This window comes from Equus caballus, chromosome 2, assembly GCF_041296265.1.
Source record: "Equus caballus isolate H_3958 breed thoroughbred chromosome 2, TB-T2T, whole genome shotgun sequence".
NCBI lineage: Eukaryota > Metazoa > Chordata > Mammalia > Perissodactyla > Equidae > Equus > Equus caballus.
In genome coordinates, this window is record NC_091685.1 from 7,944,972 (window position 1) to 9,007,286 (window position 1,062,315).

The 1,062,315-nt window shown below is 39.5% G+C and overlaps 5 protein-coding genes and 6 long non-coding RNA genes across 38 annotated transcripts; 4 read left to right on the forward strand and 7 right to left on the reverse strand.

Moving 5' to 3' along the window:
• Nucleotides 1–43,749: 43,749 nt before the first annotated feature.
• Nucleotides 43,750–74,756, reverse strand: C2H1orf185 (chromosome 2 C1orf185 homolog). Of its 4 annotated transcripts, none has more exons than XM_023630153.2 (5): nucleotides 74,427–74,581; nucleotides 66,501–66,606; nucleotides 61,898–62,033; nucleotides 47,123–47,159; nucleotides 43,750–45,933 (listed from the first exon to the last, which is right to left on the reverse strand). In XM_023630153.2, the coding sequence occupies exons 1-5, from the start codon at nucleotides 74,482–74,484 to the stop codon at nucleotides 45,539–45,541; spliced, it is 732 nt and encodes a 243-aa protein (XP_023485921.1). In that variant the 5' UTR covers nucleotides 74,485–74,581; the 3' UTR covers nucleotides 43,750–45,538. The 4 variants fall into 4 exon arrangements, with proteins under 4 accessions (XP_023485921.1, XP_023485918.1, XP_023485927.1 ...); XM_023630150.2 differs by having other exon boundaries at nucleotides 74,482–74,531; XM_023630159.2 differs by having other exon boundaries at nucleotides 74,350–74,485.
• A 25,954-nt stretch (nucleotides 74,757–100,710) lies between these two features.
• Nucleotides 100,711–209,955, reverse strand: LOC138923146 (uncharacterized). Its single transcript, XR_011436358.1, has 4 exons — nucleotides 209,528–209,955; nucleotides 103,428–103,917; nucleotides 102,138–102,246; nucleotides 100,711–101,498 (listed from the first exon to the last, which is right to left on the reverse strand). It is a non-coding gene; the product is annotated as an uncharacterized lncRNA (long non-coding RNA).
• A 2,964-nt stretch (nucleotides 209,956–212,919) lies between these two features.
• CDKN2C (cyclin dependent kinase inhibitor 2C) lies at nucleotides 212,920–217,932 on the reverse strand. The gene is made up of 3 exons (XM_001492327.5): nucleotides 217,733–217,932; nucleotides 217,138–217,277; nucleotides 212,920–213,671 (listed from the first exon to the last, which is right to left on the reverse strand). The coding sequence occupies exons 2-3, from the start codon at nucleotides 217,264–217,266 to the stop codon at nucleotides 213,294–213,296; spliced, it is 507 nt and encodes a 168-aa protein (XP_001492377.1). The 5' UTR covers nucleotides 217,267–217,277; nucleotides 217,733–217,932; the 3' UTR covers nucleotides 212,920–213,293.
• Nucleotides 217,933–219,008: 1,076 nt separating this feature from the next.
• On the forward strand, nucleotides 219,009–691,909 carry FAF1 (Fas associated factor 1). 7 transcript variants are annotated; one of them, XM_005607066.4, is made up of 21 exons: nucleotides 219,009–219,645; nucleotides 219,987–220,199; nucleotides 222,830–222,950; nucleotides 299,565–299,633; nucleotides 367,626–367,672; nucleotides 379,403–379,608; nucleotides 412,628–412,719; nucleotides 419,441–419,532; nucleotides 450,818–450,923; nucleotides 492,566–492,652; nucleotides 531,663–531,758; nucleotides 546,334–546,460; nucleotides 547,427–547,490; nucleotides 549,272–549,353; nucleotides 566,270–566,424; nucleotides 588,455–588,591; nucleotides 592,786–592,874; nucleotides 642,475–642,555; nucleotides 643,817–643,894; nucleotides 653,519–653,734; nucleotides 691,659–691,909. In XM_005607066.4, exons 3-21 carry the CDS (start codon nucleotides 222,921–222,923, stop codon nucleotides 691,740–691,742), a joined length of 1,938 nt encoding a protein of 645 aa, XP_005607123.1. In that variant the 5' UTR covers nucleotides 219,009–219,645; nucleotides 219,987–220,199; nucleotides 222,830–222,920; the 3' UTR covers nucleotides 691,743–691,909. The 7 variants fall into 7 exon arrangements, with proteins under 7 accessions (XP_005607123.1, XP_070116109.1, XP_070116111.1 ...); XM_023630167.2 differs by lacking the exons at nucleotides 219,009–219,645; nucleotides 219,987–220,199; nucleotides 222,830–222,950 and adding exons at nucleotides 225,365–225,829; nucleotides 234,460–234,561; XM_070260010.1 differs by lacking the exons at nucleotides 219,987–220,199; nucleotides 222,830–222,950 and having other exon boundaries at nucleotides 219,038–219,645.
• Nucleotides 638,698–667,774, reverse strand: LOC138923147 (uncharacterized). The gene is made up of 3 exons (XR_011436359.1): nucleotides 667,661–667,774; nucleotides 658,858–658,930; nucleotides 638,698–638,803 (listed from the first exon to the last, which is right to left on the reverse strand). It is a non-coding gene; the product is annotated as an uncharacterized lncRNA (long non-coding RNA).
• Nucleotides 691,910–702,754: 10,845 nt separating the features above from the next.
• Nucleotides 702,755–708,229, reverse strand: LOC111770826 (uncharacterized). Its single transcript, XR_011436357.1, has 3 exons — nucleotides 707,885–708,229; nucleotides 707,446–707,594; nucleotides 702,755–706,254 (listed from the first exon to the last, which is right to left on the reverse strand). It is a non-coding gene; the product is annotated as an uncharacterized lncRNA (long non-coding RNA).
• Nucleotides 708,230–708,555: 326 nt separating this feature from the next.
• DMRTA2 (DMRT like family A2) lies at nucleotides 708,556–714,153 on the forward strand. 2 transcript variants are annotated; one of them, XM_070260012.1, is made up of 3 exons: nucleotides 708,556–708,885; nucleotides 710,380–710,943; nucleotides 712,245–714,153. In XM_070260012.1, the coding sequence occupies exons 2-3, from the start codon at nucleotides 710,388–710,390 to the stop codon at nucleotides 713,297–713,299; spliced, it is 1,611 nt and encodes a 536-aa protein (XP_070116113.1). In that variant the 5' UTR covers nucleotides 708,556–708,885; nucleotides 710,380–710,387; the 3' UTR covers nucleotides 713,300–714,153. The 2 variants fall into 2 exon arrangements, with proteins under 2 accessions (XP_070116113.1, XP_023485979.2); XM_023630211.2 differs by lacking the exon at nucleotides 708,556–708,885 and having other exon boundaries at nucleotides 709,882–710,943.
• A 61,986-nt stretch (nucleotides 714,154–776,139) lies between these two features.
• LOC106782780 (uncharacterized) lies at nucleotides 776,140–792,361 on the forward strand. 2 transcript variants are annotated; one of them, XR_011431108.1, is made up of 5 exons: nucleotides 776,140–776,217; nucleotides 777,613–777,665; nucleotides 787,950–788,360; nucleotides 789,452–789,668; nucleotides 792,131–792,361. It is a non-coding gene; the product is annotated as an uncharacterized lncRNA (long non-coding RNA). The 2 variants fall into 2 exon arrangements; XR_001380082.3 differs by lacking the exon at nucleotides 789,452–789,668 and having other exon boundaries at nucleotides 787,950–788,224.
• Nucleotides 792,362–842,049: 49,688 nt separating this feature from the next.
• Nucleotides 842,050–850,031, reverse strand: LOC138920262 (uncharacterized). The gene is made up of 3 exons (XR_011431131.1): nucleotides 849,623–850,031; nucleotides 844,173–844,312; nucleotides 842,050–842,338 (listed from the first exon to the last, which is right to left on the reverse strand). It is a non-coding gene; the product is annotated as an uncharacterized lncRNA (long non-coding RNA).
• On the forward strand, nucleotides 845,324–897,373 carry LOC106782806 (uncharacterized). Of its 2 annotated transcripts, XR_011431128.1 has the most exons (9): nucleotides 845,324–845,671; nucleotides 852,437–852,699; nucleotides 871,740–871,810; nucleotides 875,188–875,297; nucleotides 879,510–879,610; nucleotides 882,387–883,048; nucleotides 887,800–887,870; nucleotides 893,919–894,080; nucleotides 896,684–897,373. It is a non-coding gene; the product is annotated as an uncharacterized lncRNA (long non-coding RNA). The 2 variants fall into 2 exon arrangements; XR_002804268.2 differs by lacking the exons at nucleotides 845,324–845,671; nucleotides 852,437–852,699; nucleotides 871,740–871,810; nucleotides 875,188–875,297; nucleotides 879,510–879,610 and adding an exon at nucleotides 884,371–884,485 and having other exon boundaries at nucleotides 881,420–883,048.
• ELAVL4 (ELAV like RNA binding protein 4) lies at nucleotides 897,211–1,037,178 on the reverse strand. 16 transcript variants are annotated; one of them, XM_070248050.1, is made up of 8 exons: nucleotides 1,036,986–1,037,178; nucleotides 950,393–950,479; nucleotides 947,355–947,595; nucleotides 922,012–922,115; nucleotides 905,985–906,138; nucleotides 904,108–904,333; nucleotides 902,462–902,500; nucleotides 897,211–899,423 (listed from the first exon to the last, which is right to left on the reverse strand). In XM_070248050.1, exons 2-8 carry the CDS (start codon nucleotides 950,396–950,398, stop codon nucleotides 899,096–899,098), a joined length of 1,098 nt encoding a protein of 365 aa, XP_070104151.1. In that variant the 5' UTR covers nucleotides 950,399–950,479; nucleotides 1,036,986–1,037,178; the 3' UTR covers nucleotides 897,211–899,095. The 16 variants fall into 16 exon arrangements, with proteins under 16 accessions (XP_070104151.1, XP_070104121.1, XP_070104142.1 ...); XM_070248020.1 differs by having other exon boundaries at nucleotides 897,211–899,465; nucleotides 1,036,986–1,037,084; XM_070248041.1 differs by lacking the exon at nucleotides 1,036,986–1,037,178 and adding an exon at nucleotides 981,789–982,075.
• Between the last annotated feature and the right edge of the window lie 25,137 nt (nucleotides 1,037,179–1,062,315).

Genomic DNA, 1,062,315 nt, shown 5'->3' on the forward strand with positions numbered 1-1,062,315 from the left:
ACCCAACTACCAGCTGAGTACCATCCACTGACCCTATTTCACTCTTCATGTGGAGTCGAAGAATCAATCATCCATTCTTTACCCCAAATATTGACCCACAAAATCAAGAGATATGATAATTTTCTTTAAGTTACTAGGTTTGGGGATAATTTGTTAGGCAACAACTGGTAACCACAATAGAAGTTGATACCTGGAAATGGTGCACTTCTATTAACACAAAACCCAAGACATGTGACATTGGCTTTGAGACTGCACGATGGATGGAGACTTGAAGGGCATTAAGACATGGAGAAGACTGTTGGTGAGGACTTGCAGAACAGTCAAGGAATTGTTATTGGAAACTGGAGGAAGGTTTGGCAACACGGTCACTTGTGGTAACATGGAAAATTGAAAAGTACCTAACGAACTTGAGCATCTGGCTGGGGAGTTTCTAGGCAGAAAGTACAAAGTGTCAACTGGCTTTTTCTAGCTGTCTATGAGAAGAGAGAGATAAACTAAAGAAGGGCCCAGGATAGCACTTCCAGCCAGCACAAGGATCTCAAAGGAACAGCTGGCCTCATAGTAAAGATCAAATCCAAGGTGTTACCAGAAAAATGAGATCACAGGGTAAAGAGAAGTCAAGGGTGCACTATAAAATCTTTTGTTAAGACCTCAGAAAGATTTAGGGCAGTGTCTCATAGATCCTTTCAAAATTATTCCTAGGAGGGGGAAAATTCTTTTTGAGGATCTTAATGCTGTGCCTCACAGACCCTCTGTGTTAAACAATAGGGTTTTCAAGAGTCTTAAGGGTATCATTCCACAGCAGCTTCACAGGGGGCCCAAGGTTGAGAAAGGCTATCTGAAAGAGATTTGTGGGTGTGTTTTTTGGATAATGGAATAAAGTATAACTTGATACACAGGAAACTCCTCAAATTTTAAAAGGATTACATTAGCTTGGCTGAAACTGACAGAGACAGTACAAAATGAAAAGAGGTCTTTGGATTCCCAATCTACTGTAGGCAGAGAGCAGGCTGAGAAAACTACTCAACTACAAAAATGGACTGTTTCTTATGGAAAAAGAAGGATGACTCAGAGGGCAGAACCAAAAGTCACAGAGACTCATTCCCAGGGAACAGAACTAGGCCTTAATTAAGGAACTGGCAAAAACATGTGCCTGGCTAGATTTCAGAATTTCTATGTACCAATGACTGCTATGTGTTTGCATTCTCCCTACCCACCACTACCACCATCCTCTTTTAAACAGCAGTGTCTATTGCAGTTATCTTATGCCTGTCTCACCATTGTAGTTGGATGTGTAAGGGAAAGATAACTTATTTCTTTAGTTCAGATATGGTCAGGTTGAAAGAAACAATGTTTAAGGAACTACATCTGAGGAGCCTCATCAAGCCCTGGAACTTATTCAGATGATAAGATCATAGACCTTGATCCTGAGTCTGATGCTGTAATGTGCTGAGTTTTGGGGGATAGGTCCTTTGAGGAGGCAAATGTATTTTGCGTGTGGGAAGAATGTAAATAATTTGTGGCCAGTGGGTAAACAGTGACAGATTAACAATGGCTGTAATTTCTTTGATCCTCCTATCATGGATAGATGGGGTCTATGTCTCCTCCTCTGGAGTCTGGGTGGGCTCTACAATTGTTTTGACCAGTAGAATACTTCAGAAAAGACACTGCGTTAGTTTCCAAGCCTAAGTCTTAAGAGACTTGTAACATCCACTTCCTGTCTCCAGGGAACATTGTCTCTTTGAGCCCTGAGCCACCAGGTGCCCTGCTGGAGAGATCACAATGAGACTATCTAGAGGGGGAGAGGGACCCAGATGAAGCCAGCTTTCCAGCCATTTCTGTCAAGGCTCAAGGCATGTGCGTGAAGCCATGTGAATACCACTGAGTGACCTCAGTTGACTCCCTGTGGAGCAGAAGGACTGCCTAGCCTAGCCCTGACTGGATTCTGGACTCATAAAATTGTGAGAAATAATAAAATGGTTGTTGATCTGAGCCATTAAACTTTGGGATAGTTGGTTACACAACAGTAGATAACTAAGATCTCCATGACCTTAGGTCAGCCTCTTCACTCTAGAACTATTTCTTCAGTATGGACACTCTTGGGCTACGTTAGGTGAACTCCAAGGGCTTTAATAGCTCTGATTTTCAGTTCCGATCCAGTTGAAGGCAAGTGAACTACTCTAGATGGCATTTAGACATTTGTTGGGCGACCAGAGGAACATAGAAAATATATAAGTAGGTACTCTATAAATATTTTAATGAGTTTTGAAGGATAAAGATGAACCGAGTAAGTAGAAGTGAAGGGAAGGACACTTTTGTTAGAATGAACAGCATGTGCAAAGACTCAAAAACCAGACAGCCTAGGAAATTGCAAGCATTTCAGAATTGTTGAAGTAGCAAGTACCAAGGGTAGTGTGGGAGATGAAGCTGGAAAGGTAGACAAGGGCCAGATGGTAGTGAGACTTGTGTGTCTGGCCGTGTTTTAGGCTTTGTCTGTAGACTCTGGGAAACTTCGAACGGAAAATTATCACTGAATCCTCAGTCAGATAAATGATATTATCCTTCTTTTTATAGACGTAGAAACTGAAGTTTTGTTGCTTGTCCAAGATCACATAATTAGTAGGTATCTGATCCAGGATTTGAACCCGTGTTTAACAGCTTTGAAACTATATTTTAAAAGACTTCAGAAGTGATTATGACTTTATTTTTGAAAAATCATTTTGAAGACATTCTATGTGCCTGAAATTGTATAAAGTAGAAGAGATGTGAAAGTAAACGTCATAAGCAATTTGCTTATGATTAATTTTCCTTGGAGAAATGAGTAAAGCTTCTCAGAAAAGAGAATTTAAAAAAATTTGTTTGTTCACTATCCATTTATTATTATTTTAAGCCAGAGCTAACATTCATTGAGCTCTAAATATATTCTCGGCATTGTTCTCCGTGTTTGACATCTATCCTCTTGTTTATGTCTCACAACAGCCCTGTGAAGTGGGTCCCATAATTTTCTACTGTTATTTCCAAAGCAAAGAGAGCTTAGGTAACTTGCTCAAGCCATACATTTAGTAAGCCTGCCTTGGATCCTAGTGGACCAGACATCATGCTTTTGATCGTTAGCAGGGACGTTTAAATTGGGTCTTAAGATAGGGAGGAGATTTGTGGGCCAAAGGGCATTTTAGAGAGAAAAACACATTCGAACGTTTGATGGCATGAAAGTTCGCTGTGTTCTAAAAATAACATTTCAGGGAAGATGAAATTTAGAGAACGAACACTGTGTGTGTGTGGCTGCAGGGGGGTAGAAAGTGGAGAGAGAGGATGAAAAGAAGAATAATAGGAGAGGGTGCTAGAAATGTAGTTTGGGGCCAGGTAATGGAAGGCGTGGAATGAGAGACAAAGGAGATTGGACTTGATCCTGCAGGCTGTGGAGAGGCAGTGAAGTTGTTTTTCTTCTTTTTGTTTTTTTAATCAAAGGACTGCCAATTAGGTCTCTGCTGGCAAGGAGAAATAGATTGAATGGAAGAGTCTGGAAGCATAGAGAAGGTAGTCAGAACTCAGTTGCAATGTCTGATATCGAGGCCTGAACGAGGAGGTGGTGGAGGGGATGGAGGAGAGGGAACTGAAGGATATGTAGACTAGTGTTTATTTTCATAGCTAATATCAATTTTCTATTGGACATAATATTTTGAAAGATAACTGAATGCTGCCTGTTTTTTGCTTGGAGAGGCTTGGATAAAAAGCTTATTTTCATAATTTGGAAAGTCAGGAACTCTGCCTACAACTCTGTGGTCCTCCGTACAGGGCAAATCAGACATACTGAGGCCATTAGAGGACACACAGATCAAAAGAATTCAAATACTTAGTTTTCCCGGCCTTCCCATTTGTGACACTGTGCCATCTAAAGCTGTTTGCATTATTTCTACCTCAAAGACAGGACCCCAGCTACATTTTAAGAATGCAGGTGATTAAGAACATTTCTGAGATTTTAAAATGTCCACAGAAGGCCACAAAACTTGACCTGACCCAAATAAAACTGAACAAAGGCTGAGGTAAATCCCATGTTCTGCGCATCCTGCCTTCTAGCCTTAACAAACATGACAAAGGGAACTTGCTGACACCTCCAACCCTTTTCACATCAATTCCATTTGCCTGGAAAGCTCTCCTTTCCATTATCCTCCTCTATGATGCAGCTCAGTTCCCCACTCCCAAGGCAAGCCAGATATGCACTCCTTTCTGCTCCCATAGCATTGTCCATATTTCTCTATTATAGCACTTGTCATCTGTTTAATGACCACTTGATTACTTATCTTTCTCTCCCACTTGCACCATGAGCTATTTAAGAGTAAATGTTTAATTTTGCACATTTATTCGTCTCTGGTGCCAGGCAAGACCTAATACATACAAAATGTTTGTTAAGTAACTTGCAGTCACCACATAAACACATGATAAAAATCTTCAGTTAAGAAACTTTGAATGAAAATGATATAATGTTAAAAAATTATTTTAAGGTTAAGAAAGTAATCAAAATAATATGTTCTCATTGTTTATAAAGTCAAATTATGCTATAAGGCTTAAGATGAAAAACTGTGATCTCTAGCCACACCCATCCTTAACCTCAAAACTTGTCCTTAAACTAGTTATTTCTTCTGGTATTTACTGCCATTAAAATATAATATGCGTGGGGCTGGCCCCGTGGCTGAGCGGTTAAGTTCAACATGCTCCACTTCCACGGCTCAGGGTTTTGCCGGTTTGAATCCTGGGCACCGACATAGCACTGCTCATCAGGCTATGCTAAGGCTGTGTCCCACATGCCACAACCGGAAGGACCCACAACTAAACATACACAACTATGCACCTGGGGGGCTTTGGGGAGAAAAAGGAAAAATAAAATCTTTAAAATATAATATGCTTATACTGATTCTTTTTGATTTACCAATTTTAGACATTATTTTTTGAATTCCTGTTATAAAAGATGAGGATTCAGCCCCTCTTCCATCACTCTAGGTTTCTATTTCCTCTCCTTAATGTAGTTAAAATATAATTTTTGATGAAACCAAAATTCACTCTTTGAATTATTGTAAATATTGTTTACTGCTAAGCTAAGTACTGTACTATAGATTTCCTTTCTTGTATATGCTTTTCCTACAGGAAATATTAATAATTTTATTTTTTCACTTGCTTAGTTCTCTATATCACTATTTTCTACATTATCAACTTTACCAGGTAATTCATCTGTTCCGTTTATTTTCCTGAAGGGATAGGTCCTAGAGCCCTCCATTCTCCTGTTCCAACCTTTATCCATGCTCAGCAGTTTTCATCCTAGGATTCTCCTTTATAATCACCATGAGGAGTCTCTTTGCCTCTCTCCTGTGTTATATCTCCTGTTCTATGAATCCCGTGTTTCTCTCTCTCTCTCTTTTTTTAATCCCTCATTTTGGTGGCACATGCCTTGTAGTAGCTTCCTCGAAATGGGGTAGGAGAAGTAATTTTTGGGGGGAGATTTTGCAAGTCTCAATGTGTCTTTAATTTTATCTTCACACTTGATAGATGGTTCTCTGGATACAGAATTCTAGGTTGAAAATAATTTTTACAAGGAACTTTTAAAGCATTGCTACTTTGTATTCTAGTTTCCAGTGTTTGTTGTGGAGACATTTAATATCATTTTATTTTTTTTATTGTTATTGTTTTATTGTTTTATTGTGGTAGCATTGGTTTATAATGTTATATAAATTTCAAGTGTACATTATTATATTTTGATTTCTGTGTAGATTGCATCATGTTCACCACTCAAAGACTAATTACAACCATCACCATACACGCATGCCTAATCACCCCTTTTGCCCTCCTTCCGCCTCCTTCCCCTCTGCTAACCACCAGTTCAATCTCTGTTTCTATGTGTTTGTTTGTTGTTATTTTTATCTTCTATTTATGAATGAGATCATACAGGATTTGTTAATGTCATTCAAATTCTCTCTATCCTTGTATGACACCGTTATTTTCTCCTGGAACCTTGAGTATACTTTATCTCCCGGTGTTCTGAAATTTCTTAGCGATGTGCTTTGATGTAGTTTTTAAAATTCATTGTGCTCAGCCCTTGAAAAGCCTGTACAAACTGGAAACATGTGTTCTTTAATTCTGGATATTTTTTTCTTGTATCCTTTCTTCAATAGTTTCTTTTTCTTTGTCTCTTTGCTTTCTCTTTTTGAAACTCATATTTGGATGTTGAATCTCCTGAGCTGAGCTTCCAGCTTTGGCATCTCTTCTAACGTTGAACTCTTTGTCTTTTCGTTCTGTTTTGGAGGGAGGTTTCTTCAATTTTAATTTCCAACCCTTCTGTTGATTTTTTAAAAAACTTTCTGCTGCCATGTTTTCAATTTTCGTGAGTTTTATTCTCTTATTATTCCTTTCTTTTAAAGTAAGCATCCTAATCTTGTTCTCAAATACACTATCTATATTTATCTGTCTAATCTTATCTCTTATCTCTTATCTACATTGATGATCATTTAAAATTTTTCTTCTGTTCCCTAATTTGTCCTTTTCCTTCGAGTTCCATTTTTCTGTTTGTTTCTTTTGGCTTCTTTCATTTTGGAATCTTTTTTCAAATATTTGGTGAATTTTTGCAGCCCTTCATATTTAATAGGTCAATTGGAAGCTCTGTGTGAATAGATGGGACTTGTTGACTGCCGGCTTCCCCACAGGGTAATAGGGAGGTTACCTGACCATTTTGCTGGGGACTCCAAAATATCAGCATTTGCAGTTTTTAAAAAATATTGTTATTAACTAAAGTCCATACTTTATTCAGATTTCCTTAGGTTTTTTGGGGGGTTTTTTTGGCGGGGGGGGGGGGGGGTGGAGGAAGATTGGTCCTGAGCTAACATTTATTGTTGTCAATCTTCCTCTTTTTGCTTGAGGAAGATTCACCCTGAGCTAACACCTGTGCCAATCTTCCCCTATTTTGTATGTGGGATGCTGCCACAGCATGGCTTGATCAGTGGTGTGCAGGTCAGCACCTGGGATCTGAACCCATGAGCCCCAGGCTGCTGAAGCAGAGTGCACAAACTTAACCACTACACCACTGGGCCAGCTCCTGTAGTTATTTTTTCTGAAGCTAGTCAATTTCTCCAGTCTCTTCCCTTGGGTGGCAGAGGCAGGTATGGCTGCCTGGCTACCCAAGTACTCTAAGCTGAGCAGGGCATGGGAGCTGGAGGCCTCACCATTCAGTAAGTAGACATTCACTTAATTCCCAAGTTTTCAGTTGACTCTTCTCCCCCCCCTACCACAGTGCCTCATTTCTCTGGGCTTCGGCCTCTCAGGTGCACTTTTTCCATAGATAAATCTCTGGTCTCCTGCCAGGGTAGAGGACATAGCAGCCTGGTTGGATGACTTAGGGGAAGAGACCTGCAAGTCTAACATGTCTCTACACAGACTTTCAACCAATCTCCATGCCATCCTGCCTTCCCGAATACTCTGTGCCTCAAATTACCGAGCCTTTCTCAAAAGCAGTACCATGTTGTGGTTAAGAGAATGGACTTTGAACCCAGGTAGCCTGGGCTTGAAAGCTGGCTATGTGACCTTGGACAAGTTATTTGACCTCATGCTTCACTTTCCTCGTTTGTAAAATGGTGAAAATAATAGTGGCTACTTCAAAGGAAGTTGTGAGGATTAAATGTGTTTATATATGTAAAATGCTTAGAACAATGCCGGACATCTACTAAGATCTATAATAGTATAATATGATTCTTATTCTTCTTAGTTTCTATAGCTTCCCACTGAAATCTCCCCTCAGCATACAGTTTAGCTTTCTCTCCTCTGCTAACTTTTCCCTCTTCTAAAAGTGTGTCCACTGACAACTTCTCTTGCAATGTCTTCATCGTCAGTTGATACCTTTAAAACAATCATTTGTTCTTATTTTATTGATACTTGGGGAGAGGAAGAGAGATAAGCACATATATAGATTATAATATATACATATATATATATAACATATATGTTACACAATATATAATCCATATTATATATAATACACTATAACATATTATATATATGATATTATGTGAGAAATGGTTCAATTGGCCAAAATTTAAAGCATTGAAATTATAACATCAATGTTAAGATTGTGGTGAAATAGGGAATTCATTCATTGTTTTTGTCAATATAAGTTAATAATCCTCTTGAATATAGAAATCTATATTGACTCATAAAAATACTTTGGCCTTTAAATGGTTATCCTATGGAATTATTTAGAGGAAAAAATCAATAAACAAAACAGTTATTTATTTTAAAATTAGAGGCAACAAAAATTTCCAACTCTCTCAGGATGTTAAAGTTCAGTAGATGTCTAGAGCATCCAGTTGATAATGTTACATAGTAATTATTTTCAAGTATGAATCATGTAAAAATTTAAACCTTGTGATATTACACTAAACGCAAAGAAAAGGACACAAGCGTGTGTTCACTGTGGGTAAGCAATGTAAACTTTATATGCTATAAAGGGAATATGCAAAAATAAAACCAGTTGTCTTAGAGAGGTAGAATTAAGGAGATTTTGTTTTTCTTTTTAAAAAATCTCTTTTATGTTGTCATAAAAATGTTTTTATAATTAAAAAAAAGAAAACCTCAAGCCTAAAGCTGACAAAAATCATAGTGATTGTGTCTACCAGGCCCCTTAGATGAAGATGAAAACTAAACCGGTCAGCCAAACATCTGAAAGTTCCAGAACAGCCAGGTCTTTGATGTTGGGTAGACTAAACAACCAGACGTTTGACTGAAGTTTTCTGTTTTCATCTGAAAGGCTGACATCATGTAACTATAGCCTGAACGCATTACTGATGTCAGTCACCATCAAGTTCAATGAGTTGTTAACATGGCCCCACGCAGCTCTCCTGGCCTTCCTCATTTGGTACTCACACATTTCATCTTGAGCTTGCTCTTTGCTTTAGGTGTTACATAACTCTTTGATTATTCTTCATTATGTAAAGAATAAAGACTAAACTCCTTAACCCTTCATAATGTGGCTCCAATTGGCATCTCTAGCCCTCATCTCTCATCATTTCCCTCCCTCAAAAGGTCCCTACTCTCTAGATGCTAGAAATACAGTCCCTGACCTTCAAGATACTCATAGTTATATTATTATTATTATTGTTGGCTAGAGAATATTAGCGTTATCATTCATTGAGCTATTACATGACAGAGTGCTCAGGCTTAGTACACACTATTGAATTTAATCTTCACCATAACTTTCTACAGCATTTTGCCAGTAGAGAAAGAGAAGCTAGAAAGGTTAAGTAGCTTGCCCAAAGTTATATAACCAGTAAGTTACAGAGCCCAGGCTCAGTTTGCTGGATTCCAAAGCCTATGCTCTTAATCACAATACCACAGAGACATGTCTACTAATAAATTTACTAAGGTATTATGGTGGCTATGGAAGTATGGAGAGAATGAGGACTATAAAATGACAGAAAATAAAGTAGAAATAGGCAAAAGTTTATTCCAAGTACCATTTATAGAGCACCTCGTATGTTCTGGGCACTATCCCAAGTACTAGGGACTCAGAAAAGGCAAATATCATCTTTGCCCTGAAGGAGAAATCAGTCTGATAACGGTGTCAAGCACCTAAAATTAGGGGAAAAGCATAGGTGTTCCAGAAATGGAGTCCACAGGAGTGGTGGTGTCATATATGCCCAGGGCTTGGCAGGGGTACAGGATGTCAGGGTAAAAGTTCCAGGAAAAGCAGAAAGGGAATAGACAGAGCCCAGCTACCAAGCGACTTAGGAAGAGTGCCCAGGGAGATTTCTGTCTCCCCATAGGAATATCTGAAGGATGGAGAAAGAGAAGAAACTGTTACCCATCAGAATCAAGAAAGCACTGAAACACACGACAGGCACAACTATTCAAAACAAGGAAGATTCATTTGTTTTACTAGTTCTTATTCTGTGCCTCTGTTGGGCACCCAGGATTCAGATCAGAGTCAGACACAGTCCCTCCCTGTAGTGGTCATTGTGGTTGACTTATTCTTTCCAAAAATCAGTATGGAGAACCTACTATGTGTGAGGCATTGTTTTAGGTATTGGGCTACAACAATAAACAAAACAGATATGCCTTCAAGGAGCTTACATTCCATTAGAAGGAGATAGACAAATAAATATGTAAAATATATAGTATTTTAGATGGTGATAAGAGCTAAGAAGAAAAATAAAGCAGGGAAGGGGGATAGGAGGTCTCAATGAGATAGAGAGGGGAGGAAAGGCCCCTCTAGGAAGGTGATACTTGAGCAAACACCTTGCATTTTCACAAAAAAGAGAGCATTCCACGTAGAGGGAAGAGCAAGTACAAAGACCCTGAGACTAGAGTGTGCAGATGTGATCCAGGAACAGCAAAGAGGCCAGGGTAACTGGGGCAAAGGAAGCATTATAAGAATTATAAATGTTTGACTTTTATTCTGAGAGAGATGGGTAGCCATTGGAGGATTTTGAACCAAGAAGTGATATGACTTACTTTATGATGTCACATTTTCATTGTGGTTGCTGTGTTGATAATAGACTGATGGAGGATAAGGACGGAAGTAGGGAGACCTGTTGGGAGCTATTGCAATAATCCAGGGGAGAGATGACGGTGGCTAGGGTCAGGATGATAGCAGTAGAGGTAGTAAGCAGTCTGATTCTGGAAATACTGTATTTTAAAGGGAGAGCTTGGTAAGTTTGCTGATGGACCAAATTGGGGTGTGAAAGGGTGGAGCCAAGGACTCACCCTAAGGAAATAGAAGAATAGGATTGTAATTTACTTTGATGAATAAGACTGAAGGAGAAGCAGGTTTTAAGGAAGAGGTCTGGAACTCAGTTTGGACATGCCAAGCTTTATATGCATATTAAATATTCCGGGGGGGATGATGAGTAGGCAACTGGATATATGGGCCTGGAGTTCAAGGGGAGGTCCAGGCTAGAGATAAAACTTTGGGATTCATCAGCATATAGATGATATTTGAAGCCGTGTGAGGCCCCCAAAGAAGTGAGTATATCACTTCTTTGTGAGTGCAGTGGGCACTCCAACATTTAGGTTGAGACATGAGAAACCAGAAAAGGAGACTGATAGGAATTTTTAAAATTAGAAAGAAAACCAGAAGAGGGTGGATTTTAGGAATCAAATGAAGGAAATGCTTCTAAGAAAAGGAATGATCAACTCGATCACGCACAGCTGAGAATTCGATGTTGGACGTAACAATATAGAAGTCATTGGTGACCTTGACAAGAGAAATTCTGTTGGAATGTTGGGGGCATAGCCAGACTGGGAATGTTTAAGTGAGATTTAGAGGAAAAGAAGTGGACACAGTGAGATTAGGTAAGACTTCTGAGGACTTGTGCAGCAAAGAGGAGCAGGAAATAGGTTTGAAGTGGAAGTGGATGTGGAGGCAGGGGAGGGTGATTTTTAAGATGGGAGAAATTTCAGCATTTGTGTGTGCGTGCTTACAGAAATGATCTAGTTCAGGGGTTCTCAACTTTGGCACTATTGACATTCTGAGCAGAATAATGTTTTTGCTGTGGAGTGCCATCCTTTGCATTCTAAGATGTTTAGAAACGTCCCTGGCATTCTATCCACTAGATGCCAGTTATTATCCCCCCACCTCCCCAGTTGTGATAACCATGAAGGTCTCTAGACATTGCCAAGTGTTTCCTGGGAGGTAGAGGGGAGGCGGGCAAAATCATCCCTAGTTGAGAACTGCTGATTTAGTAGGGAAGAAAAGTATTGGTGATGCAAGATAGAGAACAGGAGAATTGCTGGGGCAATATCCTTGACTTGATGAGAAGAGACGAGATCTACTGCACAAGAAGAGGGATGGTTCTGCTAGTTTCATAGGCTGTGAATCCACATTCACAGAGAAAGCAGAGGGGATGGGCACAGACACAGCTACATGGCTAGGTGTGGTGGTAGGAACCTATAGATTCTCTTCTAGTTGCCTTTGTTTTCCCAGGAGAATAAGGAGCTGAGTTAAGCAGCTGAAAGCAAGTATGTGAAAGGAGATGTTGAGGTTTTAGGAGACAGACATTTGGGGCGAGATCTTCTAAGAGAATGAAAGACAAAATGGACAAGTGAAATGTATCGAGATCACTGAGCAGTCCCATAGGGATTATGTGATGCCTGAAACTTTTGTAGCCATCTTGTTAGTAGCCTGAGGATGCAGTTGACACTGAAGATGGCAGAGAGAGGGAAAGAACGTGGGTTCTTGATGACACTGTTGAACCACTGTATCACCAATCCTGGAGCCTACCTTACCCATACACTTCCTATTTTGAGAAATAATAAATTCTCTCATTGTTGAAGTCAGTTTGCATTAGGTTTCTGTTATGCACAACCAAAAGCATCTGATATCGCTATTCTTGAAGAGTCCCTTGCTTGTGGGAGAGCCAGACAGGGAAACAGACAATCACATTTCAGTATGTCAAGTGCTACCCTGGAGGAAAACCAGGGGGCCACGAGAGCCTTGTGTAGGTGTCTAGACTGAGAGTCAGGGAAACGTTGCCCGGGAAGAGTAGTCCTTAAACATCAGTCAAAGTTTGCTAGGCAAAGGCGGGTTTCCGGGGAGAGAGACCTGAGTATGTGATGTGGCAATGGTAAAAGAAATCTCAGAAGTGTTAGTAGTTTTACAGCCAGCAGGAATTCTAGATGACCTCTGCAAAAATACTAGTAACATTTGCTGATCAAAAAAGTTATATATGTTAGAGTTTCATTAGTTTTGAGAAACAATGCTTTCTCTTCCTGCATGTAAACAAGAAAGCATATAATATCCTTTCTGCTAGCTGCTAATTTGTGTCCATGGGGGAAGCCAGTCCCAGGATACAGGATACATACTTAGAAGGTCAGAGATGAGACAACTGAAGAGCAGTTGGGGAGAAGCCCTGATAGAATTGCCCTGAAGTTTGCCCTATTGCCTGACTTTCAGTTACATTTGCCAGTAAATCCTTTCATTAGTGAAGCTAATTTGGAATTGGATTTTCTATTACTTGAAACTGAATGGATCTCAATTTGAAACACACATACACAGGATCAGAATGTTCATTGATAACCTACATTATATTTTATATTAGCTGGTACATGAGCAATTCATAGCATAACAGCGTATTTCGTGTTTTTTATTTCTTGGACAGATAGATGAAATACAGAATGTCCAGTTCCCCAGCAGACAGCTGTCAACCCTGATGGCTTGGAATGGGATCCATGGATATAACTCTGGAGAAGTGGACATGGCACAGTATTTTATTCCAAAGATAGCGGAGAGCCAAGGGAAGGGTTTAAGCGGGTTAAACAAACAAAAGGTCCATGGTTTTGAGGATAAGCCTTTTAAAAAGGGAAATTCTTTTTCCCTGCCTTTTTCTGTCAGTAAAATTGTTGTTGATTTTAAAATCTACTTCTTAATTTAATGGCTATTTATTAAGCATTTACTATGTGCCAGTCACAGTTGTAGGAACTTAGGATGTAGCAGAGAACAAGACAGACAAAACTTCCTGCCATCAGGGAGCTTATGTCCAAAACGGCCAAATGGTATCTTCTCCAAGATGGCAGCCTAAATTCTCTCAATCATATTTAATATTTCCTTCTGCTTTTACGGCATGTTGTACCACTGTAATTACACTTATGGTCTGCTTCAAGTTAGAGGCATTGCTCAGATGTCAAATATCTCCCTCACTAGACCAGGGGTTCTTGGGATCAGAGTCTACGTTATTAATCTGTCTCCCAAGCACATGGCTGGTTTGGAGCAAGTGCCACTGGGTATTTGTTGAATGAGCAAATGACTCTGTCTACAGTCCTGAGGGGGCGGGCCCGCACGGTTCAGCTCTCCCTGCAGCCTCCGCCAGGCATTCATTCGGAGCAGTTGGGAGCTGACCTGTCATGGATTTAGGCGATCTGAGAGTTGCATAGAAATGACATTCCTAATGAGTGATTATTTCTGATAAGTGATAATGATAAAGTTCATTTCTATGGCTATGGGCATAATAGGAAATGAAAGTCTGGATAATTCTATTATGAAATTCAAATAGCTGTCCTGTTGAATGAATGTAAATGGCTCTTTGATGAAGAAATGGAACAATGCCAATGAAAATGGTGACTGCAAGTATGTAAATATTTCTTTGGTTAAAAATGAACCAATAACTGTGTCATTTATGCATTTGAATACTTTACAAATTATTGTAATTTAGGGGCAAAGACCTCTGATTTTCCTAAAAGCAAAAGAGAATTGCTGTAAAGATCCAAAGCAGTTTTTCCTGCGGGATGTCAAGTGGTTGCTGTTATATTGCTACACGGTCAACAGAGGGAGCCCATGCTACAAAACCTAACAACAATTTCTTTACAGAATTTTGTACATTGGTACAAAATCAGGAAAGAAATAGAAAGAAATAGAAGAAACAGAAGAGAAGAGTTAAAGTATTAGACAAATTTGGTTTTAAATTGTATTGGGAATCTGGAGTCCCTTTTATGAAACTAGTTTGGGGGATGATGTTACATTAAAGGTATTTCAAAATAGCATATATGTAATAGACTTTTTTAAAAAGCACCTTACATACTGCCAGAGTGATCCTTTACCTGTTTTTTTTTTTTTTTTTAAAGATTGTCACCTGAGCTAACAACTGTTGCCAACCTTTTTTTTTTTTTCTGCTTTTTCTGCCCAAATCCCCCCAGTACATAGTTGTGTATTTTAGTTGTGGGTCCTTTCTAGTTGTGGCATGTAGGACGCCGCCTCAACATGGCCTGATAAGTGATGCCATGTCCACGCCCAGGATCCGAACCTGTGAAACCCTGGGCCGCCAAAGCGGAGTGCGTGAACTTAACCACTCAGCCATAGGGCCGGCCCTTGATCCTTTATCTTTAACGTACACAATTGTACTACTCTTCTGCTTAAAACCCTCCAATGGCATCTTCATCACTCATATGACAAATTCAACTTTGTGAAGATTAAAGGAGATAATAAATAGCATAGTGCCTGGCACTGTAAATTCTTAGTATTATTTTTCAGTACTGCGTCTTTTATTGTAGTGATCTTTCAGACTAGAATCCCTTCTAAACTGCCCCGTTGGTACTCTGGATTTCATCTGGTTAACTCCCTTCTCGTCCTGTAGGTTTCAGGATGCCAGAAGTCTTGCCTCATTCGCAGTCCCGGCGCTCTCCTGGTACTTATCACACCATATTGTAATGATCTGTTCACAGAGGTGTCTCTTCCGCTTGAGAGCAGAGACCAGATCTCTTAATTTTCTCTGTCCCTAATGCTTAGCATCAGGGTGACCACCTGTCCAGGTTTGCCTGGGACTGGTCCAGTTTTAGCACTGAAAGTCCCATGTCTCTGGAAGCCCACAGTTCCAGGCAAACTGCACAGTTGTTCACTCTGCCATAGGTCTTCATACATAAGAACAGTTCAATCAATGAATTTGTTTACCTAAGCAAATTGTCTTTGGTGAGTCATTTTGCTTTCTGGGCTTAAATTTCTCCAACTATAACTAAAATGTTTAAGCAAAATAATATCTATGGCCCCTGAAATTTTAGAATTGGATGTCATATTTATGGCCTGCCTACATTCATCATTTTACCTTATCTATATTAAGGAAATCTTAACTAGGTACCACTCTATCTAATTTTTTTAAAATGCGCTGCTGAAAATACTCATGATAAATTAAATGAAAAGAGTAAGATATAAATCTTGTGTATATGGCACGATTCCAATTTTGTAAAATACGTATATTTTTATGTTATATAGAAGAAAAGGGAATGGAATTATGAATACATTTTTTATTATGGCTAAATTTTCCCACTTTTCAAGTTTTCAGAAATCTCTACAGTGACCATATTATTTCATAGTCAGAAAACAATACCCACGAAACACCAATGTTTGTGCTGATGTGGCACAAAGTAGGTGTACTTTAAATAATTATTTTTCGGAAAATTGTTACCTTTGCATGAAGTTGTTAACAAAAGTTAAGTAACTGATTATATACACTTCCTTTGGTACAGCGCTTCTCAAACATTAACGTAGGTCTGGGATAAGTCTGTGATTCTGCATTTCTGACAAACTTCCACGTGATGCCAGTGCTTCTGGTCTGTAAATCACATTTTGAGTAGCAGGCTTTAGCGTATGTGAATCCTAATCCACATTCGACTATTAATCACAAAATCTTTAATCATCCCATCCTGTGGTAGTGCTTCCCCGAATGACACACTGGGGTAAGTGTAGGAGGCTTCTCGATTCAACTTTCTGAGAGCCAAGGGGATCAGTACCTCGGGAAGTTGTGTAAGCTCTTTGAGGCATAGCGGTTGGGGATTCCCGCCTTAGAGTTAGTTGTCTTTTGTAAACAAGAAGTCAGATGCAACAAAACATCTCAGACCAACCAAAATTCCAGAACACTATGTTGATAGATGCTCCGCTGCTCAAAATAGATTAACTGCCCCCTCCTCCGTGCCCCTCACAGAGCTCCTAGTACAGTTGTGTTCCATAAATAGTGTCTGAATGAAGGAATGAGTTTAATTATATAATAGCTAACATTTGAAAGCACTGGTTCTCAAGTTTCACTGTGTGTGAGACTCATCTGGGGAAGTAGCTGAAATGTAGATTCCTGGACTCTACCATCAGAAATTCTGATTCTGGGCAGCGGAGTTCAAGAATCTATGTTTTTAATAGGCATCCAGATGATTCTAATGTAGGTGTCTGGTCCATATGTTGAGCAACACTGGTTTTAAATGTAAGGGAGAAAATTACCACAGCCTATAGTAAGAAATACATTTTACAGCATGCTCTAGTTCACACACACATTTATATATACATATATCTGAAACAAAACTTTCACAAAATACTAACCCTTACTATGTGTCATACAGTCTATTTTCCATTTTATTCAATTTCATCACAAAAACATTGCCCATGATCAACTACATTGATTTCACGTCATCTATCTCACTTAAGCCTCGCATGAGTGCTACAAGGCCACCACACTTAGTAGTATCTTTCCTATTTGGAAACTTAACCTTGGGAAGCTTAATGTGCCCAATGTTACACATCCAGTAAGTGGCAGAGGTGGAATCAAACTCAGAATGCCTGGGGGCTGGCCCCGTGGCCGAGTGGTTAAGTTCGCGCGCTCCGCTGCAGGCGGCCCAGTGTTTCGTTAGTTCGAATCCTGGGCGCGGACATGGCACTGCTCATCAGACCACGCTGAGGCAGCGTCCCACATGCCACAACTAGAAGAACCCACAACGAAGAATACACAACTATGTACCGGGGGCCTTTGGGGAGAAAAAGGAAAAAATAAAATCTTTAAAAAAAAAAAAAAAAAACCTCAGAATGCCTGGCCTTAAATGGCCCTGACATGCCCTTACCCTCGTGCAGACATGTTGAAAAAGCCCAGCAACGCTCCAGTTCTGGAGGACATCCTGACAACCTCTGGTTTCCCCTGTTGAATCCTATCACTCTTGAATACTAGTCTGAAATTTCTAAGAGGAAAAGAATTCAACTCAACCTGGACCAGGTGTGAACTCTGATCCATTCTGTTGTAGTCAAAAGGATGCTGAGGAGGGGTCACCTGGTACAGTCATGGCCACCTAACCCCTACAGCAGAAGCTGAAGCTGGGGGTTGATTTCAAAGAAAAGGCAAAGGGCTTGGAAGTCACGTAGAAACACATTTACTATACTCGCATTTCTTCTCATCGGAGAAGGGGAATTTTCTGTCTTCCCTTCTGGGTAAATACTCACTGTAGCATCATACAAGGAGAAACTAGAACAGTAGAATCCAAGTCTCTTTCATCTCCCAACTCTGCACCAAACTTCTGCCCTCTTCACCTCCCCAAATACACAGCAGGGGTAGTCCTGGAAATTCTCACCTGAGGCAAAGGAGAACGCCCAAAGGAAAGGGGCATCTCTGTCAGTCTTTATGACTGAGGACAGTGACTGACTTTCTGGGTCAATAAAGATCATATGAGATTCAACAGTAGCTGATTCCTCCCTGTGTTTGAGGTCATCACTGTTGTCCCCTTCTTCCTGGGTCCCAGCAGTAGGTTTGGCAGCAGTCAAGTTCTGAAAACTTGACACGGCTTATTACATTATTCAAACTTTTCATCTGAGACACTATCTTAACTTTATGAAAAATGAAAAATTGCAAAATTTCTCTCAAAAGTTGTTGAATAAAGAAAAAAACATTCATAGCTTTCTTAAAAAATATTCAAAATAGAAAATTAATGAAGTAATTCTTTAACACGTTCCCTTCTTCTATGACTGTAGGCACACACCTCTTATGAAGACCCATGATAGAAGTTTCAACTATGCCAGGAAACGTAAGACTAAATAAATTAGAAAGTTATAAAAGCATATGGCATTTTTAAATGCCTAAATCCTTTTTGGACAAATCAAAGAGTGCTTTCATCTAAATCCTTTGTTTTCCTCCCACCTCTGAGGAAGATTGACAATTTTTTTGATTAAAGGAACAGTTTGATTGAAGCGGTTTTTTTTAAAGAATATTTTTAAGATTTTGCTTTCTGTTATTTTCAATATTCTTAAATGTTTAAAAGTATCTTCTTTGTTTAACATGGCAAAACAAAGATGGATTTTTAACTTGCTTCATAAATATAATTTTAATAATGTTTATTTCTAATCAAACTGTAAATTTAAAAAAAAATAAAAACAATCTCTGAACCCTAACTCAGCAAATATTTTCCTTTTCTTCCCATTCCCTTCAAGTCTTTATACGCTATGGGCCCCCCCGCCCCCACCTCTTTTTCTTTATTGAGGTTGTGATAGTTTACGACATTGTGAATAAGTTGTACCTTATTATTTGTCAGTCAACTTATAGGTGTGCCCCTTCACCCTTTGTGCCCTCCCCTCCCCTCACTCTCCCTGGTAACCACTAAATAGTTCTCTTTGCCCATCTTCCACATATGAGTAAAATCACAGTGTTTATCTTTCCCTATCTGACTTATTTCACTTAACATAATACCCTCAAGTCCATCCATGTTGTTGTGAATGGGACAATTTTGTCATTTTTTATGGCTGAGAAGTATTCCATTGTGTTTGTGTGTGTGTGTGTATATATATATATGCACACATTGTATATATATATATATGTATACACACACATCATATCTTCCTTATCCAATCATCAGTTGATGGACACTTAGGTTGCTTCCACATCTTGGCTATTGTGAATAATGCTCAATGAACATAGGGGTGCATAAGTCTCTTTGAATTGCTGACTTCAAGTTCTTTGGATAGATACCCAGTAGTGGGATGGCTGGGTCATATGGTATTTCTATTTTTAGTTTTTTGAGAAGTCTCCATACTGTTTTCCATAGTGGCTGAACCAGTTTGCATTTCCACCAGCAGTGTATGAGGGTACCTTTTTCTCCACAACTTCTCTAACATTTGTTATTTTTTGTCTTGGTCATTATAGCCATGTTAATGAGTGTAAGGCAATACCTTAGTGTAGTTTTGATTTGCATTTCCCTGATGATCAGTGACGTTGAGCATCTTTTCGTATGCCTATTGGCCATCTGTATATCTTCTTTGGAGAAATGTCTGTTCGTATTTTCTTCCCACTTTTTGATTGGGTTGTTTGATTTTTTGTTGTTGACTTGTGTGAGTTCTTTATATATTATGGAGATTAACCTTTTGTCAGATATATGATTTGCAAATATTTTTTCCCAGTTGATGGGTTGTCTTTTTGTTTCAACCCTTGCTTCCCTTGCCTTGTAGAAGCTCTTTAGTCTGGTGAAATGCCACTTGTTTATTTTTGTTTTTGTTTCCCTTGTCCAAGAAGACATGATGTCCAAAAAGATCTTTTTAAGACCAATGTCAAAGAGTGTACTGCCTGTATTTTCTTCTAGAAGTTTTATGGTTTCAGGTCCTACCTTTAAGTCTTTGATACATTTTGAGTTTATTTTTGTGAATGGCATAAGAAAGTGGTCTACTTTCATTCTTTTACATGTGGCTGTCCAGTGGTTTCCCAGCACCATTTATTGAAGGGACTTTCCTTTCTCCATTGTATGTTCTTGGCACCTTTGTTGAAGATTAGCTGTCCATAGATGTGTGATTTTATTTCTGGGCTTTCAATTCTGTTCTATTGATCTGTGTGCCTGTTTTTGTACGAGTACCATGCTGTTTTGATTACTATGGCTTGGTAGCATATTTTGAAGTCAGGGATTGTGATGCCTCCAGCTTTGTTCTCTTTTCTCAGGAATATATGCTATGTTTTTGTATAATGATAATCCTGGGGAGTACAAAATGTTGTGTTCTCTTTTTTTCCACTTGATGATGACAACAAAAAAACATAGTGCTTTCTTTTGCAGAAGTTTATTTGCTTGTACATAATCATTATAAACATTACTTCTAAGTTCCTTAGGTATTGTTACTATGTCTCATACTCTGTCATCTGGAAGCATTGTGATGTGTATTATTTAAAATGAGTATTATTTAACAAACATTCATTTGTCCATTATTATTCATATTTACCTGAGTGAATATATCATCTAGTCCCCCCAAAGTCATGCCAAAAGTCAACCCAATAAGCATATGAAATGTAACATACATTTCCAGTTCCAATTAGTAAGCACTTAAACTGTATTGTTATTACTTTAATAAATAAACACTGGCATTTCTCTTTATAAAATAAATGCCTCAGGAAACAAATCTTTCACAAAAAATTTAACAAATTAAATGAAAACTCTTTTAGGAAAGAAAGAGGTAAAGATACAATTGAATCCTCTTAGTGGTGAACGAGGAGAGGGAATAATTGTATTAAAGACAGGCCTAAGCCAGAAATTGAATGTGCTCAGAGTTACTCTTTAAAATACTAAATCAAGTACTATACACATGGCTTTTTTTGGGAGCATGCAACTCTGAGGGTATCAATGTAGAAGATATTCATCAAATATGAAGAATATAATTCCAAAAGTACTCAAAAATGAAATCATTTGAGTACTTCACTGCTTGGAACACTGAAAATTAGTGAAGATTCCAACTTGTTTTTCCTATAACTGATTTTATCAATTCCTCCAATTTCTTTTTATGCCTGTCATCATCACCCATGTGCCTGACCAACTAAAGCATCCTTTTAATTTCTCTGTCAATAATTTGAAAAGTCTTAAAACCATTCCTTCACTCTTCGGGCAAGGTATTTAAGGTGTCTGTGCCCCAGTTTCCTCACTAGTAAAATGAGATCATAATAGAGTCCACATCATGGGGTTTTTAGAAAGATTAAATGAGTTAATATATACATATGGTGCTTAAAACAGTGCCTTGTGCATAATAAACACTAAGTTAGTGTTTGTCGATATTGTTATAATTTTCATAGGTTAAGTGCACCAATATTGTTTGCATTGTGTTCATTCCCACTGCTTAAAGTACTTTTCTCTCTCTGTCTCTTTTATTTTTATTTTTAATTGTGGTAAAAAACACATAACATAAAATTTACTATCCTAACCATTTTTTAAGTGTATAGTTCAGTAGCATTGAGTATATTCACGTTGTTGTGTAACAGACCTCCAGGACGTTTTCATCTTGCAAAATTGAAACTCTACCCCCATCAAACAACTCCCATCTCCCCCCAGCCCCTGGCAACCACCATTCTACTTTCTGTCTCTGTGACTCTGACCACTTTAAATACTTCATCTAAGTGGAGTCATGGAGTATTTGTCTTTTTGTGGCTGACTTATTTCACTCAGCATAATGTCCCTAAGGTCCATCCATGTTGTAGGCTGTGACAGGATTTCCTTCCTTTTTAAGACTGAATAACATTCCATTGTACGTATATGCCATATTTTGTTTTCCCATTCGTTCCTTGATAGGCATTTGGGTTGCTTCCACCTTTTGGCTATTGTAAATAATGCTTCTATGAACATGGGAGTGCAAATAGGGCAGGAACACTACATAGGAGTTGCTATGTCCTTCTCAGTGCATCATATCAAGAGGTAAATAATGTCAATTGGTCCCATTGTGGGTGATATAAATTTTATCACTTTTAGATTTTTTCATTGTAAAAGTACTTTCTTCTCCCCCCCCCCCGCCTTTTTTTTTTTTGAGGAAGATTAGCCCTGAGCTAACATCTGCTGCCAATCCTCCTCTTTTTGCTGAGGAAGACTGGCCCTGAGCTAACCTCTGTGCCCATCTTCCTCTACTTTGTATGTGGGACGCCTACCACAGCTTGGCTTGACAAGCGGTGCCATGTCCGCACCCAGGATCCGAACTGGCGAACCCTGGGCCACTGAAGCAGAATGTGCAAACTTAACCGCTGCACCACCGGGCCGGTCCCATTTTCTTCCCTTTTATACATAATAAGAGTGATTCTTTGAGATTGTGAATACCATGTTCTCAACAATCTTAAACCTAATCTTAAACCTTAAACTGACTTCTTGCATAAATCAATTATTACCAAGGAGGTTGCAAAATGGTGGTTTCCTAATTTTATCATTCTTTCTATATTTATTAGTTAGCTTTCTATTCTCATCTCCTTTAATTTTTAAAAAAATTATCAGTATGGACTCATGGATTCCTTTTTTTTTTATTGAGTTCATAATAGTTTACATCAATGTGAGATTTCAGTTGTACATTATTTCTTGACTGTCACCACATAAGTGCTCCCCTTCACCCCCTGTGCCCACCTCCCACCCCCCCTTCCCCTGGTAACCACTGAACTGTTTTCTTTGTCCAAGTATTTGTTTATATTTCATGTATGAGGGAAATCATCTGGTGTTTGTCTGTCTCAGACTGGCTTATTTCACTTAGCATAATTCCTTCTAGGTCCTTCCATGTTATTGAAAATGGGATGAATTTGTCTTTTTTTCTGGCTGAGTAGTATTCCATTGTATATATGTATATATCACATCTTCTTTATCCAATCATCGGTTGATGGGCACTCGGGTTGCTTCCACGTCTTGGCTATTGCGAATAATGCTGCAACGAACATAGGTGTGCCTATGTTACTGTGGATTGTTGATTTCACATTGTTTGGGTAGATACCCAATAGTGGGATAGCTGGGTCATATGGTAGTTCTATTTTTAGTTTTTTGAGAAATCTCCATACTGTTTTCCATAGTGGCTGTACCAGTTTGCATTCCCACCAGCAGTGTATGAGGGTTCCCTTTTCTCCACATCCTCTCCAGCATTTGTTATTTTTAGTCTTTGTGATTATAGCCATTTTAACAGGTGTAAAGTGATATCTTAGCGTAGTTTTGATTTGCATTTCCCTGATGATTAGTGATGTTGAACATCTTTTCATGTGTTTATTGACCATCTGTATATCTTCTTTGGAAAAATGTCTGTTCATCTCCTCTGCCCACTTTTTGATTGGGTTGTTTGCTTTCTTATTGTTCGGTTGTGTGAGTTCCTTCTATATTATGGAGATTAACCCCTTGTCAGATATATGATTTGCAAATATTTTCTCCCAATTGGTGGGTCCTCTTTGTTTTGATCCTAGTTTCTTTTGCCTTGCAGAAGCTCTTCAGTCTGATGAATTCTCACTTGTTTACTTTTTCTTTTGTTTTCCTTGTCTGAGAGGACATAGTATTTGAAAAGATCCTTTTTAGTTTGATGTCAAAGAGTGTAGTGCCAATACTATCTTCTAGGAGTTTTATAGTTTCAGGATGTGTTTTCAAGTCTTTGATCCATTTTGAGTTTATTTTTGTGTATGACGTGAGATAGTGGTCTACCTTCATTTGGGTTCCTTTTTAATCCATATTTTATAATCTATTATCATTCATTTTGATTTCAAATTTTCCCTAATTTGAACAGTGGGAGCCCCTTCAACCTAGCCCAGGTGCCCTTTTTGTGTGGTCCCTTCAACTTATGAGCACTTCCTTACTTTAGACACAGAAAATGTTCCAGATTCACTTCCTACTCTCCTTGCCCCAGCCCTGAATTGACCATTCCTTCAAGGAATGTTATTTCCTTTGAGTGGGGAATAGTTTTTAGAAACCAAGATCTAGGCATTAACTGTACTCATTGCTCCTGGGATGAGTTATCAATATTAACATATATAGTATGAATATATAGTATTACATATTATATATATATATATTATAGGTATTAGTGTAAGGAAATAAATGCACACACGCATACAATACATATACATACATACTGATACCTCTAATTTCAACCCAACACCATATCACAGCATTTTTCTTTTCTTCTGGTTTCCTACTCTGCACGAAGCTCAGATATTTGAGATGAAATCAGAACAATATTTAGCAGCTGGCCATGCAAAACTCTAGCAGGAGATCATTACAAGCAGAGGGCACAACAGGTACAAAGGCCTAAAGCAGAAATAAGTGTGGTACGTTTGAGAGAGAGAATGGCCAGGGTGGCTGGAATGTACTGGGCTACGGGGAGGTGGTTTGACATGAAGTCAATGAGGCAGGAAGGAGTTGCCTCATCTGAAGCTGCACGGAATATGGAAAGGAGTTATGAATTTATTTTAGTACCATAAAAAGACACTGGAAGTTTTTGGGAAGGGGACTGAAGTAATCTGATTTATGTGTCAAAATATTGCTGTGGATGTTGTATACAGAATGAATTGTTCAAGGGCAAGGGAAAAACCAGGAAAATAGTTATAAGATTTGCAGCAATGTAGGCAAGATAAAATGATGACAGATTAGAGTAACAACAGATGAGATGGAAGAGAATAAGTTTGAGATATATTTTGGAGGTAGAACTAAGTGGACTAATTCTGAATTCTTAATGGTTATTATACATTTACTATGTGCTATGCATTGCGCTGTCCTGGGGATGGAAACATTAAAAAGAGACCAGACCTACTTCTAAGGAGCTCATAACCTAGCAGGGGGGATAGATGTACAAATAATTTTCACACATGGTGATGAATACATAATAATAGAGTTAACAGTAACAACAATTGAATTCAATGCTAGATAAAACGTAGGTACAAAGGAAGAGGGAACTGACTGTGCCTGAATGCAGGGAGTGGTTATAGAATTCTCCATAAAGGATACAGAGAGCTGTCCTTTTTATTTCCAGTTTATTGACATACAATTGACATGTCACATTTTGCAAGTTTAAGGTGTACAACGTGATTTGATGTGCTTACATATTGCCTTACCACCACGGCATTAGCTAATATCTCTGTCACCTCACATATTACCATTTCTTTTTTGTGACGAGACTGTTTAAGATGTACTCTCAGCCACTTTCCAGTGTGTAACACAGTCTTATTGACTGTAATCACCCTGCCCTACTTTAAGTCTTCTTATTTCTTCTCCTTACAACTGCAAGTTTGTACTCTTTGACCGCAGACAGCTGTCCTTTAAAGGATAAAGGAGTGGGGAGTAGAAGAGGCCCAGGTGCACGAGGCCGCCCGCTGAATTTCTGGAACGCTTAGGATGACTGGAACCTAGAGTTCAAGATAGGGATTAGCGTCAGGAGAGGTTTTAAGTGAGAAGAGATAATATTATATTTGCATTCATAAAATATCACTCTGGCTTTATAAGGAAGAAGACAGATTTGTGGAACATAAAACCAGAGGTAGGACGGACTTGCACTTCTGGCCGTGAGGTACTAACAGTGACTAGATTACTTTTCCACTTAACTAGAAAACCAGATAAAATAGATGGAACAACGTTTTCAAATGTTGGGTAACTGGCAGTGCAGGACTAGACCCTGAGAAATGGGAAATAAATTATTTGATTTCTCCAGCTTACACCCTGGAGGAATTTTCCACGCTGCAGAGGAGGAAAGGGAACTTCAGCGTCTGGTGGTCTTGTTGAGTTGAGGAGACAGATGTTGGAGTTTCGGGAGGTGAAGGCAGCTACAGGTGGTGAGGCAGAGTGCCAGAGAGGGGAGGGCACAAAGAGATAGCTTGGAGATCTGCAGGGGGTCCCTGAGTCTTTGGCTGAGTATTGATCTCTGCATGCTTATGAGGAAACTGCCTGTGGCTGGGGAAAGAATGTTAGAAAGCAGTGGGCCAAACAATTCCCATGGCTCACCCAGGGCTGGGAGCATTGTGTGTGCAAAGCCAGAGTGGGACATGGTATATGCAGGCCTTGGATGGAGTTCTCAGAAGAGGGATGCCTTAGGAGTGGAGCTAAAGCAGGCCTAGACTAAGGCTGATCTGGATGCAACCTAACAAATCTTTTTTTCTTTGAGAAAATATCAATGTTTGTTTATTCTAGGAGTTCACATATGACTTTTTACTGTATTTTTCATGGTACTGTTCTGTATTTTAAAATACCAAAACAGGGGCTGGCCTAGTGGCACAGTGGTTAAGTTCGCATGCTCCACTTCGGCAGCCTGGAGATTGTGGGTTTGGATCCCGGGCCCAGACATACACACCGCTCATCAAGCCATGCTGTGGTAGCGTCCCACATACAGAGTAGAGGAAGATGGGCACGGATGTTAGCTCAGGGCCAATATTCCTCAGGAAAAATAAATAAATAAAATAAAATACAAAACCCAGCAAACCAGATAAGATATTTTCCCCAAAGAACACAAGTCTTATCGCTTTCCAGTTTTTGTTGTTGTTGTCTTTTTAACCTCTGGGCTGCTGATGAAGATATTGTCATGGTCCTCAAGAGCATTTGGCAGTTTTCTAAAGCCATAGGATTTAATGCAACATTTTGGGGAGAATTGATTGTTGTTGCTGTTTTACAGCTTTATTGAAGTATAACTGAAAAATAAAGTTGTATGTATTTAAAGTACAAAACATGATAATTTGATATACATGTACGTTGTGAAACATTTACCACAATCAAGTTAATTAACACATCCATCACCTTCCATAGTTACCCTTTTTTTGAGTGTGTTTGGTGAGAACACTTAAGATCTACTCTCTCAGCAAATTTCAAGTATATAATACAGCATTACTAACTATAGTCACCCAGCTGTATGTTAGATCCTTAGAGCTTATTCATCTTATAACTGAAAGTTTGTACCCTTTCACCAACATCTCCCCATTTCCTCCACCCCCTAGCCCCTGGCAACTGCCATTCTACTTTCTGTTTCTATAAATGTGACGTTTTTTAAGATTCCAAATATAAGTGATACCACATAGTATTTATCTTTCTCTGTTTGGCTTATTTCACTTAGCATAGCACCCTCCACTTTCATTCATGTCGCACATGGCAGGATATCCTTCCTTTTTGTGGTTTCTTTTTTTATTCTATTTTGTATACACACACCCACACATCCCATATTTTCTTTATCCATTCATCCATCAATGGGCACTTAGGTTGTTTCCATAACTCGACTACTGTAAATAATGCTGCGGTGAACACGGGGTGCAGATATCTCTTCAAGATACTGGTTTCATTTCCTTTGGATGCATATCCAGAAGTGAGATTGCTGGATCATATGGTAGTTCTATTTTCAGTTTTGTGAGGAACCCTCCAAGTTTTACATAATGGCTATAATAATTTACATTCCCACCAAAAGAAAAGAAAAGTTCTCTTTTCTCCATATCCTTGCCAATATTTATGTGTTGTCTTTTTGATAATAGCTACTCTGACAGGTGTGAGGTGACATCTCATTGTGGTTTTGATTTGGCATTTCCCTGATGATTAGTGATGTTGAGCATCTTTTCATGTACCTGTTGGCCATTTGTATGTCTCCTTTGGGAAAGTCCCTATTCAGGTCCTTTGCTCATATTTTAATATGATTATTATTTTTTGCTATTGAGTTATACGAACTCCTTGTATATTTTAGATATTAATCTCTTCTCAGATATATGGTTTGCAAATATTTTCTCCCATTCCATAGGTTACTTTTTCATTTTGTTGATGGTTTTCTTTGATGTGTAAAAGCTTTTTAGTTGATGTAGTCCCACTTGTTTGTTTTTGCTTTTGTTGCTTGTGCTTTTAGTGTCAAATACAAAAACTCATTGCCAAGACCAATATTAAGGAGTTTTCCCCTAGAAATTTTACAGTTTCAGGTCTTATATTTAAGTCTTTAACCCATTTTGAGTTAATTTTTGTGGATGGTGTAAGATCGGGGTCCAGTTTTGTTTTTTGCGTGTGAATATGCAGTTTTCCCAACACTATTTATTGAAGAGACTATCCTTTCCCCATTGTGTGTCCTTTGTGCCCTTGTCAAAGATCAGCTGTATATGCATGGATTTATTTATGGGATCCCTATTTCATTCCATTGGTCTAAGTGTCTCTTGTTTTTTCGTTTGTTTGTTTGTTTTGAGGAAGATTAGCCCTGAGCTAACTACTGCCAGTCCTCCTCTTTTTGCTGTTCCTGAGCTAACATCCATGCCCATCTTCCTCTACTTTATATGTGGGATGCCTACCATAGCATGCTGTGCCAAGCGGTGCCATGTCCGCACCTGGGATTCGAACCGGAGAACCCCTGGCCGCCAAGAAGCGGAATGTGAAACTTAACTGCTGCGCCACCGGGCTGGCCCGGGTCTAAGTGTCTGTTTTTAATGCCAGTATCGTGGTGTTTTGATTGCTATGGCTTTGTAGTATAGTTTGACATCAGGAATTGTGATGCCTCCAGCTTTGTTCTTCTTTCTCAAGATTGCTTTGGCTATTCAGGGTCTTTTGTAGTTCCATAAAAATTTTAGGATGGCTTTTCCTGTGCTTACGAAAAATGCCATTAGAATTTTAATAGAGATTGCGTTGAATGTGTAGATCACTCTGGGGAGCATGGACATTTTAACAATATTAATTCTTCCAATCCATTTGTGTCTTGTTCAATTTTTTTCACCAATGGCTTATAATTTTCTGTGTACAGGCCTTTCATCTCCTTGATTACATTTATTCCTAAGTCTCTGATTTTTTTAATGGTTCTGTAAATGGGACTGCTTTCTTAATATCTCTTTCAGATTGTTCATTGTTGGTGTATCGAAATGCAACTGATTTTTTTTATGTTGATTTTGTATCCTGCAACTTTACTGAATCTGTTTATTAGTTCTAACAGTTTTCTGATAGAGTCTTAGGGTTTTCTGTACAGGCGTACCTCAGAGATATTTTGGGTTCAGTTTCAGACTGCCAAAATAAAGTTAATACCACAATAAAGCAAGTCGCACAAATTTTTTGGTTTCCTGGTGTGTGTATAAAAGTTATGTTTACACTATACTGTAATCTACTAAGTGTGCAAGAGCACTATGTCTAAAATAACAATGTACATACCATAATTGAAAAATACTTTATTGCTAAAAATGCTAACCATCATCTGAGCCTTCATCACTGACAGACTTACTTGATGCAGGGTTGCCACAGAGCTTCAATTTGTAAAAAATGCAATATTTGCAAAGTGCAATAAGGTGAAGTACAATAAAATGAGGTATGCCTGTATACAATATCATGTCATCTACAAATAGAGACAGTTTCACGTCTTCCTTTCTGATTTGGATGCCTTTTATTTCTTTTTCTTGCCTAATTGTTCTTGCTAATTGCTCTGTACTGTGGTGAATAAAAGTGATAAGAGTGGGAATCCTTGTCTTGTTATACAAGGAGAAGCTCTCAGCTTTTCACCATTGAGTATAATGTTAGCGGTGGGCTTGTTGTATATGGCCTTTATTATGTTGAGGTACACTCCCTCTACACCTACTTTGTTGACAGTTTTTATCATGAATGGATGTTGAATTTTGTTAAATGCTTTTTCTGCATCTATTGAGATGATCATATGATTTTTATCCTTCATTTTATTAATTGGTGTATCACGTTGACTGATTTGTGGATATTGAACCATCCTTGCATCCCTGGAATAAATCCCACTTGATTATGGTGTATGATCTTTTTAACTTATTGTTGAATTTGATTGGTTAATATTTTGCTGAGGATTTTGAATCTGTGTTCATTGGGGTTATTGGTCTGCAATTTTCTTTTCTTATAGTGTTGTTGTCTAGCTTTGGTATCAGAGTAATGCTGGCCTTGTAAATTGAGTTTGGAAGTGTTCCCTCTACTTCAGATTTTTTGAAAGAGTTTGAGAAAGATTGGCATTAATTTTTCTGTAAATGTTTGGTAGAATTCACCAGTGAAGCCATCTAATTCTGGGCTTTTCTTTGTTGGGAGATTTTTGATTACTGATTCAATCTTCTTGCTAGTTATAGATCTATTTGTATTTTCTATTTCTTCATGATTCAGTCTTGGTAGGTTATGTTTCTGGGGATTTCTGTTTCTGCTAGGTTGTCCAATTTGTTGGCATATAATTGTTCATAATGATCTCTTATGATCCTTCGTATTTCTGCAGTATCAGTTGTAATGTCTCCTCCTTCATTTCTGATTTTATTTATTTGAATCTTCTCTCTTTTTTTCTTAGTCAATCTAAAAGCTTGTCAATTTTGTTTATCTTTTTTAAAAAACTCAGCATTTAGTTTCATTGATCTTTTCTATTGTTTTCCCAGTCTATATTCATTTCTACTCTGATCTTTGTTATTTCCTTCCTTCTGCTAATTTTGCTCTTAATTATTTCTTCTTTTTCTAACTCCTAGAGGTGTATACTTAGGTTGTTTATTTAAGATCTTTTTTTTTCTAGGAAAGATTTGTCCTGAGCTAACATCTGTTGCCAATCTTCCTCTCCCTCTAAGCCCCAGTACACTGTTGTATGTTCTAGTTGTAGGTCCTTCTGGTTCTTCTATGTGAGCCACCACCACAGCATGGCTACTGACAGACAAGTGGTGTGGTGCCGTGCCTGGGAACCAAACCCAGGCTGCTGAAGCAGAGCTCACCAAACTTTAATCACTAGGCCATCAGTGCTGGCTCTCTCTCTTTTTTTAAGTGTAGGCATTTATCACTATAAACTTCCCTCTTGGAACTGCTTTTGCTGCATCTCATTAAGTTTTGCTATGTTGTATTTCCATTTTCATTTTTTTCCAAAAATTTTAAATTTCCCTTTTGATTTCTTCTTTGACCTATTGGTTGTTCAGGAGTGTGTTGTTTAATATCTACATATTTGTGAATATTTCAGCTTTCTTTCTGTTATTGATTTCTAGTTTCATACTATTGTAGTTGGAAAAGAAACTTGGTATGATTTCAATCTTTTAAAATTTATTAAGACTTGTTTGTCTCCCAGTCATAAAATAAATAAGTCATGGGGATGTGATGTACAGCATGGTGACTATAGTTAATACTGTATTGCTTATTTGAAAGTTGCTAAGAGAGAAGATCTTAAAAGTCCTCATCACAGGGAAGAAAATTCTGTAATTATGTATGGTGACAGATATTAACTAGACTTATTGTGATGATCATTTTGCATGTATACAAATATTGAATCATTATGATATACAGCTGAAACAAATATAATGTTACATGCCAATTATAGCTTAATGGAAAAAAAAAGACTTGCTAATGTATGATCTATCCTGGAGAATGTTTCATGTATGCTTGGGAAGAATATGTATTCTGCTGCTGTTGGATGGATAATTTCAAATGACTTGTCTTTGAGTTCACATATTCTGTCTTCTACTTGATCAAATCTGTTGTTGATGCTCTGTATTGCATTTTTTTTTCCATTTCATTCACTGCATTCTTTAGCTGAAGAATTTCTATTTTTTTTTTTTTAAAGATTTTATTTTTCCTTTTTCTCTCCAAAGCCCACTGGTACACAGTCATCTGTTTTTAGTTGTGGGTCCTTCCAGTTGCAGCATGTGGGATGCTGCCTCAGCATGCCTTGATGAGTGGTGCCATGTCCACGTCCAGGATCTGAACCGATGAAACCCTGGGCAGCCTCAGCAGAGCACAGGAACTTAACCACTTGGCCACGGGGCGAGCCACCTCTATGTTTTTTTTAAAAAATAATTTCTCTCTGTTGATCCTCTTGTATTGTTCATGTATTGTTATCCCAATTTCATTGAGTTGTGTATCTTTGTTCTCTTGTAGCTCACTGAGTTTCCTTAAAACAATTATTTTGAATTCTTTGGGAGGCAATTTGTTGATCTCTGTCTCTTTGGAGTTGGTTACTGGAAAATTATTGTGTCCCTTTGGTGGTGTCGTGTTTCTTTGATTTTTCATATTCCTTGAAGTCTTGCATTGCTGTCTTCACACTTGAAGAAATCATTACCTCCAATATTTACTAACTGGATTCAGGAGAGAGATATCTTTATCTAGGAAGTCAGTTCAGCTAGGAATTCTGAGTGTTTTAAAGATGCCTTATCTGGATGTATCTTGCTCCCTCTTAAGATGGAATTCTTAAGATTGTATGCCTTCTCTCAATCCTGGAAAGACAGACTGGGTGCTAAGAGCCTCCCTTTTTTTCCCCTGGGGCAATATCCTGAAATGCTCAAGCTTATGAGCTTTCTCCCAATCCCACAGAGTTGGGCTGACTTTCTACGCTTGCTCACTAGCTGTCTGCAAAGGCTAGCTCTCACTGATCATGGGAGCTCATGCTGGGAGCCAGCCACAGTGAGATTGGCAGTATGGGTGAGATGCACAGAGAGCAGAGGGTTCCCATGGGCCAGTTAAGCTAAGCCATCCCCAGTGCCTTGTGGATGGGCTTCCTGATGGAATCCACAGATCGGTTGGTAGGAAGAACCATGAAGTGGTTAGTAGTATCCCTTTGATGTATTCCAAACCCTGGCTGCTGTGCTCCCAGCCTCTCTCAACTGCTCAGCCTTGCAGATCACCTCAGTAATCTGGGTGAGGCAAGAAAGAAGTGGACATTTTTGGCAGCATCTCACACAGTTGGAGGAGGTGGGTGCTCACTCATATACTCTCATTTTCCCTGTGGTCAAAATCACGGACTATGGGGGTCTTCCTGGCACCAAGCCCTGATGCCTTGAGAAAGCAGTGACATGTGCAAAGTGAAACTATTCCTCTTACTCTCTTCAATGTATCCATTCTTGGATTTTGTTCTTGTTTCACTGGTGTGCTAGAACTTCCATGCTGGACTCTGGGACTCCCACAAAGGTACCATGGGTAACTGCCAAAATTGATGTAAAGCCCCAAATCTGCGTATAAATGCCCCACCAATCCAGGGCTCAATATCTTTTTAATTTATGTTTTTATTTTAAAAATTTTCCAGGTTTATCAAGATATAATTGACATATAATGTTGTATTAGTTTAAGGTATACAGCAAAATAAATTGATATATGTATATATTACAAAATGATTGCCACAATAAATTTAGTTAATATTCATCACCACACATAGTTACAATCTTTTTTTTGGTGAAGAGAACTTTAAACATTTATTCTCTTAGCAACATTCAAATATACAGTACAGTATTGTTCACTATAGTCACCATGATGTACATTACATCCAGGAACTTATTTCTCTTTTAACCAGAAGTTTCTACCTTTTGACCACCTTCATGTGTTTCCTCTACCCCTCACTTCTCACCTCTGGCAACCACCAATCTGTTCTCTGTTTCTATGAGTTTGATTTTCTTAGATTCCCCATATAAGTGAGACCATATAGTGTTTGTTTTTCTCTGTCTGACTTATCTCATATAGCATAATGTCCTCAAGCTCCATCCTTGTTGCCACAAATGTCAAAATATCCTTCTTTTTATGACCAAATAATATTCTATTGTACATATATATACAATATATACATATATATATATAATATAGTTACACACACACCATATTTTCCTCATCCATTCATCTGTCAATGGACACTTCGGTTGTTTCCATGTCTTGGCTATTGTAAATAATGCTGCAATAAACATGGGGGTTCAGATATCTCTTTGAGATGGTGATTTAGTTTCCTTCAGATATATGTTCAGAAGTAGAATTTCTGGATCAATGGTAGTTCTATTTTTAATTTTTTGAGGAATCTCCATATTGTTTTCTATAGTAACTGCACCAATTTACATTTCCACCAACAGTGCACAAAAGTTCCCTTTTCTCCACATCCTTGCCAAAGCTTTGTCATGTCTTGTATTTTTGATGACAACCATTCTAACAGGTGTGAGGTCACATCTCATTGTGGTTTTGATTTGTATTTCTCTGATGATTAGTGATGTTGAGGACCTTTTCATGTGCCATTGGCCATTTGTATGCCTTCTTTGGAAAAATGTCTATTCAGTTCCTCTGCCATGGTTCACTCTTGAACTCTTACATGCACAGGTGAAAATCTAAGGTATCCAGGGGCAAAACAACAGCTGGACACCTGAAAGAGCCAAGCAGACACCTCAGGTGTTGTTTATCACAGTGGAAACAGATTTAATATACAAAGACCAGCTTGATTTGAATAAGAGGAAAAGTTCTAGGTCTGATAAATAGGTCTAACTTGAATCAACACTGTATAGTGTTATGACTCCTCAACCACTGTGCAGATTTGAGCTAGTTCTCAGACCCAGAGCACTTGGGATAAAAGATGGCCTTCAAAGAAGGACTCCGCTGCTCTGCTAAAAATTTACACTGTAAATCTTCCCCCTGAAATATTTGCAGCCATTTGCCAGTGTGACAGTGCAATTAGGCTAAGGGAAATAATCAGATTTTAAAAACAAATTGCTAGATACTGGCTGTGAACTAACACTAATTCCTGAAGGCCTAAAATGTCACAGTGGTCCATTAGTCAAAATGGGGGCTTACAGAGGTCAGGTCATTAATGCAGTTTTGGTTTGGGTCCATCTCAGAGGGCCCAGTGGGATCCAAACCCAACCTACAGTTGTTCCTCCAGTTCCAGAAAGCATAATTGGAATAGATACACCTAGCAAATGGCAAACTCTCCACATTGGTTACCTAATCCATGGAATGAGGGCTATTACGCTAGCAAAAATCAAGTGGAAGATACTAGAACTGCTTCTCCCTACCAAAATAGTAAACCAAAAGCAATACCATATAGAGAGACTGGAGAGATTAATGCCACTTGAAGGATACAGAGGTGGTGATTCTTGCCACATCTCCTTTCAACTTGCCTATTTGGCCTGTGCAGAAGGCAGATAGAGCTTAGAAAATGAAAGTGGATTGTTCCAAACCTACTTAATCAGGTAGTCCCACTAATTACAGCTACTGTTCCAGGTGTTGTTTCATTCCTGGAACCAATCAACACTTTACCTTGTATCTGCTATCCAGCTATTCATCTAGCAAATGCTTTTTAAATTTATTCCTATTAATATGGACCACAGATTCAGTTTTATTTCATCTGGAAAGGTTAGCACTACGTCTTCCCTGTTCTACCCCAGATGTATATTATCTTTCTAACCTTCTGTCATAATCTAGTCCAAATGGGCCTTGATCTTCTTCATTCCACACTAAAAGACACCACGGGATATTTGTGATATCATGCTAGCTGGACCTGCTGAGCAAGAATCAGTAACTACCCTAGATAATTTGGTAAGATATATGCATGCCAGAAGGTGGAAATAAACTCCACAAAAGTCAAGGACCTGTTGCCTCTGTAAAATTACTAGGTTTCTAGCAATCTACAGATTCAATGTAATCCCTATCAAAGTTTCAATAACATTTTTCACAGAAATAGGACAAAGAATCCTAAAATTTGTATGAAACAACAAAAGACCCCAAATAGCCAAAGGATTCCTGAGAAAAAACAACAATGCTGGAGGTATCACACTCCCTGATTTCAAAATATACTACAAAGCCATAGTAACCAAAACAGCATGGTACTGGCACAAAAACAGACACACAGATCAATGGAACGGAATCGAGAGCCCAGAAATAAACCCACACATTTATGGACAACTAACATTCGACAAGGGAACAAGAGCATACCATGGAGAAAGGAGAGTCTCTTCAATAAATGGTGTTGGGAAAACTGGACAGCCACATGCAAAAGAATGAAAGTAGACCATTCCCTTACACCATGCACAAAAATCAACTCAAAATGGATTAAAGACTTCATGTAAGACCCCAAACCATGAAACTTCTGGAAGAAAACATAGGCAGTACGCTCTTTGACATCGGTCTTAGCAGCATATTTTCAAGTACCATGTCTGACCGGGCAAGGGAAACAAAAGAAAAAATGAACAAATGGGACTACATCAAACTCAAAAGCTTCTGCACAGCAAAGGAAACCATCAACAAAACGAAAAGACAACATAACAATTGGGAGAAGATATTTGCAAACCATATATCGGACAAGGGGTTAATATCCAAAATATACAAAGGACTCATACAGCTCAACAACAAAAAAACTAACAACTCAATTAAAAAGTGGGCAAAAGATCTGAACAGAGATTTCTTCAAAGAAGATACACGGATGGCCAACAGGCATATGAAAAGATGCTCAACATCATTAGCTATCAGGGAAATGCAAATGAAAACTACAATGAGGTATCACCTCACTCCTATCAGAATGGCTACAATTAACAAGACAGGAAACAACAAATGTTGGAGAGGATGTGGAGGGACGGGAACCCTTGTTCACTGCTGGTGGGAGTGCAAACTGGTGCAGCCACTATGGAAAGCAGTATGCAGTTTCCTCAGAAAATTAAGAATAGATCTACCATATGATCCAGCTATTCCACTGCTGCATATTTATCCAAAGAACTTGATAACGCAAAGGCATAAAGATACCTGCACCCCTATGTTCATTGCAGCATTATTCACAATAGCCAAGATTTGGAAGCAACCTAGGTACCCATCAAGGGACGAATGGATAAAGAAGATGTGGTATTTATACACAATGGAATACTACTCAGCCATAAGAAATGATGAAATCCGGCCTTTTGTGACAAAATGAATGGACCTTGAGGGTATTATACTGAGTGAAATAAGTCAGAGGGAGAAAGTCAAATACCATATGATCTCACTCATAAGTAGAAGATAAAAACAACGACAATCAAACACATAGCAAGAGAGAATGGATTGGTGGTTACCATGGGGGGTGGAGAGCAAAAGGGGTGATTAGGCTCACATGTGAGGGGATGGACTATAATTTGTTTTTGCCTGGTGAACATGATGTAATCTACACAGAATTTGGAATATATTATGATGTACATCTGAAAGCTATACGATGTTATAATCCAATGTTACTGCAATTAAAAAATTAATTAATTAATTTTAAAAAATTACTAGGTTTCTATTGGTCTGGAGCATGTCTGGATATTTTTTCCAAGGTGAAAGACTAATTGCTGCAACTGACTTCTCCAGCCTCTAAGAAAGAGACACAATGCCTAGTGAGCTCCTTTGGATATTGGAGGCAACATATACCTCATTTGGCTGAGCTGCTCTGACCCATTTGCTGAGTAGCCTGAAAGAGTTCCAGTTCTGAATGTGGCCCAGAAGAACAGAAGACTCTGCAACAGGTCCAGGCTGCCAAATTAGTTGTTCTGCCACTTGTGCCATGTGGCCCAGCAGACCCATCCTATCTGAAGTGTCTGTAGCAGATAGGGATTCAGTATGGAGACGTTAGTAGGCAACTATAGGTTAGTGAAAGACCTTAGGATTCCAAACAAAGCTATGTTATCACCTGCCAATACTTATTATTCTTTTGAAAACACTTTCTGGCTTGCTGTTAGAGTAGTAGAGACTTAACATGTGATCATGGCCACCAAGTTACCTTTGAGTTGAGCTCCTCACCATGAACTGGGTGCTGATTCACTGAGACATAAAGTTAGGCATGTAGATCTGCACTTGATCGCAAATGGCATTAGGACATATACAATTGGATTTGAGCAGATTTTGAAGGCACAAAGAAATTGCATGAGGAAATGGTTAATACAACAGTGGCTCTTATTCCTGCTAGATGGTCTTCTCTCTCTCAACACATATCTATGGCGTCAAGTGGAGTTACCTGTCACCAGTTGACTAAGGAAGAAAATATGTGAGCCCAGTTTAAAGATAGTTCTGCATGATATGCCAGCATCATCTTAAAATTCATAGCTAGAATGCCATGGCCCTGCTCATATATGGCCCTAATGGGGAGTGGTGAAAGTAAGTCTCAGTAGGCATAACTTTGAGCAAGGACCCAGTTGTATAGCCTGGAAGGATAAATGTTCAGAGATATAGGTTTTCACTGATTCATTGGTAGTGGCTAATGGTTTGGCTGGGTGGTTGGGAACTGTAAGGAGTACGATTGGAAAATTAGTGACAAGAGTCTAGGAAAGATATATGTAGGTAAATTTCTCTGAATGGCCACAGAATTTGAAGATAAATTTGAGACCCATGTAAATGCTCCCCAAAGAGCAATATAAGAAGAAGATGTTAATGATCAAGTGGACAAGATGATTTGTTCCATGGATGTCAGTCAGCCTCTTTCGACAGCCGCCTTTCTCCTTGCCCAGTGGACTCATAAACAAAGTGGTCTTGGTGGAAGGGATGAAGGTTACTCATGGGCTGAGCAACATGGATTGCCACTCACTAAGGCTGTTATGCCTACAGCCACTTCTGAAAGTCCAACTTGCCAATAGCAGAGACCAACACTGGCTCTCCATTCCCTGGGGAGAATGAGTCAGCCATCTGGTGACAGGTTGATTATATTGGACCACTTCTACCTTGAGAAAAACATCACCTTTATTCTCACTGGAATATACACTTACTTTGGGTATGGATTTTCTTTTCCAGACCGCAAATGCTTCTCCCATTACTGCTGTCCAAAGGCTTTGGTGTACCTTATTCATCATCATGGTATTCTGAAAGGATTCCTTCTGACCGGGAAATAATTGTACTTCACATCAAATGAGGTGTGTCGGTGGGTTCATTCTCATGGAATTCACTTTTCTTACCATTTTTTCCCATTACTTGAAGCGAGAGCCTGATGCAATGGTGGGAGGCCTTTTTTTTTTTTTGAGATAGTCTAAATTATTTTTGTTTATTTATACTTTTTTATTGAGGCTATGATAGTTTATAACATTGCGAAATTTCAGTTGTACATTATTATTTGTCAGTCATCTTATAGGTGTGCCACTTCACCCTTTGTGCCTAACCCCCACCCCTCTTCCCCCAGTAACCACTAATCTGTTCTCTTTGTCCATGTGTTTGTTTATCGTCCACATATGATTGGAATCATACAGTGTTTATCTTTCTCTATCTGGCTTATTTCCCTTGACATAATACCCTCAAGTTCCATCCATGTTGTTGTGAATGGGACGATTTTGTCACTTTATGGCTGAGTAGTATTCTATTGTATATACATACCATATCTTCTTTATCCAGTCATCATTTGATGGGCACTTAGGTTCCTTCCATGTCTTGGCTATTGTGAATAATGCTCAATGAACATAGGGCTGCGTAAGTCTCATTGAGTTGCTGATTTCAAGTTCTTTGGATAGGTGCCCAGTAGTGGGATAGCTGGGTCATATGGTATTTCTATTTTTGTTTTTTGGAGAAATCTCCATACTGTTTTCCATAGTGGCTGAACCAGTTTGCGTGCCCACCAGCACTGTATAAGGATTCCTTTTTCTCCACAACCACCCCAACATTTGTTACTTTTTGTCTTGGTTATTATAGCCATTCTAATGGGTGTAAGATGATATCTCATTGTACTTTTGATTTGCATTTCCCTGATGATCAGCGATGATGAGCATCTTTTCATGTGCCTATTGGCCATTTGTATTATCTTCTCTGGAGAAATGTCTGTTCATATTCTCTGGCCATTTTTGGATCAGGTTGTTTGGTTTTTTGTTGTTGACTTGTGTGAGTTCTTTATGTATTATGAAGATTAACTCTTTGTTGGATATATGATTTGCAAATATTTTTTCCCACTTGGTGGGTTGTCTTTTCATTTCAATCCTGGTTTCCCTTCCCTTATAGAAGCTTTTTAGTCTGATGAAGCCTCATTTGTTTATTTTTTCTTTTGTTTCCCTTGTCCTAGAAGACATGGTGTCCAAAAAGATCCTTTTGAGACCAGTGCCAAAGAGTGTACTTCCTATATTTTCTTCTAGAAGTTTTATGGTTTCAGGTCTTATCTTCAAGTCTTTGATGCATTTTGAGTTGATTTTTGTGAATGATGTAAGAGAATGGCCTACTTTCATTCTTTCACATGTGGCTGTCCAGTTTTCCTAACACTGTTTGTTGAAGAGACTTTCCTTTCTTCACCGTATGTTCTCAGCTCCTTTGCTGAAGATTAGCTGTAGATGTGTGGTTTTTATTTCTGGGCTTTCAATTCTGTTCCATTGATCTGTGTGCCTGTTTTTGTACCAGTACCATGCTGTTTTGATTATGATGGCTTTGTAGTATATTTTGAAGTCATGGATTGTGATGCCTCCAGCTTTGTTGTTTTTTTCTCAGGATTACTTTAGCAATTTGGGGTCTTTTGTTGCCCCATATGAATTTTAGGATTCTTTGTTCTGTTTCTGTGAAGAGTGTCATTGGGATTGCACTGAATTTCTAGATTGCTTTAGATAATATGGACCATTTAACTACATTTATTCTTCCAATTCATGTGCATGGAATGTCTTTCTATCTATGTCATCATCAGTTTCTTTCAGGGAAGTCTTGTAGTTTTAATTGTATACATCCTTCACTTCCTTAATTAAATTTATTCCAAGATATTTTATTCTTTTTGTTGTGATTGTAAATGAGATTGTCTTCTTGAGTTCTCTTTCTGTTAGTCTGTTATTAGAATATAGAAATTCAACTGATTTATGTAAGTTGATTTTGTACCCTACAACTTTGTTCTAATTGTTGATTATTTCTAGTAGCTTTCTGATGGATTTTTTTAGGGTTTTCTATGTATAAAATCATGTTGTCTGCAAACAGCAGGAGTTTCACTTCATTTCCTATTTGGATTCCTTTTATTTCTTTTTCTTGCCTAATTGCTCCAGTCAAAACCTCTAGTACTGTGTTTAATAAGAGTGGTGAGAGTGGGCACCCTTGTTTTGTTCCTGTTCTCAGAGAGATGGCTGTCTGTTTTTCCCCACTGTGTGTGATGTTGGCTGTGGATTTCTCATAAATGGCCTTTATTATGTTGAGGTACTTTCCTTCTATACCCATTTTATTGATTGTTTTTATCATAAATGGATGTTGGATCTTGTCAAATGCTTTCTCTGTGTCTATTGAGACGATCATGTGGGTTTTGTTCCTCATTTTGTTACCGTGGTGTATCACATTGATTGACTTGTGGATGTTGAACCATCCCTGTGTCCCTGGTATAAATCCCACTTCATCATGGTGTATGATCTTTTTAATGTGTTGCTATATTCAATTTGCCATTATTTTGTTGAGGATTTTTGCATCTATGTTCATCAGTGATATTGGCCTCTAACTTTCCTTCTTTGTGTTTTCCTTGTCTGGCTTTGGGATCAGGGTCATGTTGGCCTTGTAGAACGTGTTAGAAAGCATTCCATCTTCCTCAATTTTCTGGAATAGTTTGAGAAGCATAGGTATTAACTTTTTCTTTGCAAGTTTGGTAGAATTCTCCCGAGAAGCTGTCTGGTCCTGGACTTTTATTTTTGGGAGGTTTTTGACTGCTGTTTTAATCTCTTTACTTGTGATTGGTCTATTCAGATTCTCTATTCCTTCTTCAGTTTTGGGAGTTTGTAAGAGTCTAGGAATTTATCTCTTTCTTCTAGGTTGTCCAATTTGTTGGCATATCATATAGTTTTCATAGTATTCTCTTATCACCTTTTGTATTTCTGTGGTATCCATTGTAATTTCTGCTTTTTCACTTCTAAATTTTATTTATTTGAGTCTTCTCTCTTTTTTTCTTAGTGAACCTGGCTAAGGGTTTGTCAATTTTGTTTATTTTCTTGAAGAACCAGTTCTGTTTCATTGATCCTTTCTACTGTCTTTTTTGTTTTGATTTATTTCTGCTCTAATTTTTATTATTTCCCTCCTTCTACTGACTTTGGGCTTTGTTTGTCCTTCTTTTTCTAATTCTTTTAGGTGTAGTTTGAGGTTGCTTATTTGAGGTTTTTGTTGTTTGTTGAGGTGAGCCTGTATTGCAATGAATTTCCCTCTCAGAACCGCTTTTGCTGCATCCCAAATGAGTTGGTATGGTGTGTTTTCATTTTCACTTGTCTCCAGATAATAATTGATTTCTCCAATGATCCATTTTTTCTTCAGTAGCATGTTGTTTAATCTCCACATCTTTGCCCCTTTCAGTGGGAGACCTTTTGAAGACCCAGTTTTAGTGCTCCCTGGCTAGCAATACTTTGCATGGCCCAGGTAATGTCCTCCAGGGTGAGGTATACACTCAACAACAAAGATATGGTGCTGGTTGTTTCACAGTAAGGATTTTCAAGTCTGAGAAAGAATTGGTAAAAATGTTAGTGACTCTTGTATTACTCCCAGTAATCCAGTAGTGAATTTTCTTTCTTTCTATCTCAGTTGTGACCATGTTACAAGTTATAGAAATGATGGTAGTAGTTATGGGCATTTCACTCTTACTTTGAAATGAGTATATATATCAAGTCTTTTTCTTTTCTTTCCCTATTTCATTCCACTACTATCTAGCATATGTTAACAGTGGCTAACCTTATATTTCATTATTCGGGTTACAGAATAGTCAATAGAAGGCTGTGAATCATAGAAGAGAAACGAACATCACTCAAAGATGGATAAAGTGACATGTGGGACTTTGTATCCTCCTTTGGAGAAAGAGTTGGTGCATTTTTTATTATGGGAGGGATAATGTATCATGTAAGATGGGAACATGATTGCTATCATTTTTATTTGGAAGTTTTAAATATAGTTAAATTGTAAATGAAAGCCAAATTGATGATGAATGATGGTTTGTACTTTGACTCATTAAGCTAGAACTGTTTCCCAGTATCCATTTTCCTGTACAATTCCATATTAAAGTTGACCTAAAGAGGAATTTGTGCAATATTTGGAAGGCATAATTTAAGCAGAAACCATTACTGTGTGAAGGTCATCACGCTTAGATGTGGTAACAGACTGCAGAGAGAACAGTAGGTTCCAAATTGTCCTCACTCTCCTCTGCCATGTGTCCAGCTCTTCTTCCCAATGTCCAGCTCTTCCTCCTAATTGCTGACCCTGTTGACAAACAATGGCCCCAGGGCCACACCAGATGCTTGGCAGCACACTGTCAAGGCAGTTGCTGTCCAGAGGCACAGCTTCCTGTAGACAGTCCCACAAGCCTTTCCACCCCAGTCTTATTGTGGCAGTTGGACAAGGCGGCTTCTTGGATTAACTGGCAACTTCTTCTCTGACTCTCCAACTTCTCTCCTGAACCTTCACTTCCCTACAATTGTGTAAGGTATTCCTATAATAAATCCTTTATCATTTTCCCTCATTGAAGCCTGACTGGTACAAATAGAGAAATCTTGATAGAATTTGAGGCTATTCCTTCTGCTCCTGAGGTCCAGTTATAACCTTGTGCTTCCTGCCTTTAGTTGTTCAACCATTATTTGGATTCTATTTACAAAATAAATTATTTTCTTCCTAAGCTAATTTGAGTTGGTTTTCAGGTATTTGTGATCAAAAGAACTGTAACTAATACCCTATGGCAATGCTAATTATGGATTTTTTTTTTTTTGTATTTCTGCATGCTTGTGAGCAGAGACACAGACTCCCAAACTATCTTTTCAAGGATGTTTATATAGAAAACAGCCTTGAGAGATACAGTGCACCTTCTTATGGTGCAAAGAGTGTGCTTACTGCCCATTATAAAAAACTTGGTTCCCTAAAATCAAGTTCCTTTCCTTTCCTGCTATGAAATCCACTGTGCAGGCATTATTTGGGCCTCTTTGCACTGCCCTGTGGGAACTGGGGCTCATGAAATGATGCAAAAATCATGATATTTTGGGTACTGCTAATGCTATGAATACTAAACTGTTCTTTGTCACTGACCCAAGAGACATGAAATTGTTGCAGGCTAACTTGTCAGCTGGCATGGATGGTGAGATCCTTCGTAGTTCTTAAAAGTAAGGTTATTTTACACTAGTGTAATTTCATATGTACTGCTCATTAGGCTTTTCAAAGAGAACAATGTATACACCAATGATATAGAGTAACATATTAATGAACAAGTAAATGTGTTAGGTTTTGAAGAAATAAATTCAATTTATTATATCATTATATTATAACAATTTCCTTGTAAGCACAGATCTCTTTTATTTCTCATTCATAACAAGAATTTGGTCAGGATGCTTTGGTTGTAGTAACTGAAACGAAACTCTTTCTAATTTATACAAAAAGGATAATTCATTATAAAATTACAAAGGTACCTTACTAAAGCCAACAACAGTTACAAACAGGCCTCAGGGATGGTGGCCAGTAATAGAAATCAAACCTTGCTAACTTAAGCATAAAGGGGAATTTACAACGAGGATACAAAGGTGCCTTACCAAGCCAGGGGTGGCCTTCATGCAGGGCTGGAGCAAGGGAATGGAGCACTGTTAGAAAGTCAGGAATGACATTTTTCCGATCTCTCATCTCTACTTTTCAGTTTGCAAATGCTCCACTGCTCTCTCATTGCAGATTTACTGTTTTTTCTTTCCAAACCACAAGGTGGGACATGGCATCCCACAGCCCCACAGCTCCCCAATTTATGTTTCCTCTTTTCCAGAGACTAGTAAGACCAAAGCTAGACTCTCCATCTCCAACCCCAAATTCCTAGGGAAGTTTTAGGATCTGAACAAAATTAGAGACAACTTTCTTCTCTGGGATAGGCAGTAAGACAGAAGTTGGTAAACAGCAAGAGACAGAGACCAATTAAAATTTTTTTTACTGCTCCTTACAGACCTTGAGCTGAAGTAGCTTATTTAGATTTAGGAGTGGATACAGAGAGATGTTCTCACAACCCATAAGATGTTCTCACAGGCCAACCGGTAGAAATGACCAGGTGCTTGAAAAGAGAGAGGTGTTCTAATCCTTTTTAATATTTCCTCTGGGACAGAAATGATAGGCCTGGGTAATGCTACTATCTCATTTGAGACAAGTTTCTTTCCATTTATTGTAATAGACATGATTTACTTCTTGGGAAGATAAGTACAGGTCGTGGTATGAGTAATTTAAGCACAAAAGGTAATATTATACTTTGTTAATTAATTGTTTTTCCCAAGAGAAAGAAAAAAGGGACTAATTACATGGAGAGTGTTTAGGAGAAAGGGAAAAAAAGGATTAATTATATGGTGAATGTCAAAAATCCCTCAGAACCATGAATAGAAATTTGATCAAGGGTCTCTCAGATTAGAGAGGAGCTCTGATTCACCTAGCTTGAGTCAGGTACCTATGAACACAGCTGCTCACATTTTTATCACAGAGGGCTAAGAGTTGGGGGGCCATTCTGCAAAACAGACATAGAAGAGGGCAAAGAAAAATTCTTTTCTGGGTTCATCACAGTGTTCCAGTTTCTCCTGGAGGAGCAAAATTATATTGCTTACCCAAATCATGACATAACAAGATTTGAATGGTAGGTGATTTATGTATTTAAAACCCAGAAAAGCTGATGGAAGTATTCTGTCCAGCCTGACTCACATTGAAATAAAATTGAAAATGTCAAAAGCATAAGGAAATGCTGTGAATATTTTATTCAAAAATGTGCTGAAGATTTCTTAAAGTATTTCTCCTGTATGTTGAAATCACTTGTATTATATATTATGTCCTTTGATGAGATACAAGGAGTTAAGCTTAATGTTCATATCACTCTAGTTCTTCCTGTAATTTTCTTTCTAGAAATAAGAACAGGCAAGGCAAGTAGGACCACTCCACGGTAAAGAACAGGAAAAGGAATATTAGCATGGACATGTTAAGAGACTCGGAAGCTGGTAATTCAGTTTTAACTTTACATGATTTTAGTGTATACAAAGTTTCAAAAGAAAAGTCATTCAATATTATGCTGAAGGTTTTGTATTTCAACCTCTGCATTTCCTTGTGAAAATACTTCCTTAATGCTGTCATCTTTTTGATTATCATAAAGCGCCATATTCAGTACATTTTCAGGACAGTCTTCTAATGAAATGGTTGACAGGTATGAAAATACTTTTTCCATTAGAGGTTCCCTGAGAAGAGGCATTGGCGAGCTCTTTCTTGCTAGAGAATCATCAGAAAACCAGTCATCAGCTGCTTCTATGCTTTGGCTGTAGTGAGAATCAGATGGTAATGCTGATAAGCCTAAGGTAACACTGCTGCGATTTGTTGCCAAGCTGGACTCTGAGGGGTCACGAGTGACCTTTTTGGTTGTAAGGCAGAATCCATCTTTAGAGTGACCTTTAATTGCTGTAAAAGAAAACCAGATTTACTATGAATATTACATATTCATGAGACAAATCTTAATTATAAGGACAATGTTTCTTTTTAAAATTCAGACTCTTTTTAGGGCTTTGATGGACAGGATGATGCTGTAGTGAAAATTCTGAGTTGCTATCATCATCTGTACAATGCTAAATATGTAACTGGGAATTAGAAATATTTTCATGATAATCAAGAGCAGAAAAGCCTATTCTAAATAAAATCAAACTATATTAACAGGAGAAGATTCTAAACAGGCTAGAAATCTCAGTTCTGGAATGTCTCTTAAAATCAGAAAAGGCGGATAGTTTCTTAACCATTTATAGCTACATAGTGCCTCATTTAAAAAACAAATTTAAAAAATACCTGCCTCCTTAAGTAGGCAGATTACAAAATGTTTGGTTCACAGTGGGAAGGGCCTATGGGTTGGCTTTACACCAATAAAAGTAACAACTAACATTCCTATAGTGCCCTACAATTTACAAAGCAGTTTGGTATACTTCCATATCTCATTCATCCTCTCAATAATTCTTCAAGGTAGTTATTAACACCATTTCACAAAAGAGAAAACTGAGACTTGAGGAAATGACTCATTGCAAATCAGATGCAAAATAGACTTCAGTCTAGATTTTTGTTACTCTAAGTTTCATACTTTTTCCCTTATTTATGCTGCACAGTTAGTACTAGAAAATATCACCTTTATACAATGCCCTAAAATATCTTTTATAATATTTTACATATTAACTTTTGATATTAATGTATAACACTAATTTTTAAAGCTGTTTTAAATATCTTATTACATTTTATATTCAGCATTTCTAAAATTATGTAGGAGGGTAAAGTTTCAAGATATAAGACATAATACGCAGTATCTAAAGGCTTACAAAACACTTATGTCTTTTGACCCTCCGGCATTACTATATGGCAGGGACTGTGACACCTTTGGGTATAAATAAGGGACAAGAATTAAAATTTCACAATTTAAGATATGACATTGCAAGTTTTGTTTTCTAAAGAATATATGCCCATTCATACACTAATAAATTAATATTTTCCTTGAATTTTCATGGTTTTAAAAAAATTTAGATAACATTTAGGATAGCCTCTTGATTCTTTAAGATGTGAATTGCTATAAGTTAATGACAATTTCTTCTAATAAATTGTTGAGAAAAAGTACCTTTTATGGGTGCTGTTTCTTTTCTTCTTTGCTCCTCCTACATAAAAAAATGTTATTTGTATTTTAAAAACTGAATAGTTTTTATATAATTTTAAGAATATTTTTGACATATAGTAATATTTTAACATCATAATAACATTTTGATGGAATCATGGTTTTTTCTATGATATGAATCTATTTCACCAAACAATATTGACAGAAAATTGTTGAGGTATCATCTGAAAAGAATGTGAACTAATTCAAGAAGGTAGTCTCCAGGATAGGGAATGAAAGTGTGAAATAGAGTTCAACAGGATTGTTTCTCTCCATCCTCACTAACTTAGAGGCACTTGGTTAGAACTAGAAAGGGCTAAAAAAGCGATCAGAATTCCTAGACTTATTTATTTCATTAACCAACAACAATAAAAAGTGAATTCTGGCTGAAGGCTTTTATAAAAATGCAACTATTCTTTTGAAGCAAATAAAACATTTGTTTAAACAATACATTCCAGATGCGTTCTAGGAAGTGGGTGGTGTAGTAGTTCTCAAACTTCAGAGCATCAGAATCACCTGGTGTGCTGGATAAAATGCTGATTCTTGGACATAATATCAGACCCAACCAAAACAGAGTCTCTGAGAGTGGGGGTTGGGAGTATGCATTGTAACACACTCTGCAAGTGATTCTGATTCAGGTTTCCCTTAGATCACTAGACAAACAATGGGCTAGTACATAGGGTGTTGGGATGGAGTAGATGAAGATGAGGCTGGAGAGATAATAACATTGTCTCGTGTTGTGTTCTGGGGGAACAATGTTAGTATTCTGTGCTGATCTGCATTGCCCTGTCCCCCAAAAGGCTAACTTAGGATATACATATATATAGGGTATATATACATATATGATATATTCATATACATCGGGTAACACATAGGCACTTTTTTTATAACCAACTTTATTTCTTTGTCACTTTCACCTTTTAATAATATAAATGCAAGTATAAGCTCCTGACTGAATTGCCTGGATTTAGAACCAATTCAATTTGTGACTCCCATATAAATTATATTAGAACACTGCCTCTCAGAATTTAATGTGCCTACGTATTACCTGTGGAGCTTGTTAAAATGCAGATTGTGACTTAGTAGTTTGGGGTGGGGTCTAAGATTCTGCATTTCTAACAGGCTCCCAAGTAATGCTGATATTACTGGTCTGGGAATGACAGAGTAAGGCCCTAGATTGATTAAAATTCTACCCCAAATAAGAGAATGACAAAATAGGTATTCTTATGTATTGCTACATATAAATAGGTAGAATTTTTCTGGAGGGCAATTTGACAAATCACTTCTAGAAATTTATTATCAAGTACATAATTTTGAGTTTACCAGAATGTTCATCACACATTGTTTAGCATTTTTAAAACCTGCAATTTAAAATTCTAAGAGTAAAGAAATAGTTAAATGTATGATGCTATATAGATATTAATACAACGAATATTCTTTCAACCATTAAAAATGATGTTATAGTATCAGAAGTAAGTAATGACTCAAAAATTGATGGGGACATATCAAAAAGACAGAGAAATAATCTTGAAGGGGTGCCCACTGGTAAAATTTGGGAAACTTTGAGCATCAAAGTAATGAGAGTAATGGGTTATAATCTGCTGAATAAAATAGAAATCCGTGAGTTTATACTGATAAAAAAATAAATAAAATAAGGAAGAAGGGAGCTCCTTCCTTACAGCAGAAAGCCAAATGACTAATATGGATAGGAGTGGCGGAATTGAAAAATCATCATTTTGCTACGGTTTTGTAAAGATTGGCTCATGCAAGAAAAATTTATATAGCTGGTAAGTAGAGTTTGATGAAGAGAAGGATATTTACATTGTTTCAAAGTGTCACCACACAAATTGTTTATTAATTGCCAGGGTAAAAATAGGAATAATACAGTGAGGAAAAATAGACATCATCTTGATCAGTGATCAACTAAAATCACTAATGAAGAGCAGATGAACACTGTGTGCCTTCAGATGTGATAAGGTGAATCTGATCACAAGAAAAGCCAAAACCAGGAACAGTCTATGATCTATAACATAACTGGTGTGTATTCTTCAAAAATGTCAATTCATGAAAGACGAAGAAAGGAAATTTTAAAATATTTTGAATGGAATAATGATAAAAACAAAACAAAAATTTGAAGGATGAGGCAAAAGCAGTGCTTAGAAGGAAATTTGAATATTAAATGTTTATATTGTACAAGAAGAAAGGTCTAAGAATAATAAAATTGAAAACTCCTAGGAAGACTGATTTAGGAAAAGAGAAATATAATCAGGAATAAAAAGAGTGACATCTCTAGGGGCTGGCCTGGTGGCACAGCAGTTAAGTTAGCATGTTCTGCTTTGGCAGCCTGGGGTTCACCAGTTCAGATCCCAGGCATGGACCTATGCACTCCTGTTAAACCATGCTGTGGCAGGCATCCCACATATAAAGTAGAGGAAGATGGGCTTGGATGTTAGCTCAGGGTCAGTCTTCCTCAGCAAAAAGAGGAGGATTGGCAGCAGATGTTAGCTCAGGGCTAATCTTCCTCAAAGAAAAAAAAAGAGTGCCATCTGTAAAGATTCTATAGATATTAGAAGGATAATAAGAGGATATTATAAAAACCTTATGCCAATAAATTCAACAACTTAGATAAAAAAGACAAATTCATTGAAAAACACAAATTTCTAAAACATATAAAATGAATGAGATAAAGGAAAATCTAGAATCCTTAAATTATACAGCTGATATTATGGTAGACAAATCATTAATTTAGAGGACAGAAATATAGAAATATTTCAGATGGAGGAGAGAGAACTAAGACTAAAAAGAAATGAAGAAATTCTCTGAGAAATATCCTACTCAGTTAGGAAATGCGACATAAGGATTACAGGGATTCTAGAGGGAGAAGGGAGGGAGAAGGAGCAGAGAGCTTGTTCAAAGAAATAATAACTTAGAACTTCCCAAACCTGGGGAAAGAGCTGGAATTACATGTAAAGTTAATAGAACTCCTAATTACATCAATGTAAAAATACCTTCTCCAAGGCATATAGTAGTAAAACTGGCAAAAAACAATGAGAAGGAAAAAATAAGGGCAGCAAGGCAGAAGGAAATAAGCTACAAAGGAACTCCTACCAGGTTTCCAGTGAATTTCTTGGCAGAAAACTTACAGGCTAGGAGAGAGTGGAATGATATATTCAAATTTCTTAAAGACAAAAATTATCAGCAAAGAATACTCTATCCAGTGGAACTATACTTCAGAAATGATGGAGAAATAAAACTTTCCCAGATAAACAAAAGTTGAGGGAGTTCATCACCACAAGACCACCCCCCCCAACCAAAGAAATGATCAAGAAGACCCTCACACCTGAAAAAAAGAAAGGATTTACAAAGCCTTGAGCAAGGAGATAAATAGATAGACAAAAATCAGAAAATTGCAGCTCTCTATCAGAACAGGTTAGCAAATACTTAGTTATAACATTAAAGGTAAAGGGAAAGAAAGCATGAAAAATAACTATAATCACTATTTTAATCACAAACTCACAACACAAAATGGAATAAGTTGTGACAACAATAACTTAGATGGGGAAGAGGAAAGGGATGGAACCTGCTTAGACTAAGATAAGAGGCTATCAGAAAATGGACTATCTCATCTACAAGATCTTTTATACAAACTTCACGGTAACCACTAAACAAAAAATCAGAACAAACAGACAAATGATAAACAAAGAGAAAACTGAGAAAACCATCATAGAGAAACATCAAACTGAACTGGCAGTTGGAAATACACATGATGAGAAACAAGGGAAATACAGAATAACCAGAAAACTAGTGATACAATAGCAGTCTTAAGCCCTCATATATCAATAATCACTCTAAATGTAAATGGATTGAATTCTCCAATCAAAAGACATGAAGTGGCTGGATAGATTAAAAAACAAGACCCCACAATGTGCTGCCTCCAGGAAACACATCTCAGCTCTAAATACAAACACGGACTCAGAGTGAAGGGATGGAAGATGATACTCCAGCTAATGGCAAACAAAAGAAAGCAGATGTTGCCATACTTATATCAGACAAAGCATACTTCAAGATAAAAAAGGCAATGAGAGACAAAGAGGGCAGTATATAATGATCAAAGAGACGCTCCACCAGGAGGACATAACAATTATAAATATATATGCACCTAACACAGGAGCCCCAAAGTACATAAAGCATCTATTAACAGACCTAAAAGGAGAAATTAACAGCAACTCAATAATAGTAGGGGACCTCAATACCCCACTTAAGTCAAGGGATAGATCATCTATACAGGAAGTCAACAAGGAAATAGTGGACCTAATTGAAAAACTAGACCAGATGGAGTTAATGGATATATCTAGAACACTCCATCCCAAATCAGCAGAATACACATTCTCCTCAAGTGCACATAGAATATTCTCAAAGATAGACCATATGTTGGGAAACAAGGCCTCAACATATTTAAGACGATTGAAATCATATCAAGCACCTTTTCTGACCATAATGCTTTTACAATCATAATTAAACTACAAGAAAAAAGCTGGGAAAGTGAGAAAGATGTGGAGACTAAACAACATGCTACTGAACAACCAATGGATCAATGTAGAAATTAAAGAAGAAATCAAAAACTATTTGGAGACAAATGAAAATGAAAATACACCATACCAACTCACACGGGATGCAGCAAAAGTGGTCCTAAGAGGGAAATTCATAGCAATACAGGCCCACTTGAATAAACAAGAAAAATCTAAATAAGTAATCTTAAGCAACACCTAACAAAACTAGAAAAAGAAGAACAAACAAAGCCCAAAGTCAGTAGAAGGAGGGAAATAATAAAAATTAGAGCAGAAATAAATGAAATAGAAACCAAAGAGCAGTAGAAAGGATCAATGAAACTAAGAGCTGGTGCTTCGAGAAGATAAACAAAATTGACAAACCCTTAGCCAGATTCACTAAGAAAAAAAGAAAATAAACTCAAATAGATAAAATTAGAAATGAAAGAGGAGAAATTACAACAGATACCACAGAAATACAAAGGATTATAAGAGAATACTATGAAAAACTATATGCCAACAAATTGGACAATCTAGAAGAAATAGATAAATTCTTAGACTCTTACAAACTCCCAAAACTGAATGAAGAAGAAATAGATAATCTGAATAGACCAATCACAAGTAAAGAGATTGGAACCATAATCAAAAACCTTCCCAAAAATAAAAGTCCACAACAAGAAAAATTCTACCAAACATTCAAAGAGGATTTAATACCTATCCCTCTCAAACTACTCTAAAAATTTGCAGAAGACTTCCTAACACATTTCACGAGAGCAACATCACCATGATCCTAAAGCTAGACAGGGAAAACACAAAGAAGGAAAGTTACAGGCCAATATCACTGATGAACAAAACGCAAAACCCTCAACAAAATATTGGCAAACTGAATACAGCAATACATTAAAAGGGTAATACACCATGATCAAGTGGGACTTATACCAGGGATGCAGGGATGATAAAACATCTGCAAATCAATCACTGTGGTACACCACATTAACACAATGAGGAATAAAAACCATATGATCATCTCAATAGATGCAGAGAAAGCATTTGACAAGATCCAACCTCCATTTATGATAAAAACTCTCAGTAAAATGGGTACAGAAAGAAAGTATCTCAACGTAATAAGGCCATACATGACAAACCCACAGCCAACATCATACTCAATGGGCAAAAACTGAAAGTCATCCCTCTGAGAACAGGAACAAGACAAGGGTGCCCACTCTCCCCATTCTTATTCAACAAAGTACTGGAGGTTTTGGTCAGAGCAATTAGGCAAGAAAAAGAAATAAAAGGAATCCAAATAGGTAGTGAAGAACTGAAACACTCGCTGTTTGCAGATGACATATTCTTATATATAGAAAACCCTAAAGAATTCATTGGAAAACTATTAGAAATAATCAACAGCTATAGCAAAGATGCAGGGTACAAAATCAACTTACAAAAATCAGTTGCATTTCTTACACTAATAATGAACTAACAGAAAGAGAACTCAAGAATACAATCCCATTTACAACTGCAACAAAAAGAATAAAATATCTTGGAATAAATTTAACCAAAGAGGTGAAAGACCTATACAATGAAAACTATAAAACGTTATTGAAAGAAATCGATGATTACACAAAGAAATGGAATGATATTCTATGCACATGGATTAGAAGAATAAACATAGGTAAAATGTTCATACTACCTAAAGAAATCTACAGATTAAATGCAATCCCAATCAGAATCCCAATGATATTCTTCACGGAAATAGAATAAAGAATGCTAAAATTCATATGGGGCAACAAAAGACCCCAAATAGCTAAAGCAATATTGAGAAAAAAGAACAAAGCTGAAGGCATCAGAATCCCGCACTTCAAAATATACTACAAAGCTATGGTAATCAAAACAGCATGGTACTGGTACAAAAACAGGTGCACAGATCAATGAAACAGAAGTGAAAGCCCAGAAATAAAACCACACATCTACGGACGGCTAATCTTCCACAAAGGAGCCAACAACATACCATGGCAAAAGGAAAGTCTCTTCAATAAATGGTGCTGTGTCTCTTCAAAAAATTACTAAATATGATTTCAGTCATCTTAAATATGTTGAGGCTTGCCTTGTTCCCCAACATATGGTCTATCTTTGAGAATATTCTATGTGCACTTGAGGAGAATGTGTATTCTGCTGATTTGGGATGGAGTGTTCTAGATATATCTATTAACTCCATCTGGTCTAGTTTTTCAATTAGTTCCACTATTTCCTTGTTGACTTCCTGTATAGAAAAAGAATGAAAGTAGACAATTATATTTTTCCATACACAAAAATTAACTCAAAATGGATCAAAGACTTGAGGGTAAGAGATGAAACTGTAAAGCTCCTAGAAGAACATATAGACGGTATGCTCTTTGACGTCAGCCTTAGAAACATCTATTCGAATACCATCTCTACTTGGGCAAGGGAAACAAAAGAAAAAAATTAACAAATATGACTTCATCAGACTAAAGAGCTCTGCAAGGCAAAGGAAACCAGGAACAAAACAAAAGGACAACACACCAACTGGGAGAAAATATTTGCAAATCATATATCTGACAATGGGTTAATCTCCATAATATATAAAGACCTCACACAACTCACCAAAAAAAAATCCAAACAACTTAATCAAAAAATGAGCAGAGGATGGGGCTGGCCCCCTGGCCGAGCTGTTAAGTTCACGCGCTCTGCTGCATGCGGCCCAGTGTTTCGTTGGTTCGAATCCTGGGCACGGACATGACACTGCTCATCAGACCACGCTGAGGCAGTGTCCCACATGCCACAACTAGAAGGACCCACAACAAAGAATATACAACTATGTACCGGGGGGCTTTGGGGAGAAAAAGGAAAAAATAAAATAAAATAAAATCTTTAAAAAAAAAAAAATGAGCAGAGGATACGAACAGACATTTTTCCAAAGAAGATGTACAGATGGCCAACAGGTACATGAAAAGATGTTCAACGTCACTAATCATTAGGGAAATGCAAATCAAAACTACAATGAGATATCATCTTACACCCATTAGAATGGTTATAATGACCAAGACAAAAAATAACAAATGTTGTAGAAGTTGTTGAGAAAAGGGAACCCTCATCCACTGCTGGTGGGAATGCAAACTGGTGCAGCCACTATGGAAAACAGTGTGGAGATTTCTCAAAAAATTCAAAATAGAAATACCATATGACCCAGCTATCCCACTACTGGGTACTTACCCAAAGAACTTGAAATCAACAATTCAAAGAGACTTATGCACCCCTATGTCCACTGCAGCATTATTCACAATAGCCAAGACTTGGAAGCAACCCAAGTGCCCATTGACTGATGAATGGGTAAAGAAGATGTGGTATATATATATATACAATGGAATACTGCTCAGCCATAAAAAAAGACAAAATCATCCCATTTGCAACAACATGGATGGACCTTGAGGGTATTATGTTAAGCAAAATAAGCCAGAAAGAGAAAGACAAACACCGCATGATTATACTCATATGTGGAAGATGAACTAACACGTGGACAAAGAGAACAGATTAGTATTTACCAGAGGGTGGGTGGGGGGCCATAGGAGGTAATGGGCACACATATGTGTTGACTGACTAATGATAAAGTACAACTGAAATTTTACAATGTTATAAACTATTATGATCTCAATAAAAGAATAATTTTTAAAAATTGCAAAAGTAATCCAATGGAAGAAGGATTGCCTTTTCAGTCAATAGTGCTGGAACAATTAGACATTAGCAGCCCAAAAAATCAACTGGGATCTAAACTTCACACCCTACACAAAAATTAACTAAAAATAGATGAAAGATAGAAATATAAAATGTAAAACTATAATAGGCAAAACAATCTTGAAAAAGAAGAACAAAGTTGGAACACTTTCTGATAAAATTTACTACAAAGCCACAGTAATTAAGACAGAGTGGTACTGGTATAAGGGTAGATATACAGATCAATGGAATCGAACTGAGATTCCAGAAATAAATACTCACATTTACAGTCAATTGATTTTCGACAAGAGTGCCAAGACAATTCAACGAGAAAAGAATAATCTTTTCAACAAATGGTATTGGGACAACTAGATATCTACACGCAAATGAATGAAGTTGGACCAATACCTCACACGGTGTACAAAAACTAACTCAAAATGGATCAAACACTTAAATACAAGAGCTAAAACTCTTAGAAGAAAACATAGGCATAAATCTTTACAATCTTAGATTAGGGAATGGTTTTAGATATGACACCAAAAGCGCAAGCAACAAAAGAAAAAAATGGATAAATGAACTCATGAAAATTAAAAACTTTGGTTCTTCAGACACCACTGTAAGAAAGTGAGAAGACAACCTATGAGAGGGGAGAAAATTTTTACACATCATATGTGTGATATGGGACTTGTGTCTGGAATATATAAAGAAGTCTTAAAACCAAATGGACAAAGGCTCTGTATAGACCTTTCTCCAAAGAAGATATATAAATATCCAATAAGCACATGAAATGATTCTCAACATCATTAGTCTTTGAAATGCCAATCAAAATCACAATGAGATACCACTTGATGTCCACTAGGGTAAATACAAGAAAAAAGAAAGATAACAAGTGTTAACAAAAGTGTGAAAAATTGGAACCTTCATACACTGCCTGTAGGGATATAAGATGGTGCAGGCACTTTGGAAAATAGTCTGGCAGTTCTTCAAAAGTCAAACATAGAGTTACCATATGACCCAGCATTTCCATTCCTAGGTATATACCCAAGAGAAATGAAAACATATGTCCACACAAAAACTTGTACACAAATGTTCATAGCAGCATTATTCATAAAAATCAAAATGTGGAAACAACCCAAATATCCTCCAATAGATAAATGGATACACAAAATGTGATCAATCCATTCAATGGAATATTATTCAGCCATGAAAAAGAACGAATACTGATATATGCAAAAACATGGGTGAACCTTGAAAACATTAGGCTAAATGAAACAAGCCAGATACAAAAGACCATATATTGTATGCTTCTATTTATAAGAAATTTCCGGAATAGGCAAATCTATAGATCAGTGGTTGTCTAGGCCTAGGAGGGTTGGGGGAATATGGAGGGGTGGTGATTGCTAAGGATATGGTATTTCTTTTTGAGGTGATAAAAATGTTCTAAATTGATTGTGAAGATGGTTATACAATTCTGTGAACATCTAAAAACCACTGAATTATACACTTCAAATAGACAAATTGTATGCTGTGTGAACTAACTCCCAATAAAGCTGTTATATATAAAACAAAACAATCCTAAAACTGTAAAACTTTTAGAAGAGGACATAGAAGTGAATCCTTATGACCTAGATTTATGCTAAGAGTTCTTGGACAAGATGCTAAAAGCACAATCCAAAATGAAAAAATAGATAAATTGGAATTTATTGAAATTAAAAACTTATGCTTTGCAAAATTCTCGGTTAAGAGAATGAAAATACGTCACCAAATGAGAGAAAATACTTGTAAATGATATATCTGACAAAAAAAGACTCATATCCAGAATATACAAAGAACTCTCTAAATTCAACAGTAAGAAAATAATCCAAGTAGAAAATGCACAAAATACTTGGACACTTCACCAAAGAAGATATATGGATGGCAAATAAAAATATAAAAAGCTATTCAACATCACTATCCATTAAAGAAATGCAAATTAAAATCACTACACATATTTTAGAATGGATAAAATAAAAAATGCTGATCACACCAAATGATGGTGAGGAGATGGAAAACGTGGTCCTCTTACACATTACTGGTGGGTCATGAAAAATTAAAGAATTTTTTGTTCATCAGAACACATCATAGAAATAGTGAAAAGAAATTCCACAAAATGGATGAAGATATTAAAATTAACATAACTGACAAAGAATTAGGTATTCGGAACAAACAACTCTTTTAAAGTTTTATAATAAAAAGATACACTAATAGAAAAAGAGGTAAAAGCTTTGAACAAATATTTTACATAAGAGAAAACCATAATGGCTGATGAACTTTAGAAAAGACAATGATCTCATTTTTTAGCAGGAAAATACAAATTAAAACTGTAGTGAGATATCAAGAGAATGAGAAGACAAGCTGAGTGAAAATGTTTGCAAAAGACATACGTGATAAAAGACTGTTATTAAATATATACAAAGAACTCTTAAAACTCAACAATAAGAAAACAAACAACCCAAATTAAAAAATGCACACAAGATACAGACAGACACCTCACCAAAGAAGATAATACAGATGGCAAGTAAACACATGAAAAGATGTTCAACATCGTATGTCATTAGGGAAATGTAAATTAAAACAACATAATACCACTACACACCTAACATATTGATGAAAACCAAAACACTGACAACACCAAATGCTGGTGAGGATGTGGAGCAACAGGAGCTCTCACTCACGGCTGGTGGGAACGCAAAATGGTACAGGCACCTGGGCGAACAGTTTGGCAGTTTCTTACAAAACCAAACACCTCTCACTATTTGATCCAGTGATCATGCTGTTAGGTATTTACCCAAATGAACTGAAAACATACGTCCACACAAACACCTGCATGTGGATGTTTGTAGCACCTTTCTTCATAAATGCCCAAACTTGGAAGCAACCAAGATGTCCTTCAGTAAGTGAATGGATAAATACATTGAGATATACAATGAAACAGTATTCAGTGCTAAAAAGAAGAGCGCAGTCAAGCCTTGAAAATATAGGGAGAATTTAAAATGCATATTACTAGGTGAAAGAAGCCAATTGTGAAAAAGCTACATACTGCATGATTCCAAATATATGACATTCTAGAAAACGCAGAACTACGGAAACAATAAAACAATCATTAGCTGCCAGAGGTTGGGGGTGGGGGAGAGAGGGATGAACAGGCAGAGAACAAGATTTTTAGGGTAGTGAAACTATTCTGTATGATACTAAAATGGTAGATACATCTCTCTCTCTTTCTCTCTCTCTCTTTCTATCTCTCTCTCTATTTCACCCTCCCCTCTCTCTGTTCTCTTTCTTTCTCTCTATTTGCCAAACCAGTAGACTGTATGACACCAAGAGTGAATCCCAATGTAAACTATGGACTTTGGGTGATGGTGTGTCAATGTAGGTTCATCAATGGTAACAAATGTACCACTCTGGTGCAGGATGTTGATAGTGGGAGAGGCTGCACACATGTGGGGGTAAGAGGTATATGAGAACTCTGTATTTTCAACTCAGTTTTGCTGTGAACCTAAAACTGCTTGAATAAATAGTCTATTAAGAAAAATCTACCATGAGATACCACTACTGCATCCTTCGAATTGTCAAAAATTTAGGAGCCTAAAAATATCAATATTTGTTGAAGGTATTGAGGAATTCTAGCACTTAATGCATGCCTTGGGGGAATGTATATTGATACAGCCTCTTTGGGAAACAATTTGAAATTATCTAATAATATTAAATGCACACACTCCATGAATCAGCAATTCCACTGTTAGGTATATTCCGAATAGAAATTTCCTTAAATAAAAACAACTGAAAACAACCCAAATGTCCATAACATAAAATGTAATATATTCATACAGTGGAATCCCATATAACAATAAAAATAATGGACTATGGGTACATGCACCAACCTGGATGAAACTCAGAAATGTAAAATTGTACGAAAAGGGAAGAAGATATTAGACATGAAGTTCAAAAACATATAAATTTAATAATACATTGTTTAAGGATCTATGTCATTTGTGGTAAAACCATAAAGAAAAGCAAGGAAATGTGCAATTACAGGATAGTTTGGGTCCTTCAGTGAAGGATCGGGGTGCAGAGTGTAAGAGACAGATGAAGACTCAGGACACCTCAAAGGTACTGGTAATATTCTATTTCTTATTCTGGGTGGTAGGTATAAAAAATTCAATTTATTATTCCTTAAACTATACGTGTGTATTATTTTGTATATACGGTGTATTTCACAATAACAGCTTTTATAGAAACCAAGCTCTAGTTCCATATTATATTAAACCATAAAATTGTTATAATTTTCATCCTCTTGCCTGCCTGTCTGTAGTAGGAGAGGAAGAGGCAGAAATTGAGATGAGAAAAAGAGGGATAATATGAAAAAGAATTCTTTTGTACTGAAATTGATTGTGGCTGAGGTCAGCACTACCTTATTCTTTTTATACTATGGTTTCATACTATGTTTTATGCTATCTTTTCTTCTGAATTAGGTTCCTATCACTGACTATCAAGAGTCCTGAGTAATATTTTGTGTTTACTTATAAATTATTTCTCTCTCCCACTAGACTATAAATCTCATGAGAGCAGGGGACTCTTGATTCACTTGTTCATTACCAAATTTCCACTTGCTTAGAACAGGGCCTGGCACGTAAGCACTTGCTACATATTTGTTGAGTGAATAATAAACAACTTAACTAAAATTTAGTACTTCTATATATGTACTTCTTGCACCACAGCACTCATGACATTTTTGTAATTGTCTATTTGTGTGTATCTGCCATAAGATATGAAGACATCGTTATATCAATAGTACCCAACAAAATGCCTAGCATAGTGAAGGGTACTCAGTAAATTCGGTTAATATTAAATGCATACATAGAAACCATTTTTTTCTCTGCAATGCAATCTCTATTTCAAATTATCCTTCATTTGAAAGTTGGAGCTAATAATCTTTAGAACTAATTTGATCATTAAACCTGACTGCCTAAAACCCTCCAGTAATCATAGAAGCATACTTGTATGGTGCTCACTATGTGGCCAGGCACTATTCTGAGTGCTTTTTACGCACTAATTCATTTACTCTGGGTAACAATTCAATGGTGATGAAATCATCCTCATTTTGCAGTTGAGCAAACAGACACAGAGAAGCTATGGAACTTGCCCGAGATTACACAGCTAGTAAGGGTAGAGCCAGGACTCTAACCTGTGTGATCTGGCTCTGCCGTCCACGCTCTTGACCATAATCCCTGAATGCCTCCCGTGCACATGTAAAGCCTGTGGGGTAAAATCCACAATCCTCAGGCTGCAAAGGAGGCCCCTCATGATCTCATCACCAGGATCTTTGTCCACCACTCCTTCTATGAACCCTAAGTGCCAAACATTATAACACTCCTACTGAACATATTAGTTCCTTTTACAGCTGCAAGCCTTTGAACATAGAACGTCCTTTGTCCTCCATCCTCCTGGCAAACTTCTATTCATTTCTCAAAACACAGCTAAAAATGTCTTCTCTGTGAAGCTTTCCTCAATTTATGCTCACTTGTCTGCATTTCTTCACTTTTGTGGCTCCTATCACATTATGTTGTAATTTTTCATTTATAGGTTTTTCTTCACTAGTAACTTTGGGCTCATCTAGGTCTGGACTCATAACTTATTTGTGTAGCCTCAGTGCCAAGCTAGTGTTGCCATAGTTAAGGCACTCAAAAAATGTTTGTTAAACAAGTGAACACTGGATTCAACTTGAGTTCAATGTTCAAGATGTATAAATGAAACTTTGACATCCCATCTATTTATCTGTTAATGCTGTAGGACCACTGAAGTATTTGTTTAGCTATATCATAGTTTTAAATTTCCACTGGTCCCTCCTTTGTTTTACTTTTTCCATATAACCCTGTTTTGACATCATGCAATTGAAGTTGACTATGTGTCTACCTTTCCCACTTGTACTATTCTGGTACCGCGAGTTTAGGGTTCGTATCTTACTATCCTCAATAGCGGGTGCCCCAAGCTTGGAATATAATGAAGCCTTACTAAATCCTTGTTAAATTGTATTTAATTTTAATTAGTTGGTTTGGATAGGTTATTTGATTATCTGAGTATCTTCTTATCTCCAAATCTCTTTCCTCTGATAGGCCTGGCAATTTGGCTTTGTTTTTCTTGTGACGTTTATTTTAATCCCTATAACAATTCCAATATGGGGAATGCAGCTTCTCAGGCTAGAGATATAGAGAAGCAACTGTAGAAAGAAGGAGATATTTTCATTTAGTTTTTCAGTTTTCTATAATATAAGCTCTTTGGGTAGTTTAAATTTAGCTCCATGTTATTATCCCTCAAATTGATAAATAACAGTGGATACCTTGTCTTTCAAATTTAAAGATAACAATCCTAAGGACATGGTGTCAGAAGAAATTACTTGAAAATATTGCTATAAATTATTACACTCTACCTGGGATTGGAATCTTCCAGTATGAAAATTTCGAGAAATGAAAACACACTGAGACTGACATTTACTCTTCGCCTTTGACGGTCGTTGCCTGCATCTCTCATCAGTTGCTTTAAATTGGGAATTTTGAAATATTTCTCTGAAACATATTTTACAGACAATATTATTAAACAGGAATTATATTATAAACCAATGAAAATTATTCTGTTCCCAATAGTTATAAAAGTTTAAAAATAAGCATAAATATACTACTACATATTTATTTTTAAAAGCACAAGTCAATTCATATATTCCCTTCTCGTATGTTATTGATTTCATTACACCTATTTTATTTATAGAATGTAAATTAAGCTACTTTCATGCAGGGTTAGTATTTCCAGTTTGAAGACTGACCACACGTTTTTGATATCCTTTTTTCTGGTTGTGAGATAATCAATCAACTTTTAATATAAATCAGTCTTTTCATAAATTTGGCTTTAATAGCAAAGGAAATTAAATGAAATGAAACTCATTGGTCAATTTTACATTTAATAATATCTCTGGCAAAAGTAAATGGAGGGAAACTGAATTGAACTAACGAGTTACAAGGGAAGAGAACCTGTGATCTTCATCCATGTGACCACAAACAATTTTGAAAGAGGGTTAAAAATAACGAAGCAGCAAGTAAAACCCCAGCTGACCAAAGATAGATAGTTAAATAAAAGGGAAGGTAGCTTCTAACAGTCATTCTAAACTTAACGATTTAAAAAATAATGCTGATTGCCATTTCTTCTTTCAAAGGTACTATAAAATTTCCAAATTTATTCAAGAGATCATGTTATGTTACTTAATGAGGTATTAACAGTTAGGACTCATTCATTCAGTGAATTCAATTTGCTTAACAAATATTTATTGAGTATTTACTATGTGCCAGGCATTATGCTGGGAGTTGTATATAGTTGCAGGGGAGAAAAAGCACAGTCACTATCCTTATGGAACTATCATTGCTCTCATGGAGTGCAAATACTAGTAAAGAAGACAGACATTAATAAAATAATCACAAGAAAATGAAAAATTACAACCATGGAAAGTGTTATCAAGGAAAGCTGCCTGGTACTGTGTGAGTATAAAACAAATGTATATATATTAACCTAGTTAAGAGGTCAGGGAATGCTATTCTGAGGAAGAATGATTGAATTGGACATCTGAAGAAATAGTAGTAGCTATTAGGTAGAGTGTGGTGGAGGAGGGAGATGAAGGAGTAAGAATATTCTAGTCAGATAGAATATCAAGAACAAAGACCTAGTGGCCAGGTTAGGACAGTGTAGCAGAAGCAAGGGGGAAAGTGGGAGAGGAAATTGGAGAGTACACATAGGCAGACAACATAGGGCCTTAAAAGTCATGTTGTTTTGCCTTTTTCCTAAAAGCAATGGAAAGTCCTTTATAATATAGTCGGGATGGTGGATGGGTGGAGTGACTTGATCGGATTTGCATTTGGAAAACGTGTGGGAGGTGTGGAGAGGAGATTAAATGAGGACCATAGTGAAGGTAGAGGGTCAGTTATAAGTTCTACTGCAGTGGTCTGTGTGGAGGGTAATGATAACTTGGATAAGGTGATGGCAGTGGTAATGGAGAGAAATGGATGATTCGAGTGATTTATAAGGTAAAATAAATAGAACTTGGTGATGGTTCAAATTCAGTGGGGGTGGGAAAGAGAAAGGGAGATATCAAGCATGTCTTCTATCTTTAGAAAGAAAGAGAGGAAAAAAGAAACCCTTCCTTGACCTGACATTCTTCCCCGGCTGCTGCCCCATTTCTCAACTCTGCTTCACAAAAACAGACTTCTTGAAAGAGATGTCTATACTTGTCTCAATTTTCTCACCTCTTGTGTTTTACTCAAAGGTAAGCTTCTGAACCTTTCATTCTCCCAAAAGGTTTCAAGGTCACCAGTAACTTCTATGTTCCCAAATCTAAAAATTATTTCTTTATCCTTATCTTTCTCAACTTCTTAAGCACCTTCAACATAACTGATCTTGAAACATTTTCTAATTTTGACTTCCTTGATGCTACACCTTTATACTTTTCCTTCTCAGATGTTGTTGATTCTTCCTACTCTTTTGCTAGACTTCTGAGCTGAAGGGCACAGACCTGGGCTCTTCCCTTCTCTTTCAACAATCGTTCCCTGGTTAATGTCATCCAGTTCTATGACTTTAGATACCCTCTATACATTGATAACCTAAACCTTCAGCCCTGACTTCTCTCCTGAAGTTCATACATGCATATCCAAGTGTCTATTCGACATTTCCACTTGGATATCTAACAGGCTTTCAAACTTACAACCAAAATACAACTCCTAGTTTATCACCACTCTGTCAACTTGCTCCCCTCTTTAATTATCTCCCCATCAGTAAATGGCATGATCAACTACTCAGTTGCTCATGTTTTAACAAAAGGCGTTAGCATTAACATAGGTGTTAACATTAATTCTGCCATCTCACTTATCTTTCCTTTCCTCATCCAAGCCAACAACTAGCCCTGCTAACTTTACCTGCAAAACATATCTCAAATCCAAGCCCTTCTTTTCATCTCCTCTACTTCCATATTAGTCCAAGACACTGTCCTCTCTGACCTGGACTATGCAATAGTCTCCTAAATTGTCTCTCTGCTTTCACTCTTGCTCCATTAACATTCAGACTTCACAGAGAAGCAAAAAATTCTTTTAAAAACACGAATCATGACTCTCATACACTGCTGGTGGGAGTGTACACTCACTTTGGAAACTGTTCAGCAGTTTCTTATAAAGTTAATGATATAATCCAGCAATTCCACTCCTAGGTGTTTACCCAAGAGAAGTGAAAGCACATGTACAAAAAGATTTATACAAGAATGTTCACAGCAGACTTATTCCTAGGAGCTAAAAACTGGAAATGACCCAAATGTCCATTAATAGAAGAATGGATAAACAAACTGAGATATAATCATACAATAGAATACTACTCATCAATAACAACAATGAACTACAGATAAATGGAACAGCATAAATGAATCTCAAAAATATTATAAGTGAAAAAAGCATACATAAAAAGTCCATATAATTCCATTTATATGAAGCTCAAGAATAGGCAAAATTAATCTGTGGTGATAAAAATCGGAATAATAATTGCCTCTGGGTGGGAGGTGGGGAGCGATGCCTGGACAGGAGCATGAGGGAACTTTACAGGGTGATGGAAAAGTTCTGTATCTTGACTGGGGTTATGGCTACATGGGAATATATTTGTTGAAATTCATCATCATACATTTAAAATCGACATACTTTATTATATGTAAATTATGTCTCAAATTTTAAAAAGTGTTGTAAAAATGTAAATCATCTAAAGGTGACATTATAGAATCTTTAAAATGGGGATAATATTACTGCTACCCATGCGGCTGTTCCAAAGTCCAAATGGGATAACACATAAAGCACTTAGAACAGTGCCTAGTATGCAGTAAGCCCTCCGTATTAGCTATGATGATGACGATGATGATAATGTCATTCCCCTGCTTAAAACCTTCTAATGGCACAAATAACAAAATCCAAACTCCATATTCTAGCCTATAAATTCCTATGTGCTCTGGCCCCTATCTCCCTCTTCAATCTCATCACTATTTCCCTCTTTCACTACAGTCTATTCACACTGACCTTCTTTCTGTTTACTGAACAATACCAAGATCATTCCCATTTGGGGTTTCTGTACTTGCTATCCCTTCAGCTTAGAAAGCTCTTCCGTAAGCTTTTCACTCATCTGGTTCCTTCTTTTAACTCAGATCTCAGATTAAATACTGCCTCCTTGAAGAGACACCCCCTGACCACTTTATTTGTTCATTGTCTGTCTCCTCCCAGTGGCACTGAAAGTGTACAAAACAGGAAACTTGTCTGACTTGTTCACAGTTTCCTGTTATCCTTAGTACCTAGAACAATGGCAGGTACTCAATAAATATTTGTTGAAAGAATGAATAAGTGAGTAATTTCTAGTTTCTGATTTGCACAAGCAGATAGGTAGTATGTACTCATGTCCCAGATAGGGAACACTGGAAGAGTGTATGGGAAGATCCTGTTACAATTTACACTTTTTTTAAACATCAGACAAAGCAAATACTGAACTTATTAAATAATTAAAAACACCAAATTTTAGGGTTGAAAGAAACCGAGGTGGCAAGGATATTTTTTTTCTGTCTCTGGCAAAAGACCACATTTACACCATACCAGAGTATTCTGTCAGCAATTAAATATCTCCTAATGGAGTCTTTCCTTCTCAGCAATGTTTTTAACCTCTAAATTAGTAGTAAAAAATTTCTAGCTTTGTAATTCAAACCCATGTCTTCTAGACAATAAAATAGATCTCATTATTCCTTAAAATTTTCATGCAAGAAAATTGCTCTTATATTAGTTGAACTATTATACTTCTAGGACTTCTCTTTTTAGGCTATTTTAAACTTGTCAAGCTTTCCCTCCCCAGTCAAAGGGTCTGCAACCATACTCCAACTTACAGAATCAACACGATTATAGTTATTTAAGTTTAATATCACTTGAAGAAAACCTTTGAATTTTTAAAATAAAAAAAGTTAAAATTCTAATAAACCTTACCTTCGTTTGCAAATCAGGAACCACAAAGCTGATGCCAAAGCAAAGAAACCAATTCCCAAAGTAACAGCACCAGCAGCCAGAAAATAGGTTAAGTGGTTAAAAACACCTATACAAATAAATTATAAAAGATTATTTCATGCATGTTTCTTCATTCTCTAGGTAAAATTAAATGACATAGTATTTCAAATGATATTACATAGTATAGTGTTAAGACATTAACTAGGAGGTTGGGAGGCCTGAATTCTGGTCCTGTGCAATTCTAATAAATTTCAAGACCCTGAGTTTGAGAATTACACAGGGCCTCATGCTGATTAGGGCCTGGGGTGCATTTCTCTGACCCTGCCAGGATTTGAGACCTAGGTTTTGTTTTACACAGCTGTCACCTCTTTTTTTCTTATCTAGTTTTCTCCCTTCCCAATCTAGCTGTGAACTTTTATGTTATTTTTACAGTACTGGTCTTTGCAGTCCTCCAACATAAAACACTTCTCATTTTAAGGTTTCTATTATCAATCACTACAAGGAGGTAGATGAGGGTAATAAAGAACAAAAATGGGAAGTTTTTTTAAGATCTTGGAAACGTTTAAACATTTTATCTCTACTTTATCACAGGAACAGTAAAAGATCATAGCCAAACGCTAAATAAAAGCAATATAAAATAGTAGCATATCATACATTTATAATTGGAAAATATTATAGGAATTATATGGTATAACTCCTCCTTTTTACAGATAATAAACTTAAGGCCCAGATAAGAGAAGTAACTGAATTAAGGTTAGGCAGCAAATTGAAGCTAGTCCTCTGTTTTTTCCTATTATCTTATCCCTGCTACCAATCATCTTAATATTTGTATGTATTAAAGAAAATTAGAATAAAGAAAGCATGAGGTAATTAGAGTCAGGTAGATTCTGAAATCTGCTCCCTAAGCACCAGGCAAACTGTGGAAAGCTTTCACAGAAAGCTGTAAAGAACTCGAAGGGCCTTAACACAACTTAGGAGTATATAATTTGGAAAAAATCAGTTTAAAAGGATAAAACTAATAGAAGATCTAAATGTGTGAACATAAAAGTTCTGCTGAGGATATGACATGATAAAGTTGTTTCCATACTTGTGCTGTTCCCTAAGTAATTTGCAGCTTCCAAGATGGTGCCTCTCAAAACTTAGTTTTCTTTGGGTTCAGAAATGCCTACATTTGGGATTAATTAATAGTACCAAAAAAATTATACAAGGCTATTTATCAAAGCGATACCTATAATGCAAAAAAAAAAAAAAAATACACCTCTAAATGCCCCACATTAGGAAGTCAATTAAATAAGTTGTGATGATATATAAAAAAAATGCAGTATTCTTTAATTACTTAGTGCAGGGTTTCTCAATCTCAATACTATTGATCTTTTGCACCAGATAATTTGTTGAGGGGGACTGTCCTGTGTATTGTACCAAAGATGCCTCCAGGCATTACCAAATGTATTCTGGGGGGCAAAATTGCCCCAGTTGAGAATCACTGGGATGGTGGCATAAGGAAATATCAGATAGTGATAAATAATAAAAGCAAAGTAGATAAAACCCAAGTTTTAAAAAAAGTTAAAAAGACATAGGTATACTCAAATATAAAATAAAGATCTCTATGGACAAAAGGAGAAAAGCAACACAGAGAAATAAGTCAGGGCTAAAACCACAGGCATGCTAAACACTGAGACCTAGAGGCAGGAAGAATTAATGAAATGAAAGATAATACTGAGAAATTCACTCAATTACATAAAGAAATAAAAACATATGATAATGAAATGATGAGATGGGAAAAATTGAGAACATATAATATAAAACTAATAGGGGTTCCAAAAGCGAGAATAGAGAAGTAGCAGAGAAACAATATTCAGAGATACAAACTAAGGAGGTTTTACTTTAAAGAAATTTAAATTCACATACAGTAAAATTCACTTTTGTATGTGTGTATGTGTGCAGTTCTATAAGATTTGACAAATACAAAGAGTGTTTAATCACCATCACAATCAAGTTACAGAACACTTCCATCACCCCCCAAAATTTTCTCATACTCCCTCTTGGCAGTCAAACAGTAACTGCCGGCAACCACTGATTATTTTCCATCCCTATTCTCCATCCTTATACTTTTGCCTTTCCCAGAATTTCATATAAGTGGAACCATACAGTATATGGCCTTTTGAGTTTGGCTTTTTTCACTTAGCTTAATGCATTCGAGATTCATCCATGTTGTTGCATGTACCAATAGTTTGTTTCTTTTTATTGCTGAGCAACATTCCATTTTATAGATGTACCACAATTTGTTTATTCCCCAGCTTCTAAGAGACCTTTGGTTGTTTCCAATTTGGGGTTGTTAGAAATAAGGCTACTATATACTTGAATACAGGTGTTTGTTTGAACATAAGTTTTTATTTCAGTAAGGTCATGTAGCAAGCCTATGTTTTAATTTACAAGAAACTGCCAAACTGCTTTCCAAAGTGGCTGTACTGTCTTGCTTTCCCACCAGCAATACACAAGAGCTCCAGGTGCTCTGTATCATCACCACCACTTGGTATGTCAGGTTTATTTCAGCCATCTTAATAGATGTGCAGTGGTATCTCATTGTGGTTTTATTTTGCATTTCCTTAGTGAATAATGATGTTGAACATCTTTCCATGTGCTTATTTGCCATCCATATATCTTCTTCAGTGGAGTATTTGCTCAAATCTTTGCTGATTTTTCAGAATTCTTTATACATTCTAGATGTAAGTCCTTGGTCAGATATGTGATTTGGAAATATTTTCTCCCAGTCTATGGCTTGTCTTTTCATTCTCTTAACAGTGTCTTTCACAGAACAAAACTTTTTAATTTTGGTAATGTCCAATTTATCAACTTTTTTCTTTTGTGGATTGTGCTATGGGTCTTATCCCAGAACTCTTTACCTAATGCGGGTCACAAAGACTTTCTCCTATGTTTTCCTATGAAGATTTATAGTTTTAGGTTTCAATTTATGATTCATTTTGAATTGATTTTTGCATAAAGTGTGAGGTATGGGTCAAGTTCTTTTTTTTTTTTTGCATATATGTATATCCAGTGGTTCCAACACAACTTGTTGAAAAGACTATCCTTTGAGTTGCCTTTGCACCCTTGTGAAAAATCAATGAGCTATTTTTATGTCAATCTATTTCTGGGCTCTCTAATCTGTCCCCTTGTTATTTGTTGTCTATTCTTTCACCAATAACAACAATAATAATAATATCTAACATTTATATAGCAAGTACTATATGCCAGGCACTGTTCAAAGTGCTTTATGTATATTAACTCGTTTAATTCTCACAACAACTCTATTAGTTAAGTACTGTTATTTCCCCACTTTACAGATGAGGCAAAATGAGGTTAAATAACTTGCTTAAAGGCATACAACTGGTAAGTGAGGGAGCAGTGGTAAATTAAAAACTGCTAAAGTACTTCCTTACCTAGATTGGGTGAAGAATAGAGACACTGCATATCTTTAGATTTTGTTAGAAAAAATATTTAAGTATGAATGCTAAATATTTATCATAAAAGAGAATATCCAAATGGCTGATAAACATATGAAAACTTCTTTAATTATCAGGGAAATGCAAATTAAACCACAATGAGAAAATACAACAACTCTATATGATGCCTAAAATAAAAAAGACAGAAAACATCAAGTGTTGCCAAGAAGGCAGAGTAAACTGAATTCTCATTCACTGCTGGTGGGAATATAATTTTGTACAATACTTTGGAAAACTGGCACTATTAAACCTGAAAATATGCATACCCTATGACCTAGTAATTCTTAGACATATACTAAACTGAAGTGCATACATATGTTCACACAAATATGTCCTAGAATGTTACAGCATCGCTATTTGAGAGAGCCACAAATTGGAACCTGCTCAAATGTCCATGAACAGTTTAATGAATTAAAAAGTTTGAATTGATTTAAGAAGACGAAATATTCTATAACAATGGGAAAGAATAGACTACAACTATGCACAACAAAATAAGTAAGTTTCATAAATAATGTTGGGCAAAAGAAGGCAGACAAAGTTCAAACACAGACATGAGGGGGAGTTCAGGGATGGCTGGTAATGTTCTGTTTCTTGAACTGGGTGCTGGTTACACAGGTGTGTTCAGTGAAAATTCATCAAGCCTGACACTTACGACTTTTTAATAAACTAGACCTATATGTATCAGCATAAATAGAACCGAACAATATAATGTTCAGTGAAAAAAGCAATTTCCATACATTTATATTCAATTATTCCAATTATGTATTGATTCCATTTGTGCACATTAAAATAAAACACAAAATAATACTATTTTTAAAAATGTTAATGTAATAGTAAAATACACCAAATTCATTATATTAGTTGTGTCTGGGGAGAAAACAAAGAGAATGGGACTATGAATGGAAAATAAACTTAGACTTTATTATAATGCTTTATTTCTTTAAAAAGTTAAGGATCTGAGGCTTATATGACTAAAAAATATTTACTTAGTGAGAGATTCCATGAGTGTTTGTTATTCTTTGCTTTTCTGTTTTCACTTTTCTGGTTTTCTCTTAAATATTTAAAAAAATATTTTAAAAATATAAAAACAACATGACCTCAACTTTGTAAAAAGAAGAGAAAAGGAGAGAAATATATTTGTATAAGGAAAATAATAAACATTAGCTATTCCTGGGGTAAAGGCTTATATTTATAATTTCCACTCCAGACCTTTCTATATATTCAAATTTTCTACCATAGCATCTTAGAAAAATCAGGAAAAAACATTTTGAAGCTTCATATATAATTCCTGACTCCTTTGCTTGGATGCTGTAAGTCTCTAGTAGCACCTTCCCTGTTGTTATCACAAATTATAACCCAGTTAGCTTTCTCCTCCTTAAGATTCTGCCCTCCTCTCTATACTTTTTTTAAATTCTCTGTTAGGGGAAGAAAATAAGTGTGGTTAGTACACCATTTCAGTCCCTGATTTAAATGGGTCATTTACATCTCAGGGGAATTCCAATGAGGTATAAAGAATCTGAAAGTTTCCAAACCACTTTACCAAGATAAAGACAAATTACAGTTTTGCTAATACCTTCAACAAGTCACACTTTCTCTCTGAATCAGTCTGTGAAATGAAAAGGCTTGACTCTGTGATCACTGAGATCCCCTCTCACTTTGAAGGTTTAGTCAATATATATTATAAAGAAATATTATATACAAAGGTAGTATTTTTACTTTCTTAACTCTGCCCTTAAGTATCATATCTTAAGTAACAAATCCTCACTTTCAACAGTTACTCTATCATTTCACCCTGTTTCTTTGTCTTTAATAATTACTATCATAAATAATCTTCTTTACTTATTAGTTTACTGTCTATTATCTGTCTTCCTCTACTAGATGTCTTTTTCACTGTGGTATTTTCAGAGTTTAGAATAATGATTGGTTACTCAAGAAATGATTGATTATTCAATGAATGAATGATAGGCACTGTGCTAGACACTAGTATTACAAAAACGAATAAGTATGTTGGTTAGTAGGTAGGTCATGTGTAAAAAAGAATAAATGCAATAAAAATTATTATAGGTGTTATAATGAAAGAAATAAATACAAAATACAGATATAGGAAGATCTATAGAAAGGTAGAGGGAAGTTAAAAAAAAAGGCTCCATAGTTTATTTAAACATTGTCTGAGACTTTTTATTGCCAAACGCTTGCCAAGAATTAATGATTCAAAGATAGGTAACACATGATCATTGAGTTCACAATCTGGAGGGGACAAGACATTTAAACAGATATGTTCATCAAAATATTCTAAGTGTTATGATAATGACCTGTTGACAACGATAAGACAACAGAGGCAGTTTGAGCAACTGCAGGAACAGCTTCCTAGAGAGAACACCTGAGTTGAATCTTACAGAATGACTGAGAGATAGCCAGCCAGAGATTAAGTCTTAAACCAGGTAATGACTCTTCCATTTTAAAACAAACAAAAGTCTTTCTCTACCCATAGCACTGTCTAGCTTACAATTGATCCTTTTCTTACCATTTGCAGCCAAAACTCTTAAAATGAGAATGTCTACTTCTTCACAACTTTTATTTCCAAGGTCATTAATAACATCATTAACACTAAATTGAAAGATCACTATTGACCGTTCTCTCTATCTTGCCATGGCATCTATAACCTAAATTCACTTGGTTTTCCTCCCATTTCTCTGTTTATACCCTTATTGCCTTTGTAGGTCCCTCTTCCTCAGTCCACCTATCCTTCAACATATCTATATATTTATATATAGATATAGATATATCCTTTATATGTATATATCTATATAGATATAGCTATAGATATATATCTATACATGTCTATATATTATATAGAGAGGTATGCTATATATCTATACAAAGGATATATCTTTATATATATATCCTTTAACATATCTAGCTAGATCTATATATATAGATCTATATATACGGTAGATATATAGGTATAGATACGGATAGATAAAATATATAGGTAACATATATATCTGTATCTTTAACCAGAATTACTAGGTATTTCTACCAGGAGTGTTTCAGATTATTTTTTGCAGTGCTTCCAGAACTACAAGTCCTATTTTATTTTTTGAACATTCATTCACAAATTACCTGTTTATTATACTCTTTTAGGATTATGCTAGATTTCAGTCTCAGGTTTACTCCAATTCAACAAATATCTATTGAACACCAAATACGTGTGAGATATTGTTGGAAGTACCAAGTGAGAGATAAAAAGCCATTTAAACAAGAAAAAATCCTTGCTCTGAAGGTTTAAAACTCTGTAATGAAATATAAGGAGGGCTCATATGCAACCAATATAAAAAGTTGACCATACTGATTTTTTATACTTGGTACCTGCTCTGCTTGGATAAGACTAACTAGATCTGTGAAATTGGGAAAGTTGCTTATTATGTTGGTTGAATTGCAATGTTCTTAGTTGAGAAATGGGAGTCATACTATCTATCTAACAGAATGAGAGTAAGGAATAAATAATGTTGCAAGGAATCCATGACATAATAAATGAGAAGACATCTCAAATTTAACATGCATATATCAGGCCATAAAGCAAGACTCAACAAGTTTTATAGAATCCTCATTATACATCCCACATTCTCTGATAATTATGCAATTAATTTTGAAATTAATAACCTAACATATACGCTGGGAAAACCTTATATACTTGGGGAAATTTAAAATCACACTGTAAATAAGTCTTGCCTTAAAGAAGAAATCAGTGGAAATCTGCAGATACATACAACTAACCAGTAATGAATGCACTATGTATAAATACTTGCAGCAACAAAGCTGGAGCCAAACTCAAGGGAAATGTATGGCCCGAAATGCATATATTAGAAAAGAAAGCTGAAAAATAATGAGCTTAGCATCCAAATTACTAGTTGAAAAATGATCAGCAAAATAAACCCAAATAATGTGGAGGAAGGAGGTAAATAAAGAACAGAAATTAATGAAAATAAAAATTAAGATTTTTTGACAAATACTAGTAAGACTGATAAATCTCTAGTAAGATTAACCAAGTGAAAAAAAATCAAAGGCATTAAGTAAACAATATTAAAAATGAAGAAAAACATAATTGTAGTTACAGCAGAAATTAAAGTAAGAAAATACTTTCAACAAATTTATGCTAATATATTTTAAAACTTAAATTATATATACCTAAAAAGTGACTTACAAAACGTGACTCAAGAAGTAATAGAAAATCTAAATGAACGAGTATCCATTAAAGTGAATCAGCAGTTACAACATTTCCCCCAAAGAAAATAGCAGTCCCCAATAGCTTTACAATTTCTTCTGTATACCCATGATTCAAGTATTTCTTATCTTATACACGCTCTTCCAAGAATAGAAAGAGATTTCTGGCTGTTTGTCCAATTACTTTTTCCTCTTCTTCCCAGGCAAAAAGCTAGACTACATGTCCCAGTTTCCCATACCATTAGGTGAAGCCATATGACTGAGTTCTAACCAATGGAATTTGAGTAGAAGTGATGTCACAAAAAAAAACCTCCCAAGCACCTTTCTCCATGTTCTTTCTCCCTTTAGGCTGACTGGGATGGAGATGATCCCTAGGGAACTTTGGAAGCCATGTGTCATCATGGATCTAATTGACATTCATAAAACATTCAACCCAAATAAGGTGAAAACACAACCTATCAGGATTTGTGGGATGCCACTAAAGCAGTACTTAGGGGAAAATCTATACCAAACGACTGCAATATTAGAAAAAAATGAGTGAATAACCTCAAAAACAAGAATAAGTAGAGAAAAATAAGCCCAAAGTAAACCGATGAAAAAAAATGTTAAAAACCAGTGAAACAGAAAAACTAGAGAAAATCAATGAAACCAAAAGCTGGCTCTTTGAGATCTATCAGATTGATAAACTTCTAGCTAGACTGATCAATAAAAAGAAAAGAAGCACAAATTACCAATATCAGAAATGAGAGAGGTGATATTATTACAGATTCTACAGATATTAAAAGAATAATAAGGAAATATTATGAAACAACTTTATGCTAATAAATTTAACAACTTAGACGAAATGGAAAAATTCCTTAAAAGACATATATTTCCAAAGCACACTAGAGAAGAAAGAGGTAACATAAAGAGACCCATATCTATTTTAAAAATTGATATTGCAGTTAAAATTCTTCCTACAAAGAAAATTCCATGTTCAATTGGCTTCACTGGTAAATTCTACCAAACATTTAAGGAAAAAATACCATTTCCACACAATGCTTCCAAAAGTTTGAAGACAAGAGAATACTTTTCAATTCATCCTATGAGGCTGATACCAAAACCAGATCAAAAAAGAGAGACAGAGAGAAGAAATTACAGATTGAACACAGATGCAAAATGCATCTATGTTATCAACCATCAACATAGATGCAAAAATTCCAAACAATATTTTAGCAAATTAAATCCAACATTATATTGAAAGGATAATACATCACGACCAAATAGGGTTTATCCCCAGAATACAAGGTTGGTTTAGCATTAAAAAACCAATCAATGCAATTCACCATATTAACAAGTTAGAAAAGAAAATCCATATGATCAATATGGATCTATGTCAATAAACTTGAAAAAATTTGACAAGATCCAATATCCATTCCTGATTTTAAAAAAACTCTAAGCAAACTAGGATAGAAGGGAAGCTGTATCCTGGTTATCAGCTTCCTCAACCTTACGAAGGTCATTTACAAAAAAAAAAAAAAAAAGTCAGACTTAATGGTGAAAAACTGAATGCTTTCCTCCTAAAATCGGGAACAATACAGGAATGCCCACTCTCACAACTTCTATTCAATGCTGCACTGAAAGTTCTAGCCAGTGTGACCAGGCATAAAAAAGAAATAAAAGGCATATAGACTAAAAATAAGCGTTTGTATTCTCCTGTTATGATCTGAACAGTTTTGTGCCCCCCAAATTCATATGTTGAAATCCTAGTGCCCAGTGTGATGGTGTTAGGAGGTGGGGCCTTCGGGAGGTGCTTAAGTCACGAGAGTGGAGCTCTCATGAACGGGATTAGTGCTCTTATGAAAAAGATCCTCAGAGCTCCCTAGCCCCTTCCACCATGTGAGGACACAGCAAGAAGCAAAAGAGGTCCCTCACCAGCCACAAAACTTGACCACGCAGGCACCCTGATCTCAGACTTCCAGCCTCCAGAACTGTGAGAAACAAATTTCTGTTGTTTATCAGCCCCTCAGTTTGTGATATTTTGTTATAGCAGCTCGAATAGACTAAGACACATACAGAACATGATCATCCATGTAGAAAATCCCATGGAATTTTATAAACTGGTAGAACAATTAAGCGAGTTTAACAAGATCAGTGTGCAAAGATCAGTTGTCTTCTGAAACTGTAAAACTCCTAGAAGAAAACAAGAAAAAAGTTACATGACATTAGTCTTGGCAATTATTTCATGAATTTGACACCAAAAGCACAGGCAACACAAGCAAAAATAGACAAGTGAGATTATATCAAACTAAAACTTTCCGCACAGCAAAGGAAACAGTCAACAGAGTGAAAAGACAACAGACAGAATGGGAAAAAATATCTGCAAAACCATAGGAGTTAACTTCCAAAATATAAAAGGTACAACCCAATAGCAATAAAACTTAATAACCCAATTGAAAAATGCACTAAAGACTTGAATAGACCTTTCTCCAAAGAAGACATACAAATGGCAAAGAGGCATATGAAACGATGTTCAACATCACTAACCATTAGGGAAATGCAAATCAAAACCACAATGAGATATCCCCTTATACCTGTTAGGATGGCTATTTTCCAAAAACAAAAGACAATTAAGAGTTGGCGAGGATATGGAGAAATTGAAACTCTTGCACGCTGTTGCTGGGAATGCAAAAAGGTGTATCTGCTATGAAAAACACTATGATGATTCCTCAAAAAATTAAAATTAGAACTACCATATAATCCAGCAATTCCATGTATGAATATTTGTTCAGAAGAATTGAAAACAAGATCTAGAAGAGATATTAGCACTCCAATGTTCATTACAGCACTATTCACAATAACTAAGAGGTGGAAAAAACCTAAATGTCCACCAATGGATGAATGGATAAAGAAAATGTGGTATGTATACACAATGGAATATTATTCAGCTTAAAAAAATAAGGAAATCCTGCAATATATGACAACATGGATGAACCTGGAGGACATCATGCTAGGTGAAATAAGCTAGTCACATTAGGACAAACACTGAGTGATTCCACTTACATGAGGTATCTAAAATAGTCAAACTCATAGAGGCAAAGAGTAGAATGGTGGTTGCCAGGGGTTGGGAGAAGGAGGAAAATGGGGAGCAGCTAATCAATGGGCATAAAATTTTAATTATGCAAGACGAATAAGTTCTAGAGATCTTTACAACATTGTGTCTATAGTTAACAGTGCTATATTACACACTTAAAAATTTGTTAAGAGGGTAGGTCTCATGTTAAGTGTTCTTATCACAATAAAATACAAATTTTAAAAACCAAACAAAAGAAAAAAATCATTTTTCTATATACTATCAAAACAATTGGAAATTGAAATGTTCAAATATTACCATTTGCAACAGCATAAAAATATTAAATACTGAGAATTAAGCCTAATAAAAGATCTGAAAGTCCTGTACACTGGCAAATACAAAATAATGCTGAGAGAAATTAAGGAAGACCTAAATAAATAGAGGTATATCTTGCTCATGGATTGAAAGACATACGGCTGTTTTGATGTCTGTTCTCCCTAACTTGGTCTATAGTTTCAATGCAACCCCAATCAAAATCCCAGCAAGCTTTCTTGTGGAAATTGATAAGCTGATTCTAAAATTCATACGGAAATGCAAAGGACCAAGAATAGCCAAAACAATTCTGAAAAAAAAGAAAAAGTTGGAGGGATAACTACTTGATTTCAATAATTGTTATAAGGTTACAGTAATCAAAACAGCATGGTATTGGTTAAAGACAGGCAAATAGATAAACGGAACAGAAATAAACCCAGACATAAGAGGACAACTGAGTTTTGACAAAGTATCAAAGGGAATGCATAGTGATGGACAACTGGATAACCATATGCATAAAATGAACTTAGCTCTCTATACCTCACAAAATATCTCATACAAATTTTAACTCAAAATTGATCCAAAAACTAAATGTACCTAGAACAATAAAACTTCTGGAAGAAAACAGGAGAAAAAAATCTCTGTGACATTGGGGTAGGCAAAGATTTCTTAGATATGACATCAAAAGCACAATCCATAAAAGAATAGATGGGCAAATGAAATTTTAAAACTTCTGTTCTTCAAAAGACACTACTAAGAGAATGAAAAGACAAGCCACAGACTGGGAGAAAATCTTAGAAAGCATATATCTGATTAAGCACTTGTGTCCAGAACATATAAAAAACTCTCAAAACTCAACAGTAAGAAAACAAACGACCCAATTAAAAACGTGCAAATGATATGTACAGACCCTTCAACAAGCAAGATATGTGTATGACAAATAAACATATGAAAAGATTCTCCGCATCATCAGGCATTAGAGAAAGACCATAAAAATCACAATGAGGTACCACTACATACCCATTAGGATGGCTAAAATTCAAAAGACTGACCATACCAAAGTTTGTCAAGGATGGGGAGGAATTGGAACCCTTATACTTTGCTGGTGAGAATGTACAATGATACAATCACTTTGGAAAATAGTTTGAGTTTCATGAAAAGTTAAACATATCTGCCACATGATCCAGCCATTCCATTTTTACATATTAATCCAAGAGAAAAGAAAATATATATCCATACAATTTTTATAGCTTTATTTGTAATAGCCAAAACTGTCAGGTCGGCAGAATTCTAAGATGGCCCCTGGTATACATGACCCTTCTCCCAGTTATTCAAGAAGCGCTAATCTAGGTACTGCTATGAAGGGATTTTGCAGATGTGGTTAAGGTTCCAAATCACTTGAGTTTTAGACAGGGAGATGATCTGAGTGGGCCTGACCTAATCACATGAGCCCTTTAAGTCTGGGTCTAGAGGTCAGAGACTGGGAAAGTCAGAGATTTGAAGCTTGAGGGGGATGTGTATATGAGAAGTTCTCTGTTATTGGCTTGAAGATGGAAGGAGCCATGTGGCAAGCAATGAGAGCAGCTCTTAACTGACAGCCAGCAAGAAAATGGGCACCTTAGTCCTACAACTAGAAGGAACTAAATTCAGTCAACAACCTGAATGATCTTGGAAGTGGATTTTTCCCTAAAGCCACCAAAAAGGAATGCAGCGTGCCTCACACCTTGATTTCAGCCTTATAATACCGTAAGGAGAGAAATCTGGCCGTGCTGTGCCTGGACTTCTGCCCTACATAACTAAAAACTAAGAAATGGTTGTTGTTTTAAGCAGTTAATGTTGTAGTAATTTGTTATGCAGCAATAGAAAACGACTTGAAACTGGAAACAACTCAAGTGTCCACTGAAGACAAATGAGTAACTAAATTGCAGTATATTCATACAATAGAATACTCCCAGCAAAAAGAGAAATAAACTGCTGATACATGCAACAACAGGCATAAATTTAAAAATAATTCTGCTGAGTGAAAGAAGCCCAAAAAAAGGCTACATACTACATGATCCAATTTATGTTAAACTCTAGAAAACGCAAACATGCAAACTAATTGATAGTGACAGAAAGCAGATGAGTGCTGGCTTGAGATGGGTGACAGGGAAGGGTTGGAAGGATGGACTACAAAGGACACACAAAAACTTCTGGGGGTGATGAATATGTTCATTATCTTGATTGTGGTGATGTATGTGTATATGTATGTCAAAACTTTGTCAAAAGTGTCAAAAAATATGTATTTCAATTCTTTCCCAATAAATCAGTTCTAAAAAGTAAAAAATTAAATTATAATATTTTTAAAAAAGAGATGGAAAAGAGAAAAATTTGAACACAATGGAAATGAAATTAAACACTACATAGTAAAAAATTAAAAAGAACAGTCTTTGGGATCTTTTTTGTTTTTGGAACCATTTAAATTCTGCAGTGAGAGAGGCATCTGAAACCTTGCAAAAGTAATTACAGTCAGTCTTCATTATTTGCAGATTCTGTATTTGTGAATTCACCTAATCATTAAAATTTATTTGTAACTCCAAAATCAATACTCCCAGTACTTTTGTAGTCATTTACAGACATGTGTACGGGCAGAGCGGTAAAAAATTTGAATCAAGTGCGTGTTTTCAGCTGAGGTCAAATAAGGCGACGTTCTGCCTTCTTGACATAGCTCTCATACTGTAAACAATTGCCCTTTTTATGATCTATTTAGTGCTGTGGTTTTTTAATGCTGTACTTTTTCTTGAAGATTTCACTGTTTAAAATGGCCCCCAAGATGCCAATCAGGATCTCTGAATTGCCAAGAAAAGAAATTTTCCCGCCCACATGTAGGCCACGGGCAGGGAATTTCTTTTTCCCTCTCACATCGCTTCCATCTCTCTTCCTAAGAAGTGATGGTCCCTCACTCAGGAGGAAGGGGACCAGGCCAGCCTCTCCAAAGAAGGAAATTTCCTGAAAAGATTAAAGAGATTGTATGACATAGTGAAAGAATACCTGGATTTGAATAGAGGCATCTTTATCATCTGTGCGACTTTAGATGTTCCATATGAACTTTCTAAGTCTTCTAGACATTGCAGGTACCTAAGGGGTCAATGCACTTCGAAGTCCTTGACACACACCATTTTAGCTTTGGAAGAAGCCTGAGAGATCGTCTAATTTAATCCTCCACTTGTATAGAAGATGAGTTGGATCATGCTGGTTATAGGATGATTACTCCTTAAGTGTCCATCAGTGGTTCATTCTAGCACCGCTCACCACATGGCAGAGATCTTCCTCCTGTTCTCCCCTCACAGGGCAAAAAATTAGAGTGGATGAGATTCCTTTCCTCTGTTCTTTCAAAGCACACAGTGTAACTCTCTACCATTTCAGCATGCCCTTACCTATTTTTTCCATCCAAGGCCTATCTCATAGTTCTTGGAATATAGTTCTTGTTCAAAAGGGTATTTAAAGCACTGCTTAGTTTAGAAATGGTGGCTCAGTAGGCTGATGGTGGGCTCTGGCCAAATTCTGAAGCACTGAACATTCTTACAAGACACCAACTTGCTGATACACAGCAGAAAATATTGAATTGAAACATGAAGCATGAAGCTCATGACATCAAGTTCTTGATGTGATCAGGAAAAAATTGTTTACCATAGTTCTAGATTTTCTTTATTCTTGAAACTTTCATGGCATATTTAGTATTTATAGTATTGCACAAAGTGTTTTTCAAATGTGTGACACACAGAGACATTAGACATTTGCAATTTCAAATGCCTGGGATAAGATATCCACCCGCCCTATGAACTGAGGAGTTGGCCTTTGTGAGCAGCTGTGGTAGATCGTTTAATGGCCACAAATTCCTCCAGTCTCTGTTCCAGGCCCCTTTGCAATATGACTTTGTTGTTCTTTTCATTCAGAATCGGAGTCTTTTTTCTTTACACCTTGACTCTGGGATGACTTTTTATTTGTTTGACCAATAAAATGTGCCAGAAGTGACATTCTGTGAATTCTAGGGGCTAGGACTTAAGAGGTTTTGCAGTTTCTGCCTTTGCATTCCTGGAATACTACCCCGAGACCTCCACATGAAGAAACTTTTGCTTACTGGAGGATGAGAAGCTGTTTGGTGACCTGAGGCTTCCCAGGTGACAGCCAGAACCAAGTATCATACATGTGAGTAAGGTTACCTTGGACCTTCAATCCCCTTGGCTCGTCCAGCTGATGCAGCCCCATGAGCGAGCCCAGGCAAAACCAGCTCAGGAATTGTTGTTTTAATCCACAAAGTTTTGCAGTAATTGGTGTGCAGCAAAAAGTAACTGAGACACTGAAGACACAGCTTCTCAAGTGAGATTGTTGAGATAGCATATAGAAAGATAGAGAACAGAGATGCATTATTAATTTCCAGATCCTTTTGGGTTTGGGAAGGGTCGCATTCCCTGATATAGAGAGTGACATGAGTAGCTTAGTAGCGAATGACAGATATTTTAATTAGTACAGTGTTTAAATGTGAAAAGCAAATCGCAAGATTAACGTCTATACATTATCACTAACTTGTCTATTTTGTTCATGCAAATGTATTTTGTACAACATACTTTTTAAGGGTAGAAATTAAAATAGTTATCTTTGGGAGTTATGAGAATTAAATCGCTCGATGAATGACAATAATAGTGATTGGGATTTCCAGAGGTTCTATAACAGGAATGACCCATCTCAATTTCCCGACTTATACATGTGCTCTTTACTGTGTGTATTTGTTAACCACGGGAGGGTAACGTGCTTGAAATACATTCCTACCTACCCGCACACACACACACACAAATGGCCTCCAGGCATAATGCAGAACACCCATATAGTGTTCCTAAGTGCAAGAAGGTTGTGATGTGCCTTACAGAGAAACTATGTGAGCTAGATGAGCTTTGTTCAGCTATGAGCTATAGAGCTGCTGTTAGCTGTGAGTTCAATGTTAATGAATCAACGCTGTACCCTATAAAGTGTCTTGAGACAAAAATACACATAAAACAAGATTACGTATTGAGTGGTTGATGAAAATGTTATAATCACAGGCTTGCAGGAACCTAACCCTATATTTTCCCCCAGGAACAATGGTTCAGCATTTGTTAATTCAGTGTTCACAGCAACTTTATAGAACATAACTACTATGAATAATGAGAATTTTTATTCTCAATGAACTATGGATCTAGGTCCTATAATCTAATAGCTTGTATGGGTAGTCAGAGGCTTTACAACTGATTCTTTCTCTCATGACTTCTGCTCTGCCTATATTTATTTAAGTAAATTAAATCCAATGAATTATATAGATTTTTAGTCACTTATTCTCCATTGCAGATATTCTAATATTTCTCCTTTTTTGCTCAAGTTTTCAACCCCATCTCCCACAATCCTTAATTTGAGATGACCTCTGTCCACTTCATGCCTTACAGTACAAATTTCCTCTCACTTATAAACATTTTTAAATGTTATAAACCTTACAGTTACAGAAATTGCATAAAATTCCAACCATATGTAAAATAAGGTGATATTCCAACTGTTCTTCTTAAATTTATTTTTAAATAACTTAGATCAGCTTTCGAATGAACTGACAAGAAACATTACTGTATTTGCTATAAGATTTTTTATTGGGGATGCATTTCGCCATAGCACTAAATAGTCTCTAAATGAACTTCTAAATGAGAAATTAAATTTTTTTCAAAGGCAACAAAAGCAAAAATAAATCAGTGGGACTACATCAAATGAAAATCTTCTGCACAGCAAAGGAAATCATCAACAAAATGAAAAGGCAACCTAACGAATGGGAGAAAATATTTGCAAATCATATATCTGATAAGGGGTTAACATGCAAAATATATAAAGAACTTGTACAACTCAACAAGGAAAAAATAAACAATCCAATTAAAAAATGAGCAGCGGATCTAAATAGACATTTTTCCAAAGAAGACATACAGATGGCCAACAAGTATACAAAAAAGTGGACAAAGTCACTCATCATCAAGGCAATGCAAATCAAAACCACAATGAGATATAACCTCACACCTGTTAGAATGCTTTTGATCAAAAAGACAAAAAATAACACGTTGGTGAGGATGTGGAGAAAAAATCGGTAGAGCCACTGTGGGAAACAGTATGGAGATTCCTCAAAAAATTAAAAATAGACCTACCATATTACCCCACAATTCTACTTCTGGGTATTTATCCAAAGGAAATGAAAACACTAACTTAAAAAGATATCTGAACTGCAGTGTTGTTTACAATAGTGAAGACGCGGAAGCAACCTAAGTGTCCATTGATGAATGAGTGGACAAAGAAAATGTGGTGTATATATATATATATATATATATATATATATATATATATATATACAATGTGATATTATTCAGCCATAAAAAGAAGGAAATCTTGCCATTTGTAACAACATGTGTGGACCTTTAGGGCATTATGCTATGTGAGTTAAGCTAGACAGAGAAAGACAAATACCATATAACCTCACTTATATGTGGAACCTTAAAAAAAAAAAAAAAGAACTCATAGACACAGAGAACAGACTGGTGGCTGCCAGAGGCGAGGGGTGGGTGAAATGGGTGAAGGTGGTCCAAAGCTACAAACTTCCAGTTTTAAAATACATAAGTCCTGGGGATGTAACGTATAGCATACTGACTACAGTTAATAATACTATATTGTATATTTGAAAGTTGCTAGGAGAATAAATCTTAAAAGTTCTCATCACTAAATATTCTTTTTCTTTTAGTCAAGGAGAACAACATAGTTGACCATATTTCCTTTTACATTTTTGGCTTCTAGGAAGCTCAGAGGTAAATTTTAGGTTAGATATAATTAATGTGTAGATTTTCTATTTAAAAAAATATTTTGCCAATCCTGAATCTTTACCCCTTATTTCCATTATTTTATTGAAGGTGTTCTGCCTATAAGACCTTGTTGTAAGTTGTGTCGAATTCTTGACATGAAGATTAGAACATGCCTTACAGCTGACGTTCTAGCCTTACCATCACAAACCAGAAAGAAAAGGTTTTTTAAAATCAGTTTATTTATTTATTTAAAAATTTTTTTAAATTTAAATTTTTGTTTTTATGGCAGTAACATTGGATTATAACATTATATAACTTTCAGATGTACATCATAATATATTTTGAATTCTGTGTAGATTACATCATGTTCACCACCCAAAGACTAATTATAATCCATCACCGCACACGTGTGTCTAATCACCCCTTTTGCTCTCCTCCCTTCTCCCTTCCTCTCTGGTAATCACCAATCCAATCTCTGTTGCTATGTGTTTGTTTGTCATTGTTTTTATCTAGAAAGAAAGTTTAATATCAAATATGCCAAAATCAATATTTCTACTTATGGAAAATACTTTTCATTTTCAAATGAATAATACTAACTAATTTCATTCATTAGATCTGTGTTTTCAATTATCGTGGGTAACTTTCACAGGTAACTCATCCCGAAGCGTTTCTCTGGACGTGATATTAAAAATCAGATGGGTACAAATTATCAGCAAGTCTTTAATGATCGATGCCAAATTGCAACAAGGATTCTCTAAAAGAAAATTTCAGGCCAAAGTAATCTACACCACTTTCAATAACAAAAAAAATAGTAATAAACAAACAAAAGTACAAATAGAAACCCTTTGATATTTAAATATGGAAGAAAAGGCAGTTATCACTGCAGATACTTTTGGGACTCATCTATTTCTGAGGACGGGCTAGCCCTAGTGGAGAGGGTACTAGACTTCAAAGCAGAAGATCTGAGCTGAATTCTGATTCTGCCTCTTGACACCGAGCTCAGGGAGTTTTGGAATGGTTAAATTAGTTAATAAATTAAAATATATTAAGAGCTGGAAAAAGTTATCAAATATGTTATTAATCTGATGGGAGTAAAAGCTAACCTCCTTCATTTTCAGAACAGATCATCTACTTTATTATTCGTATACCTACCACATAACATTGATTTTCCTTCAATAAACAATAAATTACTTTGTATCTTTGCCAGATAGTTATCTTGACCTGATTGCTATCTGGCTTCTCACAAAGTCAGCGCAGACAAATGAAATTTCCAATAGTAAGGATACAATAACCAAATATTACTTGTATTAAGTGACACTACTAGAAAATATACCTAAGCCACTATATATTAGTATGTATACAGAAATGCCTTTAATATAATGTTATATTTTAATATTACGTCTTTATATTTTAGCAAGGATATAATAAAGAAAAGATTACATAGGGAATAATTATCTAAACATTAACTATATTATCCATCACGTAATTCTAAGAGTCCCTTTATGTAAGAATTCTGTGACAAACCCCTTTTAGAATTCAATATCAAGAAACATTCTTTTGGGGCTGGCCCACTGGCACAGCAGTTGAGTTCTCACGTTCCACCTCAACAGCCCGGGGTTTGCTGGTTCAGATCCCGGGTGTGGATCTACATACTGCTTGGCAAGCCATGCTGTGGCAGGCTTCCCACATATAAAATAGAGGAAGATGGGCACAGATTTAGCTCAGGGCCAACCTTCCTCAGCAAAGAGAGGAGGATTGGTGGCGGATGTTAGTTCAGGGCTAATCTTCCCCCACCCCTCAAAAAAGAAAAAGAGACATTCTTTTTAGACCAACTGACAATGTGTTCCTTTATCAGATAGTAATTATATACCCAGTGTTTCTTTGCCTTGTATACCAGAAAGTTCAAACTAAAATTCATGCTCAATTATGGGAATTATGTTAACTCAAATTTTAAAAGTATGAGTTTTCCATTTATCCTTCCTAGTGTTCATCTTTTATATTTTTATCAGTTCTATTACATGTGGCTCACTGAAAGCTACTTTAAATCCTTTCTTAAAGTAAGAAAGGTACACATTGTAAAACTTTGCTGGAACTTTGTTAGTAGTTCAAAGAAAAGGGCTACATATAATTCACTTGTGTGCTCCTTGACACTTTTAAATTTATCCTTAAATTTTACTTGCAGCATAGCACACAGTAGGGATTTAACTATGAATGGTTCATACTGCCATTTGAAGAATTGCTGCATGATGGGAGTAGAATTCATTAATTCCACAATTATTTACTGAGCCCCTGACAAGATGTGCCAGACCCTGTTCTGAAGCCAGCGACACTGTGATCCTGAGGCCCATATTTCAGCAGGAGGGTACAAATAATAAAAACAGGAGCAGGGCCAGCTCCGTGGCTGAGCAGTTAAGTTCGTGCACTCCGCTGCGGCGGCCCAGGGTTCGGATCCTGGGCGAGGACATGGCACCGCTCGTCAGGCCACGTTGAGGCAGCATCCCACATCCCACAACTAGAAGGACGTGCAACTAAGATATACAACTGTGTACGGGGGGGGCGGGGGGGAGGAGGGTTGGGGAGATAAAGCAGAAAAAAAAAATTGGCAACAGTTGTTAGCCCAGGTGCCAATCTTTAAAAAAAAAAAAACAGGAGCAAACAAGATACTTTCAGAGAGTGATAAAAGTCTTCAAGAAATCACGTATGAACCAGGTGGAAGTTGGAAAGGATACCTCAAGAAAATGTGTGTTTTCATACTATCATCCATAAAAAGATCTGAATTGTCAATTTGAAAGGGATACTGCCTACATTTGTCACCAATTCAATCATTGGGGGCACTTTTTTTTTTTTTGACAGTGCTAGGGACTCTTGATTAAGGATGTAGAAATAGAGGTGTTAAACATTATACTACTGGAGCATCAAATTATCAAAAGCAATTACATTATTTAAGCTCATTATACGAACAACAGAACAGTCTGTTGACTTGCACTAAGGGAGTTCTCTAGTTTTATCCCTTAAGCTTCCTCTGCGTTTTCCTAGATTCTCTTCACTATACCCTTCCTTCCAAAAGGTGAGTGGGTCATAGGCCATAAGATAAACACGCATGATCAGCTAGGATAAGTACTTAAGTATTAGTTTCCCTCACTTGAATCAGACAGACGTGATATCATTGAGGCCATTGTTTGCTTTTCTTCATGCAGCTGCAGCATCCTCTGGTGGGCATTAATTTATTTAATAGCTTTTGAGAAAAGCTTTTATAGTTTTTGAGAAATAGCTTTTATAGCATTTAACATAGGAATAAAAGATATAGTATTTCATTAAGTTAGCAGCTTCACAAAGCATTATGTTAGTGCTTATCACTAGATTTAAACAAACATCTGAGAGATACGCAATTACTCAAGTACAAAGATACTGACACTACTACTAATAAATGGCAATATGTTATTCTGGAAAGTCTTCAATTTGAATTTTAATAGGAAAACAAATTTCTCATGCGATTTAAATTCTCTAATTGTGCTTATCCTTCTGTATAATTTGACTTCTATCCCATGTACATTTACTATCCATTCAAAAAAATTAAAAAGCACAACTGGAAAAGGTAAAATGAGATATTTAAATACAATTTTTTGTCCAAGGATCTATAAATTAATTTAACCTCCTCAAAACTGGCAAAAGAACAAAAGGGAAAAAAATGGACTAATCTGTTCCACAACAATCTGAAACTTCAATGCCTTAGAGAATCAGATCAATACAATTAGCAAAACTTTTTGCAAGCAATCTTATAGATGTATCTGCATACATTAAATATGTTTTATATACTTCCTTTCATGAAACTACCCACGTGAAAATTTTCCTTACGTTCAGTGTTGTAATACAGTTTTCATAAATGCTATCTTGACCCAGTTTTGAGGTCCTGGCTAGAGAGCTGTCAGTTTCCCTTTTTGAGCAGCCAATTAAGTTTATACCCCCAACCACTACCCTTATAGAGTTCTCACATTCCAGGTCACTGGACATGCACCTTAATTGCCCCAGTGTATGAGACACACAAGAACAGCCCCTATGTTCCAAAGCCTGCTGAAATTATTCAAACTAGCCGACCTTAAGCCTGCTTTCCCTGTCCCACCCCATTCCTTCCCACAGAAACCAAAGTAGAGGCAGTTACCCACTGTTCCCCTCACTCGCTCTGCTTTATGACTGACTCTCTTGCTTCCCCTGAGGGGGTCTGTGTGGCATGCTGTTTGTCTGCTGGGGGCTGTGAGTAAAACAAACTGTAAAACAGTTTCTGATTTCTCTCTTTTGATCTGCATCTGGTCTCACCACACCTCACTCAAGGTACTATGGTTAAAACGAGCGTCAATAATAGTTGTCAATAAAGTCTATAGTTGCATCTTAGACAACTATTTTCTGTTACTTTGGAGCTGCCACAAATCAGCAAAAGTGACTGGTATGTTACCCAGCAACTTCACTTTTATTACAGCAAAGTTCCAATGAGGCATTCAACTGATATGCTAGAACCGAAACGTTATCATTTGATCTTCTTCTTCTTCTTTTGCTGAGGAAGATTGCCCTGAGCGAACATCCATTGCCAATCCTCGTTTTATTTTTGCTTGAGGAAGATTAGTCATGAGCTAACATCTATGCGAATCTTCCTCTATTTTTTTGTATGTGGGACATCTCCACAGCATGGCTTGTGAGTGGAGTAGGTCTGCACCCAGGATCTGAACTTGCGAACCTGGGCCACTGAAGCAGAGCACATGGAACTTTAACTACTTGTCCACCAGGCCAAGCCTTCATTTGATCTTTTATTATCAACAAAGTTCTATATCTTAAGATTGATTTCTTTTTTTTTTTTTTTTTTTGCTGAGGAAGATTAACCCTGAGCTAACATTCATTGCCATTCTTCTTATTTTTTCTTTTTTCGTGAGGAAGATTAGCCCTCAGCTAACATCTGTGCCAATCTTCTTCCAATTTATACATAGGATGCCACCCAGCATGGCTGACACATAGTGTAGGTCCACATCCAGGATCCAAACTCATGAACCCCAGGCCACCAAAGCAGAGAATGCTGAACTTAACCACTACACCACAGGGCCCACCTCTTAAGGTTGATTTTTTAAATGACAGCATTAATAAACAAGGAAAAACCTTTCAAAGAATTTAAACTATCCTTTGAAGAGATTATTACAAAGGAGTAACCACTTTGGATAAGCAAGACAACAAGTTAGAAGGACCAACTGCAATCTAACATAAAAGTAAGCACAAATGAAGAAAAACACTTTTCTCACTTGCTACCATCCCTTGTACTGCAGCAAAAACATTTGGCATTGAGAGATAACCATATGGAGATTATGCAAAAGTTGACCTATATGCAAGAAAACTTAAAATATTGCATATGTCAAGTCAGGAAATGTTAAATTTAACCATTTAATAGAAGGAACCAAGAGTGATGTCAGGACCATGGCAGAATCAGTTGTTCTCTTTGTCTATCCCCCTAAGTTACAACCAATGAGACATCTATTGACCAACAAAGGACTCCCTGCACAGCACACCAGAATACCTGAGAGATCCATACATCCATCCATCTGAAGGTGGGTAGACTGGACCTCTGGGAGGCAGTGGAACTAGGTGAGCAGCCCCCTCTCCTAACTCCTCTGAGGGTAGTGGTCCAAACTATGGATGCTCACAGCGGTGCGCATGCTGGTGACCAGAAGCTGCAGGAGTAGATGTTGGACTCTAGGCTTAGCCCCTGCCCTCTCCAGTGGTAGTGGGTGGTGCATACATCCTGAGGCTTCAAGACACAGAGTGGTGACCCAGCCTCATCTCTCTCCCTCAGAAGTGGCACTGCCAGTCTTTTTAGCAGTGGAGACAGCATCCAAAACAAGGATTTCCCTGGTAGGGGCAGGGTGTCCTGACCTGAGGTTTCAAAAAGTACACTGGCATGTGCCAGTGACCAGAGGCTGCAGGAGCAGCAACAACACTCGTGGCTTAGCCCTGCCACTTCCCTAGCAGTGACACCTGTGACCTAAGGCTTCAGGAACCACAGAAGAACCTGTGACCAAGCCCCCAGTGGCAGCACCCCCAACACCAGCTCTATCAGCAGCAGGGGCTACATACAAGACCTCCAGCAGCAAGAGAGACACTTATGAACCCACTGCCCCTGGTAGCAGTGCTGCCAGCATCCCCAAATAACCTGAACCCATGGAGAGCCTGCAGAGAGCCAGTGGGGAAACAGAAGACCTAGGTGGGGAAACAGCAGAAGTGCTTGCTGCCTGGTGATTCTGGTGGCAACATGTAAGGCTTCAGTGGCATCATAAGCAGCAAGGCACCAGCAACTTAGGAAGCCCAAGCAGCACAAGGAGGGCTCTGACAATGCCTTTGGCACAGGGAGTGGAGGATGAAAAACCCAGTCTCTAAAATAGAACCAGAAGCAGCTCAGAATCAAAGTAAACAAAGCCTTACCCAAATAAGAAAAGTGCTCACTACCACAAATGTGCCAGGAGAGGATCAACTCATCAAGCACCATGAAGAATTACAGCAACACAGCAGAACAGAAAGAAAATGACAACTCTCCAGAAACCAAACTTGAAGTCACAGAAGATTACAAACTAACTAAAAAAGAGAATTCAAATAACCATGATGAAGAAACTCAATGAATTAAAGAAAACTCAGAAAGACAGTTCAATGAGCTCAGAAATAAAATTAATGAACAGAAGAGTACTTCACAAAAGAGATTGAAATTCTAAGAAAAGAAACCAAGCAGAAATTTTAGAGATGAAGGGCACAATTAATGAGATGAAAAAGAAAGTAGAAAGCATTTGGAATAGAGCACACCATATGGAAGAGAGAATTAGCAAGCTCAAAGATAGAAATCTAGAAATGATTCAGATGGAAGAGGAGAGAGAACTAAGATTAAAAAATAATTACAGAAATCCTACGAGAAATATCCAACTCAATTAGGAAAAGCAACATAAGGATAATAGATATCTCAGAAAGAGAAGAGAGATATAAAAGAGCAGAGACCTTACTCAAAGAAGTAACAGCTGAGAACTTCCCAAGCCTTGGGAAAGAACTAAAAATACAAGTATATAAAGCTAGCAGAACTCTTAATTATCTCAACGCAAACAGACCTTCTCCAAGGCATATTACATTAAAATTGTCAAAAGTCAATGACAAAGAAAGAATATTAAGGGTGGCTAGAGAGAAGAAAGTAACTTACAAAGGAACCCCCTCAGGTTATTAGCAGATTTCTTAGCAGAAACTCTACAGGCTAGGAGACAGTGTAATGATATATTCAAAATACTGAAAGATAAAAACTATTAGCCAAGAATACTCTATACAACAAAGTTATCCTTCAGATATGAAGGAGAAATAAAGGCTTTCCCAGACAAACAAAAGCTGAGAGAGTTCATCACCACTACCTACTTTACAAGAAATGGTGAAAGGTGCCCTTCTACCTGAATCAAAGGTTTACAAAGCTTTGAGCAAAGTGATAAATAGAAGCAGAATCAGAAAATTTCAACTCTATATCAGAATAGGTTAGTAAACACTTAATTATAACATAAAGGCTAAAGGGAAACAAAGCATCAAAAATAGCTATAACTATTTCAATTTGATAACAAACTCACAAAACAAAAAGGGATAATTTCTGATAATAAAAACATGGAAGGGGAAGCAGAGAAAGATGGAATCCACATAGGCTAATGGAGATAAAATGCTATCAGCAGAAAAAGGACAATCTCTTCTATGAGATCTTTTAAACAAACCTCATGGAAACCACAAAACAAAAATTCAAAGCAGAGTCACAAATCATAAATAAAGAGTAAACTGAGAAACACATCACAGAAAACCATGAAATTGAAATGGCAGACGGAAATACAAGGAAAAAGAAACAATGGAAATGTAGAACACACAGAAAACAAAAGATAAAATGGCAACATTAAGTCTTCAAATATCAACAATCACTTTAAATGTAAATGGACTGAATTCACCAATCAAAAGACAGAGTGGCTGAATGGGTTGAAAAACAATATCCAACAATATGGTACCTCCAGGAGACTAATCTTAGCTCTAAAGACAAAGATAGGCTCAGAGTGAAGGGATGGAAGATGATTCTCCAAAAAAATGGCAAACAAAACAAAATGAGTGTAGTCATACTTACGTCAGACAAAATAGACTTCAAGCAAAAAAAAAAAAAGAGAGAGAGAGAGACAAAGATGTATACTATATAATGATAAAAGGGACAGTCCACCAAGAAGACATAACACTTCTTAATATATATGCACACAACATAGGAGCACCAAAGTATATAAGGCAACTACTGACAGACTTAAAGGGAGAAATTGACAGCAACACAATTATAGTAGGGGGCTTTAACACCTCATTTACACCAACAGATATATCATCCAGACAGAAAGCCAACAAGGAAACAGTGGCCTTAAATGAAACACTAGACCAGACAGAATTAATAGAGAGATACAGAGAATATTCCATCCCATAGCAGCAGAATACACATTCTTCTCAAGTGCACATGGGATATTCTCAAAGATAGAGCATATGTTGGGAAGCAACAAGCCGTAATAAATTTAAGAAGACTGAAATAATATCAAGCATCTTGTTGAACCACAATGGTATAAAACTAGAAGTGAACTACAGGAAGAAAGCTGGAAAAGTCACAAATATGTGGAGACCAAACAACAGGCTACCATACAATTATTGGATCAAGGAAGAAATCAAAGGAGAAATTAAAAAATACTTGGAGATAAATGAAAATTAAAACACAACATACCAAAACTTATAGGATGCAGCAAAAGCTGTACTAAGAGGCAAGTTTATAGCAGTTCAGGCCTACCTCAAGAAATAAGAAAAATTTCAAATAAACAATCTAATGCTATACCTAAAAGAGTTAGAATAAGAACAAACAAAGCTAAAACTCAGTAGAAGGAAAGAAATAACAAATATCAGAGCAGAAATAAATGAAATAAAGACATAAAAAACAACAGAAAGGATAAAAGAAACTAAAAGCTGGTTCTCTGACAAGATAAACAAAATTGACAAACCTTTAGCTAGACTCACTAAGAAAAAGAGAAAGAAGGCTCAAATAAATAAAATCAGGATTGAAAGAAGAGAATTCACAATCAATATCACAGAAATACAAAGGATTATAAGAGAATACTATGAAAAGTGATATACCAACAAATTGGATAACCAAAAGGAAATGGATAAATTCTTAGAATCATACAACCTCCCAAAACTGAATCAAGAAGAAATAGAAAATCTGAATAGACAAATCACAAGTAAAGAGATTGAAAGAGTAATCAAAAACATCCCAAAAAACAAAAGCCCAGGACTGGATGGATTTCCTGGTGAATTCTACAAAAACATTCAAAGATTTTATACCTATCACTCTCAAACTCTTCTGAAAAAATTGAAGAGGATGGAATGCTTCCTAGCTTGTTCTGTGAGGCCAATATTACCCTGATATCAAAACCAGACAAGGACAATAAAAAAAAGAAAATTACAGGCCAATGTCACTGATGAACATAGATGAAAAATACTCAACAGAACATTAGTAAACTGAACACAACAATACATTAAAAGAATTATACACCACGATCAAGTGGTATTTATTCCAGGGACACAGGGATGGTAAAAAATCCACAAATCAATCAATATGATACACCGCATTAACAAAATGAAGAATAAAGATCACATGACCATCTCAATAGACACAGAGAAAGCATCTGACAAGAGTCAACATCCATTTACGATAAAGACCTTCAATAAAATAAAGACTTTCCTATAGAAGGAAAGTACCTCAACATAATAAAGGACATATAGGAGAAACCCACAGCCAACATCATACTCAACAGTGAAAAACTGAAAGCTATTCCTCTAAGAGTAGGAAAAAGACAAGGATGCCCACTCTCCTTAGTCTTATTCAACATAGTACTGGAAATAGTACTCAGAGCAATTAGGCAAGAAAAAGAAATAAAAGGGATCCAAATAGGAGAGGAAGAAGTAAAACTATCACTCTTTGCAGATGACATGATTCTATATATAAAAAACCCTAAAGAATCCATCAAAAAACTATTAGAAATAATGAATACAGTAAAGTTGCAGGGTACAAAGTCAACACACATAAATCACTGCATTTCTATACACTAATAACAAACTTGCAGAAAGAGAAATGAAGAATACAGTCCCATTTATAATTGCAACAAGAAATAAAATACCTAGGAATAAATTTAACCACTGAAAACTATAAGACATTATTGAAAGAAATTGAAGAAGACATAAGATATTCCATGCTCATGGATTGGAAGAATAAACATGGCTAAAATGTCCATATTACCTAAAGCAATATACAGATTCAATACAATCACAATCAGAATCCCAACAACACTTTTCACAGAAATACAATAAAGAGTCCTAAAATGTATACGGAACAACAAAAGACCCTGAATAGCCAAAGCAAGTTTGAGAAAAAAGAACAAAGCAGTAGGTATCACTCTCCCTGAATTCAAAATATACTACAAAGCTATAGTAATCAAAGCAGCATGGTACTGGTGGGAAAGGAATCACACTGATCAATGGAACAGAATTGAGAGCCCAGAAATAAGCCTACATATCTATGGACAGCTAGTTTTTGACAAAAGAGCCAAGAACATACAATGGAGAAAGGAGAGTCTCTTCAATAAATGGTATTGGGAAAACTGGACAGCCAACATGCAAAAGAAAGAAAGTAGACCGTTATCTTACACCACGCACAAAAATTAACTCAAAATAGATTAAACACTTGAATGTAATACCTGAAACCATAAAACTCCTAGAAGAATACATAAGCAATATGCTCTCTGACATTGGTCTTAGCAGTAACTTTTTGAATACTATGTCTCCTCAAACAAAGGTAAACAAAAGGAAAAATAAACAAATGGGACTACATCAAACTAAAAAGCTTCTGTACTGCAAAGGAAACCATCAACAAAATGAAAAGACAATCAACCAACTGGGAGAAAACATTTTCAAATCATGTATCTGATAAGGGGTTGATTTCCAAAATATATAAAGAATTCATAGAACTCAACAACAAAGAAATGAACAACCTGATTAAAAACTGGGCAGAGGATATGAAGAGACATTTTTACAAAGAAGATATACAGATGGCCAACAGGCACATGAAAAGATGTTTGACATTGCTAATTATTAGGGAAATGCAAATCAAAACTACAATGAGATATTGCCTCACAGCCATCAGAATGGCTATAATTAACAGGACGAGGAATAACAAGTGTTGGAGAGGATGTGGAGAAATAGGAACCCTCATGCACTGCTGGTGGGAATGCAAATTAGTGCAGTCACTATGGAAAAAAGTATTGAGATTTCTCAAAAAATTAAAAAATAGAAATACCATATGATCCCGCTATTCCATTTCTGGGTATTTATCCAAAGAGCATGAAAACACCAATTCTAAAAGATATATGCACCCTGTGTTCATTGCAGCATTATTCACAATAGCCAAGACTTGGAAACAACCTAAGTTCCCATCAATGGATGAATGGATAAAGAAGATGTGATACATACACACAGTGGAACACTACTCAGCCATAAAAAGGGTGAAATGTTGCCACTTGTGACAACATAGATGGTATTATGCTAAGTGAAATAAGTCACACAGAGAAAGACAAATACCATATGATTTCACTCATATGTGGAAGACAAACAAACACATAGGTAAGGAGAATAGATTGGTGGTTACCAGAGGGGAAGGGGTTGAGGGGAGAGTAAAAGGGGTAAAGGGGCACAGAGGTATGATGACAGATGGAAAATAGGCTTTTGGTGGTGAATATGATGCAATCTACACAGAAGCTGAAATATAATGATGTACACCTGAAATTTACACAGTGTTATAAACCAACGAGACCTCAATAAAATAATTAATAAATAAATAAGTGGAACTGCCAGCATAGTTATAATACCTAATTTTATTTTTCTGGTTATCCTGTGATCTCCATCAGGAAGTGTAATAGTTAATTAGCTGGGCTAGAGCTAGCGTTACTTTTTAAATATTTTTACAAGTATCCTGTTATTTGTCCTGGAAGTAAAGCTAAGGGTAGCGTAAGAAAAATAGTTTGAGAAACACTAAGTAGTGTTGGTGACATACTCACCTAATGGATTCCGCCTGCCGTTGTTGATGTCCTCCATCTTATCCCTAAAGAAGAACTTTAAAATTATTGCAACTTGAAAGGAAAGAGGTTTAAGCCATTATCTTTTCAATGTTTCTGTTAATAATATTCTGCTACCATTCTACTTTATCTTAAAGGTAAAATAAATCCAAGATTGACAGTAAATTGGTGTTTACTTCTTACTCAGAGTCGTAAACGTCTACAACTAGACTATGTTTTATCGTAAAATAGCTTTAGGCAAACTAAGGAAAAGCTTCTATTTGCTGCACATCTTTCTTTTTCCCTCTCTTCATTGTTCTTTTACTCAAAGTTTTTCATCTACTTTGAGCTACCCTTCAAAGCCCCCAGCCTAGTCGCTACAATCTGAGTGCTAGTTTTGTTATCTTATTAATCTCTTTTATTCGTGAAGTTATCCACATGTAAAAATTAAATGTTGTTTCTTGAATGCAATGAGCTGAAGCCAATATTTTTAAAAATAGATGTCTACTTTGAGAAAGATAGAAATTATGGATGGCAAAACTTCTCAAATAATACTAAATTTTTAAAAATTGTGTTAATTTGGATGGTTTAAAATTCAGTCAAAATGTTAAATTTACCAGTTTTCTGGGTTTTATATTTTCATCATAAATTCCACTACAGTTCTTACTGTCTCACCCAGATCTAGGTGGGTTAAGAATAAAGAATGGCCAAAAATGTCCATAGATCACTAACCAAAAACTCTTAAAGATAATTAAATGTTGTAGGAAGTTTCCCCTTTCTTGTACCCCATCACAAAATTGCTGTTGCATAAATCTAATCATGACTCTCACAGCTTACATTACATATAATTGCGAATGATTTTCATCTTATTAAATATATCTACTTATCTGCTTCTAATCAGATGTATTCCTACCTTGAAGTTAAAATAGACTTTATTCACTGGGGGAGTGACATCACCAAAATGGTGAAATAGGGGTTTTCTATCATCTTCCCTTCAAAGAACACCAATTTTGACAATCATCCATAGGTGAGAATGCCTTTGTGGAAGTCTAGAAATCTAGTGGTGAAGTTCCAGTACACCGTTGGTACAGAAAAAAAAAATCTGAGATTGGCTGCATTGAAGAGTGTGTATGAGGAACAGTTTCACTTTATGCATGTCACCCCTCCCCCAAGGTAGCACAGCCCAGTGCCAAGAGAGATCTTCTCAGCAAGTGATTTTTCCCATGGGGGAAGTGAGAGCATGTGAGTGAGCGCCCAGTTTCCCCAGTTGTGCAGGACACTGCCAAAGAGGCCCATTTCTTTCTTGTCCCATCCAAAATACTGAGTTGTGAATTGTACAACTGAGGGGCAGGGAGGGGCTGTAAGAATGGCAGCCAGGGCTCAGAATGGAACATAACAAAGGGACACAGATCCTACTAACTACTCTGGACTCCAACAGAAAGTCCATGCACAAGCCACCGGGGACACCTTGCCTGTGGATACCACAGATAGCCCATGGGCAGCCCAAATGCTCTGCATGCCTCACCCACACCCCTACACCCCATAGCTGACTCCCTGTGCATACCTCAGCCATGAGAGCAAGTCTTTGCAGATGGCTAGTGAGCACATGCAGAAAGCTGGCCCGATTCTGTAGGACTGGGAGAAAGCACAGAAACTTGAGCATTTAGCACTGCCCTAGGGAAAGCAAATGGGAGACTGTCAGCACTGGGCCTGGCTTTGCAGGATTGAGAAAAGGCACACAATCTTACGAACTCCCCCCAAAAGGGAACAAGAAGTGTGGAAAAGCTGTATCCATAGAAAAGGTCTGAGAAAGGCTCAGAATCCCTAATAGAGTTGACAGAAGCCAGTCAGTAAAGACTAGCAGAAGTGACTGCTTCTTCTAATCTGAAGACAGCAAGAAAAACTTCAAGGAACATGAAAAATAAAGGAAATATGACACCAACAGAGGAACACAATAATTTTCCAGTAACCACCTCAAAGAAATGGATATTTGTGATTTACCTGATGAATTCACAATAGCTGTTTTAAGGAAACTCAGTGATCTATAAGAAAATACAGTAAGACAATTCAATGTAATCAGGAAAACAGTACATGAACAAAATGAGATATTTAATGGAGAGATAAAAGTCATAAAAAAAGAACTATTGAGTTGAAAAATACAATGAATGAAATGAAAAATGCAATAGAGAGCACCTGTGTCAGGCTCTATCAAGCAGAAGAAAGAATTTGTTTAGTAGGGGGCCAGCCTCCTGGCCGAGTGACTAAGTTCACACACTCTGCTTCAGCAGCCCAAGGTTTAGCCAGTTCGGATCCTGGTCATGGACGTAGCACCACTCCTCAAGCCATGCTGAGAAGGCATCCCACATGCCACAACTAGCAGGACACACAAGTAAAACATGCAACTATGTACTGGGGTGCTTTGGAGGGAAGAAGGAAAAATTTAAAAATAAATAAATAAATAAATAAAATCTTTCAAAACAAAAAAGAATCTGTGAAGCAGAACACAGATCAGTTGAAATTATCCAGTCAGAGAAGATCAAAGAAAACAAATTAAAAAGAGTGAAGAACACCCACATGAACTATGAGATACTATTAAGAAAGACAATCTACATATTATTGGAGTCACTGAAGAAAAAGAGAGGGAGAAAGGGGCAGAAAATTTATTTAAATAAGTAACAGCTGAGAATTTCCCAAATCTGGAGAAAAATTTGGACATCCTAGTTCATGAAGCTCATAGGTCCCCAATTCAACTCAACTCAAAAAAATCTCCAAGACACATCATAATAAAACTGTCTAAAATCAAAGATAAAGAGAGAATTTTAAAAACAGGAAGAGAAAATTTCATCACATACAAGGGAACCCCCAGAAGGCTTCAGTGAATTTCTCAGAAGAAATCTTGCAGGCCAGGAGAGAGTGAGATGATATATTCAAAGTACTGAGAGAAAAAAACTACGAACCAAGAAAAATTGATTTGGAAAAGTTGTCTTTCAGAAATGAAGGGGAGAAAAAATCTTTTTCAGACAAACAAAACCTGAGGGAATTAATCACCACCAGACTTGCCTTACAAGAAGTGCTGAAAGGAGTTCTTCAAGCTGAAACGAAAAGACACTAATGAATAACTTGAAACATATGAAAATATAAGAGACACTGGTAAAGGTAAGTATATAGTCAAATTCAGAATACTCCAATGCTGTAATTTAGTGGGGTGTTAATCGCTTACCTCTAGTATAAAGGTTAAAAGAAAAGTACTAAAACTAATTAATAATAATAATTAATGGATACATAATATAAAAAGATGTAAATTGTGACAACAAAAAAATAAAACGTGGGAAGGGGAGTAAAAGAGTAAAAAGTTTTTGTATGCAATTGAAGTTAAGTTGTTATCAAATTAAAATAAATTGGTATATCTATATTTTTTTAATTGAGATTCATAATAGTTTACATCATTGTGAAATTTCAGTTGTACGTTATTTCTTGTCTGTCACCACACAAGTGCTCCCCTTCACCCCCTGTGCCCACCACCCCCTTCCCCTGGTAACCACTGAACTGTTTTCTTTTCCATGCATTTGTTTATATTCCACATATGAGTGAAATGATATGGTGTTTGTCTTTCTCAGTCTGGCTTATTTTGCTTAGCATAATACCTTCCAGGTCCATCCATGTTGTTGCAAGTGCGATGATTTTGGGTTTTTTTTTTTATGGCTGAGTAGTATTCCATTGTATATATATACCACATCTTCTTTATCCAATCATCAGTCAGTGGGCACTTGGATTGTTTCCCTGTCTTGGCTATTGTGAATAGTGTTGCAATGACCATAGGGGTACATATATTACTTTGGATTGTTGATTTCAAGTTGTTTGGGCAGATACCCAGTAGTGGGATAGCTGGGTTATATGGTATTTCTATTTTTAGTCTTTTGAGGAATCTATATACTGTTTTCCATAGTGGCTGCACAGTTTGCATTCCCACCAGCAGTGCATGAGTGTTCCCTTTTCTCCACAACCTCTCCAACAGTTGTTGTTTTTTGTCTTGGTAATTATACCCATTGTGACTGGTGTAAGGTGATATCTCATTGTAGTTTTGATTTGCATTTCCCTAATGATTAGTGATGTTGAGCATCTTTTCATGTGTCTGTTGGCCATCTGTATATTTTCCTTTGAAAAATGTCTGTTGATATCCTGTGTCCATTTTTTGATCTGGTTGTTTGTTTGTTTGTTTGTTGAGTTGTGTGAGTTCTTTATATACTTTTGATATCAACCCCTTGTCTGATAAATGATTTGCAAATATTTTCTCCCAGTTGGTGGGTTGTCTTCCATTTTGTTGATGGTTTCCTTTGCTTTGCAGAAGATTTTCAGTCTGATGCAGTCCCATTTGTTAACTTTTTATTTTATTTCCCTTACCTAAGTAGACATGGTATTCAAAACGATGTGGCTAAAACCAATGTCAAAGAGTATACTGCTTATATTTTCTCCTAGGATTTTTATGGTTTATGGTTTCAGTTCTTACATTCAAATCTTTAATCCATTTGGAGTTAACTTTTGTGTATGGTGCAACATAATGGTCTGCTTTCATTCTTTTGCATGTAGCTGTCCAGTTTTCCCAAGACCATTCATTGAAGAGATTTTCCTTTCTCCAGTGTGTGTTCTTGGCTCCTTTGTCAAAGATTAACTGTTCATAGATGTGTGGTTTTATTTTTGGGCTTTCAATTCTGATCCATTGATCTGTTTGTCTGTTTTTGTCCCAGTACCATGCTGTTTTGATTACTATAGCTTTACAGTATGTTTTGAAGTCAGAGATTGTGATGCCTCCAGCTTTGTTCTTTTTTCTCAGGATTGATTTGGCTATTCAGGGTCTTTTGTTGTTCTATATAAGATGTTTTACGTAAGTCTCATGGCAACTACAAAGAAAAAATCAACAGTAAATATGCAGAAGAGAGAGAGAAGGGAATCAAAGCATATCACCATGCAAAATCATCAACTCAAAAAGGAAGATAGCAAGAGAGGAAGAAAGAAAAAAGGAAACTAAAACACAACCAGAAAACAATTAATAAGACGGCATTTCTAAGTCCTTACCTATCAATAATTACTTTAAAGTAAATAGATTAACTTCTCCAATCAAAAGGCATGGAGTGGCTCAATGGATTAAAAAAAAAAAAACAAAACAAAACACAAGACCCAACTATATGCTACCTATAGGAGACTCACTTCAGCTTTAAGGATACACATAGGTTCAAAGTGAAGGGATGGAAAAATATGTTCCATGAAAATGCAAACCAAAAGAGATAACTCTTGTTCTCTTTGGTAAGCTATACCTTACATTAGACAAAATAGACTTTATGTAAAAAACTGTAACAAGAGACAAGAAACGTCATTATAAAATGATAAAAAGGTCAATTTGTCAAGAGGATATAACAATTGTATACACATACGCATCCAACACAGCAGCACCTAAATATATTAAGCAAATACTAACTGATCTGAAGGGAGAAATAGACCACACTCATAGAGAGAAAAAAACATTGTGATCTAAAGCTTACCAACAGTTATTGTGACAGTATCATCATCTATGGAGCATTTCTTTCTTTTACTTCAGGTACTTGAAGGAGCAGGCTTATGAAAGTTCAATTTTGATGACGAGTATTCCATCTAATTAAGGAGTGTGTAAAATTAACTATTGGTTTTATCATCTCGTTTACCTGGCATAAGACTTCTCAGCCTTCGAGTTTTAAATCCTTCAGAAGAAAATTATACTTTACATTTGTAAAAAACTTTCCTGTGTTTACCCCTGATGCTGCAATTCTGTAGTTAAAAAAAGAGTGTATCTATGAGAAGACTACAGTTTTTATAGCTTTAAGCAATACATTCAACTTGTTAGGAGATTGTCATGAATTTTTCAATAAATGGAGTGATTCCTCTCTTTGATATATTTGCATTATTTGAATGTGATTTAATAACTTAACTGTGATGTTAACTATGGATCACATTCCTAGATTTACATTTTGCTTTTTTTTTCCAGAATGTTTTATTTTAGATACCCATCTATTTTGTGATTCATTCCTGCCACTTATCAATTTAAATATATCACATACAAGTTTTGGTTCTTTTGTGACATCTTCCATTTTGCCTTGGCAACTTATCATTTTACAGTTCTGGGTGAAATTCTTTCAAAATGTTCTGAAGATTCCATGTCATGACCATATTTAAATCTCATATTCTTTGACAATTTAAATGAACATAGGAATCTTAGCTTTTCTTGAATAAATTCTGACGCTGCTGCTCTGCTTTTGCTTTTGGAATAAGTGTTCCAAAATCTGTTATTCACTTTATTCCAACGTTTCCTTGAGTTATCTTGTGTATGCTTTTTCTATCACAATCAAACCTACATTTTCTGTAATTTGGTGACTCTTGAACTTTGGTTGGTTTTGTTTCACAGAAGTTAGGAAGGCTGAAGGACTTTTACTTTCCCTTTTTGGGTAAATCTTGGTAAATGATTTTTCTGAGAATACTTGTTAAATGTTTCTACCATTTATTAAACAACTTAAAAACACTTTAAATAAAACACTCTGGGTTTTCTTTCTTTTATTTCCCTGTTTCACGCATAAAACATTTTTTAAATGCAGTAATTTAAACATAGCATATGGTTTCTGTGTTCTGAAACTGATGAATTATCTTTGAGTTAAGAAATGTTAGCAATGTACTCAAAAAAATTATTTTATTTTTAGTTTCAAATGGTTGTTTTCATCATCCCGAAGAGAGTTGATTAAATTTAATACTGAGATGCTTATTACGTTTTTTTCATTCCCATGAGGTTTTCTCAATGCACTTACCAACCACGTGTCAGATCACATTGTTAATATTTATTAAACTATGTTGGACTGGTATTCTTTCAACTGCCTTCCTTCTTAAAGTAATTTAAAATTCCTTTATAATATGTCATCTGATATCTCTGTGTTTCTTCAGACTTCTTATAATTCCAAAGAATATCGTTATTGCTTTTAAAGTAGAACTGCGTTTCTTTTTCCTTGTTTATCTTTCTTAAATAGATATTTTTATGATTTCACTGATATTCCTGTTGTTTATCTTATACAATGATTCTTAAAATATTTTCAAATAAAAGCTTTTATTGCTAATTCTCGCCTTTGTGTCATATTTTCTGTTGAAACTCTCTGCTTTTCTGACATCTATAAAATCATTTTTCTTCCCAACACTTTAACAAATTAAATTCTTTGAAGGGCGGCCTGCTCTGAGTCTGAAGATGGCAGCTGCCCAATATAAGTAGTTAAGATCAGCAGTGATCTTCATTCCCTTTTATTTGACCTGAAAAACATAATAAAATACAACCATAATTTAATAAATTAGATATTTTAAATCACTTTGTTATTCAATATTAAATCATTATTATGATTACAGTTATTTTGTAATATGCTAAGAACTAGTCAAAAATACCATTGGAAAAAAATCTGCTAAAGAATATAGTAAGAAAATTAACCATAAAATGATGTTGTCTTATGAAGATCTGATTCAATTAGCCTAATTTAAGAAAGTAACTGTCAAAATAACCTCATCTATCAAATGGAAATAATGAGAATATCTACCTTATTAAGGATTGTGAGGATTAGATGAGATAATGCATATAAAGTGTGTAGTATAGAATCCAGCACTCTAAAAGCTTAATAAATGCCTGCTATAATCACTCTCCCCTACTCGCCATGCCCTCCCCAACCTGGGCCCCAAGCTGCTTTACCTCTGAATTTTTAACTCCTATATTCTGCTTTTTGACTATAATATGCTATAATATGCTTTTCTATGGTCATTATTTCAGCTTTTACTACCTTAATCCCTCTATAATTTAATTTTACATCATTGATATTTCCAAACCCTTTATTTTCCATTTCCCTCCAATTCATTACCACTCTCCGGCTTTACTTTCAACCCTACTTCTCTCTGTACCAGCATAAAACCCCATAGTCCACAAGTTTAATTGCCCTCCCTTAGGTTTTTTTAAACCCTAGAGGTGCATAAGTCATAGGATTTGAAGACAGAAAAACTCTGTGTTCAAATTCTGGCTCTGTCATTTCCTAGCTGTGAGAAACGAGCAAGATGTTTAGCCTTTCTCAATATATGTATATCGACGATTGTCAGAAGTAAATGCAATAATGTATATAAAGCATTTACCATAGAGGCTGGTATATAGTAGACGCTCAATAAATCTTAGTTCTTTTCTCTCATTCCCTTCAGTAAGTACTCCAAAATTTCATCTCTTTCTGCAAACTTTCATTTAGTTGCTTATTCCCGCTAGCTCAGCAAAAGACCTAATTTCCTATTTCACAGAGAAAATCGGAGCCATTCGGTCAAAATTCCTCTAATTTCTTCCATGCCACTTGTAAATTAATCTGCGTCAGTACTCATCTTTATCTCATTCTTTCCAGTTTCATGGAGGAATCTCCCTTCTATGGCTTAATGTTCCACCTGAGCTCAGAAACCATTAATCATCACTTCTTTCTTCTGTACTATTCTTTCCCCCTCTCTATTGATCTTTTCCCTTAAGATATAAGCATACTATTCAAAAGCCTCTTCCATCTTAAGAAGGACAAATAAACCCTTTATTATTCTTCATGGCCATGCATCTTGGAAGAGTTATTTACTCTCAATATCTCTGCTTTCTCACCTCCCATTTACTTCCTAACTTACTCTATAACTTCTGCCTATACCATTCTTCCAAAGCTGCTCTCACTAAGCTCAACATTGATCTCCATATTACCATGGCCAGTGGACATTTTTCTGAAGTAACCACACATTTGACCCCTCCATCATTCTTGTAATTCTTCTTTCTCTCCTTTGGCCTCTATGCCATAGTGTTCTCCAGTTTTCCAGTTCTAGTCTTCTTATAAGGCTCATCTTCCAATGCCCATCTCCCAAATGTCATAGTTCCCTAAGACTCTATCTTGAATCTTTGTGTTTTTTTCACATTAGCTGGGTGATCCATATGAATCTATGGCTTTAACTACAACATCTATATGCTAATGAGTCATTAAACTTTATTTTCAGTCTAGATCTCCAGTCCAAGCTCCAGAATCTTTTACTCAACTAGCTATCACTTCTGTCCTCCTAAATGTGCCATAAATACCTCGAATTCAATATACTTAAAACTAAACTCAAATTTGCTTCTACACATACAGGACTCATTTTAGCCAATAATAAGCAAGACTTTCCACAAAATTACCAAAGTCTTTCTCAATCCAGCTTCTTTATTTGAACACAGAAAATTATTTAAGTGACTATTTTATCAAATTCTCCAAGGATTAGTACTATTCCAGATGCACAGGAAATTAATTCATTGCATATAATAGATGCCTTAGGTCACTAGGGCTTAATTCTTTCACAGAACTCAGCTGAGATAGGTGCTCATTTACCTTCTATATCTATGCACCAAGTTATGTAGCTTTTACCTCTTATCTCGGGTATCTTCTACTCCTCGCCCCCTTATCTGTGTTAGTTTATGCTCCCGTGTTTTTCTGTTTGACTACTACAATAGCCTACAAATCTGAGTTGGCCCAAATCTGACTGTCTAATTTGATTTCCTGACACTTCCCTTTAGGCTCATTTTGTGACAGCTATGCTATGCTACATATACCTCCCTGACTATGACGTATTCTCCTGAGTTGAAGTCTCTGTGTCTTTCCCATTTCCTCTCTCTGGTATCCCTGCAACCTCTTTCATCAAGCTAATATTTTTTTCTTTAACTACACAAGCAGGTTTAGAGTACACATTCTTTACAAAGGGTTCACACAACACAAAAGTACACAGAGTAAAAAGTTAAGTATTCCTTTATCTTGACCTTTCTCCTCCAAATTCCACACATACATACACACATACACTTCCCTCTCCACAAATAACTATTATTAACAGTCTGGTTTGTATCATTCCAGACTAAATTCTGCTTATTCATCAACTGCAAGCTTAGGTACATCTCCTCCTAAGCTTTCTCTGACTCTCATAGACAGGATGAGTTAACTCCTCCTATTTGCTTCTATAAAACCTTGCGTTTACCTTTATCAGAGTATCACAATATATTTTAGTTGTTTAACTTTTGGTTTATACCCAGCCTGAATTGTAAAATCCTGAGAGTGGGGCTTTGTTTTTAATCTTTATGTTCCCCAGTTTTTCACAGTGCTTCACGTATTTTTATTGAAGGATAAATTACACTGTATTCTCATTAGGGTCTAGTGGGGAGACATAAATAATCTTAAAAGGAGCAGAGTGTTAAGAAATCAGGCTAGGAACATCTTCCAGGTAACATGATAACCAAATATCCTAAGTGTGAATAGAAGTAGACTAGAGGAAATAGGAATGTGCTCCACGAATAGAGTGGCACCACAATCAAATAGTAATGTATGCTAAAGAAATTACAAAGAGGTTCCTAATTAGTATTATACAATATTATTACATTGACCTATTCAAATAATATCTTTAGTATTTTTTTAAGGGCTAGGGACTTCACATCACTCTACCTATAATCTGTATTATCTCTAGTTTACAGAGAAAGACACTAAGGCTTAATTAACGTATCAGAAATTATCAGTGCCCTGTCCATATCCCCCTGGCCTACCATGGAGGCTATCTGCAGCTTCAGTGGCGATTTCCATTAACGCCATGCCACTGGCTTCCTATGTCAACCATCTCTCTTTCTGTCTGATGGTTTTGTCCAGCAGCAGGAGCATGCTACTCAAGGGAAGTACCAGAGAGTTAACAGTCCCAAGAGTAATCCTCAAGTACTGAGGGAAGGGAACCGATAGATAAATATCCCAGTTCTCCTTGCCTCAGTGGGACAATTCTGAGCTCTGTTCTACATGTCTCTCAGAAGATCTCCAATAGAATGGAGTTCCACTTGCCCTCAGTAGTAACCTGCTCATTAACAAACTTTTTATTGACTTTCCTCCCTTCCTTGTCTCACTTCCTCACCATGCTTCCCAAATAAAGTTCTTTGTACTCCAATCCTTGTCTCCGAGTCTCAGTTGTGGGGGAACCCAATTTAAGATAAAGAAGTTGCTTAAAGTCACATATAGCTAATAAATAGTGAGCTTAGGTCCATCTGACTCCACACAATCCACACTCTATTATATTTATACCACCTCCTAACTTGCTTTCAACTTTCTTTTTCCAATTCAATAGGCACATTAGATAGGCTCACAATTAAATTTATATGCGGCATAAACTCAGAGAAGAGTGGGGATGCAGAGATTCAAGAGTAGAATATTAACTTTGAATACACATTCTTGACAGTGAATAAAAGGAACTGCCTTTTGAAAAATGTATTTGATAGATTAAAATAGAAAATATATTCAAGTCGAATTGGTTGCTTTTCTTATGTTCTATGCTTTATTCTTTTGTAAGGTTAAACAAATTTAATTTTGGAATAAGTTAGTCACAGATATTACTTTGTACCTTGAAAATGTTTATACTTCATTATCGTTACAGCTCCTGCAAAAGTAAGGTCATATATGAAGGAGAGGCTCTCAACCTTTACCTTAATTAGCATGTGATAGGAAATTAGTTTCTTTCCAGAAAGTGTTCAGATGTAAGGAAGGGGAAAAGAGGGTTATGTCATCATTCCAAATGTTATTCTGGAAGGGCCAGAATGGGGCAAGGTTTTTAGTTTAGAGTTAGCACTTTCTTCATCCTTTTAAGATGCAGGCCTTTCCCTTAGAAACAGGGCAGGAGGCTCCTCAATGAAAGCCAGAGAGTCAACTAAAGCACAGGCTCTTCCACGGACTCTAGGTCAGAGGGGGGAGGTCACAGACTGCAAAACTCCAAAGCCCAAGGGATGCCAAAGAAAGAAAGTGCGAGAAAATTAGGGTGAAAATGTGTGGCATGTCTGCAATTCAGACTTGCAGTTGGAGACTCCGCTGAAGTCGCCAATCTCCATAGGAGTGAGAGGAGCGCGGGGCATCTTTTTCCAGAGGGTTCGAAGCTTGCTAGGGCGGCAGTAAGGCAGAAAGAGAGAAGTTCCAGCTAGGCAAGCGAGCAGCAGGAAGACCAACAAAGCCAACTGCCCCTGTGGCAGCCACTATCCCCAAAGCCTGGAGGTAAGATGCGGGATCAACGCTCTTGCGACTGACTGGAAGGTGCCTCTGCAGCTGGCGGGAAGCTGGAGCCTCTCAGGTGGAAAGCCTGGGCCCGGAAGGCAGCGCAAAGCCCAGTGGGGAGGACCGGAAACCTGAGGTTCGGGGGTCGGAAGCTGGGGCCTCAGTCGGAATGGTTGGCTCAATTTGGCACCAGCCCCTGGGCTGATGTATCTAAGGGAAGAGGACTAAGCCTTCTACTGTGCTCCCTGCGGGCTCCTTGGAGTCAATTTCCACGGTCTCCATTCTCGCCTCTGGTTCTTTTGAGATGACCCGCGTCCTCAGCCCACAAACCCTTCTGAGGCCGTGTCCCGGGGAGCTTCGCCTTTGTCCCCCACCCTACACCCCACCACCCTTGTCCCCCGCCGGTGGCGAGAATGAAGATCCTTAATTTAAGCTGGGTCTCCCCAGGGCATGCAGTATGTTTTAGTGACTATGAGTTTTAATTCAGCAGCATGTAGTAGATTTATTTGTGCATCCAAGTCCTGAAAGAAAGTAAAGGTCAAAAGTTTGATTTTTGGTTTTTACCAACTTTCGCATATCAGTTTCAGTAATTTTTTCAACCAACACGTGGCACCGAGCCTCTGTGTCAAATCCTGTGGAAATGAAACACATTTTTTCCTCTCAAGGAGCTTCCAAGATAGGTAAAAATATTCAATTCAAGCATATCAATACTTCTTCATATATATTAAATTCAATGAGAATTTATTAAACATTTATTATGTATTAAGCTCTGCGTTAGGTATTGGTCATAGGAAGTTGAGTCATCTTCATCCTAGTGATCTGAGCTTATAGTTTTGTTGGATAAGATGGAGAGAGCACAAAACAATTATCTTTAAAGATATAAAATGAACATGCGTAAATGATACTGTTCAGATTCAGAACAAGTCGGAGTATAGGAGACAGAGAGCTGGGCTCTATGTCTTGAGGGAATTGGAAAGGCTTTGTGGAGGAGGTAACATGTGAAGAATGCCCCGGAAGAGGAGGGGTTATGTTTACAAGTGGAGTTCTGGCTTAAGGTTTGTACTTTCTAAGAGATCTCACTTCAGGGCTTTGCTCTATTTTTCTCTTGCTTTCTCTGGCTTTCCAGTCCACTTTGCCTTCCACGACACCCACCCAGCCCTTGTTCTGTTTTCTCCCAAGTAGCCTAGGCCGGGTTTATAACTTACGAATGATAATTACCTCTTATTAAGGTACTTATTTCTGCATAGACAGTACTTGTAAAGAAAGAATTTTCATTTTTTTAGAATTTGTTTTAGCCAGCTCAACAAAGCACAGTTCCTGTGGCCCATCTGCTTGAACACGAAAATAGCCTCACTATGTAGAAACAGATGTTTAAAATGGTATTCATTAAAATGAGATTCCACCTGTAATAGAAAACAGAAAGTGGATGCAAAAGGAATGTTGTAAGCTGGCAGTGCTTGCTATTGCTTTCCATTCCCTGAGGAATGTATATTTGTGGGTAAAATCTTGCTAATAGTAATATGCTTCTGGTTTTAGCCTTTAGTGATATGGGTTATTAGTAATACTGAAACATATCACCCTAGACTCATTAGGAGGGTTGCAGTCGTGAAGAAAAATACCTCTAGGGTGAGTGCCTTCTTACCAATGAACAAGGTTATCTCTGGCAAAAAATTAATGGCTATCCTAGTAGTACAGAAATGAACATTTACTGGTTACCTTCATGTCAAGTGCCTTACTGTACGTTTTTACAAGAACACTATGAAGGAGATATCCTCACTTTACAGATGAGGAAATTGAGACAGCAATATATTAAATAACTCGCCCAAAGTCACAACTACATTGGAATCCAAGTTTCTCAGATTCCTAAGCCAATGTACTTTTATAATGTTGTTATACGGCATGTGACTGTACCGTATTTTTTTTTATCCATTCATCTATTGATAGACATTTAGGTTGATTCTTTATCTTGACTATTGTGAATAAGGGTGCCATGAACATGGGTGTACAAATATCTCTTTGAGATCCTGCATTAAATTCTTTGGGGTGTATACCCAGAAGTGGAATTGCTGAGTTATATAGTAACTCTATCTTTAATTTTTTGAGGAAACTTCATACTGTTTTCCACAGCAGCGCTGCCATTTTACATTCCCACTAACAGTGCACAAGAGTTCCAATTTCTCAACATCCTTGTCAACACTTGTTGTTTTCTATTTTTTTGATATTAGCCATCTTATGAATGTGAGGTAATATTTCATTGCGGTTTTGATTTGCATTTCCCTGTCAGTGATGTTGAGATCTTTTCATGTGCTTATTGGTCATTCATATATCTTCTTTGGAGAAGTCCTTTGCCCATTTGTGAGTTGGGTTGTTTGTTTTTTTGTTGTTGAGTTTTAGGAGTTCTTTATATATTCTCAATATTAATCCCCTATCAGATAGATGATTTGCAAATATTTTCGTTCAGTGTGTGAGTTGTCTCTTTACTCTGTGGATAGAGTCTTTTGATGTACCAGAAGGATTTGATGTACAAAAGGATTGGTATTAGTTTTTCTTTAAGTGTTTGGTAGGTTTCACCAATAAAGCCAATAGATCCAGGGTTTTTCTTTGTTGCAAGATTTTTGATAATGGATTCAATCTCCTTACTAGTTATAGGTCTATTCAGATTTTCCGTTTCTTCGTGATTTAGTCCTGGTAGGTTTTATGTTTCTAGGAATTTGTTCATTTCATCTAGTTTATCCAAATTTTTGGTGTATAATTGTTCATAGTACTCTCTTTTTATTTCTGTAGAATCAGTAACAATGTCCCCACTATCATTTCTGATTTTAGTAATTCGAGTGTTCTCTCTTTTTTTCTTAGTATATTTTCCTAAAGGTTTGTGAATTTTGTTGATCTTTTTGAAGGACAAACTTTTGGTTTCATTGATTTCTCTATTGTTTTTCTTTCCCTATTTCATTTATCTCCACTCTCATCTTCATTACTTTCTTCCTTCTGCTGGCTTTGAGTTTACTTTGTTCTACTCCTAGTTCCTTAAGTTGTTTTTTTATCTGCTGAGGAAGATTTGACCTAGGCTAACATCTGTTGCCAATCTTTCTCTCTTTTTTTTTCTTGAGGAAGATTCACCCTGAGCTAACATCCATGCCAATCTTCCTCTATTTTGTATGTAGGTCACTGCCACAGCATGGCCACTGAGTGGTGTGGGTCTGCACCCAGGAACCGAACCCGGGCCACCAAAGTGGAGTGTGCTAAACTTAACACTAGGCCACAGGGCCAGCCCCTCTAGTTCCTTAAGTTTTAAAGTTAGGTTGTTGATTTCAGATCTTTCTTGCTTTTTAATGTAAGCATTTATCACTATAAATTTCCTGCTTAGCACTGCTTTTTCTGTGTCCCCTAAGTTTTGGTATGTTGTGTTCTTGTTTTCATTCATCCTCTAAATATTTGCTTACTTCCCTGGTGATTTCTTCTTTGGTTGTTTAAAAGCTTGTTGTTGGAGAGTGATGTCAGCATTATGGCAGAATGAGTTGTTGTCTTTATCTCTCCCTCTAAGTTACAACCAGTAGGACATCCATAGACCAACAAAGGATTCTCTGCAGAGCACATCAGAATGCTTGAGAGATCTATACATCTATACATCTGAAGATGGGTGGACTGGAGGTCTTGGAGGCAATGGAACCAGGGGAGCAGCAGCAGAAGCTCCTGAGTTGCAGCTCCAGGATCGGTGGTAATGCCCATGAACAGAGGCCCTAGGAACACAGGCAACCCATACTCCCAGAGGCACCAGGAAATGCTGCGGGGCCCATGATTGGAAGCTCTGGGAACTGCAACAATATCTGTGACTCAGCTCCTGGTGGCAGTGCCTTCAATCTTGGCCCTCCCAGCAGTGGGGGCTGCATCCAACACCCTAATATCCCCAGCAGCAGTGCAGTGCCCATGACCTGAGGTTCCAGGAATCACACCAGTGACCAGGATCTAAGACTTCAGGAACAGCAGCGATTCCTGCAATCCAACCTTCTCCTCCTCCCCTGGTGGTGATGCCTCAGACACTGGCCCTTCCAGAAGAGGGGGCTTTATACAAGCAGCAGTAGCTGTGAATATGACCTGAGGAACTACACTGGTGCTCAGCAGCAGTGGCTGTGAATGTAACCTGAGGACCTGCACTCGTGCCCCAAACCAGACGTTTCAGGAACCCTGGTGGCACTGGTAACCCGGGTACCCCTCGCCCTATGGCAGTGGCAGTGCCGACCATGACCCTGGCATACGTACAGCAGTGGTGACACCCACAAACCCAGTGTCCCTGGCAGTACTGGTCTCAGAACCCAAGAAAATGCAGGAGCATCGGCACAGGTGGCACACATAGCAGCAGCACCTGAGCCTATGGAGAGCCCACAGAGAGCCAGGTAGTATGACAGCAGAGTCCATGACCCCAGTCCTTCCCAGCTGCAGTGGCACCCACAACTTTGGCTCTCCCACCTGTAGCAGCAGTGCCTGAAAACCCAACAAACTGACATGGTGGAGGCTCCTGTGAACATGGCTCCCACACCATTCTACCTCTCCCCCTGCTGGAGAAGGGGAACCTGTGACAGAGGCAGCCCCAGAGGTAGCAGACATGCTTACCAGCCTGGTGACCCCAGTGGCAACACCCATGACTTTGGAGACATCCGAAGGAGCAAGGTACAGGCAACCTTGGAAGCACAAGCAGCACAATGAGGGCACTGATGACATCTCTGGCAGAGGCAGTAGAGGGTGAAAAGTCTAGGCTCTCAAATGCAACCAAAAGCAGCTCAGAATTAAAGTAAACAAAGCCTTACCCAAATAAGAAAGGTGTTTGCTACCACAAATGCACCAGCAGAGCATCAAGCACCATGAAAAACTACATTAACTGGTATCACAAAAAGAAAATGGCAATTATCCAGAAACTAAACTTGGAGTCACAGAGAATTGCTATCTCACTGACAGAGAATTTAAAACAGCTGTCATGAAGAAACTCAACAAGTTACAAGAAAACTCAAAAAGACAGTTCAGTGAGCTCAGGAATAACATTAATGAACAAGAGTACTTCACCAGAGAGATTGAAACTCTGAAAAAGAAACCAAACAGAAATTTTGGAAATGAAGAACACAAGGAGATGAATAAAGTAGAAGGCATTATAAATAGAAAAGGTGATATAGAAGAGAGCATTAGTGAGCTCAAAGATGGAAATTTAGAAATGATTCAGGTAGAAGAGGAGAGAGAACTAAGATTTTTAAAATGCAGAAATTCTATGAGAAATATCCAACTCATTAAGATAAAGCAACGTAAGGATAATGAGTATCCCAGAAGGAGAGGAGAGGGAGAAGGGAGCAGAGAGCTTTTTCAAAGAAGCGATAGCTGAGAACTTCCCAAACCTGGGGAAGGAAGTGGATATACAAGTACATAAAGCTAGTAGAACTCAACACAAAAGACCTTCCCCAAGGCATATTACATTAAAACTGTCAAAAGTCAATGACAAAGAATACTTGCAACTCTACATCAGAAACTTGCAACTCTATATCAGAAACTTGCAACTCTATATCAGAATAGGTTAGTAGATACTTAATTATAAATTGACGCTCATTGAATTTTCTTTTTTCAAGTGTGCCATATATTTCCTGTTGAGACCCTAATGATACATGAATTTTTCAGTTGGACAGCCAATGTCTTAAGTATTAGCATTAAATCAAGCTTGTTAATTATGTTCAAATATCCTATATTACTGCATTAAAAAAAATGTGTGACCTATCAATTACTGACAGAAGTATGTTAAAATCTCCCAGTATTACTATCATACCTTGTGTCTTTAAGAATCAGGATTCTCAGTATGGAAGAAAGGAAATAGAGAAGTAATATAGAAGATAGAAGAGTCATATAGAAACTCTGTAGTATTAAATTTGAATTGGAAGTATTATTATGAACTTGTGAGATCATATTGGTGTGCGTGTGTATATATACATATGTGTGTATTAGCTCTGTCCCCTAAAAAGGAGTAAAAAAAATGACCAACCCAGTGATAATGAGCAACCCTAACACCCACATTCCCAGATTGTAGTCTAGAATTAACATTTGCCACTCAAAGAAATGAGGGCTTCTTAGAAAAATGGTTCATTCCAGGAAACGTGCAAGATGAGCCTGTAACATCTTGTCATACTAGAAATTAAGGAAGCTGTCAAAGGCTACTAGTATTAAATCAAAAGAATACAGGCCTAAAGTTGAAGAGGTTCCCAATGGCTAGATATGGGACAAATTGAGTTTTAATAAGGATCATAATCACAGTATGTTGAAACCCATAGAATGCATGAGTTCATAATGATTAAAAAAAATTGGTCACATTCAGAAAATGATAGGGAACAAATCTGTTGCTTGAAAACTGACAAAGGGAAAGATCAAGAATTTATCCTGTATTTCCTACATGAACTATATCATTTGCTAACTAAATAATAGACAAGGAGAAGCATAACTTTAATGAAGTATTTCAACTAATAAAAAATATTAGAATTAGAATATCAGCATTTTGGAAGTCTCAGTGAATTAATGGCGATAAGCATTCAGCAGCCATAGTTGTTAAATCACTACCAGACATGAGGTGCCTCTTAATGAAAGACCACAACACTATCTAAGGTCTTGTCAACGCGAATGAACCTGAGTCTGTTCAAGCCTCTGGATCTAGCTGCTACCTTGCAAGAAATACAGGAGTCAGAGGAACACACTGAACTGCATGTTTCTCTGACCTAGTTTCAAATATGTTTGCCTTATAATAGTTCAATAAGCTATATATTCACATATTTCTTTTTATCTGTGTTTTATTTTACAATAAAAAAGAATGAACAAAATCTCCCACTATCCTTGGTAGAATTGCTTATTTTTCCCTGTATTTTTCTCAACTTTTGTCATATATATGTCATATACAGTCATGTGCTGCCTAGCGATGTTTTGGTCAACAATGGACCATGTATACAATGTTGGTCCTATGAGATTAGTATCATATAGCTTAGGTGTGTAGTAGGCTATAGCATCTAGGTTTATGTAAGTACACTCTATGATGTTTGCACAATGGCAAAATTGCCTAAGGATGCATTTCTCAGAACTTATCCCCATCATTAAGCAACATATAACTGTATATGAGAGAGAGAGGCAATTTATTAGGTACATACAAGTTTAGAATTTAAATCTTCTGGTAAATTGTCTTGTGATTCTCTATTTTGTTAATATTTTTTCCCTTAAAGCCTATTTTTATATTAATATAATGATACCAACTTTCTTGTGGTTAATATTTTCCTGGTATATTTTTGTCCACCCATTTAATTTTTAACCTTACTATATACTTTGGTATTAGATGTGTCCCTAGTAAACCAGATATTGCTAGATTTTGTTTTTTTCATCCAGTCCGTCAATATTTGTCTTTTAACTGGAGATTTTATACACCTCTATGTATTGCAATTATTGATAGACTTGGATTTGTTTTATCATCTTATTTTCTGTTATCAATTATTTTATTTTTTATTGTTTCTTTTTTCTGCTTTTTTTGCAACTTTTGAATTTTTTTCATTTTACTTTTCCACCTACCATTATTTTGGAAAGTATATACTCTATTTCCTAATATTTCAGTGGTTACTTTTTATATTTTAATATTACACTTAATATACCAAAGATTAAAATTATTTAATATGTTTATCCTTTTCCCAAACAACATAGGGATGCTAGAATACTTTAATTCAGATTAAAACCTCCTGACTTCTAAACTATTTTTTTCATGTTCTTTTGATCTGCTTTTTTAACCCTTCATGATGTTGTTACTATTTTACAAAATCAATGTTTGTTTAGAATTACCTTTTTAAGTAAGAATTATTTATTATTCTTGTTAAATTTAGAATTATTTATCCCTTCTTGTTTATGATTCATCTCACATCTCACGGGTCTTCCATCTGTGATTACTTTCTTTCTACTTGAAGTTTCTCCTTTAGAATTTCTTTTACTGAGAATCTGTTGATGACAAATTCTCTCAATTCTTGTATGTTTGAAATTACCTTTAGTTTGAATTTGTTCTTAAATGATATTTTCACCAAAATGGCAATTTTAGGTTAAAACTTACTTTCGCTATTCTCATTCAGCTTTTATTGTTATTATTAAGAAGTCATCTGTCAGTTTAATAGCAGGTTTTTTTGTAGGCAGTGTGTTTCATCTCTCTGGCTACTTTGGGGATTTTCTTGGCATTATATTCTACAGTTTCACCATCAGGTATCTAAGTAAAGATTTTCTATTTATCATGCTTGGTATTTGTTGGGATCAGTGTCTTTTATAAGTTATGGAAAATTCTAAGGCATTGTCTTTTAAAATATTGCTGCTTCTGCATTCCCTCTATCATCTCCTTCTGAAACTGATTGGATGTACATTAGACCTTTTCAATCTATCCTCCCTGTGTATTAGTTTCTTTAATTTCTTCCTGTGGCTGGTTTAAATAATTCTTTCAAGTTTATCTTCCTAGTCTTCATTTTGAGTATAACATTTTCCATTTCTAGAAATTCAGTTGTTTTCCATATTGTGTTTGTTATTTAAACAATAATCTCTTGCTCTTTATTACTATTCTCAATCCCTTCTTTTAAAAAAATATACTAAACATGGACATTTTATGATATGTTTGTAATGATTCTGAAGTCTGTGGATCTATTCTGCTAACTGTTTTTACTGTTGGCTCTCATCTATGATATTTTGTTTCCTTGGGTGATTTGTGACTTTTGTTTTTACTGTGAGCTTGTTTTTTTGAACTTTGTGGGAATTCTTTGAAGGCATTCTAAGGAATTAGCATTTGTTCTGGTGAGACATGCAACAGAATTACCAAATGGGACTGTCTTATTTATTTTATTTATTCATTTTGCTTTGCTCTGGAATAAGATTAACTTACAGAAAGACTGCAAGAACAGTAAAAAGAATTCCTGGAAATCCCACTCAAGCTTCACGAACTGTCCCAATAATGCCTTTTATATCAAAAGGATCCTGGTGGTCAGAAATCTTTTCCTCTCCTTCAATCTAGAAGAGTTCCTTGGTTTTCTTTGACTTTCAGGCCTCAACAGTTTCGAATGTTGCAGGAGAATTATCTCATAGATGTTCATCTATTTGGGTTTTTCTGATGTTTCATCACGATTAGATTCAGGTTATGCATCTTTGACAGGAATATAAAAAAAATGGATTTTTAAATTCATCCCACTGGGTGGCATGCAATGGTAACTTGTTACATCATTGATGATATTAACCTTGGTCATTTGATTGGGTTTCTTACCATTATGATTAATAAATAATTTGTTGAGAGATATTTTGAGTACCTCTCAGCCCCAGGTCCACACTTCTTTACCTGCTCTGAAAAATGCAATTGGAGCCTGTGAACATTTATCTTTTGCTGATGATACAATGCTAATCTTTGTCAGGACAGGGTGCTAGAAGGACACTAATGAAAGAACTGGTTTTTCTTCCTGGTTTTAGTATGCTTTTCTTGGTAGGGTTCTGTAGTAAATAGCTTCTGAAGTGTGTGGTGGTCAACAGCATACAGTGATCATCAGCATGTGTCACCTCCCCATGGACATTTTCCCTTGGCCCGCTGGAAGACAGCTTCCTGCACAGTGTGCAGCAACCCCAGTGAGTTCTACTGTTAGGGAACCTTCCTAGATGACTTCATCTGGTACCCCAGGGGGCCACAGCTGCACCATTTCCAATGAGGGCTAGATCACAACCTGAGTGGGGACCTCCTTCAAATTTGTTCTTTCTTTCAATGCTGTGCTCAGCCCTAGAGATAAGTGATGATCCCTGTGTCTACTATTCCTGTATTCTATAGAATTCTCTTTTCTTCTTCTTAAGTAGTCTCTGTTGTAACTCATAATCCTTTATATTAAACTTTCCCTTTTCAAATTACTGTATGGTTTCTTTCTACTGAATAGACCCTAACTAATCCAGATTTGGAACTTGGACTGTTCCCAAGAGATAGACCAGAAAAAATGGAATTTGGGATTTATTTAGTCATATCTTTGGGCTTGAATGCAGTGCTGAGATCCTTGTCACTGGGAAGTGGAGTGCTAGTAGTCCCTGCCATGCAAAATTATCACAAATAATCAGGCTATCATCTGTAGTTGATTGTCAAGAAATAACAACTGAAACAACTCACCTGTAAGCCCAAGTGGCTGCTGCACTTGAACATTACAGTAATGATGACCAAAAGAACTTGTGTAGGATATATTCTACTGAGTGCATTGGAGTGTTTACAGAGTGAAAATGACAAGTTCAAATCATTTATCTCTCAGCTGAAGTCGTAGTCTAAGAACCAGAGAGCTGCCTTGATGATCATAAAATAATCTTTTATTTCTTATGGCCAAAGAGCTAATAGTGCTAGAAATAAAATGTAAAATTTAATTATGCATGTTGCTGAATTATAGTGTCAGTTGAATTCATAGTTCCACCAAGTTTCTGAGAAAAAACTTAGAAAATTGATTGGTGCCTTAGTCTGTTCAGGCTGCTATGACAAAATGCCACAGACTAGGTAGCTTGTAAACAGCATAAATTTACTCCTCACAGTTCTGGAGGCTGGAGGTCTGAGATAAGGGTGCCAACATGGTTGGGTGAGGGCCTTCTTCCAGGTTGCAGACTTCTCATTGTTTCTTCACACAGTGGAAGGGGTTAGGAACTCTGTAAGATTTCTTTCATGAGAGGATAACCCCTTTCATGAGGGCTCCACCTTCAGGACCTAATCACTTCTAAACACCTCGCCTCCTAACACCATCATATTAAGCATTAGGATTCCAATATGTGAATTTTGTGGGGACACAAACCTTCAGACCATATCAATTGGGAAAGACTAGGATCTTGAAACATGGAATGAGGACATTTGGTTGAACCCAAATGAAACAGTCTTGAGCCCTCAACTCACTTTGGGCCTCGTTAGACATGAAAATAATTGCCCTTCTGTTTCTAAGGAGACTAGCCTTCCTTTGCTTGAAAACCTTGCAATAAGCTTATATGGCACAGATGCCTTAAAAGGGGATACTCATTTTTTTGAAGACCCACCACAGCCATTACTTTTTGCCATTAGACTCTTAATTAAGGGTCAATTATCAGCATGCTCCATAGGGTCAAGCACACACTATGACCCAGGAAGAAAAAGCTTATACACCGCAAAAAAGAGTGAAAGACTTTGCTAAAATATATCAGCAGAAAGCTGGGAAAGGTGAGAGTAATTCTAAGGGAATTGGACCAAGGAAAGTGGACTATAACACTGGATTTAATGCGTTAGCTAGTGGCAGCTTAACAGCTTACTTAATTTGTTGACTGAACTTGGACTCAACAGTGGCTGACATTTAATGAGATTGAGATACCAGAACTTCTTTGGCACGATGTGGAAGAGTGTCACCATCAAAGACTTAAAAGAACTTAAACATGGAACATTCACCAAGATAGACCACATTCTGGGTCACAGGACAAACCTCAGGAGAATTAAAATAACACAAAGTATATTTCTGAACACAGTGGAGTTAAACTAGACATAAACAACATAAAGATATCTGGAGAACACTACTAAATAACCCATAGGTCAAACAGAATATCTCAAGGGAAATTAGAAACTTTCTAAATTGACTAAAAATGAAAACATAGGGCCTGCAGTGGGAATGATGAAATAAGAATGCCAAAAATCCTCCCCTCTTTAAAAGCAAAGAGAACAATGGCAAAAATTGTCAAAATCAACTTTTTCAGAACTCTGGACATTAACCAAATGTTTGCAGCAATCCAGGGAGAAAATTTGTTCGAGAAAAATGGCTGACCCTCATAAGCACAGTGAGCTTTGTGGCATTTTAAGTTGTCCTATTTCCATTTCCCTCTCTGTAGCTCCATCGTAGCCTTGAAAACCAACAGTCTGACAATCATGGTGAAAATCAGAAACCTAGCAATCACTAAAGGGCAGACCAAGTTTGGAGCTCCCCAAATCCCCATTATCAAAGAACTGTCATTATTTGAGCTATCTGACCATTCTCTGGGAAATTCTACTTGGGGGCTTGTCTTTATTTCCCCTTTTTCAGAGCTCACCAAGTTGGAACAGACGTTTCCTTGGGAGCATTTGTCGTAAACAGTCACAGGCAATTATCAAACATCGCAGCTGCCTAGGGTAGCAGTAACATCTGGGACAAACAAGAAGTTGAACAAAAAACTTAAAAGGAAAATCTGGGGAATGAGATGTCCACATGGGGCTTTGAAAGGCTCTGACATATTCCTGGAAATTTAGAAGGCCACACACATGCATAAGGATGTGAACATGACAGAGCTGTGCATGTGCTCAGAAAAGATGTGATAAAGCCCTAAGCTCTCACCTCTGACTGACCTTGAGTCTGCACAAGTAGGAAGTGACAGCTAAAGCAGAGTTGTAAACTGCCTGCCCAATGTGCACAGAGGCCCCCTTGGCAAACACTGAGAGACTTATTGATTCTAAGCATTTAAGAAAATCTCTGCAATCATTAGCTGACCACTAAGGTAACTGAGCAGAACTTTCAGTGACCACACGTGAAAAAGTTTACAGACTTTTGGAATTAGTTAAGGAAAGTAACTGAGCAAATAAAGAGCAACAGTAACAATAAATAAACAACCAGCAATAACAAACCCTGGGGAAGAGTGATCTCAGCATCATGGTGGAGTGAGTTGTTCCCTTTGTCTCTCCCCTCTATGTTACAACCAAATGGACATCCATTCACAAATGGAGGATTCCCTAAATAGCACACAGGATGCCTGAGAGATCCATGCAGCTACACATCTGAATTTGGGTGGACTGGACCTCCAGGAAGCAGTGGAACTAGGGGAGTGTCTCCTCCCCCTTGTGGAAGCTATCCAGGATGCAGATTCTCACACAGTGGCCAGCACAATGGTGAGTGGGGGTGGGGGCATCCTGGCCTGTGTGTGAATGCCCACAGAGCAGTGTGGCCTGGCCCATGAAAGCACCCAATGTGGGGCAGTGGCCCCACCCACACAAACATGGAACAGCCTGACCAGCACAACTATGAGCAGACAGGGCAGGAGCAGAAAGAACAGCCCCTGGCCCCCAAGCAGTGGCAGGTGGAATCTGCTACCAGAAGCATCAGGAACCACAGCAGAACCAGTGACCCAGCCCCAAGTGGCAGCAACCCCAACACCAGCTCCACCAGCAGCAGGGGCGGTTCCCAAGTCCCTGGGCCCCTGCCAGTGACAGTGACACTTCTGAACCCACCACCCTTGACAGCAGTGCAACCAGAACCCCAAGACAACCTGGGAACAGCATTATAGGTAGTGCTTGGGACAGTGGCATCCAAGGCCATGGAGAGCCAGTGGAGGAACATGAGTCCCAGGTAACTAGAACCAAAGCAATATCCAAATAAGAAAAGGTGGTTACTACTACAAATGCACCAGCCAAGGATCAATTCATTAAACACCATGAAGACCATGGTTACACAGCAGAACAGAAGGAAAATGACAACTCTCCAGAAACCAAACTTGAAGTCATAGAAGATTACAATCTGACTGACAGAGAATTTAAAATAACTGTCATAAAGAAACTCAATGAGTTACAAGAAAACTCAGAAAGACAGTTCAATGAGCTCAGGAATAAAATTAATGAACAGAAGGAATATTTCATCAAAGAGATTGAAGCTCCAAAAAACAGAAATTCTGGATATGAAGAACACAATTAATGAGATCAAAAATAATGTAGAAAGCATAAAAAATAGAGCAGACCTTATGGGAGAGAATTAGTGAGCTCAAAGATAGAAACCTAGAAGTGCTTCACTTGGAGGAGAGAGAACTAAGATTTTTTTTTAAAATGAAGAAATTCTTAAGAAATATCCAACTCAATCAGGAAGAGTAACATAAGGATTATAGGTATCCCAGAGAGAAAAAAGGGGGAGAAAGGAGCAGAAAGCTTATTCAAAGAAATAATAGCTGAGAACTTCCCAAACCTGGGGAAAGAACTGGACATGCAAGAACATGAAGCCAATAGGACTCCTAATTACATCAGTGCAAAAAGCCCTTCCCCAAGGCATAAAATATTAAAACTGCCAAAAGTCAATGACAAAAAATATATATTAAAGGCAGCAAAAGAGAAGAAGGTAACCTACAAAGGAACCTCCATCTGACTTTCAGTGGATTTCTCAGCAGAAACGTTACAGAGTAGGAGAGAGTGGAATGATATTTTCAAAATACTGAAAGACAGAAACTAGCAGCCAAGAATACTCTATCCAGTGAAATTATCCTTTAGATAAGATGGAGAAATAAAAGCTTTCAAAGACAAACAAAAGCTGAGGGAGTTCATTGCCACTAGAGCTGCCTTCCAAGAAATGATGAAGGGAGCCCTCCCACCTGAAACAAAGGTTTACAAAGCTTTGAGCAAGGTGACAAATAGAATCAGAAAATTGCAGCTCTACATCAGAATAGGTTAGCAAACACTTAATTATAACATAAAAGATAAAGGGAAAGAAAGCAAGAACACAACTTTAAAAACTTCAATTTGGTCACAAACTCACAACACAAAAAAGAATAATTTGTGACAACAAAGACAGAAAGGCAAGAGGATGGGGATGGAACCTGCTTAGGCTAATGGAGGTAGGAGGCTATTAGAAAATGGACTATCTTTGGGCCAGCCCTGTGGCTGAGTGGTTACATTTGCATGCTCCTCTTCAGTAGCCCAGGGTTTTGCTGGCTCAGATCCTGGGTGTGGTCATGGCACCACTCATTGGGCTATGCTGAGGTGACATCCCACATGACACAACTAAAAGGACCTACAACTGAAAATATACAACTATGTACCAGGGGACTTCAGGGAGAAAAAGGAAAAATAAAATCTTTTTTTTTTTAAAAATGGACTACCTCATCTATGAAATCTTTTATATAAACCTCATGGTATCCAAAAAACAAAAAAAATCAGAGCAGGGTCACAAATCATAAATAAAGAGAAAACTGAGAAAACCATCACAGAAAACCACAAAACTGACATGGCAGACTGAAGTACAAGTCAAAAGAAACAATGGAAATAGAACAACCAGAAAACAAAAGATAAAATGGCAATAATAAGCCCCTACATATCAATAATCACTCTAAATATAAATGTATTAAATTCACCAATCCAAAGACACAGAGTGGCTGGGTAGGTTAAAAAACAAGACCTGGGGCTGGTCCCATGGTGTAGTGATTAATTTTAGCATGCTCTGCTTCAGTGGCCCAGGTTCATGGGTTTGGATCCTGGGTGCAGACCTACACCACTCGTTAGCCATGCTGTGGTGGTGAGTGAGTACAAAAGAGAGGAAGATTGGCACAGATGTTAGCTCAGGGTGAATCTTCCTTGGCAAAAAGCCCCCTAGAAACAAAAAACAAGACCCAGAAATACGCTGCCTCCAGGAAACACATCTCAGGTCTAAAAACAAACATAGGCTCAGAGTGAAGGGATGGAAGGTGATACTCCAAGCAAATGGCAAGTGAAAGAAAATGAGTGTAGCCATACTTATATCAGACAAAGCAGACTTCAAGATTAAAAAGATAATAAGAGACAAAGATGGGCATTATATAAGGATAAAAGGGACATTCCACCAAGAAGATAAAACACTTATTGATATATATACACCTAAAACAGGAGCAACAAAGTATATAAAGTAAGTATTAACAGACCTAAAGGGAGAAATTGATGGCAATAATAGTGGGGGACTTTAACACCCCACTTACGTCATGGACAGATCATCCAGACAGAAAGTCAACAAGGAAACAGGGGCCTTTAATGAAACACTAGATCAGATGGACTTAATAGATATATTGAGAATATTCCATCCAAAAAGAGCAGAATATACATTCTTCTCAAGTGCACATGGAACATTCTCAAAGATAGACCATATGTTGGGAAACAAGGTGAGACTCAATAAATTTAAGAAGATTGAAGTCACATCAAGTATCTTTTCCAATCACGATGCTACGAAACTAGAAACTGACTACAGGAAAAAAAGAAGTCACAAATACGTGCAGACTAAACAACAGACTACTGTACAATTATTGGATGAATGAATAAAGCAAAGGAGAAATTAAAAAAATACCTGGAGACAAATTAAAATTTAAACACAACATACCAAACCTTATGAGACGAAGCAAAAGTAGTACTAAGATGGAAATTTTTAGCAATACAGACCTACCTCAACAAACAAGAAAAATCTCAAACAAACAAGTTTACCCTATGCCTAAAAGAACTAGAAAAAGAAGAACAAAGCCCAAAGTCAGTAGCAGGAAGGAAATAATAAAAATCAGAACAGAAATAAACAAAATAGAGAATTAAAAGAAACAATAGAAAGGATCAGTGAGACTCAGAGCTAGTTCTTTGAGAAGATAAACAAAATTGACAAATCCTTAAGAAAAAAAGACTCACTAAGAAAAAAGAGAAGACTAAAATAAATAAAATCAGAAATGAAACAGGAGAAATTAAAACAGATACCAAAGAAATAAAAAAGGATGAAAAGCTATATGCCAACAAATTGGATAACTTAGAAGAAATGGATAAATTCTTAGAATCATACAACCTCCCAAATCAAGAAGAAATAGAGAACTTGAATAGACCAATCACAAGTAAAGAGATTGAAACAGTATTCAAAAACCTCCCCTCACTCCCTCAAAAAAAGTCCAGGATCAGACAGCTTCCCCAGTGAATTCTACCAAAAATTCAAAGAAGACTTAATACACCTCCTACTGAAACTCTTCCAAAAGAATCTGAAGAATAGGGGAATCTTCCTAACTCATACTACAGGCCAACAGTACCCTGATACCAAAACCAGACAGCAACAATATAAAAAAAGAAAATTACAGGCCAATATCACTGATGAACATAGGTGCAAAAATCCTCAACAAAATATTAGAAAATAGAATACAACCAGACATTAAAAAGATCATACACCATGATCAAGTGGGATTTATTCTAGGGGTGCAGGGATGGTTCAACATCCACAAATCAATCAATGTGATACATCACATTAACAAAATGAAGAATAAAAATCACATGATCATCTCAATAGGTGCAGAGAAAACATTTGACAAATCCAACATCCATTTATGATAAAAAAAAAACTCTGTATAAAATGGGTATAGAAGGAAAGTACCTCAACATAATAAAGGCCATATATGAAAAAACCCACAGCTAACATCACACTCAACAGAGAAAAACTGAAAGCCGTTCCTCTGAGAACAGGAAAAAGACAAGTACACCCACTCTCACCACTCTTATTCAACATAGTGTGGAAGTATTAGACAGGTCAATTAGGCAAGAAAAAGAAATAGAAGGAATCCAAATTGGAAACAAAGGAGTGAAACTCCCACTACTTGTGGATGACATGATTCTATATACAGAAAACCCTAAAAAATCTACCAAAAAACTACTAGAAATAATCAACAAATACACTAAAGTTTCAGGATACAAAATCAACATACAAAAATCCATTGCATTTCTATTCACTAATAATGAACTAGCAGAAAGTGAGGTCAAGAATAGGCCAAGTCCTATTTCCAATTGCAACAAAAAGAATAAAATACCTAGGAATAAATTTAACTGAGGAGGTGAAAGACCTATACAAGGAAAACTATAAGACATTATTGAAAGAAATTGATGAAGACATAATGAAATGGAAAAATATGCCATGTTTATGGAATGGAAGAATAAACATAGTTAAAATGTCCATATTACCTAAAGCAATCTTACAGATTCAATGCAATTCCAATCAGAATCCCAATGACAATCTTCATGGAAGTGGAACAGAGTCCTAAAATTTATATGGAACAAGAAATAGCCAAAACAATCCTGAGAAAATAGAACAAAGCTGGAGACATCACAATCCCTGACATCAAAATATACTACAAATCTATAGTAATCATAACAGCTTGCTACTGGCAGAAAAACAGACACAGATCAATGGAACAGAATTGAGAGCCCAGAAATAAAACCACACATCTATGGACAGCTAATTTGACAAAGGAGCCAAGAACATACAATGGAAAAAGGAAGTCTTTCCAGTAAGTGGTCCTGGGAAAACTTGACAGGCACATGTAAAAGAATGAAAGTAGACCATTATCTTACACCATATATGAACATTAACTCAAAATGGATTAAATACTTTAAGGTAAGACTTGAAACCATAAAACTCTTAGAAGAAAATATAGGCAGTACACTCTTTGACTTCAGTCTTAGTAGTATCTTTTTTAATATGTCTCCACAGGCAAGGGAAACAAAAGTAAAAAATAGGATTACATCAGATTAAAAAGCTTCTGCATAGCAAAGGAAACTAGCAACAAAATGAAAAGACAACCTATCAACTGGGAGAAAATGTTTGCAAATCAAGTATCTGACAAAGGGTTAATTTCCAAAATATGTAAAGAACTCATACAATTCAACAACAAAAAATGAACAATCTGATGAAAAAGTGGGCAGAGGATATGAACAGACATTTTTCCAGAGAAGATATACAGATGGCTAACAGGCACATGAAAAGATGTTCAACATCACTAATTATTAGGGAAATGCAAATCAAAACTACAATGAGACACCACCTCACAGCTGTCACAATGACTATAATTAACAAGACAAGAAATAACAAGTGTTGGAGAGGATGTGGCAAAAAGAGAACACTTATACACTGCTGGTGGGAATGCAAACTGGTGCAGCCACTATGGAAAACAGAATTGAGATTTCTCAAAAACTTAAAAATAGAAATACTATATGATCCAGCTATCCCACTTGAGTATTTATTCAAAGAACATGAAATCAACAATTCAAAGAGATTTATGCATCCCTCTGTTCATCACAGCATTATTCACAATAGCTAAGACATGGAAGAAACCCAAGTGTCCATCAACAGATGAATGGATAAAGAAGATGTGCTGTATAAACACACACACACACACACACACACACACACACACAATGGAATGCTTCTCAGCCATAAAAAAAGACAAAATCATGCCATTTTCAACAACATGGATGGACCTTGAGGGTATCAGACTAAGCGAAATAAGTTGAGCAGAGAAAGACAAATACCATATGATTTCACTGGTATAGGAAAGTAAACAAACACATAGATAAGAAGAACAGATTCATGGCTACCAGAGGAGGAAGAAGTGCAGGGAGGGTGAAAGGGATAAAGGGGCACATATGTGCGGTGACAGATAAAAAGCAGAGTATTGGTGGTGAACACGATGCATTCTATACAGAAACTGAAATATAATAATGTATACCTGAAATTTACACAGTGTTATAAGACAATATGACCTCAACTAAAAAAATTAAAAAGCCCTGGGGAGGGGAAGAATCTGATTTCCATAGTTGTCACATTATATTTTTTTAAATGTCTATTTTCAACATAAAATTATGAGATTCAAAGGAACAAAGTATGGCTCATATACTGGAAAAAAGGTAGTCAATAAAAACTGCCCCTGAGAAAGACCAGACACTAGACTTATTAGACAAATACTTTAAATCAGCTGTATTAAATATGTTTCAAGAACTAAAGGAAACCATGTCTAAAGACCTAAAGGAAGATATGTGAATGATGCCTCACCAAATAGAGAATACCAATAAAGAGATCAAAAATTAGTTAAAAGAGCCAAATACAAATTCTCGAGTTGAAGAGTACTGAAATGAAAAATTCACTGGAGGGGCTCAACAGCAGCTTTGAGCTGGTAAAAAGAAAGAATTAGTGAACTTTAAGATCAATTGAACATGTGTAGTCTGAGGAACAGAAAGAAAAGAAGTATGAACAAAAATAAATAGAATTTCAGAGACTTGTAGGACAAGATCAAGTGTACCAGCACATGTGTAGTGATATTGCAGAAGGAGAGGAGAGAGGAGCAGAAAATATTCTTGAAGAAATAATGGCCAAAAACTTCCCAAATTTAATGAAAAACATTAATCTACACATCAAAGAAGCTCAACAAAATCCAAGTAGGATAAACTCAAAAAGATCCACACCTAGACACAGCATAACCAAACATAGAAAGCCAAAGGCACAGAGAGAATCTTGAAAGCAGCCAGAGAGGAGCAACTCATGATGTAGGAGATATCCTTATAAGATTAACAGCCTATTTATTTCCAGTAACCTTAGGAATATATCCTATCATTATGAATTTCAACTATGAGACTGAATCCACTCACATATAAAAAGGCCTATGCACCATGACTAAGTGAAATTTATCCCAGGAATGCAAGCTCAGTTCAACATACGTTTTACTATACTACATTAATAGAATAATGGACCAAAACCAAAAAATCACTTCATGGATGCAGAAAAAGCATTTCAAAAATCTAATATCCTTTCTTGATAAAACACTTGTTAAACAAGGAATAAAAGGGAACTTCTTCAACCTGATAAAGGGTATCTATGAAAAATCCACAGCTAGCATCATACTTTATGGTGAAAGACTTGAAAGATCTTCCCCTAAGATCAAGAATAAGACAAGAATGTCCACTCTTGCCATTTCTATACAGCATTGTACTGGAGAGCCTAGTCAGTGCAATTAGGCAGGAAAACAAAATAAAAGGTATCCAGATTGGAAAGGAAGAAGTAAAACCATCTCTATTTGAATATGACATGATTTCATATATAGAAAATCCTATAAAATTCATACACACATGAAAAGACTATTAGAGCTAATAAAAAGGTTTAGCAAGTTTGCAGACACAAGATCAATATACAAAAATCAATTGTATTTCAGGGCTGGCCCAGAGGCGTAGAGGTTAAGCGTGCACGCTCTGCTTCGGCAGCCTGGGGTTTGCTGGTTCGGATCCCAGGCACAGACCTAGCACCGCTTATCAAGCCATGCTGTGGAAGCCTTCCAACATGTAAAGTGGAGGAAGATGAGCACAGATGTTAGCTCAGAGCCAATCTTTCTCAAAATCAATTGTATTTCTACACACTAGCAATAAACAATCTGAAATTGAATTAAGAAAACAATTTCATTTACAATAACATCAAACAGAATACAATACTTAGAAATAAATTTAACAAGGAAAGTGCAAGACTTGTATGCTGAAAACTACAAATCATCATTGAAAAAAAATTTAAAGACCTAAATAAAAGGAAAGACATCCTATATATTTGGATTGGAAGGTTTAATATTGTTAGATGTCTGTACTCTCCAAATTGATCTACAGAATCAAAGCAATCCTTATCAAAACCCAACCTGTCTTTTTTGTAGAAATTGACAAGTTCATACTGAATTTCATATACAAATGCAGGAATCCCAGAATAGTCAAGACAGTCTTGAAAAAGAAGAACAAATTTCAAGTACTCACACTTCCCAATTTAAAAACTTACTGCCCATCCATAGGGAGCTGATTGGAATAAACTATGGTACATATATATGATGGAGTACTATGCAGCCATTAAAAAGTTAAGAAGAGCTGTATGAACTAATGTGCAGCGATGCATGAATAAACAAAATGTAGCATATCCAAACAAGGGAATATTATTCAGCCATAAAAAGGAATGAAGTAGTGATGCATACTACAACATGGAGGAACCTTGAAAACATTACGTAAAAGAAGCCAGACATGAGAAGCCACATATTCTATGATTAAATTTATGTGACATATCCAGAACAGTCAATCCATAGTGACAGACGGTAGATTAGTGGTTGCCTAGGGTGATGTGGGGAGATGAGGAGTGACTGCTCATGAGTACAGGTTTATTCTGAGGGTGATGAAATATCCTAAACTGATGAAATATCCTAAACTTAGATTGTTGTGATGAATACCTGCTCTATGAATACACTAAAAACTATTGAATTCAGCACTTTAAATAAGTGAATTGTATCACTTATGAATTATATTTCAACAAAAAGTTTTTAAAAGCAACCTGAGGAGAAAAAGAAAAGAAAGAAAACACACATACTAGAATTCGTGGGATGCAGATAGAGCGTGGTTAGAGGGAAATTTGTAGGACTAAAGGCCTCTATCAGAAAATAAGAAATGTCACTAGTACATAATATTTGATTCCAACTTAAGAAAAAGCAAATTAAACCCAAAGCATGCAGAAAGAGGAAATAAAGAGAAGAATCAATGAAACTGAAACGAGAAAAATAAGGAAAAGTCAATGAAAACAAAAGCAGATACTTCAAAAGAATCAACAAAATATATAAACTTCTAGCAAGATTGATTAAGAACAATTTATGTAATTTACCGATATTAGGAATGAAGACAAAACATTACCAAAATAGTACAGATGTTAAAGGAGAATATAATGAACGGCTTTATGACAATAAATTTGATCAAATCGACAAATTCCTTGAAAGAACTGACAAAGCTCACTCAGGAAGAAATATGTAATGTGAATGGCTATATATATATTTATAAAAGAAATTATATTTTTAATTTAAAACATTTCCACAAAGAAATCTGTAGGCTTGGATGACTCCACTGGTGAATTCCATCAATTGTTTAAAGAAGAAATAATGCCAATTCTTCACAAATTCTCTCAGAAAGCAGAAGATGAGGAGACACTTCCCAACTCAGTTTATGAGACCAGCATACCCTGACACTAAAACCAGAAAAACATGTTGAAGAAAAGAAAACTACAGACAAATATTTCTTATGAACACCCTTGCAAAAATCCTTAAGATGTTAATAGTAAATCTAATCCAGTGTTATAGAGAAAGGATAGTGCATCACGACCAAGGAAGGCTTATCTCAGAATGCAAGATTGGTTAAACATTTGAAAGTAAATCAGAGTTATTCAGGATATTATGAGAGAAAAATTAAAAACTAATCATCTCAACAGAGGTAATTAAAGCCTCTGCTAAAATTTCCTACCTATAAGAGACATTCTGATAAATATATTTATGAAAAACCTACAACTAACATACCGGATGCTTTTACCCTAAGATTAGGAACAAGGCAAGGATACCCATTCTCATTACTTCTGTCCAACATTGCACTGAAAGACCCATTCACTTCAATAAGATAATAAAAAGAAATAAAAGGCATACAGATTAGAAAGGAAGAAATTAAACTACCCTTATTTAAACACAAAGGCATTGTCTGTGTAGAAAACCCAAAGAATCTATAAAAGGCTATTAAAACTAATAAATGCGTCTAAAAAGGTCACAGGATACAAGATCAATATACAAAACTAAATTGTATTTCTATATATTACCAAAGAAAAATTGGAAATTGAAACTTTAAAAACACCATTTATAATACTATAAAAATAAATACTTAGGGATAAATATAACAAAATATGTATAAGATTTGTAAGCTAAAAAGTATAAAATATTGATGATAGAAAATTTAAAAGACCTAAATAAATGGAGAGAGATACCATTTTCATCAATCATAAGACTCAGTATAGTTAAAATGCCAGTTTTCCTCAAATTGATGTATAGATTCAAAGTAATCTCAGCAAAAATCTCAGTAGGCTTTTTTAAAAAAGATATTGACAAGCTGATTCTAAAATTTATAAGGAAGAGAAATGTAAACATTGATTTAAACAAAGATCTATATGTGGGTATATATAGCAGCTTCATTCATTATAGTATAAAAGTTGGAAACAACCAAATGTCTGTCTACTGATGAATAAACAAATCATACTACATCCGTATCATGGAATACTACCCAGATATAAAAGGAACAAACCACTAATTTTTGTAACAATATGGATGAATCTCTAAAGCATTATGCTAAGAGAAAGGATCCATGTACAAAAGTTTATATACCATATGATTTTTGAAAAAGAATAACAAAGTGGAGGACCCACAGTCTCTGATTTCATGACTTGCTATAAAGCTGTAGCAATTGACAGAGTGGTATTGACCTAAGAATAGACATATAGATCAATGGAACAGAATGGATATTCCAGAAATAGACTCACATGTATGGTTAATTATCAACAAAAGTGCCAAGGTAATTCAATGCGGGAAAAGACAATCTTTTCAGTAAATTTTGGTGCAATTAAACAACTGTGTGAAAAAGAATTAATTTCAACATTTAACTCACGTTGAATACAAAAGTTTACTTGAAGTGAATCATAGACTGAAATGTAAGAGCTAAAACTATTAAAAATTCTAGAAGGAAACTTTTGTGAATTTAAATTAGTCAAGTATTTCTTAGGAAACAAAAAGTATAAACCATAAAAGAAAACTAACGACTTTTTCAAAATTAAAAACTTTTGCTCATTGAAAGATTACGTTAACAAAATTGAAAGATAAGCCACAGATGGTGAGAAAATATTTGCAAAACACATATGTGATAAAGGACTTGTGTCCAAAATATTAATAACTCTTTCAACTCAATAATAAGAAGATGCAAAATCCAATTTTTAAATGTGGGCAAAAGTTTTACACATATATTACAGAGGATATGTGGATGGCAAATGAGCACATACAAATTTGTCTGAAATCCATAGTCACTATGGAAATGCATACTAAAGCCTCAATGACCTACCACTACCCACCTGTATTAAAACGGCTAAAAGTTTTTTTAAAAACGACTAAAAATACCAAATAATGGCAAGGACGGGGGGCCGGCTCCGTGGCTGAGTGGTTAAGTTCGCGGGCTCCGCTGCAGCGGCCCAGGGTTCGCATCCTGGGAGCGGACATGGCACCAATCATCGGACCACGTCGAGGCGGCGTCCCACATCCCACAACTATGAGGGTCTGCAACTAAGATATACAGCTATGTTCCGGGGGCGGGGGGGAATAAAGCTGAGAAAAAAAAACATTGGCAACAGTTGTTAGCCCAGGTGCCAATCTTTAAAAAAACAAAAAAATGGCAAGGGCACAGAATTCTCCTACTTGCCAATGACAATAGAGAATAGTATATCCACTTTGGAGAATAGTTTTTTTTTTTTTTTTAAGATTTAAAAAATTTTTCCTTTTTCTCCCCAAAGCCCCCCGGTACATAGTTGTATATTTTTAGTTGTGGATCCTTCTAGCTGTGGCATGTTTGATGCCACCTCAGCATGGCTTGATGAGTGGTGCCATGTCTGCATCCAGGATCCAAACCGGTGAAACCTTGGGCTGCTGCCTCGGAGCGCGCGAACTTAACCACTGGACCACGGGGCCAGCTCCCGGAGAATAGTTTTGCATTTTCTTGTGGAGTTAGACATATGCTTGCTAGCAACCCTACTCATGGGTATTTGTTTAAGAGAAACACAAATATAGTTCTGCCCAAAAGCCTGTACATGCAGCAGTTTTACTCATTATAGTCAAAACTAGAAGTAACCCCATGTCCATCAGTGATGAATCAAATTGTGCTGCATTTATATCATGGCATACTACCCTGCAATAAAAAGGGATGAACTACTAACTTATGCAACAATGTGGATTAATCTCTAAGGCATTATGTTTGGGGAAAGAATCCAGATGCAAAGGCTACATGCTATATGGTTTTATTATATGACATTCTGGAAAAGGCTTGTAACCAGACTCCCATTCTTGCTGCTGTCCCTTGTGATGATTCTTCCCTATTCCACTCAGGTTCCAACATCCTAAGCCACGTCACCCTTCCATGCAAATGCCTTTCTCATCCCAATCAGGATCTTACTTCCTTCATACATCTGTCCTTCCACAGTAACACCCTTCCCACTCCATTCAGGATCTTACTTCCTTCATAGGTCTGTCCTTCCGCAGGGATGCCCTTCTCACACTGCTTGGGCTCTAACACCCTGTGTTGAGGTTGCCTCTCTGCAGGGATTCCTTTCTCACTATGCTCAGACTCTGATACCTCATGCTGGGCGCCTCTCCCACATGGAAGTCCTCACCCTGCTTGGGGCCTGATATCCCTTGCCTGGCTGTCCTTCTATATTCCTTGTCATCCTGCTCAAGCTCTGACACTCTACACCTAACAGACCTCCTACAATGATACCCTCTTCACCTCCCATGGGCTTCATCACCTCACTTAGGGATCCTCTCCCCACATGTTCACCAACAGAATTTTCTTCTCTTTGGAACACGGAAAACGAATATCATTATAGAACTACAGCCATCAGGTAATTTATTCAAGATATTACAAATCAAAATCAATTATACTGATTTTTTGACTCTGACTACCTTTCTGAAAGTTAAGTTGTTTCAAGTGTCCAGTATGGTGGGAGTTTATACCAAGGATACACAGGGAAATAAGGAAACATTCCAGCAGTCATAGAGAAAGGCCTTGTGAGAGCTGAAAAAATGCTCAGGATATAACAGCAATTGTGGTGTCTCAGTTGGCAGGTGTTTGTGGAACATGTACGGTACTGTGACAGAGATGAGACTAGAGAAGTATCCTGCACCTTTAAACCCCTATAAGCAGGTGGGGCCATTGAAGGTTTTTGAACAGAGAATAACGTAATTTCACTTTTTAAAGAATGAAACTGATGTTAGGATGGAAGATAAATTGAATTAGAGAGAGTAATGGCAGAAAAATCAGTTAAGAGCCTGTTGTAATTGGTAAAACTAGAATAAAAAAGCACCCAAACTAAGACAGTGGCAGCAGAGCACAGAACAGCGGGATTTGAGAGAAATTTTTGAGTTAGGACTTAAGATAAATCGAGTTGAATAGTTTTGAGGTATCTGCCGGATTTTCAGGCTACGCTGTCCATGAATTGGAAATATGAGTCTGGAACTTTATTTTGGGCAGCAATCAGTGCATAGGCCATAGATGAAGCCTCTGGTATGGATGATATTACTTAGGGAGAGCAAGAAGACTGAGAATGGAACTGTATTAGTTTCTTATTGCTACTTAGCAAATTATCACAAAACTTAGTGGCTTATGGCGTCATAAATTTATGATCTTACAATTCTAGAGGTCAGAAGTCCTAATGGATACCAACAAGGCTGTGTTACTTCTGAGGCTCTAGAAGAGAATTTGTTTCCTTGCTTCTAGAAGCTTTTAGTTACCATCATTCTTTGGCTTCTGGCCCCATATTACATAGCCTTGTGTCCCTCTGTTTTTATAATTACATCGTGATTTCTCTCGCCTGTATCCACACTATTTGGCATGCCAAGGAAATGCAGTTTTCGTGTATGTTGAATGATCAGCTCTGTAGATAGCTGGGGCTTCAGCCACCCTGCTGGAACCTCCTTCCTAAAGGACTGCCTATTGAATAGGAGTACTCCAGCCTCAAGAGGCTTCAGGGTGGACTGCTGGTAAAGAGCCCATGGGTATAAAAAGAAGTGAATAATATATAAGTTAACTGAGGACACTATGCTACTTCTGAGGAAAATCCTAAGGGATGAAATTGTGGTCACAGCTACTACTCAGAGGAGAAGAAAGTTGTGCAACTCAGGGCCTATGACACCAAAAAGAGGGAGTACCTAGGGTGTTAATTTGGTTCTAACAAGGAGACTTTGAACTAAAAGGTCTGTACAAGTGTAATCACTTTTTGACTATTCTTTTTCTTTTTCATACGTTGTTTTTCTGTTGTTAGAGGTGTTGGTAATTAAACTAAACCAATGATTGTCAATAGAGTCTTAGGATTTGTCACTCATATAGAAATGAGGTTATCATATTTGCCACATGATACATCATGGGAAGAATCTGACAAGGTGAGGAACCTATAAAGTTAGTCTTTATTTACCTTGTGATTTAAAATCAGGAGACAATAGTGCCACCTGTCAATGGAGCTCTTTCTGGTTTTCTCCTACCAGCTCATTATCAGTGGATTTTACTGTATTTGTGACTAGGTTTCTAAGAAAACAACTGAAATTACATAAAAACTAATCATTGTTGAATTACTAGTTCTAAAATGTTTTTTCTGAGGAATCTAACACTTCCTTTGCAAACTTTGGAATTATAGAGGGTGGTGTGACATAACGGAAAGAGTGCCAAACTAAAAATCAGATCTGTTGCTGTTCCCAGTTCAACAAGTGTAACTTGTTACACACAGTACTAAATGTTGTCCTGCTACTAGCAACCAAGATAGTATCTGACTTTTCATATGAAACTTCATCTCATTTGGTCTCATTTTACTCATTGGCAGAATGAGAGTCTCTCTCTCTCTCTCAAATATCAAAATAAAATTCTTTAAATGATTTCTAATAGGAAAAAAATGAACATAATAGAATTCTTTATTTTTGTTTGAGTCTACACTTTTAGTGTTAGTTACTTGTGATTCCAATTAATATTCTGAAATAGTCCCAACTCTGAATATTAATTATCCAGAGTTATTAGTTTCAATAATTGAAAGGAAAAAAATTAACAATTCACTTTTCTTTTGACTTACTAGAAAATAAATGATCTCTTAGAAGTAGCCCTCTGTGCTCTCTAAATTCTCTGGGTAACAGCCAGTCTTACACATCAGTTTATGAAGCATAAATTTGAACTCAAGTAGAATAATTTTTTATTTATTCATTCAATACCTTTATTGAAGAACTTCTATCACCAGGAGCATTTCTAGAAATTTTATGTACTAATTCTAATCTTCATAAAATAGGTAGATATTTTACATAGGAGGAAACTCCATCTAAAGTCTATCCTAGGTGCTGAGGCTTCCTATATATACATATATATGTATATATATATGTGTAATATATAAGTTCATATATATAAACTTTATGCATATATCTATATTCTCTCTATATAAATATATGTATATTATATTAATTACAATATAATATCATATAGTATATTAATATATAATAATATGTGTTATATATTATATTATATATTAAATATAATGTCTATTATATCAGTTATAATATAATTAATTATATGTAATATAATTTACATAGGATATAGTGTTATAAAATAAATATAAAAACATATTTTATAGTACATAATACAGAAATCATAAATAGACAATATATTATATAATAATTATAAATTATATATATAATATAACTCCCCCCACAATTTAGATCCTGATTCTCAGACAGACAGGAAGACTGCTTTAATATTTAAAAAATTTTCCAACCTTATACTAATTCCAGAGTCCTCATGCTTCCTCCTTGCCCCATTGCTTCTTAGTAAGAACATTTTAAAACTGTTAAAACAAAACAAAACAGACTTAACTGGTAAGTTTCATGCATTGCTGGTTGACTTCTAAAATGGTAAACCACTTTGAAAATCTGTGTGTCACCTTCTTAAATAATTAATGCATTACCTGATGACCCAGAAATTCCACTCCTAAGGATTTATTCAAGAGAAATGAAAATTTTCGTAAAATGAAATGTCCAAAAAAAGACTTGTACAAGAATATTTATATCAGCTTTAATACTTATAGCCAAAAAGTAGCCAACAATACAAACATGTATCAACAAATGAATAGGTAAATTAATTATGGTATATTCGTACCATGGAATGCTACTTGATAGTAAAAAGCAATGAACTACTGATACATGCATCAACACGGATAAATCTCTAAACATTATATTGAGTGCAAGTTGGAAACACAAAAGATTGTGTATATACCGTATGATATGATGTTAAAAACTAATCTATGGTGGTAGAAATGAGAACAGTAGTTGCTTTTGGAGGAGGGAGAACTGACAGGAAAATGACGTGAAGGAACTTTTTAGAGTGTTAGGAGTGTTCTCTATCTTGATTAGAGTTATGGTTTCATGCGTATATGTTTGTTAACTTACTACACTATCCTCTTAAGATCTGTACATTTTACTTCATAAAAGTATACCTCAATAAGAAAAGCATATTGGGGGAACAAACTAATAAGTGGTAGTTCTCCCCAACCTATTTCACTTCATGCCTTTATTTATTCATTCAATAAATATTTATTGAGCACCAAAACTGTTCTAGGTGCTAGGGATACAGTGAATAAAATATAGAAAACCCTGCTCTCATTATATACGCATTGTAATGGGGGGAACAGACAATAACAAGATAATTGCATATATTTAGCATTACATACACACATATATTTAGGATAGTGATAAGTTAAGAATTAAAGCAGGGAAGGAGGATATGAAACATTGGAAAAGAGTTGAAATTGTTGATAACTTGGCCAGGAAAGACCACACCAAGAAGGTAGCTTTCAAGTCAAGACCTAAAGAAAGTGAGGGAGGTAATTATATAAACTTCTTGGGGAAATGTGTTTCAGGAAGAAGGAAAAGCAGATGCAAATGTTGAATACAAGGTCAGAGGATTAAACAGGGGAGGTCCAGATCCTGAAGGCCATCTAGGTCATGGTAGGGACTTAAATTCTACTCTGAGTGAGATGAGAATCCAATGGAGTGTTTTGAAAAAAGAAGTGATTAGCAGATTAACAGGATTACTCTGGCTGGTGTATTAAGAATAGATTCTGGGAGGTGGGAAGATTCTGGGAGGGGGTATAAGAGCAGAAGCAAAGAGATCACTTAAGAGAGGATATTAAAATAGTTTAGATAGAGGCCTGGCCCCATGGCCTAGTGGTTGAGTTTGGTGCACTCCACTTTGGTGGCCTGCATTTGGTACCCAGGTGTGGACCCACACCACTGATCATCAGCCATGCGGTGGCAGCAACTCACATCGAAGACCAAGAAAGATTGGTGCAGATGTTAGCTCAGGGTGAATCTTCTTCAAGCAAAAAGAGGAAGATTGGCAACAGATGTTAGCTCAGGGCAAATCTTCCTCAGGAACAAAAAGTTAGTTGAGATAAGAGATGATGGCAGTTTGGACCAGGGTGGTAACAGCGGGGATTGTAAGAATGATAAAAGGCTGGATGTATTTTAAAGATGGAGTCAATAGTATTTGCTGTATAATTGAATATGAGATATGAGAGAAAGGAATCAGAAGATGAGAGCAAGTTTTTTGTCTGTATAAATGAAAGTATGGAGTTGCCAGGAGGAGTTGGTTTGAGGGTGAATATCACACCAAGTTTTTAACACGTTAATTTTGAGATACTATTAAATATCTAAGTGAAGATGCCAAGGAAGCAATCAATCAGGTCTGGAGTTTAAGGGAGCAGTCCAAGCTGGAGTGATTAAAAAAAAAAGTGGTCTGAGAACTGAGTGTTGAAGTACTCCAACATTTAGAGATTTTTAAACATTCATTCATTCATTCCCAAAAGGTAAAAATGGTCAAATGGGGGCCAGAGGAAAGGACCACAGTCTTGGAGGCGGTCGACATAGCTTTTGGACTGTATTGGTTGTGAGACCTTGGGCACACACTTGGGCAAGTCACTGCTCTACTCTGGGTTCATATTAGACTTGAACCAGCATTTTCAATTTGCAGGCTGCAAGTGTGACCCAACCTAGTATACCAGAGCACCCAGAGCTTGGAGAGGCTGATCTTACAAAGAGCTGGGGCAGAGGCATACCAGGGACCAGGGTGCCACTGTGTGGCAGAGATTGTCCACACCATGTAGTTGGATCTCCAGGGTGAGTATATATCGCCCATTTATGGTTTAAGGTCCTTGGGGAACCAGAACAGGTAAGTGCAGAGAACTTGAGGATCAGGGGGTTAACTCTATTATTTATGTATTTATTTATTAAAGATTGGCACCTGAGCTAACAACTGTCACCAATCTTCTTTTTTTGTTCTTCTGCTTTTTCTCCCCAAGTCCCCCCAGTACATAGTTGTATATTTAGCTGTGGGTCTTTCTAGTTGTGATATGTGGGGCACCGCCTCAGTGTGGACTGATGAGTGGTGCCATGTCCACGCCCAGGATCTGAAACAAGGAAAACACAACATATCAAAACTTATGGAATGCAGCAAAAGCAGTACTATGAGGGAAAGTTATAATGATAAATGTTTACATTAAAAAAGAAGAAAAATCTCCAAATGAACAACCTAATTTTACACCTCAAGGAACTAGAAAAAGAACAAACTAAGTCCAAATTTACAGCATAAAGGAAATAAAGATTAGAGTTGAAATAAATGAGGTAAAGAATAGAAAAACAATAGAAAAAATCAACAAAAGTGAGTTGGTTTTTTTGAAAAGATAAACAAAATTGACAAACCCTTGGCTGGACTAAAAAACAGAAAGAAGAATCAAATAAATAAAATCAGAAATGAAAGAGGAAATATTACAACTGATGCCACAGAAGTAAAAAGAATCATAAGAAACTATTATGAACAATCATAAGCCATCAAATTGGATCACCTGGAAGAAATGGATAAATTACTAGAAACATACAACCTACCAAGGTAGAATAGTGAAGAATTGGAACACTTAAACAAACCAATAACAAATAAGGAGATTTTTATCAGCAATAAAAAAACTCCCAACAAAGAAAAGCCTGGACCAGATGGCTTCACTGGTGAATTCTACCAAACATTTAATAATTAACACCAACCCTTTTTACACTTTTCCAAAAAATTGAAGAAGAGGGAACGTTTCCAATCTCATTTTCTAAAGCCAGCATTACTCTAATACCAAAGCCAGAAAAAGACACTACAAGAAATTAAAACTACAGACCAATATCCCTAATGAACATAGATGCAAAAATTCTCAAGAAAATACTAGCAAACTGAGTGCAACAGCACATTAAAAGGATCATACACCATGACCAAGTGGGATTTATCCTTAGGATGTAAGGATAATTCACCATGTGTGAATCAATTAATGTGATACACCATGTTAACAGATTAAAGGATAAAAATCACATGATAATCTCAATAGATGCAGAAAAAAAGCATTTGACAAAATTCAACACCGTTTCATGACAAAAACTCTCAACAAACTAGGTATACAAGGAATTTATCTCAACACAATAAAGGCTAAATATGAGAAGCCCACAGCTAACATCATACTCAACAGTGGAAAACTAAGAGCTTTTCTTCTAAGATCAAGAACAATGCAAGGATGTTTACTCTCTCCACGTCTATTCAACATAGTACTGTAAGTCCTAGCCAGAGTAATTAGGCAAGAAAAAGAAATAAAAGGAATCTAAATCAGAAAGGAAAAAGTAAAATTATCTCTATTCACAAATGACATGATTTTATATACAGAAAACCCTAGACTCCAGAAAACAAAAACTGTTAAAACTTATAAATGAATATAATAAAGTTACAGGATACAAAATCAATATACAAAAGTCAGTTGTGTTTCTATACACCAACAATGAATTATCAGAAAAGGAAATTAAGAGAACAATCCCTTTTAGTTCCAAAAAGAATAAAAGACCTTAAATAAACTTAACCAAGGAGGTGAAAGATTTATACACTGGGAACTATAAGTCATTGATGAAAGAAATTAAAGAACGCACAAATAGGGGCCGGCCCAGTGGTGCAGCAGTTAAGTTCGCATGTTCTGCTTCTTGGTGGCCCGGGGTTTGTCGGTTTGGATCCCGGGTGCGGACATGGCACCGCTTGGCAAAAGCCATGCTGTGGTAGGCATCCCACGTATAAAGTACAGGAAGATGGGCACAGATGTTAGCTCAGGGCCAGGCTTCCTCAGCAAAAAGAGGAGGACTGGCTGTAGTTAGCTCAGGGCTAATCTTCCTCAAAAAAAAAAAAAAAAAAAGAACACATAAATAAATGGAAACACATCCTGTATTCATGGATTGGAAGACTTGATATTGTTAAAATGTCTGTACTACCCAAAGCAATCTACAGATTCAGTGTAATCCCTATCAAAATCCCAATGACATTTTTTACAGAAATAGAAAAAAAAGTCCTGGAAATTCACATCACCACAAAAGACCCAAATAGCCAAAGGACTCTTGAGAAAGAAGAACAAAACTGGAGTGTCACACTTCCTGATGTTAAAATATACTACAAAGCTATAGTAATTAAAATAGTATGACTGGCATAAAAACAGACTTATAGACCAATGGAATAGAATAGAGAGTCTAGAAATAAACCCACAGATGTATGATCAACTGATGTTCTACATGGGTGCCAAGAATATACAATGGGGAAAGGACAGTCTCCTCAACAAATAATGTTGGGAAAACTGGATATCCCCATGCAAAAGAATGAAATTGAACCATTATCTTAAACCATACTCAAAAATCAACTCAAAATGAGGGCCGGCCCTGTGGTGTAGTGGTTAAGTTTGCATGCTCCACTTTGGCAGCCTGGGGCTCGCAGGTTCAGATTCCAGGTGCTCACCTATACACTGCTCATCAAGCCATGCTGTGGAAGCATCCCACATACAAAATAGAGGAAGATTGGCACAGATGTTAGCTCAGGTACAGACTTCCTCAGCAAAAAGAGGAAGATTGGCAACAGATGTTAGCTCACGGCCAATCTACCTCACCAAAAAAAATCAACTCAAAATGAGTTAAGATCCAGAACTGTAAAACTCTTAGAAGAAAACATAGAGGAAAAGCTTCATAACATTGGGCTTGGCAATAAATGATATGATATGATACTGATATGGGTGTGACACCAAAAGCACAAGCAACAAAAGCAAAATTAGACAAGTGAGACAACATAAAACTAAAAGGTTTCTACACAGCAAGGAAAGAAAACAATCAACAGAGTGAAAAGGCAACCTACAAAATGAGAGAAAATATTTGCAAGCCATTTATTTGATATGAGATTGATATCTAAAATATACAAATAACTTTTACAACTCAACAGAAAAAAAACAAATAACCTATTTTTAGAATGGGCAAAGCACTTGAATAGACATTTCTCCAAAGAAGGCATACAAATGACCAATAGGTGTATGTAGAGATCCTCAATATAACTAATTATCAGGGAAATGCAAATCAAAACCACAATGAGATATCACCTCACACTTGTTGGGATGGCTATTATCAAAAAAAGAAAAGGTAACAAGTGTTGGTGATATCAAAAAAGAAAAGGTAACAAGTGTTGGTGAGGATGTAGACAAATTGGAACCCTTATACACTGTTGGTGGTAACGTAAAATGGTGAAGCCACTATGGAAAACAGTATGCAGATTACTCAAAAAATAAAAATAGAATTACTATATGATCCAGAAATCCTATTTCTAGGCATATATCCAAAAGAATTGAAATCGGGATCTAGAAGGGATATTAGCACTCCAGTGTTCATTACAACACTATTCACAATAACCAATATGTGGAAAAACCCTAAATGTCCATGAACAGATGAATGAATAAAGAGAATGTGGTATGTACATATGATGGAATATTATTCAGCCTTAAAAAAAGAAGAGAATCCTGCCATAGGTGCACAGCATGGATGAACCTAGAGGACATTATGCTAAGTGAAATAAGCCAGTCATGGGACAAATACTGCATGATTCCACTTATACGAGGTCTCTAAAATAGTCAAATCCATAGAAATAGAGAGTACGATGGTGGTAGCCAGGGGATGGAGGGGAGGGGGAAATAGGGAGTTGCTGTTTAATGGGTATCAAGTTTCGGTTACACAAGATGAATGAATTCTAGAGATCTATTGTACAACATTGTGCCTATAGTTAACAATACTGTATTATACACTTCAAAATTTGTTAAGAGGATAGATCTCATGTTAAGTGTTCTTGCCATAATAAATGTTTTTTAATTTTTCAAAGACTTATAAAGGATTTTAAGCTACAGTACTTAAAAAAGAAAATAATGATTAAAAGGATATTAATGCTTAAGAGAGTTACCATAAAGGAAATTTTCTAATTATGTTCTCCTCTTGCTTACAGCTATCTAAAGTGTTATAATATACCTAGAATTCCTGTACTTTCATAGTATTGTATTCTGGAAGAATTTTGTCTCAAAATGCAATACTATTAATTTTAGTACACTTAAAGTTTTCGTATGAAAAATTAAACAATTTTAATTTGGCATACCTGTAGGACTTTGAGTAAACAGATCTTTAAATTCTATTTTAATCTCTGGATTAAAATCTCTGAAATTTGTCTGAATTCCTAAGAAGCAGGATTATGTTGTGACAAGAATTTGGACCTTGAAGACCCGAGTTAAAATTACGAGTTCTTACTAGCTGTGTGGCCTTGGTGACTTGTATAACTACTCAGTCTCCATTTTCCTCATCTGCAAAGTAGAAACAATAGTACCAACTCAGAAGATTGTTGGAAGGATTGTATTAGAGAATGTATCTAAATACCTAGCTTAAGTAGGGTCTACAATAAGTACTATTCCCCCTTCCTTTCTCCTTTGTGTAAATATGATAATGAAAAGTTTTAAATGTAATTGTAAACTCTAAATTCTGAATCTTTACAATGAAAGCGTTACAGAAAAAAACACTTTCAGTAATCTTTTTGAAAAATCACATTAATTCACCAATGGTTTTTCTGTATACTCTCTGAAGTCATTAAAACGTTGTATGATTAATACTTTTCTAATTAAAATATCATAATATTTAGTATAATTTCCTATCATAGTCAAGAAATATGTAAATCCTTCATATTAAAATAATATGTACTTTTTTATTTGATGTTGTTAGAGCTTGGCGTATTTTGGCGTATCTCCTCTAATATTTAACGATTACCAGTGACGTTTCATTCTACCTCAGAAAAATTAGATTCAAAGTACGTGGCTCATAGCCAGTGAGTAATTAAACTTACATTTCTTAAACATTTCTTTCCTTTTTTTAAAACCTGCTCTATATCAATTTCCCTCTTTTAAAAGATACTGAAGTTAAGTCAATAGACAATTACAGTAGCATACGCACATTTATATTTATATGTGTAAACAAACATACACAAACACTGTACACACTAAAATATATCAGACTAAAATACAATCTATTTGGTGTATTCAGAACCAACTGGCCAGTTTGAAGCTTTATATAAGCAGTTAATGCAGAAAATGCTTTAAAAAGAAAAAGTAACCGTGCTAGAATTTGTTTGAGTTTATTTATATAAAGTTCTTTGAAAGAGATTGAGAAAGATTACTTGCCAACGTTTTACTTTATCAACTTAAACTTAATTTTGAAACTTTCATTTTTTTCATAAATACCTTCATTTTCAGTGCTTCCATTTAAATATTTGCACAGTCCAGCTGTTTGATAAAATATCCACAAGATGGTGCCATGGTTAACATGTTAACACGGGAATTTGAGAGCTAGAAGGGAGAAAAGTGTTTGACACACCACTGTATGTCACAAAATTACCACCAAATTTTCTTTAATTTGCTATAATAATACTCACTTATGCATTTCAAATGTTCAAGGTATTACCCTTTAGTATTAAAATTTTTTATTCTTTGTAAACATGTTTCTTCAAAAGGAATATTAAACTATGAAATGATATTCAAATTTGCTAACAGAGCCATAAATTGGATCTTTTATGCTTTATGAATTAATGGATATATATTTTTAAGATTTTGTTTTTCCTTTTTCTCCCCAAATCCCCCCGGTACATAGTTGTATATTTTTAGTTGTGGGTCCTTCTAGTTGTGGGATGCCACCTCAGCATGGTTTGATGAGCAGTGCCATGTCCGTGCCCAGGATCCAAACCCGCAAAAGCCTGGGCCACTGAACGAGAGCTTGCAAACTTAACCTCTTGCCCACGGGGCCAGCCCCCGAATATATTTTTAATGGTCTCTTGCTCTATCTTTACTGTCAAGATTAAGAAGAATATCCAAGCGGCATCCCATTAACTAGTGTAAGTTAAATTTATACATAGGATAGGTCTTTGCTATGGATTGAATTGTGTCCCCACAAAATTAATACGTTGAAGGCTTAACCCCACATGTAGTAGTATTTGGAGGTGGGACCTTTGGAAGGTAATTAGGTTTCGATGAGGTCATGAGGGTGGGCTCTTATGATGGGATTAGTGCCTTTATTAGAAGAGACACCAGAGAGCTCCCTCTCTCCCTACCATGTGAGGACACAGCCAGAAGGTGGCCACCTGCAAGCCAGGAAGTGTTCTCACCAGAAACTTTATACTAACATCCTGATTTTGGACTTTCAGCCTCTACAACTGAGAGAAAATAAATGTCTGTTGTTTACGCCACCCCATCTATGGTGCTTCGTTATGGCAGCCTGAACAAACTAAGACAGTCTTTAACCAAGAAAATTACCAAAATTGCAGAAAACAATTATTAAAAATAAGCTCTGTTTGCATAGTTGATGGAAATTGGTATAGTTAATAATAATTAAGTATTATTTATAGTTAACCATATACAATTGTTAATAATACTTAAAACTGTTGCAATTTGAGTTCACCATAGTTGTGGTAGTAATGGTTATGTTGATGAAATATCTAATACAATCATTTTAAGAGAGTGTTCTGAAGGAAAAATTCAGAGGAGAATTTGATGAGTAGGTGGAGAGAATTTCCAAAATTAGCCAAAGGTGTGTAGCAGGAATGCATTGAAATTTAAGAAAGCACTTAAGAGGGAAGCTAGGAAATGGGTAAAAGCGAAGTGAAAAACTTGGCTGTGGAATAGAGGAAGTGTGACAATGTCTCTGATTGAATTTCCTACAAACACCTAAAGTCATTATTTTTAAAATTTATCACTAAACTATTATCCCTTTGCATTTTGCTATTACAATGTGCAATTATTATTAGTTAGCTCTGCTTGAAACCTTAAAGACTTCTGTGTTCCCAGTTCTTTATTTGACATGACTTATCCATCACAAGATTTTGCCAATTCTTCCTCTGTATAATAGATCTAATATGCTTTCTACATCATTTCTGAATTAGTTATTAAAAACTTATTAGAAACCTGAATTACTTATAAAAAAAACCTTATATACTCTCCCAAGTTTTAATTCAGTAGCTTATTTCCAACATAATCTATTGCTTAAGAATTCAGAAACCTTGCTTCCTATTGGACTCATTCTGAACTTTGCAACCTTTCAATTATTGCCTCTTTTCTCCTATCTTTCAATAGCCATTTCTCATTATTCATCATTAAATCATATGTTCATTTAATGCAGAAACACAAGTAAAAAAACATTTGATGACTATGGGTAATTGATATCTTTTTTAAAAACTTATTTTGAAGTAGTTTCAAACTAAAAAAGAGTAGCAAGAATAGTGCAAAGGGGGCTAGCCCCATGGCCTAGTGGTTAGTTTGGTGTGCTCCACTACAGCGGCCCACGTTCATGGGTTCAGATCCCCAGCATGGACCTACACCTCTCATCAGCCATGCTGTGGCAGCAACTCACATATAAGTGGAGGAAGATTGGCACAGATGTTAGCTCAGGGCCAATCTTCCTCAAGCAAAAAAAAAAAAAAAGAAGAAGAAGAAGAAAAGAATAGAAAAGAGGAGGATTGGCAACAGATGTTAGCTCAGGGCTAATCTTCCTTAGCAAACAAAACCAAAAAAAGAATAGTACAAAGTTTTGTATAACTTTCACTCAAATTCACTAATTTTTAATGTTTTACTGCTCTATTGTTATCACTCTTTTCTTTCACTCTCTCTACACACACATATATATATATACGTATACACATTTTTTTTCAATTTTTTATTGTGGTAAAATACACTTGACATAAAATTTACCTATCTTAACCATTTTTGAGTGTACAGTTAAGTGGAATTAAATACATTTATAATGTTGTACAACAATCCTATGCTATGGAGATGGAGCTATGAATATGGAGAGCTATCCATCTCCATAGCTCTTTTCATCTTGTAAGACTGAAACTCTATACCCATTAAACAATAACCCCACATTCTCCCCTCCTCCCAGCACCTGGAAACCACCACTTGACTTTCTAGGTCTATAATTTTGAGTACTCTAAGTATTTCATATAAGTATAATCATACAGTATTTGTCTTTTTGTGACTCATTTCAATTAGCATGATGTCATCAAGGTTCATCCATGTTGTAGCATATTGCAGAATTTTTTTCTTTTTAAGGCTGAATAATATTCCATTGTATGTATGTACCATATTTTACTTATTTATCTGTCCATGGACACTTGGATTGCTTCTACATTTTACCTATTGTGAACAATGCTGCTACGAACATGGGTGTACAAATACCTCTTCGAGACCCTGCTCTCAGTTTTTTTGGTTATATACCCAAAGTGGAATTGCTAGATCATATATACATATATATTTAAGATATGTATTTTATATATATATATATATATATATATATATATATATATATATATATAGTTTTCTGAGTCATTTGAGAGTGAAAGTTGTAGACATAATGCCCTTAAATATATCTGTGTGTATTTCCTAAGAACAAGAAAATATCTGCTTGTATACCCAGAGTACAATTACCAAATTTAGGAAACTTTACATTGATAAATTAGTATTATCTAATATACAATCTATATTCAGTTTTTGGCAGTTGTCTCAGTGATGTCCTTATGACATTTTCCCCTTGATCCAGGATCCAATCCAGGGTTACACACTGCATTTTGTTGCCGTGTCTCTTTAGTCTCCTTTAATCTGGAATGGTTTTTCAAATTTCCTTTGTCTTTCATGATATTGGTATTTTTGAAGCATTTAGGTCAGTATATCCTCCTCTTTGTGTTTGTCTGATGTTTCCCCATGATTAAATTCAGGTTTTGCGTTTTTGCCAAATACTACATAATGATGATGTCAGTTTGTCCTATTACATTTGTTACATTATCAGTTACATTAGTTTTTGCTTTGTTTTTCCTATGCTACTTTTTGTAAAAATCAACAGATATATGTATATTCTATTTCTCCTTATTTCTTGCATAAAATCATATTATATTTACTCTTCTTACAGTTTGCTTTTTTTCACTTTACAGTATATCCTGGAGATTCTTCTATTTCAGTTTATACAGATCTTCCTCGTTCTCTTTTATAGCTGCACACTGTATTGTGTGGATATACCATAATTTATTCAACCAATCTCTTATGTGGAAGCATTTAAGTTGTTTTCAGTATTCTGTAATTACAAATAATGGAGCAATAAATAACCTTGTGCTTGTGTACTTTCATATTATTGGAGATGTATTTTGATGGTGAATTCTCATACATGGGATTGCTGGTCAAAAGATAAATATATGTGTAACTTGTTAGATAATGCCATATTCACCTCTATAAGAAATGTCCTATTTTTCGTTCTCATCAGCAATGTATGAGAGTGCTTGTTTCCTAAAAGCCTCACCAATACAGTGTGTTGAAAAGCTTGTGAAGTTTGGCCAATCTGACAGGTAAGAAATGGTATCAGAGTGTATTTTTGAGCCCAAAGTACTCCCTTTAGTATTTCTTCTAGTACAAGTCTGCTGTGCTGGTGATGAATTCTCCCAGTTTTTGTTTATCTGGGAATGTCTTAAATTCTCCTTTAATTTTGAAGGATAGTTTTCCTGGATATAGAATTCTTGTCTGACAGTCTTGTTTATTGAGGTTTTTCTTTTTAGCACTCTGAATATGTTACCCCACAACTTCTGGCGTAGAAATCAGTTGTTAATCTTATTTAGGATGTCTTTTACCTGATGAGTTATATCTCCCTTGCTGCTTTCAAGATTTTCTCTTTTTCTTTCAACAGTATGATTGTGAAGTGTCTAGGTGTGAATCTCTCTGAGTTTTTTCTACTTTGATTCTATTCTGCTACTTGGATGTATAGATTAATGTTTTTCATCAAATTTGGGGAGATTTTGATCATTGTTTCTTCCAATATTCTCTCTACCTTTTCTATCTCTCCTTTTCTTCTTAGACTCCCATTATGCATATGTTGATATGCTTGATGGTGTCCCACAGGTCTCTGAGACTGTTTGTTTTTGTCAGTTCTTTTGTCTTCCTGTTCCTCAGACTGGATAATCTCAATTATGCATTCTCATATACATAATGGTATGTATGTATAATGCATAATGGTAGTCCCAGAGGGAGAGGAGAGAGAGAAAGGAGCAGAAAAAAATACTTGAAGAAATTATTGCCACAGGCTTCCTAAATTTCATGAAAAACATTAATCTACACATCAGAAAAGCTCAAAAGACTCCACGTAGGATAAACTCAAAGATATCCACACCTAGACACAATCACAGGTGTCTACAAGCCAGGTTTAAAGTTTCTTTGGCAACACAATTTCCTAAAATATTTAGTAGGTTTCCGCTTTACTTCCAGACAGTTCTATGTGCTAATAATCACAGTCCAAGTTATTTTCTTGAGATTAACTTATTTACATTTTTTGTCTGTACAAGACCTATCCTTTTTTCATTTAATAGCACCTATATTGAGTCCATTTAGATTAATAACAGGCTTGGGTGGGAATGCATCACTCTTAATCTAATCTTTGCAGCTGAATTGGCTGCCACTTTCTGGAAGAGAAGTCTTAATTGAAGAAGCTTGAGAAAAATCTGGAGCAATATACTCTCTTATTTGGAGAAATATAGGCAGTTGGGTTTTTCCAACCCTGCTGGGTACGAGTCAACTCTTAACAGAAATGAATTCTCTTTCATCTCTGCTTGAAAATTGGCCAGTTCTTGTCTGAACAGATTTCTTTCTTGTAATATTTTGCTACAAGCAACAAGGAATATCCAGTACACACTACGTGCTGTTATTTGCTAATCCCTTCTTCTAGAGCACCAGGTTCTGTCAGTACATATTTTTACTTCCAAAATATCAAAGATAACAATTTTACCAAATTTTTTTTGCCACAGCATATGAAGATAATTAACTTTTCAGCATGCAATTATTTCCTTTCCATCTATGGCCAGACTACTAAGCAAATGCTGCGTATTTGAGTAATTTTGTTATAGTGTCACCCACTTCTGATACTAAATACTATATTAATGAGAGTTTGGTTCAGATAAAAGAAACAACACTAGATATTTTGAGCAGGAAGAAATTTAATGCAGGGAATTAGGTGCTTATAAAATCTTTGGGGAATTGAAGGAGTATCTTCTTGAATAAACACCCTGGAATTACTACCAGAATAAGTCTGAAGTGATACACTAGGGGACAACTACCACTGAGGCCACTGGACCCATGCTTTAAGAGGCTGCTGCTGCAATGGCCTCTTACACTCAAGAAAGCAAAGAATGAGTATCTAACACAGCAAACTAGAGATTACACAGTATGAATTCAGATGGAGAAGCATTGCTACGACCATTGCTTCTTTACTCACAGGGTGATGGACACTGGGATGTTTTTGTAGAGAGCTGTACATTTACAAAACTTGCTTTCTAGCAGCAACAGACCTGAGCTACACCTAAATAGCATCTGTCTCAATTGCACCTTCCAAATCTCACTTGGGTGTTTTCTACTGGTATAAACTGATTCATATCTAGAACTCTAGCTGCAAAGGAGTCTGGGAGATGTGTTTTCTTAAACTTAACAACCTCTCCAAATATATGAAAAGAGAAATGGAGATTGAGAGAACTATCCAAAATATCTACCATAGTCTATTAATGTGACTAATTTCAATTATGTTTTTTTACATTGCTAAGCTAAGCTTCATTTGACCATGTTGCATTTTCTAAATATACTGTTGGATTCAGTTAGCTAATATTTAGGATTTTTACATGTAATTTTGTAAGTGAAATTGGTTTGAAAGTTTCTTGTACTATCCTTATTTGGATGCCCTGTCAAGGTTATTCTTGCCTCATAAAAAGTACTCCTTCTTTTTCTTGGCTCTGTTCTCTGAAAATTTTGTAGAACTCTACTCTCTGACAGAAGCATTTGGAAAGGGGAATTAGGGAAGGAAAGAGTGAATTTACTCCCATTTTGTCTTCTTTATATGTTATTTGTTTCTGAAAGTTTCCTACCTCCTGTTGTGCTATTTTTTTCCATTTAGAAAATCTTTTCAGGAATTTTTCTTCTCATCTGTGTTTTCAAATATTTTGGCATATAATTTTTCATCATTTCTTACATGAGTTTTAAATATCTGTGATTTTTTTCTGGTTTTAATTCTATATTTTCTTTCTTCCTTTCTTTCTCTCTCTCTTTCTCATTTTATTGATCTCTCTCTTTCCTCTTGATCAGTTCTGCCTGAGTGTACCATTTTATTTATCTCAATGTACTAAAGCAATAGTCAACAGCCAGTAAAAACCCAGTTTCCCAAACTTAGATCACACCTTTGTTGCTGCTATTGTTGGGCTTGTATAAAGCAACACAATATAAAAAAAAATAGTAAAGAGAAAAGAGTGCAATTAGAAATCTCTGTCCATCTGTGGTCTCTAGGCCTCTCTGACTCCAGAACACTTTCTCCTACACTTTGTCCCCAAAACCTTCAATCTCCCTAAAGTTTTCTCACAGTTCTTGAATTAGTTGATGAGAAAGTACCTGAGATCTATCAATCCCCTTTTCCTGTGACCTCTCTCCTAAAGCGTTCAGTGGAGGGAACCAATGGGTCAACCAGAGTCTGTCAACAGGCAGCAACCATACTAGTTATTTGTAAATAAAGAATTTGATATAAATATTTTTAACAGGGCAACTGAAACAGTAAATGGAGAACTGTAAGGTATCCCAGAAGTAGTAACTGCAGAAAGCAGCTATCATCCCTAGGGCTGGGAGAACACAGGGGAGAGACTGCAGTTACTGAAATTTGTGAACTTAAAAAAGTGGTGCCAGAGATGAAACTCAGGCATCTCAGGAGGCAGTGCTTCTTGACCGCTACAGATGGCACTAAGTTTGAATGGGAGCCTTGTGGGCCTGGGACCAACACTTCTTAGGAGGGGACACCACAGGCTGACACTAGTGCTTTTGAAGGGGACTAGGGAACAATGAAGCTGGTTCTACAAGTGTTGGAATAATTGAATCCTGGATTTAGTTGATGTGATAGGAAGGGGGTCTTGCTCTGGGTGAAGAATTGCTGGGATGTCACTTATAGGAACTGTAAGTAGACAGGAAGCCCACAGAAGCCCAACTGGAGCAAGTATAAAAGAGCAAGTTTCTTCTTTCTCCTCAAGCCTTGCAGTCTCTCTCAATTGTCACCGATTGGCAGAGCCACTTTCAGTCTCCTGGAAATTTTCTGACAGTTTCTGTGTTAGTTGCTGTGAATTGTCCCGAAATCTATCAGCTATCCACCCAGGGTTTGCAAAGTCCCAGCAATAGCCTCACAAAGCAGAGTATAGAAGGATGGGTTTAGAGCTCAGGGACAGTAGCACAATAACTGAGATAGCCAGCAACTACTGCTAGTTCACCATTCTGTATGAAATCACAAATCCATAGTCTAAATGTAATGATTAATGCCACCATTAAGATTCTATAGAAAGAAGGATATTACTAAAAGAATAAGAATATTTCAGTTCCTTTGGCTATGTGGCCAGCTTCTTGTATCAATTCATCTTGTAGGCATGGCTTTGCAAATATGATTGGAATAAACAAAGAATGTGGCCACCTAACTTTACCCTTGGACATTGTTTAAATGGGCATTGCTAATATTTATGGTTTTATTCCTCCTTCTCTATGTTCTTGGATTAACATCTCCCTTGTCTAGCTTCCGTCTTCTAAATTCATTAATAAAGTTAATAAGTAATGTCTAACTGATTAACAGCCTTTGTTTTATACCACTGGCTCTACCTGCTGAACAGAAACTTTAAAATCTGCAGAAGTGGTTGCAGAATCTCTATATAGGTAGGAATCAGGGACAGCAACTAGCCTAGAGCAGTACCTCTCAAATTCCCTATGGTGCAAGTTTTTTTAAAAAAATTTCCCTATCTATTACATACCAATACTTTTGAAAAATAAAATAAAAATGTATTACTGTAAAAAAATGAAATAGTTAAAAACAAAGATGTACAAAAAGGAAGCCAAATTTCTTATTATGGGATTCAAAGACATAAAATTACATTTCAATAAAATAATTGGTACAAACATTAAATAGGAATAATGAAAATAATTTTAACTCCGTACACCTTTAATTTCTTTTTCTTGCCATATTATGCTGGCTGGAATTTCAAGGAAAATGTTAAATAGAAGGTGGTGAGAGACAACTTTGACTTGACTCTGATTTTAGGAGGAAGTATTTAGTGTTGCATCATTAAAATATGATGTTAGATGTATAAGGTTTTGTTAGCTGCTCTTTGTCAAGTTGAGGAAGTTCTCTTTCATTCTTAGTCCCTTAAAAGATTTTATCATGAATAAATGTTGAATTTCATCATTATTTTCTGTATCAACTGAAATTATCATGTTTTCATCCTTTATTCTATTAATATGGTATATTACCTTAGTGTTAAACCAATTCCTGGGATAAGTCTCACTTGGTCATGGTGTATAATCCTTTCTATATGTTGCTGGATTCTGTTTGCTAGTATTTAAGATTTTCTCTCTGTCTTCATGAGGGATATTGGTCTGTAGTTTTATAATCTTGTGATGTGTTTATCTGACTTTGGTATTAGGGTAATACTGCCTCATAAGTTGAGTTGGGGAGTGTTCCTCCTGTTTTCTGAAATGGTTTATACAGAATTGGCATTATTTCTTCTTTAAATATTTGATAGAATTTATCTGTGAAGATATCTGAGACTGGGAACACATGTGCTCATGCATGTGTGTGTGTCTGTGTGTGCAAATGTTTCTTATTACTAATTCAGTTTATTTCCATGTTATATGTATATTCACATTTTCTATTACTTTGAGTAAATTTTGGTAATTTTTGTTTTTCTAGGAATTTGCGCATGTCATTTGAAGTGTCTCATTTGGCATAAGCTTGTTCAAAATAATCCCTGTAATCTTTGTTTTTTCTGTAGGATTGGCAGTGGTAATCATATATCTTGCTTCATTCCTGTTTTTGGTAATTTCTGTCTTCAGTTTTTTCTTTGTCAATCTAGGTAAAGATTTAGCCATTTTATTGATGTTCTTAAAGAATCAGCTTTTAGTTTCATTAATTTTCAAAATGTTCTTCTATTTTCTATTTCATTGATTTCTTCTGTGATCTTTATTACTTCCTTCCTTTTGCTTGCTTTGGGTTTAATTTGCTTTTTTCTTTGTTAGTTAAGGTTACAGCTTATATACACACTAGAAATCTGTATTCTTTTCTAACATATGCATTTAAAGCTACATTTTTTCACTTTGGCCCTGATTTTTTCTCACAAATTTTGGTATGTTGCGTTTTTATTTTCATTCCTTGCAAGATGTTTTCTAATTTCTCTTATGAGTTGTTAATGAAGAAACTCACAGGTTTAATAGCCCATGGGTTATTTAAATTATGTTGTTTAACTTATAAATAGTTGAGGATTTCCCAAATTTCCTTCTGTTTATTTCTAATTTAAATCCACAGATTGGCAAACGTTTTTAATGATGTCAGTCCTTTTGAATTTACTGAGATTTGTTTCATATGACTATATGAATTGGTATATGGTCAGTTCAGGGAAATAGTCTATATATTCCTGCAAAGAACATATATTCTGCTGTTGTTTGGTGGACTGTTCTAAAAATGCCTTAGGACAAGTTGGTTGATGGTGTTGTTCAAGTTTTCTCTTTCCTTGTTGATTTTCTGCCTGGCTGTTCTATAAGTCATTGAGAATGATGTATTGAAGTCTCCACCCCAAACTGTTGAATTGTCAGTTTCTCTTTTTAATTCTGTCAAGTTTTGCTTCATGTATTTTGTGCCTCTGTTTTTAGACATCTGTACATCTTTAATTGCTATATCTGCCTAATGTATTGAGCTTTTTAACATTATGAAATGTGCCTCCTTGTCTTAAAACACATTTTATCTGATATTAACACAGTTGCTCTAAATCTCTTATACTCTTTCAATAATACATCTTTTCCCATTTTACTTTAAATTTATGTGTGTCTTTAAATATAAAGTGAATCCTTTATATATGGCATATAGTTTAATCTTGCCATTTATACAGCCTTAAATTCTTTGCCTTTTAATTGAGGTGTTTAGTCCATTCACATTTAATTATGACATGGTTAGATTTACCTCTGCTATTTTACTATGTATTTTCCAAATGTTTAATGTCTGTTTTCATTCTTCTATTCTTTCTTTACTGCATTCTTGTTTTAAATAAATATATTTTAGTGTACGATTTCAATTCTTCTGTTGATCTTTTTAAGAGGATATTTTGTAATTATTTTCATGATATTTGTTCTATGGATTACAATATGCATCTTAATTTATGACCATCTCACTTAAGGTTAATACTGATTCAATTCCAGTAAAACATACCAATTTCCTTGGTACTACTATTGAGATATATATGAATATATATATGTTATAAATTCAACAAGGTAATGTTATGATTTTTGCTTCATACATTCTTGTCTTTTAAAGAAATTAAAAGAAGAGAAATATAGATATTTACACAGATTTTTATATTTACCCATGTATTTACCATGTCTAGTGCTCTTCATTTCTTCTTATGGATTCAAATTAATGTCTAATATTACTTCATTTCAGCCTGAAGGACTTTTTACTATTTGTTATAAGGTATGTCCACTAGCAGAGAATTCTCTCAATCTTATCTAATATGGGAAAACCTTTATTTTTCCTGAATTTTTATTATAGATTTCTTTGGTGACAGTTTTCCCCCCAGCACTTTGAATATGTTATTCCACTGCCTATTGTCCCCCATCATTGCAGATGAGAAGTCAGCTGTTAATCATATTATTGTTTCCCTATACTTGATGAATCTTTTTTTCTCTTGCAACTTTCAAGATTTTCTCATAGTACCTCTGGTTTTTTTTGAGCTTCCTGAATATCTAAGGTAATGGTTTGTTTTCTTCTAATCAAATTTGGGGAGGATTCAGCAATTATTCTTCAAATAATTTTTCTGCCCCTTTTTCCCTCTCCTCTCCTTCTGAGAGTTCCACTACATGTATGTTGGTATACTTGATGTTGTTCCATAGATCTCCAAGGCACTGTTAATCTTTATTCAATAATTTTACTCTGTGTTCTTAAGTTTGGAGTATTTGTATTGATCTATCTTCAAGTTCACTGATTCCTTTGGGGGAGACACTTAAATATGCAGTTGAGACTACCTAGTGAATTTTTCATTTTATTTACCTTACTTTCCAACTCTAAAATGACCATTTGCTTCCTTTTGATAATTTCTGCTTGTATTCATATTCCTAGTTTGTTTACTCCTTGTCATCATATTTTCCTTTAATCTTTAAACATGGCTGTCTTTAATTTTTTTTTGAGGGAGATTAGCCTTGAGCTAACATCTTCTGCCAATCCTCCTCTTTTTGCTGAGGAAGACTGGCCCTGAGCTAACATCCATGCCCATCTTCCTCTACTTTTTTATACGTGGGACGCCAACCACAGCATAGCTTGTCAAGTGGTGCCATGTCAGCACCCGGGATCCGAACTGGTGAACCCTGGGCTGCTGAAGCGGAATCTGCGCACTTAACCGCTGCACCACCAGGCTGGTCCCTAATTTTTTTAACTTATTTATAATACCTGCTTTGAAGTCATTTTATGCTAAATCTGACATCTTGACCCACCTAGATTCACTTTCTCTTACCTGCATTTTTCCTGAGTATGGGTCATACTTTCCTGTTTATGTGTGGATGCAAGCAGCCCCAGGCAAGAACTCCACATACTCCTACTTTTCAGTGGTTTTCACAAAAACTTCTCAATTTGTTGTTTCAATTTCGTCTATTTCCAGAGCTGCGAAAGTTGTTTTTAACAATTTTGTCCAGTTTTATAGTTGTTTTGAGGTAAAGGAATTTGTCAAAATTTTCATTCTGCCATAGCTGGAAGTCCTTTCCCCTTAATTCCATGTTTTTAACACCACAAAGTAAATATTATTGTTGTTGCTATTGTTGCTAACAGGCAATTTTTATTTAGATTTCTCTACGTGTTTATATATACTCATTATTTCTTTATGTATTTTAGACTACCCCATTGGGATCATTTTTTCTATTCCTAAAATTAATCATTTTAGAAGATTTTTAGTTTAGGTTTCTTAGTAGTAAACTCTCATAAATTTTATTAACCTAAAAGCATGGTTTTTAAAAAAAATCATCATTCTTAAAATACGATTTTATAGTTGTTACATTGTATGGTGGTTATTTTTTCTAAGCACTTTGAAGATATTCCATTTCTTCTGCTTCTGTGATTGACTTGGAGAGATCTTCTCTCTGGCCCTACATATTATTCCTTTATAACCAACTTATTGTGTTTTGAGTTTCTCAGCAATATATGTAGGAGTGGATTTTTTGGTTTTGTTTTTGCTTATCTTGCATGGTATGTGTTATGGTTCTGATCTCTGTATATTCATGTCTTTCATCAATTCCAGAAAATTCCAAGCTATAATCTCTTCTTTGAATATTACGTCTCCTCCATTCTTTCTTGGAATCTTCTTAGACATATGTTAACTGTTAAATTCTTTCTCCTGTTTTCTTTCTTACTCTTTTTGTACCTCATTCTTTGAAATGGCCTTATATCCATCTTCCTTTCTATTTCAGGTCTATTGCCCACATTTTTCTTTAGCTAATCTATTGTTTAACTCATCAACTAACTTTTTAAAAATTTCTTTTATTTAATTTTTCATTTCTAGAAGTTTTATTTACTTTCAAATTTGTCTAATCATTTTGATTGTCTCTTGTTTATTGATAATTTAAAAATATTATATCAATAATTTACTTATTTTGTTTTCTTATCTGATCTTCTAATATATGGAATTCCTGGAGGCCTAAATTTGATGTCGTTTTGCTGACTTTTACTCATGGTGACCTGTTTCCTTGTGTGTTTGGTATTATGAGTTCATATAACTTATTGAATTCAATATATAGAATCATGATGGTCTAAATTGGGATTGTTTTCCACCAGAGGTGATTTATGCTTCCTTCTAAAAAAACAAGGGGTTCTATAAATATGAGACTACTTTAGCCCCATTCATGGACTCTAGTTAATTATTGGAGTCTCAAATTCAACTCTTTCACTTTGGGGAGGATCCACATTCTGCCTCCCAATATCAGTGTTGGTATTGGCCCTTAACTCCCATGGAATCTCCACTTTAGAATTTACTAACCCTTCACAATTCAGGTTTTATATCACTGTCTTCATCTTGGCTCTTGGAAATTTCTTTCACTTTATTGAATGCTGACCAAAACTTTAAAAAATATGCTTGTTGTATTTCATCCAGGATGTCATAATAATGTAGTAGGAAAGTCCCTTAGAGTTTGTAGTCCAAAATTTTGCTGGAAGTAGATCTTTCATGTATTATTTTTTTAAGATTTTTGAGTGATGTGTTTTGTTCCAAAAAATAAATTTATTTTGATTGTGAATTTATTAAATGTACAAATTAATGAAGGGAGAAATAGCAGTTTTCTATGCTTATATAAGATAGTTTTTCTGTTTAATCAGTTTCCTTTATGCGCATCAGGTTTGTGCTTTTCAATATAAGTTTTGCGTGTTTCTTATCAAGTTCATGACCAGACATTCTTTGGATGGGTTTTTTTGGTGGTAGTTGTCGTCATAATGGTTTTATTTTCGTATATAGTAAAACATTTTGTTTTGCATATTTATTTTATAACCAACTACCTTAGTAAAGTTTCTCATGTTTCCAAAAATCTTCAGTTGATTCTCTTAGATTCTCTAGATATTCAATCATATTACCTACAAATAATAATACTTTTGCCTCTTCCTTTCAAATAAACCTCTTCTTTTCTTTGGAAGATGTCATTAGAAAGTGTTAACAGACCTTTATTAGAAGAAGGAAACCATTATACCTTATGTCTGGATTTCAGCATTCTCTGGATCTGATCTCTTTTGACAGCATATAGTGGATAGCATAGGCATGTTGACTTGATAATGAAGCAACAAGATGAATATTTAACTATGTTAAAAACAATACTCATTGGTGATGAACACAATGTAGACTATACAGAAGTCAAAATATAATGATATTCACACACACAAATGCAATATTCAATAAGTAAGAATCATAGGTATGTTTTAAGCTGGAGGCAGTCTTTGGTCATTAAAAGCTAGTGGTAGGCCTTAGAGAAATGGGTAATTCTATAACTGGGACAAGAAATATGCAATATTATCCAGAAAGTAAGAAGTAGTGACAGAAAGTAAGAGAGTGCTCAAACTAACACCCAAAATGATGGGATATGTCAAAGGGATACAGTAGTCAACTGAAAGAGATCCAAATGGCCAAAGATGGAAAAATTTGAACAACAAAATAAATGAAGTAGCAGTGGATTATAACCCAAAGTCTAAGATAAATATCAACAAGTCCACACTGATAAATAATGATTGAATACATGAATACATGGGGGAGAATAGACAAGTATCTCATGCAGAACAATTCTAAATAATTTGTGTAGATTATTCACCTTAAAGAGATGAATCATAAATCTCCACTTCATAAGAGTGAGCTGCACATACTGACTTTCTTCCAAAGAGTAAATTATGGAAAAAAAATTTTGTGAAAAAGAGAGAGAGAAATGTGATTTCACAGTAGAGAATCCTGACAAACACTATCTCAAGCCAGGTGACGAAGGCTAGCATAAACAGTGATAAGTCATATTGATAGTATGAATAGTAGTCATATTGATATGACTTGATGACAATGGCATTTTACCACTGTGGTCTGCCTCCTAAAAACCCATAACCTCAATCTATTCATAACAAAAACATCAGGCAAATTCCACAAAATACTTGGCCAGTACTCTTCAAAACTGTTAAGGTCATAAAAAACAATCAAAGTCTGAGAAACTGTCACAACCAAGAGGAGCCTAAGGAGACGTGACTACTAAACATAATATAGTATCCTAGATGAGATCCTGGAACAGAAAAAAGACAATAGGGGAAAATGGAGGAAATCTGAGTAAACTGTGGACTTTACTTAATAATAACGTATCGATCTTATCTCATTAATTTTGACAAATATACATACTAACAATGTAAGATGTTAAGAATAAGGGAAACCGGATGTGGGATAGATCTCTCTGTACTATCTTTGTAATAATTCTGTGTGTCTTAAACTGCTGTAAAATAAACAGTTCATTTAATAAATAAATTTTTTAAAAGCTAGTAGTAGGGCTTTGTTTCTTTCATGTTTGATATTTAAATGACTATCTTTGATAAACATTGATAGTGTCCCAATCAAGTTTGGTTGAGAAAAAATGATGAGATAGGTAATTTGTTAAATAAGATAATCAGGATTTAAAAGATCTCAACAGACTGGAATGATATACAGATTTCCAATGAGATGCAATTCCATAAGGTTAAATTATTTTGAATTTATGTCCAAAAATAGATTGCACAGTAAATTATGTTTGTTAGCTACAGCATATGTGAAAAAAACCTGAGAGGCTTTATTTTATGATAAACTTGATGTGAGTCTGCAAGTTTTTGCTGTCTAAAAAGTCAATATTCACCTACATTAGTGGTGTTTAGAATGAGAGATGATGTTGCTACCCTATGTGGTTAAAATATTCCTTGAATATGGAATTTGGTTTGGGAATGGTGCACTTTAAAAGACACAAGATAGGGGGCCGGCCCAGTGGCACAGCGGTTAATTGTGCATGTTCTGCTTCAGCGGCCCAGGGTTTGCCAGTTCAGATCCCAGGTGCAGACATGGCACCGCTTGGCACACCATGCTGTGATCGGCGTCCCACATATAAAGTAGAGGAAGATGGGCACGGATGTTAGCTCAGGGCCAGTCTTCCTCAGAAAAAAAGAGGAGGATTGGAGGCAGATGTTAGCTCAGGGCTAATCTTCCTCCAAAAAAAAAAACAAAAAGCCACAAGATAGATTGGAGCATGTTCAGAGGAGAAAAAGTAGAAATGTGAGGAAATTCCACTGTGTACATGAAGAAATTTTGAAGGAAATGAAATGTTTAGCCTGGGTGAGAAGAAATTAGAACATAATTGGCTTCTTCACATATTTGAGGAGCAGCAGTGTAAAAGAAAAATGTGGTTAATTTTGTGTGACTTTAGAAGATATGATAGGAATAGGATGAAACCTTGAAGGAGCCCATTTCAGAAAAAAAATTTAATTTCTGAAAATGATATTTCCTACCTCAATATGAGTTCCCCGTCACTGGAGATGTTCAAGTAAAATCTCTATGATCATTTGTTGAAGATCTTCATGAGGAATTCTAGTATTTATGGGGAGTTTTAGCAGCAAGTAGTTAATGCCCTTAACTTTTATATTTTTTGACATTTCATTCAATTAAAAAATTTCAATATACATTATTATTTCCTGTGACAAAAACCAAACTCTGCATACTAAACAAAGCAGAAAGATGAATTTATTGCAAGGCTTTCAACCTGCAAGCCGGGAAACTCAAGGCTACGGGAGCAATGAGTTCCAAGGTGATCACAGATTAAGGGATTTTCATGGGATAAATACAGATTTTATTTGGCTTTTTTGGCTGATTGGTTGCCTAGTGGTCTTCTTTCTTATTTGGTTCAGGGTAGCTGAGTCGGGGGAACAAGGAAGTCCAGAGATGGAATGAACAGACTTGGCATTTGGGGATTGGCTAGTGTCCTCTGCTGACTTCTGAGAAGATCTGTAAATTCCTGTAAGGCTAGGTTGTTTCCTTTATGCACCTGCATTGACCATCTCCATTTTGTCCTTGACATAAGTGACTTCATTTTAGTTTGGTTCTACATTCTCTCCTTTTGATCAAGTCTCTGTGAGGAGGAGATGATCACCCAATATATTGCTAGGTATTTCTTCTGCTTTTATTTTTTTTTAAGTATATGAGAGTGGGGTTGTTTTAATTGAGATAGCAGCAACAAAGACACCAAATAATCTTATCCTTTCTTGAAAGTCACTGAGAAATCAGTCTATTTTCAATTTATAGTTCTGTCTTTTTTTTTGGCCCTGAGCTAACATCTGTTGCCAATCTTCCTCTTTTTTTTTTTTCCTCCCTAAATCCCCAGTACATAGTTGGATAGCCTAGTTGTAGGTCATTCTAGTTCTTCTATGGGGATGCCACCACAGCACATCTTGATAAGTAGCGCATAGGTCTGTGCCCTGGATCCAAACTGGTGAACCCTGGGCCGCCAAAGCTGAGCACGCAAACTTAACTACTCAGCCATGGGGCTGGCCCCAAGGACTTTGCTGTTTCACTGATCATCTATTTTGTTTATTTCCCTTTGCCACACCATGATTGAACACCTTTCCTCAGGGTGAGAGAAGCTTTGGGGGTTAGTAGCAGCCAAAGGCCACATTTGAGTAACTCCTTATACTGGGTCAAAGTGGAAGGTCAAGGCAGGGAGACTTTGTCAGGGATATAGGTGTTAGATAGCATTTTGAAGCATTTGGCAAGCACTAGTCTATCAGGTTTGTTATTTTTTACAAAAGCTGAATAGAAAACAACTGAGTACTTTAAAAATCACAATACAAAATACAAGGACAAATAGAATAGAAAGACCAAATTGTGGTATAAATCTAACCCGTGAGTCCAATCCTGTTGGTAACCAGCTGAATAATTAAAAGTTCCAAGATGAGTCAGATGGGACTTGTTATAACCAATGGGCTTGTTCTTGGATTCTGTGTAACTGAGTTTCAACTTCCCCAAAAGTGTTTCTCTAAATGCAGAAAGTGGTGTTGGCTATAGCACAGGTACCTCCTTGCTCAGGTAAAAGATAGCTCAGGGCTGTTCAATTATCAAGAACTACTTTGGCCAGAGGATTTATGGATTTTTGTTGGACAGTTGTTGCTTTAGCAGCAGATTCTGCAATTTCTCCAAGGCTTAAGGAGAGGTTCCTCATCATAGCGTTATTTGCATTTACTCTTATCCAGAGGAGCAGTGACCTACCAAAGGAAGCAAATTTTGAATCACGAGTGCCTTCTAATTCCTGTTTGAGTCTGTGGCTCAGGTAACAGCCATGGAGGCCAATAAAATTTAAAGATCTGTAGACCACACAGATGGTTTTATTCTAGTTACCATTGCCTTGTGTCCCTTTGTTTGTACAGAGCCTGGACATAAGGTTCCCAGGTTTGGGATTATGAACCAGAGACAGGAAAATGGAACCCAAAGGTTAGGCAGTCTGACACAATAGAGAGGGAGCTGAGTTTGTCCCAGAGAAACTGAGGCATTGGAAATTGGGGAGAAGTTTGTGACAGGAAGAACCATGGGATCACCAGCATCATGGCAAATCCAACAGTATTTTGGAGTTTGGATTACCCCCTCTTTGCAACAGCCTGAGATATGTGAACAATAGCATTATCTTTCCAGGCCAAATAAGGCAAAATGTGGACAAGGGAATCACAAAGACCTTCCTGGTGTAAGAATTAGGAAAAGGATGGTCAGAGAGGAAAGGAAGAATGGAAAGAAGCATTCATGATCCAAGGTCTTGGGAGGAAGCAGTCTACCTCAATGTCGGCTACTTCTCTTCCTAACCAATTTGATTTTGAGGTCTCCAGCATTTGCACGGGACCAGATGTCAAGTGGAGCTTTCTTCAGTTGTGAAATATGCACCCAAGTTTCGACACCTTGTAATTTGTAATCTGTCTGAGGTAAAGAGTACTTGATAGTGTCATTTCTATGAATCTCACTTTTGCAAAAGCATCAGAGAAAAACAATAACTGTCTGTAAAATGACAAAAAAATTTTTTTAAAGATTTTATTTTTCCCTCTTCTCTCCAAAGCCCCTCGGTACATAGTTGTATATATTTTTAGTTGTGGGTCCTTCTGGTTGTGGCATGTGGGATGCCACCTCAGCATGGCCTGACGAGTGGTGCCATGTCTGTGCCCAGGATCTGAACCTGCGAAACCCTGGGCTGCCGAGGAAGAGCATGCAAACTTAACCACTCGGCCACCATGCCGGCCCCACGAAAGTTGTTAAAATGTCTATGGTTAGGCATCTGTTGAGAGTTCATTATGATGGAATTGACAAGGAAATTTGGTTATTGCTGTGACACAAATTTTAAGACAACTGGAAATACAACTGAAAGAATTATACCAGGCCATATCAGATTTTTAAGAATTTCATAAAATTTTTAGCAGACTTGTATTAATAACATTCATGCATACATATATAAGCTAGGAAGGTTTAGCATCACTTCTTAATTAATAATGGTTCCCATGTGATTTAACATATCAAGTAAACATAATTAGTTTGATATCTCTCTTTTTATAAGGAGAGGGAACAAATCTTTGAGATGTTCCAGGGTTACTCTGGAAAATCCCAAAGTTAGTTAAAGGCCAAAAAAGAGTACATTCAGAATTTTATTCTGGGAAGTTTGTCAAAAATGTCAAAAGGTGGAGTGATATCAGCAACAGGGTGGAGTGAGCTGTTCCTTTTGTCTCTCTTCCTTCAAATTACAACTAAATGGATATTCATTGATCAGCGGAGGATACTCACACAACACAAGAGGACACCAGAGAGACCCGTGCAACTATACATCTGAAGGTGCTTGGAGTACCCTGGAGCACTGTGATAAACCACATTAACAAAATGAAGAATAAAAAAGCACATGATCATCTCAATAGATACAGAGAAGGCATTTGACAAGATCCAACATCTATTTATGATAAAAATTCTCAATAAAATGATTATTGAAGGAAAGTACTTCAATATAATAAAGGCCATATATGACAAATCTACAGCCAACATCATACTCAATGGGGAAAAAATGAAAGCCATCCCTCCGAGAACAGGAACAAAACAAGGATTCCCACTCTCAGCACTCTTATTCAACATAGTACTGGAGGTATTGGCTAGAGCAATCAGGCAAGGAAAAGAAATAAAAGGTATCCAAAACTGGCAATGAAGAAGTGAAACTCTCACTGTTTGCAGGTGACATGATTTTATATATAGAAAACCCTAAAGAATCCATCGGAAAACTATTAGAAATAATCAACAATCACAGTAAAGTTTCGGGGTATAAAATCAACTTACAAAAATCAGTTGCATTTCTGTACTCTAATAATGAACTAACAGAAAGAGAACTCAAGAATACAATCTCATTTACAACTGCAACAAAAAGAATAAAATTCTTTTTTATTTAACCAAGGAGATGAAAAACCTATACAATGAAAACTGTAAGACATCCTTGAAAGAAATCAGTGATTACATAAAGAAATGGAATGATACTGCATGCGCATGGATTGCAAGAATAAACATAGTTAAAATGTCCAAATAGCTAAAGCAATCCTGAGGAAAATAAACAAAGCTGGAGGCATCACAATCCCTGACTTCAAAATATACCGCAAAGCTATAGTAATCAAAACAGCATGATACTGGTACAAAAACAGGCACACAGATCAATGGAACAGAATTGAAAGCCCAGCAATAAACCACACATCTATGGACAGCTAATCTTTGACAAAGGAGCTGAGAACATACATTGGAGAAGGAAAGTCTCTTCAATAAATGGTGTTGGGCAAACTGGACAGCCACATGCAAAAGAGTGAAAGTAGACCATTATCTTTCACCATACACAAAAACTAACTCAAAGTGGATTAAAGACTTGAAGGTAAGACCTGAAACCATAAAACTCCTACAAGAAAATATAGGCAGTACACTCTTTGACATCAGTCTTAGAAGGATTTTTTCGAATACAGTGTCTACTCAGGAAAGGAAAACAAAATTAAAAATAAACATATGGAGCTTCTGAAAGGCAATGGAAATCATGAACAAAATGAAAAGACAACACACCAACTGGGAGAAAATATTTTCAAATCGTATATCTGACAAGGGGTTAATCTCCATAATACATAAAGAACTCACACAACTTAACAACAACAAAACAAACAACCTGTTCAATAAATGGGCAGAGGACATGAATGGACATTTTTCCAAAGATGATGTACAGATGGCCAACAGGCACATGAAAAGATGTTCAACATCACTGATCATCAGGGAAATGCAAATGAAAACTACAATCAGATATTACATTACACCTGTTAGAAAAGTTACAATTACCAAAACAAAAAACTGCAAATGTTGGAGAGGATGTGGAGAAAAGGGAACCCTGATACACTGCTGCTGGGAATGCAAACTGGTGCAGCCACTGTGGAAAACAGTATGGAGATTTCTCAAAAAATTAAAAATAGAAATAACGTATGGCCCAGCTATCCTACTACTGGGTATTTATCCAAAGAACTTGAAATCAGCAATTTAAAAAGCCTTATGCACCCCTATGTTCATTGAAGCATAATTCACAATAGCCAAGATGTGGAAGCAACCCAAGTGCCCATCAACCGATGACTGGATGAAGAAGATGTGGTATATATATACAATGGAATACTAGTCAGTCATAAAAAAGACAAAATCACCCCATTTGCAACAACATGGGTGGAATGTGACAGTATTATGTTAAGTGAAATAAGCCAGATAGAGAAGGACAAATACCATATGATTTTGTTCATTTGTGGAAGGTAAACAAATACATGGACAGAGATAACAGATTAGTGGTTACCAGAGGGGAAGGGAGCTGTGGGATGGGCATAACAGGTAAAGGAGCACATATATATGGTGATTGATAAATAATCATGTACATCTAAAATTACATAATGTTGTAAACTATTATGACCTCAAGTAAAAAAATATATCAAAAGGTTTGGACATTTGACTAAATAAGATCACAGAGCATTATGACACAATACTTAATTATCTATTTGACCAAAGTTACAACAGGAGATTATGGGCAAATACAGAAGCTTACATTGTTTGTGAACAAAACTTATCTCTTTTGATATTGAGAAGACTGAGGTTTCTTAAGTAATCAAAGACCTGGATAGAGACAACATAAGTACAGTAAATTATTTTGGGGAGTCACAAAAATCTTTGCTATCTGGGAAGATCACTTAAAAGATAGAGAAAATCTTTCACAATCTGTCATCAAGAGCAAACCAATAGTCCAAGAAAACTTTGTCCTTTTAACAGAGAGAATCAAATTCTAATTTTGCACCAGTGTACATTTGATTTTACAACTCAATTTTTAAAAAACTTAAATAAATCCATTCCAATCTTAACCAGCTTGACCACACACAAAATTTCCTTCCCAAGATTCCTTTTCCACAAACCTTCTCTAACTTTTTTTAACCATTTAGATTTTGTTCTGTATATATCTATTTTTCTTATTCTCAAAAAACCAATCATTTTGCTTTCCTTGTCTACTTTTCATACACAGTTTTTTTCTTTCACCCTTATTATTTCTTAGTAGTTTTAATTCCATATATTGATTAGAATTCTTAACTCTTAGAGTACTTCATTCCTAGTGAAAACTAAGAAGTAAGCAAGTGTGGACTGGCAAATTTATAAACACGTTTCATAATTTCTAGAAGTATATTCTTCCTCATAGTAAATTTTTCAATGTGACACAAAACGTTTATCAATAGACCCAAATATCTTTAGTTCCTCTGTAAAGAAAGCCAAAGTTGGATAAACCTATATTCAGTAACTAATGTTCCAGTATTTTATCTTATTTGGAAATGGCCTAGATATTCCATAATGAATGTCCTTCATTTAACTTATCTCAGTATAACTTTTAGGTTTCAAGTTACCAAAAAAGACTTTTGGAAACTATTTTTAGGTAGATATACCGTTAAGCATAATTACTGTCGAGAATTTCATTTATAAACTTTTTTCTTACATCTATTTAATTTTTCTTAACGATTATGTTTAGATTACTCATGAAAATTTCATGAGACGTTAAACAGCTATCCATCATCTTAAGTTGTCTTTCTTGCTTTCATATTCTGTAACAGAGATAACACGAGCTTATTTGAGTTTTAGTAAACCTAGGGAAGAATAAAATAATTATATTTAATGCTGATAACTCTAAAGATAGGCCTGTTTTAATTAAACCAACTTAAACTAGCTTTTACTTACCAAAGATTATCCTGGATCACATAACCTTGAAAAACATTTGAGTTAGTTTTTGTATTTCCAAGAGTACACTTAATTTACATAGTGCTTGTTTGTCTTTAAGCCAATTAAGTAGAGCTCTTTACAAATTAATTTTGGCAATATCATCCAAAGGTAGAAAAGTATCATACATTTATAACATACATACATAGACATACATACACATACAGAAAGAGATCAAGGCTTTAATTTTAAAACTTTAGACCCACAAGTGCAGCCATGACAAAACAATGCATCTCCACAACATGCAGAGGGAATTGCTACCAAGAGACTGAGAGGAATAAACTTCAGTGTTCCTCTTGTTAGTCTTTCTCTCCTGGACATCAGCCCTGAAAGTTCAGCAAAGGAAAATCTCCATCTAAATTAAGAATCTATCAAAGTTTTGGCTATCATGGGTTTTAATTAGTCTAATTTGCTTCTATATATTTTTCAATACAGAGCAAACCTAAAGGGCTGTGAAGATTATATAAGTCAAACATAGCAAATATGGAGAAGATAAAAAATTTCACCTCAAAGTGTTTACACCTCATTCATCAACACAACAACAGAATAATACTAAACTATGGCTCTGCTGAAACATAGGAACTACGTGCTTATAATAAAATTTCTTAATAGTAATTTATAAATTTCTGTTTTATAGAGAATATGGCTGTATGTATCCATTTCAACAATATCTATCCTACTGTGTCCCTCACCACCAAGTAATAGACAGGATTAATCAGACTTAAATTCACTCTGCCCTAGTACAACAAAATTTGACAGCATATTCTAAGTTAATATCAACACATCTCTGCCTTCTCTGACAAATGAAAAAGATGAAAAATGCCTATCATGTATTTACCTATTCTCTGCATTGGGATAATATTATGTTAGAATTATGGTCAATTTTTTCTACTCTAAACACAAAGAGAAGCTGAATAATATATTACCAAATATACTAGTAGAATAGATAATTAAAATGTGGCATGTTTGTAAAATGGAAAACCAGAGAGCAATGAAAATAAATGAATGACTGTTAACATACAGCAATGTGAATGAATCTCATGAATATATGTGGAGAGAAAGAGGCCAGACATAAAAGAAAAAAATAACCCTTAAATTTATATGTTTCTCTTCATGGTAAGGTGACAAATAGGGACAATTAATCTATACTTTTAGAAGTCAGGACAGTGAGCTCACTTGCAAGGAATGACCTGAAGACTGATGAAAGGAGATTTAGTGACCTGATAATTTTTGGTGTCTTCATCTGGAAGACGAATACATATGTGTACGTCATGGGAAGATCCTTGAGCTCTAAGCTTGTGTGTCATATTCCAACTAAATAATTCATTTAAAAAATGTTACCAAAAAAAATTTTAGCCATGAGATAGGTACAATAATGCAAAACTCACTAGTTTATAAGACAATAGTTGGATCCAAATCATGTTTCTGGCAGATGGGATAAGTTAGGGTTACCTGCTCAGATGGCCTAAACTTTTAGTAATATTTGTCGAGAAAACCTTTAAGATTTTTCATTTGCCTAGTTTACAAATAACCTGTCCCCCCCCTTTTTTATCTTCTGATAAGAATTACCTTCCTGAAGTTTTCGTTTCAAAGAGATGGCCTAGATAAGAGTTTCTAGAGAAGACAATTTACATCTCAAAGGCACAGGAAAACAATGTAAGTTCCTCCAAGAAGGATTTTTGTTTCTTAAATCCAGAACTTTACAACACTTACAAGCCTTTTGAGCTGAGTAGGGGAGGTTTGGGGATTGGCAAAAAGGATAGGTGGGCTTTTTACCTATCCTTAGAGCCGCATTTTCTGTTTTTGTAAAGACCCAATTTATAAGACAAGGACAATTATTTATTTATTTATTTTCAAGATTGGCACCTGAGCTAACATCTGTTGCCAGTCTTCTTTTTCTTCTCCTTCTCCTCCTCCTTCTCCTCCTCCTTCTCCTCCTCCTTCTCCTCCTCCTTCTCCTCCTCCTCCTCCTCCTCCTCCTCCTCCTTCTCCTTCTCCTTCTTCTTCTTCTTCTTCCCAAAGCCCCCCAGTACATATTTGTATATTCTAGTTGTGAGTGCCTCTGGTTGTGCTATGTGGGATGCTGCCTCAGCATGACCTGATGAGTGGTGCCATGTCTGTGCCCAGGATCCAAACCAGTAAAACCCTGGGCCACTGAAGCGGAGTGTGCAAACCTAACCACTCGGCCACTGGGCTGGCCCCAAGAACAATTATTTTTGATTCCTCAAAGAATTCTGTTGCAACCTGAACGACATCATAGGCTGACACACCCATCCAACTACATTATCCTCAATTTGCTTCTTTATATAAAGGAGAAAATCTTCAACTAAGATGGAACTCAAAAGATTTCTATGTTCTAGATTTAGAGCTGTGTGTCATTGGAATATTTTAGTAAATCCTTCCACAAAGCCTTCAGAAGGTTTTTCTTTCGCTCTGGGTATATAGTTTCATTTAAGTTTAGGAGAGAAGGTGTAAACAAGAAAGTACTTATCAGGCTCTGAATATCAGCTTTGAATTTGGCCAGCTTCTAACCATAGAGCTACTTAAAAAACTCCTTTTAAATACCTTGTCAGGTTTCAGTTGGAAGAAACAGTAAATATTCCTGGCAGTATCAAAAACCTTGGAACCTAAGAGGCATCCCAAAAGAGAGTGAAAAAGATACTACCCTTCCAAGATTTAGAGCCACTCTCAAAGATTGACTGGGCACTACAGACAAAGATCTGGGAGAGCTGACTCTCATAAGAATTCTCAGCCTTTGCCAGCTTCTGCCAGTTTTCCCAGGATCCCATCTACAGACTCCTGAGCAAGTGGGCTCTAAAGTAGAGAGTAACTCCAGTATCTACCAGAATCTGGCAAGGTTTTCCATTAATTTTAACTTTAGTTTCCCCTTGGCTTTTGAAGGGAATAACTGGTAGCAGTTTACCAGAAAATCCTTCAGAGTCCCATCAACCTTGGAAGGGGCCCGTATGGGGCCCTCCTTTGAGGGTGGATATGGGGGTGTCTATAAGGTCACTAACTTGGCAGACTTTTGTTTATGGTCTTGTAGTCTCTTTAGAGTGGAAAGACAATTCAGACAGAGGATTATTAGACTGTGAGTACTCGGGTAAAGGAGGTGTAGGGGAGGAAGACATTTCCTCTACCCGCTGTGGGTTCTTCTGACCAGAGAACAAATTAAATTCACATGAGACAGAATAGCAGGAGAAAATTAAACAAAGCTTTATAACATGTATACATGGGAGAGGCTCAGGCAAGCTGAGCAACTCACCAAAATGGCTGAAGCCCCCATCTTAAATGTCATCTTCAGCTAATGACAAAGGAGGATGTTGCGGGTGGAGGGGGAGTCGATCATGGGAGATTAACACAAGTACAGTAAACAAATGCAGATTTAAGTCCTTGCCTTTGGCATTGATTAAGAGTTTCTAGACATAAAGTCATCCCTCCTTCTTTCTGGTTCAGAGAGGGAGACACCTTTACAGATAGAGATTTCCTTTACAATGTAAATGTCTCCTAACAAAGGGCAAGCAAGTTCCACTCCTCAGAGCTTCCTTCCCGTCTGCAGTTTATTAAAGTAACCAGCCCCAAATAATACTCATGCCAAAGACATATTTTGGGGTGGCCAATTCTGGGCCCCTACAGAGGATACAGGGGAGAAGTAGGAGTCATCTCAGTCTTAGCCTTTTTGTTTAGGTACTTCTTGTCTCTTTAATTTTTCATCAACTTTCTTCAACGAATCTTTCAATGAAGCTATTTGGGAATTTTGAATCATTTTGGAGGCTTCTATATGCCAATTAAAATAGATATCCCATTCTGTTTGTTTGATTTGGGAGCCCTTGTTTTCAAGTGTACTTCTTAAATGAATAATCTTGTCTATTTGGAACTTTCCTCATAATGGCCATTGTAAAGTCACACGTCCCATAATGATGTTTTGGTCAATGACAAACCATGTATACAATGATAGTCCCATGAGAATAGTACCATATAGCCTCCATGTGTGGTAGGCTATACCATCTAGGTTTCTGTAAGTACTGCAGGGGAGGAAGAAATTTTCCTCTACTCTTCTAGGTTCTTCTGGCTGGTCTAAGAATTAAGTTGACATGAGACAGATTAACAGGAGAAAAACAAAAGATTAATAATGTGATACATGGGAGAAATCCAGGAAAACTGAGTAACTTGCCAGGATGGCCAAAGCCCTCATCTTAAATACCAACCTCAGCTAAAGACAAAAGAGGATGTTGGGGATGGAAAGAGTCAGGGATCTCAAAGGGAGGGAAGGCAATGCACGGGTAGGTGAAAAGGAGAAAATGTTTGGAAAACAAGTATTTGGCCACACAGAAAGAGAAGAACACAGAGGGGAGCCCAAGAAACAGGCTTTTCTATGTTCCTCTGTGTGTATCACCTAGTTCATGTTATGCTATTGTGACAGCTTGCTTCCTGAGACAGGGTTTTTATCTGACTTCTTTCGGGCAGTTAAGGGGCAAGTAACAAGAAAAACTTTCTGAGTCTTTTGTTTCTTAAAAATAGCCTAAAATAATCCCCATGTTAAAGAGACACATTTTGGAGTGGCAAATTTTGTTCCCTTTCATCACTCTCTATGATGTTCACATGATGACGAAATCACCTAATGACATGTTTCTCAGAAGGTATCCCTGTCGTTAAGCAACACGTGACTGTAATTCTAGGTTGTGTTTGTAAAATTTTGCCTTTTTTTGGGTAGATATTTACAGCTTCTTGGACCACAGTTCTTAGGTATAAAATAAGCAGTTTTGCTGGAAGGGGGCATGCTCAATTCTTTGAATCTTAAGGATTCCGTTTCTTTAGCTAGGCCATAGGTCTCTCGGAACCAAGTTAATACCTAGGAGGGATGTGCTGCTAGGTTGGGGATTGTGTGGTGTTTTACAGTGTACTTCATTGCATGGAAATTTTCTCGAGGTTGACAGATGCCCTAGTGTCAACCTAACCCATTATATGACCAACTTATCCTAGCATGGGAGACTTACAGTGAGATGGTGAGTGCTCTAATAGCTTTTAAGTATTCAACCTGTGCTCACCAATTTTGTGGCTTTGGCTTCTGAGATTCCCATTAACAACAGATCTATTATTCCTTTATCTCATGTGCACATTAACAGGAACCAACAGTAACCACGGAAACAGAACTGTGGATACCAGCAGTAACCAAAGAGATGGTACTACAGACTGGCCAAAAGAAGGGCTTAGGCGCACACTACCAGAAGTCCCAAAGTGGTTTTTAAATTTTGGATCCTTCTGATTCTAATTTATTTGCACAAAGAAACTAATTTAATAAGATCAAAAGATCTCCCAAATGGCCATTGTTTTCCAAACTGTCTTTTGTTAGATCATGCCATCTAGAAAAAAAGAAACATGAACAAGACTTGCAGAGGGAATTGCAGCCTCTTTAGATTGGTCAGACCTCATGACATAGAATGTACCAGGCACAAACTTGCAATAAACCTCGGAGGGCTATCAACCCAAGAAAGTGGAGCCTGTAATCTAAGAGAGCTCACCTCCAGCAATTCTGGGTCCCCCAAGGAGACAGAAAGCTTTTAAGGGCTTGACAGGTACCAGTGCCCATGTCCAATATCCAGAGGGATGTCACTGTGGATGCTGCTTCAGACTCTACTTCTGATGCCAAGAAATGTCAAAAACCAAACTGTATACTGAATAAAACAAAGCAGAAAGATGAGTTTATTGCAAGGCTTTCAACCTGCGAGCCAGGAAACTCAAGGCTATGGGAGCAATAAGTTCTGAGTTGCTCACAGACTAAGGAATTTTTATGGGATAAATACAGAAGTTACTTGGCTTTTTCAAATGATTAGTTGCCTAGTGGTCTTCTTTCTTATTTGGTTCAGGGTAGCTGAGTCAGGGGAACAAGGAAGTCCAGAGATGGCATGAACAGAGTTGTCAGCCCGGGGATGGCTTGTGTCCTCTGCTGGTTTCTGAGAAGAGCTGTAAATTCCTGTAAGGTTAGGTTAAGTTTCCTTTATGCACCTGCACTGAGCATCTGCATTTTGTCCTTGACATTAGTGACTCCATTTTAGTTTGGTTCTACACCTGTTATCAGCTAATCTTCCGAAGATTTAATATTAAGCATTGGAGAAGCAGCATGGCATATAGCGGATAAGATCATAGTCTTTGGAGCAATTGTCTGGGTTCAGATCTGGTTCTGCCATTTACCAGTTTTGTGACCTTGGGCAAGTTGCCAAACTTCAGTGTGTTGGAGATTTAACTCAGCCAAAAGCAATGTACTTCCTCATTTGTGAATTGAGAATAATAGTACCTACCCCATGAGCTTAGTATAAGGGTTTAATGACTTCAAATTTATAAAATGCTTAGAACAGCAAATGGTACTTTGTAAGCATTATAAAAGTGTTTAAAAATAATGAGGATTTTTAGTATAAGTTTTAAGAGGCTCTATCGTGAAGACTGAACTCTATATTTTATACGGTGTATTTAAATATTAAAATACATAGTTTTTCTTCTAGTATAGACCTTTTGGTGCTGTTTTGTTATATTTTTAAATAAGAGGGAAACTTTTCATGCCACAATTTTAAATAATAAATCTAATAAGATCTGTAAATTAATAATCCTTTGCTACGTAGTAGTTTGTACATTAAAATCTTAACTATTTTATATTAGATTATTTCCCCCACATTTACTCTACATCAAGTTTAAATTCCAAAGTGTTTCTCCTCTAACTTATTTTAAGGCCTGTCTTTCATCACTTTCTTTTTGCTCACCCCAAATGCAACAATATCCTTGCTTAATCAACTTAACTTATGCATCTGGAATTGCAACATAAAGGTCCCAAAACAGCACTTGAGAAACTGTGATTTATACTTAATGTGTTACAGGTGGCTTTTTAGGAGAAATGCTTATTTCTTGTGTCATTAAAATGATAAATTTCTAAATCCTCAAATTGCATTTCTGTTACAAGTTTACTGTAGTTCATTTTCTTCCAAATTTGGTTTTGCATTCACATTCCCAAATAATACTTTTGACCTTATGTTTACAAGAACAAAATTACCATTAAAAATCCTGGTAGAAATAGATGAATATTAACAAATTCAGCAACAGGATTTCCTGCCATTAAAACATCATAAGTTATTTAGACTAAACTGTACCAGATTTTATAATATCTTGTAGAGATTGGTAAAGAAATTGCGTCAGATCACTATTAAAACCAACAGGAATCTAATGGGTGAGGCAATCTCAAATATAAATTACACCAAAATAAGGAACTACTATAGATTTTAATATGTGATCTCTTACACTGATTTTTGAGAGATTGACTAGCAGACAATTTGAATCTTTCGATAATTTTCACTTCAATTCTAAATAAAAAATAGTTTACAATAAAATAAATGCAATAATCAGGCCTTGAAAACACATTTGACTATATCTTTGCTAAGTTAATGTTTTATAATTTAAAAGTTACTTTAAAAATGAATATAGGAACTAAACACATGGTTTCCAGTAAGCTTTGCTGTGATACTGAAAACATCTTTTGTTGATTTAAAGATAAAGATTATATTGTGCTGCAATAATACAGCTAGCTTGAATTTTAGGTACACCTGCACAGATTGTCAATCAGACACCCAACATTTCGGTACAAGATAATTAATCTTGTATAACTCTGTATGTTGTATTTTAGGAAAATACTGTTTTGCTAATGATTAAATGAAGACGGTTGTTTTCAAAATTTTAAATACGATAAATGAATTTTAAAAGTCCTATGAAGATAGACGTTTCTATACTTTCTAATGTTAATGCCATTGTATTCCTGATGAATGACTGTATGAACAAACTATGGTAGCCTGATTTTCCCGCTTTTATTTCTCTCATGGTAACTCTTAAGGAAAGATTGTAGATTTACTGATTGTTGGGCCCACCTTGGGCAAAAACATCTACTCCCTATTTAAATTAATTGGTTGCTAAAATTATTTCTAGGAGTATGAACAACTTTCTATATTTGAATGTCTCCCTGAAGGAAGTAAACTTGGTGCCATCAAGTCAGAAATAAGGGAGTTGTGTCTTTTGATTCTGTGGATCATAAAAAAGCCCCAGACTCTGCTGCTAAACATGGAGAAGAAACTCCGTGCAGTAGCTTACCAATGTTTCCCCTACTCTTGTTCAGTCACTTACAAAAACTTTTATTGTGCCTAATTTATGTCAGACTCTATGCTACGTATTAATAATATTTTTTAAAAAAACAAACAATAATGGTTGTTCTCAGGGATTTACAATTTAACAAGAGAGTTAGACAAGTAATAAAAATTTACAATATAATTTGAAAATGCTATGATAGGGTGCTAAAAGAACATAGCAAAGAGGTACCAAATTGTGCCTGAGATGGCTTGGGAAGGTTTTTTGGATGAGACACTGATTGAATTAAGACTTAAAATTTTGTGTAAATTACTAGGGAAAATTCGGGATAAGATAAAAGGATGAAAAGGGAGTTTCAGGCAGAGAACAGCATTTGCGAAGGCAAAGAATTTCAAGAATATGCAGTATATTATTAAAAAGACTAAATATTTAGGCACAGCAAGTGAACAGGAGCCTGTAGGTAGAATGAAGGAATATTTCTGGAAGGCAAGGTCCAGGTCAAGAAGTATCTTCAATGAAATCCTACAACTTAAAATTTGATCCTGAATACGACACATTATCAGACTGTTTAATGGTAACCATACTACCCTTTTTTCATTGAGCTATGATCCATTGTGTACAACTGTATGAATTTTTAATATATAAACATTTTTTTAAACTATCACCCAGATTAAGATCTAGAAGATTTCCAGCCCTCCAGGTTCTCTTTCACCCCTTCCCTGTCTATGGCCACCTCTCACCCAGGTAATTGTTATTCTAACTTATATTACCATGAATTAGTTTTGCCTGTTCTTGTACTCTTTTTAAACCCTCTTCTTTCACTCAACATAATATTCATGAGATTCACCAGTGTTTATACATGTAGTACCACTTTTTCTTCTTACTGCTGTGTAATCTCTGGTATGATTTTATCACAGTTGTTTATCCATTCTACTGTTCACTAACATTTGCATTGTTCCCACTTTTTTGCCACAATAAAAGTACTATAAACATACTTTGCATTTTTTAATATGTTGTTTGCATTCTTTGATAGATACATGCATTCAATTCTGTTGGGTAGATTCTCTTGGAGTGAAATTGGATATTTAGGTTTAGTAGATGCTGCCAAAAGGCTTTCTAAAGTGATAGTACCAATTTACACACTCACCAGAAATGTATAAGAGTTCTGGTTGACCCACATCTTCATCAGCACCTGACATTCTTAGTCTTTTTCATTACTAGCTATTCTGGCGGATGCAAAGGGATATTTTATTGTAGTTTTAAATTGCTTTTCCCTGACGATAATGATGTTGATTCTTCTTGGCCATTTGGAGATCTTCTTTTAGAAGTAGTTGTTCACTTCTTTCATCAGTTTTTAAAGTTATTTTTTCTTTTTATCGTATTTGTAGGAGTTCTTTGTAAACTCAGCATACAAGTCCTTTGCTAGATGTATGTATTGTGAGTCTCTTCTCTGGACTGTAGCCTTCCTTTTCACTCTCTTACTAGTGTTTTTGTTGAACTTAAATTCTTAATGAAGTTCAATTTATTAACTTTTATTTTAGAGTTAGTCTTTCTTTGTGTCCTGTTTAAGTCTTTGCCTATTGTAAGGTCATAAAAATATTCTCTTATATTCCTCTATAAACTTAATTGTTTCAGCCTTCACATTTAGAATCATGATTACCTCAACTAATTCTTATGGATGGTATGAGTTAGGGGTTAAGTTTCATTGTTTCTCAAACAGATATCCACTTTATCTAGCACTATTGTTTAAAAGAATTCTTCCTTTACTTCATTGCAGTTACAACTTTATTGTAAATCAGGTGACTGTATGTATGTGAATCTATTTCTGAACCCTCTTTTCTGCAGCAGTGTTGATCTCTATGTCTATGGTCTTAGTCAGCTCAGACTGTTCTAACAAATTACCATAGACTGCGTGACTTCAACAACAAACATTTTTTCTCACAGTTCTGGAGTCTGCGAATCCGAAAGCGAGATGCCTGCAGATCCAGTGTCTGGTGAGTGCCTGTTTCCTGGTTTGCAGAAGGCTGTCGTTTTATGTCCTCACATAGTGGAGAGCAGAGAGGAAGCAAGCTTCCCTGTCTCTTTTCTTTTTTTGGTGACTTTCTCTCTCTTTTTTTTTTTTTTTTTTTTTGCTGAGGGAGAGTAGCCCTGAGCTAACATCTGTTGCCAGTCTTCCTCTATTTTGTATGTGGGTTGCCACCACAGCGTGCCTCATGAGTGGTGTAAGTCCACGTCCAGGATCCAAACCTGCGAACCCAGAACCCCCCAAAGCCGAGCACACTGAACTGAACCATTAGGCCACGGGGCTGGCTCCTCCTGTCTCTTTTTATAAGGACACTAATCCCATTTTCATGAGGTCTCCATCCTCAAGATCCAAGTACCTCCCACTAGGCCCCACCTCCTAATACTATCACACTGGGGGTTAGGATTTCAATGTATGTATTTCAATATATGTGTACGTTCAACACAAACATCTATTCTTTTGCCAACACTACAATGTACTAATTACTGTACATTTGTAGTGAGTCTTCAAATTTTGTTGTTCTTATTCAGGATTATTGTGGCTATCCTAAGTCCTTCACATTTTTATATAAACTTTAGAATTAGCTTGTCAAAACTCACAAAACTGAAACCTTCTGGGATTTTGATTGGGATTGCATTTAATATATAGATCAAATTGTGGGGATTTGACATCTTAATATTGAGGTGTTTTTCTCCATCAACATGGATTATCTCTCGTCTCATGAAGATCTTTAATTTCTCTAAGCAAGATTTTGTAGTTTTCAGTATAGAGATCTTTCACATCTTTTGTTAGATTTATTCCTAGGTATTGACTTTTTTCATGTTATTGCCCATGGTATAGCTTTATAAATTTCGCTTTCCATTATTTGTAGCTAGCATATAGAAATACAATTAATTTTTATATATTAACCTTGTATCTGGCTACTGCTAAATTCAGCTATTTTTTGTATATTTTTCTTCGGTTTTCTATATACATGATCACATTATCTGCAAATAATGCAACTTTTACAACCTTTCCAATCTTGATACGTTAAAAAATTTTTTTTGTTATTGCACTAGCTAAGACCTCTGGTATAATACTGAAAAGATAGTAGTGAACATTGATGTTATCTTCCCAAATTCAGAGGACATTTAACCCAGGTGTGGGGTTTTTTTTGTTTTTTTGAGGAAGATTACCCCTGAGCTAACATCTACTGCCAATCTTCCTCGTTTTGCTGAGGAAGACTGGCCCTGAGCTAACATCCATGCCCATCTTCCTCTACTTTATATGTGGGATGCCTACCACAGCATGGCTTGCCAAGCTGTGCCACGTCCACACCTGGGATCTGAACCGGCAAACTCTGGGCCACCAAAGCGGAACATGTGAACTTAACCACTGTGCCACCAGGCCGGCCCCCAGGTGTAGGTTTTATGTAGACAACTTTTATCCCAGTTTTAAAGTTCCCTTTTTTTCTTAGTGCGCCAAAAGTTTTTATCATGAATACATGTTGAACTTTATCAGATGCTTTTGCTGCAGCTATTGAGAGAATCATTGTTTTCCTTCTTATTCTGTTAATGTGACAAATTAAATTAATTGATTTTTCAGATGTTAAACCATGCTTGCTTCCCAGAATACATCTTACTTGGTCATGATGCATTTTCCTTTTTACATATCACAAGGTTTGATTTGTTAATACTTGGTTTAGGATTTTGGCATCTAGGTTCATGGGAGCTATTGGTTTATAATTTTCTTTTCTTATAATGTCTTTGTCAGGTTTTGTAATAAGGGTTATGCTGGCTACATAAAACAAGTCATGAAGTGTTCACTCTTTCACTATAGTCTGAAAGAGGTTGTTAATATAGGTATTATTTCTTTCCTTAAATGTTAGGAATAATTTACCAGTGAAGCCATGTATGCCTGGAGTTTTCTTTGTGGAAAGGGTTTTAATTTTGACCGCACTTTCTTTAACAGATATGAGATCATTCTGATCTTTCTTTGTTCCTTTCTTCCTTTTGTTTATATATTTTGAACTATGTTATTAGATGTGTACAAATATAGGATTGTTGTGTGTTCCTTTGGAATCAATACTTTAATCATTATCAAATGTCTCCCTTTATATCTAACAATACTTCTTGCCTTTACTTTTTCCTACACTAACATAGCCATAATAGTTTTCTTTTGGTTAGGGTTTATTTTCAAGCTTTATCTGTTCTTATCTTTACAGCATGTCTCCTGTAAACAGTATATAATTGGTTCTTGCTTTTTAGTCATCCTGACAATATTTATCTTTTAATCAGAATATCAATACACATTTAAGTACTGATATATTTAGATTTAAATCTATCATCTTGCTATTTGTTTCCTATTTGTCCTATCTAATTTTTGTTTTTTTATTTCTCTTTTCCTATGCTCATCATCATCTTCTTCTTTTGGACTCGTGAATTTTTAGTTACACATTTTTGGGTATTATTATATTAAGGATCACTTTAGAGCAGGGTTTCCTCCACTTCAGCACTATTGACATTTTGGAGCAGATAATTCTTTGTTGTGGAGCTGTCCTGTGTATTATAGGATATTTACCAGCATCTCTGACCTGTACCCTGTAGCAGCATCTTCCCCTCAAGGTCGTGACATCCAAAAATTTTCAAGACATTGTCAAATCTTCCCTAGGGTGGCCAAGTCAACCCTAGTTGAAAACCACTGCTCTAGATTAGTGCTGTCCAATAGAAATATAATACAAGTCATAAATGTAATTTTAAATTTTCTAGTAGCCACATTAACAAAGTAAAAAGAGAGAGGTAAAATTACTTTAAATAATTTATGTGTGTGTGTGAGGAAGATAAGCCATGAGCTAACATCTGTGCCAGTCTTCCTCTATTTTATGTGGGATGCACCACAGTGTGGCTTGACAAGTGGTGCTAGGTCTGCACCTGGGATCCGAACCCATGAACCCCGGGCTGCTGAAGTGGAGTGCATGAACTTAACCACTATGCCACAGCACTGGCCCCCAATAATGTTTTTATTTAACCAAATATACCTAAGATATTAGCATTTCAACATGTAATAAACATAAAAAATTGTTAATGAAATATTTTATATTCTTTTTTCATACTATGTCTTCCAAATCTGGTGTGTTTTACTCTTATAGTGCATCTCAATTTGAATTGGCCACATCAAGTACTTAATAGCCACATGTAGCTAGTAGCTATCAAATTGGACAATACTCTAGAGATTTCAGTATTTATCCTTGGTTTATTATAATTATTAGTAATTAAGTGATAAAACATAAAGTAAATCAGTACTTCCACTACAATAGAAGAATCTTACCATAGTTTAACTCCATTTATGCCCCATCCTCCCTAAATGGCATTGTTGTCATATATTTTATTTCTACCTATGTAATAAACCCCACAAGACTGTATTATTGTTGCTTTTTAAAAAAATCTGTATTCTTTTTGTACCAACTCACATATTTACTCGTCTGGTATTCTTCATTCCTTTCTACAGCTCTGTACTTCTGGGATCATTTTCCTTTAGCCTGAAGATCTTTTAGAATTTATTGTTGTGTGGGTCTACTGGCAACAAATTCATTTAGTTTGTTTTCTGTCTTTATTTCACCTCATTTTGAAGAACATTTTTGCTAGGTACAGAATTCTAAGTTGAGTTATTTATTAGCAATATAAGGATGTCATTTCATGATCTTTTCGGCTTCTGCTGAAAGTCAGTTGGAAATCTTACTGTTGCTCTTTTAAAGAGAAGGTTTCCTTTCTCCTTGGATGCTTTTAGGATTTTAGGTTTTTTCTTTGATTGTCAGTAATTTTACTAAATTGTTATCTGAGCAGAGTTATCTTTGCATTTATCCTGAACCTCTAGAATCTGTGTATTACTATCTTTTTTTAAAAATATTTTATTTTTTCCTTTTTCTCCCCAAAGCCCCCTGGTACATAGTTGTATATTCTTCTTTGTGGGTCCTTCTAGTTGTGGCATGTGGGATGCTGCTTCAGCCTGGTTTGATGAGCAGTGCCATGTCCGTGCCCAGGATTGGAACCAACGAAACACTGGGCCGCCTGCAGCAGAGTGTGTGAACTTAACCACTCGGCCACGGGGCCAGCCCCATGTGTATTACTATCTTTTTATTAATTTTTGGAAGTCCTTGGTCATTGTCTCTTCAAATATCATTTCGGTTCCATTCTCTTTCTCTTCTCTATTCAAGACTCCAATCATATGCATGTTAGACTACTTAACTGGGAACACATGTCTTTTTTTACTGTTCTGTTTTTCTCACTCTTGTATCTTTCTGTGCTTCAGTTTGGATATTTTCATTGGACCTGTCTTGAGCTCAATAGTCTTTCTAGTCTACTTTAAACCCATTTAATGAGTTCATTATTACAGTTATTGTATTTTTCATTTCTAGATTGTCCATTTGATTACTTTTTATAAATTTTAACTCACACTTGAAGTTCTCCACCTTTTCACCCACTTTTTTAAATCTCTTCTTTGAGTGTTGAAAACATATTTGTAATAGTAACTTTAAAGTCCTTGTCTGCTAATTTCAATGTATAGATCATCTGTGGTTCTGGCTCCAGTTTTGTTTCTTTTTGTATCCTGATTATTGGTGTCATTTTTTTCTCTTTATATGTATTGTAATTTTTAACTATATGTAGACATTGTGTGTCACAGGACCATAGAGAGTACTGGTGATGTTCTTTTCCCCCAGAGATAGATCATTCTTTTCTCTTTTAAGTAAATGGGGTAAGGTGAAGATCACCTGAGTACAATCTGGAATTGAGCTAGGTTGGAGCTGAGTTGGGGGGGGGGGGGGGGTTGAGGAAGATCAGCCCTGAGCTAACTGCTGCCAGTCCTCTTTTTTCTGAGGAAGACTGGCCCTGAGCTAACATCCATGCCCATCTTCCTCTACTTTATATGTGGGACGCCTGCCACAGCATGGCTTGCCAAGCAGTGCCACGTCCACACCTGGGATCCGAACCAGTGAACCCTGGGCCGCCAAAGCAGAACGTGCGCACTTAATCACTGCGCCACTGGGATGGCCCATGAGTTGTAGTTTTAGTGAAACTCAGTCCAGCTCTGACTTGTCCTGTTCCTTAGAATTGGCCCTTCTGAGCTTTTAAGTGAAAGCTTGGTAGGTCTGCAGTACTGACCTACTGTGAGAAGACTGAAACACCATTGGAGAATCATTCAGAGGTTTGAATACCATGAAACCATAAGAGATTTCACTCTACCTTTCCCACACTAGCCTCAAGTATGACCATCCCAGGCTTTTGATTGAAAGCCTGGTGAGTCTCTGTCTCCTCAGCTCTGAAATATCTTTCGAAACTTTGAAGTTTTGAATTTAATTCTTTTGCTTCTCTCCTTATGCAAGCTTAAAATCTGGCAAATTTCTTGAGAGGGAGATGTGTTGTGTTTTTGTTGCAGGCCCATTCATTGTAGCAAGACCTTTGTCTCCTAAGCACCATGAAATGTCACTCTGACTTCCTGGCCTAGGCACACGTCCACCAACTTCCTGCTCCAGTCCGTCAGAAAATGTCCCATATGATAAACTGGCTGTACATTTGGGGTGCCTCTAAATTCCAATCCCTTATGCCAGCCAACATGGCTGTCAAATGGTTTTCTGTTCCTCTTTATCCCAAGGGAGTCCCTCTGACTAGGCCAAGCCCAATTCCTCAGTCTGTGCCTAGAATCAGCAAGAGTAATGAGGAAAGAAAACAGTTGGCTATTGTCAGCTTACCTGGAAAATGCTCTTCCCTCTGAATTTTAATTCATCTAAATGAACACTGATGTATTTAAAAATAAGATTTTTGTAATTTATCCATTTTTTCTAGTTGTTGCAGCTGAACATTGATCTGTCTTTCTCACTATATCCTATCCACAAGTGGAATTGTCATTATGATTTAAAGTGAATTTTCCTGATTACTAATTAAGTCGAGCTGTTTTCATGTATTTATGGGCATTGGATTTTCCTTTTTGTGAAATATGTTAAGCCTTTTGCCTCTTTTTTCTCCTAGGTTGTCTACATTTTAATGATTTGAAGGAGCTTTTTATATATTCTATTAGAATTGATCCTTTGTAAGTTTTATGTGTTGCAAATATATTCTCTCCCTCTGTGGCTTTTTTTCTTTGACTTTTCTGTGGCTATGTAATGTATCATAATAAAAAAGGTTTGAAAATATTTCAGACATGTTGAGATTGAGATGCCTGTAAGCCATCCAAGTGGGACTGTCTAGGCCACAGTTATAGATTTGGAAGTATATTTGACATTTTTTATTCATCACCTCAGATTTTCCACTAGTATTCCTGGCCCTCGGCTGCTTGCCCAGCCCCAGCTACTGCCTCCATGACCAATTCTACAGACTCCAGTGGATCCAAGTGGTTTCACAACTGAATCTTGAAGTCTCTGACACCTCCCATAAATTCCACGCTAAGATGAAGGATCATGCCACAGAGATCTTGCTCATCCAGAAAGTACAGGAGAGGCCAAGTGACTAGAAAGTATAGGGTAATTAACTCTGTAAGGGGCAAACTTTGACAATGGGGGACAGGCCACAGGAATGGCCAGCCAGTAAATTCCCTGTTCATTCTTCTCCAATAGACTTTTCTGAGGCATGCTCTTTCTGTATAACCTGTCTGGAGATGTCCTGTTCTGGTAAGTTTCTGGATGTGTAACTTTGAGAAGTAATGGCCAGTTTAGTAACGTACCACATTGTATTTGCCACTAACTCTTCCCTACTTCACTGCCCTTTTTCCTCACTCTTACATTAGCACTTCAGCTTTGCCTCAGGATTTGTTTTCTAGGGAACCCAGGCTAATACAGCCTGTTAGTTAGTAGTCTTTCCTTCTCACCTTTAAATTCTGTCTACTCTGAAGTAGCCAATGTTATTTTCGGGTCCTGCTCAAATGCTGCCTCTTCCATTTTACTTCCTGGATTCTTTTTTTCACTCAACTCTCAAAGAACCTCTCCTCTTCCTTTCCTATTATATTTACCATTCTACCTTATAATATAATTGTAGCCTTTTGACTAAACAAGCTGGATCTGGTACTGTGCTAGAAGAAAGTAGCTTTATCCTTTCCCACTGAGTCCTTCAAGATTGCTCTCTCAACTTTTTCTTCCCCATCCCTGGATGATATCTCAGGACGTTCCATAGCTTAAGGAAGTCTCTTTTTTGAAACTAAAAAATGTCCAGTCCAAACTCTCCTGCTTCAAACTCTCATACAACGTAAACTTCTCCTTTACCCAGCTTGACCTGTGTCAGATGTAAAACCCTGTGTTGGGAAGAGTAACATAATTGACTTCTGTTCTACTTTACCGCTTTGCATTCTCACTCCTCCTACCCCATTCACTAAGCTACATTTGGAGAAGGAGGAGAGGTAAGAGGCAGAAAAATCTCACTTAACTGATGTAGTTACAACCTGCCTTCAGGATCTTCTCTATGGTAGTTGCACAATCAGGGCTCTATCTTTCATAGCATTTTTGTGGGCTTTTTCATAGACCCCTCTTTCCAAGTTCTGGGGAATCTCTCTATAATACTCAATGTCTCTTCCAGCTTATTTTTTACAACTCTCCTCAACCTTAGTTTCTGGCAGTCTACCCATCTGTTGAGATCACTTCACCCTCCAAGCAGTCCTTTTATATGAAGTCCCTTTCAAGAAGACCCAATCAGGCTCAATGGCACCCTTTAGAACAGTGGTAGAGATTGAAGCAAGACTTTAGTAAGTTGACCACAACATGTTCGTACATTTATTCTGAGTTCAGTGACATGACATTCAATAAGTGTTAAACTTTTGTTATTCAAGGACCCTTTGAATACCTCAATGCCTTCACCAGAATTCAAGGTGTGGCACAGAACTCTCAGTTTTGGGCAAGATTTCCTCTCTCGTAATACTTACTACTTTACCACATCCTCCTTGGGACCATCAGAATTAATCTCATGATGCCATTTGTCTCTGTTTATATCAATCACTACAAAAGCCCAGATATCATAGGTCATCCCTCTTATGCAAGATGATAATCTCCCTTAGATTATGTACATTTCATTACCTGACTCCTTTTCCAACCTACCTCTGCCACTCACTACCATAATAACACCCTTGACTCTGTCTTACCTATAAGTAAAATCTTATAATCTCATTTTCAGGCATCCTACTCTCCAACCATCATCTGTCTTTCCACTCACTCTCTCTAAGATCCTAACTTCAATAATTCTCAAAGCTCCCTGAGACTTATAATCTATTGCTCCTGTGACCTTTTTTTTGTCCTTCATCTCACATGACCTCACACTATTCTTGTCTAATTTAAACTCCATGGCCAATGATTATAATTTTTCCCTTCCACGCATCTTCAATCCACTTGCTTCTCTTTCACTTTTTCATATTCCTGTGGCAAAACTGCTTAAATTCAACTCTCTTTCTACCCTTTGATTACATTCACACGGCTAAATGCGACTGGAGAAAAACACGCAATTATACAGACTACTCTCACTTTAAATTCAGTCACTAATCTTAAGTGGGCCCTTACTGCTATTCAGAACTCATACTATATTACCCTAGTGTTTTTACTCTTCCACTCTCCTAGAAAACTATTCATAACTTGTTTCCTCAGATGTCCAACTTCTCCTCCCGCTTTCGCATTTTCAGCTAATAACTTTACTTCCTATTTTACTGTAAAAGTTGAAGCAATCAGAAAAGAACTTCCACAACTCCCACCACACTCTCCTGGTTTCTCTCTGACTACTTCTACTCAGTGTCCTTTGCTGGTTCCTCTTCATTTCCCTGACCTCTAAATATTGGAAGGTCCCAGAACTCAACCTTTTACTTACTCTTTTTTCTATCCAACCTTATACTCTCTGGCATCTCATCCAATGTAATGGCTTTAACTATGTGCTGACAACCTCCAAATTTATATCTCCAGCTAAGTCTTCTCCCCTGAACTGCAGATTTATGTATATCCATCTGCCTACTCATCTTCTCCATTTGGATATATAACAGACATCTCATATTTTACATCTTACCCCCAAACCTGCTTCTCCTATAGTCTTTCCAATCTCAGTTCTATTTGTTCAAACCTAAAATCTTGTAGGCAAATCCTATTGGTTCTTTCTTTAAAACATATCTAGAATCTGATTATTTATCACTACCTCCACAGGTACCTTCCTTGTCCGAGTTCTCTTAATCTCCTGACCAGATTACTGCAATGGCATCCTAACTGGTCTCTCTGTTTCTGTCCTTGTCTTTGTCCTCTTCCTCAAAGTAGCAACCACAGTCATAGTGTTAAAATAGAAGTCAGATCACATTACTTTCCTGCTCAGAACTTCAATGGCTTCTTCTCATCTCACTCAGGATAAAAGTAAAAGTCCTGAAAATACTCTCCAAGGTCATACATTATCCACCTCACTATCCCCTAGTACCTCTGATGTCATCTCTTCCTATTTTCCCCTCACTCACTTTACTAATCCTACCATACTAGGTTTATTGCTGTTCTTTGAATATGTCCGTGACAAGCATTCTCTTGCCTGAGGGCCTTTGCACCTATTTTTCCCTCTGCCTGAGCACTCTTAACCCAGATATCTATATGGCTCATATCTTTTAGATGTTTTCTCAAATTTCACCTCATTGAGGCCTTCCGTGATCACCCTATTTAAAACTGCAACTCCCTCAACATTCTCTTTTTCCCTTTGCTATTTTATTTTCTTCATAGCACTTACTATCTTTCAGCATACCCCATATTTTATTTGTATATTTTGGGTTTTGTCTTGGTTCTCTCTTCTATAACGTAAGATCCATGAGGGTAGAACTTTTGACTGATTTGTTCTTAACTCTATCCTTAGAGTCTAGAAAACTGCTGGACAAATGATAGGCACTAAGTACATATTTGTTGACTATCCATAGGATGCCAGACATTTTACTAGATGCTGAGCATATTGCCGCGAACAAACATCATATCTGCTCTTGTGAAGCTTACAACCTAATTCAGGAAACCAACTTTAAACACAAAATTATCCAAATAAATATTCAACTGCAGTTATAATAAGTACCACCAAACTAAAAGTACTGGTTGATATAAGGGCATTAAACAAGGGGCCATCTAACTTGCTCTAAGGAGTCAAGAAAAGTTTCCTGAAGAAGTGGTATTTAAGTTGATACCTGACTGATGAGATGGGAAAAAGCATAACAAGTAGAAGGAATAGCATATACAAAAGCCCTGAGGCAAGAAAGAGCTTGCCCTTTCCACAGAACTACAAAATCTCTAATGTTACTGGAATATAGTGTTTGAGAGTACTTTCAATTTGTGTTTCTCTGAAAGCAGAGTCATAGACATGGCCTTGGATGCAGGTAGTTTATTTAGGAGGCAGGTAGTTTATTTAGGAAGTAATCCCAGGAATCAGGAGGGAGGGAGTGAGTAGAGTGAAATAGGGAAAGAGGAAATCAAATAGAAGGATGTGTTACTGAGGTTTCTGTAATCTGCTTTAAAGAGGCTGGAGCATTTATCCACAAACTCTACATCCTATTATTTGAGAGTTGCCCCAGATAGGGGTCAAATCTTCCACTTGTCTGAGCTGTGCTTGCCAAATGGGCTGAGCAAGCTCCCATGATGTATGGAGAAGGCTCCAGGACAGAATGCAGACTTATTTGAGTAGGACACTGGCAACGTGAAGTATATTGGAATGACGTAACATAGATATGGCTGAAATCAGAGATGGGCTGTGAATACATGATATGGGTGGTACCAGAGACATCTGCTACAGAGGGGGAGAGTGCCATTTTTATAATAATGATTATTTTTAATTAAGAATGAAGTTGCCTCAGAACATGAACAACTAAATTTGGAATCATTACATTTCAGGGTTTAATCTTCTTCCTTCTCAAAATCAAATTCAGTTTTTGTTCTAGTTAGGATGCAGTGAGAATATTTATTACATTTTTATTTATTGATTTCCTATTACTTGAACTGTCCTCATGGGATTTACAGTCTCTTTGGGGAGATAAGACAATTTGTGATTTTGTAAGATGTACAAATTGGTGAATGATTCAGAATAAAATATAAAAAATTAAGTGCCATAAATTTGGAGACACGGAGTGTTCAAGAAAGGAGAACATTCTTAACCTCATTCTTAAAATAGCAAATTGTTATTACTATAGGAAGTGGTATATTTAGTGTATTTGACATGAGAATTGGGTCATTTTGTTAACACTTTGCGCCTCTAGATGACAAAATTATTTTTAGTAAAAATCAGAAAATGAAATGAATAATCATAATGGCCAGAAAATAACTGCAGACAGTGAAAATATTTTTTTAAATTAAGATATAATTGACATATAACATTATATTAGTTTCAGGTGTATACCATAATGATTTGATGTCTGTATATAGTGTGAAATGATCACCACAATAAGTCTTTTTTTTTTTTTATTTTTTTTTTTAAAGATTTTATTTTTTCCTTTTTCTCCTCAAAGCCCCCCGGTACATAGTTGTGTATTCTTCGTTGTGGGTCCTTCTAGTTGTGGCATGTGGGACGCTGCCTCAGCGTGGTCTGATGAGCAGTGCCATGTCCGCGCCCAGGATTCGAACCAACGAAACACTGGGCCGCCTGCAGCGGAGCGCGCGAACTTAACCACTCGGCCACGGGGCCAGCCCCTCACCACAATAAGTCTTAACATCCATCACCACACATAGTTACAAAATTCTTTTTCTTGTGATAAGAAATTTTAAGATCTATTCTCTTAGCAACTTTCAAATATACTGTACAGTATTATTAACTACAGTCAAAATGCTGTATATTACATCCCCAGGACTTATTTTATAAATGGAAGTTTGTACTTTTTGAACAATTTCACCCATTTCACCCACTCCCTAGTCCCCCACCTCTGGCAACCACCAATCTGTTCTGTGCATCTATGGGTGTGGGGGCTTTTGTTGTTGTTGTTGTTTTAGATTCCACATATAAGTGAAATCATCTAGTATTTGTCTTCCTCTTTCTGTCTGACCTATTTCAGTTAGCATAATGCCCTCAAGTTCCATCCACGGTGTTGCAAATGGCAAGATTTCCCTCTTTTTTATGGCTGAATAATATTCTGGTGTATATTCTTTATCCTTTCATCCATTACTGGACACTAGGGTTGTTTCCATATTGTGGCTATTGTAAATTATGCTGCAGTGAACATAGGAGTACATATATCTTTTCAAGTTAGTGTTTTCATTTCCTTCAGATAAATATCTAGAAGTGAAATGGCTGGATCATATGGTATTTCTATTTTTAATTTTTTGAGGAACCTCCATACTGTTTTCCATAGTGGCTGCACCAATTTACAACCCCACCAACAGTGTGTGAGGGTTCCCTTTTCTCTCCATCCTCAACACCTCTTGTCTTTTTGATAATAGCCATTCTAACAGGTGTGAGGTGATATCTCATTGTGGTTTTGATTTACATTCCCCTGATGATTAGTGATGTTGAACACCTTCTCAGATACCACCTGGCCATCTGTATGTCTTCTTTGGAAAAATGTCTGTACAGATTCTTTGGCCATTTTTAAATCAGATTGGTTTTTTGCTATTGATTTGTTTGAGTTCTTTATATATTTTGGAGATTAACCCCTTATTAGATATATGATTTGCAAATATTTTTTCCCATTTAGTAAGCTGTCTTTTCATTTTCTTGATGGTTTCCTTTGCTGTGCAGAAGCTTTTTAGTTTAATGTAGTCCCAATTACTTATTTTTGTTTTGTTGCTTTGCTTTTGGTGTCAGATCCAAAAAATCATCACCAAGACCAGCGTCAAGGAGCTTACAGCCTATGTTCTCTTCCAGGAGTTTTATGGCTTCAGGTCTTACATTCAAGTCTATAATCCATTTTGAGTTGATATTTGTGTATGGTGTAAGATAAGGGTCAAGTTCTATTCTTTTGCATGTGGCTGTCTAGTTTTCCCAACATTATTTATTGAAGAGACTGCCCTCTCTTCATTGTATATTCTTGGCTCCTTTGTCCTAAATTAATTGACTATATATACACGGGTTGAAAATCTTCTTTTGTTGGAAACAAACAAAAAATTAATAAATATTACAGTACAGAAGAAGAAAAATAAAGAGTTAATACTTTTTAAGTAATTTATTTTTTAAAGGAGAAAGAAACACACTTACATATTAGTCTGTTGCAATAATGAATAACATTTTGTTTTTGAGCCTTAACTTCTGCATGTTTGTCAATGACTTCATAAAAATTCTTCTTCACCACATACTCTTATTCAACAGAGAATATAGCCAGATTTGTCAATCTATCTTTACTCACTGTTTGAAGAATTCTTTTTATTGACTTTAATTTTGAAATTTCTTTCAAATGAAGTAAAATATCTACAAATAGTTAGGAAGGTCTTAAACAAAAACGATAAGTTTGGAGCCAGCCCCGATGGCCTAGTGGTTATAGTTCTGCGCTCTCATTGCTTCAGTGGCCCAGGTTCGTTTCCCAGTCATGGAACCACACCACCTGTCTGTCAGTTGCCATGCTGTAGCAGCAGCTCATATAGAAGAATTAGAAGGACTTACAACTAGGATATACAACCACGCACTGGGGCTTGAGGGAGGGGGAAAAAAAAGAGGAAGATTGACAACAGATGTTAGCTCAGGGTGAATCTTTCCCTGCAAAAAAAAAAAGGACAAGCTTGGCAGAAATTCACAAAAATCCCATTTCACTAGAAATTACACACCTCTGTTTCTTTAGGATTGATGTTAGCAGCTTTCAATCGTCTTTGCATTTTAAACTTGAAATTTTAAACATAAATATCTCCATGTAGTCATGTAAACTGACAGAATTGAAGACACTCAAGTTTGTTTCTTCATCTTTACAATCTCTGTTGTCATTATTTATACTAAATGTACTGTTTGAATGCAGAAATATGTAGTAGCACAGAAGCTGGAAACAAGAACAGCGTCTGTAGTGAACTGGAGCAATTCTGAATCGTTAGGAACTTACTCTAAAAACAAATGTGTAGCCGAGTCTGAGTGTGTTGGAGGCTGAGTCCAAATTAACTTCCACATAGAATACAATGTTTAAATGATAAAAATGTACTAATTGGAAACTTGTGTGTATATCATGAAAACTCACAGTGTAACTGCACAATTGTTTTGAACTTAGCTAACAAAAGATTTTGGAGAGGGGGGTATTTTATCACTGACATGGTTTAGAGGTCCTGGTGCTTTGTGATAGTAAAAAGCAGATCTACTTTTAGTCAGTTTTATTACTGTTTTTAATTCTCTACACTTAGTTTACCCCCTTATTGCCTTCATTCAGAGGAGACCAATCCCACTGCCCCATCCCTGGTACACCACTAACTCTAGATAGGTTTCAAGCTTTAGCCTAAATTATATCCCTATTTCTGGGATTTAGACTTAAAAGATCAATGTGATAAGCCAACTAGGAACTTGCATGAACTGATTTGCATGAAGTTTGGGAAGCAGAAAGAAGTCATAAAAGCAATAGGGTGAAAAGAAAAATTGGGATTACAACATGAGGTCTGTCTTAGAAAATGGCTCCAGCTAATGGACTTAAGTTTGAGGCCCTTAGGTACTCTAACCAGAAACAGACCAGGCTATTTTTAGAAATTACTCTGGGGAGACCTTGAGTCACAATCAGCATTGCTTGGTTCCCAGGTATATAAAGTGAGGGAAGAGGGGCATTCTCTCCTCTTCTTCTCTGAATATTGCTCATTGAAGACTCCGAGAAATCCACCACTTACTTCAGCACCTAAAGGATTTTAGCATTATTGGCACTAGCAGCTTTGGGGCATCAGGAAACACTGCCTTTGGAATGGACATCAGAATATGCAAGATGAGCCTCAGGACTAGTGGCAGTACAGAAATATTATTAAATAATTTCATGGGCAGTTGGAAGTCTGGAGATTTCACTGAAGGGAGTCTGGCAGGAGAGTATGACATGACAGACGGTAGCAGGACTTTTCATGATCTCACATGAGATATTCTCAGACTTCCAGGCATAACTGGGTGAGATTTGGGAGGTGGGAGATTGGAGATCGTATAATAATAACAACACAAATAAAACAACAACAGATAATATTTTGGGTACCTAGGTATATGCAAGATTTCTTTCTTTCCATAGGATCATTCCAATCCTACAAACATGCTCTAGTATTCCATCTTTAAAAACCCTCCCTTGACTCTAAACTCATCTTCAGTCACCACCTCATTTCTTTGCTCCTTTTCACAGCAAAATTCTCAAACTTATCACACCTACTGTCCATTCTTTCTCATCTCCCATTTACTCTGCATCCCACTTCATTCTGGCTTCTGCCTTTATCATTTCACTGAAACTACTCTGTCAATGGCATTATCAACCTTACTATTACCAAACACAATGAATAGTTCTCTTTCCTCATTTCACTTGACCTTTCTGCAGCATTCAACACTTTTCTGCTTGAACTTTTCTTGTATCTGTGACATCATTGTCTCCTGCTTTTTTTCCTACCTCTCTGGTTCCTCCTGCTAAGGCTTTTTTTGTTGGTTCTTCTTGTACTTGAGCACTAAGTGTTGGAGTGTCCCTCAGGTCAATTTAGTCAGTCATGAAACTGTGAGGCTAAATTTCATCTCCAGCCTTGAACTCTTCCCTGTGTTCGAGACACCAGTATGTAGTCATTTATTTGAATTTTCCACTTGGATATCTAATTAGCATCTCAAATTTAACAGGTCCAAAACAATTTCTACTATTCCCTAAACTTCCTCCCAGAAAAACCTGCCTTTTCTTGGTTTTCCTCATAGTAGGCACTCCATAAAAATTAGTAGAATGAATGAATGAATGAATTGTCTAATTTTATTCTGACAATTGTTGTAGGTGCTATTGTTAGTCTCATCTTAAAAATGAGGACATTAGGGAGGTAAAGTAAATAATTTGCCAAAGTTCATAAAGCATGTAAAGTTTCAGAGCCAGGCTCTTAATCTCAGTCTGCTTCTCTCTAAAGCTCAAATGCTATAGGTGGCTTCTATTGAAACAAGGAAGATAATTATAAATAGGATTATATTTGTGACCATAAACTGGTGCAAACTGGAAAAAAATCAGTTATATTATTATTAATTGTAATGGTCATAACAATGATTATACAGACCATTTATTGAACACCTTTCACATACCAGGCATCATGAGAAGCATTTTTTTTATTAATAGACTTCATAATTTAGAACAGTTTTAGCTTTACAGAAAAATTGAACCGATAGTAGACAGTCCCCATATACCCTCTCATCCACACAGTTTCCCCTATTATTAACATTTGATGTTAATAATATGGTACATTGTTATAAGTAATGAACCAATGTGTACATTATTATTAACTAAAGTCTGCAGTTTATTCATATGTCCTTAGTTTTTACCTAGTGTTCCTATTATATTCCAGGATCCCATCCAGGAACCCACGTTACTTGCCTCCTTAGGCTCCTCTTGCCTGTGACATTTTCTCAGGCTTTCTTTGTGTTTGAAAGTCTTGACAGTTGGGGAGTACTGGTCAGGTGTATTGTAGGATGCCCCTTAATTGGAATTTGTCTAATGTTTTCCTCATGATTAGACTGGAGTTATGGTTTATTTTGTTAATTTTTTAAAGACTTTGTTTCTTTAGAGAAGTTTTAGGTTCACAGCAAATTGAGAGAAAAGTACAGAGATTTCTCATATATCCCCTGTCCCCACACATGTAGTTTCAACATCCCTCACAGAGTGGTACTTTTGTTACACTTGATGAACCTACATTGACACATTGTAATCACCCCAAATCCATAGTTTACCATAGGGTTAACTCTTGGTGTTGTACATTCTCTGGGTTTGGACAAACGTATACTGTAATGACATGTATCCATCATCACAGTGTCATACAGAGTATTTCCACTACCCTAAAAGTCCTCAGTGCTCTGCCTGTTCATCCTTCCAAACACCCATCGCCTGGCAACCACTGATGATTTTACTGTTGTCATAGTTTTGCCTTTTCCAGAATGTCATACGGTTGAAATCATACAATATGCAGCCTTTTCAGATCGGCTTCTTTCACTTAGTCCCATACATTTAAGATTCTTCTATGTCTTTTCATGGCTTGATAGCTCACTTCTTTTTAGTGATGAATAATATTCCCTTGTTTGGACATACCACAGTTTATTTATCTATTCATCTCTTGAGGATATCTTGGTTGCTTCCAAGTTTTGGCAATTATGAATAAAGGTGCTATAAAGATCTGTGCGCAGGTTTTTGAGCGAACACAAGTTTTCAGCGCCTTTGGATAAATATCAAGGAATGCAACTGCTGGATCAAATGCTAAGAGTATGTTGAGTTTTATAAGAAACTGCCGAGGTGGCTGTATGGTTTTGCATTCACACCAGCAGTGAAGAGAGTCCCTGTTGATGCACCTCCTTGCCCAGATTTGGTGGTGCCAGTGTTCTGGATTTTGGCCTTTCTAAAACGTGTGTAATGATATGAATTATGGGTTTTTTGGAGGAAGATTACAAATGTAGTTTGCCATTTTCATGATATCACATCAAGGTTACATACCACCAATATGACTTATGATTATTGGTGTTGACCTTGATCACCTGACTGAAACAGTGTTTGTCAGGCTTCTCCACTGGAAAGCTATTCTTTTTCTCCCCCTTTCCATATGATACTCTTTGGAAGAAAGTCACTATGTGCAGCCCACACTTAAGGAGTGGATACTTATGCTCTCCTTCCTTTAGGTTAGAGTATCTACATAATTTATTTGGAATTCTCCATGGGACTATTCTTCCATTTATTAATTTATTCAATCAATCATTTATTTATAGTAGTATGGATTTATGGATGTTTATTTTATACTTTGGGTTATAATCCAATAAACTTTTATTTTCTTGCTCAAATTGTTCCACCTTTGGCCATTAGAAGTTCTTTCAGTTGGCTTCTGTGCCCCTTTGACGTAGCCCACCAATGTGTATGTGTGTGTGTGTTTTGAACAATTCTTTACTCACACCACAAGATGATCCAGGCTCATCTTGTATAGTGCCTACTCCAGTCATAGAATCAGCCATTTCTCCAAGGAGCCCTGATTCCTTTTCATGGAGAGTGGTATTAGAAGCCAAGATCTAGGGGCCAGCCCGGTGGCACAGTGATTGGGTTCACACGTTCTGCTTTAGGGGCCGGGGCTCGCTGGTTTGGATCCCAGGTGCGGACATGGCACCACTTGGCAAGCCATGCTGTGGTAGGCAGAGAAAGATGGGCATGGATGTTAGCTCAGGGCCAGTCTTCCTCAGAAAAAAGAGGAGGATTGGCAACAGATGTTAGCTCAGAGCTAATCTTCCTAAAAAAAAAAAAAAAAAGAAGCCAAGATCTAGGTGCTAAGTGTGCTCACTGTATTTGGGGTGTTGTTTCTTCTAACCCTCTCAGCTGATGGAACAAAGAAGTATGTGTGCATATACTAACCCATGTACATACACATATCTATAAATATTTCTAAATTTAACCATATGTATCTATATTAATTAAACATGCATTCTTACTGATGTCTCCATCTCTAGTCCACTACCACATCCATCATTCTAGCCTATTCCTCTAGCTTGTCTGTAATTTCCCACTCATGAGAGGCATTTTATATACATATTATATATTATATTATATACTACACATATTATATATTGTAGTATATAATATAATAATAATAATATCTATTATCTTACTTAATCCTGTGAGTAGCTCTTATTATCTCATTTTATTTTATTTTAAGATTTTATTTTTCCTTTTTCTCGCAAAGCCCCCCGGTACATAGTTGTGTATTTTCAGTTGTGGGTCCTTCTAGTTGTGGCATGTAGGATGCCGCCTCAGCACAGCCTGATGAGCGGTGCCATGTTCGCAGCCAGGATTCGAACCGGTGAAACCCTGGGTCGCCGAAGCAGAGCACACGAACTCAACCACTCGGGCATGGTGCCGGCCCCTATTACCTCATTTTATAGTCAAAGAAACTGAGGTTCAGAGATGATACATTTTTTTTCAAAGACACAGCAATTAAGAGGTGAAACTAGGAGACAGAGAACATTTAAAGCATAGAAATAAGGTGTACAGTTTGGGCAGTAAGCCCCCCTAGTGAATTGGTAAAATGGATTAAGGCTATGTGGGCATGGCCCTGAATTAAACATGGATGAATTTGAAATTATGCCAATTGTTTCAATGTTGTGTGTGCCTCTTTAAGGAGTAAACTATTCTACTGAAGATCTGTTATTAATTATACATCACCCCATTAGTCAACTGCAAAAGTATTTAAATTTATTTTATACCTTCTAAAAGAGGCATGACTTGCTCTTAAATCATAACAATTATTTTGTGTTGCACATTTTAAATTGATTAAAGGGCGATAAATACGAGTGGATTAGATAGGGAAATTGAACCTCTAGTCAAAACTTCCCTGACCTACTTAAATCCAAAGCAACAATCATGCTCCTGCCCCAAATTGTGGCCTACTTTGAAACCTTTATCGTTGACTTTATCATTGGAAAGGGGGCTCTGTGATAAAAGAGCTTGGGGAACACTGCAGATATTTAATCCCCTCTTGCAAATTCATATTTGCTTATTAAAGTAACTGAGAAAACCTGCAAAAAAAAAAAAAATCAAAGTTTTGGGGAATTGTTTCCCAAATTTATTTGTCCATGGAATGCTTTTTTCATGTAAGGGCTATTAATATCCCATGGATCTAGATTTGGAACACATTCATTCATTTCATAAGAGAAGGGACTTGGTTTATTTTTTCTGTTTTCAGAATCTGAAACAGGGCTTGGTGCATAGTAAGTACTCAATATTGCTTAAATAAATGGATGAGCAAATCTTTATTAAACATCTACTATATGCCAGTCACAAGGAATACAATGGTGAAAAAATAAACATGGTCCCTGCCCTAGGTAACTTTCAGTCTTCTGAAGAAGACTATAAATAAGTAAAAAAAAAATTAGATGAAAGTGATTATGGAAACAAACACAATGTTGAGATGGAAAATAAAGGAGGTGACAGGAAGTGTATTTTAGAAGATAAGCAGTTAGCCCTTTAAAGAATTTACCCAAACAAGTCAATGGTTAACCAGAATCTGAATATTTGTAACTTCAACCTTCATTCAGAATGCATGTTGAAATAGGTATATTAATCAAAGTCCTTGCATTAAATGAATGGCATGTTCAAAAGGACTTAAAAGAGTTTTATAAAGGGATTATTTACAGACATGTGGATAAGGTTAAGAGCAGAAATAAGGGAAGAAGAGGATCTCAAGAATTAAAGACAGCCAGAAGTCATGAGCACCCTTATGCCTGAAGGACAAAGGAGTCAGTGGGAACAGAGCATTGAGGGTTGGCTGAAAAAAGTTATATTTAAGCATCTAGACCATATGCAAGCAGTGCAAACAATATCTATGTAAATAGGCCAAAACTGTGACTCCTTGTAGGCAAAAACCAAGTTCACCTTCTTGACTGTCTCAGCACATAACAAAGTCCTCACATGCAGTGCACTCAAATGCGTATTGAATATGTAAATTGCATCCAACAGACATAACTTTCTTGAACAGCAATAATCATATGTGTTTAAATGGAGAGAACTTATCTCCTTTAAAGAGTTATAATTCTTCTGAAATTTTGCATAGAAAGTAGTTACTGCAGTTAAAAAGTCAGGGTAACTTTTATAAGACTTTGAATGCTTCAAGTTTAGAACTATGTCCTATTTGGCAATTATATGTTTCAAATGAAGAAAACTATTCTCTTGTGGGTCTAATGAAGAAACCAGAGAAATCAGCAATAAACTGGACAGAGGTTTAAAAGGATACTGGCACAAAGGTGTAAAATAGGTCTTCTTCTATGCTTACTTTTAATTGTGTGAACAGTGAATTAAAGAGCACCTTAGAAAAAAATACTTTTGCCATATAGAATTTGCCATGAATTTGCATATGTATCATCACATTTTTGCATTCTATGTGGAAAAAGATAGATTAAGCATTAATAGCCTTCTAAAAAGAACACACTGGCTCTAGATAATTAAAAATATCTCTTAAAAAAGGATTTGTTTAGGTCACATAAATTAATTCACATTTGAGAACATGCTACACATGAAAATATTTTATAAAGCATGATAAGCACTAAATGCTTATTTTTCTTCCCTTTTTTCTTACTTAGTGTACTATATATGTATAGAATTATTTAATGTTTAAAATAGAGAACATAAACAATTAAATGATCATGCTGCAACATTATAGCCAAAATTGTCTTTTTGCCAGAATCCATTCATCCAGGTGCTTTGGGTGGAATTCACTCAATGACCCCAGAGATGAGCGTAACTCAGGCTTGGCCAGACAAAGCCACAGTGATTACTTCAGAGATTAGTATACTAGCTGATTAGAACCAATGAGGCTTGATGATGAAGAAAGTAAGAAGTCATCAGATTCATAATATATTTTGGTGATGCAGACAACAGGATTTGCTAATAGTTTGGATGGCGTAAGAGGAAAAGAAGTGTCAAGACTCATTAACCTGAGCATTTGGGTGATGGTGGGCCATGTACTGAGACAGGAAACACAAAAGAAGAAACAGGTTTTATGGTATAAAAGTTAAGGTTTTAGTTTTGGACATAATAAATTTGAGATGCCTATTAGACACACAATAAAAGATGTCAAGTAAACAGTTGTACAGATGGATTTGAGAGAAATTTAGAAGTCCTTAGGGTAGATTCCTAGTAGTACAGTTGCTGGATCAAAGGTTATGTGCATTTTTACAGAGTTGTGCTGGAGCCAGCTCCTGCTGGCTCATGAAAGCTGATTGTTAAATTTTCAAGAATTTTGTGAGCCAGTTGTTAGAAATAGCCATTTAAGAATTTAAATTATATAAGCTTACAATTAAATACATTACATTTTAAAAAGTGATAATGGGGGCAGTGTCAGAGGAGGCTTAGTAGAGAGTCAGCGCTTTCACCACTGCCCAGCAGTAATGAGTCCACTTCCCTGCTCCTCCATAGTGTCAGAAGAGATCACATGGGGAGCAGTAACGAAGCACTCCTATCTTTTCCAGGCAGGGATGTATCAGTTGGAGTGCTAGCGAGGAGCCAGAACTCCCATCCCTGCCCAGCAACAATGAATAGCACCCACCCTGCACGTTAGCAGAGTCAAATTAGAAACCTGGACTTCTGCTCCAACCTGGCAGTAATGAGGTGGTGTGCCCCTCTCCTCCCCTGCCATTACAGTGTCAGAGAAAGCTGGCTAAAATAGAAGATTTAAACAAGACCCAGAGTCTCATAAGACAAAATCCAAAATGTCCAAGTTTCAACAGAAAATCAGGCATCTTACCCAGAACCAGGAAAATTTCAAACTAAATTACCCTTCCCCCCAAAAGACAATCCATAGTTGTCAACCTGAGATGACAGAGATGTTAGACCTATCTGACAAAGATTTAAGGCATCATAAAAATACTTCAATGAGCAATTATAAACATGCTTGAAACAAATGAAAAAAATAGAAAGTCTTGGCAGAGAAATAGAAAATGTAAACATGAAACAAATGAAAATTTTAGAATTGAAAAATATAATTACTAAAATAAAAACTCAATGGTTGGGCTCAACAGCAGAATAGAGGGACCAGAGGAAGGAATCAGTGAACTGCAAGATAAAACAAGAGGAATTAATCTGAACAACAAAGAGAAACTAGACTAAGAAAAAAAAATGAACAGAGCCTCAGGAACCTGTGGGACTACAACAGAAAATCTAATATTTGTATCATCAGAGTCCCAGAAAGAGAAGAAAAAGAGGGTATGGCTAAAAAAGTACTTGAAGAAATAATGGCTGAAAACTTCCCAAATATGGCAAAAGATATAAACCTACATATTCAAGAATGTGAGCAACCCCAGAAAGGATAAACCCAAAGAAATCCAAACCAAAACACATCATAGTCAAACTTTTGAAAATGAAAGACAAATTTAAAATCCTGAAAGCAGGTAGAGAGAGAAACAACACTTTACTTATCAGAGAAAAACAATTCAAATGACAAGGAATTTTCATCAAAAGCCATGGAGACCAGAAAGAAGTGGCATAACACTTTTCAAATGCTGAAAGAAAAGAACTCTGAACCCAGAATCTGATATCTAGCAAAAATATCCTTCAGGAATGAAGGGAAAATCAGATGAAGGAAAACTAAGGATTTCTCACCAGCAGACCTACACTACAAGAATAAAGGGAGTTCTCTAAACAGAAAGGAAGGAACTAATAGAAGCCAACTTGGAGCATCAAAAAGGATGAAACAATATCGTAAGGAAAATAGGATTAAATGTAATAGATTTTCCTTCTTTTTTTGAGGTTTCTAAAATATATTTGATAGCTGAAGCAAAAAATGTAACTGATGTGGTTTTAAATGTATGTAGAGGACATATGGAAGACAGTTATTTTATAAGGGGGGAGGGTAAAGGAACACAAAGGTAAGGTTTCTACTCTCCCCTCAAACTGAGAAGATGCCAACATCAGTAGACTGTGATAAGTTACCTATGTATGATGTAATACCTAGAGCAATCCCTAAAAATCTATACAAAGAGATGCACTCAAAACCCCTATAGATAAATCAAAATAGAATTCTAAAAAGATTCAAGTAACCCACAGGAAGGCAGGCAAGGAAAACAAAAAAATGAAAATCAGAATAGAAAATTTAAAAAAAAAATGGCAACTCGAGCTGTAACACATCAATAATTACCTTAAACATAAATTTGTCTCAGCAAACTTGTTGGTTTATGGCCTTCCAAGTTTGCTATATTAGAGTATGAAATGACTTATTAATAAATATTATTCCTAATTACTACAACTCTGTAAATATTATTATACCCATTTTACAAATGAGAAAATGAGGATCAGAAAGGTTAAGTACCTGTTCCACTATTTCCTCTACATACATAGTAAGTACCAGAGTTAGAAATAAGGTTTATTTGCCTCTAAGGCCATTCATTTACCATCCTACACTGACTACTTGTTATAGGTCCCATTATGTAATGATTGTGAGACTCACAGGTATTTTTCCATTCCCATTTGAATCACAGTATCATTGTCATTTATTCCAAGATAAGGAAAGACACCTTTCAAAACATCTGCTTATATATGCTTTCTGTAATATATTTTATGTCCATGCAGTCACTTTCCATTGTTCACCTGATATACTTGTTGGATAGAGACACCCTCAGAGAGTACATGCTGGAAAAACAGTTAATTATTTAAGGGTGGTTTTTCCTTTTTCTTCTCAGTAAGGGAAGTTTTCCACTGTAGGATATTTAAATCCATATCATAAGCCCTCTAATAAGATTTTCCCTAAAAAGCTGCTTTTTTGGTGCAATCTACACCACATACTACCACACATTTACTCACACCTTGCTTGCTGTCCAGTTGTTATATGCACACCATATGTAAACTTTATTTACCCAAATAGTTTTTAAGTTCCTTGAGGTCAAGAATGGATTTTATGTTACTTTGTACTTCCCATAATAATAGTTGCCATTTATTAAAGGCTTACTGAGTACCAGGAAATTTACACACATTTCATTTGTTATTTACAAACGTGGCAAATTAGGTATTATTACTCCCATTTTACAGATGTGGAAAGCCTCGGATATAATTAGTCCCAAGGTTATAAACCTATTAAGTGACTACAATGATGAGCCCTTAAAACGTGATTGTTGAATTGACTGATTTACGGTAATTTCCCTGCAACATCTTTCCGTCGGCCATAATGAAGTAAAAAAAAGACTGGTTTGTATTCTTACGCTATAAATTACCAGTCTGTGACCATGGGCAAGTTATTCAGCATCATTAAATCTGAGTTTCCTGATTTGCAAAATGGGAGAATAAAGCCCAGTCCATGAGGGGGTTATGAATATTAAATTAGGTAATACAAATACAAAATAATAAGTATTGACTTATTGACTTGCTTGATTTTCTTTTCTCTCTCCTTTTACTGAAATGTAAGCTGAATTAATATATGCATAAATTAAGAAGTACCAAAAAGAAAAGACATCTGTTAAAGTATCTCCTATTTTCCTTGTATACATATAATTTAATAGCCTACTATATGATGACAAAATTCAATGTAATTCAGCACTTTTTATGTGCTAACATATCCATAACTACATTAAAATATCTTCAGGGGATCCTCTCAGATCAATTACTATCACAGTTCCTAAACAGAGACTCATTTGTTTTTTAGGATGTTCATATCCCTTTCCTAAATATTTAGGATTTTATTTCCTACAATATTAGATAAGAAACCAGTAATATTTTAATCTAATGGTAAGAGATTTAAATATTTTTTTCTTACCACTCTTTTTCCCTAAATTAATGGAAGATTTTTGTACAAGACAATTTTTCTGCTGGTTGATTTAATAACATTGCTGTTCTGTAACTTGAATTTTATGTCTGAATTTTATGTTTTGATCTGATTTCTCTTCAGTCTGTTCTGTTGCTGAATATAGAGAAACCTCATAATGGCCACATAGAGTTCTATTGTCTAAATTCTATATATTTAAACTCAAAACAATGATAGAAAATATTACTTTACTATAGAAATTTAAATTAATCTTATGTTGATCCTAAATATAATCTATTTGTTCATAGAAGAAAAAATTTGCTACTAAAAATTCCAAGATCTTCATCCTGGTAATTCAAGACAGAACATTTTCCTTAGAAAGCACTGATCTTTAAAATTCTCTTATGTTAGTAAGCAACAAACCTTTTTTGGGCATCTTAGGGTATGGTGCATGATCTTTTAATAAGACCTGATGAACTAAAAGGTACTCTGAGGTAATTTTGTGGAAATTTAAAAAATTAGAATATTAAGTTAGTATGTGTTGTGTATTTTATAGATATTAGTCATATGTTTGAAGAACTGTGCATTTTAAATCTTTAAAACATGATAAATAGGCTTTTTTTTAAAAGAAATTGAAAGCAATCATTGATCTTCAGCTGATGTTACAATGTACAGTTCTCTTTTATATTGCTAGATTAATATTTTCCCCATGACATCTGTGATATCCCTCTGGACGCAAAAAATATATGTTCCTTCCTTTAACTGTCTTTGTATAAAGTTATTTGCTTTTCCAGTAAGTACATGGTGTATTTAAACAACTGTAGGCAATTTATACTAGCTCAGAGCCATTTTGATTACTCTTAAGCAAATTAGCCAGCATTCAGTCAGTTCAGTGCTCTCTCCCATGTGGCCCTACTCCGGCTTCACATTAAACAGCCCCTCAGTCTAGTCCAGATGTCCAACTGTGTCCACGCACCCTTTCAGAATGCTGCTGAACTTGTTATTTTTGGATGGAATATGTGTCTGTTGTATTTAAGTAAAACATATTATAGATGTAATTTTAAAATATAACCATAAATAGTAAGTGGTTATTAAGTGTTTTAAAAGCATTATCCAAGTGAAATGGTAGAAAACTTCACTGGAAACTATAAAATTATCCATATCAAGAAAATTAATTTGTTTATATTTCCCATGGTGGTGTAATGAAAAAATTCTTTCTATTCCTGTTTGCCCTGCTTTTGAATTCTTGTGCAAGTATCTTTTACTGGTCTTGTTTTGTCCTTGCTTTTGGATTATTTAGCAAATTGTCCATTATGTAACTGATATTAAATTAACCTACAAGCATGGCTATCTAAAACATTTAAAATATCCATTCTTCCTCTTGTCACTATCACAATTCTATTCCTAATATTTCAAATTTGATTACATTAATTGTAGATGTTAAGTGGCTTTCATATATATTTGCCTCATGACAAGAATTTGAAACAATAACCTAGGTAGAACTAGGACCTGCATCAGTGTTCTCACTTCTAAGATTTTAATTTAAATCTTTCCCTAGCTCATTAATGAAAGTGATCTCACCTATATCTAAAAAATTAACAGTTTATATTTCTGTAGCAGATCATAATTTAACATCTTAAAAATAGTAATGTGAAGTAAATTGGTAGTATTTGTTCAAAATATCTGTTTGCTCAGTATTGAACTTTAGTAAGAACTATCTAAACATACACATATATACATAAAAATACTCATATAGGACAGGACCACAAAGTATTATTTTGATTACCTGCATAATACCAACTACATGCCTATAGATAAACAAAGATAATTTTGGTCCATATGCCAAGTGCAAAATTTGACTATAAAATAATAAACACTACAATTAAAATATACGATTTACCAGTAGGAGTAATTTATTTTTAAAAAACATTGCTTTGGATCTGATATCATAGTTCTCTCTTCATATTTTTCTATTAAGTATCAACATTTTAACTTTTTATTAGTTAAAACAATTAGCCATATCCTAATATAGGAAATTAAAATACATTGCTATTTTCTGAAGACCAGAAATTAACTGTAACATTTTCTAGATCTTGGTTCCACACTGAAAATCTTAGCATATAGTAGCAATAGTTATAAGATTCCAACTAATTTATATTCAATATATAAATACACACTTGCTAAACCTAATGTTCACACTTTTTTCACTTAACTTTATTTTAAATAAAACACAGATTGAATGCTTTTTCACTGAAAGAGCTGTGATAAATTTAAATTAATGGGAATAATAATTTTTAGCATCACAAAACTTGATTTTTAAAGTTGAAGTAATGTTTGTGAATTGAGAAATCTAGATGGCTGAGGAAGCAGGAATAAAGGAGAATTGGAAAGCTCTTTCTACATGCTAGTTTTGCTCACTACCTAAAATGTCGAGGCAAAAAAACAGAACAAGTAAAAAAAGAAAAAGATGAGGACAGCCAAAAATATAGGTGATAGTATAGTGAAGTACTTTTTAAAAAAACATTCTGTATTTTCATTATATTTTACTTAACATTGAAAAAGAGACTCTGGAACAATCAATTACTTTTATATCTTGTGATTATTATATAATATTATCTTTCACAGTTAAAAATAATAACACAATACACACTATCACTTATTTTAATACAGAGATAGGAAATATTGTACTATTAATCATCACCAAATGCTGTTTAATTTAATAATTTGATCCCATTTATTCTTCTAATATATGTAATTTTAAAAATTTCATCTGGAATCATCACCACACTATAATAACTGATTTACAAATTAATTATTCTAGGCCTTTCAAATGCTAACGTTCATTCAGATCTGTTCTAAACTTTCACAAAAGAAGAAAAGCATGTTCCTTTTCAAATGGCCTGTGTAAGTTTGGTCTGAATTAGCAGAATGGGCATCAGAATGCTACTGCATCATTGAGGACAGTCACTTCTTAGTAAAAATGTCTGAGAGAGAAAACTATGGAACAAGAACTATTTGGGCCCAAATGGCTTTTACAATAGTTCCAAAACGTAAAAGAAAGAGATGCTGTTACATTAGCTGTACACAGAATAGCCAAATTATAGAATAATTATTCCTAAAGAGCAGTGAGTTATTTTTTACTTTAGGAAATCATGTTTCCAAGGCATACATTTTAAACTCAGGGCAGATTTCTTTATCAGCAAGTTGTGCAAACTGTACACTTAGAAGAAACAGGGGAGTGGACTGTATTTTAATATGGTTATGACAATTTGGTTGCATGTCTAAATTAAAAATTTAACATTAAAAAATGTCAGTTTTGCTTTATATGTGAACTTTCACTATGTATATAACTAATCTGAAAAACCAAGGCATATAACTAAAATAAAATTCGTCAGCATGACACTGTTTTATATGGTCAAGATAAAGTATCACTTTTTTCCTACATAACTGCTATATTGACAAAATATAAAGAAGAGCAGAAGCTTCCATCTCCAAACATTTCAATGGAGATTTTTGAGCTTTTCACCTATCAGTTCCAGAAAGTGTCCCATTATCTAAATGTTAAAAGATAATTAATATCACTTTAATTATACTAATTGAATGCGTTTGAGGTTGTGAAAAATTATTTTTTCTTTCGTAGTATTAGTTGTATGTAGAATTTCTTTTTAGTGCTCAAAAGAAATGACGGGTAGTTTGGATAAGGATTGGTGGTTTTTTTACTTCCTCCCCAAAAGAGCTGATGCTTTTGGCTGACTGTTTTTCTTTTTTTTTTTTTGGTGGGGGGGGTAAGGGAAGAGAAGAAGGCTGTATATAGAATTATTGAATAGGCCTACACTAAAATTCTTCCTTGACCAATGAGGATGGGGGCTGGGACAGAGAGGTGAGGTGGAACAACTGAAGTGTAATAATATCTGTGTAGTTTTCAGAAACGTACAAATTCTCCCGTCCCCCGTCCCCCGTCCCCCTCCTCGTATGTGCTGGTACCTCTGGAAGGTTCAGAAGCCATTTTAGAATTCAGAAAGCAAAATATGTGAGTTCCACTTGTGCTTTTGCAGGTGCTGTGGTGGTAAGGATAACCTTTGCTCGCTTGCCGGGTGTGTTACCATGCTGTTATTTAATGTCTTTGAGGATTAAAGACAGCACAGAAAATTCCAAACCCACATCCTAACACCTGAAGTTCGCACAATGTTTCTATGGCAGATGGCAAAACACTGCACTGGAACCTTAATTTGCCAAGCCAATATCTAGATCTGGGGAGGTTTTATTCTTTTGAAGCATCGCTGAAGATCAAAACTCGATTTTCGGATCTATTCCGGGTTGAAAAACCAAGACCCTTTCTAGGCGATTTGCGCACCCCAGCCCCACCCAAAGTCCCGGCGGGCCTGCACTTCTCGGTGTTTCACGCTGAGGGTCTTTCCGAATGAACATCCATTTTCACTCCTGGACGTCTAGTAATTTATGGGGGGAAAGGCAACACCCTAGGGCAACTTCTGGAACAGTCTAAGGGGCTGAGAAGCCCGAGAGGCGTTTGCCTCCTCGCAGTTGGACGCGAGGCTCGGAGCCCGGCTGTCCTCAGCTGTCATGGGGGGAGGAGGAGGGAGTGCTGGCATTGGCATTGGGCATGGAGTTGCTCCAGCCACCGCGCCGCGTCCCGCCGCCAGCTCACCTCTGCAGAGAGCTAGGCACTCACCGGCCCACTTGCCCTGCTCCCACGGCGCCCTCCGGCCCTAGTCCTCAGGCACAGGTCGCCGGAACCATCCAGTGGGATGGCCGCCGCCTCTTCGGGGACCGCTGCCTGAGGGCCAGGGCCGGGGGACCCTGGCCGCCCCGGTAGCCTGCAGCTCCCGCGGCGCTGCGGCGGCGGCCGGGAGGCGCCGGGGCCCGCTCCCCCTCCCCGCCCCCAGCTCCCGCCTCCTGCCCGCTGCGCCGTGCGCCCGCTCGCCCCAGCCGGCTGGCGCAGCAGCGCACACACTCACTCCGAGGGCGCCTCCAAGGTTACCCGCGGGGTGGGGGCTGGGGCAGGCTCCGGCCACTGGCCTCCTCCGCTGCTTTCCTATCGCCGCGGCCCTTCTGCCGCTCCAGGGCGCCCGGGATCCAAACCCCAAAGTAGAAGACGCTCCAAAGTCCGGGGAGGGAAGTCGAGCTGGGAGGCAGACAGGCGTCCGGGCGGGGGGCGGCCTGAGTTGGCTCTGGGTGCCCGGGGAGCCAGGTCAGGCGAGGTCGCGGCAAGAGGGGGCTGTGGCTCCGGCGGGCGCGCTCCGGGCGGCGCAGGCTGGGCCGGGGGCAGCGCGCAGGGGCTGCAGGCTGCACCGAGGCGCCCGAGGCGCCCCGGGCCCGCTGGGGGGCAGAGACAAGCGGGCGGCCAAACCTGCCGAGGAAACTAACTAAATAAAAGGAGACTGTTATTTAAGGCGCGGAAATTTGAAATATTTGGACAGGAAGAGAAAAGAAAAGAAACCTTAGCGAGGGAGGGAAAAAAAAAAAAAAAAAACAACGCGAGCTAACGGTTTTGAAACTCCCCCACCCCCACCCCGGGCTTTTCTGCGCGCCCTGAGGGAGCTCTGGGCTCCAGCTTCCTCACTAGGGAGCCGGGAGCTGCGATTGAAGTCTGGAGAGTTTTCGAAGGGACAGAAAGGATGTCTTCGCAGCCCCTCCATAGAGGGATTGGGTTGGCTATGGACAGAGCTCTACCGCAGGTCTCAGGCTGAAAGATGGTCTTCTGCCTCTCACTAGGTCCCTGCGTGGATCTGTTATTTTGGAACTGTCGTGTAAAATCAAAACATTCTCGAGAGACCAAGACAGGGACTCTCCCCATCCGTAGACTTTGATGAAGGTCACTTAGGGCAGTCAGGAAGGCTGCGAGTACGACCCTTTCTCGCTCCAGCACCGTGATCTTCCAGCGCTTCTGGACTATTACTTCTAACCCCGGCAAAAGCCGAAAACACCTTTTTGGGAACTGAGATTTCGAAACCAGTCCCGGGCCACGGATTCCACAACGTTCGTTTGATCAACATGATAAGGGGAATTTATAATATTACCAATTGAATTGCTTTCCCGGGACAGAATTCTTTTATCTATTTATTAATCCCAGCGTTGTGTGTGTGTACGAGCTCATCACACCCTTGCGAGATCCGCAGTGTTTATCAGAAAATTATTGATTCACTATTGAAATGTGGTAAAATGCAGTTTGCTTAGTGGCTTGGGGACCAGAACGTGGACTGAGGTCCTGTGAGTGCCTTCCGCCCACCCCCCAGATGTCAGCCCGGATTCAGTTTACTGGGCAAAGGCCGAGCCTGTGTCCCCGACGTGGAAGCGGATGCAGTGAAGAACTGAATTTGAGAGCGCATCCTTCTTAGTATCCTCCATCCTTTCTATAGCGTCCTCCCCTGGGGCTCTGATCACTGTATTAATTAGCACTTGCCTCCCCAGTCTGCATCTGAAAAGTTCAGACCCTTCCCCACCTCAGCTCGCTGCAAACTAGACCCCATCAAACTCAGCAGCTCCGTTTCTTCCATCCTATACATTTCGGCATATTCAAGAGTCTTACTGAATATTGTCGAGGTTTTTGAGAGATTGAATAATGACTTTTCATATTTCCTAGAGGGGACCACATAACTCATTTCTAAAATACTTAGATTAGTAAAGCTATTTCCTGCGAAGAGCGAGAGAAGTGTGGTGATGTTTTAATGCCTAGCAAATTTTAGGCTGATGAGGAGAGAGATAGAGCACCCTCTCCCCTTATTGTGCTCCGACCACTTGAGAACAAAGCAATTGCAGAAATACTTCTCTTTAGCTTTGTGAACGTCCTACGTCTTTATATTTGAAATCTCTAAAGAGAAATTGTAATGCTGAGACTGGGTGGATACTGAAAAGTCCCTTAAACTCGGCTTTAAATTCAGAAACGTCCATTTTTACGGTTGCGATTTGTAAGAAGGATTGTATTTATTTTTTAATAAATCTTGTGTTTAGAAAATATTCACGTTACTCAACCAGTGTATTTTGTATATTGATTGTAGTCTTTAAATCTAAAATGCAGCACTTTTTCCTTCAAATCATCTCAATTTTTACTATTTTCTAAAGTTTAAAATAAATGTTTCAAAGTTAACTTCATGTTGCGGTCAAAAATAAATTTGTTCAGTAACTTGCGGTTAGAGGTGGCAGAAGTGGAAGTTTTGTTGCACTTACGGAAGGTGAACTTTAGTGCCAAATGAAAAGGAATAACCTTTTTCTCCTATATTCTTTTATACTATCATGGAAATTAAATTATTGGAAACCGCTTGCCTGCAACCACTCCAATCCTTGTTAAGGCGGGCATCAGAACCATGTCCTTCAATAAACCTTGAAGTATTTTGTTCTTTTTAGAACAAGGGCAAGGGAGCTTAGGAAGTAGAAGGAGAGAACTTTCACATAAAACACCTTTGTTCATGTGAGAGATGATGAATTAAGTATTTATAAATTTATAAATGGTAACTGCATTGAAATCCCTTGGTGAAAATCTTTAATTAAAATGACAGAGTAAGTAGTACATGCTGGAAAACTCTCTTGGAAGTTTGATGTTTCTATTCCATTCAAAAATTTTTTTCATTTTGACTAAATATATTCTTAAAAAGATTTTATATGCCTTTCCCAAAAAGTTTTGTGGGAATCAGGTACTATATCTAGGAGTGGCCTATGTATTTCTTGTAGAAGTTTCTATTTATTATACTGAAGCCACTAAATTAGTTGTGACCCTTGTTTGTAATTTACATATTTTTTCTTGCTGAGCTTTTTATCCCCTAAACATCGGTATTTACATTATATTTTAATACATAAACAATTTGTAATTTTACATTTCTGACATTCAGAGAGAAAAAGCCAGTGTTACACTTAGTACACTTATGGTATAATTTTAGGAAACATGTTATTTAACCAATTGTCTCATTTTGTGATTTTTTAAAAAACTCAACTAATGAGAAGCACTTTTAAGGTGGCATTTTCTTTTAAAAGTGGCTTTTAGAGCTAACATATATTTCTTTTCAGATCGCTACTTCTGAACCCTGTTTTCCACTATTGAACTTAACTTTGAGAAAAAGGGAAAATTGAACATTAGGATAAATTCACACTGAAATAATTTCAGGTTTGATCTTCAAAAAATGTTCTTATTCTGTTTTAAAGCAGAAATATTAGCCACCAATTAAAATCTTTGGGGGGAGGCATGAGGAGAGGAAGAAAAGAATAACTGAGTCATCAATAGGATATGTCCAGTTTTGCAATTGGTCTACTTTTTCTAATGTCAAGACTTAAAACATCAGGATCTTTTAGTACAGTTCTCCTTAGCCAGTGGCAAATTATGTGGGGGTTATAGATGAGTGGAAATCACAGAAAAACATTGTCCTGTTTTCAAAAAGAGTTTTAATTAGGCAAAAGAAGCATCAGGACAAACCATTTTTAAAACAAAATCTCCAAGTTGGGTATTGAGACGGGCAAAGGGAGAAGCAAGGAAATAGTCAAGGAAAGATAAAATATTCAGAAGAAAGGCAAAGCTATTTGCAATTACATGTTAGAACTCAGAATTTTGCAGGTGAAAAAGATGTTGCTTAAATATATTCGTAATCCTGTAGTAAGATTTCTGCTTAGTAATATCAGAAGCTTTAACTAGGCTTAAAATATGACAAAATTGAATTTTAACAAATGATAATAAAACAGGACAGCAACCAATTAACTGGCAAAATGGAACGTAGTGTGGGAGAGCCCTCCCCACACTCATTGCAGATTCGCAGCTCCCTCCGCCCGGTTTCCCTCCATCAGGCTAACGATCTCGTTCCTCCGGTAGAGCCTGGCCAGGTCGCAAGCGGTGTCCCCCTTATGGTTCCGATGCCCCACTTTGCTGGCCGTGTGCTTCACAAGGAACTCCACCACTGGGAGGTGGCCTTCTTTGGCAGCCAAGTGCAAGGGCAGGTTCCCTTCGTTATCCTCGATGTTAACATCAGCTTGAAACTCCAGCAAAGTCTGTAAAGTGTCCAGGAAACCTGCTCTGGCTGCATCGTGAATGACAGCGAAACCAGTTCGGTCTTTCAAATCGGGATTAGCACCTCTGAGTAGTAGTCTCCTGGCAATCTCGGGATTTCCAAGTTTCATAACCTAGAAAAGAAGAAAAAACGGTAGAATCCTTCAAGTGCTCCTACCACAAGAATATTTTAAAATACCCATTTCTCCTTCTATTTATGTAACTATTTATTTTTGGTGAAGGAGTGCTTGGGGAGGACCCATATGATGAGGTTTGAAGGGCTCATTTGCAGGAAAGAAATTACTAGTAGGTAAAGGTAGGAGAAAGCTTCTAAAAATTGAGCTTCTATGATAGAATATCTTAAACGGGCCCAAAAGTAGGATAAACTATCAATAAAATAGAACTAATCCAACTTGTATAAAATTCACTGACAACTCAGTTCTGTATATCCCATGGAGAGTTGTGTAATTTCATGAATTTATTAAATAAAAGAAACGGAATTTGAGATTTAAGTAAGAGTCTCCTTTTGTTGCTTGTTCATGCTCATAAAATGTGCCTGGGGTATTAATTCTGGAAAATCAAATGTGGGGAAAATTTGTTTTCTAAATAGCTACTGAAAAGAAATAGGAAGAGTGGGTTTCTTTAAATGCCCAAAGAAGTGTTTCCACACATCAGACTACACCTAGTGTAAAAATGATCTATTAAAAATCCAAACCTGATATTTTCTTAAATGATTAATTTTTACAAGTTCTCTCCAAATAGATATAGCCTTAAATTTCTAAATTAAAAAAAATATATATATTTTTTGCAAGTTATTTCATATTGACTACTAGGTGTACTCAGTGCTTAGAATCCTTCACTTGGTATTTTAAAATGTTACTGATTATTAAGGTGTGTAATGAGCCACTGTGTTCTCCATTGCTTATGATATTGATTTATCTAGAACTAAGTTCATGATATGCTGTGTATTAGATAAGAGATGACTGTATGGCAACTGTTCTTGAAAAGAATGAAACAGCCATCACACTATATTACTTATTGTTTCTTAAAGTTCTGACTAGCCTCCTGATTTTCGAGTGAGCAAAAGAAGAGAAAATAAGATATTAAATGTGTATTTTAGGACACAGGCAGCTTTTTCTTGTGGTTTGAGCCCATTTAACAATCAACTGGTGAGCCCATCTTATTTTCTTTTGCAGTTATTAATCAGGCATTTAGGAATAGCTATTTGTAAACTGCCAACATCTTTTAAGCTAGAGTGTGATATTAAAATTTGCTATCAACATACAAATAACTCACATGACAAAGACTTATTTACTATTGTTTAAACATATTTCACTCTAATAAGAGGTCTCTATTAAGCTCTCATAATTAGAAAATATCTTGTTGAGCAGCATACAATTATACAATACATATAATTTAGTTGTGAAAAAATATAGTCTCATTAACATGCCAGAAAATTTCAGCGTTTTAACTGGCTTCATTTATATTTAGGTATACTCATAATAATCTAAATTTATAATAAATAGATTGCAGAGTAGGCACTCAAACGTTTGTGAAATGAAGTATAATCCATTGGAAAATACATACGAAGTTGATCTATCTCTTTAAAATGTTTGTTTAAAAATAATCACAAATTAAGTAATATAATAAAATACATTTAGAATGGATAATATTTTATAAATGCAAACTACATAGATGGCCAAGATATTAAGCTTCCCTGTTGATAAAACCCTGCTGACTTTTAGCCCTTCCTTTGGGGCAGTGGTAAAAATGATACATAATTTATTTTTCAAGAACTTCAGTGAAATATATTCTTTGGTTATTAAAAATTAACACAATCTAATTTTTGCCACAAGCGCCTCTAAAGATTTAGTCACATTTATGGACCTGGACTAGGAAAAATAAGAGACAGACACACCTTGGGTCTTTGTGAAGCAAATGTACGATTAAGGCCTTTGATATTATCCTAATTGAAAAGCTTACACTAGGAAGGGGGGGAAAGCCTTTGCAGTTGAGTTAAATAAACATAATTGTAGAAGAAAATTTGCCATCTTTCACAGAAAATAATAGTAATATTAGCAATTGTTTTGAAAGAAAGTTCTTTCTTGAGTTATGACACAACTTCAGACTCAGGATTATACATACTGAAAATAAGCCTTGAGACTCCTGTGTGTGTGTGTTTCATTATATGTACTAGGACTAAGCCACAATAAGTGGGTGTTAGTATCTTGATAAGTATGTTTAATATAAACAAGATTGCAGAGTTGTGTTAAAAATTTGTCAAAACTTTTTTTTTGCAGTATTAATCTCCCAGTCTTCCTGTTCGTCAAAAGTCCTGTAAGATCTTATTCTGAACATGGGTTAAGTGGCTCCTTCTTTGTGAGATTTGTATAATCTTTTGAGTTTTCAATAGGAAACTTTTCAATATATTTAACTGAATGTGTATTGTGGCATTGCTATCATCACCGAACCTGTTAAAAAGTACTAGGTCGAAAAAGAAAAAAATTCCTTTCCCCACTTAATCTACCTGAAATAACAAGATAAATAACTTAGTATCTATGCATAAACTCCCTTAATACTGAAATTTTTGCAAGGTTGGTGTAATCTGATTTAAAATGTACAGACTGTCCGGACTTCATCTCTTAATAGCATATCTTCTGACACTTAAATTTCTAATTCTTATAACTAAAACAAAGCACTCTAAAAACCCTCTCCCCAATGGATTTTCAAAAACAGCTTCAAGTGTTGCATTTCCGAATAAGAATAGCTCATAAGAATATCATCAGAACTCTGATAAAGCAACTATTCGAGACTACTTTGCCATTTTTCTGTTTCGATGCCTTTCAATTAACTTACATGATAGCATTCAGAGGAGGAAAAAATATTATCAGGTACAATACTTGGCAGCTAGACATGTTTCATTTGTTTCTTGTAAATCTAATTACTGAAAATTAGAACATACCACGGCATGACCGCAGAGACAAAAACACTACAAGCTGAGCTCTGATTAGAAAATTCAACTTTTTATTCCTCCTCAATCCTGAATGGGTGGATGGTATTACATTAACTGTGAAATGTACATCCTGTCCCCGTGCCCAGGCCACCCATTCCAAACGAGGAAAGGTCGTTTGTCAAAACTTGAATCATTTGAAGGAAAAACACCCTCGCCAGTAGTCAAGAAAATTAACGTTAAAGTCAATTATTGGAGCAAAGTACGGAAACCACTAATAGCAGTGTATTTACTTCAAATAATAATCATAATAATGTGTTTACAGAGCTGTCTAAAAAAAAAAAAAACACCAAAAAACTTGGCTCTGCTACGACTACTTTAAAATCCCCACCGTCACAAAAACATTCCAAAAATTAAGACCAAACCTGGAACCCACTTGATATCGAGGATGTTACTGGATTTGACGAGTTTGTTCAAAGTACGTCATTTTAGGGAGTTGGACCCACTTAAAGATATAAAATATGGCAACCAACTAGGTTTAAAAACAGTGAAATTTTGTACCCCTGAAAGCTTAAAAGCTGATATTCTAGAAACCCGGGTCACGTAGGCAACATTGTTGACCTGTTTTCCCCACCTCGCTGGATACCAACCTGCAGCGCAGTCCTTCCAAATCCATTTTGTGCATTGACGTTTACATTATTTTGCAACAAACTAGTAAGTTGCTCTAGGTCCCCCCTGGCAGCTGCGGACGCCAACTCGTTCCCCCAAGGCTCGGCCATTCTTTAGGGTCCTGACGATCGGGAAAAGATGAATTAGTTGTTTTTCTTTTTCCCCTTTCCTTTGCTCCTAACCAGGCTGCATGATGGCATCGGAGACTGACAGAAGGACTGGGATGGTTAATCTGGAGTAGAGCTTGGTAGTAAATACTAGTAAGATCTGCCTGCCAAAAGCCCGCCCCTCGATTCACACGTGATTATTCAGCAAAACTGAGCCATTGGAGAGGGGCTCCGCTCCTCGCTTTTTAGCTTAACCCCTATGAAGAATTCTGGTGATTCAACAGAGAGACACACAGACACACATATATTCCTGGTAAATTACTGTGGACGTAAAATGTAGGCAGAGCTGTCACGTACCTACACTACAGATCTCTGTGAGGAATGTGTGCGGAGACTTAAGGGACTACATCACGGCAGAAAATACCGCGGAAGAAAAGACATTTGGGGGGAGGAAAAGGTATTAACCCACCCTTGTTCACGGTGGTGACTTGAGCCGCGAGAGCCAGAAGTGCAGGGGCAGGTCCTCGGAGGGGCTCGGTGTCCATCCGTCTCGCCCAAGGGGTAGTCCTGAGCCCGCCGCTGCAGGGAGAGCGCCGCAGTGGCTGGATGCTGACGTGCTCCGGGGGTTAAAGACGATCGCCAAAGGCAAACAGGAGTAGCAGTTCCGTGGCCCTCGAGTTACAGGTTGTAACGACTCCTCAGCGGCCTCGGCTTCTCCGGAGGAGCCTGTATTCGCGTCGGGGCCGAGCCGAGGGCTAACGCCGCGCGGGAAGGCTCCGGAGCCCGCCCGCCGGGCTGCCGCAGCCCCGCCGAGCCGCAGAGGCCGTGGGAGCCAGGCTCGGCGCGCGTCTCCGGAGACGGCCGGGCGCGCGGCGGGCCCCCGGCAAGCGGGTCATGCCGGCCCCGCCGGGTCCCGGGACTCCCAGCAGCGTGAGGACGGGGAAGAGCGATGCGGGAAGCGTCTACGGGGCCCGGGCTGCTGCGGCAGCGCGCGGCAGCATCGCGGCTGCACAGGGCAGCCCACCGGTGACTTCCCGCCTACGACCAAGCCGGTTCAGACTTCCTACTGTAGACGCTCATTGAGCTGCCGCCGCCGTCTTTTCCTTCCTCTCCCGGTTTTCTGAGGGCCTCTGGAGATCGGGAGGGTCCTGGGAAGCGCAGGCCAGGCTCTCAGAATGGGGAGTCGCCACAGTCCCAGGGCGCAGCCAGTCGCGCTGCCCTCTCGCAGAGAGCCTAGCGGCTTCGGCGCCCGGTGCCACTTCGCCAACCTCTCGCCGTGCCCCAGCCTGCGCCCCCAGCCTATGCCGCCCGCAGGGTAGCTGCCGCCAGCCAGCTGCGCCCTGGAGCCGAGCGGGGCAGCGCTGCTTCCTCCCGAGCCGCAGCGCTCCCGGTGACAGTTTCTTTTGTAGCTGGTCCCCCCAAATCGCCGGTCCCTGTTCCCTTCAACCCTGCAGGCACTTGCGCGTCGTCCCCCTCTCTGCTCTTTTCCTTTCCTCCCTCCCTTGTTTCTTTTTTCCCTCAAACAATTGCTGCTTCTGTTGTCGCTGCAGAGACGGTGCCGGTTTCTTCTCCCTTTTTTCCGACCTCATCAGCTTTTTTTGAAAAGAAAAAAATTGAGCGCTTTTTGAGTTGAAAAACCCGCCCCCATTTTAACGGCAGAGTTTTAAGGAGGCTCGGCCGAGTTGCAGCGCCGCGGGAGCGGGAAGGCCGGGCACCGCCCACCGCCCGCCCTCCGCCCTGGTGGCGCTCGCGCTCGCCCCGCCCCCGGCCCCGCACCCTCTCTCCCGCCTGCCTGCTCCCGGCCTCGCTCCCTGCGTCTCTTGCGCTGCCTCCCGCCCGCCAACCCCGCGGCCAGGCCCTGGCTGGAGCGGCGTTCGGCCCCGCAGAGCCGGGTTTGGCGTCCTCCGGCTGGCGGGCGGGATGGAATCTGCGAGGCGAAACCCCGGGCTGCCCCGAGCCCGGCGGGGCGGGGGTGAGGGGAAGAGCCTTGCTCATTAAGACGGCTGCGGAGAACCGCAGGGCCTTAGAGGCTCGGCGGCGCTGGCTGCTTGAAGGCGGAGAGCGAGCTGGCGCGGAGCGAGCCTTCCCCCGGGCCTGGCGGGGCAGGCCGGCCCGCCTCCGCGCTCCCCCGCTCGGCTCTCCGAGTTCGGGCGGCCAGGCCTACGCTGCCGCCGCCTCCTCTGGGGCGCGCGCTGTGTACGCTCGGCCTCCTCTCAGCCCCGGGCCTCGGCCTCGCACCTGCCAGACCCACGCCCAGCACCGCAGTGGGCAGAGGTGGCCGTGGGGCTGGAGGGAGAGACCCGGACTGAGCAAGAACAGTGCTCAGAAAAAGCACAGGTCTTTTATAGACTGACTTTTGCGAAAACTAGAGACATGGTTTAGGTAAGAAATCATGACGAACTCTGAAACCTTAATGTTCCATGGACTCGAAACTGTGAAATATTCCATTTCTTTGGGGAAAGGGAGAAAAGCGATTAATTTTAAAGCAAAATTTAAAGTAAGTCTTGGGAAGGGTTTTGCAACAAGGCCATTTCTTTATTGCCAAAGTACTCTCTTTGACTACTTAGATGGGGGCTTTTTTGGTGGGGGAGGAGGGTGTCTAAATGTAAAGGAATAGTCTCTTCCCTAATGGTTTATTTCAATCATCCGAGACACCAGTTCTCTCTGTACTTTTAACTTCCTCTTTTAGCTATGTAAGATTAATTAACTACTGCTTTCTATAGTTTTTGCTCCTAAAAATATCCAGCACGGTTGCATGATGCACCCAGCGGTCAAAATGAAACCAAGCAAAAAAATGACAAAGTCTAATTAGTACCGGCCTCTAGCAAGCACGTTCTCAAACAACATCTGTACCCAGCTCCTTGAAGCATAATGGGAGTACCAGCAACAATACACACCAGAAATATCTGGATAATCATCTAGCAACAGACCTGCTGGTAGGTAAAGGGAGAGTTGAAACTGGGAAGAATCTGGCAGTGTTTTCTTTAACTGAACTGTTGAGGAAAAAAATAACCAGAGCTCTTTTCTTAGGTAACTAAACTTGAATTGTGAATCAAGCGTGAACTGCAACACAAGAAATTAACTCCTCCCTTTTCTTGCATATATTTAGACATTTCAGATAGAACATTTAGGATCCACTTATACCAGTAAATACCACAAATAATACAATTAGACTATTCTTGCAACTTACTCTGTAATTTTTTAGCACAGCTAGAGGGTGTGATGACATAGTAGCACTGTTGGCTGATAAGAGATAACTGGTATTAATCCAATTTATGAGAGTTGTCTTCTAGCATTTATTATGGTTTCTTGGTAAGAGAAGATACTGTAGTGAGGAAGAATCTTGAACTGTACTCATTATGTAAAGTATAGGTATACATGTGTTATAATTTTCATGAAATAAAATACTTTTGCTGGATATTTGAGTAAATAAAACTTATGGTAATTTAAGATGCATGGAGAGCTGGATTAAGATTTTTAGAGGTCCTAAACACTGAAAAGATTTTAATGTCCCACCACCCCACGTCATATGTAAATAAAAATAAAACAAACTAAAAAAATAAGTGTAAAGAAGCCCAACAAAGTTCTGATTTTTCCCATAATGACTACTTCAATGCTTTGGCTGAAATATTAAATTCTTTAAAGAAGTTTTTGTTTTGTTTACTCTGACATTACTGGTGCTCTAAAGAAGATGCTTAATCTGCTTATTTTGTAAACCAGAGCCAGCAGCACGTTAAGTTACTGTCTTAGTTCAGAGATCATAAGTAAGCCCTACAAAGTACCTCCAGTGAAAAGTTAATATTTACTGAGTGCTAGTTCACTGAAGTAGATTCAAAAGTAGCTCTGCCCTCAATGAGCTTACATTCTAACATGGTGTACAAGAAAGATTCACAGTTAGGCATCTATTGTACTGAAAGTAGTGGTTTCTCTTTTAACATAGCAATGACATGTTTCTCAAACATTGAAATAGAGGCTTTCTAGTTGGATATTAAATACTAGCAGTCATGGAAATTTTTTTTTCAGCAGTTCATACTCATTTTGAAGGGTATAGAAATATAATCAAATTATTTTGTGCTTTTCCCTCATTGACTCAAGTATGCATAGTTTCTGAATGATTAACTTGTGGAAACGTGTATGTAGTATTTACAGTTTCTTTACCTAGTCTCATTGCTGTGTTTACAGATCCAACAGAGGTGGAAAACAGATTGGTACTCTCAGGGGACCTTTTTATCATTTCATACTCGTGGCTTTTGCATTTTATTTCCGAGATTCAGCAGGCTTTTTCATATAGGTACTCACACCACTTATGAAAGGCTTTTTGTGAAGTAAGAAAAAAAAAATGCCCAGTAAGCAACTGAAAAGCTTAAACATAATAGCAACAATATTTGTATGGTGTTTCATGGTTATAATATGTGATGCACACATCATTTAACAACTCTCTGAGGTAAATATAATTATCCCCATTTTTCAGGTAAAGGAATTGAAACATAGAAATTGTGAATTAAAGCCAGGAAGTAGTGGATATAGGATTTGAACTCAGATATTGAGGCCCCAAATCTTATGCCTTTCCATTATTTAAGAGTCCAGGATTAGGCACCAGATTCCTAAAGAACATTAAATCATTAGATGAAATATATTTTTGGTTACTTAAGGGTGGGTCTAACTCTGTAGCAACATTAATCTTTTTATGAATTACTAAAAAGCTTGGTTAACTTAATCAAAGGATCAAGTTAATACCACCAGTAAGAAGTCATGTTGATATCATGTGTCCCTGATATGACATGATGTGGACACATCACTTCTGTGGTGTCCTTACCCCGAATCCATAAACTCAGTATAATTTTGAGAAAACATTAGACAAACCCAAATTGACGGACATTCTGTAAAGTTCCTAACCACTACCCTTCACGTGTCAAGACCAAGAAACTGTCACAGATTGGAAGAGGCTAGGGAAACATAAGGACTAAATGTGATATGGTATTCTGGATTGGCCCTTGAAACAGAAAAAGGACATTAATGTAAAAGCCTAAATAGCGTCTCTAGAATATAGTTAATAGTATTGTACCAATATTAATTTCTTAGTTTTGATAGCTGTACGATGGTTATGTAAGATGGTAGTATTAGAAGAAGCTGGATAAAAGGTAAACTATTTTTTTGCAACTATATAACCTTGCAACTATTCCAAAAATCTAAAGTTACTGCAAATAAAAATTTAGCAAAATACAAATAAGCTTTGGTACATACATTTGAAAGAAAGATGAAATAAAAGTTCCTTTTAAAATAGTAATGGTAAGGTAAATGAACATGAAATTCTAGAAAAAGATCTATATTTGAATTAGGCAGAGCTCCATAAATTAATGCAGTGGACCAACTATGAGAATGGATAGATTACAATTATTTTTATTTGCTCATGCTTATGTACAGAGAATCTCTGTACATTTTTATTCTCTCAATTTGTGACACAGAAATGAAATTGTTTTTCTCAAGGAAGCAATTCTGGGGAAATGAAAAATGAATTATTTTTTTCTCTTAATTATTTATTTTTCTTTTATTCCTTTCTCTGTAGTGGACAATTCCTCTGTATGCTGGGTATCCAACCATGAATAGTTAGGTCTAGAGAAGAACCAGCCTCTTCAGGAACTATATAAGCTTGCAGCATGGAGGGTGAATTGCAGGGAGGCAATAGGGTAAGTGGAAAGAGCACTAATTTTGACCTAGCCTTGAATCCTACTAGGCTGTCACTTTGTAGCATGACTTTGGGCAAATTCTTAGCTTCTCAGAGCATTTTTTTTATTCTGTAAAATGGTTGTTATAAGAATTAAATGAAATAAGGTATGTAAAGTACCTGTGTAGATGAGACACCCAATAAAAATTAATAAATTCAAAAGTATTGATTATTATTATGTACCTAAGACTTTGCTGTGTATGAACTATGGTGAATATAAAAATACCTGGATGAAATGGCTTATTATCTCAAGGAACTTTCAACATTTGGGGAGAAATTAAAACATGCTTAGATGAAACAATTAGAGAAAAAAATTACAGAATTTACCAGCGAACTAAATTGTGTTGTAAAGATAGTCAAAGCAATGATTAGAAGGGAGACAAATCCTTGTTCGCTTAAGTTTTATGAAAAAGGTGGCCCTGAGAAAAGCATTTAGGAATTAGTATAGAGAGTAATAGCAACTAATATGTTTGGAGAGCTTTAAGGTTTCTCAAGAGTTTTCACGAGCATATATCACTCAATATTCACAATCACTATGAGGTAAGTTTTATAAGCTCATTTTAGAAATAAACAAATTGAGACTCCAAGAGGTTTTGTCAAGGGGCAGAGTTAGAACTCAAGCCTAGAAATGCTGACTATGAAATCTATGCTCATTTTGTAAAAATATTTTATATTTTCCATGCATTTTCGTAATTGTTTTCTCATCACCTGAAATAGTCATGTCAGAAGCTAAAGTCAGAGAGACTAAGTGACCCATCCAAGTTCCGCCAGCTAATTAGATGGGAAAGTGGTTCTAGAACCCATATGCCTGAATGTCTAGGGTATTCTTCCCATCTGTCTACATTACCACATTGTTTTAATTTCCAGGTGGAGAGAAGGGAGGGAGAAGGGCAGCAGTAGTGAATTTGAACGGGCTTTGAAGTATATACATGTCATCACAGAGAAAAACCTCAACTTTTCAGGGCTGCGTTAATTCTGGTGACTTAATTATGGACAATAATTTGCCTGCCCTTTGCTGAGAATGACATATATGAATGGAGCAACTGAATTGTCACACTTAAATTGTTGGTACTTTTTCACCTCATGATTCACCTTTGTGCTTTATTTTGGAATTACTTCCTGAGGGATGGCAATTAAATAAGACACTTTAATTAATGTGACTATGGAGGGTTCTATCCCTTATCTAGCTAATTCTGGTCTTAATACAGATTATCACATGAGAGTTGTAGGTCAGACTATTTTAATTTAAAGAAAACACACAGAATAAATCTAGATCTTTAGAACACCATAGTGCTCTTCTTTGTGTGCAGGGAACAAAAAGACCTAGGCCTTGATTCTATATGGTGACTTCACTAGTATTTCTTTTAACTCTGCAGCACAAAAATCAACAATCTTATTTCACACTTTCAGGATTTTGTATACTTTCCAAGGCGAGTAAGTGCTCTATTACAGTCCCGAAGATAGTATTTTCCCAGGTCAAAGTTAAACATATTCCACCGTCACTCTTCTTCCAGCTGGGATGACAAACTGTCACACTTCGTTGTACATAGTCTTTGGCTATTCTTGGCTCAGAGCCTGCCAATTTATGACCATAAGTTGAAACTTTTAGTAATTGGTATTTCAGTATAATTTCTTCACTTACGAAAGTACTTTAAATAGACTGACCATATTCAAAGCTGGACTCAAGTTTTCCCCATTTGTAAGATGTCTCAGGTCTAAAAAGTAAGTGTGCTGCAGGAATAGAAACGTTTTTATTTCTCATAACTAACAAAAAATGCGCATCTTTTTCTTGGGGGTTGAAATTCTCACCTTTTTTAGCTTCCATGTCTCTCCCAAGTGGGAGTCTGGTTACTTCTGTGTTACTGAGAGTCCGAGGCTGCAGGCGTCAGGGGTCTGGGGATCGAGTGTGGCAGCGTGTAAGCGGGTTTTGACAGTGAGGTTGAGCATAGAGACAGTATATGAAGTTGTATTTTGGTGAAATTTTGTTAGAGAAAATGGATATTTATGAAATGCTGTTAGACGGGTTGTGAGAGTGTGTTGAGATCGTTTGTGAGGCTTGATGCGTACGTGTATGACTATGTAACCACGTAAGGCGCAGAACCCGATCCCCGCCCCAGCCTGCGGGCGGCGGTACCCCGAGGCCTTTGCTTAATTCCAAACCGGAATAACCTGTTGCGGGACTTCAAGCTCCCGCAGTTGCAGGTTGGCGTTCCGGCCGGCGGCGCGCGGATCTCCGCCCGGTAGTCGCGCGCCCAGAGCTTGACAGGAGGGCAGTCACGTGGCAGCCGCAAAGCGGCGCTTTGCGACCTCGATGACAGGCAAAATGTGCGACAGCCGTGGCGCTGGCCAACCAGGGGCGGAGGCGGCGGCTAGGGAGGAAGCGGAGGAGGCGGAGGCGGCCGTGGCGTTCGCCCGCCTGCTCGTTCGCTCGGTTTCCCCGCCCCCCGGCTCGCAGCCGCTGAAGGGAGCCGGGTCCGCGTTGTCGCAGCCTGCCCTCATCCTGGCCGGCGACAGTAAGATCAGACCCGCATCCCGACCAACATCCCTGTCGTGGCGGCTGCGTCGTGGGCTCCGTGAGGCGCAGGCGGGAGGCCCGGGCGCCTGAAGGTTACCAAGTGCATGAGCGCCTAGCCTCCCGCGCTGCCCCGCCCGCCGGCCCGCCGGCCCGCCCGCCGGCTAGCCCGCCAGCCCCTCGGCGCCCGGCGGCGGCGGCGGCGGCGGCGACGGCCGCAGGAGGCGCCGTCTCCCTCCCAGGTGCGCGCTTCGCTCCCGGAGCCGCGGAACTCGGCGGCCGCCATGGCGTCCAACATGGACCGGGAGATGATCCTGGCGGATTTTCAGGTGAAGTATCTGGCCCTCTTCCCCTCCCACCTCCGACCTCGTGGGTTCCCGGTGCCAGAAGGGTGGTCTCTCCCCAGCGTTTGTTTGAGCACTGCCGTGGTGTGTGGTTTGGGCTTTTATACGGTACGTGGCTTGGGGTGTGTGCGCGTGGGCGCGCGCGCGGGCGCGCGTGTGGTGTGTGTGTGTATGTGTGTGTGTATGTATGTGCGCGCACGCGCGCGTTGTGAGCCATGGGGGAACGTGTAATTCATATGCTATGTTGAGTGTGTGTAGTCTGTGTTAGGCACGGCTTGAATGGGATTTTTAGGGTGAAGGGTGTTTTGCTATTGGGGTTATTATGTGTGTGGACTGTGTAGTGTTTCTTGTATTATATGGGGAATGTGTAGAATTTGGGAGTATTACGTGTGGGGCTATTAAGTATGGGTGTTTTGGGTCAGGAGTTTTGGGTCGTTCCATGAGGAGAGCGTGTGCTCTATGCAGTGTGGGTATCGAGCGTGTAGTGGTGTGGGTGTGGTGTATTGTGTTAAGGGGAGAGTAAAACAGGATGATGAGGTGGTGAGGGTAGCGGGGCATTGTGGTCGTTTTCAAGAAGAAGTAAACGTTTGAGAGTTTCATGCTTTATTGGAATCTTTGGAGGGTAGGAAGATGAGGAGGAGGTAAATAGATTGTGTATATATATATACCAAAGTATCTTTGCAGAGAATTGACAAATTGCAGCTTGACAAATTACCAATTCAAATTTGCGGATTCCCCTCCCCTACAGATTTGAATTGTGTGGTTGATGTCCTTCTCCAGGAATAATTTAAAGGATAAGCAAAGGTTATTCCCTTACTGAACCCAACTGTAGTGAGACTAGCATACAAGTGTCTTGAAAGTGGAGCTGTATGAATCATGAAGACTTGAAGTTAGAACTAATTCCTTGTGAACACCGCTTTTGCCTTTTGATGTTTGGGGACGAAGATATTGTAGTGATATATTTTTAACCATTCATTTTGGCATTAACTTAGAAGCTATGTTACGTATAGGCAGACTTTTCCCTCTTTTTTAACAGTCACCGTTGCACTAGATCTAGCATAGTAGGCAGTATTTTTCCTTACTGTGTAGTGTTTCTTGTATTACATGGGGAATGTGTAGTATTTGGGGGTATTAAGTGTGGGGCTATTAAGTATGGGTGTTTTGGGTCAGGAGTTTTGGGTCGTTCCATGAGGGTCTCTCCTTACTGAGACTTTGTTGGGCTTTTCTTCTCTCTCTGATTTTTTAAGTTCCTTATTTTTACAACTTAATATTCTGCTGGCCATTTCCAGAGTTTGATCTTCTGGTTACCCAGTGGTATCTGATATATTACAAATATGCATATATCTGAATTTGATTATACTGTAATTCCCAACTCAGACAAGAAGAAGGGTTATGAAAATAAAAGTTGACCACAAGATTTTGGTGTTTTGTAGGATTAAGATTGGCATGAGATTTTTTTGTCTGTCTTAAATCGTTCTTCTTTTTCATTCTCCACTTCAATCTTTTATCTAATGTGAAATTCAGTTGTGTGAAAAAGAGCTCTATATTTCTAGGAATAGTTTTATCCTGTTATAAAATTGTTATGTTCTGGTAGGAATGGCTTTAGACAATAACAAAAGGTGTAGTTTAGTTCATTAAAAGCTTTAAGGTAATTATAACTTTGTTTTGATTTCACTAAACTTTTTACTTCCTCTAATAACTTGTAGCTGCTTGCTGTCTTATTTTTTGTGACATTATGCTTACTGTGAACCTTATACTGGCCAAGGACAGGAAATTTAGGATTCTTGTACTCGGAGGCAAAGTAAGATTTTTTGACAAGCATTTGGGCTTTTATTTTGATCATATTAGTACATTCTAATAAGTTTTTCTCTTCAAACCAATAGCAATGCAATGAACAGTTGTTTGCCAAATGGTGAGAGTTAATTTCATGTTGTCACATAGGTAAGAGGACAGTATTGGTAGAATAAAATTATTTAAAAAACTATGCACATGTTAAGCGCATTAGCCTTTTGTGTGTTTAGAAACCTTGTATTCCTCTTACAAATGATGATTCCAGATCCGTTTGCTTTTGTGGACTTAATTTTAAAATTGATTATTCTTCCTATTTTTTAATATTATGCAAAATTTTTATACGATTAAAAATAAGCATTTATCTAGTTATCAGAAACCAGGTAATGTATGTTAAAGATTGCAGCTCAAGACTTGGAATGTAAATACTTGGATGATACTGGTTTCGTCTATAACTGGGCAAATCAGCTTCCCCACCCAAAAATGAATATAGTGACACTGTAGTCTATTTACTTCATATGATTGTGAAAATTAAAAATATTTTTGAGAGCTCAGTGCTGCCTTTGTAGAAAGGGACGTGATTTTTAAATGTGATTAGATTTTAAAAATAAATAAGTTTCAGATTTTGATAATTGCTAGATAGTAGTTTCTTATAAATACAATGTCTAAGCATGGAAAAGGTTTTGGGAAGGATTTTTGTGTTCTCTTTAACTATTTCAACTCAATATATTGAGAAAAGACTTCTGTTGAAATCAGTGGAGGAGTGGATAACTATCATATGAGGTAAATAGAATATTATTTTGCTATGTTCACTTTTGGGTCGGGAAAGTGACTTACACAGTTGTAAAAAAAACCAGTATCGTCCAAGTATTCACATACCAAGTCTTGAAGTATAATTTTAAAAATAAATTACCTGGTTTCTTATAACTGGATAAGTAGTGGATGGAAGATTACAGCTCAGACTTAATTGGATGGGTTGGGGACTTTGTAGGTGAGTGAGCTCATTACAAGCAAATATATTCCAAAGGGTCTTCTAAAAGATTTTTCCCTCAAATAAAAGCAGCTCTCAATTAAAAAAATTTTTAAATTGTGGTGAAATACACACAACGTAAAGTTTGCTGTCTTAACTGTTTTTAAGTGTCCAGTTCAGTGGCATTAAGTACCTTCACATTGTTCTTTAGCTATCACCACCATCCATCTCCAGAATTCTTTATCTTGCGAAACTTTAACTTTCTGCCCAGTAAACAATAACTTCCCATTCTTCCCTCTCCATAGTCCCTGGCAACCACCATTCTACTTTCCGTCTATGAAGATGAATATTCTAGGTGCCTCATATGAGTGGAATCATATGGTATTTATCTGTTTGTGATGGGCTGATTTCACTTAGCATAATGTCCCCAATATTCATCCATGTTATAGCATGTGTCAGATTTTCCTTCATTTTTAAGGCTGAATAATATTCCATTTTACTATGTATATAACACGTTTTGTTTATCCATTCCTCTGTTGATGGACACTTTTTTCCCTGTTTTGGCTATTGTGAATCCTTAATGCTGCTATGAACGTGAGTGTACAAATACCTGTTAAGAGTCCCTGCTTTCAATTCTTTTGGGTATATACCCAGAAGTGGGATTACTGGATCATATGAAATTTTTATTTTTCATTTTTTGAGGACTGCCGTACTGTTTTCCGTAGTTGCTGCACTACCAAAATTTTGAAGGGAGAGAATGACAGCATCCTGTTTAATAAACTATTTGCAAATTCAGCTCTGAGCAAATGAGTGTAGAATTTGGAATAGTCCAACAAAAATCAGCTTTAAATGTACATAGTGTTAGCATAGCATGTTACTGGTAGAGGAATGAGTGAATGAGTAGAGTAGTACACCTACAGTTCTGGCTGGCCCGAGCCAGGAGGGGGTGTAAAGGAATTTCCTGGGTATGAAAAACAGGCAGGCATTGATGAATCATGAGAATTCTTTTTCTTTCTTAATGCCTTTTTATAACAAAGAGATGCATTCAGGTGAAAGTTCCAAATCTTGTTCTTTTTATAATTGTAGAATTCTTTAACTCTTTTTTTTTCAGGTTGAGGTGAAGAGCAAAAATCATTTGATCAAAGACACTTTTGAGATCATATTTGGTTTGCTTACAAATGTAAAAATAGTTATCCAAACAGAATTGCAGTTGCTATCAAATAATTTCAGTAATATTAGCTGTCTTTTACTTTGGGTCTAGATGAACGAAAATTGAGTCTTCTCTCTCCCTTAACCTTTCAATTATTGTCGTACCAAAGTCTTTTTCCTCTAAGATACATTTTTATAACATAATCTTTCTTTGGGAACAAAAAAGGTGGTGTAACCATTTTAGATTAGTCTCACTTGTTGGTCTCATATTTTTCTATTTTTATCTCTCTGTTACTGATAATATAGAGACATAGATCATAGTTCTATTCAGGTGAAGAAAAAAAAGGAACAGCCCTCACTAGTAGTAATATTTTCCTTCAGACTTTTTCAGAAACAAAACCTTATCTACCTTGCTAAAAAAGTATTCTTTCTGAACCTAGTTCCAGTGGCCACAGATTGAGTCCTTTTATTTCTTCTCTAATTTGGCATTGATTTTGAGGTTACTTCCAGTTATGTTTCCCAGACAACACAATTGTGCTTTTGTTTTTTACTCCTGGTCTTTCCAGCTAGGAATACCTTTGCTGCCTAAACTGCTTTATACAATTTCATATATATTGAATTATCGCTATGGGACTTTTAAGTTTCCATTTGCCTATCAACTCCTCTGTGAAGCAGGGACTCTTCCATACACTACTGGTAAGTTACTTGTAAGTAGTTTCCGCCCCTTCATAACACTTTTTCCTTCTAAATGAGGCTGTGAATCCCTCCTCCTCCTCTTCTTTTTTTCTTCCTGATTTGACACGAAGAGAGATCTTCTACAAGAGAAGATGCCAGACCCCGGGGGTAGAAATGGTATAGATCCAAATGGATATCCTTTGTGGTATCCTTTGTGATGTTGTGAGGGACCAAACTAAATACCCATGAAATATCGTGTTTGTTTCTTGGGTGGGAGATTGAATACTGTGGCTGAAAGTAATTTTGTTAACACCCTTTCTTTCCTTTTTCCACTATCCTCTTTATTCATTAGAGGGACAGATCAGGTTGTTTTAGTGTTTGGATTGTTGGTCATTGGGAAAATAAAGTTTTGGCACGTGGAATAAACTTTAGTAGTGAGTGGTTAAGTGCGTGGACTTTGAGCTCAGATCACTTGGATTTAAATTACAGTTCTGCCATTCACTCATCTTGTGATCTTTGGCCATTCACTTCACAGCTCTTTGCCTCAGTTTCCCCATATGAAAAATGAGTTAATGCATGTAAAGTGATTAGAAGAGGTTTCTAACATAGAAAGTGTTCAATAAATTTTAGCTGTTATTTTCATTTTTGACAATTTTAAGGTACATACTTGTTCTCTGCAGGGGACTTCAGAGGTCATCTATTTCCAGCTTCTCATTTTTCCTTTTATGGAAATTGAGACCCAGAAAAAGGAAGTGACTTGTCTAAGGTCGTGAGTTGGTTTGAAACAAAGATTTTGTCCAGGTACACGTAAGAATGTTCATTTTTTAGCTTGTTTTGTCAGATAGCTGGAATTCTAGAGGAAAACAAGACCCATCATTCAGAAATATCTCCAAATGATAAAACTTACACATAAAATAAATGAACAGTGCCTGGTGTATAGCAGACATGCTAGAAAGAAGGAAGTTGGGGGGTGGGTAGTGGTGGTGATGGCTGGCACTTTGTCTGGTCATTCCTAGTCTACCATTCACCCTAGTCTAGTGCCATGCTTCTAAGCTCATGAAAAGTGTTTAGCTTCGTTGAGTGTGGCGGGGTTGATGCCTGATTCCCAGACGTTTTATGGATTCTGTAGGTCAAGGGTCAGGAAACTATAGCCTGGAAGCTGGCTGCCTGTTTAGCACATAAAGATTTGTTGGAACGCAGCCACACCCATTCATTTACCTGTTGTCTGTGATTGCTTTCTTGCTGCAGTGACAGAGGTGAGTAGTTGAGACAGAGACTTTATGGACCACAGGCCTAAAATATCTACTATCTGGGCCTTTAAGATATAGTTATTCCTCCCTGCCCCCCAGTGAATCCAGTACTTTTCTTTCTAGATTTTAGTAACTGCAAAGTGCTAAAACATTTGGATGCCTCACAGGTAGCATTATATGATTACACCTCCATAGGAGGCAGTTGTTAGAGCATTGCGCTTAGGCAGACTAGAGCTCTGTTTTTTTTTGTTTTCCCTGTGGTTCTCAGAGCAAGTCATTTTATCCTTTCTGGGTTTCAGTTTTTCAGTCTATAAAATGCAGATCTGCCTAGAGCCATATCTTCTGAAAACAGAAGACTGGGCTAGATAAGGTATTCAGAGTCTGGATAATCACTTGGCAGCAATGGGGTTGAGTACATTCAGTTATAATTTAGGTAATTGATCTAGACTAGGGTTCTGCAAACTACATCCTGAGAGCCAAACTACTGTCTGTTTTTGTCAATAAAGGCTTATTGGAAGACAGTCATGCATATTTATTTACATATTGTCTCTGGCCATTTTTGCCCTCAATAGCAGAATTGAGTAGTTGATTGCATGGCCTGCAAAGCCTAAAGTGTTTACTCTGCCCCTTATAGGGAGGTTTGCTGGTCCCTGATCTAGATCAGTGGTTTTCACTTGTGGGTGATTTCTGTTCTCCGGGGGACATTAGGCAATGTCTAGAGACATTTTTGGCTCACACAACAGGGGGGTGCTACTGGCATTTAGTTGGTTCAGGCCAGGGATGCTGCTAACCATTCTATAATGCCCAAGATATCCCCCTATAATGAAGAATTATCCACCCCAAAATGTCAAGAGTGCTGAAAAACCCTGATCTAAATCAATGGATCTCAGGGGCTGGCCCCGTGGCCAAGTGGTTAAGTTTGTGTGCTCCGCTTTGGCTGCCTGGGTTTTACTGATTTCGGATCCTGGGTGCAGACATGGCACCGCTCGTCAGGCCATGTTGAGGCGGCGTCCCGCATGCCACAACTAGGATGACCCACAACTAGAATATACAACTACCTACTGAGGGGATTTGGGGAGAAGAAGCAGAAAAAAAAAAAAGATTGGCAAAGTTTTAGCTCAGGTGTTAATCTTTAAAAAAAAAAATCAATCAATCAATGGATCTCAGACTTTAGCTTACATAAGAATAATCTGGAGGGTTGCCTAGTGGTTAAGTTCAGAGTGCTCTGCTTCACTGGCCCGGGTTTGGTTCTCAGGTGCACACCTAACTGCTCTGTTAGTGGCCATGCTGTGCTGGTGGCCCACATACTAAAAAATAGAAGAAGGTTGGCATGGATGTTAGCTCAAGGCACATCTTCTTCAGCCAAAAAGAAAAAAAAAAACAACAAAAAAACCTGGAGGGCTTGTTGAACCACAGGTTGCTGGATCCCACCCCAGAGTTTCCGATTCAGTGGATCTTGTGTGGGGTCTGCAAGTTTGCCTTTCTACTAGGTTCCCAGGTTATGCTAATGATGCTGATCCAAGGACTGCACTGGAGAACAGTTGATCTAGATGACTTTTGAAGTTACATCCATTCCAGTGGTTCTTTGATTTTGTGATCTTAAGTACTGTTAACATTTGTATGACTTAGGAAGATTAGTATATGAGTATAGACATGATGTTCAGTAGAATGTGCTGTTTCATGACTCTGTGCCTTTGAACTCTTATTTTTCGTGTCCCTTTGGAAAACTTCATTTATCTTCCAAAACCTGAAGCCCACCTTTTGCTTATAATTGCAGTACTCTGTGCCCAGTTAGAGTTAATCATTTCTTCTTATATATCTTTTACATGTTTCTCTTCAAGTCTTATGTCAGATTGTCAATAATCACTTTACATGTTTCTTTCACCTACTATCAGCAATTTGAGTGAACAACTGCCTGTGTCTTAACCATCTGTTCCTACAGTATCTAGTAAGAGGTGCTCAGTGAATATTTTTTGAAGGAATATTATGAGTATTGGCTGTTATGGTACAAATAAATAGAATAAAATTGTAAATTTTAATGTATTTTTCAAGCATCTACCATTTGCTGACATAGGATTTTGAATATTAAAATCTATTATTGAGAGAATAAAAATTGGAGTATTTTATTGAAATGAGGGTTATAACCTCAAAGTGACCCATCTGTAGAGAAGTGCACAACACTTCCCCTCTGGTTTAGCTTTTATGGAGCACTCAGTAAGGTAATGTGGCAAAATATAGGACTTGAGCCTCTGGGGGATCAGAATTTGCCACCCCAAAATATGTCTCTTTGGCTTGATTATTTTTAAGGGCAAAGACTCTGAAAGAAACTTTGACCTTTCCTCTAACTGCCTGAAAGAATTTAAGATAAAAGGCCTGTCTCCCAGGACAGGCCATGACCATAGATAACTATGGTAGACTGGGAGGATCCTTGCTAAGCCTGTTTTTATCAAAGTTCTCTCTCTGGTCACAACGTCTGTGGATGGCCCAGCAAACATTTGTTTATCAGACGTTTGCTTTTCCATCTCCATGTGAATTGCCTTCCTCCCCTTTGAAGTCCCAAACCATTACCCCCAAACTCCTCCTTTGTCTTTAGCTGAAGATGATATTTAAGGTGTTGGCTTTGGCCGTTTTGTCGAGTTACTCAGTTTTCCTGGGTTTCTCCCATGTATACATGTTATTAAACTTTGTTTGATTTTCTTCTGTTATTCTGTCTCATGTCAATTTAATTCTTAGACCGGCCAGAAGGACTTGGAGGGTAGAGAATAGTTTTTCTTTCCCTACAGTCTGGCGATGAGGATGGGATAAAACTTTACTGGCTGGACCCTGCTCACTCCTGGACTACTGCAGCTAAGAGATCCTGGATCCCTGACAAGAGCCGGCAAGAGGTAAGAGTTCTTACCACGTCAGTCTCCTGGATCTCTGTGTGCAGGGTCCAATGGAGGTGAGTGGTGAGTTTTTTTCCTTTTCTAAATTTAGATTAGCAGGAGAAAATATTGGTGAAGCTAGCTTCTTGGAAACATTGTTTTATTTTTTTCCTGTTAGTCTGTCTCATGTCAGTTTAATTCTTAGACCAGTCAGAAGGACCTAGAGGGTAGAGGAATAATTCTTTCTCCCCTCCAAGGCCCAGAACTTCGTAAAATTTGAATGCTATTACTGAATTGCTATGCGTCAATCACTCTTCCTTTTATAGTTTCACTCTCACTTTTTTAAGGCAGAAGTTTTAATTTCAAATCAAAATTGTTTGCCATGTTAAATCATTAGTCATAGATTTTTTTTTTAAAAGATTTTATTTTTCCTTTTTCTCCCCAAAGTCCCCTGGTACATAGTTGTATATTTTTAGTTGTGGGTCCTTCTAGTTTTGGCATGTGGGATGCCGCCTCAGCATGGCTTGATGAGCGGTGCCATGTCTGTGCCCAGGATCCAAACCAGCAAAACCCTGGGCTGCTGAAGTGGAGCGCATGAACCCAACCACTTGGGTATGGGGCCGAGTCATTGATTTTAGGGTGAGTTTGAGATAACTTCCAGAAGCAGTCTGGCAAAAATAATAGGGTAATTGCACCTACCTTTATACTTATTTGTGGTTATAGAGGAATAATTGAGATAGAAAGAATGAGATGTCAAGTTGTGGTAAAGAAAAGCACAAAGATTTGCAGGCTATGTGCACCTTAATGGCTTTAAAATTAGGTTCCAGTCACCTGGTTTTTTTTTGCCTCTGCAGTTCACCCTGGTTCCTGGGATTCTTTAATGATCGAGCTGTAATAGAAGAGTGTTAGTGAGAGGAAAGCTTTGTCTCTTGTGCCCTCCTGGCTCCCCCCCCCCCCCCGCCCTCTTTCTCCCAAGGGAAAAGTAGTGGTTGGACTTGTTTCTTTTAAAGTCAGTTTTAGTTGTATTCTTTGGCATCTAGTTAAAGTGAGGTGGAGACACAATTGAGCATTCTTATTTTAGGTTTAATGGTGGGGAATAATAACATTAGCATCTGTCCTTTGATTGCTTTGTATGTGCCAGGTACTGTGCTAGGCTCTTAACATCTAAGTTTTACAGTGACCTGTATATCCAGTGATAGAATTCTCCATGGTTTCTGTGTGTCTTGTGAGCAGAGGCACTGACTGCTTTGGTTTTTGACTATCTTTTCAAGGATGCTTTTATAGTGAGCAGCCTTGGAAGACAGAGATAGTGTCTCTATCCCGAGCAAAGGGCAGGCATGCATAGTATCCATTTGAATAGATTTAGGTTCTCTAGGCTCCTTCCTCTTCTGGAACACAATCCACTGCCTGCGCAGGTGTCACTTGGCCTACTTTGCATCACCCTGTGGAAAATGGGACTGGGGAACTGCATAAGGAAATGCTAATATTCTGACTACTGATATTACTATGAGTCATAATGTTCATTGTCTCCAACCCAGGAGTCTCGGTTTTCTGCCAGCACGCATGAAACTGGCAGGCTAACTTGTCAGCTTGCAAGTAGGATAAAATCTCAGATCCTTCACTGCTCTTAACAGTTTTGGCAACAAGGATGGGATGTTGACAGACACATGGCTTGCTGGAAGAGGAAGGGTGAGGGCCTCATGGGCTGGGTAACAGAATTTGAGGGAAGTTCATGGAAATTGGTAGCAACTGGAACATGTTTACCAAATTGTTAAGTGATTCTCTACTTTATTGCCTGTTAATAAGGAGGAATTAGGGAGGTGGTTGTAGACTGAATACGAGGAAGTAGGTTCAAAGACAGCTGCCTGAACATTCCTCTGGGTGTTGCTAAGTCTCAACAACCCTCAAATTTCCTTTCTGGTAGAGGGAATTTTTTTTTACCAGTTTGCCAGTCAGACTCAGGTTCAGACTCCCCAATGAACGACAAGTGCTAAGATTTGTCCTGGCTGGACAGAAGGTTCTGCCTCCTTTGAGACAACATTTACACGTGTGTGCACCTGCACTTGAGTGTGAGAGGAGACAAATTTGCAAAGCTGTTAGAACTTTCACTGGTTTGTCTGGGAGATAAGATCATGGGAGTACATAACGTCTTAGGGCTCAGCCCCTCCTTTGGAGGAAGCGTTATTCCCCACTTCAGTGTCTGAAGCAAAACTACTGACTCACTGAGGTCCTCAATTCGTAGAGGTTTTCCTAACTTGGGCTTGGTTCACCAGTGGTTCAGCTAAGCTGAAACTGATTGTTTCCACTCTTCTTCTGGGGCTGTTCAGCCTTGCACCAGCTATGCAGACTGATAATGGATGTGATTGCTCTGTTCAGTGGACAGAACTCAAGACTCTTCTTATAGCTCTTGCCAGAATTCTTTTTCATGAAACTTGTATTTCTACTGACCCTTGGCCTGTTGCCAATGGCCTAGCTATTTGGTCTGCCACTTGGAAACTATAGACTGGCAGATTAAAGAGCACTTCTCTTTGAAGCTGTGAACTATGGAAACAAATTATAGCTGCTGATCAAACTGTCTGGATCACTCATGTAGATGCTCACAATAAGGGCCTGTTCTCTCATGAAACCCACTGGAATCAAGCTTCTGATTGAGCCTGCACTGCCTAGCGCCAGCATTGTTGCCTGGATCCATCATCATATAAGATGTGACAGCGCATCAGCTATCATAAACTGAATGCAAAGTAAAGGACTCTATGATGTGGAAGGTACCACTGCATGCAGACTTGTGACTCCTGCCAAAAGTTGACCTGTTTGTCACACAGTGAGAGAAGCCACGTTGCATGGGATGCAGCTCCTGCCTGGTTGGCAGATTGAATACATTAGACCTTTGACCTCTCTCTCTGAGGTATCAGTGGTGCCTTATTGCTGTTGACATGTTTTCTGGTTATGGTGTTACTGTTTCAGTCCAGTTAGCTGACTGGCCACACCACTGTAGCCCTTGAAACTAATCTGTATTATGCTTTTGGGCTCTCTGGAGCATTTGCAGTCTGATGGTGGTACACTTTTTATCACAGAGGCCACTCAACAGTAAGCTGATAGTCAGGATATCTGAGGGACCTTCCATGCTTTCTACCGTCCACAGGCATCTGGTATATGGATGAATGTTGAATGTTGGAACAGCTTCCTCCTTAGTAAGTTTGGTCACTGAATGTGGCTATCCCCAGAAAGGGATCATCTCATCTAGGTCGTTTCCTGGGTAATGATCAGGATGGAAGGGGTGGGATATAGCCCTTATACAGCCCTGTTTTGAAAATTCAGGTTTCTACCATGACCATTTCTAGGCATGATGTATCTTTTTTTCTCCTAGCAGCAACCCAGGCCTGTTGGTGTACCTTCTATGTGGTGACTTGCCGAAAGGTGGCCTAAGGGATTCGAACTTAATTCTGGTTCAGCCACCTGGATTCTCTTGTTGGGTTGAAATGGTCCTAGATCAGAAGGATAATGACCACTTAATTGAGTATGCTGCTTACTGAGTCCCCCTGCAGTGGCCCATGTGGGTCAGTGGGGACCATAAATGGGTTTCTGTAGGTTTTATAAAAATTCTCCTGGGGTGAATGCCCCCATGGCCGAGTGGTTAAGTCCATATGCTCCACTTTGGTGGTCCAGGGTTTCACTGGTTTGGACCCTGGGCGTGGACATGGCACCACTCATCAAGCCATGCTGAGGCGGCATCCCACATAGCACAACCAGAGGCGCTCACAACTAGAGTATACAACTATGTGCTGGGAGTATTTGGGGAGAAGGAAAAAAAAAAAAAAGAAGATTCCAACCGTTGTTAGCTCAGGTGCCAATCTTTAAAAAATGAAAAAAATTCCCTTGACCCTATTGCACCTGACATTTCCAGATGAAAGGCCTGATTGTGAGTAGGAGATGATTGGAAACAAGATGAAGTCATAGCTGCTGGAATGGGACATATTGATGTCATGGCAGTGCACGGAAAACAACAATCTCGACACCTGAGGAGGGAACACCTTAAACCCCAGAAGTTTTGGGGAAGGGAAAGACATTAATGTTCTTTGTCTTTCGGAACCACACTTGAAGCGTTCCTCATGGAGGAAAACACCCTGCTGTAGCTCTTCTAAACTGTTGCAGTCACATTAAATTTAATTGACTGCTGGGTCTGCCATCCTCCATTAGATAGCTATGATTGCCATTTGATTCTCATTCCCCTTAACCTTACTCAGAAGTCTATTGGAAACAGCAGGGGTTGGCCTCAGCTCCTGTACCTTCCTTGCAAAACACCAGTCAATGCCTCCTGATGCCTACTCCACCCCCATCCCATACCCTTCATGCAGAGATTCTGTGGGGAAGATTACTGGTGGCCTGGACACATGGAACAGTTTGGACTGACAGTCCTCTTCAGTCCTTTCAAAAACAAGGACTAGACTCAATTATTTGAAATGGACTGAAAACCCTAAGGCCTACCACTTGGCTGGGAGGCCATGTTGGGACACAGGTTGACAGTGTCTTCTAGACTGCTGTTGGTCCCACTTGGAAGGACCCAACAATTGTAAACAATCCTCTCTTTCTAGGTGCACTATCTCTGCCCTTAGGATTGTTTTTCTTATGTGGAAGCCAGTCATTACCTTGCCTACCTCTTGCACCTTTCAGTGTTTAAGGAAACACCACCAGTAGATCTTGTAGCCCTCAGATGACTGTCAAGATGTCTCCAAAATGAGGCTATCCTTGGTTTCTTAGGGAAGCTTCCCAGACTGATGACTGATTTGTTATTTATGTGCACCCTGTGGACCGTTATCTCCATGAGGGAAGTCATTCAGTTAGAATAGGTGGTTCGAAATTTATTCCTGACATTTTAGCTTAAGTGATCAATGATACACCTTGGCCCTGGAAAGCATTCAGGTCAACCTCAACTCATTGACCAGAGTTGTTAGGGATGATAAATTGCTTTGGACTTTTTCCTTGTGGGCCAAGGCAGAGTCTGTTTAAGTGTTAATACATCCTGTTGTTCTTGGATTATTGCCTTGGGCCAAGTAGAAAGGTTAATACAGAAATTTAGGGAGAAAGCCACCAGACTTTCTGAAGTAGACCTCGATGACTGGTGGAATTTCTTTATCTTATTTGGGTGTTGAACCCTGAGAAATATGGTTGAAATCAATGCTGAAGGTTAGCCTCATCCTGCTGCCTGTTGATAGCTGCCTTAATTAAATGCTGTTTGAGACAAATTGAATGGATTTAGTCCCAGCGTCTGTTAGATTAATCAGAGTGGCCTTTGGAGTGACATACTCCTGAGAAACTGTCAACAGCTGGGATAGTTAGAAGTGAGGGGTGGATATGTTGGGAGATAATTCTCTTTGTGTCTTATATTTCTGCACATCTTATGAATAGAGGCATTGATTGTTCCAGACTGTCTTTTCAAAGGCCTTGTATTGTGACCAGCCTAGATAATGTCTCCTTCCAGACCAGAGGGCGAGTTTGCTTACAGCCTGAAAGATAAGATAAAGATTCTTTCTCCCTCCAAAGCAAAGGGTAGGCATGCTTACTGTCCATTATAAAAGATTCAAGTTCCCTAAGCTCAGGGTTCCTCTCAATGTAATGTAATCCACTGTGTGTGTAGATGTCATCTGGCCCACTCTGTATTACCCTGTGGCAAATGCGACTTGGGAACTGGTGCAAAAAAAAAATGCTATACTCTGGTTACTGCTATTGCTGTGAATAATAAAGTACTTTCTCCTTGACCTGGGAGTCGTGTGTCTTCGTCCAGCGTCCATGAAATTGTAACAAGTTAAATTATTAGCTTGCAAGTAAATAGAGTGAAATATTAGATCCTTCATAGTTCCTACCCCCCTGTAAGGTGAGTAATCCTTCATTTTACAGATTGATTTTGGAGATGGTAATTATAACTAGTACTACTAATGTTTACTGAGCATTACTTTCTGCTGGCTTCTGTGATAAGTGTTTTATTTGCATTATCTAACCTAATGGATATATACCATCTAATCTGATAGCCATTCTTCTTATTTGCATTTTAAAGATGAAAATTGGAGGTGTAAAGAGGTTAAGTAATTATCTAATGACAGGTAGTCGTAGCAGGGCTGGGTTTGCAACTCATGTGTGCTCTACCCCAAAGTCAAGTCTCTGATCTTATGTATCCACACTTCTCAAATGGGTGTGCTAGGGAGTACTGAAAGCTAGAGAAGAAATATGCATGTCTTCTTGTAGCACCATTTACTGGAGTAACTTAAAAAGAAATATGTGGTTTTTTAAAGTTAAAAACAATTATGAAGTATATAAAATTTGCATGAATGTTAAATAGAAAATTCAATTTCAAAGAAATTGTAAGGATGTGGCTTGCTTTTCTTTGGATCATCTCCTCCCCTCCTCCAATGGCGGAACGTGTTTCCTTTCCTCTATCATTATGACTGCAGTAGTGGAAAAAATTAGTAAGTATTGCACTTTACAAGGTTGCCTTTTAAAATGCTGTTAGGTATTTTTTGATTCCTTCATCCTATTGTAGCTTTGTGGAAAACAAAAAGAAAGAACGAAGTTTTTCTGGTGTCCCTAGATTTTTCCTAAGGTCCTAGTTGTGGGACTTGAAACAAAAGGAATGATATTCTGGCAGAAGTAATAGAATTGATTCCAGCTAAGGCAAGCTCACCCCAAGTTGATACACATGAACTTTGTTTTAAACTATGTTGTATTTTAGAACAGGAAAACATTACTTAGTGATTAATTTGGAATAAGGTAGTAAAGTATTTTGTGAATACTTTAAATAATGTAAAAAAGTATTTTGCCAAAGCTGACTGGATATTTGATATAATTAAATAGTTATGTTTTTAACTGTGATAATGTATTGGGTTATATTGAAAAAAGAATTCTTATCCTTTAGAGATATATACTGAAATATTTATGATGTCCGGAATTTACTTCAGAACAGTCTGAGAGGGGTTTAGGGGTGAGGTTGATGGGGAGTGAAATAAGATTGGCTTTGACTTGGTAATTGTTGAGGATGCTATGTTCATTTTTCTATTGTCTCTACTCTTGTATATGCTTGAAATTTTCTGTAATAAGTAGTAAAAAAGATGTTCTGCCAAAATAAAAATGACTTCGGGGTGATTGTAAGCTTTCATGTAGTATCTTCATGTTCTAATGGACTATAGGATTAGAGAGGTGGTGATGAGACTATTACAGGAAAGTAATAACACAGCAATCATAGTAATGCTATGTAATCATAGCATTTTACCAAAATAGTTGGTAAATTTTTGCCTATATTTATTGTCCCTTCAAAATTTAAAGTAGTTTACTAGTTAAATTTTATTTGTAAAAACCTTAGCCGTACTCTTGGAATAAAGGTTTCCTAAAACTAGTCAATTGTCTAACCAAGATAACAGGTAGAAGCTTCTAAGGAATTAACTTAATGTGTTAAATTTGAATAAGTGAAGACAGGTGTTATTTTGTCAAAGGGGTACTAACAGCTTTTTCCTTCTTTTAACCAATATTTAAGCAAAATCAGAAACCTAAAAGGATGCAAAAGACCTGTTAAGCAAAAAGAAAAGGCCAGTGAGATGATGTCATTTTCTGTGTGTATTCGTAAAGTCTGTTTTTGCAATGGTTTTTTTTACTTTTTATTCTGCCTTTATTGTCCCCATAGAACAGCATGTGATGATAATGTTTAATATGGCTTTAAGAACTGAGAAATACTGCATAAGTTATTACTCTTCCCACTTATATATGCATGGAGAGTATGTAAAGTTAAAGTGTGGATTATGCCAAAATGAAGTATATTTTTATTGTTAAGATTAAAGATTTTGTTAGATCATAAATCCTACCTATAGTTCAGGAGTAATTTATCAAGATAAAAATATTAATATGCTAAGAAACAACCACATCCTTTCCTGGCATGTCTACTAAATGATTTTTCTTTTCTTTCTTTCTTTTTTAAATCAGTGCATATTTTGTGTGTGTGTGTGTGTGTGTGAGATTATAGCAGAACCTTGGCATTTCCAGGGGATGGATCCTGAAGGTACACTGACTTAGCATGGATATAGAGTCATCCTTTGATGAAAGGGCAGTGGTGACATACATAGCTGGCCCTAGGATTTGGTTCCCTATGCAGTCCTTCCGAGTTTTTAAGGAGAGCTTCACGAAGATACCTGCAAGGAACTCCCTGCTTGCCAGGGCACATCTTATAGTTGCAGCTGCTGTTTGTTACCCATGGGGAAAGTATGAAACTGTAAAGTTATGGATCTAGGTTGGTTTTCCGCCATTGCTTTAGCAATCCCAGATAGGATGCTCTGAGCTTGCCCAACAAAACATTTACTCAGCAATACCTCTCTTCTCATTGGTATTGTGGTCAGATAAGTGAGATAAAAGAGATGGGAATATCATGGGGTTTTGGTGATATTGGTGATAGTGCTTGATAAATGAACAGCATCCTTAATTCTTATTGCTTTAAATCTGTAAATATGTACCGAGAGTGTACCAGACATTCATTTGTTCAACAGATAATTGAATGACCTGACATGTATTATGATGTGAGGATGTGAGGAATACAGAGAAATATATATTACCTGACAATGTTTTCATTCATATTTTCACAGACCTGACAAAAATTTATTGAATAACTGCTCTGTGTGAGGCATTGTACTATGTAATTGGGAGATCACTACTTTATAAGGCAGCTAATATAGCTAATAAAAGTTTACCTCCTTGTAACTTATTGATTATCTTTAGACATACAGTTTTTCTTCCCCCATCCTCCACTATGTGAAGGCAACTATGTTACCATTAACTTTTATTATCTGAGCCCTAATTTTCCAGTTTTTTCCACCATTGTTATCACTTGGTTGCTTTCCTCTAGATGTGTTTACTTATTAATGGCGCACTTCAAAGGAGGAGCTTGGGAGTGAACACAGTTTTCCAAAAGAGGTTTAAAGTAGAGTAAAACAGCCTCCCCCTCTAGTTTTGCACATTGTATTACTATTAATGCAGTCACCTTACAATTTTGAGACCTATTTAATAGTTACTTAAAATACTGCACAAGCAGGGAAGGCATATCTCCCTCATCCTAAATTTAATTATTTGAATTTCTCAAGCTGAGTGGAGAACTTTATATTTCTCTTCATTAACTTCTGTCCCCTCTACTTGCTGTTAATCATTTACCTGGGAATTTGTCCCTCATCAGTTTTTCCTCATATTTCCTTTGGCTTCTGCGTCTCCCTTTCTTCTGGCTCCCTCTTCTCAACCTATTTCCAGTTTAAGAACTTTCCAGTCTTCCCTCAGTTTAAAAATGCCTTTCACTGATCTAGTGTCTTATTCTGAATGCTTCCAGATTTTTCTTAAGGGTCTGTCCTTGTTCCCTTCTCCTTTCCATTCTACCCCATCACATATTGTGTTTCTTTGGATAATCATCTTTTCTTTGGTTTTAAGTATGCGTTATATATGTGCTATTGACTCCCAAAGCAGCAGCCTCATTCCTGTCTTCTCTTGAACTCCATATTCAATTGCTTATGTAGGATGAAAGTCAAGTTCATTGGCATGGCTAACAAAGCTCTTTGTGATTTGATCTTGTGTAGCCTATACTTTTCCTGCAACCTTGTTCTATAATGATACTTTGATGCTTGTAATTTTCTTGAACTTATATCGTTTCATGTCTCTCTGCCTTTGTGAGTTCTCCCATTGCCTTTACCCCTTAGACTTTTGCATAGGCATTGTCTCTATAAAGGCTTCCCTAACAGTTCCTTACTCCCTCCTCTGTATTTCTCATTCTTATGTGTACGTCTGTCATTGCAGCTATCACATTACTTTGTAAATATTTGTTTACTTGTCTTTCTTACTAATTTGTGAGTTCCTTACAGCCAGGAACTGGAACTTATTCATTTTAGTATTCCTAATGCCTAGCACACTTTCTAGCACATAGTGTTTTCTCACTGAGTATTAATTGAACCGAATTAATTAGTTTTGAGCTTGTTAAAATAAGATGAAGTAAGATAAGAAGGATATGATTGAGTTTTGGGATCCTGATTTTGTCATCAGAATATTAGCTATTTTAGCTTTGTGTTGTTTGCATATGTAATGAACATCAGTCTGTTAATGCTCTCTGAGTGTGCTGAGATTTGAAATTGTGTCATATTGATCTCTCTGTTGCTAGTATCTAACGGTGCCTGCCAAATGTCAGGCTACCAATGTTTATTGAAATGACATAAATTAGATTGAAATTAGATGAAGACATTCATACTGCAAAGATATTATATGACTGGTAGCATTTTATCTTTATTTCTGTATTATATCTTTAAGAATAAATAAGAGAAATTTTGTCAGTTGCTTTATTGAAATCCAGATTTAGGAAGTATATGTTATATTCTGGACATGCAAGTCGAGTTATATATCAAAAAATGTTTTGGCATTGTTTATTCATAATGATCACACTCTTCTCCTTCAAAGGATTTATAGGCCAACATCTCTTTAAGAAATTGTTCTAAAATTTGGCATGAATTGATGGCAAAGTAATAGGTTTGTAATTCTCTTAATTTTTCTGTTTTCTCTCATCTTTTGAAGTGCTCCTAACATTCTTCCTATTAAAAAAGAATCCCCAAATATGTCTTATGGTTGTGTGGATCTTATTTGGCAAGATTTTTCAGTATCTTTGCACGTACTTGGTGCAAGACATAAATTTACAGATTCAAGAAGCTCCATGAACACCACGTAGGGTTAATACAAAGAAAGTCACACATAGGCACTTCATAGCCAAACTGCTGAAAACCAGAGATAAAGAGAAAAGTCTTAAAAACATCCAGAGGCAGGGGCTGGCCCCGTGGCCGAGTGGTTAAGTTCGCGCGCTCCGCTGCAGGCGGCCCAGTGTTTCGTTGGTTCGAATCCTGGGCGCGGACATGGCACTGCTCATCGGACCACGCTGAGGCAGCGTCCCACATGCCACAACTAGAAGGACCCACAACGAAGAATATACAACTATGTACGGGGGGCTTTGGGGAGAAAAAGGAAAAAATAAAATCTTTAAAAAAAAAAAACAAAAAAAAAAACAAAAAAAAATCCAGAGGCAAAAAAAGACATTCCATGAAGAGAACAATGACAAGAATGGTAGTTAACTTCTCATCAGAAACAATGGAATATAGGGGTCAATGGAATGATGACTTTAAGTGCTGGAAGAAAAAAATTATCAAACTAGAATTTTATATCTAGCAAAATTATCCTTCAAAAGTGAAAGTGAAGACGTTTTTAGAACATAAAACCTGAGAGAATTTGTTGCCAACACTCCTGCACATTATAAGAAATGCTAATGGAAGTTCTTTAGGCTGAAGAGAAATGATACCAGATGGAAATGTGGATCTATGGAAGAAGTGAAGAGCACTGAAAATGGCATATTACGTGGGTAAATATAAAAAATTATATTTCTGTTTTCATAATTTCTTTAAAAAGCAATTGACTAACAAAAAATATATATGACAACAGCTGAAAGAAAACAGTAAATGGACTCTCTTACATTATATGGGATGTGGTAATAATGTTAACGCAAGGTAAACTAAGTTATGAATGCATACCATAATTCCTGAACAACCGCTAATAAATGGAAGAATGATAGTTAAAAAGTCAATAGAGGAGATAAAATGGAATACTACAAATAGGCTCAACCTTAAATAATTCAGATAAGGAAGAGTGACTGAAGAGAAACAATTGAGACAGATTACAAACAAAAAAAAGATGGCAGACTTAAACTCAGGCATATCAGTAATTACATTAAATGTAAATAGACTAAAAGAATAATCAAAAGTAGGGAGTGTCACGTTGGATAAAAAAGAAAAACTGAACTATGTTGCTTACAAAAGGGATGTTTGACATATAAATATACTGCTTGATTGGAAATAAAAGGAAGAAAAAAGTTATACCATGTAGATACTAATCATAACAAAGCTGGTGTGATTAATTAATATTAAATTAAATAGACTTTAAGATAAAGAGCATACTAGAAATAAAGAAGTTCTGGCCCACTATTTTTCTATTTTCTGATCCTGGGTAAAGCATGTGGCTTTCTTTTGTTTTCTCATCTATAAATTTCAGTTAATATTTGAGCTCTTATCTTAGGCACTCTATCATCAATCCTTGTACTAGCCTTGAAAGATTATTATTATTCCCATTGTATGAGTGAGAATACTTAGGCTCAGAGAGGTTAATAACTTTCCTAGCATCACAGGGCTAGTAAATGGCAAAGCTTGGATTTGAAGCCAGTTCTGCTTTGATTCAGACTTGCATTTTTTCACTACACATTGTTTCCTGCACAGTCTACCTTCTTGAAAAGGACCATACCCTTTGCTTTGCTTCTGTGTAGATACAACTAATTGAAAGAGCTCTCCTGAAGTCACCTGCCTGGTTCATCATGCCCTTTTGAAATCCATTCTTTAAGTCATATAAAATTAGCTGTATTCAAATGTTATTAATAGGCTGTGATTGAGATTTTTCCAATGTTTGGCATTGTGATTTTACTATTCATCAGTATGTTTCAAAGATGTTCCTGTCCTGAAATATTTTGTTGTCTACACATCCAAATTCCCCTAAGTCAATGTTAATTTGCTTACATTTTGATTAAGGTAAATGAAAAAGATGAAGTGGCTTAGATCATTTGAGTCCACTTGGGAAAAAAGTTACATCTTAGGGCCTACTGTGAATTCTTTATATAATAAATTACATAATCCATGTTATTTGCCTCTTAGAGTTGTAGACTATAAATTACTGATATTTGTTTAGTCTTTTTCATCACATTTGTAGTGTCTGGTCAGACTGAATACTTATAAATTATAGTTTTCAGTCTATTAAAAAGCTAAGTTTGATTTGTTTGTGTTTGTTAAAGAATCTTACAAATCTCTAGATATACTTTGTTGCCTGAAATACTGTGAAGCCTGAGAGTAGGAGCTATATCTTTTACCCACTGTATTTCCAGACATTGCCGGGCACATGGTAGACACTCAATTAATTACTTTTTGGTAGTTGCTTTCTTATTATTTTTCCAATTATTGTCCCCTAAAAGTCTTGTGTAAAAATTAGTATGTAACGACATTCCTATAAAGGTGTGTTAAGTGTTTGCTCCCTCTTGTGGGTATAAAGGAGAATGTAAGCTCTTATAATGAATCTGTTCTCTAGTTACTCTTCTTAAAAGATGTCCTGTAAGTACTCTGTAAAATTTACCAAAACTTTTCTCTTTTTGGAGGGCTGTTAGTCTGTGCAACTTTATTAACTCAGTACATTTTTTAGTTCACATACACTCATAAAACATACAGAATTCATACTCAAGTATCATTTTTTAATGTCCAGGATAAAATTTGTGTACTGTTATTCAAGTCAGAACTTAACAGCACTTTTTGAGCACCGTCTTTCTGCTTTCTTGCATATAAATTAACTGAATCATGAAATAATTTTTTTGTTTTAATTCTAAAACTATATTAGATATTTCAGGATGTATGTGAGAGTATTATTGAGATTATTATTTCCTAATGGTGTTAAGCATTTCTTATTTTGATCAAAGTAAAAATAAAAATGTAATCATTTTGTTTGCCTTCACAGCTTTTAAAGTTAGAACACCTGACCAGTTTTTTTTAATGTATAATATTTTTATTCTAAAAAATTAATGCAGCTGAGACTATAAGCAGCTAGGCCTTGGGAATGTTTTAACGTATAGAAAAATCTTTTTAACACACGTATATATCCTTGATATTCTTTGCTCTATATACTTAGAGACTTTCGTATTACTTTCTTAGACCTCTTCATTTTATATTTACTTCTGTCATTAATAGTAGAAGTTGACTTTCATTTTGAGACTATTTTTGGGATAGAAACAGTGTTTTCACCATTTCGGAAGAATTGTACTCTATGTGCCAAAGACAAATAGCATGCAGTAAATGTGCACCGTAGTGTGGATGTTGGACTCTCAATAGGGCTCATTTACTAGACAGGTGACTTGCACCTGAAACCAGTCTCTAGCTGTGAGCATGATCGAAATCCTCACTTCAGCAAAATCTGAGTTTATCTGTCACTAAAGCAAACAAAAAAAAGAACAAAACTTTGTGGTGGTATAGTAGTCATATATAGCAAATATATAGTGAAGAGAGTCTAGTTTCATGAACTTGCACAAAATGAACACTCCGTGAAAGCAACACTCAGGTTAAGAAAACAGAATGTAAGTAGAACTCCAAAAGCCGCCTTCTAAAGTCAGTCTCCCTCCATGCTCTAGGATAACCCAGTACTTTGAATCTAACATTGTATATATTAGTTTTGCCTGTTTTTAAACTTTGTATGCATGAAACCATACAGTAGGCTTTTTTAAAAATTGTGGTAAAATATACATAATGTAAGATTTACCATTTTAACTATTTTTTTTTGGTGAGGAAGATTGTCCCTGAGGTAACATCTGTACCAGTCTTCCTCTATTTTTTGTGTGGGATGCCATCATAGCATGGCTTGATGTGTGTTGTGTAGGTCTGCACCTGGGATCCAAACCTGCGAACCTGGGCTGCTGAAGTGGAGCACGTGAACGTAACAACTACGCCACGAGGCTGGCCCTTTTTAAACTATTTTTAAGTGTACAATTCAGTGGCATTAAGTACGCTCACGTTGTTGTGCTCTATCACCGTCTATCTCCAGAATTTTTTTATTCCCCAAACTGAAACTCTATACTGATTAAACATGAACTCTTCATTCCCCTCTCCCTCCAGCCTCTGGCAACCCCCATTATACTTTCGGTTTCTATGGATTTGGCTATTCTAGGTACCTCGTGTAAGTGGAATTATACAGTATTTGTCCTTTTGTGTCTGGCCTATTTCACTTAGCATAATGACTTCAAAGTTCTTCTGTGTTATAGCATGTGTCAGAATTTTCTTCCTTTTCAAGACTGAATAATACTCTGTTGTATGTATATACCCCATTTTGTTTATCCATTCATCCATCAATGGACATTGGGTTGTTTCTACCTTTTAGCTATTGTGAACAGTGCTGCTGTGAACATGAGTGTACAAATAGCTGTTGAAGCTCCTGCTTTCAATTCTTTTGGTTGTATACCCAGAAGTGGAATTGCTGGATCAAATGCTAATCCTATGTTTAATTTCCTGAAGATATACTAGGCTTTGGTCATATATTTATTTTGTATCCTGTAACCTTATTAGTTTCCTTATCACTCTAGAAGATTTTTCTTTTTAAAGAATGCAGAGGATTTTCTATATATAGTCATTTGTCGGTAATAAAAGATATTTTTACTTCTTTCCAGTCCTTTTGACTTTTTTCTTTCTTCATCTTGCTTCATTGCATTGGCTGGGATCTCCCATACAATGTTGAATAGAAGTAGTGACAACAAACATCCTTGCCTTATTCCCAATCTTAGGGAGAAATTCTTCAGTCTTTCACTATTAAGTATGGTGTTAGTGTAGATTTTTCATAGATTTCTTCCATCAAGTTGAAAAAATTTCATCAAGTTGCTAAAAATTTTTATCATGAATGAGTGTTAAATTTTGTCAGACACATTTTTTCTTCTAGTGAGATGATCATATAGATTCTCTCCATTGGTCTGTTAATATGGTTAATTTCACTGATTTCTTAACGTTAAATCGCCTTTGCATTGCTAGAAGAAACCCCACTTGGTCATGACGTGTTGTCCTTTTTATGTATTCCTGGATTTGATTTTGTTAAGGATTTTTGCATCTAAGTTCGTGAGGAAAATTAGTCTGATCTGGAGAAACTGTGCTCTTCTGCTCCATGTTAGTGAGGCCAGCAGATCAGTGACAATGTGTATGAGCTACCTTAGCACCTTGAGCCATATCATAGCTAGACTTTTTGAGGGCAGTAATACCGGCTGCTTCTCTTCTGCCTTCTGAATTGTGCACACATTTTTCTTAGGGCTATTCCTGACTCTACTCAGGAAACCAATTTTCAGAAATTAATTTCAGCTTAGCTAAGTCTGAGACCAACAGATATCATCTTGGCCATCCCTCCTATGCCTCTTTGTTTTTCCCCTTGTTGTTCTAGGGATTACAATATATGTAACTTACTTAGCATAGTCTATGTTGAATTATATTATACCACTTCATGTATTGTGTGAGAATTTTATGAGTATACTTCCATTTACCCCCTTCCAGCCTTTGTTTTATTCTTGTCATGTATTTTACTTCTATACATGTTATAAACTTCAGAATTCTTTGCTATTATTTTTGCTTTAAAGAGTTGTCTTATAAAGAATATAAGAAACAAGAAAAAAATGTCTTATATTTACCCACATATTTGCCATTTTTGGCACTCTTTGTAGATTAGAGGTCCCACCTGGTATCATTTCCCCTCTGCGTGAAAAACTTTTTACTATTTTTGTATGCAAGAAAGATCTGTTGATGAGACATTCTCTCAGCTCTTGTTTATCTGAAAATTTCTTTATTTTGCTTCTCATTATATATTATTTTTTTTTATTCAGGATTTAGATGCAGTGGTAAACTTAACTGTGTTGGATATGTAAAACATTTTGTCAAAGAATCTTAAAGAAAATTATTTGGAAGATCAAGTCTCTGCCACTTCATAATTTTCTTACTTTTTTTTTTTTTTTTTTGATAGTAAAAGTCCATTTATTTTGCTTTTTATAACTAAAAATATTTAATTTATATGAAATTGACAATGAAATGCACTTACCTTAGGCAGACAATTTGATGAGTTTTAATAACTGCGTATACCCCTCTGTCACCCTAATAAAGATATAGAATATTCCCATTGTTTCAGAATGATTCCCTCATTGTTTTATTCTAGTCAATCCCCACATCTCATAGGAAAGCACTGTTCTGATTTCTATCATGGTAATTTTGCCTCTTACTGGACTTCATATAAATGAAGTCATACAGCATTCAGTCTTTTGTATCTTCTTTCCCTCAATATAATGCTTTTGTGTTTCATCCAAATATGAGTGTATATGTAGTTTTTCATTGCTGAGTAGTAGTTCTTTATCCAGATAAAGATGTAGAGCATTTTCATTGCTCCAGAAAGTTGCTCTCAAGACCTCTTCCAGTCAGTCTCCATGCCTTATAGGAAACCACAGCTCTGATTTCTATCACCGTGTATTAGTTTTTTCTGTGTTGGGCTTCATTTAAATGAAATCATGTAGCATGAAGACCTGTGCTCTCTGTGATAGTGACTTGTCTTGTTGCTGCTCAAACCCTTCTGTCTCTATCTTCCTGAAGTCGGTGGCCTTCTTGAAATCATATTGTCCTTAGCACTGCAACAGTGACGATGATGGTCTGCTTTGTGTTCTGCTCAGCTCTTCTAAGTGTTCTGTTTTTGAATATCCCTTGGATATATCTGAATTTTCTCATAATGTAGGGATGGCTCCTCTATCACTCTTTTCTTTCATTTTCCCCAACAATTCTTAAATTAAAAATTTTTCTCTGACATAAACTTGTTTTAATAAAAGTTAATTATTTTTAGTTTCCTAACTGAATGCTCTTTCCCTGTCTTTGTCTCCTCTTTCCACTTCGTATCTTCCTCTCTACCCCTTCCTTCCTCCCACCATTCCTGTTTATGTTTCTCTTACCAAACTATGAGCTTCTTAAGCCTGGAATAGAATAGGCGCTTAATAAATATAATGAATAAGTGAATAATAAGTCTTGAATTTTCTAAATAATATTAGTCAAGTTTAAGATTCATGGCTGTTTTACCCATTCATGGAGAGAGATTTTTCTTAAGAAAAACAAGATAATAATAAAGGCAAAATTCTGAAGAGTAGTTAACTTAGTGGGAAAAGGACGGTGATTAGGAAGTAGCACTTGGAAGGCTTCAAAGATACTGATAATGATATACTCTTATAGTCAGGTGGTAAGTGTAGTAGTATCAGTATTCATTTGGAAACTGGCTGTTCATCTTTATTCAAAATAGGGAGAAGTGAAATATAACTGACTATTATTAGGACCACCTGTAATTTAAGTAGGAAGATCTCTGAACTTGGGGTAAATCCCAAAATGAAATTCACTCGTGGCCGAGTGGTTAAGTTCGCGCGCTCCGCTTCGGCAGCCCAGGGTTTCTCCTGTTTGGATCCTAGGCGCGGACATGACACTGCTCATCAAGCCTTGCTGAGGCAGCATCCCACATGGCACAAGTAGAAGGACCCACAACTAAAAATATACAACTATGTACCAGGGGGCTTTGGGGAGAAAAAGGAAAAATAAAATCTTAAAAAAAAATGCAGTAGGAGATATTTCAAAACTTGGCTTCGATGACATTGGTAGGAAGCTCTCAGCATAACTAAGCATTACTAAGGGCTTATAAGGTCTATAAAGAATGGCGTAGAGGCTATTCCTTAGTTCTTGTTCTAGGAAACCAGGGAGAATTAAACTCTGTGGTAGTTAGTATCTGTTGCTGCTTCTGGGTTTGTTTCCAGGGGTATATTACCATATAACAAACATGGTTGGTTAGTAAATGGAGTCCTTTCAAATATTCTATTCTCCTCCTTCCTTTAAATCCTCTGTTAGACCTAGAGTCCTGTATTTATTGCAATTTCTATTAAATGTCTAAATGTTCCAACATATTTTTTGTTATAAAACCAGAATTTTTGCTAGTGTATGCACAGTGATTTAATTCATGCATATACTAAAGATGCACTGTTTAATTCCTTTGTAAGGCATTTGTTACCCCCAGTTATACTAGACATAGTTATAGGTGATGGAGCTACAAAAATAAACAAGACGCTGTTTATATCTTTGAGGAGGAAATATACACTTGTCCCTCGGTATCCACAGGGATTGGTTCCAGGACTCCCCTCAGATAGCAAAATCTTTGGATGCCCAAGTCCTTTAGTTGGCCATCCGTATCTGAGGGTTCCTGCATGTAAACATTGTACACGATCAGCAGTTGGTTGAATCTGCGGATGCAGAATCTGAGGGTATGGAGGGCTGACTGTATAAGCAAATGATTAGGGTATACAGTCACATGATGCATAAGGATGTTTCAGTCAATGATGGACTACATATACCACAGTGGTCCCATAAGATTAGTACTGTATAGCCTAGATGTGTAGTAGACTCTACCATCTAGGTTTGTGTAAGTACACTCTGGTGTTCGCACAAAGCGAAATTGCCTTATGACGCATTTCTTAGAACATATTCCTGTCCTTAAGCAATACATGACTGTAGTGTGCTAATGGGTATATATATTGCAGGAACTTTGAGATATACACACACACACACACACACAAGTCTAAGAAAATACAAGTAAGTAATTCTTTCATGGGTTAGAGGCTAGGGGTGGTTAGAGAAGGGAAGGCTTTACAAAATAAGCTGTCTTGAGTAGTAGAAAAGACGTCAAGGAGCTTTAAAGAGGAAATAACTTGAGCAAAAGGTGGGGGTAATTTGAAAATGCGTTAGATATGAGCCAATATTATTTGGCCATGCACTTGGGATAAAAAGATGACTAAGACATAGTTCCCACATTTCAGGATGTTGGCCTCTAGTAAGGGAGGCAGAAGAGAGATTTGTAAAGAAATAATTATAATATAGTCTGATAAATGCCCAGGTTTCTTTGGAGAGTAGTAGGGAGAAAGACCTAGATTACTAGAAGTAACCACTAGAGTTTAGTTTAGTTGGATAACTGAGGTGGCTGGAACTCTCTTGTCACATATTTTGTCTGATTTTTAAATTTGCTTCAGACAGGAGAGTAAATCCATTCACTGTTACTCTATCTTTGAGATTCCTTAAAAATTTTTTTTTGTTGAATAATAATATAAAATATTTACATGGTTACAAAGTGAAATCTATAAATCAAAGTATATTCAAAGCAGCCTAGCTCCTTTTCTTTTCCCTTCTGCCCATTCTCTCCCTTTTTTTAACATTTAAAAAATTATTCTTTATTTTGTCATTGTAAAAAAAAATAGAGGTGAATATGTTTATATTTTCATATTATAAATCTTAAATGATAGCATAGTATATAAACTTTCCTACAACTTTTTTTTCCACTCAAGGATGTATTCTGGAGGTCTCTTCACTGTAATATATAGAACAATTACTCATTCCTGTTTATAATTATGTAGTACTGATAGAGTATTTTTTAAAATGTAAATCTCAGATGTAGTATTTCACTCCAAACTACTGCTGTTGCTGAGCAGCAAACTACCCTATAACTCAGTGGCTTAAAAACAACAATTATTTACTCTCATTCAGGCATTTGCTTTGAGTTGACTGATGTAGGCTCTTTGTCTGGGTGGCCCTTCTTCAAGTTATAGGTCTAGTTGGACTTGGCTCCTGAGCAGGTTGGGCTCAGATACGTTCCATGCATATTCATGCTAAGATCCTCTTAAGGGACTGCAGATAACCCAATGATTATCTGGGTTCACATCTGTGATGATGACACAGATGTAAGAGAGCAAGCTGAGACTCATGATAGCTCTAAAGTCCTAGGCTCAAAATTTTCATAATGCTACATCCAAGCATATTCCATTTACAGAATCAAGTCATAGATACAAGCCTCTTAGTGTAGTTAGCTTCTTGGTGTAGTCTTTCCTGGCCAACCTATCAAAAATTTCAGTCCCTTCCCAATGTTTCATATCCCCCTTACCTGCTTTAATTCTCCGTATATCACTATCTTAAATATATGTGTGTATTTAAACTATTTATCTTGTTTATTGTCTGTATCCGCCTTTATAATGCATGTGTAATGAGAGCAAGGTTTTCTATATTTTCATTCACTGTATCCCCAGCACCTAGAAAAGTGCCTAGAACATAGTCAATGCTCAGTAAGTATTTGTTGAATGAATAAATGAAGGCATGAAGTGAAATAGGATTCGAGAGACTTATTGCTCATTAGTTTTTTCCCCCAATACCCTTTTTTTGTTGTTGTTGAGGTATACTTTTATAAAATAAAATGCACATATCTTAAGAATACAGATTGATAAATTTCAACATAAGAATACTCTTGAGACCATACCTCCAATTAAGATAGAGAAAACTCCTATCACCCTAAAAAGTTCCCTCATGTCCCTTTCCTGTCAGTTCTACCACCTCCACAAGCAATTGCTGTTCTCATTTCTGTTGCCACAGATTAGTTTTTCCTATTTTTGAATGTCATGTATATGAATCATATAGCATATACTCTTTTGTATTTCCTGTTTGCACTCAACATGTTTTTAGGTTTATCCATGTTGATGCATGAATCAGAAATTCACTTCTTTTTACTACTGAGTAGTATTCTCTTGTACAGATATATCACAGTTCATTTATCTATTCATTTTTTGATGGATATTTGGGTTGTTGGTTGCTTTTTGCTATTATGGATAAAGGTGATAGTAACATTTTTGTACAAATTTTTTTGTGGACATTTCATTTTATGAGAATTTTTATTTCTCTTGTATAAATACTTAAGAGTGGAATTGCTGGATCGTAAGGTAATGTTTTAACTATTTAAGAAAGTGCCCAACAGTTATTCAAAGAGTTTATCATTTTAGAATTCCTCAAACAATATATAAAACTTACCAGTTGAGTTTTTTTAATTTAATTTTTTTGAAAGTTAGTTTATGTGTTTTTACTAAGAGGCATTATGATAGGGAGAAAGAGTGAGGATGCTGGAATTAGTCCAAGGTTGGAAAAATGTTTTAAATATTAAAGCAGTCTTGTTCTTTGAGAAACAGGCTCCAAACTAGGGGGAATATACATGCATACGTATGTGTATATGTGTATGCATATGTTATATGTGTATGTGTGTATACACATGCATATATATATGTATATGCTTCAATATCTAAGGACAGAACTGTAGAATTTCTTCCTCTATGCAATATTTAACTATTTTATGAAGATTAGAATTGGTATTTAGACTGCTTGTTCAATATGGTGATGTAGGAGGCTCCTGAATCACCTCCTCCCATGGATACATCCAGTCTACAGCTACGTACAGTACACTTCCCTCTGAAAGAAATCCAGAAACTAACTGAGCAACTCCTACACATTGGATGAACAAGATAATATCCACTTTGAAAGGGTTAGGAAAGGCTGAGACACAATATTGCCATAAAACCCACCCCAGAAACACACAACTGGGAGGGAACCAACAGCTCCCAGCTTCTCCCTGACATGTGAAGGGTTTGGATCCCACATCTGATGCCCCAACTTTTAAGACTTCCACCTAAGAGTTGGGCCCCCAAATCATCTAGCTTTTGAAAGGCAATGGGACTTATGTCCATAGACCCACAAGGCTATAGTGAACTCAGAAACAGTTCTTAAAGGGCTCAGGTGGACTCACTGTGGCTCAGCCCCCAGGGCCCAGCACGTAGGCAGCAGACTGAAATGCTGCCAGCCTCTCTGTGAAACAGGCCTGTTTGCTTATCTTAAAAACTTTGGTCTGAGGGCAGGCTTCTAATTTGAAACCCATCTAGGGGCTGACTGGAATAGTCTCCAGAGACCATTGAGGCCAGCAGGCACCATCTTCCCACTCTCTGCCTTGCTTCAGGTCACCAGTCTTGCAGAAAGTAACTCATGCATACATCTGGCACTCTGATTGTTGTGGCTGCTGACAAGGGGATACCTCTTGATTGCCTGGCTCTGGTGACCAGCATGGCTTACATTCGTGAGTCCCACAGGACTGTAACAAACAGAAACAATTCTTAACCAGCTATCTTCCAGGGCACTGTGCAGAGGCAGCAGACAGAAACGCCTAGACTTTCTGTCAGAGAGGCCTATTTGCTTATCTCAATGCCTGTGGCCTGAGGGGGAGGCTTTTGTTTTAACATACATCAAGGGGCTGACTGCAATACTTCCCAGAGAATGGGGAGGCCAGCAGTTGCCATCTTGATGCTCACCCTCTGCCCTGCTTAAGATCACTGGTGGCTCATGTCTTGTGAGCTTTTGTATATATCTGGCACCTTGGCTTTTGTGGTTGCTACCCAGAGGACACATATACTGATAGCCTGGCTCTGGTAGTCAGCAGGGCTTACTTAATGTTCATGGGTTCAACCGGATGGTAGCAAACAAAGAAACAGTTGTTAACTTGCTGTGACCCCCAGAGCTCAGCGCAGCAGGAGCAGACAGATGAACCCATCTCCCAGTCTTCCCTTGAAAGAAGTATATTTGCATACTTTAATACCTGCTGCCCCAGGATCCAGTTTCCAGTGAGCCTGCATGTAAGTCTGACTGAGATCCTCCTCTTTTGGACACTCGCAGGTCTTGGCACACCCTTAACTACTGGGAGCCTCAACTACTACTAAACAAAGAAGGCTTCTTTGATAATTACAAAGGTTTGGGAGACAACCAAGAGCTGGGGCAGGGTTAAATGATGAGGTTCATCTCATTTGCAAGACTACTACTGCAAGACTGAGAGGAGTGGCTGCTTTATCTAATGCACAGAAACCAAAACAGAGGGTCAAGGAAACTGAAGAAACCGGAGTATATTTCAAATGAAAGAACGTGATAAAACCTCAGGAAAAGATCTTAAAAAAATAGAGACAAGTGATTTACCTGAAAAAGAGTTCAAAATAATGGTCGTAAAGATGCTCGCTGAAGTCAGAAGAATGCATGAACAAAGTGAGGATTTCAACAAAGAGTCAGAAAATAGAGGAAAGTACCAAAGAGAAATCAAAGAGCTGACGAATACAATAACTGAAATGATAAATTCAATAGAGGGGTTCAGAAGCGGACCAGGTGAAGTAGAAGAAAGGAGCAGTGGACTTGAAGACAGAGCAGTGGATTCATTCAGTCAGAGAGCAAAAAGAACAAAGAATGAAAAAGAGTGAAGATACCTTAAGGAACTTATGGGACAATATCACATGGACCAATATTCACATTATAGGGGTCCCAGAAGGAGAAGAGAGAAAGGGGCAGACATCTTATTTGAAGAAATAATGCCTGAAAACTTCCTTAACCTGGGGAACGAAACAGACATTCAGATCTGGGAATCCCAGAGAGTTCCAGATAAGATAATCTAAAGACATCTAATCTAATTACATTGTCAGAGTTAAAGACAAGGAGAGAATCTGAAAAGCAGCAAAACAACTTCTTGCGTACAAGAGAGTCCCCATAGGACTGTAAGCAGATTTTTCAGCAGACACTGCAGGCCAGAAGGGAGTGGCTAAATATATTCATAGTACTGAAAGAAAACAAATTGCCAACCAGGAATACTCTACCTGACACAGTTGTCTTTCAGAATTGAAGGAAAGATAAAGAGTTTTCCAGACAACAAAAGCTGAAGGAGTTCATCACTGATAGATAGGCTCTAAAAAATGTGGAAAGAACTTCTTTAAGCTGAAACAATAGAGTGCTAGTTAGTAATAGGAAAACATATGAATGTATAAATCTCACTGGTAAAGGTAAGTATATAGTTAAATTCAGGATGATCTGATGTTGTAATGGTGGTGGGTTGGTCAGTTATAAATTTAGTATGAAGATTAAAAGACAAAAATAGTAAAAATAACTATAACTACAGTAGTTTGTTAATGCATACACATGATAAAAAGATGTAAATTGTGACATCAGAAACATAAAATGTGTGTATGTGGGGAAGAGTGAAAATATAGAGCTTTAGAATACATTCAAACTTAAGTCGTTAGCAACTTAAAATAGACTGTTACAAATATGAGACGTTTTATGTACGCCTGATGGTAACCAGAAAACAAAAACCTATGGTGGATACACAAAAGATAAAGAGAAAGGAATGTAAGGATACCACTACAGAAAATCATCAAATCACAAAGGAAGAGAACAAGAGAAGAAGAAAGGAACAAAGGAACTACAAAACAGCCAGAAGACACTTAACAAATTGGCAGTAAGTCCATACCTATGAATAATTATTTTAAATGCAAGTGGACCAAATTCTCCAATCAAAAGATGTAGAGTGGCTGGATGAATACGAAAACAAGACCCAACTATATACTGCCTATAAGAGACTCACTTAAGCTTTAAGGAAGACACACAGACTGAAAGTGAAGGGATGGAAAAAGATATTCCATGCAAATGGAAACCAGAAGAAAGCTAGATTAGCTATACACAAAGTCATTATATAATGATAAAGGTGTCAATCCAGCAATAGGATGTAACATTTGTAAATATTTCTGTGCCCAACATAGGAACACCTAAATATATAAAGCAAATATTAACATAGCTAAAGGGAGAAATAAATAGCAATACAATAATGGTAGGAGACGTTAATACCCCACTTTATCATTGGACAGATTATTCAGACGGTAAACCAATTAGGAAATATTGGCCTTAAACAACATGTTAGACTAGATGGACTTAACAGACATATACAGAATATTCCATCTGAAAGCAACAGAGTATACATCTTTCTCAAGTAGACATGGAATATTCTTCAGGATAGATCACTTGGTTACAAATGTGTAGTAATTTTTTTCCTTCTGACACATTCATCAGAGTAGTAGGAAAAACCAAAAAGAGCTCCATTGAAAAGTGGCACTTTTATCTCCTAATTCTAAATCGGTAGGTAAAGACTAACTTTGTAAGTTCCTCACCTTGTCAGATTCTTCCCACAACACGTGGCAAATATGATAGCTTCATTGCTCTGTGACTGACAAATAATAAGATTCTTTTGATTATTGTTTTAATATAATTACAAACTCATCCAACAAAAACAACAGAGAAACAATATGTGAAAAAGACAAAGAATAGCCAAAGTATGATTACACTTGTATAGCCTTTTAGTTCAGTCTTTGTGGCAAAACCAAAGTAACAGGGGCAGCCTCGTGGCTGAGTGGTTAAGTTTGCATGCTCTGCTTCACTAGCCCAGGGTTTCGCCACGTTGGATCCTGGGCATGGACATGGCACTGCTCATCAAACCATGCTGAGGTGGCATCTCACGTAGCACAGCCAGAAGAACCTACAACTAGGATATATAACTATGTTTTGGAGGGGCTTTGGGGAGAAGAAAAAGGAAAAACAAAAATTATTGGCAACGGGGTCAGCGCCATGGCCAAGAGGTTAAGTTTGTGTGTTCTGCTTTGGCGGCCTGGGATTTCGCTGTTTTGGATCCTGGCCACAGACATGGCACCGCTCATCAGGCCGCCTTGAGCTGTGGTGTCCCATACGCCACAACTAGAAGGACCCACAACTAAAATACACAACCGTGTACTGGGGAGATTTGGGGAGAAAAAGCAGGAAAAAAAACCCCAAGAAGATGGGCAACAGTTGTTAGCTCAGGTGCCAATCTTTAAAAAAAATTAAACATATTGGCAACAGATGTTAGCTCAGGTGCCAATCTTTAAAAAAAGAACCCAAACACCAAACTAACTCTCTAGATGCTCCCTCTCTTTGGTTTCATAGGCCTTAAGATGTGGCCAACTTTCTTCTCTGAGTAGTTGCTATAAGTATAATCTCATCTCGTAAGATTTTCCTCAGAAGTAGGACAGTGTCCTCAGTTACCTTATATATTATCCATGTCTTTTTATAGCCCAGGGGCTGTTACCAGCAGTCCAGTCTGAAGCCTCTTTAGGCTAGAGTACTCATGTTCATTGGGTAGACTTTAGGAGGGGGATTCCAGTATGGTGGCAGAAGACATAACTATCTACAGAGATGGTCATTCAATATACATGAAAATTGCGTTTCCTTGCCATGCCAAAGAGTGAATTCAGACTATCCCCATGCTTTTTTTCAGGTCCACCATCTTTTTCCTCCTTTCTTTTTCATTCTTTAGCTGTACCACACCTGCAGATTAATGAAGATCTCTATCTCTTGAGTAGCTTAATAATACTCAAACAAGATAATCTCAGTTGACAATTTAAAGGAGAAAGACAACTGGTTGGGAAAACTTAATTCAGGAAAATAGCATCTGAAACCACCATTATATACATAGAAGCAAATTTATAATGTCGTATATACTGTCAAGTAGTGACATGTATATTCTAAATGCTATAGAAGCTAAGAAGAGAGTTACATAATGATGGAATGATAACCTTGGAAGATTTTTAAATAGAAGAGATGAAGTGGCCAAAGCAGAACGTACAAAGATGAGTCTGACATCGGTAGGTGGAGTGGACCCAAAGAGGAAAAATACGAAACACACAGAGAGCAATGACACTATCATAATAATTCAGGGGTTCTAAACAAGTGTAGTGACATGTGGAGTGGAAAGGAGTGACTTAAATACAACACTAGGAAAGAGTGAACAAAATTAGGTGACTGAATGGGAATGGGAGTAGAAGTTACTTAAGAAGTCATTCAAAGATGATTAAAGTTTATATCTGAATGATTGGGAGAATATTTCCATTACTGTAAACAAAAAAGCCTTTGAAGGGTCTTTCTCCTTACAATATTCCTCAGGGTTCTGGCAATAGGAAGATTAATGGCTCCCTAAAGGTGTTCACATCCTAATCTCAAGAACTTTTGAATATGTTTCCTTATATGACAAAAATTACTTTGAAGATGATTAAGTTAAGGATAGTTAGATGGAGAGATTATGCTGTGTTATCAGGATGGGCCCAATGTAATCACAAGGGTCCTAATAAGAGTTTGGCAAGAGGGTCAAATTTAGAGAGAAGGTGATTTGACAATAAAAGCAGAGAGAGAAAAAGGGTATGCAATGCAAGGCTGGGAGCCAAAGATTGAGGATAGCCTCCAGAAGCTGGAAGCTTCTAGAAGCAAGTAAACATTTTCTTCAAGAGTCTCCATAGGTAAAACATCACCATTGACACCCATTTTAAGACATCTGGCCTCCTTTATGTTGCTGTAAACTGGTCAGTTTTGTGGTAATTTGTTACGGTAGCAGTAGGAAACTAATACAGTACTATTCTCAGTCTTTTACTTGCTCTCCCTGGGTAATAAATATCATCCATACCAGTGGCTTCAGTCAGACCAATACACTAATGACTACCAGAAATATAGTTCCAGACCCACATTTCTAACTCATGGACAGCACATTCTGAAAATCCTACAGATGCCTCAAAAGTATTGGATTCAATTTGTATAAAGTTTAGCTAAAATTTTTCTCTCAAATCTGACCTGTGCACCATTGCCATGATCCTTGTTTTTTTCCCTAATATTTTTTTTATTATGATAAAGAACACATAATGTAAAATTAACTATCTTAACCATTTTAAAATGTACAGTTCAGTGGTGTCTCAAGTACATTCATATTGCTGTGCAAACATCACCACCATTTGCATAACTTTTTGTCATGTACAAGTGAAACTCTGTCCATTAAACAATAACTCCCCCATTACCTTAGTGCCTGGTAACCACCATTTTACTTTGTCTCTTTGATTTTGGCTACTCAAATGACATCATGTAAGTGGAATTTTTGTGTCTTTTTTCACTTAGCATAATGTTCTCAGTATTCATTCATATTATCTTTTCTGTGTTTAGATGATTTTTGTATTGAAACATTTAAATTCCTCTGTCATTTCCTTTATGTATATTCTTTAGATATTTTCTTTGTGGTTATCAAAGGGATTATATTTAACATCCTAAAGTTATAACACACTAATTTGAATTTATGTCAGGTTAACTTCAACACCATTCAAAATTTTGCTCCTTTAACAGCTCTAACCTGCTTGTTTCAGGTGTTGATATCCTAAAATTAATCTTTATGTATTGTCCCAAAACCTAAACTAATAATGTTTTTAATTGTTAATCTCTTAAATTATGTAGAAAACTAAGTAATGTAAGAGCTGCAAACCAAAGTTACAGTAGTTCTAGGTTTTGCACAAATATAGTCATGTGCTGCATAATGGTTTGGTCAGTGACAGACTGCATATGTGATTGTGCTCCCATAACATGAGCACCATATAGCCTAGGTGTATAGTATTCTATACCATCTAGGTTTTTATGAGTATGCCCTATGATGTTTGTACAGTGACAAAATTGCCTAACAATGCATTTCTCAGAATATATCCCCATCGTTAAGTGACACATGACTCTAATGATTTTTTAAAAAATATATTAGTTTTTGAAATCATGTAGAAAACAAAAAGTGGAGTTACACACCATTGTTACAATAATAGTAGCCTTTATAATTGCCAACATCTTTGTTTCATCATATATTTTTGAGTTACTGTCTGGTGTTCTTTCATTTCAATCTGCAGGACATCTTAGCACTTCTTAAAAGGGCAAGTCTAATGGAAAACTCTTAGTAATGTCTTAATTTCTTCTTTAAGTTTTGAAGGACGTTTTGGTACATAAAGGATTCTTTGTTGGCTGTTTTGTTCTTTCAGAACTTTGACTATACCGGCCCACTGCCTCTGCCCTCCAAAGGTTCTGATAAAAAATCTGCTGATAATCTTGTTGAGGAATGTATGTGACAAGTTGCTTCTCTCTTCATGCTTTCAAGATTCTATCTTTGTCTTTAGACAGTTTGGCTATGTGTCTCTGTGTAAATCTCTTTGAGTTCATCCTATGTGGAGTTCATTGAGCTTTCTGGATGTTTATATACATGTGTTTCATCAAATTTGGGAACTTTTTGGCCATTATTTCTTCAAATAATTTTTCTCCTCCCCCCTCTCTTTCTCTTGTCCTTCTGGGATTTTCACAATGCTTATATTAGTCTTCTTCTGGTGTCCCACAGGTCGTTTAGGCTCTATTCACTTTTCTTCCATCTGTTTTCTTCCTGTTCCTCATACTTGATAATTTCCATTGTTCTATCTTCAAGTTTTCTGATTCTTTCTTTTGCTTACTCAAATATGCCTTTGAATTCATCTAGTAAATTTTTTAGTTATTATACTTTTTTGTCTAGATTTTTTTGTGCTTTATTTTTAGCTTTATTCTCTTTATTGATATTTCTACTTTGTTCTTATGTTATCTTTTTGACTTTTTCCGTATTTTCTTTTAGTTCTTTGAGCATCTTTAAGATAGTTGTTTTAAAGTCTTTGTCTAGTAGATTTAACATCTTGTCTTTCTCAGGTGTGGTTTCTGTTGGTTCATTTTTTTCCTTTTGAATGGACCCTACTTTCTTGTTTCTTTCTATGCCCTGTGACTTTTTGTTGAAAATTGGGTGTTTGAATCTAATAATGTGGTAACTCTTGAAATGATTCCCTTCCCTTCCCTAGGGTTTGCTGTTTTGTTTGTTCATTGTTTTTGTTTCTTTGATTTTTAAATTGTTGTAGGCTGTCTCTGTTCCAGAGATTGGGCTAAGGTTTATACTTAAGATCTTCTCTGGGGCCTGCCCGGTGGTGCAGCAGTTAAGTGCGCATGTTCTGCCTTGGCGGCCCAGGCTTTGCCGGTTTGGATCCTGGGTGTGTACATGGCACTGCTTGGCACGCCATGCTGTGGTAGGTGTCCCATGTATAAAGTAGAGGAAGATGGGCACAGATGTTAGCTCAGGGCCAGGCTTCCTCAGCAAAATGAGGAGGATTAGCAGTAGTTAGCTCAGGGCTAATCTTCCTCAAAAAAAAAAAAAAAGAGAAAAAGAAAAAAGATCTTCTTGGGTCTCTTCTGAACCTTCACTTTTCCTTGGTTAAGCCCAGTGACATCCTTAATTCTGTATTTGTGTTTGCTTTTGAATTTCCTTGTTCTTAAATATCTGGTTCCCAAAAGAGGAAAGAGAGAAAAATGAAGAGGAGCAAGGAAAAAGGCGATGAGCCCTTTAAATATCCTGGAAGTCACTTTAGCTGGAGGGCTAAATGCAGAAATGGCTGCTCACCTCTGTGCCTCTGTGGTCAAAAGTGATAATCAGTGATTACTGTAGCACAGATTCCCTGATATTTGGAGGAGAGCATCCTTACTGCCCACCATGGCTCCCACAAGCTATGTCAACATGCTCCTTGAACACTTGCCTGGCTGCTTGCATTGGAGTGTGGGGGTAGGGCACAGGTAGCTGCTACTGCGCTAAGAACTGAAATTAATGGAAATTAAATGCAATTTACAGGCCACTACTTGCCCTGGATGTTGCAAGCCTTTGAATAGACTCCAGAGCTCCAAGATAATTACAGACAGATTCTGCCAGTACACCTGTGGTCTAGGTATGGAGACCAGGTCTGGGTGCTTCATTTTCTGCTGTCTTCCCAGAATCCTTTTTTCGAAAGCAATTTACTTTTGAATATTAACCTTGTATTCTGTAATCTAAATCTCTAATCACTTAGTAGTTCCAGAAGTTTTCTGTTATTGTTGTTGATTCTTTGTGATTTTTTAATATAAATAATCTTGACATCTGTTAACAATGACAGTTTTATTTTTTCCTTTCCAGTTTGTCTATCTTTTATTTCCTTTTCTTGTCTGATTACATTAGCTACAACTTCCAGTGTCATGTTGAATAGGTGTGGTGAGAAGGAACATTCTTGTCTAATTCTTGATATTAGAGGAAAAGCATCTAGTTTTTCACTCTTAAGTGTTAGGCTAGTTGTGGTTTTTTTTTGTATAGCTGTTGTTTATCAAGTTGTAGAAGTTTTTCTCTATTCCTAGTTTCCTGTGAGTTTTTATCATGAGTAGATGTTGGATGTTATTAAATCTAGTGTTTTTTCTTATTTTTTTGGTGAGAATTCATGGACATTTAGTTTGAAATCTGACAGACTTCATTGTTTTGCTTTTTAGTTTATTTACTGAAAGTCTTTTTCAAGTGAAATTTTTCAAGATTTTAAGATGAGAAGAAATTTTCTCCTCAGCTTTTCGTTATGAAAATTGTCAAACATACAGAAAAGTTGAAATAGCACAGTGAATACTTGTATACCTTCTACCTAAAGATTCAATAATTAATGTCTTAGTGTATTTGCTTTGTTTCTCTCTCTAAACAGTCATGGGTTGCTTAACAATGGGGATATGGTCCGAGAAATGCATCGTTAGGCAATTCCATCATTGTGTGAATGTCATAGGGTGTACTTACATAAACTTAGATGTCATAGCCTACTACACACCTAGGCTATCTGATAGTAAACTTATGGGACCACTGTCATATATACAGTCCATCGTTGACTGAAACATTGTTATGCAGTGCATGACTGTATACATATGTTGCTTTAACTTGTAGACATCATTATACTTCATTGTTAAATACTTCTGCCTGCAACTCCTAAGAATGGGGATAATTTTCTGTAAACACAATACCATACTTACATATAAGAAAATTAATAATTCTGTAATTTTGTCCAAAATCCTGTCAACACTGAAATTTTCCCAATTATGCCAAGAATTTTTAAAATCATGGTCCAATTGCAGTTCATATATTGCATGTGATAGTTGTGTCTCTAGTATCTTAGTTTGGAAGAGTTCCCTTAACTCTTTTCTTGGGGTATTGGGTGGGAGTGACATTGACTTGTTGAAAAGTCAAGATAGTCTTGTAGAATGTTGCACATTCTGGATTTATACATTTGTTGCTTCATGATGTCATTTGACTTGTTCCTCTATCTCCTGTAGGTCTAGAGGCTTAATTAGACTTAAATGGAACATTCTGGCAGAAGTATTTGATGGGTGATGTGATATTGTAAACTGCATATTTTATCACATCAGAAAGCTTATAGCAATATGTTGTCTCACTGTTTGTGATGTTTAGGTCGATCATTTGGTTCGGGTGATGCGTGTTTGGCAAATTAGCAAGTAATCTGGGGGTGATACTTTTGTTGTTGTTAATTGCCATCAAGTCCTCTCTGCCTTCTGGTGACACTATGAATGAGTGATGTCCACAATACCCTGTCCTCAACAGCCCTACTCAGCTTCTGTCGACTCATGCTTGTGGTTTCCTTTATGGAGTCAGTCCATCTCATACTTGGTTTTCCTCTTTTCCTGCTGCCTTCTACTTTTCCCAGCATTATCTTTTCCAAAGAATCCTGCCTTCTCATGATGTGCCCAAAGAAGGACAGCCTCTGTTTTATGATTTTTGCCTCCAGCCATAGTTCAGGTTTAATTTTGTCTAGGACCCACTTGTTTGTCTTTCTGGCAGTCCAGTGTATCTGTAGAGCTCTCCTCCAACACCATATTTCAAATAAATCAGTTTTTTTCCTGTCAACCTTCTTCACTCTCCAGCTTTCTCACCCATATGTAGTAATTGGGAATACAAGGGTGTGGATCATCTTAGCATTTTAGAAACATTCTGATCCCCAGCAACCTTTTGCATAATGGTTTTAGCCTCCATTCATGATCTTTCCCTGAATTAGGTATTACATTGGGAATGGCAAAATAGTAGTTTCCTCATTCAGGTATTTCTTCTATTCAATATGTTACAATCAAGTATAGCCATTTTTATTTTTGATATTCAAATTGCCCTATGCAGTGATTAGTTGGCCCAATATTTTATACACTATGAAGGTATTTGAATTGCCTTAACAAGGTAAATAAGGTTTTCCAGGGGTAGCTAACGATGCTCTTCTAATTGTCAAATCTAGTGGGCATTTGTGAGTCCTGATGATAAATCTCTTAATTGCATTTCAAAGTCGATGCATTAATCTAGTATTTTAGTACTTTTTTTAATGCAAGAATCCAATCTTCCATTTTAGACCTTTTTTTACATTATAAATTTGCCATTCTTGTTTTGTTGGCCAAATATTGTTTTCCAGTATATTCTTTCTGGGATTAATTTAGGACTTAGGCTTAATTAATATAGGACATGATTTCTTTTAAAAATATATGGGTTAATATGCATATATTTATTTATTTTTGTCCATTAATCATTGCTCAATATAATGACTTGCACATTTTAGATACTTACTGTTTCTTACCCATTATTACCTTTAATGGCTCTGGGAACTATGCCTTTTGTGGGAAGTCATCATTTAAATACACTTAAAATCATAGATGGTCTCCAAATACATCAACTGAATATCAAAAACCTTACCAATTTCAGTGTTTATAGCTTAAAAAGTTATGCTTTGTTTGTATATGTTTTCGATGTATATCTTCTCATAAATGTTCTTTTTCTGTAGCCATGAAAGAGTTGCTCAGTTCAGAAATGAAATTCCTTACAGGTATTGAATATGTTCCTCTGTGGTAGATGAAATTATTTAGATATTCTAGAAACTACTCATATAAGTGGGAAAGATGATAACAGTGATGAGCTTGTTTCTTATCTTGTGGAGAGCAACCCCAGCTCTGGAAAAGTACAGTAGGTGTGGCCAAGAATTTTTTGGAGTGTTGCTTTCAATTTATTGATATGTTTTAGTAAATATTTACTCAAAACTTGTGTTCTGTTTGGCATTGTGTGGGAATGGAAGGAAGAGAAGATAGGCAGATTTTTGGAATAATTAACTCAGGCATTACCATTAAAACTTAAGTTGGGACGGTATTTAAGCTCTCAGGCTTCCAAGATGATTTTACCAGCTGGAGAAGTTTGGAAGCAGTCTTCCAAATAGAGTAAACAGCATGTGCACAAGAACAAAACTGTTCTTGTAGTTGGTTGTATGACAGGATCACCTTTGGAACTTTTTAACATGCAGATTCTTGGGTCCTCCATAAATTATCTGAAAATGCATCTCTGGGAATGGGGCCTAGGAATTTTCATTTTTCTCTCATTTTTAAGTTTTACCAAATGAAGCTTGTAGGTTCTCCAGAGCAGTGGTTCTCACGCTGGTTTCACATTAGGATCACCTGGGGACCTTTTTAAACAATATGAATGCTTGAATCCCACTTGGATTAATTGTGTCAGAATCTCTGAGTGTGTGGGCTAGTGGCAATGATATTTTAAAAAAGATATCCAGATAATTCTCTTAGGTAGCCAGGATTGAGAATCTCTGGTCCAGAAGGTGATTCCAAAGCTGAAAAAGCAATAAATGTAATTTCCCTTATTGAGATTGCAGAGCCAAGTAGTGTGCTAGAATTTCATTTATTCCCCATCTAAGATGGTAATTCCATAACTGGATGGTTCATTTGAGATTTATCACAGTTTACAAGTCAAATTTATCCTTTTTCTTCCTTGCCACATTGGTTGCTCTTAAATTATGCCACATTTTAGCTTGCCTCACATATTAATCAGTTTGCACTGCCATAACAAAATACCACAGACTAGGTGTCTTAAACACAGAAATTTATTTTCTCACAGTTCTGGAGGCTGCACGTCCAAGATAAAGGTTTGGCTAGTTTGGTCTGGTGAGAGCTCTCTTCTTGGCTTGTAGATGAAAGTGGAGGCAGCCTTGCTTCCTGGACCCGTGGCATCCCTGAAGATGTCTAAATCACCTTTGGGGTCATTCTTCCCTTTTGTTGAAGGATATTGAATTTTCGTAGCAGAATAGCTCTATGGTTAGTCCTGTAAATTCCCAGCAATCTGATAACCTTCTTTCTTTCTGTCCTGTTTTTTTTTTCTGTCCTCTTTAGTCTCAGCTGGCAATGTTTCTGCTAGTATAATCACATTCCTTTTCAGGCTTCTGCTGAGGTGGCTGATTAAATTTGTGGTTCACACCCATACTAATCTCTTTATCAAATGCTTGTTCAGCCACACCTTCAGTGTTCTTTTAGAGCAAGCTTTCTCATTTTTTGCAATATGGATAGGCTGAGAATATTCCAAATCTTCAAGTTCTGGTTCCTTTTTGTTTAACAATTTCTTCTTCAATTCATCTCTCTCATCTCACATTTTATTGTAAGCATTAAGGAGGACCCAACCTGTGCACCCTCAGTACTCTCCTTAGAAATCTCCTCTGCTGAATATCGTTTCATTGTTCATAAGTTCTATCTTCCACAAAATACTAGAACACAATTCAGCCAAGTTCTTTGCTACTTTATAATAAGGATCACCTTTCCTTTAGTTTCTAATAACCTATTCCTAAGTTCTGAGACTTCACCAGAATGGCCTTCAATATCCATATTTCTACCAACACACTGTTCATAATTATTTATGTATTCTCAGATAAGGTGGAGGCTTTCTTCCCATCTCTTGTTTTTCCTTTCTGAGCTCTCACCAGAATCATCTTTAACAGCCATATTTCTACCAACAGCCCCTTCATAGCAATCTAGTTTTCTCATAGCACACACCTCAAAACTCTTCAGCATCCATCCATCACCCAGTTCCAAAGCCGCTTCCACATTTTTAGGTATTTATTAGAGCAGAACCCCACTTCTTGTTAGCAAATATATAGTAGTTAGCTAGGGCTGCCATAACAAATACCAGGGACTGGGGGGCTTAAACAGCAGAAATGTGTTTTCTCGCAGTTATGGAGACTGGAAGTCTAAGGTTAATGTTCCTCTGGTTTGGTTTCTCCTGAGGATGCTCTTCCTGGCTTGCAGATAGCTGCTATCTTGCTATTTGCTCTCATGGCTTTTCCTTGGCGTGTGTTTGGAGATAGAGCCAGTGAACTCTCTAGTGTCCCCTCTTATAAGGACACTAATCCTATGGTATCAGGGCCTCCTCCCTTATGACCTCATTTAATCTTAATTACTTCCTTACTTCAAATATAGCCATAATAGGGGTTAGGGCTTTAACATACAGATTTTGGGGAGTATATAAACATTCAGCCTAAATCTCATATTTTGGGACATGGCATTCTTACACAATCCTTTCCTGTTTTTTTTTTTTTTTTCTGACAGAAAAGCAATCTGCTTTATTATCCATGACTTGACTATCAGCCAGCTCCTTGGTTGATCTCTTCCTTGCTAGACATCCATTTCTTTCTTCTTCATGAAAGCATTCTTCTAAGAGGCCACTGGATGGAAATCAGTAGCATCCTTTGTTGTTAGCATGCTAGAAAGGAGTGTGTTTATCAGAAGTTATCTCTTGGCCAAAATTGAAGTTTTAACCCAGACTGTCTTGTGTTTACTTTTATATGAATAATAGAGAAGATAAAGTGGTGTGTTCTTCTCTCTTGTGTCAGGGCCCATGTTCTTTTTGTTGTTGGCATAGTGTTTTTAGAAATTTGAATTTCTTAGGCAGATTCCTCCATAGTCCATTTCACATCTTATCAAGTTACGAAACCTGTCTACCTCAGGCATTTAAGGAAGTGGTTCTCAAACTTTAGCATGAATCAGAATCATCTGTCGTCTTGTTAAAACACAGGTTGCTGGGCCCTAGCCCCAGAGTTTGTTATTCAGGGGTTTGGAGTCAGGCCTGAGAAATTAGATTTTAAACAAGTTCTCAGGTGATGTCTTCTTAGGCTCCTCTTGATGTGATAGTTTCTCAGACATTCCTTGTGTTTGATGACTTTCAGCAATTTTCAAGAGAATTGTCAGGTATTTTGTAGGATGTCCTTCAGCTGGGATTTGTCTGATGTTTTTGTCATCATTAGACTTGGGTTATGTTTTTTGGGGAGGAAGACCACAGAGGTAAATTACCGTTTTTGTTATAACGTATCATAACATGACTTAGCATTGCTGATACTGACCTTGATCACCTGGCTGAGATAGTGTTTATTAATTTTCTTCACTGTAAAGTTACTGTTTCCCCTGCATATTCTTTGGAAGGAAGTCACTGTGCATTCCACACTGAGGGAGTGAGGAGTTATACTCCACCTTAATGAAGACTGAGTACATAAATTATTTGGAATTCTCCTGGGAGATTTGTCTCTTCTTATTTACTTATTTGTGTGTGTGTGTGTATGTATATGTGTGTGTGTATATATATATGTCAGTCTGGACTCATGGATAGTTCTTTTATACTTTGGATTATAATTCAGTACTACTTTATTTATTTTGTTGCTCAAATTTTACAGCTTTGACTATGGGGAGCTGTGTCAGTTAGCTATTGAATCCCTTTGACATATTCCTACCATTGTGTGTTTGTGTGTTTTGTATTTGAGCACTTACTTACTTTCTGGCATTGCAAGTTGTTGCAGGCTCATGTTGTATATTGCCTGGCCCAATCTTAGAATTAGCCGTTTCTCCAAGGAATTCTGGTTCCTTTTATTGGAGAATGGTATTAGAAACCAAGATCTGGGTGCTAGGTGTTCTTGATTTTGACCTGCTTTTACTTCCCCAAACATACCATGATTTCATGCATTACATCTTTGGCCATGATATTTTCTCTGTACAGAATGGTCTCCACCTTTTTTATCTGCCTGGTAAACTCCATTTTATTTTTCAGTAGTCTGCTCAAGTACTACTTTTGCTGGAATGCATTCCTTAATTCTCTCTAAGTCATTTACTCTCTCTCTTTAATCTTTTTGTACATTTTGCATAGTGTTATAGCACATACCCTGCAGTAGTACTGTTTTTTACATATTTGCCCTCCTAGGCATTGAGCTTCTTCAGGGCAGTGTTTGGGGCATTCTTATTTGTTTAAAAAAATGCACAAAACAAAACAAAAACACTTGTCTTTCAGAGGAAAAGAGATGGTGGTGGTAGTAATTAAAGGGGAATTTGGATGAATGGTTTTATCAAAACTAGAGTCTGAAAGATTGCATACTACTACTGTGCTTAACTTGTTTTACTTTTAATGTAATTATTACTCAATGGAGGGCATTTGAAAAGGAAGATCATTTTGTATCAGAGTTTGGTACAAAACAAAAATAATAAATAGACCTGTAGGCACTTTAAGCAAGAAGGTATTTAATACAGGGAAACCTTTGGCTTGGTAAGAGAAGAAAGGTTTTTGCTCTCAGGAAATAAGTGATTATAGGAATAGCTTGAAACTACTGCCTATGTTCTCAGCTATTTGCAGTTCTGAAGTCAGTGATTTGTAAGAGCTCACTTGGAGGGCATGGCAAACTTCATGTCTTCAGTCTGATCAAGGTTTTCTTTTGCTGTAAGGCAGGATTATTTTATTTTGTTTCTTTGGTCCTTATCTGGGATTAACTGAATCTGCTGGATTTTTCAAATACATGACAACTCATGTGACTGTCTTTCTCTCATGTCCTATTTTTATCATTTTCTTTTAAAGCTATGTTTAATGCTGAGGATGGGTGCCGTTGCTAAAGATGTTGGATGAGTGGGAGATGTGTACTAAATATATAGAAATATATGTATGTGTCAGTGTGTATTTATGAGTTTGAAGGAAATTCTGTTTATTTTCAGGGAAAATCGTATTTAGTGTTCACTTTGACATCTTGTTAAACTTTTGCTTTTTAATCACTTCTAACAGATGTAAAAAGTTGTTTATATTCCTAGTACTTGCGTTCTTGGCAAATAGTGCTTATTAAATATTGGTTTGATTTTTTTTTTTTACCTCCTAGTTGTATTTGCAACACTGATGGAAAATCAGGGAGTTGAGGGTCTAGTTTCACATTTTGAATTTCTTTAAAGAATCTCGACCACATTTTAATGGCATTTCCTTGTAAACTAAAATTTTGAGTCTGGAATTTTAATTTTGTGTGGTCTCATTGATAGCTCAGTCTTGTTCAATATTTGTTTAACTACGTGACTACTGTATTAGTTTCCTATTGCTGCTGTAAAAAATTATCACAAATTTAGTGGCTTGAAACAACAGAAATGTTTTCTCTCACAGTTCCAGATACTGCAAGTCCAAAATTATGATGTCAGCAGGGCCCACTTGCTATGGAGGCATTAAGGGACAATCCCTACCTTGCCTCTTCCAACTTCTGGTAGCTGTCAGCATTTCTTGGGTTGTGGACACATAGCTCTAATCTCTGCCTTGGTATTCATATCATCTTTTCCTCTCTCTGTGTGTTTATCTCAAAACTCCCTCTGCCTCTTATAAGAATCACATTTAGGTCCACCCTCCTCCCCCGATGATTCAAGATAAGCCTCTCCTGTCAACACCCTTAATTTAATCACATATTTTGCCTTATAAGGTAATATTCATAGATACTAGGCCATTTTTTTCAGTTCACCATACCTACAGTTAAGTCAGCATTCTTTAGCACAGTGCTACAGTGTGCATCCGAAAGCTTGCATGTGGTGATGGTGCTTGTGCTTGAGAGTTGGGCCCTCACTGCTTTGTAAATAGTACCTGTGGTACTTGCAGGCTGCTCCAGGTCTGGAAGGGCTTGAAATAGCTGTCACCACTTACTTTTTGTCTGCTTTCAAGGCTGAGTTGGTGACTTTGTTACCCTGGCCTTGATGACCCCAGTAGCCACTGTTTGCCTGTGTCATGCATAGCAAAGTGACTAAGGGGCAGATATTCTGAGAATTTTCCAACCACATGGGCTTGCCTGAGATCATCTGGGTGATGGCCAAGTCCCTGGACTTCAGGGCATTGGGTTGTCGTCAAGCTTCTTGCCTGAACTGCAGTTATTCTTCTCCTACAACTCAACAAACTTGCAGGTGATATGGGTGTGGAATTCTGGTACTAGTGAGTAGCAGTTTGTGATGTGACTGGAGTGGTTGAGAAGGATTACCTGAGAGACAAAGCTACCCATTTCTGAGGGCAGGTCGTTTTTGCTGCATATTGTCCTGCCTGATGTCCTTCATGTTGATGCCCATACTCTAGTTGGGCAGGGGCTTGTGGTACATCTCTACAAACTTGACCTCCATAGTGATATTGCAGGGGGCAAAGGTCACCACCATGCTGGGCTTGAGGAAGCCTGATTCCACCCAGCCCACAGGCATGGTGCTGATGTTCCCGATCTTGTAGACAATATACAAGGGTTTGTTGGTAGGGCAGACAGCAGGAATGATGGAGTCCAGCACAGCTAGAAGTATCATGCCTGCCAAATTCTCTTCCTTTCTTAGTAATCTTCCAGTCTTTGAACCAGTGCATCTTGCTGCTAGTAGCCAGCATGTTGTCCCTATGTCAGCCTGAGGTGGTCATGAAGGGCACAGCCTCAGAGTTGTAGTCAATCTTCTTGATAATAGGCTTTCACCTCCTTGATGATCTCCTCAAAGCAATCTTTTGAAGAAGATAATTAAAACCATAATTTAAAAATACATAATTTAAAAATACATAATTTAAAATACATTAAGATGAGAGAAAAATAATATAGGGAGAGAGCCTGTTTCAATATCTTAAACAGAGTAGGCTATTTCAATGTATGTGTTGTGTTAGGAATCTGTCTATAGCCGGTTGCTAAGGAAACTTTTGACCTCTGTTTGACATTCTTTCTTTAAAAGAAAAATGAACCCCTGAGATTAAGTAGAATACACCTTAGTAATGTTTAAAATCTCTCCTTACCACTTGCCTTTTTTCTTTTTTAAAAAATTGACTTTGATTTTTCAAAATCTTAGTGCTGTATAAAATTTGAAGTTTTTCCTCATTTTATTTCTGGTGTTCCTGAGCTTATGGCTTTGGATGCACTACTGTAGTTCTTCTTGGTCACTTAGGCATCAACCCTAGTTTTTGCCTCTTAACAATGTTTTTGGTTTAATCTCAGTTTTGTCCTAAGGAGACTGTGAGTGAAATGGGGAATGGTTCTGTCCATCTTTAAAATTCTCAAGGGATTATCTCATGTAATAACATGTGGCCACACAGTTGAATTTACACAAAATTATAAAACTGTTTATCCTTGTCTTTGTATGCTTTAACTTTCCCTTTGTGCCTCTTCTCCCAATCCTTCTCCTTTTTTTCCTTTTTGCTCCTTTTTTCTGTTCCCTCTCCAAGCCATTATGTTTATAGGTTACATTTATGGTGCTTTCTGGCTTGCATTTCTTACTCACCACATCTCACTGCCATCTCTTTCTCCCATCCACTGATTCTGAGATGTTTGGTACTGTTTTCCAGGGTTTCCCTGTCGGATTAAACTCTAGTTGTTCACTGTAGTAGCTGGTTTAATAGCACCCATTTATAGGCTGCCTTCCTTTCCCTCTATAATAAGTCTTCATTTCTCTACCAGAGATTCCTGTACCTCTGAAGTAAACTACTTGCATTGAAATCTTGTTTCAGAGTCTGTTTCTGGAGGAACTCTAACTGACGCTTACATAAATAGACATATAATTACTCATCACAGTTGAGGAGAAATACTTAACCTTACTAATAGGAAATGAAATGCAAATTAAAACAATTACACACCACTTTTTACCTTTTAAATTAAGAAAATAATTTTATTTTACAATGAAAATATTCAATCCTATGAGACTATACTAAATTAAACATTCCAGCATTTTCCTCGAAGGAATGTAAATCTACACTGTACTTTTGGAAAACGTTTTATCAGCATGAATGTGAACACCAGTTAAAATATCCATAATTTGTAATCTACCAATTCCAATTCTAAAACTATATCATAGTGAAAACTTCTTAAATACAGAGAAATATTATGCAGAGATATTCCTCACATTATTTATAGTAGCTAACACATAGGAACAACTAAAAAGAATTATAAAAATAAACTCTCACACAGTCACATAATGGAGAGAAAGGAAAGCAATTAAAAAGCAATAAAGCAAGTCCATTTTTAAATTAGAATTTAAAAATTTAAAAATGAAAAACGGAGAATTTATAATAAAAGTATATACATTTGATACATATATCTTCTAAAATAGACCCCATTGTGTCGAATCAAACCTGATGTGATGGTATAGATATAATGACAGTGTAATAGATGAAATGAAAAGATATGTGGAAGCAAAAGCCAAAATTTTTTTTTCTCTTCATTAATTTCTTCTTTTATTTAAAGTAAACATCTATGAGCTAGGCACCCTACTGAGCAGATAGGGGCACATTCTCAGTGATATCTGGTGGACATATAAATTAATGTGAGGATTTGGAAAAAAAATCTGGTAAACCAGGAAAAATTAGAGGTGTTTGTATCCTACACCCCATTAAGTTCACTTTTAGATGTCTACTCAAGAAAAACTCTTGAACATGTGCACAAGAGGACATACAAGGATGTTTACTGCAGCATTGTTCTCTGCTTTTGCTATTGCAAACATTCTTTCTCATGAAAGCCAAAATAAACAAACTGTGTGATAGTCATACAATGTAATATTCTACCACAGTTTAAATGAACTAGATCTACATGTGCAAAATGTGTCCATATTCAAAATTTGTCCATATTTGAAAACATACCATTGTTTTTTAAAAATGTAATGAAAGAATAGATTCAGCTTGGTAAGATTTATATAAGACTTAAAAAATGCAATGTTCTTTATTATATCTGAATTCATATATATAATGTAAAAATGTAAAAACGTATTTGTGTAACTCTCAAACTTCTGGGGAGGAAAGAAGGAAAGGATATGGAATGAAGAACGATTGGGGACTTAAACCATCTGTAAACTTTTCTCACTTAAAAAATGGATTTGAAATATATGTGGCAAATAATAAAATTGTTAAATGTAGGTGAAGGAGTACACCAGGGCATGGGATGTTTTTCTTTTAATGTTTAAGAAATTGCTTTTATCATAAAACGAAAAGTAAAAGAGTGAATGATAGACTTTCTAATAGTACGGCAGGTTGAGCTGAAGACCCTCTCTTACACTAAATAAAATCAACCAACAAAATAAAATAAAACAGCAGCAATGACAAAAAATTAAATTTGGCAAGCAAGAAAGAACAGTTCTCAGATCCTAGAACCTGAAAGGGAAATCAATGCCAGTGCAATGACCGGTTGCTGAAGGCAAATGGCCTTTTAAACTGGATATAGATATTAGGGGCTAGAGACTGGTCTCATGCCTGGAGATGAAGCCTACGACCTTAGGCCTTTATGAGCAAGGAACTATAAAAGCCTGGTGTCTACCTCTGAAATAATGTCTAGTAAAATTCTACCCGTAGGTTCAGGGAAGCAGTAAAGAAAGTGAGCATTCACGTAGGAACATAAGGGAAAAGGCATCATCCTGAAAAAACTGGACCTATACGAGTATATCAAAAGGTTAAGATTCTGAATTCATACAAATAAGAAGATAGATGAGAAAGGAACATGTCCATATTCCTTATACATTCTTTAAGGCCAGCGTTACTCTGGTACTCAAATGAGATAAAGACATTTCAAGAAAAGAAGACTGTAGACCAAAATCCTCATAAATGAAGATGTGAAAGTCCTTAAAATATTAGCAAATTAAATCCAGGAATATAGAAAGAAGATAATACAGCATGACCAAATGGAGTTTATCTGAGAAATGTAAGGTTGACTTATCATTTTAAAGTAATCAATGAAATTTACCATGTTAATAGATTAAAAGAGGAAATTCATATCACCTCAATAAATACAGAAAGATTTTTGGCAAAATACAATGCCAAGTCATGGTAAAAACTCTTGGGAAACTATGAAGAGAGGGGAACCATAACCTGATAAAGATTATCTATGCAAAACCAACAGCTAATATGTAGTTAGATTGAATGCTTTCCCCTTAAGATAGGGATAAAGGCAAGAATGTCTGCTCTTATCACTTTTATTGAACATTTTACTGGAACTTCTGTCCAGTACAATAAGACAAACAAAAGAAATGAGGACTTCAATTTGTAAATTTGAAAAGGAAGAAGGAAAAAAGTACCTTTATCCATATATGACATGGTTATGTGCAGTTAAAATCATAAGGTATCTACAGAAAAGCTACTTAAAGTAACAAATTGATATACAAAGTCACTATACAAAAACGAGTTGTATTTTTATGTACCAGCCATTTAAAAAAAATTTAAAAATACCATTTACAGTAGCATTAAAAAAAACCACTTGGGTAAATTAATAAAGCATGTGCAAGGTGAATAGTTCTAAGGAAACTAAAACCTAAGTTAAGTGGACAGATTTTTATGCATCAGAAGTCTTAATATTGTTATCAGTTCTCCCCAAGTTGATTCTAGAGTCACTGCAATCCCAACCAAAATCCTAGCTGACTTTTTTGGTAGAAATTGACAAACTGACCCTAAATTTATATGGACAAGAAAAGACCTAAAATAAAATAGCCAAAATAATTTTGAAAAACAAAGTTGGAGTACTTACACTATCTCTTTTAAAGATTTGGTGTAAAGCTATAGTATCCTTATTGGCAGAAGATGAGACATATAGATTAATGGAACAGAATAGAGTCCATAAATGGATTCACACATATGTTAAATTAATGACTTGCGACAAAAGTGCCAAGATAATTCAGTGGGGAAAGGACTTGTTAAAAATTTGTGGTAAAATATGCATAACATAAAATTTGCCATTTTAACCAATCTTGAGTGTACGGGGCATTTGGTACATTCACAGTGTCAACCATCACCACTATTTAATTCCTAAACTTTTTCATCATCCCAAACAGAATGCTGTACTCATTAAACAATAATTCCTCATTTTCCTCTCCCACTAGCTTCTGGTAACCTCTATTCTATTTTCTGGCTCTGTGAATTTGCCTATTCTGGGTACCTCATGTAAGTGGAATCATACAATATTTGTCCTTTTGTGTCTGGCTTATTTCATTTTGTATGATGTTTTCCGAGTTAATCTATGTTGTAGCATGTATTAGAATTTCATTCCTTTTTAAGGCTGAGTAATATTTCATTGTATATATATATATATATACACCACATTTTGGGATATTTCACTGGGAGTGAATGTTTCTACTGTGAAATAATAATCAGTAGGAATTCTGATACTTGGTTAAATTTGCTAGTTAAAACAATTTTAAAGTATTAGAAAGCACCAATGAAACAAACAAAAATTTGTAAATGTAATAAAAGCCCAATATTGTCAAAGCTTTGGGAAATAGGTATACTCACAGATGGTTGATGGCATTCACTGTGAATTGGTTCAGTTTTTCTTATATGTTCAAGAACTGTGTTAGGTTGGATTTCTTAGATGCAAAGTCTCAGACAGGGATTTTTGTACAAGTAATTTACTGAGAAAGTGACTTCGGAAAAACCTGTAAGGGAGTGGGGTCAGAGGAAGAAACTAGGTAGAGATACGGTTTCAGAAGTCTATCTCAGTTTGTTCACATGGGGAGCTCTGGAACCTAGAATTGCACTACAGAATTATAACCACCCAGGGTTAAGGAGGCGGCACTGGTATACCTCTGCATAGGTATAACAGTTATACCCACTCTTGGGGAAGGGCATGTAACCTCTCGGGCATCTCTGGTTCCGTGGCTCCTGTAAGCCAAGGGCAATCCTCCCGAGAAGAGCACAGGTGTTTTGTTTTTTTTTTAAATTGTGGTTGTAATAGCTTATAACATAGTGAGATTTCAGTTGTACATTATTATTTGTACAGTTGTACATATAATTATCCCCCTTGACCCCTTGTGCCCACCCTCCACCCCCTTTCTCCCAGTAACCACTAATTTGTTCTCTTTGTAAGTACGTTTATATTCCACATATGAGTGAAATCATATGGTGTTTGTCTTTCTCTGTCTGGCTTATTTTGCTTAACATGATGCCGTCAAGGTCCATCCATGTGGTTGCAACTGGGATGATTTTGTCATTTTTTTATGGCTGAGTAGTATTCCATCATATATATATATATACCACATCATCTTTATCCAATCATCAGTCAGTGGGTACTTGGGTTGCTTCCACGTCTTGGCTATTGTGAATAATGCTGCAATGAACATAGGGGTGCGTATGTTTCTTTCAATTGTTGATTTCAAGTTCTTTGGGTAAATACCCAGTAGTGAAATAGCTAGGTTATATGGTATTTCTATTTTTAATTTTTTGAGAAATCTCCATACTGTTTTCCACAGTGGCTACGCCAGTTTGCATTCCCACCAGCAGTGGATGAGAGTTCCCTTTTCTCCACAACTTCTCCAACATTTGTTGTTTTTTGTCTTGGTGATTATAGCCATTCTAATGGGCATAAGATGATATCTAAGTGTAGTTTTGATTTGCATTTCTGTGATGGTTAGTGATGTTGAGCATCTTTTCATGTGCCTATTGGCCATCTGTATATCTTCTTTGGAAAAATGTTCGTTATCTTCTGCCCACTTTTTGATTGGGTTGTTTGTTTTTCTGTGCTTCATTTCTGTGAGTTCTTAGTATATTATGGAGATTAACTGCTTATCAGGTATATGATTTGCAAATATTTTCTCCCAGTTGGTGGGTTGTTTTTTCATTTTGATCTTAGTTTCCTTTGCCTTCCAGAAGCTCTTCAGTCTGATGAAGTCCACTTGTTTATTTTTTTCTTTTGTTTTCCTTGTCTGAGTAGACATGGTGTTTGAAAAGATCCTTTTAAGTCTGATGTCAAAGAGTGTATGGCCTATATTCCCTTCCAGAAGTTTTATGGTTTCAGGTCTTATTTTCAAGTCTTTGGTCCATTTTGAGTCTACTTTTGTGCATGGGGAAAGATAATGGTCTACCTTCATTCTTTTGCATGTGGCTGTCCAGTTTTCCCAGCACTATTTATTGAAGAGGCTTTCCTTTCTCCATTGTATGTTCTTGGCTCCTTTGTCGAAGATTAGCTGTGCATAGATGTGTAGTTTTATTTCTGGGCTTTTAGTTCTGTTCCATTGATCTGTGTGTCTGTTCTTGTACCAGTATCATGCTGTTTTGATTACTATAGTTTCGTAATATATTTTGAAGTCAGGCATTGTGATACCACCAGCTTTGTTCTTGTTTCTCAGGATTGCTTTGGCAATTCTGGGTCTTTTGTTGCTGCATATGAATTTTAAGATTCTTTGTTCTATTTCGAGCACAGATTTTTTGAGCCTTTGGCAGCTGATACCTGTAGCAAGTGGGAAATGGGTTCGAAGGGTTCCACGGCCAAGGAAAGAAACTTCGGGTGGGGCAGTTTATGCATCTGCAACTGGACCTATAAAACTCTTGTCATTTGTTTTCACTTTTGGTTCATTGTATCGTTAGGGTTAGATTGGGGAAGGTGGACCACTATGAGTATGGAAAAAAGGGTTTATTATGGGGATTATTCTTTACTCAATTGTGGAAAAAGCTGAGAGGAAGTAAAGATCCAGACAAACAGTCCGAAGATGAGAGAAAAGTCACTAACTAGAAGTCACAAAGGGAAGCTGGTGAAGAAGTTTATGAAAGGCTGCTGCCCCAGTGTATGGTATTGGGCCTGAAGTCATTGTAGGTTGTTAGGGCAGGCAGCTGGGAAGAAAAACTGAAATTCAGAAGGACAAGCTGAAACCATGTTTATATCTGATGCCACATCTAACCCTGATGATGTAGGTGGTGTATAGAAGAAGCTGGTACCTTTTGCTTTGTCCATGGCTGGAGCTTCAGAGAAGCTAAAGGATGAGAGCTGGTGAGAACTGAAGGAGCTTACAGGCCTCACTGTTAGTTAGATCATTTCCAGTTTTTCCTATTATAAATAATGCTGTAATGAATAACTCTGTACATTTATCGTTCTGCAAGTGTACAAATGAACAAGTTCCCAGAAGTGGGACTGCTGGGTCAAAGGATGTTTGCATTTGTAATTTTGATAGCTAATTTCCAATAATTGTCCTTCAGGGCTGTATCAACTTACAGTTCCCTTAGGAACGTAGAACACTGTCTGTTGGTACAAATCCTCACCAATAGAATGTCTGTGAAACCTGCAGAATTTTGCAAACTTACCATTTTCTTTCAAGTGTTTTTACTTTATCTTTTTTTTTTTTTTTTTTTTTTAAAGATTTTATTTTTTCCTTTTTTTCCCCAAAGCCCCCCGGTACATAGTTGTGTATTCTTCGTTGTGGGTTCTTCTAGTTGTGGTATGTGGGACGCCGCCTCAGCGTGGTCCGACGAGCAGTGCCATGTCCGCACCCAGGATTCGAACCAACGAAACACTGGGCCGCCTGCAGCGGAGCGCGCGAACTTAACCACTCAGCCACGGGGCCAGCCCCTTTACTTTATCTTTTAATGTAAAGTTCATTTTGTTCTCTCTTCCAGATCTCCTACAGAATGTTTTGCGTGGTTTATTCTCCTCTTTGTTTTTGCCATTTAGTCTTCTTTTTTGTTTGTTTTGTTTTTTCCCCCTCAAATTCTTTTCTGAATTTTGCTACCTTGTGCTTTCTTTCTTTCTGTTTTTAAATCGTCTCATCCTTGAGTTTTGATGTCTATCCTTACGGTCTTTATTCATAGAGTTCATCGCTTTGTTAAATATGCCACATTTATGGCAGAATGTTTGGTTACAAATCTGCTCCTTAATGTCATTTTTGTTGCTGTATTTTGGTGCCCTTTTCTGCCCTCATTATCGTGTTTGGTCTATTGGTATCTTTGTATTGATGCAGTGCCCCTTCCTTTTTCATTTCTTATCATTGCACATGTTGGATTTTTCTGGATCAGTTCCCCCATCCCCCCTACCCCCAGGAGATTCCTGTGGTGAGAAGGACCCAGAATATCTCTAGGTTCTGCAAACTAAAGTTTCTTTCTTTCTCTGCTACAAAGACAGATCAGTTCCTTCAATATGTTTCCTTTGTATGGTTCTTTTTGTAGTTCTAAGCTGCTACAAATGAGTGCATCGCTCTCTTGCTCAAAATCGACCGTTAGTCATTAGGAAGTATGTTTATTTTTTTGGCTGGTATTTTCCGACATCTGCCTGTACTGGGATCCTCATTTTCCAAGTGTGTTGTCTACACCTCTTCTTGCACACCTTCTGTCTGATCCTACCCTTGCTTTCCCAGATTGATTACTGATTTTTGAAAACAAGGAATATTATTTTGCGTCTTAGGTGAACTCCTTACCTTGAGGAAATATATTTTTTTCAAATTGAGGTGAAATTCACGTAACATAAAATTAACCATTTTAAAGTATACAATTCAGTAGTATTTAGTACATTTATAGTGTTGTACAACCAGCACCTTTATCCAATTCCAAAGCATTTTTATCATCCTGAAAAGAAAACCTTGTGCCTGTTACACAGTTGCTTCCCAATTCTTTCCTCCCTCCCAGCCTTTGGCAACTACCAGTCTGCTTTCTGTTTCTATGGATTTACTCCTTAGTTTTATATATGTTTTATATACATGGAATATACATTTTATATACATGGAATCATACAATATGTCATGTTTTGTATATGTGGAATCACACAATATGTGACCTTTTGTGTCTTTTTTCACTTAGAATGTTTTTGAGGTCATTCATGTTGTAGCGTGTATCAGTTCTTAATTGCTTTTATGTATGTATATAGCACATTGTTTGGACATCCATTGATGGACAGTTGGGCTGTCTCTGTATTTTGACTGTTATGAATAATACTGCTATGAACATTCGTGTACATATTTTTGTTTGGATAGATGTTTTCAGTTCTCTTAGGTAATATATATCTAGGAGTAGAATTGCTGGGTCATATGGTAACTACATTTACCTTTTACATTTTACAGTTTTAGCCATCAAAGTGTTTTCCACAGCAGCTGAACCATTTTACCTTCCCATCAGCACTGTCCGAGGGTTCCAGTTTCTCCATATCCTTGCCAATGTTTGTTATTTTCTGGTTTTTTTTTTGTTTTTTTTTAAAATTATAACCATCCTGGTAAGTGTGAGGTGTAATCTCATGTGATTTTGATTTGCATTTCCCTGACGATTAGTGATATTGAGTATCTTTTCATGTGCTTGTCAGCCATTTGTATATCTTTGGAGAAATATCTATTCAAGTCTTTTCTCCATTTTTAATTTGAGTTGTTTGTTTTGTGTTGTTGAATTGTAAGAGTTCCTTATCTAATCTTGATACCAGACCTTTATCAGACACATGATTTGCAAATATTTTCTCCTATTATATAGGTTGCCTTTTCATTTTCTTGATAGGGTTGTTTGGTGCACAAATATTTTTAATTTTGATGAAATCCAGTGTATGTATTTTTTCTTTTGTTGCTCATACTTTTGATGTCATATCTAAGAATCTGTTACCAAATTCAAGGTCATAAAGATTTACCCTTTTTTTCCTAAGAGTTTTATGACTTTAGCTCTTACATTTAGGTTGTTAATCTGTTTTGAGCTAATAGTTATATATGGTGTAAGATAGGGGTCCAGCTTTGTTATATTGCATGTGGATATCCAGTTGTCTCAGCACCATTTGTTGAATGGACTGTTCTTTCCCCATTGAATTGTTTGGGCACTCTTCAGAAATCAATTGGCCATAGATGTACGGCCTTATTTCTGGACTCTCAATCTTATTATGTTGGTCTCTATGTCTGTCCTACATCACTAGCACACTGTTTGGATTACTGTAGCTTTGCAGTAAGTTTCGAAATAGGGAAGTGTGAGTCTTCCAACTTTGATCCCTGCCCCAAGATTATTTTCACTATTCTGGGCCTCTTGCAATTCTGTGTGAATTTGATGATCAGCTTTTCCATTTCTACAAAAAAGGCTATTGGATTTTTGATAGGAGTTTCATTGAATCTATAGATTACTTTGGATAGTATTGTCCTCTTAGTGATGTTAAGTCCTCCAATCCGTGAACATTGGACGTCTTTTCACTTATTTGGATCTTTTAAAATTTCTTCTAGCAGTGTCTTATAGATTTCAGTTTACAAGTCTTCTGCTTTCTTGCTTAAATTTATCCCTAAATATTTTATTCTTTTAGACTATATCACAGAGGGAATTATTTTCTTAATTTCCTTTTCATATTCTTCATTGCTAGTGTATAGAAATACAACTGAGTTTTGTGTGTTGATCTTTTATCCTGAAACTTTGCTGAATTTATTAGCTCTAATAGTTTTTTAATGCATGAATTCATTAGGATTTTCTATATATAACATGTCATCTGGGAATAGGGATAGTTTTACCTCTTCTATTCTAATTTTTTTTTTTTTTAAGATTGGCACCTGAGCTAACAACTGTTGCCAATCTTCCCCCCCCCCCCCCCCGCCTTATCTCCCCAAATCCCCCTGGTACATAGTTGTATGTCTTAGTTGCACATCCTTCTAGTTGTGTCATGTGGGATGCTGCCTCAGTGTGGCCTGATGAGCAGTGCCATGTCCGCACCCAGGATCCAAACCGGCGAAGCTCTGGGCTACCACAGCGGAGTGCACCGACTTAACCACTCGGCCACGGGGCCACCCCCTCTATTCCAATTTTTATCGTATTTTATTTCTTTTTCTTGCCTAATTGATCTGGCTAGAATTTCCAATATAATGTTTCATAGAAGTGGCAAAAATGGGCATTCTTATCTTGTTCCTGATCTTAGGGTAAAGGCTTTTAGTCTTTCATCATTGATAATGATGTTAGTTCTGGGTTTTTCATGAATGTCTTTTATCATGTTAAAGAATTTCTCTTTTATTCATAGTTTAAGTGTAGTTATCATGAAAAGTTGTCGGATTTTATTTCTTCTACATCATTTGAACTGATTGTGGTTTTTTTGTTTTGTTTTTCCTTCAGCCTATGAATGTGGGCTAATTATTTCTCTGTATTTAACCACCGTTGCGATCCTGGAATAAATCCCACTTCATCATGGTGTATACCCTTTTAATATGCAGCTGGTTCCAGTTTGCTAGTGTTTTGTTGAGGATTTTTGCATCTATATCCGTAGTGGATATTGGTCTGTAGTTTTTTTCTTCTTGTGCCCTCTTTTTCTGACTTTGTTATTATGGTGATGCTGGCCTCATAGAATGACTTAGGAAGTGTTCCCTCTTCAGGTTTTTGGAAGAGTTATAGAAGGATTGATGTTAATTTTTCTTTAAATGATTGATATAATTCAACAGTGAAGCGATCTGGTCCGTGGCTTTGCTTTGATGCAAGGCTTTTGATGCAGTCTCTTTACATGTTATAAGTCAATTTGGACTTTTTGTTTCTTCTTGAGTCATTTTTGGTAGTTTGTGTGTTTTTAGGAATTTTTCCATTTCATCTGGGTTATCTAATTTGTTGTCATATAATTGTTTATAGTATTATTTTTATATTTTTATTTCTATAAGGTCAGTAGTAACATCTCCACTTTCACTTCTGATTTTAGTAATTTGAGTCTTCTCTCTTTTTTTTCTTAGTCTAGCTAAAGTTTGTCAATTTTGTTAATATTTTCAAAGAACCAACTTTTGGTCTTGTTGATTTTCTCTACTGTTTTTCTGTCTCAATTTCATTAATTTGTATTCTAATCTTTATTATTTCCTCCCTTTTGCTGGCTTTGGATTTAGTTCTTTTTCTATTCCTTAAGGTGTATTGTTAGATTATTGATTTTAGATTTTTCTTATTTTTTTTCACTTTTTTTTAAAAAACATTTTTTTTATTAAGATTATGATAGATTACAACCTTGTGAGATTTCAGTTGTACATTATTGTTAGTGATGTTGTGGGTACACCACTTCCCCCTTTGTGCCCTCCTCCCACCCCCCCTTTTCCCTGGTAACCACCGATCAGTTCTCCTTGTCTATATGTTAACTTCCACCTATGAGTGGAGTCATATAGAGTTCGTCTTTCTCTGTCTGGCTTATTTCGCTTAACATAATACCCTCAAGGTCCATCCATGTTGATGCGAATGGAGAAATTTGGTCCTTTCTTATGCCTGAGTAGTATTCCATTGTGTATATATACCATATCTTCTTTATCCAGTCATCAGTTTCTGGGCATTTAGATTGCTTCCACGTCTTGGCTATTGTAAATAATGCTGCGATGAACGTAGGGGTGCATGGGACTCTTGGGATTGCTGATTTCAGGTTCTTAGGATAGATACCCAGTAGTGGGATGGCTGGGTCATAGGGTATTTCTATTTTTAACTTTTTGAGAAATCTCCATACTGTTTTCCATAGTGGCTGCACTTTCTCACCAGCAGTCTATGAGGGTTCCTTTTTCTCCACAACCTCTCCAACGTTTGTCACTCTTGGTTTTGGATATTTTTGCCAATCTAACGGGTGTAAGGTGATATCTTAGTGTAGTTTTGATTTGCATTTCCCTGATGATTAGTGATGATGAACATCTTTTCATGTGTCTGTTGGCCATACTTATATCTGCTTTGGAGAAATGTCTGTTCATGTCCTCTGCCCATTTTTTCATTGGGTTGGTTTTTTGGTGTTAAGCTGTGTGAGTTCTTTGTATATTATGGAGATTAATCCTTTGTCGGATAATAGCTTGTAAATATTTTTTCCCAGTTAGTGGGCTGTTTTTTTGTTTCACTCCTGTTTTCCCTTGCCTTGAAGAAACTCTTTAGTCTGATGAAGTCCCGTTTGTTTATTCTTTCTATTGTTTCCCTCATCTGAGGAGTTATAGTGTCCGAAAAGATTCTTTTGAAACTGATGTCAAAGAGTGTACTGCCTATATTCTCTTCTAGAAGACTTATTGTTTCAGGCCTAATCTTTAGGTCTTTGATCCATTTTGAGTTTATTTTTGTGAATGGTGAAAAAGAGTGGTCAATTTTCATTCTTTTACATGTGGGTGTCCAGTTTTCCCAGCACCATTTGTTGAAGAGACTTTCTTTTCTCCATTGTAGGCCCTCAGCTCCTTTGTCAAAGATTAGCTGTCCATAGATGTGTGGTTTTTTCTCTGGGCTTTCAATTCTGTTCCATTGATCTGTGCACCTGTTTTTGTACCAGTACCGTGCTGTTTTGATCACTGTAGCTTTGTAGTATGTTTTGAAATCGGGGATTGTGATTCCTCCGGCTTTGTTTTTCTTACTCAGGATTGCTTTAGCAATTCGCGGTCTTTTGCTGCCCCATATGAATTTTAGGATTCTTTGTTCAATTTCTGTAAAGAATGTCCTTGGGATTCTGATTGGGATAGCTTTGAATCTGTAGATTGATTTAGGTAGTATGGACATTTTAACTATGTTTATTCTTCCAATCCATGTGCATGGAATGTCTTTCCATCTCTTTATGTCATCAGTTTCTTTCAAGAAAGTCTTGTAGTTTTCATTGTATAAATCTTTCACTTCCTTGGTTAAATTTATCCCAAGGTATTTTATTCTTTTCATTGGGATTGTGAAAGGGATTGAGTTCTTGAGTTCTTTTTCTGTTGGTTCATTGTTAGTGTATAGAAATGCTACTGATTTGTGTATGTTGATTTTATACCCTGCAACTTTGCTGTAGCTGTTGATTGTTTCTAATAGTTTTCCTGTGGATTCTTTGGGGTTTTCTATATATAAGATCATGTTGTCTGCAAACAGCGAGAGTTTCGCTTCTTCATTGCCTATATGGATTCCTTTTATTTCTTTTTCTTGCCGAATTGCTCTGGCCAACACCTCCAGTACTGTGTTGAATAGGAGTGGTGAAAGTGGGCACCCTTGTCTTGTTCCTGTCCTCAGAGGGATGGCTTTCAGTTTTTGTCTGTTGAGTATGATGTTGGCTGCGGGTTTGTCATATACGGCCTTTATTATGTTGAGGTACTTTCCTTCTGTACCCATTTTATTGAGGGTTTTTATCATAAATGGGTGTTGGATCTTGTCGAACGCTTTCTCTGCATCTGTTGAGATGATCATGTGGTTTTTGTTTCTCATTTTGTTAATGTAGTGTATCACGTTGGTTGACTTGCGGATGTTGAACCATCCCTGTGTCCCTGGTATAAATCCCACTTGATCATGGTGTATAATCTTTTTGATGTATTGCTGTATTCTGTTTGCCAGAATTTTGTTGAGGATTTTTGCATCTATGATCATCAGTGATATCGGCCTGTAGTTCTCCTTCTTTGTGTTGTCCTTGTCAGGTTTGGGGATCAGAGTGATGTTGGCTTCATAGAATGTGTTAGGGAGTACTCCATCTTCGTCAATTTTCTGGAATAGTTTGAGAAGGATAGGTATTAAATCTTCTTTAAATGTTTGGTAGAATTCTCCAGAGAAGCCGTCTGGTCCTGGACTCTTATTTTTGGGGAGGTTTTTGATTACTGTTTCTATTTCTTTACTTGTGATTGGCCTATTCAGATTCTCCATTTCTTCCTGGTTCAGTTTGGGGAGATTGTAAGAGTCCAGGAATTTGTCCATTTCTTCTAGGTTGTTCAATTTGTTGGCATATAGTTTTCCATAGTATTCTCTTATGATCCCTTGTATTTCTTTGGTATCTGTTGTGATTTCTCCTCTCTCGTTCCTAATTTTATTTATTTGAGATTTCTCTCTTCTTTTCTTGGTGAGTCTGGCTAAGGGTTTGTCAATTTTGTCAATTTTTTCGAAGAACCAACTCTTTGTTTCATTGATCCTTTCTACTGTCTTTTTTGTTTCAATATCATTTACTTCTGCTCTTATTTTTATTATTTCCCTCCTTCTACTGACTCTGGGCTTTGTTTGTTCTTCTTTTTCTAATTCTCTTAGGTGTCGTTTGAGGTTGCTTATGTGAGCTTTTTCTTGTTTAGTGAGGTGAGCCTGTATTGCAATGAATTTCCCTCTTAGGACTGCTTTTGCTGCATCCCAAATGATTTGGTATGACGTGTTCTCATTTTCATTTGTCTCCAGATAATATTTGATTTCTTCTTTAATTTCTTCAATAATCCATTGTTTGTTCAGTAGCGTGTTGTTTAGTCTTCACATTTTTGCACCTTTCTCTGCTTTATTCTTGTAGTTGATTTCTAGTTTCATAGCATTGTGATCAGAAAAGATGCTTGATATTATTTCAACTGTCTTGTACTTATTGATGCTTGCTTTGTTTCCCAAAATATGGTCTATTCTTGAGAATGTTCCATGCGCACTGGAGAAGAATGTGTAGCCTGCTGTTTTTGGATGAAGTGTTCTATATATATCTATTAAGTCCATCTGGTCTAATTTTTCATTTAATTCTATAATTTCCTTGTTGATTTTCTGTCTGGATGTTCTATCCACTGGTGGTAATGGGGTGTTGAGGTCCCCTACTATTATTGTATTGTTGTTGATGTCTTCTTTTAGTTCTGTTAAGAGTTGCTTTACAAATTTTGGTGCTCCTGTGTTGGGTGTGTATATATTTATAAGTGTTATGTCTTCTTGGTGGAGAGGCCCTTTTACCATTATATACTGTCCCTCTTTGTCTTTCTTTATCTGTTTTGCTTTGAAGTCAACTTTGTCTGATATTAGTATAGCGACACCTGCTTTCTTTTGTTCATTATTAGCTTGGAGTATTGTCTTCCATCCCTTCACTCTGAGTCTGTGTTTGTCTTTGGGGCTGAGGTGTGTTTCCTGGAGGCAGCATATTGTTAGGTCTTGTTCTTTGATCCATCCTGCCACTCTGTGTCTTTTGATTGGAGAGTTCAATTTATTTACATTTAGAGTGAGTATTGAAATGTGGGGGCCTACCACTGCCATTTTATGTCTTGTTTTCCGGTTCTCTTCAATTTCCTTTGTTTCCTGTCCCATGGTTTAGTCTGTTCTGATGGAGAGCTGCTACTCTCTGTTGTTGTCCTTCTACTTATCTCCTTTGCTGTTGGTTTTGTAGCCCCTTTCCTTTTTTGTTTTCAGGAATGAGGGTTTTCCTGAGCATTTCTTGAAGAGGAGGTTTTGTGGCAATGAACTCCCTTAATTTTTGTTTATCTGGGAAAGTTTTTATTTCTCCATCGTATTTGAAGGATATTTTCGCTGGGTAGAGAGTTCTCGGCTGCAGGTTTTTGTCCTTCAGATTTTTGAGTATATCATTCCACTCTATTCCAGCCTGTAAAGTTTCTGCTGAGAAATCTGCGGATAGTCTGATGGAGGTTCCTTTGTAGGTTAATTTCTTCTGCCTGGCTGCCCTTAGTATTCTCTCCTTGTCATTGACTTTTTCTAGCTTCACTACTATATGCTTTGGGGTCAGTCTACTTGCATTGATAAAGTTTGGAGATCTATTGGCTTCTGTCACATGAAGTTCCATCTCTCTCCCCAGGTTTGGGAAGTTCTCAGCCATTATTTCTTTGAATAGGCTTTCTGCCCCCTTCTCCCTCTCTTCTCCTTCTGGTATACCTATAATCCTTAGGTTGCATCTCCTAATTGTGTCGGATAATTCTCGGAGAGTTTCTTCATTTCTTTTTAGTCTTAGTTCTCTCTCCTCTGCCTGCAGCATTTCTATATTCCTATCTTCCAAATTTCTGATTCTTTCCTCCATATTATCGGCCCTACTGTTCAGTGTGTCTAGATTTTTCTTAATCTCCTCTATTGTGTTCTTCATTTCCAGTATTTCTGTTTGGTTCTTCTTTATAGTATCGAACTCTTTTGTGACATAGCTCCTAAACTCGTTGAGTTGTCTATCTGAATTCTCTCAACTCACTGAGTTTTTTAATGATGGCTGTTTTGAAGGCATCATCATTTAGGTTATATATTTCATTGTCTTTGGGATTGTTTTCCGTGTGTTTGTCATTTTCCTTCTGTTCTGGAGATTTAATATATTTTTTCATATTGCTTGATGGTGTAGATTTGTGCCTCCGTATAGAGACAGAGTTTAGTTACTGCTTCCACTTGTTTCTGTTGGTGTGGTGGGGGGACAGCTGTTTATACTGCACCAACCAGGAACCCTATCAGCTGTTGCTAACTGGGCCTGGGCCCATCCTCGCAGTCACAGTGATCCTGTGGGTTCCCTCTTCCGCTGTGGGGGCCGTCACAAGGGGGCTTCAGGCTGCTGGTGCCTACTGTTGCAGACCACCTAGACGTGCTCCCTCCTTAGGGTCTGCAGCCGTGCTTTGGGCTTTCCCAGCGGCCAGGGGCAGGATCACTTATATTTGCAGTGCTGTCACTGTCGGTGCCCACAAAATCTCACTTGTCCACTATAGGTCACAGCAGAGCTACGGACATCTTCTGCAGTCTGTGGTTAGCTCACCTAGCTATGCTACTTTTGTCCCAGGGTCTTCCAGCCTTATGGTTGCCGGGTGGGTGCTCTCTACTAGTGCTGTGCATAGGCTATTGCTGAGGCTGCTGTGAGACTGTAGAGTTTTCCCCTGGGCCACGGAGCCGGGTCGCTGGAACTCCACCCAGCCCCAGTCCTCTTGCCTAGGATCTCGGGGAGCCCCCTGCCCTGTCTGGGGGATAGCCGGAGACCTTGAGTTCAGTGGCAGCTGGCCGGCTGCTGCCTTGCCTGGGATTCTCCTCTTCGGGACCCTCACGGCGTTTTGGATGCTGGGAGAGACCTCTCTGCTAATGGCAGGTAGAGACTTTGCCTGCTGCCTGGATGGAACTCTGGAGTTTCCCCCCCAGGCCGCGAAGCCGGCCGCTGGAGCTCCACCCAGCCCCAGTCCTCTCCCAGGAGATCTCCGGTAGTCCCGAGCCCCTCCCGGGTGAAAGCCTGGTCAGTGGAGTCGGTGGCGGCAGCTGGCTGGCCACCGCGCCATTTGGGATTCTCTCTGGGAGCCTCCTGGCATTGTGGATGCTAGGCCGGGCCTCTCCGCTAATGGCGGGTAGGGGTTTTCCCCGCCGCCTCAGGTGTGTAACTCTGGAGCTTCCCTCTGGGCTTAGGTGTAATTGCGGGGGGCTTAGGTAGGGCTCTGGTCAACTGTTTCCACCGTTGCTCCTCTGGTGTGTGCTCCCTCCTGCCCTTGGTGTGTGGCGATGTTCTGGGGGCGTCCGCTGGAAGAAAGCCGCTTGCAGGTACTAGGCTGTTCGGGGGTCGGGGTAGGATAGTTTTTACCTATCTCCACCTCCTCCCGGAGGGAAGTCCATCCGCCTTCCGATGTATAGCAGCGTGGGTCTCTCAGGCATCCTGAGATGCTATATGGATATCCTTTGTTAAGCGATGAATGTCCAATTAGTTGTAGATTCGAAGCGGGAGAGACAAAGAAGACTACTCACGCCACCATCTTGGATCTTCCCTGATTTTTCTTATTTTTGAATCAAGATGTTTACAGCTATAAATTCCTTTTTGGTCTTAAAGGTATTTTGTATGATTTCACTCTTTTAAAATTCATTGAAACTTGTTTTATCACCTAACATATGTTCTGTCCTAGAGAATGTTCCGTGTTTGCTTGAGAAAAATATGTATTTCTGTTGTTTTGGGATGGAGTGTTCTGTCCTCTATTTCCTTCTCTCTAATTGTTCTGTCCTGTATTGAAAGTAGGGTTTTGACATCTCCAACTATTATTGTAGAACTCTCTAATTCTCCCTTCAATTCTGTCAGTATTTTCTTCATATATTTTGGAGGCTCTCTTATTAGGTGTGTATGTGTTTATTATTTTTTATATCTTCTTGATGGATTGTCCCTTTTATCAATATATAATGCCCTTTTTATTCTCATAAAAATTTTTGACTTAAAGTTTCTTTTATCTGATATTAGATAGCCACTGAAACCTCTCTTTTGTTTATGAATTGCATGCATATTTTTCCATCCTTTCACTTTTCACCTTTTTGTGTCTTTGGATCTGAATTGAGTCTCTTGTAGACAGCATATAGTTGGATCATGTCTTTTTATCCATCCAGCTAATCTCTGCCTTTTAATTGAAGAATTTGATCCATTTACACTTAAAGTAATTACTGATAAGAAAGTATTTAGTTCTGCCATTTTGCTATCTGTTTTCTATGTCATCTCTTTTTCCCCTCAAATTTTTCATTACTGCCTTCTTTTGTGTTTAACTGACTTTTTTTTATTGTACTGTTTTGATTACTTTCTCATTTCTTTTTCTGTATATTTTTAGTTATTTTGTGTGTATTATTTAGTTATTTTAGTTATTTTCTGTGTATATTTTAGTTATTTCTAAGAACCTATTCAATTTATAAAAATTTATTTTGAATTAATACCAGCTTAGCTTCAGTAGTGTACAAAAACTCTGCTCCTATACAGCTCTCTCTCTCCAACTTTATGTTGTTGTTATCATGACTTACATCTTTATACATTATGTGCCCATCAACATCAATTTATAGTTATTGTTTTATGCATTTGTCTGTTAAATCATATAGAAAAGAAAGAGGAGTTACAAACTAAAAGTGCAATACTGGCTTTTGTATTTACCTATGTAGTTACTTTTACCAGTGTTCTCTATTTCTTCATGTGGCTTCCAGTTACTGTCTCATGTCCTTTAATTTCCCTTGGTGAACTCCCTTTAACATTTCTTGTAGCATAGGTCTAATAGTGATGACCTGCTTCTGTTTTTGTTTATCTAGGTATGTCTTAATTTCTCCTTTAGTTTTGAAGGACAGCTTTTTTGGCTCACTGTTTTTTTCTTTTAGCGCTTCAAATATATCATCCCACTGACTTCTGGCCTTTGTGGTTTCTGATGAGAAATTAGCTGTTAATCTTATTGAAGATCCCTTGTACGTGAACTACTTTTCTCTTGCTACTTTCATGGTTCCTTTTGGCTTTTGATAGCTTGATTATAATGTGTTTTGGTATGGATGTCTTTGCATTTATCCTTCTTGGAACTTGTTGAACTTCTTGAATGTGTAGTTTCTTGTCTTTTTTCAAATTTGAGAAATTTTAGCCATTATTTCTTCAAATTTCTTCTTTCTGCTCCTTTCTTTGCCTTCTGGGACTCCCTGTTATGTGTATGTTGGTACACTTGGTGGGCTCCCACATATCCCTTAGGCTCTATTCGTTTTTCTTCATTTTTCTTTGTGTTTTTCAGACTGGATAATTTCAAGTGACCTCTCCTCAAGTTCTCTGATCTTTCTTCTGCCTGCCCAAAGTTGCTATTGAAACTCTATAGATAATTTTTATTTCAGTTATTGTAGTTTTCAGTTCCATAATTTCTTTTTGGTTCTTTTTAAAATAATTATCTCTTTATTGATATTCTATTTATTGACACATTGTCCTGGTTTCCATTAGCTCTTTGTCCATGGTTTCTTTGAGCTTTTTGAGCATATTTAAGATAGTGATTGACAGTCTTTGTCTAGTAAATCTAATGTGTGTTCTTCCTCATGGACATCATTTTTCCTTTGAATGGGACATCCTTTCTTTTTGTTTCTGCATGCTTCACAATTTTTTTGAAAAGTGGACATTTTAAACATTAAAATGTGATAACTCTGGAAATTAGATCCTTCCCCTTCCTCACGTTGCCCTCTCCCCACAAGGAAGATTAGCCCTGAGCTAACATCTGTTGCCAATATTCTTCTTTTGTTTTGCTTGAGAAAGATTAGCCCTGAGCTAACATTTGTGCCAGTCTTCCTCCACTTTATATGTGGGTCGCCTCCTCAGCATGGCTAATGAGTGGTGTAGGTCTGTGATGGGGATGTGAGCCATGAACCCAGGCCACCAAAGTGGAGCACGTTGAACTTAACCACTACACCACGAGGCTGGTCCCCTCAGTGGTTTGTTTTTGTTGCTTCTGTGGGTTATAGATTTTTGTTTGTTTAGTGACTTTTCTAAACTATTTTTGTAATTTTTTTTTTTGGTCTTAAGTGGTCTCTGTCTCAGTCTGCTCGGGCTACCATAACAAAATATCATGGAACAGAAATTTATTTTCTCACAGTTCCTGAAGGCTGGAAGTCTGAGATCAGGGTCCCAGCATGGTTTGCTTCTGTTCAGAACTCTCTTCCTGACTTGCAGATGGCCACCTTCTCACTTTGTTCTCACATGGCAGACAGAGAGAGAGATCAAGCTCTCTGATATCTCTTCCTTTATAAGGGGCACTAATACCATCATGAGAGCCCCACCTTGATGACCTCATCCAAACCTAATTACCTCCTAAAGGCCACATCTCCAAGTACCATCACACTGGTGCTTAGGGCTTCAACATATGAATTCTGCAGAGAGGGGCGACACAACATTCAGTACATAACAGTCTCTGAAATCTCTTTTTTTCTTTTATCTGTGGTCTACTGGTGTTATCAGAGAGATTTCCTTGAACATCTGGAGTGAAAAAGAAAATACAAAGAAAGAAGAGGAAAAAAGAAGAGTAGAAAGAAAATTGTTTCCCAATCTTTGCAGCCTGGCTCTGTGTTGGGCGCTCTAACCCTTAGCAGGCTCTTTACAACTCTGTCTTAGCCTTCACTTCCTGCTTGTGCTGAGTCTAGAGATGAGCCAGTAGTTTTCTGAGATCTTCTCTAAGTAGGTGTCCTGCCTTGGACATGTGCGTGGCTTTCTAAATTCTCAAATTGTTTTTCAGTGCCCTAATTTCCCAAAGAAACTCTCTTTCCAGCTTTTCCTCCAGGTTTTTGACATGTCTATTGTTTGCCTCAACTGTAATATTTTGTCCCACGTGACAGTGGGTTTTTCTTTCACCTTAAAATGTTTTAGAAGAATGTCCTCTATATAGCTGCTTTTTTGCCCTAAGAGAGTTCCAAGTTGATGAAACAAAGGAGAATGTCTTGAGTCAGTCCTTCAGGTATTCTCACACAGGTCACAACAAACGCAAATTCTTTGAGAACAAAGTCTACTCTGTTCCCTGTAGAACCAGGGACCAGGGTCCAACTGTTGGAATGTGGGCTAGTGTATTCAAGACTGCCACTGAGCCAAGAGTGGGGAAAGGGAAATAAAAATGCCACAAATCTTTCATACTGTTTTTATGTCACCTTGTTTCAACATTTGCTTGATTGTTGTAAGCCATTGACTATTTTCCAGAGTTCTGACAAATTTGATTCTGATAGTTTTTGCTCACTTTTTTGGTGTTTCTGTAGAGGAATGCATTCTTGGAACTAGCTTCTACAGCTGTCATTGAGGAAGTGTGTTTTTGCTTGCACTTTTTGATATTTGCTGCTGTGGGTCCACTCTGCGCTCCCTGTAGTTTTTCTCTCTAGTTCCTCCTGTGCAACTTCTGCCCTATCTTAACTGTTCAAAGCAACTTTTTTTTTTTTTTTAAAGATTTTATTTTTTCCTTTTTCCCCCCAAAGACCCCCGGTACGTAGTTGTATATTCTTCGTTGTGGGTCCTTCTAGTTGTGGCACGTGGGACGCTGCCTCATCGTGGTTTTGTGAGCAGTGCCATGTCCGTGCCCAGGATTTGAACCAATGAAACACTGGGCCGCCTGCAGCGGAGCACACGGACTTAACCACTCGGCCACGGGGCCAGCCCCTGTTCTAAGCAACTTTTATTAGTGTTTTTGAGTTTTTGGATTATCCCTGTCTTTTCATTTAGCTTAAAATGAAGATTGCATTTTTTAATGTTCTCTCATTTGTTTGCCTTTGTTGCTTTTTCTGGTATCCAGGATTCAAACTGTTCTCTTACCCCCTAAAATTCCTGCTTGATGTTTGTAGTCAAGCCTAATTTCACCCCAAATCCCTGGTAATCATTTATATGTTTTCTATTCTTATAGCTTTGCCTTTTCTAGAGTGTCATATAAATAGTATAGTATATAGTATGTAGCCTTTTGAGTCTGGCTTTCACGTAGCATAATGCGTTTGAGATTTATCTACATTGTTTTGTGTTATCAATAATTGGTTGATTTTTGTTGCTGAGTAGTTTTATCTTGTGTGAATGTACAGTTGAAGGACATTTGGGGTGTCTTCTGTTTTCAGTGCTTGTGTATAAAGCTGTTATATACATTCACGTATAATTTTCATGTGAACATGTTTTCATTTCTTTTGGGTAAGTCCTAGGAGTAGGATTACTATGTCCTAACTTTCTAAGAAACTGCTAACCTGTTTTCCAAAGTGGCTATATCCTTTTGCATCCTCACTAGTCATGTCTTAGGGTTCCAGTTCTTCTATATCCTTACCATCTCTTGATATTGTCAATATTTGTCTCTCTCTCTTTGTTGCATTTCCCTAATGACTGATGATGTTGAAGATTTTTTCATGTGCTTATTCTCATCTGTATATCTTCTTTGATGAAATTTCTTTTAAAATCTTTTGCTGTTTATAATTTATTTGAATTGAGTTTTGAGAATTCTTCTTATGTTTTGGTTATTAGTCCTCTGTTAGACCTATTTGGCAGATATTTTCTCCCAGTCTGTGGCTTGCCTTTTCATTCTATTGACAGTGTCATTCAAAGAACAGTAGTTCTTCATTTTAATGAAAGCCATTTTACCAATTTTTTTGGGTTGTGCTTTTGCTGTTGTATCTAAAGGTCACAAAAATTTCTTTCTATGTTTTCTCCTAGAACAGCACTAAAAATAGACTGAAAGTAATATATATAATTAAAAATTTTTTAGTATCCATATTAAAAAATTAAAAAGAAACTGGTGAAATTAATGTAAATGTCATGTTTTCTTTAAGCCAGTATATTCAAAATGATCATTTCAACGTGTATTCAACAGAAAGATTATTAATGAGATACTTTATGTTTTAATTTTTGCACTAAGCCCTACCCTGGTGTGTATTTAGCACAGCACATCTTAGTTGAGCCACATTTCAAGGGCTCACTAGTGATGTGTGTCTAGTGGCTACCATATCAGATGGCACAGATCTAGAAGTTCTATAGTTTTAGGTTTTATTTTAGATCTGTTATTTATTTTGAGTTAATTTTTGTATAAGGTGCAAGGTATGGATTGAAGTTCATTTTTTTAAATATGGTTGTTCATCAGAACTTTTTAATAGAAGTTTGTTCTGGGAAGTTAGAGGTTTAAAGATCATTCTGGGCTCTAAAGCTCAATGTTTAAACATGCTTTCTTTTGCTGCCTTATTTTATTGTTTTATATTTGAGTGAAATGTATATTATTTTGTAATTAACAGTTTTCAAGCTATTTTTGTAAAATGCTCAGAAATATTAGGCATTTAGTGTCTTGGCTTTATTTATTCAAGCTTCAATTACACATTATGCTATTTACCTCTTTAAGACTAATTAACCTCTGCATTCCCAAAGTTATATCTAAAGTTCTTATTTACTTTGTTTCCAGGCATGTACTGGCATTGAAAACATTGATGAAGCTATTACATTGCTTGAACAAAATAATTGGGACTTAGTGGTAAGTGTTTGTTTCTTTTTTCAGCTTTATTAAGATATCATTGACATATAACCTTGTGTAAGTTTAAGGTGTTCAGTGTGATGATTTGATATATGTATATACTGTGAAATGATTGCTACAATGTTAGTTAACACATCCATCACCTCACATAGTTACTTTCTTTTGTGGTGAGAGCTTTTAAGATTTACTCTCTTAGCAACTTTCCAGGATATGGTACAGTATTGTTAACTGTAGTTACCATGCTGTACATTATATTCCCCAGAACGTATTCATCTTATAACTGGAAGTTTGCAGCCTTTGACCACCTTTGCTCATTCTCCCCCCGGCCCCTGGCAACCACTAATCTAAACTACTCTGTTTCTGAGTTTGGTTTTCTTTCTAGATTTCACATATAAGTGAGGTCATACAATAGTTATCTTTCTCTGTCTGACTTACTTCAAGTACTTTTTTCTTTATTTGACCAGTAATCAAATTTTACAAATTCTTGAATGTCTTTAGCATTCCTTATAGACGGTTCAGCATACCATTGTGCATCTATAACTCTAATCTGAATGAATAAAATCTAAATGTTATGTCTTTAATGTGAAGTTCATATTTAGTTCAGTGTTAAATTGCTAAATTATTATGAATTCTTAGATAATTTAAATAATTTTAAAAGTTATTCTCTTATCTTATTGTGTATTATGGTTCGTCTTCCCCTGTAGTATTGAGATGGAGATGCTTGGAAGGAGAGAAAAGTCAGGCTTGTTTGAATGTCTAAACAACTCTGTTTGATGTTTTCCCCTCATTTCTTGGGGCCATCACTGATGATTACTCCTTTTTAAAACTGTTGAAGAAGTGGCATTCTGCTGTGGTTTTCCTTATGAGCTTTAGACATTTTAATGTAGAAGTGGTTTAGTTATTTTTGTAGGGGGCAGGGGGGAGTAACTCAAAAGGCAAGGCCCAGCACAGACTACACATTTACAAGATTGTAATTTATTTACAGTTGCAAAGCAGGCTAAAAAGGAATTGTACAGCAGTATAGGAGCAATATTGGTTGTATTGGGATGACACAGATGTCCCTTAATGCATTTGAAATCCTTAAAAAGCCTAAATTACAATTTTGAAGAAGTGCTGATTTTCAAAAGTCAAAACTAGAGATGTGTATTTCTAGAGCTGAGATTAGATATGTAGGTATATTCAGGTTCATACGTGGACTTACATAATCAACTATCAATTATCTATATGCTTTGTGTAGATTTACTACTATTAAATTTTTCTTTTCTTGTGAGGAAGATTTGCCCTGAACTGACATCTTTGCTGGTATTCCTCTATTTTGTATGTGGAATACCTCCGCTGCATGGCTGTTGAGTGGAGGAGGTCTGTGCCTGGGACATGAACCCATGAACCTAGGCCGCTGAAGCGGAGTACGTGGAACTTTAATCACTCAGCCACAGAGGCAGCACCTACTACTATTAATTTTTTTACTCAAACTATAAAAAGTCTTTATTTTCAATTTGTAAAAGTAATAATGCTCATTGTAATGAAATGAGAAGCTATAGAAATTTACAAAGAAGAAATTAATAACAACCTTTAATCTCATCACTTAGAGATAGTAATTGTTTAACTTTTTTTTTTTTTTCCTGAAGAATGTTCACCCTGAGCTAACATCTATGGCCATGGCCAATCTTCTTCTTTTTGCTTGAGGAAGATTTGCCCTGAGCTAACATTTGTGCCATTCCTCCTCTATTTTATATGTGGGTTGCTGCCACAACATGGCTCCTGATGAGCGGTGTGGGTCTGTGCCTGGGAACCACACCGGGGCCTCCAAAGTGGAGCATGCCGAACTTAACCACTAGGCTATGGGGCCAGCCCCTGTTTAACATTTTTGAGTATGTTTTTCCAGGGTGTTTTCTCTTCATTATGTGATTAATTTCTTTTTATACAAATAAGATCATTCTATTTCTACCATTTTGTAATCTGCATTTTTCACTTAACCTATCATGAATGTCTTTCTAGCCATGTAAATGTGACTGTTCATCATTCTTTTTAATGTGTTTTAATGTTTACATGCTATTTCATGGTGTGGTTGTAGCCTAATAATTTTACCAGTCAGTCCTAGACTTTTAGACATTTAGGATTTTTGCAATATTTCCTATTATGCACATTACTGTAGAGAACATTCTTGTACGTGCATCCTTGCATACTTAACCTATTATTTTCCTAGATGATATTGAATAAATTCAATTCATAATTGAATTTCTGGGTCAAATTGTATACATATTTTTAGGTTTTTGGATACTTATGGTTAAATTGCCTTCCGGGAAGGTTATACTAAATTTAATTTCTACCAACTGTATACACTTTGAGATTGCCTATTTCATTAAGCCAGTGCTTCGTTATTTTTTTAATATTCTGGCACTTGTCAAAATTTACAGATAGGTTCATATGGCCTGACTCCAAATCCAGATTTTTATCGCTGTGCTATACTCTTAAGAAAGCATGGTGTAGATGACATGTCCATGATTTCTATGTGTGTGTGGGTGGGGGAAGGGGCAGCAACTTATTTGAAATGATGTCCCCAGATTTCTAGACTGGCAGCTTCTTTTGCAATAGCAAGTGCATTGCTTTATTTAGTTTGTGTATGTTTAGGGTATCTTTTGGAGAGGCTGATGTAAATTATTGGTTGAGGTTAAAAAATCCCACCAAGCCACTCTTGCGCAGTACTGACGAGAGGGATATGAGGTGGAGTAAAGGGAGATTGTGGGCTGAAAGTAACTGACTCTAAGTCTCTGGTGTGAGAATTACCATTTGAGGGGGATGGATATAAGTTCTTTCCTTATCTGCTTCCTATTGGTCCATGTTCATTAGTTTTGAAGGTTAAAACCTTTGTTGGTTCTGGGTGTTTTTTCAATCCAATCCATGTAGAGTATTGCAAAAGGAAAATTTTCCCAGATAGTGTTAAATAATTGAATGGTACAGGTGTTCTCTAAGTATTTCTGTTATTTGATTTTGGAAAATATTATAATGGCAGTTGGGTTAGAAACACTGATGTTATGTTTCTGCAGAAATGCAATCTCACGCTGTACTGGACCCAAGCAAAAGCATCAGGCTATCTTTTGCAAGCTTAAACTTTGGCTTTCTTTTGATATATATGTCCTAGTTGGCTTTCCTTTGCAATTAATCCACTTTTGTCAAGTGAAGATTTTCTGTGTTTTGTAGCTATCTTGCTCTATAAATTTTCTCAGTTCTCCTATTTTTATATATCAGTCACTTGTCATTTTTTTCTTTCTCTCTCTCTCTCTTTATTTTTTTTGGTGAGTAAGATTGGCCCTGAGCTAACATCTGTTGCCAATCTTCCTCTTTCTGCTTGAGGAAGATGGTCACTGAGCTAACATCTTTGCCAGTCTTCCTCTTCTTTGTGTATAGGATGCCGCCACAGCATGGCTTCATGAGCAGTGTGTAGATCCACGCCTGGGATCTGAACCTGTGAACCCCAGGCCACCAAAGTGGAGCGTGTAAACTTAACCACTATGCCACTGGGTTGACCCCTACGTTGTGTTTTTTTAAAAATGAAACTTAAGTATTTTGAACAACCCAAACTTCTCATTAGGATCATGGAACTTTTTATATGTTGTTTTCTGTATTTTGCTTGTGTGTTATATTTTGTGTTTCTAAATTATGCTTATCCCTGCTCTGTGTTTTATGGGCCTTGTGGAACAGTTTGCATAATTTGAATCTTTAACCTAGGACATGTCTGTATTTTAACTTTCCTGTATATAGCAGTTAGACCTCTCCTTCAGGGTTTTTGTGCGCATTTTGCTAGAGAAGAGTAGAGGAATGTGAGTTAGGCATCACAATCTGGAATTGTGATGAATTTAAGAAAATCCAATAACAAGAAAACTCATTCTGTCAGTACTGAGTGCTTACAGTATATCCAAATTTATGCTAGATGCAGTGGGAGCTTAAAAAACACGTAACAATATGTGGTGTATGACTTTGAGAAGTGTACTGAAAAATTGATAAGACCTGGTCTTTTATACATGTATGTTATACTCAGAAATGGGAATAGTGTTGTGAAAAAATGGTTGCAAATAGACTATCTACTTTATAGATTTAGACACACAAAAACTATTCTATATGGAAATATAGCCCAGTCCCAGGAATTTTACTCATTAGCCACTTTCCTTGATCTGCACACTATTTTCATTATATAGCTATCCACAAAACAGTGCTTCCAAACCCTATGTTTTAAGTACCCCACAGTTGACTCTTCTTATTTTGGGACAACTACAGGTTGGGTTATATACTCTAAAATTCTGAAAACAAAATAACATGAACTTTAAGACTATTGGGAAGCATCTTGGGCTACTGTTTTACTTAACATGAAGCGTATTGTACTCTCCCTACCTCCATCTACCTCAGACTTTCATTTTTCACATTGTCTTGCACTTACAGTTAAGAGAAGATTAATGTCATTACAGTTGATTGCTTCCACACAGATGAATATTTTCTGTCTATGTCTGGAAAGGTGAATACGTAAGGAAGAATTATTGGCAATGAATAAAAATCTTTTACCAAAGGATTACCTTCTTACATGGAAGTGTACTGCATGATCACTATAAATTGTGATCTGGGCTCCAGAATTGACCCACTGCTCATTTTCTGTTTTCAGTATAGAAGAATATGGGCCAGTGGAGAATAGAAATCTGTATTGTTTGTTTTAATTTTGAGTAATCAAAATGTGAGACAGCTAACTATAGTGGTAAACCCATTGCATTAGTCTTGAATCAGGAGCCGTGGCTTGTCAAACCGCTTGTTGTTATTTTATTGAGTATGGCCTAGGCCAAGTTATTTCTCTGAACTTCTGAACATCTGCATATAAAATAAGGGATTTGGACTAGATCATGCTCAAGATCCTTTGATACATGAGATATTTGTGAAGAATCTGTGTCCTAATTTCTGTCAAGATTCCACAAGAAGCAGTCAATTATTAAGAGTAGTATAAGCAAGCATTTTAATAGAACTTTATAAGTTTGAAACACTTGTACACATACCATTTGTTTAATCCTTTTAACAGCTTTATCATGTAGGTAATGACAGGACAAGATGCTATGCCAGTTGTTTCACAGAAGGTCTGTATTTATGAAACTCCTTCAATAAATTAAAATTTCTAGTGAGCTCTTGGTGATCCAGGGAAGATATTTGGCATATACTTGATAACCCAATGCTAAGTGAAATAAAGTAAAAGTAAACATTAACCTAGCCATACTACATTTTAAGTACTCTATGCTCTTAGGAAATGACTTTTGAACTTTGCACTCAATTTCTGCTCTAGTGTGCTGCCTGTGCTGACATAGCTGTTTTGTTGAAGAAAGACTCTATTCAGAGTACTTGTATTTATCTTTAACTATGTGTTTCAACTTAAGGCAAAAATCAAATGAATCAGCCTATCTATTTTTGGATCGTCACTGAGTTTCTGGTCTTCAAAGATAATTTTGTATTAATAGAAGCTTATAATAAAGTCATAAACACTGAAGAGTCAAACCCAAGGAAAATTATCATGCACATAACCTGTCTCATTTTAAGATTCATTGAGGTGTTTTGAGACAATTCCATTCCACCAATTTTCACTTTTGAAGAAATGTGCCTTGATGATTATCCTAAAATTCCTTAGAATAATATTTCCTACTACCCTACTCAGGATGTGACTATAGAGTTCCTCGAATGTGCGCTGCTTTTCTACTTTATGCAGTGTTATGAACACCTGCAGTTCTATGAATGAACTAGTCTAACTAGTGACATAATGAGTCTCTGTCGTTGTCAGAAAGCAGCCAAGCATTGAGCTTGGCTTCATCAATGGCCATTAGACACTGTCTTATATTTGCACAGATCTTTGCTATGAGAGAAGAGAAGTTGCTACGAAGGAATATCTCATCATGTCAATTTCTCCTTTGCTATGGCCTTCTTTGTTTCCCTTGTTTTTAAGGGACTGTAAGTCCATTATTTACAGAATTTTTCAATTTCTCAGTTTGTAATTTGACTACCATTCTACTCCTATTGTCTCTTCTTTTATTGAGGGTCTACTTTGTGCTAGGTATCGTGTCAAGTGATTTACCCTGGATTGTTTCATTTACTCTTCACGGCAGTCTCAAAAGGTGGATAGATAGGTATTATCTGTATTTTATAGATGGGAAACTGAGGCCCAGTGAAGTTAAGTAAACTGTCCATGCTCACACGTCTGATAGAGGGTAAAATTGTGATTTTGAACCCAGATCTGTCAGCCCATAAAAATTTTCATAGCTTTAAAGTCATGGTTTAAGGTTATTAGATTTTCTGTACCCAGTGTTATTCTTTTCTGAACTCCTGTAGTCTTCTACCACTCACAACTAATTTCACATTGTCAAGTAAAAGACTTTTTGCTATACTTACTTAGTGGTATTTTTTTTTTTTTATTAAGATTTTATTTTTTTCCTTTTTCTCCCCAAAGCCCCCTGGTACATAGTTGTATATTCTTCGTTGTGGGTCCTTCTAGTTGTGGCAGGTGAGATGCTGCCTCCGCGTGGTCTGATGAGCAGTGCCATGTCCGCGCCCAGGATTCGAACCAACAAAACACTGGGCCGCCTGCAGCGGAGCGCGCGAACTTAACCACTCGGCCACGGGGCCAGCCCCCTTACTTAGTGGTATTTTACTCCAAATATGTTTATGCTTTGTTTTCAAATAGATTCTAGAGGGAAAGAATTGTGTTTCTTATTAATTTTGTCTTGGCACATGGTAGTTGCTTAATAAATGCTTATTTGACTGATTTTTGTCTCTAGCACACATTTTTAAGTCTATTTTCCATCTCTCATTTGGATATTTGAAAAGTCTTTGCTGTTAAGACTTCTGACTCTTACTGCTATTACTCTTCCTTACCTGGCAAACATAGGATTGGAGGAGAGAGGGAGGATAACTCAGATACCCAAGGAGTAGGATTGGGCCGATTTCATTTTCTCACTAGTAAAATTTAGATGGTCTCTACCTGTTGTAGCTTTTTGAGAAATATTTTTCACAAATAAATTCTTTCCTTTCCAGTTTTTTCCTAAGCATCTCATAAAAATCTTTTCCCCCCCTTCTGTTTATTTCTGGTTGTGCCGTTCTAACATAATGAAAGCGCATCATATAACCCAGTTTATTTGAAACTTTTTGTCATTCTGCTTCAGGAGAAAACTTAGTGTGATAAAAAACTTCTGCTTCTTAAAGTGTAACTAAGTGGATATGAAAGAATTGTTTTTTACCTTTCAAAGGAAAAGTTAAGTTTTTATAAACATGAAATTCCAGTTTACTAAACTCGTGGTGGTTCACATTATCAAATCAAAGCTGTCTGAGGTCCACATTTTTTTCCCCTGACTGCAACTTGACTTTCTGCTTATTTTTTTACTGGATTTTGCTCATGTTTTATTACTTTTCCTTTAAATGTAATCTAGTTCTAGAATTACTTTATTGCATGAACCAAACATCTTCTCTTTTATCAAACCTATGGTAGATAAAAGTTGAGAGGCTTTAGGACCTAGTAAAAATGTGGTGTGTTCATCACGTAGCAGGAAGGGATGTGCCCACTGTTAAAGGAAGTTGGAAATGTGGCTAATATTTATTGCTTTCTGATTTCTAGTACAACTTATCTAACCTATGTTTCAGAGCACAAACCATTTAAATGAAATAGTAAGGCGTCATCTCACTGCTGTGAAACTAAACTAAAGGCTTTATGCTAATTCTGAAAGAAGTAGTATATGCTACCTATGATTTGAACATTTAAAAGAAAATAAAAATTTAAATGGTTTTTGTTTTTAAATTTGTTCAGTTCAATCAGATGCACTTTGATCTTGATATTTTATAAAGCTTGCTAACCTACAAGTTAGCTTGAGTTTAAAAATGAGGTTATTTTCAACAAGCTGCCTTGCTGTGATATTTAACTAATTTATTTCTATTTCTGGAAGTGGTTGTAGCGAAGTCGGTGGTTTAGCGCACCTGTAATGTGAGGACTCGCAGTTCCTCCTGCTGGTTTCAAGGACCAGCCGACGTAAAGCAGAGTGTGCTTAGAAAAGAGAAAATAACACGGCAGTTAAGATATCTGTTTTTATAATTCTTTATATTTATAATGACAGTTTTTTAAAAGTTTGCTATTTACTGGTAATACAATTTGTTAAAAATTTTAGTTATACTTCTGTCTTTAAGTAAAATGGTAATTAAACTGTTCACATACAAAAATTTATACTTCCTACTTATATCTCCCTAGGTTCTCATTTTCTTTTATTTATTTTCTATTAAAATTTTTTTTTTTGAGGTAATGCTTAAGATCTACTCTACAGTTCAGTGGTATTCAGTGTATTCAGTGTTGTGCAACCACCAGCTCTCTTTAGTTGGTTTTGAAAATTCTTGGTATTTTTTTTCTGCTCTTTTCTTGCTCTTTTGTCCTTCTTTGTTTCTGGCTATGCATATATTAGTTTGATTTTGTCATTTAGCTTTTGGATGCTCTCTGTTCTGCTTTTTCCCCATCTTTTTTTTTTTGTATGTGTTTTCAGTTTGAGTAATTTCTATATTCCTATCTTCAAGTTCACTGATTCTTTCCTTGACTATGCCAATTCTGTTAATAAGTGTGTTGAAGAAATTCTTCATCTCTGTTACTATGTTTTTTTATTTCTAGCATAGTTTCTCCCTCTGCTGAAATTACCCATCTGGTCTTCTGTGTTGTCCATTTTTTTCAATAAGGCCTTTAACATATTAATCACAGTCATTTAAAATTCCCTGTCAGTTTTAACATCTGTATCCTACCTGAATCTGTTTCTGATGATTGCTTGTCACTTGCAAATGTACCTTTTCTGGACTTTTGGTATGCTTTGCAATTTTTGTTGAAAACTGGATATTTTATGTAGGATAGTAGAGACTAAGATAAATGACTTTTATCTCTGGAAATAGCAATGGCTTGCTTTATGCTAAGACTTTAGTCTAGGTGTTTGAATTGATCTAATTTTTTGAGTTGGGTTGTGTTTGAGATTTATTTTTCCTATGGCTTTGCTCAATACACCAAAGCCTTCAAATTCCTCTTTGATACTTTGTGTTTAGGATGTTGACTGGTTTGCTAGAGATTCTTTTTCCCCTCCCCAAATACCCCCAGTACATAGTTGTACATCTTTTTAGTTGTGGGTCCTTCTAGTTGTAGCATGTGGGATGCCGCCTCAACATGGCCTAACGAGCAGTGCCATATCCGTGCCCAGGATCTGAACCCTGGGCTGCTGAAGCAGAGCGCACGAACTGAACCACTCGGCCATGGGGCCGGCCCCCAGAGATTTTTTTTTTAATGCTCACTTCACCTTCAACTTTTGATTTTCTCTTTGTGATTCAGAGACGATGTGTCTCCTGCAAGTTACTGTTACTCTGCTAACTAGCCTGGCCATGGGGACTCGAGGGCATTCTGTTTTTCTGATAATACTTCAGCCTTCTGCCATCATTGAGTCCCTGGGTCTTGGGTTTGTGGCCTTCTCAAAGCTCCTGTCTCCCTCCAGTTATAAATCTGAGACCAGTATGTTTTCCTTCCCTTCTTCCTGGGGTAGAGGGTTTTTTCCGCTCTTTTCTCTCCTTCTGGTTGCTGTGGATATCACCAGTGCCCTCAGGTGACAATGTTTGTTCTTCTCCCCTCAGATTAAAGCTTTTGTTTTGTGAGGGAGATGGAAGGGTCCTGGCAGAGTTTTGTGCTGCTCTCACAGTGTCTGCTGCTCTTCTCCCTTTGTTCTGCACCTTGGTAGAGACTCTCAGGATTCTGCCAATTTTTTTTCTCTGAGCACTTGGTGGTGTTCGTGGAGAAAAAGCCTGTAAGAATTGCAGACCCCCTATATTTGGGACTCTTTCTCACCAGTGCACTGTTAGACTCCACCAATTTGTCAGTCATCCTAGTGTAGCTCTTAGCCTAGTAAAAGTGCTCACATCTTGTCTCTCTCTTCTTGCACCTGTCTTAGGTTTTGGGCCAGTTATTTGCCCTATGACCTTATCATTCCAGTGGGTTCCAGAGACGTCATGAACTCAGGCTTTCTCTCTCTCTCCATTATAAGGTTGGAAGCAATACTCTTTCCAATTCTCTAATGATCCATTGTCATTATTTTGAAAAACCACTGTAGGTTCAGATTGTATTTCTTCTTTCCCCAATAAGTGTTTTGTAGATGGTTTTAAAATTTCCAGAACCCGGGTGCTTTCTATTTTCTTGTTTTTGTTGTAACTTCTAGTTCCGTTGTATTGCATTTAGAGAGTATTGTTTACAACATTTCTGCTTTGTGGAAATTATGTTTCTTTGTGACCTAACATATGATTCATTTTTGTGCATATGTCATGGGCTTTTGAAAGGTGTGTTCTCTATTATCAAAATGCTAGAGTTTAGTGTATATACATAAGATCTTCTACCTCCTGTCTTATTTTCGTTTGATCAAGTTTTGTCCACTTGGTCTGTCTTGTATTGAGAGTTGTGTATGTAGTCTCCTACTATTAGTGTATTTCTGTGTCTTTAAATCTCCTGTAGGTTGTCCTTCATGAAGTGGTTGCTGTATTATTTCATGCATACATATTCCTAAGTGTAATATCTTCATTGTGAATTGTGGCTTTTATCATTAAAAAGTAGCCTTTGTCACATTTAATGCTTTAGTCTTGAATTCTACTTTGTCTAATATCAGATGGCTACCCCTACTCTTTTTTTTGTTTTTATTATCCTGATATTTTTTTTTTATTTTTAGTCATTTTGAATTACTCTGTCGTAGGTGTATCTCTTGTGTATATATATAGCATGTAGTTGAGTCTTGTTTCATGAGCTCCTGAGCTGAATTGAAAATGTTTTTCTTTTAGTAGTTGAGTCCATTCATTCTCTAATATGATTGATGTGTTTGGTCTCAATGCTGTCATATTTTTTAATTATGCGTGTTTTGCTGTATTTACTATACTTTCTATGAGATGTATTTTCTTTGCTTTTTTATAGTTTTATTTCATTTATAAAATAAATAGTATTGTTTAATTTATAAAATAAATAGCATTTTATTTACTATTTTACTTATAGTTCTTATTTGTAGTTATTGCTTTTATTTATAACTTATATTTTTGTTCTTGTGGTTACTTTTATACTTAAACATTTTTTAATGTTCTTAGTCTCATGTTTTCTTTTTAGTCTTTTATTGTGTGATTTATGAATTTTTAAGTATTCTTTAACCCTACTTTTGCCTATATAGCAACCAGTGTGCTTATTCTGTTTTCCTTTTTCCTCTTCTTTCTTGCATAAAATACTCATCATATCTTCTTTCACTAAAGTTTTCTTAGTTATCAGTGTTGGATGAAGCTCTTTCACTAGTAGATTTCTCAAAAAGGGCTAATACGTGCAAAATTTCACAAGTTCTTATATGTTGAAAACTATTTTTCTGTCACCCTGATATTTTAAGGACAACTTGGCTGCATATAAAATCTTTGGTTCATACTTTCTTTAACTGCGTTTTAAAAAACGACTGCTTCATTGTTGCCTTTACAGATTGGTTTGGAAATGCTGATGCCAGTCTCATTCTTTTGCTTTTGTAAGTTATTGATCTTTGCCTGGAGGCCTTGAGGATTTTATCTTTATATTTCAAATTTAGTAGTTTTAGTAGAATATGTATCAGAGTTGCTCATTCTAGATTAATTTTCCTCAGGCATTCAGTGAGCTATTCAATGTATATAGATTCTTGTCTTTTTGTATTTCTGGAAAGCCTTCTTAGGTTATTGTTTTAAATTTTAGTTCTGTTCCATTGCTTTTTTTTTCCCCAGGGACTTGACAATATAAATATAATTAATTAGTCTCTTTTCTGACCCTTTTAGTTTTTTCATTATGTTATTTTCATTCTCTTGGTTGTTTTTCTGCCTTTCCTCAATGCCCTTCATTAAATTTTGTTGCCATCCATTTTCCTTTGGACACCTTGTGATTTATTCTTCATTTCTGAGAGAATTTTGTCTTTTTCTTTGTTTTCCTGAGTACCATCAACTTTCTTTCATTTCTCCCTGCCTTTTTTTATTGTTCTTCTTCATAAATTTTGAATTTTCTGATTCAAGGTGGTTTTTCATATCCTCAGATGCTTATTTAAGTATATTTAAGTATACTCTTTGGAATATTGATTTACAGTTTTTTCCTGCTTCATGATTGTTTTTTGGGAGGGAGTTTTCCTTGTAAGTATTTATAAAATTTCATTTCCTCATTTTTGTACTAGCTCTCTACAAATTTGTTGAATGTGTGCCTATATTATTCATTTTTATGAAAATAGTGTGATTTACAAGATTTTTATTTAATGGCGCCCTCTTCTGTCAGTCTAGCAAAAAAGTTCAGGTATATTAGCCAGTTTTTTGGTTGTTTTGTTTTGGTGCCTGTGGTGGGGATAGAGGAGTGTTGAGGAGTAATGAGTGCTTTGACTTTATGGTTTTCTTTTGTCTTATAAGATCATAAATTTTCCTATTTTGCCTCTTTTCCCCTTTACCATTTGATTGCCAAAGGGAGCTTCTCACTTTTGTTTTGCTTTTTTGCTCTTTGTAGAAGCTATGTTTCTTAGACTGCCCCTTTCAGTCATCCCTGCCCCTTTCAATTGTACTTTTTTTGAAGTCCCTTTCCTGTAATCTTTGCTCTGATCTGTTTATACACTTTTTAGTGTTCTCAGACATATAGGGCTTAGGCTTTGAGGCGGTAGTTTTAGAGCAGTTTTAATCTTCTCTAGCTTCCCTCTTCTGTCTTCCCCTCAGTTTTTCTGGGTCTGTCTTTGTCGGGTAGCAGTGGGACTAGGAACATGAGAGATCATGTGCTGGGATTTGGTAATTTTTCTCTTTTTATTCACCGTTATTTTGAAGTTTCAATATTCTCTTTCTGCAACTCATGATGAGGGCATGGTTTTCATTTAGCATTATTTTCCCCTTGTTGTTAAGTATTGTTTTGGATGGTGTAACAGTCTGGATTCAATCAGGACATAGATAAACACACAGTAGGTTAAACAGGTAAAGTGTAATATAATGAATTATTAACTATGATAAACAAGTAAGTATAAAATATGAGGAAACTGTATTATACCCTAGGGCTGAGGGAGGGTAGGCCAGGAAGGACAAACTTAGAAGGGATTCAGACCTTGTTGGAGAAGTCATTCAGCCCACTGAATAGAAGAGAAGTTCACTGTTTGGCCAGGCCAGAACTGGTTTGAAGTCATTGGCAAATAATTGGCACCCTCTGGTGTGCAGATGGGGGAGCAAATCAGCAATCAGTAGTGTGGCTGTGTGGTGGGCTTGCATGGAGTTGGAGATCGTCTGGGCACAGGCTGCATGTGGAGGGTGAGGGACTTGCAGAAGGTGCAGCAGTGTGGTGTGAGCCCTCTGGCCACAGGCAGGCTGTGCAGAGGGGTTTGCAGAGGGAGTCAGGGTACAGGTATGTGGGCAGGAAACCTTTGGACACTGGTTTTCATGTTGAGAAGCCCGTGGAAAGATTTATCACTAGGCCAAGACTGCAAGGTTGCAGAGGGACCATGTTCTGGCCCATGGCTGGGGCAGAACTCCGTTGGGTGTCCTCACTCCCACGCTGCCGGCTCCCGTGCTGCAGCCAGAATTTGCAGGAGAGCCTTTTCCCTCTGCAGTGTCCTTCCACTGCCCTCTACTGAGAAAACTTAACATTGTGTTCACTTTCAGAGAGTGAAGTTTAAGGAATTCCTTTTTTTTGTTTTTAAATCACAGAACATAATTGAAGTGTGTCTTCAGACCTGAGAGTCAACAAATTGACAAATGACATAGATGGAAATATTGGATGACAGATAGTTAGGCAGCCTCTGTTGACTTCAGTTACCTGGAAGCCCCATCAAATTTTATATATCTGTACCTTTTTTCTTATTAAACCTTTCGTTTGGAATGCCACCCCTTGGCACTTCAAACCTTTCCTTCCTCCCAGCCTGTCACACATTTATCGTGCCTCAGGTACTGTACTTCTGTTATAATCTTGACCTTAAACTTTTCATTAGCAATCACAGCCACCTCTTTCATAATCTTAATTTCAAGCATCCCTCTTTTCCACCCCCATCTCATATCCTTTAATAACCTGAGTTGGAAAATCCTTCAAGCATACGAAGATTCGTAATTCATTGATCCTGCCACCACTACACTGTCTTTCCATGTAAAGACTAGATTTTTTGGTTCCATCATGTTAACACTGCTGTAGGGCCAAAACTTGAAGCCTGGGTCTTCTGACTCTAGATTCTGTTCAAGAAATAGCAAACAGTTTTAACGTGGAAGCCAACTCTGTTCAATGTTTTTGTTTCACTGTGTGTGAAGGCAGTTGATAGTGTCTGCCTCAAGAAGTGTATTAAGGTTTATGGGATCATGTCTAGAAGCAGGAAAAAGCAACATAATTGCTTCCACCATGGATGTATATTTCTTTTTGTAAACAGCTCTTTTTTGAATTGTCTTAAAAGTCAGTTGTTATCACTAGTATGTTCAAGTAGCAAATTTAGGTTTTGGTTTTAGACAAGCATAAATGGCGTTGGTAACATCTCTACTCTTACCACCTGCCATGATGTTCTGTAAAGCTAATATCATGAGTTTATCTCCTTCACTTATTAATTAATTAATTAATTCAGATATTATGTTGAGTCAGTACTATGTGCCAGCACTTTTCTAGGCACTGGGAAATATAGCAGTGAACAAGACAAACAAGGTCTGTGTTCTTATTGGAACTTAGAGTCTTGGGTGGGTGGGAGCCAGCTTATCTGCAAGTAGATTTATAAATATACAATATAATTTTAGAAAAATATAAATACCATGAAGAAAACCAAACGGGACTTAAGATATAGAGAGATGGTTATTTTGTGTTGTGGATTCAGGTAAGGTTATTTTATGGGTTAGAATTTTAGCTGACACCTGGGAGTGAGGAGACAGCCATGAAGAGTTATGAGGAAAAAGCATTGTCGAGATAGAGGGACGAGGAAATGCAAAAGCCCTGAAGTGAGAGCCAGTGTGTGTTTGAGGAAGAGATAGAAGTCTGATGTGGCTACAGTATAGTGAGCAAAGGAGACAGAACGGTAACAGTAGTAAGAACAAGAGATAGGGGCTGATTTTATAGGACTCTGTAGATGAGAATTTTGTGTGTATAAAGAACATTTCAATTTGATAACTCATAATCCAAAAACAATTTTTCTCATTAATGCATGGAACATTAAATACATGCTTAAGAATGATATAAAATTGTATTGGTTTGGAATACAAAGAAGTATTCTTTTAAAAGACCTCGAATGGCAAGCTATATAATAGCTATCAATGAAGAAACCATGGAAGAGCTCTTTATTGTTCTGAAGAAGTCATTTCGCAGACCTTCAGTTCTTTTTGTATCTACCTGTCTTTCACCATTTGGATTGCATTGATCTAGGAGCTCAAAATCTAGAATTTTACATCAGAATGAGAGTATTGGTTCTGATCACTCAGTGTGAATGGGTTAAGTACGCTTATTGAGTGTAATAAGTAATAAGGGTCAGTGCAATTAGTCAGTGTATCTGGACCCAGCACTCCTATTTAGGGTGACAAGACTCAATATACTTAGACAAAGTATAACAGGATCTTACATTTTTGGTCAGTAAGTGAAATGAAGTTCAGAATTCCAAGTAAGTTAGAAAGTATAATGAGGCCCTTGCATTCCTAGTCAGTCAGGAAATGTAACAGAGTCCAAATCTCTTACTTAGTCTGGAAATGTAATGCTCCAGCATTCCTAGTTAGTCAGGAAGTATAATAGTCCACTGCTTAGCCAGATATTGCTTAGCAACTGGTATGAAAGTTTGATGGAAAGGAAACAGAAACTATTGGTCAAAGTGAAGTTTTTGGAATTATGAATTTATTCAGGCCATGCTTTTGATTGATCTCCTTAAATTTATGTCTCATATTTGGCTTTTTCTTTTTACCTTAATAACTTCCTCAAAAAAATCCTTTACTGTCTGGCTTTTCATTGTCTCCAGGTATTTCTCTCTCTTATCATATTAATTGATTGGCTAATTCAAAATGTTGCTTTTCAAATAGCTTTGTTTCTTTTTTGTCTGCTAGTCAAAGGCCTAAAGTTCCTACCCATATCTTTCTAAAACCTTCAAGGCAAAGAAACAAATGAAAAACATAGTTAGGTTTAACCTATTTCTTCTGAATTTACTGCTATTAATTATATATTTAAAATATAATTATTTGTGTTTTAATACATGAACAATACATAGATAAAGTAAAAACTACATAAAAGTAACAAAGGAGAAAGTCACTTGTAATTATACAACTTTTGTTTGACATTTTGGTGTATTTCCTTCTGGTCTTTTTTTTTTTTTCCTGCTATGCTTGTATATAAGCATGCATACATATATATCACTTTTTCTTAAACTATATCTTAAAAATTTTTGAAATCTATGGATGAGAGAAAAATACATAAAAATTAAAGACAGAATTTTGTATGTATTTTCAGGAGGACTCAGGATTCAGTGTATCAACACGAGTCTTTTTCATTCACTGTCATATGTGGTTGCTGAAACTTGTTCTTTTAGATCTTGTTCTTACTGCTGCAGTAGAGCCATTGCTGCCCCAGATCTTTGCGCCCTGGTAATGCTATAGTTGGAATAAAAGTTTACAGTGACCAATGTGATAGTTCCTGTTCACTGTTAGTTATTTTTGTCAAAGTATACCACCCCTGTACCAAGGGGCTGTCCTGAGGGACTTCCAGTTTCAGCAATCTCTAGTGTCAGTACCAGTCTGTAAAACCATCCTGTTGTAATACAGCAAAGAATGTTTAGAAGTTGAGCATGACTTCATGATTTGATCTTTTTTGAGGGGTATTGGGAGGCACTTGATAGGATTTTGTTTTTTTAAAGTTGGCACCTGTGCTAACGTCTGTTGCCAATCCTTTTTTAATTTTTTTATTCTCCTCAAAGTTGCCCAGTACATTGTTGTGTATTCTAGTTGTGAGTGCCTCTGGTTGTGCTGTATGGGATGCTGCCTCAGCATGACCTGATGAGCAGTGCCATGTCCACGCCCAGGATCCGAACTGGCAAAACCCTGGGCCACCGAAGTAGAGTGTGCAAATTTAACCACTTGGCCTTGGGGCCAGCCCTGATTTTTTTATTTTTGCTTTTTAAAAATTTTGTTGAGGTCATAAAATAGTTTATAACATTGTGAAATTTCAGTTGTATATTATTATTTGTCAGTCACCCTATAAATGTTCCCTTTTACCCCTTGTGTCCATCTCCCAACCCCCTTCCCCTCTGATAATGACTAATCACTAATCTATTCTCTTTGTCTGTGTGTTAGTTTATCTTCCACATATGAGTCAAATCATGGGGTGTTAGTCTTTGTCTGATTTACTTCGCTTAACATAATACCCTTAAAGTCCATCCATATTGTTCTGATTGGGACGATTTTGTCTTTTTATATGGCTGAGTGGTATTCCATTGTATATATATATATATATATACACACTGCATCTTTGTCCAATCATCAGTCGATGGGCACTTGGTCACTTCCATCTCTTGGCTATTGTGAATAATGCTGCAATGAATATAGGGGTGTGTAAGTCTCTTTGAATTGTTGATTTCAGGTTCTTTGGATAAATACCCAGTAGTGGGAAAGCTGAATCGTATGGTATTTCTATGTGTAATTTTGAGAAATCTCCATACTGTTTTCCATAGTGGCTGCACCAGTTTGCATTCCCACCAGCAGTGTATGAAGTTTCCCTTTTCTCCGCATCCTATCCAACATTTCTTATTTTTTGTCTTGTTGATTATAGCCATTCTAATGGGTATAAGGTGATATCTTAGTGTAGTTTTGGTTTGCATTTCCCTGATGATTAGTGATGTTGAACGTCTTTTCATATGCCTCTTGGCCATCTGTATATCTTATTTGGAAAAATGTCTGTTCATATCCTGTGCCCAATTTCTTTTGTGTGTGTGTGTGTGTGTGTGTGTGTGAGGAAGATTGGCCCTGAGCTAACATCCATTGCCAATGCTCCTCGTTTTTTGTTTTTCACTTGAGGAAGATTAGCTCTGAGCTAACATCTGTGCCAGTCTTCCTCTATTTTGTATGTAGGATACCTTAACAGTTTGGCTAATGAGTGGAGCTGCTGTGTGCCAGGATCTGAACCCATGAACCTGGGTTGCTAAAGCTGAGCGTGTGGAACTTTAACCACTTGGCCACAGGGCCAGCACCCACCCCCATCCATCTTTTGATCGGGTTGTTTGTTTATTTGTTGTTGAATTGTGTGAGTTCTTTAGATATTTTGTAGATTAACCCCTTGTTGGATATCCGATTTGCAAATATTTTCTCCCAGTGGGTAGGTTTTCTTTTTGTTTTGTTCCTGGATTCCTTTACCTTGCAGAAGCTCATTAGTCTGATGAAGTCCCACATCTTTTTTCTTTTGTTCCCTTGTCAAAGTAGACATTGTATTTGAAAAGATGCTTCTAAGCCCAATGTCAAAGAATGTTCTGCTTCTCTTTTCTTCTAGGAGTTTTATGGTTTCACGTCTTACCTTCAAGTCTTTGATCCATTTTGAGTTAATTTTTATGTATGGCAAAAAGATAATGGTCTACTTTCATTCTTTTGCATGTCGCTGTCCCGTTTTCCCAACACCATTTATTGAAAAGACTTTCCTTTCACCATTGTATGTTCTTAGCCCTTTGTTAAAGATTAGCTGTCCATAGATGTGTGGTTTTATTTCTGGGCTCTCAATTCTGTTCCATTGATCTGTGTGTCGGTTTTTGTACCACTACCGTGCTGTTTTGATTACTATGGCTTTGTAGTATGTTTTGAAGTCAAGGATTATGATGCCTCCAGCTTTGTTCTTTTTTCTCAGGATTGTTTTAGCAATTGGGGGTCTTTTGTTGCCCCATACGAATTTTAGGATTCTTTGTTCTGTTTCCATGAGGAACATCATGAGGACTCTGATTGGGATTGGATTGAATCTGTAGATTGCTTTAGGTAGTATGGACATTTAACTATGTTTATTTTTCCAATCCATGTACATGCAATACCTTTCCATTTCCTAATGTAATCATCGATTTCTTTCAGTAATGTCTTATGGTTTTCATTGTACAGGTCTTTCACCTCCTTGGTTAAATTTATTCCTAGATATTTTATTCTTTTGCGATTGTAATTTGGATTGTATTCTTGAGTTCTCTTTCTGTTAGTTTGTTATTAGAGTATAGAAATGCAACTGATTTTTGTAAGTTGATTTTGCAGCCTGCAACTTTGCTGTAGTTGTTGATTATTTCTAATAGTTTTGTGATGGATTCTTTAGGATTTTCTCTATATGAAATCATGTCATCTGCAAACAATGAGAGTTTCATTTCTTCATTGCCAATTTGGATACCTTTTACTTCTTTTTCTTGCCAGAATTGCTCTAGCCAAAACCTCCAGTACTATGTTGAATAAGAGTGGCAAGAGCGGGCACCCTTCTCTCATTCCTGTTCTCGGAGGGATGGCTTTCGATTTTCTCCATTGAGTATGTTGTTGGCTGTGGGTTTGTCATATGTGACCTTTATTGTGTTGAGGTACTTTCCTTTTCTACCCATTTTATTGAGAGTTTTTATCTTAAGTGGATGTTGGATCTTGTTAAATGCTTTCTCTGCATCTATTGAGATGATCATGTGGTTTTTATTCCTCATTTTGTTAATGTGGTGTATCATATTGATTGATTTGTGGATGTTGAACCATCCCTGTGTCCCTGGTAAAAGTTCCACTTGATCATGGTGTGTGATCTTTTTAATGTATTTCTGTATTCGGTTTGCCAATATTTTGTTGATGATTTTTGCATCTGTGTTCATCAGCAATATTGGCCTGTAATTTTTCTTTTTTGTGTGTGTCCTTGACTGGCTTTGGGATCAGGATGATGTTGGCATCACAGAATGTATTAGGAAGTGTTCCATCTTCTTCAGTCTTTTGAAATAGTTTGAGAAGGATAGGTATTAAATCTTCTTTGAATGTTTGGTAGAATTCTCCTGGGAAGCTATCTGGTCCTGGGCTTTTATTTTTTGGGAGTTTTTCTTCTCTTTTTTAGGAAGATTAGCCCTGAGCTAACATCTGCTGCCAATCCTCCTCTTTTTGCTGAGGAAGACTGGCTCTGAGCTAACATGCATGCCCATCTTCCTCTACTTTATATGTGGGATGCCTGCCACTCCATGGCTTGCCAAGCAGTGCCATATCCGCGCCCAGCATCCGCACCAGCGAACCCCGGGCCACTGAAGTGGAGTGTGTGAACTTAACCACTGCGCCAGAGGGCTGGCCCTAATTTTTTGGGAGTTTTTGATTACTGTTTCAATCTCTTTACTTGTGATTGGTCTATTCAATTTGTCTATTTCTTCTTGATTCAGTTTTGGGAGATTGTATGAGTCTAAGAATTTTTCCATTTTTTCTAGATTGTCCAATTTGTTGGCATAAAGTTTTTCATACTATTCTCTTATAATCCTTTGTATTTCTGTGGTGTCTGTTGTAATTTCTCCTTTTTCCTTTCTAATTTTATTTATTTGAGGCTTCTCTCTTTTTCTTAATGAATCTGGCTAAGGGTTTGTCAATTTTGTTTATCTTCTCAAAGAAGCAGCTCTTTGTTTCATTGATCCCTTCTGCTGTTTCTTTTTTTTTGGTTTCTATTTCATTTATTTCTGCTCTAATTTTTATTATTTTCCTCCTCCTGCTGACTTTCATCTTTGTTTGTACTTCTTTTTCTAATTCTGTTTGGTGTCAGCTAAGATTGCTTATTTGAGATTTTTCTTGTTCGTGCAGACGGGTCTATATTGCTATTAATTTCCCTCTTATGACCATTTTTGCTGCATCCCATGTGAGTTGGTATGGTGTATTTTCATTTTCATTTTTCTCTGGATATTTTTTGATTTCTCCTTTATTTTACTCCGTGATCCATTGGTTGTTCAGTACTGTGTTCTTCAGTCTCCATACATGTGTCACTTTCCTAGCTTTTTTCTTGTAGTTGATTTCTAGTTTCATAGCATTATGGTCAGAAAAGATATTGATATGGTTTCAATCTTCTTAAATTTACTGAGGCTTGCCTTGTTTCCCAACATATGATCTCTACTTGAGAATGTTCCTGGTGCGCTTGAGAAGAATGTGTATTCTGCTCTTTTGGGATGGTGTGTCCTATGTATATATCTTTTAAGTCCATCTGGTCTAGTTTTTTCTTTAAATCTGCTATTTCTTGTTGACTTTCTGTCTGGATGATCTATTGATTGATGTGACTGGGGTGTTGAGGTCCCCTACTATTATTGTGTTCTTGTTAATGTCTCCTTTTAGGTCTGTTTATAGTTGCTTTATGTACTTTGGTGCTCCTATGTTGGGTACATATGTGTTTATAAATGTTATGTTCTCTTGGTAGAGTGTCCCTTTGATCATTATATATTGCCCCTCTTTGTCTCTCATTGCTTGTTTTATCTTGAAGTCTACTTTGTCTAATATAAGTATTGCTACACCTGCTTTCTTTTGTTTCCCATTAGTTTGGAGTATTGTCTTCCATCCCTTCACTCTGAGCCTGTGTTTGTACAGCTAAGATATGTTTCCTGGAGGCAGCATATTGTTGGGTCTTGTTTTTTAATCCATCCAGTCAGTCTGCTTCTTTGATTGGAGAATTCAATCTATTTGCATTTAGAGTGATTATTGATATAGGAGGCCTTAATGCTGCTATTTTATTACTCATTTTCCAGTTGTTCTGTATTTCCTTTATTTCTTGTCCCATATATTTTGGACTACCAATTCAGTTTGGTAGTTCTCTATGATGATTTTTTCTTTATTTATCATTTGTGTCTCTGCTCTGATTTTTTGTTTGGTGTATACCATGTGATTTGTATAAAATATCTTGTAGATATTCCATTTCATCGTCACTCTTGAGGTAGTCCATTTTCTGATAGTCTCTTATTTCCTTAGTCTAAGCTGATTCCATCCCTCTTCTCTTCCCCTTCTAAGTTGTTGTCACAACTTATTCCATCTTGTGTTGTGTTTGTGATTAAAATGATGAGATTATATTTATTTTCGATGTTTTTCTTCTCTTTATTTTTAATGTTATAATTAAGTGTTTACTATCCTGTTGTGATAGACAGCTGCAGTTTTCTGATTTTGTCTGTCTATTTATCTCCTTACTCAAGGCTTTGTAAACCCTTTCTTTTTTTTCAAGTATGGGAGCCTTCTTCATGAATTCTTGTAGGGGGAGTCTTGTGGCAATGAACTCCCTCAGCTTTTGTCTATCTGGGAAAGTTTATATTTCTCATAAAAACTATTTTTTATCATATCTGATGGATATTTTCACTAGATGAAGGATTCTTGGCTGAAATTTTTTGTCTTTCAGAATTTTGAATGTATCATTCCACTCTCTCCTTGCCTGTAAGATTTTTGCTGAGAAGTTCACTGAAAGCCTGATGGGGTTCCTTTGTAAGTTGTATCTGCCTAGCTGCCCTTGATATTTTTTCTTTGTCATTGACTTTTGCCAATTTTACTACTATATGCCTTGGAGAGGTCTTTTCACATTGATATAATTAGGAGTTCTACTAGCTTCTTTTGCTTATAATTCCAGCTCCTTCACCAGGTTTGGGAAGTTCCCAGCTATCATTTCTGTGAACAAACTTTCTGCTCCATTCTCACTCCCTTCTCCCTCCGGAATACCTATAATCCTTATGATGCATTTCCTAATTGAGTCAGATATTTCTCGGAAATTTTCTTCATTTCTTTTTAGTCTTAGTTCTCTCTCCTCCATCTGAAGTATTTGTGTATTTCTGTCCTCCTGACTGTCAGTTCTCTCCTCTATAATATCAGCTCTGTTATTGACGGAGTCCAGATTTTTCTTTACGTCATCCATTGTGTTTTTCATCTCCAACATTTCTGATTGGTTTTTCTTTATAGTTTCAGTCTGTTTGTGATGAATTTCCTCTATTCATTAATTTTGTTCCTGATTTCATTGAACTTTATTTTCTTGTAACTCGTTGTGTGTTTTTATGATAGCTATTGTGAATTCTGTGTCATTGAGATTGTAAACTGCTGTCCCTTCAGGGTTTATTTCTGGGTTCTTGTCATTTTCCTTCTGTTCTGGAGTATTAATATATTTCTTCATACTGTTGGATGGGGTGGATTTGTACCTTTGCATAGTAATAGTATCTTATCACAGCTTCCACCTGTCACCACTGGGTGGGAGGGGTCAGGAGCTGTGTATTCTAAGCCTGCCACAATCCCTGGCATCTATGCCTGTCCGTATAATCTATGGTGATAGGGAATATGCTGTGGTTGCCCGCTAGCTCTCTCACAACTGCTGCTGTTCTAACATATGCATGGAAGTTCTAGCCAACTGGCTGAGCTGGAGTGCCGGGTGGGCAGAAGGGCACTTTCTTTCTGTGAGCGATCCTGGGGGCATTCTTGCTCTGCCCTTGCTGTCTGCTCTCCTGTTTTGCTGGCTTGATGAAGGCTCCACCCTGCAATAGCTTAGCTACCTCTGTGTGGGGCTTTCCCACAGCATATGAGCAAATTTGGAGAGTGAAGGTGTTCCTGTGGAGAGCTGCCCCTCCTCCCTCTTTTCTCAGAGCTGCATGTGGTCCTGTGCTGTGGGTTGCTGACATTTGAGGAAGGAGAGGAGATCCCCTTACCTCCTTCCACTCCTTCCAAGGGTATCCAGCACCTCTACCTTCTGACATATGGCTGTGGGTCTCTCAGATGTCTTGTATTGTGTGAATGTCCTCTGTTCGTTTATGAATGTCTTTTTCGTTCTATCGTAGGGGTGAACATTTAAGGGAAGAGCTCACTCTGCCATGATGCTCCACTTTATGGTTTTTGGTTTTCGGTTTTTTTTTTTGTACTTTTTATTAAGATTATGATAGTTTACAATCTTGTGGAATTTCAGTTGTACATTATTGTCAGTCATGTTGTAGGTGCACCACTTCACCCTTTGTGCCCGCCCCCCCACCCGCCTTTTCCCCTGGTAACCACCAGTCAGTTCTCTTTGTCTACATGTTTAACTTCCACCTATGAGTGGAGTCATACAGAGTTCATCTTTCACCATCTGGCTTATTTCACTTAACATAATACCCTCAAGGTCTATCCATGTTGTTGTGAATGGGACTGTTTTATTCTTTTTGTTATGGCTGAGTGGTATTCCATTGTATATATATACCATATCTTCTTTATCCAGTCATTAGTTGATGGGCACTTAGGTTACTTCCATGTCTTGGCTATTGTAAATAATGCTGCAATGAACATAGGGGTGCATGGGACTTTTGGAATTGCTGATTTCAAGTTCTTTGGATAGATACCCAGTAGTGGCGTGGCTGGGTCATATGGTATTTCTATTTTTAATTTTTTGAGAAATCTCCATACTGTTTTTTGTAGTGACTGCGCCAGTTTGCATTCCCACCAACAACATATGAGGGTTCCTTTTTTTCAAGAACCTCTCCAACATTTGTCACTTTTTGTCTTGTTTATTTTTGCCATTCTAACAGGTGTAATGTGATATCTTAGTGTAGTTTTGATTTGAATTTCCCTGATGATTAGTGATAATGAGCATCTTTTCATGTGTCTATTGGCCTCCGTATATCTTCGTTGGAGAAACGTCTAGTCATGTCCCCTGCCCATTTTTTGATTGGGTTGTTTGATTTTTTTGTTGTTCAGTTGTGTGAGTTCTTTATATATTATGGAGATTAAACTTTTGTTGGATATATAACTTGTGAATATTTTTTCCCAATTAGTGGGTGGTTTTCTTGTTTCAATCCTGTTTTCCCTTGCCTTGAAGAAGGTCTTTAGTCTGATGAAGTCCCATTTGTTTATTCTTTCTCTTATGTCCCGTGTCTAAGAAGACATGGTGTCCAAAAGGATCTTTTTGATACTGATGTCAAAGAATGTACTGCCTATATTTTCTTCGAGAAGCCTTTTGGTTTCAGGTCTAATCTTTAGGTCTGTGATCCATTTTGAGTTTATTTTTGTGAATGGTGAAAAAGAATGGTCAATTTTCATTCTTTTACGTGTGGCTGTCCAGTTTTCCCAGCACCATTTGTTGAAGAGACTTCCTGTTCTCCATTGTAGGCCCTCAGCTCCTTTGTCGAAGATTAGCTATCCATAGATGTGTGGTTTTATCTCTGGGCTTTCAATTCTGTTCCATTGATCTGTGCACCTGTTTTTGTACCAGTACCATGCTGTTTTGATTACTGTCGCTTTGTAATATGTTTTGAAGTGGGGATTGTGATGCCTCCAGCTGTGTTCTTTTTTCTCAGGATTGCTGTAGCAATTGGGGGTCTCTTTTTTCCCCATATGAATTTTAGGATTCTTTGTTCTATTTCTGTAAAGAATGTCCTTGGGATTCTGATTGGGATAGCGTTGAATCTGTAGATTGCTTTAGGTAGTATGGACATTTTAACTACATTTATTCTTCCAATCCATGTGGATGGAATGTCTTTCCATCTCTTTATGTTGTCATCCATTTCTTTGAGGAAAGTCCTGTAGTCTTGTGCTATAGGTCTTTCACTTCCTTGGTTAAATTTACCTCAAGGTATTTTATTCTTTTTGTTGCAATTGTGAATGGGATGTTGTTCTTCAGATCTTTTTCTGTTAGTTCCTTGTTAGAGTATACAATTGCTACTGATTTATGTATGTTGATTTTATACCCTGCAACTTTACTGTAGTTGTTGATTATTTACAATAGTTTTCCAATGGATTCTTTGGGGTTTTCTATATATAAGACCATGTTGTCTGCAAACAGCGAGAGTTTCACTTCTTCATTGCCTATTTGGATTCCTTTTATTTCTTTTTCTTGCCGAATTGCTCTGGCCAAAACCTCCAGTACCATGTCGAATAAGAGTGTTGAGAGTGGACACCCTTGTCTTGTTCCTGTTCTCAGAGGAATGGCTTTCAGTTTTTGCCCATTGAGTATGATGTTGGCTGTGGGTTTGTCATATAGGGCCTTTATTATGTTGAGATACTTTCTTTCTCTACCCATTTTATTGAGAGTTTTTATCACAAATGGATGTTGGATCTTGTGAAATGCTTTCTCTGCATCTATTGAGATGGTCATATGGTTTTGTTTCCCATTTTGTTAATGTAGTGTATCACATTGATTGACTTGCGGATGTTGAACTGTCCCTGTGTCCCTGGTATAAATTCCACTTGATCATGGCGTATAATCTTTTTAATGTATTGCTGTATTCAGTTTGCCAAAATCTTTTTGAGGATTTTTGCATCTATGTTCATTAGTGTTATTGACCTGTAGTTTTCCTTCTTTGTGTTGTCCTTGTCTGGTTCTGGGATCAGGGTGATTTTGGCTTCATAGAATGCGTTAGGGAGTGCTCCATCTGCCTCAATTTTCTGCAATAGTTTGAGAAGGATAGATATTAAATCTTCTTTAAATGTTTGGTAGAATTCTCCAGAGAAACTGTCTGGTCCTGCACTTTTATCTTTGGGGAGGTTTTTGATTACTGTTTCTGTTTCTTTACTTGTGATTGGGCTCTTCAGAATCTCTATTTTTTTCTGCTTCAGTTTTTGGAGGTTGTAAGAGTCTAAGAATTTATCCATTTCTTCTAGGTTGTCCAATTTGTTGGCATATAGTTTTCATCGTATTCTCTTATGATCTTTTCTATTTCTGTGGTATCCGTTGTGATTTCTCCTCTCTCATTTCTAATTTTATTTATTTGAGTCATCTCTCTTTTTTTCTTAGTGAGGGTTGGTCTTTTTATTTTTTCAAAGAACCAACTCTTTGTTTCATTGATCCTTTCTCCTGTCTTTTTTGTTTCAATTTCATTTCTTTCTGCCCTAATTTTCATTATTTCCCTCCTTCTCTTGACTTTGGGCTTTGTTTGTTCTTCTTTTTCTAATTCTGTTAGGTGTCGTTTGAGATTGCTATCTGAGATTTTTCTTGTTTATTGAGGGGAGCCTATATTGCAATGAATTTCCCTCTTAGGACTGCTTTTGCTGCGTCCCAAGTGAGTTGGTATGGCGTGTTTTCATTTTCATTTGTCTCCAGATAATATTTGATTTCTTCTTTAATTTCTTCAATGATCCCTTGTTTGTTCAGTAGCATGTTGTTTAGTCTCCACATTTTTTCCCCCTTCCCAGCTTTATTTTTGTAGTTGATTTATAGTTTCATAGCATTATGGTCAGGAAAGATGCTTGATATTATTTCAACCCTCTTGAATTTGTTGAGGCTTGCTTTGTTTCCCAAGATATGGTCTATCCTTGAGAATGTTCCACGTGCACTGCAGAAGAATGTGTAACCTTCCTTTCTTGGATGGAGTGTTCTATATATATTTATTAAGTCCATCTTATTTAGTTTTTATTTAATTCTATAATTCCCTTGTTGCCTTTCTGTCTGGACGATCTGTCCATTGGTGTTAGTGGGGTGTTGAGGTCCCCTACTATTATTGTGTTATTGTTGATCTCTCCTTTTAGTTTTGGTACTAGTTGCTTTACATACTCTGGTGCTCCTGTGTTGGGTGCATATACATTTATAAATGTTATATCCTCTTGGTGGAGTGTCCCTTTTATCGTTATAAACTGCCCTTTTTTGTCTCCCTTTGTCTGTTTTGCTTTCAAGTCTACCTTGTCTGATACAAGAATGGTGACACCTGCTTTCTTACGTTCATTATTAGCTTGGAATATTGTCTTCCGTCGTTTCACCCTGAGTTTGTGTCTGTCTTTGGGGCTGAGGTGTGCTTCCTGGACGCAGCATATTGTTGGGTCTTGTTCTTTAATCCATCCTGCTACTCTGTGTCTTTTGATTGGAGAGTTCAATCCAGTTACATTTAGAGTGATTATTGAAATGTGGGGGCCTAATCCTGCCATTCTATTGCTTGTTTTCTGGTTCTCTTGCATTTCCTTTGTTTTTCACCACATAATTTTTTGACTACCAATTCAGGTAGGTAGTTTTCTTTATTGGCTTTCTTCTTATTTGTAATTTGTGTCTTTATTCTTGATATTTGTTTAGTGGTTGCCATGTGGTTTGTATAAAACATGTCATAGATGAGATAGTCCATTTTCTGATAGCCTCTTATTTCCTTAGATTAAGCCATTCCATCCCTTTCCTCCTCCCCTTCTAGGTTGTTATTGTCAGATTTTTTTTTCCTTCTTGTGTTGTGAGTTTGTGGTTAAAATGACAAGATTATATTTATTCTTGGTGTTTCCCTTCCTTTTATCTTTAATGTTATAGTTAACCTTTGCTAACTTGTTCTGATGGAAAGTTGCAACTTTCTGATTTTTTCTTTCTACTTTTGTCGTTTGCTCGGTTTTGTAACTCCTTTTCTTTTTTTGTTTTTTTCAGGTATGAGGGTTTTCCTGAGCATTTCTTGTAGGGTAGATCTTGTGGCGATGAACTCCCTTAACGTTTGTTTATCTGGGAAAGTTTTTATTTCTCCATCATAGTTGAAGGATATTTTTGCTGGATAGAGTGTTCTTGGCTGCAAGTTTTTGTCCTTCCTAGTTTTGAATATATCATTTCACTCTCTTCTAGCCTGTAGGGTGTCTGCTGAGAAATCTGCCAATGGCCTTATGCAGGTTCCTTTGTGGGTTATTTTCTTCTGCCTTGCTGCCCTTAGTATTTTCTCTTTGTCATTGACTTTTGCAAGCTTCACTACTATCTGCCTTGGGGTTGGTCTTCTTACATTGATAAAGTTTGGAGATCTATTTGCTCCTGTCACCTGGAGTTCCATCTCTCTCCCCAGGTTTGGGAAGTTGTCAGACATTATTTCTTTGAACAGGCTTTCTGCTCCCTTCTCCTTCTCTTCCGCCTCTGGGATACCTATAATCCTTATCTTGCATTTCCTAATTGAGTTGGATATTTCTCGGAGAGTTTCTTCATTTCTTTATAGTCTTTGTTCTCTTTCCTCCTCTATCTGCAGCGTTTCTATATTCCTGTCTTCCAAATTGCTAATTCCATCTTCCATATTATCGACCCCATTGTTCAGAGAGTCCAGATTTTTCTTAATCTCCTCCATTGTGTTCTTCATCTCCAACATTTCTCATTGGTTCTTCCTTATAGTATCAAGCTCTTTTGTGACATAGTTCCTGAACTCGTTGAATTGTGTATCTGTATTCTCTTTTATCTCATTGTTTTTTAATGATGGCTATTTTGAATTCATTGTCATTTAGGTTATAGATTTCAGTGTCTTTGGGGTTTTTTTCTCTGTACTTGTCATTTTCCTTCTGTTCTTGAGATTTAATATATGTTTTTCATACTGCTCAAGGCGTAGATTTGTGCCTCTGCGCATAGATAGAGTTTTGTTACTGCTTCCAGTTGCTTCTACTCGGGAGGTGGGGTGCAGCAGCTGTGTAATCTGCACTGACCAGGATCCCTGTCAGCTGTTGCTGACCAGACCTGGGCCCCTCCTCATGATCACAGTGGCCCTGTGGGGTCTCTCATTAGCTGTGAGTACACTTGCAAGGGAGCCTTGGGTTGCTGGTGCCTACTGTCACAGACCACCTAGACATGCTCCCTCCTTAGAGTCTGCAGTGGTGTTGTGGGCTTTCACAGTGTCTGGGAGCAGGTTGACCTAGACTCGCAGCTCTGCTACCATCAGGGCCTGCAAGACCTCACTTGTTCATATGGGCCACAGCAGGGCTATGGCTATCTACTGCAGTCTGTGGTTAGCTCACCCAGCTGTGCTACTTCTGCCCCAGTGCCTTCCAGCCTTGTGATTGCTGCATGTGGCCTCTCCACTAACGCTGTGCAGAGGCTTTTCCTGCAGTTGCAGTGGGATTGTGATTTTCTCCCCTGGACTGTGGTGAAGACTCAGTGGGACTCCAACCTGCCACCACCCATTCACATGGTCTCTCTGGGTCTCCCTTGCCCCCTTGGGGCCACAGCAGGACTTTGAGTGTTAGAGGCCACCAGCTGGTGGGTTGCTGCTCGGGCTGGGCTCCTTTTGTTCCCGGGGCCTCCTAGCATTCTGAATGCTGGGTGGAGCCTCTCTGCTAATGCTGAGTAGAGGCTTTCCATGCAGCTGCTGTGGGACCGTGGATTTTCCCACTGGGGTATGGAGCAATTGCAGGGGGCTTAGGTAGGGCTGTAGTCACCTGTTTCCACTGTCGCACCGCTGATGAGCACAGACGCCCACCCTTGGTGCCATGGCAATGCTATGAGTGTGTCAGCTGGTAGAAAGTTGCTTGCAGGTACTGGGCTGTCCAGGGGTCGGAGAGTTTTCACCTATCTCCACTTCCTCCTGGGGGGAAGTCCTCCCACCTTCCGATGTATAGCAGCATGGGTCTCTCAGGTGTCCTGAGATGCTGTGTGGATATCCTTAGTTGACTGATGAGTGTCCAATTAGTTGTAGTTTGAAGGGGGAGAGACGAAGAAAACTGCTCACTCCACCATGTTGCTGACGTCCTTCACTTTATAGTTTTAGAGGACACATAGTACAAAGGAGTTTTCCCTTTCCCAGCCCTGTTTTCTACTATTTTCATAAAGCTGATGACTTAATTGAGTCTCTGGATTGGGTATATGTTTGACACAAATTGTTATGGGTAAGTGTTAAAGCATAGAATTATGATTTATTTGTTGTCTTTGAACTTACATAATGGAAATTATGTGACTAGCTTTTTACCTCTTTTGTAGGAAACAGATTCTACATTAAAATCAATGCATGTAATATGTTATGAATTTCATTAACAACATCACCTATATAGTATTCTTACTAAAAATGTTTAAATAAATCTAATCATGAGAAAACAATCACACAAATCCAAACTGTGGATCTTTGTATGAAATATCTGGTTAAAATTGTTAATGACATGTAAAGCCAAAAAAAGGGAAAAAATGTGGGAAAACTCTTTTAGATTAAAGGAGAATACAGCTAACTGCAATGCATGACTTAACTGGATCCAGATCCAAAACAGTAACAACTGGAACTACCGAAACAACATATACTTATAAAGGGACAACTGGAGAAACTTTATGCATCTTAGATGCAATATAGTGTCAATATTCAACTTTTTGAATGTCCTTATGCTATTGTGGTTATGTAGGAGAATGTCCTTGTTCTTAAGGGTAAATGTTGGGATAGAGTTTCATAATGTTTGTAGTTTACTTTCAGATGTTTCAAAAAGAAAAGATATTTGCATATGGTCAGACAGAATGAAAGTAAAGTTGACAGTGTTAACAATTATTGAATCAATGTGAAAGGTATGTTGGTTTTCATTGTACTATTCTTTCAGCTTTTCTCTAGGTTGGAATTTTTCAAAACAAAAATGCTGGGGACAAAATCTCCACAAGGAGTAAACTCTGGCATTAGGATCTTGCAACTTTATTTTGGTTTGATTCTTATCTCTAATCATATCTTTTGCAAGAGCTTATTGAATACATTATATGGATATGCTCAGTAATTATTAATTGATTTCCTGCATTTTAATAATGGTGCTCCATGATTTTAGAATGTTTTACAGTTTAAAGAACGTATATACAGTATCATATACACTCTGTTCCCATTTTTTGAAATAGATAAGATAGGTGGTGTTTCTTTATCTTAGAAATGATCAATATGAGGTTTAGGAGAATGTGCCCAAGGTCATAGCAAGCTACCTTCATGCCCAGCTTTCTCTCCGTAGCCTTTGAGTCTTCTATCTAATCACTCATTAGACATTTCCACCTGGATATTCCACAGGTATCTTAAACAGAATGTGCCACAAGCTTCTTCCCTGTCTATATTCTGTGGTGTCTTGATCTACTTACACGGACCAGTCAGGCACCTGGGTATCATCCTACAATTCCTATCGTCTTATCTAATTGGCTACAAGGGGAGAAAAAATATGGAAAGAGAACTAATGTTTTTCATGTACCCATTCAATAACATTTTTGCTGGTTTCCATAAATCTTCTTAGATCCTCTCAGCCACCATTGTGTTTAGATGATGTCTCCATTTTTACAGTTCCATAGTAGAGATTAGGAAATAGACTCAAAGAAGTTAAGTGTTTGTCCTAAGTTATAGAGCTTGTAGGGAGCGACTCTGAGATTTGAACTTAGGTCTTCTAGTTTCTAAAGTCTGCATTCCCTCCAATGTTCCTAGCAAACTTCTCTGAAATCTTTCTCTTACTCTTTAGGATACTGCCATTGCTTAAGTCTCAGTTTGCATTACTGAATGATTCTACTTCGTCAGTCTTTCTGCTGTCAACCTTGTTTACTTTAGTTAGGCCTCCATACTGTTGACAGAGGAATCTTTCTGAAAAGCAAATCTGATTATATTGGTCTTCTCATTGCTGGGATGAAAACAGCAAACAAAGCACTTCATCTGATCTAGTCTTTACGTACTTCTCTTTCCTCTTCTTTACATGCCTCCTCACGTCTCCCCTACTCTTCACCCACACTGAAAAACTGAATCACAGCTGCTGTAGTTTGTCAAGACTGCATGACCTCATATTTGTTATTACCCTAGGTCTTTCACTCTGCCACATTATCTGTTATACTTCTTAAGATTCTAAAGTATAAGTTCCTACTGGAACTTCATAACACCTTAACTAGTTGAATTACGTGCTTTTTCTTTGCCCTTTGTGTATTCCTTTTTACAGATCTACATTTTAACTATAAAATTGTGAACTCCTTGAGGGTCATAGCTCACACATATTAGGTGTTCGGTAAAGGTTAATGGACCTCCATCTAATTGTAACACTATGAAAATACTTTTCCTTAGGGAAGGTGGTATGTATCACTTTTTCATAGAGTTGTTGTAACTTTTATATTTATTTGTTTTATTCATCCCCAGTATTGGAATGGTGATTGGGGAACTCGATTTCTACTTTTGGCTCTGCCCTTAATTTGGTATACTCCCTTAGGCAAGTCACTGTAACTTTCTAGGCCTCAGTTACCTTATCCAGTTAATGACAGGTTGAATTGAAGTAAATGTTTTATGACCCCCCCCCCACCCCCATCTCTCCCAGTGACTCTTATTTTATGATTGCATTTGGGAGGTTTTTGAGCAGAGATGTGACACATTGACAGTGGTGTTATAAGAGTTTTACTTTGATAGAATGTGTGGGGTGGACTGGAAGGGGGATAGACTGGATAGATGCAGAGAGACCAGTTAAGAGAATAATGTGGTATGATGAGCATCTGGGATAGGATCAGTATTTGGGAAAGGAGAAATAATTATGAGAGAAGCTTTACAGTTTAAAATGGTCAAGGTAGAGTAGAGGATGTTGTCTTCTACCCTCCCTCCTCCCCCCCAAATGGATTCCAACTTTCAAAGCCTATGTTGACTTCTGTAAGGAGCTAGATTTTCTATTTTGAGAGAAATGAAACTAGATAAGTAAATAGCTTGAATTTCTTTCTAATTTCTGCCTTAGCTTCAAAAGAGAATAAGAAATGGAACTTCATAACCAGAGACATAGTCATTTCCAAATATACACAGAAAATGTTATTTTCCAACTTGAGGAAACAGCTCCCTAAAAGCATAGAGAGAGGGTTATCAGTCAAAAGCAGCAGAAAGACAGGAAAAAGAGGCTTAAAAAAAAAGAAACTCAACTATCTGAACATGCTCATTGAGTTCACAGGCTTGTGAAGTTTGGGTTTTGGGATTTTCCTCACTGGGACATGCACTGTGGAGAAGGTCTCCTTGTTAGTATTATGGCAGTTGAACACTTAAATTTAGTATTTGTTGAGCTTTCATACTTGTTCTGCAGGGAGCTTTAGAAAACACCTTTACTGTACTGTGAGGATGCTACTGGTGCTTATTACCCCAGACAGTCAAGAAATCCAGAAAACTCTCTGGTATCAAAATTGAGAAGTCTGAGAAGTGCCGTGAGTGATCATTTTGTTCCTGTTGCTGCTGCTGGATTCTGTGCCAGTATAGGACAATGGTAGCAACTGTTGAGGCAGCTGTTGCTAATGTCTCTACCACTCTAAAAGCTCTAAATAATTGTTCTACTGGATTTGCAGGTATGTTGAGAGGATATGTGTTGGTTTCTCCCATTTGACTCTTCATATTTTCCCTGCCATACTGCACATTCATGTTTCTGATAGCAAGTGTATTAGTTTCGTAGGGCTGCTGTAACAAATTACTTCTACAAGCTTGGTGTCTTAAAACAAGAGAAATTTACTTAAACAATTTACAGCACTTGCTTAAAACAAGAGAAATTACTCTCTCAGAGTTCTGGAGGCCAGAAATCTAAAATCAAGGTGTTGCCAGGGCCACTCTCCTGACGGATCTAGGGGAGAATCCTTTCTTGCCTCTTCCAGCTTCTTGTGGCTCCTCATGTTCTTTGGCTTGTGGCAGCATAACTCCAATCTCTGTCTCCATCTTCACATGGCCTTCTTCCCTGTATGTCCTCTTTTTGTTTCTGATAAGGATACTCTCATTGAATTTAGGACTTACCCTAGTCCAGTATTATCTCATCTCAATCCTTACCTTAATCCCATCTGCAAAGACCCTGTTTCCAAATAAGGTCACGTTTTTAGGTTACACGTAGACATGAATTTTTTTGGCATGCTGTTCAACCCACTACAGGAAAGTGCTGGCAATTTGAGATAACTCTTATCAGTGGAAGCCTTGTTTCCTTTTGATCGTATTCATTCATTTGCTCAACAAACATTCAGTGAACCCCAACACTGTACCAGGGGCAGGTTTAGAGAAAGATGGACCAATAGATTCTTTGCTTTTAGGGAGCTCCCAATGTAGTTGGAAGACAGATACAGGCCTCAGTATCTGCAATACAATATGACAAGCTCGTTAATAGGGGCTTATACCAGGTGCTGAATACACTTATGTATTCTTCCTGTATTTGTTGTGGAGGGACCCAGGGAGGAGGAGGTAAGAGGAAAGTCAGGAAAGACTTAACAAAAGAAGTGGCATTTGAATCTTCAAGGAAGACAAGGAAGATGCTGAGACAAAAGTAATATCAGGTGTAAAGACACTGTGAATTGAAAGAGAGCGGCTTAGGAAATTGCAAGTTCTAAAGTGCCACTGGATCGTAGAATGTATCTGCAGGAATGAGAATAAATAATAAGTTTCTGTTTTCTTACAACATTGACTCCTTGATACTGAGTTGCAATAATTCTGTGAACACTGGCAAAGACAATATTATAAAAACTTCTCCAAATCTCTTTTCGTGTTACTCCTTCCTGGGCAAACAGAAAAGTTGGTATTTCTAACCCTTTTGAAGTTAGGTGGGGCATCCCTCCCTCCTTCCTTCCCTTCTTCTCTCCTTCCCTCCCTTTTTCCTCCTAAGCTATGGCCAATGATGGAAGCTGTGTTCATGTGGTGGAGCTGTATGATACTGGAGCAGCCTGAGTCACTGAGTTACCACCTGGAGGACAGTTATCCAGGAGAGTTGCCCCTACTTTCAGCAGGTTCTGCATGAGTGAGAAACTTTTTGATTTGCTAAACCACTAAAACTATTATTGGTTACTGCAACTTCTATTATTTCTTAAAACTTCCTGTAAGCAAGCTCCCAAATTAAGAGTAAAAATGGCAGAGGAGGCTAGTTGCTAGTTTTACACTGAAAATATATTTCAAATATAATTATATATTTCAAACTCACTCCATTTTTGTAATTATAAAAGTCATATGGGTTCATTTTTATAAAATTTAGAAAAATAAATAGAGTAGCTATTTTACCACTCAGTTACAAATAAATGTTATTGGTAATTTGGCTTAAATAAGTCTCTCTTCCAAATGATTCTTTTATAAATTATTTTAAGATTTTTAAATGTCATAAAATATTTTTATAAAGCATAGTTTTTATTGGCCCCACCATATCCTATCATGGAATGTAGTATTTAACCAGTCTCCAATTATTATTCGTTTGGTTTGTTCTAGTTTTTTTTACAATATAAATACCACAGAGAATATCCTGTAGAAAAATCATGTGAAAAACCCCTAATTGTTTCCTTAAACCAAATACCTAAGGATAGAGTTGCTGGTTTAAAGGGATCCCCCTCCTTGACCCTTTTTAATGCTTTTGATACTATACCAAATTAACCTCCAGAAAGGTTGCATCTATTTGCAATGCCACCAAAGGTCTACATAAAAGAAAACCTTTTCATTGTATCCTTAGCCACACTAGATATTTTCATGTGTATATATGTATACATACGTACATATATATACACACATATATATATTTGCCAGTCTGATAAGTAAGCATGTTCTCTTGTTTTAATTTTTATTTCTTTGGATGAGATTTTGTCCTTCCCAGATGTTGTGTTGGTCATTTATATTTATTCCCTGTGAGGTTTGCATCCTTTGTCCATTTTTTCATTTATTTAAAAAATGTTTTTAGTGAATTTCTACAACTCTATTAAAGACGTGGACTTTTTTTTTTTTAATGATCACGTATGTGCACCTGTTTTTTTCCTATTTTTGTCATTTGTTTAAATTTATGCTGTTCTGAGATGTCACATTTTTATTTTTGTGGGTCAAGTCTGTCAACTTCTTTTTGATTTTTTCCTTCGTTAGTATGCTTAGATAGGGCTTCTTTACTACCGGATCAGATGAAACATGCACATATATTTCTCCTAGCACGGCTGTGTTTTCACAGTTTTTCACATTTACTCTTTAATCCACATAGGTTCTGTTATTGTGTAAATGGTAATTTAACTTACTTTTTTCTCAATCAGTTGTTAATTTCAATTAACTAGGAACATTTTTTTACAGCCCCTGTTTTCTCCATGACTTGAAATGTCACCTTTTGCATATGTCGAATTTTTCTATATACTAGGGTTTCTTTTGGTCCCTTTGATTTTTAAAATCTGCTCTTGAACTAGCTTCAAGTGATTTTCCTTAAGGTGACTTTAGAAGATACGCTTACATAAGATGCAAAAATGTGTTTTCGTTACACTTCTTTTATGAAAATATGTTGCCTGTTTTCAACTGTTTTTTTCCTGCCAGATAGGCTTTAGAATTATTTTGTTTAAGTTACAAAAACAAAATACTGGTATTACTATTGGAACTTCTTTATTCTTATAAAGTAACTTGGGAGGAATTGGCAACATTCCTGTAGTCTTTTCTGTTCAGCGATAGCTTCCCATTTCTTCAAATGTTCTTCAGTAAAGTTTTAGATGTGTTTATTTTTTATTGTAAAGTGAGATGGGAAGCTATTGGAGTTAATAAATAAGACTTTGAGCTCTGGAGGAAGCCACAATATAGAATAGCTTATCTTTGTGATAAACTAGTAAGAAATTCTATTCAGATTATGAAATGTAGGTTGGCAAAACTTGGAAACGTTTTATGAAAGATGTACTGCTTGCCAAAGTGGTCACTCTGAATTAATCCTAGTGGTCAATCTGAGTGGATGTAATGATTGTCACAGAAAATTTATAAGGACAACCTTTTTTTCAATGTCTGTGTGTCTTACATGACAACCCCCAGACATCACGAGGAGAGGGTTAAGCAGACTGTGTTTACTCTAGATCTCTGTGATGTGGGTGCAGATATCTTCCATCAGCCTACCTGACCCGAAGAGACGTAGGAAGGCACCAAGGTTTGGGTGGTGTGTGCATGCCAGATTCTAATGACCAAACTATTATTTTTTTTGTAAGCTCACAATTCCTTCCAAGCTGCTAATAATGCTTTTTTATTTAGAATGATATTTTTCTTATTTTACTCACTTGCAAAAGCATTTTGGCCCATGCGGTTTAAACAACTGAAATGCTGGCCCTTGGTGTGTCAATAATTGGCAGCTCAGTTACAGGCAGTTACAGTTACAGTTACAGCTGCCCAGATGTAGGAGAGACAAGTGGAATTGGAAAAAAGAAAAGGGTGTGTGGGTAGTTTCTTGGTTTCCTGATACTTCCACTCAGTAGTACAAAATGCTCTGAAAGAGGAATGGACTTTTGGGAATGGGTGTTGTCTTTGACTGCCTTTAATCCTGAGCAGCAGTTGCAGTTTCCTACTTAGCCTGGCACTCATGCCTGTTTTCTGGTGGAATGTGTTGAGGAAGGCAGCAGATGGGTGTCAGCAGTGTTGAGGTTAGGCTCAAATGAGAGGCTGCTTAGTTGAGGGTGAGTCAATTTGTGGTTTCCAGTACATATGTTAGTATTTCATAGTAGGTAACACTGTGAAAGCCAAATTGTGAGACTTTATTGAACAAGTAATTAAAGGATAGTGCCTTTTTTGTGTATTCTGCCCCACCAAACAACAGATCCTTCAGACTGACCTGGTTCCATTTTTCACCTTTATGCTAGAGTATAGCTCCTTGCAGTAATGTACCTTTCCACCTCACTGCCCTCCACATAATGATTGTATCACACTACCTCTTTCACAGAAGTGGTTGTATGTTGCTGATGTTTTATTTTGGAATTTTATGTCTGAGCTCATAAGAGAAACTGGTATATGATTTTCTTTTCTTGTAATGTTGTTAACATATTTTGGTTTCAAGGTTATCTGGCTTCATAAAAGGGTTGCCAGATTTAGCCAATAAAAATCCCATGCATACTTAATACTAAAAAATATTTATCATTTGTCTGAAATTCAGATTTAATTTCTTGTCCTGTATTTTATCTAGTAACACTGCTCATAAGTAAAGTTCAGAAATGTGCCTCTCTCTTTTTTTTTGGAAGAGTTTGTGTTAGGTTGGTATTTTCTTCCTTAAGTGTTTGGTACCATTTATCAGTGAAGCTATCTCTGCCTGAATTTTGTTAGATTTAGGCCTAAATCTTTCATTTTTGGGGTGCTAATGTAACTGCTATTGTGTTTTTAATTTCAAATTCTAATTGTTCATTGTTGGTATATAGGAAAATAATTAACTTTTATATATTAACCTTGTATCCTCTAAGGATATACAATTCTTATTATATTTTCTATTATTATTATTATTTTCTTTTGAGGAAGATTGGCCCTGAGCCAACATCCGTTGCCAATCTTCCTCTTTTTGCTTGAGGAAGATGGTCCCTGAGCTAACATCTATACCAGTCTTCCTCTATTTTTTGTTCATGGGATGCTGCCCACAGTGCGGCTTGATGAGTGGTGTGGAGGTCTGAGCCTGGGATCCGAACCTGAGAATCCTGGGCTGCTGAAGCAGAGCACACAAACTTAACCACTACACCACTGGGCCGGCCCATATTCTATTGTTATTTTTAGTGTGATTATGATAGAAGTTAAACATGTACCCCTGGTCTTTTAAAACCCAATATAAATGAAGAGTTTTATCACTTTCCAGACAAAGCAAGGACGTTGGAACAACACTTTGTATCCAGTTAATTGCTTCTTATGTTTTATATATTTTGTTATATATTCTAATTCTACATACATTTTAAGTCTTAAAAGACATCGTTTTGTACTATCAATATACATTTAGATTACCTTCTGTTTACTCTTTCTGTTGCTTTTTATTCCTTTTGTATTTCCTTCCATCTAGTACCATTTTCCTTTGGCTTGAAGAATGTGTTTTAAATTTTGCTTTATTTTGGGTCTATTAACAATTCTTTCTTTTGTATTTTTATGTTACTGAGGTCGTAATAGTTTATGACATTGTGAAATTTCAGTTGTACGTTATTATTTTTCAGTCACCATATAAATGTTCCTCTTTACTCCTTATGCCCTTCCCTCTGGTAACCATTAATCTGTTCTCTTTATTTGTGTGTTAGTTTATCTTCCACACATGAGTGAAATCATACAGTGTTTGTCTTTCTCTGTCTGGCTTATTTCGCTTAAGATAATACCTTCAAGGTCCATCCATGTGGTTGCGAGTGGGACAATTTTGTCTTTTTTTATGCCTGAGTAGTAGTCCGTTTATATATATACCACATCTTTATCCATTCATCAGTTTAGGGGCACTTGGATTGCTTCCACGTCTTGGCTGTTGTGAATAATGCTGCAGTGTGTGTGTCTGTTTTTGTACCAGTACCATGCCCTTTTGATTACTATAGCTTTGTAGTATATTTTGAAGTCAGGGATTGCAGTGCCTCCGGCTTTGTTCTTTTTTCTCAGGATTGCTTTAGCTATTCAGGGTCTTTCATTGCCTGCTATGAATTTTAGGATGCTTTGTTCTGTTTCCATGAAGAATGTCATTAGTATTCTGATTGGGATTGTGTTGAATCTGTAGATTGCTTTAGGTAGTATGGACATTTTAACTATGTTTATTTTTCCAATCCCTGTGCATGGAATATCTTTCCATTTCTTTAAGTCATCATGAATTTGTTTCAATAATGTCATATGGTTTTCATTGTATAGGTCTTTCACCTCCTTGGTTAAATTTATTCCTAGATATTTTATTCTTTTGCGATTGTATTCTTGAGTTCTCTTTGTGTTAGCTCGTTATTACAGTATTGTATAGAAATGCAACTGATTTTTGTAAGTTGATTTCGTACACTGCAACTTTTCTGTAGTTGTTGATTATTTCTAATAGTTTTGTGATGGATTCTTTAGGGTTTTCTCTATATAAAATTATGTCATCTGTAAACAGTGAGAGTTTCATTTCTTCATTGCCAATTTGGATACCTTTTACTACTTTTTTCCTTGCCAGAATTGCTCTGGCCAAAACCTCCAGTACTATGTGAATAAGAGTGGTGAGAGTGGGCACCCTTCTCTCATTCCTGTTCTTGGAGGGATGGCTCTCATTTTTTTCCCCATTGAGTGTGATGTTGGCTGTGGGTTTGTTATACATGGCCTTTATTATGTTCAGGTACTTTCCTTCTCTACCTATTTTATTGAGCGTTTTTATCATAAATGGATGTTGGATCTTGTTAAATGCTTTCTCTGCATCTATTGAGATGATCACGTGGTTTTTATTTCTCATTTTGTTAATGTGGTGTATCACCTTGATTGATTTGCTGATGTTGAACCATCCCTGTGTCCCTGGTAAAAGTTCCACTTGATCATGGTGTGTGATCTTTTTAATGTATTTCTGTATTTGGTTTGCCAATATTTTGTTGATGATTTTTGCATCTGTGTTCATCAGCAATATTGGCCTGTAATTTTCCTTCCTTGTGTTATCTTTGTCTGGCTTTGGGATCAGGGCCTCAGAGAATGTGTTCTGTTCCATCTTCGTCAATCTTTTGAATTAGTTTGAGAAGGATAGGTATTAAATCTTCTTTGACTGTTTGGTAGAATTCTCCTGAGAAGCCATCTGGTTGAATTAGTTTGAGAAGGATAGGTATTAAATCTTCTTTGACTGTTTGGTAGAATTCTCCTGAGAAGCCATCTGGTCCTGGGCTTTTATTTTTTGGGAGTTTTTGATTACTGTTTCAATCTCTGTACTTGTGATGGGTCTATTCAATTTCTCTGGGAGATTGTGTGAGTCTAAGAATTTATCCATTTCTCCTAGATTGTCTAATTTGTTGGCATATAGTTTTTCATAGTATTCTCTTATAATCCTTTATTTCTGTGGTATCTGTTGTAGTTTCCCCTCTTTCCTTTCTAATTTTATTTTTGGGCCTTTTCACTTTCTTTTCTTAGTGAGTATGGCTAAGGATTTGTTGATTTTGTTTAGCTTCTCAAAGAAGCAGCTCTTTGTTTCATTGATCCTTTCTACTGTTTTTTTGGTTTCTATTTCATTTATTTCTGCTCTAATTTTTATTACTTCCCTCCTTCTTCTGACTTTGGACTTTGTTTGTTTGTCTTTTTCTAGTTCTGTTAGGTGTAGTTAAGATTGCATATTTGAGATTTTGCTTATTTGTCCAGGTAGGCCCGTATTGCTATGAGTTTCCCTCTGCGGACTGCTTTTGGTGCATCCTATATTAATTGGTATGGTGTATTTTCAGTTTCATTTGTCTGCTGATATATTTTCTTTTAAAGATTGCCACCTGAGCTAACATCTGTTGTCAGTCTTCTTTTTTTTCTTGTTCTTCTTCTCCTCCCCAAAGCCCCCCAGTACATAGTTGTATATTACAGCTGCAGATCCTTCTGATTGTGCTGTGTGGGATGCCGCATGAGCAGTGCCATGTCTGTGCCCAGGATCTGAACTGGTGAAACCCTGGGCTGCTGAAGTGGAGCATGTGAACTTAACAACTCGGCTACAGGGCTGGCCCCCATCTCCAGATATTTTTTGATTTCTCCTTTAAATTCTTCTGTGATCCATTGGTTGTTTAGTAGCATGTTGTTTAGTCTCCACCTGTTTGTCTCTTTCCTAACATTTTTCTTGTAGTTGATTTCTAGTTTCTTAGCATTATGGTCCAAAAAGATGTTTGATATGATTTTAATCTTCTTAAATTTATTGAGGCTTGCTTTGTTTCCCAACATGTAGTCTGTCTTTGAGAATGTTCCTTGTGCACTGGAGAAGAATGTGTATTCTGCTGTGTTTGGATGGAGAGTTCTATATTTATCTCTCAAGTCTTTCTGGTCTCATTTTTCATTTAATTCCACCATTTTCTTGTTGACTTTCTGTCTGAATGATCTATCCATTGATGTGAGTGGGGTGTTAAAGTACCCTACTATTGTCTTATTTTAAATATCTCCTTTTAGGTCTGTCAATAATTGCTTTATGTATTTTGCTGCTCCTGTATTGGGTGTATGTATAAGTGTTATGTCCTCTTGGGTAGAGTGTCCTTTTGATCATTATATACTACCCCTTTTTGTCTCTCATTGCCTGTTTTATCTTGAAGTCTGCTTCCTCTGATACAAGTATGGCAACATCTGCTTACTTTCGTTTGCCTTTAGCTTTGAGTATCATCTTCCATGCCTTCACTGTGAGCCTATATTTGTCTTTAGAGCTGAGATGTGATTCCTGGAGACAGCATATTGTTTGGTCTTGTTTTTAATCCATCCTACCAGTCTGCTTCTTTGATTGGAGAATTCAGACCATTTGCATTTAGAGTGATTATTGATATATGAGGACTTAATGCGACCATTTTATCACTTGTTTCCCAGTTGTTCTGTATTTCCCTTGTTTCTCATCCCATGTATTTCAGACTGCCAATTCAGTTTGGTGGTTCTTCATGATAGTTTTCTCAATTTTCTCTTTATTTATTGTTTATGTGTCTGTTCTGATTTCTTGTTTAGTGGTTACCATGAGGTTTGTATAAAAGATCTTGTAGAGGAGATAGTCCATTTTCTGATAACTCTTATTTCCTTAGTCTAAGCAGGTTCCATCCCTATCCTCCTCCCTGTCTAAGTTATTGTTGTCACAACTTTTTCTTGTTTTGGTTATGAGTTTGTGGTTAAAATGAACTGATTCTGGTTATTTTTGATGTTTTCCTCCTCTTTAAGTTTAATGTTATAATTAAGCTTTAGCTAACCTGTTCTGAAAGAGAGCTGCAGTTTTCTGATTTTGTCTATTTATCTCATTGCTCAAGCCTTCATAAACCTTTTTTTTTTCTTTTTTCAGGTATGAGGGCCTTTTTGATCATTTCTTGGGGGGGCAGGTCTTATGATGATGAACTCCCTCAGCTTTTGTTTATCTGAGAAAGTTTTTATTTCTCCATTGTATCTGAAGGATTGTTTTGCTAGATAGAGTATTCTTGGCTAACAGTTTTTGTCTTTCAGAATTTTGAATATATCATTTCACTCTCTCCTAGCCTGTAAGGTTTCTGCTGAGAAATTTGCTGAAAGTCTGAGAGGGGTTCCTTTTAGGTTATTTTCTTCTGCCTAGCTACCCTTGGTATTTTCTCTTTGTCATTGACTTTTACCAATTTTACTAGTATATGCCTTGGAGAAGATCTTTTTACAATGATATAATTAGGAGTTCTATTAGCTTCTTTTACTTAAAATTCCAGCACCTTCACCAGGTTTGGGAACTTCTTAGCTATTATTTTTTTGAACCACCTTTCTTCTTCTTTCTCTCTCCTTCTCCCTCTTGAATGCCTGTAATTCTTTTCTTGCATTTCCTAAATGACTTGGATGTTTCTCAGAGAATTTCTCCATTTCTTTTTAGTTCTTTCTCTTTTTCCATCTGAAGCATTTGTATGTTTCTGTTCTCCAGACTGCTAATTCTCTCCTCCATGATATCCCCTCTTATTCAAGGACACCAGATTTTTCTTTCTCTCTTCATAATGTTTTTCATCTCCAACATTTCTGATTGGTTTTTCTTTATAGTTTCAATCTCTTTTGTGAAGAATTCCTCTGTTCATTAATTTTATTCCTGATTTCCTTGAACTGTCTATCTGAATTTTCTTGTAACCTGTTGAGTTTTTTATGATAGATATTTTGAATTCTCTCTCATTTAGATTGTAAATTTCCTTGCCTTCAGGATTGATTTCTAGGTGCTTGTTATTTTCCTTCTGGAGTATTAATATATTTCTTCACAATATTTGATTGGGTGGATTTGTACCTTTGTGATAGTATCTGGTAACAGATTTTCATGGCTAATTTTGTGTGTCAACTTGGCTGGGGCCATAGTGTACAGATATTTGGTCAAACATTATTCTAGGTATATCTGTGAGGGTGTTTTTGGATGAGATTTATATTTAAATTGTTGAACTTTGGGTAAAGCAGATTGCCCTCCATAATGTGGGTGGGCCTAATCTAGACTGTTGAAGGCCTGAATAGAACAAAAGATGGATCCCTCCTCAACATGGGGGAATTTTGTAGTAGATGGCCTTCATAGTTGAAGTGTGACATTGGCTCTTCCCTAGGTTTCCAGCCTGCTGTCCCACCCTGCAGATTTTAGACTTTCCAGCCTCCTTAATTTCATGAGCCAATTCCTTAAAATAAATCTCTCTCTCTCTCTCTCTTCACATCCTATTAGTTCTGTTTCTCTGGAGAACCCTTACTAGTACAAGATCATTTAGCCTAGCCCCCTGATTTTTTCAGATTTGATAGCATAAAGGTTCCAAGAGAGAAAGCAGTTGGTCAAGGTCAAAGAACAAGTTATTGAGAAAGCCAGGGCATGAACCCAAGGCTCCTGATTTCCAATTCAGCACACTTATTACTTGAAATTGCCTTGCCCAGAGCAACAAAACCAAATGCATAAGCTCACCGTCTCCAACTTCAAATGAAAAATAAGCTTACTAATTGCTTTCTGTACATCAGGTCTTGTCCTAAGTAGTAGTCTCCATTTTTTCTCGTTAATTTTCACAACAGCCCTAGGAAGTAACTAGTATTATTGCCTTCTGTTTTGCGTATTGGGAGGTCAAATGATTTACTTAAGATGACACATTCAGTCAGTGATAGACCTGTTATCTGCACTAGATTTCTAACTCTGGTACTGGAATTATTAATTACTATTCTGCATTCTTTATATCTATTTCTTTTATTCCTGTCCCCTGATAATATTAAGTAGTGACAAAGAGATTTGGGTTTACTGAACGTATGAACTCACTTGCTATTTATGAGTTTTACAGTGAAACGCTTTTAAGTGATGTTTAACAGGCTTAGATATAACAGCAGCTAAAATTTTTAATTGTGAGCTTATATAAGCCCCCTCCCCACACCAAATAATTATGAATCATGAAATCTTTGTTAAATTTCTTTGCCATCCTTTTGAACCGATTCCTTCAGGTAACTTGTTTTCAGTGTCTGGTATTGCCTGAAGCTGTATAGGCTCTTTGTCTTTCCTAACCAGTTTTTTCTTCTTCAAAAATAAACTAATTGTAACAACTCAAGTATAGTGTAATTTTTTCTTTTCTTTGGGACAGTTTTAGGAAAATAACTTTGCCCTGCATTCAGTGTTATCTAAAATAGACCAAAGTATTGCAAGTGAGCTAGTGAATGAGGTGAAGGAGATGGCTCGAGTGGAATAATGAAGAATCTAGAACAGTGCTATCCAATACAGAAGCTACTAACCCAGTGTAGACATCTGAATTTAAATTAAATGATTAATAGTTATGTTACTCATTAAATTAAAATTCAGTTCCTCAGTTACACTGGCCATACTTCAAGTGATCAATAGCCACATGGGGCTAGTGGCTACAATATTATACAGTGTAGATATAGAATATTTTCAACATTGCAGAAAGTTCTGTTGGATAGTGCTAGTCTGGAAGGTGTTCTGTAGTCTCACGAATTCATTGCAGTTCAGAGATTTCTAGAAATGATCATATTGATGGTAGTAGTCAGCCCCCCTCATTGCCCCCCAAACTCCCACACCAGCCAGCACCTTCCCTTCTTCCACAGAGGCACAGATCAAAAATGGGTTGATTTGTCAGTTTCTGAGATAGATTTAGTGACCCAAGGAACTACAGTAAATATTAGTATTGCCTAGTATATTCCAGAGATTCATACTATGTTGATCTGAAACTCAATGTGCAGCCTCTTCTCTATGTCATTGTCAAGAAATAAACCCCCTAAATTGCTTTATGATGAAAAGAGCAAGACTTTTTGGAGTCAGAGAAGCCCGAGTTTGAATGCTACTGTGTGTGATCTTGGATGAATCACTTAATCTCTCAGAATGTCATTTTTCTCCTCTGCAACATGCTTGCTTTATAGAGTGAGGATTAAATGAGACAGGTAAAGATGTATAATTATTTTATATAGTGCCTTGCACATGACAGATGCTTCCTTTCCTCTTCATTCCTCTTAAAGTCCAAAAAGATATCTAATAATGAAGATTAATTCACTTAACACTTTCAGAAGTTCACTAGAAAATATTTATTGAGCATTTACCATATGCAAGCTCTCTTCTCTGTGTTGGGAATATAGCAGTGAACCAAAAGAAATAATCCCTTCCCTGATGGAGCTTACATTTTCAAAGGAGGAGATAGATGATAAATGATATAAATAATTAACGTTATTATATAGTGGGTCACAGAATGCTGATTCCTAAGGGAAAAAATAAAACAAGGAAGAAGGTTATAAAGTATTTTGGGTGGAGATCTGCAGTTTTTTGGAAAAAGTCCACAGGTGATAATTGAATAAAGACCTGGAGGAAGGGAATTAGCAAGTGAGCCATATATCTGGGAGCAAGAACATTTCAGGCAGGGGGTATAGTAACCACAAAGACCCTTAAGTGGGAAATCAGGTCTGGTGTTTTACAGGAACATCAAGGAGATATAAGTATGGCTTAGGAAAGGAGGAGGAGGTGAAATTAAAGAGATTACAGGAGTGAGGGAGAGTAAGGCATCTTAAAGGTGTTGTCTTTTTATCTCAGAATAAGTCAGTGGAAGATTTTGAGTAGAGGACTAACACGAGCTGACATATATTTTGATAGCTTTACTCTGGCCACTGTGATGAGAAAACACTGAAGGTGAGCAAGGAAATCTGTTAGGAAGCTATTACAATAATGGAGGAGAGAGAAGATAGAGGCTTGGACCAGAGTGGTAGCAGTGAAATGTGTTCAGATTCTGGATGTGTTTAAACATTTCAGTAATCAGTATTTGCTAATGAATGGGGAAGGAGGGAGTAGTGAGAGAAAGAGGGAATCAAGGATAACTCCAAACTGTTTTGGCCGGGCCTGCTTGGAAGAATGGAATTGCCATTTATTGAGATAAAGACACTTTCTATATTCTGCTTAATGTTGTATTATCTTATTTTTCCTCCTGATTTTCGAAGGTTTGGGGCTGTCTTGTCCATGTGTTATCTACAAAACCTGGCACAATTTTTTGCACAGAGTAATTGCAACCTACCCTCCTGAATTAAATTGATTTTAGGTGTTCATCAACCTCAAAATGGAGACAGTTATATTCAGGACTGCTAGTAACAAGGAGGAGTGTTTTCCTTAATGTTCCTGCTTATAATATAAAGCAGATCTGGCTTTTTGGCTTTGCCTAACCATCCAAAAGTCTTCCTTTGAATGTTGCAGGATGTCTACCTCCCTAGATCCCTAAAACTGTTAACCTTCAGCCATTTCTGTCTCTTTCAGGTTTTAGCTAACAAATTGAATCTAGAAAAGGCAAATTAGTTGACATTCTCCCTTGCCTCTTCCCACATTCATTGAACAGAGCAGAAGGCAATTATTTTATACTAGGTGGAAGAGAGAGAAAATGGTAGGCCTTTATGTGATTCTGACCGACATCTAAGTACCATCATGTTGCCTGAGGAGGGGCAAAAACCAAGGGAAGAGAAGTAAGTGATTGTCACAGAAACCTCATTTCTTGCATTTTGGTTTTAGTAAATGGGATCTCGGTTGTCAATTCCTTTTGATCCCAAGTATGGGGTTCTCCCAGTTTGCTATTTGGTTTTTTATTCACAGATGTTTATTTGACAAGAGTAAGTCTCCCAGGTACCATTATTAGTCTTAGGATCTGCCTTGTATTCCTTTGTGTTTGATTTGGTTTGCACCAGTCTTGAATCAGCATGTTGGGCTATTTTGATAGTGATATCTACTTGGAAGGATTCAGAGAACATTTTTTGCATTTGACTAAAAACAGATTGTGGAATGGTTGCATTTCTTAAATTGTTCTGCTTTCTGTTTTCTTTCTCTGAAAAAAAATCAAATTAGAAATTATTAAAACCAAATATTTGGCTGTTAGGAGCTGTTTTAGGATCGCCAATTGAAATTATTTTCTATTGCAGAAATAAACAGCAGGGTTAATGAAAAGAAACTTAAATTTAGAGTTAGTTGTAGGACTGTTAAAGTACTCACTTGTCTTCTCCTTTGGCCTCATCATCTAATCTGTAACTGATAGAGTATTTTGATGATGATATACCATTATTTAAACAGTGAAGAGAGGAAACATCTTCAGAAATAAGTTGTTTGCCATAGGGAAGTATTATGTGTGGAAAAATTTCTTTTTTTAGTGTCTATTCCTTGCCTTCAAATTTTGTGATTAAGAACTATTTGTAATTTTCAAACAAGGGTAAGTCTTAGTATGACAGTAGTTACAATAAAAGCAGCTCACCTTTAATTTAGTATTTTACTATGTATCAAACACCATTTAAACACTTTATGTGTTAAGTTTCATAAAAACCCAATGAACAAGTACTCTTATCACCCTCATTCTCCTGATGAGAGAACTGAGGCAGAGAGAAATTAAGTAACTTTCTCAAGATTACACAACTAGTAAATGATGGAGCTGGGATACAGCGGCTTTCTTGTTTGAGAGCCCTCGCTTTGAGCATATTTAATAACTTGTCAGTTTATGAAGGATCTATGCCTTTTGACATTAAGTAACTTCTGAAATAGTGAAAGGTTTAGGGGCAAATAATAGCTTCTGTATGTAATGGCAGAGTAGAAGATATGGGTCTTTAAAATATATACTATAAACTATTTATAGTTGCTCCCGAATATGGTTGTGCATCAGGATCACTTGAAGAGTTTGTTGGGGTGGGGGTGAGTGGCGGGGGGAAGATTTCTAGGCCTCATTCCAGACTACCTGAATTTGAATCATTGGGAACAGGACTTCAATATATCTGGATTTCTAGCCCAGCATGAGGCAGACGTTTATGCACCACTGGTGTATAACACATAGCAAAATAGATTAAAACAAAAACACTAGGTAATGGGATGGATAATTATGGTAACATTTTCAGAGCACTTTATGTCATTTAATCCTTATAACAACCTTGTAAAATAAGTTGGTATTATTACCTCCATTTTATAGGTGAGGAAACTAAATCTCAGAGTAGTCAAGGTAATATGACCAAAGTCACACAGGTAATACATACATGATAGAACTAAGATTTGAAAACAGATCTGTCAGACTACAGGATATAGAACATCCCATAATTGACCTGGTTAAATTATAATAGATCACAGGTCATAGAAAACTAAATACTGAATATGAATTGTTACTGTAGTTTTTTTCTTTGCCTAAAAAATGAAGATATAGGGGGCCGGCCTGCTGGCACAGCGGTTAAGTTCGCACGTTCCGCTTCTTGGCGGCCCGGGTTTCGCTGGTTCAGATCCCGGGTGCAGACATGGCACTGCTTGGCATGCCATGCTGTGGTAGGCATCCCATATATAAAGTAAAGGAAGATGGGCATGGATGTTAGTTCAGGGCCAGTCTTCCTCAGCAAAAAGAGGAAGATTGGCAGTAGTTAGCTCAGGGCTAATCTTCCTCAAAAAAAAAAAAAAAAATGAACATATAAAAAGAATATATAATAAGAACATATAATAAGAATTAGTGTTTGTGTGCCATCTTTTCTTTTTATCCATTTTCTATTAATCAGTAGATTATCATACGTGGTGAATTCTCCAGGGCCAACATTTCATTATTAATAATTGGGTTAATATATATATGTAACTGTAACTGAGGTTTGTATTGAAACTCAAATATCTGTATATATCTCCTCCTAGTTCTATGAGTACTTCTGCTTAATATTTTCCCTGATTTTATTTTTCCTACATACTCCTTAAATGTTGGCATTCCAAAGGTTCCATCACAAGGCACTTTGTTTTTCTTCTTTCATTGTGGGGAAGATTAGCCCTGAGCTAACATCTGTGCCAATCTTCCCCTACTTTCTGTGTAGGATGCCTCCACAGCATGGCTGATGAGTGGAGTAGATCTACGCCCAGGATCCAAACCTGAGAACATGGGCTGCTGAAGCGGAGTACGCAGAACTTTAATAACCACTTGGCTACGGGGCCTGCTCCTATGAGGCCTTTTTTTGGTTCACACTACCCCTCATTTCGGGTAAAACTTAATCCACTCCTAAGATTTTTGCAAATACTTAAAAAAAAATTGTGTTGGAAAACACATAAAATATAGACCATCTTAACCATTTTTAGGTATACAGTTCAATAGTCTTAAATATATTCTCATTGTTGTGAAACAGAGCTCCAGAACTTTTTCATCCTGCAAAACCAAAATTCTATACCCTTTGAACTACAACTCCCCTTTTTTTCTCCTTCCCCTAGCTCCTGGTAACCACCATTCTACTTTCTGTTTCCATGAATTTGACTACTCTAGGTACCTCATATAAGTGGAATCATATAGTATTTGTCATTTTTTGACTGACTTGTTTCACTTAGCATAATGTCATTGAGATTTATCCATGTTGTAACCTGTGAAAGTATTTCCTTCCTTTTTAAGGCTAAATAATATTCCATTGTGTATTCCATTGTGTATGTATACACCACATTTTCTTTATCCATTACCATGGATGGGCATTTCGGTTGTTTCTACCTCTTGGTTGTTGTGAATGGTGCTGTTAGGAACATGGATGTACATGTATCTTTTTGAGACCTTGCTTTCAATTATTTTGGCTATATATCCAGAACTGAGATTGCTAGATCATTTGGTAGTTCTGTTTTTTTCCAGATGCTTTTAAAGTGGATGACTCATGACTCCAAAATGAGTTTCTCCAACTCATACACCTTAGACTCTTAACAATCTGGTGGACATCTCTATGTGACTGTCTCATGTGTACTGTAAAATCAACACGCCTAAAATTGAAAGCCTCGAATCTCCCTATCCTCAACAGCTTGTTCCTTTGCTCATTTCTTGGGTTTATAGCATTCATTCATTTATTCATTCATGTATTCAATGTATGTTAACTCACCACCTACTTACCAGGTGCTGTTGTTGGTGTTGAGGACACGTAAGTGAACAAAATAAAGTCATTTGGAGCTTTCACTCTAGTGAGGGAAGACAGATAAACAAGGAGACAAATAAATACATAATTTGTTAGGTAGAGTGTCTTGGCTAGAAGGATTTCTTTTTTAGATGAGATGGTTAAGGGCGGCCTCTCTGACATGACCTTTGAGTAGAAACCTGACTGAAGTAAGTGAGGTATGTGGATATCTAAAGGAAGAGCTTCTAGGCAGAGGGAAGAATAAGTATAAGGGATTTATTGTGGGAGCGTGCTTGGCTTATTCAAGAAATGGTGAGGAAACCAGAGCAACTGGAGTAAGTGAACTCGGGGTTAGTGAAAGAAGATGATGTCAGAGAGACAGCCAGAGCCAGAATATGTAGATTACTATTATTTTTTTTTATTGAGTTCATCATAGTTTATGTCAATGTGAGATTTCAGTTGTACATTATTTCTTGACTGTCACCACGTAAGTGCTCCCTTTCACCCCCTATGCCCATCCCACAATCCCCTTCCCCTGGTAACCAGTGAACTGTTTTCTTTGTTCATGTATTTGTTCATATTCCACATATGAGTGAAATCATCTGATGTTTGTCTTTCTCAGTCTGGCTTATTTCTCTTAGCGTAATTCCCTCCAGGTCCTTCTATGTTGTTGGAAATGGGATGAATTTGGTTTTTTTTTATGGCTGAGTAGTACTCCATTGTGTATATATGTATACCACATCTTTATCCAATCATCAGTTGATGGGCACTTGGATTGTTTCCATGTCTTGGCTATTGTGAATAGTGCTGCAAGGAACATAGGGGTGCATATGTTACTTTGGATTGTTGATTTCAAGTTGTTGGGGTAGATACCTGGTGGTGGGATAGCTGGGTCATATGGTAGTTCTATTTTTAGTTTTTTGAGGAATCTCTGTACTGTTTTCCATAGTGGCTGTACCAGTTTGCATTCCTACCAGCAGTGTATGAGGGTTCCCATCTCTCCACACCCTCTCCAACATTTGTTATTTTTAGTCTTAGTGATTATAGCCATTTTAACCAGCATAAGGTGGTATCTTAGTGTGGTTTTGATTTGCATTTCCCTGATGATTAGTGATGTTGAACATCTTTTCATGTTTATTGGGCATCTGTATATCTTCTTTGGAAAAATGTGTGTTCATCTCCTCTGCCCCTTTTTTGATTGGGCTGTTTGTTTTTATTTATTGTTCAGTTGTGTGAGTTCCTTATATATTATGGAGGTAAAACTCCTTGTCAGATATATGATCTGCAAATATTTTCTCCCAATTGGTGGGTTGTCTTTTTGTTTTGATCCTAGTTTCTTTTGCCTTGCAGAAACTCTTTAGTCTGATGAATTCCCACTTGTTTATTTTTTCTTTTGTTTCCCTTGTCTGAGAAGACATGGTATTCGAAAAGATCCTTTTAAGTTCTGTGTCAAAGAGTGTACTACCTATATTATCTTCCAGGAGTTTTATGGTTTCAGTACTTATCTTCAAGCCTTTGATTTATTTTGAGTTTATTTTTTTGTATGGCGTGAGATAATGGTCCACTTTCATTCTTTTGCACATGGCTGTCCAGTTTTCCCAACAGCATTTATTGAAGAGCCTATCTTTTCTCCACTGTATGTTCTTGGCACCTTTGTCAAAGATTAGCTATCTGTAATGGGCACTTTTATTTCTGGGCTTTCAGTTCTGTTCCATTGATCTGTGTGCCTGGTTTTGTACCAGTATCATGCTGTTTTGATCACTGTGGCTTTGTAGTACATTTTGAAGTCAGGGATTGTGAGGCCTCCAGCTTTGTTCTTTTTTCTCAGGATTGCCTTAGCAATTGGGGGTCTTTGATTGCCCCATATGAAATTTTAGGATTCTTTGTTCTACTTCCATGAAGAATGTCATTGGGATTCTAACTGAGATTGTGTTGAACCTGTAGATTGCTTTGGGTAGTATGGAGATTTTAACTATGTTTATTCTTCTAATCCATGTGCATGGAATCTATTTCCATCTCTTTATGTCATTATCAATTTGTTTCAGTAATGTCTCATAATTTTCATTGTATAAGTCCTTCACCTCCTTGGTTAAATTTATTCCTAGGTACTATATTCTTTTAGTTGTGATTGTAAATGGAATTATATTCTTGAGTTCCCTTTCTGTGAGTTTGTTATTAGAGTATAGAAAAGCAACTGATTTTTGTAAGTTGATTTTCTACCCTTCAACTTTACCATAGTTGTTAATTATTTCTATTAGTTTTCCGATGGATTCTTTGGGATTTTCTATATATAAGATCATGTCATCTGCAAACAGTGAGAGTTTCACTTTTTCACTCCCTATTTGGATTCCTTTTATTTCTTTCTCTTGCCTAATTGCTCTGGCCAAAACCTCCACTACTCTGTTGGATAAGAGTGGTGATAGTGGGCATCCTTGTCTTGTTCCTGTTCTCAGAGGGATGGTGTTCAGTTTTTGCCCATTGAGTATGATGTTGGCTGTGGGTTTGTCATATATGGCCTTTATTATGTTGAGGTAATTTCCTTCTATCCCCATTTTGTTAAGAGTTTTTATCATAAATGGCTGTTGGATCTTGTTCAATGCTTTCTCTGCATCTATTGAGATGATCATGTGGTTTTTATTCCTCAATTTGTTGATGTAGTGTATCATGTTGATTAATTTGCAGATGTTGAACCATCCCTGTGTCCCTGGTATAAATCCCACTTGATCATGATGTATGATCCTTTTGGTGTATTGCTGAATTTGGGTTGCCAAAATTTTGTTGAGGCTTTTTGCATCTGTGTTCATCAGTGATATTGGTCTGTAGTTTTCCTTTTTTGTGTTTTGCTTGTCAGTCTTTGGTATGAATGTGTTAGGAAGTTTTCCATCTTCTCTAATTTTTTGGAATAGCTTGAGAAGGATAAGTATTAAATCCTTTCTGAAAGTTTGGTAGAATTCCCCAGGGAAGCCATTTGGTCCTGGGGTTTTATTCTTGGGGATGCTTTTGATTACTCTTTCAATCTCTTTCCTTGTGATTGGTCTATTCACATTGTCTGTTTCTTCTTGTTTCAGCTTAGGGAGGTTGTAAAAGTCTAAGAATTTATCCATTTTGTTGGCATATAATGTTTCATAGTATTCTCTTTTAATCCGTTCTATTTCTGTGGTGTCCGTTGTTATTTCTCTTCTTTCATTTCTAATTTTGTTTATCTGAGCTGTCTCTCTTTTTGTCTTTGTAAGTCTGGCCAGGGGTTTGTCAATTTTATTTATCTTCTCAAAGAACAAGCTCTTTGTTTCATTGATACTTTTTAGTGCCTTTTTTTGTTTCAGTAGCATTTATTTCTGTTCTGATTTTTATTATTTCTCTCCTTCTGCTGACTTTGGGCTTTGTTTGTTTTCTTTTTCTAATTCAGTTAGTTGTAATTTGAGATTGCTTATTTGGGATTTTTCTTGTTTGTTAAGGTGTGCCTGTATTGCAATGAATTTCCCTCTTAATACAGCTTTTGCTGCATCCCATGTGAGTTGGTATGGTATGTTTTCAGTTCATTTTTCTCCAGATATTTTTTGATTTCTCCTTTAATTTCTTCAATGATCCATTGGTTGTTCAATAGCATGTTGTTGAGTCTCCACATCTTTGTCCCTTTCTCAGCTTTTTTCTTGTAATTAATTTCTAGCTTTATAGCATTGTGATCAGAAAAGATGCTTGTTATTATTTTAGTCTTCTTAAATTTATTGAGGCTTCCCTTCTTTCACAGCATATCGCTATCCTTGAGAATGTGCTGTGTGCACTTGAGAATAATGTATATTCTGTTGTTTTTGGATTGAGTGTTCTGTGTATGTCTAAGTCCATTTGGTTTAGCTTTTCATTTAATTCCACTGCTTCCTTATTGATTTTGTGTCTGGATGATATATCCATTGATGTGAGTGGAGTGTTGAGATCCCCTACTATTATTGCGTTATTATTAATGTCTTCTTTTAGTTTGTTAATAGTTGCTTTATGAACTTTGGTGCTCCTGTGTTGGGTGCATAGATATTTATAAGCGTTATTTCTTCTTGATGGAGTGTCCCTTTGATCATTATATACTGCCCCTCTTTGACTCTCTTTACCTGCCTTATCTTCAAGTCTACTTTGTCTGATGTAAGTATTGCAACACCTGTTTTCTTTTGTTTGCCATTAGCTTGGAGTATCGTCTTCCATCCCTTTGGTCTGAGCCTGTGTTTGTCATTGGAGCTGAGCTGTGTTTCCTGGAGGCAGCATATTCTTGGGTCTTATTCTTTAATCCCTCTTGCCACTCTGTGTCTTTTTATTGGAGAATTCAATCTATTTAAGTTTAGGGTGATTATTGGTATATGAGGGCTTAATGCTGTCATTTTATCACTCGTTTTCTGGTTTCCCTGCATTTCCTTTGTTTCTTGTCCTGTGTGTTTTGGTCTACCCATATAATTATGTTGTTTTTTATGATGTGTTTCTTTGTTTTCTTCTTATTTATTATTTGTGTCTCTGTTCTGCTTTTTCGTTTAGTGGTTACCATGAGGTTAGTATTCAGAATCTCGTGTATAAGATAGTCCTGTTTCTGATGGCCTCTTATGTCCTTAGTCTAAGCCGATTCAGTCCTTTTCCTCCTCCCCTCCAAAGTTGTTTTTCTCACATCTTATTCCATCTTGTGTTATGAGTTTGAGTTTAAACTGACAAGATTATCTTTGTTTTTGGTGTTTTCCTTCCCTGTTATCTTTAATGCTATACTTGAGTATTTGCTCTTCTATTCTAACTCTGTCTACCTGTTTATCTCCTTACTCCATGCTTTATAACCCCTTTCTCCCCCCGCCCCCTTTTTCTTTCAGGTATGAAGGCCTTCTTGAGGATTCCTTGTGGAGGGGGGGTGTCTTGTGGCTACAAACTCCCTTAGCTTTTGTTTGTCTGGGAAAGTTTTTATTTGTCCATCATATCTGAAGGATATTTTTGCTGCATAAGAGTGTTCTTGGCTGTAAATTTTTGTCCTTTAAAGATTTGAATATGTCATTCCATTCTCTCCTACCCTGTATGGTTTCTACAGAGAAATCCACTGAAAGCCTGATAGGAGTTCCTTTGAGGGTTATTTTCTTCTCCCTTGCTGCCCTTAATATTCTTTCTTTGTCATTCATTTTTTTGTCAGTTTTACCACTGTATACCTTGCAGTAGGTCTTTTTACATTGACATATCTAGGAGATGTAGAAGGCTCTTCCACATGGATTTCCCTCTCTTTCCCTTGCTTTGGGAAGTTCTCTGCTATTATTTATTTGAACACGCTTTCTGCTTCATTCTCCTCCTCTTTCCTTCTGGAATACCTATAATTCTTATGTTGCATTTCCTAGTTGAGTTGGATATTTCTCGGAGACTTTCTTCATTTCTTTTTAGTCTTAGTTCTCCCTCCTCCTCTGTCTGGAGCCTTTCAAAATGTCTATCTTCAGTTATGCTGATATGCTCCTCTATGATGTCCACTCGAGCATTCAGGGAATCCATATTTTGTTTTATCTCTTCCATTATGTCTTTTATTTCTAATATTTCAGAGTGATTCTTCTTTATAGTTGCAATCTCTTTTGTGAAGTAGCTCCTGAACTCGTTGAATTGTTTCTCTACATTCTGTTCTATCTTGTTGAGTTTTTTGATGATAGCTGTTTTGAATTCATTTTCATTTAGATTACATATTTCTGTGTCCTCAGGGCTGAATTCTGGGTACTTGTTGCTGTCTCTCTGGCCTGGAGATTTGATATTGCTAGAGGGGGTGGTTCAGTTCCTACGCGTCCTGATATTATTTAGTTGCAGTTACTGCCTATTGCCACTTGGTGGGGGGTCAAGACCAGCATCTTCTAAGCCCTCTGCCTTCAGCCGAGATCCCAGGCAGTGGGAGTGGGGGGCCAGGTCAGGGATGGGGTGCTTTCTCCTGCGTGCACTCTAGTCTTTCTCACTCTGCTCTCACTACCTGCTTTCCTGGGGTGTTGGCTTGATGAGGTCACCCCCCACGAAAGCTCTCGCCCAGGTAGAGGTCTTCCCTCTAGGCCGTACGGGCCCTTGGGGGTCCTTGGTGTTCCTGCGAATGAACATCTGCTCCCCCCTTCCTTCCCTCTTCGAGCCTCCTGTAGTTGTGGTTTGCAGTTTTTAGGGGAGGGAGTGAAGTTCTCTCTTACCATGTTCTAGCTCCTCTGAGTGGTGCTACAAACTCTCCACCCTCCATCCTATGGCTGTGTGTGTCTCTGACATTTTTTGTGTTGTGTTAGGATGTCCTCTGTTGGAGTATGTATTTCCCTTTTCATTGTATGTTGGAGGGGAGAGAGTCCTGCGAAAGTTTACTCTGCCATGATGTTGACATCACTTGATTATTTAAGGTCAGAATAAGGACTTTAATGCCTTTCTATATCATCAGAGTATTTTGAGTGGGAAAAGGGTTTTATTTGACTTACTGACATACTGGCTGCTGTGTGAATAGGCAGTAAGTGTGGTGGGGCAATGATGCAAGCAGGGGGACTGGGGATCAGTTTGGAGGTTGTTGAAATACTAATCCAGAGGAAAGATGGTGCTTTAGATCAGGGTGGTAGCAGAGAACGTCGGTCAGATTCTACATTTTGGAGATAGAATAAAGGTGTGAGAAAGAAAAGAATTGAGGATGACTACACAGTTTTTGACTTGAACAACAGAATCATAAGAATTGCTTGCATTTTTGGTGATTGGGAGGACTGGAGCAGGAGCAGTCTACTCCGTCACTCAAGCCAGAAGCCTGGGCATCATTCTCAGCAATTTCCTCTTTTTCAATTCTTAACTAGCAACCCTGCCCAAATGATCTTCCTAAAGGGCAACTTTGAGGTGCAGTAGTTGCTTCTCCATTATCTTCAGGTTAAGTAAAACTTTTAATGCCTTTATACTGGCTCTCATAATCTAACTCTTGCTTACCTTTCCAACTAGCCTCTCACTGCTTCCTGACTCAAACCTTTGCTGAAGCCACACAGAACTACTTTCAGTTTCCTGGATAGATTAAGTAGATTCATACTTTTGCACTTAAAAAAAAAAAATCTCTCCCTGAATTCTCTCACTCAAGTCTCTTTTACCTAGAAGAGCCCTGCTTTAGCACTTGGTTTAGATACCATCCCTTCTTCCCAGCTGTTCTCCTGACTTTCAAATTACTTGCACTGGTTTGCCTTCATAGTATCTTAAATATATTCCTCTATTGAATTCCACAAGAATGGAGGAAAGACTCATCAGCTTCGGAGTCATACAGTAGAGTACTTGATGAAAGTTTAGAGGCTGGTATCATAGTGATTAAAATATTTGAAAAGTAGGAATTTGAAGGAAAATTTAGGAGAATTTAAATATAGTAGATGTTGGAAATAATCTGTTACAGATACTTAATGGAAAACTAAATAATTATTTATGAAAGATGATTTTCCTTTCTGCCCAGAAGGAAAGAGGAGAAAATGGTGTTAAGCATCTTTTTGAGGCCTCATTGACTTCCAACCATAATCTCATAGTCTTTCTTTAGAACTCTCCAATTTAGTGTGGACACTTAAATCTACTACTCTTGTTTCGTTGGCCTCTCACATCCATAGCTAGGAAAATTTTCAACCCCAAATAGACCCTTTTCTCATAGCTCACTTGATTAGCATAATACTAATGAGGTCTGTGAAATAATAGAAAATATATATATTGGTCTCTGCCCCCAATTCCTGGCACAGAGCTTCTAAAACCCTTGTAATTTCCTAAGTGATAAGAGCACTAGTAGTGTCATTTGTTCTAATATTTGGTCTTTGACCCTGGTTCCTGACACAGCTCTCCTAAATTCCCTGGAATTCCCCAGGTGATAGGAGTGTCTTTTGTTCTAATGAGGAGACTCTTGGGTTCCTGGCTAGCTTCATGATGGGGGCTGGTCACCAGAAAGACAGAGCCTTGATTAGAAGTCTGGAACTTTCAGTCCCATCCCCTTCCTCTGGGAAGGGGAGAGGGACTGGAGATTGAGTTAATGATTGATCATGCTTATGTAATGAAGCTTCCATAAAAATCCTAATGGTAGGATTTGGGGAGCTTCTGGGTTGGTGAACACCTGGAGATATGGGGAGGCTGGTATGCCTGGAGAGAGCATGGAAGCTCTGTGTCCCTTCCCACATACCTCACCCTATGCATCTCTTCCATCTGGCTGTTCCTGAGTTATATCCTTTTATAAGAAGCTGGTAATCTAGTAAGTAAAATGTTTTCCTGAGTTCTGTGAGCAGCTCTACCAAATTAGTGGAATTGAGGAGAGGGTCGTGAGAACCTCCAACTTAAAGCTGGTTGGTCACAAGCACAGATAACAACCTGGACTTGTTGTTAGTATCTGCAGTAGGAGTAGTCTTGTGGGATTGAGCCCTTAACTTGTTGGATCTGATGCTATCTCCAGGTAGATAGTGTCAGAATTGAGTTAAATTGTAGGGCACCTAGTTGGTGTCATAGAATTGATTGATGTGTGGAAAACCCTCAGATCTGGTGTCAGAAATGAAGTAGTGTTGTAGTAGAGTATTGAGAGTAGAGCAGACACAGAAATGAAGTAGTGTTGTAGTAGAGTATTGAGAGTAGAGCAGACACACAGGAGAAAGTGATTTTTTTTCCTCATACAAGGTCAAAGGGGAAAATCCCGCAACTCATAGCTGTACAATGATGGACTCTGTCAGAACTTCTCAGTGATCCTACTCAAGGCAAAAACATGAGAGAATGATTCTGTTTTGTTCACAGCCGTTGTTTCCTCAGTACTCAGAATAGTTCCAGGTTAGTAATTGTCAGATGGGTTAATGGTGGAATGAATTAATGAAATATTCAAATGAACGAATAAAATGAATGAGTGCTATGTACGTAAAACACAATGGAAAAATCATTAAGTAATAGGTGGTATGAGTCAGTTAAATTTTCTTGAAGAAAATGATTCAAATCTGGGTCTTGAGTTCCGTTAAGCAACAATAGGCATGCCTTCCTTTGTGATGGCATATTGTTTCTCACATTACATTGCAATTATTTCTGTAACCGCTTGTTCTGGGAGGAACATGTCCTGTCATCTTGTATTCCTTCCAGTGCCTAAAACGCTGCCTTGATCATATGAGGTGCTCATTGAATAAAAGAGTGAATGAATTTGGGTTGGTGGAAAGGAGAAAGGTTATTCTGTATAAAGCATCAGTATGAACGGAGGAGAGAAAGTCTGGGTTTGTTGGAAGAATTTGCTTGATAGCAAGATCAGAATTGTGAATGCTAAAATACCAAAACTTTGTGGGTCCAATACTTATTTAGGCATTTTGAAAATATTTGAAATCTGACAAACCATAGAGTCATAACTTCAAGTTGAACAAAAGTACACTAATTTAGAAAGTAATTTTTTATACTTTAAATATTTTCAAGAGATAGAAAAAAATGGATAATGGACAAAACCAAGCTCATATTGCAATAGTAATTATTATCCTAGTTCACAGTCTTTCCAAACATGTGGAATATGCAGAGTTGCCTAAATTGGTAATTCTGATTGTCTGCTAATAATATATGTGTGATTGTATATATAATGAAAATGTATTTATCACTTTTATTTTCATAAATTTTAAAATTTGATAGGTTTTCTTTTTCTGCTTGTTCATAAGTTCTTATATTTGAAATATACTTAGTATGTAGTTTCATTAATTACTGCAATCAGTAATTTGGAGATCAGCTAAGAAGGCTGCTAATAAGAATAAAGCTAATGATAATGGTATGATGTAATTGTTGAAGCCTGGAAAAATAGTGGTCTGTTAGTAACTTAATGTGTATTATATTGTTTATCATGTAACCTCATCTAATCTCTCTTTATTATTCTTTGAATACAAAGTGGAATTTTGGAGTGGATGGGAAGCAGGATTTATTGAAAGGATGCTGAGAAGCTCACACAGTTGAAGGAAAACTTGACCAACCAAGTCTTAGGAAGATCAGTAAACAGTGTTGCTCCATCAGAAACTCATCATGAGCCTGCCTCTTGAGCGCTGTTGTCAGAAGCACACAGCTTCAATCAGTCACTCATTCAAGATCGATATTCCAAGTAGAATCTGATTGGCCTAAGTTGGGTCATCATGATTAACACATTTCCACCACCACATGGGATGAGGCAAGAGTAATTCTCCAAAGGAAACACAGGATCTGTATCAAAAGAAAAGAGGGAAGGGATGATAGGCAGGTACACACCACAGATGGGTCATAATAATAGCTAATTGGGCAATGTGTACATCTGAGATTGCATTTTTCTAGCATTCTATGAAACTGAATTAAAGTAAAGTTTTAATATTCTTTTGTTAAATCAACTTTGTCAATGACTAATTTGCATACTTATACTGATTTTAAGTATATACAGCTCTATGAGTTTTCATGAATGTATACATTTTGTATCCACCTCCCTCCCATCAAGATTTCCATCATGTTAGGAAATTTGTTCTCTTTTCCAGTCAGTAACCCCCAATCCTGCTCCAGGCAACTACTAATCTGGTTTTTATTACCACACTTTAGTAGTTTTGTCTGTTCTATAACTTCGTATAAAGGGAGTCATACAGTATGCACTCTTTTGTGTTTGCCTTTGTTCACTCAACGTAATGTATATGAGATTTATCCATATTGTTGCATGTATCAGAAGTTCATTTTTATTATTGAATAACGTTTGTTTATGTGAATATGCCACAATCTGTATGTCTGTTCATTGACTGATGGACACTTTGGTTAGATTATTGTTTTGGTATTATGAATAAAGCTGCTATGAATAGTTGTGTACTCGTCTCTGGTGAACGTATGTTTTTATTTCTCTTGGTTAGATTCCTAAGAGTGGAATTGTGGGATTGTATGGTAAACGTTTAACTGTATATATAACTCTCAAACTGTTTCTAAAGTAGTTGTACCATTTTACATTCCTATGAGCAATGTATGAGAGTCCCAGTCCTCCAAATCCTCACCATCAGTTGGTGGTGTTAGTCTTTTTAATTTCAGCCATTTTACTGTTTTTGAAGTAGATTTCTTTGTGGTCCTCTTTTTAAAAATTAACTTTATTGGGAGCCAGCCCAGTGGTGTAGCAGTTAAGTTCACGTGCTTTGCTTCGGCAGCCCGGGGTTCGCCCGTTTGGATTCCAGGTGCGGACCTGTGCCCCGCTTATCAAACCATGCTGTGCCAGGTGTCCCATGTATAAAATAGAGGAGGGTGGGCACAGGCATTAGCTCAGGGCCACTCTTCCTCAGCAAAATGAGGAGGATTGGTGGCGGATGTTAGCTCAGGGCTAATCTTTCTAAAAAAAAGAAAGTAACTATTGAAGGTTAAATGAACCCATTTTAAGTGTACGCTTTGATGAGTTTTGACAGATGTATGCACTCTGTAACGTCCACCAGCACAGTCATCATCCCTAAATTTCCCTGTTGTCCCTTCGCTATCATTCCCCGCTCACTCCAAGCAACCCTTGATCTGCCTTGTTTGGAGATTAAATTAGTCTTTTCTAGAGTTTCATATACATGAAATCATATACTATTTTCTCCTATGTGTCTGACTTCATTCCTCTATTGTAATATTTTCGAGATGCACTTATGTAGTTGAATGTATCTGTAGTCTGTTCCTTTTTATTGCTAAGAAGTATTCTGTTGTACCCAGACAGTGTGGTATACCCCAAGAAACATTTGCCTCTTGGGCATTTGAGTTGCTTCTGGTTATTGGGTATTATGAATAAAGCTGCTGTGAGAATTAGTATACAATTCTTTGTTTTGGGCATATGTTTTCATTTCTTTTAGATAAATACTTAAGAATAGCATTGCTAGGTTATATGTTCACTTTTATACAAAACTAACCAAACAATTTTGAAAATGATTGTGTAGTGTATGAGACTTCCTATTACTCGACATTATTGCCAAAACTTGTATCATCTGAATTGATTTTAGCCATTTTAATAGGTATGTATCTTATCATGGTTTTAATTTGCATTTCTCTGGTGGCTGCTTAATTTGAACATCTTTTTATATGCTTATTGGCCATTCATACATTTTCTTTTCAGAAGTGTCTCTTCAAATCTTTTGCTGTTTTCTTATTGACTTGTCTTATTATTAAGTTAGAAGAATTCTTTATGTATTCTGAATACAAGTCGTTTCTCAGATATATGTGTTGCTAGTGCTTTTCCCAGTTCGTGACTTACCTTTTCATTTTCTTAATGGTGTCTTTTAAAGAGCAGACATTTAAAATTTTGAAATCCAATTTATCAGTCTTTTTCTTTCATCTTTTGCCTCCCCAATGTTGTTACAGTTTTCTATTATGTTTTCTTATTATCCTCATCTGTAAAATGGGTGCAGTCTGAGAATTAAATGAATTAATATACATAATCACTTAGAGAATGTGTGGCACCTGGTAAGAACTATATACTGTTAGCTTCCCTTTTTGTTACTACAACTCCTTCACTCAGAAGTTATCATTAAGGCTTTTGGATGCTGTCTGTACATCCCTGTCTCATCTCCTGCCTTCTCAAGAAATCTCTTTGGCATTTTCTTTAGGGGTCATTCATTAAAAAAAAATTAAAAGACCAAAGCCAAGATTTGCTATATGTGTAGGAGATGATTTGTATAAGCTACTGCAGTTTTATAATGCACCAATTTACCAGTGGCTTGGTTTCCATTCATATCTGATGTTTTAAGGAGATCTACAGGAATTTTTTCCATTTCCCTTTACCAAAAGGTCTAAAGCCCACCATGAGTCTGGTCATTTTCGTCTTCTGTTAAGGCTGAAGATAAGAATATTCTTACTCTCCTATGGCCACCTCTGACCTTGGCTTTCACTATGCTTTAAACATACCTCACGTGTCTTCAAGTGGATTCTGGGAAATGACATTCCAGAGTATTGTTCATATCAAATTTTGCTAAAGAGAACTTAGAAGGTAGATTCTCATTGTAGTATATTAACTGCAGACACGTGCCACATAACGACCTTTCAGTCAATGATGGACTGTATATACGATGGTGGTCCCATAAGATTAGTACCATATAGCCTAGGTGTGTAGTAGGCTATACCATCTAGGTTTGTGCAAGTGCATTGTATGATGTTCGCACAATGATGACATCACCTAATGATGCATTTCTCAGAACGTATCCTCACTGTTAAGTGACGAATGACTGTCCATTAAAAATGTCATGGACATAATTAGCATGAAAGCAATAATAATTATGCCAGAGTGGATTTTCAAACTTCTGTAAACTTGGTCAAGGCAAGATACTTTTCTTAAAATACACTGCAGTCTGATTAATATCCACTGTAGTGGTTTGAGTCGGTCACAGAAATAGAAATGTTGTCTTTGTTCTCTGTTACTTTGGCCAAATATTCAATCAGTCCCTATCATCATTTTCCTCTTTATAGAATGAGAGATATAATATCTTCCTAGCAAAAAAACATTAGCAATGGGATAATTAGCATTTAGCAAATGATATGTGGTTCCTCTAAGTATTTAGTATCATTTCTACTGTATAATCCAGGTTTTTATCCATCTTTTTTCTAGAGGTATCCCCTCTGTCTGTGCTCTCCTGAGTCCTAGATCAGGTACCAGGCATCCTCAAAGTCTAGCTTAGTACCTGGCAATGAATAGGCATTTGGTAAGTTTGTTGAACCAAACTTTTAGTTTTACCCTTTGTGTCTTGAGTCTTTATTGTTTCCCTTTCCAATGAATTCTGTTTAAGCTCAAGAAATCACTATTCTTAAAAAAAGAAAAAGCAAACAAAAACTTACTCCAGCTGTTCTTCTCCTTGTAGTTCCTATCTTTATACTTTTCACACTGTTTCAAGAGTCAATTATACTTACCTTCTTATTTCACATGTATTTCTGAGCTTTTTAAAATCTAGCTCTTACTAAAATTGTTTTCACATATTTTTAATAATCTCTTCTCAGGCCTCATATATTAGACTATTTTCATTTTTCCATTTTATCTAATCCCTCCTTGTAGTCCCTTCTTTGCTCCCTCTATGACACATTCCTGACCTTTTGCCTCCTAGCACGTCCATTTTTGTTGTTTTGTTTTTGTTTCTCTTCTCTTTTTCTTATACATGTGAATTCCCCAAGATTCTATTTTTGTCCCACTTCTCTTTGTCAAAGAAGAAAACTTAGGGAGAGAATGAAAATATTTTGGGGCTTCATTTATTTGCCTTTAAACAGATGTTGTTTCACTTAACGTAGCGTTGACTTTTTAAATTACATTTTTTCTCCATTTGGATATTACCTGAACTTCTCATAGTAAAATTAATTGTTGAATATATTTTTGTCCCTGCAAGAAGGCAAGCTGTGTTATGTCCATCAGTATATCTCCGTTGCCTAGCACAGAGCTTGGTACATAGTTGGCAAGTAATACATATTTGTTAAGTGAACAAGTAATATCCTACTATCACCTCAAAGTTAACATGTTCAAAATTGAACTCATCTGAGATTTTCTTTTGCTTCTATATCTACCGATTGTTTGGTGTCCAGATTAAATGCTATCTCTTTTCTGAAACTTTCCTTAATCCTCACAGACAAAAATTCTCTCCCTGTTCTATATTCCTTTAGCAAATTATACTTTTACTGTACCTTCATTCTGGATTACATTTTACTTATTTATGTGCAAAGTTTATGTATATAACGTTGAGGTCAGGGATTATCTTCCTACCCCAAAACAAATATATTGTTTAAAATGATCTGAGATCTTGGAAGAGGAAAAGGATTGAAGGTAGAGATGTGTGACTGTTCCTTCTGCATAGTATTGTCCCCTCTCCCATCTTGCTACTTTTCACTTATCCTTCAGTCATAGTTGGGACGTTATTTCATCCAGGAAGCTTTCTCTGAACCTTAATGAAGTCTTGAATATGTGGCTTTTCTTTGTACTCCTCTAGCATCATTCACTTAACAAATAATTATTGAGTGCCTTTTATGTACTGGCACTGCGCTTGGCAACGGGGATAAAGTGGTGAACAAAATTGATATTGTCTTTTCCATGATGGAGCCTACAGTCTAGTGAGCAAGGCAGACATAAACCAAGTAATCACCCAATAAGTAATTATCAGATGCTTTGAAGGAAAAGTATAGGATTCTTTGTGAGAGCAAACCTACTTAGATGGGGGATTGATCAGAGAAGAGTTTTTTGAAAAAGTGTATCTCACAGAAACCTCAATTATGATGATTAAGATTTGGCCATACAAAGAATGGGGAAAGGGCATTCCAAACAGATAGAGTATCTCCAAAGGCCCTAGGAAATAGAAGAACTTGATGCCTTTGAGGAACAAAAAGGCAGGCCCATTTTGGCTGAAATATAGTACTAGGTCATTATACAGATGAGGAAACTGAGGCTCGAGGAGGTTGAATGAATACAGAATATATTAAGGATCAGATTAGTAAATGGGAGAGTCTAGATTCAAACTTGGGACTTTATAAATCTTTAGTGTTCTTTCCGTTATACCTTGGCATTCCCTAGTGAAAATTTGAACAAAATCTTTCCAAACTCTGGTATTTTGTTTCTTTTCCAACATCACAGAACATTCTCATACCATTTTCTATTTTTTAGCAAAGGAGATATTTGTATGTGGAACCATTCCTGTCAACACAAAAGGGGTAGTTGACCTGGCGCACTAGGCAGAGATGCTTCCATTGAATTTGTGGCTTTGAAAACTGATGTTAGCATTTCCTTGACTCAAAGGATTTATGAGCCTCCAGAGTTGTCAGGGTTCTATGGTATCCACTGTCTATATTAATCTGTGTATTTCTTTGTTTTTTTGTTTTGCCAGTGGAACATTACAACTCTCAAAATTCATAGCAAGCATCTTACATTCTACTTTATTTCTGTTCAACAGTCTAACATTGTAAACTTGACCCACCTCTGGCAAATATTCAAGTTAATGTTTCACAAAATACACAAACTCCTTTTGGCAATTGATTTGCAGGCAACTGATAAAACATGGAAGTGTTAGCTTTTTTTTTCCTTTTTCATTTTGTTGTGGACGTTGATGGGGAAGGGGAGGTAAGAAGTTGTTGTGGTGCAGGGGCAAAGTTGAAAAGGTCGTTTTTTTCCTCTAGAGAATCTTCATTATTACTCTGCAGTGAACTGCTCACAATCCAGGATGTAATAGCCTGCTTGCTTAGTAGTCTTCAAAAATGTGCATATGATGTCACACGTTGCTATGTTCTGAGTAAATGGTGACTTGTTAACGTAAAGTTCAATTTCAGGAATGTTTTGTATCAGGAAACTTCCCCTGTGATGCTCCTGCCTCCTTTTGTAACCTGATATAATCATGGTGCTGTGTTTATCAAAGAACTTTTGCCCCTACATTTTTTCCTTCTGAATGTTCTTTTCATTAAGAATAATGATTATAACATGAAAGAAGGAATTTAATTCCTGAACTAGTTTTTAATTCTTATTGGAGTTTTTCATTTGTGATTTTCTATCTTACTCCTCTCAATGTGAGGAAGGAAATAATGTTAAAAAGTTTGCTTTAAGGTACTGATTTTACTTATTCTGACATCCTTAAGCATTGGTTTTGTGGGTGTTTTGCTTGAATGAAGACTGCGGAATTAAATTACTTTTTATGACTCAAGATTTGGGAAATATTATATGCCAAATGCATGTTTTTAAAATTTTCTAAAATACAGTTTTATTATAGGTAGTAGAGAAACGTTTAATAGAAAATATTTTGTATCATTAAGAAAACAATTAGTATTATGTTTAAATTTTCAAAGTATACTTATTACCCTTTACGGTGTCCCCGCCCCTGCCTCCCCCCAGCAGTTTTCTGTTACTTTAAATGATCATCTGTTTTTTTGTTTGCAGGCAGCTATCAATGGTGTAATACCCCAGGAAAATGGCATTCTACAAAGGTATGTTATAAAGTGCTTAATGGTAAGATGGGGATTTAGCAAAGCAAAAAAAGACAATTATTAATTTTTTCTTTTAATTTTTGATAGAGCATTTGATCTTTGGTCTATAAGTTCATTAATATAGTTACTGTTCTTTCAGACATGTTAATTATATTAATGTCTTAAAGTCTCCATCCAACTTTTAACTGTATAGTGTTATTTCAGATTGGGTGCTACCATTTTTAAAGGTGGTTTTATTTTAAGAAAGCTTTTTACGGTCGTCTTTTAATTCATAAGACAGAAGGAACCGAATCTTTAAACTGTTAGTAGTGAGAAAATGAGATGTGGCTCAGTAGCCCGAGAGCTAATCTAACTATCCAGACTTTATCTCCAACCTGACTACATTCTTTTTTTCCCTCCCTTTTGTTTTTTAAATTAAGTATATGATAACTTGGCAAATTTGAGTAAGTCCTTAATATTGAAACTTCCCAGAGCACGGAACTATTTTACCTGAAGAATCCAATGTTAACATGTGGAATGGTCTGTGTGGTTTTGTGTCATTGCCAGAAGGTAAAATTGGAAGATGGTGCCAAGAGAGCTACGATAGTTACAAAATAATTCCTTAAATTAAAAATAAATTTATAACTTTTCTGTCCTTAAAATTGGACACTGGTTCTGGATTAAAAGAGCACACTATAAAGTCATAGGAGGTAAAACTATTTGTCCTTCCAACTGTAGTTTAGTTACTTGACTTTTTCCCCCCTCCCCTCTCAATTCAAATTTTGGCTTGAATTTTGGTGGCTGAGATTTCTAAGTCACTGAAGCATGATCTGCTAAGTGCGGATGAAACAAACAGAAACAGCAGAGTAAGAATGAGGTTGTTTTGGAGAGGAAGAAAAATTACTGTTGCAAAAACATAAAAAATTGCAAAATGTGCTGTACTTTATAGGAAACTGTGTATATTTAGAAAGGAAGCAGAATTTTATTTGGTACCTGTACCATCCTTAATGATTAACAGTTTTTAGGTGAAAGCAATGATAAACAGACCTATTCTCCACCCTTTTTTCTAAACTGTCAGCAAGAGTTTCATTCAGAGTAAGTGTGGCTGATTTCCAGAGTCTGTACCAAATTTTTGTGGTGGTGTTTGTTTTTTTCATTCAAAAGCGTTCAATTCTATTGCAACCCTTGTCTAGAAAGCAAACCAGATGATTACAGGAGCTTCCTTCATGATCATTTTTTTCTTGGTTTAAAAAGTTTTAGACTGCTAAATATGGCTCCAGTTTTATTCTTGAGTAAATGTTATTCCACTTTTTGTGCCAAAATTTTTGCTCGCTAAACCCTTGTGGATTCAGCTGCTAGGTTCTGAGTACATATTGGATATATCTTACAATTAATAGTATTTGCTCTGAGTGAATTCTAGAAATTCTCTCATCCTTGGAAACATCCCATCTCTCCTGTCACAGATGATACTTTTTGCTTAATACATTTTATAACTAGAAATTCAGCACTGAATTGATTTCTCATAAGGTTACTTTAGTATTTTGGGTTTATCCTTCATCAGAATGGGTTTTGGTTTATTTTATTTGCTTAAGTTAAAGAAATGAATAATATATCTACAGAAGAAAGTCAGTTGTATCTAGTAATAGTCTTCAATCGTTTTCCTTCCTCACTTTGGTGTTTAGCTTTGAAATCGCTGTGGATTTGACATAACTGAAAACTCCTCTTTTATGTCTGCTGACCAGAGGAAAATGAAAGAGGGCTTTTTGTACTTTGTTGTAGGCTTAACACTGAAAGTGGAAGACAATAGTAGGAATTGTGTATGTAGGCAGTTAAAAGGATGTTCGTTTTGTGTTTGGTTTCTGTAGTAAAGTTGAATACAGTCTGTGAATTCAACTGACTCTCAATTTGTCAGTTTATACCTTAACAGAGAAAAGAGTTGCCAAAAAGAATCTTTTAAAAATATGAATCATTTTTGGAATGAGAAGAGCCCAATCCCTTTGCGTTTTAGCTTTTCTTGAAATCAGATTTTAGCATGACTTCAAAAGTAAGAATATAGTTTTAAATACACCCACTAAGTTCAAGGCAAAGAAACTAACATTTTTTTAATGTGTAAGGCACTGTGCTGGGTAGTTGACATAGTTTTCCTTACTCAATACTCGTTACAACCCTTAAGAGATAAATGTTCATATTTCATAGATGAGGAAACTCCACATTAGAGAGTTTACATAGACTCGCCCAAGGTCACAAGTGTAGTAGGTGGTGGAGTCTGGTTTGTCTCGTTTTGAAAGTCATGCTCTTTCTTTTATACCACTCTGTTCTCTTCAAGGTCAGTAAGCCAGGCATGTCACAACTTTTGTTTTAATACTTTTTTCTTTAGATAAAGGAGGTGAAATTTAATATGTGTATATAACCTCCTTCTCCCACAGTTTTGTTTTTACACTTATTATTTTAGTTGTAAGTGAGTAAAGGCAGATATTATTATCCCTCATTTTACAGGTAGAAAGAATAAGGCCTGAAGTCACTTGGCTCGGATTATACAGCATGATGTTGATGGAGTCAGGCGTATAAGCAAGTCCTCTGCCTCATCCTCCAAACCTTATTTCACTAGACAATATATTGCTAATACAACATATTTATAAAGTGTGTAACTTATGCAGTCATAAACGTAAACCATTCATTCAGTCATAAACATCTAGTGTGTGCATGTATTTTTACTATATCTTAGTATAATATTTTATTTATTCAGCATATTGTCCAGAGCCTTTTTAAAAATTATTTTTGGAGATAGTTATTGTTAGAAAGAAGTGTTAATGAATTGCTTGTATCAGTAGAGAGCAGATTCTATGTTTTCTAAAAATTTTATGAATTAATAGTATAATTTTAGTCATTGACTAAGGGGTGGTATTTATCAGACATTTATTTTATGACCCAGACAGATGTACTATATGTTTCTTTGTCCATTGTTTAATTCATTGAGGAAACCTAGAGAAGACAAAGCTTGTTTTCAAACCTTGACCATTATGCTTTCAATATGTATAAATGCTGGTTTTCTGATTTAGAAGATAGCCGTTTTGGCTGATTAGTTTTTATTTATTGTCTTCTGTGATGCCCATATTAAAAATCTGCTTTTTTCTAAAGATAAATTTATCTTTAAAACACGTGTTGTTTTTTTAACCTAAAGATTTTACCATGGGATGGACGTTTAAAAATTGAAATAAACAAGTGCAGAGTTTGTTTACTTTGCTTTGTTCACTGCCTTCCAAGGACCTGTGTGGTTTGTAAAGGAAAGTTGAGTAAGGATAAAAACACTCCTGTATAGAACTAAAGTAGATTTCTCCATAGAGTTTCCCTTCCCAATCAGTGTCTTTTTCTGTTGTTGAATTATTGATTAACTAGAAAAAAATAGTGATAAGGTCATATTATATGATGGCAGTCTTCATAGATGAAAAATCTTAAAAATAGTTTTTTTGGTTAACAATACTGGATGCCTTTGCAGTCTTTGGATGTCATTGAACGTTAGTCAGAACTGATAGGACCATTCATCAACTGGTAGTCTCTCTTTGTCTAATTTTTTTGGGATGCTTGTGAAAAACTATAATGTAATTTCGTTGTTTTTTATTGATCCTGAAATAGAGTAATTATAGCCAATAAGAAAATTTTCAAGTGATAACTTGAAAAAAAATTTTCTTTGTGGCTGACAGACATACCAAAAAGCTTGCTCTGATTAGAAGTGTTAAACTGTCTCCTAGTGTTAGAGTTAAGAAAAGAAAAAAAAAAGCACGCTAAGAATTTTGAAGACAGGGAATTTCATATAGGCAATCAGAGACACAGATGTGGAGCATGTTGAGAGTAAAATCCAGATATAATGACTGCAGGAAACATCTGGACCACCAGTCTCAGGTGGAAGGGCACGAGGGAGCCTAGGGGGTGAGCAGACTTATAGCAGCAGCATCCTCTGAGAAGATGGGCAGAGCCTGGACTGTGTGGACCAGGTCCAACGCACGCCATTTCAGGAGGCCTGCTTCAGGACCAGCCTGCCCAGGAGAACCCCCTGCTGACCACCGAAAAGCACAGTGACTGCTAATACTAGAAGAAAAAAGGGAGAGGTTGGGAGAGGTTTAGGTTAATACAAGTTTGATTCTCAGAGGAAAACCCTAGGAACATGGCCCCAGACATATGAGAAAGAAGTCCTCTCAGCTGATACTGGTACCTCTGACAGAAGGCAGAGACTTGTTTTGAAGTATCAAAAGAAGCTAGAAGCTTGCACTAAAGGGTGGTGCTGAAACAAAGTGGGTGCCATTGTTACAGTGTTGTCATTGCTAGGGTAATGTTGATAGGATCAGTGTGCAAATTGAAAAAGAAAATTTTTTGTCTGTGCATGCACATGTGTACTGCTGCAGTGCTTGTTTCTGTTACTGGTCATAAGGCCATGGTTGATATTTACCTGTTTATTCCACTATTTATTCTATATTCCCTCTGCCAGTGCTTCAGATAGTCAAGGTTCTTTACCTCTTGGGATATCTCAAATGTTCATTCTGTAAGAGTTGGAATCCTCAGTGGACCTGCCCTTTTTTTTTTATTGGTTGTAGTTTTCCATTAACCTTATTATTGGACATGCCCCAGAAAATAATCCATTGTGTAGCAGAAACCCAATTTTTTCCTTGGTAATCAGGACCAGTCACTTCAGTTAGTACCTCCACCTTTGCTAGTTGATTCAGTAGCATGAGGAATACAAAATGACTGAGTGGCATTCTCAAGTTCTAATTCAGTGGACAGATTGTGGAAACATTACATCTCTGGGACCTATGATCTCTGAACCACCAGATCCAAAAATTGCAGGAAGCAAAAATTCAATAAGTTATTAGGCGTAATAAGAGGAACCACTACCACCACTTATTCCCATACCTGTGTTTTCTTGCAATATATGAAGTGTCACTGTGTTTTGGCCGCTGATATAAAGCATATACCACATCCTTTAAGGTGGATCTCCAAGCTTTGAGGGTGTTGTCTTCCAACCTGTGCCTAACTGTCTTCAGCAGGCCATTCCACTGTTCTGTCATGCTAACTGTTTCTGGGTAGTAGTATACACAAATGATGCCAGTGCTGTACTTCTTTTGCTGTGAAATGAGTTTCTTGGTTAGAACCAGTGTTGTGTGGGAAGCCATAGATCAATAAGGCATTCCCTAAATCCATCAATGATGGTGCTGGAGGAAGTCAATATCGTATCCAAAAAAGTGTCTTTTTAAGTGAGAACAGATCGTTGCCCTCTTCATAATAGAAGCTGTCCCTTACCAGATTCCGGAGGAATGGTGCCATATTGGAGGCTCAGTAGTAGACTCTGTTGTTTTCAGTTTAGGCACTCAGTAGTTTCCCTAGCCAGATTCAGACTTGATGAGGGGAAATTGATGTTGTTGTGCCTATGCCTAACCCCCTTCCCTATTGGTGTGGACACATTGTCCCTTACTGCACTGAGTAGCTCTGGAGTAGCAAGGGAAGAAAGCTGACTGACATCAACAGAACAATGTCATCTTATCCACGTTGAGAGCCTTTTTGTTCAGTGGATAGCCTATAGGCAGCATTCACCTTGGAAACACATATGTCCATTCAGAAAGATCCATTTCCATATCTCTTCCCTAGACTTCTCTGTCACCCAGTTTTCCTTTTATTCTTTCCAAGTCCTGATCAGCTGGCCAACCCATTAACTATTGCCCATGCTTCAATGTAGATTTGTACCTCAGGCTCTCCTTCTAAATGAAGTAGTCAACCTGTGGTACAACCTTAAGTTCTCCCCACTGAGAGGCTTTTCTTTCACTACTGTCTTTCAGGTATGTCTTTGATTAGGGCTGTAATGTTTCAGCAGTCTATTTTTGGTTGGTGCCAGCATGTTATACATAATCATTTTTTACTTTCCCAGTCTGACTTTTTCTTCCTCACTTAGCTTGGTTATCTCTTATGTATTGATGGGAAGTGCAAGATAACAGCAACTGACCTTTTGCTGTGACATGCTTCTGACTACTGGACCCCAGAAAATTTGCCGAAGTGACAGGTGCCTGCATTTTTGTGGTGCATATCGTCTAATCTCTAGCGTGCATGTGTCTTACCAAAGTATCCAAGTACTTAAGACTTTTGCTCTTAAGGACTAGTGTACCTTGTCATCAGTAATGTTGTTTTGTGAAATGTTTAGGTGATCAAGATTTCTCCAGACTAGATTATTATGACAGAGAGCAGAAGAGTTGACATAATCCTCAGGAAAAGACATTGAAGGTATATTGTTGACCCTACTGTGTGAAAGCAAAATCCTTGTTGTGGTGCTTACAAATTAAAGAAAAAAATCTATGTGCAAGATCAATTGCTTTTTCTATTGTCCCTTTCTATGTAATAACCCTAACTCCATGGATCAGGAAGCCAATATGGAATGTATACCTGTTACTGAGTGTGTTTCTCCCAATTATATATTCAGGATCTGGGGGAAAAACTGCAGCGTAGGTTGACAGATTCTTTGAACCTAGTGTGAGTGGATTTGGGCGAAAACTTCATCTACCACTGTAGTCTTCCACTTTTATATCCCCAGGAATTAGTATAACTTTAGAGTTAGCATCTAGTAATCCCCTAAAGATCCAAATATTTTCCTTTTATCAATACAAAAATGCTCTAGTAAGTGGCTACAGGTCTCTTAGGGGAAGTCTTAGAGGAGAATTTACAATATATACATGTGGCTCTGTTGCATTGTCTTTGAGGGGACTAGGGACTTTATGTCTGTGAATCAACTTGTGTTTGGAAACTTGGTGTGGCTGTGACTCTGCATTGTGGTTATGGAAGTCAGGATTTAGGCTGCCAGGTCTAGGATTTCTACTGTTTATAGATCAAGTAGTATTTTAGTCAACTGACTTTTAATTTTTTTCCTTAGAAATACCATGTTCAATTAAGCACTATTAAAGATCTCTGCAGATCGAAATCTTCTGATTGCCACTTTTTGTCCAGGCTGTTCATTAACATAATTGCTCCCATTTTTTTCTTGTTAAATTCTGCCTTTTGACCTCTGTACTCTGGGATCTCATCATGTCCATTAGGGAGTCTTTTTCAGTGGTGACATCTCCCCATGTCATTCCTAACTCATGGAAGATAGCCACTGCAGAGTTTTTCAAGAATGCAGATTCTTTTACTACTATATTTCTCAGTGCTTTAGTGCAGTGTCCCCTGGGGCCTCATGGATGCTGTAGTAGGAGGAGGTGTGTATACTCAGGTTGTATGTGGTAAATCCACTCGAGCATACCTGTTTTTCTCAGCACATGGATTTCTTCTATGTTTTGCCAGGAAAGTTCAGGGATTTCATCCTTGTTAAATGTAGACTCCTTTGGGACTTAAGTTTCATTCAGTCAACAAGCAAATGATTAGAGGTACTTATAGCTGCTTAAGCAAACATGTTATATTTGGCTCTATCCAACCTCTTTAGGTTAAACTCACTTCAAGTTTATTTCCATACCTATTCCCTAGGTTTTTGCTGATATAATTTATCAAAATCTTATAATTAGTTTTGTATATAAACTGTCTTCTCTCAGTTAAGACATTGTACGTGTCTTCTTGGAGCATACCTAGATCTGATTTTGGAGACAATAAGGAGTGTTGGGGACAGGTTTTGAGAATAAGCATTCCCTTTCAAGGTAATTGTCTCAGGTGAGAGTATTAAGTCTTCGAGCAAGAGGAGGCTGACCTTCTCAGTCCGGGGGGAGGAGCTATTTCTGCTTACGAAAAAGGCTCAGAGAGAGACTCCAGGTGTTCAAGATTTTAATCTTCATTTGAGTCCACTTAGGTATCCTTCTTCTGCACATTAGGTCCCACCCTCAGCAAGACAGTGTCTTAACTTTCACAAAAGAGACTTCAAAAGTATATATATTCAACTTTCATTGTAATTCTGCAAGCTGCAAAGTTAAATTTTGGGTCTAATTCTTAGCAGGATAATACCTGTGGTTACAAAAATAAGAAACTCTTTTTAAAGGGCCACTTCAAAAGCTCTGTAGCTTTCTTTCTCTTCCTCTCTCCCTCCCTCCCTCCCTCTATTTGAGAAGAATTAGCCCTGAGCTAACATCTGTTGCTAGTCCTCCTCCTTTTGCTGAGGAGGATTGGCCCTCAGCTAACATCTGTGCCCATCTTCCTCTATTTTATATGTGGGACGCCTGCCACAGAATGGCTTGATAAGCTGTGCGTGGGTCCGTGCCCAGGATCCAAACTGGTGAACCCCAGGCCACTGAAGTGGAGCACGCTAACTTAACTGCTATGTCACCAGGCTGGCCCCAAAAGCTCTGTAGCTTTCTTATCCTGGATTGAACTGAAAGTTAAAAACCCTCAGTGTGTCATTTTCTTTTGTAAGTTCTCCATTAGAATCGGAAGCAGCTAGCCCATAGTCCTTGTTGTCATCATTATCACCATAATGGTCAAGTCAAACAGCTGTTTGGTCCCTTTAGGCACTTGTTTCAATAGGCATGTGATCATAATTGACTACAAGTGATAATTTAATTAATCATTATGCTAATACATGGCTTAGATCAGTAGTATCCCATTTTCCATTGGCAAGGAGCTCAGCAGTGCATTGAAGGTCAAGGACATAATCGAGCTAATTCCTTAATCCTGTTTCCTGGGACGTCCATTATCAAGAAAATGAAACCACACAAGGGTATTTCATCAGAGGGAATTTAATGTAGGATTGGTTACACAAGTATGGAAGACTGAAAGAGCAAAAAGGTAAAACTGAAGTAACCTTGATATAATAACTTCTTCAGGAAGTTACCACTCTTAGGTCTAGGGAACAAAGGGATTAACAGAACTTTGAAGCTCAGAGAGGCCACTTGGAGCTGAGGATCAGACTTCTGTGGAATGCATACTGTCCAGCTGCTACTGGTATCTCTGGGTATGTCAAGAAACTGGTTTAATAATGAAGCTGGTTATAGGCTGAAAAAAGCAGAAACTGAAAGCTAGAGGGTGATGCTGATGGAAATTCATGCAAGCAGAAGGAAGTCTTTACTCCTGTCCTCCTAACTACTAATCTCTTTCTGGGATCCCCTAATGGCAACATCTATCAGGAAACCATATGCCAAAGGAAAAACATAATTTTGCAGAATCCTAGCCCCAGCATCACAGAATAGACTATAGAAGGGTGTATTTGGAGTTAAGAAAACAGTAAGTCAGTGACCAGCCTCCTAACTTTAGCTATTTTTTTAAGTATGGAGAAGTTGTGACAAAATTTAGAGATGTGAAGTATCATTGCCCAGATTCTGTTCATAGCTACTTAGGAGCTCACTCTGAATTCCAATAGTGATGTTCTTTCCTGCTTTGGACATTTTCTCTGTTCCCATGTCTTCCTTCCGAGATTACTTTTCTTGAATCTAACAACTGCGAGAAAGGGTAGGTTTTTGTCTTTGGATCAGTGATTGCTAGAGTATCTGAACTCTGGTGAGATCTAAGCTAGTCACTTTCAGACTTTTTTGACTATGACCTATAATGAGAAATCCTTGGAATCCGAAACACACGTATACAAATATGTACTAGAATCAAAAGTTTTGTGAAACAATATGTGGTCCTAACTATTAAGTGACATACACTGATAATTTGAATTCTATTCTATTCTTTAAAAGACTGATCACAACTCGTTAAATCAATTATGTAATTTATGATTTGATAAACACTGATCAAAGCAATAGTGTGAAGTAAATATAAATACTTTCTCCTGCTCAATTGTATGAACAGTGCTTAATTTGCCATGTCTTTTCAATCTTGTTGTTTCTGTTCAGGTTCCCAGTCCATTGTTTATCCTTAAATTCAGGAAGAAAAGATGTTTTTGAACTGAGCTTGTAGTTCTCGTGGGTGGAAGATATACACAAAAATGATGTTTCAGTGGAAGCATTCCTCATGTTCCCTCCCTCTCTACTTCTCCCAGTGAAGGAAAAAAGTGACTATCTGTATGGTATATTAAGTCAGAGAAAAACCAAATTATTTAATAATTATTCCTTTATCCATTAGTTTGTCAAATATTTGAGTACCTTCTATGGATAAAATCTTGAGCTCAGTGCAGAGGATATAGCTGTTAAAAACACAAATATGAGCTTTGTCCTTGTGGAACTTATATGCTAGTGGGGAACTTAAGTGTCAAATGATTAATTATACCACTAAATAAATAATTATTGATAGTGGCAAGGAATTAGAACTAGTCTGAGGTAGTAAAACATGCTCTGAGTTGAAAAACATCCAATCTGAGATATAAAGGATAAATATAGTTAGCTAGAGCAAAGACGGACTTTTCGGATGGGATGGGAAGGAAAGAATATTCTTAGAAGTAGTTTATGTTCCCCCATGAAATGAGAAGGATCAAGGTGAGACAGAAGAAATGAAAGGCTGTTGTGGCTATTAGCATAGAGAGATGGAGATAGCATAGCACAAGGTAAGGATGGGAAGACAGGATTAAGATCATACAGGGCCTAGTATGCCACTTTATTTATACGAAGAGCAGAGTATTGAAGTATTGGATCAATTGGAGTATTGAAGAAAATGATATGAAGATATTTCTGTCTTTAATTTCACTCTAGTGGTGGAATGGAATGAAATGCAGGAAAGCAACGGCACGCATGGCAAGATTAGTTAGGAGGCTGTTGCATTAGTCCATACAAGAGGTGATTGTGGCTTGGACTAGAATGGCAGCTTCAGAGGAGAAAGATGGATGACTTATCTAAAAGATATTTAGGAGGTAGAATTGAAAGGACTAATTAGATGTGGGAGTTGAGAAAGAAGAAGGAGTCACAGATAATGCCAGAGGTTTCTAGCTTTAGTAGCTGATATGAGGAATAATGGAGGAGAATCAGGCTTGGGAAAACATTAGTAAGTTAAACTTTGGGTGTTCTGAGTTTGAGGTTTGAGATCTTACTAGGAACCAGGCACTGTGCTAGCTTTTCATACACAGTTTCTGATTTAATCCTCACACGTATTTTCCATTTTACAACTGAGATAGCTATTAAGTGGACTGAGCCAGGGTTTCATTTTTATTTTTTAAGAAGGGAGAAATTTGAACATGTCTAAATGTTATTGAGAAAAATCCAGAAGCAAAGGCCGTGTTGAAGATACTGGAAAGAAAAGGGACAATCCATAATGTAGAGCTAATGAGAAGATGATTTTAGATTTTGCATAGATAGAATGATGTCATCTCTATTTTATGGGAAGAGAGAAAAAGAGTACATTTGCAAGTTAATTTGTGGATTTGATGTCAGAGAGGTAAGGGAATTTCCTCTTGATGGCGTCTATTTTCTCTGCAAAGTAGAAAAAAAGATATCTTTTAAGACTGAAAAGTGAGATAGGGAGAAGGGAGGTTTAAGAATGGTAAAGTTTTGAAATAGTTTTTACGGAAAGTAGAAATAATAATAATTCAGTGAGTAAATGAGAGTGAATGTAGATGCTGTTCTTAATTCAGAGTTTAAAATGTTATTTTAGCAACATCGTAACAACATAAGGCAAAAATCTAATTAAATGCTAAATGATGTACATGGTACTGATAATAAACATAGAAAGGCAAGGATAGGAGGGAGAGTAATGTGGCCTTTAGTCACTCGGAAAGATTTCATGGAGCAGGTAGAACTTAAGTTAGGCCTTGATGCACAGGTTGGTAAATTTGATAGGAAGAAAAATACAAGCCAAGTATGGAGTGGGTCCTTAATGGTCATCTGTAATGATTTGGTTGATAATAATCCTTCTTTTGTGTCAATATTTCAGTGACTATGGAGGCGAGACTATTCCAGGACCTGCATTTGATCCAGCAAATCGCCCAGCTCCAGCTCCTCCTTCCTCTTCCTCTTCCGCGTTTCGACCTGTAATGCCATCTAGGCAAATTGTTGAAAGGCAACCTCGGATGCTGGACTTCAGGGTTGAGTACAGAGACAGAAATGTTGATGTGGTACTTGAAGACAGCTGTACCGTTGGTAAGGTTTTTCCTATCATAAAGCCTTCACCAATAAACAATTCATTAGGTATACGTTCAGTTCATATTCTTTTCTTTTGAGTTGACTGCCAACAAGAAGGGGAAAAGGAAAATTGAAACTGATATTTTTTTTGTACAGATTATTGTGCTCTATTTTGTGTTGAGATTTGTGTTGAGATTGACGTAAGTTTGAGAGTACGTTTTTTTTTTCCACATAAATGGAATGGTATATGATACTGTTTTAGGGCAGATGCACATCAAACATCTAAGAGCTTAAAAAATACCATATTTTTAAGTACATTGCTTATCGGATTTTATAGTTGAAGCTCACTGATTTTTCATTCTATGGTTAATGAAAGATCAGAAATAAGACACATTCCCATCATTCCTTCTCCCTGCCAACTGAATAAATGCTTCAGTACTATCCTGTCAAAGGAAAATCCAAGTGTTGTATGCCTGCCATTTTTGGACAGACTTTACCAAATTTCTATAGAGAAACTATGTTGAACTCATATGTGATTCAGATTATTTGATTCATGTTTGTTGTAGAACCAGAAGTTATATTAATTTCTGTTTTAATGTAGTTTTTCCTTAAATCTAAATTCCAGATATTTCAAAAATTTTGTCTTTGTTCCTTTAGGGTAGATTCTTTCTTAATTTTATTAATTGAGGTACATTGCAGAGAAAAGCAAGGCTGTTAAAAGTGATCATTCCCAAACGCTAATCAGATTGTTATTCCGTTATTTAAAGCCATTTAGAAACTTTCTATTGTTTTCAGGATAAAATTCAAATATTTTAACATGGCCTGTAAGTCCCTGCTTGTTCAGGCCTCTACTGTATTTCTGGTTTTCATCTATTACCACTCTCCTCCTTGCTCACCATGCCTAAGTTGTAATGGACTTCTTTCAGTTCCTTGAATAGGTTATTAGCCCACTCAGGGCCTTTGTACCTGTGGCTCCTTCCACCTGGATTCCTCTTCTAGTCCAGCCATGACTCCCTGTGCCCATCCTCATGCCACAAAATAGTCTCCTGTACATTCCTTTTTTCTTTTTGTTAAAAAAAAAAAACACATGATATGAGATCTACCCTCTTAACAACTTTTTCAGGGTACAGTATAGTTTTATTAACTATATGCACATTGTTATACAGCAGATCTCTAGAACGTTTTCATCTTTTTCTTTTTTTTTTTAAGATTTATTTTTCCTTTTTCTCCCAAAGCCCCCCGGTACATAGTTGTGTATTTTTAGTTGTTGGTCCTTCTAGTTGTGGCATGTGGGATGCTGCCTCAGCATGGCCTGATGAGCGGTGCCATGTCCGCACCCAAGATTCGAACTAGCGAAACCCTGGGCCGCCGAAGTGGAGCGCGTGAACTTAACCACTTGGCCACGGGGCCGGCTCCCAAACTTTTTCATCACAGAACCTTTTTAATGTAGTCCCACTTGTGTATTTGTACGTTTGTTTTCTGTGCTTCTGATGTCATATCCAAGAAATCACTGGGAATGTTACGGAGCTTTTTCTTTGTGTTTTCTTTTAGGAGTTTTATAGTTTCAGATCTTATGTTTAAGTCTTTAGTCCATTTTGAGTTAATTTTTGTGAGTGGTGTAAGATAAAGGTCCAGTCTCATTCTTTTGCTTGTGGATATCCAGTTTTTCCTGCACCAGTTGTTGAAGAGACCATCTTTCCCCATGGTATAGACTTGGCACCTTGTCAAAGATCGTTTGACCTATATGTGTGGGTTATTTCTGGGCTCTGTTCTGTTCCATTGGTCTATATGCCTTTATACCAGTACCATACTGTTTTATTTTGTAAAATGTTTTGAAGTCAGGAAGTACAAGGCCTCCAGCTTTATTCTTCTTTCTCAAGATTGTTTTGGCTAATCAAGGTCCTTTGTGGTTCCATATGAATTTTAGCATCATTTTTTCTATTTCTGCAAAAAATGCCATTGGGATTTTGCTAGGGATCATATTCAATCTCTAGGTTGCTTTGGGTAGTATGGACATTTTAGCAACATTAAGTCTTTAATCCATGAATGCATAATGTCTTTCCACTTATTTATTCTTTAATTTTTTAATCAATATTTTATAGTTTTCGTTGTACAAGTGTTTCGCCTCCTTGGTTAAATTTATTCTTATGTATTTTAGTCTTTTTGTTCTGTTGTAAATGGGATTATTTTCTTAGTTTCCCTTTTGGATTATTTGTTGTTAGTGTATAGAAACATAACTAATTTTTCTGTGTTGATTTTGTATCCTGCAACTTTGCTGAATTCCCTTATTAGTTCTAGTAGAGGGTGTGTGTGTATAATCTTTAGGATTTTGTACATATAAGATTATATCATCTGCGAACAGAGAGAATTTTATTTCTTCCTTTCTGATTTGGGCACCTTTTATTTCTTTCTGTTGCCTAATTGCTCTGGCTAGGACTTTGAATACTGTGTTGAATAGAAGTGGCAAGAATGGGCATCCTTGCATTGTTTATGATCTTTAGAGGAATAGTTTTTAGTTTTCACCATTGAGTGTGATATTAGCTGTGGGCTTTTCATATATGGCCTTTATTATGTTGAGGTAATTTCCTTCCATTCCTAGTTTGTTGAGTGTTTTTATGATGAAATGGTGTTGAATTTTGTCAAATGCTTTTTCTCCATCTGTTGAGATGATCATGTGATGTTTTTCCCATTATTCTGTTAATATGGTGTATCACATTGATTGATTTTCACATGTTGAACCATCCTTACATTCCATGGATAAATTCCACTTAGTCTTGATGTATGATTCTTTTAATGTGCAGTTGAATTTGGTTTAGTGTTTTGTTGAGGATTTTGCATCCATATTCATCAGGGATATTGGCCTGTAGGGTTTTTTGTTACTGTTGTTCTTGTAGTGTCTTTTTCTGGCTTTGGCATCAAGGTAATGTTGGCCTCATAAAATGAGTTTGGAAGTGTTTCCTCCTCTTCAATTTTTGGAGAAAGTTTGAGAAAGATTGATGTTAATTTTTGTTTACAATCCTTGATAGAATTCTCCAATGAAGCCACTTTGTGCTGAACTTTTTTTTGTTGGGAGATTTTTGATTACCGATTCAATCTCTTTCTAGTTATAGGTCTGTTCAGATTTTCTATTTCTTCATGATTCAGTCTGGGTAGGTTATATGTTTCTAGGAATTTACTTATTTCTTCTAGCTTATACCATTTGTTAGCATATAATAGTTCATAATGGTTTCTATGATCCTTTTTATTTTTGTGGCATCAGTTGTAATGTCTCCTCTTTCATTTCTGGTTTCTTTTTTCTTAGTTTAAGCTAAAAGTTGTCGATTTTGTTGATCTTTTCAAATATCAACTCTTTTGTTGATTTTTTCCTATTGTTTTTTCTATTCTCTTTTTATTTCTTTTTGCTCTAATCTTTATTTTCTCCCTTCTGCTAACTTTGGGCTTAGTTTGTTTCTCTTTTTCTGGTTACTTAAGGTGTAAATTTAAGTAGTTTATTGGAGATCTTTCTTCTCTTTTAATGTAGGTGTTTACTGCTATAAACTTTCCTCTTAGTACTGCTTTTCCTGCATCCCATAAGTTTTGATATAAGTTGTGTTTTTGTTTTTGTTTATCTCAAGATATTTTCCAACTTCTCATTAGATTTCTACTTTGCCCCATTGGTTGTTCAAGTGTAAGTTGTTTAATTTTCACATATTTATGAATTTTCCAGCATAAATGACATGTTAGGTTACAGACAAGTCTTAACAAATTTAAGAAGATTGAAATCATACCAAGTATGTTTTCCAACCACAATATAATAAAACAAAATATCAATAGCAGTTTTCCTTCTACCCCTTTCTTCTTAAATTTATCAAAACTTGTTTGTGACTTAAATGTCATCTGCCCTGGAGAATGTGTGCTTGAGAAGAATCTGTATTCTGCTGCTGTTGGGTGTAATGTTTTGTATATGTCTCTTAGGTCCATTTTGTCTACAGTGGTGTTCAAGTCCTCTTTTTCTTACTGACCTTCTGTCTGAAAGTTTGTGTTGTTGTGTATTTCTCCCCTCAGTTCTGTCATTGTTTGTTTCATGTTTTGGGTGCTTTGATGTTGATGTATATATGTTTATAATTGTTACATCTTCCTGGTGAATTGACTCTTTTATCATTAAATAATATCCTTCTTTCTCTCTTGAGACAGTTTTTGACTTACAAACTATTTAGTCTGATGTAAATATGGCCACCCTACTCGCTTTTGGTTACCAATTGCATACAATATCTTTTTCCATCCTTTAACTTTCAGCCTGTATGTGTCCATGAATCTAAAATGAGTCTCTTGTAGTTAGCATATGTTTGGATTTTGTTTCTTTAATCCATTTACTCATTCTGTCTTTTGACTGGGGAATTTTAGCCATTTACATTTAAAGTAATTACTGAAAGGGGAGGACTTACTATTGTCATCTTGTTAATTATTTTCTTTCTGTCTTGTAGCTTTTTTGTGCCTCTTTCTCTCTTGCTGTCTTCCTTTGTGTTGGTTTCTTTTGTAGTCTCATGCTTTGATTCTTTTCTCATTTTCTTTTGAGTATCTTCTAAAGGTATTTTCTTTTTAGTTACCATGAGGCCTACATAAGACATCTTATAGTTATAACAATCTATTTTAACCTGATCACTTCAATCATATACAAAAACTCTACTCTTTTACTCTCCCTCCCTTTTTATTATTGATGTCACAAATTACATCTTTTCATATTATGCATCCATTAACATATTTTATAGTTATAATTATTTTTTATACTTTTGCTTTTTGACTTCTCTACCAGCACCACTCTTACAGTAATTTGTATTTGCATACAGTATTCTGTAGTTGTCTATTTACCTCTACTAGCAAGCTTTATAGACTTATGTTGCTGTCTAGTGTCCTTTTGTTGCAATTTGAGTACTCTATTTAGCATTCTGCCTTCCTTTCTTTCTTTGGTGAGGAAGATTGGCCCTGAGCTGACATCTGTGCCAGTCTTCCTCTATTTTGTATGTGGGTCACCGCCACAGCATGGTTGATGAATGATGTGTACGTCTGGGCCAGGATCCAAACCAGCAAACACTAGGCTGCTGAAGTGGAGTGCACATGAACTTAACCACTACACTACAGGTCAGCCCCTATTTAGCATTTCTTATAAGGCAGGTCTAGCATTGATGAAGTCTGTTGGCTTTTGTTTGTCTGGGAAGATCTTTATTTCTCCTTAATATTTGAAGGGCAGGTTTGTTGGACATAGCATTCTTGTTTGGCAGGTCCCCGCCCCCCCCCCAGCACTTGGAATATATTATTTTACTCCCATCTGGCCTGCAAGATTTCTGCTGAGAAATCTGCTGATAATCTGATGATTGTTCCCTGTGTATGACAAGCTTTTCTCCTGCTGCTTTCAGATTTGACAATTTGATTTTAACATGGTTTGGTGTGGGCTCGGGATTCATTTTTGGGAGGATCCTTTGTACTTCATGAATTTGCATGTCTGTTTCCTTCCACAGATTTGGAAAGTGTTTGGCCATTATTTCTTCAAATAAGCTATCTTCCTCTATTTTTCTCTTCTCTGTAACCTCTGTAATGCATGTATTGGTCCTTGAATGGTGTCCCATAAGTCTTTTCAGCTTTCTTCACTCTTTTTCATGCTTTTTTCCTCCTCTGATGGGGGTAATTTCAAATGACATGTCTTCAGGTTCAAGATTCTTTCTTCTGGTTTATTAAGTCTGTTGTTGAGCCTCTTTAGTGAGTTTTTCAATTCAATTATTATATTCTTTAGCTCCAAAATTTCTGTTTGGTTCTGTTCTATCTCTTTGTTGATATTTAGAGTGAATTTGTGTTTTTAAGGTCACCAAAACCCATCTACTGATATTTGAAAAATAGATTTATTTATGTTTACAATAGAAATTAGTCAGAATTGACTGTGCTTATTACTCCTGTGGATTTTCAGTAATATTCCTAAGGCATTCTTGGTGTATTAGTAGGGAATACTTAAGTAGGGTGGTATCAGTTCTTTGCTTTCTTAGTTGTTAGTTTAGAGTATTTTTATTATCATAGGGGAAGGAATGCAGTGCCATATCACAGTTTTTCTTTTAAATCTTAAAATTATCCAAGATTTTTATCTGTTTTAAGAAAACTGGAATGCAGTCTAGTTAAAGTTAAATAAATTTTAACTGATATTTATGTAGCATGTGACTGAGTAGTTAACAGTGTCTTATTTCAAAGTGGCCTGGTTCTTATTGTTGATGGAATATTTGATGTATGGTGGAAGTTCATGGATATTTTGATCACTCTGAGTCACTTTTTCATTGGTTCACTCAGTTGGAGTGAAATCCCCTGCTCGTTTCAAGGATAGTGATCACAAATGCTGGCTTCTCTGGATTATGTATATTAATGTTACACTTTATTCTATCTTAATTTGGAGAAAATGACTGTGGAACTACTTTAAAGCTTTGTTATAGAAATTTGTGATAGAATTTCCAGGGATCACATCTTGTAAACTGTTGGGTTTATAATTCACTGTAAAAGCAGTGAATTTGGTTCATTGTGTCCAAGTATGGTAGAATAGAAGCAAACAAGTCATCATTCTGTTTGAAAACGAATACAGTTACAGATAGGGCCTGGCCCCATGGTCGAGTGCTTAGGTTTGTGTGCTCCGCTTCAGCCACTCAGGGTTTTGCTGGTTTGGATCCTGGGTGCGGACATGGCACCACTCATCAGGCCACGCTGATGTAGCATCCCACATGGCACAACCAGAGGCATCCACAACTAGAACCTACAACTATGTACTGGGGGACTTTGAGGCAGAAGAATAAAAACAGAAAAAAAAGAAATAAAAAGAAGATTGGCAACAGTTGTTAGCTTAGGTGCCAATCTTTAAAAAAGTTACAAACATGTTGTAAGTAAGATTTGATTCAAAGTGAATTGTAAACCAGATGTTGTTAGTGTATGATATGCACTTTCTCCTGCTTCTCCTACCTGTTCCAACTTTTTATTTGTTCTAGATTATAGTTATTCTCTTATTATGAATTACATGCCAGTCAGAGAATCATGTCATGCACCTTCTTTGTGTTCACTGTTGATTTGTTGATGTGCATCACTATGGAAGGCATACTCAGGATATTTGGGACTTGATAGAGGTGTTTTTCCTCTTTCACTTCTTCCCTTGTATTTGATTAATGAAGTTCTGTTAGTTTTATCACAGTTATCACTTGAATCCCTCTTTTATTTTGATCCCCTCTGTTACAGTTCAGGAATTAATTTCTTTCATGAGTTATTCAAATCATTTCTCTAATTTCCATTCTTTCAGTTCCTTTCTAACCATAGTATTTTATATAGTTGCCCTATAGTGATCTTTCTAGAATATAGATTTCCTCATGTGTCTTTCAGTAGTTCCCTATTTCCTACATTCTGTTTGATTTGCCTGTTCGTGTTTTAGTTTTCTGGAAAACTCATACTCATCTTTCAATACCCCACATAAATATTTCCCCTTTATGAAGCCTTTCCTAACCTCCATGGACATAGTTAAGTTGATTCATCTCCTGTGATCCCATAAAATGTTGTGTATACTTTTAAAATGGGTTTGAAAACATTTTAGTCCTTCTTTGTGTTTCCTATTGCCCTTCTGAATGTTAACTTCTCACACTCAGAGACCAGGTCTTATTCTTCTCTAAATTCTTTCTTCAAGCCAATGTTTAGCACAGAGTAGTATCTGTTGAGAAAATAAATGGCTCAATAAATGAGCATATGTATATTAATTCATCTACTATAGGAAATTTAAATAATATACTCATTAAAGTTTATATGATCTGCAATGTAATTGTTAGCTTATAGACCATCTTATTGTTATTAAGGAATTGGATAAATACTAACTTTTATGTATACGTATACATATTAAAATGCAAAGGGATGCTAAATAAGATAGTGTGGCTTTTTATATTACTACCAGGAATACAAACAAAGTATAGAAAAGCAAGCCTAAAGGCAGCCAAGAACTTTATATCACAGTGACACCTAGTGGTAATTACATTTATCTGTTAATGTTTTTAGTGTTCTATTTATTACTGCAGTTTCATTTTAGTACAAAATCCTTCTGGATTTTCTCATCTTGAATAAATTTAAAGAATTATTTTAAAGTCTTAGTTATTCTATAAAATACTATCTAGTCTGAAGTAGTGGGATCCTGAGGGTAGGAGTTACTGTGTATTATTATGTCTGTAATATCTAACAGTGGATTTAACATAACATACAGGCATTTGTTCAATAAAGTTTGTTGAACCAGTGCTGTCAGCAAACCTTGCTTGGCCTATTCAGTGTAGCCTTAGTTCCATTTCTGGAATGTATCAGAAAAATAGGTATGTTATTTGAACCATTTGCCTTATTTTCTTCTCTGTTTTTAATCTACTTTCTTAAAACTACTTTTATTATATTGGATACCATTTTAGTTTTAAAAAATTAGATGAGTATGGAAAGAGTTAAAACATTCAGCGAGTGCATTTTGAGCCTGAAAAAGTAGTTCAGGATATTTCAAACCAGTTTTTGTCTTGAATCTATAAACTTAGTGTTTGGTGTTAACTCCGCAACTCAGATTAACTATGTAATTTTTGGCACATACCTTAACCCCTCTGTGTCTCAGCCACTCTTTATGAATAGTAAACACTATATAAGTAGGGGTTTTTTGGTTATTAGTACATGCGAAAAGAAGGAAAGAGTAGCAATCTTATGTTCTTTGCGCAGATGTTGTGAGCATGAAATGACAAGAGAACTGATCATAGCTTGTACTTTTGGGGGAGAAAAACAGCAAATGTTGTGTATTAATAGCATTATTCTTTAGTTCTTCTGCAAACTGGTGTCTGTTGCCTGCATGCCAACAATTGTGCACTCCCCAAATTATTTATAAAATCATTTTAAAATCTAAATAAGCAGCATCTCAAATTGTGGTCTTAATGTGCATAGTTTATTTTAATTTATGCATTAGAAATGGTTCTTTAGTGTAGATTCACATTTTTAAATACTGTACTTTCCGTAAAAATTTTTTGAAATAGAGAACTATATGAAGAATGAAATGAATATCTTCCCTTTCTTTCATCCTTACTCCTTGCTGTTATCAGTTTGGTATATAGGTTAAGGTTGCCATTTTATAAAAGCCTTTAAACTTTACTTTATTTAAAATGATTGTTTCCCCAACTTCTTTCATCCGTCACATCACTTTTGTTGTCTTATCTTCAAAGCAGCGCAATAAAGATCATAAGCATAGACTTATGTTTCCTAACATCTCTATTTTCTGCCATCCGTCTTTCAGTGTCCTCTTCTCTGATACTTCCTTATCATCTTACTTTGAAAGATTCTAAGATAAGCTCTTTCTTTTTAAAGGAATAAACATACATAATGTAATGGCTATAATAGTAAATAACACTTTACTTTCCCAAGGTCATATTTAGCAATTACTCCTGCAAATTAGGAAGTAAATTCCAAAAGACTTTTGTGTGATCAGAATAATTCATTTTATTATAGATGTTTGTTGATTACTTGGGGCTTAATATGCTAAATTCTTGGGCTATGCTTAAATAAGGCAGTCTTTATCCTAGAGGACTCCACAGTCTATGTTTGGATAGGAGGAGGGAAGAAGACATGGAAATAAGGGGCATTTATCCATTCATTCACTTATTCATTCATTCATTTATTCACACATACACATACACACATTACGTACTGTACACCAGCCACTATGTTCACTGTGCTTACTTCCTATAATACAACCCTTACAACAACACTGTGAGGCAGATATTACTTCCCTTGTTTCAAAGATGAATAAACTGAGGCTCGGAGAATTCTTGAACCACGAATTCAGTCTTAAACTGAATCTAGAACTCATGATCTTTCCAATGAAATAATTTCTATTATGAAAGTATATACAGAGTGCTATGAAGATATTGAAAAGGAAGTAGTTAATTCAATTTTAGCTAGTGTCTTGAGAGTACGAGAAGGGAATATACAGGGTTGTGGGGGTGGTCAGGGAAGATTTCAGAGAGGGACCAGGCTATGAATATGAGTCAAAATATGACATGTGGAAAAAGTAGGGGGAAAGTTTATTCTAGGCTAGGACAAGCACAGAGGCAGGAATGATAATGGTGTGTCTGGAGAAATAATGAGGAATATGCACTCCTGAGCATAAAGTTAGTGTTGTGGTCTTCAGTTAGCTAAAAAGTACGCTTAAACAGAACCTCTCCTTTTCCACCGGTAACAGATTCATGCTACCCTTCTTTTGATCCTCAGTCCCTGCCTCTGCCCTTTTATACTCATTGACTTACTTATTTTCACATTACCTTGAGATAGCCAGAACCAGTATCCCCATTTTTTAGATGTGAGAACTGACAAAAGAGAGTAAGTGACTTGTTTCATGGAGATTAATGGGTTTGGAGGGATCTGTAAAAACTATTTGGTCTAACTGGCCATGAACTAAGCAGTCTTTTCCACATTTTTGTCTTAGGGCCATCTGGTATGTGTTTAAATACTTTTAGCAATGGGATGCTCATTCATTTTAAGGCAGTAATACCATTGTTCAGCAAGTCTTGACTAAAATTTTATAAATAAAAACACTTTTTACACCAATCACATGCAAAAAAAGAGGTGCCAGTTGTTTGTGTTCGTTTTTCCTTATGGTGAGCTGCCACCTGTAAGCTCCATTCCTTTGACCTCACTTTGCTTTCAGAGACAGATTATACAAGGTAAATACATTTTCTGTCTTGACAGTGCTTTAGATATTAAAAGATGGTACTATTTCTCCTCATTTCTTTAGGATAAACATCTTCAATTCATTCAACCGTTGCACAGAGTTGTGTTGAAATTAAAATGCATACTATATGGGGATATAATGTACAGCATGGTGATTATAGTTAATAAAGTCATGCATTGCTTAACAACGGGGATGTGTTCTGAGAAATGCATCATTAGGTGATTTTGTCATTGTGCAAACATCATAGAGTGTACTCACACAAACCTGAATGGTGTAGCCTACTGTACACTAGGCTATATGGTACTAATCTTATGGGACCACTGTCATAAATGCACTCGGTCGTTGACCAAAATGTTTTTATACAGCACGTGACTCTACTGTATTGTGTATTTGAAATTTGCTGAGAGTAGATCTTTTTTTTTTTTAAAGATTTTATTTTTTCCCTTTTCTCCCCAAAGCTCCCCGGTACATAGTTGTATATTCTTCGTTGTGGGTCCTTCATAGTTGTGGCATGTGGGACGCCGCCTCAGCGTGGTTTGATGAGCAGTGCCATGTCCACGCCCAGGATTTGAACCAACGAAACACTGGGCTTCCTGCAGCAGAGCCTGCAAACTTAACCACTCGGCCACGGGGCCAGCCCCTGAGAGTAGATCTTAAAAGTTCTCATCACAAGAAGAAAATTGTAACTATGTGAGGTGATTGATGTTAACTAAACTTATTGTGGTAATCATTTCACAATATATACATATATCAAATCATTATACTGTAACCTTGGACTAATGCAATGTTATATATCAATTATATCTCAATAAAATGGGAATAAATGCGTACTCTAGGTGCTAGTTGTTGTTACAGTCATTTTTTTCTGAGGCATCACTTTCAGGTACTTTTTTTTTTAAAGATTGGCACCTGAGCTAACAAATGTTGCCAATCTTCTTTGTTTTTTTTCTTCTTCTCCCAAAGCGCCCCAGTACATAGTTATATATTCTAGTTGTGAGTTCCTGTGCTTGTGCTATGTGGGACACCACCTCAACATGGCCTGATGAGCGATGTCATGTCCACGCCCAGGATCTGAACTGGTGAAACCCTGGGCCGCCGAAGCAGAGCGCACGCACTTAACCACTTGGCCACGGGGCTGGTCCCCAGATAGTTTTTCTCTTTAGAACCATGATTCATTTTAGGATGCCAGTGCTGCATGTACGATGTGACACTTACATTAGTGTCCAACTTGGGTTGAGAGAGTACAGTTGATCTATTCTCTTCCTTGATTGAGACATGTCATTTCTATTAATTTAACCTAAATTAACTTTTGGAACCACGTTTTCATGATGTTTCAGAGTCTCACAATGAAATGGTGATTGATGTTACTTCTCGCCCTGTGTGCTTTCTCTATACTTTATATATCTTTGTATGACAATTGTTCCATAGTTTCTTAACAAGTCTGTCTTTCTGTTAGACTGCGAGTTCTTTAAAAATGGACATAATTTCTTCTTATCTTTATATCATGCTTGGAATTTGGCAGTAGTAGGTGTTAATGAAATATTTGTCGAATGCATTTATTGAATAATGGGATGGAAACTTTTAGAGTTAAAAAGTATCTTCTCCTTTGCTTTTTCCTTTCTTATAGTTTGCAATATTTTCTTGCTGAGGACTTCCTTTCCTACAGTCCCAATTCCTGTACAGCGTGAATTTATGATTAATTCAGAGCATTTTACTTGCCTTTCTAAGGCCAGCTTGTTTGCCATCATAGTGAGCTGAAGTCTGGAGAAGAGAAAGCAATAGGAAGATGCACTTAATGTACGGCATGGCTAGTTATTACCTCTTCTGTCAGCTCAGCAATCTCTTGTAAAAACTTAGTGCATCTTGGTATTTTAGGATTGCTGTACTTTTGAGCTGATCCTCCTTCCTCCTTTTCTCACCCAACCCTCTCCCCTTTTAGTCATTTGTGCCATTATAGGATATTAGACTGTTCCACAAACAGATTTGGTTTGGGAACTCCTTTATAAGCTTGGAAAATAGATTTTAGTTTGGATAAGACCAAGGAGACCTACCCATACATTATTTAATTCTTAGTCTAAAGATATAAAGATTTACATTAATTCAAGGGTATGTGATAACCCAGGAAAAATAGAACAAATTGCCTGGCCCTTATTTCCTGGCTTGGTCATAACAATAACTCAAACACTGATATAGACTTATATCAGCCTGCGTTTCTCCAGGATTCTTAGGCATGTAGAAACCTTGAAATTTTTGTCTGTTTTTTTTTGTTTTCTCTACTCAGATTAGATCCTTTGCCCCTTAACTGTTCTGTCTCAGAAATACCAACTCTCAATCAGATAGCCTCCTAATTATTTTCTCTACCTGTAGTCTTTCTCCATTCTAGTTTTTCATAGTGCTTCCTGCTCTCCTTGTATTTGTTTACACACATTTATTTATTCAATAAGTATTTTCTACTCTGATCCAGGTACATTATTTGGTCCGAGTTATAGCATGGAGAAGAAAACAGGCATGGTATTTGTCGTCATAGAACTTACAGTCTAGTAATGGATATAGGCATAACCAATTTATAAAGAATAAATTGAAACTTATGATAAGTGATCTCTCAAGAATACAAATATAATCATGTCACTCCTGTGATTGAAAAAAATTTCATGTACCCTATTAACAGGCTAAAAAAGAAAAACCATACAATCATCTCAGCAGATATAGAAAAAGCATTTAACAAATTCAATATCCATTTGAAAAAAAACTCTCTAAAATTAGGAATAGAAGATAGACTCCTCAACCTGATAAAGGACATTTGAAAAAATCTAACACCTAGCGTACTTAATGGTGAAAGATTGAATGCTTTCACCCTAAGATTGAGAACATGGCAAGGATGTTCACTCCTGCTGCTTCTGTTCAGCATTCTTCTGGAGATCCTAGACAATGCAATAAGGCAAGTAAAAGAAAGAAAATACAGATTTAAAAGGAAGATTTAAAACAAGTTTTTTCAAAGTGATATAATAATCTATCTATAAAACCCCCAAAGAATCTACAATAAAGCTGTTAGAACTAATAATTGAGTTTAGCGTGGTCTCAAGATACAAAGTCAATACGAAAATCAATTGTATTTCTTTATATTAGTGACAAACAATTGGAAAATAAAACTTAAAAATAATACCTTTTTATAGTATTATTTAAAAAAGGACTTAGGGATAAATTTAGCAAAAAGTATGCAGGGCATTATACTGGAAAGTACACAACATTGCTGAGAAATGTTAAAGACCTAAATAAATGGAGAGATATATCTCCATCTCCATTTATGTTTATGAATTAGAAGACTCAATACTGTTAACATGTCATTTTTACTCATGTTGATCCATAGAATGAGTGCAATTTCAATAAAAATTCCAGCTTTTTTTAAAAAAAAAAATAGATGTTGATGAATTGATTCTAGTATATATTTATTTATTTATTTATTTTTTGAGGAAGATTAGCTCTGATCTAACATCTGCTGCCAATCCTCCTCTTTTTGCTGAGGAAGATTGGCCCTGAACTAACATCTCTGACCGTTTTCCTCTACTTTATATGTGGGATGCTGCCACAGTGAGGCTTGATGAGCAGTGCTAGGTCTGCTCTGAGGTCTGAACCTCTGGACCCGGCCACTGAAGCAGAGCGCACAAACTTAACCACTATGCCACCTGGCAGCCCCTGGTACTGACACTTTTGAAGACAGTTTGCTGTAGGATCTGTTAAATTAAAACATGTATTTACCATATGACCCAGCAATTCTCTTTCTAAGTATTTACTCAAGAGAAATGAAAATATGTCCCCTCAAAGACTTGTACATGATCTTCATTGCAGCTTTATTCATAGTGACCCCAAACTGGAAACATTTCAGTGTCTATCAACTGGTGAGTGGATAAACAACTTCTGGGACAGTCGTGCAATGGAATACTACTTATCAATAAGAAGGAACAAAACTGCTGTTTTAATACCCTCTGCTAATAGGTTTCATCTTTTCTGTTCCCCATTCAATTCTTTGCTCTACTGCTAGATTTTGTTAGTTAAAATCTGTAATGAATTCCCCATTTACTCAGTATACATGGTTAAAATCTGTCACTTGGAAGAACGTCTTGCAATAGTTATTAGTTGCTTTGTTCACCCTTTCTTTCTTGACTTCTGGGATGGAAATTGCCTCCCTTTGTTTTTAAATACTTCATTTCCACCCACATTCCTGCTCCAGTGTTCACTGTAGAAAATTAATGCAAAGTATGAAAAAAAGTAAAAATTGCCAGTAATTCTGCTTCTAACTACGGTTAAACATTTTGCTGCATTTATTTCCAGTTTCATTCTATTGTATTAAATCTATATTTTACAAAATTGAGATAGACTATATTCGATGTTTTATCATCTGCTTTTTTCACTTGTACTGTTACATCATGATCATTTTCCATATTTTAAAATACGCTTGAAGTTTTTAAAGCCTGTACCATGATTTATTGAACCATTCTCTTTTTGCTGGTTATTTTAAGTTCCTCTCCCTTCCTGATCTTTCACTAGAATATACAGCAGTGAACTTTGTTGAACCTCAGTGATTATTTTTCTTTTTCCTTCTTTTTTTTTTTGGAAGATTAGCCCTGAGCTAACTACTGCCAGTCCTCCTCTTTTTTGCTGAGGAAGCCTGGCCCTGAGCTAACATCTGTGCCCATCTTCCTCCACTTTATATGTGGGACGCCTACCACAGCATGGGGTGCCAAGTGGTGCCATGTCCGCACCCAGGATCCGAACCTGCGAACCCTGGGCCGCTGAGAGGCGGAACGTGCGACTTTAACCACTGTGCCACCGGCCAGCCCCTATTTTTCTTAATACAAATGCATAGATGTGCAATTCCACTTGAGAGGACATGTGCAGTTTTGAAGTTTAGGTGTATTCTACCAAATTATTCTTCAGAGGAGCCTTATTAGTTTAAGTTGCTGTCAAGAGTATGCTAATTTATACTCTTGCCAACAGTTTGTGATATTTAAAAAACAAACCTCAAAGACCTAAACATAAGGGACAAAATGATAAAAAAATTTAGAAGACAATATTAGGGAAAATCTTAATAACATTAGTTTTGGCAATGATTTCTTGTATATGACATCAGAAACACAGGGACAAGAGAAAAAGTAAGTGAATTGGACTTCATCAAAATTAGACTTTCGTACATCAAAGGACAGTATCTACAGAGTGAAAAGCAACCTATGGAGTGGTAGAAAATATTTGCAAATCATATGTCTGATAAGGGAGTAATATCCAGACTATCTGAAGAACTATAACTCAACAACAAAAAAAACCCCAATTAAAATCATTCCCATCACAAAAAAGAAATGATAATTATGTGACATGATAGAGGTGTTAGCTAATGGTACAGTGGTACACCTTAAACTTACATAATGTTATATGTCTATAAAAAATAATTTTTTTAGAAAAATGGGCAAAGGACTTGAATAGATATTTCTTCAAAAAAGATATACAAATGGCCAATATAGCACATGAAAAGATGCTGAACATCATGGATCATTAGAGAAATGCAAATCAAAACCGGAATGAGATATCACTTCAGACGCATTAGGATGACCATTATCAAAAAACCAAAAAGTAGCAAATATTGGTGAGGATATGGAGAAATTGAAATCCTTGTGCATTGCTAGTGGGAATATAATATGGTGCAGCTGCTGGGAAAACAGTATGGTGGTTCCTTAAAAGATTAAACATAGAATTACCATATAATCCATCAATTCCACTTTTGAGTAGATACCCAAAAGAATGAAAAACAGGACTTTTACAGAAAAACAAAACAAAAAGTGGAAGCAACCCAAGTGGCCATTGACTGATTAATGGATAAGCCAAAGTGTTATAAATGCATACTGTACAATATTATTCAGCCTTAAAAAGGAATGAAATTCTGCAATATGCTATAATATGAATGAACCTTGAAGACATTATGCTAAAAGAAGTAAGCCAGACAGAAAAGGACAATGTGTGTTATTCTACTTATAAGAGGTACCTAAAATAGTCATATTCCAGCAAGTATAATACTGATTCCCAGGGACTTGGGGAGATGGGAATGAGGAGTTATTGTTCAGTGGGTACAGAGTGCAGTGTGGGGTGATAAAAAGTTCTGGTCATGGTTATTGGTGCTGGTTACACAGTGTGAACGTACATTATGCCACTGAACTGTACACTTAAAAATGGTTAAAAGGGTGCATTTTATAGTATGTGTATTTTGCCACAACAAAAAAGGGAAAAAAGCTTTGCCAGTTTGGAAATAAATTTTATCCTATGTTTTCAATTTACTTTTCTTTTACTACTAATAAGTTAATACTCTGCTATGTTTAGTGACTGTTTTGTATGCAAGTTTATTTTTTCTATTGTGGCTTTCTTTTTTTAATTTATAAGAACTTTTCATATATTAATGAGATTATCCTTTCATCTGTCACTTGTTTTGCAAGTATTTTCCCCATTTACATTTTCGTTTGCTTTTCATTCATTGTGCTTTTGGAGATAAGGAAGTTTTAAAATTTTTTCACTGCTCGACTTTTCCTTCACAGTTTTCCCCTTTATGTTTGTGATTAGGAAGTCCTTCCCATCCTGACATATGACTCCAGTTTTGTATTCTACAAAGTACTTAAACTTAGTACCCTCCACATAGTGGATATAACATGGACAGGAGGATTTAGGACTGGAAGAGCCCTTAGAGGCTATTTAGTCTAGCTGCTTTATTTTACAGATGTGAAAACTTAAAACTCAGGAAGGTTGCCCTGCCATGGCCCCACAAATAGTTAGTAGCACACCCCAGAACAGCCAGTGACTGTCTTTTAACTTTCAGCCCAATATGCTTTTCATTAACCTTAAAATAATCTTGTTGTATGAATGGTGAGCACAAGAGTGTCTTTATTTGGGCAAAGGCTCTGCAGTACAAGAAGCAAAGAGGTAAATAAAAAACACAGTTGCTAATGAAAATTATTTGATAATCTTTATTGATCATTATGGTTCATAAATGACAGGAACTTTTGCTCCCTGTAGAGTTATTTTAAATACTTCCCTTATCTATTAATTGTAATCTTTAGGTTTCTTTCAATATAAAGAGAACATTAATGTTTGGGAAAAAGACTTCTGTCTTTTAATCTCACAGACACAGTGAAACATCAACCTTTAGAGCAATCTGATAGAGTGTATGCATTGTTGGGTATAATCTCAAGTCCTGTAAGACCCAGTGACACACTGTAAAGAACCTTGTAAAAATGAGCAGTATTTTCTGGAATCCTTTTGTTTCAGATCCCCCAAATATTTACATGTTTATGACTCTTTGATAATTATAGGTATTATGATCTTTTTGTTTAAATTTACATGCAGCAAGATATGCAGGGGCTGCTCTTTGAATCTGTGAGGTCAGAATGGTATACAGGGAAAAGCAATGGAGCATTGCCTTGTTGTCTTTGCCGTTAAATCACTACCTGTTCTTGGGTAAGTCAGATCCCAGAGCAGTTTTAAAGAGCCTCTGAGATTAGTCCTTTATAGCCCTGAAGGTCTAATATGCCTTTTCTGATACAGAACTTTAATCTGATTTTTCTCAAAAGAATAGCTTTCGTAGTTGAAAGAAGTATCTGTAGGGGCTGGTGGTTTATAATGTTTAAAATAAGGAAATGAACGGAGGCAGTAAAAGATTCTGATACTACAAAAAATGTTAATGGAAAAGGGGGAAGAAATTCACTGTTGAGAATTGTGCTTTGGAAGAATCCACATGAGATATTATTGCACATTTTGTTTCTTTTAGGTGACAGGTTTGATTTCTTTATTGTGTCTGCTGAGACGGGCTATCTCTTTTGGTGACAGTTTTGACATTTTGGCACCACCTCGTGTTGACATTTTTTAATTTTAAAAAATGGTTAACTGATGACATTCATGTGAAATGTATTCATAGCTTTTTTTTAAAAAATTAATGTGGAATTTGAGGCCCAGCGAGGGCCTCTAATTTGGCTAAGTCATTTAGTGATAAAACTAGGATAATGCTTTTCATCCTAGTGATTATAACATTGCAACAATGTGCTGTATTCTGCTTGGAAATTATTAGTACAGCCCCACTATCCAATTTTCACTACACATTTTCCTCTCTAAAAGGAAATAATTGGAATGTATTAATTTTGTTTTTTTAATTTAATTTAAATCGCAGATTCCTTCCAAATGACCTTGAAAGAAAGTAGTAAATTATATAGACAGTGTGTTTGTTAAAATTTGGGAATCTGAAGGAAAATAAAAACAACTATATAAAATTATTTGTTTCTCAGGCATTTAAATGGCAGATAAAGTGCTTGTAAATCTGTTTTCACTTTATTGGAGTGTAGCAGACTAAACAGAATGACCTTTTGCCAATTATTTCTTTGTTGGGCGGGCCAAAATCCCTTTAGAGTAACTGCTGACTAAGATTTGAGGCAGGCTTTTTCCTTTGTTTTTTTTTAGCTTTCTTGTCACTAAAAACTGGAAAGTTCAAGATAAAAGTTGCTGTTAAAAACAAAAAAGCAAAGACAATTATTATGCTCAGTAACATTTAAAATATCCATATTAATCTATAAAATAAATTGTTAAATGAAATAATTTATGATTCATGTTAACATAAAACCACGTGAATGTAAAACACCATAATTTCCAATGTAAGGGTAGGCATTATCATGTAAAATAGACTTAATATGCCTAATAATGGCCAAATATGCTTTCATGAGCTACATCTCTAACTGGTTAGTTTTTTTGAAACTGTTCAAACCTGGGAAAACATTGGCATTTTTGTTGGCAAAAACTTTGTATGAGAAAGAAGAAATTATAAGAATTTCTGTTTCTGCCCTCAGATGAGTAACTGGTATGGTACCTGCTGTAAGCACCTAGAAGACTCGACAAAATGTATAAAACAGCTGTTTTTAGGTATTAGACAACAGGCAGCATAATAGGCCTGTGAGCTCTGAGAAAAGGGAAACAAAAAGGTGAACTTTGTAGTTGCCTCTGATTTCTGCCTGGAGGACATTTCTAGACCACCGTTCAGGGAAGGGGAACCCAAACAAGGCCTAATAGTCTTGCCAAAGTTGAGAAAAAGAGCTAGGAGATCCACGAGGCTGAGATGATTGGAATCTATAGGGCAGAGTATTAGAGAAAAGAGAGCTACAGAGAGAAAAACTACAGAAATCTGGATTATGCTCCCCTCAAATCTTCGGCTCAGTAGTGATCTGTGTAGCGTAGGGTAAGTCAAACAATTCCTTCAGCTCACAGGTAGGGTTAGGAAATTGTTAAATTCCTTCCAGCCAAAGGAAAGAGACTGTTGAACATGTGGGACAATTAGTATAGACTCCAGTGGAATATTTTCCATATTAGCAATTAAAACTGAGAAATTTTAAAAAATTATTAATTAATAACATAAGTGAACCCTTATTACATATTAACATAAATAGGATTCTTAATGAGAAATAACTAATTTATAGTCTTATTTGATATTCTAATTTGATACTGTACCAAAACTTGGCAAGTAAGTTTCTTAAAGATTAGTTGCATTGTAAAATCTGAAACCACATCAATGAAAGTTTAGTATTCTGTTATATTAAAATTCACTGAAATATCTTTACTTTCAATGCATGATTTTGTAATACGAAATCGTCATTTGGAAAATATTGGTTCATTAGTTCGCAGCTCAACCAAATGTTGAGACATTACATTATATGATGTCAATGAATCATATTTGTTAATATCACCACTCATCTCACAGGAAAATATTTTAAGTATTGAGAAGCTATCAGGCTTATAGTGGCATATACAAAATTTTCAAAATTAAATTTTAGTTTGAAGGCTCAAATTTCATCATTGACAAAAAATTTTGTCAGTTGTTTTCCCTAAATTGAGAGGTTTATTTTGTTCATTTTTGAGAAAATAGCAAATCTGAAGAACATAGTGTGCAGTTGTTTGTTCAAGTAAAAATGGTGTTCTGTGGAAAAAAAATCAGTTCATCTCACAACCCTAGCAAGTGCTTTTCTTCAAGACAACCATTGTTCTTTAGTATGTAGCAGAAATGCTGTAATGGGTACTTCCTGTTTCATCACACACAGTATTAAAAGCATCAAGATTTAATAAGTAATAATTTTTGTACTTCATGGCTTTTTTTTTTTTTAATGCAAGTATTTGGTGATGAAGAATAAATGACTACTAGATCAGTTTAGTACCACTACTTTGATTTGTGGTAATGCACCAGCAGTTTCTTAGCATTACTTTTGTAAAGTCAGTCTCAAGGAATCCCATGCATTGGTGAAGCATGCTTTTGAGAATTACTGCTCTAGATCCAGCCAAAAAAAAGGTTGTAAAGAAATCTTAAAAGGATCAATTTGATGTGCATGAGATTTAAGGGCCTGTCAATATAAACCTTTACACTTTTTAAAGGCAAACCACTAAATGCAGGCACTCATTAGTGTAATTTTCATAATGTCTGGCAATAAGTAAAAAACTACTAGATATAAGAAGTAGCAAAATGTGACTCACAACCTGAAGAAAAATTAGAAAATAAAAGTACATTTATAAGTGGGAAAAATAATGGAATTAGCAGGTGAGGACTTAAAAACAGCTATTATAAACATTCTTAAGGATTTAAAGGAAATCAGGAACTTAATGAGAAAAGAAATGAAAAGTATTGAAAAATAACCAAATGAAGATTCTAGAACTAAAATATAAGATCTGCAATAAAAAATTTACCCAAAATCATTTAACAGACTAGATACTGTTGAAGAAAAGATCAATGAATTTGAAGATTCAGCAATAAAAACAGTGCAAAGTGATGTACACACAGCAGAAATACAGGTTGAGGGGAGTGGAGAATGGAGCCTGAGTGACCTGTGAGGAAATATAAAGTGGTCTAATGTATCTGTGATTAGAATCTCTGAAATAGAAGGGCTAGTATAAAAGGGGAAATTTTAAAGAAATAATAGTGCAAAACTGCCCTAATGTGATGAAAACTATAAATTCATAGATCTAAGAAACTTAGTAACTCCAAGCAGGAGTAATTCAAAATTGCTGAAAATCAGTAGAAGAAAAAATTTCAAAGTAGCCAGACTTGAGGAAACAAAGACTCATTCCATGTAGGGAAAGAGAGATTTGAAAATAATGACCACAGACTTCTTATCAGAAGCAATACCAGCCAGGAGACAATTTGGGGATATTTTTAGGTGCTGAAGGAGTAAAATGTCAACCTGGAATGCTTTATTCAACAAAGATATCTTTCAGAAATGAAGGCTAAATAAAGATAATTTTTCACACAAACAAAAGCTCAAGAAAGGTTAAAAGATGTTCCTCAGGCTGAAAGAAAATGATAGTTGGATGGAAAATTAGAGTAACACAAATAAATGAAGAGCACCAGAAATGATAAATATTTGGATAAACTTGAAAATTTTTCTTATTTTTTAATTTCCTTAAGATAATTGACATTTTAAAGTAAAAGTAATAGCAATAGATTGTGGGGTTTATCAGTTATGTAGAAGTAAAGGTATGAAAATAATAACAGGAAAGGGGAATGTTGTAAGACAAGTCCTATATTATTTGAAGGTGGACTATGTTAAGTTAAAAATGCATACTGTAAATCCTAGAGCAATCACTAAAACAATGGAACACAGATAGTTGTTATTAAATCAAGGGTTGAAATGGGAAGGAGTACCTAAAAATGCTCAATAAATTCAAATGAAGGTGCAAAAAGATGATAAAAGAAATAAAAAATCAGGACAAATATAAAACCAAGAGTAAGACTTTATAGGTAATTACAATACATATAAATGACCTCAAATTCTTGTTAGAAAGTAGAGATTGTGAGACTGGATAAAAAAGGAAAACCGTTTGTATATGTACAAGAAACTCACTTTAAACATAAAGCATAAGATTGAAATATGTATATATAAGAAAATAATCAATATATAAATGTTATGTTAACATGATATTATATTGTGTTATTTGATGAAATAGACTTCTGGACAAGGAATATTATGAGGGCTAAATGGGGACATACCATGATGATGAAAATGTCAGATCATCATGAAGATGTTGTATTGTAAATGTGTACATATCTAATAACAGACTTTGAAGGTATGTGAAGCAAAAACTGATAGAACTGAAATGAGAAGTGGACAAATCTGCAATTATAATTAAAGAAGACAACATTCTTTTCTCATAGTAATGTTTAGAACAATAGACAGAAAATGTTAACACCATATCAACCAGTTTGATCTACTTGAAATGTATAAAATGCTTCTTTTAACCATAGGAAAATAAATGTTCTTTTCATATACAGTTGCTGCATTCATTAAGGTAGGAAATATGCTTGGTGATAAAGGTCACAAGCAGTTTAAAAATATGAGGTGTGATTTATGGCATTGGAATTAAAATAGAAATCAGAAGAAGCTGGAAAACCCTGATATATTTGGAAATTAAACAGCATATTTCTAAATAAACCATAGGTCAAAGAAGAAATCACAAACGAAACTAGAAAATATTTTAAACTGAATTATGATGGAAACAGTGCATATCAACATTTGTATGATGCTGACAAAGTGGTATTGAGAGGGAAATTTATGGTTCAAATGCTTAATTACAAAAGAAGAAAGTTCTAAAAGTAATGATCAAGGCTTCCATCTAAGAAATAGGAAAAATGTCCCCCACTCCCACCCCCCATTTTTACTTACGGGAACAGGCTTTACCTTTACTCCTAAAACAACTAAAAATAAAATACCCCAAAACTTAGAGGGAACAAGGTCAGGAATAGTGTCTGTGCCCTCCTGCTAGATTGGAAAACCTCATAATTCATGAGGCACTGGAAAGAGTACTCAGAAGGCTCTTGTCTCAGTAGTGGGGAATAATTAGCCCTAGATTGAATACTGCTCAGGTGGTACCAACTAACGTCTTAAAAATAAGACTTGAAAGCATTGAATTGTTTACAAGTGACTTAACTGTATTCCAGAACACAGCTCAAGAATAATGATAGGAATAAAAAATATTCAGCACCCATCAAGGTAAAATTCACAATGTCTGGCATCCAAATAAAAATTCCCAGGCGTATAAACATGCATAAAAACCTGGCCTGGGTGGCGCAGTGGTTAAATTCGCACATTCAACTTCGGTGGCCTGGGGTTCGTGGGTTCAGATCCTGGGTGTGGACATGGCACTGCTTGTCAAGCCATGCTGTGGTAGGCGCCCCACATATAAAGTAGAGGAAGATGGGCATGAAAGTTAGCTCAGGGCCAGTCTTCCTCAGCAAAAAGAGGAGGATTGGCAGCAGATGTTAGCTCAGAGCTAATCTTCCTCAAAAAAAAGGGGAGAAAGATTTAAAATCTTAAATCATTAAAAATGTAAAAGTGACCCAAATACCATCTCAGACCCCTCTGGTATGTCAGAGATGAAAGAAATACCAGATGAGATTAACAGAAGATTAGACATTAAAGAAGAAAAGATTAGTGAACTTGAAGACATCACAATAGAAAATACTTTGGAAAAGAGTTTTTCAGTTTCCTACAAAGATAAAAAAACACTGGCCATTCCTCTCCTAGGTATTTACCCAAGAGCAATGAAAGCATATGTCCATTAAAGACATGTACATTATTGTTCATAGAAATTTATTTATAATAGCCTCAAACTGTAGAAAACCCCAATGTTGATAAACCAGTGGATAGATGGATAAATTGTTGTATGTCCATACAATGGAATACTACTTAGTAATAAAAGAAATGGATTTTTGATCCATGCAAAATGTGGAAGAATCTCAGACAATTTATTTTGAACTGGATTTTAAAAGTGTGTTCTGCATTTCCATATTTGTAAAATTTTAGAAAATTCAAGCGAATCTATAGTCACAGAAATCAAATCAGTGATTCCCTGGGGATGAAGTGGGGGTAATGAGCAGGAAATACCCATGGGCATAAGAAAAATTTTCAGGGTGATTGTGATGATGTATTCACTGTTTGGATATATTGTCAATACTTATCAAATGGTAGATTTTAAATATGGGCAGTTATTTTATGTCATACTCAATAAAGCTATTAAGAAAACTTTTTAAAATTTATTTTATTGAGGTCCTAGTAGTTTATAACTGTGCAGTTTCAGTTGTACATTATTATTTGCAGTCACCATATATATGTTCCCCTTTACCCTTTATGCCCGCTCCCCAACTCCCTTCCCCTCTGGTAACCACTCATCTGTTCTCTTGTCCATATGTTTGTTTATTTTCCACATATGAGTGAAATCATGCAGTGTTTGTCTTTCTCTGTACCAAAGGCCCATCCAGGTTGTGGCAATTAGGATGATTTTGTCCTTTTTTATGGCTTAGTAGTATTCCATTGTATATGTATACCAAATCTTCTTTATCCATTCATGAGTTGATGGGCACTTAGGTTGCTTCTACTTCTTGGCTTTTGTGAATAATGCTGCAATGATCATAGGGGTGCATAAGTCTCTTTGAATTGTTGATTTTAAGTTCTTTGGATAAATACTGAGTGGTGGGATAGCTGGATTGTATGGTATTTCTATTTTGATTTTTTGAGAAATCTCTATACTGTTTTCAATAGTGGCTGCAGCTGTTTGCTCATTAGCAGTGTAGGAGGGTTGCCTTTTCTCCACATCCTCTTCAGCATTTCTTGGTTTTTTGTCTTGGTAAGTATAGCCATTCTAACAGGTGTAAGGTCATGTCTCGTAGTTTTGATTTGCATTTTCCTAATAATTAGTGATGATGAACATCTTTTCATGTGCCTATTGGCCATCTGTATATCTTTGGAAAATGTCCATTTCTATATTTGGAAAAATGTCTGTTCATATCCTCTGCCCATTTTTTGATTGGGTTGTTTGTATTTTGTTGTTGAGTTGTATGAGTTCTTTATATATTTTGGATGTACGATTTGCAAATATTTTCTCCCATTGAGTGAGTTGTCTTTTCATTTTGTTCCTAGTTTCCTTTCCCTTGCAGAAGCTCTTTAGTCTGATGAAGTCCCATTAGTTTATTTTTTCTTTTGTTTTCCTTGCCTGAGTAGACGTGGTATTCGAAAAGATCCTTCTAAGACCAATGTCAAAGAGTGTACTGCCTCTATTTTCTTCTAGGAGTTTTATGGTTTCATGTCTTACCTTCAAGTCTGTGATCCATTTTGAGTTAATTTTTGTGTGTGGCAAAAGATAATGGTTTACTTCCATTTTTTGCATGTGACTCTTTAGTTTTCTCAACACCATTTATTGAAGAGACTTTCCTTTCTCCATTGTATATTCTTGGCTCCTGTGTCGAAGATTAACTGTCCATAGATGTGTGATTTTATTTAAAGGCTTTCAATTCTCTTCCATTGATCTGGTTTTGTACCAATACCATGCTGTTTTGATTACCGTAGCTTTGTAATATATTTTGAAGTCAGGGATTGTGATGCCTCCAGCTTTGTTCTTTTTCCTCAGGATTACTTTAGCTATTTGGTATCTTTTGTTGCCCCATATGAATTTTTAGGATTGTTTCTTCTATAACAATGAAGGGTGTCATTGGGATTCCTATTGAGGTTGCTTTGAATCTGTAGATTGCTTTAGGTAGTATGGATATTTTAACTATGTATATTCTTCCAATCCATATGCATGGAATCTCTTTCCATCTCTTTGTCTTCTGTGATTTCTTCCAGTAATGTCTTAAGTTTTCATTGTATAGGTCCTTTACCTCCTTTGTTAAATTTGTTCCTAGATAGTTTATTCTTTTTGTTGCAATTGTAATTGGGATTGTATTCTTGAGTTCTCTTTGTGTTACTTCATTATTAGTGTATAGAAATGCACTGATTTTTTTAAGTTCATTTTGTACCCTGCAACTTTGCTGTGGTTGTTGATTATTTCTAATATTTTTCTGGTGTATTCTTTAGGGTTTTCTATATATAGAACCATGTCATCTGTAAACAGTGAGAGTTTCACTTCTTCCTTTCCAGTTTGCTTTTATTTTTTTTTTCTTGCCTAATTGCCCTCGCCAAAACTTTCAATACTATGTTGAATAAGAGTGGTGAGAATGGGCACCCTTGTCTTGTTCCTGTTCCCAGAGGGATAGCTTTCGGGTTTTCACCATTGAGTACGATGTTGGCTGTGGGTTTGTCATGTATAGCTGTTATTATGTGGAGGTACTTTCCTTCTCTACCCATTTTTTTGAGTGTTTTTAACATAAATGGATGTTGGATCTTGTCAGATGCTTTCTTTGCATCTATTGACATGATCATATGGTTTTTATTCCACAGTTTGTTAATGTGTTATATCACAGTGAATCATTTGCAGATATTTAACCATCTCTACATCCCTGGTATAAGTCCCACTTGATCATGGTGTATGATCCTCTTAATGCATTTCTGTATTCAATTTGCCAGCATTTTGTAGAGGATTTTTGCACCTATGTTCATCAGCAATACTGGCCTGTAAGTCTCCTTTTTTGTGTTGTCCTTCTCTGGGTTTTGGGTCAGGGTAATGTTGGCTTCATAGAATGAATTAGGAAATGTTCCATCTTCTTCAATATTTTGCAATAGTTTGAGAAGGGTAGGTGTTAAATCTTCTTTGAATGTTTGGTAGAATTCTCCAGAGAAGCCCTCTGGTCCTGGAATTTTATTTTTTGGGAGGTTTTTGATTACTGTTTCAATCTCTTTACGTGTGATTGGTCTATTTAGATGCTCTATATCATCTTGATTCAGTTTGGGAGGTTGTACGAGTCTAAGAATTTATCCTTTTCTTCTTGATTGTCCAATTTGTTGGCATAAAGTTCTTCATAGTACTCATAATCCTTTGTGTTTCTGCAGTATGTGTTGTAATTTCTCTTCTTTCAGTTGTAATTTTATTTATTTGAACCTTCTCTTTTTTTTTTTAATTAGTGAGGCTGATTAAAAGAATTTTTTAAAAACCCTGGGTGAAGGTTTATTGATTTTGTCTTCTCATAGAAGCAGCTATTAGTTTCATTGACCCTTTCTGTTGTTTTTTACTCTCTATTTCATTTATTTCTGCTCTAACTTTTGTTATTTCCCTCCTTCTGCTGACTTTCGGCTTAGTTGTTCTTTTTCTGGGTCTGTTAGGTGCAAATTAAGATTAAGTATTTGATATTTTTCATGTTTGTTATGGTCGGCCAGTATAGCTATGAATTCCCATCTTAGGACTTTAAAGCATCCCATATGAGTTGGTGTGATGTATTTTCATTTTCACTTGTCTCTGTATTTTTTTATTTCTCCCTTAATTTCCTCATTGATCCATTGATTGTTCAATAGCATGTTGTTTAGTCTCCACCTTTTTGTCACTTTTCTAGCTTTTTTCTTGTAGTTGGTTTCTAGTTTCCTAGCATTATGGTCAGAAAAGTTGCTTGATATGATTTCTATATCCTGAAATTTATTGAGGCTTGCCTTACTTCCCAACTTGTGTATATTTGAGAATGTTCCATGTACACTTGAGAAGAATGTATATTCTGCTGTTTTTGGATGGAGGAAATAGTAAATAATAATAAATGGAGGAAAAAATATTTGACAATATTTAATATCCATTTCATGTTTTTTTAAAAAATTAAGGTTGCAGCAAAGTAAGAATAGACAGAAACTTTGTCAACTTGATAAAGGACATTGCTGAAGAACATACCACTAATAGAATGTTTTATTATTAAAGATTAAATACTTCCCTCCTAAGATCAGAGCAATGCAAGGTCCACTTATAGCACGTCTGTTTGGCTCTTTATAGATGACACACAAATGGCCACTAAGGACTGGAAAAGATTCTCAGTGTCATTAATTATTATTAATAATCAGGGAATACAAATAGAGACCACAGTGAGACACCACTTCACACCCACTGGAATGATTAAAATTAAGAAGACAGAAAATTCTTATTGTTGGTAGTGATATGGAACAACTAGAACTTTGGTGGATTGCAAAATGGTACAATTGTTTTGGAAAACAGTTTTGCAGTTTTTTATAAAATTAATCATATATTTATAATCTAGCAATTCCATATTTAGGTATTTACTCAGGTGAAATCAACACATACGTTTACAAAAGTGTTTACACAGTAATGTTCATAACAGCTTTATTTGCAGTAGGGAAAACTAGAAACAACCCAAATGTTCATCAACTAGTGAATGGATAAACAAATTGTGCTATATCCATATGTATTTGTTATTTGTTGCTGTGTAACAAATTTCTAAAAATACAGTGGTTCAAAAAAGCAACATTTGTTCTCTCACTGTTTATGTGGGTCAAGCATCTTAGCTGCTCTCTTATGGACTTCAATCAATATGTCATCTCAAGGCTCAACTAAGGAAGGGCCCACTTCCTTGGATCACTGATAGGGTTGCTGGCAGGATTTGTTTCCATGTGGGCCATTGAAGTGGAGCCTCAGTTCCTACTTACTCTTGGTGGGAGGCTGCCCTCAGTTCCTTGCTGTGTCTGCCTCTACGTAGAACAGTTCGCAACAAGGCAGCTGGTTTCCTCAGACTGAGCGAGTAAGAGGGCAAGAGAGGGTGTGCTAGCAAGATGGAAGTCAGTCTTTTGTAACCTAACTCAGAAGTGACGTCCCATCACCATTATTGTATTCTCTTCTTCAGAAGTAACTTGGTACAGCCCACACCCAAGGTGGAGGGGATTACGAAGGGCATGAATACCACGAGCTAGGGAGCTTTGCAAGTCATTTCAGAAGCTGCCTGCTGCACCATATAATAGAATACTACTAAGCAATGAAAAGGAACTATTTATTGGTACACACAACAATATGGATGAATCTCAAAAACATTATGCAGAGCAAAAGAATCCAGACATAAAAGAGAACAGACAAAACTAATCTTTAGAGTGAGAAGGAGGATCAGTGGTTGGGGTGGGTGCAGGCTTTTGTTTCAAAGGGCTATCAGCAAACTTTTTGTGATATAGGAAGTGTTCTTTATCTTGAGTGTGCTCATGGTTATAATGGGGTATATATTTGTCAAAACTCATGAATGAATTTTATTATAGGTAAATCATAATCCAATTAAGTTTTTTTAAAGTATGCTGTTGGATTCAATGGACTATTCTTTATTTCTTTTTTTTAATCTTTTTTCCTAGTTTTATTGAGATGTAATTGATATAAAATAGTGTGTAAGATTAAGGTTATAGTGTAATGACTTACATATATTGTGAAATGATTACCACAATAAGTTTAGTTAACATTCATCATCTCATATAGATTAAAAAAAAGGAAAAAAAAAATGTCTTTTTCCCTGTGATGAGAACTCTTAGGATTTACTCTATTAACAGCTTCCAAATATACCATACAGCAGTGTTAACTATAGTCATCATGTTATACGTTATATCCCCAGTACGTATTTACCACTTTCATCCAATTTCCCTACCCCCGACTCCCTTCCTCTGATTACCACAAATCTGATCCCTTTTTCAATGAGCTTGCTTTTGCTTTTTAAGATTACACATGTAGATGAGATACACAGTATTTGATTTTCTGTCTGACTTCTTTCTCTTAGCATGATGCCCTTAGGGTCCATCCATGTTGTTGCACATAGCAAGATTTCCTTCTTTTTTATAGCTGAATAATATTCCGTTGTGTGTGTGTATATATATACTGCATTTTCTTTATCCGTTTACTTATCAATTTGGTTGATAGATGTTGTTTTGGCTATTGTAGATAATGCTGCTATGAATTTGGCAGTGCATTCTCTCTGCGACATAGTATTTCTATTTCCTTCACATATATTCTCAGAAGTGGAATTGCTGGATCTTTTGGTAGTTCTGTTGTCGTTTTGGGGAGGACCCTCCGTACTGTTTTCTGTAGTGGCTATACCAATTTACAATCACACCAGCAGTGCACAAGGATTCCCTTTTCTCTACATACTCTCCAGCATTTGTTGTCTCTTGTCTTTTTGATGATAATCATTCTGTAAGGTGATTCTCATTGTGGTTTTGATTTGAATTTTCCTAATGATTAGTGATGTTGAGCACGTTTTCATGTACCTGTTGGCCATTTGTATATCTTCTTTGGAAAAATGTCTATTCGAGTCCTTTGCCCATTTTTAAGTTGGAGTATTTGTTTTTTTACTATTGAATTGTATAAGTTCTTTTTATATTTTGGATATTAACCCCTTATCAGATGCATGGTTTGCAAATTCAATCAGCTGTTCTTGATGACAGCTGCATGTCTTCACAATTTACGAGGTAGCATTTGGGGTTACTATAGTGTCAGTGCCATCTTGTGTTAAGATCTTTGGAGTTAGGCAGACCCAGATATGAATACTGGTTCTGAAACTTGCTGCATTCTAGCACTTCACTGCCATAAATTATTTTGGATATCATTGAAACAATAACTCCTGTTTATTGAGAAGCCCTACTGACCAGGTACTACACTAGACACTTATGTGTATATTACCTTAATGTAACTCAAAATAATCAACATTTTTTGAGTCCCTTGTGTGTATTGGACACATACTAATACAAAATATTTTTCCATGCCCTATGTCATTTATTACAGCAACTCAGTGATGTTTTGGGTTATCATCCACATTTTACAAAAGGAGAAACTGAGACGAACAGAGAATAATTTTTAAAATATGAAGAACTCAAGTTGCTGTCATGGTTCTGGTTTCGTTTTCTGTTCTTCTCTACCTGTGGAATAAAAGACTGATTGTTTTATGTGTTACCCAAGCTTGCTGCAAAGAGTAACTGGGACTTTAACTTAAAATCTCTTTTTGTTTTTCTTTTAAGAAACTTCTTTTAGCTTATGAATACTGAGTGCCTCCAACAGACTAAGTAGGAGGTGTCAGGTGAAGATAAGTTTCTAAGAGGAAGCACTGGGCAGACTTGCAAGAGCATAAGTCCAGTTCCCGTCAAGTACAGCCCTAGAAATAGGAACCTTAGTCACAAACGAAAAGGCATCGTTTAGATGTATTTGTTATAAAAAGTATGGCTCATCTTTCTACCATTTCCGTAAACAGAACAACTTTTTGTCTATAGTGACATTTTTTAAGGTCAAAGTTGATAAAAGTTTGTGCTTCTAAAATATAATGTTGAACCAGAATTCTTTTTATGATGTTTAATCACTATCCAAAGCACCCAGCTAGGAATTTTCTTTAGGAAAGTAAAAAAAATATCACTAAGGCCATGAGGGGTTTGATTGTAGCATTGCTTACTTAGGCAGCTGTGTTTCCCTGGAACTTGTGTGGCATTATCTTTTTTTCCCCCTTCTTTTCCTTTATCAGCACAGAATTATTTTTCCTCTTTTAATATGGAACATAATTACTTTCTTCAGTATTCAGTTACTTATAAATGGACTTGAATTGTGCTAATCTAAAATTATAGACTAGCACCAACCTAATAAAAGCAAATATATGAAATTTTCATACATGCTGATTCAGCAATCAGTGTAATATACTGTAGTAACAGAAATTAGCTGAATGATTTATAAGTAGACTTGATTCCTAAAAAATAATTTGTGGATCACTGGGAAAATTGTGATTCCTCACTGTTTCTCATTAGCATCATGTTCATTTTTACCTTTTTACCCTTTAGTCTTTTATCTTCACTGAGTAGAATGTTCTTACCTTTGGTTTGGCTCTCCTTCACAACCAACTGTACTTCAAGCTGGGTTTAAGTCTCATCTCTTTCACAAAGCCTTCTCTGACTCTTTGATCCAACACAATGTTTTTCTTTTCTGATATTCTGTTGCTTTTCTCTTTAGCGCAATTTAAATCGTCTTCTAGGTTATATATGTTGGCTTTATTTTTCAACTACTTTCATGGATGTTATCTCCTTTTATGCTTGGACCCTAGAGGTAGATAAGATAAGCAATCTTACTTCCCATTTTATGGATGCAAAAACTAAGAATAGATGAATTATTTCCTTTCTTCTGGATAAGGCTTAAACCCAAATTTTCATTCTAAAATCTGCTTTCTCTATACTATAATGCCTCTGGTTTTGTACTTTACTGCTCCTACGATATACTGAGCACATATAGATATTGTCAGTTGATTGGTTTAAAATAGATTATTTCTGTTCAGATCCCCAATCACTGATACCTATTTCTTTTGAAAAGCTGTGCAATTAATTAACTAATTGTGGAGTTTCCATCATAGTTAATGTTGAAGCCTGAGTTCTTCAAAGGGGCAACATGTTGTTTGATCAAGATTTGAATTTTAGACTACTGAAATTTTTCTTGTTCATTCCTTAGACAAATGTCATTGACTGTGCACCATGTGCCTAATAGTAATGCTAGCTCTGGATATGGCCAAATGTTGTTTGCATTATTTTGTTAGTAATATTCGGTCTCTTCTTATTTATACAGGAGAGATTAAACAGATTCTAGAAAATGAACTTCAAATACCTGTGTCTAAAATGCTGTTAAAAGGCTGGAAGACTGGAGATGTGGAAGACAGTGTGAGTTTCTTAATTGCCTAGAAATAAAAGAAAATTACATTATGTAATTGACTAAATGATATATAAAAACTGGTTTTTATTAATGTTGTTACATATGACAGAAGTAGATTTGGTAATACTAACTTAGTTTAAGGAATCAGCAAACAATGTTTTTCAAGCTAAAGCATTTTCATGGAAAACCAACAACAATTTTAAATGAGTTAGGTATGTAAGTGAAAACACTATATGGCATATTTTTTCTCTTTCTAACTATTTTATAGGAGTTAGTTTGGCACTCTTTTTGAGAGATTTTACCTTTTCCTCAAACCTCATAGGGTGTTGATAAGTGCTCTGGAATAATAGTTTACTGAACGATTACTTATTGGCCTAAAAAAGTCGTATACAGTGTATACATTTATACCAAGTATTGTTTATGGGACAAAGATAATAGGAAATTTTTTAAACTTGGAAAATTTAATTGATAAGAATATTTATTTCTTTGTTCACTTAGATAGTGGCAGGTACATGGAATGAATTTTATTTTAAGAATTTGCACAAAGTTTTGCAACTTTAAGGGTAGTCGTTGCCATTCCAAGGACCCAGTAGCGGCTTCTGGTATAAACTATTTCACACCCCTTTTCTTTTCATGGCAGAGGGAGTGGGGAAGGAGGGAAAGAAATGAGTTAACTCTAAAATTTTAAGTGTTTGAGGTGGAAACAATTATCATATCTTTTCCCACCAGTTACTGAGTCAGTATTTCAATATCCAGGAGTAAACTTAGAATCTTCCACTTTCGCTTTAGTTCTTCTTTGTCAACGGCTTCTGGTAGACATTGTGCTTATAAACATCTATGTGTGGGTTCATTTGATAAATGGAAATGTTCCGGTTATGTCAATAAGATATTTACAGGAATTTTAGGTTGGCAAGATATTTGCAGATTTAGCTGCCAGTTAGTGATGTGCTATATTAGGTATCAGCAAACTTTTTCTGTATAGAACCAGGTAGTAACATTTTAGGCTTTATGGGCCATACAGTCTCTGTTGTAGCTACTCAATTCTGCTGTCATAGCATGAAAGCAGCAATAGACAATATGTGAAAGAGTGAGCATGACTATGTTCCAGTAAATCTTCACTTATGGACACAAATTTTAATTTTATATAATTTTACATATCATGAAATACTCTTCTTTTGACTTTTTTCCATGGTTCAATGCTAAAAATGTAAAACCGTTCTTAACTCATAGGGCATACAAAAATAAGCAGTAGGCTGGATTTGTCCCATGGGCCATAGTTTGCTGACCCCTCGTGCTGTATGGCTGTTCTAATAGAAACATGGATTGAAAAATAAAAAGAAGTGCTAAATGAGTGAATCAACAACCTTGGCAGAAGTGAAACATCAAAATGCGTTAGTTTACATAGCTATGTCATTTATTCATTCATTTATTGAAAAACCTGTGGATATGAATCAGTCTTGCATGGTGTTTTCAGTAGTTTGTTAAGAGAAAGGCGATCATTTTTTTAAATATTCTTAAAGCTATGTGTTCTAATATTTGAACATAGTCTTTGTTACCAGTAATATTTCAGTTACTTATTTCTATGTACTCTTCCCTAGGTGATTCTGCTATTCCTATGCCATTAATTTTCTGATTGTTACCAAATTTATGTTTCCAGGTTATACTTCTGTGAATTCACATATCCAAATTGGTAGTTCACTTTTGTACTTGCATACCTTATTGGCATTTTTAACTTAAATGTTAACTTAAATGTTTAAAATAGAACTCTTGATTTTTCTTCCCCTGCCATTTCTCCACCAGTCTTTCCTAATAAATGTAAACACTATATAGCCACTGATAAATCCAAAAATATGGGCATCAATCTTTTCCCATTTCAAACATCACCTAATCCTTTGGTAAATCCTACGGATTCTATCTTCAAAATCTATCTCAACCATGGCCACTTTTTAGTATTTTTGTTGTACTACCTACTCCAGGCCATTGACATCTCGTGCCTGGATCAGTGTGATAGCTTCATCTTTGTTTTCCCCAATTCCTTTCTTGGGTTCTTCCAATGCATTCTCCACACAGCAGCCAGAGTGATCTTTAAAAGACATAAATCGAATTATGTCACTCTCCTGTTAAAACATAGCTTTTTATTGCACTTTGAATAAAATTCAAGCTATTCACCATGGTTTAAAGGGCATTGTATTATTTACCCTCTATTTACTTCTGCAACCACATCTTCAGCCTTTCTTACCTCACTCTCCATGCTGCAGCCATAGAAACCTCCTTTTAATTTTTCTAATGGGTTCAAGCTCCTTACATCTTTACCTGACAGATGCTATGTAACTGCCTGGAATGCTTTCCCCCAGTTTTTCACACGGGTGGCTTTTTTTCATCCTTCAAGTCTCAGCTTAAATGTTACTTTCTGTAATAGGCCTCTGTATAAAAGTTGGCTCATCCCAGCATTCTCCATCACAGTGCTGTGGATAGAGGGGCCTTATCTGTTTCTTTCACCATTGTATATCAAATGCCTAGTATAAGAGGCATCAAATAAGGGTTTGAGAAATGAATAAATGAATTAAAGAAAGTATTCATTTATTTAATCATGCCATATGTGATTTGAGAGGGAAAATTTATTGGAAAATCTTTGGATGATGGCATGGCAAAAGGACAGTAATGATTTGACCAAGTGGTAAGACTAAGCATTTATCAGTAATCCACAAAGTAAAATAATGAAAGATTAAAAGGTAAAAATAACTTACCTATGTGTATGTGCATGTGTTTTGTTTATTTGCATGTTAACTCTATAGAAGTAACACAAATCAGTTTCAAAAGGACTTACACATATTTGACAAAGATTCAGAACTTCAAGGTCTCCTGGTAGATTGTGAAGTTACAAGTAATTGCCTACTACAGTGTTTTTTTCAAATCGTGAGTCACAAACCATTTGAAGGCTGTGAAGTTACTTGAGTGGGTTATAGCCAACATTTTTTTAAAAAGGAAAGAAATAGAATAGAAGATATCAGAATGCATTGAAAATAATAAGGGTGAGTATTTTTTTTTTTATTTAACACATAACTAATGCAAGTCAAGAGTTAAGTCCCAGTGCCCTTGGAGTAAGAATAGGACCTCTCATGGAGGGGTCAAGAATGAGTTCCTCATGTTCTGTGCCTGGCTAAGGTCAGCCCTCCCCAGGTGTCCCTACTTCCATCTGCAGGGTTAAGAGGGATTCCTAGACATTCACTCACCTTACTTTCCAACACTTTCTGCCTTGACATTGTTGTTTGCTTTGATTCAGCCAGGACTAATTTTATTATACCTTTTCCTACTGTTTATGTCAGTCACTGCAAGCAGTCTAAGATTCCCACATCACCCCTTGTTCAAATGTCCGTAGTCCCCGCACAGCTCATTTCTGTCTCTATCCTTTTTCCCCTTCAGTGTCTGAAACCTTTTTGCTATGCCCTGTGGAACTAATTCATCACTAGCAAAATTCCTTCTTTCGTCAGCCTCTTCCCTGCACATTCCCTTTACCATCTTCCTGTGCTACAATCTGTCTTCCTGAGGACATTGTTTCTGTGTACCTTCTCAATGTTCATTGCTTTTCTCTAGCAGCCATCATTACCATTGGACTAACTGGTAAAAATGTGTGTCCTCATTGTTCCTCATTCCCACTTGCAGACCTTTTTCAGTCCTTTCTCTCTAAAAATCTTGAGCTTTGACTTTCATGTCAAAAGATATCACCTGCTCGTCGAAGTCATCTCCCCTCGGTTCGTGATGATTTTTAGTTCCTAGTTTATAATTGCTCTCTATCGTAATTCTTAGTAATTTAAATATCTTTGTGAATGATTCTTCTAATTCCTTGGCTTCTTAGTTCCTTGAACTTCTTTCCTACAAAGATCTTTATTTTCACCCTATGTCAGCCATGTCTTCCCAGGGTCTTATCATTGTAATTATGACAGTTGTCAAATCTTAATTTCAGGCTTTCATTTTCTGCTCACCATCTCTCAGCTTTCTACCTCACTTCCTTTAGTGTCCTAACAACAAGAATCCCTCAGCCCTATTCACACCTCCAATCCATTGTCTCTACCATCTTTTCATGATCATTACCTCTTTCATATCCTCTCTTCCTTCCTTAGAGTGGGTTAAATCCCATGGTCAGTCATTATGATCACTTTCTTGCATTGCTTCATGGATCTTGCTAGACAAAAATCCTTCCCTTGAGTAAATTCAGCTCTGTCTATTCTGTACCTCACAACTAAATGTGGCTGGAGACAAACAAAATCATGCTGACTGGTCTATCTTTAAATTCATGACCATAATGTTGTTAGAAAATCAAAGTATGTTTACCTGGTTTATCCATACTCTCCTGCATGGTTATTTTCTACTTAACCTCCTCAGACCTTTAAAGTACCTCTCCTCCATTCTCCCTCTCAGCTGGTGACTTTGCTTCCTATTTTGTTTCACTGATGAAATAAAGGCAATCACAAGAGAATTTCCACAAGCTCCCAGCTTGTTCTCTGTTTACTTACCTGCATCTTACACACATACTCTCCTTTTTCTCCCATTACTCTAGATGGCCTGTCCAATCTCCTGTCTAAAACCAAACCTCTGTGTTTGCTTTGGATTACATTCTCTATCCCCTCTGGCCTATTCAAGGACTTCTCTCTAATTCTTCCCTGTCTTTCCTACATCATCAGTATTTTGCTCTGGTAGAGCATTACCATTAACATTCAAACATGATGTTATTTCTTCTTTCTCTTGATCCCACCTCCCCTTCCAGAAATTGCTCCTTTTCTCTAGTCCCCTTGATAACAAAACTTCCCCCAAAGAGTTGTCTATATTTGTTGTCTCTAATTCCTTTCCTACCATTTCTCTTGAGCTCAATCTAAGCAGGGAACTGCTAATACTCTTGTCAAAGTCATCAATGACCACATTACTAAATTCACTGGTGATCTTACCAGTGTCATGGCTTTTAAGTGTCATCTGTATGCACTGTCAATTTTATATCTCTAATTTATTTCTATACCTCAGACCTGTTCCCTCAATTCCAGATTGATGTATCCAGCTGCTTTTACTTGTCTCCTGCACTTGAATGTCTAATACACATTTCATACTTAATGTGTCCAAAATGGAAGTCCTCATCTGTAGTCTTCCCCATTTCAGTTGATGGCAACTTCATTCTTCTAATTCTTGAGTCTAAAGTCTTTAGGGTCATCATTGACTCCTTTCTGTTGTAACACATAGCAGTTTGTCAGGAAGTCTTTCTGGTGCTGTCTTCAAAATGTATTCAAAATTCAGCTATTTCGCACTACTTCTGCTACCATCACACGGGTATAATCCATCATCAGCTTTAGATTAGTATATTTTATTAGCCTCCTGTATGCTTCTGCCCTCCTCTGTCAGCCCCTTTCCCATCCATTTTCAACACAGCTGACAAAGTGATCTTTTAAAAGCGTGAATCTAATCATGTCACCCCAATAGCTTCCCCTCTCATTCAGAGTAAAAGTCAAAGCCCTTACGTTAGCCTAAAGGGCTGAACCACATATCCTGCCCCTCCCATCACTATTACTTCTCTGACCTATGTCCTACCAGTGGTCATTTGGCTTCAGTTATGTTGGACTTCTTGTTGTTCATTAAGCATTTTGCACTGGCTGTTCCATTTGCCTGAAATACTCTTTTTCTGTATATTCTCATGATTTGTGTCCTCACTACTTTTAAGTCTTTGCTCAAATGTCACATTCTCCAAGTGAGAACCATCCTGATCACTCAGTTTAAAATTACATGACTCTCCAACCCTAATTTTTTCACCACCCCACCTGCTTTATGTTTAGTCAAAAAAATTATTGCTTTCTAATATTCAACTAAAAGGTTACTTATTTTATTTATTCCTACTAAAATGTAAGCTCCATAAAATCAGGGCTTTTAGACCATTCTGTTCACTGCTGTACCCTGAGTATTTAGAATAGTCTTGGCAGAGAGTTGGTGCCTCAGTAAATATCTGTTGAATAAATATGTATGTCCTGGGTTATGATGTAAAGATGTAAAAATGTGTTTCTTAGTGTGTATTGCTGTCAAAAAAAAAAGGTTTGAAATGTGTTAGCAAGTAGTTGCCATCAAGTTGGGAGTTTGAAAGCTACGTAGGAGTTTTATGGCAAGGAAATTTAGTGAAATTTGTATGGTTATCAAGATAGTAGGTCAGATATCGCCCAAGAGTAGTTTATTCACCCCAGACAGAATGCTTACCCCAAAAATTCTCTGGAGTAAGAGTTAAGTGACCTAAGTAGCACTTAACTAGAGGCCTCATTCAAGTCATTTCACCTCTCAGGCTGCAGCGTCTCATGTGTAAAGTCATTGGATTGAGGTGCTCTCTATGATCTTTTCCAGGTCTGATGATCTCTGAAAAGCTACATTGCTAATTTTTTGCTATAATGATCCTGAAATGAAGTGCATATTAGTTGCACGAATATATTTCTTCAATGAAGAAATTAATGAATCTCAACTGTGTTCTTATGTTTTTATGTCTCTTCATGAGGCAAAGAATTTGCATTTTAATATGCATATTTATGCTAATTTATGATATATATGGGAGAAACAAGGTTATTTGAATTTAATAGTTCTTCTGCATTACCCTGTTTACGAAATTGTCAAAAGATAAAAAGTCAAACTACAATATTGATAATCTTTCAAGAACCATAGGAAAAAAATCAACAGTCGATTTTTTTGTTTTTATGTCTTCTTTTTCAGACGGTCTTAAAATCGCTACACTTGCCAAAAAACAACAGTCTTTATGTCCTTACACCAGACTTGCCACCACCATCATCATCTAGTCATGCTGGGTAAGCTGTTTACTTTTCCTGGGAATCTGAAATGAAAAGTTTAAGTTGTTTTAAGCTGTTGTATAAACATCAAAATCAAATCAAATCAAAATCTTGTTGAGACTTTAGCTTACTAACAACTATTAACTATATAAAATTTCAAATTATTTGGTTTGGATAGTTTATTTGTTTGATTTTAGTGGTGTAATTTTTTTCCAAAGGTAATCTTTATCAAAACTTCATTTTGTAAAAAAGTAGTCAAAATGGGCACTTTTTTGTTTGAAGGGGAAGGACTAGAGTTGGAGGAAAGAGAATGAATGGCTGGAACTCCAGCCTCTGCCATGGCTAAAGAAGACTAATTTCCTTTGAGGAAAATTCACTGGGCTCTGGAGAATACAGCTTGAAAAACACTGATATAAAATTTTTATTAAGATATTCTCTCTATTTGGGGGCCGGCCCCGTAGCCGAGTGGTTAAGTTCACACGCTCTGCTGCAGGCGGCCCAGTGTTTCGTTGGTTCGAATCCTGGGCACGGACATGGCACTGCTCATCAAACCACGCTGAGGCAGTGTCCCACATACCACAACTAGAAGGACCCACAACGAAGAATATACAACTATGTACCGGGGGGCTTTGGGGAGAAAAAGGAAAAAAATAAAATCATCTTTAAACAAACAAAAGATAGTCCCTCTATTTGGAATAGAGGATCTCATTCTTTTTGTAGTTTTCACAGTAAAACTCAGTACATTTATAGAATGATCAAATGATTTTAATATTATATATTGTTATTGCTAGGTGAAGCAAACTGATATAAAGTAATTATGCTAGTAATAGAGTAATAATTTTTTTGAATATAGTGTCATTCCAGAACTATGTTAAAGTTATTTTCAGATTTTCACAATTTTTGTGCAAGTTTTCTTCGTTTTTAATACAGCTCTTTGATTTTGTGTGGTAGAGACCTGTGTCCCTAAACTTTGAATATTGTTAAACTTCTCCCCAGCCCCCCCCCCACCACCTACCAGATTTTTAAAAATTATGTAATGAAAGGAAAAAAATTCCTGTTTTTCTCTACCACACTGCTCATAGAACACTTCTGGCCATCAAATGTGTGGATATTTTTTCCCACACCGGGCAATTCTTCAACAGCTGGATGTTCTACAATTTAAATTCTGATACCATCTACCTGGAAATAGCATTAGATCCCATAGGTTCAGGATCAGTCTCACAAGACTGCCCCCACATCAGACACCAATTTCAAGTTCAGGTTGTTACTTGTGCTTCTGACCAACTGGTGCTAAATTGGACATTCCCACAACCTCCTTCTTGGATTCGATAATTTGTTAGAGTGGCTCACAGAACTCAGAAAAGTGCTCTACTTACTATCGTCAATTTATTACTAAGCATATTTTAAAGGATATAAATGAAGAGCCAGATGAAGAGATCCATAGGGCGAGATCCAGAAGGGTCTTGAGCACAGGAACTTCTGTGCCTGTAAAGTTTGGGGTGTGCCGTGCTCCTAGTACATGGATTCTTTCTTGTTCTCCTACAGAAGCTCTCCAAAACCCTCCAGCCAGGACTTTTTTATGGAGGCTTCATTACAAACATGATTGATTAAATCATTGTCTATTAGTGATTAACTCAATCTCCAACCCTTCTGTCTTGCCAAGAGGTTGGGGGGGGAATGGGATGCAGGTATCTGGAAGTTCCAACCCTCTAATCGCGTGGTTGTTTCCCCTGGTAACTAGCCCCCATCCTGAGGGGTTTTCCAAAAGTCACCTCATTAGCAAACTCAGATGTACTTGAATGGGACTTGTTATGAATAACAAAAGATTCCTTCCCCCTTTCATCTTTATCACTTAGAAAATTTCAGGGGTTTTAGGAGCTCTCTGGGGAAGAAAACCAAATATATATATCTTTTATTGTTGTTGTTGTTGAAGAAGATTCACCCTGAAATAACATGTGTTGCCAATCTTCCTCTTTTTGCTTGAGGAAGATTCACCCTGACCTAACATCTGGGCCAATCTTCCTCTATTTTGTATGTGGGTCCCTGCCACATCATGGCCGCCAATGAGGGGTATAGGTCCAAGCCAGGGAACTGAATCCCAGGCTGCCGAAGCAAAGCACGCTGAACTTAACCATTAGGCCATGGAGCCAGCTCTCTCTCTCTACTTTTTTGGTTAATGTTCTTGAAAACCTTTTGTTTTGTTTTATTTTACTTGTTAATTTTATTGAGGTGATACTGGCTTTTAACTGTGCAAATATCAGGTGTACGTTATTATATGTCAGTTTCTCTGTAGACTGCATTGGGTTCGCCACCAATAGTCTAGTCTTTATCCATCACCATACGTATGTGCCCCTTTACCCCTTTTGTCCTCCGCCCACCCCATTTTCCTCTGATAATCACTAATCTCTTTTCCTTATCTATGTGTTTGTTTATCTTTCACATGAGTGAAATCATACTGTATTTGTTTTTCTCTATCTGACTTACTTCACATAGCATAATACCCTCAAGGTACATCCATTTTGTCGCAAATGGGACGATTTTGTCTTTTTTTTTATGGCTGGGTAGTATTCCATCATATATATATACCACATCTTCTTAATCCATTCATCCATTCATGGGCACTTGAGTTGCTTCCACGTCTTGGCTATTGTGAATAATGCTGTGGTGAACATAGGGGTGCATAAATCTCTTTGAATTGTTGATTTCATGTTCTTTGGATAAATACCCAGTAGAGGGATAGCTGGGTCATATGTTATTTCTATTTTTAACTTTTTTGGGAAATCTCTGTACTGTTCTCCATAGTGGCTGCACCAGTTTGCATTCCCACCAGCAGTGTATAAGGGTTCCCTTTTCTCCACATCCTCTCCAACACTTATTTCTTGTCTTGTTAATTATAGGCATTCTGATGAGTGTGAGGTGATATCTCATTATAGTTTTGATTTTCATTTTCCTAATAATTAGTGAGGTTGAACATCTTTGTGTTTGCCTCTTGGCCATCTGTATATCTTCCTTTGAAAAATGTCTCTTCATATCCTCTGCCCATTTTTTTGATCAGGTTGTTCATTTTTTTGTTCTTGAGCTGTAGGAGTTCTTTATATGTTTCGGAAATTAACCCCTTGTCAGACATGTGATTTGCAAATATTTTCTCACAGTTGGTGGATTGTCTTTGTGTTTTGTTGATGGTTTCCTTTGCTGTGCAGAAGCTTTCAAATCTGATGTAGTCCCATTTATTTATTTTTTCTTTTGTTTCCCTTGCCTGAGTAGACATGGTATTCGAAAAGATGCTGCTAAGACCCATGTCAAAGAGCGTACTGCCTGTATTTTCTTTTAAGAGTTTGATGGTTTCAGGTCTCACATTCAAGTCTTTAGTCCAGTTGGAGTTAATTTTTGTGTATGATGTAAGATAATAGTCTACTTTCATTCTTTTGCATGTGGCTGTCCAGTTTTCCCAACACCATTTATTGAAGAGACTTTCCTTTCTTCATTGTATATTCTTGGTCTTGAGTCAAAGATTAGCTGTCAGTGGATGTGTGGTTTTATTTCTGGGCTCTCAATTCTGTTCCATTGATCTCTGTGTCTGTTTTTTCTGCCAGTATGATGCTGTTTTGATTACCATAGCTTTGTGTAATATATTCTGACGTCAGGGATTGTGATGCCTCCAGCTTTGTTTTTTTTCCTCAGGATTGCTTTAGCTATTTGGGGTCTTTTGTTGCCCCATATGAATTTTAGGATTCTTTGTTCTATTTCCATGAAGAATGTCATTGGGATTCTGATTGGGATTGCATTGAATTTGTAGATTGCTTTAGGTAGTATGGATATATTAACTGTGTTTATTCTTCCAATCCATATGCACGGAATCTCTTTCCATCTCTTTATGTCTTCTGTGATTTCTTTCAATAACGTCTTATAGTTTTCATTGTATAGGTCTTTCACCTCCTTGGTTAAATTTATTCCTAGACGTTTTGTTCTTTTTGTTGTGATTGTAATTAGGATTGAGTTCTTGAGTTCTCTTTGTGTTACTTCATTATTAGTGTATAGAAATGCAACTGATTTTTGAAAGTTCATTTTGTACGTTGCAACTTTGCTGTGGTTGTTGATTATTTTTAATAGCTTTCTTGTGTATTCTTTAGGGTTTTCTATGTATAGAATCATGTCATCTGCAAACAGTGAGAATTTCACTTCTTCCTTTTCTTTTTCTTGTCTAATTGCTCTGGCCAAAACCTCCAGTACTGTATTGAATAATAGTGGCAAGACTGGGCACCCTTGTCTTGTTCCATTCTCAGAGCATGGCTTCTAGTTTTTCACATTGAGTATGATGTTGGCTGTGGGTTTGACATGTATGTCCTTTATTGTGTGGAGGTACTTTCCTTCTATACCCTTTTTTTTGAGAGTTTTTATTGTAAATGAATATTGGATCTTGTCAGATACTTTCTTTGTATCTATTGAGATGGTCCTGTAGTTTTTATTTCTAATATTGTTAATGTGCTGTATCACATTGATTGATTTGTGGATGTTGAAATTTCTCTGTGTCAGTGACATAATTCCCACTTGATCATGGTATGTGATCCTCTTAATGTATTTCTTTATTTGATTTGACAATATTTTGTTGAGGATTTTTGTGTATGTGTTCATCAGTGATATTGGCCTGTAATTTTTCTTCTTTGTATTGTCTGTCTGGTTTTGGTATCACGGTAATGTTGACCACATAGAATGAGTTTGGAAGCATTCCATCTTCTTCAATTTTTTGGAATAGTTTGGGAAGGATAGGCATTAAATCTTTGAATCTTTGATAGAATTCTCCTGAGGAGCCATCTGTCCTGGACTTTTGTTTTTTGGGAGGGTTTTTCTTTTCTTTTCTTGTTTTTTGGGGTTTTTTGTGTGTGTGAGGAAGATTGGCCCCAGGGTAACGTTTGTTGCCAACTGTCCTCATTTTGCTTGAGGAAGGTTGTCCCTGAGCTAACATCTCTACCAATCTTCCTCCATTTTATATGTGGGATGCCACCACAGGATATCTTGATGAACCCTATGTAGGTTCCAAACCTGCAAACCCCAGGCTGCTGATCCAGAGTGTGCAAACTTAACCACTAACCACCAGGCCAGCCCCTGGGAGATTTTTGATTACTATTTCAATCTCGTTACTTGTGATTGGTCTATTCTGATTCTCTGTATCTTCTTGCTTCAGTTTTGGGAGGTTGTGTGAGTCTTAGAATTTATCCATTTCTCCTAGGTTTTCCAGTTTGTTGACATATAGTTTTTCATAGTATTCTCTTATAATCCTTTGTATTTCTGTGGTATCTATTGTAATTTCTCCTCTTTCATTTCTAATTTTATTTATTTGAGGCTTCTTTCTTTTTTTCTTAGTGAGTATGGCTAAGGGTTTGTTAATTTTGTTATCTTCTCAAAGAACCAGCTCTTAGTTTCATTGAGCCTTTCTGTTGTTTTTTAGTCTTTATTTCATTTACTTCTGCTCTAATTTTTATTATTTCCTTCCTTCTGCTGATTTTGGGCTTTGTTCTTCTTTTTCTAGTTCTGTTAGGGGTAGTTTAAGATTATTTATTTGAGATTTTTCTTGTTTGTTGAGGTCGGCCTTTATTGCTGTAAATTTCCTTCTTAAGACTGTTTTTGCTGCATCCCATAAAAGTTGGTACATTGTGTTTTTATTTTCATTTGTCTCCAGGTACTTTTTATTTCTCCTTTGATTTCTTCATTGGCCCACTGTTGGTTCAGTAGCATGTTGTTCAGTCTCCACATATTTGTGACTTTTCCAGCTTTGTTCTTGTGGTTGATTTCTAGTTTCATAGCATTATGGTCAGAAAAGATCCTGATATGATTTCAATCTTCTTAAATTTATTGAGGCTTGCCTTGTTTCCCAACATATGATCTATCTTTGAGAATGTCCCATGTGCACTTGAGAAGCATGTGTATTCCGTTTTTGGATGGAATGTATTATATATATCTATTAAGTCTATCTGGTCTAGTTTTTGGTTTAAGACCATTGTGTCCTTGTTGACTTTCTGTCTGGATGATCTATCCACTGATGTAAGTGGGGTGTTGAGGTCCCCTACTATTACTGTATTGCTGTCAATTTCTCCCTTCAGTTCTGTTAATAGTTATTTTATCCACTTTAGTGCTCCTGTGTTAGGTGCATATATATTCATAAGTGTTATATCTTCTTGGTGGAATGTCCCTTTTATCATTATATACTGCCCTTCTTTGTCTCTAATGTCTTTTTTTATCTTGAAGTCTGCTTTGTCTGATGTAAGTGTGGCAATACCTGCTTTCTTTTACTTTCCATTTGCTTGGAGTACTGTCTTCCATCCCTTCACTCTGAGACTGTGTTTGTCTTTAGAGCTGAGATGTGTTTCCTGGAGGCAGCATATTGTTGGGTCTTGTTTTTTAATCCATCCTGCCACTATGTGTCTTTTGTTTGAGAATTCAGTCCATTACATTTAGTGTGATTATTGATATAGGATGGCTTAATATTGCCATTTTATCTCTTGCTTTCCAGTTGTTATATATTTCCATTGTTTCTTTTCGCTTGTATTTCTGACTGCCATTTCAGTTTGATGGTTTTCTGTGATGATTTTTTCAGTTTTCTCTTTATTTGTGAATTGTGGCTCTGCTATGATTTTTTTGTATAGTGGTTACCATGAGGTTTGAATAAAAGATCTCTTATATGAGATATTCCATTTTCTGATAGCCTTTTATATCCGTTAGCCTATGTAGGTTCTGTCCTTTTTCCCTTCGCTAAGTTATTTTTGTCACCAATTATTCATTTTTGTGTTGTGAGTTTGTGACCAAATTGAAGTGGTTATAGTTATTTTTGATACTTTCTTTCCCTTCATCCTTTATTTAATGATTGTTTCCTAACCTATTGTGATAGAAAGCTGAAATTTTCTGATTTTGTCTATCTGCTTGTTCAAAGCTTTGTAAATCTTTGCCTTTTTTTTCCAGGTAGGAGAGCTCCCTTCATCTTTTCTTGTTAAGGCAGGTCTAATGGCAATGAACTCCCTCAGCTTTTCTTTGGAAAAGGTTTTATTTCTCCATTGTATTATTTTGCTGGATAATTTCCCTGGATAGAATATTCTTGGCTGCATAATTTTTCTGGATAGAGTGTTCTTGACTGATAGTTTTTGTCTCTCAGCATTTTGAATATATCATTCCACTCTCTCCTAGCCTGTGAGGTTTCTGCTGAGAAATCTGCTGAAGCGTGATGGCGATTCCTCTGTTGGTTATTTTCTTCTCTCTTGCTGCCCTTAATATTTTTCTTTGTCATTAACTTTTGACAGTTTTAATATTGTATGCCTTGAAGAGGGTCTTTTTGCATTGATGTAAATAGGAGTTCTGTTTTCTTCATGTAGTTGCTTGTCCAGTGTCTTCCCCAGATTTGGGAAGTTCTCAGCTATTATTTCTTTGAATAAGCTCTCTGCTCCTTTCTCCCGCCCTTCTCCCTCTGGGATACCTGTAATCCTTATGTTACTTTTCCTAATTCAGTTGAATATTTCTCAAAGAATTTCTTCATTTTTTAAAAATCTTAATTCTCTCTGCTCCTCCATGTGATATATTGTTTTTTATCTCATTAATTGTGTTCTTCATATGCAGAATTTCTGTTTGGTTCTTTTTTTAGAGCTTCAGTCTATTTGATGAAGTATTCCTTCTGTACATTAATTTTGTTCTTGACCTTGTTGAAGTGTCTTTCTGAGTTTTCTTGTAGCTCACTGAGTTTCTTTATGATGGCTATTTAGAGTTTTCTGTCAGTCAGATTATAATCTTCTATGACTTCAAGTTTGGAGAGTTTGGTTTCTGGAGAGCTGTCATTCTCCTTCTCTTCTACCGTGTTACTGTAGTTCTTAATGGAGTTTGATGAGTTGATCCTCTGCCGGTTCATTTGTGGTAGTAATCACCTTTCCACAGCTTTGGTTACTTTGGTTCTGAGCTGCTTCTGGTTATATTTGAGAGCCTGCGTTTTCCACCCTCCACTGCCTCTGCTAGAAGTGTCATCAGTGTCCTCCTTGTGCTGCTTATGCCTCTGAGATTGCTGATGCCTTGCTACTTTTGATATCGCTGCAGTCTTAGGTGTTGCCACTGGGGTCACCACGCTGTGAGCACTTCTACTGCTTCCAGGGTTCCTGTGTCTCGTGTTCTCCCACTTCCTCTCTGTGGGCTCTCCACGGGCTCGGGTGCTTCTGCCCCATGTACCACTTGCGCTGCTGCTCCTGGGTTATCTGGAAGTGCTGGCAGCATTGTTGCCAGGGACGCTGGGTTCTCAGATGTTACTCTTGATGTCGGGGGCCCAGGTTCTTGTATGCAGCCCCTGCTGCTGGTAGAGCTGGTGTCAGGGCTGCTGTTACTAGAGGCTTGGTCTCAGGTTCTGCTGTGGTTCCTGAAGCCTCAGGTTGCAGGTGTCATCTGCCAGTGCTGGAGGAAGAGTAGGGCTTGAGCTGCAAGTGCTGTTGCTGGCCCTGCAGTCTCTGGTCACTGGCGCCTGCCAGTATTCTTTTTGAGACCTCCTGTCAGGGCATCCTGTTCCTGCCAGTGAAATCCACATTTTGGTTGTTGTCGCCACTGCTGGAGCAACTGTACCACTGCCAGGGGTGGATGAGGGGCCTGGGTTGCCGGCACCGCTCTGTGTCCTGAAGCCTCAAGATGTGTGTGCCATCTGCCTCTGCTGAGGGAGGCAGGGGCTGCAGCCTCTGGTTTCCTGTGTTGGCACGCACTGGTGATCTGCTCTGAAACTTCGTTTCAGGACACCCTGCCCCTGCTGGGAAAATTTATGCCTTGTGGTCCCCGCTGCCCCGGGAGGGAATGGGAGCCAGGTCACTGTCTCTGATCTGTGTCCTGAAGCCTTAGGATGTGCACACCTCCCTCTGCCACTGCTAGGGACAGGAGCTGCAGCCTCTGATAGTTGGTGCTATGCGTGCACTAGTAACCTGCTTTGAGACCTTGCATCAGGGCACTGCACCCCTGCCAGGGAAATTTACGCCTCGGATGTAGTCCCCACTGCTGGAAAGAGCAGCGCCACTCCCAGTGGAGGGGGGAGGGTGGTCCTGACTCTGCTGTGTCTGGAGCCTCAGGACATGTGCACCACCCACTACCCCTGGTGGTGGGCAGGGACCAAGCCATGAGTGCTGTGTTTGCCTTTGTAGCCTGTGGTTGTTGGTGTGTGTGCTGGTGTGATGATCCGCGTTTTGGATGCCCGCTGCGGGGGAGGGGGGAGGGTTTCTCCCCTGTTCTGCTGCCGCCCTGACATCCACTCCACCCACTTCAGATGTGTAGGTGCTTGGATCACTCAGGCCTTCTGGTGTGCTGTGCAGGGAGTGCCTTTTTGGTCATTGGATGTAGACTGGTTGTAACTTAGAGGGGAGAGAGAAAGGGAGTGACTCACTCCACCATGATTCTGGCATCACTCCTTATGTATTTCTTATTGTGGATCATCTTGTCATAGGTAGACTGTAGCAAAAAGAATATTAAATTTGGCTCTACCAAAGTAGAAATCACTGAATTGAAAAAAGTTAAATCTAATGTATTTGTATTTGATAGTCTGTTAGTAATTTGTTTTAGTTTAAGCATTTAAAAATTTCTTGGGTTTCTCTCTATCCTCTATGTTCAGATCGCTTATTAATGGAAGTTGAATTTACACACAATTGTAAACAGCCAAACAGTACATGTAGTCCTCATGTTTATAGTAATGTTGATATAAACACTACATGAGATTAAGTTAAACAAAGAGTTATAGGTACGGTTCTGTATCTAGTCAGAACATTATTTTGTAGGTTACTTAACAGAGTGTAACCACTGTCATCCAACATGTGATCAATATAACTACAAGCAGATAGGAGACATCATTGGTTATAATCTGTTGCTTTCTAGTAGCATGATTAAATAGATTTATTAAAACATCTTCCTGGGCTAATGGAAATGTCCTTCATTGCCGTGTGGCTGACCTTAATTGATTGCCAGTTGCTCAGTCTCTAGGTGAGCAGGGACCTACAGAGCTTCTGAAATGCAATGTTTGTTGGAGAATGAGTACTTCATATAGCACTAAAGTAGTCTTCCCTATTTGGCTTTATGGATTTTTCCTAAGTTATAATGATACTATTGTTACCACACAAAATTGGGGTTCTCTGCCTGATGCACATAAAAAGCCAATTATTACAGCTTCAGCTTTTGAGAAAAGAAAACACTTTATTGCAGGGTCAACAAGCAAGGAGACAAGAGGGAAAAGCTCTTAAGTCTGTCTCCCCTATCCAGGGCTTAGGGCAAAATTTGTGGGATAAGTGGGCAGGGTGGTCTGAAATTTGGAGATACCTGATTGGAGGTAAGGAGAAGTGAGGTAAATGATGACCTGCGCAAGTGTAGTGAAGTTTCATGGCTTTTCAGGGGACATATGTTCACAAAGTGGTGGCATTAGCATATCTGAGGGTTAGATTTTCGGCCCCCTGACATCAAAAGGGTCACCTATCAAGCATTCGTGGAAGCCCAGTTGATGGGTTGGTGGTCCCAACTGGCCTGAACTGGACAAGGGGTCAACATTCAATTTCTGAGAAACAGCTCTTAATTACTCTGTTGATAAGATGGGGTCAGTTCAGATTGGTTCTAGTGGGCCCATGGTTAGACTATTTCCTGTGTTGGAACAATAAGAAAGACAGAAAAATTCAAAGTCAAACAAAAGACATAAAGCATAGAGTATCTAGGTGGTGGGAGAAGAGGCATGTGGAGGCTCCTGCTAGTGAAAAAGTCATATTAAAGCACTTTTTATTAGAATCTAACTAAAAAGCCAAGGTGTATTTCTTTTAGTGTGTTAATCTTTCTATAAAAATAGAGATTATTTTTCTTTTTGCTGTGATTTCATGGGATGCAAACAAAACAAAAACAAAATTCATGTAGAACCTTAAAAGCTAGTGGTAATAATTATTTTTAACTTGTGATTTTCATTTTGTGTTTCATGAAATAAAAATAATTTTTCTACTTCTTAACTATATGGTGGAGTCCACAAAACAATTTCCTGTTGTGTTATATAGCACATCATATTATCAAATGTGGTAGACAGATAAAATTTCTCTGTACGAAATTCCGTGAGTCAAATTGATTTTTTTTAATTTTTATTTTTTTTTTAAAGATTGACACCTGAGCTAACTTGTGTTGCCAATCTTCTTTTCTTTTCTGCTTTCTCCCCTAAAGTCTCCCAGTACATAGTTGTATATTCTGGTTGTAGATCCTTCTGGTTATGCTGTGTGGGGTGCGGCCTCAACATGGCTTGATAAGCAGTGCTATGTCCGCACCCAGGATCTGAACCAGCGAAACCCTAGGTCACCAAAGTGGAGCGCATGAACTTATCCTCTTGGCCATGGGGCTGGCCCACCAAATTGGTCTGTTTTTGCAGAATTTTGTTATAGTTGGTGTATTCATAGACATCTTATTTGTAATTTGTAACCTAATTTATAATCTAAAATGGAGAAAATAAAAGATAATTCTGATTTTTAGTGTTATATTTGAGAATTGGCAAATAAATAGCTCTGAAACTGGTAGAGGAAAATAGGAAGTTTATGAGCCAGCCCTGATGGCCTAGTGGTTAAGGTTTGGCACTCTCACCACTTTGATGACCTGAGTTTGGTTCCTGGTCGTAGAATCACACCACTCATTTATCAGTAGCCATGCTGTGGTGGCGGCTCACATAGAAGAACTAGAAGGACTTTCAGTTAGAATATACAACTATGCACTGGAACTTTAGGGAGGGAAAAAAAAAAAGGAAAGTTTATGTACATCTTATCCCCTTCCCTTGCTTCATCTCAGATTTGGGATCTTTTTAAATGGCATATTTTATTTAGGTGGTTGGTTTGATGTTTAACTAATTTTACGTTTTATTTCTCTGAGGTGAGTGAGTGGATGTTGGAAGATGGAGGGGAGTTGGATAATAAGCTGCCTATTAATTGCAGTGCTGAACTATGACAAGGTCCTGCTGCTGGCTTCCACTGTTTCAATTCCAGGTCAATGCCCAATGTTAGGTTCTTTCTTTATAAAGTATCCATTTTCTCTAACCAGACTAGAGAACATTGGTATTATAGTGTCACTCTTAAACAAAATTTATTATAACCAAATCAGGAAAGTAAGATGATTATAATCTATCTCTCCAGAGCAAAGACATCAAGGTATAATGAGGAAAATCCTGGATTTCAGTCCCAAATTGGCTGGGGCCCTAGATTTTTCATTTATAAAATGAGAAGCATTGTTTTAGTTGCCAGGGTAGTTGTAAAATTTCAGTAAGCAGGAGTAGTACATTATATGCAAGAGCACTAATTACAAAGCACAATAATCAAAATGATTTACTTATGCTAATAAATACCAATAATAATCTTTTTCATTCAACTCTTACTTGATTCTTACAACAATCCTTCAAGGACACAGGCCAATTTTGATACCTCTGTTTTATGGGTGAGGAAATTGAGGTGTTTAAAAGAGTTTTGTGGATTGTTTAAAGTTAACAGTAAATACTTCTGAATCTGAAGTCTCCATATCACTCTGCATTACTATAGGTTTTAGATTGTTGACGGAAATATACAAAGCTTTATCTTACCATCTTCTTTGGAGGCTGTTCTCTAGAATGAGATTTTTTTCTTCAATCTTGTGTAGGGGCAGAAAATTTTCCCTTCTTCCCTTCTAGGGTCTTTGGCTGGTCTAATAATTAAATTAACATAAGATAGATTACAAAAGAAAAACAAATTTAATTTCATATGTATGGGAATGCTGTATGGTATAGGGGCCTGGGGCTTCAAAGGGGAGGAGGGTAATTCCTAGGACAACAAGAAGAGCAGATGTTTGGTAATTAGATGTTTGCCCGGCCATACAGATAGGTCATTCAGATAACAAGTTATCTCTGGTAGTAGCTCTTTTTCTGGGCCAGCCCCTCCCTGTATCTGAATTATTTTAGGTAGTTAAATGAGAGGTAAAACTTTTTTTTTAATCTGCTGGGTCTGGATTGCTTTCAGCTCAAAATAGTCCACGTGCCAAAGTGGCACATTTTGGGGCAGCCTATTCTGCTCCCCTTCATTTGTAATTTGTCATTATATAGTCTTTGAAGGGCGTTTATATACCTTATTTCACTTATTGTAATTCTTCTCAAGAATATTTATGAAATTGCAGTGTGTGAATTCACTTTTAGTTATAGTACATTATAATATATAATCATTTAATAAAATGTAGATATAAAATAACATGCTGTTAAATTCTTTACTGACAAACCATTTTATTCTCAAGGTTTGGTGAGAACTATAGGTAGAGAGAACTATATCTTAAACCATGTGCTATAAAAATTTTTTTCTTAACTTGATTTTACTGCCACTAGGGGGTGCCTGGTAATTGAGTCTTATTTTGTACTTACAACTTCTTTCTAAAAAAAATAAAAAAAAAAAGCTAAGCACCTGTGATTATGATATGAGCACCTATGATTGAATTCTGTTTAGAATTATTTTAAAGTAAATTATGTTCTTCAGCAAACAGAATTTCAAGCCTTCTGAGAATTTGAGTGAACTCTTTAATCATAATCTCCATAATAGTTGAAAAGCATTTTAAAACCTTTTTTAATAAATCAGATTTAATAAATCACTAATTAATTGAAAGGTGAAGCAGTGCCCCTATGGCACAACTTCAAATTATACTGTAAATCATAGTAAAGTTAAAAGGGAAAAAAACCTGTTAATTATACATGTTTTATATTATTATAGGAAAGATTCAGTCCATCAAAGATTTATTGATTTCCTACTAGATAAAAACAAGCTCTATCTTCAAGGAGCTTATAACCTATTCATTAAAGGTATTAGGTTTTTTCTTAATTCATCTCTTTACAGAAATTTTCCTTCATTCTTGGTGTTCTTCTGCCACTCAGGTTGATTCACCCAATAAGCTCCTCTTTTCTTCATCTACTCTAAAGGTTGGTGTCCTGAGAGTTCTATTCTCAGCATTCCCTTTTACTGTATCTTCTCCCTGACATCTACTCTCAACCCTTCAATTTCCAAATATGTATAGATGACTCACAAATCTCTGTTTATAAACCCATATGTCCAAGTGCCAGTGGAGCTTTTCACTGGTCTGTGTCCCACATGTAATTCAAAATCATATGTCTAGATCTGAGACAAGCCTGAGAAATCTGTACTACTGCCTATATTTTTTGTCTCAAATGTACAGTGCTGCAAAATACTGCAGTGTATTCCAGGTAGGATGATAATTATTTAAAAGTCCATTGAGTTTGGCATATAAGTAACTGATGACTTTATTAAGATCATTTTTGGTAGAAAGATGAGAATGAGAATCAGATTCTAATAGATTTTAAGGGATAAGTGAGAAATGAGGAATCAGTTATTGTTACTTTCAGAAAACTCAGCTGTGAAGGGAAGAAGAAGTTGAGCAAGGAGTAGTGTCAAGAAACTGGAGAATTATCAGAAGTATGAGGAAAAAGAGACAGCAAATAGGAAAAATTTGAAAAAGTGAAACCAGAAAAGGGCTAGTGGCCAAAAAGGGTATGGGAGTGTCTTAGCTCGAGTTGCTATAACATAATACCAAAGATTGGGTAGCTTAAATAGCAGACATGTATTTCTCGCAGTTCTAGAGTCTGGAAAGTGCAAGATCAGGGTTCTGGCAAGATTTGGTTTCTGGCGAGAGCTCTTTTCCTCACTTGCAGACAGCCGCCTTCTTGCAGTGCCCTCACACGGCAGAGAAAAACAGAGCTGTGGTTTCTCTTCCTCTTCTTATAAAGACACCAATCCTATCAGATTAGGACCCCAACTGTATCACCTCATTTATCCTTAACACCTCCTAAAGATTGTCTCCAAATACAGTCATATTGGGGGTTAGGGCTTCAACATAAGAATTCTAGGAGGGATGCAGTTGAGTCCAAAGCAGGGATGCAGGGTGAAGTCCAGGTGTTACGTGTTGAAATGAAATTAGCTAGCAGGTTAGAGACTGTAGGAACTGTAGAAGAATAGAAAGTTGGAGCAAATGGAGAACATTTCTGGGTTTAGGATTTCAGAGCTGTTGTAGTAATAGTTGATGACAAAGTGCAAATTATAGATAATACTGAAATAGAAGATAGGTAATAGTTACAAGGATTTAAGGAAGTATGAATTGAAAGTATCTGGTACAGATAGTGACACGACAGTTATCATTTATGAAGACAGGCTTTTTGCTAAGCTCTTTATGTATGTTATTAAATCTTCACAGTAAATCATAAATAGGTATTATTGCCCACAGTTTGCAGATGGGGAAACTGAGTTAGTGATAGTGGTGAGGTGATGACAGAGAGTAGTTATTGGGAGTTTGTTTAGGTTCTTGTTTGAAGAAGGCTAGAGATACTGATTAACTTTAATCTGTGATAGAAAACATAAACCTAGGTACAAATGCTATAGCTAAAAGGGATAAACACTAAAGAAAAATAACCTGCATACTACTAGAAGAAAAAAGAATGAGAAAGCGTAGTCAGTACATCAGCAAACAGTGATATGAAAAAGAAGCACAAGAAAACAAGGAGAGTAGAAAACAGAAAAAAAAATCAATCTCACTATAGAATTAAATTCTCCTATTAAAGACAGAAGCTCCCTGATAGGATTTTGAAAATAGTCAGCTCTATGTTGTTTACCAGAGAAACATCTTTTAAAGAAATGACATAGAAAAAATAAAGGGACAGAAAATTATATTCTAGATGCTCCAGCTAAATATTAATTAAAAGAATGTAGTATAGCAATAATCACATAAAATTGAATTTAAGGCAAATATAGCATTGAGGGACAGTTTACCAAAAGGATATGCCAATTGTGAACTTGTGTATACAAATCAACAAAAATTGACAGAACTACAAGGAGAAATAGATCAGCCACAATCATACACAAACATTTTTCACAAACTAATGAATTAAGCAATAAATCTTTGTAGGCTATAGAAGATTTGAATAACTGAATTGAGCACATGTGGAATACTTATGAAAATTTACCATGTTCTAGAACACAAAGTCAGTATCAAAGAATCTCTGTCATACTGACCCCATTCTCTGACCATTATGCCATAAAATTAGACGTGAAGTAATAATAAAAGATACCTCTGAGATCCTCCATACATTTGGATACTACAAATAATTTACATGAAAACAATTTGGCATGGGGAAAAATGAAGTCATAATAGCAACCACTAGATACTTAGATAACATAAATGGGAGTGCTAGATAAGAAAACTGAATACAGCAAAACTGGTCCTTATAGGGAAATTTTAAGGTGGTTAATTAGAAGACAAGAAAGAAAATTGAATTATGTGTTTAACATAAGGAAAATAGAGAAATAACAATGGAGTAAGTCTGAAGAAAAGAGAAAGATTAAAAAGCAGAAATTAATGGTAGAGGTAATCAATAAGAGTAATAACTGTTTGCTTGAAAAGTCAAGCCAAGAAAAAATGAGAGTAAGCACAAATAAAAATATTAGGTATGAAAAAGGGGACTTAACTATAGATTCAGAAGAGATTTTTTTAATTAATAAAATAATTATCAAATTAATACTAAATTTATCAATTGTTTTAAAACAAATATACATAAATAATAATAAAATATGCATATCTTTATGCCAGTAAAATCTGAAATTTAGATGAAATGGAGATTTCTTTTTTTAATGAAGATTAGCCCTGAGCTAACATCTGCTCCCAATCCTCCTCTTTTTGCTGAGGAAGGCTGGCCCTGAGCTAACATCCGTGCCCATCTTCGTCCTCTTTATATGTGGGACGCCTGCCACAGCATGGCTTGCCAAGCAGTGCCATGTCCACACCCGGGATCTCAACCAGCGAACCATGGGCTGCCAAAGCAGAACGTGCGCACTTAACCGCTGCGTCACTGGGCTGGCCCTGAAATGGAGTATTTTATATAAAATATAGAATATTAAAATAAGTACAAGAGGAAATAGATAACCTAAAAGAAATAATAACCATTAAAGAAACTGAATTAATAATCAAAAATTTTGCATGCCGCTCCTTCCCCCTCCTCCACCCCGGAGGATTTCCGTAAAGAAATCTTACCAAATTCTGATGGAACAGATTGTCCTAGTTTTATACAAATTCTTCTCAGAGGGATTGCTACGTATCTTATTTTATAATACTCATATAATCTTGATACCAAAACCAGAAAAAGATAATACAAGAAAAAGTTATGGCTAAATCTCATTTATAATCACAGATAATAAAAATTAGTGGGTAAACTTTTTTTGTCCTCTCTAAGCCTCACCATTTAATGACCTCTTCTTTTTCCCTGTTCCTTTTCCACTGCATTCAAACTGCACCTCACCCCATGTTCAAATAGTCTCATTAAGATGAAAATGAACCAATAGCTCTCTTTTAAAAAACATAACTTGATTATGTCTCTCCCCTGCTCAGACGCCTCCACTATCTTTCCATCACACTTAGAATAAAACGCAAGTTCCTTACTATGGCCTGTAGAGAACTACCATAATCTTGTCCCTGATTCTCTCCATCTTTTATTACTCTCCCTCCGGCTCATAGCTTGCCAGCCACACGGGGCTTCTTAGACTTCTTTAAACATTCTAAGTGTGCTTCCACTTCCGGGCATTTGCACTTTGCTGTTCCTCTGCCAGGAATGATCTTCCACCAGTTAGCAACCTGGCTCATTCCTTCACTTTCTTCAGCCTCTACTCAAATGTAGAGTTTCTTGATTCCCCAATCTAAAACAGGCCCTCTGTTGTTCTCTCTTACTTTGTCTTGGTTTATCACGACAATGCAGTATATTAGTAACATTAGTAATATATTCATTTTCATATTTGTTGTCCATCTCCCTCGTCACAACATAAAGCTACAAGAAATCAGGGACTTTTTTTTGTTCACTGTAATATCTTCAGCAGCTAGAAGAGTGCCTGAACCATAGTAGGTAATTAGAAGTATTTGTGGAATAAATATTGTAAGGTGACACTTTCCTAAGGATATTTGCTCTTAAGAGAGACTAAAGCTTAAGAGTAAAGTTCTTATGGTGGAATACTAAACATCATGCAGAACAGAGATTAGATATTATATAGAAGATCTTACAGATGTCCCATAAATGTAAAGAGCTAGACAATCTCCACTCCTTGGCATGAGCTTAGCCTTTATTTTTGTCCAGTGTTCCTTATGGCCTTTCCCATCATACTGTGGAGTAATGGAAGAAGCTCTGGCTTTATACTCAGACTCTTCAGTCCTCTATCTGTCCTATACAGGTTTTGTGGTCTCGGGCAACATCTTTCCTCTATGAGTCTTAGTTTTCCTAGTATTATTTCATGTATGGCTGTCCTCTCTCCAACCAGATCCTGAGCTTTTGAAGAGCAAGAGCATTCTTACTCAGCATCTCCCTCAGCTCATGAAAGTGTCATCTACATAAGAGGGCCTTTAATGAACAAACATTTGTTGTAATGAATGTGAAAAGTTTTATTACCAATTGAGGAACGTGATTTTTGGTCCATGCATCTGTAGTCTGTCCATTGGCTGTTTTTCTGTCAAACTTATCATAAAATGTTTTTCAGATAAATGGAGAGTTCATCTATCATATTATTCGTGCAGGATATCAATTATTTACTCATTTACCAGGTATAGATTGAGTATTATCTTACCCAATACGTTCAGTCCTTGTTCTAGGTGCTAGGGATACAGTGAGGAATAAGACAACAAGGTGCCTGCTTGCATGGAGTTTACAATGTAATATGTATAGAGGTAAGGGTAGGGTGGGGGACCAGGCAACAAACTATAAACAAGATAAACAAGAAAAAATATCAGATGATAATAAGCGCTTTGCAGAAAACTAAAATTAAGTGACATGATAAGCAGTATTTGGGTGACTGCTATAGGTTGTAAGGTCAGGAAAAGGTCTTTCTGAAGATGTACCATTTAAGGTGAGACCTGAATGATGGAGGAGCCATTCAAGTGAAGGGCAGATTGAAGAGTATTCTAGGCAAGGGAAAGAGCTAGTGCTAAAGCACTCAGACCACGTATAAATACAGTTGGAGAAGGTGTAATATTTCTGGATTTGGACTTACTAATGATCATCTTGCTAGAAAAGGTAATAAAAAACAGTCTTTTCAACTTGCTTTGGTTTCCTTTTAATTAGTGATTAAAATGTCAAGCTCCATTTTAATTATATAGATTTTCTTCCTTTTTATAGCAAGGTGACAGAAAATAAGGTATCTGTTGTGTGTAGTTGTCCCTTTTACAAGTAGTAACTGAGTCTTGCTGCTGAATTTTGACCTTTTTATACTGGGAGGATGATTCCAGTTAATATTTCAGTAACTTCTATGAGGGTATGGTTGAGCTCTGGTCATGTAGTCAAGCATGTGGTCTTCTTGTGTGGCCTCTGAGTTGTCAAGTTCCTTTTAACTATGGCTTTGAATTAGTTGCTATTTGTGCAAGCATGACTAAATTCAGGGTGCTAATTGAGACTCCTGTGATAGTTGAGTAAACCACTAAAGTTAAAATGTATGGCATTTTTTTGTCCTTTGAAAACCATTGGTGTGAAAGTAGGTGACAATAGCCTTGAATTAAGTGAGAGTAAGGTGTTGTATTTTCCAGTGGGTGCTATGGAAGGAATCAAGGAATATTGAGTCAAGATATCTGAGTCTTAGCCTCTGCTCTGCCACAGAATCACTGTATGACATTGGGCAGGTCATTCCTCTGTTCTGGGCCTCAGCTGCTACCAGAAAATAATGAGGCTTTTCTAGATTCTTGGGGATCCATGATGCGACTCATTCTTCCTTTCTTCTAAGGTTCTTATCAGTGGATTATACACATAAAAATCGTTATCCATATTAGGAAACAAGCTGCTTTAATAGCCAGACAGGACCCAATGGGAGCATGTGGCTTAGACTTGAGTCCTAAGTGGGGTCTTTTACCTCTCACTTCAGATCTAAATCTTAGGATCCACATGCTTAGGTGGCTTATCGAAAGTTATGACTGGGTCTTCAGAGCCTGATGGACTGATGCAGTAGGCCTGCCTCATCAACCTGTTCACAGTAGGAAAGAGAGCTTAGAGAGCTCATGGCAAGCCTTGTCTAGGGTGTATCTACCACAGAGGGTAAGAAGTGGAAGAGAATTTAGTGCACTAGGGCATAGGAAGTGAAAGAGGAAGCTGCTGGTCTCATCCCTGCCTTCTCTGAAATTTAATTTAGTACAATGTGACCTTGTGAATAATTGCAATAGTCTCTTACTCTGAGAGAAGCAACTCTAGAATGGGGAAAAATTGCTGCAAGTGTTCTCACTAAAACTCTTCCTTTGTGGGGAGAAGTAGCCTGGGCAGAATTCTCCCTATAGATATCTGCAGAAGCTTGAAGAAAAGCAAATGAAACATTCTCATGATCTTTGAAGTCTCTTCTAATTCTGTGTTTGATATGTACTTCACTAGATCCATTAAGCGTGGTATAATAAGAGGAAAGACTAAAGTATTCCTACTCTCTCTCTGCTTCTTGTAATCATCCAGCAGCTGTGGTAATAGGTTCGCCTGTGCTTCTAGCCTTGGTCCTACCTAAGAGGTGCCACCCTCTGGGTGGTATGTATCTTGATACTCACACAAATCCAGTATACCTTTTGCCTCTCTTTTTCTCATTCGTATTGCTTTCATCCTGTACAGAGGCCATTCTAGACGCTCGTCTGCCCCCATTATCCCAACTAAGAAGGATAAGAGAGAAGTATCATGGAACTGTTGTGGGATTCAGTTACTAGAAGGGCATTCTGTGGATGCTTTCAAATAGTTGTTATCCTACTTCTGTTTTCCCAGCACCTCACAATCTCTGCACAAATGTTAATACTTGTAATATTTTTCACTCTTTTGTCTGTATCCTGCTGTTTCAGTTCTTGATGGACTCCCTTAACCTAAGAAGAGTCACATCCACAAGAGCTCTGACTTAGACTTAAGAGGAAAGCTCTAGGATATCGTCTGTAAAGGAGTTAAAGCAGTCATCTAATCCACTCCCATTTTATGAGTGGAGGAACTGAGGTCCTGAAGGGGGAAGTTAAATAGTCTATTAGGACTTAGCTTCTTCACCCAGAATTATCAGGATGATAATTTCTGCCTCCCAGGGCTTTGGAGAGGGGCACTGTGATTAAATAAGATGGCATATGGGAACATCAGACCTGGCACAGTGCAGGTGCTCAGTAGTTTCTCTTTCCCAGGTTACAGAGCCAGTTAACAGATGAGCTTGGACTTGTCTCTCATAGTACTCTTAACTTCAAACCACTCATCATAGTGCCTTTGAGCATTTCTCGAAAGGTCAGAGTCAGTAAGGTCCTCAACATAAAGTCTCATTTCAACCTAGTTCGTTTGTAAAGTAAACCAGGAGCAGTGCCTGTTGGCCCATAGTAAATACTCAGTAAATCCTTTAAGTGGATGAACGATGTGATGCAGCTCCTTCAGGAAGAGGTGAACAACTTCCAATGGGGGACTCCTTTGGCTTATATTTTTATTTTCAAACTGGGAAAAAAACCAGTAGGTTTTAACCTCTGAATAATTTGCTGAAATGTCATTTGAAATGGTTTTTCTATGAGTGTGTCTTCGTCATGGTGGCTTTTTAATTAATTAATATTTATGAGGTTTTAGCAGTGTGGCAGAGACCTTAAATGGCCTACAAATGACAGTTTTCTGAAAACTTTATATACAATTAAGTGTTCTGATTGGATCAAATTTTTCTTCCAAAATCCTTTCAAAACAACTTTTTTTTTGTTTTCACAAAGGATATTCATCTGTGAAAATGCTTTACCAGAGTTGTAATCAGTACAATATTTGATAATTTGATATATCATTCTTAAAGTAACTCATCATTTCTCAAGAATAAATTGATATAATGTTTCAAGTACATTATTGTGATTACTGTTCAACTTTAATTTTAGTGAGCATTAATATTAGATTTTGCAAAAGTGAAATTAGGAAGTATTTGGTTGGTAAATGTTTCTTAATATGGGGCTACTGAAAAGTGGCTCATTTTAAGAAGAAAACATTTCCCTAAAGTTATGCATTCTGAATGAAAGAAGAAACTTGTCCCCAATTAAAGCATTGTGGAGATCACAACACATCTAATTGGATTGATGTACCAAACCCATTTGTACAGTTTATTGCCTATTGATAGGTCGGTGACTGCTGAGATTAGCTTGTTAACGTCACTCTTTGAAAAAGAGCCGCAGGTATTTTCTATGGTTGATTTAATGGACAGTCAGAAACTTGGTCACTAATTCGTGAAACAAAAATCAATTTGTCTATAAATGTAATTTTTTTTGTTTTCTTCATATTTTGTCTAGATGGATAGAATTATGTTTTGACAGTTTTGTTATGAACTACTTGATGGATCACAATATATCACTATCACCATTAATTACCACATTTTGATTAATCTTACATACTTTGGTTAATACTGTTTGCTGCATCCAATATATCACTATATTGATAAACAGTAATTATAGACATAAGGACACCTGAACTTTGAAATCATCATGAAAAATGTTAAGAATTATGTGAAACCAAATGTTTGTTTATTTAGACATATTTAATTGCCAGCAAAGAAAGCAATTAAAAGTAGCTGCAGAGTAAGAGGCCAACCTTCGTTAAACGTGGTTTTAAGATTGTTACAGAACTTGTGGTGATGATAACATGGTGTCTTGGAGGATGTTAACAACTGTAGCAGAGTGTTAATTAAGAATGATGTAATCTGCAGCTCTGAATTATTAGCATCATATGTTAGTTTAGCTGGACAGGAGCAAAATCTAGTTTCAGTTATGTTCAGGGTTCAGGTTGTATTTATAGTGGAAAGATTAACATTTTATTTTTATGCTGTTCCTGAGACAATTTAAAAATCCTGAATGAAATACAGTCAAATGTAAACATCAAGTCCCTAGCTCATTTACATATGTGCCAGATTTTCAAACTGATTGCTATTTGAACCTAATCTGTCATTGCTGGCTGCATTAGCTACAACAAACATTACATTTACATATTGATTTCTTATTTTGTTTTAGTGTAAATAATCCATAATTATAGTAAATTTGATCTTTTGTTGACAAGAGCTCATATGACTCTGCAAGTTTAGAATGGAAATTTAAATTGCCATGTGTCATGCTTTTTAATTCAAAATCTTGATGTATCTGAAAAGATGATAAGATCATTGTAGATCATAAAGTATTCCCAAAGAGAGAAACTTTTGTAGTGCCTTTTGGAGAGATATAAATTGTAAAGTATTAATAAAAAATTCAATAACACATTCCAAGATTATTTACATTTTTATAATAAAAAGTCACAGTAATTTGAAAGAAACTGCTGTTTTTGCTTTAAGATCAGGTCATCTTTACAAAATAAAACCTATTGTAAATGAACCTTCTAAGCCTATTATTTTACATTGATATTTTTGTTTAAAATATCTAGTGCAAGAAAAGAAATAGCGTACGCACACAGCAGGAATGAAACAGGAGATTTCAATCCCTGTATTGGTGTTAATACTTTCCCTGTCTTAACTACATATACAGCATTGATTTGAGAAGTATAATTTCGCTGACAACAGCCCATATGTGTCAGTGGATATGTATTATTATTATTATTAAGTAACAATGGCAGCAAATTCATGGTTCCCATTTACATTGCTTAAAAGTGTGTTGTATTTTTGAAGTTAAAAATATGGGGCCCATTTCATTGCAAAAAAATGGTAGCTATCAGATTCTTCAAGTATTTTTTTATAGTTTACAATTTTTTTTTTCTGCTTTATCCCCCCAACCCCCCCGTACACAGTTGTATATCTTAGTTGCAGGTCCTTCTAGTTGTGGGATATGGGACACCGCCTCAACGTGGCCTGACGAGTGGTGCCATGTTCACGCCCAGGATCTGAACCCTGGGCCGCCGCAGTGGAGCACACTAACTTAATCACTCGGCCATGGAGCTGGCCCCCTATAGTTTACAATTTTTTATGGAGATAAAATTTACATACAATAAATGCACAATTCTTAACCATCCCCTAGTTACATGACTTTTGACAAAAGCATATTGTTTTCTGCTATGGATTTTAATGAGTGAGATTTTAATTTGGATGTGTATATACAGGTGTTTAAAAGAGAGCCGTTTAGAAGCCTGTGCTGAACTGGTGGCAGCTGTTTACCTGAGTGCTAGGAATACGGTACACCTAAAAGCCCTTATATTAGTCAACTCAGGCTGCTAAAACAAAATACCGTAGACTATGTGGCTTAAACAAAAGCTATTTCTCACAGTTCTGGAGGCTGAGAAGTCCATGAACAAGGGGCTGGAAGATTTGGTTCCTGGTGAGAACCCTCTTCCTGGCTGGCAGATGGCTGCCTTCTCTCTGTGCCCTCACTTGGCAGAGAGAGAGAAGAGAAAAAGCTCTGGTCTCTCTTCCTCTTCTTATAAGGACACTAATCCCATTATAGGGGCCCCAACCTCCTGGCTTCGTCTAAACTTAATCACTTTCCTAAGGCCCTACCTCCAGATGCCATCACATTGGGAGTTAGGCTGTCAGCATGTGAATTCGTGGGGAGACAGAAACCTTCAGTCCCTAACAACCCTGAAGCCCACGTCCGAATTTGCTGTTTTTCCTAGTCTGGTTGTTTAATGTCGATGGATTTATACTTTCTAACAATGAGTGCTTCCTCTAGAAGTGTTGCTGTTTTGATAGGAAGGCTATGGTTTAGTCTGGCCAAATCTTTTGCCCCCTGAAGACTTTAAGAGGACTTCTTGATTCAAGAATTGCTGGGAAGGAAATCCTTAAATTGCTGTTATTATTCTTTATGCAAGACACCCTGCCTGCTACTGTGCTACCCTATGAAATAGGGTGCTGCTGTTTGGCAGGAGTGAAGCCATTCCTCTTCTTAATCAGGAATTAGTGACAGGTGTATAGCTACATGATGATCAAATGATTGTTCCACTACCGTAATGCAGCCTTAAGTTAACCTTGAAAGATCGCCACATCATACGTATTAAAATAGCTATGTGCTTTCTGCATTAAGTGGATCACTAAAGTGCTCTCTCAAAGTGAAATAGACTCAGTCAAGATAGTAAATAAAGACTGTTACATTCATTTTCTTAATGTTGTTGCTTTTATCAGTACTTGACCCATGGAGGCTAATAATTTATGACTTTTGGTGTTCACATGTATAAAAGTGTCTATAGCTTCAGATTGATTTATTGGGGCCTGTGTGTTAAAATATGCTGTGCATTGTTTTTCTTTTATTAAAAAAACTGGAGGGGAGTATAAAATGTATTAAACTAAGCCAATGAATTAAAATGAAATTGATACTCATTAGAAGGCAGATATTTTACAGATGTTTCTGATAAATGTTCATAGTTAAATTGGAATGGGATCTCCCCAGGCAGAGGTGGACATTTTGCTAATCAAGAACACTGGGAACCCAAGACTTGTGGACAAAAAAGAAAGCAGAAAGAGGATGTCATACTAAAACTGTTTCTAGAATTGTGTTGCTGGCTTAGATATTAACGCTTAGTTTTAAAACTGAAAATCTTAGAGGAGTGGATATCTATCATCTAATCTGTTGTTTTATAGTTACCTTATATCTTTACTCCCTGCCCCCCAATTTTAAAATTAAGAAATTGGCTAGGAGAATTATGAGATATTACTTGTGAAAATGTCTAGCACTTTGCTTACTCATTGCTTAAAAATTTTAACATTCATTGTATTCTATTATACTTTTTGCCAATAGCCAATAGCTCAAAGCTTGGGGACAAATGTATATGATTCTCATTACATTTTGAACATTAATTTCAGTCTGTATTTGAGGGTAGAGCAGAAGTAGGTTTTAATGGCCCTTGTATGTTTGTAGAAACAAAACTATCCCCTTGGTGGTAAATGCAAATATTCGAACTGAAAGGAAAATCATAATGGAGAATAAAAAATTAAAAAACAGTGAGGGGAGAATAGATATTCTATGAAAACCATTTCTTGCATTGAGTTAAAATTCAAACTGCTTTTAAAAATTTTCTACGTTTGCTTACACCTTTACTTCTTCCTTTAATTGAAGCAAAAACATACCATTAAAAACAAAACAAAACAAAACTGGGGCCAGCCCAGTGACGTAGTGGTTACATTCGCGGGCTCCACTTTGGTGTACCAAGGTTCACAGGTTTGGGTTCCGGGCGCAGACCTAGTGCTGCTCGTCAAGCCATGCTGTGGCAGCATCCCACATAAGATGGAGGAAGATTAGCACAGATGTTAGCTCAGCAACAATTTTCACCAAGCAAAAAGAAGTAGATGGGCAACAGGTGTTAGCTCAGGGCCAATTTGCCTCACACACAAAAAAACTGTTTCATATTATTTCTCAACTACTGCTTTGGTTGGCAGTCATCCTCAGAGTACTCTAAAGGTCAAAAGTTGAAGTAGCATGAATTACTTTGCATTTTGAAAGTAAAAGACCGACAGCTTGAAGGTGGATTAACCATGGCTAACTATCCTCACCAACCGTTAGAAGACACTTGGAGAAAATTGCTCCTAGATGCCGCAACTTGAAGACTCAACTCATTCTGCTAAGCAGCAGCTGGAATCAGTTTGCCTAGATAATATTTTAGCAATAAAGTCTTTGCAAATTATGCAAATCACCACAATAAATTCTTTACAGCCTTGGGTCCCCCTGCTCCCCCCCCCCCCAAAAAGCATCTCACAAAACAAAGAAAACTCACTTAGTTCACATGTCAGATTCTGTGAAAAGCCTCTTTGGTTTAATTTAGGTATTCTTCCTCTGTATTTCCATAGCACCTTAGGAAAACTGGTATTAGAGTTCTTAGCAAATGGTACCATATGTGAATTGTAAGTTTGCTTGTCTGCCCATCCCACAATAAACTCCAAACAGAAATATGATCTTACTGGGTTCCCTTCTTGAGTACGTGAAGGGCGAATCATAAGAGTTAGACCTGGTCACTGCTCCTTATTTTGTGTGTGACGTTAAGCAAGTAAGTAACCTAACATCAGTTTCCTCATCTGTAAAATGAAAATGATAATAACTTCATAAAGTTGACAGGAAGCTCTTAATGCCTGATACATAGTAGCACTCATATAACGTTAGCCATTATTATTAATGGCTAAGTGAATGAATCAGGCCGGAGTCTAAGGTCATATATAATACCCTCAGCTTACTCCTCCAAACACATCATTCTCACAAGGAACAGGAATGTGGTATATCAACCCCCAAAAAGACCTGTGTGAAAAAGAACACCCTGAGTCTGGATAATATTAGGCTTAATATACAATTATGTTCAATGCATCAAAAAAGATTTTACTCTCTGAACTCTCGCAGAGGAATGGCACTAAAACATGAAAAGTAACTGTCGCAAAATCACCACAAATCCTTTTGTTAATGTTTCACTGTAACCTTGTAAGGTTTTAAAGTATGGGTACCCCTCGAAAGTGTTCTGTTTTCAATAAGTTATAACAGATCACCTTAAAACTTATATGTAATAAAAATTCCCACTTGGCTTTCTAAAATTTAATATTCATAGTTTTATGAAGTAAGGATTATTATCCTTTTCCTGAAGAGGAAACTGAGAATTTACAGAGTAATTAAGTGCTTAAAGTAGCACCTTATGTATGGTAGACACTCCATAAATACTCTTGAACGAATGAATCATTGACTTTTCAAGGTCAAATAACTAGCAAGTGATGGAACAGGGATTCAAATCTGGTGGCTGTGTGACTCCCAAGCAGTTTAAAGCCATAGGCATTTTTCTTGCCCTCTTACCCTATGCTAGGACCATTGAGGAATTGTAGAACGAGACTAAATTGATCTTCTAAAGTAGTTTGGCAGTCAGTGCTGGTCCTGGCAAACCTTTCTGCAAAGTTAGTGCACAAGTCTGCGAGTCAAGATCAAGAAACACATTTAAGGAATTGCATAAAGGCAAGCACTAAAAGTATTAAAAGTGTGTAGATTCGTATGTAAAGATAAAGGAGGATCTATGTAATAATCCAGACTTCCAGAATTCTGAGCTCCTTAGCCTAGCATTTGAAGCCCCCATAATGTATGTCCTTAAGGTTCAAGTTTTCTCTTTCACAAATTCTTCTTCACCTCCCCATAACACTTTTTCCTCCTTGCTTTCTGCACCTTTCCCTATGTTCTCCCATTTCCATCTCTGCTCAAATTAGTCTCTGTCTAAAATCATCCTACATATCTCCTGGTCAAATTATTGTCCATTCTTCTTCATAGTACTTCATAGTACTCTTTTCTTTCTCTACAATCCTCACATCTGTTTTAACCTCTCTGAATAGTCTGTCTTGAGGTCAGTGATTGTCTTTTAGTCCTATATTATTGCAAATATTAGGAATTGAATAATTATAGAAAGAACAAATGGTGAACTGCTAACAAGCAGGAGTCTTATTCATCTCTATATCTCCAAAGCAGCCCAGCCATTTCGGAGGTAGGATGCCGACATGTAAAGAATATAGAATCAAAGACAGTTTAGAAACTGGGTTCCATCTTTTTATAGCTGCATAACCTTGGGCAATTACTTAACTTTTCTAAACCACAATTTTTTGAATAAAATGGCATTTCATAGGTAGGCTCAAAAATTGAGAATTAGTAGTTCTTTATATGCAGTTCAGAATATGCAGAACTATTTCTTAAATATTTATAGGATTGAGTTGAATCACCTTTTAGTATGCTAGTTGCCAAGGGAAATATGGATGAATACTAAGATATTTGCCCTGAAAATGCTTATCATCTTGAATTCAGGACTTCTACACATGAAACAAAGCAAACTGTACAAAACATGCTATAATTAAGTATTTAATGAAGTGTATGATATAGAAATTCAGAGAAGAGGAGATCTTTAATAAATACAAATGGTAGACCATGAGGTATTCTGAAAGGTCTGCAGTATTTTGGAGTGGAGAGATAGGAAGGAGAATGAGAACAACGTGAACAGAGATTGAAGTGAGTATGGAGTGATGTTTTTGACATGAGGGGAAGTCAGCCAAGCTCTAGAGCAAAAGTAAAATTTTGGAAAATGGTTGTGAAATAGGTCTACCTATGAAAGCCTTTGAACTCCAAGTAGACTTTCCATTACTTGCATCTTCTGACCCCAAATTCTTTTAACATAGGTATGTTGAACATTGACCCAGCCTACTGTTTGAGCCTCACCGCGCTCCTTGCACGCACCCTTCGTTGTGATCACACTGAGCTTTTCACAATTGCCTGAACATGGTCATTTTTCTGCCCTTACTGCACTTAATGTCTTGCCATCATTTGGCATAATTGCTCATGTCCTCCTAATTCAAACAGTTACTTCTTGGCTCCTGTATAATAGACTTTCTTGGTTTTCTTCTTTTCTTACTGACCATTTATCAGTCTTCTTTACACTGACTTCTCTTCCTCTGCTTGATTTTCAGTTATTGGAATGCTCCAGGGCTCCATCTTGGCCTCTCTCATTTTCTTTAAGTGACCTGTTTCCCTAGGTGATTTCTTTTGGCCACAGAATTTAAATACTATGTATATGCTGTCAACTCTCCTGCTCTGAACTCTCTTTCTTGACCTTTAACTCTTGTATACAACTGTACGTGGATGTCTAATAGGCATCTTAAACTTAATATATCCAAAACTTTACTCTCAACTTCCCCACCCAACCTGGCCCAGTTTTCTCTTGTTAAATACAATTCCATCCTTCCATTTGCTCAGGCCAGAAACCTTGGGGGTTACATTTTTTCTCACACACCATCAGTAAATTGTCTGGCATCTACCTCTAAAATACATCTGAACCTGACAGCTCTTTACTGTCTCCACCTCTACCACCCTAGTTCAAGCCACCATCACTTTTTGCCTGGAGTAGCCTCCTATCTGCTCTCCCTGCCTCCACTCTTTCCTCACTGTAGCCAGAGCAGCTAGAATAATATTGTATAAATGTAAGTCAGATCTTAAGCATTTTCCTGTGTAAAACCCTCCAATGACTTTCCTTTGTAATTACTATAAATACCAAGTTCTTTACTAAGGTCTGCAAGGACCTACATGATCAGACTCCTACTATCTCTTTCTTATCATACCAGCCTCAACTTAAATGTCACTTCCTCAGAGATGGCTTCCTCAACTATTCTGTTGAAAATAATTCCATTCACCTCCCCCCATTACCTTTTATATTATAATCCTGTTTTATTTTCTTCACAGCACTTAGCATTCTCTAAAATTATTTATTTACTTGATTATCGTTTGTCTCCTTTACTAGAATGTAAGTTTCATGAAAGCAGGAATCTTTTTTTTCTTGTTCACCACTGTATCCTTAGCAACTAGAACGGTGTCATAAACATAGGTAGGTGTTCAATAAACTCTAAGGTCCTGCTTATCCTTCATATTTCAAGTTATATTTTTCTTCTCTTCTGTGCTTTCCCCCAATCCTTTTCCCCTCTCACTGAGGCAGAGTTAAGCACTTCCCTCTCAGTTTTCATTGTACTTTTTTTTTTCAATTTCTCAATTGTACCTATTGCGTTATACTGTGGCTGTTTCTATGTCTGTTTATTAGATTATGAAGCTTTTCATGGACAGGAACTATATATCATTTGCGCTGGTTTCCTTAGCGCCTGGAATAATGTGAGATTTTTGTTTTCAGTGCTAATAGTGCTTCTTGATATTGTTAAAAATGAATAAAACCGTGATTTATGTTTCTTAATTTACGTGGCTCATTTCATTTACTCTTCATGGTTCTGACACATTTCTAACATTTTGAAACTTTGGTGTAGAGTTTAATGTTCCTCTAAATTATCCAATTTCTGGTTTCTATGTATTACTGAGTCCTAAGTGAAAGCACACTTATTTTGAAGGAATTTTGGTATAGCAATTAAAGGTTTGTAGACGTCAATATCCTCTGAATTTTGGCTGAAATAATATTTTTATTCTTATACAGCATGCATGAACATAAACAATAGTTTCATATTTCTGTTTTTCTAGAACAGCTATTTCACTTGGAATTGAACCAGAGCCTTTGAGTATACATTTTAGTAGCGTATTTGGAATTTGATATAATTGACAAATTTGGTTCTCTTGGAAGAAATACGTATGCGGGCAATAGCATATGACTTGTAGAAAATTCTTATACGTGCAAAGTATGTAGAATTGAAGTTTAAAAACACCTTGGTAGAGAAGGAGTTAACAGGTTAGCTCCCCTTGGTTGTTCTCAGCATGCTCTCTTGCCTTTAGGAGCTGAAAAGATGCTAACATTGGGCCCAGACATGCCTGTGTGGAGGTTATGGTACTCCTGGGGTTTTTGCAGCTAGCTGTAAAGCAAGTTAGAACTTGTTCATCTCAGAGTTCCTTGTTTTTCTTTCAACCCTTTCAGTGCCCTGCAGGAGTCATTAAATCAAAACTTCATGCTGATCATCACCCACCGAGAAGTCCAGCGGGAGTACAACCTGAACTTCTCAGGAAGCAGTACCATTCAAGAGGTGAGTTATGTCTCACAGCTAGGGAATAAAGATAGCTCATTATAGCTAATGTTGACCCTGTTATAGAGGGCTTATCTGGTCTGGTTGGAATTTCTCTTTATGTTTCATTATTGGGTTCCTAATTTTAATTAACTAGAGCATCAATGATTACTGTAGATATATTAAATGACTTGACCTAGCAAGATAGATGTGGTAAATGAGAGCTCTTGATAATTCTTAAAATAGTCAACTTAAAACCTGCTTAAAAATAACTCATTATTATGTGATGTATTTCATTGTTGTATAGTAATTATTTAAAATATTAATTCGGAAATTGTTGACAGCATGCATTTTCGAACATGCTTATATTTTATTTGAAAGGATGTTCTCAAATATATTATTTATAATGTGTACCCTGCCTATTTCCAAAAGGAGTTTGAGGAGGCTTTTCTTAAACAGCTCCATCCCAGCCTTGGGGAGCATCCGTGAGATGCTGTTGGAGATCGTCAGTCATTTAGCTCAGAATATCTGAGAAGAGTCTATTTATAGTGTCAATATTTTCTTCAGCCTGGCCAACCAGGGCCACTGTTTCAAAAAAGAACCTCCCCCAAGAGAGAAGAGGTACCTTCTTGCCTGTGGCCCTACCCACCTAAAAGCCAGTAATTTATTTCCGTAAGGGGGAAAAATGTGTAGGGCTATGACAAGACTTATGTTTTGAATCATTGAAATGACAACTGTGTCACATTGTCTCTTGTAAGTTGTGAATACAGCAGTCATTTATCTACTAATGTTTTTATAAAGAATTAATCATGCTTAATCTTGGATTATTTCATAAATGTTTTCTTGGACTACATTGCTTAAAATAATTACTAATGTCATATTGAAAAACAAGCTGTTTTCACCTTAATCAGTTTTCAGAAGTGTATGAATTGTTTCAGTAATGGCTAGACTCTTCATGGTTTCCTTTCTTTTTGTTTTGTCAGTGAATTTCAACTTCTGAATTTGGCATAAATAACTCATTGCTTGAAGTTTATTTTTTCTGTTTATCACTTGAATAGTTTGTTGACTAGAAACTAAAATCTTAAAAATTATTCTTGGCCCCTAATTTGAATCATAGATTTGAGTTATTTGATATTTTTCCAGGTTTTAAATATATAAATTGACATTTCATTTTTAACCTATATAATATGTGTTCTATTCTGTAAATTAAAATTTTTAATTCCTTGAAGAATCGTTGTTTTTACATTAGAAATAATGTTTAACTATGGTTCTATCACAGAGTTATTCTGGGAACTTCATGGTAGTAAAACTTAAACTGTATATTAAAATATATAAATTTAGTTTCAAATAAATAACTCCAATTTAATCAAGAAAAGCAAAGATAATGAGTTAAATTTCATTCTGTTGATTTACTTTTTGTAATTGAAGATGAGTATAATGCAGGATGGATAAACATAGACAGCTTTATTTTTCTTTCTGAATGAAATTTTTATAGCTAAAATTTTACCTTTTTTTTCTTTTACAATTCCAGTTTCTATAGTTTGAGTGTGTTTCAACTTTCTCCCACAAGAGGGCAGAAAGGACTATTAAACTGATAGTCTAAAAATGCCATTCAATGTTTTCAAATTAGCTTCTCTTATATTAACAAAAAGGAGCATAATGGCCAAGTTATTGTTTGATTTACAGATAATTGGCATATTGCAGGGAGGAGACTTAATTTCACCCTTTTAAATTAAACAGGGAGATTTAAAAAGACATAAAATATTCATTAATGTTCGGTGATTATAAAGTAGTGGCATATATTTATTTTGCCTTTATTACTGTTTCGATGGGAAAATACTGCAAATATTTCCGAAATCGAGTTGGCCATACTGACAAGTTGAAATGTTTAAGCAGCGTTAATGCAATCTGCTCACACCTGATATCCTATGCAGAATGATTCAAAACGACTACATCAATTATTAAAAGAAATATTTAAAATTCTGCAAATGTGCCATTGTGTGCCACAGTTGGCTGAAACTGTTCTCCATGGCCTGCTATTTAGATTATCAAATTTATTTTAAGCTTCAAGGACTTGAAAACAGTAAATCTTTTTCATACCATTTTCTAAATCAAAAATATCCGAGAAATATTTTTGCAAAAACAGATGTTCTTATGTATTTCTTGGCAACAGTTTGATTTCTTCTTTTTCTTTTTTTCCTTTTTATAGTTGATTTAAAATAATGTTTTGAAATGCTAGTTACCAGGAAAAAATAAATGCAGTTGTTTCTAGTATCAGTTGCTTTTCCGTGAGTAGACGGGTACACATAGGCTCTTTTATTCTGTACAACTTAGAAAAAAATGTGGATTATACTGTCTACGCCTAGGATCGCACTCTAGGTCTAGTTCTAAGACTTTTCTCCTTCACCTTGTGGAATACCTGGGGGGTGGGGTGGGGGGGATTCAGGGGAACAAGAAGCTCTTATGCTGTAGTCATGCAACCCACAGTGACACTTAAGTATGTGCATTAATTTTTGTTGCATGATTGAAAATCAGCTTGGAACACAACAAAAATGTAATCTTGAAATGATTTTGCAGTATTACTTTATAAATGCCAGAATTTTTGCTGTTAATGTGGAAGCTTAATGATGCTGTATATCCTAAATTGTAAATTATTTTCTGTCACCAGTTTCAGAAATTTCTTTTCGATGTTGTTTAATAGGTCCAGGAATGAATTTTGACCAGTAGATAAAGGAAAGGAAGAAATGTAAAAAAACCAAAAACCTGATTTTTTCCCCAGTATAGTAATGTATTATTTTTGTTGTAGGTGGAAAAAATTACCAGTTATTGGTATTTTTAATTTTTGAAAGCCTTGTATTTTTAAAAGAAAGCTTTTGTAATATTTTCCCCCCGAGGGAAATTTCTATTAAATGAAATAGGATTGAAAAAGGCACTATGATTTCAACTTTTAATTAGACAAAATGTATTTTTAAAAATAGTGAATTAGAAAACAAAACTTAGAAGCAGTTTGTGTTTCAGATGAACTCTTCTGTGACCATATGTTCACGCAAGCTAGTGGTGATGAACCCACAGTTGTACAAATGTTTGTTCACTCTGGCTCTGTGGTGTTTTGCCTCACAATGCGTGACTTATGTCCTTTGGGTGCTCTAGATTTTAATTTAAGATAGTTAGATATTGAGGTTATTTTTTTTTAAGCTCTTTACAAATCCTTCCACTTACGTTATCCTCCTACTTGAGGAAAAGGCAATGATAGTATAAAAAGGTCAGAATGAAGAGTTGCAAGTTGTCATAAGAATAAAAATCTTTTCTCTTTTTCCATTATGACAAAATAGTTTATGAAAATTATCAAATAATAATTATAATAACTTTGTGACAATCTGTCCACCTTTTTGGGTCCTAAATTAGCTACCTGCCACACTTGAAACGAGTGAATTTTGTTGAAAATTTGAATACGCTTACCTTATTTTAATGAATTTTCTACACTGAGAATTCAGATTTTTAAACAGTTAATTTTACATACTTTAGTAATTCTGTCTAATACTATTAAAGATCTGTGGTTACAAATGTACTTGGGAACGGTTAAATTAAAGGAAAGAAAAGATTGATTTGCCTACTGCAAATCCTAAACCCAGGTGTGGAAAAGGATATAAAGTCCCTGAAATGAAGCCAACTTTTCTTGGAAACTAATTCTTTGTTGTCCATCTTTCTATTGCAAAACCTTCTATTAGGCAAAATATCCACTTTTCTTTATAGGTGTCATACAAACTTAAGGAATACACACATGATCCAGAATAACAATGATAAGAAACCTAAGTATTTTTGGTGTGGAATCATGGAGTATTACTTATCTATTATAGTGAGAAGCACGATGAATAGCTATTGGAATTATTTAAATCCTCTTCCAAGTTTCACTTTACCCTAGAATTCTCACTGTTCTTATTAATGTTGATTTAGTTCTTAATGGGAATGAAAGGGAAAAATCAACAACCGGTAAAGATGTAGCTTACATGGGATGGTAAAGCATTTCAATACTAATACAAGTGGTTGTCAAGTGGGAAGCCAATAGTTTAAATTAGCAACAAGAAATGAATTGTATACATAAATCATACCAGTCCTCAAAAGTAATCTTGCCTAAATAATTGTGAAATCGTGAGGCTGATTCTGATTCTGCAAATTTGAAACTTGTGTCGAGTTTTGTGTCTATTTTTCTGCTTGATGTTTTCTCAACTTGCTTGACTAACATGTATTTCGAATTATTCTCCTTTAATTCTCGAGATCATTAACAGTAATTAAATATGTAGTCGTTTACAGATTGTACTAATGAGCAATTTTTTAGTAGTGGGTTGACTATAACTTCTTAACTAAGATGCTTATTCTGTAAATGTTTTAAGTATAGTTGCTTTTGTTTGTTTGTTTGTTTTCCAGTATGGAGAGGGTAGGGGATGATGGCACAGAACTGAAGAGTAGGGTAGGAGAGAATGTGCGTATACAAGAGGGTAAAATAAATTGTGCTTATTTAATTAAAAGTTTAGGTGGTTTATTTTTACTGCAAGATAAACAGCATCTGTAAGCTCAGTTTGAATGAACCCATTTTAATTAGTGTATATCATAATTTGATTTTTAAAATTTGAAACCACAAATGACATCTTAGCAAGAATGAAAGAGATATAATTTCTTAAGCAACTGGGCAATGAATTCAAGCCTTTATTCAGCTTTCAGAAAGGGAGATCATGAGTTTCTTTTAAATATGCATATATATTATTAGTTTCAAGTTGGATTTTATAACCGAGATCTGTTGAAGTCATACCACTTCAAATGAACAAAGTAATGATCATTTTATAAATATTGAGAATTTCTATGTTTCTTGATAAATTAACCCCTTAGGAAATAAATTTAAGTAATATTTACAATGCAGCTATTTAAATCTGACTAGTCTTTTTCTCCCTCTGAAAGTGTTTTGAAATAATCTCTATTGGAAATTTTTTTTTAGCCCATGTAAGTATTTCTTAACCTACATTTTAAGAAGATAAAAACAATGAAATTGTGTTAATAAATAAGGACAATGCTTTGTCCTTTGTTACTTAAGATATGTGTATCCTAACATCTTGGCCAACCACATTTCATAATCTGTAATTTGTATGTTGGTAGTTTTGAAATGCTTGGGTTAAGAGAAATTATGTTCAGTTATCAGAAACTAATAAACATAAGACATTTTTATATGCAAGAAAAGGCAGAGAGTAAATAATTGCACTGGTGACCAATACTGTAATAATCCTGTTTTACAATATGCACTTGACAGGTTGTAATAGTGCTAATTGAAGAGACTAATTCACACTTGCTTCATTCTATTCAAAGGCAAAATCAGCAGCTTGTTTTGCTTTTGACCAGATGGTCCTCATGAACACCTACTGTGCACTTTAAGTGCTTTACTAGAATTACAAAGGCTGGGGGCTGCGTTCAACTCCAAATGATTTGAGGAGAGAGAGAGAGAGAGAGAGAGAGGGAGAGAGGGGAAAAAAAACCCCTCTGTGCTCAATGGATTTGGTGCAAGTAAATTAATTCTAGTGGACCCATTACACACTGAGCCCCCTTTTCAAAGCTCTGAGCCTCCTCGCTTGCTCTGTAGCAATGAGAAAGAGAAAGAGAAAGGCAGATTACTGCAAACAGAAATAAAAAAAAGCGGTATGAAAGGGAGAAAAGAGGCCTTGAAGCCTTTCATATCATTTGAGTTTTTCAAGTGCGTTATTTTTGGGGAGGGTGGATATATGAAAAGCCAATTGGAGTTTTTTTTGTTTTAAAGTGCGCTATTTAAGCACCATGAATATAGGCGTAAGAGCAACAGTTGACTGAGTTTACTGTGGTGATGCTTTGTGTCCGAGGATGAATCAAATTCATTATATTCAACTCTTTGTGTTTTAACATGAATGTAGGGTTAGTTTCACAAGACTGTGTCTGTTTAGGATAATTATAATTTAATATTTTCCTTTCATAAAGTTATCACTGTAGATGTCTAAAATTTTAATCAAAGCAGATTTTGTACATTGACTTTGAAGCACCCTGACAGTTTAAAATTCAAAGGAAAGCTTTTTTAGTTTTCAAAGGAAAAGAAAGGCTCATTCTAATAGCATTGAAGCAGAGATTATTATAACTAATTAGAAGTCACACATCTGTTAGCTTTTGGTTTGTGACTTACATATGTATTTTGTGAGTAAAATATATACTTTAAAAATATATTGCAGTTGTTGAATGAACTTAAAGGGATAAAATTCACTTAAAAGAGAACCATTTATTTGAGCCAACCATTTTTGCAAATCTCTACATGGTCCCATAAAAATATGTAATGTATTAAAGTACATTAAATGTGAATTGGAATTGTATAATTAATAATCCTAAATTGGAATATACTTCTAAACAAAATATTTTCACATAGTTCTTGTTAGCGTAATTCTGATTATTAACCAAAGGTATTATGAAACAAAAATATAAGCAAACCCAGTCTGTACAAATTTATACTTATTCCTTATCCTTAAAGCTGTTAGTGTACAATATTTTAATTTGGAATATTGACACTATAAAATAATTAATTCTTATTCTGAGCTACATAGATTAAGATACAAGGGATAGCATCTTAGAATACATGTCAGTTATTTTGTGTGTTTTTATATTTTGAAGTTTAATTCTCTTCTGATATATTTTTGTTGCATGGTTTAGTTTTGTTTGATAGCACATATTACTGACACCATATTTCAAGTTTATTTTAATTATAGCTATTAGCAAAGAATGCAACAAAATCATACCTATAATATATAACTTAATAATTGTAAATATTTCATAGAAAAGCTCATTTCTAAGTTTGGCCTGTATCTTTAAATAAATGTCTAGAGTTTATATTTAAAAAGGCATAACTAACCAATATGCTTTTTGTCAATACATTTTAATTACATTCTTAGAAAATAAAATATAGAAATGCAGAAACAACTGGAAAAATATTTTAGGTTTTATTTCTCAAAGACTTAATGAAGAAGTTAGCATGCCTTCTTTGATATTTAAAATAAAATTGGATTAATTTCCTGTTAATGTGGTATTGCTTTGAGACTTGCTCATTGAAATATAAGTTGTGGGTTGGGGAGGAATGTAAGGGGAATCCCCAAACCTTCAACCAACAAACCAGCCAATGAAATTTATAAGCAATGAGCTGTTAATTAATTGATATCCATAGGGAAAAAAGAATTTCAAGAAAAAATTTGAATGATTAGGAAAAACTTGCTGAAAAAAATTTTTTGCTATAGACTATTTAAAATAAAAGTAAGACTACAAGATTCTTTCTAGTTAGGTACCATAAAAAGTTATCTTTAAAGCCAGAACATCAGTTAGCGGAAGTGGATTGATCATGACCATGCAATCGCTTACTTCTATGGGGCTGGTTCTTTGGTTTCACAGACACAGTAGTTGGAATCTTTCTCCTCTTGCAGAAGAGTTTGTTTCAGTATTAAAATATTAACCCCTAGATTTCTGAATGTCAGAGATGAGGTTCTCTCCTGTAGGGTAAGGATTGCAAAAGACTACAGTTTCTTTATAGACCTCGGTAAGTACCACGTTCCTTAAGCTGAGACATAATTTAACATTTATGTATCCTTCAGCCATAAAATAAGAATAATAAGCTCCTCATTATTCTCCCCACTCCACCCCAGCAAAAAACAAAAAACAAGGAAGTAAATCAAAGGATGGATAAGTGAATATAAAGTGCGCATAAACATAAGATAGACCAAGATAAAGCCTGCATGTAGAAAATTATTTACATGTTTATCCCTATATACCAAAGGTTATTTGGCCAAAACATCTTAAAACATCTGTTTGTGGTCATTTTTTTCTTGTCTAATGTATTTTGTGTATGACTTAGATTATCTAATCAAGGCATTATTCTTTTTCAAACATAGTGTGGCAAATATACTTTAAAAATCCTGTTGCTTAATTTAGGGCTAAATTACTTGTTATCCTAAATATATTCTTCTTATTAATTTTTAAAACATTTTCTTAAAGAAAAAAAAGACTTTAAAAGCTCGTAGCAAACATTTTCTATAAATGACAAAATGTATTCCTTGCTTTGCGGTCATTGCGTGACCAGACGCTGGAGTACTGGATTGTTTTAAGGTTTTTACAGCTGCAAGGCAAAAGCATCTGCTCATTGCAAAGCCGGCATTGTTTAATTTTGACACTGACTTTTCCATGCGTCTTGTACCAAGCACTGGATTAGATGCCACTAAGATGAAATTTGTTTTAAGTTGCTCCCAAAGTGCAGCTGTCCTCATATACGGCCTTGTAGCTTAACCAAAACAGACAGATAGATCAATCAGAATCTTTGTACAGGGTCACCTCACTGGGCTAGGGAGGCTCAGAGGAAGAATGTTAATGATATTATTTATCGTGAATAAGTGCAAAGTTAGTTTCCAGGCTGATTTAGTCTATGTAGAAGGACACCCCCTCCTCCCTTTTTTAGGGCAGTAGGACCGTTATTAAATATTTAGCTTTTAAACTGGAGTCTAACGGTCAAACCTTAAGGTGCCTCTGTGTGCATTAGGCACTATTCTTCCATAGTCAGTTGCAAGAAAAACGATCAGTTAATTGGTCACTAAAGTAGTAATTGACTGAAAATAAAATTCAATCTGAAATGGCTCTGCTGAATTCTTGAAAAGTGGACATTTTTATAGAATGATAATTTTTCTTTAATGTTTCAAGTGAATGAAAAATGAAAGAGCACCTCACTTCCCGGGTTTCCTGGGATTGTGTGAATTTCTACCCAGCTGGTCCAAATTGATTGATACAGGGCCAAATATTTGTCTGCCTACATTTCAAAGTCTATAATTTGCTAATGAATTGTGGTAATAATCTTTCATCATACATGAAAGATTTAGCCAAACAATTTGCTAAGTATGTATTTTGATCATAAAATTTTTGGACTTACACCAAGCTTTACATCTATTTTACAGCTAATGCATGAGGGTGGAGGGAGAGCAAGGGGAGAAATAATACTGAACATGGACACTTGATGGAAGGGGATGAAGGAAACAAGAGGGAAGAAGGTACTTTGGAAATGAGTAATGCTGGGAAAGTCCTATGAGTGACAGTGGAAAACAAATTAGATTTGCACTTCGAGTGCAAAATAGAATTTTTTAAATGCCAGCAGAGTTTTAGCCTGTCGTGTTCAGAAGTATGGTATCCATGTAGATGAAGGCATGGAAGGAATCTTTTCCCTTTTTGACTATAGCTATTCCACACATTGATTATGGGATAATTTCCTAGGAACTCTATGCTAGAAAAGTCAAATGCTCACAAATTGGAAGTAATTGAAAGCATAAGAATAAAAGCCAGATGTTTGTCAGGGTTGATTTAGAGACTTAAAAAAAAAAAGAACAATGAAGAAACAATTGTGATTTGACTAGTTCTAGAAGAAGATGAGAGGAACCTTTTAGATAAGCTTTTGAAATTACTATGGGCATCCAGAGAATATTTTCTCCTGATCCAAAACAAAGACTGTACCAAAAAGAAATGAGGCTTATATTTGTGTGGGGATATTTAGGATTAAATAACCTCCATCTGGGAAACTGCAAACCTTATTTATTTATTTTGGGAGAGCAGCATAAGATACACTCCAGAGGAAGTCCAGGATTAGCCTATGGAGTGAGAGGACAAGAAAATGTTCTAAATAAGACTCTATCTTGTACATTGTAATTTCTCTTTCATTGTTGGAGATCAAGGTGCCATGACTTCCTAATTGACTGGTATAATCTGAGTTGTTTTCAAGTTGATCATGAGAATATTTAATATTGATACATTTTTTCTTTGCCTTGCAAGCAGATAGTTAAAAAAAAAAAAGCACGTAGCTAAAATGAGAGAGAAACCGTCTTATAAAACAGACTGAACCTTTCATTTTATAGATTTTAAAGATAAGCAGCTCTAGAATTTTTACACATCTGCTGGACCTCGTGAATATGTCCCATTTCCAGAGCATTAATTTGTGTCCATTTATGTAATTCTCTCGTTGTTCTCTCATAGAGCTAAGCTTATTCTAAATGTTAGTATAGTGAATATCTATCCAAGATGGTACCATTGGAAACTCTTAAAGTATTTAGGAAAGTTAGAGATCTATATGGCAAAATACAGCTTTATTTCAGATGAACTGGAATCTTGTTTTACACGTTGACTTTCTCAGCCTCTTTCCTTGTATTTTGCTGGCTTTTTTTTTTTCTATTTTATTGATTTCATACTTGTCATAATTTTTTTGTAGGTGTATTGTTATCACATTATGATAGTTACTGCAGTAAATATAGAAGAGATTCCATAATCGTTGTGAAGGAAAACATCACCAAAATCACATTTAAATAAAATCAATTATATGTGAGATTAGTGAGATTCCTGATTCTGTGGTTAACAGTTTTATTAAAAAACCATTTCAAAAAGAAATGCTAGAGTTATAGATTATGTATGTTAAATTCAAAATATGCTGTTGTCATTTGTTTCTAGTCCTTTTAGTATTCTGTTATCAAAAGTGCTTTACATTTACATACCTGCCTTTGCTGGCTGAAAATGTGCGATATTTCCTCCTAAGAGATATATTGATAATGTCTAATAATAATACTAATAGAATATTAGTTAAACATCAGTTCATTTCTGTTGAATTGGGAGATGTTTTCCTTATTCCTCACATTGTAAAAAAGGGAATTTTAAGATGTTTTTAAAGGCTGCTGTTTTCTTGCAGGTGAAAATTTTTGTTCATGAGAACAGATATGCGCATAGATCACTTGGAATTTGAAATTTGAGAAATAACAAAATGTCTTAAGAGTCTTGGTTTCTATTGGTAATTGTAATTTCAAATATTGTAACCAATTTTTGTGTGTAATGCATGGAGCAATGTGTAAAGCATGACTCTGAAGTAAATGTGATTGATATATTAACATGTATACATCATAAATTTAAAGGAATGCTGACTCCTTAAATTAGTCATCTTTGTTGTTGATATACATATCCTTTATTGCTCAAAAGTTATTCTAGATTTCCAGGAAATGGTTTTAGAGACTATGATGCCATCTTTTTCTTTTTTCTTTTTCTTTTTCTTTTTCTGTGTTTTTGAATGACCTCACTTATAGCCAGGCTTTGTCATCTGAAGGGAGGAAATTGATTTGTTGAAATTGTCAAAGTAATCTGAAGCCAAATGCTGTGAGCTAGGTGGTTATTCAATCTGGGTAATCAAATTTGTGGTTATTCAGGTTAGGTGTCTCTTTCCTGAGCTCCTCTTCTCCCCGTGAACATGTATCTCTCATAGCATTTACCACACTCATTTGTAATTGCTTGTTTACTTATTTATTTCCCCTCTTAGACTACGAGCCCCTTACGAACAGGAAAAGTGTCAAATTCACCTCTTTATTTCTGGGCCTACCACTGAATTTGTCACAGAGTAGGTGTACTTAATGAATGACTGAATTAAAAAAGAAGATTCTATAAATTGCTGAGATTATTTATAACTGAAGGCATTTGCAAAAGTGAAGTTATCCAACTATTTCTGTTTCAAGTATTAATGTTGACATGAATATGTACTTTCTCAAGGGGATTATTAGGAGAGGATCTCTCTGATTTGGCTATGAATTCTCACTTATTTGTTAAAAACGAGACTCAGAATAGATAGTTTGCACTAAAAGTATAAAATAGAACTCCTGCTTTAAAACAGATTTATGTCATCCTTAATTTGTAGTATCTGCCACGTATTTTCTTGGTGTTTTCTTTCTAAATGAAGTTAAAGCTCATTTTTAAAAAATGTTTTCTGAATCTAGCGATATAGTGTTACAGATTCTAATGACTCTAAGAGTTATTTCTCAGTTGGCAGTTAGTTAGCTGTGAGAGTGGAAAGATCACTGCACTATGATGTAGGGAATCTGAGTTCTAATCCTCTTGCCACTAATAAACTGCATGCTCAACTAGCCCTGAGTGGCCTGATATTTCTTTTTCATTTGTTTGGCTTTTTCATAATATAGAACTGTAGAAACTCAAAAGTTTTTGCTAGTGCAAATAGAAATGTCTTGGAACCTTAAAATATGCATAAAATCCCTGTGTCCTGTTGAACCTAGTATACGCTTCTGTTGCAGTGCTGCTGTCCTGTTATTTGTTTTGTGTTTGTTTTTCTTCTCGTGGTAGGCTCCTTGAGGGCAGGATCTCTGTCATTTAATCTTCACATTTGTAGCACCAAGTATAGTGCCTAGTGCCTTTTAAATGATTGTTGAATGAGCTAATATTTGCTTAGGTCGGCATCCAGTGATTGAAAAGAAATTTGGAAACTTGGATTCTAATAGCTGATATTTTGCTTTCTAGCTATATGAGTTTGGGCAGTTCATTTAACTATGCTGAGTCTGGGGCTTATATGAAAAATAGGAAATGCTTTCAAAGGATTTTTCTGGTTCTAAAATTTGGTGATAAAATGTGAATTTAGAAATTTCATATGTGCTTCAAGTTAGCATGGGGAGTGGGGCGAGAAAACTGGTCAGTAGGCAGTCACGGTGTGTGTAAATATGTGTATGTTTTACTATGGAATGTAAATATCCCTTTAATCCCTAAGGTGTTATTTAAGAGGTTACAGGTTGAAATAGAGGCCTCTGTTGCCATGATGTTTGAATTTCTGTAATTGGAGATTTTTTTTCCTGAATAATAAAGAATTTTTTGTCTTAAAGTAGACTTTTACCTCAAATACGTATTATGCAGTAAGACTTTAAAAGTGAATTGCGTAAACATAAGACTTCCTAATACATAAGATTTTTTAATACTGAGATGCAATGAAAATAAATGGTATTAATTTGATGTTATTAGCTTCACTTGTGGTAAGTGAATTAAAATTCTATGTGAATATCAAGGCTATGATACTGCCATAAGGGTAGACATACAGATCAGTTAAATAGAATTGGAAGTTCAGAAATAAACCCCTTACGCTTGAGGTCAATTAATTTTCAGCAAGTTTGCCAAGACAATTCCACATGGAAAGAATAGTCTTTTCAAGAAATGATGCTAGGACAACTAGATAGCTACATGCAAAAGAATGAAGTCAGACTACTCGGCATCATATATAAAAATTAACTCAATTGGATTAAAGACCTGAATGTAAAAGCTGAAGCTATAAAACTCTTAGAATAAAACATAGGAATGGGCTAGGCAATGGTTTCTTAGATATGACACCAAAAACACAAGCAACAAAAGGAAAAATAGGTAAAGTGGACTTCATCAAAATTAACATTTGTGCCTCAAAGGGCACCTTCATTAAAGTGAAAAGACAGCTTACAGAATGGGAGAAAATATTTCCAAATCATATATGGATAAGAGACTGGTATCTGGAATCTGTAAAGAACTCTTACACCTCAATAAGAAGAAGACAAATAACGTAATTTAAAAATGGGCAAAGGATTTGAATAGATATTTCTCAAGAAAAGGTAGACAGTAAGCACGTGAAAAGTTACTCAACATCTTTAGTCATTAGGGAATTGCAAAATAAAATCAGAACAAGATACCACTTCACACCAGTAGGATGGCTAGAATAAAAAAGATGACAATAACAAGTGTTGAGAAATTAGAACCCTCAGACATGCTGGTGGGACTGTGACATGATACAGTAGTTTGGAATAAAATTTGGCAGTTTCTCAAAAACTTAAACATAGAGTTACCGTATGACCCAGCAATTTCACTCCTAGATGTATACCCAGAGAAGTGAAAACATATGTCCACAGAAAAATCTGTCCATGAATATTCATAGCAGCATTATTCTCAATAGCCAAAACATAGAAACAATCCAAATGTCCATCAACTGATGAATGGATAAATAAAATATGGTATATCCATAAGTGGAATATTATCATAAAAAGGAATAAAGTACTGATACATCTATCACATAGATGAATCTTCAAAAAATTATGCTAAGTGAAAGAAGCCAGACACAAAAGACCACATATTTGTATGATTCCATTTTATGAAATACCCAGGATAGACAGATGTATAGAGACAAAAAGTAGATTACTTTTCAAAAAGTAGATTACTTTTTGTCTCTACTTTTGTCACTACTCAGGGCAGTGAAACTACTCTGTGTGATAGTGTAATGGTGGATACATGTCTTTATAGATTTGTCTAAACCCATAGAATGTACAACACCAAGAGTGAACCCTAATGTAAGTTACAGACTTTGGATGATAATGATGTGTCAGTGTAGATTAATCAATTGTCATAAATATACCACTCTGGTGGGGGATGTTGATAATGGGGACGCCTGTGCATATTTGGGGACATGGGATATAGGAGAAATCTCTATACCTTCTCAGTTTTGCTGTGAACCTAAAACTGCTCTAAAAAAATAAAGTCTAGGGGCCAGCCCCCTGGCAAAGTGGTTAAATTCGCGCCCTCTCCTTCAGGGGCTCAGGGTTTCGCTGCTTTGGATCCTGGGCATGGACACGGCACTGCTTGTCAGGCCGTGCTGAGGCAGTGTCCCATGTGCCACAACTCGAAGGACCTACAACTAGAATATACAACTATATAGTGGGGGGCTTTGGGAGAAGAAGAAAAAGAAGAGGAAGAAGAAGAAGAAGAAGAAGAAGAAAAAGATTGGCAACAGGTGTTAACTCAGGTGCCAATCTTTAAAAAGATAAATAAACAAACTCTATTAAAAAAAAATTAAAAAGTAGATTAGTGGTTGCCTGGGGCACCTGGCTGAGGGGGAAGGGCAGTAGGTCATGGCTGCTAACGAGTGCAGGTTTTTTGTTGTTATTTTGCTTTTGTTTTGTCATTTGTTTCTGTTTTTTACATTTCATTAGTAATAAACCACCAGTTATACAACACAATGCATTCAAAATATTAAATATATTTAAATAATTGTTTATTTATATGCAACAATTTTACATAATGAGAAATATAATGTAATTTACACACAGCACAGTGGTCTTCATGTGTACTCGTAGAATGTTTAATAAATTTAAAAAGTCAATTTAAATCTTCATATTTATGTGTGTACAAATTTGTTTTTGTGCACCTCTCTCCCTACTTAAGCTAATTTTCAGAGTTCTAAAATAATATAACAAAATAAATAGCATACTTGGCTTTCCAAAAAATATCTACATTTGCCATATATATGATTTTTCCTTTTTTTAAGATTGGCTTTGAGCTAACATCTGTTGCCAATCTTTTTTTTTTTCCTTCTTCTCTCCAAAGCCCCCCAGTATGTAGTTGTATATTCTAGTTGTAGGTCCTTCTTCTGCCATGTGGGACGCCGCCTCAGCATGGCCTGATGAGCGGGCCTAGGTCCACGCCCAGGATCCAAACTGGCCAACCCCGAGCAGCTGAAGCGAAGCGCGCAAACTTAACCACTCAGCCATGGGGCCAGCCTTCCGTGGTTTTTATCATAGTAAAATTTACAGAACATAAAGTTTACCATTTTAACCATTTTTTAATGTAAATTCAGTGGAATCAAGTACATTGACATTGTTGTGCAAGCCATCACCACTACCCATCTCCAGAAATCTCTTCTTCTCAAATTGAAACTCCATACCCATTAAACAATAACTCCCCATTTCTCTCTTCCTCCCAGCCACTGCAGCCGTCATTTTACTTTGTATCTCTGCATTTGACTGCTCTGGGAACCTCATAAATGGATTAGTATTTGTCCTTTTGTGACTGACTCATTTCACTTAGTATAATGTCTTCAAGGTTCATTCATATTACATCATGTCTTCCTTTTAAGACTGAATAATATCCATTGTATGTATATACCGTGTTTTGTTTTGTTTATTAACCCATTGAGGGGATATTTGGGTTACTTCCACCTTTTGGCTATTGTGAATAATGCTGCTGTGAACCTGGGTATACAAATATCTATTTAAGCCTCTGCTTTCAGTTCTTTTGGATATATACCCACAAGTTAAATGCTAGATCATATGATAATTCTATGTAAAAGTTTTTGAGGAACCGTCATACTGTTTTTCACAGTGGATGCACCGTTTTACATTTCCACAGCAATGCAAAAGAGTTCAATTTCTCCATATCCTCAACAACACTTGTTATTTTCAGTCTTTTTGATATAGCCATCCTAGTGGATGTGAAATGGTATTTCATTTTGGTTTTGGTTTGTGTTTTCCTAAAGGCTAATGATGTTGAGCAAGCATCATTTCATGTGCTTATTGGACATTGTATATCTTCTTTGGAAAAACGTCCAAGTCTTTTGCCCATTTGGGGCAGAGGGGTGGTGTTTCTTTAGGGAGTGCTGGAAATATTCTGGAATTTATTACTGATGATGGTTGCACAAGTTTGTGAATATACTAAAAACCACTGAATTGTACACTTAATAAAGAAACAAACGAAAACAAAAAATGGATATGGAGACCTGAGAGGTACACCTACACATTGAATAATTGTATCAAAAAGGAAGATTAAAGAACTAGGGATAATGCCACCAGGATAAAGTATATAAGAACACCACGTTTCAATTACCAATGTTTGCCAAGAATTTAAAGATCTCTTTTTGAGATAGTAACTAGATATCTTCCCTTTCTGTTAAGTTAAAGCAAGAGAAAATGGACCTTGTAATGTTAGAGGGAATTTCTCTTGAGTGTGATATTATTAAACATTGGAATTTTTATGGAATCATGCTCTGTAAGCATTTCTGTTAACTGTTTAGAAGGGGACAGATTCTTACTTTGTTTTTGACTATTTGATAGCAAGTCTGTTATACAACTAGAATAACATCCCAAACATTTTAATACCAACTTTTCTACATGGTGGTAACATGGACAGAGGTACTACTAAAGGGTGCTGATTACATCATCATACAGAGCTTCAGTAGCTAATTTTCATAGTGCTTCCATCAGTATTGTTCTGTTACTGTGAATTTAGTAGAATTGTATTTGAGTGTAGAATGAATACTTTGTATGGAGAAAAAAGATATTAATTATTCTGCTAGAAAAATGTGTTATCTGTGGGGAAATTACATCTATCACCTATAGTCCATTAGAAATCCATTAAAAAGAGGAATGGTTTTTATTTCACAATAATTTGTATGAACTTTTATGGAGATTCTTCTAGTTGGTGATATTCTGGTTGTTGACCTTAAAGTTGTTGATAACTTCATTGAGGGGAAGGAGGAGGAATCGTCACATCGGGTTAGTGTTTTATACTTTTCAACTCCCTTCCGCTGCCTTAGTTCATCTACTAGTGTCAGGCCTGCTTGATATATGGCAATGCAGGTTGAAAATGCCACGTCCTGAAGCTGTACAACACAATGGTCTTGATGAGGATGTAAATGGAGGACTTGATGGTCACTCTCCCTGCTATATAAATAGAGACTGGTGCAGATTATACGTATGTGATATCTAAGAGTCCCCAATAAAGTCATTGCTTTTTCTCTTTGTATGATTTGTAGTGGCTTCAGTGATTACATTTCCTAAATCTTTAATCCATTAACATGGTCTATACTGAACAGTAACCTACCTCACCCTCCTTCCGTCTGACTATATAGACTCTTTCCTCATGTGTAAAATTAGTATAGTGGTATTCTACTTCCCTGGCAGGTATAATTTAATTGTGAGGATGAAAGTGAGACCATATAGGTGAATGTAACTTCATTAACTCTAAAATACATTTTTTAATGAAGTATAATTGACATATAATATCCTGTTAGTTTGAGGTGTATATCATAGTGATTCGATATTTGTATACATTACAAGTCTAGTTACCATCTCCTGCCATACAAAATTATTACAATATTATTGACTGTATTCCTTATGCTGTACATTACATCCCTGTGATTTATTAATTTTGTCGTTTGAAGTTTGTACCTCTTAATTCCCTTCACCTATTTTGCCTGCCCCCGCAACTCCTCCTTGCTCTGGTAACTGCCAGTTTGTTCCCTGTATCTGAGTCTGTTTCTGGTTTGTTTGTTTTGTTTTTAGATTTCACATGTAAGTGAAATCATACGGCATTTGTCTTTCTCTGTCTGACATTTCAGATAGCATAATACTGTCTAGGCAATCCATGAGTCATTCTTACTTCTTTCCATGTACCTCAGGATTTACTATATGGTGTTACTTACTTGTCTCTGAACATGCCTCACTATTTCTTAAAAGGTTCATTTAACTCTTTGCCTTCTCTTTGACCACTTCTCTTCACACTGCTCAAAGACCCCTCTATATTTCAGGAAGACCATACTCAGCTGATATATCTTTTGGGATATCCTCTATATTCCTCTGTCCTGTTATAAATATAACCTCTCCTTACCTCTTGATTTTGCCCTCACATGCCTCAAAGTAGCATTGTGCCTCATACTCTCGTACACTCATTTGTGTAATTGTCTTAGCCCTTCATTCAGCCTATGTGCTCTTTCAGGACAGAGGGACTATGTCTTACTGATCTTTATATTCTCTACAGAACCCAACAGAATGCTTTAAGAATAGTAGAAGAAGAAAAAAGTATTTGCTGGGGGCCGGCCCAGTGGTGCAGCAGTTAAGTTTGCACGTTCCACTTCTCGGTGGCCTGGGGTTCACTGGTTCGGATCCTGGGTGCAGACATGGCACCACTTGGCAAAAGCCATGCTGTGGTAGGCGTCCCACATATAAAGTAGAGGAAGGTGGGCAAGGATGTTAGCTCAGGGCCAGTTTTCCTCAGCAAAAAGAGGAGGATTGGCAGTAGTTAGCTCAGGGCTAATCTTCCTCGGGGAAAAAAAAAAGTATTTGTTGAAATTGAGTTCCATTAAACCATTCTGACTTCAGCGCTTACGTGTACATCTATTATAGTGCTTATTGGTGTTAACTTGCAAAGATTTGATTGAAGTTGTTAGTTGTATAGTGCTGGAGCTAACTCCTGTCAGTACAAGAAAGGTGATTGTTAGATATTCAGAAATTTTGTGAACCTGATAAACTGTTGGTAACTTCAAAGCAGCCACAGTGAGGGTATTTACACCTTGGAAATCGGCAGACTCTTCAAATCATGCTTTTTGTTTTGGGAGAGCCAATTTACCAGCACACCACTGGTTGTGTGTCTCTAACCCCCAGAAGACTCTGAACTCCTTCTCATTGATTTCTGCCTCAGTGCCTGGCCTGTGATAGGAACAGTCTTTGCTGAATTAATGAATAAATAAGTGATTGAATATATCAGCTGTCTTATTCCTCTTCTCTCTGACTCCTGCTGGCAGAGACTAAATTTCAGAATCTAGTGTATTTTTTGAAACCAAGTTCTGAAATGGCCCATTGTTATGGGCTGCAGTTTTCTTTCTGCTTCAGAGTTTGAACCAAAAAAAGTGGCTATTGGATATTAAAGCTTTTAAACGTACATGTTTCAATAGCACAGTACGGATGGCATTTCTGTCCATTATCACCTTGTTAAGCTACTCCTGCTATGACTTTGCTGCCTACTAAGTTTTTGGCATCTATTGCTTAACTGACTGACTCACCTTTCAGTTTCCACGTTGGAAGCCAATAGTGTGAACCATCTCAAATTAGCTGAAAGATTTCCTTTCACATTCTAAGAGGTAACTAACTGATTACTTCTCTCTAGTCATAGATGATATAAATACTGACAAATGAAAATATAATGTCTTGGGACCTTAAAATATTGCTTTAAAAATTACTGAATTGAAACAACTTGTATTGTTCTTTCTCTTAATGTTCCTGTCAGTTTTATCAAAAGTAATGTTTATATAAAATTAAAGATAATGTTGAGTTGTTTGGATTTTTTAGTTTTTCTAAAATGTCCTCCATAGTCATGATGCATATGTTTAAAAAAAATAATTCTGTGTTTTCTAAACATTCTATGTGCCATCTATTGCCATCTAAACTTGAAACCATTTTTAATTTCTTTTAAATTTTGAAGAAGGTAAACACTATGTTCAGATCTCACCACTATTAAAAGAATAGGAATAGCAACTCTACAGTCTGAAGCTCTCAGTTTTATATTCTATACAGCATATTTATGTAACTTTTAGTACTTTAAATTCCTTTCAAAATGACTGAGATGTACAAGTATTTATTAAAAAGACTGAGATGTACCAGTGTGTATTAAATATGTATCAGATTCACTCTTGTAACCAAGGAGGTAAGTAGGCTAATTACTTACCAACATAATTTTTTATGTCTGAAGTTCTGCTCTCACTTTATACAACAGGTTAAATATTTTGTTGGTAAAATTGAGACAGACAGAAAGCGACATTAGACAACATGCATATTTGTTGGTTTTTTGAAAGTGCGAAAAATTTCAAACAGTTCTAATTAGGTGCAAGTGCACTCTGTCTCTAGAGGTACATCTTTCAGCATCAGCCACTCAGTTGCACATTGAAATTCTGTGCTGTGTGGATAATGTACCACAGATACTGAAGATGTTTGATTCAACAATAATAATAATGGAGTGATGACATTTTAATAAAACCTTGCCTCTTCTCTGGAAAAGTTAACAGAGAGAAGCTATTCAGAAAAATGGAAGATTCCTGTTGAGGTTAAAAATTTATAATGTGCTAGTATTTGTTTTCAAGTGTGTGTATACAAGAATACTATTGAATCATTTCGAGAGACTAATAAGCATTTAAAATTTACAATAAAACAGAAAAAATTAACTACACTTTGTTTTTCTGACAAAATCAAAATCATCACAGATTTTGGTAGAAAAGAAACATGCAACCAAGAAAGAATTTTCTTATGTCAGGCATTTTATAAAAATAATTAGAGTTCTGAATGTAATATCTGTAATCTATAGTGTATGGTCAGTTTGTATTTGTAGAAGCAGCTGTTTAGGTTACCATACAAAGTGACTTTCTGTAGACTCTGTATATAATTGATTTGCTTAAATTCTGTGCTTAAGAGTTCTAACTATAAGAATGGGAGACTCAGGACTACTTTAAGCTGATCTGAGCATCTTGGAGAGGGTTAGAAATTCTCTCAAAATTCTGACCCCTTCTGAGAGATTTTTGTTAGAGACTACTGCAGTGAGTAGTTGTTGTGACCAGATGATCCCATAGATAACTTTTGGCTCTAAAGTTCCTAGAATCTGTTTTGGATTTTCAAAGTATTTCCTTAATGAGATAAAGCATTTTAACTTCTGTTTGAAGGTATCCTTTCTATAAAATGCCTCTTACCTAAGTAGCAGAAAGAAGAAAACAAAGCAAAAATATTATCATTAATATTTAGTGACGAAGCTAATTGTCAACAACACTTGAACTCTAGTTTTACAGAACATTAATTAGATATTCCTGTTATCAGCATGTTACAGACTATCAGAGCTTAACATTTCTTGAACTTGGAAAACATTATTTTAGTCTTTTAAGATCCCCTAATTCTGTGTCATAATTAATTCAATGCGAAACAAAAGTGATTTCTTGAATACCTATTGTGTGTACTAGATAAATCACAGTGAAAGTGATTTTCCTTTTTTAGCCAGATTTTATCTCAAGGCAAAATATTACTTATTTTAAAGCAAAAGTGTAAGTTCCAGGCTCTAGAACTTATTCCTATTTAGGTCATTTATCAGAAATCGAATATATTGTCAGTCTGTGTGGTGGTGTTATTAGATGTTATTAACTGCCAAGATGTGTGGTTCGGACTCTACTTAAATGCATGTACAGAAACTATTTAGTTTTTAGTACCTACATTTAGAATATCTGTGACATACAAATTCATGTGGAAGTACATGCAATTACCAATATTTTTATATTTACTATATCTTTACATTTTAACTGCATAGTTATGATTTTATTAATCAGTAAAAATGTGTTTTCAGCAATACTAAGTAGTATTGGTAGAAATAAAATAGAATTTACTGAGAAATTATTTGCTAAGAATTATCACATTGGTTCCTTTATTTAAATGCAGAAGGCTCTTGCCTGCCTCTTATCCCTCTATCTGGAACATCCTTTGCATGATTGGCTCATTATTTAGGTCTCAGCTGAAATGTCATCTTAGAAAGACCTTCTCTGCCACCATCCCCCAAGTGTAATTAGGTGTCCACTCCCTTGTTAGTTTCCATCATTAAACACAGTTTATTTCTTTCTTAGGACTGATGACCAGTTGTAATTATGTTTTTGCTTACTTGTCTTTTCTATTAGACTATAGACTTCATGGAAGCAAAACTATGTCTCATTCCCTGGCATAACCTAAGCACCTAGTTCAACAGCTATAATAAAATTTTACTGCCTCTAAGAAACTTTTCCAGTCAAACTCACTGTATTCCTCTCCTGTACTGACACAGCACTGATACAGCACTGATCTACCACTTACTAACTCTGACCTTGGGAAGTTATTTAGCCTCTTCATGTTTCAGTTTCCCCATCTCTGAGAAGATGACATATCTCAGCGGTTTGTTTTGAAGATTAACTTTATTAGTGCATTTAAAGCTCATAACCACAATGCCTAAAATATAATAAGCACTTAAGTACATGTTTTAAATATTATTTTAAGGTGTATTATTGCCTGGATTGTGTCACAATCGTTTATCATTGTGTGCAGTGCTCCCTTTTTGTTGAAGGCATCAGGAGGAGAGTGGGTGGGTCTTACCTATTTTTCTATACTTCTGTATCTAGTACAATGTTCTGTAGCAAGTTAAGATCTAATTCAACACCCATTTGATGCTTGATTCTATTCCCTAGATATCTACAGAGTAATAATAATTCCTTTTTTTTTTATGTCTGAGTATTATTATGAGCTGGAAACAAACAACCTCATCTTTAGTCTTCCTTGTTCAGCAGAAGCTCCAGCCACTCAGGGCTGCTCTGCATTCTTCAGACACACACCCCTGCAACTTCTGCCTTTACTTGTTCATGCTGTTCTGCTCTGACTGCTTTTGCATTCCGTGACCATATCTAGAAAGTTTTTAAGGTCCATACTCAAAGATGCCACCTCCATAAAGCTTTCTCTAATCTTGCATAGAAGTAGAATCACCTTTTTCCTCTTGCTTCTTTGTTTATGACTTTCTTTTGATGCCTAATATAATGTAATATCTTAAATTTGGGACGTTTGTATGAAGATCTGCCTTTGTAAAAGAAATATAGACTTCTGCATTCAATAGGTATTCATGGTACTCCTGCCATGTGCTAAGCACCATGCTGGCAGCTTACAGCACAAGGATAATTTGCATTTGGACTTTCTGTCTAAGGAAATAAACCCATACGTATTAAGATATTTTGTAAGTGCTGTAATAGAAGTCCGTTGGAAGGTTGTAGGGCCTGGAATTAGCATTACCTACAGGGTTGAAGAAGGCCCTCTCAGGAGGCAACATTTGAAGTGGACATTTAAAAATGAGGAAGAGCCACAACTAGAAGGACCTACAACTAAAAATACACAACTATGTACCGGGGGTCTTTGGGGAGAAAAAGGAAAAATAAAGTCTTAAAAAAAAAAAAAAAGAAAAATGACTAAGAATTTTCCAAGTGGACAAGAGGAAAAAGCACGGAGTCATGAAAATAACACATTTTAAGAAAACATCATTTTTCTGATATAACTAGAAAAAAGATTTCTTTCATCTTCAAGTCCGGTCAGGGTCTTCCTAGCATAGTGCTTGACATATAGTAAATTTTTAGTGTTTGAATGATAAATGCAAGTGATATATGTCTAGCACAAACTAGCAAAATCTACTGTGTCCATCTCATGCTTCTGCTGTCTTCTAAAGTATCTTTCATCTCAGTCAATGTCTTCCCAAGTGGGAATATATTGGTGATATATTCACAATATCTTCCCCATGGCTACTACATAAAGCACTGAGTTTCTTCTGCCAGTTTAGTAACTTTAGTAAAATTTGTCTCTCTCGTAGTTACAGCAGAGTTCTTGCTGCTGATTTAACTGGCTCAGCTTGGGTCACATGTTCATCTTTAAATAACTTGGTGGGTGAGAGGATAATAATAATAAGTTATTAATTTGGAGAATTGGTGGGGGCCAAATCATCCTAAGTCCAATGGGATGCTTTTAGATTCTTTAAATTGAGAAATGAAATGTTTTTTATGATCCTATTTTTGCTGCTGTGTCTAAAATGGACTGCAGAAGGCAAAAGTGAAAACACCTACACCGGTGAGGTAATTCCTGTAAATAGTCCAGCTGAGGGATGATGGTGGTCCTGTTTTGGTTATGAATTAAAAGGAATGGATGGTGAGATTCAGGGGAAAATGAAAGATGATTCCTATATTGTGACTTGAGTAACTGAGAGACTTGGTGGTACCATTTATTGAAATTGGGAGGACCAGGTGTGAGGATAGTTTTGTTTTGTCCAGGTTACGTTTTCATTGTCTGTTAAATGTCTGTGTGGAGAAGTAGGTATCATTTTCTCATCTGTAAAGTGGAAATAATGCCATCTATTTAATAGGGATACTGAGAAGTGTGTTAATGTATAAAGCACATAGCATTTAATAGTTAGTTGAATGAGTGAAGTTGATATTCAAAGCCTAATAACTATACCCTTTAAAAATTGGAACTGGCTTCCTTTCCCTTGGTAATTTTGTTGCCATATTTAGCCATTACAAAACAATGTACTGTCTGTTGATTATCATATTTGGTGGATAAAGAATGTACTGTGTGTTGTTGATTATCATATTTGATAGATAAAGAATCTGGCATAGGAAAATTTATTTTTAAAAATCAATTAGTTGTACTTTATTAGATTATCCAGTTCTTGCCTTCTTCCTTATGTTTTACTCATAAAAACGGTGAGTTTTATGAAATGTGTAGTCTAGAGGAAAAAAGAATTCCCTATAGTACCCTGGTCAAACACTAATGAACTTACCCTTAGATATATGCTTGACATTGCCTGACCCGTGAGTTAAATAAAAATGACGTTGTAGTTTCAATAGCGTACACTTGCCTGGTTACTCAATCGCTATACTTGCCTAGGAGGCTAATGCTATTTGCACTTATGAGAGATTGGGGAAATTTCTGATGCAGTTTTTAGATTTTGCATTTTGGGATATCTTAAAGGCGGGGTTGGTGGGGAGGGAGTTGGTTAAAGCTGCATGGAGCAGGGGAAGAGCCTGATGTCAATTGTTAATTTTGAATGGGTGATGGCTATATCAAATAGTCTTTAATTATCCAAAAAATACAAAATAATTATTTTCCTTTTGTAGTCTACATATGTGGCCTAGATTTGCTTCACAATTCATACTTTTCTAAACTTAGTAATGTGAAATAAAATGAAGAAATTATCCTATACATTCAAGTTGACATTGAAAATTCTAACAATTTTTCCATCATGGTGCTATTTTTTTTAATTAGTCAGAAAGTACATGAATAATACTTTCATTGTAAATGACTCAGTAACTCAGAAGTCTAAAAAATAAAAACATGACAGTCTGTCTTTGTGAGTTGTGTGGTTTCTCTAAAAGAGCCACTTAGAAATGGAATGGCTGAGTTGAAGGTTACATTCATTATATTTTGGTACACATGGCCAAATTTCCCCCCTCAAAAGAACTTTACCTGCTTCTTCACCAGCATGCATGCATGTTACATTGTATTCTTACCTACAATGGATTATGTCAGTACTTTTGTTTCCCAATTGAAAGATGTGAATGGCATTTTGTTTTAATTTGCATTTCCATAATTAGTAGTGAACTTAAACAGTTTTCTTTGTGTATTGGTTTATCTTAATTATATTATGATTTCCCAAACCAAGTTACTTTACTTATTTATTTTTATTTATTGATTGATTTTGGGGAAGAAGATTGGCCCTGAGCTAACATCTGTAACCAATTTTCCTCTATTTTGTATGTGGGACGCTACCACAGCATGGCTTAATGAGCAGTGTGTAGGTCTTGCCCAAGATCCAAACCCACTGAAGCGGAGCATGCGAACTTAACCACTACACCACAGGGCCAGCCCCCCAAGTACTTTTTTATTCATTCAGTTAGAAAGTGATTAGTTAATTGCAGATAGTAATGGTTGAACTATAACAAGACTGAAACACTTAATTCACAGTGTTAATTGTAGTATAGACCAAGTATATGTTGTAGTGTGTAATTTATTGCACTTTTTTATGTATATCACAATTGGAATAAAATGTAGAGAGGCTGAATAGCATAGTGGTCAAAAGTATGGACTCTTGAGCCAAACCGCCTGGATCAGAATGCTGCTTCCATCCCTTATTATTATGTGACCTTGGTTACGTTATATATCCTCTCTGTGCCTCAGATGCTTCATCTACGGAGGAATGGATAAAGAAAATATGATTTATACATACAATGGAACATTATTCAGCCTTAAAAAAGAAGGGAATCCTGCCATTTGTAAGAACACGATGGACCTGGAAGACATTATGCTAGGAGAAATAGACACAGAAGAACAAATACTACATGATACCACTTATATGAGGAATGTAAAATAGTCAAATTCCTAGAAGCAGAAAGTAGAATGGTGGTTGCCAGATGTTTGGGAAGGAGGAAATGAGAAGGTATTAGTGAAAGGGTACAGAGTTTCACTAACACAAGATGAATAAGTCCTAGAGATCTACTATGAAGCATAATGTCTACAGTTAACGACAATGTGTATGTAAAAATTTGTTAAGAGGGTAGACCTTGTATTAAGTATTCTTATCACAAAATAATAGTAATGATAATAAATAAAGAGGGCAGGAGGAAACTTGGAGGTAATGGATAGATTTATGGCATAGATTATGGTGATGGTTTCACAGCTGTATACTTGTCCACAACTCATCAATTAAATATGTACAGCTTTTTGTATTTTAATCATACCTCAATAAAATACTTTAAAAAAAGAAAAGTTTTGAAAATAGTTAAGACGTGTAAAGTGCTTAGAATAGTGCCTGGTCATAGTAAGTGCTATTTGAATGTATGCTAAAGAAATTAAAGTAACAAATTTTATTGCAAATTGAGTACATGTAATTCTTTAACCCATGAAGATCTCAGCTTTGTGTGTGTGTGTGAAGAAATTGGCCCTGAGGTAACATCTCTTGCCAATCTTCTTCTTTTTGCTTGAGGAAGATTGTTGCTGTGCTGACCTCTGTGCCATCTTCCTCTACTTTATGTGGGATGCCACCACAGCATGGCTTGATGAGTGGTGCTAGGTCTGCACCCAAGATTGGAACCTGTGAACCCCGGCCCACAGAAGCCTGGCATGTGAACTTAACCACCACGCCACGGGGCCGGCCCCCCTCAGCATTTTTAATAAAACTTCATGAGGCAAAGATAGTTTTAATGATAAGACAACTATTCATGGTACATGTGATAATCATTATGATAAAGATATCAATAAAACATTAGGAGGGCACAGAGAAGAGACCATTATAACAGCTGCAACTACCTTTTATTGAGGGCCAGAGCACTTGATCTACACACTCTGCATATGTACTACATTTTATGCTCATGTCAATCCTGTGGGTACAGAAATGGCCTTATTCTGTGGTAGAGCTAGACTTGAACACTATTCTTTCTAACTTCAAATATCTGTGGGTTTTTCCTGCCGTATCACACTACTACCCACTGGGAGGCTTTGCATTTAAAAAAGCAAAACAAAAGAGGATTCCTTGCTTCTGGCTTCTCTAGAAAAATCAGAAAATTCTGGCAACACCAAACCACAGATTTTCCATAGCAGCAACCAGCTGTTCTGGAGTAGAAGCTGCCTCCTTGGCTGGAGCATGCTCTCCGATTTGCCCTAGTCCCCAACACCCCAATATTGATTCCTCAAAACTAAAGCTGAATGCCATTTGCCCACCCCATTTGACTCATTTATGTTACCTATCTGGCTGCTCTAGACACCTGCCTTTGAGAAAGCTGCTGTAGTGGCTATCAGAGAGTCTGCAACTTAGGAAGTGCTCAACAAATGTTTGTTGAATGGATGAATGAAAGAACCATAAACATGTACAAATACAGAAGAAGGTTTATCAGACTTACTTTAAAATGTACACGGTGATAGGAGTCTAGCTGTGCGTTAGCAACAGCTATTCCCGTCATCTCTTTCAATATACAGCATGAAGGAGGAGTGGTAATGTTGGGGTGTCAAAGAATGATGCTCTCAAATACCTGGCTTTCGTTGGATGATCGCCAGGCTGCTGCCACAATTTTCAAGAAAAGACACCCTCAAATTTGTTTAACTGGCACAATGCAGTGAAACATGACAAAAAATAAAATATGATCAAATGCACTTGCCATTTATTTTGGAATGCATGACAATATCTGTTCACTTGAGTGAAAACATAACAACACTCAACTGCATTTGAAGACAGGGTATCTTTGATCAAAATCTCTGAAATATCCCTTTGAGTTAGCTATTAGTATAATAAACTCTATTAATTTGTACCTGACAGTAATTTGGGGTTTATGATTATTTTGTCTAGTTGAACTAATGCATGTCCCAAGACTGTGAAGGAAGAGTTAGTCAAGTAAGTGAACAGTGTGGGTAACATTTCTTTGGCAAGGAATGTAAGGGGGAGGGATAGTGATCTACTGAAAAAGAAGAAACTTTTCTAGTTTTAGTTTTTAAGGAAGTATCGTGATACAGTAAAAAAGAGAAAGTGCCTCAAAGTCCCATAGATTTCCTTTTGAATTGTGCTTTTGCTGCTTGCTTGGAGAGTTTGGACCCCCAGTTGCTTTTTCTATAAAGAAAGAGTAAAAGCTGCATTGAACTTGATAGTAAGAATTAGAGAATATATACATGTATGTAAATCACCTGACAGAACCCTCGCATTTCATGTTTTCTCTGCCTGGAACACTCTGGGATTTGTACCTTCTCATTCAGGATTCAACCCGTCTAAAGTAGAGAATGACTGGTAGGAGTCTAATGTCGCCTTTCATAGAACTTACCTCATTCTGAAATTCTCTTGTTTCTATATTCACTTCTTTCTTTTCTGTCCCTATCCCCCCAGCCCTGCGCCATGCACATGCTATAGAGTGAATATGAGCTTTGTGAAGGCAGAGACTGTCTCTTAGTGACGACTACAGTATAGTACCGTCCTCATAGTAGGCACTCCATAGTTATTTGTTGACTGACTGACAACTGAATGAATGCTCATGAATTATTAGCACTCAGTGAATGTGCTTGTTAAACTTAGAACAAGTTTGTCTGTTGCTTTTAAGTCCAGTGAGAAATTCTCCTAGCACTTTGTTAGCAGTACATTATGTATTTTCTTTAAAAGTTTTTTTTTTTGGTGAGAAAGATTAGCTCTGAGCTAACATCTGCCTCCAGTCTTCCTCTTTTTGCTGAGGAAGATTGGCCCTGAGCTAACATCCATGCCCATCTTCCTCTATTTTATATGTGGGATGCCTGCCACAGCATGGTTTGACAAGCCGTGCATCGGTCTGCACCCGGGATCCCAACTGGTGAACCCCAGGCTGCCAAAGTGGAATGTGCGAACTTAACTGCTGTGCCACCAGGCTGGCCCCCAAAAACATTTTTTAATGTCACCCTAATTTTTAACAGTAATAAAAAGATGATCTGTTATTTGTAAGGAGACAGAAGTGTTTTATATTTAATTCTTAACTCTTCTCTGGTCCCATCTGCATTTTTTTTCATTCATTTATTCAGTCGTTTTACCTCCCTTTAAAAAAGGAATCCTATAACAAGTGTATTTGTATTGTAGATAACTAGTCACATATTTTCTTACCAACAAAATTTAGTTCCTTAAGAGAATATAGAGGTCTGCATCTTGTCTACCCATCACTTTCTTTGCTGTATTGTAATGAGCAAAGATTACAAGTGATAGATAATTATAGATGCTCAATAAGAACTTACTGAATCAATAAGGGACTGAGTTTTAAACTGATAGTGGTTATTATAGCTCCATTATACCCATCTCTCTCCAGCTCTGCTCATATGAATGCTTTAGGGATCTTGACCCAAAAAGAATGAATTAATTTTAAATCATCACTCTCTTAAATAGAAAACAGCTAGGTATACAGTTATTATAGTTATTATAGTAACACCTAAATCATTGTAATTGTTCCCAGGTAACCATTTTGTGAATGAATGAATGAATTGACAAATAATTAGACCCACATAATGTGGCAGCTCTGTAAGTCAAATTTACATTTTTAACTGAAGAATGTTTGAGTATCATGGATATTTAATGATCATAAAGTAGCCCATTATTGCTCTGTTTCCTTTCAAGTAATGTACCATGTACATGTATTCTATCACTATTCCTTCAATTTCGGCGTGCTAAAGCATATAGTTCCTATTGCTACTAACCAGGCTGCCTTAAAATAACCATTACAAACAATAAAAGTATAAGTGAAAAATTAATTTAGCACAATATTTCTGTGTCTATGTCCCAAGGACTATAAAGAAATAAGAAAGAGATGAAGCACGTAAGTAGATAGTTTTATTATCAATGGTATGATTACATGTTGCACTGTGTTCTCTACTTTCTTAAGTAATCTTACCACACTGTCCAGTAGGGTAGCTGCTAACCACCTGTGGCAATTTAAATTTAATTAAGATTAAGTAAAGTTTAAACTTATGTTCCTTAGTCACACTAGCTACGTTTTAAGTGCTCGGTAGCCACGTGGGGCTAGTGGCCACCCTTTTGGACAGTGCAGATATAGAACATTTCTGTCATTACAAGAAGTTCTCTTAGCAGCGATGGACCGTCATATACACAATTCCTTACCCTTTATTTTGCCACATTGTACATTAGATTTTTTATTTATAATTTGAAAATGAAGTTTAATATGTCCTAGAAATACTACCTTGCTAACCTCTTGAAATCTCTTTTCCCCAAAATGGTTGTTTTATCAACTGCATATTTAAATCAACATGTTCTCTTTTTCATTTGCTTTTCCATTTATTAAGATAGTCGATACCTGACATTTTCACCATTATTTAAAACTCTAAATTCTGTGATGAATACAGTTGAAGTAACGCTTCTAGGTATTATTCACTTTTAAGACAACACAGCATATGACAGTGTCTCCATGTGCCTCTTTTACCATATACAATGAAAAAATACTTATTAAATGGTGATTTTTCCCCCTTTATCTTATTAAGTAAATTATATGGTCCTTTTTTATGGAAGCCTCCGTGGTTAGAGATGTAAAACAGCAATTTCTTGGTTCTATAGCATGACATAGTTCAGAGCTGAGATTAGAGAAACCCCGTAGAGTTGTTAATACTTGAGGGCATCCCCAACTAGAAAAGTATGTGAATTTAGGCATGGGAGGAAGGAAGGATCTGCTTTAAATTTAGTGTAGGGTCACTGAATCTTAATGATAGATTAAACAAGGGAGGTGGAATAATGAATAGGGGTATGCAGTGTGTAGCACTAATACCAGAAGTCCATGGTTTGTGGCGGTTTTTTAATGTCCTTTCCCATATGGTTTTGAATAGAGTAGGTTATGGCAGGGATGAGCTAAGGAATAGCTTTGTTAATGAATAAATAGGAGTAATTTTTTTAACAGGAGACTTCAGGCAGTTTATTTAGAATGCCTGCTTATTTGATGAATCATGTGATTAAAAAATTTTTTTCTGATCTTAGTAATACACTAAGTGGGGATGCTAAGGTATTCCTGTTATTTTCTTTATAAAATAGCTATATTTACATTTCAGAGCCAGCCCTAACAGTGAAATCCGTGGGGTGGGATTTTAAATGCCTTAATTAAAAGCCAGTTGTAAGGTACTTCTGAGCGCTGGCAGCATCAGTCCTTTGGTTAGGGTTGGGTGTGCAGTATTAGACTTTCGTTCATAGTGTCAGTTCAGTTTGATAACCTTTAATTAAATTGTCATTTGGAACCGGTTTCCAACTCTACCTCATTCACCTAAAATTAAGTAGGTATGTAATTTTGGTGCCTGTCCTCTTATTGTAAGAGCTGCTCTTGGCCAAGGCAGCTACTTTCCTTAAGATATCCTTCCTGCCCTCCCACCCACATATCTCTCAGAGAGAGTTATGCTGAAAGCTGATCTTGGAAAGTAGCAAGTTAGAATCAGAAAACCTGATCAACACACTTTTAAATATCTCTCAGGGCTGTTCTTTGGAAGAGATTACTTAATATTTCCAAAGGAGAGGTTAAATAGGTTGTCTCTGGTGCCTGGGTTAAGCAGAGTAAAGGGAAATGTAACTCTCCTGACTCCAGGGCCCCAAATGCAAACACTAGCCTAGTTGTTCCCAAACTTTCTCCTTGATGTGGGTGACTTGAATGGTTTATTTTCACTTGATGAGCCACACCCCCAGGCCACTTTAGTATTCATGGCAGACTCCAACACTAAGTCCTTTTGTTGTCTTTGTTTTTTGCATTTTTTTTGTTAACAAGAAAAGATAAAATTATAAGAGTCCTGATTATATACTGAGGTTCCATTGCTGATGGTTCCCACCACTTTTTTTCAGCATCTCAGAGAAAGGCAAAGGCTTGGATGAGCAACAGAAAGCCGCAAAGCAAATGTAAACATCATGTCTGAGCATCAGTGTGGTGCTATCAGAGTGGGAAAGGATACACAGTCTTTATCAAAAGATAAAGATGGATCTTTGCCCAAAACAAGATTGTTAGCATTTAAAAAGCATTTGAAGCTTGCTGTAGAAGCGATGGTCTTTCCTTTAAGAAAAACATTTTTAAAGAAGAAATGGATTAAGAATTTTTAAAATCTGCATTATCATCCTGACGTAGACATTAACTAACTGAATGACATTGGGGCAAGCAGTTTAATTTGTCTGTGTGTGCCTGTGTGTATGAAATTTTAAAGAAAATGCTATTCTATAAAAAACAAATTAGCAGAGTAGATTAATGGCATTGCCCCACATCTTCTTCCTTATAGATGCAATTTTATTTTAGAACATACAGAGGTTGCAAATAAAACAAATATCCTATCAGAGTTTCACTTGTCCTAATCAAAAGCATAGAAGAGGGGTTGGCAGGAGTACCCAACTGTTGAGAGAGAAAAAACTGGAATAACAAGACAGGGCATAATTGATTTACTGTATATTTACAAAGTGGAAGAAACAGACCCATAGTGTGAATGTCTTCATATTCTTTTATTCCAGACAAAACTCTCACGTTAGTATGGGATGGAGACTCAGAAGGCATTGAGCAAAAGTTTATAAGAGAAGAGCCCTTGCTAACTGTTACATGATAAAGTTTATTTACTGTTTTAATTGTCTTCTTTTGCCTTGATCTGTTTTCCTTGAAAATTTTTCATCTTGCTGTTTCTTTCCCAGCTGTGTGCCATCAGGAACTGCCCTCTTACTGTGAAGGCAGCATTCAGTTGTTGAAACAGTAAGTGGCTATTTGATCTGGCAGTTGTCCTTCCTCTGCAGCACTTAGAAGTACAAACTTGACAGCCTGTAACTGCTCTGCATTGCCTCTTGCAGCACAACCGGTGTGAAAAGGCTCTCCTGACAGAGGTTTCACCCATAATTGGTCACTCTTACTTGTTACCACTTAATGCCCACCATTCAGAGTAAGTGTAAATAATCTCAGAGAATTCTTACACATTACAATTATAAAAGTGTCAGGTGGAAAAGAATTTTAAAGATAATTTATTGTAACCTTTTGTTTTACAAAAGAGGAAATTCAGGCTAAGAGAAGATATGTCATAGTCATGAAAGAATCTAGACTTTAGAGTCTCATAGAACCAAATTAAATACTAATCTCAGCATTTACTGACTGGAGTAAAATAGGCAAATTATTTATTGTCTTTGAGCCTCAGTTTCCTCATTTGTAAAATGAAGATAATAATATATGTAAAAGGTTGTTGTGAAGATGATATATAAACATAAAACCTTTTTATGGTTTATGGAAGATACTTAAATATTCAGTTGCTTTTGTCTTTTCTTCCGCTTTCCTTTTCTCAGGTCACTCAGATAATTAGTGGCACAGCTGAAGTGAAAACCAGGTTGTTCTGACTCCAAGTGCATGTCTTTACTTTGAATAAAAACAAAAATTAAAAAAAAAATTCTTATTACAGAAGTAATAGAAATTTAGAAAAGATAGATATACAGAAAATAAGAGTCATAATCCTATGATACAGAGGCAACAAGTTTTAACCTTTCTTGTATATCTCTTTTATGTGCATACATATAGTATACATACATATGTACATATACATGTGTGTATATATATATAACAATAACAAGCGTAAGTGTATATAATTTTGTAACCTAGTTTTTCTTTAATGCACAACTTTTAATCTTATTTAATATTCTTCTACACTGGGGTCAGCAAACTTTTTCTGTAAAGAGGTAGACTATAAATATTTTAGGCTTTGCAGGCCATACAGTCTCCGGGTTGCATCAACTCTGCCATCATGGTAATGCAAAAGCAGCCACAGACAGTATATAAACATATGGAAGTAGTGGTGTTCCAATACAGCTTTATTTGCCAAAACAGACAGGAGACTGGATTTGGCCTCTGGGCTGTACTTTGCTAACCCTGGTTATACATCCTCATTATAATGGCTGCATGATATTTCGTTTATTTATTTAACCTATTACTGGATATTAAGACTGTGTGAATTTTGTGTGTGTGTGATGATAAACAAGGGTGTAATGAATATCCTTGTAGCTAAATATATAGTGCACATGTATGATAATGTCCTTAAGATTAACTTATACACTGTTTCTTGCATTATATCAAATTGTCTACTAAAATTCAGACTTAAAAATCAAAACATTTCTGGTATACATGTATTTCTTGGTTTATGTGACCAATCTTTGAAGTAGTACACAAAGTTGAACTTTATAAAATGGTTTTAGGTTAAAGTAAAACTCGTTAAAATATTCTTATAATTGTTCCAATTATTTCTATTTAACTTAATTGGTGTTTACCTTTGTAGCAGGAATTATAAATTGGTTTATTTACTTGATTTTAAAAGGGGAAATTTGAAGGGCATTTATTGTGTGACTGATGTTTTATTCATTGCAGGCAGTAAAACATTTGCTTCTATGGTATCTGTAAGGCCATTAAATAGCTGGAAAAACTTTGCTCTCTCACTGTTTCCATAAAGTATTAAGAGGAAATATTGCCCTCCAGGACAAGGTCTTGACTGACTGATATGAGATTAACCTCTCACTGTTTTTCCTTTGGATCTTGTTTTAGCTAGCGTATGAGAGAGGAAAAAAACAAACAAAAACACTGTTTAGTCTTTCATTTGCTTCAAACATAGGTCTCTGGTGTTGAGGGATGTTTCTTCAATTCTGCTGATGTGTACAAGTGTTTCCAAGTTTATTTAGTGTGACCAATAGATCATTTGTTATAGATTTGCAGTTTTATTGCAATGTCCAAATATACATTATAGACAGAAAGCAATCACACTCAAGCTTAAGGCAGAAATACTGAAGATTAACACAGATTTTCAATGATAAAGATTATTACTTATCAATTATTAATTTCAATGCTATGAAATCTGTAGTAAAGAAAAGAGATAATGTCATCTCTCATTGATTTCTTGGATTAAAAATGATCACTTTATCATCCAAACAAAATTGTAGCATTTCTAGAATTTCCTTCCTTAACAAATTATTATCAATCATGTTGATTCTCAAAAGGAGTAGCCATCTTACAGAAGAGTTCGAAGAACTTCAGAATCAATAACCTAGAGAGGCATGGCTACAGAGGAGAGCCTATAATTCACACATCTTATAACAGTGCTTCGGAAACTTTGGCTTAGTAAGAATTACCTAGAGGGCTTGTGAAAACACAGATTGCTGGGCCCCAGAGGTTCCAATACACTAAGTCTGGGTGGGTGCCCGAATTTTCATTTCGAACAGTTTCCAGGTGATAGCTAATACTGCTTGTCCAGGCACCACACTTAGAGAACCACTATTATTGAAAAATAGCTGTTCCATTTTTTGTTGTTGTTTGTGATTCTGACTTCTACAACTTCACAATTTCTCTAAACCTTTTTTTTCCCAGAAAGCTCTTAAAATTGAGCATCTTTTCTTTTTGTGAAATATACTCAGCCTTGCTCATCTGTAAACATTTTCTTAGCACTTTAGGAATTCTCTTTCGAAGTCCAGGCTTAACCTTTAACTAAAAATATGAATTCATTTTAATAAATTTATGATCATTAGTTCAGTCACTTTAAATGTGATCTAACTTTGCAATTTTTATGTCATTTTCACTGACACCAGAGTTTTAGGATACGAGATTATGAATATAACCGTGTTTCTAGTAAAAGTGTTACGTCTTATCCTTGGTATTTTTTCAGGATGGCTAAAATCCATTTCCAACTATATGCATTCAAACTTGTTTCCATATCTGATTAGCTTTACTGTCATTCCCAGTATTCTCTTAAGATGCCGATTGCCAAATTTCTTTAAAGACAAGTAAGAGTTATAAAAGTTTTTAAAGTATGGTATACAAAGCAAAATTTAGTTACAGTAGTTGGAATGAAGAACTCAGAGGCTAAAGATGTTTTAAAAGAGCAGAATACAGTCAGTTCAAAGCCTGATTGAAAGCAACTTCAGTTTTATAGTTTTCTTCAAACAACATCTTCATTGTTTTCTGGAAAGATGGTATTTCAGAAAAAGAAGTGTCTTGAGTTACTGTTTTTATGAGGAGAGAATTGCTGAGTCTTTTAAATGGTTAATGAGAAGAAGTAATAGTTAAACACTTGGAGCATTGATTTCTGATTTGAATTCTCCAACACAGGCCAGCCCTGAGGGAAAGGGGAAAAAGAAAGCTTGCTAATTAACATTTGATTACTGATGCCACCTTCTCATTCCCCTTGCACCATCCGGTTTCAAGTGTTTTTGTTCAGGAAGGAGTTTTCGAAGAGTTTTAACTTGCATCTTAGTAAAACAAATCCATGTGCAATTGCCGCAAGTGTACAATGTTAAAAAAGGAGAAGAAGAAGAAAAATCCTTAGATAGGAAGTGTGTGTTCCAACCCAGTCTGGATCAGAAGTGATTGGTTTCTTAACTATAAGCCTTTCAGAGCACCAATGATTGCTAGGAAACTGGAGCTAAGCCTAGTCTCTCTGCCTTATTTTGATTTAAACACACACACACAAATACTTACTTGTTCAGTGCAGTTACTGTTGAGCAAACTCTTAACCAGAGCGTCATTTGATAATGTGAAATACTTGGAGGTCAAAATTTGATATATTTAAAATTTGGATACACTCAGGCTATAACATGACCAAAGGCCTTTTTCTTCTAAGATTGATAAGAGAATGAGACAAATGCCTGTAGTTTCAGGGTGCTTTTTTGTAAGGGCTGTAATTTGCCATAGTAGTCTTAATTCAGAAAATCTAGAAATGAGAGTGCTAACAAATAGATAGCTGTTGTAAACCCGTGGCAGTTAAATATTTTGTTTCTATTTTTTGCTATATTAAAATGTTTGATATGTGAAGAATCATGGGCCAGATTTCAAAATTTTAAAGATGTTCAAATAAATTAATAGAACTTTACAACTGTATCACTTAGCTAGACATATTCTGTCAAAACCATAGCCTCACTGATTAACATGTGGTTGATGGAATAGTTATTTCGGAAACCAGTGTGACAAGCTTTATTTTTAAACGAGGTCTTATGAGGGGAAAATATTATATAGCTCTTTTTTTTTAAATCTAGACTTTTTAGTGTAATAAAAGCAAAAGCTAAGATTTTTCTTCATCCAAGAAAAAGAACCACCTAAAATGCTTATTGTATCTTGATTTTTTACCTGAACTTCCTAGCACTTTTCCTTTTTGATGTGTTGTATTTATTAACTCTTTGCTATTTTTCTGCCATTTTCTAGCCTTAATGGTTTTAAACTTTCCCTCATTACTTGCTTACAGCATTAACTCCAATATTTTCATAAAATCATAGGATTTTAGAGCTTTGAAAATCAGAAGTGAGCTTGTATTCTCTTCTAACCTTGAGTAAACTCTCAGAGAGGTTCGGCCAACTTGCCCACAGTAACAGCTGGGCAGAATTAAGACTGGAAATCTAGTTCTCTGCCTCTCATTATGCCACAGTACCTCAGACTTTGTGACTTTCCTTTCTATTTTCAGAATCTACCTTCACTTAGGATATCCCTGAATGATATTTAAAATTCTCTGAAATGTTTTTCAATAGTTTGACCAACACTTAGCTCACAAGGAATGACTTTATTATAGCTGACAAAGTTATCCAAGTTTTATAGTTTTCTACTTGAATAGCTACAAACAACTTATTTGAAGCTAATTCTGAGCCTCAAAATTTAGCCTTTAGCAGAATAACTTTCTAAGAATTTTTTCCTGAGAAATTCTGATAAAATTTAACTAAAAAATAAAACCGTTTGAAAATTTATGGAACTCAAAAGAAAACTTTGTGGGAGATGAATATCTTACATAATTTTATATTGAGCAGGTCATAATAAAATGATCTTTTCCCTAATGCTGTGTTTGTTGTTGAAATTTCCACCATGAGGAAATACGAAGTTTCATGTGGAGATCACTGCTTGCTTTTTACATTAATTGTGGTTTATAAATAGATGTTTATTAAAAACGAAAAGCAGAATAGTAAGAAACAAACTAGTGGCATATTCTGTACCATTTCAAGTTAATCTGACTTATATTTTGTTTCTTAGTCACAGATTGTCTTATCTGAAGCAATGGGGAAGAAATGAAATTGTCCTTTGAGAATATCTAGAAAACAAACTGGAAAATCTATTGTCAATCTAGAACACTTGATCCAAATACAGTACAGTTTGTAACAATTTTAATGTTCAGCTAGTAATCAAAGCATTTATTAAATTTCTTCAGGACTAACTGAAACATTTGCATAGTTTAGCAGCCTGAAATCTCATAGATTTAGAGCTTAATCCATAACAAGAATTGAAAAGATTATAAAGGTTCAACATGATCTTGAGCCAATGCTCATCAAAGAAAATGTGTAAGACAAAAAGGCCCTTAGGAAGTGTTACCCTGTGAAGTGCCACTTGTCCTTAACCGAAATTTAAGACAAATCTCTAAAGATAAAACTCCATCAGAGGTAGCCCAATAATGGCAGCTGGGCGTGCCAGCTACAGCAACCCAGCCTTGTGTATGTGCTTTCTGCCTCTCTCAAGTGCTCTCAGGTCTTTGGGAGCAATCTCTTTCTTCTCCCCGCCACCACCCCCGCCCTTCCACCCCGTGCTCTCTCCTTCTCCCTTTCCCTTTAGTCCTTCCTCCCTCTCCCTCCTCTTTTCTTCCATCTTTCTTCCCTCTCTGAGAGAACTCTGTGTTCTTCATCTGTTTCATGATAACCTGAAATTTATCTGCATCATTTTATACATAGCTGTGTTTTGTCATTCAGGTTTCCCAGAATACTAATTTTTTAAAAGAATCATTTTTATTTTTGCTTTGTGTACATGTCAGATTTTTTCCTTCCCTGCTGAATTGTGACTTAAAATTTTAATTGAAGAAAACCATCAATAAAGGTAATGGAATTTTTATAACTCCATTAGTAATAAAACCATCGCTTATTTTGTACTTTTGCTATTTTATCACTTGTGTTTCTTCCACATGATGGTGAAACTTGCCTATGGTTACAGCGTTGATAAACATGGAATTACTTTTTAAAAACTAACTTGTTTTCACTTAAATTCTTGCTTAGTGATTGTGGTCTAACATCAGATTCTTTTGGCTTAATCTCAGAAACTCTGTGAATTTAGCTTTTTCATTGGAACAATCAAACATTAACCTAATATGCTTTACGTTGTACCCTCTCAGCCAAGTTCTGTCTGTATTAACCAGTTTATTCTATGACAAGTTGCTTAACAGATGTCATTCTAGGGAGAACAATGAAGCCAAATACTTGTGCAATGGCTAACATTACTCTAACTTTGATCACTTTTGTTCAGCACATCAGTCTGGCGTTGTGCTTTATACCAACATAACACTATAGCCAGAACATGCTTTTCAGGCTTAGAATAGCAAAGGAATGTTATTCAATTCAGTGCCGTTACAGATGAGTTAATGAAAGAAGAAAAATACTGTTTATTTCATAATACCATATTGTTGTGTTTTGGAATTAAGGTGGAATTTAAGGAATCCCAGTCCAAAGTTATTTGTTTATATAATCAACTCATAGTATTTGTGTATATTCTCCAGTGCTGGGGTGCTTGCCACCTTTCCAACAGAAGTAAATATTTGTCCTGATTTTTTTGCCAAAATAGCTGATAAAGCTTGGTGTATCTCGATGATATAATCGAAAAATTACTTTAAGAAACGAATCTTTTTGGCCTTGCGGCCTAAAATCTCCTCATACTCCCCTCTTCTGTCCTTTCCCTTTCTTTTATTAACAACGCTTTGGGTTCATGGAACACCTTTCTCCTTAAAAGCACTAATGTTTAAGCATGGCAAAATAGTCTTAGCTAGTGGAAGTGGTCAGAAATTAGTCCAGTTGCATTTGGTTAAATTGCTGGGTTGGTTGACTAATGAAAATTTCCAAACTTGATGTCATTGACCATAAACAAAATGCTGCATGGTAGACTGGCCATTGCTAAGAACCTCTGAAGAAAAGCTGTTTGTTTGAATTGAGTGGGGATCAAGCCATGCCCCCAAGCTCCTCAGTTCTCATTTACTAAGTCTTTTTTCACAGGTGTACATGAGAGATAAAAATAGATTGAGTTCCATGTTTTGTGTTTCTTTCTCTTTCCCCAGCGAATGTATATCTCTATTTCACTGGAAGGGTAACTTAGATGTGTTTATGTATAATAAACAGTAATATGATACAAAATGCTGTAATTGGACAACACGATACTTTAGGCTTCTGCATTTTTAAAACATGAATGAATCCTGCTTGTTTTCCACGTTGAAGTCACGTTATAGAACATATTATGTACAACATTTCAATACTAGCTTCATTTGTTACAGTAGGGTAATCCCATAATTAACTGAAGAGTTAATTAAGATGAATGATCTCTCCATTCTTACAATTTGATAATTTATTTTATTTATAAATACAGAATGAAATAGAATTTTTTAACCTATTTAGAAAAAAGCTGAAGAAAGATATGATACTTCTTAATTACTGGATAACATAGCATTTAACTTTCCAACATTTATTCTGATAAATTACTTACCTTCTCTCCTTTTAAAGTGAAAGGTATAATTTCGTATTGAGAAAAACAGTTTTTCATCTTTAACAATATTTAAAATGAAAAGTATCTTTACTGTATTTTCTTTGCAGGAGGGGCCTAAATAGTGTATTGATAGGTGGCTCTCAGTTAATAAATATTCTATTGAAATAGTTTTTAATTTGGGGCGACTTCAAAGAAATAACCTGTGCTGCTTGATTAGTAAGTTTTCATATCTTTGAAACTTACTTTGAACAATAATGAAAACTTCAGGTATTTCCCCCTGCCCCCTCCAAAAGAAGACTACCATCCTTCTCTCTCCCACATAGAAACTTGAAATATATCTTTTGTTTAAATCGTTGCACATCTTGAGTCATTTTAAAAATTAAATAGATTATAGAAATTTATAATTATAGTGTGTCCTAGGTGAGTGGTGTCCCTGAAGTTTCTTGACTGATAAGAAACTTAAAGCTGTCAAAGAATATAACAACGATTGGCAGAGGGGGAATGTTTCTTGAATTATTGTTTCATCTAGGCTTCATTGAGAATGTGCATTTAAATTTGAGATTTTTTTACAAAATTTTTCTGACTTGTGTTTTCCTGGTTTTAAATTCTTGTTTTGAATCCAGAAGACAACAGAGGGAATATAGTGTATATGACATAAATTGACTGGCAACTATGGTAAGTCATATGGGAACTCTATTTTAACTGTACTGTCCATTTCTTTTTGTAGGTAAAGAGAAATGTGTATGACCTTACAAGCATCCCTGTTCGCCATCAGTTATGGGAGGGCTGGCCAACTACTGCCACAGATGACTCAGTAAGTGACAGTTAAGTTATCAGTTTTATTTCCTCTTCTCTCTTTTGCCACTTTCAGTCTAATTGGCTATTGATAATAAGCAGAATCAAATGCTTTGAATGTTCTATTGAAAGAATTTTATAAATCATATAGTGTGAAAATAAAAAGAATTATAATAATTTTAATTCACTTGCAAAAGAGACATCATAAGCCAAGTGTGTGAGCATTCAGTTGGTAATGTTACAATATCTCTATCTGGAACTTGATTTTTTTTTTTTTAAGATAAAGATTTGACTCTAAAATTTATTTCCTCACCTGTAATATGGAATAATAATGGCTCTATAATGGGTTAAAAGGAAAAAAAATGCTGAAAAGTAAATTGAATGTAAAAATCAGATCCCTAGTCACACCAGCCACATTTCAAGTGCTCGATGGCATCATGTGGCCAATGGCTGCCGTATTGGATGCTGCTTGATTTGATTTAAACTTTTCCTTGATGAATAGAATATATTCAGACATTACTTATGAAATATCCTAAGCACAAAAAAATTTTTGCCTAAATTACAGATGTCTCAAAATCAACTTAATCATTATATTTAATTCTGAAACTTTGTTTCCTGTAGTAGACTGGTACTTTAAAAAATAGTTAATTTTTACAGTTAATATTAATAGCACTCTATTCTTAAATAGACCCATAATTTTCATTACAATAAAAAACTGGAAGAAATGCCTTTGGAAAACACTTTGTGGATTACGGAACTTTAAAAAGAATTGGAAAATAGCAAAACTTTTTTTAAGTGAAGCCATCCAGAAAAACAATTGTTTATGTTTAGCCACTTACATGTATTTCTAAACAACTGATTTTAACATTGATATTATAGTATATCATTATATACTATATATGTATAGTATATCATTAGAATTATTGACTGATTGTCCATGGCTAAAGAGTAGGGTTGTGGTGGTTGATTTTAGTTTGGTTTTTTTCCCCTGTTGGAGTGAGAAATTTGACAGAAAATGTGCTACATTTATCTTTACAAAAATAGAGTAATATTCATAAATGATAGCCTTCTGTTTACTTGAGGAGACATGAAGAAACTAGAAATGTTCTTAACATTGTCTAATAGCCTGCTACAAGAAATAATAACATTAATCGAAGAAAATAAGATCTAAGCATATCACTTAAATTCTCTGAGCTTCAGTTACCTCACTAATTTGCAGCACTGTTGTGAAAATTAGCAATTTTATGTATATAGATATACACACACAGAGTACTTGGCTCATAATAGACACTCAATAAATGAGTCAGTATTGTGATTAATATTAATATAACTCAGAAAATGATCACAGGCAAAGACTGGCTGGTTTAAGTAAATGAAATGGTATCTGAGATTTGCTTCAGAATAATCTGTGGGGTTGGGGGAGTTAGTGGGAGGGAGAGTTAGAATCCAAATTAGCCATCTGTTGATAATTGTTGAAGCTGGGCGATGCATATATTGTGTTTATTATACTATTGTCTCAACTTTTGTATATATTTGAAATTTTCTATAATAAAAAGTTTAAAGTAAAAATAATTGTCTAGGTTAAGAGCATGAGCATAAGGTAATAAAGTCTAGAAATGTGGGACTTCATAGGTTGGAAAAGCCAATTGCTCTTGGACCCCACCCTCGTAGAAACCAGATTGAAGTAGGCTTATCAGATACAAGTTTCAAGAGTGATAGGCAAATTCATTGAAATGTGGTAAATTCCTCTGTAGCATAATACTTTATACATTTTAGGTGTTAAATCATCAAACTGAGTTGACACAGTCTTTAATGAAGCCCATGTTTTAATGATTGTTGTAACATTCAATTTTTTAGCAAAGAGTTCTAATGCAGTGTCATCATTATAGGAAAATAGAGAAAGCAGCTAAAACTTACCATATCTGAGACTGAACTGCTACTTGGTGCTCTAAGTCACAGCAAATAGAAGAGGGAATCTCTATCAAGAGGCTTGATTCTTTTTGCCTCATTATTCACATTTGCACCTTGTCCCAGAACCTATGAAGTGATGCCTGCCCACACCTCCCCAGAGCAAATGTTGCCACATTGGCAGGACGTTGCCTTGAGCTGAATGATTTGATACAACAAAGATGTTTAGGGCCAGGCTGCTTTTAACTGGTGCCATAACAGATCCACTAGCTCCAGTGCTTGAGTTTTGGCAAAAATGGCTTATAACTGTAGTCTTCTAAGGAGATCCTAGCCAAAGAAATGTCATGAAACCTTTCTTTCATTAGGACTGTAAAAACTCATAACGCTGTGCTTGTAATCTATATTGTTGCAGGCAGTGGTGTTTTTATACTTATTTAAATCACTCAAGTGGAGGCATCTGCTACAAAACAAGGTTGTCTTCGCAGCTTAGGGCATGAATTGGGTACAGCTGAGAAATGTCAGCTGTGTAAACAGCCTGAAATGTGTTACCAACAAAAATATAATTAATTTCTTTCCAAGACAGTGTGCCATAACTTAATACTTAGAATGGTTTAACTTTCAGAGAAAGCACCTGAACATTTTCTTTCCAGTCCCAGGGCAGGATTGGTTATAAAGGCCATTAAAAGTGAGGTTAGTTTGCACTTTTCCTGCTCAGTTGCAGAAATTTGTTCAGCTTTGAATATATAGTAGCTTTAGATACCAGTGGCTGCCATGAATTTATGGAAATATCTTAGATCAAGAATTTAATGGATTTGGGATGATGGAAATGTTCTAAGATTAAATAGTGGCGATGGTTGCACAACTCTGTAAATTTGCTAAAAATCATTGAATTGAACACTTAAAAAATGAGTAAATTTTATGGCATATAAATTATACCTCAAGAAAGCTATTTTTTTTAAAAGAAGTTAATGAAGAACTAGATTAAAATACTTTTTCATTTACATTTTTATGTTGCATGAGAAATACTTTGCAATAATAACAGGAGATGTTGTCTTAAGTGTACTTCTCATTAACCTTCGACTTAGCAAACAGGACAAAGAAACAGACTTCTTATAATTAGAGTCTTGTATAATCTTGAGTCTCTTACAAACCTGATAGACTATAGTCTTCTGACGTTTTCAACACTACTCAGTGAAGTGAACAATCATTTAAAACTTTGTTGCCCCATCTCCCTTCAGAGTTAAAATATTTTCTTTGCTTGTAGTTGTACTCTAGTCGGGTATGGGATACTGTATGAATTGTCAATAACTCTTTCAGTTCCTTTGCACTCCTTCACCAGGGAAATAGGTATCTAAAGCTTCACCAGTAGGGGAATGTTTTCATGCTGTGACAGTTCAGCTGTGAGAACAAGGAGTTGCAAGAAGGCAAAAATCTCATTTTACAGTTTAACAAGGACACTCTTGGTTTCTGGAGAAATAATTTTAACACTGTGAACTATGTCTAGACCCCTTATTATAATGCCGACAATTTGAATATATGTAGTTTTAAAAATTCCTGGTTTTAATAATGCTTATACAAAGGAGGAAAAAACCTTCATATTTTCATACATTTTTGTTGTGCACCATTTTTTCTTTAGAGATTACTAATGGCCCTCTTCTTTCCATCATTGGCTAAGAAATGTCAACTCACAATTTGAGAAATTAAGAATTTTAGAATCAGAGGTCTTTAGACATGTGTTAGGAGTCAGAAATGTACTTATTAAATATTTTCACGTTGAAAATGAGATCGTTTATAAGCAGAACCATTACACAATGGCTTTATAGAAAAAACCACACAGTCCTCCTTTTTATTTTTTTAAATAAAAAAGAATTTCTGATTGAGAGTGTGTCATCTACTTTGATCTTTCTGATGGTGACCATTTTCTTCTCCCTGATGCATTGTGTTTGGCAGGTGTCAAATTAAAGACATTCCCCTGACACTGGATCCCCCACCCTTCACTTAATAGGAGCTGCTGTCTGAATACAGACTCTCACAATTACCACATACTTACCACATGGTGTTACCTACCAAGTAAACTCATAAGCCTCCGCTATAGTCATTCCATCCATTGCTGCAAGGTTAATATTTTTAAAGTGCAGAATGAATCACATTCAGCCTTGCTTACTTATCTTCAATGGCAACCCAATACTTGCTGATTTATGTACAGATTTTTATGCTGGCATTCACACGCCTTCATTCTGTGTGTAACACTTCCCTTCCAGGTTTATTTTCCCATACAGGCCCAGAGTAAATGCTCAATAAATATTCCTTGAATAAATTATTGAATTTGATACCATATATCTCTCAGCTTTAGCTAAATGCTCATTTTGCTGTTCCTCAAATATACTTGGTACTCTCTCCCACTTTATCATTTAATCATACTATTTCTTCCACCTAGAATACCTACAGCAATTATCACCTTCCTTCAAGACCTTTCTTTAAGAAACTTTGCCTATATCCCTCTTCCTGTGCCACCTTCTCCCACCCTCATAAAAATTAGTTCATATTTCTATTCTTCTATTCAAATTCTTTTCATTTTTCCTTTTTTCTTCTTTCTTTCCTTTGTTCCTCCCACGTGGCTCTATCACTCACCATCTGAGTAACCACAGACAACTTAATTAACCTCTTTGCATCTTAGTCTCTACAACTGTAGAACACAGATAATTACTCCTAGAGTTATTGTGAAGACTAAAAGAGTTAGTGGTTACAAAAATAATTACTCCTAGGTTTATTTTGAAGATTGAAGTAGTCATAGTACTAGATAATGTCTAGCATATGGTTAACCTTTGGCTAATACTACTTTTTTAATCAATCTATCTATTCATTCACTTGACATTTGTCAAACAACACTTACAGGCCTGTAACTATGCTGGCCCTTAAAGTTGCAAGGATAACGTCCTGTTCCTTGGGGATTGCAAAGTATAGTGTAAGACAGATATGTAAACAATGACAATTGAAGTTTATGTAAATACAATGGAGTCACAGACGAGGGAGAAACCAATTTTGCTAACAAATGGGGGTAGTGAAAAAATGGCTTCCCAGAGGCAGGGACATTTGGTTACACTTTAATTTGTATGCTTGTGTTCCTCCCTTTTGTAAATTCTAAGAATTGGGAGTAAGAACTGTCTTCCTCATCTTTGTATGCTCTGCAGGAGCAAACATAGTGTTTTATACATTCACTCATTTGAACTGTTCAGAGCTCCACTAAGTTGACACCTATGACAATAAGCAACTAAATGGTGAAGTTTTATGATTATGGTAACTTGATAAACTGAGAAGCAGATTTCTTTTCTTTCTAATAAAAATTAAATTATCAAAACTCAGTATTTCTTTAGTGGCAAATGGAATAACAGATTTAAGAGGGGAGGCTACACTGAGCTGATTTGTACCAGTGTGTGTTGGTGTGTGTATGTGTGTCAGAGAGAGAGAGAGAAATAAGTGAGCAGACCAATCCAAGTTCATTGAATCCCAATAATTGCTATTATTTGATAAGTTACTTAATTAATGAATTTCAGTTTCTTCATCTGCAAAATGAGGGCAGTGTTAACACTCTTGAAAGTCTGTTGTGAAGATTAAGTGGATTAACATAATAGGTAGAACCATATGAAAAGTGCCATTTTTTAAGGGGCAAAATGGTTGACTGTTATCAGTTTTATATGGTTTTACCTAATATGTAAAGCACATAATATAATACAGAGTTTGGCGATTGTGATTGTCATCCCAAATCCCACTCACCATCTGTTTTTGTAAATAACATTTTATTGGAACACAGTCACACCCATTTATTTATGCATTCTATACAGGTGCTTTTACACTATAACTAACGGCATGGATATATAACTGACAAAACCACATGGCCCACAGCCTACTGTTTGGCCCTTTACAGAAAAAGTTTGCCAACCCCTGGTGTAATGTCTGGCATTTAGTAGGCATTCAACAAACGTTAGCTCCTTTTCCCTTGGGTAAGCACCTTCTTTATATTGCATACACATACAGAATCAGAAGCATTCTTTGAGTAGCTTCAGGGTCATCTTATGCTATTTAAATTACTTTGTTAGCCTGTGCTAGGTCAGGCAGATTGAGGCAGTCTTTGGACATTTTCACTGGCTTTTTCTTTATTTGGCAAGGTCACGGATAATGTTGCTTCTGATGGTGGTGAGACTCAGTTGCTTCAGAGGGTTTATTGCCCTTGTCAACATATAGAGCCTTTTACAAATAACACAGGCAAAAACTAAACAGACGGAAAGAGCATCTTTGAAAGCAATAGAAGAAAGTTTAAGTTTAAAAAAAATGAAAAGTTGTGAAATGGACTATACCCTGAACAGAGAGAGTGAGAAGTTCGGGAGGGTGGATGAAGCACTCAAGGGACATATTTTCTCAGTAAATATGAGGGAGAACGCATGGAAGTGAGACAGTCCCCAAAAAGACATTTATAAGCACTAAGATCTGCTGCTGTGAATCTTAGTTTCAGTTTATTAAAATCCTAAACCTCTAGACTACTGCTTCTGCCTGTGAAGGGGTAACTGCTACAGGAATTGTTTTTCCTCTATAAACAACTAGAAGACTGGGTAAAATATGTGAAAAAACTGTTTTCAGATACCAGACAACAAGTAGTGCAGGACTCTGAAGAAGGAAACAAATGAGTCCTATAGTAGTCTTAGATTCAGCCTGGAAGCAATTTCTGGATCGCAGAGCAGAGCAAAGAAACCAAAACAAAACCTCGTGATTTTATTGAGTTTGAAGAGACAGAGAGTGATGTTTAGGGAGGTCAGGGCAGCTAGACTTTGCAAGGCAGAGTACTAGCAGAGAACAAGCTCCAGAAATCTGCGTAGGGGTCCCCTGGTCTTTAACTGAATGCTAATCTGTGCATGCATAGGGTGAAATTCCAGGAGACTGGGCAAAGAACAACTGCCAGGTAAAAGAACAATTCACTGGGAGCTTAAGGCAAACAATTCCCAGAGCTCACACAGAACTGGAAGTAGTTTGTTCCCACTAGCTATAGAAGAGACACTTCAGTGAATACGTGAGGCATTCAGGAAACACCCCCACAATACTCATACCTTAGTGGAGTAGATAAACTAGCCCTAGAGTGAAGGCTGCTCTTGGACTGCCCTTTTACATGCCTGAAAACAACCTTCAAAAGGAATAAGCTGGTTGACAGATAACTGCCTCTAAGAACAGAGTCCAGCATCCAATCAAAAGTTACTGTATATACAAACAAGCAAGAAAAGCTAACCCATAACCAGGAGCAAAATCAGTCAAAAGAAATAAACATAGAAGTGACTTAGGTAATGAAATTAGCAGATAAGGACTTTAGCTATTATGATGTGAAGGAAAACATGAATTTAATGAGGAGAGAATAGAATATATAAAATAGAATAATGTCACCTTCTGGAGATAAACAATATAATATCTGAAATGAAAATTTCACTGGATGAGCTTTGACAGCAGCTTAGAAACTGCCAAAGAAATAACAATGAACTTGAAACTATTATAATAGAAAATATATAAACTGAAGCACGTAGAGAAAAAAAGACAAGAATAAATGAACAAAGTATCAGTGACCTCTGGGACAAAATCAAGCAATCTACATACATGCAATTAGAGTCTATAAGGAGAGAAAAGATGGGGGAAGGAGGTCAAAGATAAAAAACATTTTGAAGAAATAATTGCTGAAATTTTTCCGTATTTGATGAAAACTATTAAACTTACAGATCCAAGAAGCTCAATGAATCCCATGAAGGATGAACACAAAGAATTATACATTAAGGAGTATCATAATCAAATTGCTGAAAACAAGTGATAAAGAGAAAAATTTGAAAGCAGAAGGAATAAAAAAATACATATTACACAGAGGAACAAACGTAGATTTTTAAAAGTACTGAAAAGTTAAAAAAAGTGACAACTTATAATTCCATATCAGGTGAAAATAATCTTTCAAAACCAAAGGCAAAATAAAGACTTTCTTTCAGACGAACAGAAACTAAGAGAATTTGGTGCCAGCAAACCTGCACTACAGGAAATGTTAAAGGAAGTTCTTTAGGCAAAAGGAAAATTATACCAGAATAAACTGGGATCTATACAGAAGTATGAAGAGTGCTAGTAATGGTAAAAATGTGGTTTAAATATAAAAGGCATTTTTCTTTATGTTTTTAATTTCTTTAAAAGATAACTATTGAAAGAAAAAATAACAAGCAATGTGGAGTTTTGAACATATTTACAAGTAAAATGTATGATAATAATAGCATAAAAGAATGGAATTGTACTATTGTAGGGTTCCTACATTATACACGAAGTGGTATAATATTAATTGAAGATAGTCTGTTATATTAAAGATGCATATTGTAAACCTTAGAGAAACCACCAAAGAAATAACAAAAAAGAATAGCTAATAAGCCATTAAAAGAGATAAAATAGAATACTAAAAAAACAGTAGAAAATAAAGCAGGAATAAAGAAAAAAGGAACAAAGAAAAGATGGAATACGTACAAAACAAATAGCAAGATGGTAGGTTTAAATTCAACCATATTGATAATTACAGTAAATATAAATGGTGCACAAAAGACAGAGATTGTCAAAATGAATTTTCAAAAGCAAGATTCAACTATGTGCTACCTTCAAGAAACATACTTTAAATATAATGACAATGATAAGTTAAACATAAATGAGTGGAAAAATATTTACTAGGCAAAAACTAAACATAGGAAACCTGTAATGGCTATATTAACATGAGACAAGATACAGAACAAAGACTATTACCAGGACTAAAGAAAGACATTTCATGATTAAAAGGATAATTTGTCAAAAAGACATAGTAATCTTAAATGTGTGTGTACCTAATAACAGTTTCAAAATATGTGAAGTAAAACTTGACAAGACTGAAAGAATAGGCAGGTCCACAATTATATGAGATTTTATATTCTTGTCTTAGCAATTTACAGGAAAATGACAGATAAAGATACAGAAGATTTGAGCCACACTCTTAACCAACTTGACCTAATTGAAATTTATAGACACTTCGCTGAATGATAGCAGAATGCATGTTCTTTTCAAATGTACATGGTACATTCATCAAGATAAACCGTAGCCTGGACCATAAATGAAATCTCAGTAAATTTTAGAGGATTGAAATGAAGAGTATTATCTCTGACCAAAACAAAATTAAATTACATAATTTATAATTTATGTAAATAGTCTTTATTCTTTTTTTCTTTTTAAGATTTTCTTTTTCCTTTTTCTCCCCAAAGTCCCCCGGTACATAGTTGTATATTTTTAGTTGTGAGTCCTTCTAGTTGTGGCATGTGGGACACCGCCTCAGTATGGCCTGACGAGCGGTGCCATGTCCGTGCCCAGGATCTGAACTGGTGAAACCCTGGGCTGCCAAAGTGGAGTGTGCGAACTTAACCACTCAGCCACAGGGCCAGCCCCATAATGGTCTGTATTGTTATACAAAATGTTTAGTAGTTTGTTTTCTTGTATATCTACATAATCAACAAAAAAGCTACTAAAAGTGACAAGTGAAATTAACAAGGTCATCACAGGCTACAAGATTAATATATAAAGAAAAAAATGTGTTCCTCTATAACACCAAATAACATTTTGAAAACGGAATTTTAAAAATGTTGTACCATTCATAATTCCATCCAAATCCATGAAAATACTTAGGGATATATAACAAAATATGTGTAAGATCTTTACATTGAAAACTACAAATTATCACTGAAAGAAATAAAGTCCTTAAAAATGGAGAGCTCTATCATGGTCATGGAACACTCACTATTTTTAAGGTGGTGGTTCTCCTCACACTAATCTGTAGATTCACTGCAATCCCAGTCAACGTATCAATAGCCTTTCTATGTAGAAATTGTTGAGTTAATTCTAAAATTTATATGGAATTGTGAAGGAACTAGAATTCCCAAAATAATTTTGAAAAAGAACAAAGTTGAAAGACTTACATTGCCTAATTTAAAAAAATGATACAGTGACCCAGCAATCCCACTACTGGGTATCTATCCTAAGAACCTGAAAGCAGCAATTCCAAAAGTCCCATGCACCCCTATGTTCATCACAGCATTATTCACAATAGGCAAGTCATGGAACCAACCTAAGTGCCCAGCAACTGATGATTGGATAAAGAAGATATGGTATACACACACACACACACACACACACACACAAAATGGAATACTACTCAGCCATAAAAAGGACAAAGTCGTCCCATTCACAACAACATGGATAGACCTTGAGGGTATTATGTTGAGTGAAATAAGCCAGACAGAGAAAGACAAACTCTGTATGACTCCACTCATAGGTAGTAGTTAACATATAGACAAAGAGAACTGATCAGTGGTTACCAGGGGAAAGGGGGGGTGGGGGGAGGGCACTAAGGGTGAAGTGGTGTACCTACAACATGACTAATAATAATGTACAACTGTAACTTCACAAGGTTGTTAACTATCATAATCTTAATTAAAAAAATGATACAGTATTCAAGGCAATGTGGTATTTGTGTAAAGGTAGACGTATAGATCAATGGATAAAATAGAGCATTCAGAAATAGATCTAGATATATGTTGTCTATTGATTTAGTTCAAAGATACTAAAGTAATACAATGGAGAAAGGAAGGTCTTTTTTTTAACAAGTGATGATGGAACAACTGGATATTAATAAGGACAACTTCAACCTTTGCCTTGTGCTATACACAAAAATTATCTTGAAATGGATCATAGACCTAAATGCAAAAGCTACAACTGTAAAACTGGTAGAAGAAAATACAGGACAAAGTCTAAGATCTTAGGGTAGGAAAAAATAGAGGGGAGGCTAAAAGCCCTTACCATAAAAGGAAAAAAAAGCTGATAATTGGACTTCATCACAATTTGCAACTTTTGCTCTTCAAAAGACACCATTTAGAAAAAAAAGGGAGGAGGCAAGCCACAGACTAAGAAAAAATACTTGTAAAACATATTTGGCAAAGGGTCTGTATCCAGATTATATAAAGAAGACTTAAAACTAAATAACATAACACAAGGGAATTTTGGAAGGTAATAGAAATTTTTGATATTTTGATTGTGGTGATGGTGGTTGCAGGAGTATATATATATATGTCAAAACTCCTTGAACTGTACACTTAAAATGCACCCATTTTGTATAGGTAACTGGACCTCAGTAAATTTTATTTTTAACTTGTGGGATAGGGTGAATATGTTGATCTGAGCTTATAACTGGTAAATGAGAAGGTGAAATGCAGAACAAGCTTTCAACTCCAAGTCTGCCCCCTCCCTGATGCCAGGGTTCTTTTTCTTGTACCATGGTATTTCCTGTGTGTTCCATGTTTCTCAAAATAGTCCGACTTGTAAAATATTCAGTCTAGATTTTTCCAGAATTGCACTCATACCAGTTTGAAGCTTTACAATTATTTAATAAAAGGCAGAAACAGAGAAACAAAATTTGCCTTTATTTTCCTTTCTTAGGTTAACACTTATCTTTGAATATAAGTGAATTTTAAATTTTCACTATAGCACTTTGGGGTGTGTGTGTTTGTTCTTCTAGCCATATTATTAATGTGGCAGAGAATGAGCAGCAATACTCTCTTTTGATACCCACAGTTACTGAACATAGTGATAGGTGAGTATATTAAGAGAGATTTATATGTGATTTTTTTATTACAAAGCATATTTGGTGTACATGATCTCATTTGAGCCAAGTAGTAGATTATAAGTAAATTAGTCATGATAGAAACAGTATACTGTGGAATACAGTTAATATCTATTATTGCAAATTTTCCTCAGGGTTACTTCAAACCACCTTTTCCTTCTAGCTAGTTCTTAGGAGAGTACTTGTAGTAACTTGCTTGTTTCCATACACTTCCCTCTATGAGACTGTGAACTCCTTGAGGGCAGGAAGCAGATCGTGTTTATCTTTGTGTCTCAAGTGCCTAGCATAGCCCCTGGTTCAAAAGAAACAATCGTTTATGTTAAATGTAACACTGAAAAGTCAAGTGATTGGCTCTAAATTGCAATAAATAACTGCTAGCCCAGTACTCCAAAACATATTACTGCTTTATCCTGAGGCACCCCTGTGCTTTTTCAAGAAACCAGGGTTTTTTCTTTTGTTACTGAGAAAGGTCTTACTGGAACCCTTGTACCTGGCCCTATTCTGTAAGGGAGAAATGGAAAGTTGTTTATAATACTTATGTGCACTGCTTAATCTCTGGCATTTGTGTTTGCAAGTTAACATGCTGTCTATTGCATTTGAACAGCTGTAACATATGTGATAAGATTTCTTAATAAGTCATTTTCTTGAGCAATGGAAATATGAATCTGAAGAGTAGTGTTCCCAGCTTGTTAAGTTGTGTTTTTAGACCCTTGGGTTTTAGATATAATCAATTGCTTATAATTCTCTATTTGAGAAAGATAGTTAAGATACCTTATAGCTTGATTTGGAGAGAACAGAGATTCCATGACATTTTTTAATGTGCAAAAAAAAGGGATGTTTGCAACTGTGTCTAATTTGCTAAATTCTTATAAATTTTCTAACCCAAAGAGAAGGCTTAAAATGGAAATTTATGCATGATATGTAGCCTTTTGAGCTGAAAGTGACTTAATCAATAGTGAAAGCAATTGCTACCCCACATCGTGACGTTGTTTAATATTCTACATGTAGAATATATAAGGGTTTTTTTTTGATGAACATGCACAAGAGATTGTTGGTACTGATCGTTCCCACAGCCAATGAAAGTCTTTTTGTTCTTTTATTGTATGTTTGTTGACAATTGTGATCAACATGGAATGAACTGCTTTACAGTTTATTACTTTCAAACTACAAATTTGAATGCTGTGGATTCAGATGTATAAAAGAGATAAAATTACAGACAGCTTTGAGTGGCAGTTACATATCAAACCTCACGGGGGTTTGACAGGCAACGAATATCGTTATTAGACGCTTTTTCCATAATTGCTGACATTTATCCAGTGTTTCACAGTATTTGCTAATGTATTAATGCAGTCAATCTCTGAGAGGCTGCACATGCCTTTTTAGCCCTGGCTTTTATGGGATTCTGAAATTCATAGACCCACAGATACTTATTCCCTGCTGGTTGCCGTAGTGACAGAGCTCAGAGATAAGCCAAGACAGAGCCCTTTTGTGATTGCTTTTCAGGTGACATTCAGCGGCAGCTTGAGTAGAGTGTCCTTTTATAGTTCCTGTAATTCAGAAAATGATAACAGCTTTTTGCTGCTTAGAAGAGAAGTCTGTGGGCTGCTCCCGGTGGGATTTCAGTTTGCTGTGCCACTTCATACCAACACCAGCCTGATAAAGTTCTTATTATTGTGGAGATTTCAAAGTGCAAGGGGACTGAATTAATTATGACGGGTTAGAAAATACAGGACTGGTAGTACAAATAAAACTTTAAAGAACCAATACGTGTTCCCCAACTATATGTAACAAATTAATTTGAACATTTTAAGCTATTAGTGATGATACAGTTAGGTGATGATAAGTAAATGCACCTGACTTCTAAACTGCTGGTGAGCCGTGCTAGCTGTTCCATCTCAAAAGTTAGAAGTTATCTTTCATTTCTATGTATCAGTTTTCCATTTTGAACTATCGATTCAACATTTTGTTGTTTAGAGACAGATAGCTGTATTTGGACACTTTCTTAGTCGTGGTTATTATGATTTCAGTACGCTCAGCAGTGGAATAATTAAAAATGAATATTTTATAAATAGCAGCTTATATAAAGTGCCTCAGATTCGGAACAAAACGCTGTTGATAGAACATGGTGACTGGCGGCAGGGGAGAGGACAGTTCATGAAATAACAGGAGAAAATAGAATCTTACCTGGAAAGAACATAGACATCCTAAGAAGCCATGTTTTGCCCTAGATTCTTGAAGCAAGGAGAGTTAATAGTCTTAATTCTGGAAGAAGAACTCCAGTAACAATGGATAAGTATGGGAAACCTTGAGAGCTGGAAACCAATGTCTGTGTAGTTGATGTTATTAAAGAGAGGCACAAAAAAGAACACCAAGAAGAAGCAGGAACACTAACCCAAATCAAACCATGCAAATCTGAAGGGAAGTATGAAGCGCCTAAATATCTTACCCCTGAAATTTAAATGTAATTCACAGTTAAACAGGAAGCAAGTAGAATGAGCTCAATAGAGAAGTAACTTGAGAATCTGAAGAAATCAAAAAGAATAGATGTGTTCGCTGACTTCTAAATTTCTGGTGAACCATGCTAAATGAACAGTATATGGATAGCACATGAATGAGGGCTCAGAAGAGAAATTTGGCCTAAAAAATCGAATTGGTTATCTTGGATTAGGTGTGCAGTTAAAAAGCTGGAGATCTGATTGGTTTTACTTGTTTCTAACCTTTCAGTCTCATTTAGAGCAGATGTAAACTCAACTCTCATAAAATTCAAATATTTGTAAATCAGATAAAAAAGGGTAACCTTCAGACTAGTGACAAACAAATATGACATTTTCAAATGATACTTAGTAGACCTTATTAACACTGTGTTACCCCGCGGGCTTTGTTGCACTCCTTACTTCTTATGGTTAACTTAATCATCATTTAACTACTTTGATATACTAAATAAGAGAGAGACAAAGAAGAGAAATTTGTAGTTGTATTATTCTATGGTGTGCTTTTCTGTGCTGTGGTTATCCACTTAGGATTCTCTCTCAAAATATAGTCATCCACTGAGATAGTCTTTAAGACCATATTCCACAATGTTTTAGAGGTGATAAATATCAGTTTATAATAGTTACTAAAACAAAACACAAAACAAGCAAGCAAACAAATCAAAAAAATGAAACCTATAGGATAGGGGAAAAGGGCATATTGTCTCAAAAAATGTAGACACTCCGTGTTAAGAAATGGTTATTATATTCAGAGAATTGGTTCTTTTTACTAATGTGACAACTTGTCCCCTGAATTTAGAAACTCAAAAACTTCATCATAGTTCTTGCCTATGTATAATGTTTATCTATTTTCAGATGATTATAAAGTCAAAATTAGTTTAATGAAAATTAACCTTTTGCAGTGTGACATCAGAGTTTTTGCAGAGAACATTAAAATAATTTTCAAAAACTGAAGTTTAGTTAATTTAATACAAAGTATGTTACAATTAAATATGGAATACTTTTGTCACTTGACCCTAAGAAGTAAAAAAAAGAAGTCTAGATGAAATGTAACCATTTCTCTTGACCTCAATAATTACTGTTTTTGTTGTTAATAGTAATAACAGGAACAATATCCATTTATCCTACTTTCTGCTAGGCATTTTCTGAGCCTTTGTATGTTTTATCCCTAATCTTCCCGTTAGTCGGTCCTGAAGGGTAGATGTTGCGATCTCCACATTTCTACACGAAGGCACTGCAGCTTGGAGTGGTTTGGTAACTTGTCCTACAATGCACTGATAAGCAGTGGTGTAAAAGGGGATCCTGGCCCCGGTTTGATTCTAGGGCCACCTCTTTCCACTCTCCCATAGAGATCTCCTTATGAACCTTAAATCCCAAGTTCTTATTTTTCCTTCCCGAGCATAGTTCCCCAACTTTACTTACTGTGAACATTCAGATATTTTCCTTAAAGAATCTGTCTTGTCCCCATAAGATTGCTCCCTTTGCCTTCAGCTCATCTTAGACTTGTCTGTCTGGGAATAATGATAACATTAGATAACACTTAAAAAATACTTAGTATATACAAGGTACTAATCTTAGCAATATACATATGATGGTATAACTCAGTTAATCTTCCTGACAACTCTATGAGGTAAAGGTTATTGCCCCATTTTACACATGAGCAAACTGAGGCATATTCATATGACCTCATAATTAATTAGTGGCAGTGGTCTTTGAACCCAAGTAGAATACAGTTCATGATCTTACCACACCATTTGCCTCTCATAGCAGATGACAGGACATCTGTGAAAGCCTATCCATCATCTGTGTTCTTCATCATGCTCTAATGTTCACTGTGGAACAACTCAAGGATGAGCATGCCACATTCATTGTGGCCATAATTCCACTTTCACGGAATGTGAGATGAAAGTGGAAACTAGGTTTTTCTATAATTTACTGTGAAGTGTGACCACTGTGTGCACCACATCTGCCAATTTTCTTTTCCTTTCTTTTAGTTTCCTTGGTCTAGAGACAGTTGGCAAGTTTGATTATTCATAATCTTTTAACATCCAAGAAGGAGAAGGTATTGTCATTCTAGCCTTTTTCATCTCTAAAGCTGTTAGCTGAGGGTCTACGGATTGATCCATAAAACTCCAGAAATGGTATTAAATGTTATCATCATTTTAAACATGCAAGATACTATGGCTAGTTATATAAAAACTTGTCCAAAGCCACAGAGATAGGATTAAAACTGGGAAGCTCCTTTATACTGAACATTAGAATATTGCTACCAGCCCAGTCTCACACTTTCAAATCAGATAATTGTGTGTAGAAAAAGAGCACTGGATTTAGGGGTCAGAAAACCTTGTTTCTAGTCCAAGCTGAGTAAGATCATCCCTTTACCTGTGCTCTGTACCCCATCCCCTTTTGTATTTTCAGAACTATACGTTATCGGTGATCTCTTCTTTGGTATTTTTACTAAAATGTCTTTGTATTAAATATTCTATCCACATTTAAACATGAAAAGCCTTTTTTCTTAAAAGAAACACCCATAAACATACCATAAAAATAAAGACAAAAAATCCTCTGATTCTAGCTACTACTTTCTGTCCTCTTTGCAGCCAAAATTCAGAACAAGCTATCCTGTAGTTACCATCTCCATTTTTTCTCTTCCACTAATTCTTCAACTTAGGCCACTCTGGCCTTCAACCCATTTCTCCAGAATAGCTTTTCTTCAGGTGCCAATGACTGCCATGTTGCTAAACTACGTAGGCCTTTCAGTCCTCATTGTACTTGACTTCTTAGCAGCATTTTTAAAAACTTTTTATTGAAATACATTCATTCAGAAAAGAGTACAAATCATAGGTGTACTTAACAAATTCTCATATATACCCTCATGTAACCAGTATCCAGATTAAGAGAGAACATTCCCCGCATCCCAAAAGCCCCTTTCCTGCCCCTTTCATCCAAGACATAAGACCGTAGATTAATTTTGCCTGAATTTAAATACATAATGGAATCATATAGTTGTCCTATTTGTCTAGCTCCTTCCTCCCTTGCTCTCTTTCTCCCATCCTGTTTTTTCAACCTTAGTTTATGAGATTGACCCATATTCTTATATCTATTCATTCTCACTGCTTTATAATATTCCATTATGTGGATATTCCACATTATTCGCCTATTCCACTGTTGATGGGGCAGGCATTTGGGTAGTTTCCACTGGTGGGCTATACTTCTCAGCAGCTTTTGACCCTGTTGAAAACTTGTCCTTCCTGAAATGCTCTTCCCTTGGCTCCCAGGATACCACACTTTCCTGGTTTTTTCCCTTCCTTCATGGTGCTCCTTTCTTTTCTGTCTCTTTTGGAAGCTCATCCTTCTCTACCCAGTCATTAAATATTGGAGTTCCTTAGGGCTTGGTTCCATGTACTCATTTTGTTTCTTTGTATCTTCTCCCTAGGCATTCTCATCACACCTGTAACTTAAATGATCACCCAAGTTATGGTAATTAACAAATTTATATTTCTAGCCCAGTCCTGCCATGTCAGCTCCAGATTCTTATCATCTCCACTTAGAAGTCCCAAAGTACCTTAAATTCAGCATATTCAAATTGAATTCATGTTCTTCCCTGGCCATACTTGGTCCCCTTCTAAAGTTACCTAATTCTGTGAATGGCATCACCATCCATCCAGATCCACAAGCCAGAAAGGAGCCACTCTTGATACTTCTCTCCCTTGCTGACCTTATCCAAATCATCAATTCCTGTCAATTTTAGCTCCTGTATATATCTCATTCATTCAATTCTTTCCATTTCCACTGCCAGTTCCCTAATAGAAGCTACCAACTTCTTGAATCTGGAGTATTACAAAAGCCTCCAAACTGGGCTCCCATATCCACCCTCACTTTCCTTCAATTCATTCTCCATGTTACATCAGGATAATCCTTTTCTAAAAAAAGACAATCTGCTCAAGTAATCTGTCTGTTTAAATCTTCCCAAATAAATACCAAAATCCTTAACATAACCCACCAGGCCATGCATAGTCTGATTCCTGCTTGCTTCTTTACCATTGTCTTATGTTATAGTGCCTCCTGTTCTCTAGCTACACTGGTCTTCTTTCAGTTCTTCTAACGTAGCATCACTAGGCCTTTGCAGAGGCTGTTCACTCTACGTGGAACAGCCATCCTACCCCCAGTCTCTCCTGTATAATTCTTACTCATTCTTCCAACTCAGCCATTTCTTCATGGGAGCTGTTCTTTCATTGCATTTACTACGGTTGTGATTTTATATTTTATTTAAGTGATTATTTCCCACTTTAAGCTGTAAGTTCCACAAGGGCAGATGTCTATTTTTGTTCACTATTGCATATCTAATCCCTTCTGATAGTAGGTGCTCAATAAATATTGATTGAATGAGTAGACCTTTCTGAGCCTCAGTTTCCAATTCTTACTACTATCCAACATTGTTGTAAGGTTCAAATAAGACAGTATATGTGGAAATGCACCTTAAAATATAACACACTAAGGAAATGTAAGAAATTAATATCATCATACCCAAGCAGATAGATTCTTGCTACTGAAGATTATAATTATTAAATTTTGTTGTGTATTGGAGTTATGCAAACAAACGGCAAAGTTACTGTGGTTTCAGTTCTCCTTTTGGTCTATTGATCTGTCTCTCCTGTCGTTCTGCCATTGCTGCCATGCTGCAAGCTCTAATCATTTTCTCCTGGTTTCCCTGTTTTAGGTCTCCCTCTCTCGCTTCCCCCAGTCTATCCTCCCTTCTGCAGTATAGTTACCTTTGTTAAATACATTCGCATCGTTTTACTCCCTTGCTTTAAATCTCTCCGTGGTGTCTCATTGTCTTCAGGATAATGTTTAAGCTCCTTAATGGGAAATAAATTGACCCTTCATGATCTGATCTATGCCTCTCCTTCTACCTGTGTCTCTCACCTGTTTGCACCTTACCTGCCCTCCAACAACACTAAACTACTTGTTTCTTAGATGTATTACCTTTTTTCTTGCCATTTTGCCGTTGCTTATGTCATTTCCTTCTCTTCTAAGATGTTTGCACTCCTCCTGGCCTATTCTTTAATCATATCATGATTTTAAGATTCAGCTGGTAGTCTTTTATGACATTTTTCCCTTGAAGTCTTCAGGCAAAGTTAAACATTTCCTCTTCTTGTGTTCTCAGAGCATCTATTAGGGGACTTACCACTTTAGTACTATTAGTTGCTTACACTTCTTATATATACATACACTTCACTGTTTTTTTTGTGAACCCCTCAAAGGCAGAGATACTGTTCTATTTATCTTTTTATCCATAGACACATAGTAGGTACTTGATATTTATTGACAGGGTGATTAAAGAAGGGTGACCAGGAGAAATGAGGAATGGTCAGACCTTAAAAGTGTGAAAAGATATGTGTGGTCAAATTCATGTTGTATATTGGATTCCTTCTATTATTGTTGTGACTGAGGTCAGCTGCAGAATCTTGATGCTGTATCGAGGGAGGAGTTACAGTGCGTTTGACTTTGGCTATAATAATAAGGCTGCTTATTGTGTCCTCAAGATCAGCTTAGCAGTCAGATGTTTTTATTGCACATCTTCTTACTATATGACACTTGAGTTGTACTTTGAGGTCTTATAAGGCAAGCAAGGTAAATACATATGAAAAGTTAAAGATATGATAATACTGATGTTATATAGTACGTAGGGTGAGCCTAGTAAATGTTCACAGAATAAGACCATTCATCTGTTTTTCAGTTGTAAACTCATTTTGTGTGGACTAACTCATTTTTCTTTCATAATCTTTTTAATCAGGCAGAAGAGTTACTGTTTTTCTCTCACAAATAATGAAACTGAGGTTCAGAGAGGTAAATGACTTTGGCAAGAACACCAGAAAGTTAGAAAGTTGTAGAATCTGGACTAGAACCCCGTTCTTCTGACTTGTCTACCAGAATGCCTCCCATGTAACCATGTGGCCTTTCTGGTTGGCTACACCAGCACAATGCCATTAGTGCATTGATCTGTGAGAAATTTTTTAACCTGGGCGAAAATTTCCACACTACAGTCAAAGCAGAACATTGTCCCTCAAATGCCACTGTTAAAATGAATGACTATAATCTAGCAGAGTCTTCAAGTGCTCTTTACTTGTTTGGGGTGGTTCAAGCTTGGTACTTGAGCTAGTTGATACTTGAGGCTCTGAGGAGATGAAACTCAATACAGATAAGGTCCACTATAGTTGGGAGATGGTGAGAACAGTAGGATTGTGGTGTAGGAGATCATGTTAATGAGCCTAGGGTGTGGAGACAAGGGTACAGTATGGAGTTACCAAATCTAGGATGATGAAGGAGAGAACCAGGTCCTAGAAGAGGATTTGGGAACAAGGATAGTCTAAAAAAAACTCCAGGCTGCCTCCCAGTTGTGCCCAATATTGACTCCACTGCTCCCAGATATACACAGCTATACCATCAAAGGTTCCCCAGGAGAGCCAGATTCCCTTCTCATACTTTCCCCAAGGACATCCCACTCTAGTAGAGGGTCAATTCTAGAGTCAGTTATTGCTGCTTGCCCCTTAGTTGCCTGTATGTGTCCAAAATGGACGCATACTGGTTCTTAAGCCTCAAGGAACCAACCTTGGTGAATACCTCCTGAGTTGGCAAAGCAAGAGGATGCTTTCGTTATCCTCCTTCCCTAGCAGAGTTCACACAGCACTGGCCATAGTAAGGTATTTTTTTTCTCCCAGGTCATAACGGAGTAAAGGTTTTAGTGTTGGGAGATTGGAGAAGGTCAAGTTTGGGTAATATTATTTTGGCTCTGTCAAATAGATTCGAATGTCATTTTAGCTAGGGATGAGTTCATATGATATCATTTAGGAGGCCCTTGAATTAAGTGGTGGTGAAATTTGTGAGTATGTTGAATGACAGAGTGTAGAAAAAGTGTGTGATGCATTGAAGCCTACAGGCCCAGCTCATATCTCCCCTCTGTAACTTGCCACCTGTTTGACCTCGGGCAAGTCATATAAGTCCTTTGGACTTTGGTATCCTTACCAGACAAATGAGTTATATTAGAAAATATGCATGTGACCATGTAATAGAAGATCTTATAGTTTTAGACAGATTTACTAATTTTGCTAAGCCTGTGTTTCCTCACCTGTCACATGGGAATATTAGCAGCTTTAGGATTAAATTAGTTAATTAGTGTGGATTGCCTGGCTAAACAAAAGTTAGTTTCTTTCATATGGGTGAACAGATGTAAATCTGGAATCAGAACAACTTGAATTAGAATTAAATTTCAACCCACCAGCAGCAAATAGTCTCTTAGGACTTCTGTTTCCTGAAACAAGAGTAATGATACCTACCTCATAAAGCCTTTGTATTAATGAGGAGTCAGGGGATGAATTTAAAGTGTTTGGCATGAATAGGTGCTCAATAAATACTGGGATCCTCTCCCTTTCTCTCTACCATCTTTCCTACCCCTGACTCCAAAGTTTTCCCCTAACTCTAAAATTCTCTGATTCTACACAATTCTAATACATGAGTCGGATGAAATGAAACGGATCAACTAAAACTTGGTAAATTTCAAATAAAATATGAGTCCTGAATGGCAGCCTTACTAGTGTCCTTTAAAAAAATAAAGCATTCCTTAAGTCTCAAATCATTTCTTGCTCTCATTTTGCTGTGAGATCTCCAGAGATTTTGTTTTGTTGTGTTTTTGAAGGAATATTTCCAACATTATTACTGTATGTCGATCAAAATAATGTTGTATAAATGACTTATTCCTAGCCTCTGGAAAAAATTTTTCACTTTTTAAAAAAGTTTTGTTACACTCACATTAAAGTTTTCTCTCTCTCTTTTTTTTTAAACTGTAGTACTTTTCAGTAAATTTATTCAGCTCAGAGTTACAGGTTGATTAGTTTTTTGAAAAATAGAACTTATAATTAGCACACAAAAGTGATTACTGCCTGTTTTGGAGAGTTAACACTGTAGCACAGCTTTTATTTTACAATAATTTTTTTTGCATTGCCCTAAATAAGTGCTGCAAGTATGAATCTGCCCACAAGACATGCTTGGCCCGGCATTATTTTATCGTGTCACAATATTTTGCAAAGGATTATTGAATTTGAAGATTTTCCTCGTTATTTTAAATACAAAAGATTGTTCCTGGGGGTGGGGCTGTGTATATACATGCAAGAACCAGTGAACCAGTAAGTAAACATATACACGTGCGTATAGAGGGATTACTTACTGGTTGTTGTATTTACCTGAGTGTGAGTCGTAAAAACTACAATAGTAAAATAATACTGGTGTATTATTATTATTCTTATGTGAGACATTATTTAAAATGTGTTAGGATCTTTTTATGTATACTGTATATTACTTGATAGTTTCTATACCAATTTGAAAATGTTTTCATTAGACACATTAAGCATCCTCATGAGTTTGAGAGCTGTCATATAAGTAGAGTTGAAATGACATTTGAATTACTCTAATTTTTGTGAAGTCCACAGAGGTGAAACATATTGGAATGCAAAAATAATTATACATAAACGTTAAATATGAAATGAAACTAGTGTGCCTTTATCAAAAAATGAAAATCTATAAGTTCAAATTATGTTGATGTTGAATTTGAGTATTCTATATTTTGCTTGTTTTGACTGGTGGTTTCAAGTCATCAGTGACTACTGAATTAAATTTATCCTGCTATCTTAGGTGAGAATCCTTTTAAGCCTTATACTTTTCATTCAGACCCAGAGGTCAATCAGACAGTACTCTGATGAAAGCTTTTAGTATTTCTTATCTCACTTTGGAGTGGTTTCCAGGGTTTTTTTTTTTTCTTCCGTAGGTAGATTATGTTTTTCTCTAAAACATTACAGGTATCTTTCATATTTTATCTTGGCAAGGAAAATGCCCATTTAAATTAAAGCAATAGACATTTATTATGTGCCTGCCTTAACAAAGCAACCTACCAAGACCTGTGGGGGCTAAAAATGAGAATATGAAACCCAGGCTGTGTCCTCAAGGACTTGAGGGTTCAATACCTAAACACAGAGAGGCAGGTTAAAAGAACCACAAACCAAGAATTCTGGAGATTCACAATAAGGGTACGGGACTTGAGCAGAAGGAGAAAAATCACTTGGCTGGAATAGGCCTGGCATGAATTAACCAGAAAGGTGAAATTCTTTGTTCTAGTTTCTAGATAGCACCCATTTATGCCGCTGTGCCTAACTTGGTAGAGTTAATTCAGATTCTATTTTTTCCAAGAGAAAAAGCCACAACAAGATACCCAGCAGCACTATGTTCATGTGCCGAGACCAAAACTGTTAGCATATCTGCCTGAGTTTTGACAAGGAATTAGTTGCTGCTGGAAAAATATCCAGAGCTCCTATGTTTGCTATCCAAAGAGTTCCACAGTGTTGTGGGGTAAATGGCATTCCGCTATTGACTAGACATGTGCCAAATGACTGGTGGGTACTCTCTATGCATACAAAGCAGGCTTGAGATGTATCCTTGCATATTTGAAGATTCTCTGGTCGTGATGAGCTGAAGTCACCACTGATTAATAGCTCTCTAAAATAATGAGGTTTTTCCACTAACAGAACCTCCTTATCAGACTTAAAATGAGGAGCCAGCTTGAGGTAAAAGCACCTTTCTAACCAAAGTTTTTGTCTTGATTTTCTGTGAATATGTTGTGATTATAGAATAAGGCAAAGGGCTTGTTTTGATAAGATCCTGGATTCTTATAATCAGTATTTCCTGTGTTGACTTTATATGCTTTTGTTAATAAATGACTTTCTAAATGTTGGAAAAAATAAGAAAAATAGCTTGAGATTTTTTTTTCCATAAGACACCCCTTCTGTATTTTGGCTTGAGAAAAATTCTGCATTTCTAATCCTCCATTTGTGTATATGATGATTTTAAAATTTGTGGAACTGTTAAGATACTGAAATTATGTTGTTATACCAAAATTACCATGGATTTACCACCAATGGATGTGATTTCCTGTGAACAAGCAATTAATTTCTTCTTTTGAATTCCTGCTCATTGTCATTATCTTGTCCTTTGCTTTTCATGAGTGTTTACTACTTCTAGATTTTGTTTCAGAGCTATTCTCCAGAAGCCCTACATTGCATCCTTCAGCCAGTTTGCTGATATGTGTGTGTGTGTGTGTTTTTGAGAGAGAGAGAAACAACATTGAACTCCTTTTAACTCTGACCAGGTAATGGACACTGAGTATTTGTGAATCAAATCATGCACGTTGTGGCAAATACAGATAACATTCACTGTTGTTTTGTTAGTGCACATTAGCATTGATTATCATGTGGACGTATTTATTTCCCAGACTTTGCAGATCTTTGTCTAAATAACAGCAGCAAATAGTGAAGTGTCCAGAGTTTAGCAATCATCATTTGGTGTTTCCTTGAGTTCAAATTGAAGTAAAAGTGGAATAAAAGATCATTTTATTTATTTTTTAAATTCCCTATCAGGAGAGAGTAATTAACTCAAGATCCACAATTAGCCTCACAGCAGTCCATATTAACTACCTCCAACCATCCCAGGTCTTTCAGAGGTGGCATAATTCTGAAATTATTTTGTACTTGAAACAGAGAGGCTTATAATAACTAGCTTAAAATACATGTGAGAGTGTGAGGTTTTTCCTTTTTCTTTTTGTGTTAATGTGTGTCCTTTATAATGATAATTTTCTTGTTTGCAAATGGAAAAAAGAATAAATATTAGGAGAGAATGCTTCCTTTCTGCCTAGCTATAAATCTATGCCTTTCCTTTAATAAATCTAGAAATAGCTGCTTTAGCTGGAAATTTCATTATTGATTTAGTTATATGACACAAAAGAATTAACAAAATGAATCAAATATTCAAGCTTGGGAGAGAAGCATGACGAAAACTTAGTGAGGCCCGCTCATCACCATTGCCTGCTGGTAAAGTATAATTGTCGGCTCTTTCTCGTTTGCCTTTTTGGTTTTGTTTGGATTTGAAGGAAAATGTTCAGTTGCAGACTATTCCTGCATAATTTAGATGTGGCACAAAGCTCGACCCTGAAAACCTTTTCTGTGGTTCTCTGAATGTTTTTTATGCAACCTGCTTTTACAGGTTTAAATTACATTCTGTGACACAGTTTTTGTGGTTGAATTAGAAACTTTTTTTTTTTTAGTTAAACCTGTGATAAGTAATTGTCACAGTTAGCGCCCTGGTACAATGCTAATTTGAAGTGACATGTCCATACTGGCCCTCCGTAACATGAAGAAGCCTAACAGGTGTGAGGGGTGTGGCTTCCCATGGGCTCTGTTGAACTTCTAACCAGAGAAAAATAGCAGAAAAAGTGAAATGAACCTTGAATAAAGCTGTCAGCAGTAATTATCTCAGCAACACTTTGTGGGGAGAAAAAATAATCACTGGTGCTTTTATAACCTGAACACACTGCACCCAAGATAGATTTTTCACCCATTTAACATAAACCGCTGAATACCTTTCAAGAGGTGTTTTCATAGAGCCTAATTAAACAATAACAGCAATAACAATTATCATCAAATAGAAATTGTTGGAAGGCATGCATTTGTTTTTATTTTAACATAGCTTCTCTTTGGTATTTGTTTAAGTAGTTTTGGTAACAGAAAATTTTTTTCCATGCTTCTTGTTTTGGTAAGCCATTATGGTGTGAGATCTCAAGTAGTAAATGGAAAATTTTATCATTTTCTGGGAAAGGACATGTTCACAATTAGAAAAATGCTTGGAAGTTTGGTTTTCGCTGACTTTGGGAGGTGTTCAGTGTATTGGACTGGCCCATATGAAATAGGATACTATATGTGAATGCGCTGAATGAACTGCAAGTCTTCATATCAGCACTGCTGCATACTCTTTTTGGAGAGGGAGAAAAAAACACTATACTTCTTGAGTGGAGTAGGATCCGATCTGTTCTCCTAGCACCATCCATTGTCATTCTCCTTGACAGCAGTATACTGTCTGTATATACTGTATAAAGTATACTTTAATTTGCTTACAAAATAATTCAAATGACATAATGACTATGTTTGCCTTACCTGAGAAGTATAGAAAAGTTAAAGTCTAATTTTTCTTTACAAATTTCCAGGCTATAGAAGCTTACTGTGCTAAAAAACAGATGAGATTTTGCAACATAAATTTCTCCCTCTCTTTCTTTTGTTGCCTTTCTATGTCTGAAAATAGAGTTATGGTTCAGGCACTCTAATGACATTTAGAGACATAAAATTTTTTCATAATTCAACTTTTCCATGTTCCTGTACCCAATAAATCAGAGGCTTAGCAAGCTAGCCAGGTTGGCTTACATTTAAAGTGGAAAGGATGTCATTAAAAAAACAAAACAAACTAAGAATCAATATATGTTAATCCTGACTCTGTTCTATTTATTAGCTCTGCGATCTTGGGTGAAAATGTGACCCTTCTATTTTGTGGAATGGGACTGTGGCCAACTATGCCAGGTGCATTCTCACTAAGGGGGTAACAAGGTTTAGGTGTAGCACAGTAAAATAGAACTAACATCGTCTACACTTCATTCACAAGCCTATATCTTAGAAAACTGCTAACTTCATCAAATCTGAAACTGTTCACCATTGGCTATATCCCTAGCATTCAGCTGAGTTCTCAGCGCAAAGTAGATGCTCAGTAAAGGTTAGTTAAGTGAACGAATAAAACTATTTTGCACTCTACTTAAAACAAGTTTAGTACTATTTATTTGTCTGTTCCCCAGAGTTACGTAGCAAAATCCCTACAACCACACACACACACACGCACATATATATAAACTCTGAAACCCTCACAACAATCTTTTGACTTAGAAACTTTACAGAGGAGGGAATTGAGGTACTGAGAAGATAAGAGAGTAGTCCGAAGTCATACTGCTATTAGCTGGCAGTGCTGGGATTTCAAACACTGGCAGTATGTCTTTGAAGTCTGAGTTGATAATCACTCTGCTTATTTAGCTCTCCAAGGAAGTATAGTTACCCCTGATTACCAAAGAAATTGCCTTACTGTGACACATGTTTTTCCAGAGACTTCCCTGTCACAGGTGCAAATGATCCAGGAGACATCGGGGTGAGATTCCTTCTTTATTCGATGGGACACTCCCTCTCCCCTTCGCCTTCTACAACAGCAGGTCTGCTGATCCATTGTACCTGTTGAAGCAGTGTCACTGCCTTTCTTGGGACTATCTCTTCCCCAGTGACAGAAATGTCATACAGGGTTGTGGCTTGGGCAGACTTCCACAAATGTAGGATGACAGAGTTTTGATCCCTAGGTATTTGGCTTTCCCCTCAATTGGGTCCAGTTCCTGGGCCAGGCTTTAGTCACTTAACCCCGACCCTGACTCACCCATGAAAGTCCTCTGTCTCTAAAATCCCCACTACCTCTTTCTTCCCAGCTCCTACCTGGGATTCTGGTCCTCCCCTCAGGAACTAGTTTACTAAAAGATGTTTATTTCTAGGAGACTTTTCCAAGTGTTACTAGGTATGATAGACTACAAAAAGATACCAGATGTTTTAGAAAACAGAAAATTTTGAGGTTAGGGAGTTTGTAGAAGGCTTTCAGGGGGAGATCAAGCTGAGTTTTGAAGAAATGCTTTCACTTACTTTTCTCTTATGATCCTAACATACCTATGAAGTGGGCAGATGGGAAAGAATGGGGAGGGAAACCAAGGCAAGAGTAACAGCAGGAGGAAGAGCCTAGGAGTAGGCAAGTGCGAGGCATATTTTTGGATCAATGAGCAAAGAAGCCTGTATACAGTATACACAAGTAGTTGGGAATAATAGCGAGAAATGTGAGCCAGGTGTGGCCTTGAAAAATTTGTTCAGAGTGAAAGAGAAGAGCTTGGAAATCACCTAGCCCAGTTTTTTTTTTCGTTTTACAAGTGATAAAACCGAGAGACGAGAGTTGATCAGGGTCACACAATGAATAAGAGGCAGATTTCGGATTTTAATCCAGGTCCTTTTCTCTATGTACAGTGTTCTTTCCATGTATTAGCCTATCAATATTTTTATACACATGGAATCATATCACAAGCAGTGTTGATGGGAGAAAGTCATAAAAGAGCACCATGCAGCCTAAGACATAAAAGAACAGTACCTGCTTTGCTTTAATGGTGGTGACAAAAGAAAAGTAGTTTATAGTCTGGTTAAATGTATTTAAGCTGAAAATTCTCAGTAGACTTAACTGGTCCCCCACAGTCACTGCAGCAGGTAGGAATACCCCTTTCTTGTGCCCCCAATAACCTATTTTCCTCTCTCTCAATCTTGGTTAAGTTCATCTCATAGGAATTAAATGGGAAACCTGTAGCAAGTTCCACTTTTGGATATCACTTGTAATATACCCTTTTAAAAATCTCAGTCATAAGCAGATAGTGAATGTCAAAGTTGGGCTCTTAGATGCACTCAGAGCCAAAATATATCTAAACTCTTCACTGGGTGGCACTTAGAAGAATGTCATACAAACTCTTGAGAAGAGATAAGAAACCTGCTAAATAAACTTACTTTGTTCACCTAGGAAGAAAATATTTTACTAAACATTGGTCAACATTTTCTGGATATCTTTGGTGTGGAAAAGATTAAGTAATGTATTTGGTTGTTCTATGTATGTTTCAGAACACATACTAATTAAGTTAAATGTAGTTGACATAAGGTGTTATAAAACACCTAACTTATACCAATAAACACTTAACCGATACCAATACCGTCATCTAGGCTTAAATTCTTAAAGACAGTAATTTAGGCATTGCATCTGAAAACACATATGTGATAATCCTTCCTTCTGATAAAGAGCCAAAGATATGAAGTGTTGTGTGGCTTTTGCTTTTTTTCAAAGTTGCAAAATTAATTAAGTCCACTATACTAGGCACTTTTTCACTTATCTTTTTAATGCTGTCAACAAAGATATTATTCCAGTTTCTCAGATGAGGCAACTGAGGTCTTTATGAGGTCAAGCAATTTCCTTGAGAAATGACATTAAATATCAAAACCAAGATCCAAGGCCAGGTTATCTCCCTCTAAGTGCCTGACATACAATAGAAACTTAAATGTTTATTGAATGATTAAGTTTTAGACTCTCGGTAACTATATGGTTAATATAACTTACTAAGCAACTATCTCTAAATTATGAAGTAATTATGGAGAAGAAGGGCAAGGTCAAGAAAAATCTGCGCATATTTAAGATTACTTTTTCCTCCTCACCAGTCAGTGGATTAGAAGCAATATACTTAATATATTCATTCCCTCTTCTGCCCTCCGCCAGAGGGTGCTCATAAGCAATTAAATGACAAAGCAGTAGAGACAGAAACTGAGAAACAAGTGCCATTTTAATTCACAGCATGGATTATTGGCCTCTGTGCAAAAGATTTGACTTTAAAACAGAATTCTTGATTCGATTGAAATAGCTTCTTTGGTTGAAAGTTGCCTTGCAAATAACAACTTGTTTGCCTTCCTGAGCTAGTATCTTTACACAGGTTAAACCTAACCATTCTCACTAAATAGATGTTAGAGACTGCCACTGGGCAGCGTTAGACTGCTGTAATAGGGCTATATTTCTTATATAACTTATGCTCTAAAAAAAGTACTCTAGTATTCTGAAGTACTTCAGAAGCTTTTCTAGTGCACTCACTAGAATCAATAAATAATAAAATCCAAGAATGTTATTATCGTCTATATATTTAGTTTATAAAAGTACATCTGTTTAGAAATTTTGCCAATTTTGTTGCAGTGGGCAACTCTTTATCTCCTTATGGTATAATCTGGTTTTAGGAGCTGGGCTGCAATGGAAGGTTAAAAAACAAAAAATTCTGCATGAGCAACCTTTTTTTGATAGAAAGAACTTAAGATAATGTTGGACCAGTGCAGGGAAGCATGAAGGTGGGTAATTATAATACGGAAAAGTAGCATCAGGTGATTCTCTTTGTTTTCAAGAATTCCAGCAGGTTAAAAGAAACAAAACAAACAGAAAAAACAGGTCAAGAGCATTTTAAATTATTTTGATATTTATTTCCCCAAATTTTCTTTTTAGAAATTTGAGATAATTAAACCAAGATAGTTACTAGTATTTTGCAGCTATCACATAGCTGCAAGAACATAGATAAGGTTATTTAGTATAAGAAGAACATAGATAAGGTTATTTAGTATAAAGACCTAGCTTAAGAGTTAAGGGAACATGCTTGTGTTATCATTAAGCAGATGTGTGACCTGGGACAAGCAACTTTACCTCTCTACATCTCAGTTTCTCCCCCTGTTAAATGGGAGGATTAAACTAGGTCTTCTTGTGAGGAGAAACTGTCTTTCATGTGAAATCTGTTGGGAATGATGGGGCTACCGATAGAAGTTTAAGACTAGGCTGCTGACAAGCTTCTCTCTGGAGATTCTCATTACTAGCTTGGAATGGAGCAGGTGGTGCTTGAGGGGGAGGGTATGGCAGCAGCACTTAAACCCAGCTAAGGCTTCAAGATCTGTGGTCTCCTGGCTTAAAATTTGTACCAGCAGATACCAGCAACTAATGAATTCTAAAGACTCTTCCAACTGTAATATCTTATGAGTCTAAAATGAAGCCATGTATAGCAGGCATCCTTGTTTCTTCCAGCTCTGCTTGCTTGCGTGATAACATTCTTGTTTATGTACATAGCAAAAAGCCTAAGAATTTGTTACTGTTGATGTTTATTTCACTAAACCATACCAACTTGCCAAATCAATTGAGGACTGTAACACAGCAAGGCCAGGTGGAGAAGACAGTTTTTGAACTGTTAACACAGGAGTTTTGTAGATAATTGATGTTGACCTGCACATCTCTTATAATATTCCATTGGTTCCAGATTATTGTTAGTCACTTCCCTTTTAACAGTGTGCTTTTTTATGAGGTGACTAAACTGCTGTTTAACCCTGTTACAAGAATGTGGCAGTGGGCTAGTCCAGACAAGTGAATGTGCACTTGGTAACTAACATTCTTAATAAGCTTGCTTCAACCTGCCACAAATTAAAGCTCTGTGCCTTTTCTACCACATAAGTGATTTAAAAAAAAAAAATTTGCATTGTGAATAAATAAGCTTTTTTGATTTGCACTGCAGTTGGCAGTAAATTAAACTTCAGCCTCATGATTTGGTTTGACTTAAAACTACCTTAATAATCGGTCTAGCTGAACAGTGAGCATTGAAAATTTTAAAGGGGTGATCCAGCAGTCATCTTCAGGGCTCCTTACTCATAAAAAGCTTTTTATCAGTCAGAAATGTGATCTAGTTGAAAACTCCGTGTCTTTTGGAGTCAAATCTGGTTTGCCACTTAGTAGTTGATTGATCTTAGACAAGTTGTTCTACCTCTCTAAGGTTGTTTAGTGATCTGTGCAATCATGATTATCTTTAGTTTGCAGGATTGTCATGTATAGACATATATTATGTTAAACACTTAATATGTAGTGCCTGACAAATTGATGGTATGCAGGAGTAGCTGTTTTAATTAAGCCAAAGAAAGTAATTATTTATCACACCTTAAGACAACATATAGTAGGGCCTTAATAGTTGTTTGAATTATTTTTAAATGGCTCTGAGATAAAACTGCTGGAGTTGGAATTTTAGCTCACTACTTGGTACGTGTGTGACCTTGGGTAATCTTCTTAATCTATTTAAGCCTTAGTATCCTCCTCTTTAAAAAATGGGGATTATAGTAATACCTATCTGTCAGGGTTATTTGTGAGATAAGTGGGGTAATGTATATAAAGCACTTTGTATGATGCCAATACGTATTAAACTCTCAGTAATAGCAGTTATTTTTAAAATATTTTAAAAACTACTGAGTGGTTTCATGGGGATTTGTATACATATTTCAAAACTTATCAAATTGTACACTTAAAAATGTGTATAGCTTGTTGAAGGTCATTTATACCTCAATTAAGCAATAATCAATGATGTGTGTGTGTATACCTTCTTTATATTGTGATGATTATATTCAATGTTGGTGCCCAGTACCATTCCCAAACCTGGCTGAAATTAATTATGCTGGTACCTTGTCATGATGATGACAAGCTTGAAATGTGGTTTTAAAAAACTCTTTCTTATATTAATATTCTTTTTAAAACACCAAGAAATTGTATTTTACCAACTGAATTTTAAAAGATACAAATAGTAAAGCTATAGTTTCAGAAATGTTAGGTTGTGTTCCTGAGTATATCACATACAGAACAAGGATCCTGCAGGTGACAGAACTGAATCTTCTTAGTGATGTATTAAGATCACAGTCCGTTAGAGCTGGAAGGGATCTGAGAGGTCATTAATGTGGGTTGCTCCCACATCTTACAAAACAGATTAAGGCTCCTGATGACTAACTCAAAGTCTCATAACTCATTCTCCTAAATTCCAGTCCACTACTCTTAAAATGTCTCAGTCTCTGTCATTAACAGTGAGGAGGTATGCAGGCTGCAAGTGTGTGTTTGGGAGAGCACTAAAATTTGGCTACAAAATAAAAAATAGTTTCAAGAACTAATTCATATTTTTTTTTTAAAAGATTTTATTTCTTTTCCTTTTTCTCCCCAAAGCTCCCCAGTACATAGTTGTATATTCTTCGTTGTGGGTCCTTCTAGTTGTGGCATGTGGGACGCTGCCTTAGCATGGCTTGATGAGTGGTGCCATGTCCGCGCCCAGGATTCGAACCACGAAACACTGGGCCGCCTGCAGTGGAGTGCGCAAACTTAACCACTCGGCCATGGGGCCAGCCCCTAATTCATATTTTTAAAGAAAGCGTTATTAAGAAGGGCCATATAAACACCCTGAGAGCCAAGCCTAAAATAATAATTCTCTGTTAATGACTTGTCAGAGATTGCCAGTCATCACTTATGATGATTTACAGGAATTATCTTTTGTACATTGTCTTAATATTTCATTTTAATTTGTTTATAAGGAAAACATTGTATACTTTCTTAATTACATAAAGGGAAACATTGAGAAGATTCTAAACCTTCACCAAAGAGTGTGCTTTTTAGTCTTGCCATTATTATTTATGAAAATTAATTTCACCTGTACACATTGCATAGTTCAGTGTTTCACAACTTTTTGGCCTCAGGATCCTTTTGTGCTCTTTAAAAAAATCATCAGAGACCCCAAAGAGCTTTTGATTGTATGGATTATATCTATTGATATTTGTTGTACTCAAATTAATATTGAGAAAAAATTGTGTTTTTTAAGATAATAATAAATTCATTACGTTTATATAAATAGCATTTATTATGAAGATTAATTGTATTTTCCAAAAAATAAAATTACTGAGTAGAGTGATGTTTTACACTTTTGCAAATCTACTGAATGTCTGGCTTAATAGAAGACAACTGGATTCTCATATCTTCTGCATTCAGCCCGTTGTTATATATTGTTTTGATTGAAGTATATGAAGAAAATCTGACCTCACGCAGATCTGTTGCTGGAAAAGGGAGGACTATTTTGGTCTTTTCAGATAATTGTGGATATTCTTCTTTGATACTAAACCAGAACTCGATAAGTGATAGTTTTCTAATGGTTAGTTTCAATGTGGAATCTGGAGCCATGTCAATGTACTTTTTGTACTTTGTTACAGCAAAATCCATTGCTGATTCTCATACTTTGATTAGATCCTTTACCCATGCACAATTTTATAACATCCTTCATTCATTGTTCATTTGGAGAGTATTGGTTCTCTGAGTTATGGAGATTTTCTAATGATGGCAGATTTTATTATATGATATCAAAAAATCACATCTGTTAATATCACCACTGATCTCGTTAGAAAAGTTTTTAAGCATTGGGAAGCTGTTGAGTTCATGATGACTGGTAGATTTCCAAAATTTTAACTTTTACTTGAAAATTCAAATTTTGTCATTGGCACTTAATACTGTCAGACTTATTCCTTGAAGTAACAGTCTTGCTTCATTCATTTTGGAGGAAAATCCTGATATATACCTAAATCCGAATAACCATAGTTTCTCTGCCAGCTGTTTAAGTAATAATAGTGTTCCATGAAAAAAGTACCTGGTTCAGCACACAACTCAGACAATTAACCAAGTGCTTTCTTCTCAACACAACCATCATACTCTGCTGTGCAGCAGGAGTGTTTAATGCATACTTCCCATTTGTCACATAGAATATTAAAAGACAGGTACTCAAGAGTCAAATTTAATTAAAAGTAGTAATTTTTACTGACTCAGTAGGGGCATTCTGAAGTGAAACTGGCATTTTTATCGTGAGAACATGACTGGAGACTTTAGCACAGTTAGGTACCACTACCTTAATTTGTGATAAGGTACCACAGTTTCACCCACCATTGCTTTGTTGGGTCTGCCCTCCTAGGCAGGAGGATTATGTACTTGGCGCATTCCACTTATTTCGCACCTCAAATTTTCCAACATAGAAGGAGAGCCTACTACTTGTACCTAATGAAGTCAATGGTGCCTTTCTGTACTTATTCCAAAAAGGGTACCTTGATCTCCACATTGTTAAAATATCATATAAGAAGTAGTTTCCATTTTTAAAAAGCTAGATGATTGCAAAATTTATCATCAGGGTAAAAACAAAATGAAAAGGTCAAATACCATCTAAGTATTATTATGAAAATTATATTGGCCTTGTGGAACCCCTAAAAGGATCTCAAGAACCCTATGTCTATAGACCACACTTTGGGAATCCCATGGCTTACGAAAAATACTAAGAAATTACTAAAGAAAAGTACTAAATACCTTTTATAAGAAGAAAATACTTCAGTTAGACTTTGAGTATTCACTAACTGATAGAATATCTACTGTTTGGCAAATGTATTCACCTTTAGGCCATCCTCATGGAAAGCCTGTTAGGAAAGGTAATATTATCCAATTTTGTGGAAGAAACTGAAGTCTGAGATAAAAAGTATTGATTTGAGTAAATAATAGAACAGTGACTAGCAGAAGTGAGCTTGAACTCAGAACACTCTGACTTTAGAAGTCCTTGCTTTCAAGAGAATCAGGAGACAAGCCAAGAAGATAAAGATGTGGAGCAACAGGAACTCTCACTCGCTGCTGGTGGGAATGCAAAATGCTACAGCCACTTTGGAAGACAGTTTGGCAGTTTCTTAAAAAGCTAAACATACTCTTACCATATGGTCTAGCAGTTGCATTCCTTGGTATTTACCCAAAGGAGTTGAAAACTTATGTCCACACAAAAACCTATACCCAAATGTTTATAGCACCTTTATTCATAATTGCCAAAACTTGGAAGCAACCGAGATGTCCTTCAGTAGGTGAATGGGTAAATAAACTGTGTACATCCGGACAATGGAATATCATTGAGCACTGAAAGGAAATGAGCTTTCAAGCCATGAAAAGACATAGATGAACTTCAAATACATGTTACTGATTGAAAGAAGTCAATTTGGAAAGGCTATATATTGTGTGATTACAACTAGATGACGTTCTGGAAAAGTCAAAACTATGGAGACAATAAAAAGATCAGTGGTTGCCAGAGGGGTGGGGGGATAGGGGGTGTGAGATGAATAAGCAGAGCACAGAGGATGTTCAGGGCAGTGAAAATACTCTGTATTATATTATAATGATGAATAAATGTCATTATACCTTTTACCAAACACATAAAAGGTACAACACCAAGAATGAACCCTAATGTAAACCGTGGACTTTGGGTAATGACAATGTGTCAGTGTAAGCTCATCCTTGGTAAAAAATGCACCATTCTGGTGAGTGATGTTGATAATGGGAGAAATTATGCATATGGGGGCGCAGGGAGTATAGGAGAAATCTCTGTGCTTTCCTCTCAATTTTGTTGTAAACCTAAAATTACTCATAAAAATAAAGTCTTAATGTATACAACAAAATCCTGTGCCATTCAACAGCATTACCCATTATGTATATATTATATATAATTATATATATATAAAATATGATCAATTGTAGGATCAATTAGCCAGTGAAATTTTAGACGTGAAAATTCCATTTTTTCCACAAACCTCTCCTCATTCCTAAGCATCCAGAAGATTATACCCTGAGATATGTGGCGTTTGTTTAAGTGTATAGAATTAAATACTAAAAGAAATCTTGACTTAACTTTATTTTGAATTTGTGAACCTGTTTTGAAGCTCTGCATCTGTGATGTAAGTCAGAGAATTACAGTCTAACATGGCCAGAAGAAAAAAACGAATAAAGCCTTGAAAGATATTTTGAAAATGAGTCACAGTTCTTCACTATATTGGGCTAAAACAATCTTGTGATTGAAAGATTACCATTACGTATAGGTTAATTAATTAATGTAATGTACGTAAATCTAAATTTTTAAAAGTAACCCTCTTCAGCTATAAAGTCAAACAAAACTGCAGTCCTAACCTTTTTCTATTTCCAATTTCTTGCAAAATAAATACCCCAATGATAATAGCATCAATCCTTTACAATTACATAGCAATTTGGTTTGACATACATTATCTCATTGAATCTTCATAACGACTCTGTAAGGGAGATAGAACAGATTGTATTACCCTATTTTGTAAATTAAGGACAGATTGTATTACACCATTTTGTAAGTCAGAAAACTGAAGTAGAGAAGTTCTAAGTGATTTTGCCCATAGTCATTGGGCAATTGAGTGATTTAGCTAGCCTGGAACCTCAGCCTTTTGACTTCACATCTTTTATGTAAATTTAGGTTACGAGCCCCAGCAAACATTTACTTTAGCCCTAACTTCTTGAAATCACTGTCTGAGTAATTTTTGTCCCTTCCAAGAGGTCCCCAGCCCTACAGAGACTACCCGGTGGAGAAGTAACCCCATCTTTACTCACTCGTATTCTTTTTTCTCTACGTGTTCTTACATGCATCTCTGCCAGTTGGTATATATGTTCCCTGAGGACAGACACTATGCTTTATATTTAATCAGTGCTGGGCACATAGTAACTCAGAAATTCCTGACCTTTTAATTTCCTCAGTGCGTTGTGACCAATAGGATCTGAAATAGGGTGATGCAGACGCCCACTTGGTCAGAAAGTGCTAGCCACTCTCTTCTTATCTTCAGGAATTTTTAGGAGCTATGGGGAAGGTTAATGTTGATAACTGTGGAGACAAGCCCGTGGAGGAGCTAGCCCATTTGTATTATCAGGTACTTTTAGTGAGTACTTTCCTTCAGCTTCTCCTAAAATATGCCCTCCTTTAACATACACATGACTGGGCTGTATGCAAATGTACTCACAGTGGAAGTTAATCATAACATTTCTCTTCTCTCAGTCCTAAAGATAATAATCATTGGAATGATAAGAGCTCTTATGCCTGTTTCAGTATCGTTTCAAAGCCAGATTTTACTTACCTTATCACATTTAAACCCTTTCAGAAGTCCATTGAGGTAGTTAGAGCAGAGTTTACTCACTTCAGTTATTCAATGAGGAAACTCTGGCTTAGAATAGATAATGACTTTTCTAAGATCAGGAGGCTAGACAGTACTTGAATCAAGATTGTTCTGGCTCTTGGTTCAGGTCTCTTTTTATTACACTACATTGCTTCTGATTGTCAGTGACATTTACCATCATTACTATTTCATTACCAGAGGGTTTCAGGGTGGGGGAGGAGGACTTTTTTCAAATGAAAAATATTGTGGAGGTAACATGGCTTGAAATTTAGCCTATACTTCTTATCCAGCTTAGCTTTGCTTTTGTTTGTACTAAAATGAAATAAATTGAGCTAGTTGTGACAATTATGTTGATGAATATTATTGAATAGAAATGACAAAATCGATGCAATTTTGCTTTTATTTATTTTTTTATTAATCAAGTCTTCTAGCATTTGTAAAGTACAATACAAAAACAAACAAAAAGCTTTAAACAGACTAAAGGAAAAATAATAATCAAACATGAGGTTTTTATCAGTATAATCTATATGACAGCACACACCTCACATGATTAGAAATACCTGGATATTGTGTCACAGTTTGAAATTCCATTCCAAAATTTGTCTTCAGATAATTAGTTTGATTATAACCCATGTTTGAGTTGTAGTAATGTCCAAACTATTGTGTATTTGGTTGGTCCCAATGAAATTAGAGATATTTGTCAGTTTAATTCACACCTCTCCAAAAGTCACTAGTGGATGTTTTCATTGTGCTAGTGGATACCCTATTTTATTTCTAATAATAAAGGAAACTTCACTTTATATCATTACGTTACATACACGTATGTGTCATTTCATGAACACCAAAAAACCCTCTTTTGACTGTTTAATATTGTTTTTAATTCTTTTATCTAGACAAAAGTGACATGCACTCATATTTGCTCATATTTGCCCAAATTTAATTTCAACCTCAAAATAGTTATTTAATATCTGACCCACTATGAACTTCAGTAAAAGCAAATGTATGTTGCTCTCATTATTTTGGTAAAACTAGACAGATTTTGGGGTAGTGTTTTAGATCATAACGGTAATAAAAGCAGTAAACTGAATGTGTACCAGGCACTGTGCTAGGTGCTTTGCATCCACTACAGATTCATAAGCTGCAGTAATCATCTGAAGCTGTGGATTAATTTTCATTAAAGCATAAATGACGTTGTTACCATGTGTGGAAACTTTATTTTTAAATGCATCCAGCAAACACTCTTCCAAGTACCCTCCAATAAAGATTTATAGAGACTGCCCTGGGAATTAGGAAACAGAAGTATTATTATACTAATCAGAAAAGTAACAGACACGCTGGGGACGGGGTGAATGTATATGATTAGCTTTATTTTAGGCTTGCTACAGTTTCCTGGAGCCCCAGTCTATTGTCTAATGAAAAATGGCCTTGGCTATTGTAATATCCCATATATGGAAAAATTTCAAATTCTCAAAGCCTTCCTGGTAATTTAATGCCTAGGCTACTGGAGTGAGCTTTCTAATTTAGCTTCAAAAATAATAGAAAATATCCAAAAAGTAGAATCCTTTTGTGAAATGTGGCCTCATTTTGTTTACACGTGATGGATTCATCTTTTTGCAGATGTGTCTAGCTGAATCAGGGCTCTCTTATCCCTGCCATCGACTTACAGTGGGAAGAAGATCTTCACCTGCACAGACCCGGGAGCAGTCCGAAGAGGTAAGCCTGTTTGCCAGCTTTTCACTGAACAGAAGGCCTGTCCTCCACCCACCTGCCCACTTCCTGTCCCTTTTTTATCTGCCACAGCAATGAATAGATAAAGTTAATGTAGCGTGAATAAAGTCTCAGTAAATTCTTGAAGACAGAAACTTTGCATGCAAGGTTATTGCTAATGTGCTCCTTCTTGTTCTATAAGTTTCATGTTTCAGCAGACAGAATTTGGGTGGATTGGTTGAAATCATTTTTAGTTAGAACTGTCAGGTTAACAAAGGGATTTTCTTTGCTGCTAACTGTATAGTTGAGTATATTTATTAGGATTGATCGTGAAGTTCCTTTAACTCATTGAGTTGGAGCACCTTGCGTGAGCCAGGCATTGTGCTTGATACTAGGTACCTATACCAAGGTACTCAAAGTCAAAGGTAATAGATTAGGAAACTAACAATAATGGCATAATGTAATAAATGCAGTGATCACTGCACACAGGGTGCTATAGAAACAAAGAAGGGGGCAGATAAGATTGAACATGTTTGTATATGTGATGTGCCTCTGTGTGTCTTTGTGGGTCTGAAGGATGTTAAAAGGCAATTATCTTTTCCCTGGCTACAAATAGCACTCTGTATAACTATGACTTTGGTTATAAGGGAATGGGAAAGAGAGCCTGGATGTTACAATTTATCTACTTAAAAAGTATTTATCAAGTTCCTACTGTGTGCTAGGAAGAGTCATCACCATGACTTAAAAGGTATATGCAACAGAGGTCATAACTAAATAGCACAGAGAATATTTACAACAGCATTTTCAGGCTAGAGCATGATCCAAGTGATTGAAAGCTTGGGCTGGTCCAGTAAAACCTTTTCCACTTACATTCTATTCAAAATATGATTGCAAATTTTTATCTAAATTGACTCTATGTTTTGGACACTCATTCTGGAAGTTGCTGCAGGATGTCTCCAGCCATCCTGAGTATGTATTTATATCAAATATGTGAAAGGGACATGGGACTGCATAAGTGAAGTTCTAGTCTGTGATCATCCTCGGAAAATGATAATTTCCTACTTTGATTTTTAACATTTTTAAGAAATCCACAAAGAAGGAAGGTTTTTCCACTGCTACAAATAATACTGTACTGTTTTCTTGGGCCTCTAAAAATATTAATTTCCTTTAAAGAGCCCACACCATTTTTTCTAGCACTTTATCTCACTAATCCTCATGAAAGAAAAGAAGATATTGAGTTTCACTGCTTGGCAGAAATTACCAGAAATAACTTATTGAAATAATTTCTTTCTAGTGCTTGAGTATATTTTTAATGGCTAAAAGTAGATTATGCTTCAACTCTTTAATGGATAAATCCAGTAATACTAAAAGGTGGCCAACTAACTCCACTCAAAATTATTAATTATTCTATGCTCTGAGAGGTGACAGATGCCTGTTTCACTTTCCTTCTTTCTCTCACCCTCACCATTATATGTGTTATTTGGGCGGTCCCTTCAGCAGAAAGAAGTTAGTGTCATACAGCGAGGAGTAGTGTTTGTGGGGCTGGTACACTCTTTAGGTTAATTAGAGAAGAAGGTAGAGTGGGGTCAGGAGGCTTTGCCAAACTAAAACAGCCACAGCCTTGGGAATATCTTAAAATCTGATTACCTGGCCTCAGTCCATTATTTTTCCTTTCCTGGCAAACTGTAAATACCTCCTCCAGGGGGCTGGTAAGAAATGGGAAAGAAGCTCTCTTGGTTTTTATCTTGTCATAGAATTATAAAACTGGAAGAGATTTTTTATTTGGTTTCCGCTCTTCCGTCCATTCATTCCTTATTCATTTACAGATTTATGTCATGTCTTCTAGATTCCAAACGTTAGGACCACAGTCTGTATGCTGAACGAGCTCACTCCAAATCTCCCCTCAGAATATACCTGTATTTTATATCCAATGACAGGGTTCTGTCCTCATGAGGCAACCAGTTTCATTGTTAAGCAGCTCTGTCTGTTGATATCTTCCTTGTATTAAACTGGAACCTGTGTCCTTTAGCTTCTACCCAGTGGTTCTGCTTCTTTCTTCTGGTTTTAACCCTTCTCCTATGTGACTTCATGCATGTCAAGACAGTTACCATTTTGCAGTTGACTGTCTTAAGCCTGAGGTTAGGAAAACAATATTGAAACCAGTAGTTAAATTCAAGTTTTGAATTTTATGGATTATAGTTATGTGTTCTCTAGCTAGGGGAATTTTATTTTTTACGTCCTCCTTCTGGCTCTACAAATAGATTTTCTTTATGATAATTCAACATTTTCTCTTTCCTTCCCATCCTCCTCTTGTTCCTGAGCCTCCTTTTAGTGATCTTCCCATTATCTCTGGGTACCTAGCTAGGTACTTATCTATCCTCTTCCCAGCTGGTGGGTGGGACAGTGTAGGGACCTCCTGGACGCAGGCTTCTTGGGAATTATCCAGTCCTCAGTTGACAGTGAAGAAGGAGGAGGGGTACCCCAAGAATAACAAAAAACAAATTTCAAATGTAGTTAATGTTAAAATTATTAGGTTATAAGTTCAGTTAAGGAAACATCTATTGAATGCTCACTATGTGCTAGTCAGATAAATATAAATTGACAATTTCATATTGTATAATTAAGGAGAAAATTGAGGCAAGTACAAGATACTAGGGGAACACAAATAAGGCAGGGAGTGTAACCTTCAAGAGTGTTTGTGAGCCAGCCCTGATAACCTAGCAGTTAAAGTTCAGTATGCTCAGCTTTGGCAGCCTGGGTTTGGTTCCCAGGCACAGAACCACACCACTCTTCCGTCAGTAGCCATGCTGTGGCAGCGGCTCACATAGAAGAACCAGAAGAATTTACAACTATACACAACTATGTACTGGGGCTTTTGGGGGAAAAAAGGAGGAAGAATGGCAGCAGATGTTAGCTTAGGGCAAACCTTCCCCTGCAAAAAAAAAAAAAAACACAAGAAACTGTGTTCCTATAAATCTCAGGGTTCCTGAGATGAAATAGGGTCCCTTGAAAGAAAGTTAAGGCCACAATGCATTCATTTAAAAAAATTTTTAAAAGGATATTTGCAGACAAAAAGCATTGTCCACCTCTGTAGCCCTAACAACTAGTGTAGTGCCTGGCACATACCAACCAGAGAATAAATATTTGTGAATGAATATTCTTTTAAAAAGCAGAAGAAAGACTAGAGGAGTTGACATCCAAGTTGAATTACAAAGAATGAGTCACAGTCAGCTAAATGAAGAAATGTGGAAATAATATTCCATTCAGAGGAACAGCATGATCTGATACAGTATATAGGGAGAGATGAGTGCAGTTTGGTGTTCATGCACAAGAAAGTGGGAAACAAAGAAAGAAAAGAGATGAGGCGAAGGTGAGTAGGTCTTACATGTTAAATTGGGAAGTTGAACTCTGGGGAGTTATAGAAGGCTTCTAAGGAGGGAATGATTTTTTTTACCCCCAAATAGAGTTTTTAGAGAAGAGTACTTTGGCTGCTGTGAAGAGGCTAGCTAAAGGGAAGTAAGACTGGAGACAGGGAAATCAGATATATATGCTAGTACAGGAAAAGATAATGAGATCCTGAACTAGAACATCATTAGTAAAAAGAGAGAAGGACATGAATTCAGGAAATATTTTGGAAGGAAAATCTGTAGGACTGGTGACTGATATGATATGTGGGAGAAAAGAGAGAGGGAAGAGATAAGAGTGATACCTAGGTTTTGGCTTCAATGACAGAAAAGATTCATTCAGTATTACATACCTTCTATATGCCTGGTCTGGTCCAGTTGCTTGAGATATAGCCATGAACAAAGCAAAGTTTTTCTGTAAGAGAGCTTGTACCTAACAAAACGAAATTGAACTCAGATAATTGCCCAAAATCTGTATTTCAATTTGTTTTTATTGAGTTCATAATAGTTTACATCAATGTGAGATTTCAGTTGTACATTGTTTCTTGACTGCCATCACATAAGTGCTCCCCTTCACCTGCTGTGCTCCCCCCACCCCCCTTCCCCTGGTAACCACTGAACTGTTTTCATTGTCCCAGTACTTGTTTATATTCCACATATGGGTGAAATCATCTGGTGTTTGTCTTTCTCAGACTGGCGTATTTCGCTTAGCATAATTCTCTCTAGGTCCTTCCATGTCATTGCAAATGAGATGAATTTGTCTTTTTTTCTGGCTGAGTAGTATTCCATTGTACCTATAGCCCACATCTTCTTTATCCACTCATCCGTTGTTGGGCACTTAGGTTGCTTCCATGTCTTGGCTATCGTGAATAGCGCTGCAATGAACATAGGGGTGCATATGTTACTTTGGATTGTTGATTTCAAATTGTTTGGGTAAATACCCAGTAGTGGGATAGCTGGGTCATATGGTAGTTCAGTTTTTAGTTTTTTGAGGAATCTCCATACTGTTTCCCATAGTGGTTGTACCAGTTTGCATTCCCACCAGCAGTGTGTGAGGAGGGTTCCCTTCTCTCCACACCCTCTCCAACATTTGTTATTTTTAGTCTTAGTGATTATAGCCATTTTCAGAGGTGTAAAGTGATTTGCATTGCCTGCTGATTAGTGGTGTTGAACATCTTTTCATGTGTTTATTGGCCATCTGTATATCTTCTTTGGAAAAATGTCTGTTCATCTCCTCTGCCCACTTTTTGATCGGGTTGTTTGCTTTCTTATTGTTCATTTGTGTGAGTTCCTTATATATTATGGAGATTAACCCCCTGTCAGATATATGATTTGCAAATATTTTTTCCCAGTTGGTGGGTTGTCTCTGTTTTGATCCTAGTTTCTTTACGTTGTAGAAGCTCTTTAGTCTGATGAATTCCCACTTGTTTATTTTTTCTTTTGTTTCCCTTGTCTGAGAGGACATAGTATTTGAAAAGATCCTTTTTAGTTCGATGTCAAAGAGTGTACTGCCAATATTATCTTCCAGGAGTTTTATAGTTTCAGGACGTATCTTCAAGTCTTTGATCCATTTTGAGTTTATTTTTGTGTATGGTGTGAGATAGTGGTTTACCTTCATTCTTTTACATGTGGCTGTCCAGTTTTCCCAACACCATTTATTGAAGAGAGTGTCTTTTCTCCATTGTATGTTCTTGGCACCTTTGTCGAAGATTAGCTGACTGTAGATGTGTGGTTTTATTTCTGGGCTCTCAGTTCTGTTCCATTGATCTGTGTGCCTGTTTTTGTACGAGTACCATTGCCATTTTGGTCACTATGGCTTTGTAGTACATTTTGAAGTCAAGGATTGTGATACCTCCAGCTTTGTTCTTTTTTCTCAGGATTGCCTTAGTAATTCAGGGTCTTTGATTGCCCCATATGAATTTTAGTATTCTTTGCTCTGTTTCCATGAAGAATATCATTGGAATTCTGAGAGGGATTGCATTGAATCTGTAGATTGCTTTGGGTAGTATGGACATTTTAGCTATGTTTATTCTTCCAGTCCATGAGCAAGGAATCTCTTTCCATCTCTTTAAGTCGTTATCAGTTTCTCTCAGTAATGTCTTAGAGTTTTCATCGTATAAGTCCTTCACCTCCTTGGTTAAATTTATTCCTAGGTACTTTACTTTTTTAGTTGCGATTGCAATTGGAATTATATTCTTGAGTTCTCTTTCTGTAAGTTCGTTATTGGAGTATAGGAAAGCAACTGATTTTTGTAAATTGAGTCTGTACCCTGCAACTTTACTGTAGATGTTAATTATTTCTATTAGTTGTCTAATGGATTTTTTTGGGTTTTCTATATACAAGATCATGTCATCTGCAAATAGCGAGAGTTTCACTTCTTCACTCCCTATTTGGATTCCTTTTGTTCCTTTCTCTTGCCTAATTGCCCTAATTGCTCTGGCCAAAACCTCCAGTACTGTGTTGAATAAGAGTGGTGATAGAGGGCATCCTTCTCTCGTTCCTGTTCTCATGGGGATGGCACTCAGTTTTTGGCCACTGAGTGTATTGTTGGCTGTGGGTTTGTCATATATGGCCTTTATTATTTGAGGTAATTTCCTTCTATCCCCATTTTGTTAAGAATTTTTATCATAAATGGCTCTTGGATCTTGTCAGATGCTTTCTCTGCATCTATTGAGATGATCATGTGGTTTTTATTCCTCAATTTGTTGATGTGGTGTATCACATTGATTGATTTGCGGATGTTGAACCATCCCTGTGTCCCTGGTATGAATCCCAGTTGATCGTGATGTGTGATCCTTTTGATGTGTAGCTGAATTCGTATTACCAAAATTTTGTTGAGAATTTTTACATCTCTGTTCATCAGCGATATTGGCCTGTAGTTCTCCCTTTTTGTGCTGTCCTTGTCATGCTTTGGTATCAGAGTGATGTTGGCCTCGTAGAATGTGTTAGGCAGTGTTCCATCCTCCCTAATTTTCTGGAATAGCTTGAAAAGGATAGGTATTAAATCCTCTCTGAAAGTTTGGTAGAATTCCCCAGGAAAGCCGTCTGGTCCTGGGGTTTTATTGTTTGGATGCTTATAATTGCTGTTTCAATCTCTTTCCTTGTTATTGGTCTATTCAGATTGTCTGTTTCTTCTTGACTCAGCTTTGGGAGGTTGTAAGAGTCTAAGAATTTATCCATTTCCTCTAGGGTATCCATTTTGTTGGCATAGTTTTTCATAGTATTCTCTTATTATCTGTTGTGTTTCTGTGGAGTCTGTTGTTATTTCTCCTCTTTCACTTCTGGTTTTGTTTATTTGAGCTTTTTCTCTTGTTTCTTTGTCAGTCTGGCTAGGGGTTGTCAATTTTATTTATCTTCTCAACGAACCAGCTCTTTGTTTTGTTGATCCTTTCTACTGCCTTTTTTGTTTCAATAGCATTTGTTTCTGCTCTGATTTTTATTATTTCTCTCCTTCTGCTGACTTTGGGCTTTGTTTGTTCTTTTTCTAATTCAGTTAGTTGTAATTTGAGATTGCTTATTTGGGATTTTTCTTGTTTATTAAGGTGAGTCTGTATTGTGATGAATTTCCCTCTTAATACACCTTTTGCTGCATCCTGTATGTGTTGGTATGGCATGTTATCATTTTCATTTGTCTCCAGATATTTTTTGATTTCTCCTTTAATTTCTTCAATGATCCATTGCTTGTTCAATAGCATATTGTTTAGTTTCCACATCTTTGTCCCTTTCTCAGCTTTTTTCTTAGAATTAATTTCTAGCTTTATAGCATTATGACCAGAGAAGACGCTTGTCATTATTTCAATGTTTTGAAATTTATAGAGGCTTGCCTTGTTTCCCAACATATGGTCTATCCTTGAGAATGTTCCGTGCACACTTGAGACAAATGTGTATTCTGCTGTTTTTGGATGGAGTGTTCTATATATGTCTGTTAAGTCCAACTGTTTTAGCTTTTCATTTAATTCCACTGTTTCCTTGTAGATTTTCTGTCTGGATGATCTGTCCAATGATGTGAGTGGGGTGTTGAGGTCCCCTACCATTATTGTCTTATTTTTAATATCTTCTTTTAGATTTGTTAATAGTTGCTTTATGTAGTTTGGTGCTCCTGTGTTGGGTGCATAGATATTTATAAGGGTTATTTCTTCTTGATGGGATGTCCCTTTGATCATTGTATACTGCCCCTCTTTGTCTCTCTTTACCTGCCTTATCTTGAAGTCTACTTTGTCTGATATAAGTATTGTGACACCTGCTTTCTTTTATTTGCCATTAACTTGTAGTATCATCTTCCACCTCTTCACTCAGAGCCTGTATTTGTCATTGGAGCTGAGATCTGTTTCCTGGAGGCAACAAACTGTTGGATCTTGTTCTTTAATCCATCTTGCCACTCTGTGTCTTTTTATTGGAGAATTCAATCCGTTTACATTGAGGGTGATTATTGATGTATGAGGGCTTAATGCTGTCATTCTGTCACTTGTTTTCCAGTTTCCTGCATTTCCTTTGTTTCTCATCCTGTGTGTTTTGGTCTACCCATTGAATTATGCGGTTTTTTTATGATCTGTTTCTTTGTTTTTTCCTTATTTATTTTTTATGTCCCTGTTCTGTTTTTTAGTTTAGTGGCTACCCTGAAGTTTGTATTCAGAATCTCGTGTGTAACATAGTCCATTTTCTGATGGCCTCTTATTTCTTTAGTCTAAACTGATTCAGTCCCTTTCCTCCTCTCCTTCTAAGTTATTATTCTCATATCTTATTCCAACTTGTGTTGTGAGTTTGTGCTTAAAGTGACAAGATTGTTTTTGTTCTTGGTGTTTTCCTTTCCTTTAGCCTAATGCTATACTTGAATATCTGCTATCTTATTCTGATTCTGTCTATTTGTCTCCTTACTCTGTGTTTTGTAACCACTTTCTCCCTTTTTTCTTTTTTCAGATATGAGGGCCTTCTTGAGATTTCTTTTAGGAGGGGTCTTGTGGCTACGAAGTCCTTCAGCGTTTGTTTGTCTGGGAAAAGATTTAATTTCTACCTCATATCTGAAGGATATTTTTGCTGGATAGAGTATTCTGGGCTGATGATTTTTATCTTTTAAACTTTTGAATATTTCATTCCATTCTCTCTTAGCTTGTAAGGTTTCTGCAGAGAAATCTGCTGAAAGTCTGATAGAGGTTCCTTTGTAGGTTATTTTCTTCTGCCTTGCTGCTCTGAGTATTCTTTCTTTGTCATTCATTTTTGCCAGTTTTACTACTAGATGCCTTGCAGTAGGTCTTTTTACATTGACAAATCTAGGAGATCTGGAAGCTTCCTCCACACATATTTCCCTCTCATTCCATAGATTTGGGATGTTCTCTGCTATTATTTCTTGGAACACACTTTCTCCTCCATTCTCCTTCTCTTCACCTTCGTGAATACCTATAATTCTTATGTTTCCTCATTGAGTCGGATATTTCTTGGAGACTTTATTCATTTGTTTTTAGTCTTAGTTCTCTCTCCTCCTCTATCTGGAGCACTTCGACATGTCTGTCTTCGCTTATGCTGATTTGCTCCTCTATGGTGTCCACACAAGCAATCACGGAATCCATATTTTGTTGTATCTCTTCCATTGTGTCTTTCATCTGTAATATTTCTGATTGATTCTTCTTTATAGTTTCAATCTCTTTTGTGAAGTAGCTCCTGAACTCATTGAATTGTTTGTCTATATTCTCTTTTACCTCATTGAGTTTTTTGACGGTAGCTATTTTGACTTCATTGTCATTATTTTGCTTATTTCTCTGTCCTCAGGACTGAATTCTGGGTGCTTGTTGTTTTCTTTCTGGTCTGGAGATTTGATGAAGTGCCTGATGCTGGAAGGATGGGTCTTCCCCATTGTGATATTATTTGATTCCAGTTACAGCCTATCGCCACTGGGTGGGGGTCAAGAGACGCATATTCTGAGCCTTCTGCCTTCAGCCAAGATGGTGCGGTGTGGGTTGGGGGAGGGGCACTGTCTCCTGCGTGCAGTCCTGGTTTCCCTGTGCTATCTGATCTCCTGGCCTCTTGGTTTGATGAGGTCACCCTGCCCAAAAGCTTTCACCCCATTAGAGGGCCTCCCTCTAGGCTGCAGGGGCCCTAGGGAGTCCTGGGTGATCCTGCGGATGCAGGACCCCTCCCCCACTTCTTCCATCTCAGAGCCTCCCGCAGCAGCAACCACAGTCTTTAGAAAGGGAGGGAGTGAAGAGTTCTCTTACCCTGTTCCAGCTCCTCCAAGTGGGGCTCCAGCCTTTCTGCCCTCCATCCTGTGGCTGCTGTGACTCTCCGAGGATTTTTGTGCTTTTAGGGTATTTTCTGTTGGAATATGCTTGCTCCTTTTTGATGTATGTTGGAGGGGAGAGATTCCCAGGCAAATTCACTCCTCCATGACACTCACATCACCTGTATTTCAATTTTTAAAACTTGATGAGACAAGTATTTAACTTGTCTGCCTGTGGTGCAATGCTGCATACTGTTTTCTTCTTCCACCATACTGTGGCATTGCACCACAGGCAGACAAGCCTAAATAGTAATCCTGTTCCTCCTGAACATCTCCATCTGAATGCCCACTGCAGATTCACTCTGTTTAAAACTGAACTTAGCGTGTCTTCCAAAAACCCATGTCCTTGCCCATGCTAATGGTCATCATCAACACAAGCCTAAAACTGTTCATTCCAGTCACTGAACGACTTGTTGTTCTTTGAAACTGTCGATTCAATTGATCTGATACGTGGAGATTTTTACAACTCTTTCCTTTTTGACTATTCAAATGAGGGTATTTTTGTATCAGCATCAAATTGTTATCCTAATTTGTTAGTTGAGAAGTTTCTTCCTGTTGGAGTTTATGTTCTGCCCATTTTCTTGATTCTACCCATGCTAACCTCTCCCACAGGATGGGAAGGATAAGAGATGTCTCTTGCATTTTTATCCTCTTCCTCACTGTTGGTTCCTTCTCTTCATCTTAAAAACAAGTTCAAATCTCATCCTAAAGAAGAAATATTCATTCAAGCCTGGCTCCCACCTGATTGGCTCCATCTATCCTTTCCTTCACAGCCAGGCTTCTTAGAGTAATGTATAAAGGATGACTCTATTCTTTATCTTCTATTCACTTAACTCACTATAACTTGGCTTCTTTCTCCCATGTAACTAAATTCATTTTAACTATTAGAGTCAGACAATAGTCTTTGTAAGATATCATGCTTTGCCATCTGTTTTCATTTCCACAGCCACCTTCGTAGGTCATTATTAGTCACATTCTGCAGTGGAGATGCAAAGACACATGGTCAGAGTCATACAGAAAATGGTAGAGCATTCAACACTGGGTCTTTTGATTATAAACTCAGGTTTCTTTGTCATTTTTTTTTTTGTCCTAATACTATAGCTGTCTCTTCCTTAATTCTCATCCTACTGAACCTGTTTACAGTTCTTGTCTCCATTGAAATTTTCTCAGACCTTGCTTCTAAGATTCTTTCTCTCAGTTGACTTTCTAATCTTTGACAGCTGTGTTTTTGTCTCTTTTACTGTTTCTCTTCCTTTACCAATTGAAATATTTATTTATATATTTACATATATATGATATATATTATATGTATATATATATATTCTATAAACTCTTATTCTTATCACTCTTCCTTTATTTTTTAACTGAGTGATCTTATTCATTCCTATAACCTCAACTATTATCTATATACTAATTACTTCCAAATCTAAATCTTTTCTGGGCCTCTTTCGTGGGCTCCTAAGAAGATTTTTTTCCAACTGCCTATTACATGTTTTAACCTGTTTGTCCTACAGCTTCCTCAAATTTATTCTGTGTGAGAACTGACCTCAATATCCTCCCTCACCAGACCTACCTTCTCTTCCCACTCAGTTACCCAAACTAGAAAACTTGGTGTCATATTTGCCTCTTCCATTTTTTCATCCTCAAATCAAATTGGTCACCAATTCCTATCATTTCTGCTCAAGTGTATTTTAAGTCTGTCTCCTTCATTCAGTTCCCACTGCTATGCTCAAGAATAGGCCCTCCAGGTCTCTCATTTGGAACTTTGAAATAAGTCTCCCTTGTCATATCTTCCAGTCCAGTCTGCCATATGCTACCACACTACCCAAACATACACACACACAGCCATCAGAGTTGTTCCCTTGAACAGTCCTCTGCCTAGAAACATTCGCTGATTTCCCTGTTGCCATCAGTAAAGTCCAAATACCTTAGCATGCCAATTTAAGGACTGACACAATCTAGTTCCATCAGACCTTTTGCCCTTAGTCCACATTCCTCTCCCAAACATAAAGCAGATGATTCGGTTTGCTTTTCTGAATTCTTCATTGATTTTTTAAGTATCCAGTTCTTTGCTTGAGTCTTTTCTCTGTCTAGAGTACAGTTCCCTCCCCACCAGCCTCCCATTGCACACACTCCATAACGTTGATATCTTTTTTAAAGGTATGGGTTAAATATTCATACTTGTGTGAAGCCTTGCGCGGTCGTCTTCACTGGTCCTAGAGTAACTTATCATTCTCTCCTTTATTCTCCAACAGCCTTTGCTTATACTTTTGTTGTATCTCTTATCACACTGAAAAAGACATATTTGCAACTAAATATATCTTCTTTTAGAATGGAAATTTCTTGAAGGCCAGAACCCATGTTTTATCTCTGTATACCTAGTTTTTAACCTGGTGCTTCATCATAAGTACTAGTTGGTGAAAGGAGCATCTGCTTCAATTATAGGCTTGCCTTGGTGCCAAATATGTATGATTTCTAAATTTTCAGGTAATTTTATTGAGATCATTATGGTTTATATCATTGTAGAGTTTCAAGTGTACATTATTATTTATCAACTTCTGAATACACTTCATTGTGCTCACCCCCAGTAGGCTAATTTTTATCCATCACCATAGATATGTGCCCCTTTATCCCTTTTGCTTACCCCGCAATCCACTTCCCCTATGGTAACCACTAATCTGTTCTCTTTATCTATGTATTTGTTATTTTCCACATGAGTGAAAGTATTTGTATTTCTCTGTCTGGCTTATTTCACTTAACATCATATCCTCAAGGTCCATCCATGTTCTTGAAAATGGGATGATTTTGTCCTTTTTTATGCCTGAGTGGTATTCCATTGTATATATATACCATATCTTCTTTATCCATTCATCCGTAGATGGGCACTTGGGTTGCTTCCACATCTTGGCTATTGTGAATAATGCTACAATGAACATAGGGGTGCATAATAAATCTCTTGAGATCATTCTAAATTTCTGTCTCAAAGAGTTTGGTTAACATGTCCTTTAGGAAGTTTGCCCCGATCCCTCCCACTTCCAGTGTCTTTAGTGCTCTCCTCTGAACATATCTGTCCTAATACTTATCACTAGGTATTATAATTATCTGTATATATTATATGATGTTGCTCGAGAGAGCATAGACTACGTCTTTCACACAGGTCCAGGCAGTGTGGCACTTAGTAGGGGTTCATGAAAGTTTGGTAAATGATAAAGGGAATAAATGAATGCAATAAACAGCCAAAATAGAATCACAGATTTTTTTAGCTGTTTTTAAAATCTGAATAAGTAGCTTCTCTGGATTCAAAGAATTTTAGGGCAGCAATGACTGAAGCAAGAGATTATCTGCTCTCATCAGCAAACATTAATGAAAAAAAGATTATTTATCTCATTTTTTGGGAAAAGCTTTTCCTAACCTGTTAGATGGCTGATAAGAAAAGGTGAAAGGATTGGGAGTTCTTTATACATAATTAAGTAGTTCATTCTTGCAGATACTTCAATAATTCATGTTTGAAATATACTTTTTTCAACAAAATCTGCTTTTTGGATACCTCCCTTTGAAGATGTTGTTGTGGTAGGATTTCACTTTTCAGGATCTTAAGAGATTTGGGAATTCTATACTTTGTGAAGACACAGTGAATAATGGGTTACACAGGTACAAAATTAAAATCCCTATCCTAGTATGAGGTAAACTCCTATGGCTAAACCTACTGAGTCAAACGGAGTAAATATCTTGGCTTCTTCATTTGGAGCTGTTAGACGTACTAGATCAGTAGTTTTAAAAGTTGTTCCATAACGTCCTGAGATCCTTCAGAGGTACCTGAGCTGTCAAAGGGTGATGAGGAAGAAAAGGCCAAGCCCAGGGCATTAGGCTCCTCATGCTCTCTCCTTGCATCACCACAAGTGGCCTTACTTTTATCTATTGTATGCGCTTGTTATTTTACATAATATTTTGCCTGGGGCCAGAGGAACAATGTAACCTTGTGAAAAGAAGTTTGAGAACCATTGATGAGAGATCTTTAAAATCCCTACCAGCTTTAAAATCTATGATTCTATGACTAGCTGAACTCTTAACATTCCCTCTAGTCAAGTTTTAGGAGTCTTTGATTGTAAGTTTCTCTCGGTGCTCTCTGAAACATTGTTATCTCTAAGTTAGGTCCTTCTGCATAGACTAAAGGATCAAATAGTTTCTCCACTTTCCTAACTTAAGTACGTAGCGACATATTTTAAAAGGTAGGAATTTCATTTGTTAAATAGTCTTTATAGACTGTATTTATTAAACATAGTACAGACAGGCATTTAGCCAGATACCTTGCTGGGATCCCCCTTCACAGTACCACAACTCAGTTCGAATGTTTTAAATCTCAGAATATTTTAGATCCCATTTTAACCTGGAGACCAGCAGCCTGGTTTATATTTTGAAGCTGATGTTTTTAATTGTAATACCTTAAGCCTCAACTGATGTTGCTGAAAACGAAATAAACAGAGCATGTTTATCAGTGCCCAGCATGTGGTAAATTCTCAATAAATATTTATTAAGTTGAAGCATCATATTACATATCATATTCAATAGCCTTTGGTTTACAAAGAGCTGTCATATGTAGTGTATTTCACGTTATCTTCCAATAACACTGTGAGGATAATATACCATATTGCACTAAGAAATTTGAGAAGTGCAGTAAGGAAGTGGCAAGTCTGAGATTGTTACCATTGCTTCTGCCTAGCAAATATAGATTAGTGTGAGCTTTTTGAAAGACTCATATACTAGCTTACTTCATCTCTGACCTCTCCAATTGTACCCATCTCCTCTTTTATTGAGCAAATATTTATTGAGTGCTTAATTGTGTACTATAGGGTAGAGATAAAACACACAAAAATCCCTGAAACTAATCAGGACTTTCCTTCAATAGCAAAGCACCGATGTTCATATGGTTAGTGATAGTGATGGAGATGACTTTGAAGATGCTTCTGAATTTGGGGTGGATGATGGAGAAGTATTCGGCATGGCATCATCTGCTCTGAGAAAATCTCCAATGAGTGAGTATTAATAGCTCTTTGGGTCCAGCTTTATAATTCTCCCTGCTAGTACAGAAACTTATGAAGAACAGTAAACTTAAAAATCTCATACTGACTTCCAGGTTTGGAAAGATAAAATATAGCAATTAGGCATTATTTATTAGAACCAGAACCTCTTAAGTTCGATTTTATTAAGGCAAGCAATTCCGAGTGCTTTAGTAAAATTCATTAAAAATACATGGAAATGTGACTTTTGCTTCATGTGTATAATTAATTATGTCTGTCTCTTTACTTTAAACCTAGAGGTTGGTAAACAAATAGCTTTACTTTCTGTGAATGTACTTGTTTCCCCAGATCTTATTGGAGATATCAGTTTTAAGAGCAGTAATATTACTTTTCTATTTACTGGCACCCATCTTTGGAAGGAAAAAAGTAAACTAAATGTGCCATATCTCTCACTTCCACTTTACAAGATGATATTGTAGAATCTCAAGCAGTGCTACATGCAAAATGGCTGTTAAGTCCTTAAATGGCTCAATTACTGTGTGAAATTAGGGAATTCCTGTGGGCAGAAACAGATGTGATATTTACGTAAAATTGACCATTTTCTTGATTAGTAGGTCTTTAAAATAATTCCAGATCCTTTTATATAATTTAATCACAAAAGTGTCATTTTAAGAAAACATTGAAATCCTAATTGATGACTGACATATCTAAAATGCTTAGCAGATTGTGTCAGTTGCTTTTCCAAAATTTATGAGCTTGGAATTTTTTTAAGGTTCTTACTTAAGGTCTGATGAAATCTTCTGATGTGTGTGAAGTTAAAACGTCTCCTCAGATATATCACAGAAGCTAAAATTTAATTTTATTTCCTCTTTATTGATTGAATATATTTCTTATATGTGAAATTAGATGTTATGTGGTTTGTTTTTTGTGTCTATTTGTTTTGGGTTTTTGTTTTTGTTTTTTCTTTTGTTTATTTTTTAGTGCCAGAAAATGCAGAAAATGAAGAAGAAGCCTTATTACAATTTGCAGCAGAATTTTCTTCAAGGTAGGATTAGTACATTAATATATAAAATTGATGTTCTTATAATGCTACTGTGATCTTTCTGGAACAATTTTAATCATAGATTGATTGGTTGTTTTCTTTTTTTTTTTGAGGAAGATTAGCCCTGAGCTAACATCTGCTGCCAATCTCCTCTATTTTCTGAGGAAGACTGGCCCTGAGCTAACATCCGTGCCCACCTTCCTCTACTTTATATGTGGGATGCCTACCACAGCATGACTTGCCAAGTGGTGCCATGTCCGCACCCGGGATCCAAACTGGCGAACCCTGGGCCACCGAAGCAGAACGTGCGAACTTAACCACTGCGCCACTGGGCCGGCCCCTGTTTTGTTTTTAAAGATTGGCACCTGAGCTAACATCTCTTGCCAATCTGCTTTTTCCTTCTTCTTCTTTTTCTGCTCCCCAAAACCACCCAGTGCATAGTTGTATATTCTAGTTGTAGGTCCTTCTGGCTCTGCTATGTGGGACGCTGCCTCAGCATGGCTTCATGAGCAGTGCTAGGTCCGCGACCAGGATCTGAACTGGTGAAACCCTGGGCCACCGAAGTGGAGTATGTGAACTTAACCACTCAGCCACAGGGCTGGCCCCAGATTGATTGTTTTTAATTTTTCCTTAAAGTATTCAAACTATTCATTTAACAATTTATATACTCTTGGTAGTGAAACACATAGTATTTAATGTCAGATAACTAGTAGACCATTTAATGCCACTTTAGAGATGTATTTATCTTATCTCCATATCTTTATAGAAATACAATAAATGAATCACTAATTTCTTGACTATGTTCTTGAAATATCTTGAAGATATTTCTTGACTATATTCCCCAAAGGATTGGGTTATACATTTCTAATTTTTAGTATATCCTAGGACAAAATATCCTTTAAAATAATATTAAATTGAAAGATAATTAAAAAATTTTAAATATAAGTTAATTAGTTAATTTTTTTCTTTTAATTTTTGTTTTGGAATCATGTAACATTTCTTCTCTTAAGAGTCTAATATAGGCCCAGCTTGGTGGCATAGTGGTTAAGTTTGCATGCTTTGTGTCAGCAGCCCGGGGTCACAGATTTGGATCCCAGGTGCAGACCTACACACCACTTGTCAACCCACACTGTGGTGACGTCCCCATACCAAATAGAGGAAGATTGGCTGATGTTAGCTCTGTGACAATCTTCCTCAAGCAAAAAGAGGAAGATTGGCAACAGATGTTACCTCAGGGCCAGTCTTCCTCACCCAAAAAAAGAGCCTAATATAAAATGTTTTATATGCATTTGAGATTCCCCTAAGGTGTCTAAGCAAAGAGGATTTAAATATTTAACCCTAAATTTTCATGTAAATAATATTTCTGTTTTCCAATGTAATATCATTTGGAAACTTTGCAAGATACCATTTTTTCCCTCTCTGTTGGACTTTTGGAATAAATGAACTAAAATGGAAAGTTAAGGCTACTGAAATTAGGAAAATCTTGTGAAAGTGGGTAGCAAGGAATTGCTACTTGTAAATGGCATAAGGTTTCATAGCACTTATTAAATCCATTCACTAGATGTACTTAAAATTACAACGTTCTAATATATCAGTATAAGCCAAGAAGAATTCTAAAAACCAGTGAAGCTCATTCTCAAGCCTTTAAAGAAATGTTTTAATGTTTGGTCTGTGCTTAAGAGACATTAGCCTCAACATTTGCTTAAAAGTTATTGGTTAGACTTGTGAAACTTTGAAGTGAATTTGAAGTGTATTTGAATTAATAGATGCAATTTTTCCTATAGATATGGTGACTGCCATCCTGTATTTTTCATTGGCTCATTAGAAGCTGCTTTCCAAGAGGCCTTCTATGTGAAAGCCCGAGATGTAAGTGCAGTCTTACCTTTTCTGATTACAAAGTGCGTCCCATAGGTTTACCACCAGGCCTGAGTCAGTGCTTAATGTTTTCTGTTTTTTTCAGATTGAAGACTTGATTTTGTTTCTGGTTCATCTACCAACCTAATCATCACCAAGATGCCCATTTCAGAGGGGCAGTAGTATAAATAGGATACTGCTGGCCTTGCAGAAGGCCTTTTTAAGCTCTGAAACAGGATATTTTTGTAGGGAAAAAAAAAGATGGGTATTCTTAGAAGAGACCCAGCTACATTTTTGTATTCTGTTCAGTTACATGATTGACAGGTTCTTGCTAAAGGATTTGTCCTTCAGTCTTTTCCCAAAATGATTATTCTATCTAATAGCATATATCTAATAACTGTAATATTTTTCCCAAAAGTCACTTTAGACAACAAAAAAGATTCTTCCTTAAATATAGAAATGGGCTTTGTGATCTTGAAATCAGGTAGATTAAAGTTTATAACAAGGATTCAGAAGGCACATTTTGAGCAAGAAGATTCTATGCAGTCGCTCTATTTCTATGTTAACACAGCAGTCAAGACTTCAGTAATCTGGCTCCTGCTTATCTATCCAGCTTCAGCTCTTCCCATTCCCTGCCTTACACTTAATACATCTAGCCGTAGTGTACTATTTATGTTTCCCCATAATCTTGCTCTTTTTTCATGTTTCCCCACTATCTATAATGCCTTTCATTCTGCTCTTTACCATGTTGAGTCCTACTCTTCCTCTGAGACTTAACCTTTCCTGACTCTTCCAGTACTCTCACATTGACCACACTCACCCCTTTAGTGCTTTACAATGATACCCTCTGTTCATCTTATTGTTACACTTACATTGCATATAATTATCCATTCTCTCTTTATATATATATGTGTGTGTGTGTGTGTGTATGTCTTCTCAAGAGATTTAATTTTTCTCTTTGGCAGTGACTGTGTACCTTACATCCCTATGCATAGTAAATATTTTGTATATTTAATGAATGAAGGAAAAAGAGAGGAAGGAAAGAATAGTGTGTAGAGTAGAAGGAAAGTTATTTGAATTAAAGAGGGCAAGGAATTTTGAGAATGGAGTTCAGGGATGCCTCTGAAATTTCTATTTTCTAGTTTATGTTAAACTCTGACCTAAAGAAAATTTCATTTGAAACAAATTTAAAAAATTGAATTCCAAGACAATAATTAGTGATCAAACTTAGAGCTATCGCTGATGGTTTAATGAAGTAGATTAAGAAATATAAACATGAACTGTTCTTTATCCTCAGAATAGTAGAACAGCCCATTGTAGAGGCTGTTTTAAGCATCTGTTTTTTAACTATTAAATCTATATAAAATGGACATTATTTTTGAGGAAATACATATTTATGGTAATACACCTTGTAATTTCCATAAATATAAGTTTATGGAAAATACTGAAAAACAAAAAGAAAATATTCTAACACAGGTTAATGGTTAATTTTATGATATATGCTTTTCCATATTTTTTATTATATGTTTCAATAATACATTTATGCTTATTTAATATGAAATTGAGTCATGTTATAATCCTGTTAAAACAGCTTATTTTTACCTTTTAATAGTATCTGGTAATTTCCTTAATTATATTTTATAATATTTTATCTTTTTATTACAACAACTTTTAATACAGAAAAAGTAAAAAGAATAAGAAAGAATAAACACCCAAATCCCTTATACCCATATTTAATAATTACTAAAATTTTGCCATATTTCCTTCTTCTATATACAGAGCATCCCAAAGTTTTAATGGAATTTTAGGGCTTAAAAAGTTTAACTGCTACACATTTATAAAAGAGCAGCATTTGAAATTTAATTATTTACATTTCTGTACTTACTTGGATTTGTGATTTTGATGAGTAAAGTTTTTATGACAAATTTTTCTTTCAGTTCCTCTCTGGTTGGAAATGGCAAACATTGACTGAAACCAAAAATATATTTCAAATTTATTTTTCAGAATTCACAAAAACAAACAAATGTAAAAGAAATATAAATAAGGTTTCTGATGATTTTTTGAAGTTTGTAGCAGTTAAACTTTTGAAATTATTAAAGCTTGAACTGCACAAAACCATTTGGGATACCCTTGTACATTCATTATTTTTTGCTGAACCATTTCAAAGGAAATTACAGATATCATATTATAGCCCTAAAAACATCTGCATGCGTTTTCCAAAAATAATGCTATTCTCCAACATGATCACAATACCATTATCACATGTAACAAAATTAACAGTAATTCCCTAATATCATCTAATATCCAGTACATATTCAAACTTCACCAGTTGTCCCCAAAATGTCTTTTTAACTACTTTTCTGGAACCACGATCCACTCAAGGATCACGAATTATATTTGGTTGTTAGATTTCTTAAATCTCTTTTAAGCAAGCACCCACCCCCTCTCTTTTTTTTCCATGATGTTTACTTTGTGAAGAGATCATGCATAGATGATTTATAGATTGATTAGATGACTTAGAGATTGTTCCAAATTCTGGATTTGTGTGATTGCCTTCTTGTGATGTTATTTGACTTTTTCCTCTATCTGTATTTCCTGAGAAATGGATATTAGGTCTAAAAGCTTTGTTAGATTCAGGTCAAACTGTTTTTGCAAGAATGTTCTGGAAGTAATGCTGAATACTTTATTATAATGGGATTTTTATTGGTTATAGAGTCTCTCATTGTATGGCCATGTTATTATATTGAAACAGTCACTTATTGTTGGATATAAATATGTTTGAGAGATTATCTAATTATAGCTGTAAAATAATCTGTTTTTCAATTCATTCCTTGATAAGAATGTATTTGGGATCTCTCTGTCTCTGCTTTCCAGCAAGATCGCTAAGCAGTTGAAGTCACCAGAAAATGTCAGGGCCTTTTGTAATGTAAACTTTAGTTCCCCAAATAGGCATAGACATCTTTTAAATCCATGTAAAAGCTACTGAGAGAAATACTGTGTATACTTTAAGCATTATAACTTTAGACGAAGATACTTATTTAAATATACAGTATACAATAGACAAAAGAACTTTTACTAAGTGTCTAACAATAAATTGGCATTTGGATTTATTCAGACTGTTGATCCCCAGCGAAGCATAAACTCTTGCTTATTGATTTCTGGATATTTCTAATGAAACAATTGATTGTTTGCTTTTGATTAGTATTTTGATGTTTTAACACATGAAAAATCATTGGTTCATGTAATTCAGTGTTTTGCTTCATATTAGATTTATACCAAAATCCACTGACCTTTTTGGACTCCTAAACTGTCTTTATCTTTCTCCCCTTGTCCAGGGCTTTTTTCTTTCCTCATTTCTCTTTTCAAGTTAAAGATCAACAGTTTATGCATCATTTATTACTTACTCTAAATTTAAGTAAAATTTATCCACATAATGGATAAGTTACTCAAAATTAAATCTAAGCAGGTACATTTATTATGGTCATCAACCAAATGATATACATCTCCTTTTAATTAAAGAGGATCATGTAAGTATAGAAATAGTACTGCTCCTTCGGATTTTTATGGTGCTCTGTGGTTTATAAAACATTTTCCTATACATATCTCATTTGAATCCCACAACAAACCAGTGAGATAGGGACATAATATCAATATTCCCATTGTACAGATGAGGAAGCTCAGAAAAGCAATATGACTTGCCCAAAGACACATCCATAGTAAGTAGTAGAAGCCAAATAAGAACTCAGGTGTTCCGACACAGGTAAGTGTGATTTACCCTGTACTTCACTTTTCAGTGCTAACTTCTGTACTGCAGGATTCAGTTATCAAACTTCATCTCTCCTTTTCAGATTTCATATTTGAGAGTTAAAACAAATCTTTTTCAATATTATTTTTTAAGACTTCTGAATGAATCATTTTTAAGAAAATTTGCTCATGTTGAGATATTTTAAGGCGAGTGTGACCGATACTGTGGCATTCTTACTAAATTTCTTCCATCTTAAATATCACATGTTTAATTTAAACTGTGGGAGGCACATTAATTTTACCAGGGCAACAGATGAGCCTCAAGCACCAGGATTCTTCACTTGAAGTGAGAAATTGAGTTCCAAGAGTAAATAAAAACAAGATTGAAGGTTTAAATCCTCTGCCAGGCTTTTTGAACTTATATACTCATTAAATGTTTATTGGAGTGGTGGGATTACAAAGGATTTGGGGAGCTTCATCAACTGGTATATAGTTAATCGCTAAGTAAAACACTACATTTGATAAAGTGTTTCTCACGATGCCACATTCAATCCATCTTAATGAAAATTGCTTCAAACTGATTTCATTTGAGAACATTTGGTGGTGAGAGTGTTCAAAGTTCTTTCTGCCTTTTTCATGAGGAATTTATAATACTGTCCAAAGCAGAGCTCCAACTTCAGTAAAACAGGTATTCTAAGTTCTTCTGTTTATGTTATGACAAAGTTTTGACTTCTGATAATGGATTGATCTGTTTTGTGACCTCTTTCTTTTCCCTTAACTATTAAGGTTGTTCATTCAGTTGAAGGCCATAAATATTTATCACGTGCCTACTAAGGACCTGGAATATAGAGGTTTCCTGCCCTTGAGATGCTCACAGTCTATGGAGAAGATAAAACAATATAAACAGATCCACATAATATAATATGTTATAGAAGCAAAGAGGAGAGGTACTTCGTCCACCTTAGAAGTTCAGGGAGATTTCTTGAGGGGGTACCTCTGACCTGAATCTTATACAATGAGTAATACTTAGGCAAATAACAGAATTCTAAACAGAAGAAAAGTCAAAAGCAAAGACAAAAAGATCAAAATGAGGGGATTACAACCAAAAATTTAAGACAGAAAGCAAAAAATGCAAGACAGAGAGTTGGATTGCAAGGCATGTGGCTGGGAAGATCAGCAGGGGCCAAGGCATAGAGGGGGCTATGATTCCTTGACATTTAAAAGATAGTTGTTGAATGAAGTTTATATTTTATCTTTATCTAAATGAGAGCCAATGGTTAGCCTCCTTAATTAAGGTTGCTGAAGAGTTGCCACTGGCCGCACCCTGATTCCCTGGGAGTTTCTTTCTTTCTTTTTTTTTTTTTTTTTGAGGAGATTGGCCCTGAACTAACATTTGTTGGCAATGTTCCTCTTTTTTTGGTCTCCCCAAAGCCCCGGTACGTAGTTGTATATCCTAGTTGTAGGTCATTCTAGTTCCTCTACATGGGAATCCACCACATCATGGCTTGATGAGCTGTGCGTAGGTCTGCACCTAGGATCTGAACCGGCAAACCCCTGGCTGCCAAAGCTGAGCACGCGAACTTAACCACTAGGCCATGGGGCCAGTCCCCGCTGGGAGTTTCTTAAAGGTTTTTCTCCTTATAGCCTCTTCACCTCTCATTCCTGCTACCCCTGAATTTTCCTCACAACAAAAAGTACCCTAGAGAATGATTAGACATTTGTAGTAACTAAAAGTCAACAGCCTTAAAGATCCCAGTGCCAGGGTTTATCTCCCAAGTGAAGGATTGTTTCTTTCCCAGCATTCCTTTGGAGACTGGGCTTTGATACCAGTAATCCTTTTCCACCTCCTTAGATCTTGACTTCAGACCCATGCTGTTTCCAAATATCGCACACAAATAAGTTAAGGAAATCAGTGCTCAGTTCTTGATTTCCCACTTAGTAACTCTGTGGCCCCAAACAAGTAATGAGCCTGTTTCCAAACTGGGAAAAAAAGGGAAATGATGATGATATCTACTTTATATGGTTGTTTTGAGGATTAAATGGGATGCTATCCATAAATGCACCCAACCCCGTGGCCCAAGTGCTGTTAAGCAGTTTTGGACAAATTTGACAAATGTTTGTAAAGTAGCAAAACTGATTTTCACGTGCAGTTCATGAACTAGCTCTAAGAACGATTCTAGAAAGGAATGTTGAGACTGCCTCTTAGCATTTACAGCAATTAATGAGTGCTTTGCTATAACAGTGCTTGTTAGTTATCAAATTTTATTACATTTATTTTTAAAAGTCAGCCCATTTTAAAGTAGTGCTGTTTCTACATGCTCATGTTAAAAGAAATGTAAGTACCATGACTGATGAATTTTTTTAAGAAAAATAAGTTCTACACAAATCTGAAACCATAGCTGTAGTTAATGAGTTTCTAGCACTCCATCATCCAGAAAAACCAGGCAAACAAACTTATTTGTGCTTTGGAAAATATGCCCAGTCTGTTCATCTTGCCTTTGTTTTCTTTTCAATTTAAATTCCTTAAATGCAGATGATGTCTTTAGAGTAATTTTATATGACAGCTAGAACAGCATCCTGCACATGTGTGAGATAAGAACTATGATGATAATATAGTTTTTTAAGTATGTTTTCGTTATACAAATAAAATGTTTGCTGTAAAAAAAAAAATACATATGCCTTTAAAGTAGAAAATGAGTTACCACATAATCCCAAATCTAAAAATAACCACCATTAAATGTTTTTACTTTTAAATGCAATTTTTAAAAAATCTCCAAACATGTATGTCAGTAAAAAGTTGATAGATTTTTCATAAATGCAACCATACCAAATACACTATTCTGCAATTAGATGTTTCCACTAAACGGTATATTGTTAGTATGATATTTAGAATTTGCCTCCAATTCTCTGAGTTATGAGATCTAAATAAAATTGTAAAAATCTTTAGTGTGCATATTAAAGTTATTTTTTAAGTTAGTTAAAAATTTATTAAATTAGTTTTAAGATATGCTGCTATGGGGGCCAGCCCCGTCGTGCAGCGGTTACGTTTCCTCATTCCGCTTCAGCAGCCCGGGGTTCGGCAGTTTGGATCCCAGGTGCAGACCTATGCACCACTTGTCAAGCCATGCTGTGGCAAGCCCACATACAAAGTAGAGGAAGATGGGCACAGATGTTAGCCCAGGGCCAGTCTTCCTCAGCAAAAAAGAGGAGGATTGGCGGCAGATGTTAGCTCAGGGCTGATCTTCCTCAAAAAGAAAAAGGATATGCTGCTGTGTAAAATGTTCTCGGTCTACTTCTGTTCACCATCTTTTTGAGAACTTTTTAACTATATTTGAAAAGCAATACAGGTAAAATTTATTAAAATATCAAAAGCAAGGCTGATTTCCGTTAATAGACTTTATCCATATTTTTATCATTTGTCCCAAAGGGCCCTCCCTGGCCCTAGAAGGTATTTCTTATTCATATTACCTATTTTAAAAGGGTAAAAAGTTAAATTTGTTTTCTAAGTATTTCACTTATAAATTCAAGAAATCCGTTTCATGTCTAATCTTAAACATTTTCAGTTAAAAATAAGAGATATAGGAGAGCTGGCCCTGTGGCCGAGTGGTTAAGTTCAGGTGCTCTGCTTCGGCGGCGCAGGGTTTCACTGGTTCAGACCCTGGGTGCAGACCTTGCACTGCTCATCAAGCCATGCTGAGGTGGCATCCCACGTAGCAGAGCCAGAAGGACCCACATCTAGAATATACAACTATGTACTGGGGGGCTTTGGGGGAGAAGAAAGGATAAAAAAGATTGGCAAGAGATGTGAGCTCAGGTACCAACCTTTAAAAAATAAATAAATAGGAGGGTGGCAGAAAGAGTACTAATCAGAATTCTGGTTCCCTGAGCATCAGTTTCTACATTTAAAAATTTGCATTGTAATACATACCTCTCAAAGTTGATTAACAAAAAGTTAATATACATAAAACATCTTTGAAATGTATGTGAAACATCTTTAAGATTATGTGCTTGTAGTAGGTGGACATTGAATAAATCAGGCAGATTTGGATTTGAAACTAAGCCCTGATACTGGCTAGCTATATATGCCTGCACTTTATTTTCTCTGAAATGGGGATAAAATTATCTTGGCAATGAACCCACCTTGGAATAATGCATCTCACCTTAACAGTAACCAAGTTGTTCAGATGCATATGTTAGAGAAGATGAATAGGCCTGTTGAACTGCTATGTATGGTACGTGTCAGGGAGCAGGATGAGATAGGGCTAAAGTAGAGAAGTAGACTGGGGTTTCACCTTTGGAAACCCCTGAATGCCAGCTAAAGACTTGTTGTTCGGCATTGGTCTTTTTTGAAAGTTTTGAAGAGGGTGACACTGTCAGAGCTGTACCATAGGAATAAGTAATATGGTAGCAGTTTGTAGGATGGATTGGAGGGGAGAAATTGGTGGCAGTGAGACTGCGCAACTGTGTACATTTGTGTATGTGTAGTTGTGGAGTGTCAGGCAATGATTAGAAAATCATAGTATAGTAATAACACAATGTAGTTTACAAACTTTTTGGCTTCTAAATTTCACAACCTGTTAGCTTTTGTGTACCTTTTTATATATAAGGGTGTTCTAGTATCCTGTTTCTCCCACACCATCCTTCAAGTGCCTAACAAAACAGGAGAGAATAATACTGCTTTCACTAATGTGTTCTGGCCTTTCTTTCTTCTGTGGAGCATTTCAATAGAATCTGTTGGTTCTGTATTTGCCTTGTCATTTGCTGTCTTTTATAAATAACTATATTAAGAAAATCAAAGTATTTTTGATACTAAGTAGTGTATAATATCTTTATTAAAGATATTTGAAACTTAACTTCTCTAGTATATATATTTATGAAGAACTCCAAAAATCACTAAGACAACAACCCAGAATGGGCAAGCAATATAAGCAGGTATTTCACAGAAAGAGAAATAAAAATGACTCATGAAATATGAAAAGATGCTTCATATTTTCCCTAATATAAGAAATACAGATGAAAACTACACTAATATATCATTTTCACCTATTATAATAGCAAAGTTTTTTCCACATATATTCTTAAGCATATGAGAAATAAGATAAATATATAGATATTTATTATAGCATTGTTTATAATAGCAAAAAATTGGAAACATCTTATATGTCATTCATACAGTGGAGTACTATGTAACCATTAAAAAGAATGAAGCCACTTCATATATATTGATATGGAATGATGTTCAAGATATATTTTTAAGTGAAAAAAGTAAGATGCATAATAGTGTGTACAATATGCCTCCTTTTGTGTTGTAAACATTATGTATGTGCATGGATAGGTAGATAAATAAGCAAAAAATAAAAAATACCTGGACCAAACGTTTGCTTTGACTTCAGCCATCCTATTGGGTCTCAAATATGTATAATATGGCACACATGGAATTTCAAGTAGATGTACACTTCACTATTACACTATTGTAAATCCTAGTAGGCTATCCTGTCTGAGTCAAATGGACTGGACTGCATGTTATCGGAAGGCTCTCCCTTATCTCTGCATGAAGACTAGACTAGGTGGCCACCAAGCAGCAACCTCCATGTCTTCTTTTGCCTTCGTTCAACCATGGTTCCTACTTGGCCTTCTGAGAATAGGGTCCCTCCTTTCTTATTAACCAGATGTACAAGATGGAGCTTTCTAAATGACAGTCATGTCATTTGCCTTGGGCCAGTGGTAGTTGTAATCCCTTAAAGTATAATTCAGGGCCCATTAGAGGCTGTGAGTCTTTCTGATGGGCCGAGAATTAATCCATAAATGTATATCTTTTCTTCAGATCTTATGGGTTGATGATACAGTTCAATAGGCTTGTCATTTTTAGGTACGACTAAGGCTTTCTTATAGTTAGCCTATTGTAGGAGTTAGGATTGGGTTTGGTTGCTTATAACATAAAAATTAAGATTAATAATGACTTAAACAAAAGAGAAGTTAATTTCTCTCTTCTTTTCAAAAAGTCCAGAGGTAGTCTGTCCAGCCCTTGTATGGCACATCATAGAGTCAGAAACTCAGCTTCCTTCTATCATGTTGCTCCACAGTATGGTACAGTTCAGGTTATGTCATGATTCAGGATGACTGTTGGAACTCGAACTAGCTCTTCTGCTTACATTGGCCAGAACTTAGTTACATAGCTACACTTGTGTAAAAGGGAGGATGAGAAATTATTCTTTATTTCAGTCAGCCATTAATCCAACTTAAAAAAATAAATAAGAGATTTCCTCACTAAAGTAGAAATGGAAAATATTTAGGGACTACTAACAGTCTCTGCCACTCCTATTAAGTGGATGGTTAGGAGTTACTACAGGTCTATATGCTTAAACTCCACTTAGCTTGTTCATGTAATTTACAGTATTCTACTTTGAAATCTACCAGACAGTACTAGACAGTAAAAGGTTACTGAACATGTGCACCGACAAATCAGTGAAATTCTGTGATTTTCAGCAAGAATGCATTATTATCAATACACTTTTATTGAAAAATTACTGTTAATTTATCTTCAATTCTTTGTTACTGTGGTTTCTCAACCTCCTGGAATGTGGAAACAGATGAGATAGGTAGGCTGTGGGTTCTTTTTCTCTTGCTCAGTGGACTAAAAGTGGGAGAGGGGAGTATTTGTTTACCAGTGCCTTTCAAAATGTGTACTTCACATTTCACACTCATACTGTTCTGCCTGTTTAACAGGCCTCTGGTTAACTAGGGGTAGTGTTATCCCTCTCAGAAGAGAAGAATGGAAGATCTGAAAAATGCTGCCTTCACTTTTATGAGGCCAGTTTTCCAGTCCTTAGTACTGCTCCTAAGTGTTCGCCTGGAAAACCAATGAGATGAGATCCTTGGTCTGGCCTGAAACTGTCTACTTTCTTGCCTCTGCACTCTCTCTCCTAGCCTCCCCAAAGAGCCTGCCTGACTCTCTACAGTTTGTTATAATGGCCAGTCACTTGAGCTTCTTATTCCTTATTCGTGAAAACTTCAGTCACATGTTGGTCTTCCTCAAATATATTTCATTACCTGAGTATTATAGACCGAACAATGAAAACTGCTAAAGCTCTGTACCCAATGGACATTTTTGAGCTTATTTTATGAAGACAGTTTGCTTTTACTTTAGGCTTGCTTTGTTTGTTTGTTTAACCTGTGACTCCCATATGAGAGTTCTCCCTACGTGAGACTCAAATACATCCGTGTCTTCAAAACTTCAGAGTGCTATCCCAGCATCTGCTTCAGGAAGTGAGAGGAAAAAGACACCATCCTGGCATCTCCTCAATTTCAGGAGCTGGCTCTTTCCTTTTGGAACCTCTCCAGTAGGTTGCTGCCTCTTGGTCCCAGAACTCAGCTTCGGGAGCCAAAAAAGGCAAAGTGTCATGATTCGTTCCATAGATCAATCTGCACTCTGTTTCTTTAAAAAGTACTAGCTTCAAGTTCTTTGAGCACAGTAGGACATTGACATCTCTGGACCTTTTCCAAACTTTTCTCTTTGCTTTTTTTTTGTTTTCACTCTTCTTTTCCTCACTATCACCTAAATTTAAAATTTAGCTCAAGTCACAGAGAAGTCAGTTACTATATCCTGCTTTTAAAATTCAGCTCAAGGATTACTTTCATAAAGAAGCAGCCAATCTGATGTTCATGCCTAGACCCCAGGACCAACTCTATTATAGCACTCAATCACCACTCCTATCTAGACAGAGTGTTGGACTTATGACCTCCAGAGCCATTATATGGTACTCAAGGCACAGAAAAGTGAAGTAGCTTTCCCAAGGTCACACAGCTGGAATTTGAACCCAGGTAGTGTGGCTTCATGCTGCCCTGCCTCTATTCTCACCGTATACTTTTCCTGAGGCACAGTTGGATGCTGGGCTGGACCTGTGAACATCCATATACAGGAACAGGGTTGTGGAAGTGATCAGTGTATTGGAATGATCCCAGTTAGAGACTAGATTTAAAACAATAAATAACACAGCTACAAAGGATATTTTGAGGTACTTGGGGAAATTTGAATATGGACCCTATATTAGATGATATTATTGTAACAATATTATCATCTGGGGTGTGCTAAAGATACTATGGTTTTGTAAGGGAATGTCCTTGTTTCTTAGGAGACAAACACTAAACTATGTAGAGTGGAGGAGTCATGATGTGTGCAAATTTAAATGTTCCAGGGAAGGAAGCATAAAAAGAATGATAGAGCAAATATGGCAAAATGTTAATAATTGATACATCTAGGTAAAGGATGAATGATTGTTTATTGTTATAGCAGTGTATCAGTTGTTTGTATCAATAAACCTTCCCAAACTTAAAACAAAAACAAAAAAATAATAATAGTGATAATGATGCTGATTATTATGGTGATAATAATGGTGATAGAAAAGAGGAAGAGGAGAAATAAAGTCAGGTCCCAGTTTACACAAAGGAAATTATTTTATTTTAAATTTATTTTTAATTCTTATACTGAAAAACTGAGCTACCATTTCTAGAAATAATTTGTCATATCAACTTTAAAATCATTGAACACACAGATTATGGATATTCTAGTACTCAAAAAGAAACTGGACAACTTTCTTTTCAGTCCCTCAGCAGATGTTTTCTGAGTGTCTGCTCTGTGCCTGGCTTATTTTGAGACACAGCCAACTCATTTCTTCCAGCTTTAATGTTCTATAGTTCTGTGATGCTAAATGTCTAAATACAACAGCTACTGTAGCTCAAGGCCAAGTCACATTGGTTGCTGTCAGCTTGGCATTTCGTTAGCATCAACTTAGTACCTTAGCTCCTGGATTTGAAAGTGAAGATTAGTGAAGCCTTGAAGGCAAGGACACAGTTACACATCCCAAACCCTGCTGCCAGTAGGAGAAATGAAGGAGCTGCATAATCTTTAATACATTTTCATGGCTATCATTTCTCTTGAAATTGTTTTCAAATCCTTTATTTTGCATGAATAGTTCCGGAATTTTCATCCTAATAGCTACATTTCATTCAGCACATACTACGGGCCAGACATTGTAAATAGGTACTTTACCTACTTCATCCACAATCCTTACAACACTCATCTTGCCCCATGGTCACACAGCTGGTAAGTGGCAAAACTGAGTTCAGCACAGAGCTTTCTGTTACTTTAAAGCTTGGAGACTTTCCTTTACACTGTGTAACCAAAACCTAAAGCACAAAGAGGGAGTCTTGAGGAGAGTGTAGCTAGGCTGCTTGCCTTTGTCATCTGCCGGACTTACCTCTAACAAATTAAAAAAAACAAATAAAAGATAGGGTTTTTTAAAATTCTCCAATCTTATCACTTATCATATGGTACTGCAATTAAATCTTTGCCTACCCATAGGCCAGTCCACCCTTCCACCTCTTTGAGGGCAAGGGGACTTTGTTTGATTCACCTTTATATTCTCAATGTCTAACGCATAGGCACTCCGTAAATGTTACTGAACTAAATTATTAATAGGCCAAAGGGAAAAATGGTTATAGTAATGGAAAACAAAACATTTTCTTATGCTTTTTCTATGTACTAGACACCCTTTCTTCACAAAAGCGATTTTCTGATGTGCTCAACCAAGTTCTCACTGATTCTGCTTGTGTTTAATTGAGCTCAATAAAATAATCAGAAATCTGAGTCGGGGGCTCATTTAGCTGTGCCTATAATTGAATCAGAGATTTATGTAGCCCAAATTTAATAGCATTGGCATATTAATAGGAGTCTATATTTTGCTTATTATGGTTGTCATAATAGAAGAAGAAAATTTTTGTTGAAAGCTTGTTATGTTAGAGAAAAAGATTATTTCAAGATTATTCAGTTTTCCTTTTGAAAGCGACTGTGGGAGTACCCCTAGCCTGAAGATCTTCTTCTGATACTCTTTTTATCATCTCCTTTCTCACAGTTTAGAGCTTAAAGTGAGAATTTTTTTTTTAAGTGTGTTTTCCTGGCATCTCATGTTTAACAGTGTCAGGGGTTTGTGTCCCTGGAACGAAAACTGTTTCTCCAGAGCCTTTTTTCTCCCAGCTTCCAGTGAAAAGAGGGGCGAGGCGAGCCAGTCGCTTACCACAAAGCAATGCCACCACAAAGGAAAGATTAAGGGTTTAGAGAGAGGTCAATGTGGGTTTTTCTCTAACTAAACACTTTCCTAAAGTTTCCTTGTGGAAAAATAATGAAGTCATCTCAGAGTTTTTAAAGAATTTTTATTTCTTTTTCACCGTCTGCATTCGCTTGTCTTCTCAGCATGGATGTTTAATCTTCCTAGGCTTTGTGAATTGGCCCAAATGAATAAGTGGTGAGCTGTCTCTCTAGGAGCTAGAGGCTTATTCTAAGGGCCTAATCACTGAGTAAACACATCTTTGCCCTCCCTCTCACAACTGCGATATAATAGTCGAGATTCTAGCACAGTAACCTGGATATTGCAGGGACCAATGCTTTGAAATGCAGAATGGTTGATCCTCCAAAACAGACAGTGCCTGATCTTCGCCTGCCTCTTTCTTCTTTTTTAAATTAAATATTGCCAAAGAGATGCTGTTTTATTGCTTGATATTGTGCATTAGTGCCCTGGATTTCCAAGTTTAGTTTCAGTCAACACTGTCGGCTGCACTTATAGAGAACTCTGCATGTCGGGTTTCTTAGTAGCCTCTTCGGCACATGTGTGTTTGGTTTGGAAGAGCATTTAAATTAAATCAGTGAGATAGCAATGTAAATCACTAATCTCTTTCCCAAAGTCTAAATGTTCCATTGCAGTGTTCTTGAGAGAAAAAGGCATTTTAAAGATTTAGCCATTGCCATTGTTTGGTTAGAAATATGCTGATTTAAAAGTGGACAGCTCTCTTGTTCCCAGTGTCTCATTAAATGTAGTTGCTGAGATACGATCAAGCAGAATTAGAGGTTGACATCCCTCTGTCTATTCAGCTGGAGAGCTCTTAAGAGGAGCTCTGAATTTGTTAGTGCCAGGTTCACGTTCCTTTGCCTAAAGCAGCAGATTTCTAGATTTGTTTACTGAGAGTGATTGGTCGTCACTGCTGCATTTGGTGTCCTTTTTTGCCAGAGGGCTGTGGTTGATATCAGCATTCAGGTTTCTTTCATCAAACATGCTGAGACCTCTTCTAGTTTAGGGATGCAAAGAAGGATGAAAGAGACCCACTCCTTACCCTAGAGAGATTTTGTCTAGAGGGGAAACTGGTAAACAGTTATAATACTAGTGGAGAAAGATAGGGGCCCAGAAAAGGAAGCTCTTACTGCCTGAGGGAATCAGGGGAGGTTTCATAGAGGCATTTGCTTTGAGCCTTAAAGGATGAGTAGGAATTTACCAGGTAAGTATTTCTCCAACAACGTATCTGATTACAAACATCCTAGAAGCCATCTACTGGTATCTGCAGACCACAACATAGATGAAGAAACCCTGTGTCTTCTTCTCCATTTTATCACCATTGCTTCCTGCTGGGCCCAACACAAAGAGTATTTCAACAGGTGCTTGCTGAAGGAATGAATAAATAAATTGACACATGGAAGCAGCTACTGTTGGAGTAGCTGAGCTACTTATACTCAGGAATCTTGTCCTTACTCCCATTACATGCTGTCTCTGAGGCCCCAGAAGCACTGATGTATGAGTGGCCAGTCTGGCATCTTCATATTCTCTGAGCATTCCAAGCCTTGACTACACTGTGGTTGATTTCCTGCTGCTGCTGTGTTATCAAAGAAACAACTAGGCTGGAGTCAGTCAATCTGAGTTCCAATCCCAGTTGTGGAATTTAGGGCAAGTCAGCTTTCTAAATCTCCCTTTCCCCTTATGCTAATAAAGTTAAGAATACTGTTTTACAGGTTTATTTTGGGGATTCAAGTAAATAATGGGTATGTAACTAACAGTGCCTCCTGTTCATAGTAGATGTTTTTGGAGTCTTAATCTACGTATGTTCTTCTGGCTAGCCTCATCTAGTATAAAATTTACCTTTGAAGAAAATATTTTAATGAGTACTTTTTTATTGTTATTATAATTTGGATTATTTATCAAGACGATTCCAAGCATCAGACTTCATTAACCCTTCATCAACATGAGCCTTATATTTTTCTTTAAATATCCTTCTTTTGTTTAGAATCCCATACAGCAAGTCTTTCTTTATTATCATCACATCCTTATTTAATGTGAAGGGAAAGACCCTAAGCTTCCTTGAAATTTTCTTTTGCCAGAATTTCACAGATTGGTTTGTGTATTGTCTTTACCGTAAAATTTTATCTTTCCATTTCCTGGTAACTGACTATTCTTAAACTCAGTTATTCTACAAGGCAGCACCAAGAGGTTAGTCAGCTGCAGTTTAGGCTCTTTAGTTGTCATTATTATTGTTGTTAAAGCTGACATGTTGCAAATTATGTTGCTCAATTTCAGTTTTTAGTTTAAATTATTTTATTGAATATCCAACTATGACAGAATTTTTAAGAGAGCAAATGTCATTTCTTGAAAACAAGTTTTATCTGGCAAAAGAGGAAGAATAATTTTCCCTATTGGAAACTACATTGGACATTTTCTGAAATATAAACGAGAAAGAATTCATGTGAAGTGAGCATTTTCCTATCCTCATTTCAAATAGCAATTAGATGTTACATGCTCTTAAATAAGGACTTTAATATGGGAACACATTAAGAGCTTTGATGTTACCTGTGGAACGAAAGCAAAACTTCATTTTAGACCTTTTCCTTTCAAGTAGAAGAGACTATTCACTGTTCAGATTAAAAACATAAAAAATATGTAAGAGAGATTTTGGCATTCAGTCTTAATCAGTATTTTTTCTCTGTATAGTTGAATAGTTTGAAGTTAATTTTCCCTTTACATATGAAGTATGTATTAAATATGAAGAATGGTAAATCCATTTTATATAAAGAAAACGCAATTCTACTGCGATTTCTGCTTGAGATAGGCTTGCACATGTTAACAGGAATCTGTGACAGCAGTCTGGAAAACGGAATGTAATCATCCTAGCCTCTTTAGAGGGTAAGGAAGCAAAATTTATTCCTATTAATAAATGCTTTAGGAACTCCAAGTGTCAGATACTCTTTTAGGGAATAGCATTTAATTTTTGTCTTTGCTGTTTGTATTGACTGATTATGCCTTTCCAAAATTCAGGAAATCTTACATTAATGGATATTTTAATTCATCAGTCTTTTCTCCTCTTTTCAGAGAAAGCTTCTTGCTATCTACCTCCATCATGATGAAAGTGTATTAACCAACGTGTTCTGCTCACAAATGCTTTGTGCTGAATCTATTGTCTCTTATCTGAGTCAAAATTTTATAACCTGGGCTTGGGATCTGACAAAGGACGCCAACAGAGCAAGGTAATACTCTTGTTCACAGGTTATAAGTTGGGCTTCTGTTTTTTAAAAAAAAAAGTTGTCATTGTGTTTGGTTTCTTATCTTAAACATTTTCAGCCTCAGCATGAAATTCTATACCATTACATTTAATTAGATAAAAGTTATTTCTTGTAGTAAACATGCAGTCATTTACAATTGTGAAAATATACCTTAACTTAGAAAAGATTTCTTCAAGAATAACCTGAAAGCCAAAACCAAAATCCATTGTTCTTGTCTTTTTGTAGTAAGACATGGTACATTTCTGTGTACTGTGTGTTCTAATGTTCTAATATGTTGTTGAATATTTAGAGAAAATCTGTGTTTTTAATGATGTTTAGAAAAGGCAAAGCAAGTCTAACATATAATCCTAGTAGTAAGTTTATTTTTTAATACTTCCAGTGAAGAAAGCAGGACATTCTGGACCAGTCCAGTGGAGTTGGTAATAGCTTAACTCTAGCATATGCTAATTGATGTAATCGCTTTATTGCACACATTCTTTTGCACACATCTGTATTCTCAATAGGAAAAAAAAAAATCTCTTTCCTAGCTGTCAGGATAAATTTACTTAGTTTGTTAATCGTAATATCTGTAAGTGATGACTAAGTCTTCATATTTTGCCTGAGTTTCCCATCTGAAATATATTTCATCATGTTTTTACACATGTAGCCATAACATCCTGTGATGCTACTTTGGGTGTGTTAACACAATCATAATCACAGGCTGCTGGTTTATGAACAGGGAGATTAAATTAATTCATTTCAAGGCAAGCCTATTGTGTTACCTAATTTAAACAATTATAGAACAATTAGAAATCATCTGATTTGTCTTTTTATTATTTTATGGCTCACTGATTTTTGCTCATCATTCAGACTTTGTTTTATGTAATCTGAGTCTGAAAAGAAAGATGATTCTTCCCTTAAATGTGAAGCAAAAGAATGTTGAAGCAATTTCTCCATCTAATACTTCATTTCTTTAAGCAAATGGTTAGGAAATTTCATAGGATGACTTCGTTCTGCCTTGGAAATGTTCCCTGTTATACATAAATAAAGAACCTTTAGCACCTGTATTTGTTTAAATTAAATCAGGTTATTATTCACACTCAGTTAAAGGTGATGAAAAGCAGTGCCAAAAACAGATAAAAATGCAGCATCGAAGGTCTTTCATGAGGCAAAATACATAGACTGGAGACTTGGCTAAATCTTTTGCCATTCACTGGCAGTAAGGAATCTCCTCCTTTCCTTTTATCCACAACTTGATGGAGAAGGAAACACTATTTCTAAACCATCTGTAGTGGCTAAGTTCAGTGGACTACCTGCTGTTATTTTGTTCTATCCTCCATTTAATTCCTTAGTTCCTTTTATTTTACAATGACAAAAAATTGCGGTGTAGTTTCTTTTGAAAAACAGTGTTTGAGGGGTTTTTTTTATGACTGGCAATCAACAGCCATGTAATTGCTTTGTTATGTTTTACTAAAGAAGTCTGTTAAGTAGCACAACTTTGATACACTAGTAATAAGAGTTTGCAGGTTACAGAGACACCTGTGGTGACCAAAGCGACAGAAGCTGCTTATTAGAAAGAGCCAGTACAGCTGTGTCCTATTAACTCCTTATGACACTTTTTTAAAACACAAAATAAAGGCCTTGTTTAAGGCTTTAGAGCTATTTCTCAGTGAATTACAGGGCTATGAAGTATGATAGGATATTTCAATCTACATTTTTTAAAATGTGGCATCCTATTATTAAGTTACTGTCATGAAAATAAAAAGAAGTGATATTAAAGACTGAAAATAGAAACATCCAGGAATTCAATTTAATAATCATTTATAGGAGCAAGAAACAGGGCAATGGGGAGAGAGAGAATGTAGCGATTTCTAGAATTTAAGATACTTGGCATCCTTATTCAAAATCAAATTCTATCCATATTACAAATTAAAAACTAAAGTATTACATTTCTCTCTATAAAGCAAAAAATAAAATTATGTAGCTACCTTTCTTATACACCTCCTTATTAGTACTGTTAAGGCAAATGGGAAAATACATTCATGCATCGTTAGGTGATTTCATCATTGTGCAAACATCACAGAGTGTACTTAACACAAACCTAGATGGTACAACCTACTACACCCTAGGCTATATGGTACTAATATGGTACTAGGCTTATGGGACCACTATTATATATATGGTCCTTTCTTGACTGCAGTGTTATTATGTAGCGACTGTACACAGTTTACAAATACAAGATGAAAACTCATTGTAATGCTATATTCCTAAAAGAGAGTAAAGGTAGATTTCCTTTTGATATATGAAATTGTGAGATAATTAATTAATTAGGCTGATTTATTGCCCCCAAAAGGGCTTAGCTTAGCCACAATTTCCTTACCACCTATCATAGATTCATCTAAATAAAATTGTCTAATTGAGTTTCCATTTCTATAATCTTTCTTGGATTTTTATCACCACATTTATTGTTTGTCATGAAAATTGGTGGCATCATCCATTTGATGCTATTAACACCAGGTAACAAAACGTCCAACTTACTCAATTTGATAGAAGACTGCTACACTAATATTTATTCATCAGTGGGCAATATATCAAAAGTTGTGCCACCGTTTGCCTATTACCAGACAGTTAAAATGAGACAGATTAATATGTGGAAATACAGAAGAGATTTCTAGGCATCACAAATAAGGTTGTTGCTGTGGGTTTCCTTTTAACTGTGATTTCTTTATTTCAAATGTAAAAATTTGGAAATAAATTTCTGATGGATGGCTTGTCTGGTCCTATATCTGGCTATCCTAGTTCAGGCTAATCATATAAATTTTGAGCCTGTAAGCCGTTATAGTCTGGATGCTTTCTTAGTGGTTTTCTGGGACTATTCCCTGATATGATAGCTGGGGACATTGATGCCCAAGATCTGAAGGGACTCGCTAAGTAAATTTACTTTTGCTCGAGAAATACTCTGATTAAGCCTACAGAAACATTAGTCCTCCACAATTTATTGTGAATCTCTCATGTGTGTAGAAGATAAGTGAAGGATATTGAACTAAGTGAATGCTTTGGTAAAGTTAACAGAATATGAATGTCAATTGTTATTTTAAGTTAAATTTTCTGATTTCTCTAACAAACCAAAATAAAAAAAGACAGATTTCTATAGAATGTTGCTGTTATACACCCCTGTGATGATGATGATGACTTGGATTTCCCACCTCCAAAATGATTCTCATAACTTTGTTTCTGAGTCGAATACTTAAGGTAACCAACCTATATCTGGATAAAACGGATTAGAATAATTTCTAGATTGATCTTGGAATATTCCAAATATGAACTGAGACAGGACACTTTAGCAACAATGATTATGTGCTTGGCTTCTCTCTCACTAAATTGTCATCTTCTGGAAAGGCTTATTCATTTTATTTGTCTCATTTAGCAGGGCACTTTACAAAATTTTAGGACAAAGAAACTCAAGCCTTTGGCAAATGAATTCCACCTAAGAATGTTGCTTATGATTTTGTTACTGTATATCTAAATAGAGGTTTCTTTCTTGGAAAACTCTGTACAGTCTTGTTGGCTGCCATGTCTAGTCAGATTTCAGGGCCATTCTTTCTTAAAGGAGTAGGCAGAAAGCCCTTGTTAGTTTTGAGAGGTGCTAGAATGTATAATTTCTTAAATATCCATCTGAAAATTGATCCTGATAGCAACTGGAGGATTTACCTGTAAATGAAAGAGCTAAAAACAGATAGATAATAGTAAACAAGGAGATCCTGCAAATCACTTCTGGAATTGGCTAAAAAGTATCTTAGGAAAGGTAAATTTCCTTCATGTTTATTCTTTGAGTAAACATTTACAGAATTTTTAATATGAACCAGGAAAGATGCTATGCACTGAGGATAAAAAGTTGGAAAAGATACAGTGCAAATGCTCAAAACACTCATAGTCTAGTGAACAAGACAGACATAAGAGCTAATATGTGATGTGAAGCACGTGCCAGGTTCTTTGGGAGGGAGTGTGGATGGACTTCTTACTGAGTTACTCTACCTGAGGGGCCAGGGAAGGACTTGAAAGAGGGAGCACATGGAAAGATGGAATTAGAACTTTACTCTTTCTATTAGGGATTTTTGTATTAGCAGCATCCTTAGTTTATTGGGTTGCAAATACTTGCTATTTTTACAAAAGAATATTGATATTTTTAAACCTCATAATTAGGTATCTGAAATGAAATGTCAGTGATTTACATAATTGTGGAAGAGAGAACAAATAGAAGCTGGCCAGCTGATGTAATGCTATGGTGGTCTGAACTGGATTGAGGATTGAAGTCAACCAGTCAGGATAGACAGATCCCAAGAAGTTATTTTGTTAATGATTCTTCCCAGTGTTGGCGTACACTTACAGATAGACAATGGAGCAGAGATCAGATAGTCTTTTGGATGTGTAACACAGAGAACACCATCATGGATTTAACTGATACAATAAAAATATTTTTAGTACAATATAGTCTTAGTGAATGAATGCTTGGGCTGTGAAAGAATAATTTCTTAAAATTCAGGGCAGATATCACCTCTGGGAAGTCTTGCCTCTCTCCATCCTTCTCTTGCCTCAGTCTAGGTTAAAATGCACATTCTGTATGCTCCCATAATATCCCTATACTGACTTGTGTGATGGCACTCATTACATTGTATGATTATTGTCTGTCTCCCTGCTAGGTTGTCAGCTCCCCAAGGGAGCTATCTGTAATCTCAATGAGTTACACAGTGCCTTTAAAAAGTAAGTGTTATATTGGTAAATAAACAAATAATCTCTAGTAGGCTTATTGAAAAATAAAAGAGAACAGCTTGGGTAATGGAAAGAGCCTTGGAAATGCTGCTATCTCCCTCCAATTGTGTGCTCTTCCCCCACAGCCATTAATAGGACTACTAAAGCAAAAGCCTTCCTTCTCCTTACAGAATGAACTAAAAATGGCTAGACTGGGTACCTTGTGTTTTGCTGGCTTTGTAGTACCCCAGAATGTTTTGGTCTATGCTCATGTGCCCCAGGCACCCACAGGCCGTCTGGCAAGAGGCTTGAATTCAAACCTAGATGAGTTCATTCAGTCGTTCCAGACTTTCTTTCCCAGACTCACCAAGTCTCTATGATATCTCTGAAGCAGTTGACCTCTCAAACTGGGCCATTGTGGATGATACTCTGAGACTTCTGCAATGGTGGTGGCATTGATTAAAGTAAACATGTCCATGGGACCATAGTGAGATATGCCCAGCAGCCGGGAAAGTTCCATTTGGGCACCAGCGGAACTAAATATAGATAGCACTGTATAAAGCGCTTGCACAATAAGCGTTAGTTTTCTTCCCTCTATCAGAGCTATTTGGACACCTACTACATGCATGGGAACATTGGCACATAAGTCCCCTCAATGCTAAGCTGTTATCTCTTGGCTGAAGTTGCTTCATCAAGGAAAGCCACATAACATAAGTGGCACAGTAAACCACCAACATTAACGAGTAATACGTGGGTTAATGGGTATCTCTTGTTCTGACCAGGAGGGCCCACAAAGCAAATGTCTCACTTAGTCCATCCAGTATAGGTACTGATTTTGATTATCTAATTCTAGAAAACTTAAACATTGAATTTGATTATGATAGTGCCAACCGGGTTATCAGCCAGCTATGAGTGCTGAAGAATGAGTTGCTTGCATGGAAGTTCCTGAGGTGAAAATGTTTCACATATCAGTGTACATGCTACAAAGTGTTAAATTAGGCATTGCACACTATTTCTTAGCAGTATTCAGAGTAACTGCAAACAGTTCCCTAGGAATTACTGACAGTGCCTGAGTTACACAGGTTGCATGTAACATATACATAGCATTGTATTAAGTTTTGCATACACAGTACCAGTGTTCACAGACAGAATTCTATTTTCTGTCAATATTAGCTTTTGAACTTAATGCCCTTGCATGCAGTATTGCAGGTCACTGTAAACTGCTGCTGCTGTGCTGACAGGTACTTGTTAACCTTAATATTCAAGTGATAGTTTTCCACATTACTTAATCTTTGGCAAGAGTTAATTGACTTAAAGCTCTTATTATCTGTGCAGGCTGTCTTCACCTGCACTTTCCATCTCAGTAATTAGCCATATTCACAGTGGCTTACTCTTAATTCTAAACTACTTGGTGGTTCATGCCTGGCTGAAGCCTAGCTGACCATGTTACTCTAACCCTACACTTCCATTTGATCCAGTAAGTACAGCCCAGGTGTGGGGTCTGCATCGGAGACACAAGCAGTGTTAATTTCCAGCTGCTCCCCTAGGAGCAGATATGGATTCTGCAGAAGTACCTGCTAAAACAGATGGACATGTAGTGGTCAGGGTACTAAGACTTCCAGAGGGCCTTCATGCCAGATTTCTGTATAATTTTCCCCAAACTTCTTTATGCCCTTAGTGCTACATTTTCCTTCCAGTATTTTTAAAGGAAATGTATTGCCATCCTAAACATCCCAGGTCAAGGGCTTAATTAAGGCTTTAAAATAAAGGTTCCAAAACACCAGGAGAGTTTGTCATTTTCTCCCTGGTTTGTTTTGTGAAGAGGGAGGAGAGAAGGTGAGGAGGAACCCCTCCTGTTCCATGATTACATCCTACCCACTCATTTTCTCCTTTTCTCCTCTGCTTTTGATTTTTAGTGGCGGTCTTAACAGAATGTCAAGATCAATTTGCAGCATGGTTTAACTCAAGGTTTGCGTTCTGCCAGCAGCAATTGTCCCTGCAAACAATGCCGTGTGTTCTTGTAACTTCAGAAGCTTTTAGAAGGATCATGGCAAGGGCAGCATCTAATGACTTTATTAGTGTAGGATTTCAAAATGGGCTCAGTAATTGTTCATATCTCTTTGTCAGCAAGTCATAATTACTGCTCAGCATTGTCCAAGGGTTCACTTGTGAATAGTTTCCTAATAGCACTGAAAGGAAGGGAAAGAGGGGAAGGATAAAAGGTGATGGCCTCTTAGGATTGAGAACAAGGCAGTCTGTATATAGAGGATGGCTAAACTGTTTATAATGTAATACGTATTTTACTCTTTTTAAAAAATATATTATCTTTGTAAAAATGTTCTTTGAGGTACTTTTAAATTACCAGTTTACAAGCCTTTTTTACTTTGATTTGGGTACTCGCCACACTGCTGCCTAGTACTACAATCATAGCTGCTTGGTGGTGCATGCATTGTGTCTGAATCAAGCATTTGCGTAAAAACTACAAATACTTTTCCTGGATGTTAATCTAATTAATGCTATTCAGGAAATAATACATTTAACTCAGATACAGTTATCTATGTGTTTTCACAGTCTCTGTGAAAACTATTGTTAGAAAAGAGTAATACAAAGGGGATACTGTTGACAAGACAATCCAAAAGAACAACATTGCAAGTTTGTATCAGATATCATTTTTCTCATGGCTAGACCTTTCTTGTTACTCTACTAGTGTTCTCCTTGGTCTTTCTTGTAAACACTCTCTGTTTCAAGTATTCCAGGAATCTTGATTGTGAGAGCCGCAGAATTAAAAGAATCATTGCCTTCTCAATATATATGAGTTTGAGCCTAACGCCAAGCCTTTGCTGCTTCATTTGTTCTGTTGCCAAGTGTTTTCCTGTCCTGTGACTCCTTGTACTCATGTATAGTTATGGGCAAATATTCACTCTCAATGGCTAGTTATCCTAGTACTTTAGAATATACAGATTCAAATAAATATGACTGTCAGAGGTACTTGATCCAGTGTTTATATAGATGACAAAACATGAGTTATCTAGGGAAACAAATTCTAAAAATAAGACATTTCCAAAATGAAATATCTTTTTTCTAAAAAAGTAATATACCCCATTGTGTGTTTTGCTTTTCTTTTTGCCTGAAATTGAAAATATCTCAAGAGATTTATTTATTTTCTTAACTGCCTTGTCAGTGTTAATAATTTTTATATTCATGGCTGTTTCTAAAGAATTTTCACTATCATATCACCTATGCCATTTAAATTGGTAGCACATTGCTCCTCTTTCATAAATACTGGCGGTAAATCACTCAGACAAATTATAAAAGTAACATTAGTTCAGTTGTATAAAACTGCCTATGGAAACTGGTTCCTCTGACATTTGTCCAGTATTTGTCTGTCAGCCTACATAAATACTCATAGAGGATTTAGTGCCCAATAATGATCTAATCTGCTAAATATACCACCAAAAATTGAAAGAGGAAATAACTGTTAGTCTGGAATTGGAGAGTAAGGCAGACTCCTGTTTCTTACATGTTTAGGTAATTGATTAGGGAATAGATTTGGTGTCTTCTCCTCAAGCATATGTTTGTATCTTTGAACTTGACTCCGTTATAGTAATAGAGAAAAATGACAGTTTTATGTTATTCACAAGTAAAGGGTTAACTATAGGAATTTTTAAAAAGCCATCTGTTAATTTATCTACTGTTGGCTGACTCAGTCCATAGCCACAGCAACAATTTAAAGAATCCTCCTCAATGGTCTCCTTCCGTGATCTTTCCTTTCTTCCATACATGATCAGCACCAAGAAAGTCCTCTTTAATGTACTTTTCTACGCCTCGACTAAGGAAAGAGTGAGGCAGGTTTACATGAACAGTAAAGTAGCTCAATCTGAGGAATTATCTTGCCCAGTCCCGGTATCGAATAAGGTTTTGGAGGCTCTGAGTAGCTCCCACATAAGTTACTCAACAACCACAGCAGCAAAAATTTATTATTTGGCTATTATGAAAGCTATGTAAGTATTAACTTATTATTCTTAAAGCAAAATCTACACTCATTTAAATATGTCAGTTGCTGTTGTTAAAAGACTGTGCCTTTCTATACAACTATTTCCTGTGTGTGCAGTTAGATGTCAGTCATAAAATTTAGAGCACTTAAGAAATGAGACTCAGTCAGTCCCGGAGTATGAAGAACAGACGTTATTAGGCGAGTGTTATAACATTTCTAGATCTTTTTCTCCTCTATAAAACTGGAGGGGGGTGGCTGACCTATTTGACCTTAGACTTTTGATCTTTTATCTCTAAAATTCTGTGGCTTTCTGATAACTTGGACACAACTGTTTTCAATAGAAAAACGAGAGGTAAGCAAGAATAGTTTTAAAAATAAATGTTAGTAAAGTTTGTAAGTAGATTATAGCATACTGCCCTTACCAGCTTATGATGATCTAGTCGGAGTGACCTTTGAGTGTAGCAAGGAGGCTACAATCATTTTCTGCCTCTTACACCAATAAAGGCAGTTTCCTTACCCTTAGAACTGTCCTCCAGGCTCATGCCGTTTGTGACAGGAGCTTCTCCTGAGAAAGTATCAATAGCTAAGAGCAAGACAATCACTATTGCTGTAAAAAAAAACTAAACATGTAATAACAACTGCAGCCATTAATTAGACACCTACTATGTGCCAGGCACTATATGTATAAGCTTATTTAATCCTCACTCTATGTACGTTATGCATTTAACCACACTTCTGCAAAGTAAATAGCAAAGGTCCAATTTCACATATGAGGAAACTATTTTTGGCTCAGAGAGGTTGTGTAACTTACCCAAGATCATGCAAATGGTTGTATGAGATATAAATCCCAAATCTACCTATGCTTTTCTGCTACATAATGCTTCTTGTCCCATGACCTTGTCAAGCTGGATTATTCAACAACAAAAATGTACTGAATAACTGTGTGCAAAGCCCTGTGGGGGATATAAGAGAAGTATAAGGCATGGACCTTTTGCTCAGGAAACAAACGTAAGAATCACCAAATCTTAGAGTCAGGGGTTAGAAGCGTTCTTAGTCAGCATCCAATTTGCAGCCATGCAGGCATTTTCCCTTAAAATGCTTAACAAATATTACTACAGTCTGTACCTGAATACTGCTAGGGAGAGAGTAATGGAAGATTCAAAAGACAGTATGTTTTTGAGGTGCTCTAAAAGCTGGAAAAGGTTGTTACTACAATGTTTCTTCCTATAGAGTACTGCTGCAACTTTCTCTCTTTTGGTTCTGGTTTTGCCCTTGGAATTCCCTGAAATAAGCCTAACTTCTCTTCTGCATTACAGTCCCTTTGTCAATTTAACCACAGCTATCTTGTTGCCCTAATTTTCTTGCCTTTTCTTACCAGACAAATTTATTTCTTTCCGTTGTTCCTCATATGATAGGGTGTCTAGAGCCAGCCCATTCTAAAGGTGCCAGGAATCAAGCATAGTACTCCGGAGGCTTGTCTGGTGCTATGCTATGCTCAATTCTGTTCTGTAATTTTCTTATTGACTCCTGTTGAACTGAGGGTGTCAACTACACCCTCTACCAGTTTTTCAGGTATGAGGCTGCTCAGAATGTGCTGGGTCTGAGTTGTTATTAAACCAGATCTCTGCTATTCTCTACTAACGCAATTGATTGACAAGATCTTTTTAAGTTTGGATTCTATTGAGTCTCCCAGGTTTTATCCCTCATAAATGATACCTTAACTCCTTATCATCTCTACTCCTGTTATCATTCTTGATAATCCTCTCAGTTCTTATACATGTCTAACTCCAGAAAAATTTTCTTCTTCTCCTTATTTACCACATTTAGATGTGGTCATCGATAGAAACTATATCACCTCATGTATTTTGATTTCAAACATCTGGCTCTGACCAGCACTTCCTATCCTACTTACTTGCTCAAGTATCATCATTGCTAAAGTTTTTTGATCTCATCATGCCCTCCAGTCTATTGACCCCACCACTTCACTCCATCCATCCTTTTCTGTCTCCAATATTCACTTCCCTCCTTGTCCTGTTTAGATGTCAAGGTCCATCATTATCACTTCCTTGTAATTTCTTAAACTCCCTCCCCTCTGTCTCCTCACATTGTAATCACTTTGTTGAACCCATGTATCCACCTTCTCTATGCCTGTGCCGTTAAGGTTGAACACTGCTAAAGACGGTCACACTGACTGATTCTTTTTTCTTTTTTTTTAAAGATTTTATTTTTTTCCTTTTTCTCCTCAAAGCCCCCAGTACATAGTTGTATATTCTTCGTTGTGGGTCCTTCTAGTTGTGGCATGTGGGATGCTGCCTCAGCGTGGTTTGATGAGCAGTGCCATGTCCGTGCCCAGGATTCGAACCAACAAAACACTGGGCCGCCTGCAGCAGAGCACGCGAACTTAACCACTCGGCCACGGGTCCAGCCCCCTGATTCTTTTTCTAAATAAACACAAACTTCAAATGAGTACACAGTAATGTTGAGCAAGCCTACTGTGATTCTCTAGTTAGTTCTCTTTCTCAGGTGAGATGTTTATTTCATACTGCTCCTTGTGCACTAAACATCTCATGTCCCTCTCTACTCCCATTCCCAGCTGCCCTCACTAGTTAATTGAGAAAACAGAAATCATCAGATAGAAATGATCCTAAGTTTTTGTTCTTCAGGTCTCAGTTTAAATGTCTCCTCTTCAAAAAGTCCTGATGAACCTTTCTAGAGAAGGTTTCTCTACCATCATTCTCTTTCACAGTATTCTCCTAGAACTCTTTATAATAAGCCGTTACTTTTCCTTATTTTTAAATTTTTTTCTAATTCTTCCACTAGAATATAAGCTTCGTAAGGGCAAGAATTGCATTGTTCTTTTTCACTTTTGTTTCTGACCATGATACTCAATAATTATTTGTTAGATGTTATAAGAATGCAGGCTCTCATAGTTAGTTGGCCTTGTTGTATTTTTAATAACCCATGCTGCCTCCCAGTCATCACTACTATATTCTTTCTTTTTTTAAAATTTAATTAATTTTTATTGAGGTAACATTGGTTTATATAACATTATATAGATTTCAGGTGTAGGTCATTATATTTCCATTTCTATGTAGACTACATCATATTCACCACCCAAAGACCTTTTGTCATCTGTCACTGTACACATGTGCCCTTTTACCCCATTTTATATTCTTTTTAAGTGTTCATAAACCATTTGTCTGAGTGACTTTTCTAGATTTTTGTAGGGGACTGAGGTTGAGTTTATTGCTCTGTGCTTTTTGAAAATCAAGGTACTTACTTGTCTTTAGGGACGCAGATTGCTCAGGTGATAGTCATTTCTATCATCATTTATTCTAACCTTTACTGTCCCGTTTATTCTTCCTATCCATTTCTTATCCGGTAAAGTATATATTAAGCATTTATTGTACCATATATTGGCTTGAATTGGGAAAACATTCTTACTCCCCTTATTTTCTCTCCTATATATATGTCTAAGTTTTTCCATTTAGCATTTATAATTTGCCTACTTAAAAATGGATATACTAGTTATATAAGAATAAATACAATATAAAACAGGAAAATAAAAAATAAAATCAGATGAAAATCAATTAAAAGTGGCAAATAATAAGTGTTTATAAACACCTGGGTTGACTTACATTTTGTACATAAACACTGAATTCAGCTCTGTAATTCTAGCAGCTGAAAGAGAAAAAGGAAATGTGATAAGCATATCCTCATTTATTCATCTACCCGTACAATATGTATTTGTTGAGTTTCTATTATGTACCAGGTACTGTGCCCTAAAGTTTACAGTTTACTATTTCCAGTTCTCATCATCTGATTAAAGGAAGCCTAATAGTTCATCTCAAGATTTCCTGGCACTGAATTTTGTTGCGTCATTTTCTATTTGAGAGCCATTAGAAAACATAGTAGACAATAACTTTTACTGTTGTTTTGCATAAGACAGATTATTTTAAATAGTTGTTTCTTAAATCAATCCCCTGTAAAAGCAGAGGGCTTTGTATTAAATCTCTTTTCAGTATTGGTGATTCTGTAGGGAGCTTAGGTGATGTGGTCCTTAAATATTCATTTTTGATGACCTAACTCATAAGAGGTATAGAGCTTAGAAGAAAAGCCTGCATAGTCAACCTGTCCATTCAACTCTCTGTCAAACATCAGCCGTCTCAGGTGAGCCTTTGTCAAGTGCTGGGTTGTAATTGATTCTTGCTTGAAAGCTTTGATGAGTGACTGAAGTGCTAATATTCCATGCTGTTGGTCATTTATCTTTTAAACACTTTCCTCCTGTGTGTGAGATTTTTTACTAACGCTCTCCCACATTTTTTTATCCAGTAGAATGATAGTTCTGTTCAAATACATAAGGAAATTATGTATAAATATCAAGGTTCAAGAGAAACTAACTCTGAAATCATGCTGGAAAGTATTTGTATAATAATAAAATCTCCAAATTTTGCAGTGGAAAAAATTGGAGAACATGACAACATGAAAAAATATATACCTTTACTTCAAATCTCTACCCTAGAATAGGGCATGATCTTATCTTATGGTGATGCTAATGGATACTATAGAAGTTCCATAGCAATATAATACAGTGCCAAGCATGCTGCTAAGCATAATTCCTTGTTTAGTAATATGAGTCTGAGATTGCTGTTATAACTTATTTTAGAAAACATTTTGCCATATCCTTAATTTGGGGCGGAGGGGAGAAAGGAAAAACCAATTTTGACCCTGAAGCACATAAGAGGGAGTAAAAAAAAATTTATTAATCCACAGACCAATTCTAAAAGCAAGTATCATTATCTTAATTTTATATATGAGAAAGCTAAGGCTTCGAAAGATTTGGTTATCCAGAGAAACAACTAGTAAGTGACAAAATCAGGTTTGTTTGACTCCAGAGTCTTTGTTCTTCCCACAGTGTTGTGCTGCTTGCAATAATTCCTACTTCGTACTTTCAGTCAGTGGGTGGTGACAGGATGAAATTATGTAAAAACTGCAGTATGCTCAAAATCAGGAGGGAAGCTTAGAGTCATGGACTTGTGGACCAATACCTGCTTATTTTGAGGGCCCAAATGACCTGTGGATGTGGAAGCACAGTGAAAGAGGTCTTGGAGACCATGATAATTCATGCCAACTGTCTTAATTAAACTGATTTCAGAAGTAGTTGGAAGAGGAAAAGGAAGGTTTTATGGTCAACATTGTCATCGTGAAGATAAAGGTTACTGAAGCATGAATTGGCCCAGTCATGCAACAAATACACATTAGTCACTAGGTGCTAGGAATGAGGAGGTGAGTAAGAGATGACTCCTGTTCTCCTAATAGCTGTCTAGGAGCACCATCTTGAAACACACAGTTCTTCCTGACTTCTAAGTACCCATTCCCTTCTCTGATTCTCTACAGCAGTTAGTCTGAACCACTAATCCTAGGCCCTGGTTGTATACCAGATTATGTTTCCTGTTTGGGGGCCTTGATTTATCAAACCCAAAATATCCTTAGTATCTTAAGGACAGAAACTATGTCTTATCTTGTCATATATTTAGTAGGCCCTCATAAATATTGATTGGTAAAAGGCAAAATGCAGAAGAAATATTGTCTGGCATTTAACATAAACTTGCTCTCTTACACAGCTCCTGGAAAATGCATCTACCCTTTACATTGCTAGAGAAGGAATTTCTGCATTTGATAAGAGATTGGATTAGGTGTTCTCTATTATCCCTATACAGGGTACTTAAAATAAATGTTTATGTTCTTACCAGTGGTAAGAAAAAAGATAGCCAATTATCTATTTATGATTATTGTCCCTCCAAAAACTTACTATAAATTAGTCCATGTAGATTAGCTACAGCCCTGCCATTAAACAGGCCTGTCAGTGCCTCAAAGCCTTTTCACTTGAGTGATTTATAAATGACAACAAGGAGCTAGATTAAGAAGTTATTTCGTTCTTTCAAACTCTGGCTCCTAATCTATTGAGACAATTTAACAGTTTACTGTTACTGGGAAGTCTAAGCCTCAGACAGGTGAGAGAGAGATGCTTTTTATATTAAATCTTCCCAAAAATCTCATCGTGTGTTTTCTTAAATTTGCCTTTAGTTTGACTGTGTTCTCTAACATGCCTATGATATTTGCATTTGTGTGGAGAGGCATATATCATCCTTTTAGAAAACAATTTGATAATATGTATCAATAGTCATTAAGTGATTCTGCCCTTTTACCCTGAAATTTCATTTCACACTTTTTTTCTTGAGGAAGTACTTCAGAATATTTATCACAATATTATTTATAATGATTAAAAAAAGAAAGAAAAATCTAATTTTAGGTGAATAGTTATGAATATGGCAATGCATACATCTACTCAGTGGAATATTATTCAGCCATTTAGAATGCTGGTTCATTGCTATTGTGTAGAAGGCTAAAAAACTGTATCCGCCCAGACAATGATTACCACACAAAGGAAAAGATATATTTGAACATAAGACTGATAAGAAATAGGCAAATGTGATTAACATTGTGTTAAAAGTTTATGGAATTGATATTACATGTAATTTTTCTTTATTTTTGTAAGGGAGTTACTGTCTTTCAAACCTGATATTTATTTCATGATTGGCTGTTACATTCACGTTAATGAAAACTCAAAAGGCATAAAACAATATGTAATAAAAAGTCTCCTACTTCGTCCTGTCTCTAAGTTATGCTCCCCAGAGGCAGTGTTATAAGTTTCTTATTTATCTATCCATAAATTATTCTAATATTTAAAAACCTGATATATGGGCTGGCCCAGTGGCACAGTGGTTAAGTTTGCATGCTCTGCTTCAGTGGCCCGGGGTTCATGGATTCAGATCCCAGGTGTGAACCTATGCACTGCTTGTCAAGCCATGCTGTGGCAGGTGTCCCACGTATAAAGTAGAGGAAGATGGGCACAGATGTTAGCTCAGGGCTAATCTTCCTCAAAAAGATAAAATAAATTTGAAAAGAAACTAGTGTATTTTTATTTTCCCAAATTTTACACAAGTGGTAAACACTATTTAACACCTTGCTTTTTCCATAACATTATACACTCCTGTGTCACTTAATGACAGGGACACGTTCTGAGAAATGTGTCATTAAGCAATTTGGTCATTGTTTGAACATCATAGAGTGTACTTACACAGATATAGATGGTATAGCCTACTACACACCTAGGCTATATGGTACTAATCTGGGAGCCCCGTCGTGTATGCGGTCCCTCATTGACCGAAATGTCATTATGTGGAGCATGACTGTATCTTAAAGATATTCTGTGTCAGTTCATAAAGAACTCTTTCTGTTTTATGGCTGCATAGTATTCCTTTAAATTCTATAAAATGATGTAATTTACTTAACAAGATTCTATTGGTGAACGTTTGAGTTATGCCCAATATTCTATTACAAACCTACAGTAATTACCTGTGCATAGAAGAGATTTCCACATGAAAATATATCTCTAGAATAAATTCCCAGTTGTAGGAGTGCTAGGTTAAGAGTATGTGTGCGTTTTTAATTTTAATAAATATTGGAAAATTGCCCACAAGGGAGTTGGTACCAATTTCACTCCTACTAACTGTACAATAGTGCCTGTTTTCCTGTAACCTGTATTACCAAGTTTTTTTCTCTCTCCTAATCTGACAGATGAAAAATCGTTTCTTAGTGTAGCTTTAATAGGAGTTAACTCACTCTGAGTTATTTTGACTATCTTTTCACATGTTTATGAGCCATTACGGTTTCCATTTCTGGGAGCTTTTATATATTGTTGGTTGATCTTTTTCTTATTGTTTTGTAAGAGTTCTTTATATATTAGGGAAGTTAGTCCTTTTTCTGTGGTTTGAAATTCAGATTTTTTTCCCCTGTTCATCATTTATCTTTTGGTCTTGTTGTGGTGTTTTTTGCCATGTAAAAATAGTCAAAATTATCAATTTTGTCTTCTATGCTTCATTCTGCCCCAGGTATACTAACCCGTATTTGCTGTTCTCTCTGCCTGGAATTCTCTTCCCAGAGATGTGTGTTTCACTTCCTCCTTCACCTTTTGAGTCTTTGATCAAATATCAACTTCTCAGTGAGACTTTTCGTGACTATTTCATACTGTAACCTCCCCTTCCCTGCATCATTTTTCCTCCATCACCTGGAGTTCACAGCCTTTAGAGGTATTTGTTGGTCTCACATCAGATTGCAGCTCACCTATACAAATGAAGTAAGTGAGAATTAACATCTTCAACATGGTCATCACATCAGGAGACTAGACACTGGATCCAGTGAAGCCACCATTGCCCCAAACATTTTGGGGACGACTTCTTTAAGAATTGCCTTCAGAGACAGTTTAAAGCCCTACAAGGAAAGCAGTCTTGTGTCCTCAAAGCAGTGTTTCTCAAAGTGTTGTTTATTAACCACTTGCATCAGAATCACATTGGCAGCTTATTAAAAAGGCAGTTTCTTGGGCCTTACCCCAGATGAGAATCAGAATCTCCAGGGGATAGAGCTGGGAACTTGCCTTTTAAATAAACTCCCTAGGTGATTTCTAGGCCATTAAAACTTGAAGGTCACTGCCTGTATAGTCAGTGTCCCCCAGCTTAGTCATATCTCTTGTTTACCTCAGTTTGAACCAAAGTCTTTGAACTCTTTCCAAAATTCAAAGCCACCCTCAAAGGACAAAGGGGCATGTGCCAGGGGTACTGAAGATCATTCCCAATGGGAACTCCAGAAATGAGCCGAACAATAGGATGGGCATGCAGACTTGTGGAAATGATGTTGTGGTAGGAGAGAAAACTCTTTGGCTGGCCTGGTTGTGGTATGCTTAACAGTGCTAGTCTCACTTCACACATTAAAAAACCTCTGCTTAAATTTCCCTATTAAAGGAAAAAGGAGAAGAAAGGAGCATTGTGTGCTGGTTAGATAGGTAGATGATCTGTAAGGTCCTTTCTCTATCTTATATTCTGGTTTTTCTACCAATTTACATAAATGTGATTGAACAAACTCTAGACACATGAATGAATGTGTGTAAGTAATGAGGCTTTTTGCTATAGCAAAAACTGCTAGTTTGGTCTGTTTTAAAGGGAAGAGCCTCCTTAGACCAAAATGGCTTTAAAAGTAGTAGCATAAGGTTAACAGCTGTAGTGTGTACAAACAACTTGCCCCAAACTCTTGAGTAATACTGGACAAGTCCTGTAGCTCAGTAACCTGAAGTTCTTTTGCTCAGTAACCTCCCATTTTGGAGAAATGTTTTACACATTCTCAGAATGACATTTAATGTGTTCAATGGCTCAAGGGTAAGCAGCCAGAAGTTTTGATATCGATTCTTGGTTTTAAATTAATTAACATTACTAAACATAAATATATTAAAAAGAAAATAGTTATTTTAGTTTCATATCCACTTTTAAATGTTTTTTAGAATTGCACAGCTGCAGCATCTATAATTGTGTTTTCTTATTTTCCAAAGATTAATATCTGCACCTTCATTCTCTGAATGAAAATAAAACCAGTGACTGTTTCTGTGTAATTAACAATTCTTTGATGCTATATCTTGCTATGCAAAAAATCTTCATTTTAATCCTGAAAGTAATTATGATAAAATGTTAAATATCATTATATAATTAATAAAATAGCTACCACTTTTAAGGGCCTACCATATTCTCGGCGCAATTCTGAGCGCCTTTTGTATCTTCTAGGAATATAAGTGTTTTAACGATAAGTGTTAGTCCCACTTTACGTCTGAGGCTCCTTTAAACTCATGGAAGTCACGTTGAAATGTAATAATCAGGAAGCCTCGGCAAAGCAGTTGGCAGCCTTGTGCCCTCCATTTTTTATAAAATGTGCCTCCTTTTACGTTACCTGGTATATAGTATGTAGACTGTAAATGTTTGTGGAATTTCATTGCCCTCCTCCTAAATTGCTGTGTTTCTTTTAGTATGTATTTTATTTTGGAGTACAACTTAGTAAAAGTCAGTGGCATGCAGTTATGACTTTAATAGAAAGAAACTAAACTATGTCCTGATTTGAATTAGAATGAGATTATTTTTTCCCATATCTGATTTATTAGTAATCCTGCTTTCTATTAGCAAGATAGAAAAGATGTATGCTTCAGAGACTGGAAATTTTACTAATGATTAATATATGCTAGCCATTAGATGTTCTGTTATTTTTATCCCCAAACTTTAGATTAAAAGATAAGATTTTGTCTTACCTTTCAATTTTGGATTCTAATAGCAAGAACTGGTGAATATGAACTACTAATTATATTTTGTTTCTTCACCAAGGCCAAAGTTTGAGACTTCCCCCTCCCTAACCACCCCTCCCCAACCCACCTCCCTCCACCCCCAGGGACCAATGAGTTGTTTTGTCCTACCTGATTTGTGAATAACCATCTTCTTTCATTCACTTTCTTTTCCCTTCCTCCCTCCCTCATTTTACCCCCTTAGTGAGGGCATTTATTCCTGGTCTTTTCAAATCTGTCACTTTAGCTTTTGGCTTTGGGAGTTGGTCTGGCAGCTTGTTATTTCCCCTCCTCAAATAGGTCTATGATGAGTAGGTTATTTGATTTATTAAAATCTTTTGTAATTAAAAAACAAAGCCATTTCTCCTTGCCACAGAACACTTGTCATTGCTTCTCCCATTGGGTTTGAAACTGCAGGAATCCAATTGCTGTGGAAACCATTTATCCCTTCATGACGCCTGGCTGTGATGAACACCATATGTAGTTAGGTTGGCAACTTTGGTGCTGCCACTAGATGCAATGGCACATTTTTATCTCTTCAGAAGGAAAAAAATACCACACTTAGGAGAATCACATTTTTCTCTTAAAATAACTTGTTTTTCCTGTGTCTGTTTTGATTCTAATGTTTTGAACTGGATTTTTGCTGCAAATAGTGTGCTGCGAGTGATCTGGAGAGGAAGAAGTAGAGCCTCCCAGCCATGAGACAGATTGATATCTGTGAAGTTCTTGTAAATGTAATGGAAGGTACTGACAAATAGGAATTTTGTAATTTGGGGCTGTCTGTTGGCTCTATAGGCTTGTGATGATTGCAATTTGAAAGTCTCAAAGTAAACATGATTCAGATCTTAAGAAGATTAATCAGATTAATTAAAATTTTAACAAAGTCTCTCTTTGATTAGAACAAATTGTTAGTTAAGGCCACTAGAAAACATCAAGTGACTGCGTGGTCCCTGTATTATATCTTAACTGCTTCCAAAATATTAGAATGATTTGCCAATACCTGGTAGAAAATTGACCACTTTGTTGTTTTTCGTAGTTAATTGAATGGCTAATGTGCCTTTGAAGCCTGTACCTCTCTTGAATATGTTTTGTTTAGTTTTGAAATTTGTGTTATATATTAATGTAAACCAAATAAGATTCCTACATTTTCATAATTATTTTCCTTTCTAACTCATTTTCACAAAAAGAAAATTTGGGAATACACAATTTACAGGCAAAATTGTCTTGAAATTGAATTCTTCAAACCACTAAGCCAGCCAGCCTGCTTGTCTGCCTGCCTGTCTGCCTGCCTGCCTTTCTTTCCTTCCTTCCTTTTTTGGGGGTGCCCTGTTTAGTTAGTACTTAATATCTCTTGTGAGGCTAGTGCTGTGATGGCATCTACTGTGTGATATCCACTTAATCCATTGGTGTGAAAGCAACAAGGACTTATTTTCTCCCTTTTGTAGGAAATGGCATTCCAACTGTTTTTTGACATCTTTAATTTCAGAGGTTGCCAGTGATCAGATCAGGGTCAAGATTGACTTCAAATATTTTAGTGAGAAGCGGAAAGAAAAATGAGATCCTGACTTTCTAGTCTCCTGATCTACACATCTCCATTGATGAATTAAAGCTATATGGGTGTGAAATTTGGTAGGGAGGCTTAGGCTGCTTGAGCACCTTTTATCCCATAATAGTTGTGGAATGTGAAGATCTGAATTTTCATGGGGGCACTGATATTTCATGGCCAACAATGGGTTTCTTAAGGACTTGTCATTTCAAATTGCCGTGAGGTCTGGTTATTGCTGCTCTAAATGTGTGTATGAACCTGCCTCCCGATGAACTTACTGTAGTGGTGCTAACTTGTCTTGACACTCTTGCCCACAGTTCTAGTGGCCCTTAACACGGTCTATTTCTGTAGTGACAGCACAAGTTTTGTGGAGAATTCAACCTAAATTTCTGGGATGAATTTCTATAGACAAGAAATATATTGGCTTTAAAAATTAAGAGGTTTGATTCTGTTTTGAATTTGGATATCCAATGAATCTGAGCACATGACATTTTAATGCCGTTTGTCTTTTCAAATAGATTTACCTTCTAATGCACGTGACGACAGGACTTTGCTCATCGGCTAGAACATACATTTCAGAGGAGTTGTTACCTAAAATATTATCATAAGGCATAAGAAAACACGCGATTTAAGTTGCCTTTCATGAACATAATTAAGAATTAATAAGCCAGTACCAGTGGCTAGTCCCCAGAATTTCCACTGTTTTGCCTTTGTGACCTATGTTATTAAAAGTCCATTATTTTTACAGACTTTATTAAATTGGATCTTATTAAAGCATTCTATATTTGCATTTGGTCTTTCATAATTCATTATTATTATGACATTTACTTTTTACCATCAGATCTGAAAACATATCATAAGCTACCCTTTTCTCTTGAAAGAAATGCTAATTTCAAACAGTCCTCTAATAGAAGAGAAAAGCTTTATCAGTTTTTTCATTTATTCCAGATCGTGTTAAGAATACTAATGCTAGACTTCGGTATGCTAATATCTCTGAGCTTTTTTTGGTCAAAAGCTTAGAATTATATTTATCCCATACTAAGTATGAAACTAAAAGACCTGCTACTACTGAAGAAAACGCAATCTAAAGTACAGTACTTGATTCTAAAAACTTATCAAAATGTTGCCAAATTCTGTTTAGACTAGGATGATACTAGTCAATTTAACTTTGTACCATGCAATATTTGTCCTATTTAAGAAATTCTTTCCTCTTAAAATTCATTTTGTTTGTTTTTCATATAGTTTAGGGTAGTACAGCTTGCAGTGTTTAAGACTAAAAATCCTATGCTGTCGGCCCCAACATTTAGGGTGTGCTTTTCTATATGATAATCATTTCTGTATCATTTATGATGTAATTGAAATCTCAATCTAGCAAGATTTTACATACTGAGATCAGGAGGCATCTAATTTTAGCATAACTAATAAAACATTTAATGGGTTTTTTGTTAGAGTACTGGTAAATTTATTAATCTCTGAAATGAAACTTACTTTGGATTTTGTCTCATTTTAGATTTCTGACAATGTGCAATAGACACTTTGGCAGTGTGGTTGCACAAACCATTCGGACTCAAAAAACAGATCAGTTTCCACTTTTTCTGATTATTATGGGAAAGCGATCTTCTAATGAAGTATTAAATGTGATACAAGGTAAAGTACATGTCACAAGGGGAGTAGAGTGTCTTCTTGTGTATTTAATAACTTATAATAGTTACCATCAAAGCTGACAGTGACTCTTTGTATTGCTGAATATCTTTGCATTTTAAAATATAGAACATCCTGCAAAAGAGCATTTTCAGAAAGTATAGGGGCTATGAAAAATGAAATATGCTACGTGAAAATCCCAACAGAAATATCTTAATAAAATTGCACAGCCCTTGGGACTTAGGATAATCATGTTAAATGTTTAGAATTGCTAAATTCTCTAAACTAGCAATTAAGTCATAATCAGTTGTCAAATATGACATTTCTTATATATTCATTGTTTTCCTGCTGTAATGTTGATTAGTTGAAATAATTGCTTATTTTTAGTTATCTAGAAAAACCAGTGACTAGATATTGTGAGTTGAATTGTTCACAGTGGCGCTTGTTTCCCCTTATTTGTATGAATTCATGTTTAAGATGCAACCCTGAGGCGTGAGGCTAGGATGCCTGTGAATTTAATCACAGTGCACATTCTTTACCAAAAAAATAAGTGATTTTTTTTTTTTACTGTTACTAATGTATCCCAGGGATTAGTATATAAAGTATTACCTTATTTGTGGCCAAACCTAAGATGAAAGCAGCACATCTTCTCTGTGCCATAGGGGAAAAGATGTTTCAAGTGCCCCAAGCTAAAGCTTGTGTGTGAATTACTTAACTTTTGTCCCTATTTAAATCAAAAGTTCGATAGCAGATAGTGTGATGGAAGTGGAGTGTAAATTCTAGTGCCTTTAAAACTCAAGTAAAACAAAACCTCTAGTATATTGTGTTTTCTCTATAACTAGAACACTCAGTTTCGTAAACAACGTTAAAGAAGACCTGCTGGGGGAACACATTGCACGGGGTAAATGGATAATGAAGACAATATTTCATGCCTGTTTTCCCTGTCAGAGGCAATATTACAATAGCTGGTGGTTCTCAAAGTGTGGTCCCTGGATCCTAGAGGTCCCCTAGACCCTTTCATGGGCTCCACAAGGTCAAATTTTTCAAGGTATTATTTTCATCATAGTAGTAAGACTTTTTATTTGCCTTTTTTACTGATTTGACATTTGCACTGGTGGCACAAAATCAATGTTGTGTAAAACTGCTGGCACCTTAGCACGAATCAAGGCCATGACACAAAACTGTACTAGTAGTCATTTTTCTTCACCTCCATGTATGTGCAGTTAAAAAAAGTATTACTTTTATTAAATTTTAACCCTTTTTATAGTTTGTGTGACACAAGGGGAGGTATGAAGAAAGCACTTCTGCTGCATTTTAAAGTACACTTTGGAGTCTCAAAGAAAAGCACTTGTGTGGTTGCCTGAGCAGTTGAACTCATCATTTTTTTTTAACAGAACATCATTTTTACTTGAAAATGACTGACAAACTATACTTATATAGCCTGAGTATTTGGCATACATTTTCTCTAGAATGAACAAGATGAGTTTGTCACTTCAAGTAAAAGAACTGATAATATTTGTCGCCAATGCTAAAATTTGAGCCTTTAAACAAGAAGTTACATCCTCCACCATAAGATTGACAGCTTAAATACCTTTCGATGACATCAGTGTTGATGTTAACAGATGTGATTTTTTGATATCATATAATTAGGTGTGTCAACATTCAGAAGAAATGCATAACTCAGTGAATCAGTATTTTCCAAGTGACCAATGCATGATGTTGCAAAATCAGGCATGGGTAAAAGATCCATTCAAAGGGCAAGATAGACCAAGTGGATTTTAATGTAACAAAGTACAAAAACTTCATGGATATGGTTTCAAATTCCTCCTGAACCCAACCTTGAAGGGACTGCCACTTGTCAGTTTGGGTGTATTAAAGAAGGAGTCCTCCCTTTTCCAACTACATATCTGTGGGAGGCCAGATTTGCATCATAAATTTCAACCAAGACAACACTGTAACTGGTTTACTGTAGAAGTAGATGTGAGAAACCAGTTGTGTTCTGTTAAGCCAGACATTAAAGAGATTTGCAAAAGTGTTAAAACAATGCCATTCTACTTACCAAATTTTTTCTTTTGGAACATAGAGTCATTTCTCATAAAAATGTGATATTTATATTAACATGTAATGGGTTTATTATTGTTACTTTTAAGTGAATTGATAAATATGTTTTAAATATTTGTTTTAATTTCTAACACAGTCAATGTTTGTAACTATAACCCACATAAATAAAAATTCTTTGGGGATCTCAGTAGTTTTTAAGAGTGTAGAGAGGTTTTGAAACCAAAAAGTTTGAAAACCCTTGCAATTGGCTCTAAAGGATAAATTTACCCTGAACTGCATTAATTGGTACGTTTTCTCTGTCTTGGATCATTTAGGGCTTAAGTATAAAGTATCTACAAGTCCACTTTGGCAGTGAGTCCTTACAGTTGGGGCTGAAGCATAGTTGATAAGCAGTTGCTTAAACCTGAAAATTAGTGGCCAGTAGGTAGTCAAGTATACAACTATAGTATTTTCCCGTTGATGATTCCAGTACCCTCCATAAAGTATTCATGCCCCACACCCTGAGTTTTAGTCACTACAGTTTGCAAATAAGAAATGGAAACCCAAAGATTTGCCCAGTAACAAAATCTACTTTGAAGGTGCTCCTAAACTTTTTTTTGCCATTTGTCATATCTATTAATAATAACTACCAGTGATTGTGTGTGTACTATGTACCAGGCACTTTGCATTATCTCTAAGCTTTCTAAGAATCCTACAGAGGTAGTGTTATCTTCATTTTGCAGATAAGGAAATTGATCTTTAGAAAGCTACAATCATTCGCTCATTCACTCATTCATTCATTTCCTGAGTGAATCTTTATTAAGCCCTTGTCATGTGCTAGGCACTTTTTGGCACTAGGTCATATAGTTTGTAAGTAGTGGAACTAGGGTTAAAACTATGACTACAAAATCAGTTCTGCTTTCTCAATACCGTGGTACCACACCAAGGTAGTATTTGTTCTCTAGCTCATTTATTGAGAGAATAGTGCTGATGTGACCAAATTAGATCATTTCTTTTGCTGAGGACCACAGATACTGGCTAACCCCATGCTGCCAGTGGTCATAAGGAAAAGTGGGAAAAGGACCATTGAAAGATCATATTAGTCAAGCCCTCCTCTGGAAGAACACCAGCAAGGATGCTTACTATTTGTTGTCCTGTTGGTGTCCATTTCATTAATGAGACAACAAGACCCCTTCTCGGGCCCTGGAGAAGGACAGACTTTTTTGCCTCTAGGGTTGAAAGAAGGAAAGAATTGCTATATTTTTGTATATCCTTATGAATTTCTCTCTTGTAGATGCATCCAAAGCAAATAACAGAACTTAATGCATTGAGGAAATGGCATATATGTGCTGTATGTTTGTTATGGACTTGGACAGGGAATAAAATAGCATTAGGTAAAATCAAACATTTTAAAGACTTTCTTCATAAAGATTATAGCATTGTTATTTGAAAGCAGATGACAGGGGAAAATACCAATTGGGCAAAAAAAGAAATTAATTTTTTTCAGAAATTGAATTACTGTTTGTTTCACCAAAGAATTTTTAGTAATAGAAGATAATTCTAAGTAAACGGTGTATTAAGGTGGCAAAGAGGGATAGCCTTTTGAGTCAGACTCATTTGGTTTCAAATCCTCGCCCCACCGGCTTGACCAGCTTGACCTTGGTTGACAGATTACTTGAGCTCTCTAAGCCTCATTTTCCTTCCCTTTAAAATCAAAATCATATCGACACCTTTACAACACTGTTGTACAGGTTAAATGAGGTAACATATATAAAGTGCTTAGCCTAATCACTGGCATATGAACGAATGGTAGTTGTTGCTAGTGTGATTAAATAGATAAGTTTTCATAACTTGAAAGAACTTTTTATCCTCATAACTTGAACATTCTTCTTTATAGTGTTAAAAATTCTTCTTATTAAGAAACTGCTCCCTCAAATCTGAATATTCTGAAATTTCAACTGCTAGTGTATTGCTTTACTCTTTCTTATTGAACATATGAAACTTTTCAATTAAAACATGAAAGTATTTTAACTAGATATTAGCATACTAGTCTGTAACTTTTTTAGACTGTAATTATTCCTTACTGATTAATTGTAGAATGACTTTCGTTTTATAATAGCTTTAATAATGTGAAGTTTGACCATCTCCGTGTGTTGCTAGGTAACACAACAGTGGATGAGTTAATGATGAGACTCATGGCGGCAATGGAGATCTTCACAGCTCAACAACAGGAAGATATAAAGGATGAGGTAAGGTGAAAGGTTAAGTAGACCTTTAATAGGATTTTGATGAGATAATTTGTCAAATGGTGATCTTGCCTATGTCATGATTGGTAAGTAAGGATGATGAAGATGCATTTCCAGATTAACCAAGGAATTTTATGCCATTGAGTTTACCTTTCACTCCATTCTTTTTATGACCCCAAGACCCAACAATTTGTTTGACTTTATGGACATTTATACTTTGCCAGATTTGGAGTGGTGGCAGGAGGTCAACTTGCAGGAAATGATTTCCGAAGCATGTTTACAGAAGAAAATACAGCCCAGGAAATCCTGTCTACTATATGGAGTTTTCACTCACTTTTAAGGTCTTCATACTCTTTTTAAATATTGAGGTTGGTTAGCAATAAACACATTTTACATTTGAACATATTTTTGAAGCACTGTAAGAATTAGTAAAAGATCTCCAGAATTCTGGATTTTTCAGTCTCCCAAACATACTTAGATGGTATAGGTGACCTGAGCATGGACTCTCAAATAAAATAATAGAAACAGCAATATTGATAATGACAATAGTAGTCAATACTTACAGAATATTTGTAATGTGCTAGGCACTATGCTAAGCACTTTACATTTATCATCTCACGTGATCCTCGAAACAACCCCGTGAGGTTGTATATGAGTCAGACAGAGTTCTGGCAGGAAACAGAAGGCACTTTCAAACTGGGTTATTTGAGAAGAGTTTAATAAGGGAACTGTTTGTAAAGATATGGGCAGGGTTTGTGGAAGTCAACAATGGCTAGTACCAACTCTAAGGCTCAAGGGACCATTTCCACCCCTAGACATAAAGGCCTAGGAGAGAGTGGTATGTGGAGAGAACTGCCTCTGATAGAGGAATATGGCCAGCCCTTAGTGACCTGGTTGGGAGCAAACCAGAGAATAGCTTCACTTTCCTTCCACACTCTCATCTCCTGCCAGTACCTCCTATTGACCTCACCTAACTAGAAGCTGAAAGGCAAGAGAACCTTGCTGTTCCTAGGTGGAGCATGGATACTCAGGGGCAAATGGAAGACAATCTAACACAGATTGGTATTACAATCTCCACTTTTCAGATGAGAAAACTGAAGATAAAAAAGGGTAAGTTAATTTACCCAAGGTCACACAGCTGGTAGGACCTATAATAATCTCAAGCAATCATTACTGCTTTATTAGTCAAGAAATTTCTGGCTTTGGAAAATAGCCTTAAGATAAAATATGAAACAAATACTAGCATTTCTTAATTTGAGGTACTAAATTCACAGATATTTATAAAATTATCCTTTTTAATTTTGTTTGATTGTAATTAAAAAAAAAAAAGATTTCCATAGAACAGTTAAGGGAGAGTTTGATTTCTGAGCAATGATGAAAAGTTTCCAGGTATAGTGAGTGTTTTCAATAGAATACCCTTGAGCTATTGCAAATGGGAAACATGCACAATTTTATTATAACCTTGTACTATTCTATTTCACTTTATTTACTTATCTCTGTCATCCATTAGACTGTGAGTTTGTTAATATCTTTGTGAGCAAAGGTCATATTGTATTCATGTTTGTAACTCTATCCCCTAACAGTGTACCTAGGACAAAGTAGGCACTCAATAAATGTTTGTTAAATGATTGAATAAATGAAAACTTGGAAGAATTTATATGAAATAATGTGACTTGAAAAAATGATACTTGATTACAAGGATATAAAACCTGGTGTATCCACATTAACAAATAGGAAAATTTGGAGTGCTGTAACTAGTTTAGAGTTTTAATGCTCATTAGGTTTCCTTTATTGCTGTAAAAATGTTAAGTTTGTAATTTTTCTTAATAGTCAGTGTTTCATTTACTCTGAAGGAAAGGTAGTCAGGTATATGGTAGAAAGGTGTTTATCTGTTACTCTATAAATTGACAGTGACATTTTGAAATAATGAAGTACTGTACTTAGGAATTTGTAATAATAGATGTGTTGCCACTCAAGATTACATTTATCCTGAAACAGGCATTGATTGACAATAATTCACTAAACACATTCTTCACCCATTTAAATCTTGAGTCTCATTAGTACTAGATCTACAGATTATGCTGTATAATAATATGAATGCACAATATTTGCATGCATATTCCCAGTTCATTCTTTCATCTTAATTTGTGTTCCTCATAATTCATTGGTAAAGAAATTGACTTTAATTCCTTTAATACTGAGCACAAAATTTAATATGAGGGTTACAGGAAAAAATCCAAGGCTCCATTAATTGAAATTTTTATTGAAATTTAACTACAAGAGGTAAGGCTTTCTCTTTGTTTTTAGAGTGTCTGCATGAAAGTTATCATTCAGGTCAAAAGTAGAGTTCCTAAGAAAAGCTTTTCTAAGTTTAAAGACTTCTTTTGGACTATGCAGAGATCATAATGATTTGGTATCTGCTCAGTATATGACGAGAAACACTGTCCCTTGTAATTGAGAATTTGCCTTTACTTTTTAAAAAATTTCAAATAAGACTTTATCTTAAGCTTGCAATTCAAATCATATTCTTGAACAGATTTGAAGGATGGCTTCCTAGGCCTGAGTTTATTTAAACTTAACTTTGGTTTACTTATACCCATCACTTCGATGATTCTATCATATTAAGGCAACCAAAGATGTCTATACTATACAAAGCTTTTATTAAAAGCTTTAATGAAACCAAGCCCAAACCATGTTCATACCCTGAATCATTCTTCAGTGGCCCAGAATGGACTAACCTTTATATCACTAATTATTCTATCTCTAACCAAGAAGTATACATTATATGAATCTCTGCTTTGACAAGACTGCCTATAGCTTTATTCGTAGACATTTTCATCAGTGGTATTAGTTTGGTTTTGTGTTTACTGAGCATCTATCAAGTATGTTAGCTCTGGACTAGGTCCTGAGAACAAAGAGGTGCCTTCCTCCAATGAAGGGCTGTTGGCAAAGAAGGGATGAGGAGAAAAGCAAATATTACTACATGGCTGTAGCCACATTTTAGAAGCTGTTTTTGCTTACAGCTTGGTTCCAAACAATAGATGCTTTCTAACATGTAAATAGATTCCATTTTTTTCATATGCACTAATTTTTTAGCCATGAGTAACCTAGAAACCTCTGATTATCCAGAGTTTATGGTACTTGGTTCCTGATCTATTTATTGTTTCATTCATTTGTTTGTTCATCCATTCAACACTAATTTATTTAGGATCCTCTATCAGAGGTGCAAGGATTACTCCTTTCCAGCCTAACCTCTCTAGTTAACTTGTATCTGAGCAGTAAGTAGCTCAGTAACTGTCATAATACGGATGGTAGAGATCAGGGCAGACTTCAAGGGCAGTTACATCATTTTCGTTTCTTTGGTAATTCTACGAATACACTAGGAGAACATGGGCAAAATATGCCAGAGGGGCACTGTGGGCTTATCTTAAAGGGTTCTGATTTGGACTCAAAAATAGTACTGCCACAGCACAGGGAAGCTATGCTTGTTGGCTCATGGCAGCTTTTTGAGTTGCCAAAGGAAGTTGCTGGCTCTGTGGTTTGCTCCATGGAATGTGTAGCTTTTTTGTCCTAACCTTTGTCTTCTATCTTAGTGTTTTAAGCACTCCACTCCTTTTCCTTTCTGCTGTCTAAAATCTCACCTTTGTCATACCTATTCTCTGTCTAGAGCTAACAATGGTAAACAAGATACAGATTCTGGCTTCTCTTGATGTTTTCTTTAAAATAGGAATAAGTCATCACAAGACAGAGAATAAAAACAATATATTTGTGCAAAAACTAAAGTGAAACTTATAAGACAGACCAACTTGTAAAAGGATCTTTTGCTATTAGTCTATTAAAAAATATATCTGGACTACTTCCTGAAGCTACCAAGAATACTCATTGGTCAATAGTTCTGTTAGGAGAGTTTTCCCTGATAGAGCTGTATATAAACTTTTATGTGAGATACAAAAAAAAAAAAAAAAGCAGTATTTTTAAACATCAGAATTCCACTGAAAATGCAAAAGTCATAGAAGACCTAATACCCGACAGTGACTGAGGAGGAACGGCTGAGTTAACTGTTAATGATTAGGGCACTAAATGGATATCTGAGTATACCATAGATGCCCTTCTTTAGGTCATTGCTTTTTTATTTTTATTTTTGAGATATAATTTACATATAATATTAGTTTCAAGTGGACAACATAGTGATTCAGTTTTTGTATATATTGCCAAACAATCCACCATAAGTCTAGTTAACATCCATCACTACACATAGTTACAGTTTTTTTTCTTGTGATGAGAACTTTTACGATCTACTCTCTTAGCAGCTTTCAAATATATAATATAGCATTGTTAACTATAGTCACCATGTTATACATTATATCTCCATGACTTATTTATTTGATAACTGAAAGTTTATACCTTTTGACCACCTTCACTTATTTTACTCACCCTCTACCCACTCCACCCCGCAACCCGCATCTCTCACAACCATTGATTGTTCTCTGCATCTACGAGCTCAATATCTTTTTCTAGGTGCCACATATAAGTGAGATCATATAGTATTTGTCTTTCTCTGTCTGACTGGTTTCACTTAGCATAATGCCATCAAAGTCCATCCATGTTCTTGGAGATGGCAAGATTTTCTGCTTTTTTATAGCCGAATAATATTCCAGTGTGTGTGTGTGTGTGTATACACACCACATTTTCTTTACCCATTCATCCATTGATGGACAGGTTGCTTCCATATCTGGGCTATTGTAAATAACGCTGCAATGAATACGGGAATGCAAATGTCTTTTCGAGTTAGTGTTTTCATTTCCTTCAGTTAAACACCCGGGAGTGGAATTACTGCATCAAATGGTAGTTCTATTTTTAATCTTTTAAGGAACCTCCATATTGTTTTTCATAGTGGCTGCACCAATTTCATCCCCACTAACAGCGCACAAGGCTTCCCTTTTCTCCACATCCTTGCCAACACTTGTTGTTTTTTGTCTTTAGCCATTCTAACAGGTGTGAGGTGGTATCTCATTGTGGCTTTGATGCATTTCCATGATAATTAGTGGTGTTGAGCACCTTTTCATATACCAGTTGGCCATCTATATGTCATCTTTGGAAAAATGTCTCTTCAGATCCTCTGCCCTTCTTTTTTTTGAGTTCATAATAGTTTACATCATTATGAAATTTCAGTGGTATATTATTTCTTGTCTGGCACCACGTAGGTGCTCCCCTTTGCCCCCTGTGCCCACTCCCCACCCCCCTTCTCCTGGTAACCACTGAACTGTTTTCTTTATCCATGTGCTTGTTTATATTCCACATATGAGTGAAATCATCTGATGCTTGTCTTTCTCAGTCTGGCTTATTTCACTAAGCATAATTCCCTCCAGGTCTTTCCATGTTGTTGCAAATGGGATGAATTTGTCTTTTTTTCTGGCTGAGTAGTATTCTGTGTGTGTGTGTGTGTGTGTGTATATACACACTCCACATCTTGTTTATCCGATTGTCAGTCCATGGGCACTCAGATAGTTTCCATGCCTTGGCTATTGTGAATAATGCTGCGATGAACATAGGGGTACATATGCTACTTTGGATTGTTGATTTCAAGTTGTTTGGGTAGCTACCCATTAGTGGGATAGCTGGGTCATAGGGTAGTTCTATTTTTAGTTTTTCAAGGACTCTCCATACTGTTTTCCATAGTGGCTGCACCAGTTTGCAACCAGCAGTGTATGAGGGTTCCCTTCTCTCCACAACCTCTCCAACATTTGTTGTTTTTAGTCTTAGTGATTATAGCCATTTTAACTGGCACAAGTTGGTATCTTAGTGTAGCTTTGATTTGCATTTCCCTGATGATTAGTGATGTTGAACATCTTTTCATGTGTTTATTGGCCATCCGTATATCTTCTTTGGAAAAATTTCTGTTCATATCCTCTGCCCATTTTTTGATCAGGCTGTTTGTTTTTTTGTTGTTCAGTTGTGTGAGTTCCTTGTATATTATGGAGATTAACCCCTTATCAGATATATGATTTGCAAAAATTTTCTCCCGATTGGTGGGTTGTCTTTTGGTTTTGATCCTAGTTTCTTTTGCCTTGCAGAAGCTCTTAAGTCTAATGAATTCCCATTTGTTTATTTTTTCTTTTGTTTCCCTTGTCTGAGAAGACATGGTATTCGAAAAGATCCTTTTAAGTTCCGTGTCAAAGAGTGTACTACCTATATTATCTTCCAGGAGTATTATGGTTTCAGGACTTATCGTCAAGTCTTTGATTCATTTTGAGTTTATTTTTGTGTATGGCATGAAATAATGGTCTACCTTCATTCTTTTGCATGTGGCTGTCCAGTTTTCCCAACACTATTTATTGAAGAGAGTATCTTTTCTCCATTTTATGTTCTTGGCACCTTTGTTGAAGATTAGCTGTCCATATATGTGCGATTTTATTTCTGGACTTTCAGGTCTGTTGCACTGATCTATGTGCCTGTTTTTGTACCAGTACTGTGCTGTTTTGATCACTATGGCTTTGTAGTACATTTTGAAGTCAGGGATTTGTGATACCTCCAGCTTTGTTCTTTTTTCTCAGGATTGCTTTAGCAATTCAGGGTCTTTGGTTGACCCATATGAATTTTAGGATTCTTTGCTCTATTTCCGTGAAGAATGTCATTGGGATTCTGATTGGGATTGCATTGAATCTGTAGATTGGTTTGAGTAGTATGGACGTTTTAACTATGTTTATTCTTCCAATCCATGTGCGTGGAATCTCTTTCTATCTCTTTATGTCATTATCAACTTCTTTCAATAATGTCTTATAGTTTTCATTGTGTAAGTCCTTCACCTCCTTAGTTAAATTTATTCCTAGATACTTTATTCTTTTCTTTGTGATTGTAAATGGAATTGTATTCTTGAGTTCTCTTTCTGTAAGTTCATTATTAGAGTACAGAAATGCAACTGATTTTTGCAAGTTGATTTTGTACCCCGCAAATTTACTGTAGTTGTTCATTATTTCTAATAGTTTTCCAATGGATTCTTTAGGGTTTTCTATATATAAGATCATGTCGTCTGCAAACAGCGAGAGTTTCACTTCTTCACTCCCTATTTGGATTCCTTTTATTCCTTTCTCTTGCCTAACTGCTCTGGCTAAAACTTCCAGTACTGTATTGAATAAAAGTGGTGATAGTGGGCATCCTTGTCTTGTGCCTGTTTTCAGAGGGATAGCGTTCAGTTTTTGTCCATTGAGTATGATGTTGGCTGTGGGTTTGTCATATATGGCCTTTATTATGTTGAGGTGATTTCCTTCTATCCCCATTTTGTTAAGAGTTTTTATCATAAATGGCTGTTGGATCTTGTCAGATGCTTTCCCTGCATCTATTGAGATGATCATGTGGTTTTCATTCCTCATTTTGTTAATGCGGAGTATCACATTGATTGATTTGCAGATGTTGAACCGTCCCTGTGTCCCTGGAATAAATCCCACTTGGTCATGATGTATGATCTTTTTGATGTATTGCTGTATTTGGGTTGCCAAAATTTTGTTGAGGATTTTTGCATCTGTGTTCATCAGCAATACTGGCCTGTGGTTTTCCTTTTTTGTGCTGTCCTTGTCAGGCTTTGGTATCAGAGTGATTTTGGCCTCATACAATGTGTTAGGAAGCATTCCATCTTCCCTAATTTTTTGGAGTAGCTTGAGAAGGATAGGTATTAAATCCTCTCCGAAAGTTTCGTAGAATTCCTCGGGGAAGCCGTCTGGTCCTGAGGTTTTATTCTTTGGGATGCTTTTGATTACTGTTTCAATCTCTTTCCTTGTTATTGGTCTATTCAGATCTCTACTTCTTGATTCAGCTTTAGGAGGTTGTAAGAGTCTAAAAATTTATCCGTTTCCTCTAGATTGTCCAATTTTTAGCATATAGTTTTTCATAGTATTCTCTTATATCCTGTTGCTATTTCTGTGGTGTCCCTTGTTATTTCTCCTATTTCATTTCTAACTTTATTTATGTGAGCTTTCTCTCTTTTTTTCTTTGTAAGTGTGGCTAGGGGTTTGTCAATTTTATTTATCTTCTCAAAGAACCAGCTCTTTGTTTTGTTGATCCTTTCTACTACCTTTTTTGTTTCAATAGCATTTATTTCTCCTCTGATTTTTATTATTTCTCTCTGCTGACTTTGGGCTTTGTTCTTCTTTTTCTAATTCAGTTAGGTGTAGTTTGAGATCGCTTATTTGGGCTTTTCTTGTTTGTTAAGGTGAGTCTGTATTGTGATGAACTTCCCTCTTAATACAGCTTTGCTGTATCCCACGTGAGTTGGTATGGTATGTTATCATTTTCATTTGTCTCCAGATATTTTTTGATTTCTCCTTTAATTTCTTCAGTGATCCACTGGTTGTTCAATAGCATGTTGTGTAGTTTCCACCTCTTTGTCCTTTTCTCAGCTTTTTTCTTGTAATTAATTTCTAGCTTTATAGCATTGTGATCAGAAAAGAATCTTGTTATTATTTCAATCTTCTTAAATTTATAGAGACTTGCCTTTTGTCCCAATTTATGGTCTGTTCTTGAGAATGTTCTGTGCGCACTTGAGAAGAATGTGTATTCTGCTGTTTTTGGATGGAGTGTTCTATATATGTCTATTAAGTCCATCTGGGCTAGCTTTTCATTTAATTCCACTGTTTCCTTGTTGATTTTCTCTCTGGATGATCTGTCCATTGATGTGAATGGAATGTTGAGGTCCCCTACTATTATTGTGTTATTGTTAATGTCTTCTTTTAGGTTTGTTAATAGTTGCTTTATGTACTTTGGTGCTCCTGTGTTGGGTGCATAGATATTTATAAGTGTTATTTCTTCTTGATGGGACGTCCCTTTGATTATTATATACTGCCCCTCCTTGTTTCTCTTTACCTGTCTTATCTTGACGTCTGCTTTGTCTAATATAAGCATTGCAACACCTGCTTTCTTTTCTTTGCCGTTAGCTTGTAGTATTGTCTTCCATCCCTTCGCTCTGAGCCTGTGTTTGTCATTGGAGCTGAGATGTGTTTCCTGAAGGGTGCATGTTTTTGGGTCTTGTTCTTTAATCCATCTCACCATTCTGTGTCTTTTTATTGGAGAATTCAATTCATTTAGGTTTAAGGTGATTATTGATATATGAGGGCTTAGTGCTGCCATTTTCTCACTCGTTTTCCAGTTTCCCTGCATTTCCTTTGTTTCTCATCCTGTGTATTTTGGTCTACCAATTGAGTTCTGTAGTTTTTTATGCTGTGTTTCTTTATTTTCTCATTTATTCTTTGTGTTTCTATTCTGCTTTTTTGTTTAGCGGTTACCCTGAGGTTTATATTCAAGATCTCATGGATAAGATCGTCCCTTTTCTGATGGCCTCTAATTTCCTTAGATTAAACTGGTTCAGTCCCTTTCTAAGCTGTTTTTCTCACATCTTATTCCATCTTGTGTTATGAGTTTGTGGTTAAAATGACAAGATTATCTTTGTTTTTGGTGCTTTCTTTCCCTTTGTCTTTAATGCTATACTTGAGTATTTGCTATCCTGCTCTGATTCTATCTGCCTATTTAACTCCTTGCTCCATGCTTTGTAACCCCTTTCTCCCTTTTTTTTCTTTTTGTTTCAGGTATGAACACCTTCTTGAGGATTTCTTATGGGGGGGAGTCTCCTGGCAACATACTCCCTTAGCTTGTGTTTGTCTGGGAAAGTTTTTATTTCTCTGTCATATCTGAAGGATATTTTCACTGGATAGAGTATTCTTGGCTGAAAGTTTTTGTCCTTCAATGATTTGACTATGTCATGCCAGTCTCTCCTAGCCTGTAAGGTTTCTGTAGAGAAATCTGCTGAAAGCCTGATGGGAGTTCCTTTGTAGGTTATTTTCCTCTACCTTCCTGCCCTTAGTATTCTTTCTCTGGCATTCATTTTTGCCAGTTTCACTGCTATATGCCTTGCAGTGGGTCTTTTTATATTGACATGTTTAAGAGAGCTGGCAGCCTCTTCCACATGGATTTTCTTCCCTGGGTTTGGAAAGTTCTCTGCTATTATTTCTTTAAACAAACTTTCTCCTCCATTCTCCTTCTGTTCTCCTTCTTCAATACCTATAATTCTTAGGTTGCATTTCCTCATTGAGTTGGATATTTCTCGGAGACTTTCTTAATTTCCTTTTAGTCTTAGTTCTCTCTCCTCCTCTATCTGGAACATTTCAACATGTCTGTCTTCAGTTATGCTGATACGTTCCTCTGTGGTGTCCAACGCTCAAGCGTTCAGGGAATCCATATTTTGCTTTATTTCTTCCATTGTGTCTTTCATCTCTAATATTTCTTTTTTTTCTTTTCTTTTCTTTTTTTTTTTTTTTTTTAGGAAGATTAGCCCTGAGCTAACTACTGCCAATCCTCCTCTTTTTTCTGAGAAAGGCTGGCCCTGAGCTAACATCTGTGCCCATCTTCCTCTACTTTATATGTGGGACGCCTACCACAGCATGGCTTTTCCCAAGCGGTGCCATGTCTGCACCTGGGATCCAAACTGGCAAACCGCGGGCCGCCGAGAAGCGGAACGTGGGAACTTAACCACTGCGCCACCAGGCCGGCCCCTCTAATATTTCTGATTGATTCTTTATAGTTTAAATCTATTTTGTGAAGTAGCTCCTGAACTCATTGAATTGTTTCTCTACATTCTCTTTTACCTCGTTGAGTTTTTGATGATAGCTGTTTTGAATTCTTTGTCATTTAGATTACATATTTCTGTGTCCTCAGGACTCATTTCTGGGTACTTGTCGTTTTCTCTCTGGTCTGGAGATCTAATATAGTGTTTGATATTGCTAGAGGGAGTTCTATTCTTTCTCATCCTGTCGTTATTTGGTCACAGTTACCGCCTATCGCCACTGAGGAGGGGTCAAGAGCCACATATTCTGAGCCCTCTGCTTTCAGCTGAAATCTCAGGGGCTGGAGCTGCACTGAGCAGGTGGAGGGAGGGGTACTTTCTCCTGCATGCTGTCGGGGTTTTCTCCCTCTGCTCTCCTGGTGTGTTGGCTTGATAAGGTCACCCCCTGCAAAAGCTTTCACCCCGGTAGACGGCTTCCCTCTAGGCTGCAAGGGCCCTTGGGGAGTCCTTGATGTTCCCACGAATGAACATCCCCTCCCCTGTTCCTTCCCTCTCGGAGGCCTCCCACTATCCTGGATCACAGTCTTTAAGGGAGGGAGCAAAAATTTCCTTACCATGTTCCACCTTCTCCGAGGGGGGGCTTCAGTCTCTCCACCCTCCGTCATATGGCTGCGTGAGTCTCTCTGACATTTTTTGTGTTGTGTTTGGATGTCCTCTGTTGGAAGATGGATTTTTTTGTTGTTGTATATTGGAATGGAAAGATTTCTGAGAGACCTCACTCTGCCATGATGCTGACGTCACTCCTCTGTCCATTTTTTAATCAGTTTTTTTTTGCTGGTTAGTTGTATGAGCTCTTTAAACATTTTGGATATTAATCCCTTATCAGATGTATGATTTGCAAATATTTTCTCCCATTCAGTAGGTTGCCTTTTCATTTTGTTGATGATTTCCTTTGCCGTGCAGAAGCTTTTTAGTTTCATGTAGTCCCACTTGTTTATTTTTGCTTTTGTTATATTTACTTTTGGTGTCAGATCCAAAAAATTATCACTAAGCCTGATGTTAAGGGGCATACCGCCTATGTTTTCTTCTCAGAGTTTTATGGTTTCAGGTTTTACATTCAAGTCTTTAATCCATTGTGAACTGATTTTTGTGTATGGTGCAAGATAATGGTTCAGTTTCATCCTTTTGCATGTGGCTGTCCAATTTTCCCAGCACCGTTTATTGAAGAGACTGTCCTTTCCCCGTTGTATATTCTTAGCTTCTTTGTCGTAAATTAGTTGACCATATAAATGTGAGTTTATTTCTGGGTTCTCTATTCTATTTCATTGATCTATGTCTCCCTTTTTATGCTAATCATACAGTTTTGATTACTATAGTTTTGTAATGTAGTTTGAAATCAGGAAAAGTGATGCCTCTAGCTTTATTCTTCTTTCTGTATGATTGCTTTGGCTATTCACGATCTTTTGTTGTTTCATACAAATTTTACAGTTGTTCTATTTCAGTGAAAAATGGCGTTGGAATTTTGATAGGGATTGCATTGAATCTGTAGATTGCTTTGTGTAGTACAGATATTTTAACAATACTAATTCTTCCAATCTGTGAGCACAGAATATCTTTCCATTTGTTTATGTCTTCTTCAGTTTTTTTCATCAGTGTCTTACAGTTTTCAGTATACAGATGTTTCACTTTTGTGATTAAATTTATTCCTAGGTATTTTATTCATTTGATGAAATCGTAAGTGGGACTGGTTTACTAATTTCTCTTTCTGATAGTTTCTTATTAGTGTATAGAAATGTAACTGATTTTTGTATATTGATTTTATATCCTACAATTTTTCTGAATTCGTTGATTAGTTCTAACAGTTTTTTGGTGGAGTTTTTAGGGTTTTCTATATATAATATCATGTCACCTGCAAATAGTGACAGTTTTACTTCTTCTTTTCTAATTTGGATGCCTTTTATTTCTTTTTCTTGCCTAACTGCTCTGGCTTAGGGCTTCCAATACTATGTTGAATAAAAGTGGCATGAGTAGGCATCATTGTCTTATTCTTGATCTTAGAGGAAAAGCTTTCAGCTTTTCACCATTGAGTATGATGCCAGCTGTGGGCTTGTCATATATGGTCTTTATTATGTTCAGGTACATTCCTCTACACCCAGTTTGCTGAGAGTTTTTATCTTAAATAGATGTTGAATTTTGTCAAATGCTTTTTCTGCATCTATTTAGATGATTATATGATTTTTATCCTTCATTTTGTTAATGTGGTGTACACTGGTGTACAAATCGCATTGATTTGAAAATATTGAACCATCTTTGCATCCCTGGAATAAATCCCTCATGATCATGGTGTATGTTCCTTTTAAAGTATTTTTGAATTTGAATTGCTGATACTATGTTGAGGATTTCTCCATTTATGTTCATCAGGGATATTGGCCTGTACTTTACTTTTCTGGTAGCATCCTTGTCTAGTTTTGCTATCAAGATAGTGCTAGCCTTATAAAAAGAGTTTGAAAGTGTTCCCTCTTCTGTTTTTTGGAAGAGTCTGAGAAGGATTGGTGTTAATTCTTCTTTAAATGTTGGTAGACTTCTCCAGTAAGGCCATCTGGTCTTGGACTTTTGTGTTTTTTTTTTGTTTGTTCTTAACTTTTGGTTATTGATTCAGTCTTCTTACTAGTAATTGGTTTGTTCAGATTTTCTCTTTCTTCATGATTCAGTCTTGATAGATTGTATGTTTCTGGAATTTATCCATTTCTTCTAGGTGATCTCATTTGTTGGTTATAATTGTTCATAGTGGTCTCTTATGATCCTTTGTATTTCTGTGGTATCAGTTGTAATGTCTCCTCTTTCATTTCTGATTTCGAGTCCTTTCTTTTTGCTTGGCGAGTCTAACTAACAGTTTGTCAAATTTTATCTTTTCAAAAGAACAGCTCTTACGGCTAGCCCTGTGGCTGAGTGGTTAAGTTCACATGCTCTGCTTCAGTGGCCCAGGGTTTCACCAGTGCAGATCCGGGGCGCAGACCTAGCACTGCTCATCAGGCCATGCTGAGGCAGCGTCCCACATGCCACAACTAGAATGACCCATACTAAAATATACAACTATGAACTGGGGTGCTTTGGGGAGAAGAAGGAAAACAAACCAGCTCTTAGCTTCATTGATCTTTTCTGTTGTCCTTTTAGTCTGTGTTTCATTTATTTCTGCTCTGATCTTTGTTATTTCCTTCCTTCTGCTAACTTTGGGCTTTGTTCTGTCTTCTTTTTCTAGATCCTTAAAATGTAAAGTTAGGTTGTTTATTTGAGGTCTTTCTTGCTATGAACTTCCCTCTTAGAACTGCTTTTGCTGCATCCCATAAGTTTTGGTATATTGTATTTCCATTTTTATTTGTCTCAAGGTATTTTGTGATTTCTCTTTTGATTTCTTCTTTGACCCATTGATTGTTTATTAACATATTGTTTAATCTCCACATATTTGTGAATTTTTCAGTTTTGTTCTTGTGATTGATTTCTAGTTTCCTACCATTTTGGTTGAAAAAGATGCTTCATATTATTTCATTCTTCTTAAATTTATTAAGATTTCTTTTGTGGCCTAACGTAATGTATCCTGGAGAATGTTCTAGGTGCACTTAAGAAGAATATGTATTCTGTTGCTTTTAGATGGAATATTCTGTATATGTCAGTTAAGTCAAATGTTTCCTTATTGATTTTATATCTGGATGATCTATCCATTAATGAAAGTGTGGTATTAAAGTTCCCTACTATTATTGTATTGCTGTCCCTTTCTCCCTTTAGGTCCCTTAATATTTGCTTTATATATTTAGGTTCTCCTATATTGGGCGCATAAATATTTAAAAAGGACTTTTTTTATCCAGTGATTTTCTCCATAGTTAGACCTAGATCACAGAATATAATAATGTCTCTCATCTGGATTTCTATATTCATTTCAGAAATAGTTACTGACCTTTTCCTATGTACCAGATACTATGTAGGGCACCAATAACACACCTGTGAGCAAGATAGACAGGGTCCTTACACTTACAACCCAGCAGTTCCAATAAAGTCTATGAAGTGATTAGGTAACTGGATGAAGCCTTGGGAATACCTAGCCAAGGTGAGCTAGACATAATGTTTAGGCAGCCTGACATGGAGTACACAGAAGGGCTTTTGCATACGCCCAATGAAAGCTATAAGGCAGGTAGAACAAGTGAGAATGAAGATAATAAGTCACTCTTCAGGTTCCTGCTATATGCAAGACTTAGGTCTGGTCTCTAGGGCAGTGTTTGTCAGTGCGATTCCTAATCTAAAAGAGTACTCAGTTGTCTACCAAGGATTCCAGGCAGTTAGGTGTGAATAAGCAATGTAATCAGTTTTGTTCACATTTATTTCACATTTTGAATTGTAAAATAAATTATGATATCTTTCCAAATCCCATTTCATTATCACATCTGTTACAATTTATTAGACTCCGCTTGTATGACAAGGATTGCATTGGTTGTTTTGTGTTGACAAACATTCATTTAACTGGGGAAGTTGACTTTGGCTTCTGAACTCTCATATCCTTCACATGTTATTGTTAGTTTTACGTTCATTTTTCCTTCCTTACTTTAGTCATATTATATTCTTAGTTTCCCAAAATTGATCATGGCTCAAATGTAGTTCATTGAAGCATAAAAGTAATGATGAAAATAGTCTAATACATGCTGTAAATCAGTATAATATAGTTCAAACTAGTTCAGCATGAGTGTAAACATAATTCAGAGAACTCTAGTGCTAGGATAGAGGATACCAAGGCATCTGACTCTGATTGTGATGCTGTAGCTGCCATGAAAGAAAATTTTGATTCTGAAGTGAATATATGAAAACTGATTGTGTAGGAGAAGCAATCTATTTACCCCTACTGCCAGTGTTTCTCTGTTATTAAGTTTTTCATAAAAGAATGAAGCCTTCAAAGTTTTCATTTCCTTATTAAGTAAAGCCCAATGACATACCTCTCTATTAAACCAATAGATTTTATTCATAACAATAGAAAAATAATGCTTACCACTAAAAATAAAAATAAAACTCTTATTGTTTAAGGCAGAGCAGTGACCAAATCACAGAGGAGAAATTGTTTACAAATTTCACTCCTTGAGGTAGAAAGGATGCAAATCCTACTACTGCCAACAAACTTTTAAATACAGCTACAACGTTAACAATTAAAAAATGTTCAAATGAGACAGCAGAGTGAGTTCCCTAGAAAGTACTTGATCAAATGGCACTGTTGGATGGCATGCAGTGGCAATAGCATGGTCTGTGGAAGAGCAATGGCAACATTGTACGCAGTATACTGCTTTACATTTAGATAAAACTACTAATGTGTGCAAGGTAAGAATTAGTTCTTGGCATATTGCTATATGTATGTATATGAGGTAGAAGTAGTCATGGCTCTTCATTCCCTTTATTAATGAGAACTGTATATTACAAGAGAGGTTTTAAGGTGAGGTAGAATAAGTACTGATGACAAATTAACTATACTTCAAAGGACACCATCCGGAAAGTGAAAAGACAACCCAGAGACTGGGAGAAAATCTTTGCAAATCCTGTCTCTGATAAGGAACTTGTATCTAGAATATATAAAGAACTCTTACAACGTAATAATAACAAGACAGCTTACCCCCATTAAAAAATGGGCAAAGGATACGAATAGACATTTTTCCAAGGAAGATATACAAATGGCCATAAGCAGGTACAAAGATGTTCCACATCATTAGTCACCAGGCAAATGCAAATCAAAACCACAGTGAGATACAATTTCAGTCCAACTACAATGGCCAGAATCGAAAAGTCAGATAACAAGTGTTGGTGAGGATGTGGAGCAATCTGAATCCTCATACACTGCTGGTGGGAATATAAGTTGGTACAGCTGCTTTAGAAAATAGTCTGGCAGTTCCTTGAGTGATTAAACATGATTACCGTATGATCCAGCAATTTCACTCTTAGTTGTATATCTAAAAGAAGTGAAAAGATATGTCCATACAAAAATTTGTACATGAATGTTTATAGCAACATTATTCAATAATAGCCAAAAGGTAGAAACAACCCAAATGTCCATCAAGGGATGAATGGGACAAGCAAAATGTGGTGTATACATACAAGAGCATATTATTCAGCCATAAAAGGAATGAAGTTCTGTTACATGCTACAATACTAGATAAATCTCAAAAACATGCTAGGTGAAATAAGGTAGTCACAAACCCCACATATTATATGATTCCACTCATGTGAAAGTTCAGAATAGAGAAATTAATAGAGACAGAAAGAATAGTGGTAGCTTAGGGTTGGGTGGGGGGAGTTAGTGGGTTTGTAGGATAGAAGAGTGATGGCTAAAGGGTATGTGGGGGATTTGTGAGGTGATGAAAATGTTCTAAAATTGACTGTGGTGATGGTTGCACATGTCTATAAGTATATCAAAAACCATTGAATTATATACTTTAAAAGTGTAAATTCTATATGTGAATTGCACTTTAATAAACCTGTTTAAGAAAAAAAACCTAACTGTAAGTTTAGCAAGGAAGATCATGGCTATTCAAATGACAAGCATTGCAGCTGAATGTCAATGCACACACACTAATTTACTAAAATGAATTTGTTGTTAGTGCCATCAAGTTGATTCCAACTCCTAGCGCCCCTGTGGACAGCAGAGTGGAACCCTGCCTAGTCTTTTTGCTCCGTCCTCTCACCTTCTAGCCCTTTATCAGACAGTGCTCTGCTGCTCTTCATAGGGTTTTCGCGGCCAGTTTTTTCAGAAGTGGGTGGCCAGGTTCTTCTTCCTAGTCTGTCTTAGCCTGGAACCTCTACTGAAGCATGTCCACCACGGGTGACTCTACTGGTATTTGAAATACTGGTGGCATAGCTTTTATCATCACAGCGACATGCGGCCGCCACAGTATGGAAACCAACAGACAGGTGATGTGGTTCCCTGAGGGAAACAAACCCAGGCTGCAGCGGTGAGGGCACCAATCTTAACCACAAGACCAACACTAAAATGAATGGCTGGTAATTAATAATATGTCCCACAAATATTGATATAGTATTGAGTAAAACAGTGAAAATTGCTAATATCTTACGCAGCTTCAAGTGGACATCTTTCTAATAGACTGTTTAAAATAGTGAAAAGGGATATAAGATAGTCCTCAGATAAATATACTGGTTATCTAAGTCAGTGGTCTCAGAGTAAATGTCACCTGAGAACTTGTTAGAAATACAGTTTCTCAGGCCCCACCCAAGACCTGCTGAATCAGAATGATGAGGATGGGACCCAGCACTCTGTCTTTTAACAAGCCCTCCAGTTGGCTCTGCTGCACACTAAAGTTTGAGATCATCTGATCTATAAGAAAGGTGTGAGCATAAGTTTTTGTAATGAGACATGAGATAAAAACTTATGACACATAATAAAGGTAAAAGTGCAAGGGCTTTTTGTTCAAATTTTCTATCTCATCAATCTACTCTTGTGGTATCCTAAAAATATTTTTTAGGGCTAAAAATATTGTAGTTTTAAATTTTGACAACAAAATATCAAGTTATCTTAAGAAAAAATGAACTGTGCTACACATGGCTTTAATCATCAAGAGTTTGATTCTTTCCATAAACTTGATAATTTTCTTCATTCTTCAGTGAAAGAAATTGATTATACATAATAGAGGATATTTCAAATCCCCAAACAAAAGCTTCAACAGAACATAAAGACATACTTTTTAGAGCAAATGCAACCAAGGAACGAATTAGGAATCTACTTACCACTGTCTGCCAGGGTTAGAGAGTCAACTTTTCATCTTTTGAGTGTGATAAACTCATTGACTTAAGACTGACAGAGCTTAAAGTAGCCCTGTCTGAGAAATCTCTCCATAATTTGAGTCTTTGTTTGATCAAAATATTTAGACGTAACTAAAAGAGCCAACAAGCATTTGCTTCTATTCTTAATAATCTCTAATTGGAATTTCTAAGTTATTGGAAATAAAGAAAAGAAATGCGATATAAAAGCTGTCCTATAGCTGAAATTAGGAGTCATCAAACTGGATATAAATAGCCTTGGTGAAATATTGCAAACAAAATCAATTACCTTCTAAATGATTAAAATAACTTTTATTAGTATTAATTAAATATTATGGCTTATTTTTCTTATCTAAAAATTATGATCTTAGATATCTTCCTAAAATTGGTGGTTTGCACATAGGCCAATATCATGTGCTCAGTATTAAGGTCCATTTTTTTACCAGTGAATTATGGGGAACACAAAATAAGATGAAAGAATGAACTGGGACTATGCATTCAAATATCGTGCATTCATATTATTAGACAACATAATCTGTAAATGTGATATTAATGAGACTCGATGAAGAAAAAATATTTTGACAAAATCCAACACACTTTCATGAAAAACACACAATAAACTAGGAATAGAAGGAAACTTCCTCAACATAATAAAGACCATATATGAGAAACTCACAACTAACATTTATACTCAATGGTAAAACACTGGAAAGCTTTTCTCCTAAATCAAGAACAAGACAAGATACCTGCTTTCACCACTGCTGTTCAGCATAGTAGTGGAAGTTCTATACAGAGCAATTAGGCAAGAAAAATAAATAAGCATCCAAATTAGAAAGGAAGAAGTGAAATTATCTTTATTTACAGATGACATGATCGTATATGTAGAAAACTCTAAAGATTCCACACAAAGAAAGTGTTAGAGCTGATAAATTTGGCAGTTGCAGGATATAAAATAAAAATCAGTTATATTTCTATACACTAGCAATGAAGAATTTGAAAAGGAAATTTAGAAGACAATTCCATTTACAGTAGCATCAAGAATAATAAAATTAACCAAGGATACCCAAGCCTTGTATACTGAAAACCACAAAATATTGCTGAAAGAAATTAAGACGACCTAAATAAATGAAAGTACCTCCCTGTTCATGGGATTGGAAGACTTCATCATGTTTAGATGACAACATTATCCAAAGCGTTCTACAGATGCAATGCAGTCCTTATCAAAATCCTAAGGGTGTTTCAGAAATAGAAAAACTCTTTCTAAAATTCATATGAAATTTCAAGGAACACCAAATAGCCAAAACAATCTTGAAAAAGAAAAACAAAGTTGGAGGATTCACCCTTCTCAATTTCAAAACTTACTACAAACATACAGTATCAAAACAGCGTTGGTACAAGCACAGGGACAGAAATATAGACCGGGGGCTGGCCTGGTGGTACAGCGATTGAGTTTGCACGTTCTGCTTAGGTGGCGTGGGGTTCGCTGGTTTGGATCCCAGGTACGAACCTACGCACTGCTTGTCAAACCATGCTGTGGTAGGCATCCCACATGTAGGGTGGAGGAAGATGGGCACGGATGTTGCCTCAGGACCAGTCTTCCTCAGCCAAAAGGAGGATGGTGGCAGATGTTAGCTCAGGGCTAATCTTCCTCAAAAAAAAGAGAAAGAAATATAGACCAAAAGAATAGAAAAGAGAACCCAGAAATATACCTTCATATGTATGGTCAGTTGGTTTTCAACAAGGATGCCAAGACTATTCAATAGGGAAGGAAGAGTCTCTTCAACAAATGGTGCTGGGAAAACTGGATACCCAGATGCAAAAGAGTGAAATGGAACTCTTAGCTAACACCATATATAAAAACTCAAAATGGATCAAAGACCTAAGTTTAAGAGCTAAAACTGTAAAACTCTTGGAATAAAATTTAGGGGAAAATCTTCATGACCTTGGATTTGGCAGTGGTTTCTTAGATATGACACGAAAAGCACAGACAATGAAAGAAAAAGTAGATAAATTGGATTTCATAAAAATTAAAAACTTTTATGCATCAAAGGACACTACTAAGAGAGTGAAAAGGCAACCCACAGAATGGAAGAAAATATTTGCAAAGCATATATGATAAGGGTTTAATGTCCAGAATATATGAAGAACTCCCACAACTCAATAATAAAAAGCCAAACAACACAATTCAAAAATGAACAAAAAACTTGAGTAGACATTTCTCCAAAGAAGACATACAAATGGCCAACAGGCATGTGAAAAGATGCTCAACATCATTAGTCATTAGGGAAATGCAAATCAAAACCACAATGAGATACCACTTCACACCTGCTAGAATGACTATTATTGAAAAGACAAAGAATAACAGGTATTGGCAAGGATGTGGAGAAATTAGAACCCTTGTACCTTGCTGGTTAGAATGTAAAATGGTACAGATGCTGTGGAAAACAGTTTGGCAGTTCCTCAAAAAATTTAATATAGAATTACCACCTAACCCAGCAATCTCTTAGGTATATACCCAAAAAGAGTTGAAAACAGGGACTCGGATACTTGTACACTAATGTTCATCTCAGCGTTATTCACAATAGCCAAAAGGAGGAAATAATTGAAATGTCCATCAACAGGTGAATGGGTAAACAAAATGTGGTATCTCAATGCAAGGAATTTTATTCAGTAATAATAAAGATTGAAGTACTTATACATGCTGCAACGTGGATAAGCCTTGAAGACCTTTAAATGAAAGATGCCAGACACAAGGGCAAATATTCTTTGATTCCACCTATATGACATATCTTGAATAGGCAAATTCATAAGAAGAGAAAGTAGATTAGAGCTTATCAAGGACTGGAAGTATAGGGTGGGTTGGGGTATTGTTGTTTAATGGGTATAGAGTTTCTGTTTGGGGTGATGAAAAAGTTAAGGAAGTAGATAGCAGTGATGGTTTGCACAACATTGTGAATGTACTTAATGCCACTAAATTGTATACTTCAAATAGTAAATTGTATATTATGTATATTTTTCCATAGTGAAAAAAAGAAAACACATACAATACGCATGGATGTTTATTACTTTTGAGTGCAGAGAAGTGAGAGTTTGCTGTGGGCTGGCAATATGTATTGTTGATTCTTGGGCTCAGTGGTTGCTGGATACTACTGGGAACTGACATAAAGTGGGAAAGATTCAAGCACTGCCATCATGAGCTTTAATCCTGAGCAGTTTATTACTCTGTATTAAATTCCCAACTTTTACCTCTTAGGGAAGCAAGGATGTCAATTGAAGTATCTTAAAGAAGGGAACAAGCATATGTTGAGTTTCTGCTGATGTCAAGCACTATGTTAGATACTTTCTGTGAATAATCTCTTTTAGTTTTTATGATAGTCTTAGGAGATAGTTATTATCCCCATTTTGAGGAGGAAACTGAGGCTTATGGAAATTAAATAATTTGCCCAAAGTCACACAACTGTGTCAAAACCAGAATACACACTTATGTGCTTTTCATACATCATGATCCCTTGTAAAGCTGAGTTATATTTACATTAAAGATTCGTGGGATAAACGAAGCAGCGCTCTTACCCAGATTAGGTAGACTCTGAAGTGGGCTGACCTGAAGGGTAGGGCAGACATTCCCAGATCCCAAATATCATATTCGCTTGAGTAGAATAAGAAGGTTTGTCATAACTGTCTACTCATGTGCATGGAATAATGCTCACTGTTAAAAACTTATATCCACACCCTGTTTCTTTACATTTGTTGCTCTTAAAGTGTCTGCTGATAGATCTGTTCATCCATGCTTGACACCTCAGAGTAGAAGTTAATAATTTGTCATATATGAAACTAATATAAAGAGATTTATGACAACATTGGCATTACAGTTCAACACACCTGTTCAGAGCCAGCTCTCCACATTTTTCCTTTCTTTGCCTGAGGTGGAGACTTCTTCATGGATTACAGTAACACTTTTTGACAAGCTTAGACTGGGTTGAGCTGCCTTGTAAAGACAGAACACCATTGATGATATCTCAGTAATGCATTCTTTTTTGATTTGGGCTGTCAACATTTATTACTGTAAAGGCACTCATTGTTAAATATCTGGCCCAACCTGTCCGCTTTTTGTTTTTAGTGACAGTAGAGTCTAACAAAGTATGTTATTTTTGTAGTTATGCAATATTAGCTAGTTCTGGGGTAAATATATCTAGTTATTCTATTTTCTTTTGTGTACCATTATTTTAAAAGTAGCTGTCTTAGTGTTCTCCAAATAAAAGTTAAAAGCTTCTTCTTCTTCTAAAGTCTTTTCAAGTGGCTATTGAGACCTTCCCAATGTCATAAACCTGACAGATACCACCTAAAGAAGTTGTTAACTGAAGCTCTCTTAAGGCAAATCCTTTAAAAAGATTCAGAAGAAACTTTTTGTGTCTTAAATGTTACACTACCTAAATCCCTATCTTTGGAGACAGTCATAAGTGTGATGAATTTTTCTTTCCCGCTAGGCAATATATGGCTATGTTTGTGAGGAGGAATTTGGGAGCTGAAAGTACATGTGCATTCTACCTTGACTTTTCATTTGTTTGCTACCAGAGGGCCTACCACTGGTTGTTTCTGGGGAGGGTTTTGTTTTGTTTCGTTTTGTTTTGTTTTGAAGATTTTCTTTTTCCTTTTTCTCCCCAAAGCCCCCCGGTACATAGTTGTATATTTTTAATTGTGAGTCCTTCTAGTTATGGTGTGTAGGATACTGCCTCAGCATGGCTTGATGAGCAGGACCATGTCCGCGCCCAGGATCCGAACCTGTGAAACCCTGGACCCCCGAAGCAGAGTGCATGAACTTAACCACTTGGCCACGGGGCCAGCCCCTCTGAGGAGGTTTTTAAAAGAAAAGTGTGAGGGGCAGTACTTTTCTTTAAGGAACTTACTATTTACAGTTGGAAAGCTAAAGCATATCCTTACGAAAATAGTTATATAACCTAGAACAATTCAGAAGGAGCAATCCTTATAGTCAAGAGAGACCTCTGAAGAGGTACGATTTGATCTGATGATGCTGGAAAGGACAAAATAATTTGCATGTGCCGAGGTAAGAGAAGAGAGCATTACAATGTGGAGAAAGTATGACCAAAATAATAGTGTAAGGAAGTTGGTCATGTTGGTCCAGTTTATATAAAGCAGAGAATTTGTATGGAAAAATAACAGAGAAGAAATTCAATTGCTTATCATTAGTATATTTTTGACTTTCCAAATCACTTTTCTCTGATTTTTATGCCTCTCATAGGGGATCCTGAGAATTCTTTGGCACTTTTCTTCTAGTTACAAATTTGCCTTAACTCCAGTTACCCTATCCAACTATCTATCATGCCAGCAAACAGGTAATTGCAGTATAGTATGAAAACACAGCAATGGCAATAAGTACAAAGTACAGAGGTGACACAAAAAAGATACCTTAGAGGAGTAAACATTTGAGTCTTAAAAGATGATACGTAGACATTCACCAGGTAAACCACCATTAATTCATTTCTTTGGCCCCTAAACCAACACATTTTTATTAAGGACCGTCTATATGCCCGCATTGTGCTAAGCACTAGTAGATATAAGGATGACACAGTCCTTTAGCTGTTCAGTGACATGCAAACAAAGGATTCCAGTATAATGATATAATTTCCATGATGGAGATATATGTAGGATGTTAAATCTGCCTATCAGAGTTAGAAATAAAGGCCTCATCAGGGGAAATGCTTTTAATCTGAAACCAAAAAATTAGCAACATTGTAGTAGGTAGACTTGTGGAGAAGAGTCTCCTGCAAGAAAGAAGGGTAATTTTCCAGTAGATGGTTGGATTGGAAAACCACATCATCAGGCAAAGGAGACACATATAATTAAATGGGGTCTACTTGGTTAATTAGGAGGAAAGATTTAATTTCAGATTAGATATTTCATATCAACAATAGCCATATATACCTCCCATTTCCTATTATAATCATCTTGTCTTTGCAGACCATTTTTACCGTAAAGCACACCAAAGTTAGTCACGGCAAAGAAGAAATGTTTCTCCACACTCCACACTTCTGAATTTTTGTTGTTGTTAGAGGTGTGTGTGTGTGTTTTACTCTCTGAACATATATAGGAAAACATCCTAGAGAAAATTTTAGCAGGGAGAACTATTTTAGCAGGAGAACTGTTCTTACTATTTAAAATAAGAATACTTTTGGAATTCTTAGCTGTGCACTATCATTTTATTGAAGTAATTCACTGCTTATGTGCTAAAATGCTCATCACAGCTTTGCACAGCTTTGGCGACTGGAACAAAGGATGCTTATGTACCCTTAAGTTAGAAGAGAGAACACTAAGGTGCTTGATGGAGAACAGCTGGAACTCTCATTCACTGCTGATGGGAATAAAAAATGGTTCAGGCACTCTGAAAACTGTGTGACAGTTTCTCAGAAAATTAAGTGTATACCAAACACACAACTCAGCAGTCTCATTCCTAGGTATTTATTAGCCCTAGAAAAATGAAAACTTATATTCACACAAAAACCTCTACATGTATGTTCATAAAAGCTCTAGTCATAATTACCAAAGCTGGAAACAACTCTAATGTCTTTCATTGCCCTTCAGTGGGTGAATGGATAAATATACTGTGTTACATCCATGCAATGGAATACTACTCAGCAATAAAAAAGAGCAAACTATTGATACGTACAACAACTTGGATGTAACAAAAGGCATTATGCTTAGTAAAACCAGTCAGTCTCTAAGCTTACATACCATGTGTAGTTCCATTGTATGATATTTTTGAAAAGACAAAATTGTAGGGATGGAGAACCAGTCAGTGTGTGCTAGGAGTTAGGACTCAGGAGAGCATATCACTACAAAGGGATAGCACCAGAGATTTTTTTGGAATAATGGGATTGTTCTGTATCCTATTTTGGTGGTGGTTACATGAATCTATACATGTGTTAAAATTCATAGAACTATACACTCAAAAAATCCCTTTTACTGTATGTTACTTAAAAAATAAGATTAAAAGCAAGGAAAATAAACATTCTTGGAACTGACTTTAAAATGGGCTTTAGCAAAATTTTATTGTGCTTTTATTTGTATTACTAGCTTTATTTGGATGCCTCTGATAATAGCTAACATTTATGTAATCCCTACTCTTGGGCGTAGGACTGGGCCATTTGCATCCTATAGTAAATTCTTCAATACAGGTGTTATTATATTTATTTTATGAAAGAGGAAACTGTGGCACAGAGCATTAAATGACTTTCCCAAGTCAGATACTAACTGGAAAAAAAATTTTATTTTATGCACAGCAGTTGGGAATGCACTAACTTCACCAGTATAGACTGCAGCCATTGGAGTAGTGGTTCTCGAAAGTGTGGTGCAGTGGTTACAAGCATCACAATCACCTGCAGACCTTGTTTAAAATGCCTGTTCCTGGGCCCCTGACCAAGTGAGTCAGTTTCTAGTTTGCTCTTGTATAAAATGGGGGTAGTAATAGTACCTACCTGATACGCATGTTCTGAAGGTTAAAGAAGATAATACATGTAAAGTATGCACTAGTGCCTAGTATTTAGTAAGCAGTATATAGATAAATATTATCTTTTGTTGTTATTTACTCTAGGCTGAGCTGAAAGGAAATTTAGAAATCATTTAAACTTAACTTCCTTCTACAGTTGAGGGAACTGAGTGTTGTATAAGTTATTTGCCCAAGGTAACTTACAGACTCAGCCCTTTTTGTTGATTGTTATTTTCTCTCCTTTTAGTGTTATATTTTCTTAATTGAAATTAAACATTTCTCTTGTCATGGGATATACAGTAGGTGTGTGGGAGTTGGGGAGTATTTTCAAGTGATTTTGAATTCTAGCTTTTTGTTTTTAAATAACAGTTTCTTTTTTTAATTGAGGGATAATTGACATATTATATTAGTTTCAGGTGTACAACTTAATTATTCATATTTTTATCTATTATGAAATGATCACTACAATAAATCCAGTTAACATCTATCACCATAGATAGTTACGGATTTTCTTTCTTGTGATGAGAACTTTTAAGATCTACTTTCTTGGCAACTTTCAAGTATGCAATACAGTATTATTAACTATAGTTTCCATGCTATACATTCCATCCCCACGACTTATTTATTTTATAAGTGGAAGTTTGTACCTTTTGATTCCCTTCACCCATTTAACCAACCCCCACCTTCTGCCTCTGGCAGCCACCTGTCTGTTCTCTGTATCTATGAGCTTGCTTTTTTTTCTTTGGGATTCCACATATAAGTGAGATCATATGGTATTTGTCTTTCTCTATCTGACTTATTTCACTTAGCATGATGCCTTCAGGGTCCATCCATGTTGTTGCAAATGGCAAGATTTCATTCTTTGTTATGGCTGAATGCTATTCCATTTATATATATACACCACATTTTCTTTATCCACTCATCCATCGATGGACACTTAGATTGTTTCCATATCTTGCCTATTATAAAAAATGCTGCAATGAACATGAAGGTGCATATATCTTTTCGAGTTAGTGTTTTCATTTTCTTCAGATAAATACCCAGAAGTGGAATTGCTTGATCATATGGTAGTTCTATTTTTAATTATTTGAGGAAACTCCATACTGTTTTCCATAGTGGCTACACCAATTTACACATTTTCCTTTTAAAAATAAATTATCCTATATGCTTTTGCTAGAAAAATGCTTCCTTAAACTCTTTTTCATAAAGCTCTTAAATGCATATGTATATATTTGATTATACTAATTTAGCAGTTGTAAAGGGTTGACCATGAGGAAAAGATGAACTAGAATAACTATGTAAAGTGCAAAGAATACAACCTATGGGATCTATTCACTGCATATATTCCAGGTGTAATTGAGACAAAGAATATACACGTTGTAGTCTTGAACTAGTTTATTCATGCAAAGCAATAGAAAGATTCACCTTTGCAACCAACCCAGAGTGTTTGTGAACATCTCTTATTTGGGAAGGAGGTGAAACCTTCTATCCAGCTTTTAAATCCAAATACCAATTTAAGTGTATAGCTGTAGCTATCTAATTACTGTTTACTTGGAGGCTGAACTAGAGAATTTCACTTTGAAAGTCTAGACCAGCCAACTATGGAGAACAATCCTTCATATGCTTAAGAGCCCTTTCATATTTGCTTCTCAAAATGACAGCCTTCTGTCAAGAAAGGAACTGTCTAACAAATAGCTGCCCACTCACTCCCCCCACCCTATTCCACTTTGGAAGAACCACCCATTCCCCATTATGATCTTTCTTTTTAACCACTGAAACAGTTTAGCTGGTAAAATGCTTGCTCTGCATTTCAGTGCAACAAAAATTCTTTCAATGCCTGCCATGTGCCAAGCTGTACTGGGTGATGTGGTTTCTGGCCTAAGAGAGCTTGCCGCTTATCTCTAAAAACAAAACCTCAGTACATGAAGCAATTAAAGAACAGTAAGTTTCAAAACAACGAGACATAGTCCACATACGAGTGGAATGGAAAGAAGTTAGTTCAGAAGGTTGAGAGATGAGAGTAGGCTAGAGGAGTCTGAAGAGAGATGTGGTTTGAATTAGGTCCTGGGTAACTGGAAGTCCTTGCCTGAGAGTACCTCATGCTCATGAATTTGAATCCTAGCTCTGCCACTTAACAGCTGTATAACCTTGAGAAAAATCTCTTAATCTCTTTGTGCCTCAGTTTCCTCAATTAGTAGTTACTTGATAGGATTAAATCCGTTGATACATGTAAAGTGCCTAAATTGGTAGCTGGCATCTAGTAAGTACTTAGGAAATATTTTCTGTATTATTATATAAACTGAGTTTGGAAGAATAAATAGGAAGTAATCATTTGGATTAAAGAGGAAATATATTGAAAAAATGTGGAAATATACCAGCTTGGATATGTGAAATGGCTTGGGACATGTGGGAAATGAGAAGCATTTCAGTAAGGCAAGAAGGAGGTGTTGGTACAGGGAAGGGAGGAGAGAGGAGGTTGAGAATGTGCATTAGGGCCACTTCTTGAAAGCACTTCACTGCTCTGCTATAGAGTTTGAACTGTAAAGTGTGGACAGTGAGTATTCAACACTTCTTTTAAGTAGGAAATTGACATGGTTAGATTGTAATTTAGGAAACCAGTGTGGATAGCTAGGCTATTTGCTTATCACTTTGTTCATATCTTTATGATGGTACTTACGTTGTTGTATTATTATGTTTTGTTTTCTTTTTAAGGTACAGTGCTTTTCAAAGTGTGGTCCACTGAGCACACATTTGTTACAAACACAGATTTTTGAGCTTCCATGCTAGACCTACTCAATCAGAATCTCTGCTCATGGGCCAGAGAATCTGTATTTTCACAAGTTTCCTATCTTAAAACTTGAGAACCTGTGGTTTAGCAAAAAGAGCATAGGCTTCAGAAGCAGATAGACCTAAGAATAAAACTTGGTTCAGTCCCTTACGAGCTACACGCCACGGGCAAATTATGTAGCTAACTCAAGTCTCAGTTCCCCCGTATGTCAAGTGAAATAATAATACTTGCCCCACTGCAGTATTTTAGGGATGAAGAGAAACAGCATATGTAAAATAACTAACCAATAATAGACCCTCATCTATATTGCCTTCCTTTCCAAGCTTATACATCTATCTCCCACAACTGGTGAGAGAAGGAAACTATGTCTTACTCATCTTATTGTTTCTAGTTCCTAATACAAAGCCTAACACATAGTAGATGTGCATAAATGTTTTATAAATGTGTAAATGAATGAGTGAGTCTTATGGGTGGGGACTAGAAGTTGGAAGACCTATTAAGAGACTAATGCCATAGTTTAAGCAAGAGCCAACAGGGGTCTGAACTGAGGCATCATGCTTGAAAAATGTGCAAGTTTCATCCTAGGTTACCAGGCAGATATGTAGCTTCCCTCTGGACTGGTTTAGCCTTAACATAAACTCTCACAAGTTAGCCCACTTCCTCTAAAGCAGACACTGAGACGGCAGTCCATCGTTTGAAATCCTGCCACTAAAGAAATTAGTAAACCAGTCTTAAATCCAGCTTTTCAGCTCACTCCCACATACCACTTCTATCCAGATGAAAAAGAATCTTTTCTAAACATCTCCACCGGAAATTCCAGAGACTTACATTCTAGCAAAGCAAGACAGTCTCAGTTAGGACTTGGAATTACTTGCTACTTGTGAATTCATCTCTCTGTTTTCATAGTCCTACAAAGGACTATCTTGAAATTTCTCTGTTTAAAACTTTTGATAACTGGAGTTTAAAAAACAGTCAGTCTAATATTTAGGCTCAGTCTTTCAGGTATGTTACCTGAAAGAATGTTGAGTGTCAGGTTTGCCATAATCCTTATTTCACTATTTTTGAGCACTAGCAGCTCATTAATGATTTTACAGCAAATCCGTTTAACAAATATAAAGTTATAATTCAGACGTCTGTGGAGCCAAATGCTCCTTCTTTGTTCAATTCTTAAGGATCTACAAAGTACCAGGCACTGTTGGGACTAGGAATATAGAGATAAACAAGAAAAAGTCTCTTCAATTTATTTAGGGCCTGAAGAGAGAAAGAGGCATGTAAATAGATGATGACAACTCTACAGGACAATACAAGGCTGGCTGTACATATCCATTCCTTACCATCTTGCTCTTCTCTATGGAGAGTCCATTGGTAATGAAATAAAGTAAACGTGTTAGTTTTTCCTATTCAGTTATTCAGCAAGTGGAAACAGTTTATTCCTGGGAAAATCATTCCATGACTATCCCCTACATTGATTCAAGGATTATATTTGCAATGTTTGAAAGAAAGAAAATTTAGAGGAGGAGAAACACAATAAGCATGTAGTTGAAGAGGAGTGAAATGGCAGAAAGAGCTCTAGATGAGGTCCCATGTGGCCTGCGTTCTAACAAGCTGTGTGACCCTGGGAAAATCACTTAAACTTTCTGAGTCTCAGTTTCCTCATCTCTAAATGGGGATAAAAGTCACTTCCTAGCCAACCTAATTATTGTGAGTATCACATGTGAAAGTGCTTTGTAAACTTTGAAATATAAAACTTTAAAGGATTAAAAGTCTTAGACAAAAATATAGATGGAGGATATTCATTAATACTTCCTCCATTTTCCTTTGCAAATACTTAGTTAATGATAGCTTTCATTAACAAGGAAATGAGAGCTTTTTGCAGAATGGAAACCACAGTGATAAATTAGGCCTTGGGCCAAGGAATTCATTTTTATCACAGAATGGATGTGGCCTTCTAAGTCATTCCTGATTCCATTAACAAAATGATAATTCCTTTCAGTCTGGAACCATAGTACATTTCAGAGCACTGTCCCACCATGTGTTCCTCTGTTTAATCCTCACAGCCTGGGTCACCCAAAAGTAGAGCAAACTTAGGGGCTTTTCCTGGGCCTTCATACTAAAGAGCCCCCCTCCTCTGTCAGCCCCTACAACCTGCAATTTAGAATGTGGTTACCTAAAGACAAACTAAGCTCTTATGGAATAAGCAGAGTAGGTTCACCAAGTAAAAAGACAGACAGGAAAAATAGAGAGAGATACCTTTTTAAAATTTAATATTGCAGAAGAATCAAAATAGTCATGAGAAAAATCAGAATTTTGTTAGACTTCTGAAACTTATTTTATAGTTTAGTATTGCTTGTCTTCTAAATTACATATGGTGCATAATCTGTGCGTAGGAGCTCTGATGTTCTTGTTTTTGGCCCTGGGACACCTATTAGAGCCCTGGTACATAGAGAGTGACTTGGATGGGGTATAGCAGTCAGCCAGGGAACAGTGGGAAGATGCTTCAGAGACCTGAGGCTCATGATCATACCATTTACCTATAGTAAAATGATGCTATCAATGAACAGTAATTTGCTCCAGGTCCTCTCCCGGGCAGTCCCTAGAAGAAATTCAGAGAAATTAACTGTTTGGCCTGAAGTTACACATCTAGTTATTAGAAGGAAGAGGATTAGTATTATTAGAATGATGATGATGATGATGATGATAATTATTAGGTATAGTAATTTATCAAATTTATCATTTATCAAATGCCCACTTCAGTCCCAGATACTGCGCTAGGTGATATGTATTTATCATTTCATTTCATCTTTCCAATAATCTAGCAAGGAGGTATTTTTCAAAATTGATCAGTGTTGAAAGAGGTCAAGGAGCTTGCTCAAGGACACAGAAATTAAATAGCAGACCTAGAATTCAAGTCTGTCTGTGTTGAAAGCCCATGACCTTTTCCCTGTACTGTTCTGCCATCAGGATGGAACGAGGACTAGAGTTCAAGTTGTTTGGCTGGAAGATGAATGTCCTGACTGCAGTATACCATGGAGCACTTCACTACGAGGCAGCACTTCATTTGAAGGCCAATTTAACACATCTTTTCAAGCAGTGCCCTCATCATTTATACTTCAAGTGCAGAAAAATAAAAATATTCCTCTCTCTTTTTCCACTTTAGAGAGCTTTGCTGTTGCTTAGTTCTTGGCTATGTAGCTATCAAGACAGCAGCTCATGTGACTCCTCTCTGTAATTTTGACATTTGGCATTTTGGGGGGAAAAATTCACATAACATAAAATTAACCTTTTTAAGATGTACAATGCAGTGGCATTTTGTAAATTTACATAACATAAAGTTAACCTTTTTAAGGTGTACAATGCAGTGGCATTTTATACATTCACAATGTTATGCAACCATTACCTCTACCTAGTTCCTAAACATTTTCATCACCCCCATACCCATTAAACAGTCACTTCCCCAACCCCTTCTGACCCCTACCAGCCCCTGGCAACCACTGTTCCACTTTCCGTCCCTATGGATTTGCCTCTTCTAGATATTTCATACGAATGGAATCATACAATATATGACTTTTGTATCTGGCTTCTTTCATTTAGGTCCCTTCACATTGTAGCATATATCAGTACTTCATTCATTTTTATGGCTGAATAATATTCCATTGTGTGGATATACCATTTTATTTATCCATTCATCTGTTGATGGACATTTGGATTGTTTCTACCTTTTGGCTATTGTGAATAATGATGCAATGAACATTTGTATCCAAATATCTGTTTGAGTCCCTGTTTTCAATTCTTTTGGGTATATACCTAGAAGTAGATTGCTGAGTCATGTGGTAATTCTGTTTAATTTTTTCAGGAACCACCAAACTGTTTTCACAGTGTCTGGACTATTTACATTCCTACCAGCAATGTACAAGGGTTCTAATATCTTCATATCTTTGCCAATACTTGTTATTCTCTCTCTCTACTCTTTTTTTTAAATTAAATAATAGCCATCCTAGTGGATGTGTTTTGATTTGCATTTCCCTGATGACTGATGACATCGAACATATTTTTATGTGCTTGCTGGCCATTTTTATATCTTCTTTGGAGAAATGTCTAATTCTGATACTTTAAAAATATGACATACTGTTTAAATATGTTGTTCTGTAAACAAGATTATCAAAATATCCCATGGCCTGAGAAATTTTCAAAAATAAGGTCTTAGGGGGCCAGCCCTGTGGCCAAGTGGTTAAAGTTCCTCATGCTCTGCTTCGGCAGCCTGTTCGGATCCTGGGCGCAGACCTACTCCACTCATCAGCCATGCTGTGGGGGCCTCCCACATGCAAAATAGAGGAAGAATGGCACAGATGTTAGCTCAGGGCTAATCTTCCTCAAGCAAAAAAAGAGGAAGACTGCCAACGGATGTTAGCTCAGTGCAAATCTTCCTCACCAAAAAAATAAATAAGATCTTAAATATGTGAACTCCAGTTCTATCCCAATTACACCATAAGGTGAGATTCAAAAAAAAAAAAAGGCTTCACCTCCTAAACACTAAAGAAGAAGTGGAGGCAGATTCTTACATCTTTCTGGTGCCTAATGAATTAGTCTGCTTACAAATAATTTAATCACTAAAATCTCTGCAACCACTGATCTTTCTGTCTATATAGATTTGTTTGCGTTTTCTCAAATTTTATGAAAAATTGAATCAGACAGTTTATACTCTTTAGTCTGGCTTCTTTCACTCAGCATAATTATTTTGAGATTCATCCATGTTGTTGCATGTATCAATAATTCATTCCTTTTAATTACTGAGTAGTATTCCACTATATGGATATACAGCAATTTTACAATTTGTTTTTGGTTTTAGTAATATTTTTTAATAGAAGTGGAATTTGCATAACACACCGTTAATTATTATAATGTCTATCATTCAGTGGCATTTGGTGTCTTCACAATGTTGTGCAGCCACCATCTAGCAATATTGACAATGCTACCTTTAAGAATAATTTAATTTATATTTAAAAATTTTGCATAAATGCCTTTTTTAAAACAACTTTAAAAAGGCACAGCAAAACAGGTCAAAATATGCTATATTTTTCTTTCTGATTAGCTCACTCACACACACAAGAATGCTTGAACATTCAGCTATACTAAAATGCAATATTCAAACAGATCCAGTGCTTCATTCATTGTTAGCCTCCTGGAACCTAAAACCGGCTGCCAACATACAGGACAAACATACAAATGTAGTCTCCAGTAGCCACTGAGCAATATCACAGCTATAACATTTCCACATGCAAGGTAATTGCCTGAGCTTAGTACCTGTCAGTCACTGAAATAAACACTGCAAATTTTACTTGTCTCACTCTAAATACTAATGTGCCTTTTAAGTCTCCAGTGGAAAGACTGTCAATCTGCACTTTGATTCAACCCTGTATGTGACCACTGTCGTCATCATAATCACTTTCATTTAGTAAAATCAAGTGGTCAAAGCTAAGAATGAGTAGTCTCATTTCTCACTAAATTGTTTCTTCTGTTTCTTGTTTTCACTGTTTTGAAAATGAAGCTGGGCAGTCTCATTTAATCTTACATTCCGGTGCTGTCTTCTTGGGTCTTGAGAGGAACCCACTTTGTGTTGGTTGCCTTCAGTAACTGACCCTAAGCCACTCAGTTCTGAGCACACCTCTTCTTTTGAGTCTCTGACTGAGATTTAGTCTCCATCAGAGATCGCAGTTCTCCAGACCTAGTCGTGATTGCTTTAAAATTGATGTAAAAACCACCGACAAATAGCTTACCATTCTCATCCTCCGAAATCCTATGAAGGAGAAATGTCACATTATGACAGAGGTTCCAGTAGCTGTCTGCTCTGAACAAGGAATGGTTTGACGAAAGCCCCTACTCCTGCTTTCAATAGTGTTGGGTTTTGGGGGTTTTTAATCTATTCAGCTGTTGACAGACATTTGGATTGTTTTTTTCTAGTTTGGGGCTATTACAAATAAACCTGCTATGAACATTTGTATACAAGTTTTTCTATGGGCAGATGCTCTCATTTGTCTTAGGTAACTACCTAGGACTAGAATGACTAAATCATATGGTAGGTATATGTTTCATTTAAGAAACCGCCAAAGTGTTTTCCAGAGCGGTTGTACCATTTTCCATTCCTACCGGCAGTGTATGAGAGATGTGGAGCTAGTGGCTCCACATCTTTGTCAGTGCTTGGTATGGTTAGTCTTTTTTAATTTTAGACATTCTAATTGGTATATAATGGCGCCTCATTGTGGTTTTAATTTGTGTTTTCCTAATGACTAATGAGATTAAGCATCTTTTTATGTGCTTGCTATCCAATATGTCTTTTTTGGTGAAGTATCTACAAATCTTTTGCCCATTTTTTAAATTGGCTTCTTTGTTATTTTTGCATTTTAAGAGTTCTTTATATATTCTAGACACAAGTCCTTTATTTTATAAGTAATTTGCAAAGATTTTTCTCCCAGTTTGTGGCTTAGTTTTCATTAGCATTTTCAATTGTCTTTAGGAGAGCAGATGGTGTTAATTTTGATGAAGTCCAATTTAGATATTTTTTTATCTGTCATGCTTTTGGGTCATATCTCAGAAGTATTGGCTATTGGCTAACCCAAGATCACTGTTTTCTCTTATGTTTCTTCCAAAAGTATTACACTTTTAGATTATGTACTTAGGTCTATGATCCGTTTGAGTTAAATTTTATGTAAATATGAACTATGGATTGAAGTTCTTTTCCTTGGGGAGTAGAGGGAGATATGGATATCAAGTAGTTCTGGCACTATTTGTTGAAAAGACTATCCCTTTTCCACTGAATTGCCTTTGCATCTTTGTCAGAAGTCAGTTGATCATATGTGCATAGGTCTATCTCTGGACTCCATTCTGTTCCGTTGTTCTTTTGTCTATCTTTACACCAATACCACACACAATTACTTTGGCTTCATAATAGATCTTGAGATCAAGTAGTGTAAGTCCTCTAATGTTCTTCTTTTCATAGCTGTTTTGGCTATTTTATAATTGATTGATTTCTACAAAAAATACTACTGGTATTTTTATTAGAATTGCATTGAATCTGTACATCATTTGGAGTGAACTGACATATAAAATACTGACTTTTCTAATCCATGAAAATAATATGTATCTTCATTTAGTTAGGTCTTCTTTAATTTCTCTCAGCAATGTTTTATAATTTTCAGTGTACCATTTTTTTGTCAAATTTATTCCTAAGTATTTCATATATTTTATGCTGTTATAAGTAGTATTTTAAAAATTATAAGTTCTGATAATTTGTTGCTAGTTTTTAGAATTACAGTTGCTTGTTGTATATCAATTTTAGATCCTGCAACCTTATCAAAATCACTTATTAGTTCTAATAGCTTTTTGGTTGAATCTGTAGAATTTTCCACATCTCTAATCATTTTATCTGTGAGTAAAGAGAGTTTTTCTTCTTCCTTTTCATTCTGGATACCTTTTATGTATTTTTCTTGCCTTATATTTGATGTGACTCATCATACAGTCATCTCAATGGATGCCAAAAAAGCATTAGACAAAAGCTAAGCCATTCCTGATAGAAACTTTCAGTAAAATAGGAATAGAGTAGAACATGAAAAAGGACATCTATAAAAAACCTACAAGCTAATATTTTATTTACTGGTGAAAGACTGAATGTTTTCCTGCTAAGATGAGGAAAAAGGCAGGAATGTCTGTTCACATCGCTTCTCTTCACCATTGAAGTGGAGATTCCAGCCAGTCTGTTAAGCAGTAACTCTCCATTCCCCCTCCCTTCAGCCTCTGTAATCTCTAATCCACTTTCCATCTCTATGAATCTGCCTATTCTAGGTACCTCATATAAGTGGAAACATACAGTATTTGTCCTTTTGTGTCTTACTTCTTTTACTTAGCAGAATGTCTTTAAGGTTTATCCATGTTATAGTATGTATCAGAACTTCGTTCCTTTTTATGGCGGAATAATATTCCATTGTATGTATATACCACATTTTGTGTATTCATTCATCTGTTGATGGAGACTTGGGTAGTTTCCACCTTGTAGCTATTGTGAATAATGCTACTATGAACATGTACTTATTGGCCATTTATATATCTTCTTTAGAGAAATGTCTGTTGAAATCCTTTGCCCATTTTTTAATTAGATTGCTTGTTTTGTTGTTGTTGAGTTTGAGTTGTTGAGTAGGAATTCTAGATATTAAACTCTTAACAGATACATGATTTGCAAATATTGTCTTCCATTCTGTGGGTTGTCTTCACTCTGTTGATCGTGTCCTTTGATGTGCAAAAGTTTTTAATTTTGATGAAGCCTCACTTATCTGTTTTTTCTTTTTTAATGCCTGTGCTTTCAGTGTCATACTGAAGAAATCATTGCCTAATCTAGAGTTATGAAGATTTTTGCCTATATTTCCTTCTAAGAGTTTTATATTTTAACTCTTAATTTTAGGGTTTTGATCCATTTTGAGTTGATTTTTTTATGTATATGGTATAGAGTGAGGGTCCACCTTCATTATTTTGCATCTGGGTATCCAGCTTTCCCAGCACTATTTGTTGAAAAAACTGTTCTTTCTCCATTGAATGGTCTTGACACCTTTATTGAAAATCAATTACCATATTTGTGAGAGTTTATTTCTGGACTCTATTCTGTTGCGTCAGTCATGATGTCTGTCCTTGTGCCAGTACCACAATATTTTGATTACTCTAACTTTGTAGTAAGTTTTGGAATCAGGAAATGTGAATCCTCCAACTTTGTTCTCCTTTTTCAAGATTGTTCTGGCTATTTGGGATCCCTTGAGTTTCCATATGAATTTTAGAATGGGTTTTTCTATTTCTGCAAAACTTCCACTGGGATACACTCAACTGTTTCTTAAAGAGATTTAAATAGTAAGAAAAAAGATTTATTAATTTACCCACAAAGCTCCCGTCTCCAGTTCTCTTCGGTTCTTTGTGTAAACCCAGGTTTCTATCTGGTATTATTTTCCTTCCACCTGAAGGACTTCCTTTAAGTTTTACTGTAGTACACATGCTGGTAATTAATTCTTTCAGCTTTTGTATATCTGAAAAAGTCTTTATTTCACCTTGAAAGATACTTTTACTGGGTATAGAATTCTAGGTTGACAAGTATTTTTTTCTGTCAGTGCTTTAAATATGTTGTTCCACTGTCTTCTCACTTATACTGTTTCTGATGAGAAGTCTGCTGTCATTCTTACTTTGTGCCCTTGTACATATTTTGTCTTTTCTTCTCTCTGACTGCTTTTGAGATTTTTCTTTTTATTATTAATATACAATTTGGCTATGATGTGCCTTGGTGTAGCTTTCTTCATGTTTCTTTCACTGGTGTTCATTTAGATTCTTGGATCTGTGGCTTTATAGTTTTCATCAAATTCTAAAAGATTTTGGCCATTACTTCTTTGATTTTTTAGTTTTTTTATTGTGGTCTAAATAGTTTATAACACTGTGAAATTTCAGTTGTACATTAATATTTTGTCAAACACCATATAAATGTGCCCCTGCACCCCTTGTGCCCACCCTCCCCCCTCCTTCCCCCTGGTAACCACTAATCTGTTCTCTTTGTCCATAAATTTGTTCATATTCCACATATGAGTGAAATCATATGTTGTTTGTCTTTCTCTCTCTCTGGCTTATTTCACTTAACATGATGCCCTCAAGGTCCATCCATGTGGTTGCAAATGGGACAATTATGTCTTTTTTTATGGCTGAGTAGTATTCCATTATACACACACACACACACACACACACACACACACACACATACCACATCTTCTTTATCCACTCATCAGTCATTGGGCACTTGGGTTGCTTCCACATCTTAGCTATTGTGAATAATGCTGCAGTGAGCATAGGGGTGCATAAGTCTCTTTGGATCATTGATTTCAAGTTCTTTGGATAAATACCCAGTAGTGGCATAGCTGGGTCATATGGTAATTCTATTTTTAATTTTTGGGGAAGTCTCCATACTGTTTTCCAAAGTGGCTGCACCAGTTTGCATTCCCACCAGCAATGGATGAGGGTTCCCTTTTCTTCACAACCTCTCCAACGTTTATTATTCTTTGTCTTGGTGATTATAGCCATTCTACTGGGCATAAGATGATATCTAAATGTAGTTTTGATTTGCATCTCCCTGATGATTAGTGATGTTGAGCATCTTTTCATGTACCTATTGGCCAACTATATATCTTCTTTGGAAAAATGTTCATATCCTCTGCCCACTTTTTGATTGGGTTATTTTTTTGTAGTTTAGTTATGTGAGCTCTTTATATATTATGGAGCTTAACCGCTTATCAGATATATGATTTGCAGATATTTTCTCCCAGTTGGTGGGTTGTTTTTTCGTTTTGATCTTGGTTTCCTTTGCATTCCAGAAGCTCTTTAGTCTGATGAAGTCTCAGTTGTTTACTTTTTCTTTTGTTTCCCTTGTCTTAGTGGACATCCTATTTGTAAAGATCCTTTCAAGGCTGATGTCAAAGAGTATACTGCCTATATTTTCTTCCAGAAGTTTTATGGTTTCAGGTCTTGTCATCAAGTCTTAGATCCATTTTGAGTCTATTTTTGTGTATGGAGAAAGATAATGATCTACTTTCATTCTTTCGCATGTGGCTGTCCAGTTTTCCCAACACCATTTATTGAAGAAGCTTTCCTTTCTCCATTGTATGTTCTTGGCTCCTTTGTCAAAGATTAGCTGTCCATTGATGTGTGGTTTTATTTCAATTCTGTTCCATTGATTTGTGTGACTGTTTTTGTATGCTGTTTTGATTACCATAGCTTTGTCATATGTTTTGAAGTCAGGGATTGCGATGCTACCAGCTTTGTTCTTGTTTCTCAGGACTGCTTTGGCAATTCAGGGTCTTTTTTTTGCCCCAAATAATTTTAAGATTCTTTGTTCTAAATTTTCTGTGAAGAATGTCATTGGGATTCTGATTGGGAGTGCATTGAATCTGTAGATTGCTTTGGTAGTATGGCCATTTTAACTATGTTTATTTTTCCAGTACATGTACATGGAATATCTTTCCATTTCTTTATGTCATTATTGATTTCTTTTAGTAGTGTCTTACAGTTTTCCTTGTATAGCTCTTTTACCTCCTTGATTAAATTTATTCCTAGATATTTTATTCTTTTTGTTGTGATTGTAAATGGGGTTTTATTCTTGAGTTCTTGTTCTGTTAGTTCAGTATTAGAGTATAGAAATGCCACTTATTTTTGTACATTGACTTTGTGTCCTGCAACTTTGCTGTAGTTGTTGATTATTTCTAATAGTTTTCCAATGGACTCTTTAGGGTTTTCTATATATAAAATCATGTCATCTGCAAAGAGCAAGAGTTTCATTTCTTCCATGCCTGTCTGGATTCCTTTTATTTCTTTTTCCTGCCTAATTGCTCTGGTCAAAACCTCTAGTACTACATTGAATAAGAGTGGTGAGAGTGGGCACCCTTGTCTTGTTCCTATTCTCAGCAGAATGGCTTTCAGTTTTTCCCCATTGGGTATGATGTTGGCTGTGGGTTTGTCATATATGTCCTTTATATGTTGAGGTATTTTCCTCCTATACCCATTTTATTGAGTGTTTTTATCATGAACAGATATTGGATCTTGTCAAATGCTTTCTCTGCATCTATGAAGATTATCATGTGGTTTTTCTTCCGCTTTTTCTTAATATGGTGTATCACATTGACTGATTTGTGGATGTTGAGCCATCCCTGTGTCCCTGATATAAATCCCACTTGATCATGGTGTATGATCTTTTCAATGTATTGTTGTATTTGGTTTGCCAATATTTTGTTGAGGATTTTTGCGTTTTGTTCATCAGCAATATTGGCCTGTAACTTTCCTTCTTTGTGTTGTCCTTGTCTGGTTTTGAGATAAGGGTGATGTTGGCCTTGTAGAATGTATTAGGAATATTTCTGTCTTCATCAATTTTTTGGAATAGTTTGAGAAGAATAGGTAATGAATTGTCTGTGAATGTTTGGTAGAATTCTCCCAAGAAGCTGTCTGGTCCTGGACTTTTATTTTGGGGGAGGTTTTTTTATTACTGTTTCAATCTGTTTACTTGTGATTGGTCTATTCTGATTCTCTGTTTCTTCTTGATTCAGTTTTGGAAGGTTGTAAGAGGCTAAGAATTTATCCATTTCTTCTAGCTTGTCCAGTTTGTTGGCATATAGTTTTTCATAATATTCTCTTATAGCCTTTTGTATTTCTGTGGTATCCATTGTAATTTCTCCTCTTTCATTTCTAATTTTCTTTATTTGACCCTTCTCTCTTTTTTTTTTTTTTTGTGAGTCTGGCTAAGAGTTTGTCGATTTTCTTTATTCTCTCAAAGAACCAGCTCCTTGTTTCATTAATCCTCTTTACAGTCTTTTTTGTTTCATTTATTTTTGCTCTAATTTTTATTATTTCCCTCCTGTTGAGTTTGGACTTTGTCTTCTTTTTCTAATTCTGTTAGGCGTAGTTTAAGATTGTTTATTTGAGCTTTTTCTTGTTGTTAATGTGGGCCTGTATTGCTATAAATTTCCTCTTAGGAGCACTTTTGCTGCATCCTATAAGAGTTGCTAGGCTGTGTTTTCATTCTCATTTGTCTCCAAAATTTTCTGATTTTTCCCTTTATTTCTTCAACAACCTGTTGCTTGTTCTGTAGCATGTTGTTTAGTCTCCACATTTTTGTTCCTTTTCCAGTTTTTTTCTTGTAATTGATTTCTAGTTTCATGGCTTTATGGTTGGAAAAGATAGTGGATATGATTTCAATCTTCTTAAATTTGTTGAGGTTTGCCTTGTTTCCCAATATGTGGTCTATCCTCGAGAATGTTCCATGTGTGCTTGAGAAGAATGTATATTCTGCTGTTTTGGGGTGGAATGCTCCATGTATATATCTTTTAAGTTCATCTGGTCTAGTGTTTCGTTTAAGTCCACTATCTCCTTGTTGACTTTTTGTCTGGATGATCTATCCATTGATGTAAGTGGGGTGTTGAGGTCCCCTACTATTACTGTGTTGTTCTTGTTGATATCTCCTTTTAGGTGTGTGAATAGTTGCTTTATGTACTTTGGTGCTCCTGTGTTGGGTACATACATGTTTATAAGTGTTATATCTTCTTGGTGGAGAGTCCCTTTTATCATTACATACTGCCCCTCTATATCTCTCTTTACCAGTTTTATCTTGAAGTCAACTTTGTCTGATATAAGTATGGCAACACCTTCTTTCTTTTGTTTGCCCTTAGCTTGGAGTATTGTATTCCATCTTTTCATTCTGAGCCCATGTTGTCTCTAGAGTTGAGATGTGTTTCCTGGAGGCAGCATATTGTTGGGCCTTGTTCTTTAATCCATCCTGCCACTCTGTGTCTTTTAATTGGAGAATTCAGTCCATTTACATTTAGAGTGATTATTGATATATGAGGGTTTAATACTGCCGTCTTATTGCACGTTTCCCAGTTCTTCTGCATTTCCTTTGTTTCTCATCCCATGTATTTCGGACTAGCAATTTGATTAGGTAATTTTCTCTGTTGGTTTTCTTCGTTTTCTCCTTGTTTATCATAAATGTCTCTGTTCTAATTATTTGTTTAGTGGTTACCCTTAGGTTCATGTAAAAAATCTCATAGTTGAATAAGTCCATTTTCTGATAGCCTCTTATTTCCTTAGACTATACTGATTCCATCCCTATCCTCTTCCCCTTCTAAGTTATTTGTGTCAAAGCGTTTTACATCTTGTGGTGTGAGTTTGTGGTTAAAATGATGACATCTTTTTTTTTTTTTTTTTTTGGTGTTTTCCTTTTCTTTATCCTTGATGTTAAAGGTAAGTGTTTACCCACCTGATCTGATAGAGAGCTGCCGTTTTCTGATTATTGCCTGCCTGTTCATCTCCTTGCTCAGGGCTTTGTAGCCTTTTTCCTTTTTTTTTTTTTTTATTTTCAGGTATGAGGGCCTTCTTGAGGATTTCTTGTAGCTGTGGTCGTGTGGCAACAAACTCCCTTAGCTTTTGCTTACCTGGGAAAGTTTTTATTTCTCTGTCATATCTGAAGGAGATTTTCACTGGATGGAGTATTCTTGGCTGAAAGTTTTTTGTCTTTCAGGATTTTGAATATATCGTTCCACTCTCTCCTAGCCTGTAAGATTTCTGCTGAGAAATCCACTGAAAGCCTGACAGGAGTTCCTTTGTAAGTTATTTTCTTCTGCCTTACTGCCCTTAGTATATTTTCTTTGTCCTTGACTTTTGCCAGCTTCACTGCTATATACCTTGCAGTGGGTCTTTTCACATTGACAAAGTTAGGAGATCTGGAGGCTTCTTTCACATGGGTTTCCAGCTCCCTCCCCAGGTTTTGGAAGTTCTCATCTATTATTTCTTTGAACAAGCTTTCTGCTCCATTCTCCTTCTCTTCCCCCTATAGAATACCTATAATCCTTATGTTGCATTTCCTGATTGAGTCAGATATTTCTCTGAGAGCTTCTTTTCTTTTTAGTCTTAGTTCTCTCCTCTCCTCCCTCTGAAACATTTCTCTAGTACTGTCCTATAATTGGCTGATTCTCCCCTCCATATTGTCAGCTTTGTTGTTTAGGGAATCCAGATTTTTCTTTATTTCATCCATGTGGGTTTTCATCTCCAACAATTCTGATTGGTTCTTTACGGTTTCAGTCTTCTTTGTGAAGAAGCTCCTTAATTCATTAATTTGTCTTTCTGTGTTTTCTTGTAACTCGTTGAATTCTTGTTTTTTTTTATTTTGAGGAAGATTAGCCCTGAGCTAACCTCTACCACCAATCTTCCTCTTTTTGCCAAGGAAGACTGGCCCTGAGCTAACATCCTCTTCTTTATATGTGGGAGGCCTGCCACAGCATTTCTTCAGCTTGGTTTCTGGGTACTTGTCACTTTCCTTCTGGTCTTGAGCTTTACTATACCTACTCATACTGCTTCATGGAGTAGATTTTTGCTTCCTCATGGTGCTCGTATCTGCTCACAGCTGTCAAATACTGCCACAGGATGGGGATCAGGTGCTGTGTATTCTGGGTCCAGCATAAGCATGGGCTCCCAAGCTCCAGCCACTGACTGATTTTCTCTCTGAGCGACTGATCGATGGCCAATCTAGAGCACTAGGCATGGGGGGTGGGGCGGGACTACTATCCTTCCCCAGCACTTCTCCCAGCTCCTGCTTGTCTCTCTGTACCGAGCTCTGGGTGATTTCAGGACTGTGTGCTTTCCCTTTCCCCACCACCGCTGCCAAGCTCTCTGCACCATGCTCTGGACAGTTCTGGGGCTGGAATACTGGGCGGAGGCACGGCACCTCTCTCACCTGCACACTTCCCCTCCACGGCTGCCACACTCTTTGTGCCAGGCTCCAGACGATTCTCGGGCTGAAATACTGTGCACTTTCCCCTCCACGGCTGCTACACTCTCCATGCCATGCTCTGGACAACTCTGGGGCTGTGCGCTTTCTCCACCACCACCAAGCTCTCTGCACCTTGCTCCAGACAATCCTGGGGCTGCACACTTCCTGTCACCGCAGCCCATCTCTCTCCACAGAGCTCCTGCAGATCAGCTTCTACTTCCTCCTGAGGATCCAACCCTTCCACTGCCTTCAGGCATATGACTGCTTGGGTCTCCCAGATGTCTTTTGTGATGTGTATGTGTCCTCTGTTGTTGTATGAATGTTCTTTTGGTTGTATCTTAGAGGGGAGAGTCCAAGAGAAGAGTTCCCTCCACCATGATGCTGACATCATCTCTTGGCCATTACTTCTTAAAATAAGTTTTCTCCCCCTCTTCCCCTACACCCTATTTTCAGGCTCCAAATACCCTTATATTAGACTGCCAAAAGTTATCTCATAGATAACTTTTCCAACTTCCTACCTTGCTGGGGTCCAAAATAAAATCTTCTGGTTCCAATTGGGCCTCTAGCTTACCAAGATGGGTAATCTACCTTGTCAGCTCTGATTTTCACTTTCCCTTTTATTTCTGGGACCTAGGAATTTCTCTTTCTTTCTTTTCTTCCTTTCTTTCTTTCTTCCTCACATGCTGAATAATACTTTTTAACATTTTTTCTATGTTTTATCTACTGTTTATATTGAAAGAATTTCAAATTATCTTGGTCCATACCTCTTTAGGGATAGATACCAGGGCTATTTCCCTGTTTACAAGGTCCTGCTTATTAGACCAAAGAGCAGGGTGTACATTCAAACCTGAGCATTCAGAACAAATAAATACCATTTGTATGTATGTATGTTTATATTTGTGTATGCATTTGGTTAGGTACTTGAAACAAGCCTAACTGCTATAGCCTGCTTCAACTTGACATTCAGAATTTTGCATTAGTCTTTTGGGAATTAACTGATAATTACTAATTTTAAACACCACTGAGATGTAACAAGCTACACTTAAATTCCATTTCAGGTTAACTTTCTCATTTAGGAACCATTTGACAGCTCATAAAATGTTTTCATTATTTTTAATGGACATTATTTTTAAGGAGTGGTGGTAAAATCTGACTCAGTGGCTACTGTCTCAAAGATAGAGAACTATACTGAGTCACTTAGTGTGCCACAGTGGGTTCCTAGGTTTGAATTTTAAGTCATTGTAATACTCAGAATAGGAAATATACATAAATAAAAATTACTAGTCTGAGGAATACTTAGAGGCTCCAGAATTTCAGGTATATAACTGTTGGGCAGTGACCATTCCAAACAGTCATCTAACAAATATGTATCGAATGCTTGCCATATGGAAGATAGTACCCTAGATGCTATAGGACATACAGAGTCCTTTCCTTCTGGGAGCTTACAGCTCAGGTAGGGAGCAGTGAGACAAATACACAAATGAGTGTAGCACAAAGCATTATGAGAGCAATGACAAGTTTGCTACAGATGAAAGGTTCCAGTAGAGGCTATCACTTAGTTCTGAGCAATCCAGCTTCTCACTGTGGGGTAAGAAGGAGTTTTTTCATACCAAGTAGCCCAAGCCGGAGGCCTGGCAGCATCTGAGACCTATTCCTGAACCTGATCACCCAGCTGTTCCACGTCCACACAGTAAACACTTATTTCTAGTCACTTTATTTTATGTGTCCTCTCAGATTTAGCAAAGGGAACCTCCACAAGGACAGCGTTTGTAGGACACAGGAGAAGTTCAAGAGGCACATCTGTAGGTTATGAGAGCAAATTTATGCATGATATATTAATCACACCATCTAAAATATCCTTAAAAATATAATCATATAGAATAATATGGGAAAAAGGCCTAAGCAGTGTTCTCTAAAATCCGAAAATTGGAGATGACTGTGAACAGGACAGTTGGAGAGGCCAGTATAAAATCTACAAGACAAAAAAGAAGAAATGATAGTCATTCTCAAGCAACTGCCAGACACACAGAAAGCTATGAGCATGGTGAAGTTTAGGAAAATTCATCGTGAGTGACATGCCTAAGCCAGCCCTTCTACTTGTGACGGTCAGGGAGAGCTGCAGGCAAGGGAAAGAACGTTGGACTGTGGTGGAGAAGAGAGAGGAAGCTTTCAAGACACCTGGATTCAAGTCTAAACTTTGCCACTGACTTAATGGGTAGTCTTGTGTCAGTCATTTACCCCCATAGGATTTCAGTTTCTTCACCTGTATAATGGCTTTTTTGGACATGTTGGTCTCTTATATTTCTAAAAGTATTTGAAAAGCTGGTAGGATTTTGAGTGAGAGAGCTGATGGAGCAGAAAGTCTTCAGGTGGAAAGAGTGACGTTATTTAAAGAACAAAAGGAAAATCTTGTAGAACTTCAACACTGAACTCTTGACAGTAAATCAGTAGACTCCATAAAATAATGATGAAGGGGATCCAAGCATGATTGTGTATGTCTTCCCCTTTTAAACTGCGGCCTGCCTCTGGACCCCCAGTGCTAGCATGATGCCTACTATAAAATGGGTGCTTCATGAATATTTGTGAGAGGAAAGGGAGGGAGGAGAAATGGAAAGGAGAGAATAGGGGAGGGAAGAAAGCAAGTTAGCTGGTTCAGGAAGTCCTCTCACAACAGGTGCCACATCTTGTGGCAGGGATCCCTGTATTTAATGGCCTTTCATATCTGCCACAGTCTGTTTTAAAACAGGGCTGTTTATTTAGAATGCTTTTATTATAAACTATGTTTGTGCTCAAAGGGCTTCCAGCTGTGATAGCTTTTAGAAGGTCCCTTTGTTGTGTGTACATAGTGTCATAAAAGGTCATTTCTGCCCAGCCAGTCAATTTCACTGACTCAGATGGGGCTGCTTTGTGGATGAGCTATATCTTTTTCTTCCTTAATTTTTACTGCAAATAATAAACATTTTATGCCTGGAAAGACAGTTCATTTATTCAACAGATGATTATTCAAGACCTCCCAAAAGCTAGGCATTGTGTGAAACACTTGGAATACAGAGGTGTATAATATAAACAAGGTCCGGGTGCAGGCCCAGTGGCACAGTGGTTGGGTTCATGCACTCTGCTTCGGCGGCCTGGGGTTTGCTGGTTCAGATCCTGGGCATGGACCTACACACCACTCATCAAGCCATGCTGAGGCAGCATCCCATTTAGAAGAACTGGAAAGACATACAACTAGGATATACAACTATGTACCGGGGCTTCAGGCAGGAAAAAAAATGAGAGAGGAAGATTGGCAACAGATGTTAGCTCAGGGCCAATCTTCCTCACCAAAAAGAGTGCTGCAAATTAAAGAGAGAGAGAGAGAGAGAGAGACAAGGTCCCTGCCTTTACAGTGCTTATAGTGTCATGGGGAAATCTCAGTTCAATAAGTAATTGTATGATAATTAATTAATGCAATTGTGATAAATGTTTTAAAAGGAAAGTCCAGAATGTTACGAGAAAAACCTAAACTAATTAGGAGGAATTGGCCCAAGAAAGTAAGATAAAAATTAAAATTTTAAACATCTTAAATATTTCCCCATTTGAAATATAAAAAGATAAAATTACTCCTATAGGTTGTTGATTACATTAGGCATATCTAAATTTGGCAAAAGAGACTTGTCCACAGAGGCATAGAATCCTTAGAAATTCAATCTTTTAATTTAATAAATGACTGAAAAGGGAGAGATTATTTACCCAAGAACACACAGCTTGCTCGTGGCAGGCTAGGACTTGAACACAGGTCTGCTAATCCTCCCATTACCTCTCCTCAGTGAATTAAAAATCAAAGACATTATATATCAAATATAGAGCAGTCATGACCAAATGAACTATTAAGTTATTCTGTATAAACTTGTATATTGAGTGGGAGAAGGAGTTTACAGAGTAATGAATTAGGCAAATACAAATATAAACAGAAATACACAAACTATGTCTTATCAAGCTGATTGTATCTGGTCATAGAAAAACTGTAATTTATAGACCAAAGTGGGAAATACGCAGTCAGAATTAGTGAAAATAAATTTAAAGGAATATGCTTGTATTTCTTTAAGATACAAATACTAATGGTTAAGTACAAGTCTCCAAGTAGAAGTTTATAAAACCCATTTTTATTCATGTGTAATATTATATGACATGTAAGTTATTATGACTGCTTTGCAGCTTGAGCGGTTTATAGGTTAGGTTAAACATTGTTCCTGGTATTTTGTTCTAACATATAATTTCCCTAGCGTACCCTTTCATCATAGATAGTATAGCAGTTAGCTTCAGGCCAGGAACATCTGATTCTTCCTAATTTTTTATTTGAAAGATTGGGAATCAGTGAAATGTTACTGTTCATATAAGAGATTATGGAATTAGTTGAATCACTGAAACTAAAAAGAGTGTGAGGCTTCAGGGAGAAGGCCAGTCTTCAATAGGTATCAGAGAGAGCACCCACGACTGTGCCTCAGCCTCGAGTGAACATAGGTTGAATTGGGAAGACAAAAAGTTAGAAAGTATTAAGTTAAACCATATGAAATTTCCATTTTTATATGTCCAAACAGTGCAATATTGGTGACTTTATATGATTCAGCCTGTTACACAAAATGACCAGAAAGGGAACCTGTACTCTAATGTCAACAAGTCTGGGTATTTATTAAATATAAGTACATGTGTATTGGCCATCATCCAGAATTTAACAAATGAGAAATTGTAGTCGTTGAATTAACTTTTAATCTCATATGAAATCACAATTTAAATGTAGGCAGATGGCATAATCATTTCAGAGGCTAAAAATATTCTAAAAGATCTTTCAATTGCTAAGTTAGCCACACTTCTTGAGTATGAATGTTATTTGATAACCAAGCTTTAGTGGTGTGGTGGGGACTGAAGTTAACCAGGGTATTTTGCTGTCACCCTCTTTCTGCGCTGACCAGGGGATTACTTCCTGGTCCTTTACTCTCTCAGTTCTTAGTCCCAGTGCTGAATCTCCAAGTTTACCTTTAAAAAAATCAGGAGAAAAGGGCAAGGGAACTAATCATTGTGAAAATGCACTAAGTATCAGGTGCTTTGCTAGACAGTTTATATATTATTGTGTTTAATTCTCACAACAACATAATGAGACAAATATTTCTTTTTTACACTTGGAGAAACCGAGACCTAGAGAGGTTAAATAACTTGCCCAAGGTCACACAGTTTGTAAGTGGTAAAGCTAGGCTTCAAACATCCTTATTTTCACTATATACCATGCTACTCATCTTATTGTTTATTTGTATTCTTATACACTTTAAAAGTGCTTTGTTTATTTTTTTTTATTTATTGTTTGCTGAGTAAGATTCACCCTGAGTTAACATCTGTGCCAATCTTCCTCTATTTTGTATGTGGGTCACCACCTCAACATGGCCGCCAACAAGTGGTGTAGGTCCATGCCCAGGAATCAAACCCGGGCCACCAAAGCAGAGCGTGCCGAACTTGACCACTAGGCTATGGGGCCAGGCCCAAAGAAGTACCTTGTTTAATTACAATAAATTCACACAGGAGTAAGACAAGGGGATTATCACTGTTTTTTTTCTCTTTAAAAAAAACTAATACAGAAAAATGCATTTGAATCTTTTCCTTTCTTTTAAGGACGAACGTGAAGCCAGAGAAAATGTAAAGAGAGAGCAAGATGAGGCCTATCGCCTTTCACTTGAGGCTGACAGAGCAAAGGTAGGTTTGGTCGAGGGACTTCTGAGATAAATAACTCAATCTTAAATAGTCTTTCATTATTTAAGTGCCAGCCCTTTTATCACTGTGATCCCCAAGAATATTGGGTTTGCAATGGAGAAAGCTAGATTCACTTAACAGAAAGAATATAATTCTACCCCGGTTCTTAAAGCATGGTTCATTTTGACAAGATAAAGTTTTTCAAGAATAATGAAAACTGAAAACAAAAATGGGCCACTAGTATCTATTTTATGTTTTTTAGTCAGTCTATGATAAAACCGAGCAATTTTTAAAAACCTCTTCAGGTGATGCTAATGTGCAGTCAGGGTTGAGAACCACTGGTTTATATAATGTTTCTTGAACACCTGCTTCTGTACTGGGCATTGAAGGAGGGGAAAATGAATAAGCCACAGTTTCTGCCCTGAAAAGAAGGCTCACAGGGGCTGACCCCGTGGCAGAGTGGTTAAGTTCACGCACTCTGCTTTGGCGGCCCAGGGTTCTGCCGGTTTGGATCCTGGATGTGGACGTAGCACCGCTCATCAAGGCATGCTGAGGCGGCGTCCCACATGCCACAACCAGAGGCATTTGCAACTAAAATATACAACTATCTACAGGGTAGGGGGTGCTCTGGGGAGAAGAAGAAGGGGAAATAAAGGAAGATTGGCAACAGATGTTAGCTCAGGTGCCTATCTTTAGGGGAAAAAAAGAAAGCTCACAATGTGGTGTAGAGTAGATTAAGTTAAGAACAGACAGCTGTAAGTAACACTTAGGCAAGGATCCTAAATGTCTAAGGAAAGCACTGAGTTCTATGAAGAGAGTGAACAGGAGTTTCATTGGGAAGTTTTCTAGCTTTTTGGAGAGCCAAGAAGTAGGAATGTGAACTGGCTAGAGAATAAGTGGTAGGGGAGAAGAAATAAAATATATTAGCAGCAACGGGCCAGAAAGCATGAGCGCATGACAGAGGTGATATGAATACAGCTGAATATTTAAGTAAAGGGGAGGTAGCAGAAAAGACCAGAAAGGAAGACCAGAGAAAGATTCTGAAGGATATTGAATGCCACACTACCCAGAGCTACCCAGGTGTTTGAATAGGAACCCAACATGATTAGGAGCTATGCTTTGTCGTTCCTTTTGTTTTCATTCTTGTTCCAGAGAGGGACTTCCATTACCAGCGTGTATCTCTGCGCCATGCTAGGAATGAGGTCTTTTTTTTAAGTAAACCAGTGTTTATTGAGTGCTGGCTCTCTTTCTCTTTTATTGACAGAGAGAAGCTCATGAGAGAGAGATGGCAGAACAGTTTCGTTTGGAGCAGATTCGCAAAGAACAAGAAGAGGAACGTGAGGTAGAGTATACCTTTTAGAAAAGTTATTCGAAAGCTAGGTTTATCTCCACTGCATTTGATACTGAGGCTGTTACTATTTCTTACAACTTACTTCTTTCCACTTTTCCCAGACTCATTTTAGTACAGAAGACCTAAGCTTCCTTAAAAGAATCATTCCTGATATGTTGTACGGGACTCTTAGAAAACTTGACCTTGTACTGTATTCATGGCTTTCCATTCCTTTTGGTTCCTTTCCCCTTTTCTTGCCTGACACATACTTCCATCCTTCCTGGATAGTGTCTCAACCCAAGGAAGCATACACTGTATTTTCTGCCCTTGTCCCAGGCTTCACTTTACCCACCAAAAGACCCTGTGAGTTACTTCTGCAACATCTTGCACTAGGCCTCTAAACATGAGAAATCCATTATAGAGATTTACCTAAAGTACAATGAGAACAAAGAGAAGGGGTGTCAAATGACTTCCTAGGATGGGTTTGCAAAATAGGACTTTTAGAATTTTTTTCTAGGCATGGGATTTATAGCAAGATTCACTTATAAAAAGAGGAGGCCATCTAACAAGGCATGAAGAGGCCTGGAGGGCCCTAAGTTGAGCTGAGGAAAACTCCGTTAGTCATCGTTCTTGGTCAGAGGATGCCACCTCATACTTATTCAACAGATGTTTTTTGAACAAGAATGGCGCTGAGCACTGAAACAAAGGATAATAAAACATTTTCTGCCTACAAGAAGAGATTACATCCTGTAGGGAAGATACAACATGTCTACCAGTAACAGCAAATCAAGGAAAAACACGCTAAATGACATAGGAGAAGTCAAAGCAAAATACTTAGGGAGTTCGGGAGCAAAGTACAAATCTTTTACAGCTTTGAGAATCAGATGACACTGTAGAAGTGATATTTGAACCAGGTCTTGAAAGATGTGTAATATTTCACTGTTTGCAAATCAAAGTTTATTCATGTTCAGACACTTATTGAGTGCCTGTCACACATGTACAAGATACTATGCCTGACAAATCGTAGTCTCTGTATGCTGAGGACTCTCAATAATGGAATGTAGAAAATATTTTGTTGCCCATCTTCTGTGTCTCAGGTACTCTGCTCGCTGCTTTATATATGCTTCCTCACTGACCACTGAAACAAGCTACAGGGTTAGAGATTTCTCTTTACAGGTGAGGAAAAACTCATTGAGAAGTCACACATAGAAATGGGAACAGGCGCCAGCCCCATGGTTGAGTGGTTAAGTTCGCGTGCTCCGCTGTGGCGGCCCAGGGTTTCGCCAGTTCAAATCCTGGGTGCGGACTTGGCACCACTCATCAGGCCATGCTGAGGCGGCGTTCCACATGCCACAACTAGAAGGACCCACAACTAAGAATATATAACTATGTACCGGGGACTTTGGGGAGAAAAAGTAAAACATTTAAAAATCTCAAAAAAAGAAATGGGAACAGCTGAGATTCTCACCTAGGTCTTTATGACAATAAAGCTCATGCTCTTTCACTTCATTCCAGTACAAGGCCATATATTATTGTATGTGTCTATAGAATTCATGTATGCAGAGTTTCACAAAAGTTTAGATAAGAAAGAGATTTGTCACTATGCTTTTAGGCTATTTCAAGAAATATAGTGTAAAAATTTAGGACTCTCACTCTTTCATGCTCTCTCTCACACAAGCTCGCTCTCTCTGTTAATAGTCTATCTTCAGCCGTATACCTGCTAAATGTCAAGTGTAGACAATGAACTGCATGTTCTGGAACTAGAACTTGGTAGCATATGTACTTTCTTCTGATGATTTACCTTATTTGCCCTGAGCTAAAATTTTCTCTCTTTCCAAATGTAGAAAAAGCCTATCCTCTCATATAAGACCCCATCAACGTCCTTTAGCGTAGCTCCATATATATATTCCAGCTTTACACATGGGAGAGAATGGGGCACAAGGGGAGGGAGGACAACTCGTATTTTGCAGCTAGTCATTGCTTGCACTTGCATTGATGTGCTCTCAAAAACGAAGTTCAGGTGATGTTGTGAATGCTACCTGCCCTCCCCCAGAGAATCACAATTAAAGGCTCTTATAAATACCACCGTTAAGAAACTGTTTAGAGGCTGTCCCTGTGGCCAAGTGGTTAAGTTCGTGCGCTCCCCTTCAGTGGCCCAGGGTTTTGCTGATTCGGATCCTGGGCGTGGACATGGCACCACTCATCAAGCCATTGAGGCAGCGCCCCATGTGACACAACCAGAGTGACCTGCAACTAGAATATACAACTATGTACTGGGGGGCGCTCTGGGGAGAAGAAGAAGGAAAAAAATAAGAAAACTGGCAACAGATTTTAGCTCAGGTGCCAATCTTAAAAAAAAAAAATTATCTTCTGTTTATCTTAATTTAATTCAGTCTTATCCAAACTTACTTGACTCTTTTTTTCATGGAGCACTGATTAACATATTTCAGCTCATTAGCGTACAACAAACGACTCTGGGAAAAGCTGGTATTGTGCAACCTCTGAAGAAACTGAGACCCGGAGAGACTATGCAGTTTGCCTATGGTCACCAAACTGGTTGGACACATAATTTAGACTAGAAGCCAGGTCACCTGACTTTTCACAGTAACACTGCCTCCCCTTCTAACCAGAAATCCTAATCCATGTAATTGCACTGAGAAACAAGAGTGGTTTTATTATTTTGATTATCTCTAGTATTTCAAAATCCTTTAGAAAAATGAAGTATTGAATAGGCAAATCACCTTGGTTACAGGGAAATTCCTTAGTGGTTGGCCTCATTTTGCTGTGTGGTAACTGTTGGAGTGCAGTCAGTAAAATCTCGGAGGCATTTTGATCTAGTCCTTGGCTGTGATAAGGAGAAGGGCTTTAAGACTATTCCGAAGGACAGAGAAAGAAATGACAGCAAAAATCTCTCCTGTTTTACTAATTCATCTATTATTCTTTCCAAAATGAGTTTCAAGTAGCTTACATAAATACATGTGATTCAAATGGATTTAAAAAGAAAGAAAAGATAGAGTAATCAGAAACTAAGTGCAAATAAAGGAAGATAAAACCAAAGGTAAGATTAACATGTTGACAACAAATAATCCAGCAGAAGCACTCAATGCATGTGATAGGGTTCTGAACATTTGCGCAAGATGAGCCACAAATTTTGTTCTATACTTTTCTTGGGCTAAAATAAAGGAAAATATGATTTTTTTACAAGTTTCAGTCTGTCTATAACATCAGATAAAGGCCAGTCTCTCAAAAGCTGTCCAGATTTTTCAAGCGCTAAGACCTTAGAGCACTGTTTCCTGTGGTTCCCCTTCAAGAGGAATCTGTGCAGTACGGTGAAGACTACCCCAACCATATCCAGTAGCTATAATGGCAATAGCAAGTCATGTATAACAGCTTCTTATCACTTTATGTAATTCAAAGTCATAAGGCCAAAGTACAATTTAGTAAAAGGATTTCTGCAAAGGTCCAGATAATGTATTTATCTGGTAGTCCAGTTTAAAGGATGGATTTTATAGTAACTAGAAAAATGTATGAATTACATGTCCTTTAAGAAATCCTTCCTCAATATTGTTTTTTGCCACTGAACTTTTGATAAGTAGAGAAAGCTTCAACTAAGACTTTTTACTCCCAGGTCTTTTTAATCAATCAATATTCAGCAAATATTTGTTAATCTCTTTCTGTGTGCAAATCACTAAATCAGGTGCTGTGGATACTATATTGTTTGTGTGAGATACTGCCCCTGGCCTGAGGGAGCTCACTGTCTAATACAGGAGGATGGGTGAAGATAAAATAACTATAGGAAAAGATACTATACGTTATAAAAACCATTAAAATAACACAGAGTGCTGAAGATATTTGGAGAAAGATGACTTATAGGACTAGGAAGGCAACAAGCAGGACTTCACGGAGGGAGCAGGCTTTGGAGAACTGGTAAGACTTTGATGGTTAAACGTGAAGTTAGAAGAGCATTTTGGATGGAGTAATGAGTAAATGGATGGTTGGGTGGCTGGAGAAGGGTAGGACTGGGTAATAATAAACAAAGGGAAAAAGGAACGGGGCTTCCTCAAAGAACAATAAATGGACAAATTTAGAACACAGTCTAATAATTAGAGAGAAGACTAAAAGGGCCAAGTTTTGGAGAATCATGGGTGGGAGAGAATGGGCACAAACCTATTCCCTTCTGCTGGTTCCCTCAAACAGAAAAGAAAAAGTTGCATTTTTCCCCGTCTACCCAGAGTTGTTTCCTTTTACATCTTGGTGCCTTCTCAAGTAGAAAATATTAAGTAATAGTAAAGGCCATGAAATGAGAGAACAGAAGAGCATGGAATTAGAAGGCTTGGTCCTTCTCTTCCGTTTTCTAATTTGATCTTCACAACCTTCCTACAAAATGGGTAAAGGAGATAGTATTATTACCATCTTACAGATGAAGAAAGTAAGATCATAACAGGATTAAAAAGCCTGTTTTAAAGTTTTTACCTAATATTTGCCTGGTAAAAGCAGAACCAGAGCTCCTATCCAGTATTCTTTCTACCTGTTACCTCACAATGGATGAGTGAAGGTGGGACCATGAATAGGTTATTAAAGTAAAACTACTCTTTATATTTTATGTTTTTATCTTATGTAAATTGCTTCTTGTCACTCATGATCTTGAGTTAAGCAAAGATTTCTTAGATCTGACACCAAAAGCACAATCCATAAAATAACGAATATCTAAATTAGACTTCTTCTAAATTAAGAACTAATACTGTTCAAAAGACACTGTTAAGAAATTGAAAAGACAAGCCACAGACTGAGAGAAAATCATATATGTAATGTCCAGAATACAGAATGAACTTTCAAAATTCAATAATAAAACAAATAACCCAAGTTTAAAAATGGGCAAAATATTTGAACAAACACTTATCAAGGGGAAATAAGCATGTGAAAAGATGCTCAACATTATTAGTTATTAGGGGAATGCAAATTAAAACCCACAATATATATGCACCAATTAGAATGGCTTCTTAGAAGAAAAAGAGATAGTAACAGGCAAAGATGAAGAGCAACTAGAACTCTTAAACGTTAATGATGGGAATCATTGATGATAGCTCGTCCACTTTGGAAAATAATTTGGCACTTTCTTATATAGTTAATATACACATACCATATGGCCCAGCAGTCACACTCCTAGGTTTTTACACAAGTGAAATGAAAGTAAAAGTAAAATTTATGTTCATGCAAAACTGTACACAAATGTTTATAGTGGCTTCATTTGTAGTCACCAAAAACTAGAAACAAGTGTCCATCAACTAGAGGAGTACTCAGCAATAAAATAGGAACAAACTACTAATATATTCAACAACATGGGTGAATCTCAAATGCATTACATTAAAGGAAGGAAGCCATTTACATGATATTTATAATTACATTTATGTAACATTCTATAAAAGGCAAAACTAGGGACAGAAAACAGATTTGAGGTTGCCAGGGCCTAGGGCTAGGGGAATTTAGGGGCAGCGGGTGATAGAACTGTTCCTTTCTTCATTAGCGACGATGGTTATACAAATGTGTGCATTTGTCAAAACACTCAGGTGTATACATTTAAAAGGATGCATTTTTACTGTATATAAATTATACCTTAATTTACTGTATATAAATTATACCTTAATTTAAAAATGGGGGAAAAATCATTGAGTGGGCTACTCAAGGCCATCTGTAAGTTAATCTTCAACTCCTACCCCTTTCCCCCTGATCATTCTGCTCCAGCCACATAGGCCGCCTTGCTATTCCTCAGTCAAGCCAGGCACCAGTTGCTATGACTTCTGCCTGTAACACTTCTCTCAGATCTAAGTGTCCATGTGACTCCCTCTCTGCTTTCGGCCTTTGCTCATGGAGGCCTACACTATTTGGTTATTGAGGCTTACAGTATTTAAAGTTGTACCCCTCCCTCCCTTTACCAGCACTCCCTGCACTCTCTCCAGAGTGCTCATCACTATGTGACAAACTGTATGTTCTTCCTATGTGTGTATTTGCTACCTTTCTCCCACCTTACTAGGCTCCATGTGAGCAGAATTTTTTCATCTATTTTGTTCAGTGCTGTTTTCCCATCATCTAAAACAGGAGGTGCTCAGTAAGAGTTCATGGAATTAATGAATGTTAGCTTTAGCCTATTTCACACTCTGCTTCAACTGGCTATAAACAGTTATTTGGTAGGTACTCATAGAAGCCTAGAAGATAATGTGTATACACATGTATTTATGTATGCATGTATGGGTGTAAATCAAGCCAGTCTTTAATTCTTACTGTAGGAGATTGGTATAAGTGTATATTATCCTTCCTCTTTAAAAATGTAATTGTGTAGAAACAGTCTTTTCTGGCTAGCTATCTTCACTGCCTAATTTCTCTTTGAAAAATCCCCGTTTCTCATCCCTCAGATGTGAATGCTTTGAATATTCATATATTTTTAGTAAAACAAAAAGTCCAAGATCAGTTAATATTTCCAACTTATATTAGGTTTCCTTGTTTTATTACAAACCTAAAATAATGCAAATAAAAACTCTATTTGTTGAGCAAGCCAAATTGAATTTTAACAATGGTGTTTACTATGACTGCTGTTCGACTGTAGGTGTCCTTTATATCATCGTTTTACAACAATGCTTACTTATACAAGCCCTTTGTTTCCAGCCAGTATGTTTGAAACTGAGCTACTGATGTATTTTTGTGCTTTTTCGCCAGTAGAACTTGGGTTTTCAGATCCCAAGGTTGCCGACTTACCTAATATTTCCTCATTGTTTTCCACATTGGACCACGGATGTGGGCTCTCTGAGGTCGGTTTTCATTCTAGGGAAAAGCCCTAGAGACTGGGGGCGTTGAGGAGCAGACAATGTCTGCACAATGAATGGAGTAACGAGCTACTGTTGTTTATTCTTCTGTAGTATAATTGGTTGAGTTCAGACAATAATGTAGCATCTGTTATTATACTGTGCAGGGAAACGTCAAAATAGAACGCAAGCAGATCGCTGGATTAAAGGGAGAACAGGAGGAGAAACCAGGAAATATCACAATAGGTTCTGATTTAAAGTAGGTGCAAGGGGAATAATGATAATAATAACACACCAACACAGGCTGTCATCTGTGGAGCACAGTGTTACAGTGTGAAGGTCGATGCTGGGCACTTATCATTTGAGCGCTGGCCATGTGTCAGCACTCGCTAAGTGTTTCATAAACATTACTGCATTTTATACAAGAACCTTTGTGAGGAAGATGTGGTCAGTCCTACTTCTTATATGAGGTAACTGAAGTTCTTAGACAGTCATGCCTAATGGCCAGGATTTGAACCTCTTGTCTGTCGTACCCAAAGCCTATTTCCGAACCACACATTACATTTAAAGATTACAGTTTTTCAAACCACAGTGTTAGAAGTCAGGATAGCGATTTAACTTTGAGGAAGGAAGTTCTCAGGAAGGGGCAAAAGGACTTCTGCGATGCTTGATCAGGGTGCTAGTTATATAGATGTTTGCTTTCTGAAAATTTAGCAAGTTGTACACTTAAGATTTGTGTACTTTTTAAACTATGTTATATGTCAATAAAATCTTTAAAACAATGACAAAATACATGACTTTGAACAAAAGATAAAGCTTTGTACGATATAACACTGATTCAAATTTTGTAATCCCCCTTAGGGTAAGTGGTATTATCTAACGCCTCCAGAAGGAAAATGACCTCAGAGTCATCGGAAAGACTAGCTCTCTCTATACACTGTAGAAATTTTTAATGCTTTTTTGGGTAATACTTCAGTATTAGAACCAACCAAATTCTCCTGAATGACATAGAAATTAATTTCTTATCCCTACGGGTGTCTGAGCAAACCTTGTTTTCCTGTTAGTTATTTTAAACACATTTTTTAACAGATAATACATTTAAACAACTCAGAAGTCAAAAATATAAAAAGCATATTCAGAAAATACTCACTGTGACTTCTTCCACCCTGTTTCCCCCACCCTCTTTAGATTACCATTCTTATGTTTCTTTCTATTTGTATAAGTTTACTGATTTTCTCCAAAGAACTAGCTTATTTATTAGTTAACTAGTTATGTTTTTCTTTTCTTTTTTTTGTAATAGGTACCTTTATACTTTTAGCTTTAGTAATTATTTTCTTCTCAGCTTTCTTTCCATTTGTTTTATTGGGGTTTTTCCCTAGCTTTTTAAGTCTAAGTCTTAATTAACTTATTTTTATTCTTTCTTTTTGAATGATATAAGACTTTTAAGGCTATGAATTTCCTCTAAGCACTGCTTTAGGTGAATCCCATAGATTCCAATATAAAGCGTTTTAACAATCCTTGTTGTCTACATATTTTATAGTTTTGATTTATATTTCCCCTTTAACTCAAGAGTTAATAGAGTCTTTTATGTTTTTCCTTCAGTTGGAAGAGTGACACCAACTTTGAAAATTGCTGTTGAGGATTTAGAAAACATAAATCCCAATTTCTCTCCCTCACATTACTTGATTATAATAGTTATAGATTAATTGGGGGAAAAAGTTTGTTTTTCTGTTGATGACAAATTGGGAACATGGAAATGTCAAAGTAACTAGGAAAAGAATATAACTGTGAAGCTGAACATGCTAATACCAGGTTTACTTAGCACTCGGAGTGCTAGAGATAAAAGGTTTTAGTGAATGTCTGCCATAGATTCTCACATCAGAGACCTTCTAACCTCTTCCAATGGAGTATCATGAATGTGAAACAACAAAATAATGTAGGTGGAGAACTAGGAAACCTGGATTTGAGCCCAGCTCTAGCCATGAGCTCTCCCCACAGTTTCCCTATTTGAGTCTGTGTTCTTACCTGTAAAATGAAGGGTTTGAGTCATCTCTAGGTCCAGAAATCTAGACTTGGTCAAGTCCCACAGCAAGTTAGTAGCAAGGCTAGAACTAGGACTGTGGTCTCCTGCTTCCAATAAACCTGGTATTTTAATTTCATTCCATTCTATTTTATATATTGTAGCAAAATATGTGTAACAGAAATTTGCCTTTTTCACCATTTTTAAGTGTACAATTCAGTGGCACTAATTACATTCGCAATGTTATACAACCATCACCACTATCTATTTCCAAAATTTTTTATCACCCCAAACAGAATCTTTCCATTCCATTTTAATGCCAATATATTATCCACTGTTCTACAAACTCTTCAGTCATTTCTGCTTGGGAAATGTGTGTTTTTCAAATATAATATATGTATATTTATGTGTGCATATATATATGTGTGTGTCTTTTGTCAATGCTATTAATAGCCTTAATTCATACCCTAGAAAGGAAACAATTGGGTATTTGATATCTATTTCCTCAATCACAAATACTTGAGCCCTTCAGTAAAAAAAAAAATTAAATTTACCCTTTTTTTCTATGTAGTTACCTATCGATTTAATAATGTGTGTCATCAAGGTAGGATTTATTTTAATTCATTGCCTATTGAGCTAATATTAAGAAAATGAAAAACACATGCTTCTATTGTTCAGGCATTAGTCTTGGTTAATAAATGGGCAATAACTTTTTGATGAGTTTCTAGAAAGCAACAGCTTTTTTCTCATCCCTCCCTCCCCTGTTTGCCACAGCCCCATCCATCACACGGTTTAACACCTGGTTTTTGCCCTCCTTAGGCCATCCGGCTCTCCTTAGAGCAGGCCCTGCCTCCAGAGCCAAAGGAAGAAAATGCTGAGCCCGTGAGCAAACTGCGGATCCGGACCCCCAGTGGCGAGTTCCTCGAGCGGCGTTTCCTGGCCAGCAATAAGCTCCAGATTGTCTTTGATTTTGTAGCTTCCAAAGGATTTCCATGGGATGAGTTCAAGTTACTGAGTACCTTTCCTAGGAGAGACGTAAGTTCCCATGCCTATCTTGGGAAGTGTGTCCAAATGGGAGATATCCCATCATTAGGGCTGGACAAAGTAGTCCAAAAAATGTCCCATGTTGTAGCCTACCGCAAGACCACACACCCAGGAGGCCTTTTTTGTTCTGCACACCATTCTCTCCTCAGCCTTTAGAGAAAGTATGACTTCTCAGTCCAGCAGATGTGTACCCAGTAGCCTATGTAAGAAATTAAGTACTAGGTCTTTCTCCCTTCCTAGCTATTTCCCCTATTCCAGCATTCATACAGGGTTTCCCAAGATATCATCTCTGTATACTTCAGAGTAGATCTGAGAAGTGTGTGCTTAACAGCTTAACAGTTAGATCAGGGCCAAAGATTATAGGTTCACTAAGTCATGCTAAACCAAGAGTATTTTGTGATTTGATAGTTCTTATTAGCCTGGACAGTCAGGGAGTGTGACGTGTATTTACTGTGTATCTATATTCCAGCAAGGTATTTGATAGTCTCTCGTAGTATTTTGGGCCAAAGTAGAAAAATATAAATCTACAGTTAGGTAGATTCATTGCTGATTAAATGGTAATGTCCAGAAAGTGTTGACTAAGAGACTGCTCTCTTCCTAGAGGGAACCAAGGGGTTCTGTATTTAATCCTTTATTACTCACCATGCTTCTTGGCAACTTAAATGAAGACTTTATCAGATTTATGGATTATGAAAAATAAGATTCAAGAAAACCTTAAAATAAACAATCAACAAAAACAAACCCAGAAAAACCTTATAGAAATTATATATAAAGACAGAAAGAGGAGGTATAGGTTTAGGTTTAGACCTAACCTGCGCTTAGGTTTAGAAAATCAGTTGTTCAAGTTTGGAATGGAAAGACCATGCTTTAGCAGAGGTTATGGTTGAATTAAGCTGAATATACATTCATAATGTGTTGTGGCTACCAAGAAAAAGCCTGCTGCATTTTTAGAGATATAATCCCAACAAGAGGATAACTTGATGGTCCTATTCAACTCTGTACTAGGATAAACTACTCCTGAAAGAGTCCTCTGACTCCATGCTGGAACTCCATGCTGAAGCCTAAAGAAACAGGAGCATGTCTAGAGCAGGACTGGTAGGAAGGTGAGGGAACTGGAAAGCATGTCATTGGAGGAACGTTTCCTCTAGAGAAGGAAAGGCCGTGAGAGACATGATTGTTGTCTTCAGCTACTTGAAAGCCTACCGTGAGAAAGGGGGATCTGACATTGCAAGGCTCCAAGGACAGAACTGGAACCAATGAGTTGAAAGTTACAGGAGGCAAATTTGGCCCAATGTAAGGAAGAATTTTCTAAGAAATGGATATCGTGTGTTGTGAAATAGTGATTTTCTAGTCATTGGAGACAGACAAGCACTACTGAATGATCCATTTTCAGCAATAATGGGTATGTACGGAATAGGATTCATTCCTGATGTTCCTACTTTATATTGGATGGGGCTCGAACTAACTTACCTCTGAGATACATAGGAAATCTTAATATTCTGTGATTCCATTATGATCTAGTAATATGAGGTCTGGTAACCTAGACCTCATCTAATACACCAAAACCCAAGAATTTGGATAAGGTTCACCTTAGTTCCTCACATTGGCTATCAGGTTTGCAGGACAGAGACAGAAACTTGTGGTATATGTTTAGCTTTACCACTCAGCCCCAAATCCTCAAGGTGGGATAAGGACCCCACCACTATGTCTAAGCCAAGGAGACTCAAGTGGACCCCAGGTGCTGGCCATTGGTCCCTCTCTCACTAGCCCTGTCTCCTGCTCTGAGCTCTTCTCTTTTTTCATATATAAGACATACAAACATGCAAAAGGGAACACATGGATGCACATGCTCTGTGGACACAGCACATGGCCAGGTAAGAAACTACCTTAAATTCTGACACTGAAGTTGAACTCTAAATGTGTGAGCACTTAGAAAAGAGCCACTATCAAGGGGTTCAAGAACAGCCTGGTTCTCATACTTATGTTCTGTGTTGAACATCTCACCTTGGAGAACTTGTAAAACTTAGGAGCTAAATTAGTCCCTCCCAACCCTTGGGTTTTGGGTTTTTTTTTAATTGAGGTATAATTGACACATAACTTTATATTAGTTTCAGGTATACCACCTAATGATTTGATATTTGTGTACATTGTGAAATGATCACAACAGTAAGTCTGGTTAACGTTTATCACCACATCACCACACATGATTATAAATTGTTTTTTTCTTGTGATAAGAACTTTTAAGACCCCAACCTTTGGTTTTAAGTCCCCTCCTGGGCCTCATCTGTAAAATAAAAGTACTAGAAGAGATGGAGACTAAGGACCTTCTTGGCTTTTAAAATTGAACATTATTTTCCTTCAAATTAATTTTTAAACCTCATTACTGGAGAGTAAGGTGGAGAGAACAGTCTGTTAAAAGGAGCTGGGTGACCTCTTCCCACAGAGTGACAATGTGGGCCATGGAAAGTTGCTGTTGTAAATACGCAGGGGAACTGAGAAGTGAAATGTAGAGGGTTCTTGGGGCTGCTACCTGACTGCCTTGAGCCCTACTGACTAAGCAGCCTTTTTAGTGCAGACTATGTTACGTGTCAGTATGGATGAGCCCTAAATGGAGGGGCAGTCACTTAGTCTTAGAAAAAGTTTCCTCTTGATTTAGAGCCCAATTAGTCACCCTTTGTTTTATACTGCTGAAGAACTCTATTAAATCTGGTTAACCATCTCTTCTGTCGGTGTTCCTTCCACACCTGACCCCATTTCGACCTCCCAAGGCCAATTTAGACAAAGTTTGGCCCAGTTCCCCAGAGAAGAAGTCCAACCAGAGGTTTGCTCCTATAGGAGAAATCAAGAGCTTCCCAATATCCATCACAGACCCATTTTATGGTCCTTGGTCAACCTGAAATTATCTGCCACAAAGTGACTTTTCTAAAACCCCACTCTGATCATTCCCTTTCTTGTAAAAACTCTTTAATAGCTCCCTACTGCCCTAGGATAAGTACAGACACCTAGAATGTTTTCAAAAACTTCACAATCTGTTCCATACCCACCTTTCTGCCTTAAATCCTGCCACTCATTACTTATTTCCATCACCAAGAGATATGAAATTGCTCACTATTCACTAAAGACACAAGACACTCTCATGCCTCTTGTGCTCTGTTCTCTCTTCCTTTAATATCTGCCCTCCCCACTTTTCCTGGCCTGTTTGAACTCATCTTTTAATGCCCAGTTCAAATGTCATCCCCTGTGGGAAGCCCTCCCTTCTCCCAAGCTCCTCACCCATGTTGTCATTGCACTTTGTACATGCCTCTCTCATAGCACTTGTCCCATTGTTCTATAATTATTTACAGAGACTGTCCATGTCGTGTTCATGTCTGTCTCCCCTCAAGTTCCCAGCGTGGTGCCTCACCCATACGCATTCACCTATTGTTGTTGAATGTTAATGACCTTAGGTTTGATCCTAAATCTCTGATTCCAGAGTGAACTAGAGAGGCTTTTCCAAATGAGAACAGATGCCCTAGGCCCACCCAGATTCCGGACCCAGACCTAAACCCAGAAAGCCCACCCAAGATTCGCTAGACCTCCTAGAGCCCGGGGTAGGGTGAGAGTTAATGGCCCTTCATCCTTCTCTGAATGCTCTTTCAAGTCAAATGACTAGTGTTTTTGCAAGGCTATTCTGTAACAGCCATCTGTGTCTGCAAGGATTAGGATCTAATTTGTAAAAGTCATATTAAATTACAGCCGAACTAAAGACTGTTAAAAAGCACATCTTAAGACCTTGCCCCTTTAATAACAAATAACATAAGACTTAATTCTAGGAGTCTTATTGTGTCTTCAGCCTTTTTTCCACAAAGCAAAGACTGGTTAAATGATCTTCTGTGCCCCCGCATCCCAACCAAAACAATACTTCATGTTAAGATTTCCCAGCTGTCCAACTATTTACTAAATGTCTGTGGGTGTACCACTGGACTGAGCACTGTGCGACCACCAAACTAGTGGCACTCACAGGCCTTCCCCAGGAAAGCTGACTGTCAACATGCTGAGAACGTTAAGTTGTTTGTTTTTGTTATTTTGTTCTCCATTTTGCTAATAACAGTTACCAAGAGAAGTTGTCTTCACTTCCATAGCTTTGGCCATTAAGCTCTACCTCTTGGCTATGTTAGAGCCATGAGAACATCAGTGGCCCATTTGCCTTACTTGGGCATTGCGAGGTAGTTGATATTGAGATGGTTGAGTCCTGAAAGCTGAGGAATGACACTGATCCCCACTGCTACTCACCCTGCCTGGGAGTCAGAGGGAGGGCCCTGCCAGTCCCCTAGTTCCCCTCTGGACCTACAGTGGCCCCACGCCACTCAGTGTGAGGTTGTCAATATCCCCCAACCTTCCTCTTCCCTTTTTCTCTCCTTCTTTTCCCACTCCTCCCCTCTTCTTTCTAATCCTGTTTTACCCTTTTATCCTCTCCCCCTTCTTTCCACTCTTGCCTCCTCCTTATTTGTTTATCCCAAATTCTTCCCCTTCCTGCTGCCTATTTTCCTTCTTTTGCCTACTCATCTCTGCATCACTCAAAGAAGCTCCACGTGCAGCTGGAAGTTGAGGTCTTTCTATTTATAAAATGACTGGAGTGTGCTAGGAAAGGAGGATGGGAGTGCAGGTTAGCTTCAGGACTAGTGGCTTGTGTGCCTTGTCACTTAGGTAAGCACATGGCCCCCATTCTTGCCCCAAGAACTTTTTATAGATGTGAACCCCTAAAACAGACAAACATGCATTCAAAAATATGGCATCAGACATTTTATATTCTAAAACAAAGGAATGAATGTATTTGTATTTTCCACCAGCTTTCTAGTGTTTTTTTTCAGTAACTATAACTCATAATTTTTTTCTTTCTCCCTCTAATGTTTAAAGGAACAGGAGAGTAAGTATAAACAAGCTTCTACCAGGGTTTTTTGACAGAGCAGGCCCTAAGTAAAAGTTTGTTTAAATGAACTGTGGGTAAAACCTTACAAATTTAGTAATACAAATTCCTTCCTCTGTCACCCATCCACCTTTATTACTAAGCACTAAGCTCAGCACTGAGAACACAGTGCTGAAAATGACATAGTTCCTACTGTTGTAGAACTTACAGTCTGTATCCAGAAGCTCCTGCTGGATGACGTTTGACTTCATCAATAACACAAGGATATCCTATTTGCCACCCTAAGGAAATATAAGTAGTTTAATTTGCATTTCATTTATGTATTTGTTCTTTCATATAACAAAACATTTGCTGAGCAAACTCTCTGCCAGCCTACATACCAGATGCTAATGATACGAAATAAAAGAAATTGTTACTGACCTTGAAGAGTTCACATTCTAGTGAAAACACACATAAAGCAAATTGCGCTATGAGTTCTACTCACAGCTGGAAAGATAGGTAATTTCAGCCTGCGGTGGTAAGGGAAGGCATTAGAAAGGAATTGAATTTGAGCCTTGCACAGGGAGAATGGAAACAGAATAGCATGGTTAAAAGTAAAAGTCTTGGTCATAATTAGACCTATATCTGAATCCTACTCCATCACATACCTGCTGTATGACATTGGACAACATACTTGCTCCTGCCGAGCTGTTATTTCTTCGCCTTTGAAAGATATGATAATATATAGCTCAGAGAGTTGTAAGAGTTAAATAGTGAATGTAAACTACTGTGTCCCTACCACATAATAATAATATTATTATTATCATATAGATAACCAATAGTATCTGCTGTAACTATCCTAACTGAAGAAAAGCAGAAATGGTGGGGAAGGCTTAAAGCTAGACAGCAGAGTACCTAGGAACTCTCTAGAACAACGGTGGATATTTGTGTTCAAGAGCTAACACGAAAACCCAAGTTTTCTAATGGCCATTGCTTTTTAAGATCATTGGGTAGTTTTCAAAATCTGTTAATAGATTTTAGAGTCTACTTTAAAATTAGAGTCATAGAACAGTAGCTCTAGAAAATCAGCATTAGAGACCACCTAGTAAATGCAACAAATTACAGCTCCAAGCACCAATATTTAGAAATATTCTGTACTTAGTGAATTTCATATGTTAATACCTCTAATACTGCAGTGGGATTGACTTTCAATTTATATTAGACTGAGTTTGACTAAAAAAAAAAAAGAAGAAGAACCAGAAAGAAAAACACTAATGCCATCAAACTACTGATATCTTAATAGCTTTGTTTTCAAGCTAAAGCAAGATGAAGCATCTAATCAGTAAACACATGTTAGAGTTACTCCTGCTGAGCGTGCTCCATGCCCCTCAGGTGTTTTATAGCACCATGTGTAATTATTTGAGATTTTCAATATCCCGAAATGATCAAGATTTAGAGAATAAGAACTATGACTGTGGAATGGAATGCAATTAATATCTAGCTGGTCACAAAATAAATCCTGCCTCTCCCCTTCCCTAAGTCTGTTCTTTTGCTCTGCTTCCCTCCATACCACTGCCTAAGTCTTCATAGCCCAGCTGAAACCTGTAGTTTCCTGTTCATCTCCCTGACTCCAGTCTTGCCTACCCCACCTGCCATCTGTCGATCCTCCCCGCTGACTCTAGGTATTTTTCATAGATTTGATGATATATCATCTCTCTCCTGCATAAAAGCCTCCAGTGCTTTAATGGCCTACAGGAAAAAGTCTGAACTCCTTACCAAAGCTTTTAGTGCCATTCAGCAGATGGGGATCGTGAGGGCCTGAGGTGAAGTGACTTGCTTGAGAACATTCATTCGGTTAATGACTACTCAGGACTGCAGCCCAGGCCTCTCAATTGCTTTATTTTCAAAAGTGATGTTGTGAGGACAAATGCTCCTGGAGTGTTTTGGCCACAGGACATTTGAGTTTATAGGTTGAAACCAATTGGTAAACTGTTTACATAATATTTATAACAAAAGAAACTAAATAGCAAAAGGTTTAAAAGAATAATATAGCTGCTTCTTTTTTTCTAAAGATTGGCACCTGAGCTAACATCTCTCGCCTATCTTCTTTTTTTTCCCTTCTTCTTCTTCTTCTCCCGAAATTCCCCCAGTACATAGTTGTGTATTCTAGTTGGAGGACCTTCTGGTTGTGCCATGTGGGATGCCACCTCAGCGTGGCCTGATGAGCGGTGCCATGTCTGCGCCCAGGATCTGAACCCGTGAAACCCTGGGCTGCCGAAGCAGAGTGTGTGAACTTAACCACTCTGCCGTGGGGCTGGCCCCCAGCTGCTTCTTAAAGAGGTCTATATATGAAACTCTGATCTGGCATAACAGCAGTCTAATTAAAGGGAAAAATACTCTTTCTAGCAAGGGTGGTTTATATTTCTTCAGGTTATTCATTTTGTTTAAGAAATGACAACAATGCCTTACACATTGAATCAATCTGAAAATTCCTAGATTTTAGGGGTCCCTAGTTCATCGTTGGAATGATTAAAGAGATGGAATAGAGGGAAAGCAATGGTATAGAGAAAGGAGCATTGGACTGGGAATCAGAAGATCTTTTATTAGCTCTGCAACCCTGAACAAGGCACAAGCCCTCTCTAAATCTCAGTTTTCTTCTCTATAAAATAGAAGCAATAAATTCTGCTTCTCCCATGGCTCAAATAAGGCAGTGTATATAAAAGTGCTTTTGTAAACTGACAGATACTGTCCAAACACAAAAAGTGATCGTGATTACCCAATAGCCAAATGTTCAGGGTAAAATTTTTTTCCTTTTTTTTTCTTTTTGTGAGGAAGATTGGCCCTGAGCTAACATCTGTTGCCAATCTTCCTCTTTTTGCTTGAGGAAGATTGTCACTGAGCTAACATCTGTGCCAATCCTCCTCTATTGTAAGTGGGATGCCACCACAGCAGGGCTTGACAAGGGGTGATAGGTCCACACCTGGTATCTGAACCTGTGAACCCCAGGCCACCAAAGCAGAGCACGTGAACTTAACCACTATGCCACCGGGCCAGCCCCTAAAAATTTTTTTAAATAATAGTATTTATCAAGGGCCTACTATACTAGGCAGTATTCTAAGTGCCCTGCATGCATTATCTCATTTAATGCTAAAAAGTACTCAAAAGGTAAAAATTCATACTGTCCTCACTGAGTTGGGGAAACTCAGGCACAAAAGAAGTAACTTGCCAGTGTCATAGTAAATATCAGATCAGAATCAGATACAAGCCTAAGTGTGTGACTCTAGAGTCTGCTCTTAATTCCTCTGCCATATGCCTCCTGAGCCAAGTAAGGAATAAATTAGTGAGGTAGTTTGTCATCTAGGAAAATACTTTCCATGTGAAAATGAAGTTCAGTTTTATACATTTGGAAAGATTTCATTATCTTTAATTTATTCATATTGTCTTTGTAATTCCTATTCCTAAGTCTGTTTCCACACTGTTTATCCAACAAACTTTTATTTTGCCAGGTACTGTGTGCTAAGTGCTAAGGAATAAAGCATATGGTCCTCGCCTTCAAGAATACCCTGGCCTCTCATACAAATAATCCTCAGTGTCTACGTCCTAAGTGTAGTCAGACAAAAAGGGCAATAGAAGTCAGAGTTGGCTAAGATCTCTGCTTGCCTGGGTAACCAGGAAAGGCTTTGTACAGGAGGTAGCAGGTGAACAAAACTTTGAAATGGATAGGATTTTGGTGGGCTGAAAAAGGGAGAACATTCTCCGGCAGCCAGGAGAGCTTGAGGAAAGAAGCTAATGGCAAGTGCAAGGTATGGCTAGACGGTGGAGTGTAGACCAGATTGATTGAAATATGGAGTTTGTATAGTAAAGTTCTGAGAAAAGGCTGAAGGAAGAGTGTATAAAACCTAGGATACCTGGCAAGGGAGCTTGGCTTTATTCCATGTAAAGTTTGTTGAGCAAGGGAATGGCATGGTCATCATGGTTATCACCAAAGTAAGAATAATTACCCATACGTTGCTCCATAATTTACACATTCACATTGCCTGGCACACAGTAGGTGTTCAATAGATGTCAGTCCTCTGATTTCTTCTCTTTCTACCCTTATTATCTAAAGGATCTTATTCAGTCTTGTGGCTTTAAATGTCACACATATAGTTAAAACTCCAAAGTGCGTATCTCCAGCGCAAGCTCTCTCCTGGACTCCAGATGCTTATACATACGACTGCCTACTCAACGTCTTCACTTGATGTCTAATTGGCACCTCATAGTCAAAACTGAACTCCTGATTCCTGCCCTCCCTGAAACCTGCTCCTCCCATAGTCTTCCTCATCTCATTAAATGGTAACTTGACTCTTTTTGTTCAAGCCAGAAAGCTTGTAGTCATCCTTGATTCCTCTTTCTCTTATTTCTTCATCCAACTTATAAGCAAATTCTGTTGGTTTTACCTTCAAAATATATCCAGAATCTACCTCTCACTGCCTCCACAGCTAAACTCTAGTCCAAGCCACTGTAATCTCTTGTCCAGATTATTGTAATGGCATCCTGACTGGCTTCCCTGCCTCCACCCGTGCCCTCCCCTTTCAGTCTATTTTCTAAAAAACAGCTATTTTTATTTTTTTGGTGAGGAAGATTCACCCTGAGCTAACATCTGTTGCCAGTCTTCCACGTTTTTTTTTTCTGCTTGAGAAAGATTAACCCTGATCTAACATCTGTGCCAGTCTTCCTCCACTTTGTATGTGGGATGCCTCCACAGCACGGCTGATCTGTGGAGTAGGTCCATGCCTGGGATCCAGACCCACGAACCTGGGCTGCTAAAGCAGAGTGCTTGGAACTTTAACCACTTGACCATGAGGCTGGCCCCCAAAATGATGGTTTTTTGGGGGTTTTCTTGTTTTAATATAAGGCAGATCATTTCACTTTTCCTCTCAAAACCCTATAATGGCTGCACATCTAGTTTAGAGTTTTTGAAAGGCTGTCCCTGATGTGACTCCCTAGCATTTCTCTGACCCCACTCCATCTTTTCCAGTCACCCTGGCATCCTTGCTATTTGTGAAACACCATGAAACATTTCCCTACTTCAGGGCCTTTCACTTGCACTTCCTTCCTCTGCTACACATACTGCTCAGGCCCTTACTTCCTTCAGGTCTCTGCTCATTTCATTGAGGCCTTTTCTGAACAACCCATATAAAATAACCATCTTCCTTCCCTCCTCTCCACTCCCTCCTTCCCTACCCTGCCAGACTGGCAACCCCTCTGCCTCTTCCCCTGCTTTCTCTTTCTCCACTGAACTGATCACCATCTGACATAATAGATATTTAGTTGTTTATTGTCTCCTCCCTCCTAGAATGAAAGCTTTTTGAAGGCAGAAACTTTACTTTTTCACTGCTGTATACCTGGCACCTAGAACAGTACCTGGAACCTATTTGATGCTCAGTACATATCTGCTGAATGAAGCAAGCAAATAAACAAACAACCTGTGAAGTAATAATAATGCTTTATACCATTTCTTGAGTTCCCCACTGTGTGTCAGGCAACAGTGTTCCACTCTTTACAGGTATCGTCTAATTGAATCCTTGCAACAACCCTTTGAGATTGGTATTATCCTACTTTATAGTTGAAAAAATCAAAAGCACAAAGAAACAGATTTCAAACCCATGTCCAAAATCTATTATACAGGGCAAATATTATTTCCATTTTACAGATACTGAAACTGTAAGTTAAGTATTTTGATCACATAGCCAAGAAGTGGAAATTAAATATGAAGATGCTGATTCTTTCTGTTATATCTCACTGGCAGCCTGGAAAGATGAATTGACATGGAGGAAAGACTGAAGGCAGAAGAATAGTCAAGAATGTTGCAGTACTTAAAATGAGATTGATAAGAATGCAGCCAAGCAGGGGAGGATTAGAGAGATGTTTGTATATAGTCTACTAAGGCCTGGACTAAGTATTTTGATAAATGGTCTATATAGTCTACTAAGGCCTGGACTAAGTATTTTGATAAATGGTCCATAGCTTCTCCGGTCCTCTCTATACTCAGAGTTGGACAGATCTTTGTTCTAACACTGGCACTTCCATCTATTGGCTAAGTTACACTGAGTACATTATTTCTCTTTTCTATATTTCAGTTACTTCATCTTTCCAATGAGGATACTGTCCTGTGTCCTCACAGATGTATTGTGATGATAAGACCAAAAGTGATAATGAAAACACTTGGTAAACGGCAGACAGCCATACCATTTGATTTGGTAAGGCTGAGTTTCTTTCATCCGTCTCCAGCAAGTCACTGCTTTTGACCTGTCTCTAGCCTTTAAAAAATAAGTTTTTAGACACATTCCTCATTCTTAATATGAAGGTGACCTGTACTTTGTCACTTGTGTTATAACAGCCTCTTCCCTGGAAGAAAGTCCACTATTTATTCCAGTCCCCCTAGTGCAGGAAAAATGTGTTCTGAGTATTGGCAGTCATGACAGGGAGACAGCGTGATGATATAAAGAACCAGTTGGCAGGTGGACCTTGGAGAGTCACGTAACCTCTTAAACTGGTTCCTTCACCTGTAAAAGCAGATGATAATAGCCGCGTATGAGGTGGTTGTAAGAATTAAGTGAGGTGATTTGAGGCCATGACAGGTACTCAGGACATGTAGAACTTGTGCCGGGAAGGAATAACACAGCTCAGCAACTGGACTTGCCCCTGGGCAGGGCACTGTGTATAGGATGAAACCGTACCATCTCACTTTCAAGTCAGACTTTCCTTTAAGGAAGTGTGTTCTCTCCTCCTCCCTCCACATCGCTGTTTCCACAGAGCTGAACCCTCTAAGTTGGGATTGCATGGAAATGTGACCAAACACCAGAGAGGTTTTCAGTGAAGTGTGTTAGTACAATTTTCTGCTTAGTTTCAAAATGAGTTGGGTCTGAGCCTTCCAAAAGTGGGTGAATCTCTGAGGTGAAAGTTTTCTGTGAAATTTTTGTGGCTGATTTGGTGACCTCTTTGGTTCTTACCGCCTTTTCCAGCTCTCAGTCAGACAGGGGAATCAACTATTATTCATGTCTTACTCTGTGCCAGGGCCTGGGCCAGGCACTTCAGAAAGTAATCTCTCGTTTACTCTTTATACCAACCTTAAGGCATAGATACTAGCCCTGTTTTACAAATAAGACAGTTGGGTCTAAAAGACATTAAGTAATGTTTCCAAGATCACATACATAGTAACTGACATAATTGTGATTGAACCTCCAATGCCTATGCTTTTATCCTAAACAGAAAACTTTTCCATGTAATGTGTTGGGGGGTCGCCATACCTCCAGGTTCGATGATTTCCTAGGAGGACTCACAGGACTGAGCATGTAGTCACTCTCATGGCTATGATTTACTGCAGCAAAAGGATACGAAGCAAAATCGGCAAAGAGAAAAGGCAGATGGAGTGAAGCCCAGGGGAAACCAGGCAAAGTTTCCAAGGGTCCTCTCCCAGTAGAGTTACACAGGATGAGCTGAATGCCCCCAGCAATGATTTGAGACAACACATGTGAAATGTCACCAAGCAAGGAAGCTTATTAGGGACTCAGTACCCAGGGTTTTTACTGCGGGCTGATCGCACCTCTACCTGGGTACCAAAGTCCAAAATCCCAGAAGGAAAGCAGGGGTTCAGCATAAATGTTGTCATTTGTACGAACAGTTTAGGCACAGTGAGCCACTCTTACCAGTTCGGGAATGGTGGGAACCCTCCCAAAAACCAAGTTCGCAGATGCCAGCCAAAGGCCAAACTTGTAAGCAAGCCTTTCCAAGAATAGTAGTCAGGCCTGCTATGTTAACTCTTGTCTGCACAGATCACCCCTCTTTGCTCTTGACCAAGGCATCTTTACAGAAAAATTATGATCAGTAGGACTCTACACACAGATGAGAACAAACTGCAGTATTGATCTCAGTTATGCTTTTTAGGGGTCCTGGACTTAGCCAGTTAAAACAAAGCCCATTAACTGTAAAGGTCTATCTTAGAAAGCCAGTGGCTTCCTCTTTAAGTTTCTGTATTAACAATTTTTTTTACGTGGCCCAAGGTATCAATTCAGGTACAGCACAATTCTGGCTAAGTTGAAGGTGACCTGAATTCCTTCTAGAGCTCAGGCAGTGTCATGATGTCAGGGTACACACAAGAAGTACAACCCCAGAGGGCACACGTGATACCCCTGGAAACAAAGTTTACAATTAGCACTTCAAGCTGGACATACATTAGTCAGGTCCACTGCGGTACCTCCCACCCTTGGGTTCTCAGTCAGTCCAAATAATTTAGTTCAGCCATTGGTTTCAGAGAGACTATCCACAGCGGTCAGTCTCAAACACTTTCCCTTATCCATGACACCAGTTCATCCGCCTCAGGAGTGCAGGCGACATCTGGAAGTGTTCTCTGTGGAAGTATATGAGCTGGGGCCACCCCTGCTGTCTCATAGTCACCACTGTCATGTGTGATGGTAGACAGCACTCGCAGCAGCTTGGAAAGGTGACATGGGAATTTTCCTTCAGGAAGGGGGAAAGTTTCCAGGAAGTTTTGAAGAGCAGAGATTTTTAATGCCTTCCTCCTTCCCCCCCAGGTATCAGGGTTTTATTTTGTTTGTTTGTTTTTGTTTTTTCTCCTTTGTTACAAATTCAGTGCATTCCATTTAGCAATCATAATTTTACCTTTTTTTTTTTTAATCATCCCCTGTTCTCATCCAAACCTTTCCTCTGAAAGGATTGTGGTATGCAAGAGGGACAAAAGAGTTTTATAGAAAAGTATTTTTATACAACTTAACCAGAAAAACACATCATGTTTAGGAATTGGTCAGGACAAAATCCTGAATTATAAAAAATTTTCAAAATGAGTTTGCATAGCCTCCTACCCCTTTCATCCTGTTCATTTATCCAGTGAACAGCTAGAAAAGATGAATCCCTTTTGGAGAACAGCAGTATTTAATCAAACTGTCTTTCTAAGGTGTGTGTACCAGGAAAAAGATGAGAGAAGTCGAGTCAAGTTATGTATTAGTTCATTGTTGCAAACTACAACTTACCTGGGAAGTCAGACGCAAGTCAACAGCAGCGAGCATCTCCCAAAGGAAGTCAGGAGTCTGACCTGTCAGGAGTGGGCACAGGCGTCATGCTCCTTGTGATGTGCCCTCCCCTGACTTGCAGCTTTTGGCAGGAGTAACAATTTAGGAATGCAATCAGTCTCTGTATCAAAATATGAGCCAATTAGCAGCTTGATTTTAGACGGTCTCATCAAAAAACAAACCTTTTCCTGTGGGCATTTGTATGTGACCCAGACCATGCAGACAACATCCATGATGTTTTCAGTTTCAGGCTCCACAGAGAGATGTCCTGTATCCACAGTGGTCCCCGAGTCAAAGTCCTGTTCATCGAGCCTCTGCCTGCTTTCAGTTCAGCATAGCACATTGTGATGCTGAAACAGCTCACAGCAGACGATATCAGGTTTTTGTTTAGAGTCAGGTCCAGATAACTAGGATCTGTGGATTCAGGATTCCAAAAGAAGAAGCCAGCAACTTCTCTTCAGCAGCAGCAAAGCCAAGATGCTGCAGGGCCAGACAACTGTGTTCCAAGTTCAGGTGACAAGCAAGGCTTTCCTAAGCCCTTTTGGTCTTGTCCAAATTTTACCTACTCAAAAATACGCACATCACACTGGAGAATCATCAGCCTCTAAACATCAGGCATCTGATTTTATAAGAACTCCTTAGCAAACTAAAAACTGCTTTTTAAGACTCCCAAGATGTATCTCCATCTGGAGATTGCCTCTCTTTTCCATGTTGTTTCCCTTTTTCCAGAGGCTCCAATGAGCAAAAGTCATTAATTCTGGAGACTTGTTTCCAATCCACAAAGAGTTTAAATTCTAACCCACTCACCAGTGGCAAAAAGCAGGGAAATTATGTTCTACTAACACTTTTTCTTTGCAGATTTCCCTGGTTGGGATGATTCCTCTGCGTTTATGAAATTAGAAGAATATAATGCTTTATATCAGTTTTTACCGTATATCCAGATGCAATAGCCACAAAATAGAAGCCAATTATTTTTTTTTAATTCCCTCCTGTTTTTCTCATTGCCAATTTTCTCAAACACCTAGTAGTAAATTTAGTGTTTAAAGGGTTAATATTAAAGTTTCTGGGGGAAGATCCCTGCTGGCATGCATGGGAAGTGGGGAAGGGAGCAGTACTTGGCAGTTGCAGGAGAGGTGACAACAGCTAAGCTGAAGAAATGGCTAAAATGTTTTTCTCCCTTTTTTCCCTCTGGTTTATCTGAAATTGTGCTCCAGCCCTGGATCTAGTTTAATTTTTTTTCCTCCGACTTCAAGGAGAGAACAATACAACCTTTAAACATTTTTTAGCCCATCCAAAGCTCACCTTGGGGAATTTTGTGCCCCTTTCTCTTGCCACCTGAAAGAGAGAATAGAAACCACAGGTGTTACAAACCTGCATCTTTTTCCCCTCACAGAACAGTCAGAAGCAGTCAGGGGAGCCAGCAAGTCAACTCTCCTGGAATTGGATCTTTCATTTTTAAATTCCGTAGGTAACTTCTACCTCTCACAACAGACAGCAGCTCAGCTGCTGTTTCATACCATGGATGAATGATTGCATGTCCTCCCAGGCACCAAAGGTTCATCATTCCCTGCCCCTTCATCTTTTCTTTTCCCAAACAGTGCTTTCCCCATATTTTGATGAGCTGAGTCAGTCTTTTGAATCCCACTTCTGACACCAGCTGTGAGGGGGGTAAGGGAGTGTCCAAGATCACTCCAAGATTTGATGATTCCCTAGCAGATCTCATAGAACTCAGCCTATAGTCATACTCATGGCTATGATTTATAACAATAAAAGGATACAAAGCAAAATCAGCAAAGAGAAATAGCACATGGGGCTAAGTCCAGGGGAAAGCAGGCAAAGTTTGCAAGGGTCCTTTCCCAGTGGAGTCACACATGACGCACTTAATTTCCCCAGCAATGATTTGAGACAACACGTGAAATGTTGTCAAGCAAGGAATCTTATTAGGCACTCAGTACTGAGGATTTTTATTGGAGGCTGGTCACATAGGTGTCCTCTGCCTGGCATGTACCAAAATTCCAGAATCCCAGAAGGAAAGCAGATGTTCAGCATAAACTGTGTTGTTTGTACAAACAGTTTAGGCACAGTGACCTACTCCTACCAGTTCTAGGAATGGTGGGAACCCTCCCAAAACCCAAGTTCCCAAATGCCAGCGAAGAGCCAACTTTATAAGCTACACTTTTAAAAGAAAAGCCATCAGACCTGTTAGGTTAACTCTTCTCTGCACATGTAATTTCATTTTTTAAGATATTCACATTTCAAATTCACTCCTGGGGTTTACTACTGGATACGTAGTAGAATTCTGTAAACTGGGAAACTCCTAACCATTTGACTTTGCCTCTCACCTTCACTTGTAACAGAATTTAGTCCTGTAGCGAAGGATAAAAGTAGTCTGAGAAGAATACCAATAAGCACCAGTTAACTCCCTGTATTTTCTGCTGAAAATCTTGAGGAGAACCTGAGGGAAGCACAATCCCTGGAGATGGCCATCTCCTTGTTTCTAAGATGCCAACAAATTCGATGTAAACTTGCCCAGAAATCTTAATGGTCTGCTCAGAGCCGCTACGGTTGTCCTTGAGGCTGCAGCCACTTTCCCTCACTGCAGAGGGACAACACTTTTTTCAAACTGACTACTTAAAATAAAGGGGGAGTTGTTGGTATTTATTTTTCCTTGCTTGTTTTACAAGCAAATACAAATCAACACTGTAAGGATGATTTATTTAACACTGCCTCTTCTTTTCAATCACCTTTTAGAGGCATTGTAGCCTGAAACAAGAGCATATACAGGCTGTGGAGTCAAATGAACCTGGCCTTGAATTCTGGATCAACTCTTCATTGCGTGATCTTAAAGAGGTTATTTAATCTCTTGGTAAAATGGGAGTAACAGTACCTACTTCAAAGGGTTGTTGTGAACACTAAATGAAAGAATGAATGGCGCCAGCCCAGTGGCATAGCGGTTAAGTTTGCATGCTCCACTTCAGCAGCCCGGGGTTCACAGGTTCAGATCCTGGTGCTCATCACACCATGCTGTGGTGGCATCGCACGTAAAAAAATAGACGAAGATTGCCACAGATGTTAGCTCAGGGCCAATCTCCCTCACCAAAAAGAAAAGAAATGTAAAATGTTTGATACGTATAGTATTTAACAGAGTAAGAATCTAGTAATAGTAACTGGTATGTTGGTAATGGTGATTATTTCTCTCGCCAACCCCATTCCCTCCTACCTATCCTTATTTTTTTCTTTTATGTTTTGGTTTCAAGAGGATAAAGAATCTTTGTCCAATATTAACTGTTTGGAAACTACCAGCTTTCAAGTAAGGATATCAAACAGTCTGCCTTACATGTGTAATAACAAAAGGTTGAGAGTGGTGTTCAACTACAAGTAGCTAGGGTTTAATATCTGCCTTCTGTTTTACCAAACTAGCAGATTTCTCTCATAGTTGGAAACGTTCCTGAGTTAGTTTACAGTCTTTTTCCTAAGGTGAGAGACAAGCTTATTTCCTCATGGAGATTTTTACCTCATTTATGTCAGGGTCCTCCAGGCCTGCTCTCTGTATGCTCATTTAGGGCAGTAGCTATACTGTGTCTTATTTGCCTTTGCACCCGCAGTCTCCAGCACAGGGCCTGCACAGGCCTACCACAGAGTAGGTGCTCACTGAACTGTGGGTGGATGGAGGAGGGATGGAAGGATGGATGGATGGCGCACACTGTGGAAGGTGTGATGATGATTATGACACAGTCTTGGTCTACAAGGCCAAGTCTGATACGGGCAGGAGATCACTCTAGCAGGGACAAGGCACATACTGCCAAGCTAGCAACATGAAGAATACACAGATTTGGGTGAACAAAAAGATCTGTGTCAGTGGAGCAAATTGTGATGAGCAAAGTACGTACCTGAGGTTAAGAAATGACTGTATTCTTATTCTCTTCTGTAGGCTGTGGGAAACTGTTGGGTTTAGAACTGAGAAGTATAGTCAGTTCTCATTTTTGCAGTAGTTATGTTGTATAAAGTTGCTGCAAACACTGAATTAGCAAATACTCAACCATTGCTCCTAGGGGAAATATAAGGTTAAGTTCCTAAGAGTCTCTAATCACAAATTTTCATCAACCAATCAATACATAACCTTGTTTTATGTGTGTTTCTGTTTAAAGACACCTTATTTAATATATAATGTTGATTCATTAACAATGAACTCATGGCCAACAACACTATAACTCGTGCCCAAATGAAGCTTATCTAACACACAGTTTTCTCCATAAGGCACATCACAGCCTTCTTGCACTTAGGGAAAGCACTTCAGCATTTTGTTTGGAGGCCATTTTAAACAGCAAAATCACCAACAGAAAGCAGAAGCATGCAAAAATCGTGACACTAAATATCCCATGAGAAGAAGATTTGTTAACACTATGAAAGCTAAAACAATAAGGCAGAATATTGCCTTGTTTGACCTCAACTGGGAACATGTGCATCAGGCAACTCAAATTTTTCACCACTCTGCACACGTTCTCAAATGGCCTTGAAAGTGCTGCAAGTATTGACTTAGGGGTTACAGATAAATTTTAACAAGTAGGCAAATTCACAAATATGAAATCTGGAATAATGAGGATTGATGATAATATGTGAGCTATGCAGCCTTTTAGGAACATTTGCATAGCATTTTGCCATTTTCAAGACACTTTTACATGTAATTTGTAAGTTAGCTATATTCATTAATTTGATAAACATTTAATACATAGTTAGTTTTACCAGGTACTTGCTAGGCACTAAAGATACAAAGATATGACCAAAGGCCTTATAAATGAGCAAACCAATCAAGATATTCAAAGGTCAAAAGTGCTGTGACAGTCTCTGCCAGCTATAGTGGGAACCCAAGGATAGCAGAGGGTTTAGTTCTACTTGGAGGTCTGTAAAACTTCACAGAAGAAACAGGGTTTGAGCCAGTATTTTTAAAAAAGGAGTAGTGGAGTACTTCTCAGCAATAAAAAGGAATGAACTCTTTCTGGGTTTTTTTTAAGGTTTTGGGGTTTTTTTTGCTTTTTCTCCCCAAATCCCCCCAGTACGTGGTTGTATATTTTTTTAGTTGTGGGTCCTTCTAGTTGTGGCATGTGGGATGCCGCCTCACCGTGGCCTGATGAGCGGTGCCACATCCACGCCCAGGCTCCAAACTGGTGAAACCCTGGGCCACCGGAGTGGAGCACGTGAACCCAACCACTCGGCCACGGGGCCGGCCCCAGGAATGAACTCTTGATACGTGCAACAACTTGGATGGATCTCTAAGGGCATTATGCTGAGCGAAAAAAGTTAATCTCAAAAGGTTATATACTGTATGATTCCATTTATATGACATTCTTGAAGTGTCAAAATTATAAAGAGGGAAAACAAATTAGTGGTTGCCAGGGAATAAGGAGAAAGAGGGTATAGTTATAGGGGGTGGGTATGACTAAATTTTGTGGTCTCATTCTGCATCTTGATTGTGGGGGTGGTTACGCAAATCTGCACATGAGATAAAATTGCATGTAACTATTCACATGCACACACTCAAATGAATACGCATAAAAACTGATGAAATGTGAATAAGGCCTATAGCCTAGTTAATAGTATCATACCAATGTCAATTTCCTGGTTTTGATGTTATACTATAGTTATATAAGATGGTACCATTGGGGGAAGCTAGGTGAAAAATACAAGGGACTTTACTATTTTTGCAACATCCTGTGAGTTTATAATTTTTTCAAAGCAAAAAGCTTTAAAAAAATAGGAATGACCATTTGCTGAGCAGACGTATGAACAAAACCCTAGGAATATAAACCAGCATGATGTTTGGGGAATTGCACACAGTTTGCTCTGTTGGAATTTAGGATATGAAGTTGGGCATGGAGGGAAATGAGATAGGAAATGAAAAAATACTGAAGAATCTTCTATGCATTAATCCAACAAATATTATTTGAGCATTTCTTATGCACAAGACATTGGGGATATGGTAGTGAATAGGCTAGACAAAATTTTTGCCCTCACAAAATCAATTCCAGTGGAAATTCACACTAGTTAAAGTAGATGTTAACCCTGTATTAAAGATAAGAAATTTAGGCTTAGAGCTGCCAAATGGCTAACACAAATTGACAAAGCTAATAAGTTGCAGAGCAATGGCTCCACCTAGGTCTTTTGATTCCACATTTCTGCCTTTTCCCTACTGTCTCAAACTTGTTGACTATCTTTATCTGGAAGGATTAGAGTAGGGAGAGCCTGGGAAAGGGAGACCAGATAGAATTATTGCAATAGACAAGACAACAAGCTGTGGGAGTCTGAACTAAGATGGCAGCAGTGGGGATGAAGAAAAGGTGGTGGAACCAGGATGAAGGAAGAATCTATGGGATTTGGTGATTGTGTAGCTATGTCAGGGTGGGGAGGGTAGGAAGAAGAAGTTGTCAGAGATGACTTAAAGGTTCCCAGCCTGAATGACTAGAAAGATGGTAGTTACCAAGTGCAGACACCAAGAAAGGCAGAGGAGGCAGATTCACTGGGATTTGTTGAGTCTGAGGTACCAGGAGAAAGTCTAGGTGTTTTCTAACAGAGAGTAAAGAGATTTAAACTGTGAGACTGGCTCAACACCAGAAAATGCCCCTGGCAGTGACTGGAGCGGATTTGAACGAGATGAGTGTTAGAGAGACAGTATAGGGTAGTGGTTAAAAGATTGGTTTCTGGAATCCCAGGCTGAATTCAACTCTGCCGTTTCCTAGCTGTTTGATCTTGAGCAAATTACTTAACCTCTGTGTAGCTCAGTTTCCTCATCTATAAGATTAGGATAATAGTGATATTATCTACTTCACGGGGCTGTTGTAAAAATGAAATGAAGTGATATTTCTAAAGCACTAGCACATAGTAATGCTCAGTAGTCTAAGCTGTTATGATGCAGTTGATGGGAAAGAGAGGAGAGGATCTTGCTAACCCACCGAGGTACTGAGAGAACCAGTGGTATTATAGAAGAACACCCACCATTGCATGCCCCTGACCCGATCAAGGAATACACAGGAGTTTTTAAAATATGTTTGAGGCAATTACAGCCATTTCAAGGGAGCTGAGTGAAATTCAGAGCCTTAATGAAATCTGCTTTTGCCCCTTTCTGAAGGACTTGGAGTAGTAGGGAGTGATGACAATGAATAAAGCCTTTTTGTGTGTGCCTTTTATATGCACAATCAACTGTATTCGTTCTCTGAAAGATAGATATTCTCCCCATTTTACAGATGAAGACATAGAAGCTTAGAGAGCGTATATTTCTCAAGGTTGCACTAAATGTCATTACCAGTATTTGATTCCCAAAACCCAGGTCCTTTCCCCATGCCATGCTGAATGTAATATGGAGTTACTGTTACTGATTATGTATAGGTATGTTGATGTATTTAAACCTTTACAAAATTATTTACTTTGCCCTAGAACTTAATTTTCTAAGGTGTTTATAAAGCACTGTCCCATTCAAAATTGCTATATCAGAAATCAAATAAACTTTTGAAGGCCTACATACAATCCAATCTAACTCCATCCAGCCATAAATAAAAAATCATTAGTTCTGTGCTCAGTATTCCAGGTGCTTCTGCAGACACGCTTTGCTCGCTTAACGTCTGTATAATAACCCATTGTAAATACAAACAACTGCCAACGTGTATATGCGCAGATTAACCTTTTCTAGACACTCCTTGTAATTTTCAAAGCCAGTACTAGAGTTGGAGAAAGCGTTAGCACATGCATCGACAGGTCATATCCCCCGGGCCTCGCTGCAGTGCCAGCTCCACTCCAGCTCCAGCCCCAGTTTACCCAGACCACACCCTGCTCTTCACCCAGAAGCAGGACCTCAAGGCTTCAGGTTTAATGTCCATAACTGATCCCAAACCTGAAGATTTTTTTGACATTTCCCAGTTTATTTCACTTTCCTTCTTCTGATTGACTTTATGTAAGAGCCTTGTGTGAACAGGCCTTCCTCATGCCTGCACTTTAGATTATGATGACTAAAAAAGACGATGTCGTATAGGTGAAAAAACCAAGAGGCAAAGAAGTGAGTAACTTGACCAAGGCCTAGGGAAAGCAAAAGACACCAAAGGCAGAAATGGTTGACCCAGGTTTACATAGCCACAAAGTGAGTTAGATAGACATTTTTTAAACAAAAGAAGACCTGTACACATCACGTCTGAATTATTTGGGATTATGTGTAACTCATCTCAGTGTGCCCTAGTACAGTGCCTGGCACGTATAAGCAACTAATGCTGGTTTATTGTATATGAAAGTGTAAGTCAGTAAAGTGGGTAATTATACTGTAGGAAACAGTTGTGCATATTAGAATGAGACAAGAAAGAAAGATAAATATGAAGCTAATTGACCCCCGGGACTGAGTTAGTTGTTTACCTTCCTCGTGCTCCCTTGCTGCCCTCTCCCCTTTTGTAGCCTTTACTGTTCTGAATTGCAATGGGCTGATTTCTTGTCTGCATCCTGCCCTAAACTCTCCACTCCTTGAGAGCAGAGATAGTGCCTTGTTCAGTGTTATATCCTGTGCCAGCATGGTTTCTGACACTGTAGTAAACACTCAGGAAATATTTGTTTAGTAAATAAATAAGAAGAAATAAAATATCCCTACCCACTCATGTAGCCACTGTTTTCATTTAGTTTTGGGTTTTGTATTTTCCATCTCACCAAGCGGAAACTCATGTTACCCTAGTGGCTTGAGGATAGGCAAGAGAGGGGCTATCACATTGTAGTGACATTCACCCTCACTTATTCTGGGTTTCACCCTCCCTCCCCCCAACCCTGGCACATGGTCGTGGCAGGGAATTCCAGAGTCTGGAGAACAAACCGTGGAGTCCCTGGAATTTAAGCTCCAGAAGTCACCCATGTAGTTAAAATTTTCAGGTGTTTTTTAACAGCCAATTGTCAGCCTCTCATTTTGACATCTCTAACGGGACATTCTCAGAAGAATATGATGTAGTAGGAAGGGGACTAAGCTAGGAGCCGTGCATCCTGGGGCAGAATTTTGATTCTTCCAGCCATTTGTTGTGTGATCTCAAGCAAGATACATCCTCCTCTGGGTCTTATTTTCCTCATCTGAAATATGAAGAGATTAAAATAAGTGCTTTCTTAATCTTCTTTCAGCCCTTATACTGTGTGATTCTATGATTAAATGACCTGGATACAGATAACACCTGCCCCTTTGACAACTGTCTTCTGAAAACTAGAGCAAAACCACGACTTCCTGGTCCTACTGGCTTTATTTAAGATCATCTTCTCTCGCTCTTTTTCTATGAGAATGTCTCTGTCCCTGGCAGTTTATGGGGACTTAAGCTTTTATCTACTGTAGCTGGAGGCTCCTATAAGCTGGAGCTTTGACAATATTTCACATTTATTTATCTGAGCCAGAGCTTAGGATCAGGTGGCAGCTAAGTCACTTAAGGTTATTCAAATGCATTGAAAATGTCGCTTAATAATTCAGAACCAGTTTTCTCTGTTTAGAGTATTAAGATTTTTTAAATCCTTCTAATTAGCTAATTCCAACAGCAGTTTAAATAGGGAAAAATCTGTCCCTTCTGAAAGGGCAACTGATGCAAACTTATTGTCAGTCCCTATGTCTTTGCAGCAGGACTGACTGAGGCAAGGACCAGAGAGAGCAGAGCCCGGGGAACCTGCTGGCGCGAGCTGCTAATGGTGTCACTGACAGGCTCTGCCTGCTGTGGGAGTGAGGCTAGGGGAGGAGGTCTGGGGGAAGCAGCTCCTCTTGACTCCTTTCCTGGGATTGGTGGATGCTCTAGGGAGGAGTGGGGAGCCTCCATTCAGCCATTCAGTAGGTCAGTCTTTCAGCAAACATTTATTGAATCCACACTGTTTCCTGCCGTGGACTAGGCCCTGGGGATAGATAGCCAGTGAGACCTCATTATATGCCCTCAGAATTCAACCTAACTGAAGAGACAACTCACAGACATCTGCAGAATTACCTGAGAGGCACAATACATAGATAACCCAGTGTGAGACTGCAGCTGCTCCTCTGAGCTAGATCCTCAGAAATGGGTTGCTTTTCCTGGTCAAAGTATAGGAGTGCTGTTTTAGCAAAGGACAAGGTTGGCATTGCCAATGTCTACATTTCACTTTAAACACTGACCTTGAGTCTGCCAGCAGACCTTGGCAGCACTTTGTCTGGGGAGCCCAAGGTGAAACAAAGGTATCAGCACAACAGACGTTGATTGACCACATGCGGGGCAGTGGCATAGGCACATGAGGGTGAGACCACAATGAGCATGTATGGCCCAGGGAATGGAAGAAGATGCCACCTATGATTAACTCTGTTACAAGGAACAGGAGAAAGATTAATTTAGGTTCTGTCACTTAAGCCTAGTTTTGTGGATGAAGTAACATTTGAGCTGATCCTTGAAGGATATGTAAGTTTTCACCAGGTGAAATTGGGGAAGAAGGACAGTCCAATAGAGGAAACAACATAAACAAAGGTTCAGGGAGGAAAAGACATATTTGGGGAATAGCAAACTGCTGTAATTGGCTGGAGCATAGGGTCTGAGGGGATAGTATTTAGAGAAAGAATGTAGGTACCAAGTCACCACTACCCTTTCAAAAAGTTTAGGCCCAGATATCACTATTTGATGTATTTTTTCACAATAAAATAGAATAAACATCTATTTTGCTACTTAACTCTTAAAATGTTGTTAATAAAGGCTTGCTCTGTGTTTTTCTGTGTTCCATGATGTGCATTCTCTGATTTGATCGTTTATTCAACAAGCATTTATTGAGAGCATGTAATACACCAGGTTTTTTGCTGGAAGCTGGAAACACAGAAACAGGAAACATACAGTTTCTGTCTCTAAGTGGCTCAGTCTTATCCAGGAGACATTCGCATTAAGTACAGTGGAAGACAAGCTGTCTTGATGCTCATAGCAGGCGTATGAGGTGGTGCATCAGATGCAATGTCCTTATTTAACAGACAAGGAAACTCAGGAGGAAAAGTGACTTGTCCAAGGTCATACAGGGAGTCAGAAGCAGTATGGTAGGGTTAGTGGCCAGGTTCGCAGTCTCCCAGAGGGTGTTGTTCGCCTTCTTTCCTCTTCTACTCTGAGCCCTGAATATATCCAGCCACCTTCAAGTACTACTTCCTCAGCATCTTCTCTCCTAAATACTTTTGCTTCTCCTGGTGGTACTTTTCCTTAACTCCAGGAGAGAGTTTGGGAGTTTCTGGTAAGTTTGGTATTATACAGGTGCCTGCTGGACCAATCTTCAAAGAAAACACCTGCTCTGTTCATGGTTCTTGCCTTCCAGTTTCATAAGCTTTTGGGCAGATGAAATGTAATATCAAAATAGCTCAGAGAGCGCCTTGGTAACATTTAAGATATTGAACGTGCTGCATCTGGTAACTAGAAAATTTAATGATCTCCTGCTGTTTTGGTAATTGGATAAGTAAATACATCAGAATAAATCACACCGGCAAGTCTTTTGTATGTCGTTAGGGACTCAACTCTTTTAACTCCTGTTCAAAGCGCCAACTCTTGAGCGGTGTTCGCATGCAGAGTTACGCACGCACGCACGCACCAGCTCGCATGGTCCTGCTTGAGTATTAAAATGCATTCAAAATGCTCACTTTCTCCCTAGCCGCTCTACCTAAAGAACACATCGAGCATGCCACTCTAGATCTCTCCAAAGCCAGGGAGAAAAGGTTTTTTTTTCAGAAGTTTAAACTAAACCTAAGAAGACATTCAAGCCTTTCACGATCTATCTCCAAACTATCTTTCCAGCCATGTGGTCCATTAGACATGTGCTATGAGCCTTGCCGGAATACCACCCATTTACAAATTGGGAAAATGGGGCCAAAGCAAGAGGGGACCATCCTGTCGCAGTTAGAAATCCTGTAAGAATTTTAAGTAGGAGAGAGACAGGATCAGATATTTTTTTCAACTCTCTCTCTCTCTCTCTCTCTGTCTCTGTCTCTCTTGGCAGTGCGAAGGAGAGACCCAGAGGGAAAGGGTCTTTTGGAGTCTATTAGGTGTTAGGTGATGTTCTCACCAGCTTACAGATGAGAAATTTGAGTCTTCTAGAGGTTAAACGACTTGCTCAAGAGCATACATGCAGAACTAGGATTCAAAACCCAGCAGTGCTTTGTCTTCCTGCCTCCTAATTATCACTTAATCCACAGCTAGGGGTGAAACTCTGGGGCAAACAATGATCAGGGTTTCTCAAAAGGTTTTTAAGCTGAGGTAACCGTTCTGAACCTAAGGGGTTAACAAGTTTTTCTCCAAACACGTGGTTAACGTGGTTAACGTTGTGGACCAATCTTTTCTCAGAGGCATCTTAGGAACCTCTTAGTCAAGGACCTGGCTGCCCTCCATGCTATCAGCCTCCAAAAGTGAGGCATGTCCCCTAGATCGGTGCTTCCAGGCTTTTTCAAATCAATGGCTATGTTGAAAATGTTTGTGTGCCTCATTGGGGGAACCATACTAGGATGCTGCGGGTCAGAAGCAATCCAGCCTTGAGGATTGTGGCTGCCTTGGGGGGTGAGGAGGCCAGCATCTTGGCTCACCTGTGCCCTGGCACACTGCTGGGGCTAAGGTGCACTAGATTTCTCTTGCCGCACACCAGACTCCTCATTCGTGAATTGGCCTCTGCCCCGTGTATTAAGCTTTCAGGCTCAGCAAGCCTGCAAACTGCTCGGTAAAGCAGGACTTTTATTTACTTGAAATCGTTTTTCCAGAACCCGAGAGGGAATAGTCTTGGGAACTGGCTCCCCAGGATGAGGAGACGTGCCTATTCTTACTCTCTTTGTGCTCTTTATTCTTTTATTCTTTTTATGTTCACTCTTCTGTTTCTAGACTAAAGAAGCTTTCTCCTCCCCACCCCACCCCACCCCTCTTGATAGAAGCCCCTCTATTCCCTCTGGGCCTCCCCCACTGCTGTTGTTTAGTAGTATAGTGACCAAAGCCACCATAGGGATACCAATGCAAAGAGAGGGTCACATCTTTTGTTTGGTGTTCAGGGTCTCCCTGACAGTGTGCCAAGTTTGAGGCCATTTTGACATTAGTAACACTTTAGAGTTGGTGTCCTCATTAAACAGCCTGTCTAAAAGCACAGGCTGGGAATGAAGAATCCAGATTTGGTCCCAGATCTGCCATGAATGCTGAGTAGCCTAGGGTAAGTTCTTTCCTCTCACTGGGGGTTTTCTGTCCCCATCTGTTACAGAGATGACCTCTAAAGACCCCTCCAGCTCTAATAGTCACTAGGTCTGTGATAATTGAGGAGCGAGATGAGTGAAATTTGCCCAAATGCCTGAGGTAGTAATATACTCTGTTATGAAGAGACATGTGCTTCAGTTACACGAAGGGAACAGTCCTTCCAAGCAAGAGACTTAGAATAGTCTAATATGTGACTATAGTACTAAAATTATCTAATGTAGTGGGTAAGAACAGACTTTGGAGCCAGACCTAGTTTTAAATCCTTGCTACACCACTTCCTGCCTGTGCAATCTTAGACAGGTTATATAATCTCTCTGAGCTGCTATTCCTCATTTTTAAAGTGGAGGTAATAGTACCTCCCTCTTGGGGTTGTGTAGTGCTTATAAAGCACTTAGAACATTAGCACCTAGCAAGCTCCCAATAAATGTTAACTGTTGTTATTATTATCATGTGATAAAACAAAGAACAGATAGGGCAGCCCACAAGATACAATTTCCATCCCTTTGTCACGTTAGTCTTCTCTCCCTTTGTTCTTCCGTTAACTTTTCTTTCATTCTCCCTTCTCACCTAAAAAAAAAGTCAAGGAAAGAAAATGTCCTGTAGGCACCCTATGGTCTACAGCTACAGAAACCCACCCAACCTTACTCTCTAGCACCCTAGTTGTTCTACTACAGTTTAGTAATGGAAAGAGGAGCATCCGTCACTGTTTCCTGGAAACCCTCCACCCAGTGCCACTTCTTTCATGTGATCCAATGAGACATATTGGTCCAGAAACTACACAGGAATCCAGGATGGAAATAAGCCATAAGGTAGTCCCACAGTGGGACCCTTCCAGGTTAGAAGTTCCTTTGGGGGTTGCATTACCACCTGCAGCAAATGTAGAGAAGTTGCTAGAAGCCACAACTGGCATTGTTGTGGTTGATGATGATGATTATGGAGATGATGATGATAATGATTGGCAATCCCTTAATGTTTGCAAAAGACTTTACAGTTACCACAGACTTTTCACACCCTCATCAGATCAAGATTAAGTTCTCCCTCTGATACTTTGTGGGTGTAACGGCCCTCTTCAGGGATTCCCAGCTCATCAAAAGGTGTTTAAAGAAAGTGGACAATTAGCTGTTAGGACCAAATTAGTAACAAAAGATAGCCTGTGTGCCTGTGGGAAACGACAAAGCCCGTACCACAACAGGGACCTGAGCCATGACACAGCTGCAGAGTGCTCGCTTTCATTATGCCCAAGGGAAAGTCAGTCAGTCACATTAACTGTCCCCTGTTTAGAAGTCAGATGAGGGGTCGGCCTGTTCCACTTTGGCGGCTTGGGGTTCATCAGTTCGGATCCCAGGTGTGGACATGGCACTGCTTGGCACGCCATGCTGTGGTAGGCATCCTACATATAAAGTAGAGGAAGATGGGCATGGATGTTAGCTCAGGGCCAGTCTTCCTCAAAAAAAAAAAAAAGTTGGATCAGAGGTTAAGAGGCAACGAAGATACAGTCTGGAAGCTCACAAACCTGAGTGCAAATTCTTGCCTTCTCTTTCCTAGCTATGTAATCTTAGGCAAGTCCTTTAACCATTTTTGACCTCAGAGAATCCATTTATAAAATAGGAATAATAGGAACACTTAGCTCATAGGATCGTTGTGACCATTTAATTAGATACTATATAGAACAACTAGTATAGGGCCCAACACTTCTAAATGCCAAATAAATGGTAACTTTTTTGGTGGTGGTGACATTTATAATTATTTTTTAAACTTTTGATATTTAATATGCATGTTTTTTCTCATAGAGTAGCTAACAGAATAGGTTTCTCATAGCATATCAAATTGATCAGTTGTTCTCCCAAGTTCAAAGTAAACGCTAATTTTGAACAAAACCAAAAGCAGATATATTCAGCTTCACTATAATCTGGGAACGTACATTTGCAGCCTTGTGCTGCCTCAGAGTAGAAGGAACTCGGGATTTGAAGTGAGAAGACCTGGGTTCAAATGTGAGCTCCACCAATTTCTAGTTGTGTGGTTGTGTATAAGTAATGTCCCTATTTGAGTTTTGGTGTCCTCATCTGTAAAAATGAGGATAAATTAGTCCAGTCTCTTAGGATGACTCTGAGGTTTAGCTAATGTATGTGAAAGTGCTTTGAGAGCTGTAAAATAGTAGTCATTACTATTATTTATGCATTCTTCAGAAGGAAGCACATTCATTTGGTGTTCAAATAACTTCGTTTTAAAGAAGCATCTCTTTAAGAATAAGCTTTGTTGTAGCTTTATGTTACAGGTGGGAAATGCATTTTAGAATTGATTTATGCCCTGACTCGGCGACTCTGTCATCTTCTAATGAAGGCTGAACAGACTTTGGGAAAAAGGAGCTGTGACCCTTGCATCAAGTTACATCAAATCATAATTGTTAAGCACTTGCTTAGTGCTGTGGGGATATTTGGGGTTTAAGGGCCCTTAGATAATACCCTCCCACTTAACTAGTTCGAGACTAATTGAAAGACATAAGACCAATTGAAAAATAGACATAGGACTCAAGGGGGGATAAAAATATCACCTTTGATACTGAAAAAGTTGATTATAGATTGTAATTTGGGATCTGCAGCCAAGGGGTTGATATGTTCTTTGTCCCTAAGTTAGAGACTTGCCTTCTCTTGTACCCAAGAGTCCTTGGCACAGCTGGACACTGCAGGCCCTTGTACCTTGTAGCTGGAGAGCAGGTTGGCTCTGGAAAAGGAAGAAGAAGGGGCTGAGCTCAGATTCTTCTCTCATACTCACCAAGCAGATAGCTCTCTTCTCACCTGTGTGAGAGAGAGGGAGAGCATCCAAGAGTCCCTTCTTGGGGAAGCATGAATGTGAAATAATTCCTTCATGGGTTATGTCAAAAAAAGGTCTCAGTTTTATAAATAAAGAAAACAGTGAACCAGAAAGTTAAGTAACTTACCCAAGATCATCAGATAGTTAGGAGGTTATAGCATTGGGGATCCAACCCAGGTCTCTGTCCCTAGACCACACTTCAACCACTCCAGCCATTAGGGAGCTCACACCATACAGGTGGCATCTACTAAGACATGAAGAAGGCATTGAATCGTAATAGTTTCCGTGTCTCAGGTTCTGTGATGGCTGTTTTAATCCCTACAACCCTTTCACCCAGTGGAGAAGGAAGCTGGAGCTCTAAGCATCTTCCTGACATGGCTAAGAGATGAAATTTGAACCCAAGTGTTTCTATTTCCAAAGCCCAACTGCAGCCCAGTTTACTCCATTGAATCACTAATGCCCACATTTTTTTAAATGCAAAAATTAAAGTTAGAGAAGACATGTGGCTTATCCAAACTTGTACCACTAGAGCCAGAACTGGAACCTGTACATTCTGGCCCTTTACATCCAGACAACATTAGACAGTGCACAGCCTTGGCAGTCGGTATAGAGGACTATGAAGGAGGGAGAGCTTGCTGACGGCTGCGAGGGGAGGGAGGACTTTCAGGAGGTGATCCATAACTAAGGGGAGGATTTCCTTATACTTGGGGAAGTTTTTTTGTGGTGTGTCTGTGTGGCTGTCTGTGTGGTCTGTCTGTCTGTATCTGATGTAGAGGATGGAACCTAGCTGTCCTTCACATCACTCAGGGGAGAGGAAGGAGAAGGGACATGGGTGAAATTCCAGTGTTTGCTCTCTGTGTGAGCTACAAAAGGCTTGTAAATTTTCTGCTGGTGTGGCACGTTGCTCCTAGGGGTCAGGCTGCACAGGGCTCCCCCTGCTCACACTACTGCTAGCACACAGTCCCAAAAATGGTTGGTGGTTGTTCGTCATCAGAGGGGAGCAGGCAAATACTAGAGAAAATCTGAGAACAGAGCTTTTCTCCCCTTGAAGATGCTAGAACTTTCTGAAATGCAAATTCTACTCTAAAAGCAAGAATACATTTTGAGAAACTGTTGGTGGTTTATTGCTTCCCAATTTCACACACTGAACCTGAGGGCTGTAACTCATGGAGTGAGAGGGAACTCTGATAGGCCACTTGTGGGAGGTGGGAGAGGCAAGGAAACAAGACAGAAGGCTTGGGTTCTGGTTCCGCCTCAACCACTTATGATGTGTGATCATAGGCAAACCCTATCTCTGGGTCTAGTTTCTGAATCCACAGAGTGGGGCTTATTCCCAAGGCATGATTTCCAAGTCCTACTGCAGTGCGTTTCCCCATAAGCTGTTAAAATACTTTGGGAACCTTAAAAAGTTCAACCTAGTGGTTCTTTTTAAAGACTAATTTTTTAGAGCAGTTTTAGGTTCATAGCAAAATCGAGCAGAAAGTACAGAGATTTCCCATATACTCCCTGCACCGACACATGCATAACCTCCCCCATTATCAGCATGCCCCACCAGAGTGGCACACTTGTTAAGATCTATGAACCTACATTGATATCATAATCACCCAAAGTCCATACTTTACATCAGGGTTCACTCTTGGTGTTGTACATTCTATTGGTTTGGACAAATGAATGACGTATGTCTCTCATTACAGTATCATACAGAGTATTTCCACTGCCCTAAGAATCCCCTGTGCTCTGCCTATCCATCCCTCTCCCCCCAACCCCTGGCAACTAGTGGTCTTTTTACTGTCTCCATGGTTTTGCCTTTTCCAAAATGTCACGTAGTTGGAATCATACAGTATGTAGCCTTTTCAAATTGGCTTTTTTCACTTAGTAATATGCATTTAAGAGTCCTCCATGTCTTTTCATGGCTTGACAGCTCATTTCTTTTTAGCAGTGAATAATATTCCATTGTCTGGATGTACATAGTTTGTTTATCCATTCATCTAAGGAAGGACATCGTGGTGGCTTTCAAGTTTTGGCAATTATGAATAAAGGTGCTATAAACATCTGTATGCAGGTTTTTGTGTGGACATAGGTTTTGAGCTGTTTAAGGTAAATACCAAGGAGTGCAATTACTGGATTGTGTAGTAAGAGTGTGTTTAGTTCTATAAGAAACCACCAAACTGTCTTCCACAGTGGCTGGGGCCATTTTTCGTTCCCACCAGCAGTGAGTGAGCATTCCTGTTGCTCCACATCCTCACCAGCATTTGGTGGTGTCCATGTTCTGGATTTTGGCCGTTGTAATAGGTGTATAATAATATCTCATTGATGTTTTAATTTGCGTCTTCCTGATGACATATGGTAGAGCGTCTTTTCACATGCTTATTTGCCATCTGTATATCTTCTTTGGTGAGGTATCTTTAAGATCTTTGGCCCATTTTTTAATTGGGTTGTTCATTTTCTTATTGTTGAGTTTTAAGAGTTCTTTGTATATTTTGGATAATAGTTCTTTATCAGATGTGCCTTTTGCAAATATTTTCCCCCAGTCTCTAGCTTGTTTTCTCATTCTCTTGACAGTGTCTTTTGCAGAGCAGAAGTTTTTAATTTTAATGAAGTCCAGCTTATCAATTATTTCTTTCATGGATTGTGCCTTCAGTGTTGTATCTAAAAGTCATTGCCATACCCAAGGTCATCTAGATTTTCTCCTATGTTGTCTCCTAACAATTTTATAGTTCTGTGGTTTACATTTAAGTCTGTGATCCATTTTGAGTTAATTTTTGTGAAGGGTGTAAGGTCTGCATCTAGATTCACTTTTTTGCATGTGAATGTTCAATTGTTCCAGCACCATTTGCTGAACCTAGCATTTTTTCTAAATGTGAAAATATTAGATCCAGACTTTCCTTTATTCAATTTTAAAATAAAATTAATTAGCAAGATTAAATTAAAAGGCTTGATAATAATACCTGCCCTACATGATTGTGAATTAATGTTTATGTAAATACCTTGCAAACTATAAGTTTCTATGCATAATTACTGATACTATTATTTTTAGTATTATTCAGCTCCTGCCCTCGAGTAACTCCCAGCCTAGTAATAGTATTATATTTATGGTTAAGTGTTAAAAAAAAAAAAGTAAGAAGCAGAATGGTGTGGCTAGAAAGTGCCCCAAAAGAGAAGTCAGAAACTCTGGGGTACAGTACTGCATCTGCACCTTATGAACTGTGTGACCAGGGCCAAGTCACTTGACTTCTCTGAGCCTCAGGTTGCCCACCTGTGAGATGAAGGAGTTGGACTGTTTGGCATTTAAAGAGCTTTCCCACCTCAGCATTCTGGGGCTCACTCAGTGGGGCCAAGACGGAAATCTGTCACGTTGGTTCACATCTTTCTCAGCAGCAATGTTATACTTTTTCAGAAAAGTAATAAAAATAAGATGTATATGAAAGTTCAAACTGCTGAGAAAATTAACCTAGAAAAGAATGGCTCTGTTTGGTGGAAAACATGTCCCATTTTTGCTACCATAAACATGTTTCACAAAGCCAATTTGCTAAAACATTAAATTAGTTAGAAAATATATCCATTCAAGTTTCCTAAGTATAATGAATAAAATGTCAAGATGGTTGACTTTCCTTTTCTAACATACACAGGCCATACTTATCTGAGAATACTCCCCCTCCCCCAAGGAGTCCCAAAGGATGGGTTTCTCTGTTGATTTAGAGAGTCAATAATTCAGTAAAGTCCCAAGTAAATGGCAGAACACAAGCTCAGATTGGGTTTTTGTATTCGTATTTTATAAACATTTCAGGATTTTTTTACTGACCCTTGACCTTTTGCCATTCTTAAAGTGAAGATCTTATATCCTGGAAGCTTGGTTAGAAACAACCTCAGGGTCATCTCATCCCACTTCTTTTTCTGTGTGGATCCTAGTACTCTTAGCAACACCTCTGGCGGAATAGTCTAGAGTTAAACATATGTATTCCAAAGCTAGATTGCCTTGATTTATATACTGGCTCTGCCCTTAATAACTTTGAGACCTTGGGCAAGTTACTTAATCTGCACCATGACTCAGTTTCGTCATCTGTAAAATGGGAATAATAGTTGTACCTACCTCAGATAACCTACCTCAGAGGGTTATTATAAAAATTAAATTATTTTATAAATATGAAGTGAGTGGAATATGCCTGGTACAAAATAAATCATCATCTCCAAGTAAGCCATTATTTGAATGCTTCTAGGGACAATAGAGCGTGCACTCACCTCTCCCCGCCCTACCCCTCCATTTGTCCAAGGCAACCCATTGACTTCTTGGCCAGAAGCTTTCTGGTTATCCTGAGCTTTGGAGTCAGACAGACTTGACTTTCAAATCTTATTCCACCTGCAACCTTGGGCAAGATAACCCATGGTGTCTTCAACTGTAAAATGGCAGCAATCATACCTACTTCACTTGGCTGTTTTGAGGACTAGTTAAGGTATTATATATGAAGTACTTAGCATGGTTCCGGCTACATGGTAGGCATTCAATAAATGATAATTGCTGCTATGATGATGATGATGATGATGAGCAAAAAGAAAATAAAGAACAGAAGGAGGAGAAAGAAACAGTAGTAGCCATACCAGCAGTTGCTGCTCTGATAAAACAGTTCTTTCCACCAGCTGAGTTCTGCTTCCCTGGGATTTTACCTCACCAGTCCCAGCTCCACCCACTGGAGCTGCACTGGACACACCTACTCTGTCTACTTGTCAGCCCTTCAGATATTGACAGAGGGCTGACACAGCCCATCCCTGGGCCTGTAGCAGCACCACACCACCACTGCTCCGTGCTCTCTCTCCGGGAGACATCTCCCCTTCTTCAGCTCTTTTTCAGAGAACGTGGTTTTTAGGCTCCTGCTTACCAGCAGTTCCCTCCTGGCATGCTCCACATCCTTCTTGAATGAGGCCCAGAGCACTGCAGGATGGTTTCACAATATGGCCCCTCTCTTGCTGGGGAGAAGCATGGTGTCGGGTATACCCCTAGGTTCCCCACAGTCTCTTTGTCCACACCAGGCAAATCAGAATGGAAACAGATTGTCCTTGTTCACTTTGAAATTTCTGTCTGCAGTGACCTTCAGAGCAAAAAATTTCTTGTTATCTGGGGCACCAGAGGGAGTAGCCCCAACACAGCCATATTTGCTGTGAAGCAGTCCATTGGTGGCAAAGCCCCTCTAAACTATAAAAGGGGGTCTCCAGATCTTGAGGCATTACCCTATCAGGGAAAAGGGGGCACTTCTACTGGCAGCAGGTTAGAAATAAGAAGGGCAACGTGGTGCAGACCTGGGTTTCAGGAGGCTTCAAGGAAGAGCTCCAGCTTTGAGGCTAGACAGACTGGGGCCCTTACCCTAGGCAGCACTCCAGCCAGTAATGGCTCCCACCCATTGAGCCCTTACTGGCTCAGGCACTGTACCAGAGGCTTCACCAACATTATTCCATTTAACCATCACAACAACCCATAAAGGAGAAACGGTGATTATTGCCATCTTACAGCTGTGGGAAAACTGAGGCTCTCTGGTTGTGTAACTTCTTTAAGGTCGTATAGGCAGTAAGCAAGACAGCTGGGATTTGAATCTAAGTTCGCTTCACTTTTTTAACCATTATTCTGAGTAGTCATACCCTTACTTTCCACGTAGCCTTAAACAAATGGCAACCACTTTGAGCCTCAATTTTGTCATCTCCCCCTACCTTGCGTGGTTGTTATAGGGATTAAATAAAATAACATATGTAAAGGGCCTGGCATGTAATAGGCGTTCAAGAAATTTTAGTTTCCTCCTTCTCAAGTCCTAGCTCTCCCACTTAAAGTGACTGAAAAAAGCACTTAACTTTTCTTGAACACAGTTTTCTCGTGTGAAAACTGGGTGTGGTTTCTGAACCTCTAACCTTGCAAGTTGACAACTCAGGCAGGGTATGCACAGCTCTGACACTGTTAAGATTATGGCTTCTCCCACAAACATCAAATTTCCAGTTATAAAATTAATAAGTCATGGATATGTAATGTACAGCACAGGGAATATAGTCAATAATATAATAACTTTGTATGGTCAGAAACGGTAACTAGACTTATTGTGATGATCATTTTGTAATGTATATAAATATCGAATCACTATGATGTAAACTTGAAACTAATAGGATATTATATGTCAATTACACTTCAATACAAAAAAAATCATATTTACAAACCACAAATAACACAGTAGAAGATGCCGGAAGAGCTCTGGCATGTTAATTAAGAACAATAGCGGAAGCAGCTGGGCAGAAAATGCCAACGAGTCAGAAGCAGAGGCAGCCTAGCTCTGTTTGTTGACAGAAGCCAGCGCAGTATTGTACGTTAATTGGGGAAGTGGGTAAACATTTGCCAGCAGCTTGCCCCCCAGTGCATTGGAAGACAGACAGCAGGCTGGGCCCTCCCCACCGCCTTGCCTGCCCATCTGCCCACAGCCCGAGAGATACCAGTAGAGCTGCTGTGCTCTGGGTTCCTTATAAGCAGAGAGGATTCTGGAGGCGGATGTGTCTCCTTAATGACCCTCCTGGGCATATCAGGTTTCCATCTGGATACAGTCGAAGAAAGTGTTCCTCCTTCAGCTCGCCAGCCTGCCTATGACACTCAGCCCCCCAGGGCCTCCACTCCCCCTCGGCTAGGAGAAGACAGTGGAGCCATCTCATTAGGTGTGGCTTCAGTTGAGCAGAGGACAAGATTGCCTGCCTCAGATGCTGTAGTCTCTGCGCATGGGCCCAGAGCTTCTGTATCAAACAGAGCAGACTGCTTGGCCTCCCATCACACACACTCGGAGCTGCCCAGTCATCTGTGTGTCTGTCCATCCCTACAGTTACTCACAGGTACAGCAGCCGTCATTGAACACCTGTTCAGTGCCAAACACGGTGCTAATTACATATTTTTTCTCATTCAATCCTCACATCAGTCCTACAAGATTGAGACTAACTCCAAAACCATAAAGCTAATAATAGCCAACACAGCTGTGATTGAAATCAGACTCTTTCTGTTTCCAAAGCCCATTGTCCTTTCCACTAAACCAGTCAGTATTTGTCAATTTTTTTAAATTCATGTTCCCTTTCGATAAACAGGAAAGTTTTGTTTCTCTCTCACTCTCAGATTCAGAAGTCCTCCACATCCCATCTCTGCCCCTGGCCTAGGAGGTTATAAAAGTTAAATAAATTAGGTAATTTGGGATCCCTGTATGATTAGCATATCCCAACTGAGCCAAGATTTTGTCTAGCTTCCCTTTCTATAGTTTATATTATGAAATGATGCTTTTTTACTTCTAAAATAGAAAGTTATATTATGACATTGACTCATTTTTTCAAACTAAATATCCCCACCACCAACAACAACAAGGAGATTGGGCTATGCCTCCCTGGGGAGCCTCTCCGCAGCACAGGAGACAGCACCTTTGGGCATGGTGGCGTGGGCATTCTACAGTGTATACAGGTAGGGTTAGTAGAAACATCAGCACCAAAGGCTTCTCTCTTTTCTCACTGAGCAGAAAAGGCCCTCCCTGCGGTCAAGAGTTAAGCAAGCAGAAGTCCCTGGGAATACCAGTCATTGTTTAACCCGAACCATTTCCTGAGGGGCCTCCTCTTCTGCTGGCCAAGCTGAGCTGTGCGGGTGGCAAGGGACCTCCACCTGCCCAAGAAGAGGTCCAGTCTCCTGAAGCTATGCCCTGAGATCAAATGCCAGTTCTTCCACTAAACTCTGAGACTTGACCTCTCTGAGCCCTGGTTTCCTCAGTTATAAAATGAGAATGACAACATCTGCATTACAGGGTTATTTAGAGCATCAAATAAGATGATAGATGTGAAAATGCCCATGCCAGTGCATAGTAGGCTCAAAATCAATGTGCATGGGTAGGATCTGAATGCCATGTGGAAAAAATAGTGCTTGTTCCAGTCTTTTGAATATGTGTTTTCTTTCTTTTTAGGTAACCCAGCTGGACCCAAATAAGTCATTATTGGAGGTAAAGTTGTTCCCTCAAGAAACCCTTTTCCTTGAAGCAAAAGAGTAAACATGGCCCAGCAGTGGAACCAGCCCTTCCTGGACAAGCCGGAGGCTGCGTCAAGAGAAGGCTCCTCACCAACCCACCTACGCTCTCGTCTCACTCAATTCAGTGTCACACTTCTGCCTCTTGCAAGATTGCTGGAAAAAAGTAATAATAAACATAGCTACTTAAAATTGCCCATCCACGAGTATATGTTCCCAACCTCGTTATAGAGAATTACAACTCTGCCACCCTCCCCTACCCCCTTCACCTCACCCTCATTCACTGACTTATGCACCGTTCAAGTGTGAGTGATCACAGAGTAGAATTGTTACCTCTCCAATGCCCTTCTTCTCTCCACAGTGTCTAGGACAGTTCTGTGACAGCAGGATGTTCTGTGACACCAGGATGCTGTGTATTTGCTATGTCTCATTGAGCCAGGGCTTATATGCCTCTGCCTTTTTATTTTCATGACTGGATTTCTACTTTGTCACCTAATTTTAAAAGGCAGGGGTAAAAAGTCTAATGGGATTTCTTGGTATGGAGATTAAACATTGTTGTAGGAAAAAAAGCATATCATTTTTGTTGGTACTTTCTGACTTCTTTACTAAGATATAAGGTTGAGTTTGAGGACTGCATTTGACATATATGCAAGATATTTACTACTGCTGCCTTGAGTCTCCAGGTTCCATCTAGGAGGTATCTGCTGTTCTTTACAGCGTGAGAAACTGTTGAAGTGCACGATATTAGTGATGAGATAATGTGAAGAGGACCAGTACCAGGACTTCGGTATCTGGCCCGGCTGCAGGAAGCTGCTGATAGGTTTGCATTCGGGCAGTTAGAACCTCACGGACACCAGCTCCCAGGTTGCTGGTCCATCAGTGTGTACGCTGAACACAATTTTCCCGTGTTTCTCTCCCTCTTCATCACGCGTTTGGACCTTCTCACTTGGTGTCTTAAGCACCTTGTCTATCGCCAAAATCTGATCAGCTGCCTCATGGACTCTGAGCCCAACTGTAATAAGGAACTTGATCCACTATTTCATTCTTTTAATGTTTTAATATTAAATATTGAACTCCTATCTCAAATGAAGGGGTGTCATTCTATGGCTAAGCATTCTGACTTCATATATTTGAGAGAGCAAACAGGGGCTCAGCTCAGAAGACATGTGTTGCATGAACCTACATATAATAATTTTGGGGTGATTTAGTAAATGTGGATTTTTGTTCATCTCTGGATTTGGGGTTTAGAGTTTAGTTCATGGAAGCGCTGTTTATGTCTTCACGGCCAATGATTTCTTTTCAGTCTTGGAATGTTTCTCCATATCTATTTTGTGTCACCTGTGGTCTCTATCCTGGGGTTGGGATCCTGATTTGACATTTTGTACTTGTCCAAAAGAGAGTATGAGTGCTGGATTTTTTCCCCCAGCCCAAGCCAAGGGGTTCTCATAAGACTCTAACTGAAGCCCGAGATATGCCTGGTCACTTTTCCCTCTGCCCAGAAGTGGGCACTGGCCGGGAAAATTCCTCCTTGTGTCTTTTCTCTGATACTCCAGCCAGGGACCTCCCCTGAACACTCTCTTAAAAGAAATGTGTTCCTAACAGACTAGTGCTGTGTGTGTGTAGGTGCAGGCTTTCTCTGGCCCCAGTGGTCTCTCCGGGGAGGCTGAAAGGAAGAGACCCACTGTGGCCAAGTTCAACCTGAGCACTTCCTCTCCAGCTCCACTCCTACCTTCCTAACCTAATGGCCCACAAGACAGTCATGTCCAATGCTAAGATAGACTAGAGCATGGGGTCTTCTTTTTCCAGGTAGACCCTGTTCTGGAGCTGCCCTGGAGAAGCTTCTGCCCTGAACTCAGGCCACAGTCAGGAACAGCAGCAAGGGTGGGGGCAGAGATTGGAGAAATGAGACTCTGAATTCACTTTCACGTTTAACCTATTCCATCTGATTTGGGTTTGACTTTATCATACTATTCCCCCCATCACCTTCACTTCTGTATTCCAATAACATACATTTTACTCTGAAACCAATTTCATCAAAGTTATTAAATGCTACTTGAATGTGTATGAAGTTTACCCTCCCTTTTTCAGCCTTGTCTTGGAAGGTTCTTCTTGCTCAGTACCATGAAAGGCTATCCTATAGGCCCCATTGCTGGGAAAGGCCTCAGCTAATTATCACTGTTCCCTCATGTCATTCTGCTCTACGAAGCTCTAGAACAGGAGGCCAAACAATTTTGTGTCTTTTCTTACAACATTAAAATGACTTGCATAAAGTTAGATTCCAAGAAAAACAGTAAGGACTTGTTATCACCACAGAAATAGCAATGTCCTTTGCAATTCTTCCTCCTACCCTTAATCTTCCTTGGGCTTTACATTCCAGCCATCAGACACAGTCAGTGACTCAGTCCAAATATTTGCTTGGTCTTCTTATGCCCAGCTGTTTATAGTGAAGTTCCAGGGCTCCTTATCATTCCCACCCCCGTTCCAGTTCACTCCTTTGTGTTTCTTGGATTAGCGGTTGTACGTTTGAAGCATTCGTTTGAAGGTTTAAGGAAGCATTGCCAGTTTCCCACTGCTCTCAGAAGGTGCAGGTGGGGGCAGTGTCTGGTTGGCCGTGTTGCCATGCTCTGGCACCACTGGTTCTATGGGACACACAGGTGATCATCTCTGAATTGTAAGCCTGAGTTGGATGAGAGCATCTTTTATGGAATCTTTCTTTTTTAATGTAGAAGAATAGGTTTAGGCTTTCATAAATTTTCCTTGGTGACATTAGAGACATAAAATAAGTTTGCAGTTTCATTAAAATTGCTACTACCAAAGACATCCTGACCTGGATGTGCTGGTCAATGGGGTAAGTTTTAAAGAGATTGCAGAGCTCTGCAGATTTCCCCAAAGCTCGGAACTTATTCATTTGGATGTGGGAGAGGGTGTTGATTGTCTCCATGAGCAGCATCACTGATTGATACACTTCCACCGTCCCTCTCAGTCCCTCATCCACCCAGTCTTGGATCCCACAGGTAGATGGGATGTGGAATCCTAAACTCAATCCAGGAGTAACTCACATAGGCATTGCACTTAACAATCTATGTGACCCTTTCACATGCATTATCTCATTTAATCTTTTATAAAATTCTTGGAGGGTGATCTCACATATATCACACATTCCAGAGACTTCAGGGTCTTCAGTTTGAACGTTGGTTCTCCCACTTAATAGCTGCATGACTTTAAATGAGTAACCTCCCTGAACTTCAGTGTCCTGATAACATTCAGATAGCACTCTGAAGCTTACCACACCTTCCACACACATCCTCACAGTCCACTGCAGTGAGGGAAGCAGGGCAGAGGTGATCAGTCCGTTTTTGCACATGAGGCTCAGAGGGCAGTGGCTTGCCTAAAGTCACACAGAATGTTGGTAGACATGTTAGGGCTCAAGCCCTGGGCTCTGATTTTCTGGTCCACAGCTCTTTTATAAAGAATCTCTAAATTTCATGCCCAAGAATGAATCTTGGAATCCCCTACAATTGTGTCCAAAAAGTTAAATGTGTACCTTTCTGTATTCTTCAGATTCTCAGTGGGCTCTATTGACCCCAAAAAAGTAAGAACCACCATTTACATCATGCAAACATCATCAGACTATTTGCTTATTTTCTTCAAGCCATATTTTTATTTAAAATCCCCAAAGAGGCTGGGATGCAACAGGTAGGCTTTCTTGCCTTGAACCTCCCTCTGCATTTAGTGCTTCTTCCTCATCTCAAATAATTTACTTTGGAAGATGGCCCTTAACAACCCCAACTGGCCATACAGCTCCTCTCTGCTGCATTTTGAAAGTTTGGTCTGAAAGGAAACACCAATAAAAGACACTGCTCTCCAGTCTTCAGTATGGTAACTCTTAATGTGTACACTATGAGTTGTGGTTCTCGGTTTCAAGAGGTGATATAATATGTGGTTAAGAGAAGAGCCTCTGGAGCCAAATTGCCTGGGTCCAAGCCGCTCCTGCACTTACTAGTAGTGTGCCCTTGGGTAGTCACTTCACCTTCCTGTGCCTCAGCTTGTTAGCTATAACATGGAGATAATCACAGTACCTGGTTGACAAGGTTGTGAAGATTAAAGGAATTAACACAAAAGTTAGTTAACATGTAAAGCAGTTAGAACAGCTATTATCTGGTCTACAAACTCATATGGGATCATAAAAAGGAGAGTGGGTGATGACAACAGTGAGAAGTGTCAGATTATGGGGGAGGACACACAAAACGTGAAAAGCAGACATCAGAAGTCCAGGAGCACTGCTCCAGGGCCCTTCAGGGAAGGTCACTGTGTTACTAGTATCCTTAAGGATGAGCCTGGGGCATGGTGGGGAGCAGGGGAGAGGACTAACTTGCTGAGTGCTTAGAATGTGCCGGGTACTGGGCTTGGAGCATGACATACATGAGCTCATGTAACCCCACAACAACCCTGCTGGTGGGTGGTCTTGACCCCCTTCAGAAGAAGCAACAGGCTTGAAGAAGTGAAATGACTTGGGCCCGAGCTCCACAGCTAATAAAGAGGAGAGCAGAGCTTATGACCCAGCCCTGTGACTCCAAAGTCCCTGCTCTGTTTATCACAATGTGGTACCTTCAAGGAAAGTATGACATAATACCAAGGCACTTCAAATCGTAATATTTTTTAAATGTTGGTTGATGCAAAAAGGGGTAAAGGAACATTTTTATAGAAAACTCAGCTTTTCAGAGTGACTCATTCCCCAGTGTGTCAGGAGCCAGAATGTAAGCAATGCCTTTTATTTTTAAGCACATGCAGTGATTTGAAAAGGATCCTGTAAGTTTCTGCCTCTTTGATGTCTCCAGAATCCATTCCCTGCTCCTTCCTCCGTTATCCCACTGACATCTCTTCCCTTTGGACCTTTATCATCTCTCACCTGGGTTACAAAAGCTCATCCTAATTGATCTCCCTTTCTCCTGTCCCTTCTCTTCTAGAGCAGTCTCCACACAGCTGCCAGAAAGAGCTTTCTAAATACCTGCCTCCCTGTGCCACACCCCTGCTTTGATCCCCTCAAAGGCTTCCCACTGCCCTCTGAATAAAACCCAAACTCTTGGCTTGGATTTACAACTCCTGTCATCTGGCCCCTGTCTCCCTCCCCATCTCTATCTCCAGCCATGCCCTTAACACACATCCTGAGCTACTTGCACTCTCCTGAAAGCAGCAGCTTTCTACCACCCCTGCCCTTGCACACTATTCCCTCTGCTCTGCATGCCCTTCCATCACCACTAGACTCCTACCACCATCCATCCTTCACTTTCAGTTTAGCCTTCACTTCCTCCAAGATGGTTTCCCTAGCCATTGCCTCACCCTCAGGTTAGGCGCCTGTGCTGTGACTCTTCAGCCCTGTGCCACCCTTTTCCTAGCACTGGGTCACTCTGAACTGTAACTCTTAGCTCACATGTCCTTCCTCCCCCTACCCCCAGACCGTGAGCCCCTAGAAGGGTCTGAGTCACTTCATATCTTCAAGGCCTAGTGAAATAACTAGTACATAGTAAGCACACAGTAAATTTGGACTTATTGACTGAATTTAAACAAATAATGATGTCCTTGTATTAATAAGGTGGTCACTTCATCTCTAACATCCAACTCATCTGGGAACATTGTAAGGGCAGAGACCAGGTCACAATCGTCTGTTATTTCCAGAGCCAGACTGGGGTCTGGCATGAAGCAGTCGTGCACCCAGTGGTTACTAAAACACTTAATTAATTGGAACTGGAGCAAAATCAACTGGAGCTGCTGAGAAGAGATGAAGAGTGAAGGAATTGGTGTTGAGTGAAGGCCTCGGTAAGGCCTGCACAATGCCAGGGGCTTTATACACTCTGTCCTCCCACACCATCCTCAGAATCACTCTGAGGTCACCGCTATTAGTGTCTTTATTTTACAATTACGAAAACTGAAGCTGAGAGAAATTATGTCCCTGTCCCAGAGACACACAGCTAGTAGGGAGGGGAGCTGAGCTTTCCCTCTGAGTCTCAGCCCAAAGCTCATGCCTACAGTGTTTTCTCTCCGCGATGAGGCCCCCCTCTCTGAGCTGCTTCAGTAGCTGTACCCTCTAACCCGCAGATGACAGAGTATAATAAAAATCCTCAAATGCTTCTCCGCTTGCCTTCTAGGATGCTGCACTTCGCTAGTATCCTCCAACCTCTCTGAAAGGTCCTGCTCTGTCTCCTCTGCAGACTTTCCCTGCTCTGCTTGCCTGCAAAATGTCAGCAGCCCCTGACTTTGCCATCTGCTCTTCTCAAACTCTTCTTAAAGAAGAGGCAGTTTTTACTTCAAGACTCAGCTCAGATTTTGCCTAAGGTGTAAACTCCACGAAGGTGGAGTCCATGTCAGTCTGATGTGTTGTTTTATCCCTTGCCATTGGCCTGGCACCGTGTAGGTGCTTGGTAGATAGCTGTTGATAATAGTGAACATTGACGACATGTTTATTGCATGCCAGGCACTAAGTGCTTTACTTGTATTAACTTATTTACTCCTCATAACAACCCTATGAAGTAGGAGCTATCAGTAGCCCCACTTTATTGGTGAGCAAACTGAGGCACAAGTGATTAAGTAATTTGCACAAAGTCACACAGCTAGTAAACCGAGGAACCAGGAGTCAAATGCAGGCACGTTGGCTCCAGAGTTCAGGCTATTACCGCTCCACTCTACTCCTCCTCCTCCAGGAAGCCGCCTGGAGTCCCCAAGACAAGTTAGGGGCCTCTTCTAATCCCCAGGTTTGACCCTAGCAGAGCACTTATCACATGATTGTGATTATTTGCACAGAAGTCTCCCCGTGTGGCCTGTGACATATCTTTCCCCCTCCTGGCACAGGGCACAGACAGTAAATGTTATACGAATGAATGAACTACAAAACCATGCTGTGAGGGGGAACACACTGTCCATTTCATATGTTGATAAACAGACTTACAGAGGTTAAATCATTTGCCCAAAGTCTCATAGCTGCTATATAACACATTGTCTATCTCCAAAGCAAATATTTTGTCCACCATGCATTTTCATCAAACGAGCATTCAACTTAAGTACTGTTAAAGGCCCTTTGCCTTATGGAGACCAAGTCAGTTTTGACTCTTTCGTTCATCATGTAGGCTTTTCGTTAAATACTGGGTTCTCAGCCTCTACCCTTGGCCCAGAACTCCTAGGCTGGGGTGGGGCCACCAGTTTCAGAGCAGTGTGGTCAATGCTAGAGGAGTTGCAGAAGCTGTGGGGACCCAGAGGAGGCTCCCGGTGCAGGCGGTCAGATAGGCTTCTGGGGAGAAGTGAACCCCACCTAGGAGCTCTGGCCAGAGTCCACTCTGTGCTAAATGGCCTGCCCAAGTCTGACAGTCTGAGATCCCAGAGTTAGAAAATAGGAGCCTCCTACAGGATCAGAATGGAGGCTGCCCCTCTGGGATCAGGGCTCTAGGCCCCTGGAAATGTTATCTGCCTTACTTGCACACACACTGGTAACATTTGCATAGGATTCTTCTGAGGAGTTGGCAACAAGAAGAGTCTTACTGAATCTTTTCTCTGTGTTTTTGGGGGTTGGGTGGAAGCCCATGTAAGAGGAACCAGGTGTAGAGGCCAGGAACTTTGCTGTATTTCCAGAGGTGGGTGCCAAGGCCTAAGCTGGATGGAGCATGCCACGTGGGAATCATCTAGCTGGGTCTGCATAGTCCCTTTCTCATTTCAGAACATTTCCAGACACAGCAGGTCTACCTTTCCTCTTGCTACAGATGGAGAAACTGAGGCACAGAGCAGTGAAGTGACTTGGCCAAGGCCTCCATTCTGGCATACTTTCAACTACACCAAGCATTAGGGAGGAACTGGCTTGTGCAGCTGATGCCTACATTCTTCCGTTTCCTCTTATAAAAAATGGGGTGCATTTTATGAGGTTTTTACATGCTATGGGAGGTCATGGACACACAAGAACGTGTTCTCTGGAATAAAGGTGGTACTGTGCCACGGTGGCGCAGAGCCCAGCTCCTGCCTTTGGGGAGCCCTACCAGGAACAAGTAGTGCCAGGGTGTGCCCCAAATAATGGAGGCTCTGAGAGGAGACAGGTAGGGGGTGCTTCCAGAGGCAGGGGAGGCCTGGGCTGCGCTGCTCCATCCTTACTGGGCAGTACCACTTTGTGCTTCACGGCAAACACGCTCTGGTTAGTGGAGCCCCCAGAGAGGGTGGCGAGTGGAGTGGGTGAGGTGACCCAGGGAGGGCGATGGCCCAGAGTCCTCTGCGACCTTGAGCAACCCAGGCCTGCCAGAAGGTCTCTGAGCCTTGCAAATCCATCGGAATTCTGATTCTGGAGAGAGTTTTCAGATTATGGTTCAAGAGCAGAGGCAGCTCCTGTCACCAGCTCCCAGCTCCCCAGTCTTCCTGCTAATGGAGGCAACAAAGGTACTGAAAGGGAACAATTTCCCTCTCTGGAGTGAAAGCAAAGAGAGGAAATCATTCATTCAGGAACTGTCTAACAAATAATAATACCCAATATACCTTGAGTGTTTACCTTGAGTGTCAGACACTGAGAAGGACTTTACATGACTTGTGTTACTGAATCCTCACAATGACCCCATGAAAGCATTATTTTTACTCCCATCTTACCTAGAAGGAAAGGTGACAAATGCAGGACTCCAGCCCACGTCAGGCTCTACACTGGCAGCTCTGCTCAGCCAGGTCCTGTGACCAAAGGTGCTGAGGATACGTGAAGGGTGGGGCCAGCCTCTTGACCAGCAGTGACAGCATATGGGTTGGTCCTTGGGGGCAAAGGGTGCACAGAAAGGAGTCAAGAAGCCCCCAAGGGAAGAGGTTCCAAACACTAAAGGAAGTGATTCCTTCCTCCACCCCTCCTACACCCATCCCCACGGGGTCAGTTCTAGGGGTGGAGAAAGTGGTCTCCACTCAGCCTCCTATCTCCAGCCAGTCTCCTCTGTAGATGCAAAGAGCAGCTTTCATTCCCTCCCCCACCCAGCTGTGTGACCCTGGGAGAGTCACCTACTCTCTGTGCCTCGGCTTCCTCTGAGATGAACTGGAGATAAAGATGGGTGGCTGTGTGGTCTCAGAGAGGGCACATGCACAGGAATTGGAGAGCTTGCAGGATCAGGATGTGCCTATTGTGCCCCCGACAAGAGACAGTGGGGGCATCCTGGGGGCTGGGTCCTAAAGGGTGAGTAGTTTCCAGGGGGGACTCAGAACCTGCAGGAGGTATCTGTGCTTCTGTGCCACCTCAAGCCTGGAGTCTGAACCACCCATTAGGGCCAAAAAACATACTTGTGAGCCAGCTTTCCGACCTCAACACAGACCCTGCCAGGAAAGAGAGTTAACATATTGGGCTCCAAGCCAACCAGTATCAGCGCTGAGCCAGTCATGCAGCTTGGAACTCGCCCACCATACACAGCCTGGAGGGAGACTGCGCTGTCCCCTGTCCCAGTGGGAAATGCGAAGTGGAGGGAGTAGGAGGTGGGGTGGTGGTGTTGGTGGTGGAGGAACCCAGAGCAGAATTCTTTGAGGGAAAGATGCCAAGGGTGAGGAGGTAGGGGCTGGGGGATAGATTAGGTCTCTGCCTCCTAGCCCTTCCCTCTCTCATAGCTTCATTTTCATCAGTGACCTGGGGGTTACAGGCTGGGAGTATGCAGTCTGTCGAGGCACTTCCCAGGAATGGTCGGGACTCAACCCCAGGCTGACCCGGCCCAGGAGCCTAGCCGTAGTGCCCTTCCTCTTCACAATCTCCTCCCCCAACATGTGGTGGCCCGGCTGCTGCTGTTCTCCAAGCAATCCGATTCTGGAGTGGCCAGCAGACAAGCCCAGAGAGGGCTGGCGACTCACCCGTGGTCACACAGCACAGCAAAGCTCCCAGTCTGGGTGGCATGGGGCCCCCAGGGCTGATTCTCGGAATCGCTGTTTCCAGAGGCCCTCTTGGGAGATGGGGACCAGGAGGAGGAAGGTCGGAAGAAGGCCGCTCTGTGGGTGCACACTGTCCCCAAAGCCCCGGGAGGACCTGCAGCTCACTTGGGCCTTTGCACAGTATCGTCTGTGCAGAATCACTCTCTCTCCCTCCCTTGCTGGGCTTGGTCAATGCAGGGTCCTTCCAAACTCAGCTTCCGGGAAACTGTGAGAACTAAGGTAAAATGGGGGAGGGGTCAGGAAGGAGGCCAGTCTCCTGAGCAATATACTATAATCAGTGACTTTCTTATGCTCCTGCCATAACCAGTTAGACGCTGTGAGGGGTGAAAAGATTCCATTCACAAGAGCCGTATAAAACACCAAGGAACATGCTTAAGAAACAGAACCATAGGAACAAAACAACAAAATTTACAAAAGGACATAAAAGTCATGAATAAATGAAAGTCCTACGGTGTCCTAGATGGAAGGAAATATTGCAAATTGGGAAGATGCACGATCTCCCTCAAATTAATTTCTAAAGGCAGTTAAATCAAATTTCCAAAGAGTTTTTTAAATTTTACTTTCTTTTGGGACCTAGCTTTAAAAATTCTAAAATACTCATTCAGAAGACTGTCTTTCCACAATAGCCATGAGAAGTTTGAAAAAGAAGATCAGGAATCAGAAAGATGACTTGCCCACCCAAGTATTACAGAACTACAGTAATTAAAAGAGTGAGGCTGGTGCAAAAGGGAACAGCGCCCTAGAGGGGAAAGTGCTGAACCGCCTAGAGCCATCTGGGAACTTAGGACGTGGTCTACGGTGGGGGGAAGTGTGGCTCATTGGGTAGTGCTGTGCTAACTGGCTAATCCCTTGGGGAAAAATTAAGTTACAGCCTTACTTCACATCTTCCGCCAAATTTAATTTCAAATGAACTAAAGATATAAATCCTGACTATCATGAAGAGGTGTTACTATAAAATAGAGGTGAACGCTCTTAGAAAGTTAGATTTGAAAAACCCTTGTTAAGTATGATACTGTAAGCAGAATCTATAAAGAAAAGATGACAGACGGCTACATTAAAAAAAATTTAACTTCATTATAGCAATAACAAAACAGGATAAAAACAAAAATGGAGAAATGCAGCAGATGTTACAGATAGGAGGGCACTACCCTCTTTAATATATAAACAGCTATCATAAATTAAGGAAAGGAGAAGCTCTATGATAGAAAAATAAGCAAAGGATACACACAGTTTTTTTTAAGGCATGAGTGACTAACACACAGGAAAAACTAACGCATAACTAAGGAAATGCAAATTACGATGGCAAAAAAATCTTTTTTCCTGCTTGAATTGGCAAAGATTTACAAAATCAGCAAGATGCACTACTGTTGTGTTCGTCAAGACAGCCTTTCCTGAGGACTGACAGGTAGCTATCAAAATCCTTAAAAAACAAAACTAAACAAAACAAGCCTCTGACCCATCAATCTTATTTCCAGGAATTTATCCTAGGGAAATAATTAAGCAAATTCACAAAGAATATTCATTGTAGCAATGTGTATGATAGCAAAAATTGGAAGTAAACTAAATACCTATTGATAGGGAATTCGCTAAATAAATTAAGGTATATCCATACAATAAAATATTAAACAATTCTTTACAAAGATTATGTAGATATGAATATGAAATATGAAAAATCTTCATTTGTAAATTAGAAAGCAGGTAGCAAAAAGTGTATTTTTGTAAATGTAGGTACACAGGAAAAATATTCCAAATATGCTTTGCTAAATTGTCTAAAATGTTTTATAATGTTTTACTTTCTCAGAACAAGCGTAATAATGTTTCCATTCGGGAAACCTAACGTCGTCAGGAAGTCTCCTTTGACCCTCTTTTCCACACTTCCATCTCTGCCTGTTCTCAACCGTGAGGTCATGATAGGTGACTGTGTTCCCAGTTGGCCAAGAGCTCTTTAAGGGCCCATCATGGTTGATTAGTCTCTGATCCTCAGGGCCTGGCACTTACTAGGTGCTCAACAGGATGAAATGAATGACTCGTTTTCTCCTGTTGCCGTGAAAGATCGGTGAACCGAATGGAATCCAACCGATTAAAGCCGCTAGCTCTGACCCTACTATCTCGGAACCGAAGGTGAGAAGAAAAAAGCCTGAGAGTGAAAGTCGGATCTGGGTTCCTATCTTCCCGGAGGCTCAGCAGCAGCGGGGCAAGTTACGTCGTGTAGCTGAATCTTGGCGGACTTGAGTCTGAAACCTGGAACGTCACAACCACCCCCACCAGCAGGATTGCGTACCAAGCAAGACAGCACACATCAAGCGTTTAGCAGAGTGGTAGTACACAGTAGGCACTCAAAAATAGAAGCGAATCATTGAGCGATGAACAAGTTTGTCTCGGGCTCAGAGGCGCCCAACCAGAAGGTTGTGGAGATAGGAAGCCCGGCAACGCCGCGTGGCCTCCTCTCCTGCACGCGCCCTGCAGACGCCCGGGCTTGCTGCAAAGGGCGGCTGCAGCCGCTGGGGCTCTGCGCGGGGGTTTCCGCCGCGCTGTCAGCACCGCTGCCCTCGCTCCGCGCCTGCAGCCCGTTGGGGGTCGAGGACCAGGGAAGAGGCTGATCACCGGCGGGGCCCGCAGCCCCGAGGGCGAGGGTGCAGAGAGGGCCAGGCCAGACATCCTTCCACCGCGCCCAGCCCGAGCCCGCGCCTGGAACCGTGCAGAATTTGGGCCTTGGATCAGGCTCTCCCCTGGTACTCCTGAGTTCGAATTCTGCTCTGTCCCATACTAGTTGTGAGATGTGGGACAAGTCACCTCACCTCTCTTGAGTCTGTTTTCTCACCCAAGTGGGATAATAGGACTTACCTCGCAGAGGGTGGTGAGACTTAAGTAAGACCCTGTAGGGGAAGCGCGAGGCGCAGGGCCCCTCGCAGAAGAGCGCCCGAGAAATCAAGCGCCACGGTGGGAGAGGTTCTTTCTGGCCGCAAAATTGTGCCCTGCTCCCTGGCCCTGGCCTAGGCCGTGTTCGTGGCTTTGACCACGTAAATGGGCCATTTTAGCGGGGTCGAGAGCGAGGACAGCAAACGAGGCTGCGCTTCTCCCTGTCCACCAGGAGCACACGCAGCTGAGAGTCTTAATTCACGTGGCTCGACAGTTGATCCGGAGGAATATGTCGTGCTGTGTCTGTGTGTATACAGGTGTGTGTGTATCCCCGCGCGTGTTCGTGCGTACGAGAGTGCCTGTGGTTGTGCGGGAAACAGCGTGTACCGGGCGGCCCGCGAAGATTCTTCTCCCAAAGGCACCTTCCGGCTTTTCTCCGCGCCCCCTTCGCGGTAAAGAGTTTCAGCCAAACTAAGGGAATCTGGCGTGGCCAGGGGAGGGGTGGGTACGGGAGGGGCCACTCCATCCCGGAGCCACTGGTTTGGGGATAATTACTTTTAATGTCAGAAAGATTTAGTTTAATATCATCTCTATTAGGCTGCCGGGAGGGTAATTAAACGGGACGCGCCGCAGCCGGCGAACAGATGGCGTCTGCTTGCTCCGAGGCCGCCGGCAAACAGCGCAAAAGTCAATGCCTCCCGGGTCCCCCGTCAGCGCCCCTGGCCCGGCTCCTACTCAGCGCCACCAAGCCATGCCTCCAGCCCCCTGTGCACCCTCAGCCTCTGACTCCAGCCTCACTCCGGGTCTCCACCACGGCCATCCCTTTGGACCCCACCTTCGCCTGGGCGAAAGCATCGGGGATGGGGCCAGCCGCGAACACTGGTGGGTGGACTTCCGTGCGTGGCTGGGAGCGCTCACCCGGGGCTCCCAGCCCCTTGCACAGCAGAGGCATCAGCAAATGATTCTGAGCTAAGAGGACCTGCGTGAGTGAGTGTGTCCGTGTGTGATTGTGAAGACGGGCTTTCTGTCCTCCGCTGCCTCATTTGTACGGGAGGTCTGGCTTTCTCTGCCCAGAGTCCAGCCGCCTGCAGGGGCCAGACCTGGAGCAGGGTTAGGTCCGTGCAGGAGCGAAGGCACATGTGCGTGAGCATATGCTATTGGTGTTCCGTCTGTCACCCAGGTAGGAGTCTGGGTGTCTGGGTGAAAGGTCACACACCAACTGCATGTTCCAGGATGAGGATATGCTTATGAGAGCGCTGTGAAGTTAATCGAACTTTCTGAAGGGATCCTCTTGGGTGGGAGGGTGGCCGGGTCAGAGGTGAGTGCACCCTGTGCGTGGTCACTGCATGCAGGTGTGAGGATGTGTCCAAGACTTTTGCAGAATGAGGTCACACATACCAGTTGTGTGTCCAGGTATGATGCCACACTCTGGTGTATGGGCAGCCCCTGCTGCCTCAGTCTGGGCATGCTCCCTCACTCCTGGCCGCTCAGCCAGGCCACCCCCTTCCGGGCTGCTCCCCTCTGTGAGCTCAATTCAAAGCAGGACTAGCCCGGGAGTGGCCTGTGGAGGTGTGAGTGCACGCCTCCCTCCATGACACATTCACTCACATGAGCACCTGGGGCATCAGAAGAAAGGGTGTGGGTCTCGAACCTGTTGGGCTGTGAACAGGAGGGAGAAGGATCCACCGAAGAGAGAGGCACCTGTCCTAAGGGTGGGCAGATTCCCTCTGATTGGGCTGGGTTCCAGGATGTGCCGTCTTCCTCTCCTAAGAAAATGAGGTCCCTTACATACTAGCAAGAGAGCTCGGGGTTCCCAAGTCCTGGTGGCTGGACCCTTGGCTCCCACAGGTTTACTGGACCGAAGTGAGGGACTCTCACAGTGGCCTGGCACGAAGAGGGGTCTCTGGCCCACCGCCCTCCCGAAAGCTAGGCAAACTTTTGTAGTTCATTTCGTTTGGCCTTAAAAATAACTTCTCGAAAACTTTGTCCGAGGTAGCTCCGGAAGGAGGCGCCCGGCCTGGCGACCCTGCGCAGAATCCGGCCGCGGTCCTCTCTCCCCCACTCACCCCGTGCCAGGGGGGCAGTCAACGCACAGATTTCCTTGACCTCATAACCTCAAGGTGTTGGAAGGTGGGGTCCGGGTCCTACGCTCCTGCAGGACATACTATCCCAGACTCACTTTCTTACCATCACTGCACAGCGGGAGACCCTACAGGGGCGGACCCCTTTCTCTCCCCCAAACACCTTCGCAGGCCCCAGCGAGTGGAATTTGCTAGGGGCGAATGACCTGGTTTCTAACACTGCCACAATCTCTGTCCTGGTCGAAGAGCGCTCGCGCACGGGCCGGGTCAACTTTCTGGAAGCTCTCCGCCGAGCTCTTCCGCATACCACTCTCCCCACTCTCCCTCCTCCCCCCTAGCCTGGCCCTCCAGGTCGGCTTCCAGGAGGAAGCCGCGCGAAGTTCCGCGGTCTGCGGTGGGGCTCCGCTCCCTGTGCCTTCCTTCCCCAGCCCCAGCCCCCGGCGTCAGAGGCGGCTGGGCTGGCAGGGCGCGGCCAGCACTCGTGCCAGGCGGAAGGGCTTGCGTCCGGAGACCCCAGGGCCGAGTCTGCACGCCCAGTACGCCCGCGCCCCAGACCGCGCAGGCCAGAACCCCGCGGCCCTGGAAGTTTGAAAGAGCAACGTGGAAACGCATGGTCGGGAGTGGAGGGAAAACTCATTTTTCTCATTAAACGAATTTTCTTTACTCTGAAGGAGATAAAGAAAAGTAGAGAATAAAAATGTGAAAGAACATTAGAAGGACATTAGAATGAGGAAAAGACCTGGGGTGGGGGGGGGGGGGGGGGGAGAGGCACAGAGAATCACAGCCAGAGAAACCCAAGGCGATCCCGTCCGAGGACCGCGGCATTAATTCCAGATGTTGCCATTCAAAAGGGAAAGAAAATCCGAAACCTGTTACCTCCTCTGCAGACCGAGCTGTACCTCAGGCCGTGACGTCAGGACGGGCGAGTAAGGCGAAAGTTAAAAGTACTCCTGGGGGCCCGCGGCGACCTTGTCTGCAGCCCGGAAGGACCGACAGATGGATGCGCACCCTGCGTCCAAAAGGATCTGGGGAGACAGAGAGGCCACTTTTAACTTTCGTTTAAAAAAGAAAATTAAACTGTTCGTTAATTTAAAACAATAACGATGAAAAGAATCCCACCACCACGAAAAGGAAATCGAGATGCTGCAGAAGTGAGGAAAGGAAAGAGCAAGAGGGGGCAGAGGGATGGGGCTGGGGGGAGGGGAGAAGAAAGGCGCAGAGCGCAGGGGACGCGGCGGGCGTGGACGGGAAGCGCGACCTCATTCCTTCTCTCCCGACTTCCTTAAGAACGAAAATCCTCGTAAACCACACTTACCCTCCGTGCTGCCTATCGTATCAGGACTTGAAAATAAAGGACCTGCGTTTTAAGGGCAGTAGGGGAAAAAACAAAATAGCCTCCAACTACTCCAAACGCGTCGGACTTGGGAGCGCGCCGAAACGGAGCCGGAAGGAGGCAGGAAAAATCGTCTTGGCATTTATGCCATATGCACCCTCCTCTCTCCACCCCCACCCCGACCACAGTAATTGAATTGACACCTGCCCCCATCCCGCCCCCGGGCCGCCAGGGCCACTTGGGAAGGTCGGCCTTGCCAAGCGCCCCGGGCCAGTGAGAGCGGCCCAGCCGAGCCCGCGCCCCAGAAGCCGAGGGGTTACACACGTCTACGTAGAGGCACCGGACACGGTAATTAGGCGCAATTCACACGCTCTTGGGCGCACGGAAACTACTTGTCACGATATTTTCAACGCTCCTCCTTGCCCACTTTTTTCCACTCCTTCCCTGGCGCGCCCCCTCCCCTCCCGGAGGCACTCGGTGGAGCTTTTGGAGTTTCGAATCTTTCGGACACTGTAGAATGCGGGGCTCCCCGGGCGCGGGCCCCGCCAATCAGAGCGCCGTCTGCCTCCCCTGGCCAATGGCAGGCGCCACATTGTTGTCCAATTCTGTCTAATGGAGCCCTAAGGAGCAACAATAGAGCGGGCGAGCGGCTCATTGAGAGTCTGGCAGCGCCGGGCAGCTGGGGCCCGGCTGGACGCAGCGTGCGGCGCGCTCGGCGAGGGGACCCTGCGCGGCGAGGGCCAGGTCGCGGGTTCCAGCCAGCCGGTCCCTAAACGGTCCCCCGGCTCCGATTTCCGACGGAAGGGCTGGACTGCGCAGCGTTCTGAGGGGGTCCGGAAGTTCGGACATGGTGACTGGAGGAGGGTGACGTGGTCACATAAGGGGCCGGGGGGCAAGGGGAAGAGGCCGAGAGCGCCAGCGTCGCGAGCGGAGCTGGGAGGCGCGTGCAGCGCCAGCGGAGGAGGAGGACCCCCGAGCCCAAGGCAGGTAGTTGAGGGCCACAGGGAGGGCGGGGGAGGCGGCCCGGCCAGGCCGGCCGTAGGGAGTGCGCGGCCTCAGGGAAGAGGCAGCGCGCATAGGGAGGGGGCTAGGATCCCCGGGCGGAGACACCAGGGTTGGGGCCCGGGCTCCGGCGGGGACCGGCGGACCCAGAGGAGGCCGCGGCGGAAGCGCTGAGCTGGGCCTGCTTGGGCCTTCAGGGGCCTCGGCGCAGGTGGGACTCCGGTGTTCGCTCAGGGCCGGTTCCAGAGGCGACTCCCTTGCCTCGGTACTGCCTGCTGGGCCATCTGAGTCCCAGGAACCCAACTCCGAGACCAGAACGCGGGAATGTGCGCCCGAGCGGGGTCCCGCGGGGCCCCAGGATGGGGAGGGCGTGTCTGACGACTTGGTCCCTAAACCGGGAGGGGAGGGGAAGGCCCCAAGAGACGAGCAGCAAAAAGGATCTCCTTCCTGCAGCGCCTAACTTTTGCAAGATACTTTTTCCTCCTCGACTCCTCCTCCAGACTCCAAGGCTAAAAACCGTGCCGCAGGTTTCACCCCATCCCCACCCCCAGCCTGCAGGCCTGCGGGGCTTTCCCTCACGCACACTTCTTGGCCCCGCGTGGGCCCTGCGACCCAGACAGCCTATCAGCTGTTCTCGCTGTTTTCCTCGTCCCTCAAGCTTATCTTTGGGCAGGCTTTGCCTATCTAAAGAAAGTTTCTCTGACTGAATTTTCACTTTTCTCCTCCCCAGGCCTCCTAAACTCAGCTCCACTCGCGTTTTCTCTCCCACTTTCTGGAGGCCGCCCCGTGGAACTTGTAGCCCCCACCTCTCCCCGGGTCCCCGGCCTCGGCCTAACTTTGCTCCCGAGTCGTTTGTTTCCCTGCTCTCACGCCACTTGCTAGAGCTCTTCCTTCTGTTCCTGATTTTTCTCTCGAAATCTCCTGCTCCCACCAGCCAAAAAACCCCCTCCGCCCACCCAGCAGAACTCCATGCCTCGCTCGCTCTCTCCTCTTCCACAAAACTGAACATTTCGCCTCAGGTTTTCCTGTTTTGCTCTCGGCATCGGTCTAACTGTTGGGTCAAAATTTTCTCTCTAATCCGAGTCCCATGAAACAAACCTTTCTACCTGTCTCACCCCAGTTAAGCTACACTTTGGGGGATTATATTTTCTCTTCCGAACCCTCGTTCCATCCATCTGAACCAGTGACTTTCAGTCTTTTTTTATTTTTTCCAGAGGAACCACTGATTCAAACGAAATCTTACACCCTGAGCATAAATCAGATAGAAGAAGAGCTCTGGTGGGGGTGGGGGTGGAGGAGCTCGGCCTTGCAGGGGGCTCCGAGGGCACCTGCTGCCAGCAATCCGACAGTCGCTAGCCACACTCCCGGGGCCGCGATTTCCCCGTCTAAGCCTGGGCTCCAGGAGAGCGCGCTTGAGCTTAGCGCCCCAAGACGCCTCACCGCACGTCTCCCCCTCCCGCCGTCTTCCACGCCAGGTCCTGCCATGGAGCTGCGCTCGGAGCTGCCCAGCGTGCCAGGCGCGGCGACGGCGGCGGCGACAGGGACGGGGCCGCCCGTGGCGTCGGTGGCATCGGTGGCAGCGGCGGCGGCGGCCGCCGCTTCGCTGCCGGTGAGCGTGGCGGGCGGCTTGCTACGGGCGCCGCCGCTGTTGTTGCGGGCGGCGGAGAAGTACCCGCGGACCCCCAAGTGCGCGCGCTGTCGCAACCACGGCGTGGTGTCGGCGCTCAAGGGCCACAAGCGCTACTGCCGCTGGAAGGACTGCCTGTGCGCCAAGTGCACGCTCATCGCCGAGCGCCAGCGCGTCATGGCGGCGCAGGTGGCGCTGCGCAGGCAGCAGGCGCAGGAGGAGAACGAGGCGCGCGAGCTGCAGCTGCTCTACGGCACGGCCGAGGGCCTGGCGCTGGCCGCCGCCAACGGCATCATCCCGCCGCGACCCGCCTACGAGGTCTTCGGCTCTGTGTGCGCCGCCGACGGCGGGGGGCCGGCAGCCGGAGCGCCCGCGGGGACCGGAGGCGGCGCAGCGGGCGCCGGGAGCTCAGGTGAGGACGCGGCCCGGCGGGGAGGAGATGGGGGCAGGGACGCGGCCCGGGGACTTGTCTCGGGACTTCTCCAAACGCCCCGACTTTGAGACGCCCCGCACCTCGCACCCAGCCCCAGAGTTTGGGCATAAACACAGAAACTCTTCTTTCATCCCCTTCTCAAGCATTTGCACTTTACTCCTTCTTTCACTGCGGGCCCAAATGTAAACGCTTTGATCTTATCTCCTCTCGGCAAACGCAGGCAGGTCCCAGCTCCCCGGCCCGCTTGGCTCGGTCTTCTCCCCAGAGCGGAAACCCGCGCGTCTTCTCTTTTCCTTGGGTCTGTGCTTCTCCAGGCGCCGTGGTTCCCTCCGCTCTGTCCCAGTTTTCTCCAGAAATCAGACCCTCTCCGCGCCCCCGCCCCCGCCCCGCATCGCTTTCTTTAGGCGTTGAAGACACCGCATTCCTTTACCCGGGTGTGACTCCTTCTCCGTTGTTCCTAATGCTCCCTGACAACCGCAAGCTGCGCCCTGCTCCTCCTTTCTAGCTTCTTCCCCACTCGTCCCCGTTTGCTCGGAGTACGCGCTGTCTCACTTCCCTCAATCCCCTTTCCTCTTCTCCGTCTGCTCCCTTGCCTGGCCCCACCCTCTTCTTCAAGACTCCTTGGCTTTTTCCAGGGAGGGAGAAAATTAGGCAGGGCACATTCTGGGGCCCTCTCAGCTTGGGAGGAAGGAATTCCTTAGGTCTTAATTTTGGAAAGGGTGCATTAGAAACAGAGGCTCTACTTTTGCCTGTAGAGAGGCTTGGGATCTCATGGATGCCCAAGGCGCCGTCCTTTACAGGCTGTGCTGCCCAGGGCCAGAGGGGCACCCAGGCCTGGGCTTGCTCTCGGAATCACGGAGGTGGAGTGGGGTCTTCTATACAGTGTGTGGTGTAGGTGGAAGATACTTTGGCTCCTGCTTGAACCCTGGGCCAGACCACTTCTCCAGGGCAGGGCAGGACTAGAAGAGGGATAAGGGTGGAGGCGTTGGGGCGCAGATGTAGGAAGAGGGGCACTGGACCTTGTGTTTACAGGGCACAGGTGATTGAGGTGCTGGGAACAGAAAGGGAGCGCGCCCTGAGGGCAGGGGGAGAGACTGGGCTGTAGGGGCTCCGAGAGGAAGTAATGCCATGCCGGAGCAAAAGGAAAGAGGGCACTGGAGCCCAGTGAATGAGGGTCGTGGGGCTCAGAGGGAAACTGGGATCCAAAGAGCTGGGTTGCTGTGGTGCGGTCGGCTGCCCACTCCTAACCTCTCCTAACATGCCCTTTTCTCCCCTCCCAGAAGCCAAGTTACAGAAGTTTGACCTGTTCCCCAAGACGCTGCTTCAGTCAGGCCGCCCGGGCAGTCCGCAGCCGCCGCCAGGCAAGCCCTTATCACCCGACGGCGCGGACTCGGGTCCGGGGGCATCGTCCCCGGAGGTGCGGCCGGGCTCGGGTTCGGAGAACGGCGACGGCGAGTCCTTTTCAGGGTCGCCCCTGGCCCGGGCCTCCAAGGAGGCAGGTGGGAGCTGCCCGGGCAGCGCTGGCCCCGGAGGCGGCGGCGAGGAGGACAGCCCGGGCTCCGCCAGCCCTCTGGGCTCGGAATCCGGTTCCGAGGCCGACAAAGAAGAAGCAGAGGCCGCGCCCGCGCCGGGGCTGGGCGGGGGCCCGGGTTCACGGCAGCGGACGCCGCTGGACATCTTGACGCGCGTCTTCCCGGGCCACCGGCGAGGCGTCCTGGAGCTGGTGTTGCAGGGCTGCGGCGGCGACGTGGTGCAGGCCATCGAGCAGGTGCTGAACCACCACCGCGGGGGCCTGGCGGCCGGCCTTGGCCCCGCCGTGCCTCCCGAGAAGGCCGCGGTGGGTGCCGTCGCAGCAGCGGACGACGCGTGGCCGGGCCGCGTGGACGCCGCCGCCGCGGCCGGGGGTCCCGGGCTGCCCGCGCCCCTGCAGGCCGGCCCCGCCGTCCCGCCGCACCACAGACCTTTGCTGGCCGGCGCCATGGCGCCCGGGGCGCTGGGCTCGCTGAGCAGCCGCTCGGCCTTCTCGCCGCTGCAGCCCAACGCCAGCCACTTCGGCGCCGACGCGGGCGCCTACCCGCTGGGCGCGCCGCTCGGCCTCAGCCCCCTGCGCCTGGCCTACTCGGCGGCGGCGGCGCACAGCCGCGGCCTGGCCTTCATGGCTCCCTACTCCACCGCCGGCCTCGTGCCCACCCTCGGCTTCCGCCCGCCCATGGACTACGCCTTCAGCGACCTCATGCGCGACCGCTCGGCCGCCGCCGCGGCTGTGCACAAGGAGCCGACCTACGGCGGCGGCCTCTACGGGCCGATGGTCAACGGCGCCCCGGAGAAGCAGTAGGGCGAGGGGCCCGGCAGCCGGGCTGCCGCCGGACAGGCGCCCCAGCCTGGTCCCCGCGGGCGCCGGCCCCCCGTCGTCGGCGCGCTCTCTGCGCCCCAGCTGGGGTCCTTTCGCTCCAAGGTGGCTTTCGGTTTTGGGGGGGGGGGTGGGGAGAGCCGAGCAAGGAGAGCAGCTACAGATACAGATGTTCTCGGAGGTGTGCGGGGCCCGGACCCTCACCCCCGTCCCCCTCCTCAAGGCCCGCCGCCCTTCAGAAGGCCGGGAATTCTGGAGAATTCAGAGGCTGTGGCCGCCTCGCGCGCCCCTGCCTCCGCTTTTGCTCTGCTCCTCCCGCCCGCCGCGCCCTCAGACGGATGGCAGGATAGTCCCGGAGTCTGTCTTCTGTGTCTCCTCCCCCCTTTAAAAAAATTTTTAAATATCCTCTCTAACAAATATAAATTTAGGATGTATAAATCTCTTGGCACTGAGTCGAGTCTTTGGGACACACATATATATCGATATCAATTGTAAAAAAAAAAAAAGGAAACAAGTTCTAAGGTGCACTTTTCTCGTTGCGGTATTTGTCGCTCTCTTTGTTGCTTATGCCGATAAGCATGGGTTTCCTTGGTGCAGTGTGAGTTTTTATATATGTATAAATCTATATATAATCTATACATATATATACAAGCCAGTGTATAATGTTATAAAATGGAATTCTAAGTTATTAATTGTAACTTGTAGGTGACCTCGGTATTAACGTGAAAAACATTCAAAAACGAGCAAAAAAAAATGGACATAATGGAAAAAAATTAGACTATGCGCGCATTGTACTTATCAGGTTTTATAGATTAAATATATTGTAAACTCGGGACGAATCCCGCCCCCCACCCCCACCCCTCGCCTGCGGCCGGTCTCTCCCTAAGGAGCGGTCAAGGTGCGCGCTGAAGCAGGAGCAGAGCAACGCGTGACTGAGCCAGAGCCGCCGCGCGAGGGCCCATCCCGCCGCCCGGGACCCGCCAAGCGCCCGGGCCGATGGGCCGGCAGCCGGAAACGCTGCTGCAGAGAATGGCTCACTTTGTGCTTTCCTTTGCATAGACATGAGCTAGAAATAAATGTTATTTTCTAAGAAAACGCCGATCCCGTCCGGCTCCTCGGGCGGCCGGATTCAAAAGGTCTTAATTTCCCGTCGGGCCGCGGGGCCAGGGAGAAGCCTGACCGAGGTCCAGCTGGCGCTCTGACCCTCGGGGATGCGGGGCTCGGAAACTTCCCGGGGCGCCTGGGAGGGCCGGCCGACGCGAGCGGCGCGCGGCTCAGACCTCCGGGAGCACGGCGCCCGCGGCGCGGCTGGGACCCCGGGTCTCTCCCGCTCCCGGCTCGGGCGCGCGGGCGGCGGCGGGGTCGCCTTGCTAGTGCTCTCGGCCCCGGAACCTGAGGGGCTGGCTGCCGGGTTCCCCTTCTCCCCGGGGCGCAGATTTGGGCGCAGCCGGGTCGCACACCGCGCGCCTCCCTTCTCAGAGAGGTTTGGAACCAACGGCTGCGGCGGCGGCGCCCGGGGAGGGAAGGCTGGGACCGTTCTCCCACCCGGGCTCGCGGCCCGGGAGTTATTTTGGGGTGGGGGGATGGGGTGCTGCCCTCGCCCGAGGCAGCGTAACCCAGAGTGGCGGTGAGGACGCACCTTCCAGCCGGATCTTACCCCGAACCCCTTTCCTTTCCCTCCTCACGAGGAACAGAGGAAATTCGCCGCTCGGTCCGACCCCTCCCGCGCCCTCCCGCTGTCCGTCCCGCTCCCGGCAGGGAGACGCCCCCTCACAGGCCGCCCCCTCCCCTCGGCTGGGCCCGGCGACATCCCAAGGTAAACTTCTGGGGCCGGCTCGAGTTCCGCCGGGCGGTGAAACTTAATAGCAGGACAAGAAAACGGTTTAATAAAGAAGGGCTTTAATAGGGAACTAATTTGATTGAGTTGCCTAATTCCACTTTAATTGGAAAGGGGTTTGGCTGTTTGGTTATAAAGTGCGAGGGTGACGATGAGATGGAAGTGGGGGGAGAAGGAGCGAGAGAAAAAAGATGGGGGCAAGAGAGAGATGGGGCGAGAAAGGGGATGAGGTAGGAAGGAAAGCAGAAGGAGAGGGGAGAGAAAATAGGGAAGAATTACTTAGAAGGAGAGGAAGGCGGGAGAAAGCGCGCGGGAGCTTCTAGAAGTGTGAACTTCCTGGCCCTTCGCCGCCGCTCCCTCTCCAGCGCCCCGCGCCCTCCTCCCACTCCAGGTTTTCCGGGGCCTCGGGGCCTCTCCCGGCCCGGTTCCAGCCGCCCCCTTCCCGGTCTGTGCCCTCATCCCCACCCAGGGTGAACCTAAGATGGGTCTGGGTCTCCTGGTTTCAGGAGGGACCTACACGGGGTCTCCCGGAGCTCCTTGGTTCCCGCTTGTGCTCAAGCCAGACCCGAGGGGGCGGCCTGTGGGCCCGCGTTACCCACTCTCAACACCAGGAGCTTCGTAGATTTCAACATTATTATTTTAGTTCGTCCTCGCAGCAAACCCGGAAGAATCCAGTGAGTTGTTTATTATCGGCTCTGTTTTACAGAGAAGGAAACTGAGGTCCAGAGTGATTTAGGGACGTGTCCAACCGTCTGGGGACCCTGGATCGCTTCTCGTCTCCACTGTCCCCCTGGGCCGCCTCCTCCTCCTCTCGTGAAGCCATCGCTGCTGGCCAATGGTAGGGGCTCTGCGGAAACCCCCCTCCCATGGACGCAGGCGGCCCAGAGAGGGGAAGCAGCTTGTCTTTAGCGCCCAGGAAGGCTGCGGCCTCAGCGGGGCCGGGAGCATCTTCAGTAGAGCTCATAACGGGAGTGGCGGAAGTTGCAGCGTGCGGAGTAGTGGGGCTCCCGGGTTCCTTGCTTCCGCCGGGCGCACAGCCGCGGCCCAGGCCCCGCGACGGAAACCCAGGGCGTTCAGTCACAGCCTTGACGCCCGGCAAAGTCCTGCGCCCACGCGCGCCCCTGACCCCACTGCCCACTGCGCAGTCAGGAAGACTGAGGCTCAGAGACCGACAGTGACTGGCCCAGGGTCGCACATCCAGGCTCTGAGGAGCCGGAATCAGAACCCGGGACGCTCAAGCCGGGTTGCTAGCTGACAGTGGTGGGAGTGGGAGTGGGAGTGGGGGTGGGGCGGGGGAGTAGGCGCCTAGGGTTCAAAGCATCCGCAGCGGTGGGAGGGATCCCGGCTGGGAGGAGCAAGGGGTTCCCCGGGGGGTCGCGGTCGCGGGCAGCGCTCACACGCACCCCTGACAGAGGACAGAGGCGGCAGCTTCGCCTCTTTTCTGCGGGGAGGTGCAGGTGGGGTGGGAGTTCTCTTCCTGACCTCTACTGTCCACGTTTATTCCCAAACTCTCCCCTAAGTCTGCTGGAGGCGACCCCGGCCTGGGCACTGGAAGGACCTGGGCGTGGACATCCGTGCGCAAGCTCCGACTCACCGAAGTACTAGTCGTTTTAAAATTATTTTTGTCCTCTTCCTCCTCCCCGCTTCCCTTTCTTCATAATAGCAGCAGCTACACACTATTGAGTGCCTACTGTGTGCCAGGCTCTGTTCTAAGCACGTACGCCTCAGGATCCTGCTCAGTGGGTGAGAAAAAGCCAAGAGCTGGGATCCAGGCTCTGTCGCGGGCTGGGTTTTTTCATCCACGGATTACTTCAGTCAGCAAATATTTACTAAGTACTTACTGTGTGCCAAACCCCGTTCCAGGAGCTTGGGACACAGGTGTGCAAGACAGGCATCATTCCTTCCCTCTAAAAACTCACAGCGTGTTGGGGGTAGGGGGAGGCAACTGAACAGGGAAGGATGGTTGATCCCGTGCGCCAGGGGTCAGGGAGGTCTGCCCGGGACAGGCGAGTCAGAGTACTTCACCTCATTTCCCTTAATTAAATGGAGCTAATAGTTGTGTCTGCCTTGCTGAGTACTGTGAGGATTAAATGAGATAAGGTGTAAAAAGCTCTTAGCCCAGTGCCTACTCACTAGGCCTTCATAATTGTAATTCTCAGATCAGTTGGTGTGCATTGTCCCATTTCTCAGAGGAGTAAACAGCTCAGAGGAACCAATGACTAGAGCAAGTTCCACATATAAATGTTCCCAAGTGTCACAGAGACGGGTCATCTGATGGGAGAGTGTGGGTTCCAGAGGTGGGAGCTTCTGAGAGATGAGGCTGCAGCTGAGTCCCGAGGGCATTGGTGAGGGGCAGCGTTGTGACCCATGGCAGGAAGTTGGTGAGGGAGTGAAGGGTCCCTCTGGAGGAGCAGGTGGAGAGGGAGGAGGTGGGGACAGGTTGTGATGTTGGACAGAAGTCAGAGATCAGATCATGGAGAACCTTGAGTGCCAGGGTAAGGAGCTTGGGTTTCAGAGTAAGGGTCCTGGGAGCCACCGACAGCACTGTCTGGTGAGGTTTGCATTTGGATTGAATAGATTGTTAGAAGAAGCCCTCTGAGGAGGAGCCGTAAGAGAAGGTGGCACTAAAAAATGACCAGTGGGAGCAGGGACAGGGAGAGAAGAGGCCTCAAGAACTGCTGGGAGCCGGACTCTCCACTGTTGGTCCAATGTAGGGGTAAACCAGGAGGAGGGCTCTTGGCTGATTCCCAGGTGTCCGTGCTGGGTGACTCATTGTGGGTGACACTCAGAGTTCTGGGCACCTGGAACAGAGACAAGATCGGAGGGTGAGGAAAAAAGTTCAGTATTTAACCTACAGAGTTTGAGGGGCTTATGGGGCCTCTAGAGGTGGACACCAAGTGGTAGAAAGAGCCAGCATGTGCGTGGCAGCAGGGCCTCGGGAGAGATAAAGCAGCCCAGCACCACCCCTTCCCCCCACAGGACACAGGACTCCCTTCGCAGAGGCCTGGGGAGGGCAGTGTTGAGAATGCAGACACTGCGCTTCTTTCAACCTTTCTGTTCATGCCAAGAAGGCTGGCCTCTTACAATCATTCTCTTAAAATTTTGCACCCTGTTAAAAGTCATTCTTCTGGGGCAGGACCCTGGGCAGCCTGTGCCTGGATTTATTGTGACACCAATGAAGCTTGAACTTTAGGGCTCCCCACCTGTACAGGTCCCTTTCAACCTGTCCCCGCCCGCTCCTCCCTGAAGCTGTAGCTTCAGCGGCTTTTCTGCCCTCTCCCCGCTTGTCCACCCCACCTCCCGTGCCCCTGCACTCTAGCCACACGGAGCTCCTCAGAGGCACCTAGCAGACCATGAACTTTCCTGCTTCTTTGCCTGGAAAGCCCCTCCCTTTTTCCTCTCCTTTGGGGACCGTCCTTACCTTCCCCAAGGCCCAGTGACACCCATGGAGCTTAAAGTTCAGGACTCCTCACCTGTACAGGTTCCTTTCAAGGTCTCGCACTTTGTGCATATAGTCAAGTGACTTCTTTTCCTTCAAGTTTCAGGCCCCATTAAAAACTGCATCTGCCACTGCCCAGCCTAGGTTGCACCTTCTGGCTTCTTATTGCTGTTAACTATTGATGCATAACAGGTGGCCCCAAAATTTAGTGACTTAAAACAGTAACCGTTTTATTATCTCATGATTTTGTGGCAGGGAGTGGCTGGGTCATTCTTCTCTGTCCATGTGATGTTGATGGAGATCTCGTGGTGGTATTCAGCTGGTGGATGTGTTGGTCTGGAGGGTGACAGCTTCAGTCACATGTCTGACACCTTTGCACAGATAGCTGGAAGGCTGGGCTCAGCTGGACCATTGATCCGAGCGCCTACACGTAGTTCTTCTGTCACGGTGGCCTCAGGTATCAGACCGCTTACGTGTCAACTCAAGGTTCCAAGAGCAGATGTTCCAGTGAACAAAGTGAAAGCTACGTGGCCTTTTATGACCCAGCCTTAGAGGTCAAGGAATGTGACAAAACTCTACTATTTGCACGTGACTGACACCCAAGTCATACTGACTTAAAAAGGGAGTTGATGTGCTCCCTGCAGCCAGTCCTCAGGCTTCGGCAGGGAAGAGGTCAGCCTGCTGGAAAACCAAGCTTTTTGGAAAACCAGGAAAACCAGGATAGCTGAATGTTTGCCCATTTTAGCCCTATAGTGGCTTTGTTTTAGCATTTTAAGGAAGAAGACTTTATAAGGCATGCTACTTGCTTTTCTGTGCTCTTTTCTAAGGAACTCTGAGATGCCCCACGCTTCCTTCGATTCCAGTTCATCTCGGACGTACCGTGATAGGGCTGTGGGATATTCTCAGAGTGAGGGTTCATTGGCCTTGCCACAAAAAGACTCAATATTTCTGGGATTTTCTGATGCATTTTTTTTTATTTTGGAAAACTTTCAGCATATAAGGAGAGAGTATAATAAATCCTAGTATATTCATCACAAAACTTTAATTATTAACATTTAGCCATATTTGTTTTGCCTAATTTTTTTCTTTGGAGAATTAAAAGTAAATTACAGACATTGTGAAATTCCACTGTGAAATGCCTCACTATGCATCTCTAAAACATGAGACATTTTCTTAGAAAACCACAATATCATTAATACACTATCAATATTAAAACTAATCTTTATATTGCCTAGTACCCAATATATATTAAGATTTACCCAGTTACCTCCACTGGGGACATCAATACATACATAGATACATATAATTGATTTCTTCAAACCAGGATTTGGTTGTCTCTCACAGACACTCTCAGAGCCCCACTCAGATCTCTTGCACCTTTAGGTCCACTGATTTTCAGCTTCCAGGACCAGTTTCTTCATGTCTAAGGGCTTTTGTTCCAGAACCACAGTCTTCTGGAATACTGGCATAGCAGAGTTGGGGTGGTGCTAGAGAATTTAAAACAATAATAATACTGACTACAAGTCAGTCTGCTTTTTAAATTATCACCGCAGCCCAGCAGTTCTAAACAATCTCAGAGATAAAATATTACTCACCTCAAAAAACTTTTGCTAATGGTCAAAGTTCTAAACAATCCTTGAAGTGAAGAGCGTAAATGAGGTGCGGGCACGTGTATGTGTGCGCCTGCATGCGGATACACACACACACACACATAAAGTATGTCTATATATTTCTTTATATGTATCTCAAAGTTACTTTATTGTTTTTTGTGTTTACATGCAGTAAAATTGACCTTTTCATAGTATCTTCCTAAAAGTATGATGACGTATAGATTTGTGAAAGCACCATCACAATCAAGATTCAGAACTTTTCCATTACCCCAGAAACTTCCCTGTGCTGGTGCTTTATAATCAAGCCTTCTCTCCAACCCCTTACCTTGGCAATCACTGTCCTGTTCTCTGTCTTTACACTTTCTTCTTTTCCAGAATGTTCTATAAAGGGAAGCAAACAGTATGCAGCCTTCTGAATCTGGCTTCTGTTGCTCAGGGTAATGCCTTTGAAGTTCATCCAAGGTGTTGCCTGTGTCAATAGTTGATTCCTATTTATTGCTGTTTAGTGTTCGATTGTATAGCTGTAGCACAGTTTGTTAATCCATTTACCGTTGAAAGACCTTTGTGTTGTCTCCATTTTTGGTTACTATGAATGGAGCTGCTGTAAACATTCACAAGCAGGCTTTTGTGTTATCCTAAGTTTTCATTTGTCCAGGGTAAATACTTAGGAGTATGATGGCCAGGTCATATGGTAAGTGCGTGTTTAACTTTATAAAATAATGCCAAATTGTTTTCCAGAGGAGCTGTACCATTTTGCATTCTCACCAGCAATGTATGAGAGTTGCTGCATCAGTGCACTTGGTTTGTCTTGCTCTTTTTTTAAGCCATTCTAATAGTAGTGTGGTGGCATCTGATTGTGGTGTGTTTTTTATTTTAAAGATTGGCACCTGAGCTAACATCTGTTGCCAATCTTTTTTTCTTCTTCTTCTTCTTCTCCCCAAAGTGGCCCCCCGCCCCGGTACATAGTTGTATATTCTAGTTGTTGGTCCTTCTGGTTGTGCTATGTGGGACGCCACCTCAGCATGGCTTGATGAGCGGTGCTAGGTCTGTGCCCAGGATCCAAACCAGTGACACCCTGGGCTGCTGAAGTGGAGCATGCGAACTTAACCACTGGGCCACGGGGCCGGCCCCTGATTGTGGTTTTGATTTGCATTTCTCTAATGGCTAATAATCTTAAGCACCTTTTCATGTATTTATTTTCCATCTGTATATCTTCTTTGTTGAATTGTCTGTTCAAATATTTTGCCCATTTTTTAAAAATTTAGTTGTTTGTTTTCTTACAGTTGAGTATTTTTAAATAACAGCTTTATTGACATATAATTCACATACCATACAATTTACCTATTATTAAAATGTACAATTCAGTGATTTCTAGTATATTTCCACATCTGTGAAACCATCACCATAATCAATTTTAAAACATTTTCATCACCCCCCAAAAAATTCTGTGCCCGTTAGCAGTCACTACTCATTTGTCCCAAATTCTCCAACCCTACACAGCCACTCATTTACTTTCTGTCTATAAATTTGTCTATTTTGGAAAATTCATATAAATGGAAACACACAACATGTAGTCTTTTGTGTCTGGCTTTTTTCACTTAGTGTAATGTTTACAGGGTTCATCCATGTTGTGGCATGGATCAGTACTTATTTCTTTTTATTGCTGAATAATATTCCATTGAATGGATATACCACATTTTATTTATCCATTCATCTGTAGATGAATATTTGAGTTATTTCCACTTTGTGGCTAATATGCATAATGCTGCTGTGAACATTTATGTACAAGTTTTTGTGTGAACATATATTTTCATTTCTCTTGGGTATATACCTAGGAGTAGGCTTTGCTAGATGATATTATAACTCTATGTTTAACCTTTTGAGGAACTGCCAATCTGTTTTCCATAGCAGCTTCACCATTTTACAATCCCACCAGCAGTGTAACAATAGGGTTACAATTTCTCCACGTCCTTGTCAATACTTGTTATTATCAAGTAATTGATTGTTGTCTTTTCACTTTCTTGATAGTGTCTTTTGCAGCACAAGTTTTTAAATTTTGATGAAGTACAATTTATCTATTTTTTCCTTTGTTGTTTGTATTTTTGGTGTTATATCTAAGAAACCACCACCTAAACTAAGGTCATGAAGATTTACACCTATATTTTCTTCAAAGAATTTTATAGTTTTAGCTCTTATACTAAGCCTTTGATCCATTTTGAGTTATTTTTTGTATATGGGAGAAGTAATGGTCCTAGTTCATTCTTTTGCATGTGGATATCCAGTTGTCCAGGCACCATTTGTTGAAAAGGCTATTCTTTCCCCCATTGAATTGTCTTGGCACCCTTGTCAAAACTCAATTAACCATAAATGTGAGGGCTTGTTTCTGGACTCTCAGTTCTACTCTATTCATCTTTGTCCATCTTTATGCCAGTACCATGCTGTCTTGATTACCATAGCTTTGTAGTAAGTTTTGAAATAGCAAAGCGTGAGTCCTTTAACTTTGTTCATCTTTCTCAAGATTGTTTTTGCTATTTTGTGTCCCTTGAATTTCCATATGAATTTTGTGATTAGCTTGTCAATTTCTACAAGGAAGTCAATTAGAAAATTCACGTGGATTGTGTTGAATCTGTAGATTAATTTGAGAAGTATTCTCATCATAACAATATTAAGTCTTCTGATCCATGAACTTGGGATGTCTTTCTATTTATTTGGGTCTTCTTTAATTTCTTTCAACAATGTTTTGTAGTTTTCAGAGTATAAGTTTTGTACTTATTTTGCCAAATTTATTCATAAGTATTTTATTCTTTTTGATGTTATTGTAAATGGGATTGCTTTCTCAATTTCATTTTCTGATTGTTCATTGTAAGTATATAGAAATACAGTTGATTTTTGTATATTGATCTTGCATCCGGCACCTTTGCTGAACTCATTTATTAGTTTTAACGGATTTTTTTGTGGGTTTCTTAGGGTATTCTATACAAGATTATGTCATCCGTAAGCAGAAATAGTTTTACTTCTTCATTTCTAATCTAAATGCCTTTTATTTCACTTTGTTACTTAATTTTCCTGGCTAGAATCTCCAGTAAAATGTTGAATAGAACAGTAGGACTGGACATCCTTGTTTTGTTCTTGATCTTAGAGTGAAAACATTCAGTCTTTCACCATAAAATATGATGTTAGCTGTCATTTTTTGTAGATGCCCTTTATTAGGTTGAGGAAGTTCCCTTCCATTCCTAGTTTGTTGAGTGTTTCTATCATGAAAGGGTGTTGAATTTTGTCAAAAGCTTTTTCTGCAACAATTGAGATAATCACATGGCTTTATCCTTTATTCTACTGATATGGTGTATTATATTAATTGATTTTTGGATTTTAAACCAACCTTATATTCCATGACCACTTGGTCATGGTGTGTAATCCTTTTTGTATGTTAATACTGCTAGTATTTTGTTGAGAATTTTTGCTTGTATCTTCATAAAGGATATTGGTCTGTAGTTTTCTTGTGATGTCTTTATCTGGTTTTGGTATCAAGGTAATACTAGTTTCATAGAATGAATTGGGAAATACTGTTCCCCCTTCTATTTTTTTGGAAGGGTGTGAAGAATTAGTATTGATTCTTCTTTAAATGTTTGGTAAAATTCACCACTGAAACCGTTTGGGCCTCAATTTTTCTTGTGGGTATTTTTTTGATTACTACTTTGATCTCTTAACTTGTAATAGATCTATTCAGATTTTCTATTACTTCTTGAGTCAGTTTCAGCAGTCTGCATCTGTCTAGGAATTTGTGCATTTCATCTAAGTTATCTAATTTGTTGGCATATAGTTGTTCACAATGTTCCCTTACAATCCTTTTATAAATTTCTGTAAGTCCATTAGTAATGGCCCCTCTTTCATTTCTGATTTTAGTAATTTGAGCCTTCAGTCTTTTTTCTTGGTCAATCTAGCTAAAGGTTTGACAATTTTGTTAATCTTTTAAAAAACCCAAGTTCTTTTTTAACTTTCTCTATTGTTTTTCTATGCTCTATTTCAGTAATTTCCACCCTAATCTTTGTTATTTCCTTCCTTCTATTTGCCTTGGATTTAGTTTGTTCTTCTTTTTATTGAGTGTTGAGCATTCTTTCTATATTTTGGATACAAGTTCTTTGTTAGATATGCGATTTGCAAACATTTTCTCCCAATCTGTAGCTTGTTTTTTCATTCTCTTAGCAGTATCCTTCACAGAGAAAAAGTTTTAAATTTATTTTAAGTCAAATTTATCAGTTTTTAAAGGATTGTGCTTTTGATATCATATCTACATACTCTTTGCCTATGTCAGAGTTACAAAGATTTTCTCCAATCTTTTCATGTAAAATTTTAATAGATTTACATTTACCTTTAGATCTATGATCCATTTTGGATTAGTTTTTGTATAAAGCATGAAGTTTAGGTTGAAGGTCATTCTTTGTCATATGGATGACCAAATGTTCCAACACTATTTGTTGAAAAGACTATCCTTTCTTTATTAAATTGTCTTTGCACCATTGTCAAAAGATCTATTGGCCACGTTTGTGTGTGTCTATTTCTGGACTCTATTTTGTCCATTGATTTATGTATCTAGCCCTTTGCTAATACCACACTGTTTTCATTACAGTAGCTTCATAGCAAATATTGAAATTGAGTGCCACAAATCTTGCAAATTTATTCTTTTTTTCAAAATTGTTTTGACTATTCTAATTCCCTTGGCTCTCCGTATAAATTTTAGAATATGTTTGTCTATATCTACAAAAGCTCCTTCTGGAATTTTGATTGGAATTGTGTTGAATCTATAGATCAATTTCAATTTCAAGGGAGAATTGAAATTTTAGCTATATCGAGTATTCCAACCCATGAACATGATATGTCTCTCCCTCAGTTTAGATCTTCTGTTATTTCTGTCATCAGCACTTCATGGTTTTCAGCATACGGATTCTGAACATATTGTGTTAGATGTATACCTAACTATTTCATTCTTCGGGAGGAGCCATTGTAAGTGGTATTTAAAAAATTTTATTTCCAATTGTTCATTGCTATTTTACGGATATATATTGATATCTGAATGCAGACATTTTATCTTGTAACTTTGCTAAACTCACATATTAGTTATAGGAATTTTTTGTATACTCCTTGGGGTTTTTTACATAGGTAATCATGTCATTGTAAATTGGGATAGTTTTACTTCCGTACAATGTTGAATGGGAGTGATGAGAGTAGAGATCCTTGCCTTGTCCCAGTCTTAAGGGGAAAGATTCAGTCTTTCACCATTAAATATAATATCAGTTCTGAGTGTTCTGTTCTGGGTTCCAGATGGCCTTTATGTCCAGGCTGGGAGATATGGGAGGAGTAAAAAACAAGGAAACTCTCCACTGGGCTAGGGGTTCTTCACATTCTGGTTTTCTTCCCCAACTCTCCTGCTATTATTTACTTTTCAGAGTTCTCAGATGGCTGGTCCCTGTGTTCTTTCTGGGGTTTGGTTGCATACAGTGGGAGAGACAGGGTGAAAAGTGCTTATTCCATCTTAACTGGAATCAGAACCGAATGATCACTTTTTAATTACTTATCCTTTGACAAGCTCTGTATTCTACATGGAAGTTAATTTAGAGGAATCCAAGCTATACAGTCAACCCCTAACATGTGCAGATTCAGCTACATGCATTTGTTCCAAGAGTAAGTCTGTAAACGTTTGGAATTGCTGGAGCTTGCTTAGGACCCAGTTCATTTCTCCAACCTCTGTAGAACTACTTATTCTTGTGTTTTAATAGCAGATTTGAAACAAATGATAATAGCATAGTCTGTATAAAAATGAGGAATCAGAACTTGAGTTACTTAATTCTGTTACTGTATGTGACCTCTTGGAGATTTTATTTGTGTTTCAGTTTTAAAACTGTGAAATTTGAGGTGCAACATTTTTGTTTGGTAAGCATGGTGTAGTTCAGGTAAAAATCAAAAAATATTAATCCCAAATCCTTGTTTGTGCCTTGTACAATCTTTCTCTGAAACTTTATGGAGTTCAAACTTTTGGAAGTTGTTTTTTGTTTTATTTTATTTCTTTATTTATCTTTTTGCTGAGGAAAATGAGCCCTGAGCTAACTTCCGTGCCAATCTTCCTCCACTTTATATGTGAGTTGCTGCCTCAGCATGGCTGATGAGTGGTGTAGGTCCGCACCTGGGATCTGAACCCACAAACACAGGCCATCCAAGCAGAGTGTGCAGAACTCAACCACTACACCCCAGGCCATCCCCAGAAGTGCTTTTTAATGTGTGACTTTTAACTTTGGGAAAAAATTATACATTCTTTTTAGTATCACCTCATCTTTAAAAATGCTGCTGGATGTAAGTATGTCAGTGAAACAGGTTATCACAGGCAAATGAAGCTGTGTGCACAATAAGGACAACATTTTAGAGTTAATGTTAACTTTTGAAATACTGTGCAATCTAAAAGAAAGCATGGACATAAGAGGATCAACTCATAATCTGTTCTTTGCTCCACACGATTTGTTTTCTGAATTGTATTTTATTAATTGGTGTGAAATTTTAGATGAGGTTAAGTCACAAAAATATTTGCAAAGAGCCAGAATCAGTGTTGAACAATGTGTGGTAAAACTTGCGCTTGAAGAACAGCACATAAAAATTGTGGAGAAGGCCACTGACTATGCAATACAAAAGGCAGGGAACAGATATTTATAAGGGAAAAAAAGAGTCAAATTTTGAAGAAGAATGCCAGGATAAATGACAAAGGATGCCAGAAGAAATGCAAAGACAATGTTTGAATGCTTTGATCATTTCTACCAAGAACCAGACACTCATTCTAAGGCAATGACTCAAATAATGTCAATATTTGCTATCATTCAGCCATTTTATCTCATTTAGCAGGATAAAAAAAGAGGTGTTTACCAGCATAGTGGAATGGTGAAGATACTCTAGTGGAAGTTTTTGACTTTGGAGACAGTTGAAATCCACTAGAATTCACCCCTCAATACAAAGTACAGTCGGCCCTCAGTATCCCCAGGTTTGGCATCCTCAGAGTCAACCCAGCCCACGTGGAAAGGCCTATGATGGTTGTGTGTGCACTGAACATGTACAGACTTTTTTCCCTTGTCATTATTCCCTAAACAATACAGTATAACAAATACTTACCTACTATTTACATTGTATTAGGTATTATAAGTAATCTAGAGATGATTTAAAGCATACAGGAGGATATGCATCGGTTATACGCAAATACTACATTTTCTATAAGGGACTTGAGCATCCAAGGATCTTGGTATCCACATTCTGGGGAAGGGGATCCTGGAACCAATCCCTCAAGGATACCAAGGGACAACTGTAATATACAATATTATAATTTCTGGAATTTGCTGTGAAATGAGTTTTAAAGAATCTCTGCCAAACTATTTATAGGTTGCTTCATGTAAAAGAAACTTTTCAAAATTAGAACTAACAGAAAGAAATAAAGATAAGTTGATAGGTTATACTGTCTATTTAATATGAATTTGTGAAGAAGATAATTTTGATGATGTCACTGGCAAATTTGCGAAAGGTAAGGCTTGAAAACAAATTATATTGTTATTATTCCTTATTGCAATAGATCAACAGGGGGTATGTTTCCCCCTTTTTTCAAAAACTATGCTGATGTATTTAGAAAGCATTTGTCTTCTTTTTTCTTTTTTGATATTGTAATACTTATTTTATTTATTATTATTATTTTTTATTTTAATGGCATGATTATACATTCAAAGTTCAACAGAAGAAACTTTTCACTGTCTGTATTTCTTTTCTATCCATGATTATTTTTTCATTTTATATCATACTAATTATTGAAAATAATTTTTTCATGTAGAGAAAGGGGCTGTTAAAATGTGACCCATCGCAGGTGTCAAATACGTTAGGTATACCACTGGTAGAAGGTTGCTTTACCTGCTTGCCACATGCCAAAAGTGCCAAGGAATTAACACTCCCAGGGACTGGTCCTCTACAAATGACTTTTAGGAGTTGGTATGTAACTATTTCAGCTCCCTTGCCCTCTGGGTGGGATAATTCTGAGTCTTGGGTTTTGTGCTATTTCCCCGAGTTTCCTTGTGAGATTGAAGTCCAGTTGCCCACTGTAGTGGCTGGCTTAACAGTAAACCCTGATTAGCTCCTTTCCTTCCCTGGATCACTTTCTCACTTCCTTTTTGGTTCTCCAGTGCCCCCAGTAACACGTGACAAATTCACGCGTGAGAGTCTGCTTCTGGGGGACCTATTATCACTTAATCTAAAACAGCCCTTCAGCTTTTTTTTTTTTTTTAATGCCAGTGATTTACTGAAGAAACCGAGGCAATTGCCCTCTTCAATGACCCATCTTCAGGATTTGTCTGATTGCTTCTTCATGGTGTCATTTAACTTCTTCCCTTATCCCCTGTATTTATGGTAAACTGGAAGTTAGACCCAAAAGCTTGTTTAAAGTTATGTAAAATGTTTTTGGAAAAAAATATTTCGTAGATGATGCTGTTTATTTCATACTACATAGCATCAGAATGCATACCATGTCTCATTGTCCCACCAATAGTGATATTACAATTGATTAGTGAGTTCAGGTGGTAACAATCTGACTCCTTCATTATTAAGGTGCCCCTCTTATGACCTCTAAGTAATCTGTGAGTTGATAATTTGACACTTTGCAAATATCTAGTTCCCCATTGTGGTAGGCAGAATAATGCTCCTCCCCCAAAGATGTCCATGTCCTATTATCTAGAACTTGTGAATATATTGTTATGTAACAAGAGGGAAGAAAGCTTGAAGATGGCTATAACTAAGGGTGGTGACCAGCTGACCTTAAAATAAGGAGATTATTTTGTATTATCCAGTTGGGTCCATTGTAATCACAAGGAGCCTTTAAAGTGAAAGATGGAGGCATAGAAGGGGTCAGAATCAGAAGGAGATCTAAAGATGCTACATTGCTGGCTTTGAAGAAGGAGAAGAAGGCAACTAGCCAGAAAATGCAGGCAACCTCTAGAACCTAGAATAGGCTAGGAATTGGATTCGCCCCTAGGGCCTCCATCAAGAACACAGCCCTTGTGACACCCTGATTTTAGCCCATTGAGACCCATTTCAGACTCTTGTCATCTAGAACTGTAAGATAAGTTTATATTGTTTTAAGGCACTGAGTTTGTAGTACTTTGTTACAGTAACAATAGAAAACTCATACACATTTCATCAAATGTGTTTTGCATCCATTGCTCATCATTACCTAGAACATTATTCCATGAGGGGTTGCAAAGAAGTGTTTTTCTAATTCCATCATCATTTTCTAGTTGAAATTCTTTTGTGAGGAAAAATCTTTCCTTATCAAACAAGGCTATTTGGTTACAAGAAATTTGACATGCAGTTTGAATAGGAAAGGTAAGCTAGATGCTTCACAATTTTCCAATAATTGCCAATATTCAGAGTTAGGAGTGGGTATAGGACCTACGCCCAATGGTGATAAATGCGTTTTCTAATAGTATCGTTATGATATGTGTTGACCTTGGTCAAGACACTTAGTTTCTCTAAGCCTTATTTTCCTCATCTGCAAAAGGAAGATAATAACAGTCTTGCCTCATAGTGTACTGTGAGGATTAAATAACAATAACAATAACAACAATAATAATAATAATTTATGCACCTAATAACAGATCCTCAAAATACATGAAGCAAAAATTGACAGAGTCGAAGAGAGAAACAGACACTTCTACAATAATGGAGACTACAACACCCTGACTTTCAATAATGGATAGAACAACCAGACAGAATATAAGTAAGGCAGCCTTAAAAAGGAATGAAATTTTTTTTTAAATTTTTTTATTGAGTTAATGATAGGTAACAATCTTGTGAAATTTTAGTTATATATTATTGTCTGTCAGTCGTGTTGTATGTGCAACCCTTCACCCTTTGTGCCCACCCCCACCCTTTCCGCTGGTAGCCACTAATCTGTTCTCTTTGTCCACAGGTTTAAAGTCGTCATATGAGTGGAGTCATACAGAGATTGTCCTTTTCTATCTGGCTTATTTCACTTAACATAATTCCCTCAAGGTCCATCCATGTGGTTGCAAATGGGACGATTTTGTTCTTTTTTATGGCTGAGTAGTATTCCATTGTATATATATACCACATCTTCTTTATCCAATCATCTGTTGATGGGCACTTAGGTTGCTTCCACATCTTGGTGATTGTAAATAATGCTGCAATAAACATTGGGGTGCATAGGACTTTTGGAATTGCTGACTTCAAGCTCTCTGGATAGATACCCAGTAGTGGAATAGCTGGATCATATGGTAGTTCTATTTTTAATTTTTTGAGGAATCTCCATACTGTTTTCCATAGTGGCTGCACCAGTTTGCATTCCCACCAGCAGTGTATGAGGGTTCCTTTTTCTCCACAACCTCTCCAACATTTGTTACTATTTGTTTTAGTTATTTTTGTCGTTCTAATGGGTGTAGGGTGATATCTTAGTGTAGTTTTGATTTGCATTTCCAAAAAGGAATGAAATTTTGATACATGCTACAACATGGATGAACCCTGAGGATATTATACTAAGTGAAGTAAGCCAGACACAAAGGGACAAATACTGTATGATTCCACTTATATGAGGTATCTGGAATAGACAAATTTATAGGGACAGAAAGAAGAACAGCAGTTGTCAGGGGCTGAGGGGAGGGGAGAATGAGGAATTGGTGTTTAATGGGTACTGGGTTTCAGTATGGGGTGATGAAAACATTCTGGAGATGGATAGTGGTGATGTTTGTACAACAACGTGAATATTCTTAATGCTGCTGAACTGTACACTTGAAAATGGTTAAAATGGTAAAATTTATGTATATTTTACTGCAATAAAATACATTAAAAAATATAATACTAATACTTATATAGAGCTTGCTATGTTCTAGGCACTGTTCTAAGCATTTTACATAATATAAACACATTTACTTAGCATGTAAGTAATGCATTTAGCATAAAGCCTGGCACATAGGAGCTGCTTGATAAATGGGAGCTAATAATAATAATTACTGTTTGTTGATGATGACAATCCCCATTTGGAAAATAAGAGACTGAGGCTTGGGGAGTTTAATGGACTTGCCCAAGATCACTCAGCCTGAAAGCGATGGTTCAGGGTCTCCCTTTGACTTCCAGACTTGAAAACCCTCACTCTCTCACTTTTCTGCTTCCCATGAATTACTGAGTTTTATAGCCAGCAACTGACAGCAAAGGTAGAGAGGAAAAAATTCATCAGTGCAAACAAATAGTTGTTAGCAACCAAGATTTTTAATGCAAGAGAAAATTATAAAATCAGAAGATTTGTACATGAAAAGATGCTCAGTATTACTGTCATCAGGGAAATACAAATGAAAGCTAAAATGAGATGCCAGTACCCAACCATTAAAGTGACTAAAGTGAAAAAGAGTGATAACATCAATTGTTGGCAAGTTTGTGGAGCAATTAGAACTTTCATACATTGTTGGTGGAATGCAAAATAGTTCAGCGACTTTGGAAAACAGTTTGGCAGTATCTAATAAAGTTAAAAACACAAGTATCATGTTTCCCCCAAATCCTACTTTTAGGTATTTATTCAGGAGAAATAAAAACATATGTCCACATAAAGACTTGTACAGGAATGTTTATAGCAGCTTTATTCATAATAGCCAAAAGCTGGAAATAACCCAACTGTCCATCAACTGGTGAATGGATAAACAGATGGTGGTATATCCATATGCTGGAATACTAATTCAGCAACAAAAATAAATGCAATATTAATATATGCAAAAATATGGATGAATCTCAAAAACATTATGCTAAGAGGTCAAACGCAAAAGACTATATCATATGATACTACTTATATGACATTTTAGAAAAGGCAAAACTAAAGTGACAGAGAGCAGATTGGTAGTTACCAGGGACTGAGGGTCAGGAGAGGGGATCAACTGCAAAGGGGCATGAGGGAATATTTTAGGGCATTGGATGTTAGACAATTGTATCCAAAATGAGTGAATTTTATTGTATGTAAATTATGCATCCATAAAGTTCTTAAGAAATCAAATGAGTTAATTAAAACTCTGATAATGTTAATTTTTTTCCTTGTGTTTTATGATTTTTTAAATTTTTTTATTAAGGTTATGAAAGTTAACATCCTTGTGAAATTACAGTTGTACATCATTATTAGTCATGTTGTAGGTACACCACTTCAACCCTAGTTCCCTCCCCCCACCCCCCTTTCCCCTGGCAACCACCGATCAGTTCTCTTTGTCCATATGTTAACTACCACCTATGAGTGGAGTCATACAGAGTTCGTCTTTCTCTGTCTGGCTTATTTCACTCAACATAATACCCTCAAGGTCTATCCATGTTGTTGTGAATGGGATGACTTTGTCCTTTTTTATGGCTGAGTAGTATTCCATTGTATATATATATATACCACATCTTCTTTATCCAATCATCAGTTGCTGGGCACTTAGGTTGGTTCCATGAGTTGGCTATTGTGAATAATGCTGCGATGAACATAGGGGTGCATGGAACTTTTGGAATTGCTGATTTCAGGTTCTTAGGATAGATACCCAGTAGTGGGATGGCTGGGTCATAACGTATTTCTATTCTTAACTTTTTGAGGAATCTCCATACTGTTTTCCATAGTGGCTGCACCAGTTTGCATTCCCACCAACAGTGTATGAAGATTCCCTTTTCTCCACAGCCTCTCCAACATTTGTTACTCTTGGTTTTGGATATTTTTGCCATTCTAACAGGTGTAAGGTGATATCTTAGTGTAGTTTTGATTTGCATTTCCCTGATGATTAGTGATGATGAGCATCTTTTCATGTGTCCATTGGCCATCCGCATATCTTCTTTGGAGAAATGTCTGTTCATGTCCCCTGCCTATTTTGTAATTGGGTTGTTTGATTTTTTATTGTTGAGTTGTGTGAGTTCTTTGTATATTATGGAGATTAACCCTTTGTCGGATAAATAACTTGTGAATATTTTTTCCCAATTAGTGGGCTGTTTTTTTGTTTCAATCCTGTTTTCCCTTGCCTTGAAGAAGCTCTTTAGTCTGATGAAGCCCCATTTGTTTATTCTTTCTATTGTTTCCCTCATGTGAGGGGTTATGGTGTCCGAAAAGATTCTTTTGAAGCTGATGTCAAAGAGCGTACTGCCAATATTCTCTTCTAGAAGACTTATTGTTTCAGGCCTAATCTTTAGGTCTTTGATCCATTTTGAGTTTATTTTAGTAAATGGTGAAAAAGAATGGTTGATTTTCATTCTTTTACATGTGGCTGTTCAGTTTTACCAGCACCATTTGTTGAAGAGACTTTCTTTCCTCCATTGTAGGCCCTCAGCTCCTTTGTCAAAGATTAGCTGTCCATAGATGTGTGGTTTTATTTCTGGGCTTTCAATTCTGTTCCATTGATCTGTGCATCTGTTTTTGTGCCAGTACCATCCTGTTTTGATTACTGTAGCTTTGTAGTATGTTTTGAAGTCAGGGATCGTGATGCCTCCAGCTTTGCTCTTCTTTCTCAGGATTGCTTTAGCAATTCGGGGTCTTTTGTTGCCCCATATGAATTTTAGGATTCTTTGTTCAATTTCTGTAAAGAATGACCTTGGAATTCTGATTGGGATAGCGCTGAATCTGTAGATTGCTTTAGGTAGTCTGGACATTTTAACTATGTTTATTCTTCCAATCCATGTGCATGGAATGTCTTTCCATCTCTTTATGTCATCGTCAATTTCTTTCAAGAAGGTCTTGTAGTTTTCGTTGTATAGATCTTTCACTTCCTTGGTTAAATTTATCCCAAGGTATTTTATTCTTTTTGTTGCGATCGTGAATGGGATTCAGTTCTTGAGATCTTTTTCTGTTAGTTCATTGTTAGCATATAGAAATGCTACTGATTTATGTATGTTGATTTTATACCCTGCAACTTTGCTGTAGTTGTTGATTGTTTCTAATAGTTTTTCTATGGATTCTTTGTGGTTTTCTATATATAAGATCATGTCGTCTGCAAACAGCGAGAGTTTTACTTCTTTGTTGCCCATTTGGATTCCTTTTATTTCTTTTTCCTGCTGAATTGCTCTGGCCAAAACCTCCAGTACTATGTTGAATAAGAGTGGTGAAAGTGGGCACCCTTGTCTTGTTCCTGTTCTGAGAGGGATGGGTTTCAGTTTTTGTCCGTTGAGTATGATGTTGGCTGTGGGTCTGTCATATATGGGCTTTATTATGTTGAGGTACTTTCCTTCTATACGTATTTTATTGAGGGTTTTTATCATAAATGGATGTTGGATCTTGTCGAATGCTTTCTCTGCATCTATTGAGATGATCATGTGGTTTTTGTTTCTCATTTTGTTAATGTAGTGAATCATGTTGATTGACTTGTGGATGTTGAACCATCCCTGTGTCCCTGGTATAAATCCCACTTGATCATGGTGTATAATCTTTTTGATATATTGCTGTATTCAGTTTGCCAAAATTTTGTTGAGGATTTTTGCATCTATGTTCATCAGTGATACTGGCCTGTAGTTTTCCTTCTTTGTGTTGTCCTTGTCAGGTTTGGGGATCAGGGTGATGTTAGCTTCATAGAATGTATTAGGGAGTGCTCCATCTTCCTCTATTTTCTGGAATAGTTTGAGAAGGATAGGTATTAAATCTTCCTTGAATGTTTGGTAGAATTCTCCAGAGAATCCGTCTGGTCCTGGACTCTTATTTTTGGGGAGGTTTTTGATTACTGTTTTTATTTCTTTACTTGTGATTGGTCTATTCAGATTCTCTATTTCTTCCTGATTCAGTTTGGGTAGGTTGTATGATTCTAGGAATTTATCCATTTCTTCTAGGTTGTTCAATTTGTTGGCATATAGTTTTTCATAGTATTCTCTTATGACCCTTTGTATTTCTTTGGTATCTGTTGTGATTTCTCCTCTCTCGTTTCTAATTTTATTTATTTGAGACTTCTCTCTTTTTTTGTTAGTGAGTCTGGCTAAGGGTTTGTCGATTTTGTTAATTTTTTCAAAGAACCAACTCTTTGTTTCATCGATCCTTTCTACTGTCTTTTTTGTTTCAATATCATTTATTTCTGCTCTAATTTTTATTATTTCCCTCCTTCTACTGTCTTTGGGCTTTGTTTGTTCTTCTTTTTCTAATTCCTTTAGGTGTCGTTTGAGGTTATTTATGTAAGGTTTTTCTTGCTTATTGAGGTGAGCCTGTATTGCAATGAATTTCCCTCTTAGGACTGCCTTTGCTGCGTCCCAAATCATTTGGTACAGTGTGTTTTCATTTTCATTTGTCTCCAAATAATATTTGATTTCTTCTTTAATTTCTTCAATAATCCATTGTTTGTTCAGTAGCATGTTGTTCAGTCTCCACATTTTTGGCCCTTTCCAAGCTTTATTCTTGTAGTTGATTTCTAGTTTCATAGCATTATGATCAGAAAAGATGCTTGATATTATTTCAACTCTCTTGTATTTATTAATGTTTGCTTTGTTTCCCAAAATATGGTCAATCCTTGAGAATGTTCCATGTGCACTTGAGAAGAATGTGTAACATACTGTTTTTGGATGAAGTGTTCTATATATATCTATTAAGTCCATCTGGTCTAATTTTTCATTTAATTCTATTATTTCCTTGTTGATTTTCTGTCTGGATGTTCTGTCCATTGGTGTTAATGGTGTGTTGAGGTCCCCTACTATTATTGTATTGTTGTTGATGTCTTCTTTTAGTTCTGTTAAGAGTTGCTTTACAAATTTTGGTGCTCCTGTGTTGGGTGCATATATATTTATAAGTGTTATGTCATCTTGGTGGAGCGTCCCTTTTATCATTATATACTGCCCCTCTTTGTCTTTCTTTATCTGTTTTGCTTTGAAGTCTACTTTGTCTGATATAAGTATGGCAACACCTGCTTTCTTTTGTTCATTATTAGCTTGGAGTATTGTCTTCCATCCCTTCACTTTGAGTCTGTGTTTGTCTTTGGGGCTGAGGTGTGTTTCCTGGAGGCAGCATATTGTTGGATCTTGTTCTTTGATCCATCCTGCCACTCTGTGCCTTTTGATTGGAGAGTTCGATCCATTCATGTTTAGAGTGATTATTGAAACATGGGGGCCTACTGTTGCCATTTTATCACTTGTTTTCTGGTTCTTTTGCATTTTGTCCTGATGGAGAGCTATTACTTTGTGTTATTGTCCTTCTGCTTATCTCCTTTGTTCTGGATTTTGTAACCCCCTTTCCTTTTTTTGATTTTTCAGGAATGAGGTTCTTCCTGAGCATTTCTTGAAGAGGAGGTTTTGTGGCGATTAACTCCCTTAACTTTTGTTTATCTGGGAAAGTTTTTATTTCTCCATCGTATTTGAAGGATATTTTTGCTGGGTAGAGTATTCTTGGCTGCAGGTTTTTGTCCTTCAGAGTTTTGAATATTTCATTCCAATCTCTTCTAGCCTGTAAGGTCTCTCCTGAGAAATCTGCTGATAGCCTTATGGGGTTTCCTTTGTAAGTTATTTTCTTCTGCCTGGCTGCCCTTAGTATTTTCTCTTTGTCATTGAGTTTTGCTAGTTTCACTACTATATGCCTTGGGGTTGGTCTTCTTGAGTTAATAAAGTTTGGAGATCTGTTGGCTTCTGTCACATGAAGTTCCATCTCTCTTCCCAAGTTTGGAAAGTTCTCAGCTATTATTTCTTTGAACAGGCCTTCTGCCCCCTTCTTCTCTTCTCCTTCTGGTATACCTATAATCCTTATGTTGCATCTCCTAATTGAGTCGGATAATTCTCGGAGAGTTTCTTCATTTCTTTTTAGTCTTAGTTCTCTCTCCACCTCTGTCTGCAGCATTTCTATATTCTTATCCTCCAAATTGCTAATTCTGTCCTCCATATTATCGACCCTACTGTTCAGAGAGTCCAGATTTTTCTTAATCTCCATTATGTTCTTCATCTCCAGTATTTCTAATTGGTTTTTCTTTATAGTGTCAAGCTCTTTTGTGACATAGCTCCTGAACTCATTGAGTTGTCTAACTGAATTCTCTTTTAACTCGTTGAGTTTTTTAATAATGGCAGTTTTGAAATCATCGTCATTTAGGTTATAGATTTCATTGTCTTTGGGATTGTTTTCTGGGTGCTTATCATTTTCCTTCTGTTCTGGAGATTTAATATATTTTTTCATACTGCTTGATGGCGTGGATTTGTGCCTCCGCATAGAGATAGCGTTTAGTCGCTGCTTCCACTTGTTGCGACTGGTGTAGGGGGGGCAGCTGTTTAGACTGCACCAACCAGGAACCCTGTCAGCTGTTACTGATGGACCTGGACCCCTCCTCGTAGTCACAGTCGTCCTGTGGGGTCCCTTGTCAGTTGTGGGGGCAATCGCAAGGGGGCCTCAGGCTGCTGATGCCTACTGTTGCAGCCCACTTAGACACGCTCCCTCCTTGTGGTCTGCAGCGGTGTTGTGGGCTTTCCCAGCAGCCAGGAGCAGGATCACCTATAATCGCCACTTTGTCCCTAACGGAGTCCACAAGATCACACTTGTTCACTATAGGTCCAAGCAGAGCTATGGGTATCTTATGCAGTCTGTTGTTAGCTCACCTAGCTGTGGTACTTTTGCCCCAGGGCCTTCCCGCCTTGTGATTGCCAGTCGGGACCTCTCCACTAGTGCTGTGCAGAGGCTTTCACTGAGGCTGCTGTAAGAACCTGGAGATCCCCCCTGGGCTACATAGCCGTTTCACCAGAGCTCCACTCTCACGGGATCTCTGGGAGCCCCTTGCCTCGTCTGGGACATGCCAGAGTCTGTGGGCCTGGCGGTGGATTGTAAGCTGCTGCCTTGTGGGGAATTGTGCCCTAGGGAGCTTCCTGGTGTTCTGAATGCTGGGCGGAGCCTCCCTGCAAATGGCGAGGAGAGGCCCTCCCTGCTGGGGGGGTGCGGGAGCCTGGAGCATCTCCCCTGCTGCAGAGCTGGGTGTTGGAGCTCCACCCAGTCCCCAAGCACGTCCATGGGAAGTCTGGGCACCCCCTGCACCGACCCGTGCACCGGAGACTGTGGGCCCAGCAGCAGCTGGCAGTCTGGTGCTGTGCCAGGGAATCCACCAGCTGGGAGCTTCCCTTTGTTCTGGATTCTGGGCGGTGCCTCCCTGCTAATGGCGAGCAGAGGCTTTCCCTGCCGGGGAGGTGCGAGACCCCGGAGCCTCCCCCTGGGCCACAGAGCCAGGTGCTGGACCTAGAACCGTGTCCCCAAGCACGTCCACAGGAAGTCTGGACGCCCCCTGCACTGACCTGTGCGCCAGAGACCGTGGGCCCAGCAGCAGCTTGTGGTCTGGTGCTGTGCCGGGGAATCCACCCACCAGGAGCTTCCCTTTGTTCTGGATTCTGGGAAGGGCCTCCCTGCTAATGGCGAGCAGAGGCTTTCCCTGCCCGTGGGTGCGGGACCCTGGGGATTCCCCCTGGGCTTAGGTGTAATCGCGGGGGGCTTGAGTAGGGCTGTTGTCATCTGTTTCCACCATTGCTCCACTAGTGAGTGCACACTCCTGCCCTTGGTGTGTGGCGATGCTATGGGGGAGTCCGCTGGAAGAGAGCCTCCTGCAGGAACTAGGCTGTCTGGGGGTTGGGGGTCGGGGGTCGGAGAGTTTTCACCTATTTCCACCTCCTCCCAGGGGGGAAGTCTGTCTGCCTTCCGACGTATAGTAGTACGAGACTCTTAGGCATCTTGAGATGCTATCTGGATATCCTTTGTTAATCAGTGAATGTCCAATTAGTTGTAGATTTGACGGGGGAGAGGCAAAGAAGACCACTCATTCCGCCATGTTGGTCCCGCCTATTAGCGCACTCTTATTGCAATTGTCCTCTTAATTGGGTTGGTACCCAGTGTAGCTGGTTGCTAGGCTCAGGGGCGTACAGTTGTGATAGGCCTGAGGCCAACAAGGCTGATGTCAGTTCTCTTAGGAGTGCAGCTGAGTAGGGCTAGCCCTTGGCATGGAGGCACTCAGTTGTTTCAGGCTTTGGAAGGTGGGGCTGATCCTTTTTATGGCCATTTGTGAAACACAAGTCTTCTGCTGCTGATAAGCCTCACCCCCTCTGGACCACATACACTGTCAGCACAGTCCTGGTCCGTGCACACTTCTCAACCCCCTGGAGTGTACCCCACCGCCACACTGTAGAGGCCCCCACCTCTGCCCCATTGCCCCCCACAGTTCACCAGGTCCTCACACAAGCCCTGCCCCACAGAGGCAGACACGTTTGCCTGCCTGTAGAGGATCAAGGCATTCAGTCAATGCAGGCTGAAAAGTAGCCTGAGGGCTTGCTGTTAGGTGGGGCCAGTCCCTAGGGCGGGTTGCCTGCCCTGGCTGAACTGGATTAAATCTGTGCTCTAGTGGGTGTGGCAGACCCCTGGGCTAACAGCCTCACGCACCTCAATGGCCCCCACCAGTGTCCGTAGCAGCACGCCTGGACCAGCTCAGAACAACGGCCCCCACCAATGTCTCAGTCTCCGGAGAGGATCCTCCTCTCACTAAGATGCCCCCAGAGCCCACAAGGTGAGTCTCATTTCACTAAAGGACAGTTAGCCTTCTCTCTGGTGATTTTAGGTTGCTGCAATGAGTGAGTTTGTGCGTGGGCCCTTTAAGACCCGGATCTTTTCAGCTTTCGGCCGATAGCTTTTCTGGGGTGTCCTTGCTGCAGTTAATAGCCAGCAAAGCCAGACAGTAAGGCCCCCCCCTCAGTTGGGCTGAGTACAAAGGATGGTTATAGCAGTATTGCCCCCGCTCTGGACCTCACTCCTCCAGGGAGGGCTGCGTACCTTAGGTTGGCTCCCGCCTGGCCAGCTGAGAAGCTCTGCTGCTCCCAAAGGTGGCTTTTTTCCTCTCTGGCCGGAGTTGCTGCCTCTTCTGCTTTCGTCAGGACTGTCCCTTGTTGTGGGGGTTCTTTTTATCCAGTTTTCAGTTTTCAATCCAGGGAGATTCTTCCTAAAATTGTTGTAACCTGGTTGTGTTTGTGGGAGGAGGTGAGTTCAACCTGATAATGTTAATTTTAATTAGAAATATTAGTATAAACTCATGATTTAAAAGAATATTCAACTTTCTTCATTCTGTCCAATGAGAAGGCCTAGAACCAATGACAACCTAGAGCAAAGAACACTCCTATCACCCAGAATTTGGTCTCTAATATTATTCCCTCACCATAGCACCATGGGGAACCAGGGCTTTTTGGAAAAATGGCTGATTCCAAGTCACAGGCTGGGAATGTACAAGATAAACCTGGGACACTCTCTTTTACTAGAAAGTAATGACATTATCAAAAAAAAAGTAAGTGGGGCCGTGTCAAAAGCACACAGAAGCCAGCAGGGGCTTCTCTTGGCCAAAGATGAGATAATGAGCGTCAGAATTAATGTTGACTGCAATTGATTGAAGCACAGATATGGCTCTGCCCTCATGAAACACACAATTTAGTAGGGAGACATACAGTAATCATGCAAATAGGCATGTTGAATTAGGCAGGCTAGGCTAGGCTATGCCTTGGTAACACCCCCAAATCTGCTTAACATAATAAAGAAAAGAATAAGACACTATGAAATAGAAAAAAACAGTCTTGAAAAAGAACCAGATAGAATTTATAGAAATGAAGAATATAATCATTGAAATTAAAAACTCAGTGACCAGACTACACATCAGATTAGACACAGCCAAAGAGAAAATTAGTGAACTGGTAGATAGATCTGAAAAAATTACCCAGAATGTATACATAGATATAGAAATGGAAAATATAAAAGACAGGTTAAGAAAAATGGAGGATAAAAGAGAGAGTTCAACATTCAGCTAAGAAAAGCTCCAGAAGATTAGAAGAGAGAGAATGGACAGACAATATCTAAAGCAATTTTGAATAAGAATTATCCAGAATTCATGAAAGACATAAAATCTTCAGGTTTGGGAAGCCTAAATATCTTAAGCAGGATAAATAAAACAATCTATACATACACACTTTGAAGTGAAACTGAAGAACCCTAAAATCAAAGACAGCATCTTAAAACAATAGAGAGAATAAAGAGATTAACCACAGAGAATGACAATTAGACTAACTTTAGACTTATCAAGAACAACAATAGAAATGGTGGACAATAGAACAACAATACAAGACGGATGGTATTACATCGTGAAAGTGCCTACAGAAAATAAGTATCTACCTAGAATTTTATTCCCAGGTAAGCTAGCATTCAAGAGAAAGGGCAAAATAAAGATATTTTCAGAAAAATACTGAAATATTTATTAGTAACTAAACTGTGTTGAAAAAATAACTAAAGGGTATATTTCTAGAAGAAGGAAATCTAACTCAGGAGTAAATGTACAATACAATAATAAAAAATATATAAATACATGGGTTTACTAGAAAAGAACTTATATACAGTGATAATAAAAATTAATTTTTAGTGGAATGGTCTAAATAGAAGTTGGAACACAACAGTATAAAATGATAACATGTATATTGGAGTTAAAGATTTAAGTCATTTTATTGTATAAAGGATGGTAGAGATATTATTTAACTTTAGACCTTGTTAAGTCAAATATCTGTATTAAAATTAAGGGTAGCTTTAAGAATAGAAATAGAGTGTATAATTTTAAAACAATTAGAGAAAAAGGAATAAAAAAACAGTCAACCTATTAGAAGGCAACAGAGGAGAAAACAGAAGCATTAACAAAGCAGGAAATATAGGAAGCCCCAAGTTAGACGGTAGAAATAAATTCAAGCATATCAGAAATCACAAAAATGTGATGGACTAAACACATTCAGTTACAGACGGAAATTACCAGATTGGATTGAAAAAATACAGTCATATGCTTTTTAGAAGAGAGGTTTTTAAAACATAAGGACATAGGTGAGGCATGTCCAGAATTTGCTGCACTCTCCCCTTGCACTGCTCAGATCCACTCTGTCCCCACGTTAAGTCACTCTTATGACTGCCCCCATAGGTTGATCTAAATGCCTCTTCCAGACCTCTTTGTCGCTGATCTTCCACTGTTCCTTCCTGACGATACATCCAAGCCTTTCATCACTTCCCAGGAGTCTCTCTCTCTCTATGTATATATTTACATATATATATCTCCTTACCTCTGACCCTGCCACACAAAATTGTGCTGTGTACTGCTTGAAGCTCTCCCCAGTAGGATGCTTTCTCCTCACTCCTGTCTCTTGGAGCCACCCCTGAACGGGCTGTAGTGTAGAAGTCTATTTTCAATTTGCACAAACATGTTAAGTCTACCCATTTATGAACCAGGACCAGGTTTTTTCCTTCACATCAGCTGCTTGTTGCAAATCTCCTAAGAAGCCATAGGTGAAACTGATGGAGAGGCTGTAATGCAATAAAGGTGGGAGACATGGGATTTGGGTCATGTATTTGTACCTTCTGGAACTTCTTAAGCCCAATACCAAATGTATCATTTCTGTTGTATGATAGAATTGTTGGTGGATCTGATGATGCCTAGCTCTTTTTTTGTGTGTGAGGAAGATTGTCGCTGGGCTAACATCTGTGCCAATCTTCCTCTATTCCATGTGGGATGTGACAGAGTGTGGCTTGATGAATGGTGCTAGGTCTGCGCCCAGGATACGAACCTGTGAACCCTGGGCTGCCAAAGCAGAGTGTGCGAACTTAACCAATCCACCACCGGGCCAGCCCTGATGATGCCTAGCTCTTGATAAGCATCTCTGGTTTCATAGTCATCTGATGTTCTAGGTCAGGTGCTCAGTTTCCCCTAAGGCCCAGTAGCACGTCAGGAGCTTGTCTTTGAATAATGAATACTTCTCTGCTGCAGAAATATGAACATCATTCCTCCAGAGTCCTAGAAGTCTACATTTTAACCTTTATTTTGGGCTTGTCAGAGATTCCACGTGGTCTTCTATCTACTGTGGACACTTCTAATACCTACGGGTCTATTGGGTCATATGGCCCATGTGTCAGGGCAGCTTTTACATCAGCCTGAACCAGCTGTAAAGCTCTCTCAAAATAGGTAAACTTCTAAGTCACCCAATAAATAGATTAGAACATATACCTAAATGTGGGCTGTCTCCAGAATCCACAGGGTCTACCAAGGGCTGAGCCTTTTTCTTAGTTGTAGGAGATAAAAGGTGTGATAACGTATCCTTTACTTTGGGGTGGTGGGATGTCCGAGAGTGCCCTATGCCATCGGCCTACTAAAACTGTTATTGATGTGGCAAGCCCCTTAATCTTTGTGGGGTTAATCTACTCTCTGGCACACGTGTTTCTTTGCAAGGCATCCAGAGTACTTCTGCTCATGAGAATCTGATTACGATGATGTCATCAGTATAGTGGACCAGTATGATGATGTTCTCCGGAAACGTCAAAATGATCAACGTTCCTTTGACTTATATTGAGACAGAAAGAAGAAGAATTATAGCCCAGGGGCTAGAAGGTTGATGTGTATTGCTGTTCATTCTAGGTGAATATGGAATGAGAACTGCAAACTGCTTTTGATCTTACTTTCTGATGGGAATTGAAAAGAATACATTTGCCCCATCACTAGCTCCATACCAGGTGTTGGTTGATTCTGGTAGAGATATCATATCTGGCATAATGGCTGTGGTTGGATCTACCAGTTGGTTAAGTTTCTGGTAGTCCACTATTGTCCACCATGATCTATTTTTTTGCAGGGGATACAATGGTAAATTAAAGAGGAATGTGGTAAAAAATCACCACCCCGGCATCCTTTAAATCATTGAGGGTGGCACTGATTTCTGCCATTCCACCCATGATGCAGCTCTGCTTCTGATTCCTTCTCTTGGCCAGGGCAGGGGACAGTTTCAGGTGCTCTCACCTGATCTTTTCTCACACGAAGAATTCCACTGTAGGTTGGACTTGGGCCAAGACTTCATGTATCATCTGGCCTTCGTGTAACCCCAATCCAGCAAGGGAGCCATGATGGCATGTTGGGTTTCCTGGTAAGAGTGCTGGTTCAGGCGCTTCATTCAATGGCTCCCAAGAGACTTGGATGTTTCCCTTTCTCCAGTATGTAATTAGTCTGGTAATTGGTGATAGGGCTTTTGCTGAAAGGGGATAATATGTATTGTAATACTTTCTATGGCATTGCTGGACCCTTCCTCAAGGGGACCTGGCCTCTCCTTCAATTAACAGACACTGGATCTGAGAACTGGCTCAAGTCTGGAAACTGAGCAAGGGATCATTATTTTCCATTGTGGCAACTGATTAATAGTCTTCTGATTCCATACTCCTAATATCTTTTGGTTTGTAGGTCAACACTCTAAATGGCTGCCAATCTATCTCCTCTTTGGAAAGACTATGGTCTATTAGCCACCACATATCCCTGTGGGTTGATGTCTCTGGTTACCATTCCAGTTTTGTTGCCCATAACACCCACCTTGCCACTAATGTTTAAGTGCCATTACCTGGCCTCTGATAGTTCAGAATTCTATCTTCTCATTGACATTAGGTAGCCCAGTTCCATAGCTGCATCTTTACCATCAACTTGGCTCACAGAGGAAAGCTACCACCGAGTTTCTTTTTTCCTAAAGATTGGCACCTGAGCTAACATCTGTTGCCAATCTTCTCTTTTTTCTTCTTCTTCTTCCCAAAGCCCCCCAGTACATAGTTGCATACTCTAGTTGTAGGTCCTTCTGGCTGTGCTATGTGGGACAACACCTCATCATGGCTTGATGAGCAGTGCTAGGTCCATGCCCAGGATCCGAACCAGTGAAATCCTGGGCCGCCAAAGCAGAGTGTGCAGACTTAACCACTTGGCTGCGGGGCTGGCCCCCTTCCACTGAGTTTCTCATAGTGCGTTCCTTATTATTCCATGGTGCATGTCCACTTAGTATGGTGAGTGTCCTTTTTGCCCTCTTAGAGAACTTAGTCAGTTGTCTTACTGCCTAAGAACTTAGCTGTCTGGTCTTACATCATAAATCCATTCTAGCATGCCCACTACGAGGAGCCTTCTGACCTCTTCCATAATACTCTGTCAAGGCAGTTATGGTATTTCTACCTCATTTACTATAGGCCATTGTCATCTCCAAGTCTCAAGGAACCATCCCAGCAACGTGTTAAGACTGGCTTTGAACATCCTTGTCGGGATGTGTAGTCTTGAGTGATAGGAGCACCCACTTCAGTAAACTCTCTCCTATCCAGCCTTATATTCTCCCTCCACCATGGCCCAATGCCCTCAAGACACACTCTCACATGTAATCTTCCAGTTCCTTCCGGTATATATTAGTTAGTTCCTGCAGTTTTGATGGTGAATAATGTCTTACCTCCCATACAAGGAGCAGTACTTCCCCATCAAACCGTGCTGAGATCAGACCATAGTTTTTGGCCTACATGTCATGGGCATTGGGGTAGGATAAGGGGAGGCAGGAGGACAACCATTGTCTTCGAAGGCATTTGCCTTAGGGGAGGACTTTGCATGGTCTCTTGGCTACTCAGCCACGGGGCCAGCCCCTCCAGCGTCAATTCTGTTACCAACTGCTTAGTTTGGGTTTCCCTAAAAGTAGATCCTGAGACAAGAATTTGGGTGTAAGTAGTTTATTTGGGAGGTGGTCCTAGGAAGCATCGAGAGGGTGTGGGAAGTGAGACAGGAAATGGAGAAAAGCCAATGAAAGGTATGCTAATGAGTGGGTTACCTCTGGTGTCACTTGGAGCTCAGTCCAATTGGGGACCCTCTGAGAGGCTATGTGGAGCACTCCTTGCAACTCTCCCGCTGAGGGGTGGGAAGCAGGAGGTTTTATCCAGCCACTTGCAAACCTTCTTGGCTGAGGGTTGCTCCTGGGGCATTAACTCCTCAGCATTTCTGGCCTGCCCCGCATGTGGCTGAGAAGACTCCAATACTAGAGGAAGTGCTCAGGCAGAGAGACGCAAGAAGCTGCTGCCATCCTTGGAAACCATGCAGGTGACCTCTAGGGTGGGCCAAGGGGATGTGGGCTCCAGACAGCCAACATCTGCCTTCTGATCACAGCCACCTCCTCACTGGCATCTCCCAAGGCTCCAAGCTGACCGTGCCATTGTGCTGTTTCATATCCTGTAGTGACTTCCTGTAGTTCCCAGAATAAAGTAGCTACTGTTTCCTGAGGGCAGTGACATGCCAGATGTTGGATGAAGATCTTCTCTGGCATTAGTACGTTTTACTTTACAAGAGCCTCATTACGTTCATTCCACTGAGGAGAAAACTGAGTCCAAGGAGGTGTGATGCCTCAGACTGGCACAGCAGCTCCTTCATAATGCTGCCCCTGCCTGCTCCTCCTCCCCTCCGAGCCCTCTCCTTTGTCCCAGCCACACCAGCCACTTGCAGTTCCCCAAACTACCCCATCTTCACACCTCCCTCCCTTTCTATGTGCAGTTTCCTTGGTCTAGAACGCTTTTCCTTTTCTAAGTCTTGCAAAGACTTTCCTGTAATGCAAGACTCAGCTCAGATGCACCTCCTCCAGGGAGTCCTCTTGGCCCTGCCAGGCTGGGTTAGCCCCTCCTTGGTGCTGCCACAGTGTCTGTGCTCTCCATCGGAAGACTGACCTCTTGACCTTCTGTTTGCCTGTTGACATGTTCCTGGCCCTGCCAGGAGAGCCTGAAGAAATACTTGGTGGATATCTGACAGGTAAATGATCAGCCCACGCATTTTAGTTCTCACTCTTTGCTAGCTCGTGCCGTTTCCCCACTTTTTTACATTCCTAAGTTTTCCCAAGGCCAAGCTGTGGGCTTCTAGGGGGGCAGAAATCTCTGTTTTTTTGAGAGTCAGTCTTCCCCGGAGTGGAAGCTTCAGGAGGGCAGGAAACAGTGGCTCTGCTGGATGAAGTGCACCCCAGCACCTCGCCCAGGCCTGGCCTGAAGCGGAGCTGAATGAAGGAAGGACGGGATCATGAGTACTCTCTATGGCGAGCTCACTCACTGTGCTGTGTGCTGAGGAGGGGAGATGAATAAAGCAAACCACATCTCTGTCCTCGAGTCTGGGTTCCTCCAGAGGCCGACCCTGAGATAAGGGCTCTTGTGCAAATAGCTTACCTGAAAGGTGGTCCCACAGAGCACTTCCTCAGGAGAGAGGGAGGTGAGACAGGCAGGCAGTGAGCCACCGGAAGTCCTGTCATGGAAGCAGTTACCACAGCGAGCAGCTGGAGCTTCATCCCACCAGGACACTCTGGGAACCCCAGGGGGGAGAACAATGCCTTAGATTTATCCCACCGAGGGTGAGGGAGCTGGGGTGTTTATACACCAACTCCTGTCGGTCAGTGGTTGAGGGCTGGCACGTGGGTGGGAAAAACCGGCTGTGGTAGCCAGAGCAGGCCATTAGGTAAAGCAGTGCAGATGCTGGCAGCTGGAAGGTGGGAAGGAACAGGAAGGACAAGGCTGTGGGTGGGGCATGGAGAGTGACTGCTCCATCTAGTGAGTGACAGTCACCTAAATATGTCGCTACTGTACAGCTAGGCTCCAGATCAAAACTCAGACAGGGACCAGGGAGGTAACATAAATGAGAGAAATGCCTGGTTGAGGGCTGTTGCCTCTCTGAAAGTTGCGTACATGCTCCACTTTGTCACTCCCTCTTACTCCAACAGAAAGTCACTAGGAGTTTGGAGGAGGATAAGCGTGGGAGCCATCTTTAATCCTAGCCTGCCACTGCGGCTGTCACCCACCTTGAGGAAGGGGCTGTGGTGAGTGGAGAGCGTGTGTCTTCTGGAAGTGGGAATGAGGGGCTTCTCAGCTCCAGCCGCTCGGCACCAGGTGGAAATCTGGGCTGCCGGGTGATGTGGGGTCAGATCTGGTTTTTTAAAAGAGAAGTGGTAACCCAGATATTTATGTGAAATTTCCTGGTTTCAAATGTGCTGGGTTGAATAGCGTCCCCTCAAAATCCATGTTCATCTGGAACCTCAGAATGTGCCCTTATTTGGAAATAGGGTCTCGGCAGATGGAAGATGGGGTCTTACGGTTTAGGGTGGACCCTAATCCAATGATTGGTGTCCTTATAAGAAGAGAAAACAGGGACTTAGACACACAGAGGAAAGATGCCCATGAGAAGACAGAGGCAGAGATTGGACTTATTGGGTCACAAGCCAAGGAAGGCCGAGGACTGCCAGCATCCACCGGAGGCTAGGAGGAGTAAGCAAGGATTCTTCCCTAGAGGCTTTGCAGGGAGAATGACCCTTGAGTTTGGACTTCTAGCCTCCAGAACTGCGAGAGAATAAATTCCTGTTGTTTTAAGCCAACCAGTTTGTGGTACTCTTACAGCAGCCCTGGGGAACTAATATAGTTGGCAGTGTTTATTTTTAACAGCTTAGTGCTGGCCCCACGGTGAGGGGAAAACACCGCATAGGTGGAGGCCGAGCCTGGTCCCTGAGTGGTCAGTTTACGCCCTTGGCATCGGGACCTGCTGTGGACAGAGGGCAGGGGAGCTCCAAGGAGGGAGCCTGTAATGGTGCCTGGGGAAGGCAGGGAAGGCTTCCCAGAGGAGGTGGGTTGGAGGAATGTAGCCTGAAGTGTCCCTAGGCTGACGGGGGGAGGTGGACCTGAGGGAGTTTGGAAGAGCAGGGTTCACAGGATATGGAGGTGGCTCAAGTGTGGCGTGAGAGAGAAAAGCACTGGGTCATGCTAAGGTTTCAGGCTTGGTGGGCTGAGGGCATGGAGACAGCAATGTCCAATGTGGGGAGGGGGAGCACTTTGAGGGGAAGTCAGCTCAGTTTTTGACGTTGTGAGCTAGAGGTTTCTACACACAAGTGGAGATGGGGAGGAGGCAGTCAGGCATGTGGGTCCGTGCTTAGGAGACGTCTCTAGGCTGGAGACAGAGATTTCAGGAATTGCCAGCAGGGAAGGAGAGGAGGCTGCCAAGTGGAGATGTGCTCAGAGAGGTAGGAGGGAAACCTGGAGCAACTGGCATTGAAGGAGCATGGGAGGTTCTCGAATGCTGGAAGGTCAACATCGCCCCAGGCTGCTGAGGGGTTGCTTTGGCAAATAGAGAGAAGGTTTTCTTTTATTTGCCTCTTTGAGAAACTCACAAGGCTTCTTTGGAGAAGGTCAGAAACAGGGGGGACAGGGGTCCCCTTTTTTTAAGAGGAGTGGGGTAGGGATAGGAGCCAGGGGACAGAGGAAAGGAGTGTATGGGCTGGAGGGGAGGAAGCAAAGATTGTGGGAGGGCGACCCTCTGGTGTGGGGGGCAAGCTCAAATGCTGGTGGGCACGTGCCATGAGAGGGAGGAGGTGATGGGTGAAGAGGTGCATGGGGTGGGAGGTGCTTTGGGCTGGAGGAAGGATCCCGCTTTCCAGAGGGACAGAAGGTAGGGGCAAGGATGGCGGAGGATGCTGGCAACTGGTGAAGGGGAAAAACTGGTGAAGGGGAAAGCTGGGGGGTCATTTGCTTTGGGGCCACAGCTGACTATGAGGCAGGGCCTGGGCTCACCTGCTGAGGGTGAGGGCTGGAGGTGAGGGCGATGCACGAGGAGAGAGGACCATTCAGCTCCCAGTGGGCACAGCAGGGGCTGCCCAGGGGCTCCTTGAAGGAGGCCCCACAACTCACCGTCCCAGGAAGGCCTCATGGCCTCATGCATACTTTCTTCTTGAGGTGCACGGTTGGGGAGTTCTAGGGGCTTCATTCTCAAGTTGTTGGATGAAAAGACCAACCTGTATCTGGGTGCGTCCTCATGGGAGACTCCAAGGCTACAAAGCACAGTGGCAGATCCCATTTTAGGCTCGATTATTGAGTATCTGCTGTGTCTGAGGTATTGGAACACCCATTATTTCTTTTGCTCTTTGAAATAACCCTGTGAGAGTATTATTATTCCTCTTTTAGAAATAATATTAGAACTCCTTGCTTGGAGCACCCTGTGCACCAGGCTGACCGTTTGCAATGGTCACTTCATTCCATCCTCCTGCCCCACCCGGCTCAGGAAGAAAGGATGGTTGTTATCCCCATTTTGCAGATGAAGAGGGTGTGGCACACACACACAAAAAGATTGTCAGGGGCTGGCCCCCTGGCCGAGTGGTTAAGTTCTCGCACTCCGCTGGGGCGGTCCAGGGTTTCGCGGGTTGGGATCCTGGGCGCGGACATGGCGCCGCTCATTGGGCCATGTTGAGGCGGCGTCCCATATACCACAACTAGAAGGACCCACAACTAAAAGTATACAACTCTCTACTTGGGGGATTTGGGGAGAAAAAGCAAAAAAAACCCCCAAAATTGGCAAGTTGTTAGCTCAGGTGCCTATCTAAAAAAAAAGAAAAAAAAAGAGGGTGGGGCGGAGGAGAGAGTTAAGGTCCTGACCCAGGGGCGCACCAGGCAGCTGGGGCCAGGCTTTTGGAGACTAGGTGAGCCCTCCTCCTGTGCCACCGAGTGCCTCAACTGTGCCATCTGTTTTGTGTGCTCACTGTCCAGATGTTTGTCCCTACCAGGCTGGAAGATGTGGGCGTGGGGCATGAGCAGGACCAGGATCTCCTCCTTTTGTCCCCAAGAGGGACAGTGAGCACGTCCAGCAGACCTCCCACCACCGTCTAGCTCTGTCCTTTCATTCCTGTCAGTAAGCTCCTTGAGAGCAAAACATGGTGTTGACCCACCGCCGAGCCCCCAGCCCAGGGCCTGGCATCAGGCTGTGCTCAGCAGGAAAGTGTGGAACCAAGTTTTAGTAAATTAGGCTGAGCAGGCCCTTCTGTCTGCTGCTAAGGCAGTGGGCTTGGTGGAAGAAAGAGTCAAACGACCTGGTTTTGAATCCTGGCCCTGGTATTAGCTGGCTTTAGATCCACGTGCTAAGTCATGCAATCTTCCTGAGCCTCAGTTTCCCCATCTGTAACAAGCGGGGAATATTTTTCAGTAGCACTCCACAATCCTGGAAACCGAGGGCCCCTCTCCATGTTATGAGGATTTCACAACAAAAGATAATAATAGTTGGCGTTCCTTGAGTATTTACTATGTGTTGAGTGCTATTACAGCGGCTTATGCGTGTTACCTCATTTAATCCTCACAACAACCCGGGGAGGCAGGTAAGGAAAGAGAGGCACAGAGAAGTTAACCCAGCCAGTAAACCAGCTAGTGCCAATTCTGGGACTTCACAGTTGCCCACGTCATCTCTCATCCTCAGTGTCCTCGTCTCTGTGACGGGCTCAGGATACTCTCTCACACATGAGCCAGCAGCACTTTGCACGTGGGAGGACTCACTGTGAGTCGTGCTTCCTCCCTTTATCGCTCTGCGGCTTCCAGGCTTGCCCTTCCCGAGTGTCTGTCTGTCTCCTCTCCCTTGATTTTTCTCTGTCGCTTTTTTGTGTATTTTCTATCCCTCTCTAGGTCTTTCTAGCAGTCTCCTACCCTCTCCCGCCCCCATCCCCAAGACCCTCTTGGTTTTCTCCGCCTGTCCTCTGCTGCCCCCGTGTGGCTCAAGGTGGAGAGGCCGCTCCCGGCGGAGCCCACCCCTCCCAGGGCCGCCGCGCGCCGCAGCACGCAGCTGGAGGTGAGAGCTGGTGCGTCCAGATGTGGTGCCACCGCTGCAGGCTCCTCCTCTGCATCCATCCGCCCAAGGGTGTGGGTTTGGCGCCGAGCTTCGACTTGCCTCACTCCTGGATCTATTCTGACCTCGTCTGGTGTAGGGGACAGAGTTCTGCGTGAACCTCCTGCCCCCGCCCAAGTAGCCTTGATACCGACCCTGGTATCAGTTTCCCCACATTAAACCCAGCATATATGGGGTTAAAACCAAAACACTCATTCCCTGCTTACTCTCTGGCTTCCTGCCTCCAGAATCCGCTATCCTCCATGGAGACAGACACCATCAAGGACAAGCACCTGGACTATCTCCTCCCCACAAAGAGATACAGACTGGTGGGAAAGCTGCTGACCAGCAAGGTCACAGGCTTCCTCCTCTCTGCAAGTGTCTCAAGGCCGAAGACAGGCTGGTGGGAAAGCTCCGACCAGCAAGGCCATATGCTCCCCCTCCCCTACCTAAAACCCCAAATAAAAACCCTTCCTTTTAGCTTTTTCGGAGAGTTTGGGATTTCAGCGTTAGCTGCCCTCTCTCCTTGCTCAGCGCTGTGCAAAAATAAAGTTCCTACTTTCTTCCACCACCCCCGGTGTCAGAGATTGGCTTGCTGCGCAACGGGTAAGCGAACTCACTTCAGGTTCGGTAACAGCCATGGGAGCTGCCCAGCTCCCTCCTGAGACTCAACCGCTTTGGCCTGGGTGCACGAGTGTCCCTGCCACCTCTAGAATTCGGTGAGATTTGAACTCAAGAGTTATGATGGTCTTTCGCTAACCTCGTTCACCCTACGGACACTGCCCCCCCCCCCCCCCCCCGCCCCCTGCCCAACACCCAGGGCTTTCCCTTTTAGTAGTTGCTGTTGTTGTAACCGAAAGTTGAAATGCATTCCCAGAGGAATTTATTCGCCTCATGGCACATTGCCAGTGAGCGACAGCATACGGATTAGAACTCACGGCATCTCCAAATACTTTTCTTACACTACCCAGCCCCTTCTCAGAGCTTAGTTATTCCTCCCGTCAGAAACCTGACCGACAGCCTATCCTTAAATTGCTTTATACGGTTTCACAATATCTAACTCTTTCATGTGCTTAAATATATTTTAAAATTGCACAAGAAATGTGTGGTAGTTGTAGAAAGATCAGGAAACATAGCAAAGGACTTCCACTTGACAGGTTGACAACAGGTTGGACACATCCGGTCTTTCCTGAAACGCCACTAAAATGACAGCAAAGAGATGTTATTAAAATATTTAAAGCCACAAGGACAAAGAGAACAGGAGAGGACGTGACAGCAGCAGCATTTTGGAAGCTGGGAGCAGACAGCAGACCTTTGACTCAACCGGCCTCGGAAAGCTGCATCTTACGGCCCCATGGGTCTATGCAAGCAACTGGTTTACACTGGGAGCCCTGAAAGGGCTCAGGTACTTCTAGAAGTAGGTGGGGCTGAAAACAGAGAGCAGTTGGAATCCTCGAATCCTTCCCCCTGGGGCCAGATGACCCCCTCCCCCAACTTGGGCAGAAGACTAGAGGTTTACTCTTTGGAGCGGGTAAAACAGGGTCTCTGGCTTGGGGAGGGGAGAGGTGAGGGTGGGAAAATGGCGGATTAAATGAATGTTTGTATCCTGAATATTGATTCCCCAGCACAAAACTCCTTTGCCTGCCCCTCAACTCTTGGCACCTGGCAACCAGGCAGATGCCTTCATCAAGGCAGGAGACTGCAAGATGGCACAGGGCAGGTGGGGCGGGGTGGAGCGTGCTTAATGAACTGGCCCAGACTCTCCTGCAAGATCCACTGTCAACGAGCCCGACCCATGTGCACACGGCTCCAATCGGCCTTTAAAAATTTTTTCTTTTAACTATTTTTTGGCCTAATTTCAGACTTAAAGAAAAATCACAAGAATTCCTGTCTACTCGTCACCAAATTCCTCTAATATGTACATATTATTTTTGACTGAACATGATGACCCTTTACCCCTGAATAATTCAGTACCGGTTTCTCAAAACCAAGGACGGTCCTTTTAACATGGAAATTAACGTAGATTCAGGGCTGTTATAGATTGTATCAACAGACCTTATTCAGATTTCACCAATTGTGCCAATAATGTCCCTTAGAGCAGAAAATCCCAGCTCATGTGCCGCATTTAGTTGTCATGTCTCTTTAGTCTCTTTTAATCTGAAGCGGTTTCTCAGTCTTTCTTTGCCTTCATGATGCTGACATTTTTTCCAGAGTACGGGACAGGTATTTTGCAGACTGTCCCTCAGTTTGGGTTTCTCTGATGCTTCCTCCTGGTTTATGTGCTCCTGGCAGGAACATCACAGAAATGAGGCATGTTCTTCTCCGTGCATCATATCAGGAGGCACTTGGTGTCTATTTATCCCACTGCTGGTGAAATTAACTTTAATCACCTGTTTAAGGAGATGTCGGCTGGATTTCACCAGTGTAAAGTTATTGTTTTTCCCTTTATAGTTAATAAGTATCTATCACTCACTAGTTTTCGCGTCACTGATGATTCTTGCCTGAATCAAGTGTTATCAGGTAGTAATTTTCTAATTTCACCATTCCTTTTATATTTGTCAGTTTTCTGGTATAAGGAAGAGTTTCTCTTCTTCCTATATATTTTTTATAAAGTTATATTAATATGGACTCAAGGGTTTTATTCCAATCAGTGAGTTATAGTCTGTTACTATGGAGATATCTATCTTTATGTCTACCCAATTTGTTCTGGATTTTTACAGTGAGAGCTCCTCCAGGCTGGTTCTCGTGTCCATCATTATGTCATTCTTTGAGCACTTTCTGTCACAAAGAGGTCTTCTGGACTCATCTACCACTTTCTCTGCCCTAGCTCAGGAATCAGCCATTTCTTCAAGGAGCCTTGGTTCTTTGGTAAGGCCTCACATAAAGACCACAACGGAGCACTGAAGAGTCAAGGAAAGCGCCTAGTAGAAAACATGGAGACAAAACAAAATAAAACCAGTGAATAAGCAAACAAACAGATAAAATCTCCCTGGCAGAAACAGAGACCATGTAGGGAGATAAAAACTTAAGAAAAATCCAATACTATCATAAATATTTTCAGCTTCAAGAGAAGCTATTGCATCCATTAAAGAAGGACAGGATGCCATAAAAAGAATGATCAGGGAGGAAAAAACTCTTGGATGTTAAATATTTGGGAGCATAAATGAAAAACTCAATTGAGGGGTTCTGGGATAAAGCTGAGGAGATATCATGAAAGGTGAAGCAAAAAGACAGAGACGGGAAATGTAAGCGCAAAAATAAAACAGAGGTCCAAATTCTGAAAGGTAGGGGTTCCAGAAATAGAGGAGAGAGAAAATGGAGGCAAGGTCTGTGTTAAGAGGGGCCTGGGTGTTGGTGGACATGGGCAAACTCAGCCTTTTAACAAAACAAGGGAGACGGCCACTGTTTCGAGGGATGTGAAGGCTGGTGGGCAGTGATGTGCTGGCAAATTTTTAGCAACCAGCTCTCCAAAAATGTGCGCATATATATGCATCCGTGAGTCTATTAGAAATTTTACTGATATGAGTAATGCAAAATTTACAGTAATAAAATATACAATATTCTTTACTGTAAATTCTGTATAGCAAATTGATTCTCACAGAATACTTTCACTAATTTTTGCCAAACTCTTATATCTGGAGCTAACTGGTGGTCGTGATGCAACCAGAATTTGACAAACAGATTTGCATTTCAACCTGCTCTTTTTCCATGTAAATTTATTGTCATTAAACGTGATATATGTTCTTCAGTAAAACTGTTTTCCAAATCTCATACAAATTGTGGTCATTAAATTTAAACCTCTTTCAGCTTCAGCACCACATATTTTGCAATTTCACCTGTTTGTTAATGATGTGAATAACTTCTTTGCTGCATTAGGTAATAGTTTTCAAATGCTGGAAAAATATTTCCTCACTACTTTGTGTGATTTATAGTGTAACAGCTACAGACCTGACGTGTTAATAATCTGCATTATTAACATTTCCCCCATCACTTTCGGATGTCTGGACAAGAGGCCAGCGAACTCTTTCTGTAAAGGGACAGAGTAAATATTTTAGGCTTTGTGAGCCTCATACGGTCCCTGTTGCGTATTCTCCTTTGTTATGTTTTTTCAGCATTTAAAAAATGTAAAAATCATTCTCAGATCACCAAACCAAAATAGCGTGTTGGCTGTGATTTGCTGATTCTTGGTGTAGACAATTAACAAAACAACTCGAGCCTGACTTTGTGGTGTTTGCCAATTTCTGTTGCGTAAATACTCTCACCAGAGCTGATTTCGGGTTACCCATGTGACGTCCCTGAGAACAGAGTTGGGGAGAGATGTGCACACCATTATATGGTACTTGTGCCACACGGGTACAGTAGATTTAAATACCTCAAGAGCATAGACAGTAGTAAAATGTAATAAAATAATTAAGAAGTAATACCTTTTGAATATCACCTCTGTTTTTCCATACAGCTTATTTAATTGTAAATGTATACAATTTACTTTTTAATAATAACAGTATTTAACAACTGGGGAGCAGGCGAGGAGCATGGCAGATGTCTGGTGGGGTCTGAAGATGGGTTTAGTCTCTAATCAAGGTCAGAACTCAGTCTATAGATAAGGCCAGGCTCAGGGTGTGACCTTCATCACAGCTCAGTCTTTGCGGGGCTCCGTCTGGGGTTAATTTTGGGGCTTAAATATGGCCTGGGAAAAGTTGAGTGTCTCTCTGGTGAAGCAGACTGACCCCTCCTCAAACCCAGGCATCTTCATTTACAAGCCGGGGAACCAGCTCACAGATCCCAGGCTAAGCAGAGGCGCAGCTAAGGAGGATTTTCCCAGTCTTCCGGGTGAAGCCTCCCCTCCTGTCATCTCTGTACTTCCCACTAGAGGGCAGCAGAGACTTGACTAAAAAGGAAAATGTTAGCAGACCCTTTACCCAGGAACAGGGATGAAATCTGTACCAGGCTTCACCCCAAGACCTGAGGGCTGGGAGAAGGGTTCCCCCTCTACTCACATGACCGTGATGGTTCCAGGCACAGCCTTCTTGCCGAGGCTCAGCTTCCAGGGTCAGGGAGCCAGATTCTGGAAACCTGACTAACCCTGATCCCAACCTCTTCCCCAGCCTCAGCCCTTGGCATTGTCTCTTTGGCCAAATCATACACTCCTGGAGGTTGGGGGTGGGGTGACTGCATTTGCACTCCCAGTGCCTGGCATAGCCCAGCACCGAGTGCTGCTTAGGAAGTGTTCATTGAATCAGTACTTGGATGGTGGGGCAGTGCCATATGTGGGAAAGACCCTGGCTTTGAAATCAGGTAGATGTGATTTAAAGTCTAGCTCTAGCTGTGTGACCTTAAGCAAGTCACTTAGCTTCTCTGAGCCTTTAATTTGCCATTTGTAAGAGGAAATAGTCTTACCTAACTTGAAAGGCTATTGGAAGGATTAAAGGAAATGACATGGGGATGGACTCAATACATACTAGTTGCTTAATAAAGGGAACAATTATTATGGTGCAGTTTTGAGGAATAGTGAGTAATCATGTGGGGATAGAGGAATAGGTGGGAGATGGAAGATGTGGGAGTCAGAGAAGGAGCCTGAATGCCACGTTGAGGACACAGGGTTTTCTTCTGTCTACCATGGGGGGCCCCTGTGGAGCTCTCCATCTACTTGGTGAGATGGAACCAAGACACAGGAAACCTCTTAGCTCAGCTCTTCCACAATCTCACTTACTGAGAATCCAGCATGCACTCGCGAGCACGCACGCGCGCGCACACACACGCTTTTAATTTGGAAATTATTTCAAATATACGGAAGAGTTGCAAGTATACTAGAAAAAACATCATATCCTTTTAATCCGGAATCACTATGTAAACTATCGCATTTGCTTTATCATTTCCAGCCTCGCTCTTCCTCTCTATTATTCATTGTTCCCGAAGCACCTGAGAGTGAGGTGCACACGTGTGATCCTTGGCCTCTCAGCACTTCAGTGTGCGCTTTCAAAGGACAAGGATATTTTCTTATATGGGCACAGGACAGTTATCAATTTCAGCACATTTTTCATTGATTCAATACTTTGATCAGTTATTGACTGTGTAGGCAGAATAATGGCCCCACAAAGAGGTTCACGTCCTAAATAAATTTGTGTTGTTTTAAGCCACGAAATTTATGATAATTTGTTACAGCAGCAACAGAAAACTAATCCTAATACTTCCATCAACTCCGCCTGTCTTGCAGTTTTGTCAGTTGACCTACTAACGTCCTTTCTGGCATTTTCTCCCTCGAGCACACGATCGCACGTTGTATATTTAGTTGCCCTAGTGCTTTAGTCTTCTATGACTTGGGACAGGTCCTCAGTGTTTCTTTGTCTTTTATGACAGTGACGTCTTTGAGATCCAGTCTGCCCCTGCTCCTTCAGTGGAATGTTTCTCATGTGGGCTTTGTCTGATGTTTCCTTGTGATTAGATCCAGGGGCCACAGCAGCGGCTGCAACACTGCAAAAGTGATGCTGTGTCCTCAGGGTCACCTCAGGAGGCACTCGATGCCCATCTACCTCTCCTTTGCGATGTTAATTCTGATCCCCTGGTTGAGGTGTTTTTGATACAGGGCGCCACTGAGAAGCATCCCCTGTGGTGGGAACCGGGGCACTTTGCATCGGGTTTGTCATCGCTCTGCTGGGAACTGGGCAAGAGGAGATAAGTGATACCTAATGCTTGCCCTGGAGGACTCCACAGCCTCCCAAGGAGCTCCCAGACTAGCGGGAGCCAAACAAGTAGGCTCATTGATTCATGCATTCATTCCGCACGTATTTCCCGAGCACCTGTGTGGGCCAGGGCCGGGATACAAAGGGGAGCAAGAGCGAGCTGGCACCTGCCTTCGTGATGCTTATCCTCTAGCAGAGAGGATGACTGGTGAACAGACTGCTGTGTCCCCGGCGTCTAGGCCTGTGTCTGTCCCATAATAGCCGCTCAGGAAATAGGGGTTGACTGACTGAATGAATTGCTGGGCGTCAGAGCAGCATCGGCCCTTCCTAGAGGCAAGGTTTTGCCCCTGCTCCCTTAGGTGAAGAAGCTCAGGCTCTGAGAGGGGAAACGGCCCTCCAGGGCCAAACCAGGTGGCTTTGGGGGTTGTAAGCCCCGACCCTCCCGAGCAGAGTGGGCCGGCAAGTTGGCGTTTCCTCTCCAAGGGCAGCTGGGGGTTGGTTCATCTCGGAAGGAGCTTTCTCCCCCGCCTTCCTGGCGCGCTGCCTCCTCTCCCCATCCTGCTCTGGGGCCTGGGGCCCCTGATTGGGCCTGTGGTTATTTAGTCAGCGATAATATTGGATTTACTTTCATCTCTGAATTGCATCAAATGTCGCCAGTGACATTTAGCTGACACACAAGGAGGAGGCTGGCATTTTTAGATTGTCAGCGTGTTACAGACGTGGAAGCGGAGTGTGTCGGGGCGTCTGCTTTATTGTTAATTAGACGGAGCCGCGAGGCCTCCTCAGTGAGCTGGTGGAGAAGCGCTCTCACGTCCCACGCCTCAACCCGATTTCAACGCCCTCCCAGAAATCAACGAGGCCCTGCCAGTTTTCCCATCGCAAAGGGGAATTCTTTCAGAAGTTTGGGAAGCAAATGACAGAGTGAGTTGTTCTCCATCGGTGGGTGTCTTTTATATTTCAATTATGCCCTGACAACTTACTCTCTGTCTACTTTGCAACTGAGAGAGAAATTGAAAGGAAACAGTCAGGATTGGATAGCAATTTATATTAGTTCAACACTACACGTCAACAAACATTCACTGAATGCTTCCTAGCTGTCTGACCCCAGGTTAATTCCTTGGCCTCTTTGCCTCGGTTTTCTCATCTGTTAATTGGGGGTAATAATAGCTTACCTCATAGGGCTGTTGTGAGATGTAAATGGACTGAAATATTCAAAGTGCTTAGAATAGTGCCTGGCATGTAGCTGGAACTGTGTCCCTTTCTGCAACCAGTACTAGCAGTACTATTACCATGGCTAGTGTGGGGGGTGCTGAGGAGATTCAGAGCCGTGGAAGATTTGCCCCGCCCCTCAAGAAACATACTCTGATGGAGGAGATGGACATACCAACTCCTCAGAGTCTAGGATTGTGTTATTTCAAGATTCTAGGATTATGGGACTTAAAAGTTCTATGATTGCATATTTTTAAGATTCTTTGAATTCATGGTTCTAACATTCTATGGGTCTGTGATTCTAAGGTTCTGTGATTCTATGTGTCAAGAGGTGATCTGAAGTGACAAGCACCAGCTTGTTGTTTACCAAACCCATTTCCATCTCCTCCTGGGCACACAGGCTGTTTTTCCAGCCTCCCTTGTAGTTAGGTGTGGCTGAGGGGCTGAGTTCTGGCCAAGGAAGGTGGGTGGAAGTGATGGAGGCCAGCGCTGCCAGGCTCGGCCTCTGAAACCTCCTATGGAATCCTCAACACGCTTTCTTTCTCCACCTCCTGACTGAGCGGAAAACATACCAAGGACCTATCAGTGGGCAGAGCCACAATGTGGAAGGAGCCTGGGTCCCTGAATTAGCATGTGGAAGGTTATCCAACCAGGAATGGGAACAGGAACTAAACTTCTGTTGTGTTAAGTCACTGAGATTTCAGGACTTATCTAATTTGGCAGCTGATAAAACTTGAATACATTCAGGCATTCTTTAGGGGTTATGAGAAGTCAGCGGTCATAGAAGTTTGGGCAGATGAGAAGGCAGGTGGGAACATTTCCTGACAGAACTTCCTTCCCATCCTTTCCCCATTGTTTCCCATCTGCACCAGTTCTCTCTCACGCCTTCTCCACCCCTGCAGCTGGGTTGAGACATCCCCAATATGCAGGTCCAGGCCCAACCCGTCTTGAGCCAAGCTCGGCTTTTAGCAGGAGGGGCGTATGTCCGTCTGCCATGGTCATACCCTGTGGCCAAGGTCCCTGCCTCTTCTCACCTTGCAACAAGCATGGAAACCCAGCTGGAGCTGATGTTGTCATTGCTCTGACTGTGGGGCCAAGGACTCCATCCTGCAGGCAGCCTGGGTCTCTCCTGCTGGCCCTCCTTCCATTTCTTTGTTGGAAGGAGCCGGGCACAGCACTTTCCCTGGGGGGGGGGGAGCAGGAAGTGGGGCCTCTGCCTGTGCTCTCACCTCCCTCCTCTGTTGCTCGTACCTGTGCGACTCTCCCCCCATCCCCAGCTCCTCTCCTCTGACAGTGCCTGCCAGGCCGGGCGGGCTGCTTCTCCCTCTGCAGTAAAGCAGCCTCCGGCTCAGCCGGAACTGTGGTCTGAGGACACGCAGCACCCCCAGGAGAGGACAGAAGTTGCTTCAACAGAACTAGGAACATAGTCTGTTCCTTGTAGGAGGAAACCTTCTATAATTTATGTGTAAACTGCCCCGGGAGAGACTGTGTTTTCAGCTTGTACTAACTCAGTAAGGAAGTGGGCACACAGATAAGAACCTTAGCTTCTGCCAGGGCCTGGCTTACAACCTGGCATCTGAACTTTAAAAACAGCCTTATGAACTTCAGCCACTCAACTACAAAGGCCGTGGAGGTCCGGGGAGAGGGACACGTGGAACCCTGTCCTCTCTGCCTGGAAGACCCCCCCCCCTTCTTCTCTGTCTGGTGAGCTGGAGCTCCCAAGCCACCTCCTCCAGGATGTCTTCCTTCATTCCCTCAGACAGAGTTAGCCACTCCTTCCTCTATGCCTCGGTTTCCTCATCTGTTAAAGGCAGCTGCCTCTTCTCAGGGGCACACTAAGGATTAAATGAGATATTACATGTCACAGGGCCAGTCCAGGGCCAGGCCCTAGTGAACACCCAGTTCTATTAGCTGTGGCTCTTGGGGTGGGAGTTGGGGTGGGTGTTAGGATGGCTCACTAGGATTCCAGTTTTCATGGAGATGCACTGGGGTTTTTCCCAATAAAGAAAACTTTGACTTCAGGACACTAATATTAAGGACTTGAATTGAGGAAAAGGGGACCAAGGCTGTCCTTGAAGTCTGGGAAGGGTATCCAGGAGAGGCAGGAGCTGGGCTCAGTCATCTATCTTCACTGGAGGAAAGCATTTCTGAGTAGGGACCCTGAAATGTCTCCCAACCCAGCCCTCCAGCAAACACCTGTCCCAGGCTCCTAAAGAGAATGGCACCTGTGCTCAGTGGAAACCCATTAATGAGAACTGGAGCAATCTGGAAACCCACCAGTTTACATGTAATGAAGCTGAAGTTTGGAAAGGGTAAGTCAGCTCCCCAAGGTCACACAGCCATTAACTAGCAGAGCTGGGGCTGGAACTTCAGACCCTAGGTCTTTCCTTTGGTCTGGTCCAGGGTCCACATGGGTGAGGGCAGCAGCTGTAGGGCAGAGAACTCAAGAGTGGCCTCCTAGCTGGCAGTACTCACAGGCGCAGCCAGAAAACTCTGAGTGCCACCAAACAGAAACCATGAGCCTCCCCGGGGGCCAAGAGAAGGAGGCTAGGGTCTTCTGGACTCATCATTCCTCATCCCCAGGATGGCCTTCTCCTCCAGTTGGCGTGGCAGGGAAGCCAGCAACATCGCATGTGATGCCTGCTCCCTGCAGATTAGCGCTGTTTGCAAGGGCCACGTACACTGTGCATTTGCTCTCTGTAAATAACAAAATAAAAAGGCAAGGTCTGTCACTGTGCAATTCCACAGTCCCCATACAATTCTGCTGCCCCATGCAATTCTGCTGTCCCCGTGCAATTCCGCAGTCCCTTGGAGCAGGAGGCTTCCAACTGAAAGATGTTTAGATACTAACGGATTCTACCCGAGTTGCCATCTAAACAGCAAACACCTTTGCAGCTCCATAAAATCTTTGCCATTTCAGGTGGGTGTGGGGAGAGACGGCGAGCTGGGCGGAGGTGGGCTTTCTGTGCTGTAATTTTTAGAGCTGGGAGGGAGGCCTTAGAGATCTGGGAGAGGTTTTTCAGGTTGGATATCATCTCAAAAAATGGAAAGAGGTGATGATTCTTTAATGGCAGAGCAGAGATAAAAGGCTAAAATATTGACGTCCCCTTTTTAACCTGAGTTTTACAGGGACGAAATTTAGCGTCCATCTTCCGTTCCATGCTGTCAACCTTATGGCGGCACCCGGTTACAGACGGAGCTGCTGTAATGTGCAGCAGACATTTTATTTCTCTTGTTCACATGAGTCCTCTCTCGAGTGTCACTGAATCCCTGACCAGTAACTGGCTCCATCGCCCGTGTAGCAGAGGTGGCCTAAGTGACGTAGAGCTTTGAATATGTGGAAGGCCTTTTTTTTCCCCCTTCTTTGTGGCTGCTGCAAAGTCATAAGATACGTGGACTGATAAACTGATCTCTGATTAATGTGAGCTCATAAATAACCTCGGGATGTGAATGTGTCCTGAGAATAGGGAAAGAAAGTCGGGAAGAGGCCAACTCAACGCAAGGGAGGGGAGATTATGGGATGGCCCCCAGTCACGTGATTGGAGGCAGCCGCAGAAAGAAAGGCACAGGTCTTCCCTGAGACACCACTGGGCTGTGGTCTCAGATCTGCCGCTTTTGACTGTGGGGCTGGGACGGTCACCTCACCCCTCTGAGCTTCAGTTTTCTTATTGGGGAGCAGGTAACAGTGCCTGCCTGCTAGGGATGACATGAAATAAGGAATGCAAAGTTCCAGCAACCAATGGATGCTCAGTAAATGCTGGTTTTTATCCCCTCTGGTGGCAGGTGGGTTTCGTCCAGCTTGGGTTTGCTGTGTTTCTGTATTTTCTTTCTCTGTGTGTGTCTCCTGACTTAGAAGCTGGGCAGAGCAGAATAAAGACACTCCAGGGGTAAGGACATTGTGTGTCCTGTTTTCTATCAAACATCCAACATTTTTGAGGTTTGGAATGTTGTGGTACAGACTATTTCTTAATATAAGTAATTCATCAGCTGGAGATTAAAACTTAAAGGACTCAGCCCTTGGTTCCTGGCTTGACGACTGTTGGTCATCGGTAACTACCTGTGGTGGAATGTTGGCTCAGTCGACACTCAATGCCCACCCTCTAGCGGCCTCAGGTCTGAGTTCCTCACAGGAAACACGTATTGGCCACCTGCCTTGGAAGTGGCTGAGCAGTTACTAAAATACCTTGGACTCGGAGAGCCCTTCAATTTCCTCAAGTAAAGGATCTGCACAACACGCGAGGGGTACACCGAACAGAGAGGAGGTAATGGTCTGGGGAGTCAGGAAGTCTTCACAGAGGAGGTGACATTTGCACTGGGTCTTGGAGATGCACGGGAGTTCTCCAAAAGGAGAAAGAGGAGGAAAAGAGTGCTCTGGGCAAACAGGACGTATAAAACCCAGAGGCAGGAAAAGTGAGCTGCAATTGTGACCCAAGGGAACCTCAGAATGACAGCAGCTCTGCAAACCCCAGGGGACAGGGCTCTGGTGGAGCTGCAGCTGGGGCTGCTGCTCATCACGATAACATCAGTTAGCGTTTCTGGTGCACGTAGGCTGTGCCTGGCACTGGAGGTGCTTTACACACATGAACTCCTTTCATCTCCATCAGGGGTATGAGGTAGCTACTGTCTATCCCCACTTTAGAGATGAGGAAACTGATGCCCACAGAGGCTAAATAACTTACCGAAGATCACGAAGCTAAGGTGACACACACCCCTCACCTCCCTTTCCTTCATTTCAGTGCTCTGCCTTATTTGCTGTCTCTCATCAGAGAAGTGTGCTGCCCACAGATTTATTATATGATAAGGCCAGAGTGAGCCACTAATTTGGACGTCATTATTCAGCTGGGAATGGGGAGGGGAGGGAAGAAGAAATTACATGTGATGACAAGATGGAAAATTAGAGGTGGCTAAAATTAAGTGATATTACTCACATCCCTCAGACCTACTCCCACAGCTGTGTTTCCTTCTGCTTTCTTCCTTTTTCTCTCTTCTGGTTTTCAGTAGGGCTGGTCACAAGTCGCTGGTGATAAGAAACAGAGATTTACAGCGTCCAGAGTGGCCTTCCTGCAGGCGCTGATCTGGGGGCAGCACAAACACCCTGGTGCAGGAGCCACGTTAATTTCTGCCTGCCTTCTTTGTCTTTGTCTTCTGAGGCTTGATTTTAAATTAATTTTTTTTCCCCTCACTCGTTGGAGACACCGGGGATCCGGATGGGGAAGTTTGTCAATAGGGATGGTGGGTGGGGGCGGCTGTGGGATGGAGGGGGAGGAAAGGAGGAGAGAGGGGAAGAAGGAGGAAGGGGAAAGAAATAGGAGAGGGAGAGAGAAGGTGGGGACTGAAGGGGAAGAGAGGGGGAGAGAGGAGGGGATGGTGCGGAGGGGAAAAGGAGGAGGAGGAACTGGGAGGGGAAGGAAGGCGACGTGGAGGAGGAAGGGAGGTGTCGGATAGATGGTGCTCTGGGGACCCTCTTCTTCCTGCCTCTCTGCCTGCCTCTGGGGTTCAATACACTAACAATGAACCTTTGGAAAGAGCAATTAAGAAACAATCCCATTTACAATAGCATCAAAAAGAATAAGATAATTAGGAATAAATTTAACCAAGGAGGCGAAAGATCTGTAAACTGAAAACTATAAAACATTGGTGAGAGAAACTAAAGAAGACACAATAAACAGAAAGATATTCTGTGTTCATGGATTGGAAGAATTAATATTGCTAAAATGTCCATACTACTCAAAGTGATAGACAAATTCAATGCAATCCCTATAAAATTCCAATGGTATTTCTCACAGAAAAAGAAAAGAAAATCCTAAAATTCATATGGTACCACACACACACAAAAAAAACCCAAATAGCCAAAGGAATCTTGAGAAAGAAGAACAAAGCTGAAGGCATCACACTTCCTGATTTCAAACTATATTACAAAGCCATAGTCATCAAAACAATATGGTATTGGTATAAAAACAGACACATAGATCGATGGGACAGAATAGACTCCAGAAATAAACCCACACGTACAGTCAAATTAATTTTCAACAAAGGAGCCAAGAATATACAATGGGGAAAGGACAGTGTCTTCAATAAATGGTGATGGGGAAACTGGACAGCCACATGCAAAAAAAAAAAAAGGAACTGGACCACCATCTTACACCATACACAAAACTCAAGTCAAATGGATCAGAGACTTGAACATAAGACCCGAAACCATAAAACTCCTAGAAGGAAACAGGGGGTAAGCTTTTTGGCATTGTCTTGGCGATGATATTTTGGATTTGAAACCAAAAGCAGAGGCAACAAAAGCAAAAATAAACAAGTGGCTCTATTTCAAAGTAAAAAGCTTCTGCACAGCAAAGGAAACCATCAATAAAATGAATAGGCAACCAATAGAATGGGAGAAAATATTTGCAAATCACATATCTGATAAGGGGTTAATGCCCAAAATATACAAGGAACTCGTAGAACTCAACAGCAAAAAACCCCAAATAACCCAATTAAAAAATGGGCAAAGGATCTGAAGAGAGAACTTTCCAAAGAACACATACAGATGCCAACAGGTACAAGAACAGGTGCTCAACATCACCAATCATCAGGGAAATGCAAACCAAAACCACAACGAGATATCACCTCACACCTGTTAGGCTGGCTGTTATCAAAGAGACAAGAGGTAAGTGGCAGCCGTGATGTGGAGAAAAGGGAACCCTTTCACATTTGGCGGGAACATAAACTGGTACAGCCACCATGGAAAACAGTATGGAGGCTCCTCGAGAAATTAATACTAGAACTACAATATGATCAAGCAATTCTGCTTCTGGGTATATATCCAAAGGAAATGAAATCAGGATCTCAAAGAGCTATCAGCACTTCCGTGTTCACCGCAGCATTTTTTGCAATAGCCAAGGTATGGAAACCACCTAGGTGTCCATCAGTGGATGAATGTGTGAAGAAAATGTGGTATAAACATACAATGGAATACTCAGCCTTAAAAAGGGAATCCTGCCATTTGTGACAACATTGGCAGGGCATTACGCTAAGTGAAACAAGCCAGACAGAGAAAGACAAATACTACACGGCATCACTTCTATGTGGAATCTAAAAAAAAGAGTCAAACTCAAAGAGACAGAGAGTATGGCGGTGCTTGTCAGGGGCTGGGGCGGGAAACAGGGAGAGGCTGGTGAACTTTCAGTCATCAGATGAATAAGGCCTGAGGATCTAACGTAGAACGTGGTGACTATAGTTGATACTACTGTATTGCGCAACTGAAATTTGCCAACAGAAGCAGCTAAGTGTTCTTACCAAAAAAAAAAAAAAAGGTAAACGTGAGGTGATGAATATGTCAACTAACTTGACGGAGTGACTCCTTTCACAAGGTGAACACATGTCAGATCACCATGTTGGACACTTTACATATATTCCACTTTGTCAATTCTACCTCCATAAAGCTGAAAAAATTAATCTTAAAAAATTTAAGAAAAAAAAAAAGACAGTATATGTGATGTACCCAGAACTGCTCTGGGCTCAAAAACATTAGTTAGAAGAGACGATGGTGAAGTGGTTGAAGGCTTAAGCTCTGTAGCCAGACTTCCTGGGGTCAGTTCTGGCTTTGTCACTTGTAACCTATGTAAGCTTGGGCAAGATCCTGACCCTCTCTGGATGCCTCGCTGGTTTAACCCAACGGTGCAGACTGGGGATATCAAGCCTCAGGACCTGCGAGCCAGCCCGCTCGCCTGGACTGCTCTGCAGGGGGGCAGGGGCCCTACCCCATTCCTCATGAGAGAGTAAGGAGGCAAGAGAAGCAGGTGAGGAGGGGAGGGAGAAAGCTAGCATTTCTCGAGACTCACTGTGTTTCACACTCAGTCACTTATTCAACAAGAATTTCGTTGAGCACCTATCCTACGCTGGGGGGCACTCTAGCTGCAAACAAGACGGAGGAGGGCCCTCATGAGCTTACATGCTCACAGGGAAGACAGAAAGGAGGCGAGTGAACAGACAGACGGGGTGACCTCAGACTGCGGTTTCACCCTGGATATGAGCCAGATGGTGAGATGGAAGAGACCGGAACACCTCCTCTGGGCTGGGTGGTCGGGGAAGGCCTCTGAGAAGGTCACATCTGAGATCTGAAGGGTGACAAGCAGAAGTGGCCATGTGAAGTTCTGGGGAATGTCATTCCAGGCCCCGGGCTAGGATTCGGTTATGAGATCTCACGTACTCCTCACGATAGCCTCAGATGTAATTACCCCCTTGGACAGATGAGGAAACTGAGGCTGAGAGCTTACTCGCCTGGGGAAGTGGGAGAGACAAGTTGAGCCCAGGTCGTGAGACACAAAGTGCCCTCTGGGGAGTGTTTTTGTGAAGAAAATAAAGGTAAAAGCCCAGCATTTTATCTTGTAGAAATAAAGGATTAAATGGGGAATGCTCATGAATGATGCATTCTTAAACACAATTCTCTCCTTAAGAGGGTCCTCAGGGCAGGTTTCCCCCTTCCACATCTTTGCCAGGCCAGCTTCTCAGGCTGGAACGTCTTCCTGCTCCTCTGTGCCCATCCACATCCTCCCATCTCTCAGGGCCCAGCTCCAGCTCCACTCCTCAGGAAACCCTGCGGGAGGACCCCAGGCCCTGGCATATCCATAAAATGCCTTCCAAAGGGGGAGTTTCATCCAGGATCAGCCAGCTGCATAGGGGAGCCAGAGGCAGGAGTCTGGACTCAAATCCAGTCCCCCGGGTGACCCCCTCCTCTCTCCCTCATGGGCACCATCCGGAGCCGCCTGGCCTCGTTCACCCGTGCCCAGGGGCAGCTGTGCACTGCCTGCTGCTGGCTGTGGTTCCTGCCCCCTCCCTCTCCCCACCGCCCCGATTGCCTTCTGGAAGGAAAGAGTTTTTTTTTTTTTTTGCAGAGATGACTCTATTCTTGTGGCCATAGATTACTCCTGACACCTAATTACTGTATATTATCGTGCCATAAAATGATGATTGGAGGTGTCACTGTCCCAAATTTGTGCTCATAAAATACGTGTTCTTTTTGTTTTCCTCCTCTGCATTTGTCTGGGAGAAAAGACAGGCAAATTTATTCCAACTTTTCAGAGGAACTTTAAAGCGCAGGAACAGAGGCGTTTTAGAGGTGGGTGGTTTTAAAAATACCCTGCAGAGGCAGGAGGCCCCAGCTCTGCTGATTCTGGGTGGCCCAGAGGGAAAATGAAGACCTTGGTGAAGACGTTGACTCCTTCCAACCTGCATTTCTCTGCCTTTGCTGGTCTGGCAAAAACCCTTCCTCCATCCTTTCTTCCCTCCCTGTCCCCCACCCCTGCCTCACCCCCACACCTCCCCATCGGGCCTTTCTAAGGAAGCATTGGAATGTGGTGGAAAAGGTTCCCATTCTAATGTCACTCAGACTTGGGTTCAAATCTTGCCTCTGCTGCTCCCTAACCCTGTGACCTTAGGTAAGCCATGCCACCTCTGGACTCTTGGTTCCGTCACACGTAAAATGGGGAATAACAAATACTCCCTCTGCCTCACACAGCTGCTGTGAGGATGAAGAATAAAACAGCCGTAGAGGTAAAGCACCTGCTGAGGGGCCTGACACGAAAGCAGCTCAGCCCCTTACCTTGCCTTGGAACGTTCTCCAGCCTGTTCTCCCTAAGAGGGCCCTGGAGTCCTAGAACCACTCCTAACCTGACCAGAATTCCCCTCTCCTACCAGCTCAGGCTGCCGTCAGCAGCCAGTAGGAGAGCGAGCTGATTACGCTGGTTGGCACTGGGGGAGAGTGCGACTGCGCTCTGCTTAGCCTGCTGGGAGAGCGAGGCCATTCTGAAAGAGCAACACTTGCCTATCAGTGGGAGGACCCAGAAAAGTCAGCCTGTCCCGCCTCCTCCCTGCACGCAAGCTCCCTGCGGGGGGCTCTCCAGCCTCTTTGCCCATCTCTGAGGGATGACCTGCCTGCCTCCTGAGGTAGCCTGCTAGGTTCACCTCCCTGAGGCCTCACGCTGGCCCCCAGCCCTCGCAGAGCTAATATTTCCCCTGGGCGATGGGAGTGGTGCTTTAAACCAGATGACTGTCTCATGAATCCAAACCAACCTGCAGGTGACTCCCAGCCTTAGGGGGGGGGGGGGGGGGGCTTGAGGACGTCTGGTGGGGGTGGAGAGGACGGCTGCCACAGGGGCCCTTACCGCATCTCCCCTCTGCCTGGCACACACCTCCCCTCTCAGGCGCAGCCCAGGAGCCACCTGTCTGAGAGCCGTCCTCAGCCCTGGCTCCGGGCACTCGTCTCCACCCCGGGATCTCTCTGTTCTGGACTCCTGCCTCTGTTTCACTCTCTCCTCAGTCACCCTGGGTCAGCAGCCCTGTCTGGGTCTAGGCCACCTTCTGGCCTGGGGTGCTGACTCTCAGAGCACCCTGCACATTCCTCAGGCTTGTTCAAAGGCTGCCTCTCTAGGCAGGCAGCTTCACGGGGGCAGTGGCTGGGTCAGCCTGCTCACTGCTGTATCCAAGGCACCTGGTACAGTGCCTGGCACACAGTAGGTGCTCAGTGAACCATCAGAGTAACGCTTACCTAGCAGTTAGTATGTACCAGGCACCGTTCTGAGCACTTTACATGTATCAAATCATAAAATTCTCACCACAATCTTATAATGTGGGTACTGTTGTCATGCCAGTCTAGCATGGCGATTAAGAGCAGTGATCCTGGAGCTAGATTACCTGGATTTTTATCCTAGCTCCACCACTTACTTCCTGTGTGACTTTGGTTGAATTACTTAACCTTTCTGTGCCTTGTTGTTAAATAGGGATAATAACTGTACCTACTTCATAAATGGGTTGCTAGATGGTTTAATGAGTTCACACAAAGTGTTTACATACTAGGTATCATCCCCAATTTGTGGTGGCAAAACCTGAGACGGAGGATTTTGGTAACTTGCTCAAGGTCACACAGCTGAGAAGGGCCAAAGGTACGACTCAAACCCAGGCGGTCGGGTTCCGGAGTCAAGGCTCTTCAGCTCGGCGCTGTGGCTCTTGTTGGGGAGGAATGGAAGGCCTGGCTCCCCGGTGGCGGCACGGGGCCAGCTCTCTCCTCGGACGCTGCCGCGGAGCAGGTGTCGGGCCTCCGAGGCGCTCCCGGCCCCCGGCGGTGCGAGCGCAGCGCGAGGAGCTCCTGCGGGCGAGGCTCACGCCGGGCGGGTGGTCGGGCGCGGCCGGGGGCGTCGCAGCCTGTCCCCGCGCAGCGACTCTCCCTCGGCCGGCCGGGGTGAGCGGCGGCGACGCGCGCAACTCCGCTCGGGACTTGGAGGTCACGCGCCCACGGGCTGGCGCGAGGCCCCGGGGTCGGGGGGTCACGCACGGGTCCGGGCCAGGGGGCGGGACCCCAGCTCCCTGCCCTTGTCCCTCGCTCTTCCCCAAAGCCCGAGGCCAGAGTTCGAAAGGCTCTAGAAACCAGCAAGTTTGGGCCCCTAGAAGCTTCCACGGGAGGCCTGGGTCCCAGTCCCGGTCGTCCCACGGACGTAGTGTGTGACCTGGGGCAGGTCGTCCCCCTCTCTAGCCCTAGCGTCTTGTCCAAGGAGGGGGCTCCCGCGGCCGACACGTCCTGAGATTCTGGAGCGGGCCCCCGTGTCACTGCAGCGTCCCCCGGCCGGGTCGCAGCCCGCCCTTAAAAGCCACGCGCGCGGGGTCCCATCCCCTCCGCCGGGCGGGCGACCGGCAGGGGGCGCTGCGGCACCGCGCTGCTGCCCGCGCGTCCGCCCAAGGACAGTGGGGACGCGGCGGCGGCGGCGCAGGGGCAGTGGCGGGCTGAGTCCGGCCGCGCCCACACTGCCGTTGCGAGACCCGGTCCGGGGCGTCCGGGGTGGGGGCGAGTCGTCTGGCGCCCCACCGGCCCTTAGCCGGTTTCTGAAGTTCGGTGTGTGGGTGGGGGCGGAGCGGGAGCAGACCTCGCTGTGTGACCTTGACCGGTCACTGCCCCTGTCTCGGCCTTGGTTTCCTGTTTCTGCAAGAGAGTTTCTTAAGAAGCCGATGAGACGTTGCGTCTGAAAATGCCTTAGGAAATCTGAGGCCCAGCCTGGATGCAAATCGACAGGCTTTTACTGAAAAATGGCTGTACCTGCTCACCGTATCTGTCCTTTCAGTTCCGCACCCTGCCAGCAACCATTTTAGCTGTTTTTACCTGTGTTTTTTGTTTACCCACAAATTTCGAAGTAATATGCTTGTAGTGCTATTTCTTAATTTACCAACTTCAGACATTATCTGTTGTTTTCCTGTTGGAATAACTAAGGAATTAGCTGTGTTCCGGCCCCATCCGTCTGCCCCATGTATCTGGAGCACTATTTTTAGGTAACTCAGTGATCAGCGTTCCTGTTAAGAAAATATGGCTCTTCATTTCCCCAAATGCTCTGTCAGAACTGCACTCCATGTTTCTCCCCGGACTGTCTCCCACAAAAGCTGTGTCAGGTTCTGTATTCTGTCCTGGGCTCCCTTTCCCAGAGGTCTTCCCGCCAAGCTGTCTGCAGGCGTGGTCTCCCCATGCCGTTTCCTGGTCCTGTCTCTGTTGATTTCCTCCCTTCTTTTGGAAACTATAGTTGCTTCCTAAGGAATCGGGCAGGGGTGGGAAATTTTCATATACCTGGACTTATCTGTGTTCTGTCTTGCCCTCGATGGATAATTTAGCCAAGCATAGAATTCCGCCTTGGAAATTCTCCTTCAGACTGTCGGTGATCTGCTCCACTGTCTTCTGCACCTAGATTTACTGTTCAGAAACTTCATGCCTTCTGACTCCTTTTTATATATAATTTTTTTTTCTCTGTCTCTCTGGACTTTTTTTTAGGATTTTCTCTTTATCCTTGGAATTCTGGGATTTCATGTGACACGTCAGTGACTTTTGTAATTCATTGTGCTCAGCCCTCGGTGGCCCATTTCAGTCTGGAGATTTGTGTCCTTCAGTTCCATGAAACTTTCTTTTGCTTTCTCTTTCATGATCTCTTTCTGTTTCCTTTCGGGAGCTACCATGAGTCCTGAACCCCCAGGACTGATCCTCAGGTCTCTTTTCTCTTCTCTCATATTTCCCTTGTCCTTGTCTTTCTCTTCTACCTTCTAGATTATTTCCTTGAATTGGCATCCCGATCCTTCTATTGAATTTTCTATTTCAGCTATCATAGTTTTAATTTCCAAGAGTTCTTATTTATTCTGTTCTTTCCTCCCCCTGCCCCAACATAGAAACAGCCTCCTTATTTATCTCTCTGAGGACATTACTTAGTGAACTTTTCCTCCTGTTCCCTGACTTATCTCTGTCTCCTTCATTTTCCCCATTTTGTTTGGTTGGTTTGTTGTGGTCTCTCTCGGCTCTGTGTCCCTCCTGTTGGAGATTTCTCTGACATTTTGTGGTCCTAGGCTTTTGTCCATAGTTAAGGATAAGGGTCTGAGAAGTTGACGGTATTGGATGTCCTGTGAAGGCAGGTGGCCAGTTTCCCTTTCGGTGGACCAGGCCTTTTGGTTGGGGGACACATAAATATCAACACGGGGAGTTCTTTTCTCTGGGACTGCTCTGCTTCTCCAGTAAGGCAGGATGGATGTGGTTAAGAGCGTGGTTTCTGGAGCCAGACTACCTGGGTTTGAATCCCAGCTCTGCTGTTTACTAGCTGTATGACCCTGGACAAGTCACCGGATCCTCTGTGCCTCAGTTGCCTATCCGCAGATTAGGCATTGTAAGAATACTGCCCCATGGGCTGTTGAGTTCATCTGCGTAAAGCTCTTAGCCTGGCGCTAGTGATAGGTCTGGGGTTACTGCCTGCAGCCACATTCTCTGCAGAGTAGGGGGGGGAAGGCCTGTGGGGTCTCATTATTCCCCTAGGGAAATTCTCAGTTAATCCTCCTGTTTTCAGCCCTTTCCAGCCTCAAAATCTTGTCTCCTACTCCTCTACCCCCTTCTGGGCCCTGCAGTTGGCGTTCTTTTCATCGGTACAGCTTCTGCAGGTCTCATCTGACTCAGTAGAAACTGGGGCAAATTTGATTAATCAAAAAATTGTTTCAAGTGAGAAATCATTAAAAAAAGAAACACATATTGTAAACATTTTGTTTTAACCTAAAACATACAAATGCCTATTCTCTTATTTTTGAGTGTGGGGCCATTAACTGGAGTTCTATAAGGTCTTCCTTGCACAAACCTCAATGCCTAAAGCAGGGTCTACCATTTCCTGATTTGGCTTCTTTATAGCGCAGCTAAAGCTTAAAGGAACTTAAGGAAGTTATCCGAATGCAGATTCCTTCTAGATTTGTATAATTTCCTCCCAGTTTGTTACAATTTATTGTCTGTAACTCATCTGAGCATTTTTTTTAATAGCACTCTGCCTTCACTGAGTCTTTCAAGGCATTCAGCTTAGTTTCATAAAACAACTCTGCTTTCACAGCCGTATTTTATTGGTTTATTAATATTAAATTGAATCACAGAATTACAAAACCGAGTATCACTGCCATAAATAGGTTTGGGAATAAGCACTTGTTTCTGGGAAAGCAGATGGGTTAACTGGAAGCGATGTATGTGGGTATTCTAAGGAACATCCTGCCAGACAGGGGTGTTCAGCCCACAGTTTATGGAGAGCATGGCAAGCGTGGCTGTTCCGAGAGGGCTCGTTCGGTGCTGGTGGAACAGAGAGCTCAGGCTGTGGTGTGGCTTCCACCACCCTGCAAACTAAGTCCCATTCACTCCTCCATCCCCTTTCAACCTTACAGAAATGTGCTGAACTCTCTCATCCGTCAATGACCCCTGCCTCTCTTCCTGTCCTCTGGGTTTATATCTTCTCTTTTCCTTACTGTCATTTTAAGGGGAGGGGGTGTCGAGAGGGAGAAAAGATGAGCATTAAAGTTCAAGCTGCCATTTGTATCCAGACAATTCTCTCTTATTTAAGACTCCCAACAGCCAGTGAGTGTCAGAGCCTATTATTATCCCCACAAAGGTCACACAGCTGTAAGTGACAGAAGCAAGTTTCAAACTCAGGTCTGTCAGAGGCTGTAGTGGATGCTGTGGTGCTTTGCCCAGATCCCCTCTCAGGGTCAACACACCATCGGCCAGCTGCTGGGGCGTTGGTTGCTGGTGGCTCCCTGGAAATTGCCCTTGGCTGTAGGAACTGCCTCGCCCTGGCGGAAGTCTTTCCTCTGGAGATCACCGTGGCCCGTGACTGGCTGATGCAGGGATATGAAAGCCCAACCCTACTCCCTCAATTTGGGACAATTCTCAGGGGCCCTCCCAGCTCCAAAGCTCCTTGTGGGGTGAGTTGAGACATCAGTTGCAGTTTGATGTGGGTCAGCTTGACCCTCTACCCAGTTACAGGTGTGACACCAGAGCACACTCTCCGATAAGCCCTTGGCACACAACTCCTCGCTTCAGAGTCTGTTTCTAGGAAGCCCAGTGAAAGGCAGAGGCCACGGTCCCTGATCTTTCGCTGCCTCTTCAGCTAGTGGAGACCCTGAGATCCCAGGGGCGGGATTTATCAGCAGGGAGAAGACAACTGCGCTGAGGTGGTTGTTGCAGACTTCAGGACCCAGCAGGGGCTGACATCCCCCTGGAGGGGCAGGGGTGGCACATTCCCTGGTGTGGTTGGAGGGCAGGGGGTGGGTGATGAGGCTGAGCCGGCAGGCGCCGTGCAGGTCCAGGTCCTCGAGTATTTGCAGTCAGTGGAAGTTGTCCGAGTGTTTGACACAAGGAATAACGTGGTCAGATTGGTGGTTGAGCAAGATGATCTTGACTCCAAGAAGGGTAGTAGGGGGCCAGGTCGGGACAGGGAGGGTAGCGAGGAGGCTACTATAGCGGTCCAGGAGGGAGAGGATGAGGCCTGGGCCAGCGCCCTGAGGATGCAGAGATGGTTCTCAGACTGATCGCTACCCGCCAGCACCCGCAGTTCCTACTATCTGCTCTTTGTCTGTACTTTCTAACGTGCCACATGATGAACTTACTTGTCACAGTTATTATGTGTCTCCCTCTCCTATAAGGTAAGCTCCAGAAGGGCAGGGATTTTGTCTGTTTTGTTCATTGACAGTGATAGAAGAGTACCTGGCACGTGGCAGGTGTTCAGTGAGTAATAACAGTTGGATGGATGGATTGTTGTGAGGTGTGGGGGACCAGGACATGGCATCAGGGATGCTCCTTTGGCTTCTGCTTGGGTGCCTGGATGGCTGGTGGGGCCCCCTGAAACAAGGTCGGGAAGAGGGGCTCCATTTTGCATGAGCTGAGGGGCAGGGATGGGAAGCAGGGTGAGTCCCAAGTGCTGATGTCCAGCAGGTCTCAGTCCCCGTAGATTTGAATTTTCTATAGGGTGACCAGAGGGCTCGGGGTAAAAAGGGACTTCAGTAGGTTCCTAGTTTAAAATGCTACTTATCTATTGCCTTCCTGGCCGAGTCCCTTTCAGCTGAGAACCATGAGCCCTGAGCCCTGCTGGTGGCTCTCCCAAGAATGAGCTCCGTGTGTGGTGGGGTCCTTCAGCTCTCTGAGCTTCAGTTTCCCTCTGTCAGGTGAGGTGAAGCTGTTCACGCTGAGAAGACCTCCTGGCTCCCTGCCAAGGTCTCCTCCCTTCTTGGATGGTTTCCAAGGCACCGAATGGTGCATCGCATTTGAGTCACTATGGGCCTGGGGAAGCTGTTTGTCACAGATAGGGAACTGGCTTATGGACAGGAAGCACGGAGAGAGCTAAACAACTGCTTTCACGGGTAGGAAGCATAGAGGATGGGGTATCCACGGTGTGTTGGAACTTGTTTATTTGTTTGTTTAGTTTTGATGTTTTTCTTAAATGACCCAGAGAGGATCTTTCCAAGTTGCCCTGGTTTCTGCTTGGATGTTTAAACGCAGGAGTTTGGCCTCACAGAGTCAACATGTGCAAAACCCAGCTCGTCCCCGCTCCTCCCAAACTGCTTCTGGTCTCTCGATGCTGCCGCCATGCTCCATCTGAACGCTTGTAATCTCCTCCTCCTTCTTTATTAGCTTTCTTTTGTTGTTGTTGTTGCATGGAAATACCTTTATTTTGCCTTTGCTCTTTACAAAAAGTTTTATTATGGAAAATCCAAACTTGTGCGAAAGTAGAGAAAAGAATATATGAGAGAATAATGAACCCACATGTACTTATCATCCAACTTCAACAGTTATCCCCCCCGTGGCCTATCTTGTTTCATCTGCTCCTGCCCACTGTCCTCACCCTACCATGCCCTCGGGTTATTTTGAAGCAAAGCCCAGACAGCATATCATCACATCTATAAATATAAGGATGCATTAAAATATGTAACTGTAGAAATAAGCGAGTCACAAAAAGACAAATACTGTATGATTCCACTTATATGAGGTACTTGAGTAGTCAAAATCAGAGAGACAGAAAGTAGAATGGTGGTTGCCAGGGGCTGGGGAAAGGGGAGAATGAGGACTTGTCTGATGGGTACAGAGTTTCAGTTTTACAAGATGAACTGAGTTATGGAGATGGATGGCGGCAATGGTGACACAGCATTGTGAATGTATTTAGTACCACTGAGCTGTTAAAACTGGTTAAGCTGGTAAATTTTATGTGAATTTTGCCACAATAAAAAAACAGGAAGAATACATAACTACGAGGTCATTACCATATCTAAAAAAGCGATTAAAAAACTCCTTCATGTCATCAAATATGCAGTTCATTTCAAATTTCCTAGCTTAACTCATCATTTTATTTCCTTTGTGGTTTGTTTGATTCAGCATCTGAGTGAGTCCCATATGTTGCAATTGGCTTATAGTTTTTTTAAGTCTCTTTTAGTCTGTAGGTTACCCCTCCTCTTATTTTGCCCCAGCTATTTATCTGTGGAAGAAACTGGGTTGTTCGTCCTGTTCCCACGTCTGGGCTTTGCTGATTGTGTCCCATGGTGTCATTTGATATGTTCTTCTGTCCCTTGCGTTTCCTGTATCTCAGTAGTTAAATCTCGAGGCTTCATCAGATTTGACTTTTGACAAAGAACACTTCAGAGGTGGTGGGGTGAACATCTGTCAGGAGTCACACAAATGTCTAATTGTCGTGTCTCTTTGTTGTTAGCAGCCATTGTTGACTGTTGCCTAGATCCATTGTTTCTTCAGAGTTTGCATAATAGTAATATTCTATTATGTTTTTCTTTGTGTAGCTGGACTTCTGTAAAGAGAAACATCCTCTCGTAAACGATTTGGATCCTCTAAGGTACGGTTTATACAGGAAAGCAGGATAAATGCTTGATTGTTTCCCTTTATTTTCAGTTTTTAAAATAATGAGTTGGTTTTCTAGCATTCTCCAAAGGTGGCCAATGAGATTATTTTGTATCGTTATGAACTCATGGATTTGAATAAGTGTGATGTGTTTCAATCCATTTCAGTTTTTATTTATTGATGCTCAAATGATCCCATCCTTGGTTAATGGGAGCCTCTTCAACTTGGTTTCTGAGTCCTTTTGATATTGGCCTCAGGAGCCTCTGCTAGCTTCCTTGCTGTCTAGAATAAGACATTCCGTTTTGTACATTTCCTGCCCCAGACCTGCAATCATTTTTCCAAGGGCTTGGGGTGAAAAGGGCCTTCAATAGGTTCCTAGTTTAAAATGCCACTTATCTATTGCCTCCCTTTCTTTTTAGTGGGAAATGGTATTTAGAGGCCACAGCCTGGGTTCTACGGATTATGTTATTTTTTAATATTATATTTGATACCTAAAAGAGTGTATGTACCATATATATAATTATACAGCATCACAATAAAGTAGCTACCCAGCATCCAACACCCAAGTTAAGGACTGGAACGCTATCAAACCAGTTCATCTTGTGTGTGCTCCTCCTTTATCTCAGTGCTCAGCCTCCATCTAAGAGGGCTGATTGTGCATTTATCATTCTCTTGCTTAAAAAAAGTTTTATAGATATGTATGTGTCCTTAAATATACATGTTAGTTTATAGTTGTTTTTGAGCTTTATAAGAATGATATCAGGAAGTATGTTCTTCTGTGACCTGGCTTGTCTTTGCTCAGTGTAAATTACCATAAGTCTTAGAAATATCCTGCTGTGTTTTTTAATCTGTAGTTCATTTATTTTCAATCTGTATAATATTCCATTGTGTGACTATACCATAATTTGTTTTATCTGTTCTCCTGTTTGTGGACATTTGAGTTATCTCCAGTTTTTATTACAAATATTTTGCTAGGATAATGCTATTACAGATAGTCTTGTTCATGCCCCTGTGCACATGTGCCAGAATTTGTCTAGGGCAGCGCTTATGAAACGTTAGTCTCAGGATCCGAAAGAATTTTTGCTTATGTGAATTATAGTTGTAGATATTTATTATATTGGAAATTAAAACAGAAAAATATAACCATTTTATTTATTAGTTCATTTTAAGATGACAATAACAAGTTCAATATATGTTAACATAAATCATATATTTTAGATGAAAAATAACTATATATATATATATATATTTTTTTTTTTTTTTGGAATATTAGCTCTGAGCTAACATCCACCGCCAATCCTCCTCTTTTTGCTGAGGAAGACTGGCCCTGAGCTAACATTCATGCCCATCTTCCTCTACTTTATATGTGGGATGCCTACCGCAGCATGGCTTGCCAAGCAGTGCCATGTCCACACCTGGGATCGGAACCGGCAAACTAAGGGCTGCCGAAGCAGAACGTGCTAAGTTAACTGCTGTGCCACCGGGCCGGCGCCAGTATATTTTCTAAGACAAATTAAATGAGAAGAGTGGCATTGTTTAAATTTTTGCAAATTTCTTTGCTATCCGGCTTAGGAGAAGACAGCTGAATTCTCATATCTGCTTCTGTGCTCAGTCTACTGCCGTATTATAATCATGCAGCTTTTGAAAAACTCCACTGTATATTCATGAGATGGGGGTGAAAAAGTCAAATAATGTCTTTTGAATGCATTTTGAAAATAGTTTTGACCCCATGGATCTCCTGAAAAAGTCTCAGGGTCCCTGGACCACACTTTGCGAACTCCTGCTCTAGGGAATATCGGTCTCGGAGTGAAACTGTGGGTCATAGGGTTGCATAGAACATATGCAAATGTTCAGCTGTATACGATAATGCCAAATTGTTTCCCAAAATGGTTTTAGCAATTAACACTCCCACCACCAGCGTCTGAGAATTCACATTGATCCGTATTTTCCTCAACGCTTGGTGCCATCAGACGTTCTAACTTTCACCTATCTGATGAATATGAAGTGGTATTTCATTGTGGTCTCTGTGCCCCAGTTTCTTCCCACTTCAGTCCATCCTTCTCACGCTGCCAGATTAATCTTCTGTGATGATGTTTTTGATCGTGTTATGTTTGTGTCTCCTCAAAGACTCTCAAAGGCTTTTACTTTTCTTTCTTTCTTTCCTCAACTGAACTAGGAACAACTGTATCGTTCCTCCCTTCAGCGCTCCTTCTCCAGAGGCTGAAGCAATCAGCTGGGGCTTCCTCTACATCATTACTAGCTCTACGCCTTCCAGGCAGATGCAAATACTTGCTGTTCGCAAATAGGCCCGGAAATTTCCCCCTCCAAGTTTTTGCCCACAATATCCTTCTGCCTCAAACACCCTCTCTGTTCCACTCTGCCTGTTGGAATCCAGTCATCTCTGATGATGTTTGGCTCAAATGCTGCTTCTCCCAAGAGGCTGCCCACATCTTTCCCTCCTCTGAACCCCGCCACACAAGGCTTGTCTGTCTCTTGTTCCTTTAGCATACTGCCGTGGGTTCTAGTTAGGAGTGGATGTGTTTGTCACCCCCACTAGTCCAGGAGCTTCTTGAGGTCAGAGACTATGTATTCCCCACAACCTCTAACGTTGGACCCGGAATAGAGTAGGTGCTAAAAATCTACTTGTTGTCAATGTCTCTGTTTTACATCTGAGGAAATGAGGCTCAGCTGGATTAAGAGTTCTAGGGGCTTTCTGTATAGCTGGGGAGTCAGGACCCTATATAAAGATACAGCAATACAAGGTGCTCTCTGACAAGGGGTTTTATGGGGCCACTCTGTCAAATGAGGGAGCAGAGAGAAAGGGCTATGGGAGCTCAAAAGAGCCAGTAGGACTTGGAGTGCGCTTGGAAAGATGATGCTGTGGATGAGTGAAGTGGAGGCACACTGGGCCTCAGTTTCCTCTTCTGTTAACTAATACCAGGACTATCTCTGCTTCTTTATCGGGAATTTTATGAGGAAGAAACAGTGCTAAACAACAACTCTCATTTATTTAATGCCTGTATGTCAGGCACGATGCCAGGCTCTATACATTATCTCATTTAATCCTCACAACAGTGCTGTACATTAGGTATTATTATCCCCATGTTCCAGATGATGAAACTGAGCTTTAGAGAGGCTACATGACTTGACCAAGACCTTTGTGCTAGGGAGTAGTAGGGCTGGGGTTTGAACCCAGGTCTCTTTGGGCTGCTAAGGGTTTCTTAGTGACAATGGTGGCAGTGTGTAATGGTGTGTGCTGTGATTTCACATGAGTATGGGCTCTGGGCAATGCTGGTCTGCAATGAGCCAGGCCGTTTTCAGGAGACAGATCAGGGAGGGTCAGACCAGCTGGTGATGTTACATTTGCCAAAAGATGTGACGGAGAAGAGAAATAAAAGGTGGGTTCTCAGGAGGGGTGGGGAGTGGCAGCAGAGGCAGCACACAGCGAACAGCCATTGGCACCTGCTGCGTGCCAGGCTCTGTGCCACTCTCTGAGGTCTCAGCAATGGAGCTGACCTGATCTTGCCCTCAAGGAGCTGAATCAGGGGAGATAGACATCCTGACAGACACCAGTCCTGTGCTGTGTTCTATTAGGATGCCGAGGCTGCATTCCTAAGAAATCTTGTGTTATAAAAAATGGAATAATAGTGACAATTGCTTCAAAGGGGAGAAGGAGGTTAAGGGCTAGATAGTTTCAGACTCGCTGTAACAAAGTCATTTTTCCTTCAGGAATGTCAATAATAAAGGTGTTTTTACAGCTATAACTGTATGGTTGCAAAACCTGAACATCACAGAGCAAATCCAGCCTTAGACGTCCTCACACTTTTGCTCAAGAGGAACAGCCTTTCTTTTTCTGTCACCCAGCACTGTCGCTAGGGCAGACTTCTCCCACCTTCCATTTGCCTTGACCATCTTCTGCTGGAGTAACAAAGGGCCAAGCCCCTCCAAGGAAGCATCCTAAAGACATGGGGACACTGCCTTCCCCTGCCCCACCCATCTCCTCCACTAGTTCCCCTGTCGCAGCTTCTTCCTCTCCACCGTGTCACAACCAACCGTGATCTGCTCAGTGTAAATCATGCTCTCTAATTAAAGGATCACATTATATTTAATTTGCATTTAAAAATCTCACCATAGGAGAAATTCTTACTGGCTGTAAGAAGAGTAGTGGGGATATGTAGAGGCAGTGTCCTGTCACCATAAAGAGTGGGGCCCCTGGAGCCAGTCTATGTGAGTTGAAATCTTAACTTTGCCACTTAATAGCTGTGTGACCTTGGACAAGTCACTTAATCCTCTGTACTTCTCTAAAATGGGGAGAACGGTAGCATCTGCTTCACATGGTTGCGAGAATTCAAAGAGACATGGTTGTGAAGTCTTAGCACATGGTCAGTGCTTAATAAATGTTAGCTATTCTGCAATGCAGAGAGAGGCAGTAGCCTGGGGAGTGAGCGAAGTCGTTGTGGAGGAGGAGAGCCTGGGGCTGGACTTGTAGAGTGAACAGTGTTGGACAGGAGGATGAGGCAGAGGGAGCAGAGAGACACAGCAAGGCTCTTTTGAGGTCCCCAAAGGGGTCTGGAATGACCAAAGCCATGATGTCTGCTTAACCCTAGCTACGCTAACAGATGAAACTTTGACAGGTCAATGGCTTAACATAATAGATGTTAATTTCTTGCTCACATAAAGTTCAATCAGTGGCAGTAGGGGAGGAGGGGTACTCTGTGCCTGACCTTTATTAACCCAGGCTCACAGAAGCTCTGCAACCTCCCATGTGGCTTCCAAGGCCACACTGGGCATTGACTTCCAGCTGGCAGACAGGGGAAAGGAGTATAGAGGATCATGCAGGAAGGTTTTATGGCCAGGCTTGGAAATGGCACACATCACTTCCTCTTATATTTCATTGGCTAGAACTTAACACATGGACACATCTAACTGTAAGGGAGTTTGGGTGATATATTCTAGATGTGTTCCCAGAAGGAAAGTAAAATGGATTTGGTGACTAACCAACTGGTCTCTGCCCAAGGTTCTAGCGCTAAGAGGTGCACCAGCCCCTGGGAGCAGGGGTTCAATGGGAAGGACTCAGGAGATGAGCTGATGAGCTTGATTTTGGTCTGAGGACAGTGATGAGCCATTGGAGGGTGTTCATCAGGGGAGCGACGTGGTCAGAAAGTACCAGGGGATTAATTGGTTCATTCCACTGCAAGGTGGAAGGATGTGGGAAGGCAAGGAGGAGAGTTGGATGGGGAAGGCCAGTTAAGGCCTGTTGCAGGCATCTAGGCAAGAGTTGGTGAGGCCAGCACTCAGCCATGACCATGGGATGGGCAGCAGGAGTGGCTTTGCGAGAGTTCAACGGGCAACAGTTACTTAGAAGACGCCTGTTATTTCATGATCATAGTGCTCAGTGCTGTGGAACATATAAGGAAAATGAACCAGACCTTATCTGTTGGGAGCATACACTTATTTACAAACTGACAAAGATGGCTTTCAAGTGTCAAAACTTTGGAGTGAACTGGCCAGAGTTATCCTGGAGTGGCCTTCTATGCACTTAACACTGTCATCTACTTCAGTCTATCTCTGCGCTCGCCTTCTCTCTCACTCTCTCTTGCTCTTGCTCTTTCTTTCCCTCTCCATATTTCATCTTTGCTTCTCTTTGTGTTTGACTTCATTCTCTCAGGCAGGCTTCCTCTACCAGCCTAGAACCATAGCTGAGGCGAGGTCCAGGCTCACATTCCCACAGCCTAGCAACAAAGAGGCGTAAATATCTGATTATGGCTTAGAGCAGTGGTTCTCACACTTTAGTGTGCATCTGAGTCACCTGGAGGGCTTGTTAAAACACCAACTGCTGGCCCCAGAATTTCTGATTTAGTAGGTGTATTATTTCGCTAGAGCTGCCATAACAAAGTACCACAAACTGGAGTGGCTTAAACAAGAGATATTGATTTCCTTACACTTCTGGAAGCTGAAAGGCTGAGATCAAGGTGTTGGCAGCGTTGGCTCCTCTGAGGGCCCTCTCCTTGGCTTGTAGCTGGCCATATGCATATGATGTCTTCACATCATCTTCCCCCTGTGTGTCTGTGTCCTAACCTCCTCTTCTTATAGGGACACCAGTCATGTTAGGTTAGGGCCCACTCCAGTGACCTCACTTAACCTTAACTATCTCTTTAAAGATTCTATCTACAAATAGAGTCATATTCTGAGGTCCTGAGAGTTAGGACTTCAACATATAAACTTGAGGAGGACACAGTTCAACCCGTAACAGTAGGTTTGGGGTGGGGCCACAGAATGTGTGCATTTCTAACAGTTCCCCAGGGGCGCCAATGCTGCCGGTCCAGGGACCACACTTGGAGAACCGCTGGCTTAGAGTGGTTCTCTCCCCTGGTATATATGCACTTGAACAGGAGTAGACTTGGGTTCACATAATTATAATATTAATTGGAAGAAATGCCATATATTTGTAACTGGCAAATGGGGGAGAGGGTTTTTAAGTGAGGAACTTTTGGCATGTCACAAATTAAATGGCACTGATTCATGGCCCTTCAGGAGCATAGAGCAGAAGAAAGGGCTCAGGCTTTCACACTGGAGATGTCATGGATCTAATCCTGGCATGGCCCTTCTGAGCTAATTTTGAGCAAGCCACATAATAATTCTGAGTTTCAAATTATCATCCATAAAATGGGAGTGAAAATAATACCTGTAGGGTAGTTGTAGGAATTAAATATAATAATTTATGTAAAGGGTGTGGCGCTTAGTAAATGGGAGCTAGTACTGTTGTTTTTTATTTATCCATTTGCACGTTAAATATGTGACTGGGGGTCAGAAGACATGAGGTCTAGTCCCAGCCCTGGAACCCAGCTGTGTGCCCTTGGGCCCCACTTAATCTCTTTGAGCCTCAGTGCTTTTATCTGTTAAACAGGGAGGAATGTCTCTCTCCTACCGTCTCCAATCACGGTTGTTTTAAGGACCAAATAAGATAATGTGAAAATGCAAAATTGACTAGACTGTGCTCCACAATGGAAAGCACTTATATAGTTTCTTTTTGTAATAGTCACCAATAGGAGTAACTACCTGACTCCTCACAGTTCCTTCTTCTCTAGAAATAGTGTCTGTGCTACAAAATCTCACCCACCTGGCCAGAGGCGAGCCCCTTACTTAGCTGGGCCTATCAAAGGGCTTCTTTGGAATTTTTCAAAATGGAGCGAAGGTAAGAAAGTTCTAGGGCCTTTCTGATAGTTGGAGTTGTGAGATGTGAGGCTTTGGAGGTATATAGGTCGTAACATTTCATGCCATATGGGGAAAGCCGTGCCTTTCTTGGCTGGAATGATGCCAATACGCAGAGAGAGGCCAGGCGGCACTTGAGGCCCTGGCTCTTGTGGTTCCGGACACCCAGCTGTGCCTCAGTCATAAGAGATACCCTAGTATCCTATCCTTTTTATCTAGGAAAGTTTCCACTGGGTGTCTGACACTTGTAACCCTGACAAATGCATTATTCACTCAACAAGTATTTATTGAACACCTATGCGATGCCAGCCACTGAGCCAGATGGTAGTCAAATGACACAACAGATTGGCAAGGCCGTTTTCACTTCCCCCAGGCCCGATCTGCCTGCCTCCTCTTCACTCCTTAGCAGGAACCTGCAGAGTCCGCCTCCATCCTCTGCTTAGCCAGGTCTCTGGGCAGAATCACAAAATCTTAGTCTCTTAGAATTGGTGAGCCAGAGAATAGTTAAATTGTAATTCTCACAGACTTTGGGGAAAACTTGCATGGAGGATACAAAGCCCTCTCAACTCATAGTCCATAGGGCAGGACCTGGGGTCAGTATTTTTATAAAGCTTCAGAAGTGTACCTCATGCAGCCAGTCCCTAGGCTTCTGTGGTGGAGGCCCACGTGCTCCTTCTTCTCCTCTTCCAAGAACGAGAGAAACTGGGCAAGGAGGGGCCAAGGGACAAGACTCCCAGGGGCAAGAACTACATGGCTCAGCTTCGCTATCAGCATGACTTGTTTCCTCATCTGACAATCAGGATTGGTGGAAACTTCTGCCCTGGGGGATTGTTCTGAAGAAGAATTTATTTCCTTCTCCAGTGGTTAGGTCTCCTCCAGGAGGGCAGGCCTTCAGGCATTTTCCTTGTTTTCCCCAAAGGGTTGAGCACGTGGATGGTGTCCTGTAGATGCTTGTTGATGGCCCAGCCCCTCCTCTCCACCTCCACAGCCACCAGGTGAGGCCTCATCCTCACCCACCTGGGCTGTGGTCCCAGTCTCCTCTGGCGTCTTGTCTGTCCCTCCCAGAGATCACACATGGAGGAAGCCTGGCCCTTCCCAACCGCTCCTTCTAAAAACTCCATCAGGTTGCTCAGGCACTCTGTCTGGGCCACCCACGTGCACCTGGGCCTCTGTTATGCAGGAGCTCTGGGTCAGTCCTCAATGGGCTGATTGCGGTTTCCTCCTGGGTTGGTTTCTTCCAGTCTTTAATCTCAGTCCTCCAAAAGGGCTGGTGCTGGATGATAGAGACCCTGGCCTGGGCCTCAATTCCAGAGCTTCTTGAAGCCTGCCTTGTAACAGAGTGAGCTGAGAGGAAGCACTTGGAATCTTGGGGTCAAATTCCTAGTTAGGTGGCCTGGGGCAAGTTGCTTTTCCTTTTTGGGTGCCTCGGCTTCCTCAGGTATCAAATGGGGGATGCTAGGACTTGTCTTGTAGGATTCTGTGAAGGTTAGAAATGCCACAGTTGCAGTGCCTGGAAAAAAGGAGTTGTGCAAGAAGTGGTAGCAAATAGTATTACTTGGCTGTGCCTGCCTCCCTCACTAAGCTGGCAGCTCTTTGAGGGTGAGGACTGTGCTTTCGTGTCAGGTCATAGTTCCAGTCTATTGAGTACTCCCTGGGAACTGGGCAGAACTGTCATGGGGTAAACAATGATACTTACTTCATAGGGTTGTGTGTGGATTCAATGAGGAGGTTTGCCCCCATTTTCAGATGAGGAAACTGAGGCTCAACTAGGTTAACTTCCTTTCTTCACAGCTTTGTGTCTCTCTGTCCCTGCACAGGGCCTCACACAGGGCAGACGCTTGAATGACTGTGAAATTGCAGCTCCTGGCATAGCGGTGACGTGGCCCTGCTCACAGCGTGTGGGAGAGACACAGGCTTCCCAGCCCCTGTCCTTTCCTTTCCTGGCCTCCCTGGCAAGAAGGGAGGGTATAAGTCTGTTGCTGGGCAGGCAGTGAGGGCCTCAAAAGTCTGGGGGCCAAGTGCAGGGCAGGGGAAGCCCATCAGAGGCCCCACCCTTGGTGGGGGGACATTCCAAGGAGACAAAAAGCGATCTGTGAGGGCTTGAGTCAGATTAAAGTGGAGGGTGGGGTGGGGGATGGTAATAGAAAGGTACAAAAATCCATCTCTGCTCTGATTGGCAGTTTTCCGTTGATGACAGAGGGGCTTGGTGCTCCCTTGTCTCCTTCCGGTTGTTCCTCTTACCCTATTTTTTCGTTAGATCTTTCCGACGATGGAGCTATACTTGTTTCATTTTATACACGGGGCCGCTGAGGCCCACTGAGGGAAAAGACCCATTCAAGGGCACATAGCCTGTGCATGAGGAGAGCTGGGTATAATGGTGCTGTACTTGGGGTCAGACAGACTGATCCCTTCCACCATGGGCAGCACCATGACCTTGGACAGATTACTTTAACCTCTGTGAGCCTCAATTTACTCACCTTTAAAGTGGGGATGTTAATAATCTCCACCCCCTAGTGTTGGCGTGAAGGTTAAAGAGGGGCATGAACGCACCTTGCCTAGCACAGTGCCTGGCCAGAGCACATGTTCAAAAATGTGGGTTCATTGCTTCCTTTGACCTTTGGCTCCACTTTTCTGTTTTTCAACTGCCCCAGCTTCCTTTCCACTCACCTTTTCTTGTTCTTTGGGCTCTTTACACCACACTGTCAGCATGTGGTTCTGCTGCATGGTTCTTTCTTTCAGCAGCAAATGAGTGGAGGGAGAGCTCAGAACCTCAGGAATCAAACCACACAGAATCCATCCCAAAGGAAACAGTGAATTGACCCACAAGAGTGACCTGCATGTGATTTCTGATTTCATTTAGAGGGTTCAAGGGCTGTGGGAGGAGAACTGAGTGGGGAGCTGGGAGACCGGGGTTCAAGTCCGAGCTCTGTAACTGAGTAGCTGTGTGACTCTGGGCTGGTCCTTTCTCCTCTCTGGCCCTCAGTTTCCCCATCTGACAATAAGGGGGCAGGAAAGGGGAAACTCTGACTCTTTGAATTTCTAATTTTATTCTAATTGTATGTTTCAGGGAGGAATAACTGGGCCCTGGATGTGATGTGATGAGTGAATATTCCTGATGAGAAGTGGAAATAATTCATGGTTGAGAGCTGTGCCTCAGATCAGAGTGACAGGATACATGGCCAGGCTATATTTTCCAGCAGATTACGTTAAAAGCTGTGGCCTAAGACTCTAAAGTATGAAGACAAAAGGAGAAGATGACACAATATCTTTCTAAAGAAATATTTTCCAGCCAAACGGTGCAGCAGATGACTTCTAGGAATTTGTTCTTGTTCTCTATTGAAGGTGAAGAGTTCACAGCCTTCAAGGAAGCAAGAAGACGTGGGATGGAGTGAGGAAGCCAGCTGCTGGAACTCTCTGAGCCCCAGTTTGCTCGTCTCTAAAATGGGGCTGATCTGTCTTCCCAGGGTGGTCATTTCAGGTTAAATGAGGTGTTGAGTGTAAAGGCAACCCTCACACAGCATATGATTCCTAGCTAGGGGGATCTGAGTTCTGGTTCTGGTCCTGCTAGGGTATGGCTGGTTGGGAGGATCAAAGAGATAATTAGAGGGATTGCCAGTTTCCTAATGGGGAGCCAAAATTGCCATTTTAGACCAAGCATGTGGCCAAGGTGACAACCTCACCATTTCATTTCTTCACGTTTATTTATTGAGCAAGATTGGGGGGCATGTGTGTTCTGTGGAGCCAAAGGAGGAGCTTGGTGGTTAGAGAAGGAGAGACGGAAGGCTGAGACAATCAAGGATGAGAAAGGAAGGGTTTTAGTGACCTGGGGTGAGGGCAAGGAGAGAGGAACAGCCTGTGCAAGGATGTGGAGGCAGGACCAAGTGTGAAGATGCAGGCTGGGCTATGGAGAGGGGGTGGGTAAGGAGGAGGATGGTGTACTCAGCCTGCCTTGACCTTGGGAGGGAGTGGAGAGCAGGTCTCCTTGTCTGCAGAGCATGCGGTCACTAAAGGCTGCGACCCACTGTGAGAACTCAGCACCTCTCGTCTAGTCCTCACATCACCCTCCAACCCTGCAATGTAGGGGTGCACACCCCAGTTTCTGGGAAGTGGTCAAACCACTTGCCTAAGTTAATTGTCTGGCAAGTAGCAGAGCCAGGATTTGAACTCAGGGCTCCTGATCCCCAGTCTGGGGAATTTTCTCAGCTCAGGGTCGGGACTAGGGTAACTCAAGCGAGGTGGCTGGGGTGCAAAATTTAGGGAGGCACTTGCACAATCCTGAGAGTGAGTGCCTCCTTTCTTTCTCACATTTGTCACATCTAAGTCCGGCCTCCTCCTCTGCGGGGACCCCTCTCTTCTCTCTAACCTTCTTGGCAGCAGAGGCAGCAGGCTGCAAGGACCTGCAGCCGGGCTTGGCTTTGCTCCTGACCAAGTGGGAGGCATTAAGTTAATGGCCCTACAGGTGAAATCAATCCAGTTAAAATGATGGCCTGCTCCTTCCCTGTCCCCTTAGAAGCTAGCCATGCAAGATTTTCTGTTCTCACTCATCTCCTCAATTCATATGTCCCCTAGGTCCACTTTCAACCACTGGAGTGCCTGGCACAGAACTGGGTGGGACTGGTAGAGAGGGGCAGGAGCCTCTCTCTCCTTGCTCTGCTCTGCAGCCTAGGCCAGCTGTTGTCAGAGGCCGGGAGGAGCTCAGAAGTCAAGTTTTGGCTCTGCCATCTCCTGACTCTGTGACCTGGGCAAGTCTCTAGGCCTCTCTGAGTCTCCTGTTCTCCTCTATGAGGTTGGTAAAATGATTTTTGCCCTCCAAACTTCCAGGCCACAAAGAAAGGTTGATGTGAAAATTCTTTAAAAGTTGAACAGGAGTGAAGCAATATTGGAAATAATTGCTAGCACCTTTATAGTACTTACTGTGTGCATCCATAACTCTATGATATGTCTACTATCACCACCACCATCATCATCCCCATCTGGAAGAGGAAGGGAGCTGAGGCTCAAGGAGTTAAGTAGCTTGCCTGAGGACGCACAGCTAATAAAGAGGAGAGCTGGGTTCAAAGTCCGACAATCCAGCTCTAGATCTAGGCTCTTAATCACAATGCTATTTTTTCTTCTGGGACCTTTCCAACTTATTTTTATTTTTTATTTATAGTTATTTAAAAAATTTTTTTGCTGAGGAAGATTCACCCTGAGCTAACAACATCCATTTGCCAATCTTCCTCTTTTTGCTTGAGGAAGATTCACCCTGAGCTAACATCTGTGCCAGTCTTCCTCTATTGTGTATGTGGGTCGCTGCCACAGCATGGCCGCCAACGAGTGGTATAGGTCTGCACCAGCCACCAAAGCGGAGTGTGCTGAACTTAACTACTAGGCCACAGGGCTGGCATCTCCCACTTATTTTTAAATGTTAATTGAGAAGGATCAGTTGCTTATTAAAGGCCATGCACTTTGCATATATTTTTTTCATTTGATCTTCCTGAGATGATAGAAATTATTCCCCCATTTTGCAGATGAGAAAATTGAGACTTAAAGAGGGACATATAGCTAGTGAGTGGAGAGTCAAGATTCAAACCAAGGTCTGTCTCTTCTAAAATAATAACAATAGTAATGACAACATGATAACATTCATATTAGTAATAGTTAGCAGCTGGACACTGCCATCAGTGTCAAGATAACCTGCATTCTCGTCTTGGCCCTGCCTCTGATCTACGTGTGACCTTTTTCAAGTCCCTCCCCTCTTGAGGTCTCACATTGCAATGTCTGGTTCTCAGGTCCCTCCAGCCCTGGCAGGCAGTGATTCACCAGGGTTGGCAGTCTGAGGGCAGCTGATTCCCTCAGATGGAGCATTTGTTATCTGTACATTGGAAATATTTATGTGTCTCAACTTAATTAGTGAACAAGCATAATAATAATAATAATAAAGCCATCCTGGAAAGGGAATTGCTCTTGGAAACAATTGTTTAGACAAAACACCATTTGTTCCCAGCTCTTGCTCCCTGCTGGAATGGTAGGCCACTTGTTTTGGTGACAGATGCCTTTTGACTGGGGTTTTGGATCATGAGCAGCTTGTGGGCTGGGAGTGGGAGTGGGAGTCGGGGATGGAGCTGGCCCACTCTCAGCTGGCCTTGGAGGGGATTCCCAAAGTCTCCTGAAAGTGGGGGTACTCTCCAGCCACCCTACACCACGGGGGCCCCAGAACTCTAGGACAGGGCTAACCCCTCAGTCCTGATGTTACTGAGGTCCTGAGAGTCACAGTGACTTGCCCAAAGTCACTCAGCAAGATGGTGGCATCAGAACTAGAGTCCACATCTAGTTCTTTTCATGTGGCATGTGGTCTTTGAGGGTATGATAAAGTCACTTAACCTGGCCTATTTGGTATCTTGTCTGCCTGCCCGTGCATGAACCTTGTCAGGAATTACTATCTCTTTGTGTCCTGCCACTGACCCTAAGTTTACTATCACCCTCTGGCCTAGACAGATATCAGGGGGGCTGGCACTGGTTATGTGGCCCAGTAGAACATGTTTCTGGGGTCAGGCAGGGTAAGAGGGGCTTGAGTCAAGCGTAATGGTTTTGGTCTTGGTCATGTGACTTCTTTGCTTGTATGTGATTAGTGGGTACCTCCATTCACCAGCGTGTATAATCTCAGATTCCTCATTTATAAAATGGAGCAGTAATCTTGGTTCTCTACACCCCATGCACAAGGGCACTGTGAGGATCAGTTACATGAAGAAAGAAAGAGTGCTTGTAAACTAAAGAGTGATATAAAAATATTATTGACAATAATGGCCAACATTTATCATGCACTCTCCATGTGTGTATTGGTTGAGGTAATTAACACTTGCTGCTGGAACACACAACTTTCCAATCTCAGAGGATTAAACAACGAAAGTTTGTTTCTTCTCTAATAGTCAGAGGTTGGCCAGGTGGCTCTTGGGAGAGCTTTTTTCTAACTTTATTTTTCTGGAGTCTTTCCCTTTCAGCCTCACTGACAGGGTAAGAGAGGCACGGAAGGTGCATGGTGGGTTTGGAGCCAAGGCTGAAAGTAGCATGTCTCACTTTTGTCCACATTCCATTGGCCAGAATTCAGTCCCATGGTTCCTCATGGGAACCGGGAAATGAAGTTGCGCCCAGGAGGAAAATAAACCTATTTGCTGGACACATTGCATTTTCTCAGCTACAATGTGCCATGCACCTTGTTAATCCTCATAACAATCCTCTAAACGGCTTTATTATCCTTTTTTTTTCCAGGTGAGGAAATGAGGACATAGAGGCTCAGAGGGTCAGATGACTTACTGAAGATGTCAAATTAACGAGAGTGTGGTGATCTGCATTCAGTCTGTCTGGCTATTTTTTTTCTCAGAGAGAGAGAACTTCCAGCTGCAGTGGATCAGTTTAATTCATGTTATTTGTTGAGTGCCCTCTGTGTGCTGAGTGCTGTGCTGTCTCCTATAAAACGTCTCCAACATTCCTCTTCCTCTTCCCCAGGCTGAGACTACCTTTATTTCCCCAGCAATTCCAATTCTGTCTAGTCTTTAAGGTTCAGCTTTAGCCTGCTCCCTTCAGGAAGTTTGCCCTGATTACCCCAGGAATCCCTTCTTTCTGAACCTCTCTTGAGTGCCCCTCAATTCCAGGAAAGAGTGTGCAGGAAAGAGTGAGAGGCAGAGTGGATCCTTTTGTTTACCCCCAGGAATTGACAATAAGTTTATAGCTTAGAAAAAGGACACAAAGTCCCCACATTTTAAAGAGACTGACCAGGAGTCAGGGTGGCCTTCTTCTGGCTGAGAGGCTCCTGGTTAAAAAAACCAGCCCCACTCTGACCTCTTCCCCCTAGAAGAGGAGGATTGCGAGAGGGAAAAGCTGTTTTTCATCTCGTTTCCTTGGGGGAGACAAAGGATTTACCCTCCCTGAGACAAGGCCCCAAGGAAAGGACGGATTGACATTTTGTTTCTCCGTTTAACTACCTGGCCTTGCTCTGGTGTAGCAGCAGAAACGCAGAGGAGACAGGGAGTTATTTGGCCAGATAAATGGGGCAAGGACAGCCCTCATACCAGTTCAGGTCTTGAATTCCTCACAGTCCTCTGAGTAGAGATGCATAGAGATTAGGGACCTCATGCAGTGACGGGCATCAGGAGAATGAGTTGTGAGACCATGATGGGGGTGTCAGCCCAGGATGAGGCAAATCTCAGTGGGGATCACCAGTATGTAGTGGAGCTGCTTGGAGAGGGCCCTCATCAGCAGAGTTTGTGAGAGCCTCTCCACCACCCATAAGGAGCCCATAGACAACAAACCAGATCCATGGTGAGGCACAATTCGAACACCACCTCACTGTGAGCTGTCACACTAAGAGTCTGCTACCTCCTGCCTTCCTCCTCACACTCCAATACTAGAGCAGTGAAAGAGGGAAGAGGAGCTGAGTGAGAGCAGACCCTGCCCCATCGACTCGACCAAGATCCTTGAAGTGGGTTAGAGATGGTGTGGGAAGGAGGCATGGAATGACAGGGGTGGGGTAGGAAGAGCTTTGAATCAAACATAAGAATAAAAAAAAATAACTAAATAGGATTGAGTCCTAAAGAACCCAAATGAGACTAGTCTAATAACTGAAAGTGACTGAAAACTTATGGCCTCAGACCGAGAGTTTGTTAAGGCAGCCTGCTACCCAGCAGGACAAGGGAGGGTTCAACAGAACACAGTTGGTAGCAGTTATTGGAAAAATAAAACTTTCCCAGGTTTATACCCCAATGAACTGAAACTCACAGTAAATCAGTTTCATACTTATCCATTTAGCTACTGTTTGCTGAGCTTCTAGTCTTTGCCAGACAATGCTCTTGGCACTGGCGATTCCAAGGAGCTTATCCTGGTGGGGAGACAGACACGTGAAAAAGGAACTGTTCGGTGTGATAAATGCTATGAGATAGGATGGTGGAGTACAGTGGGGCATGGAGGAGAGAGGAACTTAGCTATGGTTGTGTGTTTCAGGGGAAAGAGTAGGGACATTTTTCTGGGGTCTTGAAGAATGAACAGGAGTTGACTAGGTAGCTGCACTGGGGAAAGATATCCATGTACAAAGGCACAAAAACATGAAATAATGGGACACATTGGGGGAACTGTGAAGAATGTGTTTGAGAAATGCATAAGGGGTATTTATTACTACCATTTTGCTTCTTATTTTCCTTGTATCTCCTTTGCTCAACTGGACTGTAGGCTCCTTCAAAGAAGAGCAATGTCAAATCTCAATTTTATCCCCTTACTACAACTAGCACAGCTGTTCAATTACAACACTGAGCTGCTTGTCACTGGAGGTAATCCAGCAGAAGTTGCATGATTCTCAGGGCTTGAGGAATCCTGCAATGGGAGGGACGTAGATGGGCCTGGATGTGGCTTAGGGGTAACCAGCCCGCTGTCTAGGCTTTGGTTTCCCCCTCTGTGTGCAAGAAAGTTGACCAAATGATCTCTAGAGTTACCTTGAAACTAGTCTAAATTTAGAATTTGGGAGATAAGAACAGTGGATTGGAAGTCAGGAGACTTGGTCACTAGTTCTAGCTGTGCCATTGGCTAAGGGTGTGACCTGCCGTTTCCCCTCCAGGCCTCAGTTTCCCTAATTGTAAAATGCACACTGTGTCAGTAAAGTCTCTTTTAGCTCCAACATTCCATGCCCTCCTCACTGAATTCAGTTGACCTTGTCCTAGCCTGGTGTCCTTGCTCAGGAAGGCCTCACTTTCCTCAATATTATTCAGACACATTTTCAAACTCTATGGGGTAAGGGAGGGAGATTAGGGCCAGGAGAGGGTATTTGAGTGAGGCAATGAATATTTATAACAGACGCACCCACCAGAGGACACATTAAGTCTTGCAGCATAACAAAACTGAATTACCATGAAATAAACTTTCTTAATTAAACCAATTAAATTTTTTCCCAGTATGTAATTTAGAAACTCTGATAAACCCTGGTTGAAAAGGTTTGTTTTAGCCTTAAGCTGGCTGAGAAAGCAGGAACATCTGGTAAGTGGTGGAAAGGCCTGTTTAGGCTCCAGGCCATGGGGGCAGCACTGTGGAGCTATCCGTGGTGCTGAAGCAGCCTCTGCCTCACGGCCCCTGTAAAGGACACAGGCAGGCCAGGGCTCAGTGGTGCTTAGGAGATGCCCTATTTGAGGACAATGCCTTTCACTCTAGGCATGGTGCACTTTTCTATTCCTGTGCTTGACAGTAGCCACTCAGAAGTTAACCATGTGTTCTCCTCACCCTCACAGATCCACTAGAGTTTGAAAAGATGCCATGAATTTTCTCAAGTTTATGGAATCCCAGACTCTTATAGCTGGGGGGCATGGCCTGGTCTAACTTCCTCATTACAAATAAAGGAAATTGGTCTTCAAAGAGTTCAAATGACTTGACCCACGTTCACGTAACTTGTCAGTGACAGAATTGAGATTCAAGTGCAAGTCTCTGACTCTAAATTCTTTTTTCACTAGGATGTTCCCGCAGTCAGAGAAACCTTTGGAGCCAGGGGCTGTATCTTATTCACCTTTATTCTCATCTGGAACCTATCTTAGTGACTGGAAAACTTTTTGAATAAATGAATACATGTATGCTCTTTCTATTTCTCCAAATACATTCAGTAGCAACCTAACCATTATACCAATCACACTAACACAAACCTTAACACTTGTAAGATTATTACATTTGACAAAGTGCTTTTTGTCTGTTATCTAATTTGATTCTCACAACAATTCTGGAGGTACAATGTTAGTCTCATTTTATGCCAAAGGAAACTGAGGCTTAGAGGTCTAGTGTCTTGTTCAAGGTCGCATGGAGAGTCAGTGAAGAAGCTTGGAGTAGGATCCAACTCTCCTGATTCCTAGTCGTGAACCAAGAGCTGCACTTAGCACATCAGGGGACAAAAACAGAAAGGTGGTGCGTGGCTCCTGCTCTCAAACTATGATCTAATTGTAGAGGTAAGTTATACCATCCAATGTGTGGAAACAAGGTACAGGTACTCAGGAAATAGGTAATGGATGAGGTGGTATGGGCTAATGTCGCCATTTGTGACTGCTCTGGCATTTCAGGAAAGGAAGTGATCCCAAAGGCCTGTGGGAGATTAGAGAAGTCCTCAGAGAGCAGGTGGGAGCCAAACTGGCACTGGAGGGTGAGTGTGATTTTGGTAGGTAGCAAAAACACCATTATTGTGAAGTCAAGCAATTTTAACGCTGGAAGAAACTTACAGGTGATCACCTCCTACCCCTTCATTTTATAGACAAGGAAACTGAAATGGAAAGAAATGAGGGACTGGTTCAATATTGTAAAGCCATTTACAGTACTTTTGTGTAGATACTAGGGACACAAGGCAGGTAAGACAGAGTCCCTGCCCTCAGAAGATCCCCAAGCTAGTAGGAGGGACATGGGAATGAGTAGGTGCATTCAAGTGTCACAGAGGTAATGGTAGAGTCTATGTGGAGCCTATTGCAGTTGCAAAAGAGAGGGCACTCATTTTATAGAGTAACACACTCAAAGCTCAAAAGATTTCCTTTGAACTGGTCAAGGTCAATCAAGTTCAGGTAGAAAATGCCAAAATCTATCTCCTAACTTCTGAAACCACTGACTAGAACTTCTGCCTAGGAATGGATTAAACTGGAACAATGAGAGAGGCAGACACTGAATCTGGAGTCTGAAGGCTGAGGTCTAGTTCTGGCTCTGCCTCTTTCTGGCTGTGTGGCCTTGGGCTTGCTACTCTCACTTCTAGGAGCATCAGTTCTTTCATTATAAAACGGAGCAAGGGGCAACTTTGCCCCTTTTCAGGATGGGGATGATCAGAGGAAACATCTAAGCATAAGAGCTTAGTTAATTATAAAGGGATAAAGCAATATATATGTTAATTGTTGTTATTCCTTCTGTGTAGAGCTTGATGCAGAAGAAAAAGTTCTGGATTGTAGTTGAGTCTCCTCTCTGGGCCCTTGCTTTCTTGTCTATGGAACGATGTGATACCTGTCCCATCTACCTTACAGAAATGGTGTAAAGTGAAAAATACCCACGATAATAAAATGATTGATGTAAACAAACAAAAATGACTGCGTTCCTGGATGAAGATCAATGACTGAGCAGAAGGCCAACTGGGCATTGTTACTGTAAACTCATATTTGTACCTTGAATCCGTTTACAAAGAGAATTCACAGCCATTATCCCATCCAATTCCCTCTACATCTCTGTGAGATGAGCCTATAGGGATGAGCCTATCACAGATGATTAGTTTCATCTCACAGAGGAGAAAACTGAGAGTCAGAAGAAGTGATGAGCCCAGAGGCTGAATCTCAGTATAGCCTCAGCATCACCTCCTCTCCTTCCTTTGCAGCAAATCCCCAGTTTCCTGGTGTCCAGAACTCTTCATGGAAGTCCGTTTGGAAGACAGGCCAAAGTCATGTTCTCTTGGACCTTCCCCTTTCCTTGGGCAGCAGTACTGGTGTTTTCCCCCATTGAGTACTTAGCCCTAGGGGTGCTTGATAAAATCTCTTTTCCAGAAATGGGTTGGTAGCCTCACCTTCATAGGGTGCCCCTGCAAACTAATAAATGGAGCCACCTGTACCTTTTCCTTTGTTCAAAAGCTTCCAGATGGGAGGCTGGCACAGCTGGCACACTCCTTAGGATGCTTTCAGCTGCTCAGGCTGTCTCAGCCAAGACATACTCTCCTTTGTTCCTGATCTCAGTTGAGGACTGTGCTCCCCATTATGCAGGCAGGAACCTAGGGGTTGTTGTCCACTTCTCTGTTCATGTCCGTCTTTTGCTGAAACCCCCCAGTGGCTGGATTAAGCCAGTCCCCATGTGTATTCCCTTCCCCTTAGAGATCCTAAAGAGAGGGGAATTATTCTATTTTGGGGGTTTGTGGACATGATTTAATTGTGTTTTGTTAGGTTTACTGCAAAGAATTTCTTCCATACTGTGGCTATGGAAGTTTGGGAGACTGTTAAGCCGGATCCTTCAATGGGGCTTGAATATACAGAATCCAGGAAGTGGGGCTTGGCTGAGTCTTCTCTCATCAGATGCAGGATTTGGGTGTGAAGTATATAGATCCAATTAGCAAGGGAAGGGATTATCAGGACCGGAGCTGGTCCAGGCACAGGGAACACTAATGCCTGCCTCCTGGGGAGCAATTATTGGTAGATGATTATCTTTCAAGGGTAGTCCAGGCACCTTTCTTTCAGGATGCTTCCCTGATCTCCAGGCTGAGTTAGGGGGCTTTTCTCTGGGCTCCTGGATGCCTGGGCTTCTCTCTGCCCCAGCCCTTATCACATTGTGCTGCTGTTGTCTGTGTTAGTGACTATCTCCCTGCACTAGGCTGTTAGCTCCCCTAATGCTCAGTCTGGTTCATCTTTCTATCCAGCTCTCAGCACAGGGCTCGGCACACAGTGGGTTTAGCATTGTGATTAGGAGCATGGGCTCTGGAGCCAGACTACATGTGTTTGATTTCCAGCTTGAGCACTTACTAGCCTGAAGACCCAGGGCCAGTTACTTATCCTTTCTGGGTCTTCATTTCCTCATCTCTAAAGTGAGAGTAATGATGGTAATTATCTCATAGGGTTGTTACACGGGTTAAAAATGTAAAGCATTTTGAACAGTGCCTAGCACAGAGTAAGTGCTGTATGAGGGTTGGATATTATTATTTGAATCCTGATTCTGTATTTTGGGTCTTCACTTTATGTAAAGCAGGCCCACCTGCATTAGGAGGTATGATTCCATTCCTCCCGTCGCCCCAGCCCTGCTGTGGGAATGAGTTCCAAATGTCTGGGGTTAGAGGGTAGGGCAGGTAGAGGAAGACTGCACAGGAGAAGTTATAATTGTTTTGCAAAATTTTACCCTTAATAGAGTTTCTGTGTTCTGTAACATGAGATGCAATTAGACTGACTCCTCCTTTCTCTGCCCCTAATCTGCTCATGTGACACCCATTACCTGGGTCCAGCGGATGCTGAGAGGCATTAGTGTTCTAGGTAGCAACAGGAAGGCCTTCTGAGGGATGATCCAAACCAGCCTTGACTGGTCTGTGTTGAGTGGCCTGGGAGGGCGGGGAGGTTGGAGGGCAGCCTGTGGAGAAGGGTGAGCAGAAAGTACCAGAAAGTTTCCTCCTGGGGAGGCTATGGGTAGGATAGTCCTACCGGATGTGTCTGAAGAACACAGCATCTGGCACTATAGGGATGTTTGTTAAATAAAATAAAATGCGCCCCCAATCAATCTGACGAGGGAAGAGTCCTTGAATGGCCTTTGGAGTCTGGCAGTCTTGGCTCTGCCACTTACTGGTTGTACGACCTTTGGGAAATTCATTTGCCATTTAAATCTCAGTTTCCTTTTCCAGAAAATGAGGGGCTTAAAATCAGTATTCTCAAACAAAAGTAAAGTCAGCATTCTTAATCTAAAGCAGATTCCTGGGCCTCACCCAAGAGACCTTAATTAATTGGACTAGGAATGGGGCCAGGAATCTGTACTTCTGATAAGCAACCAGGTGATTGTAACAGGTGGACTACGCTCCATGTGAGCAAATTGCTTCTTCCTGGATTTAATGTTATAGGTCTACAATTTTCTTAAAATTAAGTTACACATCTGACAATATCAGGCCCCCGCTTAAAACTCTTCAATGACTCCTGTCCTTTTTAGGTTAAAGTCCTACTTTCCTCACCTGGCTTTGGTGCCGACCCCCAACTCCGTGTCTGGACTTATCTCACGCCGTTATCCTCTTCCACTCCAAGTCTAGCCATACAAGGACTGTTTGCAGGGTGTATGTTTCCCACCTCCACCCCTCTACTCAAGCCATTCTCCCTTTCTGGTACATTCTCCTCTTTTCTTTCTTTTAAGGCCTTGCCCAGTCTTACTTCTTCCTGGAAGTATTGCATAACCACTCCAGCCACAGAGATCCCGTTTACCTCTGAACTACAGAAGCACTGACACTTGGTACCACTCACTGGTCATGGGCAGACTGCTTTGTATGGTTATTTATTTGTGTTTTGGATTTATCCTGCCCTCCCCGCTCGCCCCCCCCCCCCCGCCATTAGACTATAAGGTCCTGGAGAGCAAGGATTCATTCATGTTGTCTTACCCCTGTTTTCAGTTAGCGGAACATCATAGACATTCAGCCAATGTCTGAAGATCAGTGATCCCTCTCTCTCAGAGTGTGGGGCCCCAGACTCTGAGTTTGCTAGTTGGTTGTCCATCTTGGAGTGAACGAGTTTGTTAGCTGGGAAACATACTGTAACTGCCAATTACAGAATAAAAGAAAATTCCATGGCTAGCAATATTATTTTCACTTCTGAACTTGCCATCCTGAAATTATCACCCATTAATGAGAACAATGGACTGGTCTTTTTGCAGGTTTTTTTTGAGGAAGATTAGCCCTGAGCTAACTACTGCCAATCCTCCTCTTTTTGCTGAGGAAGACTGGCCCTGAGCTAACATCCATGCCCATCTTCCTCTACTTTATATGTGGGACGCCGACCACAGCATGGCTTTTGCCAAGTGGTGCCATGTCTGCACCCAGGATCTGAACCAGCGAACCCCAGGCTGCCGAGAAGCAGAACGTGCGTACTTAACCGCTGCACCACTGGGCCGGCCCCCGGGCTGTTTTATAATTTGTTAAAATTGGGAACAATCTATAGCCATTATTTAATAATATTATAAATGATTACATAATTTAGTAATAATATTTTTTTCCCCTAGCTGTTTAAGGAAAGTGTGCCTATACTCACGTGTGTCTGCTTAACAGACATTACACAGCTAAGGGGCATCCGTGGGAGATGAGTTTACTGAGCACTTCTGGTCTCTCAAAGCCCCACCCAGGACTCCTTTGTCCTCCCCTTCTGCCTCGCTTAACCTAGGCCACATGGCTGTCACTAATTCTACATGCTAACAGCATTGCACCTAAATAAATAATTATGATTTTCAATTAAGGAGCCCAGGACCTCTGGGAGCCAAGCTGACCCAGACACTGGGAGGTCCTGTGGCCCCAAGAGGCTACAGAGGCAGCTGCAGATTTTCCCTTAGCTAGAGCAGCCAGACCCATCCCAGATTAGAGGGGCTTTCCAGACCTGAGGCTGTGGGCTGTAATTTGCCCACTACTCTCACCGCCAATCATTGTGACTTGGAGAAAGCGGCTCTGGCCTGGGAGTCAGATGACTTAGCACTAGACCCACCTTCACCTCTCGCCTGCCAGACCATTGTTTCTCAAACTTGAATGTGCCCATGAAGCAACTGGGGATCTTGCTAACATGTAGATTCTGATTCAGAAGGTTTGGGGTGGGGCCCGGGATCTGCATTTCTAATACGCTCTCAGGTGACACTGATCTGCTGATTCATGGGCTGCACTTTCAGTAGCAAGGAGCCAAACCATGAGCATTCCCCTCTGAGCCTCGTTTTCTTTGTCTTCAAGATGAAGGTGCTGGATGTGGTAGTCTCTGAGAACCTGTCCAGCTCTGATTTTCAGTGATTCCATGATAAATAATAACCATGACTTTTGTGGTCAATGTTTATAGCAACTTTATTCATAACAGCGAAAATATAGAAACAACCTGTACCTCCATCAAACTGGTAAGAGAATAAATAAATTGTGGCATACCCATACGATGGAAAATTATTCATCAATAAAAAGGAATGAAATGCTGATACAACACGTGGATGAATCTCAAATGTATTATGCTAAATAATGAAAGAAGCAAGACACAAAAGACAACATAAGGTATTATTCCATTTATATGCAATTCTAGAAAAAGAAAGCTATGAGGACAGAAATCAGATCAGTGGTTGGTAGGGCCATGAATGGGGGGAGGGTAATGATTGAAAAGTGACATGAGGAAAATGAGATGAAAATGTTCCATGTCATGAATGTGGTGGTGGTTACATGACTGGATACCTTTGTCAAAGCTCCTTGATCTGTACACTTAGAATTGGTGAATTTTATGATATGTAAATTATATCTCAAGAAAGTGGACCAAACCCATCCCCCCAAAAAAACCCCACAGCTACTGTGTATTGAGTACCTACTATGTGCCAGGTATTTTACAGAGATTGTTTCCCTTCCTTTTAATACCCCATTCAAGGCAGGATTATCCCCAGGTGAGAAATCTAAGTTCAGAGGGGAACTGACAGCTTTCAAAGAGGAGGCAGGATTTGAACCCATGTCTGCTGACTCCAGGATCTGGACTACTTCTGGATGGCTGCCTTGGCTCCCACACCCCTCAGTCCTTTCTTGCAGCCTAATGAGTTCTAAAAGTTATCCCAGGGTCACGCCTGGCTCCTGGCCTCTCTATCAAGGACTTTCATTTGAACAGATATTATTCTTATGCATCTCGTTGTTGAACACGGAACACACCTTATTTAGAACGTACCCCTAAAGTGACCTCGGCAGCCTGGTGGGTACGGTAAATCATTGATACACACCTTGTTTTATATCATTTTTAATTAGGGAAAAAAGGTTCTTCTGGAAAAAAAAGTTATTAGGGGGAGTGGAGGGAACGGGCCCAGTGGGGAAGGTGGAGCTCCTGGTTAGGAGGTGTGGACAGCACAACCCCATTGGCTTGTCACAATTTACCTGGGAGGCTGGGATTATTTTCTTCTCCATTTTACAGATTGAGAACATACGGCTCAGAGGGGTTGAGCAACTTCTCTGAGGTCACACAGCTTGTGTGGCCACACAGCAAAGGCCAGGCTTGAACTCTGTTCTTGTGACTCCCAGTTCCATGCCTTTCCCCTTTTCCCATAGCAAGGAGAAGACAGCCCTGCCCTTGTAAAGTTAATAGGGATACGGCAGCTGAGCCACAGCTGTAAAAGAACTCTGAAAAATAGGCTGTAATCCTGTTGACTCCATGGAGTAGCTCAGAGTAAAATGAATTCAGAGGAGAACTGAGCCACAGAAGGCAGAAGCAGTCAGGGAAGACGTCCTGGAGGAGGTGAGGCTTGGGTAGGTTAGCCATGGAGGTTGGGCACAGCTAGGGCAGGCAGAGGTTGGGGAGTTATATTTGTGTCTCCACCCTCAGCTCCCTAGGAAGACCTTGATCTGAACCATGGGGAGAAGACTTGAACCATTGAGAGAAAACTTGGGAGGTGCTGGGCCGGAAGCTGGCCAGGATGGCTGGAAAAGCTCTCCGCTGTTCTTTTCCTTCCGGTTCAGTCCAAAGGGCGTGTTTGGGAAGGGGAGGCAGCAGGAAGGGCATCAGTCACAGATGGGCAGAAGGGAAGTAGAAGGGTGTCCTCAGCCTTCCAAAAGGCCCACCTCTCGGTATTGCCAAGATGGCCAGCAGGTCTCCCCACTCAGGCCAGGCACCAGATCCTGCTGCCCTAATGGCTCCAGATGTGGCCTAGGAGCTGCTGTATATTACTCAGCCACCCCCTACCCTGACCCCACCCTCACCTGGGACCAGACCACTCTTCTGGGCACCCAGGAGGCCTGTTGGCTCCAGCAGCTGGTGCAGGATTAATAATTGAGGCTCTCCCCTGAGCCCCAAGTCCATCAGAGACTATCTTCCTGCTGTCTGCTATTATGGTGCTCTGATCAATTAGTGGGAAGAAATGAGGTCGGAGAGAGCAGGTGTGGGCTTGGCTTTGTTTCTGGGGAAGGGCTCGGCTGGGCTGGGGCTGGGGCCAGGGTGGGGTAGCGACGATGAGGAGATAGTTGTCAGGGCTTTAGGCCGTGGGCAGCAGAAAGGCGAGTAGACCACAGCAAGTACAGGGCTGTTAGCTCAGAGGGCTCGGCCTCACTGTTGCCAAGAGATAAAAACAGCATTTGGAAAACATTTGTGCTCCAGGCTGCACAGGGCACTGGGATGGGCCCATTAGCCACTTAATGTCCTGGATAATGACCCTCGGCTTCTGAGAATGTCAGCTGGAAACCCAGACTCCACCAATGGTGTGGAAACAGGCCAGCGTTCTTGGCCTCATGTTCAAAGCCCTCCCCATCTAGCCACCAACCTCGCCTGCTCCGTCTATAACCTTCCTCTCAGGTGGCTCTGTGCTCCAGGAACCTGAGCATGTCCTAGGCTCTCTTATTTCCCTTCCTTTGCTTAAAATGTTGCCCCCTTCTGCCCCACTCTGTTCCATCGTTGCCTGGTGAAACCCTCCTCATCTTTCAGGCACCGCGTCGTATGCCTGCTTCTTCATGAAGCCTTCTCTTACAGCCCCGTCAGAAGTTGTCTCTTGCCCCTGACCTCCAGGATGTCAACGACATTACCTTGTATTAAGAGAATCTGAGTCATTCTCATCTTCTTTTCCTGCCTGAGAGCACTGGAATCACACAAAGTCATGACATGTCCATCTCTGGACAGCTGTGTTTGACTTGTTCAGAAGACCATGACTTGTCCAGCATGACTTCTGGCACACAGTCAGACTGAGGAACTGTTTGTTAAATCTAATACCCCTCTGCACACATGCAGTCTATTTCTCTATTACTCTGAACACCTACTGAGTGTGCAACTTCGTTCACCCATCGATGCCTTTGCACCTGCTCTTCCCTTTGGCTTAAGTACCTTTCCTTGCTTTTCTCTCTGGCAAGATCCAGCTCCAAGTCAGGTTAATCTCTGCTCTCTCTGTATCTTTTTCTCTTGTTTTTGAGGATGTGATTCACACTGTGCTGTGAATAAGGCAGGCTTTCCCCCCTCAAAAGACTTACAGCCTGGCAAGTAGCAAACAGCCATAGTGCAATCTTCAAATCAATCTAGGGTTGACTCTCAGGCTCCAGGCTTTGGTGTTGCAAAAATTCAAATAGCATAAAAGGGTAGGTAATAAAAGATTTATTTTCTCCAAAATCAGAGCTGCTGCTGTATGGCAAAACTCGAGGGGACTCCGTTGCCATTGTGGTCTAGGTATGTGGCTCCAGCTGGGCTTGCACAGTGCACAGGCTTACAACCATACCGGCAGCCTGGCTTTAAACCTTCAACTGCAGTTCCATTCCCCAGAGGTAACCACTGTCACATTTCTTGTGTATCATTTTAGATGCTCTATGCAAATGAAGCATTTGTGTATGCATCCTGTTTTACTCAAATGGGATCACATCATACACAGTCTTTTACATCTTGCTTTCTTAATGTATCTTGAAAATAACTTCCTTTCAGAACATCTGGATCTACTCGATTATTTTTAATAGCAGCATACTATTCGTTACATGCATGTACCTTAATTTAATCACTCCTCTATTGATGAACATTTAGGTCGTATCTAATTTATTTTAATGCTCTAAACAATACTGCAACAAACATCCTTGCAAGTATGTCTTTGAACACTTGTAGGTGAGTTTATCTGTGGGACAAATTCCTAGAAGTTGAATTGCTGAGCCAAATTGAAAGAGGTTTCAAATTTTGATGGACATTACCAAATTTCCCTTCAAAGACTGAGCTGAGTCTCCCAAGATGAGTAGGAACTACTGTGGTAAAGTCTCAGGCATAAGCAACAGCATGAGATGAGGCGTGGGGGCTTGTTTGGAGGAACTGAGTTGTGTGGCTGGATTGTAAAACAAACATCACTGCATGGTGAACGACGAGGCTAACCTCTGTGAGGCAGCGGCCAAGCCACTCAGGGCATTGTGGGCTGGTCTGAATCACAGAGGTTGGCAAACTGGCTTGCTGTCCACATTGGGCTCACCACCTGTTTTTGTAAATAGAATTTTATTTTTTATTTTGCCTGAGGAAGATTTGCCCTGAGCTAACATCTGTGTCAATCTTCCTCTATTTTGTATGTGGGTCGCTGCCACAGCATGGCTGCTGACGAGTGGTGTAGGTCCGTACCTGAGAGCAGAACCCCGGCTGCTGAAGTGGAGCATGCTGAACTTAACCACAGGGCTGGCCCTAAGGAGAATTTTATTGAGATGTGTCACACCCATTTGTTTACTTACTGTCAACGGCTGCCTTCCTGTAATAGCCCAGTTGAGTGGTTGCAACAGAGTACATATAGCCCACAAAGCCTAAAATATTTACTACCTGACTCTTCACAGAAAACGTTTGCTGTTCTAACCAGTCATATTGGCCCAAGAACAGTAGCAGGCATTGGAGAGTTTCAAGGAGTAGAGGGACGAGGTGAGATTCACATTGTGGAACACGGTTGCTATGTGGAAAGGATTCTGGGTAGGGCGATTGAAAGAGCAGGAAGGAGGCTGGTACAGTGACCCGGGTGAGAGATGATGGGGCCTGGAATAAGGCAGAGGCGATGTGAATGGAGAGAGGAGGGTGGGTTTGGTGGTGCTTGAAGAATAGCTGGGTGTCTGAGTGGGAAAGGTCCACTGGAGAAATCAGGGATGTTTGGAAGACGCTGTGTCCTGGCGTTGACATGTGTGACAGATGAGTCAGACACCTCAGAGCCTCTAAGTCTGTTCTGGTTGCTGGTGCCAGTGCTCGGGATATGGTTGCCCTTGACCTAGTGTCTCTGGTCTCTCTCGACTTGAAGGACCGACTTCCTCTAACCTTTAAGCTGGCATCAGCAAAAGGAGATGCAGGGATGTCTTACCTGCTGTGCTCAGTTTTTATCTTTTCTTACAGCACTAATTAAGCTTTGATTTTATATTTAAGCCATATTCTTGATTTTCTGACCATTTAAAAGTTCTTCATCAAGATGACTCGAATGACCCATGAAGTGGTGGGGAACTTGGGCTCATGGGATGGATCAGGCTGCTATTTTGCTTTTACCCAGATTCATGAAGATAATCTTCTGGACACTTCCCACAAGAGAATACTTTCCTCCCTCTTTGAGGTGGTGGGGGTATCCCATTCAAATCAGAAGAGTTAAGTATAAAGAGCAGATGAAGAGCTGGGAATAATGATTCACTAGGCTCTAAAAGGGTAGCAATAAGAGATCTTAAGAGTACATTGGAATCAGCCTTTCCAGAAGTCAGTGACAGTCTCAGAATCACTGTTGTCTGAGTCATAAGGATTATGTCTTAATGACAACAGAAGACAGACCATGGTTGTCCAGATAAAGGCAGAAAATAACAAGCTGAGTTCAAAGAGGCCTGTGGTACTAATTGCTCTGACTTTTAAAACAGAGCAGTCTGGGACATCCTCTGTAAATTTTAAGATTGACATGAACTGCAGTGAAGCAGAGAAGAGAAGAGGGAGAAGGAGGGAGAGCAGAGGACAGAGAGAATGAAGAGCAAGTGACTAAGAATGGAGATGGAGAAGGGGAAAGTGAATGAGTTCCTTGCATAGTAGGTGCAGGTGAGTTCATTCCTGTGCCAGGAACTCCACACTCATGACTTATTTATGCCTTGTAATAACTCTGGAGTGTGGGTAGTATCGCCATCATTTTATGCACGAGGAAACTGAGGTTCAGGGAGGGCGAGTAACTTGTGCAAAATCTCCCAGAGAATAAGTGGCAGAAGTGGGGCTCGAACCCAGGACTATCTGACTCCAAAATCTGTGCTCTTTCTTCTACACTCTACAGGGCTGAGGCTGGGTCATGTGTAGACTAGGGCAAAGGGAAGAGAATTTGGGGAGGCAACAGGGCTGCAGGAGGCTCACAAAACCCAAGTGCTTGCCAAACTCAGCCCCTCATGCCTGAGCAGCCGGATGATTTTTCATAAAATAAAAGAAGTCCCTGAATTGAGAAATATGTGTGTCTCCTAGATTGGATTGTGCAGTGAACAGTAGCCAGAGCAAGCAGCAATCCATCACGGCCTGGCGTTGGCGGGTGCTGCCAGCCGGGGCCCTGGTGGAACTGTTGTGAAGGTGACCTTGGGAGAAAGCCAGGGTCCAACCTCCAGCTGCCTCCCAGGAGTCTGGGCATGGGGTGGAAGGGAGTGGGTGACAACTTTCTTCCTTCCTACTGCTGAGCTGTTTTCCTCCATTTTCTTTTGAGCGTTTTGCATGCTGTGCCAATGCTGGTCTGGCAGCAGCTGGCCGGGTCCCAGGAGCTGAGGATGGGACTGAGCCTGGAGAGATGGATTGAGCCAGCAAGACCCAAAAATCTTACACTGAGACTCAACTTATAGGCCCTTGTGACCCCAGACCTAACTGTCCTCCCTTGTTGGCTGAGGGTCCTGGTGTGGGGCCAGTCAGCCTGAGGTGACTCTGGAGGGCATCCCCTCACCCAGGGAAGGCCAGTGGTTAGGGATTCTGGCTCTGTAGTCAACCAGACCCTGAGGTCAAGTTCTGATTTGATTGCTTACCTACTATCTGTGTGATTGGGCAAGTTACTTCACTTCCTAGCCTCAGTTTCTCCATCTGTAAAATGAGGATTCTTAGTGTCCACGGGAGAAAGAAACAAGATAATGTAGGTAAAGCCATTAGTAAATGCCTCATGCACGGTACGTATACTGACAAAATGGTAGTTATTTTAATTATGTCCTTTATTCCTCAGGGCCACCCTGTCAGATGGGGATTATTTATTCTATTTTACAGAGACCCAGAGAAAGACCTCTCTGTGCTTTTGTGGGCTTAGAAAAGACAGAGAACAAGGCCCACTTTCTGGAACCAATGTAAGCTTTGATATCTTATTATCTCCTGCACCACTGTTCTCTCTGGCCTCCTGAATTCTTAGCTACCTCAAACTGAGTGCCCACCCTGTTCCAGGCAGTACCTTAAGCTCTTTGCAAACACCAGCATGAGTTAGGCTACCACTAGCTGCTGTAACAAAGAAATCCATGAAAGCATAACAGTTCAAACACTGTAGAAGTTTATTTCATCCTCCAGTAAAGTCCAGAGTGTGTGTTCCTGATTGATGGAAGCTCTCCTCCAACTAGTGAGTCAGAGACAATCGTCATTGTCCTCACTTTACGCATGAGGAGCTCAAGGTTCAAAGGGGTTAAGTGACCTGCCCAAGGTCACATAGCTAGTAAGTGACACGTCTGAATGACACCAAAGCCTAAACTGTTAACCACTAAACTCTAAGAACTGTAAAGAGATGGTGTCATAATCATATTTTTACTTTCCACTGGGAAGTAGAAGGACTTATTTTAAAGGATGAGAGGGCAGAAGGTTAGCGTGCTATTTCAGGCGTTTTGTGTATATTTCAGAGAGGGAGAGCAAGCGCTAAGGGAGTGGAAGCGCCCTCCAATCTGCTGACTATGACCAGGAACCTTGAGTCTTTCTGAGTCCCAGTCACATTCTTGTACCCAGGAGCCTGCATGGTCTTGCAGAAAACTTGTACATGTTAGCGTGTTTAAGTCCCAGATTTGCCCTTGATCTTGAACAAGACTGAACCTCTCTGAGTCTTATTTTCTTATTTCTAAAATGGTAATAATAGTGTCTGTCTGCACTGTAGGAGTGTGTGTGTGTGTGTGTGTGTGTGCGCGCGGCACACAGTAGGTGCTTAATAAGGGTGCCTTATTATTTTGTTGGGTGCCAGCTGAGGGGTGGGGTAGTGGGCCATTATCACAGAGCAGAGGATGAGTGGAGGGCAGAGGAGCCCTCCTCAGCTGAGGTGCAGAACGGTGTTCCTCTAAGGATGTGGAAATTGAGGCTAAGGGGCGGGGGACTGCCTTTCCCAAGGTCACACAGCCAATTAGTGGCGGCAGCAGCAGGACTCCTGGCCCAGAAATCTTTCCATGGCTCAGCCTCAAACAACAGCCTTTGGATTCCACACTGCAGCTCTTCTCTGATGGGTGGAATGACAATCCAAGGGGCCCAAGAGCCGCTCTGACCCAGAGTCCCTTGTTGAAAGATGAAGAGCGACTGAATCTTCAGCAGTGGGTTGGAGCTGCTTCTCCCTTTCCTTTTCAAGATCATCCCATAGATAGCCAGGGCCTGAGAGCTATACTGTGGGCACCCACCAACGACCTTGCCCAATTCGTTGGCTAAATGCATGAGGATTAAACTCACCTGTCAAGTTCTCCATGGCTCTCAGATGCCTTCGAAGTTCCCTGGATCGAGGAGTTGAACTATTCCGAGTCTGGCCTAACGTGCCTGAGGGTCTCCTGAGAAGGTGCTGCCCACTCACACCCCCAGCTTCCCTACTCCCTATCTCACTGGCCACTCCACGCCCTGGCCCAGCCCTCATCCTCCCTGATGGGGGCCCTGCAGCAGCCTCTGCTGGGTCTCCCTGCCCCCCATCTGCCCCCTCCAACTCACTCTCCAACGGAAGCCAGAATCGGTTTTCTTGCCTTGTCACTCACCTGTCTGAAAAACACTTTTGGTTTTTCTCTGCCAACTGGATGAAATTCCAAACTTGCTGGCTGAGGATATCATTCTCACCCTTTACAGTCCGAGCCCTGCCTGTCCCTCTTCTGTCATCTCCCACATTCTCTGCTGGCCTCATTCCCTCAACATGCTCCGCACATTCCCAGTTCCAGGCCTTTGCCTCTGCTGTCCCCACTGCCTGCACGGCCAGTTCTCCCTCATCTACCTGGCCAAAGCTCTAAGGCCTAATCGAAACACCTTTCCCTTCCTAAACAGTCCAGGTCCTCCTTCACTGGGCTCCCATCACGCTTTGCATGCTGTTCTTTCATAGCACTTCTCTCATCGGGTGGTTACTGGTGTTTACCTCTCTGCCGGGCCCCTTAGCTCCCCATTGGGCAGTAAACTCCTGGAGGACAAGGCCTTAGGTCTCCTTGGTTGGTGTGTCCAGGTCTAATGGCTGCGCTGTACCAATAAAGCCCTGCTGATTGCCAAAATATTGAAATATTTTTATACTGATTGGCAATCGCTGTCCTGGCCTTTCCCTCAAGATGCTCAGCCCTCCTACAGGCCAGCAAGTAAAGACTTAATAGTGGGCACAGCAGGGGGCTCCTGATGCTACATCTCTCTTCTCACAGGGAATGAGCCCAGTCCCCTCCTTCTCTACCAGACAACACGCTGGTTCCTCTCAGGTCTTGACTTCCAGCTCGTGAACAGTCTCAGTGGCTTTGGAGGCCCTGATCTTTGGCAAGCAGCAGAAGGCTTCCCTTCAAGATGCCCAGGTCTGAGAACATGGCAAAGTGTGGCCCTTCCCTGGGGGCCTAGCTTGGAGGCAGGCACTGAAAGCTTTAGATTTCAGACCACAGGCTATAGGTTGGGGAGGTCTTGATAGCTCTGCTCAGTTATGGAACCCATACTGAGTGCTTGGCACCAAGCAAGGCACTGGGTCTCCAGAGCTGCGTCAGGGTGCACCTAGCCCTTCAGAGTTCACAGCCTTGATGGGGAGACAGGCAGGTAAACAGACAATACCAGCCTGGGGTCATGATAGCTGTGGGGGTTGCGACGGGACCTCCAGAGGCCCAGACTCAGGAGGGCTCATTGGAGAATGGAGAAGGTAGGCTGGAGCTGAGTCCTGAAGGACTACACAGAGGAGCCCTGCCCCAGGGTGCCCCAGTGCAGGCCACCACCCTCCTGAAGGAGCAACGTTCTGTCTCATGGCTGCTCTTCTCCTGCCAGACCGCAGTGTGAATAAAGGCAGCGATAACCAAAACGTAAATAGTGCTTACCATGTTTTAAGTGCTTTATATATGATAACCCATTTAATCCTCACGATGACCCTATGAGGTAGTTGTAATCAATATTCTCATTTTATAGATGGGGAAATTGAAGCGAAGAATGTTTTTATAACTTGTCCAAATTCTCAGAGGTAGGATGTGGCAGAGCAGCCAGGCAGTGTAGTTCTAGGGTCTCTGTGGGCTTAACCACCACACCACACTGTCTCAAACCAGCTCCAGATATCACTGTTGGGGCCTCATCTTTGTGGTCAGCAGGAGGAGGGGATGCCTGAGGCGTCTGGAAGACCTTTTCCTCTGGAGTGTATCACGCGGCTGGTAGTCCCATGGTCTCAGGCATCAGGCACCTTCTGACACAAGCTCCAGAGAGCCCAGGTGCTACGTGTCTGTTGGGGGTCACAGTGAGGGCCCCAGCCACGGGCAATCACACGCCATCCCCTTGAAGCCAGTGTAAACTCACCACTTACAGGAGCTTCCAGGAGCCCAGCCTTGAGAGAAGGTCCTTGAGAGTCATTGTTCCCCAAACTGGCCTCATCCTTTCTTGTGTCTGCGTCCTCACAATGCTCCCCCTCTCCTCTCAGGGAAGGCTGCATGGAGGAGGTGACATCTAAGTTGGATTGTGAAGAGCGAGGAGGAGTCTTTCATGCGGAGGAGAGGAGCACAGGCATTTCAGGGGGAGGGAGTTGCCCGAGCACAGCATGGGAGTGTGAAACAGCACTGTGTGAATGGGGAATAGGGAGGGCCAAGGTCAGTGATGAGGCTGGGAAGCTGAGTAGAGGCTATGACCTTGGCCTTTAGTCATGGGCAATGGGGAGTCACTGAAGAATATGGAGCAGTGGAGTTTCATGGATGTGCTGGTGTTTTAGAAATAGAAATACCACAGAGCATGGTTTCATAGGTGGGACTGGTGGTGGGGTGGCCATAGTCCTCCTACAATAACGGCCTGAATTAAGGTGGCAACAGAGAAGGGGCAGCCAAGAAATGCCTTTAAGGACTTGAGACTGTTGATTATGGGGCAAAGGAGGGGAGGAGTTGAGGCTGACCCTCAAGTTCCTGGCTCGGGTGGCTGGGGGATGAGTTCTCAGGAGGAGGGGCGCATCTGGGTAGAAGGCAGTGAGATCTCTTTTTGGACTCTGCCTCTGGCAGGGCCCACGTGGAGCTGTCCCCTGGGTTGTTGCCTATACAGGTGAGCTCAGGAGTGGGCTCTGGTCTAGAGATAGAGATCCAAGAGTCCTCAGAGGAGGGAAGAACCTGAAGCATGAAATCCCTCAGGGAGAGTATGGCGATGACACCAGGAAGTAGGACCAGAGACTGTGCCCCGAGGAAGACCAGCAGTTCAGGGGCGGGCTGCAGAGGTGCTGTCCTCAAACTGCAAGGTGTAATTCGTTCATTCAGCAAACTGAGCACCTTCTATGTGCCAGGCTTGCTCTTCATGCAGTGAATGCAGCAGAAAACAAGACAGAAAAACCCCTCCCCTGCAGAGGGGGAGGTGGACATGAACAAAAGTAAAATATGTATTATGGCAGCTGGTGGTAAACACTCCAAGGCCAATTAGACAAAGGAGGTAGGGAGGGGCAGGTGTGGGCTGCAACTGTAAACGGGGGAGGTCTCCCTGAAAGGGTGACATTTGAATGAAGATTTGGAGGAGGTGAGTGAGATGGATATCCAGGGGAAGACTGTTCTAGGAGGAGGAAACAGCAAGTACAAAGGCCCTGAGGTAGGAGTATGCCTGGCATGGGGGAGAAATATCTGGAGCCCATGTGGCTGTCATCAAAAAATGTTTAAGTATTATTATTATTATTTAATGATTATGCCGTTTTTGGTATCTATTCCTGCTCTGTATTGCAATGATTTTTATAGAGGTGATCTTGGGCAAGTCCCTTAACTTCTCTGTGCCTCAGTTTCCTCATCAGTAAAATGAGGATAGTAATAGTATCTACTTGTTGGTTGGAGCAAATGAATTTGTACATATAAAGTACCTTGCACAGTGGCTGGCACAGAGTGTTTGCTGCTACTCCTATTATTACCATTATTATTTTTATCAGCAGCATCTCCTTTCTCTAGACTGTGAACCCTTGAGTACCACGACTGTGTATGGTTCTTCCCTGCAGCCTAGGGCTAGCCCAGGGCAAGGCTTACAGTGTGGGCTCTATAAGGGGAGTTTTTGGACAGAACAAATGAAAAAATTAAATGGCAGGACACTTGAAGGAGCCAGGTCCCTGCTTGCCCCTCCCCCCAGCTCCCCAGCCCGTGGAGCCGCCGCTGAGCCTGGGCCTTGAAGCAGTCTCCTCCTCAACGTCGGCGCGTGCAGAGCCTGCAGGCCTGACAATCTATTTGTTATTAGGATAATAAATAAACAAGTTGCTTGTCAGCACAGGGACTGGCACGAGCGCCTTAGAAGATAAATGTGACTCTGAAATAGACAAATATTTACCATCCTCCAGACGAAGTTGTCAGCCCTGCTAAAGGCCTCCGGGGCTTAGAATTAAAGTGAACGTTAGATTTTTTCACCCTAATGGAAATGTATCAGTGTACTTCTTCAACACAAAGAGTGTGAAATTGCCTGTCCTTGAGCACCTACTATGTGCTGGGGCTTTCCCTCATGCTCACCACACCCTTTGGGGTAGGGATTGTGATCACCATATGGAACGAGGAAACTGAGACTTGAATGAGTGAAATGACTTGCTAAAGGCCAGGAGTTGGTGGTGGTTGAGTGGGATCTGAACCTCACCCTCCCACCCAGGCTCTGAGTTGGAGTTTCCTGTGGCCAGTATGTCAGGATCCTTAGCCTTGCGGGAGCAGTGGAAGCCAGGAGGACAAGCTGCTCTCCTTGATGACCCTGGGGTCACTTTTGCTCCATGGAATAGACAAATGGGGCCCATGTGGGACTGTGCACCTGAGTGGGGTGGTCACAGCAGGATGGAGAAAGTTGTTCGAGTTATAAGACTGCAGAGCATCAGAGCTTGGAGAGACCTTAGAATTCATTGTACAGATGGAGACCAAGTTCTGGCCCAGCCCTAATACATTAGCTTCTGCTGTGTGTGCAGGAATCAGGCGACATGGTCCTCATTTTACAGATGAGGAGACTAAGGCTTGGATGACTGGTGACTTGTCCAAGACTACATGGCCATGAAATGGCAGCCCCAGGGTTCCAAAGTGGAGCATCGCCAGACTGCGCAGGTAGAGTGAGTGGGGTACCTACCTGCCAGATGCCAAGGTTCAAGTTCTGTCAGTTATTGCTGTGTGACCTTGGGCAAGTTACTTAGCTCTCTATGCTTGTTTCCTCATCTCTAAAATGGACATAACAATAACTTGCCTTGTAGGTTTGTTAGGAAGAAGAAAAAAGTATGTGTAAAGTACTCAGACTGTGCCTGATACGTAGCAAAATATTAGTAATTATTATATAACAATTATTATAAATATTAGTAATTATTATCTTTATTGAGTTGTGTGTCAGTCACTCATTGAGCAAAATTTATAAGTGTCTGAAGCAGATGCTGTTAGTGCCCACCCTCATGCCCCCAGTGTTGACCATTTCTGAGCACATAGGGGAGGTGAGAAGTACCAGGGTGTTAACATCCGGCCTCCCCCAGAGCGGCTCTCAGCCAATGAGTGATGGAAGTTGGTAGATAAATACCCCACCTCCCTGCCCCTCAGGTGGGATAACTCTGAGACAGGAGTTCTACACTGCCTCCCACAGTTAGGTTCTACTTACTCATGGAGGTAACTTGCCTAAAAATGCTCCATTTATTGGTGCATTCTCCTCCCTGCCTCACTTGCCAAAAAGTCCCTTCCAGTGTTTCCTGGGGCCATTTTTCAAATACACTACCTGAACTTGAATCCTTGTTTTAGAACCTGCTTCTGGGAAAACCCAAACTAAGACAGTTGCTAATGTGTACCAGATCCGATGCTTGGGACTGATTGGGTAGATGAAGTGGGGATGGGGAGTTGGGGAAGAAATTTCTGGCAAAGGGAACAGCATCAGCAGAGGCACAGGGATGTGAGCAAAGTGTGCTTGGCAAAGGGTGAGGAGAGCAGTATCGCCGCGCAGAGGGCTTACTGCCTTACAATTTGACTTTCGGTTTGGCCACGATGGGGACAGGCTTAGGAAAGTTCCCTCAGATGGCCACAAGGAAGACTCTGCCCAGACACTGGTCTCAATTTAATATTTGAGGACCTCTCTGCAAAGGGTGAGGTGTCCACCTGCCTTTTTTCTGGATGTCTCCAAATGTGTTCATCAGCTTAAGGTTGGTTTTAAGCAGTTGAATTTCATTAGAAAATACCAGTACTTGCTGATGAACCCACTGCAGAAGGTTCAACTCAGAAGCTGTGAAGCCAGCTGAACATTCTGTGGACCTGTGCTGGCAGGAGGCTCAACTCAGTCCTAGAAACGACCTCTGCTCCGCTCAAAGGGCGGGGCAGAGTCTGCCCTCTTCCTCTCCCTGAACGAAGCTTTCCTTTCCTCAGTCCCTCCCCCAGGAAGTGCCCGTTCCACACACACACTACTGCTCTTCTCAGGCCCCTGCAGTTCTTTTTGGATGTGCATTCTCTTTGTTATCCAGTAGGGTGAACAGTCCCTGAGCTCCAGCATACTTGAGCATGTCTCGGCGTAGGCCCTGGGGACCCAAGGATGCCTCAGAAGTAGGTCTGTGCCCCCAGAAAATCTCTCATTCTGGACAAGGCAATGGACGCATAAACTGACATTGGCTTATATGGTGAGGAAGATGTCACAGCAGAAAGTCAGAGGGAGGGGTTAATCAAATCTAGGGAATAGGCCATGAAAACATCTCCGAGCTGATGAAGTCTAAGCAGGGTTTTGAAGGATGCAGAATTGGGTACTGCTCTTACTCGATCAGGTGTGTGCCTTCCTAAGAGGATGAGCATCAGGCTCTGCCAAACTTTCGGCTTCTTCCCCTAGCTCAGACCCCCCACAAAGCCAGGTACACTCAGGCTCTACCCCCATACTCAGCCACACCTGGAGTCTCACCTCCTCCTGGTGGGGAGCAGGAAGTAGCTGAGAACCTGGACCTGGAGCTAGCATTGCCCCTCCCCACCCCCACTTTGCTTTTGAATCCTGAGCCAGAGTTCGCTTCCCAAACTTGTGAGCCCTGGGGCTCCTTTAGTTTTGCCAATGAGACTCTCACATTTCAACTTTCTTCTACCTCAAATGAACTTCTGCCTTAATCCTCTGTCCTGGGTTTAGACAGTCTTTATTTCCTTTTGTAGTTTGGGACTCTTACACGAGCATCAGTCCCAAAGTTCCCCTTACCATTTCCCCCAAGCTTCTTGGAGCGCCACCGTAGAGAGACTCCTGCTATCCCAGGATTCCAAGGTGGACGTGCAGATTAGGTTTCCATGGTGACACCCACCGGGCAGCAAGTGGAAGGCGACATAACTTACAGATGGAGCACACAGGCTTTACCCTTAGAGAAGCAATGGTTTTGAATCTGGATCTGCCATTTCTTTGCCATTTGACCTTAGGCAAGTAATTAACCTCTCTGAGCTTCAGTCTCCTCTTATGTAAAATGGAGACATAATAACCTATCTCACAGCAATAAGAAATAACTTACATAAAAGGCCAAACTTAGTGTCTCTCAAGGAGGCAAGAGGAAAAGGTGGTCTCACGCCTTCTGTCAACACACAAATAGCTATCCTCCTCTGGGCTGGAACCCTCTCTGCAGGGCTGGGACATCCTATTCCACCGGTTTTGTTTCTTTGCTGTCTTTCCTCTCTAGGCTAGGAGATCGTTGACAGATTCCAAATCTATTATCTGATTTATTTTATCCTCAAAGTATGAGGTGGTCCCAGAGAAGTGGAGTGAAGGTCTCAGGGTCACACAGCCAGGCAGTGTCTGAGCGGGTCCTTGGACCTGGGTCTGGCTGAGCCCATGCTGCCATTCTGCTAAGTTGATTTTTTAGAGTCTGAGAGATGCTGGAACATTCTGATAGAACATTCTAAAGTGGTGGAATATTTCAATCAACCAGCTTGGTTCCAGTCTCAGCTTCTTTCTACTAATAAATTCACAATTAGTGACCTGGCTTGAAATTTACCTTTGCATTTTCCATGAAAAGTCTTAGTAAATGTAAATATTCCTGAAGGAAAAAACCTGCCATGTGGATGTTTAATTGATACTAAATATATTAATATGATGTGCCCATGGCAAAGATTCATATTCATTCATAGAAATGAGTTATTCCAAGCACGGCTTTGATGGGCAGTAAAATATGCTACTTGTAGAGACGTGGGTCAGACTGTATTTCCCTGCTTTCATTCTGTCATTCTCATTCGTCTTGTCAAAATCTCTGAGTCCCTGCCCCACAACCAGCCACACTAACTCTGATTACATTCATGCATCTCTTAACAATGGGAATATGTTCTGAGAAATGTGATGTTGGGCAATTTTGTCATTGTACAAACATCAGCGTGTACTTACACAAACCTAGATGGTATAGCCTACTACTCACCTAGGCTACATGGTACTAATCTTATGATACTGTCATATATATGGTCCCTCGTTGACTGAAACATGGTCATGTGGTGCATGACTGTATTTCTTTTTCACATGCTTTCACAATGGGACAGCTCCTTGTCCCTGCCAAGCCCTGTACCATTACTCATGTTGAAGATGAGGGCAAAGTGGTGAAGGGGAAGAGTCCTGGAGTCCAGTGGTGGATACTCCACTGACTCTGTGTGTCCTTGGACAAGTTATTTAGCATCTCTGAGTATTTAAATGGCATGCAAGTCTCTCTTTCGTTGTCCCAACTCACTTTTATAGCCTCAGCTCCCATTTATATTCCACATATCCCCTAAATCTTCTAGTCACACCTGCTGACTTCCAGTTCCAGGAACACGCTCCATGTGCTCCTGCTTCCTCCTTCACCAGGAATGTTCTTGCTTTCTTCACCACTAAAATCCCATGCACCTTTCAAGACTCAGACAAGAGGCTCTTTTCTCCATAAAGCTTTCCTCCCAGTTGGCTGTGAGCCTCCCCTATCATCTCTTTAGGGGCTTTTAATCAAATTCTACCTGGCATTAGAGTTCTTGTAGACATGCCTTGTTCCTGTTACTAGATCACAAGCTCCTTGAAGGCAAAGCTAATACATTCTATATTCTTGTAAATCCATACTGTAGACTTGGGGTGTACAGCTACAAGTGGAGAAGCTGGAATTCACACTTTGGGGTTCTGACTGCAAAGCTCTGCTTCCATATCCCTATGGAATGGAAGAAAGAACGTCAATTTCCTTGGCTTTCAAAGGCAGATAATATTCTGTGCTTTGTGTTACCTGTAAGGACGAATTACAAACTCTGAAGTTCTGTCATTCTCAGGAGGTTATGGGATGACTCTGGTTTTCTTGGGTGAACAGGCTGGAAGTTTAGCAAGAATTCAGCAGCAGATCTATGTCAGGGACTTCATCATGGAGCCCAAGGCTGGATCTTGGGGACATCCAGGCCTAAGAGTGACAATCCCTCATTCTTGGTCTCTGGAGCTGGGTGGGGCTTTGAGGTTGGGTGGGATTCTGAGCTGGTTCCAAATCAGCCTTTTTACACCTCACCACCCACTCTCCCAATCTCTTAAGCATCCAGTGTCTCTTCAAGAAACATTGATTGATCTCTTCTGTATATCATGCACTGAGCTAGACCTGGAAGTGCAAAGATTAACCAGACAGTATCTTTGCACTCAAGGATAGACAGACATGTGAACAGACAATGATAACCCAAGGAGACATATGTTATGGTAGAGGAAAGCCAAGGGATCACGGTGGCCCAGAGCAGGGGGCCCAGGGAATCTGAGAGATCACACTTTCTGCTACTTGCTCTCTTTGGACTATGGAGGATATTAACTCACAGTGAGATCTTAGACAGATCATACTTAGTCTCTGGCCTTGGTTTTCATTCTCTACACAGGAAGGCATTTGGGCAGAATGACCCCTCCAGATCTTATCCCACAATTCTTATCTCTTGATGACTCTGTGCTCATGCTGCTGGGCACCACGCTAGTCCTCATCATACCCTCCAAGTTTCTCAAGAGGGCAGAGGCCTCCTCAGAGCTCCAAGCTCCATCAGGCAGAAGCTCTGGAATTGGAGGATTGACTCTAGGTCTTCAGAGAGGTTCCAGGCCTTCTGTTGGTGTCTCAGTGCTGGACATGGCCAGACCTGCTCTGGGTACATTGCCTGACTTCTTGCTATTTCATGGGAGAGGGTGCTCTGTGTGAGCATTGCGCTGGGACCTGGGAGTGCAATGGTAAGCAAAAATAGATGCATTTCCTAACCTCATGGAGTTCACAGTATAGTTGGGAGGGCAAGTATTAATAAAATAGTCACATAAATGAGTGTATAATTACATCCTGAGATAAGTGTTTGAGAGCAAGAAACATGGCCCTAGGAAAGTAAGTATAATAAGGATTGAAAAATGCCAATGGATTTAGCAGCACAAGGTATTATTGAGAGCTGTTTTGTAAGAGTGATGGGTCCAGAAGCCACACTGGAGTGGACTGAGGAGCAAATTGGAGGTAAGGAAGCGGAGGCGGTCAGTGTAGATAACTCTTGATCAGCGAGCGCTAAAAGAGCTGGAAGGAACATTAGTCCTTTCATGACAGGATCTTTAGAATGGCTACAAAGAGATTAACAGGTGTCATACTTGTAACCCTTAGAACAATTTTGTGACATGCAAAGGTCATGTTTTGTTTCCATTTGACAGATGAGAAAAAGGGAGATCTAGAAAGATTTTGTGTCTTGAGTACAGTATTCATAGCAGAGCCAGGACTGGAATTTCAGTCCCTAGAATCCCTGCCCTCCTTCTTCTCTCCAAAGGCTGGCTGTTTAGAGGTTATCTGAATGAAGGTGGATTGTTTTCTTCACACTCAAGATTTCTTTATTACTTCTTCCCTCAGCCTTAAAGATTCAGGACCATGGCCAGCACCCAAACACCTTTCTACAAATGCTGAAAAAACCCTAGAGCCTTAGCCAATGAGATCAGAACTAACTTTGCAAGCTGATTTTCCCAACAAACACCAACTGAACATCTACTAAGTATCAGGTAGTGTGAGAGATGCCAAGGACACAGAACTGGAAAACTGCCCTTAGGGGGCCCCCTGTCCATGATGGGAAAGACACGGACATGGATAATCACAACAGGGTGTGAGATGTGCAAGGGTTATGCGGTCAAAGAAGGCTTCCTGGATGAGGCCCAGCCTGAGATGAATCTTGAAGAGAGCAGATGGCAGTGAGGACCCACCGAAGGGTTTTATGCAGGGCGTGATAAGGTCACATGTGTGTTTTAGAAAGTTCCCTCTGGTGCAATGTGTGAATAGAGAAGAGGGTGAAAGAAGACAAGGATGACTCAGGAGACTGAATTAGAGGAAGGAGTCTCTCCAAGCACATCCTAAAATGTATAGCCAGGTTTTCCTCTCACTTGCAAGAGCAGAGGAAACATCCTGGGTGTTGTATGTTTCCTTTTGGCTCTGGAAAGCTTCACCACCTTGACTGGCTGAAGCTGACACTGTGAGAGAATTGTGCTCCTGGTGGACAGGAGGGAAACGAAATCCAAAGAAAAGGGAAGGGAGGAGAGTTTAACTTGTTGAACAGTGACTCTGCATCAGCACCATGCTAAGTGCTTTTCACATATTCTCATTGAATTCTCCCAACACCAGTTTTCAAAAAGAGAAACTGAGGATCAGAAAGGTAAATTAACTGTGGCCCATGGCTACACACAAAATAAAAGGAAGAGCCAGAATTTGAACCCAGGTCTGTGTGGCTCCAAACTCCTCACATTCCCTGCTCGTGCGTATGCTATTTCGGTGTGAAAAGAATGAAGTGGAGACCCAGCTGACAAGGGAGCAGAACAACTGCTCCTGGGCCCCCACTCCTGCAGCTCCTGTTCACACACAAAAGAATAATCACCACAGGCATTCTTTTCTCAGCTCCTAAATCCAGGAGCTTCAGAAGGCCACAAATGGACTCAGAATCTGTGACACGGTCCCTCCTGGGCTGGGCAGGCTTTGCTTGCTCTTTACCACTCCACAGTACCCTGTCTTGCCGAAAAGAGTGCTTCTGTGTTCAGGGCTGAGTAGATGAGGGATTTCATAGTGGTGCCAATTACCTGTTTTGACATCCCTGGGGTGCCCTTGGCCCCCAAGTTTTGGAGGCTGTGCCTTTCTCTCTGGGCCTTTTGCGGCAGCCGTGGTGGCATCTGCCGCAGAGCCCGAGGAAGCTTTATGGAGATGGTCACACTCCAGTGCCCAGCCTACTTGTTGGAACTTTCCAGAAATATTGCACTGCAGACATTTTCCACGCTGTTATGCTAATGGAATCAGGGAAAATCAATTGTCCTTAAGGAACAGGGGAATGAGACGTGCTGTAAATGCCACAGGAAGAGTGATTGGTTGATTGCTTGCCGGCGATCGGAGCGCGTCTCATCCCTACATTATTCTGATGAATTTTTATGGCATGCCTCCTCTCTTGCCTGCTCCCTCCCTCCACCCCTGGCCCCCCCCCCCCCCCCCCAGCTGGGGAAGAAGGTTTATGGCTTGCAGCTTCTCAGTTGATTGAATGCAGCTGGCATTGTTGCAGCAGAGGACAAATAGGTACATTTGCTTTACAGGCTGAGAAAAGTGGGTCTGGAGAAATTGCACCACCACGTCCCTCTGCAACAAAGGCGCCCTTAAAAATGCAGATATTTTTTATGAAATGACTTTACTCTCCTTCTTGGCTGTCCCTAATCTTCCTATCAGAGGAAAGGGCACAAAAAAAAAAAAAAAAAGGTTGGGGGAAAGAAATCTATGGCTTTCAATTCTGCGGAAATCCGATTTTTCATTCTTATCACAAAGGAAGCTAACGAAGGCATTTCATTAGTATTCATTTTAGGCCGATGTGATTTTCTCCTCTTTGCTAACACAAAAATAAATAAATAAACAGTCGAGCCATGTCTGGGAAACTGCCGACAAGGCGGCTTGGAGCAGAGGTCAGCATTTTCTGGAATGAGTCTGTACCGCATTGAGCAAGGTGGCCAAGAAAATGGATCCGGCTCAAATAAGGGCCATCTAGGGCAAGGAAGAGAGAAGATGTGGGTGGAGATAGGTCCCTTGGGTTTCAGAGCTGGTGTCCAGCTTGGCCGTGGCAGTTTGTGGACTGGAGAAAGCAAATAGGCTGTGACTGTTGTTTTCCACAGAGAGTTTGCTGTGGTTCTGGCTGCGGTCCTGAGGCACGGGGTGTTTCACATCTGGTCAGGGCACTAGTGAGTTCTTTCTATTGTTTGTCCTTTCCGGTTTCTTCCTCAAGGGCAGCTAAACCCTATTGAGGGCTGGGAAATCATACTGGGTGAAAATCTGGGAGTGTTTGCCTGGGAAGAGGAGATGTGGGGGCTGCTGTCTTAATCCATCCAAAGAAGGTGCAGTGGACAGAAGAGCTGGCTTATTGCACTGGGCTCCAGAGGGCTAAAAGAGGATCTGTGGGTGGAAGTGACAGAGAGGCAGAGGAATCCACCAGATTTGAGATCAACCTTCAGATCAAGCGTTTTGTGGGTACGTCCACAGGCAAGTTATTAATGTCTCTGAGCCTCAGCATCCACACTTGTAAAATGAAGTTTATTGCTTTCAGATTACTGTCAGGTACAGTAACATGCAGTGCTGGGAAGCTGGTATCAGTGGCCTCTTTGTAGAGAAGGGGAAACCCAGGTTCAGAGAGGTGGTAAGTCGCATGACCTCTGGGAAGCAGACCCCCGGTCTCTGAGGCCAAAGTGCTTCCCCTCCCTCAGCCAAGGGCCTCCTGGATCAGCTGCTTCTCGGGCTGCTGTGAGGAGGAGGTGAGATACACAAGCAGAAAGCTCTTTGTTCTCAGATAAAAGTTCTTACTCAGTTTGCCACAAATGCAAGTCATTCAGCAATTCCTGACTTGTCCTTTGACTCTTCCTGGCCCTGGCCTGCGTATCGCTCCTTCGTGGAACTTTCTCCCCTGCCTTTTCTATTTGGCCAAGTCTCACTCCTCCTTCAACTCAGATGCCACTGCTTCTGGGAAAACCTCCTGGAGACTCATGCAGGCCTTTATTCTTTCTGTGTTCTTGTGGACTCACTGTGCAGTTGTTTGTAGAACCATAACTGTAATGTTAACAAAAAGCAGTGGAATCACGGAGTCAAGCTGACCTGGGTTCAAATCCCACCATTGATGTGTAATCATGAGTGAGTTACCTAAACTCCATGAGCCTCATCCTCCTTGGTCAGTGGGGACAGTCATAGTAACTACTTCAAAAGGCTCTTTCAAGAAGTCAGTGAAAACTGCTTGTAAAGTACTTTCCTCTGTGTCTGGAACATAGGCGAACTTAAGCAATTCAAAATGAATGAATGATTGAATGAACAAATGAATGAAATTTCTTTCTGATTGGCTAGAAATCTTGATAGAGAAGACTAATGACACTTTTTTTTTTCCCAGTTCCCTCACTCCTATCCATTTTCCCTGGGCCTTAGCCCTCCTTGCATGTCCCAAAATAATAGCTAAGCCAATAATGTGCCAGACAGTTAGTGGCAGGCCCAGGATAGAGCTAGGGTCTCTGAAGCCCTGGTCTAGGCTCTATTTCATTGGCCCCCCTTCTCCCAATCAGTACTGGTAGCTCGTCAGGGGGTGGGGGGGTGTCCCATGTTTCTCACCTGTCTCCCCTGCCATGCCTCCCACAGGTCAGTCCCCACTGTGGGTGGCCCCTGAAGTGGTGTGACAGGAGGGTCATGGGGCTCACTGGCAGGGGGAATCCAGAGCCCAGTTCGACCCCTGCCTGCCTGTGTGACCTCGAGGCTGTCAGTTTTCTCGTCCATCACGGGGTGAGAATACTTTCTGCCACACCTACTGCACTGGGCTATTGTTGAGGAGAGAGAGGAAGAGGAGGAACGGAGGGTTCTTTGTCAGCGCGTATTCATCTAGGAGTTGAAATGATTGCTGCCGTTGCTGTTGTCCTTGTTGTTGCCTCCCACAGTAAAAACTCCCCACAGTCAGGGTCCTGGAGCCAGTCCTTAGAGGAGATGGCTCTGCCCTTGAAAGCCACTCTCTCAGTCTGGCAGTTCCTGTGGGTAATTTGAAACTGGGGCTCAGAGAACTGAACTCCAGTTAATGGTTTTCAATAAAGAATTAAGTGCTGCTCGTCAGGCTGGCGCTGGGGCCGGCTTCCCGGAAGGGGGGAGAGGGCTGGTGGAGGGGCAGTCGCACGCGTTTGGGGATGAGTTTGCATTTTCCGGTCAGTTAGGCAGCCTGATGAAAAAGGGATAAGATCGGCCGCAGCAGCCAGAGGGCGGAGTGGAGGAGGGGCAAGAGAGACCCGACCCGTACCGCGCGGGCTGAAGGGAGGGAGCAGTGGTCACCGCCATTAGAGCCACATCAGCTGTTTCCACAAAAAGCCCGTCTGTCAGGCACCTGCTAGTGCCCGCTCCCCTCAGGGCAGCCCCTATAGGAAGGAATGCTGAAGGTTTTTCTGTTGGTGCTGCCTCCCGCATCAGACATGGCCTTTGTAACAACCACAGCACTTGCCTCATACTTTCTGCATAAAATAACTCCTTAAAGTCTGATGCACAACCCGAAGGGCTTGCATCACTCTTGTTTTGCAGCTGAGGAAACTGAGGTACAGAGAAGTTAAGTAGCTTGCCCAAAGTCACACAGCTTCTGAGTGGCAGATCTGGGCTTCAGACCCACGTAGACTGGTGCCAAAGGTTATGCTATATAACCACTGTGCTGGATAGTGTAACCTGCTGTTCTCTGTTGGGGTCCTCAAGTCACTTTTATCTCCAGCCCGTGAGGTTGGCAGGGTAGGGTCATTAGCTCCACCTCACAGAGAAGGAGCCTGAGACTCTGGGAGGTGTTGTTCTCAAGCAAGGGAGACTGGAGCGAGGGCGGGGAGGCGCCCGGACACGGGGAGTGAAGTAGAAGGGCCCCATTTGCAGCAGGTATTGAAAGCCTTAAAAATGCTCATACCTTCTGACCTGGTATTTCTGTTTCTGGGAGTCTGCTCCAAGGAAATAATCCTGCTAAAAGAAGACAGTTCTAAATGAAAGAAAAGATTGATTATTTGTCATATCAAATGATTGGAAACAATTTAAGTACCCAATTGTGGGAAATGGTTAAATAAAGTCCGGTGTTTGCACCTGATTTGACAGACCGCAGTTGTGAAAAAATAATGGTTCTGAAGGTGATGCAGTAACCTGGAAAAATGCTTATGATATAATGTTAAATAAGGAAAAAAGTAAGACAAAATTTTATGAATAATAAAATCTCAAGTATGTACCAACCATACAGGAGCTATGCGAAATAATAGCTGTTGTGTTAGGACCAGGAAATTGTCAGCACTTTTCCTGTTTTTCCAACTTTCTATAATGGGTGCTTTAATTCTAGATAAATTGATGGACTTGGTCCAGGGTATCATTGGATGACCTATCTCTCTATGCCTCAGTTTCCTAATTGGTAAAATGTGGCTAAAATCCGCTTCTTTTCAGGATTGCTATATTTAATGAGATAATAGGTAAAATGCATCTAGCACAGAGCCCGTGAATCAGAGGAGTAAGTGATGTCAGCTACTCTCCTGAGACTTCTTCCATTTCTCACATGTTGTCTTCTGACTTACTGAGGTTTACGTAGTGAGGTTGGGACAGCCAGGTCCAAACCTGTATTCCAGAAATGGAGGCTCCTCAGAGTCAGGTGTAGACATGTCACTCTTCCATCACCTGACACCAGCCAACAGAATGAAGGCTAGACCCTCCAAGGAGGGTCAGATGGACCCCAGGGCCCAAGGCTGCCCCTGAGATTTACTCTCCCCCAGGGCCTCTCTAAGCAACACATATCACTAAGCTAGCCTTCTGGATAGCATCTCCCCAGAGCTTCTGGTGGGGCACAAAGACTTGTGTGTTTCTGAGGCTGCCTGCTGGGGGCCCACAGGTCATCAATTCCCTCATCCATTTGTTCACTCACTACTCATTCACTTACTCACTCTCTGAGTCATGTAGAAAGTCAGCTACAGTAGATCTTTACTGAGTGTTGACTGCATGTTTCCTGGGTGTAGGGGTGGGGGTGTCTGTACCAGGGGCTTTCACTTACTGTCCTGCAGAAGAGGTTCACTCAGCAGAGCTTGACAATTTTAAAAAGCGGGATGCGAATGAATATCTTCTCCCATAGTCAGCCAGTCAGTCCCCTGGCTCTGCCAAGCTTGCCTCTTAGTGCCTTCAGATCCAGTTCTTCTGCTTCAGCCTTAGCTTCGGCCACTCCCTCTGTGCCGGAGTCATCTTTATGAAACCCAAACCTGACCTAGGAGAGCATCCCAGCTCTTCAGCCTGGCAAAACTTGTCTCTCGTGGTCTGATCCCCCACCACGTACTTCAACACACAGCTATTGCCTGCTTCTCCCTGCTCCTCAATGTCCTTTTGTGATTTATGCTTTATACACTCTTCCTGCTTCCTCGAATGCCTTTTTCTGCATGGCAAACTCTTACCCATCCTCTAAAATCTAGCTCAAACCTCCTCTCCTCTTTGGCTCCCATATGAGATTTGCTGTCCCCCCTCTGTGCCCACCTCCCACTGCACTGCAATAATTTCCCAGTCTGTACCCCTCTGGCTCCCTTCCTCCCAGGACTGTGCAGGCTTCAAGGACAGGGACCATGTCTTTTTATTTCTGCACCCCCTGGAGCTTAGCTCAGAGCCTGGCACAGGCAGGAGGCTCAGTGAGTGTTTGTTGAGTGAATTATGGATGACAGTGTGATCTCAGGGCCTCCACGAGGGAGGAACAACAGGGCCCCTTGACCTCTTGGGAATGGAGAGTGTTCACAGCTGAATTCTCCTGGCAGACACTTTTCAGCATCACCAGCTGCTCACTCCCCAGAGGCCCTGTCTCTGCTTGGCTCCTCGGCGGGTATAAGGACATTCAGCCATAAACCCACCTAGCCGTGGGATTGCAGCCACTGCCTCGTAGGGAGCTCACTCTGACAAAGCCTTGCCCTGGACAGCTGTGTTCAGGAAGTCTCTGGATCTGGCCCTGCCTCTTGCCAGCCCCAGGCCTGCCTCTCTGCACCCTCGTGCTCTATCCTGCAGCCAGGCTGAAAAGTTTCCTGAAGACATCTTGTGATTTCTCTTTTCTTTATGATTCCTTCTGCCTGGAATATTCTCCACCTGCCCACCCCTCCACCTTTGCCCAGTGAACTCCTGCTGGCTCCTCTGCTTGGTTCTCCTCTGGGCCGGGGGCCTGCCCTGTATACCTCCCGGGCTCTCTGGCACCTCCCTCACTGCACTGTTCACTTGGTGTTGTCGTTATCTGTTTATTTTCTCAACAAGCCTGGGGGCTCCCTGCGGGCGGGGACTTGGTCTCATTCACCTTGGAGCCCCTAGTACCTGGATAGTGATAGGTGCTCAAGCATATGCAGCACAAGGATGTGCTGGCTGGCTGGCTGGTGGGACGGCTGTGGGGGTGCACTGTGCCAAGACCCTTCCCTGTTGCTCGGAGTCCAACTGTAGTGTGCACGGGGTGGGAGTTACAGTGTATAAGAAGACACACCCAACCCTCGGGCTTGCAGAATAAGTAAAACACACTGGCAGTGAGGGGGAGCTGAGAACACTCCCAGGTACAGCCATAGGTTCAAGAAAGACCTGGGCTTCAGGACCCACCCTGCTTCAAACTGCCTCTGCTATCTCCCCACCTGTCCAAACTTGTTTTCTGATCTCTAAAATGGGAACCACAGTGGGTTCCCTGAACGCTTGCTCAGCCTGCCTAACAGAGTTATTGTGAGGATCAAGCACAACGATGTCTCTGAAATTACTGTGTAAACTATGAAGTGCCGGGCCTGTGTTTTCACTCGCTCTGAAGGGGAAAGCTCAGTGTGCTGTAATGTGGCAGTGCCCACTAGAGGGAGTGGCAGAGCAGGCCAGGCCCTCCTCGGTGGAGCCATGTAGGCAGGAGGGGCCAGTTCTGGGCTAGAACCTGGACTGGCCCAGAAGGAAGGGACACAGGGTCCAAGACACATCATGTGAGGCCCCAGGCTCCCCTCTCCTCAGCGTTTTTCTCCAGATTCAAATGACATCTGGGTTATCTCTGAAGTGCTAGAAAAGAAAGACATCAGAAAAGCCCAGCCTGATGGCACAGGAAACAGCCCTAACTCTCCACCTTATTAATATGGGTGGCTATGGGCAGGGTATCGGGTTCTTTTCTTTGAGCTCTGTTTTCTCTGTTTAGCTCAGGAGCCAGGATTTCAGGACTCTGAGGCCATTGTCTGGCTGGCATAGGGCACAGCTACTGAATTATGGAATGCCACTTCAGTGGGACTGGGCTGAGGTCTGTGCCGACCTCCCTGCACGGATGCCTGAAACCCACAGGCGCGGCCTCACAGTTGATCAGCTCCCTCTTTGCTGGGGGCGGGGGGGGGGGGGGGGGGGACGGGCGGTGCGGGGACCAGACAAGGAGGCCAGCTGGAGCAGAGCTCTGTAACCCAATTTGCCGTGCAGAGAAGCCAGTCTGTCTGGCAAGAGCTAATTGGAAAGCTGCTTCCTCTAAGCCTGGACCCAGGAGGGCACTAGGCCTGGCTGGGCGGGGCCCCCTGGCTAGGCCCACATCACTTAGTGCTTTGTGGGAGCCGCTCCCAGCAGGAAAGCACTTAGCCCTGGTAATTGGCCAGGCAGGCTCATCATTAATTCATACCAAATTGTATTTCTTCTTTTGAGAGAGAGAGAGACACACACACACGGGGAGAAGAGTGGGGATAGGTGGGAATAAATGGGTTTCTGAAGGGAGGAGTCTGTGTCAGGGCTTGGTTGGAGCAGTTTCCACTTGGGGAGAAGGAGCTCGGGGAGTCATTTGCTAACTTGCTGTTGACCTGAGAAAGTCACCTTCCCACAGGAGGTCTCAGTTTCCTAATCTGTGGTAGAAGACAATAACCATGATCTATCTACCTCAGAGATGGCTTTGGAATTAAATACAGATATGAGAGATGAGCGCTTTTCACACGGTTATTTCAACAGGCCCAGGGAGGCAGGGAGCCATTTACATTTCATGTAATTATTGATATAGAGTGGTTTATCTCTATCATCTTTTGGATAGACAGTATTTTTTAATTACTCCATTTTCTCTCTTTTGTTGGCTTATTAACTCTTTGGTATGTTATTTTAGTGATTACTCTAGGTTGATGGTATACATTTTTAACATCACAGTCTGCCTTCAGGTGACATTGTAACACTTCACGTAGAGTATTAAGACCCTTACGATAGTCTACTTCCATTTCTCCCCTCTAGACATTTATGCTAACTTCTTTGTCATACATTATACTTATAAACTCTACAATACATTGTTGTTATTTTTGTTTAAGTAGTTGTCTTAAAAGTTTCTTATTGTGGTAAAATGCACATAACATAAAATTAACCGTCTAGCCATTTTAAGTGTACATTTCAGTGGTATTAAGTACTTTCATAATGCTGTGCAAGCATCACCACACGTCCATCTCCATAACTCTTTCACCTTGTAAAACTGAAACTCCATACCCACTAAAGTCAATTATCTTTTTAGAGATTTAAACAGTAATTTAATAATCTTGCACATTTACCCATGTAGTTGCCATTTCTGGTATTTCTCATTCCATTGTGAGGATCCATATTTCCATCTGGTTTCATTTTCCTTCTGGCTGCAGGACTTCCCGTAATATTTCTCATAGTGATGACTTCTGGTGATGAATTCTTTCAGCTTTTGTTTGTCTGAAAAAGATTTATTTTGCCTTCTTTGAAAGATATTTTCACTAGGTATAGAATTCTAGGTTGGCAGCTTTCTTTCTATACTTTACAGATGCTCCTCTACCATCTTTGGCTTTCATTGTTTTTGATGAGAAATCTGTCACCTTATCTTTCTTCCACTATACATAAGATTTCTTGTTTCTATGATTGCTTTTAAGGTTTTCTTTTATTACTAGCTTTTAAAAATCTCATTATGATGTGTCAGTGTAGCTTCCTTCATTTTTCTTGTGTTTGGGGTTCATCGAGCTTCTCAGATCTGTGAGTTTACAGTTTTCCTCAAATTTGGAAAAAGTTTCAGCCATTATTTCATTAGATAATTTTTCTGTCCCCACTCCTCCTTCATGGACTCTAATTACACATATATCAGGTTGCTTGAAGTTGTCCCGCAGGTCACTGATGATCTCGTTTTGAAATTCCTTTTTTTGCTGTTTCATTTTAAATAGTTTCTATTTCTTTAAGTTCACTAATATTTTTTTGGTGAGGTCTAATCTGCCCTTAATCCAATCCAATGTATTTTTCATCTCAGACATTATAGTTTTCATCTCTAGAAGTTTAATTTTGGTCTTTTTTATATCTTCTATGACTCTATTTGACTTTTCGAACATAGGTAACATGATCATAATATCTGTTTAGTGTTCTTGCTTCCTAATTCTGATATCTGTGTCAGATCTGGGTCAGTTCTGATTTGATTGATGTTTCTTTTCAGTGTGGGTCATATTTTCCTGTCTTTTTGCATGCCTGGTAATCTTTTATTAGATTCCAGACACAGTGCATTTTACCTTGTTGGGGGCTGGATATTTTTTGCGGTCCTTTAAATATTCTTGAACTTTGTTCTGGGATGCAGTTAAGTTACTTGGAAGCAGTTTGATCCTTTTGGGTCTTGATTTTAAGATTTTTTTAGGCAGGACCAGAGAAGGTTCTAGTCTAGAGCTAACTATTCCTTATTATTGAAGTGAGATCCTTCTGAATGCTCTACTCAAAGTTCTGTGGATTACGAGTTGTTTTCTTAAGTTGGCTTGTGGGAACAGGCACTATTTCCGACCCTACATGAGTGCTGGGCACTCACACACACGCATTCAGTACTCGAGGGAAACCTCCCTGGAGCTCTGGATTTCTCTCTCTATGTAGCGCTCTCTCTCTCTCAGTACACTGTCTTGTGAACTCTTGTTGTCTTGCTCTCCCTGGGCTATCAGCTCTGACTCTTCACCAGATTCTTCTTGGGTTCTCCCTCCCTGTTCTGAGACCTAGAAACTCTCTCAAGGCAGTCAGCTGAGGCAATTGTAGGCTCCACCTTGCTTGTTTTTCTTGCTTCTAGGGGCTGTTGTCTTTCACTGCCTTATGTCCACCATCTTGAAAAGCATTATTTCATATATTTTGTCTGGGTTTTTTTTTTTTTTTTTGGCTGTTTCTGGTGGCAAGATAAACCCTATCCATGCCACTTCATATTGCCAACAAACGGAAGTTCCAAGGAGGGAGGAAATGGGGACATTTTAAAGAAAATGTGCTCCTACCTCTAAGTCTTGATAAGATGGGATTTCCAGGGCAGGCTACAACAGGGTTTGTTAGACAGAGTGGAAGATAGCAATGAAGAGGCCAAGATTCCAAGTCCTGGAATCTGTTCCTGACTCTCCTGCTTCTCATAATCTTTAGGACAAAGTTAAAAATTCTTATCGTATTGTTCAAGATCCTTCCCAATGCAAGCCTCCAAAAGGGCCCCTCAGAGAAGAGAAAGGAGCCCAGGAAGGAAGAAGGTTGATAAGTGAAAGTTAAAATTTGTGTAGCATTCCATTTAATCTGAGGGGAAGAGGGACCAATTTATTAAGCATCTCACCAAATCAAGTATTGGTACAGGCACTCTGTGTATGTTACTTAATTTAATGGTTTTAGTTGATTTGGAGCCACTCCCTGAACTCTGATTCCAGCCACACACCTAACCCCTGTTCTCAGACTGAGATGCCTCTGTTCAGACATGAATCCTAAGTGTGGTTCCAGATTAAGTTCTGATGCCAGGATGCATTGGGTCACATGAGAAAGAGTAGAGCTCATTCAGTGCATCCTATTCCTACCATAGTAAACTCCTTAAAAGGTTTTGTGACTAACAAGTGGGGGTCTCTTCCTTCCTCTTGGTCTCAGTTCTCCTTTTTAAAAGCTGAGAGTCTCAATGATATCAACACTGAAGACTGTAACCATGTTCTTCTGAGATTGACTTGTGGAGATGAACAATAGCACATTATTCCCTCAAACCCTTGTAACCAGCTCTGACCTCTATCCAGGCTGACTCTGACATTTCAGCTCTCTCAGAGCCTACTGTGAGTTTGGATCTGAAAAGGACAGGAAACACCCATTAGAAGTAATTTTGCCCAAGCCCTTAAATAGGAAATGCAATCATGATGCTTTCTTTATGTTATTTTGTTGTTTGTCTATACCTTGGTAAATCATTTAATCATTCAACAATTATTTTTTGCCTGCCTACTATGTGCTAGGTGGTTTTGTAGTTGCTGGGGATAAATTAGTGGATAGACAATAATCCCTTCCCTTGTGGGCCTTATATTCTAGTGGTGGAGGAGAGAGAATAAATTATAAATGCAATAAATAAGTAAATTGTGTAGTATGTTAGTACGTAATAAGTGGTCTTGCCTATGAAAGTCATCACCACAGTGCCTGATACACAGTAGGTACCCAAGAACCCTTTCTGAGGAAGCCAAGGTGGCTTCTTCACATTGGGAAGCCATGGGACCTGAGAGGAGAGTATCTGGCATCGGAAAAAGTACGGTTAAGGGTTGAAGACGGGGACATGCTTGGGAAATGGCTGAGGTGCTACCCCTAACAAACCTACGTGGTTCCTACGGGGAGAACGCGCCAAGCTTTCAGCACCAGCAGATGGAAGTCATGTCAGTACCACGGAGAGCTCCAAGGGAAGCCAACCTCTGAAGCAAGGGATTGCCCTGGCTGCTGATCAGCTGATTTGCCTGGCCAACTCGACCCGAAGCCAGGGTAACTCTGTCCTAAATTCAGGCCAGGATGTTATTTGAGTCTGAGTCTCAGAATTGGAAGCTAGTCCATCCCAGCCTCACATTTCTTGTTGTTGGAGTAATTGGCAGAATCTTGTAGCAATAAAATCTCTGGAATTGTTTTCTGAACACCTGGATTTGAATCCTAGTTCTACCACAAACTATCAGCATGACTTTGGACAGGTTAGTTAGTTTTTCTTCTGTAAAGTGAGGATAATGATGCTTCCAGTGGTGTTGTGAGGACTAAGTAGGATAGAGCTAGCAAAGCACCTTGTGCAGTGCCTGGAACGTAGAAACCAGCTTGCAGCACTTTGTTGAAGGGTGAGCGAAATCTCAAGCAATGTTAGAGCCTCTCTGGAGGTGATGCATAGGATCTCACAGGTGGATATGGAGGAGAGGACATTCTAGGCAGAGAAAACAGCAGGAGCAAAGGCAGGGGGCATGAGAGTGGATGGCTTGGCCAGGAAATGGAGAGAAGTTTAATAAGATTGAAGCTATTCAGCTGTCACTTTTATTCTGAAGCCTCCTAAACCACTATTTTCAGCACAGAGCACTCTGTTGAACCTCTGGACTTTATTTCCAGCTAGCCTATTGTGCATCTCAGTTGAAAGATCTACATGCACCTCTGACCCAACTTTCCAAAACAGAATTTATCACTTTCCTCCAATGTGCTCTCCTCAGATGGTATGTTAGAAGGAAGAAGTGTGCCTTATGAATGGCCTTAAATTGGGTGAAAGTTTTCGTAAAGGAAATGGTGACCTTATTCTACTTTCCAAGTGAGCAGAAAATGAGAATGGCTTAACCTAAAGCATGAGATAATTGGGTTAGAGAAGGAAGAACTTCCAATATTATAGATTGTTAGGAGCTCAGGAGGCATGATCAAGGGAAGCCATGCAATCCTCTTCCCTGAAGAGGAGACATTATCGTCTAGCTGGAATATTGTTCTTCATCACTACTTAGTTGTTATTATAATAATTGAATTATTAATATCCATTTAACAGCAGTTTACATTTGTATAGAGCTTTACAGCTTGAAAAAGGTCTAATTTGATCTTAATCGCCACCCTGTGAGGTTATCAAGACAAGGATTATTAACTCATTCCCCCTCTGCCCTCATTTTATACCGAAACTACAAGCCACAGAAGTGATGCAATTGGCAAGAAATCAAGTAGCAGTCAGGAACAAAGGGATGGCTCCCAGCTCACACCCAGACCTATGTTTTTTTCTAAAACAGTACTCAGACTGTCAAATGAAAACAATAAGAATGACAGTTGAATATATGGCTAAAGATCCATACGGTCCTTCTTCCTGGTGTTAGTTGCTGCAAAGAGTGGGAGAACGAAAACCTTACCTCAAGTAATCCAGGAGTTTTGGTTCAAAGCTCCAGAGCTAGGTTACCAGGAGGGAGGGAGGGCCCGATGCCATGTTAGCTTTAACCAAGAGACTTAGCAATGACTTATTCCTCACGTGGTCTAGGACGTGACAGTTTACGCAGCATTTTTACGCCCTCTACCTCATTTGATGTGCTCCCACCACCCCCTGAAAGATGTGTCATGGTTATTACCCATTTTCCAGACGAGGATGAGGAGGCTCAAAGAGGTGACTGGTTTTGCCTGAGGCCCCTGGTCAGCGACTGAGCTGGAATCTGAATTTGCCTTCTCTGGCCTCTTGGTTTAAACTCTTTCTCTCACTCTTTCTGCCGCATCCCAGCTGCCTCTGGTCAGACCCGAAAAACAAATCCTGTAATTGAGTTGGAATGTGGGTGCTGGGGCCTGGAAGACAATGTTTCCTGCTTTTCAATCTGTTCTTAATTTATTAAAGTGATGAAATAAGGAAGAGGCCCAGAAGGGGTGGATGTTTTCCATCAGTGAGTCACGGGAACGTGCAGAGGCAGAGGTCAGGAGGAAGGCGCTGTTGCTCTGGCAGCTCCTCTCCCCTGGCAAAGCCCACACAGCCGTGTTGGGGGCGGGGCATCTGCTCAGAGCCACCTCTAAGAGCAGCTCCCACAGAGGACTCTCTCCCTCCCCATAATGTTACTTCTGACCACCTGAGCACTTTCCCTCTCATCTGACAAACTCCTAGTGTCCTAGGAGAGAGACCTAGGGAAGACAGAAGGAGGCCTAGCCCAGCCTAAGGGGGATCAAGAGAGGCTTCCTAGAGGAGGTGACCGTGAAGCTGAGACTTGAAAGGTGAAGAGATATTATCTGGGTAAAGGGGAGCTGAGGAAGAGAAAGCATTTTCCAGGCATAAGAAACAGCAGATGAAGGGCTGGAGGTGAGAGAAAGAATGGCTGGAGCCAGCAGGCTTGAGAAATGAGGTTGGAGTGGCAGAGGGGTTGGCAGCACCCATATCCTGGAGGGCCTTCCATGTCAGGCTGAGAAGTTAGAGTTCCTTCTGAGGTAGAGTTTTGTTGTTAGCTCAATTTCTTTGGCCGTGCATAGAGAATGGATTGCAGGGGGGCCTGGGAGTGGCAGCCAAGGCAGGAAGAGTTGTGGGGCCTGAGCTGGGGCAGTGGGAATGGGGATAGAGGAGGCAAAAAGGATGGAGGGATGGAATGGAATCTTATTAGACAATAGGACCCTTTTGTGGATGATGATTGGATGGTGAGTGGAGGGAGGGAGAGGAAGAAGCTGGCTTAGCCCAGCCTTGGTGACTTGGCCCATGTGGCCACTATTGGCACCTGTCTATGTACAGTGGCTTTGAGAACCACATTCTCTAATTGCCATGCCTACCAGGCTGCCTTCCATGCACTAGGCAAAAGATTATCTGTGCCAGGCTCTGTGCTGGGCACTGGGTGTGCAGTGATGATTCAGAAGCAGGCCTTGCCTTCCAAGTGAAAAGACAGGCCTACAAACTGTGATGACCACATGGTGTGATGCGGCTGAGACAGAAGACTTGCAGGAGCCCAGAGGGGACACCAGAGGGAGGTTGGGAATCAGAGGAGGCTTCCTGAAAGAGGCTAGTCTAGAACTACTTCTTGAAGCCTTGGTAGGAGGTAGCTGGGTGACTGAGGGAGAACAGACTATTCTGAGAACATAAAAGGGGTTGTGAGAGAGCGTGGTATGTTCAGGGAGATGAATGAGTGGAACCAGCTGTGGGGAGAAGGAGACAGGCGAGGCTGGGCTTTCCTGGCCTGGCTCTTTGTGCACTCTGCCCTTTCAACTTAAGATACTTTTCTCTTCGGCCCACCTCACACCACTCTTCAAGGTTCACTTCAAATTCAAACTCTCTCTTGAAGGCTTCTTTGATACCCTCCCTGGTCACAAGTAATTTATTGAGTAGCTACTAAATGTTCTTTACATGTTTTATTTTTTTATTCATTACAACATCCATGTGAGGTCAGCAATTCAGTTCAGTTCAACATCTATCTACTCCCTACTATGTGCTATGCCCTGAATATACTGAGTAAATCAGACATTGTACCTGCCCTCAGGTAGCTCGCATTCTAGTGAGAAGACACCTCTGTTAACAGACAATTTCAATAAAAATGATATTGGGTTATATTGTCTCAGTTTTGCAGATGAGGAACTCAGACTCATATTTATTTATTAATTGACTTTTCTCAGGGTGATAATGATAGTAAGTGGAACCCAGCTGTGGGTAGTATTGAAGTCAATGCTCTTTCCCCTGCTCCAGACCACTTACCATGGTCTATCTGCCTTGAGGAAAGGATAGATAAATGAAGAGATACTGGGAGATTTGACTTATCCCCATACTTGGTTTTTTAGCTCATTGAAAGCAGGATCCAGTGTTGTAAAGTGGTCCTGCAGAGAGAGATCTTGAGAAGGGGGATGGGAACTAGCACTTAGAAAGTGCTGACTGGGGCCAGTCCTGTGGTGTAGTGGTTACATTCGGCACTTTCCACTTCGGTGGCCCAGGTTCATGGGTTCCAATCTCAGGTATGGACACACACCACTCATCAAGCCATGCTGTGGCAGCGACCCACATACAAAATAGAGGAAAGATTGGCACAGATGTTAGCTCAGGGCCAATCTTCCTCAAGCAAAACGAGGACGATTGGCAACAGATGTTAGCTCAGAGTCAATCTCCCTCACTCCCCCTGCTAAATAATAAAGTGCCTACTGTCCCCTTGGTGTACTCATGCTGGTCCCACTTCCCACTCATGCGCCCCTTCCTCTGTGCATCTGGCACCCTCCCACCCTCATCGACCCTGGTTCTTATCTCATGGTGAATGACTCTTGGTCACTTCCCATTCACTTGTTTATTTTCTCTACTTGATCAGTTTGGAATCTTCAGAGGCCAGGATAGTATGTGGGCTGTTGTCAGAGTTTGGTAATCTTGAATTGGATTGACTTGAATTCTCCTTATTGATTTTCATATTCTGTTACAGAGTCTGCACGTGTCCCTGTGAGTATTTGTGTGCGTTGAGTCTGTGGATTTCTCTGTGGCCTCAGCCATAGTTTGCATTGTGTGTGCACGGCTCCTATGTGGGGCCTTGCATTGACTCTGCATGTTTCCTGCAAAGGCATCCACAACCCCTTCTGAACCCTATGGCTCCTCGCCTACATCAGTGTCTTATGCTGACCAGCCCTAAATGTCCCTCTCTTCCAGAAACAAATTTCAGGGTAACTTGTGTCTGCTAGCCCTGACTGAAATACTTCTGAACACCCTGGGGTTTAAAGCCTGGCTTCTTGGAATGTATCAAGAGCCTGCACTTGCCAGCTGAGCTCCCCAGCTCTGTGACTGCTGACAATGAGAGTGGTCCCGCTTGGTTCTGAAGGGGAGTGAGCAGTAAGCGATAACACTGAACTCAACCCCCTGCACTGTCTGCTGCTCGCAAAGCACCCCAGCTGGTTTACAGCTTCTCTAGGGTGCTGAGCTTTTGGGGGGAGGGATAGAAAGGTAGGAATTCGGAAATTTTTGTCTTCAGACAGTTTGTGTTCCTGGGTGTATAAGAAAGTCCTCCACCCCCAGCTGATCATAGTGTTTTAATGACTCAAAATCATGAATATTAAACCGAGGGAAAGTTGACAGTATTTAAATGAGCATCATTAAGAGACACATAAATTAACAGGGTTTTTAGTTCTTGTGGAACTGCCGTTTCAATGTTAATTAAACAACCAGAGTGCTCGGGCGCTTTTGCAGAAAACTGTCCCCAAAGTGTGCTGCAGAATATCATTATGGGTGGCTGCCTTGCTGTTTAATTATTTCCAAGTTGATTCTTTTTTTGTTCATTGCTGCAGTGGTTTTATGCTTGTCTTGCATTTGGAAAAGGTGAGGGGGCTGAACCTCCAAGAAAGCTACGGTGTGATCCGTCAGCCCCATGGAGAAGACCTGAGCTGAGCAGTGCTTGTCCTTTCACACCGGCCCTCTGTGAAGGAAACCCCAGATGACCCTTTGGGCCTCCTGGTGGACTGGTCCATGCCTGAGTCTAGGAGGAACCTGGATCCTTAGTTGGAGATAATCTCCCTCTTAGAAAGTTCTCTTCCCGAGATGGGGAAGGAAAGGCCTGGGCGATGGTGAGAGAGGAGGTATAAAGGGTCCCATGGCTGTGTTTGAGGCAGTGTGGAGTGGAGGAGCCAGGAACCATGGGGTCTGCTCTTGAATCCATGGGTCTGAGCTAAGTCCAGTCTCTTCAACTGTAAAATGAGCAAGTTAGAGTAGATCATGTGTTCTCAAAGAGGACTATATTGCCCCCAAGAGGGCGAAAAGTGGTTCTTGGGGGTTGAAAAAAGTTTACTTTTTTTTTAAATGTGTAAAACACAGATATACATAGAGCACATCAACAGATATACAGTATACCTGTGGTATTAAAGTTTCACGGCGGGAGGGAGAATTAGGAGAAAAAAGCTTAAACAAACTTTTTAGGTAGGCAATAATGGAGAAAAGATTGAGGATAGCGGACTGGATGAACCTTAGGAGCTTCATCTATGAAGAAAATAAAGTCCTTTGTGAGGTGGCCAGATGGCCACATGCTCTGGGATACAGAAGTGATCTCTGTTAATACCTATGTGAACTTGGCTGGCCCTTACCTCCCCTGGGCCTCAGGGGCCTAGTGTGTCAAATGAGGACATTCATATCTTCCCAGTCCAAAGACAGGGGGCTGGACCAAATGAACTTTTGGCCTTTAGAAACCAAGGAAGCAGCTGGTGGAGTAGAAGGATGCAGTTCTGGGTCCTGAGTGGGCTGCAAAGGCAGTGTGTGGCTTCCGGAACCAGTCTGCTGGCATCAATGCTCAACTCTACCACTTAAAAGCTGTGTAACCTTGAGTGAGTTCTTAACCCCACTAGTAAAATGGGGTTAGGAACAGGACATACTTTATAGGAACAGTACATGCTTTATAAGGTTGTTGTGAGGATTAAGGCGATCAACACAAAGAAAGAATTTAACTGGGCCTGACCCACAGTAAGAGCTCACTAAGTGTTGACTCTACTCACCACCATTAACATTGACTTGTTTTATTGTTATTACTAAGTGGCCTTGAGTGAGTCACTGAGCCCCTTTGGGTCTAGGTTTCATGTTTCTCCCTGAAACATGTTTCATGTCTTCATGATGTTTTTGCACACAATTTTTCTCTGCTGGAATGTCTGCCTGTGCCTGTGGGGCAAACTCCCACTCATCCCTAAGTCCCCTCCCAGCCATCACCTTCTTGAGAAACCTTCCCTGGCCTCCTGAGACAGGCTTTGATGTTCTCTCCTGGGCTCCTTAAGGTGTGCTTCCCTCGCCATGGGCTGCCTCCTTCTTCATTTCTGCTGTTTATTTATGTGTTGCCCCTACACCCTTCTCTCTTTTACCTCTCCAAGTCTTTGCTGAAATGTCACTTTCTCCATGAGACCTTCTTTCACCACCCCATTTCCAGCTACCTCCCCCAAGACATTCTTCATGCCCTCCTCACTTTATTTGTCTTCTTATGCATTTCCATTCTGTCTACCCCCTCACAGGAATGTTCACTCCCTAAAGACATAGATTCAGGTCTGTTTTGGTCACGGCTGTAACCCCAACATTTAGAAGAGGGCGTAGCACATAGGAGACAAAATTTATTGAACAAATAAATGGATCAAGTGGGCCTCCTACTTATAGCATTCCATGCTGAGTGTTGGCAATATTGATGAGACCAGACTGCTACTAGACGGTGCTATGACTGAGGGACTCAGGACCACCTGAACCACACTGTGCTGAAGGCTCCCTTTCCCCGCTTCCTCCCCTCCACATTTCCAGGGATATACTTGCAGAGGGTGGGGAGGAGCAAATTTACTGGAAGGCCCAGACATGCTTTATTATTAAAGGTTTCCACCCCAAGCCTCAACACTAAGAATCTCAGGGAGGTGAGCTGGGCCATGGGGTAAGCTTCCTTCTCCTAAGCTCATCAGGGCTGCATTTCCCGGGATCACAGCAGGTCACTGAAGCTAAAATCCAGGTCTCATATCTTACCACTATGATCAAGGAAATACTAATCCAATGCCCAGAAGAGTGGAGGGAGGGAGTAACAGAGAGAGTGGGTGCTTGTCCTTATGCCTGATGATGCCTGGTTGCAATGGGAAGTTAGGGGTGGAGAAACCCCCCAAGGAGAGGTGCTTGGACAAAAAACTACTCTTTTATGGTACTTTAATATTCATTTTTTCCTTCTATATCACCCAGGGTAAGTTTATTTAATGGCACAGGGCAATTTTCTCAATACATTGTTAAATGGAAAAAAGAAAAAACTATCATCTATCTATCTATCCAACTATCTATCTATCTATCTACCACTATGTAGGTATGTACACATTTTAATGAAATCCAGTCAAATGCTGCTGAGAGGTCCAAGTATCCATCAAGCTGTGCATTAAAACATCTGTGAGAGGGGCTCAACAGGAGATCTGATAACAGAAAACAACCTGGAGTTGGGTTGACATCAAGTCTAGGCTGATTTAAGTAGGGTCTCTAAACTCCCTCTAATGGTGTCCGCCTGGGACAGTGACACAGTGTGAAGGGAGCAGAGCATCAGTATTTTCTAGCAGGGGCCAAGACCTGGGTCTGGAGATGAACCTCTTTTGGTCTTGGCCTTCTAGTTGGGCCTCAGTTTGCTCACTGTGGACCTCAAGCTAAGAGGGCCTCCAGCTGCAGGTCCACTTTCCTTCTTTCAAAAACTCACTTGGACAAGTGAATATTTGTTTAATCTTGGGGTTATGGAAGGCTGTAAAAGACAAGACTCCAAAGACAAAAATCATAAAGGAAAAGACTAATAAAGCTATAAAACTTTTAGACATAATATTTATCAAATTATTATAGTTACTTGTTGAAGATGTTTTCTTTATTAGACTGTAAACTCCATGGGAACAAGTACTGTGTATGCCTTTTCCATTGTTATTTGACTGGTCTTTGGCACCTAGGAGGTGCTCAATAAATAGTAATAGTATGTAATATTTAATAAACAATGAGGAGTTCACCATGCTCTCAGTACATGTTATCGTTATAGGGAATCATTTAATCAACAACAATAACGAAATCTTTCTCTCAAGTGTTCTCCATTCTTTCTTCCTTGCAAATGCCAGGACTAATAGAAAAAAAGTTCATAAACCTTAGGGTAGATTGCAAAAATGGCCACAATACTTTGCAAATTCTCCCAACAAGAGGTGAAATGCATTTCAGGCTGGCTTTGTGTCTTGCTTTGGCCAATAGAATAAACGACATTGGGAGAGTTCTAAGTCTAGGCTTCAAGAGGCCTCACAGCTTGTTCTCTTGCTGTTCTTGGAACACTGAGACTACCACCATGTGACCAAGCCCAGGCTAGTCTGCTAAATGATGAAAGACACATAGCTTAGTTGACTCCATTACCCTCAACTGACAGCCAGCTGACCCCCAGAAACAGAGCTTCCCCGCTGACCCACAGTATACATGGACAAATGAGTAAACCCAGCCAAGACCAGCAGGAGAACCGCCCACTTGAGGACAGCCCAACTTGCCAACCCACAGAATCATGAGCTAAGTAAATGGTTGTGTTAAGCCACTAAGTTTTGGATGGTTTGTTACATAGCTATGGATAACTGGTAAATATCTTCAGGGGGATGGTCAAGACTAATTAGAAGGTGTTTCATCTTATACACTGCCAATAGAAACACAGTTAAAATAACCAAACAGATCCCGTTGGGAGGTAGTGTATAATGACTGTCATGATATAGAGCAACATTTTTAGGAAGAACCATGCTGAGCAGGTATTTCCATAATGGATAGCTGTCTAAGGGAGAGATTGTTGAAGCTTGGTGATGGCAGTTGGTAGTGTTTGGTGGTAATAATTGTGAAGGTCCAGAATTTTCTCCAGTTCTTGAGGTACTGGTTCCCACAACTCTTCTTCCTGGTCGCCAAACAGGCTTTGCTCACCTATTCCTCTCATCTCAGTGTCACATCAACTCTCATGCCAAAGAAGTTACCTGTAGAAAAGTATTCAAATTCCCTCTATATTATTTGACCTCAAGAGACTTAGCTATTCCCTCTCATGTCCCAACACCATCCCATGTACACAATGCCATCCAGACCCATCCTGCTGGTCTAAACACATTTCTCTTTCATGCCTCCGTGTCTTCAAATATGATCCCCCTTCTTAATCTGGCAAAACCCCACTTATCCTTCAGAGCACAAATGCACAAGTTTTACCTTCTTTGGGAAATCTTCCTCACTGGATGACAATCGTCAACCTGTCTCAGCTCCTAGATCTCAAATATAGCATCTTGTCTCATTATGACCTGAACTTTTCTTGTCTCCTTGTCTCCTCTCCTAAACTTTTCTCCTCTCTGCTTGCAAGTAGAGTACTCATCTCATTTCTATTTAGGTCGAATTCCAGCACATGGCCTGGCATAGTGTAGAAATGCAAAAATATTCTTTGAACGAATGAATGAATGACTGAAAACTAATATTTGAACAGGGTTTTGCAGTATACAAGTATTTTTACATCCATTGTCTCATTTTCTAAATGAGGAAACCGAGGCTCAGAGCAGTTAAATGACTTGTTGGCTATTTCTTGGTAAGTGAGCAAAGGAGACAAGAATCAAGTCTTCTAAGTTCCCAAACCCAGGCTGTGTGATGCCTGTATAGTCATTCATTCATTTATCCATTCCATAAATATTTAATTTATGACCACTCTCTGCCAGATCTGCTCCTGCACATCTTCCCATCTTCCCTGAATGCTGCAAATCCTGCCAGGATCACTCTTCTCCACTTTCCTATCTATACCCTTCACATTCATCCCCCTGGGAAATCTTCACTGCACCCAGGCTGGGTTATGTACCTCGTCTCTAGTCCCACAAATTCCTGGATTTTCCTGTTGTATCCCTGTGTTCCCTACTGGGCTATGAGAAGCTTGAAGGCTCCCCGAAACCCCATTATGATCCCTATAACCAGCAAGTTCTTGGTTGGGGTAGAGTGAGGGCGCCATGTGAGTGATGAGGCTTGGGGTGGTCAGCAGAGGACAGATCATGAAGGGGCTTCTTAATCACGTGAAGGGACTTGGACTTTATCCCTCAGGCAGTCAGGAGCCAGGCAAGGGTTTTAAGCAGGTGAAATGTCATCATTTAAGGGATAGAGAAAGTGGAGCTCTTACAGGAAAATGAGAAAGGATAGCCAGAGAGGCTGGGAAACCAACACACAGGTCTTGGGAAACCAACACAAATGGGAACCTTCTAGCAGATAATGTTGGTGCTCTACACAGATCCCCTTGGGTCCTCAACTTCTCACTTCATGTGCTTTCCATGGTACTTGTGGCTTTTCTTCAGTGGCCTGCCTGCAAGCCACTGGACAATAGCACCAGTCCACTATGACAGACAGCCAGAAGTGTCTGGGAGTCGACCAATGATGGTTGGGTTGTTGGAAGGGAGACAGTGAAAGGCTAGCTCCACTCTTGAGTTGGGATGACTTACACTCCAGAGTTCCCCTGTAGGATCAGGCTAAAATCTACTCTGCAGGACTTTCCCTGAGATCCCACCTTGTTTGGCTTCTTCTCCTTCCTGTCCTGCTTTCTCTACTCCCTTACTGGTTTCTCTTGGAAGAATTTCCTTAATAAATCACTTGCACATGAATCCCCATCTCATAGTCTGCTCTGAAGAAGCCAACCTAAGGCACACACATAGGCACATACATTGATATAGAAATGGGCACAAACTGTGCTCATGCCCCAAAGCAGTGACTCAGAAGCACATACTGTCCCCCCCCCCACACACACACACACACACTCCTGGGCTGTGAACAGACACAGGGGACCATGGATCCTACCTCCTCCCCAGTGAGGATCGAACAATCCTGTGAAGCTGAAATGAAATTCTGCCTCTCTCATCCACGAGAGCTTTGTTGTAATCCTCCCCATCTGCAGAGCTTTTTTTACATCAGTTCTCTCAGTGAGTGTCCAAAATGCCCTGCAACATAGGCAAGGCATGCTTCAGCCCCACTCAGCAGATGAGGAAACTGAAGCTCAGAGTGATTAGGTGACTTGCTTGAAGTCACAGAGCTCCCTGGTTTCCTTGATTTCATTGTGTGATTTCCTTAATCATTCTGTTCCTCTGAGGGCTAGTGGATCTAAACCTAGGGAAAAGGCTCACACCTTTGTACTACAAGATGAGGATGAGCAGCACAAGGGAGTAAAAGGATCCTCGCATAGAAATCCAGTGCATCCAACCAAACCAAAGAGACAAAGGTGTCTGGGACTTAGTGTCAGGGCCAGACAGAGTACTTGAATGGGAAGTACGGAGGTTGAAAAAAACTTTGTGTCTTCAGGAATTTGTTGGCCAGTGGAAGAGCAAGAGTGTGCCCCAAAACAAACATGGGTGCAACTGGAAAACCACAAAGTGAATGAGGCTGCATGCTCAAAACCGTGATACAAAAAAGGACATTATGAAATAAGGCTGCTCAGCTTCTTCTGGCATCACAGTTCTAGCGTCACCTTCTCTAGAAGGTATTCCCTGGCCTCCTAGACTGGATGATCTGAGCCTCTCTTATGTTCTTATTATTTCCTTTTCCCCTCTCTCGCAACTCTTAATAGTTAGCAGAGTAATTTCAGTTTAGTATCTCCCTGACTAGACTGTGAAATCCATGAGCAGAGACTAGGTCTAAATCACTTATGAATCCTATTGCCACGTCACAAACTGAGCCATGATCCTGACCACAGTTTAGCCTCGCTCTGGCCATAGAATGGCCTTGGACCTCAGGTCTCATTTGGACTGTAATCTTGGCCACAGACCGAGCCCTAATCTTGGTCATAGTCTGAGCCTTGATCTTGGTCACAATCTGAGCCCTAACCTTGGTCCCAGCCTGAGGTCTGATCCTGGCCATATATTGAGGCATAAACCCAGCCCCAGACTGAGTTCTGATCTTGGTCATAGACTAGACCTTGGATCCATTTAATATGCCCATCCTTTCACGAGGAGCTCAGTCCAGCCAACCGCCTTGCTATTTAAACAATTCCTTGCATACTTGTTTGCCCCTCCTTATTTCACCTGTTTCAGCCTCACACCTCTGTTAGATCTTGAGCACCCCCAAGGCATGTCTGCCTCAAGGGCTGGCGCAGGGTGGGGCCTCTGTAGGCTGCTGACCAGGGCTGGTTCGCTGAGTGACCAGGCCCTGATGAAGATGTATTTACCATGGCTGCACTGGGCAAGAAGCAGGAACCAAAAAGGTCAGATCATAAAGGAACTTCTTGGCTTCGCCTACCCTGGCCATCCTGTGATCAAAGGACATTGGAGAAAAGATTTATCCTTTTACATACAACAGAATCCCAGGTAACAGAATCTGCTTTTCCTTACCCAAGAGCCTGCCGGAAGTGGGAGAATAGTCAGGAACTTGAGGACAAAGTGGGAAGGGGAACTTTCACCTTCCTGCGTAGAAAATTAATTATAAAATCAGATTGTGTTACCAGAATTGTTTCTATCTGTGTTTAAGGAACTTTCCATCTTCTGAATCTAATAGATGGAGCAGTCAGAGCTTGACTGCTACAACAGTTTTTAATTTGTTTGGAAATTAGTCCAAATAATGAAGAAATGCTTTTCAATACAACATGAAGGCAATACAATTGGCACGTCTCCTTTTAAACAACAACAACAACACAGTTCTCAACATTGAATAATTAAAGGAATGCATAAGTCAGAAACAGGTTGCAAACCTCTGGTTTGGAGGAATGCCACTTCTAAGTGGGTGCTAATACCTAATAAGACTTCATAGTTTAGCACTTTGGTGTCTGCATCATTTTTGTCCTTCAGAAGAGATGTGAGAGGAGGGTAGGTAACCTTACCTTCCATTTCAGAGAGAGGAAACTCAGGCTTGAGCAATGGAGTCATTTGCCCAGAGGCACACAGCTAAGCTAGTGCTCTCTGCACCCTCCAGGCTGTCTCTTTCTGGGTTTGGTAAAGGCTTTGCCTTAATAAGACACAGGTAAATGGCTTTCCCTGGTAATTTGTGGGTTTTATAAATGGGCGAATCAGGCAAGTGTTAAGGACGACTGGGGATATAGACAAAGTCTGTACATTACAGCCTCATAGCCCATTTCATGTAAAGCTGCATACCTGCCCCAGTCTTACCTTTACCAACCCACTGTGTGATCTTATGCATGTCACTTTTCCTCTCTGAGCCTCAGTTTCTTCCTCAGCAAATGGGGATAATATCTACCCCACTGATTTGTATGAAAATTAAGGATATTCTTACTATGTCAACAAATAGTTGTGAATTAGTTAATCAGTGGTTGTGAAGTCTTAAACATTGGTCAAAACCAAGGTGTTGGGGCTGGTCCCATGGCCGAGTGGTTAAGTTCACATGCTCCACTTTGGCGGCCCAGGGTTTTGCCTGTTTGGATCCTAGGAGTGGACCTGGCACCGCTCATCAGGCCATGCTGAGGCAGCATCCCACATAGCACAACCAGAGGAACTCACAACTAGAATATACAACTATGTACTGGGGGCCTTTGGGGAGAAGAAGAAGAAGGGGGGAAAAAAAGAAGATTGGCAACAGATGTTAGCTCAGGTGCCAATCTTTAAAAAAAATAACCCAAGGTGTTATGGCGACTAGAGCCATACCTGGCTCCCAGTGAGTCGCTGAGCTGTGATGTCTCAGGGTGTGCCCATCTTCAGGGTGAGGGGTAGCCCCGAGGTTTCAGGAGCCACGGAATGGCATTCCTCAGTGGGATCCTGAGCTTTGAGAGATCTCGTCCTAAAGCTTGGGAAAGTTTCCAAACTCATCACTGAAGAAGGGAGGGCACTTCTTGGTTCCCTGCTCCTTCTTCCACTGGGAAATTTCAGCGGATTAGGGGATGGTCTGCCGGGGCAGGCTTGCCTACTGGAGCTGAATTTTATTCTCTTTTTTCTGGATCCTGAGAAGTAGACCAGATTTCAACAAGCAAACAGCTGGATAACAGGTTTACCAGACAGAAGTGGCAGCCCCAGCAAATGTGCAGAAGTGCAGAGAGGGAGAGAGGGAGAGGCTGGGAGGGTGAGTGGGGCCCAGGTGGGACTAAGGAAGCAGACTCGTTCTTCTGACAATTAGGAGCCGTTGAAGAGTTTGGAGGAGAAGAGGGCATTTACTGATTTTCTGTTAGGCACTTTGCATATGTCAGCCATTTAACCCTGTAAGGTAGGTATCATCATGTCCATTTTACAGACTGTGAAACTGAAATTCAAAAGGCAGAAGTAACTTGCTGCAGTCATACAGTTCAGAAGGCTGAGAGCCAGGATTTGAGGATTTGAGGTTAGTTCTAATCAATTCCAAAGCTCTTGCTCTTTCCAGCACAACTTCCTGCCTCTCAGTGCAAAATGATGTATATTCAAGTGGGAAATTGTGAGGTCAAGTTCCTGGGAGTAGGGGCCATGAGAAGTTGGGCAGAAGGGGAGACCACAACTGCCAGCTCTTAATTTCCTCTGTTCCTCCCAACAGGAAGCACAGAGGCCTTCAATACTAGGTGTGCAAGACAGTACCCTCCCCTCCTTCCTTTCTCTCATCTTCTCACCCCTGCTGTCTGCTGGCTTCCCTCCCCCTCCAGCCCATTATCCAGGCTTTTTCGCCCTCTGAGATGTCTGAGGACAGCCTCTTTCAATGGCTGGGTCTAAGTCCTGATAAATGATTTGCATGCACAACACACAGCTGAGAAACGGTGGAGCTAGGCTGGAATCCAGGAAGTTAGAGCTTTCTGCATTGTACTGTTCTTACCGTGGCTAGCACATAGTAAGCGCTCAATGAACAGTAGCTCTTTTCCCTCCCTGCAGGAGCCAGTGTCCATCCCACTGGAGATTCAGAATTTCAGAGTCTGAAGGTACAATGGCACCCTCATTTCCTTTTGGAGGTGGCTCTTGTCACTGGCCAGATTTCAGCCTTTTCTGGAGAAGTAGGAGTGCCAGTGTCCGCAGCTTAGGCTGGGGAGGCTGTGGTCCAAGGGTTTGGCCCTGGATAGAAAGACGGTGGCTTGGGAGGCCCTGGCTGCTTTGCATGCGGGATGAGGGCTCCTCTGGTCAATTTGCTTTCACTAATGTCAGGCCCCCGTGGCGCCGTAGTCGGTTGCATAGCAACTGGCCGAGCAGCGCGGCAGAGGTGGCCATGCATAAAAGATGACACATGATGGTGGGGCGCAGGGTGATGATTTGCAAATTTAGATACAGTCACAGCAGGAATATGAACTGGGCACTTGACAGGCTTGGGATGGGTGGCTCTCTTTGTCCCCTCCCACCTCATTCAGAAAGCTGGGTTCCTACCATACTTACAGAGGTCTGAGGAAAGGGAGCAGAAGGGGACTTCAGCTCCCAGAAAGCCAGGGGCTGGGGTGGGGGGTGAGAAGCAAACAAGGTGGGCAGCAATGCCAGCATAGACAGAGGCTTAGGGTATCCTGAGGATCCATTTCAGGCAGCCTGGCTCCTGGAGACCACCCACTCCCCAGGCTCCCCTCCCGTGGAGGGGTGGTGAGAGCAGCTGGTCTGGACACCGCTCCTCTGCCAGGGTCTCCTCCTGACAGTTGCAGGAAGATGAGGTGTGCTGGACTTGGCATCCCCAGGTCTGGGTTCTGCTCCTAGTCCTGCCAGTTCCTGATACTGGGAACTTTAGCAGTTGACTTTAAAACACATTCAATTCAATCCATCCAATACCAATTGAGCACCTGCTATGAGCTGCACGCTTCCCTAGGGCCTGGGGACAATATTATAAAATACAGTCCCTGCCCTTCACAAGGAGCAATCATTGTGGTGGGAGAAACAGATGTTCAAATCAATAAATTATACTCTAGTGCACTGAGTGAAAACACAGACAGACTAGAGAGGAAGCAACTTCTGCTCTGAGTTTTAAAGGTAATATAGGGACTGGCCAGGAAGGCAAGGAATGGAGGGGAGCCATGATCTCAGCAGTAGGTGAAGGGAACCTGAAGGTACTTGATGTGGTCAGGGAGTAAAACTTAGTGTCTCGGGGTCAATGAGGACCTGCCTGGTAATCTCAAAAGGTCCTCCTGGGTGTGTGGGTTCATCTTGCCCAGCCATCACCTCACCATGCAAGGGAGGAGTCCACTCTACGAAGGAGTAACAAACCATTCAATCATTGATGACCACTTGGAAGTTCCTGGAAATCCCTCTCCCTAACCCCAGTTCCTTATGTTAGGAGGAAGCAGAGCCAGAGAAGGAGAGGGACTGGCAGAAGCCACCCCCTGACCTAGGTGGGTGCAGAGGAAGGAGAAGAGGGAGAGCAGTGAGTGGCAGGGAGTTGGGTACCTGTCAGAGACGATCCTGAGGTTCTGACGTGATGGGGAACTTGGTGGTTTCACAAATAGAGACAGGCTCCTTCAGGAAGAGCTGGTCCGGCAAATAACTCCAGTGCAAATGCCCCCTTCGAATGGAAACTCCAAGAGGGCGGGTCCTTTTTTCGTCCTGTTTGACAGCAACAGTGCCAGGTGCTTCCTGAGTAGCTGTTGAAGGAATTACTTCTCGCTTCCTCGGGGCTATGACACCTCTTATTTTATTCGATCCCCTCCCCATCTCAGAGGTAGGTATTGCAACCTCATTTTTCAGATGAGGAACCAGCTCCGAGAGGAGTGGGAACTTGTCCAAAATCACACAGAGTGTCGGATGTCGACCCCAGGTGTTCTGACAGCTCTGCCATGCCTCCACACCTAGGACTTCTGTTTGTGTCGATGGCAACAGACAGATTATGATGTCATGGGTTCGGCCCAGAAAGTTGGATTTGGGGTCAAGACTGAGGAATAAAATAGTCCAGAAAAAAAGATGTAGTTTGGCTAAAAATTTTGTGTGGGCTTCCCTGAATGGAATCATAAATCAAAACGGAAACTCTGACCAGGCAAGGTGGCTTCCCTCCTGCCCATCACAATTTTTCATCACTCATGAGAACCATGCAGGAGTTCAAACTCCAGCTCTGCCACTTATTTGCCAGGTGACCTTGGGTATTTCATTTTGCCTCTATTTCTTGGTTTCCTTGTCTGTAAAATAAGGACACTAGTAGCATCCACCTTATGAAGTTGTGATAACTGAATAAATCAATATATGTAACCTGCTTAGAACAGTGCCAGGTATGTGGTAAGTGCTTAATAAAGGTTTGAAGTTATACTGAAAATGTAGTAATTATTATTATTGCTGTGGAAGAACGCAGTTCAGCTTGGACAGAAGTTAGAAGATGGAAGGTGGGAAAAGGCCTCCAAGGGATCTAACAACATGAGTTGAACCTAGAAAGACATAGGAGTTGGCAAGATCAAGTAGCGGAGGCAGGGTTTTCCAGACAGGGGGAATAGTAGGTGCTAAACCTCAGAAGCTCCAACCCTTTACGCAGCAGATGAGGACACTGAGGTGCAGAGAGGGTAACTTCCCTGTTGAAGGCCATGCAACAAACAGCAGCAGAGCCAGGCTGGCGTCCAGGCCCAGACCTGAGGGGAGAGGAGAGCTCTGGGAACCCCAGGAGTAGGGCCTGCAGATGAACAGGGCCTCACCCCTCTCTGCTGGGGCTGTGTCTGGAGGGTGCAAGGCAGGGGGAAGGTGGAGGGGTGAGGTGTGCCTTCCTCAATGTTCAAGGAGTCAAAGAAGGAAAGCTAGGTCCTGCTTGACCTTTGAGCTGCCCCCTGGGGAGAGGGGAATGGCAACTCTTACACGGGCTGCAGGGGCTGGTGCTTGGAGCCTCTGGCAGCTGAGGGGCTCTCTGAACTGCCAAATAAACAGTCAAGCACTGGCCCCCTGTGAGGATGTGTGATGCGTTATTTGCAGATCCAGAATCTGAGCAGGGGCCTTATCAGTCTAAGGTGCCCAGACAAGGCAGGTGCCTCCACAGTCCACATCCCCCTGTGTGGTGCCTGTGCATTTCCAATCACCCTTACAACCTTTACAGGCTCTGGCACCTGTGAGGGGCTGGACAGAGAGTCTCACCTGGAAGGTCCCTAGGTGAGTCCTTGACTGACATGAGCCCAAGAATTTTGGTCTTAGAGACAGACTCTCTCCTAAGATGTGCTCTGGCTGCTCCTGGGGAGTGAGTCATGGTTGCCAAGGGGACTGGTAGCTTCTTGGGGACAATTGTTGCAGTCTAGAATAATGCACCAAGGGTTCAAATCTCTGCTCTAACCCCTCCTGGATGTCTGATCTTGACTTACCCTTCCTCCCTTTCCTCATCCATAAAATGGGGATAATAATAGCTCCAACCTCAGGACTTCAGAAGAGTAAATGAGGCTGTGCATGTAAAACACTCGGCAAGTGAACGACCTGACACAAAGGAGGTTCTCAGCCAGTGTTAGCTATCAGAGTAGGATCTCAAACTTCAGTCACACTCCAACGCAACTCGGCAAAAAGATGGCATTATTTTTTCTACTGATGATCTGACCTTCCTTTTGAGCCTCCCCTCTCTGTCTCTCTGCTAGTTAGTGGGGAAAAAATATAGCTTTTAGTTCCAGCCAAGATAAAATTCTGGCTATTTTTTTAGTGTCAGAGGCTACATATTACTTCATCTTTCTCTTGGAATTCCTTCTGGAAGATTCTCAACTTCACATTAGTCAAACTGGGCAAGGCTCATGTACTTGGAGAAGCAAAAGAGAATAACGCATTAGCAATTTTGAAAATATTGCCTCTGCTACCCTTTTATTATGATGATAGTGATGCAGATCTCCCTGCAGCCGCTTCAGGCTGTGGTTAGGGCTGCAGCCCATCTTATACCCCAAGGCCACGAGGCACAGGCTATGCAGTGCAGAACCGCTGGAGTAGCCCCTCAAGGGCACCTGGCTGCACTTGCAGAGGCAGCTCGTCACAGAAGCCCTCAGCAGACGGCCCCTAGTCCCTACACAGGCTCCATCTGCACCCACCACTGCTGCTCCCTGTGCCAAGGGAACCCACTGCCTCCTCAGATCCAGCCACCTGATCTCCAACTGCCACCCTGGTCTCATTCTCAGAGCACTATTCAGAGACTTCTTTTAGGAATAGTTAACAGACAACAGCAGCAGCTCCAGGGGCTTGTGTTATATTTCGTTATTTTTTTTAAAAACCAAAAAGGCAAAAAAAAACCCACTTCCTTCTCTCCTTCTGGAAACTCTTCTCTAGGTCAGCATCCACTGTCTCTCACCTGCCAGCCATAGAAGCCAGACTCACAGTCAGCTGGAGAGTACCGAAGGGCCCTGGAGGAGCTAACTGATGGGGGCCTCCCCACGGATGCTGCTGCTGGCTGAGGCTGGACCCTGAGGAAGCAGCCTGCAGCTACCTGGAACTCCATGTCTGAACAGTGTCCCGTGCCATGTGCCTGCAGTTCCAGCCCGGACAGTGGCTGGAGGAGCTCCGGGCCACTCTGACTCACGTGATTTTAGGTGGTATGTAAAATGGTTTGAGGTGACCTTTAGCAAGCTACTGGCCCTCTCTGTGCCTCAGTTTCCTCTTTCTAAAATGGGAATAATGTTACACCACATGGGGTTATGATACAAATTAAATGGATGGAATGAGTTAATTTTTTGAAAAGCCTTTAGAACAGCCTCTGACACATAGTACGTGCTATGTAAATATTTGTTAAACAAATAAACTGCAAAGGTCATAGCATTAAACAGCACTGAGTCATATACTGAGAAAGAAAGTGATTCCATTTAACTCCTCTTTCAGTCTGTCTGATTACATCAAGAGGTACGTTCACGTCGGTTTTGCATTAATATGTCCTGAGCATATCTCTAATACTTGCTTTTTTCCTAAATAAGGGCCAGGCTTCAGACTCTGGTGGACAAGGACTCCTCTAGAATGTAATAATTTTGTTTTGTTTTCAATGTAATTAATTTTATGTTTACTTTCTACTCCTGGTAAGTAATATTAGTTTTCTACTTACGTTAGTGATATAAAATTTATTTAAGATAAAAGTGAATAAATTTAAAGAAAAAAAAAGTAAATAATGTTATTGGTGACTTATGGACATGGCAAAAATAGTGATACTGGGAAGTAAATCCTGGAAGTTAGGGAAACACAGCAATGAAAAATTTGTCATCTATCTATCTATCTATCTATCTGTTATTTATCTATTTATACTATCTATCTATCATCTATCTATAATGTCTTTGTATTATCTATCATGTATCTATCATCTGTCTCTATTATCTATCAATTATCTATCTATCTATCTATCTACTTATCTATCTATCTTATCTTTTCTCTCCCTCTTATTCTCTCTTTAAAATCCCTAAAAGGAAGAGGGGTAGGGATGTGGATTTTCAGATCCACTTTGAGGAGTGCCTTTCTCTGCTCGTGTTCCACATAGACACAGCCTGGCACTAGCTACCCAACTGTACTAGTGTGTGTGGCCCAGCACTCCAGACACGCCTTAGGCTGCTGCCTTGTAAGCCTCCGCCACTGCAGGTCTCGCTCCCCTCGCTCGCTCTCCCTCTCTTTAAATCTTCCTGCCTGGAAGAGTGGCTGTAAATTGCCACATTAATTTCCGAATCAAGCCAAGTTCCATAGTAACGGAGCAGCTTCCAACCCGACCTGAAAAGATTCATTAGGAAGTTGATTTGCTAAGTGCCCTCAACTTACTCCTTCAAAACAACAGCTGCATTTACCCAATTCTGATAGCTCTCCAGGGGCTGGGGCTCTGAGTAGCTGTGAGCCTGACACCCGGGTTCCCAGTGTGTGCTTGAGCTGTTGGGGTGAGGAAGTTGGGGATTGTTCAGGAGCAGTGGAATGTAGACCTCAGGTGGACATTGGAAATTCGGGTACGTTAGTGAGGGGGCTGCTGATCTGCCCGCCCCCTTCGAGAACTCCTGGGTGTCTCCAAGTTCTATTTGCGGGCAGACTTGCTAGTCTTGCTGGGAAAGGTGCCTGGGAAATGCTTCAGGACTGACAGTCAGGTCCCAGGATGCTGGGATTGTGACTTTGGGGCAAAAGTTGGGGCACAGGACACCTCAACCTCTGTATGTCCGGGGAGTGACTGAGTAGCCAGGGCACATATTTCCTGGTTAAAAAGGGCTGGTAAAATATTTGTTTTGTAAGGTTCAAAGTCATTTTCAGTGTAAACTGTCCCCAATAGACTATTGTTTGGAAGCCTCCATATTCTCATCTAAAAATGGGGACAATAATACCTTCTCACAGGGTTGCTGTGAGACCTGAATGAGATGGTGTGTGTGGAGCACTGAGCACAGCGCCTGGCATGAAATTACTTCTAGCTGTGATGATGACGATGATGAGATGATGAAGGTCCGCATTTCTGACAGCAGCACCACCATCTACCCCTCCCTCCCCCTCCCTCAGCACTCCCTCACTCAGCAAGGGAACACATCCTGAAGGTGCCCCTTCCTGGGCATCTCTGCATTCCACCGCCTGCTCTCCTTCCCCCTGCCCTGCTGAGGCTGTGGTCAATTTCATTTGCATGCTGGGAACAGCTTCCCAAACAATGTCTCTGCCCCCGTCAAAGCTGAGAGGGGCAAGTGGAGCAATTTCTTCTCCCTCCCCACTCCTTTCCCTCTAAGCAGTAGTGGTTAAGTTTAGGCTCTGGAGTGGCTAAAGCTCCAGGGAACACAGATAGAGTCGGATCAGGATCCACCACTCACTAGCTGTGTGAATTTGGGCAAGGGACTTGACTTCTCTGAGCCTACGTAAAACTGCGCGATGCTTCTTCTTACCATATGAAGTACCGTGAGATTCAATGAGCTAGCGTTTATGAACTGGTTAGTCCAGAGCCTGGCCCAGAGCAAATGCTGAGTAAGTGTTAGCTACTCCCGTTCATTTTCCTGGGCTGGGTCTTGTGCTAGGCCCTGGGGCCCAGCGCTGGGTGAGACTCAGGCACTGCCCTCCAGGCACTCACTCTCCAGTAGGGGAGATGGACCTCTGTAGGAACAACAATAACTCAAGGTCCCAGAGGTGGCTGTAGGGGCCGTTCCAAAAGGCTTCCTGGAAGGGGCCACGCTGAGAGGTGGGCGGGATGGGAGTGTGGCACCGCGGGATGGGAACTGCACACACGAGCAGAGATACTTAAGCCCGTTCCAAACATACCGTGATGCCAAGGCCCAGAGCCCAAGTTTCCCGCAGGAATCAGAGACAGAGCATAGTCAGAGGTCAGCTAGACTCGTCAATGTATCTGCAAGGTCTTCTTGGCGGAGTAAGTTTAGAGCCAGTTTTTTGTTCTTTGTTTTTGTTTTGAGAAAATATTTTGAGGAGACATTGTGTTTATTGCTTTCACACACTTTATGTGATTTAATTTAACTGTGAGAAAGGCAACAATAACAACAATAGCTGACAAATTATTGAAGATCTACTATGTAGCCAAGCTCTGGCTAGGTGCTATTCATGTATTATCTTATTTGAGCCTCAGACAGACCCATAAGTTTACAAGACTGTTATTTCCCCGTGTAACTGATGAAATGGAGGCTCAGAAAGGTTGCACAGCTCAGGATCACACAGCTAGAAGGTGGCATCTGCCTGACTCCAGAGTCACAGCTTTCACCGTCATTCTCAGTCTCCTGGGACCAGGAGATCCAGTCTGCAGATGGGAAAACTAAGTCATGGGGGTGGGGTGAGGTGGGAATAATTCTGGAATGGAGGTGCGGGGTTGTGATGCTATGTGGGGGACTCAAGGACTGGTCCTGGAGAGAAGAGAGGGAGTGGCAGGTGGGGAGGGCCACCTTCCAGGAACAAAACCAAGGTGCCACCCATCCTGGCAGACGACCCCCACGCCCTGCAGTGACCAGTTTCGGGCCAGCAGTTTCCTGTGTGTGCTGAAACAACTTCAGGCTTTTGTGCAGGCTCCCCCGGCAGTCTTCCTAATGGCATTCATATTTGCATTACATAGTCCTGTGGCCTGTGGTGGGGAGGGTGCCCTTGTTTTAATTTGGCAAAAATTAATAAGTCTGAGTGGAGAGAGATCATATATCGGGCTGAACATGGCATTGTCACCCCCTCTAATTTGTTAGACAATACAGCCCTGCTGCAGCTTCCAGTGTAGCTGTGGAAAAATAAACATATGTATATTAATGACTTTAAAAGATTTCCGTTTATCCAAGCGTGTCTCTTTCTTTTTATTCTGCATATCATCATATCAATAATTAGTCCCCATACATTTTAATAACTGGAGTTTTCACTTATGGTTGTTTTTCATAATTTTTTTTTTTTTTTTTTTTATTAATGTTATGATAGATTACAACCTTGTGAGATTTCAGTTGTACATTTTTGTTAGTCATGTTGTGGGTACACCACTTCCCCCTCCGTACCCTCCCCCCACCCCCCTTTTCCCTGGTAACCACCAATCAGATCTCCTTCTCAATATACTAATTTCCACCTATGAGTGGAGTCATATAGAGTTCGTCTTTCTCTGACTGACTTATTTCGCTTAACATAATACCCTCGAGGTCCATCCACATTGTTGTGAATGGGCCAATTTCGTCTTTTTTTATGGCTGAGTAGTATTCCATTGTGTATATATACCACATCTTCTTTATCCAATCATTAGTTTCTGGGCATGTAGGCTGGTTCCACGTCTTGGCTATTGTAAATAATGCTGCAATGAACATAGGGGTGCAACGGACTCTTGAGATATCTGATATCAGGTTCTTAGGATAGATACCCAGTAATGGGATGGCTGGGTCATAGGGTATTTCTATTTTTAACTTTTTGAGAAATCTCCATACTGTTTTCCATAGTGGCTGTACCAGTTTGCATTCCCACCAACAGTGTATGAGGGTTCCTCTTTCTCCACAACCTCTCCAACATTTGTCGTTCTTGGTTTTGGATGTTTTTGCCAATCTAACGGGGGTAAGGTGATATCTTAGTGTAGTTTTGCTTTGCATTTCCCTGATGATTAGTGATGATGAACATCTTTTCATGTGTCTATTGGCCATACTTATATCTTCTTTTGAGAAATGTCTGTTCATGTCCTCTGCCCATTTTTTGATCGGGTTGTTTGTTTTTTTGTTGTTAAGTAGTGTGAGTTCTTTGTATATTATGGAGATTAACCCTTTGTCGGATAAGTGGCTTGTAAATATTTTTTCCCAATTAGTGAGCTGTTTTTTTGTTTCAATCCTGTTTTCCCTTGCCTTGAAGAAGCTCTTTAGTCTGATGAAGTCCCATTTGTTTATTCTTTCTATTGTTTCCCTCAACTGAGGAGTTACAGTGTCCGAAAAGATTCTTTTGAAACTGATGTCAAAGAGTGTACTGCCTATATTCTCTTCCAAAAGACTTATTGTCTCAGGCCTAATCTTTAGGTCTTTGATCCATTTTGAGTTTATTTTGGTGTGTGGTGAAAAAGAATGGTCAATTTTCAATCTTTTGCATGTGGCTGTCCAGTTTTCCCAGCACCATTTGTTGAAGAGACTTTCTTTTCTCCATTGTAGGCCCTCTGCTCCTTTGTCGAAGATTAGCTGTCCATAGATGTGTGGTTTTATCTCTGGGCTTTCAATTCTGTTCCATTGATCTGTGGACCTGTTTTTGTACCAGTACCATGCTGTTTTGATCACTGTAGCTTTGTAGTATGTTTTGAAATCGGGGATTGTGATTCCGCCGGCTTTGTTTTTCTTGCTCAGGATTGCTTTAGCAATTCGCGGTCTTTTGTTGCCCCATATGAATTTTAGGATTGTTTGTTCAATTTCTGTGAAGAATGTTCTTGGGATTCTGATTGGGATAGCATTGAATCTGTATATTGCTTTAGGTAGTATGGACATTTTAACTATGTTTATTCTTCCAATCCATGTGCAAGGGATGTCTTTCCATCTCTTTATGTCATCGCCTATTTCTTTCAAGAGAGTCTTGTAGTTTTCATTGTATAGATCCTTCACTTCCTTGGTTAAGTTTATCCCAAGGTATTTTATTCTTTTCGTTGCGATTGTGAATGGGATAGAGTTCTTGAGTTCTTTTTCTGTTAGTTTATTGTTAGTGTATTGAAATGCTACTGATTTATGCACGTTAATTTTATACCCTGCTACTTTGCTGTAGTTGTTGATTATTTCTAATAGTTTTTCTGTGGATTCTTTGGGGTTTTCTATGTATAAGATCATGTCGTCTGCAAACAACGAGAGTTTTACTTCTTCGTTACCTATTTGGATTCCTTTTATTTCTTTTTCCTGCCGAATTGCTCTGGCCAGCACCTCCAGAACTATGTTGAATAGGAGTGGTGAAAGTGGGCACCCTTGTCTTGTTCCTGTCCTCAGAGGGATGGCTTTCAGCTTTTGTCCATTGAGTATGATGTTGGCTGTGGGTCTATCATATATGGCCTTTATTATGTTGAGGTACTTTCCATCTATACCCATTTTACTGAGGGTTTTTATCATAAATGGGTGTTGGATCTTGTCGAATGCTTTCTCTGCATCTATTGAGATGATCATGTGGTTTTTGGTTTTCATTTTGTTAATGTAGTGTATCACGTTGATTGACTTGCGGATGTTGAACCATCCCTGTGTCCCTGGTATAAATCCCACTTGATCATGGTGTATAATCTTTTTGATGTATTGCTGTAATCGGTTTGCCAAAATTTTGTTGAGGATTTTTGCATCTATGTTCATCAGTGATATCGGCCTGTAGTTCTCCTTTGTGTTGTCCTTGTCAGGTTTGGGGATCAGAGTGATGTTGGCTTCATAGAATGTGTTAGGGAGTTCTCCATCTTTCTCAATTTTCTGGAACAGTTTGAGGAGAATAGGTATTAAGTCTTCTTTGAATGTTTGGTAGAATTCTCCAGAGAAGCCGTCTGGTCCTGGACTCTTGTTTTTGGGGAGGTTTTTGATTACCGTTTCTATTTCCTTACTTGTGATTGGTCTATTCAGATTCTCCATTTCTTCCTGATTCAGTTTGGGGAGATTGTAGGAGTCTAGGAATTTGTCCATTTCTTCCAGGTTGTTCAATTTGTTGGCATATAGTTTTTCATAGTATTCTCTTATGATCTCTTGTATTTCATTGGTATCTGTTGTGATTTCTCCTCTGTCATTCCTGATTTTATTAATTTGCGATTTCTCTCTTCTTTTCTTGGTGAGTCTGGCTAGGGGTTTGTCAATTTTGTTAATTCTTTCGAAGAACCAACTCTTTGTTTCATTGATCCTTTCTATTGTCTTTTTTGTTTCAATATCGTTTATTTCTGCTCTTATTTTTATTATTTCCCTCCTTCTACTGACTCTGGGCCTTGTTTGTTCTTCTTTTTCTAGTTCTGTTAGGTGTCGTTTGAGGTTGCTTACGTGAGCTTTTTCTTGTTTAGTGAGGTGAGCCTGTATTGCGATGAATTTCCCTCTTAGGACTGCTTTTGCTGCATCCCAAATGATTTGGTATGTCGTGTTCTCATTTTCATTTGTCTCCAGATAATATTTGATTTCTTCTTTAATTTCTTCAATGATCCATTGTTTGTTGAGAAGCGTGTTGTTTAGTCTCCACATTTTTGCACCTTTCTCTGCTTTTTTCTTGTAGTTGATTTCTAGTTTAATAGCGTTATGATCAGAAAAGATGCTTGATATTATTTCAACTCTCTTGTATTTATTGATGTTTGCTTTGGTTCCCAAAATATGGTCAATCCTTGAGAATGTTCCATGTGCGCTTGAGAAGAATGTGTAACCTGCTGTTTTTGGATGAAGTGTTCTATATATATCTATTAAGTCCATCTGGTCTAATTTTTCATTTAATTCTATTATTTCCTTGTTGATTTTCTGTCTGGATGTTCTGTCCATTGGTGTTAATGGTGTGTTGAGGTCCCCTACTATTATTGTATTGTTGTTGATGTCTTCTTTTAGTTCTATTAAGAGTTGCTTTACAAATTTTGGTGCTCCTGTGTTGGGTGCGTATATATTTATAAGTGTTATGTCTTCTTGGTGGAGAGTCCCTTTTATCATTATATACTGTCCCTCTTTGTCTTTCTTTATCTGTTTTGCTTTGAAATCTACCTTGTCTGATATTAGTATAGCGACACCTGCTTTCTTTTGTTCATTATTAGCTTGGAGTATTGTTCTCCATCCCTTCACTCTGAGTCTGTGTTTGTCTTTGGGGCTGAGGTGTGTTTCCTGGAGGCAGCATATTGTTGGATCTTGTTCTTTGATCCATCCTGCCACTCTGTGTCTTTTGATTGGGGAGTTCAATCCGTTTACATTTAGAGTGATTATTGAGACGTGGGGGCCTACCACTACCATTTTGTGTCTTGTTTTCCGGTTTTCTTCAGTTTCCTTTGTTTCTCGTCCCATGGTTTAATCTGTTCTGATGTAGAGCTGCTACTCTCTGTTGTTGTCCTTCTACTTATCTCCTCTGCTCTTGGTTTTGTAGCCCCTTTCCTTTTTTGGATTTTTCAGGAATGAGGGTTTTCCTGAGGATTTCCTGAAGAGGAGGTTTTGTGGCAATGAACTCCCTTAATTTTTGTTTATCTGGGAAAGTTTTTATTTCTCCATCGTATTTGAAGGATATTTTCGCTGGGTAGAGAATTCTCGGCTGTAGGTTTTTGTCCTTCAGATTTTTGAATATATCATTCCACTCTCTTCTAGCCTGTAAAGTTTCTGCTGAGAAATCTGCTGATAGCCTGATGGGGGTTCCTTTGTAGGTTAGTTTCTTTTGCCTGGCTGTCCTTAATATTTTCTCCTTGTCGTTGACTTTTGCTAGCTTCACTACTATATGCCGTGGAGTTGGTCTTCTTGCATTGATAAAGTTTGGAGATCTGTTGGCTTCTGTCACCTGAAGATCCATCTCCCTCACCAGATTTGGGAAGTTCTCAGCCATTATTTCTTTGAATAGGTTTTCTGCCCCTTTCTCCTTCTCTTCTCCCTCTGGTATACCTATAATCCTTACGTTGCATCTCCTAATTGTGTCTGATAATTCTCGGAGAGTTTCTTCATTTCTTTTAAGTCTTGCTTCTCTCTCCTCCTCTGCCTGCAACAATTCTATATTGCCATCTTCCAAATTGCTAATTCTTTCCTCCATATTATCGGCCCTACTGTTCAGAGCATCTAGATTTTTCTTAATCTCCTCTATTGTGTTCTTCATTTCCAGTATTTCTGTTTGGTTCTTCTTTATCGTATCAAACTCTTTTGTGACATAGCTCCTGAACTCGTTGAGTTGTCGGTCAGAATTCTCTCTTAACTCAGTGAGTATTTTAATGATGGCTGTTTTGAAGTCATCATCATTTAGGTTATATATCTCATTTTCTTTGGGATTGTTTTCTGTGTATTTGTTACTTTCTTTCTGTTCTGGAGATTTAATGTATTTTTTCATATTGCTTGATGATGTTGATTTGTGCCTCCGCATGGAGATAGAGTTTAGTTGCTCCTTTCACTTGTTTCAGCTGCTGCGGTGGGGGGGAGCAGCTGTTTATACTTCACCAACCAGGAACCCTGTCCGTAGTTGCTAACTGGGCCTGGGCCCCTCTTCGTAGCCACAGTGGCCCTTTGGATTCCCTCCTCTGCCGTGGGGGCCGTCACGGGGGGCTTCCGGCTGCAGGTGCCTACTGTTGTTGCCCACCTAGATGCGCTCTCTCCTTGGGGTCTGCAATGGTGTTATGGGCTTTTCCAGCGGCCAGGGGTGGGATCACTTTTATTTGTCGCTCGGTTGCTGTCGGCACCCCCCAAATCTCACTTGTCCTCTATGGGTCGCAGGAGAGCTATTGGCATCTTCTACAGTCTGTGGTTAGTACACCTAGCTATGCTGCTTTTGCCCTGGGGTCTTCCAGCCTTGTGGCTGGCGGCTGGGTGCCTTCTACTGGTGCTGTGCAGAGGCTTTCCCTAAGGCTTCTGTGAGCCTGTAGGGTTTCCCCCTAGGCTACTAAGCTGGGTCTCTGGAACTCTCTCCAGCCCCAGTCCTCTCCGAGATCTCCGGCAATCCCTAGCCTCACCGGGTGGGAAACGGCAGCTGGGGGACGCCCCGCCCTCTGGGCTTCTGTCCGAGCCTCTGCCGGGAGCCCTGAATGCTGGGCGTGGCCCCTCTGCTACCGGCAGACAGAGAGTTTTGTCTGCTGCCTGGGGGAGCTCCGGCACTTCCCCTCTGGGTCGCCGATCCGGCCTTTGAAAGTTCCCCCGCCCCGGTCCTCTCCGAGATCTCCGGCAATCCCTAGTCCCACGGGGCGGGCAACGGCAGCTGGGAGACCTCCGTGCCCTCCGTGTCTCTCTCTGGGACCCTCCGGGCGCCCCGAGCACCAGGCCGGGTCTCCCCGCCAATGGCGGGGAGAGACTCTCCCCGCGGGCTCAGGTGTGCAACTCCAAAGTTTCCCTCTGCGTTTAGGAGTAATTGCGGGGGGTTTAAGTAGGGTTCTGGTCACCTGTTTCCACCGTCGCTCCTCTGTTGTGTTCTCGCTCCTGCCCTAGATGTGTGTGGATCCTCTGGGGGCGTCCGTTGGAAGAAAGCCGCTTGCGGGTACTAGGCTGCCCGTCGGGGTCGGAGAGTTTTCACCTATTTCCACATCCTCCCGGAGGAAAGTCCGTCCGCCTTCCGATGTATAGTCGCGTGGGTGTCTCAGACGTCCTGAGATGCTGTCTGGATATCCTTTGTCAAGCGATAAGTGTCCAAATAATTGTAGACTCGAAGGGCGAGAGACAAAGAGGACTACTCACGGCGCCATCTTGGAATTCCTCCCCTGTTTTTCATAATTTTGCAATGATGTTTGACAAGTTCAGGAGCTTGTTCAGTTTGAAAAGGGAGAAAGAAAGTCAGGGATGGTTTCTTCTCGTGCTGTGGTGTCCCAGATCTAAAAAAGCAATGGAGATGTTGGCTGAGAGGGGCTCACTGAAGTTTAGTGAGTCTCTTGGCCTGATTGCGTTCGGGGGGGTTCTAACCCCAGGGACGTGTGCGTTGGAGCAGAGGGGGGACTAGATTTTTCATTATTCACTGTTTCTTGCTTCGTAACTGGCAATAAGCCCTGTTCACAAAGGAACCCTGTGAGGAAAGTGAAGAGCCGTTCTACCTGCAGAGGCCAGCAAAGCGTCTTCAAGAGGTGACCTGGCCCCACGCACTTCTAACTTTGAGTTCCCCTTTCCTTCAGGAAAAGCCATCGTTCATTGTTATAATGGTGGTGGGAGGGACCTGATATCTGTTGACATCTACTTTATGTCAGGTCTTTTCTGTATTGCCATCAAACCCATGACAACCTTGCCCAGCAGGTATTATTATCCCACTTCACAGAAGAGACTGAGCTCCATAGAGGATACATGAAGCACCCCGGGCCACATAACTGAGAAGGCCCTGGACCGCAGTTTGCCTGACTCCTTTCTTCCCGCTCCTGGTCTGGCATGTTGTTCCTTTCCGCTTTTCTGTTCTGACCCAGCACATGAGTAAGCTCTTCCAGGAAGCCTCCCCTTGGTCCTCAGGGGTCCTCTCAGGCCCCCACAGCACTGTGCTTCCCCCTGTCATGGCTCTGGTCTCTGCTGAGCACGTGTATGTCAATGCCCCATAAATGCATGCATGGGGTGTAGACAGCTATCTACGTGATGTCTTCCCCATTTGCACCTGGGCTCCTCTGGGTAAGGACTGTACTTTATTTATCTTTATGTTTCCAGGCTTGGAAAATAAATATTTGTGGGCAAAAGAAGGAAGGAGAAAGGTAGAGAAAGAGGAATGCATTATACTAAAATGAACTGAGCAGATTCTAAAGCCGCAGTCTTTCTCAGTGCACCATATTTAGACTGAATGGAGAAGCCTCATTTCTCTTTTCCCATCTTCTTCATTTTACTTTTTTTATGAATGTGAACATTTATTTATTATTAAAGGCATAGTATTATTTTTAAATGAACTAGGTGCTCTGAGTAAAGCAAAGAAGGCTAGACACAATCTTTACTTTCCCAGACCTTATAATGGAGTTTGAGAGACACACGTACAGGACATGTTAAATAACTAAATAAGGGAGCTTATGATTCAGAAGGAGCGGGGAGAGTGGGAATGCACAGTTATTAAGTGTCTGCAGTGGGCCAGGAGCTGAGCTGGGGACTTTACATACATTATCTCACTCAGTCCTCACACTTGTGCAGTAGGCATGACAGCATTCATTCTATAAACAAAGAGTGGAGGGGCTAAGACAGAAGCAGCTGGCAAGGAAGGTGGACTCAGGTTTGTCAAATTTCCAAAGCTTGTTCTCAGTTGAGTTCCCAAATGAAGAGAACAGTCAAAACCAAGTATATGGGTTTATAGGGGTAGTGGAGGCAGGGAAAAGATATTCTGTTGGCCTTGCTTCTCCTAGCCTGCTCTTGCATCACCCAAGCCCTGCGCCATCCTGATGCTGGCGGACGGCCTTTGGGCTCAGGCTAAATAGTGGGTGGATTCCGGAATTAGGCTCACAGCCCGAGCCCAGCATGTTGGATACCTGCTGGGAGCCCTCTGACCTGCATCCTCCTTTCTTGGTGTCAGCCCAATGGATGCTTTCTTTGGTTTCCTTGATAGATCTCCAGTGTCTGACAGAGGCCTCAGCCTTGCCCTCAGTCTGCTTGGCTGACATCTTGATCTTACAACTGGCTTTGCCTCTGACTGAAGGAGTAGGAAGAGCAATACTGTGTCAGCCAGTTTCCAGTGGAGAAGCAAACCTCTCTATGTATTTCAAGCAGAGACTTTGTTACAAAGCTATTGGATGGGCTGGAGAGCAAAAGGGGGAGTAAAGGGAGGGAGTGCTCCCCAGAAATCAGTTACTTAAAGGAAGCCGTTGCTGCTGCTTGGTGTGGAGAAGTCAAGAGGAAGAGTGGAGGCTGCACCCCTGCAGACATTCCTGGAACTGAGGTCAGCACAGCTCCTGGAATCCAAGAGTCCACACCCTCAAAGATGCCAGAACTCGAAAATGGCTTTAATTTTCCTCCTTCCTTCTCACAGCCCATTTGTACCTTCCAATTGCAGAACTGACTGGAAGCCGCTGACATGGGAGCCTGAGAAATGTAGTCCTCAGGTTTCCAGCCCTAATGGTGCACAGAAGAGTATGGAACAGCAGATGTTGGCTACAGACCAGTGACAACGTCCAGTACAGGATGGAAAGAGCAAGGGCTTGGGAATCAGATAGCTTTGGGGTCAAATCCTGGCTCTGCACTAATGGATCTTTGGGAAAATTACTTAATTCCCTCTGAGCTAGTTTTCTCATCTGTAAAGTGGGAGTAATGATACCTTCCTTTTAGGGCTGTGGTGAGGCTTAAATATATGCAAAGCACTTAACATAGTCCCTGTCCGTAGAAAGTCCTCTCTCTAAAGGTTGGCTCTTGTTGGCAGTAGTGTATTTCAGTTCAATTCCCTTCCACATACACACAATCCTATGTTTCTTGAACTGCTTAACTCTGTTTCCCAACCATTGCAAATCAGTGCCCAGGTTCACCACCATGAGGGCTATTAAAAATGAGCCAGATCCTCAGAAGATATTGTATGTTTGCAGAGAGGCTTCTCATCGGCGCTGCTCCGAAGTGTGACCACACCCAAAGTTGTGCTTTCCCTCGCTCTTTTCCCCTCAGTTTCCCTGGTGAGGATAAGAAAGTTAACAGGGGTCAAGCAGGAGCAGAAAGTGCCCGCTACGTGTCCACATCTGTGATCTGCTTGACTCTCCATGACAACCCTTAAGGTAGGGATTATTAACTCCATTTCATAGAGGAGAAGACTGAGGCTCAGGGATATTGTAGATTCAGGTGACATACCTTCTGCTTGCCACCTACTCCTGTCTCCAACGCCCCATAGTAGGAATTGGAGGGCTGCACTGCTGGGGTGGTGCTCAGCTTCTTTCAGCAAGTGTTTCCTGGGCGCCCACGGGTGTTGGGCACACAGCCAGCAGCCACCACCAAGCCCATCCCATCTGGAGTCGACTCACGAGACTGACGCGGCCAGGAGGGGGGTGGCAGCAGGAAGAGAACGGTGTGAGAAAAGAACATCTCATGTTCCTCTTGCCCACGCATGAGCCTCTCCTGGAGAAGTTGGATCCAGCCGCATTATTCTGCTTTCTGGCTTTTAAAATGCAATATTGGGCTCATTCCAAATCGGTCCCATTTCATACAGGTTTATCCAGCATCTGCACAGATGGGTCAGGCCCAGGGTCTGCCCTGGAGGAGCTCACAGTCTGGGGAGGCAGATTTGTAATATCAGAGACAACACCGTGTGGTCAATGCTATGTCGAGGAGGCACAGAGCTTGCGAGAATGCAGAAAATGGGCTCCTAATTCTGCCTGGGGAGTCAGGGAAGGCATCTCAGACAGAGTGACTACTGAGCTGAGACTTTGAGTGGGCAGGGGAGCTGGTGTGACAAAGGAGTTGAGGAGGGAGGCCCGGGCAGAGGGATCAGAATATGCGAAAGCCGTTTGGGGAACTGAGGAGGGCTCATGGGGCTGACACGTGAAGAGCGAAGGCAATTGTGGTCAATGCTGAGGCTGTCAGAGGCAGGAAAGGACTGGGTCACGAAGGGCCTTGTGAGTTATGCCTGCACACTTAGACTTCATTCTGGGGACAGTGGACATCCACTGATGGGTTTTAAACAAGGAAGTGACACGGTCACATTCGTGGTTCAAAAAGAGCACTCTGGGGCCAGAGCGGCATAAGGGACAACCCAATGCAAGACACAGAGGCTACTGAGAAAGAGGTTGTTGCTGTGCCTGGGGAGAAATGGTGGTGGCCTAGCCTGGTACGATGGCACAAGGCACAGAGAGAGGAGCAGGTTTGTTCAGGAGGTACTTCGTAAGTAGAAGCAACCAATATAATAACAGCAACCGTAACGGCAAACACATAGAACACTCACTATGTGCCAAACACTGGCCCAAGCACTTGACATATAACACATTTAGTTCTCCCAATAACCCAAAGAAACAGGCCCAGAGGGGTATATATCATATTCAAGGTTATGTACCTAGTAAATGGTAGAATCAGGATTCGAACTCAGGCAGTTTGGCTCCATGCTCTCCACCCCACACCATACTGCCTCTTGAGATGACAGTGCTTGGTGCCTGATTAAATGTGGGGGGTGAAGGACAGGGAGGAGTCCATCATGACTCCCAGTTTCCACAGAAGCTCATACCATGCTGTGCCCTCAAGCAGAGCAAGGGCACAGCTGGAGGAAGATGGAGAGGGAAGCACAGCTGCACTCCTCAGTGGCTCATGAGCACCTCGGCTCAGACTCCATTTTCTTTCGGGATCCATCTTTTTGTCCTCACTTTTTGATATAGATTGAATGCTTGTGTCCTCCCAAAATTCGTATTTTGAAAACTAACCCCCAATGTAATGATATTTGGAAGTGGGGCCTTTGGGAGGTGATTAGGTCATGAGAGCCGAGCCCTCATGAATGGGATTAGTGCCCTTATAAGAGACCCCAGAGGGTCCCTTGCCCCTTCCTCCGTGTGAAGACATAGTGTGAAGATGGATGAGGACTTCTGTGAACCAGGAAGTGGGCTCTCACTGAACACCAAGTCTGCTGGTGCCTTGATCTTGAACTTCCAGTCTCCAGAATTGTGAGAAATAATTTTTTGGTTCTTTAAGCCAACCAGTGTGTGGTATTTTGTTATAGCAGCCCGAGCAGACTAAGATACCTTTCCTGGCATCCTGTGGGAGCCTTGACATTGTTCAGGACCATCAGGTCCTGACAAAACCTCTGAGTTCTAACCTTTCCTCCTCAAGGAGTCTTGAGGACACAGAGATGATTCAGACACAGTCCTTGTCATTGACAATCTGGCTGGGGGCACCCACACCTCCTCTGCCTCTCTCTCCCCCCAACATACTCCATTCATTAGCATGTCCTCTAAACTATCTGTGGGGAAGGACCTTTTATTTTTCCATTTCCATTGTGTTCTGGACCAATACTTTTGTAAAATATAATAAAAACTTCTCAGCAATGTCAAATTGCTCTACAGTTTTCTAAGTCCTTACCCTCACCTTTCCCTTTTCGCGCTTTTCTTGTTTGGACTAGTTGGAGTTCACGGATCAGCCCCAGTCCGCAGATCATACTTTGTGGAGTACTGCTCAAGCCTCTGTTTTCAAGTCCACTGCCACACCTCTGGACTGATCCACCCCCATCACCTTGCCTGGACTTGCACAGTAGTCTCCTAAATGGTCCACCCTCATCCATTCTGGTCCTCTCCACACCTTCTCCACCTCCTAGCTAGAGGAATAACTCTAGTCCATAAATCTGACCACGTGATGGCCTTGCTTAAACCCATCTGGGACTTCCCATTGCCTTCAGGATGGTTCACTAAGGCCCATTCCCACTTCTTGCTTCCTATTTGAATTCTCACTTTCCTCCTCATCCACACACACTAGGCTTCAAGTCATACCAAACTGCTGCAGTTTTTGAAAATGAATGCACCCTGAGGTATGGCTTTTGCACAGGCTGTTCTCTCTATGTGGAATGTCTTCTATTAGAAATTCATTTATTCTTTTAACTAGCACTTAACAGGACACCCACTATAAACTAAACATCATGCTAAGCTCTGGGACTGCAAAGGTGAAGAAGATACAGCCCCTGGTCTTTAAGAACTCCTGATCTAGCAGGGAGAGAGACAAGTAGGTTGACAATGACAGCACAGTGGGGCAGGGCAATGACAAAAGAAAGCACAGGGTCAATGGAAGTCCAGAGGAGGGTCTTGTAACCCAGCCTGGGGTCTGGAAAGGCTGCCTGGAGTGGATAACATTTGGACAGATTACTGAGGAATCATTCAGAGTTCATCCAGCAACAGCAGAGGGTGGTGTGAGGAAAGGCGATCTGGGCTGAGGAACAGCCTATGCAAAGCCTCAGAGGTGCCAGGGAAGGACAAGGCTGGAGGAATGGCAAGAGAAGTTTTCCTCAGTGCCCAGCTGTTCTTTGTCAGGCCTTGGCTAGGTTCCAGGAACACAGTGGTGGTACCAAACATCCCACACATAAATACACACATACAGACTTAATACACACAGACTTGAAAACATATACGGAGAACCTCGGAAATATTATGCTACGTGAACTGAGCTAGACACAAAAAGTCACACATTGTGTGATTGTATTTACGTGCAATATTCAGAATAGGTAAATCCATAGAGATAGAAAACAGATTGGTGGTTGCTCGGGGCTGGGGGGAGGGGGAATGTGAAGTGACTGCTTAATGAGTGTAAGGTTTCTTTTTGGGGTGATGAAAATGTTTTGGAACTAGATGGAGGTGACAGTTGCACAACATTGTGAATGTACTAAGTGCCACTGAACTGTATGCATAAAAATGCTAATTTTATGATATGTAAATTTTACCTTGATTAAAAAAAGCATATATACAAATCCATAGAACATATTCACTCAACAAATACTTACCTACATGTGCCAGGCACTGCAGGAAGCTCGAGAGATCCAGGGATAGCTCCCGCCCTGGAGGCCCCACGCATGTGAATAGAAACACACAGATGTGAACTCAAACAGGCAAAAATGCGTGCTTCATGAAGACATGCAGACAATTCACTTAACAAATGTTTATTGAGGGCCTGCCATGTGTCAGGCAATAGGCCAGATGCTGGGCCTTCAGTGAGGAACAAATAGACGTAATTACTGTCCTCATGGCTTAAGGACACAAACAAATAATGACCTGCAGAGGCACACTCAGACCAAAGTACACAAATACACACATGCCTAAAAAGGACACAGCCAAAGTCTATCAGCCAAATATACGTTGGGTGAAAGTGATGAGCAATAACACACACACAGGCAGGCATAACCCCCCACCCTCCCCGACATGCACACATCCCTCACGCAATCAATGAAAGTTCCATTAAAAGTCAGATTAAAGCTGGTTTGGGATTTCAGAGCCTTCTCGGGAGAGGGGAATAAACAGGCCTCAGTAGAAGGGCCTGGAGCATTGAGAAAAAAAAATCCCCAAGTCTCACTTAAGTGATTTTTGGCAGAAATCAAATTAACGGCGGGACTATGGACTGCTGACAAGGTGCTCCATCATGCTCTGCTGTGTGAACGTGTTTCTTATACATGTTGTTTTCATTAGCACTTCATTTGATAATGATAAATGGCATTTTCATTTGAAAGGAAAATATTAAAAAGTTCTGATTTGCAAGAGCAAGTTAGAATAAATGATATTATTATGTCCTGTCACTTGTTCGGCTCAGAGAAAAATAATAATAATGATAATAAAAAACCCCAACAGCTTTCCCTGCTGAAGAAACACAAGCATTTTATTTCTCCAGTGGGCCAATTTGCTCGTCATCAAATCTGTCCTTGGCACAGAACCTGATGAAAGGCAAAGATTTCCAAGGGTGGGGGAGAAATGCTGGCGACATCAAAGGCCGTCAGGAAAAGAGTGACCTTGGGAAGCCCTGGGCCCCTTGCAGGCTAGCAGCGGGAGGGATTGCTCACTGGCTGAAGCTCTGTTGGGGCCTGGAATTCACTTTCTTGCCTTTGGGTCAGATTTCAGCTTTCTCTCCACCAGTTTTTGGAAGCCTGGCCTCTTCTGAACTTACTTCAAGGACCCTGGTGTCATTATGGTGGTTGACCAAGTCGCTATCCTGCTTACAACCCATAAAGGGTCCCCCATCACCTACAGGATAAAGTCCTAACTCCTTAGCCTGGCATCCAAGGCCCTTGGGCACCCTGCCCCTGCCCCAGCCTCAACTCCCACCTTCCCCCACGCTCACCTGATGCTCCAATTACACTGAACTCTGTACCATTCCCTGCACATGCTTTCTTTTCTACCCGCATGGCATGCGGAGCCCCTGGATAGCTGCTTGGGTGAACTCCTACTCATTCTAAGAGCCAGCTTAAGTGTCTCCCTATGAGACTTTGTCTGAACCCTCTTCCAGGAAGGGGTTTCACTCATTGGTTCCCAAGCCTTATTTGTACGTACCTTATCATGGGTGTGAATGCATGAAATAGCCTGGTGCGGATGAAAGCCGGCAAGTCATTGACACGGTGGTGCAGATAGTGTGAGCAGGTGTGGAGAAAGGGAGCACGAGCCTTTAGCTGGACCCAGCCTGTACAGGATCTGGTATCTTCCAAACCTCTATGGCCTTGCCTATCTCAAGCTAGTGAATGCTCCCTTCTCTGGCTCCCACAGCACTCTGAGCTACCCACTCCCGTTACCCATCGCACCTTAATGTCTGCTGTTGTCTGGGTCCATGGTTCTGCCCCTTTCTTGCCCCTAGACAGGGAGCTTCGTTAGCACAGGGTCTGCTCTGTGTTCTCCTGGTGCTCTCAGGGTCTGGCTCAGGGTCTGCTGAAAGTGAGCATTTGTTAGATAATCAAGTGAGTAGATGATGGCATGATGGCCTCAGTAAGAAGAGCATGTCACCTAAACATAAACAGAAGTTGTGAAAGTTGAAGCCTGGGGAGAACATTTGTTGTTTGGATGACTTTGTTCCTAGTTTTTCTTCATATCAATAATATCACCTTTCTTTTCTCCAGAGGTGAATCATAGTCAAATAAGCTTGTTTGAAAACCCAGCACATCTCAATGAGGGTCGATGGCATTAGCATGCATTAGGAAATTTCCAATGTCTGGCATCAACTCAGAAGATTGATGAATCTCTCTCCTTTCCCCTTTGCAGCAGAGGGAGCCTTGCACGACAGGAGAGGGCTGAGAATCTGCTGCCTCTGGATGGAGTGAGAACTGCTCGAGGTCAGTGAGCATGGCAATAATGCAGGACTTTGAGGCTCTCTTTGGTCCTTCTTCCTAATCACTTGATTATCTAACACCTCATTTGACACCCTCCAAGGGCCCAGTTCAACTAACATGAGATGAGCTCCCACTAAGTGCCAAACACCCTATTGGGTACTATTGTGGGGAGAAATATGACCATTCCCCTTATATAGACGAAGAGACTGAGGTTCAGAGAGGTGAAGGGTCTTGCCCAAGGTCATACAGCTGGATAGTAGATGAATCAGGATTAGAATTCAAGTCTGTCTTGCTTCTACTTAGGTTAAGGGTCTCTCTCTCCCAAAGCATCCACAGGTATGCAGCCCTGGAATGGGTGCTGGATAAGAGAAAAGGTTGAATGGGTTGTGGAAACTGGGACAGAGAGGAGATCTCTGATACTGAAGGTCTCCATAGCAAAGCCCAACATCTGTCTTCAGCCTCCTCTCTACTCACCCTACACCTTGGCCTGTACTCTAGTCACACCTAAGCATTCTCTAAGCAGGCTCTGCCACTGTCTCCACTCCAAGTCTTTGCTCAAGACATCCCTCCTGCCTGACAGGCCCTTCTATCATCTTCACCTGTTAAGATTCCTAGCATCCTTTCGAACTCTGCTCATATCCCACCTCCTCCAAGAAACCTGCCAGCTACATGTGGTTTGCTGTCCCCACAGTACTATGAGCCCTTTGGGGACATGGACTTCTCTAACTCACATTCAAATTATACCTCATACATAGTAGGTGCTCAGTAAATGTGTATGTAATGAGAATCAACATAGCATGTTCATCATTAATAACTTTGTAATACTTGCAATATTTGTCTAGAATAGTGCTTCCCAACCAACTTTGCGTGACTTTCTCCTTTGAGAATCTACTGCCAGGAGTCACAGATGGTCCTGCCACAGATGCACAAACAGAGGAGTCACATCTTATGCAGGGGTTGGATTCCTAAGACAGTCTGTGAGGTAAAAATCACATGTAATTGAAATTACCCTCAAAAATTCCTTGAATTGCCCCTAAAGTCCAGAGTACATAGTCTGCACTGTAGTTAGTTGGCTTACATTTGGAAGCCATGTTGTATGAAAAAGCCTTTTAAATAATAGAATCGCCATCTACATAGCAAGATGCTTACCTATAAAAGAGGCATGAAGAAAGTCAGATTTTTTGCAGGATCAGCAGGTCTATGCCTGTACATGCAAATTTTAGCATCGTCTTCAAGGGGTTCATGGACCTCAAAGTTCAGGCATGGACCCAGGTTAAGAACTTTTGGTATAGAACTTTAAAATGTACAAAGTCCTTATCATGCAGTAGCTTACTTTAACCCTCAAAACCCTCCTTTGAAATGAATATCATGGATATTATTACTACTTTATAGATGAGGAAATTGAGACTCAGAGAGGCAAAATGACTTTAGTCCAAAGACTTGGCCTCTTGTCCAACAATTTTGCCTCAAGATTCCCCCATTCCACTGCCTTGAGGGCCACCTTGAGGGGTTCAACTGATCCTTGATCCACTTGTCAATGGAATAGGAGGACATGTGACCTTAGACTGCTTACCCAAACTCTCTGAAACTCGGAAGCTCTGTTTGCAAAATAAAGATAGTAATATCCACTGAGTACTGTCCTTGTAGGATTAAATGAGCCATTGGATATGAAATTACCTGGCAGGGTGCCTAGGATATTGCAAGGGCTCCCTCAGGGTTAGCTTTTCTTCTCCACCTCTGCAGGCATTCCTGGGAAATCAACAGAGAAGAACCTTCCTCTGTGCAGTGTCACCTCTCCTCCTGACCTCCAAAGGTCTTCAAAGAGTTGGAGTCTTGTGCAAAACTACTTAAGAATATACAAATACCTTTTCTTGTTTTTGAAATTCCTGTGTCCTCAATGCCATTTATTGAACACTGAGTGGAGAGCAGGGGAACAAGACCAGGAGTCTGCCTGTTCCATCACAAATTTTGTGTGATTTTGGACAGGTGTCTTCAATTCAAGAAATGCTTATGGAAACACAGATGTCTCATCCAAGTACTTAAGGCCCTTCATGAACCTCTGCTCAAACCTTCCAACGGCTGCCCATTTCACTTAGAGTAAAATCTCAAGTCTTACAGGGCCTCTGGAGCCTATATCAGTCAGGGTCCAGCTGAGAGAACACAACACACACCAGGTAATTTAGTAGAGATCATTTAATACAGGGAGTCAGTGACAAAGGTGTTAGAAGAGCTGAAAGAGTGTAACCAAGGGAACGTGAGGCAATTCTGAGATTGGCAAATGCAGAGGCCTGTCACTGCCTCTAGACATGAAGGAATCAAGGGAGGAGGCCGTGTTACCAGAGCCCAAGGGCTGGAGCTGCCCCACCAGACCCGGAACCATGGTGGGCCTGTCTGGTGGAAGCTGGAACCGTGGGGATTTGTGGCCCTTGCTAGATATATCGCTTGAAACCAGAGTAGGTTTTATTATACCTGGCTTTTATTCCCTCCTCCTCTCTAATCTCCTGCCAGTGCCTCCCATTGGCCAAGCCTAGCCAGAAGCCAGACGGTAAGGCAGAAGTACAGAGAAGGATGAATATGAGAGGAAACCAGCCACTGATGGCACAGGACCTTCAGGATATGGTGCAACCCTCCCCAACCCCCCGTTGTCTCTCTGGATTCCTATCCATATTCTTATACTTCACTCACCATGATGCAGCCACAATGGCCTTCTCAATGCTCTTTGAATACACCACGCCTTTATGTTTGCTGTTCCTTTTGTCTGGATTTTGTCCACCAGATAGCCACATGGCTCCCTTCCATGCTTTTGTCACTTTCTAAGTGAGGCCTTCTTTGACTATCCTACTTAGGTTTCCACTCCCTCCCCTACTGACCCTCTTTATCCCCTTCCTGTTTTATTCTTCCCTCTAGCTTTTATGACCATTGAACAGTCTATGAAACTTATGTTAAGGATGGATATATTTTTGGCATATACCTCCTCTCTCTAGAATGTAAGCTTCATGAAGACAGAGATTTTTGTCTGCTTAGTTTACTGCTCTATCCCCAGTGCCTAGAACAGTACCTATCAAATGGTGAATACTCAATAAATAACTGTTGAGTAAATGAAAGGATGGATCAAGATTCAAACACCCCTTTCACTCTTATTCATTTGTTCATTCAATAAACTCTAGTGTGGAGGACGGATTGGAGCAGGGAGTATAAGGAGGCAGTCTGAGCAATTAGGATGCACTTCTGATCCTGGGCCTGTTTCCCCATCCATAAGGCAAAGGGGCTGAGCGGAAGATCTGAAAGGACCCCTCCAGCCTCACCATTCTACAAATCTAAGGGTATTTCCCTGGCAGAAAGACTTGGAAGATTAAATTAATCCTCTCCTTAATCAGCAGTTCCCATCTCTGCATGTGACTTGTCAAGGGAACTTTTCTCTGATGCTCACACGATGCGGGAACTTGTCACATCTTCCATCTCTGGGAACATCCTCACCTGAAATTGAAAGGTAAATATTTCAGTTGTGAGTCTCTCTGTCATGACTCAAATAATTTTAAAATTGCTTAGATGTCTCTGCCTAACAATGTTCAGATTGTTCTAATGCAGGGGAAAGCGGTAGTTTTAGACACAGTAATATTGATAGCAGCTAGTAATTTCCATGTATTTCTCACGGTTATTGGCGCTGTGAGGATTACCAAGGAGAATGTTTTACTTATTAAGAAGAAGTTCTATGTCAAGGGCCTAGTATGGTACCTGACAATAGAAGGTGCTCACTAGATGATGACTTTTGCAATAATTGTTTTCATGGAGTTGGGTTGGGAAACAGCCATGCTTTTGTCCAGGATGCTATAATGTCATCAGGGATCTCAGCTCAAAAGGATTTTATTCCCAATAGACCCCCTATTACAAACTAGGAGGGGCCCTCTGCAAAAGTAGCAGAATTTTTGTAGGGCAGAAAAGAATTGAAAGATTAAAAAGTGTTGAGAAGGGTTTACAACTAGGGGTAAGTGGACAGACAGCCCAGAGATGGCACAATCCTTCCCTCCTTCATTCAGTAGATAGTCTCTATTGTGTTCTTGAGAATTCAAATCTGTCCCCACCCTCAAGCACCTCCCTGTCTAGTCGGAAGGACAATATAAGGTGCTGTAAATAGTTAATGGATTTCAGTGCAATGGTAGGGGAAGGCACAGGATGTTTCCGAGTCTTTAGAATATCCAAGAAAGATGTTTCAAAAACTATACATTGAATTAAGCACAAATTTTGTTTGCCACCTTTGCTCACCAGTCCTAGCAAAAAGTGAAAAGAAACTCATATAGTAAGCTTTTATCACCACTTAAAAGACTATATCGTTTATTTATGTAGTAATTTTTATCGTCTGTTTCCTCCTTGAGGCCAGGAAATTTTATCTGTTCTGTTAACTGCTTTATCCCAGCATCTAGAACCATGTTGGGTGCACAGTAAGTCCCAAGTAAATGTTTGTTGGCTGATGGACTAGACCAGCCCACTCTAGGCCACTGCACAGGAGAAGAAATAAAACTGGGCCCTGGTTAAGAGAGAAACTGGAAGAATGCCCGAGGTCCATATAGTCAATGGGGCGTACAATGGTGGGGGTGACCGTTGGAAGGAGGAGACAAGGTTGCAGAGGTTGGAGACATGGCCAGATCCCGGAAGGCTTAAATGCCAGGCCAAGGGTCTTTAGGGTCTCTGCAGAGGCCCTGGAGAAACACTGAAGGACTTTTAGCTGGAATGAGGCCTTCTCAGACCCCTGCTCCATCACCTTCTCTTTCTTTCCAAAGAGGTTTCCAAGTTTCTTTTGTGTCGCTTGCTTTATTTGACTGGCCCAGTCTTACTCGGGAGTTCTCTGACCAGCAACAGTCTTTCAGTGAATGCAAAGGATCCAGTTATCTGCTCCTCCCTTCCCCAAATCCAACTCAACCCCACATTCTTCTTATAATTAAACCCAAAATCCAGCTAAATTAGGTAAATATTTTAAAATGGCAACTCAAGAAGGATGTTTTAGTAACTGTGTGATGAAGATGTCAGATCTTCGTCATCTCACTGCAGCCTGAAGGACAGCTGGGAGGAAAGTCACTTTGAGAGGTTTTAATAATGTACCTAATTCTTGATGTCTATAGGGATTATAACATCTGGATGCCAGTTTCAGAGAGCATGGGTCAAACTTTGGTTTGGTGTGTCCATGCTATCTGCCTTGTATTAATCTTTTTTTATATATATTAACAAAACTCTTTATTTTCATTGACAAATATTTCTTAAGCATCTACCAGATTCCAGACACTGCCTTAGATGCAGGGGCTGGGGAGCCAGTGTTCACAAGAAGCCATGTCCTTGCCATCGAGGACCTTTTATTTTAGTAGGGATTTGACACATGGCCACAACAAAAACAGCTTTGTTTATTTACTATGTGTGATTTTACATACATTTTCTCATTTAACTTTCACAGCAAACCATTGAGGTTGATACATTCATTTCTATTTTATTAGAGAAGGAAGCCAACTGTTGCATGGTCAGTAAGTGGTGTAGTCAGGATTCGAACTTAGGTCTGACCCCAAATCCATGCTCTTTCCACAGTGCCCATGCCTTACTTTAGAGGAGAGCTAGTGCATGTGTTTGGGGTGGGGCTGAGAGAAGGACAGCCATGCAGAATGTCAAGAGTTCTTAGAAAAGAGGAGTAAAGGTAAACTGCCTAGGATGGGGACTAGGGAAGCTGAAAGGGATAGAATTTCTGGTCTGCTATGGAGGTGGAAAGTCATCAAGTTCTAGGGGTCCAGGGGCATCTATTTTAATCAAAGCAAGGCCAAACATTCTAGAGGTCCTGTCAAGAGAGGCAGACACCAGTGTGGACATTGCAGAGCCCTAGCCTGTCTATCCCTAGTACGGAGAGTATTCCAAGAAGGGGATTGACCCAGGGGAAGGCCTTGGGGAACGAGGCCAGATGTCAGGAAAGTCTTAGCAAGATGGGGAGAGAACGTAAACAATGACTGACTCACATAACCCTGACGTACTTACTTGTTTCCACTGGAGTTGTGCACAGATTCATTCGTTCCAATGTCCGTGACACTAGCTGTGTTTCACACACATATCTCTCCAGGATGTAACATACATTCTCTGTGGTAGCCATTAGGTTGTCTTCAGAGCTTCCAATTATCTTCTCCTATCAGGTACTTCCCAGCTCCCTTGCACTTAGGCATGGCCGTGTGACTTAATTTAATTAGTAATGTGAGCGGAAGTAACACATGCAGAAGGAAGCTTTAAGAGCCAGGGCGTGAGTTACCGCATTCTCTTTCCCCTCCTGTGGTGAAAGTCAAGATAGAGCCTCCATAATCCAGGGCTCCTGAGTGGCTACGATGATCAAAGCCTCCCTGGTGATCCACATGGATATCTCAAGAGAAAGAAACCTTTCTTGTTTTAAGTCATCAAAACTTTGGAGTTGTTTGTAACTGCAGCATAACCTACTTATTCTGACTGATTATACATTTCAATTTACATACAAACTCACTCTCATATCATAGACAATCTCTCTGATTCATTCAGTCATCCATCCATCCATCTAGTCATTTATCCATTCATTTATTTAGTAAAAATTTATTAAGCCTCAACCACGTATCAAACTTTTTTTCCTGGTTAACGGGGATACGGTGGTGAACAAGATCAAAGTCCTACTCTAATGGAGCTTCTTTCTAGTGTGGCTGGCAGACAGATAGAGAGAGAGAGATTAGATATAGATATATAACTCCTATCTATGTATTTATATCTAGATAAATAGAGATTATATACAGACATCTATATGTATGTATGTATGTATGTATATATCTATCCATATTGGACAATGTAGCAGTGGGAAGGGTAAACCATCTGCTCCACATGATTTTCTGGTTTCTGGGTATCTCACATCTACCTTTGCCTCCCCCCAGGTCTTGTGAACTTCCTCACATCTTTCCCAAGAAATAATTTCACGGGGGCTTCTGACCAGAGCCTCTGCTGGCAGGTGGGGAGGGATTATAGAGGTGCCACCATGATGCACTGTCCTAGAGAGAATTTCTGAGGAGGCTCCTAGCAGGGACCAAGTGCTGCTGGGCCACTAGACTCTTCCACTCCTCAGGCTCTCAGGAACTTCTGAATGATCTCTCTATCCTTCACAGAGTTTGGGGCCACCTTTGATGACAATGCCTCCAACAGCAAGAATTCAAAAGGAACTGATATTTAGGATGCTACTAATTCTAGGGACTAGATTTAGAATCTAGAGATTCTCACTATTTGGTTGGATGTGTGCAGGAAGGGAGAAGTGGGGAGTCAAGGGCAACACCCAGATAAATGGAAGTGATTGGAGATATCGGTCTTTGAAAGGGGAACACCAAAAAAGGTGCAGATTTTAGGGGGAAGATATTGAGTTCTGTTTTGGAGATGCTGAGTTTGAAAAGTACCTGTGGTCATTCAGTTGAAGAGGTCCAATGGGTACCTGGATACACTGGTTCAAATGTCTAGGTTGGGGATATAGATTTATCCATCATCAGAATATAAATTGTACTTAAAGTCATGGGATTTGGTAAAGTCCCCCAGGGAGAGTGAGAACAGACACCCAATAATTTGTCTCTAAAAGGAACTTGAAAGAGGAGGGATGTCTAGGAGATGTCTAGAGTGAAGAGGATGGTGATCCAGGGAGGTCATGTTTGTTTTGTTTTGTTTTGTTTTGTTTTTTAAGGTGGAAGAGGCTTGAGCATGCTACAGGAAGAAAGAAGAAGGGGAGAGGCTGAAGGATTTCATTCATGCATGCACTCAGCCACCCATCCAGCTCTCACTGATGTTGAGTTTATTTCTTCTTTTTATTTAGTTGAGCAGACATTTTTGAGCACCCATGGCAATCTTTTGGGGGCTTGGTTGACAACAGTGAGTCTTACCAGATTTGGAGTAGGAGAGCCTAGGACTGTGGTTGGTAGAGGAAAGACAGTCCCTGCCCTCTTGGGTACCCATAGAGATAGTCACACTGATTGACATGAGGCCAAGTACAAGCAGTTACTAGATTCATAGTTAGACGGGTTAGAATGACCCATTCATTCTCATTTTCAGTTGGTTGTTTTGTCTGAGTAAAACCCTGGATTGGACCAAGAGACTGGGCCACTCTAGTCCTTGGCTTCCAATATAGCAGGAGGTGAAGACCTTGGAATCTGGAGGAGTCTCTGGTGCCCAGAAATATGAACCTCCCCACAGTCATTCTTGTCAAGTCTGCTCAGCTTCTTGAAGCCTGAAAACAGGCACAAAGTGGGGAGCTCCAGCATCACCTACCTTCCAAAGCCTTAATTCAGAACCATTCACAACAATCCATTCCACTCATCTGATTCTGATCCACTTGGCCACTAGTTTATTTTCCTTTTCCAGTGTTCATCTTGAGTCTTCCCATGTGCTGCTCCCCATCATTTCTCCATCTGAGCAGGCTTGGGCCACCTCACTCTATGCCCCTCAACTGGTTCTCTGCATACCTGGGAACCCTCATCCCCTGTTGCCATCATGGATGGCATTCTCCCCAGTTCCAGCCTGTTCCCAAAAGAGGAAATAGGTGGCCTGTGAGAGAAGGAATTAGGCATGAGGTCAGAGACATATTCAGTAGTTTGAGGACTGAAAAAGATCTGATTTAGACTTTTCTTATTAGAGTGAGATTTAAAAATTATACTTTCTTTGTAGGGTTTTCAATTCCTTATTGCCAGTTCCTGGCATAGTAACAGTCACATGGTTAGAGTTCAATTAATCTTAATCCCCTTTCCCTTTCCTTGATCTCTTTTCAATTCCCAGAACCAATTCGCACTTATGGGAAAACCAACTTGAGATAGTTCATCCATCCATCTTGCAGGGGAGGAAGACTTTTCCTCTACCTTTTGTGGGTTCGTCTGGCCGGAGAACGAATTAAATTCACATGAGACAGAATAGCAAGAGAAAATTAAACAAAGCTTTATGAGGACCATGGCCTGGGGCCTTTCTTCCCAAAGGAAGAAAAGGCACCGAAGAAGTGGGGTGCACAGAGTGGTTATATACCCCCTAACAGGATGTTTCACATATGATTGAATGTCCCTCCCACAATAGTCACAGGATTGCCCTGTCGGCACAGTGCTTGATGGACACAGCAGGTAGTGGGTCTGCTATCTTGGAGGGCACAGCAGGAGGCAAGTCTATTGTCTTGAGCTGGGCGGTCACAGGCGAGCGCAGCAATCAGTTCCTAGCCTAAGGAAAGATGCTTAATCCTTAAAGAAATGCCAGCGTTGGGAGGGGGAGGGAAGTCAGTTACAGGAGGTTACCAGACAAGCACAATAAACAATGCAGATTTAAGTCCTTGCCTTCCCCATTGATTAAGAGTTTCTAGAGATAAGGTCATCTCCCCTTCTTCCTGGTAGAGAGGGAGATATCTTTACAGATGGAGAGTTCCTTTACAATGTAAATGTCTCTTACAAAGGGTAAGTAAATTCTACTTTTTAGTTACTTTCCTGTCTGCAAAGGAACCAGCCTCAAATAATCATCATGCCAAAGAGGCACATCTTGGCGTGGCCAAGACCAGTCCCCCACAATCTATCTATCCATCCATCCATTCATTTACCAAATTTTTTTTGAGGACCTACTATGTGCCTATCACATTTCTTGGTTTTAAGCAATAAATAAGGTAGACACTGCTTCTGTCCTCGTGGAGCTTAGAGTTTAGAGAAGATAGAGGCTTAAATGACACCTCCTCTGTGGCAGGCACTCCTGCCTGGCTGCTCTGACTCCACATAATCTGGGATTAAGTGTCCCTCGTTGAGAGAGAAGTCCTGAACCAAATGACCAGCACTGGTAACCAGGCTTCAGCATGGGGCCTTGTTTGGCCAGTCCTGTCTGGTGACCATCCTTATGTACCAGACCCCTCCCAGCCTTGGGCCCTGCCTTGTTCTTTTCTCTCTCCTGCCAGACTCATCCTGATTTTCAACCCAAGGCTCAGGGTCCTATTTCCAGCTGCCAGTCCTCCCAGATGGCCAAGTCCTACCATGGGAGATATTCTGACCCCTCCCAGTAGTTATACCTCACATTTCTGACTCTCACTATGTGCTAGCCTGTGGTCTCAGTCCTGAATCCTCCCAAGAATCTGATAAGTAACTATTCTTAAGATCCTATCTGTGAAGGGCAAAGGCTCCTGCTGCAAAGATGCCTTAGCTGTCCTCTCCCTCAGGCTCTGTAAGAGGAGGGAGGAGGCAAATATCCCTGGGAGAGGTAGTCAGACTTAGCAGAAAGAATTCGTAAGCTTTGGAGTCAGACAGACTGGGCTAGAATCCCAACTTCCCCACGGACAAGCTGTAGATGCTGGGAAAGTCACATGACTCCCCTACATCTCAGATTCCTCACCTGTAAAGTGGGAAAAATACTATGTACTTCAAAGGAGTGCTAGGAGGACTATGGAGAATGTATTAAAGCCCCTGGCTCCTGGTCTGTACTCACGAAAAAGCAGTTACTAATATTATCCCTGCTCCGAGCTCCCAGACCTCATGTGTGGGCCAGGCCTGGCCATATTGGTGTGTGGAAATCTTTTTCTTTTCCCTGAACTGCCTCACTTTCCCTTGAGCAGCCCTGGGCAACTGTGTGAAGATGGAGAAGGAGCTGCAGCCAACTGTAGCCACCACCTTGCCCAGCCGGCTCTGACCTGGAACTCCAGCCTGGCTCTCTCAGGTCATCAAGGCACAGAGGACTGGCCAGCCTGATTCAGATGTCCTACTCTTTTGCAATTCTTCTTGGGGATGTCCTGATCTCAAGGCAGCAGTGGCTACAAAATAGACGTTTATATTCAACTCTCCCTAAGCACAGAGATATGGCCCAGCAAGCCTTAGCAGAGGAGAAGTCAGGGTGAAGGTTAATGGCCAAGGCAGGGGTCGGGGAAGGCAAAGCGAGACCTGACTTTGTGGCCTTAACAGGACAGAATTCAGCCTCCAGGTACTTTCCTGGCAGCAGGGCACTTCTCAACCTGCCTTCTCAAAGGCTGGGAACTTAGCTGGAATCTTGGCTGGAACCCCTCAGCATTGCTAGGAAGTGCCTTTTAACCTTTACCCTAGCCAAACAGCCCTTGCTGATTTTCACCACATCAAACCTCTTTAAATACAAACCTTTTCTATCTTTCCCTTTTGTTTGGTCTGTATCTTTAACAATCTGGTTAAAATGTCCTTCAAGTTCTGGCGATGACACCTCTGAAGACGCCTGGCTAATCTCACTTGAACCTGAAGACAATGGTACAAGGTAAGCAGGTCATAAGTGGTTATCCCTAGATTATAGATGTGGGGTTCAGAGAGGGAAAGATACTTGCTAGAGGTTGCATAGTTTAGGCCTGGCAGAACAGGGATCCAAATCCTCAGGTCTCAACATTACTCCACACTGTTGATTTCAAAAGGTGACCAGACAAATGAAATCAGTGACCTTGGAATAAAATCCACATTCCTTGCTAGAGTCTGAAAAAGCCTGTGGGATCTGGCCTTGCTCACCTCTCCAGTGTTTACAGGCACCTCTGTCCCTTCCCTCACTTCTGCCCCTCTGGCCACCTGTTGTTTCCTAGAACCCATTAAGTGCTTACCCACCTCCAGGCCTGTGTACTGATGTTGTTTGCCTGGCTCTTCCACGACTCCTTATCTTTCAGGTCCGATTTCAAAGTCATTTTCTCAGAGAAAAGAACTCTACCCTGTCTAAGGAAAATCCCTCTGTTATTTTCTTCCATTGCACCTTCCTTCCCAGCCCTTATCACAATCTGTAATTATTTATGGAATGAATTTATTTATTTATTGAATTATTCATTTATTGAATTGGGTACCCAAGTCATTCAATTCAATTAATTTAATTATTCATTTATTTAGCCAATATTTATCGAGCACCTACTAAGGGCCGTTCTTTCAGGAGCTGAGGTTACAATAGTGAACAAAACAGACACAGATCTCTGTATGATGGGGCAACTTCCCAGGCAATAGAAGAAAGACAAAAGGAGTTAAGTGTCACTCCAAGGGTTTTGGCTCAAGCAACAGGAAGATGGTGCCGTCATTTGCTGAAATGCAGAAGAGAGCATGTTGGGTGGAGGGGGGTAAAAAGGAATTGTTTTTTTGTTATAAGTTTGAGAGAGTCAGGTGGAGACATCAAATTCGTGGTAGTATATCCATCCCCAGAGTTCAGGCAAGAGATCTGGGCTGGAAATACACCTGGGAGTCATCGGAGCACTGATTATAGTAAAAGCCACAACCCTGGATGAGTGGTTTTGGAGAGTGACTGTAGTTAGAGAAAAGGTCCAAGAACTCAGCCTTCAACATTTAGAGGTCAAAGAGACAAGGAAGACATTGAGAGACGGCCAGAAAGGTCGGAACAGGAAGCAGAGTCTTCACTCGAGAATGAAGATGAGGTAAGAGGCATTGGATATTTGAAGAAAGAGGAGAAAGCAGGAAAACATGTCCTGTGAGAGTGAGTGAACTAGAGAAATAGAGTGACCTTCAGGCAGTTCTAGGGCCCACATGAGGCTAGTGGTCTAATTTAAAGGGAGCCTGGTCAGCATTAATTCGAGTTTTTTCTCTTGCTATGTTCAGCTGTGAAGGTGCAGGTGCAGAGCGGATGGAGAGCTTCGGTTGAGCCAAAAGAGAAGAAGGAAATGAGGGAGGGGCAAGGAAAATGAGAATGTGGGCAAGGACAGTGAGAACGTGGGTAAGGAAAAGGACAGTGTGGGCCAGGCCGGGATTAGGTGTTTGGCCGTGGGAGTTAAACTCCATAGGAAGGGAAGTGAGGACATTGCGGGGTAGGGAGGAGGGGACAGTAAAAAGTGAGTTGAAGGTCCCAGTGGGGTTGAAGGGCTATTTTGAGTCAGTTTATTAAAGGAAATGGGAGAGGACGTATTTCAAGGAGATGCTTGAAATTGAAATTAAGGTATTAAGGCCTAAGGAATGAGCGGGGAGGGAGTAATGAAGTGGAAGGAGAAGCAGAGGGTGAGGAACTGAGAAGCCAGGATATTGGAAGGATCATCTATGTGCATATTGAAATCATCCAGAATTATGACAGATTAGTTTTGGAGAGAGTCTTAGTGTGGTTTGGGGGAGTATTTATGGGAGATAAGGTATGTGCCTGGCACACACTTGGTTCTCAATCAATGCAGTTTAGTTACTTATTTGCTTAATATTTTTTCAGGGCGCTGGGTCTTCTCCCTCAGTTACTTCCAAAGCAGAGCTTCGTGGAGGGTTGTGGCATTGCATTGTGGGTGGCGATGGGGTTGGGAGACACACTGGGGCCTGAGCCTGGCCTCAAGGGAATGTGTGGGTCCCTGTTGCTGAGGCTGCCCCATAGTCTGGAGTCCAGGCCCTTCTGCTGCCTTCAGGCTGGACTCCCACCAGAGCCGCGCGTCGTCGGCTCAGCGGCAGCAGCAGCAGATGGCGCGGAGTGGGTGGGCTGGGGTATCTGCAACTGATCCCACAGTTGCCGGATTAATGAGGCCTCGTGTCCGCCTTCTCTTCTGCAGTGTGCCAGCCGACAGTAGCTTCCTTTGCTGGGGTGGGTTTGTTTGCGGGAAATTTTTTGGCAGTGAAAGCTCAGCACCTGATTGAAAACTTCCTCTCCCCCTCATTTCTCCCCCTCCCCCGGCTTCTTTACTGGCTCTGGTGAATTCTGGGGCCTCAAGCCTGCCCTGTGTGTTTCCCGTGTCAAACCGATGAAGCTGAGATCAGGCAGTCCTGCTCCTGTGTTTATAGATGGGGAAACTGAGGCCTACCTAGAGAATTTAATCATTTATTCTAAAGCAGGAGGCTCAGCACTCTACATATGTCCCATGCCTTTCTGGTGTCCAGCTAAATACCTGGGTCAGCGTAGACTCCATGAGTGAGAACCTAGATTGTTCATATTTGAGGTTCAGGCCTATATAAGCATACCTGATGGGCATTGAGGTCACGGGTGCTAGAAGACAATTGGAAGCCAGATGAGAATGGGGTCCTGAAGAGAAAATGTCACTGTAAGTGAGGAGGGAGTCTGGCACAGAGGACCAGGCTAGCAAACAGGTTCAAAGATAAGAAGCATTAGTTGTGGGCATAGTATAAAGTTCTTCTTGGTCCACTCTGACCCGGCTTTCCTGGTAAATCCCCAAAACAATGTCACTAAGTTATTAGGTGGTCCAAGCAACTCTGTGGTATAACTGTTCCTTCCCCAGCAAAAGGGAAAAGAGAAAAGGAGGGTGCGTTCTTAATGATGGATGAGAGGGAGAGAGCAAGCAAGAGAGAGAGAGACAAGCCCCGGAGATCTGGAGGGGAGTAAAGATGCTGAGATATTCCAGTAGGTGGGGTGGCAGGAACTGAGGCCCCCAAGGAGCATTGGAGGTCAAAGACAGGTCCGTGCCATCAATGGGTAGCCCAAGAGGGGCCTTAGATTCATGGCAAACTAATGTAGGCAACAATACAGCGAGGACAATCTGGAGGCGGATGGGGATGGAACTCCTAGCAATGGGGCGGCAGGCATTTGGAGGGGCGTTGGGGATCTGGGGTGGGTCTAAAGACCAGTATAGGCCTCATTAACGTGGTCAAACTGAGGGGCACAGGCAATGGGCCAGTGGGACAGAAAAATTATCAAAATTAAACCAGTGAGACAAAGTTGTCTAATCTTTCTCACATAGTGGCATACATACAAAAATACTCGTTTGTCCCAATAGGGTAGAGGGACAGGTTGGAGCCAGAGATGAATGACCTGGGGGCTCTAACTGCCCAGGGCCCCACCTGGCTGCTCAGAGGTTCAGGAAATAAAATGAGCACGTCAATAAGAATGCGTTCACAGATTGGGAAGTTCTGCAGTGAGGAGTGTATTTTTCTCAAGTAAAAAGAAGTACAAGGGAGATAATCCAGGGCTGCTGTAGCAGCTTAGAGATGCCGTTGTGGACCTAGGTCCCTCATGTGTTTCTAATCTGCCATCCATGGCTTTTGGTTGTTGCCTTCATGGTTGCAACATGGCACCTGCAGCTCCAGACATCACTTCAGCATTCCAAGTGAGGAGAAGAAAGGGAGGAGGAGGGCAATGGCAGAGAGAAAAGAGTGTGCCAGCTGAGTTTGCTCTCTTTTAAAGAGCTTTCCTGGAAAGCTCTTGGTGAGGACCAGGCACTTGTTATATCCCATTGGCCAGATCTGGGTGATGTGGCCACTTCCAGCTGTAAGGAAAACGGAAAGATGTTTTGTAGCTAGGCATTTTGTTGCATTAATAAAATCAGAGTTCTTTTAGAAAGGAAGAAGAAAATTAATATGAGTAGGGCTCTGACAAAGACTACATTGTATTCAGGGAGTAGTTAATAGTTTTGCACAGCTGGACCACAAACTGTGAGGCAGGAAGAGGAGAGAGACGAGGCTAGTTCAGCAGTCAGAGCCTAGATGATGCGGGGCCTTGGAAGTCATTCTCCGGCATCTGAACTGTATCACCTGGGTGACGGGACTCCACTGACAGGATTTAGGCAGAGGAGTGATTTGGTCAGATTAGTGTTTTAGGCAGATCATTCTGGCTGGGGGGGATGGGAGAGTACAGATGGTGAGGAGGGAAGATCTCCTATGAGGTTAGTGCCAGAATCCACGTACGTACATAGAAGGTATCCAGTTAATTGTCTCTAAATGAGATGATAAGACTTAAGCCAGGATAGCAGCAATGAGGAGGGGCGGAAGGGGATGAATTTGAGAAATTTCCAGGAGGTAAAATTGATAGGGTTTGGTAATTGACTAGGTAATTGAATGGTTGGGGGAAGGGAAGTGGAGTTTAGAAATATTCCTGGGTTTCCCACTATTAATTGGGATGTAGAACACAAGAGAAGGAGAAGGTCTGGCGTATAAAATTTGTTCAAAATCACACAAGAAATTGGTGGCAGAGCTGGGAATTGAACCCGGTTATCCTGGGCCAGTGTTCCTTCCATTACTCTGTGCTCCAACTTCTATTCCCTGGAGCCCAGAAAAACAAGCCATTGATGTCTTTGCACCGACTGATTCTTCTCCCCTTTCTCCACCCACCAGGTCATGAGAGCCCAGGGATGAAGTTAATATGGTGATGGCGTCTTGCTCCTGGAGGACCCAGCTTACTGAGGGTATGCTAAGAGAGTGAGCAGAGGGGCCGCCATAAACACCACCTCTCTCACTGATGCTGGGGGTCAGGAAGCACCTGGACGGAGCATTAGCTTCTCCCCACAACTATTCTTTCTGTAATTCTTGCTTCCTGAAGCTTGGCTGGTATGTTAATTTCCTATCGCTGCTCTAACAAATTATCACAAATTCAGTGGTTTAAAATAATACAGATTTATTCTCTTACAGTTCTAGAGGTCAAAAGTCTAAAATTAAGGTGTTGGCTGGGCTGTATTCTTTCTGGAGGCTTCAGGGGAGAATCAATTTCCTTACCTTTTTCAGCTTGTAGAAGCCACCTGCATTCCTTGGCTCCTGGGCCCCACCTTTTGTTTTCATCATCACCTCTCCTATTACTGACTGATCCCTCTACCTCCTGCTTATAAACACCCTTGTGATCACATCGGGCCCACCCAGATAACCCAGGATTATCTCCCCATCTCAAAATCTGTAACTGCATCACATTTGCACAGTCCTGTTTGCCATGTAAGGCAACATATTCTCAAGGTCCAGGGATCCGGACATGGACACCTTTGCAGGGGGACATTATTCAGCCCACCACAGCTGAGCACCTTCACAGGCATTCTTTTCATGCCCAGTTTTGGCACAGTCCTTCCCCTTGATGAGCTCACAGTTCAGGGACGTAGGCAGAGAAGTAAAGAGCAAATTACTCTGCAGGGTGAGAGAGGCAAGCACGGGGACTATGGGAGCCCAGAGGAGTGGTACAAATCTGGTCTGGGAGGTCAGAGAAGGAGCTTCAGAAGAGTCAATGTCCATGCTGAATTTTCAGGAATGTGTAGGAAGTAGCCAGATGAATAATAATGATAATAATAATAACAGCAAACAGGAGCCAGCCTGGTGGCACAGTGGTTAAGTTCGCACACTTTGTTTTGGTGGCCTGGGGGGGTGTTTGCGAGTTTGGATCCCAGGCACAGACCTACACACCACTTATCAAGCCATGCTGTGGCAGCATCCCACATACAAAATAGAGGAGGACTGGCACAGATGTTAGCTCAGGGCCAATCTTCCTCACCAATAATAATAATAATAATAATAATAGCAAACATTTGTATAATTATTGCTATCTGCCAGGTTGTGTTTTAAGCACTTGACATATATTAATGCATTTGATCCTCTCAATACCGTATAAGGTGGGTACTTTATCGCTCCTATTTTATAGATGAGTAAACTGAGGCTGAGAGAAGGTGATCCATTGGCTGGAGTGTAGGTCCTTCCCACCACTCTTATAGTAAAGATCAAAATCCTTTCTGTGGCTTTTGAGGCCCGTGGTGATCAAGTCCCTGCTCCCACTCCCACTCCCATGCCAGCCCTGTTCCCACCTCCACCTCTGAGTCACTGGGCTCCTTTCAGCTGAGCCTCACTCCTCTCCACCTCTGGTCCTTCGTACATGCTATTTCCCCTCTTCCTAGGATGGGACACGACCTCCTCATCCTTCAGATCTCAGTTCAAATGCCACAGTAGCAGGGTATTCCTTGTCCTTAGCTGGGCAAATGTCCTTGTTACTCACGGTCAGAGCAGCATGTACTTGACCTTGACAGCACTCACCCCCAGCCGTATACAAACATCTCTTTTGTCCCCTCATTGTGTCTTCAGTGCCACATAGTAGGTGGTCAATAAATATTTGCTCACTCAGCAAAAAACATTGGGGAAGATGGGAGTCTAGGAGTAAGCAGGAGCAGGCCCATCAGAGATCACCCAGTTTAACACCGTCCTTTAACTTCTGGGAAACTGAGGCCCAGTCAGGTGCAGTCACTTGCCCAATGTCACACAGTAGGTAGGGCAGAGCTGAGGATTCTGACTCCTGGTCCTGGGTCTCTTCCATCATTCCCATTGTGATGCTCCTGACCTTGCCCTAGTGCCTGGGGCACGACCCTGCCCAGGTTCGTTTTTACCCACCACCCTGAAAGCCAAACCACCAAGAGGACAAGATCGCAGCAGAGAGTTTACTCACAAGGCAACCACATGAGGAAGCGAGAACATGCGTCTCAAATCTGCTTCGCTGAAAATAGGGACTCAGGGATATTTATGGGGTACGGGGGCAAGGTGATCTGAAATGTGAAGATAGGTGATTGGAGGTGAGGAGAGGTGAGGTAATTGATGATGTGTGCAAGCGTAGTCAGCCTTCATGCCTCTTCATAGGATCCATGTTCGCAAAATGGCAGCATTAGCATGATCTGAGGGTGGGGTTTTTAGCCTCTTGACATCTAAAGGTCACCTACCGGACATCAGCACGGGCCCAGTTGATGAGCTGGTGGTCTCGACTGGCCTGGAGTGGACAAAGGGGTTCTAATTCCTGAGAAACAGCTCACACACCCATTACCATGGTGACCCAGGCTCCAGGGAGATGTTATCTATAGGAGCCTAGTGGGAGTCAGATAGCATATTGCGTAAACAGCACAGTTAACAATGGGTCGGGGAATAGCTAAAAGTTATAACCAGTAATTGCAAAAAGAAAAAAACCTTTAGTTCCTAGCTACTTAATCATCAATGGCTAAATCTTTGCCAGTTTCACCTGCCTGTCCAAGTCTGATTCATCTTTCAAGATACAGTTGATTCCCAGGCATCTCTAGGATGCATTTCTTGTTACACCTCAACTTCCCCCGACTCTGCCACAGTTAGAATTGACTGCTCTTTTCTTTGTGCTCCCCAAACTTCCTCTAGCTTTGATCTTGCCATTCAGTGCTTACATTGGAGCTCCTACAAGGCAGGCACTGTGTCTGATTCCTCTGTCAGGGAGGCATGCATGCAGCAGAAAGATGTGGTGTGGGACCAGTACTGTGATACAGGAAGGCAGAGGGATGTGGGATTGTCTAGGAATCCCCAGCCCAGCCTGGGTGTCAGGGAAGGTTCTCAGGAGGCAGTGAACCATGAGCTGAACAAATCAGGATTTGCCACATGGATGGTGCATGCGTGTTTGTGTGTGTGTTGAGTGAAATGGGGCCTGGCGATGGAGGAAAGGACATTCTAAAGTTTGCAGAATGGAATAATGAGCTAGTCACATGGGGTGAGGTGGGGGTTGGGCAACCCGAAGCCCTTTTGTTCCCAAGGATTTAAATGAAGAGGTTGAACTGACTTCCAAGGCCTTTCCCTCACCGCCTAAGCAGGCAATGATGAGGCCAACGGTGTGACAAGTTGGGGAGGGCTGCCCTTTACAAATGGTCCAATGGATCCGTTTTCCCATTTGGGGTGAGACAGAACTTACAACTCTTTTCTTGTGCCTAAAGCCAAGAGGAGTATGGCTTGGGAATGTCATCTCTTCCCAGGAATTTGTTTATGAATGAAAGGCCCTCACTTCCCTGCTCAAAAGCCTTCTGGGACCCTGCTTTCTGAAAGAAGTCCCCTGCCTCAGCCTGAACGTCTGACCCTTCTTCCCTTATTCCTCTGCTGTCCTCCCACTGCTGCCTGCCTAAGATCCTTAGCATCTTTCTCCATCCCTTCCCCAACGCCAGGAAGGCCTCCTCAGCTCCACCTTGCCTAGCCACTCCCTACTGTCCTGCATGGGCTGTTCAAGCCACCCCGAACCCCTTCCTCAGGGCAACTCCCCCAAGCCTTTCTTTACCAGCAGGCCATATTGTAGAGCACATGGCCCCCCTGGTTTCAGCTGTTTGGACCATTTGGTCTGTGTGAAGGAAAATTACTGGTGCCAGCGGCCTGTAAACAATGACCAATCAGGGCCAACATGGTTTTCTCTCTGAAAATTTGAACCATTCTTTCAGGGACAATTGGACCTGTTCTTGGTAAAGGTAGCGTCATTGAAGAGTCACAGGGAGGGGGCAGAATGGCTGAGTCACTGTAGTGGTTGGGCACAAGAGGAGGGATCAGTGGGGTCTCTGGTTGCTGAGGGGCATTCAGAGCCTCTGACCATGTGTGGCTGGAGTTGTTTTATTTCAAAAGCAGCTCAAGTTCCATGAGGCCGAGCGAGATTTCCAAGAGCTTATTCCCACACGTACCCCTACTGTCTCCTCCCTCCTTTCCTGGAGTCTTTCTCTGTTCTTCACATCCAGAGGTACCCACCAAACCATGTCCCCCTGCCAGGGGGCCAGGCCCAAGCTCTTTTCCTCTGAGAACTCTTTCTGGCTGCTGTTTCATTCCTACTACTCTTCATCACCAGGAACTTGAAGTATTTTATCTCTAATCCTTCCTTCTCTGACCAGGAATCTGTGAGACGTTGAACGATTCGCCCAGGGATCTAAACCCAGAGCTTTCACCAGAGCTTGTCCTCTTCCCACCAGGCCACACTCTCTCCTTTCTGGGCCCCAGAATATTCCTTTCATTCTCCACAGATTTTCAAAATTTCCTGTAACTCTCCTTCCAGCACAGAAACTACCTGGCATGGCTAAATAATTTTTTCCTATGTCTTGTCTTTGTAACAAAACTCTAAATTTCCATTCCTGGTGGGTTTTTTTGTTTTTCGGTTTTTTTTGGTTTCCTGTCATAACTCACTATGCACAAAACAGGTGGTGAAAGAAAAAAAAAAAGCTGAATATGCTTCTTCATTCTTGTGCCCCTTCCTCAATGCCTGGCATATGGTAGATGTTCAGAGTAAGGATTCTAGTGTAGACAAGACTTAGGCTGGTTCCTACACCCCTACCCCACCGTACCTCACAGGTAGGTGGGTGTTCAACCAATGATGGTGTCACATTGAAAGACAGTCAATGTGGTTTAGTGGAAAGACATTGGATTGGAGCCAGACGGCATGGGTGTAATTCTGCTACATGCTGTACAACCTTGGGCAAGATTCCTAACTTCTCTGAGCCTGTTTTTCTCAGATGTAAAGTGGGGATTATACTATGTGCCTCCCAGTACTGTTCTGAGGATTCAGGGGCAATACAGATGGTGAAAGGAGCTCTCATGAAGGTGACATTTGTTCACGCAATGCCTTCATCTCTTAGGGAGAGCCATGCGGTCAGCTCCAAGGGCAGCTAAGTTGACTTGTAGAGATTCTTACCTTCTTCTGGTTCTATCCTCAACTCCTCTCTACCTCGATGACTTTGGTGGTTTACACAGATCTGTCAACAAATAGTTTCATTTTTAAACATTGCTGAGGAACACTGTTTAAAAGCTATCACTTTTAGTTTTTCTTTATCAATTTGCTTGTAAACCAATGTTGTTGGATCTGTTTTTCCGTTAACGGTCTGGGGAGGGGGTTAGCCCTAGGCAGTGCATTAATGCCATTTCCCTTGTTCCTTACATAGCAGGACTCATCTCCACCTTTAACTGAAGCTGGAACCATTTGTTAATTGTTTTGGCTCTAATTATGACAGAATTGGCTCTAGCTTGGGTGATATAGCTGGGGGGGCTTCAAGGTCAAACAGGTCTGGGTTTGAATTCTGCCTTCACTACCTGCTTGCTTGTACAAGATACCAAATCTCTCTGAGTCTCTTTTTGCTCAATGTGAAAAGGAGATGATACCCCTCACTCACTCACTTGGGAGAAGAACTAAGTGCTAACTGTTAGTGCCTGGCATATTGGAAAGATAGTAAAGTGCTCTCTCTAGAAACAATTTCTTAAACCTTAAGGACTTTGCTGGACACTTGTAAAATGATTACATGGCATCCTGGGGTGGCATGTGGGTCCTTGCATTTGAACCACTAGTAGATTAAGCTGGACTTGCATAGGGAAGCCTTCGGGTAATTAACCTGGGGTTGGTAATTTTAAGCCAGTTTTCATTCTGTTGCAGAAACAAAAAAGATGAGACTGGAGAAATGCTATTCCTTTAATTGAAGGAACACTTTTATGTTCTCAGGTCTATTTTAATCTTAAGTGCCGATTATGCATCATTCTCTCCTGTTAACAGACACTTCTGTAAGTGATCTGCACAGAGAGAAATATGATTCTTACATAAATACTGTACCATGAGAAATTATCTTATTACCTAATGTGCCAAAAAGCTAATAAGATAAAGGAACGGTACGAGTCATTTTTGGACAATATTAAAACTTGATTTTAGCTCATGGAAATAAAACGTAATTTCCTTTTATTATTCTCTTTCCCAGGTAGAACAAAGGCAGTGAAGGGTGTAAGGATATTACACAGCTGTGTTCCGTGAGCTCTTATGAAGGCTGTGGAAGGGATCCAGGCAGGATGGCCTCAAATTAAGATTTTAATGACTCTTCCATTTAGAAAACACACTCTTGCTGTTAATGCTGTCTTGTCAGGTATGATTTTTGAATCTGCAGGTGAAAGTAAAAAACCCCATCTCCTATTCAGTTGTGCAAATGCTTGCTTCTGGGTGTTTCCATTTGTATGTCCATTACGCAACAAACATATAGTACCTACAGAAAGTAAGGGCAAAACAATTTCAAGAACTGGGAGTTTCCTGAATCGACTCTGGCAATAGGTGATTAAGTGCTGAATTTTGACAAGGTTAAGATAGCTAGACCCAAACACTGACTGAGTGTGGGCCCCACGAGACTTTGTGAGTTTCAAATGTACTTTTAAATGTTGTTCTTTGGGGTTTAAATGTTTTATTTACAAATGAACAAATAACAATTGATCTTGATGAAAGAAATTTGAACAGGACTGGAGTTGATAAAAATTTATGGCTGTGACTATCATTTGGCCGGTGTTTGAGCTTCGGTCATAGACGTAAGTAGTTTGATGCTGGTGGCGATGATGTAGGATGGGTTACAGACACAAACACATTTTTGCTGTCTTCCCTTGCTATCATTCTGACAGAAATAGCACTAAGTAAATGCCTTCAGCCTTCTCTGGCATGCAATTTTTCATCCAAGCAAAACATAATGTACCTAGGACCTAAAAGAAATTTAATAATCTCTACATTCTTGTGATTTGTTAGACCTTTCCCACAAACACCTACAGAAACTATATAATGTTTGCCTGGAGATTTAAGGTAACAGGCTTACACTTGCAGCAAGATGAATTTTTTATTAGATGTTAGGCAGACTCGTTGTGCTGATGTTGGGAAGTGTAGCCAAGAGAGTGTATGGAGAATGTCCTTCTATGGATATTTTAAAGACCTATTTAAACACCCACAGCTATCCGTGAAACTTCCAGGATAGATCAGTTGGAAGCTAGAGAATGAACTCTATGAACCGTATGATTTCACCAACTTCCAATATTCCAAAATAATGTATCCACTAATTCAAAGAGCACTGAAATGACACCTGTAAGGAGCAGGGCTGGTAATGACTGGTAATAACTATCATAGACCTGCCAGCAACGTTTTTAGACCTTCTACACACGTTTGTGAAGCTGTTATTCCTGAGGGCAACTACTAGTTTGAAAGGCCATTTTTCTTCAGAAGGGAAACACAGGGGCTTGTCTTTAAGATAAAACTAAAATAAGAACCTTTAAGTTCAACTATGTGAAGTTCAGCCTGACAGAGTTTTAATATTTAGCTTGGTTAATTAAATCCCATTTTTTGCCCTGAATTTAATTATCCCAATCATTGAGGTAATTTACTATAATAATAAAAAGGGGGCTAAGAGGAATGGAAGAGAATCTGACTGTTCCTTCATCTGGCTCACTGGGGGCATTTCTTCTTCAATTGTCAGTTTATGGATGGCGGTGTTTTACGGGGTATTATGAATTTTCAATTAGCGAGGAAATGAAAATGACAGACAGACCAGTAGATCATCAATGAGTGACTGTATCAGGCAATCACTAAAAAGCTCATGTGTAAGTTCAGGACATATTTTGCTATGAATTCATGGGACCTTAGGCAGTTCCTCTCCCTTAGCTGGAGCTTCTATCATGTTCTTTATATACTGTATGGATAAGCCCTTGTGTAGGGTTTCTATTCAAAGGTAAGAAAGTCAAATATTTGCCACTTCTAAGCAAAAATGAGTGCTCAAACAAAAAGGTGACCTTTCTTGTTTAGCTGTCACTTCCAATATACAAATGGTCTGTTGGCTTAATATTGCTCACGCTCTGCAGTCTCAACACTGAGGTGCCGTGCAGTAGAATCAGAGTCAGATTCAAATCCCAGCTGGAAACTTGCTGTTTCCAGTTACTTAATCTCACTGAGCCTCAGTCTTGTCATCTGTGAAATGAGGATGGTACTATCTACTTCTCTCAGACTGCTGGAGACTGCTGGAGAGGAAGTAGGGGACACCACACAGCCCGTCTGACAACAATAGATGCTCTGCAAATAGTGACTCTTTCTCTTCTGAACAAGTCACAAGTATGCTTATAAATGAATAACAGGCACTGATATATCCTAAAGCTAAACACAATGGCAAATATGCCGGTTTGGTATCAACCAGGGCAGTGTTCCTCACACTTTAAAGAAGCCGTGATTTACCTGGGGATCTGGTTAAATATAGATTTGCATTCGGCCTGAGAGTCTGCATTTTAACAAGCTCCCAGGTGATGCTGATACTGCCAACTGGAGACCACAATTTTAGTAGCATGGAACTAGGGCAATGACTTTTGAATACTGAGTTGACTTTGAGAGACTGGGCTAAGTTGCAAAACAGAATTTTACTCTACCCTTTTTGGTTTGTTTGCTTAACGATAAAAATATTGGGGAAATCTGAAGATGCTATAGAAAAAAAAGTTTGCATGAACACATTTAAAAATCTGGGAAGCTCAAATCCATTCTACACACTTTCATTTATTGTCTGGACAGATAAAGTACAAATAATTCAAACACAACAAGATTATGGAAAAAAAAACATTTACAATACTTTCCCTCAGAAATCATCTAAACTAGCAAGATTAACATGAAGTCATTCATTATAACTAAAGTATACAACTGCCTGGTCCTAAGATTTTTTTTCCTTTTTTTTCCCCCAAGAGTGAACACATTATAGAGAAGAGATTTTGGCATGCCTTTCCCACTAATGCTTAGCAAATGCATCGGAACTTTGCCAGCAAACTGCATTCATTCATAGCAGGTGATGTAAAAAGGTTTCCCTGAATGTCCAACGAGTGTTCTCTGAACTGAAATCTGATGTTTTTGTCCAAAACCGAAAAGAGGAAAAAAAACAGAAAAAAAATTTAAAGGAGGAGTCTATGATGCAGCCTTGGTTTTCGTTATCTGTCTACCACTATGACTACTACGACCAAGTTTGCCTCTTCAGTGTGAGAACAACAGTTCTGTCTACATGCACTTAGTGGGTTCAGCATGGGAAAAAACGCACAAAATAAGCACAAGTTATAAATAACCATAACGTTTTATTACCATTAAGACTAAACTTGTATTGAAAAGATTTTATATAACAAGACAAGAAAAGCAATAGCAAATTTAACTATCAACTAGATTATGCATAGCGAGTAACTGTTTCTATTACCCAGGGAAGAGCAGGAATCCTTGTATTTTTTTGTTTTGTTTTTGTTTAAATATATAACCGTACAAAGCACAAACATACTAAAATGCTCAGTGCACTGGACGTGGGAGAATGCTCCCTCAGTCATTTTGTTCCCTTAGCTCTGTTTTGTTTTCCCCAATCTGAATTACATTAAAATAAAGACCCAGTTGTTTTTATTTTTCTACTGTGCAGTAAGAAAAAATATTCACAACAAACATGACAATATATCAAACAATAGTTCTACACAAGTTACCTTGATACCTCTTGAACTGTCACTTAAATATCATAAGAAAACATTTTAAGACATATACAAACGAAACTAGCCAAGTGTTACAACTTATAATAAATTAACCCAAAGAAAAAAATAACTTTATATATATATATTTATATTGTATATACACATACACACACAACAGAATGACACAATAATATGCTTCTTCCCATAGTTTAAGTAAACAAATAAGTAGTCTAGCCAATCTAGCTATATTTGATCTCGGCCATAGGCATCATCACGTCGATTAAATAAATAAGTGTTTCAAGCAACATAAACAGTGTTTCAAATGTACCAACACAGCCCAATTCTATCAGCATGGGCTACAAAGTGAATTTGAAAATTCCTTAATGAATTTAAAGCAAACGTATCTTTTGTTTTCCTCTCCTAAACACATTACATTTAACTATGATACTAAGATATGTAAATAATTTCGTAGCACCTACTGCTCAAACTAAGGAAGTTTTAGATCAAAAGGAAAATTAATCTTTTTAATTTTTGTTCTGCTGACATCCCATACTGATGACTTAAAGAAAAACTGTCTTTCAACTCATCTCCTTGCTTTTGGGTTTTGACTGTGGGGAACTGTGGTACCCTGGGTAGAACGAACACTCCTTTCCCCTAGTAATTAATAATTTTTTAATTATTATTACATGCTATGAAAAGATATGAAGATCATCTGTTTATAGCCCATCCTTCAAAAAACAGTCTACGAATCCAGTTTAAAACACACATCTTGATCTCTAAAAAGTTACCAGTGCAGTATGAACGCGACAAAGTTGTCAATTTCCCCTAAATTAGCCAGTCAAAATATTTTTTTCTCAAATCCAGATTCTCTTGTAAAAATTCTTTATATTTTATAAAAATAGATTTTTCTTGAAACCCATTTTCAGCAAAGAGACCACCTCTTTGGCAACAATGTTAATGTTATTAAATTGTTAATGTCATCAGGTATCCCCCTTGCCCCCATCCCCTAACAGAAGACTGTTTTAGTTCACATGATATAAAAGAAAAAAGGAAAAATAAAAAAATTTGCAAAAGTTTTTTTTCATTTTTGCAATTTTTATTATTCCTCTTTAATCTGTGTGGGGTTTTTTTTTGTTTTTTTTTTTTACCAATCTGATTGGATCAACATTTGACAAAAAAGAAAAATCTTTTTTTCTTTCTTTGAATCCCATTACTTTGTAAAAATTGTTTTATTTTTATTATTTTTTTTTTGTCTTTTGTTTTTCTTCTTCAAATGAGCGAATGGTCATCTTAAAAAGATCCACCTTCAAGGAAGGTAGTAAAGTTAGCTGGCTGGGTAAAAATCCCTGCACATTGCTATCTATGTATATTATATTCAACAACGACGGCTATGAAAGAACATTCAATGCATCAAAGGTATTTTTTTGTTTTTTTCTCTTTTTTTCTAAGCATTATAAAATCCTTTCCTGGTACACCTCAGGATACTCCAATGTTTTAATACTTAGGCAACACTGGCTTATAAAGTCCATGGTTGAATATAAGCCTTGAAAAGTTTGTTTCTCTCTCTTTTGTGTGTGTGCGTGTGTATGTGTGTGTGTGTGAGCGTGTGTTTTGTTCGTATATATTTATATATATATTTTAATAAGTAAGGATGGGAGATTCAGGACTTATGGGCTTTGTTGGTTTTAAAGGAAACTTGTAACACTCGGTCTCCCAGGCGGTACCCGTTGAGGCTGGCGATGGCCATGGCCGCCTCGTCATAGTTGGTCATAGTGACGAAGCCGAATCCCTTGCACTTGTTGGTGTTGAAGTCACGGATGACCTTGACGTTGTTCACTGCGCCGAAGGGGCCGAAGAGCTGCCAAAGGACACTCTCGTCGGAATCGGGGGACAAGTTGTAGACAAAAATGCACCAGCCCGTTCCTGTGTGACCAGGGATGTTCATTCCCACAAGGCTTGTCATCCCGTCAATAGTGATTGGGGAGAACCTGGGGGGACAAGCAGAAGGGGGGACTGGTCCAGACATCAGTCTGACCACGGATAACACACAGATGCACAGACACAGACACGGGGCAGAGGGCTGAGTGAGTGTTTGCAGGAGAGTCTTCAGGGTTTAAAAACCAAAATGCAAAAACTAATGTCTGTGGTATTTCTTCTGATGGGAATGGCTAGAATGGCTAAGGCATGTGTATGCCAAGAGAAAGGCCTAGGTCAATTCCTAAAAACAACAAGGAACTCCCAAAGCTAGGCTCTATCATAGTTCTACCACAGTATATGTTCATGGGGTAACCCACCCTGACCCTTACTTACCCTCCCTCCCCGCAACAGACAGTGAGCTCTTAGAAGGGGTTCTATCTCATTCATTCTGTTGCTCTCCTTACTTACTCAGTGGAGCACACATGGGATCTCACAGACATAGTGACACATAGAAAACATTCAATAAGTGTTTATCGATTGAATAAGTGAATAACATTGGTGGAATCAATGCTTGGGAAATTTTATTTTTTAAGGCAGATTAGGGGATGGCCCTAGAAGTGCTCATGTCTACCATCTTTGCAGTCCCTTGACTTATGGCTGTCAGAGATCTCTTGATGTTACTGAGGATGGAGAGAATGTGAGAATGAACAGACATGTCTTGTTATTAATCAGATGGGTGGCTCATGTTTCATTTAGCACGTGTTCAAAAGTTCCCCCAAAAAACTCTGAACAATAATAATAAAGACATATCACTCCTTGATGCTGTATTTTCTGGAATTCATTTCTAAGGACACAGGAGCAAGATTTCAAGTGGTTTGTGCATTTATGTATCTTGAATCACTGTAAATTAGAACAGCATAAAACTGTTATTTGCCTTTTTACAACAACTTTTGTATTAGGCTTCGAAATCTTCTCAGTTTCCATGTAATCTTGAAAATAAAAACAACCTTTCAGATTCTATTCACTGTCTGATAAAATATATCCATGTGTGACTCATGATGGATGCATCACATGAAACAATTAGGTTACCAGTGCCTACAGCAGAAAAATATCTGTTAACACTTTGTTTTATACCAAACTTAACAGGGATTTTGATCCTATACACTGACCAGTGTCTTGCTTTTCATTTTGTCATTTTTGTTTTTTCCTGAAGAGGGAGATAGAAGAAGAAGAGGAAGCAAAAACTGGGGAAAAGAATAGGATAAAGTGTCAGGTAGGACTGTTTTAAGAAAAAGCAAATATTCTTGGAGATCTGGAAGTCCTACGAAAGAAGAGTTCTGTATCTAACTATAATTTAGATAATTAAATGGCTGCTGAAGATACGCTAGACACAACAACTCAATAAATATTATTTTTGGTCTTATTCACTAAGTCAATCTTCCCTCTTGCTTAAAAATGAATAACAGGACAAAACCAAAAAACATCATGGTACGAATTCGTAGAAGGGCAAACTCATGTCGGATTGTTATCTGCACTACTTCTGAAGACTGTCTTCTCATCCATCACTCCTCCAAATGAGTGAATCGACCCTTTTCAGTTTATAGGTGGGGAACAGCTAAGTATTTATTACAAAGCCAAAGTCAGGGCCAGCAAAGAGGTTTCAAGCACAGCCTCAACTCTAGGGGGTAGTGGCTTCCTACTTTTGTAGGAAGGATTCTGGATCCAAATTTGGGTTTAATAGGAAAAGAGAATGCTCTTATCAATGAGTGATGTTTTCTATGGGTGGGGAACTGGAGGAGGAGGCAGCATGCAAGCTGCAGCTGTGCCTTCCCTGGCCTCATCTATGGATAGACATCACTCTTTTCATAATATTTGGTGCTACCTGACTAAAGTTAGAGAGGAGCAAAAGTTTGGGACACAGTTGGGAAGGATGTAAAATGTGTGGGAACAGGCAAGCTGTGTGCTAGACACGTGGAGGTAATTCACAGTTATCCTCACTGGTGCCGGGATAGAGATTCGAGAGGCTGGCGCTCTGATAGTGAAGCCTGCAGTCAGCTGACTTCCTCTACTGCGTGGCAGTTTCCAGAGTCGGGATACTTACCATGCATGGCCAAGTGGTGAAAGAACTGCCTCATACAGGGAGTGTGACTCAGCTATTAACGACCACATCTCTTTCCCTTGACTGTAGGAAGGGGAATTAAAGTGTGCAGCTCTACTGAGCAGGATGATGGAGATGCTATGTCCCTAGCTGCTCAGTGGAGCTTATCAAAAGCACATATGGGAATCTTACGGTCACAGTGACATGAAGCACTCAACTTCCCGAGATTCAGCTTTCAGACTAGGTACGGAACACCCTTGTGACTGCATTCAGAGAGTCCCCAAACCTTGACTCTATTTGAGCCCCAACCCCACAAAAAGGCTTTAAATGAAAGAAACAGCAAGTTTAAAACATACATACATATATAAGCAAGGGAAGCTTTATAATAACTGATAAAACCTGTAACAAAAGAAACCCTTGGTTTAGGTGCACACAGATACACTTTGTTCTCAGGCTGTGCCTGAAATGCACACTGAGCTGGGGGTGGGAGTCAGAAGGTCATCCACGTGTTTATTCATGCTCTGGCCAGGGCTGGTAGTCCAAAAATCTAATTTTTCCACTGACAATCATAAGATTGTCAACCATGATTAGCAAAATGTTCTAATTTTGATTTGCTGGAATCTGCCCTCTTAACTGAATCTTGGCATTGCTAATGCAAAGCAGTTGCTCTGCAAGTTTGCAAAATCAGCTGGCAAAGAGTCGGAGCCTCCCCCTTAGGGGAGCCGTTCAGAGGACCAGCTTATCAAGGGCTCGGTAGCTGTGGCACCTGAACCATAGGAGAAGCCCACCTGCAAATAAAAGAAAAAGTGAAACACACAAACACACTTTGTGTGCCCTAAAAGAAACAAAACCAACTGAGGTCTCAAATTAAAATTAAGAATTTGACATGCTGGTGGAAGAAAAAGGAAGAATTAAAAAAAAAAAAAAGTAAAGTTAGTGAATTAACAAAAAAAATTCTAGCCCCAGTCTGTGCCAACACGGACATCTGGCAATCTGTGGAGTTTTAATTACCTCTTTACGCCATAGGCCATATTAAGCAAATTGTCCAGCCTGCAAAGAGAAGGAGGGTCTCTGGGTTAATGCCTCACAGATGGCAAGATCGTTCAATGGAACTATTAATAAGAATGCTCCATTTTCAAAGAAGAAAAGCTCAACAACTTTCCCCAATGCTAGGAGTCCATCCACTGGTAGTTTCCCCCTTCCCTGCCTCCAACCAAAGTGATTCATGTTCAGGTCAATGCTGGAGTTTAAAGCAAGTGTCTAATGAATCTCCCTTTCTTTCAAGGTCTGAATTAATTCCACTCCCCCCACCTCTCAGAACATTTGTGTGGATTTGTTTTCTATTGTGTGTGAAATCGTTAAAAAGGGACAGCTTCTTAAGTTGTTCACCTTTTATTGTAATCAAACTTGTGAATAAAGGTCTCTGTTCCAGATTAACGAGACACGTGCACAGGCGATGCATATCAGAACGGAGCTTTTCTTTTAGCCTGGCTACATTACCTAAATCTTCTTACCACACATCTTTTTGGGCGGGGTTGGGGGGGTTGGGGGGGGTTAAGATCTTTAAAAATTAGCTTACAATTTACAACCTGAAAGCACCTCCCAGCAAACTGCCATTATGTTATAATCTCCCTCACACTCCGCACCTTACTTGGGGACAAGCTCTTCACACCATGGGGCAGTAGTAACCATAGTTTCCACCATTAAAAGCCTGCTGGAAAGCCTTTTTACATAAATACTGCATGTGCTCTCACACAAAATAAAAATTAGATGACTTGGACTCTTTGTGAAACCATTAACCATTTCAAATTCACAGGGCATGGGAGGACACTGCAGTGGCTGATTTTTCTCCTCACGTGGCCAGATGGAAAGGTCTACTATCTTCCTATGTAATGTTTGAAAAGGAGAAAAACCCTTTCATTCAATGGAAGTTGGGATGTGGGTGGAATAAAATAATTATTTAGAATTATTATGGGTAGGTCAAGAATTTATTCTCTCTTGCACAACAGAGGCCAGTCAAGGTCAGACTGCCTTCATGGAGAGAAACCTGCCTTTCAGAAATGTCCCAGGAGAAGGGAAATGCTCTATTGCACCAGAAGCCTCCTGGGGGTTGGATACCTGAAGGAAACTCTAATAAGGCTTGGATAAAATCTTCTCCCTTGTCTTCCCAGAGTCTGCTAACTTAACAGTCAGAATAAAGTTAACACAAAAGAGAGTAACCCCCCCAACCCAAGAGGGTTACCTGCAGAAGCAAGAGGAGGACAGGCCAAACCACTCCCTCTGGCAAGGACTGCCTCCTGGTCTACTTATTAAACACTCGGCCTCAGCCTTCAATCTAAGCTGCTGAATGTGGTCACTTATCTGTGATTAACTCTTGTTGAAACTGAACCTTCTTGTTTGGTTAAATGCAGTAATTTTGTTTTGACCGAAGAATCTGACGTATAAACCACAGTCACAGTGGTAAGTTAAAAGGAGGCTTGGAAGAGCACTCGGTCCAATCATCTCATTTGACAGCAGTGGAAACTGAGGCACAGTGATTCCTGGGGGCAGAGGTTCTTACTCTTGCACCATCCTTCAGGGCTGTGGGCTTCCCCGCCCGGCCCTCACCCAGCTCTGGACTCACGTAGCAGGGCTCTTTCACCCGTGGGCATGCCTACCTGAACCTCTGAGCCTGGTGGTGAAGTGGGCCGGGGTAGCGCCTGTTGGGGGACTGGTAGAGCTGGGACAGCAGGGCCTGGCTGGACTTCTGGCTGGGGTTGTTGGCAAACTTCACAGTAATCGGTTCCGTAGCACCGCTGGGCTTCTGGCCATTCAGCCCTTTGATGGCTTCTTCTGCCTCAATCCTCTTATCAAACCGGATGAATCCCACCCCTCTAGACACTCCTGGGGAAAGAAAAAGAACCTTCATAAAGAGTGAACAAACCAAATTGGTAAACATCTCTGGGAAGAGATAGGCTTGGCCCCATGGACCTTCTGTGGGGAGTCAGCCCACCTGTGGGGCCAGGGCTGAGTCTGGCTCCCTGAATCTCTCTCACCCATCAAGACGTATCTGCCTGCATTTTGGCCATCATGGCTCTGCACAGATGACTCCGATCCATAGAACACAGACATCTCTCAGATCTGTCCCTTCCACCCCTCCACCAGCACCCTGCTCAGTCCTTAATTTCCTTTAGTCGCTATAACCGATCACCCACTGTCCAGTTTCTGGTCCTCCAATATGTCCTCCACACCTAGCCAATTAAGTAATCTATTTGAAAAGCAAATTCTGACCACATTATACCTTTTCTGTACCTTTTCAATTTTTTACCTTGTGCATGGTACCTGTTTCTCACTGCCACCCTCCCCCTAAACACAGAATAACAAACAAAGAACATCCACAACAAACCATTCTGTGGCTCCCTGTTACATACAGATAAAGTCCAGACTTCTTGGCATGGCATTTAATGCCCCTGACAATCTGGCCCCAAATCCCCTGTTGAGCCTTGTGCTGGCCATACTGAACTGGCAGATACTCCTTGAACAGGTTTGTTCTTCCTTGACTCCATGCCTTAGGATATGTCCTATCCACCTACTCTATAGGATACATCCTATCACCTAGAATGCTCTATCCCTCCTTCTTGCCACATAACTGCAAGCCATCCTCCAAAACCCTGTTCAAACACCACCTCCTGGATGGAGCCTTCTCAACAGTCCCCACCAGGAAAGCACGCCGTCTCCGAGCCCTGTGGTGCACTGGACAGCCCCTAGCAGGAACTCACCTAAGGGCAGGACTGTGCCTCCTTCATCCCTGGTCCCAGTGTCCCTCTGCACAATGTCTGGGACAGAGCCAGCTTCAGTGAGGGTTTGTTGCATGAGTCAAAGGATAAACATGTGCTGAACTGCTCTCAGGGGGTGTTTTAAATTGGGATCAAATTTGGAATATGTATAAACATCCTGTCATTAAAAATGCAACCTGGGAAGCCTTACGGTTCTTACTGAGAGATGGTAGCTGCCTTTCCTTATTATGGACAAAGTACCGCAGTACCAGATCCTGGGTTCATATCCCTGCACTGCTACTAATGAGCCGCACAGAAGTCAGATCCCCCACTTTGGACCTCTGCTTCCTCACTTGTGAAATGAGGCAATCTGAGGCTCCCTCTAGCTCTGTAATGCTATCGTTGGAGCCAGAGCGATACAGACAGGTTCTTGTCACAGATAAAATTAATGTGACTTGGTTGAGGGTTGAAAGAGACTTTGAAGGTCATTTAGTCCCACTCTCAAACTGATACCTGAATCCTCTTTTTGGGTTCCCTGCCAAGTAGTTTAGCTGCTGCTGGAACAATTCCCATGATGGAGATCTTCTACCTTCCAAGATGGCCCATTTTAAATTTGGACAGTTGATTGATAAGAAGTCTTTCTACTAAGGCAAAATCTGTCTACTCATGACCCATATCTTTTATCCTAAGTAGCCATTATCCCACTGCTCCTATGGGTCACAGGGCACTGGCTGGTGACACTGAGACACAAGGAAAGAAATGACAAAAAAACACTTAACCTGTGACTTGATCAACCAGGATTCGTGAGGTGATGATACGGCCATATTGCGAGAACAGCTGCTCCAGTTCCTTCTGGGTCATGGTTTTGGGAAGGCCGCTAACGTAGAGGTTAGCATCCCTGATTGAGGCAGAGCTCGGACGGGCATATGAGACCTAGGAAAAGGCAAGAGGAGCTAAATCCATTAGAGGCAACACCCTCTGAGTAGAGACTGAGACAACAACCACGATGACAGCCCCTCGTCTATCGTTCTAACTCATGGTGGCAGTTTAAATAACTCAGTAGTTCAGCATTTTAGCTACTCTCGTAATAGTAATGAGAACCAGGAGAACAACAATAGAGGAACAAAAGGAGAGTTGATGAGAACTTAAAACAAATACACAGATAAGGGTCTCTAGGTGCAGAACAAAATAGCTACTATAATATGGCAGCTGTTAAACGCAGAACTACCCACACATGGAGTTCTGAAGATTTGCCTCCTGGATGTGGGTGTATAGATGATTTACTGTATCCAACACATAATAATCTTTGAATAAACCAAAAAAAAAAAAAACCCACAAAACCCCATGAAATTCTGCTCTGCAGATTTCTCGCCTTGCCACCTTCCCTACCCCCATCCCGTTCTTGAACACATAAAAGGGATCAGGTTCTCTGCAAGACTTTTTATGTCCCATCCTTTGTGTCGTTCCAATCTGCTCCCACAGGGTCTGCTCTCGCTGAATGACAAAGTGCTGGTGAAATGGGGCTGAATGAACATCTGCTTGCGAAAAGGGATATGTGACCTTGTCATAACATCTGCAAGAACCAGTTGCCTTCTAACTTTGAGGCGGAGCAGATAAAACCACAATAAACAAAATGAGGGCACTGCAGTATGAAGGGAGGGAGAGGGCAGTGGGAGAGAGGAGCGAGCCTCACCGATGGTTATGATGGTTATAATAAGTTCGACTTTGTAAATTTGTCCTCCCAGATCTCTCAACTGCTTTTTTTTTCCCCCAAAAAGCTAACACAGAAGTGTAAACAGATCTGAAATTCCATCTGCAAGGAGCCAAATCTGTAGCAGTACACATAAGCAAAGCAAACCCCAGCAGTCATTAATTTTAGACTTTCATTTACTTATTTATTTATTTTTTAAGAAAACAACATCAGACATTTGAAATATAATTTACAGCTAGTCTAACAAAAGCACTTTCCTGCTAAAGCTATTTCTGGGGCAGTTATGGCTCAGAATAGATGATGAAAACAGTCATTTCATCGCACATCTGACAATGTTGGACAGGAAGAGACCTATATGCCTTAGCATTTTTCAGTTGGGAGTCTTATTGAATCTATATAACCAATTCACAAGACCGCTAAGACTACAGGGGTGAGAGTGTGTGTGTGTGTGTGGGTGCGCACTGTGCACACACAAAAGCAGGTGTGCAAAAGGAATTGTACATGTTAAACTGGACCTTGGGCATTAAGAACTGAAGCTCCAGCAGCAAAGCAGACCTTGAGTCTGAGGATGGGACTAGCAGCGGATCTAGCAAAGAGGAATGAAGGATGAGCAGCCCCCTCCCTCACGGCACTCTCTCCCTTTCCATGACAGAGATGCCAGGGCCCTTTACGGGTCCCACACCTAAAAATAGATGTTGACTCAACAGATCAAATGATGTGACTAATTTGCCTCACTGGCCTCCTCCTGCGGATGGAGCAAGGCAGCTCACCTGCAGTGACTACGTCTTCCAGAAACTCATGGGTGGCCTCTGTAGGCTCCTTCCCAGCACATGGCTGACAGGCAGAGGGGCCTTTACATGGGGGTGGTGGTGGTGGTGTGTGTCCCTGTGTGTGCATTCTGGGGGCGCTGAAGAAGCAAGAACTCTATGTGACTGCCTGGACAGGCTCTCCTACCCCTGTCCTTTAAGGGACAGTATTCCAGGTTATTATCTAGCAGAACTATTTTTTAGGCATGAAGAGGGAGTGGGAGGGAGAGGGAAATAAAAACATCACAGTGATATGTCCATGGTAATGAGGGTCACCCTTGTCTCACCCCTGCCAATTACTGACAAATTAATTATCTGAATGACCTTTGTGCTCCCCCAAAACACACCCGCTTCCTCTATGCCTTTGTTCATGGAGAAAATTTTTCCACCTACTTCCTCAGGTCCTAATCCCATTCCCCTTTAAGGCTTAGCTCAAATGCCACCTTCTCTAGACCACTTTCACTGTTCTTATCTCCTGAAAATCGCTCTAGCAGTGCTTTCAATGAACCGCACCCATGATACTTAACCTGTTCTGATCTTGATTTACCATCTCTCTATCTAGTCTGCTGCTCTCCTTGAGGTCAGCGTGTGTGTGTGTGTGTGTGTGTGTGTGTGTGTGTGTGTGTATGTGTGTGTGTGTGTCTTATTCAGCACTGTGGCCTCAGCTCCCAGCACAGAACCTGATACCCATAGGGTGCTCAATACCCACTGAAAGAATGAATGAACACCAACAGATCATAATGAATGACATGGGCATTAATGGATCTTTGGGAGTAATTGCAGCTTGGGTTCCTCCACTTAGGGGGATCACTGAGAGTCAAGCATCCAGAATCACAGCTGTGTTTCTCTACTGAGCTGAGAGTTAAGGGATAGGTTTCCCGTTTTCCAGTGCTTGGGGTTGGAGGGACTGAAAGAAGACTGTTCTAGGACTGGACACTACTTAGAGGCCTTCTCTTAGCAAACATTTCCTGAGGAGCTACTATGAGCCTGTATGCTGAGGACATGCAACAAGCAAGAAAAAGACATGGTCTCTTGCCATAAAGGACTTCCAAGTCCAACGAGGGCAAGAGACAACACATAGGAGGTACTCAATAAATATGAGTTGAGTGGAAGAATGGTAACATATGGACCAACCGTCACAATGCCACAAGATGCATGCTATTCCAGGGCTATATTGGTGGGGCTGGGACGCAGAGAAGGGGAGACTAATCTCCCTTTTAATTAAGGGTTAAAGGGCCAGGAAGGAGACAGAGCTGAGGTGAGACTCGTAGTGAGACAGGTGGCGTGACAGTGTGTGGTCGGTCAGGGAATGGTGGCCTGATGACAGCCCTCCTTTGTTGTGAGGATAAACGAGATGATGAAGGTCAAGGGCTTAGTGCAGTGACTGCCTGGCACCCAATAAATGCACAATGGAGAGTAATGACCTTGGTTCCCATGAATTCGGGGCAGCCAGAGCTGGGGTACAGAGGGGAGCAGGCTCGGGACAGATCTGCTAGGGAAAAGGAGCTGGTGCTGGAAAGTCAATGACAGAACCAAAACCATTTCCCTAAAAGATAATTCTGACAGAGGCAGAAGCTCAGCCAAAGAGAATTACCGTGACGGACCCCAGCCACAGAGCAGTGACAAATCCCCAAGGTGAACCGCACCTCGATCATTCACCAAGCCTAATTCCTGCTAACTTTTTCTCCTCTATTTGGAACCTTAAGTCTATTGTTGTCTTAGCACCCTGTCTAGGAAACCTGTAAGTGAGAGTGGGCAAAAATGACAGAAAAAGGATCTTCCCACATTCAGTTTCAAATGCTTGTCCCAGTATCTGAACTTTCCAAGTTTACTCAGACATTTATTAAATCCTGAGTGACTACAGGTGTCAGGCCCTTTGTTAGGCTGAAATATTCCTAAAAAATTGCCGACTTGTAGCCCCTGCAGAGAGTCAGCCATTGCTGGCTTGTTAATCCTACTGAGCCAGTGGCCTAGAGCCCAGGGCTTCTAATGAAGGAGGCAGCACCCCGAGCCTCAATCAGGATCCTCCTGCTTGCTTCATTTATCCAGAATCTGTGAAGATAAGTCTGGCATTTCTAGGCCAGCACTGATCTTGCTCTGGAGCTCAGAAAGAGCTGGGAGTGTGAAGGCCACTCCTTTCTTTCCGGGTAACAGTGGCCCAAAGGCAGGTGATGGTGAACAGCTGACTTTACAAATGATCCTGTTTTTATTTTTGAGGGAGATTAGCCCTGAGCTAACATCTGCCGCCAATCCTCCACTTTTTGCTGAGGAAGACTGGCCCTGAGCTAACATATGTGCCCATCTTCCTCTACTTGATATGTGGGACGCCTGCCACAGCATGGCTTGACAAGCGGTGCATAGGTCCACACCCGGGAGCTGAACCAGTGAACCCCAGGCTGCCGAAGCGGAATGTGCAAACTTAACTGCTACGCTACTGGGCCGGCCCCTACAAATGATCTTGATGGGAGATTTGCAGTCCCTCCAAACTCCCCATCCCTCCCCATCCCTGGAGGCTCACAGAAACCCCCACCCTTTGCCCCCACAAGAGTGACAGGACCGCGTGGAGCTTATGAGCCCTGACCAAGGGCCAGCTCCATCACTCACCAGCTGCAGGACATTGGGCAAGTAATTTGATCTTGATAAGTCTCAGTTTCTTTACTAGTAAAAAAGGGGAAAATTCTCCTTTGATGGGTTATTGTAAAGAACTGAGATAATAGATTTAATGTGTCTAGCACATACCTAGAATTTAGTAGATACTTAGTAAATACTATTATGTGATGAGTCATACAGGCTTTTGTGGGCCAGCCTGGGACTTTAGCCCCTGTTGGGACACACCTTTTACTTTTACCACACCTCACACATCAGGAACACTTCCAGTGAGCGCTTACAGAGGCACTGTCCTCCCCCGCCAGCCTGGTGGGATGTGGGTCATCCTTTACCACTTCACTGCCATGAATTTCCTCCAGCACATTCCTACAGATTCCCCTGCTTCACATCCACAGAGTACTTTCTATTTTCCAAAGTGACTTCACAAGGCTCCTCTCAGCAATTCTCCCAAGGTGGTAAGGAGGCATTGTCATTCCTCACAGAGGGGCGGCAAGACAAGGGCTGGGGGCTGCCCCTTCCCACAGCACTCGCAGGTTCCTTCACCGGTTCACAGCCAGGGCTTGGCCAGAGCAGGGTGGGAGGAACAGCACAGCCTGGGGAAAAATGTTTCCTGAATTATCCAGTAACACCGTGCCCTTTGTCTGACCCTCCATGGTACAGAAAAGGGAGAGGACTTGGGAAACACGATAAAGGCACAATCTCGGGTGTTATGAGGAGGGTAAGATGAGAGGAAAGCCATCTTCCTCTGTCCTGCAAGGTGCTCCTTTAGGAAAACACTAGCGTTAGAAGATGAGTGTTCACTCATTCACCCCCTTCCTGAGCACCTCCTGTGTGCCAGGCCCTGTGCCGGGTGCTGGGAGAGTCTTTGCTTAAGGATCCCACAGTCCATCGAGGGAAGTAAGCAAAGCAAGAGTGCAATGCAGGGCTGCTCCTGACAGGGGGGCCTCACTACCCACTCCCAGCATTTCCTTCCTTGTGGAGGGAGCCCCCTGGAGTACCAGTCTAAGCCTCTTTGTACCCTCTCACCCCCTCTTCTCCAGGGGAAATGGAGTGGCCTCTCTGAATAGGCTTCAAGAAAGGCAATGGTCATGTGAGCCTCAGATGCTGCCTACTTCCTCCCTTCTGGGAGTCAGATGCCAGCCGGAAGCACACTTTCTGTTCCAGGCTCTAAGTTCTATGGGAGCAGGCTATGCTCTCATATGGGGAAGCCTGTGGGGTCCAGAGCATCTGTGACAGGGTGTGTCAGTCTGTCAAAGTATGGGGTTCCATGTTAGGAAGCCCATTGTGTCCATGGAATCCATCTGGGCCTTAATTAGTAAGAACATGACCTTAGGATTCCATACGCTTTCCTCTTTTGTCTCATGTGTTAATTGACTTAGAACTTAGATGTGGAAAACAGGGGTGTCATTTGTTGGGCCCTTTTGAAATACAATAAGGATCTCTACGTTGACTGGATGTTTTCACGAGCTACGCATTCTATTCACAAAACTGTTAATCTCTACAACTACGGTTCATGGTAAGTGGAAATAAAGGTGACAAGTGACACTATCCTTGACACACCTTGAAATCTGATTCACAGAACTTCTTGCTAGAATTGGCCTCAAAGGTTCAGGACAGGATCCAAGACAGCTGGCCACCCACCTTACACATTTCCAAGGAGAGGAAGCTCACTCCCTTGTGAGACATCCTACACCATCACTGATTACTGGAAAGTTCTTCCTTCTACTAAGTTCAAACCTGTTTCCCCATAGCTTCGATCCTTCTCCTATTTGTATTTTAGCTGCACACACTAGGGGCATCCTTCCTGTTCTCATTACCGCTCATCTGGTGGGTCTCACTGACAGGGACCACCTAGAGCACCAGGCAACTGTATTTTGAGACAGGCCACTCTGAAGAAGTTCTCATTTATGTTACTTTAACTGAAATTGAGCATCTATTCTGGAATGGAGACAGACTTTAAGAGCAAGGGCTTTGGGGTTGGAGAGATGTGGATTTAAATCCTAACCACTTACTAGCTGTGTGCCCTTGGGGTAAGTTACTTAAACTTTCCGAGCCGTATCACTTGAATAACATAGTTTAGAAGCTTTTTAACAGAGCTGTTGGAGCGTTAAACAAGCTAACGCATGTAAGATTTCTAGGCACCATGCCTGGCACACAGTAAGTGCTCAATGAACAGCGGCTTTGATATGACTGCTATGTTCTTAGGCCTTATGCTGGACACTGGGGGCACAGACATGACTACAACAGTCCCTGATGTGCAAGGATGTTAATCTAGCAGGAGACACACACAGAGACTGATCATTTCAGATCAGGCCGCAGATTTTCCGGAATCTGTTGTAACACCCTCCTCTCAGAGTAAGCACAAACTCCCCAAGCATACAGATCCCTGGGGGACACTCATTCCAAAAAGACTAGGAAAGTGGCAGCAGAGAACAGACTCTGGTGCTGCCAGGGCATTCTAGGAGCAAACCCTCCCAGGGACCTCTGATCTCACCTCCAGGAGTAGGGAGAGAAGAAAGAAGCCAGCTGGCTCCTAGAAACAAAAGCTTTGATTGTGAGAATTGGCTTCCCCTGTGCCTGTGACTGCAGCCCTGCCCACAGGCAGGACAGGTGTCTGCTTACGAGGCCCTACGCCTCATACTTCCTCCACCCACCACCTGACACAGGATAATTTTTTAAATTATGGTCAAGACCCGATAGTAACGTTTCTAATGATTTCTGATCATGCCACCTCTTCCTGCTCAAAACCTTCAAAAGTTCTCCAGCACCTTGTGATGAAAATTCAAACCCCATCCCTGAGCATTCAAGGCCCTCTGGGATCTGACCCAATTTCTTATCTCCTGTTAACCCCTTCCTGCCCCCTATGACTCAGTTCCCACAAAAAAATGTCAGTTTTCTGAATATGCACTTAAAGTTTCTACTTCTGTGTCTTTGTTTTTGCTATTTGTTCACCATCACGGCAAAATGAACTCCTGTGCATCCTGCCAGGCCCAGCCTGAATGTTGCCTCCTCCATGAGGTCCAGGCACAAATGACTGCCCTCTCCTTGGATCCTGCAGATGATAGCCATTTCAACGGCAGCAGCTATCACACCCTGCCTCCCATCAAAGCCATCTGTGCTAATACTTCATCTGCCAGAATAGCCTGAGCGCTCTGGTGGTCTCAGTGGACCCCCTGCGGTATCTAGTCTCAAAGTCTTATGTGGGGCAGGAGCTCAATAAATACTCTCTGAATTGAAATGAAAATGTATAATATACTGTATGCAATGGATTTTAGCTCCTTTCCCAGGAGCTGACTCTGATGTGGAGAAGGAGCTAGAGGGAATCATGGAGTTGAAGAGGTTCCAAGAAGATCGTGAGAGTATCTGGCACACAGTAGGCTGGATAAATGTTTCTTTAAAAAAAAATGGTGTGGTGATAGACTTATGTGCCTTATAACCTCTTTTAAAAAGTAAGTTTAAAAATTTTCGAGGGGGCTTACTTAGTACGAGGATCTCACTGTCTGTCTAGTGGCCCCCAGAAGAGAAAGACGTCCTAAAGGTTTCATGGCCCAGTTAGTGGAAGAGCTGGTCTTGGGATCAGGGTTTCAGATACTCAGTCTCCTCACTACACTGCAACTCCTGACTCTTGCTTTATGAAAGACTGATAAGATTACCGTGGCCGCCTGGAAGCTCCATACTCCTTTCCACCATACAAAGCCTTTACATATGCTGGCTGAGGCTTAGTAAGACTCATTCTGTACTTTCGTATGCAACTCTGAAACATGTAGATGGGAAAAAGTCTCCCCCTTTCCTCATGGAATTTTCACCTTAGGGGTCATCTTGTTCACTGTCATCCTCATTCTGGGAAGCACTACTTGGACCAACCCACTATAAGCCATGATCACCTACAAGTGAGATATTATTAGTTCCACTTTCCAGATGACAAACTCTGGCTCAGTGAGGTCAAGTACTTATCCAAGGTCACAGAGCCAAACAAACTAAGACAAAGCTGGATATGACTCCAAATTCTGGGATCGTTCCACTATACCAGGCTAACGTGGACAGTGAAATAAAAGCTGTGTGCTTGGCACAAATGGCTACTTTTCCTGGAAAGTTACCGAGCTGGAAAGATCATGCTATAATATTTTATTAGTTAGACTGTTAGAGTTGGAAGGAACCATTCTGCAGTTGAGAAAGTAAGTCCAGAAAAGTAAGCTGCCCAAGGTCACCCTAGTAGTTTTTGACAGAGCTGGGACTTGATTCTCCATCTTAACTCAGAGCTCCTTTGAATGGACATCAGGGGGAAGGGAAGAGGGATGTGGCTCTATGATCTTTGATAGACCAACTGATTTGCCCAGGAGCTTCATGATAACCATGGAGAAGTGATTCTTTATTCACCTGGGCGACTGATGTTCTAGGCCAGCATTGTCCAAGACAACTTTCTGGGATCATGAAAATGTTCCAGAACTGTGCTGTTCAATCATGGTAGCCGCTAGCTACCTGTGGCTACTGAGCACTTCAAACCTGCCTAGTGTAACTTAGAATCTGATCTTTTTATTTAATTTTAATTAATTTAAATTCAAATATAGATAGCCATATGTGGCTAATGGCTACTGTATTGGACAGAACAGCTCAAGGCTCAGAAACAACACAAAGTTACAGCATCTCAGAACTAGAAGGGGCCTTTAGGATCGTTTTGTCAGACTGCAGTCTGGTATAGGAATCCCTTCTACATCATCCCTAATGACTCCACTTGATGTCTGTGATAATCAGGGACTCACTACCACCCAAGGCAAATGTTCTACCCTGACAGCTGCATAGCTTCTCTTTGCAGATTACTGAAATATAGGATTGAGCTTCAGAGTAACCGTAGACTATTTTTTCCTAGAGAATAGAGAAGTAACCACTGTGGGGTGAATATATGACTGTAGCACCATCTTTGCCACCTTCCTCATTTGCCTCTGGACAGCCTATAGAGTGTCAGGTCTTTTTAAAACACAGAGCTGAGAATGGGATGCAAGACACTAGGGATGGGTTGACCAGAGTGGACAAGAAAGGACCACTATTTCCTGTGAATTGGAGTCCACAACTCTCCTAACACATCCAAGGTGTACTGAGCTTGTTTTTTTTTTTAAGCGCTCACATCAACTGTTGGCTTCTTTTATACTTGTAGACAGCCAAAACCCCCAAGCCCCTTTCCACACACTTCTGAAAACCTAGGTGTCTTCCCAATCTGTACCTGTCTAATTCTCTTTTGTAATGCAGACACAGGACACTGTGGACGACCTTTAAAATACTGGGATCATATCAACCTCACTGGGCAGAGAGAGCAGGGGAACTGTATTTCCATCTCTCAAACTCCTACACCCGTATCTGAAATTATTCACTGAAAGGAAGTTAACAGGGCACTGGGAAGCAGAGCAGCCAAACAGCCTCTCTCTCAGGAGAGAAAGAGCAGCCCGGTACAACTGGGGTGGATGGGTCTCCAGTTTCCACTGGTGTTGCCATGTGCCCTCTCTTGGCTCCTTGGGGATTCAGTGATCCAGCCGCCCCTGCTGACCTTGGCAGGGAAGCACTCCCACAGCGGCTCTGACTATAGCCACACGGGGGAGGACAGAAAAATGCCTTTTTATTATTAACAAGACTGAGGGAGGCAGTCTATCATTTCTGGGTTGGGTGGTATCTGTCAGCAAAAAAATGAGCTGCTAACTCTCCGGGAAGCACTAAGAGCAGTGATAGGAGAAATAATTGCTTATGCCGAGTGCAAAGAAAAGATGCCTCAGCGGAATGGAGGCCTTTAGCAAGGCAGGTGGATCCAGGCGGAGGGAGGCACAACTCCCTGATGACCCCTGGAGAGAGAAAGCAGCGGGAGGGGCAAACTGGAACCCGCAAAACTTAAGTGTGGAAAGATCCCCTGGAGGCACAGGCAGTGCTATTGGAAGAATAAAGCGAAAATGGAGAAATGGCTAAGCAGCATGACAGCACAGACGGGTGGGATGAAGGAGTTCATCCTCCTGCCCGGCGAAGGGAGGTTTTTCCCTTCTGAAAAGCCTTCGCTCATGCACATCTTCCCCTTCTCTAGTCCTGCTCCCTCCGGAACTGGGCTGCTGCCTCATGATAAAGCTTTTTCTTCTTCTCTCACCTCCTTTCCGGACTGAGTGCCAAGCCTCCTGGGTTCACTTGGAGTGGCAGAAGCAGTCTTTTTGTCCCCTCATCCCCGACCTAGTCCTGAAAACACTCACACCTCCAGTTTGCACAACAGCTGTGCTCTGGGAATGTTTTTTTAATGTCATATCTTTATAATGTGAGTAATTGCTTAACGAAATTATTAGAAAAAGACAAGACACAAAATCTTTTGTAAACATGTAATGCAATGAGACAAGCAAGGAAATATTTAAAAATGCTAAAGGCACTGAGTTGGGAATGTCTGATATTGCCTTCATTATACGATAATGTATTTTCCAAATTATTTATAAATAAGCAGGCCTTTTAAAATGAGTTTAAAAAGCACCTAATAGAGCTATGAAAACCAATGTCTAAGGCTGATAAAAACCTACCACAGCAGCCTGTAAGTCACTGGTTTCATTCACCAAACACTCCAAATGACACACCGTTGCCAGATGAACCTTCTTGGGACTTTGAGCAGATCCCTCTCCCGCTCAAACTTTGCACAGCTTCCTACTCCCCATCCCCCTACCCCAAATCAAATGGGAACCCCTGCAGCTCCATGACCATCCCCAGCTCACTGCGTTAGAGTTGGTCCTTTGCATGTCTGTGACCCCCGTGAGATAGGAGCTTCTGGAGGGAGAGCAGCGAACGTTTCTCTAATCCTGCTCCTCAAACTCAGGTTAAAACCCAAACAGGTGTCCACTCCTCTGAAAAGTTTAGTAGGAGTGATTCCAAATCCTCACATTCCATTTAGAATCACTGTTTACTGAAGGTTCTCAGTGTAACTTGAACATCAATTCAAACCTTTGGTAAACATATCCCTCTTTTGAAGGGACTACAGAACTATCTAATTTTCTTTGTTCCTAATTAATGTGACAAAGAGCTGAACCAATGCAACTGAATTCAAACGGACTGCTTTTTAGCAAGAGGCTGGAATTACAGTGTAAATTCAGAAGCTGCTCTCTCAGACTCATGGAGAGGTTCAGGACTGGGACAGGCATCCGGTGTGGGGTCAAAGAGTACCAGGAATCTATTTCCAGAATCCACAGCCATTTCCCCCAATGCTTCCCAGAGTCTAAAGTGATCTCTGTTGGAGACACATGTTGGGGGGAAGCCCTAAGAAGAACAAATCATCTCCACTGGGTTCAGTGCTGAAATACTGAGAAAAGACCCAGTTTCCCAATTGGGGAGCCAGGCTGCTCTGGCAGGCTAGAGAGCGTAAGCCCTTGCTCCATACCCCATGCCTCTCTGAGACACATGGATGGGATCTCCAGAGCACTGCCATCTCTGAGGCACCTAAATTCCAGGACTCAGCCCAGAACCTGGAAAGCAGGGGTCTGAGGAAAAACCATCTGAAATCAGGTCTGTCCCAGGTTGATGGCAGAAGCCCTGAATCACAAGTCTGTTTACTGAAGAACCTGGAGGAGCCACACAATTCATTCGTTTGCTTTTTAGATCTCCTTCCCATGGAGTGTAACCCATGTGTGTGCAGAGCCAAATACACACCTACACACTCTCACAGAATGCACGTGCTGCTGAGCAAAGAGGCAGTGTGACATTCTAACACTTACGACCTACTACTGCCAGAGTTATTTTTAAAACAGGTTTTTCTTACTCCAAATCTCACTTACCAACTGTGTGATGCTGGGTAAGTCTCTAACCTCTTTGGGCCTCAGTTTCCTCATTTGTATAAAGGAGAGAATAGCACCTTCTTACAGGGCTATTTTGAGGTTAGAGCCGAAGTGTGCAGAGCATATAGCCCGAGGGATGTTTCAGGGATTAAACGCTATCAAGCCTGTAAAGGGTTAGAATACTGCTGGACGCAGAGTAAATATTCAATATAAAGTAGCATTACTATTTTCAATTATTATTATTTTTATTTCTTTTCAAGTTCATGCTCACATATTATGCAGCTCTTCTTCTGGCAGAATCCTTCACAGGACCTTTGGATGCTAACTCAGCTCAAGTGCTGGCCACTTGTGTGCCTTTGGACAAGTCACTTCATCTCTGAGCCTGATCTCCAAGAGGGGTGGGAACCTGGCCACTTCCTCCCACTAAAGAAATTAGAATCCAAAGAACAACTCCTCTGCAGTCACGTGTTCACAAACATGTGCTAGGGGGTTCTGAGGAGATTTTTGTAATGCATGCTTCCAAAGAAGATACTTGCTTTTTCCAGACAGGCAAGTTCTCTGCAGTCATCCACACCACTCACAGGTGCTTACCTAACGGATCATGCTCCTTCTCTGCTTTGATGCTGTGTCTATACCAAGATTGTATTCTTCTTGAGGACAGAGGCCTGGCCTTGCCCTCCACATGCCCTCAGTATTCGCACACAGTCACACTACATACCCCTTAATAAAGGGGAAATGAGTATCTGTCAATAGAAACCATCATTCATGGGCACCTTCAGCTAGGAGCCCAGTAATGAAGCATTCACGTTCAATAGACAAAAGAGCGTTTGTGGATGTAAATTTGAGTTCAGAGGTTGCAAACTGCTTGTTTACAGGGTGACTATTAAGTTTTGTTTGGCGTTCCTACATAAGGCTTTAAAATTTTTTGAGTTGGTTTCCAATCTTTAAAAATTGGGAGATTTGGCATAAAAAAATCTAGATTTCGGTTACTATTGAATAACTGGAAGATCTGGCAACAATCTCGGCTTAAACAATCAGCAGCAGCTGAAGAATAGCTGCGCTTTTTACTGCTCTCCAGGTCACTACAGTCTCTGCGACTCCCTCAAGGCTTTCCAGAACTATCCCTGGATCTAACTGTTAATCATTAACCTTCAAAGCTTAGGAATTAACCCTTGCTTTGCTTGCATCTATGAGTGTACTACATTTAAAGTCGTGTGTTTTGCATGAAGTACTCCAGAAATGTAAAGAGGAGGGACAAACTTGACCAAAGTCTGCAAACATCTACTGGATGGCTCCGAGGAGATCTCTGTAACGCATGCTTCCAAAGAAGATACTTGTTTTTTCCAGATAGGCAAGTTATCTATTCTTTCAAGGGAGTCAGAGCAAAGAGATAAATCTCATGTCACTTATCAAAGCAAACTGAAGCAGAAGAAGTAAATAGCGGCCTGAAAGGCAGAAAAGCAATTTTAAAAAATTAATAAATGATGAGACTATTAACAGCACACAAAAAGGGTTTGCTTTTTTCTCCTCTTTAATATGATTTTTACCTTAAACACTGTGTCCCTTTAGGAAAGGGAAGAAAAGTTAATAAAGGAACCTATCACTCAAACTTAATTTTTAGTATGGCAAATAAACTGTTTTAATGAAAGGGCTGAAATCCCCAGGTTTGCACATTAAATTTTCATTTGTAGTAGAGAATGGAAATTATTGATTCAGCTGTGGCATCATGCATTTTGAATCCTACAGTGCCTCAGAAGCCGGGTGCAAATGTGTCGGCAGCATTTTGACACAGGGTGAGCACAGGGTGGGTGAGGGTGTGGGGAAAGGGATACAGAGATGAGAAGGAGGCAGACTGGCTCTTCACATAAAGAAAATAATCAATGTTCCTTGTCTCTAAGATCCACTTAGACAAGCACTGATGGCATGAAGGGCCAGGGGGTGCATTCTGAGATCAGAAAAGCCAGGTCCACTCAGTCTTTTGGGAAATCCCAACGGCTTCATGGAACACTTTAAAAAAAAGCAGAATGGATGGCTGATGATTTGATCCTAAGCTCTTGGGGAGGTTTGATTTTCAAGAAAACTGTAGAGGAAAGAAAAGTACCTTTCTCAGTTCAAGGTCACGGTGTCCATCAAGGGAAGAGTACATATCTGACATTCTAATGCTGAATTGACTAGCTCAGAAAAATCAATCAAACCCACAAATACAGCTCTCAACCTGGTGTGGCCTCATCAGAGTTGGGTGACATGCGCATCCCGTCTTTAAGTAAAGCATGAAAACAGGTATGTTTTTCCTTTGAAAGAAATTAATCCTCCTGCCTCTCAGAGGACTACCCCATAATTAAACAACTCTCATTTATTTCCCCCTTAGAGAATTCATAGGGATTGATTCTAAGCTGAGACTGAGGCAAGCTGAATCAAGCCCATTTTGGGGTCTTTGTGTACAACCGATTCTATGAGATCAGGGAAGCAATCATTTTCAGAAATAAGCTAAACTCAGTTGCAAAAGTAAAGCTCCTTGAAAGGATGGGAGGGAGGGAAAGAAAGAGACAAGAAAGGAAGGAAGGAAGGAAGGAAGAAGGGAAGGAAGGAAGAAGGGAGGGAAGGAAGGAAGGAAGAAAGGAAAGGAGGAGGGAAAGAAAGAGGGAAAGAAGGAAAGAAAGGCAATCACAAAATATATTCCCAAAAAGAGAAGGTTCTGTTTTGTTTTTGTTTTGATTACCTCCCAGCTAAGATTATCTTACACCAGCAGTCTCCTCTGTCAGTCTGGATGTTGGAAAAGTAGCTCTGTTGAACTAAAAAGTTTTGGTTTTGCTTTCAGACGCTGAGAGCTGGTACCATCTATAGATTTCCATTCTGGGAGAGGTTTCTCTTTTGTCCTACTTTGCGTCAGACCTGCTGTTGTGAGGATAAGGGTACCCAGGAGACACCTCCTTGTGGTTTAATAGGCTATGAAGGATGGGACTCATTAATCGGCTGGCAGCTGCCCCGAAACAGGACGCTGCCTGGAGGTGGAGGAAGAAAGGGAAGGGAGGCTGAGGCAGGCTCCGTCCAGGAGACCACCACTGGCTCTCAGAGGGGGACCTTGAAGCAAACAGCACTGCCTCCTAAAGGATCTCCACAAGGTGAAGTCTGAACCGAGGGAGTGACAATCCAGCCCCAGAAACCTCTGTCTGGAGGAGCAGGCTCTGGGTAACTGTTTTTCCTTTTCAACTTAAAACAACCCCTCCTAAGATATTATCTACTGGTCTATTATTTTTGGATTGCTAGAATGTTACTTTTTCTGTCATTCCTTTACTAAGCTCCCATCAATTTTATAGTACCCGTCCCTATTACACTAGTGTGTTTATTTATAACTCATTTTTTCCTTTTGAGTCTCGGTTAGGAAGCTTCTCTCAGCCCTTAGGTAAAGCCAAGCGGCTTGGCCTGGCACACAGGCCTCTGCCCACCTCCCATCCTCATCTTTTCATCACCTCCCCACCCAAACTTAGGCCATATTCTTCTATATGCTGTTCCCCACTCATAAGGTTTATGTACATTTTCACAGCTTTGCATGTGCTCTGCCCTCTGTCTGGAACAGGTTCCCTGCCTCATTTTCCTCCTGTGGTTCAGTTCTGGGCATCTTTGCAGACTCGGGCTCACAGGCATTTTTGGTGGGGCAGTCATCCCTGACACCCCATCTGCCCTCTGGATTGGAGGTCCCACAGCTTGTGGTCCCTTCCCTCTACTCAGCCCTCACCTCACTCTTCTGTAATGCTCTGCGTCCCCTGCTGAGTACAGAGGAAGGTAAATGTCTTTTGAATAAAGAACACCACTTCCAGCTCCCTCATAGCCTGGATTTATTAGATCAAAGAGATGAAATTTAACGAAGGCCTTCTGAATCAGGAGCCAGCATATCACCTCTTACCTTTATGGTTTTGGTCTGGAGTCTGAGTCCATTTAAAGTGTTGATGGCTTTCTCTGCATCCTTTGGATCAATATAGTTAACGAATCCATACCCTAAACTCTGTCCTGTGGAAACATTTTTTAAAAGGGGGGGAGGGGGAGAGAGAGAGAGAGAGAGAGAGTGCTCAGTATCTTTATAGAGGTAACACTTCCCATTGCAGTGTGTCAAACCCTCTTCTAGCGTACGGTTCCTTTCACGCCAGAATTTACCCCCAGGATGAGAAGTTTCCAGTTCTTCCATCTCTTACTCTGGTCAGCCTTTAAACTCACAGGAGCTGCCCTAGCTGGCAATGGGTAAGTGCCCCTGCACATCCACACCATATATACACAAGTGTCCACTTAATCTGGAAGAGGCAGCACAGGATAGTGGAAAGGGAGCAGGTGTGGTTTGTTGGAAGAGATCTGAACTGGAGTCTAGGCTTTCCCTATCAGCTGTGTGACTTTGGAGCAAGGTCATTTCATCTCCTGCATTTTCCCCACATTTCTCCTCTGGAGATAACAGCACTTGCCAAAGACAGGTCTGGGAGGGTTAAGGAGATATTGTATATAAAATGCTGATCAAGGACATTGCCTAGAACATAGTAGCTGCTCAACAAAAGACAGCCACGCTATGCTCAGTCCTGTTAAACTGGGGCGATCACTCGATGCAGTGGCTGTGTCTGTTGCCCTGGTCATGCGGTCATGCCAGCCATGCCCACACTAGGAGGAATGTAGCAGGATCTGAGCAGCCACACCTGGAGATGGTTATAGTGAAGCCATGGCTAGAATTTAAAGCAGTTGCTACAAACGATTTGTTGCCCTTATCATCCCCCCAGCCCAGAACAACACAAAAAAGGGAGGGGGTTCCACTGGAAAGAACCGGGGAGCTCCTGACAGAAAGGGGAGAGTGCAAACATATTCTGCAAAGAGAATTTAGCTACTTTAGGTGGAGATGGCATCAACTTGTCTGCAAAGAGAGGTAGCAAGTGACAGGGCTCCCCCCTAAGTGAAATAAAAATAATGTGCTTGCGATCGTGCCACTGATTATAAATAGTCCATCAGCTCTGCCATGTGTCATCAGCCAGAAATATCATTAGGAAACTTTACATTTTCTGACATACCCTTTAAGAAACACAGAGCTTAGGGTGGCTGCAAAACCAGCTTGAACTTCCCAGGCAATGTTATTGATTTGTGGGCGGCAGCAGAGCCGAAGGGGAGGAAAATGACAGGACATCACATGTCAGGGAGGAGTGATTACATAAAGCTCTCTTTGGAATACCGGGGCCAGGGCTGGGAGATAATACAGCAAAAAGCCTGCCATGTCCTGGTGACAGGAGCCCATTTCAGCAGCCAAAAAATCTTTCCAACAGCTTCTGTTTTGCTGGTAAATGTCTGTGTTTGTGCTGGTTGTAGGAGGGAACCTGGGAAAACAAGTTGGGTTCTGGATCAGAAAATGGGTGACTTTGCTATCCTTTACAGGATGGAAGCAAGGAGAATCATGAGGAAACAATTGCATTTTTGTCCTCAAAATGAGAAACCCCAAATGGTAATATTTTCCATTAAGACATTCCTTTGTGTTTTGGAATAACAGGGTAAGAATAGGAAAGACAGGGGCAAATTTGGCCAGATATGCCTTTCACCAGCCAGACTTAGTAACTGAAGAAGGAGAGAATGTTGAGCATATTCCAGGTGCTGGGACCCTTCTCATTGCAGGTCACTGTGCATGTGTGGTGTGTGAGTCGGGGGTGTGTGTGTGTGTATGCAGGAGAGTAAGAGTGAGAGAGAGAGGTGTGTGTGAATTACAAGACCCTGCCACATGTTCCAAGAAACATTTGCAAATCCAAAAATATAAGAGACTAATTTCATTGGTTTAAAAATATCATTTATCCAAAATTTGGCTCCACCTCATCAAGCCTAACTAAGCCCTCCTAATTAAATCCATTTTCATTATGCAAATTTATTAGTCCTATTTACCTGGTATATGAGAGAGGCCTTAAAAATTGCTGTACTAAAATATTCTTACAGATTAAAGACTTGAATGTAAGACCCGAAACCATGAAACTTCTAAAATACTCTTACAATTATTTCTTTTAAACAGTCATGTACCAAGTTGAGCTGCTTTTTAAAGGGCATTTTTAAAGCAATAATCTCAATGATAAAGCTTATGGATGAGTTCTAGGAACGGGTCAAATAGTCAGTCTATCAGGCTAAATATGATTTGTGTAAAATTAAAATGAAATGTGAAAAAATATAGACAAAACACTTACTACTTAACTGCAAACACTGGACCTAAATCCAAATAGTTCATGATTCATCACAATGATGGAATACATGTGGAAGAATTTATTGCGCCTACTAGTGGTGCATGTTCCCTGGTAAACTATCTTTCTTTCTAATTATTCACATATTTATAGCAGCCCTGGTGGTCTAGTGGTTAAGCTTCAGTGTTCTCACCACCACGGCCCGGGTGTGTTTCCAGTTAGGGAACATCACCCGTCTGTTGGTTGTCATCCTGTGGCTGCATGTTGCTGTGATGCTGAAAGCTATGCCAGTGGTATTTCAAATACCAGCGGTGTCATCCATGGTGGACAGGTCTCAGCGGAGCTTCCAGGGTAAAAGAGACTAGTAAGAAGGATCAGGCTACACACTTCCAAAAAAAGTGGCCATGCAAACCCCATGAATAGCAGTGGAGCATTGCCTGATACAGCACTGGAAGGTGAAAGGATGGAACAAAAAGACGGGGAACGGTTCCACTTTGCTGTACTCAGGTCTCCAGGAGTCAGATTTGACTCAATGGTACTAACAACAAAAAATAAATTCAGTGGGTATGATTTTTACATTCTATATTTTATCTTTGTTTTAGACTTTTCCTTCAGGAGGAAGGAAAACACTCAGGTCCTAGGAAGGTTCTGAAGGTCAAGGGAAGGAAAGGACTCCTGTCCGGCAAGATGTGTCATACCTCCCCGCGCATGTATCAGCCCCAAACCCACCATCACCTTAGCACCTGACTGCAATTAGCACAACTGTATTAGCCTCATCCGCTCTGCGTTTAGAGAGAGACTGCATTTAACATCAAGAATGAGGGTGCTTTGGGGAAAACTAAAAACCAGATGAATATCATTTCAGAAAGGAAGGGGAAAAAAGAATGGCGATTCTCCTTGATATAAAATAATGAACTGCAAACTCTAAAACAGAACACTGCATTGAAAAGAGGAGGACAGAAGCAGGACGACTTGCCTGTGAATTGAAAGATAAGAGATAAACTGGCAGCACGATGAAATGACCTGTGGTTAGCCTAGTTCACGAACAGGCTTCTTCATGTGCTTCTTGCCATTGTAGGAGGAGTTCAGCTTAAGCTAATAAAAAATACTTGATGGAACCAAGTAATCTCTTTTAAAACACTCTAGAACTAAGCATTCTCTTTTTAAAATCCTCTAGAGAGGATTAAATCCCTAGGGAGAAAATATAAAAACTCAAGCCTTATTTCTTTCAGAAACTGTTTCAGTAGTAGAGTAAAATGAGGAAGAATTTTGTTTTAATTTTGGTGGCCATATATTGCTGATGGATTTTGGATTTGCAGTTCTGTATTTAAATGTACATAGAAATATATAGACGAGACACATTCACAAAGAATACCAACACTATTTCCATGGGGACCAAGAGAGCCACCATGCTGGGAAGGCCCAGGGGACCCAGTGTGGAGCCTAGAGCTAAGTGTGTGTGTATCTGCCTCCCAGAAATAGATCAGATCCTTTTATTATTCTTCCACCCCCCTACATAACGACATCTTCTTCCTTTATCAGTAGAAGCAAGATTTGATCATATAGGTATGACGACAGTATTTTCAGAACAGAAAATTAAAACGAATTTTATTTTTGTTCTCAATTTATGAGTTAATTTTGATAGCAAGGTGAACAAACAAAAAAACAGGTCACTGAAGTTATGTATCCTGAATAATCAATAAAGAAAAAATAAAGTCAATAAAGAAAAGATAAGATAGTAAGATACGAAGACTGCCTCCAAAATGTAGAAACTATAGTGAATATCTGGCTCCTTGATGCCCAGGTGATCTACAATCCTTCCATGTGACCAGTCCTTAATAGTCCTGTCCAGCAGGCATGGGTGAGGGGTCCCCAGGGACCACACATGGGCAGGAAATGAATTCTTGGCAGTTTGGGATGGAAACTTAAAGTTAGAATGTAGTTTCCAAGGGAAAACTGTTATACATAATAGTGACATTTTAAGGCACTTCAGCGTATTTTGGATTAAACGCGTTCTTGTTTTTAACAAGCTCTTCTTAAATGTGAACCTGAATATCTCTGTTTTTATAAATTGCTCACATGTGCACACATACACACAAACACATGATGTGTTCTCCAACTATGACATGGCAATATCTCTATTCTGTTACAATAATCTGTTTACCTAACTTCTCCCCTTAGAAACCAAACACTTCTCCCCACAAGAACTAGCTTATAAACCTTGGCATCCTTGAACATAGTAGGTACTCAACAAATATTGGATAAGTGAAAGAATGGATACACACATTTGTACTAATTCTCCATTTCTGGGAGTATATGACCAGAACGTTTTTATGTTCAGGGGAGAAGAGGTAAAGAAAAGAGTACCTGGAGAATTCATTTTGCATTTGTGAGAAAGGGAGAACACGACAAGCTGACACCAGGGACTGGAACACAACGCACAAACCAAAAATGTCCTGGATGGGTCCTCCTCCAGCACAGATGAGGGGAACAATAAAAACCATCCCTGCCGCCCTTCCCTCAGAGACTCTTGAGTTTCCAAAGTGCTTTCCCACCCATTCTGTCACACTTGATTCTCACAACAACCTTGTGGGAGAGAGAATCATCCTCTCACAGATGTGGAAACCGAAGCTCAGAGAGAACAGTGATTTGCCCTATTTATATATTACAGAGCTGAATCTTAGTCTAGATCAGCGTTGGCAAACTTTTTTATGCGTAGGGTGAGGTAGGAAATAGTTTAGGATTGATGGGTCCTCTGATGTCTGTCATGCCAACTCTGCCACTGTAGCATGAAAGCAGCCATAGACAATATGTAAACAAACGAGTGTGGCTGTGTTCCAATAAAACTTTATTTAGAAACACAGGCAGTGGGCTCAATTTAGTCTTTGGGCCATAGTTTGCTGACCTCTTGGTCTAGACCTTTCGACTCCAAATCCATTACCCTTTGCCATAACCACAGTTACTCCCTGTGAGCTAAAATGTTATTGACAACTATTTTGAAACTCTAATATACCTCTGAGTCTTTTTTGAATCATCTAAAAAAAAGTAAATTATCTTCAATAGTTTGTGTTAAGCATTTTTATTATATTCAGACTTTAGGAAGTGTCACCATCATAGCTGATTACAACCCCTCATTTTCCTAGTCATTCTGGACAGAAGTTGTTTTCCCTTGCCTGTGGGGTCCTAGGGGTTATGACAGCAGGACCCTGAATGAGACATCTTCACGGCTGATGGCAGCAGCAGAGAAGCTGTCCCCTCGCAGGGCTGGATGGAAGGAACCTCAGCATTTCTGCACTGCCAACCTGCACACCTTGCTCTTTCTTTCTTCAAAAGTCGTCATTCTCCAGAAACCTAACAGCTACTTCCCTTATCTGCAGAGCCCCCAAGGGGGCAGCCAGATGGGTAGCTGCTGTTGATGAAAACTTCTGAGTTGAGTAAGGAAATTTTGTGGATGTTAGAACCCCTAGCTCAGGCTGAAATTCTGTTCTCAAAGCACATGATAAAACCCCCAGTCACCTCAAGATCACCTGCATGGCAGTAATCCACACGCTGGGTTAACCGTAGCAAACTTTAAATTCCAGGACTCCCTTCCTGCCAGTCCCTCGATGACTTTCCCTGCTGCCAGCTGCTCAAATCTACCTGAACACACCCAAAAGACGGACAGAGAGAACAGTGGCTGTTACTGTATGCATATGTGTTTGGGGCTCAGACCACACTTGCTGTATAACTTTGGTTAGGTCCTTTAAGCTTCACCGGCCTGTTCCCTTATCTGGAAAAACAGGGATGATCCCTTATCCTCACAATCAAAGGATCACTGTGAGGATTAACTGTGTTAACACGTAGACTAACAGCAGCTACGATTTATTCAGCACCTACTTTGTGCCAGGCACTATGTTAAGTGGCCTACTAATGTTACCTAATTTAATCCTGTGTGAAATGGCTACCAATAGGCCCATTGTGCAGATAAGGAAAATGAGGCTAAAACACGTTAACTAATCTGCCCAAAGTCAACCAGCAAGTAGATTCCATAGCTAGGATTTGAATGAGCCCAGGTCTGTGTGACTTCCCAGCTCATGCTTTCTCCTCACGGGGTCTGGGCTCTGTGCAAGGGCACAGCAGAGTCTGGCATCAGGTAAGGACTCAAGGGGACGCACACACCCTGTGCTGGTGTCTCTTCCCCTTCTTAACACTGACTGGAGACACTTCGAGATTCTGGAGCATCCATGGCTCTGCTTCCTCCCATCCCACCTCTTGGGTGTTTACACTGTGTTGGGCCATCTGAATCTTCTTGGCTTTTCTTCTGCAGACTCAGTGTTACTAGAGCCAAGTAGTCAAAGAATTTATTTTTTTGTAGTTCACACAATTGCCTCAAACTAAGCATGGTTTCAAGTCTTGCTGCTCTAAGTGTGGTTCCAGCACCAGCATCATTGGCATCATCTGGGGACATGTAAGAAACGCAGCTTCAGCTTTTGCTGTGTGACTTCAGCTAAGTTGGTTTCCGAGAAAACTACATATCTAATCCACAGTAACAGGGAAGGAAAGCTCTGATAGGAAAGCTCTCAGAATTACTTAATACAAGTTATTTCTTCTCATCCCTAAATTTTGCTTTCCTGCTTTGCCCTTTTCTGCTACAGTAATCTCATCTGTAAAATGGACAATACTATTTTTTTCATGGAGTTATTACGAGGATTAAAAGTGATAATGCATGGAAACCGCCTGCCATACAACAGATGTTCAACAGATATTGGTTCCTTTTCTTTCTTCTCCCACGCCCCATCAGATACTGCCTTACACTGTTGCCTATGAGGATGCTCTCTCCTCGGCGAGGCCCCACCCTCCTCGAAGATGGAGAACGTTTCAGATGCTTTTCTTTCATATTGGAGCACATAATATGTAATAGGCACATAAATTCCACATGTAACTGGCACCAACTACATGCTAGATACTATGAGTGGGCCCCAAAATGACCAAGAAATTATTCCTGACTTCAAGGGACTTACTACGTAGATGAGAAAGACTGATATAAGAATTAATTATAGCTCAGCAAAAATAATAAATTGACCAAAGATTTTTCTTTTAAAGCTATATATGGGAACAGAGAGGAAGTGGAGACTGATTCTGACTGGGCAGAGTAGGGAAGGCTTCCTGGAGGTGCGGGCATTTGAGCTGGGCTTTGAAGAAGGAGTAGAATTTGGACAGGATTCCCTGTCAAAGGGATGAGAGTCCAACCTGGGGTTGTATCTGAGCAGTATATTAATTTATCCACAGGTATTTATTGAGCATCTGTTATGTGCCAGGCATACTTCCATTCACTGGGAATACAGCAGAGAACAAAAAATACTTGGCTTCTGCCATCACTGAATTTATACTCTGACTGGGGGTGAAGCAGCAAGATAAGAAACATAAATAAAATATAAAGTCGGCAGATGATAGTGAGTTCTAGGGAGAAAATAAAGCAGAGAAGGGGGAAACACAGTGTGGGGCATGAGGTTATAATTTTTTAATAGAGTGGTTAGGTAAAGCCTCACTACTAAGGTGACATGAGAGCAGAGACCTGAGGGAGAGGAGGCAACAAGTTCCCCCAACCTGAGGGAAGAGCATTCCAGGCAGAGAGAATCTTATGTGCAAAGACCCTGAGGTAGGAGCATGCTTGCCACGTTGGAGCAATGGAACATGAGGGCAACCCACCACTGCACTTGTCAAATGACTGAAAAGAGGAAAGGGGCACCCCTGGTTTCTTCAAGCTGATTCTACGGTGCTGCTGAAGAAGACGTGTGTGAAAGCCACCCCAGTCCCCACCCCTCAACTTTGCACACCAGGAAAACACCTTCAGTGACACACCTTTTCAAAACTGTCTCTTAATGTATCTCTGTTCCCCACTAGACTGAGGAAAACTTGAGGCCAAGATGATATTTTATTTATCTTTGTACCCCCAGGACCCACCAAAGGGTCCTTGACACTGTTGGACATCCAGTAAATGTCTGTTGGGTGAATGAATGCATATCATCTATTCACACACATATTTACATCCTCTTAACCACACTCAATCTGCCATAAATCAACGAGAAAGGGATCAGGAAGAGAAGCAAAATCTTTTACCAGGGCCTCATCTGTGTCCAGAGGACGTTAGTAAGACATATGGAAGCAGACCTCATAAGACACATCTAAAAGACCTGCAGGCTTTGGTCGGAAGGAGAGAAGACTCTACAGGTGCTCAAAGCCCCTTCTAATATTTGAAAGGATGTCATGGGAAGACAGGAGTAGACTTGTTATATGGGGCCCCAAGGAAGAGAATGAGAATCAGGCAGTAGAAGAAAGGGAGTAGATTTTTGCCTTGATAAAAGAAAGAACTCTCTAATAATGATTTATAAGGATGAGGGCTGCCTTGTGAGATGATAAGGGCCCCAAGGCTAGAAGTGTGCAAACAGAGGCCAGATCTACATTTTATCAGGAGATGCTGCCGCAGTCAGTAAGATGGACACATAAGATTCCTTCTAATGCTAAGATTCAAAGGTTCTAAATTATATTTATTTTAGACCCAATGCTCACAACTGGTTTCAGTTGATCCTGATTTCTAACTGAGAAAATAAAAGTAATAGAGAATATTTATTAAGCATCTACTATGGGTCAAGTACTTTACATATACCATTATTTAAATCTTTACAATCTCTGAAGTAGGCATTTCTATCCTTTTTTTATAGAAGGGGAAACTGAGGCCCAGAAAGTAGAAGTAATATACCCAAAGTTACCTGGCTAGAGAAGTGTAGCCAGGCCCATCTGACTCCAGAGCCTGGCATGTTCTGCTGTGCTCTGGTTTCCTGAATATGTACTCATTTGTACGTTACACACCTGCCCTGACACAGCACAGTGTGCTTGAGACTTTGAGAGCGCCTGGGTTTTCTGGTCCTATCTCCAAGTCCTCATTCTTTCTATTTAATTCTAGTATATACTCCAAAGTATCCAGTTCCCATCTTCCAACTTGCTTGTGCCTGTCAAACTAGATCACAGAATGACAGTCTTGGAAAGGACTTTAGTATCAATCATCTCCAAGTCACTTCTACAGATTCAGAAACTGAGGACCCAGGAAGAAGCAAGAATTCATGGTCTGGTAGGAAAGTCAGAGCTATGAATCAGTAATGATAGTGGAATATGGTTCAGTGTTATGACAGTGAGAAGGAGAGAGGGCTTTCTGGAGGACATACCTGAGCTGAGACTAATGTGAAAAGATTGATAGGAGACAGCCAGGCAATAGACAGACAAAGGCATTCCAGAAGGAGGGGGCAGCATAAGCATCCATCCCGTGAGGAGAAAGGACTGTCACTCAGTTTACAGCCATCACTTCCAGGAGGCCGCTGGTTGTTGACATCAACCTGAGCTGTCAATACCATTTCTAAGTTGAATCTGTGCTCAGATGCATATATGAGACCTCCCCATACCTCTGGTAGAGATTCAGGAATCATTTAGGCATCTGAAATTTTAAGTGCGTCTGCTCTCTGCCAACAACAAACACTATTAACAAAGACAGGACCCAGCCTTCCTTATTCTGAATTCCCAAAGTATTTAAAATCACATTCAGCTAGTACTTGGTTATTTCCAGAGGCTACATTCTGTCTTCCTAAGTAGATATAATTTCCCAGAGGTTGAGAACTTATCATGTGACATCAGGATGGAAACAAGCAAAGCACTTGGCCCACAGTGGGCATTCAATATAAGCTTGTCAAACTAAATGCATTTCTTAGTGGACCCTAAGTTCCTCAAGGGTAGGGATATGGGTCTTATTGATCTTGGTATGACCAATGTCGGGCACATAGCAGGCTTTCAATAAATCTACGTTGAATGGATGAATGAATGAATTCAATAAGCAAATGAGTAGTGACAAAAATAGCTATCATTTTTTGTGCTCATTATATGCCAGTCACCGTACCGAGTGTTTTGTTTTATTTTTCCAGCTTTCTTGAGGTGTAATTGACAAATAAAACTGAAAGCTATTAAAGTGTACATCGTGATGATTTAATATACATATACATCTTTTTTTTTTTTTGGTGAGAACATTTAAGTTCTACCTGAGTGCTTTATTTCTATCATCTCATCTACTCCTTAAAACAATCCTACAAGGTAGACATCATCACTGCCATTTACAATCAGAGACCGATGTCCAGAGGCCTCAGATCCAAGACCCAAGTCCATCTGGCTCCACAGCTCATACAGGCTTTTAATAGAGCTTCCTGACTTCGGAGAAGATATCAACCAAACTGCTCAAGTAAATGTAAAGCAATGCCTCTGTTACTGGGGTAAAGCACATGGAAATTCACGAGTTTATACGATGACTTCCAGCAGTCCCCAAGCAGGAAGGACCAGTTACAAAGCTACACTATTCCATAAAGAAAGCCAATCAATGAATTCTCAAAGGAGTTTTGTTTTGTTTTTAACCTCTCTTGGTTTGCCCTATAAAATAAGTTGCTCCACAGGACAGATCTTTAAATATACCTTTCAATAATAAACCTCAATAAATGAAAAAACTGAACTAATCTGAACCCTATTTTTCTCCTGTCTGTTCAGCAAAGAAAGGCAATTCATAAGATAAAAAGCTAGTACCAACTACTCAGTTTAAAAAAGACCGAAAGGAAAAAATATTCTAGGTGATATACCGGAGACAAAAGAAGACTCAGTGACAACTACCTCACCTTCAGCATTCATCACACACAAAGAAGTGTTCAGACTGATGACCCTGGGGCAATGAAAGATTCTTAATCAAACCAACGTTAAATTAAATTATGTTCAGAATATTCTTACAGACAGGAAAGAATAGTCACACATTTAAAAATATTTTTAACAAGGGTTGAAACAAAAAAAGGAGGATTTTGGCAAACTCCCAGCTAGCCAGAGAAATGAACCAGAATTCTTAATTCGTGGTTGGCTTACTCTCACATGAAACAAAGGTCTGGATGTCAGGCAGACTAGACTTTCCACCCAGAACGGATGCCAACCAACAGGTGACTCCAGAAATGCAGCTGATGTGAGACGGCAATTTGGCAACAAAGGAAGAAGAGGTAGAAAAAGTTATCAGGTTAATACTAATTACATACACTGTAATTAGCCTTCGGGCAAAATGAGACTGTCTGTGGGTGAAAGGAATTGCTGTATTTAACACTAAGACAATGGCTTCCAAAACTCCTATCAAACACAGTTCTTATAAAGGGCACGCGGAGGCTGCTGATATTATGTTGGGATTTAGATTAAATGAGATAACTTATGTGAGAGGGCTGGCATAAGGTAAAGCTTCAGAAATATTGACTGAATATAAATCTATCAAGACTGCCTGTATTCATAACCAAAGAAAATTCATGGCTCTTGACGAGGAGGTGAGATAAATAACTTGTCTGTGCAGAGATAAGTCAGGATGTCAAATATGAGCCAGAGAAGGACTGTCTGAGAACCTCTGTCAGTGTGTCATTTCTGAAATAAGGGCATGGGGCTCTCTGGCCGTAGACTTAACCACGACTATCCATGTGAGATGCAGAGGTGAGGACTCCCATCCCTATTGTCAGGAGTTCACTGATGGTAAAGGACCAGATGTGAAGCTCACCACTGTGGTCTGACAGCTCAGTCTGATCCCAACAAATATCAAAAAAGAAGGAAATCCCCCAGATCCATGAAAAATAAAAGAAACAAGAAACAAAAGTATGTTTTCCGTTTTCATCACCATTCAGCTTGTAGGTGAGAAATAAGACATAAAGAAAGAAAAACCCAAGAACAAAAGAACTCATGCAGAAATGGGTCTGTAGAGTAGGCATTAAGGAAGGAAGCCATCTTCCTTGATTTTTTTAAAAGCTAAGGGCTTCTCAGGGAATGGCTACACCAAGCAATTGTGACTGGCCTCATTACACTCAGTCAAGTACCCGGGAGAGATGAAAACGACGGAGCGCCCGGGAATGTGTGCAAGAATCACAAAATGTAAACACATTCTAATGGCTCAGCTGTTTCAGGCAATGGAAAATGAAATGTCACCTGACATCAGGAAACCAAATGAACCCATGATTTAAATCATGCCCAGAACATTCTTAGTACTCAGTAATTTTCCACAAAAGTGCCCAGTATGTGATGGGACTGTGCTGGTGCTAGAGACGGATCCATATGGTGGCATTTTCTGTTCCTCTTGGCAGTTGGTAAGACTTTCCCAGGACACCAAGGCCTTCGCTTGCCCACCCATGTGCAGGAGAGGACCCCACCTCTTTCTTAACAAAAGAAATAAGGTCATTAGGTAGGAAATGCCCCAAACTGCCTCCTTCCCTTCTACTCGCAGACTCACCCCTAACAGAGCTCCCTTCTTCCCTCCTGGCTTAGAATGTGGAGTTCACAGAACACTAAAGAAAAAAACGTTCCCTGGGGTACTATTACGTATTATACCATTTCTTTTAAGATTTACAATGCATACTAGCACAGACTCAGGGAAGTAGTGATAAAAACAAATCCCTTTTTAACTTGGTTTACTTGAGTTTCTCAAACTCATTTGGTCACAGAACCCCTTTTAAAAAACATATTTACCTACTAAACACATTTGGGAAAGACTTAGATGAGATTCCCAAAAGAACATTACTCTTTGAAACAGGACTGAAGAGTGCCTCAGGATACAATCACCCTAAGCTGGGGGTTCTGGGCCCCAACTCTGAGCTACAGGTCCTGGGGTATCAGAGGGGCCGGCGGAAAAAAGGAAACCAAGCCAAAGAATACTTCTAAGGCCTCTTTTCACTGTGATAGTCTATGATTCTGTTTCTCAGAAGACATTACATAGACTTGCTTCTGGGATAATCTAGACACAGGACAGAGATGCACATTGGGGAGCAGGTCAGACATCTGCAGACATATTTTTAATGTCGGTCCAAGTTTGGTTCTAGCTCGCTATGTGTCAGCAGTCGGCATGCAGTGAGGTCACTAGAAGGACCAAGACCGAAGGAAAAAACAAACATAATTGCCTGTGGCTGTATGGACATCCAAGCAGGAGCACACATGTGTAGGCGCACACATACAGGCACACATATGCACACTATCTGTCCTTAACTACCTAGGCTTATGACCCTGGGAGGCAGTATAGGATTACAGATAAAAAATAGAGGCTTTGGCGTCATACAAACATAGATTCAACTTTTCTCTGCCACTTAGAAGCCATGTGACCTTGCACAAGTTACTTAACCTTTCTGAGCCCGTTTCTTCACCTGTGAAAGAGGGCTAATTATACCTACACCTCACAGAGCTGCTGTAAGAATTATATTACTATATGCCAGGTGCTGTTCTGAGTGTTTTCCATATATCGATGCTCACAATAATTCTATCAATATCCCTGTTTTACAAATGAGGAAACCAAGGCACAGAAGGGGTAAGAATTTGCCTGTTATATGACTAATAAATAGTGAAGTTGGGATGCAAACGCAGGCCGTCTAGCTCTTAATCACTAGGCTATCCTACCTAGCACAGTCCTGGCTTGTAGTAGGTCCACGATATTCCCCTGGAAGACAGAGGCCCACATACACAAATACACAAACACCCTGCAACCTCCTCTTCCTCTCTGGTTTTTAAAACGTGCTGTTTTTGTCATTAGTGAATTACACAGTGCAGTTCAAGTGGGCAGCATGCAGACACCAGCTTCCCAAACACAAGGATCCTATGTGGCTGCTCAAGGAACAGAAGAACAAACTCAACCCTGAGAAATGTTAGTTCCTTCTGAACGATGACTCACAACTGCTATCTTCACAAACAGCCTGCTAATTAAACTTTCTTATGAACTCTGCTAACCAATTTTTCCAATGCATAGAGGAAAAATCATTCATTATAGACCGGAATCCAAAATCTAATATTAACAGCACAAGTAGGATCTGTGGCATTGTAATTTGATCAGCTTGAGCATTAATAACCGTTAGACACTGATGTCTGAGAGAGTTAATCAGCTTTTGTTGAGATGTATGTAGATAACTGAACAAAACATCTGGAAGGCAGATTAGAAAGCAAAGCTAGCTTATCACAGGGCGTTTCGTATTTGCTTCACTCTCATAAATCCCCTGCTTACAATGTCGTATCTTCTAGGTGACCATAGTAATATCTTGAATTGGTATAGTATTTTAACGACTTACCCACACGTTAGCAGCTTGTCTGACATCACTACATATAGTAAGGTAGAAAGAGTCAGTGTTATTATCCCCACTTTATGCACGACAATCTGAGGCACAGAATGGTTTCAGCCACCGAAAGTTCTACAGCTAGAGCTAGAATGAGAACTTGGTGGATCCTTCCATTTTATTATGTTGCCCCTCATAAAAGTGGCTTGATTTTAAAAACAATCTCAGAAATCATCCTGACATTTTCAAATATTGAACTAAAGGCTTCACTTACAATCTTCCAGAACCACTAAAACTGTTGTTCATTATTACTGTAGCTATTTCTGAGGCTTACTGGATGCACCCTACACAGCCACGTTCACGACTCAGGATGAAACAGCAAGAACATGGGGAACCCTTTCTGTGAAGGTTTCTCATCCCAGCTGGCAGCAGCATGTGGTCAGACAGACATGGGTGCACAGACAGCTTGGCCACTTGCCAGCTGTGTGACCTCAGGTCAGTCACGTTAAACTCCATAAGCCTTGGTTTCCTCATCTAAAGAAGGGGGCCACTATTACCTCCTGAGGTTGTGGCCAAGATTAAATGAAATAACAAATCCAGAGAGCCTGGCATCCAGCGGCACTTAATAAATGTAAGTTGCCATTCCATTCTCCTGCCTTCTCATATGTTGTTTCCACTTCCTACTTGGAATTATATAACTGAGGACCGAACCAGGAACAGATACCCACTTTCCCTTTCCTCTCTCCTTATCCATCTGTTGGCCAGGTAAGACCTTTGGTGAGAAGAGGGAAGGACTTATGAGACAGAAGGGGCCCCTCCCATTTATAAGCTGCTTTAGTTTACAGGTGCCGTCACATGTGTCACCTGGTTTGAACTCACTAGTGCCATCCAAAGAAGGGAGGGAAAGGATTTACCTTTTTACTGCATATTGAGAAAACGGAGGTCCAAGGGGATAACATGACTTATATAAGGCCATGTACACACTTATTAGGTATGTGTGTGAGTGGGGGTTGAGGGATGGTGCAGGACTTTCATTGAAGTCTGTCTCGCTTCTGCTTAGTTCATTGCACTGTGTCTGGTATTTCTGACGGGGAGGCATATGGGGAGGGCGGGGGTGTGTATATGTATTTTGGGGAGTGTGGAGCTCTTGGGTATCTCTTTTGTACTTAGAGGGTAGTCTGTCTCATTGGGAAGCCTCCACTGACTGGTGAGGGGCACTAGGAAGAGAAAAACGTGGCTGAGGACCAGTTCCAGTTTCTAGGGTCAGGACCAGGAAGCGAGAGTGACATTCGATTTGCCTGTTTGTTGTCCAGCTCAGGGTCACGGGCAACGGTGAGCCTGCCAGAACTCAAGCCAGGAACCCTCACCAGGAAGAGTGAAACAGAGGACTAAAGTTCCTGTATGCCCAACCTTGGGGTCTGAGGGGAGGGTGAAGACTGAAGAGACTCAGAAGCCAGTAATACCTCAGTTCAGGGCAGCAGGCAAGGGACACCTCCTTTGGCACACTGTTTACACCCTATGTTAATGAAAACGGGGGACTTCACTTGGGCAGCTTTTCTGTGTCACTGCTTGCCCTGGCCATAAAAAACAAGTCAATAAAGTTGATGGGTTCAAGCAAGAAAGATGAGAAAAGGCAAACTCTATGTATGTGATTTCAGGCTTCATATCCCATCCTGTATTATAGCTGGCAAACGTCCCCACAATCAGAGGCCTGTGGGCTAATACGAGTGTGCTGGGAAGGGCGGTGGGGCTGGGATCCTGGTTACCACTTGAGAATGGGATCAAGGTGGTCTCCATCTACTTTCCCTCGATATAAAGAAAACTCAGGCTGAGCAGTCTGTTACTTCTCAGAAAAAGCACCTCGCCACATTTAACTTACGAATTTTCCTTCTGGTCTCCTTTTACCATTCTACACCCATTTTCCTCTAACTTGCTTTTCAAAAAAGATCTATGGCTCTTCTAATTTTAGCTCTTTTCCATATTATCTTATAAGTCAACTCAAATCCTTTTTAGATCAAATGGCATATAAATAAATAAGAAGGCAGAAAAGGAAACAAGCAAAGAAAAGAAAAAAGAGAGGAAGAAAAAGCAAAGAGAATAAGCCAAGGGCTCTTGACCGAAATCTTCTTTGGGCTGCACTGGCCTCATCTGTAAAGTGAGTATGGACATGGCCTATATTGGCAATTTCAACAGGGTCAGAGGAAGGACTGAATTCAAAAGCCTTTGGAAACAGACGCGAAGGGCAAATATTGAGGATTGTTAAGCATACGCTTTATGCTCTTACCACCAATAAAATGATTTCATCTGATTCAAGATGTTTGTGATGAGAAATTCCATTGACAGTCATCGGAATTAGAGTAATTACCCTAACTAGCTGTGTCCACTCAGTATTGATGGGGCCTCGCATCTCATCAGACATCCAACTACAAAACAAGGGCCAAGTAGAAAATCAAACTTAAGTCAGCAAGAAACCGAAGGAGGTAGAAAGAGAGTCACTGAGAGAACATGTACCTGACCTCAGCGAGATAAACAACGATTCTCAAATCATGGACACCATGGGAAGTCTGCACATTGTCCACCTTCGTCTGTGTTAGGTCAGCTTACTTATTAGCAAAGCAGAAGGAACACAGACTTCAGAACCCAACAGAGTTGGGTTCAAATCTCAGCTCCACTGATTATTAGCTGTGACCCTGAGTCAATTACTTAACCTCTCTGAGCTTCAGTTATTTCATCAACACAAACAGGGTACTAACACTTGCCCACAGAGTAATCCTGACTGCTCTATTCACCAGCCCTTGAAGATGTCTCTGAAGCTTGGCTCAGCTGCTTCCTTTGCATGGACTGGTCTCGTACAATCTACTCTCTACCAAGTTCAAGGCTCACTTCTATTTGACATTTGCTCTGAGAACCCCAGCCCACCGTCATCTTTTTCTCCGTTGAATGCCCACAGCTGATGTCTTCATCCTCATTCAGCAGAGGCAGAGTGGTAAGGTAACAGAAAGACCACAGTCTTTGAAGTCAAACAGATCTAACCCCACTCTCTAGCTAACCGATTCTAAGACTTGGCTTCCTTATCTTTAAAATGGGGATAACATGGGGCTGGCCCCGTGGCCGAGTGGTTAAGTTCGCGTGCTCTGCTGCAGGCAGCCCAGTGTTTCGTTGGTTCGAATCCTGGGCGCGGACATGGCACTGCTCATCAGACCACGCTGAGGCAGCGTCCCACATGCCACAACTAGAAGAACCCACAACGAAGAATATACAACTATGTACCGGGGGGCTTTGGGGAGAAAAAGGAAATAATAAAATCTTTAAAATGGGGATAACATCATTGATCATGCAGCTGATATAAAGCTTCAATGAGATAACATAAATAATTTGCCTAGCACTGTAGCTGATGCATAGTAAGTAGGCATTCCATCAAATCTCCAACTTCACTGTATTGTTATGAGTCCGTTTGTGCTATCTTTCTGATGAAATTAATTGGCAAGGTCAGGAAGGGTGAGTTTGGGCCTTGCTGAAAACTAAACAAAACAAAAAACCCACACAAAACAGCAAAGGTGGACATGTAGTGATATGCATCATAAGCAGGCTCCCAGCCCTTTCAGACCTGCAGGCTGCTGTAGCGCCCCGTAATCTGTCCTGGCTTCCCCTCCTCACTGGCCCTGCTAGCAGCAACATGTGGGCACAAACGTTGTCTTACCCTCTTTGGCTTCCTCATAGATGCTGATAGAGAATTTAAGAGAAGAGAAGGGAAGGAAGTAACATTTATTTGGTCTGAGAGAGCAGACACTGAATAAATATTGTTGGCTGATTGAAAGTGTTTTACAAATGTAAAACCCTTATACAAATATATGGTCTCTATCTGAATTTTATCTTCTCTCCAAACTAGAAATATCTTCTCCCATCAAAGCTCAATTTGGGGACTGTAGAAAAAACGAAAAGGTAACTTAAAGATCTTTAGTTCTTATAAGGAATAAAGATAGATACCGAGTTCATTAGTTAAGAGCAGTAAGGAGGATGTGGAATGGGGGTGGAGGGCAGACCAAAAAAAGAAATCGCCACTACCACACTCACAGAAGACAGGAAAAAAATGAATTTTCCCATTAACACATTTCAGAAAGCACTTTCCTCCTACCCTGAAGCTGATGACTTACATTTTTAGATAATGTGTGGAAATTTCAGTTTGACATTACCTTCCTGCTTAAGTTCCTAGTCTCAGTCAACCAGGTCATTCTACAGAGAAGGGGGAGTGAATGAGGGAGTGTGTATGGGGGGGTGTGTGTATATGCTGGGGGAAGGAGGGGAGGCTGGGTGAACAGGGAATTGGTCTTATGAACCAGTCAGCTAAAGTACAGAAATAGAAAATCCTTAAAATACCCAGGCCTGATTCACATCCTAGGTAAAAATCCTTTGAGACATCTCTCCTGGGATGTGAGAATACTTTCCTACGGTTATCCGAGTTTGGAAGCAGGGCAGAGCAGTCTGATTTGGAAGGGAAGATGAAGGGGAAGATAGCCAGGGGGCAAAAGCAAACCACACCTAGTCTGTAATCCTGACTATTGCCATCCTGGGAAAAAAACTGTGTTGAAAGAAGCAGAATGTACCTGCACAAACTCTAAACCTCACAGCTCCAACTCAATTACCAACCTGTCCTAATTAGAAAGGGTGAGAGGTCTCTGATTGCCCTTGATGCATGTGTAAGAGGCGCAATGATTACATGGTTTACTGTTTGCACTTAACGTTCTGACGTTCTCCAAGTTCCCCTTAATAAGGCAGACCCTTATCCTCCTGTTTTGCAATCCCATTAGGCTGCCAAATCTTCTGCATACCTAAAAATTTTCCATCCACCCCCAACAATAATCAAGCCCTCCTCCCCAAGTCAACGAATCAAAATTCTTCTATTCTTCTTAGTGGAATATGTATAAGATGACTGCAGGGAGGTGATAAATAAAATGACAGATGCAAATCTGCCTGATTTTCCTCTGAATTCAGGAGGCACATTGTACTGTACCAAGCACATTCTCAAAATCAGCAGCAAAATGTGCTGATAAATGCTACTATTTCCTCTACCCTTCCCATCACTAACGAATATCCCTCTGATGTGCATGAAGGAAAGTTCATTTAGCTAATCAATACGTTGGGATTTTCTTGGATATGCATAATTGAGGCGGGTTTTAACTGTGCTTAAATTTAAGGCAGCATCCATTTCAATACGGTGCTTGCAAAATAAAGAAAAGGAGGAGATAGGGAAGGGTTATTGGTGAAGAGAGAAAATCGAAGCTAAAACCCTCTCCAAGTCTATTCTTCCTTGTTCAGGTAAGCAGTGCCCTGTTTAATTAAAAAAAAAAAAAAACAAAAAAAAACACCTCTGGTATTTCTTATGTTTTTTACTGCATAGTGTGCTCTTTCCAAAACAAAAGATTTTGAACTCTAATTATGTTTTCTCTGGACTAAAAGCTTTCATTTCCTAGGTAATATAAGCTGAGTTGGTTTGTAAAGGAAAGAATTCAGTTTAGTATTTTTAGGGAAACTGCCAAAGATAAACCATAAATTGGACACCTCACAATTAGTCCAACAGCCGTGGGTTCAGATCCCAGCTTCCCTGCTTAGAAGCTAAGTCACCTCGGGCAGATTACTCAGTTGTTCCCAAGTCCAAGTTTCTTCACCAGTAAAACGACTGGTGAGGATTACATGAAACTCCATCTACTGATCTCAGCACGAGGCTCAATAAACACTGGCTATTATTACAAATCTCCAAGAACTCCCGATTGACTATTTAAATGAGCTACTATATTTCAAGCATTTAACATAGTGTGCGGAACACACATAAGGCACACAAAAACAGACCAAAGCGGCTGCTATTATTTTTATTTGTCTTTGCTGGGTGCTGTAAGAAACTATGCCAATAAACTCTCCTAAAGGCTGAATTCACATTTCAGGAGTGAATTCAAAGCACTTCTGTATTTTGGGATTTTTTCAGAGCTTTTTATTGTTTATAAAGTTATCCAGAAAGTAAAACAATCAAATTCCCATAGTGTCCCTATAAGTCCAGTTCCTTAAAGTACGTGAAGTAATAGAAAGCAATCCACAACTCTCCCTCTTCTCTTCCTCTTCTACCCTAGAGCTATGCCCCTTGTAATGCCTCCCGCCTCGATGCTCTAACAGACCCTCCCCGCACTGCTGCAGTCGCTGTCCCACCTCTCACCCACGAGAGGGACACACAGGATTATTAGCACTTTCACAAATCCAAGCAAGAACAGAAGTTACCCAGTGCCACTGAATCAAAACTGAGTTGGTTCCTTTAATTAGAGACGTGATTCCATATACAAAGGTGGTCGCAAAGTATTCACCCTGATGTCCACAGTAGTGAAGGGTCTTTTTTGCCTTGTTCTGCTTTTTCCACCGAATGATATTATTAATGAAGCCAAAGACGTGTTACAGGAAGAAATGACGAGATGGGGTTCAGGAAACGCTGACTTTGTCTGTTGGGGTGCGACTCTGACTGACAATTTTTGGTTTGCGTGACTTCATTTGGCAATGCTGCTTTATATCAGACACTGCTTCCAGAGAGGCACGGCCCAGCTCTACTGCCTTTGTCCAAAGTGCATAGGAATAAAAAAGGCTTTTGTTCTTAGACTGGAATTTTAGCTTTCTTCCTTTGCTTTCCTTCCCTCTACCTAAATCCTAACCCCTAAATCCTCACATCTTTCAAACCTCCCTCAATAGCTCCAGCTAATGCAGACCCCACCATTTGCCAACCATCCATGGCCCTTCTAGTCTGTCCTTATACCGGTCACTCCATATATTCAGTTTATAATCCATAACATTCAGTTTTGACCACCCTATCCTCAAACTCCCCTACCCCCCTTCCCCTTCAGAGCTCTCACTTGCCTGAAATGGAAAGAAGACTACTCTTAAAAACTACACTGCAAGGGCACACAGAGAGTGACATCAAGCAAGAATATAATTCTTTTTTATTACCATGATGCCAATAATCACACAATCTAGATAGGCCGATCAAAACTGTTTGTTGTAAAATGATTTATTTCTGGAGACTTTTTTTTTTATCCTTTCCCTATTCCTTTTGGAGAGGGGTGATATTAAGATAGACAATTATAAAATGTAATTTACCATTCCAGTGCTGCTGGCTTTAAGACATACCCCGAGCCACCTAACTCCATCTTGGCTAAGACATATGTTTCTTCCCCTAAAACACTGATCAGCTAGAAACCTGGATTCAATAATGCAGTATCAAAGGCTGAAACACAAAAAGGCAACAAAATAAAAAATAAGAAACTACTTTAATTCTCTGTGGTCCATGGGATTAATATAATTTCTACCAGCGGTTTGGTGTTCTTTGCCTGAGTTTTTACATTGCCCGAGTCCTTGCGGACCACATGCCACTTCCCTTTCTCTCCAGCAGCAGAGGCTGCAGGTGGATGAAGGAGAAAAATAAAGGACATGGCTTCCAGTGCCATCACATGTCCACAGCTGCATACAAAAGCAACTTGGGGCATGTTTTCTCTCCCTGGTACCTAGATTATCCTGATCAGTGTCCTTTCCCACTTGGAAAAAGAAAATCTACTATCTCTGAGAAGATAAGTAACAGAGATGTCCAAAATCATTGTAAGGGGATCTTAAACCTGGCCCTTTCAGTAAATTTGGCTCCACTCTGAAGGCTGAGTTGTATTCCAGAGGATGATAAATATTGTTATCTTTGCCTCCCGTTATACACAGGAGTCTTGTTTAAAGCCAGGGTGCATTAGACTGACTCTCAAGAGGGTGGCTAGCAACCACCTCTCAGAGGAACACAATGTTTCACTGGGTTAGGGGGCGAGGGTGAGGCAGGGATCTTCACTTAACACAGGCAGGGGCACCCCGCACATGCTTCCATGTGAGATCACGCTGCGGGAAACCAGGGAGTGAATCCCAGCTCCACCACCTGCTAAGAACTGTGCTGCCTGGGGAACTTCACCTCACTAAGCTTCCATGTCCTCACCTAAGAAAATGGAGGCTCTTCCCAGCGTTAAATGAAATAAGGGATGTCCAGCACTCAGAAAGGACCTGGCATAAAGTATTTGATAAATGATAGCAATTACGTCCTTAGCACCACAACCCTTACGTCCACACCCAAATTTCCTCCCTGTGTTCTCAAATGGTGAATTCATTGACAATCCACAGCCAGGAGTCAATCCAACCTACGGGCAACACCATCAACAAAGAGCCCCTCGCTCTCTCGCTGTCTCTCTCTCTTAATTTTATAAGCCAGAACCTTCTAAGGGAATCTATTACATTCTCTTAGGGAGTGGTTTGGGCTGCAAAATCTTAATCTTGAATTCTTATCTCTTTGCCACTTCCCACCCCCCCAGTCCTCCCACTGGATATCTAGAACTCCTTATAAACTTCACAGGATAGAGATGCATTGAGATCTGTAGGAGGTGTTAGAGGAAACGGGGGGACTGGGATGTTAAAAATCAGGGCAACAAAAATACCCATGATGTCATTTACCCTGACTTCTGAACCATCAGCAGCAGCCTTTCAAGTCGCCTCGTGTGATGCTTCACCTCTCCCAGCCTGTGTTATCACGGAACCCCAAATGCAGGCCTCCGAGGGTCTTCCATTAGAGCGATTCCCACTCCTTCTCCGCCTCCCCACAGCCCTATCTCTCCCTCCTTCTCTGACTTTTAGCGTAGCCAATTAAACCTGAACAACGGGTGGATGGAGGAAATATGCTGCAACTATGGAATGGTACAGCAGGGACCAGTTTCACTGTTAATTTAAAATGCTAGAATTAATTAGGTGGTGTAAATGAAGAATTTAATAAGCACTCTTTACAACCACAAGTTCTACTTTTATTAAACACTGCTACGAAATGAGGGCAAATATCTCTGGTCTCTCTATATTTCCTTGCCTCATTCCCATAAGTTCTCTGCAAATAAAATTCTTTTTTTTTTCGCCTGAATTTAAAAAAAATGCATAATTATAAATTTATGCCTGAACTGTATTTCTGCCTTCAACCCTTAAGCTTCTTCTTTAAGCTCAGATGCTACTGTATGTCTCTGCTTGTGCTGGAGAGGGTGCTAAACAAACCAAAGTTGACAATTTTGGTTTTGTATACCAAATTAAAGGCTGTCTTCGAAGCTGTCACTCCTATTCAAATCCACTCGGTGAACTACCAAATTAGCATTCTTTCAGTAAAGGAATCTGCTTGTTTAAACATGTGTCTTTAGAAAACAAGGAACAACACCATGAATCAGTAGTTCTCAAAAACCTCACTACAGTTCTAAGGAAACTCTTTTGAAAAGGTGATTAATAATATTCACTAATATAGCTGGCAGAGTCCCTATTTAGAAGGTAAGGCTACACCAAAAATACATTTTCTATAGAGCAGTGGGCGGAAGAATCATATGGTTAACTGGTTTTAATTTGGTTTGAATTATCATCCTATTATATAAAGATTATTCAGGAGTCTAAACATTGGCTTTCTGAGAGCATAAGCAATTCCATTAAAGGATGGATGATCAGTGCTCTGGGACAAGATCATCAAAGCCCCGGCCCTATTTGGAGAGACTTTGATAAAATTTCTCTATTCTAGCCACTCTCCTTGAAACATACTAACTGAATCTATAATAATATCCCCCAATTATTGAGAGACCGCTATGCAATAGGCATTGTGCTAGGCAGTATATATCTAGTCTCTCATTTAACCGTCACAATAAGTCCTGTGAGAATTTTACAGACAAGGAAATTTTGTTTGGAGGGGTTATGTGACTTACATTGTCAACAGTTATTTCAGTTTCATGATGTTGCAAAGTACTTCAATTATATGGGGGACAAATTTACAAGTGAATTAGAAGAACTGGAGAATATATATAGCTACGTGTGTGCACACATATACATTGCATTCTCTGATTTAAAGTCAAGATGATGTATCTCCCTATTTTAATTATAGAGTTTCCTTTTTCTTATATAAACCAGTTGCTCACCAATTAAACTATCCAGAGAAAGGGAGACAAAAGTCAACACTCAAAAATGACAAATCCTTGAAGTTGAGAGTGAATGATTCTAGAAGTGGAGTGTCAGAGCACAGCAGCCTCACTGCTGTCATGTCATAGTCCAATATTTTTCTAAGAAAATATTCTCACTTCCAAAAAGATTACAGGGAAACTTCCCATCAAAGAATTATAGTGTCTGCATCTGGCAAACAGTAGGTCCTCAATGAATGGTTGTCAATTAGGAAAAAATCAGAACCTAAAAATCTCAAGTATTGAAGTTGTACAGGGTATTGTTTTGCTTCCAAGTAAAAAGTCTCTGACTTCTCAAAGAGTATCTTCAAAACAAACAAACAAATAAAATAAAGTAAAATACCTCAAATACAGATCTTCATTAAGCATCTCCCTCCTAGGGCAGAGTAGTTTTATGCCAGAATAATCTACTATCCTTAGGGCCTATTTCTCCCCAGGGACAATGGGCAGTTGTGACCTCGTTCCCCAGTCCACAATGGCCCCCTTTAAAACACTGTCTCAGACACATGGGAGAACACTGGACACACACAAACCAAACGTTTGAGATGAAAGGAATAAATAGATAAAAACTAGCATGGAGTATAGAGAGGGTGGAGGGCAGAACTGAGAAGTAAAGAACAAGGGGAAGGGGTGGCTGATTAAGAAGAAAACAGGATAAAACCAAAGGATTATTTAACATAAGGGAAAGCTGAGGAAGCTCCAAAATCTTCACCTGCTTCCCAGTCCTAATGATCCACAATATGGTTTTATGTAGTATACACACATGCATGAGTTTATAACTTTTGTGTACCCACGCCCTCCTTGAATGCAGGACACACGTTGTGACACTCGGATGCATCACCATGCATGTGCATTTCCACTAAGGTCTGCACATCTAATGGAACAAAGTGGCTGTGAATCCAAAGTCTAGAATATTGAAGAAGGGCATACCTGTAATTTTGTCTCTCACGAGTTTGCAGGATTCTATTTCACCAATGCTCCCAAAGAGACTCCTGAACTCCTCTTGGGTCATATTCTGGGGTAAATAGTTGACTATGAGGTTGGTTTTGCTGTCATCTGTGGCCGCCCCTGTCTGCATGGGAGAAGGACAGTTTCTATTGTTGCTGGAGGGTCCATTGCTTGTACTGGATGTCGGGCCATTTGACACCTGAGGCTCCATGGTGCTAATTATCTAAACAAAAATAAGAAGAATAAAAATAAGCCTTTTGAAATCTCAAAGACACGATTAAGTCTCTTTCAAGATTTTATTTTATTTTTTGAAAAGAAAGAGAACAAGAGAAAGCAAGATGGAGCAAAAGAGACAGGGTTGTGAACACAGCCAATTTAGAAGCATGTTTTTAACCAAAATGCTAAACTCCCCTTGCTATTTTTAGGCCAGCCCATAGATTTTGAACAGACTAGAGTGCAGTGGGAACTCTCCCATTATTTTGTTAATGAAAAGCTAATTCCTGTTTTCATTACACAATCACTCTCAGAAATGTATACTTAAGCCACACCAAATTATAATTAAAATGTAAAGTAATAATCATGATTAAAATTATAGTTCCATTAAAGCTGAAAAAGCTAAATATAGAGGGCTATGCTCACAAGATCAAATACAGTACCTGTTTATTAACTATCTCATAAAGTAAAATGACATTAAATTAAGTGCGGCTGTTCCATATGGGAAGAGTTTAGGTTTTCACCGATGTTTAATCACTGATCAAACTTCAGATTTCATAAGTGCATGAGGGGAGCTACAATGTCTTCTCATGATTTTTCTCTCCAGCCATGCTGTTACTGTTTCTCCTGGACCTCTAATAAAATAAAAAACATGAAGGAAAAGTTCTCCCTAGGTCTCCACCTCAAGTCCAGCACAGACTGATGCTGTCCTCTCACACGTTACTCAAAAAGGACTTTTTCTGGAATTAAATAGTTAATTAAACAAACATTTCCAGAAATGTGTGAACTGTTCCAGGCAGCATGCATGGCAATAAAGAGATGAATAAGTCTTAGTCTCTACTTTCAAGGAGCTTATAGTCTACAGGGGACACAGACAAGCAAACAGCTTACAACAGGATAACAGGCATGTAGTGCAGGGGCAATTAAACCTGCTTATAGGATATGGAGATTTGGGGAAAGTACTGAGAAGATGATGCTAGAATAAGGTTTTATATGGAAAATGGGTTTAAGCTCATGGAGTCAGGTCATGAAGATGCCCTGTATAGTATGACAAACATGGAGAATCACAAAATTGCACAACCAGAAGGCATGTAGGGCAATAAAATCTAGTTCAAAACTCTCATGTTTGAGATGAATTCCAGAGACATTCAACAACTTCTTTGTCATCACAGGAAAGTGGGGCAGAGTCTGGGCCTGTACCCAGTTTTCCTGACCCCAAATGCAACTTATCTGTCCCATTTTTCCATTCTTTCCTATCACCACCCCTTACTCGTCCTTCAGGATATGGCTAAGTCTCCTCTGAAATTGATCAACTCCCTGGAAATGGAATCACGTTCTCCATTTCACTAGTTGTGTGACCTTGGGTAAGAGACTTAAACTCTAGGAGTCTGTTTTCCTCATTTCAAAAATGGGAACAATGTCACCTGCCTTACAAGATGGTAAAAAGGATCTGGTGACATGATGTATGTAAAGCACCTGAATAGTGGTGGCAACATATCCACAACCATTGACATTTATTAAAGTCACTCTGACGCCAATCACCTGATGTGACGTCTCTGACTGACTCCTCACGAGAAGGCAATGAAGCACATTCTAATATCCTCTACATTTTAGAGATGAGGAAATCAAGGCTTAATAGACATCATCTGATAGCTAGTCGCTTCCATTATTATAACTATTTGGCTGCTCAGAGAATTTTTGGGGGATAAGCATTTTTATATAATATACATGTAGTAAAGTGTACAGATCTTAAGGGTACAACTCAAGGAATGTTTACAAAGTGAACACAACTCACACTTGAGTAACAACCTTTCAGACCATGATATAGAACATGACTAGCCCCCCAAAAGTCTGTCTCATGTCCCCACCTTCTCACACCACACCAAAGGTAACTTCTTCTGACTTCTGATCCATAGATTTATCTGTTTTTGAATTTATGTACATGGAATCACACAATACACACTATTTTATGTCTTTTCACACATTATGTCTGGGTATCATCCATGTTGTTAGATGTGGTGGTAGGTGGTTGTTCTCCACTGCTGTGGAAAATTCCATTGTTTGAAAATATCACATGTTATTTCTCTCTTCTACTGTGGATGAACATGTGGGTTGTTTCTAGTGTTTAACTATTATAGATAATGCTGCTCTGAGCATTACGTACATGTCTTCTGGTGTACATACACACATATTTCTATTGGGAATGTTCCTGAGAGTCTATTTGTGGGTCATAGGGTATACGTATGGTCAGCTTTGGGAGAGACCGTCAATGGTTTTTCTAACTGGCTGTTATCAATCTGCACTCCCACCAGCAGAGAACGAAAGTTTCTGTTGCTGCACATCCTCATCCACATTCAGAGACTGACTTTGTTTTCTGCTTATTTTCTCATCTAAAGCAGAGCAGTACAGTAAAAATGGAATGAGTTTTTTTAATCAAGGCTGACTTAGAATTCTAGTTCTACCACTTATTAGCTGCGTGATCTCAGGCAGGTTACTTTAAGACTCAGTCTCAGTTTCCTCTTTGTAAACTGGAATAAAGCCTATCACGCAGGGTTATCTTTAGAATGAGAGAGCATACATATTTGTTATATATATTACTATATGTTAATATATTTATTAAATGCCCAGAACATAAAATGCCTAAGGGCGTCATACCTATTATTTCTCCTCACACCCTACATAGGTGTTACTCTAATTGTTTCCTCTGATGATCACAAATGAGAAATGAAACCAAAAAAAAAAGTCTCAAGAGAAGTCACATAAATAAGGCAGATGGAGGAAGGTGGGGAGCTTCTAAGATTCTTTACCGTCATGTAAGTAACTTAAGTGGCTCCACTTATCACATCACCAGAACTTTCTTCTTGGCTTCAGGTCAACAGCGGGATTCTGGAAGGCTGGTCCAGACAGCAAGGAGAAAGCAAAGAGCTTCTGAGAAAAATCTTAAGCAAGCTCTCCTCAGCACTGACAGAAATTGCACCCAGCAAAGTGTATTCAGCTGCTCTGCCCTGAGGCAAGGGTCCAGGAAAAAGGAGGGAGATGTGCCCAGGGGAGGGGGTCATGCTAATAGCGATGATGCTGCAGAGCACCACAGCTCCAGGCTGGGAGGCAGGTTTCTGCTCTGCCGAGCCGTCGGCCTCCGGGGTCTGTGCAGTGCCTCCTTGCCGTGTCGTCTCACTGCCTCACTGAGTCAGGTGTCCAGGCAACAAACACAAGGAGCACTGCCAACTCAATAAGGAACTTGAAAACTAGAATTTATCCAATTCAGGAGGCTCAGCTAGCAGAACCACAGAGCTGCCCAACTACTACATTTTGATTTAATAGCAAAAAAGCCAGTCCCACAATCTATAGAACACCTTCCCTGCTCTCCACCTTTCTCAGGTGACCCTTCTCACAGCTTCCCCACAAACACCTAGAAAACATCCAGCACTGAGGCAGCTTTTTGGGTGTTAATGATGGAGTACGAAGAAAAACATAAGTCATACCTAAGCATGCTGAAATTCTGTGGGAACAAGACTGTTAAAGGTCACCTGATAGCCAGGTTCATCTTTTGTTTCAGACACACATGAAAGCCAGGCCTTGTCCACATGAACATCTCACAGGTCTCCCTGCTCCAGAAAGGCTTAGGAAGTATCAAGCCTGCAGCAAAGTAAGTTCAGTTCCCTAATCAGCTTTCTGGATCTCCTTACATCCTATGTGGATTTCCAAATTTATGTTGACTCCTGGAGTTGAGCCCTACCTGCAGACCAGACAACCCTAATTGGGTCCAAACCTTCAAAAAGGAGCCATGAGATGTAATGTTCAGTCCTGAGCTGCTTCAACTGACTAAACCTATAAATTAGGTCAAGTCATTCTCGTCTGATGGAGACAGAGCTCTCTTTGCTCTGTGCACACACTACACAGTTATCCTTTTGAGTATTCAGAAAGAAATGATGAAGAAACACACATGCACACACATACAACTTTCTCAATAAAAATGTACAGTCTGAAAGCTGAGAAACACTTGCAAATGTGCTAATATACATCACATAATAAGACCCCTCACTGGTCTTAATGATGCATCCCAGGATGCCAGACAGGCTTAAAAAAAGAATCAGAAACGTAAAATGTCAGAATCATATCTGACACACAAGTGAACCAAGAGGATTTTAAAACATGACTTGGAAAATAAGACAGGTTGCCAAGATATAGATACTGAACCCAAGAACATGAAACTACAGCATTTTAAGGTTACATGATAGATATTAACAAGAGGACATCTTTAATCTCTACTTGGGAATCAGACCATAGGTAAACGTGTGTTGGTGAGAAGCATATCCTCCAATAAGGGCAGAGACCAGCTCGGCAAAATCAGAACACTTGCTTCCCCAGGCTAAGGCTTTAATATTCTAACAGCACAATTTTCATTGCAAATAAATATATCAGTTACTCAAGTTTGCATATGTACTTTAATGAAACATTGTGTGTGGGTCTCACAGCCAGCTTTGCAGCTGACCAGGTTCCAAACCCCTGACTTGCCCTCCTTTCCTCTTCCAAACGGCAATGAGGAACAGGGTTACAGCCTGCAACCAGGATAGAGCATTGAGGAGGTTCAGTTGACTTCAAACTCTAATGGTTGTACAAAGCACTGCATTAAATCTTTTATGTTCCTGTGATATATTTTAAGAAACATTATACAGGCAGAAAATTTCAGGGATAAACTATTAAAGCAGAGCACAATAATGTAGGCACTCAAATCCTGTCATTGTAAATGTCGATGGTTTGAATGACTAATTACTCACACTCAACGCATTAACCTCCCCCCTCCCACTACTCTTTTCTGCAAAATATACAACAAAAGCAAGAGGAAAGGCCTCAGACACGCAGCTGCTGGATCATCACTCAGGGTCGTTTATTTCTGTGGAGGGGAGGTAAGAAGTGGAGGCTGGGTCAGCCTCTTTCTCAGGGTGCTCCTGAAGAAAAGAGCCAATCCTCTCTGCCCTTCGTGGCATCTCCCTAGTCACAATCCTGAGTCCTTCCCACTGGTCTAACTACCTGTTCAATCGCATGTCTCACTCTCATCCACCCAAGGTATCTGTAACACTACTTCCTAGATATGCCAGGTTATACTCACATAGAAAAGGGTTTGTTTCCATCATGGCTAGATCTCTAGGTATGTTAGACAAACAGAGATGGAGCCCTGGCATGCCAGACACTGTGCTAGGCCCTGGGGATACAGAGATAATAAAGACAAAGAGCTGGCCTTCACTGGCCCACAGTGTGGATGCATGACAGATATGAGAGAACATTAGGGACCACAGAGCCCAACCCCATAATTTCAATGATGCGGAAACTGAGGACCAGAAAAGGGGAAATGACTTGCCCAAGGTCACACTGCTGGTTAGAGACAGAGATGGGACTTGAGCCCAGGTCTACAGATTACCTCACTTGAGTACTCTTGTGACAATGCGGATGTGGCCATTTGAGAGAGGGTTTACTTCTCCTTCTGTTCAGGGAGGGAGTGAGGGGTGGCCATATCACAGAAATGTACTTGAATAGAGGTGTGGAGATGTGTCTACCTCCATACTTTTCTGAGTATAGCACTGTACAGTTCACAAAAAATGGGACCTGAACTCTGAGCTCTGTGGCACAGAAACCACATCTGTTTTGTTTATTATAGTATCTCTTACATGTGGAACAGGGCCTGACAACTGGTGGGTTCTAGATAAAGGACTATGGAATGAATGAATGTCCTTGCATGTCTAATAGTGTTCACTAGATCCCTCAAACAACCCTGCGAAGTACAAGCCAACAAGGTATTAATGTCATCCCCATTCTATGTATAACAAAAGAGGACAGAACACTTATTGAGTACCTATTATATGCAAGGCGTACACTTACATATTATTTTGAATGCAGATTTAAGAGGCACTCATTCATGTAGGAGGGCTGAATCTTTGGCTGATATGGACCCACATAGAGAATCTGTTAAACGCCTTTGCTCTTTCTCCCTAGAAAAATGTACACACACAACATTTTACATAAACTAAAGCCAATCTTTCGTCTCCAGATTGAAATCCTCCAATTGATTCTGAGAGTAGCAATATAATCAGAGGGCAAAAACTTCCCTTCCTTCCCAAATCACTCTTTTCATATAATTTCTTGCTCTCAGAATTCATTCATTCATTAACCAAACAAATATTTATTGCTGAAGGGTTCAGATGTCAGAGGAGAGAGCATACACATCCTGTGGTCAGAAAGTCCTTTAAGTGTATTAAGCAAGACTATTCTAAAAACATACTTAAAGCCTCCTTTAATATTTCTTCCATCAGCTTATGAATTCCTAACAGCTCCCTCTGTCTCCCACTCTTCACAGGCTTTCTTTCCTTTGCTCAAGTTTGGGAGAAGTCAGGCTAGAGTTATAGGGCTGGTCCTCCTCACAACTGAGGACAGGCATTGTCCTGGGCCCCGGAGAGCCACATCAGAGGTCCTACCAAAGCCCCCTCACTAATTTCCGTCAGCCACACCACACCATGATGTGGCCTCAGCTCCAATATTTTCCATAAAAATGGCAGCCTGACAATCAAGCGTATGGTCTTGCATCTACATATCTAAACCTGGTTTACACTTTGAGGATTTACTTTATGAGGCAAATAAAAGGTTACAACTTTACATTACAGGAACCTGCGCTAATGCAGAACTCACTAGTGTCATTCACCATCCAAGAGCCCAGGGCAGGGCCCTTGTGCTTCCATCACAGGGCAGTCCTCAGCTTCTGTTTTTCAGGCAAAAGGATCAAGAGAAATGAACCTAAGAAGGTCACAGGAATATGACAGTTCTTTTCCAAATATTCTCCCCTCTACTTTCAGCACTGTTCAAATGTCAGCATTCCTGGAAACTAGAAAGATGCTAAAGGAATGTACTGATTACAAACATTTCTCAGGTGTGTGCATCTGCGACACATGAATGTATTTTATTAAATATTTTAAGGAGTATTTAAAGGTATCTTCTTTTACTATGTTGGAAGGACTTTTGAAAATTTATGTATAAAGGCTAACCCTTATGTAAGAGAACAAATGCTCCCAGGAGCATGAAGAATAATGTTTACCAAGGGCAGTCACTGAATCCAACGATTAAAGAAACAGCTTTAAATTATTCATGAGAACAAAAATAAAAGTCCTAATTCTCTTTGTAGGCATTTCCCACTTAACCCTCATGAAATTCTGACACACAGTATGTTAGACTCTGGTGGAGCAGCCCAGACCACCGCATCTCACCTGCCTTTCAAAAGCCTGAAAAACAAATCCCCAAAGTTAGAAAATTACACAGCAGGCTCTGTGCTCCTGAGGACAGATATGATTTTCAGGAATAATTCCTCTCTTCTCTTCTTGCTCCTTGAAAGATCCTAAAAATGTCCTTCCACTCCCTAATTTCATATTTCCTTAAAGGTTCGTCCATCAACTCATAAAATCCATACTCTCCCTTCCTTTTCAAGAGGCTTTAATTTTCTCAAGTCCCTTCAGATTAATATTCTTTTCTAAATGCAATGCTTTCCCGGTTATGATTCAACTGGGAAGGAGATACACATTATTAACGGGGCCCAAGAGGAGGGGCTGTGATTGATGACCCGATCACTCTAGGAAAAGAGAATTGGGGAATATCCACACCCACTACCTCCCCTGCCCCACAACCAAATTACAGGTGAGGACTCACAGAGGCCCGTGCACCAGGGGAAGCTGGCTGAAGACTACACTCATGTCCCCCAAAACCATTTGTACCAAGTTTCTGTAGATTCTGCTGTTAGAGAACTAGAAAACTCCAGAAAAAAAATCTTTTATTCCAACTGGGGAAAAACATGCTGACAGTTTAATAATACCTTTGGGCAGATGCACAAATAACCTGAAAGACCTATTTACTCTAGGAAGTTATGTGGTGATAAATTCTCGGCATATCCTTAAAACAAGTGTATTCAATTCAATACAAGTTACTGAATGCTATTATAGACCAAGGCATTGTTCTAGGAATTGGGGAAACAAAAATAATTTGGTCCCTGCCCTTAGAGGATTCAAGTTGGGAGGATGGAAGAGGAGGACAGGTAAACAAATAACTAATTAAAATCACTTGTATGCACCCCTTTTCTTTTAAGCAATTCCCTCCAGAGTTTCTCTGATGACTCCCCCTCCTCACCAAAAGCACATAAATGAAATACACACAGACTAGTCTGACAGCGTTCTGATACGGAACTGACAGTCCACGGCGTTCTGATACGGAACTGACAGTCCTGTTTCCAGTCTAAATGCTTTTACGTCCTAAACAAATGTCTGTCTGTAACACTGAGGTAAGCTTGCAGCACACCTCCTTTGAAACAGCGCCTTCTTCACTGGAGACGACCACCAGGCATGCCAAAAGTACGCTCGGGGTGGGAGCAGGGCTTTTAAAGAATCAGCAGCCACCAGAGAGAACAAGAAGCATTAATACTTAAAATAGCAGGGCCAGCCTGGATATGAAAAGCATAATCAAAATTTAATTTCTCTTAGGTATTATTCTCAAATTCACAGAAATCCAAGTTTATAATCTTCTTCCCCAGATACATCACACACATTTCTCCTCCTAAATAAATACTGGCCTTCTTTATATCTTACAGTGTTTCTTCAGGGCTTCACTTTGGGCCTACGATGATTTCCTGGCGTGCCCATCCCGGGGCAGTCCTGGTAAAACCCCTGGGTGTTTGGTTTTAACAGACTTTTACAGCAAACTCTCCAGAGCTGAGGGATGGTTTTATCATCTAGTTCATTATAAAGACGAGGAAACTTTTCCTTCACCACCATCCCCTCAATTCAGTCCTCTTTTCCAAAATGGCCAATTAAATACAATCTCAAACTTTCAATAAGCTTTCTTTGTTAAAGGCATATTTGAAAATGACAAGATTTTATTTTAATATAAATACAATTTTGTGGGCAAGCTCTCAGGCTTCCTGCAAAATATTAACTCCAATAAAAAAATCAGTTGGAAAACAATTCCTTTCCCATCCTACCCCCTAAGCCCAACTCTAAATGTTTAATGTGGGCAAAATAACCAAAATGCCTAATAATAAGCTACAGATACCTGTTGGGATGGGAACCAGTTGTGATGGTAAATACATTATTTTCATCTTCCATACAAAGAACATTAATGAATCATTTGTAAAACTGCCCACACTTATTAAGTCAGATTTATCTTCTGATTAAATGCATAAACAACAGCCAATGGCACAGTTCATGTAAACATAAATATTGTATACTTATAAAATGCCTGGCTAGTGGTTCAAAGTGTGAGCAAACTCACTGAGATTCAGCTGTAAACAAGTGTGTTATTCTGTATCTGTATCATGGATATAGCATCGGGTCACATCTGTGAATTTAAGTTTTATGCACACTCTGATTAAATTCTTCAGAAATCTACATAAAAGTATTTTTTATTTTGAAAATTAACACTTGTTTTCTTAACACAGCTGGGGTGGAAAGAGGGAAGAGAGTGAAAGGGAGCAGACGGAGTTAGTATCTAGAAAAATCTGCACAGAGCAACCTTCTCTTTGTTCGAGGAATTGCATCAGGCCAATGGCTTTTCCAATTGTGCAATTCAAAGGAGAGAGGTTATTTGGGGTTATTCGGAAGCTGAAGATACTGAGTGAACAAAATGGTTCTTAGAACCTCAAAGTATATATAAGTGGCCATGGTAAATTAGACCCATGGACAATTCACACAGAACAATTCACACATGAACAATCTACATGTTCATTAGCGAAAAGATCCTGAACATCATTCTGATAGTGTAGTTCCAAACTTGAAAATTACTTTATCACATTCGAAATTTTATTTTTAGTTTCCTCCTTCACTCACTTCCTTCCTTTTTTTTTTTTTTAAATAAGGAAGAAACATTAGAAAAAAACGACCTCATGGCCTGATAAGAGGACTTTATCCTTCAAACTATGACTACCATTCCTCCTGGACACCCTCTGAGAAGGCAGATGGGCGCAAGTAAAATTGAACTCTCCCCAGTCAGTGCTGGTGAGAAGGCAGGCCTGGGCTGGGAGAAGTGTGTCTTTGAATTATTTGTGGACAAGATGTTTACAGAGAACATAGAGATTCAAGGTTTGCAACTGTCAAGCTTTAAGGTGCCATGAAATAGTCTCGCTCATCACTGTTGGTGGAAATAGAAATTGACACAACCTTTCTAAAGTTATGTTCATATTCTTGGACCCAATGATCCATTCTGAAGCTCAGAAAAGAAGCCAAAATACTGTAGAGTGAAAGTATGCACAGTAGGGTATATTAAGAAAAGTGTATCTAGAAGAGTGAAAAAATAGAAACAACCTATGGGCCCAACAAGGGGATAGTTTTACAATACAGTATTCTGCAACTGTTAAAATTATGTTTATAATGGGTGTTTATAACATGAGAAAATGTGTATGATCAATGTAGAAAAAAGTGAAATAAAAAATTGATTATCTCAATTATATAAACATGCAGAGAGTAGGAGGGACAAATAAAAATGCTAACAATAACGGTAGAATTATAGTGATTGTTACACTTGTCACTATCTTTATTTTCCAAGGTTTTTGTTTCACAATGAAAATACACCAGTTTTATAACCTGAAAGGAAGTTTTTTAAAAAAGAAAGATAATGTCAAATCCGTCAAACCAGTTTGGAGCCACTGTATTAAAAATGATTCCATTTCCTTCCCAGAGCCGTCCTGCAGGATCTCTCCTTGGCCACACTCTGTTTGTTCTACATTAGAGGACACACGGGAGCCCAAAGGAATAAAAATCGCATTTCTTGAAACAGTCTCTGATTCGGTCTCCCCTTCACCTAAATCACTGTGTATTAGCAAGGTTACAGACTAAGTGTGCCTCACTGCCTGGCAGCAACCTTCACGAGGACAGCAAGGAGAGAAGATGATTTATAAGAAAACCATTCCCTGGATCAGAGAGTGAAAGCTACTGATCCATTCTAAAAGCTCCTGCTGACAAACTCCGATATTATGAACATTCTGCACTTGGACAAAAGCTCCCACTTTTCTTAATTGCATGGTTTGAGCAGGAGCCTGCTTTCAGGATCTGCCTAATCACACAACAGCCATTTATTTTCCCAACTGCAGCTGCCAAAATTTCCCTGATCTCTGTGCTGTGCTCCATCTTCAAGGACATCTTGTGAATGTATGACACTGTCAAGCAGCATTCCACGCCAGGCTTTTTAAGGTTCTCTCTCTCTTTCCTGCATACGGAGATCCTCCTAATACATATTTATTAAAAATCTCATGAACAAGAAACAAAGTGGAGAGGCAAAAAAAAAAAAAAATCACAAATACCAAGTATCAGAATATCTCTGTATGCTTTGAGGCAAATACTTTATTATGACAATGAACCACTAATATTCTCTGCCCTCTGTGTGTGTGATGGGTTTGCTTTTGTTTCATGGACTCTGCGTCTTGTAATTCATCGGGTCTCCTCACTGTAATATTACTCAGAAAATGAGAGCCCAATCTGTAGCCCTCTCTGGATAAACAAAGAGCATAGGACCTCACTGCAAACTTTTGATTTTTTTAAACACAAATTTTGGACCTGAATTTACCTGATTTTTTTCTTATTTTTCCTTCACCTCAATTTGCTCATTGTTCTATTTTTAAAAATATCCTACTATATGAATTTTTGTGATTTGCCTCATAACAACAGAGAGTTTTGGATTAGAATAGAGAATAAATAAGTTGATATTTCTGTCTTCACAAATAAGCTTGTCTTTTTCAAAATACGTTTTTGAAAATCTCACCAACGCATACTAATTGGGCAAGAGCCAAATTAGCATTTTAAAAATTCAGAAATAGTAAGACTTTTTAAATCACACTATAAAATTTCAAAATTATTGGCTTTATACTAAAACTCAAGCTGCATAATATATAATTCTCAGGACTAATTTAATACATCCCTAAGAATAATTTGGATATGATACATGCATATACACCATGGGTGACCCTGCTAGTATTTGAAATACCGGTGGCTTAGCTTTCAGCATCACAGCCACCACAGTATGACAACTGACAGATCGTGGTGTGGTTCCCTGACCTGGAAACGAACCCAGGCCGTGGCAGTGAATCTTAACCACTAGACCACCGGGGCTGGCTGTATATACATTAAGGGATGGAAGAGTTTACCTCTTAGAGCAGGGTAATCATGTCCTTTGAAATCACAGATACAAAGTAAATTTGCTTGGCAAACTCTTCCAACTCTCGATACAGTCTTTTTATTCCAGAAATTTACCTTTTAAAAAAGTGAAAGGCTAACAAATATGCAGAACCAGCTGTTGTCAAGTTAGTGCAATCTAAAATTTCTTTAGTTACAGGCATATTTTAAAGCAAGTTATAAGTCACAATTTAATAATGATAATATAATGCTTCATTTGAACAGCTCTTTCTCACAAGTGAAATTAGCTCTTCAAAGAAGAAAAGTAGTATAAAGGAACAAAAGCCAAGCTAACTTCCTTAACAGTAATGAGTTCCGTCAGTGGTCCAGAAACCATTACGTTAAATGCCAGGGATGCGAAGGAGAGAAAAGGGGTTCCTGCCTTCAAGGAAGTTAATAAATAAGTAAATAAGTAATTACATATAATGTCATAAATGCGGTAATGGAGAAGTTTATACAAAGTGCCTAGCAAAATCCCTGCCCAGAACATGGGAAAGGCTCAATAAATGGCGATTCTGTGATAATGCTGATTAAAAACCTTTGGGTAACACATAAAAATGTTTAGGCAAGCAATTACCATTAACTCCTTCCAATACTACCAACAGTTAGCACAGAATAAATGATGAGAGGTGTCTTCTTGTACATTACTTCACTTAATTCTCCCACAATTTGGGGGGTAATTTTTGTCATTCCTCCCATTTACAGTTGAGGAAACTGAGGCTTGAAGAAGTGAAGTCACTCTACATATGTTGGTGAAATGATGCCTCAGGCAGGGTCCAGTGTCACTCGGCAAGAACTATAACTTGAACTCAAGTCTGAGACCAAATTCTAGGCCCTTTCCTAAACCTCCAAGTCATGAAAGAATTCCTGTCACCATAAAATGCAACCCAGGAGAGTCTTAGGGAAAGTAAATGATCTAATCCAATTAAAACCATTCTTGGCTGTGTACCTGGTATTAGTCAGTAAATACTGCCGAATAAATGGATGTTACAAGACGGATCTTAATTCAAAATTCTACATGGTGTAATGGAAAGAGCACAGGGTTGGTGTTGATTTGATCTGGGTTTGAAAATCACTCCTGCCTTGACCTTGGTTTAGATATTTAAGGTTGTCTGAGGTGCAATTTAAATTTACTCATCTGAAAAATGCGGACAATTCTTCTATCTGCCTTGCAGGGCTGCTGTGAAGATTAAAAATAACAAATTTAAGGCATCTGGCTCAGCGCTCAGCACACAGTAAGCACTCAATACATGTTCATTCCCCTTGTCCAAAATGTAGAATTCTGAAAACATGTGCCAATTAAAATGTGTTGCAGGTGGCAAAGTTGACTAATCTAAAAGCTGGTAAGATTTATCCTTGGAATTTAATTTCTGAAATAGAAAAGAATACTTAAAAATGTTACTACTCATCACCTATGTCAATAGCTATTTCCTTCATCTTCAAAATGCTTCACACACGTTAACTAATACGTTCTCACAATAATATCAGTCAGGAAAAACACAAAGCAAAGGGGGAGGGATTGAGTGAACTTTAAAAAATGAGTAATGAAAGCACCATCTTTAACACTTACAAACACAATTTCTGGAACACTTTGCCATTTTAAGAAACCCTCTGTGAATGGGTTAAAGTCAGATACTTCAAATGTAATAAGCGCAGTCATTAGGGTTTCTGATTTCATGAAAGGAAAACCTTCTCATTTTCATGGGAAATTTCAGGAAATGGGCACAGTGCTCTGTAGACTGAGGGCAGAGGGCATTTCTGGCTTTCCACGTGGACCTGCTCAGGGTGAAAGAGCAGGCATTGCTCTCGGTCCACTCTCCACTTGGACCGCTCTTTCTTCCTGTTGACCCCAAGGAGCAGCTACACTGACCAAATGCAGGATTTTCCAGGGCACCGTCAGAAAGGTGTGGAGGGAAGCGCAGAGATAACACAGCAAGTGTTATCTCCACGCAGAAATGGGACAAACCCTTAAAAAGCCACTGCAAAGAATTCATTAAATCACATGGTAGTCTCAGGGGATTTTGTCAGCACATTCACACCCAACACCCCGTTTAATCTTCACGAAGACCCTGAGAGATGGGTGGGATTCGGAGCCCCCTCCTCCATCACTTGCATTTTACAGGGGAGCAACCTAAGAGTTCAGGAGGAAAAGGGTAGAGTGACTAGCCTGTTCACAAAGTACAGAGTTGGGATCTGAACTGACATCCTCCCATCACTGACTCCCATCTTCCTCCTTTACCCACCCAAACCTCCGTAAGCCCAGGAAAGCACAATTAGGCAATATCCTTCTGCAGCCAGAAACGGCAAACCTGAACATGCTGTGTTCTCTCCGTGCCACACTCTGCACAATCACTCCTGTTGGCCTGGAAAGCCCTACTCTCTCATCCTAAGGCCTAACACGCTTTCCCCAACCCGCATCGCAGCTCCCACCTCTATTGTACACACTTCCACCATAGACATTAACCACACAGCGTGGAGACTCTCCATCTTCCTGTCTCCATCGCTGGACCATGAGCTCCTTGAGGACGGGGACTGTTTGATTCATTTGTCATCTCAGGCACCAGCGCAGAGCTCCAGGTTTTGTTGGCAGCATAAATGAATGACTGATGACTCTCTAGGGCCTCACGTGCTCTCCATAGCTAAATCTGCTTTCTTGCTCAATGTTCTCCACCACCCTGCTCTCATTATAAACCTCTCCTGTATCTCTCCTCTTCAAAATCAATTTAAAAATAGAAGCACTTTCATCTTTCAATGCTATATTGCTGTTATCATCTCCCTCAACTTCTCCCAAACTGTCCCCAAAGACTGTACTTTTAAGGCCAGGGGCCTTCCATTTTCTGGGTAAGGCCATCTTTATAGCCTCTGTTTCTGCACTCCCACGTTCCTTCCACCTTTGATCTCCTCTGTTTCAGGCCTAAACTCATATTCCATTTTCACTTTGGGTCTGAATCTGGCTAAAGTCTGGAGGTTAAAAGCCTCACAGAATTTCCACCTGCGAGAGTTTCTCCAAGTCACACAAGCCAAAGCCAAAGCCAATGAGGACTCTTAAGAGTTTGCTGCAGCAGCTCTCCCGCCTAGATATGCCTGGTATGTTATTTTTTTTTTTAACAAATGAGTGTATAAATTATTATGTAATTACTTCTACATCCATTCAATTCAAATCATTTCAAACACTTATTAAATATCTTTTGCATAGTATAATGGTTAGGAACACAGGCACTTTTGCCTGACTGCCTAGGTTCAAATCCCTGTTCAGCTGTGTGACCTTGGGCATGTTACTTAACCGTTCTATGTCTCAGCTTTCTCAGTGTTGATAAGGATTCATAGGAGTGTGGCAAAGATTAAATGCATGATTATTGTTAGATAACTGAGTTCCGCGGCATTTGATCCCTGCCTTCTAGGAATTCAGTGCTGGGGGCTTAGTAGACAGATCTGTAAACAAAGTTCCAAAATGCAATAAGGCAAGTGCCATAATCTGAACGCCTCCTGCAGCATGTCCCTTCCACATCTTTGCCTATGTGTTCCCCCTTCTCCCACTGAAATGTTTCTTTCATGACCATCTAAATAACTCTGCCATTTTGCAAAACTCAGTTGGAGCCCACTTCCCTGACCCGGGCACCTCCTCTCGCTCCTCTGTGTGGCACTCACCACTCTGCATCCAATCACCTTTTATCTGCCTGTCTCCCCACTGACTGGGAGCTCCATGAGTAGGACCTGAATTTTCGCTGACTTCTTGCATGCAATACACAGAAAGAATTCAACCAAAGCCTGCTGAATGAATCAGTGATGAGAGGCAGGTGCAGCGTGCTAGGAGAGTTCAGAGGGAGGGAACATGGGGACACTGGAGGAGACTTCCTTCTTCCCAACCTGCCAGGCTCCACAGTGTGCTGAGAAAACCGTAAGAGGAATGTGTGGTTCTACATTTTTAAGTCCTTTTCTTCAGCCCTTTCTTCACACTTCCTGCTCTGTTTATTTTAGATAAGTGTAGGCATCAAGATCAAAACAAATGTGAACTAGAGGCTAAAGGGGTCAAATAAATTCTTGGAGAACCACAACACTAACATGCCACTAACCACAAGAGGAAGAAAATATTTAGGGCTTCATCCAGTGCTCTGCACAAAGGTGTGCTGCCGAATGCTTGCACAACTATTCTTCTACTTTTTTTTTTTTTCCTGCTTTATCTCCCAATGCCCCCCGCCCTCCACACGCACACAGTTGTATATCTTAGTTGCCAGTCCTTCTAGTTGTGGGGCTTCTACTCTTAAAAGCGTTTGATGGAGTGGGTATGTTTTCCTTGTTTTTTTTTTTTTAAAGTAATTTTAAGTTTACACATTGTTAATGAAAATAAAGGAGCTTTGGGATGTGAATCTGTATCTTTCTTTCTTTTTTTATCTTAGGATTTTAATAGAATTTTATGTAATAGTATACACAATGAAGAGAAGAGAGAAAAATACACAAAGGTTTATATCTATATTTTAAAACTATGTTTTCCAGTTGTTCACACTGGAGCATCAAGTAGGTTTATTTAAAATTCCAGTTAGTAGAGGAGCCCTTGCCTGAACACTTTTTTTTTGGTGAAGAAGATTGTCCCTAAGCTAACATCTGTGCCAATCTTCCTCTATTTTGTATGTGGGATGTGGCCACGGCATGGCTTGATGAGTGGTGTGTAGATCCGTGCCCAGGATCCAAACCTGCAAACCCCAGGCTGCCGAAGTGGAGCATGTGAACCTAACCAGTACACCACCAGGCTGGCCCTTGCCTGAACACCTTTGACCTATGAAAATACACATTCAAAAGTAAGTACTCTAACTCAAAAGTAGAAAGTAGCAGACTTGAGAACTGAACTCAGGATTTCATACTCCAAAGCCCTCTTACCAAGCACCTTTATTCACAGAGCCTTGGGCCTCTAAGGGCCTGGGACTCCAAGAGGATGGAGCCCACCCACACAGCCTTGTGACACAGACTGGCTGTTCTACTCTCTAATGTACGGATTTGGAGCAAATCAAATCTTATCTTCCTCTGGCATCCACAATCCTTTCTGGGATGATATATCCTCAGTTTTGAGATTATCTGCTCTCCTTTTTGAAGGTTATGTAATGGGAAGTAGTTCATATATTTTAGTCTAAATCTTCTCTTCCTATTAGCCTTGCATTAAATGACCAATATTTAAAATGCACGCCCTAGGGGGACTGAACTATTTTTTAAAATTCTTCTTTATTAAATGCCTATTGTGTACCAGGCCCTGAAACAGGCTCTTCAAATATGCTAACAATTAATCCTCTATACAAGCCTACAAAGAAGGTATTTTTGGCTCCATTTTACAGACAATGAAACTGAGGCTCAGATAAGTTAGTGACTTTACCAAGGTCCCACCACAGGTAAGTGGGGAATGAAAAACCCTTGATTTCTCTGACTCCAAAGTCCATGCTCTTAACCAATAGAATACTCTTACAGAAATGAAGAATCTGATGATAATGCCAATGGCTACTACACTTTCTAGGTCCAGGTTCCCACAAGAGCTAGCGGGAGATCTTATAACATTCCTTGACCAAACATCCCTCTGACCCTGTCCTTAACTGAATGACTGGTCAAACCTTCCTTCTGACTTTCTTGAGACATTTATCCCATTTCTCAGCCTCACCTAAGGGAAGCAGAGTGGGGCGTCTCCCTCATACACTGAGGACCCCTGGCCTATTTATCAGTTCTCTATGTTGGGTTTTCCTGAGGCCCAGACCCTTCAACCCAATCATTTAATTTCCTGCTACTTCAGGGATGACCACCCCACATGGAGTACAGCTTGGGCAAGCCTGTCACCCCAAGGTCAGCCGCTGGACTTATGAAGCCCAGCCTTTCAGAAAAGGGCATTGACTGCCCCAGCTCATCAAGCAGAAGCAAGACATTGGCTAAACCATCGTGGCTTCATTGTATGTTCACAAACAAGTAGTCATTAGTGCCGCTCTCCAACCCATTATCTCATTCTATTGTTTAAAGAGCATTTCATTATGTGAAATTATACAATACCACACAATATATATCTATTAATACCTACTTACTTACTTACTCTACTGTCTTCCTTCCCCTTGTAAAATGAAAGCTTCACGAGGGCAGGGACTTGTCTTAGTCACTGCTGTATCTCTAGCACCTAGAACAGTGTCTGGCATATAGCAGGCACTCAACAAATACTTGAAGAATGGGACACAAATTAATATCATATGATAATAATGATGATGATCACTAGCACTTTATATGCCAAGCACTGTTTTAAAGTCCTTAGATATGCATTGGTCTACGAAATCCTCACAATAACCCTAGTTCATAGATGAAGAAATTGAGGTATAGGGAGTAAGTGATTTGCCTAATGTCAGAACTGATAAAGTCGGAATTTGAACCCAGGTGTCTTGATCCAAAGTCCCTATTAATAACCACTAGGCTAAATGCCTCTCATTAGTCCCTACCTTTTCAGAGGTGAGTAATACAAAATGGGAGACAGAACATGGGCTTTGGAATCAAACAGACTAGGCTTGGAATTCCAAGTCTGACAGTTCCCAGCCATCTGACCTTGTGAAAGTTACACAAGCTGCATGGTGCTTTTTCCTCAAAATGGGAATAAAAATACCTGCTTCCTAGGGGCCAGCCCAGTGGCTTAGAAGTTAAGTTTGTGTACTCTACTTTGGTGGCCTGGGGTTCGTTGGTTCAGATCCCAGGCGCGGACCTATGCACTGTTTATCAAGCCATACTATGGCAGGCATCTCACACATAAAATAGAGGAGGATGGGTACAGATGTTAGCTCAGGGCCAATCTTCCTCAGCAACAAGAGGAAGATTGGTGGCAGATGTTAGCTAAGGGCTAATCTTCCTCAAAACAAAACAAAACCCCTGCTTCCTAGAGTTGTGAGGTTTAACGAGATAACCTAAATAAAGTTCTTTTTGCAAAGCCTGACACATACACTATAAAGGGTCGCTATTATCGTGATGTATCACTGTTAACTGCATGGTACAGAGAGCAAATCACATAAGAAATCTAGAAGAAAGAAGAATAACTGAGGAATTATAGGTGAGTCATGGTGATCAGGGTAAGTTTCATATAAACAGATATATTCAAGATCTTCAACTCAAAGCTACAGAACTGTGCTTGGTGAGCAGCAGTAGTCATGACAAAGCCAGTCTTCATGACAGTGGTGCTTTGGGTCCAACACCCCTCTCATAGGCCAGAGGTTAGCAAGGCACCTCATGGGAACCCGTTTATGGACAACCTAATCAACATCCAACTACATCATTCAGTTAACAATGAATTACTGAGCACCTACTAGGTGCCAGGCACAGAGATAAACCCAGTGCTGATTGTTGAGGTGGTGGTGAACCAGAGACAGATCAACGATTGGTTATGCAATGTGGACGACCAATGACGGCAAATGCTGGAAGTACTAACAGATGAGGCTCTAACCCAACATGAGTCAGGGAAGCTTTCCTGGGTAAAATGGGCTTCCTATTTGTCTCGTGACGCCAGGCCAAGAAAAGTCGAAGGATGTAGGAGACCAAGGGATCAGTGTGAGCATGGGTATGGAACAGTATGGTGCAGTTCCACAGTGGAGAATGAATGGGAGGCAGAGATCTGTAGGATGACAGGCTGGAAAGGAGAGCAGGGGCCAGGCCATGGAGGGTCTCCTGAGCCTTGTGAAGGTGGCTGGGCTTGGTCCTGAGTCACAAATCCATTAAGCATCCATCTCTAAGACTGCACCTTAACTGTGTGCCAGTAGCAAATACACTGGTTCCCCATGAAATGCAAACAAAACAGCACTAAGAGAGAGAGAGAAAGAATATTTTTTTAGGCTCACTGCCGAATTTTCTTTGGGGACTTATTTTTTTCTTGAATAGATCATAGGCATTTTTAGCACTAGCATAGTTTATCACCACCTCATGATACTGTTCCCCTTTTGTATTCTAAAGTCATTTTTAATTCAACTCTGTTCAGCAAATGTTACTCTCCCTTCCCCAGCACAGCACCCTGAACAACTTGGTAAATATTTTCTGAATTGGGCTGGATTCATGGAGCAATGACTATAAAAGGTAACACTGTACCAGGAGCCAAGGCTGGGGCCCAGGGGTAGGAGGAGATAAAAAGATGCTATCACAGCACCCTTGCCCCCAATAAACTTGAGCTTCTAATGATGCAAATGAGACATGACAATAACATACATACCCCAAGGCAGACTGCAGGGTGTTGCATTCTCTCAGTTGTGGCCTTTGCATGTGGTGGGAGTGTGAATCCCATTCTCACAGGACTTTCCCCAGACACTCAGCTCCTTGAGGGCAGGGGGCTATGTCTCCTTTACTACGAAATCCTTCGAGACCACCACATAGTAACTGCTTACTTAATATTTATCAAATGATCTATTTAATCCTCATAACAACCCTGAAAGGTATTAATGATTTTACTAATGTGGAAACAGAGGCTCAGAGAAGTAATGCGATTTGCTTGATATTCTAAGGTTAGTAAGTAGTATAGTAAAAATAATAACAATAATAATTTTTTTTTCATTCTAAGGAAGACTGCCCTCTACGGATCATTCTCCAAATATCTCTGCCATAGGATTCTCTTTTAATACTAAGATGGAAAAGGTTCTCTCTGCCTGAATGAAACCGGAAGTTCACAATTTGAGTTCTTGAGCTCTGGTGCCTCTTTCATGCTGCCGCTTTTAGGAGTTCCAAAAGGCACTGAATGGCTTTAGGCCAGATGGATCTGCCACATTGCAGGTAAGGATATTCTTCAGCATAAAGGTTCCCCAAAACTCTCTCACTCCCTGCCCCATCCCCAGGTGAGAATTAATCCAACTTCAATTTAATTCAATAAATCGTTATTGAATACCTACTATATGTCACTTTTCTCAGTACTTCGAAAATAAAATACACAATATGAAAGTCTTGGCACCTGTCCTCCTGTTGTGATTTAATCAGGTCTTACCCACTTTCATGCATAGTAAAACCTCAAGGACAGTTAACAAACTCTCAAGGGCAGAGACCAACTGAACCACTTATTTTTGTAGAGAAGTACAGTGCTAACACAGTAGGCATTTTAATACATTTTCATGGAACTGAATTAATCTTTTAAATAAGACCTGGGTTCAAGTCAAATCCTGGCCCAATCAATTACTGGCTATGTAACCTTAATTTACCTTTAAAAACTTCAGCTAGCTCATCTATAAAAGAAGAAAATTAACTTTTACCTTTTAAGGTTGTTCTAAGGGTTAAAAAGGATAGTGTGTGTAAGGCACAGTGCCTGACTCATAGTAAGAGCTCAAGAAATGAAACCTAATCTCCTTATTTCTAGTCTCACCTCTAGGTCACCTCCACTACTTATTGTTGTCATTATTAGTATTACTTTGCAGGTTCTAGGTAGCACTCCCAAGGAATGAGGTTTGCTAGTTAACAAATATTTTGACTAATAAAGAGCCCCAACATATACCATGCAGACATCATTAATTTTCAAAGATTTAGGAAACAATGTTCCTCATTAAATCTAAAATAATCAGAAGTCATCCTTTCTTTAATAATTTGGAAGATACCAGAGATCTTGCCTTGCATAGTTGACTGTTTTGTTCTTTTTTTCCTTTGGATAACACAGAGCTTACTACCATCTAGAAGAATGCTTCTCAAACTTTACTGACCAGGATCCAACAAAGCAAAAAAAGGAAGAAAGATACTGAACACAGCAACTTCATATCACAACTCAGAACACAGGTAACTGAAACCAAAGTTTCACGATATAATACTTGCCCTTAATAAATACCAGCAACTGATATTTTCTTTTCTATTTCATTCCATTCTAGCATTCTATTGTTTTATTTTTTTCAAATTCTGGTCAAGACTCAGGAAAATAATTGTAACCAAAACTAGAACCTAGTAATGTACTAATATTGTTATCCTGTCTGTTAGAGTGTATCAAGGATATAGTTTAACTGATCTACCCATCAAGCTATGAAGTTGTATTAACTCTATTTTACATGGTAAGAAACTGAAACTTAGAAAGCTTAGGTGACTTGGACTAAATAGACTCCTACAAGTTGATGACAGACCCAAGACTCACAAGTCTTTTAACTCTGTAGTTCAGGCTCTTTAAAATTTATGACAACTCTATTCAATGAACATTTATTGAGCAGCTACCATGTGCCGGACATTAAAATAAGAGAGCATTTGACATGATCTCTGCCCTCCAGGGCTCACAGACTATCAGGGGAGACAACATGCACTTGGAAGTCTGAATAAGGATTTTCCTATTCTGGAGGAAATAAGCTTATTTCCAAATCACTACTAGGCCCTCTCTCGCCACACATTGTCCCACAAAATGAGCATTGGTACCTGTTGGTGAGAAAATGCAGCATACTCCTCTAATGGCACATTTCTTTACTATCTGAAATAAAGTTGATATTTTTCCTCCTACTGCTTTCTGGCACTTTCACCCTAAAAGCAATCTTTAACGTGACTTCGCCAATGAGCATCATCATCGTAACGTCACACCATGACCAGAAGAGGGCTTTAACACCAATTCCTTCTAAATAACCTAATATCTAATATCCAATTTAGAAATATTTACAATGACTTGGACTTTTGAGAAATCATGACTCAATAAAGACAGGTCTTGACCCTGCAAAACAATCATGAAACTACAGTTCTCTGCTCTAAGATATTCCGTAGCTACCAATTCAAATAAAGTCAAAACCAAGTCAAAACTCCCTAACCTTCCTAAACCATAGCTTTATCTGTCTCTCTGGCTTATCTTTATACATCCATCCTATGCTGCATTCACTACACACTGCTTATCACTCCTGAAGTTCCCATCTCCCTGCCTTACTGATACTATTCCCTCTACACGGAACTCCTTTCTCCTAATTTTTCTGCCTATCCACCTCTCCTCGCTTCACTGAAATGGCATTTCCTCCATGGAGCCTTGCCTCCTTCGCCCAACAAGAATGAACGTCTCCCTCTTCTGTACACTGTACTCCCTCTGCTGAGACACTTTTCACATTCTGCCTGTCAGTGACCTTACCCATTATATTAGAATATGTTTTAAATACTGCAACATTCTGGGAGGTACCTTGAATGTGGTTTATACGCAACAGACACGCAATTGTATCTGCTGATTCCACCGTGAAAAACTTCATCCAGAAAAGGAATTGCTTTTTTTTTTTTTTCCCCTAGAGAAGTAAAGTTTGGCCAAGCTGGATGTATTCCCAAACACTCTGGAGCTAAGACTTCCGATATTGCTAAATATTTAACAGAAGACAAGTGGCTGGACTTTATTTTCTACAGAAAGAGGTTAACAGTACCTGCCCTAACTACAATAAAGAGATCAAACTGACACCATGGGGCAAAAATTCTATAATGTTAAGGGAATATGAGAAATGATCGCCACGGTCTCAGGTCCATTACAGCAGCACTGTGCTGGGAACAGCTGAAGTTCTAGAAATGCAAATTTGCTCCTCTGTTCTTGGAAAATTGACAATACCCAATAGTTCAGGAAGAGTACTGTTAGGATTGTACCAACTGCACACCCATGTCTCCAAAATTCACTAACTAGAGACCTGATTAAGAGTTTTTACTAAAACTCTTCTAAGTTGGAAGGTTTTTTTTCCCCTTTTTTTCAGATAACCTTAAGCCAGAGGTGTAAAGGAAGAAAGAACTGAGATTCAAGTATTGGCTTAAAGTGGATGAATTTTCAACTTTTTAACAATACAAACACTTATCTGGCAAGAGGATCCTAAGAATAGCCACCTGCCCCTCCCCTGTCCATTCACCTGCTCAAATCACGCACCCAATCATCTTCTTTTGGTCCTTCTTTAATAGATGTGAGATTTTTCTAGGCTAAACTATGCAGAAATATCTTCTATACAACCCTTGTCCAAATTCAAGCCCCTTTCTTCCACAGATATATTTCTGCCCATACAAACACATTCTGAAAATTAACCAAATTTTTCCAGAGAGCTTGTGCCCCACATAGAAGGCTGCTTGCAAAATCCTTAGAAGAACTTGGGTGAAGCCTTGAAATAGACACACATGGAAAGAGAAAAGTCCTACTGTCTGTCTGTTTCACAGTAAAGGGTCTTTTTTATAAAAAGCATAGGGTCTGCAAAATGGAACTTAGGGGATCAGACCAACTTAGAACTCATTCCCCTAGTTTTAAGGATTAAATTGAAGGAAAGAAAATGACTCCCCCTCGCATCCTTCCCATTCCACTTGAACGAAGTGGAATTCAAAATACATGACATTAAAACAGTGTTCTAAGGATTTTTTTTCAGTTTAAGCCTTGAACCTCTTCAAGGACTACTTGTGTTACTTCTTCGTCCTGGTGACAGCAACAGGTCCCAATTTAAAACAACCTGTGAATTTATTTAACGTGCCTATTTTTCACCCCTTCAGAGCCTTGGGAAAAAGGTACAAAATTAGGCTTGGCCTAACACCAATCCTGACACCACCCACAACCCCTTCCCAGGTGTGTGTGATCAGCAACAAGAACGTAAGGCCTTTGTGGTGATTTTCCTCCTTTCTCTTTTTTCCTTCAAATGGGAGGGTAATAAGTTGAGGGCTAGCATTCTGCTCACATGTCCCACACCTCTTCAGTCAATCCGATCACTTCTAGAGCTGTCTGTACCGCCAAAGCCATCCATCATCCTGCCTCACCAAGCAGGAGAAGGAAAACTGACAGCAAGTTAGAAAAATCTCATTAAGCCACTTTTTGCCTCAACTTCTTCACCACTGCTTGAGAAACAGAACTTCAAAATTCAGCCTATTGAGGAAACAAGAAAGACAGAGGAAAAAATGCTAATGTGGTGAAGGGGGAATAAAAAGCTCCCACAGTAAGATGGTTTCTGGACCAAAGGCAAATAACTCACAGGTTACAATATACATATTTTAGACAGCAAAGATGTGACCATATCAATTAATATTAACCCATTTTATTTTCTTTCTGGTTGACTTCTGAATTTCCTAACACACTCTTTCATGAAATTAAAAAAACAGCACTAATTAAAATTAATTTCATGTTCCCCTTTTCTCTCTCTCTTTTTTTCTTTTTTTTGAGGAAGATTAGCCCTGAGCTAACATCTGCTACCAATCCTCCTCTTTTTGCTGAGGAAGACTGGCCCTGAGCTCACATCCGTGCCCATCTTCCTCTACTTTATACGTGGGACGCCTGCCACAGCACGGCTTGCCAAGCAGTGCCATGTCCACATCCGGGATCCGAACCGGTGAACCCTGGTCCACCGAAGTAGAACATGCACACTTAACTGCTGCACCACCGGGCCGGCTCCCCACCTTTTTTCTCTTTCAATGATAAAAATCCCAAGTTAATTCTGATTCCAAAGGAGATCATGGACATACCTTGCAAAACCCTAGGAGAATGCAGAAAACTTAATAAAGCCACACAATTTCAGGGAAGAACTGAGGGTTTATCTATGTTTAAAAACCACAGTGTGTCACCGCCCCCTCCACCCCCATGAGTTCGGGGGAGAGAATGAAGACTCTGAGGGTAGCATGTGACATCACTTCTCCTAGGACATCTGCCAGGAGCAGAAAGACTGATAGACTGAAAGAGACCTAATGTCCTCTAAGCACCTTTATTTTTCAGGTCCTTTGTATGACTGGTGCCTTCAAATACTATTTCTCATCTGATCCCCACAGAAACCCTGTAAGACAGGCATTATTACCCCCAGCTTAAAGATGAGGAAATTGAGGCTCAGAAAGCTTAAGTACCTCATCCAAGATCACCCAATTACTAACTGGAAAAGTCAGGATTCTAACCCAAATCCATATGATGTCAAAGTCCTTTGCACTTCCTGGTTTCTTAAGAAAAAGAGCAATCTTTTCAGAGGCTGGCCTGTAGAGGCACAGCACGAAGGTGCTCCGAGTCCAGAGGCAGGCTCATGGTTCCGTGGCCTCTGAGTTGGCCCTGCCAACAAAGACGTGGGCATAGTGGTATCTAGTAGAAAACTAATTTTTCTACATCTGTACAAGTCGACATAATACGTTTTTAGCCCCATCTGCACACTGGCCCTCTGGGTCCTAATCACAATAACCAGGTTGATTTCAGGACTGGAACCTCTTCCCCTACAGAGGCCATTAAAATATAATCAAGCTAGAAAGTTATCCTCCCCTAAAGCCACCTAAAACAGAGCAACTCCAAAATAAAACCAATTTGCATATTTTAGCCCAAATTAAAAAGTAAAAGCTAAGGATTCCCTTTTAATATCCTGAATAATAAATGCACATTTATGTAAAGCTTCCTTTGGGGAACAGTTACTATGAGGACAACTTTCTCAAGATTATTCATAAATATCACTTTTGTTTTGATGTTACAGTAAGAATCTGGACTTGTGGGAACTGTACTGTCTGTACCCAGTGCATTAACAGAGATCATTAATATTGAAGACATGTACAATACCCAGAATTTTAGATGTGTAGTTGGCTGCATGACAAAAAGTAACATAAGAAAGGATGAGTCAAACCTGGTCAAAATCACCAATTGCAGGGACTCAGTCATTTACTCCATTTTAAGTGAGCACTTTCCTAATGAAAGTTTCATTAGTAAAGATTGCAAGTTCTCAGGCTTGCCACTACAGACTTTTAAATAGCTCTTAGAGCTAAAGTTTATCATTAAAGCTGTATTTACTACTGCTGCATCTTCAAAGGGAGCACTTGAAAAAAAAAAGTTCAATTCAGCCTGTTATTTCTCATGTACAAATTAGAAAGCAACTCTAAAGGGTTTAGACTGGCAGCTTAGGAAAACACAGACTACTTAAGAAGCCATTCTTGGTACATCCCAGGGCACACCAGGGGTCACAGCTGTCTATCTATACCACACACACACACACACACACACACTGTGCTATCTAGGTGGGTATGACAAAGTAATTGCATGATTTCTTCTCCACTAGCAAACTTACAGTTTGCACAGGGGCCTATCAAGAAGTCCACTATCTTCTCAGGTCCTCCCTGGAGGTTAACATGAGAAAGGTATCCGAAGAGTCACCTGTCTCAGAAGCCAGGCATTCCTATTTCCATAAAATTAACAGGTTCTAGCCACGCTCCACAGGCAGCTGATGGAAAGACAAGTTCCTTCCAACTGTCCAAACTTTACTCTTTCCTGACGGTGAACATCCAGATACATGGAACCTTATAGACAAAGATGTCCAGAAGATCTTGTATTTCTATCTTTTGGAGTCATACCTAGACTCTTACAAACACAAAAGCAAAAACATTTATGTAGCACCTAAAAATTCCAACAGATCTTTTCTCATAATTTGACACAAGCCCTATTGTGTAATGTCCAAGCTTAAAATCCCTTACCCCAACTCTATCCCCAATCACAGGAACGTAACCTCTAATTACGTCTTTTGATCAGGGTCAGAAGAAAAGGAAATGGTGACCTTGAATTCCATGTTCCAAAAGAAAGCACATAGTAAGTCCTCAAAAAATATATCTTCATCCAACGACTAAACGATACCTAGCCTCTACAGTTGGAAAAACAGTTGGAAAAACAACTCCAAAGGCTAGTTGTTACAGGAAAGTAGATAACAAAAAGCAACTGATTCATAGAATGAGCAGGAGTGGATTCAATGCCACCAAGTGCAGAGAGAGAGGAAACCTCCACGCTGTGATGTGTTTTCCAGAATTCGCTATCTTGGCTGGAATTGTTTCTCTGCTTCCTCATATCCTGAAAAAAGAACTAAACCTCTTACAGAAAATTATTTATGAATTACATTTTTATAGCTTTAAAATAAATAATAAAAAAATTAAACTCGAGTTTAAATGTTATTTTCAAACCAAGAGTCCAAGGGAAGTTATTTTCAGGAGAGACCTATGACTTGTAATTTTTTTCCATTTTTAAAAAATCACTACGCTAGTTTTGCATTTTACTTTTGTGGTTAAAAATAAGGCCTTCCAAAAACAATAAAAAACAAAAACGCAAGCACGACAATTACACTGACCTTATTTCTTCAACATTTTCACCACTTTCTCAACCAAAATTTATTTAAGGATCTCTTTATGGCACTCAGCATTTCTTGATCCTTGTAGAGAGGGCTCCATATTGAAGGGGAAAATATCTCTGGTGTTAGATACAAGGAGGATCTGAATAATGATCTTCCCCAAAGCAAAAAAGGTCAGTCCTAAAATGGTCCAGCAAAAGGCAAAATCTCAGAGGTGAGGGGAGGTGTGGAGAGAGAGAGAAAGAGATAGAGATAGAGAGACAGAGACAGAGAGAGAGAGAAAGCTGCCAGGCTATTATAAGGAGCACTGACACTGCATAATTCATTTCTTAATGAATGTACAGAGAACAGCATAAATATTACCATTAAGCAGAGTGGATGTGAGCATCCAAAGCAAGCTAGCTGGCTGATTGCTTTCTCATTTTTTTGTTCTTTTGTAACAATTCCATTTCCGAAGTGCTTGATTCCTAACACTGATGCTCCAAAGCTATTGTGAGCACAATGCATGAATACTTAATGAAGTAAACAACAAACAAAATGGCTCATCTTTGGTGCCCCCAACTAGCATCCCAAACTGGATATAATTAAAGGTGTGAACAAGCAAGCAAGGAAGTAATGAACCTGCAAAGTCAAGGTTCTGAGAAATTATCTGGCATTCCGCAGTGCACCAGTTCAAATTTATCACTCATTCTCTCTTGTAACGGCAAGGTGCAGATCCACATGTTGGTACCCTTCTCCACTCTTGTCCTCCAGTCTTTTTTTTTCTTTCCATTTCTAGATGGCTAATTTGTGACAATTACTGCTTGTGACAACTCCCACCCACCCACAGATCTCCTTTCTTTTTACCCTTAGAAAGCCACTGACCTATAAAAGCCCTCTACTTTTAAAATACACTGAAATTTTAAAAATACAAGGATGTTTAAAACATGCACACACTCACAAAACAAAGCATGAGATGCTCACACAGCCACCCTACCTCCTCGTTTTTACCAATGTTAAAGGTTATGCTCCCCCAAAAAAACAACTCTCCTTCCAAATATGCATACATTTTAATTTGAACCCAATCCCTTGACTGAAAGGGCAGCTTCTAGCTCACAAATATTGTTGTGGATTGCACATTTACAGTTTCTCTAGTGGCAACTAAGGAAAGGTATTTGGTTACTAAGGGAAGTCTGCAGAGTCTGGATAATCTTTTTTTGACGAAGTTTTGTATTTTTCTAATAAGAGAACCCTTGGAGTTTGTGTGGAAAGAAGCCACTTCTTATGGGAAGCCAGCCCAGTTTAGTTTTCTTTCCATTTTTAGATGCTCATATACTTGCAAGTATGTACACACATTTGGTAATTCCAAATAAGGAAAGCCTAAGACAGGTGCAGGATTTCAGAAACACACATGCTTACATTGAAACACACACACAGAGTCTCCCTCTCTCACATACACATACTTTCCACATATCTATCAAATGGATGGGAGAATGGATAGTGGGCAATAAAAGGTTGAGTTCACTTTCAAAAGGGTAATCAGCCAATTCTGTACAACATGGCCCATCGACTGGAAAATAGTAAGACAAAAGCTTGAAAGTGTTTATGTCCCTTCACATCTCCCAAATTCCCAATGACACCAGGAAAAAATACTGCATTGCAGCATTTGCCAGCGCACACTCATGTGTCCAGCATCCGCTGGCCAGCTCACCAACAAATGTACATATTAATTGTCCAGGCATATAAATTAAGTGCCTGGTGGCCACAGATCACTGGAACTGATGAAGAAATTTGTCAAGGCCAAAGTACATCTGTCCATGTACAATGACCTCTATTAAGACCGCCATTCCTATAATGTGGCACACACAGATAATTTGTTTCGATTTTTAAAAAATTAAAGCATTAAGATGCTACGGGCTAATTGAAGCGGTATATCTCCTCATGGAAGGAATAGTATTTGGTCTAATCCACCCACAATAAGGAAAAAAGTGCAAAGGAAAGAAATCAAACCAAAGAAAAAGACTTGCCCTGAGGAAACCCTTCCATTGTTCATGGTAACTCTTACTGGAGAAAAACACCTTGATTCACCCACAAATTCTTTTACAGATATTAAACACACACACAAAGCACCATTCATGCAACGATTTCTAGATTTGAAATTTCAAATAGATTATCCCCAGTAGAAATGCTAAGTTTAAAATATCTGAAGTCCCAAATCCTATTTCAAGACTGAGTTTAGAACTAAAATGCAAACGCGTAGCTCATTTTCTTTCCCCTTCTTTTAAAAAATACTCTACTGTTAATACCTCACAATAATCTAGCCTTCATCTCACAACAAAATCTCTGAAAATTCAAGGACCAAGGAAGGGCTATAGGGAAAGAAAAAAGTTTCAAGGCTTTGGAAAACTATCAAACAGAAGCAAGTTCATCTATATCTGGCCAGGAGGATGACTTGATTGAATGGCGGTTAAGAATGAATGGGACTGAGATCACAAATGAAGGGTTACATTGCTTGTCAGGTTTTTTTTTTTTTTTTAAAGAGGTATTAAAATTGTCTTGTAAATCAATGACTCTCGAAGCAATTTTTCAGCTATTTCCCCACCGGTGTTCATTTTACCCTTTCAAAAATGCAAACATTAAATGATTTAGCCATTATGTTACAATGAGATATATGGACATTCTGATCATTAAAACTGTGATGTAGCCAGGCGTCTTTTGCAGAAATATTTCCAATCAGATTTTCATTTCTTAATAAATGCACACTCAACCTTGTGCTTCCATAAAGGCACACCTCCATATGCAGGTAGTAGGCATTAATATTTTTAAGACAAAGAAGCAAGAAAGGTCAGCAGTAGAACCACGTGTCTTTTTACAACCCAAGACAAGGTGACAGTTCTATGGAAAAGATTTTCCCCTAACTAAAAAATGCCAGAAAATTCTCAGAAAAAAGAAGTATATTGGAGATAATCAAAAAACTATTCTATTTTTAATAGCGACATATGTTAACGCACTCAAGATATGGGAGTAAGGTTCCAGTGTATGACAAAAAAATCTAAGTTTATTTATTTTTACCTCAAGAGTCAAAACAAATTTTTTAAATCCCCCATTAAGTAGACAAAACAAAAGGAAGCATCTACAAGGAAAAAAGCATGGGGGGGGGGGGGGTGTGGTGCGGAGATTTGCAATGAAGAGAGTAAAAATTAAGAGTACTTTAAATAAAGCCAGCTATACTTTCCTAGCCTTTTAATATATTTCAGTATTTTTTATTCTCTCATTTTGGACCTTAAAATTAGCTACCTGATCACGTATCTAATTTGTCTCTCAAGAAGAATCGGTAACACATCACCATTTCAGTGATTTTTACGCTACCTCCTATTCACCTAAGTACTACACCTTTCAGTCTTCCCAGTACCCACCATCATGAGAAAAAGACTACTAGTGAAGCACACTTAGAGAAAAAGCGAGAGGTGCCTGTCACCCAGCGCACACATGGGTCCCAGACGTTCAGAGAGACCGAGAAAAAGAATTCAGCTTTTCACTCAGTTTATGCCAAGACCAGACCCAGGACCAAATGCCAAATGGAAGGCAGTGGTTGCAACGGTGCAGCCTCATGGATCCTGTGGCTGGAGGCATGGAGAGGCAAGCAAAGTGAAAGGCTAGAATATAGCTTTTTATTTATTATTTTTAAAAGTAATTTCTACTCGAGATATAAAATGAGAGATACAATGAACTCCCTGGAACTGCAGTACCAACATCTGATTTAGTAAAAATACCAATATCACCCAGCACAAAAATCATTGCTTAGGGTAAATCTATTCTACCTATATTTCTCCTACGGATATTTGCTGGAAATTTCTAAGAAATCATTTGCAGAACCTATCAGCTGTGAGAGTTCACTATTATGCTTCCGTCAACTTCATTCAATATAATTTACATTTTTTTCAAATGGCCTCTCAGGATTCCTTGCGATTTTTCGCACGTACAATTTCACAGCAGGGAAAAAGGGGAAAGAGAGAAAGAGAAAAAAAAAAAAAAGCAAGATTCCCTCCTCTCCCTTCCCCCTCTGCTTCTCTCTGTTTTTTAAACCAAAAGAAAAAAAAAAAGAAACAAGGGAGACAGAACAGATGCTTAAAAATAGATTTCTAAAAATCACTGTAAACCAGAGTTAGAAATGTAATTAACACCTATTTATAAAGAATAATTAAAGTTGGGCCAGCCACAAAGAACAGCAAAGATAATCGAGGTCCTGTCCCCCCCCCCCCCTTTTTTTTTTTTTTTACACTGTTTGCAGTGTGTTCTCATGATAGCCACCTGCTCCCTACTCGGCTTTTCCTCTGTTCGTTTCCCCGGCAACCTTTCATTGGGTTTTCCTCCCAGCTATCGCTTTCAGTTGGGCTGCTCGGTCTAATCTTATTTGTTTTACACCCATCAAAACAAGCAGCCAGACAAAGGCAATCCTCTAAGAATGGGAAAAAGACCACAGCTTTGTTATAACATCTATGCAGAGCGAAAAGTCCTCCCTAGGCTTTTCTAGCGAAAAATAAGTGAGATGGATATGAATTTACAGCCTCCCCCCATACCCAGCTTTGAAACCCCGTGAAAGCTATTGCTGGTGAAATTCAAAGTCAAAGTGGGCATTCGTGGCATCTAATCATGCCATTTTGTGCCATATCTTCAGGGTCAACATCAGGCGACAGAAGCGGCACTCAAGGAGTTTCCCTGCTGCCTTTTTTTTTTTCCAGAAAAAGATGATGCTAAAAATAGATTTACTACTTTGGCAGAAAGGTTTTCCCCTTCCACATCGAAAAGTCCTGTTTCACAATTGCATCCGCTGGTACTGAACCTCACCTCCTCCACCTCTCATTCCCAGCCTTCCCCATCACTCCTAGTAGGAGACGGAAAAGAAATGTGCCTTTAACTTTAACAGTCGTGTAATTCTGTTGAAGCTTCACAGAGGCGGTGGACATGCCAGCCAACAGCGACGGTGACATTGTGATTGTCAAAAAGACACCAACCTTGCTTGGCTAAAATGTGTGTCTATGGAAGAGGCAGTGTGTGTGCCTGGTGTGCATGCAGTGCCATTACACTTGGAGATGGATTCTGGTTTTCAGAAAAGAGAAATACTAATAAACACACACACACAAACGATCTGCACAGTGATTTACGATGCACAGTCCACCATCCTTACACACACACACACACACACACAGACACACATACACACACACACACACACACTTGGCTGGAATCTCCAAGCTCCCTTCCTCTTTTCACTTACCATCTTCAAGCCATTCCACTCCATCTGTGATCAGAAGAAGATGGACCCTCACACAGTGTGTCAAAAGCGGAAAGGAACGTTATGTAAAAGCTGACATTCCTTCTTACAGAGCTGCTGCCCAGAGAAGGAAGCAACAACTCAACACGCCAGGCACCGCTACACATACAAGCCGCCTCCTCTTTTTTATGAGGTCATGACAGGAAACTCTTTGAAATACAAGATGCAGCATTTACTGAAGCCCAAATAAATCACTCTCTTTGCCGTTTTGACTGCGCAGTCCCCTGAAACACAACTGCCCATCTCAACGTTCAGTATCCAGGAGCTGCCTCTCGAGGTTTAAATTTCCAGCACGGAAATGGAGAGATTCCTAACCCTGCTGCATCTACCTCCAGCCCCACAAACCCAGGCACGCAGACAAACCCCCACTCTCTTGCAAAAATAAAACCCTTCTTTTGCCATTGTGGTCTCACGTAATAAAACCTCTTTCAACAAACCAGCAATTATTTCAGCCCAACTCCCCCCAACCCACCCATCCTCTCGTCTTTATGTTGAAGGGAAAACTGACAATGACCTGTTAAAAATGACAATCTATTTTCCCACTGCTTTTCAATACAAGGACCTACCCGCACTCTCTACACAAAAGAGATAGTAAATGTAGGAACCAAACAGCAGCAGAGAACTAAACTCTTGTGCAAGCATCAGACTGGTCAAGGTGTAGATGCTTCTCTTCCCTCCAGCAACACAAACAACAGATTATAAATCTAGTCGTACCTACCATAACCATTCTTATTGGCAAATATTGGGTCTCGCAGAGCTTCGACTCTTCTCTTAAAATTTGCAAAGCTTTCAGAATATATTTTTTTAAATGACTACTATTGTTATATATTTTTAAAGATCCACAAAACACAGAGTGGATGATTGTAAAGTAAATCAATTATTGGGGGGGGATGAGGGGGGGAGAAAGAAAAAAAAAAAAAAGAAAGAAAAGGAGCAGTGAGCTGAAACCCCCGATTCTAGGATGTAGATAAGAACAACTGAACAGAGCCTTGCTGAAATTGGCTCGAAGCTTCCCCTTTTTACATCCATTTATGGGACCATCTGTCAGCTGAAGCCAGGATCTGATTGGCTGGGGAAATGAAAGAAGGCGTTGCAACATCAGGTGCTATTTAAATTAGCTACTGCCAGATTGACGATGTTAATGATTTGGTGACCTCTACAACAACAGAGACCAGATTTCTGAACTGCTTCTTGTGTCTGGTAATTAAGGCCAGGCTGAAGCAACAACAGCCATACTTGTATTTTTACCTTTTCCTCCTCCCAGCTCAAAAGTACTGTAACAACTGCAGGTCACTGGCAGCTTGCAAACCTTAACAGTGGGAGCGTCCTCCCTTTCCCCTGTCCTGAGGGCTGCACCACCCCACCCCTCGGACAGAGGGCTTTTCCCATCTAAAACATTTTCAACCACCTTATCTTTCTCCACAGTTGCTTTCTAGCGAAATGCATATTTAATGATCTGCCTCTAGGCTTAAAGATACAACAAAAGCACTTTAATGTGCTAATACATCTACATTTTAACTTTGTTATTTCCCAACATTGCTGATTTTTAGTAAGTAATGCTCCTTCCGCAGCTCACACGACCAGGTTTCAAAAGAAAGCAAATGTGAGATTGTGCTTGCTCCAGGAACTGGGGCCACATAAGTTTGCTTCAGAAAATGATTTCCTAATAAACAAAAAAGAAAAAAAGCCAGGGAAGGAGGGCACAGCTGTCAGCCTCTACCTTTCTGCCTCCTGTCTGAGCTTTTCAAAACAGAGAATGATGAATGATTTATTTAAATGAATTTATTTCTCAACTTGGGTAGGCGCATGATCTGAATTTTTAAAAATTCACTAAAATACGTTCTCTCTTTGCTCTCCCTACTGCTATAGAGAAAGGTAAAGCATGCTTTTGACAACAGCCTCATTTGATAACCGGTGCAGAGTGCCCATCTTGCTTAACTGAACATGTGATTTTGCATCTCTCCCTCAACGGACGTTTTTTAGCTTTGGCCTCTTAAAAGATTTGCAGAGAGATATTTAGCAAGTGTGTGGTGATGTATATATAGTTTGTATGCCTATGAGATACATTTCATAACCTCTATGCTACCAAGCCTTCAGTAAGATACTTTTTTTTGCTCCGGTTTGGGTTTTAAAGTGGCTTACCTGAGGAGTTTATGCTTTGCTTCTATCCAAAAAACTAACTTATCAGTATTTATTTAATTCACAATTTAGTCAATTTGTTCCTCAATAAATACACAGAGGTAACAAATATTACTGAAGACGTAATTCAACATAATTTCTAATCTTTGGCTGAAGTTGACAGCGAGATGGGACTGGGCAGAGTAGAAATTTAGGCCGGAAATCATGCTACACTCTGGGCTTCAAAGTCCAAGAATAAATGGGTCTGTGAAAAATTATCAGAAAAGAAAATAACCTTTACATTTTTAAAAATTAAAACTATTCTCTCCAAGCTACTATTTCATGAACACACACACAAATATATATATATACACACACACACTTTAAAAAATACAGATACACCACAAAACAATGTGTGTTGGGTACACTATATGAACTATTAGACTTGGATATAAATAAATCGAGCTATTGGAAATAAAATACATGAAATAAAAAAGGAGAAATGTGAAATCTATAATCCCCTCAAGTGGAACAATATTAAATTAAGACAACTTTTAAAATAATATCTTTAGCAAATGTATAAAAGAGTCGTACAAGTCACAATAGTACTACAGTATCTACTGAACTGCGTACTAAGGATGAATTCACAGGCTAAGTGTTGTAAAGAGCTCAACAGACAGCCACAGGGCAGGTACAGGTGCCCCAAATCGAAAACAGAAACTGAGGGTGATCTCACCAATATCAAAATATTGTGAAAAGTAAATATAAACACAATGCTGACAAACACATAAATAAAAACAGGCCCCTTAAAAGTCCTTTCTCCCACCCATATTAATCTCAGCACACTTAGTGAGCCACAAATTAACGTTAGGTATATCAAAAGATATTCTGGCCACTTTTCCAAAATAGTAACTGTATACCACAGTACAAACGATTAGCTGGTTTTGTTAGGCTAAAAAAATCCATGCACTATGTATATTGATCACTTCTCCAAAAACCTCCACTCTAAAGTCTTTCAACAGAATCCTCAAACAAATGCACAAACATCCTCAGAGGCCTTTTCTCTAAAGACAAAGGCAGAATCCTATTGTTGGGAAAAGTCAACCTTATTATTGCATTTCCAATAGTACCATTCATCTTTCAGAGTGAGGGGCTGACCGCTACATCAGTGGTGTGACATTTGTAAAGCAACAGATTCTCAATATATTATCTCAAGAATCAGGCAGGCGAGTCTCCCAGTCATGCATGATTTTTTTTTTTTTCCGCCACAATCCTCCACCACCACAGAAAGAAACTTGTCTCACTCAAGCAGCTAAGGCAACCTAAAAATGATATCCCAGAGCTGTGGGGCTGCCAGCACGGCTGTATCCCTCTTACCATAAATGAGCAGTTTCTTGACTCATTAATAACAATTTCCCTTAAAAGAAGTAATCTCATATCAGTCAGCCCCTCGCCACCATGCACACATCCCAAAGGTTGCAGATATCTCAGCATCAGTCGCCGGCAGCCAGCTTTCCCACACAGAGTCCAGATGGACTGTACCAGAAGCCAATTCAGCGTTAATAACTACCTACTCCGTGCAGTGGAGAAGCCTTACGTGGCACAATGGGCTAGGAAACAGCAGCCGGCTGAAACTGCAAATAAAAAAGACAACCAAATTCTCCAAAAGCACCGAAAGGAAGGAACAGAAATGGAAGCGTGAATTGTATTTCCTTGACTTCTATGAGAAAAAAAAAAAAAGAAGAAAGAAAGAAAGAGAGAAAGAAAAAAAAAAGAATCCTTCATAAACATAGGGAAAAAAAATGAAGGGGGGGGGAACAGATGCTGCCCAGAGAAAAGTGACAAAATATTACCTCATTATTTAACAAAGCAGCATTAAGCGTCCTGCTGATTTCAAACATCTTGCCACAGATTTTGTTTTAAGAGAAACAGATAGAATCCTTTGCAAAGCACTCCGTCTGCAAAGGGTTCTTCAATTTTCTTGCGCACCACGGAACAGTCAATATATTATTTCCCTAGAGTTCGCACATTCAAACCTCTAGTCAGGGAGCTGAATTTTCCCCTTATCTCACACACAGTAGACTCCTGTTATATGCACTGCTCTCTTTGCAAGAGCAGCCTGCCCCAAACATGGCTGGTGTTTAAACTACTCTTTAAAGTAACAGTTCACTATATAACCACCAGGTGGGTAGAGTGCACAGATTCAAATGAACCATCTTAAAAGACTGTGGGGGTTTTTTTTCCGTGGAATAGCTTTTGGGTGTAGGATGTGACATGAGAAACGCCAGCATCCTAACAGGCATCTTGTCTTGTATCTCTCTCCGTATCTTATCAAAATAAATAAATAAAATTCCTTCTCCTGACTTACAGCGAGGAAACAAAACAAAACACCGTCACCAACTCTAATAAGAACTGTGAAGAATGAAACACAAACAAGCTTTGTTTCATTCAGGAAAGGATGAACAAGGAAAATCCAATCCACACAGAGCAAGGGGTAAAACCAAAAACTCCAAGGAAATATTTTCCTTTAGCAAAAACAGAAAAATACTGACTCATGTGATAAAAACCCAGTTCAAAAGTATGCATATGGACGAAGCACACACAAGATGGAGGCAAGAGTTTAAGAATGCAACTTTTCGTCTCAGTAAAACATTAGGTTTATTTGATACAGTCTTTCACGATAGGAAATAACCAAAAGCTGAAAAGTAAAGACATTGAAAAAAAAAATCTTAAACATCTCTTAAAAACACAATTATACAAATAGTTATCAACAACCACAAGAACACACTAATCACCTCTCTCTCCCCAATGCTGTTCTTTTTCCCCAAGACCTGCCTCGAAGTGGAACATTTCTGTGGTATACTATTTGGGATGTATAGATAACTTGGTATCTCCTTTGTACAATTCTATTCCAATTAATCTGTTCCTTTTCCAGAGGAGCAATAAATAGAATGTCCCAAGTTGAAAGCCCCAAGTGATGGAGGGGGAATGTTAAAAGGAAAAAAGACCCACCTGGACAAATAAATCTCATCACTTATATTGTTATATGGTCTGATTTTAAGGAGGATTTTATTGCTTACAGAGCGTGTATGCACCATTCTACGTTCCCTCGTGTCTAAAAGAGAAACCAACACACACTGATACCTGGGATTTTGTTTCCTTGGTTGGATAAAATTAAAGCCCTGAACTTCCACATCCTCTTGCAAACACAGATGTCGATACTAGTATTTTTCCAGCCCATCCGAGCAACATTTAGCTATACACAACAGTGACTGTCTCCTTCATCTTTAAGTCAAAGCTGCATCACTTAATACCATTTAACCTCCTCGCATATATTAAGTTTCAAGTGACAATTTTTAACTGGGGAGTGCGAAGGAGGAGTTGCTCTCATCAAATTCTGGTTGTATGAAATAAGCTAATTTGTACACTCACCATATGTCTTAAACATTAATTAAAAAATGTCACTTTCTTCAAACATTAAAATGTAATCAGCCGAGTAAATAAAATATTCTTGAGTTTTCTTGCCTTGGTGATAATTTAAAGAGTGTTTATCTCAAGGTAACCTCTCTATTTTGATTACCAAGGAAGGCTTTTGATTTGAAAAGGGAAAAAAGGAGATACTGGGGGCTGGGGAAGTGAGAAGAGAAAACCACAACTGTACGTAGCTGCACAAAGGAAAATAAGATGAAGCGGGTTTTTAAGGACCCATAGTCTTGTTACCCTAAGGCAAATCCAGCCAATCAATACCACCCATTGACGGTCCACCATCTGCCATGCTACCCAGTGATGTGGCTAAACAGACCTGTTCCATATGACCGTAGCCGGCTCATTTTCAGTCGATTAGGGCAGTTCCAGAGCATTCACGTGCAATAGCACAAAACTCCAAGTCAGACTGAGCCTCTCTCTTCACACCAGTTCCTCCGAACACAGCTGCAGACCTTTTCCTCCTGTTCCGGGTGTCTGGATTACCTCTTCTTGCCCCTCAATTGAATTAGCAAGATGGGGTGGGAAGGTAGAGCGAACAGACACTCACATATCCACACACATACGGAGATAATTGCTGGCCCTTCTTCACTGTCATGCAGAAATCAGGAATTCCATGTGCTCTGCCCTAATATGATTATGGCACACCATTTAAAGAGCGTCATCAGTGCCTATGACCTGACATTTTCCTGTGCTTCAATTTCTTTTCATCCTCTCCCTCCTCCCTTGAAAAACAAACCTAAACTGCTGGCATTTCTTCCTTTAGGGAAAATATAATCAGCGTGCCCAGATAATATTATACTATATTCAAGGGCTTTCGATGAAATTTAAAGCCTCATTTTCTTTCGATGAATTGTGATGTTGGTCTTTGTCTTTTTCCTTTTTCTGTAGAAACAGTAAATGAAATTTTCTAGGAAAATGCAAACATACCACAGAGGCAGGAAAGATGCGCCCAACTGACACACAGTCTACCAGCAGCATCAGGAATTCACTGCTGACGTTATCGTCGAGATACATGACTTGGACGTGTGATGTGTTTCTCTTTCCTAAGTAGTTTTGTTTACTACAGACTGTGGGAAATAGCTAGAAATACGCTATTATATGGAGAAATGTAATAAATGGATGTCTAGTCCACTTAAATTGCCAAGAATTCACCTGTGCAGGTAAACTAACCTAAGCCTCGATTCACACTTGATCTTCCTGTTTTCTTTCCATACTCCTAAGCTTTATGCTAGAAAGGCAGCTGAAGGCAGAAGGTTTCTTTCCAGTATCAACGTATGCTTTTTCAAATGTGCCTTTGACCACACTCTTAAAGCGCTAGGGTATCTTTCCGGGAAAGAAAATTCAAAAGACAGGAAAACTGCCTTACTTACAAAATTCTGAAAAAGGTAAATATACATTTATCCAAGAACTCTAATTTATGTGAAGTCCCTGTCTGGACTTTTCACTGATCTATTCCTCATCACAGCCTAAGAAAACCCAGCAGAGTCAATGTGCAAACAGACAGAGATTTCTGAAGATCCCTGCATTAAGGGATTTGGGGCCTTTTCATTTCAGTTCAGATGAGCTTTACTAAAAATAAAAAACAAAGAAACAAACGAAAAACCCTAGTATAAATATAAATCTTTACAAATCAAAGGCCACTGAGCAGATAAAGTGAGGAGTAGCTACTCATGCCATTAAAGGACACAGTTTTTAACCAGATTAATACAGTTTTGAAATAATTCAAAAGAAGGTTTGTCTGGATTCATTTATAATTCTGTAACTACAAATAAAGAAATAGATATACTGTAAAAGGCAAGGAAGGTAATTTGTAGAAAGAGGAGGAGGAGGGGATGGAAAAGATAAAGGGGAGGGGAGGAGGGGGATAAGGAGAAGAAATAAAGAAATCATAGGACTTGTAAAGTGCAAATAAAAACTGCCATCTTTTACCAGGAGTCTACTGTATACCAAACACCACACTAGGCACTTGACATGCACAATGTCACACAACGTCATAGTAGTGAAGCTTGTTATAATTAAGCAGTCTCCTAGAAAAGTGTTTTCCTCAACTAAAAGTAAGATCTTCCCTCCAGCACTTCACAGAAGAATAAGCTTGATAAGTATTTCCTGAATGAATGAGGAAGATGGGCACAGACTAGAAGAGAAGGCAAAGGGAGGATGGAAGGCACACTCAATTTTTTTCTCAGTTAAAAATGACCAAGAGATTTCTTCGTGACCTGCTTCTAACTAGGCACGTCCTCAAAATGTATCTCATTTAATCTATCATTATGACCACACCGTAAATGTGTAGTGACAGAGATACAACAGATTAAAGCTGGAAGGTAAAAAAATCTTAGAAGGCAGGATGAGTACCTGATTGAGTCCCCAGCCCCACTGCCTACTTTCTCTTCCAAACCTGGCACGAGTCCTAACAGTGACTGATCAGCAAACACTGGTTGGAGGAACTTCTGTGCCCTCAGCCCCTTATGGCACAGAGCCTGGCTCCAGGCAGCCCTCAGTTATGGGGAAGGAATGACGATCAAGACATCCACTCATCACGACCTCAAATACTATCCCAAGGCCTATTTCATTTGACTCAGGTAGGGGTCACTGAACACCTCCTTAGGGGAAAACGATATGCTAGGCTTCCTAAGCCTCAGTTTTCCCATCTATAAAGTGGGCACAATAATACTTCCCTTAAGGTTTGTTGCCAGGATTAAAACAGAGTTAGGCTTGGTGGAGGCAGTACTCTAAATGGTAGCTATTATTATTAATATGGAGAATAGGGGGAAATTGTATGAATTAGTGCCTGGCTACAAGATAATTCAATCTTGTTGGAAAAGATACAATTCAAAGATTCTCAAAACAATTAGAGAATAAGACGACAATAATGACTAAGGAAGACTGAACAGTCTGTTCTAGTTCTAAGGAAAAACGCCAGCTGCAGAACAAGACTTACTTAGACCTGGGGGCAAAGTTCAGCGCTAAATTCTCAGTGTGAAGAATAAAAATAAATACAAGTCATAGTACCCACCTTCAAAGAGCTTACAATCTGGTTTGGAAAGGAGCTTTCCTTTTTACACATGAATCTTGGTGTATAAGGAAGAATGTTAAAATACTATTAACAAAATAAAATACTGAAGGTTAGTGGATGGTGAGGATGCCATCTGGAGTAAGGGGGGAAGGCTTCAGAGGAGAAGTTGGAATTAAGGCCAGGCTTAAAGAATGATAGGCTTTGTCTAGGAAAATGAGGGATATTTCATGTAAGAACAAAGTTCCAGGAGGAGGGCAGGAATGGGACAGTGGCAACCAGCTCATTCTAGCTAGACCCCTCTGAGGACTCCTTTCAATCTATTCCAAGCTCTTCCATGTTTTTAAAAGTTAAAATGGAGGAATGTTATGATATGATGACTGTGGAAGAGCAGACCTCTTATTCAGTAAGTACTTTTTTTTTTTAAAGATTTTATTTTTTTCCTTTTTCTCCCCAAAGCCCCCCAGTACATAGTTGTATATTCTTCGTTGTGGGTCCTTCTAGTTGTGGCATGCGGGACGCTGCCTCAGCGTGGTTTGATGGGCAGTGCCATGTCCGTACCCAGAATTGGAACCAATGAAACACTGAGCCGCCTGCAGCGGAGTGCGCGAACTTAACCACTCGGCCACGGGGCCAGCCCCTCAGTCAGTACTTTTATAAAAGGAAGAGGAATTAATATTTACTGAGCATCCCCATTGCACTAGGTACTTTGCCTATAAATCTCATTTAATCTCACAACTCTGAGATTTCCAATAAGGAAATTAAAGATTAGAGAATTTAAGTTATTTGCTGAAGATCACACCTCTAGTAAGAGGGAAATTTAGGTTTCAAACTTATATATGTCCAACCTTAGTCCACATTCTTTTCACCATAATACTACCTTATATAGAAAAGTATAGATCTAAATAAATTTAAGTTTTATTCTCTGTGTTATTCTCTCTTCACATTCAGAGTAATGTCTTTGACATCTGCTGACATTTAAAACAATAACAATTTTTTTAAAACCACCAAACTAACCTATGCTTGCAATTTCAGTATTCTGCCACCAGGTGATGATAGAATCCTGGTCCTATGAGACTTACAAGGGTCATGTTTTGGCCTGCTATACTTTTGTGTGTGTGCTATTCCGTCCTCTATCCCAGAAGTGGAAGGAGGAGTGCCTGATCTTCAGATGGAATCATCCACTAAAGCCCCAAGACATTAATCTTGCCAAATATTTTTCAAATTTATTTATCAAAAATTCAACTATGAGCATAACTCTAAACTTCAACAATCTTCCAAAATTTCTATTACAGATTGTATTCAATGAATTATAGTTCTTTGTTACTTTCATGGAGTAGTGTGAGTTTGCAGGGTAGAAATTGTATGTTATTTGCCTTATAACCCCAGCATGTGGAATATCAGCACCTGGAACATCACAGGCGCTCAATAAAAGAACATAAATCATTGATTCTAAATATTTTAGGAAAAGTTTTGAACCAAATGCTTAGGGAAAAATAATTTGGTACTTTATTCATTAATACATAACTTTCTTTATCGAGTCACCCTTAACGCTGGCTTATTATAAAAAGCCTTTTCTTGAGGTTCATCATCAGCAGAAGCATTTCTCTGAGTGGTCAGGCACTTTCTTCTGTCTTAGCCATGGACAGTCTACATTCATCATAAGCCCCGCCCTGCTCAATAACCTACTCTACCTTTTCAACCTCCTTATGCCCAGGAAGATTGCTTCCTTTCTCCACGGGAGGTGAGGAAAAACTTGAAAAACAAGAGAGGCATGCTACATAACTGTCGGAAAGAGGCAACTCTCCACTTGACCCTTCCCAGTCCTTCCCCTCTCTGACTCTGAAGCTTGGGGGAATGACTTAACTACTTTTAAGCAGAAGAGCAAAGTTACACATTAGTGCTGAGTAGCTCGTTTCCCTTAGCAACCCCTTAGCAACAGCAGCTTCGAGTTCAAAATATCTCCTTGGAAAGGATCACATCTTTAATGAAGATGAGTACTTTTTTAATGTAAGGTTTTTGAACAGAAGTTTTAACATTACAACCCCTAAAGCCTTGTAGGCTACAAATACCTATTTCATGCTTATCTTCCTTTATGACATTATGTGGTAACCATAACGATGCTGGGCTCCTGTGAAATTTCAGTGCGTGGAAAAGCCCTGGTGCTGCTCTGAAATTCTTCACAAATACATAACTTTTATTTTATCAAGTCACCATTCATCCTAGGTTATTATGGAAATTACACTTAAGTTCTTTTAAAAGGGTTATTGATATTGACCTCACTATTCAGTTTGCTCCCTTACTGAGAAGAATGAAGAACTAAAACCAGAGTTTTTAAAACCTACATTAGAGTTTTACAAACTATATTACAAGTAACCTAAATTTCTGTGGACAGTTTAAAAAAATATATAAAAAAGTATTCCAACTTTACCCCAAGCTGGTATTTACTGATTTTATTATTTGATACCTACCTTGCCCACTTCATTATCTATAAAATGGATCATGCGATAATCAAATCATCATCACATTTGATTGGTTTGACATTGTCAGTGAAATGAGAATGCTTGCAAAAGGTTTTGCTAGCCTTCAAAAACCCTCGGAATGTAAAATGTGTGTCATATATGTTATGCATATATTAAAACTCCACCTTGTTCAAGAATTTTGAAACTATTTTGTCATCTTAAAGGTTTCACAACTCAAATAATACACAAATTCCCGCTTGAAATTTGTTCTTTATTGTCTATTAGCACACAGATACCTTGTGGCACAAGGAAACAAAATGTACAGAGCTCAGAATAGTAATTTCAATGGATTTCTTCACTATTACAGAGTTATCAAGTAAGACCACATAATCCATGTGCGCCAGTTCCAAGATATGGATAGCTAAAAGACAGAGTCTTCCTCCCATATCTTTTACTTGCTATCAGTAGATGGCTAAACTGTGCCATCCACCTGACATGAAGTTTTCAAGTTTCCATATGCAAGGGCATTACTGAAGAAAATGCCTAGAGCAATGGTCCTTATACATAGGAGGGGCTCGGTGTGTGTTCCTGAACACACACACATTCTAAATCACTAGGGAACATACAAGGAGGAGCCAGGAGACCTCAAGGCCAGTTCCATCTCTACCACTAATAATTCTCTGACCTCGGGCAAACTACTTCTCTTTGGACCAGAATTTTCCTGAGTAAATAAGAAATAAAACTAGACGATTTCTGAAGTCTCTGCCAGCTGTAATACGTCAGAGTCTATAAATAAATAGTTTTTAATTAGCAAACAAAATTTTCAGTAAGGTTAACTCCAATTTTCAACTGACTTTACAATGTAATAATGCTGGTTAAAGGGAAATCAAGCTTTTGAAGGAGACTTTAAAATCTGCCTCAGATGAATATTATGTTCCAATATCCAGTCTGGTGATCAGAGTTATTTTAATAAAATACAGAACTGGGGATGGTTGGTTAAAATCATTAAAACCAAGGGCTTTGACCAGGACCTTGATTAAAGTGTAGATACTCACTGAACTTCAGTGTCATCATATTTAAAATGGGGACAATAATAACGCCTAAGGGTGCGAGGCTTAAATGAGATAATGCATGTAAGGCAGGTACTACAGGTTATATGATATGCTGTTAAGTACTCAAAAATGTTAACTACTTTTTATATTAGCTTGAAACACATGAAATTGTTTTAATAAGTCAAAAGCAGGCAAATACTGTCAATTTCATATGGCTCAACCCATGTCCTGTTACTCTCCTGCCTAAAAAACCTTCCATGATCCTCACTGCTTATATCAAGTCCAGTGATTTACTGTGGCATTCAAGGCTCTTTACAATCTGGCCTTTGTTTAAGCTTCCTGACACCTCTAGGACATCCCCTTCCATATATACAGCTCTAGACATGCCAGTCTCTTCCCCCACATCACTTGGCCCTCCTGCCCCATGTCTTTGTTCCTGCTGTTTCTTCCATTTGGAATGCCTTCTCTCCCTGGAAAATCACACTCATCCTTTAAGCTTCAACCTCACTAAGCAAAATTAGCTGCTTCATTATCTGAGCTTTTATAGCAGCTTATTCTTCCTGCCTTCACAGAACTCATGCCAGAGTATTACCACAGTTGTTTGCAGGTCTGTCCCTGAGCTGTTTTCAAGGTACCCCAGGGCAGGGACTCTTCTTATTTGTCTTTGTTTCCCTCCAGCTGAGCACAGTGCCTATCTGATAATTGGCGCTCGCTAAATATTTGTTAAAGTAAAATGAATACATGCACAGCAAGTTAAGATATGCCCTCTTTTAAAAACAAATAATAAATAGATGAATCCCAAAGATGATTCCAAAAAAAATTAACTTTTGGAGTCTACTCTTCCATAGAATCATTTTTCTGATGTGAGAAACCTCTCCCAAAGGCAGGTCTTTTCCCTCTAGAAACGTTCATGTGACTAAAATCAGAAACTTTAAAGTGGAAGTCGCTCTTCAGGACAAACCCATCAAGCTGAAGTCCTGATTTTTCAACAGAGACATTCTTTTATTGCCAGAGAAGGCACTGCTCTAGCTGAAACCTTATTTAGTGAATATAATATAAGGGTTTGCACACTGAATTTGAGCTTCTATAGCTAGAGAGGTCTTCAGTTCCAGAGAACTCCAATTAGGACTGGATGACGTGGAAGGTACGGCAAAGAGGAGAGTACTGCTGATGTTGCAGCCTGGAGCACGAATTCACCATCTGCCCACATTCCCACACTCTATGCCACCAAGACTGGAAAAGCTCTAGGAAGTGCAAGAGCTTAAGAGAATTAACAGTGTATTTTAAATATTATTTAACTAATGTTACTGCCTATATAGACAGTAACATTAGTTAATGTTTAATGTCTGTATATATGTGTTGTGTGTGTATAAAATTATATTATTATATAATTATATATATAAAATTAGTTTAAAAGGAGAGTAAATAGTTCTGCACAATAGGAGTGTCAGGCTACTTAGCCAGTTGTAAATCCAGAAGATTTAGTCTCAATTTTTTTTTCCAATAAGTAAATAAAATCTTATGAAAACCCCTAATATATAAACAAACAAAACATAACTACTCTCCTGATTGGGAAGAGTGGGCCTCACTAAACATTTACCCCACACCCACTCAGTTCATGGCGCACTCTGAGGAACTCAGCAACCAGTAAGGAAACCAATGGGAAAAAAGTGAATCGGGAGTTAAAAGACTTGGGTTCCAGCACCAATGCTTCCACCCTAGGACCAAACCTCCTCATCTATTACATCTAATTCAAAGTGTTTGGTAATGTCTAGCCAAGATTCCAAATGGAATGCCTCAGTTTCTGAGGCTTCCCAAGCACATAGAATAATAGTGCTTACTCCCCTCATACTTCCTACCTACCTTAAAGCTGCACAATTAATCTATTTGCCAATCAATCACTCTTCACAGAAACACAAAGTTCAACAACTAACAGTGGGGACACCCATGGCTGACAACACAGGTTTCACAAGTACCCAGAGAGGGCTTAGAAAATAAATATGGTCTTGATCTTGTCCTTCAAGACATATCTCTCTCCAGTCTAGAAAATGTGTAAGCTTCTCAAGAGTCCTGCCAACCACTTAGTTGTGTAGATTCTATCTCCTTAACTTTTCTTGTACCCACTGCTACTGCCTTGGTTCAAGACTCTGCATCTCTCTCCTGGATTATTATTATTGACATATCCTTATCTCCAATTTTGACTGAACCCCATTAGCCAGCCACACCGACCTTTCTAAAATTCCAATCTAACCACATTGCTTCCTTGATTAATATCAATAAACATCTATCCCCTCTTCTGCTGAGATTCTCAATGAGTGCTCTATGAAGGTTTACCCAGAAGACCTCTAACAGACTTCATAAGTTTATAGGATATTGTCTCATGACACAAGTGCATGTAAGTTCATGGTCTTCTTTTGCATGTCTGTTTCTCCCACTAAGTTTGAGCTCCTTAGGAGGGGGGACATATATGATTCATAATAAATGATGGACAAATAAATTAACAAATGCAATCTTCCCTAAACAGAGCTTCCAAGTAGTTGCTTTCCTCATTTTTTTAAGCTGCAGAAAGCAACAGTTAGCTCTGTTTCATTTGCAAAGTGCTTTCCCATAAAAACTACTATCTCTCGAGCATTTACTGCATCAGGCACTAGTCTTAGCTCTTTACATGCATTAACTCACTTAATATCACAATAACCCTATAAGATAGGTACTATTATTGTTATCCCTGCATTGACAGATGAGGACAATTAAGGCAGAGAGAAATTAAATAACATACATTGGCTCATCATTATAATCATTCAACAAACATTTACAGAGTGTTTACTATGCTATTCTCACAACCAACTATGAGAAGACAAGATATATACAATCATCACTTTGCAATAAGGGCCAAGGAGAAACCACATCTTGTTCATCCTTCGGGATCCCTGGAGTATCCAGAATAGAATCACATTCAATAAATATCTGCCGAATGAGCATTGAATTAGTGCTCCTGAAATCTGGTAGTGGGGCTCTCTCTACATCAACCACTTTCCTTGACGGATGCTTGAGAGAAGGGACCTCTCCTTCTTTTGGTTAAACCTCAACAACGCTTTTGAGAGTACAGAGGCTCTATTAACAATTACACTGAGACCACAGGCATAAACCAGCACTGTCCAAGGCAAACCAGGTTACACGGTCACATTACTTATGACCAACTTTACCTGATACCTACTTATGGATTTCAAAAAAGGGATGAGGGCAGAGGATGAAAATGCAACAATGTCCACCCTGTGCAGGTGGTTCAAAGGACATCAGCTGAAAAAATCCCTGGCTAATATGTGCCGATGTGGTCAACCTTGCTAAGATACTTAGCACAGCAATGTGTGAGGACCATTCGGCCAAACATTAAAAAAAGAAAGGCCATTATCCAGAAATTCCATTGATATCCACACTCTACCAGAACATCCTCTGGAATGACATTCAGGGAAACAACACTTAGGTAAATAAAAATGTACACTTATGTATGTGTCTTTGTATGAGCTATTCTCTCTACTTGGAACACAATTTCCTCTGCTGCTTCTGCTTGAACGTATACTCATCCTTCAAAAGCGAGTTCAAGTATTAATTCCCACAAATTCATTCAGCAAATATTTATTGAGCACCTACTATGTGCCAGACACTAGGGATTCAACACTAAGCAAGGCACACAAATCCCCTGCCTTGAGAGTTTACACTGGACTGGGAGCAGACAATAACACTTCCCGATTTTCCCCAAACAGAATTAGCAGTTCCCTATTTGACCTATCACAGAACTTGCTCCTCAGATCATTCCGTTCCTCATGGAACTGCAATTACCACCTCTCACTCAAGACTGAGCTCTCTGAGGGCAAGAACCCATCTTCAGCTATGTCCCGCATGACTGGCACAGTTCTGGGTTACCCAACTGAATTTAAGGCCACGTGCTTTCCTTCTCACGATGCCACACCCTGCTAACATTCCCTTGGGTTCACTGCTTGATTTCTGAATATTTTAAAATCATTAAGCAGTTCCTTGTCATCCACAAGGTACTGTTCTTAGTGCTGGGAAGGAGGATACAGCAAGAATGTAATATGGTTCAGGACCTTCGAGCATTTATAATCAGACTAGGGAGCCCAGTCTTGCTGATGAGAACAAGAACAGAACAAGACAAGAGAGTACATAATCAAGCAGGAGACTGTGCAGGTCAGACTCAAAACATTCCCTAAGTTTGGAGAATTGAGATGCCACCACGGGCCCAGGGATAAGGGTGAACATAAGTATTATAGAACATCATCCTTCGCTTTAGCCCAGCAATGCTGCCAAGGTGTCCCTTGGTGTTCACCACTCTCCAAAACCATTCCCAAATATGCTAGGATATCCATACATGGGCCACATTCTCTCACACTTCTGTGCTTTTGCACAAGCTGGTGCCCTACCTGGCCCCTAAACTCCTTATGTATCTTATGGTCATTAAGATTCAGCTCAAATGTGACCTCCTTTGTGACACCATCCCTGACGTTCCCAGGAAGAAATGACCATGCTTTCACTCTGTGTAATCCTGCTCCTTTCCCAAATACATACCCTTTTTACCCTGTCTATACACTCAATTGTACCCATCATTTATTTGTCTACAGGTCCGTCTCACCTACTACACTGTAAACTTGTTGAAGACAAAGACCCTCATTCATCACTGTATCTCAAGCACAATATCTGGTACAGAGTTTGTGAATGGACAGACGGATGAGATATCAACATACAGAGTCAGTTATAATGAGCTGGTGAGTCCCTCGCTCCAAAAAAAGCATCAGCTGATATAACTTCATGTGATCTAGTGAAAAAGTTCGGAAGTACAGAGTATATAATCAAGTATACAATCTCGAATTTACTTAATCTCTCTGGACCTCAACTAGTCTTATCTATTAAATGGGAATAAAGCATGAAATTGCTACCTCATACAACGATGACTGGGAGTTTTAAATGAGATGATGGAAATGAAAGTGCTTAGAAGAAAATGTTGTTTCAATATAACATGATTTCAGGGGGAAAAAAGCATCCGCCACGGTAATGTTGTCTGGAGATATTTTTAATGGAGGCCAATACCTTTTTTCCTTCCACATTGACACAGGGCTGTGCTTTTTCTAGGTCTGCTAACAGAACCAATAGGTGATAAACCTCTGTGTTTTCAGTCTCTGGGGTGAGTTTCTTTTTCTTTTGCTAGATGGGAGAAAGAGGATTTGTCCTTTTTATGGGTGTGGGGTTTCAACTCTCGAGGTCTAAACATTTTTGAGGGCCTTGAACTAATTTCGGCCACCATCAACAGAAAGGGAGTGGAAAAATCCCCACCACATCTGCCTTGTCAGGGGGTGGAGGAAAGAACTTTCTAAATAGCCTCATTATTGGTCCCAGCTGAATTCTGCTCCTGTTCCATGATGCCAGCAAAAGCATTTTAGTAAGATGCTGCCAGCATCAAAAGCAGATCCACTTACGGTTTCCTGTAAGCGTATCTGCAATGGCAGAAGGTGGCGGGTAGCCAGGTGTGAGCGTGCGTGCTAAAAATCTCCAATACGTCAAGCTGGAAGAACAATTTATGAAATGAAATTCAACGTTCTATTTCTACTCCAAGAACTCAGTTTAAGGCACCGGAAATTCGGCTGGGTAATTCAGCTCCAATTCTTTGCTGCTCTACTGAATCAGAGAATCTCAAAGAAATGTCCTCTGCCGCCTTCTAGCTTGAATGTCTCCCACCTCACCCCAGCAGGACATTCCAAACAAGGGGTCACAGGATTCTGCTTACATAGCTTCAGTGAGAGGAAGCTCATGCACTATTTTTCTAATCATTTGCCAGTTTGGGGTTAGCTCTGGCCATGGGGCAGGGACTGCCATGTGTCCAACAATTCCCGTTCCCTTTTCTGCCTGGCCACGCAGCTAGACTACAATGGGGCTGGATAACTGAGTTCTGGCCATTGGAATGTGGGTGGAAGTGATGCACTGGTCCCTAAACAACTTCTGTATGATGCTCCATCTTCTCTTTCTTCCCTCACCTGCCGAGTAGCCGCAGAGGATACAAGGGAGAACTCCAAGGCCCTGAAGGAGAGCAGAGCCCTAGATGAGAGGCCTGGGGCCCTGAATGACTGTGTGGAGCAGAGCCTCCCGCAGACCTATGCTGAACTGTAATCTGAGTGAGAAATACCTTGATTGTGTTAAGCCACTGAGATTTGAGGGTTGCTTGCTACAGTAATTCATCTATTCTGACATATAGACTGTTCATCCAGTTTTTGCAAATGGCAATACCAGACTAAGTGTCTTAGAAGTTACTGAATCACCATCTCCCTTAGAAGCCTTTAGTGGCACACCTTGTATAGAATATTTTAGTACAGCTCTATGTATTACTAGCTCCTGAAAAGAGAAAAGGAATAGTGTAGGAAGGCGGGAGAAGGGGGTATGGAAGGAAGGCCACATTGTCTCAAGGATCAGTCTCCTTATGCATGTGAGTTTCACTTATCCCTTATAACAACCCCAGAGACCGACAGAATCACCACCATTTTAAACAGAAACTCAAGCAGGTCAATGTACATAATCGCTGACTCAGCCTGCTTGGCCTCTGCCATTTCCCATTGATCTCAGCACCAGAATCTTCCAACTGCCTCCTGTGGATAGACCTTCTCAGGACTTCTACCTGCCTCTCTGAGGCCTAAACACCAAGCTCAGAATCCCTGTTTTGCTATGCTTTCCATGCCAGGACCCCAAATGCCAGGTTTTTACATGACTCTTAAACCAAACAACTGAGTCCCTCAGACACTGGGTTTCCCCACCTGGCTGTTCTTCCGCAGGTGCTCTTAGCAAGCAGCTGTGTTCTGCACCTGGCCTCATCCTTCCCATCCCTATTGGTGTTCACTGAAAAAATGCACATCCGCCCCCCCCCACCCTGCCCTAGCCCATTCTAACTGCAGAAAGGATGAGAGAGATGCAACACTTGAGAGAATGTTCAAGTTAAATCAGTTTCAAAAACCATGTATCGAAAGTTTGTTTTTTTAAAAAATCACGTTAGAAGCTATGGAGTTCATGTTGGAATCAAAGGAAAATCTTCCAAGGTAACAATACCATACCTCTTTAACTTAATTTGGCCAGCTTTTTGGAATCTGCATTCGATGCCCTCTTCTCTGCTCCCATAGCCTCCTCTGCTTCCTCTCCAACATCACAGCACTTTTCACACTGTAGTGATCAGTTTATGTCTTTTTTTCTCACTACACTGAGAGCTCTGCAAGGCCAGGGACTGAGTTGGATTCTCCTCTTTATCCCAGGGCCTGACAGTGTGCCAGATAATCCTGGGAGAGCTGGTTCATTATGGCTCGTAGTCACAAAGCTGCTCAATTCCTTTGCTGTGGAGCCCTCGAGCCTTGCTTTGGGTCAGCGTCATCAGTTTTGAAATGGGGTTCTGGCTGCACCCAGTCTGCTTCACCGAGTAACTGCCAACCCTGAGTAAGAACCAAATACAGCCATTTGAATGGATCTGAAGCATCACTGCTGCTCATCAAGGTTTAACTGATTATTCCACTGTCTAGCATTTGGAGACTTTGGAGACAGGGTCTGTGGGAGGATGTGAGAGGTGCTGGCTGGCTATGTGGATGGTTGCCCTTTCTAGTTTCCTGGTTTCTGGTGCCCTGAGTGATCCAAGGAGCCTGTCCATCCTCGGAAGTGGAGGACATTTGGTGGTTAACATTATGGAAGTAGCATTACCACTCAGCTAAGACCTGAAGACCAGCAGCTGGCTTTCTTTTATTTCAAGAACCTTATGAGGCATAAGGCCATACATTTTTAGATCTCTTACTTTGTCCAAGGTTGCACCGTTAATTATTTGTTTCCAATTTTGACATCAGCTGGATCCATCAGTGGAAGGGCACCTGCTCTGCAGTGGGGAAGATGAGGTGCTCAGAATTTTGTTAGAGGTGCTTGTGGAAGAGTTGGGCTACAGAGAGAAGGGATGAGCTGGATGACCTCCTAAAACGATTCTACGATTCAGATGTTTTACACAAATGTTAACGAATAACTCAGCATGGCAAGGAAGACAAAACCAGTGCAGTAATGCTGTTCAGGTATTATGTGCATTTGCCTTTAATTAAGTGATTTCAGGAGCCCAGAAGTGAGTTCCCAGCCCAGCAAAGACCTCTGGCTGCGGTGACATCACAATGCTAATGCATCCTTTACTCCTGGTTCAGCAGAGGACAGGCCAGCTTCCACCTACCAGTTCTATTTGTGAGCCAGGATATTTCCAGTCAACAATAAGCTATTTCTTACAAGTAAAGCAAGTACTCTGAAGCACTCACAACTCAAACACACAAAAGGTATCCAGAGTATAAAGGAACCATCAGAACAATTTTTCTATAACACAGATCATTCTCAGTGATCTTGCAATTTGCATGTCTACTGCGTCTAGGAACCAGAATTTAACAGGACAATAAAACTTTTGTAGTCGTCAGTTCGGACCACCATAACAAAATATCATACACTGTGTGGCTTAAACAACAGAAATTTATTTTCTCACAGTTCTGGAGACTGGAAGCCCCAGATCAGGGTGCCGTGGGTTCCGGTGAGGACGCTCTTTCTGGCTTGTAGATGTGACTGCCTTCATGTCAGCTGTGTGCTCACTTGGCAGAGAGAAAGATCTCTCTCTCTTCCTCTTCTTATAAGGCCACCAATCCTACTAGATTAGGATCCCACCCTTACGACTTCATTTAATCTTAATTATCTCCTAAAATCCCTATCTCCAAATAGAGTCATACTAGGGTTTTTAGCTTCAACATAGGAATTTTGGAGGGACACAATTCAGTCCATAGCCACTTTCACGTAGAAAGTTCAGTGTCTACTTCACGTGGTTACAATTTAAGTCACATCACTAAGGTGAAATTCCCAAAAACAAAAATGTATTTTAGCTAAGATTTTTTTTTAAAATACAATCCAGGAGATGTATTCTGTTTGTTGTTCGTAGCCAAAGTTGTAAAACATATTTCTCTGGGGACTGTGAGAAGAGACAATGGAAAGTACTAGGGTGGAAGGCATGAACATCAAGCATCTGTACTCTGTAACTAACTAGCTGCGTCATCTTGGCTGAGTCCCCTGTCCTCTCTGTGCCTCTGTTTCTGCATTATATCAAGCTGGTTTAAACAAGAAAACACATTAATTTAAAATAAACTATGTTTCAGAATTCCATTTCGGGTTAGTTGTTTTGAGGCTCTATTCAGCATTACAGTTCTTTTCCTGGTGATTAGGAAAAGAATCTCCTGCCCAAAGACGTCTACATAAGGAAAACAACACATGATAAAATGAAAGGCCTTAAACTGTGGCCTCATGTTCTTTAGTTTTAAGCCCACAAGATAATTGATTGCCCCTCTACACCCAGCCTCTTCCTTGATACTAGCATTCTCCCTTTGGAAAAACAGATGAGAACAATCAGTAGCATTTGGGAATCTCTCTCTTTAGTTGAAGAACAGCCAAGGCCAAGGAGTGACTTGAAGGACCCAGAAGGAAGCAGTGGCCTTGGATGTGCAGAGCCCCTGAGACAATGCACTCACACTACAGCAGCCCCTACCCCTTCTGGAATATAATACACAATCTCCCCTCTCTGAAAAGCAAACAACAAAGGAACACTGGCTGCAATCTAATTATCTGGGGGTGCACCACTCCCAGGACAGCAGGAGGGAGGGGTTGGGAGAGCTCACAGCAAGAAGAGCTCTGAAAATGTATCTCTTATATAGAATGCAGGCTTCTCGCTTAAAAACATTAATTCCGTTGCAGAGTCACTCTGCAATTTCCCAAGGATTCCCAAGATCTCTTAAGCCATAAAAAGCATCCTTATTACATTAGTATGCTAAAGGGTTCCTCTGCATACTATTCCAGGAGATAGCAGGGAGAGCATGAAAAAAAACGCTGAATGATTCCAAGGAACTAAACAAAGAAATACCTTTAAAGTTTATCTAGTTAGACTTCATTTTGAAATCTATTTTTTCAAAGCCAAATTGGAAAAAAAGTTCACACCAGTTTTGGGGGAGGTACTCCAGAACCAGGTATCTACAACTCAAACAATGTCAATGTTCCTTTTTTTTTTTTTGAGGAAGATTAGACCTGAGCTAACATCTGCCTCCAATCCTCTTCTTTTTGCCGAGGAAGACTGGCTCTGAGCTAACATCCGTGCCCATCTTCCTCTACTTTATATGTGGGACGCCTACCACAGCATGGCTTGGCAAGCGGGGTGTAGGTCTGCACCCGGATCTGAACCCCAGAACCCTAGGCTGCTGAGGTGGAACATGTGCACTTAACTGCTGCACCAGTGGGCCAGCCCGTCAATGTTCCTTTATACAATTAAAAAGCACCCTCTAAACAAGACATGCATATCAAACCATAAAATAAGAAAAAATATGAGTAACCATTTATCCAGTCTCGGACTTTTCTAAGCTTAAAAGCAATTAGATTAGCAAGGAAAAATTTTGATAGAATTGCCTACATGTAAATTCAAAATTTCAGTACGTCTAAAACAGTAAAAATTATAAGGAAGACAAGCTGGAAAAATATTTACCACAGATATAAAAAAGGATTATTGCTTTTACTATTTAAAGCACTCATACAAATGTATTATAAAAGACATCAATATAGATTTAGACAAAACACATGAATAGTTACCCAAAAGAGGACTTACAACTAGTTAACAAACATGTAGAAAATCTCCAACCTCAGGACTGGTTTAAAAAACATATACCTTAAAACAACACTGATAAAGGAACAGCTCAGTGTCTGTCTCCTCTTCATTGTCCGCCTAAGGAAGAGGTTTGCAGGAGTAAATCCAGTCAGGTTCAGGAGCTCTTTACTGGATCAGAGTCTTAGAGGGTGAAGTTTTTACTATGCCATGTATTAAATATTATCAATTTTTAAAGTCTTTATTAATTTAATATATGGGAATAAAAACGGTACCCCATCTGTCAAGGAGACGACATTGAAATGGCTTTTGGACAGGTCTATACCAGCAATGACAGGGCAAACGGTCTTCTTTTGCTCTGAACAGGTCTTTCCTCACTGTTTCGATGCAGACGTAGGGGAAAAGGGGCAAGGGGCAAGGCTATTCATAGGCTCTGGCCTCCACTAGGCCCAGCCAAAGGAACTCTTCGAGTGGTCCAGCACAGACTACGAGGGCTCTTCAAGAAGAGGGAGCCCATCTCTGCACCTCTGCTTGCTGCTATTCTCCGCACTCACATTTTTCTGTGTGACCTCACAGGAAAAGGGTCCAGAAAATGAGTCAGGTGTCTTTGGAACTCCGGCAAAATGTCAACTTTATACTATCCCCTTATCAAATGAGACTCCCCCTTTATTCATTCAACAAAAATGTCCTGGGTACCTACAATGCACAGGCATCGTTTGAATTGTCTATCAAAATAGCTAAGACTTTTCTCTTTTTGTCTATTTTACATTATTATTTATTTTTAAGCCACTTTATTGAGGTGATGGTTCATGGACGTACTTAGGTAAGACTTTTTAAATTGATCACACCAGCAAAGGTGTAGTGAGACCGGCACCCTCACACAGAACCTGCAGTTATGAAGAAACAGCCTTAAAAATGTTCCTACAATTTAACCCAGTATTTGAACCTCTATGAAACCATCATCATAATAAATTATTTTATATATGAAAATGTTCAGTATAGAATCATGGACAGGCCCATGCTAAGCTAGACCTATAAAGATGAAGGTGACAAGAAAATACAATAAAAAGGCAAATAAAATAAACTACGTAAGTTGCAGTGAGTGCTATGAAGGAAACCCAAAGGGGCTAAGAAAGAGGACGGGAACTACTTGAGATAGACATTTAGGGGAAGCCTACTGCCTAAAAAATGAGAAAAAACTAACCATTTGAGAGCTGAGACGAGAGTGCTTGAGCAAGAGGGATCGGCCAGTGCAAAGGTCCCGAGGCAAGAACATTCTTGGCTTGTTCCAGGAATAGACAGAAGGCCAGCGTGGCTGGAGTGTGACACACAAGGCTGAAGGAGGTTTGAGAAGAAGTCAGAGAGGGAGGCAGAACCAGATCATATAAGGAAAACGCTTATGCCATTATGTTAAGTGAAAACAGGAGGGTCGAAAATTGTGTTCACAGTATGATCTCAGCCATGAAAAAATATGCATAAAAAAAGACTTGGAAGAAACATACTAGAATGTTAACAGTGGTTATGTGGGAGAGGTACAAAAAGAGTACTGGCTTTGGAACTAGAGAAAAAACAGAATGTTATATCCAGGCTTCACTACTTACCACTTAGGAGGACAGTTATTTAACCTTTCTAAGACTTAGTCACCAAATCAATAAAATTAGAATTATGTCACCTGTCTCACAACACTGGCTGACACACAGTGAGCATGCCTTACATAAAGAGCTTTTTTTTTTTTTGAGGAAGATTAGCCCTGAGCTAACTGCTGCCAATCCTCCTCTTTTTGCTGAGGAAGACTGGCCCTGAGCTAACATCCATGCCCATCTTCCTCTACTTTATATGTGGGACGCCTACCACAGCATGGTGTGCCAAGCGGTGCCATGTCCGAACCCGGGATCTGAACAGGCAAACCCCGGGCCACCGAAGTGGAAGGTGCGAACTTAACTGCTGCGCCACCGGGCTGGCCCCCTTATAAAGAGCATTTTTTATTATTACTACCATTACTCTTGGATAAGAGGATTTTAGGTGATATATCTTCTTTATACTGTTTTATATTTTCCCAACTTTTAACATTTGAACATGTTTCTTTCATAATAAGAAAAATACAAGCTTTATTTTTTAAAATGTTCTGATGGCTAAAGGAAAATGAACTACACTGTGTTAAATCAAATGCCTTTCCACTGTAACAAATACATTTCCATTGGTGTGCAAGGCATTCAAGGCAGCCCCAAACATTGAGGGCAATGCAACATTTATAAGGGACCTTTAGCAAGAAAGGTTCTGCTATGCAAACATGCAGAGACTCACAATTAACTTGAAATATCAAACAAGTTGTTACTGACCTTTCAGGAGTGTCAACAATGCCACAGGTTCTCTCCAAAATACAAAATTAAGATCTATGGCTGCCCAGTTTGCTCCTAAAACAACCTTCAGAAACCTCTGAAGAAAAAAAATCACAGTAAGCATTCTTCTTTTTGCTTCAATATAACTGATTTTTAGATTTCCCAGAAACTGGGAAGATATTAGCAGCAGTGCCCTGGAGAAATTCTTGATTTGCTAACTTACTTTCTTGAAAATGGAGTTTTTGCCCAAAAGTCTACGTTTAATGAAAACCAAACTGACTGGTGGACGTATAAAAGGCTGATGTGCTTTGGTGCCCACCTGCAGGTAGTTGGAGATGCCTTCATCCAGAGAAAGGGAGTAGGGAGCTTTGGATTCAAGGTCGAGTTCACCTTCAGTGACTCTGGATGACTTAACGGGTTACATTATCTTTTTAAGTTTCCAGTTTCCTCACTTGTGAATACTTTTCTGGGTTAGTAATAATGTACCTAAGTAGCCTTGTAGAGTGCCTGGCATCTGGTAGCGGCTCAAGAAATGGTAGTTGGTATCATTCTCCAGGGGGGTTACTCCCTGGCCAGTGCCTTTCACCTTTGTTGTTAGAGCCGTGGAATGGATTCTGACTCCTAGCGCCCCTGTGTACAGCAGAGTGGAACCCTGTGTGGTCTTTTTGCTCCATCCTCTGACCTTCTGGCACTATATCAGACAATGCTTTGCCGCTATTCATAGGATTTTCATGGCCAATTTTTTTGGAGGTGGGTGGTCAGGTTCTTCCTTCCTAGTCTGTTTTAGTCTGGAAGCTCTGCTGAAATCTGTCCACCATGGGTGACTCTGCTGGTATTTGAAATACTGGTGGCATAGCTTTCAGCATCACAGCAACACGCAGCCACCACAGTATGGCAATAGACAGACAAGTGGTGTGGTGCCCTGACTGAAAACGAACTTGGGTCACAGGGGCGAGAGCGCTGAATCTTAACCACTAGACCACCAGGGCTGGCTGGCTTCCACCTCTCTCCATCAAAAATGCCAAAATCTGGGGCCGGCCCTGTGGTGTAGCAGTTAAGTTCACATGCTCTGCTTCAGTGGCCCAGGGTTCGCTGGTTTGGATCCTGGGCGTGGACCTACACACTGCTTATCAGGTCACACTGTAGCAGATGTCCCATATATAAAGTAGAGGAAGATGGACATGGATGTTAGCTCAGGGCCAATCTCCCTCAGCAAAAAGAGGAGGATAATGTTAGCTCAGGGCTAATCTCCCTCAAAAAAAAATAATAATAATAAAGCCAAAATCCTAGGGTAAACCCTGTTTCAAAAGGCTGGCTCTTCCTGTGAGTCACGTTGGTTCACTAGGCACAAGGCACAGAGCATAGGCTGATCCATAAATACAGGTGAACAGGTACAAAGGAATTAAGATAGTCAGGTAGACAGGAAGGTAGGTAGGTACATAGAAAGGAAGGGAGGGAGGAAGGGAGAAAGGAATGTCTATTCTATGGTTATAGATCAAATGCTAATTCTAGCTAGCAATCCCATGTACAGAAATGAAGACTCTGTCTTTCAGGTCAAAACTCAGGGCATGAGGTCTAAAAAGATTGCTCATAGCTGACAATGGGTCAGAATATCTACAATCATGACTTCTACAGAAAGTTGCCCCACTCATGGAAAAGTGCGTAAAAGGTTCTATAAAACCCATTCCCACTGCAAGATGTGTGGGGGGTCACATCCATTACAATCACCGTAGGGTGGTTATTAAAATGCATACTCCCAGGCTCCAGCCCAGACCCAACGAATCTGAATCTGGATGAGAGGCTCAGAAATCAGCAATTGAATGCAGGCAAGCAGGTGATTCTTGGGCATGGTAGGAGCCACTGGTCTCGGGGAAACAGAACGTGAAATGTTCTTGCTTAATAGTGCTTTCTTCAGCTTGTGAAGACATGCTCGTGAAAGCTGGTGTGCATCCAGCACTTCGTTCACCAGAGACTTCTCTGAACTACACATGGCCTTTCTCCATGTGCTGTTGCTAACCTTCACTCTGGGTATTCTAACATTCTTGAAGAACCATCTGATTCACCAGAGACAAAGTGAATTTAGTTTGGGGCATGTCTTGCTATAGTACTCTAATTCTTTATAAATCTATAGTTATCTACATATGTGCAGCTTGACCAAACAGAACAATGGACAATCCAGAACACTGCTCTCAACCTGGGGAACAAGGTTCGTGATGTTTTTATCTGTCATCTCCGGGCTCTTTCAGCACCTCCACAAGAGGGCAGTCAGGGGAAAGTTTTCCTTCTGTCAAAAAGCCTCTCCTTAAAAGCTTTCCTAATCCCCAGATCAAAAGATGGTTCTTGCTTCCTCTTAAAACCAAGAAAAAAAAATCAAATATCAGATACATTAAGTTACACTTTTAGAGATACAGTATATCATTGAGTATTGACTCTACAGGATAGAAGTAAAAGGGCTTTGCATATTACTTCTCTCCACCGTGACACTCTCACCTCTCTGACAGATCCATGAGTTCATTTCTCTCCCATCTGGCAGCTCACGGGCTGGGAGGAAAGGCAGTACAGAGCAGCAAGTGTTGTTGTGGCATTGTGGGGAAGCCAGGGAAGGCTGCTTGGTGGAGGTGACATTTGAACAGAGACCTGAAGGATGCATAGGTGGTGAGGAGGCTTTCCGGGGAAAGGAAATGGCAAGCACAAAGACACAGCAGCATAAGAGATCTTGACATAGTCAGGAAACTAAAAGAGCTTTGCTAAGACTTTAGATTTTATGATGGAGTTGTTAGGGAGCCACAGAAGATATTCTAGCAGGGAAGTAACACAATGAGATTTGTGAGTTAGAAATACATACACATAGATATATGTTAGAGAGAAATCATATGATGATGGAATTCACAGAACTGCCTGAGTACATCAGTGTGTTTATGTGTGTGTGTGTATGTGTGTGAGTGTGTGAAATCAACAATATACTATACCTTTCAGCTCCTGTACACAGCTCTTTCTATAAGAAGCTGGTCCCTGGAATTGACTCAGCATTGCTCAATATTCTTGATCTCTGGAACATTCATCTTTCAGGCTGACGGCTTTTGCCAAGGTGTTCTCATGTCTGAGCCCTACAAGCCGACAGAGCTGACTCCAGAGTCAGTACAAAGTTGGGAATGCTAGGGCCGCACTCAATTACGTTTAATCTCGCTGATAGGAATAGTTAATGTTAGCAAGGTTTAAAAACTGTACTAGGACTTAGAATTTCCCTGAGCCTATATGGAATATAAAGTGTGAAGACAGATAGATAGTCAAGAAAGTACTTCCAGCTGCTCTAACCATCCCGGATTTAGGTCAGAGTTCAGAACAGTCATTTCAGTGGAAAGGAAATCAAATCAAACCAACCCTAGAGGTTTTAAAATAGGATGGCATAAGCACTTTTAAGACGAGATTAATAACAAAAGAGAGAGGGGAAAGGGTGTCTTTGGGGAAGTGAGAGGAATAAAAACAAGGGTATATACTGACTTCATGATTGTTACTGAGAACATATCCCAAGAAAATAGACTCAACTCAGTTTAAGAAATATTTACTAACCCCAAATATATTACTACTAATATTAACAACAGCTAAACACTTACATTTATTTAGCACTTTAGAGAATGCTTTTGCGTGTATCAGCTTTCCAATAACCCTGTGAAGTTGCTACTGCAGTGGAGGCTGTAATGAGCCACCCAGCTCCCCCTTCAGGACTGAAGGACTTGGGCGCCTAGACAACCCTCAGGTGACTGAAGAGAGCTGTCTCTCCCAAGGTCATGCCCGCTTGTTGGGGCACCCCATATCCAGTGACTGGTCAACACAGGGTGTAAAGACCTGGCACCCTTACCCTGACTCAGGACACTTTTGCAGGGCTGTCTCAGCTTCAGAGCTCCTCATGGGGTTGGCTGAAGCCTTCAGTGAGACTGTACTGCAGCCCCACTTCTCCCTCTGCCTGATCCTGCTTCCTCTCCTCCCTTCCCTCCCCACCTTCCCTTCCATTCCTTTTCCTTTTCCCTGTGATGATCCCAAGAGCACTCCCTAACAAACCTCCTGCATGCTGGCCCACATTGCAGAGTCTGATTCCAGGGGAGTCCAACCTGTGACAGTTATTATCCCAATTTTGAAGACTGAGAAACTGAACATCTTATGGTGAACTAACTGCCCAAGTTATCATCTGATGAGAGATGGACAATGACCAGAACGCAGACCCCGCAGATGTTACCCAGTGTGTTAGAGCAGCAGAAGATGGAAAGATGGATAAGGCCCGAACTCTTCTGAGTTCATAAAGGAGTGAGCAACACAAACACAAACACACCCATAACCTGCATGGCCACCAACAGAGGCTTATGTGTGAGGCATGAGAATGCAGAAGAGAGAGTGATGTGAGCAGGATGCGGGGTTTCTATAAGGAGGGCCTGAAGACATTCCAGGGAGACTGCAAGGAACACGGGCACCTTTCCTCTTTCACTTGCCCTACCTCTACTTCTGAGAAAAGCAGATCAGTGAGAGAGTGCATCCGAGAGGTCAGTGCTGACAGACAGACTGTAGGATGGACTGACTGCCCCAGTTCCTCTCACCCAGGAACCTCCACACAGTATGGGAGGGTCAAAAGAGCACTCCCAGCTTTGGAGTCAAGCCCAGTTCCCTCGGTACTTACTACCTGGTAAGTGAGTTTTGATTCTGTAAAACGGACCACCCTGCCAGCAGGACTGTTAACAGAACTACCTGTAAAACACTCACTACGCAGCTTGGCATATGGCAGACCAGAGGGCAAAACTGATAGCAGCCTGAGCAGTGTTTTGCAAATTCCTGGACTTTAATGCCTTTAGGCTAAGAGGACACTCTAGTTCTCCACTTACCCTTCCACTCCTTAGTAACTTATTCCTGGCTGCTTCACACACTGATGTTACCTTACTGGCTCCTGAAGGCAAGTGAGTCTGTCTCTGTGTAATCGCTGTCACCATCACCACCACCACTACAACATACATACATACATTCTACCTATACATATACACATACATAGTATATATTTATAAACTAAATGCCAGGCTCTGTTCCAAGCACTTTACAATTATTATCCCATTTCACAGAAGAAGTAGTTGAGGTAGAGAGAAGTTAATAACTTGCCCCCAAGTTCATGCAGCCAGTGAAAGAGCTGGGATTCAAACCACAGTAGACTGGCTCCAGAGCGTGTGCTCCCACAATGCAGGCACACTGCGTTTAGGAGCACTTACAGACATAGACTCTTCCAAGGGCTAAAAGCAGAGATAAGGTCATCGTGAGAATTAAATGAGATAAGGCCAGTAAAACAGAACAGTAACTGGTACACAGAAAGCAGTAGATAAATGTGAGCTATCACCATGAAGGAATACCTTTTCTTTTTGAATAAACGGTAACACTCCCTCATATTTGCATGTATTTTTTAACTCACACAAACAGCATTTCCACAACAAGCATGGGAAATGTGATGGGTAATTTATATGTCAACTTGACTGTGCCCAGATGTTTGGCCAAACATTACTCTGGGTACGTCTTTGAGGGTGTTTTGGATGAGATTAACATTTGAATCACCATATTGAGTAAAGCAGATTGCCCTCCCCAAGTGAGTGGGCCTCATCCAATCAGGTGAAGACCAGAATAGAACAAAAAGACCAACCTCCTGTGAGTAAAAGGTAACTCCTCTTGCCTGTCTGCGCTGAGCTGGGACACTGATTCTTCGCTGCCTTGAACTCCAACTGAAACATCAACTCTCTCTGGGTCTCAAGTCTGCAGGCATTTGCACTGCAACTATACCATCGTCTCCTCCTGGTTCTCAGGCCTTCAGACTCAGACTGGAATTAAACTCTCAGCTCTCTTGAATCTTCAGTTTGCTGACTGCAGATCTTGGGATTTGTCAGCCTCCATAACAATATGAACCAATTCCTTATAATAAATCTCTTCATACACACATCCTATTGGTTCTGTTGCTCTGGAGAATCCTGACTAACTAACCAATTCAGGAAGTAGTCTCACCTTTTCCATCTTACAGATGAAGAACTAAGGCTTGGAGAGCTTGAATGACTTGCACAGTTTACAACTCATCTCCTTGTCCTTTGTCACCAGGACTCTCTCAGTCCTGCTGATTATATTTTCATTCATCTGGCAAACACTTATCAAGCAACTGTTATGGGTCAGGCATTGTACCTCTAAATAATTTTCAAATCCACCCCCTCCCTCTCTATCTCTACTTCCTCTGGCTCCACTGCACAGCATGCCTTGCGGCCACGACTAGCCAAATACCAGCTCAAAGTCTTGTTCACGTGGTGCACTGAAGATGCCCAGAAGGCAAACAGAAACACAGGAGTCTTACCTGGAAGTACAGAGCTTGGCCTCATGTTAGGTCTCTACTTTTCCAAGCAGGTAAGGTCTTTGGTATCCATGGCCTGTCCAGTTTAGTTATGGCCACCAGTATATTCAGACAAGGCTCTTGGTACCTTCTTCATCTACAAAGCCGCTAGATTTCAAACCCCAGTGGATGACCGAAAGTTAACACTGCATATTAATGTCTTATACTTGTGTATGTATATTCACTAAAAGGTAAGGAGTTGTTTTATCCTTAATTCATCTTTTCATAAATTTTTCATGTATATTATTGATTTTGCATTGAAATAGTTTTACAGAGCATTTCAGCTAGAAACCTTATTTAGCATCTTGCAGACCACGACACCTAGTAATAATTATTTTTCACAAAAAGAAGGACATGGGTTTTTGTTGCTTTGCTTTAAAAGAAATCAATAGAGCATTTGTGCCTGTATTAGAGATTAAAATAGCTTTTGCCTCGCAATTAAGGTGAGCTTTCTTTAAAAAAAACAATATAAGAGACTTTGTTAAACATACTAGTCCCTATCCACAAAATTTCTAAGTTTCTTAAAATTTTAAAGATACAGAGGAGGGAAAATGACCAAATATGAAATTAAGGACCATGAGTTTATATCCCAAGCCCATGCCTACTAATAAGCACCAGGAGAAGGTTTCTTCCTGTATAAAATGGAGTAATACCCTCCACCCCCTGGTGCTGGGAGGCTCATATTGCAAGTCTAAGCAAAGGACTGAGTAGAATGCACAGTTGTAGGCACCTTCCACCTTGCAGCTCAAGATACAGAGTAGGGCATCATCCATACAGAGTGGATTTTAAATTTTCATCTTAATAACAATTGACTGAGCTGGGCACCAGGGAGGGATGGGGACTAAAGGTGAATAAGATCTATCTCTCCTTCCAAATTGTTCACAGTCTAACAAACACGACAGACCACCCTAGAGAGTGACAACCCAGCACAAGCTCTGGGGGCAGATGACTTTAGTTGACCTCTCAACTCCTCCACTTTCTAGCTAGGGTACTTTGGGAAATTTACTTCTTCTCTGTAAAACTTCCTCATCTGTAAAATGGGGACAACAGTAGTACTTATACCTTCTAGTGTCGTGGAAGGATTCAGATAAAGGATTGAGCACATTGTCTGAGATAAGCAAGTACTCAATCAATCTTTGTATCAGGATTATTATTTATGTCATTCCCAGCAGTTGCAAAGACCACAGATTTGAGAGACCTTCACAGTAGGTTGGAGTCTAACCACTGAGACAGGGAAGATCTATGGACCTCCTCTTGATGATGAGAGAGAAGGAAAGATGACTTGCTCGTAGCCCTTTCTTCTCCAGGCCTCTTGCCATTCACGAGTGATGGTGACAGTGAGAGGCTGCCACTCTGATGGGTCTTAGCATCTATCTCATAAAACAATAGGAAGGCCTAGTAGGGTTGTGTCGGCCAAGCACACCCACGCCTCTGTCGGGAAGGAAATACAGGGTGGCTCACATTCATGCAGGAGTACAAAAGTCACCTGTAAATTATCCAGGCCAGAGTTTATTTCTCGTTTCTGGCATTTTAGCCACAGTGCCGCCTTCAGATGAGGGACAGGAATTTGACAGGGAAAGGAAAGTGAAAGTTGCATGGGCTAAGATTAGGTTTGGGCACAAGTCCATTTGCCTATTCATTGATTCATTCACTTCAGGACTTGCACTGATTTCTGTCTGATTCCAGAGCCCAGATTCTTGCTATGCTCAAGAGCCCTCCCATGCTTACTAAATTCAAACAGGGAGCAGAAGACAATCCAACAGGTTGTTTAAAGTTTGTTTAAATTCGAGGAAAGCTAATCATTAACACCAAGACATCTAAATCTTTACAAGTGTTTCAAATCATTTTAACATAAATAATACGTGCTATTTGTTGAGTACTTACTGGGTGCCAACCACTTTATATGCATTTTTGTCAATTTATGTGAGTGCCACAAATTCCCTCAAGAGTTTTACAACAAGCCTTATGTGGGAGGCAGGCCCTCCCTTATCTCCCTTCCCCAGTTACGAGCCTCATTTTACAGACAAGGAATCTGAAGAGCAGAGGAGGTCAAAAGGCTTGAACAAGGTCACCCATCAGTAAGCATAAGGCCTTCAGCACCCTTTGCCTATCCAGTTTGGTTACAGCTTCCAACATGTTCAGACAAAACTCTTAGTGTTCCTTCATCTACTCGAAGCCAGTTCTTTCCATCCTACCTTAGCTGCCTCTCTAAACATCAGCTGCCAGTAACAAGCCTGCACTTAACAACTCCTACCCCAAAGGCAGTCCCTCAGTCTACAGGAAGCTGTATCCATGGTGGAACTCAATTTGACTCTAAGTCTCTGTAATCAAATTGTCCAATAAACTTTTATTGGTCAAATTAGTAAAGATAAAGGATGCATAACCCAGGAAAAAGGTTGTTACAAAGAAATAAGAAGTCTATCCATTCCTTGTGGAACACATAGTGCCAAGCATGACAACAAATATTGTTTGAGTACTTACTGCGTGCCAGGCATTACTGGAGGGGCTGAAGAGATGGGGAAGCAAGACAGACAAAGTCCCTGCCCTAATGGAGCTTACATTCAAGTAATGGGAGAACAAACAAGTAACAAAAAATAAAATAGTTTAAGATAGCAGTATGTAGTATAAGGAAAATAACGCAGGATAAGGCAGATAGACAGAACAGGGGAGGGAAGGAGAGCTCTTCTAGTCGGGGTGTCAAAAGGCTCTCTGAGGAGGGGTCATTTGAGCAGAGGCCTGAGCCAAAGAAGGAAGAAGCCACCTCAGGGTCTGGAGGTGCAGGCAGAACAGCAAGGCACTGAGGCAGAAGCCAGCTGGGCATCCTGGAACAAGACAAGGGGGCCAGAGAGGCTGGAGTGGGGTGATGTGAGAGGAGGTCTGTGGGGCAGGCTGAGATAGGAGAATACTGGATACTGCAGGCCACAGTTAGGAATTTGGATCCCATTTATTCCAACAGTCCTATAGAATGTGTGTTATTTACAGAGGAAAAAGTTGAGTTCTGAAATGATTATATAACTTTCTCTGCCCTTATGAAATCTCACCATTTAGCAGAGGAATTTTCCTATTCTATATTCCTGCTATCAAATGAAAGCACGGGTTAGTTAAGAGGAAAATGAAAATGATGGGGAAGGGAGTTCCATAGAAGAGCCCATGCTTTTTTTCCAGGAATCACTTTTAAATAGTGTTAAATGAGTAGAAATCTGAATGAGGGCTGATGAAAATAAATGCAGTGTTCCACCCTCTCTGGCCATCGCAGTCCTACTGAACCTCCCCAAAACCGGAAATATTGTCCCAAGAACTGCTATCTCCTCCATTCCAGTGACCTTAATTCACATCACACATATCCTTCTATGTCCAATCACATTAATGGGACCAAGAAAGCCTGGAAAAATAAGGAATCCAGTTGCCTGGCAAAGCCAGGGACAGCAAATACATCAATTCTAGCCTAGTTTAGCTATTCCCTGTAATAATTCTGTACTTAGCAAATTCACCTAAGAGGAAAAAGAAACCACAGAATTTCACAGACGATATTAATAACAGCTCTGACACTAAAATAAAAAGGACTTAGAAAGGTTTAAAATACTTAGGTAATACCTTCAATCAGCCTTCTCCAGAAATTCACGAGGGCTGACCCCTGTGAGTTACTGAGCACCGGGAGGGGCTACAAGGGCAACATGGTACCAAGGTTAGGAATGTGGGCTCTGCAGTCAGACTGCCTGGGTTCAGAGTTTAAGGTTTAATGTGATAACTCATGTAAAGTACTTAGTATAATGCCCAGCACATAGCAGCAACTCTAAAACCCAACCTATTATTATTAACATTATTACACAAACGAACACCAGACCCTGCCTCAAGGATTATAAAGTAAATAACACCATCACTAAAAGTAAATTCCTTTTAGTGAAAAGCAATACTGCTAAACAGAGATGCCAAGAAAAAATTGCAAGGGTGTAGGGGAACCAAGGCCACATATCCAAAACACACTTGTTGAGCACCTGCTCTGGGTCAGATACTGGTGGCCAGGAATACAAATAAGGTTGACAATACGATCCCTGCCCTGGAGCAATTCACTGGAACTTTCCTTTCATTCATGATGGTTCTGAATCAAACAAGTAGTTCATAAGTACCCATGGCTAGTGTGGCACAAAACACTGATGGAGTTCCTGGTTTAAAAGAGAGCACTTGGGTTAGAATAACACACAACCCATCTAGGGAGACAAGACCCAACCAGAAGAAACAACAAGAAAACAAGCTAAGTGTGAGAAGGTGTGGGGGCAGGGTATAAATGCTATAGGTGACCAGAGGCAAGAGAGAATAATGGGGGCCAGAGAGATCCAGGAGGGCTTCATTAATCAGGGGACAGAGAGTGAGGTGTCCTCATTAGCACAGTGACTAGGTCTCCACTCAGAGCAGGCAGTCTTCTTTGCTGGTAAAATGTTGCTGATAAAAGAATTGAAATATGACACAGAGATACATAAACAGAACTTGCATGAAATGAAATCTATCTTGTAAAAGACAGCAAGATGTAGTGGAAAGAGCATGGACTTAGAGCCATAAGGCCTCAGTGATTACTGTCTGTGAAATCCTGGGTAAATTACCCACTCTCTCTGAAATAAATGTTTGTGAATAAGTGAAATAAATAGAAATTAAATTACCATACCCTGTTTAAATCAGGTATAGCTGTTTGGACAACAAAACCACTCTCTGATCCTAGAAAGAGAAAATGCCCATGAAATGAAAAAAAGAGTTACTTTTAATTGATTTCATCCAGGGAAGCTGAAATAGAATAGGCTATCCTTTTTGAGAAGACTTATCCGTAGACCTCCATTTAAATCTATAGCCTTCTCAACTGAAAACTCACAAGAAAATCTATGGATTCCACACAACCACATGTGTGACTTTCCTAAGTCAACTCTTGATCATGTACTACGTGTCAGACACTGAGACAGGTAAGAGGAACGTAAACATGAAAAAGACATCATTCTTGCGCCCCTACGGAGTTCACAGGCAGTTAACCATGCTCTTCCAACACAGTGCCAGAACCCCTTCTATGGTCTGCTATTATACAGCATAGACTTTAACACCTGAAACCTCCAGCCATTGACCTCTGATTGGTCCTGCCATCTCCCACTTGAGAACCCTTCATAATACAAGAAGATGAAGGTTCACCAACTCTCCTGAGTCTTATTACCCCATCTCACTCACCTCCAAACCGGTCCAACTGGACTGCTCTTCCTCAAATACACTCCTGTCTCCCATGTCTAGTCACGTCTTTTATTTCAGGAAGATTTTCATTCCCCCGCCCCCATCTCTACATACCCTGACCAGCTGCCTAAAACAACACCCCCAGATCTATTCCCCTTAAGCTATTTTATTTTCCATAGCACTTAATGATGATCTGAAAATGTATTATTTTATGTAATAGTTTATTAGCTTGTTATTTATATGCCCTGGCTAGAATATAAGCTGTGTCCCCAGCACCTACCAGAGTACCTGGATGCAGTAGGTTCTCAGTCAATTTTTTGTCAGATTAAATAAATGACAGAACATACAAACTCTATGTAACTTTACAACTTTGTGAAGATATCTGTCCTTTTCGACATGGTAATATTTATATGCATACTTATATACAAAAAAAATCTTCCCCACACGGTAGGAAACTCCTTGAGCATCCACATCTGTTTCACCTTTGTATCCTCTGATACCCAAGGTGGAGCACTTCCCTGATTAATGCCTGTTGAATGAATAAACGATGTAGACCCTTGGTTAATACCTGTTGAATAAATAAATAATATGGTCCCTTCCTCTTTGTCTTCTTAATCTTGACTTTGTCAAAACTCTACCTCAGTCCTCAGAAATATGAACATATTTGATTGGTAAGACGGAAAAGTAAAGGACCTTTTAACTACATTTCTGCTGCTTCTTTTTAAGAACTAATACTTGACCACCAAGTTTAAAAGTTATTTTTTCCCCATCCATCAAACCGTTACTTGGTAGCACTTTTGCAAACCTACCAATTTCTTAGTGGTGAAAAAGTGAATAAAAGCTTTAAAAAACATGCACTCTTCTAGAGTGCACCAATCTCTGCTTGCTGTGGGTACAAGCTATTTTTATCAGGTGATACTGTGATATTCCTTTTCAACACATGATATTCACTCTTTCAAGCTGTTCAGCACTGTTCTATTTGGTTTCATGTTACATCAATGAGACAGTTTGAGGGAAAAGGAAAAATGGGACATGCTATATTTAGTAGCACCACTAAAACCCTAAATAAGAACTGAAATTTCCTAAACTCCTTGACTACCCAATCTACATTCAGGACCCTACCTACCAACTCAAGAATTAAGGCAAAACAGAAAATGCCTTTATGCAGAGAGTATTTTCCCAAGAAGGCTAATTACAGAAAGCCATTTGCAGACGCCCTAAAACTTTAAGGAGTTAAAGGTCATACATGAAGGTCCTAGAAGGGCCAGGCAATTACTACATGTATTTTGTATTTTCATAGCATTTTTACTCTGGGAATTATCAGCCTAATTACATTTTTAAATGATAACACATCTGGTTACACATCTGGGCATGCTGAGTTTGAAGTGGTCATGTGACAACTTTGAAGCCCTGGCTAACAAGCAGTTAGACATAGAAGAGCAAAGCTCTGGAAGCTTTAGGCTGTAATAGCAATGTCCCTACATGAAGGTGGACCACGAAACCATGAAAGAAAATAAAATGACCCTTGAAGAGTCAGGAGAGCAGTAGGCTGAGGAGGAAAGCTTACTGCCCAAATGTTAGCAATCCATGTGTGCTGGACAGGTAGGAAAAGGGTTTCAATAGAAATGTGTGCCTAAGGTAGTATCTAGCATGTAGTAAAGGCTCAAAAATACTTAACTCACAGTTTCATTGTAAGACTCAGTGCTCACAGACAAAAGGTCTTTATCATCTGCAAACTACGGTACAAATATTTGTCTCTATTATTTCTAGAAGGAATGTGAGGGTGGTGTGAGAGAGCAACTGCAAAACTGGCCACAATCTTCACCCCTGCTTGTATCCACGCCCTTCGCAACGTGACTAGGGAGATCTTCCTATCAAGAGATGTCGTCTATTTCCCCAAGCCTGTATTTGGGCTGGCCTTGTGGTTTGCTTTGACAATAGGATGCAGTAGAAATCCTGCTGTGTCAGTTCTTGCTTACTTTCACTCTCTCTCTCTCTCTTGTAATTCTGCCCAGCTGTCATGTGAACAAGCCTTGACTGTCCTCCCAGACGAAGAAAGACCACATGGAAAACAGCCCGGTGAGCCCAGTCAAGTCCATCCTAGAACAGCCTATAGCCCGCAGACCCCACGCATGTGAGAGGGCCCAGCCAAGATCAACAGAGCTGCAGACCTGCCCTAGGGCTGACTACAAATGTATGAATGAGCCTAAGTGAGATCAAAAGAACTGCCCAGCTGACTTGTGTACTCATGAGCAATAATAAACATTCTGTTTTAAACCAGTAAGTTTTAGATTGGTTAGTTATACAGCAATAGGTAATTGATACAAGCAGCAGCAAATAAACCAGCCTACCAGGAACCTTTCTGTGAGCCTGACCCTGTACTAATAAACATTTTACAGGGGTTATTTCATTCGCTTCTTGCAATAACTTCATGCAGCAAATATTTATTATCCCCATTTTACATATAAAATTGAGGGGCACAGAATTTAATTTAACTTGCCCAATGTTGCACAGCCGGCAAACAATGGAGCCAAAATTCAAATCAGGCAGTCCAACTCCAGAGCAACCCTTAATCCAAGAAAGATGATCTTTTACTTAATCCAACACATAAGGAACTTTTCCAGTCTTCTCTAGGATAAATAATCTGTCCTAACCTCTCACTGCACTTCTGACTGTTCCAACTCAAAGGGCCATTTCTATGAAGAGTAACAATAACAACAGTGACTTCATTTGTTGACACATTATCTCATTTGATCCTTACAATTTTTGAGGGTTTTGTCATCACCTTTCTTTTATAGAGGAGGGGAAAAAAAGGTAGGGGGGAGGCTCAGAGAGACTAACTTACTTTCCTAAGTCACACAGCCTGTGAGCAGCCTAGCTGGGCTGTAACTCCAGGCCTGACCACACCAAAGCCCATGCCCATGCTGCCTGGCTGCTCTTCTGAACCACCTCCAGGTTCTCCACGCATTCTAGCAGCTCTATCGCCAATCAATTGTTTCACTTAGCAAACATATACCAAATATCTCCTACGTCTCCAGCCATAAGACTGGCTCTTGAGGAGACGTCAAAGCAGTTAAATTCATGTTCTCTGCCCTCAAGGAACTCACAATTAGTAGGGAATGAAAGACTGAAACACACAGAGAGCTAAATGATATAATAAGAGATGAAATGTAAGAGGGTATTTCTAATTGTCAAATGAATGGAATAGACAGATTCTAAAGGAGAGTGAGAGAAACGTAGGCTGGATCTGTCTGGCAAGGCTTCACATGGGAGGGACCACGAAGGATGCACAGGATGGGAGAGTCCCTGTGGGAGCACAGTCTTCCGTTGCTATAGGTGTGTGATTCTTGTTGAAGGGTTGTCATGGTGATTCTATCTTCAAGATACCCATGTGGTGACTATTAAAATCTGGTGGGTTTGGATAAGGCCAATTCCTTGTATGTAGACAAAAAGGACTCATCTGAGGGTCCTAACACATCCAAAACTTGGAAGGGCTGATAACTGGATCCTAGAAGCTGGAAGTAACCACCAGATCATGACAATCAACAGATCCAGAAAATGGACAATAAGTCTAGACTTATTGTCTAGACCAGTCCCATGGGATAGGAAAAAAGAGAGAGAGAAGGACCAACAAGAAAATGCAAGCCATGCATAACGCAGACAAAATGTCTGCAGCTTGTGCTCCAGCCCTTGGGGGCCAGGGAAAAATTAGCTAAGAATAAAACACCTGCACTTGGGAAAACTCAATCAGTTTTATTTCCAGAATATATTCTTTCTGTTCTCAATATCCTAGAAAGAGCCCCCTTGACCTGACACAATCTAACTTCCTAGGATTATCTCTTGCCATCTAAGCCCCTGCACTCTGCCATGCACCAGCTACACTGAAATGCTTGCATTTTCTCAGCACACCTTGCTCTATCACACACCCATGCTGCTTCTGGTCTCTGGGCCTTTGCACAGGCTATTCCTTCTACTGGATCTCTTACCTCCTCTATGCACCCTACCTAATCCTCCCTCCCCTCTTAAACTAGGTAATTCATATTTTGCTTCATCCTTAGTTTAAATGTCACTTCTAGGATGAACAGAAGGAAAACAGGAAGCCCTGTGGGAAAAAAAACTACCATAAATGAGGAGAGAGCTTCGTACAGTGGGCCTAAAAGCTGGATGGGATCACTGGTTCCAGGTACAGTGGGAGGTTCTAACTGAAGGCCACATTTAACAGTTTGAGAAAAAGGAAGGATGTGTGATAAAGAATGAAATAACTCTGACATTAGGAGCCCAAGCCACAATGCTATGGGATCCCACAAAAGTAGGTAGACATAAGAAGGAGAAAATGCTTCACTACTGACTGGAGTGAGAGGAGCACCTGAGATCTGGAGGCGGGAAAAATGGCAACAAACTCTAAGTGGCAGGAGAAAGTGCAGATGCTCCAAGGGGTGTTGAGGAGAGAGGGGTGGTTAGCTGGCAAGATGAGTGTAGGAAAGTCTTAGTAGCAGATCAGTGCAGATGCCAATAAAGGAACAGAAATCTAGAGAACAAGGCCACAGAGGGAGCTGATAAACCAGCAGGTCATGCCACATAGGTGTTTCCGACAGGGGTAGTAACACACAGAAAGGGACAGGAATCTTTAAATCAACAAGCAGAAAAGTAGACAAGAGCCAGGAAACATGGTGAGAGGAGGCATCAGAGGAGAAGGCAGAAGTGTAAGTAGCAGGACTTTTATATGATTATATTAATAATAATGCTAGTAATATTCTATTTATTAAAGGTTTACTCAAGTACCAAGCAAGAACCAATAATATGCATTATCTTATTAGCAAGAAAACAAAACGGCCTTTGAGGATGCCCACAGAGGCAGAAGAAAGGGGCAGAACTGACACCATCCCATTTGGTACATGGGAGAACACAGATACGGCGGACTTAGTGACAAAGATTTAAAGTGACCTCACCTAAGATCCATGAACTGGAGGGGCCTAAGGGACATTCAGGTTGTATTTGTTTAGAACCCAACTACCCTGCTAGAATGAAAGCTCCTTGAGTCAGACACTGTGCTTCTTGTTCACCACTGTATGAACAGGACCCAGCACTGTGCCTGACACACAGAGGGCACTCCACAGATATGTGTAGGTAGACCTAATAAACAAATGGATGGATGGATGAATGGATGGACAGATAAAAATATCAGCTTAACATACAGGTATCACTAACAAGATAAAAAATTTGGGTTCCATATTTGAACTCAAATTTTAAAGGAGAAGAAAAACATCCCTGAATCCAGGCCTGCTGATGACAGTGGGAAATAAAGTGAGATACTCTCAAGACAAAGGTAAAATTCATCTGCCCCCGACCCTGTGCATTCTTTTCCAAATCTTTTTTTTTTTTTTTTTTTTAAAGATTGGCACTTGAGCTAATAGCGGCTTGGTTTTTTTCCCTTCTTCTTCTTCTCCCTGAAGCCCCCCAGTACATAGAGTATATTCTAATTGTAGGTCCTTCTGGTTGTGCCCAAATCTCTTTTCTACTCACACCTTGGAAGGTTCTACGTTTTGGAGTTAACAGGCCAGGCAAACAAATGATGCTCCTCATTCATTGATTCACCAAAACTTCTGTAGCTGGCACGCCTCTAGGCACTGGGCACACAGATAAGCAGGAGACAGGCCAGCAAACATGAACTAAGGTGAGTGTGCTGTGATGAGACAGGGTTCCTGTGAGCATACAGAGCAGTCATGCCCAGCTCAGTTTTGGGAGGTGAGAGGACATGACAGGCATCCCAGATGAATGTGATGGCATGGGCCAGGGGGATAAGAGGAGGAAAGGAATGTCCATGCCAGGGGTAGAGGAATCGAGAAATTTGGCACAAATTAGGTTCCTTCTCTCTAGACTCTCAGGGCACCTCCCACACATCTCATCATTGCACTTATAGCAAAGAGTGAAACTTGTTTTCTCCACTAGATTAGGGGCTCCTTGAGATACGAGGCTATATTATTCATCTCTGTATTTCCAGAACCCAGTAGAGTTTCTGGGATACAAAGGGTACTTAACTGGATGAACAAGAACTTTAGAATGCAGAGGTAACATACCGTAACGGTTAAGAACACGATTAAGAGCAGTGAAACTCATTTGGCTGTGAGACCTTGAATCACTTCTCTGTGCCTCAGTTTCCTCATCTATAAAATAAGGGTAATAATAGTACCAAACTGTATCAGTTGTATCCTCCCAGAAGCAGACACTGAAACAGAATCAAGAATGCAAGAGATTTATCAGTTTATTGGGAAAATACAGGGAGGAGGAAGTAGAATTGGAGAGGGAGAGGCTCAGACCACAATCTAGATCAGACAAAGGCTTGGCCAACCCAATGGGGAGTTCTGGAACAAGATTTCCCGTAAGAAGAGTCCCCACATTGGGTAGAAATGGTCAGGCCCTAGTATCCCTACCGTGCTCAGTCATTGGCTAGGGCTGTCCAGGAAGAACACGGCCTAAAGGCGCTGCAACTGCAGGCTGTCATCTAACTGCACTCCTTGCAGATAAAGGGAGTTCCTTCTTGAAGGGAGATCTGAATGGCACACCTCCACGGTGGCCGCCCTACCTAACACGGTTGTGAGGCTTCCATTAGTTAATACAGATAAAACACTTAAAACAATGCCCAGAACTCAGTATGTACTATTAAAGTAGTTGGTACTACTTTAAATTATCTGTACAATTACATGTAACTGCAAAACTTGAGTCTATGTTGGGAATTACAAAGTCAAATGACTACAGGGGCTAGGCAGGAAAGATAAATGTGTAAACTGACCTGAGCAAGATAAAAAGGAGTAAGGAGCCCATGGTCTCTGTAGCCCTTCTGAAGAGGAGATGCTCTGCCCAGGACAGATATTCAGATTAAAAACAATATTAAAGAAAATAGCCACTATTAAAGCCCACCTAAGTTTTAAGCTTTGAAAACTAAATTTGTATATAATGTTATGAATAAAAACAAGCTATTATGCAAAGATCCTGTCCATCACTTTTGGTCATTGACAATCAAGCAGAGCATGACAGGGACCCTGCTTTTTATGATCCAGGCTGGTGAACTTGCCCTCTTTGATATTTTAGGATTGATATTACAATCTCAAAGGTATTAAGGATTATTGGCGTTTCTTCTGTTTGGTTTCCAAAGTTTTGGTTATGTAAGGTTTTGATTTTTTTATAATGTATAGAGATGCTCTGCTGTATATTAAACATGTGTTTATTTATTTTTCTCCCCAACGAGAGAAAAAGAAGAAAAATTACCTTGAATGAGGAATATAAACCATGCTTGAGTGCTACAAGGCACTCAGAGATCTGCCCACAGGAAGTAAGCAGCCAGCTTTGTCCAGCCAGACTCCAAGAGATAGAGTAGGTGTGGGAGGGTAGAGGTTCTGGGCCTATAAGGGTGTGGAAACATGAGCTCACAGTGCCATTGAGTTCTGGGACCTGTTTGAAACTTGGCAGATGACAGTGGGAGAGCATTGCTGCAAATGGGATAATGCTGGTGGTAGTGTAGTGGTTAGAGGAGGAGCCAGTCTAGCATATTCTCACCTACAGCCTGCCCAGGCCCTCCTCCACACAGCAATAGCAGGAGACTGCTTCACAAAGTCCTTAGTCGCTGCTCTGGATCTTGGTCCTGGATCCACTGTCCCAGGCAAGTTGCAACTCTACCACTAGTGCTCACTCCGTGCCTTAGGTGCAAAGGGCAACACGATTCCTGAGTGGGGCATACTGATGTACTCTGAGCTGCTGAGGAAAAAAGGAATGTGGCTATCCCTGTCATACTTGATTATGTATCACGAAAAGTCATACAAGTCCTATTGGAAGCTGAGCTTTTGACAGATAGATGTCAAGTGTCTAAATGACAGTCCTTGACGACACATGAAAAAATCATACCAACCTCTGAACTCTGAAATTCTAGGATCTATATAAAGAGACTTGACAATTTATTCTGTTTTCAATTGCACTGAATGGTGTATGACAGGCAGACTTCAGGGCACACAGTAGCTTATTTCAATTTTGCATCACAGTATAATATTTTTTTAAATATTCATTGAGGTGAAATTTACATAACATAAAATTAACCCTTTTAAAGTGAGCAATTCAGTGACATTTAGTACATTCACAATGTTGTGCAATCACCACCCCTATCTAGTTTCAAAACATTTCAATCACTCCAAAGTAAAATCCCTAACTCCCTAGACAGTTTCTCCCCATTTCCCGGTCCCTGACCCTTAGCAACCACCAATTTGCCTTCTGACCCTATGGATTTACCTATTCTAGAGATTTCATATAAATGGAATCATATAATATGTCACCTGTTATGTCTGGCTTCTTTCATTTAGTATGTTTTGGAGGTTCATCCATGTTGTAGCCTGTATCAGAATTTCAATCCTTTTCATAGCTGAATAGTATTCCACTGTCTGGATATACTACAATTTGTTTATCCATTCATCCATTGATGGACATTTGGGCTATTTCCACCTTCCAGCTATTGTGAATAGTGCTGCTATGAACATGTGTGTACATGTACTTGAATGCCTGTTTTCAATTCTTTCAGGTACACACCTAGGAGTGGAATTGTGGAGGTTCTATGGTAATTCTATACTTAACTTTTTGAGGAACTGACAAACTTTTCCACAGTGGCTGCACCATTATACAATCCCACCAGCAACATACAAGGGTTCCAATTTCTCTACATCCCCACCAACACTTGTTATTTTTTGTTTTTTTATTATAGCCATGCTAGTAGGTGTGAAGTGGTATCTCAATGAGGTTTTGATTTGCATTTCCCTAAAGACTAACGTTGGGCATCTTTTCATGTGATTTGGCTATTTTTTAACATTTTTTAAATTATAACTAGGAATACAAATTTAAGTTAAAATTCAATTGTATATGCTTCTAAATGCAAACAATTCAATTGAGGTGACACTTGAACAGATACTTGCTCTGAGCTTTACTAAGTTCGCTCACGTACAGGCAATCATAACCACATTACAACTCGCTAAGTTTTAGTTTCGTATTTTTTTTCAAACACTGATTGTAAAAACGGGTTTCCATTTCAGGAAGCTTATATTCAAATCAGAGAAATATGATATTTAAGGAAATGCAAGTTCTACAAGGGCAGCAATGTTTCTCTATATTGTTCTCCATGTCTGAATAAGGTGCACAGTAGACATTCAATAAATGTTGGCTAACTAAAGAAATCAGGTTGACCATCTGGACCCAGAGACTGTAAGTGAATGTGGATGGTAAGGTAGAGGTATGGATCTAGGATAATTCCTCAAGCTTCTTCTGCCTAGGGCCACTGGGGAAGTGAACATTCCATTAACCAGGATAATAAATATAGGAACAAGAACACTTGTGATAAAGGAATTATCTCAGAATTCTTACCATTAATTAAGAGTTCCATTTTTACTTTTTATTCTTCGATTTTCATGCTCCTTTTATATCACCCTTTCTATGTGAAAAAAATGTAAGAGAAAAGTGCAAGGGTACTCTACAAACAGGTAATAATGCTGGTACTCACAAACATTTCTCACCTTAATTTTTTTCTTTCCACCTTAATTTTTCTTTCCCTGTCCTATCCCATCCTCATCCCTGCTGAATGTGATCCATCCCATTTACGTCCAATTTTCCCTGGTTATTATGACACCTTTACAGTACTGGTTATCCCAATTTGGTCTGGCAAACTTATTAAGTCTGTTCTCTGGCTTAGGAATTAGAGAATGTCTCCCATCGAACAGGACTTATCTAGGAAAGCAGAACATGGTCCACTGTGACTCCATATGACACCATTTTGTAACTAGAGGGCAGAGAGGACAGATCATTAAACTTTAGTTTACTCTGATCACTTCACTCTTGTAGACTGTGATTCTGCCATTTCAAAAGTCAGAAAAAATTCAAGTTAATTTGGCAAAAATGTTTTAGTACCACTTGCCTTTTGAAATTATTTTATTATAAGAATACTCTAACTTTGTATAATTTATACCCAAAAGGAATCGATCACATCCACAAAGGGGAGAGAAGTGCTATTTCAACATATAATAAGATTGTCCCATTTTAGTAATTTACTAAAGTTTTGTGAGCTCTGTCCTTCTGCCACATGTCTCCAAACAACATAGTAATTTGACCTCAAATTACAGTACAGTATTACAGTTAGTATCATTTTCCCCTCAACAAACGACAGTCTGAGTGGACAGGGAGAGTCTGTAGTATAAAACTCTTACTTGTAATACAAACTTGGGATCTGACTTCTATTATTACAGTCATGCACCAGGCACTTTCAGGAACACTAGTTCCAATGACCTGAGCGAGATCCTGAAAAGTGCTGCTTCTCAGATGACCCTTTGTTCAGAAACTCATGCTGTGAGAACCAAAAGACCTTTAATATCAGAGATGTAGGGAAAAGATGGCCAACCGATCTTTGGGGGAAAAAAAAGGAAAATCCCTTCTACAATAGCAGCAGAGCAAGCTACTGCAGGTCAACCACAGGTGTCTGTCAGTATACCGAATAAGAGGCTGAAGTTGTACAGAGCCCCACTCAGGCCTCTAAAGCAGCAAAAACATGCCTCCATGGCATGGACTCTCTATTTAGGAACTCTCCAGTCAATGACAACTCAGATTTTTTTTTGTTTTTTATCTTTTCCTTGCTCCCAACCTCACCCCAGCTTTCTAACATTTTAATTGAAATCGGTAAAAACAACTTCAAAACTTTCCTTGTAAAGGTTTTGGTTGAAGGAGCCCCACACTGAGTCATTTGCTCAATAAGTACTTGTTGATTGTCCACTAAACGCAGGGCCCTAGATCAGGCCCCAGGACTCAGGGGATACAATGATGAATAAGATCCAGTTTCTGTCCTCAAGGAATTGGGCTTCTTTCCTCAAGTCTGGCAGCGCTGCCTGTGGGGTCCGAAAGATTTCATGTGATGTTTTCCAACAGAATTCTGATGGGTAAGTGGTTCTCCTGACAGAGGATGGGGCTGGGGTCAAGAATGGTGATACTGCAGGCAAAGAGAACAGCAAACGCAAATAGGAAAAAACAAGTATGAAGCATGTTTGGTCAACTGCAAATAATTTAATATTGGAGCAAGGGGAGGATTTAATGGGAGAAAATGGATAGCCATGAGGTTAGATATAAGGCTAAGGATAGACGGGGAATGACAAACCACTAAGCTTTGGCTTCATCCTGTGGATAGTGGGGGATAGGGAAATGACAGGGTCAGATTTACATTTCAGAGACAATGTTTGCTGTTGGTGACCAGTTGGAGGGGAAGAGACTGCAAAGTAAGGCAAAAAGTAAAGAGGATTTCATGGTAGACCAGCAGAGAGATGAAAAAGGGAAATCAGATTATTAACTATTAACACTGTCCCTAGTTTTCATCACCATGAATAACCAAAAGCAAACAGTCTAAATGCTTTCTGATTTTGTCTCCATGCTTTTCTTTTCTTTTTTTTTTTAAGATTGGCACCTGAGCTAACATCTGCTGCCAATCTTTTTTTTTTCCTTCTTCTTCCCCAAAGCCCCCGAATACATAGTTGTATATTTTAGTTGTGGGTCCTTCTGGTTGTGCTATGTGGGACGCCCCCTCAGCATGGCTTGATGAGTGGTACCACATCTGCGCCCAGGATCCAAACCGGCGAAACCCAGGGCCGCCGAAGCAGAGTGTGCCAACTTAACCAACTGGCCACAGGGCTGGCCCCTCCATGCTTTTCTTATGAAGATGTATAGAGTTTTGTTTGTTTGTTTTGTTTTTTTGGCAAGGAGGGGAACAGTATTTCTTTTTAAAGAGCCCTACTTTTTACAGAGGCCCTTCTACATTTAAGGAAATACCAATAAATAAAATCCCATATAATACACTTTTAATTGCCAACCAAAGTAAAAAGCTTTTCAACAGTATCCACCAGTTGGGATATATTCCTTTGTGGTATATTCAAAATTGATTATGCCTCTGAGTCACAAAACCAGGATTCAAGTCCCTACTCTGTCATTTCCCAGATTTCCATCATTGGGCAAGTCGTCAAACTTCTCTAGGTTGTCATCTTTAAAGCTGTGTTGCAGTCAGGAAATAGAAGGCACACTCAAAGAGTAAAACTGAGCAAGATTTAGTGAAGGGAATTCACCAAGAGATGATGAAGCACTCTGGGGTTAGCAACATTGGAGGTCCATTGTCACCCCTATAGACCTTGAGAGAACCCAGAGAGAGAGAGAGAAAGCTGCAGCTGTAGGATGGATAGGGGCTGTGGCCTCCACACAGCCACTGCTAACCAGTAGTGTAGCAGAGGGGGAGCTGAGTGAATAAATACCCAGAACTCGCATTTTCTTCCTTCCGATACCCTACCAGTACCCCCAGTGGTTGAATCCTTCCAGAAGCAACAGGGCAAGAAAGAAAGAGAGCTCACTGATGCAGTCTATGAAGATCAGCCTCCAAAGCTACAGAAAAGATGGGGAAAAGGCCAGAAAGTAGACGTGGAGGGCAAATGTAAGATACCCAGTCCAAAATAGAACCATGGCTGTCCATCTCTCACGCAGATTTGCTGAGAGTCAAACGAGATAATACAGGTAAAAATACTTTGTAAACTGTAAACAAAATATACAATTTTAATAATTATGAGGTACATCTTGTAAGAAGTAAACAAGAAAGACTACTGCCAATCTATGATATGGGTCCCCTGAGGTTGACAGATCTCAAACTTTGGAATCAAGATTATGCCCTACACTGGAATTTTTTCTTTCCAGTTACAAGTTCAAACTGTGAGGACAAAAACCAAACTGAAAAGGAATTTACCAGTACCAAATGCTTAGGTCTAAGTGAAAAATTAATTCCCTGGTGAGGTGGGTGTGACAAGAGTCAGGCAGGACACGGACACCTACACATCAGCATTTCCATGTTGTTTCCTGACCTTTCCCCTTCCCATCTCCAATTCTAAGTTTTGCCAGCCCCAGAATTAGCAATAATTCTAGAAGCCTATTCCATTTTCTATTGTGGTTCAGGACCAGTTCTTATAAATGAGCACCAATTCATTTGCCAAAGAAACATTCAAGAAACCTCTGCAGGGCATCTACAATGTGCTCAGTATACAAGCTAAGCATCTATCCACTCACCAGTGGATGATGAACCACAGCAATATTTATTCAGCATACAAACCTTATAATCCAATTTATAATCTATTTTCCTTCTTGTTAACTCCTCTCTAGCCACACTGACCTCCTTGCTGTTCCTTGAACTCTTCTGGGTCCACTCTTGCCTTACAGCCTTTCCTCTGGCTGCTCCCTCTGCTTATGAATAGCCACATGGCCAACTCCTTCACCTCCATCAAGTTCATTCAGATGTCACCTTCTCAATGAGGCCGACCCTATTCAAGACTGCAACCCCCTGCCCAAGCTTCTGATCCTCTTTATCCTACTCAACTTTTTTCCCTAGAGCACTTATAACCTTCTAATATGCTATATAATGTACTTGTTTATTATGATTATTTTTAATGTTTATCTCCCCTTGCATCCCTGCTGACAGGGATATCTGAGTTTTGTTCACTGATGTATCTCAAGCATCTACACTGGGCCTGGCCCATACTGGACACTCAACAAATATTCATTAAATAAAGGAATTAACCAACCAATCATCCAACCAGTCACGTGAAATGGTTTCAGGAGTCTCACTGACATTAGCAACTTTTTATTAAGGGAAATTTTAAAAGTTGAAAAAAGAAAGCTACGTTGGCATTGTATTTTAAATCTAATAGCTTCATCTCAACTATAATTTGTTCCAAATTTTTTGCTTATAAGTGAAAACTCATATAAATGATGATTAATCTCCATTATAACTAAATGTAAAAGCCGTAACATTTCTATTAAAGGAAATATAAGATCAAGCATCAACCTGGTACTACAGATAATAAGTATCTGTAATTAACACACTGTGGATAACTGTAAACTCTGTCACTACACTCACAAAATGTAAAAATTCCTAAAGCAACTGGGAACTCTGTGGCAGCTGCAACGTCAACACTAGCCACTTTGCCAGTTGTTCAGAGGCAGTGTCAATTAGCACAAACTGGTAGTAACACACATAATACATGTGGTATCCATTTTTGCACAACATAAGTTTAGAGATTTTTTTCTTTTCTTTAGATAAAATATCACATCCTGATGCATGAACATATGGAGCTGAAATGAACTTCAAACTGGTAAGGGGAATAAACCACAAACTGGGCAGTTTAGGTACCTCTGAGTAAACTATTGCCAGGCTCTGATTTGAGGAACAAAGGTTGCTTATGCAGCAAATTTGGGTCCATAAATTCACGGCTTGAATATGTAGAAAATATGCATTGACAGATTAGCATAATTATTTTGTTGCAGAGATACCTGGAATGTCAAACAAAGAGCTCGAATGACACAACTAGGTATGAAGGTATCAAAAGGTTAAATGGGTTCTTTCCAGAAAGCCAAACCTTCTACCTCCATCACCCAAAGTGCGATAGAGTCAGAAGGATCAGGAAGCCACTGCACAGCCATCTTTCTCAATCAATGAAGGACACAACTTTTAGTGGACCCAGTCACAGATTAAACTCAGTTTGGACAATGACCCCAGCTCTGCTTCAGTTGTAATCAGGCTCACATAAAAGGGGTGTGTGTGTGTGTGTGTGTGTGTGTGTGTGTGTGTGTTGGTATCTGATGGATATGTTTAGGTTTCTTGCTGCAACTGGGAACTACAAGATTTACATCCAAATTGAACTGTTCCAAAACAAGAATTAAAGTCTGACTTGTTTCATATACTATGTGCTAAGCTATTCTGAAAGAACAAATACAGCTTTTTCGCAGATACCATGTGTTGTGGGCTAAATTGTGCACCCACCTAACCCTTCTCCACCCTCAAATTCATGTGTTGAAGTCCTAAACCCCCAGGACCTCAGAATATTACTGTATTGGAAGACAGGGCCTTGAAAGAGGTAGTAATTGAGGTCATATGGGTGGGCCCTAATCCAATGTGACTGGTGTCTTTATGAGAAGAGATTAGGGCACAGACGTACACAGAGGAAAGACCACGTGAAGACAGCCAAGGAGAAAGGCCTCAGAAAAACAACTCTGCCAACATCTTGATCTTGGACTTCAAGCCTCCAGAACTGTAAGGAAATAAATTTCTATTGTTTAAGCCACCTGGTCTGTGGTGTTTATTATAGCAGCCCTAGCAACCTAATACATACACCATGTCTGATTCATCTCATTAAATCATTGCATCAAAAGAAGAATGCAGTTTTTGGGGGCTTTTCTTTGTGGGTTTAAAAAAATTTTTTTTTTAAAGATTGGCACCTGAGCTAGCAACTGTGGCCAATCTTTTTTTTTTCTTTCCTACTTTTTCTCCCCAAATCCCCCCAGTACCTAATTGTATATTTTAGTTGTGGGTTCTTCTCATTGTGGCATGTGAGACGCCGCCTTAGCGTGGCCTGATGAGTGGTGCCATGTCTGCGCCCAGGATCTGAACCGGCAAAACCCTGGGCCGCCAAAGTGGAGTGCATGAATCCAACCACTCGGCCACGGGGCCCGCCCCAAGAATGCAGTTTTAAAAATCCAGTTCTCAATCACAAATCACAATTATGAATATCAACAGATACCTTATTTATGCGGTATCATGAAGGAATAAAATCATTCCACATTAAGTAAAATTTCCAGATAACTAAAGCTTGCCTCTTAACAAACCAAAGTTTATATTCTAATCATATTGGATGGAAATCTTCCTAAAATACACTTTATATGCTATTTCCCTTTTAAAATAGAGTATACCGTGATGCAACCCTTTTAAAGGATAAAATTGAAATTTCCAACAAAATTGGCGATTATTACTCAGTACTCTAATTCAATTACTGCTTCAACCTAAGATTAAGACTGATTTCTCATGTCTTACTTTTGTAACTTGTTTGTCCCTCACTTCCAGCTAACCTTTACTGAAACTTCTGGTGCATCTCCTAACTACCAAGCCTTTTAATCTGCTGTAGGCTGAGAAATTAGGCAACTAAGCACGTTAGAACTATGCTTCAAATAAGAATCGAGAGGCTTGAGGGAGGGTCCAAGGAGCTTGTCTGTTTATGTGGACAAGTTAACAGACTCTTTGTGCCATATTTTTTGCTTCTCAGAATTGTTTTTGCTTCCATCGTAGCTTTTGCCTGTATTCCCAAGAATTAGCACTGAAAAGTTATGACCACTATGTTTAGATAAGTGAGATTTTATTTTTACAGTATCTTATTAATAATTATTGTCTTATCTCCACTTCAAAAACTTTTCACAGCATCTTTATAGTGAATTGACATTAAAGTCTATATGGTGTTCATTTGTGACCTCCAAAAAAAGAAGAATGTGAATATATCAATTAAACAATAAGAGCATATATTAGGATTTACTGTGTACCTGGTACTGTGCTAAAAGCATGTTAGGCATCTCACTTAACTACTAACAAGGCAAAGGATTTATTGAAAGCAAGGAAAAGGATGAAAAATCACTATGACCTTTCAGGAATTGTGCTTACCACATGGATATGTTATGCAAATAAGCACTACTGGATCAAATAAAACATTTTAATCTGGTTTTTAAGAGGCTATTAGTAAAAATTAATACCATATGCAGGTTCCTAATTAAACATAATCTCAGCACAAGCCAAACAGTCATTCTCCTCCATGGACCATCATCACTCCTGACAACAACCTGAAAAATGAAAGCACCTTCTCTCTATGTCTCTTATGACCCAACATGAACTCATGAAGAAGATATGCTCAAACGCAGAGGGGCCTCTGGAAATGAATCACTAGATTATGCAGAATTAGGCTGATATGTCAACTCCCACCTTATTTGGGTTAATTTTTTTTAATTAATTTTATTGAGATGTAATGCACATCCCATCAAATGCACAGATCTGAAGGGTTCAGTTTGATGAGTTCTGACAAACTGACACACCCCTGTAGTCAACACCTCAATCAAGATATAGCATATTTCAATCACCCCAGAGTTCCCTTGTGCCCCTTTGCAGTCAACCTCTCTCCCCAAGCACAGGTAGGTATTTTTAAGCAGATATAGTAGCAGTGATGGTAACAGTTACTGGTTACAGATGGTTAACAATGGGAGTGTTGACTGAGTGCCCACACACCAGGCACTGCACATATATGGTATTCTATTTAATTCCCATGTCAAAGGTTGGTATTATCCTGATTGGTCTATTGGGAATAACAGAGCGGGGGGGGGGGGGGGGGGAGGTTCAAGAAATTAATTATGCAAGGTTACATAACTACTGAGGGATGGGATCAGACCTGAACCAAGAATATCTGAATTAGAATCCCTCACGCTAAACTACATTGTCTCTACACAAATGCTAGAGAGTTCTCTGTTAATTCCAAACACACACTAAGCAGTGCAATTAGTGGGGCCACCAGCTCTAATTCACAACCCCACCTCTATTACAATCGCACCCAAGTGCCTTATCTCAACAAGCAAGCAAAGGTTTCAGAGACTAAGACTAAGGATAACTAAAGAGGATTACTTACAAGTTCTTTAACTGAAAACCTGCACGTAAATCCCTCACATATTTCTAGAGTAGTCAGGAGAGGGGAAAAATCCTCTGTACAGGTGGATGGGTCACAACCCCATCAGCCCCAAGGAATGGTTAGTAGTTTAGAAAATGAACGGAAGGAATCTAACCATCCACTTGTTCTTAGCCACAATGCCACAGTCCACTCTACCCAGGAACCCCAAGGAGAGGAGCTGTGCAGCACTGCGCTGTCACTTTATTAGGCAGGAATGGAGGCACACATCTGGATTGAACCTTTTGATTCCTCATTACATTAATTTTATTCAGTGTTTTAAACTCAACCCACTCACATTTACAAAACACTTCACACAGACGACTTCCCTCATGAATGGAGCTCCATTCACATCTCACTTAAAACATCAAACTTATTCTGAAATGACTGAGGTTAAAGCTTGTTCAGTGTCAATTTGCAAGTATTACAAAATATAAAAGATTAGGCACACAAATGCAGGAGGGTAATGCGAGACAGCCTCTTTAAGGGGTTCTACTAAAAGAAAGCAGCTAGGGAAGGGGCACAGCTATGCTTTCAGGAACTCACAGGTCTCCTGCCAAGCTGTGCCGTGGAGGGGGGTATTTGATTGCCCAAAGGGAAGATTTTGTAAGAACTACCATCCTTGAGCGGTACCCGCTAACACCTTGGGAATCAACATGACTCATTTTCCCCCAAACCTGGAGTTGTTTTCTCGAAGTCCCTCCCCTCAGTTTCCCTGTGGTCTCCCTAAATCCCTTAACATACGTGGGAGGAGGGGAGAGTCTCTCCCTTTTACAAAAATTCGTCTCCGACAAGTCCAAGACTTAAAGACGTGTGTTTACTAAATCCTAAACGTTAGGCAACCCTAAGCCCAAAGAGAGACAACAATCACAACCCACAAATAGACCCTATCCAACACCTGAGCCTCCTTTTCCCTCCGCTAAACAAGAGGAAGCGCCCTCTATTTCCATCTAGAAATATCCCGAGCACCAGGTCCACAGCAGGCTATAATGGGAGAAAGGCACCGGAGGGTGCTGCTTCTCGATAATTAGCCGGAGTCACACACACACACGCACACGCAGAGGGGCCCCTGAGGATCCGCGCTCGCTCGCCCGGCACCCTGGGGCCCTGCTCGCTCGAAGCCGCCGGACTTTTTGGCGCCACCACCTAGCTCAGCAAAGCCACTCCGAGGACAAGGATGGCTCGAAAAAGGCGCAAAGGGGAGTGGCTCGGGGCGGCGGCGTCTCTGCGCCGCAGGGTCGCCTGTCGCGGGGGAGGGGGCGCGCGCCGACCCAACTTTCGGTTGTCTACCCCGAGGCCCGGGAAGTCTCGGGAGGCCGCTGCGGGAGTGACCGGGAGCCCTGCGAGGCGAGAGCCGCCAGATGGAAGGCGGAGGAGGTGGCCAAGAGTCCCCGGGCCAGGGGCGCGCGGGGGCGGTTCCCTCCTGCAAGGGCCCCCCTCCCCCTCCCCCTCCCCCTCCCCGGGAGTCGGGGTGGCCCGGCTGGGCGCCGGGAGCAGCCGAGTAGCGGCCACGTGGCCGCGCGGCCGCCGGCGCCCGTGACAGCGGGTGGGCGGGGCGTCGGGGACGCGGGGCCGGGCGCAGGCACGGCTACCTGGTTCTTGAGGCGCATCTTCCAGGCGGCGCGGTCCGGCCCGAGGCGGCGAGGCCGGGCGGGGCGGGACGCGGCGGGCGGGAGGACGTCCGCGGAGTCGCCCCGCGCTCGCTCGCTCGCTTGCTCGCTCACCAGCCCAGCGCGGCGCGGCCGCTTCGCCACCCCCGCCGCCGTCCCCGCCGCCACCCTCACCGCCGCCTCCAGGGGGCGCCTCGCGCGGACCCAGAGGACCGATCCCTGCGAGTCAAGCTCCTGTCGCGGCCGTGGCGCCTAGCTCCGGGCTTGGCATCGAGTCTGTGTTCAAAAAGTTAAATGAATAAATCTTCTCCCTTTCCTCCAATACTGCTACTAACTGTGCTTAAATTTTAAGTGAGGTAGCTTCTTTGCAGTTGAAGTCCATCAACACCGTTTGTACCAATGTTCTTGGCAAAACACTGTGCTAAGCCCTGAGGATTTACAAATGTGACCTACTTAGAATAAACCTTACTCTTTAGAGGAAGTCACATTAGGAAGGTGGTCTGTCTCCTGAAGGGAAAGTGGACACTTTCGCTAGGTGCTTCAAGTCACGTTTGGCCAGTAGATTGGTGTCTAAGTAAACTGAGAAATGGAGACAGTGATTGACATCACTAAACTCCAAACAAGATGACCAAGACTTTTGTGACTATAAATTCAAGTAAAATTGTTTGTTGGCTTGAATGGCTTGGGAGAGCCCTTCAGTCACACTGTGGCCTCCTAAACCATACCCTACTTTTGAATGATACAGTTAGTCCGGTGCTGGGTAATGTGATGATCATTAAAAATGAGAAAGTGGCTTCTTTGGCCCTCTCTAATCTTTGTAACACTTCCGTTTTCAGGGCTCAGAAACTCACAAATTGTTGGGTTGCTGAGAATGCCTGTTATTGCCTAAAGAAAATCTATCTTGATTCAAAACACAGGAAATACATGTAAGAGTAAGAATTACTGGGTTGAAGGAAACTTAGCATCATAGTGTTAGAATGGAAATATTAAAAGAGGTCATCTTATCTGATATTTCTTGATAGGTGAAGGCTCTGAGGTCCAGAGAAGACCTGCCCCAGGTCACAAGGGAATCAGGAGGAAAAATTGTAGTTCTCTTGACCCCTGGTGTATTGCTTTACATCACAATTCTCAGGATTCTCAAGTTTTCCCTATTTTTAGGACTTATCCATTCAGATCTTCAAATAGACCCAAATAAACTAGAGAGGAGGCCTAGATAGTAAAAGGACTCGGAATGACAAATGAAACAAATTCAATGTTGGTTTCATTATAATAATCGCTATTAGTTATTGAGCACTTGTTATGAGCACTTTCTATGGATTATCTCATTTAATCCAAGTTTTAAATGACTTCATTCTTAGTGCAGCCTTAAAATTGAGCAATCCCTGATGGCTCAAAGAGCCAAATATATTCCCACAGTGTCCTTTGACCATATAATATAAAAGAGTTTTGTTTCTGAGCAGATGGGGCTATACCAACTCAAAATTCTCCTATCCTATCTTTCTAACTCCTATCTTTCAACTCAGCAGTTCCATTTTTATAAATTTACCTTAAGAAAATAATCATTAATGTGTTCAAAGACGTTGCTTTATGATTATTTACTATAACATTCTTTGAAATATGGAAATATTAGAAATAGCCTTTTTTTTTGGTGAGGAAGATTGGCCCTGAGCTAACAACTGTGCCAATCTTCCTCTATTTTGTATGGGGGACACCACCACAGCATGGCTTGATGATTGGTGTGTAGGTCCACCCCTGGGATCCGAACTGGAGAACCCTGGGCTGCAGAAGCAGAGCATATGAATTTAACCACTATGCTAGCAGCTGGCCCCAGAAATAGTCTTTAATGGTCAATAAAAGGGACTGACCAGCCACACAATGGAATATTCTGCAGACATTAAGAATGATATGGTCAATGAATATTTATCAACATGGAAAAACATTCACAATATATTTCAAAGTGAGAAAACTAGGTCACGAAATTGTATGCTTAGAAGGATCCTATTTTTGAAAGGGTAGCAGTGGTTATTTTGGAAAGTGGGATTATGAGTGATTTTTATTTCTCCCTCTTTTGTTTATCTGTATTTTCAAAAATGTCAATAATACATATTTATTTTGGAATTAAATTTGTCACTATCTCTGATTATTATCAAAGAACCTACAATGAGCAAAGCATTATGGCAAGGGCCAGGAGGCAAGAATTCAGTGCAGCTTAGCACAGTAAAGAACATAGTCTTGGGGCCAGCCCTGTGGCTGAGCAGTTAAGTTCGCGTGCTCTGCTGCAGCAGCCCAGGGTTTCCCAGGTTTGGATCCTGGGCGCGGACATGGTACCACTCATCAGGCCATGCTGAGGCGGCATCCCACATGCCACAACTGCAGAGACCCACAACTAAAAATACACAACTATGTACCAAGGGTCTTTGGGAGAAAAAGGAAAAATAAAATCTTTAAAAAAAAAAAAAAGAACATAGTCTTAATCACTGTACTTAGGGTCTTAATCAGACCAAGTTTCCAAATCAGCTCTGCCTTCTTTCAGGTATGTTATCTTGAACAAGTTACTTATTTTTTCTAAGCCTAAAAACAGTAGTAAGAATAGCTAACATTTTTTGAGAGTTTACTCTGTGCTGGACACTGTGCTAAGCACTCTATACAATCTCATCCCCACATCAGCTGTTGAGGAAACTGAGGCTTAAACTGAAAGAAGTTAAATAGCTTGCCCAAGTTGAATAGCTAGATAAATACTTACATCATAGTGTGGTTGGTGAGGATTAAATGCAAGGGGCACAAAGTATTTAGCCTACCACACTGCCCAGTATAGATATAGATCTATATCTACACTCCATACATGCTGTTTCAATCTAATTTGGCTATTTCGCGTGGTGGGTAACAGCATGGTCTCTAAAGCCTGCCTTGGTTTGAATCCCAGCTCTAACACCTACTAACTCTGTAATCTTGGGTAAGTTACTTAACCTCTTTGTGCCTCCGTTTTATTGTCTGTAGGATGGGCATACTATTAGAACCTACTTCATGGGGCTTGTTCTGGGTATTAAACGAATTCACACATATAAAGCAATAAGAACAGTGCGTGATATACTTACAGTTTTTAAAATGATTACACATTTCACTAATTTTAAGTTCTTTTTTACACTAATATAAAGATTTCAGTACGTTTCCTATACTGATATCTGAACATATTATTATTTAACACCAAAAGGTTATGCAAATGCACAACTTGTCAGGATTCATAGTAGGAAGTGGTTCCCATTTAGGAGAAACCCCTGTGGCATTTACCTGTGCTTACATCACTAAAACAGAAGTCAAACCCGAACACAAGATATTAAAAAAATACCAATTCTTTCAGTCCTAACTTCTCCAAAATGAGTTCAACCACAAATTTTTCAAAGAAAAGAATCTGGCATATTTAAGATTTGACTTTGTCATGTATTCTCCAGATTTATAAGGTCTTTTGAAAACAACAGAAAAATTCCACACAGAGATAAAAAATAATACATCTTCAATTTTATAATAAAATATATTACAGTATTACTACTTATGAAAAATCTCACAAAAAGAGCAAATCATCATAGGATCAAGAAACATGCTACAGGAAAAAAAACTATTTTTCATCATTTGAAAATATCTTTTAGGCTAAACCATATATATACATGTATGTATATATATGAGCGTAGTATTAACTGTCTAAAACAAGTGTTTTGGAATCACATTAAATTCTCCAAAGTGTAGTCTTAGTTTATATTCCTTCCCAATGCAAACCATAAATAGAATCTGTGATAATTTTACAATTACAAATCACATTGTAGCTCTAGGATAGTCAACTTCATGTAACAAAGCAATTAGTAAGAACATGGAAACTTACTTTCTTTCTTTGAAAGGCAATTCCTGTATTAAGGGCAATGTTATTTTTCTTTAAAAGTCCCAAATGTTCACACAAAGGTATTACAAGCTCATCGTGCACCTTAATTATAAGGGCACCTGTGTTTCTTTGTTTATCTGGTTGGTCAGACCTGAGGATTTGATTTGTCACACTCCTCCCCTGTCCCGCCCTATTTCTCTCTTAATGAGAACAACTTAACAATAGCATCTGTACACCCTCCAAGGCTCAAATAATGACTGGGGAGGAACAGAGGTATTAGCTATGGTCGGGGAGCACTTGTTGCTTAGCCTTCAGGTAAGGGCTAAAATCCAGGGTGAGTAAGCATAAACTTGGGGGAAAGATCAATTTTAAAACACAGAAGAGGTTTCAGAGCATGAGATGTAACCCTACCCTTCCTCATCCACCCCCTTCTCCCCCACTCCCCCCCACCACCACTCCCCTCTCCTCCCCGGGGACGCAGCGTAGTATTAGATGGAGTCAGATTAATCCCACCTCTGTCATTCAGGAGCCCTGTGGTCTCTGGCAACTTCCTTGATCTCTCTGAGCTTCCGTTTCTGTATAATAGAGATAATAGTACTTACCTCATAGGTTGTTATGAAGATGATGATTTTTAATGTTAACGGGAAAATGGAGTAAAGTAACACAATTTGCTTCTCTTTCCCCTTTCCCCTCTACATTGGGCCCATAAAAAAAGGTTCTAACTTTGCACATCCATGGACGAATAGGCATGTGTAAAGGTATGGATATTTGAGGGATTTAGGAATTTAACATAAGACAGAAAATGCCTATTTGTCTTCATCATCAACATCTCTTAAAAAGGAACAAAGGAACCTGTTCACTCCGCAAGTATTCATTGAGCACCTACTGGGTCGAGGGTTCCTAACCCCTAGCAGTAGAGTTGTTTTTTGCCCTCGAGAAGATCACAACCTGAGGGGACAATAGAGGAGGAAATGACAGATCGTGACAATACAATGTAACAGACTATTAACAAGGACTAAAGCAGAGAGAAGCAGCAGGGACCGTGAGAGAGCAGAGCAGGGGAATCCAAAGCAGCTTGGCGGGGAGAGGGTAGGCTCAAGGGGGCTCCGGGGAGATTCCTGAAAAACAATGACTCTAGAATTGAGCTTTGAAGAACAAGCAGGAGTTAGAAGGTGAAAGACTCAACATTGAAGCTTCTTCAAAGTGCTTTTTTAAAAAGACTTACTCTACATAGCTGTGAAGCAAATGGGGTATTCCATTGTCAGAATGAAGCTACACTGTAGTGTTACTGATGATTATGGATATAACAGAATTTGTGCATTCTCTAATGTTTTGTCACATGAGATTTTAATAGGAACAATGAATAAGCGCTGTTTTCAAGAAAGCCCATGAGCATATGTTCATAAACGTTTGATTAGGGCCTTTGCTCTAACAGTTTTAACTGTTCTTGGTTGCTCAACAGTTGCAGTTTGCACTTAATAGATTAGCTAATTAATTGCTTAGTGGTAGAAAATAACTCTGCCAATCACGACATGCAGAAAATGAAAACAGAAGGAGTACTCAGTCTTCGTGTAGGTGTTAGTGCTGGAAAGGACCTTAGAGGTTGTTGATATCATCCTCCTCATTTTACTAAGCAAGGAAAGTCAGGTTCCGAGAAGCTCAGTAATCTGCCAAAGTCCACACAGCTGGTGAGAAGCAGCGCTGGGAATAGAACCAGTTCTCTGGGCTCCTACCAATGGCAATGGCTACCATTTACCAGGCATTTCCAATGCGCTGACGTGATAACTAAAATCTCTAAGTGTTATTTCATTTTATTGACATTTCTAGTCTAATACTTATGCCTTGAATCCTTTCAGAATGGAGCAGAGAATACTTTCCAAAAGTAAATATTTGTTGCATAGATACCAATGAATGAAGAAACAGTGTTCACATAGAACTTGCTTCATTAGCTGGTTGGTGAATTTCTTTCGAAGCTAACTTTAGTTTGATACACAGCTTTCAGATTTTGTTTCCAAGATTCTCCTCTAGGAGTTTGATTTACTTCAGTTAGATTCAACGAATATTTATTGAGTCCTTGTGATAGGAAAGGCGAATCTTTCTTTTCTCTTGCATTCTCCCTGGATGTCAGGCTTCGTAAGAGGCTGTTGTTACCGAACCAGGTTTGTTTTTGCCTGCCGCCCAGAAAGCCAAACACCGAGACGATGAGATTGCCGCAGAGAGAGAGTTTACTCACAAGGCAGCCGTTGGAGGAAGCGAGAGCATGAGCCTCAAATTCGCTTCCCCGAAAACAGGGACTCAGGGATATTTATGGGATAGGGGGCAAGATGGTCTGAAATGTGAGAGATGTAATTGGAGGTGAGGAGAGGTGAGGTAATTGATGACCTGCGCAAGCGAAGTCAGACTTCATGCCTCTTCATAGGACCCATGCTCACAAAATGGCAGCATTAGCATGATCTGGGGGTGGAGTTTTTAGCCTCTTGATGTCAAAAGGTCACTTATTGGACATCTCTGTGGGCCCAGTTGATGAGTTGGTGGTCTCAACCGGCCTGAAGTGGACAAGGAGTTCTAATTCCTGAAAAATAGCTCACACAGCCATTACCATGGTGACCCAGGCTCCAGGAAGATGTGATCTATAGGAGCCTGGTGGGAGTCAGATAGCATAGTGCCTAAGCAGCACAGTTGACAGTGAGTGGGTTAAACAGCTGAAAGCTATGATCAGTCATTGCAAAAAAGAAAAACTTTAGTTCCTAGCTACTTAATCATCAGTGGGTAACTTTCTGCCGGTTTCAATGTGTCATGCTAGGAAAGAGCACAAGTTTGGGAGTCAGACAGGCTTGGGTTCAAATCCCAGCTTCACAACTAACCATCTCAGAGATCTTGGGCAAGTTACCTACTTCCCTTATCTGTAAAATGAAGGTGTGAATTGAAAGCTACCCTAAAGCATTCTGTGGATTAAAATGAATGAAATAAATAAATGGAATCCATTTTATTCGTGGTCATTTGTTCCGCAGATCACTCATATTCATTAAGCTGAGAAGCATTCTGTTAAAGGTCATTTATTGTAATGTGTGGCAGATTGTATTTTCCAAATGTGGCTACAACAATATCTCCCAACCCACCTGCTCTTCTGCAATGTGACCTTGCTACTCCCTCACCAAGAAGAGAATCTAAACTCCCTCACCTTGAATCTTGGTCACTCTTAGTGACTCTGGGTCACACTATCTACTGTCCCTTCCTTCCAGCTGATGGGAATGCAGATGTCATGGTGGGAGCTGAGATACAAGTTAGCAGGACAACAAAACAGAAAGACCCTGGAAACTTGATGATTATTTGTGTTGTCATAGCAGCCATGGTCCACATACCCAGACTTTTACAGGACAGAGGACTAAACTTCTTTTTTATTTAGGCCACTGTTATTTTGGACCTTCCTGTCACAGCAACCCAATTAATAGCCTAAACAATACAATTAGAGATATTATAATGAATCTACAATGACTGGCATAAAGCAGGTGCTCATTAGTAAGACGCTACACATTTCAAACACCAAAACCATCTACTGCCCTCCAGGACGTAATCCCACCTTTCTGTGTGATTTTTATACCTAGCTCCTTGACCTCTTCCACACAGCCTTTCTGCTCTCTCTGCCCTCTGGGCCATCAAGAGACAACAGTAATCTTTTTAATTGCTTAATCCCAGTAATCCTTGAACTCCTCACCTCCAGTGACTCACTTTCCTTCCATTTCAGCCACTCAGCTTTACATTTGACCCCAGCCTTCATCATAGCTCTAAATGATTTCCCCTGTAAGTTGGAGAATTCTGCCATTTTTCTCTCTGATGCCTGCTTCTGGTCATCTCACTTTCTCTCTCAGTACTACCAACCCAGTTTTCATTCTCAATCACGTTCTTCGAATCCTAGGTCTTATTCTGTATGCCTACCATGATTTACTGACTGGTATTTTTACTGAGCATGCACCATACAGTCAGCATTTCCCTGACACCCTAGAGTCTCGCCCCACCCTCTTCATCTTCTCTTATTCCCACCTGGTTATCCCTAGCCCAGGCTGGTCCAAGTAGGGCTCCGCTGGACTCCCACAGACCCTATGCAGTCTTCTGTTACAACTGGCATCACTCTGCTTTCAGTTTGAATGTCTGTCTCTCCACTAGACTATGAGATTTTTAAAGTTGGAAACCAATTTATCTATGTAACTACAATTCCCAGCAAAAACACACCCACTAGTTGGAATGTCCCAGTTTTACCTGCCTCCATTCCTTTGCTTATGCCATTTCTCCCTGGGAATATTTTCCCCCTTCTGTATTACCTCTTTTTAAAATCAGACAAATCCTGTAAGGTTCATCTCAGATGCCACCTCCAAGAAGTCTTTCCCAATATGACACTTTCCTCCTTTGAAGCTCCAAAGCATTTCATTGGTATTTCTTTGCAGGCACTTTGATTTTGCAATCAACTCAATTATTGACCATGTACTATTCACTCAGTGATATGCTGCCTACTTCATTCATGGCTGTCATTTACTCCTCACAAATACCCAATCATCCTGATTTTGCAGATAAGGAAACTAAAGCTCTGAAAGGTTAGATTACTTTGCCCAAAGTCACACAGCTAGAAAGTGGCGGGACTGTGATTCACTCCAAGGTCAGAGGTCTCATGCTGAACCGTGTTGCTCCACATATGCTTTGGACTTTTGTCCCTTGTTAAGTGTCTTGTCCCTCTGTATGAGTTTTCTGTGGGCAAGGGCTGTGTCTCTGACCTTTATGTCTCCTCTAACATCTAGCCCAGGCTCTTGCACATAGTGAATACAACAAAATGAACAACATAACATACTGATTCAGGGGCTCCCAAAAAACACCTGCAAGGCAGCATGTAGATCCCTCCCTCCACTCCCATTTCCCTCTCACTGACTCAAGGGACCTGCCTGCCAATGGGCTCACACCCGACCCTTGCAGGAGCAGGTGCAAATTCAAACAGCCTCATTAATAATCTGTGGGGCTCCTGTACTAATTACAGTGGGGTTTTAACTACAGCTAGTTCCCACAATTCAACAGCTTCTATTTTTAACCCATAATAGTGGGATCTAGAGGAAAAAGAGTAGGCAAGGATCTAGTATTCTGGTATTCAAGTCACCCTATGTCCCCTCCCAGTGTTCCAAAGGAAAAGAACTTGTGAAAAAGCCAGAAAACACATTAAATCAGCTACATAAATTGTGATTCATATCTCACAGTTTATCTCTTCCTTGGCCATGTAAATGTTACCATTTTCCAGTCAAGGTAAATCTGAAAACAAAGAAAATTTACCAAGCTACCACTGATCATGACAGAATAAGCACCCTTTTGCCCAGCCATTTAGTTCCCATGAGAGCTCAGCAATTCCAAACATTCCTTCCTTCCTAAACATCACTCCTCTCCTAACAAGGGAGGCCTAGGCTCCATAAGGTTCATTTGGTTTTGTTTAGTGTCTGCTTTTCCCATTTCACTTTGAATTTCTTAAAGCTGGAGCTCTATTAATTATTTCTTGTGAATCCAGCTCCTCGCAGAATGCTTAGCACAAATCACACACAGTGAACGTTTGTTGAATGAATAAGTAATCTAGCTCGGTGCAAAGTAAAAAACACAATTTACATTCCTTCTCTCGCTCTCTCTCTTTCCCTCTGAAACAAACATTTTAAGAAATAATACTTACCTCTACTACCTGCAGGGCACGCTGATATTTGCTATCCAACCCTACAATATCTTATTATTTCATTTCTTTTAAATGCTTGTTGTGACCCAATAAATTGATTCATGACAACAATAAGGAGTTCCAAACCTAATTTGAACCATATTGGATTAGGTATGGGAGCAATGTTTTATTTTGTATGTATGTTATTTTATTTATCATCATCATCTTTTTTCTATTTTCAAGTGTTAAGTGAGGGCATAGATTAAAAATAAACATATGGAGAGAAATCTTTCACACAGAACAAAGAACAGCTCTCCTTTGCAGGGTCTCATAGTGTTTAAAGTTTGCCTCTTTGCCTTGGAAACACCATGAAAGCTTGGGATCACAAGCTTTGAGTCATTCTTGCCAATGAGTGTTTCCCAAAATGCATGTGTCCATTCTTCCTTGGGCCACTGAGCAGTCATCACACTTAACATTTACTGGGCACTTACTAAGTTCCAGGTACTGTTCTTCTGATCACTTTATATGTGTCTTCTCAGGTAATCTTCACAAAAATACTCCTGGGTAAGAATTATTATTATTCTCACTTTTGGGGTGAGAAAACTGAGGCACAGGATGACCCACACTGCTAGAAAACAGCAGAGTCCATATTTGAACCCAGGCATCCTAAGAGGATGTGTACATCATAGTTAGACTACCACATTCAAATCTTGTCTCTGCCTCTTAATAATTATGAGATCTTGAGTGAGTTACTTATTATCTCTGTGCCTATGTTTTCTCAACTATAAAATGAAGCTGGAGATAATAATAATAGTTCCTACCCACAAGATTTGTTGGGAAGATTAAAGCAGTTTAAGTATAAAACTTAGAGCAATGCCTGATGCATAGGAAGCACTTATTAAGTGTCTGCTCTTATTATGATGGCTTCAGAACCTGTACTCTAAGCCACTATGAACTTTATAGTTCATAGATGTGTTTTCCACAGTGAGAGAAACACTTGCACTGAAAAGGACCCCAGAGATTAGCTAGTTCCAGTAGGTCATTTCACAGATAGGGATGGTCTGAAGAGGGGAAGGGACTTGTCTGCCCAAATGTATGTAGCAAAGCTGGGACTAAAACTCAGGGTTTCCAGTTTCCCCATCTAATGCCCTTTCTACCACCTGCCTCTCTCTCTCTCATGTATTTAGTCCCTCAGTTTCTTGTGAATCCTGCTGTCCTGTGCACTCCATTTTCTCCATGTAATTGCGTTGCTGGGAATAAACCTAAGTGCTAGATGCTGGGGAAATTCTTTTACTCAACAGGTTATACCACAAGCATCTTGCTTTCTATGTTTGTTCATTGTAGGCATTTAGTATTTTATTACAATATATAAAGTTAGAAAACACAAAATTTGGAGGAAAGTGGACTTGCCAATTCTGGCTCTATCACTTACTCATCTCTTTGTGCCTACATTTACTCTTCTGGTGCATCCCTCATCCCCTGCTTAGCCTGCTGCTACCTTGGTCTTCCTGGATCTTCTCCTGCCCATGTAGTCTATTCCCACAGCAGCCTGAGTGGTCCTTTTTAAAATGTGATTATGTCACTGCTCTGCTCAAAACTTTTCAATATTCTTAGGCCAAAGACCAAAATCCTTAAGATGGCCTACAAGGCCCTGCTTGTCATGGCTCCTGCCACCTCTCCCAAGTCACTATCCCAGGAGCCTGCACTCTCCTTTCACTTCTTTGAAAGCACTATCATCTCCCCCACCACAGGAACTTTGCATATTCTGTCTCCTTTGTCTTAATTGCTCTTCCTCTGGGCTTTGTTTAGTTAATGCCTAGCTTTCTTTCAGCTCTTTCAGTGATTTCTTTTAGTTCAATCATCACTTTCTCAAGGGAACCTATCTTTTCCTAAGACAATTTGTAGAATTTATTATTTTGATAATTTTACTTCTTTTGTTTATTTCTCAATTAATCTCCATTTCTTCCACTAGATTATAAACTCTGTGAGGATCAAAAAGGCATCTTCTTTCTCTCTAATTCAGGGCCTGCTGTGTATTAATTAGGCTTTTTGCTATGTACCTGACCCACAAGGTAGGCCTAATGTGTCTTTTACAGCTGAGGAAACTGAGATTCAGGGAAGTTAAATAACTCATGTAAAGTCAGTAAGTGATGAGGTTAGAATTGGAATTCAGGTCTTTCGAGTTCCAAAACTAGTATTCTTTCCTTTACACTGTATTGCCTGTGATTATGGAAGCTTTTAATCTTTGTTACTTTTTTGTGGAGAAAGAAATTGTCTTAAGAGTATATTAGCTGAATGCTAAGTTGTTTTCCCAGATATGGGTATATTTTTGATAGGGAAGATGGCAAGTATTATGTATCTACATGACCATCTTTAGAAAAATGTTACCTACCTCCATATAGCTTTCTTTTAAAACAAATATTATTGACTCAGTTCAACCCATCTAAATTCCTTGTGTCAGATTTCACTGTGTGTATTTGTATGTTTACTGTGTTTTTATTCTGCCACAGAGACTAGTATTCGAGAAATGAAGTTGTAGGGGAGGAAGACATTTTGTCTACCCAATGTGGGTTCGTCTGGCCGGAGAATGAATTAAATTCACAAGAGACAGAATAGCAGGAGAAAATTAAACAAAGCTTTATGAGGACCATGGCCTGGGGCCTTTCTTCCAGAAGGAAGAAAGGGCACCGAAGAAGTGAGGTATACAGAGTGGTTATATACCCCCAAACAGGATATTTCACATATGATTGAAATGTCCCTCCCACAATAGTCACAAGATTGCCCTGTTGGCACAGCACTTGATGGACACAGCAGGTAATGGGTCTGCTATCTTGGAGGGCATAGCAGGAGGCATGTCTATTGTCTCGAGCTGGGTGGTCACAGGTGAGCGCAGCAATCAGTTCCTAGCCTAAGGAAAGATGCTTAATCCTTAAAGAAATGCCAGCGTTGGGAGGGGGAGGGAAGTCAGTTACAGGAGGTTACCAGACAAGCACAATAAACAAATGCAGATTTAAGTCCTTGCCTTCCCCACTGATTAAGAGTTTCTAGAGATAAGGTCATCTTGTTTCTTCTTCCTGGTACAGAGAGGGAGGCACCTTTACAGATAGAGATTTACCTTACAAATGTAAATGTCTCCTAACAAAGGGCAAGCAAATTCCACCCCTCAGAGCCTCCTTCCCTGTCCCAATTTATCAAAAGCAACCAGCCCCATAATCCTCAGGCCAAAGAGACGTATCTTGGCGTGGCCAAGACCAGTCCCCCACAAAGTTTTCCCAGGAAAGGCTGAATCAGAAGTTTGAGATTTAGATACTTTGGCTGCCCCACATTGCTGAGGTTCAGGGAAATGCAATTGTTGTAAACCAAGTAACTTTTATTCATGACTTCTTCATGTTTTCTTTATTTCTAGTCATTACAGCATCTTTATTATCACTTCGAAACAGATTTTTCCTTTTGTATCTTGTTAGTTTTATCTTCCCAGAATTTGTTGTAAGGAAGTAAATTGTAGATTTCACTTTGATTCTGATGCCTCCCTGAACTTCAAAGGTAATATTCCTCAGAGAGAAGCTTGGATTCTAATTTTTTATCTCAGAAAATTATACAGGCAACATATTTGAAGTAGCAGGTGGAAAAATCTAAAAGAAGAAATGAATGCACGAGCTCTCCTTTTAAAGAAGATACAGATAAGAAAGCAGAAGGAAGAAAAAAACAGGACTCTACAAAGAGGACAGGGCCCCTCGAGCATTCAATGGCAAATCTAACACAGTAAACACTTTTTTTTAAGGTAAAAATTATCTTGAAAGAAAAATGGGAACTATGATTTTCAAGGCAAGGAATAGAAAATTACTCTTACTGTAGTTTTTCTTCTAAAAATGAGTGAGCTCATACCAGCTCTTTGGAAATATCTTGTAGCTTCAACATTCGCTATTGCAAGTGGCCAAGCTCTATCCCATGGATAGATATCTCATTTGGCAAAAACAGAACCAGGGAAGGGAAGCATAACACCCCACTCCTTAAGTGTGGGCTGCAAAGTGACTTTGCAATGGTGACTTCTTCCAAAGAATATATACAGAAAGGAGGAAAAAGAGTAACTTTACCATGGAGAAACCTGACACACACTACCTCTGCCAGACAACATCAGTGTCATAAGTCATACTGATATTGCACACCCTTGATATGATGTGATGAAAATGACACTTTACCTCTGTGATCATCCTCCCCCAAACCCATAACCATAGTCTAATCATGAGAAAAACATCAGACAAATTGCATTAGAGGGGCATCCTACAAAATACTTGAGCAATATTCCCCCAAACTGTCAAGGTCATCAAAAACAAGGAAAGTCTGAGGAAAATGCCACAGGCAAGAGTAGCCTAAGAAAACATGTCAACTAATGTAATGTAGGTATCTGCATGGGATCTTGGAAAAGAAAACGAACATTAGGTAAAACTAAGGAAATCTGAATAAACTCTGGACTTTAGTTAATAACAGTTATCAATATTGCTTTATTAATAGTAACAAATGTATCATACTAAGATGTTAATAATAGGGGAAACTGGGTGCAGGGTATACGGGAACTCTCTATACTATCTTCTCAATTTTTCCATAAATCTAAAACTGTTCTAAAAAGTAAAATCTAAGCAACAACAAATAAAAATGCTTAAGAGGCATTTGAAGAGCTTCCATGGGAATTTAGGAGAATACAGAAACAATGAATGTTACATAATATGCTCTAACATTTGTACAGGGCTTTCTGGTTTAGGAAATGTCTTAATATATACTATCTCATTTAATTTTTGAAAGTGTAGTGAAGTAGATACAATTAATTACTCTCATTTTACAGTCAGGAAAAGTAGAGCTTAGAAAGATGAGGTGACTTGCTGGGCATCAAAAACTGATTTGATTCTAGTTCCAATATCTTTCTATCCAATCCAGTTACCTTTCTATTTCCTGTCCTCAAATGCTAGCAACAAAAGAGGCAATAACCATACTAGGATTTTAATGGTTGATGAACATAAGCCAAATGAATAATTTTTGAAGTCTTTCCTTTTTGCCCCCAAAAGACACCTAAGATCTTCATTTAAGCATTAGTTAGTGGCATCTTATCAGGAAAAGTCAATGAACTGTATCTGCCTCTGTCAACAAGGATACAAAGTGTGTTACCATTGAGGGTGGATGGTAATGTGCATGGGCAGTTGTTTACTTCTCATCAGAAAGCTTTATTTTTTAAGTCTGTACACTTTAAGAATATGACCTTTACTTAAGGCTACTTTAAACATCTCATTTGGCTTTTCAGAGTTTGCTGATAAAGGATAGTGTTTCATACTTTGAACTGGGGAAGTGTTCAAAGACCAGCCACCGTTTGGGGATGGTTTACAAAGTATTCCAGTTGTGGTTGCCATATGCTGCTCCATCTGCCTATATTGTGTGGGTATTGTTCTGCAGTGTTTCATAGCATGCCCACTCTTGCTTTTGGAGATAAACTCTTTGGGATGTGGATGTGATTTTTTTGTTTGGACCATTTTACCTGCTGCAAAGCAACATGTACTCTTTCTCCCTCCATATACAGAGGACATGAGATATTTAAATTGGCAATTGTAAGAGCCATGAAAATATACATATGTGAAATTGTATCTTTACCAATCAGTTTATCGTGGGGCAGGTGGAGAGGAGAACTACGACTTAAAACATCTGCCAAGACGCATATAGCAACAACAGCATTTATTGGATATTATTGAAAACGGCTATGTGAGATGAACTCACCATACACAATCTGTCTCTAATCCCATCAGGAAAGCTGGTTTCTAATTATGGATCTTGTTGGATGCCCTGAAGGGTAGCTGGCCTGGGTTTCTGCCAGATCTTGGTTGAAGAGTCGGTGTGGAAGGGAGGTGGACAGGGCACACACAGAGAGTTTTAAAAAAGAGGACTCTCCCAATAAATGTTGTTTTTAACTTCTTGTATCATTAGAAAGTCCAGATTATTTTGATCACCTTTGGGTGCATTTAGAAAGAGGATGCTTTTAGCAGCTTTGGAGGTCAAATCATTCACAGAGCTTTAAAGGCTACACTCAGCTCCTCCAACCACACAAAAGCCATTTTCTCCTGTTCACCTTATTGTTGAGTCATCTCAGGTTTACCTGCAGTTTCCTGAGTATTCAAGCTGTGTTCTCTCCTACCCTCTGCTCCTCACATCTCTTACTGTTTCCTTTACCTAGGATCCTTCCCTTTTTCTCTACTCGTCCTTCAAAACTCAGCTCACATTTTACCTTTCTCTAGGAAATCTTTGATGATATCCCATTTCAACTGCAAGTTTAGATTAGGTGCACCTTCTTTGTACTCCCCAAATACCTGTACGTATAGCTTTTGTTTGTTCACTCATTTATTCAATCATTCATTCAAAAATATTCATTAAGCATCCACTACGTGTCAGAAGCTGTTCTAGCTGCTGGAGATACATCAGGACACAAAAAAGGTGAGGTTCCTGCTCTTATAGAGCTTACAGTGGGGAAGAGAGTCAACAAATAAGTAGGCAAATAATTCAATAGAATTTATGATTTTACATAGTAAAGAAAAAAGCAGGGTAATGTAATAGTAAGAGACGGAAGGTGGGAGCTATTTTGATTGAGCGGTCAGGGAAGGCCTCTCTGAGGAGGTGACATTTGAAAAGAGACCTGCATGAAGTGAGAGAGCAAGTGATGTGAAGATATGAAGGAGGAGCACTCCAAGCAGAGGGAGCAATGAAGGCTGTAAAGGGGGAAAAAGCTTGAGGTGTTTGAGGAACAGCAAGGAGGCCTGTGATGCTGGAGCACGGTCAGTGAGGAGAAACATGGTAGAAGGTGAGATGGGAAAGGCAGGCCAAGCCCAGTCATGTTGGACATTAAAGGCCAAGGAGAGAACTTTATGTGTTGATGAGCCAGAGTCTGTACCGAGACTTACTGCGCTTCAGAGTCTGTGCCTATTACAGTATATTACTTATATATCACATTCTACAATACAATGATGGGATGTGAAACCTTTAGGCTGTTCAAATATATGTAATTAAAATGTATTAAAAATGAAAAAATTAATTATATTTATTAATTAGGAAAGAAATATACAGTTTTAGGCCTAGTATTAGTCATTGATCTATTTTGATCAACTCAGTGAGGATATAGGTTTTTATCAGGCTGAACTATTCTTGAAAATTGTTATATTTATAAGTCAGAGAACATCTCAATTAAAATTCCAGATTTATATCACTGATTGTGATATTCAGCTTTCTTTTAACATTTTATGAAAAAAAAGTCATGCCTAGTGCTTCATTATGTAGTCATAAATTTCCAGGTAGTTCTGGGATTTATAATCTTGCCTACACAATTTCAGGGATACTGTGACCCTTTACTGGGCATAGTTAACTTTCATATCAATCGCTTCCTCCAAAATTAATAGAAGAGATGCTTATTAAGTTGGATACATTCTAAGATTTGCACTCCAACAGCAATTCTGGAAATTTAGGTTCATTGACATCATAATCTGTGAATCTCTTCCGAAACTGTCACTCCATTTCTACCATGTAACTCTATAACTCTAAAATTTGTTACTCTTTTAAGCACTGGAAAATGAGGTTCTATGGCCTTGTGTTCAATCTAAATGTCTTCCTTTCCTTGAACAACTCAGCAACAGCCTTGTTTCATTCCTGTACAGTTTCAAGCTCAGTGTGTTTAAGTATTTGTCACATCAATAAGAAAATCTAATCTTAATGACACTGGAGTACATAGCAACATGGATGTCTTAGAGTCCTTTAGCTCCAAATATTTTATTTTAGTTTAAGCAATCAAGCCATTTAATGTCATTAAAATAAACTAAATTACCATATCCTACTTTGTCTTCTTCCAAATATCCCATAAATAAATACCAGTTAAGGGCATGACCATGAAGAAAATGGGAGATCTTGATTTGTTCTCCACTAAACCACAGAGAACTCAGCACATCTACTTGATACCACACACTCTCTTTGTGAAAGAGACATGAAGCCTGGGTTGTACAACCCTTTTCTCCTGATGGAAATAAAGCATTGAAAATTTCCCCTTTTTCTGCAGGTGCCCCATCTGTGACAAGTGCAATCAGCTTTCCCATGTTTAAACCAAACTTCTCAAATTTCTTCTTGGCAGATGGTAAAGTTCTATCAGTTCATGTTTCTTGGCTAATTGGGTAAAACATTTTTTTCCCCGTAAATATCACAGCCAGAATGTTGGCAAAGGTATCATGTTACAGGTACTTGCTCACCCTGCCACTGGGAGTATAAAGGGATGAGGTCTTTGGGGAGGACAATTTGTCAACACGTTTCAAAACCTTGAAAAGTTCATCCCCTCTGACCCAGTGACCTCATGTCTAGAAATCCAAACCAAGGAAGTGATCAGAGATGATGATTAAAGATATATGTAAAAAGATATTCACCACAGCATTATTTATAACAGAAAATAAAGTAGGACTTTATTGACCTAAATATCCAAGAAAAAGGGAATGGTTTAATTAGTTATGATGCATCTCTAAGTTGGATATTTTGCAATAACAGGAATAATGTTTTGAAAGAATACCTTATATCATGAGAAAATTCTCATGAATTAAGTGATGAAATTAAGGCATAAACAATATATTTTGTGAGATCTCAATTTTTAAAAAATAAATTTATATATGAGGATAATGCATTTTCTAGCCCCATCTCCACTGGAGTCCTTAGATACTAGGGGGTTGGTGAAGCCTGACCCTTCTTGGACTACCCTGTCCTGCTAATCTCACCCAAACAAATAACTACATAAAGTATACAAAGTACTTCATGGAGGTAGTTCTTAGCAAGGAGTGGGAGAAACAGACTGGAACTCATCCATCTTCAACAGTCTCTTTTATTGAAAAAGTGAAGCTTTTCAGGCTTGGGCCTTCAAAAAGAGGGTGGCCTCTGCGAGAATTTCCATCCTTGGGAGCTCTTTCCCTTCTCAATTTCCCTGACCTACTTTTTTAACTCCAGCTTCTTCCAAATCCCTGAGGCCCATGATCTTATTCCCTCCTTTGGGAACTCTACTCTTTATCTTTGAAGGAGGACAATCTGCCCCTGTAACTTTTTTTGCGGGGGGGAAGATTAGCCCTGAGCTAACCACTACCACTCCTCCTCTTTGTGCTGAGGAAGACTGGCCCTGGGCTAACATCCGTGCCCATCTTCCTCTACTTTATATGTGGGATGCCAACCACAGCATGGCTTGCCAAGCAGTGCCATGTCCACACCTGGGATCCAAACTGGTGAACCCTGGGCTGCCAAAGTGGAACGTGTGCACTTAACCGCTGCGCCACCGGGCCAGCCCTGTCCCTCTAACTTTGTGTATATATCTGGTTTGGGCTAGCTTTCCCTCATCTCCTACTCTTCTCAGTCATTGCCTACTCCTTAGAGAAAGGGATCAGTGTTGATTTCCTCCTTAGTTCACCCAAGAAGTAATCACATCTCACCAAGGGAGAGGGGAGTGACATTCATATTTCTTGGAGACAATCAAGATTTACCAAAGACAGCCTTTCCCTTCTATTACCTTATACTTATCTTTGCTCTGTTCAGAACAGTAGCCCCTTGCATTACTGTGCTAAGAAACCATTAATGCTCTCCTGAGCCTGGTTTGTATTTCAAATCCACCAAACTACCTGTCAATGGCTCTTCCTCTTTGCTACCCAGAGCAGTGTCAGTGCCAAATACATTCTCTTTAATGACATGATTTATCATTACTTAGGAGTAGGAGATAGTAATAGGATAGGTTTTTCAGTTTAAATTGTCACAATGTCTATTCCACTAGGCTGTGAGTTTCCTCAAGCCAATACCAAATCTGGCTCATCCAGATACTTCCCCATCCCCGCCATCACTGATACAATACTCTGTTCATCAAATCAGGCTACCTTTATGTTATTAATATGATTTGAGAGTTTGATATGGGAAAGACTGGGAGCTAACGGAATGTATTAATGAAGAGCATGATCTTTGTATTCAAGCCTGGTTTCAAATCTTAACTCTACCACTTACTAGCTGTGTTACATCAGGCAATTTATTTAACTTCTCTATCTTTTCCCCTGTCAGTAAAATGGGGATAAAACCTGTCTCATGGAGCTACTGTGAGAATGAAATAAGAATGTGTGTAAAATGCCTGGCACATACTAAGCACTTATTAAATAGTAACAATTATTATAGTAAATTACAGACAGTCTTAAAATTAGAATATTAACATGAAGAAAAATGGTTGGGATGGAGGTGTGCTCCTGAACTCAAAGAACATATTTGCTTTAAAAAATATTTTTATTGTAAAATAAAACAGAAAAGCAAAAATGTATAGCTTTGTGAGTTCTTATAAGGCAAACATCCTTGTAACCACCAACCAGATCAAGAGAACTTTTCTAGTTGTTCTAAAAGTCTCTTCGTGTGCCCTGTCCTAATTACAGTTCCCTCTCTACCTGATTTTATAATGATCACTTCTTTATGGTTTATTTATGGTTTTACCACTTAAGTGTGTATCCCTAAACAATATAATTTAGTCTTGCATATTTTTAATTTAATATGGTCCTACAATAGGAAAGAGAGAAATAAGAAAATAAGTTACACCCCAAGTGATAGGTACAATTAAAATATATATACAATCTAGAATGGTAGTACATTGTACTAGTTACAAGCATGGAATCCAGAGACAAGCTGCCTGGGTTCATATCTAAACTCTGAGCTTGACCATGTTATTCAGCTTCTCTGTGCTCATTCTTCTTATTTGTAAAATGTTAATAATAATAATACATATCTGAGTACAAGGAAGGAAATATACAATATGTTTGTCAGAAATAAGAAACCAATTAGTTAAATGTTCAATTCAGGAACTAAAAAAGAGGGACGGAGTTTACTCTAAGAAACAAACAAACAAAAAAGGCAGAAATGATTAAATTAAATAATGAGGCATAGACTTCCAGTTGTCCCTCAATATTTGTTTTTCTCTTCTATATTAAATAGAGAACCTCAGTTTTTAGAGAACTCTGGGTCAGCATCAGTTCCATAGGCATGTGAGCTGTGCAGTCACACAGGGTACAGTGCTCAAAGGGTAACATGATCAGGTTAATGTTCTGCTGTTGCCATCTTGAAATTCATAACAATTTTTGAACAAGGGGCCCCACATTTTTATTTTGCCCTGGGCTCTGCCAATTATGTACCTGGTTCTGATCCAAGCAGACAACTGTCCATAATAGAGACTCATTTCCCATCCTTTCTTCTCCTAGGAGTGCTTTGTGAGCAAATTCGCTCAATGGGATGTAAGCAGAATTGTATGTGCAACTTATGGAATGTGCCCTTAAAAGACATTCCTCCTTCTTGCTGGATGGAAAACAATCTTAATGGCTAGAACTCCAGTAGTCATCTTTGACCAAGATGGAAGCCATGCAAGGTGGAGTACCAAGATGCACATAATTTGATTCTTGACACTTAGAGCACCTGAACTATCTGCAGGCTTCTTCAACTCAAGAAAGAAGAGATATTTTACCTTAAGCCACTGGAATTTTGGGTTTTCCTGTAACTTGTACCTAAACCTAACCTTGGCTAACTGAAAGGGAGAGAAAGACGGAGAAAAGAAGAAAATTCACAAAACTAAAAGCTTTGAATAGATCAATAAGATAGATATACCTCTGGTAATAACAATCAAGGAAAAAAACTGAAATAAACAAAATTCACAACAAAAAGAAGAAATATATACAGACAAGAGAGATTTTAAAAATTAAAAACATGAAAACTTAAAATAAATGAAATTGATATATTTCTGAAAAATATAAAATGCCAAAATTGGCTCAAGAAAAATACAAAATAATAACCATTAAAGAATTTGAAATGATAATAAAAAGCTCCCCATAAAGTCCTCTAGGCTCAAGATGGCACATTTTATTTTCTAACGTAGATAGAAACATTTTAAACAAAATAACTAACTGAATCCAACAATGCATTAAAAAAAAAACTGTGATCAAATAGTATGTATCCCAGAAATGGAAAGATGTTTTAACAATAGAAAACGTACCAATTTGTTTCACCACATTAAAGGAGAAAAACAACATGATTATCTTAGTAGGTGCAAACAAAGCTTTCAATCAAAAATTTAATACCTATTTGTAATTTAAAAACTCTTTGGAAATGTCTTCAATTTGACAAAGTCTTCATGTCAAAAGCTATATTTAATAGAAAAAATTCAGATACAGTTCCTTTAAATCAGGAAAAGACAAGAATCCCAAATATAAACTACTTTTTAACACAATACTAGAGGCTCTGGCTAAAGTAATAATACAAGAAAAAGAAAAACGTTAAAAGAATAGGAAGAGAAGAGACAACTGCCATTTTGCTGTTGATTTTTCTCACAGGTTAGAAAACATCTGAAATGATTAACAAACTATTAGACATAATATGAGAGTTCATGAAATTTTCCAATTATAATATTAACATAAAATAATAGCATTTGCCTACATGAGCAGAGCAAATAAAAAAATTATAGAACGTAAGATACTATTCTCAATACTATAAAAGCTATGAAATGTCTAAGAAGTACATTTTAAATAGTATTGTCAGGGAAGACCTCTCCAATAATGTAACTTTTGAGATGAGACCTGAATGAAGTGAGAGTCAGACAAGCAGATACCTGAAAAAGAGCATTCTGGGCAGAGAAAACTGTAAGGACATATGACTTCACACCTTTGAAATCTCTTTTCCTTTCAACATCAGAATATTTTTCTTTCTGTTGAGTTCAGTCATGTTTTAACATTTAAATATTTTATCCAAGTTAAGAAGAAATCCTCAAATAATTTCTTTTCTAGCCTTGGCATAGGACATTTGGTTTTTTTAAAAACAAAATTTAGAAGCCAAATAAGAAAATATTGATAACATTTCTAGAAGGCCAAACCAACAATAAGCAAAGTAGAAATACAAACGACAACTTGGATTAAAAAGTATTTTCATCTCTTTTCTCCCCACCCTACACTTCATCTGGCTCACCCTCCTCATCCTTAATACTCAGCTCAAGGGTCATTTCCTTCAGAAAACCTTCCCTGATGCTCACCAAAGGCATCCTTCTTTGATGCTCCTACACTTTTCCGAGCATACTTGTGTCACTGTTCTTATCATATTGTTTGGAAATCAATTGTAAACTGGGCTTGCATGTGTTAGTCTTTTCTTCCCAATTAGTTGGTGAATGTCAGAGTCATGGGATTTTTGATGTGAAATTACATGAGATAACACAGGTGAATATCTTAGCAGGATTCCAGTCTTCCCTGGGTCTGCTACTTTCTGATTGTGTGATGTTGTGTAAGTCACTTAAACACTCCGCATCTCAATTTCATCTTCTGAACAGGATGATGACATTAATACCAATTTTACAATGTTGCTTTGAGAATTAAATGAATTCGTGCATGTGAGAGATGTGATTATAATTGAATATTTCTCTCATTCTGTACTGCATCTAACTCAGCGTCAAGCACATGGAAGGCATCATTTTAATAAATGTTCACAGAGGGAGTGAGTGAATCCTACAGGGAGTATTTTGTTAGAAGGAAGGCACCCTAGCTCTGTGGTGGGTGGGTGGCTGTCTGTGGAAACAGAAACCACCAGAGATCCCTGGGGAAGGCAGACCTCTCAGGCACACTCTGAATGGTAGCATGGGAAAACCAACTCCCAGGAGCCCATGTGGGTGGCATTTCTATCTCCCTCTCCATGCATGCTGTGCTACTCACACAACAAGAAGGAAGTCTCTGAGGACTCCAGCAGAAGAGAAGAAGTCTACCCTCCTTCCTGTTCTGCTTCCTGAAGAGGAGCTGACACACAGAACTGAATCTGGCCCTGTTAGGTGCTGATTTTTCCAGGCATTTGTCTATCAATGTTATCCAACTCTGCCCAGGTATTTGTCTATCAACGCTATCCAACAGAACTTTCTGCACTGATGGGAATGTTCTATGGATATGCTGTGCAATATAATAGCCACTAGCCACATGTGGCTATTGAGTGCTGGAAATGTGGCTAGTCTGACTAAGTAATTGATTTTTAAATTTTATTAAAAATTTAAATTTAACAGTATAGTTCTATACAAATGTCTTGGTTGACATTTCAAATTACCATTTGATGAGAACCTTCTATGTGCTACATACACTTGTGTAGATTATTTACTACACAGCCTCCTGATTTTCTTGGCTCTGGTTTAGCAACCAGAGGAGCTAAGCAGATCCCTGACCTACTTAAAAATTTGTCAATGAGTTTCTATCACTTATAGGATCTAGTCCCCCACATCTGAGTTCTCCGGATTCTATCCTTGTCTATTGATGCACCACTCTCACCTTGCTCTTTACCTCATACTATCCTTTGCTTTGCCCATGATCTTTCTGTTGCCTCAACCACCCTTCCTCCCTGTACCACCATTTTCTTTGCCCAGCTTACTCCTACTTTCCCTTGAAGAGTCAGACCACACACTCTCTCCTCCAGGAAGTTTTCCCTGAACATCCCTTTACCTATCCCCTCTACCTCCAGCTGGGTTGTATGCCCTTCCTCTGGGCTCCTACAGCCTCCCATACTTTGTCAGAACATTGATCATGCTCAGTTGTAATTACTGATTAAATCTTTTTTTCCCTTCTGGACTGTGAGCTCCTAGAAACCATGGACTATGCTACCTTTTAAACTCCTCAAATGTGTGGGATATTTCTGAGGGGTATTTTCATGTAACTTTCTGTAGAAGATTGTTGTGGTGCCTACACCTTATCCCTGATTTCCGTGCAGGTGAACGGATAATTCCATGCATGTTGCCAGCATCCCACCCCCAAAAGCCTTCTGGGCACTCTGCTTTTCTGCCTCAAGGCTTTCTCTCAAACCCTGGAAGGCTGCTTAGCCCTGGGCAAGCCTAAGCAGGAAATATGAAAGAGTTCAAGCTGGGAGATGGAGGTAACCCTCAACCAGTGGGGGTGGAAATTAAGAGGTAAATGACCCAGCCTCCTTGTTCTTTAGCAGACAATGCTGAGGTATATTCTACATGGTTCTTCAGGGAGTCTCCAGTGAGAGTAAGCCCGTTGTCTACTAAAGCAATCAGCTCAATAACACACATTTTTCTTGGCTTTTCCCTCTTACCTCTTTCACTCTCTCCAACTCACTTCTGTTTCCTGGGCTTACCTTCCAAATTACCAGCACTGAAGTCCTCGCCTCAGGCTCTGCTTTTGGGGAACCCAAATGAAGATACTACTTCTTCAGGAGCTTCTTCAGAGACAACATTTTGCCCTATGTGGTTTGCGCTCTGGCCGTACTGGACCGTAGTTTCATTGCTCATCCCTACACTCTGTGCCTTAGCTCATGCTGCTGCACTTCCTGGCATACTCTTCTCCTTTGCCTGGTTGTCAGCTATTGATTCTTCAAGACTCAGCTAGGGTATCCACTCCTCTTTGAAGTCTTCACTGGTGTTCCCCACCCCCTCGTCCCCTCAATGTAGACTTCCATCTCTACACTCCTGTAGCACTTCCAACGCTAGTTAACCTCTGTCAAAGCCATTCTCTCTCTTCCTTTCTCTATGAACCCTTTGAGAAGAAGGGGCCTACCTAGCAAGGTACTTGCTAAAAAATTAAGTGCTCAATAAAACTGGTAGGAATGTGCAGGAGTGAATTCCAGGATCATTTTTCATTCTACAAGTATTTACTGAGCACTTACCTTGCGTCAAGCACTATGCTGTATTATGGAGTACACAAAGATGAAGACACCCACCCCAGGTATCAGGAAGC

Coding starts and splice junctions, on each gene's coding strand:
- C2H1orf185 (XM_023630153.2), bottom strand. CDS start 74,484: ATGGTATGGGAAACTGGGACATGTAGTCTAGCTTTTTGCCTGGGAAGA. Junction 47,160..61,897: donor CTGGAAGATTCCAATCCCAG/GTAGAGTGTAAT, acceptor TTTTTTATGTAG/GAGGAGCAAAGAAGAAAAGA. Junction 45,934..47,122: donor AGAAACAGCACCCATAAAAG/GTACTTTTTCTC, acceptor TTTCTTTTACAG/CAATTAAAGGTCACTCTAAA.
- CDKN2C (XM_001492327.5), bottom strand. CDS start 217,266: ATGGCCGAGCCTTGGGGGAACGAGTTGGCGTCCGCAGCTGCCAGGGGG. Junction 213,672..217,137: donor TTGGAAGGACTGCGCTGCAG/GTTGGTATCCAG, acceptor CTTCTTTTCTAG/GTTATGAAACTTGGAAATCC.
- FAF1 (XM_023630167.2), top strand. CDS start 225,785: ATGGCGTCCAACATGGACCGGGAGATGATCCTGGCGGATTTTCAG. Junction 419,533..450,817: donor TCATCATCTAGTCATGCTGG/GTAAGCTGTTTA, acceptor CAACCCTTTCAG/TGCCCTGCAGGAGTCATTAA. Junction 547,491..549,271: donor GCAGCAGAATTTTCTTCAAG/GTAGGATTAGTA, acceptor TTTTTCCTATAG/ATATGGTGACTGCCATCCTG.
- DMRTA2 (XM_023630211.2), top strand. CDS start 709,992: ATGAAACAAACCTTTCTACCTGTCTCACCCCAGTTAAGCTACACTTTG. Junction 710,944..712,244: donor AGCGGGCGCCGGGAGCTCAG/GTGAGGACGCGG, acceptor CTCCCCTCCCAG/AAGCCAAGTTACAGAAGTTT.
- ELAVL4 (XM_070247991.1), bottom strand. CDS start 984,682: ATGCTGAGATATCTGCAACCTTTGGGATGTGTGCATGGTGGCGAGGGG. Junction 922,116..947,354: donor CGTGAGAGACAAAATTACAG/GTATGCCCTTCT, acceptor ATGTTTCCACAG/GACAGAGTTTAGGGTATGGA. Junction 899,466..902,461: donor ATGGCCTATGGCGTAAAGAG/GTAATTAAAACT, acceptor ATCCGTGGTCAG/ACTGATGTCTGGACCAGTCC.